At 43.8% G+C, this 945,613-nt stretch overlaps 1 protein-coding gene across 1 annotated transcript; it reads left to right on the plus strand.

Moving 5' to 3' along the window:
• Positions 1-68,991: 68,991 nt before the first annotated feature.
• On the plus strand, positions 68,992-893,593 carry IL1RAPL2 (interleukin 1 receptor accessory protein like 2). The gene is made up of 11 exons (XM_066582114.1): positions 68,992-69,102; positions 70,149-70,251; positions 396,978-397,251; positions 431,378-431,564; positions 451,256-451,409; positions 613,006-613,080; positions 836,702-836,831; positions 852,803-852,948; positions 863,498-863,641; positions 878,707-878,877; positions 892,728-893,593. Exons 1-11 carry the CDS (start codon positions 68,992-68,994, stop codon positions 893,420-893,422), a joined length of 2,190 nt encoding a protein of 729 aa, XP_066438211.1. The 3' UTR covers positions 893,423-893,593.
• Positions 893,594-945,613: the final 52,020 nt, after the last annotated feature.

Genomic DNA, 945,613 nt, shown 5'->3' on the forward strand with positions numbered 1-945,613 from the left:
TTGCCAATTGCATGCTATTTGCAGGCTTGTGCCTCGGTCAGATGAGCATTTTTTTTGCGCACCTGTGTGCAAAATGCACGTGACCGAAGCTCCGTGCTACTGGAGCAGCTGTGCTTGTAGAAGAGCAGCTGCTCCACAAAGGTCTCCTCATCACTGAACACTGTGACAGCACTGTCACAGTGTTCAGTGATGAGGGGACTGCAGCGGGGGCGAAAGAATCCCCTGTTACAGCTGACCGCGATGTTCTCCTTTCAATGGGGTTGGCGCTGCTGCCGCCTCATTGAAAGCAATGGGATGAAGGCAACCTCCTCAGTGATTTTCATGGAAGGGCTTGAACTATATGTGCTTCCCTGAAAATAAGCCCAAGTTGAATGAAAAAATATCTAAAAAATTAATACATCATCTAGTGGCGCTGTCGGTGCTCCGGCGCATCATCTCTCTGGCTCCCCGGCAGTGTTCTTCAGCATTTTCATCTGGCTGGGGATTTAAAAATCCCCACCTCCTGATAGCGCTGCCTCTGATTGGCTGAGCGCTGTGACCAATCAGAGGCAGCGCTCAGCCATTCATTGAATTATATTTCAAGCTCCTCCCTAAAAATCACTGCGGGGATTGCCTGCAGCGCTGGCCCCATTGAAAGCAAAGGGAGAACATCGCGATCCTCTGCCACAGCTGTGACAGGGGATTCTTTTGTCCCCGCTGCAGTCCCCTCATCACTGAACACTGTGACAGTGTCACAGTGTTCAGTGATGACGGGACTCCCTGTAACGTCACACAATGTTATGCGCAGCACTGACCTTACCGGCGCACGCGTGTCCTATCTTTTGCAGGTGCGAGTATTTTGTGCCTGTAAAAAACGGATATGTGAATACTTCATAGGAAACCAATGGTTCTAATAGACGCGCTTTTTTTGCGCACATAGGTAAGCAAAAAAGACGCTCGTCTGCCTGAGTCCTTAGTAGGAGGCAAACTGTTCACTAAATGCAGTCATTTAGCACAAAATATACAGAAATGTTTTCGCTCCTAATATCTAACAAATGGCGACTTTCGTAGAAAATGAAATGAGATGCAGAATTAGGAAGTAGAAGTCTTCAAAGAGAATGCAAAATAGTAACTTCTATGAAGGTTAGCGGCTGAAGACTTGTGCTAATGGCGCAAATACATTTACCACATGTGCTTATCAGAGGCATCATTAAGGGCGATGGTTAGCGGAGCATTTGCTATGGGTACTGGGCAGCAGGAAGTGGCGCCAACAAGCTAGTCTGCCTTGACAAGAGTCTTTAGATACAGGGCTAGTGCGGCAAATACAACCTCTGCTCCAGGAAAGTCTAACTATCTCTCTGGTTTTTACAGTAGAGTCAAATAATCATAGAAAGTCGTGGGCCCAAGAAGTCCTGCCAACTCATCTACAAACATACTAACAATTACAAAGCTTTTACATTGCCCAATATTGTCATACATGACTCCAGAAAAGTGTTTTTTTTTTCATTCTGTAACCCCTTAGAACATTTTGTACATGAAGGTCGCCCTATTGTTTCCTTTATGCTTAATATTTTATTTTAATCAAATAATGCGTGAGATTTACTAAAAGTAAAGAAAAGTAAAGATACAACCATTGCTCATAGCAACCAATCAGATTCCAGCTCTGATTTATCAGTAATCTGTTTTTCGCTGTGAGTTGCAATCTGTTTGGTTGCTATAAACAAGTCTCTCCAATTTTCCCTAAAAGGATACGTGTTGTAATTAGTGGGGTCCAACTGCTGGGACCCCCACCAATCACAAGAAGAGAAGATCTGAGTCCCCCTGTACAAATGGAACAGCAGCAGAGGTGGAGTTAAAGGCTCATGGGCCCAGACAGGGGCGTAACTACAGAGGATGCAGGGGATGCGATTGCACCCGGGCCCAGGAGCCTTAGGGGGCCCATAAGGCCTCTCTTCTCCATATAGGGAACCCAGTACTATGAATAAAGCATTATAGTTGGGGGCCCTGTTACAAGTTACGCCTCTGGGCCCAGAAGATCAGCATTGTCCTCCAAAACTTTCCTCTGCATCATTGGGACTCTTAAAAAGCCCATTGATGCCGCAATTGCAGCAAGGGACATTGCTTGAATCTTAAGATTAGGCAGAAGGTTAAAGCCTGCTTTAGATACAACGATTATTGCTCAAAAGATGCCCTTTTGAGTGACTTTTGAGCGATAATCGTTGTATGTATTTAGCAAGGTGATCGCTCAAGTTTTGAGCGATCACTTTGCGCTCCGAGTGGATTATGCAGAAGACAAGCGGGGCCACTTGTCTTCTGCATCCAGCTGTTCTTTGCTCGGAGCGCTCAGCTGTTATGCAGCTGAGCGCTCCGAGTGGGGTATGCAGAAGACAAGCGGGGCCGCTTGTCTTCTGTATCCAACTGTTCTCTGCTCGGAGCACTCAGCTGTTATCTACAAATATACTCAATAAGTATAACAAGTTCTCAAATGATGCTTGTTTCAACACAGTGGTTTCAGTACAGCTATAATTTGAAGATGCTGGTACAAGCAGAGGAAACACACACTTTTGTTTACTAATGAAATCATATTGCATCCAAATTGATATGTCATGGTGGAGGTTTTTAAAGGGGTTGTCCAGTTGTCAATTGTTAATGGTCTATCTTCAGGACATCAATAGTAGATTGGCAGGTGTCTATTACCTTTGATCCATTCTCTGGTCCAGTGTACTCATGCACTGAGCTGATTTCTGCAGCAAGCAGATAGCTTCGTTCTCTCTGCAGTGGCCAGGCTTGGTATTGCAGATAAAGTTCCCATTCACTTCAATGCCTGCAATACTAAGTCTCGCCACTGCAGTGAGAACTGAGCTGTCAGCTCAGAGAACAGCTTATTGGTGCAGGTCCCGTAAAGCAGACTGTGTGATGACTATCCTGAAGAAAGACCATCAATAGTTTATAACAAGACAGCGCCTTTAAGATGAGACTTCCAGTCTTGGGAGATAAAACAACATGTTTATGTTCCATTTTCCGGAATAAAAGTAGATGCACCCTAGCCACTCACCTAAGATGTCCTCGTCTCATCTCAGTCAAAATGGCTACACAAAGTCCTCTGAGTATCAACTCCTTTCTGGCCCAGAATAGCATAAACCTCACGCTACCCTTAGAATAGTATACACATTAGCAAACCCCTTGGCCCAGAAGTATACAGTCATTTCCTTGTTGACCCAGCATGGTAGTGTTCAAATCCTGGAGATAATGGTGGATCATGTCTACTCTCTGTCTATCCCAGTGAGGTATTCTCTAATTCCTGGGCAAAAAATGAGATAATGTGCATTCTCTCCTGAAACAATTGGGTAGTGTCTACATCTTGGAGATTCAGTGGTCTCCATTCTTCGTTAACCCAATGACTTATGGCCTTTTACACGGGCCGAGAATCTCATGATTGCCCAAGTGAACGAGGTGGTGATGTCATCATCAGCTCGTTCATGCCAGGGCAGCTTGTTTAGCTTCTGGCTGAGAATGATGCAGTTCTTGGTCACTTGTCATTCGGTGATTGACATTCCTATGTGAAACACTGAATGATCAGTGTTCAAACAGCCCAACAAGTCTACAAGCTGATTTTTACGCTGGCTGAAACTGAACAACGAATGAGAACCTCACGATCCTCATACGTAGTTCAGTCATTGGCTGTGTTTAAACCTGATGATGATCACTCAGTTTTGCTCGTTTGCATAATTTTCTGAACGATAAAAGCTTTAGTTTCTAATTTCTAGAAAAAGATGGTATATTATTAGAGATGAGCGAGCCTACTCGCTAAGGCATATTACTCGATCAAGTATTGCCATTTTCGAGTACATGCCTGCTCGTCCCAAAAGATTCGGGGGCCGTCGGGGGGCGGGGGGTGGCGGGGAGGAATGGGCGGGAGATCTCTCTATCTCTCTCTCCCCCTTGCTCACTCCCCGCTCACCCCCGCCGGCACCCGAATCTTTTGGGACAAGCAGGCATATACTCGAAAATGGCAATACTCACTCGAGTAATTTGCCTTGGCTCGCTCATCTCTATATATTGTCCATTATATGCTGACGCAATTGATTGGAGGCCCATTCCTGGAGAACCAGTGGGATAACATTCATATCAGTTTTTAGGTGAGCAATTAATGTCTGTTTTCTGTGGTGTCCCATGAGGTTCACTTGTCTTTCCCAATGGATAACAGCCAGCCTCTAGTCAATCATTTTTTGGCCACTTGCCTAATACCCCTTTTTTTTGGATATTGCATCCATATCGGAGCCCAGGGTAAGTTTCCTCTAGTTAACCAGGAAAAGGTCTGCAGCTTCTCCTTTTACGGGATTTATTGAATTTGCTTCCTTCAACCTTGAGGCATTTTATGTGGTTGTGTTCATTGTAGCACAACTCCGATCAGCTGAGAGCAATAGCTATTTGAGTTACTTTTGCTCTTTCTCAGTACTACATCAGATAATGGCTTTGTTGCCTTCCTTCCTTCTGTTTTTCCCTTTAGATTGTTCCAATGAAAAATGGCCAACCTCTGATCACCCATGGTTAGGTTACTTGCATAATCCCCCATTTGTACTTGTAAATGGTTCCTTAGAGAGAAAAAAAAAACACAGCTTTTCGTTTATTGTTTGTACATCTCTTTCTACTTTAACAAATAGGTTCATGAAAGGGAGAAAAAAAATGCCTTTTGATGGCAGCACATCCGGTAACCAGTATTTTGGGGCAGTTGTATAGAGACTGCAGTTGCTGGTCGTCCAAATTAATATACTTTTTGTGCTAGATAAAATGTATAAGCTGGTTCAGTGACATTTTTGTGTCCCAGAATCCTCGGGGTGGCATGCCTGCATGCTGCGCTGACTTATTGTATTCACTGTGTTTGTAGCTATTTTTGCTGCAAAGTGCTTGATGAGCAAGAAGTAATTAAACAGAGATGCACAAGGAGATCCGCTGCTGCTTAACTCACTTTCACAGTAAATTATACTTTAGCTCTTTTTGCTAATGATTAAGGGGTTTCCTCTCCATAATAGCGGGCACCGTGGGGGGTGAATACAGTAACAGACTGTTGGAAGGGAGTTTCTCCACTCTGAAGAAAATGCAATGCAAGGTAATATTTCAAGAAAAACAAAGTATCACAAGAACAGAACCTCGTAATACAGGTTTTAGTTAATGTGGGGTGGAGCGGGCTTTATTGTACATGAGCCTGCTTTCTTCTTACAGGTCTGTGATTAGTTACTACTAGTGATGAGCGAGTATACTCGCTAAAGGCAATTGCTCGAGCAAGCATTGCCCTTAGCGAGTACCTGCCCGCTCGAGACAAAAGATTCGGGTGCCGGCGGCGGGCGGGGAGCTGCGGGGGAGAGCGGGGAGGAACGGAGGGGAGATCTCTCTCTCCCTCTCCCCCCCCCCCCCCCCCCCCGCTCCCCCCTGCTGACTGCCGCAACTCACCGCTCCCCCGCGCCGGCTCCCGGACCTTTCGTCTCGAGCAGGCAGTTACTCGCTAAGGGCAGTGCTCACTCGAGCAATTGCTCTTAGCGAGTATACTCGCTCATCTCTAGTTACTACGTAGATTTCATAGAATAACTCAAGACTTAACCCTTTGTAATCCAATTTTGGATTCAGGGTTTCCTAGGGGGGTGTATCTTTCTGCCATTTTACAATTGTGCCGTCTGCTGGCTAGAGCCAGTACTGCGTTATGGGACATGCTGAAGAGGCCCCCGATAACATCGCGGCCAGTAATATACAGTAAGAATACCCTGCCAGACGTCTTCCGACTTTAGAGCTGTACAGCCTTCAATCAGAATGTCTTCAGACATCAGACAGTGGATTGGAAAGGGTTAAATATAAAAAATATGAAATCTCTATCACAACACAATGCAGAGTAGTGCCCCATTTAGGTGAAAGGGGTTGTCCAATTGTGGGCTTTTGATGGTCTATCCTCAGGATAGGTCATCAATAGTTGACTGGCAACGGTCTGCTGCACGGGACCCTCACCAATAAGTTGTTCTCTTGGCCTGTGTACTTGTACACAGAGATGATTTTTACAGGAAGCAGACAGTTCCGTTCCTACTGCAGTGGCCAGGTTTGGTATTGCATGTATTGAAGGAAATGGGAACTTAGGTTGCAATACCAAGCCTGGCCACTGCAGTGGGAGTGGAGCTGTCTGCTTCCTGCAGACCACTTGACGCGCCTAGAGGAACAGATGCAGAATTATCATGTTTGTCATGCTGTGGGAGAAACATCTCAGTTCCGTAGTTGTTTGATAGGCTGGCTGGGTTGCCAGTTATTCTAGCCAGCCTATGGGATGTTTCAGTGGAGATTAACCAGGTTTGGGATTATACAGGTGCCAATTATACACAGTGTATACTGGTCAGTGTGTTGTGCAGTGAGTTAGGTGTACTCTGCGTTACTAGTTCTTGGATTCTAGTGTATTTGGGGTGTCTTTAGTTTTGTACTTTATCTTCTATTAGTTTGTTTCCCTAGAAATCTACCTTGTGCTTCTCTGACTAAGGGCTCTTTCCCACAACCGTATATCGGCCACCGTTTTCACGGTCAGCTGATATACACTACCATCTGGGGCGTTAAAGCTTGTGAACGGGCGCACAAATTTACTGTTTGTGCGCCCATTCACACAGCATGGGCCCTGGTGCATATACGCCAAGGTCACCATGCCGTCGCCCCTTTCCCGTCCCTCCCCCTCGCAGGCTCACTTCTGCTCTCCTTCCCGCTCATGTTTTCCAATGGGAGGGAGCTGGATGGGGACGGAGCTAAGCACCACCCCGTCCTGCCTCCTCTCATTGCTGGCTGTGGACAGGGGGCGGGGGCAGAGCCTCGCACCGCCAACGCCCCCTTCCATTGCAAAGAGCGAGCAAGGAGGAGCACAGAGGTGAGCCTGCAAGTGGGGAAAAGAGCAGAGGGAGGGAGTTTAGCAGCCACCTCTGGCCGCTGTCATGGGCTCCCATAGAAGCCCATGCAGCGGCTGACGTATTCTGGTCCAAAAGATAGTTCCAGGACTATCTTTTGGGCCCGATGTAAAAACGCCCGGCGCTATATTGGCCTGGCCGGGAGCTTTTATGTCTCCTGAGCTGATGCATTGGAATCCAATGCATAAGATTACAGCGTATATCGGCCGCCCGATATACGCTCGTGGGAATAAAGCCTTCGGGTTTTATTTTTTTCAAGCAGTGGGGTCGCCCTTTTCAAGGCAAGTGCTCTGCTTAAAAGCATGTTCAGTCAGGGTTGTTCAAGTGGAGCTGTTAGGTATTATACCCGGTGATTTACCCCCATTATGTGTCATTTCCTTTGACTAGTTACTATGTTTCCTGTGTACATGTTTCCCTGTCTGTCCCTGTATTGAGTTTTCTATGTTTCGCTGACAGAACTGGACAGCTGTGACACCACCTTTTCTATTCACTGAAATATGCAAGTGTGCAGGAGGGCTTATTCCAGTGACCATACACATGAGAGTAATAGGATTTTCCAGCTCTAAACTAATGATGACCTATCCTTAGGATAGGTGATCAGTTGATCATCAGGAGTCCGCTCCTTGAGACTCCCACCAATCAGCTATTTGCAGGGGCTACTGAGCCACTGCAGTGAATGGAGCTGCAGTGTGCCATAAGCACACCGCTACACACACTGCAGCAACCCGTAAAGGTATTGCAGACAAAATTGCCATTTACTAGAATGCAGTACCATTAGCATCTAATTTCCAGTGTTTATGCTTCTTATCAGACTGAAATCACATTGTACTACTAATGCAACTATCTTTACTTAATGATGGTAATAATAATGATAATTATAACATTGGCAATATGAGAAAAGTATAACATAATGTGTAAATATTCCTGCAGTTTATTAGTATTAGCTATGAATTACCTGACATGACAGCCTTGCATCAATCTTTTCTTTGTAGCCTTTGCATTTCACTTGTGTTTTCCGTTCCTTTCATGGATTTCTATTGCTGCAGTAGTTCAGAAATAGACGCTTCATGTTGATGAAATTCAAATAATTGATGGTTCTTTTTCTGACTGGAGAACAGTGTCCATCAGACAGGCTGATACAGTATAGAAGTTCCATTGTACAATATTTGCTTGCAAGCAAAGCTGTCTTTTGTAGTTTAACCCTATGCACAATACAGTATTCGATCAAAAAGTGTTATGAATTAAACAATAATGAGGCGGAGAACAGCAAAATACAAAAAATGTTTTAATGTATCTTCAGCTTCCAATGCACAACAGACAGATCCACCTATGCATGTATAGTAACATAGTATGTAAGGCTGAAAAAGACATATGTCCATCGAGTTCAGCCTGTTACCCCCAATGTTGATCCAGATGTATATCAAAGCATAACTGAGTTTTCAAGAACTTTTCTAAAATACCCTAGGTTCTCCTTCCCCTCTCATTTGCTGCTGTTTGCACCCTGTTTCATGTCTGTAAGTTCTGGTGGCCATGAGGTCTTCTCCATTTTTCTGTTGCTCTGCTGTTTGCAGTCCACTTTCAGGGATGGGGTATGTATTAACCCTACCATTCTACCAGTAGTTCACTGTGCTGACTTCTTTGCCCTTACTTCCCATTGTGTATTGCACAGCCTGTAGTCCAATCCGCAGGGGGACAGTATCTGAGTGCCCACCCCCCTGCTTTACCAGGACAATCAGCCATTTAGAGACATTGTAGCCAAATTATTAGTAAACTCACTATAATATGTGTGTGTGTATGTATATATATATATATATATCCACACGCTACAGCAGCAGGAGATGCAGAGACTGTGGAGGTCATTATCACAGTGTCTGCAGATCTATACAGAAAGTAAAAGTCTGCACATCCAAGAAATAGATTAAGGGCTCATGCCCACAGACAGAGCAGGATATGCCCGCAGTTTTACCCCGGGGAATCCGGCGGGCATAAATAAAAAAGTACCCGCTGGCGATTGCGGAAACATGCGCATATTACCGTGTTTTTCCACAGTCTTTATCAATAATATATTAATGGAGACCTCCCGCCATGGAAAAACGTGGTAAAATAGAACATGCGATAATTTTTTTTCCCATGGCGTAAATGTGCAGCAGAATCCCTATGTGAGGACTGAGCTATTTGGTTCAATAGAACTTAATAGCTGCATTATTCCGCTGCGGATTTGCGCCACGGGGAACATAGCATAAATCCATCTGTGGGAATTAGCCCTAAGGGTGGCTTCACACGAGCGTGTTTTTGTGCGTGCTTACGAGCGCACAGAAACATGCTTCTATTAGAACCAATGCATTCCCTATGTTGTGTTCACATGTCCGTGCTTTACAGGTGGGTGCCTGCAAAGATAGGACATGCGTGCACCATAGGGAATGCACGCATTGTCTTCAATGGAGCCGCAGCTGCTGCCGGTGGCTCCATTAAAAACAATGGTCTACCATCACCCCTTATTTGTTTTTCAGGGAAGAGCTTTACATAAAAGCTCTTCCCTGAAAAACAAGAATTTTAGTGTAAAAAAAAAAGTTAACTGTGAGCCGCTGCCGTGTCGCCGCGGGGATGAAGAACAATGTTTCCTTCATCCCCGCAAGGAAAAAGAATTCTCTGCTGTGACAGATGCAGCAAAGGAATTCTTTATCCCTGGGGGAAATAAAGAATTGCCTACCACAGCTGTCACAGCCGTGACAGCTATGACAGAGGGTTACAATGTTCTCCCATTGCTTTCAATGGGACCAGCACTTTTGCAGTCCCATTGAAAGCAATGGGATGCTGCAAGCCCTGCAAGGATTTTCGGGGAAGGGCTTTAAATATAAGCCCTTCCCTGAAAAATCATCTCTAGAATGTGTTAAAAATAAAAAAATATATATATACTCACCTCTCCTCATTCTATGAATGGCCAGGTGCTGCCTGTGTTCAGCTGACTGCTCTGACCAATCACAGGCAGCACTCAGCTGTCATTCAATGAATGGCTGAGAGCTGCCTGTGATTGAGTGAGCACTCAGCCAATCAGATACAGCTTTTCAGCAGGCGGGGTTTTAAATCCTCACCTGCTGAAAGAGCTTCAAAGCAGTGCAGCTAGAAGACAGGCTGGATGTGCCAGAGCCCTGGCAGCTGAGGAGAGGTGAGAGTATATATATATATATATATATATATATATATATATATTTATATATATATATATATTTTTTATTAACACATTCTAGGAATGATTTTCAGGGAAGGGCTTATATTTAAAGCCCTTCCCCGAAAATCCCTGCAGGGCTTGCAGCAGCCCATTGCCTTCAATTGGACTGCAGAAGTGCCCTTCCCATTGAAAGCAATGGGAGAACATTGCGATCTGCTGCCACAGCTGTGACAGCTGTGGCAGGGGATTCTTTACTCCCTGTGGGGTGTCCCTTTGGCACTGATCACTGTGACAGTGCTGTCACAGTATTCAATAACAAGGGGATTCCCATTGGGAATATTTACACGGCAGCGGTGGAGAGGTGAGTATATATATATATATATATATATATATATATATATATATATATATATATATATTTATTTATTTATTTATTTTTTTTCCTATTTTTGTTTTTTTACACTAAAAGGGATGTTTTTCAGGGAAGAACTTTTACTTAAAGCTCTTCCCTAAAAAATCACTTCAAGGGTGACTGCAGTCCATTGCCTTCAATGGAGCCGCCGGCAGTAATGCGGCTCCATTAAAGGCAATGCACGGACCTTCATTCACGCCTGCTTTTGCGCATACAGGGGTGCGCACCTATGTACGCACACGCTCGTGTGAAGCCACCCTAAGTACGAAGGTGCACAATAAGCTACGGCTGCAACAAACACAGTAACAGTAGTGCTGAGGCATGTGTTTGTTAGTGTTTGCAGATCTGTCAGCCTGCAGTACTGTGATTACATGGAAGCTACATGTGAAGATAGCCCCTCCCCATGTTGCTATGTAATTCTCCCAATAGAAGCTCTGTACCTAATAACACAGATTGCAGAGAAGCTGGAAGGGAGACCCCTAGTTGAAACCACTTCAAACATGATTTACAGTGATAAAGCAACAAAATGTTTAATGCAAGTATATTACAGAAAGTATGAGACCAACACAAGCCATTAGATAAGCAGAAGAGTTTCACTAGAAATTCCCTAGGATAGTGATATAATCAGATGAACATGACTGCTCTTATAATACACAATCAACATCTCATTTGTTGCCCTTCAAATCCACCAACGTCTATACAAAGTAATCTACAATAGCTTAGAAAGCAGAATGGAGGAAATTATACAGAAAAAGAAATATACCATAACAATGGTGTCTAATTAATTCTCTGACATTTTCCTAATCACTATTTACTGCATTTGTAATATCAACATTATCATTGTAATATACCGTGTACAGTATACACTGAAACCTCATTAGGAGAGCTCCCAAAATTGCATTGAGAAATGGTCTTTCAGAGGGGTGATCCTTTCCAAGAGGAGTGTAATATACTGTATATAAGACAAGTGTATTGGAAACCTGTCCCAGAATATCTGGTCTTGCTATAAGGGTGGATCTCTACAGAAATAGGTCTAAAACTAGATTTTGCCAATATTCCAAATAGTCTTATTCCATGACTGACCTCCAATTACATGGAATATTCCAGTCCCTGTCTGTGCAGTTAAGCATCTCATGCCATCCAGATAAGACACCACTGATCACTACTATGATTTGACCTCCCAACTGCAATCCTATCTTATATGGACTGAGCTACAGTGTATGCTGGCAAATAATTAGGAATGATAATTATTTGCTATACCAGACCTGTGTGTCACTGGGATGAGTGCAGCAATATGTCACTGCAACTTTAAGCAGAATGTGAGTATATGAAGCATATTGAGCCCTCCCCTCTGTGCTAAGCATTGGACTGCAGGCAGCTTGTCCATCAGGCAGGGGAACTGAGCGCCTGCAATAGAAGAAGGCAGCAGTCTGCAGCTCTCACTATCATCAATACAGCAGCAGTAGCAGCAGCTGTACCTGGGACTGGAGCAACCTTCCCCAGCATGGATTGATCTGCAGCCTCCCAACTCCTGGATCTTCTTTGCAATGTGGAATGTTCTGACTCTTATTACACTTTGCCAGGGGATTTACAACCCAACACGTGTCTGCAGGGTGCACACATGACATCCATGTGCATTGACTAATGCAGGTCTGGAACCCCTCATTATTGAGTTGACTTCTCAGGGACATGGGTCATGGTTTACTGCTACTCTGGATTAATGTGGCTTTAAATGAGCAACGCTTGCTGTGTGACTTGGATGAGATACAGAGTTGTCAAGGGGAGAAGACTTTATAACTGGATGCAAAAGTTGCAGAGCTTGTGTGACAAGGGGAATTAACAAAAAAATATACAGTGCTGCCTCATACTATAAGCCAATGTGTGGGATTCCTGGAGTATTGGCTCCTGTCTTCTTGAGTACAGTGCATGGAAGATTTAGGTAAGATGCTGCTATTTACAAACACTGACACATTGTATCTTACTCATCTGGTAGCTTCCTATTCTGTATGTTTAATGTGCACCTGCAAGTTGTAACTACAACAGTAACATGTTAGTCTAAATAAGTTTATGATTATGGCCCAAGTTTATTCTGAAAAAGGATTTTTTTCCCCTCCTGATGTATTTATTACACCTGTATTTGTATCAGCAGACAATGTTTTCTTATACCTTTTAGGGCATATTCGCACAAATGATTTTTACGTCCGATTTTCTGTACATAAAAATGGGTGAGAAAATGCATATTCATTTAAATGGCTATATTCACACATGTGATTTTTAATTATTTTTTTTTTTAAATTGGAAGAAAAGTCCAGGGAAAAAAATAAATTAATACATTTCCTATTCTGTTGTGAATTTTGGATGAAAATCATCTATTCATGTCTATGGATGCATTTAAAAAAAACGGATTGCACTTGTTTGACGCAATTGGGATCCGTTTTTCTCGCGTGTAACCTTAAAAAAAAAAGTGTGCAGAACCAGGAAGTGTACAGAACCCAATATGAAATTTTTTTTTTACGTGTGCAAAAATCAGATGCCAATGCATGAAAATCGTTCAGAAAAATCGCAAAACGCTGAAAAATCATGTGAAAATTCCACGAAAAATCAGTGTGATTTTTCAGAACTGAATAAAATACAGTGGGAATATTTCCTTATAAGGAGAGTGCATGGCTTATTCAGCAAAGCAGGGTTAAGAACTATTATTTTTTTTTTGCACAAATTGACCCAAAAGTTCTCATAGTGTTACCAAAACCATGGGATACAATCCTCTGGAGAGATCGGATTCAATACAGCAATTTATTGACACATTTTACCATTTTGATGGATAGTTGACAGTAATGGTGACATAAATACAGCAATCAGAGCAGTTAGGAACCGTAACTCTCTGTGAGGCTCACTGGCAATACTAAATTACATGATCAAGTGCAAACTAAATTGTGTGCATTGTTCTAATGAATTGTTTCATTTATGGATCACACACTCACTTTATAATAAACTGGAGGATATTGGATAATTTATCATTTAAATTGGTTCTAGCAGATTTATATACTGTGGAAATAGGTAGAAGCAGCATCTGCATGTGATAGCAGGATCACACAATCTATAGAAGGCTATCGCCTGCAAATGCCAGCATTGTGATACGGTTTTTCATCACCATGGAAAGTTTAGGCTAGGATTTAATTATCTGACCCTTAGCTGCAGTTATACTTGTAGTACTTCAGGGTTTTCCCTTTTGAGGCATAAATCAAGCATACATGTTATTCTTCCAGTGCTATCAACCTCTCTAGCGCTCTTAATGACCCAATATTAGGGTAACACATTGTAATAAATGCAAACGATGGTGTAGTACGGACAGATGTGACCACTTTATAGCTTCCCTATAGAAGATATATTGATAATTTAACAGGTGGTCTTTGTTAGGGCTCATATTTATGGTCTTGTCTGATATATTAGCATTTTTCCTTAAAATTGTGGTTAGAAGTTCTTCCTTCCATCTGCAGTTCTCTCACCTCTGTGCACCAACTTACTTTTCAGTTGCAGAGACCTATACTGAATCACAGCTTATTAATGCAGCTGATTGCCATAGGGGCGAGTTCTCAAGGAAACCTGGTCGTTTGGGTCCACACACGAATGCAAATAGGTGTGCATGAACCCAGCATGGTGGCACACAGCGTGCATGGGATTTCAGTATATTATGAAGCTGTAGACATCAGTCAGGCACAGTTTGGTCCCTTTTGTGAGGCACTCAAACAGTATTACAGGGTGAAATACCTCCATAGTATTGAAGTTGTGACAAATAAAAGCCTTCTGGATCTGTACAACCTACTGTAGAGTCATAAAACTGGTGTCTGCATGGGCCCTTATACAAGTATAATACTGTAGATTTCTTGGCATCTGTAATTTTAAGTAGTGGAAAAGGGTAAAGAAGAAAGAAAACTCTGAGAATGGATTTTCCTTCTGATTAGAGCTTTTTAGGTAGAAAACAAAAAGAACGGGAACACAAATCATGAATATGGCATTTTTAATTCGTTTTTTTTTTCATACAGAGCCCTCCATTTCCTGCATTGAATGTTTAAAAATTCCAGCTATCTGTAGTCACCACTAGAGGGAGCATGGGAGATTAATGCATACTCTATGAAGCTCAGTGCATGGCAGTCTTGACTGGGCTCCTATGTTCCCTCTAGTGGTGGGTACAGGTAGCAGCGTGTTAGTTTTTAAGTCTATGCTTTGTCTATGCATGACATTTATAGCTCTGTATCAGTAAAATGGAGCCCCAACTACAATAATATTTATTTGTTCGGAAATAATTGCAGGATTTCAAACTTTTTTGCTTAAAAAAAAAACAAACAAAAACAAAATAGGAATTAAGGATGGGTATTATTTTTAAGGATGCATAGCACAGAAAATGCTTAATTTATGGTGGATCATGTATTTTAAATCTGAGGAGTTCACAGAATTTGAGTTTTTTTTCCCCTCAGATCATGCCCTCAGGCTATAGCCCCATATAGCGGTTGTTGCACAGCTGGTTTGCAGCAGTGGTTCAGCCTACAATCCCGCTGGTGATGATTGAACTGTGCGGCCCTTAACAACTGACAGCTAGAAGACTTAAAGAAGTTGTCCCACTTCTAGCTGTTTTGCTGCAGGAAGCAGAGTGTAACGTTAAACTGGGACATGAACACTCAGCAGAGTCTTACCGGCACGTAAACTGCAGAACTGCGAACTGGACGCGAAACTCGCCGGAAGGCGAACTCAGAAACAGCGGACAAAAACTCACAGAGAGACAAAACATACTGACTGATAAATGCTCAAAACATTCATCTGCACACATAGCCAGATGGAATAACTATAGAATGCACATGGTATTAGTTCATATTTTGGCCAAGATACTTAAGCCCGCAGGCTCAACTTCCAGGGTCCTCGTTGTCTTGCAGGTTCCTACACTGACAAGACAACTATCTCCAGGAAACCTGCCTGTAATGCAAGGCAATCATCCTAATAGGTATGGCCCTGTGCTGGAACTTGGGGACCTACCTCATGCTGGATGATAAAGGACTCACAGCAAGACATAGTTCACACCACATGTACCAAGAGCTGCAGACACACACACACAGGAGCAGGACACTGTTTACACTGAATATTCTAAATGCTGCACAGACACTTCATGCACAGCCAGCACAGGAGCACGACACTGCCCTACACTGAACAAATAAAAAAAAAAGGCCAGCAGCCTCTAGCAAAGGAGCTGAGCACCAAATTTTGGGGATTGGCTGGCTGGAGCAATCCACACCCAGCCAGTTCAATAATTCCACACATGTGGGGCTATGCTGCTGAAAACGTATATAGTACGACAGATCCCAGCAGCAACCCTAACACAGAGAGCTCTGTACATTGTACAGTGGCCCAGGTTGGTACTGCAGGCTGTGTCCCATTCACTTCAATAGGACTGTATTGTACCAAAGTGGGCCACTGTGCAATGTACAGAGCTCTCTACTTCCTGCAGCAAAACAGTTACAAGTGAGACTGCACCTTTAAATAATTAACAAACTGCAATTTTTTTCATCTTTGTCAACTAATTGTCCTGTGTAAAGGTAGCCAGAGGGTTGTCTTATGCAGGATCGAATATTCTGCTACACTGTTACGGAATCTGCCCTCCTTCAGAATAGTCGGCACAAACATCCGCACTGGTACGGAATTGAAAACAGGCGGATCCTGGTGGCAATTTTGCATCACAATCTGCAGTTAGCCGTGTGGAATTCAGGGATGGCATATTCCGTCACGTTTGATGGATCCCTAATGGTTTACATCCCTAGTTTGGCCTTTGCTCACACCATATTTGAACCCTACATTCGGTCATGCATTGGGAAAGCTCCTAGTGCATATGACAAGTGTATCCATGAGGCCCCATTTATCTGACTACTGTCCTGTGACTTACAGAGACATCCTGCAAAAAAATAGTGTACAGCACTAGGAGCTTTAAGCCGCTTTCACACAGCCGAGAAAATCACGCGAGATTTTGAGGAAAAACCTCATTCATCTACAGTATATGACTCCATTCAAAAGAATGGGGTTCCCAGTTGTGTGTCTCGCAACGCACAAATCTCCCACGATTGTCTCAGCCATGTATAAGCGGCCTGAGTGTTTAAACAGATGACCTGTTTTTGTCCCATTTTGTCATGGGACGATTGATTTAAATTGTTTCATTTCCATTATCCGGATTCGCATCCGTTAATACTACGTGCGAGAAAAGATTGGGCAAGACTTATCTCCCCGGTATTTTTTTCAAGCTCTTGCGCATTAGTGCAGAGTTTGAAAAGTTAAAAAAAAAAAAGAATTTTACTTGGTTCATGCGCTAATACATTCCGTAGCGTTGAGCGTATTAGCACTTGTGCTCATGTGTTTACTCCATATGTGTGATGTGTGTTGATGCATGGCTGAAATGTGTTGTGAGCAGACTGCAACATAGTAACATAGCAGTTACAAAGTAACATAGTATGTTAGGCTGAATGAAGGCAATGTCCACCTAGTTCAGCCTGTTTCCAGCCCCCTGTTGGTCCAGAGGAAGGCAAAAAACCCCAATGAGGCAAAAGCCAATTAGCCCATTCGGGGGAAAAAGTCCTTCCCGACTCCATAATGGCAATCAGAATAATCCCTGGATCAACCTTTGATAGTTCCTACCTGACTCCAACATACCTGCATAAACAACCCGTTGGTCACCTAATGTCTATATCCGGTAATATCATAGCGCTCTAGAAAGACATCTCGTCCCCTTTTAAACTCCTCCATGGATTTTGCCATCACCACATCCTCAGGCAGAGAGTTCCACAGTCTCACTGCTCTTACAGTAAAGAACCCTTTTCTGTGTTGGCGCTGAAAACCTGCTTTCTTCTAGACGTAGCGGATGCCCTCTTGTTACCGTCGCCGTCCTGGGTATGAACAGATCGTGGGAGAGATCCTTGTATTATCCCCTCATGTATTTATACATAGTTATTTGGTTGCCCCTTAGCCGTCTTTTTTCCAGGGTAAATAATCCCAATTTTGATCGCCTCTCTGGGTATTCCAGTCCCGTCATTCCATGTATTAGTTTAATTGCCCTTCTTTGAACCCCTTCAAGCACTGCAACATCCTTCCTGAGCACCGGTGACCAGAATTGTACACAGTATTCCATGTGAGGCCTGACGAGTGCCTTATATAGTGGGAGAATAATGTTCTTGCATCCAGGACCCCTTTTAATGCACCCCAAGACTTGATTGGCTTTTGCAGCAGCTGACTGGCATTGATTGCTCCAGTTAAGTCTACAGTCCACTAGTACCCCCAGGTCTTTTTCCATCTCCCCTTTCCCTAGCAGTCCCCCATTTAGTGTATATTGGTGACATCCGTTTCTCCTGCCCTTGTGCATAACCTTACATTTTTCAATACTGAACGTCATTTGCCATTTTTCTACTGTAATCTGTGCTACAATGAATCGGTCACCTGAGCTGCACTATTCTATGACTGTCAGTCCCCCGCCCTTATGCTTCGGCGCTGGGTGCGCCATTTATGTTATTACTGGGCTCTTACTTGCCCAGATTTATTTTCCTAATAGCATTGATCAATTGAAGCATATCAAGTTTTCCTCTAGTTTAGACATAATCCATTTAGTGTTATTTATTGTATTTTGACATCTGTGTTTCATTTTTATCGCCTCCCTATGAAGGATGCTGTTTTTGCTTGAGATTGCTGACATTTTAACTTCCCTGCGCACACAGCTGCTGTGATTTAAGAATGTTACAAGGTGCACAACACTGAAGTAAATCAAACTTTATCCCGGCACTTAGACAAGGAGTCATTTCATCCAAGTCTCCATGGCTGGCCTGCTTTGCAGATTTGTTATTGGCCAAGAGATGCAATTATTTGTGGCTCAATCACTTCTGCCAGAGTTTTGAACTTGACAAAACATTATGAATAATGGTGTCGAACATAAATTGTGTTGGCTTGTAATGCCAGAATATTGGAGAAATTTTGATCTTGAAGCCCATTTCTGTACTGCGGTCCATGTGAATAACCTGTGGGGCAGGGGCATAACTATAGGGGATGCAAGGGATGCGGTTGCACCCGGGCCCAGGAGCCTTGGGGTGCCCATAAGGCCTCTCTTCTCCATATAGGAAGCCCAGTACTATGAATAAAGCATTATAGTTGGGGGCCCCGTTCCAGGTTTTGCATTGGGGCCCAGGAGCTTCAAGTTACGCCTCAGCTGTGGGGTACTGGATGGTAAATCCATACTTGGGGAATTTGGCGTATCACTATGCCAGACTATGCCAGTCTGAATCTTGAGCGCATAATTCCCCATTTTCCAGACATGTATACCTTGTTATGGTGCAGGTCATTGAATAATACTGGCTTGTATCTGCCATTGATTCAAGAACTAGTTGTAGTTGGTATGACTTGTACAGTTATAACACTGTTGGCTGGACACTAAATGGCAGAACTTGATGTCACCTTTCCTGGGTACTAATAATGTCCCCCAAGTTCTCAGACACCTCCAGGACTTACAGTAGAGCTGCACCATCTAAGGGACTACAGAATTGTCTGTATGCCGCTGCACAGATGCAGATCATGTCAATTAGCAGATGTTTACATGAGGCGGACATGCTGCGGAATGTTCACATGCAAAGCAGAGTCAAAATCAACTGCGTACCCGCAGCTGATTTCAGAAGATACAGCGCTCCCCTCTAAAGTCTTTGGTTGTCAGCACACTCCTTCACCCAGTACCTGGCTGTTGTACTGAGCGTGACGCCACTGGTTAAGTGATATATAAATGACCAGCGGCCATGCTTACTAGAGGCCACCGGGCGAAGGGTGAAATATTACCTAATCCCAATGCATGCTCTCTGTAAGTCTTTCCCTAATTTATCTTTGACCTTAACACCAGACACCACTGTCCCTATTATTGCTGCAACAGTAACCCTACGATATCCCAAATAGAAACCCTATCTGAAACGTTTTCCCTTTTAACAATGAGAGGCATTTGGGCCCTGAGACAAGGGCTGGACTAGACATAACCATAGGAATGAGGCCACTTCCACACGGGCTACAAAATCCTGCGATTTTGTAGCAATGCAACAGTGCCACAAATCACATGTATGTGAGGCCATGGTCTCCAATGGGTTCTTTACCATGAGCGATATTTTGTAGCCTGCAACATTGCTAGAATACACAATTGTGGCATGCTCTATACAGCCACGATTTGCTATGTTTTGTAGCCCATGTCTCCCTATGGAGCCTTTCTTTCTGTTGCATCGCATCTCACGAAAATGCAGTTTTTGTGCAGTGCGATCCAACTTTTACAGTAGAAAATACTACTGTAAAGACCCTAAAATAAGCCATAGCTGCAATAAAAAATAAAGAAAAAAGAACAGATACATCACCTAACAGCCGCTGCCGCACTTCTCCGCAGCTCCCCAACACTTGTCTTCAGTCTTCAGGCAATCCCTCCTGGTCAATGAATGGCTATGATTGGTTCATCAAGCGCTGCCTCTGATTGGCTGAGCCATGGCGCTCAAAAACCAATTAGACGCAGTGCTTCCTGGAGGTGAGTTTTTAAACCCCCGGACCAGGAAGAATTGCCTGAAGACTGAAGACAAGTGCCTGGGAGCTGTGGAGAAGTGCGACAGCAGCTGTTAGGTGATGTATCTGGGTTTTTTTTGTTATTGCAGCCAGGGCTTATTTTCAGGATATAGCTTATAGTTCAAGCCCCCTGAAAATCCTAGCAACTTTGTAGCCTCATGTGCAACTTTGTAGTGATCCAAAATTGCAATATTGCTGCGAGAAAACAGTGATATTGCGCAAAACACAGATGCGATATTGCTGCAATTTTCTCACGGCGATATTGCGTCACCCATGTGGAAACAGTCTGAGACTACACTAACAAGAACAGGATGCTACAAGTAAGCAAGAATTACTGTATTTAAAGTGGTTAGCCTGCTTCTGGCTGTTTTGCTGCAGCTCGAAACTAGCATGTCTTACAATGCGCAAGACTAGCGTGTCTTGCAACGCGCAAAACACACGTGAGATTAGCGTATCTTGCAATGTACAAAACTCGCACGAGATTCACATTCATGTGGGCAAATGAGCATGTCCTATATGTGCAAAAAGTACAGTAAAAAGTGCCGACACAGGCACAAAATACGTTGCAAAAAACGCATACGCCCATGTGAAGCTGGCCTACCACGGCACAATACAGGCTGCTCTCAACAAACTCTGCCGCCTGCAAGGCTTTCTTTAAATGCCTTGTTTTGGGCGTTTTTTTCGCTTTGTAAACGAAAAAAACCGCCAAAAAATTTCTTTCTTTTTTTTCTCACGTTTTAACATGCTTTTTTTTTTAGACTTTTTTCAGACTTTTTTCCCATAGAAAAGCCTATTGCTCTGACAATGGAGCCCAAACCCTTGAATATTAGTCATGTGCGAGGTCTAAGTGTACAGAGCTCATCCAATGCATAAAAGGCTGTTCATTCATACAGTGCAGCCATTCATGCAGGCGGATCAATACCTGAACTAATACTAGAATGATATTTCCAGCAGTGGGCCCATGTGGTTTTCTGACAGGAAAACCTCAATAATGGGGAAGTTATTATCCTACATCTGTGTTATGCTGCTAATGCAAGCAATTCAGATAACAATGAAAAAGTAGATTACAGCAATCCTCCAGCCAAAAATGTAAATTATACAGATGATGCCACAACTTCAAAAACTTAGATAGTATTAGACGCTGGGAAAAAAACTCTTCTCCTGGTCATTAACTCTCCAGAAATCCTCGAGTTTTCTTTTTACTAATTAAAACCAGATAATAAAGCATTTTCCATTTTTCTAATCTGCTTTAATTTTTTATTTTTTTGTCTGTACATGACTATGGGGGCGGCCATCTTTCCTGAGCTGCATTTAACAGAATTTAGATAAACACTTTACAGCAGCTTCATGGGCCGTTCTCACAATAGGCAGGAGGGCACCCACTGACTTGTATAGGAGATTGCTGTAGACATGCTCTGTGAGGTCATTTTACAGGTAGGGGAGTAGATCACAGCTGATCACCTATTGTGAATGGTGGATCCGGTGTTATCTATATATAGGTGTTACCAGAGGCGTAACTTGAAGCTCCCGGGCCCCGATGCAAAACTTGTAAAAGGGCCCCCAACTATAATGCTTTACTCATGGTACTGGGTTCCCTATATGGAAAAGAGAGGCCTTATGGGCCCCCTAAGGCTCCTGGGCCTGGGTGCAATCGCATCCCTTGCATCCTCTATAGTTACGCCCCTGGGTGTTACTTCTCAGTGTAACTCTGTCTATGATGTTAGGTTACATTTACATGTCTACTGTTGCCCGAGTAATTGCTCCAACAAGTGATTACGGGCAACTGTTGACATGTGTAACCACGGGATCCGACAGGACGAAGAGTAAGAATTGTTGACTTGTTGGAGTTGCTCAGTTTTTAATGCACCTAATAACCAAGTGACTGTCAGCCGGTGCTTGGCCCTGTCTATTGGGCCATTCATAGGAGCCATCTTTCTCCTTGATTTATACCTGTAACTTAGAGATGAGGCGGGATATTTTTGCCTTGGCCCTTTTTGAGCTTAGGCATAGTTTGATACTTACTGGTGGAGTGGCGGTTTTCTTACCGATATTACCGCCCATCAGTGAATACACATAGTCCCCTTTCTTGTGGTCGGGAACATTCATTATTACAGTGTTTTAGGAAACAACTTCACTTTGTTTTTGGGACCTTTGGGATATACCTTGGTGATTTAGTGTCTGTCTGGAATTGTATATAATTGTGGTCCCTATTTATTTATTAAAGGGGTTGTCCCGCAAAACAAAGTGGGGGTAAGCATTTCTGTATGGCCATATTAATGCACTTTGTAATATACATCGTGCATTAATTATGAGCCATACAGAAGTTATTCACTTACCTGTTCCGTTGCTGGTGTCCCCGTCTCCATGGTGCCGTCTAATCTTTAGCGTCTAATCGCCCGATTAGACGCGCTTGCGCAGTCCGGTCTTCTCCTTTGCTGAATGGGGCCGCTCGTGCCGGAGAGCGGCTCCCCGTAGCTCCGCCCCGTCACGTGTGCCGATTCCAGCCAATCAGGAGGCTGGAATCGGCAATGGACCGCACAGAAGCCCTGCGGTCCACCGAGGGTGAAGATCCCGGCGGCCATCTTCACAAGGTAAGTATGAAGACGCCGGACCGCGGGGATTCGGGTAAGTACTATCTGGTTTTTTGTTTTTTTTTTTATCCCTGCATCGGGTTTGTCTCGCGCCGAACAGGGGGGCTATTGAAAAAAAAACAAAAAAAAAACCGTTTCGGCACGGGACAACCCCTTTAACCCTTTCCAATCCACTATCTGACGTCTAAAGACATTCTGATTGAAGGCTGTACAGTTCCGATATCGGAAGACATCCGACAGGGTGGTATTACTGTATATTACTGGCCGCTCTGTTGTCAGGGGCCTCTCCAGCATGTCCTATACTGCAGTACTGGCTCGAGCTAGCAGATGGCGCTATTGTATAATGACAGAAAGAGTAAGCCCCCTAGGAAACCCATAATCAAAAATTGGATTGCAAAGGGTTAAGACACTTTGCATATTGTTATCCCTTTCCTTATTGCCTTGCTCCCAGCTGCCCTTGAACCATTGCCTGACGGTAAGGCTGGGTTCACATGGGGAGAAATTGCCACGGAATGTTCATGCAGAAACTCTGCAGAAATTCTGCCCGCAGCATTTTATCCCAGGATAAGCCAGCAAAGTGGACGAGATTTGCAAAAATCTCGGCCATACACTGCGACCAATCCTTTGGCGCCAAGCTGCACTGAAATTGACATGCGGCGTGGAAATCAGAGATGCAGCATGTCAATTGTTTCTCCGTTTCCACAATGCGGAATGCAGGCGGCGAAGCCACTCCAAAATCCACGGCTAAAGGCCTTGGGTTTTGAAGCTGCGCTTATCCCGTGGACATCTCGCGTTTTTTCCGTGTGGTCATTCCATGCGATTTACACCGGACTTTGGTCCGGTTTGACCCCAGCCTCAGTGTTTCAGGTCAGTACTGGAAAAATTCTGATATTTTTGTTTTCTTTATTATATCAGCTCATTCTTTTAACTAATATGGTATTTATTAAAAGTTAAGTTTTAGGGATTTCACAGTGATTGTTGGCCTCCTTAGAAAGACCCCGGTGCGGTTTGGTAATCTAGTCTCGAACACTGGTGTATACACTGTCTGAGTGTTATACAAGGATTTTATGGCTTTTATACATTATAATATACCAGTTTTAGGTTCAAAGTAGAGATGAGTGAATATACTCTTTTCGAGTAATTACTCGATCGAGCACCGCCATTTTCGAGTACTTCAGTACTCGGGTGAAAAGATTCGGGGGGCGCCAGGGGGCGGGGAGAGGCGTGGCGGCGCGGGGGTAGCAGCGGGGAACAGGGGGGAGCCCTCTCTCTCTCCCCCCCACTCCCCGCTGCTACCCCCCGCGCCACCACGGCGCCCCCCGAATTTTTTCACCCGAGTACGGAAGTACTCGAAAATCGCGGTATTCGAGCGAAAAAGGGGCGTGGCCGAGCACATTCGCTCATCTCTAGTTCAAACTAATTTGGACCAAGCCAAACGTTTTGCAGAACTAAACTTTTCAAAAGTTTGCTCCTCTCTACTGCTTACATCTCGTCTCACTTTGATTTGTGACCTTGATTCACTGAGAAATCAACACGTTTGTGTCCTAGAATGAATGCTGGTCCTGGCAACTCGTAGCGTTTCACTGGCTCTGTTTTTAGCACTTTCCTCTGTAAAAATGACTTGCTGTAAATTTGATGACACTGCTGTTTGCCTTAGACACAAAAGGCGTTAAACAATGAATTAGGGTCAAGGTCACTTGGGACCTCTGTGTGTTGTGGTGCCTCTTGGTATGACATATTCGCTATAGTCTTTAGAGACTTTAGGGAGAGTTTGATGGATGACCGCCTCAATGCAGTTTGTTTTATTAAATTTACCATTGGGAAGGAGTTCAGTGCTGTTTGTCAATGATCTATTGGTCAAATCAGAACTTTACTATGGGAGGAAAAGACACCAGGTCTAGATTCTATATGGAAACGAAATATACAGGGGGCCCTTATATTATCATCTATGTTCTCCCTCTTGTCTTTACCTCTTCCCGAAACAGATATGGCTATATATGATGTAACTGCACATACGCCATGCGGTTTGGATATACAGTATATAGATGTTCACAGCATATGCTGTGTATGGAGCAGACTCGGAAGGTGCGCCTACTCCATACATGGCCCGTATCGGTTGTCTTCAACAGTCGACATCTGCCTGCAACAGTTGTGATCAGAGAGAACTTCAAGTGCGGCTGTTGACCTATTAAATGCAGCTATCAATTCTGATAGTGGCATTTAAATTTCCCGGACAGCCCCCGCGATAAGATCATGGAGTTGCCGTCCTCGTGTCATGGCAGCCGGAGGCCTTCTGAAGGCCCTCAGGGATGTTATTATTGTTTGCCTATTAAAATGTGCATGTGGCATGTCTTTATTGGCAGGCTGTAATGTAGTATAATGCAATATCATAGTATTGTATTATATTGTATAGCGATCAATTGGTTGCAAGTTCAAGTCTCCTTTGAGGACTAAAAAAAGTTGAAATAAAAAGCAAAAATAGCTAAAATAAAGATTTTTCAAATTGTTACAAAAATTAAAAATATTAAACATTTAAAAAGCCCCCCTTTTCCCAGTTGTCATATAAAAAGATATATATTTTTTTTAAAGTAACAATTGGTATTGCTACTAGAGATGAGCGAACGTACTCGTAATGAGTACTTACGCACCCGAGTACCGCCATTTTCGAGTACTTCTGTACTCGCGCGTAAAGATTCGGGGGGCGCCGGGGGGCGGGGAGAGGCGCGGCGGTGCGGGGGTTAGCAGCGGGGAACAGGGGGGAGCCCTCTCTCTCTCCCTCTCCGCCCCCACTCCCCGCCGCAACCCCCCGCGCCGCCACGGCGCCCCCCGAATTTTTTCACCCGAGTACGGAAGTACTTGAAAATCGCGGTACTCGGGCGAAAAAGGGGCGGGGCCGAGCACGTTCGCTCATCTCTAATTGCTACATCTATCAATGTTGAATTTATCAAAATATCACATTATTAATCGCTGTCAGAAAAAAAAATGCAATGCTAGACTTGTGCTTGTTTTGGTTCCCTCGTCTCCAAAAAAATGGAACAAAAAGCAATAAAAAAGTCACATGAACTCTTAAAAACTACTGGTCAACCCACAAAAAAAGACCTCACACTGTCCTATTGACGGAAAAATAAAAAAGTTATGATTTTTTTTGAAAGTGGGAATGCCAGAACGGCAGAATGTGACCTGGACATAGGACCATCAATGACCCTTGGCCATGAAAGGGACAATCTGAGGAGCATTTTTTTTAAAGCTCACAGATGGCATTATGGTCCTCATGTCATATATTATAAGGGTATTTACAAGTGACTGGAGAGAGGAATGTACAAAGCTGCAAGCCTATATATAACTGAAACATCCATCTCTCTGGTTTGTGCTTTATAGAGAGGTACAGTAATTAGGTCAAGTACATAGGTTTTTCCGACTATTTCAAGCGTACTTTGTTCTGTATCCACACCTTCTTTATATGAAAACTAACTAATCAAAATTGTTATTTTTATCTACCTCGCCTCCAACCTTCTTGGTTATTTCCCATTCTTAACCTTTTTTCCTACACCCCAAAAATTGAGCACCGTCCTTGCAGTTGGTTTTGGAAACTTCTTTGGATAATGGCTCTCTTCCTTTCTAATCTCCACAGATTACTCCTTTTCCCTCCTGCCCATCAATTTGATCCACCAAAATTATACTAGAAAATATTTGTTTTATGTGTTATGAAAGGGGCAAAACTTTAAAGGGCCACTCCAGTGATTTTTTTTTTTTTCTTAAGAATTCATTCATGATGCAGCTAATCCCCCTGTATATATAAGTGGGCTAGTGTTCCCTTAGTTAGTTAGTTATTTCTATCTGAAACTTCCAGCCTCTTTCTCCCCAGATGGTTGTCAAGGAACCGGGGTCTGGGTACTGGAAGTCCCTTAACTGCCCGCAACCCCTATCCCTACCTCCTTCCCCCTCTGGGCTAAACCCCAGGGCAACAACTGGGCGACAGTCCCTAGGGTCTCTAGGGAAGCGGGGCAGGGAGTCAGACCACAAACAACACGGAGATAAACAACACAGAGGCAGATCAGGCAGTCCAAGTTGGCAACAGGAGAGAAAGCAGTACCAAGGGTCAGGCGAAAGTCAAAGTCGGGTCCAAAAAGCAGAGAGTCAAAACGGGTGTCCATACAAGAAAACTCGGATGCAGCTGGAAGAACGAACATGCACTGGCAATCACAGGGAAAAACTGAGCCATCTAAATGCTTGTCAGAACTCCCAGGCGGAGAGCCGGACAGCAACAGGACAAAAACAAGGACACTGGAAGGAACAGCCCCTAATGCCTGCAGAGGCAGAGCACGCTATTCAGGGTGTCATGGCAACAGGGACGCGGCACCCGCCGCGTCCCCAGCAACCTGGTCAACAAGGTGCCACCCCCTGCGCACAAGAACGCGTGCCCGGAACCGATGTCCAGGACCCCGGCGGCCAGGGGAGGTCACAAGGACCGGAAATCCCCTGCGACGCACCCCAGCAGCCCGGGTGACACGGCCAGCGGTGCGGCATTGAGCCCCAGAGAGCCGCCGGTCCTGAAAATGGTCACGTGATCTTAATTCTGACCAGCCCAGATCTACTTGGAGTTAGGCTGGCTGCACACAACCAGGTTTGAATTGCGGAGTCCGCAGTCGTCTCCTGCGCTAACGGTCTGCGGCATTCTGCACCAGTTTAAACCAATAGAGCATCTGCATGTCTGCTCACATGACTGCTGTTTTCCGCCTGCAGAAAAAAAAATAGCAGTATGCTTTATTTTTGCGTGGATTCCACGTAGACAACTTCCATTGAAGTCAATAGGAACCCTCCGACCCACAGCCCTTCCACAATTGACATTGTGGAAAGGTCGTGGACATCTGCTCATGTCCAACGTCGAGCCGTGCACACACAGTACAGAAGAGAAAACAAAATGACAAGTAGGTGCGGATGCATGCAGAATCCGACCCGGTCGTGTACAGCCATCTTTATGCTGTCGGAAACGAGTCAGTTTCTCAGTCTGTATGATGATGTTACATGAACCTACCACAGAAACTGTCTAGGAGTGGACACAGACTCCTACTCACAGATACTGATGATGATCACATAGCTCCTGTCACACAGTTATAATAAAGAAGATCACAGCTCATCCTTCTGACTGGATACTTAGGGTCCATAGCTTACTTAGGTGGATGTAGAGGGTAAATATAAACTGCCCTCACAGCAGGCAAAAATGTTAAAGCCTCAGCTAATGTTGTGCTCATACATCATGGGATGGATGTTAAACTGAAAGGAAAAAATCTCCCTCTGAAGAAGGTGACTGATAAGCATCAGACAGGAGGCTGCACTGCATGGAAGTGGCTGCAATACACAGAGGAGATCTCCAGAGTGTGACAGGCAATCAGGTGAGGGCAGCAGGCATAGAAAGATGTGTTTTCGACAAAGTGGCCCTTTAAAGTCACCTCCACTTTTTAACATTAATCACCATGGTTCAAGCATTTCTAGCCAGATCACACCACAAATGACCAAACATTTTCTGCACAGAATTCCTCCTGCAATCTAAAGGTTGAGACTAAGTAGCAAAGTGGAAGAGATTTGCAAAAACCTCGTCCACACACTGCGGCCAAGCTGCACTGAAACAGACATGCCGCACAGAATTCAAAGCCATGTCAATTGTAGCGCCATTTCTATTGCGAGCTCTCTTCTCTTTATGTGCAGAGATTTCTGCAGAAGTTGCAGAGATTTGCCCCACGGATGTCACTTTGTTAAACTGGGTTGAAAAGTTAGTGTGGCTAACTACTCAGCCAGAATTTAGAAACCCTTATAACAGAGGCGGAACTTGAAGCTCCTGGGCCCCATGGCAAAAACTGTAACAGGGCCCCTAATTATAATGCCTTATTCATAGTACTGGGCTCCCTATATGGAGAAGAGAGGACTTCTATGGGCCCCCTGAGGCTTCTGGGCCCGGGTGCAACTGCATCCCCTGCATCCTCTATCGTTACGCCAGTGCCTTATTAAAAAATCCCCAAAAAGTTGCAAATGAGAAAACAAGTTGCATTTCTCCTCCACACAGACCCTGGTGTAGATAAAGGCTGTCATCTTAGCCATTGTTTAGGTTAATGGCAGTAATATTTGTTGACACAGATGTATCCGAGAAGACATATGCAGCCATGAAATTGTTGAGACATTGGCCGGAACGTTGCTGCTTTTGATGAATGAGAGCCTATATTTTTTCAGGGTATTTGGAGCTCCGTAGAAGAAAAATGAAGTTCCGATTGCTGGAAAGATATATTTGGAGATTAATCAGCTCAGAATTTTAAAACTATTTTTGAAACTTCAAAAAAAAAGTTTATGTATTTGTACGATATTATTTTGCTATTTGGCTGGGTTTTATAAATGGAGTCATTTCAGACTCGATGCTTTATGGCATAGGATTAGTTTATATATCATCTGCTGAATGTCTCATTTTGGGATAAATATTAAGTTACTTCAATCCATTCTTTATGGTCTGCGTATTGTAGCCCTCCAATTGCCTTGTTATTTACGGTTTTTGCTTTCTCGCACATTGTGGTTTATAATCTGGAAAAGGATACATTTGCATTTAAAGGGATTCTAAAGTTTTATGTAAATATGCTTAGCAGAACTGAACCCATGTAGTGCTCCAGATGACTAACACACAACAGGGGGGAATAGACAGTATCGATAGTGCTGATTGTATAAATCGGTATATGGATAAACTGTTACAGTACATCTATTGTCATCCTCAATATACCGTATATACTCGAGTATAAGCCAAGTTTTTCAGCACATTTTTTTTGTGCTGAAAAAGCTCCCCTCGGCTTATACTTGAGTCAGGGAAGGGTTAAAAAAAACCCTCTATACTCACCTCCTAGCCGGCAGCTGTGTTCCCAGTGGCGGAGCGGAAAGCTGCTTCAATTTCTGTGTTCCCGGGAGCGGTGCGCCAAGCTGCTTGAATTCTCCCCACTGTCATCCGCCGCTATCCTCTCTGCTCACCCCTATCATCCCCCACCGTCACTGTGAATGATTGAGTGCCAGCTGTGATTGGCTGGCGCTCAATCCAATCACAGTGCTTACTTACACAGCGCTGACAGCAGGGGATTTTAAAGCCGAGCGGGGAGAATGTTAAAGCAGCTTGAATGCGACAAGGTGCTTTAGAATTCTCCCCACTGTCATCTCCCTGCTCTGCTTTCAAATCCCCTGCCGTCAGCGCTGTGTGAGTAAGCGCTGTGATTGGCTGGCGCTCGATCCAATCACAGCGCTTACTTACACAGTGCTGACAGAGAAGACAGAGCCGAGCAGAGAGAATGGCGGGGGATGACAGCAGGGAGAATTCAAGCAGCCTGCCGCACCGCCACTGGGAAAACAGAAATTGAAGCAGCTTTCCGCACCGTCGCCAAGGACACACACACCAGCTGGGAGGTGAGTATGGAGGGACTTTTTTTTTTTTACCCAGTATATACTTGAGTATAGTTGGGCTTATACTTACCAGTTTTTTTCGGTAAAACCTACTGACTCGGCTTATACTTGGGTCGGCTAATACTCAAGTACATATGGTACTTCTATATACTTATAGAATACAGCATGCTCTGTGAAAATGTCCCTTAACCACTTAAGGATGCACCCTTTTCTGCATTTTTGTTTTCGGTTTTTCTTCCCCACTATGACAAAAATCCTAACTCTTTTATTTATCCATTAACGAGGGCTTGTTTTATAAAGGACGCATCATCAATGTACCATATAATGTACTGGAAAAACTTGTAATGATCTCTAAGTGTAGTGAAATGGAAAAAAAAACAAGATTCCACCATCTATGGATTATGATGACACCAGATTTATATATATATAATTTTTCTATTTTAGTTTTTTTGCTTTAGTACTTTTAAAAAGTGAAGTATCTTTAGAGAAGAATGAAATTACTCCCACCATTTTCTCACCTCCAAACCTTTTCTATCTTTCCATTGCCATAGTTGTGTGAGAGCTCGATTTTTGCAGGACCTCCTGTGGTTTCTATTGTTACCATGTTGGAGTACATACAACATTTCGATTACTTTTTATCCCATTTTTTTCTCAGCATCTGGGTGACCAAAAAGGGGAATTCTGGAATTGTGTATTTTTTTCTGACGACGTTCACGGTGCAGGAAAAATAATGCGTGACTTTGATAGATCGGAATTTTACTGACGTTGCGATACCAAATAGGTTTTCGTTCAATTTTTTTTTTACTAGACATATTGGAGAAGGGTTTTTTCTAAGCTTCTATTACCTTTTTATTTTTTTTTTTAATTAATATATATATTTTTTTACTAATGTTTCTAGTTTTCTAGGACTTGAACTTGAGATCATTTGATTGCTTGCACTATAGACTGCAATACTTCAGTATTGCAGTATATAGCGACTTTTGTATGTTGCCTCTCAAGCCCTGCCTTGGCATGCTTGTGTGCCAGCCCTGAGAGCCTTCAGTAGGCTTCCAACTAGCATGGGCTGCCATGCTATATCAACAATACCCTCTGATCACTCCGCGGAGGTGCTGATGTGGTCGAGAAGGCCATTGCACCTAAATAGTTAACTACTGGAATCAGAGATAACTGTGATTGTGGCAGTTACTGGCAGCTATCAGAAATAGCCAATAGCCACATAGTATGGAGTGGACTCAGCTCTCAAGACCTCTTCATACACACTTCTAGACCGCAGGATGTTTATAGTCCTTCGGTTATCTAGACGTAGTTAACCCCTTCCCACTCCAGGGCGTAAGTTTACGTCCTGGGAGCGGGGTACTTCCTGCAACAGGGCGTAAACTTATGTCCTGGGGATAGCGCGGGATCAAATATGACCTCACGCTATCCCGCAGCAGGAGCCGGCTGTCAGTCACAGCCGGCGTCCCGCTGCAACAGCGGGGGCATCCCGCTGTTAACCCCTTCCCTGCCGCGATCTAAGTAGGCAGGGAAAGAGTTCACAGAGGGTGCGCGCTCCCTCTGTGTCTTCGGCCGGCTCTCGCGATGTTATTGTATTGCCAGTGCCTGAGATCGCTGTATAAGCGATAAGGCATGGTAGGACAGTAGCCCTGCCATGCCTTATCACAGCGATCATCAGGGCTGTGGTGAAAGTCCCCCAGAGGGACACAAGTTGTGCAAAAAAAAAAAATGAATAAAAAAAAATGTAAACAAAAGTTAAAAAAAACCTTTTTTATGCTTTTTCTCAGATTAGCATTAAAAAGGTAAAAAAAAAATTAAAACCCCACATATTTGATATTGTCACGTCCGTAACGATGCGTACAATAAGTTGCACATGCTTTTGACTGTGCACGGAAAAAAACGTTAAAAAAAACGCTAAAAAACTGAGGCAAAATGCTAATTTTTAGCATTTTGCCTCAATAAAAACGCAATAAAAGTGATCAGGAAAGCCTTATGTACCCCAAAATGGTACCAATAAAAACTACAGCTCGTCTCGCAAAAAATAAGCCCTCATAGAGCTCTCTACATCGAAAAATAAAAAAGTTACAGGACTTTGAATACAGCAATTTAGAAAAAAAAAAGATTTCCCAAAAAAGGGTTTTTATTGCAGAAAAGTGGAAAAACCTTAAAAAAATGTAAGAATTTTGGTATCATTATAACCGTACCAGTCCGCAGAAAAAATGGATTGTGTCATTTATGCTGCATGATTAACGCTGTAAAAAAAAAAAAAAATCTATGGCAGAATTGATGCGTTTTCTCTCCCTGCTATCATAAAAAAAAATAAATTAAAGTTTTACAATATAGTCTATGTACCCAAAAATGACGCCGATCAAAACTACAGTTCGCCTCGCAAAAAACAAGCCCTTATTTGGCCGCTTCGACAGAAAAATAAAAAAGTTATGACTTTTGATAAATGGAGAAGAAAATCCGCCAAAAATCCTTGCGTCCTTAAGCCCAAAATAGGCCGTGTCATTAGAAATAGAAGTTAATGTTTCCCGGAAGGGGAAATTTGCTTCACAATTGAGACAATAACAAAAATCTGATCAATTCCACTAGAGATCAGCTTTAAGAACAATTAACATGAAGCTCGATGGGACATTACTGTAGGTTTGCATGTAAAGTTTCCAAGTTGGCCGTAGAAGTTTGAAGTTGAGAAGCTGTATGTACAGGGCACTTAGAAGTTTGTGCACCAAAGATTCCTGCAGGATGTGCTTTTGTGTTATTAATCAGGGGAGCATTGATTCTTGTAGTTCTGCTTTTTCTCTCTAACGAGGAGCGGGCTTGTAGAAATGTATTTGACAGTCGAATTGTTGGAATGAATCTATTGACTGCTGGAGCCACTCACGGCATAGCTTATATCGGTTTAATTAGCTGTTCATCATGTCAGGTGGGGTTAGCAATCAATGGCTGCATTAGCCTATGATAAATTGACAATGAAAGCAGGAGCTTAAGATGGTAAAAGCCGTTAATGTATATAATTGAATCACAGACTAGCCGGGCTTGTAAACATCACTGTTCAAATGCTATATCAATACCCAGCCATGATTCCACTTTATCTGAGGTGAACTCTATTTAGTTTAGCCTGGAACCCGACAATTAGCAGTGAGCGCTAATACATGTCATCTTCTATGATTTGCATTGGTTGTATATTTTGCTTTGTATGTGCTGTGTCTTGGAGCCATAGTGGTGCTTTCTATTTGCTAGTAGTGGGGGGGGGGGGGGGGCGCTTTCTTTGGAAACTTAATTGAGTTTGACTTTGAATGCTAATTTAGCCCATGTGCACATAATACATTATTCATGGCAAACTAAATGTATGCCTTAAAGGGGTTGGCCAACGAAAAATAGTATAAAGTAGTGTTCAAAAAATAGCAGTCCAACATGATTAACCTGATAAATCACTTTTTTGGGTAGAAGTGATATTTCTACATAGCAAATGATTTCCTTGTAAGTGTAGTAGAGTAGTAGGAAAAAAAAAAAAACAGACCCAACAATTAGGATGTGCCTGCCCTCATTCTGAGTAATCAAGTCATTAATTGGAAGGGGAGTTTTCTAAATAATAGCAGTGATGAGTTAAATTGGTGAAGTCATTAATTCTGTGGAATAACAGGTGTTAATTTTGGCCCCCTCTTAATTAAAGGGGTTGTCTCGCGGCAGCAAGTGGGGGTATACACTTCTGTATGGCCACATTAATGCACTTTGTAATGTACATCGTGCATTAATTATGAGCCATACAGAAGTTATTCCACTTACCTGCTCCGTTGCTAGCGTCCCCGTCTCCATGGTTCCGTCTAAATTCGCCGGCAGCTTGCTTTTTTAGACGCGCTTGCGCAGTCCGTTCTTCTCCTTTCAGCACGAGCCGCTTCAGTGTGCTCCCTGCTACAGCTCTTCTGCGCATGCGCAGACGAGCTGTCACTGCTCGGGAGCGTGCTGGAGCGGCCATTCTGTACCATCCTCTGTTAGAGGAAGGTGCAGAGCTGCCGAGCTGTCCGGAGAAGCCGCCCAGCTGTCCCGCCGTCCTGGTAAGTGATGGGCCGGGGGGGCTGCCGCTGCGCCGGGGGGGGCTGCCGCTGCGATGGGGGGGGCTGTCGCTGCGATGGGGGGGGGCTGCGGCTGTGCCGGGGGGGGGGGAGGGGGCTGCGCCGGTTACCTGCTGCCTGGTGGTGGGTGACTGGTCGGCCGTGTTCACTCCAGGGGTCCGGTCGGCGGCTGCGGGGCGTCTGGTTGTCAGGGAGACACAGCTGGTAGTGTCTCGGGAGCGTGCACGTCGGGCTGCAGCAAGCGAAGGGAAAAGAGCCGGCGGCCATCTTGGGAAAATTTTTATAAGTTGCTGAAACGCTGGAACGGTAAGTACAAACCAGCTAGAAAAGTCATTTACAGGGGGGCTTAGTAATGTGTGCTTAATTAGGGGGACTGGGCAATAAAAAAAAATCCACTCCTGCCTCGAGACATCTCCTTTATGGTAAGATGGTGGCAAATGTTGCACCTCGCTATAGTGCATTTCCTTCCTAAACACTGCTGAAATAGCGTTGTTCCAGACAATGTTCTGATGAAGGGCGTACTTTGATTAAAAAGTTAATTGGAGAGGGAAACACATATAGAGGAGTGCTCAGCTAAAAGGATCGCCCTTGATTGCCTTTAAGTGGCAACTAGAGATGAGCGAGCATGCTTATTCGAGCATTAGCATACTCGAAGTACTTGTTACTTGAGCCGAGCACCACGCGTTGCTCGGGTGCTCGAGAAAATGTTGTCCCTCTCCTCCCCACCTGTTTTCAATGGAGCCGCGGCTACTGCCGGCGGCTCCATTGAATGCAATGCTCTGCTGACACCCCTGAATTGTTTTTCATGGAAGGGTTTTACATATAAGCCCTTCCCTGAAAAAACAATAATTTTAGTGTAAAAAAAACCCAAAACTTACCCTCCGTCACTGCCGTGTCCCCCGCGGGGATGAACATATCTGCCGCATGCGGCAGATGTTTCCTTCATCCCCACTAGTAAAAAGAATTCCCTGCTGTTACATCTGCCACATCTGTGACAGATGCAGCAGAGGAATCCTTCAATTCCCTACCGCAGCTCACACACATGACAGCTGCGGTAGAGGATCCTGCTGCTGGCAATGGTTTTCAGGGAAAGGCTTAAAACATAAAAGTGCAGTAAAAAACAAAAAAAAATACATACACACCTCCCTTCAGCTGCCGGGGCTCAGCCGCATCTTCTCTGCGCTGTCCCTGGTTCTGCAGTCCTGCTCTATCATATTTATTCATCTATATTTTAAATCCCCACATGCTGATAGATCAGCACACCAGTGCAGAGCTGGGGACAGCGCCAGAAGTCGCGGCTTCGCCCCAGCAGCCGAAGGGATTTCAGGGAAGGGCTTTAAAGATGAGCCCTTCCAAGAAAAATCCCCTAAAAATGTTGTAAAAAATTTTTAAAAATGAATACTCACCTGCCTTCCGCTGCTGGGGCTCAGCCGCGACTTCTTCACACTGTCATTGGCTCTGTAGTCCTGATATATCAGCATGCGGGGATTTAAAATCCCCACCTGCTGGAAGAGCTGATTGTGATTGGCTGAGCGCCTCAGCCAATCACAATAAGCTCTTTCAGCAGGCGGGATTTTAAATCCCCATGTGCTGATAGAGCAATAGTGCAGAGCCGAGGACAGCGCGAAGAGTCTCGGCTGAGCCCCGGCAGCTGAAGGGATTTCAGGGAAGGGTTTTCAGGGAAGGGCTTTAAAGATAAGCCCTTCCAAGAAAATCCCCTAAAAATGTTGTAAAAAATGTTTTAAAAAAATGCTCACCTACCTTCAGCTGCCAAGGCTCAGCCATGACTTCTTCACGCTGTCCCCGACTCTGTAGTCCTCATATATCAGCATGTGGGGATTTAAAATCCCCGCCTGCTGAAAGAGCTGATTGTGATTGGCTGAGCGCCTCAGCAAATCACAATGAGCTCCTTCAGCAGGCGGGGTTTTTAAATCCCCATGTGCTAATATATCGGGACTACAGAGCCGAGGACAGTGCGAAGAAGTCGTGGCTGAGCCCCGGCAGCTGGAGGGATTTCAGGGAAGGGCTTTAAAGATAAGCCCTTCCCTAAAAAAACCCTAAAAATGTTGTAAAAAATAAAAAGAAATGAATACTCACCTGACTTCAGCTGTCACAGATGTCAAGCAGTTCTCAGAAACAATAGTTATACCACTAAATATTAGTTCACTGAGTCAAAGTAAAGTGTAATCTGAAACATAGTTTCAGTTTATACATTACATTTTTGAGTTTTTATAGAAAAATGTTGCACTGCTCTTTTTTGAACAGTCAAAAATTCCTTTTCCTCTACTTGCCGTAAAGGATTAACACCAACTGGCTAAATGCTGTTATTGTTTTGCTTTGGAGCTGAAAGTGGAGTATCTGCAGTGCAGTTGCATTTATGGAAATTTAAGTTATTTTAATGACTTTGTGCTTTATTTGCTTTTCCAAACTCCCTGCTATTGCTAACACAACTGGAGAGAGTTACATTCAGTCTTTAGTTTTAAACATTTTTGTATTTACACTTATTTAAAAAAATGTTTTAATCTCCCGATATTCCAGGACTACTGCTGTTTCTACTAAAGAGCTTTCTGTGTCCCGTCCACCTCGTTAAAAGGGACTCTACCATCAGCGTAGTCGATTCCAAGCACTCACTATAGCACTCCTGCCGCATATTTGGAATTTCAGCCGCACTTAAGCGGCGCTGCTAAATAGAGCCACCTGATTTGGCTCTCCGGCACCACGTGACTACACTGTGTGTACGCGGATTGCCTTAAGCAGCCATGCACTACACACTACACTTAAGCAGCCGTGCACGATCAGCCGTGCTAACCCTAACCCTAACCCTAAACCTAACCCTAACCCTAACCCTAACCCCCCACGGGTCTCGTGAAGTAGCACTTATTCACATCTGCAAAGGGGGGTCTGTGCCAATCTGCAAAGGGGGTCTGTGCATGGCTGCTTAACTGTAGTGTGTAGTGCACGCCTGCTTAAGTGTAGTCACGTGGTGCCAAAGAGCCAATCAGGTAGCTCTAATCAGCAGCGCTGCTTAAGTGAGGCTGAAATACCAAATATGCCTCCTGTCCGCATGACTCAGATCTTGAACTTATCTTTGTAACCACAAGAAAATGTATCATTATTGTTGCACCTTATATGCATTTCGACCCACTTTAAATTTCGGACCTGGGCCACCTGAGCCCGGAGTCCACAGCATTCATCCTTCTCTCACATCCCCTCCACTGCTTGGCCGCCTCCCCTTGCCAATGATGTCAGCACAAGCAGCAGTGAAGTCCGGCCCTTGCGCTGTGTGGCCCTCTACCCCTGCCTGAAGTGGACAAGTGTCTTGACTTCATTGAGCATGTCTGCTTCAGGCTGGAATGGAGGGCCACAAAGCGCAAGGGCGGGATATCCCAGGTTATCGCTCGCAGCTTGTATGTATGAATGTTTCCATACTTTTAAGATACCCTATATTTTGGCTCTATACAGCTCAGAGGTTGTGCAGAACTGTAATATGGCTATGTGCAGGAGTTGCAAGCCACTGTTCCCACAGGTGTCATGGGTCCATTCTGGATCTGCCATTTTATATGGGTGTTTTCATACTTTTGAGTCACCATGCACATCACTCATAGTCTTTGGTGTCACAAGTAAACATGGGTCTCCACAGCAAAACCTGGAATGGGGCCCAACTAAATCTTGATGGCCCTTAGCAGAAGGTTAAAAAAACGAAAAACATATAATTACTTTATTTTCGTAATGCACAGATATAATGCCACACAATAATAGTATAAAGTGCACTGTAATGTTATAGCACAAGAATAATGCACATAGTGACCGTACAAAGAATGCACAAATTAATGTCACAGTACAGGAATGACATACTCAGTGATCTCAGAATAGTGTGATAATTTGTGTAGTGATGTCATTGTACAGGTATAGTAAACACACTGATGTCACAGTACATGGATAATGCATGCAGTGATGTCACAGTACATGGATAATGCATGCAGTGATGTCACAGTACATGGATAATGCATGCAGTGATGTCACAGTACAGAGATTATCCACTCTACAATACATTACAATAAGCCCACATAACACTGATAATGCACACCATGATGTCATATTATAGCACTGGCATAATGCATACAATTACCCCTTTCCAATCCACTGCCTGACGTTTTCCAACATTCTGATTGAAGGCTGTACAGCTCTGATGTCGGAAGATGTCCGGCAGGGTATCCTTACTGTATATTACTGGCCGCTTTGTTGTCGGGGGGCCTCTCTGGCTTGTCACATACTGTGGTACTGGTTCTAGCCAGCAGATGGAGCCATTGTAGAATGGCAGAAAGAGAAAGCCCCATAGGAAACACTGAATTCAAGGGTTAAAGGTCACCATGTAAATTGTGACATCACAGCAGAGGAAAGAGAAACATAATGATGTCACTATGCAGCTAAAATGAACACAATGTCACAGCACAGAAATAATGCAGAAAGTTATGACTCCTTTCATTGTCTACAAATATCACTAACTGCACCATATAGTGGAGATGGCCCCGTTTGACATTTGAGCCCTACAGCAGCTGCTATCCCCAGAGGCATAACTTGAAGCTCCTGGGCCCCAATGCAAAACCAGTAACAGGGCCCCGGCTATAATGCTTTATAATTGTACTGGGCTCCCTATATGGAGAAGAGAGGCCTTACGGGCCCCCTAAGGCTCCTTGGTCCGGGTGCAACTGCATCTCTTGCATCCCCTATAGTTACGCCCATATTCACTATCTACTATAGGGCACTATTGTATGTTTGTACGTCTCCAATGTCATGCAGATTTTTTCTGTTGGATTTCAAATGATTCTAACAGAAAATAAAGTGGCATGCCCCATCAGATACCGGAATATATAGTTGTTCTCACTGCTTCTAGGGCAGAATATCTTGTATTCCTAACATAAGGCAGCACAATTAAGTCCATTGTCTCTGCTGTGCCACAAAACTGATTTAGCTTAGGGATAGATTTTGGGGTTGCACTAGGGGTTCCCTGGTCTTTATTCTTTAACACTACCAGTCGGGATCTGGTGTTCACTGTGGGGAACCCCAAACCGTTCTCCCAGAAATAGTCTTGGTTATGTGGCTGCTGATGTCAGCTAATGTCACAGTATTGGAGAGTGTAGACAGAGATATGTTCATAGAACAGAGCTGAGGTCGGGACAGGTGGAATATGTTTATAGCAGTAGACAGCCCGGGGATTGGGGAAGGCAGCAGATCGAGTAAACGTGGTCAAATAACTAGAAGGGGTCAGGAATGGAGAAGATGGAAAGCTGGGTGAAACAGGCACAAGCCAGGAGAACAGATAGAATGCTATAACACCTTTGTAAACAAGGAAACTGATTGCTAGGGCCGCTTTGAGCATGGGAGGGTCCCTTTAAAGGGGTTGTGTTGTTAGAAGTAAAACATGATTGGCTGGGCATGAGTTAAAATAAAAAGAATTAAAAAAGTAAACATACTCTCCTGTCTTCGACCCTCTTTCGGGGTACAGTTGAGTAGCTCCCACTGCCCCATTCCTGTTCCCAGTGTATACAGCCGCTAGAAGTCAGGTGACTGCTGTGGCCAATCAGAGACCACAGCCTCACCATCCTGAACTCATGGTATTATGGCACCCAGGATGTCCGCACTAATGCCAGGATTTCGGACAGTGACACTACAGCCTCTGATTAGCCGCAGCGGTCACCTGTCTTCCGATGGCCGTCCATGCAGAGGAAAGGGGCAGCAGGAAATACTCAGCTGTGCCCCTGGGGGCCGAAGACAGGTGAGTATGCTTTTTTTGTACTTTAACTCATACCCAGCCACTAAAAAAAGTTTTTACTTCTAATGACACAACCTTTTTAAAGAAGGGAAAGCTTATCTGGAATGGCTGGGGACTGGAAAGCTGGGTGCACATACTGGGCCTTTAAGAGGTGGGCAAAGTGCCCACATGCACCCTTTGTGACAGCTGCCCCGGGGCAGAAGACTGATGCGGCTTCTGTTGCAGATTACATGGCAGTCAGGTCCACCAGGGAAGGGAGGTGAGCCCGTAATATGAAATGCTTGCAGCTCTGTAGGATGGACTCTATGTACCACCATTCCTATTCCTGTCCATGGCCTTACTGTGTGCATAAGACCTTACACAAATTACCCTTAAAATGTTGCTTTGTGCAAAGCAGTAACAAAGGTTTATGTGCAGTCCTATGTAACGCCTCATAAAGCATATCACTATATTATGATGAGCCATTTAAAATAACAATTTCATCCTTGTAGCCTCAACCCATTCTGCGGTCTTGTAGCGAGAATGTACTGATAATGCTTCTTGGCAAGCGCATTGTTTTGTCCATTGACCAATGTTTAATTAATATGCATTAGAGTTATGGAACATAATATATAAAGGTCATCAGAAACGCATCTAATCTGTCTTAAGGAGTGCTGTTAATGTCTAATAAATATGTTGGTATCATCGTTTCTCTAAATTACCCAGTGATATACATGTTACTCCACTAGAGGGCACTCACAGTGCTTTCTGGACACTGCTATCTGAGCACAGAAATTACAAAGTACTTCATCACTTATCAGCTTTCTGCACTCTCAAGGGTTTCCTGAAATGTGGACTTTAGTTATAGCCCTAACTCTAGAACAAAAATATTTTATTACTAAGTATTCCGGTGGAAAGTTACAATTTTTATATTTTTAGGAAACATGCATTTTATTCTTTTATGTTTGGCTGCATTGGATCGTAATTATGATGGCTGGCAGAACTTTATTTGCCTCTTTTTGTAAAAAGTCACAATTGTGAACTGATTTCTTTTGAATATGCCCAGATACTATTTATTTATTATTATTATTTATTTTTAATCACAAAGCATCACAGGGGTCTTTGGCCTCATTTCCACGGGTGGGTCGGTTTCCGCGCATTCCCACGGCTGGTGAGCCCTGCATACCTGTGTCTTGCAGGCTGTGGCATCCGTGCGTCGCTCGCTACTTCCAGGTTTGCTGTACTGTGCATGGTCCTTTTGGCTCGCCGTTGGACACTACAGATTTTCTTTTTTAACTCCTGCTTTCCCGTGGGATCTGCAACCTGTCTGCAGTCTCAGCTGTGGGCAGGCTGTGGATCGGACGGCTTCCATTGACTTCAATGGAAGCCGTCCGTGCAGGAACGGCACTGAAATGGAGCATGCTGCGATTTGTTTTCCAGACATGCATTATTTCATGTGCAGACACCCATGCTTCCCTATGGGCGGCTTGAACTGTGGATCGTTCGCGTACGTGCCCCGCGTGGATTCCGCAATTCAAATCCGCCCGTGGACAGTGAGCCTTTTACTGGTTTTAGCTGGTTTTTCCATGTTTAGCTGGTGTGTTAGATAGGACTTGTCCAGAGGGCTGTGGCTGAGTAACCTTGTTGTCAACTGCATTCAGGGCATTGGGCAGATTTCTACTACCTACAGATGCAGAAGTTGTGACACTCAAGTTAAACTTTGCTGCAACAAGTTATCTTATCTAAAGCCATTAAAAAGCTATTGATCTTTTCATATGACAAAAGCCATTGTAAAACAATTCAAAGAGAGAACAAACTGCGGTACAGAAAGTTATCTTAACATGTTAAGGCTGCAGTAGTGTTGAGCGAACTTTTAAAAGTCTTGGTTTGGTCCAAATTAGTTCGAACCAACCTGGAACTTCACAAATACTACTAGAACTGGTGTATAACACTGTCTAAAAGCCATAAAGTTCTTCTTCTTCTCCTTCAAAATAAATATATGCTCTACATAGCTAAAGATGATTTATTATGAAGATGAGTCCCACACAAACACAAGGGGAAGATACAAACTCCATGCAGATATTGTCTTTGGTCAGATTTGAACCCAGGACCCCAGCAGTGGAAGCCAACAGTGCTAACCACTGAGCCACTGCGCTTCTTGACACAAAAGAGGGAAAATAATGGACTGTAGGTGCTACCCTTTATGATATGAGGCCGATTTAGACAAGGGATTAACCAGATTCTTCTTTATTACTTATCATACAGCACATATGAGGCATTTCGGGAACACAGTCACTTCTTCAGACATGGCTGCAAAGCTGGTCTCGTTCAGGTACTTGTAGCAGGTCTGCAGACCATCGCTCATAGAGTCTGGCAGTCTACCCTTAGCTCCGCCTCATCTGTCCAGTAGAGTTGTGCTCAGGGTCTATTATTTTCTTTGCACTTTCCTTCCCCATTACTCATGTTGACGGTAATTGGACTGGCAGCATCCTACTAACTATCTCACAACAACTACTTTACTATTTGGATAACATCCCTAAAAGTAGTGCCTGTGAATAGAACATGTTATTTTTAACAGGTAAGTGAGAAAAATCACAGCATGTCCTATTTTTGGACGTTTTTGTTAAAAAAATCGGCTGTTATTTCTTATGGGAGTCCAGACAATTGTATCTCACTGTCATATAAAGGGGATTTCGATGCAAGTGCAATGCATTTTTTCCTATTGGGACAATATGCAATTTTCTCACATGGGCGTACCGGGATACGATGCAATGTATTTTTCTTGCAAAACACGTGTAAAATCTCTGGCTTACGCATTCGATTTTGCATTCAGCCATATGAATACGCCCTTAAAATGCTCTTCAAAGCACACTTTCTGCTGCCTGCCTTCCGATATTCTGAACTTTCTGCTGCTCTGTCAGTCATCCTTGAGTTCGTCTTTATGATCTCTTCTTCAGATACTGACTCGTTGTCACTTTAACTTAGTTTGAGGGGAGGCAAAGCGATTTGTATTAAAGGGGTGGTCTCGCGAAAGCAAGTGGGTCTATACACTTCTGTATGGCCATATTAATGCACTTTGTAATATACATCGTGCATTAAATATGAGCCATACAGAAGTTATTCACTTACCTGCTCCGTTGCTAGCGTCCCCGTCGCCATGGTTCCGTCTAACTTCGGTGTCTTCTTGCCTTTTTAGACGCGCTTGCGCAGATCCGTCTTCTCCCTTCGGCTCCGCTTGGCAGCATCGGCATTTTGGCTCCGCCCCCTTGTACGCATCATCGCGTAGCTCCGCCCCATGACGTGTGCCGGTTCCAGCCTCCTGATTGGCTGGAATCGGCACATGACGGGGGCGGAGCTACGCGATGACGCGAAAAGGGGGCGGAGCCAAAACGCCGATGCTTCCAAGACCAGCCGAAGGGAGAAGATGCATCTGCGCAAGCGCGTCTAAAAAAGCAAGAAGACACCGAAGTTAGACGGAACCATGGCAACGGGGACGCTAGCAACGGAGCAGGTAAGTGAATAACTTCTGTATGGCTCATATTTAATGCACGATGTACATTACAAAGTGCATTAATATGGCCATACAGAAGTGTATAGACCCACTTGCTTTCGCGAGACCACCCCTTTAAGTATAGCAGCAAAGGAATACAATATACCAGTGCTGGACCCATCACACCAGCTAGACAGCCAATGAAACATCTTGCTACTGGCATCTAATTCTATGGCTGTCTGTGCCGTTTGTATTGTCTGATGTCTAGCAGTAGTGCCCTCCAACTGTCATAAAAATGCAGTTCCCAGCATGCTCTGATTGCCGATAGCTGTCAGCACATGGTAGGAGTTGTGGTTTCACAACGGCTGGAGAGATAAATTGTTGCAGGTAATGTGTATATCTCTTCTATACAATGTATCCATGTAGGTTTGGGGAATCTTAGAAGCAGCTCTTTAAAATTGCGCTTTAAGAGGCATAACCCAGTAAATTTATTAAGTCTACATTGTGTATGAAACCCAATTTGAGCTTGTGGAGAGAAGCTTTTCCTTCTCCGCAATATACTAATTTAGTTTTCATAAAGATAATTGGTGTTCTCCTTCTTTCTCGAGGAAGCAAGAATAGTCATTTGTCACCAGGACTTTTTGGGTCATCAATCTATAGCAAGAGATAGAGTTTTCAACTTATACGTGGCATAACCTAGGCAACACAGCTTTAGTCATCATTAGTGGGTATTATTTTCTAGCGTCCTACTCTGGCGGGATCTGGTTTTCGTCTTACTTATTGTTTCAAGAAACATTCTACGTTTTATAGTTTGACTATAAAACTTATCCTTTAATATAAGTGTGACACGTAAACCCGCAGGACTTATTCTCCTTGTCTTCGGGAACTTACATACGGTGTTCCAACTGAACGTAAAGAGGCACCACTCAGATATACAAAACAGGTAATCAATTTATTCGACAAGTATACAATACAAATACATTGTAATACCAACAATAAGAGGGAAAGATCTAAACTCGGTCTACACCAAGAGGGGAAACCTGCCTAAAAGTGGAGGAATCATTCTGACAAGGAAACCTAGGGGCGAACTGACTCTACTGGAAAGGCAGCAGTGGTACAGATGACATATAATAAAGTCCGGCAAATACGACAACATGGACAACAAACACAGGTAAATCCTCCCAAGACCACGGAACAGATCAGACTAGAAACATATACAGAGAGAGGAGATTTCAGGCGTCCGCACACCTAGAGACGGAAGGGAATGCAAACGTCCTCACACCTACAGATCAAAGGGAATTCAGGTGTCTGCAAACCTACAGATGGAGGGGAATTCAGGCATCCTCTCCTCCACAACTATGAACTGAGGGGAATTCAGGCGTCCTGACGCCTACGGACAGGGGAATTCAGGCGTCCTCACGCCTACGGACAGGGGAATTCAGGCGTCCTCACGCCTACAGACAGGGGAATTCAGGCGTCCTCACGCCTACAGACAGGGGAATTCAGGCGTCCTCACGCCTACAGACAGGGGAATTCAGGCGTCCTCACGCCTACGGACAGGGGAATTCAGGCGTCCTCACGCCTACGGACAGGGGAATTCAGGCGTCCTCACGCCTACGGACGGGGGAATTCAGGCGTCCTCACGCCTACGGACGGGGGAATTCAGGCGTCCTCGCGCCTACGGACTGAGGGGAATTCAGGCGCCCTCGCGCCTACGGACTGAGGGGAATTCAGGCGCCCTCGCGCCTAAAGACTGAGGGGAATACAGGCGCCCTCGCGCCTACGGACTGAGGGGAATTCAGGCGCCCTCGCGCCTACGGACTGAGGGGAATTCAGGCGCCCTCGCGCCTACGGACTGAGGGGAATTCAGGCGCCCTCGCGCCTACGGACTGAGGGGAATTCAGGCGCCCTCGCGCCTACGGACTGAGGGGAATTCAGGCGCCCTCGCGCCTACGGACTGAGGGGAATTCAGGTGCCCTCGCGCCTACGGACTGAGGGGAATTCAGGCGCCCTCGCGCCTACGGACTGAGGGGAATTCAGGCGCCCTCGCGCCTACGGACTGAGGGGAATTCAGACGCCCTCGCGCCTACGGACTGAGGGGAATTCAGGCGCCCTCGCGCCTACGGACTGAGGGGAATTCAGGCGCCCTCGCGCCTACGGACTGAGGGGAATTCAGGCGCCCTCGCGCCTACGGACTGAGGGGGGAATTCAGGCGTCCTCGCGCCTACGGACTGAGGGGAATTCAGGCGTCCTCGCGCCTACGGACTGAGGGGAATTCAGGCGTCCTCGCGCCTACGGACTGAGGGACATTCAGGCGTCCTCGCGCCTACGGACTGAGGGACATTCAGGTGTCCTCGCGCCTACGGACTGAGGGACATTCAGGTGCCCTTACATCTACAGATTTACAGATAAAGGAGAATTAAGGCAGCCACACACCTACATTCAAAGGGGAATTCAGGTGTCCGTGCACCTATGGGTAGAGGAGAATTCAAGCGACCTCACCTACAGAAGGACGGGAATTCAGACGTCCACACACCTACAGACAGAGGCAAATTCAGACGTCCTCACACCTACAGATAGAGGGGAATTCAGGCGCCCTCACACCTATAGATAGAGGGAAATTCAGGCGCCCTCACACCTATAGATAGAGGGAAATTCAGGCATCCACACAACTATGGACTAAGGGGAATTTAGATGCCCTCACACCTACAGACAGAGGGGAATTCAGGCGTCCATATACCCAGATAGAGGTAAATTCAGGCATTCTCACACCTACAGATGGACGGGAATTCAGACGCTCGCACACCTACAGACAGAAGAGAATTCAGGTGTCTGCACACCTACGGACTGAGGGAAATTCAGATAGAGGGGAATTAAGGTGCCCTTACCCTACGGACGGAGGGAACTTTAGATGTCTGTGACCCTATGGATGGAAGGGACTTCTGATGACCTTACACCTATGGACGGAGGGAAAATCAGGTGCCCTCACACCTACAGACAAATGGGAAATCAGACATCTGTACACTTAAAGACGGAGAGGAATTCAGGCATCCGCTTTAGACGTCCACTCGTGTGGGTGGAGGGGAATTCAGGCGTCCGCACATGTGTGGAGGGAGGAGAATTTGGGTATTTTCACACCTACAGATGAAGAGGAATTCAGGCATCTGCACACCTATGAATGAAGGGGAATTCAGGCGTCCTCACACCTACAGGCGGAGGGGAATTCAGGCATCCACATACTTGCAGACAGAGGGAAATTCAGGTGCCCTCACACCTACAGATGGAGGGGAATTCAGGTGATTGCACAACTACAGATGGAGGGGAATTCAGGCATCTGCACACCTACAGACGTAGGGGAATTCAGACACAACCAAACAGGACATAGTTCAGAGTAGGCATATGCATACTTGCAGATGGAGAGGAATTCAGACATTTGCACACCTATGAATGTAGAGGAATTCCGGTGTCCTCACACTTAAGGATGGAAAGGGATTACAAACAGAACCACATGCATGCAGATCACAAACCAGAGAAACAGAACAAAGTGAGCACACAGGGACCTGCACAGCATACATCTTATCACCAGGGTTCATTTAAGAGATGTAAAGGTATAATGACCAGCATCCTCTAGCAAGAACAGCTGGTATTTATGTGCACAGGCCCCAGGTGATTGGCTGGCTGAAGCAATCCATCCACCTTCAGTTGTGTGTGCCTGGAAGTACACCGCACCGCAAGACTCACACATTATCACAATTTGGCTCTCATTTCTCAGAGGGCCATTCTAAGACATTTGTATAAGTAGCATTTTAGTGTTTTAGTATAATTTAGTCAGGACTTGCAATATAGAATTACTGCTGGTAAATACATTGGGGGAAACAAAGTGTTACATCCAGGCAGAACTGCAGAACATTTATGAAACTTGGATCAACGTATCTCCATACAAATAATATTGGATAATTAAAAATTGGATGAAGAATGTGTATTATTATGCAAATTATGGGTCCCTTTCTTATGCAAAATGCTACATTGTTTTAGTTTTATAAGTTGTAAAGTGTGTTATGTAAGGAGGTCTTTTTTTGCCCACAGTTTGTCAGTGACTAGGTATGCCAAATCATAAAGCTTAAACTCTGTTCACCCAAATGTCCGACTTTGAGAGTTGAATAGTTAGCATGTTCGAAATGGTAGCATCATATTGTGAAATCTCCTGAAGGGCTGGTCGTTGTGCATGTCAGTACAGAGAGCGGTTACTCAGTGGACACAAAAGAGCTCCAGTACTCACAGACCTGCACAGGTCCATACAGAAGGATGCCACGTGAAGACCACCATATTGAACGGATGGCAGTTGCTGCTGATATCTGCGTGACTACAGCACAGATCCGATCAGCGATTGGAGTCAGAGCCACTGTGCATACAATTGTAAACAGATTGCTTGAAGCTGGGTTGTATTCTCGGACCCCCATGCCGTGTGATCCGTTAACCTGATTTCAGTGCAAGCAACGACTGGTGTACTGCTACATGGAACTTGACACATGAATGGAGAAAAGTTGTCTTTAGTGACAAGTCCTGAATCTGTGTGAGGCAAAGTGATAATTGTCAATGCATCTGCCAGTGTTTTGGAGAAAGGGCACACCCTGCTGTGATTTCAGGTTGCCACAGATGTCCAACCCTAGGAATCATGGTTTGGGGAGGGGGAGGCAGTCAGTTATGACATCCGGACAGAGTTGGTGGTTGTTGAGGACGCAATGACTGTTGCCAGTATGTGGTAAACCCTCTTGTTATACCCTTAATGTCCACCATCCAAAATGGTTATCTTCCAACAGAATGATGCCCGGTCACATACTGTAGCCATCAAAAGATAGGCCTTGTGCATTGGGTCACATGGCCACCCACCACAAATTGTAGAACAACTGACTGTACAAGTCATGCAGGCATGGAGGGGTCCCAACAATCTGAACACTTCAATGCCTGCAAGGATCCAAGAGTACATAGGTGCTTACAGAGGGCACACTTTTTATGAAAACCTGTACCGAACAGAAATAAACTGCCTGATTCATTCCAATTTGCTATAATGTATTCTAGTTATGACTCTGTACTTATCGAGCAGCTTTCATGACATTCCACCCATTCCTTCTGGCTTGTAACACTTTCAGTTTCCACCAGTGTAGAATTACTGCTATGTTAGGCTGTATTATATCATCTGTATTCAGTACATAGCTTGTCAGTGGTCACAGTACTTCAAATATCACAGAATGATGAAAATCATTGTTCGGTATAATAGGGAACACTTTGATACCTCGTTGCTCACTTTAGTCCACACAGTGCAGATTTTACTTTTAAAGGGGTTTCCCAAGATAGTTAAGGCTAAAAGTTATTTTTAATAGTATAACATACAAAATGTGACCATTAGTTGTTAAAATAAAATCACTTTACTGATTTCATGGATCCCAGGATATACCCAAGTTAGGGCAGTTTCACATCTGCACTAGGGGATTCCACTTTCCTGTTCCATTTGGGGAGCAAAAGACGGGAATCCGGGCAGCCGAATGGACCCATCTTAGGACTGAATTGAACAGCACCCAATTGATTATAATTTGGTCTGTCTCTTTTCGGTCCAGCCGCCCGGCTCTTGGATGGAAGAAAAAGCACTGCATGCTGCACTTTTTCTTCTTGTATTTTGAGCTGGATCTGTGACGAAATCTCAGGCCAGAGAATTCAACGCAGATGTGTAACCAGCCTTACACCAGCATGGCTGATATCACTGTATACAGGAGATGTATATACATCTGGCTGTATATTGTGATATGGACCATGCTGGTATAACCTGGGTACATACTGTATATAATTGCACACTTTACACACAATTAAAAAACGCATCAAAAGCTATATCATGCTGTGAAACTCAGCCCGGTATCACGCTTGCCAACGTGCACTGTCCCTGCGGAAGTAGCAATACTCCGCTGTGGCTTAAAGCCCCAAAAAAGTATCGCTGAGTGTTTCCATTTGTTTTCAACGGGTAAACCATGCATTGCATCACCGTGTGATGCTGTGCCAGCCCTATTGAAAAACAATGGGTGATGCCAGGCGTTCCAAGAGAACACGCAAAGATAAGACATGCAGGGAAAAAAATTGCTCATGTGTATTATCCCATTCAAGAGAATGGGGATCATAATCGTGCAAGATTTGTGCGTTGCAATGCACAAATCTGGTGAGATTTTCTCGGCCGTGTGAAAGTTCTTTAAAGGCCACAAACAGATTTTCACAAGTCCAGAAAATGAGTCAAGTTTAGAAAGCTTACATCAAGGGGTGAGATCATGGGTTGTGAATTCGTTTTACAGCTGTATGCAGCACGGTGTAGGTATGGGTACGGGTAAAGACGGAGGAGGGGGGGGGGCAAGCTGAACTTTTCAACCCAGGCCCCTGAGCCTTTAGTTACACCCCTGACCTCCAAAGACACTGAAACAGCAGGTACAGACGTAGCAAAGTTTAACTTGACGTTGATGACGTCCGCAATACCTTTTTCTCAACACGATAAAAATCATTGTAAAGCAATTGAAAGGGTAAATATCAGAGGCACAAAATGTAATCTTAACACGTTAAGTTAAACTTTGCTAGATCTGTGCGTTGCTCCGTCTCCTGCCCAGCTCCCCACTGCAGCCAGTCATTTAATACCATTCTATACAAGAGCATGCACTGTACTGTCTGTTTCCCATAGTGCAACCAAACAGCCAATGCACATCACTTTTTGGTCCTTAACCACATGATGAGTATATGGGACTTCACTAGAGCTTCCACAAAACATTACATAGCAGGTCAAGTGGCTTGCAGCAGAATCAGGAAACTGGGGAACTTTGATGATGGTAAATGTGTTACAAAATGACTGTTTTTGACTTCCTTAGATCGGTGCCAGCAAAAATTTAGAACTCCGAAAATATCATTTTGGCCGGTGACACAGCCGTGGATTTTTGGTCGCATTTATTTATCCCTAATATGGATGTGTGTCCCATGCAGTCAGTCCCAGCCTAACTGGTGGTCACCTGACCCAAACTTCAAGCATCATAAAATCCTGTGATGCTTGGAGTTTGGATCAGGAGAACCGCAGTCAGGTCAGGACACAAGTTCGTATTACGGATGCATACATGTAGTAGGAATAAGCTGGTGTGTCACTGGCTTCAAGGGTAATTTGAATTTAGATGCATATACTGTACCAAAACTTTATAAGGTTAATTTGGAAATTTGGATTATGCATGACTACAGCGGTCAGGGGTGCACTGTGGAGACTACCAAGTAGGCATAGGAAGACTTATGGGTCATGCAATACTCCCCTGGAAAATATGGTATGTGAAAAAGCTCTCCTTCCAGAAAGAAGGAAAATTGTCATAATGTTACCTATTGAAAGGTAGCTATCTATAACTTAAAAGGGTTGTCCAGTTGGAAACTATTATTGGCCTATCTGCAAAATAGGTCATCAATAGTAAATCAATAGATCTGCCTTCATCCCTCTAGCAAATAAAGGTGACTCCCCAAATTGCTCCAACTACTGAACAATAGCCCTCATTCCTCATGCAAGCAAGATCCTTCTCAAAATTATACAGTAAAGCCTGAGATCAGTAGTTTAAGCGGCACTCCCTGATGCGCAGGCAGCATTGCGGAAAGGACATGGCACCAGCCACCATATTGCAACCCGCTATGGACCTTCTATAAAGCTCAAGAATACCAAAAGAATATCTACATGTGCTTCATTGACTATGTCATGCCTTTGACTGCATGAACCATGACAAACTGTGGCCGGCCCTACAAGAGCTGGGCATATCAGAACATCTAGTCGAGCTGATAAAATCACTTTATACCAGTCAGAAAGCCACTGTGAGAACACAGTATGGGGACACAGATTGGTTTGGGATTGGCAAAAAAAGGGGAATCCCTGCAGTCAACCGTTTCTATCTTTGTGTGGAACCGAGCAGCACAGGGCGAACCCTATTGACTATAGAGGGGTCCATCGGCTTTCCACCCACCTGCCCCGGGGAGGAGTAATATAAGTAGGAGGAGAGTGAAGAAGAAGGAATAGACGTAAGAGGAAAGTGAAGAAGGAGTAGATGTAGGAGGAGAGTGAAGAAGAAGGAATAGACGTAAGAGGAGAGTGAAGAAGGAATAGACGTAGGAGGAGAGTGAAGAAGAAGGAATAGACGTAGGAGGAGAGTGAAGAAGGAATAGATGTAAGAGGAGAGTGAAGAAGGAATAGACGTAGGAGGAGAGTGAAGAAGAAGGAATAGACGTAGGAGGAGAGTGAAGAAGAAGGAATAGACGTAGGAGGAGAGTGAAGAAGAAGGAATAGACGTAGGAGGAGAGTGAAGAAGAAGGAATAGACGTAGGAGGAGAGTGAAGAAGAAGGAATAGATGTAGGAGGAGAGTGAAGAAGAAGGAATAGACGTAGGAGGAGAGTGAAGAAGAAGAATGACTAGACCCAATTGGAAGTTTATCAATCTTGTGACAAGCTGAGGGTCGACATGTAGTTCCAAGGGTAGATTAACTGGGATAACCCATAAGGTTCTGTACTCCAGTGAGTCCTAAAATTGGATTACCTTCCAATAGGTGGCACTAGAGACGGTCTTCCTTCTTCCAGGAAGGAGAGCTTATTTGCATACTGCATTACTACAGCAAAGCTGTATTTCAGCACCTTGGACAGTTCTGTGTGTGTCATGCTGGCTTTCTGAAAGATTTGCTGATCCTAAAGCTGTATAATTTGACTGAAATGCCTTTAAAAAGACCTAGCAAAGCTGAGTTTGTCATTTAGTACAAATCATCATGATTTAATACTGATCATTTTTGGTATTATAAATGCTGCACCTGTAAGTGAAGGTATTTGATTTGTCGTCTTATGTCAAGTTAATGTAAATTCTGTTCATTATAGTTATGTCTAAATTATGTCTTTTGTGAAAAGCTGAGATGAGCCATTATGGCCATATGTTTGCACACAGTAGATTTGTTGCAGAAAGTTATTTGCCTGTGCCTCTCACCTGAATGTGGCTTACAGGAATCCATGCACACAGCGCCGAAACAACCCTATTTAGACGGCTTCACATCTGCTTCAGAACATCTGGCCGGAGGTTTCATCGCAGATTTGGCTGCAAATACCAAAAACCGGGGCAGGTGGGTGGAAAGCCGATAGACTCCTTTATAGTCAATGGGATTTGCCCAGCGCTGTTGGGTTCCATTCAAAGATGGAACCATTTGGCTGCAGGGATTTCCCTTTCCTGCTCTACAAATGGAGCAGGAAAGTGAAATCACCAGCGCAAGTGTGAAAGCAGCCTTAAAGCTTATTTACACAAGTGTATATCGGCTGGCGTTTTCCCGGCCAGCCGATATATTCTTCCATCTGAGCAGTCGCCCACTTCCCTCCCCCTCACCGGCTCTCTGCCTCTCTCCTCTCCTCCGTGTGGGTTGCAATTGGAATGGGCGGGACAGGGGTGGTGCTAAGCTCCCACCCACTCCATGCCCCTTGTCCATAGCCAGCAATGGGAGTGGGTGGGACATAGCAGAGCTTAGTTCTGCCCCCATCCTCCCCCTCCCATTGCGAGCGCTGGAGTGGAGGAGAGAGGCAGAGGGCCAGTGAGGTGGAGGGAACTGTTTGTATGGAAGCGAATATTGGCCAGCCCTGAAAATAAGCCCTTAGGTGTATGGAATGGATTTTATAGTCACAGAAATTTCTACAGCAAATCTGTCTCCTACAGTTGCTGTAACAGAGGTTGGTCCTGAAGTGGTTTAAAAATTCAGATGACAGATTTTTAATTTTTTTTTTTTTTTTTTTCTTGCTCGGATTTTATGAGCTATCACTTTTTAATTTTTTCATTGACATAGCCGTATGAGGGCTTGTTTTATGAGATAAGTCATATTTGTTTAGTAGTACCATTTAATGTACCATGTAATGTACAGAAAAACTTTTAAAAATTACGTGGGGAAAAATTAAAAAAATACAATTGTGCTATTTTTGGTGGGTTACGTTGTTACAGTGTTCACAGTGCAGTAAAACGGTGAAGCCAAATACATATATATATATATATATATATATATATATATATATATATATATATATATATATATGGCTTGTTTTTTCCATTTTGGGAAATATGGTTTTTCAATCACTTTTTATTCATATTTTTGGGGAGTTGGGGTACCAAAAAAATAAATAAATCACAATTCTGTCATTTTCATTTTTACACTCTTTAGTGTGCAAGCTAAATATTTTAACAGATTAGACTTGTATACATGATGATCAGAAATATGTTGTTTTTTTAAATTGTTTAGGCTTTTAAATGGGAAAAAGGCTATTTGTTTGTTTTTTTTACTTCTTATTTTTAATATTTTAACTGATAAAAAAAATGAATAAATGTTTTACACTTACACCCTGTGGGAACTTGAACTTGTGATTATTTGATTGCCTGTACTATATACTGCAATACTCCAGTATTGCAGTATATAGCGATTTTTTTTTTTATTCCTTTCAAAGTTTTGAAAGACTATCTATGCATGGCTGCCCTGGGAGGCATTAGTAGGCTCCAGGCTGCCATGCTAGCCCATCAGCACCTCCTTACCGTGTTGCTAGGGGTGCAGGAAGGGTTCCCCTTCCCCTTTTCAGTGACTGTTTACACGCACGATCAGCTTTGATAGTAGCACTTAAATAATTAACTGCGGCAATAAGAACTAGCTAATCATCATCTTTCAGAAACAGCTGATACCCGCTGGGTATTGAGCAGCCCGCTTCATACACATCTCACAGCCACAGAATGTTTATATGCATTTGGTGGTATGTCCCATTCAGATGAATGAGACAGTCATTAAATTTTCTGCAGCAAATCTGCAACATATAACTTTCCCTTTGTGCAATACTATAAGGGGACTTGCGCCATTCACAAATCTGTAAAAACTGCAGGTCAGCCCAAGTGACCACTGTAAGGGTAGCCATATGTGTTATCCCCTAGATTATAGCCACACAGGTGACTAATGATAGTCACATAGAATGTTTAACCCCTTAAAAGGGTTTTTTGGGGACATACTCAGGATACGTCATCAATAGTTGGTCAATTGGGGTCTGCAGCTCAGGACCCCAGACGGTCAGCTGATCAGGCGCCCACTGTCATCACCACAACACATAGGTGCACGGGAGTGGAAGCTGCTATGTAATATAAATTTTAATGAGAGCTGCGCCTGAAATTAAGAGCTGTGACCGCTACACAGGGGTGGGAGCATTTGATTCTTCTGCATACCTCTCTGTGTTGCAGCGCATACAGTGGGTGCCCAATCAACTGATTGGCTGGGATGCACAACTCAGGTCCCCAGATGATCAACTATTGATGTCCTATCCTGAGAATAAGGCATCAATAGAATTTTTCTGGAAAACCCCTTTAACTACTACCGGTACTACTAATGCATATTTTTTACAGCGCTGTTAAGCAGTTCTTCAAAATAGCAGCTGAAATTGGGACACCCATGAAAGAAGGCAGAAACAATAATGTGATGATAATAAATAATAGTAATGGCAGAATGACAGTAGATAACTCAAGACTTATTTTAATGTTGGGTAGAAATGCTCTTTAATGTACTGCATGCCAATTGTTTTGGTTTGTGCTGTTTTGGGCGCTTGTTGTGTTTTCTTTTTTTTTTACCCCAAAATGCATCATGCTCTGCTTTCGGTCCTTTTTATGGGGTTTTCCCCCAAAGGTTTTTCGATAGGAGTTGAAAAATATTACTAAAAGCACACATTACAAATGCAACAATATAAAAAAGTCACCAAAATGGTTGTAAAGAAAAAACACCATAAATTTCAACCTTTTTTTTATTAGCTTCTTTTTTCAAGCATTTATTAAAACTCTACAAAAGTGTGTGTAAAGTTACTCTTGTCAGCCAAATATGTGCAAAGTTTAGGCTAGGCTCACATATGTCGGAATCCCGGCAAAAATATTGCGGTTTGGCCGCAACGAAAAACCGTGAGATTTCCCCCAGGAAAAGCGGTGCTTCAAATCCCACAGCACTTAGCCACGGGTTTTGAAGCAGACTGGCCGCACGCTCTTCCGCTGCAGCCGGCGCTCCCATAGAGGAGAGCGCGGCCTCAGCGAAAGAAGAAAAAAAATGAACATGCTGCGCCCGGGGAATCCGCGCCACAGCGACGGCTTCTGCTGGCTTTGCCGTGGCAGATTTCTGAGAAATCTCGTTCACAAGGCTGGCTAAACCTGGGATTAGCTGCCGCAGGCGGATTTGCCGCGGCAAGATTCCGGACGGAATTTCTGCGGCAAATCCGCCCAGTGTGAACCCAGCCTTAATGGTCAGCCACCCCTGCCAATATTAGAGCAACCCTCCAGTCCCCAATAAGCCAAGATGGTCGCATTACTTCTCTATCTGATGCACAATGTGTTCTAGTAGGCGTTGGAAATCTAAGACACTAGACACTGCTCTGATTGGCCAGTGTTGCTCATGTGAGCAGAGCTAGCCAATCAGAGCAACATGTAGTTTTTTAGACTACCGATGCACTACCAATGTAATATTAGTATACAGGTATATATGGCCACTGGCAGTGATATTCGTGTTGATTTTTCCCTTGCAGTTAGTGTAGGGACTATTAAGAAAATCAGGACTCTTGTCGTGGGCTTATGAGCTTATGTATTTTGGCCAAAATATTAATTAATACCTTGTATTTATCATTGTTTTTTAGCTTTAGATGTTGGGGAAGCCTGGAGTGTCAGTTTAGTGTGGCTCACCTGGATGTGCAGGGCAACCCATCGGGCTGAATCATATGTCATCATCAATAGGTTGTAAGCCTGCATGGTGCACCGCACGTATCAGTACGGCCTGGCACCCTTCGTAAAAATGGTCGCTATTTGCACTACCGATGCACAGCGTGCATCAGGTGGTCAAAGACGCGCTGTGGCCATCTTGCTTTATCTGGGATTGTTGGGTTGTTTTTAGAATAAGCCGCTCATGGACTTGGACCATTGAAATAAAAGGGAAAAGTGAGAAACCTATAATGAGAAAATGCTAATTCCTTTAAGTGGAAGGAGCCATGCGTGTGTGGCCATTTATTTGCTTAATACCTCTTTAGCTGATCTCTCTTGTGCGTGGCTTGTTATAAATGTCATAGATTTCAGGCATTTCAATACTAGAAGTTATATGAAGTCTGATTATAAGAAATACTCCAAACTTTTTCAACTAGGAAGAGAGAAGTGAGATCCTCAAGAACATCACAGAGGAAATGTTCAAATACCATCTTGCATACTCCCAAGCATAAAATAATATATTAGGCTGCGATTTATTTTTGTTGAGGCATTAGGCACACTTGATTTGAATAAGATTGAGAAATACTATATTAAGGTTTTTCATTGTTGGCAATAAGCTTGGCAGAGATCCAGGATCAGTAGCCATAGTAACATCTGTCCATCAGGAAGTGGATGCTTTCTGGATTATTAAACTATATTATTGCACATTTCAAGTTATTCTAGTCTAAATAATAATTATTCTGTGTAGCCACACGAAGGTGATGGGAAATTAACTTGGACAATTGCACCAATTTCGGAGAAAATAAAAGAATTGAGATTGGTCAATTAGGCACAGAATGTATAATCTCTTCTCCAGCAAATTAAAACTATTCAGGAATGTTTTTGCTGTTTTGCTTTTGGTGCTTATTTGTATTTTTCTTCTTCTTTGTAGTTTTATGGTTGTTTGGATCACATGATGTAATTAAATTCATTTTAGTAGGGTGTTTCTACATGAGAAGCACAGGTATGGGTTATTTTACCCAAGTCACCACTTACCTGATAATCTGCTATTTATTTACTTCAGTCTTGACTGTTTGGATGGATTTTTAAATATCAAGAGTTATCTGCTTGGATCTCTGTAGTCTGTTGGAGTCTCATTTCTGCTTAGAGGCTGAAGGTTGTTACTTCGGCCGGCTGCACATGGGCGGATTTGCATTGCGGAATCAAAAAATTCAAAAACATGGAGGCCTAGTTTTTTTTCTAGCATTCCCTACTAAAGATGAGCAAACCTACTCGGCTCGGGTGTTTTTGAACTCGAGCACTGCTTTTTCCGAGTAGCTCACTACTCGGACAAAAAGATTCGGGGGGGGGGGGGGCGGGTGGTAGCAGTGGGGAACAGGAGGGAACTCTTCCCCCCCCCCCCACTCCCCTCTGCAACCCCCCGCTCATCCCCGGCGCCCCCGATTCTTTTCGTCCGAGTAGTGAGTTGCTCGGAAAAAGCGGTGCTCAAGTTCAAAAACACCCGAACCGAGTAGATTCGCTTATCTCTATTCCCTACCGATGATCCATGAAAAGGGGAGCATTGCTGATAGACATGATAAATTCCTAAAAGTCTGGACCACGTGGTTAGACTATACCCTCCCGATCCCAAAATAACAGGCTTCTACTTTCCTTGCAATGGGGCCCTTGAATCTAGGTGTCATGACTTGGCATTACTGGTCTAGGTTTTTGGCTCTGTAAGAGAAGGTTCCGCTCCCCTCCTTCCACCCTCAGACCCCCATTTTTTTTCTTTATAGTACAGCTCTGACCAGGCCTCTGTTTTATATGTAACCCTTCCTAATGCAAAGGGCTATGCCATGGATATGCAAGTGCATTTATTATTTGCAAGTACAATTTAGTCATCTCTCCTTTGTCTTATGCCCTTACTTATGGGTCACCTCTTGTTTGTTTCATAACCTATCACATTGATGTTTGACATAATGGGGTTTTTTTTGCTTTTTACCTGTAAAATGCAAAATTTGAGCACCCACGGATGTCAAATTCTGCAACATTTCCACCTAAAAAATGTGTCAAAATCCATACCATCAGTGAGGATTTTGAACAGGAATACTTAGCTAATTTGAGCAGCTACAGGACTCCCCCAATACCTTGCGATACACCGCACCTCCTCACAGATCACCTGGCAGCCTCTAGTGAGCACTGAACTTTCAGGTGATTTGGAAGTAAAATCACCGGACCAGCAATTTGGCGCTCACTAGAGGATGCCAGGTAATGTGTGATGGGGCATGATGTACTGCAAAGTACGGATGAGTGTTGTAGCTGCTCAAATCAGCTGTGAATATGCAGCTGATTCCTGGTCAGAATCCGTACAGATATTGCAAATTTTGATGTGTTTTTTTAATGCAGAAATACTGTGGAATTTTCCACGAACGTTTCCACAGCATTTCCACTACGTGTGAACGTACCCTTAAACAGATTTAAGAAATGCGACTTTTTAGAAAGGTATAAAATCTCCCTCCAGTAACCAGGTAGCATAAAAACTGACTTCACCTTTATAGATCTAATAGAAGATGCGACTAATTTATCAAACGACGTGCAAATTTTGATACATTTTGTTATAAGTAATAGTAGCGTGTCCTCCAGCAAAACCGGCCGTAAAGAAGAATGCACATGATAAAGTCTCCCCTATATGTGGACCACATAACTACATGTGGATATGATCCCATATTAGATTGGGATAAGGCATCTAAAAAGGTGGGGCTATACTTGGTGTACACACTGTTTAATTATGACTAAAACAGAGGAATCGACGTTCTCCTCATTTAGTCCTTTGGAACAGGTTTATCTACGGTCCATATACAAGCGATATACATGGACCGCAAGACCAACCTGAGAGAACCAAGGGCTAAGAAGATATGATAGAAACCCTAGGTTCTCATTGTACTATAATGAGGTGCTAAATTGGGTAAGTACTATTTGGGTGTTTAAAGGACCAATAGAGCGTCCTCAGTTTAATTCAGTTCTTCAGTTGTGTGGTTTGACGCGTTTCTATTGATTTGACTCAATTCTTCAGGAACTGATCATATGAAGGAAACCCAGCGATCTCATCCAGAGGTGTGTAACTCTTCTTCACATATCTTTGAGAGCACGCATCCATTGGTATAGTTAGCATTCACTTCGATAAGTGAAACCAAGGACGCACTATTGGTCCTTTAAACATCCAAATAGTAGTTACCCAATTTAGCACTCCATTCTACCACAATGAGAACCTAGGGTTTCTATACTATCTTCTTAGCCCTTGATTCTCTCAGGTTGGTCTTGCGGTCCGTATAGATCGCTTGTATATGGACCGTAGATAAACCTGTTCCAAAGGACTAAGCAAGGAGAATGTTGATTTCTCTGTTTTAGTCATAATTAAACAGTGTGTACACCAAGTATAGCCCCACCTTTTTGGATGCCTTATCCCAATCTAATATGGGATCATATCCACCTGAAGTTCCCTTGGGATTGCTATATTAAGTTATAAAAAGGTATCCTTTTTTTTGAGTGTGGATGGGAGATGAAACTACGGTTCCTCCCACTAAGATAGGAGTACACTCGGGGTCTTGTCTGGATGGAACTATATCACACATTGACACTCTAATCAGACAGGATCGTATGTGTGGGCTTTACAAAAGTATTCGGTCACACCCAACTCTTTCACTGATTTCTTGTCCGGACACTTTTTTATTCTAACATTAATAAAGATTAAGTTTTATGTACAAATCTAAAATTCAGAACGGTGAAAATTATATGTATAAACTGTTGGATTGTCTTCAAAATTGAACATATGGTTTACTTCAAAATCCACAATGTTGTCTTGTCTGAAAGCTATTAGGCATTGTTTTGTTTCTCACTTTTTAATTTAGAGCCTATAATTCTGAAAACACAGACAGGTGTAACCAAAACTGTGCAGTTCTTATTCACTGAAAATCACATATCCTAGAAAAGGATAAATTGAAAAGATTGGAATCTAATATGAGGAGTACCACTGAAAAGATCATACTGAAAAGGGCTTCAAATCTAAACTCTTGGCAATGATTGAGCTTTTTGTAGAAGGTCTTAAAGCCATCCTTCCATCTTGGGACACATTTCTGCCAAGGACTGGGGAGAGTTATATTACTTGCAGTTGGTCTTCTGTGCTGTTGTCCCTCTGATCCACCAGTTCTGGACCATGTTTTGGTTACACAAGATAGCTGCCACATCTTCCAACCACTTCATCCACACAGTGCATTGATACTGTTAGGCTACTAATGTACTACAGCTGCTCTCTGATTGGCCAGAGCTATTCCACAGTGTGCATTGTACAACAGTTAGTTAGAAAATTCCAGCTGCCATCTTGAATAACTGAAAACCGGGTCTAAAACTTGTAGATTGGAGGAGATGCAGGCACAGAAAACCAAGAGCTGTCCCAGGATTGGAGTAGAGGGGTCCCTCTGCTCCTGGGACTGAACTTTGTCAAGGACCAGAGGGACACTTGGACATTGGCCTTACCTTGGGAAATGATTACTACCCTCAGCCTATAAAAATGATATACACATCCACTTTTAATTTCATTGACTTTGATATCATTGCACACAAAGGGCAAGCGATAAGAAATAGAATATAGTGGTAAACAGTTGTCTCCAAAGACAATGTCAAGTCAGGTTGTCTTCTGCTTGAAACTTGAGGTCTTGTTAAATTAGGGATTATTGTATCAGAGCCTTGTGACAACTCTGATATTTTAGTGATCTCTTATATTGAACCTTCAAGGGCCAAGTGCTTTAAATATACAGCTCTCAGTTCTGGGCTTTAACCCTGCGCCATATTAAAAAATACAGCACAGGATTAACCCTTCCCAATCCACTGTCTGACGTCTGAAGTCATTCTGATTGAAGGCTGTACAGTTTCGATGTCGGAAGATGTCCGGCAGGATATTCTTGCTGTATATTACTGGCTGCTCTGTTTTCGGGGGACCTCTCCAGCATGTCCCATACCGCAGTACTGGCTCTAGCCAGCAGGTGGCGCCATTGTATAATGGCAGAAAGAGAAAGCCCCCTAGAAAAAGCTGAATCCAAAATTGGATTGCAAAGGGTTAAAGCTCTAGCTCCTTCAAACTAGCAAAAGCAAGACAGCCAAGGACCCAAAGAAGAGGTCTGAAGTGGTTAAAAACCACTTCCGCCTACTCTTTTACAGGCTACATAGTGCTCAATGAACACTGTGTAAAGAATACAGGAAGTGGCCGTACTGTTTTCTGTATGGGACCTGACAATCACGTGATAGCCGATGATCCTGAGCATGTAGGAACTGAGGGGCTTAGCAGACGGCAGCCGAGCTCTCACAGTGACTAATGTCACTATGGGGAAATGTTTTCCCTGTAGCTGAGTCTCCTATGATTACCACAGTTACAGTGAAAAACTGTGAGGACATAGTTATAAAAAAAAATTACAGAATAATTATCAAATATATTTAAAAAAAAACTATAAAGCAACCTACTGCTGATACCAACCTAAACAGTCACCATATCTGTCCTATAATCTGAGATTATACATATTATATATCAAAAAGTTTGAAACAAAATGACAAAACTATTTCTGTACTTTATTTTAGCGTAAATATAATTTTAAAAATAAAGAACTATAAATTTAAAATCTTTTTTTTTTCATTTGTGTAAAAATCACCCTTAGGCCTTAGTCAGACGGGCGTTTTTTCGCGCGATTTGTGCATCGCATGTCGCATGCGCATGCGCAAATCGCGTGACCGGAGGCGAAAAATCGCGGGAAAAATCTGCACCTAGCCGCGTTAATCGTCGCAGCAAAACGCCCGTCTGACCAGAGAAAAATCGCCGTGCGCATCAAAATGCGCATGAAACTTAGACTGACCGGCAAAAAAAATGATTTTGGTGCGCACATAAAACGCAGAACGCAGATAGGCGCGATCTGCGACTCGTCGTGTCCTATAATTTTTCGCATATCCGCATAAAAAGCGGACATGTGACCGATACCATAGCGAACCATTGGTTCTATATATGCGCAAATCGCATGCGCAAATCGCGCGAAAAAACGCCCGTCTGACTAAGGCCTTAAGGGCGCCCACCCACTAGTGTTTTTTTTCCCTGCGAAATTCGCAGCATTTTTTTCTCTGCAGGGGTCTATGGGACTTGTAATGTTAAAATCGCGATCGCGCAAAATCGCGATTTCGCGGTAAATTGCGATTTTGCGCGATCGCGATTTAAACATTACGTTTGCGATTTTCGTGCGTGAAAAACGCAGCGTTTTCCGCGGCTTTTTCGCGGCTTTTTTGCGCCTTTTCCGTTAATTTCCATTGACATTCATGGGTGCATTAAGAGAAAAATAAGGACACATATGCAACTGACAATTCCTATGTTAAAAATTGCAACGGACCGAAAAAAAAAACGCAAGTGGACAAGAACACATTCTATCCTAATTGCTCTTCAGAAAAAACGCAAAAGAAAAAAAATCGCAAGTGGGTAGGCGCCCTTAATAAAACACAAGAAGGTATTAAAAAGGTATAAAAAAAAAAAACCCTATACGTCATGAAAAAAAATCTGCAGCAAAAATAATTTTAGCAGCTCAAGAAAAAAAAAATTGGTCCATAAAAACACCACATGGGTAAAAGCGCTAAAAAGTGTCTGGTACTCTAGGACTGAAACACTCTGGTTCTTAAGGGGTTAAGGGCTTGGTGCTTTGGGGGTTTCTTTCCTGTGTTTGACTCTATTTGCAGAAACTTTTTTATCTGGTTTTTTTTTTTGCAATAAAAAGGAGTTTGATTAACTCTGTGCTTTAATATTGTTTGAGGATAGTTAACTTGATGGGTTAAGTGACTACTTTCTATAAGCTTTTTAAGACTATGAATCATTTCACAAGTCATTGCGACCACTTCACCATGTTAAGGAATAACAAAAAAAAAAAGTCTGAGACATCCCGCATGCAGAACACATGGGGCCTAACGTCTGATCTCTTCTACATATAAATGTGCATTAAAGAGGGTCACACATTCTGAATGGAGGGTGACGTTTTGTGTCTGCAGCAGATGTTCCTTGGCTGGCATAAATATCAAATACTCTGGTGAATCAATGTTATAAATTTGGGTACTGTAAATGGCTTTGTGATCGGTGCCAGGTGCTCTCATTTCATTATTGGATGACTGCCTGAAGTCAAAATATGAATATTCTGAATACATAAAGATTATTTCTCATTGTGCAAGAGAACACCTCTCTTCTTTTCTTACATTTGCATACCCATCTGAAAACATCTGTTAACAGAAATTAAACACTGCAGCTCAATGATCTGTTATTTTAGGTTTTTTCCTTCAAAGCCATGAAGCTGTAGACACATTGCTGCTGAAATAGTGCAGTTGCACAGAATATACACCAACATGCCAAGTCATGGGTAGCAGTATGTAGATTGGCTATGAAGTGGCGTTATCTCAGGTCATGGTTGGGAATACCCATACCTATATACGTTGTGAGGTGTTGAGTGAGGTTGAACACTGGCCACCATGTTAATGGCTTGGCAATGTGAATTAGAGTTTGAATGAGGCATGATGGTGGGTGCCAGATGGATGAAACATTCCTCTTCTGAAGTTGTGCAGACATTTAACATTCCTTGATCCACAAAGATGGTTATAAACTTATATTCCTAAATTCTTCTGTGACGTTGGGACAGAAGACTTTGGAAATATAAATGTATAACCATCTACAATTAGAAATGGTATGAATCTTAAGGGGGGTTTCTACATCAGTGGAGATCATGAGATATGAGAAACCCGGAGCAGAAGTAACACGTTGGCCTGGTGATGACCTCCTAACATCAATTTAGAGACCATAATCTTTCACATTCCTTGTCTCTGGACTAATTATTTACTGTTCTGCTCCTCTCTCCCTGGTATTTATCTAAGTGCTATTAATCCCAACATGTCTGTGCCCTCTCATGCTGGTATTTATCTAGTGCAAATTAAGTGCACTATGTTTGTGCCCTCAAATGTGATCATATGTATATATTAAATACATCTTTAGATTTGTTCCATTATGCCTGAGGAAGGACCCTGAGAGGTTTCAAAGCTCGCTATAACATGATGTATTTTTGTTAGGCATTAAAAGTATCATTTCTACAAGATTAATTGGTTTCTCTTACTGAGAACAATCACACCTTGCTCTACTGGCTAACATGGTACTAAACATTTTCCGTATGCACTGGTAAAACATCACAGAAGTTATTACCCCCCACAGTGGATAGTGCAGTGGCCACCCACTGGTGCTTAGTAATTGTTACCAGTGGTATCAGGCTAGAATTGCCAATACAAACAGAGAAGCGATTCCAGTAGAAATTGCATCCATGTTCAATGCAGGAAGCCTCACATGTATATCCTGTAGGTCAGTGCAGTATTTTTTAGCTTCTATGGGATTTGGGAGCAGATAACTCAGCAGAGTGCCTATGGTAATGCCACAACACTAGACACAGTGCCTTGCCTGGGCTCATGAGGTTGCTAATTGGGCCATGGAAGATTGGCAATAAGTCTTGGTGGCAATTGTTTCAAGCTGATTGTAGGGTTTGTGTGTGGCACAGACACCATGAAGCCATGGACCCTAGCTGTCGTCAAGCCACTGTGCAGACTGGTGGTGATTCTATATTGGTGTGGGATGTGTTCTCATGGCATGGGTTGGGTCCACTGGTCCACCTAAACACGTTATTGACCAATGCCTGTTGTGTTTTGCTACTTGGCAATTGTTTCCAGCCCTACATGGACTTCATGTACCCCTATAATCATGGGATATTTCAGCAATATAATGCACCATGCCAACAACTCAAGTTGTCCAGAATTGGTTTGAGGAGCATTTCAGAGAGTTCCAATGAATGATACGGCCTGCACATTCATCCAACAAGAGCCTAATCAAGCATTTATGGGATGGGGAGGAAAGGTCTAGTAGCACCCAAGATCCTTCACTTACAAATACCACCAAGCTATTGGTGGCTATCCAGATAGGATGGCTGAACTTTCCTTCAAAGGTCTTCTGTCCACTTGTGGAATCGATACCACAACAAGTTGCTGCACTTCACAAGGCTAGAGGGGATCTTACACAATATTAGTTTCTGTGTCATGACTTTTGACATGTCAGTGTACATAGGTTGAGAGCATACTAAGTATTAAACATGTCTATATTGTTCTCAGACTCCTATGGAAGCAAATAGGGTAGCAACTAGGAGCCAACCAGGAGAACAGCATGTTTTTGTAGCATACGTTTTATGCAGTGACACATCACAAATTGCAGTGGGTCCAGGCTATGTAGATAGAAAATGGAACTTCAGAATCATTTCTTTTAAGGTTCCTTAGAACCTCCAGTCTAATAGGGATTTAGCTTGTAGTACAAGTCCCAGCATGCCCTGACCAGATTAATGTTGTAGACATGCACAGGGTAACTCTGCATTGTGCCGTTCCTGTTAGTCCTTTGAAGAAAACCAAGAATAAATTGACAGCTGGATGTTACCAAATGGAAGTGTAGCCCTACTTAGTCTGACATTGTCCAGTCAGTGCTGACATTGCCAAAAAATTTAGGGAGATGTGCTCTGACAAGGCGGAATGGCAACATCCAGCTGTCAACATATTTCTAAATTTCAAGGAGGGTAAACCGATGAACAGAACAATTCAGAGTTCTATGAAAAGGTGCTTTAGAATGGTTAATTCATTAGAGATGTACTTACTAAACCAGACCCCACCAATCAGGATTTGGTCTTCACTGCGGGGAACCTGAGACTACTATCCTAGAAATAGTCTTAGTTAAGAGGCAGCGGATGCTACTTGGTCAGGAATACAGTAACGCAGTATTGGAGACTGTAGATAGAGACATAGTCGTAGAAGTGAGCCAAGGTTAAAACTTATGGAACTAGGTATTGGAGGGTACAGACAAGTGTTTCCCAAACTTTAGTCCTCACAACCTCCCAACAGGTAATGATTTGAGGATGTCCAATAGCAAAAACACCGGCATTGTCCGAGGCACTGACAATAACTACATCACCTGTGTAATTCTGATGAAATCCTGAAAAACAATGACTTGTTGGGGGGGCGTGAGGAATGAAGTTTTGGAAACACTGAAGACAAAGACATAGTTGATGGATGCAGCTGATATTAGGACACGTGAATTTCTTGTATACTTGAGAAGCAAGTGCAGGGTTGGGGAAGGCAGAAGAATTGTGGCCAATGAGCAAGCCAATGTCAGGAGAGGAGGAACCAGAAAAGTAGAGTAAGACAAACATGGTTCAAAAGCCAGGCGTTTAGATAAAAATGCTTTAGCACCTTCGCATCGTAGGACACTAATTACTGAGGCACCCCCAGTGGGTGAGGGAACCTGTCCGCATTGGCCAAGGAGTAGATATCTGGATGCGAACTACCTCTTTAAACGGCAGCAGTGACAGCCAGACTATAAGGAGAGCAGTACTTATTACAGGTGACATATGGGGTGCGGCGGTGGCCATGACCAACGGCCATAACAGCCTTCAGTTAAAAGCAGTGCATGGCTAAGTAAAGCAGTATTAAGTAGGAACTGTCTGACAGGTGGCAGGGAACGTGCTTAGTGCGGTATTTAACGGGAGGGAAGACAGCAATGAGTCTTTTGCTGGAAATAGGTTATAAAACTCGTCAAGGCTCTTAATACTTGTACGGTGAAAGTGTTATGTGAAGCAATTTCATCGGATTGTCCCACTGGGGTTTTATTACACACAACACATTGTATTTTAATACTGTTTTAATGTATATGTCAGATCCTTTTATAATTGGGCATTTGCTTTTAATTGTATGCAGTCCTATCTTGTTCATAAAATGATATCTGAGCGTCTCAGCAAAATGAGTTGTCGTACTGCATTTAATAAGTGGAAGGAACAGACGGGGAAAGTAATTTAAAGTTATACCACTTGAAAAGCATTTATTTTGGTTTCACCATTGCAATTATATCTGTCAAAAACTTGGATCAATCAGAGGATTTCTTTTAAAACTGTCTCGTCGAGATATTCTTGCAATATTTTAGGCAGCCGTTAATAAAAATGAATAATTATTTTTTAATTATTGATTTTCATTCCATGCTTCAATTTATAGGATTTTCACTGACGCTGGGGTCATGGCCACTTTTACTTTGGAAACCAAGATGATACAGGATAAATTAGGTTGGCTACATATTGAAAGGGGCAGTCCAGCTACGGGCTTGACTTTGCCTTTGAGCCGTCCTTTACTTTACATTACAGTTTGTCTCTTCTATTCAAGTGGATCATTTTAGTGTCACAATAACTTTTTTAAAGTGTCTCATTACAAAACAATAAAGCCAAACCATGTGCATACCGTGTTTCCCCCGAAAATAAGACAGTGTCTTATATTAATTTTTGGTCAAAAAGGTTTAACTTTTTTACATCTATAGCTGCCTGGACACTATTTAAATTGACTTTTTTAAATTAACTGTTAGCAGGGCTTAATATTGGAGTAGGGCTTATATTTCAAGCATCCTCAAAAAGCCTGAAAAATCATGCTAGGTCTTATTTTCAGGGTATGTCTTATTTTCAGGGAAACGGGGTATAGGAGGCTGACTGCTCAATCTGTGGAGGTATAGAGAAGTGTGTAGAGTAAACCACACTGCTAGCTACTGAGCTAAAATCCTGTAAAAAGCCTAATATAATAAGCATAAAAGAGCTGCAAAATGGTAGGAATTTTTTGATTAAGACTATTCGGAAAATTGCTTCATTTTTTCATTTTAAATACATGAAGCTAAAAGAAAAATTGGCTGTGAGGGAGGACATAGCCTTTAAAGTTTGACCTACAGTGCCATGCTAACCGCAGTTTTACTGTCGTGAAAACTGTTGAAATTATTATATAAATGATTTAGTGTTGAGCAAATGGAACCTGAAAAACATGAAGAAGGAAAAGCAGAAGGACAAAGAATCCTCCTCCTCTTCCTCTATTACAATATACTGTAAACTGCTTAATTTTTTCAGTCTCAATCCCCGACTCCCTGTTGACTCAGTCTTCAGCCCCTCTCTATTCTCTCCTGAACTGTCATCTAATATCTTATTTTATTAGATTTGAACTTACATTGGGTCCAGAAAGTCTTCGGACCTATCACTTTTTTACATTTTGTTATGTTGTGGCCTTGTCCAAATTAAAAAAAATAATCAGGTTTTCCCCCATCATTCTGCACTCAATACCCCATAATGACAAGTGAAAACAGAATGTTATAAATCTTTATGAAAAAAAAAACAAAAAAAACCCTAATATTTTGCATTGACATAAGTATTCAGACCGTTTGGTATGACATTTGAAATTTAGCTCTAGGGGCCTCTCATTTCTTTTGATCATCTTTGAGATGTTTCTACACCTTGATTGGAGTCACTTGTGTTAAATTCAGTTGATTGGACAATATTTTAAAAGGCACACTCCTGTCTAAGAAAGGTCTCACAGCTCACAATGCGCATCAGAGCCAAAACCAAGCCATGAGGAGGAAAGAACTGTTTATAGAACTAAGAAACAGAATTGTGTGGAGGCACAGATCTGGAGAAGGCCACAAAAACTTTGAAAAACTGAAAGTTCTCAAGAGCACAATGGTCTCCACTAAATGGAAAAAGTTTGGAACAACTAGGATTTTCCCTAGAGCTGGCCGACCCACCAAATTAAGTAATTGGGAGAGAAGGGCCTTAGTAGGAGAGGTGACTAAGAACTTACTGGTCACTCTGGCTGAGCTCCAAAGATTCTGTATGCAGATAGGAGGAACTTCTAGGAGATCAACCATCACTGCGGCACTCCACCAGTCTGGGCTTTATGACAGTGGCCAGAAAGAAGCCTATCCTCCATAAAAGACACTTGGAGGCCCGCCTGGAATGTTTCAGAAAACACCTAAAGGACTCTGACTGTAAGAAACAAGAGTCTCTGGTTTGATGAAACTAAGATTAAACTTTTGGGCCTCAATTCCAAGTATTGTGTCTGAACAAAACCAGGCACTGCTCCTCACCTGCTGAATGTCATCCCTACAGTAAATCATGGTGGTGGCAGCATCATACTGTGGGGGTGTTTTTCAGGAGTTGGGACAGGTAGACCAGTCTGGGTTGATGGAAAACTGAATGAAGCCCAGTACAGAGATGTTCTTAATGAAAACCTGATCCAGACGGCAAGACTGGGCAGAAGGTTCACCTTCCAACAAGACAATGACCCTAAACACACAGCTAAGACAACACAGTAAGGGCTTGGGGTCAACTCTAGGAATGTCCTTGAGTGATCCAGCCAGAGCCATGGCTTGAACTTCATCAAACTTCTCTGGAGAGACCTGAGAACAGCTGTCCACAGATGGTCCTCATCTAACCTGACAGAGCTTGAGAGGATCTGCAGAGAAAAATTGTAGAAAATTCACAAATCCAGGTGTGCAAACCTTGTGATATCATACCCAAGAAGACCGGAGGCTGTACTCACTGCCAAAGGTGCTTCTACTAAATATTGAGTACAGGATGTGAATACTTATGTTACTTCTTAATTAAAAAAAAGAATTTAAAATTATTTTTATCATTATGTTTGCACTTTGTCAAGTGGGGTATTGAATGAGAATGATGGAAACAAAACTTGACTTTTTTAAAAATTTGGACAAGGCCACAGCATAACAAAATGTTAAAAAAAAATAAAGTGTAGATGTGTGCCCAGGAGAGGAAAGAGAGGGGCTGAAGACTGACCCAACAGGGAGTTGGGGATAGAGACTGAACAGAATCAAGCAGCTTGCAGTTTATTATAATACGTTCACGTTGCAAAACAATATAATGTTGCTTTAAAATTGTCATATGTTTGAGGAAATCTTCTGTAAATCAGAAAGATGGAAACTTCAAATCATAAGAGTATTGGTAAATGTATCATTCTAGTCAATAGGGAAACAAGACGTCTCCGTGATACTGAAGTTCAGCTTATTTTAAAACTTCCTTCTTTATGTTTTTCAGAGCCTGGATAAGACGGTGAAAATGAAGCCTTCTGTACTTTTAACCTTCTTGATTTGGTTGGCCGTAAATGCAGATATAAAGCTGGTGTCCAAAAGAAACTCAGGTAAGATGGCGTTCTTGCCTTTGTAGAAGACAAGGATATGATAAGCCCATTGTTAAATATAATGTTCCCTAAAAGCACTTTTAGAAGCAATTTTATTGTACTTTATGCTGCCCGCAAGTGAGACCTCAAGGTCTCTTTTTGAAGATGGTAAAAGGAGATTTCATCTTAAATTTGGTCAGGGCTTCTTTGCTGTTGGAGCAGTAGCCCTATGGTACGTGCTTCATGAACAACTTGTAATGATGAAAAAGGTTTGCAAATCTAAGAGAATAATTGATATTAATCATGAGAAAAATAATTTATTTACCTGTATATGTATAAAATGGCTTAAATTGCTGATCAAGAATATTGTCAGGTTGCCAATATTAGACTTATCCGTAGGACACCATTAATGTTTGATTGGGAGAGGTTTAAGTCCTGGGACTCCGGTAATGATCAGAATGAAGGGATTGCTGCCTCTTCAGTGCTTACCTAGACACAGTCCCTCCTACAGGACCAGTAGGTATGAACAAGCTACTAATTCTGCTTGAAGGGGGCTAAGCTACAGTACTGGTCATAGGGCCATTGCAAAAAAATCCCAATAAGTCAAATATGATAAGGGTTCTCTAGATCAATCTTCCTGATCCTTTTGGATTGATTAAACATAAAGAGTTAAGTTTTTTTTATGCAATACATTTTTAAAGAATGGAAATCGCTGTTCTACTGCTTAGATGGCTTAAGGACCTACCTAACCTTTCATGGAAGGAAAATTAACTTCCATAAAATTAAATGTAAAGAGTTAGATATACATTATCCTACCAAAAGTAATTGAACACCTGAGCAAGAATCAAAAGTTGTATTTATTTACTTATGTTAATACTTACTGGGGCTCCTTTGGCCCTAATGGCCTTGGATACTCACCATGGCATACCTACTACTAATGTCAGATACACTTCAGCTGCTATTTCCCTCAATTCATTCTGCAAATGTCTGGTGGGTTCTCTCAAGATGGACACTGTTCATATTTTTCTGACCCAACATTCCAGTTCATCCCAAAGATGTTTAGTAGGGTTCAGGTCTGGACTCTCTGCAGCCCGTCCAGTCATGGAACATTCATATCCTCAAACCAATGTAAAACAATACTGGCTTTGTGACAAGGCACGTTGTGTTGTTGAAAGTATTGCTGATCATTTCCACAGTATTGACACATTGTCAGCAACACATTATTGTCGAGGTACACCTCCGTCTTCATGGTTCCTGCCACTACAACCAACTACACTCATTGCTCAACTGTCCAATGACGATGCTCCTTGCCCCACTGTAGACGGGCCAATGCATTGCCCTTTGTGATGGATGGCTTGTGTGCAGCAGCATAAACTGTATATCCAATAGCGTGTAGCTCCCGTCACAAACTATGGCTAACACGTCCAAGGGTCAACATCTTAGGTAGTATGGTTTAGGACATGTGACATGCTAATAAGGCACAATCCATTTTACTGATAGGGGGGTCCAAATACTTTTGGTAAGACAGTGTAGTCTTGCTTGTTGAAGAGTAAACGTGAGTGAATAGGTTTGGAATATGTGTGCGGAGTTGTTTTTGTCAGATTTTAATGCTGTTTCAGTGACGTTACGTTCTGTGGTTCCACTGCTGTGTTTCAGTCCAATTTCACTTGACTTGCCCATTTATTAATGAAATGAAAGATCTACAATACAACACTTGTTCACTTGTCATTTTTTTCTGGATGATTTGTTGCTGGTTCTGTTGCAGTTCTAGTTTTTAAAGAATTCTGAATGATAAAAAGTGTCTTGTCTTTATATGTGGAATTAGTAACTAAGAGGCAATTAGCCATCGGAAGTGTAAAGGCTCATTTACACGCAAAGACAATCTTTCAAATGATTTAGGCCTCATGCCCACGGCCGGGTCGGATTCCGCCTGTGATATATCGCAGCGGAATCAGACCCGGCGCCCCCAGAGACACCATACTCGCCTCTCTGAATCCACTGCGAGTATCTCCTCTGGTGAGCTGGCGCACATACGCAGTGCACGCATGTTACAGTTGGCTGTGATGCGTATTCCCGCAATACTTCCACAGTGCCCACTCTGCGGAAACATTGTGGGACGGACGGCTTCTATTGACTGTGATGAAAGTCGTCCATGCGATTTTCTGCTCAGAATAGAACATGCTGCAATTTTCCCCCGTAAGTGGAAAATCGCAGTTAATTTCCGCTCGTGGGCAGGGGAGAATCGTTTTACATAGCATGTGTATGGACGGACATTACTGCGGAATTTGCGGCGGGTGTCTGACCGCAAATTCCGCAGCGATAATCCGTCCGTGGGCATTTAGCCTTAGAGATTGACAGTTTTAAAACCCCATTTACACAGGAAGAATGTCAGGCAAATGATACCCAACACTCATCTCTGTGTGTACTTGCTTCCGTGCTGTCACACAGGAGTGAGTATCACTGGATCTCTGCAGCTTATAATCCTAGATGATGATCGTTCAGTGTAAACAGCAGCCGTTCAGTACTGAACAGCCGCTGTGTTAAGTGAATGGAGAGGGGCGGGGGAGAGTGAGGAGTGAAATCTCCTCCAGCTGCCCTGCTGTGAGCCAATGATATTTGCTACTGTGCAACAGCATGGGAGCGAGTACATGCGGGGACAAGTGTCGGGCTTCGTTTGCCCAACAGTCGCCCCATGTAAATGGGGCTTAAACGATCATTTTGCATGAAGTACTAATAGGCACTAATGCCCATTAGTACTTTATCAGCTTCACTTGCATGCAAATGAGCCTCCAGGAGCTGCTTGTAGAACTCAGCAGGTGGTCTGAGCTCTGCAATCTGCTCCTTTGTTCTTACAAGGGCTGTCACAGCTGACTGCATGAATAAAATGTAATCAGCCACTCCCAAGGAGAGAACAGCATGAGGTCTGTTCTCTCTCAGGGGCTGCAGAGAGAATACAATGTTATTTTCTGCTCTCATGGAGAACACAGCATGCAGTCTGATTGATGGTTTTTAAGCTCACCTAAAAATCATCGTTCATAAAAAAAGTGCACAATGGTAGCTTTTACATGCAACAATTATCGCTTATATGTCCTCGTTTTAACAAATTTTTAACTATAATCGTTCCATGTAAATGGGCATTTAGTCAATCTATAGTAGTCTTAGGATTCAGTGGAACATTTGATACTTTATTTCACATCAGGCTTCAACTCTCATTAAGTAAACACTCTAGGCAAAACTTTACTTTGTCTAGTGCATGACCTGAGGTCTCTACCATGAATGTTGTTTTTCCTTATGTTTGGTTCATAAAAGGGGATGCCCACTGTCTGTATCCTATATGTTGGATATACTGCTTTTATTGCTCACATTACTTGTTATTTCTATATCTATTGTATGTGCCCTCCATCTGCAGTATTAACCCTTTCCAACCCAATGTCTGACGTCTAAAGACATTATGATTTAAGGCTGTACAGCTCTGATGTTGGAAGACGTCCATCGGGGTTCTCTTACTGTATATTGCCAGCCTCTCTGCTGTCGGAGCCTATCCAACATGCCACCTCATGCAGTACTGGCTTTAGCCAGCAGATAGCACCATTGTGTATTGGCAGAAAAAGAGTAGGCCCCCTAGGAAAACCAGGATACAAATTGGATTGAAAAGGGTTAATGAGGCTCTGCTGCCACTTTGTGGCCAAATGGTTTAATGTGTCTTGTAACATTATATCAGGAGTTTTGCCAGCTGTTGGGTGAGGGTTGAGCACCGTGTCCAGGTCACATGATGTCTACCATCTTGATGTATAGATTGTGGTGTGTGGCAGCAGAAGCTGCTCGAGAGAGCAGTACTGATACAGTGTAGCTGAAGGACAGAGATTGCCGCGACTAGATAAAGGGAGAGCTGCACATCCAGCAGAAAGACTGCTCTAAGGGGACTGCTGCAGGGTGAGCTGCCTGGTAGAGGAGAGCTACAGGTGCCAGCCTGTGGGAGAAGACATATTGTTTGTTCACTGTAAAGGCGCCTGAAAAACTGCACATAGGACCCGGGGACATGTATCCGTCATTTAGAGCCAAGGGAGAGGGAATTCAGCTGGGGGCATCGCTGGACTCTGGAAGAAGAGTGAAGGAGGCACATGGTAGAGTTGCAGTTCTGAACTCAAACAAGCCATGGTCAAAGGCAGTTCCAGCTCTTATACAAGTGAGCGTAAGTGAGGCTGGCCTCAGTAAACACTTGTGCACATCCAAATGGACCATTGCTAATTAGACAGCAGACCTGCTGCTGGGACTTTAGACTTTTTATTGAGGGACTTGTGGATGATTCATTGGAGTTTGGCTTAGTTAATATATCTGGGTTCAATCGACAGACCGAGCTATTGTTTTAGGGGAGAGACTGTGCAGATGCACTCCCCTGTTTAGGCAAATGTTTGGCCATTTGTTCAGAAAGAATTAATATGGTAAAGGTGATAGAACGCCCAATGGTTAGTCTTGATACTTCATTATTTCTAATTTAAATGTTCAATAGTTTTTTTTTTGTTTTAAATGAATATTGCTACTTTTGGTTTACTCCGTCTGCTGCATTGTATCCTAAATCTGCATAGCAACATTATTTACCTGCAACAAGTTTGTGTAGTATAGAAAAAGTACGTTTTTGCATGGAAACCACCAATAAGCAGGCTAGCAATTATTGACAGATAGTAATAGGCCTTTATTTTAATTATATTTATGATTTGTGTGACTACACAGAACAGTTGATCTCATTAGCACATATGCATTTGCTGTACACACTAACAACTAAAGCGTATTCATGCGTTAATGAGTAGAACTGCAAGGATTATAGAGGTGCTAATGAGCCAATCGCACCCACAGCCGATTCTCCACTGGATACCATTAGCAGTCGAGGTACTGAATTAAGACTTTTTATTATAACAATATGACAACTGCAGCTTGGAGGTGGTTTCTTGATAAAAACAAGAACTTTCTTTCCTTGCCAAACAAAATTTATCGGAGTGAAATATAAATAAATACAAAAAAGGCAAAAATAGGTAATTAACATCAATTCGACAAAAACAGTTGGATAGAAGGCATTGCTATAGATGCATTCTTATGATGGATTTCACATTTATTGAGTTTCTTTAACTTCTTCTTCCCCAAGACTTAAGTTTACGCCTCGGCTGGGAAGGGGTTCCCACAAATGACTTTAAACTTATGCCATATGGTTGGTGTGCCGTCCGCCATGGTTACCGGCTATAACTGACAGCCAGCCTCCAGCTCCAACATCGGGGATCAGTGAGAACACCGATCCCTGCTGTGAACCCCTTACATGTTGATCGCAGCATGTAAAGGGTTCAATCCTCCACTACTTAATTGCGAATGGCAAAAGGGTTGCCATGGAAACTGGATGCCAAACAATGATCGTTAATATTAGTGATAATACATTGCAACCCAGAAATATAGCCATCATAGGTTCACAGGTTCAATTCCCCTGCAGAGACATAAAAAAGATAAAAACATAAAATAAAAACTGTAAAAAAAAATATACGTAAAAATATCTGAACCAAAAAACTTTCTTTGCTCACTTTCCCGCTATATTTAATAATTTATCACAGCATGCCAACCGTGATTTGTGATGTTTTGTAGCCCATGTTTCCCTACAGAGCCTTCCTTTGTGTTGCCTCGCATCGCATGAATACACAGTTTTCACACGGTGCAATGCAGCTTTTACAGTAGGAAGTCCTACTGCTTGAGCCCTAAAATAAGCTCTAGCTACATTAAAAAAAAACAAAAAACAATACATCACCTAACGGGCGCTGTCCGCTCTGCCACACACTGCTCCTCCGCAGCTCCAGCACTTGTTTGTAGTCTTCAGTCAGCCCTTCTTGGTCTGGGGTTTCAAAAACCCTGCTTACAGGAAGCATTGGCTCTGACTGGTTCTTGAGCGCTACAGCTCAACCAATCACTGCAGCGTTTGATGAACCAATGGCTGTGATTTGTTCATTGAGCGCTGCAGTCATTGGCTGAGCCACGGTGCCTCAGAACCAATCAGAGCCAGTGCTTCCTGAAGGCAGGATTTTTGAAACCCCTGACCAGGAAGCGCTGTGTGAAGACTACAAACAAGTGCCGGAGCTGCAGAGAAGATGAGCGGTGGAGCAGACAGCGCCTGTTAGGTGATGTATTGTTTTTATTTAATGCATATAGGGCTTATTTTCAGGGTAGGGCTTATATTTCAAGTTCTATTTCAACTTTGTAGTGCCACAAAATTGCGATATCGCCATGAAAAAATGCAGCGATATCGCACAGAACAGAGCTGTGATGTTGCTGCGATTTTCTTACGACCTTAAGACATTTTCAATGCCGCATCAAAATCCGCAGGTGTGGCATTTACTGCAGTTAGCGGGGTATTGGACAGCCTATTCTGTCCCGTGTAAAAGGTCTCTGATTGCTTGAGGACCTGCTGGTGGATATGATATGCAAGCATACTCGCTCCACGCGGTGGTTAAAACCTCCATCTATAAAGGGGAGAGCTTATCTGTTTATTAGTAGCTGTAAAGTGAAAGTATTGATCGGGTCTATTCCTTCCTTTATGAAAGGTAAAAGGATAACAACCAGCTTGCATTAACTAAGTCACCAAAGCCTCACTTTGCTTTCATGCTTGTAATTACGCGGCATTCTGCTACAAGGAGACACCTGAGAGCCTTTGCTTGGTCTTGATATTGATTGAGAATTATATTGATGGGTGGCTATTTTTACACTCCTCAGATTGGAACATTACATTGGAGAGACTCGCATCATAAAAGCGAAATCATGGAGCGTACATAGATGGGTTCACAGTGCTTCAGACCTTGTAGTCGAATGCTTCCTGACAGCTGACCTATATTACACTGTTCCTCAACCTTTACAATTTCTCCTCTTGTTCTAAGAAATTCTTACCTACTCTACACATCAAAAACCATCATCACTTTCTTTGGTCTTCAATGACACCATCCTTTCAGCAGTTTTTGGAATTGCCTTTTTTTAATGAAATATATTGCAAAAAAAATGTACTAATTGTTTTTTTGTTAATATTTGGATTTTAATTTTAAAAAATTTATTTCCGGTGCTTAAAAAGTTACGAATAGGCAAAAAAGCTAACCTGTAGTTATGTCTAACATTGTTCAATACTCCTGGTCTTCCTCAGACTCGGTGTGGTGTACAAACAGTGCTGCAGTTTCACTCCCCAAAGTGTAATATGCGAAATGTAAAAAAGTTGGGAATCTTTACTAAATAAGTTGCACTTTTTGTGTTACTCCGAAGCCTTACCCACTTTTCAAAGTACATTGATATGAGTGCCATATTTTTTTTTTATGTACAAGACCTGAATATTTAATATGTTGTATACCACATTACCCATGGGGAATAAGGGTAAATGTTGTTTACTTCAGTTCATTGGAAACCTATATGGCATTGCCAGGGGTGTAACTATAGAGGGTGCAGGGGATGCGGTTGCACCTGGGCCCAGGAGCCTTAGGGGGCCCATAAGGCCTCTCTTCTCCATATAGTGAGCCCAGTACTATGAATAAAGCATTATAGTTGGGGGCCCTGTTACAGGTTTTGCATTGGGGCCCAGAAGCTTCAAGTTATGCCTCTGCATGGTTTAGGTATGGGTACGGGTACAGATACAGATAGATGGGGGGCCCCAGTTCACCTTTTGCATCAGGGCCCCTGAGCCTTTAGTTACGCCCCTGGGCACTGCCATAACTTTAGGGGATGCGGTTGCACCCAGGCCCAGGAGCCTTAGGGGGCCCATAAGGCCCCTCTTCTCCATATAGGGAGCCTAGATCTATGAACAAAGCATTATAGTTGGAGGCCCTGTTACAGGTTTTGCATTGGAGCCCTGAAGCTTTAAGTTACGCCTCTGTGTTAAGCGGTTAAGAGAAGTTGCGGGGCCCCCAAGATAAACTTTTGCACCCAGGCCCATAAGCCTTTAGCTTAAAGTAGAGGCATCTATAGAAAAATGGGGCCCCATAGCAAAACTTGGAATTGCCCCCATTATATATATATATATATATATATATATATATAATATTAGAGACAGCAAATCGATAGCATGGCAGTGGTCTCTCTGTGATTATTACCATTATTTTTTTAACAGCAACTTGGCCAACTTGTTGAACTTCTGTTTTTCTCCCTTCCCCCTTTGTCATCAGAGTTTTTGTTGTTTTTAGATATGTTTTAAAGAACTTCTTCTATGGAGCACTTAGCCTAAGGCCATTGTTGACTGTGATGCTACAACCTTTACTAGCCGAGCTTCCAACTGGAATGCTTGCAGAAAACCCGGTTTGTTTTTGGTAATCTGACTGTACTATTAAATTATAGTCAGACTGCACTGGACCTGATCTCTATTCCTTTTTATAGACTATGTAAATCTACAGAGATTACTGACAGAACTCTCCTGCGGTGCCTTTACCTTTGGAACTCAACAGTATATTTGCATTGCCCACGAAATATGGCTGTCACAAGGATGATTGATCGTTGTGACAGTCAGACAGTCCACTGCATATCATATCTGCTGCATGTAAATAGGATTTGACCTATTATAGTAGTTTGTCGGCTGTGAAGGGGAAGTTGTTACAGGAATAAATCATCCATTTGCGAAGGGTTTTTGCTAGGAGCAAATCTGTTTTCAAGATGTCTGGCTCACCGCTTTTTTTGTTAACGCATAGCATATCCAGCAGTCCCAAACATGCAAGACCATGTATATAATGACACAAGTACTAAAATACAACACATATAACATGCAACATTTAAAGGAGTATTCTGGAGATCAGGCAACATTTTCCAACTTGTTAACATTTCACCTCTGCCTCTTCGGTGGTCTCTGCTTACATACTTAGTATTGCTGTTGCTAATCAGTGGCCACAGTGGTCACACACCATATTACTGGCATCCTAGCTCCCGCCACTGAGTGGTGATGGCAGTAGTGTAGCGCATTACCGCTGTGGGCAATGGTTGACGGCAGCAGGACACATTCTTCCTGCTTATAAACAAAGATCAGGGGAACTTCAGTCGAATAAGAGCTGGATCACCAGGGAAAAGAGAGGTGAAAGCTGGTTCTTATTTTTGTTTTACACTAATGACCGTTGACTGTCCTTGCAACTTGTAAACTCAACCTGACCTAAGGGGATGAAGTGCAGTTCGGCCGAGAGAGAGCGCAAAGTCCCCCTCCTCTTCTAAAGTGGCAGCAGAACCTGAGCTGCGCTGCTGGAGAAGAGGGGCTTTATGCATCGCCACCAATCAAGTAAATGTTTGTGGAGAGAAGGGAGGGAGGAAGTGGGTGCAGCCAAAACGGGTACACCCACAAGATGTCAGTGGTTTGTTTCTGAGCTGACTGTGCCTTTCTACATCAATGGGAAAATTTTAAGGTACATTTGTAAAGGCCGTATGTTCGGGGCTGTGATCATTTGCAAGGACTGAGAGTGATGTTACTTAAATGGTTATGACTACTTAAAGAGGACTGGAGGGACAGTGGAGATTGCTGTGCCTGGGCACTCCTTCCAACTCTTCCTGAGACCTCTGGTCGGTATCCAGCCAGAGTGAGATGAGCAGCAAGCGAGTGAGGACATAAACCCAGTTTTGTTGGTGCGGCCAGGCCCCTACGGGACAATAGAGCCATCTACCCTACGGACAAATCCTGCTTTAGAACTGCCTTTTCTCTCAGAGTGGTTCCAGGACACAACGTCTCAGCTTCTCTCTCGAACAGCCAGTTCCCGCCATCTGGATAGGGAATGACTCCAACCACTACCTTGCACGATTCTATACATTTGGACTTATTAAAAAAAATACATTAGCAAGTCAATGTAGCTCACAAATAATAGTACATGAGGAAGGGTTCTTCTGGGCAAATACTATTGATGAGAAACTTATATTTTAGCATTAGGAGCATACATACATCTTGCTGGGAGAAAGTAGTCCCCAGCGTTCATGAGCTGTAGGAGAAGTCGAGCTTATCTCCATCCTGCAGTCACTGGTCAATCACTAAATTGACATTTATCACCTACGCGCAAGATAGGTTATAAAAGTCAGATTGGTGTGGGTCTCACCGTTGAGACCTCCATGGGTCCTGAGAATGGAGTCCTGCATCCCTCACAGTGGCCTGGAACTTTAATGGAGTGGTGCTCCACTCAACATCTGCCAGAGGTAGCTGAGTGCTTGTACTTGGCTATTTCCATCAGCCCCATTGAAATAAATAGAGCAGCACTGTGCATGCTTGGCCGCCGCTCCATGCAATCTTCAGATCACTGCTTGGGGTGCAGTGAGCACACAGTGGGAAGAAGAGGGGGGCATGAGAGCTCTCTTCTCAGGATTGGTGGGGTCTCAACAATAAGACTCCTACCAATCAGACTTTTATCACTTATCCTATGACTAGGTTATAAAAGCCAATTTTTGGAGTACCGTTTTAAATCTGTCAGGATGGGGAAGCCACACCCCCTCCCAGCATGCCACCCCCAATTTTTAATGCTGGAGTAAAATCAAAAGGTTACAATTTTTTGTGCAAGCTGGACTTTCTCCAGAATGTTATGCTTTTGTACTCCAATTTTCCCTTCATAATCCTTCCCAGAGTCCACTGGAACATAGATAAGTTTTTTTTCCTTCCAGATTTACTGGTATATGGAATCCAATGGAATGGAAAAAGCCTATCGGAGGCATATAGAAGTGCTGTAATAAAGGCTTCATAGGCCTAGATGGTAGCTCTATTATAGCTTTATGCAAATAAACTATATAAACACTAAAAGTGCTAATTTTAATGGCAAATACATCAGATGCATTTGATCCCTTTATTTCTATCTTTGGTGCTTGATGGGAATTTAGAAATTCCAATCATTACCTTTTATTCTACTTCGGAGCACTGTGCATTATACTTGCTGGATCGGTACGTGACTCCACAGAACATGTTTACACCAGTCTTCGGCAAGCTGCATTGATCTGAGAAGCGGGATCATTCTTGCGGATGGCCTTTTATCATTTTATTATCTCTAACCCCTTCAGCCTTCATTGATTCTTCAGTATAATCAAGATGACAGGTACCTCTAATAGGCTGGTAAGAAGACATAATAAACCTGGACCAAAGCCAGAACAAAATGTACTGAACAGGAAACTACACTATATAGTCGTTTTCCAAACTAGGTGTCCACGGAAAGCAGTTTTTGAGAAGTTGACAATAAAGTGGTTTCTCTTCGTGAAGGACACTATAATGAAGTTACGAAAATACTGATCTTGATCTTAACTGGGACTTACAAATAAAAATAGAAATAAGTTAGTAAACATGGTTTAACTAAGATGTTGTCCTTGGTCAGATTTGAACCTAGGATCCCAGTGCTGCAAGGAAACAGTACTAACCACTGAGCCACCATGCTTCTTCTTCAATTCCTTTATTTTCTTCCTTCTGAGTAGGAGAATAAAGCACTGTGGCTCAGTTGTAAGTACTGTTGCCTTCCAGTGCTTGGGTCTTGGGTTCAAATCTGACCAAAGACAACATCTGCATGGAGTTTGTATGTTCTTGCTGTGTTTTTGTGGGTTTCTTCTTCGTTATGATTATCACCTTTATTTATATAGTGCCTACATTTATGGATCAGGAGAATAGGAAGAACTTTTGGGGGTCTTAGACAGTGATATACCCCAGTTTTAGGAGTATTGGTGAAGTTCTGGTTTGGATCAAAGTAATTCGAAACAAACTGACTTTTTTTCTATGTTTGCTTAACACTACCAATGCCGCTTACATAATGGGCATCTTCAGTCACCATCTGACGGAGTTCATCTTCCCTAACATATCTGAATAAATCTTTGAATCTTAGATACACTCTGTATCCTAAGTGTCCCAATTATTGATTACTTTATAGACCCATGTGGTAAGTGTGGCTAGCCTTACTACTTTGGTAACGTTTGTGTCCATTTTAATGGCTATATAGCCACAAGTATTTATAGTACTTACAGATGCCAGAAAAAGTAAGTGAACTAGAGATGAGCAAGTACCCAAATGCTCGGGTCCTCGTTATTCGAGTCGAGCTTTTCGTAAAATTCAAGAGCTCTATTCGAGTACCGAACCCCATTGACTTCAATGGAAGACTCAAGCATTTTTGTATGGGACCCGCCGGGTGCCGAGCATTTTTTTGTTTGTTAGTGTGTTCTCTCTCTCCCTCTCTCTCCCTCTCCCTCTCCTTCTCCCTCTTCCCAGCCAGCCGAAAAATTGCCGTTGACGGTCGCAGTGGGGAGGGGCCAAAACTGGGGCTGGGTCGAACACGGCTTTGTGCTCGCTCGAGTATCGGGCACCATCGAGTATGCTAATACTCGAACGAGCATCAAGCTCGGCAGAGTACGTTCGCTCAACTCTAAAATTAACCCATTACAAATACCCGAATTTCTGCATTGATTGCTAATAACATTTGTTCTTATTGGAAGATCTAAGGAACAATTATAAACGAACACATTCTAACTAAACTAATAACAAAAAAACCTTTGTACCCTTCATTTCTTTTATAAAGTATATGGAGTAAACATCCACAGTGTAGAGTAAAAAACTTAGTGATCCCTTGAATTTTATAACCTGTACATTTCTCCTTCCTGTATGATTTGGGTCATTGTCTGGTTACATTCCCCAAGTTCTCTTCAGCTTGAGGCCATGGGCCGCTGCCCCATGGGTGCTTTCACACATGCCGTAAATGATGAAGAATTTCAGCAGCTGATTGTTCTGTGGAAATTCCACAGCATTTAGAGTACAAGCCATGTCAACAAAATTGTAAACATTTCCACATAGAATTTGCAGCATATTTCAAATTCTAATTTCTAAATTCCCAATGTTAGCTAAATAAACGCTTAAGGCATATTTTGATGTTTCTAATTATATAAAAAAAGAATCAGATCAAGTAGTTCACAGAACTAAGACACATCGCACACAAATTGAAATAGTCAAGATAGTTCCCCTTTCTTCTACATCGCAACAAACTTTTATAATTGCATACCAACAAGAGAGTGTCCGACATGCACAATAAGTGATGGTTTGGTTTGGTTTCTTCCTCTTGAAGAGCTTGTCATCCATCTCTAGGCAGTGTCTAATTTTAAGTTGCTTATTTCTTAACGATCAATGGTCATCTTCATTAGTCTGGTGTTACAACAGCTACCCAGGGCATCTGCCCTCTTGCTGTTCTGGGCAGGCGTTGGCCTTGCTCTGCTTCTCCTGTATGAATAGTCTTCCTGAGCCATTTACTTTCCATCACCACTGTAGGAGTTAATCCTCCCCAGTGCTGTGTATTTTCCATCAGCACTGCAGGAGTTAATCCTCTCCAGTGGTCTCAGCCCAGCTGCAGGGTAATTGGCTATTACCCTCCTATTTAGCTGCACTGGGGATCCTGCTCCTTGTATTGGTGTGTGTTTGTCTGTCACCCAGCAAAGGCCTCCTGCTCCTGACTTCAGCATATTCCCTGATTCCTGGTTTCTTACCTGGTTTCTGTTTGCATTCTGCCTGTCCCAAAACCATATCTGGCCCTGTTCATAGCGTAGACTGTTCACGGTGCTTTGCAGCGGTATCTCTGACCCCAGTGTGTCAGCTGTCATCCACACCGGAACTATTTCAGGAGGTAGCGGCCTGTTTTATTCCCTGCGGTGAAGTCCAGATCCCCGTATAGTGGTTAAAGAGTGAATACTGGGGTACCATCAAGAGAACACCCTTTGATTTAGCCCAAAGTCAAAATGGTTGGTTGGCACAGTGGGTCCACACTCGCTGTCCGTAACATCTGGAAATAGGTTTTATGTCTCATAGCACTTGTGATATGTGTCTTGTTAAGTGTGTTATTATTAGTCTGTGCACACTGTTTTCCTATAAAATGAGGAAGCTGCCTGTTGGAGGAAATATCTGTATAAGCAAAAGAATAGACATGGAACATTACAAGTCTTCTAATGATTTGAGACTGAGGTATACAAACATGAATGTTACTATACAAAATCAGTCATGATACATTTTCTTCTAACATGTCTATGTATGCTGCAGATTTCAAAGGATGAAACTGGTTGTAAAACTGCAATAAAATCCACATCAAAATCCCCAACATTTAGGTACAGATTTCACCATTCTGGATTTGTGATGTATTGGCTGCAGATTTTTTGTGAATATGGCATGTGTGAAGGCACCCTTATAGTCTCCTGTAAACTGATTTGATACATCTTCAAGTTCAACGTTAAATCAATGATCACCTATAGTATATATAGTGTATCCCTCGAGCGCCTCCCTCTCCTCCCATGCTCTTGGGGAAGCCCCCCAACCCCGCCCCCTCGTCTCTCCCCCCCGATATAGGAAAATCCCTTGGGAAGAGAGGTGGAGGGAGTCCCATACTGCAGTCTGCTGATGAAGAATTCCTAGCTGCTTACAGTGGGACATTTAAAACATGCTGTCCAGAAGCACATTCCTGGTAGTCCCTGCGAGGATTAACCCCTTAACGACCAGCCCATAGTGTTTTTACGTCCTCCCGAAGTGGGCTCTATTCTCTGAGGACGTAAAAACATGCTTCCTGCAGAGAATAGTGCCCCTCGGGCTGTGGACGTGACAGCTCCATGCTGTCGGTGTCCGCAGGTAGCTGACAGCATGGAGCTGTCATCCCGGGCTGTTCGGAGCCCCCCCCCGGCATTGCGATCGGCGCTATGCAATGTATAGCGCCGATCGCAAAAAAGTAAACAAAACTGCAAAAAAAGTGACATATTCAGCTGCTCCGATGGATCGGATCCATCGGAGCAGCTGAAACTACTTACCGAGGTCCACCGCACGGCTCCCCGCTGTCCCGATGCTCCGGGCCCCGCAGCCGTCCTTCTGCGCATGCGCGCCAGGCGGCATTACGTCAGCCGCATGCGCAGAAGGCCCGGCGGCGCGGGAAATTTAAAATCTCCTGGCTCCCGGCTCCTGTAGGTAGCCGGGAGGCAGGAGATGTCAGCGGGGACTGCGGTGAGCGGTCCCCGGTACCGCGATCGCCATTATCCAATGGATAATGGCGATCGCGAAAAAGTGAAAAAAAGTTTAAAAAAAGTAAATGTTTCAGCTGCCATCATGGATCGGATCCATGAGGGCAGCTGAAAATACTCACCTCCATCCTCCACGATGTCTCCGGTGATCTGGAGCCGCCACGGGCTTCTGTGCATGCGCGCCGAGGGGGAAATGGCGGCGCATGCGCAGAAGCGCCGAAGCGGCGCGAAATTTTAAAATCACCGGGGACCGCGGAGTGCGGTTCCCGAGCACGCGATCGCCGGTATCCAACGGATACCGGCGATCAAAAAAAAGTTGAAAAAAGTTGTAGTTTCATCTCCCCTCATGGATCCGATCCATGGGGGGAGATGAAAATGCTCCCCCAAGGTCCCCAAAAGCCCCCCCAAAGCACAGGGCATTACCCTCTACTGCGCATGCGCAGTAGAGCCTAAGGCAAAAGTTGCCTTAGGCATAGTTACTTGCAGGGACCAAAGTAATTGGTCCCTGCTGACATGGGTGGCTGTGATAAACCTATCACAGCCACCCATGTCTTTTGTTTAATAAATATGGCACACAGTTAGTCCTGGTATCTCTCCCCTGTCACTGAGAGTGATTTGTGACAGGAGAGAGATAGCTGAGAAAAATCGTGTGCCATATAGAGAGTTAAAAAAAGAAAAAAAAAACCGTTATTACCCGCCTTCACCTTCCCTTATACCCCAATTACCCTATTTTATCCCTGTCCACTTTTTTGGGGGCTATTTTTTTTTTTTTACCCCCATTAAAATTTTTTTTAATAAAATGGAGCGTAGGCGCTACACCACCGAGCAAGCGTACGCGCTGCTCATCGCTTCAAGCTCCGGTAGCGATGCTACCAGCGAGTCGGAGGAGGAGGAGGTTTTTTTTGAGAGTGACAACTCTGCCTCCAGCGCTATGGAGGTAGAGGAAGTCGTTGGGGCAGCGGGGCCAAGTTATGCGGCGCCCACCACTATGTGGAGTGCCGCAAGTTTGTTTGCACCCCGCATCCCAGAATTTTTAGCGGCTCCAGGCGTTAATCTGGACGTCGCAAATTTCACCCCGTATCATTTTTTTAATTTATTCATTACTGACGATGTGCTGCAGTTAATTGTCCAGCAGACAAATATATACGCTGGACAATACATGACCGCGCACCCCACGTCGGTTTATTCCGTGATGTGGACCGCCGTAGATGTCCCTGAGCTAAAAAAATTTTTGGGACTTATTTTACTAATGGGACTCGTAAAAAAGTCATCAATACGGTCCTATTGGTCCACGAGCGCCATTCACGCGACGCCCGTATTTGCGTCGATAATGCCCCGACGCAGATACGAAAACATTCTGCGTTTTCTTCATTTTGCGAATAATACGCAAATCCCCCCAAGAAGTGACCCAGCATACGATAGACTGGGCAAATTAAGGCCCCTTATATCGCTATTAAGGGACGCCTTTAAAAACATTTATACCCCCCAAAAAAATCTGGCGGTGGATGAATCTCTGATGAGTTTCAAAGGGCGTTTATCTTTCCGCCAGTTTATTCCCTCAAAGCGCGCAAGATACGGCGTCAAGCTGTACAAAATCTGTGAGAGCGCCACAGGTTATACTTGCGACTTTTTTATTTACGAGGGCAGGGATCGCCAATTAAACCCCCCCAACTGCCCTGAAGACATTGGCATCAACGGGAAAATTGTGTGGGAGCTCGTGGGCCCTTTTTTAAATAAGGGGTACCACGTATATACTGACAGCTATTATACGAGCGTCCCCCTTTTTAAAGCGTTACATGCCGCAGGTACAGGGGCCTGCGGAACTATCCGTAAAAATAGGGTAGGATTCCCACAGCCCCTTGTTTCCAGGCGTGTCGACAAAGGCGCGTCTTACGCACTGGCCTATGACCCCTTGCTGGCAGTTAAATGGCGTGACAGAAAGGACGTCTTTATGCTGTCCACTGTGCACGCAGACACCTCCGTTACAGTTAGGGAGAGGGGGGCTGCAGCGGAGAAAATTAAACCGGTCTGCGTCACAGATTATAATAAATTCATGGGGGGCGTCGATCTGTCAGACCAGGCGCTACAGCCCTACCTTGTAAAACGTAAAACGCGAGCGTGGTACAAGAAGGTAGCCATCTACCTTATACAGATGGCTACATATAACGCTCACGTGATTTATAAATCGTCTGGGGGCACGCTGAGCTTCCTCCAATTTCAGGAGGAGCTCGTAGAAAATCTTTTATTTGGGACCACCGCACCACAAGACGCATTGCAATCGGAGGAGGTGCGGAGGCTAACGGAGCGTCATTTTATGAATCCCATCCCCGAGACTGCGAGCAAAAAATACCCCCAAAAAAAGTGTCGCGTCTGCACTAAGCAAGGGAGGAGGAGAGATACGCGTTTTTATTGTCCCACGTGCCCATCCCACCCTGGCCTTTGTAATTACCCCTGCTTTGAAATTTACCATACAGTTTTACATTATTAATTTTATTTCACATATAAAAAACGCCAAAAGGGTGTGTGGGTGGGGTGGGGGTCTTTTTAGGGAATCAGTTTTACTTTTATTATTAGTCCGTCTCCCCAGTTTTTCCTGCTTGAAACAAAAAAAACGGTCCTAAAAGTGTCAAATTTGGTGAAAAAAATGAAATCACATTTATATTTCACTCACATTATAATTATTTTAAAAAATAAAAATGTAGCGTCAGAATGCCCAGTACACCCCTAGATAAATTAACTAAGGGGTCTTGATGTCAAAATTGGGTCACTAGTGAGGGGCATTTTATTATTTTGGCAGTTTACTATCTCTACTAGTGTGCAATGGGCCCTGTAAATTATTCAGTTGCGCCCTAAAATCAAACGGGTGCTCCATACACTATAGGCCTAGCCATGCGCCCTCTAAGAAAATTGGGGCTACAATGGGTATGTTTCTGAGCAAAGGACAAACAGGGGTACCCATTTTGGGGTGCAGGTCTTTATTCATATATGTGCTGTACAAAAAAAAATTCGCTTTTAAAATGACAGAATTACCAAAAAAATGAAAATCGTAATTTTTTTCTTCTGCTTGGCTTAGATTCATACAAAAACCATGAAGTCAAAAAAGACATTGTACCCCTAGATAAATTCGTTAAGGGGTCTAGTTTTCAAAATGGGGTCACTTGTGGGCGTTCTCCATCGTTTTGGTCACTCAAGGGCTCTACAAGTGTACAATAGGGCCTAAATCTCATTCAAGCAAATTTTCTGTTCGAAAAGTCACTGGTTGCTCTTTTCATTTTGGGCCCCATTGTGCATTCAGACATAAGATTAGGGCCACAATGGGTATATTTCTGAAAACAGGACAAACAGGGGTATGCATTTTGGGGTGCAAGTCTTTATTCATATATGTGCTGTACAAAGAAAACGCTTTTAAAATGACAGAATTACCCAAAAAATGAAAATCGTAATTGTTTTCCTTATGCTTGGCTTAGATTCATTCAAAAACCGTGAAGTCAAAAAAGACATTGTACCCCTAGATAAATTCTTTAAGGGGTCTACTTTTCAAAATGGGGTCACTTGTGGGGGTTCTCTATCGGTTTGGTCACTCAAGGGCTCTACAAGTGTACAATAGGGCCTAAGTCTCCTTCAAGCAAAATTTCTGTTCCAAAAGTCACCGGTTGCTCTTTTCATTTTTGGCCCCATTGTGCATTCAGACATAAGATCAGGGCCACAATGGGTATATTTCTGAAAACAGGACAAACAGGGGTATCCATTTTGGGGTGCAAGTCTTTATTCATATATGTGCTGTACAAAAAAAATCGCTTTTAAAATGACAGAATTACCAAAAAAATGAAAATCGAAATTTTTTCCTTCTGCTTGGCTTAGATTTATTCAAAAACCGTGAAGTCAAGAAAGACATCGTACCCCTAGATAAATTCGTTAAGGGGTCTAGTTTTCAAAATGGGGTCACTTGTGGGGGTTTTCCATCGTTTTGGTCACTCAATGGCTCTACAAGCATACAATAGGGCCTAAATCTCCTCCAAGCAAAATTTCTGTTCCAAAAGTCACCGGTTGCTCTTTTCATTTTGGGCCCCATTGTGCATACAGACGTAAGATTAGGGCCACAATGGGTATATTTCTGAAAACAGGACAAACAGGGGTATCCATTTTGGGGTGCAAGTCTTCATTCATATATGTGCTGTACAAAAAAAACTGCTTTTAAAATGACAAAATTACCAAAAAAATGAAAATCTGAATTTTTTCATTCTGCTTGGCTTAGATTCATTCAAAAACCGTGAAGTCAAAAAAGACATTGTACCCCTACCCTAGATAAATTCTTTAAGGGGTCTACTTTTCAAAATGGGGTCACTTGTGGGGGTTCTCTATCGGTTTGGTCACTCAAGGGCTCTACAAGTGTACAATAGGGCCTAAGTCTCCTTCAAGCAAAATTTCTGTTCCAAAAGTCACCGGTTGCTCTTTTCATTTTTGGCCCCATTGTGCATTCAGACATAAGATCAGGGCCACAATGGGTATATTTCTGAAAACAGGACAAACAGGGGTATCCATTTTGGGGTGCAAGTCTTTATTCATATATGTGCTGTACAAAAAAAATCGCTTTTAAAATGACAGAATTACCAAAAAAATGAAAATCGAAATTTTTTCCTTCTGCTTGGCTTAGATTTATTCAAAAACCGTGAAGTCAAGAAAGACATCGTACCCCTAGATAAATTCGTTAAGGGGTCTAGTTTTCAAAATGGGGTCACTTGTGGGGGTTTTCCATCGTTTTGGTCACTCAATGGCTCTACAAGCATACAATAGGGCCTAAATCTCCTCCAAGCAAAATTTCTGTTCCAAAAGTCACCGGTTGCTCTTTTCATTTTGGGCCCCATTGTGCATACAGACGTAAGATTAGGGCCACAATGGGTATATTTATGAAAACAGGACAAACAGGGGTATCCATTTTGGGGTGCAAGTCTTCATTCATATATGTGCTGTACAAAAAAAAACTGCTTTTAAAATGACAAAATTACCAAAAAAATGAAAATCTGAATTTTTTCCTTCTGCTTGGCTTAGATTCATTCAAAAACCGTGAAGTCAAAAAAGACATTGTACCCCTAGATAAATTCGTTAAGGGGTCTAGTTTTCAAAATGGGGTCACTTGTGGGGGTTTTCCATCGTTTTGGTCACTCAATGGCTCTACAAGCATACAATAGGGCCTAAATCTCCTCCAAGCAAAATTTCTGTTCCAAAAGTCACCGGTTGCTCTTTTCATTTTGGGCCCCATTGTGCATACAGACGTAAGATTAGGGCCACAATGGGTATATTTCTGAAAACAGGACAAACAGGGGTATCCATTTTGGGGTGCAAGTCTTCATTCATATATGTGCTGTACAAAAAAAACTGCTTTTAAAATGACAAAATTACCAAAAAAATGAAAATCTGAATTTTTTCCTTCTGCTTGGCTTAGATTCATTCAAAAACCGTGAAGTCAAAAAAGACATTGTACCCCTACCCTAGATAAATTCTTTAAGGGGTCTACTTTTCAAAATGGGGTCACTTGTGGGGGTTCTCTATCGGTTTGGTCACTCAAGGGCTCTACAAGTGTACAATAGGGCCTAAGTCTCCTTCAAGCAAAATTTCTGTTCCAAAAGTCACCGGTTGCTCTTTTCATTTTTGGCCCCATTGTGCATTCAGACATAAGATCAGGGCCACAATGGGTATATTTCTGAAAACAGGACAAACAGGGGTATCCATTTTGGGGTGCAAGTCTTTATTCATATATGTGCTGTACAAAAAAAATCGCTTTTAAAATGACAGAATTACCAAAAAAATGAAAATCGAAATTTTTTCCTTCTGCTTGGCTTAGATTTATTCAAAAACCGTGAAGTCAAGAAAGACATCGTACCCCTAGATAAATTCGTTAAGGGGTCTAGTTTTCAAAATGGGGTCACTTGTGGGGGTTCTCTATCGGTTTGGTCACTCAAGGGCTCTACAAGTGTACAATAGGGCCTAAGTCTCCTTCAAGCAAAATTTCTGTTCCAAAAGTCACCGGTTGCTCTTTTCATTTTTGGCCCCATTGTGCATTCAGACATAAGATCAGGGCCACAATGGGTATATTTCTGAAAACAGGACAAACAGGGGTATCCATTTTGGGGTGCAAGTCTTTATTCATATATGTGCTGTACAAAAAAAATCGCTTTTAAAATGACAGAATTACCAAAAAAATGAAAATCGAAATTTTTTCCTTCTGCTTGGCTTAGATTTATTCAAAAACCGTGAAGTCAAGAAAGACATCGTACCCCTAGATAAATTCGTTAAGGGGTCTAGTTTTCAAAATGGGGTCACTTGTGGGGGTTTTCCATCGTTTTGGTCACTCAATGGCTCTACAAGCATACAATAGGGCCTAAATCTCCTCCAAGCAAAATTTCTGTTCCAAAAGTCACCGGTTGCTCTTTTCATTTTGGGCCCCATTGTGCATACAGACGTAAGATTAGGGCCACAATGGGTATATTTCTGAAAACAGGACAAACAGGGGTATCCATTTTGGGGTGCAAGTCTTCATTCATATATGTGCTGTACAAAAAAAACTGCTTTTAAAATGACAAAATTACCAAAAAAATGAAAATCTGAATTTTTTCCTTCTGCTTGGCTTAGATTCATTCAAAAACCGTGAAGTCAAAAAAGACATTGTACCCCTACCCTAGATAAATTCTTTAAGGGGTCTACTTTTCAAAATGGGGTCACTTGTGGGGGTTCTCTATCGGTTTGGTCACTCAAGGGCTCTACAAGTGTACAATAGGGCCTAAGTCTCCTTCAAGCAAAATTTCTGTTCCAAAAGTCACCGGTTGCTCTTTTCATTTTTGGCCCCATTGTGCATTCAGACATAAGATCAGGGCCACAATGGGTATATTTCTGAAAACAGGACAAACAGGGGTATCCATTTTGGGGTGCAAGTCTTTATTCATATATGTGCTGTACAAAAAAAATCGCTTTTAAAATGACAGAATTACCAAAAAAATGAAAATCGAAATTTTTTCCTTCTGCTTGGCTTAGATTTATTCAAAAACCGTGAAGTCAAGAAAGACATCGTACCCCTAGATAAATTCGTTAAGGGGTCTAGTTTTCAAAATGGGGTCACTTGTGGGGGTTTTCCATCGTTTTGGTCACTCAATGGCTCTACAAGCATACAATAGGGCCTAAATCTCCTCCAAGCAAAATTTCTGTTCCAAAAGTCACCGGTTGCTCTTTTCATTTTGGGCCCCATTGTGCATACAGACGTAAGATTAGGGCCACAATGGGTATATTTATGAAAACAGGACAAACAGGGGTATCCATTTTGGGGTGCAAGTCTTCATTCATATATGTGCTGTACAAAAAAAAACTGCTTTTAAAATGACAAAATTACCAAAAAAATGAAAATCTGAATTTTTTCCTTCTGCTTGGCTTAGATTCATTCAAAAACCGTGAAGTCAAAAAAGACATTGTACCCCTAGATAAATTCGTTAAGGGGTCTAGTTTTCAAAATGGGGTCACTTGTGGGGGTTTTCCATCGTTTTGGTCACTCAATGGCTCTACAAGCATACAATAGGGCCTAAATCTCCTCCAAGCAAAATTTCTGTTCCAAAAGTCACCGGTTGCTCTTTTCATTTTGGGCCCCATTGTGCATACAGACGTAAGATTAGGGCCACAATGGGTATATTTCTGAAAACAGGACAAACAGGGGTATCCATTTTGGGGTGCAAGTCTTCATTCATATATGTGCTGTACAAAAAAAACTGCTTTTAAAATGACAAAATTACCAAAAAAATGAAAATCTGAATTTTTTCCTTCTGCTTGGCTTAGATTCATTCAAAAACCGTGAAGTCAAAAAAGACATTGTACCCCTACCCTAGATAAATTCTTTAAGGGGTCTACTTTTCAAAATGGGGTCACTTGTGGGGGTTCTCTATCGGTTTGGTCACTCAAGGGCTCTACAAGTGTACAATAGGGCCTAAGTCTCCTTCAAGCAAAATTTCTGTTCCAAAAGTCACCGGTTGCTCTTTTCATTTTTGGCCCCATTGTGCATTCAGACATAAGATCAGGGCCACAATGGGTATATTTCTGAAAACAGGACAAACAGGGGTATCCATTTTGGGGTGCAAGTCTTTATTCATATATGTGCTGTACAAAAAAAATCGCTTTTAAAATGACAGAATTACCAAAAAAATGAAAATCGAAATTTTTTCCTTCTGCTTGGCTTAGATTTATTCAAAAACCGTGAAGTCAAGAAAGACATCGTACCCCTAGATAAATTCGTTAAGGGGTCTAGTTTTCAAAATGGGGTCACTTGTGGGGGTTTTCCATCGTTTTGGTCACTCAATGGCTCTACAAGCATACAATAGGGCCTAAATCTCCTCCAAGCAAAATTTCTGTTCCAAAAGTCACCGGTTGCTCTTTTCATTTTGGGCCCCATTGTGCATACAGACGTAAGATTAGGGCCACAATGGGTATATTTATGAAAACAGGACAAACAGGGGTATCCATTTTGGGGTGCAAGTCTTCATTCATATATGTGCTGTACAAAAAAAAACTGCTTTTAAAATGACAAAATTACCAAAAAAATGAAAATCTGAATTTTTTCCTTCTGCTTGGCTTAGATTCATTCAAAAACCGTGAAGTCAAAAAAGACATTGTACCCCTAGATAAATTCGTTAAGGGGTCTAGTTTTCAAAATAGTGTCATTTGTGGGGGTTCTCCATCGTTTTGGTCACTCAAATGCTCTACGAGTGGGCAATGGGGACTAAATCTACTTCAAGCAAAATTTCTTTTCGAAAAGTCACCAATTGCTCCTTTCATTTTGGGCCCCATTGTGCATACAGACGTAATACTAGGGCCACAATGGGTATGTTTCTGAGCACGGGACAAACAGGGGTATCCATTCTGGGGTGCAAATCCTAATTTTCATGTGTACTATAGAAAAAAGTCCTGTCTTTAAAATGACATATTTGCAAAAATATGAAATTTTAGTTTTTCTCTTCTAAATTGCATTGACTCCTGAAAAAAAACTGTGGGGTTAAAATACTCATGGCACCCCTCAGTGAATACATTAAGGGGTGTAGTTTTTAAAATGGGGTCACTTGTGGGGGTATCTATCATTTTGACTCCTATGAGCCTTTCCAATCTTGGCTTGGTGTAGGAAAACAAAGTGTTCCTCAAAATGCTGAAAAGTAATGTTAAATTTGTACGTCTCCTAAATGGTTAAAAAAAAACAAAAGTTTTTCCAATGTGCACCCAAAATAAAGTAAACTGATGGAAATATATATCTTAGCAAAAATTTCTATATTATGTTTGCACATTTTTGAGATATTGCAGTTGGAAATGTGAAAAAATGACGATTTTTTCAAAATTTTCCCTATTTTGGCGCTTTTAATAAATAAACACAAATTCTATTGGTCAATTTTTTCCGCCTAAATGAAGTACAACATGTGGCGAAAAAACAATGTCAGAATCGCTTGGCTATGCAAAACCTTTCTGGTGTTTTTCCATGTTAAAGTGACACATGTCAGATTTGCAAAATTTGGCCTGGTCATTAAGGCGCAAACAGGCTTGGTCACTAAGGGGTTAAGGGAACCTTCGTGGCTTCCCCTTATGCCCGCGGGGACTAACAGGAGTTTAGAGCGGGACATTTTAAATATGCTTGTGGGCATTACATTTCAAATGTCCCACTGTAAGCAGCTGGGAATTTCTTCTGCCGGTAGAAATCCTCCTAATGAGATTTGTAATCTCATTTTCCTGCACAGGACTTTCCATAGACTCCGGCTCCCATAGGAGTCTATGGAAACTTCTGCACATCACGCATCATAGATATGCCAGGTCTTTTCTCACAGCACGGACTTTAGTTGCGAGCTTTGCAGTCACATATCCTATCTTTAATTGTTGCGAGTACTTAGTGCATTTAAAATTCCTTCATGTGAACACTTCTATAGGAAACCCTTGGTTCTTATAGAAGCACTCTTTTCACACTCCTCTAATGCTCAAAAACAGCGCTCATGTGAACGAGACCTAAAAGAGTTGCACAAGTTATGAAAGGGCAGCCTAAGGGGTCCCCCAGGATGTAACATAACAAAAAAGCTGATACTCGCCAATCCTTGCTTCCCTACTTGTTCCGGTCTTTTTTCTGATGTCACCTTTAGAGGATGCAGTCAGCCTGAGCTGTCTACAAACAAGCTGCTGCAGCACTCTAAGCTTATCGCTGAGCGCTGTCATTGGCTGCAGCGGCAGGTTTACAGGACATCCCAGGATGACTGCAGCCTATAAACAAGAACACAGTGGAGACCAGATCCAGTGGCATGGAATGAGTGGGGTAGCGGGCAGCGATAAGTATCAGCTGTTTCGCTATTTTACATTAAGGGCAACCCCTTAGGCTTTTATTGCAACAGTATAACCTAAAGTACTTTGAATATAATATCTATTTACATATACAGTAGTTGGCTATATTTTCACCTTTAGTCATATGATGGGGATGTTGTAGTTTTTTAAAATAATTTTGGCAAAAAATGGGGGAAGTAAAATGTGGAAGGGAAACAGCGGGGGGGGGGGGGGGGATAACATCAGTAAATACTTAATGGCATATTCACTAATAACTTTTAAGAAGGATGAGTACATTTTCTAATAAGATGCGATGCCACGTAACCCGTGTCCTTTTGTGCACGGCTGCACTCATAATCAAGAATTAGGTGGTTATTCTATACATTTTGTAGCGTCTTTACTGGAAGTTCCGTTTGCCTTGTAATTACTTGTCAATGAGTGGGATGAACATGTACAAATTAAGTTAGTTCACATAGTAATTATGTGTCTGAATCATTTTCTTTGATATGGATAATGAGTCACATAGAGTCTGACTAAAGCTACATGTTAGGCTTCAGAAGAACACATGTTCTGTCAAACTAATCCAGTCATCAAAGCCGACCATTAATACTCCATTGAACGCTGTTTGATGAAACACTTATGTGTCTAACTGGTTGCTGATCAAGAAACATCACATCAAACTTGAATTAATAAAATTAATTGAAGTTCATAATTGTTGCACATGGGACTAGTTGATGAGTAATTCGAAGCAGGATATAAACAGGTTGTTGCCTTGTATACAAAACAAATTAAAGAGTCACTCCAGTGAAAACACATTTTTCAATGACTGTTCTATTCACCTGATTGCCTATCACACTCTGGAGGTCTCTTTGGTATATTCCAGTCACTTTCATGCAGTGTAGCCTCCTGTCTGATACTTATCAGGCACCATCTTGATCTGAGATTTTTTTAAACTTTCAATTTCACATCTATCCCATGATGCATCAGCATAGAATTAGCTAGGGTTATACCATTCTGCTTGCTGGGAGGGGATAGATTATCATCACCATCTATATTCACCTAAATAAGCTACAGCTCATAAGTATGCAGTCAGGACATGAGCTGTGATCTCCTCTATTATAGCTGTGGGACAGGAGCTGTGTGATCATCATAGATAACTGTGACAGGCAGTTTTAGAGGTAGATCCATATAACAGCATCAGGGAGACTGAGAATCTGGCTGGAAAATGAATATATAACCCCCAGGTAGATCTGAGCTGGTCAGAACTGAGATCACATGACGATCCGAGGAAAAGAGGCTGGGAGTTTCAGAGAGAAAGAAATAATTAACCAAGTAACACTAGCTCACTTACATACATACTGATGGGGGATAGCTGCATCCTGAAGGAACTAAGAAAATCACGAAAGTGGCCCTTTAAAAATACAATTGAGGATTTTGCATGTTTTAGATGAAAACAGGAGTTAGGGAGAGAACATAGGGGGTTTAAAGAGGCCATCACCACCCACCCTCCATGGCTAATGTGGCTCATCAGGTCCAGTTATTAAAGGGGTTGTCCCGCGAAAGCAAGTGGGTCTATGCACTTCTGTATGGCCATATTAATGCACTTTGTAATATACATCGTGCATTAAATATGAGCCATACAGAAGTTATTCACTTACCTGCTCCGTTGCTAGCGTCCCCGTTGCCATGGTTCCGTCTAACTTCGGTGTCTTCTTGCTTTTTTAGACGCGCTTGCGCAGATGGATCTTCTCCCTTCGGCTGGTCTTGGAAGCATCGGCGTTTTGGCCCCGCCCCCTTGTACGCGTCATTGCGTAGCTCCGCCCCCATCACGTGCCGATTCCAGCCAATCAGGAGGCTGGAACCGGCACACATCATGGGGCGGAGCTACGCGATGACGCGTACAAGGGGGCGGGGCCAAAACGCCGATGCTTCCAAGACCAGCCGAAGGGAGAAGATCCATCTGCGCAAGCGCGTCTAAAAAAGCAAGAAGACACCGAAGTTAGACGGAACCATGGCAACGGGGACGCTAGCAATGGAGCAGGTAAGTGAATAACTTCTGTATGGCTCATATTTAATGCACGATGTATATTACAAAGTGCATTAATATGGCCATACAGAAGTGCATAGACCCACTTGCTTTCGTGAGACAACCCCTTTAAAGTTACAACTAGATTTTGAGAATAGGTCTTCGATGTGAAATCGGGGCACCCAACCAATTTTTTTGTCCAATAAGCTCCGCCAACCTTAAATGCCATAGTGGTTAAGCCTCTCGTACAAGGGGACATATAATGCTGCTCTAGGTAAGTGTAAACATTTTACTGCTTTATCAAACCTAGAAATACATTAATGTTTTATTGGGTCATTGGTTATATTTGCAGCTCTGTATTTTATGACAATACCCTATTTTCCTCTTGTAAGATCTAATGCAGGCTTACACAGCATAGTTAATTTACATTTGCAGCACACATTTTTAATTGGAGCCCAGAATCATATCCTAGAGGGAAAGGAAATAAAGGATGGTGTCGTACTTTTCTTTCATTTTAGATACAATACCGATTTTTAGCTTTTTACAATAACTTTACTGCATGAGCTTGATCTAATTTTCTTTAATGCAAGCAGAAAGGATTACATTTCCAGACTACAGATGTTATCTTAAAAGTACCATGGCCATTATCTTTTTTGCTCATCTCTTGGAAAGTTGACCTAGGCAACATTTCTTTCAATGTCATATAGGCCTGAAAGTTTATGGTTTTTATTTGATGTTACTTATATCACAAAGGAGCTGTCACAGCACTGATAGAACCATGACTGGTAGGTTCCAGGTCCAGCCCAGGGTAACACCAGCACCTACATCATCCTGGACCATATGATGTACAGGTGGTGCTGTCATTTAGTGCTGGACACCAAGGAAGTAACCTCTCCCCCAGGTGCCAGCATTGATAGGCTGGCTGGGTTGTCTTTTAACCCAATCAGCCTACCAGATGTAGCTATAGTAACTAGAGATGAGTGGGCATACTTGCTGAAGACAATTGCTTGAGCGAGCATTGTCCTTAGCAAGTAACTGCCCGCTCGGAAGAAAAGGTTCGGGTGCCGGCGGGGAGCAGCGGGGGAGAGCAGGGGGGAACGGAGGGGAGATCTCTCTCTCCCTCTCTCCCCCCAACTCTCCCCTGCTCACTCCTGCAACTCACCGCTCAGCCACGCCGGCACCCGACCCTTTTCTTCTGAGCGGGCAGGTACTCGCTAAGGACAATGCTCGCTCGAGCAATTGTCCTTAGCGAGTATGCTCGCTCATCTCTAATAGTAACATATTATGTAAGGCTGAAAAATAACATATGTCCATCCCATTCAGCCTACTACCTCCCAATGTGGATACAGAGGAAGGCAAGAAAAGCCCAATGACGTAGAAGCCATATTTCCCTATTTAAGGGAAAAAATACTTCCTGACTCCAATATGGCAATCAGAATAATCCCTGGATCAACAACCTTTCTGAAGTTATTATAACATATAATATTGTATCGCTCAAAAAAGGTGTCCAGGCCCCTCTTGTATTCTCTTCATTGAATTTGCCATCACCATGTCCTCAGGCAGGGAGTTCAACAGTCTCACTGCTCTTACAGTAAAGAACCCACTTCTATGTTGGTGTAGAAACTTTCTTTCTTCTAGATGTAGAGGGCGCCCCTTGTTACAGTCACGGTCCTGGGTATAAATAGATCATAGGAGAGATCTCTGTATTGACCCCTGATATATTTAGACATAGTTATTAGGTTGCTCTAGCACAGCTATAGTGTATATAAACTGGGCCCTTTGTTGAAAGGACACTAGTTATACTGATTGCATACTGGCCACACTGTACCAGATTCTGTTTTAAATCCTCTGTCATTCTAGTTTTCTGTTACAGTTTCAGTTAGTTTAATACGTGTGGCTAGGTTAGGTTCTTAGATTTAGTATTCTCGTAGTAATCAGCAGATAATATCAGACTAGTTCTGGTCGGTCTCTCTGTTGTAGCAGGTTTTGGTTTTCGTTCACGGAGATGTAGTTTATGCTAGAGTTTATGGGGGGATTTTCTCAGCTTTCTCTAGCACTGGTGAGAGTGTCTATGGGAGTGTTCTGCTACCTGTTGTATCTGCCTAGCAATTAGCTTTTATTCCAGTCTTGGCTGTGGACCTGTGCTGATTATTCTCAGTCTTCATCTGATTGTTGTTGGAATCAGAGCTGGATCTCGGTTTCCTGTTTTTTCCTGCTCATCTCAAGCTAAGAACTGTTCTTATTTGGTGGTAGTTATATTCTTACTTAGTCGTTTACTTATGTCCCAGGTAGGGACAGTGAGTGGCCAAGGAACTTGGGTCGGGTGTATTCTTATCAGAACAGGACATCCACTATAGGCAGGTACGTTTTTTTATTCAGAGCTGTATATGGGAAGTTCCCTTCTCAATCGGTTATTTCAAATGTTACCTGTGGTGGTTTATCTTTTTTGTTCCACTGTGTATCCATAGCCTGAGAATTGTTCGGGGAACTTGTTTGGTACATCCTGATCAGACGTGGAACTCCCATAGTGCGGTTGCCCTTTTCAGGGCAGGTGCTCCACTTGAGAGACCAATCCGGTTTGGGCAGTTCTAGCAAACAGGCTTGTAGACTTCTCCATAACTATTCATGCTAGTCTAGTATTTCTACATCAGTTCGATTTGACCTGAATGCTTGACTAACAGTTGGATTTTGTCTGTTACTCTATAACTCGTCACCTCCGGTTGCTTAAGCTATTGTACACAACATGACAGGAGGCAAAATGTTCCAGAGAACATGCTTGGTGTAATGATGATGACATACAACATTTTGGATATTTGATTTGATGTCTTCATTTTGAATGTCATATGTATATACATTGCAGTAAAGCCAGAAATCCTTTGAGCCTTTGTTTAAATGAAATCTTATTCCATGCCCTCTGCATCAAAATACCGCATTGCCACTTGTGCAGTCAGTTTATAGCGCTTTACTAGGCAAATGAAATGTGTAGATGGGAGCTGTTCTATAGCACATTCCTAATATTCTCCAGTGAGACTGGGAACCAATTGTGATTAAGTTCTTGATTCTCATTTATTATGTAGTATTGAATGGAAAATCCCTCATTCACCTTAAATGATACGCTCTTGAGGATTTACCATTTATAAAATCAGTTGCATGTCAAGTGGGAGCTATGAGAGTGTCAGTTCTGCTTTACAAACACAGAGCTGTGATTCAATGAGTCACTTACTATTTATCTCCTAGAAAGATAGAGGCCCAATAATACTAGAGTATTACCTATTTTAAAGGGAACCTGTCATCACGTTTTACTATAGTAGACTCATTTTACCATGGTTCTTTATGTAGTTATACTTGAGTAATCATAAGTTCCTAAATTCTTGCACCATATGTAAATAACACAGACCGATCTGGTGGGCAGGCCGGACCAGCTCTCTTGTCTGTGGCTTTTGACCTCTGCCCTTCTCCTTCTATGCTGCTTCATTCATGCTGCGCTTCAAAATTTCACGGCGCCGCCGCAGTTGAGTGCAGTGCTTCTGCCCACAAAAGGGGTGCTCATTAGAGATGAGCAAGTATACTCGCTAAGGCACATTACTCAAGCGAGTATCTCTCTGCTCGTCTCTAAAGATTCGGGGGCCGGTGGGGGGCGGGAAGCGGCGGGGGAGAGCGGGGAGGAACGGAGGGGAGATCTCTCTCTCCCTCTTTCCCCCCCGCTCCCCGCCGCAACTCACCTGTCACCCACGCCGGCCCCCGACTCTTTAGAGATGAGCGGGGAGATACTCGACTAAGGCACTACTCGCTCGAGTAATGTGCCTTAGCGAGTATACTCGCTCATCTCTAGTGCTCATCTGCACATACTTTCAAGTTGGCTAGTATTAGCCTGTTTAGTTATTCCTTTCTATCTGAAAACTTCTGGAGTCCATCTCAGGTGGTCATGCAATCTCAATTCTGACTAGCTGAGATTTACTTGGGTTTATGTGTTTTCAAATTAGTCAGTTTTTTAGGCAGTCAGTTCTGTGTGATGGACCCTACCGCACAAGCTCTTTATAGAGGAACACAGAAACTTCTATCACAGTTACTGCTGATGATAGGAGGCTCCTGTCACATAGTTCTAATGAAGGAGATGATAGTTCAGCATCCTGACTGTATACGTACAGTAGGTAGCTTATTTAGGTAAATATACAAAGTAGTGTTAATCACATTGTCCTCTCAGCTGGCAGAAATGGTATAGTCTCTAACTGTTCATGTTATGATGTGCTGATGCATTATGGTATTGAGAGCACAGAATAGTAAAAGAGAAAGCTGGAAGAAATCTCAGCATCAAGATGGTGCCTAGAAGTATCAAACAGGAGGCTGAACTGCATGGAAGTGACTGCAAAATACATAGGAGACGTCCAGAGTGTGACAGGCAATTAGGTGAGGGTCAGGTATGGAAAAATATTTTTTCGCTAGAGTGGCCCTTTAACTGATATCCTCTATAGAGTATGTAAATGCAAACATTTAATATTGATAGTTTGTTTCTATTGTTTCTTCCTACAAGTATTACTGCTTTACAACTCAAAAATCCATCTCTCTCTCCCCGCCGCCCCCCGCATGGTGCTTGGATGAGTAAGCAGTTACGCGAGAAGACCGATGCTCGCTCGAGCATCAGCCTTAAACGAGCGTGCTCGCTCATCTCTAGTAAATACCCTGAAACAGCTGTATGTGCATGGAGTCTGTCTTTGCTTTAAATTTCTGGTCATTGTTACAAGGCCTATAAAAGTCTAACTTTGACTTCAAGGAGTGCTGCCTTCCAATAGGTGGCACAGGGGAGATATTAGTCCATCTCCCTTATTTGAAAACCTAGACACCTGTAATACATTCTTAGGTAGAATGTTTACTTGGCTTCTGTAATCCATCCATGTAGTCGGTACCAGGAATGGCCTCTCACAATATATGTCTTTTGTGTCTTTCTTGAGTACTAATTTCAAAATGGTACACAACATTGTTGGTGCCCCAAAGATGCTTCAAATAAGAGTATTGACTATAGGATTACAACGGTATGTCATAAAACCTAACAGACTGATCAAAACATCTTGAAATAATTGCTTTTGAGGTTGAAGGTAAAACTAAAGAATGAACTATGCACCGAAGTTAAGATTGTAATATTGTTCATAAATAGAGATGAGCGAACGCGTTCGTCCGAGCTTGATATTCGTGCGAATATTAGGGTGTTCGGGATGTTCGTTATTCGTAACGAACACCATGCGGTGTTCTGGTTACTTTCACTTCCTTCCCTGAGACGTTAGCGCGCTTTTCTGGCCAATTGAAAGACAGGGAAGGCATTACAACTTCCCCCTGCAACGTTTAAGCCCTATACCACCCCCCTGCTGTGAGTGGCTGGCGAGATCAGGTGTTCGCCAAATATAAAAGTCGGCCCCTCCCGCGGCTCGCCTCAGATGCGGTGTGAGTTAGATGAGGGACAGTGCTGTTTATACCGGAGCTGCTGTAGGGAAAGAATTGGTAGTTAGTGTAGGCTTCAAGACCCCCCAAAGGTCCTTATTAGGGCCACTGATAGCTGTGTGTTGGCTGCTGTTAGCAGTGGCATTTTTTTTTTTCTCAAAATCGCCTCTGCAGACCGTTGCACCCGGCATTAGGGACAGAAGTGCTGCATAGGCAGGGAGAGTGTTAGGAGTGAGTGTAGCCTTCAAGAACCTCAACGGTCCTTTCTAGGGCCATATTTAACCGTGTGCAGTACTGTCCAGGCTGCTGTTAGCTGTGCTGCATTTTTTTTGGGCTTCTCAAAATCGCCTCTGCAGAGCATTCCACCCTCCATTGATACTGCAGGGAAAGAATTGTATAGGCAGGGCCACAACACAGTTATTATTCATAGAATATACGCAGTGCTGCCTGTTGGTGGGAAAAAACTGAAAACAAATCTATTTGTCCAGCCTCTGTCCGTCCTTACGCCTGTGGAGACGTGTGAGCTGCGTGAAAAACATTGCTAAATCATACGCACCCAGCTACGCTTTACTGCTGGCTTCGCCATTTGCTTTCCTTAATTGGGAAAAAAATACCTGCTCTGCCAGAGTTATAATAACTCTGCTACCCTCACGTTCTGTGACACATAAGCAGGGACACAGCACAGTTATTAAACTTCTCATGTTCATTGAATATACGCAGTGCTGCCTGTTGGTGGGAAAAAACTGAAAACAAATCTATTTGTCCAGCCTCTGTCCGTCCTTACGGGCGGTGGACACGTGTGAGCTGCGTGAAAAACATTGCTAAATCATACGCACCCAGCTACGCTTTACTGCTGGCTTCGCCATTTGCTTTCCTTAATTGGGAAAAAAATACCTGCTCTGCCAGAGTTATAATAACTCTGCTACCCTCACGTTCTGTGACACATAAGCAGGGACACAGCACAGTTATTAAACTTAGATAATTCATTCACTAGAGGCAGTGGGGCCTTTCGTTTTCCAAAAAGGGCAAAAATTATATTTGGCCTGCAGTCTTGCGCCAATTTATTTCCTGCCTGTGAAATCAAATCACTGGTAATACAGCATGCTGAGGGGTAGGGGTAGGCCTAGAGGACGTGGACGCGGCCGAGGACGCGGAGGGCCAAGTCAGGGTGTGGGCACAGGCCAAGCTCCTGATCCAGGTGTGTCGCAGCCGACTGCTGCGCGATTAGGAGAGAGGCACGTTTCTGGCGTCCCCACATTCATCGCCCAATTAATGGGTCCACGCGGGAGACGGTTATTAGAAAATGAGCAGTGTGAGCAGGTCCTGTCCTGGATGGCAGAAAGTGCTTCGAGCAACCTATCGTCTACCCGCAGTTCTGCGCCGTCCACTGCTGCCAATCCGAATCCTCTGTCTGCTGCTCCTCCTTCCTCCCAGCCTCCTCACTCCACTACAATAACACCTGCTCAGGAGCGGGAGCACTCCCAGGAACTGTTCTCGGGCCCCTGCTTAGATTGGGCAGCAGCGGTTCCTCTCCCACCAGAGGAGTTTATCGTCACTGATGCCCAACCATTCGAAAGTTCCCGGGGTCCGGGGGAAGAGGCTGGGGACTTCCGCCAACTGTCTCAACAACTTTCTGTGGGTCAGGAGGACGATGACGATCAGACACAGTTGTCTTGCAGTGAGGTAGTAGTAAGGGCAGTAAGTCCCAGGGAGCAGCGCACAGAGGATTCGGAGGAAGAGCAGCAGGACGATGAGGTGACTGACCCCACCTGGTGTGCAACGCTTACTCAGGAGGACAGGTCTTCAGAGGGGGAGTCAAGGGCATCAGCAGGGTAGGTTGCAAGAGGCAGTGCGGTGTCCAGGGCCAGGGGTAGAGGCAGGGCCAGACCGAATAATCCACCAAGTGTTTCCCAAAGCGCCCCCTCGCGCCATGCCACCCTGCGGAGGCCGAGGTGCTCTAAGGTCTGGCAGTTTTTCACAGAGACGCCTGACGACCGACGAACAGTGGTGTGCAACCTTTGTCGCGCAAAGCTCAGCCGGGGAGCCAACACCAACAGCCTCACCACCACCACCATGCGCAGACATATGATGGCCAAGCACCCCGCAAGGTGGGACAAAGGCCGTTCACCGCCTCCGGTTTGCACCCCTGCCTCTCCCCCTGTGCCCCAACCTGCCACTGAGATGCAACCCCCCTCTCAGGACACAGGCACTACCGCCTCATGGCCTGCACCCACACCCTCATCTCCGCTGTCCTCGGCCCCATCCAGCAGTGTAGTTCAGCGCACCGTTCAGCCGTCGCTTGCGCAAGTGTTCGAGCGCAAGCGCAAGTACGCCGCCACGCACCCGCACGCTCAAACGTTAACCGTCCGCATCGCAAAATTCATCAGCCTTGAGATGCTGCCGTATAGGGTTGTGGAAACGGAGTCCTTCAAAAGTATCATGGAGGCGGCGGCCCCGCGCTACTCAGTTCCCAGTCGCCACTACTTTTCCCGATGTGCCGTCCCAGCCCTGCACGACCACGTCTCCCGCAACATTGTGCGCGCCCTCACCAACGCGGTTACTGCCACGGTCCACTTAACTACGGACACGTGGACAAGCACAGGCGGGCAGGGCCACTACATCTCCCTGACGGCACATTGGGTGAATTTAGTGGAGGCTGGGACAGAGTCAGAGCCTGGGACCGCTCACGTCCTACCCACCCCCAGAATTGCGAGCCCCAGCTCGGTGCTGGTATCTGCGGAGGTGTATGCTTCCTCCACTAAAGCACCCTCCTCCTCCTCCTCCTCCTCTGTCTCACAATCAAGATGTGTTAGCAGCAGCATGTCGCCAGCAGTCGGTGTCGCGCGGTGTGGCAGCACAGCGGTGGGCAAGCGTCAGCAGGCCGTGCTGAAACTACTCAGCTTAGGCGATAAGAGGCACACGGCCCACGAACTGCTGCAGGGTCTGACACAGCAGACCGACCGCTGGCTTGCGCCGCTGAGCCTCCAACCGGGCATGGTCGTGTGTGACAACGGCCGTAACCTGGTGGCGGCTCTGCAGCTCGGCAGCCTCACGCACGTGCCATGCCTGGCCCACGTCTTTAATTTGGTGGTTCAGCGCTTTCTGAAAAGCTACCCACGCTTGTCAGACCTGCTCGTAAAGGCGCGCCGGCTCTGCGCACATTTCCGCAAGTCCCACACGGACGCTGCCACCCTGCGCACCCTGCAACATCACTTTAAGCTGCCAGTGCACCGACTGCTGTGCGACGTGCCCACACGGTGGAACTCTACGCTCCACATGTTGGCCAGGCTCTATGAACAGCGTAGAGCTATAGTCGAATACCAACTCCAACATGGGCGGCGCAGTGGGAGTCAGCCTCCTCAATTCCTTTCAGAAGAGTGGGCCTGGTTGGCAGACATCTGCCATGTCCTTGGTAATTTTGAGGAGTCTACCCAGGTGGTGAGCGGCGATGCTACAATCATTAGCGTCACCATTCCTCTGCTATGCATCTTGAGAAATTCCCTGCAAACCATAAAGGCAGCTGCTTTGCGCTCGGAAACGGGGGCGGGGGAAGACAGTATGCCGCTGGATAGTCAGGGCACCCTCCTGTCTATTTCTCAGCGCGTACAGGAGGAGGAGGAGGAGCATGAGGAGGATGAGGAGGAGGGGGAAGAGACAGCTTGGGCCGCTGCTGACGGTACACCGGCTGATTGCCTGTCATCCTTTCAGCGTGTATGGCCTGAGGAGGAGGAGGAGGAGGAGGAGGAGGATCCTGAAAGTGATCTTCCTAGTGAAGACAGCCATGTGTTGCGTACAGGTACCCTGGCACACATGGCTGACTTCATGTTAGGATGCCTTTCTCGTGACCCTCGCGTTGCACGCATTCTGGCCACTACGGATTACTGGGTGTACACACTGCTCGATCCACGGTATAAGGAGAACCTGCCCACTCTGATTCCCGAAGAGGAAAGGGGTTCGAGAGTGTTGCTATACCACAGGACCCTTGCGGACAAGCTGATGGTAAAATTCCCAGCCGACAGCGCTAGTGGCAGAAGGCGCAGTTCCGAGGGCCATGTTGCAGGGGATGTGCGTAGATCGAGCAGCATGTACATCCCAGGCAGTGCAACAGTCTTTAAGGGCCTGGCCAGCTTTATGGCTCCCCACCAAGACTGTGTCACCGCTCCCCAGTCACGGCTGAGTCGGCGGGAGCACTGCAAAAGGATGGTGAGGGAGTACGTAGCGGATCGCACGACCATCCTTGGTGACGCCTCTGCCCCCTACAACTACTGGGTGTCGAAGCTGGACACGTGGCCTGAACTAGCCCTGTATGCCCTTGAGGTGCTTGCTTGTCCTGCGGCTAGCGTGTTGTCGGAGAGGGTGTTTAGTGCGGCTGGGGGAATCATCACAGATAAGCGTAGCCGCTTGTCAACCGACAGTGCCGACAGGCTAACACTCATCAAGATGAACAAAGGCTGGATTTCCCCAGACTTATGTTCTCCACCAGCGGACAGCAGCGATACGTAAGCAATACGTAGGCTGCACCCGCGGATGGAAGCTACGTTCTCTCTCACCATCCAAAACGGGGACATTTGTGCTTCATCAATCTGTGTCTAATATTCCTCCTCCTCCTCCTCCTGCTCCTCCTCCTGAAACCTCACGTAATCACGCTGAACGGGCAATTTTTCTTAGGGCCACAAGGCTCACTCAAATAATTTTTCAGAACAATTTTTATAAGTTTCAATGCGCTTAAAAGCATTGGAACTTTAACTTGAACCAATTTTTCGTTACACTGGGCTGCCTCCAGGCCTAGTTACCACTTAAGCCACATTAACCAAAGCGATTAATGGGTTTCACCTGCCCTCTTGGCTGGCCATGGCCAATTTTTGGGATGTACATTAGTACTGTTGATACAGCAATTTTTGTGGGCCCTCGCCTACAGTGTAATCAAATTAATTTTTAGCCCACCTGCATTACAGCTGACGTTACCTCAGCTGTGTTGGGCAATGCAATGGGATATTTCTATGTACCGCCGGTGGCTTCCTGGCACCCACCCAGGCAGTGGGTCCACAGGGAGTTAAACCTACATGTGTCCACTTGTAAAGAACCCCAGTCTGACTGGGGCATGCAGTGTGGGCCGAAGCCCACCTGTATTACGCACGACATTACTACCTCAGCTGTGTTGGGCAATGCAATGGGATATTTTTGTGTACCGCCGGTGGGTTCCAGGGAGCCACCCATGCTGTAGGTGCACACTGAGTTTTTAATACATCTGTACACTTCTAAAGAACCCGTCTGACTGGGGCATGCAGTGTGGGCCGAAGCCCACCTGTATTACGCACGACATTACTACCTCAGCTGTGTTGGGCAATGCAATGGGATATTTCTATGTACCGCCGGTGGCTTCCTGGCACCCACCCAGGCAGTGGGTCCACAGGGAGTTAAACCTACATGTGTCCACTTGTAAAGAACCCCAGTCTGACTGGGGCATGCAGTGTGGGCCGAAACCCACCTGCATTAACCCTTTCCAGTCCACTGTGTGACCTGTGAAGACATTAGGGTTTAAGGCTGTACAGCTCCGTTGTTGGTAGACGTCCGTCGGGGTTCTCTTACTGTATATTGCCAGCCTCTCTGCTGTCGGAGCCTATCCTACGTGTCAGCTCATGCAGTACTGGCTTTAGCCAGCATATAGCGCCGTTGTATAACAGCAGAAAAAGAGTAAGCCCCCTAGGAAAACCATATACAAATTGGATTGGAAAGGGTTAAGCACAACATTACTACCTCAGCTGTGTTGGGCAATGCAATGGGATATTTCTATGTACCGCCGGTGGCTTCCTGGCACCCACCCATGCTGTAGGTGCACACGGAGTTTTTACTACATCTGTACACTTATAAAGAACCCCAGTCAGACTGGGGCATGCAGTGTGGGCCGAAGCCCACCTGCATTAAGCACGACATTACTACCTCAGCTGTGTTGGGCAATGCAATGGGATATTTCTGTGTACCGCCGGTGGGTTCCAGGGAGCCACCCATGCTGTGGGTCGACAGGGACTTCACAATAGGGAGTTGTACCTGCCTGTGTCTATGAATTAAAAAGCCCGGTCTGACTGGGGCATGCAGACACCTTGACAGAATGAATAGTGTGTGGCACATAGGTTCCCCATTGCTATGCCCACGTGTGCAGCTCCTGATGGCGGTGGCACAGGATTCTATTTCTCATTGCTTCTGTACAGCATTGTGGGCTATCGCTCCGCCACTTTTAAAGAGGGTCGCTGCCTAGCCGTGCCAACCTCTGCAGTGTGTGCCTGCGGTCCCTCGTCATGGCAGACGCAATTCTAAATAGACATGAGCGTGGTGTGGCATGAGGGCAGCTGAAGGCTGCGCAGGGACACTTTGGTGTGCGCTGTGGGGGGGAGGGGGGGCGGTTGGGCAGCATGTAACCCAGGAGAAGTGTCAGTGGAGTGTCATGCAGGCAGTGATTGTGCTTTGTTGGAGGTAGTGTGGTGCTTAGCAAAGGTATGCCATGCTAATGAGGGCTTTTCAGAAGTAAAAGTTGTTGGGAGGGGGGGGGCCCACTCTTGCCGGTATTGTGGCTTAATAGTGGGACCTGGGAACTTGAGATGCAGCCCAACATGTAGCCCCTCGCCTGCCCTATCCGTCACTGTGTCATTCCCATCACTTTCCTGAATTGCCCAGATTTTCACACATGAAAACCTTAGCGAGCATCGGCGAAATACAAAAATGTTCTGGTCGCCCATTGACTTCAATGGGGTTCGTTGTTCGAAACGAACCCTCGAGCATCACGGGAAGTTCGTTACGAATAACGAACACCCGAACATTTTGGTGTTCGCTCATCTCTATTCATAAATAGAGATGAGCGAGCACACTCGCTAAGGGCAATTACTCGAGCGAGCATTGCCCTTAGCGAGTACCTGCCCGCTCGGAAGAAAAGATTCCGGTGCCGGTGCGGGGGAGCGGTGAGTTGCGGGGGGGAGAGAGGGAGAGAGAGATCTCCCCTCCGACCCCCCCCCCCCCCACTCTCCCCCGCCAGCACCCGAATCTTTTCTTCCGAGTGGGCAGGTACTCGCTAAGGGCAATGCTCGCTCGAGTAATTGCCCTTAGCGAGTATGCTCGCTCATCTCTATTCATTAACTAATTAGGGTTGCTCAAGTGTTTTATTTTTTACTAAGGGTTTTGATTCTAAATCAGTTCTTTGAAACAGGTTACTTTAGAATGATAGGTCCCCTAAACATTGAAAATAAATTTCTCCCATATTGACACTGGTGGTATTTGGAGGCGTCATTTAATGCAAAACCAGACATTTATAGTGATCATAAAAGTTGACTGCAAAGAGAGTCTACAAATACCTTAAGTAATTGCAAAATGAGTCATCTGTTCTTACTTGACTTTTAGTTTGCTAAGCAAAGTCATTGCAGGGGTAGATTTATTTCAGTGTCACAAGATTAAGTATCATCTAATTGCAATTACTGTATACACAAACTAAAGATGGAGGCTGTCGCTGTAAAAAATATTGTGCTCTCGCCTCGGAACAATTCATTTTCAAGGATAGTGCTTTGCTTTGAACACCTTTTAAGCTATTGTGTCTCATCGACTTTGAAAACAGCATAAAGTTTCATTGCCAATTTATAGACCTACCCGAAGATGTCCGGTTAGACTTTGTTGATGTGTAATTAGACAGAAATTGCCAATTCATTGTAAACAAAAATACCACTATTGTGTAACCATATTAAATGGTGCTAAATAATATTACTTAAAATCACAGAGGTGAGAAAAAAATGTACAAGACAACTTTGTACAAATCAGCCCTATTCTCATCTGCACAAGGAAAGACTAGAAGCAATTGGATGAAACAGAAAGGGAGGAGACACAGATTAGATATTAGGCAGTGAGGGTGATCAATGAGTGGAACAGGTTACCACGGGAGGTGGTGAGTTCTTCTTCAATGGAAGTGATCAAACAAAGGCTGGACAGATATCTGTCTGGGATGATTTAGTGAATCCGGCACTGAGCAGGGGGTTGGACCCGATGACCCTGGAGGTCCCTTCCAACTCTACCATTCTATGACAACTCACAGAAAAAGCAGTCAGATGCAAGATATATACTACAGGGAAGGCTCAATCGCCATATATTCTACTAGCATAGGGCAAGCCAAATTGCAAAATACAGGACTAATGAGCAGCCACTCAACTCAACCCAAGGTGGGGAGGGGTGACTGCTGACAAACCAAATCTGCACAGTATGAACTGATACCAAGAATGAGAGGCATAGATAAGTGTGCCACACCATACAGGAGTACAACCTTCACTGGCAAAGCAGTCGATTGCCCTGTATTAACAGTGTGCCATACTAGCATGCCATCCTGGGCTCCTCCAGCATCTATAGCAAACCACATGCAAAAAAAATAAGCACGCTGATAAATGCGGGTGTTGCAGTAGGAGGGAAAGAGGAGCAGCCTGAACCACTGAATCAACGGTGTATCTCCGACTACTTCAGACCGCTCTGCCATAATGGAGATTAGAAAAAAGCAGCCGATGGACTGACTTAGGTTGGCTTTACAAGGAGAAAACTTTCATCCGAATAGTAGCTTAACAGAGTGATTGTAAGCGACAGTTGTTCTGTGTAAACACTGCCACCAATCGGATGATGAGCGAAAACTTATTCACTAGTCACTTAATTTGAGCACACCTAAAATAGTCACTGGTGTAAACAGGTAATCAATGACTAGCCAGCAACTTTGCAGGGAGGTGTGCGCTTGTTCAGCATGGTCACTTGCAGGACTTGAATTGGCTCCAGTCATTTTTTAAAAAAATTTTGCCTTCCCACTTAATGCTCATTGGTTCTCAAAAGCACATAAATAAATGGAAGTGATACTTAACTGAAAGTCCCTACTGGTCTTCAGAAGACCACTTACTGCCAAGGTCTCTGGCTTCTTTTGGTCCAGTGGGGACTGCAGCAGCAAGTGTTCACTTGAAGACTACTTGTATGTTTTTATGTACATTCAATGGACTTGGCAGACAATGAACATGTGTTGGGGAGGGGTCAAAATTTTAAATACATGTCAAGCCAAAGAACTTCCCATCCCCAAACTAGTCAATGAATGATATTTCGGCCCATGTATGTTCTCCCAACAATTCGTTCAGTGATCATGAACTTGAACAACTATTGCTCTGTGTAAAGGCACCCAAACAAAAGTTGGTCATATGCTTTTACTCCTATTTTGTGTAAATCCGACCTTTTCATATAATTTTTGAGCTGCAGCAACGGCAATGACTCATTACGCTAACATTGGTGTCTTGCATAATGGTAGTGCCCATTTCATGCTAATGCTACTTGGAGTTGGGGCATTGTGAGGTGACACACAATTGCTACTATCATTGTGGCAGTGAACTTCTTGCAAATGAATAAGCAGAGAGAGCACCATAGCTTGGGAGCAACTGCGACCTCTGCATCCCCTGTAACTACACACACAGCTATGGTTGTTGCTAATGTTTTGTAAATACTCTTCGTTTTGGAGCTGTTTTTCCTCTTTAGAGTATAAGACCGCCAGCACACGGGGGGTTTTGAAGTCAATGGAAGCCATCCGCCAGTGGCCCTTCCACAATCATCATTGTGGTGATCCGCGCCATCACCTAGCGGCGGCGTGGCATAATCTGTGTGTGCATGTGTGCTAGTGCGCTGGCCGGCTCATACACAACACAGACTACGGACAGGTACATGGGGTCACCTTGCGGAATCCGACCCGGCCGCGTGCATCCGGAGGAAGAATTCAAAAGGAACTCCGCATCATGTAAAAACATACTAGAAGGCCTACTCGCCCGATCTCCTGCCGGTCCGTTGGTGCCCGGTCTCCCTCTACATTCTGCTTCCAACAACGATGACCTCCCGGCACAGAGATCCATGACTGCTGCCTCTACTCACTAGCATGGGATGTTATCGCTACCAGAAGCATAGAGTAGAGGGGACCGGGCATCATCGGAAGGGGAGCAGCGGGGGTTCAGATGAGTATGCCTTCTTTTATGGTTTTAGATGATATTGGTCACTTTTGAAAAGTTTTTTTTCCTCTGGACAATTTTTTTTTCCTCTGGACAAATTCTTTAACTTTCACGTATTTAAGAAATGTTTCTTTTACTTTAGATAAAATTCCAGTTTTTTTAAATTTCTTGATTTTATTTAACACTTTGCAATCCAATTTTGGATTCAGGGTTTCCTAGAGGACTTTCTCTTTCTGCCATAATACAATGGCACCATCTGCTGGCTATAGCCAATAACGTGGTATCGGACATGCTGGAGAGGCCCCGACAACAGAGTGGCCAGTAACATACAGTAAGAATACCCTGCCGGACGTCTTTTGACATCAGAGCTGTACAGCCTTCAAATAGAATGTCTTCGGACGTCAGACAGTGGATTGGAAAGGGTTAAACTCTATTTGGTTGGGTGGAACATTTTAAATGCAGAGGTAAATGTCATTGTTTCTTCTCTTAGGGCTGATAATTCTCCCAAAATGTTTTCATGATATCTGACTTTGTGCGCCTGCTAAACTCCTGCTTAAAGGAAATCTAATGTATTCTGTGTGTTTGAGCTCTATTGTGCACCTCTCAGCTAAATGTATTACCTGCTCTCTCGACTGTTACCTTCGAATCAATTTAGTGACTTTCAGAGAGCTTTGCATCTTTTAGTTGAGGCCTAGTAAATTTTCTGTCACCAGTCATTTCATCATACGTTGTCCAAGAGCCACAGCGTACTGCCAGCTCCCATAAAGCAGTTATAAAGCTGTCGCTGGTCTCCCTTTCCTTCCGAATGGTCTTATTAACCTTGGCCATCAGAATATTGCATTGTATGTTATCACAAAGCTGCTATCACGTCCTTCATTTGCCTTTGTGTAAGATGCTAGACTGCATTATACGTTGAATACATTGAGTTCCATTGCCTTTTTTTTTTCTTGTCATCCTTTAACTTAAGCCCTAGGTTAAATAGGACATTTAATCAAAGTTTTTGATAGCACACTTTGAAAAATGGCAATAAAATAATCCTGTGTTTTCTATCTAAACAGACAGTCTTATGCCCTTGTAGATATGGCACTAGGTTAGATGAAACATTAAAGTAATGTTCTGACTCCATTTTTAGATTTTTTACCAGCAAAACAAGAAAAATGTGTTTTCTTTTAACCCACTAGACCGATGCATCTGTGTACTATGTCACATAAAAATATCCATATTCGATAAGACCAAGCATAGTAATACTAATTTCTATTCCTTGCCACTTATTGAATATGTTCAGTGGATATATATTTTATTTATCTCTTGTTGTTTGCAATGCTGGTCCATCATACACGGCCAGGGCCAGACCAAGGTCGGTGGAGGTTGCTGGGCAAAGAATTTGGAGCAGATCTCATTTCTGTCTTTATAAGGTCATTCAATAGAAGCCACTCCAGTTTTAACTGGCTGAAATTATCCTCCCTAGGTGAGACTATGAAATATGGATGTCCATAATTTGACAGAGTGGTAGATATTGCTTTCTTGAAGCCCCCATGCTCATAGGAGAAAATTCAGCTGAACCTGCCAATTTCAGTGTAAGTGGGTGACTATCATATAGATGGGTTACTCTTTAGCTTGACGTTTAACACAACGTGATATCTCGGTGTGCCATGCTATCAGGGTGGTTTATTTACAGTTTGAATTTCTGTACAATAGGTTTTGTTGTGTTAAGGTAAGAGAACAATGGTTTTTTAATGGGTTAAGGTAAGATAACTTTCTGCACCATGCTATAAAAATCAACTAAGAATTTGTCCCATCTGTATGTGTAAGGGCCTACCAGACTCTTTCCAGCATGTAATGTTGGGTGAAATAAGGATCAGGCATGCAGAATTTTTAACACCTAACCCTTTTCTTCCATTACCAGGGAGCAGTGTTCTACCTATTGAAAATAGGTGGACACTTTGCCAAACCATCCCTTCACATGTATGAATAAGATGGAGAAATAGCTGTCGAAACAATGCCTGCAATTGAAGTGTATGGGCACCTTAAGACTTCTTTAATAGTTGTTAGGTGCTAATATCTGGCCATCTCATGCTGCTGTGAGGAACTAGGAAGTGCTGAAGGACATTAGGTGGTGGAGGTCCCATGGTAATTGGCCCTTCTGCCCTCATATTAGCCAATAAGTTTATAAACACAGTTGACAAGGATGAAAAAAATATCAAAACTGGATCTAAAATGTAAAACCAAGAAGCTTCTCTTCTTACATAATGCAATCATAGAATGGTAGAGTTGTAAGAGACGTCCAGGGTCATCTGATCCAACCCCCTGCTCAGTGCAGAATCACTAAATCATCCCGGACAGATATTTTTCCAGCCTTTGTTTGAAGACTTCTATTGAAGGAGAACTCACCACCTCCCGTGGTAACCTGTTCCACTCATTGACCCCCTCACTGTCAAAGTTTTTTCTAATATCTAATCTGCGTCTCCTCCCTTTCAGTTTCATCCCATTGCTTCTAGTCTTACCTTGTGCAAATGAGAATAGGGCTGATCCCTTTGCATTGTGATAGCCCTTCAGATATTTGCAGACAGCTATTAAGTCTTGTCTCAGTCTTCTTTTTTGCAAATTAATCATTCCCAGCTCCTTTAACCGTTCCTCATAGGACATGATTTGCAGACCGCTCACCATCTTGGTAATGCTTCTCTGAACTTGCTCTAGTTTATCTATGTCATTTTTAAAGTGTGGTGCCCAGAACTGGACACAGTATTCCAGATGAGGTCTGACCAAGGAAGAGTAGAGGGGAATAATAACCTCATGTGATCTAGACTCTATGCTTCTCTTAATACATCCCAGAATTGTGATGGCTTTTTGGCTGCTGCATCACATTGTTGACTCAAGTTCAGGCTATGATTTATTAGTATACCCTTTTTCACATGTGCTGCTTAGCCAAATTACTCCCATTCTGTTTGTGCTTTCTTCATTTTTCTTACCCAGATGTAGGACTTTACATTTCTCCTTGTTAAATATCATTTTGTTAGTCGCCACCCAATGTTCAAGCTTTTCTAGATCTTTTTGAATACTCTCTCTCTCTTCCCTAGTGTTAGCCATCACTCCTAGCTTTGCGTTTTCGGCAAATTTGATCAGTCTTTGCCAAAGTGTTTTGAGAATGACACAAATTTTGGTTTTCAAAAGGTTTTCTGCTTCAGTCTTTTTAGATCTTTTAGTCAGATGCTTTTATGGTTACTGAAGTACAGTTATAGGCACCTGAGAGCTGCGCTGAGCCAATCAGAGGCAGCACTCACTCACCCATTCATGAATTCATGAATGGGTGTGAGTGAGAGCTGCCTCTTATTGGTCAGGCTGTGACCAATCAGAGGCAGCTCATTCAGCAGGTGGGGATTTTAAATCCCCGGCTGCAGAACACTACAGGGAGCAGTTCGGGAGAACTGCCAGCTGGCCGCAGCTAAACTCCGTCTGCCGGGACCAGGTGAGGGTATATATATATTTTTTTTATTTTTACACATTTCTGAATGAATTGCAGGGAAGGGCTTATATATTTAAGCCCTTCTCGAAAATTCATTGTGCGATCGCCGGCAGCCCATTGCTTTCAATGGAGCCGGCTGTATTGCCGGCTCCATTGAATTCAATGGGCTAACATCGTTCTGCCGGGACAAGGTGAGTATATATTTTTTTTTACTTTTTACACATTTTAGGATGATTTTCAGGTAAGGGGTTATATTTTTAAGCCCTTCCCAAAAATTCATCCCGCGCTCGCCGGCAGCCCATTGCTTTCAATGGAGCCGGCTGTATTGCCGGCTCCTTTGAATTCAATGGGCTAACATCGTTCTGCTCTGCTACAGCTGTTACAGCTGTGGCAGAGGAGAACGATCGTTATGCTGACAGTGCGGGGGGGGGGTCTCTCTCTTGCCACTATTGTGGCTTAATAGTGAGACCTCAGAGCCCGAAATGCAGCCCTGCATGTTGCTCCTCGCCTGCCCTATCCATTTCTGTGTTTTTTACATGACTTTGGTGATGTGCTAAGATTTTCACAAATGAAAACCTTAGCGGAGCACCAGTCATATACAAAAATGCTCGAGTCGCCCCTTGATTTCAATGGGGTTCGTTACTCGAAACAAACTCTTGAGCATCACTGAAAGTTTGACTCAAGTAACGAGCACTCGAGCATTTTGGTGCTCGCTCATCTCTACCTAGCACCCATTAGTGCTTGACATTTATTACAATATTCTGTGTTTTTGTTTGTTTACCCGCTTTTTGATGATTAACCACAGGTTCTCAATGGGATTAAGATCTGGGGAGTTTTCTGGCCATGGACCCAAAATTTCAATGTTTTGTTCATCGAGCCACTTAGTTATCCCTTTTGACTTGTGACATGGTGCTCCATGCAAAAGCATTGTTCATAACCAAATTGCTCCTGATTTATTGGGAAAAGGTGCTCTTGGAGAATGTTTATAGATCCCATTCTTTATTCATGGTGGTGTTCTTAGGAAAAATTGTGAGTGAACTCATTCTTCCGGATGTTCGAAACAGTCTGAAGGGGACTTCATCAGAGAAAATGCTGCACAGGGATTGGACTGCAGAGGGCTAGGGTAGAGTGGATCCCCAGCTGTCGTGACTGCTCACCTGAGGAAGGATCATGTTCTGATCTGAAATCCTAGTACTTGCTCTTTCCTGTAAATTTAATGGTGTTACTTATTCTTACCAGAGTCTTGTGCCATGGCAAGCGCCAATCATCAAAGTGGTTCCACTCCACTTGTATCCTTATCTTACAGAATGGCAAATGTGATTTGAATATAACAGACAGCAATTTGAATAGATGACTCTACCAGAAGAAGGAGTGATCAGGGAATCGGCACCAGCTTGCTCTTTGAGGCTGTTCCCATCAAAGTTTAGGCATTTAATTACTTTTTTCTTTTTATTCGCACAGTTTTTACCAGCATGCATACTAGGAGGACTTGTTCATGCTACCCAGAAGCCTTTCTATGGAGAGAAATAGCTGAGTGCAGCGTTAGCTGGTGGCTGGGCTGGGACTTAGTGTCCATGTGTTCCAAAGATCCTGTCCATCCAGAAGATCATCATATAGGGAGTTCCAATGCACAAGCGCCAGCCATCTCTACTCCATAGTGAAGGTGATTTGGTTCCCCAAGCAACGAGCAGTAAAAAGCTAGAAGGAAGCGTAAAGCATTGCAGTAGAGCAGGGAATTTTCAAAATAGGAATATAATAAGTAAGTGCTTTATTTTCACATTTTCAATGCATTGGAATTGGATTCCCAAGATGGGAATACCCTTTTAAATTACAGATTAACATCGCTAAAAATAAATATGCCGTTATGTGTTTTATTAATTTGCCCGTGTCTAGTGATGGTCTCAGGAGTCCAGGCTGACGTCGGATCATACGCATGTTGACTTGACTGATGGAGTGATTGTAACTCCGGGATATACACTAATAACAACGTGGTACGGAAGGAAAGCAGAAAACCCAGAAGACCAGAATTGGAATTATCTTATTCTGCCAAGCTCTTCCTTCATAGTAATAATCTACTACTGACGGGATTGGGAAATAATGGTTAATATTGGCAAATGAGAACTAATCTCATTCCTTCAATACTCTGAACCTCCTTGGTCATCCATGGCTATGAATCTTTGTGGAAATGCACAGCTTAAATCACTGATATTTCCTGTAAAATCTACAAAAGCTCAATAATTGATCCCGCTTTACAACTTTTGCCCCAGTATTGCTGCAGGATGCTTATCAACATTCAACATACACCTTCTTTTGGTCGTCCAATTGGCATGTTCGTGGGCAAATGCACTCATTAGCTTCTTATTTATTGAAGCGCTCTATACATAACGCTTTGCACGGACACAAAACATATGGCGGCACTTTTTGTTCTGCCTTTTGAATGAGGCCTATATTCAAAACTTTACTAAACATATGCCCAATTAAATCACACCTTTTGAAAGGGCCAGTGGATGGGAACTGGAAGTTCACTCTTTTATCCATTAAACCCTTCTGCTACATTTGCATTATGCCACATTTGTTTAAAGGGGATTGCTGCTTCCAATCCTATCACACATTCAGACAGTACTTGATTTTCAGAGGACACTTAAAGTACACTTAACGTACATTTAATTGCCATAAATGCAGCCTTGCAGCAAGCGTAAAGTCACAGCTAATGGAGTATGCTTCTCTTTGTGATAGGCCTGTCTACTACTGTCCTAAATATATCAAATAGAAAGAAAGCAGACAAGCATACCAGTGCGGAGGACTTATAATAAATAAATAAATATATATATATATATATATATATATATATATTATACATCCAAAAAGAAAATATACACAAGTATAAAAGTGCATTAAATCAAAAAATCCCCACATAATGACGAGTCCCTGAGAGCATAATATAAATCCATGTGAATGTACATCATTAGATACGTCCACGGCAATAGCCATCAATGCATCTCCTATATAATCCCCATTCAAGAGGGAAAGGCAAAGTTCATGTCACAGATAATGCAAAGAGTTTTAAATTCCTATAAAGAGTACAAAGCTCCCCAGGGTTCCACCATAATGTGGGGAATAGACCCCTGACACTTGTTTCCAAGCAGCCTTATTCAGAGGTTTCCTAAATATAGTATAGTGGTGGCTCATTATATTAACCTCTTAAATCCAAAAGGCGTACATGTATGCCCCCTTGGGGGTGATTTGTATGGAGTGGGATCAAGAGCTGGCGGGTGCTTATTGACAGCTGACACCAGCCTACGACAGTTGCAATCAGCGCTCACTTGACCCTTTAAATGCTGCTGTCAATTCTGACAGAGACCTTTAAATGCCTTGATCGGTGTTCAGGAGTCCTGAATGGCCCATTTTCATTGACATTGCAAAGTGTCGTTTGGTTGTCATGGCAGCCCAGGACCTTCTGAAGGCCTTCAGAGCTGCCATGAATGTTTGCCTATCACAGTGTGCCTGTGGCACATCTTGAAAAAACTGCCTGTTGGAGTACAGAAGGGAGAGGAGACCTGATGGAAACCTTTATGTTACAGGATGGAAGAAGGGAGAGGAGGACATAATGGAAACCTTTATATATGTTACGGGAGGGCAGAAGGGAGAAAGGGACATGATGGAAACCTTTATATATGTTACAGGAAAAAAATAAGGAGAGGGAGGACTTGATGGACAGCTTTATATATGTTACAGGAGAAGAGATGGGAGAGGGGGACATGATGGAACCCTCTATATATGTTACAGTAGGAAGAAGGGAGAGGAGGGCATGATGGAAACCTTTATATATGTTACAGGAGGAGAGAAGGGAGAGGGGGACATGATGGAACCCTCTATATATGTAACAGGAGGAGAGAAGGGAGATGGGAGACATGATGGAAACCTTTTATATATGTTACAGTAGGAGAGAAGGGAGAGGGGGACATGATGGAAACCTTTATATATGTTACCGGAGGAGAGAAGGGAGAGAGGGACATGATGGAAACCTCTATGTATGTTACAGGAGAAGAGAAGGGAGAGGAGGAACATGATGGAAACCTTTATATATGTTACAGGAGGAGAGAAGGGAGAGGGGGACATGATGGAAACCTTTATATGTTACAGGAAAAAAGAAGGGAAAGAGGGGACATGATGGGAACCTTTATATATGTTACCGGAGGAGAGAAGGGAGAGAGGGACATGATGGGAACCTTTATATATGTTACCGGAGGAGAGAAGGGAGAGGAGGACATAATGGAACCCTCTATATATGTTACAGGAGGAGAAAAGGGAGATGGGAGACATGATGGAAACCTTTATATGTTACAGTAGAAAAGAAGGGAAAGAGGGGACATGATGGGAACCTTTATATATGTTACAGGAGGAGAGAAGGGAGATGGGGACATGATAGAAACCTTTATATATGTTACAAGAGGGGAGAAGGGAGAGAGGGACATGATGGAAACCTTTATATATGTTACAGGGGGAGAGAAGGGAGAGGAGGACATGATGGAAACCTTTATATATGTTACAGGAGGAGAAAAGGGAGAGGGGGACATGATGTAAACCTTTATATATGTTACAGGAGGGGAGAAGGGAGAGGGGGACATGATGGAAACCTTTATATATGTTACAGGAGGAAAAAGGGAGAGGGCAACATGATGGAAACTTTTAAATACTGTATGTTAAAGGTATAAATAAGGCTCAGGAAGGAAGTATATTTATTAGGAAGCTAAACCCTAATATAGGGGGGCACAACCTGAAATTAGTTGGGGAAAGATCAGAAACAATGTCAGGATACATTTTTTTACTGAAAAAGTAGTCAATGCTCGAAACAAACTTCCAACAGACGTGGTATGGAAATCAACAATAAATGAATTCAAGCATGTCTGGGATAAGTATATATCTATCCTAAGAGAGAGATAAAAAGAAATTAATATAAAGGCAGACCAGGTGGACCGTGTGGTATTTTTTCTGCCATCAGTTTTCTATGTTTCTATGTCAATATGGGACCTCTTGTTATTGGCTGCATGGCCATTTCCATAAAACAACCTTCTTTTGCTGAATCCTGTTCTATCCAGGGAAGGGACTATTTGATTTGCGGGTGTTCGATGGCTTATATAGCTTGTCTCTTGGTACAGTTCAATCTTTTCGTATCATTGCATTGTGAGAACTACGTTGAGTAAGACGTTAGCCGGTGAAGAAGTCAGGTCTTCCGTCCTACAGAATTTATGATCAGAATGCAGAGCATACACAGAGATGTTTCATATGAATGCTTTCCTATTAGAGATGAGCGAGTATACTCGCTAAGGACAATTACTCAATCGAGTATTGTCCCTAGCGAGTAACTGCCTGCTTGGAAGAAAAGGTTCGGCTGCCGGTGCGGGTGAGCGGTGAGTTGTGGGGGTGAGCAAGAGGGTGCGGGGGGGAGAGAGGGAGAGAGAGATCTCCCCTCCATTCCTCCCCCTTTCCCCCGCAGCTCCCTGCCCGCTGCCGGCACCTGAATCTTTTCTTCCGAGCGGGCAGGTACTCGCTAAGGGCAATGCTCGCTCATCTCTATTTCCTATCTTCTTGTTCTCTCGAATATTAGTTTAAAAAACTTTCCCCTAACAATATAAATGATAATATCAAGAACCAATTGCTAAGATATAATTTTTCACATTTACTTTTTAAGCACGCCCTCTTCTTTCATCCTTGTTTCAAGCGAGTAACGCAATATCTAGATCTTGGGAGCTGTAATATGAATATAATAAATGTTATTTTACAATCTTGCATAGAACTGTCAGTCAGACAGAAATGCAGTCTGCGGGCCGTCTTTATTGCATTCATGTGGAGATAAATAAATTACTCCAGGACAAGAATACATTATTATTGTACATTACACATGAGGAAGAAATAGGAAACTGATTATCATGAAGTGCCATTGAAACAGAAGGGGTTTCAGCGATAATAACTTGGTGAAGAGCTTGTTTTCAGCTTACCATTGTGTCCTGGGAGGAATCCGGAACTACTTAAGGGTAAACAAGCTGTTGCTGGCTCCCAGGCAGCCGAGAAGTTGCAGCACCTGTGAGAGCATTTATAAAACGAGAGTGATACATTTAAAACCACAGCTGCAGATTCTCCCTAGCCTCTTGTTAGATTTTCTGCTCTGCGCTGCTGAAAAACAATGACTGCTGCATTAAGGATCACCCTCTTCCCTATCGCAATCGCTCTCAATCTCTTTTTATCCGTCGTCTATCTTGTCCCACAAATGGATCGGCTTTCTGCAGACTTGGATAAAATGGGGTATTTCTAGGCAGGAAGTTTACTGAGGGTGGGACTTTTCTGGCCAAAAACTATTGATAACCTATCATGAGTATAGATCATTAATAGTTAACCCGCTGCTCAGGATTCCCGGTCTACTATCAGTGCAGAAGATAGGGGATTTTTGCTGCCATTCCCAATCTGGCTTCCTTCCAATTCACCCTTTCCAATCCAATTTTGGATTCAGGGTTTCCTAGAAGGCTTTCTCTTTTTGCTGTTATACAACACTGCCATCTGCTGGCTAAAGCCAGTGTGTGTGTGCCAAAGAGCCTCTGACAGCGGAGTGGCTGACAATAGACAGTAAGAATACCATGTCGGACGTCTTCTGACATTGGAGCTGTACAAGCTTCAATCAGAATGTAGGAAGACATCAGACAGTGGATTGGAAAGGGTTAAATCATTGAGAGTTAAAGTGGCTATTACACTTCCATGGTTGTTGCCAGTGTCGCAGGCGGAAGTGCTGGAAATGTAATGGCTGACTTCAGTTTCCATTTGTTTCACGGTTGTAGCCCGTGTCACAGGAAGAAGTGCTGGAAGTGTAATAGCTGGCTTCAGCTCCTATTGATTTCAATGAGAGTGAAGCCCAGCTAGGCCACTTCCGCTGCCGTCCCCTATGATGCACACTTGGTCCGCACAGCTCATCACCGGGAATCCCAAGAGGCAGGTCCCCCCCGGTAATTAACTATTGATGGCCTATGGTGAGGATAGATCATCAATCGTTTTTGCCTGGAAAACCCCTTTAAAATGTTCAATAATTTGGGATTCAAAGTTGAGCAAAAGTATGCATATGAATAGGGGTGTTAGGCAAGATAGTTTGGCTCACTGCTTTTTTATGTGTATGGGTAGCCAAATAAAAAAATCAAAACTGGTGCTACGTGGGAGATATAAAAGATGGTTCTAATTGCAGAATCCAAATAAATCCCATCCAGTCCAATTAAGATACTTGAAGAGTCCATTGTGTTCTTTTCTGTCATTGACATGTTATAGTGTCTTTTTTTTTTACCCACCTACATGAGGAGTTTACTTCTATAGAACGGAGATCTGGAATGAGACGAAAAAGTCTCTAAGTAGGTCTCTGTAGAAGACCCTTGGATTAAATAGCATCTTACCTGGTGGGTCTGGTTACAGACTTTGCATTGGGGCCCAGGAGTGATGGTTCCGCTCCCTATAATTGTAGGTCTGTCTTTGCTAATTAGAATTGAATTTCTGGTTGTGGGGTGCTCAGGTTTAGAGGTTTTGAAGTTTCTCTAGATGTGAAGCCAATTGTTAGTCTCTATGTAATGATCAATTTAAGATTTCTCTTTCTCCATTCTCTATTTCTCCCTCCATCCCAATTGTAAGTATGTCCGTAATAAGAAACAATCAAGCATTTAGCATATTTTAAGTGGTACGGTATTTCAGTATAATGCCTCTAATTGGTATCTATAACAGGCATTATTACATGGCAGTGATGATCATTAAGCATAATCCGACCTTATCTAGTAGAATCTCGCCTACGGCACATTAACAGTGTGCAACGCAATTTATTTTCAATGTATTGTTTAACAAGAAGCTACTTTCCTTTTGATAACCAGAGTGGTGTGATCAAAGTGAACAAGCAACGCCATGGAAGAAAAAAACATTTCATTCTATTCTTTTATTCTTGTCATAATTTGTATCTGCAGGAATTTCAATTACTAGAATATTTATTGTTTCAGAGACATAAGCCGTGAATATACAGTATGTGTATATATATATATATAATATATATATATATATATATATATATATATATATATATTTATATATATACACTCCATGAGGGGACAAGTACAAAGTCCAGAATTTGTGATAAAGATGGATGCTTCAATTGGAATTCCATTAAAATCCTCCAGTCATCTTGGATCACAGCAAAACATAAAAACACAGTATACACCGGAATGGAATGGAACAGATAACCACTTAAGACTTTCAGACAGTCTTGTCCTTGTGATGCAAAGATCCTAGAAAAAAGTAAGTAAAAGAAAGCTCCCTCCCAACACAGCCAGGATCTGTAGTCTGTCCTGCAAAGAAAACAGAAGACAAACAACATGGTGGTTAGCTGGTTGATAAGCTATATTGGGTGCCGAATTAAATAGTTAATTAATGCACCGTCCATTTTTCCACGAGGATACAATACATTGCGTCTGTGCACTTAGCCTAACGTATATGCCAGAAAACGTTTCCTACATATATGTTGATTTTTCCATGGGCCTAAATTCATATGATGAAGGCTAAAAGTTGGCCCCATTTGCCTCTGTTTTGGTTGTATATTTCGGTGTACTGGTTTTTCCAACTGAGCTTTGCTTTACGAAGGGCCACTGCAAAAACGTATATACCGTGTAGTATACATCTTTCTTTTTTATACTTGACGCCTATGGTTGATGAGTGTCACTGTATGGCGTCCTTTGCAAGCCTTTGTCAGACCTATATGTCCTGAGCGTATATACCAAACAGTAGGCTTGGGCACAATGCATACAGAGCCTTAAGGTCCCCATACATATTATTGTGTATTCGTCTAAACCTGATGATAATGGTGGAGTTGGATGACTCTCTAATAGAGATGAGCGAGTATACTCGTTAAGTCACATTACTCGAGCGAGTAGTGCCTTAGCCGAGTATCTCCCCGCTCGTCTCTAAAGATTCAGGGGCCGACGCCGGTGACAGGTGAGTTGCGGCGGGGAGCGGGAGGGGAGAGAGATCTCCCCTCCGTTGCTCCCCACTCTCCCCCGCCACTCCCGGCCCCCTGCCGTCCCCCGAATCTTTAGAGACGAGCAGGGAGATACTCGGCTAAGGCACTACTCACTCGAGTAATGTGCCTTAGCGAGTATACTCGCTCATCTCTACTCTCTAATATGTATGGGGGCTGCTTAATTTACCCTCACAGATCATGTCAGATAAAAAGAAGGATTGGGGACGTTGAGTTTCAACTCTTCATCCATTTGTTCCCCGGAAGATAAGCCGCCGCCAGAGCTATCAGAATGCGGCTTAGTTTTCTAAACACATGGATGCTTGGTTGAGTGTATGTATGGGGAAGACACGGGAAATAGCTGTTAAGGGTGTATGGGTTTCTTTACACAGTATTCAGTAACCTTCTCCTAGTGGCAGCTAGCATATTATCGTCTAAATCTATTTCTGTGCAGGCGCTCTGTATCAGAGAAGCAAAGCCCAAACCACTAAAAAGGTATACAAAGAAATTAATTGCACAGAAGAGATAATCTCTTTAAGGCTAGTACACCGTCCTTGGAGAACGAGTTACAATTTTGATTTTCTTTTCAGTATAAATTAACAGAATTTATATGGTCAATGCGGTATAAAGTTTTTGTTTGTCTTTAAAGAGAACCTGTCAACAAGTTCATGCTACCCAAACCACGAGCAGCCTACACCAGACACCAGAAGCTACACCTGCAACCTGGTTCTCTTCCTATAGTTTCCCTATTGACCGTGCTGGCATGGCAACTTAAATACTCATCGTAGCCATCCAGCATGTTATGCCCAAGCAATTACTAAAGAAGAGGCTTTTCCTCGAAAAGCTTTTGTTCTGCTGGTTATACTCTTCATATCTTACCATCATCACCATTTTTGGAGTTGTTGCACTTTGAGCCATTTTTCTTTCACTTTCATTGTGTACTTCTTGACCGGTCTTGTACAGGTAAACGTCTGGTTGGTAGTACCTCCTACGTACATGTGTACCACTATTCATCAGCAAACTTTATATATTCATCCATGGAATAGCTCTACCACTCACTCTCCTTTCACCCAACTAGAGTCATGGCTCTCTCCCTGTACACAAATGGGGAGAGTGCTCTTGCACTTGGTCATGTGTCAAACTAGAGGCCCATGGGTCAAACGTGGCCCGCCACATCATTCTATGTGTCCTGCACAGAAGGACCGGCTCTCCACTTTCCCCAAAAGATACAGCTAAGGCTTGTCAGAGGGGGTGGCATCAGCACCGGGGACAGATGTAATCTCGGATTCTGAGCTCCAGCATGCACCTCCCCACTGCTCGGTTCAGCCACTCACAGGTGATGGTACAGCTCTGACAGCCCTACCCAGCACTATAGCCACCCTCCAAAGTAGGAAGCTCGGTACTAAAGAGGTGGAAGGGGCTAGCTATTATCTAACCTGGTCTCAATGGTCATCTTGACCTTTTACTGTCCAAGTAGTGCTCTATAACATCTCTGGTGGAACAATTTGAACTACTTTATCAGCAACCTAGAAAAAAGCTATGCATACCATTTTGTTTTGGGTTTGTTATTTTCAGAACATGATCAATGGATGAGGAGGGTATGTGATATGGTGTCTCAGGTTATTTAACAATATTTTAACCCTTTGCAATCCAATTTTGGATTCAGGGTTTCCTAGGGGGTTTTCTCTTTCTGCCATTATACAGTGGCGCCACCTGCTGGCTAGAGCCAGTACTGTGGTATTGGACATGCTGGAGAGGCCCCCGACAACAGAGCAGCCAGTGATATACAGTAAGAATACCCTGCTGGACGTCTTCCAACATCGGAAACTCTACAGCCTTCAATCAGAATGTCTTTAGACGTCAGACAGTAGATTGGAAAGGGTTAAAGAGTAGATACATTTATACAGTCTTGCAATTACAAAAAGACCTTTGAAGGCAACCGTAAGACTGATGTGGCCCTTGGTGAAAAGGAGTTTGACACCCCTGCTCTGTGTGATTCGGGCGGGGAGAGCCCAGCGTTCTTCTCCCCCCTTCACCCCCATGACTCCAAGCTCCAATCAGACTAGATCTTCAAAGTATGTTTATTCTTAAACGCCGCAGCATTTCAGAATCAGACATACATGCCAGCACATATCTGTCCCGGGTTCCTGCTGCCCGTGGTTCAGGCAGCATGAACCTGGTAACAGATTCCCTTTAATTTTAAGTCCAAACACAAATTTATTACTCAAAGAAAACTCCTTTAAAGTAAAAAAAATGTTTTCTTATGACCAACTATTGAAGTATTTAGTAGTGTCTGCTACTGTACATTTTAATTGTATTTGATTTTGCTCAACCTGGCTGTAATAATTAGATTTTGGTCTCAAATATTCAATCACGCTTGCCATACGGGGGCCATCATTTATACATAAAAGCCACTTGCTGTTTTACCTTTGGAAATCGTTATAGCCTTCTCAGTAAGAGCTTACTAACCATCTGCTACTACTTCTAATACTGACTTAATGCAGACATCTGCAGTTGTGACTCCAGGGTTATTAAACAGCAATGTCCAGTTGAATGCCCTTGCGCAGAATTGTTCGAGCACAAGATGAATAGGAGCGCTCCTTAGCGTGGATCCTTTTTAATGGGAAGAGACTGGCCGAACGCATTGTTATTGGAGGCATTTAACACCGCACTGTAAATATTTGCTCACTACAGCATACTTTTCATAATCAATATCCCATTCAGACGATGCTTTTACATGACTTGACACCAGATGGATGCAATACAGTTAGGCTTTTCATGTTATGAGAATGCTGACTGCGGAATAGAGATTACATTATTACCTCCAAAACAATGGCCCGTTCAAGTAACCGTTGTCATGCAGCTGAGAACAATGAGTATTGTGTGGGCAAGAACCGTTAAACAGCCATGTAAGCCGTCGGAGCTGGTAAATGAGGTTTAGAAACTACTAAAAGAGACAGTTAAACTATAGCATACTGTAGCTGTACACAAATTGGTGACTACTGCAATTTAATGTCACCAAAAATGTATTTTCTTAAAGGGATATTCCAGGATTTTACTACGGATGACCTATTTTCAGTATAGGTCATCCATATTGATCAGCAAGAGTATGTCGCTCCAGATTCCCAATGATCAGCTGACCATCTGGCACGCTGTAAGTGCAGCAGGCCGGACGTCCTCATCGGTGGTCAGGGATGGATATCAATGGGAGCCATGCCTCTCATTACACTATCGGCCCTGACCACCTAGGCGACATCCTGTCCGCTGCACTGATAGTGAGTTGAACAATTGGCTGATAGGTGGGGATCCCGAGTGGCAGACCCCCCCCACCAATCAACTATTGATAACCTTTCCTGAGGATAGGTTATCAATAGTAAATGCCTGGAATACTTCTTAAAAGTATATCTGTATTTGCACCATGTGTCGCTAGGCTCCTTGATGTAAATGGGTAGCAGGTAGATGATTGCAGAATACAATATAATGCCTATATTATCCCCTTTCTTGCCAGTTGCACCTTAGAAGGATGAACCGAGACAATGCAGCAGATAGAATCAGTGTACTGTATTGCAAGCAAAATTCCCTGTGATTACTTCACTGTGGTCAACCTGGGTAGTCAACTGATTTCCATGGCCAGGGCTGGCTCCAAGTTAATGTTGATCTTCGAGCAATAGATTCACAAATTACTATGGGATGACTGGTGCTGGCGCAGGCTCCGACTATTACTTGGATCTGTGTTATAGCACTTTTGAGTTAAAATAAATTGGACTGTAAAGTGTACTGTCACTACGAATGTCAATGGAAAACGGAAGCAAATGGAAAATTATCTGTTTGCTTCTGTTTTCCATTCCCATTTTCCTTCCATTTAGCTCCTAGCACAACAGAACATCTAGATGGAAATAAAAAAGAGCTACTGTGAAGTTTGCCAGATGTTTCCTTTTTTGTAAACCACAGTAGGCGATGCTGCATGTAACCTCTGGTGAGATTTCCAATTCCAAAGTTACAGAAGGTATACATGTCCGGACTGATTACCTGTGGGCTGTTTGGGTGGGCTGGACAGTTCCTTATAAAGTTGATTTGCTGAGTCTTTCTGCCATCACAGAAGCATCTGGTGGCATGAAAGAAAAACTGATGTGGAATGCAGTTTGGATGGAGGCAGAATAAGTGGGAGCTTCTATCTGTGAGCATCATCTCGTCCTAGGTCAACAATGGCCCATTCAAGCATCCATCAAGTCTACCTAGGATAAGAGACCACCAACTTGGATATAATGCCCATCCCTCAAACTTTTGACAATAGTTGGAATGCAGGGGATAGCAAGGAGAACTGTCAGGAGAGGGGCCGATTCCCAGATTGCGAACACTGGGAGATGGAAGTTTTGGCTTCTCCATTTTGCTACAGTACTTTTTGAATTAGGAGAGCAAATGAAGAAAGGCAGACAAATATGCATAGATCTTAATGAGTTAAAGAACAACTTTTTTAGGCAACTATTTATGTAAGACTTGTAAGGTGTCATATTTGTTTTACTGGATCTCCATGCAGGCTACAGAAAAAGCACTCCAGTCTTACAATGAGTAATATGAAAAACCCAATTATAAAACCTTCTTCTTTAATATTACCACAGTCAGTTTTAGTGCTGAACTAGCCAACGGGTATCAACCACTGTATCTCCAAAATAGGGGCATCTATGGTTGGCTCCTCTTTATGGAGTCATTAACAGTTGGCGCTACAATATAGGAGGCATTGGCGGCTGGACTTATAGTATGAAGGTCTTTAGACCTTTTCTTCGAAATATAAGAATTGTCAGTTTATTAATACATTTCCTGGTGGAATGACAAAGGTAAATCATATGTTGTGTTAAGCCAAGCCCCAAACCACACCTATTACCATGTTTTTTGGGGTGGTGAAAAATTGGCAGCCTTGTCACACACTTATTACTGATTCCTTTATTAGTCTGCAAAAGCCTTACATCATGTTCCCTTTGCAGGCCAAGAAGAAATATAAAGGCAGTGAGCATTGTTTCCAATTCCGGCCATGAAAGCTTGTCACTCAAAACAAAGCAAAGATTAGAAAACCAGAATGTCCTTGAGACATAGGCTTGTGTTTCCAACATATGACAGCCCTAATAATATCTTTAAGCTTTAGATATTTCAGAGTTCATGACAGTTCTACAATAGAAGAATGTGTATATTAATAAGAAGCTGCGTAGCTCTGCCAGAAATCTTGTAAGAATACAGGAACTTCACCCGTGCTTTAGAATATGGGGAAACCTAAGCATACTAAGTATTGTTTTTATCTGATATTGAAGAGCTTAATGATGAACTTTTTTATGTGGGATTTTGGGCCAGTTCTTGTTAGTCTACTTTACTATGGTAGCCTCTGACCTGAAACTTGAATCCAATGGATGGTAACAACTGATCAGTATGCAGTCATAATTAATATATCAAAGTCTACAGTGCTATTCTTTCCAGCAAAAATAACGGAACCCCCACAAAAGTCTGACAGATCCTATTAGTCAATGTTATCCTTCAAGATGTGTTGGGATCTGCTCAAGATGAGCTGGAATGGAGAAGAGAAAAGGTGGTGCCTAGAGCTTGATGTCCGTGAGCTGAGAGTAGAAGTAGAGTTAGAATGGAGGTGCTGCCAACCAGGTGGATGCCTTGTCTCAAGGGTGGATGTTGAAAATCACATAGAAACAACCATAAAAAGCCTTTTATGTGGCACAACCCTCCAATAAAGAAACTTTTGACCAGTGAGTAAAGATTGATAACTTTTATTTCATGGAGCACCAGTGACAAAACACATTTTGAGGCCAATGGCCTCTTCCTCAGTCAAGTTGGGATACAGACCATGCAGATAGCGGTAAATGCATAGTCGAGTAGTAAAGTAGAAGGACGTCTCCTGCTTCGGGTATAAAAGATCATATTTGGAATTCATTCCCAGAGGGAAACGAGTACAAATCTCCATAATCCAATAGGCATCCTTTGCTAAAGGTTTTCTACACCAGTCACCACTTTGAGCTGGCCAGTTAACCAGACTAATTGCATGTAGTAGCAAGGGAGGCTCGCAGTATATGTTCCAATACTCTGACTCTAAGTGTTCAGGTGGTACAGGCGATGTATCATCAATCTGGTGCTTCTCTACATTTTGCAAAACATCATCATGGCAATACCAGCTCGCTTTATGTGATTGGCATTGAGGGAGCTAACCAACGAACACAAGGAGGTGACTGACATTGAAAACTTTTAGCAAGAGAAGCCAGTTGGATTATGCAGATTTGTACTTGTGTCCCTCTGGGAATTAATTCAAAAAACGATATTTTATACTTTTGTTGAGGAATGTTTGTGTCAATTTCTGTATGTGAAGTTCTGTATGGATTCTTAGTCCATTTCATGTTTTTCCTCACTCCACAAATAGGCATAACCTACAGATATGAAATGGTCAACGAGCCAGAAACCATTACATTGCGGATGGTGAGCTGGTGATTACCGTATTTTTCGCTTTATAAGATGCACTTTTTCCGCCTCCAAAGCGGGGGGGAAAGTTCCTGCGTCTTATAGAGCGAATGTGCCGAAAATTTGTTCTGATCGCCATTTTTAGCACGATCGCGAATTTAACGTGTGAACGCGGTTTATTTAGCGCGATTGCGCGTTAAATTCACGATTGCACGAACAAATGTGCGATCAGTTAGAAGATTTCTCTCCTCCCCACTGCTGCCCATACATACCTCTGATTGGTCGTGAGCGCCGGCGGGTACTTCTGCTGCTCCCCGCCTCCACCAAACGGCTTCCTTTCTTCCTCCTGCTGCACACACGCGCCACTGTGACATGGAGCGCCGTTTTTTCAGATCTCTGCTGCTTCTTCTGCTCCATCGCCCGGCACTGACCCTGCGCTGTCCCTGGGTGAGTTGAAATTTTTTTCCCCTATTTTCCCGCTCTAAAACAGGGGTGCGTCCTATAGAACGAAAAATATGGTATTTGCTTCTATTTATTTAGAATTCAGTAGTATAGAAGACAGTAGATTAAGCACCACTGCCAAAGGATATAACTATGTGGTGCTGGCTCACATTACTGGCCAAGAGTTTCTTCCTTGGAGGATTGCCTCGTGTACCAGGCTTTTTAGTTTTGCCAATTTCTACACTATTTCAAAATGAATTTGTCATAACTCTTCGACCTCCTATAAGAGTGGAAGCTATAGAGCTAGCATGAAAGAGACTTATAATGTATCATGCTGGGTATACAGAAACAAAATAATCGACAACAATTTTAAAATACAGGAGTAGCCGGGTTGTTAATATAGTTGTAACTGTCATTTGGCAAAAACAATTCATGACACCCAAAGTGTAGACCAGTGGTTCCCAAACTTTTTCTGCCTTGAAGCCCTTTTCGAAGCAAAACTTTCTCGTGGAGCTCAAAATCGGGACATGGGGTGTGGTTAAGGGAGGAGTTAGGGGCGTGGCTTATCAGAACATATGATTTTTTTTACCTCTGTCATTATAAAAAAGACACAGCCACTTAAAATAACAAACAGAGAGGAACACGGGTGCATTGGACGGGCTATTGATATACATTATATTTAAATTAACATGCTGAGGAATTAAATCCTGCACCACTTGTCAATATCCACACAGGTTTAGTGCAGATTTTTTCCACAGCATGTGGATGAGATTTTCAAAATTTCATCCCCTTTGCTGCTACAGCTACTGTAAATTCCGTAGCAAATCCACCCCGCATAGTAATAGTGAACCCCTATGTTGGTGGCCCCAGTAGTAGCGTTACCTGTATTGGTGGCCCCAGTGGTAATAGAGTCCCCTATATTGGCCCCAGTAGTAATAGTGACCCCTTATATTGGTGGCCCCAGAAGTAATAGTGACCCTCTATATTGGTGGCCCCAGTAGTAATAGCGTTCCCTATATTGGCCCCAGTAGTAATAGGACCCCTATATTGGTGGCCTCAGTAGTAATAGTAATGTCCTATATTGATGGCCCCAGAAGTAATAGCATTCCCCATATTGGCCCCAGTAGTGATAGTGTTCCCCTATATTGGCCCCATTAGTAATAGTGACTCCCAATATTTGCCTTGTGTAGTAATAGTGACCCCTATAGTGGCCCCAGTAGTAATAGTGACACCCTATATTGGTAGCCCCAGAAGTAATTGCATTCTCTATACTGTCCCCAATAGTAATAGTGACCCCTCTATTTTGGTGGCCCACTGCGGGGATGAAGGGTATCCCTGCCGTGGCTGTCATAGCCATGGCAGGGGATCACAGAGTTCTCCCATTGCTTTCAATAGGGCCAGCATTGCTGCTGCTGTCAACCCCATTGAAATCACTGGGCGATATCTCAGGAAGATAGGAAATCCTGCGATGTGCTTCCCGCATAGCATCGCATCGCAGTGCCATGCAGAAAAACATTGCTAATGTTAATGACCCCATTCAAATGAATGTGGTTCAAATTTGTGCATCTCGCAATGCACAAATCTTGCGCAATTTTCTTGGCCGCATAAAAACGGCCTTAAGGGACCTTCACACTGGCGAGAAAATCATGTGAGACTTGTGCGTTGCGAGACGCACAAATCTGAATCCCATTCATTTGAGTGGGGTCATTCACATGTTTTCCTGCATGTTACTGTGATGCAATGCTATGTGGGAAACACATCGCAGCATGTTCTATCTTCCTGCAATATTGATCATTGTTTTTAAAGGGACTGGTGGCAGGAGCGCTGGCTCCATTGAAAGCAATGGGAGAACTCTGGACGCATATATACCAATTCAGCATGGACTGAGTAGCTGATTGGTTGTTGGGTACACACCCCCCTTAGGAGATCTGCACGAGTGCAACTTCACGAGACCAGTGGGGGGTTAGGTTTAGGGGTTAGGGTTAGGTTTAGGGTTAGGGTTAGGGTTTAGGGTTGGGGTTAGTTGCCGACCCTTCTACGGCCCTGCTGCTGCTTGTTTAACGGGCCGGCCACTCGTGCAGATCTCCAAAGGGGGGGTGTACCCAACAACCAATCAGGTGGCTGGAATCGGCAGCGCAACTGAGTCAATGCTGAATAGGTATATATGCACTCTGGACAGACTGTTATGAGCAAATGAATGTCCAGGACCTGCAGTTGAGCTAGCAACAGAGATCGCATGACTGCAGCTGACTCATGTGATCCATGTTGCTATGCCGATCCCAGGTTCTGGATGTTGTTTTCCTCAGTACAGCCTGTGGGGACATCACTACAGCGGTGAGTATAGCAGGGACCTAGACCCTCCTTCGGAGCCCCTGACAATCACTCGAGGAGCCCCAAGGGTTCCACTGAGCACAGTTTGGGACACCCTGGTCTAGACCTTCAGCTGCAAAAGAATCATATATATGATAACATCATATAATGAATAGTGTTGAGTGATCTGAACCAGTAGAACCCTGTTTTGGGTCAACCTTTGCTAAAAGTTAGGTTTCAGCATGAACCAAAACCGGGTCATACTGGTTTGAATCGCCCAACTCTAATCTTGAACAATAGTGCATAATACTAAGAACCATACAAGCCCTGTAGAACTCTGAGTGTTATACAAGGCTTGTGTGACTCTTAGACCATGTTATACACCAGTTTTGGGTCCATTGGTGAAGTTCATGTTCTGCTAGAACCAAACCAAACTTTTTGCCCAAGTTTCATAAGAGAAGTAGGGAAACCATAAATCCAGCACTGCTACATTTGTACACCAGTGAAATATTACAAAAAAGAAACAACGCTGCACCAGTGAGTTAAAGCGGTTTTCCAGAAAAGTATAATGCATCCTCTCCATAATAGGACACCAGTAGTTGATTGGTTGGGATTCATCGCTCAGGCCCCCAGACGATCAGCTGATGGAAAGCCTGTTTCAGCGCTGCAATACACAGGGGTCAGAGCGGAATCTGCTGCTCCGACCCTGGTTTATTGGCCGGCACTTGTAACTGCTCGTGCAGCTCCCATTCAGTTTAATGAGGGCTATGGCTGTAATTACAATAAGTGCAGGCCACTAGACTGGGGTTGGAACAGAAGCTTTCTGTCTGACCCCTGTGTGTTGCGGCACTTACATCGGGCACCCAATCAACTGATTAGCCAGAGTCCTGAGTGGCGGACCCCAAACAATCAACTATTGATGACCTATTCTGAGGATAGATTATTAATAGCATTATCCTGGAAAACCACTTTTAAATTACTTTAACATGCATTGTTTTATAAAAGGGATTCTTCTTTTCCAGTAGACTCACTTTGCAAGTACAGGAGAGCTAGTCAGTCCTTCCTCCGCATGTTTCAGTACATTATATGTATTTTTGTTTTCAAGGTTGGCATGTCTCTTATTGTGCTTTTTTGATATTTGATATAAAATGTTAACATCTGCAAAAACACCAGTACAAGAGCTGCAGTCTTCTTTACAGCTTATGGCTGTTGGTCTTCCTGCCATTTCATCCTCTGGGTGTTCCAATTATACAGTTCATAATACAGAAACTCTCCAGATTACACGGGACCAAGGGCGTATGTCGCATAGACGCAGACCATACCACTGTTAATAGGCCTTTGGAAAGAGGGGGCCCCAGTACCGATTGCAACATCCTTTTACTACTGGGAAATATAGCATGTAAGGCTGAAAAAAGACAAATCTTCATCCAGTTCAGCCTATTTTCCCCCCAAATGATGATCCGGAGAAAGACAAAAAAAAAACCCAATGAGGTAGAAGCCAATTTTTCTTATGTATGGGAAAAATTTCCTTCCCAACTCCAATCCCTGGATCACCGACCCTTCTGAAGTAATTAGTGACTCTACCATGTAATATTGTAACACCCAAGAAATGTTGAGGGAGAACATTTACCGAACCTTCTTCCAAAGAGGAAATACATTGCTAGCCTACTAGGAGGGGATGAATTCGCTCAAGGGTCATTTTGAAGGGCATTGAACAGGAAACAAACCCTTATGTCCTCGACGGCAAAGTCAGATAATGGGGTGGGGGGGGGGGGGCGGCTTTTATTTTCTGCTATGAGACCCCAACTTTTTTGTGTATGCCACTGTAGAGAACTACAATGCACTGGCCCTTTACCTAAAGTTATCAACAAGATATAAGAGTCGTCTTGGTACTGAAATTATATCTCTAATAGTTGCAATCAGTCCTCCTCCTTCCTATTCCTTTGTAGGGGGGGGGGGGTCATGGTCATTTTTAGTCGTTATGTGACACATTATGGTAACATGTATTACAAGTTGAGGTTCAATTCCATTACTGATTATTAAATGTAGAAATGGTGTAACTTAAGGTTTAATTTCACAGAATTGTCATGAAGTTAATTATTTGAATTGGTGTTCATGGGAATCTTTCTGCACAGTTGCCTCAATGATGACCTCTGGGGTTAACATGATTAGCCCAGAGACCTTTACGGTACTTTATTGATGAATGATCATGTGTAGTGATGGGGCTAAAATTGTGAAGGAACTAAAAATACAGTATTTCTGCCTTGTGCTTTCAAGACGGCCTTGGTTATTTTGAGGCATTGTGCTGATACGACAAAAAGTAATCTAACCCTAAGCTATTTGTTCATCCATTACATATGTTTCTTTATTGTCTTGGCGTTTTAATCTGTCTATTAACCATTTGTCTCTGAAGACCTAAAGCACAGTGCTTCTTCCTTACCTTCACCATGAAATTATAAATTGGTTATCGGCCTTTCGGTCTCTGCATACAATGGCGAAAATTAATTTGAGGGAAAGAAACGTAGCTGAGAAGTAAATTATGGGAACAATTAAGTAATGGATTAAAGAATACATTTATAGGATCCGACAATACTTTAAGCCTTTTTATGGGTTTGATGTGACATATATTTTTTTTCTTCATAATTAGGAATGATTCTTCAGGTAAAATAATAATGAGACTTCTGCTTGAAATAGGTCACTGCACAATGAGAATGAGTCATGGCTTATTGGGTTTAAATCTGGATTATGAAAGCATAAAATCCTCCATCAACTATATCAAACGTTCTTATAAAAATGAGAAATGAAAAGGCTTGCATGTTAAGTCGATGTATTTCAACTAAAATTCTTGGGAGATGTATATGAGTATTATTTCAACAACTGGAGCTGATAGTTTTGAGTTTTACATATATTATATACAGTGAATCGCACTTTAGATCTGCAAGTACAGTAGTCCATGCAGACAGGATTGAGAAGGGAGAGGGGTGGAGCAAACCCAATGTTATCAGAGGCTTGGGTTAGCTAGAACCCAAAAGCTTTAGAGAGGGTTGCAAAAATTAGATGGATAGTAGAGGTGCCTCCAACCAGAAGAACTCACCAACGGTGGGCACACCAGATATGTGAGGATCAAAAGGAAAGGAAAATGGTCAATAGGCATGACTCTCCAATAAGGGTAGTAGGACGGTAGGACATAATATCCAACTTCTCTTTTATTAAATAGATTTAAAAAACAGCATAAGATACACATTTCAGGGTGAACTCCTTTATCAGTCAAGCTGGGTAAGACCTCACTCTTGGGACTGATGAAATATGGATCCTAAAAGTTCTAGTGATACCAGTGGTGAAAGAATCGGGGGGTTGGGGACATCAGGAGAAGTGGAACATCTTCAAGTTTTTGTACTCTGTTGCCTGTTAGAGTCTTTCTGCTCTTTTTAGACTGTATTAGCGTTCAAACTGGTCCATTGCTGTCATGTCCCATCTGACCAAGGAATGATAAGTTGTGTGTTCGGGAATATTAGTTGGAATACCAGCATTGTACTGTATTTGGCTGCAATTTTCTTGACTATATACAACTTGTCGGAATGAATTTTTACATCCTCCTCTAACCACTTTTGTCTAGGTATTTTTTTATGTCCCGAAAGCACTTTTGCCTGGATGTTTCAACTTCCACAGACTATTCTTGGTATACTGTCAACACCACTGCATAAGAAAATCCCACAAGGCTGGCAGTTTTTTAAATGAGGGCCCTTAGTGCTAAAGGCGTTGCTTGTAGTGTTGGTGTGCTAGCCATGCTTTGCAACAGTGTTCTAAATAGAAGTTCTGAGTATTCTATAGAAGTTCTCCATTCTAGGATTCAAGATCATAAAAACTAGTGTTTTTTGTCTAGTGTTTAGCATAGTAGTCATTAGTTAGTCTTGGACTGCATTTAAGTTTCTCTCAGGCAGTGACGTTGCCCTTTTCAGGGTGGGTGCTCCAATGGAGGGATCGACCCGGTTTGGATGGTTCTGGCAAACTTGGCCAAACAGTTTGACGTAGCTAGACATACTCTGTTCTAGTATTCTTGGTCAAGAAAAAAAAAGGATTTCTTCAGCTACTGGCTGTATACTGTTCGTGACTCTGTGACTTGTCACCTCTTGTGAGAACTATCGTACAAGACGCGACCAAATCAAAGAATAAGTTTGCTTATTTAATTTTTCAAAGGGCTTCTGCAATATGAAAGGGGAGAACCTGATGGACTGACATGGGCAACTACTTCATTTTTCCATAGAAGTGACATAACACAGCCTATTTATAATATAGACCTATAAATGTGGAAAATATATATACTAAACATTAATGCCATAGTGTGAAATAAGCACAAATACTTTTGCCACTGGCATGACACTTTCCACAGACTATGCTGCTATACGTTTCGCCCAATGTGTCAAGTGGGTCGCATTTTCTGTTCGTCTAATTAACATAGTCATTGCCATAGAAAATAGATCAAATAATGCTGGAGCTAATACATCTGCTTTTATGTGTTTGATTTAAGGTAATCATCCACCTGCATAGGCTCAACCGGGACCCGAGTCTGCAAACACTGAATTCACTTTGGATTTTTTAATAGCTTTTCAGACAACTAACAGATGTAATCATTAATTATGGAACAATAAATGCATATCTTAATGTTCATGTCATAACACATGAAGCACTACAATGTAATATGACATTTCCAAAGGGAGCAGAGTGAAGAATACATGTTCTTCTTGATGACAATAGCGTTCTTACAGCAAGATGATGAAGAATGCAGTGTGCTGCTCAGGGATAATGCCTGCAACATGGAGAAAGACGGGATCAATCAAAGTGGAGTAATAACCTTGTAGCTGGATGATACAGTTATTCAGTTATTTGTTATAAGCCTGTGAAAACTCTAATGTTTTCCAAAATAGATGCATTCTTCTTATGGGATCTATTGTAAGTGTCCATGGGGTAAAATCCTTGGGATTGTATTGAAAAACCAAATTGGTTCAAGGGTGTTTTAGATTTTTTTTTATGAACCTGTCGGTTTAATTTTTTTTTCAAAAAAATACTACAAATTTTATCCCATGGATGTGGGCTGATTGTTTCTTCTTTCTGTTTCACTAGTTTGGCAACCAGTAAACTGATCTGTTGCACTCCGGGGATATCCACATGGACTCGGTCAATGCATTATTTGTGTCGCCGAATTTCAGCAAGCGATGAGCATCTACTTGTCCGTATCAGGGTTGTCGAACATGTTTGGTAGCAGAAAGAAAGGAAAAATGGTAGTACTCATGGGGCAATGGCCTCTGGCATCTGAGCACTACTGCATTTCTTTCCTTTCCCTTTCTTTCTGGAGCTTTGATTGAGACCTTTGGCCTGTGGGTGATGTGTGCTCTCTGGAACAGATGTCCTCTTTTGGATGGGGGTCTTTGTGGCTAGTGGAAACCTATTGTGAAGCTTTCTTGGCTACCAATGTTGGGTAATGAGCCTGTAGTGGGTTCACCCCTGATGCCTGGTAATAGTCACTCACCAGCTTTATTTTGGGGTGCTGTTCTATTTTTTATGATTTAACATTTTTGGTAGGGAAGGTAAATGGGTGAATTGGGAGCTTAAAATGGCCCGCGATAGAAAATCTAAAAAGTGACCTCCTCTTATAAGTGGTTTCTAAATTACTAGCAGAGGTAGCCAACACAAGTATAAACCTGGTGCTGGATTTGTACTTTTCAGATCTTTTCAGTTCATTTCTGGTTTCTCTGGGACTGGAGCTGAGCACAGTACACAATTGCAGCAGCTCAGCTTGTTATGATGCCCAAAAGGAAGCAGATGGGGATGTTTTAAATTAGAAGAGATGCTGCAGACATCTGATGACATAGGTGTTAGAATCACCTATACAATATACAGCTACACTGCCTTATGTACTAAATGTTCCTGTTACCGCGTCATATCATGACATAAGCCCTGGTCCGTGACTATGACATTGTCATTTAGCATCGGTCACTGACATAAATATATCATCTGCTGGTGTGGGGTTCGATTCATCAGTGGGGAACCAACCAGCCAATCAAGCTTTATTAAAGTATGTTCTGGCCCCTTCTCTCAGAGGGCACAGATTGTTCATCTTCATGATAGAGTTCTGGTCCAGTCCATGTCATCCTGGTGTCATCACATTTTGAGATGATAAGTCCCTGGTGAATTTATTTATTATTTAATAACCTCTGCTTCCTAGTACTGCTGTCAACTAGTATTTACTGTAAATCTGTCAATTGTCACCTCCCTTATCACAACCTATGGACAGTCTAGGTTGCCCCCAGGTTCTGGATATGGGGCCGCCCTCGTCAGGGCGATCTCCCCACTTTTTAGACAGGGTTTCCTCATATTAGTATTATAAAGTTAGATTTTCCTTTTCCAATATTTCAGTTTAATTATAAAATTTTATTCTCCATGTTTACATATAGAGTGTATATCGATACTTTTTGGGCAACTATTAGGTTGAATCTGGACAAGGTGCTTGGCCAGTTTGGACATAACAATTCCTCACCACAGACAGTCTCCAGCTGCTTCATCAACCGTAATTGAGCAGCAGTGAGCCCAGTAGAGTGTGTTGTTTAGCCATCTGCCCAGGTGCTGACGCCACACTGGCCCATAACCTCACTGGCTTACTGGAATTCCTCCCTGTTTGATCCTACGGCCAATTTGCCTCTGGGAGGGCTTGTACAGTGCTACATTGGGAAGGAAGGGACTCAATGAATGCACATGCTCTGACACCTATTAGGCCATAGCCGTTGTTATATGATCACCCTGCTTCTCCTAGATCCATCTCGCGAAAGCAGCATTGTATCAGACAGAGAACTACAAAGTTATGTCTGTTGTAATCTAGCTCTAACTCTTGGCCCGCTTTGTTATATTACTGTGTGAAGTTGGAAGACAGTCTGTTCAGCATCGAAAATAGCAAAGGCTTACCGCTACCATCATCCAATGAATTACACCCCAGTCCTTATATTCAAGGGCAGAGAAAATCTATCAGTTTACAATAAATATGAAGATCCAGTACTTTCTGCCCCAAATTATAGTTTTCTTTCTATAGCATTAAAACATAGTGTAATAACAGTCAGATAATACAAGATTCCGTACGCTTATGGATGTCTGCAGTTCTTGGTCAAGTTTGCAGACCAGACTCTTTTTGCTTTTCTCTTTGTTTGCGTCTACAGAGGTGCTGTTTTTATACCATTGTCAAATGATACATTGTCCATATCTGTCCTGGGTTCATTGTCCAGGTTATCGGTAGTGTGACAGCTCTGTATCTTCAGTGTCAGATTCCACGTTCGCTAGACACGCTAGATTTACAGTTTCCATTATGCTGCTATTGAGCAACTCTTAATCTGGAGAATGCGAACATGCTATAAACAGCACTTTTTATTGTTGGCTCCATAGTAATGTATTTCATCTCACAAACCAGAAAAGAACCCTGAATGATAGTAACTTTTCTAAAACATTGCCAACAGATTGAATAATTCACATTTATGGAGGAAAAGGTCACAGCTAGAGTACATTATCTATATGGTTACACTGTTAGCCACGCATCACAAATCAATAAATCAGCAAACCGCAGGCTGGCTCTTAATTTTCATTATATATATATATATTATGGTGCTGCCATACATTACTTTTTGTTGTTTATACCGGCTATGGCAATTAGCTAAGTGGTAACATAGTAACATAGTTTGTAAGGCCGAATGAAGACAATGTCCATCTAGTCCAGCCTGTCTATCCTCCTGTGTTGTTGATCCAGAGGAAGGCAAAAAAAAACCAAGAGCAGAAGCCAATTAGCCCTTTTGGGGAAAAAATTCCTTCACGACTCCCTAATGGCAATCAGACTGTTCCCTGGATCAACCCCTAATAGTTCCTACCTGCCTGTAAACCCTGTGGTCAAAAGCTGCAACTATCACCCCAATAACTACAGTAATATGTTAATTTACAAGAATGTATCGTTTACACGTTTTACTAATTAAAAACAGGTACTAATGTATATTTTTTCTGGTTCTATGATCTTGAATTGAATTTTGATATTGCCTATATGTCTTTGGGAGAGACAATCTTGCCTGGGTTGCTACAGCTTTTAGAGATATGCTTTACAGCAGCTACATGGACCGTAGGAACCTGTAGTCTGATAACGATTTATTATAGTTTCTTTGGGACAGTGTTGTAGGCATGCTCTCTGGTCAGTACAGGGATGGGGAGGAGGTGAGCTGTAACCATCATCTATTTTATATAATAAATCCTGTGTTATCTACATATTAGTATTACCTTTCGTTGTAATCCTGCCTGTGATCATGTGATAACTACGGAAAAGTGATATCTACAGAAGAGGCGGTGTTAGCCTATTGTGATGCTCAAAGGCCAATCTTATATAAAACGCTAAATTGGTTTTGTTTGTGTTGTATACAAATCCACAGTTCTGGTCCGGTTTGAGTGAAATTTTGCATGAGCGTTCTTCAGCACCAGGCGATGAATATTATTGGAATTAAAGATCAAAAACTCATCAACTTCCACTGTAACTTTTGTTGCCAAAAGCAACCAATCACAGCTCAGCTTTTATTTCTTATACTGCTAAGGTAAAATGAAAGCTGTGCTGTGATTAGTTGCTATTTCTTATACTGCTGAGGGAACATAAAAGCTGCGCTGTGATTGGTTGCTATGGGCAACACAGATTCTCTTTTGGATAGCTTTCATTAGAATGCGTTGTTGGGCTCATTTTTGTGGGCACACTTTATATATTCCAGGACTACTATTTCTAAAATTGCTGTGCGACGCACGAGTATATCACCTAGTATGCAATAAACAGATTTCAGAATTATTTTTAATGCTTTTAATTGCATTTTTACACAATTTTTTCAGACAGAAAATGTTTATTTTTACGCAGAATTTTTTAAAATAAAGATAATGACATCGAAAGCTTAAAAGAAAAAGTGCCAAACTACTTAAAAATAGCGAAGGGCAATCTTTTCAAAGGTATGGTTTTTGCCGCTTTGCGACAAATTTTGGCAAAAAGTTTGGTTTGCTCCAAATTAATTTGAACCAAACCATAACTTCACCCATACATGTATGAAACACTGTCTGAGAGCCATAAAAGCCCTGTATAACACTAATGTAGTAGTATATCTTAGTGATTTTGAGTTGGTTTGAGGCAAAGTTAATGAAGAAGACAAAAAAGAAAAAGCAGAAGAAGAAAAAGAATAAAAGGTATATGATGAAGGGAAGGGAAAAAGAAAGAAGGGTTTCCCGCCTTTCTCTGGATCAACATGGGGGGGGGGGGGGTACTAGACTGAATTAGATGGATATGTGTCTTTTTGAGCCTAACATACTATTACTACTATGTTACTATGTAAGAAAAAGAGGAAGAATGAAAGAAAAGAAGAAGCTATTTTAGTGGATTCGGCCGAGATGAACCGCCTGAGGTTTGGGTTTGTGCCTAAGGAAACATTTAGCAATGTTCGACTAGAAACAGGGTTCTGGTGTTTCCGTTTGCTCAATACTACTTAAAAAATATGTTTAGCATAAAAACCGGATGCAAACAATAGTTAGTTTTTCTCATTATACATTCTCTTTCGCTTGGCCAAAACTATAGACAATGTGTAGAAAGGAAATGTGCTGCAATACTAGATATAGCCCATGGACAAGACGGGTGCCGTATCCGGTGAAAGAGCACACCCTTTTTTTTTTTTGCTAATCTCAGAAAACTCCTTTAAAGTTAAAGCTTTTCTGTTCCATAATTGGCCTCCTTTAACAAGAACCCCCATTGGTGCTCCCAAAGTGCATTTGTAGGTGCATTCTGGCCCCTGTATATGAACAGTCAGCCGAAGGCCCACATATTGGTGGCATGTGTGGATTTAGCCAATCCAAGACCCACAAAAAAAAGGCTAGAGCATACTTTTGACCTCGCGGTGGCCACGCTCTTCATAGTCTATGCTATGTGAAGAGATACATGAATAAATGTGATCCAGTGGATTGATGGTTGGTTTTTTGCACTTCTGCAAGACCGGACATGAGAACGTGACTGTCTTCTTTACCAAAATGATTACTGTGAGAATATAGAAAGGGCAACTTTCACAATAAACCGGTGATGTTCTCTCACCTTTTTGAATGACCGCCAGCAGCGAGTTCGGTAATATAAGCTTTCGTTGAGTGCAAAAATTACAGCAACTTTAAAAATGCCAAGAGAAAGCCAACGACGAGGCCTTGAAATCTACCGTATTACAGTAATAAACTCTTGAAATTTTCTTTTTTTTTGTTCTTGTTGGGGAAATATACAAGTTTTTGGCATTTTTACATTGGTTCACACTTTTCCTCTCTTCTTCTGTTATCTCTTCAGAGGTGTCATCATTCTTCGAAGAGGTTTTTCTTCTCAATTTATGATCAGTTCATATAGAATATATAATTCTGCATTTACACTGTATCTAGTTTAATGGCAGTCATAAATAATGCTTAGCGATGAAAGAATACGGGCGCCTGCGACATGAACCTTCGGATTTGGCTGCATATCTACCTTCATTGCCTTTATGTATCTCTAGTTTTCAGACCTCTCTCCCCAGCTGCTCTGACCTTGTTTATTCTTTCTGGCTCTCACATTTACTTATAGCTTCTCCTGGTTGTTTCCTGCTGATATTGGTCTGAATGCCATCGACTAGGAATGGGATATGTTCTTGCCGCACAGCAGTTACTCCCTGTTCTGCTCGATATTGTTTTATTTTAACATTGTCAGTTTTATATATGTTACAAGCTGAAATTCACCGGTGATTGAAAGAACACAGGACACAATGTATCCTTCTTCCCTATCAATTTTAGTTTCAACGCTAGAAGAGGAACGAGGAGTAAAAAAAAATCATCAAGTCTGACGGCAACAGTTTTTCCGGTTTTCTTTCAGCTACTTAACCTTACATAGTGTCATCTAGAGAGGAGCGAGTATACTCGCTGAGGCACATTACTCGAGCGAGTAGTGCCTTAGCCGAGTATCTCCCCGCTCGTCTCTAAAGATTTGGGGGCCGGTGGGGGAGAGCGGGGAGCGGTGGGGGAGATCTCTCTCTCCCTCTCCCTCTCTCCCCCCCGCAACTCACCTGTCACTCGCGCCCGTCCCCAAATCTTTAGAGACGAGCGGGGAGATACTCGGCTAAGGCACTACTCGCTCAAGTAATGTGCCTTAGCGAGTATACTCGCTCATCTCTAGTGTCATCGTATACTGGACGTGTAGAAGCTCTATTGGTACCATATCCTGACCTATATCTATTAAATATTCTCTACTTCAGCCTTGATGACCCGGCCAGTTTTTGTCTTGAGGACACAAACTTTTTCATTTTGCCTCTCTGGCGTTCTTCCAGTTATATATTTGTATTTCGTTATTTTTGGGGTTTGATGAGGCTGTATGGGGCTTTCATTATTATTACATTTTATGTAGGTGCTATTTTGTGGCCCTTATGCATTAGAATTTCACTTTATATTAATTTTGCTGCTGTTTTTATGACATTTAATTTAATTTTTCAGGGTTTTGGGGGTACCAGTATGTCTATGCTGCTTTATTTTATAGGACTTAATAAATAATAGTTTTTTGTATAGTAAAACGTTTTTACTATATTTCCTTTTTTTTAACCTTTATTTTTTTTATCCCATAGTGGGATTTTAAATTGTCTAATATACACTTATTGAAAAAAAAAAAATAATAATAATGCTCCCAGACAGAAATATGAGTTTGCTGCAAAACCCTGCATGCAGTCATATCTCAGGTAGATATATAGCTGATACAGAACCTGTATGCTCCCATGCCAGAACATATCTCATTATGGCCAATGCACACGGACGTATTTGCATTGCGGAATCCAGAGCGTGTGTCGACTTCCGGATTCCGCAGTAAATACTGCCCAGAATATGCTATGGAAAAACACTTTTCTATGTCCACTAGTGAAAATTGATTGCGATTTTTCCACTCGCGGAATGAAAATTGCAGCATATTCTATTGCAGGGCGATTTCTGCACGGCCGGCTTCCATTGAAGTCAATGGAAGTTCAGCAAAAAAGAGGTTCGCCTTCAGAGGTATGGAAAAACTTTGCCTTTATTAATAGTGTCACAGCATCAATAAAACCAGGAACGTGTTTCGGTCAGCGGCTGACCTTCATCAGCCTAAGGGTGACTGAAACATGTTCCTGGTTTTATTGATGCTGTGACACTAATAATAAAGGCAAAGTTTTTTCATACCTCTGAAGGCGAACCTCTTATTTGCTAAACTTCTCATGTGAATGTCGTGGGGGACTACACAACTCGCCGATGAGGTTGGACACACAGCCAGAGTATAGGGATCGAGTGCATAGCAAGAGAGGGTGAGCACAATTGTTTTTTTTTTGCCTTCAGAAGTCGTCAGATCCACGGCCCGTCTGCAGCTGTCACTTTGGGTGGGCCGTGGAATCCACGTCATCCCCTAGTGATGGCGCGGCATTATCTGTATTGTGCATGTGCAGCGGCCAGCACATCCGCAGCACAGATAAGAAGACAGCGGACAGGTACACAGGGGCCACCGGCCGTGCACTGGGTCTGATTCAGCTGTGGTATCCAGCATGCGGAATCTGACCTACCCATGTGCATTCGGCCTATGTATCCTCGCTAGAGACGGTCCAACAGGGTACTAGAGCCTCCTTTGAATGTTACAGTTTTCCCTAATAAAGTTATCCTTTTGCTCTCGTATTGTAATCCCTTACATATATCATCACTAAATTCACACTTCTAAAGTTTCAATCAATCCCAGCAACTCTTGTCTTTTCTCAAGCCATTAAAAAGCTAGTATTCTCGTAACACAGCAAAACCCATTATAAAGCGATTGTTAGAGGGGAAATAAATGGTGGCAAAGTAAGTTATCATAACATGTTAAAAGCCAAGTTAAACTTTGTTGTATGTGCACCTAAGTATACCCCAACAACAGGGACTGTGATCACACAGCCCTGGAGTCCTTCAATGGATCATGTGCGGTCTGTCCATACAAAGTATGGGTCAGGATAAATGAGTGGTCCTTGTTAGGCTTTCCCAAACCATTAAATAGATAGAAGACAATTCACTTAGCTGCGCTAATGCAATCTGTATGACAAGTACAGTATGCCATGATGTATATGTCACGATTAGAGATGAGCGAGCACCAAAATGCTCGAGTGCTCGTTACTCGAGTCGAACTTTCAGTGATCGAGAGTTCGTTTCGAGTAACGAACCCCATTGAAGTCAATGGGCGACTCAAGCATTCATGAATTTATGAATGGGTGAGTGACTGCTGCCTCTCATCTGACTGGTCCCGCTGAGCCAATCAGAGGCAGCAGTCACACACCCATTCATAAATTCATGAATGGGTGTGTGAGTGGAATCTGCCTCTGATTGGTCAGGCTGTGACCAATCAGAGGCAGCTCATTCAGCAGGCGGGGATTTTAAATCCCCGGCTGCTGAATACTACTCAGAGCAGTTCAGGAGGACTGCCACTGGCCGCGCTGAACTCCGTCTGCCGGGACCAGGTGAGTATATATATATATATATTTTTTTTACACATTTCTGGATGAATTACAGGGAAGGGCTTATATATTTAACCCCTTCCCGACAATTCATCCCGCGATCGCCGGCAGCCCATTGCTTTTAATGGAGCCGGCTGTATTGCCGACTCCATTGAATTCAATGGGCTAACATCGCTCTGCCGGGACAAGGTGAGTGTATGTGTGTATATATATATATATATATATATATATATATATAATATATTTTTTTTTTTACACTTTTCTGGATGAATTGCAGGGAAGGGCTTATATATTTAAGCCCTTCCCCGACAATTCATCCCACGCTCGCCGGCAGGCCATTGCTTTCAATGGAGCCGGCTGTATTGCCAGCTACATTGAATTCAATGGTCAGTGCTCGTTTAATCGAGACGAGTACCGCGTGGTGCTCGTCTCGAGTAACGAGCATCTCGAGCACCCTAATACTCGAACGAGCATCAAGCTCGGACGAGTATGCTCGCTCATCTCTAGTCACGATGCCTCTGCTTATGAGGAGCATACTCGTCATCGGTCAGCTAACAGTTAACGTGAAAAGTTCGATATCCTACCACTGCAATAACGCAATCATGCCACTTGTATAAGTTGACCAGACATTTAACAATTATACAAAATGGACTAAACAGTTTTAGGATAATTTAATGATAATTATTTTGTTTCTTGAATTACAACTAACCATTTACTTAGATACCAGGAATATCCTATGGGTGGGTTTAGGAGGGACAACTATCATCCAAATAGTTGCTACAGTAACATATGACATTCGTTCAGCGATTTGAGGGGTGTGTTTAATCGTTTGGCGGGGCATACATTCAGCCGGCTAAAGGCAGAGCGATTGACTGTTGGGAGGACAAAGCTTTGATTTTTTAACACGCCCACCTAGTGCTCAACCATTGGCCGTGCCATTGTGACATACCCAGCAAGCAGCAACCAAGACCATTGAAAAATGAATTCGCCATTTTAAATGGACGTGCCAAAGTCTATGATTCACGGATTATTTTTATTTTGGTTCGCGCAGATTTTGTTACTACCGTGTTTCCCTGAAAATAAGACAGTGTCTTATATTAATTTTTGTTCAAAAAGGTTTAACTTTTTTACATGTATAGCTGCCTGGACACTATTTAAATTAACTTTTTTAATTAACTGTTAGCAGGGCTTAATTTTGGAGTAGGGCTTATATTTCACGCATCCTCAAAAAGCCTGAAAAATCATTTTGCATCCTCAAAAATTCTGGAAAATCATGCTATGTCTTATTTTCAGGGAAACAGGGTAGATTTTAAGTCACTAATAGGTCAATACACAAAATTATTCACTGAGACAGAAGGGTTCTTATATATTTCTAGTACTTCACTGAAAAGGACCCACTAAAGAATTGCCCTTAGCGAGTACCTGCCCGCTCGGAAGAAAAGATTTGGGTGGCGGCGGGGAGCGGGGAGCAGCAGGGGAGAGCAGGGGGGAACGGAGGGGAGATCTCTCTCTCCCTCTCCCCCCCCCCCCCCTCTCACTCCCGCAACTCACCGCTCACCCACGCCGGCACCTGAATCTTTTCTTCTGAGCGGGCAGGTACTCACTAAGGACAATACTTGCTCGCTCGAGTAATTGTCCTTAGCGAGTATGCTTGCTCAACTCTAATAATTAACTATAGACATAAAGATTTTTTTTGTGCTTTAGATATTTGTAAACTTTTTTTTTTTTTACATTTGAAATCCCTCTAGGGGACCAGCCTATTTGATCTTTTGATCGCTCCTATAATGCAGTGCAATACTTCTGTATTGCAGTATATTATAACTGTCAGTGTAATGCCAAAATAAATGCTATTGGTCCCTGCCTCTGACAGGGCCTAATAGGTTAACAAGGATGGCAGATCTAGAGGCCTGTATTAGAGCCCCGACTGCCATGATAACTCATTAGCTCACTCCTGAACCGATGCCTATGCTGCCACATACATGTATGGTGGTTTATGGGAATAACTCACTGGCTATACCATACATATACATCAAGAGCATGAAGGGGTTAAATCTTGGTTTCTGTTTTATATCTATAACAACATTTTGCCCACAAACCTAATGATCTTGAAATATCTTCAGTTCTTGTATCCCTCCAGCCTCCTAGTATCAATCTTTCACGAATTTAATGAATTTAATCCAATCCACTGTAATTATGTAAAATGTTGTTTGTCATTTTTATTTGCCATTTATGAGCTTAATTAGACATTGCTATCAGACCATTGAGGCTTGACAGAGATTGAACGGATAGCTTATGACAACACCTATCTAATACATTAACAATTGGAGAAAAGCAAGCTGTTATCATGGAAATTGGATTTATTTATTGTAGGCTTCATAATAAAATCCACATTGACAAAGAGGTAATGAAGTTTGGCATCTTACAATTAGTTACTGTCAGTAAATCTCACTAGATGATTGCAAACACGGAGAACATGTATCCGTTATGTAGTCATGAGCCGTAAAGGATCGTTGCTTGTGTTGTACAGTGAAAAATCCGTTGTAAGGAACCTGTGGAGTAGAACATGCTAATAGTAAATTTAAAGGGACATGCATCCTCCATGTAGCGCTCTGGTAAGGGATCATATTTCAGAGAAATTCTGCAGGAAATGAAGAGAATGAAACATAACTGTGCTGATTGAAGCATATATTTAAAGGGGATGTCCCACTTCTAGCTGTTTTGCTGCAGGAAGCAGACCGCTCTGCTCATTGTGCAGTGGCCTGGGTTGGTACTGCAGGCTGAGTCCCATTCACCTCAATAGGATTAAGCCTGTAGTACCAGTCCAGGCCATTATGCAATATACAGAGCTGTCTGCTTCCTGGCGTAAAATGTAGTGGCCCGAAGTTCATATATCTGGCCCTTCCATAACTATCATACATGTCATGTCTTTTATGTGGATGCTCTGTGCAAACTGTCTTGTCTCTAGTTATGTGTATTGCACAGCTGCCGCATGTAAGAGGTTAATGTCTTTGAATGGCTGGGATATGTCTGGAAATTGTAACCAATTGTCTTGTCACATGATGTCGTATGATAAGTATGCGATTGCAAGAGGAGAGCGGGGGTGTTGTTTTTGGTGTTTCATCATCTTCAATGGTAGCGTGTGGAGTGAGAGTGCCAACCGCATGGGGGTACCTTCAACCCTCATGTGGTGAAGGATGGAAGAGGAAGAGAGGTACCCTGACGTTCCTATCCCAGGACCCCTATCTTGAGAGTGAGTGAAAGGAGCCCGCCATGCAGTGTTCAAGCTACTAAGCGCAAGTGAGTGTCTGCGGAATGTTTTGCCCTCCTCCGGTGTGTCTGTCCAGGAGTGGAGTCATACAGATAACATTGCCTGTGGCCCCGGTGTCATCCTGTGTCCCGGAGTGTGTGTGTCCAGGAGCGGAGTTCTACAGATAACGTGGACTGTAGGCCCGTTGTCCTCCTGTGTTCTCCTTTCTGACCTCTGTAGCCTGTGCTTCCTGCACTGGTGTGAGAAGTCACCATTTCTGAAAGTAAAGTTACAGTCTCTGACTGTTCCCAGTGACGGAAGTTATCAATTATCTGTGTGTCGACTTTCTTACTTTTCCCATCGGATATGCTGCGAAGTAAGGAACGGTGGCATCACCTGTGACATCTTTATTCAAGTTCACTACACCATTTATTCAGGTAACTGCTGTCCCAACGTTGCCTGGAAGAGGCCTAGTGGTGCCTTGGCCGAGGCTGCATGTGTCCCTCAGGAGAGGAGTTTGGTAGTGCCACCGTGACAACCCTAACAACTACCCCTGCCATCTCTTCAGTGGTGTGCCTTGTGTCTTGGATACCGCATAAAATGGCTAGAAATGGAATAACCCCTCTAAGCTAGAGAAGATTGGATCAGAAGTTTAAACCAAGAGAAGATGCCAAAGTCAAAATACAATATTAAGAACAGTAAGTAAAATTTACAAGATTTAAAGCAGGATTAAACATAGACCTTGTAAAAAGATTAAGATTAGGTATCAGAGACATAGATCAGAAATAGGTCACAGAATAGGGTTGTTGTGGCTTCCCAGCTGTAATCAGGAAGTGGAGTCTGGGTGGTGTCACGACTTAAGCACTGTGATCATGCCTTCGGAGCATGTGTCCTGTCATCTGCTATTGGTTGCCAATGATTGCCTTTTTTTCTGTCACTGCAGAAGTTCCCTTAGGAGTTGTCTGTTAAGAATTCTTCCATGTTTAATGTTCTTCTCTTCCATGCTTCAATATTTCCTGTGGTGTATGGTCTGATTGGCTGATAGGGAAGTGTTTCCCTCAGCCAGCCAATCAGCCATAATGGATGTGTATTTATTCCGGTCCCATCCCCATATGGACATCAGTTATTCTCTTGTGTGCATGCATGCTGTGTGAATCTCTATCTGTTCATCTTGACTAAATCTTGTCTTGTTTGTGCCATTCACCCGATGGTGATCAGACAGCTGAATCTAGACCTGCCTGTTCACTCCTTTGAATGGTAGTTGGATGCCTGAGTCCCATCCTGTCCATTCTCCCTCTATCAGAAGGGTTGTTGGGTGCCTGGACCATGTCCTGCCTGTCCCCTCTATCCGAATGGTTGTCTGATGGCTGAATCATGTCCTGTCTGTGGTATTTTTTTTTAAAGGAACTTTATTTAGCCAGAAGTTGATTAACCAACATACAAACATAGGCAGCTGACACCACAGGTGTCAGATTCAGTGGGCAGTACATTGCATGATAAAACAGGATAAGAGTAGGCGTTACCTGTATATACACGCTCATTTCTTCTTGATACATAGTGCCTGGCTAGAGCTTTTTTTTTCTTTTTTTTTTTAAACTTAAACTTTATCAATTGTTACTAAACAACAATTTAACCTTGAAATGAATTAGCTGTAATCAATCAGGAAAAGAGAAAAATTAGGACTCTTTTTCTAAGGAAAATTGTGTAAACACAGAAAGGTTCTAAGAATAGGGTTTTAACTTGGGGAACAAGTTGAACAGATGTCCTTCATTGTGTCCTTCCCTCACTCCCTCTCTATCACCTAGCTAGGCTCTCCCGACGCTGTCGCAGAGCAACTCACCCAACCACCCCAAATCTTATCAAACTTTTCAGGACATCCCCTGGCCATGTATGTCAGTTTGTACATCGGAATTTCGGCTTTGACCACCCGAACCCATGCATTCCTGGTCGGCCTCCCAGGGTACTTCCAGTTAAGTAAAATGACTTTTTTGGCATAGAAAAGTAGCAACTTGTACAGTGTACGTGTTGCTGCGGCCACCGGCAGGTCTCCAACAAGCCCAAATAGGCACGTTCCAGGATGCATGATCCTCGGTGCCCCCAGATGCGTTTCCATGAAGACAAGCACGTCTCTCCAGTAGTCCTGCAGGACTGCACACTCCCAGAACACGTGCATGACCGTCCCATCCGCAGCCAGGCATCGCGGGCACGTTGCAGTAGAGAGCAGCCCCATAGTACCCAAATTTAGAAGGAGTGTAATATATACGGTGTAGGAACTTGACTTGGATGAGTTTGTCTCTCGCGCTAATCAGGGGGGGACCGGATCCACCTAGTATATCCTCATCCTCCCCTTCAGTCAGGCTGTCTGTGGTGTTTGGTGTAGCAGCAGACTTCTGTCAGCTATGTACCTTTGCCTAACATATATTGCTATATATCCTTCCCTAGCTTACATCTAGAGATGGGCTAGGTTCGAAACATTGGGCCATTCCTGTAAAGACAATCACCCGGCTTTTAGGCAGGGTCCGCCAACCCAAAGTTGGTTAGGGATTGCGTTGCCTCTCTTGTGTTTTTTAAATCTTTTTTCCCCTTCGGTGTTTTCCCCATTTTCGTAATAAAATACATGTATATGTTGGTCCATTATAGACCTTAATTACATGTGTTGGTGATGACTGTGGGGGTCGCCATACTCCCACTCGCACAAAGGTAACAAAGGTTAACTCAAAAGTGTCAACCATTTGGCCTTACCTCCTGTGGTCACACTTGCAAAAATAGCCCCTGCGATAAAACCTATCTGAGTATATCTTTGCTTCGACTACACCACATCCATGCCCTGAAGAAAATATTAATCAGCTTTTTACAGTTCATTGATAACACTTGAGTACCAATTAACTCATGACACTAAAGAGACGTTACAAGTGTGAGTAATTGATCTAAGTTGATCTTGTGGAGGGAACATTAAATGTAGTGTAACTGATGCCCACAACTATTATTTGCTTCTGGCAATAAAATTCCAGAAAATCAACTTCAAGGTATCAATGTGCTGTTATTAGGAAGTCGGCAATGGATTGTGTAGGCAGAAAAAGACTTCTGGGGTCAAATGGAAGAATAACCACTGTTCTGCCTATGTACAGTATAAACTCACACTATACATAATTATAATTTGTGTCTGTTAAGGTAGTGTGACAGATCTTGAGGTGGGTTGATTGAGCTTCTGCCACAACCCTAACTCCTTACCTCAATTGAGGAAAAGAAAGGTTTAACTCTTTCCAATCCACTGTCTGACGTCTAAAGACATTCTGATTAAAGGCTGTACAGCTCTGATGTCAGAAGACATCCGACAGGGTATTCTTACTGTAGATTAAAAGGCCGCTCTGTTGTCTGGGGCCTCTCCGGCATGACACATACCGCAGTACTAGCTCTAGTCAGCAGATGGCGCCATTGTATAATGGTAGAAGGAGAAGGCCCCCTAGGAAACCCTGAATCCAAAATTGGATTGCAAAGGGTTAAGAGTATTTCCACACAATGGAATTCACTGTGGAATTTTCCACATGTATTCTGCCTCTAAAAACTTTGGCAAAATCCATGCATGGATTTATCCCTATCAATAGGCAAAATCTTTGTGAGGAATTTCAACGCAGAAAATCACATTTTCATCTTAAGAAGTCACATGTCACTTGTTGACGCAGAAACAAGCCGAAACATGCCGGAATTTCCACACACAGATTTTGCCAATACTCTAAGGCCTCCTTCACATGAATGTTATTTTAGCACTTTGATAGCCAAGCTAAAAAAAACCATGGCTTTCGGAGCTTAAAATTGCATGAACGAAGAGTAGCCGTGACCAAGTTACGGATATTTTTTGCGATTTTAAATGGCTGGCTGCGGCGTCTCTCAGTGCACTGACCTGCAGCTCTGAAATCCGTCAGCCACCAAAACAATGTAAAATGACATGAAACGCCTTACCAGAGGCACCACATGTCATTAATTAGCAGTGGTTCCCACTGCTAAAACTCCCTCACCCTCCCTTTTCCGGACAGCTTTCATAGTCTCCTATAGGAGTCTATGGAGCCGCCAGCATTTTGTCGACAAAAGATAGGACAAGACCTACCTTTTGACGCGATAGGAATATTGGTGTTAAAATAATGCACCTATGTCCTATCTTTTGATGCACAATTTTTTTGACACGGCAAAAAAATGTTGATCTGAAGTAACACATAGGAAACCATTGGTTCTTTTAAATGCAATTTTTTGACACACCTACATTGTGTGAACAAGGCCTTAGAGTCCAGTTGTTTTAAGCGATGTGTGTATAAATGCATATGCACATATGTATGAAAGCATGTAGTGATTTTGTATATGTATACATGCATAGTGAATGTGAATACGTATACATGCCTGTATGCTGTAAGTGTACATATGTAAAAAGTAAATGCTTTGTAAATCTTTACAACCATTTATTTTATTGCTCCAGTACATCTACAACGAAAAGAGGAAACTCTGCAAATAGTCTTTCATTGAAATTTCTTTCCCTATTGTGCCTACAGCAGCTATGCATACAAATAGTTTGTCTCCATGGTAACAGACAACATACAAACCCTGTGTAGTCTGATCCTGCAGTCATAGTGCTTTACATTTGCTTCTTCTTAACATGCATTTGGTTTATTAAACAGAATGTCCAAGATTGGACAAAATCCATCCAAGGGGGTTAAAATGTTCAGAACAAAACACAAATGACTGAATACTTACCTGATAAATCCACCACAGTTCTACTGTCGCCACTTTAGTCCTCCCGACCCAGCTTTAACTGGCTGCAGTTATAGCAACTTCTTTTAAGCAGGGTTCTCTTGCATTGACAGATTAGGGCCAGATTCCTGCATTTTACATTTCCTTTTGTAATATTTTGTGTTATCTGCATTTGTACTTGGAATGTGTATCTGTCCATTAGGGACACTTACTAGTAAGTATTAGGAAATTATAGTACCAGTGTTTCTGGTGGCGCAATACGCCACACAGCTCTGCTACATGCACGTCACACACACACAGTTTTGCTACGTTGCTTTCGCATATGAGCTGCATGTGAATTCTGAACTTTAGCAGCTCACTGAGGAGACATGTTGGCTTGTTGCTTTTGCATATCAGCTGCATGAGATTTACAAACTTCAGGTGGTGGCTGAGGCGACATTGTGGCTTGTCGCTGTCATGTAAGCTGCATTATCTTCACGGCGTCATTGAACCCTCTGTGGTGACATGTTTGCACGATAGTGATGGTTTGTTTTAACACTGGACAACGTTTGATGATTAGATGAAGGCTGGACTGATGTTGGTGGCATTAGCACTAAAAATGACATGATATCACGTTCAGGAGATTTGAAGACAGTGGTGAAGGACTATGCTTCAATGTTGTTGTTGGTCAGTATGCACCGCCAGCTATGTATGTGGAAATTAGTAAGGTGTCATTTATTGGAGTCTCCACACCTGTGTCCAGCTGTGTCACATAATACAAACTGCCGACTGAGTACTGCTGTATCTATAGCAACTGAGGCGCGGGCGTTTGTGGGGGATGTAGTCCGTCCATGATACCTCATTTAGCTCAGAGACCAAATGATGGTGACATCATGACAGGTCCTGTCAGTACACGAGCTATGTAAGTGTGCATTTGTGAGGTGTCATTTATTGGAGTCTCCACACAGGTGTGCAGCTGTATCACAACCAGCTACAAACTTCCAGATTGAGTACTGTTCTATCCATAGCAACTGAGGCCGCAGGATTTTGAGGGGGATGTAGTCTGCCCATAATTCCTCATTCAATGCAGAAGGATAAAGGACTTGTGATGATGTCACCATCATGTGATCAGGGTGCGGAGCTAAGAGCCGGTAACTGACATCACGGGTGATGTTAGGCTCTGCAAGTAACCCACACATTACACACACACACAAATTTGACGGACAAGTGGTCATTAGTAATTTGATTGTGTCTGGTTTGTCTGGACATAGCGATTTAATTTCTGTATTCAGCTTGAACATAGCACTGTGGTTCCATATAAGTTTCTGTTTGAATGCCGTTTTTGACAATTCCGATGGTATATCAGGATAGAAAGCCACAACGGAAACAAAAATGCTATGCGAATCTACCCTAAGATGTGTAAATGTTTGAAGTATTTTAGTACTTATTTAGGGCGGATTCAGATGACCGTATATAGGCTCGGTTTTCACGCCGAGCCGATATATGGTGTTCTCCTCTGCAGGGGGGGAGGATGGAAGAGCCAGGAGCAGGAAATAAGCTCCTGCCCCCTCTCTGCCTCCTCTCCACCCCCACTGCACTATTTGCAATGAAAGGAGGTGGGATGGGGCGGGGCTAAGTTCCGCAAATTAGCCCCGCCCCACCTCTCCCCATTGCAAATAGTGCACAGGAGCGGAGAGGAGGCAGAGAGGGGGCGGGAGCTCAGAGCACTGCTCCTGGCTCTTCCAGGCTCCCCCCCCCCCCACACAGAGAGAGACAACGTATATCGGCTGGGCGTGAAAACCGATATACATTCGTCTGAATCCAGCCATAATGTCAGCCAGCATTATTTTTCTTTTATTACTCTATAAGAGAAAAAGTGTATTAACATTTCAGCTTCATTTTCAATGAATTTTGAATTTCTATGTCCGTCTGGTGAATAATCGCTGCTAATTGTCAGTCTGGCCCCATCCATTGTGACTGCCGCTGCTCCAGCCAGGTTACTGTATTGTGTTCCTAGCAGAAAGTGTTCCGTATCACTTAGCTCTCATGGAAATCAAGGGCATGTTTGCTATTGAACTGTTACTTCGGAGGGACTCTATAGTGGCTTTGCCTTTTGTCAGCAGAACCTTGGATTTCCAATCATCCATTTGACCTCCTTTTGTGGTTGATAAAAGGCTGCAAGGAGTTAGTTCACTTGTAACCGGAGCAGTTTCTGGAGTCTCTGATGAAATGAACACAGTTAAAGATGTATGAGTATAGACTGTTTATTTATATCTACCTCGTAGAAGAAAAGCACACGAGTATGCAGAATTTGATTTTTTGTTTTATACTTTGGGAATTACATTTTTTCCATTGATTGCAATATTAAACTACCAATTTGGGAAATGATATATTATATCTGAAAAAGCTTGCCGCTTAACTACATTAGTTCCTAAAAGTATAACGCTCAAATGTGCATCCATTATATTAGGAATTTGCTTATAAAGCAATGTGCCAATTCAGGCCTTATGTACAAGGCTGAGCTGTGTAGATAAAGCTTGTATGGTTGCATATGGATTACCTGTGTCTCTGAACGCCATGTGCTGCTATATTGTTTCTCTATACAGTAGATATGGCGGGGTGGGGTGGAATGCTGAAAAGTTCTCGGCTTGACCCCCTTCCTGAAGTGTGTGGAAAATGTTGTCATTGTTGCTATAGAATTGTTGCTTCTTTTATAGGCTTAACGGCTGGTTTTCAGGATAATAGCACAGATTTTTGCTAAAAGAAGGATGGCAGAGAACAATGTGGAATCTCCAGCACTGAACCGCCAGGAATCATGAAGTTCCTGTCCGTGCAGAATAAACACCAAAGGAAATTCATGAGTGCAAAGTGGAAGCATTGGGTGATCAGTGTCTGTCATACTCGACTGGTAAGAAATGGGCGATTTTTCTTTGCAAGATGCTGAAAGATCTGGGAGACCCATCACAGAGTCAACACCTGAAATTCTTGAATGTGTTGGAAGATGAATTTCCACAAACCATGTGGGAACGAAAATGTTTGAACGCTGGCCAGAAGCAAGCAGGACTGAACACTTCCAGGGTGATTTTGAAGCATTTAGAAGATTCTATTACACATTTTTTTTGTTTTTGGAATGACTGGTGACTGTTGATGAAACTTGGTTACACAAATATGATCCTAAGGCCAAACAACCCAGTGGTGGCACTCTTGATCTCCGCAGCTAACAAAAAATTCAAGACATAGAGGTTGGCAGGAAAGGTCATGGCCAACATTTTTTGGAACAGCATAGGTATTTTAATCACTGTCTTCAGAAAGGCCAAACCATCAATGCAAAATACTATTGTCATTAGCTGGGAAAATTAAAGGCCACACTTAGATTAAAAAGACATGGAAAGCTGAACAAATGTTCTCCTTCTTCAGGCCAACGCTTCTTCATTACAACACTGTCAAGACAATAGATCTTTTGAAAGATTTGGGAGTTCAGTGCATAAAGCATTCACTCTACTCACCAGATCTTGCTCCATAACACCATTATCCATTTTCAAAACTAAAAAGTAAGGGATGGACATTTTTGAATGATTTACAGGTAATACGGTAGCAGCAGAGCAATTTTTCGGTGGCCAGATATATCTGAGTTCTCTTTGGAAGGGTTAAAGAAACTTTAGAAACGATGTAACAAGTGTGTTGAATTTTAGGGGAATATGTTGAATGAAATTAAAGTTTAATGCCCCTAGCTCACTCCCTTCTTGGTTGGGCCAGAGGTGTAACTATAGAGGATGCAGGGGATGCGGTTGCACCCGGGCCCAGGAGCCTTAGGGGGCCCATAAGGCCTCTCTTCTCCATATAGGGAACCCAGTACTATGAGTAAAGCATTATAGTTTGGGGCTCTGTTTCAAGTTTTGCATCGAGGCCCAGGAGCTTCAAGTTACGCCTCTGGGTTGGGCTGAGAACTTTTCAGCTTCCCCTCATGCTCTCCTCGAGAGGTATTTGTATTTAGTTAATTAGATTTGTTCAAAGTGTAGATGATCATCTGTATACAGTTCAAGCTTAGATGTAATCTATTTCAAGTGGAGTTACAGTTGAGATCTTAAGAAGAATATGCAAGTTACTTTTTTTGGGTAATACTTGCCTACAGTTTACTGTTCTTATTTCTTCTGGTTAGCTCAGCACCTTCTGTACAAAACTTATATCAGTTACTTCAAGTTGGCTTTCGTGTACTATAGAGAGTTCAAAACCATCTAAAATCCATCTTTTGTCTCAGAATTGGCTTAGGCTCTTATACTTTGTATATCTATATGTTTATATGCACTTCAAAATGCTAACAATAGAAACTACAGGACATCCGCAAAAAGACCCCTCACACAGCTATAGTGATGAAAAGGACCAAAATACGTATGGTGGCCAGAAGATAGCAGCAGAACATTTTATTTCAAATTATAGTTAATTTTTTTAAAGTATAGTAAAAAAAACTATATAAATGTTGTATCGTTGTGACCTTACTGACCCACAGAATAAAGTTATTATGTCATTTTTGCGTCAGATTGTGGACCGTAAGAACAAGACCAAGGTGAAATAATTTAGTTTTTTTTTCCATTTCACATCACTTAGAGATTTTTAAAAGTTTTTCAGTATGTAATAATTAGAGATGAGCGAGCACGCTCGTTTAAGGCTGATGCTCAATCGAGCACCGGTCTTGTCGAGTAACCAATTACTCGATCGAGCACATTTGGGGGTGCCGCGGGGGGCATCGAGGGGGAGCGGGTGGGAGAGAGAGATCTCTCTCTCACTCTCCCACCCGCTCCCTTTCGCTCAACCCCGCATGGTGCTCGGTCGAGTAATCAGTTACTCGACAAGACCGATACTCGATCGAGCATCAGCCTTAAACGAGCGTGCTCGCTCATCTCTAGTAATATTGTATATTAAATAGTACCACTGAAAAATACAGCTTTTCCTGCAAAAAAAAAAAAAACCTTGGACAACTACATCAATGGAAAATTGGAAAATAAAGTTATGATTTTTTTCTTTTTTGAAAGTGGGGAGGAGAAACCAAAAAATGAAGAAAAAAGGCAGTAAGGAGGTTAAAGTCAATTACATTTATGTAGCAGAACACTATTCTGTGAAGTGCACACCTAGTACAGTTTGATATTATCACCACATACTCGATTCCAGCTTCTTCACCTTATTCTTTTCTGGCAATCTGAAGTGTTGGAAACGAGCGCTGGAGTCTCTGAGCTCATTGAATTGTTATGATACAATTAGTAGACTGTAGCAAAGAGAACAAAACCGCTGCAACAGCAAAGCAGTCAGCCGCAACTGACATACAGGAGTCTATGGAATTAAAATGTAATCAATTCCTACATTAAGCAGCTGAATGAGGAAGCCCTGTTATCTACAGTATGGATATTGGTAGATGTTGGCATTATTATGAGTTTATGTCACCACGAGCTGGGAGAGGAGGGCACTAATTGTCACCTTTTTCCTGCCCTCTGATGGTGTGGTGTTTCATTTATTCAATAGTGTTGCAGTATCTGTGGGTTTACAATACATATGGGGAAAAGACGACAAGGTCAAACTGAGCTGAGACCCCCATTTCTACGAGATGACTCTATGGTATGAGTACTTGCCATGGGCGCTGTACAGTTGCCAGTCCTGTCGAAGAAGCTCATCAACAGATACAGAAGCAGAGGATGGGCTGAATGACATGTAATATACGGGGGACAAGGGGTTTTGGTTTGCTAGACATGGCAAAACAAAACAGCTGACGTGGTAGTAAAAAAGGGAAATTCTAGAAACATTCTTTGGATCTGTCCTGACTGGACATGGTTCTAAAGTGGAGGAACCGCTCTGAAAAGGGTGACCCCATAACTGGAACCTAAATTGATTTCCTGTACAGCCCTAGGTCTAATATGATGATGAGGGAATGTATAAGGACAGTGAGAGACAGAATACACAAAAACTAGGTGAGAATAGAATTCGGAAGTGACAATAGGCAGTACCAGTAAGAGAAGCAAACAGACAATAATGTCCATAAAAGGAAAGCACTAAAAGAAATGTTCAGAAGCACAAAGGCAAAAACACCTAACTACTGAGCAGGACCATTATACAGATGTATCATCGATACTGCAGAGAACCAATGGCTGCAGAAAACTGTTTATATGCCACTGTTAAATTTGAGAGGGCAACTAAGAAGCCAGCCATGGGCGGATCCTGTCTCCGGTGCCCCAACAGTCCCCTGGTAACACAAGTATGGGGTCCAATAGGTTCACATGTCTGCTCCCAGGGCTGCCATATATTGCAGAGTATTAAGCTCTGCCTGTGATAGGGCTAAATAGACTCTAGAAATACAATATACTGCAACACTGAAGTACTGTAGTAAATTGTAGAAACAATCAAACTATTACAAGTTCAATTCCCTTAGGGAAGTTTAAAAAAAACAAAAAAACAGAAAAATAAGGTATTGGTATAAAATATGGTATTCAAAGTTCAAAAATACCCCTTTCCACATTTCTCATGTGGAAAAAAAAATATAAACATAATTAACATCACCACATCCTTAAATGTCCAAACTATTAAAATATAAAATAATTTATCCTACATGATGAACGTTGGGGGAAAAAGAATACATAATGCTAGAATTACAAATTCTTGGGCACCCCATCTCCTAAAAAAAATGGAATAAAAAGTGATAAAAAAGTTGTATGTACCCCAAAATGATACCAATAAAAACTACAAGTCACACCACTAAATCCAAGCCCTCACACAGCCGCATTGATGGAAAAATTAAAAAGTTATGAGTCTCAGAATATGGGGATAGAAGCAGTAATTTTTAAATGTTTTTTTTAGAAATAATACTACTTTAATTTGTACCGACCCACAGAAAAAAGTTAACATGTCATTTTTGCTGCACCATAAACACCGTAAAGACAAAATCCAAAAAAACTGTGGTACAATTCTGTTTTTCTTCTAAGTCAGCCAATTTAAAAACGTTTCCATGTTTTTCAATACATTATGGCCTCATGCCCACAGCCCGGTCGGAATCCCACTGCAAAATTCATGCAGCAGGATGCGTACCGTGCCCCGGCATTGAGCTCAAAATTACCCTTCCGGCATCTTCTCCCTCCGTTCTGCGATGTGCCGGCTGGCGTGCAGCCACACATGCGTAGAGCGGAGCCAGCACGTCAGAGGTGACGTTTCTGTGCGAGCCTCTGCATAGTCTATATATGACTATGGGGGCGGTCATCTTGTCTGAGTTGCAATGTACAGCATTTAGAGCATTTAAAGAGATGCTTTACAGCAGCTTCATGGGCCATTCACACAGCAGACAGGATGGGACTCACTGACTTGTATGGAGACTGTTCTAGACATGCTCTATGACCTGTGCTGAGGTCATTGTACAGGGAGGGAGTAGATAGTCACAGCTGATCACCTATTATGAATGTTGGATCCTGTTATCTACATATAGGTGTTACCTCTCAGTGTAATCCTGCCGGTGACATTAGTGAGATGATTGCATCAGCCTATTATTAGGCTCTATGGTCAGTGTGAAAAAGGATTTTTTTTTTTTTTTTACTATATTGTGATTTCAGCTGAGCAAGCACCCAAATACTCGTGTCCGCGTTATTCGAGTGCTCTACTTGAGTAACGAACCCCATTGACTACAATGGGAAACTCAAGCATTTTTGTATGTGGGACGCCGAGTCCCGAGCTTTTTTTTTGTTTTTCCTTAAGTTCGCCTCTCTCTCTCTCTCTCTCTCTCTCTCTCTCTCTCTCTCTCTCTCTCTCTCTCTCCATCTCTCTCTCTCCATTTCTCTCCATCTCTCTCTCTCTCCATTTCTCTCTCTCTCTCTCTCCATCTCTCTCTCTCCATCTCTCTCTCTCTCCATCTCTCTCTCTCCATCTCTCTCTCTCCATCTCTCTCTCTCTCCATCTCTCTCTCTCTCCATCTCTCTCTCTCTCCATCTCTCTCTCTCTCCATCTCTCTCTCTCTCCATCTCTCTCTCTCTCCATCTCTCTCTCTCTCCATCTCTCTCTCTCTCTCTCTCTCCATCTCTCTCTCTCTCTCTCCATCTCTCTCTCTCTCCATCTCTCTCTCTCTCTCCATCTCTCTCTCTCTCTCTCTCCATCTCTCTCTCTCTCTCTCCATCTCTCTCTCTCTCTCTCCATCTCTCTCTCTCTCTCTCCATCTCTCTCTCTCTCTCTCTCCATCTCTCTCTCTCTCTCTCTCCATCTCTCTCTCTCTCTCTCCATCTCTCTCTCTCTCTCTCCATCTCTCCCTCTCTCTCTCCCTTTCTCTCTCTCTCCGCCTCTGCCTGCCAGCCAGCCACAAAATTTGCCAGTGACGTGCGCTGCACCGCAGCGGGCAGGGGCCAAAATCTGGGGCAGGGGTCGAACACGATTTGATGCTCGCTCGAGTAGTGAGCACCATCGAGTATGCTAATACTCAAATGAGCATCAAGCTCGGAAGAGTACGTTCGCTCAACCCTAATTCTGATCGAAAGTTTAAAGAAAATCAATGAAAAATCTTTAAAAATATGTTTAACACAAAATTGTGATTTATACTATAGGTCATTTTCTGTTGATGATTTCTGATCTTCAAGACAATGTCTTGTATGAACCCAGCCTGAAACAGAGCATCGGGTGCATCAGACTAAAGGGCCGATTGCACAGAGCAATTATGGCATAAAGCATCGTTCTATCCAGCATGTTCCCAGTCATTACCCAGTGCAAACGATTATTGAGAATCTATTTGTTTGAAGTTGATTGAATCTTTTTTTTTCGTGACCTAAAACTTAGAGTTTGTTGGCTTCTATCTCCCCGTGTTAACTGGCATCTGCTGTCATTAGTAGTGGAGACAGGAGGGAAGAGAGACCATATCAAAGGTGATCACAGTTCTGAAACCTATACAATTATTGGTACATAGAAGTGCATGCCTTCCTAATGATAAAACCTGTTGTCAATCAGCGCTCATATTAACAAATGTATCATATGTAAAGGGAACTTCAGTGAATGGCGCATTAACCCTATCTTCTCTGCATGTATTAGAGTGAACCCATAAATACATTACCATTACGACAATAGAAGATATAACTAGAGATGAGCGAGCGTGCTCGGTTCGGGTGTTTTTGCACTCGAGCAGCGCTTTTTCCGAGTAACTGACTACTCGGGCGAAAAGATTCGGGGGGCGGCGTGATGGAGCGGGGGGTAGCAGTGGGGAACAGGGGGGAGCTCTCTCTCTCCCCCCCTCCCCACTCCCCTCTGCAACCCCCCGCTCACCCCCGCCGCCCCCCCGAATCTTTTCGTCCAAGTAGTCAGTTACTCGGAAAAAGCGGTGCTCGAGTGCAAAACCACCCGAACCGAGTACGCTCGCTCATCTCTAGATATAACCTTTTTCATCCCGGCACTCCATAATTTGCTTCTTTATTTGCAATTTTTTGAGGAATTAATGTAAAATGTTTGTGTTCCACTCTTGTTAATATGGTAATTCAATATCTCATTATCTATCACTAAGTAAACCTTCTCCAAATGAGCCGTGTACACATGAGTATCTCCGTTTTACCATTGTGCTGATTGCCAGCCTAATAGAGGAACAAGGGATGCTGGTAAATATTGCAGATTGCTGCACGCTGCACTTTATTATTCGTCTCATGAAACAATTAAAAGGCTATATAACCTATTAACTAAGCACCATGACAAATTACCTCCCACTTCTGCTCCGCTATATAGCCCCATAATAATTTCAAATGCCGCTCGATAGCTTTCTTCTAGAACTAACTGGAAACGTTTACGGTAACCTTCATGTTCTACTCATTACGTCTTACATAATAAATCAGATGTTTTTAGAGAATCGTTTACCGGGTCGTATTGTATGTTGCTCCCGAGATGACATCTTACAAATGGCACAGTAGTCAAAGCTGGTGTAATGAAGCCCTAAATGGATGTGTAAGTACTGTTAAGTTGGGAAAAATTGGGCAAAATGGTCTAATGGGTTTACATTTATCTTACAAGCCAATATAGAACAGTTTGTAATTAGTATTTTATGATATACTTTGTTATAGGATATCTACCTATTGGGGCCGAGTTTATTTATTATGTAGGTCCATACCGATAGGTGATATATGAATACACTGAACAATGTATATTCATATGTGAATTATGTATGTTATAAAAACTTTTTAAAGCTATTCACGACTTAAAGGGGTTTTCCAGGCAAAAATTAAAGCCGACACCTGACGGCAACAGCTCCGATGAGCCGCATGGCTTATCGGAGCTGTTAACCCTTTAACCCTTTTCAATCCACTGTCTGACGTCTTCCTACATTCTGATTTGAAGCTTGTACAGCTGCAATATCAGAAGATGTCCGACAAGGTGTTCTTACCATCTATTGCCAGTCAATCTGCTGTTGGAGCCTCTCTGGTGCACACATACTGGCTTTAGCCAGCAGATGGCACCGTTATATAACAGCAAAAAGAGAGCCACTTAGGAAATCCTGAATCCAAAATTGGATTGGAATGGGTTAAATGCCGCTGATAATTCTGACAGAGGCATTTAAATCCCCCAAACAATGTCCGGGGGTCCCGTATGGCACCCTTCCCAAAGAGATCACAAGGAGCCGTGCAGGTGTCATGGCAGCTGGGGGCCTTCTGAAAGGCCCCAGGGCTGTATTGGCAGAATGCCTATCGACCCATGCCTGTGGGGTGGCTTGATAGACTGCCTGCCTGATGTAATGCTACTGCACATAATAGTAAAGATGATGATAGTTCAGCCTCCATGACTATACCTATAGTCGTTAGCTTATTTATGTGAATGTAGAGGTTAATGATACTTACACTGTCCTCCAAGTAGACTGAAATGGTAATTGTGCAGCATTAGATAGTGGCTATGCATCATGAGATTGATGTGAAAGTGAAATTAACATCAGATGGTGCCTGATAAGCATTAGACAGGAGGCTGAACTGCAAGGAAGACAGTACAATATTCAGAGGAGACGTCCAAAGTGTAACAGGCATGAGGGACACGGGGATGGAAAAATGTGTTTTCAGGGAAGTGCTTCTTTCATGGGTCCATCAAGAAGGTTGTATGTGTAGTGGTTGTGTGTCAACCATGACTGCAACACAACAAGTTAAAAGAAACTCATTGTGTTGCAGTTAAGGTTGACACACAACCACTACACATACGACCTTCTTGATGGACCCATTAAAGAAGCACTCCTCTGAAAATAATGCCTTGTTGGCACTTTTTCAATGCATTTTTTGGCTGCACGGCTTGTGTAAGTAAAGCACATGGAATCCCGAACCACATCATCAAATTGCAATAAGAAAGTGGCAAATTGTTGCAATTTGATGATTTGGTTCTGGATCCAATATGCTTCACTTGCACAAGCCGTGCAGCCAACAAATGCATTGAAAAACTGCAGCAATATATGGTAATACCATGTGGATTTTTAGTCATGGGGCAAACAACCTCTACAAGTATGTGTACATGCAATATATCTAGAGTTGAGCGGGCATATTCGCTAAGGGCAATTACTCGATCGAGCATTGTCCTTAGTGAGTATCTCCCCGCTTGGAAGAAAAGGTTCGGCTGCCGGCGCGGGTGACAGGTGAGTTGCGGCAGTGAGCAGGGGGGGAGCGAGGGGGGAGAGAGGGAGAGGGAGATCTCCCTGCCCGCCGCCGGCAGCCGAATCTTTGCTCCCGAGCGGGCAGGTACTCGCTAAGGACAATGCTCGATCGAGTAATTGCCCTTAGCGAATATGCTCCCTCATCTCTAGATATATCTATACTGTACAAAGAAAGTCTAGAGCTGAAGATGTACGGGCTCACTTTAAAAGACTCATTCCTTTCTTTCTATTGAGAATCGCTATTTAGTCTCCTAACCCTCCTCTTGTTTTAATCTATGGAAAACACATTTTTTGTTCACAAAAAGGTCTTTGTTTAATTGCAATCAGATCGCTACAGGGAATTTGTATGTCTTGCGATAATCATCTTAAATGGGGAATTGAAAATACTGTGATAAGCCTTATATTTCATCAGTCTCCGAGGGAAAGATTATTACTTGTTAGCCAATCCCTACTGTGCCCTCCGAAGTTGTGTATTTATGTAAAATAAATGGATACATATTTAAAGTAGCAAGTATTTCACTTCTGAGCTGTTCTTACGTTTAAAAGCCATAACTGCAAGAAAACTAGAGCTTATTTTTAAGGAAAGAATTGTATTGTCGCTAAATGTACATTGCTTATTGTGCAATATTATATACAATGATCCCTTATCATAAAATATTCCTGAGCAGTTGTAATTTGAAAATACTCTGGTAAATAGGTAGTCCGGCATAAAAAAAAAGGTCTGCAATTTTTTTTTTTTGCAGAAACAGCTCCATTCCTGTTCAGTGTAGATCCTAATGAGGCAGCTTTCTGCTCTTTGCTTCAGAGTAAGGCCTTAGTCAGACGGGCGTTTTTTCGCGCGATTTGCGGATCGCATGACGGATGCTCCTAGCCGCGTTTCATTAGAAACGGGCCGGAGCTGTCCAGCGCATTGCATTCAATGGAGACGGCAATACAGCCGTCTCCATTGAAAGCAATGCGCTGCGGGCTAGCGCGGGATGAATTGTCGGTAAGGGCTTAAATATATAAGCCCTTACCTGCAATTCATCCTAAAATGTGTAAAAAAAAAAAAAAATTGTATACTCACCTTCTGCCGGCAGCCGGAGCTCCGCGCGGCCGTCCTGCAGTGGGTGTGAAGGGGGTGTGAGTCAGACCTGCCCCCTAATTGGCTCAGCACTGAGCCAATCAGAGGCATGCCTCACTCACACCCATTCATGAATGGATGTGAGTCAGACCTGCCGCTGATTGGCTCAGCGCTGAGAGGCAGCAGTCACTCACCCATTCATGAATTCATGAATGGGTGTGTGAGTGTTTTCAGCCTCTGATTGGTCAGGGCTGTGACCAATCAGAGGCAGATCATTCAGCAAGCGGGGATTTTAAAGCCCCGCCGGCTGAATAGTGCCAAGAAGCAGTTCAGGAGAACTGACAGCGGCTGGACTCCGGCTGCAGCGGAAAGGTGAGTATACAATTTTTTTTTATTTTAACACATTTTAGGATGAATTGCCGGGAAGGGCTTATATATTTAACCCCTTCCCGACAATTCACCCCGCGCACGCCGGCAGCCCATTGCTTTCAATGGAGCGGCTGTATTGCCGCTCCATTGAATTCAATGGGCAAACATCGTTCTTCTCTGCCACAGCTGTTACAGCTGTGGCAGAGAAGAATGATTTGTCTTCTATATGTTCTCAATGGGGTCGGCGCTGCTGCCGCCGGCCCCATTGAGCGCATATACAGAAGAGAACAGGAATTGCAGATCGCAGATAGGTGCGATCTGCGATTTTTTGTTCTATAATTTATCGGACGAGCGCATAAAAAGCGCTCATGTGTCCGATACCATTGCAAAGCAATGGTTTTAAAAAATCGCCGGACACATGCGCATGCGCAAATCACGGCTAAAAACGCCCATCTGACTAAGGCCTAAAAGTGTAAATGAGGATTCAGCCTTACCACGATGCCCAGACTATACATTTGGATATGTTTGAAGTAGTATGTATTTTTCATAAGGTTAATGTTGCCAAGTAGAGATGAGCGAGCGTACTCGTTTAGGCGAGTAACTCGAGCGAGTATGGGCATTTTGGAGTACATGCTTGCTGGTCCGAAAAGATTCGGAGGCCGGCGGGGGTGAGTGGTGAGTTAAGGGAGTGAGCATGGGGGAGCATGGGGGAGAGAGAGATCTCCCCTCCCCCCGTTCCTACCCGCTCTCCCCAGTTCCTACCCGCTCTCCCCCCGCCAGCCCCCGAATCTTTTCGGGCAAGCAGGCATGTACTCAAAAATGCCCATACTCGCTCGAGTAATTTCCCTTAATGAGTACGCTCGCTCATCTCTATTGCCAAGACATTGCCTATACGTATTTTCTGCCATTCTGTTGTTTGTGGACTTACTGTTTTAATGTACCCGCAAAACCACCTATTAAGGACCCCACTCAACTTTATAAAGGTAATTATTCTCCAATGCTTACTAAAATAAGTGGCCAACTAAATTCTACTTCTCTCCTTATTGTCTCATGGATGGTGAGGAAAAACGTCCTCAGAACTTATATCTTGCTAAAACTGTTATAGGTAATGGAATTAGTCCCTATACATATTCCTGATATGTTTTTTAAACAAATGAAGTATCTCTTGATCTCCTTTTTGTGGAAGAAGAGATGCCGCAGAGTACACTACGATAGATTGGTTCTAGATTTTGTTTTTGGTGGGATTAGTGTCCCTGATATCTGCTCTTATTATAAGGTAATCCATTTTAGTAGATGGCTGCAGCTTTGTCAACTCACTTTCGGAGTCTTAGGTTCAGACTTTGAGTTGGCTTTACTTGCTCGAGAAGGGCTGACCTGGCTATGGGACATTAATAAACCCTTGGTGGTCTCAATACAGTTACAAAAGGGACAGTGAAGGTCTTTAAGACATGAACGCTAAGCACAATGTTATTTCAAGACTATCCCTGCAGATGCCGATCTTCCTTCTTCTGGCCCTGTTGAAGCCAACTCACGGTCTGCCACGATGCTTATGGGAAAGATTCTCTTTTATTGCAGTCTCCTGTATGGTCAAGAATTTGGATCCTGACTCCCAACTATCTCGGTTGTTGCAAGCTGTGATGAACGCACTCAACTTCCTTCAGCTCACCGACTTCAAGAGCACGTGTAAATCATTTACTACTCAGTTCCTTGCTATTGATAATTAATTCCAGCCAGAAAGCCTCATGTAAAAAGACAGCACCCACCCCAAAGGGATAGCATTCTTTTATAATATTATTTTAACTTTAAATGCTTCCACGACTGCAGCTTCTATTAGACAATGGGAAACAGATCTTGGGAGAAAGACAATAGTATTAACCATTGAGCAACGGTGGTGCTGTTGGTACTCTGTAAGCTAGGCCTCATTCACACAAGTATATGCGTATTCATGGTAGCTGCTGTTGCAGCCATTCTGAAGTCTTAACCTTGCTTTCAGGCCGGACCAGGGTTTAGCAGTGTCTCAGCCTTTCCTTGGGCTGAAGGGTGTGGTGTCAGGTGAGTGATGTCAGTTCTCACCTGTCTGAGTGGCCCTGCCCTATTTAATCTGTGCTAGTATTGACCTCAGTGCTGGTCCATTTTCAGTTGCTCCCTGGATTGCTGCTGAGGAGCACAGCCTGCCACTGGAGCTCCTCTTCCTTGTGGCAGATTGCTGCTCCAGCTAAGTACCACTGCTGGTTACTGTTTACTGTTCCCTTTTGTATCAGGGCTTCCTGGTAGGGAATTAGTGGCCTGGGGGTCCGCACCTGTCGGAAGCGATCGGCCCGCCGTGTAGGCAGGGCTCCCTCCTGGGGTAGGGGTTTGTAGGGAAAGGTTTTCCCTTAGTTCCTTTTTGCGTGGTCGGGCTTCACTGTTATGTTACGCACAGTTCTGCTTACTCTTTTGTTTATGAATACCGCGTGTCCGGTAAGGATGCAACAGCCGCATTGCACCCAAAAATCACATCAATGAAGAATTGATGATTGAATCCCGGGTTCAATTAGCGTTTTCTTGTCCATTCATACAGGCGTATCATGGGAAAAAAATATGCAGTAGCGTGGAAATTCTTTGGTCAGCAGAAATCCTCGGAATGACTTCCCATAGCTTCAATAGCTTAAATAGCAGCAGCTGTCTTCTTTTCCTATCATTGGACGCAGGTAAACTTCCTCCCACTTCCCTTTTTTCAGCTCCAATAGGAGTCTATGGGAGCTTACAGCATTTTTCGGCAAAGATAGGTCAAGACCTATCTTTTCACGCAGCAAGAAAAATCGGTGAACGAAAACGGTACGATCTTTTTATGCGACTGAAAATCTTTCATGTGAATTAATGCATTGGAGTTCAATGCTTCACATGGTTGTAATTTTTTAATGCAGCTCCAATAGCTGCGGAAAAACGCTGGTGTGAGTGAGGCCTTAAAGGGGTTGTCCCGCGCCGAAACGCTTTTGTTTTTTTTCAATAGCCCCCCCATTCGGCGCGAGACAAACCCGATGCATGTTATAAAAAAAAAAAACGTCCAGTACTTACCCGAATCCCCGCGCTCCGGCGACTTCTTACTTACCTTAGTAAGATGGCCGCCGGGATCTTCACCCACGATGCACCGCGGGTCTTCTCCCATGGTGCACCGTGGGCTCTGTGCGCTCCATTGCCGATTCCAGCCTCCTGATTGGCTGGAATCGGCACACGTGATGGGGCGGAGCTACAAGGAGCAGCTCTCCGGCATGAGCGGCCCCATTCGGAAGGGAGAAGACCGGACTGCGCAAGCGCGTCTAATCGGGCGATTAGACGCTGAAATTAGACGGCACCATGGAGACGAGGACGCTAGCAACGGAACAGGTAAGTGAATAACTTCTGTATGGCTCATAATTAATGCACGATGTATATTACAAAGTGCATTAATATGGCCATACAGAAGTGTATAACCCCACTTGCTTTCGCGGGACAACCCCTTTAATGTCAGAACCTTCAGAGAGCCTTGAAACATATCTAGGTTTATCATCTAAATTAGAGACCTCTATAAATAGAAACAGTTTTCTTTCTTTCGAGAGTTATTATATTTATGCATGGTGCAAGTGGCCCTCATGGACGTCACCAACACATCAGACCAAGACTAATAAAATTCAACAAACAACCAATATAGACAAATTATATCACAAGAACATGGGGAAAACACAGTGGGGCAAATAATAGCGAGAGCAATACGGGAATGGGAACCCCCTCCCTAACTAACTTTGGTGTGGCAGACCCTGCCTAGAAGCAAGGTGATCACCCTGATAAGGTTGGCCCCATGTCAGGAACTTTTACATGCTTTTCTTAGAGAGCATTACCCTAAAAATGACCTAGCTGAATCTCTGCAAGAAAAATCAGGGCCTTCAGATATTTCTAAAAATGCTGAATACAAATGGATCTTAAGGCTGAGCTTCCACATCCACTTGCAGTGGCTTATGGCCACACAATTTTTCCTGTAATGTCTGCTTCTACTGCCAAAATTGTACAGCCATTGACCACAGTGGATAGCCAAGGTTTTGGCTGCATGTAGTTATTACATGGAAACCCAGGCCCAAGGCAGGCTCCCATGAGTGGGTTGCATTTCGTGTGCAGATATACACTGCGGAAGACCTGCGAATGATCACGGCAATGAATTCTGAATGATCGTGTATGTGTGAGGTATTCCACTCCAGACGTATGCATATGGACAGCCTATCGTCTGTGGTGAAGGAAGATTGCAAGCAGGAAATGACATCAGAAAGTTGCCCAACCCCCTGGAAACACCCTTCTACCACCCAGGTGACATTCTTTTGTGTTGTCACGGTGAGATCTGTTCTGAGAGCCTTCAGAATGGAATGCTACTCTTTAGGTGGTTTATACTACTTTTTTGGAAGTAGTATAAACCATTTAAAAAAAAAATCTAATCATTTATTCTTGTGGAGGAAGAGCCCAGAAGAATAAGCGGTGGTTGCAGACAACAGTCTGGATGGGTGTGTTGCTCCCCAGACTATGTCCTGCATTGTCTGCCCACAAATTCCTGCTTTCTTTATACCATTTGTATCTGGTCTCCTGGCAACTTGCAAGTGAATCCGCATCCATATGCAATGCTAATTGTGTATGCACTGCAGATCGAATGCATCCATAGAGATCAATGGAACTTATATTTATGGAATTTATGGTAAAATAGAGCAAACTGCAATTTTTCTTCCGCTCGCGGAAGCCACAATTCCTACCTGAGAGTGAACCAGCAAAAGTCCGTGTATCATCCACACAGATGGCAATTGTCGAATCCGCAATTCAAATCTGCTCATGGGAGACCCCCCCCTTAGATATAAATCAGATTTTCTTATATACACAACAAGTGGGAATTTACTGTGGAACATGGAGAACACACATTGCATACACTGATGATCTTATTGGTTATTTTCTGCATACCGTATATAATAAAATACAACCTAGAGCAGAAAGTTGACTGCGCAATTTTTCAGAAAAGTTCTTTAAAATCCAAAATTAAAGTTTTTCCGATAATAATCTGATACTTAGCAGAACTTCTGAGCGCAGGAAGCATTTTCCAGGCTGGAATTTTTGATGTACGTTTCTTTCCTGATCTTTCCTATTTTTTTCCTGCCAATGAATATTTTTAAACATTTCATTATGTTGATTTTAATCAGAGTGTAAAATGTTTAATATTTGATCAGACAAATTCTTGACACAGTTTCAGATCAACTGCGCTTCCGTTCTGCTCAGAATCTTTTCCCATTTAATCATAAGTAGGCTAATAGTAGGACAGATGAAGAGATATTCTTATTTAATGTCTTCCAGACTTCGTAAAGAAACGGATTTCATATGAATACGAACTTAAAGGTTTGTTCGGTGGCGTTCTGTTAAAGGGAAGTATCACCATTCTAGAAGTAATAGGTAATGAAACATCAAAACTATATTTTTTAGTCTTAATAGTTTTTATTGAGGATTTTAATAAAGGGCTTTGAAAAAAAATGAATAACGGTTGCAGATATCTGTCACATAGGAGAAAATGGTACAATACATATAAGAAGGCAAAGTATTATATAAGTGTAGGTGACATATATAGAATAAAAGATGTTGAATAATAAATGAAATAGTTTTCCTTATTAAGAGCCCATTCACACCGGAGTATTTCTTGTCTGTGTGCTGTCCGTGTGTTTCACGGGCAGCGCATGGACCCATTATAGACAATTCGGCTATTCAGAAGGATGTTTTTCACATGGACCAATGTTCCATATGAAAAAGTTCACAATGTATGCTCTTTTTGTCCATATGCTCTTCGATGTGAGTTGTGCCTGAGAATCTTGGGTGCAATTCACATACACCAGTGTGAAAGCACTATAGCGAGATGGGGTTACTTGCCTATCAGATCACCACCTTTCATCAGAATGGTTGGCACACGTACATAAAGGCTCTAAAGAGTTGAGTTTCCTTGTGATTCTGGCGCCTTCCAGGAATTATTCCATATACACAACAGTCTAGGAGCATCCTCCCTGTCAGACTCAGGGCCTTTACTCCAGGGTATGAGTCTATGGGCATCCTCCCTGTGAAACTCGGGGCCTTTACTGGTCCATACCGGACCTCTGGCTTGAAACCATTTCAGTTTTGTTAATCTGTCTGTTTTCCTTCCCCCTGAGTGTGACAGGAACTGATCCTTTTATGTTACCTCCTTCCACATCCACAGGTGTTTTCCCTTACTTTAGGTTGCAGAATACCTGTCTATAGCCCTTACAGGCCATTCTGTGTACTGCACTCCTACAGGCCCCTAAAGTAAAAACCTTTTATTCACAGACAGTCTGTTATCCTGTATCATGGCCAATGTCCACATAGATTCAATGGGTTCCTATGACCCCTTCAGAAATCACTGAGAAACGGTGGTCTCGCCTCGAAATAGGAGATCTGCAACATTCATGGCTCTCAACTTTTGACAGAAGACCTCTTCTGCCTAGATCCAGAGCCTGAAAAGAACCCAGTACTCTGAATAGATTACTGAAGTGGGACGTCTATTCCAGGTTTAGGGGATGGAATGATTGAGTCAAGAATAAATATGCCCATATACCTTGAACTACTGTCAGTTAAATTTTAATTCGACTGTCCGCTATTCTTCTGACTACCTAAGATGCTTTTGGCAGCAGCTTATCTCTAGTGAGAACAAAAAAATCGGGCATTGATGTTCAATGAGCCGGAACGTTTCTGCCATAGACTCCCAATCAGACATATTGAGTGAAATACGCACACAATAAATATCACAGCATGTTCTATCTTGGCACACATACGCCTTGATAGTGTATGGCAATCAGCGGCCTTTACAATAGCAGCAAAGTAAATACGATTTTAAACATTTGCGCGTGACATACACAGAAAATACAACACATTGATTTCAATGGGTTCATTAATATTTCTGTATTTGATATCCATGCTATGGATGCCCATAAGAAGTCGTCATCATCATAGGCTATCACTCGTGACCGAGCATGATTGTCTTCTATTGTGGCTTTGCTCTGGGTCTGTAGATGACTATAGAGACCTATCCCTTGATCCGCAGCTTCTTTGGTAGTGGAAGACGATTCCAACAAGGGTGGCCTTGACATGCTTCCCTCTTGATACGTTTCTCCCTTTCGCCTTCCAATCATGCTCCATCGAAATTCACAGCGCTGTTGGTAACAGCCGACCCCCAAATTGAGTGCTCAAGGGCCAGAGCTTCGCAGTTCTTGATGTCTATGCCATAGTTTTGTAAGGTTAACTTTAAGTCCATCCTTAAATCTCTTCTTTGTTGCCCACCAACATTCCATTTTCCGTTCTTGAGTTGAGAGTATAGTAATTGCTTTGGGAGACTGTAATTGGGCATTCGCAATAGTCTTGTGCATGAAATGAGGGCAATAAAGTATAATTATGCAATGACCTAGTAATGTAAAGAAGAAGCAGAACTTGTAAATGTTTTCGCAAGTTTCACCCATGCCCACATTGTGTCTGCCTCTACACTTGCCATTCCTGAGCTCTGCCAATCATCAGGAGGTGTTAGATACACTGCAGTGGAAATTCACACTTGCAAAAGGCATGAAGAAAACATGTCAAGAATTCGGCAATTTCGTTTTTCCTAACCAAATAAGAGAGCGGCTTCACACAGCTTACTGTGATTCTTGCCACCAGCATCCATAAGGTAATATGATAAAACTTCCTTCAGTTTCTTACTCCTCTGATATCTCTCCAGAATCTAAAACTTTCTTCATTATTCCACCGATGTTGCACCCAGTCATTGTTTGCCCATTCTGGTGAAGGTCGTATATATGTATGATCGCAGATATAATTGCTAGTGTTGACAATGCAGTTGCTATGTAGTCGCCTCCCCACTAAACCTTGGTTTGTACGGCACTTAAGTTTCTGGGTCATTGCACACTTCTGGTCTGTAAGATGCACTTGATTCTTCATTATTATCTGTACAGGTCATGCCGTGCTTTTAACACCTCTTGCACAGAATGCAAAGTTTCTTTCTTGACCTTGTAAAATCAATTGGTGACCCCAAAGCTTGTTTCTCCAACATTGAATTGTCAGTAATGGCCTTCTGTGTCTCAACAGCTTTTAACCCTTTCCAATTCAATTTCCCTCCCACCCCCCATACTCCCCAGCTCTTTTTTACTTTGGGTGGTGAAGTGAGTTGTGGATTCTTTGGAATTACTGAACAAAAACGCATAAAAATGAACTGACATGATGATTTTACTAGTAATTTTTTGAAAATGTAACGTGAATTATGATTGTTTAAAATCAGGTAAATCATTTCCAATAATCCTGTAAATATATGTATATTGATATTAAATACATTTTATATTATAAGAGTATTCATTTCTAATTTCTCAGATAGCGATCGTTAGAGAAATTAGAAATGAATAGTCTTATGATGTCAAATAGAAATAAATAGAGTATGCAGCACAGCTGTTCTGCATATATATATATATATATATATATATATATATATATATATATATATTTATTTATTTCACTATGCAGGACAGAGCTCCTATGTCAGAGCTGTACTGCATATCTATAGTACACTATGCGGGACAGAGCATAGTGGAATATACATATGCAGAACAGTTTCCGACATTGGAGAGCTATCCTGCCTAGTGCTAGAAATATGTATTGCACTTCACCTGACATCAGATCTATGCAGAGAAATCTGAATGTTGGATCAGGTTCAACACTAGATTGGAATGGGTTAAGGATTCTTCAGTATCTTTTATACTATTCTACCAAAAGCAATTGGACACCTGAGCAAGAATCAAAAGTAACATTTCTCTATACATTGGATACTCTCGGTGGCGTACTTTTTACTAACATCTGATGCACTTCAGCTGCCATTTCCCTCAATTCATCCAGCAAATATCTAATGAGTCCAAAAGATGTTCACTAGAGTTCAGGTTGGGACTTTACACAGGCCTGTTCAATCGTGGAACATCCATATCCTCAAACCAATGTAAAACGCACTGACTATGTGACAAGACATGCTGTCTTGTTGGAAGTATTGCTGACCATTCCCAGAGTATTACCACATTGTCAGCAGCACATTATAGTCTAGAATGTGAAGATACACCTCTGTGTTCACGGTTCTTGTCACTATAACCAATGGACCAAGACCATGCCACGTAAAACATTGCTAGAACATAAGGCCTCCTTCCCACAAGCGTGACGGGCTCCGCCGCGTAATATTCCGCAGTGAAGCCCGTCACGGCGCCCCCCAGAGACCCCATACTTACCAGCGGAAGATAGCGTGAAGACGCTTCCCCGCCCACCGCCGTCGCGTCACGTGACGTGCCGGCCGCGTCATATGACACGCCGGCCGCGTCATGTGACGCGCGGCGGTAGGCGGGGAAGCGTTTTTTCACGCTATCTTCCGCTGGTTGCAGCGGGAGATAGCGTGAACGGACGGCTTCCATTGACTGCAATGGAAGCCGTCAGCGCGTACACCCGCGGCAAATAGAACATGCTGCGGGTGAGGACGGGAGATTTCACGGTGCGTAATTCCGCGGTGGAATTACGCATCGTGAGCATTGTGCTATTAGGTTCAATAGAACCTAATAGCAGGGGGCAACGCAGCGGATTTTTGCCGCGGATTTACGCGGCGTAAATCCGTTCGTGGGAAGGAGGCCTAAAGGAACCTCTGCCATACTTAACTGTTGGCATAACACACTCAGGTCAAAGGCCGTTCCCCAGGATCCTCCACACCCAGGTGCATCTATCTGATTTGAAGTGTATCTGATATCATTAATCCCAGTAATATTACATATGTAAATAAATACTAATTTTGATTCTTGCTCAGGTGTCCGAATACTTTTGTGGATTGTTGTATATTTAGGGTTTATGTATTTTTTATTGATCAAGTGAAAAATATTTTATTTCTCTCAAGCAAGGATAGACTGGGCGACCTTTGACCCACAGAAAAAATTATTAACGAGGACCGTATACAACTACGGAGAACATGTGCATGTTATTTGGAATAATCCTATTTCAGATCTAGTCATCTGATCTGATGCATTTAAACATGCGCAAAAACCAACAAGTGTGATATAAGGTATAATTCGTGTGTAGACAGAATTCCTCATACTTCAGGGTATCAAATATTAATAAATAATGTATTTGGAGTTTGTAGAAACATAATAGAACAGTTATTTGATAGAGGAACAGACCCTTTTACATCAGGGCATCTACAAGATTCAGTAATAAAGGTACAGTAAGGCCGCCTGCAGACGGGCGGGTCGGATCCGGCGCCTGCAGGGACCAGCGCGTACTAACCCGGCTCCAGCTGTTTTATGTGCCGGCGCATGCGCAGACCGGAGCCGGCGGCGGGTGAGTGACATTTCTGTGCGGTACCCATGTGAAGCATTAATTTCCAATGCAGCCGTTCACACGGGTGAATATACGGCACGTAAATATGCCGGCAGCACGAAAAAAGAACATATACCTGCCGGCACATATACGCTCAGCTAAAACATAGTGAGAGGAGGATGCATCTATATGCACTCCTCAGTCAGTAAGTAACGGACATTTTCTGTGATTGTTTTTAATTTTTTATTTTCCCCTTCTGTGATGCATTTATATTAGTGTAGGGACCCACTACAACGCAAGGAACCGTGAAGTGGTTAGTGGGCTCATGTATCTTGGCCAAAATCCAACCAATGCCTTGCATTTATTATCTATCATTCACATGCAGTGTGGCATTAAGACTCCAGGGGGAGCCCAGGGTGGCAGTACCAATGTGGTTCACTGATGGAAGTGCAGGGCAACCCGCTGAATTATTATGGCGTCACTAATAGGTTGCTGGTCTGCATGGTGAACTACATATATCAGAATGGTCTGGCACCCTGTATCCACTATGTGTGGGAGTATACACCAAGAGGCCATCCCCCTCTATATCAAGAGGCAGTGTGAGTGGCTGTCTCATCGGTGTCCTGCACAGGTGTAATTAGCTCCCTCATTTGGTAGGCAGCTACCTGCATGGTGAGAGGATGCATCTATATGCACTCCTCACTCAGTAAGTAACGGCCGTTTTCTGTGATTGTTTTTAATTTTTTATTTCCCCTTCTGTGATGCAAAACATAGTTCTGGAACTATGTTTTGGCCAATATACGCTGGCGGGTGCTATAGACTCCTAAGGGAGCAGGGGAAGAGAATGGAGGGGGAGGCATTTATGCAGCATCCAATGCTGCGAAAAGCTTACAGGTGCCTCTATATAGGCACTGAAAGGCATCCCGAGGATTTTGGCATAGCGAGGGTTTTCCGGGGTGCGGCGTAAAAGCGACGCTCGCGGTCATGTGAATGGCCGTGATCGTGGAAAAAAGCCTATTCAGGCGCTTATACAGAGTAGTCGTGAAAACCTAAAAAGGCCGTCGCCGTATATGCGCTCATGGGAAAGAAGCCGAAGACTGTTAAAATACAAATCTCTCTAGTTTACCCTTGAAATGTCGAATTACAGTAGTTGGCTAAACACATGCATAGCTTGCTGATCCATATGCCTCAAGACAGCACACCATGCTGTTGAACAACACTTTTAGCTTTCACATTTATCTACCACCCACCAGATTCCTACTTGTTTACGTTTTTTTTTTTTCATAAAGTGGGTGAAAACAGTTTAGGACTTGGAAGAATGTGTGACAGACTCTAATAATGCAAATCCAATGAAAAAGTGGAATAAAAGTTAATTAGCCCAAGGAGTAAGTGTCTTATTATAGACGTCTAGTATCCAGTATACTCCACAACCAGTAAGAGAGTTCAGTACTTCAGAAATTTTAGTTCTATGCAGAAAGTGGACTGTGAATACAACCATTACTGGGATTATTTGTGTATTTTGATTATAGAATATAGTTGAAAAAAAAATCCCATTTTTAAATCTGACCTACATCTATATGATTATCCTTTTCCATTAAAGGCTTACTCCATTTACTACTCAAGGCCCCAAGCTGCCTTCAGAATAAACACATATATAGATAATCTTACAATTTTTCCTGCTGATGCACATTTTCCCATGTTTTTTAACCACAGGCTATATTGTCTTGTAATATACAGGGTGCTTCACTCAAAGTGCAACCCATTCATTTCACAATATTTGTATTCGGGACAATATCTTACAAAATTGATTGTTGACTCTTACCTTGGTTCTTGTCACAGATGTTGAAAGCGGCTATCTCTGAGTACTTCTGAACTTGGCACTTCATGTTGTCATACCATGCCCACATGAATGGCGGCAATTTCACCTCCAATATTATTCTTCAGTGCAGTAATGGTGTAAGATTTATTGGTGAAGATATCACCCTTTAAGCAGCCCAAAGAAAAAATTACGATGGTGTAAGGTTCGGTGATTTTGGTGGCCACAACCCCTTTGAGATGATCCTGTACCCAAAGAAAGAACACATTTCCTCTGTGCTCTGGTCAGACCTGTAACAAGTTGCCCTGTCTTATTGGAAGTAGCCATTCTACTACTTCAGCTCCTCATAATTCAGATGGTTCATAAATTCTGTGAATATTGTCAACCATACACTGACCTTTACGGGACTATATGGAGTCCAGTAGATACAATCTAGTAGCTACAGTATGTGGTTAGTCTCAAAAAGGGGACAGACGAGGATATTCTTTATTGTCCTGCTTCAAGAATTGTTACATTTTGATCGAAAGCACCTTTACATGAAGTTTAGTGGAAGTTCTAGAAAACAGATACCACTGTCATGACTTTTATACCAAGCTGTAGTTTAGCTAGTATAAAGATACCTTATGTACAAAACTACAATTGCTCCAATGGCACTGTACACCAGTATAAACAAAATGCCTATTATTAGATAAAACCAGAAACAAGATGTCAAGATTCATCACCCTGCATCTATCTCTGGCCAGTTTTGTCCTGTTGGATCTCTGGTGCCTTGTCTCTTGCGAGTGTGCTGACTCCTGGTTCCTTAAATGGTCTGCTTGTGTCAAAGGTGTCCTGCTCCAGCCAATGTCCAGCCACTTCAGACTTATAGACCTTTTCCTCAAAGACCAGTAACCAGACAGTAAGGTCCTTTTGTTATTTGTCAGCTACAAATGTGTTCTTCAGATTTTTATTCTTTGCCATTGACCCAGCTTGTATTCTGACCTTGCCTACCTGTTTGCTGCCTGTCCTTATCTCCTGCCTGTCTACCATATTGCCTGAACACTGATTGCCCTGACTTTGTTCTGCCTACCCTGACCTCTGCCTGTCTGATTATGATTTCTGTAAGTTACTTTGGTACCATGTGAAAAGGGGATGCTTGAGACAGATTGGGGGAATCCCCAAACTCCAGAAGGGTGTAGATGGCCTGAGAAAGGACCAGCAGCACTAGCCCCAGATCTTTAAGGGTCAAAAAGGTTTACCAGTCAACATTCATGGGTGGTGGTGCCAGCAGGCCCTTGTGGCCAGGATAGGGCCACACTGGGTCAGTTTGTGGTCTAGCAACAGTTTGGGCCCGAGACAGAGCAAAGACCCGCAGGTGTCGGCTGTACAAAGTTTATTCATGGGCTGAGCTGTCTTTCATTATCCGGTCGACAGGAATAAATGCTCACAACTCTCTGTTCCTGCTTCTGTGTCAAAATATAAAATGGCAGTTTCTGCCGCAAATATCCTTTCGGTGAGTACGATGTGGAAGGGCAGCATGGTAAATTCAGTCTCTGCCCGGGTATACCAACTGTGCTGAACAAACCGCAATAACTTCCAAGTCAACATAGGAGTCCAACAATTATCATAGAGCTGTAGCCTTACAACACAGGCTATACCAGGGTGTATCCCTTGCTCCTGTCCGTGCATCATAGCTCCCTCATTCTGCTCACTTCCTGTACCCACACAGAGACTCAATCACAACGCTCCCATCCCCACCTATAGAAACAAGCTTTCATATACAAGACAGTATACTGAACAAGACTTACAAAAACATTAATTCAACAATGTCCCATTACACCCTAAGCCATTGTCCCTAGTCTACCCTGATATCAGCCATTGCTAATGTAGACCACTCTTGCGTAGTAAATGCAGAATAGGTAAAAAAGGTGGAGCAAAACCCGTATCATGGGTATGGCCCAAAGAATAGGCAAGGGTCGTGTTGGTTGTTGTAATGGAGGTGCTGCCAACCAGATAACGCACCACAGGAATGGTCGTGGAAGTAGTTGGAAATAGTGAACAAAAACTGGCAATTCGTTGCAGCTCTCCACCAATCTGGGCTTTACGGCAGAGCGGCCAGAAAGATTCCTCTCCTCAGTAACTGGCACATGAAAGCCTGCCTGGAGTTTGCTGAAAAGTACCTAAAGGGCGCTCAGACTGCAAGAAACCAGATTCGCTGATCTGATGAAACCAAGATTGAACTTTCTGGCCTCAATTCTAAGCGTTCTATCTGTAGGAAACCAGGCGCTGCTCATCACCTGCCCAATACCATCCCTACGGTGAAGCATGGTAGGAGTGTCTTTCAGCAGCTGAGATAGGGAGACCAGTAAGGGTTGATGGACAGTTGGATGCAGCAAAGTACAGAGATATTGTTCATGAAAACCTGATCCAGAACACAAGGGACGTCAGACTGGGTAGAAGGTTTACCTTCCAACAAGACAATGACCCTAAGCCCACAGCCAAGACAACACAGGAGGGGCTTGGGGATAACTCTGTGAATGTCCTTGAATTGCTTAGCCAGAACCCTGACTTGAACCCAATTGACCATCTCTGGAGAGACCTTTAAAACGGCTGTCCAGAGGCAGCCCCCATCCAACCTGGGAAAATTTGAGAGGATCTGCAGAGAAGAATGCAGAAAATCCCCAAATCCAGGTGTGCAAACCTTGTGGCATCATACCTGAGATGACTGGAGGCTGTAATTGCTGCCAAAAGTGCCTCAACTAAGTACTGAATACAGAATGTGAATACTTATGTCAATGAAAAATCTCAATTTTTAATAAAAAAAAAAAATACAAAAATACCTAACATTCTGTTTTCACTTTGTCATTAGGGGGTGTTGAGTGCAGAATGATGGGGAAAACCTTGACTTGTTTTTAATTTGCAGAAGGCCACAACATAAGAAAATGTAAAAAAAAGTTAGAGTGTCTGAAGACTTTCCGGACCCACTGTATGTAGCATATTTAGTATCTGTAATAGTGATGAGCGAGCATACTCGCTAAGGACAATTGCTTGAGCGAGCATTGCCCTTAGGGAGTACCTGCCCGCTCGAGAGAAAAGGTTCGGGTGCCGGCGGCGGGCAGGGAGCTGCGGTGGAGAGCGGGGAGGAACAGAGGGGAGATCTCTCTCTCCCTCTCTCCCACCCGCTCCCCCCTGCTGACTGCCGCAACTCACCGCTCCCCCGCGCCGGCACCCGAACCTTTTCTCTCAAGCGGGCAAGTACTCGCTAAGGGCAATGCTCGCTCATCTCTAATCTGTAACAAACTGTAACAATAAATAGTTAAAAATTCATTCAAATTAAAATGTGTCATACTGCTGTAAAGATATCCAATAAAGACACAATTTTCACACATCATCATCTGGGAAATTATCTGTAATACTGTATTTGAATGAGACGTCTGCTTTCCCTTTTTCACTGGAAGGGTCACAGAACCGTAAGCCGAATACAAGGTGTCTTGCTGCTAGGACCCCCACTGATCTCTTGTACTTTATGAGATAACTCTGCAGCAAGTGTTTAGCATCCCCTCAGTGTCACCGCAGGGAATAAAGAGCATTACACAGTGCCATTCGAAATAATTGTGCTTCCCGATATTATGTAGGACATGCCAGCCTCCATATTGAGACGCACTCGTGGTTGATTCCCACAGCTATAGGAACATCAAGCAACTACCTCCCCAAACCATACCCCATTAAATATGCAACCCTCCAGTTGTGCTGGGTAGTGGCCAGAGCGATTTATTAACCAACATGAACAATAGACAATTAACCAAAACATAGTTTCTCCCACAAGTAACCCAAAGATGTCCTACCTAAGTTCACCATTCAGATCAACATGTGATTGGGAAGCCCCTCACCCTAACCCAAAAGTAGCAAAAGTGGGGTATAAAACCCGCCTTGACAATTATATCAACTCCACCCAAAATCAACCGTACCCCAAGCAAATCAGCCACGCAACATTGCGTCAATAATTGCTCCATCATCCTTTCCATTCCCTTTTCTCTTTTTTTTATCCACATGTTGACATAAATAATCATCATATCAAGCATCCCCCAAACAAGCCCCTACAATGCAAGCTACTCCCACAGTAAGCTTAAGTTACCAACAATATTTTATAATCCTCCTTTATTGTAAGTACTGCATTACTTTTTCTCTTTTTAAATTTTTTTTTTTAATATATAGACTATTGTCGTAATTGTACTAACCAGTTATTTATGCTGCATGATTAACGCTCTAAAAAAAACAAAAAACAATGACAGAATTGATGTTTTTTTTCTCCCTGCCCCCCCCCCCTCAAAAATTAATAAAAGTTATGTCACCCAAGCCAATATGCTTACAAACCATGAACCCTTTTCCCCAAAAAACACTTACCTCCCCCCCAATATCCTAACATGCAGACAGGTAGGGGTGTGCTGCCTCCTCTTCCCAGTCAAAGTGATGCACAGCGTCTACATGCTCAGCAACACTCCACCCAACATGTCATGAAGACACTCCTCCGCCAGACCTCTAGAGCGATGCAACATGGTCTCTATGCTAAGGAATAAATGAATTTCCTGAATGAAGAGCTCCCTTTAATTATACTGATTCTCTAATATGGTATTTGCAAATAGGTCTAATAATCCAAGCAATTTCTATAATTCCTGTCATTGTTTCGACTGTTTTTAATCTCTATGGTGACTCTGCAGAAGCAATAAGGGTTTCATCACAGAAGTCTGCATTGTGCATATAGCATCTTTTACGATGCATCAGACTTTTATTGAAACAAGTTTTTATTATCTGTCCTTTTACAATTAGAGAACTAGTATAGAAAAGAGAGAATGATGGAGCATTCCTGAGTTGGTGCCTGAAGGTTTGAGATTGCTCAATGACCATGAAAAAAAGAGTGGAGGTAGAGTTGGATCGAAGGTGCTGCTAACCAGGGGAACGCCTTGCCCTAAGGGTGGGCATAGGATGCTGTGCAGAACCACTGTAAAAAACATGGTGCATGGTGCAACACCCCCATAAAGAACTCTTGACCAATGAGTAATGGTTGATAACTTTTATTGTGTAAAACATCAGCAAAGAAACACATTTCGAGGCAAATGATCACTTCTTCAGTCAAGCTGGGATACAGACAATGTGGAGTGTGGTCAATGCATAGTTCCATAGTATTGGAGGTATTGAGATAGACACCAATAACAGACGGTATTGCTCTGTGGTACTGGCTACTGCCCGTTTCACACATAGCCATTAGGCTTTAAACACGTTTTCTTGCTGGTGTTTCACACAATGAAAGTTATCAACCTTTACTCATTGATCAAGAGTAGAGATGAGCGAGCACCCAAATGCTCGGGTCCGTGTTATTCGAGTTGAGCTTTTCGTAAAATTCGAGATCTCTACTCAAGTAACAAACCCCATTGACTACACTGGGAGACTCGAGCATTTTTGTATGTGGGCTGCCAGGTCCCGAGCTTTTTTTTTTGGTTCGTGTCTCACTCTCTCTCTCTCCCCCTGAGGGGGAAGGGCAAAAGCTGACATCACAGCGGGAAGGGGCCAAAAACTGTGGCGGGGTCGAACACGGTGTGATGCTTGCTCGAGTAGCGAGCACCATCGAGTATCAAATACTCGAACAAGCATCAAGCTCTGAAGAGTACAGTCGCTCAACTCTAATCAAGAGTTCTTTGTAGGATCTTTGCTCCTTGTACCAGGTTTTTTTATGGTTGTTCAGCACCTTCACAATAGGAAACAGACTTGGGCTGCCTCCATGCTGGAACCTCCATTGCAGATCCGGCACAAAATACCAAAAGAGCTTTGTCTGTCGGTAAAATGCCGGTCAGCTGAGCGAAAACCAAAGAGACCCAATTATAGTCAGTGGAGTCCATTTGGTGCTCTTCGTTCCATCATAGGACAGACCCGTCTAGCCAGGGGATTCCTCCTTTCTACTTTCCTGTGTGTCTGGGGGCATCTGCATAGAACTAGACATTTTCCAAAAACCTCTAGTGTTTATTATCAGACTCTTCCTCTGATACGGAATGTTTCTGATATTAATCTGCTCATTATCATCATTAGTAGTTGTTAATCAGTGATAAAAATGTAATTCTCTAAAACAAGCTTGACTGTGTGAGATTCACAGTAGTAACATTTCCCACGTTTTGGTGCCAGATTGTGCGGAGTATACAGCGTGCAGGCAATAATTCACAGAAACAATAAAGGTGTTCCAGCTACATAATATATGAAATCACTAACAATCCACTTAGCAGTTAGAACCCAGTGTGTCTGGAAATGTTATCGATACCAATTCTGTTACATTATACCTATTGTTTCTATGGAGATGTGCACTCTGTGGTCCTTCTTCATTTTACATTTGGATTCTCGTCCTTAAATTGCTGTTTATGAAGTAGAAATTTGGAACATGTTCTTTGGCACATAACCTTGCCTCACCTCTTCATACAGCTCTACTTTAGTTTCATACGATGATAACATTTACATACTGTTCTTCTGCAGTCTGACTTATGCACTCGAGGGTTTTTAGAATTGTGTCATCGTTGGAATACGCTTTTTAGAACAAGTCCATCCGATTATTATACCACACTTATAGCATGCCTGACTTTTCAGAATAGTTGTGTGTACATGAGGAAAAAACACTATTTCTGGCCATGACTTTAACCCTTTCCAATCCAATTTTGGATTCAGGGTTTCCTAAAAGGCTTTCTCTTTTTTGCTGTTATATAACGGTGCCATCTGCTGGCTAAAGCCAGTGTGTGCGCGCCAGAGAGGCTCCGACAGCGGAGTGGTTGGCAATAGACGGTAAGAATACCCTGTTGGATGTCTTCTGACATAGGAAGCTTCAGGGCTCAGTCACACGGGCGCCGATCCGCCTGTGTTTCTGCCCAATAAGACGGCCGCACTGCGTGCAGACGACTCTCTGCATGACCAGCTCCATTGCCGGCCATGTGTTCCTTCTGCTGGTGGTGCGGAGAGTCGTCTGCATCTGCAGTGCAGCGGTCAGAATCGGGCAGAAACCTGGGCGGATCATCATTCGTGTTACTGAGCCTTCAATCAGAATGTTGGAAGACATCAGACAATGGATTGGAAAGGGTTAAATATGACGTGTCCAATTTTTTTAAAATCAGTTTTGCCCATTTGCAGGCTGTATATTAAAGAGAACCTGCCAGCGGGCTCATGTTGCTCGATCTGCCGCATTTCTGAATAAACACTGTTTGCTTGAATAGAACCTTCGAGTCAAAGAGGCAGGCCATGCCAGCTTCTCTCTGCCTTTAGCATGTTGACCAACAGATATTTATTTCAATAGAACTCAGCTTGCAGTACCAGTCCCGGCCACTGCACAATGTATAGAGCTGTCTACTTCCTGCAGTGAAAGAGCTAGAAGTGGGATAAATGCTTTAACAATTTTGTGCCCACCATGTGGACTCTGTAAAGCAGAGAGGCAACAGGAGAAAGTCGTGTATGAACCTCATGGCTTGAGCAAGCAACCTGGTATCTGGGGCAAGTTGACATGCGTTAACAGCCTTGTTGTTGATGGTAGTTTTGACCCCCTAATGACACCCTGTGCATCCTACTTACTGTAGGTGCATCATTGGTCATGGTTTCTGGTTGTACTTCTCTGAGGTTACATCAACCTGCTTGACAACTTCCACTAAAATGATATGCAACATTCCACCTGAAATCATTTGTAACTGCAGACGAGAACTCGCAGCAACATATATGATATGGTGGGATTTTGCAGAAGTGACCGTATTAGCATGATTTTACAGGTAGGTCTGCCCTTTTAGAACTAATTTATGCTAGAGCAGATCTTGGATCCATTTCTATTTGTTCATATCTCATTTGTCCTGAAATTAATAAAGTCATTATCATATAATTTAAAGTATATTTGTTTAGTATTAAGCTGCAATTAAAAGCAAGATTTAGTCATATACTTCAAAAGTTCTCATTTATTCAAGCCACGTAGTATATTTAGAAGAAAGGAGACGATTTGCATTACTCTCTTCTATGAATTCATTATCCTGTAATTTTAGTTTTCCTCCTCTTGTAATGGCATAGTACAGTGTCTGCTTACAGAAGATCAGACCGTGCTGGGTCAACTGTGGATGAGATGATAAGACTTACCTTATCATAAATTTGGGAGCTGCTACGGGGGTCTTGCTGAATTGACAATTGAGGGAACTAACATTCAGCTGTTAACATCATTCATTGAATAACAAAATATATTTTTAACCCTGCAGAGACATAGGAGTATATTTATCTAAGGGTACTTCTACACAAGCAATTTTTCTTGATCGTTGACCCGTGTAAAAGTGGGAGCCAACAGGGTACTAAACGAAAAAACGCTCATTAGTAACTAGCTGCTTTGATTCAGCTAACCGAAATTAAATGACTAATGAGCACTTCTCGCTCAGTCTGAACAGGAGTCATTTATTGTCATTCAATAGCTGAGAGCTACCCCTGATTGGTCCCTGCGCTGAGCCAATCAGAGGCAGCACTCACTCACCCATTCATGAATTCATGAATGGGTGAGTGAGAGCTGCCTCTGATTGGTGAGGGCTGTTACCAATCAGAGGCAGCCCATTCAGCAGGCGGGGATTTTAAATCCCCGCCTGCTGAATACTACTCAGAGCAGTTCAGGAGAACTGCTAGCCGGCCGCGGCTGAACTCCGGCTGCACGGACAAGGTGAGTATATATATATTTTTTATTTTTACACATTTTTGGATGATTTTTAGGGAAGGGCTTATATTTTTAAGCCCTTCCCGAAAATTCATCCATCCCGCACTCGCCGGCAGCCCATTGAATTCAATGGGCTGGACAGCGCTCCTATGCTCTGGCCTGTTTCAAAGGAAACGCGGCTAGGAGCAGATTTTTCCGGCGATTTTTTTTTTTTTTTTTTTTTTTTTTTTTTCGGCCCCGGTCACGCGATTTGCGGATGCGCATCTGTGATGCGATCCGCAAATCGCGGCAAAAAACGCTCGTCTGACCAAGGCCTAAGACTGATCTTTTACACACTAGTCTTAGATAAGTGATGACAGAGTAAGATGCTCCAAATGGAATAGGAGGTGCAAGTCATAGATTTGTGATGTAATTTACGCCTCTTTCTGGCGTAAATTATAGTGAATCTAATGGGTCACCCCACTCCCTCCTGCCAAGCTCGACCCATTTATTTTTTTTACAGAAGTGGTAAGGAATGTATAAAATGCAGAAAACTTGCTGATCTTTGCACATATAGAATTTACTCAGAAATTTGCAACCTTTTAAAAGCAGAATTCCGTCAGAAACATGTTTATGAATTGCTCCCATAGTTTAAGTTAGTTCATTTATCGGTTCCCCCTCTTTGTTTTGTGGTCACATTGACAAATAAGCATACAGTCCACTGAGAGGGCCCAACCAAACACCACTCACACCTTAGGCCATATTCACACAGCAATACTTAAATTGTGCCCCAGCAACTTGAGTGTAACTCATATCAAGCAGCTCACATACACTTGTGTGCAGTCCAAACTTCACTGACCCAGAATACTGCATGCCCTATTCTCATCTGTGAAAGCGATCAAAAATAGGACATACAGTGACTTCTTTTCAACTGGACCATTAGTCCGTGTGAAAGCTCAGGTATGTGAATAGCCTAAAGGACTATTAGGAAACAGTGTGTTTTTGGAGCCTCAGTGCTAGTCAAGATATTGTCACAGCCCAAAGGCTGCAACATAAAAACTTGTCCAAGCTAGTGTCACAATGTCAGCCCAGCCCATGTGACTGCAATGTTTGTACATGCACCCTGTCATTTGATTCTTAGTGTATGCTTCTCTCAACTGCTATTGGGCCTGATTGGTCGGCAAGGAGGTCATTTCCCCAGCCGGCTAATCAGCCATTATTGTAGTATATAACTTTTGGATCCTCCTCTCAGAGGGCGCTGGTTATTCTCTTTATGCTGGAGTTCTGGTCTTTCCATGTCCTTTGAGTACAGTTCCTGTCTCGGATAAGTCAAGGTGTTTATTACTCGTTACATAGTCTAGTTAAACTGCCAATTGGTGCTGGCACTAATATTGATATTTACACCTCTCAATATTATCTAGGGACCGTTTTAGTAGCCCCAGGTTCTGGATGTGGGGACGCCCTCGCCAGGGCAATCGCTCCACTTTCAAGCATAGTTTTCCCATATTAGCGTGATAAGGAGAGATTTCCGCTCTCCCCCTTTTTGAGTTATGTTATATTTTTTCTCAAGGTGTTCTCTTTTGTGTATATCTATCCCGTTGAACAACTATTACATCTAATCAGGCCAAAATGTTTTGGCGTCCTGTTCAGACTTAACACTCTCCTACAACAAGGAGGATAAGTTAGGGCGAGTTACCATTCTTCAAAAACAGCCGAGCATCACTGTGTATTACCTCTTTACATTACATATATATTCTTGAATATTCGTTAAGAGATTTAGGGATTGGTTGGTAAAAACTACCCATGAGGTTCAGTTCACAACATTGCATGATGTTTTTTTCGTAAAAGGTTTATATTTTTTGCTATTTACTCCAAATTGCTCCCAAAAACAGCACTATTTTTGTACACGGCGTGTGTATGGTATTAATGTTTTTTTTTCTTAATTAAGTCGGACACGATTTTCCCTAACTCATGCAACCCCTCTGACCTGCAGCAGATTAGACTTTTCTTGCAGGCTAATTGAAATATGGCTGCCATATACAACTGCTCATGAGCCCTATTAGGATAAAAACCTCATTATCATCATCTAGCAAATTATTCTGTAATAATGTATTTAGTTTTTTGTTCTCTTTTTCAAAAAAGGAATAATACACACAGCTTATCATTTAACCAAAATGGAATTTTGAAAAAATCCCCAAGCCCCGTACAACAGTCAATCATAGATCAATGCGGTTCCACCTGAATACATATACCGTATGTCTAGCGCTCGCTCTTATTAAAGAGGATATATAATCTCGTTAAGATACATTTACGAACTGGAAAATGGAGAACTCTTTTATTTTCCCTTTCACATTCAAAGCCAAGAAACAAAGTGACATTCACTTAACTAAGAACTGAAAGATAATTGTCGCAGATTGTTAAATGCGCAGCTTTTACGCAACTTCTAAAAAAATCCTGATCACAAAAGAGCTTTTTGCACACCCTCAAGAGAACGTCAATTATTGGAGTTTTTCTTCTGCTTAGCAATCTAGCCTTCATTTACATATGTTTTCCAAAAGTTCTAAAGCAATCGGTTGTAATAGCAGAGGTAGATGGCGCGGCCGCGGCGCTGTCGTTGAGTTTACGGATCATTATTAGATATAAGTGAAGATGAGTTTAGCTTGAAATTTGCATTTTCGTTATTAACCCGTTTTAATTGTATTCCCTTTTGTAAACACACTTTTTAACGATCGAATAGAAATATTCAGGCTCGAACACTCTAGTACTCAGCTTGCTATCCACAGGGAACTATAGGTAAATTATTTCAAGAACACCTGAAAGCTTGGCCATCTGTGCTGTAGTACCGCACTATAACAGTATAGATGATGAAAGTCTACCATTAGGAATGCACTGCTTTTCACCCTAGTCATTACAAAAATGATGTTTTTGGTTTAAAGTACAGGATGTATGACTCGATTCATCTTTTTTTCAGACGGCTTCTATCTGCAAGGGTAGAGCAGCATATGGGTTACGAGGAAATATTCAAGTTATGTTTTCTTTAATGTTACTACTGTGTTTCCCTAAAAATAAGACAGTGTCTTATATTAATTTTTTTTCAAAAAGGTTTATCTTTTTTACATGTACAGCTGCCTGGACACTATTTAAATTGACTTTTTTAATTAACTGTTAGCAGGGCTTAATTTTGAAGTAGGGCTTATATTTCAAGCATCCTCAAAAAGCCTGAAAAATCATTTTGTATCCTCAAAAATTCTGGAAAATCATGCTATGTCTTATTTTCAGGGAAACGGTATATGTCTGTCACTTTTTTGGGGCGAGTGTTTGTGTGTAGGGGGCTATGTTAAAGGGGATGTTCAGGGTTAGAAAAACATGACTGCTTTCTTCCAAGCACAGTGCCACCTTTGTACATGTGTTGTGTCTGGTATTGCAGCTATGATATATTCACTTCAATGGAGCTAAGCTGCAATACCACACACAACCCTACGGACAAGGCTGGCGCTGTGTTTGGAAGAAGGCATCCATGTTTTTCTAACCCTGGATAATCCCTTTAAAGTGTTTTGTATTCTGCATTTCTAATCCTGTTTTATGCTGGCTGTCTATAATTGAATATGCTACCTCTGATGGAGTCATTATTGGAGCTATTCAGCTCCTCCTGAGTTATATATTTTTAAATCCAGAAACCAATATAGAATCGTGGATAATATGGGAAAAACTGGTCATAAGCATGAGATAGTTATTAGATGATCCAGATATCTTAAAGGGGTTGTCCCGCGAAACAAAGTGGGGGTATACACTTCTGTATGGCCATATTAATGCACTTTGTAATGTACATTGTGCATTAATTATGAGCCATACAGAAGTTATTCACTTACCTGTTCCGTTGCTAGCGTCCTCGTCTCCATGGTGCCGTCTAATTTTCAGCGTCTAATCGCCGGATTAGACGCGCTTGCGCAGTCCGGTCTTCTTCTTTTCTGAATGGGGCCGCTCGCGCCGGAGAGTAGCTCCTTGTAGCTCCGCCTCGTCACGTGCCGATTCCAGACAATCAGGAGGCTGGAATCGGCAATGGACCGCACAGAAGCCCTGCGGTCCACCGAGGGAGAAGATCCCGGCGGCCATCTTCGCAAGGTAAGTAAGAAGTCACCGGAGTGCGGGGATTCAGGTAAGCACTGTCCGGTTTTCTTTTTTAACCCCTGCATCGGGTTTGTCTCGCGCCGAACAGGGGGGCTATTGAAAAAAAAAAACCCCGTTTCGGCGCGGGACAACCCCTTTAAGGCTTATTTCCAGCTGTAATGTGGACTATACACAACATATAGCATTTGGGCAGCAGCTATCACTTCTGACCCATAAAGAGATTTATTTCACTAATGAGATGGAGCTATGGTAACATAATAACATAGTATGTAAGTCTGAAGAAAGACATATGTCCATCCAGTTCAGCCTTTTATCTTGCAATGTTGATCCAGAAGAAGGCAAAAAACCATATGAGGTAGAGTCTATTTTTCATCACTTTATGCGGGAAAAATTCCTTTCTGACTCCAAGTCTGGCAATCGGGACTCCAAAAAGGAGTCCAAGCCCTCTTGTACTCTTTGAGTGAGTTCACCATCACCACGTCCTCAGGCAGAGCATTCCATAGTCTCACTGCTCTTACAGTAAAGAACCCCCTTCTACGTCGGTGTTGAAACCTCCTTTCCTCTAGACATAGAGAATGTCCTCTTGTTAACGTCAAAGTCCTGGTATAAACAGATGATGGGAGAGAACTTTGCATTGCCCCCTGGTATATTTACACATAGTTATTAGGTCGCCCGTATTTTTTCTAAACTAAATAACCCCAATGTTGATGATAACCTCTCTGGGGATTGTAGTACGCCCATTCATTACTTTAGTTGCCCACCTTTGTACCTGCTCAAGCTCTGATATGTCCTCCTTGAGCGCTGGTGCCCAAAACCGCCCACAATATTCCATGTGTGGCCTGACCAGTGACCTATAAAGAGGAATAACAATCTACATCTAGGTCTTTTTTTTTCTTGCACCCCATGATCCTATTTACATTAGCAGCAGCTGCCTGACACTGATTGCTCCAGTTAAGTTTACTATTAGAGATGAGCGAGCATACTCGTCCGAGCTTGATACTCGTTCGAGTATTAGGGTGTTCGAGATGCTCGTTACTCGTAACGAGTACCACGCGATGTTCGAGTTACTTTCATTTTCTTCCCTGAGAAATTTGGGCGCTTTTCTGGCCAATAGAAAGACAGGGAAGGCATTACAACTTCCCCCTGCAACGTTCAAGCCCTATACCACCCCCCTGCAGTGAGTGGCTGGCGAGATTAGGTGTCACCCGAGTATTAAAATCTGCCCCTCCCGCGGCTCGCCACAGATGCGTTCTGACAGAGATCAGGGAAAGTGCTGCTGGTGCCGGAGCTGCTATAGGGAGAGCGTTAGGAGTTATTTTAGGTTTCAAGAACCCCAACGGTCCTTCTTAAGGCCATAGAAATCGCAGATCGCACCTATGTGCGATTCCTGTTCTCTTCTCTATATGCGCTCAATGGGGCCGGCGGCAGCAGCGCCGACCCCATTGAGAACATATAGAAGACAAATCATTCTTCTCTGCCACAGCTGTAACAGCTGTGGCAGAGAAGAACGATGTTTGCCCATTGAATTCAATGGAGCCGGCAATACAGCAGGTTCCACTGAAAGCAATGGGCTGCCGGCGTGCGCGGGGTGAATTGTCGGGAAGGGCTTAAATATATAAGCCCTTCCCTGCAATTCATCCAGAAATGTGTTACAATAAAAATATATACCGGCGTATAAGGCGACGGGGCGTATAAGACGACCCCCCAACTGTCACCTTATATGCCGGCAATACAGTGGAGCAAAGAATAAAAATCATTACTCACTTCTTCTGGTGTTCTGCGCCGCTGCTGCAGGCTGTCACTCCCTCCTGGTTCCCGGCAGAGCATTGCTTTCTCTACGAAGGGCTTTAAATCCCCGCCTCCAGAAACACACGTGCCTTCAGTCAATCAGTCAATGACAAAGATGTCATTGAATGGCTGTGATTGGCTGTGTTTCTGGAGGCGGGGATTTCAAGCCCTGCGTCCAGAAAGCAATGCTCTGCCGTGGACCAGGAGGGAGCGACAGCCTGCAGGAGCACCGCAGAACGTCAGAAGAAGTGAGTAATGATTTTTATTCTTTGCTCCACTGTATTGCCGGCGTATAAGGTGACAGTTGGGGGGTCGTCTTATACGCCCCGTCGCCTTATACGCTGGTATATATTTTTATTGTAACACATTTCTGGATGAATTGCAGGGAAGGGCTTATATATTTAAGCCCTTCCCGACAATTCATCCTGCGATCGCCGGCAGCCCATTGCTTTCAGTGGAACCTGCTGTATTGCTGGCTCCATTGAATTCAATGGGCAAACATCGTTCTTCTCTGCCACAGCTGTTACAGCTACGGCAGAGGAGAACGATCTTTACGCTGACAGTGCGGGGGGGGGGGGGGCACTCTTGCCGCTATTGTGGCTTAATAGTGGGACCTGTGAACTTGAGATGCAGCCCAACATGTAGCCCCTCGCCTGCCCTATCCGTTGCTGTGTCGTTCCCATCACTTTCTTGAATTGCCCAGATTTTCACAAATGGAAACCTTAGCGAGCATCGGCGATATACAAAAATGCTCGGGTCGCCCATTGACTTCAATGGGGTTCGTTACTCGAAACGAACCCTCGAGCATTGCGAAAAGTTCGTACCAAGTAACGAGCACCCGAGCATTTTGGTGCTCGCTCATCTCTATTTACTATTAACTAACTTCTGACAGAAACCTAACTACTTTGGCAAACAAGTGTGTTGTTATCCAACCTGCCCAATCCGCATCACCACCAACACTTGCCATTAGGGAACAGTTGGGGGGATCACATGCACATTAGATTGACTGCAGATTGCTAGGATATAGATTATACATTAAATTCCCCAGGGAAATGTGATGGCTAGAAATGTTGCTTAGAAATAAATGTGAAACTAATTTTGACCATTTTGCTTTTTCATGCAAAATACAAATCAGTAGACAGAAATGCTTATGATTAGAGTTGAGCGAACGTACTCGTTTAGGGCAATTTCGCAATCGAGCACCGCTTTTTACGAGTAACTGACTATTCGGGGGGCGCCGGGGGTGAGCGGGGGGTTGCAGAGGGGAGTGGGGGAGAGAGCTCCCCCCTGTTCCCCACTGCTACCCCCGCTCCACTACGCCGCCCCCTGCCCGCCCCGAACCTTTTCGCCTGAGTAGTCAGTTACTCGAAAAAGCGGTGCTCGATTGCGAAATCGCCCTAAACGAGTACGTTCGCTCATCTCTACTTATGATTATGTAGTGTGTGAATAGTAAATGGCCCCCAATGGGTACTAAGATCTTTATTTTTATCTGTATGATGACAATCTTTAGTACAGGGCATTTCCGGGTGTGATACAATATGTTGTGCGGAGTCCCTACAGACATTGTACTGTATAGCATATACTGTATTAAAACCTTCAAAGACTGAAATGTTTTCAAGGGTAAGATACCCTGTACAGCCAATTACTATTCTAATACTTTAGAAAGTGACAAACCTACCATATCACAAGCCCTACAGTAGTGAACAACTGGACACTAATCTTAAGCCAGTCATCCCCTATTTTCCTGGTTAGTAGGAGAAGTGTCTATTCTGTAGCAGAAGTACAGTAAGCTCTTGTATACCCTACGTTAAAGGAAACGGGTTATCAGTAGAGATGAGCGAGTATACTCGCTATGGCACATTACTCGAGCGAGCAGTGCCATAGCCGAGTATCTCCCCGCTCGTCCCTAAAGATTTGGAGGCCGGCGGGGAGCGGCGGGGGAGAGCGGGGAGGAACGGAGGGGAGATCTCTCTCTCCCTCTCTCCCCCACCCAACTCACCTGTCACCCGCGCCGGCCCCCGAATCTTTAGAGACGAGCGGGGAGATACTCGGCTAAGGCACTACTCGCTCGAGTAATGTGCCTTAGCGAGTATACTCGCTCATCTCTAGTTATCAGTGCTCTTGGAGATTTACTATTGACATCTAGCCTTTCTGTTTTTGCCGGCCCTCAAAAATTTGGCCAACTGCACATTAGACTAAATTTGATGAAAACAGACACTTTCAACCATAATGAACAATGGTTGGGTGAAGTTGTACTACAAATAAGTTCAAACTGCTAACGACACGCCGTCATCTTCTGGAAAGGAGTTGGACATCTTTGACATTTTAGACCGACAGCCAAACAAAAGAAAGAACTTTCCCAGAAAGAGCGGTCGATGTTATTGAACATGTTCACTATGGCCATGTAATATGGACTAAAATGCGTATGGCTGCATCTGCAACATGATCATTCACCGGACAATCATTCGTTCAATGGTTTTTTTCAACCATCAACCTACTTCTATCTAATGCATATGGCCACTTTTAGATCTACACTATTTTATCAATCCCTTAGTTATATTTTCAGATCTACGTCCGTAAGGCTGCTCTCACATTTGCGCTTTTTCATTCGGTTAATTTTCAGATAGCTGTGCGGAAAACAAACAAACCCCATTATAGTCAATGGGGCTCATTTGGCGCGGTTTTGTTCGTCACAAGACAGATCTGTTAGGCCAAGGGATTCCCCATTCCTGCTCCCCGAATGGAGCAGAAAAATGGACCCCCAAAACCAATGAAAAAGCAGCCTACTAATATTGTGTAATAAAGTTTTTACATAATCGCTAACTAGGGACAAATTTAACAGTAGAAATGAAAATTGCATCTAATGTTACTAGCAAGTAACAATAAAGTATGGCTTGTTGGTAATGTTTAATAGTCACAATTAAAACTATGGAAATGTTCTATGGGCAGAGTAATTGTGCATATACTAAACTGCCTGCTGTGCACCCTCAGGACTCGTTAATATTCGTTTTGTACTCATAAATATCTTGGCACATTAATTTTTTTCCTGTTCTTTGGATGCATGACAGCCAGATGAAGTGATGTGAAAATGCAACCCTGATTCATATGGTGTTGTGAGTCTTTCACATGTTTACTGAATGCCAGAGTGCACACGGAATTATACAGTGGCCTAATAATGCAATAGCTCCTTAATATATAACCAACTAATTATGTGCATTATTTATTATGCTGCTTGTGCCATGCTTGAAATGATGACTGGATTTTTGGGGGGAGCAAATGGTTATCTGCACTGGGGCATTTACCACTTGGGGGCCATTTCCAATCCCTGTTTAAAAACCACTGAAGTAACTGAAAGTTTGTTAATAAAACATCCAGCGAGTATCGGGATTGGATGGTTCATGAGCCGCCACTGACAGGTCGGAGTGATAGACAGCTATGTCTAGACCATGGCATAGAGGTGGATGGTGCTGCTGGATTATTACCGGTAGGGGGGTGCTGATAACCGAGTGAGAATAGATGTGCTGTGCTTGCTAGCATTGTGGGTTGTGTCCATGGCATAGGGTTAGCCGGCAGAAAATGATTGGGAACTAGAGGTATGAGTTCCCAGATAGTATGCAGGGTATTATGGAAGTAAGTGTGTGCACATTCAGTCCTTCCTTCCACCCTCTATATAGCAGTGTGTGTATTGCCAATTTTTCTCCCTTATTTGTTTTACTCCAGCTTCTGACAGTAGGCTGAACCAGAGTGGCGGAGATAGGGGAGGATAATTGGCGATACGCACACTGCCACATGGTGCATGGAGGATGGAAGGAATGAAAGAATGAAGATCATCAAAGATTAATACTGTCAGGGCTCAAACCCAGAATTTCCTGTGCTCCAGGCAGCAGCTCTCACTGCTGTGCTATCCAGCCATCTGGACAGTTCCCCTGCTGGACTGAGTCATGTTCCTCTACTTCTGGTCTGGTTTCCTGCTCCTGATTGGCCAAACTATAAAAGCCTGGCCCTTCCACTGCACCAGTGCGTGATTATTGTGCTTGTGCTGGTAGTCTAGCTCCTCTCTGCCCATCATCTACCGTACCTATAAGCTGTTATCAACCTCTGGCTTTCCTCTGACCATATTACCCACCTGCTCGCTTTGTACTGCAAACTGTGATCTACCGTTGTCAACCTTTGACTTATCCTGACTACGCCATCTGTCTGCTCAGGTTGCAACACTGAGACTCCGAACCAATCCAGACCTCTTACAAATACTCAGCATTATTAAAATGTAGAAAAAGATAAAAGGCACTACTAACATGAGGGGGCACTATGAGGGCACTATTAACTTGTGAGGGCAACTGTTTCTTTCTGCATTTGCACAGATCAGTTCCGTTACATTGTATTAAATCAGTGGTTCCCACTGCAGTAATCATGCATAAGTCCCCTTCTATTATCACCTCCTCTTTCCATTCTGCGAGGATGGTGCTGCTACATCTGTAGCTGAGTCTCTGTATTCACACTTTCATTCAGATATTTTTTAATACGGTCTTTCAGAGGACACACAGTGACAAACTTACCCCATCACTGAATCCATCACGAAGGCTTCAAAGCATTTTACTGATTATCACAATGGCGACACATCTAACATGATTGATAAAAGTATAGAAAGGATGTTTTCACCAAAGACGGGAGATGATCATAAAAGAGCACTTATGCATAGTGAAGCGTACTGGATATTTCCACTGGGAGCTCAAGTTCACAGTGTTTTAAACCATAGATTTGACATTCTGTATCAGTACTGATATTGAAAATCATATTTCCACATTCTGTTTGCATGGGTATATATTATATTTTTTCTGTCTTTTCTCCAGTTTTTTTTATTATTATTGTCTATATTACTTCTGACTTTTCTCCTGTTTGCAGTCAGATGGAAGGTGGGATGTTTATAATGCCAAAGGACAGATAGTTGGTTCATATGACATACCATGAATAAGCTATTGCTTGAAACACCGCAGGCCATTATGTATGGTTTTAACTTCTGTTGTCTTGGTTAATAAAGCTTTTCTATGTGATTCTTGACATGTTGGACTTTTTATATATATGTGTATCTATAGTCTGCTTTTGTGCATTGAGATTTACATTGTCTATGCAGGTGAGTTGATGCCCTCTTGGTTCTTCGTAAATTGACTATATATGTGTCAATCTGTCCCTGATCTGACCAGTTGCGGCTACGATTTTTAACCCCTTAAGGACCAGGCTGTTTTGTACCTTTTTAGGGATTTTACCCATGTGGTGGTTTTACTGCCCTATTTTTTTCCTTTAGCTCTGAAAATTATTTTGCTGTGTTTTTTTTCCGGGACATTTAGTGCTATTTTTTAAATATCTTTTTTTACTGACCTTTTTTCACGTTTTTTAGTTTTATTGGGGGTAAAAAGCTAAAAAAATGATTTTTTTAAACATTTCTGGTTATTTTTTTTTAATTAGTATTTTTACACTAAAATAAATTATGGGAACGGATTCCTCATTTTGTTTCAGACGTTTTGATATATAGTATGTATGGTTTTGGATTACTGGGCGCTTATAGCGACGTTTTTGGTTGGCGTCAGTTTGGGGTTATTTTCTACCATGTCCCCCATGATGTCACATAAGACCTCACATGTTTTTTTTTTAATTTTTTTTATTTGATACTTTCCCACTGTAGCTGGGGCATCCATAGGAGCCCCAGTTACAGGGGAAAACAAGCCCTGCTGTTACATTAATCACTGGCAGAGCTGGCCAAGGGTCCAGTGTGACCCTCCAGCTCTGCTGCAGCAGGGAACCCTGGCGGTCACATGACCCCCTGCCTCCCGGAGTGAAAGTTGCACTTTACTTTCACTTTCTAGTACACAGTGCTCATTGATCACTGTGTACTCGGGGAAGCAGAAGGCAGGAAGGGTTAAATACCCTTCCTGCCTTCTCCTCCGGGTTATCAGCTGTCACTAACAGCTGATAACCCGTTCCTGCCTCTGATTGATTGCAGAGACAGGAGGCTTAAAGCACAGCTGTAATTTTACATACTGTTAAGCTTTAACCCCAGGCGCCGTAAATTTACAGTGCCTGGTCCTAAACGGGTTAAATCATTGCATATGTCATTCAAGCACATTGTTGCACTTTTTCTGGTACAGTAACCGATTAAATGCTACTTTTGTAGAGTTTTTTTTTTTTTACTAAAGACTTTGATACATTTAAAACAAGTCCTCAAACTTTTATGACTAATAGAGCCAAATTTCCATAATTTCAAACAGATCATTTTGCTTAAATGAGTTTTCCAGGCAAATCCTATCGATGACTTATCTTCAGCTAAAAGTTAATCACCATGGACCCACCGCTCGGGGTCGAAGTTAAAAGCGTCATTGGGGGGTTTCACTCCCACTGCAATTAATGGGAGTGCCACCTCTTATTACACTTGTGTGTCCAAACCCCGGTGGAAGTATAATAGGAGGCTTCAGCTCCCATTGATTTCAGTGGGAATGAAGACCTCTATGACAATTCTGCTTCTGACCCCCAATGACAACATCTGACCCCACTGCACTGGTAAAACAACTACAGTGTATCACTGAAGTGCACACACTGATTGACTGTCTAGTAGTGCCTCCCTACAGTACAGTACTACATATTTTGTACTGCCCTCTATCTGTGCCGCGATGAGCTACCATTTGGACACCGGGTGAGATCGGCTCTATATTTTATTTTTCTGGTGCCCATTGTATACTGTAAGCTCCTGCTGTCCTCAACATAGAAAGTCATTCCCAGCTTCCGGCAGTTTTCTGTTATTTGCACTTGCTTCATCTGCTTATTGTTCTTTAGTCCTCAGTTTCTCCTATTAAGAGTTGATATTTTAGTGTCTTCACAACGAGTTACTAATTTTCCAGTCTCTTGTTAGAATATTTTCTACTTACAATGGTCGTCCCGGAATGAATTAATATTGTAACTCAGTAGCCGTGTTTATAATACTCCATGGTAATGGTGTGTTTTTACGCCTTGACATCGGTGTAGTATTTTTCCCTACCAGTGCGAATGTAGCTTATATTAAACGGCTTGTTCTACATGAATCATTTTTACCACACTTTCAGTCACTGCGTAATTTTTACTTGTAGCACGCTGTCCATTACAGTTTATAAAACCACATATTTTGATTAAAGATCCGATGATGAAACTTCCTAAATGGCTGTTAATGGCTGCTAGGCTGAAAATGATGGCTTCTGTCATTGTGTATTATGAAGACTATGAATTTTACTTTACAAGTGAAGCTATTGTCTGATAAACACACTTCTGAATAAAATCAAATTTGCCTTGACTCTTATCATCATAATGGCTCTTTAACATACATGGTTGTATAGTAAGCGAGCCCCAATTTTCACCTAATCTCTTGAAAGCGTTCTGTGTGTCCTTACCTCCTGTGCTAAAACATTACAGTCAGTATCCATCAACACATTGCATTATTTTTATTCTTCTCCACATAGTGCAAGAGCCGCTTAGCAGAATATTTAAGAGGATGAACCCATGTCTAAAAAACCATAATAATTTGATAAGGACGATATATGTTGTTCGATTCATAGCAATGTAAAATCCCAATGGCATCTGAAGGTCGTGAAGACCATGGTCTGGGTATAGACGAATATTGCATATGTATAGCAGACCATGTTGCTATTGATATTCACACTGCTTTCTTCTGTGTTGTATAATATCCTATGAAGATTTATTGCTTTTTATTACATTTGCTAGTTTAAACTAAAATGAAAGACCTCTGGGGAACATTAAAGGCTATGGAAAACCATTCGGGAGCAACATTTTATCCTTTAAATGCATGTATCTTGGGCTGACAATCATTTTTCAATTGGGTTTAATAAAATTTTTTTACATATTTTGTCTTTTGCCATGCCTACATATCATTGTGTATAGACAATGTAGTTTAACACCTTTAGTGGCACGCCTGGAAAATCTCCGGGACTGGCTGCACTGACCATGCAGTTAAACCCTGGAAGATTTCCGTGGACAGCTCTAGTGCTGAAATGCTGGCCAGGACACACCGTTATTGTGCCACTGTAGATGTTTGCCACTTCAAACCTCAGGAAAATCTTCAGGGCTTTCTGCGCTGACATGGTAATAATAAACGTGCCACTGAAGGGGTTAAGGGTCCTAATTAGTCATTAGCTTTCAAATGACATTGTTTCACATGTACAGATAATCGTCTACAATTCGTTTGTCATTTTTTTCTCATAGCTCGTTCAGTCCATTGTTGGTCTGTCAGAGGAGTCTGAAAATCCCTGGGAATGGTTTGTGAATGACGGAATGATCACCTTTTACACAGAATGAATGGCAATGGATGAACAATAAATTTTATGCTTAAAAGGAATGATTAGCAAACAAATTATCATTCGATCTTTGCACAAATTTACACTAAACTATGTTCATTTTTGTACAATTCCATGATTGTTTGAATGATAATTCTTCCATGTACAAGGCTCTTAAGTCTTAGGCCTCTTTCACATGAGCGTATATCAGCCACCATTTTCACGGCCGGCCAATATACGCTATGATCACATAGCCCTATTCCCGTGGCGTGAAAGCGCCCGGCAACGCCAATAGAGTGCCAGGCACTTTCATGCCAGCCAGCAAAGATAGTCCTGGAACTATCTTTTGGGCCAGAATACATTGGCCGCTGCATGGTCTCCTGTGGGAGCCAATGACAGTGGCCAATGAAGGAAGGTGGGAGGGAGTTTAGCAGCATGACTGCTAAACTCCCTCCCTCTTCTCTCCTTCTCTCTCACCCTCCAGATGTTTGCAATGGGAAGGGGCGGGACTAAGCTCCGCCCCACCCCCTCCCATTGCTGGCTGAGGACAAGGGGCAGGCTGGGGGAGAGAGCTTAGCTCCACCCCCATCCCACCCCCTCCCATTGCACACAGCCGGACGGGAGGAGAAAGGAGGTGATCCAGCAAGGGGGAGGCCCAACAACATTGCAGGCTTGGCGTGTATGCGCCGAGGGCCCATGCCATCTGAATAGGCACACAAACGTTAGATTTGTGTGCTCGTTCATGCATTTTTACGGCGCCGGCGGGCGCCCGTAAAAACGCTTTCGGCTGTGTAAAAGTCCCCTCAATAGGAGATCTGTCAATCAAGCTGGATTGACCAAAATAATTTCCTTTTGCTCTCTCATCTTGTGACTGTTCTTATCAGCTAATTTAAGTTTTTATTTGTTGTGTTCGTAAATTAGCTAGTGGAGAAAAAGTGTAGGAGAAAAGAGATAAGGGCTAAAAACTAATCCATCAGTCCAGCTTCACTACCAAATCTCCTTCTGAAATGTAGACTGCACTGTCTGTATACAGTGGTATGTAGAAGCTGCAGAAGACAAATAGTTCCAAGTTTATAATTAAATTATTAAAATGATTGTCAAACCAAAAACATGAATTTAAGTGACCCCTAAAGTATTTATAGCTTTTAACCGTTGACATCAAACCGTCACTTTATTAGAGACACCCATCTAGCAGCAGGTTGGATCTTTTTGACATTCAGATCTGTGGTAATTCATCGTAGTATAAATTTCATGCTCAGGAATAACAAATTTTATGTTCTGATAGTATACCCTGTTTCCCTGAAAATAAGACATACCATGAAAATAAGACATAGCATGAGTTTCCTGAATTTTTGAGGATGCAAAATGATTTTTCAGGCTTTTTGAGAATGATTGAAATATAAGCCCTACTCCAAAATTAAGCCCTGTTAACATTTAATTAAAAAAAGTAAATTTAAATAGTGTCCAGGCAGCTATACATGTAAAAAAGTTAAACCTTTTTGAACAAAAATTAATATAAGACACTGTCTCGGGGAAACATGGTAGTTGGAGCATCAACATTGTATTTAGCTACAGTTTGCTTGACTGTGTATTGCCAATTCCTTAGAATGATTCTTTCATCAATGAGTTGTTTACATCCACAGGATCCCCTACCGCTTAACCCTTTCCAATCCACTGTCTGACGTCTGAAGACATTTTATTTGAAGGCTGTACAGCTCTGATGTCAAAAGACGTCTGGCAGGGTATTGTTACTGTATATTACTGGCCGCTCTGTTGTTGGGGGCCTCTCCAGCATGTCCGATACCACATTATTGGCTCTAGCCAGCAGATGGCGCCATTGTATAATGGCAGAAAGAGAAAGTCCCCTAGGAAACCCTGAATCCATAATTGGATTGCAAAGGGTTAATGTTTTTTCTTGATCATACCGCCCTCGGTATACGCTCAACACCATTGTATGAGAAAACCCCAGCAGATTGGCAGTTTTTGAAATACTAGCCCCCGCCAGCTCTGATGACCAGGCGTTGTTCAAAGCAGCTCAGATTAATTGATTTTCCTATTCTATGATCACTTGATTTGATGCTACACTCTGGGGTCAAGGCCAGATGTCTCGTAATGGGAGTTTTTTTTGCTAAACTCATCATGATTGACTGAAATAACAATGCGTAGTTCTAATGTAACAAGGGGAGGAGATCTGAACCCCAGTTAAGGATCTAGACATGATCTGAGCATTTGGAAAGAAAAAACCTGGAGAATATACAGGATAGTAAGAAGAAGTCAGAAGAGTTGTAATTAATTAGAAATAATGTAGCGAAACTGAAAACTACCAGACAAAGACATGATGTGATATATTAAATCTCAAAGACTGGCATGCTAAAGCCTCATCTAAAGGATGGATGAGGAAAGAATGACTGCATATATTAAACAGCAAGATGGCTTGAGTTAGAGCACTGAGGAGGGCTTAAAGGAATTGACCTCAGCGTGAGGTCAAGCAGAGGGAGAAAAAGCACGTAGTCAATATCGTGAAAAAAGCTATTAAGAGTGGGAACACGGAGCAGAGAATGAAATAGATAATACTGTGAGCACTGCTTACAAATATTAAAAACGACACATCACCTATAAGTAGATTTTGCAGCATGTGCAGAACATGTCAAGAGAAGTATCAACTAACGTCGAATGACATTAGTCTCGATAAGCAGGTGGGTGTTATGTATTTAATTTAGCTAAAACACATCCATAAAAGTTGCCACCTTGGCAGATGTGTCACTACAATGGTCCAGCAGGTCAAAAACCAAACTGGCAAAGTCTTGTAGACCTTACAGACGTTGAAATCCATTTTTCAGTTCTAGGCCTTGCCAACTAATTTCACTCCTTGTAGCTGGGAACCAATTGTAAATAAGGTGCAAAGTTACTTCAAGCAGTTGGCGAAGGAACCCACCAGGTGCTTTATGCACAAGGTCTCTATAAGCTAAATATATTTGGAGCAGTTTTTTTCTTCTGGCAGAAAGACTTAGTTAAATAGGTATTCTCATCTTGGCTTTTCATAGCCACCTAGCCGGTAACTACAAAAACAGTGAAGTGCATCAGTGCAGTGCTGTTTGTGTAGTTTCCATTGAAGTGAATGGGGGTTATGGAAACAGTGTAACACAGCTTGCTACGTGGTTACCATAACTCGGGGACCTGCTATTTCCATCAGGGCTGTAGAGTTGGAGTTGTAGGGGTGGGAGTCAGAGTTCCATTTTGGTGGAGTCAAAGCCGATAGAAATGTACCAGATATATAATGATTAATTCAATGCAGAATATGTTACATATTTCCTTTCAAGGGCATTTAAAGGAGAGTTTTGAAATATGCTATACACATATGTCCTATATGAAAAAGTCAGGAGATGGAGGTTTGGCTTATCAACTTCACAGCCCTGGTTTCCATGGCACTCTTGCATTTCAATAAGAGCTACGCAAACAGCACTGTGCTAAAGTGCCTGGCCTTTTCCAACAGGTGATCAGAAACAGAGGGCTTAAATTTCCCAGCTCGGCCATGAACACTCCTTTTAGAGTACTTTCAGACGAGCATATTGCAATACTTCTGTAATACAGCTCCACTAGCGTAATTATAGGGGATGCAGGGGATGCGGTTGCACCCGGGACCAGGATGCTCAGGAAACCTATAAGGACTTTCTTCTCCATATAGGAAGCCCAGTACTATGGATAAAGCATTATAGTTGGGGGCCCTGTTACAGGTTTTGCATTGGGGCCCTGGAGCTTCAAGTTACGCCTCTGTACGGATCTAAATTATGAACGTGTTACGGATGACATTGCAACCGTATGTCATCAGTATTTCATCACTATTTTATCAGTATTTGAGTATGAGAGTAGATACATAGATTTACATTAGCTCCATAGTAGTGACTGCAAAACATGGACCCAATATGGAGCGAAAATACGCTTGTATGAAAGCAGCCTTAAAGAGGATCTGTCGCTTCTCATGACATGTCTTGAGAAGCGACACTTGCATTTCCCATAGGATCACAAAGCTGCAGCATTTAATTTTGCCTTGTGGTGTTCATTAGAGATGAGCGAGTATACTCGCTAAGGCACATTACTCAAGCGAGTAGTGCCTTAGTCGAGTATCTCCCCGCTCGTCTCTAAAGATTCGGGGCCGGCGCGGGTGACAGGTGAGTTGCATTGGGGAGCGCGGGGGAGAGAGAGATCTCCCCTCCGTTCCTCCCCGCTCTCTCCCGCCGCTCACCGCCCCCCGCTGGCCCCCGAATCTTTAGAGACGAGCGGGGAGATACTCGGCTAAGGCACTACTTGCTCGAGTAATGTGCCTTAGCGAGTATACTCGCTCATCTCTAGTGTTCATCTGTTTCTCCTGGAAGTGTATAAATAAATGGACAATTGGGTGTTACTACTCCCTTTGTCAATGGAAGGTGCCCCTACATACTCTGACACTGTCAACCCCATAGGCACTTTGAAAATACAAAGGTTTCTGCAGCTCCAGTAGAAAAGTAGAGCTTTATTATTGCATAGCTGAAAAACGTGGGCTGCACATCCCAATTATAGCAATTACCTACACATTTAGAGCTGCAACAAACTCTTATTCACAGCATGCATATTGTTATAAGAGTTTGTCTTGGCTCGAAACATGTAGGAAGTTGTTTTTATTGCGTTGTGCACCCCAAGATTCTCAACTGAGCAATAATAAAGTTCTAATTTTTTTTACGAAAGCTAAAAAAACCTTAACTTTCAAGCTACCCTGCCCGAGGACCAGCTCATTGTTCCTTATACTTCGTAGTTTGGGTGGATTCCCAGAGCTGATTGCTCTAAACAAGTGAGCTGACTGATGTGCACCCATTTGAATTGTTTTAACCCCATGGATATTCCCAGTGCCTAACTGAGTTCACATAACACTGACGATAGTATCGGCCACCATCTCTGTTTAGCGTTCTGTCTACTTTTGCATAAGCTTTATAAAACAATGTAATTATTGTACAGTGCCTTTCTTTATACATTATTATTTCTAGGATCCCTTTTATGCATTACATAATACAAGGTAGAAGAACAGAGTTAGCTTTCAGTAGTGACAAAATGTGATTACATTCAACAAACATTTCCCAGCCGTAGATGCTTTTGTTTCCCAGAAGAAACAATGAGAACAAAAGTTAAGGAGAGTTTCAAGTGTTTCTGTGAAGTCGCAAAAATTGAGCTATTTAAAGAACTCTATGAAATGTCCACCAAGTAGAAGTGACGTGCAAACCAAGTTGTTACTAGGCACACGGCAACAGTAATGAAATTGCTTTATATTGTGTGTCTAAAATGGCCAGTAATTCAAGTCTGGTACTTACATAGCCTGCAGAAATAAAGTGCTTAAACGGTATGCTTAATGCCAATTGACATCACACCTATTACCCTCTTGCTCCTTGCCTTCTCCCGCAATACAGCTCTTAGCAAGTCTGCTTTTAGAGTATAAAATAAGGCAGTTTTGCATTGATGGAAATCTCAGAACTTAAACGATCTATATCAACAAAAGTATGGAGCTTTTAGGGTACCTTGACACACATCAAAATCGCTGCAGGCATTCTGCAATGTAAAACCTACAGCAATTAAGCTGGCAAACCACAGCGCCCAAATCCACACATAAAAGGCTCTTTCATACGGCCATAGGCATTTTTACGTATGCTCGCCTGCGCCGTAAAAACGCGTGAACAGGTGCACAAATCTAACGTTTGTGTGCCTATTCAGACGGCACAAGTGCAGCGCATATACGCCGAGCCCACTATGCTGTTGGGTCGGGGTGGGGGGAAAGGTTTAGCTCTGCTAAGCTGTCTCCCCCTTCCCTCCCCCTTGCCGGCTCTCTGCCTCTCTCCTCCCCTCTGGCTGTTTGCAATGGGAGGGGGTGGGATGTGGGCGGAGCTAAGCTCCCACACCCTCCCTGACCCTTGTCTGCAGCCAGCAATGGAAGGGGAGGAGAGAGGATGGGAGAAGTGGGGGGAGTTTAGCAGTCATGCTGTTAAACTCCCTCCCATCTACCTTCTCCAGCCGCTGTTATAGGCTCCCATTGGAATCCAATGCGTCTGATGGTAGCGTATATCAGCCGGCCGTGAAAATGGTGTCCGATATACGCTCGTGTGAATAAGCCCAAATAGTGCAGATTTGGTTGCGGTTTTAATTGCAGAAATGTTACGGGATTTAACCCTTGTATGTCAAGGATTGAATTCTGTAGCATAAATCCGCAGCACAAATAACGTGCTATGGATTCAGAATCAGCAGCATTTTTCAAAAGTGCTGTGGATTCATTGTGGAAAATTTCCAAGCATGTAAATAAGAGTTTAGAAATCTCCTCCACATGCCTTGTAGTGTAAAAACTGCAGAATTTCTGCTGAGATTCCGGTAGTGCAAATTCTCTAGTATTTCCGCCAAGTGAAAAGACGGTCTTCAGATATGACAGAATCCACAGCAGATTTTTCTGTATCGGTTCTTTCTCTAAGAACCATAGCAGAAATCTTCAGCTGAGCTACAGATTGCTGCCGTAGCTATGTAGGTGTAGGGCTATTCATCAACATGTGGATTTAGCCCTTTTCAATGGGCAAATCCATGCATGGAATTCCCAATGTGGAATCTGCTTCACGAAGTTACATTTTACTTGTTTTACTTCCTGAGCTTTAGAAGTCCAATGCACATGGACTACGGTGCATTCACTTCCATTCAAAGCAATGGGAGGCGGATTACCTGCAGAATCTGACACGGATCGGCCCTGATTCCACTTCAAATATCTGCCATGTGAACGTACTTTTAGTGCCCTATAGAAGTATCAGTTGCAGTATCTACAGAAATGAAATATTTGTTAGAAATCCTATTCATGTGCATTATCAGTAATTAAAGATAGACTCTGTTCACATGGTGAGAATGGGGATTTGTGAAGATATGAATACTAATAAGTTTCAGCAAATTCATTTTGGACCGAACCTTTTCAAAAGTAAGTTTTATAGACCATCGAAATGATCATATCTGTCACTATACTGTGCTTTTCACAACTAGGGAACTAGAAGAGCCTAACAGGCATGTGGTGTCAAAAATGTTTTGGTACTAGTAATTCAAAAATGAAATGTGGCTCTGAATGTTATTGCTCATTTCATAGAAATAAGACATTTGGAAACTCTCATCCTCAACCAGGGACATAGATAAAGGCTTGTAGGCCCGGGTGCAAAAGCTCATCTTGGGGCTTGTTTTGTTACCTCCACAAAAAGCAAAAAATAGACTGTATATACATTGAAGACAACATAGGATAACTTCCATAACATATTAGGCTCAGATATTGGGGTTTGGCTATAGCGTACTTCTAATAGTGAGCTTAGCATATAGCAGATACTTGTTCTACACAGTGATATCAATTACAGTGCAGTTACCTTCAGTGATCTCAGGTGATATCATATCTGATTAGCAGTAGAGATGTGAGCAAGCACCCAAATGCTCAGGTCCGCGTTATTCGAGTCAAGCTTTTCGTAAAATTCGAGAGCTCTACTCGAGTAACGAACCCCATTGACTACAATGGGAGACCAGAGCATTTTTGTATGTGGGACGCTGGGTCCCGAGTAAGGATGAGCGAGTATACTTGCTAAGGCACTACTCGTCCGAGTAATGTGCCTTAGGCGAGTATCTCCCTGCTTGGCTATAGCGCACTTCTAATAGTGAGCTTAGCATATAGCCGATACTTGTTCTACACAGTGATATGAATTACAGTGCAGTTACCTTCAGTGATCTCAGGTGATATCATATCTCATTAGCAGTAGAGATGAGCGAGCACCCAAATGCTCAGGTCCGCATTATTCGAGTCGAGCTTTTCGTAAAATTCGAGAGCATTACTCGAGTAACGAACCCCATTGACTACAATTGGAGACTCGAGCATTTTTGTATGTGGGATGCTGGGTCCCGAGTAAGGATGAGCGAGTATACTTGCTAAGGCACTACTCGTCCGAGTAATGTGCCTTAGGCAAGTATCTCCCTGCTCATTCTTAAAGATTCTGGAGCCACCGCGGAGCGGGGAGAGGTCTCTCTCTCCCTCTCTCCCCCCCGCTCTCCCCTGCTCCACGCCACGACTCCCCTGTCAGCCGCAACGATCCCCAAATCTTTATGGACGAGCAGGGAGATACTCGTCTAAGGCACATTACTCGGATGAGTAGTGCCTTAGTGAGTATACTCGCTCATCCTTAGTCCCAAGCTTTTTTTTTTCTCTTGGTGTTCAAGTAATGAGCACCATCGAGTACGCTAATACTCAAATAAGCATCAAGCTCGGCAGAGTACTTCGCTCAACTCTAATTAGCATCATTCACTTTTCACCTCTACCTGGCCCAGACTGTCATGACGACTTCTTCCAGCCACCATTCGTCTCTGCATAATTTGTAACATAGACATCTTCAGCTCCAGGCTTTCCCACCACACACTACCTCCCCACACTATTCACAAACCCTCATCCTGCTGTCCCTTTTAATAATGCCAACCAGCTTCTAATACGTAATCTCACACAGACTACTCCCATGTCGCTCTCTCCTACAGACTGCTCACCTCTCATATAAACTACTTCTTATCATTCCCTAGCCATGTAGATTTTGGTGTGGAATTCAAGGACAAAATGTTCTGAAATGCTGTTGCAAATTATTCCATCCTGTATGAAAGGTCCCTTCTGGTTCTGTCCCCCTCCTGTAACACAGAATGCCCTTCGTAGTCACCCTCCTCAAAGACTGCTCCTCATTCTCTCACCCTGCCCCATCATCACACAGGATGCCCGTTCCTGGCTCGCTAGCTGCCTTGTCATACAAAATGCTGCTTTTGTCCTCCCATCACACAAGATGCCCCTTAAATTTCTCACCTCCATCTTCATCACATATAATGCTCTTTTAGTTCGTTTTCTGCCCCATCACACATGCTGCCCTTTATAGGTCTTTCTTTGCCCCTTGTCACATACGATACTATTAGAGATGAGCGAACGTACTCGGATAAGCACTACTCGTCCGAGTAATGTGCTTTATCCGAGTATCTCTCCGCTCGTCCTGAAAGATTCGGGGCGCTCCGCTGCTGACAGGTGAGTCGCAGCGGGGAACAGGGGAGAGCGGGCGGGAGAGAAGGAGAGAAAGATCTCCGCTCCGTTCCTCCCCGCTCTCCTCTGCAGCTCCCGCTCCGCAGTGCGTCCCGAATCTTTCAGGACGAGCGGAGAGGTACTCGGATAAAGCACATTACTCGGTAGAGTAGTGCTTATCCGAGTACGTTCGCTCATCTCTAGATACTATGTATAGGTCTCTTTGCCCTCTGTCACACATGATGCTCTTTATTTCCCCCTCTGCCTTACTGTGATACAAGAAGTTGCATCTTCCCTACCTGCCTGTCTGAACTGTTTAATGCTCTACCTAAGTACTCCATGTGGCGCAGGGACTGAGCAGCTTCTCCTGATTGATAGTCAGAACTTCCTCCCCAACCCTGGCTCAGTCTCCTCCCCTCCGATGCTGTTTCCTCCACTCAGAACTTCAGAGAGGAGGAGACTGGGGTGGGCGGCAGGGAAGAAGTTCTGATCAATCACGGTGCAGGAGAAGCTGCTCATTGCTCACATCTGGCGTGTTGCGTGGAGGACCTAAGAGTAGTGTTAAACAGTAAAGTCAGGCAGCGCCAGTGTCCTCAACATAGTGAACAGAAGATTCAGTGATTTATGACGACCTAAAAAGATGATCGTTACACTACTGAATTTTTTATGTATCTTCTAGTTTTTTTCCTCTTCCAGCTAATTGTAAAGCGTCACACTATTTTTGAGTTATTATATATTTTGGCAATGTTTACGAGAGATAATTGGTCAAAAAATGAGCCAAGTCCTGTTGTTTGTAATAATGATCTTTTTTCATAAGACTTACATCAACAGTAAAAAATGACATAATGTATTAGAGTTTTGTTGGGCGGACATTTCAACCACCCTTATTTTTTCAGCACTTGGCAAGTTTAGAACTAAGTTTGTTGTGGCACATGTAGAGTATCACAGGGTATACTTTTTTTTTCATATTTTGACTTTTTGTATTGTTTTATTGAGGAAATACATTGAATCGCAACACATGTAATCAGGCTCCTCTAACACCAACAAGAAAAAAAAAAGACTCTCTTGAAGGGTTATTCTGATCTTATAATTAGGGATGAGCGAGTATACTCGCTAAAGCACTACTCGCTCGAGTAATGTGCTTTAGATGAGTATCTCCCCGCTCGTCCATGAAGATTCGGGGGCCGCCGCAGCTAACAGGTGAGTTGCGGTGGGGAACAGGGGAGAACGGGGGGGAGAGAGGGAGAGAGAGATCTCCCCTCCGTTCCTCCCCGCTCTCCCCCGCAGCTCCCCGCCTGCCGCCGGCACCTGAATCTTCAGGGACGAGCAGTGAGATACTCGTCTAAAGCACATTACTCGGATGAGTAGTGGTTTAGCGAGTATACTCGCTCATCCCTACTTATAATGTGATGGCATATTTTTAGGATATGACATTTCTTTATATTCCTTTGGATTTTGCCCTCTGGGAGCCACCAGATATCTTGAGAATAAAGGGAAACGCAGCATTTCTTTAGTGCTGAGACTCTCTTACATGGTAGATTTTGGTTGAGAGGGGTATCGTCACTCTTTAAGGAGAGTACCTAGAAAGTGAGTGAGGAGACTTATAAGGCCATGCATGCTCTTCTGGGGAATATATGCAAATAAGGAAGATAGAACAATACCTCCGCAGCGCCACCTATTGGATGACAACAAATTGATGTACCCTTTATATAGGTCTTGGTTTTCAATTCAATTCAATCATTTTTCTAAAGACCTGTATAAAGGGTCAGACATTGATTTGCAGGAATGCTGCCATCCAATAGGTGGCGCTGCAGAAGTATTGTTCAATTTTTCTTATTTGCATATGGTGACCAGATTTTGAACTACTGATATTGTGTTGTGGTAGTCTTTGAACTCTTATTTTCCCATCTCTCAGACCTGTCGACTCCTCCGGACAAGTTAAATATTCTGTACATTTTTGTAACCTCATTTTCTATCATTTTACGCTCTTAAACTTTAAAGCTTTTAACTTATTTTTATTGATTTACACTCACACTTTTATACTGCAATACATTTTCCATCTATTGACTTGGCTTGAGGAATTGATCTGTTCATTAGAATTGCTAGGTGCCCACACAGTGTTAGAGGCCCCTTCACTGGTTTTCCTCTGCACAGCTGCGCTCCTACTATAAATGGGCCTGGATGCAGTTCCCTGCACAGTTGGGTAGGTAGGTTCCAAAGCTAGTGTATATGTTCATGCAAAATGGTACTGTAAGGGGTGTACACCCGAGCCCCATGTTGTTGCGATTTTAAAGTGTTAGTTTTATTATAACTCGTGGTCATACATTTTATTTGTATGTATCTTTAAGAGAGGGAGAACTCCCACGGAATGGGAAGTGGAAACTGGAGTAGTACCATCTTAGCTAAATGGTGCGTGGGCAGTAGGCTATTATCCTCGTAGCATGCTTCCTCCACTCCTATGGGGCAACAGACAAAGATGGCAGATTCTGTCTGCACAGGACTGGACAGGAGTCTTCAATGGTGAGAAAGGATCTCTTAGCAATGACATGTGCACCACTTTCTGCTTGATAGCCTTTCCGAAAGAGACCTTGGCCCCAAGTGACTAAAACCAGTGAAGTTACTGCTTTGATTGTTAGACTTAGGAACTATTCTTTGCAATTTGCAACTATGTGGAGTCATCATGAGTATTTCCATTCACTCGCATGTGAAAGGCTGGCCAGAGGAACTTCCCAAGATGCAGTGACATATGTCACGGTAGGTCCTCGTCTCATATCCTTTATGTAACCCACATGAGAAGGCCCTAGACCAGGAGCCTTGCCAGAGCTCTAACGAGCCTCTACCACCCTGTTGCCCACTCTAATAGTACATACAATAGGGACAGCAAATGTCATTGCTATGCAGTCCATGGAAATAGGGGACCCTAGATCAGATTGGTTCCATCCTTGTCTCTAATGAGTGGTGAGGAACTCGTAAGGCTTCCTTTCTTCATGGTACTACAATATTGGCAAAAAAGGAGTAAGAACTGAACCATTGGTCTACTAGTTGTCTCTCCTATAGGGCATGGAAGTAGGGGGCCCAAACAAAACAATTAGTCCTCCATGTGTATTATGTTGGGGTCCATTAGTGTAAACCAGAAGAAGGAGATTAGAATACGAGTCTATTGTGTTCATGTAATTATGTTGTCCATGAAAGATTCCCCTTACCAACAAAAATGTATTTTAGGTTTCATTGCACCTTCTGTAATTTGTAACTTTCATATTTTTGTTCTCGGTGACTTTCTGCTGATTAAATTGTTCTTTTCTTTAGCATTTCATATAGTGGTAAAAAAGAGGTTGCTGTTACGAGACCAATCTGATCCTATTTGTGCTCTGGAAATGTAACTTGGTTTAAAATGTTAAGTGCTGCAAAAGCCTTTGGATAGCTGCTTTATGGGCCTCAGTGGCTGGCGAGAAACAGCATGGAATCACTTTAGTAGGTGGATGCTAAAATGAGAGACATAAGAGTGATTGCTATGGTGATATAGAGAGTTTTTAACCTCCTGGGTTCTATTTCTATTTCAACACACTATACCTAAAATGCTAATTAACGTTTAATCTCCTAGTGATAGGACTGATGAAGCATTCTTCTCTACAGTCCGTACATCTATTGATAAGCTAACGTGGATGACAATTAACACAGCATCAATTAATATTTTACAGCTTCCTGTTAGATGCGATATAACTATTACGTCATGTAAAAGTTGAACTTGTGAATGCAACCGTACCCACCAGTGAATACCTTGTAGTACCCATCAGGGGGCAATGGTTGCAAAAAAAAAAAAAAAGCAAGAAATGCTAGAAATAGGACATGTGTGTGTTTTTTTTAATACAATTCCACAGGACTGAACGGGAAATCATAACTTCCAATTCATACAAGCACCGAACATTTGTTTGCTGAAATATAAAATAAAATCGAGGTGGAGAACCATTAGATAGGAATGCGGCCACATTTCTTCGAAACAGACATTTCCCAGTGTTTTTGTATTTGTTAGTGTTGCTTCCTCATTCTAGTTGCTGGCCTTACCATGTAGACACTCTTATATTAATTTTTGCCCCAACAGAGGCACAGTGTCTTATTTTCGGGGAGTGTATTATACTCATGTAGTCGCTGGCGTCTTGGTCCCTCACGCTGGTCTCCCTGGCACTGCGGCAGACTGCAGTGTAGTCCTCAGCGCTGACAGAGGATTCTCTTCTTAGTAACAGGGTTTTCAATACCCCGCCCCCAGCAAGCGAGCAGTGCAATTGGATGCAGCACCAGCCAATCAGAGTCAGCGCTCGATGAACCAATCACAGCCATTCAGTGATGTCATTCTCTAAACGGCTGTGATTGATTGAGCGCCGACTCTCTTTATTTTTGGTAACTCCGTTGTATAGCGAGATCTGCTCTGCGCACTACCTCCAGCGACAATAGCATATTTTCAAAGAGCTTGTGATAAGTTCACCTGAAATGACAGGTACATTTTAAGGTTCAGAAAGGTATGAACCAATATAGCTCTCATTTTTGCTCCTACGCATCGATTTACAGACTGTTGTCACATCGCCTGCTCTTATACTAATGCAGCTTTACTTTCCATGTGTCTGTACATGATGTATTACACTATTTTCCATTATTATATGACTTGTATCCTGTATTTGTTTACCAGTTTGCCTCCTTTGTGGGTTGTATCTCTAATTTTAAGTTGTCCCTAGCCAATGGTTGGAAGGAAACCAGCTGTTAAGATGTTTTCTATTCACTGTGCACAGAGAAGAGCAGAGTATCTTCTTCTCTATCTCTCTGTATCACAGTCTCAATAAAAACCATCCTGAATTTTATTATACAGCAGTACTGAGCAGCGTGGATGTGATTTCAGTAGCTGTAAGACAGTAAACGCATACCAGTTAGCCACTGCAGCCATGTATGTTGTGAGTCTCTCTGCGCCTCTTTCCTGCTCTTCTCACTATAGATGTCTATGGGCAGCATGATACATTGGTATTCAAGATATACACCTTGTTATCGCTGTTACTATAAACAGACTTCACTTGACAAAAAGCAGTGGACAGCAAATTAAAAGAAAGCGAGACATCTGGTGAACAGCACTTTTAGGGCTTTTACACACTAGCGGTTTATTTTAACGATGCGATATAGCTGTGTTTTTTTTTCAATGGGATTTTCTAATGTTAAAATCGCATCACACAAAAATCGCAAGTTTGTGCTTTTGCGATTTTTGTGTGATGGGATTTTAACATTAGAAAGTCCCATTGAAATAACCACAGCGATTTCACAGCATTCAAGAAACGCTAGTAGGTAAAAGCCCTTAGAGAGATCTTTTTAGCATAAAAATGTCATTTTAGGTAAATAGTCATTTTCACTTTTGCTAGTTATCATATTTGGCTATCATATTAAAACAAATGGTTTCAAAAGTCATGGGACAACTTAGGGCCTCATGCATTTGGTTATTATATGACTTAGTTTTGTATGGTGCTATAATAGGGCTCCTATATAGGTGCATGTGTAGTGGCCCAGTACATGCTTTCCTGGCCCTCTCCATAATGTCATGCATGTATGTCTTATGTGGATTCTCTGTACAAAACTGTCTTGTTATTCTGTTATGTGTATTGCACAGCTGGAGCAAGTGAGAGGTTAACTGTTTGCAAGAGCAGATTGCCTGTGAATGTATCAATTTATGTCCTGTCACATGGTATGAGTGAGGCTATAAATGGGAGTGTCTGAGAGCGGAAAAGGGTTGTTGTTGTTCTTCTGAGAGTTCCATTTCTTCTGGGTACCTTCAACCCTCATGCAGTGAAAAATGGAAGAGGAGGAGAGGTTCCCTCCCAAGGCCCAGTGCAGAGGTACTCGTCTTTAAGTCACACACCTAAGCGTCCTGAAGTCTAGGACCGCCGGGTGGAGTTACTCTTCTTTAATTATTCATGCCCACGCGTCCTCAAATCTGGGACCGCTGGGTGGAGGTACACGTCTTCAGTTGTTCACACACGGCTGTACTGAAGTCTGGGATCACCACGTGGAGGTACTCTTACTCAAGTCTGTCTAAATACTTGCACTTGGAATATTGTCTACCTTGCCTTGTACTGTTGGAGTTGTATTGAAGTAAAGTTTTGCCAGGCCCTGACCGTTCCCAGGGACCTGAGGTATGTTATTTCTGCATGTGGCTCCTTTATTCTCCGCCGAAGGTCATTCTGGTGTGTAGCGGAACGGTGGCATCATCCGTGACAACTACTATCCCTGTTCTATCATTTATTGGGCATCCCTCTCCTAGGGGTGTCTAGAAGAGGCCCAGCATTGCCCTGGCTGAGGCTATGTGCGTCCCTCTGGGAGGGAGCAGGTAAGTGCTGCTATGCCAAGCCAGCATCTTACCCTCCCACGCTCCTCAACGTATGTCCTATGTCCATGGTCTCCCTACAGGACGCTGCACATGAGGTTTCTGTTACACATCCAAATACCTCCAATTTCACATATAGGCATATGGAATTTTGTCTGTGAAATTGTAGCAGAAAACATCTGCATACTTCTGAGCCCTGACAGAGCCGGTACATGAGCCCTTAAATGGTCACTACACTTTGAGACAACTTGTGTAAATATTAGAGCCAATGTGATAACTAGTAAAAGTGCAAATCACTCCACCTAAAATTATTATTATTTTTTGCTTATAATTTGCTGTCCACTGCTTGTTGTCAAGTGAAGTTTAGGGACCCCAAAGAGGGAGGGCAGGAAATGTTGCTGTATCATTCTGCCGATAGAGGTCTATGGCTGGGTAGGAGGACCCTGCTGAAGAGTGGAAAGACTCACACATAAACCCGCTGCTGCTGCAGCTAGTAGTAAATGATCTACTATGTCTAACCACTACTGACATCACATCTACACTGATCAGTACTGCTGCACACTGTTCTATATGATGCTGTTATGTTTCTGTGTGTTACAGAGAAATAGAAACCAGAATTTGCTGTTTTCTTCATGTGTAGTACTTTGAATCCCGAATTTTCTGCGCTATTATGTCTTCTACCAGCAGAGCGGGGGAAACTGGTGATTTTTTTTCTTTATGATATCCTTAGGTAATTGCTCTTACAGCAAAACAACTGCCATTGTATTGTTGTTCAGTTAATCCTTGGTGTACACGTAATTTATCTATTATGATAGCAGGTTTCCAGTAACATTGTGTACAATGAAGAAAAAATCAATCGTAGGTATGAATCTTTGCTTAGTCAAATTGCCATAGGCAGCATTGATCCTTTTTATTACAACCTAGAAAAACTTTTTTTTCTACCTGCCTACTTAATGTCTGTTTTCACCTTTTTAGTTTTCAGATGAACGTTTAGTCACAGCTAATCATTTATCTTCCGAAAACTTTTGCCACTTTTAATTCAGTAAAAAGCTCAAGTCATTTCTCATATTTATCTGTAAATTGCATTGAATCTTGTTGGCATCACATTACGGCCCAGTGATTTATAGTCTTTCTAATAATTTATCTGCTTATGCAAGACGTGCTCCATTTTTATAGCAGTGATTGAATTTATACTCTTCTGTAGAAGACATAAACGAATACTATAAAAGGTGAGAATACAGTTATCACTATTGCTTTTCCTTGGCTGTGACTTCCTTTGTACATTTCCAAGGAGAAATTATACTGTTATGTTATATCGTTATGTTGGGGGGGGGGGGGGGGGGCTGTTGAGCACTATTTTTATAGCTTTTTAGTAGTTTTATAGCTATGAAGTTAGTGCAACTTTGGTTTTCTATTACTTCAAAACAACAGTTAGTAGCTCATCAGTATTTTAAGTGAAATAATACAATTTTGACTCTTTGAGGTGTGTCAAATACAATGCAACCATGTAGTTGCATTGGGTTGAAAGAAGACTTGCATATTTCAATAAATACATAGTTATGGTGCTGTTGTATCTTGTCTCCACCGGAAGCAATGGGGTTTGGCTGCAGGTAATGCCCCTGGCAGGTCCCTTGTTGATGATTTGGTGGATTGTTTTGTCAATGGGAAAGCGACTGACAGGGGAGCGTAGACCACATAGTGGACCGCCAGAAACCAGGCATGGGAGTCCCCCGGGGATTGTAATGCTGAGGTCGACATTGATATATGCGTGGATGGCACAGGGGGAGCACACTGACCAGACGCATAATGGGAGTAGGAAGGCCTTTGACAGTGAGCACTTCAGCGTGAACAGACCTATCCTCGCAGCCATGGCAGTTCTCCCCGGGGACTGTAATGCTGAGGTGGACATCCATACATCCATGAGCGGCGCACGGGGCTTCAGTGACACCACACACAGAGGGGGGTAGGACAGCAGGGACAGTCAGCGCTTCGCCGTGAGCAGACAGATCCATCCCACTGCATGCCGTGCACTGACCTGTCAGGGTTGCCAGGAACTGTACTGCCGGAGCACGGAGCACTGATTGGCCAGCCTCAGATGCTGACACCCCAGCTCTGAGTACACTCACTGTGAATGCGCAACACCATCGGGTACAGTGAGAAGCTCCAGTAGCCAATCAGCACCTAGGGGTGTCGCCTACCTGTTAAGCCAGTTAACCCTTGTCTCCCCCCATTCTTGTGGTGGAGACAAGATACAACAGTACCCATAACTGTTTGAACAGCTCATCCAGTGCTGGAAATTATTCAGCGTGTCGGCACTTGATTTATTTTAATGGGGCTGACGGAAATACCAGAGTGCTTCCCACTTGACTATCTTCAACAGCTCCACTAAAAATGAATGGAGCAGCAGTAGGCTTGCCCACTTCGGAGGAGTGCAGTGAGGAGGACAGGGCTTCCATACATGTAAGATTCTCTTGATTTTCACAGAGTCTTTACATGTAATGAAGAACACATTATTACCTGCACTCATTTTTACTTATGTAGAGCTGCTAAAAATATTTAGAATTACAAATGATAAGTCAAGCATCATCAGATTTAGTAAAACAAAAGAAGTTTTGAAGAGCGGTTTGTTAGACTTCTTTTTAAAATTGTAATTCTATGATTTAATCAGCTTTCTAATTACATTATCTTAGAATGGTTTATTCAGTTAATTGAAACACTTTACATGAAAGTGTTTTAGCTCCCACTAGGCGTGATCTGTGAATATAGGAATTATATCTTGGTTGTATCTATGTACTGCAATTTCCTGACTTGCAGAAGCAAAAGTTTGTTTTTTAACTGTTCGTTTCTATTATGCCTGGATGTGATGGCTGTCTTATGATAACACCTCTATACAGTTCTAGAGAGAGTCCAATGATTGTATGTTAGATTGTAGCGAGAATAAAATGATTAGTATGGAGTAAACTTTTGAAAAGCATTCTCCTTCTCCCTCGGTGGTTAGCATTGTTGCCTTGTGGGGTCCTAGGTGCTAATCTGACCAAGGACAATATCTGCATAGAGTTTGTATGCTCCCTCTGAGTTTAGGTTTGTGTGGGTTTCTTCAAACTCCTAAAAACTACATGCAGATGTTCCCCATGGTCAGGTTGAACCTAAGTCCCCAGCATTGAAGGGCAACAGTGCTAACTTCTAGACCACCATGCCTCTTCCTTCTCCTCCTCATTCTGCCTTGGGAGAAGGAAAATAAGAAGTCACATTGGTGGAGGAAGGATTTTAGTAGGTTTGGTTGAGACAAAACCCCCAGGTTCTGGTTCGTACCAAACCGAACTTTTATCAAAGTTCAACCCAAAATGGGGTTTGACGGTTGGGTTGCTCAACAATACTACTAATCTTTGGAGATTTGCAGATGTGTCTACCCTTACCTTATCTCCAATTTCAGTATTGGGTTAAAATGCCTTCATGCGCTCATACAGGTAGAGATGTTAATAGAGCATTGGAAATGCCACTTACTTCGGGGGGTCCTTTTAAACTCTACAATAGAGAGGATAGCCCCCCACCCATAAATCCAGAGATGCTTTGAATAAACCTTCAAAGGGTAATTTATTCACATATAAGCAGAGGATGGCACATACAATGGACAGAACCAGATATGCGGCAGGAGGTAGATACAAGCAGGCACAACCAATTAGGTAATGGGAGACAAGTAGAGCAAGGGCAGACGGATAAAAAGGTCCTCAACCAATGTGCAGCAAACACCAGCAGATAAGGGCAATTCATTTCGGCGTATAATAACGCCTTTATCAAGCCCGCAATCCTACTTTAAGCAGAGAGATTTATAGTCATGGATGCAATTAACTCACCAACACAGGGTAGGTTTCTCTAATTCCTTCCTGTACTATGGTCTCTGCCAGGAAAAAAAATATCGCATCTGGATTAGCTAAACTTTTATTATTTTGTAAAATTTTTCCAGTGTTTTGTTCAGGCCATTCGGAGTTAGTGTATCTAATCTAACAATCCAGAACATTTCTCTGTCTCCGGGCCGTGAGAAGGATCTGATGTTTAAACTTTCCAATGGAGTTAGGCGGAGGTCTGAGATGTTTTTGTCATGTTTTTCCAAAAAAAACCTTTACCCCCTCTCTGTCTGCTGGGGGTTAACTTTTTTCCTTATTGCTGCTCTCCTCCATGGATCTATTACGGTGCAAGAGGGATAAGAACTTGAGACTTCTCTGAACATATCCAGCCAAGAGGACAGTTAAGGAAGGACACTTTTGTACCTGTGGAAACATTTAAAGAACAGAAGATGTTTGGCCCGAACCAACCTGCCATTATGTTATGATACAGTATGTTGTCTTCAGACATATTCACATCATGTCACGTTTCCTTTAAGCCACAACCTGAACAACTGCATTGTCATCTTACCCCCACGTGTGGGGAGGAGACTCTAGGAGAAGACAAATGGTTCACAAGTTTGCCCTGCAGTCTTCTACATTGTCCCAATGTAGGAATAGCCAACTGCGATTATATTCTACAGCTACAAATGTTATAATTTTCCAAAACATCTACCGTAGTACTTTAATGTATCAATCAAACAAAACAAAATTGTATAAAAAAGTTACATGCCCATCCTATGGATGTATACACGTCTTTGAAGTACTGTACATGGCAAAGTCAGTGCTCCTAGATTATAGTTAGCCTCCTTTGTAGACTTGACTTCTTTGTGTCCATTTTTATGGTTGAAATTTCCGTCTAAGTCATTAAACATGGTTCACACAATCACACTGTAAGTTCTGGCACGTTTGCAGACATCTAGTTTCTCATAAAGTAACTGTAGAATAGCTTCCTTGCAGGCATATCAGGTTGGATAAAGGATGTCCAACATACACTGATTGGCCACTATTTCGAGACAGCAATCTAGCAGGTAGCGTGTTGGACCTCCTTTGGCCTTCAGAACTGCAGTAATTAGTCATGGCATAGATTTCACTGGTTATTGAAATTGTTTTGCACAGATATTTGTCTATACAGACAGGAAGCTTCTTGCAGTTGCTACAAATTAGATAGAGATAGCGACATGTTCTAAGCAGCTGACAGGAAGGGGTAGTTAATTATTGCTGCTTGTTCCAGATTCCGACCGTCTGTTCAGCATAGAGAAACAGAGATCTGGATTCATCTGACCCCACAATGCTTTTCCACTGCTTAATGCTAAAATCTTTGTGCTCTTTTGCCCACTGGAGTCTTTTCTTTCTATTTCACTTAGATACCAGCGGCACTTGAACGGACTGTCTGCTGTTATAGCTAGAGATGAGCGAGCACCCAACTGCTCGGGTCCGCGTTATTCGAGTTGAGCTTTTCGTAAAATTCGAGCACTCTACTGGAGTAACGAACCCCATTGACTACAATGGGAGACTCGAGCATTTTTGAATGTGGAACGCAGGGTCCCGAGTTTTTTTTTTTGGTTTGTCTCTCTCTGTCTCTCCCCTTCCCCTCCCAAAACAGGCATGTCACAGTGGGGAGGAGCCAAAAGCTGGGGCGGGGTCGAGCGCGATTTGATGCCCGTTCGAGTAACGAGCACCATCGAGTACGCTAATACTCGAACGAGCATCAAGCTCGGCAGAGTATGTTCGCTCAACTCTAGTTATAGCCCATCTGTTTTAAGAAATGACAAGTTGTACGTTCGGACACGTTAGTTGTGGCACCAGCGTTGTATTTGGCTACAATCTACTTTAACTGTGCACTGTCTGTTCATCATAATGATTCTTGATATCCCCTCTGACCCCTTACGTTGAGAATTGTTTATATCCATCGGTTCCTCTTTTGCTGGATTCCTCCATTAGGGTGACTACCCACTAGCGTTTTTTTTCACTGCAAAAATCGCAGGTTTTTTTTTTTTTTGCAGGGGGTCTATGGGACTTGTAATGTTAAAATCGCGATTTACCAAAGAAATCGCGATTTTAGCTTTACAAGGCCCATAGACCCCTGCAGAAAAAAAAAACGTAAATTTCGCAGTAAAAAAAACGCTAGTGGGTAGTCACCCTTACACTATTCTCAACATACTTTCAACACCGTTGCACAAGAAAACTCATAAGGTTGGCAGTTTTTGAAATCCTGGTCTCAGCTAGTCTAGCTTCGACGACAGGCATCTTTTAAAGTTGCTCAGATTGCTTGATTTTCCCATTCTAAATATGATCTAATCCACGGGAAACGAACTTGATTTTATGGTACATTTCGGGGCCATGTATCTAATTTCCATACATCGAAGCTGCAGCCGTAAAATGGCAGATATGTCTAGTAAAGTGGCCATTTAGCGTGTATTCAAAACCACATGGAATTTAACTTTTGTCTTGTGTTCCTTTCTTCTAACTTCTTGTATAATTGATTTTAATTGGATCATTATGACAAAAGAATTTGTATCAATTTGCAAATTTTTTGTTGCAGACTTTATTGCAGTGTTTAAATAGGCACATTTCCTCTCATCCTACCCTCACTGACACAGCAAAGTTGTCAACATGGCTTTCCCAATAAACAAGTATTATCACTTTTATCTACAGCCATTTATATCGTTTTACTACAGGCAAGGAACAACACAACAACACAGGAAAATAGTTACCGCCAGTCGCCTGCTTTTTATGGTAATTTTGAATAGATACCTTTGCAGAATTTAAATTGACTTTTTTCTTGCAGCTCATCTTAAGCTGGCCATATGCGTGAAATAGCTGTTGACTGAGTTTTATGTGTATATTAATCAGGAGAGGGCAATATGCATCTGCTAGGTATGTCTTTTTCCCCACAGCAAACAGAAGAAAAGAACAGGAGACTATTGAATTGTAAGAGGACTTTATTGGCTACTCATTTCAGTGCCCAAAAGGCACTTTCTTCTGGCTATTAACCATCTAGCACTTTAGGATGAGCTCTGCAGGTAAAGACATTACTGTTTTGGATGAACAGAGCTGCTTCTACTTTAAATGGCCCAGTTCTATAAGGGCAACATGCTAAGATTCTTGGTAGAGATGAGCGAGTATACTCGCTAAGGCACATTACTCGAGCGAGTAGTGCCTTAGCCGAGTATCTCCCCGCTCTTCTCTAAAGATTCGGGGGCTGGCGCAGGTGACAGGTGAGTTGCGGTGGAGAGCGGGGGGGATAGAGGAAGAGAGAGATCTCCCCTCCGTTCCTCCCCGCCAGCCCCCGAATCTTTAGAGACGAGCGGGGAGATACTCGGCTAAGGCACTACTCGCTCGAGTAATGTGCCTTAGCGAGTATACTCGCTCATCTCCAATTCTTGGCTTTAAAATGACACCAAAAATATATTGCTAGCCCTTACAGAGTTACAGCCATTTGAAATAGAGTTGGGGGTACTGATTTTAACAGCTGTCAGTTTTCAGTCAGTGTGTGCAGAGGAGAGAGGAATAGAGGGGGACCAGCCCGCAGTGGAGAAGATCCGTGATTCTCCTGTATATCTCCCTGTCCAAGCAGATAGTGACATAATGTTTGTTCATATTATCCCCTCCAATCAATCGGAGAGCATATTTGCTCTCTGATTGCCAGATATAGGTTTTTCCCAGAAAAGGAGTAAAATGATGAGGAATTGCTCATCTAATCACTCCTCTACACCATTTAACCCCACAAAATCAGTCAATTATGACTGTGGCATCAAAAGAGTTTTACAGAAAAGCATTTATAAAACTTTTTTCCTCTTATAGAAGGTTTGAAATATTAAAAAAATAATTTTGTACCATGAAATATTACATTATTCATTGTAGTTTTGTAAAAAAAAAAAGAATAAATAAAATATGTAAGAAAAAGCCAAAATAGTCGTTTTCTTATCATCTTGCTTCCTCAAAACAGGAACAAAAATTAATTAAAAAATTCTATGTACCTCAAACTGGTACCAAAAAAAACTACAAAAAACAGGCCTGATACAGCTCTGTTGACTGAAGAATGAAAATCCTCTGGTCCTGAAATGTGGCATATAAATGTGTTTATAGTGTGCAAAAGTGGTAAGACATAATAAAACCACTATAAATGAGGTTTTGTCATAATCATAAGGACTCGTCGAATAAGGGGAGCGTAATATTTATACCACACTGTGAACGCCATAAAAATAAATCGCAAAAACAGTGCTGAAATTGCTTTTTTTCCCATTGCCCCAGCAAAAGAAAAAATAATAAAAGGTATTCAATCCATTATATGTACCTGAAATTGCTTTCTATGAAAACTCAAACTTGTCCCACAAAATACAAGGTCAACTACACTGACGAAAAAATAAAACAGTTATGACCACAGCAACACAAAAGGGCAAAGGATTTACTGGCTCTTTTAGGCTAAAATTAGTTATGTCCCTACGGGATTAAAAAAGCACTTAAGGCGACTGCGTTCTGTATGAAATTTATTTACATGAGACATAAACTCAAAATCTACAATAAAAAAGTGACATTTTCGGGAGGTTCTTTCCAATCTAATGTAACTGTTGAGGGTTGATGACCAAAACAAGTTGCCTTTTTGGCACTAAAATGCTTAGCCAATAAAGTGTCCTCACCATTGGCTGGTCTCCTGCCAGTGCATCCTTGGTTCCCTTATGCTCCTCTTCTGTATGTTGTCACTCCGTAGGTTGCGCTTCTCCAGTCTGGAAGGCTACTGTCACTTTCGCCCTGAGTGTAAGATATACCAATATATTTTTTATAAGTAGAGATGAGCAAACCAAACATGTAGAAACTGAATTAATGTCGACCTTTGCTAAAAGTTTGGTTTGGCTAGAACCCAAGCTGGTTTGTTTCTGCCAAACAGGTAGTTCATAAAAACCCATACAACTAGTTTTGAACACTAAGAGCTCCAAAACTGGCAGTCCTAGGTTCAAACCTGACCAAGGACAACACCTGCATGGAACTGGGAAACTCCATGCCGATGTTGTATTTGGTCAGATTTGAACCAAGGACTCCACCACAAGACAACAGTGTTAACCAATGAGCAAACATGCTTCTACCTTCTCTGGAACAGAAGAAGAAAAACAAGAAGAAACAAAAAGAGAGCATACAAACTGCAGATATTGTGTTAGATATGGAATTACCCCTGGGGGCACAAGTGTCCGGTTGGTGCGGGCTGCTCATCCTGGCGCTGCGAGGACCCGGACTGGTGGCTCTGTCTGGGTTTCTCCCACTTTGGTGCACAGGTCATGCACAGGTGCGCCCGTCCACTGGTCGGCCGCGCTGTGCTCGGGTCGGTGTGTGCCACCGGGGGGAGGCGGCTTTATGATTCCCCTCGGTTGTCAAGTGACTTCTCCCTGCTCCTTTGGGCGGGGAGGCCTGTATATATACCTGGCTGGTCCAGACTCTGATTGCCAGTATGTGGTTTAAGACTTGTCTGCCTACACCCACAATACTTGACCTGACTGCTTTGTGTTTGACTTCGGCCTTTAGTTTGACTCTGCCTCTGGTTTGTGCTCCTGTACTTCGCACGTGACTTTCAGTTTGACCCTGCTTGTTTACGACTATTCTCTTGTCTGCTCCCTTTTTGGCTTACTGTCAGTTACACAGTGCTCACCTGCCGGTCTCCCTGTCCCTCCTTCCTTGGGGTCCCAGTCACTAATGCAGCACAGGGACCATCGCCCAGTTGTCACCCTGGGGCCTAGCCCAGGGGGGCAAGTAGGTAGGGACATGAGAGAGAGATGGCATAGGGATCCCCTGTCGATCTGCCCTGGCCAGCCCTATCATATTGTCCTTTGTCAGATTTGAACCTCGGACCAAAGAGCTGCAAGGTAATAGTGTTAGCTACTGAGCTTCTTTGTCCTTCTTTCTTCTCATGCTATTTCCTCTGGAGAAGTGAAAAAGGAGAAGTATATCCCCCTCCTTCTTCTTCCTATGTTCAAATCTGACCAAAGACAACATCTGCAGGGAGTTTTCCGAATCCATTCAGATGTTGTACTTGGTCAGATTTGACCTGAGCACCCCAGTGCTGCATTAAAAAGAACCACCACCATGTTCTTAGACAGTCTTTAATACTAATTTTGGGAATTTTTTGAACTTTCTGTTCGAACTAATTCGGACTGAATCAAACCTTTTGACAAAATTCGGCAAATTGGCCGAACCGAACATTTGAAAAGTTCTCTCATCTTTAACCATAAGCAAGGTATGATTTATTTTAGGGTGGGGTCACAAGAGCCTGTTTTCGCGCGTACATAGGTGCGCACCAACATACAAGCAAAAACACACATGTATGCAGCTATGCGCTTGTTTTCAATGGAGCCGCGGCTGCTGCCTGCAGCTCCATTCAAAAAAAAATGCTCTGCCAGCCCCTACATTCTTTTTCAGGGAGGGGCTTTTCATTATAAGCCCTTCCCTGAAAAAGAAACATTTTAGTGTAAAAAAAAAAAAAGAAAAAAATACTTACCTTTCCGCCGCTGCTGTGACCCCCGCAGGCATGAAGAACACATCTGCCGCATGCGGCAGATGTTTCCTTCGCCCCCCACTAGTTAAAAGAATTCCCTGCTGCTACATCTGCCACATCTGTGGCAGATGCAGCAGAGGAATTCTTCAATTCTCAATTTCACACATGACAGCTGCGGTAGAGAATCCTGCTGCCGGCATCCCCGTCAATAGCTTTTCAGGGAAGGGCTTCATAAGCCCCTCCCTGAAAAGCCATTTTTTAAATGGTGTACAAAAAAAAAAAAATAAGTACTCACCTGATGGGGCTCAGCCGCGACTTCTGCCGCAGTCCCCGGCTCTGTAGTTCTCAGCTATCAGCAGCCGGGGATTTTAAATCCCCGCCTGCTGGTAGCTCTGATTGTAATTGGCTGAAGTGCTTCAGCCAATCACAATCAGAGCTACCAGCAGGCGAGGATTTTAAAACCCCGGCTGCTGATAGCTCAGCACAGCAGTGCAGAGCTGGGGACAGCGGCAGAAGTCGCCGCTGAGCCCCAGGCAGCCGTCAATGGCTTTTCAGGGAAGGGCTTCATAAGCCCTTCCCTAAAAAGCCATTTAAAATAGTGTAAAGAAATGTGATACTCACCTGCCAGGGCTCAGCCGCTACTTCTGCCACTGTCCCCGACTTTGTAGTTCTCAGCTATCAGCAGCCGGGGATTTTAAATCCCCGCCTGCTGGTAGCTCTGATTGTGATTGGCTGAAGCGCTCAGCCAATCACAATCAGAGCTACCAGCAGGCGGCGATTTTAAATCCCCGGCTGCTGATAGCTCAGAACTACAGAGACTGGGACAGCGGCAGAAGTCGCGGCTGAGCCCCCGCAGGTGAGTATTGAATTTTTTTTTTTTAATTACACTATCCTAATGAGGTAAAAGCCACTTGACGACGTTTGGTTGAAATGGGAGCACCCTTTTAACATTTGAATAGAATGTAAATGGCTTTCTAAGAAAGAAATACTATGTAACGTTTACTGTGGAGTTGATACAATACAATATTTTTGTAGAAGTCACTTTTGTCATGTATTTCTAATTTTATTCCATTTATTTTAGCGCCTATGCAAGGTAACGCGTACAAGGCCATGAATACAAGTGCCCCTGCCAGAGCATTAATGGATTTTCATGTTTATAATTTAGTCCTAGTATATTGCATTTCATTTGACATAAAGTTTCTTGCAAATGTAACAAAAGCTTTTGTGTCTCTCCCATGAAAAGTGATATGAATATTAAGAAGAAAATACTTGTTTTTTCAAAATATTTGATTGCATGTGCCTGCTGGGAATACCATTACAAATATCAGGCAATCTGAATGTAAATAGCCAAGGTATTGCTATTACTCATGAGAAAATGGTTGCAGAGGATTATATATATAAATTTCTAAGCTATACCTTTTACATCTTCAATCAGCCTGCTATAGCTGAACTGTGAAAATTGGAGATCGCTTTTTATGATAATTGGAAGATGTTTTCCTTGAAGTATATAAGACCCCGGAGAGAACAGAAAATGCTTGTCTATAATTTTGTTATAAGCGCTGAAGCATTCTAACCTTCTCCGGTAGCACAGCGGCGGCTTCCCTGTCTGCAAGTTAACATTCTAAACATTCTGTTTTATTATTACCCAGTATTGACCATGATTATTATTATATTACCTCGGTGTCAGATTATTGCCTCCTAATGCATTGAGGTAGAAATTTCTGGATCATGGTGTGTAGATGACTTTTTGGCTGCCAGGAGACGTGTATTAGGCAACATCTGGAGCTGAACCAGCTTATAATTAGCGCTGGACAAGTCGGAAATCTGGGAGGCGATCTTTAGAGGAGTCGGTGACCATGAAAAAGCTGCCACTGGATTAATAAATAATACCTTGTAACATGGTCATTAGGAAATCATGAGTAGCTTTTTAGCATCCCCTGCCAGATAACAGTTTGTGCTCCCTGCTGATGGACAGCTGCTGGAGAACTATAGAAAGGACATTGAGTAGATAACATTTTTATGGGATATGGTCTACAATGGTTTAATAATACTTACAGAATACTTATTGTGAAGCATTTCTGAGAAACGAGAAGACTTAATAATTTGTAGCTTATTTCTCATTTATTTGATCAGCTTCGGTGCCTTGTTCCTTCACTACCGAAAACTATGCCTCTATACACGGCTCCCATTGATCTGAATAAGTCAATAGGAGCTGAATTTCTTCTAGGTAGAACAACTAGGTAGATACTTTATAGGTCAACTATGCTAAAGGCTGGGGCATCCCAAGCTTTTCTGCTGCCCGAGGTGAAGTGCAAAATAGGTCACCACCACCAAAAACCACTAATTTTACAGGCATTGAAAGCGCCAATACATAGGATACCAAACACGTATTTGAACTATTGAGACTTTTCTGAAGGGACTAAGGAATAGCACGCCCCAGTAGTGATCTTTTCTATAGTAAGTGTTCCCCTTTGTGGCCCCAATAGTGATAGTGACACTACTTCTTGACCCAGTATTAATAATTGACCCCTATAGTGGCCATAGTAGTAACAGTGACGCTCATAGTGGCACAAGTATTAATACTGTTCCACTTAGTGGGACCCATGATCTCTTTGGTTGGCATCTGCACTGCCTACTGGATGGCATATGCATGCAGTAATACAGAGGTAAGAAGAAGGGGTCAGGGGTCACAGTCTGATTACAGCTGCAGCCCCTGCATTGGAGATGTAGGCTGAGTTAAATGGCTCATGGTGTTGAGTAAAAAATAAATACCGGTCTTACCAGTTGGATGGCAACCCACTGCCACCCCTCTGAGGTGCTAAGGGGACAGGCTCAGGTCACCTCATGATAGGGATGCCCTTGGCTAAAGTATACCTGAGTTTTCAAAAAAAAAAATTCCAAAGCAACTCACAACTTCATTGGCTTGCTGCTGTTTGGACCCAGTTTGAGCTCTATGAATTCAGTTTTCCATGTAGATTTTCCGATTTTTCTGCTACCCTGTTGTTGTTTGCAATCCACTTACAGGTGAGGATATCCTAAGCAGCCATTCTGCCAGTACTATACTAGCCATATGTTTCTCTCACACACTGCCTCAATCAGCTGCAAAGCAGCATCTCAATATTTTCCCCTCTTTTGCATGTAGTAACTAGCAGTGTCCCCGTGTCCTTGTTACTAGAGAAACCAAATGCCTATTGACAAGCCGCAGATTGCAAAGCACCTGGAAGGGTGACTCCTAGTGGCAGCCACTTCAAACTTGATTTTCAGTGGTAGAACTAAAAAACAAAAAAGAATGCAAGTATATTGCAAGATTGATGGTGAAAACACAAAGGCTGTTAGATGAGCATTAGATGTTGGAAAGGTCAGTGTCCATTTAACAGCAAGTGTGCGATTTTTGTGTGGTACAGTGTCAATGTATATTTTCAATGGTTATCTTTTATTCCCTACTTTGTATCTACCATTGTAGTTCTTTTCTAAGAGACTAACAACATATACAGTGTTATTGGGTTTAGAGCATTTTCCTAATGTACTTGCTACAAAATTGAAAAATCAATGTAGCAAAGTACCTTGAGATCCTTGATGCAAACCAGGTTTAGAGCACTCTGTACCCAAGAATGCAGTAAAGATTCACCTCCCAACAGGAAGATGACACTTTGGGACAAGTCTGTGAATGTCCTTGAGGGATTCAGCTAGAGACCAGATTAATCCTGGTTGAGCATTTCTGGAAAGTTTTGCTTGTATGACCTTTTTGGGGCATCATAGAGGGGAATTCTCTGTTCAGGATCCAATGTCACCCTGTAGGACCCTGTTTAACCCTTTGCAATCCAATTTGTATCCTGGTTTTTCTAGGGGGCTTTCTTTTTTTACTGCCTTTATACAACGGCGCTGTCTGCTGGCTAAAGCCAGTACTGCATGAGGTGACACGTTGGATAGGCTCCAACAGCAGAGAGGCTGGCAATATACAGTAAGAGAACCCTGACGGATGTCTTTCAACATCAGAGCTGTACAGCCTTAAATCACAATGTCTTCAGAGGTCAGACAGTGGATTGGAAAGGGTTAAGTCACCATAGTGTTTTAATTTTATTTTTAAAAATCTTTTGAACTGAAAGTCTGAAAATGTATTTTAAGAGCGGACTTGTAATAAAATGATTGACTGGAACTATCTGCATACATGTAATTTGTAATTCAGGAAATCTGTTCACATTTAAGGGGTTGCATAGTTTTTCAAGTCACTGTATATATTTGTAAATTAATATTACTAGCAAATTAGATCTACTCGTTTGTCTTGTTACAGATGTCTACTGGTTTGGAATGACATTGTAGATGAGGCAGATTGTGACTTTCTTCCCTGTTGTCCCTTTCAGAAACTTTTTAGAATAAACTGTAAAGTGTGTGTACATGAGGTATAACAATATACTGGGTCATTATATGTGTCATATCCCGCATTTTAGGTGTCCCACCCTGCTTCTTCATTTATGATTCTCAGTGTTCCATGGGGTAATGGATGCTTACTAACTGCTATTATGTTTCCCATTCGCTGCATATATAGAGAAGAGGAGATCCTACACCCTATCACTATGCCTGATATGCAAATAAGCAGGAACAGCATGGAAGGCACTATAGGAAAGTGTAGATGTGGTTCCAGTAGTTGTAGACAGTATATCACTTACTATTAGCTGCAGCAGCAACTCTGTGTGTGTATTCCTGCTTTTCTCTCACTCAGTTCTTACTCATAGACTTCTATTGGCAGCATGTAATCTGATCCCACAGCGAACTCACGTGCTGATTCTGTTTCGTCTACCAAGATAGATTTTAGCTGTTTTTTAAGTAAGTGAACAGTTCGGGAGGGTAGGCAGAGGAAGAAAGTAGCCTGAGAAGTGGAGAAAGCCGTATTTTTCTCTGATAAGATATATTACAAAGTTTCTTTACATTGGCCTGTACTATTGAGTTATGCAAAGTTCGATGACTGCTCATTAACCAGTTAAAGAAAAACTGTTATTTTGTATTCTCCTGTTGGTATCTACATAAATTTAAAAAATATTCACTTTTACAGCTGTTTTGTTATTTTAATGAAGTGAAAATGACTGAATTAGTGATATGCTTAAACCTGTTGTACTAGAATGTCAAGAATGAGGGTCCTATGTCCCATGTTCTTCTCACTGCTAGGATATTGCAGTGAGGGGAGGACAATATGGAGCGCTGGCCATGCAAGCATACCAGTACTCCATTCACTTTCAATGGGCCTGCTGAGTACCCAAGTGGCGTACCACCCAAGTATTTCCATTGAAATGAATGGAGCGCTGATAGTGCATGCTCAGCCTGCACTCTCTGATGTCACTGCAGGGGGGAGAAGCGAACCCCTCAGTGACAGGAAAACGGGACATGGTAGTCAACTAATAAGCAAGTTATCCCCTGTGGATATGGGATTGCTTGATATTCTGTTATGACCTCTTTAAGTACTTTTCTAATTAGTGTGCCAATTTTTGTGGTGCAGGAAATCTTCATTTTAAAATGACCAAAAGTTATGTCAAGAGGCGTGTGCTTAAAAATCGCATTGGTACACAGCTCACTGCATTGGATTATATTCACAATTTGAAATCCTTAAACTGAATAGAAGAAAGCCATACATAACTACAAATCACTGAAAAAAAACTTCCCTTAAATTATAACTTTTATTATTCATTAGTTAAAGACTCATGCCAACCAATTTCCCACTTTAATGATAAAAAATGGAATTGTCTCACCTAATTTACCCCAGTACTAATAACCTTTACTGCAAGGCAACCGCCTTGATAAGGGCGATCCTACTCTCCAACCTTGCCCTCTGTGTCCCTGTAAATCCCTGTGTATAAATAGCTGATCCCTTTTACTATGGTCTACGCAGATGGAGATCATATGTAAATCAGCACCACAAGATAAATCAAATCAACCAGTATGATTTTAAATATTTCATAAAAAGCCATATCACATCAGTTTATGTACAAATATCAGTCCTCATATCATAGATGCCAAATCAATATCAATTTTGTTTAATGATAGATGGATGGTAGATTAATTCCTATATCATAGATCATATCAGATATGACTGTTCATGTATCAATACTAATTTCATAGAGAATATTACAATTCATACAGTGATACTAATTTATATAGCTACTCCTCAATTTATATTAGATAGTATCAAGCCACACTTCTATCATACAGGTTAGTACTCTTCAATGATTAAACAATAATTCAGTTCATAGACTCTCTAGTGCTTCATTTTAGATGATGGGCAAGGCTGGAGAGTGGGTTCACTCTTATCAGGGTAGTTACCCTCCAGATATGGCTATCCGTCTTAGGTTAGATTTCTCACATTGGTAAGTTTTAAATAAAGTGAGGTAATTGAAATTGTACGGCCATATATAGTGAAAATAGCAAATAGCATTTCTAAAGATTTCATGTGAAACCACTTGTTGTATCAGATTTTGCACCTGCAGTGAAGTGGGTTTGATTTATATTATATCTTACTTTTATACCTTTTATAATGTACATTTAGTTGCTGTCATGCATTATACAAAACAAGCATCCTCTTTATGCTGCTGAATGGGCAGAATTTGCAGGTGTTATGTAGTCACTGGAGCAGCAATACAGACTTGTTCAGCTTTGTATATTCTACAGATTGTGCCGTATGGGTTGCAGTCATATCCTTAGGACAGATGCGAGACACAAGCATTGAAAGAACACCAAAGAGGAGATTCAAGTATATAATCACCTGTGCATGTGCCTTAAGATGCAAACAGATTGTTATATTACCTTAGTCATTCTGAGTTGTTTCTGTGCATCTAGGCCTCTTTCTTTAGCTCCCGCAATGGCATCACCTCTGTGTCACATCATGTCATCGTAATAGCTGATTAAAACTAGCAGCTAATACTTAGAAACTTGCTATGCCGTAGCGTGATTCTTAAAGCGACAGATCAGTTGCAGGACCATCAAGTCCTTCTGGGTGTCATATGGGGTATAGAGAGGAATGGAGGACACATAAGGAGATAAGTACAGTACCCGTTAAACGTTTTAGAATACCTCGATTTTTTCCAATTTTAAACCTTGCTACTTCTCTAGCCAAACCAATGTATCCCAATCCAGATTTGTCCTAGTAACAGTGACAATCTGAGTACCATTAATAACACTGCTTTGTATCACTGAGCCAGTTACCCACCCACTTACACACATTTCCCCCATTCCAAACATTCTCATTTTCTGCACCAATCTTTTATGCAGCTCAGATAATGCTGCACAAATGTTTTGGAAAATTCAAGATATTTGACATCCAATAACTCATCCTGGTCCAGTCTAGAATTTACTTCCACTCACAAGTTAATCAGATTACTTTGACAACACCAATCCCAATGCTTATATAGCCTTATATACTTAATTTTATTGAGGTACTCCAGGATGGCACCTCTAAACAATTTACCAGCAATAAAGGATAAACTTAAAGGACTTTACTTTCAGGGTTGACTCTTTGACCCCTTTTTGAATATTGGCACCAAATGTTTCCATTTGCCAATCCCATGGAACAGATCAATATAGAGTCCTTAAAATAGAAACAAGGGTCTATCACTATACTTAATTCCCTTTAAGGGTGGCTTCAGACGAGCGTGTATTTTGTGTGTGCATACACCCGCACAAAAACATGCGTCTATTAGTCCCAATACATTCCCTATGGCGTGTGCACATGTCCGTGCTTTACAGGCGTGTGCCTGCAAAGATAGGACATGCGTGCACCATAGGGAATCCACGCATTGCTTTCAATGGAGCTGCTGTGTGACAGCTGCGGTAGAGCATTGAAGAATTCCTCTGTTGCATCTGTCACAGATGTGGCAGATGTAGCAGCAAGGAATTCTTTATACTAGCGGGGGTCACAGCAGCGGCGGACAGGTAAGTATATTTGTTATTTATTTATTTTTTTACTCTAAAATCTTTCTTTTTCTGGGAAGGGCTTATATGTAAAGCCCTTCCCTGAAGAAGAACGCAGGGGTGCTGGCAGACCAATGTTTTCAATGGAGCCGCCGGCAGCAGCCGCGGCTCCATTGAAAACAATGCACAGACCTGCATTCACGCATGTTTTTGCACGTACATGGGTGTGCACGTATGTATGCACAAAAACACACTTGTGTGAAGCCACCCTAAGACCTAAGCGTGTATGCACCCTGGACCTGATGATTTGATTACTTTAATTTCTCCAAGGCAGCTCAGCCCTTTTTCCTGAGTTAGACTGGTGAGATCTAATGAAAAAAAATGTACTTTAACACTCCGTATTTCACCTGATATTTAGTTTTCCTTTATGAATACAGAGGAGGAAAAATGTTTAATAAATTCACTTTCTCCTCATTAACCTCCACAGTGCCTTCTTCATCACTATTTGAAAAGCCAACACTTTTTTTCACTATTTATAATTAAAGAACATTAATTAAAGGAAAAAAAATTGTTAATTTTATTCTCTTTGCCTTTAGCTTTTGCCGCCTCTGTTTTTTTAACCTAATTTAATTTTTATTGCTTCTTCACTGCTTTTCCGTTTTAGTAGTTTAAATGTTTTTTTTTAATTTATTGCCCCATTGCATCTTTACTGAACCACATCTTTTAACTATTTTATGTCCATAAGGTATACAGCTCTCACAATGAAAATTTAAGTTGCTTTTAAAAACATCCCATTTACGGTTTGCGCTCCTATTTTTGAGGACATTGTCCCCAGCCAGTAAGCTTAAAGGCATCTCTAAGCTGATTGAACTTTGTCTTCCTTAAGCTAAGTGTTTTTGTGGCTACTCAACTCAACACACTTTTGAAAGACAAATGGAATTATATGATGATCATTATTTCCTAGGGAACCCCTGTCCTGCTCCTCTGTTATCCAATCAGATCTGTGGGTTAATTTTAAGTCCAAAAGAGCTGCCTCTTTAGTCGGGTCCTGTATCAATTCAAAAAGGTGTTTAGTAGAGATGAGCGAGCACCAAAATGCTCGGGTGCTCGTTACTCGAGTCGAACTTTCAGTGATGCTCGAGAGTTCGTTTCGAGTAACGAACCCCATTGAAGTCAATGGGCGACTCGAGCATTTTTGTATATCGCCGATGCTCGCTAAGGTTTTTATTTGTGAAAACCTAGAAAATTCAAGAAAGTGTTGGGAATAACACAGAAACGGATAGGGCAGGTGAGGGGCTACATGTTGGGCTGCATCTAAAGTTCCCAGGTCCCACTATTAAGCCACAATAGTGGCAAGAGTGAGACCCCCCCCCCCCACACTGTCAGCATAAAGATCATTCTCCTCTGCCACAGCTGTAACAGCTGTGGAAGAGAAGAACGATGTTAGCCCATTGAATTCAATGAAGTCGGCAATACAGCCGGCTCCATTGAAAGCAATGGGCTGCCGGCGATCGCGGGATGAATTGTCGGGAAGGGCTTAAATATATAAGCCCTTCCCTGCAATTCATCCAGAAATGTGTAAAAATAAAAAAAATATATACTCACCTGGTCCCGGCAGAACGATGTTAGCCCATTGAATTCAATGGAGCCGGCAATACAGCCGGCTCCATTGAAAGCAATGGGCTGCCGGCGATCGCTGGATGAATTGTCGGGAAGGGCTTAAATATATAAGCCCTTCCCTGCAATTCATCCAGAAATGTGTAAAAATAAAAAAAATATATACTCACCTTGTCCCGGCAGAACGATGCTAGCCCATTGAATTCAATGGAGCCGGCAATACAGCCGGCTCCATTGAAAGCAATGGGCTGCCGGCGATCGCGGGATGAATTGTCGGGAAGGGCTTAAATATATAAGCCCTTCCCTGCAATTCATCCAGAAATGTGTAAAAAAAAAAAATATATATATATATACTCACTTAGTCCCGGCAGACGGAGTTCAGCGCGGCCAGCAGCAGTCCTCCTGAACTGCTTTGAACAGCTGTGAGTAGTATTCAGCAGCTGGGGATTTAAAATCCCCGCCTGCTGAATGAGCTGCCTCTGATTGGTCACAGCCTGACCAATCAGAGGCAGATCTCACTCACACACCCATTCATGAATTTATGAATGGGTGAGTGACTGCTGCCTCTCATTGGCTCAGCGGGACCAATCAGATTGGCAGCAGTCACTCACCCACTCATGAATTCATAAATGGGTGTGTGAGTGAGATCTGCCTCTGATTGGTCAGGCTGTGACCAATTAGAGGCAGCTCATTCACCAGGCGGGGATTTTAAATCCCCGGCTGCTGAATACTACTCACAGCTGTTCAGAGCAGTTCAGGAGGACTGCCGCCGGCCGCGCTGAACTCTGTCTGCCGGGACCAGGTGAGTGTATGTATGTATGTATATATATATATATATATATATATATATATATATATATATATATATATATATTTTTTTTTTTTACACATTTCTGGATGAATTGCAGGGAAGGGCTTATATATTTAAGCCCTTCCCGACAATTCATCCCGCGATCGCCAGCAGCCCATTGCTTTCAATGGAGCCGGCTGTATTGCCGGCTCCATTGAATTCAATGGTCAGTGCTCGTTTAATCGAGACGAGTACCGCGTGGTGCTCGTCTCGAGTAACGAGCATCTCGAACACCCTAATACTCGAACGAGCATCAAGCTCGGACGAGTATGCTCGCTCATCTCTAGTGTTTAGCTTTAGTTATTGACTAAAATCTGTCTGTAATATCCTAATCCTTATTCCCCTTCCTATTGGATTAGACATTCTCCCTGCTTGAGTGGAAATGTTTGAAGGGCCACTTACACGGGATGATTATTTGTTCACTTCTCGTTATTGCTAATTCTTAGTCAGCATAGCAAAATATCGCTGGATCGCGGGTTTCTTGCTGCGTGTAAACACTCCCCGCTCTGCGCTTCACATAGAAGGTGAAGCCCTTAGTGAGAAGCCAACAAGAAGCTCGCAATCCAGTTGAGATCTGCCAAATCAGAACTAGCCTTCCTCACAATCTTCCCTCTACCTCGCCTTCTAATTGTAACCTTGCTAGCTGGCTCTTTTTATTGTATATCCATGCTATCAACCTCCCCTACATCGGCCCTACCAAGTGTCCACTCGGTGAGCAAAAAACTCCTTTTTATATTCTTAATGGATCTCAGCCAAGCCTGCTCTATACATAGCGGATATCTGCTGTCTATGACAGCTGACACCCACCCACATCAGCTGCAATTAGAATTCACACTAATCACGGCTGTTCACCCTTTTAGTTACTCCAATCAGAGTTTTGGGAGGTACCATTTAGTTATCATGGCTGTTGTTAGCGCAAAATTCGCTATTTCGATATACTGTGCGTTTCCAAATTAAGATAATATGTGCAGGCCTGGAGAGCCTTTCAAAGACCACAAGCCTACATCATGTGCCCCCGTTGAAAAACTCTGTCTTTATTCAGCGCGCGTAAAATTTAAATAAGTTTAACACAGGAAATGAAGTAATTTACAGTTACAGTATATAGCGAGCCGATTGGTCGTTCTCAGAGGGAGGTGTTTGTGAGGTAGCTTGTGATGTCATCCATCTGGGAGGAACTTCAGTGAGCACGCTCAGTTCATTCTTGAATTTAGCTTCATGAGAGAAACATCCTGTTTTTCCTCTCTGTTTGCCAAGGACAGACATTCCTATGCCATGTGCTTTCAATTGGACCCCCCCCCCCACCATCTGAAGTAGCCAGTTTCTTTGATCAAAGGTTCAGAATCAACAACTCAATTCCCTAGACAATGCTGATGGTATCACAGGATTAACAAGACTCAACAGATTCATGGCCATACAATGTATATGGACAGAGCTCAAACAAACCTATACAAATGGAATTGTAGTAAAAGCAGGTAGCATTGTTCTGTATAAGTAAGACCAATATACATATGTTAGACCTCTATCTTATACAAAGAACTAACAAGTCACATACACATTTCACAGTTACATCAAAGCTTCCTACACCAAACAGGTTTGAAGTCCACATGAATGTTCATAGCTATTCGTATGTAAAATACAGAATGGAGAATAAAGGAAAATACAAAATGGAGGATGAAGGACAACATGGAGGGCCACAAATAGCCAATTATATTTGCACCACAATCCACCCTTTGGCTATTTGTAGCCATCATTCAACTATTTCATAATGTGATCAAGAAACATAAAATAAACATACTATTTAGGGCTGGAATATGCATTTTGACATATCATGGTTTGATCTTCAAGTTCTATTAATGAACAATTAGCAGCTTCCAAATGTTTCCTTCAAATGTTTCATATTTTATATTTGTTTTACTTCAAATATTAAAGCATGCATATATATATACATCAGACAATAATATCATGGAACTTTTCATTCCGCTCACAATTCCCTCCTTTGTTGTGCGTATTTTCATTCTCCTGGATAGTTTTTCCTTCCTATTTGTGTTCTCGGGCCTTTCCCTACGGCCTACAGTGGACCCTAGCTGTCACCTTCGCCATGAGGCTGCCTCCCGCAAGGGTGACACCACACGCCTGCTGCCCTTTCCCTGTCTCCTACATTATCCCTTCCTACTGCTGGGTGATATCCAGGATAAGGAAAATACCTCACAACACGTTACAGTTTCCCAACGGTATTCTAGGTAGATGGCTCCTGAAAGATTGATCTTTATTTCACGTTTTCTGCATAAGCCACCTTGTTCATAGTTTAGATGATACAACATGTTGAATGTGACTGGCTTTCCAAGTGTGATTTCAGGTTATATTGTTTGTTACATATTAACATTGGTACACGTACTGCTACCTTATTGCATCTGTTGACATTTTTCTGATCTTTGACACATTACCAGGGGTGTAACTATACGGGATGCAGAGGATGCGGTTGCACCCGGGCCCAGGAGCCATAGGGGGCCATAAGGCCTCTCTTCTTCATATAGGGAACCCAGTACTATGAGTAAAGCATTATAGTTCAGGGTCCGGTTCCAAGTTTTTCATCGGGGCCCGGGAGCTTCAAGTTACGCCTCTACACATTACATATGAAACAGTATAATCCTCTTCATAGGATGTACGTCTTTTGTTACCCTTATGAGGAAGAAGAGAAATGACAGCCCAAATGACCGCAGGGGTCTTACATATAACAAAGGATTATGGGCCACATTTGTCTCCTTCCTTGATTATCTTTATTCAATGTCTGACATGAACCCAAATTAGCTTTTCTTGAAGTTTCACTGTGATCCTAGTGGTTAACAGTACTTGAAAGGATTCTTTGCATTTTGATCTGGAAACACGGAGAATACACATTTATAAGTGACAGTTGATATAACTCCTGATATAAGGCACTCACATGGGAGGTAAGGCCCTCCTTTTTGGCCTGGAATAAGTGTAGGCCTATTACAGCAGCATTACCAAACAAAACCTTCATAGGGACTCAACTTAGTCTTACAATCAGGCGTGGCTCTAACCAAGTAGATGACTAATAAAATGTTTACCTTTATTATTACTTCTGGTGTACCCAAATATTCAAAATTACTTTCATAAAACATATTCTTAGGTCATATTTTTGGCATGTTAAAAATTATTTTTATTTTTTTATTTTTTTATTTCTCAAGCCACGCCTCCAAATAACATGAAAAGAGGTCTATGCAAACCAACAACTCCAAACACCTACCTGTGGTAGCTGTATGCTATCATCCTGCAGTCACTGATACAGATAGTCTGGCTCGCACCGAGAAGGTACCTTGACCAATTGGCCTGGATTGTAACGGGCGCATATTATGCATCCCTGTACAAACCCTATTGCAGCAGTGTTGAACCCTGGGGTAAGCCAAGCAGAAGACACCATATCACACATTACCTCCTTGGATGAATGGGTTAGCTCAGGGATCAGGTGTGACATCATGGAGTACAGCGTGCAGGGGAGGCACAGGCATTTACCTTTCTGCCAGACCCCAGTAGCATTCCGCTCGCTTTTCCACTCCTCCTTTTTCTTCTTTTGAGGCCTGTTCCTGTAATTCAAGCAACAGAGAAATATCTACACCTGTTTCAGGTGCAAGCAGGTTACCAGCCGTTACCTCATTCTATGGAAGTCAGGCTGCTGCGGTGCCTACTCTCTGGTTCCTTCCAGCCTCAGTGGTTGTCTCCGTGGCATAAGCCTGGACTTGATGATAAGTCACCTGTGCGAAAAGAGCTAAAAACTTGTAGAACAAAGACACTGCTTCTGCGTTCTGGATTGGCTTACTCAAGGACCCCATGAAACTTCCACTGTGCCCCATAAGATGTGAAATCGTGTACGATTCCCAATGTGTACCTTAAGTCGGTGCAGACACAAACAGTCTTACCTGCAGCCAGCTTACATATTTCAGTGAGTGCCATCACCTCTATTTCCTGAGTAACTGAGTGTCACAGGAGGAAAAGAGTGGTTTTTGTACAATTACCTCTTTCTGTCGGTTACCATTGCATAGCCTGTTTTGCTTGTCCATTTTCACAATATTTGGAACCATCTATGGGTAAAACTCAAGATTTACATTAATCATGGCAGTTACAACATTATTGTTAGGACCCTATTTTCCCTTTTCATTCGTGTTTCTACAACCATACAATCATGTGCTTGCTATTTAATGTCATGGTCTGCGCCTGCTGCCCCTTCCTCTCAACCTTCTAAATTCAGTAAAAGACATGAAACAGCATTTGGAACTCTACCCCACTTGATTGCGATATGTGAGGGTGCTAGCAGGGCAGTCTCATACATAGATAGTCTGGAAGCTGAAAGATGTTTAATTTGCACTCTATACAGTATTTTATGACCCCTTGAGGAAGCATGATATTAAGGGGCCCCACACCATCTCTGGTACCTGTACGAAAACATACTGCAAACAGGAGAGGAAATATTGTTATTACAATCTGCAACCATAACAACTGCACCAATGATGGTTAATTACTGGTTTACTAAGGGACTGGTATCCCTAATACCATTCGGGATATACTCAAATTCTGTCATTAAAAATTTACTTATTTTTCAAATGTAACTATTTTCATGTAAAATACTGTTGTTAATTGAAAATGAGATACATTATAAAATAGAACTTTTGTTACTAATTTGATCAGGTGTTTCAAGTACACAGCTATCTCATTTTCGTATCTTAATTCAATAATATTCAAATTAACACGACTCAATATTTTTAAATTCTCCACATACTCAAAGAACCTATATATATAAATATACTGTGGTAATCCTGGACTATTATCTCACACAACTACCCTCAGGAATAAAATTAGATGCCCCTCCTTTGGCCACCTACATTTGTTCAAGTGAGAGACTTAACATGGAGTCTAAGAGTGACCTTCCCTCTATACATTACCACAATATACATATATATACCAACATCCACTTAAATGGAGACACACTTCTCCCCTAGGCTGGTCTGTGTTGAGGGTGGAGCAAGACCTCTTCCTATTGTTCTTCCCTCCCATCTCCTTACATCACCTAGCTCCACCCCCTGTGGTCTGGCTCAGCGTTTGGTCTTTCTTGCCTCATTTCATTTCTAACCACCGGACAGTATACACCATATAACACAATCTAACTCTCATACGGGCCCTTCATTTATACACACAAATTCACACTCACTGGGGTTTTAATTCACTCATACACAGACTGATAAGTATCTCGTGAAGTAGAAACTGGGATTGTATTTACTGTACATAGGACTTCCCATATTGAACAAAATATATATATATAAGAAAAACTCTTATGTACCGCGGTTTTTACATATTTTGTTCAGAATAGGCTATCCAATGACAAACACAATACAACTTATGCCCATTTCCATCCACATACTTATATCCACCACTCCAGATAGCAGCCATTATCACCGTTCATTGTTAAACCTTCTACCTTTCCTTAACTCATTGACTTGCTTTTTCCTTCACCCATTTTTGTGTGTCCAGTTATGTTTACAAACATCATCTCACTGAATTTGCTTGCGAGTCATACTTCGATTTTTCCCACAACTCACGACACAGGTCTGGCTTATCTTATTAATAAGCACTTACAATTTCACCCCTGCCCATCTTGTCGTAATTGGAAAAATCCTTAATTAATTGAGATTCTCTACTCCCGCACCTCATGGCACAGATCTGTATTTTTGGCACCACATTGTGGAACCTCAACAGTCCGTTTGGCCTGCCATAATCGGAGCAGAATCTCTGGCTAGCCCACATCTTTACTCCAAGCCCAAATTCCCTTGAGTTGAGGTATGCAGACATGGCAAATGCAAGCATTCCATGTGCACCCCTACCCCCACATAACAAAGGGAGACCTCTTCAGCCACATGTTGAACAATGGAAACTCACCGTATGGACACTCTCAGCAACTTTTCTCACTACTATAACCTTCAGCTAAAATTGCTTATATCAACTTTCCTTTTTGCTTTCTTTTAACAAGTTATTCTACTTTCTTTGTTCCTTATTAACCTGCACAGTCTGTTCACACCATTCACTACTACAGAGACAATACAAACCCCATAGCTCACACCTTCTTACACTCAGGACATTACTTCACAGACAACATTAAAACCACACAGTATATCTACTTGATTGTTCTTTTGATACAGACTTATAATATTTCAACTCACCCGGCCTGGGGCGGATCATAGCAGAGAGGGAGAGATGGGACAGGTACAAGAATAACTTATTACCTTGTTTGAGCTCATTATCTGTCCATCTCTGCTTCGAAGTCCCCTTGTGTCCGGATAACGATGAAATATCTTCATATCTCTGTATCTTCATTATCTCAGCAGTGCCTCCAAATTTGTTAGTGCAAAATTCGCTATTTCGATATACTGTGCGTTTCCAAATTAAGATAATATGTGCAGGCCTGGAGAGCCTTTCAAAGACCACAAGCCTACATCATGTGCCCCCGTTGAAAAACTCTGTCTTTATTCAGCGCGCGTAAAATTTAAATAAGTTTAACACAGGAAATGAAGTAATTTACAGTTACAGTATATAGCGAGCCGATTGGTCGTTCTCAGAGGGAGGTGTTTGTGAGGTAGCTTGTGATGTCATCCATCTGGGAGGAACTTCAGTGAGCACGCTCAGTTCATTCTTGAATTTAGCTTCATGAGAGAAACATCCTGTTTTTCCTCTCTGTTTGCCAAGGACAGACATTCCTATGCCATGTGCTTTCAATTGGACCCCCCCCCCACCATCTGAAGTAGCCAGTTTCTTTGATCAAAGGTTCAGAATCAACAACTCAATTCCCTAGACAATGCTGATGGTATCACAGGATTAACAAGACTCAACAGATTCATGGCCATACAATGTATATGGACAGAGCTCAAACAAACCTATACAAATGGAATTGTAGTAAAAGCAGGTAGCATTGTTCTGTATAAGTAAGACCAATATACATATGTTAGACCTCTATCTTATACAAAGAACTAACAAGTCACATACACATTTCACAGTTACATCAAAGCTTCCTACACCAAACAGGTTTGAAGTCCACATGAATGTTCATAGCTATTCGTATGTAAAATACAGAATGGAGAATAAAGGAAAATACAAAATGGAGGATGAAGGACAACATGGAGGGCCACAAATAGCCAATTATATTTGCACCACAATCCACCCTTTGGCTATTTGTAGCCATCATTCAACTATTTCATAATGTGATCAAGAAACATAAAATAAACATACTATTTAGGGCTGGAATATGCATTTTGACATATCATGGTTTGATCTTCAAGTTCTATTAATGAACAATTAGCAGCTTCCAAATGTTTCCTTCAAATGTTTCATATTTTATATTTGTTTTACTTCAAATATTAAAGCATGCATATATATATACATCAGACAATAATATCATGGAACTTTTCATTCCGCTCACAATTCCCTCCTTTGTTGTGCGTATTTTCATTCTCCTGGATAGTTTTTCCTTCCTATTTGTGTTCTCGGGCCTTTCCCTACGGCCTACAGTGGACCCTAGCTGTCACCTTCGCCATGAGGCTGCCTCCCGCAAGGGTGACACCACACGCCTGCTGCCCTTTCCCTGTCTCCTACATTATACCTTCCTACTGCTGGGTGATATCCAGGATAAGGAAAATACCTCACAACACGTTACAGTTTCCCAACGGTATTCTAGGTAGATGGCTCCTGAAAGATTGATCTTTATTTCACGTTTTCTGCATAAGCCACCTTGTTCATAGTTTAGATGATACAACATGTTGAATGTGACTGGCTTTCCAAGTGTGATTTCAGGTTATATTGTTTGTTACATATTAACATTGGTACACGTACTGCTACCTTATTGCATCTGTTGACATTTTTCTGATCTTTGACACATTACCAGGGGTGTAACTATACGGGATGCAGAGGATGCGGTTGCACCCGGGCCCAGGAGCCATAGGGGGCCATAAGGCCTCTCTTCTTCATATAGGGAACCCAGTACTATGAGTAAAGCATTATAGTTCAGGGTCCGGTTCCAAGTTTTTCATCGGGGCCCGGGAGCTTCAAGTTACGCCTCTACACATTACATATGAAACAGTATAATCCTCTTCATAGGATGTACGTCTTTTGTTACCCTTATGAGGAAGAAGAGAAATGACAGCCCAAATGACCGCAGGGGTCTTACATATAACAAAGGATTATGGGCCACATTTGTCTCCTTCCTTGATTATCTTTATTCAATGTCTGACATGAACCCAAATTAGCTTTTCTTGAAGTTTCACTGTGATCCTAGTGGTTAACAGTACTTGAAAGGATTCTTTGCATTTTGATCTGGAAACACGGAGAATACACATTTATAAGTGACAGTTGATATAACTCCTGATATAAGGCACTCACATGGGAGGTAAGGCCCTCCTTTTTGGCCTGGAATAAGTGTAGGCCTATTACAGCAGCATTACCAAACAAAACCTTCATAGGGACTCAACTTAGTCTTACAATCAGGCGTGGCTCTAACCAAGTAGATGACTAATAAAATGTTTACCTTTATTATTACTTCTGGTGTACCCAAATATTCAAAATTACTTTCATAAAACATATTCTTAGGTCATATTTTTGGCATGTTAAAAATTATTTTTATTTTTTTATTTTTTTATTTCTCAAGCCACGCCTCCAAATAACATGAAAAGAGGTCTATGCAAACCAACAACTCCAAACACCTACCTGTGGTAGCTGTATGCTATCATCCTGCAGTCACTGATACAGATAGTCTGGCTCGCACCGAGAAGGTACCTTGACCAATTGGCCTGGATTGTAACGGGCGCATATTATGCATCCCTGTACAAACCCTATTGCAGCAGTGTTGAACCCTGGGGTAAGCCAAGCAGAAGACACCATATCACACATTACCTCCTTGGATGAATGGGTTAGCTCAGGGATCAGGTGTGACATCATGGAGTACAGCGTGCAGGGGAGGCACAGGCATTTACCTTTCTGCCAGACCCCAGTAGCATTCCGCTCGCTTTTCCACTCCTCCTTTTTCTTCTTTTGAGGCCTGTTCCTGTAATTCAAGCAACAGAGAAATATCTACACCTGTTTCAGGTGCAAGCAGGTTACCAGCCGTTACCTCATTCTATGGAAGTCAGGCTGCTGCGGTGCCTACTCTCTGGTTCCTTCCAGCCTCAGTGGTTGTCTCCGTGGCATAAGCCTGGACTTGATGATAAGTCACCTGTGCGAAAAGAGCTAAAAACTTGTAGAACAAAGACACTGCTTCTGCGTTCTGGATTGGCTTACTCAAGGACCCCATGAAACTTCCACTGTGCCCCATAAGATGTGAAATCGTGTACGATTCCCAATGTGTACCTTAAGTCGGTGCAGACACAAACAGTCTTACCTGCAGCCAGCTTACATATTTCAGTGAGTGCCATCACCTCTATTTCCTGAGTAACTGAGTGTCTCAGGAGGAAAAGAGTGGTTTTTGTACAATTACCTCTTTCTGTCGGTTACCATTGCATAGCCTGTTTTGCTTGTCCATTTTCACAATATTTGGAACCATCTATGGGTAAAACTCAAGATTTACATTAATCATGGCAGTTACAACATTATTGTTAGGACCCTATTTTCCCTTTTCATTCGTGTTTCTACAACCATACAATCATGTGCTTGCTATTTAATGTCATGGTCTGTGCCTGCTGCCCCTTCCTCTCAACCTTCTAAATTCAGTAAAAGACATGAAACGACATTTGGAACTATACCCCTCTTGATTGCGATATGTGAGGGTGCTAGCAGGGCAGTCTCATACATAGATAGTCTGGAAGCTGAAAGATGTTTAATTTGCACTCTATACAGTATTTTATGACCCCTTGAGGAAGCATGATATTAAGGGGCCCCACACCATCTCTGGTACCTGTACGAAAACATACTGCAAACAGGAGAGGAAATATTGTTATTACAATCTGCAACCATAACAACTGCACCAATGATGGTTAATTACTGGTTTACTAAGGGACTGGTATCCCTAATACCATTCGGGATATACTCAAATTCTGTCATTAAAAATTTACTTATTTTTCAAATGTAACTATTTTCATGTAAAATACTGTTGTTAATTGAAAATGAGATACATTATAAAATAGAACTTTTGTTACTAATTTGATCAGGTGTTTCAAGTACACAGCTATCTCATTTTCGTATCTTAATTCAATAATATTCAAATTAACACGACTCAATATTTTTAAATTCTCCACATACTCAAAGAACCTATATATATAAATATACTGTGGTAATCCTGGACTATTATCTCACACAACTACCCTCAGGAATAAAATTAGATGCCCCTCCTTTGGCCACCTACATTTGTTCAAGTGAGAGACTTAACATGGAGTCTAAGAGTGACCTTCCCTCTATACATTACCACAATATACATATATATACCAACATCCACTTAAATGGAGACACACTTCTCCCCTAGGCTGGTCTGTGTTGAGGGTGGAGCAAGACCTCTTCCTATTGTTCTTCCCTCCCATCTCCTTACATCACCTAGCTCCACCCCCTGTGGTCTGGCTCAGCGTTTGGTCTTTCTTGCCTCATTTCATTTCTAACCACCGGACAGTATACACCATATAACACAATCTAACTCTCATACGGGCCCTTCATTTATACACACAAATTCACACTCACTGGGGTTTTAATTCACTCATACACAGACTGATAAGTATCTCGTGAAGTAGAAACTGGGATTGTATTTACTGTACATAGGACTTCCCATATTGAACAAAATATATATATATATAAGAAAAACTCTTATGTACCGCGGTTTTTACATATTTTGTTCAGAATAGGCTATCCAATGACAAACACAATACAACTTATGCCCATTTCCATCCACATACTTATATCCACCACTCCAGATAGCAGCCATTATCACCGTTCATTGTTAAACCTTCTACCTTTCCTTAACTCATTGACTTGCTTTTTCCTTCACCCATTTTTGTGTGTCCAGTTATGTTTACAAACATCATCTCACTGAATTTGCTTGCGAGTCATACTTCGATTTTTCCCACAACTCACGACACAGGTCTGGCTTATCTTATTAATAAGCACTTACAATTTCACCCCTGCCCATCTTGTCGTAATTGGAAAAATCCTTAATTAATTGAGTTTCTCTACTCCCGCACCTCATGGCACAGATCTGTATTTTTGGCACCACATTGTGGAACCTCAACAGTCCGTTTGGCCTGCCATAATCGGAGCAGAATCTCTGGCTAGCCCACATCTTTACTCCAAGCCCAAATTCCCTTGAGTTGAGGTATGCAGACATGGCAAATGCAAGCATTCCATGTGCACCCCTCCCCCCACATAACAAAGGGAGACCTCTTCAGCCACATGTTGAACAATGGAAACTCACCGTATGGACACTCTCAGCAACTTTTCTCACTACTATAACCTTCAGCTAAAATTGCTTATATCAACTTTCCTTTTTGCTTTCTTTTAACAAGTTATTCTACTTTCTTTGTTCCTTATTAACCTGCACAGTCTGTTCACACCATTCACTACTACAGAGACAATACAAACCCCATAGCTCACACCTTCTTACACTCAGGACATTACTTCACAGACAACATTAAAACCACACAGTATATCTACTTGATTGTTCTTTTGATACAGACTTATAATATTTCAACTCACCCGGCCTGGGGCGGATCATAGCAGAGAGGGAGAGATGGGACAGGTACAAGAATAACTTATTACCTTGTTTGAGCTCATTATCTGTCCATCTCTGCTTCGAAGTCCCCTTGTGTCCGGATAACGATGAAATATCTTCATATCTCTGTATCTTCATTATCTCAGCAGTGCCTCCAAATTTGTTAGTGCAAAATTCGCTATTTCGATATACTGTGCGTTTCCAAATTAAGATAATATGTGCAGGCCTGGAGAGCCTTTCAAAGACCACAAGCCTACATCATGTGCCCCCGTTGAAAAACTCTGTCTTTATTCAGCGCGCGTAAAATTTAAATAAGTTTAACACAGGAAATGAAGTAATTTACAGTTACAGTATATAGCGAGCCGATTGGTCGTTCTCAGAGGGAGGTGTTTGTGAGGTAGCTTGTGATGTCATCCATCTGGGAGGAACTTCAGTGAGCACGCTCAGTTCATTCTTGAATTTAGCTTCATGAGAGAAACATCCTGTTTTTCCTCTCTGTTTGCCAAGGACAGACATTCCTATGCCATGTGCTTTCAATTGGACCCCCCCCCCCACCATCTGAAGTAGCCAGTTTCTTTGATCAAAGGTTCAGAATCAACAACTCAATTCCCTAGACAATGCTGATGGTATCACAGGATTAACAAGACTCAACAGATTCATGGCCATACAATGTATATGGACAGAGCTCAAACAAACCTATACAAATGGAATTGTAGTAAAAGCAGGTAGCATTGTTCTGTATAAGTAAGACCAATATACATATGTTAGACCTCTATCTTATACAAAGAACTAACAAGTCACATACACATTTCACAGTTACATCAAAGCTTCCTACACCAAACAGGTTTGAAGTCCACATGAATGTTCATAGCTATTCGTATGTAAAATACAGAATGGAGAATAAAGGAAAATACAAAATGGAGGATGAAGGACAACATGGAGGGCCACAAATAGCCAATTATATTTGCACCACAATCCACCCTTTGGCTATTTGTAGCCATCATTCAACTATTTCATAATGTGATCAAGAAACATAAAATAAACATACTATTTAGGGCTGGAATATGCATTTTGACATATCATGGTTTGATCTTCAAGTTCTATTAATGAACAATTAGCAGCTTCCAAATGTTTCCTTCAAATGTTTCATATTTTATATTCGTTTTACTTCAAATATTAAAGCATGCATATATATATACATCAGACAATAATATCATGGAACTTTTCATTCCGCTCACACTGTCCAGGGCCTTCTAAAGATCCTCGGAGCTGTCCTGTATTTCTACCTATTAGACAGGCCTGTGGACTGTCTTAATACAATGCCGTACAAATATTGTAAATGGCAATGGAGAAACATCACCATATATGATATAAGCTATCGAATGTTTGAAAGTTCAAGTCCCTTATGGGGACTAAAAAAGTAAACAGTGAATAAAAACAGTTGTGCTATTGAAAATGAAAGGATATTAAAACTTAAAAAAAAAACTTTCCCCATGTTTATAATAAAAAAATTGACTCAGCTTATACTCGGGTCAGCTAATACTTGTGTATATACAGTGTGTCATTTTTGCCGCAGTGTGTATGACATAAAACAATAACACCCTCCCAAAAAAAAGGTGAAATTATGTAGTTTTTTTTTAAATTTCACACCACCTAGAAGTTTTTAAAACTTTTCCAGTACATTATATAGTACATTAAAGTGTACCATTAAAAAATACAACTCATCCCGCAAAAAAAAAGCCGTCAGACATCTACATCAACGGAGAAATAAGAGTTATAATTTTTGAAAGTGGGGAGGAGAAACTAAAAATTGAAAAAAGAAAAAAACTGCATCCTTAGGCCGCCTGCACACGAGCGTTCCGAATTCCGCTAGCGGATTTTCACGCGCGTATGGTACCTAAATGTGCTTGCGGATAGGTGTGGATGCGTGAAAAATCACGCGCGGATGTGTTGCGGAAAAAAACTCGCAGAAAAACCAGCAGGCACCCCTTATTGTAAACCCAACCCCTAGAGAATGCCCATTCCTTGGAAAACAGCTTAAAAACCAACACCCAGACTCCGTTTTGTCCCTCTTGCTTGTGCGAGCACCGTTAAATTATTCTGGCAACATGCTTTCACCCGGTGAGCAGATGTCTTTGTGGGCATGGTTGATCCATGTAACTTTTTTCAGGCGCTTCTCCAGCGTGACTTTATTTCAGTCACTGCAAAAAAATTCACAAGAGGAATTCATTACTACAGATTTTGCATTCTTACATCCTGCATTGGCAAGAAATACTACCTATCTCCCTCTACACATTGCGGGTGTCTGCTGAACAAGGCTATTAACCCAATAAATGCCGCTTCAGTGGCACCAGTGGAAAATACAACTGTTCCCGCAAAAAACAAACAGGGAGGGCTTAGTAACTTGGGTGCATCCTGGCGGCTGATGCACCCGTCTTCCTGCACAAGACGGCCGCAATGCAGGATGGACGTCTTTCCACAGAGCTGGAGGAAAGAACACAAGTCCGGCAATGGAGCCGGTCATGTGCTCTTTTCTGCCAGCGTTGCGGAGAGTCGCCCATCCTGCAGTGTGACCGTTTTGGTATCGATGCATCCGTAAAAGTCTGATCTATCAAAGTAATGTATGATTTACCCTGCACTGTGAATGTGGTCAAAAAAATAAAGAAACTACGCCCGAAATGCACTTTTTCGGTCACCCTATTTCCGAGAAAAAATGTAATAAAAGGCGATCAAAAAGTCAACTGTATGCGAAAATGGTACCAACAGAAACGTCAGGACATACCGCACAAAATGAGCCCTCACACAACTATGTCGCCAAAGAAATAAAAAAGTTATTGCACGCAGAAAATGGACACAAAAATAATTTTAAAAAATTAAATATCTTAAAAAAAAAAATACAAGTACTACAGCAAAAAAAATACTATATAAGTTTGGTATCGTAGTAATCGTACTGACCCATAGAATAAAAATCGTTTTTGTTGCACTTTGCGCGCTGCAGAAACAGGACGCACCGAAAGATGGTGGAATGTCTTTTTTTTTTCTCTCCGATTTACAATTTTTTAAAGGTTTTTCAGTAAATTATATGGTACAATAAATAGTGCCATTGCAAAATACAACTCGTCCCGCAAAAAAACAAGCCCACATACAGCGACGTTGATGGATAAATAAAGGAACTACTATTTTTTTAGGGAGTAGGGGGAAAAAAAGGAAAAAAGCAAAAAAGCTCCATCACTAAGGGGTTAAAAGTGGGGATGGAAAAAAGCACAATAAAAACAAAAGTAAAACTGCTTGGCCACTAAGGGGTTAAAATGAAAAAAAAAGGACATTTGACGCAATAGCGAATAATACTCACGCAAGTTCTTCTTTTCCGCTTCTATTGCGTTCGTCCAGGCATCCCCATAAACCTGAGCGGAGAGTTGAAGCCAGGATTGTTCCTTTCAATTCTTGTTTAAGTACTCTGGGCAGTTACTGTCCCATATGCTAGGGAAGTCCTGCATCATTGCGACAAGTTTGCCCATGTCGATCATTATTCGTTACGCCTGGTGGCTGCAGGCTGGTGGCTGATGGCTGGTGGCTGCAGGCTGGTGGCTTGTGGCAGGCTGGTGGCTTGTGGCTGCTGTCTGGTGGATGAGGTGACTGGAAGGACAGTGCTGCTGCTGAAATTTGCCTGTGAAGCTCTGTGCTGTGTGTTGGGACGCCTCCTACCATGCCTACTTCCTGCAGTCATAGCAACCAGTGACTCCATCCGCAGCTGCACTGCGGATGTACTGCGTGAAAAAACGCACCCATTCACTTGTATTGGAGGCTTCACGCACAGAATCTGACCCAAATTAGAACAGGTCGCAGATTTTTTCAAGCGCGTGAAAAAACGTGATACAAATCCGTCCGTCTGGGGACAACTGCGGATCCTCATAGGAGTATATTGGCTGCGGTCTGGGGCAGATAATGTGCCTAAAATAACGCGCTGGAAATTCCGTTCGTGTGCAGGCACCCTAAAGGGGTTAAATAATAGGGTTACAAAATAACAAAATATTTTTATACAACTAAAATCAAGGATATAGTGAAAAACTATGAGCGCCTTCCTTCTACACTCTCAGAATCTAAAGTCACTTAATATCAAGTGACATACTTAAAATAAAATATACCGTACAACATTCCCACGCTCACGCACTCGCTTTTATAGCTCCTTTTCTCCCCTCCGATACAGAAGATGGTGATTCCTCTGGTTCCCATAGTCTTTATGGGTAGATGCGTTTACACTTTATATGTCAAGCCTGACTGCTGTCTTCTGCGAGAAGAATAATGCTACCTTTTCTCAATAGCTTTATGAAAAGAGAAGAAACACTGGTAAATGTATGGTTTATTGGACAAGTGCACATTATATATGTCATATTCAGCAGCACTTCGCTTGAGAAGAACAGGCAATGTCACTGTTCTTCAAACATGAATTGCATTAAATGTATCATTTGTAAAGGAATTTATCCGTCAACCAGCCACATTATAGCTACCTAGGGAAGTATTTTTGAAAAACTCAAAGGAATCGCTATGACTTATTGTCAGTCAGTTACAGAATGTAACTTCCTTTTTGGATGACTCTAGCTGGTTTAGTTTTTCCAATTCATAAGGAATCCATTATTTCAACAGTACAGATAAGGAAGAATTGAATGAAAGGGAAAGGAAAACGTAGACCTAGGTCCTCCCACACCATCCGGCACATTGGGTGACAAAAGAAAGCCATTATTGGCAATCAAAGGCAGCAATTTCAGCATCAACCCATGAAAGGGCGACAGTATACAAGTCCTTTATAAATGTATGTCACTAGGTGATCTTTTGCCTTCCTTCCCTTGATGCCTTTCTCAAGCATCTTCTCAAGCCGAAACGCGTTGCACTAATAAATCGTTGCTGTGGAAATGGAACATCTCCTGCACCATGCTATCTCTACATGCCTACTGGGATTAGGGGTGCCTGAGACTGGGCACCCCTGTGAAGTAAGTCCCCTATATACTTCTTTCTGCATTTTTAATACCGCTAGAGCGCTGAGCTTTTTTTTACGGATTTACTTTATATACTCTTGTTTTCCTCTGACATTCATATGCCCAGAGTAAATTCATGACGCTCTCCCATTATGGCATGCCAATGAGACCGGCGGAGTCCCTTTGTGATCAACCAGCTGATCCATCCACCTCTTCAACAGCTTGGCTACATATATAGCACCTATTTGAACTGAACGATGTGCTGGGCACACCTAAGGGTAGTCCGGCAACGTCTGGGTGAGTCCTAACCTTTCCATTTTTTTTATCATAATTATCCCCCATGTTTTTTGGGGGCGCCGCCTATCAAATCTTGTCCATTACAATAGTTGTGCTTCTTGGCAGAAGTAACAGTACAAGTTTTCAGTGCACTGATATTTTACAGTCCTTACAAGGAAGTTAGACTAGGACATTTAACCAGCGCTTTTAGTATTAACGACTGCACTAATCCATGTAGTGACATTATTCTCAATGAAAACCTAAGGTCAACCCAAAATTTATTTTCCACTAATAAGTAGTAATCGCATTATTAAACCAGCATCTGCACGAAAATACTCAAAATCTGCAAAGGAATCCCATAACTGTTCCAATGAAGAATGATTTACTCCGATAAATGGAAGACGACAGTCAATTAGTTAAAGTAATTGTTATATACGGCGTAGTACGCTGGCTGCCTAACTTAAGATGATGAGAAATTATGTTCACTTAATATCTAATATGATTGAGGACGTTAAATCTTAGAATCAATTTAGGAGAGGGGAATGCCTGCCTTAATATTACAAATAATGTACTAAAAATGCTGACTGTGGAGCTGCCTATCCAATAGCCAAATGTAGATTTCATATGATACTTTTTTCATAAGTGCGAAAAAAAATGTTAACGTGACTGTTTACTCAGATGGTCACTTTGCACATGATGCTGCATATATTCAGCTCTTTTGGGGACCTTTCGCATGGGCGGAATATTTTCGCAATCCCAAGCTAAACCTGCTGCTGTGGATTACCACTCCCATTGGCTGCATGTATACATGCAGATTTTGGTGCAGAATTTTCTCCGTTGTTAGCTGTGGAATGCGTAAATATTCTTCTCTAGTGAATGTCCATTAGCCTCAAAAAATATCCTAGTGGTAGGCATGGCATCCAATGTTGCCAACACTTATAACTACTGCTTCTAGGTGTGAGATGCTCTCTATACTGTGCCAAAGTCTGTAATTACAGTAAATAAAGTGGGTGGGCACAGATGGTGACATAACTCACTATTGTCAGCCCACCCATTCCATTTAGAAAATTAAATTGCAGCCAGAAGAGAAACTTTGCAGGAAAATAGAATAGAAGAGGTTTTGTATATATTATATACACTGTACACAACCGGTCAAAAGGTTTAGCCCTAGAGATGAGCGAGCATGCTTGGTAAGGTCAGTTACTCGAGTGAGCATCACTCATCTTGAGTAACTGCCTTCTTCGCCGAGCGAGCTCGGGGGGGAGAGAGAAAGATCTCTCTATCACTCTCTCCCCTGTTCCCCTCCGCTCTCCCCCGCCGCCCCCGCCTCCCGAGCACACTTGGACGAGAAAGCAGTTACTTGAGGTGAGCGATGCTCGCTCGAGTAACTGACCTTCCCGAGCGTGCTCGCTCACCTCTATTTAGAACACCTCAGTTTTTCCAGTTATTTTTTATATTAACACAGCTCAAGTTCAGCTAATTATGTGAAATGGTTCACATTTTCAAAAGTTAAAAATATTTTAAAAATTATGAAATTATAACCTGAAATGCAACAATAGTCTTAATTTATGATTTAACCAAAGGGCTTTTTAAAGGGAACACATCAAGAACGGCTGTTTTACCGCATAGAAAGCAGATTATGGGTTGAAATTGGATGCAAACTATTCCTACAGTTGTCTCAATGTTTGTAGATTACTTTCAAACCCTCTGATTCTATATAACTAGTGTTGGAATGGCATTACAACACCCTCTAGGGCAGGATTTGGACAGTTTTCCTTTTCAGGACTGAGCACATTTGTATCATAATGAGAAGAAAAAGGCAATAAAACAAAGAAGACAAACAGACAATTATAACCCTTAGAAGTGTATATCTGTCCTACAGAGAAGTTAAAAAAAATCAAGGTGATAGTACAAATTCTTATACCATCAAAAGGCACTTGGAAACTGGAGGAGACTCTGACAGGAAGATGTCTGGCAGACCAAAGGCCACTACAAAAACAGATGACAAGTTTTTGAGAGTTAACAGTTTTCGTGATCAGTGCCTCACAGCACAAAATCTCCAGGCACAGCTTAATGCAGAAAAAAATAAACACATTTCCAATTCAACTGTGAAGAGAAGACTTCTAACTACAAATGTGACTAGTATCAGTAACTGCTAAGATTGCAAAATAAAAAAAAAGACAGCACCTCCAGTGGACTACTGAAGAGTGGAAGAAGCTCTGATTAATCAAAATTTGACATCTTTGGTACATCACGCAGGGTTTTTGTACATCGTCAAGTAAATTAAGGGATAGTTCCTGAGTATGTGACACCAACTGTCAAACATGACAGGATCCAAAACATACTTTTAGGGTATGCCAGAACTACTTGAAAAGACAAGAAGCAGCTGGTAGGTTACAAAGAATGGAATGGTCTGCACAGTCTCCAGCCGTAAGCCCCATTGAGCAAGATTAGAATGAACTGGACAGAAAGGTGAAAGCAAAGCAACCTACAAGTGCGGCACATTTGTGGGAATTCCTGCAACAATGTTGGGAAGAAATTTCTGAACAATATCTAAATGTAATTGTAGAAAGAATGCCTCGATTGTGTAGAGCTGTTATATGAGCTAGAGGCTGCTACTTTGAAGAGACAAAAATCTAGATTTAATTTGGTGAAACAGGTTAACCCATTTAGGACCAAGCACTGTAGATATACAGCCCAGCCGTATGTAAAATTACGGTGGGCATTAAAGCCTCCTGCTTCTGTAATCAATCAGAAGCAGGACGAGTTGCCTGCTGTTCGTCACAGCTTATAACCCGGAGAAGGAAGGAGAAGTGGGTTTTAACCCTTTCTGCCCCCTCCTTTCTTCAGTACACATTGCTCAATGAGCGATATGTACTAAGAAGTGTAGAAAAAGGCAGCAATCACGGCAAAGGTTTAAAGGTTAAAGGACACTTTATTTCATCATGGTCCGTATACAAAGCAGACAGCGGCAACATTCTGATCCTCGCAGGGATCTCTGTCAAGCCCACCCAAGACACACCCAAGACACTTCAAAGTTTATCTTTCAAGACTGGTGAAGAAACGGAGATTGCTTTTTTTCTAGTGGAGTTGTGGGAGTGGCTTATTAGTAGAGTTGTAGGTGGGGCTTATTAAACATGGTAATCAACAATTTATCTAACACCTGAATGCTCCCTTTAAAAGGTGGTGCACAAGTACAACAGGCCAGAGGTGGCTTATAGCATGTATCTGTTGTAGAACCATCATTACTTTAAGGCTTCTTTTACATGAGTGCATATTGGCCGGCCGTTTTAACAGTCGGACGATATACACTAAGTTGGGAGTGAAAGGTCTGGTGAACGGGCACACAAATCAAAGTTTGCAAATGTGCCAAGCTCAGCAGGCCATCGCTCATTTCCCCTCCCTCCCCATCGCAGGCTCACCTCTCGTTCCTCCTCACTCGTTCTGTGCAATGGGAGGGAGTGGGACAGGGGCGGAGCTAAGCTCTGGTCTGCCTGCCTTCTCCCATTTATGGCTATGGACAAGAGATGGGGAGAGGGTGGGTGCTTAGCTCCACCCATGCCCCACCCCTTGTCCATAGCCATCAATGGGAGGAGGTGGGGTGGGACTTAGCTCCTCCCCCACCTCACCCCTCCCATTGCACAGAACGAGTGGGGAGGAACGAGAGGTGAGCCTGCATGGAGGGGAGGAGAACAGAGGGAGCCCATGCAGTGACCAACATATTCCAGCCCAAAAGATAGTTCCAGGACTATCTTTTGGGCCAGACGTAAAAATGCCTGGCGCTATATTGGCTTGCCCGGGCATTTTTACCTCTCAGAAATACGCCCATGTGATCTGATGCATTGGAATCCAATGCATCAGATCATAGTGCATATCGGCCAGCCAATATGCGCTCATGTGAAAGAAGCCTAAGAGACATTCATCAGGAATCTTGCATTATAATAAATGTCTCAGTCAGACTACACTAGAATTTCTTCCTGCAACTATATTAATAAATGTGCTACTATATAATCTAAGTATGAAATCATTAATATTATTTTGCCTTTCAGTATACATTTTCTATCACACAAATATTTCCTTGCTTATTTTGTAGTCCAGTTGGCTTGTAGAGAGCAATAAAAAAAACTCTCCAGCTTCTCTTTCTCAAACTTTTTCATTACGTTGGTTTCTGCAGCAACTTCAGGCTTCCTGTACGCAGGGATTATTTCTTGTCTACAACAGGAGACCAGCTCAGCACTTTGGGTCTTGTGCATTGCAATTAACAAATGCTAACGAGCTAAATTATAATTATTCTCTTAGGTAAACTGTGCATTGTTTTCTCATTAACAAAGGTGCTACTGTGCTTATGACTACTACAATAGCAGAGGCCAATGTGCCTTTCAAAAATAATTAGTTAAAAATAAAGTTTAGATTTTTTTTTTACCTGCGGTTTTTGTAAAAGTTACTGTAACATGAGATACTGGAGCTTTCTAAAGCCTTGCATAAAAGGTCAGTGCTGTCAAACAAATTGACAGATCTTAATGATTAAGTCTTTAAATGACTGCTCGGAATGTCTAAGATTTATAAGGTAACTTGAATGGTCAGTTCTAAAAACATTGTGCTACATTTGTACGGTTGGATAGTTGAGGCCCCCATCTCTTAACCCTTTCCAATCCAATTTGTATCCTGGTTTTCCTAGGGGGCTTACTCTTTCTCTGCCGTTATACACTGGCGCTATATGCTGGCTAAAGCCAGTACTGCATGAGGTGACATGTTGGATAGGCTCCGACAGCAGAGAGGCTGGCAATATACAGTAAGAGAACCCCGACGGACGTCTTTTAACATCAGGGCTGTACAGCCTTAAATCATAATGTCTTCAGAGGTCAGACAGTGGATTGGAAAGGGTTAATGGTAAAAACTAATGTACAAAAATGACGATGATAAGACCTACTGTATGCACTTTATGCAAGAGATTTCCACTAGCATATATGAAAGGGATTTTATTAGATAACCTAATATCTGCTCCTTGCTTTACCATGTACCAAGCAGCCAAGGCTAGACTGTGATTTTAGTGGTTAGCTCCAAGACGAAGGAGGGTCATGCTAATCAAATTGTGTGATAGTAGAATAAGTCATGTGAGTGCCTGGTTTCCTATCACTTTTATTAGAGTACATATGTGCCATGTGCATCAGAATGTAATTTCTGAAATTCTGGTACATGTTTAAGTTTGTGAAATGAGCTGTAACCACATTTGATGGTGCATTGATTAGCAAGTGGGGCCTTGAAGAATCAAAAAAAGACTAATTTTTTAATAATTGTAATGGAAGCTTTTTTTCTTATCATAAATTTAGGGCTCTTACTGCAAGTCACTCAAATGGAGGTCCCAAGCCACTGGTTGGAAACTTTTGCCATAGAGCTTAATTTCAAGTGTTTAGAAGCTGGATTAATTAGAAAAACATATTTGCGTGCATTCGGTTTGGATTCTTTGGTGCTGGTGTAAGAAGGTATGGGCCAGCCAGAGGGAATGTTGTACCTTGTCTCCACCACAAGTATGCGTGGAGACCTAGTGATGGGCTGTATACGCCCAGTGTACACCCACAAGCTAGTGATTGGCTGCCTGGAGCAAGGTCCTAGCAGTGTGGGGACTGAGGTTTTCCTTGGATGCAGGGTTAGGGTTAGTTAAAGTGTTAGGCTTACATTATTAGCTGTTTACACCTAATAATGTAAGTCTAACATTTAGACTAACCCTAACCCTGCATCCAAGGCAACCCATCCCCGGCAGCCTACCATCATCTCGGGCGACAGCTTTGGTCCCGGATGAAGTGGCCGCAGGGGAAAGCAGAGTGCACATGGCTGTGCGGTGGGGAGAGGAGCGTGCACCATACGGACAGCGGTCCCGGCCGGAGGAAAACCAGTAGCAGAGATGACAGTCCAGCAGGAGATTAGCGTGGAGCTGAGTGACAGCGGTCCTGGCTAGTGCGGCGGCCAGAGGTATGAGTTTGGAAACAAGCTGGCCCCATTGTCAGTGTTCCCTGCTGTCGCCACAGCACCTCCCCTCTCAGTTTCCTTCCTGCCGCAGTACTAGCCAATCGGAATCTAGGGGCCTGACAGGGGGCGTTCACTCCAGCCAAGGCTAGTGAGCCCCTAGCTTCCGGTGTAGATGTAATACAACAGTACCAGCCAGGTTAGGATGGTAATGGGGACAGCAGGCTGTTGACCGCATTACTGGGCCACGCGGTGATACTTGTCCTCAGGAGCCCCCTAGCGAAGGGACATGTATGGTTGTGGTAAGCGGTCACACAGAAGGGGTCTACATCATAGACAATATGATTCTGGATCACCGTTCTTTGCTCAGCAATTGTTTACTGAGAATGGCAACAAAGCAACAATCTGGCAGACAAGTTATTCTTCACTTGTACATCAGGTAAAGTAGTCCTCACAAACAAGAACAAAAGTGACAGGTTGATTCCTCCTGAGCTTCTATTCCTGGGCAGTGAAGATGAGATGACCAAAGTTCCAGCGGCGTTCTGAGCTCAGTGTTTCAAAAAGGATACTTGTCTAGCATTCCTTTTCCTTTCCTTAATCGATGGCTCCACCTCAAGAAGGAAACTGTGTCCCCTCTTTGTTCTATGTGGAATCCATAAGCCAGGTACGACAGGTGGGGCAGAATATCTGTGTAGGCCTCAGAACAGAGCATTAGAAGCAGCATTGTGCTCCCTCTCTGCAACTTCCTCAGTTGACCTTAGCCCACTCCCATCAAAACTAGAGAGACTCCAGGGAAAGACCGAGATCATCTCACAACCGTAACTCCGCCACCTTACCTAAGCATCCCATTCCCTTAAAGGCACAGTGTTCAATTACAAATGAAATGAACAAAATAGAAGTAATGCAAAAAAAACCAACATAATTAAGGAGACATGAGTGCATCGCCTCTACATTGGCATCTCCACTTCCAGCCCAGTATCAACTATTCATCATGTGATATAGAGCTCTCTACCCCTCCCAGGGTTGGTAACGTGCTTGCAGGAAGCTTATTACAATAAATAAGCCAACCCCCTTCTCAGTCTCTGCATCAGTTGCAACACAGAATGGAGCTGACTTATTTATTAAAGTGAGTCAGTCAACTGGATCCCTGCAATGATGTCACCGACCCTAGGAAGAGAGATAAGGAAGATTGATTAAATATGACTCTGTGTCGGAATCCGGCAAGAAGTGGAGATGCCAACACCATTGGATCCCGGTCTGGATGTGATAATTTTTGCAAAAATTGTGTCCTACTTCTCCATAGGTTGGGTGGGGTTTTGAACTTAGTTGCAGTGGACACAACCCGCGGACAGGTGTATTTTTTTTTTTTTTTTAAAGCAGCCATGCTTTTCTAATCCTATACAACCCCTTCAAATTTCTATGAAACCTCTAAAAAGATCACCCCCTTTAGAAAATCACCCACTATCCAGATCAGATTTCCTTCTTACTTTTGCATACTAGTCATCTTCTTTGAGGAGATCAGAAGACCGCTCCCATAGAAGAGGCTTCTCTGTATATCTTTAGATGCGTTAAAATCTTAGGAACATGTGAGAGTTCTTGAAGATTTGGAGGTTTTGCTATGAAAGAAGGTGGATTTTCTTACGACCAGGAGATCCGCTTTCAATACTTACATCTGCTATATTGATGCAGTAAAGCATGAAAACCTAACTATAAAACAATTAAGTGTTAATTGCTGCTAACTAAACATGGAAATATCTGATGGGGCACTTGGACGTATGTTCAATGTTATTTACTAATTGCAGTTGTCACAGTGAGCCAGCAACATATTTACAGTGAAGGTCTCTTGGGCTTTCTAACCCTAGAAGCAATTGATGTAAATTTAATTATCATTCAAATTATCTCATCAAGCATTTCTAAGTCGCCCACGTTTTCAGAGCACTGGCTTTTCCGGGATACATTTTCTGTACGCCGTGTCCTTGTTAACCTTGCAGTACTCATTGGGTTAACTACAGCCATCTCTTCGAAATCAGGCAATCCCCAACTTCATGTAAAAGTGATACAGAGAGTGACATGACTGAGACACAAGGCAAGCTTTACTTTATGTTAATATTTAATCTGGATAGACGTGCTTATTACCGAAACACTCAAATGCTCTTATACCTGCCATCTATAATTACTGCCTCCAAAGAACCAGGGAGGGGAAGCATCATTACAGTTTTATTTTTCACGCTAGACACTTTTTTTTTAGTAAAAGTATAAAGAAGTGGGCTATATCTTTCCAAGTTTTTTTTTTAAGTTTGCAATATGTAAAACATTATGAAATATGGATAACGAAGACAACTGGGAAATTCTGGTACAGAGCTTTAAATTTCCTATAGAATTAAAATATAGTATGCTGGATTACTATACATTGAACTTAATGAGAACATATAAGCTCCCTCTAGTGGCAGTGGCAGGCAGCAAGAAAGTTATGTAAATGTTAAGATACAAGGTAGAGATTCACTTTGGAGTAGAGTCAAAAGATGACTATAGTTGTTATACGTATAACAATATGTATTGTGAGGTACTGAGGGGTGTAGTAGTGGATGGTCGCTACGTCGCCCCTCGGTTCCGGTATTATGCATAAGGGGACTGGAGGAGGGTCATGTCTCGCTCTCAGAGACATAAGAAACCGGGAGTGTAATTTGGTCTCCAGCAAATAGTTGCTGGAGATCTGTTGTTTTAAAATGTCCGGGACGGGTTTTTTTTGAAGGGATGGCAGGTTGGTAGTGGGGCTGTCCATTCCACCTCCTCCACCCCAGGGTGTGGTGCGAGCTCAATCAGCTCAGGGGCTGAGGCTGAGCCAGGCTGCACATAAATAGCAGGTGCACGGACACAGGAGGGCTGAGATGGCTGCTGGGCCCTGGCAGCCTGTGTGACTGGCTGGGGAGAGAAACCCTGTGTGTGCTGCACCTGCCAAGTGTGACCTGATCAGGCCGGGAGGGCCTGATAGCTGAATCTGGACTTTTATGTTGCCATTTTGCCTGAAGTTAAGGTTGGACTGTTTATGTTGCTGATGCAAGAAAATAAAGACGCAGGTCACGCCTGTTTTGGACTGCACCCGCTGGGGTTTCCGTCTCTGTGTTTCAAGAACCCGCACACCTACCGAGCCATATCCCCACAGTATATAGTTATACAGGGTGTCTCAAAAGTGTGGAAACACCCATATAGAATGAAAACAGTTTGGCAGATGGATATCCAATTTTGCATACAAGCTGCAGGAGAAGAGGAAAATGTATTGGCCATGTCACCAAAATGACAGCCATTTTGAATGCTGCCATCTAGGATTCAACTCTCATTTGTTCTATGGAATACATGCAGGGTGTCTTAAGTGTGGAAACACCCATATAGAATGAAAGCAGTTTGGTAGATGTTGATCCAATTTTGCGTACAAGCCTCGGTTGAAGTGAGAAACCTGTTAGGCCATGTCACCAAAATGCTGGTTCTTTTGAATACCACCATCTTGGATTAAACTCTCATTTATCCAATGAGAAAGTAAGTGTGTAATACATAAAAGTGGCAGAGAATTCCACAAATTCTGCAACACTGTTAAGGAATATTCCGTCCTGTGTGAAAAGTCCCCGACTCTTTGCCATATTCCTCAGCCTATTCCTGAACTATGTTTCCCAGTATGTCGAGGGTGCATTGTCCTGCTGAGAGAGTAGCATTGCCGTAAAGGGGTATACTTGATTTGCAACAATGTTTAGATAGTTGGTATTTGTCAAAAAGTAGCATGCACATGAATGCCAGGACCTTGCCTTCTTCCTGTAGTGCATCCTGGTGTCATCCTCAGGTAAGAGGCGTACCCTACCTGGCCAGCCATATGAAATAAAATTGATTTATCAGACCATGCCACTTTCTTACATTGCTCATGTGCCCATTGTAGGCACTTTAGGTGGTAGAAAGGGAGCAGCAAGAGGACTCTGACCAGTCTGTGACTACACATGTCTGTCCCACATGCAGCAATCTGCAATGCACTGTGTGTTGTTACACCTTCTACCATAGTTAACATTAACTTTTGAGTATTTTCACTGCAGTAGCATTTCTGTGGGATCAAACCAAGTGGGTTAGCCATTTCTTACCATGCTCTTATTGCTGGTTCACTTTGGGTTCTTCCTTAGATCACTTTGTGTGAATACTAACCACTGCATACTGGGAACACCCCACGAGACCTGCCATTTTGTCACAGTTTGGCCTTCACAGAGTTGCTCAGATCCTTACGTGTTTTCAGTTTTCCTGCTTCCAACATCTCAGCTTCGAAATCTGACTGTTCGCTTGTTGCCTAATACACTATGTTGACAAAAGTATCCCCCCCCCCCATCCTGTGCTGTCCAGTGAAGGGGATATGCACATCGAATGTGTGAGCATTAAGTATAAAGGGGAGGATCACACAGGGATATCCTAGTACAGAAACCATTAGAATGTCATGAGGTGTGGAGTTGACAAACTTCCAAAATCAGTACGGGGCCTCACAGCACTTTTGGACCTTCCAAAAGTCCACTTTTGGCAATGTTCTTCAGAAATGGAAAGCATGAGTTGTGTGTGGGCAGTGCAGCCACATTCGGGGAGACCTCATAAAACTAAAAAAGATTGACAATGTAGCCTTGTAAGAACTGTGAAGGCATCATGCACATCATCTGCCAAAACACTCGCATATCACAGGTAATTGGAACATCCATTAGCACCATAAACATTTGTAGCGGACTGCATGTAAAGGGTTACCTCGGACGAGCGGCTGCACACAAATCCAACATTTTGGACAACATAGCATTGCCTACTCTCTGGCACTGTATTCATGTACGCCTAATACGTCCATTATCCCCCACATAACAGTCCGAAGGCTCTCTTCAAGGAATAAAGGCAAATACCTCCACACATCTATCGGAATTTGGTGGAAACAATGTCTAGAATGCTTACTGCAGTCATTGAGGCAAAGGCGGCCCAATACCATATTGAAAAATGTCAATAAAATCGAATTTTGTCACCTTGTCAATATAGTGTATATCCCCCTCCCCTTCACAGGCACCAATGTCACCAGATAATCCGTGATACTTCTTTCATTTGTCAGTGGTTTTAATAATACTGTCTGACTGATTGAAGTACAGTGGCTGTAAGCAGAAGATTAAGGCCTCATGTCCACGGGGAAAATCAGGCCCGCTACGGATTCTCCATGGAGAATCCGCAGCGGGTCCCTCCTGCCCCACAGACATGAGGGCTGAAAATAAGAATAAACTCACCTGCTGTGGGCCGTGCGTGTCTTTCCTTCTTCGCGGCCGGATCTTCTTACTTGGGCCCGGCGGATGTGCTTGGCACGCCGACTGCGTGCCGCGCATGCGCCGGGCACATTCGCCGGGCCGAAGAAAGACGTTTCCGGCCGCGAAGGAAGGAAGACACGCATTGCCCGGAGCAGGTCAGTTTAATTCAGGTGCGGGTCTCCTGCAGATCCGGACGGCTTCCATAGGCTTCAATAGAAGCCTGCAGGAGCCGTCCTCGCGGGAGACCCGCACCTAAATGGAGCATGTCCGGATTTCTTCCTGCACGCGGGACCCGCTCCTGCAGGGAAAAATGACATCCGCGGGTATTTAACTACCTGCGGGTGTCTAATGCATCCCTATGGGGTGCGGATCCGCGTGCGGGAAAAACGCTGCGGATTTAAAATCTTAATTTGCCCGTGGAGATGAGGCCAAAGGGAATGCTGATGCATAGGAAGGGCATAGTAACATCTAAAAAGTTGTGGATTAATAGTGAAATATACCCCTAATCCCGTAAATAAGTGTAGTAAATTATCACATGTATCTCTGTCGCAAGTATTCTATACTTTCTTTAGCTCTTCTGCAATTGTGTATTCTTATGCGATTTATTATCCATTCATATGGTCTTGCGAATGATGGCAATAGCCGCTGTTCCAATAGACAGAACAAAGAAAAAAAAAATTTGAGAACAAAAAGGACGAAGTCTACAACTCATTTTATTCCTGTTTTTATTTATAGTATTTATTGCGTCTGAGTTCAACAGCTTCTGCCCTGCGTGTCTTAACCGCTTCCCCTGACCACTGGCCATCTGCTACATTACAGACACATTTCCTTCAGGGATGCATGCCTTAACAAATTTTTATCATCACTGTCATATCAACTCAGCATTTTCCTGTCGTCTTTCCTTTCTGATAAACTGTTTCGGAATTGACGGCTGTCACAAACATGCTTAGGTAGGAATTTAGAAGATTCACTAACTGACCAAGGTTAAATCTCTCTACCGCTGAGTGATTTTAGATGGTTCCTTTGGGCAGCCGCACAGATCTGTGAAGTTAAACTATTCGCCTGTCTCAGACATCATACATTATTAGTAGTTATGTTAAACCTGATTTACCGAACACTACTAGATTAATATTCAGCAGTTCCTCCGGTTCTATTTATTAGATTTGTCCAAGAACGAAAATGTTTATGTATTTTCTTGGCTATTTTTTTTTTTTCCATTTTGTTTCTGAACAAGATATTTTTGTTTTTGCGGTACACATCGTAGGTAGGAAAAATGACACCTAGTCTGTTCAATGGATCTAATTCCTTGAGTTTCATGAATCTACATTGGGCGTTGGGCCAATGACTTTTACATCTGAGTTGGATGCGAAACACCTTATCTGGATCAGGCATAATTTATTGTCATAAAAGGATGGATTTACACACAATATACTAATGAGGAGAACACAAAATATTTATAACAAAACCAAAAGTGGGGGAACAGAAAATCCCACCCTAACCTACTAATACGATGAGACCTAGTCTAAAAGCGAGGCATTTGCCCTGAGGAAGGCAACCCTGCATCAGGAACCTGGGGCAACGCTGACTGTTCCCAATTGGAAAACAGGCATACTATTTGTTAAAATTCATAACAATATATGCAATATAGATGCTGAACAAGCAGGCAATGAACAAGATGAAATACAAATGCTAAAATAGCAATTAATCAATGTTACAACATCCCGAATATCCTTACAACGAAAAAGACTAATCAGACAGTGGAACAGGACAGGAGCTGCTCACTTGACCAGAAACCCCTTCAAACTAGAAGTATAACCAGCGTCCTCCATGAGGAGTCACAATAAATTTATACAGACAGGTGCTGATTGGAAACCTCCCAGCCGACTAGTCCATCCACGCACTAGCAGAGAAGTGCTCATGTTGGCTTCTAACATCGGGTATGACACTGAGAATGTGCTGGCGTGCTGATCACATGGGCTGGAGCTGATGCCATGATGTAAACCCAGTCCTGATTAGCTGGTAAGCTGTTGCAATGACATTGCAACCTTATTATTTATATCTTTAGGATAGGTTATCTGTGTTTTGATCGATGGGTATTCAAATTGCAAGACCTTTAATAGCACAGTGAAGTACAGTAATTAGGGCTTAAGGAGAGGCCATTAGTGTTAATGTCTAATAAAGAACAGGTAATCACAGTATAAAACTGTCCATTTAAATATACTATTAAGATATAACCTTTTAGTAATTTCTATTAAAAGTACAAATACAAAAATAGGCTGATTGTTGACCACATAGGGTACTTGCCCTGAAAAGGGCGATCCCTTCAGGAACTTGAGCCTAGAGAACCCTGTAATGACCTACAGACTAGTTCAAGTTAAGGCTGCATTCAGACGAACGTATATCGGCTCGGTTTTCACGCCGAGCCGATATACATTGTCCTCGTGTGCAGGGGGGGAGGATGGAAGAGCCAGGAGCAGGAACTGAGCTCCCGCCCCCCCTCTCTGCCTCCTCTCCGCCCCTCTGCACTATTTGCAATGGGGAGAGGCGGGACAGGGGCGGGGCTAAGTTCTAAGAATTAGCCCCGGCCCGCCTCTCCCCATTGCAAATAGTGCAGAGGGGCGCAGAGGAGGCAGAGAGGGGGGGCGGGAGCTCAGTTCCTGCTCCTGGCTCTTCCATCCTCCCCCCTGCACACGAGGACAACGTATATCGGCTCGGCGTGAAAACCGAGCCAATATACGTTCATCTGAATGCAGCCTAAGGGAAAAAAGAAGAATATACTATCCTTTAATCAAACTATTTATCAACAATTAGAAGCTCAATGTTGAAATCAATACAAAACTTAGATTATATGGCGTATTCCTATATGCACAAAATAATTACATGGCATATTGCTATTTGCACAAAATCCGAAAATAGATAAATTATCCAAATAATTAAAAAGACCAGATCCAACTGGACTTGGTGCTAAGTTATGCAAATAACTAAGAAAGCCGACTTACATTGCCAATAGATATATCAGCTCTTAAGGGAAAAATTTGGCATAGTGTCATAGTTCTTAAAGAGCAGTATGTTCATATACAATAGTAGTAATAGAACATGCCAAATCCAGTTAATACCTCCGCGTGATCATGCATCAATTCAAACATGGCACAATGTCACAATTTATTGACAGCAACATTTCATAATACAGTGATAGAAAAGAATATAGCACTTCGCTATATTTAATCTGCAGTAATTCATCATTATTTCATTAGATGACAAATAATTGGTCTGAAAGAAATTATTGTTCTGTTTGTGATTCCTCCTACACGTTATCCAAGTTAGATATAGACAATTCATCACACACCAGTTTCTATTGAAAATTATGCCATAGTTAGCAAATTAACAAGATGCTGTGACTCAGGTCCCTTTATAGATATGCCATCGTTAACTCTTTAGTGAGATACTATTACTCACATCCCTTCATATGATGGGCAACAACCACTCAGGTGGTATATTCAGACCAATCCTGATGATGGTTGGCCAAGCAGTGTAGGATATTTCAGTCCATAGAACTGGAGGCAATGGTCAATAGCATGTTTAGATGGACCTGTGAAGCTAACCAATGTCATGAGAACACACCATTATGGAACCACCACCAGCTTGCACGGTGCCTTGTTGACATCTGGGGTCTATTCCTTCATGGGGTCTGCATCACACATGACCCTTACCATCAAAACAATTGGCACCATGACTCATTGGACCATGCCACATGTTGTCAGTCCTCTGTGTTTCAGTTAGCAACCTCATGAGCCCAGGTGAGGCGGTTTCTTCAGTTTTGTGGTAGAGACACTGTGGTGAGTTTTCTACTCCCATATCCCATGGAAGCTAAAGAATGCTGCACTGACTTATGGGATATGTGCGTGGGGCCTTTTGCATTGAATGTGGATGTGATTTCTGTGGGAGTCGCTTGTATGTTCACGTGGACAATTCAAGCCAGACACTACTGGTCACAATTATTAAGCACCTGTGGATGGCCACTGGTCTGTGTAGTAATGCCTTTCATGACATTTTCCTGGTACACATGAGACAATGTGGACCTAAAATATTAAGTGCCCACGCAACTTCAGAAATGGAATGTCCCATCCATCTACCATGCCTTGTTCGAACTTCGATAACTCACATTGCCTTGCATTAACACGCTGGCCAGTGTTCAGCATCACTCACAAGATAACACCTCACAACTTTACAATTGTGGGTGAACTTAAGCCATCACCTGAGGTAACGCCTCTCCTAATTAGAGTTGAGCGAACATACTCTGCCGAGCTTGATGCTCGTTCGATTATTAGCATACTCGATGGTGCTCGTTACTCAAACGAGAATCAAGCCATGTTCGACCCCGCCCCAGTTTTTGGCTCCTCCCCACTGTGATGTGCTTGTTTTGGCCCCAACCCACCACAACGCTGCAGGTGCGTCAACGGAAAATTTTTTTGGCTGGCTGGCTGGCAGGCAGATAGAAAGAGAGACCAAGAAAAAAAAAGAAAGCTCGGCACCCGGCGTTCCACATACAAAAATGCTCGAGTCTCCCATTGTAGCCAATTGGGTTTGTTACTCGAGTAGAGCTCTCGAATTTTACGAAAAGCTCGACTCGAATAATGCGGACCCGAGCATTTGGGTGCTCGCTCATCTCTATTCCTAATCAGTTAAGATAATGCTCTCTCATGGATTTTGGCAGGTCAGTGTATACAGATAACACAGGATCTACTATTCACAATAGATGATCACAACTCAACTCCTCCTCATTGCTTCATAATGGTCTCTAATACAGATCACAGAACATGCCCACCACACTCACCATAAAAGTCAATGATTCAACTCCTGTCCGTGTGTGTGTGTGTATATATATATATATATGTGTATATATATATATATGTGTATATATATATATATGTGTGTATATATATATATATATATATATATACATATACACATGCCTCTTCGGATCTATTTAATCACGGCTGAGGAAGAACCCTGAGAGGTTCGAAAGCTCGCTATAACATCATGTACTTTTGTTAACCATCAAAAGGTATCCTATCTACAAGATTACTTGGTTTCTATTGCTGGGAACAATCACATTTTGAATGGCCCATGAGGCTGCTGTAAAGCATACTCTAAATGCTGTTAACTGCAGCTCATACAAAATGGCCGCTCTCATAGTCATGTACAGATAATATAATTAAAAAAACTACAATCAGAAAATAAAAACTAATGAGAAAATTGAATATGTTTCGCTATGTGGTTTTAATTGATAAGCAAAAAGAGGTAATAAATTCCCTCTAATTTGACTGGTTGAAGGGTGTTTTTATGTCTTATCTTCTAACATTTTGCCACCCATAAATGCCATACAGCTCTGGACTTTTTGTGCTTGATTTCCTACAATAAAGTTTCTGAGGCTCGTTACGGTTTCATTTTGCTTTCCATCCCTTTTCGCTTCCAACAAATGTCAATTTTTACTATTTTGATAGTTTTTCATTATCATGATTGACAGACCATCCCCTTGTAGTCAGGTAGCTGAATTTCTAATGAGAGTGTGTTGTGTTTATTATTCACCAAATGTTGTAAGCCATTGAACTGTATCATTGCATAATTAAGCTTTAAGTGTGCAGTAATAGGACTTTACATAGTTACCTTTTCAGCATTTTGTTGCATATTATTTAGGAGTTGATTTCAGAACTGCCAAAATTCGCTAAGAATACCATTAGCCTAGAAATGCCAGCTTGACACAGCACCGACACGTACGCACCAGAAAACTGCATTTGATGGTTTTACAATATTCATGTCTTTTTTTCAGAAATTTAAAATGCTGGATCTTGATGTGGCCTAATTCCTTCAATATTGATAAATGTCTTCATTTGTTGTCTAACGTGTGAAAAATGGTATGTTGCATCCTAAATTGTAACACCCAGAAATTGACGAATGGGCCCGGCGATCGTTTTGCCAGCTTGTCTATCTACATATGTATTTACAAATCCTATTGGATATTTTTCCAAGTTCTTTTTTTGTTTCCATGTATTTAGTTTATTGAACCTCATGTTCAATAAAATAACTGTTTGTCACCCCGTAAAGGCTTATTTACACAAATAGGAATCCAGCGTGTGTTGTGTGTGATGCATGAATATTAAATTCTTTTGAATGGATTTATTCATACGGGCGATTATAATCGCAACATGTTCTTTATTTGGACATTCCATCGGAACGTATCGTCCGTTGTTTTCTATGAGACCTTGAAAGAAATCTCATGGCACTCGCATGCCATGTGATGTACTTGCAAATGCCATTTTTTTCCCTTTTTGAAGTTAATGGGAAGCATTTGCCATCTTTTCACGCACGGCAATGGGAATTGTAAGCAAAAATGCATCGCCTCTCAGCAAAAATCGCAGGTTGGTAAATACAATATTAGGCTGGGCTTCACAGTTCAGTATCCCCCGTGTGAATGTAGCTTAAGCATCAAAGCTTATTAGTATCCAATCAATGGGTGGCTGACCAATGGGACACTGTTCAATGCCTGGTAGTAGTAATAATAATATAATATTAATTTAAATAGTTGACAACGCTGCTCTTGTTCCCATTCAAGGCAGCGCTGCAACATACAACAGTCTGCTTTGCAAAAGCTGAAAGCTTATTTAGGCTGGGGATTAGTCTGAAGAAAACAGAAGTTCACTATCTCCCCGCACCTCAGTAAGACTAATGTCCCCCTGTATCATCATTGGGGAGTCAGAACTGCAGGTTGCCCATCAGTTCAGTTAAATGGGGTATATCATCTCCTCAGATGCCAAATTTTATGGTAGATTGACAACAGACTGGTAAAGGCAAGCAGTGCATTCATCAGACTATACAAAGGAGTATGGTACAACAGACCTCTGAAGTGAAGTACACAGATCAGTGTGTATAGAGCTGTCGTAGAGAGTCATGGGTCATGTATCGCCATCATCTACAGCTCTTCGAGTGCTCGTAGAGAGTCATGGGTCATGTATCGCCATCATCTACAGCTCTTCGAGTGCTTCCTCCGCACCATTTCCAACATTTCTTGGTATGATTTCATTACCAACATTGAAGTTCTCACACAGGCTGAAATGCCCAGTATTAAGTATTAGGCTGTTGAAAACCCCATTACGCTGGGCAGGACATATTTCCAGAATGAGAATCACCATTTGCCCACGATTGTGCCATGTGGTGAGCTCAGAACTGCTCATCGAAACAGGGATACCAAAAAAGAGGTATGTTCTGTGAAGAAGTCCCTACAAGCTTGCAATATTGATTACAAGTTGTCTGCTCTGGCTTACGATCACAGAGCTTGGAGGCACATAGTGAACCAAGAGGCCTCCTCTTCCTTTTGAGAACCCTCGTTGGGTTGCTCTTGTGGACAAGAAGTGACAGAGAAAAAAACAAGACATTGCAGCACCAAACTTAGGACAAACGTTCCCCTGCAATGACTGTGGCTGGATCTGCCTATCCCAAATTGGACACATCCGCCACCAGCGAGCTTGTAGTAGACATGGACACCCCCCAACTTAAATATGAAGCCAAGCCATATATATAAATTTAAACAGCACTGACATTTTGCAACACTTTAGAAATGAGAGGACACATGAACAGACAAAAACAAACATTACATACGATATAAGACTAATAAACAATTTGAACAATAAGAGTGAGGACCCTCTTTGCAGGAGTTTACAATCTATAAGGAAATAAAGGTGAGACAAGGTAAAAGTGTTTTTTTCTGTATAATGCTCTTACGGCCATGTGAAGTTGGCCCTAAGGCCTTAGTCACACGGGCGTTTTTTCACGCGATTTGCGCATCGCATGACGGATGCGCATGCGCAAATCGCGTGACCGGCGCCGAAAAATCGGCCCAAAAATCGCCCGAAAATCTGCTCCTAGCCGCGTTTCATTAGAAACGGGCCGGAGCTGTCCAGCGCATTGCATTCAATGGAGCCGGCAATACAGCGGCTCCATTGAATGCAAGCGCTGCGGGCGAGTGTGGGATGAATTGTCGGGAAGGGGTTAAATATATAACCCCTTCCCTGCAATGCATCCTTAAATGTGAAAAAATAAAAAAAAAGGATGTACTCACCTGCTCCCGGCAGCTGGAGATCCCGGCGGCCGGCCTGCAGTGGGTGTGAAGGAGGTGTGACTCAGACTTGCCCCTGATTGGCTCAGCGCTGAGCCAATCAGAAGCAAGTCTCAGTCACACCCATTCATGAATTCATGAATGGGTGTGACTGAGATCTGCCTCTGATTGGCTCAGGCTGAGCCAATCAGGGGCCAGTCTGAGTCACACCCCTTCACACCCACTGCAGGCCGGCCGCCGGGATCTCCAGCTGCCGGGAGCAGGTGAGTACATCCTTTTTTTTTTATTTTTTCACATTTAAGGATGCATTGCAGGGAAGGGGTTATATATTTAACCCCTTCCCGACAATTCACCCCGCGCACGCCGGCAGCCCATTGCTTTCAATGGAGCGGCTGTATTGCCGCTCCATTGAATTCAATGGGCAAACATCGTTCTTCTCTGCCACAGCTGTTACAGCTGTGGCAGAGAAGAATGATTTGTCTTCTGTATGTTCTCAATGGGGTCGGCGCTGCTGCCGCCGGCCCCGTTGAGCGCATATAGAGAAGAGAACAGGAATCGCAGATCGCAGATAGGTGCGATCTGCGATTTCTGTTCTCTAATTTATCGGACGAGCGCATAAAAAGCGCTCATGTGTCCGATACCATTGCAAAGCAATGGTTTTAAAAAATCGCCGGACGCATGCGCATGCGCAAATCGCGGCAATAAACGCCCGTGTGACTAAGCCCTAAATGTAAAGTTGTATGAGCTGGTTACCAGCAAGAACCTGTATATTTATGAAGTGGGAGGGGGTCCTTGGAAGAATGGGTCGGGTTCGGAAGGAGATTGTAGAGGAGTGATAAACAGAAAAGAGATTAGGGAGTGTGATAGTCTTCCCTAAATTTATGTTCACTCAGCATATAAATACTGCAGATTTTCTGATTTACAATCCACAGGATGCCGATCGTTAGCTGTGGATTTCACCTGTGAGCTTCATCCTTCATCCAATTCAAAGGGTGAAATGCACGGCAAATGTGCACTAAAATATGTGGCAAAATAAACACTGTTAGGTACAGATTTTCTGCTGCAAAATTTTTTTTCTGCAGAAAATCTTCAACAAATACGACCCGTATGAACAAATTAGAAAGAGATGTGTTTTAGGGCATGCTTAAAACTATGTCTGTTGGTGATTAATATGATTGCCTGGGGTAGCGCATTCCAGATAAATGGTGCAGCACAGAAAAAGTCTTAGACGAGACTGGAAGGTCTAGAGTATGGAGGAACTTAGTCTAGGATCATTAGTAGAACAGAGAGCATGAGTAGGGTGGTAGACATATGAAAGGACATAATGGGGTAAAGGCTGGGCTACTCCTCTGTTTGTTTTAGGTGCCCACCATAGTCATCTAGGAAAACTGTCATCACAGGACATCGTGCTGCCTGTGTAACTTTATCAACCAAATAATGGTGCGAACAAACAATGTTAAATTGGTCTGGTAAATGTCTTTCAAGTATGGGGATTCTCAACGAATATGTTATAGACCCCCTGCACACGGGCGGAAATTCTGTGGCAGGATTTCCTGCAGAATTTCCGCCCCTGCCCACCTGCATAGGATTGCATTACAATCCTATGCAGACGGCCGCAATTTGTCCGAGTGAAAATGCACGCGGAAAACAAATCGCGGCATGCTCTATTTCTGTGCGGGACTCGCAGAGCCCCGCACAGAAATGTCACTCCCGGGCCACCGGCTCTGCTCTGCACATGCGCCAGCTGGCTGGCAGCTGGCACATCACAGGAAATCTATACTTGTAGGGCTGCTACCCTCCACGCAGTACTGCTCTGGGGAGTATCCCCTGCTCCAGGACCAACAGCATTGCTGTCCTTCCTCCTCCGTGTTCACACACACACTCTGCCTCACTTTCTGTCCCCCTTCAGAGACCAGCTTGCTGTGTTTCCTCCCCCTCTTAAAGTAAGACAAATATATCAGTTTGTTATTCAAACTTAACAAAAACAAGAAATAGGGATAAAGTGATCATGACTTTAGACCACTTTCACAGAAGCGCATTATGGCTCAGCAGTGAGTCTACTGACCCAAATTCACAGTATCATAGACTCCTTAATGGTGCTGATATCCTCATATGGTGCAAAAGGACCATTTGGCTCCCTCATAATCCATGATCTCCGTATGATCCTATTAGTGCAAATCATGCTCTTATATATACCGTGGGTGCCATATTAAGTGTGGTTGGCATGAGCTTGGAGGAAATACTCTAAACAATACAATGTGATGTGTTAACAGGAGATTCTCTAGTTTATTGTAGTAGGACACAGCTTTTATAGACACAGTAGAAATCTATGCTTGTAGAGCTGCTGCCCTCCACACAGTATCTACCAGGTAGATTTCAGGTTGGTACAGAAAGGGGTGTTACAAAGCCAAGCACAGCTACATCATTCATTTGATTCAAACTGGTTTTCCTTTGAAGTGTAAAGAATGATCAGTTTCTGTTAACTCATCTATGGTCCAGTCTGCTGACTCCATTGTTCTAATGAAATCTTGTGTTTTGGAGACGTTTTGCTGGTTTCTTGACAAGAATATAACTTCTTTAGATAAGAAACAATACACAGCACTCTCATTGTGTATGGGGGATGTTTGCTGACATAAGCAGATTTAGACTGAAATACAAAATTAAGTCATACGAGATGAAATTCCCCTCACAATCCCAACCTCTATATCCTCTACAGTTATGTCCTTATGTATAAGCTCAGTTGTTTTTCACTTTTTTACCATGGCTGTTTTATCTGATTTAGGGCTCTATGGACTTCATCAATTCTAATGCTAAATGAATAATTTTTAACTTGATAATTGCATCTTTTAATTAGACGAGCAATAGAAAATCCAATGTATATAGAGTGTGCAAAACTTGTTTAAAACCTGTATTATTTCCCCCACAGTAGTATTTCCCCTGTGTGTGAACAATTTGGCTTAACCCCTTGAGTGGCGGGTTTCCTACCACCCTGTCGTGCCCACCAGGGCAGGTTTTTTAAAATGGTCTAATCATTGAATTTCAACTAGTTTTGCAGTTGCGTCTCAAGAGCCATAACTTTTTCATTTTTCCATTGACATGGCCATATAAGGGCTTGTTTTTTGCGGGGCAAGTTGTGATTTTTTAAACAGGGGGAGGAAAAAAAAGAAATGGGGAAAAAAGAAAAAAGGGGCCATGTCATTAAGGGGTTAAATAATGTATTAACTTCCTTCTCTGGGTCATTACGACGCACATGGATACCACATGTGTGATTGTATTTTTGATTTTTTACAAAGTAAAGGGAGACAAGTGTTTTTTTTATTTTTTTAATAATTTTTTTCCTTTTTTTTTTTTAAATTTTTTTAAAATTTTTTATTTTTTTTTGTCCCTTTAGGGGACTTCCACAGGGACCCATCAGGACCCCTGATCACATTCCAGGGGTCCGATGGTGACAGCCCTTTACATGCTGCAGTGACAGCTCTTTACATGCTGCAGTCACATAGACTGCAGCATGTAAAGAGTTAACACAGCAGAGATCGGAGGTTTTCTCTGATCTCTGCTGTAAGAGCTGGTACCTAGCTGTCCTCTGACAGCTAACAACCAGCTCTCCCTGCCACAGAGACCATCGGCTTGCTTCTGACAAGCCGATGGTCTCTATGGCAACCTGTAAACAAAGCAGGACATTGCCGACATGTCGGCAATATCTTCTGCTGGTTTTTCAAAGCCCTTGCACTGCTCTCTGTGGGTCTGTGCAGGCAGAGCACACTGTCACAGCTTGTGGCATTGTGCTCTGCAGCTCCCATAGTGATACATAGCCCGGAAATCTTCCGGGCTATGTTGCTATGAGCAGTGGAGCTCGTCACGGAACTTTTCCGGGCGTGCCACTCAAGGGGTTAAAGCTAAAGATGTGTCTTTGCCCAATAGCATTAAATCTTTTCCTGCCAAATGTGTCTAGCAGTCTATTGCAACTAGCGTTGTACAATTCCCCCTGGCAGGAAAGGGCTTAAGGCATTATTAAATGGTGTATTCCCTGCAATATTGAAATGCATAGTGCTGTAAAATTAACAGTCTGTATCGGCCTCCTTTGTCATGTATCTCAGGCTTGCTTCTCACTCCAGTCTGACACATTTCACTTCCTCTCATTAGCCATTTCTGCCCCGTTAGTTGAATATAGGTTTTTTTCTGGGGGATAAGTACAAGAGGCCGCAATCTTCACTGAATTGTGGCTGACTTTTGTGTTATGTTCCTGTTGTGTAAATACAGTTATTTTACGACGTATTCCTTGCCATTTTAGAAATGACCATTTTTCACAGCAGGCTTTGCTGACAAGACCATTGGTTGGTCTGATCTTTACTAAGTGTGTATTTGGCTGTCAGTTTACTTTGGGGAAAAAAAAGGTAATTTAATGATAGATAAGAAAAGGTCGTACAATATGCGTTGGAAGATGAAATGCAATTATTTTCTGAATGCAGCAACCAGCGTAAACACGTTTAGGATCTCAGGAGGGGTCTGCTTAATCTTGTCTGTATGCTGGAGTATGCCCAGTGACTTCTAGTAGAGAACACTTTTTTTGAACTTTTAAGCAAGGTTATTTTTACTGTATCCTCATATTTCATGGTTGTTGGATTTATGTTCAGCTCTTCTATGGTAGGCATAGGTTTATTTAAAGGGCAAACTAGAATTAGCAGAACGTATTGACTGACAATTTGATTTGGAAAGGGAGACACATACTGTTAGGTTCATGTCAGACGCCAAACACCTCATCTGGAACGGACGCAGAAGTAGTACAAACTGGATGAATATACACACAACAAATAGACTCAGACTGGATGAAACTAAGGAGGGGAACACAAAATAGGGCAAACCAATGACAGAGATACATAAGTTATCCCATGCCTACTATGAACCCTGCCTAAAACTAGGGGATCGTCTTATTAAGGACAGCTCCACGTTAGAAACCTAGGGGTCTAATCTGTACCTTGATGCAGAATAGGGAGATGTTTATTGCAAAAAGAAATAACTAAAGATACTTAGCTGGAGAGCGTTTGTAGCAACCAACACCACAGAAGAGATAAATAATCAGAATGGCAGATTACAATAGGGGGATCACCTCAGCCTGGGGCTCTAGGAGGGCCCAAAGACATCCATATCACTCCTATCAATCTGCCACTAGACTACCACCGCTGCGCTGCCTTTTACTCATACAATGGTGCTTGCTGACCCCCTGCCCACCTTAGATTCACTTACAGTCAGTCAAGCAGGGCCAGCGCAGCCTCCCATGCTATGTTCCACATAGCCATGATGTCACGTGCATGGGCAGTGCTGCTCTGTACTGCCATGAAAAGGGCCCACCAGTTGGGGCAAAATTGAACCAGGGAAAGCAAAAGAAGAAGGCTGTGGTAGATCTGGCTGGGTATCAGGCCACCAGCTGCCAAGAGAACGGAGGAGACCTAGAGGAATCCTAAAAGAGGCAGATACAGACAATTTACAGTAACTCCATCAGCAGCAGCAGGTTTTAGTTTCTTCGTCAGATTGCTGATGATTGCTGTAGAATTAAAGTGCCCCAGCCAGACCAGCCCCCCCAATCCATCTAGTGAAGGAAGATGAGGTTTTTATTTAAATTTTGGGTGTGGAGGTTATTGACTCCCGTCCCTCTAATAAAGTTCAAAGGGCAATCAGATGGGACCACCATTAGGGTATGTTCACGTGTAGCGGAATTGGTGCAGATTTTCCACAGAGGAAAATCGACACTAAAATTTGCATTCATTTCTGAGCCAAAAACATGTCAAAATCTGCACCATCAGTTTGGATCTTGACATGGATTTTTGGCGCGGTTCTGCAGCAGGTGAAATCTGCTGCAAAATCTACAAAATTGTGACATGCTCTATACAGCCGCAATTTGGGTTTTTTTTTTTTTTTTGAGCCCATGTTTCCCTATGGATCCTTCCTTCCTGTTGCATCCCATCACACAAAAACCCGGCGACGATGCAACTTTTACAGTAGCAAATCCTTACTGTAAAAGCCCTGAACTAAGCCCTAACTGCAGCAACCCCCCCCCCCCCCTCAAAATATTACACCTAAGAGGCATTGTCATATCTTCACCTCCAGCACTTGTCTTTAGTCTTCTGTTAGCCTGACTGGAGGCTCAAGGTACCCGCCTCCAAAGTCAAAAGACTAAAGACAGGTGCCAGAGGAGATGGATGCCAGAGATGATAACACCTCCTAGGTGATGTATTATTATTTTTTTTTACTGCAAGATCCATGTTAACCAGGCTGAGTCAACTTTGAGCCGGCTACCCGAACCATGTGGGGATTGAACCTGTATTCTTTAGGTCGTGAGAGAACCTGTATCCTTCAGGACTGAGAGAGAGCTTAGGACTGCATACTGCTGCCTTAACACCGTGCCACACAAAGCCCCTAGTATAGATTTGCTATAAAACATGCAGTAAATCTGCCATGTAAAAAAAATACCCTTTAGGGCAAAAAGACAGGAGCATACGTGCCACTACCCTCCCCCCCCCCCTACGGAGCATAGTTGTGCATGAATGGGTTTTTACTTTTCGGGCTGTTCCAACTCCATGCCATATCGCACGAGTTTGAAAAAGAAATCAGGAAGATAGGTCCTCCTGTCCTATCTTTCTCGCAAGTCCTATCTTTTCTGGCCCCGACTATTAACGGGCGAGAATACAGCTAATGAAAACAAAACCATTGAAATCAATGGATAGGTTCTGTCCAGTTATGCGGTCGTTCAGCTCTTGACTAATCCCTTCAGTCTTCTTGTACCTGCACTACAGGAGAATTGTTTATCCTGAAGACTACAATAACTATGTAGTTTATAATCACAGTTTATATAGCGTCGACCTTGTAATAAAATCTGATGATTTACAAGAGTCAGTGAGATAAGCTTCTACTTTCAATAGCACTAATCCTTGAAGAAATTCAGAATTAAATGTTTGGCTCACAACCCCTTTTTAAAGAGAATCTAGCTCCAAATGAATGGCATCTATGTAATGCAAAAACATAAAATGCATATATTTTGATCAGAAAAAGTGGGTCCATCCACCATGTCCAGGTGACCATGCTTACGGATGGGACCTAAGACAGATACCTCACTTTTGGACTTGAGCCTCAAAATGAATCAGGGTAGTAGGATACCAGGCTATATGGTCTGTATTTGTTGGATGTTTAGGCCTCGTGTTTTTTGGCATATGCAATACAGCAATGCGCTAGGTCTGCCAGAGCCTTTCTCTATTTGGGCGCATAGAATGGGTCCTGAATAGTGATCCACTCTGACATCCATATAACCAAATAGAACATATGGATAGGAGCTTTTAACATGAGACAACCTTTTTAAGATGTTGATGCAGCAAGCAATGTAATAGCCTATTGGTTCATGTAAGAAAACCCATAAACAGCAAGTTCCTTCAGAGTGGGTCATATGTAGGTAATTCAGATGAACTTTATGGGTTTTAGCTGACTTTGGGATATTTCGAACAAGTAGAGCAAAAAGGGCATGCTATTGTTAAAGGGGTGTTCTTGGCCATTTAGAACGTTGTAGTTTGATGACCAACTGGTTATCAATAGATGATCATTGGGGATCCCAAATGGGCTAAATTGGCTTCTGCCTCATCAGGCTTTTTTGCCTTCCCCTGGATCAACAACAGGGGGGGGGGGGTGGACGAAATAGGCTGAACCAGATAGGCATTGTCTTATTTCAGCCTAATATACTATGTTACTATCAGCTGTTTCATGGTGACGCTGTTACTATGATCAGATCAGTGGAGGAAGCAGAAAGCGCTGACCATAGCACAGTGGCCCAAGTTGGTACTACAGCACAGCTTCTACTGAATTCAATGAGAACTGCACCTGCAATACCAACCGGGACCACTGTGCTATGGTCAGAACTTTCTACTTCCTCCCCTAACCACAGCAACAGCATCATCTGGAATCAGCTGATCGACGGCAGGTCTCTGATGATAATTTATTGATGACCTGTTGATCATCCATAGAAAAAGTTCAAAATGTCCTGAAATACCCGTTTAAGAACAGTTACCTCGAAATGCATTGAAATTTTAAGACAAAGTTGAACATTAACTTATAGGGTAGCTAGCTACCAATAGGTGACACTGTGGACGCATTTTCCATCTATCATTTGCATACCTTTTTCCCAGGGAGCATTGTAAGACCCTATAGGACATCCTACACCCTTCTTGCACTCTCCACAAGGAGAAACAATTCCTCCTCCGACCCATGTTCCTACCTTCTCATCCAACCAACCAGAACCTTATTCTGCACTGGTGAGGCAAGTACCCCACATGTTAAAAAGTCAGACATTGACCACTAGGGTCACTACCTTCAAAAAAAAGTGGTGCTAAAGTGGCATTTTTCCATCTTGCATAATATATTTCTTGCTAATTATTTATGTTCTAGTGTATTTAAAAAAAACCTTTTTGTGTTGGTTTTGTGCATTCAGCATTACACGGCAATAACTGCGAGTTTAGAAAAGTAGTTAAAATGAAAGAGAATCAAAAAAGACCTAAGCATCCAGATGTTTCCCTATGATGTATTCTGATGTGATTCTCTGCCAGCTCAGGATAGTTACTATCATAATGCCTAAGGCATACTCCACTAACTCCGACTAAAGCAGGGATAATGCAATAGAATTTTAAATACCTTTTTAAGACAATACTTTGAATCCAGCTCAGCATTACTGCAGTTATTACAGGGACTCTGCTGAAAATATTGTCTTTCAGCTATTTCAGCATTTTTCTTGAAATATTTCCAAGCTACTTGATACAGTAGACAGCCCCGGCTGTGATTGATTATACTTCCATTATATTTTCCTCGGTTTTACTAAGTTTAAAGAATAAATGCTTCATGTAGTTAAAGCAAATAAATATCAATGTAAACTTCTGTATTTGTAGACTTGTTCTAGAATTAAGTACAGTGACATTTGTATCATATTTTATGAGGAATTTCTAGGTAAAGGTTTATTTAAGGATCTGGAGCCGAATCTTAAAGCCTGTACTATGGAAATCCTACAGCTTAAAGAACTCTGGCCTCCAATCGTATTGGGGCATAGTTGATTCTATATATTGGAGACGGTTAACTGATTATCTCTCTGGTGATTAGTTGTTTGAACTGTAGTTTATGGTCTTATATCTTCTCAAAAATAGAAAGGAACACTCTATAAATTATCTGGTTTCATGTAGAAGGAAGTGGTCAGAGCCACCATATTATGCCCATCAAACTCTTTTTTTTGTACTTTATTGTGTACATTTGCTGGGCACCTAAGGAGTAGAGATGAGGGATTATTTGAATGATTAGGTCGAGAGTGATTTTCTAAAAATAATTGGGAATCGGGATGACCTATTCTCATTAAAGTCAGTGGGAGTAAACAGTGGAGTCACGGATTTGGCATCTAGAAGGTCATTAATGCAGCCAAATGCCCCCATGGAAATACGGCCACTAGAGATGAACGAACGTGCTCGTTTAGGACAATTACTCGATCGAGCATCGCTTTTTTCGAGTAACTGCCTACTCGGACGAAAATATTCGGGGGGCGGCAGGGTGGAGCGGGAGGTAACAGGGGGGAGCTCTCTTTCTCTTCCCCCCCCCCACTCCCCCTGCAACCCCCTGCTCACCCCCGGCGCCCCCCAAATCTTTTCGCCCAGTTAGGCAGTTACTCGAAAAAAGCGATGCTCGATCGAGTAATTGTCCTAAACGAGCACATTTACTCCTCTCTAAAGGGCAAACATCATGGTGGTGCTGCCTCTGCAATGAATATGGCTCAGTGGTTAGGACTGTTGACTTGCTATGCTGCAGTCCTAGGTTAAAATCTTAACATCTGCATAGACTTTAAAAAACTCAATAGAGACCTGGCCTAAAACGCCAGAAATGCAAGGCAGCAATGCTAACTACTGAGCAACCACACTACTTTTCCCTTCTCCAGAGGAGGAGAAGAAACAGAATAAACTCAAAGAGCATATACGAACTCCAAGCAGATGTTGTCCATAGTCAGACCTAAACTTAGAAACCCAGTGCTGCAAAGCAACAGTAATAGCCACTGAGCTTCTGTCTTCTTCCTCCTCCTGCTTTTCCTACGAGGAAGGGAAAAATAACTTATTATTCTCCTTCTCCTCATCTTCCTTTTCATCTTTTTCCTTCTCCTTCACTTTCCTTCTCTCTTCCTTCTTCTCTGGAGGAAAAGGAAGAAGGATGATAATAATAATGGTGGCTCAGTCATTAGCATTGTGGCCCTGCAGTGCTGGGATCCTAGATTCAAATCTTGCAAGGGCAACATATATACACGCAGATGTTGTCCTTGATGAGATTTGAACCTAAGACACCGGAACTGCAAGGCAACAGTGCTAAACACTGAGCCACATTCATTGAAGAGGCATCGCCACCACCATCACCATCGCTCAGCGTGCATTATGGAAAAGCCAATTTTTCAGTGATTTTTGCTAAAATTCAGGTCAGATTGACCTGATCTAATTCTGCAAAAGTTGGCCCAAAGATGACTGGGGAGGGCAAACCACCCTGTAAAAACAGTTTGCTAAGAAAACATCACGAACAATGTGATATCACCCTTCTATATCAAGAAGGCAACACTTAGGGCATATGAATGCCATAGATTGGGGACCCCACTTAAGTCCCCTGTGTATGACTGCTCTGTAGGAGCATTCTAGTGGACCATTACATTATGGTCAATAGTTGTCCTGTAATATTACATTTCTCCTGTGCTTGGGGACTGTGTGGTTGGCTGTGGCTTCTCCTGGCAAAATAAGCTGTTTGTTGGGTGTGTGCCAAGAGCTGAGCCAGAGGCAATTAGCTGTTCACTTGGCCCTGCAATCTGAATGGGGTTTGCGTTTGTTGGCACAACCAATTTAATGGGGGTCATTCAAGGGAAAGGATGAGTGGTGGCAATTCTAAGTTTAGTCTCTGCAGAAAGCAACATTGCCGTTTAGATAAAATCAGAAAAAAAGGGTCTACAATTTTTTTTCCAAATCCAAAAACAGCATAATTCATGTCCATGTGCTGTTAATTTGCCCTTAATTTTCCCTTTAGTTCCTGTTGTATGTGCCCCCTTTAGTTTCTGTTTTAAATGCCTCTTTGGTACCAGTCATGTGTATGTATTCCCTGTGCAAGAACAGTATATGGGTTTGATAGTCTTCAGTAACTCATCATAGATCACCCCTTATATCTCTCTTACAATTCACCTAGTAATGGATTGCATTAGATCCGTCCATTTTTTACCATCTAGGCCAGCTTCAGACGAGCGTATTGTAACACACCCATAATATAGATCCATAATAAGGATATGTTACAGATGATATTATAACCATATGCCATCAGTATATGATTTGTTTTTGCCTCCATATTGTTTTTATTTTCTATTGGGCAAATACCGATCTGTATTTGCCCAAGAGAAAATAATAGCAATATGGAGGCAAAAACGGACTAAAATAGGTCATGCTGCATTTTTAAAAAACAGACAAGAAAAATAATGCTGTCACAGCATGCTACCTGCTATTGGGGCTGCAATCAGGCATTGCTCTCATTCACGCTCTGCACATCTGTACTCTGCTTACTCCCAGACTTCTGCCCATTGGGTTCGCGCACACTCCTGCCCCTCCTCTTAAAGGACCAGTGCACACTTTCCTAACCAGTCCCCCTTCCAATCACATTCTTGCATGTGTAGTGTCAGCTACCACAGAACCAAGACTATCTCTAACGGTGTGGGGACTATGCAGCAAAACCAGTATTCCACTTGAAGGGGTCAAGCACGAAAACTGGAATTTCCAAGATGCTGACCCTACAGGTAGCCCACGGTCAAACCACATCTGCCTGACAACAGCCAGATGCATAGATTTACATTAGCTGTTTCAGACATTAGCTCCATATTACGGACCAAAGACAGAGCTAATGTCTGAAACAGCCTTAAGGTTGCTGTGTGCCCCTTTAGCTACAGGGCTCCTATGCAGCTGCACAGGTTGCACATATGGTATATCCGCCTGTGCCCTTCGAGACTTAATATAAGAAACTGCCTACTTGTAGTGTTTGGACTTCCTAATCACAAGAACTAGTGGGGTCTTGGTTCTGTTTTTCAATTCCTCCAAGCTACCATATTGCTAAGATTAAAGAAGATCATTAAAATTAAACCAGATGATTCTCTAAAGTCTAGGACATTATCCCCAGAATCCGTACACTTGGAGGATCTGAGATACGTATATATAAGCTTTCATCTCCTTGTACTGCCAATTCACAGCAGCTTTCTTTTTTGCAATCAATTCCATTCTGATAAAGGGGTCGGAGGGCTAATAAGACTGTGGGGAGTTGACTTCTATACAGAGGACTAATAAGTAACAAGGATTATTGTGGAGGCATGTGTGAAGAATTGCTCATGATGGAAAATGTATGACATGATGGGAGCCTAATGAAACAAAGATCACACAAGCCATAATTAACCGTACCGTCTCGGAAACAAAGGTATACAAAGGTGCATGATCAAATAACGTACATATCTCTATAATAAGTAGCACAGACGTATATACCGGGACATAGAAATGGCAACCATTGGGAAATAAGCTCATTAATTGCATCGGGGCAGATGACACCATTCACTTGTGACAATGGAGGAAGCATATTTAAAGTAATTAATTATGACTGTCTGTACCAATGGGCATATTATTTGTTTGGACTTGACAGGTAGACTCTCCGCACCAGCAGATAGCCAGTGTCTGGTTTACTGTGCCTTGTCTAAGAGATAATTGGGTATAGGTCTTGGGTATCAGAAGACTTTGGTAGCATACAGACATTTGGGATTGTTGTTCAGACAACACCAACACCAAGTGCTGCAGTATGATGAATGGCTCACTTATAGTCCATGAGAAGAGAGTTTAGAAAGGCATAATTGTGACAATAAAGAATCAATCACATTGAAGTAACCCATTTTTGGGACAGTTATACTGTAGGTGCAGCGGCCATATGGAAGATAATGAATATCTCGAAACTCAGAGGAGAATGAATGAGGCCTCCCAGAGTAACAATTACTGAGAAGATTCTAGCTACAGCTTGTCTTTACTGCTACTTCTATTGTGCAGCTTATTATGTGTGTGTGAAAGTATTAAGGGGATTTCTGTGTTACGCTTGTTATTTAAGGGTTAAAGGGGTTGTCCCGCGCCGAAACGGGTTTTTTTTTTTTCAATAGCCCCCCCGTTCGGCGCGAGACAAACCCGATGCAGGGGTAAAAAAAACCAAAACGGATAGTACTTACCCGAATCCCCGCGCTGCGGCGACTTCTTACTTACCTTGCTAAGATGGCCGCCGGGATCTTCACCCACAGTGGACCGCAGGTCTTCTCTAATGGTGCACCGTGGGCTCTGTGCGTTCCATTGCCGATTCCAGCCTCCTGATTGGCTGGAATCGGCACACGTGACGGGGCGGAGCTATGAGGAGCAGCTCTCCAGCACGAGCGGCCCCATTCAGAAGGGAGAAGACCGGACTGCGCAAGCGCGTCTAATCGGGAGATTAGACGCTGAAAATTAGACGGCACCATGGAGACGGGGACGCCAGCAACGGAACAGGTAAGTGAATAACTTCTGTATGGCTCATATTTAATGCACGATGTATATTACAAAGTGCATTAATATGGCCATACAGAAGTGTATAACCCCACTTGCTTTCGCGGGACAACCCCTTTAAGTCTGAAACTTTTAAAGCAGTACAGACATGACTGAGCTATTCTTGGTAGCGGAGGGGGGGGGGAGGTGGACATTTCCTAGAGACCATATTTAAGACCCATTTACACAAAGCGATGATCTCTCAAAAGCGATCTTTTGAGCGATTATCACTGCGTCTAAACGCGCAGCCATAACGCACTTTTCGTGCATTGTTCATTGATCGTTAAATTCAAGCCAGCCTAAAAATCATCATGCGGCCATATCAAGACCGCACACTGAGTTCACCGCAGGTACTGCTGATAGCATTGTTTCAGCTATTTAACCCGCTGGAGAACAAAGGAGCTGAATGCAGATAAGAGCCCTCACGCTATTAACTGCTTTCAGTTAGAGGCTTCATTTGCATGCTAATAAGCTATTAAGTAGCTGAGTAGCTACTTAATAGTTTATGCAAAATGACCGGTCAAACCTGTTACTCAGACTGTCGTTTGAGCAATTTTTGAGTGATCATCGCTCTGTGTAAATGGACCTTTAGTCATTGTATCTGCATTCTTTCACTCTTATCAGTCAAAGTGATGTAAGCAACACTTCATCCTTAGGTGTTAGACTTTGGTAGGATTTGTTGTTTTTTTTTACAGCAATATGGTGTAGCTTAGGGTGTTGGTCAACTGTGACTGGACACTAAACTTTCCTTTGTTTCACTTTGCACAATAAATAAAGCTCAAGGGGTTGGGCTCCTTAGAAAGGGTGTGAGTTCACACAGTTGACATCTCTTTTTCTTTCTCTGATGATGATCGTTAATTAATTTAGACACATTAGAGAACTCCAATCCTGGTAGCCTTGTTGCCGATTCTAAATTTAAAGTAGTACTTTAACAATCTGAAATTAACAAATTAAAGTAACTTGATTAAATATATAGGGGTTTATCAAAATAGTGGAAACACCTAGGATTGATAATACTCATCTGGGTGTTTCCATTACTTTGGTAAATTCCTGTAGATTGGTTTGATAATATTACTGTAATTTTTTGCAACTAAGACTACAGGAGAATAAATAAAGTAGACATAGTGTAATTGTTACGCTGTGTAGGTTGAGTATAATATCCAGATTTGTATCACTTTTTTTAATTTTAGAATAATAGGTCATGCACTTGTTCCTTCAAGGTGTAGATATAGCAAATGTTATTTTAACACTTAAAGGGATTGTCTAGTTGTAAAGTATTGATGGACTGCCCACAGATTGGTGAGGTCACACCACCCAGACACACTGTTTGCCAGGCCAGTGCGCTCATGCTTGGTATTACAGGCAAGGTTCCCATTGAAGTAATAACATACGCCCTCTCAGCTGATCGGTCGGGGTGCCGAGTGATGGACCCCAGCCAATCAACTATTGATGACCTATGCTAAGGATAGGTCATCAGTAGTATTCTCGATGGAAACCACCTTTAAAATTTACAGTACATGAGGCAAACACAACTGGAAACGTGTTTATTTTATTTATTATTTCCATGTATTTAATTATGTTGCAGTTGTGTCAACTTTTCTGGTCAATTTGTTGTAATTTTCCTAATTACTTGGAAGGGTTAACTATGTATTGACTACCACGTACCATGCCTTAATTGTTACAAGCGCAGTATACTCTTGACCCAGTCTTATATCACAGTAGAACACATATCTCTTGTCTAATCTGCTATGTAATGATATGATGAAAGGTCCCGATTAGAGATGAGTGAGCATACTCGATAAGGCAAACTAATCGAGCGAGTAGTGCCTTATTTGAGTACCTGCTGGCTCGTCTCTAAAGATTCGGGTGCCGGCAGGGGGCAAGGAGCGGCGGGGGAGAGCGGGGAGGAATGGAGGGGAGATCTTTTTCCCTCCCCCCCCCCACTCCCCCTGCTCACCGCTGAAACTCACCTGACACCCGCGCCGGCACCCGAATATTTAGAGACGAGCTGGGAGGTACTCGAATAAGGCACTACTTGCTCGAGTAGTTTGTCTTATGGAGTATGGTCGCTCATCTGTAGTCCCGATCTACTTTGACATGACAAAATTTAAGGGGTTTTACCAACATCTAAAGTCCCAATGAACACTCAGCAATCATCAGCACTGTCAATGAATTGAATGAAGCAGCAGCTCTCTTGTGTGACCATCATTTCATTCATGTGCGGACCATCAGGATCATCGTTCTCAAGATAGGCAGGTGTCCCAGCGGGCAGATCACCACTTATCATAAAGTTATCCCAAATCCTGTAGATAACTTTAGATTTTGGTACAACATCTTAAAAGTGTTTGAAAGGCAGATGTATGGAAATTGTCAGGAAATTCATAAAGTAATATTTCATATTTCAATAGTCAATAATTTTTATATACACACAAGCCATTAACCCTTTCCAATCCACTGTCTGACGTCTAAAGACATTTTGATTAAGGGGCTGTACAGCTTCGATGTTGGAAGACGTCCGGCAGCGTATTCTTACTATATATTACTGGCCGCTGTGTTGTCAGGGGCCTCTCCGCCATGTAACATACTGCAGTACTGGCTCTAGCCAGCAGATGTCGCCATTGTATAGTGACAGAAAGAGAAAGCCCCCTAGGGAACCCTGAATCCAAAATTGGATTGCAAAGGGTTAATGTACATAATCCAAAGAATTCATGAAACATAAACGCTAGTCAAACAAAGAACGTATGTAGTCTTTGCAGAATGTTTTTACAACTAGATTTCTACGTTTTGTTTCTGTAAATACCACTTCTCCACTACAGTATATATTCGGTGAAGTTTCTGAGGTTTTTCTGTCTATGAAAATTGACTAGGCCGGAACAGAAGTTGTAAATGCATTGGTTTCTCCTTCCTTTCATACTTTCAGAGGCAGCGTCCCTCTTCATTCCTACATAGCAGCTCAATAAATCAGGTGGAATTCCCGCCAGCATGGCCATGATCCCATTAGTACCAGATTATCCTTCTTGTTCCAAGTAGACTTATTAATTACAGTTTACTGCACTTTCACAGATTTTTTGCAAAATCTCTCAGCTATAGGGTTTAACAGTATAATCTCATTGAGTACAATGCCATAAATGTAACTTTCGTTAAAGACTAAGACATTGTCATTCCCCATTTTTTTTTATTTTAGGTGGAAGTGCACTTTTGAAGAAGACTACAGGTTGTTTTCCTTTTCAATGAATTTAATGTCATTTGCATATTAGAAATGTCCTTGCATCATGCCCCCTTATGACGTAACCAGTATTTGTAACTTATTGGAAATGCAGTATTCTCCATATACAAAAATTGGGCAGCATGATACCTATAAAAGACAAATAAACTCTACATAGGGATACTCATAGAGTGCTCCCATGGAGAGAACATGCCTGCCACTCCTAAAAACAATAATTTGTGATAGATATACATATACTATGTACGTATATATATATATCTATGTGTAAATATAAATATATATATGGGTATATACACATTCTAGTAGAACTCCCATCTTAGGACGCCGACTTGAATGTATGTGCACGTGTGTGTGTGTGTGTGTGTGTGTGTGTGTAGGGGGCTGTAGACAGGCTTTCTGGTACCTGAAGTGAGGGAAAACACCTGTGGGTGTGGCAGGTAGTAGAATAAAAGTGTCAGTTCCTGGGCAGAAGCTGGCTGAAGGCCAGAGAGGTCCTGGGAGAGACAGACACGGAGAGTCAAATTATGTGTTGTGTTGAAAAGCTGGGTGAAATTGCCTCAGGTAAGCTGGGTGAGAACCTCTATAAGATTTCAATTATTAAAAACCTGAAATGAAGGACATTTAAGTTAGTTAATGAGAACTGTTGCTGAAACAAGCTGATGTTACATTGAAAGTATACGTAAATAAATATGAGAAATTGAACTTTTACCTCTGCCGCTGTCTACCTGTTACGTGAGCGAATAATCCCAAGTTACCACATATAATATAATATTGCAGTTCATGTCCTAAGATGGGCTTTCTACTAGTATATGTAGGACACCTGGAGCAAATCTTATACTTTGTGATGAATGATGCATCATGCAGAAATGCACGTAGTTTAGACATAAAAAATATGGTGGCACAGAAGACCCACCCAGTGGGCACACAATTTGTAAGCGGTACTCCAATTTTAAGGAAAAAGGTTGCATATTTAAGTGAAAATCATGCGGCCGTCCACCAGTAAGCATAAAAACAGTGGAGCATGTCCATGCAAGCTTCACAGAAAGTCCTCAGAAATACTCCGCCAGAGAATTGGACATCCCACATCTGACTGTGTGGAATTTCTGAAATTCTTACCGGCCCTGAAACCAGACGACAAAGCGAGACGACGTTCTTTCTGTGAGAATATGCAAATTAATGGAAATGTTGGTTTCATGGAATCTTTAGTGTTTAGTGATGAAGCCGCCTTCCACTTTTTGGGCAACAAACATAATGTCAGAATGTGAGGAAAGGACCCACATGTCTACGTGAAGCATCTGCGCGACTCCCCCAAGGTGAATGTGCTTTGCGCTATAACCTGTAGGAAAATGTACCGCACTTTTTTTCATGAAGAAACAATCACAGGGATTTCATACACAAACTAGAGATGAGCGAGCTCCCAAATGCTTGAGTCCGCGTTATTTGAGTCGAGCTTTTCGTAAAATTTGAGAGCTCTACTCGAGTAACAAACCCCATTGACTACAATGGGAGACTCAAGCATTTCTGTATGTGGGACGCTGGGTGCCAAGCTCTTTTTGTCCTAGGTGTCTCTCTCGCGCTCTCAAAAATTTGCCAATGACGTGCGCTGGGGCGGGGTCGAACACGGCTTGATGCTCGTTCGAGTAACGAGCACCATCGAGTACGCTAATACTCGAACGAGCATCAAGCTCGGCAGAGTATGTTCGCTCAATCCTAACACAACCCCATTGATGAGCCCTCACACAAGCTATTGGCGGAAAGATAAAAAGGTTATGATGGTCAGAAAATGGTGACAGGAAATAATATTTTTTAAGATTTTAATTATGAAAGTAGTACATAAAAAAAAAATAAATAAATAAAGGAATTTAGTACAGTCATAACTGTATTGATCAGTAGAATAAAGTTATCATTTTGTATATCCCGTGAAACCAAAACCCAACTAAAGATGGCAGAATTGTGGAGTTTTACCATTAAAGTCTGCTTAGAAATTTTAAAAAGTTCTTCAGTACATTATGTGGTAAATTAATAGTACCATTGTAAAAAAAAACAACTTGCGCTTTAAAAAAAGCCCTCAGGCAGCTATATGGACGGAAAGATGAAAGAGTTGGGATTTTTTTTTTTTAAGTGGGGAGGAAAATCCAAAAATTGAAACTAAAAAAGGCCTTCATCCTTAGGCCTTAGTCAGACGGGCGTTTTTTCGCGCGATTTGCGGATCGCATGACGGATGCGCATCCGCAAATCGCGTGACCGGTGCACGAAAATCGCCCGAAAATCTGCTCCTAGCCGCGTTTCATTAGAAACAGGCTGGAGCTGTCCAGCGCATTGCATTCAATGGAGCCGGCAATACAGCCCGCTCCATTGAAAGCAATGCGCTGCGGGCGAGTGTGGGATGAATTGTCGGGAAGGGCTTAAATATATAAGCCCTTCCCTGCAATTTATCCAGAAAAGTGTTAAAATAAGAAATATATACATACTCACCTGCTCCCGGCAGTCGGAGTTCAGAGCGGCCGGTCTGCAGTGGGTGTGAAGGGGGTATGAGTCAGACCTGCCCCCTGATTGGCTCAGCGCTGTTACAGTTGTGGCAGAGAAGAAGGATTTGTCTTCTATATGTTCTCAATGGGGTCGGCGCTGCTGCCGCCGGCCCCATTGAGCGCATATAGAGAAGAGAACAGGAATTGCAGATCGCAGATAGGTGCGATCTGCGATTTCTGTTCTATAATTTATCGGACGAGCGCATAAAAAGCGCTCATGTGTCTGATACCATTGCAAAGCAATGGTTTTATAAAATCGCCGGACGCATACGCATGCGCAAATCGCGGCTAAAAACGCCCGTCTGACTAAGGCCTTAAGGCGTTAATGTAATAAATGTTAATTTTATACAGCAGCATATGCTACTATTCTTTTGGACTATGTTGAAATGCAGACAGCTAGAAATTAGGGTCTTTAAAAGAATAGTTTCCAGAACAGTGCTGATGGAAATAGTTCTTGATGGGAACATTGATTTGATGAAAGTAAAATAGTGTTTGTGCAGACTGAGAAGTACGGCCCAACATAACCTCTCCATTATTCATGCGAATGTAAATGATGTTATTGTGTCATGTGTCATTCAAGTCTTCTACTGTAATTGGAATGACCTGTGATAGGTGTACTCTGTGATTGGCTGTGGTATTTCTGAAATTATTTCTATTTTACTATGGAGGCAAAAAAATGTATGACTGCACTTTAGGGATTCAGCGGTCCGCAGTAAAATGCAGTTTTTTTTTGTTAAAAGCTAAACTTGCCTCTGTAACATCAAGGTGTATAATTATATATTCAGTAGAAACAATCCTCCTATAGGTGCAAATGTTATAAAAGGGGACAAAAAACAAGGTTATAGGACAGGCCTTGGGTCTCATGCTTAGGACTGCATTAGAACTCTGTACAGGCTCTGAGTTGTACGGTCCTGTAATATGGCACATAGCGATGAGCGAGCATGCTCGGTTAGGGCAATTACTCAAACGAGCATTGCTTTTCGGGGGCGGCAGGGTGGAGCGTTGGGGGGGAGATATCTTCCCCCCCCCCCCCCCCCCCCCCCCGCAACCACCTGCTGCCCACCAAATCTTCCAAATCTTTTCGGACGAGTAGGCAGTTACTCGAAAAATTCGAGTAATTGCTCTAACCGAGCATGCTCACTCATATCTAATGGCACACATAAAAATGTATGAACCCATATCATGCCTCAATATGTGTCTGATTTTATAGGGGGACTTGAACTTCTAATTATTTGATCATCTATGCAGTATAATGCAATACTATGGTATTGCATTATACATTACTACCAGTTGCCTATTAAAGACATGCCACAGGCATGTTTTAATAGCCGAACAATCATGGCAGCCCTGGGGGTCTTCAGAAGGCATTTGGATGGCAACCTGACAATTTTATCATGGCCGGGCAGTTCAAGACATTTAAATGCTGCTGTCAAAACTGACAGTGGTAATTAAAGGTTCAACAGACGCAATCTGAATAATCTCTGTTTGCAGATGTTGGCTATCAAGGACAACCAATACCTGCATGGAGCGGGCTCACCATCCATACGCACTGCATACACAGCCTATGCTGTGGTTGTCTAGATGCATATTAACTGCACAGGTTATGTGCAGTTAGAGCAAATATAGCCGTATGTGTATCAGGATAATATAGATTGTTGTCTCCAAAAAAAATTATAGCTCATCTATACCCAGGGTTACCCATACTGTGTCATTGTTACAGTAATATGTTATAATATATTAGAAAGGGATCAAAATAAATTGATTGTGACTAGAGATAAGCGAGTATACTTGCTAAGGCACATTACTCGAGCGAGTAGTGCCTTAGCCGAGTATCTCCCTGCTCGTCTCTAAAGATTCGGGGGCCAGCACGGGTGACAGGGGAGTTGCGGCGGTGGGGGGGGGGGGGGGGAGAGAGATCTCTGCCCCCCGCTGGCCCCCGAATCTTTAGAGACGAGCGGGGAGATACTCGGCTAAGGCACTACTCACTCAAGTATTGTGCCTTAGCGAGTATACTCGCTCATCCCTAATTGTAGAGTACACCTTATGGATATATACTACTACATGTAATAGGTACAAAAATAGTTAAAAAAATATATGCATAAAACAGCAAGAAAAGCTTTATGTGCAAATCACGATTGTGTAAGTCAACCCACAGTGGCAGAACCACTCACAGCGAACTGCAGTGTAGAACACAGTTCTGCAAATTGGAAGATGGAACAATGCCCCTTCCTTTTGCATAAATTTCCCAGAGGAGCATGCATGGCCTTATAAGTCTCCCCACACTTAATAGGTGATTTCCCTAAAGAGAAACTTTACCTCTTCTAACACAGCTCTGGACATGCATTTCTAGTGTCCATTAACTACTGCTGACATCAAGAGGATAGGTCATCAGTACAAAAAAATGGCAGACAACCACTTTAATCATTTTTGTGTAGGTTAGGCCAATGTAATAAATTTCCCATACTCATAATCCCTAATGTAATATTAGGACTATATGGGCTGTCGGAAGGCTATCACTTTGCATCATGCCATCCTATTACCCGCTGACTTCTCTTGTCATGCTGTAAAGCAGGCATCAAAAATGATCCCTATTGTACTTAACACTTTGACCTTTGTTATAGTTGACTTAGATGCATCTTCTTTAGTGACTTTCTTTATGGCTTTACAGACATGATTTATTTGTTTGAGCCTTTAATGAAACATCTCCATGGATTTAGAATTTTTTTGTAATTACACTAAACTACATGAGCAAAGTAGATGACAAAGGCCAGGATATTCACATAACCTAAACCGTGTATATTTACATGATTTTTTTCTTTAACCCTTTCCAATCCACTGTCTGACGTCTAAAGACATTATGTTTAGGGCTGTACAGCTCCGATGTTGGAATATGTCCGTCGGGGGTTCTCTTACTGCATATTGCCAGCCTCTCTGCTGTCGGAGCCTATCCAACGTGTCACCTCATGCAGTACTGGCTTTAGCCAGCAGATGGTGCCTTTATGTAACAGCAGAAAAAGAGTAAGCCCCCTAGGGAAACCAGGATACACATTGGATTGGAAAGGGTTAATCATATAAGGGATGGGCAACTGAAAAGTTGCCTCCGTTCAGTAAGGAACACATTTTGTAGTGTTGACAAATGTAGCTGAACATGTAATTGCTATTTTCAGATACAACATACCATGTAACACAATAGCCATAGTTGAGTTGGCCCATCAGACCCCGGGCTCCAACACTATAATGAGTTCTGATTCTACATAGCCCCCAAGGTCTGGCAGAAGACTGGAAACTGGGCGGGGAGGAACAGAGGGGAGATCTCTCTCCCCCCCCGCTCCCCACCGCAACTCACCTGTCACCCGCGCCGGCCCCCGAATCTTTAGAGACGAGCGGGGAGATACTTGGCTAAGGCACTACTCGCTCGAGTAATGTGCCTTAGCGAGTATACTCGCTCATCTCTAATCACAATCTATACATCCAGCATGTGATCCTGGCTGCCTTGTTACCTCCACTAATGTACATATTGTTAGCATTATCATGTACTGTACATAGGCAGGCTGAAACCACATTTTTCACAGCACTTGTGCGGTATTTTACATTATCTACCTGTGCTGTGAGAAACATTATCTGAGCCAGACCATGACTGGTACCATGAACAGTATATGATGATGTTGTGGGTGCTGGTATCACAACACAGATTCAGAATACGATGTAGCAGAAGGAGTTACAAAAATATCCAATGTTTATTTAAGAACAAAAGTTTTCTTATTTCTGTTAATAAACAAAAAAGTCACAGACAACCCCTTTAACCCTATCCTGGACGCACATTGCTTTTTCGATTTTGCCCAAATACACGTTTATTAGATTTATTAATATTCCTGGATATGAGCCTCATAAAAACGTAGTGCCCGCTTTTATGATGGCAACATTCAGATTTATAAAGAACTGCACAATACGATATAAATCAACACTCCTTTACTTTTTTATATATTGGCAGCAGACTAAGGGTGCATTCACATGAACGTATATCGGCTCATCTGCAGGGGGGGAGGATGGAAGAGCCAGGAGCAGGAACTGAGCTCCCGCCCCCTCTCTGCCTTCTCTTCGCCCCTCTGCACTATTTGCAATGAAAGGAGGTGGGGCGGGGCTAAGTTCTGAGAATTAGCCCCACCTCCGCCCTGCCTCTCCCCATTGCAAATAGTGCAGAGGGGCGGAGAGGAGTCAGAGAGGGGGCGGGAGCTCAGTTCCTGCTCCTGGCTCTTCCATCCTCCCCCCCCCCCTGCACATGAGGACGACGTATATCGGCTCGGCGTGAAAAACGAGTCGATATACGTTCGTGTGAATGCAGCCTAAAATTGTAATTTTTAAAAATATGACCTTCTAAATTAATTTTCTAATGACGCATCAACAAAAGAAAGATTCAGGAATGATCTCTATTTATAATTTTCATAAGCCCAATTTCTTGCTCCTCGTTTTGCTGTAGTGTGAGAGGCAGCTGAACATTTGTACAAACTGATAAAGTATTTGTCAGTATCATCCATCACAGTACAATATCATTATCAGATTGACCTTCAATCAATTTTGTGTCATGGTAAAACTGGACCAAGCTGTGAGCATCAAAACAGCCTATTAAAATACCATGACAGATGGCACTGCCGACTCCTTCATCATAAAGTCTAGCATTAACCGCACATTGTTCTGTAAATTACATTCCTTGCTATATGACTAATTAATTTCTAAAAGATGCTTTAATAGAGTGCAAATAACTGTATACACTGTATAATGAGCATTTATTAAATTAGATTGTCCAAATAGTAGAATTTAGTTTCAAACATTTGCATTTACCAACATTGTGGAAACTACTATCTATTTAGGTCAGAATTATTGATTATAGATAGAGATGAGCGAGCATGCTCGAACGAGCATCACTTTTTTCGAGTAACTGCCTACTCGACTGAAAAGATTCAGGGGGGGGAGGAGAGAGAGACGGAGAGGGGGAGAGAAAGAGGGAGAGAGAGATCTCCCCCCTGCTCCCCCCCGCTCCACCCTGCTGCCCACCCCCCCCTGAATCTTTTCGGACGAGTAGCCAGTTACTCGAAAAAGCAATGCTCATTCGAATAATTTCCCTAACCGAGCATGCTCGCTCATCTCTAATTATAGACTTATAGATCACACATTGAAACAAATCCAATGGGAATGTATACAAGTAGAACTACTAACCACCTACAATGAGAATGAGGGCTTAAAATGCATGTTTTATAGGAAATGTAATTACAAACCGTTACTGAAATATAATCTTTTTTTAGTGTTAAATTAACCGGAACAGTTGAACCCTGTTTTGGGCGAACCATTACTAAGAGTTTGGTTTGACATCAATCTCGGGCAGTTCGACTCAGTCCAACCCAATAAAATCTCCTTCTTCTCCCCTTTTAGGGGTATCATTGAAGTTCCAGTTTGGTTTGCACTAATTCAGACCAAACTAAACTTTTTGCCAAAATTCGGCAAACTGGCCACACCAAACTTTTGAAAAGTTTGCTCATCACTATTTGTTTCTTACCTGTTTTATTATCTGATTGTAGATGATCTATTCTCCTTTCTTTACATGATTATGGGGGCTGCCATCCTATCTGAGCTCCACGAATAGCAGTTAAGAAATCTGCCTTAGAGCAACCACATAAATAGTCTCCACTACCGATTTGTCAATGGCTAATATAGTGATTGATTGACACTGAACGGGCGAGATGACCCACGTGAGAAATGACAAGTATCTGAGAAATACAGTATTTTTGTTCCATGTCTGAGTTGGACTTTGAGTATTAGCTATGATCTCTAGCAATTATCCCAGACTACCTGTGTAAACAATAAACCCTTTTGGGACCATTCTAACCAATTTTGTAGAAGAACATTTCATAATGTTTAGCTTTTACATATCCTTTACGTTTTATAATACTTTCCAGAAGATGATGGGTGATACTTCTGAGTGCCATTTAATGTGTGCCATTTGGAGCTCATATACATTTTAAGATGCATTTAATGTCTTTTAATCACATTATGCTTTTGTGTACTATAGAATTTATCACTAAGCTCAAGTTTATGCCTTCACTCAATTAAAAACATGGCATAAAAGGAAATCAAACCCAAAGTGCACAAGGGCGCAGTCTATCACAAGCTTGTCAAATTTGAAGAAGGGACGCTGAATACTCCTTATCTCTTTGCGCTAAAATGCCTGAAAGGGTCAAGAATAGAGATGAGAGAGTATACTCACTAAGGCACATTACTCGAGCAAGTAGTGCCTTAGCCGAGTATCTCCCCGCTCGTCTCTAAAGATTCGGGGGCCGGCGCGGGTGACAGGTGAGTTGGGGCGGGGAGAGAGGGAGAAAGAGATGTCCCTTCCGTTCCTCCCCGCTCTCCCCCGCCGCCCCCCTGAATCTTTAGAGACGAGCGGGGAGATACTCGGCTAAGGCACTACTCACTCGAGTAATGTGCCTTAGCGAGTATACTCGCTCATCTCTAGTCAAGAACCAATTCTAACTTCCTTTGCTCAAGTTTAGAGATGTGCCCTGGTATCAGCCTAGCTATCACTAAACCATCATAGTAATTTTCCCAGAAAGGGAAACAAAGGAGTTGCAAAGGGGAAGGAACTTGATGACCACCTCCCCCAAATCACTGGACAGTCATACCCAACATTTCACATATTCATGGGAGTAACCATGAATTGTGCACCACAAGGATTTAGGGTGTCTTATATAGGCCATGCAATGCTCCCTGGGGAAAAAGCTATGCAAATGAGTGATGGAGAATGTGGAGGATTGTTCTATTACTCATATCTGTATTATTATTATGATAGTTATGTAGACCATATTGAATCTTAGTAAAGCAACTGTCTTGTGGTGAGTTCCACAGTGAAAATAAATGGGTTCATACACACACGGGTCAAATCAAGTTTACTTAAAGTGGGAGTGCAGAGTGTTAAGGCAGCAGAAATGCAGTCCTAAGCTCTTGCTCGTGACCTGAAGGTTGCGGGTTCAATTCTTGCATGGTTAGGTAGCCAGCTGAAGGTTGACTCAGCCTTCATACTTCCGAGGTTGGAAAATGAGTACTCAGCTTGGTGGGGGGTAAAAGATGACTGGTGAAGACAATGGCAAACCAACCCTCAAAAAAGCATGACTCAGTGTTTGCACCAGGGGACTTTACCTTATCTTACTTAAAGGGGTTGTCCCGAGAAAGCAAGTGGGGGTAAGCACTTCTGTATGGCCATATTAATGCACTTTGTAATATACATCGTGCATTAAATATGAGCCATACAGAAGTTATTCACTTACCTGCTCCGTTGCTGGCGTCCCCGTCTCCATGGTGCCGTCTAATTTCAGCGTCTAATCTCCCGATTAGACGCGCTTGCGCAGAAGGGTCTTCTCCCTTCTCTTGGGTCTCGGCACGAGCGGAGTTCTGGCTCCGCCCCCTTCTACGCGTCATCGCGTAGCTCCGCCCCGTCACGTGTGCCGATTCCAGCCAATCAGGAGGCTGGAATCGGCAATGGACCGCACAGAGCCCACGGTGCACCATGGGAGAAGACCCTCGGTGCATCGTGGGTGAAGATCCCGGCGGCCATCTTGCTAAGGTAAGGAAGAAGTCGCCGCAGCGCGGGGATTCGGGTAAGTACTAAACGTTTTGTTTTTTTTTTAACACATGCATTGGGTTTGTCTCGCGCCGAACAGGGGGCCTATTGAATAAAAAAAAAACCCGTTTCGGCGCGGGACAACCCCTTTAAAGTGATAGAAAGATATACATGCAAGATTTCAAGAAAGATATCGAAAGAGACTTGTAAGAAATTACAAAACATGTAAAAAAAAACAAAAAACAAGCATCCATAGTACATAGCAAATTAATCAGGAGAGAGAAGGGTTTATTCTATGTTCATCTGCCCTAGAGGTTGATACCTTTCCCCAAAAATAAGACCGTGTCTTATATTAATTTTTGTTAAAAAAAGGTTTAACTTTTTTTTACATGTATAGCTGCCTGGACACTATTTAAATTGACTTTTTAAATTAACTGTTAGCAGGGCTTAATTTTGAAGTAGGGCTTATATTTCAGGCATAATCAAAAAGCCTGAAAAATCATTTTGCATCCTCAAAAATTCTGGAAAATCATGCTATGTCTTATTTTCAGGGAAACAGGGTAGTAGACTTTACCAACACCATTCCATGATGGACTATCCTGCCTTTTGTCTGTAGTGTACTTATAAATCATGGATGATGCTGCCTGATATCTCTATAAAGTATTCTATTAGGATCTTTTAAATCTATTCTACATCTATTGTTGCAAGGCAAAACATTTCTGTTATATGTGAGAGAGGCGCTGGGCAAGTCAGAATATCATGATTAAAGACTCTTTATAAGTGTCAGCCTATAAGATAGGGGCTTTCCAAGCTAGGAGTATATGTTGAATACCTCTTGGTATCTTCGTGGATTAAAGGGAAAGAGTCAAAAAAAAATAGTCCTCCAAGCAACACTTTTCACCTTATTTGTATACCGTTGATTTTAAGATTTTTCTATGTATCTTTACCGAGTGTAGATGTAGAAGAAGTGAATTTGTCCTATGACTAAGATGTATTTTCTCTGCACTTTCCCATAGGAAGGCAGCTTAAACCCACTGACGTATCTAAACTCAGTTATCACATTGCACAAAAGAAATGCTCAATGGAATCTTCAGCTCCGCTACATTAGTATTTGCCTTTGTACTGTATGTAGTGTGATACCATTTAGTTTCAGGCTCTGTGATTCAGGATCTCCTTTCACCCTTTTATGTTATCGGTTTTCAGCTGCGTCTGTTTATTCCATTTTACATTAACCTACACTATAACCGTTAGAGAGCTTTCACCGCCAGCTCCAAATAAATAGCATTTTACAGACTTGCATACATTCCCAAATCTCATTGAAATTCTGTATACTTCTGAGAGGAGCCTATGCATCACCGCCAACAGACACCGTGCAATTGTTGTGACCATGAAGTCTTAGAACTGGAAACAAATGTGCATGTTTTATGCTGAAACAGGAGGCAAATTATACGGAAAGACTCGCTGTGTTAATTAAAATGATGTCCTAACAGGGAAAATCCTGGTTGTCAAGACAAATGAGTTAGGACATGATTAATTGAACTGTTTATATGTTTATAAAGCAAACATTCTATATTTCATTTGCATTGCTGTAGGTAATGGGATCCAAGAAGTCTGTGAACTTGCAATAAAAATGAAGCATAACATACTGTGGATTATTGAAAATAGCTATGGGAAGCCCAATGGTGTGCTTAAAGTCTATCTGTCGGTATCAGCTGCAGTTCATGCCTTGCAAACCACTCTGCAGTCCCTTTCCAATCCGCTGGCTGATGCCTTCCTACATTCTGATTGAAGCTTGAACAGTTTCAATGTCAGAAGTCGTCCGACAGGGTATTCTTACCGTCTATTGCCAGCCACTTTGCTGTTGGAGCCTCTCTGGTGCACACACACTGGCTTTAGCCAGCAGATGGCGCCGTTGTATAACAGCAAAAAGAGAAAGCCTTTTAGGAATCCAAAATTGGATTGGAAAGGGTTAAGGCCGCATGCACACAGCAGAGCCGGATTCTGCATGGCAGGAGAGGCGTGGGCGCATACCTGATTTTTTTGATCTTCATCTATACTGCAGATGGTCCGCATGGCTCGCCGTTGGACATGCACAGTACAGATTTTTTTTTTAAAACCCCTGCTTTTCCCGTGGAATCTGTGGACTATCCACAATTGACATTACGGACGGGCCGCGGGTCGGACGGCTTACATTGACTTCAATGGAATACCTAATCACACTTACCAGAGGGCTTCTATTGACTTCAATGGAATACCTCATCACACTTACCAGAGTGCTCCATCAGCCATTCTTGCTACTGTACCCTTTTCATCATGACTGCCACAGAGCCTCCTTATTCTAGCAATCTATAGCCCTCCTTCCCATCAGCTTACTAGTAGTAATGGAGGAGTTACCTGGATGGATCTTGCAGTCACATAAGGATAAATACAGCTTCTGTACATAGTCTTTGGGGAGAAGGGGGTAGCTAGAAGGTCCTCACAGAGTCCTGGCACTACATACTGTGCAAAGTTTTAGGCAGATGTGGAAAAAGTCTGCAAACTAAGAGTGCTTTCTAGAGATGAGTGAGAACGCTCAGTAAGGTGAGTTACTTGAGCGAGCCTCGCTCATCTCGAGTAACTGCCTTCTCCTCCGAGCGTGCTCAGGGAGGGGGGTGGCGGGGGGAGCGGCAGACGGCGGGGGGGAGAGAGATCTCTCTCTCCCCCCCCCCCGATACCCTCCGCTATCCCCCCCCCCCCCACACCCGAGCGCGCTCGGAGGAGAAGGCAGTTACTCGAGATGAGCGAGACCTAAGCACAGACCTCCTGAGGATATTGGCCAGGCAGACTCGGTGATGATGGATCAGTCTACATAGAGTTTGTTACCATAGATAAATGTAGATTGGTATAGATGTTGTAGACACAAAATTATAGATTTTTTGCAAATTTGCTTCATTTCTAATTTTAGATGCATTGTAGCAAAAAAATATGAGGGTGAAAATACCAACAGACAGTTTAATGTTTTAAATTGTAAATACCAAAATAACTGTGGAAAGGAAATTATACTATTAATTATTGTGCCGTTTCTAATTTTATCTGCAGCCGTTGAGCTAAATTTTAATAATTGCATTGCTTTTTACTCACAGTCTTATGGCAACAATTACTGTCTCCATCTCAGTTCTACAAATTACTGAATGTTCTTCCTTCATATTTCTTAATTTTCTTTTAAAACATTCGTTTTTATTCTAAAACAGCATATACAATCATGTTAACAAATCCAAGAATAATTGATGAGACTAGTGGCTAATCAGCAACACTTTTTTCTGGAAGCATACTCTAATATTTGTTACAAGGAATGCCCAAACTTTTTAAAGCCATTATAAGGCCTCTTGCACACAAGCATCGGTTGGACACTGAGAAGGTGCGTCAAAAAAATCGCATCCAAAAGAACCCATGGTTACTTAAGGGATCTTTCAGATGACCGATTTTTGGACACGCCAAGATAGGCGCATTACTCTCCGTCAAAAGATAGAATATGTCCTATTTTTTGGCAGCACAGCACCGACCGCTCCCATAGACTCCTATGGAAGTCAGCCGGCAAAGGGAGGGTGCGGGGCGGGAGGAAGTGGCATACTTGCTAATAGCAGCTGCGACGCGCTCGCTGCTATTTGCTCGACCAATTTAATGCTCAGATAGCCAAGCTGTTTTAGCGCAGCTATCTGAGCGTTAAAAGGACGCTCATGTGAAAGCGCCCTAAATGTGTACAAGATGTAGTGCAGCTGGGAATGTTATAACTAGAGATGAGCGAGCACCCAAATGCTCGGGTCTGCGTTATTCGAGTCAAGCTTTTCTTAAAATTCGAGAGCTCTACTCGAGTAACGAACCCCATTGACTACAATGGGAGACACGAGCATTTTTGTATGTGGGACTCCGTTTTTTGGTTCGTGTGTTCTTTCTCTCTCTCCCAAAAAATTTGCCATTGACGCACGCTGCGCCGCGGTGGGGAGGGGCCAAAACAGGCACGTCACAGGGGGAGGAGCCAAAAACTGGGGCTGGGTGGAACACGACTTGATGCTCGTTCGAGTAACGAGCACCATCGAGTACGCTAATACTCAAATGAGCATCAAGCTCGGCAGAGTATGTTCGCTCAACTCTAGTTATAACATAATCCTCCCTCCTCCCCTCTCACAGCATGCACTGAAAGAGAAACACTGCTGCCGCATCCCTTTCCTCACCCCTTATCATTATTTAGTATTTCAATCTAGTTCAGTTTATTAATTTGTTTCTAAACATTTAGGCCAACTGCACACAGACAGGTCGGATTCCGCATGTGGAATCTGGCCCTGGTAGCAGCGGTGGCCGCGTGTACCTTTTGGCATCTTAATCTGTACTGCAGATGGTCCGCATGGCTCACCGTTGGTCATGCGCAGTACAGATTTGTTTATTTTTAACCTCCTGCTTTTCCTGCTCATCGCCGATGACGCGGACTCTGCAACCTTTCCGCAATGTCCGTTGCGGAAAGGCCATGGATTGGACTTCTTTCATTGACTTAAATGAAGCCATCTGCATGGAATCTGTACAAAAATGAAGCATGCTGCGATTTTTTTTCCTCCACGAGCGTAAACTGCAATTGGTTTCTGCTCGTGTGCAGGGAGAATCACTTTTCCATAGCTTGAGAGGGTGGCAAGGCGGACTTACAGTGAGCCAGAATACAAGAATAAGCCATACTGATGAGATTCTTAAGTATAAATTTGCAGTCGGTCCGCAGTGGGAGGTCTGTGAGATGTAGAAGGAACAGGGCCAAAAAAACTTTGAAAAACTCTTAACTTCAATAGGGGGCACTCTCCTGAACGTCATCACCAGCACAGTGTGATACATGACAGTCACTTTAAAACAAGGGAGGTTGACTTCTAAGCATCTTCTGACATGGTGCTTAGACATCAGAATATATAATTGGGTGCGAATTCTTGGCGATTGGGAGTGTCGAAAAAATGTTCAAAACTGTAGCTGCTGCATTTAGCATTAGATTAAATTGCAGCTCCATTTTTGATTCAACTAATATATCTTAGAAATGTGTTATGAAGAATTTGTTAATAGACACCCATTACCCAGATCACTCCATTTCCATGCAGGGTCTGTGTGAGATTCAAATGCTGTTCTGCTGGCGCCATTAGTAATATTTAAGCCCTATTTATGCTTTGTATAATCTGAGTCATGAAAGTACAGAAAGAGGCAGTCATGATGGCTGTCGGCATATTGCCTGAGAAGGGAGTGATTTGGTTAATGGTGGCACATTTAGGGAAATAACTGCTAGTTCACCAGAGGTGAGCCTGCTCTTGCAAATGCTAACTGAAAAAATCAGTAATATAAAATGTGTTTGTGCGCTGCTTTGTATGTAGTACAAGGTATTTGTGTACAGAAGTAGCAATGTGTAACTTTCTTAGTATTGGTGCTCAGAAAGTGCCTCAGGATCGCTGGTTGGTTGTTTGGACAAGACAGTTCTTATCCTCCAGGCATGGGGAGAGCTGCAGAAACAGTTGGGGGTTTCTCTTGACAGAGAACCTCCCCCAAAATTGGGAATTATAGAAAAGAGCTATTAATATAAGAGATCTGCGCTCTTGAACTGAAAGGTTAAACAACCAATATTATCGCAGAGCTGAAAAAAGAATGACACTTACTCGGGAGGAGGGGGGTGTGATGACCAGAAATCCCCCTCCTTGAAGTGTTAGCTCCTTAGAGTCAGTAAACCACGTCTTCACCGCATCAACTAAAGAAATCCGCCTTTATTCCAAGTTGGGGTGGACCGTACATGGGTGGGCAGTTTACTTACATTAGGCACAGCAGCACATGTGAAAAAGATTTGGGAATACTAATAGAACACAGACTGAACATGAGTCAACAGTGTGATGCAACAGCAAATAAGACACACAATTGTGGGATGTATTAAGTGAAGCATAGAGTCTAGATCAAATGAGGTCATTATCCCGCTCTACTCTTCCTTGGTCAGACCTCATCTGAAATACTGTGTCCAGTTCTGGGCACCCTAATTTTAAAAAGATATTGACAAACTGGAGCAAGTTCAGAAAAGAGCTACCAGGATTGTAATCTGTCTGCAAATCATGTCCTATGAGGAATAGTTAAAGGATCTGGGAATGTTTAGCTTGCAAAAAAGAAGGCTAAGAGCAGACTTCATAGCAGTCTACAAATATCTGATGGGCTTCCACAGTGCAGAGGGATCAGCCCTATTCTCATCTGTACAAGGAAAGACTAGAAGCAATGGGATGAAACTGAAAGGGAGGAGACGCAGATTAGATATTAGACAGCGAGGAGGATCAATGAGTGGAACAGGTTGCCACGGGAGGTGGTGAGTTCTCCTTCAATGGAAGTCTTCAAATAAAGGCTGGACAGACATCTGTCTGGGATGATTTAGTAATCCTGCATTGAGTAGAGGCTTGGACTTGAAGACCCTGGAGTTCCCTTCCAACTCTACCATTCTATAATAGTCATGTACAGATAATACAATAAAATAATCTACAATTAGTAAATAAAAACCGAATAGAAAAATGAAAAATGTTTCACTATCTGATTTTAATTATTAAAAATGAATAAAGGTGATACATTCCCTTTAAAATGACACAATAGATTTTGCTTCTGTTCTCATGAATGATACAAAATACATATTAGCAGTGATATACACAGAAGAGAGGGGTGCCCATCTCAAAGATCAAATGGGAACCCAGGTTTTGCCACAGAGAGAAGAAGGGCCTGGTGTTTGCTTTTCCCAATTTCTACGATTCTTTGGCCAACTCTCCACCCAGTTTGCTAATGGCAGATCCTCCGGAGAAGGCAATTCTACGTAGGTTCTTACCACCTCATAGAAAGTCCTTGGTTCCACATGCCTCTTGATTATCGGCTGAGCTAAGAGTTAACAATTTCTGATTTCCATTCTTCCTTCTCAACTCGTATTAGTTTGCATTTATATTACTTTAGCCACAAAGCGTATTTGTCAGCCGTACAAATACCTAACAGAACCGCATCTCAAACATTTAAGTGTGACAGCCGAAAACTTACAGATATTTCCAGTGTCTGTCTTTGTCTGACTCCAAGCATACAACCTTTACAAATGTGCAGTGACATTACAGCAGCCACAGATGTTTCTACATGATAACACCGAGCAGTGTACAAAACAATAAACAGTCATGTGATGTTGAACACGCAATGCTTGCAATAACTTTTAATCAGTTTTCTAATTCAGTGATTTTTAAGAGCCGTAATCTAGTACAAGACAACTGCTTATATTCTGCGACGACGAAAATATAGTTTACATTTCTCAATATTTTCTTTATCTTGAAACCGCAGAATGGGCTCTACTTTATGATGGTACATTTAACTTAAAAAATGTGGAAATAATAAATAAATTGTGCTTGCAGATGTGATGGAAGTATTTCGAAATGCAAGGAGCCGATTTCAAAGAGCTGGAAAAATACGGAATAATCTTGAATACATATACTCCTTCGCAGTGCAAAAAATGTCATTCAAAAACAGTGAAGTAACACTGGAGGCGTTTGATTTTGTGTTCAAAAAGAAAGATTTTAGTGTTAAAAAAAAAAAAATATATATATATATATATATATATATATATATATATACTTACCTGTCCGCCGCTGCCGTGACCCCCGCAGGGATGAAGAACACATCTGGCGCATGAGGCAGATGTTTCCTTCATCCCCGCTAGTTAAAATAATTCTCTGCTGCTACATCTGCCGCATCTCTGACAGATGCAGCAGAGGAATTCTTCAATCCTCTACCGCAGCTGTCACACAGATTCTGCTGCTGGCAATTGATTTCAGGGAAGGGCTTTAAATATAAGCCCTTCCCTGAAAAATCAAGTAAAAGTGGTTTAAAAAACAAAAAAAAATAGATACCCACCTTGCTTCAGCTGCCGGGGCTCAGCAGCGTCTTCTCCTGCTGTCCCCTGCACCGTGGTGCTGATCTATCAACAGGTGGGGATTTAAAATCCCCGCTTGCTGAAAGAACTGAATGTGATTGGCTGAGGTGCTCAGCCAATCACAGGCAGCTCTCCCCGAATGTATGCACGCACAAAAACACGCTCGTGTGAACCCACCCTAAGGATGTAAAGGACAAAAATAAAATAGATGGCAATGTTGCATACATTGACAACTGAATGCTGTAAATGGCGGCATCACCACTTAAAGGGGTTCTGTCATTAGAATTTAAAAAATCTATACTTACCTATTCCTCCCCAGGCAGTCTTCTTACCAGGTCTTTCCCTCGCCGATCTTCTCCTGGCTCCTCCATTCCCCCGGGTCACCTCAACGCAAGCTGGCCGAATTTTCTCCTTCCAGTGATGTAGCGTCCATTCTCTACATTTTACTTTCTGCCGGGCAATGTAAACTACATCACTAGTGATTTAGTGTTCACTACCCATCAGGAAATGCCAAATCTTTGGCAGCCTGTTTTAGCACGAAGGCGCGGAATATCACCGCTGGTGCTGCTGAGAAGTGACCCTGCTGGCAGAAAGGAGGAAGAGCTGAGGATGTAAACAAGAACATGAAGCTGAAAAATGAAGCATAGGTAAGTATTACTAAGAAAGGTTTTTCATGTGTTGTTTAGAACAGCTTATGCTAGGCAGGGCAGAGGAACTGAAAAAGTAAATTACAGATTGCATTGGCCAAATCTCTTTAAGCCAGGGGTTGGCTGCAGCAGTCACTTGAATGATGAACATCATGGGATCTCTTCTTGAAGGGAACTTGTCATAAGTTGTACAGCTATTAACCCCCTTCCCTCAATAAAACAATGACTCGATGTACATTTCTAAAGTTATTTTGTTAGACTTCCTGGGCAAAGCATACCTTTAAAATGAAGACATCTACATTTTCTGTGCTGCATGTGGATTATAGCTGAAGGGGTCAGTGGGCAGGCTTGACCATCCCTGGTGGGCTGCCTGAACTGTACCTTCCCTATTGCTGCCCATCTTGGCTGCTGTTCCATGGGCGTCCTCCACGTCATCAACACAGCGATCAAGCTCTCATGCTGGTTGGGATTACCGGGACCTGAGTGTATAAAGTTAGACTGGGTTCCCACGATTTTGCCAATCTCGTCCACTTTACTGCTTAGGCCACCTGCACACGGCAGACCTAGATTTCACATGCAGGTGCCCGCAGCGGAATCGGACACTGACAACAGCGGCGTACACGCATACCTGTAATTCATCTGTACTGCTGATGAACCCAGCGGCTCACCGTCAGACATGCGCAATACAGATTTTTTTTTCTAATTGTTTTTTGACGCAACCTGCCCGCAATGTTAATTCTGGATAGGCCACTAGTCAGACACCTTCCATTGATTTCAATGGAATTCACCCATACTGAGTCTGCGCAAAAATAGAGCATGTTGCGATTTTTCCTTTGCGAACGGAAACCACAATTGATTCCCACTTGTGTGCAGGTAGAATCAATTTTCCATAGCATGCTATGGACATTAATTTCTGCGAATGCCCACTGCAGATTCCGCAGCAGAAATCCGCCCATGTACAGGTGGCCTTAGTCTCAGGTTTCAGTGTTTCAGTGCAGGAAAATTCTGCGTCAATTCCGCCCAGTGTGAATCCAGCCTTAAGGTTACTAAATGTGCCCACAAAAGGGACAGATGAACTGCGCATGCGCGAGTCTTGGGGGTCCCAGCGCATGCGCAAGAGTTCAATCCCGGCATTGATGACGTGGAGGACGCGCTCTGGTGTGATACGGATGGAGCATCTCATGTAGGAGGCTAAACATTCAGTATATGTGAATCCGCAAGTGATTCCAATAAAACATAATACGAACTGTCATGTTTCAACTTAATCTCATAACACCTTGGCTTGTGGAAATGCGATGTTCAGCTGTGTTTCTAGTCCTTTCAGCATCATAATGTGCAACTTTTCCTTCTAGTTTGGGGGTAATGTTCTGGTTGTGAGATCGCTGGAAGCAGATTATGAAGGAGAATACAAATATGTCTTCTGAAAAGATGTTCATGTGTAAGCTGACTCCAGGCTTTCTTTTGTCTAACCTTGCACAATGCACTCGTCGTACCTTCTTCAAAGTGTGATTCCTCTCAAAGTAGTTGTAAAATATTATTTTCTTACTGACATCTCTTGTTATTTTTGTGTTTTTCCTCTATTTAGTATTCCTTTAGTCTAAACTTTTTGACATTTGACAATGTTCCTGTTACTTTTTATTTTCGTATGTTTTCCATTGTGTTATATTTATAAGTTTACTTTTGTCCTAATTTTTTTTTTTTTTTTTGTAAAACCGTAACATCCAGTATAAATCTACTAAAGTAGAAGCCAGAGTTTATTAGAGTAGGAAAAACAGCTAAAAATATTCTTAGTGCTTACTAGCAAAAGCGAGATATAGTCATGATATGGCCCGAAGCTACGTTCCTGACAATACATCTGCTCAATTGATTGGGAATTACACATAGAGGCAGAGTGCATGTTGGGATATTATGTAATGGTGGATTTTCAGGATTCTTGCTTCAGGTCACAAATTGAGTACCTCCCATGAGGATAGTAGAGATGTCTCATGTCTGCTCTTTACCCACCTCTGCATGTTTTTATATTCTGCAAGGGTAAAAATACAGCAGTGTATCATAGCTATGAAAATGGGGCCGTCTCGTGGTGCTCTATATAAAAAAAAAATCATTAAATAGCTTAATATTCCATGCAGGTCACATTCTGCAGTTCTAGTATTCCAATTTTCAAAAAAAAAAAATCATAGCTTTTTTATTTTGCAGGTGACATTTTCATGTGGGTTTGTTTCTTGCGAGATGAGTTCTTTTTTTCCCTGGTACAATTTAATGTACCATATTGTTAGGGATAGGTACTAAGGATACCCAATGAATATATGCCCCCTTCCTAATTAGAAGTAAGTGCATGCACTAGAACGAAGAATCACTCTGACACACTGTTCAGCAAATGAAACTTCTTTATTCTAATCAAGCTGCATGGGGTTTTATAGATAGTGTGCATATTTAAAACGTCATGAAGTACGAATCTGTAGCTGATTGGTCATTGCCTCTATATGGGTCTCTTCCTCCAGGAGATCACATCCTTATGTGGAATTCCTGGACTAGGGAGTCGCCGTATTGAGTAGAGGATAGGAGGGGCAAGCAAGTAGTTAGTCAGCACTTTCAGAATCTGTGCAAGCAATTGTAGAACACAAGCACATATTTCAATAGGCATTTTACTTAGTTTATTACAATCCATTACAATATAATCTACTGGAAGACTTAAAAAGCGGGAAAAAACACAAGTACACCACTTTTAGGAGGGAAAGTGGGTTATTTTTTCAGCATTCATGGTGCAGTAACAATGACATATTTTTATTCTGTGGGTAAGTATGATTTCATTAACACCAAATTTATATAGTTTTTTTAAATAGTAATACTAAAAAAAAAAAAAAAAATTGGTTTCTGCCGCCATCTTTTGACCTCCATAACTATTTTGTTTTTCCATCAATAGGGCTTTGAGAGAGCTTGGTTTTTGCAGGGCGACCTGTAATTTGCATTGGTACTATTTGGGAGAACATATGACTTTTTGATGGCTTTTTATTACATTTTTTCTTGGAGATGACGTGAACAAAAAAGCGCAATTCTGTGATTGCATATTTTTTTCTGACAAAGATAATCATGCTGGATTAATACTGTGATATTTTAATAAATTGGACCTTCACTGATGTAGCGATACCAAATTTTAGATACAACAACTTATAAAAGGTTTTTTTTTAGAATAATTAAAAGAATATGAATTTTATAATTTTTTTTCCTTTTATTCGTCCCAATAGGGGACTTAAACTTGCGATCGCTGCATTGCTCATACAGTATAATGCAATACTAGGGTATTGCATTAGGTCTCTTTCACACAGGCGTATGCATATTTTGATCCATGAATATGCATAGCTATTGGAGAAAAGCGAACATACTCGTTTAGGGCGATTTCGCAATCGAGCACCGCTTTTTTCGAGTAACTGCCTACTCAGGTGAAAAGATTCGGGGGGCGCAGGGGGTGAGTGGGGGGTTGCAGAGGAGAGTGGGGGGGGGGAGAGAGCTCCCCCCCTGTTCCCCACTGCTAACCCCCGCTCCACCACGCCGCCCCCCCCCCCCCCCGGCCCCTGGTGCCCCCAAATCTTTTCGCCTGAGTAGTCAGTTACTCGAAAAAAGTGGTGCTCGATTGCGAAATCGCCCTAAACGAGTACGTTCGCTCATCTCTGATAGCTAGTCATATATGTGTCAAGACGAGGTTAAACAGTTCTGATAGTTTTTAGAATCTCCAGTGACCACCGACCTTATTCGCAGGCAGTTTCACAGGAATATGTTCATAGCCCTTCCTTTTAACTGGGATTGTTTTCTCTTCCAACGGCCAATGTTGGAATGGCTAGCGTCTCTTTTTGACTTGAGCCAGAGTTTAGATTTTTTCCAAAGTACTCTTGGATGTGATGATCAAAATGATTTTGTGTTTCTTAAAGGTAGTCCATTTTTTTCCTAGACATTCAATGAAATAAGGAGTTTAGATTGAGGCCCACTGGGGGAGCGGCTGATGTGAATGGTGGCAATCATTGTGGAATATGTTAGTGATATATAACCAACCCCACATAAATAATAACAAACACGTTCATTTATGTATGATTGACATTAAAAATATATATTATACTCATATACATTTTGTACAAATGTGCTCTACAGATACATATGGAAGAAGTTAAGACAATACAACACAATGAGCCGAGCCCTAACCTGGGTTTCGTCTTCAGTTTCCATCCGCGACTTTTTTGTATAGACATGTGGATCTATTCAATGCAGTGTTGAGCCACTGAATGCCTATAAATTGCCCTTCATTGTGCATAAAGTCTTAAGACATCACATTTTCCTGCTTCTTCCACATACTTTATGCCTCCATATACTCAACAAGATTGAAAGCATGTGTGGGTGGTGTGGGTGTATATGTAGATACACAGCATATAATATTTATATATATATATATAACTTTCTATATGTGATTGTAACATTGATATGGAGGCATACAGGTTCTGTATGGTACCCTTCTGCATATTGCTCAACATTTGCTGTAACTGAGCCTCTAGATCGTGCAAACTCATAGGCTGTCGAAGTTGGCGTCCCAGATGGTACCATACATACTCTATTGCCAATAAGTCTAGCTAATGGACAGGTTGTGGAAGTGTAGCAATGTTGTGGAGTCATTCCTGTGACACCCTTCCTGTCTGCGGCCGAATGTGGTTACAGAATGTCCTGAACATATCACTGAGATGTCATTGTCCCTCGTACCACTACTAGGGGTGACCGACTGTCATATACGATGGCCCACCAGACCAGCAGTGGGGGCAGTGTGCTACTCTACAACAAAGGCAGGATTGAGGCTCTTACCCCTAGATCTCCAGACATGAACCTGTTTCTCCAGCACTCCAAGGCAACAGCACTATCCACTGAGCTACAAAGAGAAGTAGAAGTTTTATTGGATTTGGGCAAGACGAACCGCGAATCTTGAGTTTGTGGGACGCAAACTTTTAAAATAAGTTCAACCTGATTCAGGGTTTGGCTGTTTCGGTTCACTCAACATTAATGGCATTTATAATTAGGTGCTGTTTGTTATGTTTGTTTATACATTGGTGATATCACATATTGTTGGGGAGGGGAGCACCAATAGAAGGTACTTCCCAGGGCTCCAATCTACACCTCAATTATGGTCTCAAGAGTCAACCACAAACGGCAACAATAATCACTGAAAGAGAATGTTCTTTGTAATTGCCCTTTGTTTCTACAAGATTTTCCCATATTGTTTGCATATTGTTTTTTGCTAATAGTTGCATGTCTGAGGAATTAGACAAATAGCCCCATCAGGACAATTGGACTAAATTACCATACCAAATAGGTACATTTCTTCAAGCTGTCGTCTATGACAAGTCACATTCAAGGGAAGCAGTCGCATTCGAGGTTAATGAATACCTTCAGACAGACTCGCAGTCTCTGGTGCTTTGCTTTCTTCATGACATTCACCTTTTTGTGAACTCAGCTTGAACAGAAAACTGAAGAACAAGAGAAGAATGATTGATCTGTATAGAGAACCTCGTGTCATTAGTTGCTGCATCAAAATAGATCAAGTAATATTTATTATACATCAAACCAGTGGGAGATAGCCAGTGCCTACTGGACTTGTTTACTCTTAAAGGGGTTGTCCCGTGCCGAAACGTTTTTTTTTTTTTCAATAGCCCCCCCCGTTGGGCGCGAGACAAACCTGATGCATGTGTTGAAAAAAAACCCCGGATAGTACTTACCCGAATCCCCGCGCTCCGGTGACTTCTTACTTACCTTGCGAAGATGGCCGCCGGGATCTTCACCCTCGGTGGACCGCAGGTCTTCTGTGCGGTCCATTGCCGATTCCAGCTTCCCGATTGACTGGAATCGGCACACGTGACGGGGCGGAGCTACGAGGAGCAGCTCTCCAGCACGAGCAGCCCCATTCAACACGGAGAAGACCGGACTGCGCAAGCGCGTCTAATCGGGCGATTAGACGCTGAAAATTAGATGGCACCATGGAGACGGGGACGCTAGCAACGGAACAGGTAAGTGAATAACTTCTGTATGGCTCATAATTAATGCACAATGTACATTACAAAGTGCATTAATATGGCCATACAGAAGTGCATACCCCAACTTTGTTTCGCGGGACAACCCCTTTAAGATCAATGGTTATTATTCGACTTGCACCTTCCCTTCTTTTCTAACTCTTGATCTGCATATAACCCCGGCACCATAATCACTTTCACAAGATTGGCAGCTTGTGGCATTGCTACATTGCCAGAGGTCCGGAAGAGTATGGTTTCTTTATAGGTAGAGCTCCTAGAGAGGAGACTTAAAAGGCCATGCATGCTCCTCTGGAGAATGTATGCAAATAGGAAGATGGAAAAATACCTCTACAGTGCCACCTATTGGAAGGCAACATTCCTGCTAGTCAATGTCGGACCTTTTAATGGGCCTTGTGATCATAACTGGGAATACAAGCTAAAGCCAGAGTCTTTTCCAAAAAGAAAAGATAAACCATACACAGACAGACTGTTTGGGGGGCTTTCGTCCTCCTCGTTGTGCAGTAAGAAATGCAGCCTTCTAATAGGTGGTGTTGTTGAGACATTGTTCCATCTTCTCATTTGTATAAATTTCCCAGAGGAGCATGCACGGCCTTATAAGTGTCCACACTAGGTGCTATTGCTTGGAGAAACCATACCCTTCCTGATCTACATCATAGGCTCTTACCTAGCCAAGCCAGCAACCTTCTGCACACCAATGAAGAGCAAAAACCCACAAACCATTCGTCTGCTCATGGTCTAGCTCTTCCCTCTGGAAGAACAAGGCTTGTTAAAAAGTCCGACATAGACTTGCAAGAATGATGCCTTCCAATAGGTGGCACTGTAGAGGCATTTTTCCATCTTCTCATTTGCATGTTACCAGACGGGACAACAATAGTTGTTTCGTACTGTTTTAGACTTTCTGATGGAGATACAGTATTACCCTGTTTCCCCGAAAATAAGACAGTGTCTTATATTAATTTTTGTTCAAAAAGGTTTAACTTTTTTACATGTATAGCTGCCTAGACATTATTTAAATTGACTTTTTTAATTAACTGTTAGCAGGGCTTAATTTTGGAGTAGGGCTTATATTTGAAGCATCCTCAAAAAGCCTGAAAAATCATTTTGCATCCTCAAAAATTCTGGAAAATCATGCTATGTCTTATTTTCAGGGAAACAGAGTAGCTGTATCGCACTAACGATATTCATATGCACACTCTTTACCATACCATTGCATATGGTCATGGACACTGAATGTCCATGACATCAGATTCCCAGGCATGCGCAGTGCCATACTCAGCCGATATGTGATCTCTGCCGGCTCGCTGCCGGCGCAGTGTATGCGCTTGTGTTCGTAAAACACCTGTGGGCATGAGTCCTTAAAATTTGGCACGATTGGACCTGTGTTTATTCCAGAGACTCTCAAGTCTCAGTACCTGAATCTCCTGCAGATGACGGTGGATGGCTTCTTGGATAATCTACCCCTATTGTAGCAGATGGAGGCCACTTCCAGTACACTTTCCTTACTTCAGTCCTAGAAGCGGTCCCACAGGACTTAGAGAGACTCGGAAAGCAGATTTCTGATTTTCACATGCTACTCTTCAAATTTACAATTGGGTTTTACTCTATATATCTTACACCAAACAAAATTGAAATCCCTGTCCCGAGGCCCCAGGGGCGCATGCACCATATCATTGTGTAGCGCATCCCTGTCCTCCTATTCAAGTACGCTATTGTTATTTCAATATAGGACACCAGCAATGAGATATAGCACTGATCAGTCTTTTTGACTGCACCCTACATAATACTTGTAGCATACATTAATACATAAAGCAATTAAGAATCATTACAGTATGGTGTATATACAATATCCACAGTTCGATGAAAGCAAGGAAGGCAAATCCCCAATAGTAAGGCCCCATTAAGACATGCGTGTATATATACGTCCGCACAAAACCGCGCGTCTATTAGAACCATTGGTTTTCTATAGTTTGTTCACATGTTAGTGTTTTACAGGCATGCAAATGCATGTACATGCAAAACATAGGACATGCGTGCACCATAGGTCCGTGCTGGGAGTCAATATTCCCCTCGGGGAGTCCCCTTGTCACTGAACACTGTGATAGCACTGTCACAGTGTTCAGTGACAAGGAAACTTTCCGTGGGGAGTAAAGAATCCCCTGCCATAGCTGTCACAGCTCTGGCAGCGGATCGCAAAGCTCTCCAATTGATTTCAATGGGGCCGCTGCTGCTGGCGGCCCTATTGAAAGCAATGGTGTGCCGGCACCCCCACAGTGATTTTCGGGGAAGGGTTTTAAATATAAGGCCTTCCCTGAAAATCATTCCTAGCTGTAGTAAAAAAATATAAACTAACCTGTCCACCGCTGTCGGGGCTCAGGCGGATCTAGCCACTTGTTCTACCTGTACTGTAATGAAGTTCTTTCAGTAGACAAGGATTTTAAATCCCCGACTGCTGAAAGGGCTGTGTCTAATTGGCTAGGCACTCAGCCAATCACGGGCAGTGCTCAGCCATTCATTTAATTCAATGAATGGCTGAGCGCTGCCTGTGATTGGCTGAGCACTGTAACTAATCACAGGCAGCACTCAGCTGTCATTCAATAAATGGCTGAGCTCTATCTGTGATTGGCTGAGCAGACGCACCCTTTCAGCAGGTGCGGTTTTAAATTACCGTCTACTGAAAATTTCATTACAGCGCACGGATAACTTGCGGCTGGACGCGCATGAGCCCCGTCAGCGGTGGCCAGGTCAGTGTGTATATATATGTATACATATATATATATATATATATATATACATATATATATATATAATTTTTTTTTTTTCCTACAGCTTAGGATGATTTTTCAGGGAAGGGCTTATATTTAAAGCCCTTCCCCAAAAATCACTGCAGGGGTTGCTGGCAGGTCATTGCTTTCAATGGAGCTTTGTTCACACATGTTTTGGCACGTGAGTGGACGTACAGATTTGTGTGCAGCTACGCATGTGCAAATGCACGCTGCTGTCAATGAGGCCTGTAGGGTCTTGTTTTACCTCACTAATGGGCCTCGATAGTAAATACTTAGGGATTGGGTTGTCATCCTCCCCATAGCATTGTCATGAGTACATGTGTATTTATTGTCACACTAATTCTTCTTCCAGACGCATCTTCTCATTCATGGGTTTGTAAATTACTATTGTGAATTATTGAAGTGTAAAGGTCTTTGTAATTCTATCTGAACAAGGATCAGAATGAAATATACACTTTATAATTGAGGATTATTAAAAAATGCTTGAATCCTGTTCGGTATGTTAATCTATTCTGAGCTGCCAAGATTTCCCTATCTATCAGCGCTTTGGTGCATTATGAAACATGGTCATCTCCCTCGCAGTGCGTACCGAGCAATCGATAGGCAATCTCTGTGATAATTAATTAGTTTGCCAGGATAAATTACAGTTTCTACCACTTCTAGTTGGAATTTGAGTCACATTTGATTTCAGGAGTTGTCTGCAGTTCTGTAATAGTTTGTGCCTTGATTTTTGTGAATAACCTTGTCTGTCATTTTTTTAAAAAACCTATTAAGAGACACGTCTGTCCCCTACTGTATGGCCACGCTCCCGTATCCAAATGCAATTTAGTATCTTCACCATTGGTACATGTTAATGCAATTAATGCTAGGGCTACTTGGCACCTACAGTGTATCTGACTCGAGTACTGTCACCACATTGTAGCAAAGACTTACTGAAGAAAGATTTTAAGACTTAAAGCCCTTTTACACGCAACAGTTATTGATTGAACGACCGAACAAATTAATGACTTTTTTGCACAAAATGCTGAACATTTAAACCTACAGATAACCCTTTGAAATCCTCTCCATTTCTCTCATTAGCTAAGTAAACACTGTGCATATTGTTTGCTCAGGTGGGCGGGTGTTTATGTGAGGAATGTCTGGCCAGCAGGTTTTTAATTAGTGTGAAGAAAATCCATTGTTTTCTGCTGCATGAGTAAGGACTCATTTAGAGATGAGCGAGTATACTCGCTAAGGCACATTAGAGAGGAGCGGGGAGATACTCGGCTAAGGCACTACTAGCTCGAGTAAAGATTCGGGGACCGGCTCGGGTGACAGGTGAGTTGCGGCGGGGAGCGGGGGGGGGGGGGGAGAGAGGGAGAGAGAGATCTCCCCTCCGTTCCTCCCTGCTCTCCCCCGCCGCTCCCCGCCCCCCGCCGGCCCCTGAATCTTTAGATAGAGACTAGCGGGGAGATACTCAGCTAAGGCACTACTCGCTCGAGTAATGTGCCTTAGCGAGTATACTCGCTCATCTCTAGACTCATTGTGTTTGGCAAGGCAAACAATTACCCCTCCCCTGAAGTTGTTCAGCTGCTCAAAGACTGAAGAACGGCATTTAAATGAAACGAAAAGCGAACTACCTAATGACTATTTTTATGCAGGCTAAAAGTCAATGATAAGTGACAAATGAACGAATAGCGTATGATGGCCTCGCATTTACACGTAACGATTATCGCTCATTTTAATTAGTTATGAGTAATTGCATGTAAGGGGGCCTTAAGGCTTTATTCACACAAGCGTTTTACTATGTGTATTCATTCACATGGGCGATTTTTGGGCATGTGAAAAATTTGGACTGTCAAAGTGTCAAATTGCCATCCATTTTTGTTTGCCGATTTTTCTCCCTGCGTCAAAAGATAAGTCTTGACCTATCTTTTGATGAAAAACGCAGGAATCTCTCATTGACTCCTATGGGAGCTGAAAAAAAGGGAGAGAGTTTACCTGTGTCCACAACTCAGAAAAAAAGACAGCTGGCTCTATCTAAGCTAATAGCAATCATTCTGCCTACCGACGGAATTCCGCGCTGCAACATATTTTTTACGTGATACACTCGTGTGAATGGATGAGAATACGCTATTTAAAGAATGGTGTGATCATGAAAAAACATCTAAAGTAAGGGGAGTGTGTGGGTATAAGCAACCCGTTAAATGAAGGGGTCAAAGGAGGATGTTAAGAATCGTTCTGATGAACAAGTAGTGCACGGTGAGGCAAATTTCAGCCGCATAAAACACTGGTGTTCCGACTAACGTTTCAGAATTCGCAACTTGCCTAACACATATAGGCTATAAGAGCGAACACCAATTTGAGTGCCATTAGAGTCTAAGAGAAACAGAAAAGCAAGAATCCAGTGGGCAAACAAAAATTGGATTATTAGGCAATAGAAAATCCTTGACTGGTCAGATGACTCCAGATTTCTGCTGCACCATGCTGATGGCACGGTCAGAATTTGGTGCAAGCAGCATAAATCTATTACTCCTTCCTGGCAGCTTGTCAGAGCATGTCAGGACCTCCATCTAATTTGCGGTAATTGAAGAAGCCTCCTGTCCGCATGGGCCAATATTCCTGCAGGATCATTTTAACACCTCGTGGAATCTATGCCACAAAAGATTGCTGAATTGCTGCAGTAGTGAAGGCTGAAGGAAGGTTTCTAATGATGGGGAATTCTAATGAAGTGCACATTCGGTGAGTGCCTCATCACTGTCTGCTGCCATGCTAGCCTTAGGCCTCATGTCTATGGGCGGGTCGAATTCCACCCACGGGAGCCCGCAGAGGGAGCCGACCCTGGTCGCGGCTGAGGACATTTTTTTTACCTGTCCGGGTCTTCTTCCTCCTGTCCGGATGTTCTTTCTTCTGCACTGCGCATGCACAGTACACTTTTTTCTTTTCGAACTCCTACTTTCCCGCAGATCAGCGGCACATCTGCACTGACAGCTGTGGCTGTGCCACAGATCGGACGGCTTCCATTGACTTCAATGGAAGCCATCAGCACGGGATCCACACAGAAATGGAGCATGCTGCGAATTGTTTTCAGGATCCAAAGATCAACAAATCAAAACTGCATGCTTTAATTAATTTGCGGAACCCCATGCATCCCTATGGGCGGCTTGATTTGCAGGATGCAATTATATCCCCCTTTTTTTTGTTGCGCAATGTTATTTAGGTAACTATCTAGGAGTATAAGGCCCCCTGCACATGGGCGGAAATTCCGCAGCGGGATTTCCCGCAGTTTTGCCGCCTGTGGAAGCTGCCATAGGATTGCATTAGAAAACACAATCCTAGGCAGACAGCCGCGATTTGTCCACGCGAAATCACGCGCAGAAAATAAATCACGGCATGCTCTAGATGAAGCATGCAAGCCCCGCACAGAAATGTCCCTCCGCTGCCAGTCTGCACATGAGCCGGCAGCCGGCACATCAAAGAGCCGGAGCTGCGGGAGAAGTGAGTGCAGCGCTGGTCCCTGCAGGCGCTCGGGTCGGGTACCACTGCGAGAATTCTTGCAGCGGGATCCGACCCGGCCGTCTGCAGCCGGCCTTACTTGGGTGTTTTATTTCCTATTTTATTCAGACACTGTATAATTGTATTATTTGAGCACTATATGGTATACAGGCAGGAAGTCCTGCACAAGGCACCACCCATCCTAATGTGGCATAATATAGTAAATATCTGATAATCTAACAAGTTCAAGAAAACTTGGGTGACAGACTATAAAAACCTCAAAACTGGACTTAATATGGCAAGACTAAAATGGAAGAGACTATTAAGGGTTCAAATGCTAACTAGTGCTGATTGAACTTTTGAACATTTGGTTTGGTCCGAATTACTTTGAACTGGAAGTTCACCAAAAGCCTTGAAACTTGTGTATAACACTGTTTAAGAGCCGGACAAGCCCTGTATAATGCACTGAAAGTGTTGCACAGGGTGTTTGTGGGTCTTAGGCTTCTTTCCCACGAGCGTATATCGGCCGGCGTTTTCACGACCGGACGATATACGCTACCATCTGGGGTGTAGAAGCTTGCGAACGGGTGCTCAAATCTACCGTTTGTGTGCGACACTCACACAGCATGGGCCCTGGTGCATATGCACCGAGATCACCATGCCGTCACCCCTTTCCCATCTTTCCCTCTCGCAGGCTCCCTTCTGCTCTCCTTCGCACTCGCTCTTTGCATTGGGAGGGGGTACAATAGGGATGTAGCTAAGCACGGCCCCTTCCCGCCTCCTCCCATTGCTGGCTGCGGACAAGGGGCGGGGAGGGGGCGGCACCTAGCTCCGCCCGCCCCCTCCTATTGCAAAGAGCCAGCAGGAAGTAGAGCAGAGGTGAGCCTGCAAGGGGGAAGGAGAGCAGAGGTAGGGAGTTTAGCAGCCACGCTGCTAAATGCCCTCCCACATCCAGCCACTGTCATGGGCTCCCATAGGATGTATTCCGTCCCAAAAGATAGTTCCAGGACCAAACGCCCGGAACTATATCGGCCGGTGGGCGCTTTTACGTCTCATGAATACGGCCATGTGATCTGATGCATTGGAATCCAATGCGTCAGATCACAGCGTAAGTCGGATGGCTGTAGAATCCTGTTTCAGGTAGAACTTTGCTGTAAGCTTGGTTCAATTTCGTGCTGAAGTTAATAGAATTAATTGGATTTCACTGTATATCTAAAATTATAGCCAGTGCTTCATTTGCCTATAGTACAGAGCCTAGAGCTTCTGGTCCTTTACATGCTCCATCCACATCAGGGGTGTCTCTGGGCCACAATCGAAGAAGAGGAATTGTCTTGGGCTACACAGTAGATACACAAATGCTAACGAAATGTGTCAGAATTCCGCATGTGGATTTTGCCCTTTGACAGGGCTTAAATCCTTGTGTGGATCCATGGCAAAAACCGCTGCAGAAAGCAATGGCTTTTTCTGCACTTTTTAGAGATGTGAAAATTCTGTCATGTGAATGCACCCATAGCGTTCAACTAATTCAATTAACACCCACCTAGAGGACAGAGTCAAGTAGGACTGGCTTAATGACTATTAAATTAATGCAGCTGAGGTGGCAGACCTAGTTAGTTTACGAACTACTGTCTGCAGTGGGCCATTCCCTCATTAAGTCACACAGACTCACTCACTGTACTGCTATTGGGCACTGGCTGCCAGCCTAGCTTCAGCCCAAGACTGCTTGACCATCGTGGGAGCTTGTTGGCTTAAACTCAGCCAGCAATAGCTTGGACTGAACCATAAGTGCCAACCCCCGGGCATCTCCCCCTTGTATGCCAGTGTCTCTGTTCTTTGGTACTTCACGGTCACACACAGTAGTAGTTGGGTAAGCGGCCTGCTGCGGTTCTTCTATTTAGGGCCGGCCACATGTAGACCTGTGTATAATGGCCTACAAAGAAGTTGGCCCACTGGGAATTTTCCTAATGCAGTAAATGTGGAATCTGCCCCTGTGGGCCACCTTTATAGCTATCCTGGGCCATGGGCTGCAGGTTCGAGACCCCGATCTACATGGTTCTTCTGTGTGCAAGAGTTTTATGTTGGTTGAGGATTGGTCTCTGCACTACCACCTAGACCTGACACCAGTATGGTTCATAAAGCAGATTACAATGTACCAAGGAACCTATTGTCATCACACAAGAGCTAATCTTCATCCTTGCAGCCACAAGTTACAAATTCGAAGGACTGGAGCTGATTTCTTATGATATGTTATGTCACTGTAGATTACAAAGCTAGCCCTCTAATCCGAAGACCTACCAAAGCAAATGGCCCATGCTGTATCATCTATTAAAACATAACCTCTTCATTTTCCACATTTTTCTATCCACTGCATTAAGGTGAATGATTATTGAACTTTACGTGACTAGTAAAGGGCCATTTAACTGCAACCACCTAGAGTTGATTTTCTCCTCTATCATTACTCTAAAGAAATAGTGAAGGATTTCTCCTTAACAGCTAATCAGATTTCCGCTAGTTCAAGTTAAAGAGTGTTACGATCGATGATATTTATCAAATGCATTGCCATTGCCCTGAAGGCCTTCTGAAAAACTAGTGGTGGAATCTGATGGGTTGCTATTAGAGATGAGCGAGTATACTCACTAAGGCACATTACTCAAGCGAGTAGTGCCTTAGCTGAGTATCTCCCCGCTCATCTCTAAAGATTCGGGGGCGGGCGGGGAAGAGCGGGGAGGAATGGAGGGGAGATCTCTCTCTCCCCCGCTCCCCGCCGCAACTCACCTGTCACCCGCGCCGGCCCCCGAATCTTTAGAGACGAGCGGGGAGATACTCGGCTAAGGCACTACTCGCTCGAGTAATGTGCCTTAGGGAGTATACTCGCTCATCTCTAGTTGCTATCAGTGCTGCCCTGCACTAGTTTTGATACAATGTTTTGTACACGTTGTAGCATTTTCCATCTCTTCCTGTTGTGTCTGGTTCAACTCCTGCTTGATGTTATCCACGGAATCAATTGCCAAACCAGCTAAAGGCACCGAAGTCCTGGGGCTAGCTGAGTACCTCGACCATGACTAAAGTCATGGGAAAAAGCAGTGTTACAGGTGAATCGTGCCATGCATTTGATTCTTTCCATAAGTATTACTAAATGGAGATCTTTGCACATTTAGCGCTCAGATTTTTTTCTTTTAACTTCAAATATTTTATCCCAAAATGAATTAAAGTAATGCAGAATGTTCAAACTTCATGTGAATTCTTAAATGCGAGAAGTCATTAGTGTTGGATATTGTAATACAATGTTTAAGCCTATAATTTGCTCATGGTCAAACAAACCATTTAATTTGATGTTAACCCCTGTGCTCTTCCCTCGGTGTAATAGTGCGTAAAGGCATACACAGTGCAGTTTTAAAGTTGTTTAAAAGATCTATTCAACTGAATGACTCATTTAATAAATTAGCATTGCAGTCCCATACGAGTTGTTTCAGAACCCAATTAGAAATTACCAGCAAACTTTAATTAAGATGGAATGTAAAGGTAGTGTAAAATTTTACTAGTGGGACCGATAAAACCCAGATTCATACGTTAATTCCTCCAATTTATTTTCCAATTAAAAGCTAGGTGGTCCAACATATTGTAAAGGGAAGACTCTAAATTACTCTACAGACTGATTCTGATGCCAATATTTTATTACAATTACGGCCAAATTTTATACATCAAAGGGGAAAACTAACTAATAATATATATATACACACCTATATTTACTATATGAGTCAAAGTAGCTACAAATAATATATATGTGTGTGTGTGTGTGTGTGTGTGTGTGTGTGTGTGTGTGTGTATGTATATATATATATATATATATATATATGTATGTATATATATATATATATATATATATATATATATATATATATATATATATATATATATATAGTGTGTGTGTGTGTGTATGAAAGCTTGCTTGTATATCTGTTTGTTTGTTCTTAATAGGCTCCTACATGCCTAAAATGCATCTCAACCGAACATGGTAGACATACTCCTAATGGTCCTACTTAAAATAATAGGGTTGGGTGTTCAGCTGTTTGTTGCTCATGGCAACCAATCACAGCACAGCTTTCATTTTACTAGGGCAGCTTGAGAAATGATGACTGTTTGCTATGAGCAACAAACTGTTTCAATGAAAAACAAACAAGTCCAGTTGATAGCACAAAAAAAAATTGAAATTACTGCAAGTGAGACAATGTGACCAATGATTTAAGAATGAGCAGGTAAGAGCCAGGACATCAAGGGCTGCAGAGACCTCAGAGCAGCATGAGGCCCAGATACAAAAAGAGGGGGAAAGAGCCAGGACATCAAGGGCATCAGAAACTATGAAACAGCATGAGGCCCAACTTCAAGCACTGTGGGAAAGAGACACCACATCAAGGGCTGCAGAGACGTCAAAACATCATGAGACCAGAACTCAAAAGGAGAGGGAAGAAAGTCAGGACATGAAGGGCAGCAGACACCCAAGAATAGCATCAGGCCCAAATTCTAAAAGAGAAAGACAGAGCCAGTGCATAAAGGGCGGCAAGGCATTTCATCTTGTTGCTTGAAGGTTTTCAATATGATCCTCAGAAGGACAATGATCAACATTCGAATATTATCATTGGTTAAATGGCTTACATTTGTGGCTTCCTTTCAGGCAAAGAAATTTTATACCGAGCTTCCTGTAATTTGCTGTAGGGGTGGAAACTTGGTGTCATATTTAGAAATTCTATTGAGTGTTCTTAAATAGTTATTCCTATCTTGATCGGCCAGACAATAAAATCCGCCCAATGTTCATAAAATCAAATCAGGTAAGTCTAAACTGATTTTTGGTGAAAATTGGGGGAAAATCAAATTTCACATAATTCCTGCTGCAGAGGTAAGCATGCAGCCAATCAGCAGTCAGGGTTCCTTGGTGACCTCACCAAATTTGTCCTCCATCTTGCCTATGGGCAGAAGTTTTATTGGATACCTACATCACATGACCTACCATATATAACCTAGGCATGGTGTAACCAGCAGCCATTTTACAGTTGAGCATAGGACAGAGAAGCTGCATCATATTTATATGCCCATATAACATGTGCTCTGTTGTTAGGGCCACATATTCTACAGAGGATATATTGCTGCTGATGTGAAAGCTTGTATATCGGTGTTATTTTGGAGGGAACAGAGAAAGAAGCTGCATCACATTTATTTGCCTATATAATATGTGGTCTGTTGTTAATAGGGACAGGTATTCTACAGAGGATATATTACTTCCTGGGTGTGAAAGCTTGTATACCAGCAGAGATGAACCTGGTAGTACAGCACTTCCTAAACCATTACCCAGGTTTTCATCCAGCACTGTAAAGGCCAGAAAACTGTGCTCACACCTTCGGCGTTCACACGCAGTCGCCTCTCATGAGGCGGGGGTGCAGTGATAGTTTGGGTTACCACTCAATGCTGCAACCATTCCATCTGTGATGTGCCTACACAGTGGAATTCCATGTTGCATATGTTGCAGAGCAGAGGCATAACTTGAATCTCCTGAGCCCCCATGCAAAACCTGGAACGGGGCCCCCAACTATAATGCTTTATTCATAGTACTGGGCTCCCTATATGGAGAAGAGAGGCCTTATGGGCCCCCTAAGGCTCCTGGGCCCGGGTGCAACCGCATCCCCTGTATCCTCTATAGTTATGCCCCTGTTGCAGAGGCTAAGCCAGTAGCAGAGAGCGATCACAGAGTACCAAATGGTGTATACCACTAACAGACGCTATATGGCTATCGGTCTCTTGACGCCTGTGGAGGGTCTTCAGATCAAAGACTTGTGTATCATTTTAGCCTGCTATAAGAAAGCAACCTGTTGATGCACTGATCAGTAGGAACACCCCTGTTATCTGCCTGCTGAAATAGATGCTACAGGGCCTCAGGGACAATGATGTATTGTTGTCACAAGAGGAGGAGGAGGAAGGGATACCAATCTCCCAACTGTCTGGCTAGTCCTCCACTACTCAACACCGCAGGAAGGGTGGCTTTGGCCAAGACAGTGGGGCATCTTCAACATGTTTCTCCATCCATTATAGAAGTATAAAGGAGGAAGAAGAGGATAGGGATTATAAAGGACTAGAGGCAGGGGAGTGGGCTATGTTAACAATGCTCCTTCCAACCATCACTGACCACAGCTATCCTACCTGGATAGTGGGACCAGGGACCAGCCAGAGGAAACTCTAAGGCTTGACCCTGAGAAATGTGGGCCATCACCCTTAGGCACTTTAAGGCATAAGATCATTACTGGGTGGCTACCCTTCTTGATCCCTGCTACAAGGCCAAAAGGACAAATCTCATTCCAGCACTGGAGAGGGACTTCAAAATTCAGCATTACCAGGTTAGATTGTTAAGCAGCTTGAGCTAAGCATGACCACAGGGATGTATCCACAATGGATGGTAGGAGAAGTCTAGCAGAGGTGTGGAATAGTTTCTTTCAGCCCACTAACATGCAGCAAATGCACAGCATAGTACTGACAGTCACAGGCAGCACTAGTCCATGATGGTCTAAGAGTACGTCAGCTCCCACATGGATGTACTCAGACATGGGGGTTGGCTCCTTTGACTTCTGGGTGTCTAAGCTGGATGGGCCGCTAGAGCTTGCACAACATGCTTTAGAGGTGCTGCCTGTCCCACTACCCATATGCCATCAGAAAGGGTCTTCAGCACAGCTGGGGGTGTGATAACTGGCAGACGTATCTGCCTGTCTCTAGACAATGTGGATTGCCTGACATTTATAAGAATGAACCAGGCATGGATTTCATGGAGCTTCTGTAACCAGAGAAGTGGGGACCAGAGTGGCATCAAACTGGTGAATGCTGCTTGGTTTACATTCTCCCATTCCTTACCCTTAGCCACATCTATGAGGAGTACAGAAAACTCTTTCACTGTAGACCTAAAAATAAAAATATCCTACACTTCTGTAGGAACAAAAATATAAAGTAGAACGTTAAATAACATTTTAGTCTGCCAATTTTTGAAGATCGGACTTTTATTTTGTAGGTTATTCTATATATAATCTGGGTACATAAGACAGGGAATACTACTCATAAAATGAGAGCCGTAGAACAGAACATTTTCCATCCTGTTTCTGGAAGCGAATTGATACTTTGAGCTTTATGGCATAGCCTATAATCCTGAGGGGCAGGTTGCAGTTGGGTAACACATAACAATGATTAGCTGCAGCACTGATTTTCTTTAGTCCTTAGAAGTAATTTCCTTTGTCAAATACATTTCTTTTTCATTCGCTTGCTTTCTGTAATGCAGATCCAATGTGCAATATGTTCACAATATATATGTTTTCCCAAAACCAAATCTGACATTAACATTTTTAAATCGCCTTCCTGTCCACGGCCAATCTTGCATTGTGTTAGATAATCCGGCCGCGAGTAACACGGTGCACGCTTTCCTTAGCGTTGCTATGGAAAGCGCACCCCCCTGTCCACAAGTGGCTCATTCCTTTAAATACACCAGACAAATGGTTATTTTTTTTTTAGAAATGAACAAAAGAAGCTAGTTTGTGATGAAAACTGTCATGAACCAGGCATTCTCAGCATGTGACCTCAAGAGGTTGATCTACTTCCACTCTCTCAAAGTAGTACTGGTAGGAAGAGGAAGTGTAGATCACAGCCCTACATGCCACAAAAATACATGGTGCCACCACTGACCTTGTAAGCTTCAGTAACATAGAGATCAAAGCTAACGTTCTTATCAGGGACTATAGGCTCTTATAGAGCTACAAGGGTTGATCTTATTAGAGTTTAAAGTTTTAACCCTTTCCAATCCAATTTGCCCCCAATCCTCACACTGCCCAGCTTATATTTACTTTGGGTGGGAAAGCGCATTATGGGTTCCTTGGAATTACCCAACAGAAACACATACAAATGGAGCTATCTTCTTCATAGCGTAATAGATAGATAGATAGATAGATAGATATAGAGAAATGTGTTGGGCCTCGCCCGACATGGTGCAAAACTTACAAAACATTACAAAAGGATGATATAAAAACTGTTAAAAAAAATAAAAGAGGACTAAAGTAGAATACTAGACCATCACTAATTGGATGGTCTAAATCTAGGTTTAAGAAGATGCACTGCGTTTAAGCAGTCCTGCAGGTGTATACAACATCATGGAGTCTAACAAGGTCCCTTGGCTTGGACTCCACCTTGCCAAATTTCAGAACATTGAGATTCTCCAGTACCTCGTAACTTTCCCACAACCCTCACATGACTAAAACTCACTTTTTGGCTCAAGCCTTGAGTGCAGTATTTTTCAGTGAGGTCTTTAAAATATAGTAATATAATCTAAAATTCTGAAGTTTCCAAAATCTGATATTTTGGAAAGTACAGAATACTCTCCTCTTGGTGTTACACAGGAGTAACTTTTAATGTAAATTAAATTGATTGACTCTGTTCCTGAGGCAAAACTTGTACAGGGACCAGAAGTAGGAAGCTATATTACACAACGCTCTTCATTCTTTCTGTTTTGCCATCTTCCGTCTTCCTGTGTCTGTTCTTCCTGTTTTGCCATCTTCTGTCTTTACGTTCCAAAATGTCCATGGTTATTTTTTAGACTGAGCACTAGTAATGCATCAGTAGTCTAAGATTCTACGCGCTGTTCTGATTGGCCGCTCACTTGAGCAGTGCTGGTCAATACAAAAGAAGCATACAGTGCCTGACTACCAATGTACAGTGTGCATCAAGTAGTGACACCATGACAATCGTAAAACATCTCAGAGGGTCCCCAGGAACAAGCATATCTGTGGCAGAAGGGGGATAAAAGAGGTCACCAGCTAGTATAACTCCATCCTATTAGATCCCTGGATAAATTCTGTCCTCAGGATTGGAGGGTCGATTTAACTCCACCTGGATAAAGTTTAGGATGATTTTAGACGAGATGACAGTCAGGCACTTAGGTGCCCAACAACTCCCCAAGAACTATCGCTCCTGTGCTTTCCCACAGGAACAATAGTCATTCAGTAAATGGAGTAGGGACACGTCTGGATCTCTTCCAGTTGCCTATCTCCATTCACTGCGAACAGGCAGTCGTTCAAAGATGAATGGCTGCCTGTTAGAGATGAGCGAGTATACTCGCTAAGGCACATTACTCGAGCGAGTAGTGCCTTAGCCGAGTATCTCCCCGCTCGTCTCTAAAGATTCGGGGATCGGCACGGGTGACAGGTGAGTTGCGGGGGGGAGTGGGGGGAAGAGAGGGAGAGAGATCTCCCCTCGTTCCTCCCCGCTCTCCCCCGCCGGCCCCCGAATCTTTAGAGACGAGCGTGGAGGTACTCGGCTAAGGCACTACTCGCTCGAGTAATGTGCCTTAGCAAGTATACTCGCTCATCTCTACTATACTGATTGAGAAGTTGCTCGCTAGTCATTCTGTTTAGTGAGATGAAACGGAACGACTGGTCACCACTGAGCGACTTCTCATTCAGTACCGTCGGGTGTCATGTTTATGTTGGCCAACAGTCACCCGTAATTGCTTGTTTGAGGAATTATTCGGCAATTATCGGCCATTGTAAAACGCTGTTAGACAACAATGTTCACCGTCCTCGGTCATTTAGATCTGCAGTAACTGTAATGTGAAGATGCTTGATGCTCACATATAGTCAAAAAAGCTATATCATAAGCATTTTTCCATGATTTTTGTTAGTGAAAACCCCTTTTATAATCCATAGACGATATGATTATAGAACTTATGAGACGTCTTCAAACACAATTAGTAATCTCTTTGTTGGTTGTGTGTACAGTTCTTCATTACTGATGATGGTTAACCATTGTGTGCATGTAATTGACATTCATCTTCAATAATTGCCCGCTGTATTGATTTTCTTGTGGTTAGTGCAGAAAGGCTTCATTGGACATATAAACGCATCAACCTTATCAATGCAGGAAATAACTCAAGCTAATGATGATTTAGGAGTCAAGCTCACAACTTGAGTCATAAACTACCCATTGTTGGGTTTTTAATGACCCACTTCCTGTAGTGTAATTAAATACTTTTCTATAACCATCCATTTAATCTGCAGTTCCCAGTGTTTTGTGGCAATTCATATTTATTTCTTTATGTTCTCTTACCGCAGAAATTTGTCTAGAAGAGTGGGTATCTTTTATTGTGTAGTACATTTATATGGAAAAAGAGCAGGTTTTGCAGTTCTTTGATCAGCAGTGAGTATGGAGTCAATTTAATTTTAATCCAGAACATAAAGTAATTGAATGACTATCATTTCTTTTTCGTTATTGAGTAAATTATCTGAGGCCGGGTTCACATTTGCCCCGGAACATCTGTTCAGAGGTTCTGTCGCAGATCTGGCACAAAATACCGGTAAAATGCTGAGCAGCTGAGTGGAACCCGAATGGACCCCATTATAGTTAATGGGTAGAGTTGAGCGAATGCACTCTGTCGAGCTTGATGCTCGTTCGAGCATTAGCGTACTCGATGGTACTCGTTACTCGAACGAGCATCAAATCATGTTCGACCCCGCCCCAGCTTTCGGCTCCTCCCCACGGTGACGTGCCTGTTTTGGCCCCTCCCCACCGTGACGCAGCGCGCCCTATTTGAAAATTTTTGGTCTGGCAGGAAGGGGAAGGAGAAGGGGGGGGGGGGGAGAGAGAGAGAGAGACGAACCAAGAGAAAAAAAAAAGCTCGGGACCCGGCGTTCCACATACAAAAATGCTCGAGTCTCCCATTGTAGTCAATGGGGTTCGTTACTCGAGTGGAGCTCTTGAATTTTATGAAAAGCTCGACTCGAATAACGCCGACCCGAGCATTTGGGTGCTCGCTCATCTCTATTAATGGGGCCTGCACAGCACTGTTTGGTTCTGTCGTAAGACAGATCTGTTTGGCCAGGGGATTCCCATTCAGGGAGAAGGAAAACGGAACCCCCGCTGCAGTTGTGAAAACAGCCTGACATCTACAGATTTTAAAGATAAGTAATAATATTCATCTTTATTTATACAGCGCCAACATATTTCACAGCGCTTACTAGAAGGGGAATAAAAGCAAGACCATGGTTACATAGTGATCAGTTGATGGAAACAATAGGGGTCCGGGTCCTGCTCCAATGAGCTTACATACTACAAGTAATGGGGTGATACAGAAGGTAAAGCGGCTGGAGATGTGCGCGGTATGGCGAGGTGGAGAGTGAGGGATGCTATACAGACAGACAATGGTCAGGCCATACAGTGGCGGGATCAGAATGACTGCAGATGCCGGTTGATTATTGGCTAGCAGGGATTGCAGTCTGTGGGACAGGGAGCATGTTATCAGGCAGAGTACAGAGGGGTTTGGTTTAAGGGATATGGTATGCCTCCCTAAAGAGGTGCATTTTTAGAGCATGCCTGAAGTTTAGCGTGTCAGTGATTGCCCAGATAGTTTTGGGTAGTGCGTTCCAGAGGACTGGAACTGCTCTGGAGAAGTCTTGGAGGCGGAAATGAGAGGTTCAAATTAATCAGGCACTTAGTCTGATTTTGTTAACATAGAGGAGGGTAAAGGCTGGGTGCTGGATTGAGATGAGGGAAGCAGTGTTGGGCAGTGCTGTGCTGTGGAGAGCTTTGTGGATGAGGGTGGTGAGTTCAAATAGAATTCTGTATTTAACAGGCAGCCAGTGCAGTGATTGGCACAGGGCAGAGGCGTCCGAGTAGCGGCTGGACAGGAAGATGAGGCTGGCTGCTGCATTCAGGATGGATTGAAGGGGGTAGAGTCTGGAGCAGGGGAGGCCGATCAGCAATGAGTTGTAATCGAGCCGAGAGTAGATGAGGGCAACAGTAAGCATTTTTAGCGTGTCCACAGTGAGAAAAGGGCGGATTCTTGTGATGTTCTTGAGGTGCAGCTGACCTGTTCGGGCCAGAGATTGAAGCTAGGGGGTGAAGGAGAGATCGACGTTGCATATAACCCCAAGGCGGCGGGCATGCTGTCTGAGAGTTATGGTGGTTCCCCATACTGAGATGTCAGGATGAGGTCGATTTTAGTAGAGGGCGAAAACACCAATAGGTCAATTTTTGAGAGGTTCAGTTTTAGGTAGAGTGAGGATATAGTGTTAGAGACAGCGGACAGACAGTCAATGGCGTTTTGGAGGAATGGTGCTGTGATGTCACAGGAAGAGGTGTATAATTGGGTGTCGTCTCATTTTCTTTCCTGCAAAATTCATTTAGATATAGGGGGATGAATGTGGTGTTCATGAATATATGAGACATTATGAAATATGATAATTACTGATAACTAGAGATGAGCGAGTATACTCGCTAAGGCACATTACTCGAGCAAGTAGCCGAGTATCTCCCCGCTCATCTCTAAAGATCCGGAGGCCGGCAGGGAGCGGCGGGGGAGAGCGGGGAGGAACGGAGGTCTCTCTCTTCCTCTCTTCCCCCCCCCCCGCTCCCCACCGCATAACCAATTATACTATTAACCTCATCTTGATCCAGTTTCCAGGAGTGAAGTGTTCTGACATGCAACATTAGCGGTACAAATGTGGCCAGATAAATTAGGTCAAGTTTCAGGTCTGATTTGCATTGGCAATTTCAATAGCAATATGTACAGAACTCACATGAGAAAATGACCCATTATTTTCTGTGTATTTATACACATGAGCGATTGTTCTCTCGGACCAAAAGTCTGAGATAGAAAAATTGCAGGATGTTCTATTCTTGGGGTGAAATCAACCATTATTTTCTATTGAAACAGGAGAACAAAAATCGTATTGCACTCACATGCCGATGCAATTTTTTTAATGTGCGTGCAATACGATTTCATATTATTAGCCCATCCTATAGAAGGCCTGTTAACGTATTGTCCCTAGCAGTGTGCACACCTTGCGGTTTTACTGAAGTTGGTCTCACTTACAATTTGTTGCTAGCGCACTCTTCAATGACCTTCTTGGTCCCTGACCAGGCTCAGATTGGCCCATAGGGAAATAGGTAAATCTCCCTGGTGGACCCTAAGCCTACGTGGGCCCCCAGCCCTCTACACAAGTGGCCCACCGGGTTTGTACATATTGGGCTAATGTGAGTCTGTCAATTCCTGTCTGCTGCATTCTCCATATATTTCAGTGGAAACAGGGCCAGATGCAAATATGGCCACTGTTCTATTGAAATATATTGAGACTGCAGCAGTGAAGAATTTGTGAAAAGGGATTAGGTAATATTTGCGTTTACTGCGGGCCCCCAGAATGAATTTTACTGGTGGGCCCTGGAAACAGCAGTCCGACACTGGTTGTGGCTTTACAACGCAATCTTCCTGATATTCTAATGACAACGACCTCTTTCTTTATTTCCTATTCATGTTTGTTTTTGTCATGAAGGAATACTATCCAAGTGGCTAAGGTTTTACTTGTAGGTAGAGATGAGTGAGTATCCTCGCTAAGGCACATTACTCGAGCGAGTAGTGCCTTAGCCGTGTATCTCCCCGCTCGTCTCTAAAGTTTCGGGGGCCGCCGCGGGTGACAGGTGAGTTGCGTCGGGGAGCGGGGGGAAGAGAGAGGGAGAGAGAGAGATCTCCCCTCCGTTCCTCCCCGCTCTCCCCCGCCGGCCCCCGAATCTTTACAGACGAGCGGGGAGATACTCGGCTAAGGCACTACTCGCTCGACTAATGTGCCTTAGCGAGTATACTCGCTCATCTCTACCTGTAGGTTTTTTTCCATTGTTTGCATTTTTTTTTAGCCTTACAAATACTTGACTTTTTCCGTAAAATGGATTTTGACAGCTCCTAAGAATTTCAGGGCCGTGAGTACGACTTTAGTCAGACATGGTAGTAACAATACATTCTACTAAACAAAGTAAATGGTAGCATTGTATTGCAAGACTGCAGACACTGCACTATCCATTATCACTTAACCGGAAAGGTATAAAGTGTGTATTCGCATCACATAACCGCCAATTCACTGTTTATTAATGCTTCTGCACATAAGGCGAGCACTTATAATTTGTTGAACAGTTGTAACAAGTACACTTGACAGCTGATCTACAATTGTTTCACTAACAATAGCTAAGGTAGATGCTCCGCTGTCATAGACGCTCGCCACATTCACCGCCAGAGCAACAATATTCAGTTCTGATATTCACATACTACATCATTTTTATATGACTCCCAATGTTAATGGGGAACAAGAGAATTGAAAATTCACGGCACTCTGCAGACCTGGCACATACTGCTTCAGGTGCGTTTTCGGAAAAGAACAGAAGAGTAAATGGCAAAAAATGTCAGATCAGTCTCTTAATGTATTTTTAAGATCTCCAGCTGTTCCTCGTGGCATTTTCTTGGACTTTGATATCCGTGTTAGAAATCTAATACTACAATACTTTCACCTTACATTACACTTCAACTCGCTGGAAATAATACATACACAGTGGTGTGTACAGATAGATAAATATGATATATATATGTGTGTGTATGTATATATATATATATATATATATATATATAATATATTTATATATGTGTGTGTGTGTATGTATGTATGTATGTATATATGTGTGTATATATATAACAAATAGCACAATGTGCAGCCAAACTTTTTTTTCTACCATGCCAGTCTCACAACAGTTGAAAACTTCTACGAGGGAGAGTCAAACGTTTTCTGCACTCTGGTTGTAGAATTAATTTTAATCAACTTTCAGAGAAGACGAATATATTATTTTTCAACATAATCTCCCTGCTTTTCAATACACTTTGTCCATCTGTCCGTAAGCTTTCGTATTCCCTCATTAAAAGATGTTTTTGGCTGAGCCGTGAGCCACAAAGGCATCATTTTCTTCACCTCTTCATCAGACATGAATCTTTGTCCTCTTAGGGCTTCTTTCAGGGGACCAAACAGGTGATGGTCTGATGGGGCAATGTCAGGACGATAGGGGGGGGGGTGCTTTAATACCTTAGAACAAAGTTTTTCCTGATAATGTTCCAATGCTGACACCTGAGAATCCCAGAAAACTGTAAACATCAATTTTCCAGCTGATGGTTGACTTTTTTCTTTGTTGGTGCGGATGTTTCCATTTCATATTCTGCCATTTATTCTCAGGCTCAAAAAACAAATCACTGCACGCTGCCTCCTTTCGTGCGAATTACAAGTGGGGCAGCCATTTTTTCTTACACTGCAATCCTAAATTAACTGAAATACGTTCAAATCGTCGTAACAGTGATTGGGATAACAGCAACCGACAATGGAAAGCATTGATAAATGAGGCCAACTGATGTTTTATTGCAGCTGGAGTGCGGATCATTTTTGACTCAACTTTGTGAAAATCTCAGGTGACAGAACTATCGCAGAACTCTAACTATTGTGTTGCAAGAGCTTGTGTATAGTCCTAACCTAATGTGATTGCTGCATTTCAAATAATATTACTTAAAGGGGTTTTGTAATTTAAAAAACAAAAATCAATAATTAATTACCTACATTTCTCCAGACTGTCTTCTTACCACATCGTCTTCTCACTGATCTTCTCCTGGCTCGTCCAGTCCCCCAAGTTCCCTCACCACCAGCCAGCCGGATCCTCTACTTCTTATTATGATGCATCCATTCTTGGCGTTCTTCTTCCTGCAGGTCAGTGTAGGATACATCACTATTGAGATAACGTTCACTGCCTAGGAAGGAATCTCGATCTATTGCCGAGACTGCGCATGCGTGCTGTCTTGCCGCTGGTGTTCATATACTATTGAAGAGAGACGACGTGCATCCACAGTTTCGACAATAGCTTGGCACTCCCTGCTAGACTTGGAACACTACGTCACTAGTGACGTAGGGTACATTGCCCTGCAGGTAAAGACTGTGGCTAATGGACGCTTCGTTACCGGAAGAAGAAGAATCGGCCGGCTGGAGGTAAGGTGACCTGGGGGACTGCAGGAGACAGCAGAAGATCGTCAGGAAGAAGATGTGGTAAGAAGACTGGCGAGGAAGGAATAGGTAAGTATAGAATTTTTGTTTTCTAATGACAGACCCCCTTAAGCTAAAACCCCTATAAAAATATTAACATGAAACAATAATCTCCTAGTAATATAATAGTAATACTTTTTCATTCTAATGATATAGTCGACTTCCTTTTATGTCTCCTTTTGAGTCCTATTAATAGGATAGTAGATGGGATCTTGCTATTACAACTGCACACAATTAGCTGCCTCCACATAAAGCATTTCTATAAATGTTCATTGATCCGGTGGCTTCTGTATAACTTTGCTGTTCATACACTTTCATACCAAAAGTAATTGGACACATAAGCAAGAATCAAACGTAGTCCCAGCTGAAGTATATCAGACGTTAGTAGAAAGGCTGAAAGAAAGAAAAGATGGATCCAGCGCTATATCTCAATGCTGGTGTCCTATATTGAAATAACAATATCATGCTTGAATAGGAAGGCATGGATGCGCTACATGATGGTTTGGCACATGGGCCCCTGGAATATGAATTTCAATTTTGTGCTGTGGCTCCTGTAACAGAGTGTAAAACCAATTGCAAAGTTGAAGAGTAGCATGCAAGAAGCAGCAATCCACTTTCTGTGTCTGAGTTTCGTTGGACCGCTGCTATGACCTACATCAGGTAAGTGTACTTGAAGTGGCCGCCTCCTGCTACGATAGGGGCAGATCATCTAGGAAGTCATCCACTATTGTCGGCAAGAGACTCAGGTGCCTATCTATGTTGAGATTCCCTGAAATGAACACAGGTCCAACAAGGCGATCGCGCCACATTCCAACCCACACGTTCACACTAAAATTTGCCTTGCCTTCTGATTGGGTCTTGCTCTTACTAATAAATTGTATTGCATCTGCACTAAATTGGCGCTTTGCTGTTCACTAATACAGTTATGCAATGATGGTGTCAGCCCTAGACTGTACTGTCAAACAGCTCCATGCATGTATCATAGCAGGAGGCCACTTCCTGTATACTTCAGTCATACCAGCGGTCCCACGGGACTTACAGAGACATGGAAAGCGGATTTCTGCTTCTCACATGCTACTCTTCAACTATGCAGTTGGGTTTTACTCTCTATCTCTTATATGGGGTACAATAAAAAATGTTTCAGGGCACCCAGGGGCCCATGTGCCTTACCATCCATGCCTTCCTATTCAAGTACGCTACTATTATTTCAATATAGGACCCCAGTATAGCGATATAGCGCTGATCCATCTTTTTGACTACACCCTATATAGTAGACATTCCACTGCTGCTCCTAGTATTCAGCTTGCCTTATTCTCCATAGTGGGATGATAATATCTTAGCACTTGGCTGAGTAAATGGAGTATTTTTAGCAGAAGAGAAAATATGGATAATTATGTGTAGAAGCAATTCTAGAGAGATTCCCTAGTGATTAAGAACATTCGGAAACTATGTATAATTTGAGTGTTTGACGGGAATTTTGTCTGAATCTTGTACAAGTTAGTCATGTACATTTTTAATTATTTCCTTTAATATGTAATGATTTCTTCCTCTTAACTTAGCAGAAAATTCAGTTAATAGCATTTGGCATTCATCCTTGAGGCACAGAAGAGGTTAAAAAGCTAGTCTTCTGGATAATGAACCTTTAGCAATGATTGCCGTTAGCTAACTTTCGAGAAGTTTCTGCATGCTAGCTGAGGGCTGTGGAAGGCATAGTTGTTGATGATCGAATTGTCTAAAGATGTCAGTAGCAGTGGTGCATGTAAAACAGTTCCCAGAGTTCAGTAAGTGTTGCCAATAATTGGTTACCCTGCAGTTAAAGTGAAGATGAGATTTCTGACATTCCTCTCAGTGTGTGTCTTCTGGAGTAAGGCAGTCCGCCTCTTGACTTCCATAGCTGACTTTTAACCACTTTTTTCCTCTCTTAACAATGGACCTATCTGACACTAACTCCTCTTGGCATCTGCAGAAAAAGGTGGAGATCAAATGCTCTTGAGGCCAAGGATAGAGGTTGGTGCTGAGATAAAGAGGGGAAGCAAAGAGAGCAGGTTGTCTGTTGAGTTTTATACATTCGGCAGTAAAGGTGTTCGGAGGCTGCTGCTTTCTGACCTTCACTACATTCGACTAGTTTTTGCAGATACACAAGACTACTCTGCAGTTATAGGCTGGGTTCATTCTGCAAGAAAAAAGGAGTGCAACATGCACAGTTTTTTCCAGTACAATGATGGAACCAGATGGACCCCATTATAAGGCAGTGGAGTCTATCGTGTACTGTTGGTGTCCGTCGGGAGGAGTAACATCACTCCTTGAGGAGAGCACCAAGAAGATGAGTGAGGAGACTTATAAAGCCATCCATGCTCTGCTGGATAATATACAAATAAGAGAGATGGAACAATATCTCTGCAGCGCCACCTATTGGATGGCAGCACTGGCATAATTATAGGGGATGCAGTTGCACCCGGGCCCAGGAGCCTTAGGGGGCCCATAAGGCCTCTCTTACAGGCTCTCCATACAGGGAGCCCAATACTAGGAATAAAGCATTCTAGTTGGGAGCCCTGTTACAGGTTTTGCAATGGGGCCCAGGAGCTTCAGGTTATACCTCTGGATGGTAGCATTCCTTCAAATCAATGTTTGAGTCTTTAGACAGGTCTTTAGAGCAATGAATGGAAATTGAAAACCAATCCAGAATCCATACACAGACAGCTGGTCTCCTCACTCACCTTCTTGGTTCTCTACTTAAGGATTGATGTTACCCATCCTGATCCATGTCATAGGCCTCTCACTAGGGCAAACACCCCAAAACAGCTGTCTGTATATAGAATCTGGCTTGGTTTTCAATTCCCAATCATTGCTCTAAAGACCTGTCCAAAGGGTCAGGCATTGATTTGAAGGAATGCTGCCATCCAATAGGTGGCACTGCAGAGGTATTGTTCCATCTCCCTTATTTGCATATTACCCAGAAGAGCATGGATGGCCTTATAAGTCTCCTCACTCACCTTCTTGGCACTCTCCTTAAGGAGTGATGTTGTTCTTCCCGACCCATGTCATAGGCCTCTCATTAGCCAAGCCACTATCCTACTGCACACTGATGAGGAGCGAACACCCTGAAACAGCTGTCTGTGTATGGATTCTGGCCTGGTTTTCAATTCCCAATCATTGCTCTAAAGACCTGTCTTAAAGGGTCAGGCATTGATTTGAAGGAATGCTGCCGTCCAATAGGTGGCACTGCAGAGGTATTGTTCCATTTGCCTTGTCCATCATGTGACGGTTTCATCATATCTTGAATTCCAGTTTTCTGCTCCTATGATCGAACAGAAAAATAGAATTCCTAATGCAGATGTGAACACAGCTTAAGTTGTTGCTTGATTGTATCTTATTGTTGCATTCAAGCATCCTTATCTTCTTTGAAACTACACTCCTTAACATTGAAACTGCATCACCAAAAAAAGAAAAGTCATGGAATTATGGTAATCAGAGGATCGATAGACATGTTAGTGATATGCAGATGACGAAAAAATTGAAGCAAAATATTCAAATCATTTTGATTGATTCAGTTTCAAGTATGAGCACTACGTGCCGAAATACTTACATTTACATGCCTTGGCATTCTATCAAGTAGGTTATTATTGGTTGTCTGACGTATGTTCTTCCAGACTGAATGCACTTGGGCACACAATTCATCAAGATGCACTGCTGGCGGCTCCCTTTTTAATTGCTGACCAATGACTTCCCAGAAGTTCTCAATGGGAGACAAGTCCAGAGACGCTGCAGGCCATAACATCATGTTTAGGCCATGCAGGCTACTCACAGTCGCACAAGACTGGTGTTGTCATGTTAAAAAAAATGACAGTGCCACTGGTGACACAACCAAATCAATATAACACAGAACTGTTAGTGTATTTGGAATGAAAACTAGAGGGGTCTGGCTACCATACATTTATGCCCCCCACACCATAATGCTAGAAGTAGGACCTGTGTGACGTTCCATCTTGAAGGTCTCTTCATGGCGTTGCCCATGTGGTCTTCAGACCAATCTCTGACTATCATTGTGCCTGAGACAAAAGCGGGACTCATCGCTAAAGAAGATAGACCTCCATTCCCTTCTTGCTCTGCATCATGGTATCCTTTGAGAGTGGTGGCATGAGGTCAACAGACTTTCTGTGGCTGGATGTCTAGCTCATAGCTCTGTCGTGTAAGTGCCTTCTGATGGTTTGTGTAGACACTCTTCGGCACCCTAGGCTTGCAGTACAGAATAGATTACTACCCACCATTCTTCGAGTCTAGTGATCCTTCACTTCTTGCTGTCGTTTCTGTTTTTTCATTGTTCTCCCAACCACTGGGACATGCAAGGCTGAACAGTGCTGACATCTCAGTTGAAGGATTCTGTCTATCTCAGTTGGCAACAAGTGGCGATAACTGGCCTATTGATGAACTGGAGGCATCGCAGAATCTCACCCCAAGACTTTATGCTTTTTGATGTTTCATGTGGCTGAAAAAATTGTGTTTGATCGGGCTTTATGCCATTGAAGCCTACATGCTAAAGATTGCAGCTAGGTGCTTGAAAATTTCAGCATTTGCATATCTTAGCTACACCTTCTACTTCCTCCATTTGCATAACCTTTATGTCTTGTCCTTCTTGGTGTTGCAATTTCAATGTTGAGGAGTGTATGTAATCTAAGAAATGAACTAGGAAGCTTCTATGAATACAGGTTTCTTCTAAATGAAAAGCTTTCTAATTTATCATTCCTGCTTTAGAATTGAATTAATTACCAAAGGAAGGTTGATTCTTAATGTAGGCAACCATTAACGGCATGGGTTTGTATTAATTAACAATGAGTTTAACAATTAGAAATTAAGAAATTTAAATTAAGCGAACAACCTCCAACCTTTTGTTGTAAGTAACCTGTTCACTGCCAAGATGTCTTGTTTATCAGAAATAAACTCTGTATCTTGAAAGAAAAAGGTGGCCAGAGCTCCTAGAGATTTGCTAATGACAACTAACCTTTCTGTTGTTGCTGGTCTCTATAATTACACTGGGAATGAGCAAACAGTATTTTATCAAATCCTCAGTTGAAATCTTCATCATATTTGTTGTTATTGGAGGCAGAATGGCAAAAAACATGGTCAAAAATATTACGGGCTTTAGGGTGCATTCACATGAACGTATATTGGCTCGGTTTTCACGCCGAGCCAATATACGTTGTCCTCGTGTGCAGGGGGGGGGAGGATGGAAGAGCCAGGAGCAGGAACTGAGCTCCCGCCCCCTCTCTGCCCACTCTCTGCCTCCTCTCCACCCCTCTGCACTATTTGCAATGAAAGGAGGCGGGACGGGGCTAAGTTCCGAGAATTAGCCCCGCCACCGCCCCGCCTCTCCCCATTGCAAATAGTGCAGAGGGGTGGAGAGGAGGCAGAGAGGGGGCGGGAACTCAGTTCCTGCTCCTGGCTCTTCCAGCCTCCCCTCCTTGCAGATGAGGACGACTTATATCGGCTCGGCGTGAAAACCCAGCCGATATACGTTCGTGGGAATGTAGCCTTAGAAAATCTGAACTTTCCTTGATGTAATTACACTTTACATCTGATTTGGCTCCTACAGAGTCCCTGTTACGGAACTTACCAGTTAGCAGAGCCTTTAATTTGGCAATAGGTTTGGTGTCTAAGTCAGTGTTTCTCAACTCCAGTCCTCATGGACCCCCAACAGGTCATGTTTTCTGGATATCCTATAGTTAGAACACCTGTGGCAATGTCTGACAATAATTACATCACCTGTGCAATACGGAGGATATCCTGAAAACATGACTTGTTGGGGTCCTTGAGGACTAGAGTTGAGAAACATTGGTCTAGGTCATACAGTCGGAGCAAGGCTCCTATTCTTCACTTTTAGCCTACCTTAATGCAAGTATGGTATTTGCTTGATTCTTAGCCCCCTTAAGGAAAATATGGTCTTTCCTGATTACATCCCTAGGTTTCAGTCCCTGTAGTAGTCACTCCTTTGTAGCAGATGCAATGCTGAAGATATCAGGCATGTAAGTAGTGATAATGTAGATAAGCAGGTCAGGAACGAAAAGGGTCAGTTGCAGGAAGATGGTCAGAGTTAGGCTGAATACTAGCAAGATCTGAGAAGAAGCTAGAAGATGGAGCAAAGGTCAGCTGGGAGGTCATGAGGCTTAAAGAGATTTTGCAAGACAAACAATAAAATACAGACTAGGAATGGAGTAATATAAATAAGGCTTACCTACCTACTCTGGTGGATCCCTGCCCAAGACAAGAGCACTGGTTCCCGTTGCTATGATTCTGTTAGAGGCTCCATTGGTCAAGGTGCTGCTCAATGTGCACCTGACCACTCAGCCAATCACTGGCATCAGTGGTGATTCTGGATGAATGGCATGTGCCCACTGAAACCTGTTATTGGTTGAACAATAACATACAGTGAACAGCATGTGACCACCATAGCTTCTTCCGGGATCAGAGGAGTTGCGAACAGGGCTCCTATAGGGCATGGGAGGACACTGAAGGAGGAGTGTGTGCCTTATTTCTTTATTTTCCACCATTTTTGTCATGGTAAACCCCTTTCTAAAAAGCTTTCTTCTACATTTATGATGGACGTTATCCATGACTGAAAAATTATTTGACTGATAACTACTAGAATATATTTTGTTACCATTGGTTTGTTTATTTATACACTTTGCATACATTTGATGTATAATAGCAATATATAGACCTTGTCACAGTGTGCCAGTTGCCACTGTGTGATGTTACTACATCAGCCCCGGCCCATGGGATCTCACGCCGACGCATGCTTACTGTCATTTTGGTGAAGAAAACCAACAGTGCACTTCTCCTCCCGTGTATGGGCAGATTGGTTGGTTGGGAGGTGGGACAGCTCAGCCAGCTAATCAACATTACAGATAGTCCCCTACTTACGAACAGGAAGCTGTTCGTAAGTACATTTGTTCGTATGTCCAACACATGCTTGTATAGAAGTGTATCGCCGGTGGATCCCGCTCCATACAGCTTTGGGTGCCGGCTGTTTCTTAGAGCTGGCATGGCCGCAGCAGCTCCGACAAGCCACGTCACTCAGCGCTGCTGTTAACGCTTTAAATGCCACTGTCAGAATTAATGGCAGCATTTAAAGTGTTACCAGTTCTGACGAGTGGCACGGCTTGTCGGAGCTGCTGTAGATGGCTGTCGGCTGTAAGAAACAGCCTGCACCCGATGTTCGAGGGTCCCATATGGCCCCCCGCGATAAGATGGCGGGAAGCCGTGCAGTTGCCACAGCAGTTGGGGGCCTTCTGAAACGCCCCAGGGCTGCCTATGCAGACTGTCTATCAAGCCGTGCCTATGGCTTTGCTTGATAGAAGCCTGTCCGGCCGCTGCACAGTATGATGTAAGGCTATAGTTTTACATCATACTGCAGGACAGGCTTGTTCGTATCTTGCGAAGTTCGTAACTTGAATGTTCGCAAGTAGGGGACTACCTGGGGCGTAACTATAGGGGTTGCAGTTGCTCCTGGGCCCAGGATCCTTAGGGGGCCCGTAAGTCCTATCTTCTCCATATAGTAGCCCAGTACTATGAATAAAGCATTATAGTTGGGGGTCCTGTTACAGATTTTGCATTGGGGCCCAGAAGCTTCAAGTTACACCTCTGACTCTATGTACATTCATTCCGATCCCTTATTGGGAGGTATGATCTGGATGCTCTGATAGCAATTGTTCAATATATTTATCATATTAGTGAGGTATAGTCTCAAATTTCTATGTTCAGTGATTTACAATCGATTTCTTCTTTTCGTAAGAAGATTGGCGGCCGCGCTAAAACCCCTTTCCACAGGGTATGAAGATGGAAAGGCTATCAAAAACTTTCTTGCAATAGTCCATAATGCAGGATAAGCAACAGGTATGCTTGTGAAACATTGCTGCTGGTATGAAAACTTGTAAAAGCTTGCACATATACATAGCACACCACCAAGCAAATAGTTATAGTTCAGACAAAACTTCTTGGGCTCTGACGGATCATGGAAATACGATGCGCAGTAGAAGCTTAAGGCTGGGTTCCCATGGGGTGGATTTGCTGCAGAATTTCCGTGCGGAAATTTGCAGCGGCAAATCCGCCTGCGACCCCTAATCCCGATGTTGGCCAACCATGTGGACGAGATTTGTCCGCACTGGGCAGCAAATCCGTTCCCGGGATGCAGCATGTCCGTTCTTTTTTTTTTTCCTGCTGTGACCGCACTCTCCTCTATGGGAGAGCCATCTGCAACAGAAAAGCATGCGGCGAAGCCACAACAAAAAGGCATTTGGCAAAGCTGCTCTTAAACCCATGGCTAAGTGCTGCGGGTTTTGAAGCTGCGCGCTCCCAGCGGAAATCTTGCGTTTTTTTCGCTGCGGCAAAACCGCGAGATTTCCGCCAAGAATGCGACCGATTAGCTACTGCGTAGGTCTGTTTTGTCTGTCGCAAGATCCCAAGAAGTTCTGCGCAAACTCTACATAAATAATTTTATGAAATACCAAAGAGGTCAGTAATTTCTATATCTATTATAAGTATTATGTACACAATCTGTGTTACAGAATGTCTAAATGTTGATGATGACCTGCCTAAATGGAGTCTGCTCACGTGGACCCCCATTTACGTCTCTATCTCATATCGATCTATCTCATATCTATCTATCCTTATATCTATCCTCATATCTATCTTCTATCTATCTATCTGCTATCTATTATCTATCTTCTATCTATCTATCTATCTATCTATCTCACTATCTATCTATCGTCTATCTATTATCTCATATCTATCTACCCTATCTACTATCTATCTTCTATCTCATATCTATCTATCTGCTATCTATTACATATCTTCTATCTATCATCTATCTATCTTCTATCTCCTATCTATCTCCTAGCTATCTATTATCTATCTTCTATCTAATTTTTTTCTTGCTGGCACAGACCCCCAGCAAGTCAAAACCGAACCCTAGGGTCCATATAGACCACTTTGGGAACCTCTAGTATAGACAAATTGCGGTGTGACTTTTTATTTAGATTTCATAGGAAGGATATATTAGAGTTGTGACCAGGGGCGTAAATAAAGGCTCAGGGGCCCTGATGCAAAAGGTGAGCTGGGCCCTCCTCTATCTCTACCTGTACCCATACCCATACCTAAACCATGCTGCACAGAGACATAACTTGAAGCTTCTGGGCCCCAATGCAAAACCTGTAACAGGGCCCCCAACTATAATGCTTTATTCATAGTACTGGGCTCCCCGTATGGAGAAGAGAGGCCTTATGGGCCTCCTAAGGCTCCTGGGCCCGGGTGCAACCGCATCCCCTGCACCCTCTATAGTTACACCCCTGGTTGTAACATTATCATGGACCTCTGATATCTTGTATCCTCTCATTTAATGGATTATACGAACACATACCGGCTCATTAGGTATCATGGCTGCCACTTTTACACATCTCTATTTCTAAATAAACAAGCCAAGATATTTCCCTCTGCTGATTGTGAATCTTTATAAAATCATCAATCTGACATTTCGGAGCCTAAACTTTTCATTGTATTCTAGTTATTAATATGCTACTATCAGCAGGCTTCCCACATAGAGTCTGATGTGTTGTTGCAGAGCTGCCAACTTAGCAATTCTTATTTAATGGAAGCAGCATTTTGTAATAACGTGAGATAGCAAAAGTAAATGGCTTTCAAAACTTTGTCTCCAATTTAGAGTAAATAAGCTATCAGAATGTACTCGTCTCCACTGTGTTCATTTCATTATTTAATTAGCGCCACAATGTCTGCACATCCAATTAAAAAATACAGGAAAAATATAAATGGCTTCCATAAATTGTTCTGGGTTGACTTGCTGTCTTGGATTCTGCAAAACAAAAATTAATTGACAAATGTGTGTGTCAATGAGCTTCTGTCAGGTGACGGAAATGGGTCTTTCAGCTGGTTCATTTGCATTTGCAAATTAAATTATATATTCAGATACCGTATATCGGCCTGGATCTGAGGTTGTGAGACGGTATAGATATTTCCAATAACGAGATATGACAAATTACTGCTAAGGCTCTCTTCACATCTGCATTTGGGTTTCCATTCTTCTGTTCCATCATAGGAACAGAAGATCGGAAACCCTTCAGTAAATGGATCCGTCCTATGACCGAACTGTGGAGTCACACAACACCTTCAGGCTTTACCAGACACCGTTGCCCATGCGGTGTACCTGGTATTAAAGCTCACTCACAGCCCAAAAGGAGCAGTCCTACAGAAACAGCTCTGGATAAAGCTGAAACCAGGGGTGTAAGTATAGGGGGTGCAGAGGGTGCGGTCGCACCTGGGCCCAGGAGCCATAGGAGGTCCATAAAGTCTCTCTTCCCCATGTAGCAAATTAATACTATCAATTAAGCTTTATAGTTGGGGGGCCAGTTCCAGATTTTGCACTAGGGCCTAGCAGCTTCCGGTTACGCCTCTGGATGAAACCAAAAGGGATGCGGCACTCCATCTCGAGGCAACAGCCCATTTGATCTTGAATGGATGGACAGACCACCACCAGTCACATATCAATGGTGTATCTTACAGTATGTCATAAAATGTGATGGTTCTTAGTAAGAGAAACAAAGAAATCTTGTCGATATAACACCTTTTAATGGTCAACAAAAAAAGATGATGATGTTACAGCAAGCTTTCAAAAGTATTGTGGTTTCTTTATCAACTTAATTAACAGAACAGCATATATCTAAGGGCTCATTCACATGGATGATTTTGTTTAGCTAAGTTACACGCTCTAAGAAATCGCAACTAATAGAACCAATGGTTCCCTATGGAAACATTCAGATGAACGATTTTAAGCCACGCCAAAAAGAAAGGCACCTACAAAAGAACATTAGTGACTGAAATTCCCTAATGCGTGAAAACATAGGTCTTGACCTATCTTTTGACTGAAAAACGCAACTAGCTTACAAAGAGTGATATACAGTAGAAGGGGGAGTGAGGGGAAGGGGGAGTGAGGTTAGCAGCGGGTAGTGCTGCTAAACAATGGCAATGGGAGGGAGAGGGAGTTTGTGAAACAATGGCAACATAATAGCAGACCAGGATTCTTAATTAGTCCACTAATAAGGATGTGAGTTTTAAGGTCTCTAAATCGAAGATAGAGGGGGCACCAGGCCTCAGAACTATCTCTGCACCAGGATTCTCAGATAGGCCACCCCATCATACCCGAGAGTTAGTCAAGCTTGGGACATTTTCTTTCCAACTAGATGCAAGAAGGAACATTTAATCCCCAAAGGACTTTGCCTAAGGAATCCCATTCTGCACACCTGTAATACCTATTGTACACAATGCTTATGCTACAGGACTTCTGAGATATGAATAATTCTTGGGGTTTTATGGCAGGATGGGCAATATGAGAAATCTGGTACAGAGATAGCTTAGAGGCCTAGTTCTCCCTCTAGGATCAATTTAGAGACCATAAAACTCTCAGATCCTTATCAGTGGACTACTTAAGTATTTACTTGCCTGTTCATTCCTTTCCATGGTTGTCTTAAATGCAAATTAATCACACCATGTCATGCCTGCACCCTTTTATGTACATGTATGTATATGTATTCTTCTGTAGATGTATCCTATTAGCCTGATAAAGAAGCAAAAGTACTTTTTAAAGCTTAATGAACATCATCTTGGGCCTCGTGTGGCGCAGAGTGTTAAAGGAGATGTCTCGAGGAAGCAGTGAATTTTTTTTTTGCCCAGTCCCCCCCATTAAGCATACATTACTAAGCCCCCCTGTAAATGACATTTCTAGCTGGTTCGTACTTACCGTTCCAGCGTTTCAGCAACATATAAAAGTTTCCCCAAGATGGCCGCCGGCTCTTTTCCCGTCGCTCGCTGCAGCCCGACGTGCGCGCTCCCGAGATGCTGCCAGCTGTGTCTCCATGACAACACGACGCCCCGCAGCCGCCGACAGGACCCACCGCAGCCGCCGACCAGTCACCCACCGCCAGGCAGCAGGTAACCGGCGCTAGCCCCTGGCTCCCCAGCGCTACGCTCCCGGCTCCCCAGCGCTCCGCTCCCGGCTCCCCAGCGCTAGACCCTCAGCCCAGGTGAAGGCCCCGGAGCCCAGCGCTAGGTTCCGGAGCCCAGGTGAAGGCCCCGGAGCCCAGCGCTAGGTTCCGGAGCCCAGGTGAAGGCCCCGGAGCCCAGCGCTGGGCTCCGGGGCCTTCACCTGTCAGTGAACATCACCCCCGACCCATCACTTACCTGGGCGGCTTCTCGGGACAGCTGGACACCTGGGCGGCTTCTCAGGACGGCAGCTCCAGTTTCTGCACCTTCCTCTAACAGAGGATGGTACAGAATGGCCGCTCCAGCGCGCTCCCGAGCAGTGACAGCTCGTCTGCGTATGCGCAGAAGAGCTGTAGCGGGGAGCACACTGAAGCGGCTCGTGCTAAAAGGAGAAGACCGGACTGCGCAAGCGCGTCTAAAAAAGCAAGCTGCCAGCGAATTTAGACGGAACCATGGAGACGGGGACGCTAGCAATGGAGCAGGTAAGTGAATAACTTCTGTATGGCTCATATTTAATGCACGATGTACATTACAAAGTGCAATAATATGGCCATACGGAAGTGTATACCCCCACTTGGTTTTGCGAGACAACCCCTTTAAGGCAGCAGAATTAGGCAGTCCTAAACTCTCACTCAATGGTGGTTCAGGTAGCTGGCTCAGGACTCAGTCAGACGCATGTGTAAAAAAATTTGCATGACTGTAGCCGGCAGCACGCTGAAAAAATGCACCTGGCAGCGTTTATGCGCACATAAAGTGCGCTGCCTGCTATCCTCTGCTGCGGCTGTGACAACTGCAGCACAGGATTCCTTGGATGTGAAACCCAAGGATGTTGTCACATCCAGGGGTTTCACCTTTGGCCAATGGGGCCGGTGGTAGCGGCCCCATTGAGATACAGACAAGATCACATACAGCATTGTCACAGTGTCCAGTGATAAGGGTACTCCCCACGAGCTGAAGAAATCTTCTGCCACAGCTTTGGCAGAGGACCACAATGCTATCCCATCGAATTCAATGGAGCTGGTGCTACAGCTGGCTCCATTGAAAGCAATTGGCTGCTGGCAAGCCCTGCAGTGATTTTCGGGGAAGGGCTCTAAATATAAGCCCTTCCCTGAAAATCATCCATAAAATGTGTAAAAAATAAAAATATATATATTGGCTGAGCACTGTGACCAATCAGAGGCAGCTCTCAGCTGTCATTCAATAGCTGAGTGCTGCCTCTGATTGGTCACAGTGCTCAGCCAATCAGAGGAAGCCCTTTCATTAGGCAGGATTTTAAATCCCCACCTGATGAAAGCACTTCAGAGCAGAGCAGGGAGAAGACACGCCTGAGCCCCGGCAGCTGCGGAGAGGTGAGTATATATATTTTTTATTTTTTACACATTTTAGGGATGATTTTCAGGGAAGGGCTTATATTTAAGGCTCTTACCCAAAAATCACTGCAGGGCTTGCAGGCAGCCCATTGCTTTCAATGGAGTCGGCTCCAGCGCCGGCTCCATTGAATTCAGTGGGAGAACATCACACTCCTCTGCCACAGCTGTGACAGCTGTGCCAGAGGATTGTGATCTTCACTGTATGGGGTCGGCATTGCTGCGGCTGCCCCATTGAGCACAGGGGGAAACCCCTGTATGTGACAGCATCCAGGGTTTTCACATCCAAAAAAGACGATGTCGCTGTTACTTGCGTTTTAAAATCCGCTGCCTAATATTTACCTGTGCGCATTTTTGTGCCCAGGTAAATATTGGACATATGACCGCTGCCATTGAAAAGCATTGGTTCTTAATAGATGCAGATTGCAAACGCAAGCAACCCTATGCACATAAAAACGCCCGTCTGACTGAGCCCTCAAGGTTGACCCATCCTTCCGAGGTCGGTAAAATGAGCTTGCCTGGGGGTAATAAGCAAATTACCGGAAAGCACTGTGAAATAAGTTGTCGCTATACAAATAACAGATCTACCCTTTCTCCCCTTTCTTCCCCTTATTGTTAGTCACTAAAAGGTATCATATCTACAAGATTACTTGGTTTCTCTTACTGAGAGCAAGCACATTTTCTTTACCGGTTAACACAGTATGAAACTTTTTTACAATATGCCATCAATCATAGTAAATATGAAACTCATTTTAGTGGAATCAATTTTAAATTGAGCTATGAAATATACCATTTTTTTCCGCGTATAGTTAGTAGTAGAAATTAGTTACATAGTGGCTACATTTTTTCATGGAAAGGTTTTAGCGGTGGCTACAAAAATGTACATATCTTTTAATGAGGTTGCTGAACAGTTATAGACATATGTTATAAGGCCTCATGCTAACCCGTATACTGTACATGTAATAGAACTCTCTTCCTCTGCCTCTTCCTATGTGGGTCTGTCAGTGAGCTAGGAGCTATTACAATGAGCTGATTATTCTGTGCATTCCCCTTTATGACTTTAGCGATGGCACTTCTCTCGAGTGATCCCTTGTAAAAGTGCTTTGCAATGGAATCCAGTGAAAGTAAAGGGTACTTGGATCTGAAGATCTCCTTACACAAGCTGAATGTTTTACTGGGACTTGGCATTTGTGTGATAAGACAATTATACCATTTGTTGTAAAATAAGATCACTATGAGGCTGCATTCACACGAACGTATATCGGGTCGGTTTTCACGCCGAGCCGATATACGTTGTCCTCATGTGCAGGGGGGGAGGCTGGAAGAGCCCAGGAGCAGAAACTGAGCTCCTGCCCCCTCTCCGCCCCTCTGCACTATTTGCAATGGGGAGAGGCGGAACGGGGGCGCGGCTAATTCGTGTAACTTAGCCCCACTCCCGTCCCGCCTCCTCTCGTTGCAAATAGTGCAGAGGGGCAGAGAGGGGGCGGGAGCTCAGTTCCTGCTCCTGGGCTCTTCCAGCTTCCCTCATGTGCAGGGGGGGAGGCTGGAAGAGCCCAGGAGCAGGAACTGAGCTCCCGCCCCCTCTCTGCCTCCTCTCCACCTCTCTGCACTATTTGCAATGGGGAGAGGCGGGGCGGGGGCGGGGCTAATTCACGGACCTTAGCCACGCCCCCGTCCCACCTCCTCTCATTGAAAATAGTGCAGAGGGGCAGAGAGGGGGCAGGAGCCTCAGTTCCTGCTTCTGGCTCTTCCAGGCTCCCCCCGCTGCAGATGAGGAGGACGTATATCGGCTCGGCGTGAAAACCGAGCCAATATACGTTCGTGTGAACGCACCCTGAAAATGACAACATGGAATTCCATAATCTGGGCTGAGGAAGACCTTTGTGGCTTGTACTGTTCTGAAGGTCAGGGCTAAATGTCTAAAATATAAAGTTGGATATGCTCATTCTTATTTGTACCTTATAAATTGGCTTTGCTTGTCATCAGGCACTATGGAAACTCTTTGTAAAATGTACTTTTATAAGTATAGTTCCAATACTCCTTATTTTCCGAATTATTGTGAGTTAACCCTTTCCAATCCAATTTTGGATTCAGGGTTTCCTAAAAGGCTTTCTCTTTTTGCTGTTATACAACGGTGCCATCTGCTGGCAAAAGCCAGTGTGTGCGGCAGAGAGGCTCCGACAGTGGAGTGGCTGGCAATAGACGGTAAGAATACCCTGTGGGACGACTTCTGACATTGGAGCTGTACAAGCTTACATCAGAATGTAGGAAGACGTCAGACAGTGGATTGGAAAGGGTTAATAGACAGAACTTTTTGCTTTCTATATGTTTTTGATTCTTTGTTCCTACTTGCATAGTTAAAATCTTCTGCAGTTCAGTTTAAAATGGTCCCATAACATTAAACCTCCTTTCAGAGCCTTTCTTCACATCACAGGGTTTTTTCAGACACATTGTATTGATGACCTACCCTCAGGATAGGTCATCAACTGAGAATCTGGGGGGCACCTACCATTCGGGATCAGCTGATTGCCATTGTCAGGGCAGTAGGGCTGGATGTCATCATCGGGTTGAAAGCGGAAGCATCATAGAAGTCTTCACACCCATTGAAACTGATGTTTGTGCTGCCTCCTACTTTCTTATCCAACCCCGTTTCAGAGCCAGAATGCCGGGTGTGTAATAGTAGGCGTGATGTCAATGGGAATGAAGCCCTCTATGACACTTTTGTCCCCGATGACGATGTTGAATGCCGAGGATCCCAAGTTGTGGATCCCTGGCGATTATCTATTGATAGCCTACAGTATCCTGAGCATAGGTCATCAATAGAATTTGCCCAGCAAACCCCTTTAAATCCCTGTGAACCCTAAAAATTACAGAGCTCTGGATTTTATGGGCCTCAAGTCCTCAGTCCAAAGCTCTCACTCACGACCTGAAGGTTTCGGGTTCAATCTCCGCATGGTTCAGGTAGCCGGCTCAAGGTTGACTCAGCCTTCCATCCTTCCGAGGTCAGTAAAATGAGTACCCAGCTTGCTGGGGGGTAATAAACAAATTACCTAAAAGTTCTGCGGAATAAGTTGGCGCTATACAAACAACATGTCCCTTCCCCCCTTTTAAGACCATTTTTAATAGTGGAGACATTGAAGCTTATTGAATTCTCTAAGGGCTTGTACATTATGGAATTGTTTTCTAAACTTCATTTATCTAGTGTTCCTGGAAATCTTTCCAGTGATCTAAATCCTTCAATTACAAAACAAAGTGCAAAAACAAAAGACGTAAAACTGCGATCCGCTACCGTCAGTTCATATTATTTGGCAGCACTTACAAAGTCCATATGTTGCCTTAGTATTGCTATAATTAAGCCAAAGAGTCATGTCAGATTGGCCTTTTCCATCTGCTGTATGATCTGTTTAGGGACTAATTCTAGAGGAATGACAGCTGACCTTAAAATGATTCATTCTGTTAACAGGCGTGATCTAAGGGAGCGATGGCTTATGCAGATTTCAGAGTCAAATAGCGATCTATTCGAAAATGTGACATAGATTTTCACGTAAAGCTCCAGGAAAAGTGTAACTTGGTTGTTCCGCATCCATTCATCCAACGGATGCTGGCAATGCCCCTCGGTCTGTTTTATCTCATAGATCTTATTTCAGCTCATGGAGCTTTTATTTGTATTCCCTGCTCTCGGTAACGGTTTCTTTTCTTTACTCTTTGATTATGTCGGGGCTGTAAATGTTTTATATGTGAGATGTGGGACACTTAGCCTGTATTTATGATACTAATTGATTTCATTTATTTTGCATCCCTGGTGGATTTCTGACTGTCACTCCAGCCATTATCCTAATGTTGTTGTTTCCAATAACAGTTAGAAAAGTCATTTCAGAGGCAGGGGGTCTTCTTGCACAGATGAATCAGGTGTAAAGCTGAGTTTCCTTGGAGACGTCCAAATTGGCTAAAGGAAACCCCACGGAATCTCTGCAAGGCTTATCCATCTGTTAGAATATGTGTTACCTTGAGAAGGCCACTTGGGTCCATATATGAATTTAGTGTGCTCACTTATTGCTTCTTGTAACCTGTATTGCCTTTGCTGAAATACCAGAAAAGTCAAAGTTTTTTGGCGAGGAATTGCAGATCTACCCAAAATGCAGAATCGCTCTATCAATTGCTTCATCTACCCTTGGTTTTCCCAGGCTGCAATTAAATTTTTTTCTCCATATTATACATGTCCTAATAGCATATGCAATAATGGAATGTGCACCATATCATATTATTATTAACTAGTCAATCCATCCCCCTAAAGGTGTTCAGATTTGTTTATTGGGTTTTATTCAATTTGCATCTGATACACAATGGCAACGAGACATCTGAAGCCCCCATAGACTGAAAGATTTGCCTTAAATTTTTTTCATTAGATGATTGTTAGTAAATCATGAATCATGAAAATGAATTTCTGCACTGGGATCTAAGGTTGAAATCTGACCAAGGGTGGCAACAGTGTGGAATATCTATGCTCTCCCAATTCTTTGGTAACTTTCATATAACTGGGGGTGCATCCATTGTAGCATCTTCTGATTGAGGAGAATAGAAAAGTGCATATATATGAAAGGTATATTTCCAAAAAGTTCTCATTTTGCCATGCGGCTGATCTATGGGAAGACAAGGTTGCAGGGTGACCAACCACGACCAAGCTCACTATCTACTGGATCTATCTGTGTCCTGAGGATGACATCCAAGTTGCCTTGCCACTTACACTTACTTTGACCTGGGATCACAGCTGTCACTTCTAGATAGCTGATGACATCACCTCATCAAGTTGCCTGCTTTGGGCTGCAGTCTTAGGCAAAAGACAGAGCAGATGGTCATGGAAATGGGGTTGGAGGATATATATACATATATAATTTTAATTTTTTTGTGTACAGGGCAACAATATTGTATAGGTTAATAAAGGGAGCACAAACAGGGCACTAATGGGTACGGGGCACTAGGACTGTATGAGGACACCATGGGGCACTTATGCTATGTAGGGGCATGATCTGGTCATTTATGTTAAGGGGGAAAAATGGAGTCCTATTACTCGTCGGAATACTTAGAGGAGCACTATTACTATGTGGGACCTAAAAAGCCACTATTAGGGTTTTTGGGTCACCAAGGGATTTTTACCATCTGAGGCACTATAGATGGAGTGTTTGTATAGAGGTGGATAAAGGTGGGGTTGTGCTGAAAAAGTGAGTAGTCCAAAAAGTCTGTCTATCAAATTCTGTAGTCATAAGCTGTGGCTGAAATAAATCATCATGGTGGTCTGGGCTATATGAAGAAAAAAAAGTGAATGATTCCAATCGAAGATAACGTCATGTAACTTAAACCCCACAGCAAATCATTCGTTGAAGAAGCTGGTTGCAGCATGCAAACCCAAGAATATTAGTTAACTAGGAGCTATTGCCCATGAGGAAAGGGCTACGTTTTCTCAGGAACTATGTCAGAAGCTGGTGTTTGGCTATACTTCATATTTTCAACATGTCATAATAGCAGGATTTTACTAAATCATGAAAGTGTTGTACAATTCTGTGACTTCAGTAGCCATTAAAACGCCATTTTGTGTTGAATTTGGAGTAACCACGTGTTCTATTAGTTGTGTTGAGCTATGGAAATTGTTCTTCGATTGTTTTCTTCAAAGACCTAAAAGTTTGTAAACTTGGCAGATAATGCTAACTTGCAAAGAAGGTTGAATAATTTTGATTGCAGCTATATTCTTTCCATTAGTCTCACACAATGGACAGGAAGAAACACATAGACTTCTATGATATACTTTTCTAGGCATGTTCTGTAACCCGTGCAAATCATTGTGCACAGAGAGGAAATAGATAAGCTGTGAATATCCCCTATTGTGAATGGTGGATCCTGTATTATCTATATATGTGTCACATTTCATTGTAATCCAAACGGTAATAATAATGAGATGACTGCTGAAAAGTTTTCTGCACAGAACAGGAAGTATCAGACTATTTTTCGGCTTAGCAGTCTGTGTGAAAAATGCAGGACTTTTAGGATTGTTTTTAAATGTACATAGTGAGATCAAAACTTAAAAATAAAAAAAAAAATTAACTTTTTAAAAAAATGTTTCATGTAAAAACCTAATTTACCCAAGTTAAAAACTTATAAATAAAGTTTTTATACAAAAAAAAATCAACCTGATTTACACAATAGGTCATTTCTAATGATACCTTCCCTTTAATAATTTATTTCACCCAATTCAAAATTTTAGCTTTGTTTAGTTATCCTCATAAAATCTGATTATCCCTTTTCTGCTTCAGAGCCTCTTCGGCAAATGATGAGTTAAAACCCCATTCCTCTGCAGGAAGCAATAAAAATGACCTATCTAAATGCATTGAATTATGAACTGTTGCAGAATAGGCCAGATGGAAATATAGCTTGTAAGTATAACTCAATTGTTAAAGTACAGGAGAAATTGAACTATAAATAAAATACCAAAAATGATCACAGTTTTGGCAGCTTATACATCTTTATAGGCAATAAGGCTTAAGTATGTCAGGGAATGTCACCGTGGCTGTGAATAGCAAATCGAAATGTCAACTAGCATAACAAAATAAATTACTGATTAAAGCGGCAGCCTAAACAAGAGCTAAAAAGTACAGGCCCCTGGGAAATAGCTGGGGAGGAAACTGTGGCCTTGGAATATACCTTCTGGGGAAGGCCAAGTGGTGTGCAAATGAAGATGCTTGGGAAGGGTATCATCACTCCTTATGGAGAGCACCTAGAAGGTAAGTGAGGAGACTTATAGGGCCATCCACGATCCTCTGGGTAATATGCAAATAAGGAAAAGGGAATAATACCTCTGCAGTGCCACCTATTGGAAAGCGGGCAAAATGTAGTAGCATCGACAGCCTATGTCGTGACCTGATGAACCCATAATGCTTCACAGAGGGTGATAGTTGAAGCAGTCAGAGTGGTGTAGAAAGAGGAAACCCCGTCCCTATGCAGGGACATCAAATGAGAGCATGCATGGAATAAAGGCTGGGGAGCCAGGTGGCCCCCTGGGACAAATAACAGTTGTTAGAAGTGGAAAGAAAGAAAGAAAAATTCCTGCACTCAGAGTAACCTCAGGAGAGAACACCTTGTCAAAAGGCCATACGTGGGTATGGTCAAGTGCACTAACTCATGACATGAGGTGAAAAGACTTGTCGGTGATGACTTAAAAAAGTGGAGTTTTATTGAACAGGACAAAGTAATGCAACACGTTTCGGAGCTCTCAAGCACAATACAACTCCAAGGTAAACAGCTCATTGCTCAGAAAGGTGTTTTCTTTCTGCATGTCCAGAACCCTGACTTCTTCTCGGCCAATGGCTTCCAGGAGTTTAGTGATCTCTCCAGGATAGTCTGGCAGAACAGAGAATTTGCACACACACGATGATCCAGAACGAGAGCTCTGTCCAGACAATGGTGAAGTAAAGGCAATGTCAGGTTCCCACTACACTCTACCACGGCCACCCTTACAGGCGCTGTCTGCTCTGTTGCACTGCCAGACTTAGTGCTTAAGGCTAGAATATAACGGGAAGGATGTGGTAGTCCTGTAGGTTGTCCTACCTGGTACACCACAGAGTTGCAGATCCTGTAGTTCCTCATTAAATTATCTGAGAACCACATCTCATGCGATGAACTTGCCCTTACTGATCCTTGAAGGCCAACGTTGTAAACAGAACAGATAAACAAAGCAGTCTTTTCGTTCAGAGAGATTTCGGTCTGGTGAGATGTTTGCTGGACGTAGTATCGGTATCACGTACACTAATGAACTCGTTTCTTTGCAATAATCTGACTATCCGCTGGACTAATTTCGTAGTGCTGTGTCCAACACTCCCGTAAGGAAAGTTAAATCAACAAACAGGGACTTTCTCTTTAGTTCAGTCCCAAACTCTCATGTTCAGGCAAACACTGCTTCACTACCGCTTACTGAAGCCTTAGGCTCTGCCTCACGACAGTTGACACTCGTTGGCACGTGCTCACGAAAGCTGACCCTCTAAAGGTGCAGCAGTTAAACAGAACCTTGCTAACACAATACCCCAATTCTAGATTAAGAACCATAACAACTACCCCCACCACCCCTACAGATGCATCATGAGATTGATGTTAAAGTAAAACCAAAAATTCTCAAGATGTTGGCAGATAAGTATCAGGAGGCTGCACTGCATGGAAGTGACTGATATACAGAGTGTAACAGGCAATCAGTTGAAGGAGCAGGAATAGAAAAATGTGTTTTCGTTGGAGTGGTCCTTTAAGCTTTATGTCACCACATAACCAAAACTATTGATTTTAGTATTCCTTTTTGATCTATAATTTTTTGCTCTTGTAGAATACATGCCTCTTGATTAAATTGTGATATATTTTATATAATACATAGGTTAGCAGTAGAGATGAGCGAATCTACTCGGTTCGGGTGTTTTTGAACTCGAGCACCGCTTTTTCCGAGTAACTCACTACTCGGACGAAAAGATTCGGGGGGCGCCGGGGGTGAGCGGGGGGTTGCAGAGGGGAGTGGGGGGGGGGGGGAAGAGAGAGAGATCCCCCTGTTCCCCACTGCTACCCCCCACTCCACCACGCCGCCCCCCGGCGCCCCCTGAATCTTTGCATCCGAGTAGTGAGTTACTCGGAAAAAGCGGTGCTCGAGTTCAAAAACACCCGAACCGAGTAGGTTCGCTCATGTCTAGTTAGCAGTTGTACTGTAAAAATAGATTGAGGCATTCACTGCTGTCAGTATAGTGACTAGATAAGATGTTTTCATTATTGTATAGTTTAATAAGAATGGTGGAATGGTGACACTTGATTTTGGAAAGAGCCATGCTACTTTGGGGTATAACTCATAGGCTTTGTCCAGTTTTCGGCACTCTCTTTTGTAAGGAGCCGTGCACCAGTTGGCATATCACATGACCAGGACTGGTTTTCATCCCCTCAAAGTGAGCAATAAAAAATTCCATTGAATGACAGCAACTAGACAACATAAAAACTGTAAGTGTATTCGAAAAGTGCAGAACTTTGTATGACAAAATAGAGATATCCCAACCTTCGACATTTATGATATCAGCAGAATGTCAACAGAAAGGGGATTCCATGACCCCTTTTTTAATTCGATATTCCAAGATGTGGATGGGAGGAGAGAGCTGGCCAATCAAGCACATCTAAGTCTGGAATTGCGAAATAGACCCCCTATATAGGGAAACTCCAATGGTGTGATGGCCATCGCCATCAAGGAGACCTTTATGGTGCATCTTGCAGATATGCCCTAAATGTCTTCAGGCAGATTGGAAAACCCTTTTAATCGTAAACTGATTGCGCGTCTAAATATTAATTGGATTATTTATTTGTTTGTCATTAGGGACTTCTGTTTATTTTTGGCAACTGTATCAACTTGGCAGATAAAGTACAGAATTTCATCAGATAGTACTGAGCAAATCACATGATAATGGTTGTACTACTGGCTTCACTTCAGTCACTGACTGAAGTAAAGAGAACCAAAGAACAACTACATCCCTTCGACCTTCAGGCGTACGAACATGCTGGTGTTTCTTAGCGAGAGATCTAACACGTTTATGTATCTCACAGAACTTTGGATATTTTCATCTAATCACAATGAAGCCTTTACTGTCATAAAGTGCAAAACACTCCAAAATATGTTGAGCCAAGGTTGACATGATTCAAACAAGCTAGGGTATGACTGAGGGAATTCCCTAATGCAGGAACATAGTCTAAGGCTAGATTCACTTGGATGTATTTGCGTGCGCAAAATTTACGCATGTAAAGCACAGAGAAAAGAACCCATTGATTTTCAATGGGTTCGCTCACATGCACGGATTTTCCTGCGCATTTCGGTTGACCAAAAAAAACCCAACACAGCATGCTCTATTTTTCTGTGCTTTTACGCACCAAAGGTCACCATAGAAGACAATAGGGGATGCTCAAATTGTGCATGCAATACGCAAGGAGATGCATGATACGCTGCGTAATTCCACTAAAAAAGAACACATCTGGAACTCATTAGACTAATTAGCCATTTCATTTGGAGTGCCTTTGTTTGCCATGCACAATTGAATATGTCTTGCTGGCGCAAACTGTGCAGTAAAATGCGCCGATGCATGTGCAAAAATCATTGTTCAATCTGCAAAAACGCTATGCTCATGCATGCTCAAATATGTTTTTGCCCATGTGAAGGAGACCTGACCCAAGCACCCCTCTGTTGCGTGAAAAGATACCAGCTTCAAGTCACATTATGCCTTCGCCCTTATACAGGCTTGTGCATAATATAATTAGTAATGAGTGTGTATTCAGAGTCAGAAATATTTTCTCCAAGGCCTCAGTCACACGGGCGCATCGGCACCCGTGTTACTGCAGGAAGGAGACAGACGTACCTGAAGACGGCCGTCTCTCTGCAGCGCCGGAGAAAAGAACATGTGAGCGGCTTCATTGCCGGTCATGTGTTCTTTTCTCCGGCGCTGCAGAGAGACGGCCGTCTTCAGGTACGTCCGTCTCCTTCCTGCAGTCACACGGGCGCATCGGCGCCGGTGTACGGATGCCGATGTGCCCGCGTGATTGAGCCCTAAGATGGGAAACTTTCAGCAAAGTTTGACCCAAAATAGGGTTCTACTGATTTAGTTTGCTCAACACTAGTCCTGGCATATACATTAAACACATCCACAGGGTTCCATTCGCTCAATGGAAGCCAAGTGTGCCTGAGTCCTCCACTGGGTCAGCATACCTTGTTTTTAAATGCATATTAAAACACAACAGATTCTACCTTCTTGTATAAGTGGGCTTGCAAAAAATGTATACCGTGTAATATTATAGTTTTCTTTTCTTTACAACGGGAACCTTTATGGGAGCAGTATAAATCAATAGCGCTTTTTTATAACGAGAAGGCTTGAACGAGTCATTTTCCACATCATTTCCTAAATACTCACCGTAGCCATCCAGCATGTTATGCCCCAGCAATTACTGAAGATAAGGTTTTTCCTCGAAACTCGTCTGTTCTGCAGGTTTTACTCCTCATATAATAAAATCTTCATATCTTACTATCATCACCATTTTTTGGAGTCGTTGCACCTTGAGCCATGTTTTTTTCACTCCCACTGTGTATTTCTTGACCTGTCTTGTACAGGTACATGTCTGGCCGGTAGCACCTCCTACGTACACTTCTACTATTCATCAACAGTCTTTATACATCCACCCATGGAGTAGCTCCACCACTTTCCTTTCACCCTTAGTGTAATAGAACATGAAGAAATTGAGCATGAGAAAGATGAGGTGGCAGGTAGGAAAGTGCCAGTAGAAAAGAGTGACCCACAAGTCTGGAGTTTTGACCCCAGAGGGGCAAAAGCTGTGATGCAAGCTGCGGCCTTCATCAGGGGTGAAGGATATGTAGGATTGCAGTATACAAAATGGCCTTCAGAGGGGGATAGATATCTAGTTCCTGTAACCTGTGGGTGTGACAGGAACTAGATAAAAAGATCAGTTCTTTCCACCCTCAGGGGGTAAAAGCTGGCTGCTAGCCAGAGAGAGACAGGCTGTAGGAGCAGCAATCAGGCACTTGGAGCCTGAGGTGCAGTGTGAACCAGTTTGGACCAGCCTGAAAGAGGAGAATGCCTCTAGACGCCCCAGGTACGGGTTAGCGACACTGTATATACCACAGGTTTTGATGTGGAATAAAACTGTCAGGTGCTACATTTTAAAGACGTTCGTGTCTCTGGAGCATTTGTACACATGAGGTGCCCATTCCCGACGGAGAGGTTGGCGATCCAGGAAGCGAGTAACCTCGGCTTGCCGCAGTAGTTAGAAAATAGAGCATCAATTATGGATGGCTGAAAATGGGTCCCAGAACTGGAGGATCGGGGAAAAAATGCAGGTAAAATACCCCCTTCCCAGGACAGAAATGTGTCCTGAAATCAGAGGATCGCTTTAACTGCTTATCTCCTTTACCAAGTGAACAGAAGTATATAGTTGACGGACCTGGATATTTACAGATGACATTTTTTCTTATTTCAGGGGAAATGATGTGTAAGATATCAATCAAATATTGAGCGAGCTTGTACCTGGTGTAAGCGGTACGTGTCCTCTACCATATTGTCAGCAGCCACGAGTCAGAACGCTCTGCGGTAATTGTAGTCAGTGACACGGGGCACTTGTTAATGTCTACTGTGAATATACATCGTTCATTCTAGGTAAGGCATATCTGCATCAATGCTAAGCTGAAATGTCACATTTACATAGCTGCCTGGAATGTGTCATCTTAAACGATACTCCACTGATCGGAGGGATTTCACATTGGATTACTTTTTTTTTTTTTCTTTTAACGATTCCATAATGGTGGAAAATTGGGTTTCTGCATTAACCCATAGAGGAAAGGATTTAGTTAAATAATAAGGTGACGATCATTTAAATGTATGTGCTACAGGCATCTAGTAGACGAAGCACAGTGGAAGTTCCTCTGAAGGTAGCAGATGGCACTGGCAGAACTTGACATTATTCTCTTCTCTGTGACTCTTCACCCAACTTTATGAATGAAAGTTAAAAAGCTGTAAAAAAGGACAATCCAGCTCTGTTGTTTTTTTCTCAACGTGAGCCCAGAGAGGATCCAACACATGGGATTTAAGCAGAAAGAGCCAGATTTTTATCACTAAGCATTGTGAAGGCGACTGGCAGTCCTTTTTTGTCAGCAGCGACGTCTTTGTGTGCACCTAATGTTGCAGTGAAAATTTATAGTTTTCCTCCTCGTTAGATATTCTAGAATTGTACCTGTTTTATTTTGGGTAATAAATTGTACTCTTCTGCCGCTCTCATTTGTTTTACAGTATATCAAATATGGTTTTTTTTTATTATCTTGGTTAAAAAGAAACCAAGTAAAAGTAAAAATGATATCTTAAGTGTTGTGCCGGCCGGGTCAGATTGAACAAGTTGTGCAGTGTGTAAATAAAGTTTAACGGGGCTGTTCGATACTAGAAGGGTGGGGTAATGTTTCATCTTGTGGAGAGCACCATAAGGGCGTAGGGAATCCTATAGGACATGCAGTGCTTGCTGGGAAAAGCTATGCAAATGAGTGATTGATTAACGCTAGAGATGAGCGAGTATACTCGCTAAGGCACATTACTCGAGCGAGTAGTGCCTTAGCCGAGTATCTCCCCGCTCGTCTCTAAAGATTCGGGGGCCGGTGCGGGGGGGAGAGAGGGAGAAAGAGATCTCCCCTCTGTTCCTCCCCGCTCTCCCCCGCCACTCCCCGCCCCCCGCCGGCCCCCGAATCTTTAGAGACGAGCGGGGAGATACTCGGCTAAGGCACTACTTGCTCGAGTAATGTGCCTTAGCGAGTATACTCGCTCATCTCTAATTAACGCCTCTATAGCGCTGCCTACTATGAGTAAATATCTGACGGTCGGATATTGACTTATAGAATAACTACCTTCGAGTGGGTAGTGCTTCGGAGGAATTACTTCATCCCTCATTTGCACACACAGTATAAGCACTCATTTAAGTGAGTACGATTGCGATCTGCAAAAAAAACAGGCCGATTTTTTTTGTGTGAGTTTTTTTTTGTGTATTTCAAGCATTTTTGCTTCATTTATGCACGGATGTTGCCTGTTTTTATGGCACATTAAAAAAAAGGGGAAGGCGGCCCAATTGATGTCATTTAAAACTTCCGTTGAAGTCAATGGGTGCATGGAAAAAAACGGAATGTATGTCACGCGAATGCAATCCTTTCCTTTTTAACGCACTTGTTGACTTGAATAGGCGGTTCTTGAGCGTAAATTGAAACACGTAAATGCGAATGAACCCATTTGCCTGTACAAATAACATCTGTGGGAAGTTGGCCCGACTGTGAGTTTGATCACTTGAACTTTTATACGTCCTTATGTTGCAGTTAGTTCAGATATTCCCCAGACCTATTAAGTTGCGTAAAATTGTCCTAAAAGGGGTGTCTGGGATTTGAAAAACATGGCTGATGCCTTCCAAAAATGGCGCCCCACCTGTCCATGTGTTATATCTGATATTGCAAGTCTGTTTCATCGAATTACTTTAAATGAAGCTGGGCTGCAATGTCATATACAACCTGTGGATGGAAGTGGCGCTGTTCTTGTAAGAAAGCAGCCACATCTTTCTCTCCTCCACGAAGGCTTTTTAAACAGTCGGCGCAGCTTTATGTCATGACTGTCCCATGAGAATAATGCTCTATTTTGGGTGCAGAGCAAAGAAATGTCACTTTATATGCATTGCTTAGATCTTGAGCATATTACTACTTTACAAGTGAGAAAATTGCGCCTTTTATCTCCAGCCATTTATTTGGGTTTTATTTAGCTTTCACAGTAGTAAAGTTAAGTGACACAATAACACATTAAGTGAACTTCAGGCTTGCAAAATAGTTTTCTATGCCGCGTGTTACTTTTATTGGCGCAGTTACTTATATTTAGAAGCATATATTTCAGTGATCGTTAAATAATTAGAGCAAGGAGAAAATATGGAAGACTTTTATGTGGAAATTTGCAAAATTGGATAGTAATATCATATGAGACCTGTACTTTGATTGCCATATCAGCATAACCCGTGCTTTAGTGATAAAAGTGTGAATATCCTGTGTGAGGGGACTGCAGCCGAGCCATCGGGACTGGATTGTACTGCAGATACGGTACAGGTCTGGACAGGGCTCAATAGTTAGTACTGCCGGAGCACTAATGGGGGGGGGGGGGGGGGGGGCTTCTACATACAATCTACTTTCTGCTCTCGTCAAACCCCAGAAATAGACATCCGGAAATTGGCTTCCTATCGAACCGACTCTAGTTTGACTTTTGCTTGGGACAGAAAAAATAAAAATTAATGCTCATCAAGAAATGAATTCTTATTATGGTGGAGATACGAAGTCTGGAAATTAGAGCCATGAGATTTATTTAAAGGTCCATAGGGAATAATGGGTGCATCATGTTCCATTTTTGGGCTATGTCACCCACTATTCCCTATGGACCTTTAGATAAATCTGATTGCACTCGCAATTTCGCTATTTTTACTATTGGAAGAACATGCAATCTTCCACCAATTTTTTGCTTGTGTTAAAATCACAAGCGATGCAAATTTAATCTGTTTTTCTTACAAAATGCATAAAAATTGTGGCTTAGCAATGTGATGTGGTATCGCCGCCGCCCGCAAATTGACCATATAAGTGCACCCGGCAATGGAAAATCAAGCAATCCAAGTAAAGTTGAACAAGACCTGGTCATCGGTGGTAGACTAACGGAGGTCAGTAATTAGAGACGAGCGAAGCAAACCTTTAAAACCTGAATTCGGGTCGAATTTTACAAAAATTCCTTTTCAGCAAGAACCTGAATCTCAGACTGTTCATTTCTGTCAAACCAGAAGTTCATAAAAACCTCTATAGCAAGTAATGAACACTGTTTAGGAGCCTTGAAAGGATGGTGGTGTGGCGGATCTAAGCAAAGACCAAATCTGCATAGAGTTTGTATGTTCTCTTTGTGTTTCTTCTTTTTGATCTTCTCCGCCTCCAAGAAGCAAAAAGTATGGTGGCTCAGTGATTCGCAATGTTGCTTTCCAATGATGGAGTCTTGGATTCAATTCTGACCAAGGACAACATCTGCATGGAATTGAAAAACTCCACGCAGATGTTGTCTTTGGTCAGATTTGAACCTATCCATTGGACTACATCCATTGAAGAGGTACCAGCGCCACCACTCTCGCTCATCACTAATTCAAAAACTGCCAACCTTGTGGGCTTTTCTTTGGCAACAGTGTCAAAAAATATACCAAAAATTGTGTGATCTAGGAAAAGTCCAGTGAATTGCTACAGCTCTGAAGACCACAACAGGTCCAACGTCCCACTAGATGGATGTCTCTAAGTAGGCTACTTAGCGTATATACCTAATTGGAAAAATATATTGCACCCGCTTTGCCATGGGCAGGGACACGGAGGTAAAAAGAGTATGTAAGGAAGATTTAGTGGGTTTTTGAGATTACCACTATTAATATTGCAAATGTAGAGTACAGTCGAAAACAATAGTAAAGATGAGTTTATAGAATATATATCAGGGGTTTAAATAGGGAGCCATCAGAATGCACAAAGAAACAGATTGTATCACAATTACATGTTCTCCCCTCTTCACAGGATAGGGGATACCTTGCTGATCAGTTGGGGTCTCACCGCTATGACTCCTGCCGATCTGAAGAATGGGACTCCCATGCCCCCCTCTCCTCACACTGTGAGGTCACTCACCCCTCTGCAGTGAGGTCAGAATGAGTAGAGCACTGGCTGATGAGCATGCGCAGTCGGTGCGCCATTCATTTCAATGGGACTGATGGAAATAGCTGAACTACACCTACTTGGGTATCTCCGCAGTTCCAAGAGGAGGATGAGACATGGGAGTCCCATTCTCAAGACCAGCAGGGGTCTAAGCAGTAAGACCCCCACCAATCAGAACGTTATCCCCTATCCTGTGGATAGTAGATAATTGCATTTATGGTACAACCCCTTTAATGACAAATTTAGATCTGCTACATCAGCGGCTATACAGTATCTGTAGTGTATTACTTTGCAGCAGAAAAACAGGAAGGCTATATGGTCTGTAAACCCGCTAAAAAAAATCTGTTCCTCTACATATATTTCATTACAGGCTGAAAGGATATTGGTGAGCCTATCAAATTACTGTGGCAAATCAAGCAAAACATATATTAAATCAGGTGATATTCCGGTTCAATTTGCAACAGTAATAAACCAGAGCTCCAAACTGGAAAGATAACAACATTTCAGTAAAATGGAATAAATATTCTCTAAGCAGCGCTGACATGCATAATTAAAACCTGTAGTTGTTTATGTAATGCATTAAGGTTTACGTAACCTGCCCTCCACAGGAATGGATTCTGTAACTAAAAAGAAGACTGGGCAACTTATGAGAAAATTGAATAAGAATGCACCGTAATTGCTTTTTTTGCTAAAACTTTGTTCCAGATCTTTAGAATACAAATATCAGATGATGCAATGCCTCGGCAACACCATCTATAATAAGGTAGTCTTCCTACAAGTCAATGTCCAACCTTTTATCAAATGGCCTTCATATTACTGAAAAAGGACAAATGCATTTAAGAACTATCTACCATTGGCCATACTTACTGATATACCGATACACAAGGACAGGTATAAACACCACTTCCCAACAGGATGCAGACAGGTATATTGCTATATAGGGGAGGTAGCACAGGTGCACAATCCTGATGGACGACCACTTACATGCCTACCACATATTGGTGGTGGTAGCTGTTTAGTATTATACACTGAATGACCACTGCATTAGGAATACCTACTCAATAACGGGTTGGTCCAAGTTTTTGGGTGATCATGGCTTTCAGACATTGGGCAACAATTTCCACAAATTGGTCAACATCCTCTATACCAGTGTTTCTCAACTCCAGTCCTCAGGGACCCCCAACAGGTCATGTTTTCTGGATTTCCTTAGTATTGCACAGGTGATGTAATGATTGTCGGTGCCTCAGACATTGCCACATGTGTTCTTACTATAGGATATCCTGAAAACATGACCTGTTGGGGGTCCTGAGGACTGGAGTTGAGAAACACTGCTCTATACTCAATTCGACCCGTGCCCACTGCAGCACCTCTATTAGTTGGTGCACATTTTGAAGATAAGTGGGAGCATATCTTACAGCCCTTGCCAGCATATCCCAAACATGTTCAATGGGGTTACAGTCCAGTGAGTTTGGGGATCAAGGCTGTGTGGAGAATTAATTGTCTGTTCCTCCAAACACTCCCTCATGATTCGAAGTTGATGACACAAAGCATTATCTTGTTGATAGACGGCACTGTAGCCAGGAAGAATTCTTGAGGATATTGGTGCAGATGGTCAGCTAACTGTTCCCTGTAGCATTCACCATTCATGCCTTGTGGCATAATGAGCAAAAGTCCTAGACCATGCCAGAAAAATGCTCCTCAGATGATGACATCACTACCACCCCAACAGTTCACCCATGAAATATGGCTTCATGTTGGTTACACCACTTGCAGACTGGGCCATCCACGTGGTTTAGCAGTAAATGGGACTTGTCACTTCAGATGACCTTTTGCCATGTGTCCAAGGTACATTGACATCTTTTCTGGGCATTGTTGTGATGACACAGGGTCATCAGGGGTACCATGGTTGGTCTTTGACTATTGAACCCCAGTCGACACAAGGTATGCCGCATGGTTATTGTGGAAATTTATCTAACTTTCCTTCTATTGTACTGCTGGATCAGTTGGACCTTTCCATGTTCTAACCTCTAGGATCAATTACACATGGCCTGTCACTGTGTGATCTGTCTGATGTCTGTCCATGGTACAACCAGTCTTGGTACACTGTTCATAACATGATTTGGGAACAGCCAACAGGTGCGACTGTTTCACAAATAATGGTACCATCCCTCGGGGCAGCAGCAATGTGCCAACAATTAAAGTCACTCAAGACACCACGCTTACCCATCTGCCAAATGTAGTCTTCTGCTGCAGAGGAGAGGTTAGCACATTATCTGAGAGCAGATTGGGATACACCTATCATGTGTATCTAGAAAAATAGATAAATGAAGCCTATTGTATAATCTATGGTAAAATAAGATGCTTTGCGATTCCGCATGGCAAATCATTTAGACGTGTGGTCGATTGGGAACGCTTCAGAAAAAAAAAAACAACCAATCAGACAAATACAGCCGAATGCAAAGAAAGTAAAACTACTGAGAGTAAATGGGAAAAGTGAACAACATGATCAACAACTTAAAAATGAGCGGGAAAGAGCCAGGACATCAAGGGCTGCAGAGACCTCGGAACAGCATGAGCTCCGACTTCAAAAAGAGAAAGACATAGCCAATGCATCGAGCGGCAAGGCATTCCAATTTGCTGCTGGAAGGTTTTCACAAGTATTACGATCAACATCTGAATGTTAATATTGGACAAATGAACCAAATATGTAGCTACTGTCCCGCCAAGAAATTTTAAATGGAACCTCCTGAAATGTGCTGAAGGAGTGGAAACTTATGCAACATCTGACACATAAGCCAGTGTTCTGAATAAATTGTGGACCATTCATACTTTTTAAGTATTCCTATTTAGAGGCACGTTCTGGTCCACGTTCTCTCCACCTGAATCTCTAAGTTATCACTCTTCTGGTTTATCGTTCTTCTTTTGAATTGGGTATATCCCGTAGCTCCTGTCCATTAGTGTTTCCTTTCTTTCTCTTTCACTGTAGTCAATAGCACATATTTATAATGTACTTCAAATCATTACTAAATCAATGACCGTATTGTCTTTTCTAAAACCTAGAGAGTAGAAACATAAATTGGGCTCTGAATGAAACACCTTTCAAAGAGGTTGAAAAGAATTAGCTAATACTGTACATTGTCAGCTAGATCAAGGATTAACAGATCCCACAGACTTCCTACCGATAAAGACTGTCACTTTTTTCTTAGATACATGTATTACTTTAGAGTAAATGAATTTCCAGAAGCAGTTTCCAATAATCCTGGTTGCAGAGGGAGGGCGCTGTTTGTGTATATATGTCTGATTCATTCATTGAAATATGGATATGTCCGCAGGGATGCACGTTCTGCCCTTGTTTGGAGGTTAGAGCATTTCTAGTTCTGGGTATCTGAGCTTTATTTGTGGTTGAAGGGGCCCCTGGTTGGAGGTCAGGATCTTTGCCAGGTTTGGAGCTGGGGCCTGGCGACTACAGAAGACTCTGCATTTGAACCTGCTTCTACTACTAGTGGGAGGGTCAGACATTAACACTCTCCGATCAGCTGAGTGCTCCGAGTGGGGTAAACAGAACACAGCTGGAGTGCTGTCTTCTGCGTTCTGCTGCTGTGTGCTCAGAGCTCTCAGCTGGTATCCAGCTGAACGCTCCAAGCAGGGTATGCAGAACACAGCTGGAGTGCTGTCTTTTGCATACTTCTGCTGTATTTGCAGAGCGCTCAGCTGGTATACAGCTGTGTTCTCTGAGCGGGATACCAGCTGAAACAATAGTATCAGCAGTATCCCACTAAGAACTCAGTTCGCGGTCCTGATAAGATTCATTGTTGTCTTTCAGCTTGCTGAAAGACAACAATAGGTGAATCATTAATGAAAACTGCACAATGGCTGCGTGTTTAGACCCAACGATTCTTGCTCAAAAGATGGCTTTGAGCAAATTTTTAGCGAGAATCGTTGGGTGTAAATGGGCCTTAAAAAGGATAACTTGGTAGTGATCGATAGGTCGATCAGCAGTAGGACAAGCAAACATGAAGCTTACAACAACTAGAGTCCATGACATAGTCCTTCTGTAAGCAAGAAGTTACTTTTTTCTCCCATTTATGACAGTGGTGGGACATTCGTTTACAATAGGCATTGGGCTGCTCCACAATACCTTCCTCAACTTCATGGTTATTCCCAATAGACAGACACTCCTTCACTGCAGTTCACAGGAGGGCTGGTACAGAATCTGTTCAGAGGGCTGGTACAGAACCCAACTGGCAGCCATTCCTTCCTCTTCCTTCAGCATGCAAGGCCATGACAGGGGCCTGGAACAGAATCCACACTCACAGCCTCTTCTCCCCTCCGCTGACTCACCCAGCTATCCCGACAGTTTATCACAAAATAGTAAGAGGAATAAAAACTTTATAAAAGGAACCAAAAGTGGTAACAGTGATTAACCACTAGAGGTCAGCCTTCATCTACAAATATAAACATGCCATACCTGAAGAAAATAAAATAATAAATGTGGCAAGTTCCTTCATGACCACCCCCTTACATGGTCTTGGAGAAACACTTGTGATTGTCTGTCTACAATCTCTAAAATTATGTCCCTTCTCTATCTGAAACAGAATCTTCTAAAAACTGAACTTTTTGCATAACCTGATATTTCCAAATTGGTGTATGGTGTTACTGTAGGCAGCACTCTGCTGTCTTGGGCTCATATTTGATTCCAATCTCACTGATTTTCTTCTGTAACTGGAGCTGATATATTAGCTCACTAGAAGGGTAACTGCAGTGTTATGATCTGGTTCAGGTTCGGAGCCTCTTGTTGCAACCAGTGTGGGCCGATGGTGTAGTCAGGTAAAGCCAGAAGTCGGTGCACAGGAGTAGCAGTATCAGTTTAAAGGAGCAGGCAGGCTGAGGCACTAGACTACAGGATGAAGGCACAATAATCTTGCAAGGAACTGGAGGAAGGGCCAGGCTTTTAAAGAATGTCCGATTAAGCAGGAAAAGCCGCCACCTGGAGCATAGGAGCTCCTGAGTTTTAGTCCTGACATACAGCCTTCTGATATACAATGCAGTCCTGGTGTGAGTCTACTAAGACTCAGCAGCTCCTGCAGCTTACTGGTACCTGGTGATCATATGATCGTTGGGACAGCTTTGGAATTGCTTCCTGATCTGTATGCAAAGCACTCACTGAGCACCATATATACAGCAATCAAGAAGGCAGACACAGTAATAAACCATCTATGCCTTCTCAATAGTAGGGTTGCCACCTTTGTCACCAAAAAATACCAGACAAGGTAAAAAAAAAAAAAAGTGTGTGGTTAGAGATGGGGCTTATCATTGCATGTTTTTGCCTCCAGTATTTCAGTGACCCAAGAATTAATAATGCTCCCTCTCAGTGTCCCAATAGTAATAGTTCCCTATTTTAGTACCCCAAGAGCAATAATGCACTTATTGGCCCCAAGAGTATTAGGGCACCCTCTCAGTGGCCCCAATAGTAATAGTACCTCCTTTAGTGATCCCAATAGTAATAGTGCCCCCTTTAGTGTCCCCAGTAATAATAGTGCCCCCTCTTGCTGCACTCCCCCTACTGCCAGGTAGCAACCCTGTCATCAAGCTTTGTAGCTCCCTGGTTGGGACAAGACACTGCCGCAGCACTCACAAAAGAGCCTGACTCTACCTTGTGGCATCTGTGCTGCATACAGTGCATGCAGGAACACAGATGTCAGGGGAGGAGTGAGGATCTTTGGTGAGCTGCAGAGCTCAGCTGGATGTTCAGTGGCCAACAAGTGGTTAAAGGAACACTCTGAGCAAAACCTACATAGCGTTATGCTATCTGTAGGGCCTGAGGAGAGGTGCATGGCACAATTCTACATTTTGCGTTTGATGCCCCTGCACTAGTGCATAACACAGTGTATCCCTTTTTAAATAGATTTTTGCTTTATTAGATTGCCAATTTTGCAACTTTCTCTTGAGTGCAGATATATATAATAGTTTTAGAATTAATATATTTATATAATGCTTTGTGCGTTATAACTTTAAAGGGCCACTCCAGCAAAAATACATTTTTCTATGCCTGCTCCCATCACCTAATTGCTTGTCAAACTCTGGAGGTCTCCTCTGTGTATTGCAGCCACTTCCATGCAGTACAGCCTCCTGTCTGATGCTTATCAGGCATCACCTTGAGATTGAGATTATTTTTACTTTCAGTTTCACAACTATCCCATGATGCCTCAGCACAGCATTAGCTGAGGCTGTATCATTTTTGCCTGCTTTGGGCACAGTTTAATTATTACCTTCGATATTCACCTGAATAATCTACAGACCTTAAGTATACAGTCAAGAAGATGATCTCCTCCTTGAGCTGTATGATCATTATCAGTAACTGTGATAGTAATGCCTGTGCCCGCCTCTAGGCAGTTTCTGTGGTAGGGGTCATGTAACAGCATCACACAGATTGGGAAACTGACTAAAAACTGAATACATAACCCCAAGTAGAGCTGAACTGGTCAGAACTGAGATCACATGACCATTTAAGACAAAACAGGGCTTGACAGAAATAAATAGCTAGCCACGGTAACACTAGCTCTCTTATTGTTTGTATACTGGGGAGGGGAATAGATACTTAATGAGTGAATTAAAAAAAACACTGGAGTGGCCCTTTAAATCTATCATTTACTATGTGAGAGTGTTCTCTGCAATGCATATACATTATATACATTGCGCATAATATTGTCACACCCTGATGTTCTGTATAAAGTTGTTCACCACGTCCAACGAATGAGTGTGCAATGAACTGATTTACCGGGATTGTAGGTTTACCTGACAAACATTCTGTGCACATCTCCGGATTTATTTTCACTGCCTTTTATGACTCCGAGCGGAATTATTTTCCTTTCCTTTTCCAAGCCATATGAGTAAATTCTTGAAGAAAATGATTAGTGCACAAAGGTATAAATAGTATAGAATATTTTAAGGCCTCGCAGGTTTATTTCTATGACATTTTAGCTCATGCAATTTAGAGAGAATTGGTTTGGGAGCATAAGCAACCATTTTCCCTCTGGTTGAAATCCAGATGTCTCTCGCAGTGCATGGTTAACTTCAGATGACAATATGCACAATCTCTGGAGAGATATAGTCAGCTTACAGCATGGAAATTCTGCCCTGATTTTATATTGCTGTAGTTAAACTAGTGGCCCATCTCTGAATCCGGATGTGATAGAGCACCTGTGATGGTTGACCCAGTGTCACTACAGTCTCCAGGTAGAATATCCGTAAAGAAAGCTTCTCTTTTCCGTCATATGAATCCTAATAGGGTAAAAGTATCTATTAGATTTATTGGGGTTCGATACTACATTTTGGTAATGAGTTTGGCAAGTAACCAGCAGCCTAGTACTAGAGATGAGTGAGTATACTTGCTAAGGCACATTACTCGAGCGAGTAGTGCCTTAGCCGAGTATCTCCCTGCTAAAGATTCGGGGGCTGGCGGGGGGCAGGGAGCAGCGTGGGAGAGCGGGGAGGAACGGAGGGGAGATCTCTCTCTCCCTCTCTCCCCCCTGCTCCCCGCCGCAACTCACCTGTCACCCAAGCCGGTCCCCGAATCTTTACTCAAGCAAGTAGTGCCTTAGCCGAGTATCTCCCCGCTCGTCTCTAAAGATTCGGGGGCTGGTGGGGGCGGGGAGCGGCGGGGGAGAGTGGGGAGGAACTGAGGGGAGATCTCTCTCTCCCTCTCTCCCCCCCGCTTCCCGCCGCAACTCACCTGTCACCCGCGCCGGACCCCGAATCTTTAGAGACGAGCGGGGAGATACTCGGCTAAGGCACTACTCGCTCGAGTAATGTGCCTTAGCGAGTATACTCGCTCATCTCTACCTAGTAATCATTGCAAACGTTGAGCGAACTAAGGGCTCAGTCACACGGGCGCAAAACAACATGTGACCAGCTTCATTGCCGGTCATGTGTTCTTTCATCAGCGCTGCAGAGAGACGTCCGTCTTCAGGTACAGCCGTCTTCTTTCTGCAGTAACGGCTCAGTCACATGGGCGCATCGGCGTCAGTGTACGGGTGCCGATGCGCCCGTGTGACTGAGCCCTGAACCAGTAGACACCAGTTTCTGGTCAAACTTTGTAAAAGTTCCATTTGGGTTTGTTCCGAATTTTTAACAAAGTTCTACCCGAAACAGGGTTCTACTGGTTTGGTTTCCTCAGCATTAGTCCCGAACATTAGTGTATAACACTGTCTACGAGCTACAACAGCCTCTCAGTGTTATAGCTCTTAGACAGGGTTCTATACCAGCGTTAGGGTTTTAGGTGAACTTATGGTTCGGTTCAAACTAATTCGGACCGAACAGAATTTTTTCCAAAACTTTAACAAACTTGTCAATCCGAACTTTCAAAAGCTCAATCATCACCAAGCGAAAAAAGCCTAGATAGGTCAGTTTTGACTTTCCAGCGGCATTGTTATTCAGCATCCAAGGAGCAGGCCCCAGCCTAGGAGACAGTGGGGGGGGGGGGGTGGGGGGGAGAGAGTAAGTTACTTGTCACAGTGGCTCTATGGTCTCCTACCTGGGGGGTAACAGGGACACGTCCAAGGGGCACACAGGCAGACTATATTAAATAGGGAAACCCACATGTGGATTACCTTTGTTCTTCTTTGTCACTCGTGATGCCACCGTTCTTTCCTCCGTGGTGATCTCACCAGAGAAATAAATAAGAGTCCACACATGCGGCAGAATTCAATAGGCCAAACTGGGAACAGTGGGTAAAGCCGTTTACTGAGTAACTTGAAATAACAATCCACAACAGTCCTCTTCACATCCACCAGCACGTTAGTGAGGTTTTAGAACACGTGAAGTGACAGGGAGGAAACACGGGAGAAACAGGGTGACTTTTACAGGCCTAGTTAACTGTGATTCCCTGGTCCCGGACACTGCTTCTTAGGAAACTCCAACAACACTCTACTGGTCCACTTTCACGGAACTTGAGACACTCTTCACCTCACACCGCATGATGGGAAAAGCTCCACATAACAAGGGAAAGTAGAAGAAGGGGTTCACAGCATTAGAGGCGTATTCTCTCAGCCTCTTCCATCTCTTCTTGTACTCTTGTACTCTACTTCTTCTTGACTAAGGGGAATCGGAGTACATGCCAGGCTCTCTTTCTCTCTCCCAGAAAGACAACTTCGCAACTGGCATAAAAGACTAGAAGACCAGAAGACCTCACTCAAGCATCTTGCGCATATATATATATATATATATATATATATATATATATATATATATATATATATATATATATATAAAACGAAGTCACATGACATACAATTAGATACTTTCTCAGACATAACCCAGTCGGTTACCCATTCGGTGCTGCAAAGGTGCAATACACATCATATTCATACACCTAGAAGACAGTGGAAAAACACAGAAACACAAGACCATCCAGAAACTTCCAGAACACATGTGCACATTAACTTCTGTACACTACAGTTGCATAAGGCAATGAGAGGGTACAGGAGGAGAAGTACAAGTCTTTCCTTTATACAGTGCCTTTCACTTCCTTTTGGCACAAGGGAGAGGGGTAATGTTTCTTCTGCGTATATCCAATACCCCTTTTGATTAAAATGATATACGGGAGAGAAGATTTTATAAATATGCATAAACCTGACAAGGCAACAAAACCAATATATTAGGCCTGCTTAAGGGTGTGGCCTGAAGTACAATAATGTATATATACTGAATAACCACTTTATTTGTGACATCTGACCTTTCACAATTGAAGTTTCCCTGTATGCAAATTAAACCTGTGACCCTGGAGTGCACCATAACGCTTTTTATTTATCGCTTTCATTGTGAATCCATATTAGAATGGGAAAATTGAATAGCTGAGAAAATTTGAATGAGGCCTGGTCATCAGTGCTAGATAAGCCGAGTCGAGTATTTGAAAAACTGCCAACTTTATACAGTTTTCTCGTACAAAAAAGTCAAAAGTATATCTACAATCTTGTGGATGTAAACAACTCATTAACAATAGGGGTCAGAGGAGGATGTTAAGAATCCTTCTGATGAACAGGCACTGCTTAACAGTCAAGTAAACTGCTGCTGAATACAACAGTAGTGCACCAACTAATGGGTCTGAATGCACAGCTAGGCGTTCCTTAGCACAGATGGGCTTATAACAGTAGATGACCACTTCCAATGCCATTGTGGTTTAAGAGAAATAGAAAAGCAAAGCTCCGGTGGGCAAAAGAGGGCAAATTTGGATCACTGATCAGTGGAAAAACATTGCCTGATCAGATGACTCCAGATATCTGTTACACCATGCTCACGAGGATGTTATAATTTGGTGCAAGCAGCAAAAATGGATGAACCCTTCCTATCAGGGGTCAACCATTAAGTCTGGTGGAGGTGGAGTAATGTTTTGGGAATGTTGTCTTGACAGCCTGGGTCCAATATTTCTGCAGAAGAATTTCAACACCAAGTGGAATGAGTATTCCTGAGGTTCTGAAGGCCAAAGAGGTTGTCAGTTGGTTGTCAGCTCCATTCCCACTGCAGTGGGCAGGTTTGGTATTACAGGCATTGAAGTGAATGGGAACTTTACCTTTAATACCAAGCCTAGCCACTGCTGTGAGAACGGAGTTGTCTATTTCATGCAGGAATCAGCTCAGTACAAAAGCATGATGGGTGGGTGGACAGCTGATCAGCAGCTGAACCCTTGCCGATTTACTATTGATGGCCTATTCTACACCATCGATAGTTTACAACTTGGCTACCCCTTTAAGGGATCAATGAATGCAAGGAGACTTTTCTTTGGTTTTACATAGGAGTAAGAAATGAAACTATACTTGACCAGCTGTACCCATTTAACATATTCACACCCTGCTAAGTTTTTCTAGTACATGTCGGAACCTCAAAGTCTGAAGGCAGTGGAGCATGGAGGTGAAGTAGGCCAACTATATATATTGTTGAAGACCAATATAATATTGAGTTATTATATAGGAATGTTGGTCTATGCCATGAAAAAATATGGTAGCACTGTCAAGAAAGGTGAAATGACGAGTGTCCGATTTTACCCTGAGTCAAGGGTAAGCAATGGTCTTATTAAGCTTCTGAGCGGAATAGATCACCACAACGTACCTCCTGATTGCTATAGTTCCAGTTTAACAAACTGTATCCTGGTTGTAATAGAGAAGAGGGATTTACTGTACTCTGTTTCACTTACTAGATAGATGAGCAGCCAGGCATGTATTTTTATTACAGACTGAAAGACTGCAATTATCGAGTGAGAATTTGTAGCCCTTCACAGTATAAAGAGCCGTCATGAGTTCATGTATCAATGAAATGAGCTCTATCAGTGGTAGAAGTAGGGAGCGTTCACCCTGGACACATTTCTTATTTGTTACATCCCATTTTTCTTCCATTTTAATTCAAATATCCCTACACTAGATCATGTCACCAAAACCTGGGGACAAGGTTGTACACTATACAGATCTGTATACCTGTGGTAGGTACTGCTGTCCATATAACCTCATTGCCAAAAAATCAAGCATCTAGAAGGAGTTGTATCAACGTGGCAATCCAACATAGGAAGTGTCATTTGATTCCAAGTAAATGATTACAATATCAGAACAAAAGGATAATTCATTGTGGAAAACTAAACATTTGAAGGGAGATTCTAGTACCCGGTTGTACCGCCTCTAGCTTGGATAAAGATGTGATGCGGGGGGGGGGGGAGGGGGAGGGGGATGAAGGCTCTAGTACCCTGTTGTACCGCCTCTAGCTTGGATAAAGATGTGATGCGGGGGGGTATGGAAGCTCTAGTACCCTGTTGTACCGCCTCTAGCTTGGATAAAGATGTGATGCGGGGGGGGGGGGGGAGGGGGATGAAGGCTCTAGTACCCTGTTGTACTGCCTCTAGCTTGGATAAAGATGTGATGCGGGGGGGGGGGGGGTATGGAAGCTCTAGTACCCTGTTGTACCGCCTCTAGCTTGGATACAAGATGTTATACGGGGGGGGGGGGGGAATGGAGGCTCTAGTACCCTGTTGTACCGCCTGTAGCCTGGATACAAGATGTTATATGGGGGGGGGGGATGGAGACTCTAGTGCCCAGTTGTACTGCCTCTAGCTTTGATACAAGATATGATGCGGGGGGGTATGAAGGCTCTAGTACCCTGTTGTACTGTCTCTAGCTTGGATATAAGATGTGATACGAGGGGGCATGGAAGCTCTAGTACCCTGCTGTACCGTCTCTGGCTTGGATACAAGATGTGATACGGGGGGGGGGGGGAATGGAGACTCTAGTGCCCGGTTGTACTGCCTCTAGCTTGGATACAGGATGTGATATGGGTGGGCATGGAGGCTCTAGTACTCTGTTGTACCGCCTCTAGCTTGGATACAAGATGTGATACAGGGGGCATGGAGGGTCTAGTACCCTGTTGTACCGCCTCTAGCTTGGATACAAGATGTGATACAGGGGGCATGGAGGCTCAAGTACCCTGTTGTACCGCCTCTAGCTTGGATATAAGATGTGATACGGGTGGGCATGGAGGCTCTAGTACCCTGTTGTACCGCCTCTAGCTTGGATACAAGATGTGATACAGGGGGCATGGAGGCTCAAGTACCCTGTTGTACCGCCTCTAGCTTGGATATAAGATGTGATACGAGGGGGCATGGAGGTTTTAGTACCCTGTTGTACTGCCTCTAGCTTGGATACAAGATGTGATACGGGCAGGCATGGAGGCAGACAGCTTCCGTATGGTATCCTGTGATATATTGGTCCTTATTTGCTGTTACCTAACCTCCATGCTGTACCAAACTTCCAGATTGAAGGCAGTTGAAGTTGGTGTCCCAGATGGTCCAATACATGTACTGTCAGCGATAAGTCTGGCAACCGGCCAGGCCTCCGAAGTATGACAATGTTGCAGGGACATTCCTGTGACCCCCTTGTGTGTGCGGCCGAGCATTATCCTGCTGCCTCTTGGAAGCCGCTATGAGAGGAACACATGTGGCTGCAGGAGGTCCTGAACATATCGCTGTGCTGTCATTGTCCCTTGTACCACTACTAGGGGTAACCGACTGTCATATGCGATGGTGTGCCAGATCATCACATCTGCAGTGGGGGCAGTATTTCAAACTGAACCAAATGTTTTGACAAAATTCCGCCAATTGGCCGAACCAAACTTTTGAAAAGTTTGCCTATCTCTACTCTTATCCCAAAGCTTGGGTTGCCTTGGATGGCAGACATTGAGGGTAGGAGTGAAGCTTTCATGCAAAATTGTTGAGTGGATTGATTGAAGATAAACTCCTCAGCCATGGCATCCCCAACTACCCATAAACTCTGCCTCTATAAGCATGATATGAGAATCGCAATGCCCAATCAACTTTAGAAATATAGGCCAGAACAAAAGGGTAGGTGAAAACTCCTCAACAAGGCTAATCCCCTTCTATGCATCCTTTTAGAGATTCAACCCCTTCAAATTGTTTAACCCCTGCTTGTTGTATCCCATGCTATAAGGTTATGTTGTCTTTACTATCTTTGTAAGTCATTACCCCCTTCTGGCTTCAACCTATGTGATATCCAACATAAGCATCAGGGGATTAGGTTGTCAACAAGTAGCATTTAGCCAACTGAAACAGTCAACCCCTGTTTAGGGGCCAAACTTTGGTAAAAGTTTCTCTCCCCCAGCTGCAAGGATACTGGTGAAGTTCCAGTTTGGTTAGAACTAATTTGGATTGAACCAAACTTTTTTTCTGAACCGAACTTTTGAAAATTATGCTCAGCACTATCAATAGGGATGACATTCCCTTTCTTCTTTGGTGTTGTCTTCTTATTACTATATCATAGAGCATAGCTTGGTCAACTTCAAACAACATCTCATGCTTGTTAACCCTAGAAACGCTAACAATGCCAGAATTCGGGTTCTACAGATTCAGTTCTCATGCCTAGTATGGCTCTAAAGACACTCCATGCAGAGGCTTAGGCCGCCAGCAGACAGCCGAGTCGGATCCCGCTGCAAGAATTCTTGCAGTGGGACCTGACTCGAGCCCCTGCAGGGACCAGTGCGGCGCTCACCTCTCCCGCGGCTCCGGCTCTTTGTTGTGCCGGCTGCCAGCCAGCCGATGCATGCGCAGAGTGGAGCCAGCAGCCCAGGAGTGACATTTCTGTGCAGGCCTTTGCAAGACCCGCACAGAAATAGAGCATGCCGCGATTTGTTTTCCGCGTGTGATTACACGCGGACGAATCGCGGCCGTCTGCTAGGATTGCGTTTTTTAATGCAATCCTATGGCAGCTTCCACGGTCGGAAATTCTGCGGGAAATCCTGCGGCAGAATTTCCGCCCTTGTGCAGGGGGCCTTATGGTGAAGTGTTGTATCCTCTCCTAGAAGCACTGTTTTAGAGAGAGAGAATACTTCCTTAATACGACATTTGTATCAATTTATGAGAAAACAAAGCACACAGAGGTACAGAGTTCGCCCATGGGAGACTTTGGACACCATATAATGTTCTGCACACCTTCTCCTACACTACGATCTCTATTTCTATTAAGTCAGCTTCAAAACCTCCATACAAAATCAATGTTGGATTCTCTGAGAACACTGTACCAACCACTGAGATGTAGAGCCTCCAGCAGAGCATCTCAGCTCTTCAGGGTCATGTACAGCACAAAGTTTATTAATGTCTTCCGCTTTGTTTTGTTTGCCTGAGAACTAAGTGTACCACAGTTCTGTAAGCCCATTATGACGGTCGGTAACTCAAAGAACAGGTTTGAAAACCCAGATGTTGACAACAGAATGAAATAAATACATTGTGTCTTATTGTATTATTGGAAACTGTTATAAAGGATATATACTTTGATGTGTTCTACACCTGAAGCAGCAGCTGTTACTCACCATAGTATGTGACTTTGGTGACAAAAGCAGCAGAAAAAAAAGAAAATCATCAAAATCTGTCATTTATACTAGATTTGTCCAATTACAGAAACAAATGAGGTCAATTACATAGAACAAAAAACCATACAAGAGCATTATTCTGATTTCCCCTAAGTAATTCTCACTGTTGGCGGCACGCATTGATACCTTTATAAAATGCACTGATTGCAGACAGTGAAAATAATGGCACCGCGTTGTTGAAGGCGGCCCAAGTTCTTTTTTTAAGGCAAATATGCATGCAAAAAGATTTATTTGATGACTTTTTCATTACCGGGTGATCTAGCTCAGTACTTAGTAGTACACTGCAGGATCCTCTGTTTTATGGTAGGGTAGCACAGTAAATTTGGCTAAGACACAGATCACGCGGCCAATGATTGCAATGTAGCCCTGCAACATCTGAATCAGGGGCGTAACTAAAGGCTCAGGGGCCCTGATGCAAAAGGTGAGCTGCCCCCCCCCCCTCTATCTGTATCTGTACCCGTACCCATACCTAAACCATGGTGCACAGAGGCATAACTTGAAGCTTCTGGGCCCCAATGCAAAACCTGTAACAGGGCCCCCAACTATAATGCTTTATTCATTGTACTGGGCTCCCTATATGGAGAAGAGAGGCCTTATGGGCCCCCTAAGGCTCCTGGGCCCGGGTGCAACCGCATCCCCTGCACCCTCTATAGTTACGCCCCTGATCTAAATATAATTAAAGAGGTCGTCTTGTGACTCACAAGTTGCCGAGTCTGGCATGTCTCAAGAAAATCAGTGTGTTTGGATGTCCTGCGATCTGCAGGTCACAGTCATAGTAACTATGCGGGGAGTTTTCTGATGAGTAGAAGAGCATGGATGTCTTCATAAGGGACCCAACCGATCTCCTCAGAACCTTATGACTTCTAATCAATAAGATACGTAAAATAATTTTCCACATACTTTCTTGCAATCCAGAATTTGCTCAATCTCAAAATCTGCAGAGTGTTCAAGAAGAGAGGCAGAAGATGCCATCATGTTCACATAAAATCTATCGATCGAGGGTGCAGAATGGATATATGGAAATGATTGAATATTTCGAGAGAAGCTGATAACTGAAGGTGGAAAGGGGCCGGGTTAATTAGCTTTAGCATGTGAAATAGCCAGTAATGCATGCAGTATGCTTGAAAATTAAAGTCTTTAAATGGATAGTCATTGTTGACAGCCAGAAACTCTCCCCAGGAGCACTTTTGGAAGTGAACGACAATGCTTTTAAGCATTCCTTCTATTCTCAATGACAGTAGCCTCCAAGTTCTTTCAGACGTCTGTCTATATTGTATGTCCAGAATATTTTGGCAGACATCTATAGTGTAACAGCAGGCCCTAGAGGGTGAGGAGAGATACTTACAATAGGAAATTTGTGTATTGGTGTATGTGCACCAGCCATGAAGTGGTGCAAAGAAGAAGTAGGTCTCCAACATGCCCAAATTGTCCAAATTTCTTTATGCCACATTCACTATTTTGATACATTTGGCTCTATTTGCACAACTTTCCTAGATTTGTAAATGCAGCCATCCTGCAACACTATTGATACATCTCACCCTATGGGTGTAACAACCGTTTACCAATTGTATGTTCCATGGATTCTCCAACTAAAGAAACTGGTCAGGAAGTTGATTGACATTCCCATGAGAGTGAGTGTTGGGACCACCCTTGATACATTGAGCATGCTGGAAGCCCAAGCTATGAAGAACCTGTCCAGCTGAAGAAAGGTGAGTATAAAACCAAAAAAAACAAGGATAGAGTCAGCGGGGCTGTGGCTACAGAGCCATACAGCCAGCCCGCTGGTCCTAGCTCATGACATGTCCTCTTTGAAAGGTAATGTAGATTCAAACAATATCTTTCAGGTAGAAGATTACTTCAAAAATATGCTGAACACATGTCCTGCTGTTAGGTCCTTAGCAATCGGCTATGCTCTCTTGGGAAGACCAGAAGCAAACTTTATTTTTTCTGCATTGTCCTTACAGAGGAAATTAAAAGGGTTGTCTAGGACTGAACTATTGATGACCTATGCTCAGGATACTTATCGATAGATCATCAACAGACGTCTAACACCCAGAATCCTGGCTGATGAGCTGTTTGCTGGGTCTTTGTGCTCATGCACTGAGCTGATTTCTTCAGGAAGCAGACAGCTATGTCCACACTGTAGTGGCCAGGCTTGATATTGCAAGCCAAGTTCCTATTCAATTTAGTCGGAACTTTGATTTTAATATTAATCACATCAGCACAGAGAACAGCTGATCAGTGAGAATCTAGGGTGGCAGACACCTGCTGATCTACTATTGATGGCTTATCCTAAGGATAGACCTTCCATAGTTTACAACCAGACAACCCCTTTAAGCATTGCACAGACCTCATTAAATGGCCTGGCCATAATATGTGCAACTGTACAACAAGTTAAGTTAAGTTAAAAGGGTTGTACCAGAATTACAGGTTATCTACATCGTAGCGGATAACTTGCTGATCGGTGCGGGTCTCACAACTGAGAGCCCCACCAATGCCAAGAACAAGAGTACTATGTCCCCCCCGCCCCTCATCACTATGGGCTTACTGCACACCCCACAATGAGGAGACTGAATCAAGCGCTGGTTGTGCAATTATGCTGGCACTCCATTCATTTTCAATCAACTGCAGGTGATAGTCGAATGGCAAGAGGTTGGGTTTTACCGTCAGCCCTGTTGAAATGAATGGAGCGCTAACTGTGCATGCTGGGTCAGTGTTCTGTTCATTATGACAGGCAGAGGGGGACATGGGTCACCCGTTCTGGAGATCAGTGGGGGTCTTATTGGTGAGACCCCTGCCAATTAGTAAGGTATCCCCAAGAACTATCTGTCATGAAATCACCATATATCCAGCATTCACTCCTTACAATCCTATCTCATTATTTGTTTCAGACTTCAGTTGAACTCCGACCATACAAACATACAGTATTCTCACTGGAATAAATGTATATATAATTCATAACTGTCCTTTACGTTTGTTCCTTCCAGCATATAGTGGATGACATTGATGCAATTCCTCTATAGTCTATCTAGAGGAGTTACGTGGGAGATTGGCATAATAACTCCTAATAGCCATAGGGCTGCCCAAGGACATAACCCTGTGCCATGGCATGCAAACATTGGATTCTGTCATACTAACTTTATCATCTCTTTTACCATTAATACATTGGCAGAGTGCCTCCAATGATGTAAAAGGAGACCTAAGTAAAATATCCTTGTTTCTATTACTTAGTAGAATGCTTTGTATGCAAAGTTTCTGTTTAGTGGAATTTCTATGTTGACACATCTTTTTTACAACACTCTTTCTTAGACCCCCAAGGTCATTATAAAGGTTGATGAATGAGATGAGGATACAGCATCTCTTTATCAAGGATCTCTGCCTTCCTGTAGCCTAAAGGACATATGAATTATAAATCAACCTTCTCCAATCAAGGTCAAAGAAAACAAAGTAACATTTCATGTTGAGCCTGTTTGTCTCAGGAAGTGTTGGTGGTGCAGGCCGTGCACTTCAGCTGTCATACAGTAGCGTAACCTGGAGAGAAAATAGAACAATTTGGAACCAGTTGTAATGTGAACCATCTTCATAGTTTACGTAGACTTCTTATAGAGACTAGAGATGAGCGAGCATACTCGATAAGGCAAACTACTCGAGCGAGTAGTGCCTTATTCGAGTATCTGCCCGCTCGTCTCTAAAGATTCAGGGGCCGGTGCGGGTGAGAGGTGAGTTGCGGCGGTGAACAGAGGGGAGCAGGGGGGAGAGAGGGAGAGAGAGACCTCCCCTCCGTTCCTCCCCGCTCTTCACTGCCACTCCCCGCCCCCTGCCGGCACCTGAGTCTTTAGAGATGAGCGGGCAGGTACTCGAATAAGGCACTACTAGCTCGAGTAGTTTGCCTTAGCGAGTATGCTCGCTCATCTCTAATAGAGACACTAAAAATATAGCATCTTTGGGTATTTCTCTTTCTAATATGTAAGGACTAGAGATGAGCGAGCACGCTCGGTTAAGGCAGCTACTCAAGTGAGCATCGCTCTTCTCAAGTAACTGCATACTTGTCCGAGAAAATTGGGGGTGGGTGGCGGGGGGGGGGGGGGAGAGTGAGAGAGACTTCTCCCCCTCCCACCCCGCAACACCTCGCTCACCCCCGCCCCCAAATTGTCTCAGACGAGTATGCAGTTACTTGAGAAGATCAATGCTAACTTGAGTAACTGCCTTAACCGAGTGTGCTCGCTCATCTCTAGTAGGGACGGTTTTAGACACAGTGTGGCTCTGGGCAAAATTAAAAGTAGGGCCCCAATTACTACAAAAAAACCCATCAAATATCCAATGAATAAACCTTACATTTTCTCTTTAGGGCCTTTTCCTATTAGCGTTTTGCTTTCTATTTGGTTGTTCCATTGTGGAAATAGTAAAACAGAAAGAAAACATTTCAGCTTTCCAGCCTATAAAAATGTATTGAAATCGAAATTCTTAAGTCCCAATTAGGGATGAGCCAACGTGTCCGTTACGGACACATCCGCACCCGGACACCGGCTTTGCCGAACACTGCAGTGTTCGCGCGTAAGTGTCCGGGTGCCGCCGGGGGGCAGGGAGATGCGCGGCGGCGCGGGCGGCAGTAGCGGGGAACAGGGGGGAGCCCTCTCTCTCTCCCTCTCCCCCCCACTCCCCGCCGCACCCCCCCGCGCTGCCACGGCGGCCCCCGAACTTTTTCGCCCGAACACTGAAGTGTTCGCAAAGTTCGGTGTTCGGGCGAAAAAGGGGCGGAGCCGAACGTGTTCGCTCATCTTTAGTCCCAATCTATTTCTGTATTTTATATCTCCCTTCTGTTCTTCAAAGGGCAAATTAAGTTTGCTGCGCTTCTGTTTTCAGTTACAAAAGTGGATATAGACGGATCTGTTTTTTCTTGCGTTGTAGTCAATGGGAGGCGGATGAAACTGGGAAACCAGTCATTTTTCATTTCAGTTTTTTTCATGGAGGATGAGGAGAAGGTGGCTCAGTGGATAGCACTGTTGCCGTGTAGTGCCGGCATTCTAGGTTCACATCTGATGGGTAGCATGAATATGTTAACCCTTGCTCTGTATGCCGATACACACCTTTTGATTCAACTTTATTATGACTTTAGATTTTAACTCCTTGACCTGAAACTTTTTCCATCCGTGGCATTACATCTCCTCTTCTGCCGCTTCCTGCCTGCTGTTATCCTTCAGGCGCTCCCTGACTGATCTCTTTCAATGATGGGCCGCCCTGCAGCTGAATAGCAGTGGCAGTGTTGAAAACAAGCGGCCTGTTCAAGGATGGGGGCCCTAGGTGATTGCTAAGTGTGCCCCCCTCTACCAGCGGTCCTGCTAATATGTTTCCTAGAGAAGCACTCATTTTTCCGTTGGACATACAATGCTAATTTGCCAGAAACATTCTAGCAGTTTGATATGTTTTATCCCAGCATTCTATTTTTAATAAGATATTACAAAATGTCTTACGTTCGCTTGTATTTGTGATTTATGCAAATTTGGTTGAATGTATAATTCTTGTTAAATGCTGCAAAATACGTTAAATGTTACTTTTGCAAACAGATGTTCACGGGGCTTCCAATTTGGAAGGTTGGATTGACCCAAAATATTATAAAGAAATTTTTGACGTGAGCGATGTGTTGTGTAAATATATTCGGGTGGCAGTAAATATTAGTAGAAGCAGCATTTCATTCTGTATGTATTTCCCATTATTAGTGTTGGTGGAGAAATAAGTCATCCAGCCTATGCTGATATTTTTGCAGATTGTCTTGCCATATAGGATTTTCTTTTCTAATATATTGATCACCAATATAAAATTCAGCCCATTTGTGTTGGTCATGTGGTACTGCTCAGAGGTATAGCTTAAGAGGACCACCATGTACCATATGCCATTAGAAACCTGGTAACCTTATACTGTGTGTGCTGTATTAGAAGGACCTTTGGGTCCCCTCAAGTGCCAGGACCCAAGTGCATTGGCTGTCTCTGTACCCCATATTACAACGCCCCTGGCACAGTTTTCATTTTCTGAAATATAGGCAAAGAATTTGGAGAAACGTTGGCACACTGATCAGCAGAGAAGTGGGAGCTTGACTCAAGAATCTTGATTCAAGCCAGGTTTATGGGCTACGCGTTTTGGGATCAGAATGATACCTTGATCTGGCCACTTTTCAGCAATCAATGTCCATCGGGGAAATAAAACAAGTACCGTATATTCCGGCGTATAAGACGACCTTTTAACCCCGAAAAATCTGCTCTGCAGTCGGGGGTAGTCCTATACGCCGGGTATACAGTTGTCCAAACAAAAAAAAAAAACAGTACTCACCTCCCGCGGCGTTCTGCGGCGTTCTGCGGCACTGCTGTAGGTTGTCGCTCCCTCCTCCTCGTCGACGGAGCGTTGCTTTCTGGATGTGAGGCTTGAAATCCTCGCCTCCAGAAAGCTAATGCTGTGATTGGCTAACTCAGGCGGCGTCAGCCAATCACAGCCATTCAATGACATCATTGAATGTCTGTGATTGGCTAATGCAGTGCCAGCTTTCATTGGCTGACGCCGCCTGAGTTCGCCAATCACAGCATTAGCTTTCTGGAGGCAGAGATTTCAACCCCTGCATCCAGAAAGCAATGCTCTGTCCGCGAGGAGGAGGGAGTGACAGCCTGCAGCAGCGCCGCAGAACGCTGCAGCAGGTGAGTACTGTTTTTTTTTTTTTTTTCCTACACCGTATTCCCGGCGTATAAGGCGACAGTTGGGGGGGGGGGTCGTCTTATACGCCCAGTTGCCTTATACGCTGGAATATACCGTATATAAATATATACAAAATGTTTAAAATGTATACTATATCAATGGATTTTAAATGTAAAAAACAAAAAGAAAGAAACCACAAAATAAAAAGAGTATATAAATTTATAGGAATTATTTGATAGATATGAATCCAATTGCTGAATAAAAAAGTTACATTTAGGGCTCTTTCACATAAGTGTATGTGTTTTTGTGGTCGGCCACACGCACCATAAAATCATGTGAAAAAGAAGAAAAGATGCAATCAAGTCCAGATCTTAATTAACGTTTTCTCGTCCGTTCACACGGCGGGTGCAACGTATTAGCGAAATAATACTCCGCAGCCTGGATATCTCTCACTCGGCATAAATCCGCAGAATGATTTCTAATGCCTAAATAGAGGCACCTGTAGGCTTTTCCCTGCGTTGGACGCTGCTAAACTCCCTCCCTTCTCTCTTTCCTGTAGCTTCCATAGGAGTCCATGGGAGCTGCCAGTGTATATCAGTTGAAAGATAGAGCAAGACCCATCTTTTTGCCGATTTCGGTTACGTATGTGCTATTTTTTCCGACGTGATGTATTTATGCGGCTTAAAATAGGTCATCTGAACAAATACATTGGAAGCCAATGCTTCCGATGGTCACGATCTATGGCCAACGTACACATATGAGAAGACGTATGATTACTGTGTTGAAAAGATGAAAACAAAACTATATATAAAATTAATTAAAAAAATAAATAAATAATATATATATATATATATATATATATATATATATATATATATATTATTGGCAATGATGACTAAATAATTGGACTACACTAGTAAAAAATGGCGCACACAAGCCATACGAGGAGGTACATGAATGAATTTGTTTAGAAAGAATAAAATACACACAGATTATAAAGCTAGATATTAGTTTCAGTGTTTTCTTTCAAGCCATTGGGGGACAATAGAGACGGCTTATATTTCCAGAATGACTCCCTTTGCTGCAGTTTTCCTAATCTATCAGGACAATATTGTGGAGCCTCAGATTTACTAAAATCTGAATTGTGTGAAATAATGAAATGTTTTGCTTTGCTCTGTAACATGAAAGCGTTATTGGTATTTGATGTACGTTTGTTCAGGCGATAACTAAGAGGTTGAACTGTGTGCCCTATATAATGGAGATTGCACAGACAACACAGCAAGTAATTAACATAATCAGATCCACAATTAATCCTTTCCCATCCAATTTGTATCCTGGTTTTCCTAGGGGGCTTACTCTTTTTCTGCCGTTATACAATGACGCTATCTGCTGGCTAAAGACAGTACTGCATGAGGTGACACATTGGATAGGCTCCGACAGCAGAGAGACTGGCAATATACAGTAAGAGAACCCCCGACAGACGTCCTCAAACATCGGAGCTGTATAGCCTTAAATCATAATGTCTTCAGACGTCAGACAGTGGATTGGAAAGGGTTAAGAAATGATTTAATAGAAAACTCCTCCTGAGTAGTCAGGTGGCCTGATGATGGTATCATTCCGATACCAAAAAACAGATCCATAAGCCTGTATTCAATAAAAATTTTGAGTCAAGCTCCCGCTTCTCTGCCTAAATCAGCACTCCAACATACTCCGTGTTCCATTGTATATATTAGGGCTTGTTCACACTTGCTTTTATCTCAGTTCAGGTTTTCCATCTCTCTGCTCCCTTTTTGAAGCAAAGAAACTGAAGTAAAATAATCAATTTATTTTTTCTCATTAATTTCAAAACTCTTTTTTTAAAAAACGGAATGCATTCTATTTCCTTCAGTTCCATGTTGCTTCAGTTTTTATTTACTGGAACAAAGGCTGCATTCACACCTGCTTTAGGGCTGACTTCAGGGTTTCCATCTCTTTGCTCCATTTTTGGTGGAGAGAAACTGAAATAAAATGGAAAAAAAACGGATTCTGTTTGCTTTCCACTTTTTTTTTTTTTTAACCCATTGAAATCAATTGGGAAAAAATTGGATTCGTTCTCCTCTCTGTTATTTCAGTTTCTCCTCTTCAAAAATGGAAAAGATAGATGGAAACTCTAAACTGAGCCCTAACATCCGAGAAGAAGCAAACAGTCTACTGCGCTATTTGATCCAATAAAAAAGCTAAAGCAAACTGAAAGGACTTAATTTTTTGAAATCCCCTTTAAATCAATTTGGGAAAAAAATGATCAATTTTGCTTCTATTTCTCTGCTTCGAAAACGGAACAGAGAAACAGAAATCTAAAATTGAAATTAAGGTAAGTCTTTTGAAGCCATTCGGAGATTCCATGCTTGTCCATCTGGAGATGGCTGCTGCTATTAGCACAATTGCGTCCCCTCAGGTGAGAATCTCTTCTATTGGTCCTATAACTTTATCCCACTGGTCTGACACAAGGAGCGCTGTTTTTTCTCATTTTATATATTTTTAAAAAAGATATTTTGGATCACATTTAGTTTAGGAAATAACATCACCGTAGTGTTGCCTCCGAGTCTACATGTGCAATTGTGGATTTTTTTATTTTTTTTTAATGTTTTTGGCCGTAGTTGGCATGTCCTTGTGTGAACCCGGCTTTATGTTCATGGCTTTTTGTAAAGCTTTTAAACATGTAAATTATAGAACATTTCTACAAATAACATGAACTTTAGATGTTCTCCTTTCCTTTGGAAGCCTGTGTTTTTGACAACTAGTGGTCTACTTTGTGGTAAACATGTCCCTTTGCCTCTCTTACTGGAGGAAATTTTCACAAAGCATCTAAGATATGTGGTGTGATGAGCCAGTAATTTCCTAATGGATTAAGCACACTCTGCCCAGTGCTCTTCATTAATTCATTTCTTTAAATTTGCTGAATATAAACCATGCAGATCCTCGGGTTGTAAAGTGAATTCGAACCATGAATTGTCTTTTATGCTTACTGACAGTCAACTTGTTTAGCAATTTTTTCACGTTGTTGGGGTTTAATTGCCAGCTGAGTTGCTACATGATCTTAACAGTCAAGGACACCTCTCGTTTTGAAGTCCTGATTGTTCCATTATTTTATTTTTTTCCAATATTATTCACATAACTTCCCTAGAAGTAAAGAAGAAAGTCTACATGGATCAAGCTATCCTTAAAGATGATGCCGAGATGTAGCTTTTTTGAGGATTTTTGTACATTTGTATCCAACATAGCGTAAGATTATTTTTATAGTCCCAAGTCTGCATTTACTGGGCCTTTTATGTTCTTCATATAGAGCTATACCCTCTATTCAAAAATAGACAGCGGGACATCTTTTTGATGTTCATCTATATAATTGGATGCTTGCTATAATCTAAATTTAGGTTTTTGTGACCTAAAGATTTGGATTCATTTTGCGTGAGGTGAGCTACAAAATGGAGTAGTTCCTTTCAGAGAGTGATAAGTATGATGGAAAGCAAAAACTATTTTGGGATCGGATTAATTTAAAAAAAACCTTTTTTTATTACGAAAGGCTTGTGCAACACATACTATATATTCATGTTTTTCAGCTAGCCTATTGTTTATAATTAAGGAAAATCCTAGACTTTAAAGGCCATTGAAAATGAACACACATGTATCTTACTAAGGCCCTGCCAAAAAAAAAAATGATGCACTTATCTGTTTTTTTTTTGCATTGAGTTTTCCTTCTCATGCATTTAGAAAGTCTTATACTTGGTCTGTGGGCTCTCCTACATTCAACTATCTGGCTGGGCAATATTCCCAGCACTGATCAGCTGGTCTCTCTATAGAGAGTGCACATAAGCTCAGTTCCCACTCTCCTCTCTTTTTTTCAGAGGCTGTATAGCTTAATGACACCTATTCAATACTACACAGCTATACACAGCTCTTAGTAGTTACTGATCCTTCTTCCTCATTGCTGAAAAGAGCAGAAAATTCACCTGGATTGATTTGCATCCCTCTGTAATAGTAGATTTCTCTTTTCTTTGACAGTTGAACAATTATTATTACCTTCTGTATCTACCTGAATAAGCTACGGAGCAGGAAGATGAACAGTGATCTCCTCTATTATATTTGTGTGATCATCATCAGTAACTGATAGGAGGTCCTGTGTCCTCTTCAGCAGTGTTTCTCTTATAGTGATTGTGTAATAGCAGGGGTCTTCAAGCTGGGCCACATTGGAAAAAGAAGAGTTATCTTGCACCATACATTAAATACACAAACACTAATTAAACTTAAAAAGCAGTTTTTCATGATATCCACCACAAAAGTTAAGAAAAAAAGTCATCACATAATACTAATCCTTAGTTCTCCGAACAATCCCCATCATACTCCAGTCCTCCACACAACTCCGATTGTCCTCCACAGACCCCTCATGATTCTCCACAATCCTCCATTGTCCTCCACACAACCCCTATCATCCTTAAAAATTACCTTTGTCGCCGCTAGGCCGTTTGGACCCCAGACTAAAGTCAGTGCCTGCTTCTGCATGCAAGCCTGGACACAGAAACCGGTCCAGATTCATATACAATTTGCGGCCATGGGCCTGTTTCTAACACCTGGGATGGTACGCACAGCGGAGAAAGAGGACCAGGCAGAAAGAAATAACTAACTAAAGTTACTCTAACTCATGAGGGGGAGATGGCTGCATCACGAATGAATCAAAAAATTAACTGGAGTAGCCCTTTAAAATCTGTCTACAAAAATATTAGTTCAGGTGGGCAAGAAGCTTCTTGCAGTTGCCCCAAATTAGACGGAGGTGCTGATATGTTCTGACAGCTGACAGGAAAGGTTCATCGATTCATACTGCTTGAACCAAATTCTGCCCCCCCCCCCATGTGCTTGGTGCAACAGATATCTGGATTCGTCTAACCAAGTGATGTTTTTCAATGCTCTGTGGTCCAATTTTTTTGGGTCTAATTTCCATACACGGATGCTCTAATTGTGAAAGGGCAGGTGCCTCCAATAAAGTGCCCACCAGAGTGTATATCCATTTGAGCAGCTATATGTCAATTAAGAAGTAACGATAATTATGTTGTATTTTTCATGTGGCTTTTTTTTCTGCTTTTCTTACAGCGGATGGCTGCATTGACTGGTCTGTGGATCTAAACACCTATATGTCACTGGCAGGAGAACCCGTGCGAGTAAAATGTGCTCTGTTCTACAGTTATATCAGGACTAACTACACCATGGCACAAAGTGCAGGACTCCGGCTCATGTGGTACAAAACCAAAGGAGATTTGGAAGAACCAATTTTATTTTCTGTGGCTAGGATGAGCAAAGATGATGACTCTCTATGGATTCATTCGGCTGAAGCTCAAGACAGTGGATTCTACACCTGTGTTTTAAGGTAAGTAAGATTAAACCGAGGCACAAAGAATTGTGTAAACTTACTTCTAAGGTGAAAAGAGAAACAATCATCAGATTAAAGTATCTATATAGAGGTGGAGCCAGATGAAGATTTATTCATTCTGTCTTAGTCCCACTTTGAGCTTGGTGTTCTGCATGTTTAGTCTGAAGTGTTTCTCTCACCTTCCCTGAGGACGGTCTGGACACCTGTATTCCTGTCTGCATCTTATGCAGATCCCCTCTCCCCTTCCCTTTGACAGGTGCGGCTTCCAGACATATGATGTCTTGTGTGTTGTCAGGTGGGTGATGCCAGACACTGGTCACTTTATGTCAGGTCGGTGTGTAACTCTCTCCCCTTGGTGTGAGGACACGTATGCTAGCTATTGTTTAATATCAGTATGCATGAGCATTCTGAGTGGGGTTCCTGTTCTGTGTTATTTGTGTGAACTGCAACGTGTTCTGTGTGTCTGAGCAGGTGGCTGGACATGAGTGTGAACAGTCCTGTTCAGTGTACAGGTGTGAACATTGGCATGTTCTGTGTTTTGTTTATCTCTTGGTACCTAATCAGGAATAGTCAGGTCCTAGGTGAAAACCGTGGGGCCGTCCTTATTGGGACGCCTACCCTGCTTTTAGGCAGGAGTTCCCCACTTCCCCTGAATAGTAAGGGACAGGTTTTTTCTTCTTTCTTTGCCTGGAGTGGTGTAATCTGTCCTAGCAAATACTGTAAGTGTGGTTGCAGTTTTGTTAGGATGCATCTTTGTGCCTGTGCTGAAGCTTGGTGCGCAGCGGACGTAACAAGTTGTTTATTGGTAGGGCACGCGCTTGCTCATTTTTCACGATTTGATAAAACTAAAGGTACATTGATATACAGGGGTGGATTGGAAACTTAAAGTAGTCCTGAAAAAAAAATTGTTTGGCACATGTTGTATCAATGTAACGTTGACAACCATGATGGCTGGCGTGCTATATTTAAAGAGTAGATGTACTACGCTATTTAGGGCTCATGTCCACGGGGAAAATAGGATTTAGGATCCGCAGCGGATTTCCTGCATGCGGATCCGCACCCCATAGGGATGCATTGACCACCCGCGGGGTAGATAAATACCCGCGGATCGTCAATAAAAGTGATTTAAAAAAAAATGGAGCATGAAAAAATCTGGACCATGATCCATTTTCATGCGGGTCTCCCGCGGGGACGGCTCCCACGGGCTTCTATTGAAGCCTATGGAAGCCGTCCGGATCCGCGGGAGACCTAAAATAGGAATTTAAAGCATTTACTCACCCGCAGCGGACCGCGAAGCTCTTCTCTTCCTCACGGCCGCATCTCCCTTGCTTCGGCTCGGCGGATGTGCCCGGCGCATGCGCGCGGCACGTCGACGACGTGCCGGCGACGTGCCGCCGGCGTCAGGAATTCATCCGCCGGCCGAAAATGAAGATCCGGCCGTGAGGAAGAGCAGAGCTTCGTCGCCCGCGCCGGATAGGTAAATGCCTTTAAATTGCTATTTTCGGCGCTCATGTCCGCGGGGCAGGAGGGACCCGCTGCAGATTCTCCATGGAGAATCTGCAGCGGATCTGATTTTCCCCGTGGACATGAGGCCTTAGGTAGTGCTGCCACTGCCGTTTCATTTTAATAACCAGATGCGCTGTGCAAAAAGGGTAGTCGTACCATGCTGTCTCCATGGCACACTAACACAATTTGCATTAGTGCTGCTACCTCTGTAGGTGGGTATAAATTGGCAGACGTCTGGTCCAACACAAATAGTTGGCATCAGAAAACTATTATGTTCTAGTTTTACAAAAAATGAAAATAATGGTTTTTTCATTATTGAATTTCAAGAACCATAATAAAGGGGCTGTATCAGAATTTCATGTTATCCCCCATCCACAGGATCAACAGTACATAAAGTACCTTTTGACTCTACACCTTCCTGTGTAGAATCCACATGTGTGTATGTTGTCTCATAAGACAGTCACTTTAACCTGTACATCTCTATACCATTGTTCTTAATATTGACACCATGAGGCAGGTTGTTGCATTCATAATTCTAACATGGTTGGTTTTTGGTCCCGGCTAGAATACCTCTATCCTCTCTCAATGTAAGTTATGGGTGCCTTCCCTTCACTTTGCAGCCATTTGTCAAGCCGGATTTTTTATTAGGTGGATGATGCATTAATATTTTTCAATGCCAATAGAGCCAACGCTTGTTGGTGACATATCACTAGGAAAAGGCTATGATTACTGATGTAAGGGAAGTTGAAACACTAGTTTCTATCAGGATGCAGACCAGCCCCAATGTTATATGGGGGAGGTTCCATAGGTGCAAAATACTGAAGATCGACCACTTACACACCTACATACTAACCAGAAGGCCTTTTTCACTTATCTTATTTTTCTTTGAGTGTAGAGACTCACAAGCCCACCTGATCTGATAGTATCCAATGGGCTAGTAGTTAGGATGGTGCACTACACGTGTCTGGTGCCTTATAGAAGCCTTATTTGACTGCAGTTGCAATCTTAAGAAACCACCCGCTCATGTATGGTAGTTGGGTGAGTGTAAATTTATTAGTATTTTGCATCTCCATTATACAACATTAAGGTTTGTCTGTATCTTAAAGGGATTGTCTCATTTTAAACTATTGATGGTCTGTCTCCAGAATAGGTCATTAGTGGTAGATCAGCAGGAGTCTACTGATTGGGATATCCATTGATGTGCATGAAGCTGCTTTCTGCAGGAAATACACAGCTCCATTCTCTCTACACTGGCCAGACTTGGTATTACAGGCAAAGTTCCAATTGAGATGAATGGCCTGCAATACCAAGCCTGGCCACTGCAACGAAGGTATCTGCTTCCCCAGAAATCAGCAAAGTTTGTGAGCCCCTCTGCCGGTCCAAAGAACAGCTGATTGAGGGGGTCCTAGCAACAGCCCACCTTTCTTGATGACCTATCCTGAGGATAAACTTACAATAGTTTACAACTGGACAACCTCTTTATTTAAGAGAAAATAGAACAATCTAAACTTTTTTTTCTTCTTGTTTTTGCTTTCATTTTTGGAGATGTTTAGAATATATAAGCTAACCATCAGTCACGGTGTAAATTATTCACAAAGGGACATCCTTTTGCATTATGCCTGTTCGATACATTATAACTAACCATTAAAAATATCACTTGCTTATGACTGCCATTTTTTACAAGCCTGGACCGGTCCTCCAAAAGGTTGGGAAAGGAAGTGACTGGTAAAAAAAAAGTCTCCCACACAATTATGAACCTTATTGGGAATCGCTGACAATTCAATACCATGAAAATTAGGATTATTTTAGATCTGAATAGCTGGTGGTTTGAGGGCTTAGATATATAAGAGGGGAAAGGACCTCTGCTAAGTTCCATATCTAAAAAGAGAGAGAGGCAATTATACACGCAGTATTGGGCAAATGCTGGAAGAGAGCTTTGTAGCAGTAACGTTAGTTTGGCCAAGAGAGGTGAATGCTTTGTATAACTTCACGTTAAATACAACAAATGTACTACACAGGCAATATTTTTATTGTCTACAAAGAAAAATGATATATGCAAGCTTTTGAGTCTACTAGACATCTTCATCAGGTTGGTGTGACAACATATATCTGTGCTTTATCACCATATTTAACATAATAGATCTTTCTGGCTAACATGATACTGTTAAGAAAATTGTAGATCAATGTATCAGTTAATTGTTTTTGCCATTAGATTGTAGACTAGGAAGATACAGCATGCTGCTTGTATAAGTAGTGAAGGGGTTAAGTGAAATCAATTCTATATACCAGAGAGTAGTACGAGATAAGACAGAAGATAAGATGGTCCCTCGGACCCTCTCCCTTGCATTCCTTCCTAGTGAAATCATAGGGTATTATTGTTTATTATAGTTACACCTTAAAAGGTGTAACTTATTTGAAACATTTTAGTTGTATCCTATCATGTATTTGAATTATTCTTGGAGGTGGATACTTTTCTTGCGATGTCATTTATGGTATATAAACCACATGAACCTTTGAATAAATTAGAAATCATTTGATACCGCAACAGGCTGGTGTGACTTGTATTTCTCCTAGGGGCCGATGCTTCCTACACAAGATCTGATCTCCTTCCAGATACCACACTGTTTTTCTCTACATAGTACAACTTGAGAGAAGTTTGGCTTCAGTTTTCAGTTATCGGAATTGCTGTATGTGGTGGAACAGTCAATGAAGAGTCTTTCCCTATCAAAGAGCCCAAATTGCATTTGAGTCAAGTGATGAAAACTTTGAAAGATGACTTATGTATATTTATATGTCATATTGGCTTTTTATTGGCCCAACATATAGGATCTTTGTCACATTAAAGGGGTTGTCTCGCGAAAGCAAGTGGGGTTAAGCACTTCTGTATGGCCATATTAATGCACTTTGTAATATACATCGTGCATTAAATATGAGCCATACAGAAGTTATTCACTTACCTGCTCCGTTGCTAGCGTCCCCGTCGCCATGGCTCCGTCTAATTTCGGTGTCTTCTTGCTTTTTTAGACGCGCTTGCGCAGATGGGTCTTCTCCCTTCGGCTTTGCTCGGAAGCAGCGGTGTTTTGGCTCCGCCCCCTTGTATGCGTCATCGCGTAGCTCCACCCCCGTCACATGTGCCGATTCCAGCCAATCAGGAGTATATAGTGGAGGCTCTCCATTACCCCACTCTTATTAATATCAGCTTTTGGCTCTCTCAGCTGGTCCTTTCTTTGACACTTAACCATCTCCTCTCCTTGAGTGGTGAATAACCACCATTTACTACATCTGAATAAAGGGTTATATAGGGAGTATTTAAACACTGTGCTCATAATCTAATCCTCCTCTTTATATATCTCCGGAGGAGGGTCTCAACTGAAGTATATTTAAGCACAGTGTTGTGTCTGAGCAATATACATAACACCTTGTTCTCTATCTGGAACTTCTGTCTGATTTTGGGGACCTATCATGAGGGTAACGACATAATTTATTTATTTATCAGCAGGAGGTGGTTTAAACCTCACTCACTTCAATGACTAGTACCACATCAATAAAGGAAGATTGTCATCTCATGTACTTCATAAATTTGCACATGAGAACTGAGACACCTAATAATTACTAGTGGAGTCATTGTTGAGGGACCTACTTAGATTCTGAGGAGTGAAGGGTTTTTCCTAAACACCTCAATCTCAGATATAGGTTGTGTTCTGTCCATTTTGATTTTAATTATTATTAATAAAGTTAGTTTTTTAATTAATTCTTCTTCAGTGATTACCCTTGAGTTAGCTCGATGGTGCGTTTGGACTGACAAGATGTCTCCCTGTTGGTGTGGTATGGCTGCATGGAGGGCATATCTTGGCCATGGTGCGATTGGAATGTTTGAATCCAGCCTATTCGTAGTCTTTAATTCATGTTAGTCTTTAAAGGGTTAAGTCTGAATCGGTGCACTTTCTATGAGGTTATCCTTTATAATGATATGCTGCAGCTGTGGGAAATTGAACCGATATGAGCGAGTAACTCCCCGTAAGTAGTGCTTAGCACATAATCAGGAGGTGATTGTGCATTTCGGTCAGATGTTGTTATATGTGAAAATCCATGTGTTTTATAATACACTTATCCGACAACTGGTGCCGGCGTTGGCCCTCATGTCAAGTACATGAAAATGGAAATTAAAGATCTCTAGTGTTTTAGAGTAGAAAATCTGTCCATTTTAATCATATGAAAATAACATTTTCTAAATAATAATCCTCATTTTCTTATGTAAGCCTTTAACCTCATAGCTTCAGCATAAGCTCAGATTTAAAATACTGGCTTTAACCAGACATGGGAAAGTCACAAATAAATCTTTGAAAAAGCCCAAAGAAACACTGGGAAAATAATTATGATTTTAGATCTAAAAAAAAAAATAGTTAACAGCTTCACACTCTGAAGAGCAGAAATATTTACAGTAAATAGCTTTCGACACCGCAGACTTCGGGGGTCTTATTGGCTGTCCATGAACTTGTGTACTAGGTCGTTCGTTCTTCAGATTATTGCCCCAATTTACAGGCACTATCAAGGCATATCACCAACACTTCCATGCCTCGACCGGCCACTAGGCGCTGCCATTCTGCACTCTGTGCTCTGTCTTCCTCTGCACCTCCAGTGTCTGCCTGTAGGGCTTGCAGATTCTCCTGAGCCCTCTTTTAAAGGGCCAGCATGCTCCCTACATGTCTCTCCCTCCAGTCTCATTCCTGCACCTGTGACATTAGGCATCCACCCCTCATGGAGCATGCCTAAACAATTTGGTCTCATTAGCTATTTGTGACAAAGCCCCCATTTTTTTATTGTGCATATTCTGTTTCTGACCCTTGCATGACTCTGACTATTCTGACTTTTGTGCTTCCTGACCTCTGCCTTGTATTCTGGACTTTGCTATTGCTTCCGCCTACCCGGACCTTGAGCTTTGACCTTGTAATTGCACCTGTGCCACCAGCCCTGACCACAGCCTGTATGCCTGCAAGACTCATGTTCAAACTATCAGGTACCGCGCCTTGGTCCAATGTAGTACCAGCAGCCACACTACTAGAACTATCTGGATAAGTAATGGCTTGGGGACCTCACAGCAAAGAGGGTAAACCACTTGGAGAAGCTAAGGGTAAAAACCGGGGTTCCCCGGGTGCTGCCTCCCTAGATAGCCCAAAGTCAAACTGGTGTGTGGCAAAGTGGATCCACATTCATCTTCCTGACAGTAGCAAGTCTACTAATTGAAAAACCTAACAAAACAGACAGCTGTCCACCATCTGTTGAAGAACACTTCATAGTCCCAGAAATGAGGGAGTCAAGTTGCTTTATAGAGGGTCTCGCATAATGGTGAACAACAGTAGATTTTCAGGAGTGGGAGTTCTGCTGATAGTGATACAGTCCAAAAGAATTGCTATTAAGGGCTCGTTCAGATGAGGGAATTTAGTGATCTAAGTTAGCCGCGCACAAAAATTGCGAGTATTAGAATCAATGGTTTCCTATGAAGACATTCAGACGAAGGAATTTTAGCAGTGCAAAAAAAGAAAAACAAAAAAAACCAAAAAACACACCTAACAAAAAATAGGACATCAGCGACTGAAATTACCTACGGAGCAAAAATATAGGTCTTGACTAGTGATGAGCGAGTAAACTCGCTAAGGCACTTTATACGAGCGAGTAGTGCCTTAGCCGAGTATCTCCCCGCTCGCCTCTAAAGATCCAGGGGCCGGCGGGGGCAGGGGAGAGCGGGGAGGAACGGAGGGGAGATCTCTCCCTCTCCCCCCCCCCCCCCTGCCGCAACTCACCCGTCACCCACGGCGGCCCCCGAATCTTTAGAGATGAGCGGGGAGATACTCGGCTAAGGCACTACTCGCTCGAGTCAAGTGCCTTAGCGAGTATACTCGCTCATCTCTAGTCTTGACCTATCTTTGGTACGCAAAACGCAGGAATGTCCATAGACTCCTATTTGAGCTGGAGGCAGTAAGTTCTGCCACGCCGTTAAACCCAAAAACACTGTGTCCCCACGGGGATGAGGGGAAGGCCCTACAGAGGTGCTTCTTTTCATCTCTAGGGGTTCCCTTCATCTCATCAAAGATCAACTGCAGGTAATATAACCCCTATTCCTCTTCCCCTGGGACAAATTTTTGTCCTAGATACGGAGGATTGCTTTAGCCACTCATGAGGATATAAAGCTCTTTCTCTGCAGATTTCACTACTACTTCCCACGTTGTTTCTACGGTCTTCCTGCTTGCTGTACTTTTGCCCTATACAGGGTTGTCAATTTGGCTACATTTTCGGGACAATTTATTTAAAAAAAAAAAAATCACAGATGGCTACTATTTTTTATTGACAAATTTTAAAAACCATTATGAACAATAAAAATTTTAGTGCAGCCAAGCATGCTGATATATTATTAGCAATCACCGTGAACTGTGAAATGCTAATTGCAATCACAATCTGTACTAGCTTCTCTAACTCAAAAAAAAAAAATCATGTAAACATACAGTTTTTTCATGGACGATAGAAAAAAAGTTTCTCATCTTGCAGACTGTCAAAGAATATACAGATGAAAGAAATCGCTGCTTTCACAGAGAAGAAGAGCACTTCCAATGTCCAGGGTGTGTGAATGTCAGACGGCACACGGACAGGTACCCATGTGCCGTCCAGTGCAAGTTGCATCTGAGTTACTCTGGCAGAACTTCAATATGGCCTTATATGTAGCTTGTTGCCACCCTAGTTTTTAGTATGCCAAGCACTATTGGTTGCTCTCAGCTGGGGCAATATTGCTGCCATTGATTTCTGGACTGCAGCCTTTTGGGTCTTATTTTATTTGCTCTCCAGCTATTCGCTGGAGCTAAGGTACATGGTGGCCATTATTGCCCATGTGCCGCCATCAATTAGTAGCATGACAATGGCTTTTAATCTCATATTCCTTTTAGTAAAGTTCTACCTGAAACAGGGTTCTATTGGTTTGATTCGCTCAACACTAGTCCTGAACACTGATGTATAACATGGTCTAAGTCCTGTATAACCGTGTTATAGATGGTTCTTATACAGTGTTATACACCGGTTTTATGGGTTTTGGTGAACGTCCGGTTGGGCTCGAACTTATTTCAACTGGACCAAACTTTTTGCAGAACTTCAGCAAAGTATCCTAACCAAACTTTTCAAAAGTTCGTTAATCACTACTTGCGAGTTCACTGACAAACAGCTGGTTATGGCAATCTGGAGCCTGATAACATCCAACTACAAACTCCAGGCTGTGCTAAAAAGGACAAAAAAAAATCTTGGCCCTTCTGACAAATTTGCAATGCTGAAAGGGGTTGAATATGTCGCAGTCTTGTATATGTATTATTAGAACACTCCCTCTAGTGTCATATGATTTTGATATCGCTACAGATGTACTATCCTACCAAATGTATTTGGACACCCCTGTCAGTAGAATGAATTGTGTGTTATTAGCATATCACATGTCCTAAACCATACTATATAAGATAGAGACCCTTGGAGGTGTCACCAATAGTTTGGGATGGAAACTGAAAGCTATTGGATATAGGAGTTATGGCGCTGCACACAAGCCATCCATCACGAAGTTCAATGCATCAGGCGTCTACAATGGTACGAAGAGCATCATCATTGGACAGTTGAGCAATTGAAGGACGTTCTAAGGAGTGATGAATCTCACTACTGAGTCTTCAAATTAGATGGAGGTACCTGGATGTGGTGGATGCCTGGGGACACCTTTTGTCTGCATGTGTTGTGCCAACAGTTAACGTCAAAGGTCCTTTTATGGTCTGGGGATGTTTTACATGGCATGATCTCAGTTCGTTGGTTGTAGTAGCAAGAACTCTGAACACGGAGGTGTACCTTGACGTCCTGCTGATGTCCTGCTTGGCAATAACGTCCTACTGACAATGGGACAATACTCTGGGAATTGTCAGCAATACTTCGAACAAGACAGGTTCCACAAGTCCTGAACTCTACTGAACATCTTTGGCACGAACTGGAACATCAGGTCGGGAAATATAAACATCATCCATTTTCTTTGAGAGAATTTGTCAGATGTTTGCAGGATGAATCGAGGGAAATGCCAGCTAGACGTTAGTAGAAATTAATCACACCATGCCTGTGCCTTTTCATATGTATGCATATATAAATGCATGTGTCTTCACATTTATAAGCCCAAGGAAGAACCCGAAGTAGGTTTGAAAGCTCGCTATAACATAATGTATTTTTGTTAGCCATTAAAAGGTATCATATCTACAAGATTACTTGGTTTCTCTTGCTGAGAACAATCACAGTAGAAAGTATGTCATTAGTGCAAAGGTAGGCCCTACTAAGTATTAACATAAAGAAATAAATACCACTTTTGATTCTTGCTCAAGTGTCCAATTACTTTTACTAGGAAAGTGTATATAGCTGCGGTCAAATATTGGAGAGCTAAGACTTACATTGGTATAGCCAGTGTTTCTCAACTCCAGTCCTCAGGATCCCCCACAACAGGTCGTGTTTTCAGGGTATCCTATAGTAAGAACACATGTGGCCATATCTGACAATAATTACATTACCTGAGGAAATCCTGAAAACATGACAAGTTGGGGGGCCCTGAGGACTGGAGTTGAGAAACGATAGTCTATGCTGATAGAGTAGCATTGTTAGCCTTACATCTGTGGTAAAAATACTACTGCAACTATAGAAGTCGGCATTCTTTGTATAGCGTCCATGGCACATTTAGCACTTTTGCATCTATTTATTACAAGCTTGCTTATTGGGTACTTCCCCAATTTATTCTTGTGGGTTCATTCGAAATGAACCTGCATCCCAAGGTCTCCCCATTTCCGCTGCTTGCCATCTCAGTACCCCATAAAAATGATCTGTACATTTGAAGAATGGTACATAGAGTCTTCAGCACCATATTATATTTAGTGTGAGAATAGTTTTCTGAATAATATTGTTAATGATTTATTAGTGAATCATTAACTGGGCCATTTGATCTTCAAACATCATCATAAAGTAATTACTGCTGTAAATTCTGCTTCAATACCCAAAATAACAGAAGCTGGCACGCTTGTTGGATTATTTATTGTAGTCAGTTATTCTTTTACTCTGCCAGATTATACAACTTCAGTAGACACAACCCTGACAATACCATGTTTTCCTGAAAATAAGACACTGTCTTGTATTGATTTTTGCCCTCCAAAAAGCACAGTGTCCTATTTTTGGGGGTGTTTTAATACTTACCTAGCAGGCACCATTCGGGTCCCTGTTGCTGGTCTCCGTCACTCAGGCAGTCTTCAGTGTAGTCCTCAGCGCCGAGAGAGAAATCTCTTCCTGGTAACGGGGCTGGAATACCCAGCCTCCAGCAAGAGATTGCTGTGATTGGCTGAGGAGGTGTTCCTGAACCAATCAGAGTCGGCGCTCAATGAACCAATCACAGTCATTCATTGAATTACATCATTGAATGGCTGTGATTGGTTTATTGAGCGCTGACTGTGATTGGCTGAGGCGGTGCTCTTTGAGCCTTGTGTGGATTTGTGATGAGTAATGAATTTATTGCATACAGTGAGTCTTCTATAGGTCAGAGCTACAACTTTTTTGTGCAACTCCAAGTTTAAAAGAATAATGTAGTGATGACTGTTAAGTGGTATTATGCAAGGAAATGAATTGTACTGTATACTCCTCATCATGAATTAGCTGTATGTAGTACAGTAACAGCAGCGTCATAAAATATATGAACAGCCACAAGATAGCAATAATTGTGGCTAATGTGTAGAAATGGTAACTTAGGGCCACTTGCACCATGCTGTTGATCCAGCTTTAGTTAAACTGCAATCAAACGTTGAACTTAGTTTAAGGAAAATGTGTTGGACCAACACTTTCTGATCTAAGATTTGCAAAACCAAGTTCACTTGATCTACGACCACAGTTTGAACCTAGAAGAAATGTACCGCGATGGTAATTTGTGATTGTAGCCGGGTGATCTTCCTAGCATTGATAGTGATAGTAAAACATAGTCACTACCAGCAATACATGTGGGTGTAATTTCACCACCCAGGAAAAGGCTATCAGCCTTGTCCGCCATCTCGAAATCCGACTGTTGAATGAAGTTTAACTAGCTTGGTTCGCCAAAATTGTGAGATCAAACTGAACCTAGATTTGAACCAAGATCACAGGCTAAACCATGTTGGTGCACCGTTTTTCTACTTGATCTTAGATCAACTCTTGTTCATCTCAGATCAAAACTTTGGTGCCATCGAACCCTAGCAGGACACATTTGCTACTACGGTCTAAGAGCTAGATAGTGCTATCTTAGACTAGGAAATCTTAAAATGCATCAGATTTATCAGAGTGGCTCTTCTGAACATTGAGGATTTAACAGATTTAGACTATCTAGCTGAACTTTATACCGCAGGTTAGTTGGCTCAGCATTAGAGATGAGCGAGCGTACTCGTCCGAGCTTGATACTCGTTCAAGTATTAGGGTGTTCGAGATGCTCGTTACTCGAGACGAGTACCACGCTGTGTTCGAGTCACTTTCATTTTCTTCCCTGAGAAATTTTCAGCCTGAGCCAATCAGGGGGCAGGTCTGACTCACACCCCCTTCACACCCACTGTAGGCCGCGCTGAACTCCGTCTGCCGGGACAAGGTAAGTATATATATTTTTTTTATTTTAACACATTTCTGGATGAATTGCAGGGAAGGGCTTCTATATTTAAGCCCTTCCCGACAATTCATCCCGCGCACGCCGGCAGCCCATTGCTTTCAGTGGAACCGGCTATAAGCATGTAACCCAGGAGAAGTGGCAGCGGAGTGTCATGCAGGCAGTGATTGTGCTTTGTTGGAGGTAGTGTGGTGCTTAGCTAAGGTATGCATTGCTAATGAGGGTTCTTCAGAAGTAAAAATTGTTGGCAGGGGGGGACCACTCTTGCCGCTATTGTGGCTTAATAGTGGGACCTGGGAACTTGAGATGCAGCCCAACATGTAGCCCCTCGCCTGCCCTATCCGTTGCTGTGTCGTTCCCATCACTTTCCTGAATTGCCCAGATTTTCACAAATGAAAACCTTAGCGAGCATCGGCGATATACAAAAATGCTTGGGTCGCCCATTGACTTCAATGGGGTTCGTTACTCAAAACGAACCCTCGAGCATCGCGATAATTTCGTCCCGAGTAACGAGCACCCGGGCATTTTGGTGCTCGCTCATCTCTACTCAGCATACAAAAAAAATATGGCACTAAAATTTAGTACAATTTTTGAGGCACAATGTCACCTTTAGGCCATGCTATTCTGTAGTATAAGTCAGAAAAGTGTCTGAAAGTGTCTAAAAACACATGACAAGTGTGATGCAGACCATACAAGACAGTGTTATGGTGCAATTGGAGCAAGGAAACTGGCATATTTCCAATTGTGAAATTCCAATTTGCTTCTTGTAACTTATATTTCTGGATAATTATTATTACATTTGGTATGAACCGTTTAGGTAGGAAATATTACCTGGCATCCAGTGGGGAAAGGCTATGTAATATTCTTTGGTTTTTGAGGGAGATTTCTCTGGCATGTAGTGGGGTGAAAGTAAGTGGGTTGTGTAATGGGATGGCACATCGTGTTGGGTTTGACGCATTTCTCCATTCACAGTATTTGGCCTGGTTGCAGAGACCTCACTAAAATGGCAAGTACTTTTATGCTTCCTCTATACATGATATAAGCCTGACATATTATTGTGGCTCATTAATCATTAAGGTATCATCTTAAACGATTTCGCCATATGTGAAATATTCCGTCCCAGAAACTTGAAGCTCCACAACTTTGTAGAGTAATAGTGCACTCAGGCACAAAACAATGCTCCCATTATGGTTTTGATTAGAGATGAGCGAGTATACTCGCTAAGGCACATTACTCGAGCGAGTAGTGCCTTAGCCGAGTATCTCCCCGCTCGTCTCTAAAGATTCGGGGGCCGGCGTGGGTGACAGGTGAGTTGCGGCGGGGAGAAAGGGAGAGAGAGATCTCCCCTCCGTTCCTCCCCGCTCTCCCCCGCCACTCCCCGCTCCCCGCTGGCCCCCGAATCTTTAGAGACGAGCGGGGAGATACTCGGCTAAGGCACTACTCGCTTGAGTTATGTGCCTTAGCGAGTATACTCGCTCATCTCTAGTTTTGATGTCTTCTGTAGGTGTCAGATTGTGTTAGGTCTTGTAATTACGTATAAGAGGGAACTTTTCTTTCTTAGTTGAATCATTTTCCTTTTTTCAACCCAAATATGATAATTACATGCAATTTCTTGTAGAAAAGAAAAAAAGATAATGAGCCCCCCCCCCCCCCCCCCCCCCGCCCCCATCCTCTAGTAGTAGATGAGTCGGACAGAATACACATTTACACGGTGGTCATAAAGTGTCAAAGCCATTAAAATGCAATTTCTCCTTTTGGTTTCTTCTGTCTTGTACAATTATTAAAAAGAAACACCTGCTCGGCAATATGTTGTAAGTCATGTTGGCAGTCATTAAATCACAAAGCACTTACAAGTACTGAGCACTTATCGGATTTCTCAAGTAAACAGTGTGAGCTATGTTATGCCCAACTCATTTGGATATAGATGAGCTCATTGGAATTCAGGCCCGGTTCTTCCTATCTGTTTCCTCATCAAATCTAGCCAGGACGTTCTTACTGAAAGCTAGGTTCTGACATTAAAGTAGCCATGTATGAGCCAAGTTCCTAGTGTGCCCGCATCTTTCATTGCCATACAGTTTGAAATATTGGAAGCGTTTAACTTGAAGTTTTGTTGGAAAAGAACATTTTGCCTTGTGGGCTACTCATACACCATCGTATTTGTCTATTAATATAGGGTTACGTTATTACCTCCTGCATATTACTGATGGGTTACAAAAATACAAGGTGTTTTTTAAAGTAGGCGGCCATTCTGAAATGAGAAAAAAAAATAAGAGAAATATGATTTATTATGACCAAAGTATATCTACATATTTACCCTATTTTTTCACATGGTCACCATTAACTTGCACACATTTCTGGCAGTTTCCTTATCCCAGTGTTAAAGTCATCTATCGCCAGTGTCCTGAACCTTTGATTAACACCCTTCTTGAGTTCATCCTCAACTGCTGTGATGCAAGCCAGTTCTTTAAATGCATAAAGAGATAGTAGTCACTGGGAAACAGATCGGGGCTGTCACATCCGTGTAGGCCTTGGGAAAATAACCTACACGGACACAACCTTGATAAGGGCTGGAAGGAAACTGAAAGGGGTATGCCCATGAATGGACACCGAACCACACATAATGCATAGTGCATACATGCTGAAAACCATAACAAACTGAATAGTAAATCGGGCTTGCAATCAGACATCCAACAACGACTGAGAAACACCAAAACACTTACACATAATACCAACACGCATAAGCAGATGGGACAGCTAATAAGTACGAGGTATTAGTTAGTGCTTTTGCCAAAGTACTTAAGCTCACAAGCCCACGACAAGGGTCCTCATTGTCTCATGAGTCCCTACTCTAACAAGACAACTGCCTGCAAGCAGGACAATCGTCCCAATAGGGATGGCCCCTTGATGGAACGTAGGGGCCTGGCTCATCCTAGATAGTAAGTGGCAGTAACAGAGCAAATACAAACGAGGCAGCAAACCAAACAAGTAGGACCTAGTTCACACAAGGCATCTGCACACCTACAGATGGACTGACAGAACAGACAGACAAAACAAGGCCCTAGCGTTCGCCTACCAACGGATGAAAGGGACAAGACAAGGCTCTGGCGTCTGCTTACCAACACTACTGCGCATTCACTATTGCACTTACTAATTTCCATTGGTGGCAATTTCAAAATGGATCTTACTTTAAAAATGCGTCCTGCAGTTTATTCAGACTGAAGGTTGCATAGGAATGAACGCCTGTGACATTGGGTGTAGACACTGTGGTGTTGCAATATATTAATTTTTGGCCCAAAAGAGGTGCTAGGTCTTATTTTCACGGGATTTCTTGTTTTCCTTACCTAGCAGGCTTGGTCCCGGTCCCTCCCACTGCTCTCCAAAGCTCCGAAACACTTCTTGCAGTCCTTGGCTGCCTGCAGAAGATCACTTCCTGGTTACGAGATTCATAAATCCTGCCTCCAGGAAGCGATGGCTCTGATTAGTTCTCAAGCACTGCTCAGCTAATCAATGTAGCGCTAGATGCGATCCCTCTAATTGGTTCATAGAGCGCTGCATTGATTGGTTCTTTGACCGCTGCTCAGCCAATCACAGTCATCGCATTGTGGAGGCGGGATTTATAAATTTTGCTGAGCCACGACACTGGCCAATTCATAAATCCCACTTCCTCAACACACGATGGCTGTGATTGGTTCATCGAGCGCTGCATTGATTGGTTCTTTGACCACTGCTCAGCCAATCACAGCCATCACATTGATTCCTCGAGCGTTGCATTGCTTGGCTGAGCAGCGGTCAAGAACCAAGCAGAACCATCGCTTCCTGGAGGGGAGATTTATGAATCCCGTCACCAGGAAGTGATCTTCTGTGGGAGGCTGAGGACTGCAAAACGTGTGTTGGAGCTCTCGAGAGCAGCAGGAGGGAACTGGATTAAGCCTGCTTGGTAATGTATTCTTTTTTATGCAATGCAGCTAGGGCTTATTTTCAGGGTAGGGCTCATATTTTAAGAAAACCTGAAAATCCTGAAAAGGCAGGGTTTATTTTCAGACTGGGTCCTATAGGCAGGGTTTATTTTCAGACTGGGTCCTATTTTGGGGGGAACCGAGTACAAGTAGAGTTTAGCTGATGCCTGGTTATTCGGAGTGTATATATAAACAGTGTCTCCTCTCCCAGTTGTCCTATTATAAGACAAGCTGTGTTTAAAGACCATTGAAACCTTTCTGCATGAAAAATCAATACACACATATCTTACTAAGAAAACATGATGCACTTATCTGTTGTTTTTTTTTTGCATTGAACTTTCATTCTCATGCATTAAGAATGCCCCATACTTGGTTTGCAAGCTCTCCTGCATTCAAGTTTCTGGCTGAGAGGTATTCCCAGCATTGATCAACTTTTCTTTCTTGTGAATACACACAAACTCTTAGATCCCTTTTGCTCTTTCAGAGGCCATGTAGTAACTTAACCATGCCTACTCAATACTACACATATCTATTTCATCCTCTTTCTGTGTAGTTGCTGGTGGTTTCCCCTCACTGCTAATAAGGGAAGAAAAATACAGCCCTCTGAATAGTAGCTTTCTCTGCTCTCTGTCCTGATGTCCGCAACCATTTAATGAAAACCAAATACAAAAAGTCTTCATTTCCCAAAAATACATTGATCAAAAGAAAAAAAGAAGAATGCAAAGGTGTTCATAGCCTTTAAGCAAAGGCCTGAAGAGGTGGGATGATAGAAGCTAGTGAATAGGACGAAGCTAGACTCCAGACTGTAAAGGTATGTAAACAAGTGGGACCAGAGGTGAACAGCAAAAGCAGACAGCAAAGATGGCTGTAGCGGGTGAAATTAAGTTGCTGGTGAGAGACCACCAAGAGCTGACATTGTATATGATACAACCTCCAAAATGTACCCTTTGTGTGAAAGAGAGAATCAAGCTCAATAAAATCAGTACACTTGGGTTTTGTTTGGCACCAAGTCATCTGTCGTTGAGGCCTCCACAATATTTCCACACCATCCCAAAAAACCTATAATCTGAGTCCACTTCGAGCTTGTGATGGGGTTGTGCTCATCTCACTTTTGGGCCCCTGACATTCCCTATTAGGGAACATGAATATCACAGAGGGTGGTCCTTAGCTTGAGCCAGAACAGAAACCCAGATATAATGGGGTTGCCTTCATGGGACCATGACTTTAACCCCTTCCCTCCACAGGACTTAAAGGGGTGGTCTCGCGAAACCAAGTGGGGTTATACACTTCCGTATGGCCATATTAATGCACTTTGTAATGTACATTGTGCATTAATTATGAGCCATACAGAAGTTATTCACTTACCTGTTCCGTTGCTAGCGTCCTCGTCTCCATGGTTCCGTCTAAATTCGCTGGCAGCTTGCTTTTTTAGACACGCTTGCGCAGTTCGGTCTTCTCCATTCAGCACGAGCCGCTTCAGTGTGCTCCCCGCTACAGCTCTTCTGCGCATGCGCAGACGAGCTGTCACTGCTCGGGAGCGCGCTGAAGCGGCCATTCTGTACCTTCCTCTGTTAGAGGAAGGTGCAGAAACTGGAGCTGCCCAGCGGAGAAGCCCAGCCCAGCCCAGCAGCCCCGAGAAGCCTCCCAGGTAAGTGATGGGTCGGGGGGGGGGGGCTGCCGCTGCGCCGGGCTGCGCCGGGGGGGCTGTCGCTGCGCCGGGGGGGGGCTGCCGCTGTGATGGGGGAACTAGCGCTAGGCCGGGGGGGCTGTCGCTGCGATGGGGGGGCTGTCGCTAGGCCGGGGGGGGCTGCCGCTGCGATGGGGGGGCTGTCGCTAGGCCGGGGGGGGCTGCCGCTGCGATGGGGGGGCTGTCGCTGCGATGGGGGGGCTGTCGCTAGGCCGGGGGGGGCTGCCGCTGCGATGGGGGGGCTGTCGCTACGCCGGGGGGGGCTGCCGCTGCGATGGGGGGGGCTGTCGCTAGGCCGGGGGGGGGGGGCTGTCGCTAGGCCGGGGGGGGGCTGCCGCTAGGCCGGGGGAACTAGCGCTGGGCTCCGGAACCTAGCGCTGGGCTCCGGGGCCTTCACCTGGGCTGAGGGTCTAGCGCTGGGGAGCCGGGGGCTAGCGCCGGTTACCTGCTGCCTGGCGGTGGGCGTCTGGTCGGCGGCTGCGGGGCGTCTGGTCGGCGGCTGCGGGGCGTCTGGTCGGCGGCTGCGGGGCGTCCGGTTGCCATGGAGACACAGCTGGCGGCGTCTCGGGAGCGCGCACGTCGGGCTGCAGCGAGCGACTGGGAAAGAGCCGGCGGCCATCTTGAGGAAACTTTTATAAGTTGCTGAAACGCTGGAACGGTAAGTACGAACCAGCTAGGAATGTCATTTACAGGGGTAATTAGTAATGTATGTTTAATGGGGGGGACTGGGCAAAAAAAAAAATTAACTGCTTCCTCGAGACATCTCCTTTAAGGGTATGTCCTGGCAGCAGGGTACTTTCTGAAACTGGACATACCCTTACGTCATGGGGATAGTGCACGGAATTTCCGCGGCAAATCCGTCCCGTGTGAACCCAGCCTTAGACTACCACACCTTGTAACAATGGAGTTCTCGGTTAATGACTGACTATGGACAACATCTGCATGGAGGTTGCATGATAACTGTCATTAGCACTGCTGCCTTGTAGTGCTGGAATTGTAGATTCAAGTATGACCAAGAGTGAGGTCTTTATTGATGTTTTTTGTTTGCTTTGTGTTTATTCTTCATGCTGTTCTATTTCTCTGGCAATAAAAGAACAACCATGGTGGCTCAGTTGTTAGCACTGCTACCTTGCAGTGCTGAAGTTGTAGGTTCAAAGCTGAGTAAGGCTGATGGCTGTATGGATATCTTCAAAGTTGATGTTGTCCTTGATGGGATTTTAACCTAAGACGCCATCACTGCAAGGCAATAGTACTAATCACTGAGCCACATTCATTGAAGAAACACCACATTTTAAATGGGGAAATATGGATATAAGCGGAAAGCTTTACAGAATGCTTTCTATTTCACTTCCGTTTTTAATAAAACTTGATCCGTCAAAAAAGCGCTAGTGTGAACGTATCCTTAATAAGGACACAACCTGTTTTGGTTTTATGGACGCTGCAATTTTTTCCCCTTTTTTATTGCTGTATTTCAAGACATTTCTTCTTGCAGATGAGTTGTATTTTTTAATAACGCACTCTGGATGGTGATGGGAAAAAAACGTCAATTTCGCTAATTTTAATTTGTGTATTTTGTGCTGTTTAACCCCTTAGTGACCAAGCCTGTTTGCGTCCTAATGACCAGGGCAAATTTTGCAAATCTGACATGTGTCACTTTAACATGGAAAAACACCAGAAAAATGACATTGTTTTTTCGCCACATGTTGTACTTCATTTAGGCGGAAAAAATAGACCGATAGAATTTGTGTTTATTTATTAAAAGCGCCAAAATTGGGAAAATTTTGAAAAAAATCGTCATTTTTTCACATTTCCAACTGCAATATCTCAAATATGTGCAAACGTAATATAGAAAATTTTGCTAAGATATATATTTTGGGTGCACATTGGAAAAAGTTTTGTTTTTTTTAACCATTTAGGAGACGTACAAATTTAACATTACTTTTCAGCATTTTGAGGAACACTTTGTTTTCCTACACCAAGCCAAGATTGGAAAGGCTTATAGGAGTCAGAATGATAGATACCCCCACAAATGACATCATTTTAAAAACTACACCCCTTACGGTATTCACTGAGGGGTGTCAGGAGTATTTTAACCCCACAGTTTTTTTTCAGGAGTCAATGCAATTTAGCAAAGAAAAACTAAAATTTCATATTTTTGCAAATATGTCATTTTAAAGACAGGACTTTTTTCTATAGTACACATGAAAATGAGGATTTGCACCCCAAAATGGATACCCCTGTGTGTCCCGTGCTCAGAAACATACCCATTGTGGCCCTAATATTACGTCTGTATGCACAATGGGGCCCAAAATGAAAGGAGTAATCGGTGGCTTTCGGAACAAAAAATTTAGCTTGAAGGAGATTTAGGCCCTATTGCCCACTTGTAGAGCCATTGAGTGACCAAACCGATCGAGAACCCCCACAAGTGACCCCATTTTGAAAACTAGACCCATTAACGAATTCATCTAGGGGTGTACTGCGTATTTTGATTCCATAGTTTTTGAATGAATCTATGCAAAGCAGAAGGAAAATAACTACAATTTTCATTTTTTTTGGCAATTGTCTCAATTTAAAAACAGGTTTTTTTGTACAGCACATATATGAATGAAGACTTTCATCCCAAAATGCATACCCCCGTTTGTCCCGTTCTCAGAAGCATACCCATTGTGGCCCTAATCTACTTACAGGACACATGGCTAGGCCCATAATGGAGGGAATGCCCGTTGGATTTCAGGGTACAACTGAATAAATTCCAGGCCGCATTGCCCACTTATACGGAAAAAAAATTGACTTCCTAAAAATAATCCCTCCCCCCCGCCCCCCGCCATCCCCATTTTTGGCATTCCCTAAATATTAGATAAAAGTAATAATATAAACTGCGTTTTATGTCCGAAGACGGGGGTAATTACGGAGGCTGGTTGGGTTGGGCACATGGGGCAAGAAAACCGTGTATCCCCCCCTCCTCTCTCGCTTTTTTGGGGGTATTTTGTGACTTCAGCAGCGGGGATGGGGTGTAAAAAGTGGCGCTCTGTGAGGCTTTGTAATCTTGCTGCGGTGCGGCGGTTTCACACAGAAGGCGCTCAACAAGCTGCTCCTGGAACGGCATGAAGGCGAACATTCCCGGGGCTTCTTGTAAATTATGGATTATTGGTAGCGGTCTGAATAACGCCAGGCTCACATGGCCGTATGGGGAACTCGCTTGTGGAGGCCCGCAGCGGATTCCAGCTGTGAGCCCGGCTGTGACCCTGCGTACGGCCGCGTAATGTACTGCGCATAACGGCCTATTCACACAGGCGGTCTTGCGCAGTACACCTTTTTTTGTTTATATTTCTCGCGCCGTAACTTAGAGATGACCCGGGTACCCGCAGCCCGTACACAATGTATTTGCACATGGGCTGCGAGTATATCCGCGGTCATAGAGCACAATGGGCTCTAGGTCGCGGATATCTGCGGTAAAATATAGCATGCGGTGTTCTGTTTCTGCGAGTGGATTACGTAATTCCGACCCGGTAATTGGGGGGAATTGTGTAATCCAATGCATGTGATTGATCCATGGATTACCGCTGATCAAGCGCATGCAGAACCTGTAATTCCTCTCCGGTCATGTGTGACCGGCCTAATGTTATATCGCTACTTTATCACGGGACCGCTCAGCGAGGCCAACGGTCACTGCTCCAAGCACTCAGCAACAATTGATCACTGGGAACAAAGAGATTTAAAATTTCCTGGGCTCCCCGGCTCCTGCAAATGTGTCCGGCGTTTTGCCGGCGGGCGCATACCCGGTAGCCGGCAGGATCCATGAAGGAGAATCTGGATTCAAATGCAGAAGCCTTTGAGAAGATGTTTCATCTCCCCCCACCGATCGCATCGGTGAGGGGAGATGAAACTTCCACTTTTTTAAGAACTTTTACGTGATCGCCATTATGCATTGTATAACGGCAATCACGTGACCAGTAACAGCATCCCGCGGCTCCCCGTGACATCTCCAGTCTCTTGGCTACCTTTGGTAGCCAGGAGAAGGGAGATTTTAAATTTCTTGGGCAATCTTTCACTTTTGCGCATGCGTCCGCCATCATGCTGACGGGCGCATGCGCCGAAGCTGGGGTAAGGTCCACGGATCAACATCCCACCAGGGAACAAATCCGGGGACCTTGGGTACATAATTTCATTCCCCCTTACGGATACGATCCGTAAGTGGAGATGAAACTTTAACTTTTTAAACTTCTTTTTTTTACTTTTTAACTTTATATGATCACCGTTATCCGATGGAAAACGGTGATCATGTGACTGGGAACCGCATACAGCAGTCCCCAGTCATATCTCCCTGCACTCGGCTGTCTGTGACAGCCGGGTGCAGGGAGATTTTGAATTTGCCGGGCTCGCCGGCCTTCTGCACATGCGCGCCAAATCGGCACATGCACAGAAGCCATCAGTGGATCCTGAGCACTGCGGGAAAACTTGGAGGAAGGGGGGGGATGAGTATTTTCACCTTCCCTCATGGATCTGATCCATAAGGGGAGGTGAAACTTCTCTTTTTTTAAACTTTTCTTCACTTTTCCACGATCGCCGTTATCCATTGGATAACGGCGATCGCGGTCCCGGGGACCACTCACCGCGGTCCCCGCTGACATCTCCTGCCTGTTGGCTACCTGCAGGAGCCGGGAAATTTTAAATTTCCCGCGGCTCCGGGCCTTCTGCGCATGCGGCTGACGTAATGCCGCCTGGCACGCATGTGCAGAAGGCCGGCTTCGGGTCCCGGAGGACCAGGACAGCGGGGAGCAGTGCGGCGGACAGGGGTGAGTAATCTCAGCTGCCCCCATGGATCCGATCCATGAGAGCAGCTGAATCTTTAACTTTTTAAAAACTTTTTTCAACTTTTATGTGATCGCAGCCTGCCCGCAGCCCAGGATGACAGCTCCATGCTGTCAGCTACCTGCAAGCACCAATAGCATGGAACTATCACGTCCAGAGCCCACATGGCTGTATTCCCTGCAGGACACATGTTTTTACGTCCTCGGAGAATAAAGCCCACTTGGGCAGGACGTAAAAAGGCAATGGGCTGGTCACTAAGGGGTTAATATGTGGCATAAATAGAATGTTGCCTTTATTATGGAGGTCAGTAGGATTGTAGCAATTCCAAATGTATATAGTTTGTTTTTCTACTCTTGCAAAATACAAGCATATTTTCATAAGAAAAAACACATTTTTTGCATTGCCGTATTCATAGAGCCATAACTTTTTCTTTTCTGTCAACAAAGCTGCATGAAAGCTTGTTGTTTTTGCTAAGAGAGACTCTGATGTTTCTGGTACCATTTTGGGATACGTCTGACTTTTTGATCCCATTGTATTTTATTGTTTTGGATGTGACTAAAAACATCCATTCAGGGGCAGCTTTTTATTTAGTTTTTTTTCCCATTGCATTCACCGTAAGCATAAATAACAAGTTATCGTCTGTGAATCAGTACAATGACGAGGATACCAGTTATACTTTTTTAAATGTTTTTCTACTTTTGCACAACAAAATTGTTCTTGATTTAAAAATAAATTGCATTGCCGTTTTCCTGAAGCCATAACTTCCTATTCTTTCACCATCGGAGCTGTGTGGAGGCTTATTATTCTTCATTGTTGGGTGCACACAACAACTTTATTTATTTCACTTTTTTGGAGGCAAGCCATTCTACTATTCATTTTTAACTACATTCACCGTCTAGGATAATGTGGTGATGTTTTTTTTTATTACCTTATGTTTTTTTCTTATATATAATAATAGAGATGAGCGAGCATGCTCGTTTAGGGCTGATGCTCGATGGAGCATTGGTCTTGTCGAGTAACTGATTACTCCACCGACCACCATGCAAGGTGGAAGCGGGGGAAGGGGGGGGGGTGAAAGAGATCTCTCTCCCCCCCGCATGGTGCTCGGTCAAGTAATCAGTTACTCGACAAGACCGATGCGAGTAACTGATCAGCCTTAAACAAGCAGGCTCGCTCATCTCTAATAATAAAGTCATATGGAAGGGCAAAATGTTGATTTTTTTTGTGTGTGTGAAGTGTTTATTAACCCCTTAACGACCAGCCCATAGTGTTTTTACGTCCTCCCGAAGTGGGCTTTATTTTCTGAGGACGTAAAAACGTGTCCTGCAGAGAATAAAGCCCCTCGGGCTGTGGACGTGACAGCTCCATGCTGTCGGTGTCCGCAGGTAGCCGACAGCATGGAGCTGTCATCCCGGGCTGTACGGACCCCCCACCCCCGGCATTGCGATTGGCGCAAAAAAGTAAATAAAAGTACAAAAAAAGTTAAAGATTCAGCTGCCCTGATGGATTGGAGGTCTGCCACACTGCTCCCTGCTCCTTGCTCTCCTGCCAGTCCGGGCCCCGAGTGGCAGGAGGGCCCCCGAGGCGCATGCGCGCCAGGCGGCATTACGTCAGCCGCATGCGCAGAAGGCCCGGCAGCGCGGGAGATTTAAAATCTCCTGGCTCCCAGCTCCTGTATGTAGCCGGGAGGCAGGAGATGTCAGCAGGGACCGCGATCGCCGTTATACAATGAATAACGGCGATCGCGGAAAAGTGCAAAAAAGTTTTAAAAAAGTAAAGTTTCACCTCCCCTCATGAATCGGATCCATGAGGGGAAGTGAAAATACTCACCTCAGGTCCGCCGATGTCCCCGATGTTCCGGGACCTGAAGTCCCCCTCTGCGCATGCGCACCCGATGATTGACATCGGGCGCGTGCACAGAGGGGCTCGAGCCCCGGGAAATTCAAAATCCCTCTGCTCCTGGCTGCCATGTGTACTCAGGAGCAGAGAGATTATACCGGGGACATGATCACTGTTATCCAATGGATAGCAGTGATCATGTAAAGTAAAAAAAAATGTGTAAAAAAAAAAAAAAAAGTTTGAAAAAGTTTTTAAAAAGTTAAAAAAGCGTAAGTTTCATCTCCCCTCACAGATCATATCCGTGAGGGAGGATGAAAGTACGTACATAAGGCCCCCAAATTTATCCGCGGACCTTACCCCAGCTTCTGCGCACGCGCCCGTCGCCAAAATGGCGATCACGTAAAAGTAAAAAAAAAAAGAAATGAAGTTTCACCTCCCCTCACTGATGCGATCGCTGAGAGGAGATATAACTTTACCGGAGGCCTGCGTATTTGAACCCCGATGCGATCCTCCTCCGTGAACCTTCCCGAATTCTGCACATGTGATTGCCGGCAAAATGCTGGACACATGCGCAGGAGTCGGAGAGCCCAGGAAATTTAAAATCTCCTTGCTCCCAGCGACCAACGGTTGCCGAGAGCCTGGAGCAGTGATGGGTGGCCTCGTTGAGCGGTCGCCGGTCACGTAATAAAAAAGTAGTGCTCTAACATAAGTCGGTCTCACATGACCGGATAGGAATGACGGATTCCGCATGCGTCTGATCCGCGGTAATACGCAGATCAATCGCATTGGATTACACAATTCCACTCACATTAGCGGGTTGGAATTGTGTAATCCACTCGCAAAAAAGAGAATGCAGCAGGCTCTATTTTACCCCGGATATCCGCAACATAGAGCCTATTGTGCTCCATGGTCGCGGATATACCCGCTGCCCATACGCAACTACGTTGTATACGGGCTGCGGGTACCAGCGTAATCGCTAAACGAGGGTTCGGGAAATGCAAACAACAAAAAAGTACTGCGAATGATTGCCTGTGTGAGTATGCAGTTATGCGCAGTACATTACGCGGCTGTACGCAGGGTCACAGCCGGGCTCACAGATGAGATCCACTGCGGGCCTCTGCAAGCGGATTCCGCCTACGGCTGCGTGAGCACGGCGTTATTCAGACCGCTACCTGTAATACGTAATTTACAAGAAGCCCCGGGAACGCTTGCCTTCATGCAGTTCCAGGAGCAGCTTGTTGAGCGCCTTCTGTGTGAGACCGCCGCACCTCCGCAAGCTTACGGAGACTCACGGAATGCCACTTTTTACACCCCATACCCACCACTGAGGTCAAGAAATGACCCCCAAAAAGCATGAGAGGAGGGGGGATACACTGTTTTATTGCCCCATTTCAACCAGCCTCCGTAATTACCCCTGTCTTCGGAAATACTACACAGTTCACATTATTACTTTTATCTAGGATTTGCGAATGCCGAAAAGGGCGCGGAGTGTGTGTGTGTGTGTGTGTGGGGGGGGGGGGGATTTTTAGGGAGTCAATTTTTATTCCGTACAAATAAGCAATGGGGCCTGGAATTTATTCAGTTGTGCCCTGAAATCCAACGGGTGTTCCCTCCATTATAGGTCTTGCCATGCGTCCTGTAAGTAGATGAGGGCCACAATGGGTATGTTTCTGAACACGGGAAAAACGGGGGGATCCATTTGGGGGTGAACGTCTTCATTCCTATGTACACTGTACAAAAAAATTGTTTTTAAATTTAAAAAATTGCCGAAAAAAATTGAAAATCGTAACTTTTACCTTCTGCTTTGCTTAGATTTAGTCAAATACTGTGGGGTCAAAATACGCAGTACACCCCTAGATGAATTTGATAAGGGGTCTAGTTTTTTCCAAAATGGGGTCATTTGTGGGGGTTCTTTATAGTTTTGGCCGCTCAATGGCTCTATAAGTGGGCAATGGGGCCTGAAATATATTCAGTTGTACCCTGAAATCCAATGGGTATTCCTTTCATTGTAGGCCTAGCCATGGGTCCTGTAAGTCCATTAGGGCCACAATGGGTATGTTTCTGAACACGGGACAAACAGGGGTATCCATTTTGGGGTGAAAGTCTTCATTTGTATGTGTGTTATACAAAAAAACCTGTTTTTAAATTGATGCAATAGCCCAAAAAATGAAAATTATAATTTTTTCCTACTGCTTTGCTTAGATCTATTCAAAAATTGTAGGGTTAAAATACACAGTACACCCCTAGATAAATTCGTTAAGGGGTCTAGTTTTCAAAATGATCACAGAAAATGGCCGTTACTTACTGACTGAGGGGTGCATATAGATGCATCCTCCTCTCACCATGCATCTATATGCACCCCTCAGTCAGTAAGTAACGGCCATTTTCTGTGATTGTTTTTAATTCTTGATTTCCCCTTCTGTGATGTAGTTTTCAAAATGGGGTCATTTGTGGGGGTTCTATATGGTTTTGGCCGCTCAAGAACTCTACAAGTGGGCAATGGCGCCTAAAAGGACTTCAAGCAAAATCTATGTTCTGAAAGCCACCGATTACTCCTTTCATTTTGGGCCCCGTTGTGCATGCGGACATAATATTAGGGCCACAATGGGTATGTTTCTGAAAACAGTACAAACAGGGGTATCCATTTTGGGGTGTAAGTCTTCATTCATGTGTACGCTGTACAAAAAAGCTGTTTTTAAAATGACAGAATTGCCAAAAAAACAAAAATCCTAATTTTTTCCTTTTGCTTTGCTTGAATTTATTCAAAAACCGTGGGGTCAAAATACGCAGTACACCCCTAGATATACTTGTTAAGGAGTCTAGTTTTCAAAATGGGGTCATTTGTGGGGGTTCTCTATGGTTTTGGGCGCTCAAAAACTGTACAAGTGGGCGATGGGGCCTAAAAGGACTTCAAGCAAAATCTATGTTCTGAAAGCCACCGATTACTCCTTTCATTTTGGGCTCCGTTGTGCATCAAGACATAAGATTAGGGCCACAATGGGTATGTCTCTGAACACGGGACAAACAGGGGTATCCATTTTTGGGTGCAAGTCTTCATTCATATGTGTGCTGTACAAAAAAAGCTGTTTTTAAAATGACAGAATTGCCGAAAAAACGAAAAATCACAATTTTTTCCCTTTGCTTGGCTTGAATTCATTCAAAAACCGTGGGGTCAAAATATGCAGTACACCCCTAGATAAATTCCTTAAGGGGTCTAGTTTTCAAAATGGGGTCATTTGTCGGGGTTTTCTATGGTTTTGGGCGCTCAAGAACTCTACATGTGTGCTATGGGACCTAAAAGGACTTCAAGCAAAATTTCTGCTTTAAAAGACACTGACTATTCCTTTCATTTTGGGCCCCTTTGTGGACTCCGATATAACATTAGGGCCACAATGAGTATATTTCTGAACACGGGAGAAATAGGGGTATCCATTTTGGGGTGTAAATCCTCATTTTCATGTAAACTATAGGAAAAAATCTGTCTTTAAAATGACAGATTTGCAAAAATATGAAATTTTACTTTTTCTCCTCTAAATTGAATTAATTCCTGAAAAAAAACTGTTTGGTCAAAATACTCATGACCCCCCTCAGTGAATATACTAAGGGGTGTAGTTTTTAAAATTGGGTCATTTGTGGGGGTATCTATTATTCTGACACTCATGAGCCTTTCCAATCTTGGCTTGGTATAGGAAAACAAAGTGTTCCTCAAAATGCTAAAAAGTAATGTTAAATTTGTACGTCTCCTAATGGTTAAAAAAAGACTAAAGTTTTTCCAATGTGTACCCAAAATAAAGTAAACAGGTGGAAATATAAATCTTAGCAAAAATTTCTATATTATGTTTGCACATATTTAAGATATTGCAGTTGGAAATGTGAAAAAAAAGACGATTTTTTCAAAATTTTACCAATTTTGGCGCTTTTAATAAATAAACACAAATTCTATTGGTCTATTTTTTCCGCCTAAATGAAGTACAACATGCGGCGAAAAAACAATGTCAGAATCGCTTGGATATGCAAAACCTTTCTGGTGTTTTTCCATGTTAAAGTGACACATGTCAGATTTGCAAAATTTGGCCTGGTCATTAGGGCGCAAACAGGCGTGGTCACTAAGGGGTTAACATTTTTTTTTTTTTTAACTTTCAAAGTTTTTTAGTTTCACTAGGGAACTATTTGATTACTTCTATAACACACTGCAGTGTTTCTGTATTACATTGCATTATACAGTACCTGTCAGTTTTGCAGCCTATTTGATCATGCGGACAGAGCCTAATAGACTTCTGTGAAAGGCAGCCCCAGAAGCATTGTTGGGCCCTTGTCTGCTATAGCAACCCATTGGCAACCTGCAACCGAGTCCCTGACTGGCCAATGGGCTAATAGAGGAATTGGCCACAGCATCTAAGGGGTTGAATGACTGGGATTAGCATTAACGCCGATACATTTGTGGCATTGTGTATCAGTAGTTCTCCTTCTGATGATCTCCTGGGTACAGTGTCAGTACCTGGGAGATCATCATGACGTATAGATATCTGTCACTCAGCAGTTACCGTTAATCATGATGGATATGTACTATATGTCATAGAGCACTAAGGGTTAAAAGGCATCTGTTTGGACTTCTGATTTGTCTATCTTAGTAAATACTTGAATTCCCTATGAAGTCACGATGATAGAAGATCTTTTTTAGTACTTTACTTAGTGTTATGCCTCTGTTCTTCCTCTTGTAAACGTATGTAAATATTGACAACTAGCTGTCATCGTTCACCTTGTCAACGGGACATGTTCCAACACACTCAGGCACTCTCCAGTCATCACTGACAGTGTCGGACTGTATTGATTGTAAGTGAAGGCTTTGCAGATATGCAACCAGGGGTGCCCCAAACCTTTGTGCTGCCTGAAGCAAAGTGTGAAATAGTCACCCTTGTCCCACAAAGAAAAAAACATTAATTTTACACACATTAAAAGAGCCAATACACAAGTTGCCTAACACATATTTGAATCCTTGAGACTTGTCTGAAGTGACAGAGTAACAGTGCCCCTATTAATATGCCCTTAGTGGCCCCAGTAGTAATAGTGACCCTTATAGTGGTCCCTGTAGGGAGAGTGTTTCTCATTAGTGGCCCCAATAGTAATAGTGTCCCCAGTTAGTGGCTCCAGTATTAATAGTATCCCCATTAGTGTGCCCAGTATTGTGTTCCCCATGGTCACCCCAGTAGTAATAATGCCCCCCACAGTGGCTCTAGTAGTAACAGTGTCCCCCATAGTGATCGCAGTAGAAATAGTGTCCCCCATAGTGGCCTCAGTAGTAATAGTGTCCCTTATAGTGGCCCCAGTAGTAATAGTGTCCCCTATAGTGGCCAGAGTAGTAATAGTGTCCTCTATAATGGCTCCAGTAGTAATAGTGTCCCATATAATGGCTCCAGTGGTAATAGTGTCCCCTATAGTGGCCAGAGTAGTAATAGTGTCCCCTATAGTGGCCCCAGTAGTAATAGTGTCCTCTATAATGGCTCCAGTAGTCATAGTGTCCCCCATAGTGGCCCCAGTAGTAATAGTGTCCCCTATAATGGCTCCAGTAGTCATAGTGTCCCCCATAGTGGCCCCAGTAGTAATAGTGTCCCCTATAATGGCTCCAGTAGTAATAGTGTCCCCCATAGTGACCGCAGTGGAAATAGTGGACCTCGAACACCAACCAGACAAATACTGAACTCATTCCATCCTCAACTCCCTAAAGGCGACCGCTGCTGTTGTAATCAGTCTGCAACCCGTGACCTCTTCCCCCAGCGTCACGTGACAAAATAATAAAGTCTACGGGACTGTATTTTTTCCAAGGCTTACATGTATTATAAAATATACTCTTGTTTGGACAGATTTAAAATATGAATATAGGTTGAATCACTTTTCCAGCTGGGAATTCTTGTGATAATTATGCAGAGTTTATATGATGATAGCTCGAGGTTAGTATGTCTCCAAGGAGCGCCACTGTGTATCTTTAGCTTAATGAGAATGTTAAACAAGGCAAGTGGATGCCATTTCATTGAGTACATGAGACTCTTAAAATGTATTTTCCATATATAGATGGAGAGGGTAATACAACATTTTAACTAGTAGTGATACAATTAATAATATTTACAAGATAACCGCAGTCATGAGTATTCACGGACGGCGAGGGCAGGTTATTAACGATTTATTCAAATTGGCTGATATGTGATGTTTCTTCTGAACGGTAAGAACTCCTCCACAAATTGTATCAAAGATGAATGTTATGCAGGATGAATGGATTTAAAGCAATGGAGGGTGATGAAGCCATGGCTTTAGCTCATTGAAAGCACCAAGATTTTGATGACATTTATTATACTAAGTCATAATATACAAGATCCAGCATTTTGTTATCTTGTTTGATTTTTACATTTTCTTAAAGGGATACTCCCGGTGATTCCCCCCCCCCCCCCCCCATTCATTATGTAGCGATCTCCCCAGTATTTATAAGTGAGCTAGTGTTACCTTGTTAGTTATCTCTTTCTATCTGAAAGTCCTGGTCTCATTTTCCTCAGATGGTCATGTGATCTTAATTCTGGCCAGTTGAGATTTACTTGGGGTTATGTGTTCAGTTTCTAGTCAGTTTCTCAGTCTGTGTGATGCCGTTACATGGATCCTAGCACAGAAACTGCCTAAAGGGTGACACAGACACTCCTGGCACAGCTCCTGTCACACCTTTTTTTACCCCTTAGCACCACAGGATGGACAGGTACACCCAAAATGTGCAGGGTTTATATGGAAGATGCTATCCGTCTGTGATAGTAGACGCCCACCAGCAACAGCCACAATCAGTGTCGTGGATTTCCTTTGGGGGTCCACGGCATAATCAATAGGAATGTTTGCACCCTTCCAAATTAATGTTATGAGGCTGTGCGCACAGCCTGAAGCAATCCCACTGACACAAGTTCAGTATATGAAAACTTCCTCATTTCCCCTTTATTTGTGGGCGCGTAGCCTCTTTTAGAGAGTTTAACATATCTGCCCTTTTTGGGCATGCCAAAAATTACATAGATACAACATATTATTTGATTATTGGATAAGCATCTTGAGATTCTTCCTTCATCTGGTCATCTGTTATTGCCCGTCACGTGGTATCAGTCCGGAGAGGGCAGGACGAGATGAGTGGGCTGTCTTGGGCACCACGTGTGGATGGTCCGGTATGATTGGAGGCTATAATTTGAACTATTATTTGCATAAATTTCCGATATTATTTGCATAAGTTTCCCATAAACCTGCTTGTGTTGCTATGATTTGCATACATTTCCTATAAACTGTTTATTTTTACTAGTGCGTTATCTAAAAGCGGTAATGTTATAGACTGTGGTTACTGGCTAGGAATCGGGAAGCAGAGTGTTATTACTAAATGTTAGTTATCGTAAAAGCCAGTTAGAGTTTAGAGAAGGGAGAGTTTCATTGCATATATGAGGAAGTGGATATATTGGGTATTTAAAGAATATATACTTGTTTTTAAGCAAACACAATATGGAAAAATACTGTCATGGGTATACAGAAGATACAGAATACATAATATACGTAAAACTGTCTATCACAGGTCCACTGTCCACTACATATGAAATGCATGTCCACTGTCCCAGAAATATAGATTTTGCATATATCCACTACATCAGCAATGACAACGATAGCAGCTGTGAATCCTCTAAATACCACTGTCAATTCTGATAGTGGCATTTAACTGCTCACTAATTTTTCGGGGTCCTGAATGCGCCCCCTGCACCCCTCACCACCTTCCAATCAAATTTTCAGCTCTTATGAAAGCGCATTGTGGATTCCTTGAAATTACCCATTTTTTGAAAATGCACCAGTCCTGACTTCTCAGCCCTTACACATCCCATCTTCACTCTCTGTTTACTTTTGGTTGTTTGTAAATATGTCCTCCAGTAGTTTCCCACTCTGGTCAAGCATGCTCAGTTCAGCCTGCCTTAACTCTTACATAATCATTCTATTCCTGCCTTCCCACACAGGGTGAGGATGCAACGAGCAGGCTGTGTCTCCGCCTTCTCTCTCCCCTGCATTCAGTAAGCACAGATCCGCTCCCCTTCCACTCCCTGGACAAAACCTTAAAGGGATTGTCCGTTTACAGGCAACCCCACTTTAATAGGATTGAAGGGGTTAAAATAATAAACTGACATATACTTAATAGAGATGAGCGAGCATACTCGCTAAGGGCAATTGCTCGATCGAGCTTTGCCCTTAGCGAGTACCTGGCCGCTCAGGAGCAAAGATTCGGCTGCCGGCGGCGGGGGGCGGCGGGGGAGAGCACGGAGGAACGGAGGGGAGATCTCTCTCTTCCTCTCTCCCCCCCCGCTCCCCCCTGTTCTTGGCTGCAACTCACCTGTCACCTGCGCCGGCAGCCGAACCTTTTCTTCCGAGCGGGGAGATACTCACTAAAGACAATGCTCGGTCGAGCAATTGTCCTTAGCGAGTATGCTCGCTCATCTCTAATACTTAACCCTCCACTGCAGCTGGGATCTAGCATTGCAACTCCACTGTGGTCCTGGTGGTTGTTTTGTTAGGTAAAGTTACAGGAACTCGGGTACCGCTGCAGCCAATGAGAGGCTACAGCATCACGTTCCTGAACTCCTGGCATCATGGTGCTCAGGATGTGAGAGCCGATGCCAGGAGAACAAGAGGCGATCCTGCAGCCTCTCATTGATTGCAGTGGTCAGCTGAGTTCCGTCAGCAATCACTATAACCACTGGGACCGCAGCAGGGCTGCAGCACTGGATCCCGACAGCCACAAGGGTGGGGGGGGGGGGGGGTGTAAGTATGTTTCAGTTTATTATATGAACCTCTTCAGCCCTATTGAAGCAGAGTTGTCCAGTAACAGGACAACCCCTTTAAACCTTTCATATGCTCAGATACAGTTGCATGGGTCTTATCAAGGCTACAGGAGAAGTTTTGCTCCAGTTAACCCTTTCAGAGTACAGGCAGTGTAATGTTACTGATAAATGCAAAAAGGTAGGGGATTCTGGCAGCCAGTAGGAGATACAGGTGTTTCCAGGAACTGTAGTTTCGCAGTAAGGCCCAATGTCCACGGGTGGATTTGAATTGTGTAATCCACGCGGAAGATCCTCAATTCAAGCCACCCGTAGGGAATCATGGGTGTCCACACTGTAATTAAAGCTTGATCTGAAAAAAAAAAAAAACGCAGCACGATCCATTTCTGTATGGTGCCCGCACAGATGACTTTGATTGAAGTCAATGGAAGCTGTCCGATCCATGGCCCGCTCACAGCTGACACAGGAAAGTATGAGATTTTTTAAAAAAAATCTGTACTGCGCATGTCCAACAATGTGCTGTGCGCACCATCCACTGTACCAACGTCACGGCAGATGCGAGGTCCGTGTGGATGCCGCCGCCGCCACTACCTGCACAGCTACACAAGGTCCTCGGCTGCGGGCAGGGGGAGACTCCACTGTGGGCTCTCGCATGCGGAATCTGTCCCGCCCATGGACTCCTTTTTAGAGCCTCGTGTGCTAGCTCTCCATAGACTTGTACAGGATGTTTCTTGATATCAAACCGGAGTACAATTCTGATATAATGACTTGTAGTAATGAGGTGTATGGGGAGGTACAGTATAATCCTTCATAGAAATGTCTTTTATGCTACTTACAGAAACTCCACGTACTGCATGAAGGTATCAATGTCCTTGACGGTGGCAGAACACGAGGCGGGACTTTGTTACAACAGCAGGATACGTTACATAGAAAAAGCTGAAGTTACCAAAACTAAAGTGATCTCCTGTCCTGACATTGACGACTACAGGACACCGAATGAAAGCACTGAAGTCGCATGGTATAAGGTAAAGACATGAATTTACTTTTACTATATAGAAGTGGGTCACTAAAGGCAATACATTGGTATAACCTACCTGAAAAGTCCAGGTGGCTGATGGAATAACTAATACTAACTGCAACCAGCGGAAGATAGCGTGAAAAAACGTTTCCCCACCTACCGCCGCGCGTCATATGACGCAGCCGGCGCATCACGTGACACGGCCAGCCGCGTCATGTGACGCGGTGGGCGTGTCACATGACGCGACGGCGGTGGGCGGGGAAGCGTCTTCACGCTATCTTCCGCTGGTAAGTATGGGGTCTCTGGGGGGCGCCGTGACGGGCTTCACTGCGGAATATTACGCGGCGGAGCCCGTCACGCTCGTGTGAAGCTGGCCTTAGGCCGCCGGCACACGAAGCGGTCGGATTCCGCATTTGGGACCCCGCAGTGGAATCCGACCCTGACAGCAGCCGGTGTCCGTGCGTACCTATTTCTTTTCCTCTTCATCTATACTGTACCGTCGGATATGGGCAGTACAGATTTTGTTTTCCAAATGTTTATTTTCCCCACGCCATCGTTAGGTGGTGATGCAGAGTCCACGACCTGACCTTCAATGGAATCCACACAAAAATAGAGCATACTGCGATTTTTCCTCTGCTTGCGCAAACCGCAATTGGATTATGCGAGTGCGCAGGTAAAAGCGTTTTTCGATAGCATGCTGTGAACGGTATGTGCTGCGGATCCACGGTGTGGACCTTGACAGCAAAAATCTTGTCGTGTACATACATAGATAAAAAGAACCAAATCAAACTTGGTCCATACAAAATAGCTTCAACTCTTATGTTGGTGGGTTTCCACCCATGAAGCGCTCACTTGAGGTCCTTCCACAATATTTCTTTAGGATTAAGATCAGGACTTTAACTTGGCCATTCCAAAACTAACTTTATTCTTCTTTAACCATTCCTTTGTAAAACAACTTGTGTGCTTTGGGTCGTTGTTTGCTGCATGACCCACATTCTCTTCAGATTGAGCTCACAGACAGATAACCTGCCATCCTGGGCCAGATACAGCAAAAGAGGCCCAAACCATGATACTACTACCACTGTTTTTCACAGATGGTATGAGGTTTTTATGCTGTAATGCAGTGATTTTCTTTCTCCAAACTTAATTGTTACGTCCCACCTGAGCGTAATGCACACCATGCCCCGGACGAACGCAAATGGAAGGGGAATGCACACAAAGAGACACCGAAACAGACTGAGCAGTAAATGGGGCTTGCAAGCCGACATCCAACAACGACTGACAAACACCAAAACACTTACCAGGAATACTAACACGCATAAGCAGATGGAATCGCTAAAGTATGTACCAAGTATTGGTTTATATTTTGGCCAGGATACTTAAGCTCATGAGCCCACGACAAGGGTCCTCATTGTCTCGTGAGTCCCTACTCTAACAACACAACTCAAACCCCAGGGAGTCCTGCCTGCAAGTGGGATGATTGTCCCAATAGGGACAGTCCAATGCTGGAACCTAGGAGCCTGGCTTGCCATAGGTGGCAAATGGTATACAAACAGAATAGAACACTGTTCACACCAACAGACAAGAGATTCCGACCCAGACTCTTACAGCAACACGAAGCAAAGCATGCATGACTCCAAACACCAAGGTTCTAGGAGGAATGAGGAGAAGATAAATGACCAGCTCCCTCTAGCAAGAGGCTGGCATTTATGTGCAGCAGACCGGTGGTGATTGGCTGAATGAAGTAAAACACAACCAGCAAGTTCAATCATCCCACAGCTGTGAAAGTTTGCTGCTGGAAACCCATAGAACTATAGGTCCCAGGAGCACAACGTGACAACAAGGCTTCTCATTTAAGCTAAAAATCTCTATTTTGGTCTCATCCGCCTACAAAGCATTGTTCCAATAGCCTTCTGGCTTGTCTAAGTGATCTTTAACAAACTGCAGACAAGCAGCAATGTTCTTTTTGGAGAGAATCAGCTTCTCCATGCAATCTTGCCGTGCACACCATTGTTGTTCAGTGTCCTCCTGATAGTGGACTCAGAAATATTAACATCAGCTAATGTGAGAAAGGCTCTTAGCTGCTTAGAGTTCACCTTCAGTTCCTTTGAGATCTTGCAGATTATTATAAGCCTTGCTCCTAGCGTGCTAGTCGACCACTCCTGGGGAGGGTGATAATTTCTTCCATTTGTACACAATCTGTCTGACTGTGGATTGGTGGAGTCCAAACTCTTAAGAGATGGTTTTGTAACCTTTTCAAGGTTGAGGAGCATCAAAACCCCTAAAACTGGTATACAACACTGTCTAAGGACTTCGACAGATGAGCGTGTGACGTAATACACTCTCCTCTGCACAATTTCTTTGTATTTTGCGAGTGTATTTTGCGCTCGTGCCTGCGCAAATACAGTGCGTATTTGCGCAGGCACCGCTCGTTCACACAGGCTTGAGAATCACCTTGCCCTGATATGAAAGGCTAATTTGCCTAACGAGGTGTCGGTGATCGCACACTCTGAGTGGACCTCTACGGGGCCTTTTGATGCCTAAATATGCACAAAATACACCAAGTTTTATTATTTTGTGGGTGCAAAAAAGAGAAGTGAGAATGAACCCATTGACATCAATATGTGCTATTGTCAACGTTTTGCATTCGGGATTCTCCCACGTGCTAAAGCCAGCAAAAACCCGCTCATCTGTAGCAGCCCTAGTAAGTCAGTCCATCTTCACTGACAGATCTCCTATTGAGGCTTCTACTGCAGTGTCTATATAGTGATAATTGGAAGCTGCAGAAGACAAACGGTGCAAAATGTTAAGCCTTATTTGTAACAATGATTGTCAGCCCAAAATGCATGCATTAAGTGAAAAAATTGCCCTTCCCAAAGTTGTCCGAAGCCTTTACATCTGCAGCATATCTACTGATGCTGCAGGTTCTCACTGCATATGTCCCTCTTTGCAATGCATCAGGGGCGTAACTATAGAGGGTGCAGGGGATGCGGTTGCACCCAGGCCCAGGAGCCTTAGGGGGCCCATAAGGCCTCTCTTCTCCATATAGGGAGCCCAGTACTATGAATAAAGCATTATAGTTGGGGGCCCCGTTACAGGTTTTGCATTGGGGCCCAGGAGCTACCTTGTGTGGCCATTCCCCAAAGTGAACCCCACATTGGTTGTCATCCATCTTTTCCAAAAAAGGATATAACAGAGTACTGACTGACTAGTATTTAAAAGATTTCAAACAAGAGGAAACCCCAATGACTTAAAGGGGTTGTCCCGCGCTGAAACGTTTTTTTTTTTTCAATAGCCCCCCCGTTCGGCGCGAGACAAACCCGATGCAGGGATAAAAAAAACAAAACGGGTAGTACTTACCCGAATCCCCGCGCTACGGTGACTTCTTACTTACCATGTGAAGATGGCCGCCGGGATCTTCACCCTCGGTGGACCGCAGGTCTTCTGTGCGGTCCATTGCCGATTCCAGCCTCCTGATTGGCTGGAATCGGCACACGTGACGGGGCGGAGCTACGAGGAGCCACTCTCTGGCACGAGCGGCCCCATTCAGAAGGGAGAAGACCGGACTGCGCAAGTGCGTCTAATCGGGCGATTAGACGCTGAAGATTAGACAGCACCATGGAGACGGGGACGCTAGCAACGGAACAGGTAAGTGAATAACTTCTGTATGGCTCATAATTAATGCACGATGTACATTACAAAGTGCATTAATATGGCCATACAGAAGTGTATAGACCCACTTTGTTTCGCGGGACAACCCCTTTAAGGCCCATTTAGACACAACGATAATTGCTCAAAAGATGTCGCTCAAGCGATTTTTGAGCGATCATCGTTGTGTCATTTACAGCGCAAGCTGTCTTCTGCATTCAGCTGTTTCCCCGCTGGACTGCTCTGTTCTTCATACCCAGCCTGTTATCAGGGAGCAGGATACAGCTGAAACAATATTATCAGCTGTATCCCGCTGTGAATCCCTGATAAGGCTCATCGTCGTCTTTCAGCATGCTGAAAGACAATGATGAGTGACGGCTAAACGAAAACTGTACGAGGTCAGTGCAGTTACACACAACGATTAGCGCTCAAAAGATGGCTTTTGAGCGAATTTTGAGTGATAATCGTGGTGTCTAAATGGGCCCTATACAGTTGCAGGATTATTTTTATCTTTTCTGATTTTCTTAATGGATTTTGGAATAGGGAACGATGCCGCTCAGGGGCGTAACTATAGAGGATGCAGGGGATTCGGTTGCACCCGGGCCCAGGAGCCTTAGGGGGCCCAGAAGGCCTCTTCTCCATATAGGTAATCCAGTACTATGAGTAAAGCATTATAGTTGGGGGCCCTGTTACAGGTTTTGCATCGGGGCCCGGGAGCTTCAAGTTATGCCTCTGATGCCGCTATAGCACCACCTATTAGAAGGGATCATTCCTCCAAGTCATTGTTTTAACAAGCCTTGCAACAATGACTGGGAATATAAGCCAAAACCAGAGTCTTCTCCAGAAGGGAAATATAACCATGTAGAGACCGCCTGTTTGGGGTTTTTTGATCAGTGTCCAGTAAGCTGCTGGCAGGCTGAGTGAGAGGCCTATTGCATGGGTCAGGAGGGGTAAATTTTCCCCTTAGGGTGGTTTCACACGGGCGAGAAAATGACGCTATTTTCGCGTGATGCGAGAGTCAGTGAAAAAGCAGATTATGAAATCAATGATTTACAATGGTTTCCTTCCCATCAGCAATGTTTTCACTGATGCGATGTTGCCAGAGCAAAAAAATCGCGGCGTGCTCTATCTTTCTGTGAAGTGCAATTTTATTTATTTATTTATTTTTTATCTCCCATGTTTCCCTATGGAGCCAGCTTTTTATCGCATCACAACGCACAAACCTGCATTGCGATGCAATTTTAACACCAGAAAGTCCTATTGATTTTCTCTTTTTTTTTTAAAAAAAAAAATCACATGGTAGCGATGATTTTGCGAGAAAAAACAGTGCTGAGGCTCAAAAAACATGGAAAAAAAAAGACATGATTTTCTTGCGGCAAAATCGCGCTGTGAAACTAGCCTTAAGCAGCACACCTAATATGTGTGTGGAGACTCATAAGGCCATGAATGCTTTTCTGGGAAATTTAGGTCAGACACTGACTTGCAGAAATGCTACCTTCTAAGAGGTGGCGCTGTAGAGGCATTGTTCCATCTTCTCATTTGCAAAAATTTCTAAGAGGAGCATAGCACAGCTTTATAAGTCTCATGCCTCGGGACCAATACCAAAGGCCTCTCACCCACCCACCCAGTAACCTACTGTGCACAGATGAGGAGCTAAGATCCCAAAACAGCCTCTCTTTCCAAGGTCTTCTTCTCTGTTGGAGTGGACTCCATTCTTTTTTTTTTATTCCCAGTCATTTTTAAAGGGCCTGTTAAATACTGCCTTCCACTAAATGCTGCTGTAGAGTCATTGTTCCATCATCCAATTTGCATAAATTTCCCAGAACAGCATGCATGCCTTTAGAAGTCTCCTCCCACCTACTAAGTGCTCTCCCTAAGAAGAAACGCCACTCTTCCCAACCTGCCTTTCTTATCGGGAACTATTCATCCAGTATGGCCATGCTTCCTAATTGACATCACATCAGATGAGGCATTAGGTTTGTGGAGCTTATACTGTAACCCAATATCCTAGATTTGCTTTATGTTGATCACTTTGCCTTCTGGGTTATTTGTTAATAGAAGCTAGCGAGTACTTACCATATATTAAAAGTTAGATATAAGAAGATTAATGCAGTGGAAGAACTCCATTATAAATCCATACACAGCTGGGTTATTGATTGTCCACGCAAATATAAATCTGTTAGACACAGCTGCAGAGAGAATTCAGCGCCTCTGTCTGAATTATCAGAGACGTTCTTGCATTTAAGCATTATGTTCTACCACCAGAGAGGCCAAAGAAACAAATGAGGAAATCTGGCAGACATGTACAGTATGATGTCTCTCTAGTGGAAGATTTTCTAAATAGGAGCTACAGTAAGCGGAGACATTACCAGACGTGTCCAGCGGATAGACTTCCTATCGTGTAATAGTAGGGGATGTGCGATAACATTTATAAATGAGCGCTATAACATTAAAAGCCTTAGAGCGTTGTTTAGCATGTGCGTGACTCAGCCGCCAAAGTGTAAGTAAAACAATATTAGGAGTCACCTGGGAGTCCGGCTTCCGGTCCCCACTATTCCGAGCACATACACAATGGGTAATGAATGGTTCTTCAGTCCTGGCAGAGTGTCAGCTAGAGGATAATGCACCATCTAAGGATTGTAGGTCTCAATCCAATTATACCTCCTGCTACTTGCCCAACTTTTATTTATGCTGATGTTTTGCACGCACTGCTTTCCTAGGATATTGAAACACTTAGCAAACATTTTCCTAGTGCTGCCATCAATTCATGGAAGGTGACATGTTACATTAAAGCCAAAGCCGTATAATGTGCATACAGTTTGAAGCCAAATGTAAGGCCTTGTGGACTGCAGAAAACCAATGCTAAGTTATACAAAGGTGGAAAATTTTACCTATAGAAAGCCACGAGCCTTTACTGGATCCCTATAGGCCACTGATTTTATACGGAGGCATATATAGGTTTTTTGGGGGGACAGAAAGAAAAATTGTGCCATGTTCTTTAGAAGAAGTAGTAAGGAAATATTGTCCTCCAGAAGAATCGCTGCAGCTGTAATCTCCGTAGGGTTCTGTTACTTATTTAAAGCGAAGTCAGACAAGCATTTTTTTGCGTGTGCTTATGTGCACAAAAAAAAGCACGTCTGATAGAACCATTGGTTCCTTGTATGGAATTCACCTGTCTATCTCTGACAGGCGAAAAATACTCACATCTGCAAAAGATAGGACATCCACGCAGCGGGAAGGTCCATGCTGCACAGAAAGTTTCCCTGTGCAGAGTCCCCTCATCACTAAACACTGTGACAGCTTTGTCAGTGTTCAGTGACAAGGGGATTCCCGGCAGGGATGAAGGAATCCCCTGCCACAGCTGTGAAAGCTGTGGCAATGGATTGGGATGCCATCCCATTGCTTTCAGTGGGGCCAGGGCTACTGCCGCTGGCCCCATTGAAAGCAATGCAGTGAATTTTAGGGAATGGCTTGAAATATAAGCCATTCCCTGAAAATCATCACTAGCTGGTGTAAAGAAAATAAACATCACTTCTTCACCGCTGACATGGCTCCTGAGCGTCTTGTCGCTGGCTTCCCCAGCGTTCTTCTGCAGTTTGTTCTCCTGCCGGGGATTTAAAAGGCCTCATGGAAGGGCTGTGTCTGATTGGCTGAGCATTCAGCCAATCACAGGCAGCGTTTAGCCATTCATTGTATGACAGCTGAGTGCTACCTGTGATTGGTCACAGCGCTCAGCCAATCAGAGGCAGCGCTCAGCCATTCATTGAATTCAAGGAATGGCTAAATTCAATGAATGGCTGAGCGTTGCCTGTGATTGGCTGAGCACTGTGACCAATAACAGGCAGTGCTCAACTGTCAATCACTGAATGGCTGAGAGCTGCCTGTGATTCACTGAGCACTCAGGCAATTAAACACAGCCCTTTCAGGAGGCAGGGATTTTTAAATTCCCCGGCAGGAGAGCAAGCTGAGGAAGAGTTCCAGGGAAAGAACGCAAGAGCCCCGACAGCGGCGGAGAGGTGATACATTTATTCATTTCTTTACAACAGCTAGGGGTGATTTTCAGGGAACAGCTTATATTTCAAGTCTTACCCTGAAAATCACTGCGGGGGTTGCTGGCATTGCTTTATATGTAGATAACACAGGATCCACCATTCACAATAGGTACAAGCTGTGACCATCTACCCCCTCCCTGCAAAATAGCCTTTGCACATATCACAGAGCAGGTCTTGAATAGTCTCCCATACAAGTCAGTGGGCCAGCTCCTGACCACTGTGTGAATGGTCTATAAAGCTGCTGTAATGCATATCTCTAAATGATAGTAAATGCAGCTCAATTAGGATTGCAAGCTCCATTATCATATACAGACAGCGGAATAGAAAACTTCTACAATCAGAAAATAAAAAAAAAACAGATTAGGAAAAAAGGAATACGTTTTTCTATCTGGGTTTATTCAATTAAAACAATTTAGGTGATATAGTTCCTTTAACCCCTTAACGCCACAGGATGTAAACTTACATTATGTTGATGATGCGGGATCAGAAGCTGAGCCCTCACCATCCCACAGCGGAAGTTGTCTGTTACCAATAGATGGCCTCCCGCTGCAACAGCGGGGTTACATAGTAATATCCGCTGTTAACCCCCTACATGCCACGATCTATGTAGAGTGCCTTGCTATTGCCTATGATCACTGCTGTGAGCGCTAAGGCATTGCAGTTCAGAAGTTCTAATAGTGTAAAAAAAAAAAACATGTAACAAAAATTTAAAAAAATCTTTAGTATTTTTACTATTTGTATAACAAAAAAAAACTAAAGCCCCGCATATTTGGTATCATTATGTTCGTAACGACCTGTACAATCAAATGAATGCATTATCTTCTAATACAGGGCAAAAACAGTAAAAATACTCCCTAAAAAATGGAGGCAAATGCTTATTTTCTTTGTTTAGCCTCCCCAAAAAACTTAATAAGGATCAAAAGAGCCACATGTACCCCAAAATGGTACAAATAACAAGTACAGTTCATCACACAAAAATCCAGCCCTCACAGAACTAATAATATGTTGCGTCCATAAACAAAAGAATAAGCACAACTGTGTGTAACATAACAAACAAGCACAACCGTGCAACATAAATACAAAAAGGAACAAAGGAAAAACCTTTCCCTACAAACCCCTATCACGGGATGGAGCACTGCCTACTCAGTGGGCCGATTGCTTCCGACAGGTGCGGACCCACACTTGTACTTAGGCCACTAATAATTCCCTACCAGGGAGCCCTGATACAAAAAGGGAACAGTAAACGGTAACCAGCAGTGGTACTTAGGTGTAACAGCAATCTGCAGCAAGGAAGAGGAGCTCCAGTGGCAGGCTGTGCTCTTCAACAGCAATCCAGGGAGCAACTGAAAATTAACCAGCACTGAGGTCAATACTAGCACAGCTTAAATCGGGCAGGGCCACTCAGACAGGTGAGAACTGACATCGCTCACCTGACATGACGCCCCTCAACCCTAGCAAAGGCAGAGATACTCTAAACCCTGGTCCGGCCTGAAAGCAAGGTGAAGACTTCAGAACGGCTGCAACAGTACCTCCCCTTCTAGAAGAGGCCCCAGGACCCTTAGGACCATGACGACTTGGATTCAATCTGTAAATGTTTTTACCAGACGATCCACATGAACATCAATGGCTGGAACCCATGACCTTTCTTCTCGTCCATTACCGCGCCAATGTACTGCAAAGTATTCCTGACTCAACAAGAGTCCAAAATGCGACTTATCACAAACTGCACCTCCCCATCCACTAAAACAGGAGCCGGGGGTGGTGAACCATTCCCAGAATCGATGAATCTTTTGAGCAGGGATTTGTGGAAAACATTGTTAATCTTCATCGCACTGGGAATTTCTAACTGAAAAGCGACCACATTAATCTTCTCAATGATTTTAAACGGACCAATAAATCACAGGCAAAGTTTAGCAGACTGCTGCTTGAGTTTTATATATCAGATAGACAACAAAACCAAGTCTCCAACACAGAATACCGCCCCCTCTGCAACTCCCTTGCTCCGCCGAACTGATCGCTGAAAATTTCTCTGAACCTTACCCTACCCAGCCTCAATATCAGAACAGAACTTATTTGCTCCTTGTAGCTCCGAAACCTGCTTGGAAAGGGGACCAAAACATGGGTGAAATCTGTAATTACAAAAGAACGGTGATGTCCCCGTAGCCTCCAGTGATCTATTGTTTAGAGCAAACTCAGCTAAAGGTAAGAGCCTTGACCAGTCCTCCTGGTTTTCCGAGACATAATATAGGACAAATGGTCAACTACTGACCAAATATCCCCGCACACATAAGCAGATGGAATTGCTGTAATAAATACGAGGAATTAGTTTGTGTATTGGCCAATGAACTTAAGCTGCGAGCCCAACTTCAAGGGTACGCGTTTCTCGCGGTCCCTACTCTAAATGAGATAACATGAACCTGAACCCTGCCTGCAAGCAGAGTGATCACCTTGATAAAGGCGGCCCTGCACTAGAAACTAAGGGCCACACTAGCCTAGAGATGATATATGTTCCAGCAGCACAGGACACAGTTCATATTCCAACCTACTAGGGCTAGCATGCAAGACAGAACAAACACTGAACAGGACTGTTCACAGCTAATGTCTGGCCACCTGCACAGACACTGGACAAAACATTGTTCACACACCTAACACATATACAGGCATGCAAGACTACAAACCCTAGAGTTAATGGATACCAGCTTCCTCTTGCAGAGAGGCTCATGAATATATATGCAGCAGACCCATAGGGATTGGCTGGCAGGAGGAACTCCACACCCAGTCAGCTTAATTCTCCCTCACCTGTGAAAGGTGTGCTCCTGGAACCCTGTAGTACAACAGATCCCAGCAACACAACCTGTCATAATAATTTCCCCAAAAAAGGGTTTTTATTGTTCAACCTATTAGGGACCAAGCACCATAAATTTACAGTGCTTGGTCCTGGACTTTAAATCCAGCCCATAGTAAAAATACAATGGGGGGGTTTAAAACCTCTGCTTCTGTAATAAATCAGAAGCATGTCGGGTTGTCAGCTATTCGTCACAGCTAATAACCCAGAGGAGAAGGCAGGAGGGGTTGTTAACCCTTTCTGCCTCCTTCTTTCTTTAGTACACAGCACTCAATGAGCGCTATTTACTAAAAAGTGAAAGTGGAAGTATAACTTCCACAGCACGAGCCGACAGTCATGTGACCGCCGGGATTCCCTGGGATAGCAAAGCTGCAGGGTCATAGAAGACCCCGGTCAGCTATCAGCTCTGCCAGTGAATATTGTCACTACAGGGAATGTTTTTCCTTGTAACTGGGACTCCTATGAATGCCTCAGCTACAGTGGGAAAGTGTCAAATTAGAAAAAAAAACAAACATGTGAATGTCCCCCAGAGGTCTTATCATCAGGGACATAGATCGTAAAAAAAATTGTATACATAAGTAAAACAAAATTACAGAATAAAATAACAATATATACATAAAAAAGAAAAATAACACAAAGCCGACGCCAACCAAAACCATCGCCTATGAGCCCTGTAATCCAAAACCATACATATTATATATCAAAACATCCGAAACAAAATGAGGAACCCATTCCCATAATTTATTTCAGTGTAAATATACTAATTTAAAAAAAAACTATAAATGTTAAAAAAAAACTTTTTTTTTTTAGCTTTTTATCCCCAATAAAACAAAAAAACTGAAAAAAAAAACAGTGAAAAAGATATTAAAAATAATTTTGGTAGCTGAAGGAAAAAACAAGTGTCTGGTCCTTAAGGTACAAAACAGCCTGGTCCTTAACTGCTTAATGACGCGGCCCCCTTTTTTTTATCCATTTCCATTTTTTCCTCCCCTCTTTAAAAAAATTGTTACCCCTTTATTTATCCATCAACGTCGCTGTATGAGGGCTTGTTTTTTGTGGGAGGAGTTGTATTTTTCAATGGTTCTATTCAATGTACCATAGAATGTACTGAAAACCGTAAAAGAAAATTCTAAGTGGAGTACAATGAAAAAAAAAACAACATTCCACCATATTTCAGTGCATCTTGTTTCTACGGCGCACAAACTGCAACAAAAGCGACATGATAACTTTATTCTTTGGGTCAGTACGATTAGTACGATACCAAACTTGTATATGTTTTTCAAAGACATTTAATTTTTTTAATTATCTGCCGCCATCTTCTGCACGCAATAACTTTTATTTTTCCATCAACGTAGTTGTGCGAGGGCTCATTTTGTATGTTGGTACCATTTTTGAACACAAACGACTCTTTGATCGCTTTTTATTGAATTTTTTCTTGGAGACAGAGTGACTGAAAAATTGCATTTCTGGCGTTCTTTTTTTTTTTCGCACGACGTTCACCGTGTAGGGTAAATAATACTTTGATAGATCGGACTTTTATGGACGCAGCAATACCAAAATGTATTTTTCTTTTATGATTTAGATTTTTTTTATTAGAATTATGGTAAAAGGGGGGTGAGTTAAACTTTTATTACTTTTTTTTTTACAATTAATACAAATTTTATTTTCACTTTTTTTTAAGTCCCCCTGGGGGACCATAACTCGTGATGCTTTGGTCTTATCATGCACACAGTAATGTATGGCATCTAACTTGGGCAGCCCTGCTAACTACTAGGTCCTTACAATTTGTTTCAATTGTTTGAAAGATTGTCTTTGCATGTAAATGGGCCTTAACAAAGACCACATCTTTGCAAACAAAAGCCAGCATAGCGAGCATCTGATTCAATTGACTGTTAGAGCTGGGGGACCCCATCTGGCTATAAACACAAGTGTTATATTTAAAAATATAGTCAACTATTTAATTAATGGATGGGTTAGAAATAATTCCCACCCTTGAAATCATGAAACGAGGGACAATACCTGTGGCACGCATAACAAACTATTTTAGCATTGAGTCACACCTCTAACCCTGTCCCATCACATTTGTGCTTGCACACACTAAGGCCTTAGTCAGACGGGCGTTTTTAGCCGCGATTTGCGCATGCGTCTGGCGATTTTATAAAACCATTGCTTTGCAATGGTATCGGGCACATGAGCGCTTTTAATGCGCTCGTCCGATAAATTATAGAACAGAAATCGCAGATCGCACCTATCTGCGATCTGCGATTCCTGTTCTCTTCTCTATATGCGCTCAATGGGGCCGGCGGCAGCAGCGTCGACCCCATTGAGAACATATAGAAGACAAATCATTCTTCTCTGCCACAGCTGTAACAGCTGTGACAGAGAAGAACGATGTTTGCCCATTGAATTCAATGAAGCCGGCAATACAGCCGCTCCATTGAAAGCAATGGGCTGCCGGCGTGCGCGGGGTGAATTGTCGGGAAGGGCTTAAATATATAAGCCCTTCCCTGCAATTCATCCTAAAATGTGTTAAAATAAAAAACAAATTGTATACTCACCTTTCCGCTGCAGCTGGAGTCCAGCCGCGGCCGCTGTCAGTTCTCCTGAACTGCTTCTCGGCACTATTTAGCCAGCGGGGCTTTAAAATCCCCGCCTGCTGAATGGTCTGCCTCTGATTGGTCACAGCCCTGACCAATCAGAGGCAGGTTTCACTCACACACCAATTCATGAATTCATGAATGGGTGAGTGACTGCTGCCTCTCAGCGCTGAGCCAATCAGGGGCAGGTCTGACTCACATCCATTCATGAATTCATGAATGGGTGTGAGTGAGACATGCCTCTGATTGGCTCAGCGCTGAGCCAATCAGGGGGCAGGTCTGACTCACACCCCCTTCACACCCACTGCAGGACGGCCGCGCGGAGCTCCGGCTGCCGGGAGAAGGTGAGTATATATATATTTATTATTTTTACACATTTTAGGATAAATTGCAGGGAAGGGCTTATATAATTAAGCCCTTCCCGACAATTCATCCCGGGCTCGCCCTCAGCGCATTGCTTTAAATGGAGCTGGCTCTATTGCCGTCTCCATTGAATGCAATGCGCTGGACAGCTCCGGCCCGTTTCTAATGAAACGTGGCTAGGAGCAGATTTTCGGGCGATTTGCGGGCGACTTGCACGCACCGGTCACGCGATTTTCGGATGCGTATCCGTCATGCGATCCGCAAATCGCGTGAAAAAACGCCCGTGTGACTAAGGCCTAAAAGTGCCTTCGTTGTGCAACACACAATAATGATGACCCCTTAGTGCACAATACAGTAATAGTGCCCCTTTCTGCCTTACACATACTACTCTCTTTGTGTTGCATAAAGTAGCAGTGCTCCCTCATGGTAATGATAATAATCTTTATTTGTATAGTACTGACTTATTCCGCAGCCCCTTTATCACCCTCCACACAGTTAGAGTATCATGTAGAGCTCCCCTCACAAAGGAAGCCACTTTAGAGTTCCTCTGGCAGAATACCGATGCCCCCATTAGAGACCCGCGCATGATATGATGCCCCCCCAGTGCCCTAATGATCCCCTTTATACAGTAATGATTTCCCCTTAGTGTCCCCTCACAGAAAACTGATTTTCCCTGTGCTATTGGGGAAATAAAATAATGCAGGCTATCTGTAAGCAGAGAGATGGTGAGGGAACACTTAGCTAACTTAAATGAATTCTAGTCTCAAGGTCCAGGTAAATTGCATCCTAGGATACTAAAGGAAGCAGCGGAGGTAATTGCTGAACTACTCACAATAATCTTTGAGAAGTCCTGGAGAACAGGAGAAGTCCCAGAAGATTGGAAAAGGGCAAATGTTGTCCCTATCTTCAAAAAAGGGAAGAAGGTGGATCCAGGAAACTACAGGCCTGTGAGCCTGACTTCTATACCAGGAAAGATCTTTGAACAAATTATTAAACAGCATGTATGCAAGTACTTGGATAAGAATGGAGTTATTAACCAGAGCCAGCATAGGTTTGTAACAAACAAGTCATGCCAGACACATCTAATTTCCTTCTATGACAGTATCACCGACTGGGATGATCAGGGAAATGCAGTGGATATAGTTTATCTTGACCTTAGTAAGGCATTTGACAAAGTATCTCATGCCATTCTTATTGAAAAAATGACCAAATATGGGATTGACAAGGCAACTGTTAGGTGGATTCACAACTGGCTGAGTGATCGTATTCAAAGAGTGGTCATAAATGGCTGCACATCCAAGTGGAAGAATGTATCAACTGAGGTACCAAAAGGCTCTGTCCTAGGCCCAGTGTTGTTCAACATTTTTATAAATGACTAGCTTACCCGTCGCGCGTTGCTGCGAAGACAGATAGACATACATTCGTTTTTATATATCTAGATAACAACCAATCACAGCACAGTTTTTTTAGGTTACCTCAGTGGTATAATATATAACCAATCACAGCGCAGCTTTGATGTTACCTCAGCTTTATAATATATAACACCCAATCACAGCGCAGCTTATATGTTACCTCAGCAGTATAAAATATAACAACCAATCACAGTGCAGCTTTCATGTTACCTTAGCAGTATAATATATAACAACCAATCACAGCGCAGCTTTCATGTTACGTCAGCAGTAAGAGAAATAACAACCAATCACAGCGCAACTTTTATTCTGCCTCAGCAATATAAAAAATAGCAACGAATCACAGTGCAGCATTGATTTTACCTTAGCGGTATAATATATAGCAACCAATCACAGCACAGCTTTTATTTTACCTCAGCATTCTCAATATCCAGCAATTGTCTTGCGAAACGTTCAGCGGATGCATTATTTTCTGGTTGAACACTCATCCCGTTACTCGTAATGCCTTTTGCTTTTGTGCTTGAGATGGAAATCAAACGATCTTTGTCTGGGGGGGCATAACTGTCGACGATGCTCGCACGCACGCCACCTATCATAGGATAGATGTACTATGCCAGTAATCTTCCCAGGAGTGTACTCAACAACTTCCCATTAATTTTTCCTATTTATGACATAATCAATGCTCGTGCCAAATTTCACATTTTTATGACACCGGAAAGTGAGAATTACATTCCGTACGTAAAATTTGGACGCTAATTCTTTTGCTCATAGAATTGAATAATCGAGTTGGGACCCATTAGCTTTTCCTATTTATGACATAATCAATGCTTGTGCCAAATTTCACGTTTCTATTAGCGTAAAATTTGGACGCTAATTCTTTGGCGCTTAGAATTGAATAATCGAGTTGGGACCCATTAGCTTTTCCTATTTATGACATATTCAATGCCCGTGCCAAATTGCAAGTTTCTATGTGAGAAAATTACATTCCGTACGTAAAATTTGGACGCTAATTCTTTGGCGCATATAATTGAATAATCGAGTTGGGACCCATTAACTTTTCCTATTTATGACATAATCAATGCTCGTGCCAAATTTCCCATTTCTATGACACCGGAAAGTGAGAAAATTACATTCCGTACGTAAAATTTGGACGCTAATTCTTTTGCGCATAGAATTGAATAATCGAGTTGGGACCCATTAGCTTTTCCTATTTATGACAATCAATGCCCGTGCCAAATTTCACGTTTCTATGACATTGGGAAGCGAGAAAATTCGATTCCGTACGTAACATTTGGACGCTAATTCTTTGGCGCTTAGAATTGAATAATCGAGTTGGGATCCATTAGCTTTTCCTATTTATGACATAATCAATGCTTGTGCCAAATTTCATGTTTCTACAACATCGGGAAGTGAGAGAATTAGTGGCAATGATGGAAATCGAACGATCTACGTGGGGGGGTCGTAACTGTCGACGACGCACACACGCGCGCCATTTATCGTAGCATAAATGTACTATGCCTATAATCTTCCCAGGAGTGTAGTCAACAACTTCCCAAAGTTTTATGGCGATCGGATGAATGGTGTAGTAGCGCATAAAGGACAAACACACAGACAGACAGACACGCATACATTCAATTTTATATATATAGATATGGAGGAGGGAATTGATGGGAAAGTGATCAAATTTGCCGATGACACAAAGCTAGGAGGGATAGCTAACACTAGGGAAGAGAGAGAGAGAGAGAGAGAGCATTCAAAAAGATCTAGAAAAGCTTGCACAATAGGCGGGAACAAACAAAATGGTATTTAACAAGGAGAAATGCAAAGTCCTACATCTGGGTAAGAAAAAAGCAGAAAGCACATACAGAATGGGAGAAATAGAGCTAAGCAGCAGCACATGTGAAAAAGACTTGGGTATACTAATAGATCATAGACTGGACATGAGTCAACAATGTGATGCAGCAGCCAAAGAGACAAACATAATTCTGGGATGTATTAAGAGAAACATAGAATCTAGATCACATGAGGTAATTATCCCCCTCTACCCTTCCTTAGTCAGACCTCATCTGGAATACCACTTTAAAAAAGACATAGACAAACTAGAGCAAGTTCAGAGAAGACTTACCAAGATGGTGAGAGTTCTGCAAATTATGTCCTATGAAGAACGGTTAAAGGATCTGGGAATGTTTAGCTTGCAAAAAAGAAGGCTGAGAGGAGATCTCTGAAGGGTTTTCACAGTGCAGAGGGATCAGCCCTATTCCCGTTTGCGCAAGAAAGACTAGAAGCAATGGGATGAAACTGAAAGGGAGGAGATACAGATTAGATATTAGAAAAAACTTTCTGACAGTGAAGGGTGATCAATGAGTGGAACAGGTTACCACGGAAGGTGGTGAGTTCTCCTTCAATGGAAGTGTTCAAACAAAGGCAGGACAAATATCTGTCTGGGATGATTTAACAAATCCTGCACTGAGCAGGGGGTTGGACCCGATGACCCTGGAGGTCCCTTCCAACTCTACCATTCTATGATTCTACAAAAAGATCTCCTAGTGATACCACTATGAGGGGACTTTTGTTTGCCCCCTCTTATTGTTCTTTCATAGTAGTGAGGTCCCCGACATAGAAAAGATGCCTTCTTAGTACCGCCACACAGAAAAACGTAAGTAATGCCCCTTTATTCCCCCCACATACTATGATTTCGGCAGTGAATGGTGGAGCAGGGAGCTGATGGATCGTGCAATGTATTAAGATCTACAGAGGGACTACAAGTTGGCTCCATATCTGGAAATCCTACCAGAGCCCATAGAGCACCAGCTCCTGAGCCACTACAGACTGAGCGCCCACAGCCTGACCATTGAATCAGAATGGCACAGGCAGAACTACAAGCCCAGGGAGAGCAGACTGTGCCGACAGTGTGACAAGGAGGCTGCGGAAGATAAAGTCTTCTTTTTGATGTGATACCCCAGATACTCAGTGATGAGAGCCGCTCACTTTAAGAGACTCTGACTCGGACTTTAGCTCCACGGAGGAGGGAGAAAAACTCCACATCCTGCTAGGGGAAGAGGAAGATACAGTGGCCACAGTAGCACAATATGCCACTGCCTACATAGACTGATAGGAGTGTGATATGCCATGGACTCCTATACCCCTTACATGCCATTAACTCTATACTCCCAATCCAGAAGTGCCCTTACCCGCTAAATCTCCAGTCATGATCTGCCACCTCTATCCCTCATCCCTCTATCCTTATTTTCTAATCATGCCACTGCAAGATCTTGCAATCTTCTTCTGATTCTTCATGCAAGAACAAAGTGACATTAGTTGATAGGTCCACTCTACGATTATAGCACTGCAGATGTCTGTGTTTGGCCATAGCCATAGCCAAAACTAGCGATGATTAAACTTTCGAAAAGTTCAGTTCGGACGGTTCTCCGAACTTTTGTAAAATGTTTGTTTCGGTCCGAATTAGATCAAAGTCAACTGGAAGTTCAGCAAAACCCTTGAAGCTTCTGTATAAGCCTTATAAACCATATACAACCCACTGAGAGTGTTATGCAGGCTTTTTATGGCTTTTAGACAGTGTTATACGTGTGTTCAGGACTAGTCTCGAGCGAACTGAACCAATAGAACCCTGTTTTGGATAGAACTTTGCTAAAAGCTTGGTTTAGGTTTGTGCCGAACTGAATTTGTAGCAAAGATTGACCTGAAATAGGGTTCTACTAGTTCAGTTCGCTCAACATTAGCCATAACCAACAGAGGACATGGCTGCTGAAGATTGTTTGAATGTGTTTTCTCTGTGTATTCTGTTACTCTTCTACACTCCAAGCAAATCTAGAAAACCATTCTTCACGTAACTTTTATAGAAGTCACCTATCTTTGAAAAAAGTTAAATTGGCTCCAAAAGTAAACTGAGTAGGCTCCTAAAATGGAACCAAGGGCGTAACTATAGAGGATGCGGTTGCACCCAGGCCCAGGAGCCTTAGGGGGCCCATAAGGCCTCTCTTCTCCATATAGGGAGCCCAGTACTATGAATAAAGCATTATAGTTGGGGCCCTGTTACAGGTTTTGCATTGGGGCCCAGGAGCTTCAAGTTACGCCTCTGAACGGAACCTTTATTTATATACCACTGTCTTAATGGATTCTAGATAGATGGAAACTACTGCCGAATATTTGTATCTCTCCACTTTGCTCAGTTCTGCTCTCTAACCTCTCTCTATGACATGACTGACATATTGTATAATTTAATTTGTCCATGGAGAGTGTATTTATAATACGTAGCCATGAGCATTAGCACAGTAGGCATCCACTCTCTTACTGCATATTATCAAAGAGCAAACACATACGTCACATTCAGAATCTTCTGGAATGTGTTCCGACTTCCATACTGAGAAGGTAATTCAAATGAATCAGCTCGCGGTGAGTTCTGTAGTTCCTAAGCTCTATTATTATGGATGGTAATTTACTTCTTATAAAGTTTAGCCAGTATTTTACTGGATTTATTATTTTTTACTCTCATCTTCCTTGCCGGAAAAGACAATTGCGCCTGACATTTAAAGCCCTTTTCAAACTAATTTTCCTATGTAATTAAACCTATCGCATTGTTTTCTTTTGAAAAACTCGCCTGTCTATCAGTATGTAAAACTAATTCTAAAATAACACATTGTATGGATGTCTCACTTTATTCTGTTACTAAGACAATGGCTTAAATATAAAACGTAGCTAATACATAAAACAGCTCATGCATTTAAGTAGACTCAATGTCCTCTCTAATTGTGCTTTCTTTGCAGGAATGCAAGCCAAAGAAATGGAGAAGCCAGATTATACAGAAGGGAAATAGCCTTTTGATACAAGATGTTCAAAAAGACGATATGGGAAATTATACCTGTGAAATTAAGTTTGAAGGCCGGCCAATCAGGCGGACAATTCAGCTAAAGGTAACAGGTAAGAACTGAATCAGAATGGTGAACTTCGTGTGGGCGATGAATCTTTTTATATCCTCATGCTATTAATGACTCAGGGTTGGCGTTCTATTAGATTGTGTTTTGTGCGGTTGCTAGTATTGTTGTCTCTCTTGCACATATTGGATAGTGTATTTCCATACAGAGTAATAATAAACTTATAATAATAAACTTTGTTTGTATAGCGCCAACATATTCCGCAGCGCTTACATAGACAGGGGGATACAGAAAGACAAAATACAAACATTACACAACCACGGTTACATAGTAATCAGTTGATGGAAACAATAGGGGTGAGGGTCCTGCTCCAACGAGCTTACATACTACAAGTAGTGGGGTGATACAGAAGGTAAAGGGGCTGGAGATGTGCGCGGTATGGTGAGGTGGAGAATGAGGTATTCTATACACATAGACAATGGTCAGACATTTAGCCATGTGACAGCAGAAATGGTATGACTGCAGGAGCGGTTTATGATGGCTAGCAGGGATTGCAGTCAGTAGGTCAGGGAGCATGTTATCAGGCGGCGTACAGAGGGGTTTGTTTAGGGAATGCGGTATGCCTCCCTGAAGAGGTGCGTTTTTAGAGCACGCCTGAAGTTCTGCGAGTCCTGGATTGCCCGGGTAGTCTTTGGTAGTGCGTTCCAGAGGACCGGTGCTGCTCTGGAAAAGTCTTGGAGGTGCTAATGAGAAGTTTGAATTAAAGGGATGCTCAGTCTTGTTTTGTTAGCGGAGAGCCCGGGCTGGGTGATGGATTGAGATGAGGGAGGCAATATAGGGGGGTGTTGCACTGTGGAGGGCTTTGTGGATGAAGGTAGCAAGTTTAAAGTGAATTCTGTATTTAACGGGCTGCCAGTGCAGTGACTGGCACAGGGCAGAGGCGTCCGAGTAGCAGCTGGACAGGAAGATGAGCCTGGCTGCTGCATTCAGGATGGATTGGAGGGGGTAGGGTCTGGTGCAGGGGAGGCCGATCAGCAACGAGTTGCAATAATCGAGCCGGGAGTGGATGAGGGCAAAAGTAAGCGTTTTTAACATGTCCACAGTGAGAAAAGAGCGGATCCTTGCGATGTTCTTGATGTTCTTCATGTTAAATAACCAATGCCTAATTATTAAGCCATATGGTGTTTATTATTGTTGAGCGAAAGAGTTTGGTTCGTCCGATTTGCTGAATTTCGGCAAAGTTTGGTTTGGTCCAAATGAGTTTAAACCGAACCGAAACTTCACCAATAGCCCTAAATATTGAAGAATAACGTTGATGAAGGTGGTCTTGTGGCAGTTAGCACTGTTGCCTTGCAACACTGGGGTGCTAGGTTTAAATCTGACCAGGGACAACATCTGCATAGAGTTTGTATGTTCTGTATTTCATAATAGTCACCTTTGTCTTTATAGCTCATGGACTTTACATTACTTGATGTTTTCTGACCCCATTGGGGCTCACAATCTGTAGTCACTAGAGATGAGCGAGCGTACTCGTCCGAGCTTGATACTCGTTCGAGTATTAGGGTGTTCGAGATGCTCGTTACTCGAGACGAGTACCACGCGGTGTTCGAGTCACTTTCATTTTCTTCCCTGAGAAATTTGTGCGCTTTTCTGGACAATAGAAAGACAGGGAAGGCATTACAACTTCCCCCTGCGACGTTCAAGCCCTATACCACCCCCCTGCAGTGAGTAACTGGCGAGATCAGGTGTCACCCAAGTATTAAAATCTGCCCGCCCGCAGCTCGCCTCAGATGCGTTGTGACATAGCTGAGGGACAGTGCTGCTGATGCCGGAGCTGCTATAGGGAGAGCGTTAGGAGTTATTTTAGGCTTCAAGAACCCCAACGGTCCTTCTTAGGCCATAGTCAGAAATCGCAGATCGTACCTATCTGCGGCAGCAGCGCCGACCCCATTGGAGAATATATAGAAGACAAATCATTCTTCTCTGCCACAGCTGTAACAGCTGTGGCAGAGAAGAACGATGTTTGCCCATTGAATTCAATGGAGCCGGCAATACAGCAATGTAGAAGCCCTTCCCTGCAATTCATCCAGAAATGTGTAAAAATAAAAAAAATATATATACTTACCTTGTCCCGGCAGACGGAGTTCAGCGCGGCCGGCAGTGGGTGTGAAGGGGGTGTGAGTCAGACCTGCCCCCTGATTGGCTCAGCCTGGGCTTCTATAGTTAAGCCCTTCCCGACAATTCATCCTGCGCACGCCGGCAGCCCATTGCTTTCAGTGGAACCGGCTATAAGCATGTAACCCAGGAGAAGTGGCAGCGGAGTGTCATGCAGGCAGTGATTGTGCTTTGTTGGAGGTAGTGTGGTGCTTAGCTAAGGTATGCATTGCTAATGAGGGCTTTTCAGAAGTAAAAGTTGTTGGGAGGGGGGGGAGGCCACTCTTGCCGGTATTGTGGTTTAATAGTGGGACCTGTGAACTTGAGATGCAGCCCAACATGTAGCCCCTTGCCTGCCCTATCCGTTGCTGTGTCGATCCCATCACTTTCTTGAATTGCCCAGATTTTCACAAATGAAAACCTTAGCGAGCATCGGCGAAATACAAAAATGCTCGGGTCGCCCATTGACTTCAATGGGGTTCGTTACTCGAAACGAACCCTCGAGCATCGCGATAATTTCGTCCCGAGTAACGAGCACCCGAGCATTTTGGTGCTCGCTCATCTCTAGTAGTCACCTATTCAAATGTCTTTGGAGTGTGGGAGAAAACCCACAGAAACACAGAAAGGGCATACAATCTTAACCACCATGCTGCTTCTTCTTCCTTCTCTTCATTAAATGTATGCACTATATAAATAATGGTGATTATTATGAAACACAGGAAGAACTTCCAAGCTTCATGTTGCCCTTGGTCAGTTTTGAACCTAGGACCCTAATTTTGCAAGACAACAGTACTAAATGCCGAGTGCCACCACCTTCCAGTAGTGGATTCAGACTGGACGATCTGCCCGAGGTTCGTACTGAAGTTTTGGCAAAGTTCGACCTGAAACAGGGTTTGACAGGTTCAGTTCAATTATGTTGCTCAAAAACAAGGATCTCACGTAGCACCTCCATAACTGGACACTGCAAAAATAATGTATGTATATATTGTTAAATTAAGTTTACAGGTGAACCTTTTTTTTTTTAAAGAGTTATCCAGCTCGCAAATCTTTTATGAAACTTGCTAAGGGCTATGTAAAAACATAAAATAAGCCCTACCCACCTCATCCAATCCTCTGTTGCTCCATTTCTACTTGTGCTTGGTTTCCTGTTGCTCTCCACTTTCTGCTACAGCAACAATACTGTCCTGACAATGGGACATGTGAGTTACAGCTAGTCACCTGCCGAAGTGAGCCAGTGATTGACTGCAGTGGTTAGATGTCCCTGATGTCAGGGACATCATTGCTGCAGGAGGAAGCAAAAAACTGTGGAGGACTAGGAGTGTCAGGGAATTATGTGATGTTGGTTTGGCTTCTTTTATGTTTTTTTCATTATCTGGAGCAAGTTTCAAAAAAGTGTTGACAGCTGGATAACCCCTTTTAAAAAATTAAGGTTTGAATAACCTAACCTCAAGGAAAGAGTTTTGCCCGATGCCAAGGTATTAAGGATTATCATCGGAGTCTTTAGCTGTAGTAGATCTGCTGGTGTCTACTGTGCTAATGTGGAGGGAACAGAGTGATGACTTGTAAGCCTCAGTTCTTAAATAATGGAATATTAACTTCTCAGAGTTAATTCTTGAACTTCCGATTCCACAAAGCTGCTGTTTTGCAAATTAAGTTCAATTGTCATCAGGTTGTTACGAACCTATATGTCACGGCTTGCCAGCCATGTGGGATCATGAGCAGGGTGATTGCCATGGCATCAGCCCGGCCCAAATGATCCACACACTGGCTCAGGTTCAGTGTCATTTTGGCACTGGTCGCTAACATGAAGACTATTCTGTGGGTATATGGATTGATTGGACGACTGGAAGGCATGTGTCCCAGCTGGCCAATCAGCACGTTTCAGTATACATTTATTATGGCTCCACCTCGTGTAGGATGCCAGTTATACTTCAAGTCTGATGGTGTTTCTGGTCACTTTGGAACCCCCCCCCCCCCCCTGCTCCATTATCAGATAAGTTTTTGTTTAGTGTAAAGGATGTTCTGGGGGGCTGTGACACGTAATTCCTGACTATATTACCATTATATTTAATTTGGTTCATTCTGTGCTAGCTTTCTTTTTATTCTCTGCAACTAATATATCAGTTTTGCAACTAGAGAAAGTCCGGGTTTCCCCAGGTTCCTGATGTGGGGTCGCCCTCGTCAGGGCAAGTCCTCCGCTTTTAGGTGGAGTCTCATCATATTAATAGTTAGGGATATATTTCTGTTTCTCCCATTTTTGGTTTCATTATTAATATCTATTGAGCTCTACAATTAATTACATCCAATCTAGATGAAGTGTTTGGCGTCCAGCTCGGACATAACACTGTGTATCAATTTTGCAGTAATCCATACCCCTGAGTTTCCCAGAACGTGACGATCATGGCTTGTGACAGAGGGAGAGTTTGCAGTTAACCACAGGAGGTTGAACAAGACATTAATTTCTGGTGTAATACCAGTAGTATCTAATGTCATATTTCATATCTTGTGCAGCAGTGCAATTGTGACCAAATAATGGAGTCTATGAAGTCTCATACTGTCAGCTTGAATGTTAAATAGATGTATCTAATAGACCTGTGTCACACGGGTATACTTGAGCATGCGCGCAAAATTTGCACATGCAATATGCTGCATTCCCACGAACGTATATCGGCTCGGTTTTCACACCGAGCCGATATACGTTGTCCTCATCTGCAGGGGGGAGGATGGAAGAGCCAGGAGCAGGAACTGAGCTCCCGCCCCCTTTCTGCCTCCTCTCCGCCCCTCTGCACTATTTTCAATGGGGAGAGGCAGGACAGGGGCGGGGCTAAGTTCCGAGAATTAGCCCTGCCCCGTTCCGCCTCTCCCCATTGCAAATAGCACAGAGGGGCGGAGAGGAGGCAGAAAGGGGGCTGCACCTCAGAGCACTGCTCCTGGCTCTTCCATCCCCCCCCCTGCAGATGGGGACGACGTATATCGGCTCGGCGTGAAAACCGAGCCGATATACGTTCATGGGAATGCAGCCTTAAGCATGCAAAAAGTAGAATGCCCATTGTACAAATCTGTTTGTAAATGCGTTTACGCCTGTGTGACAGCGGCCTAAGACTGTTAAAATGTAAAAAAAAAAAACATTGTATCCATTACTTTATCAAACTGGGTGAGTACAATTTCTGTATTAAAGTGAAGAATTCCTTAGCTCTTATTATTTTACACTACATTTAACACAATTACAGCTTTCACTAGCTCCATATCCACAGCTCAAAGCAAGATTTACTGGAGTAAATGCTAGCCAATATTCAGATTCCAAATTCTGCATCTCTAATACAGCTAATGTCAAACATGTTCCATTTCATCAAACCGAAAAACTCTATTCTCAATGGAATATTTTAACAGATGTTTTTCTCATCTAGATATTTTATTATTATTTTTAGATTTCAGAAAATTTAAATATATATATTTTTTTTATTCTGTGCTTCGGGAATTCATATAGACCATAGTATTACTAGTGACATCACAGAGGTAACATATTTACGTGGCCACTTTTTGGCTTACACCTTTCTAGTACTGCAGAGAAACAGCATTGTCCACATGGCAGCCTTTATTCTTCCACTGCATTCCAAAGGTTCACGATGGGACCAAGATCTTATTGGTATGCAGTAGTCAGCATTGTTACCATACAGTAATTACTCATTGCTGGAGTTGAGCGAACATACTCTTCTGAGCTTGATGAGTGAAAGTACTCTTCCGAGCTTGATCAGCGAATGTACGAGAGAGAGAGAGAGAGAGAGAGCGAGAGAGAGACTGACAAAAAAAAAGCTCAGGACCCGGCGGCCCACATACAAAAATGCTTGAGTCTCCCATTGAGGTCAATGGGGTTCGTTACTCGAGTAGAGATCTCGAATTTTACGAAAAGCTTGACTTGAATAACAAGGTCTGGAGCATTTGGGTGCTTGCTCATCTCTACCCATTGCCATGTTAATGTTATAGGCAGGGAAACCCCAATAGATATTAATACGTCCCTCTATGGTTTTCACTGCCTTGTCCTCTAAGGAGCTAATCCCTCACTGGTGACTCACTACAGGGAAGGTAGTAGCATCCAAAGAGCAGTTGTTCTCCTTGGATATCTAATGCATCTACCTAACCTTCTCTCAGGAGTCAATAGTGACAACCCACAATTGGTTATTCACCCTCTGTTTCTAAGATAAGAGACAGCATTTAAAAGCAGATATCAGAAAATAAATGAACAGAGATGCAGCATGTCAGCCCTGATGGTGGGCTAACAGCAATAGTGAGGAAAAATACATGAACAGAGATGCATTGCTGTTAGCCCACCATCAGGGCTGACATGCTGCATCTCTGTTCATTTATTTTCTGATATCTGCTTTTAAACGCTGTCTCTTATCTTAGAAACAGAGGGTGAATAACCAATTGTGGGTTGTCACTATTGACTCCTGAAAGAAGGTTAGGTAGATGCATTAGATATCCAAGGAGAACAACTGCTCTTTGGATGCTACTACCTTCCCTGTAGTGAGTCACCAGTGAGGGATTAGCTCCTTAGAGGACAAGGCAGTGGAAACCATAGAGGGATGTATTAATATCTATTGGGGTTTCCCTGCCTATAATATCAATACCCCTGAGGGTAACTCCCAAAAAGATAATTTTTTTGTCCACGATTGTTTTTGTGGGAAGATTATACCAGCTAATCACTAACAAATAATTTTGAAACATACTAGCCGATCACTAACGAATACGTACGTGAGGGAGGTGATTTGACCTTCGTACGACATTCTTGTTCTCCATAACCACTTGCCAGAAACTGATTCCTGGTATAACTATTGGCCCCTGAGGAGCTCCTGTGTGGTTAGGGGTGAAACGCGTAGGTCACTTATTAAACACTTGTTGCGGTCAAAATATATCATACAAATCGACCGCCACTGGTGTGTTTTTGGCCGGGAGAGCCTGTCAATTATTCAGAATTGCCACTCTACCTGAGGGCACGCATAAAATTTACGCACTATATTAGCTTGCTAGTAATTGGACACACTAGTTGTCCGAAATCTTCAATTGAGGAATTGAGATCTCTAAGTGAGACAATATCCACTACATATATGTGTATGTTTGTTTGTCTATTTCATACTTTTTAAGTGAATAAATAAAAGTTAAATTTTAAGCTTATTAGTCTGCCGGTCCAAAAGAGTCAGTGGGGAATTTAGTAATTGGACCTTGACTGCCTCTGTGAAACTCTTGCCATGTTAATGGAACCAACTTAATCTGTGCTAACATGAAGGTAGGTATATGGTGGAGAACTTATTGTATTTAAATTATTCTTATTTGGTACTAAAAGAGGCCAAATTCCCCAAAAGTTGGGATGCTGTGTAAAATGTTAAGGAAAGGAAAAAAAAATTATACAATGATTTTGAAATCTCATATAACCATATTTTATTCACAATAGAACAAATAGCAGAAGTTGAAAGTGAGACATTTTTCCATTTCATTTAAAAAAAAAACATATTTAGAAATTGATGGCAGCAAAATGGAAAACTGTTCTGTGGTCAGAAAAATCAAAATTTTTAGAAAACATGGATGCTGTGTAGAGATGAGCGAACGTACTCGTCCGAGCTTGATGCTCGGGCGAATATTAGGGTGTTCGGGATGTTCGTTATTCGTAACGAACACCACACGATGTTCGGATGTTCGGGTTACTTTAACTTTCTTCCCTGAGAAATCTTTTCTATATGCGCTCAATGGGGCCGGCGGCAGCAGCGCCAACCCCATTGAGAACATATAGAAGACAAATCCTTCTTCTCTGCCACAGCTGTAACAGCTGTGACAGAGAAGAACGATGTTTGCCCATTGAATTCAATGGAACCGGCAATACAGCCGACTCCACTGAATGCAATGGGCTGCCGGCGATCGCGGGATGAATTGTCGGAAAGGGGTTAAATATATAAGCCCTTCCCTGCAATTCATCCAGAAATGTGTAAAAATAAAAAATATATATATACTCACCTGGTGCCGGCAGACGGAGTTCAGCGCGGCAGGCTGCAGTTCTCCTGAACTGCTCTGAACAGCTGTGAGTAGTATTCAGCAGCCGGGGATTTAAAATCCCCGCCTGCTGAATAAGATGCCTCTGAATGGTCACAGCCTGACCAATCAGAGGCCAGCCCTCACTCACACCCATTCATGAATTCATGAATGGGTGAGTGAGGGCTGCCTCTGATTGGCTCAGGGGCAGGAGAGCTGCCCCTGAGCCAATCAAAGGCAGCCCTCACTCACCCATTCATGAATTCATGAATGGGTGTGAGTGAGGGCTGGCCTCTGATTGGTCAGGCTGTGACCAATCAGAGGCATCTTATTCAGCAGGCGGGGATTTAAAATCCCCGGCTGCTGAATACTACTCACAGCTGTTCAGAGCAGTTCAGGAGAACTGCAGCCTGCCGCGCTGAACTCCGTCTGCGGGCACCAGGTGAGTATATATATATTTTTTATTTTTACACATTTCTGGATGAATTGCAGGGAAGGGCTTATATATTTAACCCCTTTCCGACAATTCATCCCGCGATCGCCGGCAGCCCATTGCATTCAGTGGAGTCGGCTGTATTGACGGCTCCACTGAATTCAATGGGCTAACATCGTTCTTCTCTGCCACAGCTGTTACAGCTGTGGCAGAGGAGAACGATCGTTATGCTGACAGTGCGGGGGGGGGGGGTCTCACTCTTGCCGCTATTGTGGCTTAATAGTGGGACCTGTGAACTTGAGATGCAGCCCAACATGTAGCCCCTCGCCTGCCCTATCCGTTGCTGTGTCGTTCCCATCATTTTCTTGAATTGCCAAGATTTTCACACATGAAAACCTTAGCGAGCATCGGCGAAATACAAAAATGTTCCGGTCGCCCATTGACTTCAATGGGGTTCGTTATTCGAAACGAACACCCGAACATCGCGGGAAGTTCGTTTCGAATAACGCGAACCCGAACATTTTGGTGTTCGCTCATCTTTAATGCTGTGTCCTGTGGACTCAAGAGGAGAGGAACCACCCAGCTTGTTACCAGCCCACAGTTTAAAAGCCTGCATCTCTGATGGTACGGGGTTGCATTAGTGCCTATGGCATGGGCAAATTGCACATCTTGAAAGGCACTATCAATGCTGAGCAGTATATAGAGGTTGTAGAACAACATACGCCTCCATCCAGACAATGTTTTTCAGGGAAGGCCTAGCATTTTGTAGCAAGACAAGGTTAAACTACATACTGCATCCATCACAACAACATGGCTTCACAGAAGAGTCCGGGTGCTGATTTGGTTGCCTGCAGTCCAGACCTTCACTAATAGAAAACATTTGGCAGATTATGAAACAAAAAATCCGACAGAGGACTGTTGAACAGATAAAACACATCTCCCAAAACTCCTGGAATGGGTCTCCTTACTTCTCATATGTTTGCAGACTGCTGTAAAAAGAAGGGAGGATGATACACAATGGTAGAAATGGCCCTGACCAACTTTTTTGAGATGTGTTGCTGCCATCAATTCCTAAATCAGTAAATTTCTTAAGACGAAATGGAAAATTATTTCCCTTTCAACTTCTGATACGTGTTTTGTGGAGAAAAAAATATGGCTAGAAGAGATTTCGAAATCATTGCATTCTTTTTTCGTTAACATTTCTATACATTTTACGTGGCGCCCCCACTGTTTTGCAATTGGAATTGCATGTACCAACAAAAGACTCCCCATTCCATCATGTTGTCACCATTAACGCAAGATGAGATGCGTCCATGGATTTATGGAGTTTACACCAAAATACTGATTCTACTCTCTAAGCTGTATTGGGGAAATTGATATTCTTCAGAACTGAAAACATGTACTGTTAGCAAATTTTTCACTTTTTAGCTGCCAGTACACCCATTCATCTACATTCACCCAACCATGCCTGTGTATGATGTGTTATGTGTACAAAGGTGCTTCTTTGCATACCAATGTTGTCAGTGTTAAATTAAAGTACTTTGAGTTCAGTAGAGGAGCATAGTCTTTGGATCCACCTTTGAGCTGTTACTATTGGACACCTAGCACTTTACATTCATTGGTTATTAAAAGTTTGACTCAAACAGACTACAAATGGCCTTTTTACGTATTAAAGTTAATTAGATATGCAACTAATCATCTTCTGAAAAATGAGTTCCTATGTGTCAATTAGAAATCACATCTCTTCTCTACCTAATAAGATGGGGGTTATAATATAAACAAAAGGGCATTCCCCCCTCCCCAAGAGTCACTAGAAGACTGTACAAAAGTCATGACATATTAGATACACTCCACGCATATTCTAATCTTTAATTACCATAAAATATTGCTAGTTTAAGTGTATATAATGTTTATGAAATTATTGACAGATCTGAAATTTTCAGATTTCAAGCCGAAAAGATTGTAAAGAGAACTGTAGATCTACTTTATACCCCCAAACGACTTTCAGATGTGTCCATCCTCAACTTAGCTTGAATTTCAATAAGTTATATGACTTGTCTTCATACCAATTCAATAGAGTATACATTAAAGGGGTTGTCCAGGTGTAAGCTATTGATGGGCTTTTCTTAGGATAGGCCATCACTAAAAGATCGGTGGGTTCCAGCAGATCAGGGTGTTCACTGATCTGCGATAGTCGGGCTTGTGGATTCGTACATTGAGCTGATATCTGCAGGAAGCAGACAGCTCCATTCCCACTGCAATAGCTAGGTTTGGTATTGCAGATCAATTTCCCATGAAATGAAAAGGAACTTGGTCTGTAATACCAAACCTGCCCACTGCAGTTGGAACAGTGCTGTCTCCTTCTTGCAGAAATCAGCCCAGTGCATTAGTGCACGGCCCAAAGAACAGCTAATCGGTTGGTTTTGCAGGTTGTAGAACCCCACCAGTTTCCTACTGAGGGCCATTAATGGTTTATAACTGAACTACACCATTAATGTATACATTTATTTTATCATAGGAGCTAATAGTCGACATATGTCCAATAGATGGCTTTCATCATAGTCATCCAGGAAAAAACGTATACAGATTTTAGATATATACTTTTTTTTTAACACAGGGCTTATATTTGACGGCTGGTGGATGGCATCCATCAAGGCATCTACATTTTTTTGTACATGTTTAATATCTCACATCTCAGGATAATAGATACATTTGGGAAGGACACATCTGTACTCTTTAAACTCTACCAGCTTTGTGGCGCAAGGCGTTGTTATTTTTGACCAGTCAGTCATTAGCAAGCTTCACTCTATGTTGCCCTTTTAATGCTTCGAGGTCCTATGGAGCTTTCTACTCTGCATTTTAACCTTTCTGCAAATCATCAATAAAGACACATCTATTATTCACATGAAATACAATATTTCAAAATGTGTGGCCAAGAATTTACTTAATGTGGGACCTGGAGGTGTCATAATTAAAAGAGGAAGGGCAGAGATCAAAAAAGATTGCTAATTCATTATTCTATGTAATAATAAATTATGTGTTTTCAATAAGAAGTTGACAGCTTCTCATTAAATCTAGATGTACTGCCAAACAATGGTGCGGTTAAGTGAAGACATGTATAAAACAGCGGGCTAATTTTATTTCTGCTGTATTCATTATCTTTAACTGCATCAATAACTATTGATATAAATGGGATTATGAGTGTGCACTTGTATGGAGCCTGGGGCCATTCTGCTTGGCAAGTGGTCCTTGTACAAATATGTAAATCACAAGCTTTTAATGGTAGCAGCATCCAGAGTAAGGTTCACAAGCTTCTAAATGTCTATAGTAGTCCTTTTCAATTCCAATTCTACCTGTTTAGTCATGTCAAACTCTTGGATATTCTGTAGGTGTCTTTTTAGCCACTTGTCAGGGCTCAAAACCATGACCACCTGCTACCAGATCAGCAGCGCTCCCTGTTAAAGGGGTTGTCCCGCGAAAGCAAGTTGGGGTATACACTTCTGTATGGCCATATTAATGCACTTTGTAATGTACATCGTGCATTAATTATGAGCCATACAGAAGTTATTCACTTACCTGCTCCGTTGCTGGCGTGCCCGTCTCCATGGTGCCGTCTAATTTCAGCGTCTAATCTCCCGATTAGACGCACTTGCGCAGTCCGGTCTTCTCCCTTCTGAATGGGGCCGCTCGTGCCAGAGAGCTGCTCCTCGTAGCTCCGCCCCGTCACGTGTGCCGATTCCAGCCAATCAGGAGCCTGGAATCGGCAATGGAACGCACAGAGCCCACGGTGCACCATGGGAGAAGACCTGCGGTCCACCGTGGGTGAAGATCCCGGCGGCCATCTTAGCAAGGTAAGTAAGAAGTCGCCGCAGCGCGGGGATTCGGGTAAGTACTATCCGGTTTGTTTTTTTTACCCCTGCATCGGGTTTGTCTCGCGCCGAACGGGGGGCCTATTGAAAAAAAAACAAACCCGTTTCGGCGCGGGACAACCCCTTTAAGCCATCCAGGCTTTTGGACAATTCCATGCATACTTTAACCTTTAAAGCAAGCTTCACTCTAAGTTGCCCTTTCAAGCAGCATGGAAGGAGTTTTTGTGGGATGGAGGGTTAGGAGTAGTTTAAGTGTTAGGCTTACATTTACCTGTAAATGATTCCATGTAACAGGCTGCCACCATTAACATGGAAGCATTTTCAGTGATTAATATAAGGCTAACTGTTAAACTACCCCAAACCCTCCATGCCAGGCTAAAAAAAAAAATACACTCTGCTACGGTGGCCGTGTCCCCTCTTTGCCCCAGCAGCGTGTCCCCCCCATCATTCCCCAGTGCCGCTCCAGTGCCGCACTGGAGGAGGACAGAAGCACCTGCAGTGCTGCAGGCGGACGACGGCAGCAGCGATTACTGTGTGGCTGTTACGGACGGGAGGCCGAAAATTTCCATCCTGCTGTGCCATTCATGACCGATGGCTGGGAAGCCAAACAACACTACCAGCATAAGGGGAGAAAGGAGGAGCTGGCCAAAATATGCCACAACACCGGTGGTGTCAGTCACCGCAGCCACCATGCAGTTGTCCCCGCAGCACAAGCCACAGCGCCAGAGGGGTTCGTGCACCCAATCTCCCGCCAAGGAGTCCGTTCAATCAATCAGGCAGTGGAGGTGTCCTCTGGCTGTCAAGTAGCCTAACACTGGTGTACACCCACCACTTCTGGTGGCGTCAAGTTAACCAGTACCGTTAATTTTTCATATCAGGAAGTTTGATCACCAGATATGTCCATTTTACAACTTTTTTCTTTAGAAAATAAGAAGCGTACGGCTTTAACTTTTATTTAGACACAAATTTCCAGGTTACGATAGATCAAACCAGAGCCTGCAACCTAAATATAATAAGAATTGGTGGTAGTAAACTTGGTCTCGGTCATTATTGTCACAAATGTTTCATAATTTCATTAATACAATTAAGAGTTTAGAACTGTGGTCCATGAGATAAGGGGCTATTAAGAAGCTCACAGTAGCACTCAAGACTTGATTAAAGAGAGCCAGGTACTGATTCAATAGTAATAAGAAACACAACTACTTACGTATGATGATTGCATTTATTCTTTTATGCTGATAATTGTAGCTGTAGCATGCAAATGGAGGTAAGTCACCCAAGTCGGCTGCATTCTAATAAGGTTGAAGAAAGATCGCCATTCACTGTGTTTTCAGAAGGTCATTAAAAGGTCTTTTTATGTTTTACCTGGACACATCGTTATTATTTTGTGTTTGATGCCAATTAAAGGGGCACTAAACCTAAAGTACAAATCTGATAAAAGCACTGCTGAAAAAAAAAACTGCCAACATCATTCCCACATATATAGGTTTTTATAGAGGTTGCCATGTATTTTACATAAAATACCCCACAATATAAAAATATTGTAATTCCCTTAACATTTTAATCAGCATTTGTAATACTGACAGACGGGTGCTCTTAGATGAGACTGCATCCCTACTATTCTTCGCAGCTAATTAAGTGTAGTGAATTCATTCTAGATCAAAAGGCAGACTTCTTTTAGTAAAATTGACTTGCTCAATTGAAGTTTTGTCAATGTAGACCTAATTTTTTTAATAGGGTACTCTACGCCCCAAAAAGGCTACAGCGTGGCTCATAAGTTCCCTTAATAGAGCTTCTGACTGCCAAACCCAATGTCAAATAAATGAGAGACAGTGCTGGATTCTTGTTAAACAATATTGGTAAAATGGGTCTGATGTCTGCACTGCTATCTACCTAATCTTCAACACTGGGGTGACTTGTATTTTAATAATGTGTTTCAGGTTTAAGGCGTTTAAGCTTGGATCGAGCCTTTCATGTAGTATCTGACAAAAACTCAGTCTGAGTTCGAAACACATTATACTTGAAATAAATTAACTGGGCTGTCCAGTTATAATCTATTGATGGCCTATGCATAAAATCATAGAATGGTAAAGTTGGAAGGGACCTCCAGGTCATCTGGTCCAAACCCCTGCTCAGTGCAGGATTCACTAAATCATCCCAGACAGATATTTATTCAATCCCATCGAGGAGTTGCCCTTGGTCAGATTTGAATCTACAACTTCAGCACTGCAAAGCAACATTGCTAAGAACTGAGTCATCACACTTGTCTGTTCTGCTCCGAGGAGGAGAACAACAATAAGAATAAACACCAAGGGAAAACCCCATCCAGATGTTGCCCTTCATCTAATTTGAACCTACAACTCCAGCACTGCAAAGCAGGATCACTAATAACTGAGTTACCATGCTTGGTTTTCCTTTTCTGGGGATGGGAAGAGGAGACAGAGAAACACAAAGAGTGAAGACCCGGAGATGTTGTTCCTTGGGCAGATTTGAACCTAGGACCCCAGGACCACAAGGCAACAGTGTTAATGACTGAGCCACCATGCTTGTTCTTCCTTTTTATCCTTCCTCATAAGGAGAGGGAGAAGAATGAGAAAGTGAAGGGGAAGGCGGATAAGAAGGAGAACAGGAGAATGAGACAAGTGTCAATGATAACTTCTTCTTCCTTTCCTTCTTTTTGTTATTTTCATGATTCTCCTCATCTGGAGAAGAAGAAGCAGGAGGAGGAAGAAACTTGGTGACTCAGTAACTAGCACCCTTGCCTTCTAGCCCTGGGGTTCTAGCTTCACAGCTGATGCTGGACAACATCTGCATGTATTGTATCTTCTCTTTGTATGTTTATTCTTGTTCTTCTCCACCTTCTCCTTCTTTGGAGAAGAGAAAAGAAATAAGAAGTTCGGTTAGCACTGTTGCTTTGCAGTGCTAGAGTTCTAAGTTCAAATCTGTCCACGGACAACATCTGGATAGTGTTTTTATGTTCTCTTTATGTGTATTCTTCCTGTTCGCCTCCTCTTCTGGAGCCAGGAAGGACAGGTGTGATGGTTCAGTTGTTACTACTTCTAGCACTAGAGTTCTAGGTTCAAATCTTTCCAATGGCAACATTTGGATGGTGTACTTGTGTTTTTCTTGGGTTGATTCTTCCCCTTTTCTGGAGCAAGAAGGGCAGGTGTAGTGGTTCAATTGTTAGCACTGCTGCCTTCCAGTGCTGGAGTTGCAGGTTCAAGAACAACATCTGGAGGGAGTTTTTCCAACTCCATGCAGATGTTATCTTTGATTGGTTTTGAACCTAGGACCCCAGTACTGCAAGGCAACAGTGCTAACAATTGAGAAGGAAGGAACATACCTACTTAGTGAAGCTGACTTTTATTCCAATTGATTTTACTCCTGACCTGAATATTTCAATACTCATTCAACACTAGTAGTAACACAGACTAAATCCAAACTTGCACTGAAGAGTAGCATCTTTAGTATAACTGTTTGTGGACTCTGTAGTTTCTAGTAATACTTTAAGGTTTAACCATCATTTAATTTTTCATCTTTAATTCTAAGCATTTTTTGCAATATGTCTTATTAGCCTATTCTATACATTTTTCCTTCAAAAATCCTCTTCTGCTATGCAGATAGGAGAAGATGTTGCTAGGAAGCTGCTAGGGAAATCCATATTCACCTAAATGCATAGGAGAAAAGGGTAGGGGGCGCTCCAGCTGTGCCTGCACTGTTCTGTCTAGTACAGCTGCAGACACAGCTTTTCACATTGAACACTTTATTAATAAAGGCTGCTTTATACATTTTATTGAGTATTACAAACATAATACTTTCTTCTGTGCTCCACATCTGTCCCAATTTCTGTGTTTGGTAAATATTTTCTGCCACCACTGCTGGCGGTGTTCTGTGTATGGAGAAGCTGTTCTACGCTGACAGCTTCTCCCCTTCACAGAGCCCACATCCTGCTAAACCTGGTGCACTGTCATATTATCACTGCATTAGGTGGAGACATGCAGTACTGTATACCCGATGCACTGAGAGCCCTATAGTGCATCAGACCAGGCGAAGAATGGGCGCTGTAAAGAGTATAAATTGTCAGCATAGGATGGCTTCTCCATACACAGCGTGCTGGAAGAACAGTGGTGGCAGAGGAATTATATTAAACACAGATGTGGGGTACAAAAGAAAATATTATGTTTGTAAACTCAATAAAATGTATAAAGCAGCCTTTATTAATAAAGTGTTAAATGGGACCAGCTGTGTCTGCAGCTGCACTACAGAGCTAGCTATTACGTTCGCTTCTAAAATGCAATTAGGTGATCATCCTTACACAGTATATACTGTAAAATGATTTCTATTGTAGATCAGGAGAATAGTGGGTTATTTGAGCATGTCTGAGATTCCTTGTTAGTTTTAGACATAATTTTTATCCCAATTTTAGCTGATTACTAGACAAGCAGATAACTTTATATTATACCAAACAGTTGCAAAATTCTTTGTTATCTAGCTAAGTTAATTTAGCAGTCTGATTGCAAATGGACATACTCCTATTTGGGTTGCTATGGAAAATTGCCTAAAAGCCATATGAGACATACTGTATAGTCAGTGATGTTCCTTGGTCTCCAGGGCAGTCAGCCAGCTGTACTATTTTTTTTGAATCCACAATCAATTAATAGAGCAGCAGTAATGCCTACTTAAGATATCTTGCATACAGTAACGTTACCTTGAAACCAGAGCTTATACAGCACTAGTTCAATAGACGGATATTAATTCATGTATGTGGCTTTTGTTAATATATTGAAAATTCACAATTTAAATGTCTAAAATCAATTATGTCCCTTGTCTTTTTCTACCTTATGTTGGAAATGTGTATATTGCTTTCCATCTATCCCTTATGTGTTACTTATTTATCAACTGTATGTTAGAAATAGTCAGTGGGGTGGATAGAAGGGGGCATGACTGAAGATCCAAACGAGTAGCCGTCCATTTAATGCATGGATGTGCTAGATGTGGCAGGTTTTGGTTTTTGTTCACAGAGGTTTGGTTTATGCTAGTGCTTTTTAGATTTTGCTTTCAGCTTTCTCTAGCACTGTTGGGAGTGTTCTGCTACCTGTTGCATCTGCTTAGTAATTATGGAAGGCTTTTTTTTTTTCTTTCCATGGCTGTGGATCTGTGCTGATTATTCTCAGTCTTCATCTGATGGTTGTTGGAAATAGAGTTGGATCTTGGTCTCCTGTTTTTCCCTGCTCATCTCAAGCTAAGAACTGTTGTTATTGGTGGTAGTTGTATTCTCACTTAGTTGTTTATTTCTGTCCCAGATAGGGACAGTGAGTGGCCAATGATCGTGGGTCAGATGCGTTCTTATCAGGACAGGACATCCGCTATAAGTGGTAACGGTCTCTTATTCTCAGTCATATAGGGAAAGTTCCCCTCTCCATTGGCTATTCCATATATCACCTATGGTGATTTATCTTTTTTGTTCCACTGTGTAAACATAGCCCAGGAACTGTTCGAGGGAATCGGTTTCCGTACATCCCGGTCAGATATGTCAGTCTATATGTCCCATGGACATACAAACTCCATAGTTCCATAGCTCTCTGATATATGAAGCCAGGATCTAAGTTCAGGACAACATCATTATGGATGCTGTATGTGTGTCACAGGCACAAATGCCCAAATGCAATCTCTGTGCTACCTATATTTGGTCATTCAAGGACAAAATCACCAAAGGATTAACACCTAACCATTTCTGATTTTTATAAAACTTTGCACATTTGTTAATTACTAGAATGTATATAAAAATCTCAATGACTCAATGGGTCATGGGATTAAGAAATAGAGGGGGTCAATTTTACAAAGTTCACTGAGAACCATCATTTTTGATAATTCATATCTTGGAAACTTTTGGTTGTAGGAAGATGAGCAAGGTGTCTTTTTCATCATTCTTTGTAATTTATCAAAAACTACAAAGAACACCTTCCTGAAATTTGGGGGTTAGAACTTCAATGTATGGGGCATATACCATATATACATTTTTTTTCAGTTCTTGTCCTAGAATGGCTCAGTTCCAAAAAAAAATGATGTTTTTGTTCAAACTTTACTTTAACCGTATTGGAATTATAGTTTTAGAAAACATATGTTAAAAATCTACATATTAATACAAAGAGATCAGGACCATTAAGAGGTCTAAAAGCTCGCTGTTGTTACATCCGCTGGGTGCACACTGCAGGATAGACACGGGGGTAGTAATGCGTTCAAACAGGACGCGTTGGCTGGAACACCAAAGGGACAGTGAACTGCATACTAGGAACCGGACAGACATAACATAAGGACTGACAAATGACCAAAACACTCACCTTGCATACCTGCATTGAGGTATTAGTTTGTGGATTAGTCAAGTCGCTTCACACGCAAGCCACTTCAAAGCTCCTCATTGTCTCACGGGTCCCTACTCTAATGAGACAACATCAACCAGAACCATGCCTGCAAGCAGGGTGATCGCCCCGATAAGGGCAGCCCCGCACTGAAACCTAAGGGTCTCACAAGCCCAGAGATGATACATGATCCAGCAGGACAGGACATAGTTCACACCAACACACTAAGGCTAGCATGCAACACAGAACTCCATTAACACTGAACATGCCTGTTCACACCTGATGTCCGGCTTCCTCTTTCAGAGGGATTGATATATATACATATATGCAGCAGACTCATGTGGATTGGCTGGCAGGAGGAACTCTAGACCCAACAGCTCAATTAACCCTCACCTGTGAAGCTGTGATCATGGAAAACTGTAGAACCACAGATCCCAGAAGCACACACCTAACAGCTATAACATCATATATTTTTGTTAGCCATTAAAAGGTTTCATATCTACAAAATTACTTGGTTTTTCTTACTGAGAACAGTCACATATTAATACAAAGAGAATGACACCTTACACGTCTTTCTACACCCAATAGTTTCCGGGATATGAATTGTCAAAAATGATCATTCTCAGTGACCTTCAGAAAACTGACCCCCTGTATACCTTAACCCCATGACACAATGGGTCTGAAAATCAAGATTTTTCGATACATTATATATGGAACAAATGTGCAACGTTTTGTAAAAATTGGAGATGATCAGGTGTTGCCCCTTGGGTGATTTGTCCTGGAATGACCCAGTTACACCATTGATTCTGCCGCTGTACAATGCTGAATCCTGTCTTATGTTTTATAATTTTGCAGTTATCTCTACATCTTAAACTGCTTTATTAAACAGATGTTCTGTTCACTGCATGAATTTAGGTCAAATATGCTGTAAATATAACCAGCCACAATATTATTTTGTGTGACCTGAGTTTAGGAGGGATCAGACCGTATGTTATCCAGTCAGTAATCGCTGAAACCTGCTGTTTTTTAATAAGTTTTCACACGAATATATATCTTAAAATATGCTTCCGCATTAGAACCCGAGATCCTAGAACAGTGCTATTCCATAATGAATTGCTGAAAAGTGTTAGCCTAATGCGACTCTAAACCTTTTGTTTTAGGCTGGTGTCCAGACTCTGTGGCATAAGTGATGCAGTGTAAATGCTGAAGATTTCTTCCGCACAGAAAATCTGCAACATTTAACCCTTTCCAATCCAATGTCAGGCCTGTCCCGACATTATCATTTTCCTCCACAGCTCCGATGTCGGGACAGGCCCGACACTGCAGTGCAGGAGTGCATCTGCACCCGAAAGTCAGACACATCGGGTCCAAATGCACTCCTGCACTGGTCCTCATAGACAGCAGAAATGAAAGCAGAAAGGGTTTTTAATAGAGATGAGCGAACGTACTCGTCCGAGCTTGATACTCGTTCGAGTATTAGCGTGTTCGAGATGCTCGTTACTCGAGACGAGTACCACGCGATGTTCGAGTTACTTTCACTTTCATCTCTGAGACGTTAGCGCACTTTTCTGGCCAATAGAAAGACAGGGAAGGCATTACAACTTCCCCCTGCGACGTTCAAGCCCTATACCACCCCCCTGCAGTGAGTGGCTGGCGAGATCAGGTGTCACCCGAGTATATAAATCGGCCCCTCCCGCGGCTCGCCACAGCTGCATTCTGACATAGTTCAGGGACAGTGCTGCTGGTGCCGGAGCTGCTATAGGGAGAGCGTTAGGAGTTATTTTAGGCTTCAAGAACCCCAACGGTCCTTCTTAGGGCCACATCTGACCGTGTGCAGTAGTGTGGAGGCTGCTTTTTGCAGTGTTGCACTTTTTTTTTTTTTTTGTATATCGGCCGTGCAGAGCATTGCGCCCTGCAGTAATTATACATAGTGCAGGGCCAGTAGTGGTGAGGCAGGGACAGAAGACATATTTAGTGTATATAGGCAGTGGGCCTTTCCAAAAATATTTGGGGAAAAAAATCTATTTGGGCTGCCTGTGACCGTCCTCAGTGTACTGGGTCTCTGCTGGGTGTAGTAGTCCTAATTAATACGCAGCCAGCTAAGTGTTACAGCAGGCTTGCGCAAAATTCTTTCCTGCCTCTGCTGTGCGTTCCGTAAGCGAAGTCAGCCTCCAACCACAGGCCAATAAGCGGCACATTTAATTACAGCGTTCTGTTTCCGCACTACTAGTAATACAGCATGCTGAGGGGTAGGGGTAGGCCTAGAGGACGTGGACGCGGGCGAGGACGCAGAGGCCCAAGTCAGGGTGTGGGCACAGGCCGAGCCAGTGCGGTGGCCAGGGGTAGATGCAGGGCCAGACCGAATAATCCACCAACTGTTTCCCAAAGCGCCCCCTCGCGCCATGCCACCCTGCAGAGGCCAAGGTGCTCTAAGGTGTGGCAGTTTTTCACAGAGACGCCTGACGACCGACGAACAGTGGTGTGCAACCTTTGTCGCGCCAAGATCAGCTGGGGAGCCACCACCACCAGCATGCGCAGGCATATGATGGCCAAGCACCCCACAAGGTGGGACGAAGGCCGTTCACCGCCTCCGGTTTGCACCACTGCCTCTCCCCCTGTGCCCCAACCTGCCACTGAAATCCAACCCCCCTCTGAGGAAACAGGCACGAGTGCCTACCGGCCTGCACCCACACCCTCACCTCCGCTGTCCTCGGCCCCATCCAGCAATGTCTCTCAGCGCAGCGTCCAGACATCGCTAGCGCAACTGTTTGAGCGCAAGCGCAGTACGCCGCCACGCACCCGCACGCTCAAGCGTTAAACGTGCACATAGCCAAATTGATCAGCCTGGAGATGCTGCCGTATAGTCTTGTGGAAACGGAGGCTTTCAAAAGCATGATGGCGGCGGCGGCCCCGCGCTACTCGGTTCCCAGTTGCCACTACTTTTCCCGATGTGCAGTCCCAGCCCTGCACGACCACGTCTCCCGCAACATTGTACGCGCCCTCACCAACGCGGTTACTGCCAAGGTCCACTTGCACAGGCGGGCAGGGCCACTATATCTCCCTGACGGCACATTGGGTGAATTTAGTGGAGGCTGGGACAGAGTCAGAGCCTGGGACCGCTCACGTCCTACCCACCCCCAGAATTGCGGGCCCCAGCTCGGTGCTGGTATCTGCGGCGGTGTATGCTTCCTCCACTAAACCACCCTCCTCCTCCTCCTCCTCCAACGCAACCTCTGTCTCGCAATCAAGATGTGTCAGCAGCAGCACGTCGCCAGCAGTCGATGTGGCAGCACAGCGGTGGGCAAGCGTCAGCAGGCCGTGCTGAAACTACTCAGCTTAGGAGAGAAGAGGCCCACGAACTGCTGCAGGGTCTGACAGAGCAGACCGACCGCTGGCTTTCACCGCTGAGCCTCCAACCGGGCATGGTCGTGTGTGACAACGGCCGTAACCTGGTGGCAGCTCGGCAGCCACACGCACGTGCCATGCCTGGCCCATGTCTTTAATTTGGTGGTTCAGCGCTTTCTGAAAAGCTACCCACACTTGTCAGACCTGCTCGGAAAGGTGCGCCGGGTCAGCGCACATTTCCGCAAGTCCAAGACGGACGCTGCCACCCTGCGGACCCTGCAACATCGGTTTAATCTGCCAGTGCACCGACTGCTGTGCGACGTGCCCACATGGTGGAAATCTATGCTCCACATGTTGGCCAGACTCTATGAGCAGCGTAGAGCTATAGTGGAATACCAACTCTAACATGGGCGGCGTAGTGGGAGTCAGCCTCCTCAATTCTTTACAGAAGAGTGGGCCTGGTTGGCAGCCATCTGCCAGGTCCTTGGAAACTTTGAGGAGTCTACCCAGATGGTGAGCGGGGATGCTGCAATCATTAGCGTCACCATTCCTCTGCTATGCCTCTTGAGAAGTTCCCTGCAAAGCATAAAGGCAGACGCTTTGCGCTTGGAAACGGAGCGGGGGAAGACAGTATGTCGCTGGATAGTCAGAGTACCCTCATGTCTATATCTCAGCGCGTTGAGGAGGAGGGGGAGGAGCATGAGGAGGAGGGGGAAGAGACAGCTTGGCCCACTGCTGAGGGTACCCATGCTGCTTGCCTGTCATCCTTTCACCGTGTATGGCCGGAGGAGGAGGAGGAGGATCCTGAAAGTGATCTTCCTAGTGAGGACAGCCATGTGTTGCGTACAGGTACCCTGGCACACATGGCTGACTTCATGTTAGGATGCCTTTCTCGAGACCCTCGCGTTACACGCATTCTGGCCACTATGGATTACTGGGTGTACACACTGCTCGACCCACGGTATAAGGAGAACCTTTCCACTCTCATACCCGAAGAGGAAAGGGGTTCGAGAGTGATGCTATACCACAGGACCCTGGCGGACAAACTGATGGTAACGTTCCCATCCGACAGCGCTAGTGACAGAAGGTGCAGTTCCGAGGGCCAGGTAGCAGGGGAGGCGCAGAGATCAGGCAGCATGTACAGCGCAGGCAGGGGAACATTCTCCAAGGCCTTTGCCAGCTTTATGGCTCCCCAGCAAGACTGTGTCATCGCTCACCAGTCAAGGCTGAGTTGGCGGGAGCACTGTAAAAGGATGGTGAGGGAGTACGTAGCCGATCGCACGACCGTCCTCCGTGACGCCTCTGCCCCCTACAACTACTGGGTGTCGAAGCTGGACACGTGGCCTGAACTCGCGCTGTATGCCCTGGAGGTGCTTGCTTGTCCTGCAGCTAGCGTCTTGTCAGAGAGGGTGTTTAGTGCGGCTGGGGGAATCATCACGGATAAGCGTACCAACCTGTCAACCGACAGTGCCGACAGGCTTACACTCATCAAGATGAACAAAGCCTGGATTTCCCCAGACTTCTCTTCTCCACCAGCGGACAGCAGCGATACCTAAACAATACGTAGGCTGCACCCGCGGATGGAAGCATCGTTCTCTATCACCATCAAAAACGGGGACCTTTTTGCTTCATCAATCTGTGTATTCTATTCATCCTCCTCCTCCTGAAACCTCACGTAATCACGCCGAACGGGCAATTTTTCTTAGGCCCACAAGACTCAGTCATATAATTTTTGTAAACAATTTTTATACCTTTCAATGCTCATTAAAGCGTTGAAACTTGCACCTGAACCAATTTTTATTTTAACTGGACTGCCTCCAGGCAAGTTACCAATTAAGCCACATTAACCAAAGCGATTAATGGGTTTCACCTGCCCTCTTGGTTGGGCATGGGCAATTTTTCTGAGGTACATTAGTACTGTTGGTACACCAATTTTTTGGGGCCCTCGCCTACAGTGTAATCCAATTAATTTTTTGCCCACCTGCATTAAAGCTGACGTTACATCAGCTGTGATGGGCAATGCAATGGGATATATTTATGTACTGCCGGTGGCTTCCTGGCACCCACCCATGCTATGGGTCCACAGGGAGTTGTAACTGTATGTGTCCACTTCTAAAGAACCCCAGTCTGACTGGGGCATGCAGTGTGGGCCGAAGCCCACCTGCATTTAATCAGACGTTACCTCAGCTGTGATGGGCACTGCAATGGGATATATTAATGTACAGCCGGTGGGTTCCAGGGAGCCACCCATGCTGTGGGTGCACACGGAATTCCCATTGCGGAGTTGTACCTGCCTGTGACTATTTATAAAAAAACGCGGTCTGACTGGGGCATGCAGACACCTTGACAGAATGAATAGTGTGTGGCACATAGGTTACCCATTGCTATGCCCACGTGTGCAGCTCCTGATGGCGGTGGCACAGGATTATATTTCTCATGGCTTCTGTACAGCATTGTGGGCTATCGCCCCACCCCTTTTGAAGAGGGTCGCTGCCTAGCCATGCCAACCCTCTGCAGTGTGTGCCTGTGGTTTCTCTTCATGGCAGACGCACTTATAAATAAACATGAGGGTGGTGTTGCATGAGTGCAGCTGAAGGCTGCGCAGGGACACTTTGGTGTGCGCTGTGGACACTGGGTTGTGCGGGGGGGTTGGGCAGCATGTAACCCAGGAGAAGTGGCAGCGGAGTGTCATGCAGGCAGTGATTGTGCTTTGTTGGAGGTAGTGTGGTGCTTAGCTAAGGTATGCATTGCTAATGAGGGCTTTTCAGAAGTAAAAGTTGTTGGGAGGGGGGGGGCACTCTTGCCGCTATTGTGGCTTAATAGTGGGACCTGGGAACTTGAGATGCAGCCCAACATGTAGCCCCTCGCCTGCCCTATCCGTTGCTGTGTCGTTCCCATCACTTTTTTGAATTGCCCAGATTTTCACAAATGAAAACCTTAGCGAGCATCGGCGATATACAAAAATGCTCGGGTCGCCCATTGACTTCAATGGGGTTCGTTACTCGAAACGAACCCTCGAGCATCGCCATAATTTCGTCCCGAGTAACGAGCACCCGAGCATTTTGGTGCTCGCTCATCTCTAGTTTTTAACCCTTTCTGGCTTCTTCTTTACACAATACATAGTGCTCAATTAGCGCTATGTAATGCACAGAGATTCTGCCGGCGATCATGTGACCGCCGGTGTCACCTGACCCCAGATGTCACATGATCGCGTAGCCGGAAGGCAGAAGGGAGAATGCGGAAGTATTACTTCCGCATCCCCCACAGTGTAGTGACCACCTGCACCCTCCTGAACTCTGTCAGATCAGGAGGGTGGAGGGAAAATTTATTTTTTCACATCCATTCTCCCCAGCTCTAATTTATTTGGAGCTGGGGAGAATGGATGAAAAAAAATAAAGGGATTGGAAAGGGTTAAAGTATAACCCATGGGGGGATTTTGTCTTCGACTTTGTTGCAAATTTTGCACTCTTGAAAAAAAAATGTGAATGTAGCCTAAATTCAATAACATTACTTTACAATACAACTATGTAAAGGGGCAAGTAGGTGTTGCAATTTACCCTTCTTTTAACCCTTATCTACTGTAGCCAGTTTTGTCCTTCCTGGCCAAGCCCATTTTTAAAAAATCTGATATGTTACTTTATTTGGTAAGAACTCTTAGAATGCTTTTACTTTTCCGAGGGATTCTGAGATTGTATTTTAAATCTCATTGTACTTCATTTCACTGGTACATTTTGGTCAATATTTAGTGTTTATTTATAATAATTCCTATATTTACAGAAATTTTTGAAAAATGTGCACTTTTAAAACTTAATTTTTATGCTTGTAGGGCTCAGTCAGACAAGCCTTTTTTTTTCCACACCTTGTGCACAAAATGTGCGGGACTCAAGCTCCGTGCCCATTGCTTTCAATAGGGCTGTGCTGCAGCCACCCCATTGAAAGCAATGGTATGCAGCCAACCTCTGTAGTGATTTTTGGGGAGGGGCTTGAAATATAAGCCCTTCCCTAAAAATCATCCCTAGCTGCTGTAAAAAAATCAAAAAATATATATACACATCACCTTTCTGCCGCTATTGGGCTCTGGTGTGTCTTCTTGTTGGCTCCCCGGCACTGTTCTGAAGCACTTTCTCCTGGGCGGGCATTTAAAAATCCCTGCCTCTTAATAGCGCTGTGTCTGATTGGCTGAGTGCTCATTCATTGAATGACAGCTGAGTGCTGCCTGTGATTCGTCACAGCACTCAACCAATCAGATGCAGAGCTCAGCCATTCATTGAAAGTGTTTCAGAATAGTGTCAGGGAGCCAGTGAGAAGACGCGCCAGAACCCCCACAGCAGCGGAGAGGTGATGTCCATATATTTTTTATTTTTTACACCAACTAGGAATAATTTTCAGGGAAGGGCTTATATTTCAAGCCCTTCCCCAAAATTGACTGCGTGGGTTGCCTGCATCCCATTGCTTTCAATGATGCGGCTGCAGCAGCGGCCCCATTGAAAGCAATGGGAGAACACCATGATCCTCTGCTACAGCTGTGACAGGGGATTCTTTCGTCCCCACGGTGGGGTCTCATCATCACTGAGCACTGTGACAGTGCTGTCACAGTGTTCAGTGATGGGGGGACTCCCTGCGGGGAATCTTAATGTGCAGCACGGTGCACACATGTCCTATCTCTTGCAGGTGCAAAGATTTTGCACCTGTAAAAAACAGACATGGGAACACTGCATAGGAAACCAATGGTCCTAATAGATGTGCATTTTTTAGCACACATAGGCACACGCAAAAAAAAACGCTCGTCTGACTTCACCCTAAGACAGATACATACCATATAAAATGTTAATAAATCACATTTTCCATTTTTTGCAGATTTTCAATTTTTATAATTTCTATAACACAGTAGGAGTTAGTAGATGAACAAAAGTCACCATTTATTACTCCGAATCTTGGAATATGACTCAAACATAGGCCTCAGAAATGAAGGAGCACCTTGTGGATTTTGCGGACTCCCTTTTTTTGTGACTAATTTCAGGTATCCAGAGGTTTTGAGGTACCAATATATAAGGAACACCCCTTAAAAGACCCTATTTTGGAAACTACACTGCTCAAAGGATTCATAATGGGGTATAGTGAGTGTTTTAACCTTTTCCAATCCAATTTCGGATTCAGGGATTCCTAAAAGGCTTTCTCTTTTTGCTGTTATACAACGGTGCTATCTGCTGGCTAAAGCCAGTGTGTGTGCGCCAGAGAGGCTCTGACAGCAGAGTGGCTGGCAATAGACGGTAAGAATACCCTGTCAGACGTCTTCTGACATTGGAGCTGTACAAGCTTCAATCAGAGTGTAGGAAGACGTCAGACAGTGGATTGGAAAGGGTTAATAATTACAAATTTTTTTTTCCCTAAAACACTGTTTTGGTCCCGCATTTTTCATTTTAACAATGGGCAAGAGGAGAAAAAAGCACCCCAAAATCTGTTGCCCAATTTCTCTCAAGTACAGAAATGCCCCATATGTGGATGTAAACTGCTGTTTGGGCACATGGGAGGGTTCAGGAGGGATGGAACATCATATAGCTTTTAGAGCATAGATTTTTCTGTAATCATTTTTGGATACCATGTTGCATTCGCAGAGCCCTTGAACTACCCAGAACAGTGGGCAATCCCAAAAGTGTCTCATATTTGTGAAACCAAATTCCTCAAGGAATTAATCAATGGGTGTAGTAAGAGTTTCGACCCCACAGGTGTTTGGTGGTAGTTTTCAACAGTGGGCCATAAAAATGAAAAATGTCAACTTTTTTTTTCAAAAACACGTAGGCTTAGACACAATTTTTTTTTATTCTCTCAAGGCGTCATATGAGAAAAAGCACCACAAAATCTGCTACCCAGGTTCTACTGAATATGGGAATCTCTCATATGTGGACATAAACTGCTGCTTGGATGCATGGCAGTTCCCAAAAGGGAAAGAGTACAGATTTTGCTGGAATAATATTGGATACTATGTTACATCTGCAGAGCCTCGTGAGATATCAGTATCGTAGAAACCCCCCTAAAAGTAACTCAATTTTTTAAGCTATGCTCCTCAAGGAATTCGAATTTTTGATCGCTTTTATTGTGTTTTTAAAAGCCAGCTGTACAAAAAAACAACTTTTTCTGTTCTCCTCATACAAAGTTCACCATGTGGTATATGTTACCTTATTATGTTTTTGTATACTTTGGTATTTTTTACTACTTTTGTGCAATAAAAGCATTTAGTATCTCCATATTCAGAGAGGCATAACTTACTTATTTTTTGTCTATGAGCTAGTTTGTTTGTTTGGGTGCGTTCATTAGTCCCATTTTGCGATGCATATGACTTTTTGATGCCTTTTTATGCTCTTTTTGAGAGGTTTAATGATCAAAAACAGCAGTTCTGGCATTGTTTTTACTGTGCGGTATAAATAATTAATTTTTAATAATTTTTTTTCTGTGGGTTGATACAATTACAGTAATACGCATTTCAAATACAGTTTTTGCATGTTTTACTACCTTTGCACAAGAACACATTTCTTTCCCTATATTTTGTGTCAGCAGATTCTAGAAGCCGTAACTTTTTTCTATTTCTTTCGGTGGAGCTTGTTTTTTTTTGCAGGATGAGCTTATGCTTTCATTGTTACCATTGCTGGGTGCAGACAACTTTTTGATAGTTTTATTTATTGCATGTGGGATATTATAATTGGGAGCTAAGATGTTCAAAAAACCCCACAACTCTTATATTGGGGTTGGGGAAGGGGGGTGTGTGGGAGAAGGGGGGGGGGGGTGGCTAAATCAATTGAACTGTCAAAGAATATAAAAAGTGATACCATAGTGCAGGTGTCACCAGAGTTATCCAAAGAAAAACTAGAAGTACTCACCTGAAGCACTATTAGCTAGCGCTAGATGTGTGTAGATGGCAGGACAGCTGCAGCCCTTGCACCGCGGAGACACTAGAAGCCAAAGTCCAAGAGGAATGGAGCAGGAAGGCAGTAAATAGGTGAAGATCGGCACTGCTGTCCAAATATTCAGGAGATGAGGAGAATATTTTACAACCTTTGAGTTACGGAGCTTTACTAGTTCTTTCTTCGGGCCTTTCAATGCCTTCCTGCTCCAAGAGAAAAAATAGACAGAATGCAAAGAAGACAAAAAATATACATTTTTTTTTTTATAATTATGGAAATCTGTTTAATACATGTGTACAGGGGTTATAAAATCTGCAGATAAACAGCTCATCGCATAAATATGGCACCAAAGCAAGAAAATTCAGACACCAAATCTAACCTAAACCTTAAAGGGGTTGACCCACTATATAGACATATTTATTTATTTACCATATATACTCGAGTATAAGCCTAGTTTTTCAGCACATTTTTTTATGCTGGAAAAGCCCCCCTCAGCTTATACTCGGGTGAGGTAAAAAAAACAACAAAAAACCCACAATACTCCCCTCCCAGCCTGCGTCTGTGTCCCCAGCGCGATGGTCTACCTGGCGGTGCGGCAAGCTGCTTTAGAATTCTCACCGCTGTAATCTTCCTGCTCAGCTTTGAATTCCCCTGCCATTAGTGCTGTGTAGGTAAGCGCTGTAATTGGATCGAGCGCCAGCCAATCACAGTCGGCCTTTGATCCTTCACAGCTATTCAGTGGATAACATCACTGAATGGCTGTGATTGGTTTATCGAGCGCCGGCTGTGATTGGCTGGCGCTCGATCCAATTACAGAGCTTACAGTGCTGACGGCAGGGGAATTCAAAGCTGAGCAGGGAGATGACAGCAGGGACAATTCTTAAGCAGTTTGCCGCACCGCCTGGGAGACCATCGCGCCAGCTGGGAGGTGAATATTGCATTTTTTCTTTACCTAGTATATACTCTGGTACAGCTCGGCTTATACTTGAGTCAATAAGTTTTACCAGATTTTTGTGGTAAAACTTATTGACTCGGCTTATTCTCGGGCCGGCTAATCCTCGAGCATGTACGGTATTTTTAAACAACTAGCGGTAATCTAAAATAACAAAAGCAGCAATACTCACCTCTCTTCTCCCGTATCTTGCTCCCATATCTTGGCCCCCTCTTCGCGCACGGAACGTACCCACCTGTCTGGAATCATTGCGTTGCTCTGTGTGGCTTCGGACCCACTACTGCCTTGGAGTCACAAAAGTATACATCCAATTAGAAGGAAGCGCACAGCAGTCTAGGATTTTAGATTAACGTAAAATAGGTAAGGTTTGCTAATTCATCAGGGTTTCCAAGATGCGTAAATAGTAGCAACATTTCAGACTTCTGTCCTTCTTCAGGCTAAAGGAGAGAAAGGGAATGCAGATAATTAAGGTAAAGCCTGAAGAAGGACAAAAGTTCGAATCGTTGCTGCTAGTTATGCATCTTGGAAACCCTGATGAATTACTAAATCTTACCAATTTTAAAGTGCATCTAAAATCCTAGACTATGATGTGCTTCCTTCATATTAGATGTATATCTGGGCCCCCTCTGTCCAACGGCCCAACTGAAGCCACATGGGCATCCTCTAATGGGTTCATATGCCCTAGCCAATTATAGCAACACTTAAAAATGTCTGTATGTTTTCGGGTTCTCATTATTTTCTCTTGACTACTTATTAGTTGACTTAATCTAATACTACTGCAACATTCAAAGTGTTTCTCGAAAGCTTCTTTTGAAGTGTAATTTCTTAGAGTAGGGATAAGGTTGTCACTGTAGACTATAGCTTCCTGTAGCTTCTATTTTATACTGCAGCATTGCCCATCAGACCAAAATATAGATTTTTCATTGCTTCTCTGTTATTAGTTACACGTATGCCTTTTGAGAAGACTTTCCTTTTGCGTTAAGAATTTTATTTAGCATGAACATCACAAAATGTGAATTCAGAGGTCATTTATTAGCATTAAGGTCAGTTTTCCAGCAAGTTGATTAGGTGTACTAGACCAAACTAAAGGTATCTAAAGCTAAAAGACAGGTAGACACTATAATACTCAGCAATAAATGTAAAGGGGCAAGGAAATGATAAAAGTTACCAACTACTGTAATACTAACCAAACTCCCACTTAATGATCAGACCCATGAGAAAGGAAACAGGTGAAATGGAGTATAAGTACAGAATCGGACTACTCAGGGTTTAGAGTCTGTAAACCAGGACATGCATAGAATCATAGAATGGGACCTCCAGGGTCACCGGGTCCCACCCCCTGCTCAGTGTAGGATACATAATATTGAACAGGAGCTGTACAGCAGAATTTTAAAGGGGTTGTACCAGAATTGATTTTTATCACTTATTTCAATGGAGCTGATGGAAACAGCTGAGCGCCTGTACTTGGCGCCAGGGGCGTAACTATAGAGGGTGCAGAGGATGCGGTTGCATCCGGGCCCAGGAGCCTTAGGGGGCCCATAAGGCCTCTCTTCTCCATATAGGGAGCCCAGTACTATGAATAAAGCATTATAGTTGGGAGCCCTGTTACAGGTTTTGCATTGGGGCCCAGGAGCTTCAAGTTGAGCTTCTGTGCAGCATGGTTTAGGTATGGGTACGGGTACAGATACAGATAGGGGGTGGGGGCCCAGCTCACCTTCTGCATCAGGGCCCCTGAACCTTTAGTTACGCCCCTGCTTGGCGCAATGAACGTCTGTTGTTCTTATGCTTAAATGACTTTTCTGAATGACTATGTGAACGATATTTGTTCTGTGTAAAGGTACCTTTAGTGGCACCAGTAGTCATATAGTATTACAGAAACTTAGGACGGATTCAAACATAGGGGCAAAACTAAACCACAGATATCAATGGGATTTCAGTCCTTTGTTCTCTCTAGCTCTTTTCTTGGTCGTTAATTGTATGGCTGAGAAAAGATAGGACCTGCCCTATTTTTCCCACTAGTAGTGAATACTACGTACTGGAAAAATCGGACGGCACCTATCCTCCCGCGGTTATTTTTAAACTCCTGCACTCTGATTTGAAAAGCCGGCGTAGATGAAGAGATTCCCGTCGTTCAGGCGCAACTACACTCTGTGTCGGAGCCATAGTCTGAATAAGCGCTTAGCACTAGGGTTATAACTAGAGATGAGCGAGTATACTCGCTACAGGCAATTGCTCGAGCGAGCATTGCCTTTAGCGAGTACCTGCCTGCTCGAGACGGAAGGTTCGGGTGTCGGCGCGGGGGAGCGGTGAGTAGCGGCTGTCAGCAGGAGGGAGTGGGGGGGGAGAGAGGGAGAGAGAGATCTCCCCTCCGTTCCGCCCCGCTCTCTCCCGCAGCTCCCTGCCCACTGCCGGCACCCGAACCTTCTGTCTCGAGCGGGCAGGTACTCGCTAAAGGCAATGCTCGCTCAAGCAATTGCCTTTAGCGAGTATACTCGCTCATCTCTAGTTAAAACCATATAACTGACAGTTAACACTATAGTCAGCACCATATAACTCCATCGTACATTAATAAACTTTTTCCCTCTTAATATCTAGTTGCCTCAACAACGCCTGTCATGTACCCAAGTAAGCAAGAAAAGGTTAGGGACATTTGGTAATAGCAGTTCTACTTTCCTGTAGGATAGTCGTCATCGCTTCATTACTATGCAGCGCTGATAATTTGCATCCTCACGGAAATTGGTCCTACCTGTAAAATCAAGAACCCAAGTTTAAATGCAAGCTCGTTAAATGTCTTTTAAGGTCACGGAAATAAATCAAAATATGAGAAACGGAACTTGGAGAAAAACCTGCTTTAGTGCTCCTTACTAGTTAGTTTAAAATAGAAACATTCTTAAAATCCCAAATCATTCTGATTCACAGCATTTTAAATGCCAGTTTTAGGAGCAGAATGCTCTGGTTCTAAGTGGCCAACCACATTTTAGCGATTTTGCATTTATGATTTAATGGCACTAACTTAGTTGGTCTACAGTTGTTTTTTTTCATAGCTAAGGGTGAACCACTGACATTTATTTAAAAAGTTTATTAGTGACCATATGTGGATGTGGAAATGTATGTGTGTGTCTATTTATTTACACTGAACAATCACTGCATTAGGAAAAGCTGGTGTGTGACATATTATGATCAGGAAGGGTATCGTTTCACCCAGAGGCGTAACTTGAAGCTCCCGGGCCAGGATGCAAAACTTGTAACAGAGCCCTCAACTATAATGCTTTACTTATTGTACTGGGCTCCCTATATGGAGAAGAGAGGCCTTATGGGCCCCATAAGGGTCCTGGGCCCGGGTGCAACCGCATCCCCTGCACCCTCTATAGTTACGCCCCTGGTTTCGCCCTAGGGAGAGCACCTAGAAGGTGTGAAGAGGTCATCCATGCTTCTTTGGGAAATATGCAAATTGAAGAATGAAACAATGCCTCTACAGCACCATTTTTGGAAGGCAGTATTCCTGCAAGTCAACATTCGACCTTTTAACAAGCCTTGTAACAATGATTGGGAAAAAATCAGCCAAAGCTGAAGTCTTCTCCAGAAGGAAAAGATAACCATGCTTTTATAACACAACTGACTCCTTAACTGTCAGCTTATTTTAATATTCTACTGAGTTCAGTAGACAATTTTGTAAGATAAATTGAGATTTTTGGAAGGGGTTTTCCAAAACTTACTAAAAAGGGTAAGGCACAAAATAACGAACTGCACAATACTCACTGGTTAAATACCCCCTTGGTCCATCCGTCTCGGAAGCTGCTGCAGATGTCACATGCTGTTCATTATTCATGTGTACATGAATGGAATGTTACCGATAAGGCCATTGATTGGCTGCAGTGGCCACATGAATGATAAACAGTATATGACCACTACAGGATATTCAGGGACTGTAGAGATATGAACTGAGGCTGTGATGGACCACGGAAATATCTAACTGGAGAGTAGTGTTGAGTGAACTTTTGAAAAGTTTGGTTCACTGGTCCGCCAAATTTTAGCAAAAATGCTGTAAGGTCTCAGGAACCAAACCTATCAGAAAAGACTTAAAGAACTAAATTTGTATGGCCTGGAGGAGAGAAGGGAGAGGGGGGACATGATGGAAACTTTTAAATATGTTAAAAGCTAAACACTAGAACAAGGAACACAATCTGAGATTAGTTGGGGGGAGATCAGATGCAACATCAGGAAATATTTTTTTACTGAAAGAGTAGTAAATGCTTGGTACAAACTTCCAGCAGACGTGGTTGAAAAGTCAACAATGAATGAATTCAAGCCGCCTGAGATAAGCATATATTATTTCATTTTCCTCTTAGGATAGATCTAAGGGCAGACTAGATCTAGTAGGAGCTCTTTTTCTGCCATCAATTTTTGATGTGTCTATCTATGCTAAAATGTTTGGTTTGGTCCAAATTAGTTTAAACCAAATCGGAACTTCACCAATACCACTAAGTCTGGTGTTTAAGACTAAGAGCCATAAAACTTTTTCTTCTCCTTCACAATAAATGTACGTGCTATATAAATAAAGGAGATTATTGCTTTATTCTTCCTCCTCCAATTTTCCTCCTCTTACACAAGAAAAAGAATGGTGGCCCAGTGGTTAGCACTGTTGTCTTGCAGCACTAGGTTCCTAGACCCAGCTCTGACCAAGGACAACATCTGTATGGAGTTTGTATGCTCTCCCTGTGTTTATGTTTGTTTCTTCTTCATAATAATAATTACCTTTATTTATATGATGTATACACTTATTAAGTAGGAGGATGAGAAGATACATTTAAGTGGCTTTGGCTGAGACAAACTGCCTGAGGTTGGTTTGGGTTTGCACCGAATCAAACTTTTAGCAAAGTTTGACCCAAAGCAGGGTTCGATTGTTTCAGTTTGCTCAACACTGGTGGCAAGTCCTCCTACTGGTGAGTTCGTCATGTTGTGCTATTCCCTGATATTAGCTCCTTGTCATTAAGTCTCAGAAAATGCCTTTAAGTGTTGGTACACCCCACAACCAGTGGTGAGGCCCCAAGAGAAAATGATGGAGATGTTGATCCAGACTGGTAATCTGCCCAACCAGGTATAATCCTAATGGACTGGTTGGTCAATGGGCTAGCCTAGATGCTTCTTGGCCAGTTCTTCGGCGGCCCATCTAATATTGGCTGGTGCTGGTATTATTCTCATACAGCTAAACCCTGTATATGTTGTCAGTCTATATCTGTATTTATGTATGTAGGTCTTGTATCTATGTATGTATGTGGGTATATAATTTTTTTACTGTAGGGCACCATGATCATTGTTAAAACTATGTTCCACTTTAAGTGCAAATCTTAATTTTTTACTTTTTTTCAGCTCAATCAAGCACATATTAGATGCGCACTAGAATTCCTTCACAGACACTTAAATATTCCTGTGAAATGCAATTATACATATTTGTTCCAAGCACCACTAGAACCCGAGATGCAGCCCATTGCTCCAGCAATCTTTTAGCCATTGCAGCTGCTACTGTCACATTTAATAAAGTCTTTGAACAGTTCATATATTACACTGCAACAGCAAGCTTTTTTTTTTTCTTGGCCTGGAAAGGGGCTTTGTCATTGCAATGTGTTCTGTGCTATCTTTGCTGACAGCAGGTTTTCGCCTCAAGGTGACAAGCCACATATTTCACAAGACCTAGATCTGATGTCATTGAAAGGTGAAATATGATTGGTTGAGCTTATTGACATCACAATGTAAATGTGGCCAGTGATCTTAATGATTGCTTACTTGGGCTCATACCTTCTGCCTGTATAATAAATATTAAGTGACCTCATTCATAGCCTGACTGCATAGACATGCATACGTCTTATTAGTTACCGGATAAATGGGAACTAGCCATATTTTAAGCAGAAGAGGGAAAGGTCATCCATTTATCCACCTGTCCTTCTATGATATCTTATTACCTTTATATTTTAGGGTTTCTTGGCAAATATTATGTTGATTCTTTTATTTAAGCGTTTTCTTGAGAGAATACATTGATTTTCTATAATTAAAGCGAAAGTATCACCTATATGTTAAAATATTTTTTTTAACTAAATCCAGATACTGAAACATATTTTTACTAACCAGTTTTTATTTTCTGATGATAGATTTTTTTGGTTGGTTTTTACCCTTTCCCCCTGAAAATAAGACATACCCTGAAAATAAGACCTAGCATGATTTTCCAGAATTTTTGAGGATGCAAAATGATTTTACAGGCTTTTTGAGGATGCTTGAAATATAAGCCCTACTCCAAAATTAAGCCCTGCTAATAGTTAATTTAAAAAATCAATTTAAATAGTGTCCAGGCAGCTATACATGTAAAAAAGTTAAACCTTTTTGAACAAAAATTAATATAAGACACTGTCTTATTTTCGGGGAAACACGGTAGTACGTGATTATTGTGGATGACATTTTGCTTGAGCCTTAGAGATTTATTTTACAGCAGACACGTGGGCTATAAGTACCTGTAGACTTGATGTGACTCATTGACTTATATGAGAGAGTGCTGTGGGCAAGTTCAGGGGCCTGTGCAGGGGTCATTGTACTGGAAGGGGGAGGAGGTGAGCTGTAACCATCACCTATTGTTATTTATGTCTGGGTGTTAGCTTTTATTGTTGTCCTATCTATGATATTGAGGTAACGGCTGAAAAGTATTCTCTATAAAAAAGGAAGTATTAGACTGTTATGAGGCTCAATAGCCAGTGGGATAACTGCAAGACCTCAGGGTTTCTTTTTTAATTTCTAGATAATGATATGAAAAATACAAAAAAAACCCAAAACACCAGAAATTCTTATAACATGTTTAACCCCTTATGGACACTGTCTATTTTGGGCTTCAGGACGCAACGATTTGTGGCAGATTTTAATCTCCATTTTTCAAAAGTCATAACTTTTTTACTTTTCTGTCAACGCGGCCGTAAAAGGGCTTGTTTTTTTGTGTGGCAAACTGTAGTTTTTGATGGTGCTATTTTTGGGTACATAGACTATATTGTAAAACTTTTATTATTTTGTTTTTATGATAGCAGGGAGAGAAAACGCATCAATTCTGCCATAGATTTTTTTTTTTACAGCGTTAATCATGCAGCATAAATGACCATCCATTTTTTCTGCGGGTCGGTTACAACGATACCAAAATTCTTACTTTTTTTTTTAGGTTTTTCCACTTTTCTGCAATAAAAACCCTTTTTTGGAAATATTTTTTTTTCTAAATCGCTGCATTCAAAGTCCTGTAACTTTTTTTATTTTTCTATGTACGGAGCTATGTAAGGGCTTTAGGGATGAGCAAGTACACTCGCTAAGGCACTACTCGCTCAAGTAATGTGCCTTAGCCGAGTATCTCCCCGCTCGTCCCGAAAGATTCGGGTGCCGCCGCGGGGCGGGGAGCTGCGGGGGAGAGCAGGGAGGAACGGAGGGGAGATCTCTCTCTCCCTCTCTCCCGCCCGCTCTCCCCTGCTCCCCACCGCAACTCACCTGTCAGCTGCGGCGGCCCCCGAATCTTTCGGGACGAGCAGGGAGATACTCGGCTAAGGCACATTACTCGAGCGAGTAGTGCCTTAGCGAGTATACTCGCTCATCCCTAAAGGGCTAACTTTTTGCGAGACGAGCTGCAGTTTTTATTGGTACCATTTTAGGGTACATACAGCTTTTTTGATCACTTTTATTGCGTTTTTAGGGAGGCAAAATGGCTAAAATTAGTGTTTTTTAGTGTTTTTTTCTGTGCCGAGTCAAAAGCATGTGCAACTTATTGTACGCGTCGTTATGGACACGACAATACTAGAGATGAGCGAGTATACTCGCTAAGGCACATTACTCGAGCGAGTAGTGCCTTAGCCAAGTATCTCCCCGTTCGTCTCTAAAGATTCGGGGGCCGGCGCGGGTGACAGGTGAGTTGCGGGGGGGAGAGAGAGGGAGAGAGAGATCTCCCCTCCGTTCCTCCCCGCCCCCCGCCGACCCCCGAATCTTTAGAGACGAGCGGGGAGATACTCGGCTAAGGCACTACTCGCTCGAGTAATGTGCCTTAGCGAGTATACTCGCTCATCTCTAGACAATACCAAATATGTGGGATTTAAATTTTTTTTAAACTTTTTTTATGCTAATATGATAAAAAGCACGAAAAAAGGGTTCTGTCTTTCACATTAGCAAATGCGAAAGATTGATCGAATGCTGTTTAAATTGAACGAGAAGTGAAGGGGCCAACGATGATTTTTATGGCTGCATAAAATAAATGACGAGCGAGAAGCAAATTCTTGGCCAGCGCTCCCCTCATGCTGATGTCAAGGCTGGGGAAGAAGCAACCCTACATTGACCGGAGATTCGGTCACAGGAGTCCCATTCTTGAGATCGGCGGGGGTCTCATAGGTGAGACCTTGTTCGATCAGCAAGTTATCCCCTATCTTGTGGATAAAGAATAGCTTGCAATTGTGGTACAACCACTTCAAGGTTACAAACAAAGACAGGAGAAGCACTTTATGCACACCAAACTCTTACCAGAGATGGCTGAGTGCCATATACCTAAGTATGAGGGTTAATCAACATAATCAAAACGTACAGTAGATATTTCATGAGACTTATTAATAGCAAATTAATACAGTCTGAATTCGGCTTGGAATGGACTTATAGAATCACTGAATGGAATCTAATAGAATATTAAACCACTCATCATGCAATGATTGCTCAAACACCAGTGGAGATGTTAGTAGAAGATAAAGTGTCCCTTCTCCTGTTTCCAAAACAGTCCAAAATGGCTTCATGAAGTTCAGGTGTAACTAGTGTGGTTATGGGTTGGAGTCTCTTTAATTATAACCTGCGATGACAGAGAGCATAGTCAGGAGAAGCCAGGAGTCGTAACAGGTTGTATCAGTTGTGCTATAAGGGAGCAAGCAGGTAGTGTTGTCAGAGAAAGGCCAGGAATTGGTAATAAGTGATATCGGTAGCGGTACAAGGGAGCAAGCAGGTAGCATTGTCTGAGGAAAGCCAAGAGTCAGTAACAGTTTGCAGCAGTTTGCAGGTATGGAGGATCTAGACTATTGGCAGGGAGCTCAATAATCGCGTTACCAATACCAACCGATTACAAACTCCTGGCTTTCCTTTGACAAAGCTACCTGCTTGCTCCCTTGTGCCACAACCGATACCACCTGTTACCGACTCCTGGCTTCTCCTGACTATGCTCTCTGTCTGCTTGGGTTACCATACAAGAGTCTCCATCCTAGAACCAGACCAGTTACAAAATAATCGTGCACTGGTGCAGTGGAAGGGGCCAGGTTTTTATAGTTTGCCCAATACGCCTAAAAGAAATTACTAAAAGTTATACAATATATTATATGTACCCCAAAATGATGTAATTAAAAAATACAACTTGTTCCACAAAGAGCAAGCCCTGATATGGCTATCTTAACGGAAAAACAAAAAAAGTTGTAGCTCCAGGAATGCGGCAATGAAAACAAACTGAGATATTAGTTAGCTAATAAATTGCCAACAGGCTTCGTCACTAAGGGGTTAATATTGCAGAATAAACATAGCTAAATGTAATTAATTATTATTGCGTTCTGTGGGTTTCTTAATTTAGATCATTTACACCATAACACTTGCCAGACGACAATGTTCAGCTTCTACACGCTGAGTACAAGTTTTTTGTTGAAAAACTAATCAGGTTTTCATAGTTGGGATAATTGTGATTTGTGACCCGGCCGCTGCGATTTCTTTATCTAAAGTGTTGTATGAACCGAAATGAATTTATGTGGAGCTGTGCTTTAAATCTAATGGTGGGAATTTTGTGCGAAAACTACCCATCTGTGCAGGTAGCTTTCTGTGAATCAATGGACGGCAGGAATCTTCACCTGCCAAGACACAGAAAATCAATTTCAATAAGATTAAGTTAAAGATAGTACAAAGGGTCATCAACAGACAGCGATATGACATAGATTAATAAAGCCAGCATCTTGTAAGACAAACACCGCTATTTTGACACCCACACAGGCGGCAAGGGAATATGAAGTAGAAGGATAGAAAGTAGAAAGATAGTTTCAATAAGCAGATTATTTGATAGATGTAACAAACTTTGTGATCTTTTTAAAAGTTAGCGCACCCTTTCGAATTACTTTCAGCAAATGATTGCTTGATCACAAGGATCTACCATGTGACCCTCAGTAGGCGGGGCAGTCATGATGTTTTCAGATGTAACTGCATTTTAAAATAGCCTCATTTGAATTACCAAATTTATAATGACCCACTTCCGTATCATTTCCATTGGGGAAAAAGGATGCTTCCTTCTAGACACACAAGGTCCATCTGTTTCGGATGTAATGCGCCATTGCGCTTCAGCATGCTTCATATTCCGGTTTCATGTTGTTTGAAAATATCAGTATTTTAGCTCGAGTTAATTATTTAGAAAATAGGGAGCCATATAATTTTTTGTGACATACTGTATGTGACATAGGACTAGGGTTGCCATCATTGGCACCACAAATGATCGACTAAGGTAAAAGGAGGTGTGGCTAGGGGCTGGCTTATCACAACATATGCTTTTAATTGGAGTACCTCTCCCGAAACAATGCCAGTAAAATGCTCTTCTAAAAATTACCAACCACTAGAGATGAGCGAGTAGTGCCTTATGCGAGTACCTGCCCGCTCTAAAGATTCGGGTGCCGGAGGGGGGCGGGCAGCAGCGGGGGGGGGGGATCTCTCTCTCACTCTCTGCCCCCCCCCCCCGCTCCCCCTGCTCACTCCCGCAACTCACTGCTCTTCCCCGCTGGCACCCGAATCTTTAGAGACGAGCAGGCAGGTACTCACATAAGGCACTACTCACTCGAGTAGTTTGCCTTAGCGAGTACTCTCGCTCATCTCTACCAGCCACTCATAAACAATACTGTCAGTGCCTCCCATAATCAGTGACAGAGTGTTCCCTTATAAACAATGTCAGAAGAGTGTCCCCCAGGATAGCACCCCCCGCACAGGGATGAAAAAACAAGCTACATTATATTTCATTGGAGGGGAGCGACACAGCATACTGAGTTAAGGCTTAGCGTTCACTTACACTGGCCTTCGCCTCAGTTATGCATTTACGGTTTTCTGTTCCGTCTTTAAACAGAATCAAGTGATTCAGTCTTGTTCCCCGTTGATTTCAATTGGTTTTCATTAAAAATGGAAAAACATATTTCCCATTTATTTCCACTCAATTCCGTTCTGTTCCATTTCCATTTTTCAAATGGAACAAGTAGTACAGTCGGCTGTAGATCAAATGACCCATGATAAGTGTTTGTGTGCTTTCGGATGCAAATCGCCCCCAATAGAGGCGTAACTTGAAGCTCTTGGGCCCCAATGCAAAACCTGTAACAGGACCCCCAACTATAATGCTTTATTCATAGTACTGGGCTTCCTATATGGAGAAGAGAAGCCTTATGGGCACCTTAAGACTCCTGGGCCCGGGTGCAACCGCATCCCCTGCAGCTCTATAGTTACGCCAGTGGCCCCCTAGGTTTTCAAACACAACTTGCACTAGCCAGTGTGAATAAGTACTTAAGCTTCAGTTGTAGGGTGGCGCCAAACTGGATCTTTTGGCGCCAGGTGCAGTAAAGCTGAACTACACCTCTGGTTCCAAGCCCCCAGTGCAAAATCTCTAAAGACCCCTCCAAACTATAATGAATTAAACGTAGTACGGGTCTTCTTATATGGGACAGTGGAACCCTAAGTGCTCCTCCCATTCTCAAAGGCCTGAATGTGACTACAAGCCTCCTCCACCTTTAGGAGAACTGTACTAGTTATGCAGTTCCTTAAAAGGCTTGTCCAGGGTTAGAAAAACATGTCTGCTTTCTTCAAAGCACAGCACCACCCTTGTCTATAGGGTTGTGTGTGGTATTGCAGCTCAGCTCCATTGACATGAATGGGAGCTGAGCTGCAATGCCAGATTCAACCATGGACGAAAATCCTGGTGCTGTGTTTGGAAGAAAGCAGCCATGTTTTTCGAACCCTGGACAAGCTCTCCGAGGGTTGCCTCACACATAGCATTTTTTAATATTACGGCCACTTTGACTTCCAGAACTGTATTTGATCTGTTAATAAGTGAAGGCTTGTTGCTTGAAGGAGTCAGCTGTCAATTGAAGGAAACTGCAGGGATGCTGCTGTACAACTCAACAAGCAGTGGGGAATTAAATTAGTTTAAAAATTGGAAAACACACAGGAAATCTTCCCCTAATAATTTTTTTCTGAGAATGACAAAAGACAACTGATACATTAGGCAGAACTCGAGTAAACACCCTAAGAACAAGCAAGGGATTCTTATATGAATGTGATTGAAATCGCACTCGTACTAGAAGGAGTCCTGCACAGTGTGCTCTGGTCTATTGAGTACAAAGTGACAGGCTCCAGGCTAAAAATGATTTATCCCTATAGTTATAATGAGCAGAATAATTAATAGCTGTGACATCCATCACTTCCCAACTAGAGTATTATGCAACTTACTTGAGGAGTTCATTTCTATAGTGAGTTAGAAAGATGCTAAAGACAAATGACAACAAGAAGCTCCATAAAACTTTGTGCCTACAGATTATGATTTTGCTACAAAATATGCAGGTTTGGATATCCTTTTGTTTTCTATGTAGTCATCATACATGGCAAGTGGTGTACCAGTAATATAAATATCGTAAAGGCTGCACCCCACCACCTTGCCAGAAAGAAAAGCGGGATTATAAATGGTGAAGTCGTTCTACCCAATAATGTAATCCGGCTAATCATAGTTATCGCACTATGCAAATAAATATACTGTATTAGGGAATAGCATTATAGCATGTCATTAGTAGATTCTTAGGTCAGTAGCAGTAGACTGAGAATTAGTGTTGAGTGAACCAAAACAATCAAACTTTGTTTTAGTTCAAGCTTTAGTAAAAGTTTGGTGCAAACCCAAACCTCGGACAGTTCATCTTGGCCCGAAAATTATTATTTTTCCTCCTCCTCTACCTCCTCCTGCTTCTCTTTCTCTTCTTCCTTTTCTGCTTCTTCTTCTTCCTCCAATTCTTCCTCCTCTTCTTCCTCCTCTGCTTTCCCCATTCCGCCATTATATGCTAATTTTAGTAGCATTGGTGAAGGCTCAGTTCAAATTCATTCTGTCCAAAGTTCGGAAAACTGGCCATATCGAGCATTTCAAACACTACTGAGAACCTAGATGTAGTTTTTGTATTTGGTCACAGGATATCCAAGCTAAGCCTCCGTGAACCTCAATCATAATTCTGATTTGGAAGACAAATCATACTTAAAGGGTTCCCATCACAATCACTAGTGTCATATTGTTGATACTCGTTACCACTTAATTTGTCCCTCACAGACCAAATAAATAAAGTCGGCCCCATGCTGGAACCTCAGCCCTGGCTCTCCCAGAATAGGTGGTACACAGAACCAGGACAAGTACAGACAAACCCAAATGCACAAACTGGTAACTGACAGATGACAAACCCACTTACCACTCAACCTCGCACACTAAAGCAGATAGTAAAGCTGAATATAAAAACGAGGGATTACTTTGTACATTGCCCAATGAACTTAAAGGGGTTGTCCCGCGGCCAAAACGAAAATTTTTTCCCACCCCAGTCCCCCATGTTAAGCAAGCATTACAAACTACCCATGTAAATCGTTTTTTAAGAGCATTTCTACTCACCATGAGCGGTTTTATGAAATTATAAAAATCTTCTAAGATGGCCGCCGTCATTTCCCATGGTGCACTGCGGGTCTTCTCCCATGGTGCACCGCGGATGTTCTTTCCCCAGTGTGAGCTCCACTGCCGATTACAGCCACCTCATTGGCTGACCGGCGCCTCGTGACGGGGGCGGAGCTACGTGATGATGCTGAGAAGGGGGAGGAGCCAGGATGCAGCTCGTGAGCCCGGAGCTTACAGAAGAGGATTCTTATCTGCGCAAGCGCGACTGTTGCGGCGACCAGAGAAGAAGGCTTCAGTCATCGCCATGGAGACGGGGACGCCAGCACCGGAGGGGGTAAGTGTATAACTTCTGTATGGCCAATATTTAATGCACAATGTATATTACAAAGTGCATTAATATGGCCATACAGAAGTGCATAACTGCACTTGCTTCTGCGGGACAACCCCTTTAAGCCGCAAGGCCGCAATCAAGGCTCCTCATGTCTTGCGGTCCCTACTCTAGCAAGACACAATACACCCAGCAAACTGCAAGATGACCAGACACTACATGCACAGCAAGCTTCAAGCTGACCAGACACTACACACACAGCAAGCTGCAAGTTGACATGACACAAACACAGGCAGACAAGACTGAGAAAATACAGCTTACTCTTGCAGAGGGACTGGGGTATGTATCTACCCCCAAACCCAGGGGATTGGCTGGAACAACCACACCCAGTCAGCTCAATTAACCCCTACTTGTGGAGGTGTACTCCTGGAACCCTGAAATACAACATAGAGTCCAGCAGCACAACCTGACAGCAGCAAAGCAGACAAGCAAAATATGCTTCAGCATGAAGAATATTGCATTCCTCTGTTTGTGGCCTCAGACGTTGTTCAAAGTAACCAGTCCGGCAATTACAAATTATTTGCAGACCTTACGCAGCTAGCAGTAGGGTTAGGCAATTCAATTATGCTGCGCCAAACAGGGACAGCTCACAAAAGGTATAAGCGATATACTGTGGCTGACTGTTCTCACATATCGTACCTCCCAGGGATTGCAGCTTATTTAGTTGGTGGTGCTTTTTTTGTTAATATAAAACAAAAAGCAAACCAAACAGGGAAACAGCAAATACACACAGTGTGTGTCAGCAGTTTCTGATGTCATTCAAAGTTGCCAGACAAGCCACTAAGGCTGGGCTCACACGGCCATAAGCATTTTACTGGCCTATATATAGTGTTATCTTGGTTAGCTATTTCTTTCTACCTGGATCTCCCAGCGTCTTATTCCTTAAAGGGTCATGTGATCTCAAATCTGACCAGCTCAGATTTACTTGGGGTTATGGATTTATTTTCAGATTCTTAGTTTGTGTGATGCTATTACATGAATCTACCACTGAAACTGCCTACAGGGGAATACAGGCACTGCTGTCATAGTTAATGATGATGATAGTATACAAAGAAGACCTCCAGAATGTGCCAGGCAATCAGGTGAGGGCAATAGGGATGGAAAAATAGGTTTTCACTGGATTGGCCCTTTATTCCGGCATCCAATAGTTCAAAAATACTGCATTGTTTGTGGCATAGCAAGTAACATGGATTCTCACAATGACAGATATGTAAAAATACTTCTAAAACTCCATGATTTTTGTATAGTAGAATTTTATTGTGGCCTCCTGGGGAATTTCTGTACAGGAATAGAGATGAGCGAGCATACTCGATAGGGCAAACTACTTGAGCGAGTAGTGCCTTATTCGAGTACCTGCCCGCTCGTCTCTAAAGATTCGGGTGCCGGCGGGGAGCGGCGGAGGAGAGCGGGGAGGAACGGAGGGGAGATCTCTCTCTCCCTCCCGCTCCCCCCTGCTCACGCCGCAACTCACCTGTCACCCACGCTGGCAGCGGAATCTTTAGAGACGAGTGGGCAGGTACTCGAATAAGGCACTACTCGCTCGATTAGTTTGCCTTATCGAGTATGCTCGCTCATCTCTATACAGGAACTTTTATATCCATTTCTGGGACCACCCAACAATCTAGACTATTTGATACCTGGCACCTGTTAATACCAGAGATATAACACAGCCAATGCCTTGCTAATCATTCTTCAAGTCTCCGGATTTAGAAGTCGTAGGCATATGTGATGGAATGTGATCACGAGATTATAAGTTATCCCTTTTGAATGGGACACCTCGGCATTGCAATCTGAAAATACTTAATTGAGTTATATAAATGTTGGCTTTATAGAAGCGGTATATTGTTTGAATTATCTTCTTTTATGTGAATCTCGCCCGCTCTCTTTTGTCTCCCTAACAGCTGTGGTAAATTACATGAAAGACTCAAAGTAACTGAACTCAAAAGTTTAATTTGCTGCACAGTGGAATGTTCAGCTTTTTCCCAGCACATCTTTAATTCCCTGCACATCGCGGCTGAAAAAAAAAAAAAAGGATCACTTGAGAATAAAGTCTGAAATCGTTTCTGACAAACCGCAGGCCCACACGGATATTGTACTCTGCAGGCTGCAGCAGCTCAATGTAATGTACTGATATTAGCATAAGGCTGTATTCTATGGCATTTGAAGACTTCTAACTTTTTCCTGCACGAGCTCGTCCTATTTTATGGAAATCTTCTTGTCTTGTCAGCTACTGTACTGGTCTTCTCTACTGGGTCCCAAGAGGAATTGTAGTGATTTAGGCTCTGTTCAAACCTGCGCTGCAGCTCCTATTTATAATGGAAGACGTAATGCTGCTTCGAATCCATTGCAGTATGAACACCAATGTAGGCGATGGACCTCAGACTTATAATAGTTTGTATAATGTGAAATGATACCTCCCAATATGATCTGAATAATGTTAAATATATGCAGGGAGTTGCTAGTTCACAAAAAGAATGCTGCCACCCATCATCAATTTGTGGATAAGACAGTGACTACAGCACTAATTAGACACAGTTTGTGGTAGAATTAGTAGTGACATTAAGTAACTCAAAGGTGATATCATGTCTGAATAGACTCATTTTTTTTCTTATTCATCTGGCCCAGACCATCATGAAGACTTCTCCTGGACAGGCTGCAATATGCTTAACATTGATTCTTGATGTCCTCTTTTGATCTATTTTATCAACGAGTTGGCATTTCGGCTGGTCTTCTGCTGTTATAGCCCATCCATGCTAAGGAACAAAAAATTCTGAGTTCAAATACATCAGTTGGGGCATCAGCAATACATTAGACTGCAATATGCTTAACATTGATTCTTGACATCCTCTTTTGACCTATTTTATCAATGAGTTGTATACATCCAGGGGATTCTCTTTTCCTGGATATTCTTCCCCGATTCAACAACCCTTAAAGTTATTAATATTTAAAATATGTAATTTTGTATTGTCGAAGAAAGGCGTCCAGACCCCTCTTGTACAGGGAGTCAAAAGCTTGCACGCTGCATCACCATTGGTTCAGAGTCCTATTCTCCTTCTCCCCATCTGCAGCACAGCTTCCTCAGATTGGCTGTGCTATGTATAACACCATACATTGACCCCATAGACTTATAATAGAGCTGTGAGAGAAACCATATACAATCTTGTTTTCCTTCCATTTTGACAGACTTACCTGACATATAGTCAGAGATTTTTGTAAAAAAGATTGAAAGGCCTGAAGAACGAGGATCTGTGATTGACCTTTTGCACACACAAATGTGTAGCCAGACAGCTTGCTAAATATGGACTTAGTAAATACAACTTTTTATTATGTTTTACTTTACTTAATCTTCTATGCATTTAGACCTTGACTAAGCTTAGGAATACTTTTAGAATACTAATTAATGATCTCAGACAGCGCGTGACCAAAAGACCAATATCACCGCACAAGCTAAAAGGCGTAACAAGTTATGCATATGTTAAATCAGGTGACTTTTGGTCACCTCACTTCAATGTATTTGTCTTAAAGGACTACATATTCTCTGGCTGTTTGACAAATAAATGGAATCATTTACGATTTACACAAGTGCTGTGTGGCGTGTCAATTCTCTGAGCTGCTCATATTAACTCTTAATATGGAACAGCAAGAATATACATATAGCGCTACATTTCGCTAATGGGGCTGTTGGGTTCTGCCAAGATATTTGAATGAATTTGATCTGTTCTTTACAATTTTATATATATATATATATATATATATATATATATATATATATATATATATATATATATATATATATATGCAAAAAGTGATCCATTATTTCCTAGATGTGGAATGGCGGTGTTGAGGTGTTCGCTATCTGAGTGCTCATCTCACAGCAATGTGTAATTCTGAGTGGTTGTGTTGAATGAATGCCAACATGAAGAAAAACTTGGAAAAATAGAATTTCTTCTTTAATATGTGACCGTAAACTTGTTAAGGCAGAATCCGGCCGGAAATCTTGCGGTTTTGCTGCAGCGAAAAACCGCGAGATTTCCGCCGGGAAAGTGCAGCTTCAAAACCTGCGGCACTTAGCCGTAGGTTTTAGAGTGGCTTGGCCGCAATCTTTTCCATTGCGGCTGGCACTCCCATAGAAAGGATCGCTACCGCAACGGAAAAAAACATAGACATGCTACAGCCGGGGAATCCGCTCTTCAGTGCCGGCTTCTGCTGGCCTTGCTGCAACGGATTGGCGGTCCTGAGTGGATGAGATTTTTGACAAATCTCGCCCACATGGCTGGCAAATCCTGGGATTAGCAGCCACAGGCAGATGTGCCGCAGCGAAATTCCGCACAGAATTTCTACAGAAAATCCACCCTGTGTGAACCCAGCCTAAGGCTTCCTGCTTACAAGCATATAGTTATATATGCTTGCAATGCATGGCGTGATTGTGCTGTGAATGGTGCGCTATCATGTGTTTTCTCGAGCATATATGCACTGCTTACTGTACTTTTTTGCACTGCCAGGATTGTTCACACCTGCGCTGCGATTTGAACAGCTGTGCATCCTAATTAGTCCCCAGTGTTATTGATTAAAGGCTTATATCCACGACTGTGTTTTCACTGCGTACCATGCGTGCATTGCATGCATGCATTACATGCGGTGCATTGCATGCACGCATTATACGCGGTGCATGGAGGCAATGAAAATTAATGGACTCGCAGTGTTTCACACATATGCCTATGGCCATGAGCCCTAGCACCGCAAAATCACGCCATTCCCATTGACTTCCATACGCACAAAAATAGAGCATGTCGTGTATACTTTTGCAGAATGTGAAGTCAATGGGTTCTATCGCCTGTGGTTTGCGCACGTGAAAACTCAATGCAAATAACAGATAAGCGCATCATTTTTTCCCCCCGCTGGGACTCAGTAAGATATGCACGTATTGATTTTTCGTACACAGAGGTCTCTGTAGCCTTCAAAGCTCATGTAATTAGCCGGGCTGAACTCAACTATTATGATTTATGTAGCACATATTCCTATTGAAAAATTGATGACATGGCTTTATTAAAAACGACCCGTTACATGATTGTTTGCTGAGCGGTATATAAGACCTCGAGTAGGGAAATCTGTCTACTTAATATGTGACAGCATTTAATTAGTCGAGTCGATGAAATGCATTCGAAGCCCCTTGAAAAAAAAACCATTGGGCTGTGTCTACAATCCAGGTAAATTACTGCAGAAAAAATGTCAGATATGATTTAGTTAGTGGCCAGAGAAACCCCTCGGAGCGATCTAACAATCCCAGAGGCATTTGTGAGGAGCCTACTAATGGTGCTTGGCTGACAGAACTGATTTGTACACTTCGATATGTTGACGGGTTCTGAAGGCTGTGTGCAAGGTCCACGTAGAAAAAGAGGGACTGAAATATTAATATACTTTGTATGAAATTCGAAGGCAGATGAGCACCAGGACTACACTTGTCATATGAAAGATGTCCCGCAGACCGCTTGCCATTTTGCATGCACTTAAAAGGGTTTTGCTCTATTAAGTATTCACACCGCTAAGACATCCGCAAGAGCCGCATATGTATGTGTGTTCTAAGTGATCCGCGGGGCTCACTAATAACGAGGAGATAGATGTATCCTGTCCCTTCTGGCTTTATCAGCTGGATGTGAAATATGGAATTCCGAGATCAAGCGTGCGCCGTCCCCCACCGTCCCCCCACTTAGAGACAAACAGAAATAGCCGGGAATCATAGGAGGAGGTTGCTGCTTCTTCCGTAAATCAATGCAACCATCTATTTGAACCAAAGTGCTTCTTAAATGAATGTATTTTAATAAGTCTCTTATGATAACGGTAAATCAATCACTTGGAAGGGAATGCTAATAGGATTATACGAATCTGCATGGCATTCCAAACAGACTTGGATGTAAGCAAGTGCGATGGAGCAAACGTTTAACAAATGGTAATGGTGACCATAGACATGGCCATAATTCAGCAGATCTCAGGGGTGGGATTCAAGTTTTTAGCCAATTCCCTACTTGACGGACTAAAACATACTCATGGTGGAGAGGAGAATTATCCCTAAACATATAGGGCTCAGTCATGTAATGCGTGTAATGCATAGTGCTAGAAGCCTATTGATTTATATTGGACTGTTGAGACCTGCGAGTATTATGCATATGAAAAAAAAGTGGCCCAATATAGTCTATCAGTGCAGAAAATAGGCAGTTACTGTCTATTTGCTACATGCACATATCAGGCATGTAAGAGAAATGTGCAGAATATGCACACATAGGCTCGTGTGAGTAAGCTCTTAGGTCTCATGTAGAGATGAGCGAGTATACTCGCTAAGGGACATTGCTCGATTGAGTATTGCCCTTAGCGAGTACCTGCCCGCTCGGAAGCAAAGATTTGGCTGCCAGCGGCGGGCGGGAGCTGCGGGGGAGAACGGGTAGGAACGGAGGGGAGATCTCTCTCTCCCTCTCTCCCCCCCGCTCCCGCCTGCTCACTGCCGCAACTCACCTGTCACCGGCGCCGGCAGCCGAACCTTCTCTGCCGAGCAGGGAGATACTCGCTGAGGACAATGCTCGATGGAGCAATTGTCCTTAGCGAGTATACTCGCTCATCTCTAGTCTCATGTCCACGGGCGGATTTGATGAATCCGCACGGGGCACCTGGCTGGGAGATCTGCAAATCAAGCGTCCATAGGGAAACATGGGTGGCCTGCAACTGAAGTAAAGCATGCAGATTGGTTTTGCGGACCTTTTTGGTCCGGAAAACAGACCGCAGCATGATCTATTTTGCTGCGGATCCCACACAGATGGCTTCCATTGAAGTCAAAAGAGGCTGTCCGATCCACGGCTTATTCGCAACTGACCCTGCAGACATGCTGCGGATCTGCGAGAAAGCAAGAGTTCAATGAGAAAAAAAATCCGACCTGCCCGTGGACATGGGGCCTAAGGCTAATTTCACATGGGCGAGCACGATATTGGGCCATGAAACTCGGCCTAATATCGCGCTTGGGAATGTGTAATTTTCCCCCGGATGTGAGGCGTTTTTGTGTCAAACACCCCTCGCATCCCTGCAGAATTGGCAGGTGTCTCCCATTGTTTCCAATGGGATACCTCGCATCACACTCGCATGCACCTTGCACGCTGTGCGATGGTTTTTGCCTGCTCCATTGAAAACAAGGGAACACTGAAACATAGGACATGCCACGATTTTCTCCTGTACCGCAATGTTCTGCGGGAAAGAATCACTGATGGAATATCATCTGCAGTTGTTTTTCTCTGCTGCCCCCATCCACCGATTCCGGTACTGTTTTCGGCTGTCCAATGTGGCTGCAGTAATTTTCGAACTACCTAATGCAGACTGTGCACTGCTTACTGATTGGCTAGTACTGATCAAGTGAGCAACTCTGCCCAATCACAGAGCAGCTATTTGTAGTCTAACACTAGTAATGCACTATAGGGATTAGGTAGTCTGAAGATTGTATCGTCCATCTTGGACTGTTTAAAATGGGAACTAGAACTGGTGAATTGGAGAGATGGCCGAGAAAAACAATTGCAGGCTATATACTCCCTCCCCCTCTGGTCTCAAGACTAAATTTTGTGCCAAGACTGGAGGATCGCTTTAATGAAATCATTAATACTAGAACAAAGTCATTACATAAATACAGCACCAGAACTAACTTCAGCACATAAATACAGCAGCAGGACCAAGCTCCGTACATAAATACAGCATCAGAACCAAGCTCAATACATAAATATAGTACAACCAAGCTAATGACATAAATACAGCATCAGAACCTAGCTCAGATTGTAAAAAGACCACTTCAACAAAGTTATCATTAATACCAGAATTAACCTCTAAACAAAAATATAGCACCAGAACCAGCCTTAGTACTTAAATACAGCACCAGAACCAAGCTTATATTATAAATACAGCATTAGAACCAACCCAGTACATAAATGCAGCACCAGAGCCAAGCACATAACAAATATAGCCCTAACACGAAGATCAAGAAAGCAATAGATTGCAAATTCATGTTAGCCCCTACTAAATAAATGTGTACAATGTGAAACAACACCTCCCAATATGATCTGAACGATGTTAAATATATGCAGGAAGTTGTGCTACCACCCATCATCAATCTGCAGACAATACAGTGACTACAGTACTACAAAACCAGTATTGTAACCAGCAGCACAACAAATAATGGCCCAAACGTCTCTTGGGGGAGCAGTGTGAGTGCTTGTTCAACAATGGATCTCTGACTGCCCCAATCCTCCAAAATAGTGTACAAAACAGCATTTGCTTAGTGTGACTATAATACTAATCAGACACAGTCAGTGGTGGGATTAACAGTGACATTAAGTAACTCAAAGGTGATATCATGTCTGAATAGACTCATTCTCCTTTTCTTATTTACCTGGCCCAGACCATCATGAAGACTTCTCCTGGACAGAATTTGTCTCTTCAGAGGCTGCCACACAGATATCTTTTGGCTCTTCACTTTTTCATATCCTTAATCCCTGTAATAAGACAAACTCTTAACATAGTGCACCTTAAATGTACCTTAAATTGCCCAGTGACAAAATATAAACCCCCACTGTGTCCCCTGACTAATTAATATGTTGCAGTGCATTTGAATAATTAATATGCCCCTATTGTCCCCCTGAGTAGTTTATATGCCCCTACTGTGCCCACTGCATAATTCTTTCCATAGTCAATTGTATGCATGTTGTAGACGCAGAATTGACTTTAGAGAAGAGGGACAAGATCACCAATTCCGTCAATCCCTGATTCTGCAAACTGGCTGTTATTTTAACAACTTATTTGGGAAAACCAGAGTGAACTGGCTGAATCCCACCCCTGGCAGATCTGACTGACCACAAGAGAAGTATTGGTGAGAAAAAAAAATGGCTAAAATTATTGGTACCAACCTACTTAAATAGGTTACACATCCCTAAGCACAGTATGGCAGCACAGTCATAGGACACCAGTGTGTTGTTTATACATTGAATGGCTACTTTGTTATAAACATCCATCTCATAGCACTTTGAACTTCCTTTGGTCTTCAGAACTGCAACAATTTGTCATGGTGTCCAGGGGCGTAACTATAGAGGATGCAGGGGATGTGGTTGCACCCGGGCCCAGGAGCCTTAGGGGGCCCATAAGGCCTCTCTTCTCCATATAGGAAGCCCAGTACTATGAATAAAGCATTATAGTTGGGGGCCCTGTTCCAGGTTCTGCATTTGGGCCCAGGAGCTTCAAGTTACGCCTCTGATGGTGTCCATCCACAAGTATCAAGAAAACACTCCACCCCCACCGTTACCTCACATCCCTTAGTCTGTACTGTTGCCACCTGGTAGAAGGGGGTTCATCCATTCATGCTGCTTGTGCCAAAATTCTGACTCTCTCACGATTATGGTGCAATAGAAATCTGACCAGGCAATGTTTTTTTCATTGCTCAGTGATCCAATTTTGCACTCTTTTGCCCACTGGAATCTTGTCTTTTTGTTTCTCTTAGACAGTAATAGCATTTCGGCTGGTCTTCTTCTCTTATAGCTCATCCATGCTAAGGAACAAAACATTCTGTGTTCAAACCATCAGTAGGAGCATCAGCGATACATTAGACTGCAATATGCTTAACATTGATTCTTGACGTCCTCCATTGATGTATTTTTATTTAAGAGTTGTATACATCCATAGGATTCTCTTTCCCTGGATATTTTTCCTCGTTTACACCATTCTCAGTATACTGTTGACGCCGTTCCATAAGAAAACCTCTAGAGATGATGTTTGACTATTATTTACAGTATTTTTACGAGTGCTTGCTACTTGTGTTTTAGCTCATCTCCATTAGGGCAGAGCTCTGGTCAGTGATTACAGCTTTGTTGCATCATCTACATAGAAATATACTAACATAGTACTTAAGGCTGAACAAAGATGAGTCCATCCAGTTCAGCCTATTCCCCCCCCAATGTTGATCCAGAGGAAGGCAAAAAAAACAACTATGAAGAAGAAGCCAATTGTCCCCATTTAAGGGGAAAAATTCCTTCCCGACTCCAGTCTGGCAATCAAAATAATCCCGGGATCACCGACCCTTGAAGTTATTAATGCTTATAACAAGTAATATTGTATTGCCCAAGAAAGGCGTTCAGACCCCCTTTGAACAGAAAGTTGAAAAGCCTACTCCGCATCACCATTGGATCAGGGTTCTGTCCTCCTTCTCTCCATCTGGAACCAAACTTCCTCAGATTGGCAATGCTATGTATAATACAAGTCTATCAGAGGCTCAGCACAACATCAGTGCATATAGACCCGATTTCCATTACGGCAAAGGAAAAATGTGAATATTGGGTGACTGCCAAACAAGAACTCAGTTGAATGAGCCTCAGTAAGGGAGAACCCGGACAGTCATTTTATCAACCATTATAGCTAAAAAAAATAGAAATATATCAAAATGACCTTCCAGTATGTAAAACTAATATCAGCTGATAGACTTCTAGCTAGATTTGATCACTGCATACAATGGTTTTTGTGCACTCAGACCCTGCAATCATAATTCCATTAGCTTGTGCTGACAACAGTGCATGCCGTTACTTAACAGAAAGTAATTCAGGGCTACATTTAGCGTTCATACTGCCCTAGGCACTTTTACGCCCCCTGTTGGTGAGTCATTTTAAAGTTGCAGCTCACACTTGTGATAGTTGTTGGTTAAAAACTCTCTAGACTAATAGCTATCCCCCCCAGCTCCTCCATACACACTTTGCCAAGAGCACATATGGGTTTTCATTGGGAAGAAGGAAATAAGTTACTGCTATACACCTCTGGTAGAGGCTTATCTCCTGTGGGAACAAGGTATCCTTTTTACTTATTACATTTTGCATTGTTCATCGTGTGGCAGCAATAACCTAGTTACATATATTCTAATATGGTTGTAGAGAATGGCTTGCAAAGCTAGGACTCTGCTGCAACCTGTTGGTAAGTGCCGACTCAGATGAGGAGTGGAGTTAGTGATGCAGTTGAAAAGGAATAAGTTTTATGTTAAATTAGCAGGTAACGCATTTCGAGGTTCACAGACCTCTTCATCAGACAGCTGGGTAAACATATAATTCTGTGTTAAAAAAAAATCTTGGTTCAATAATGCAGGAGCAATAGAGACCATGGGATAGCCTGCGTTCAGCGAGACCCCAGTGCTGGTCATCTCATGGTCTCTATTGCTCCTGCATTATTGAACCAGGATTTTAGTTAGGAGAATCATATGTTTACACAGCTGTCTGATGGAGACGTCTGCAAACCTTGAAATGCGTTACTTGTTAATATAAAATAAAGTATATACTTTTTAAATTGCATCACTTACTCTGCTCTTCATCAGTCTGGTCAGAACTTCCCACTAGGCTTGTGTCAGTCCTAGCTTTTCAAGCCATTCTCTACAATGTCATCAAGTGCTGACCTTGACCATTGGTTGGCCTGCTCACTAGGCTGGTAGTGTAAGGTGGTACTCACAAAGAGTTAACACAGACTCTATGATGCCACAAGCCCAAAGTCAGTCCCTAAACATAGGGAAAAGTAGAGAAGGACTTTTGAGACCACCTCTTCCACTGGAGCTCAGCAAGAACGCTAAGAAGAGCAGGCGTGACAGCATCAATGGTGCAGCAATAACTTATCTTCATTTCTCCCAGATGGCCGAAAATACGACGTTTCGACTTTAAGAAGTCTTTGTCAAGTATGAACATTGTAACAAACCACACACCTTTTATACCATTACCACAAATACAAATCACAAACAGCAGACACGCCACAAAAGGTTTACCCCCACTTCCAAGTGATCCCACCTGTCATCAATCTCGTCACGGCAGTAGTGATAAATGATCAAATGTCCACATATACCTCCAGTGCAATGTACTGTACTATGTTCACTGGGGTTAGCACCCGGATGTCCCATATGCGAATGCATGGAGTTCCCCAATATCTGTAGAAACTCACACTTCCTGTCAGTACTCTCGGTCATAGAGTCCTCAGCACGCTTGCGTAGGGCTACCTGATCTCACAAGAGGACATACCAACCCTATAGAGTGCAGTCTGGTTACCAAGGAGATTGCTAACAACCTTATCCCACGACATTAAAATAGGTTCAAGCACAATTGTATGTTTCCCTGAAATTAAGACCTACCCTGCAAATAAGCCCTAGCATGATCTTTAAATAGTGTCCAGGCAGCTATACATGTAAAAAAGAAATCTTTTGGAGCAAAAATTAATATAAGACCCTGTCTCATTTTCGGAGAAACACGGTATGTACCCAAGTATGGTGATGCATCCCATCATTATCAATTTAAATATTGCCTTAAGGGAATCAGGATCTACAAGGGAATCCCACCCAGAACCTCATACAGCAACACCAAGCAAAACATGCATGACTCCAAATACCAGGATTCTGGGAGGAATGAGGAGAAGATAAATGACCGGCACCCTCTAGCAAGAGGCTGGCATTTATGTGCAGCAGAGCAATGGTGATTGGCCAACTGGAGCAATACACTCAGCCAGCTCAATCATCCCACACCTGTGGAAGTGCGTTCCTAGAACTACAGGTCCTAGGAGCACAATGTGGCAATTATCTTGTCTTTAAATATGTTAATAGTCACATGAGCCATCATGTTGCTGTCCGCAGAGTCAGATAAAATGGTGGAGGCACACTTGGCAACCTCTGTGGTCAATGTAACTTATGTTTGTGCAGTAGTTCGCTGAGATCAGAAGTAACTCAGCTTTTACCTGAAATACTGGATAACGCTAAGGGTGGCTTAACACGAGCATACACGCACACAAAAATACGCTTCTATTAGAACCAATGCATTCCCTATGGTGTGTGCACATGACTGTGTTTTACAGCAGTGCGCCTGAGAGAATGCATGCATTGTCTACAATGGAGCCACGGCTGCTGCCGACGGTTTCACTGAAGACAATGGTCTGCTGGCACCTCTGAATTGTTTCTCAGGGAAGAGCTTTGCATATAAGCCCTTCCCTGAAAAACAAGAATTTTAGTGTAAAAAAAAAAGAATACTTGCCTGCCCGCCGCTGCCATGTCCACACAGGGATGAAGAACACATCTGCCGCATGCATCCCTGCAAGGAAAAAGAATTCCCTGCTGCACCTGCCACATCTGTGACAGATGCAACTAAAAAGAATTCTTCATCCCTGTGGGTAATAAAGAATTCCCTACCACAGCTGTCACAGATGACAGCTGTGGTAGGGGATCCAGCTGCTGACATCCTGTAATTGTTTTTCACATGTCTGTGTTTTACAGGTGCATGCCTGTAAAGATAGGACATGAGAACACCATAGGGAATGCACTCATTGTCTTCAATGTAGCCATGGCTGCTGCCGGCATCTCCATTGAAGGCAATGGTCTGCCGGAACCCCTGAATCGTTTTTCAGGAAAGGGCTTTAAATAAAAGCCCTTCCCTGAAAAACAAGAAAAAATCACTGCGGGGACACGGCAGCGGCGGACAGGTAATATTTTTTTCTCTTAACACTAAAAGTCTTGTTTTTCAGGGAAGGGTTTATATGTAAAGCCCTTCCCATAAAAACAATTCAGGGGTGTCAGCAGACCATTACCTTCAATGGAGCCGCCGGCAGCAGCTCCATTGCAGGCAATGCATGGACCTTCATACACACGTGTTTTTTCGCATACATAGGTGCACACCTATGTACGCACCAAAACACGCTCATGTGAAGCCACCCTAAGGCATTTATATATGTTGGCCAATAGAGGGGGACTTGACACCTAATTGTTTATACAATAGAGGACACTGTGTCCCGCACTCACCAGCCAGGGGGTTGAAGTTGAGAGAGAATGATGCCATGCCACCCACTCACCAGTGTAGCCATTAGACATGCATACACTTTGTACATGTACTTACTGACAAGAGTTGAGAAAACAAATCATCATTTGGGAATTACTGCATATTCTATCATTTCTGAGATACATAGGTTAAAAAAATAAATAAAAAAAACAGAGATCACCTCTTATACATCAACATACAACACGTTTAGTTTTTTTTTACTATACTAATACAAAGGCTACAAGTAACCTTGAGTCAAAGAAACTAAAAAGCTTTGTGCCAAACGTTAGGAAACAGGAAGAACTGAAAGACAGAAGCAAAGAATAATTGCAATGTTTAAAAAAGGGCAAAGGAAATTTGACATCGCAAAAAAGTATTTGGTGCGAATCCTTGCATTATCACAAAACTTCTAAAACAATTTCAAGAAACGGGAACATTTAAAATGGTACCACAAGCCAGCAAAGCGCAAAAAAACAAGTCAGAAGCTAGATCGTTGAATTGTAAGGCTCTCTAAATGCAATCCATTTTATACTGTTTCCGAAATTAAAAATCAATTGGCTTTCAAAAACCTTAGCAGCAGGACAGTTAGCCGCCTTCTGAACGAAAATAATGTTTTTTCATGCGGAGCGTGTAAAAAAATACTTGTCTCTGAAAAGTATCAGAAAGCCCTGTAGGAGCACATTAAGGAACTCATTAACTGGACCGTTACTGAGTGGTCAAAAATTCTAAGGAGTGATTAAAGCAAGTTCAACTTGTTCAGAAAGGACTCCAGGAACAACGTGTAATGCCCTGTTGATCAGCGATTTAATGTTGGATACTTCATGCCGGCAGTGACATTGGTGGTGGAAATGTGATGGCGTGGGGTTGCTTCTTACATAACGGTCCTGATCTGTTAGCACAAATACAAGAAGCTATGGACAAGGTTGTGTATTATGACATCTTACAAAATCATATGTTGCCAATTGGGATGGTTGTCGGAAGCTCAAGCACTCAACAGTTGCCCAACGTAAAACACCCTGACCGAAATAATACAAAGCAATCATGAAAGTTGGATCCAGTCTAGGTCATCTTCTAGGAGATAAATAAATCAGCAGCACAAATATCACTCCTGTCCTGATCAATCAATATAATGTAGTAGCCTGTAATCCAAACAGAGAACATAGACCATATACAATAGCAAGAAACTCTCCGTTTTAGGTCTGTATGGATTTTCAGCCTCTGGATATGAGGAAGAATGCTCCCATTAACTCATAGCAAGAAATCTTGAAAATGGTTGAGAACCAGGGGAAATGTTGTATTGCATGGTGCTCATTCAGTTGACGTATGGCCAACAGTAAGCGTTGGCAGGCTCATAATTTCCCTCATGTATTGTGTGTCTATAGTGTCTTTCACTGCCAGGCTATTTTTGTACTCCTCTTCCAGTCATAGTCAGTCCTAGATCTACAGTATGTAAATGCTTCTTCAACAGTACTAGAATAATAATTTGCCTCCATATCCTGTTTTTTAAAAAACGTTTCGATGGGATATCTTTATTTGTCTACATTTCTATCAGTTCTGTTACATTAATTGAGAACTAATCATAACTTAGCTTAGAAAAACATAATCAAAAATCTAGAATTGGAAGCCATCACCAATACAAGTACGGGACGATGTTTTAAAAGTAGATTTGAACCTAGAACTCCAGTGCTGCAAGGCAACAGCGCTAAATATTGAGCCACCACATTTCCTTTTCCGTCTCTGGAGGAGAAGAAAAAGGAGCAAACAAACACAAAGAGGACATACAAACACCATGCAGATGTTGTCCTTGGTCAGATTTGAACCTAGGACCCCAGCACGCGTATAATTAAATTCCACCCCATTCGCAACCTAATTGGTTGTTTGGATTAACTCATTCACAGTGATTGGTTATTTGTAGAGATGAGCGAGCATACTCACTAAGGGGAATTACTCGAGCGAGCATTGCCCTTAGCGAGTACCTGCCCGCTCGGAAGAAAAAATTCGGCTGCCGGCACGGGGAGCGTGAGTTGCGGGAGTGAGCAGGAGGGAGCTGGGGGAAGAGAGGGAAAGAGATATCCCCTCCGTTCCCCCGCCGGCAGCCGAATCTTTTCTTCCGAGCGGGCAGGTACTCACTAAGGGCAATGCTCGCTCAAGTAATTGCCCTTAGCGAGTATGCTCGCTCATCTTTAGTTATTTGGTTTGGCTGGTTCACAGTGATTGGTTGTTTAGGTTGGCTCGATTAGAGGTGGTGTGGAATAGGGATATATGCCCCCAGCACTGCAAGACAACAGCGCTAACAACTCAGTCCTCCCTAATGCTGCTTCTTATTTCTTCCTCTTCCTCCTTCTTTCTCCTTCCTCCTCCTCTGGCAGGAGTATTCTAGAGTTCTCATATTTATGTAATATCATCTAGTCACAGCTATGTGTAATTAATGTCTGTATAGAAAATTATATGCTACCAATAAATGGGAATTTACTTTCTGTGGGACCCTAATTGGGATCTTCTAAAATACATAACCAATTTCGAGAAGGCGCATGTCAAAGGGCAGAGCATCTATCATTACCGAGACATTTTGTGTCAAGATTTCATAATAACATGGTAAGACATATGAGCTAAATTTAACAAAATACTGACTGCCATTGAAGGATGTTGGTGTAGTGATACAGTGACATGATGCTTAGGTATGATTCGATCTGATAGAATATGTCCAGAAAAATACCATGCTATACGGTTTGGGGCATTCGAAAATTGAGGCATCAAATCAAATGACCATACCGTCTTCCAAATCTGTCTCGATTTGTTCATATCCATTCTAAGAAAGGGTCATACATTATTCATACATTTTGGAGATTATTTTCATGCTTAAGAAATTTGTAACATTTTTTCCATTTAATTTTGAAAAGAAAAAATAGCAAAAAAACTTTTTAGAAGATCTTAATTCTCCAACAGCAAATTACATCTAATATATGTTGAACGTATTTCCAAAAAATAGAGTAAGTATCTAAACAATCTTGAGGGTTAAATATCCAGCTTCACAGATCAGATCCTTCTAACAGATTTAAGGGGTTTTTAAGGGACTGTAATATTCTGTTATACCCATATAGGCCATCAATATTTGATCAATGTACACCTGCCAGCACCCCAATCGATCAACTCAATGAAGAGGCCATAGTGCTTCAACCAGTGCTCCATCCCCCTCATTGTTTAATCAGGTACTAAACTGAGCCAACATTGCAGGATTTTCATATTACAACTAAAAAAATCCCAAGGCAGAAATCTAGAAGAGATATCTTAAAAAAATAAATAAATGAGAGAATATATATTTGTAAGGGTCAGAGGCGTAACTTGAAGCTCCCGGACCCCGATGCAAAACTTGTAACAGGGCCCCCAACTATAATGCTTTACTCATAGTACTGGGTTTCCTATATGGAGAAGAGAGGCCTTATGGGCCCCCCAAGGCTCCTGGGTCCGGGTGCAACAGCATCCCCTGCATCCTCTATAGTTACGCCCCTGGTAAGGGTTATTTCCAAAGAGTCAATGTCCATCTCAATTTATATTTCCAATAGACTGCATTAAAAACATATATACTTATACTATGAACTGTGACACAAAATCAAGATAACTAAAACAAGAAATTACCTATGCGTTTCACCACTTGGAGGTCATCTTGATTTTATGTCTTAGGCCTCATGTCCACGGGGAAAATCAGGCCCGCTACGGATTCTCCATGGAGAATCTGCAGCGGGTCCCTCCTGCCCCGCGGACATGGGCGCTTAAAATAGGAATTTAAAAGAATTAACTCACCCGCAGCGGACCGGGAAGGTCTTCTCTTCCTCACGGCCGGATCTTCTTTTTCGGCGGGCGGATGAACTCGGCACGTCGCAGGCACGCCGTCGGCGTGCCGCGCGCATGCGCCGGGCACGTCCGCCGAGCCGAAGCAAGAAAGATCCGGCCGTGAGGAAGAGAAGACCCTCCCAGCCCACTGCGGGTGAGTTAATTCTTATTTTAGGTCTCCCGCGGATCTGGACGGCTTCCATAGGCTTCAATAGAAGCCTGCGGGAGCCGTCCCCACGGGAGACCTGCACGAAAATCGAGCATGGTCCAGATTTTTTCATGCTCCATTTTTTTTTAAATCACTTTTATTGACCATCCGCGGGTATTTATCTACCCGCGAGTGGTCAATGCATCCCTATGGGGTGCGAATCCGCGCGCGGGAGAAGAGTTAAAATCCGCTGCGGATTTTAATTCTTCTTTTGCCCGTGGACATGAGGCCTTAGTTAGGGATTTTTTTACGGATTTAGTGGATCCACTGGACCAACCCACCAAGACTGAAGACACTCCTGGATTGATTGGTAGCTGCCTCCTCTGATAGACAGACTGTAGACAGGAATACAGAGCCAACTCAGATATGGGAATACAGACAAAATTGAGAAGGCATAGACAGAACTCAGAACACAGAAAGGGACTACATACTCTCCGGCAGACAGAGGCATGATAGACATCAGACACCCAAAACACTCACCAGCATTCCTGCACGATTAACCAGATGTAATAGCTATAAAACTACAAGGAATTAGTTCATGAATTGGCCAAGTCACTTAAGCCGCGGGCCCACTTCAAGGGTCCTCGTTGTCTCGAGGTCCCTACATTAACGAGACCATTAACCCCAGGCTGCAGGGAGAATGGCAGAAACTTACCTGTAAGCAAGGCGATCGCCCCGATAAGAGTGGCCCTGCGCTGAAACCTGGGGTCTGACTATCCCTGAAGCGGTAATACACGGAACCAGACGAAACTGGCACACAGACAAATGCAGGTCAGAGTGAAGACAAACTGACATGAAAATGACAGAAAATAAACATAAGAACAGATGCAGATTTGCAAGGAGCCTCATACAGAACAGAAGGTCAGGAAACAGACCCAAGACAGAGAGGCAGACAGGACACAGATAAGACAGAAGTCAGACTGCAAGACAGAACCCAGAGAGTGGGCAGAACTGGCGCAGAATAGAAGGACAAACACCAATTCAAAGGCAACCAGGAAGTTCATTAGCTTACCATAAATAGGGGAGTCATGCCTAATTAACCCCACAGGTGAACTGAGAGGCAGAGAGCTGGTTACCCTGTCAGTGCTGATTAACCATCTCAGTGCTGAATAAAAGCAAAAAGGAGGGGAAGAGACCTTACAATAGTCTAATTGATTTATTAAATTGTTATCTGGGATGTAGATTTCTTGCCACAAGATGGTTGTATATCTTCTTGCAGATATAGGACACCTTTGGATATTTTTTCTCTGATCACTTTTAACTCTGTGCCATGGTTTATATGTTGATTTCATGGCCTTACAGCTATATTTGCTTCTAACCTCCTATTAGTTTATAGGGCTTGATAGGATATATCAGGGTCAGATTCCAGCACTGGTTCGCCCCTTTTGAGGTGGGTGCTCCATATGGCAGTGATCAACGTAGGGCCTGATAGGGTGACGATAGTGGGTTTTGTTTTTGATTTAAAAAAAAAAAAAAGGTTATATTTTCATATTGTAAATTCTGTGAATTAAAAGGGTTGTCCAGTTGTAAAATATTGATGGCCTATCCTTAGAATAGGTTGTCAATAGTAGAGTGGCGAGGGTTCATCGTTCAGGACCCCTGCTGATCAGCTGTTTGCCTGGCCAGTGCATTTTTTGTACTGAGCTGATTTGTACAGAAAGCAGACAACTTTTACTGTAGCGGCCAGGCATGGCATTGCAGGCCAAGCTCCCATTAAATAAAGGAGAGAAACTTGGCCTGCAGTACCAAGCCTGGCCTCTGCAGTAAGAACAGAACTGTTAGCTTCCTGCAGAAATCTGCTCAGTGCATGAGTGCACTGCTGACAAAAAGCTGATCAGCAGGGTCCTGAGCGACGGCCCCCACCAATCTACTAGTGATGACCTATCCTGAGGGTAGGCTATCAATGGTATACAACTGGACAAACCCTTTAAATAAGGGAATAGTTGTAAACAACAAGCAACTCAACAATATGCAATAAAAACAAACTCTATTAAATGGTTACTGCAGTTTGAGACAACTTGTGCTAATATGATAGCCAGTGTGATAAATATTAAAATCACTTTATTTACCAAAAATGACATTTTTGTGCTAAAAACTCACTCTAAAATGCTGGCCACTAGGGGTCCCCCTTCGTTCTAATTTTTCATCCACTGCTTGTTGTCATGTGAAATCTGTCTCTAGTAACAAGATAATAGGAATTAAAGGAGGCCGATGACTCAGGCTACCCACAGAAGTGAAAGAAGTGGAAAGAGCAGGCAGAGAGACATGCAGCTAACTGAGAAATAGTGAAGCAACTGCAGAGAGAGAAACTGGTGAAAAATGCAGGATACGAAACATATGATGGCTGGAAATAGTGTTCTTCCTCATGTTCACACACATGGCAGCTTATTTTGAAAAGTCATCTGAAAGTCCAGGTACACCTTAAAGGGGTTATCCAGTTGTAAACTATTGATGGACTCATGCACTGTGCTGATTTCTGTAGGAAGCAGACAGCTCCACTATTACTGCAGTGGCCAGGCTTGGTATTACAGGGCAAGTTTCCATTGAAGTGAATGAGAACTTTGCCTATAATACCAAGCCTTGTCACTGTAGTGAGAACAGAGCTGTCTACTTCATGCAAAAATCAGCTCAGATGAACAGTTGAGATTCTGACAAGCGAACTCTCGCTGATCTACTATTAATGGCCCATCCTTAACATAGGCCATCAATAGTTTACAACAGGACAACCCCTGTAAGCAATTTCCACACATGTACTGAACTAAATGAGCCCTAGTAACAGAAAGCCTGTAGCTGTACTTTAAGAAGCCATTGATCGAGTCAAACCGGTTTCCCCCGAAAGTAAGCCCTACCCTGGTTTTCTTTCAGAGGAGGCTTGGAATATAAGCCCTCCCCCAAAATAAGCCCTAGCTAAAGTACATGAAAAAAAAACCACATCAATACTCACCTGGGCCGTGGTGTTTGAGTCCCTTGCGATGGTCCCCTGGCACTGATTGGCTAGCGCTTGACCCAATCACAGCGCTTGCTTTGCTGGAGGTAGGGTATTCAAAGCCTCGTCACCAGAAAGAAAAGGATATTTCAGCGCGGAGGACACGGCAGACTGCCGCATCGCCGCCGGAGACCAGCAGCGTGAGGCACTGGGACGCCGCAGACCAGGTGAGTATAAGCCCCCCCCCCCCGAAAATAAGACACGGTGCCTCTTTTAGGGCAAAAAATTAATATAAGACAGTGTCTTATTTTTGTGGAAACCCGGTATTAACCCCTCAAGAAAAGTTACCGAATCAACTGAGGCTGCACCATTCCACCCCACAAGGACACTCACCCCATCATCGGACCCTGGAACCCCGTGCAATTCCGCATAACTCTATACAAAAGTGGATACATTTTTTGCAAGTCCCTCTAATTGGATACAATTTATAGCAGTAATCCACTCCGGCACTTCTATCCGATGGGGCAGTATTGACGTTTTACATAATCTAAAGAATAAAATGTAACCTTGTAGTCCCTGACAAATGTAAATCCTCCTAATGGTCCATCTAAATGTTGATTATCGCCTAAGCCTCATGTTAAATTACAACAGGGATAATTGAAATCCATTCATTCATTAAAAATGGGGTTAAAACTTGCACTTTCTATGATAGCTTCTCATTCAGTATTGAATTACATATCATGAACATAAGGAAAAGACACAAGGCTGTTAAAGGAGAAAACCGAGCCGTGCCAGGGAATGTTAATAAAAAGACCTCATCATCGCTTGTCCCTAACTTCACATTAAACTAAACTTGTTGATACATTATTATCTTTCCTCCAGTTGCCAAAAGTTGCACAGCCATGAATAAAACATAAACTGTAGTATGAGATGTCAGTCCCTGCTGAGTCAAGCTTCCATTTAATCCAAGGATAAATGCTAATTAATTTGACAGTGTTTATGATATGCTCCGCAGCTCACCTTTTTCCCCTAAAGTTGAACGGTTTCCAAATCTGAATAATGGCCTGGGAGGTCTACCGGATGCCAACTCGTCCATTATTATTTTTAATAAGCTCGTCCATGACATGAATTTGTTCATGTGCCCTTTGGGCAAAGCGCAATAGATGAGGGGATGTGGTGATCTGGTTCTATTGTCATTCGATTTCATACGTCTATATTTCATTGAGGCGAGCCTGATTGTGCAAACTGCTATGTAAACTATGGGAATCCCGCAGCAAGCATTAACAAGAATTAACATTTACAAGATTTGTGGAATTCGCTGCGTTTTTTTGCTGCAGATTTTCATGTTTAGGTGCGGATTTTCTGCTGCGGAATGGTAGAGTTGGAAGAGACCTCCAGGGTCATCTGGCCAACCCCCTGCTCAGTGCAGGATTCACTAAACCATCCCAGACAGATATTTGTCCAGCCTCTGTTTGAACACTTCCATTGAAGAAGAACTCACCACCTCCTGTGGCAACCTGTTCCATTCATTGATCACCCTCACTGTCTAATATCTAATTTGTGTCTCCTCCCTTTCAGTTTCATCCCATTGCTTCTAGTCTTTCCTTGTGCAGATGAGAATAGGGCTGATCCCTTTTCACTGTGACAGCCCTTTAGGCAGGCAGGACGTATATGAGCATGTAGTAGTACGTGTGTACAGTGCAGCTTTTTACTGCTGTGAGAATCCAGCCTATTGCCACTCATGGCGGTCCAACCCCCTGCTCAATGCAGGATCACGAAATTAACCCAGACAGATGTCTGTCCAGCCTCTGAAAACTTCCATTGAAGGAGAACTCACCACCTCCTGTGGTAACCTGTTCCACTCATTGATCACCCTCACTGTCTGAAAGTTTTTTTCTAGTATCTAATTTGTGTTTTTGTGATCTGGTTATGGTATTCCTGCACTGAGTTCACATTGGCAACACTTTATTTTCAGATATCAATTAACGCAGATTTCCAAGCTGATTCAGTGCATTTCCGCAGTGGATACCCTTCAAAGTCTTCACCAAAAGTACATTTGCAGATCTTGGTGCAGTTTTTACGTCCTCCATTGATCTATATGGTGAAAATCTGCTGCATTTCTGCAACCTGAATAGATAGGTTGCGGATTCATGATCTGCAGTGTTTTTCAAATTTCTGGTGTTTGTGCAAAGGAAAAAAATCAGAATTACTTGGCTTGAACTGTAAATGCTGCAGAGATCCTGCAGTGGATCCTGCATGTGTGAAGGAAGCCTAAGGCCTCATGTCCACGGGCGTAATTGAATTGCGGAATCCACGTATGTCACTCGCACTTACGATCCGCAGTTCAATCGATGCATAGACAATGATAATTTTTCCTGATTTTGTGGACCGCACGAGCGGGAAAAAAAATGCAGCATGCTCCATTTCAGTGAGGATCCCGCATTGATGGCTTCCATTGAAGTCAGTGGAAGCCGTCCGATCCACAGCACACCTGTAGCTGACAGTGTGGACGTGCTGTGGATCCTGCAGAAAACCAGGAGATTTTTTTTTAACCCTTTCCAATCCACTGTCTGATGTCTGAACACATTTTGATTGAAGGCTATACAGCTCCAATGTCAGAAGACGTCCGACAGGGTATTCTTACTGTATATTACTGGCCGCTGTGTTGTCAGGGGCCTCTCCAGCATGTCACATACCGCAGTACTGGCTCTAGCCAGTAGATGGTGCCATTGTATAATGGCAGAAAGAGAAAGCCCCCTAGGAAATCCTGAATCCAAAATTGCATTGCAAAGGGTTAAACTCCATGACGCATGTGCGGTGGCCGGCCCGCCTGCCCACATTCGCATTGGAGAAGATGGAGGGACCCGCACAGCCACGCAGAGGATCCAGACAGGTAAGCAGTGTCCTCTTGCCGCAGGCAAAGTGGGATTCCGCTGCAAGCTCCCGCCCACGGAATCCAACCTGTGTGTGGACATGAGGCCTAAGACTATGTTCACATGCACTGGAAAACTGCGGATGTTCCTCAGCAGAAAATACCCTGCTAATATTTGCAGCATTTTTACATCAAAAACCCCATCAAAATCTGCACCATCAGTGCAACTGATTTCAACCTTCGCGACGCTCCTCTCACATCCCAATATTGCTCTGGGTATAGCAGCACACACCGACAGTTGCTGCTGAGCCCTGCTGCCAGCGCTCATGTGATGTGTCAGTCATGTGATGCCATTTCTGCATCACATGAAAACCGGCGGACTCCAATGAGCTCGATTTGCACTCACAAAAAGTGCAGCAAAAAACCCTCCTGTGTTTGCAAATACACAACACCCATTCTAGAAGAACTCTGCGCAAACGCACGTATAAATTCGCATATGAATATATGCATATTTTTGCACGCCCGTGTGCTGCGTTTTGCGAAATGAACTATGCTTTTTTTGCACACGCATCATTGTATTTTACTGTACGTTTTGCGCCCACAAAGCATGTTGCACAAAGCAAACAAAGACGCACGGATGGAAATGGCTAATTAGTCTTAATGAGTTCCATATGTGCTCTCTTTCCAGCAGACTTACACAGTGTTTCACACATCCCCTTGCGTATTGTGCATGCATTTTCGCACCTCCCATTGACTACTATGGATACCTTTGGTATTCAAATATGCAGAAAAATAGACCACGTTCAATTTTTTTTTTTGCGCAACTGTAATCCGCATGAAAAATATACAAATGTGAATGAGCTCATTGAAATCAATGGGTTCTATTCTCTGCATAATGTGCGCGCAAATTTTGCATGTGCAGATACCCGTGTGCAGCCGGCCTGAGGCCACCTCAACACGAACAGGTCGGATTCCGCATGCCGGCCGGCATCTGAGCATACCTGTATTATAACCTGTACTACAGATAGTCCGCACGGCTCGCCGTCAGACATGCGCAGTACAGATTTTTTTCTTTTAAACTGCTGAATTGTGGAAGGGCCGCAGGTCAGATGGTCAATGAACGACTTGTGCGCGGAATCGTGAAAAAATTAAGCATACTGTTTTTTGTTTTTTTTTTCAACAAGCGGATGCTCTATTGATTTAAGTTTGTGCGGAATGCCGCAGATCATCCGCTCGGGAGACGATTATGGTTTCTGCAATTCAAACTTGTTCATGTGCAGACCGCTTTAGGGTCAAGGCTTGAAAGTTTGCAGGAACTGTGTACTCAGTGCATTGAGTGAAGTTAGGCCACTTTCACATCTGCATTGAAACCTTAGGACAGAGGTTACATCATAGATACGGGCCAAAATACTGCAGCGCATTTTCTTCCGTCCCAAAGCCAGGCAGCTGAGATGAAAGCAGACGGACCCCATTATAGTCAATGGCTGGCGCTGTTGGGAGCGGAGCCACTTGCCAGGATTCCCCTTTCCTGCTCCCGAAACGGAGCAGGAAAGCAGAACCCCAAGCGCTAATATGAAACCTCCCTCAACATTTGCTACATTTATACATTTGCTTAGTAATGGAATTCTTTTGAGGCAGTAATAAAGTGTACAAGCAGGTATTTCAGCCACAAAGAGTGCTTTGCCAGCTTAAGAGGGTTGTCCAAAATCGGAAAAACAGGATTGTTTCGAGTTTAATTGTTCCCATGTGGTCCAAAGGCTGAACTTACAAATGAACTGTTACAGTCTGCTTATCTTGTTAAAGTAGATTTCTTTCAATACAGTGAATATCATAGGCAGAGAATAGAGCGGGGATGGGGGGGGGGGGTGTTCCCCTGGGGGTTAGGGGGGGGGGGGGGGGTTTCCAGTCGTTTAATTAGCTGTACTCGGCAATTAATTATTAAAAGTGGACATTGTTTAGGCAAAGGAGAGCTATAAAGTTGTAATGGCATTACAGTGTATGATCGCTGGATGTGTCGAACAGATGTGTTGCATTAACGGTAATCCTTTAAGATGCCTTACATCTCTCTTACTCCCTTAACAAGCTGTTAACATTAAGAAGTTATAAACGTAATGCAAATATGTTTTCCTTTTAGTTGCCCGCTTGTTCCGCAGAGATGTTATTTAGATTGTGGATTGAGGAGGAACTCTCCTTAATTACAAAAGAATTTTCTGCTACAGAACTAGAGAACGAGAGGCGGATAAAGGCTGAATATTCCTCCGCTTCCAGCAGGAGTACCTGTGGTCACAGGCTTAAGATCGGATGTCAGTGACATAAGAAAATGTACCAATCCATACCAGCCCCTTACTGTTTTTAATTAACACATCAGCATTTTGCCACCTTCATATGGATTAAGATAAAATCCCCCAAGTATTTGCTATTATAGTTAGACGGTGCGCACTGAATAGCAGTTTGCTCATTAGGATTCTGATTGAGTAGATGTTCTCATTCAGTTACATTGAGAGACGGATATTTACAGTTCTGCCTATTGATATAACCAGATATCTATAATATACATTTTGGGAACATTTCAGAACAACAAACCGTAAGTGGATCAAAACCCCTAAAACTGGTGTATAAGGGTGGCTTCACACAAGCGTGTTTTTGTGCGTACATAAGTCCGCACCCATGTACGTGCAAAAACACGCGAGAATGCAGGTCCGTGCATTGTCTTCAATGGAGCCGCGACTGCTGCCGGCGGCTCTATTGAAGGCAATGGTCTGCCGGCACCCTGGCATTCTTTTTCAGGGAAGGGCTTTACATATAAGAAAAAACAGAATTTTAGTGTAAAAAAAAAATAATGCATGCATTGTACTCAATGGAGCCGTGTCTACTGCCAGTGGCTCCATGGAAGACAATGGTCTGCCGGCACCCCCAAATTGTTCTTCGCAAATGTTTCCTTCATCCCATGTGGAAAAAGTATTGCATGCTGCACCTGCCACATCTGTGACAGATGCAGCAAAGGAATTCTTCATCCCTGCAGGGAATAAAGAATTCCCTACCACAGCTGTCACAGATGACAGCTGCGGTAACAGATCAAGATGACAGCTGCGGTAGCAGATCAAGCTGCTGGCATCCAGTAATTGTTTTTCAGGGGAGGGTTTCCCTGCAGGGATGAAGAATTCCTTTGCTGTATCTGCCACAGATGTGGGAGGTGCAGCAGGGAATTATTTTTCCACGCGGGGATGAAGGAAACATCTGCCACGGGATGTGTTCTTCATCCCGCATGGACATGGCAGCGGCGGACAGGTGGTTTTTTTTGGTTTGTTTTTTTTTACATTAAAATTCTTGTTTTTCAGGGAAGGGCTTATATTTAAAGCCCTTCCCTGAAAAACAGTTCGGGGGTGCCGGCAGACCATTGTCTTCAATGGAGTCACCGGCAGCAGCCATGGCTCTATTGAAGACAATGCGTGCATTCCCTATTGTGCACGCATGTCCTATCTGTACAGGCACGCACCTGTAAAACACGGACATGTAAACACACCATAGGGAATGCATTGCTTGTAATGGAAGCGTGTTTTTGTGCGTGTGCAAGCACGCACAAAAACAGGCTAGTCTGAAGCCACCCTAACACTGGTAAGAGCCATAAAAGCCATATATAATACTCAGAGCGTGTTATACCGGGATTTTATGGGTCTTAGACAGTGTTATACGCAAATGTTCAAGACTAGTGTTGAGTCAACCGAACTAGTAGAACCCTGTTTTGGGTAGAACTTTGCTAAAAGCTTGATTCAGGTTCGTGGCAAATGGAACTTGTAGCAAAGTTCAATCTGAAAATGAGTTCTACTGGTTTGGTTCACTTAACACTACTGATAATAAATGCATGTTTATGGCAGTGCACTACCTGCTGAATTTACCCGTGTGGCCAACATACCCTTCCTTTTCTCATCACCACTGGGCTGCCCACAGTAGTGTTCTCGGGCTACATATTACACCTTATGAGGACAACATGTTAGCTGGTTATTAAAACATACTCTAAACATCCACAGTTCGCCTGAGCAACAATGTGCCTGCATTTTTTTTGTTGTGAAAGTGCTTATTATTTCCTGTTTTGGATATTATCAGCACTGTTATCTTGACTTTATTGCTGCCTCCTGACCTGTATTTGCTCTGTATTGCATGAGCTACTGGAGATTACTCAAGACACAACCTGGAGGATCATGCGCAAAGTTGATATTCCCATCAGTGGTACATTTGCCCCCATTCTACCAAAGTTTTGGAAGAGCTCTGTTCCTTCTGTAGAAAAGGGGCATTACAGTTTAGGATGAACAGAGTTCATTCTACTTTAGATGGTTGTAACTTCAATTCTTTCATGGCTACCAATGAGCGTTTAAGACTACATCAAAAGCATATTCATGGCCCTTACAGAACCAGCGTTACAATTTACAATTTGCACCTGTCATTTTTTAGTAATGGAGACAGCGTCTACAGAGGAGAACTGTGATTTTCCTGTATATCTGGCTGTGCCAGGGAAGGGATTACATTCATTTTTATTCATGTTATCACCCTCCCCCCCCCCCCCCCCCACACACACACACACACATCAATCAGAGAGCATATTTGCTCTCTGATTGTCATATATGGGTTTTCCCCAGAAAAAGAGTGAAATGATGAAGATTTATCTAATCTATCTAGTTTATCTAATCAATCCTCCACATCATTTAACCGCACAGATGCCGCAGACATTGCTGACCGTAACATTGAACATTTTTTTAAAAAATTATAAAAACTTTTTTCCCTTTACAAAAGACTTTAAATATTGAAAGAAAATGAAAAGACCAAATAGAAAGAACCTTACACATAATTGGTATTGCCACATCTATAATAACAGATACTATAAAATATCACATTATTTAAAAAGCACAGAAAATGTCATTAAAAAAATGTTTAAAAAAAAAGTCAAAAATACTTGTTTTCTGATCATCACATTCCCCTAAAACAGGAATAAAAAATAAATTGCATATACTTCAACCTGTAATGGAAGTGGAAAAAAGTAGAGAGCGCCACAGGTGGATCCAATCCACACTAGCTCAGCTGTGTGGATGCAGTCACAGAGTGTCTTTTCCTCAGTGCTCCAATCCTTCAATGTAAAGGAGAGCTGCAGATACAGGCTGGGGGGTCTAAATGAAGAACTCCCCCAGATACAATAAAGAAAGAAAAAGAGAAAAAAAACCGTCAGAAAAAAGAGATCCGCGCTCACAGGTGAAGTGCACTGAGGATAAATTCACGTGTAGACAATGGTGAAATGAAACACTTACTTGGAAGGAGGGGGGTATGATGTACAGATGCCCCCTCCTCAGAGTGTCCACCACAAGGTATAGAGCTGTGCTCCAAGTAGCAAGATGATTCTCCAGTTGTTGAAATCAAACAGAACTTTTAATACGGCATTATTTGCGGTGGACACTCTGAGGAGGGGGCATCTGTACATCATACCCCCCTCCTTCCAAGTAAGTGTTTCATTTCACCATTGTCTACACGTGAATTTATCCTCAGTGCACTTCACCTGTGAGCGCGGATCTCTTTTTTCTGACGTTTTTTTTTCTCTTTTTCTTTCTATATACTTCAACCTGGTACACATAAAAACTACAAGCTGTCCCACAAAAAACAAGTCTAACATAGCTCTGTAGACCAAAAAATAAAAATGGGCCTGGAATGGAGGAAAACACAAAAAGTCTTTTTGTTAAAAAAAAAGGTGTTAATATTATGCAAAAGTGGTAACAGATAATAAAACTTCTATAAATTTGGTGTTGTCATAATCAGAATGACTTGTGGAATGAAGGAAATAATTTTTTTTTATACCACCCTATGAATGCTATGAAAATAAATCACAACAACACAATGGTGAAATTGCTTTCTTTCTATTGCCGCCTTTAGAGATGAGCAAGCATACTCGCCAAGGGCAATTACTCGAGTGAGTATTGTCCTTAGCGAGTACCTGCCCGCTCGGAAGAAAAGATTCGGGTTCCGGCGCGGGTGAGCGGTGAGATGTGGGAGTGAGCAGGTGGGAGTGGGGGGGAGAGAGATGTTCTTCCCTGCTCTCTCCTGCCGCTCCCTGCCCCCCGCCAGCACCCAAATCTTTTCTTCTGAGCGGGCAGTTACTCGCTAAGGACAATACTCGCTCGAGTAATTGTCCTTAGCGACTATGCTTGCTCATCTCTAGCTGCCTGCAAAAGAATTAATGAAAGTTTTTCAATATATTATATGTACCCAAAATTTGTGCCTATAAAAACTAGAACTCTTCCAGAAAAATAAAATGTCATACAGCTACATTGATAAAAAATAAAAAACTTATGACCATTGGAGCACAAAAATGTGTCAAATATATTTAAGTGAGACAATAATTCAAAATCTGCAATAAAAAAGTCAGGCGTCTCTGTGAAAAACTGCCAGACCTTAGAGCACCTTGGCCTCTGCAGGGTGGCATGGCGCGAGGGTGCGCTTTGGGAAACAGTTGGTGGATTATTCGGTCTGGCCCTGCCTCTACCCCTGGACACCACACTGCCTCTTGCAACCTGCCCTGCTGCTGCCCTTGCCTCCCCCTCTGAAGACCTGTCCTGAGTAGGTGTTGCAAACCAGGTGGGGTCAGTCACCTCATTGTCCTGCTGCTCTTCCTCCGAATCCTCTGTGCGCTCCTCCCTCGGACTTACTGCCCTTACTACTACCTCACTGCAAGACAACTGTGTCTCATCGTCATCGTCCTCCTCACCCACTGAAAGGTCTTGAGACAGTTGCCGGAAGTCCCCAGCCTCATCCCCCGGACCCCGGGAACTTTCCAATGGTTGGGCATCAGTGACGATAAACTCCTCTGGTGGGAGAGGAACCACTGCTGCCCAATCTGAGCAGGGGCCCGAGAACAGTTCCTGGGAGTCTTCCCGCTCCTGAACATGTGTCATTGTAGTGGAGTGAGGAGGCTGGGAGGAAGGAGGAGCAGCAGCCAGAGGATTCGGATTTGCAGCACTGGACGGCGCAGAACTGTGGGTGGATGACAGGTTGCTCGAAGCACTTTCTGCCATCCACGACAGGACCTGCTCACACTGCTCATTTTCTAATAAAGGTCTCCCGCGTGGACTCATTAATTGTGCGATGAATGTGGGGACGCCAGAAACGTGCCTCTCTCCTAATCGCGCAGCAGTCGGCTGCGATACACCTGGATCAGGAGCTCGGCCTGTGCCCACACCCTCACTTGGGCCTACGCGTCCTCGGCCGTGTCCACGTCCTCTAGGCCTACCCCTACCCCTCAGCATGCTGTATTACCAGTGATTTGATTTCCCAGCCAGGAAAGAAATTAGCGCAAGCCTGCAGGCCAAATAGAATTTTTGCCCTTTTTTTTTAAAAGGAAAGGCCCACTGACTATATTCAATCAATAATGTGTTGTGGCCCTGCTGTGTGTCACAGAACTGCAGTGCTATTAACTGCAGCAGAGCGGTGATTTCCCAGCCAGGAAATAAATTGGCGCAAGCCTGCTGTTAAACTTAGCTGGCTGCGTATGATTTTTTTTACCTTCTCCACCCAGCACACACGTACCCAGAACGCTGAGGACTGTCAGAGGCAGGCCAAATAGAATTTTTTTTGCCCTTTTTTTTTTTAAAAGGAAAGGCCCACTGACTATATTCAATCAATAATGTGTTGTGGCCCTGCTGTGTGTCACAGAACTGCAGTGTTATTAACTGCAGCAGAGCGGTGATTTCCCAGCCAGGAAATAAATTGGCGCAAGCCTGCAGGCCAAATAGAATTTTTGCCCTTTTTTTTTTTTAAAGGAAAGGCCCACTGCGTATATTCAATCAATAAAATATGTATTCTGGCCCTGCCTACACAATTCTGTCCCTGGAGTATTACTGCAAGGCGCAATGCCCTGTACGGCCAATTTGTAAAAAAAAAAAAATGTGCAACACTGCTAACAGCAGCCTCCACAGTACTGCACACTGTTAGATGTGGCCCTAAGAAGGACCGTTGGGGTTCTTGAAGCCTACACTAACTCCTAACACTCTCCCTGCCTAACCACCACTTCTGTCCCTGTAGTATTACTGCAGGGCGCAATGCTCTGCACGGCCGATTTGGAAAAAAAAAAAATGTGCAACACTGCTAACAGCAGCCTCCACACTACTGCACACTGTTAGATGTGGCCCTAAGAAGGACCGTTGGGGTTCTTAAAGCCTACACTAACTCCTAACGCTCTCCCTACAGCAGCTCCAACACTATAGCACTGTCCCTCAGCTATCTCACAAGGCATCTGAGGCGAGCCGCGGGAGGGGCCGACTTTTATACTCGGGTGACATCTGATCTCCCCAGCCACTCACAGCAGGGGGGTGGTATAGCGCTGGAACATCACAGGGGGAAGTTGTAATGCCTTCCCTGTCTTTCAATTGGCCAGAAAAGCGCGCTAACGTCTCAGAGAGGAAAGTGAAAGTAACCCGAACATCGCGTGGTGTTCGTTACGAGTAACGAGCATCCCGAACACCCTAATATTCGCCCGAGCATCAAGCTCGGACGAGTACGTTCGCTCATCTCTACTCAAGACACAACCTGGAGGATCATGCGCAAAGTTGATATTCCCATCAGTGGTACATTTGCCCCCATTCTACCAAAGTTTTGGAAGAGCTCTGTTCCTTCTGTAGAAAAGGGGCATTACAGTTTAGGATGAACAGAGTTCATTCTACTTTAGACGGTTGTAACTTCAATTCTTTCATGGCTACCAATGAGCGTTTAAGACTACATCAAAAGCATATTCATGGCCCTTACAGAACCAGCGTTACAATTTACAATTTGCACCTGTCATTTTTTAGTAATGGAGACAGCCTCTACAGAGGAGAACTGTGATTTTCCTGTATATCTGGCTGTGCCAGGGAAGGGATTACATTCATTTTTATTCATGTTATCACCCCCCCCACACACACACACATGCACACACACATCAATCAGAGAGCATATTTGCTCTCTGATTATCATATATGGGTTTTCCCCAGAAAAAAGAGTGAAATGATGAGGATTTATCTAATCTATCTAGTTTATCTAATCAATCCTCCACATCATTTAACCCCACACATGCCGCAGTCATTGCTGACCACGACATTGAACATTTTTTAAAAAATTATAAAAACTTTTTTCCCTTTACAAAAGACTTTAAATATTGAAAAAAATGAAAAGACCAAATAGAACCTTACACATAATTGGTATTGCCACATCTATAATAACGGATACTATAAAATATCACATTATTTAAAAAGCACAGAAAATGTCATTAAAAAAATGTTTAAAAAAAAAGGTCAAAAATACCTGTTTTCTGATCATCTCATTCCCCTAAAACAGGAATAAAAAATAAATTGCATATACTTCAACCTGGTACACATAAAAACTACAAGCTGTCCCACAAAAAACAAGTCTAACATAGCTCTGTAGACCAAAAAATAAAAATGGTTAAAAAAAAAGGTGTTAATATTATGCAAAAGTGGTAACAGATAATAAAACTTCTATAAATTTGGTGTTGTCATAATCAGAATGACTTGTGAAATGAAGGAAATAAAAATTTTTTATACCACCCTATGAATGCTATGAAAATAAATCACAACAACACAATGGTGAAATTGCTTTCTTTCTATTGCCGCCTTTAGAGATGAGCAAGCATACTCGCTAAGGGCAATTACTCGAGTGAGTATTGTCCTTAGCGAGTACCTGCCCGCTCGGAAGAAAAGATTTGGGTTCCGGCGCGGGTGAGCGGTGAGTTGTGGGAGTGAGCAGGTGGGAGTGGGGGGGAGAGAGATGTTTTTCCCTGCTCTCTCCTGCCGCTCCCTGCCCCCCGCCAGCACCCAAATCTTTTCTCCCGAGCGGGCAGGTACTCGCTAAGGACAATACTCGCTCGAGTAATTGTCCTTAGCGACTATGCTTGCTCATCTCTAGCCGCCTGCAAAAGGATTAATGAAAGTTTTTCAATATATTATATGTACCCAAAATTTGTGCCTATAAAAACTAGAACTCTTCCAGAAAAATAAAAAATGTCATACAGCTACATTGATAAAAAAAAAAAAAACTTATGACCATTGGAGCACAAAAATGTGTCAAATATATTTAAGTGAGACAATAATTCAAAATCTGCAATAAAAAAGTGACATTTTCAGGAGGGTTTTTCCAATTTTAATGTGACTATTGGGGTTAAAGGGCTTTCCCAACCCAAGGAAACCTTTTACAAAGAACTAAAAATGGTATCAAATACTTAAAGGGGTTGTCCCGCGGCAGCAAGTGGGTCTATACACTTCTGTATGGCCATATTAATGCACTTTGTAATATACATTGTGCATTAATTATGAGCCATACAGAAGTTCTAAAAAGTTTTATACTTACCTGCTCCGTTGCTAGCGTCCTCGTCTCCATGGTGCCGACTAATTTTCGCCCTCCGATGGCCAAATTAGCCGCGCTTGCGCAGTCCAGGTCTTCTCCTGTTCTCTATGGGGCTCCGTGTAGCTCCGTGTAGCTCCGCCCCGTCACGTGCCGATTCCAGCCAATCAGGAGGCTGGAATCGGCAGTGGACCGCACAGAAGAGCTGCGGTCCACGGAGGCAGAGGATCCCGGCGGCCATCTTCACAGGTAAGTATAGAAGTCACCGGAGCGCGGGGATTAAGGTAAGCGCTCCGGTGAGCTTTCTGTACGTCCCTGCATCGGGGTTGTCTCGCGCCGAACGGGGGGGGGGTTGAAAAAAAAAACAACCCGTTTCGGCGCGGGACAACCCCTTTAAAGCATTACCACTTACTTTAACATTTCAATGATTCTACAGTCCCCCACCAGACTCTGTTTATCCTGCTCCAGCAATGTCGTGTCATATTGAAATGTGAAGGCTGCAGCCAATCACTGGCCACAGTGGTGACCCTAGTGGTGTCAACATGGCACGCCATCACTGAAGCCCGGTACTCAAAGGCTTGAAAGAGTTATTCCTCTTTACCGTTGTGAACTCTTTGTAAAAGATTTCATGAGGCTGGAAAACTCTATCAAGCTTAAAAGCCACAAAGCACCTTAGATTCTGCCCTACAGCTTAGCCCTAAACCAAACCTAATATTGACATAGTAAGTCCACAGTCTACTGTATCTTCCTCTCTTATTTCTTATTAACCCTTTGCAATCCAAATTTAGATTCAGGGTTTCCTAGGTGGCTTTCTCTTTCTGCCATTATACAATGGCGCCATCTGCTGGCTAGAGCCAGTATTACGGTATAGGACATGCTGAGGAGGCCCCCGACAACAGAGTGGCCAGTAATATACAGTAAGAATACCCTGCCGGACATCTTCCGACATCGGAGCTGTACAGATTTCAATCAGAATGTCTTTAGACGTCAGACAGTGGATTGGAAAGGGTTCAGACCTAAAATATTGCACTGTTCCTCCATAATTTTTTTAATTGGCATAATAATTGCCAGTGATGACTGTGACACAGACAGAACTATAGAGCATGAGCTATGGGTGATGTTAGAGATGTAGCTTTATATAAAATTTGCCATACATATAAGATAAAAGTTAGCTGAAATGGGTATTTTTGACCGTTTCGGCCAACCATCATATGAAAATGACATGTGAATGATCGTTTGCAATGGCCACCGGCGGGCTATTGTCCCGCAAAAAGAATTATTTGTCATGCTAATTTTGTTGGCCATTATCAACTGAAAGTTGGGCAATCATTCGCAACTAAGCACAAACCTACTTTGTTGGTTAACACTTTTTTTCAAACTATCTTCCTCGCTTGCAAGTTTAGTTTTCGAATGAACATATGGTTAATTGGTTACATTCTAGCTGGTACTAATCTTATGTTCCTGGCCAGCTTAACAATACATATATGTGTGTGACTGCTGTGCAGCCAAGGCTCGGGAGAGGAGATCTGTGCCTGACAGTGTTATGGGAGTACTGTGGCTGGCTCTTAGGAACACATTGGGGCATTCATTGCGGTGAGGCACTGTGATACATTGCTTGTGTAAAACATGCATTTTACATAGAATTTTTAATAATTTTTTTCAGCTCCCATAGAAATCTATGGGAGCTCCCTGTGATTGCTGTCAAAACATGGCCTATATTTTGACGCTTGCCCATGTAAGTGAATGCATTGGAATCCAATGCTTTGCATGGTAGCAATTTTCGGGCAACGTTTTCTCGCAGCTAATAGATGTTTGTCTGAATAAGGCCTCATGGCATTAAACATATGCACCCGGTCATTTTCAGAGTCATGGGAGACTCCGTGCCATCTGTAGCAAATAAACATTTGTGTAAAATTCGCGTAGCATTCCCATTGCATCCCCCACACACCCCATGGCATCTCTTATCTGTTTATACCCAACCCAGCTGGGGATCAACTCACACAGCAATGTACCACTTACTAATATTATATAGTCAAAGGGATTGGAGTTGGTCAAAATATTTCCGTGCACATAGTAAGCTATTGCCATTATTTGCAATTTTGCTGACCATGTGATTTACGAACTTCAGCTGCTCGATTAGAAGACATGTTGGCTCGATGCTCTTGTATATAAGCTACACGTGATTTATGAACTTGAGCATCTCGCTGAGGAGACATGTTGGCTTGTTGCTTTCGCATATAAGCTGCATGTGATTTACGAACTTCAGCTGATTGCTGAGGAGACATCTTCACTCATTACTTTCGCATATTAGCCGCATGTGATTTACAAACTTCAGCAGCTCGCTGAGGAGACATGTTCACTCGTTGCTTTTGCATATCAGCTGCATGAGATTTACAAACTTTAGCTGGTGGCTGAGGTGAATTCGTGGCTTGTCGCTGTGTCATGTAAGCTGCATTAGCTTCACGGTGGCGTTGGACCCTCTGTGGTGACATGTTTGCACGACAGCAACGGTTTGTTTCAACACTGGACAACGGTTCATGATTAAATGAAGACTCAACTGGTGTTGGTGGTATTAGCACTAGAGATGACATGATATCACATTCAGGAGATGTGAGGATAGGTGAAGGACTATGCTTCAATGCTGTTGGTCAGTATGCACCGCCAGCTATGTATGTGTACATTTGGGAGGTGTTATTTTTTGGACTCTCCACACTGGAGTGCAGCTGTCTCACAGCCAGCTACAAACTGCCAGACTGAGTACTGCTGCATCCATAGCAATTGAGGCCACGGGAGTTTGTGGAGAATGTAGTTCACACGTAATCCCTCATTCAGTGCACAGGGATGAAGGATCTGTGATAATGTCACTGTCATGGGATCAGGAGCGGAGCTCAGAGCCCTGATGACTGATCACATGATGGTGTCATCCTTACATGTAATTTACACAATCACTCATCACTCACAGACAGGTGGTTGTGTGTATATATAGTACCCTATGTGTATGCTTCCTTAAAGTCTGTAAGCTCTTGCAAGCAGAAATCTCACCTCTCAGCACTGGAATATGTTGGCATTAAATAAATAAAAATATTCTTTATTATTAGAAGTATTTTGACATTTACCCCAAACTGTGAAGCAGAAGTTAGAGTTGCAGCTGGGCTCTTGTGTTTTCAGAGAGCCCATAGGTCTCTGACACATTAGTACAGTACTACAATACAATGGCACACCTCCCATAGAGGCAGGCCACACACCTGCTACTGGGCCCGTGGGGCAAAGGGGACCCGGAACCCCATGATTGTAAACAAAGGAAATTGTAAATGTTGCATACTTGCACCAGGATTGGTCCCTGCAAACTCCACTGCACATTACCATCCTGCGACTTGCTTCAATTCTCAGTGCTTCCCAAATTGTCTCAAGATTCAGTTGGCCAATAAGTAGAGAGATGCTCTGCTTTTTGACCAGCTGACTCTTCTGACATTTCTGGCCAAACTCTCTATGGCCATCTTGACCTCCCTGCCATAACTTTCATCATGGAGAGCCAAGGCATTTCTCATCTCCATGGCTGCCTCTACTTCCCACCTGCTGCAACTTAGTCCAGTTCCCACCACCACCACCACCACAACTTAGTGTTCATTTCTGGCCACCATGGAATCATTGCTCCCCCAGTGTTTTGGTTGTCTGCCAGAGGTAAGGGAAGAAATGGGTGTAATGAAGGCATCCATCACAGGCACTGAAGCCAATAACAGAGCTAAAAAATCAAGCACTATGCTCTCTCATCGGCTGCAGTACCTGTGATATTCCATAAACAGGCTGGCATAGCCTGTAGATATGTCATCAGATGGGAGACATCATGTGCTGGGAGAGGTGAGTATATCACTAATTGTTATGTTACTGCAGGTAGAGGGGCTTTTTCCAATAAGCAACTGCAGCATCCTATAGGGTAGCTTCGGACATGGGGCATACGCTGAGGAGCTGGGAGGGTAAAGCTGTCACTTGTCATGGTGGCACTTACCAGACTCCTCCCCAGAGGGACACACACTCAGCCTCAGCCAGAGCATCGCTGGGCTTCTTCCAGACACCCCTAGGAGAGGGATGGCCAATAAACATATAACAGGAATACATGTTGTCACGTTATGCCACCGTTCCTTTACCCACCAGACTGAAACCTCTGCAGTAATAAAGAGAGTCCACACACTGTATAGTATTTAAGTAACTCAGTCCCTGGGAACGGTCAGGGCCTGGTAAACTTTACTTGAAAAGTTTGTCACTTTACAGAGTAAACACACCAGTGCAGGCAAGACAGTAGATTTGAGGTCAGGGAGGAAACACAGGATGACACCGTCCCAACAGTCCTCGTTATCCTTATGGTACCACTCCTGGAAGGGGAACACTCACTGAGAGGATAGGGGAAGGGATCACTCCACAGACACTCACTTATTGAAGACTTGGATTTCTGCACAATAGACTCATCACTCTTCTCCACTCTGCTCTCTCTTTTAATGGTCCCTGGCATTAGGGTCCTCAGGAAATCTTTCTCTCTCTTCCATTCTTCACCACATGAGGGTTGAAGGTACCCCCATGTGGCCGGCACTCTCTCTCTCAGGAACCCAGAAGAACAGAAGACTTCACCTTGCTCTCAGACACTCATACTTATAGACTCTAACATACCACATGACAGGACATAAATTGATACATTTGCAGACATCTCCCAGTCTTATGCAGACATTAACCTCTCACTTGCTGCAGCTGTGCAATACACATAACATGTGAATAGACAATTTGCACAGCACATCAACACAAAATACATGACATGTATGACATTTATGGAGGGGCCAGGAATAGACGTTCTGAGCCACTACACAACAACGTAGACAACCCCTTTAAGGGAAGGGAAGGTTGTCCTGGGCCTTATAGGATTTTGTTATGCTGCAGAGTGCACTTTTTTTTAATTGTACTCTTGGAGGGTCTGGGTTAAAGTTAGTTAAAAGCGTCTGGGAACTTGGAACCTGGATCCCTAGAAATGTAATGAAATCCAAGGATTGTTATAAAATAAGATATAGTCACCTATTTATTCCTCTGCAGTTTCAGCAATAATGCTTCAGAGGATACCCACAGACTTCCCATGTTACTGCAGTGGTCACATGGGTCATTACATACATTCATCATTACAGTGCTGGTAAACAAAAAGCCATCAGAGAACAGCGGAATTGGGGCATATTGAATAGAAGAGCATAGCTAATTATTTCTGTTCTCTAACAAACCTTGGATTTCATTACATTTCTGGAGGTCTTCGAAAACTCATTCATTCCTTATTTGTTTTCATTTATTCATACCCACCTTTTTCTGTCTTAGCTATACAAGGGCTTATTTCTGGCAGGGCGAGTTGTTGTATTTTTAATGGCACCATTCTCCACCTCTCCTAATGCTACTTTTACCTAACCTCGTATGTGCAGTTAGCTTTATGTTGTAGGCATTTATGTGTCTCCAGTTTGCTGTGGGCAAAACAGCATAATTCTTAATGGACTGATCTTTAGTAGCTGCTTTACTAGATCTTTGAATGGTCACAGCAGAGGCATATAGCATGAGGAGAAGCAAAGATTATGTACACACTGACTGCAGATCTGAGAGCTGTGTGATTGCAGGGAACTGAGCCTGTCAAGACAGCTCACCCCTCACAGCTAAGAAGACGTTCTAATGTCCTGGTTATTATAGAAGCTAGGGGCCTAATGACAAGCAGTGGATTGCAGAGAGGCTTCACTTCAGTGTTAAAATGGGAAAAAAGTATATTGCAAGATTGATAAGACACACAAAGGCTATTCAATGAGCATAAGTTTTTGAAAAGATAGGTATACTTTAAATAACATCCTGACGTTCAGTACTTGAACAAGCTTTTTTGTAATAGCATAAGAAAACCTGTTCCCTTATACAAGTATTAAAACTTTTTCACACAGTAGAATATTTAATTATTGGCCATGGCTTTTATCCCGATGTTAAGACCGTTCCTTCATCGGCATGAGAATGTACAAATACCCCCTCCGACGTGAAAAAAGAATATGGTGAGAACACTGGCATCCACAAGTTCACTTTCCAAATGTGAAATTATAACCTTCAAGTAACCTTCAAAATTGATCCTAAAACACCAACGCAGAGGTTGCCAATTCTTCAACTTCTATCAGCCATCCTCCATGAATTTCTGACACTATTCCTCCAAATAAAATCTCCCAAATCCCGTAGATTGTTTGCTTTGATTACTCCCTCCCATCTTTTTGAGATTTCTGGAAACAAGATTTGAGGTAAAGCCATTTCAACCAAATGTTTGCAGTTCAGTTTACCTAAGTAAAAATATGCACAAACCAATAAAAAGTAACTATAAAGTACTTTATATTAATTCATGCTTTTTAAACCTTTTCTGAAAGTTGAATAATAAAGAAAAAAATATGACCTTGGGAAATCTTGAAGTAAACAAATGGAAAGCATTTGAGATAATTCTATAGCTTTACCCTCTAATGAGAAAACCCTTTCTATTGATGAAGCCACATAGGTTAAGCGTTGTCTTTCAGAAGAATAACCCGGAGGTATGATATGTAAACTATCCTATCTGTGTTTTTCTCCGAAACACTTCCCAAGTTAAAGTTAACATTCCGATTAGCATTTTAATAGAAAAATTTCCTGCTCTTATTTAGCAGAAAGTTACAATCTGCATTTAAATGAAAAATTGTGGACATGTAACATGAAAGTGGCTCCTTTCTTGTGTTTGAAAGATCTACTTTGTAGCGTTAGGGTTTCTTTTTACAAAGGGGAATAGATCAGGGGCCTACAGTTCGTTACGGTATTTTAGAAGATGAATGAGACAACCTTCTATGAAGAAAACAATGGCTTAATGAGGCATAGACTGTAATAATGCTGCAAGATTTAATGGAAAATTTTCTCTACCTTCCTGTTTTAAATGAAGCTTTTGCCACTGATAGGAAATTGATGGCGTTCTCCTCCTGTGTTATTCCTTAGCTAAATGAAAATGTAATGTACCACATTTGATGATAATGTATTAGGGACGTTTCTTGGTCATTCGACTCATTTATCTGTTATTGTTAAAAAAAAAAAAATTCCAATCAATAAACAGCAATTAATTAAGGTTTTCCATTGAAAACATACAAATAGTAATGTATCAATTGAAAATGTAATCATATAAAATTCTCTGCACATACCTAAAATACATCTCAGAGTTCATCTTTTGTATATTTGACACAGCCTAAAGCCCCATTTACATTGGACGAATGTTGGGCAAACGATGCCGACACTCGTCCCTGTGTGTACTCGCTCCCGTGCTGTTGCACAGGAGCGAGTATCGCTGTCTCTTTGACAAAGCATCCAGCAGGGGTCAGGGGTAGCTGGAGGAGATTTGACTCCTCGTTCTCCGCCGTCCCTCTCCATTGACTTAACATATCGGCCAATCAGTACTGAACAGTTGCTGTTTACACTGAACAATCATCATTTAGGATCATCGATCATCGTTTAGGCTGCATAAAATCCTGAACGATGATCGTTCAGTGTAAATAGCAGCTGTTCAGCACTGAACAGCCGCTGTTAAAATAAATGGAGAGGGGTGGGGGAGAGTAAGGAGTGAAATCTCCTCAAGCTGTCCCGTTGCGAGCCGGCAATACTCGTTCCTGTGCAACAGCATGGGAGTCAGGACATGCGGGGATGAGTGTCGGGCATCATTTGTCCAACATTCGTCCCATGTAAATGGGGCTTAAGATTTTTGTTAAAAATGTGTAGTGTCAGTTCCAGTGTGGGTTTTTCGTTATCTTAGGCTTTGGGAAGAAGTATTATATAAGGGCCCATAGCAAATGGTGATGATCCCAGGTTATGCCTAGCTCAGCAGAATTTTAAAAAGGAACTAGCCAGTCCTATAATTCTGCACACTGCCGCATCTGAATACTGACACTGGAATTAAGAGTTCAGAAGTAAATGCTGGAGTTGGGTGTTTTGTGTAAGAACAACCAAAGGAGGAGAGTGGTATGGTAAGCTATGCCCTCATCAGTCTTGTATAGTAATTTTTATCCCCTCTTCAACTGCCCTTTATTGTAGATGTTAATTCACTTTTTACTGAGAAAGTTAGGAGTAGTGTTAAATGGGTTAGAACACTGATGAATACCCGTCTCGGATCTAATCTGAGTTTATGGAATGTGCAGAGGCCGGCTTTATTTAAGTAGGGGGGAACTGTAGTAACCCAGAGTTGGGGTCCCACAGCAGTTATGTTACTACCTCATGTAAAATGTGTATATATCACTATATGTGTTAAGTTATGGCTATACTACTATATATAGTAGTATATATTACTATTATGTGTGAATGACTTTAAATGGTTAATGTTTAGTATTTCTACTACCAAGCACTGTATGACTATGCAGAATTCACCCTAACCTGCTCTACTACCTGTGAGTTACCCCTAGCTAGATTAGGGATTAGATAGTCAGTATTCCCCTAGCTTAGGATTGGTAGACAAGAAAAGTATAAAAGACAGAGAGTGGGGTTAGCCAGTCTATTCCAGGCCTAGAGACAGTCTAGTCCAGGAGAACCTGAGATAGAGACCGGGGAGATCCAAGGTGAACATCTACCTTAGGCAGTGCTGTGGGAAGCAAAAACAAAGTGTGAGTACAAAATCAAGTTTATGCTGGAGAGAAAGAGCGAGAGTCGACAGAGGAGAGAGTTAATAGAAAAGGGACAGAAAGATTGAGAGTGAACTAAGAAAAGTGGAAGAGAGAGAACAGAGGAGGAATAGAAACACGGGTTGGTTGGAGCAAGAGACAGGAGTAAGTCACCAGTTAACCCTATTCAGTTCCCGTTCACTAACCAAATCTGTAGTGAATGATGCACATGGAGTCTGTGATTTAAATGATGTCACTGTAAGGAGAATGATGTAACTGTGCAAACGGGACAAAGATCCTTCTCTCAATAAACTGTGGAATTGTTTTACCATCTAAAGTCTTCTTCCTGAAGTACTTCCCATCACCTACCACAGCTACACTGAGTACCACGCAACACTACAGGAGTGCAAGGACTACTCCCCGCATTATTGTTTAGTTCTCTCATTTTCATAGTTATTATTTTTGCCCGGAACGATTGCCTACCCATATACAGGCTGGCGTCATGATAAAACTAACGTCTTACCCTATCCGACTCCGCAGGCAGCAGGTTATAACAACTACCTATTTTTATTTTGTTTTCCTTACTTTATTATTTTTTACCACTGGCTGTAGTTTGACCCTAGACTGGCATTTTTCCACTCTGCCAGGAGGAGCGGCAGCAGCCCCCCCCCCCCCCCCCCGTGACTGCCATCTTATTTTTGCCCTGTTGCTAAATACCTTCCAAGTCTGGGTTGCTGCAAATGTACAAAAATAGTAGAGGCTTATAAGCATGTACCAGAGGTATAGCTAGACCTTCATTCATATGGGCCAATGATTTCAATTATAGCCCTATGCTTGAAAATCCTGCCCAAGGCAAAGTGGCTTGTTAGTGCCACACCTAGAACTTGGCACAATCCATGCCAAGACCTCTTATTCTTCAACTACACTCTAGTCTATACCATGTAATATATTTAATGCAAGACAACAATTGAAATCTATTGTAAAGAATATATGAGAGACTTATGTACTGCAAATACCAATTTCTGTCTTTTTAATTACAAATGCCACTGGAATGATCAAGTCACAACTTTTGAAAATAGGGAGAGAGCTGTCACTCTACATGCTGCCAACGGGGAGAAGCTGGCAATGTCTGCCTGTATCATTCAGAGATCAGCTCCAAGTCAAACTTCAGCAACCTGGTGACAGAATCCCTTTAAAGGTGGCAGCAACGCATTCAGTTCTCCGGCAGAGGTGGCTAATAGCCATCTTTAAATTCAGAACATAAATTTGATGAGCTATCCATAATTGGGAAACCACCAATGACTGATTGGATAGGTTGAATTAATTCCTTTGTTTAGATATGATTTGTGCTGTGAACTTCACCATCTAAACTAAAAGTTGAACTCCTGATCACTGTATTTCCATATGTCTGATCTTCTAAAGTTATAGTGCCTTACAAAAGTATTCATTCCCCTTGGTGGTTTCCTTGGTTGCCTGCATTAAAAACTGGAATTAAATTGGATTTTAAATCAGATATTATGTAGTGGACCTGACAAAATAGTCCAAATTGTACATGTTTTAATCACAGGGTCCTGATGGGTTGTTATGGCACCTGGAGGCTTGAAACCGGACCCCTAATCTGCTATTTACAGTGGCTTACCAGACTCAGGCTTATAGACCAATATAATACATTGATACATTGTTATAGTGCAGTATAGCAACACATTAAACCAACGATCAAACATATTGACATTCAAATCCCGTAGTGGAACAAATACAAAAAGGTAGGAAAAGGGTAAAAAAAATAGTAAAAAAAATATAATAGAAAGTCAAAACTCAAACTTTCCCGACTTATTATGTAAAAAGTGGAAACCCCCACAAATTTAGTATTTCTGTGTTAATAATGATCCAAAGAAAAATGTTAGTACATTATTTAATCCACACCCCATTAAAAAAAGATATATATTTATTTATTTTTTCCCTCAAAATTAGAATAGAAAGCAATCAAAAATTCATATGGATCACCAAATGGTGCCAATAGAAATTCATCCCACCCCCAAAAAAAACAACCTCAAGCATGACCAGTGGCAAAACAAAAAAATATTAGGTGTCTTTGTAATCTTTAATCAAGAAATCTTTAATTAAGATCTATTTTAAAGTTGCTTTGTTTTAGATGCAGTTGAACTTTTAAAAAAATGTGATTGCCGAGGTCTACCTAGCCTTTAAGCTGTGACCTTCTGTAACATCAGTTATACGGCATGTATTAATATTTAGAAATACTTGTATAAATCTGACACAGCCTTTACATAATTATTTTAATGGCCTAACCATTAGGTAAGAAAAAACAAGGAGTTCAGAATGAGTGAGCAGTAAATTTAGGATAGCAGATCATACCTGCTGAATGAACAAACAAGCCCCACACCATATGGAGGAAATCCCCATCCACTCTCTGACATTTATTCAAAGGAAAATGTATTAAAAGAGCCACAGCTGGGAGAGAGTATAATGAAATATTTATTTTTCCAGAATTTAGACTCCAAAAATAGATTGCTTAAGATGCTTAGGAATAACATTTTTAATGGATTTGCGTCACAAGTCATAATTTACCTGGAATGCATTTGAAAGGCAAAGGTTACAATAACCAGCAACATGCACTGGGATCTACCAACATACACTATAAGTCAAAAGTACATTATGCAGACACCTGACCATCACACCTACAGTATGGCATGTGAGCTTTTTGGACTCCCCCAATTAAAAGCCTTGGGCATTCATGTTGAGTCAGGTTACCTTTCGTAGGTATAAAAGCCTCCACACTTCTAGGAAGATCATCCACAATATTTTGGAGTGTATCTGTGGGAATTTGTGCCCATTGAGCCAAAATAACATTAGCTAAGTCATGCTCTGAGGTTGTGTGAGTAGGTCTGTCTTGCAAACAGTTTGGGAATTCATCACATAGGTGTTTGATGGACTTGGGGCTCTGTGAAGATCTTTCAAGTTCCTCCACTCAAAACTCATCAAACCATGTCTTTGTTGACTTTCCTTAGTACATAGGGGCACAGTCAACGTTAAAGGCCTTCCCCAAACTGTTGTCTCAAAATTGGAAGCAAACAGTTGACTGAAATAACTTTGTATGCAGTGGCATTAACATAACTCAAACCCTGGAAGGCAGCCACATACACTTTCCACCAATTTTAACAGTGGATAGTATGCTTTTCATCAGGTTGTATTCTCTGGATTTCTGCCAAAATCAGATTTCTTCAGCCTCACATCATCTCTTCTTCCTAGCGCCGAGAGACAGGTCTTACAGTGCCGTAACTTCCTGTCAATCACACAGGACGGCGTTGCTGATCCGCGTCCTAGTAGCCTGCCTAGCAACTGGTACACTTAGTAGCACAGCCATCAGGGGATATTCACTATCGCTTCATCAGATAAGGTCTGCGGTGATCAGATAGACTTGTGGGGGACAATATACAGAGCGCAAGGGACAGGATCATGTAGATGTCCATTATACAGCATTGGAACTGTTCTACTGGCATATTGGGGAATGGAATACTGGGTACCACCCACTTTATGGGAAGCACCTGGTGTAAGACCAGGTGATTGGCCCAGGGAGGACTTACCCCCAAGGGATTGGGACGAGTTAGGGCTATATAAGAACTGACCCGGCACTTAGTAGACTATTCATCTCCAGCCTACCATCAAGGCTGGTGACACTGCTACATCACTGTTTGTTATTTTCTGGTTGAGGGGGATATGGGTTGGGTTCTATCTGTTAGGGATCATTACAGATACAATCCAACCATAGAGCAGGAGTTACTTTAACTTGACCTCCTTATTTTAATTCACATTTTTGCATATCTCAGTACTTTTGGAGGTGAATCTCCTTTTGCTAATTAAAAATGATTAGAATTTGGCTTTGAGTAGGAAATATAGGTTCCTAATGAAACTGCACTATTGTAGCGGAAATGCATTGAGCCTCGTTAGTAATCCTATAGAAAACTCTGTCAGCCAATCATTAGGTCGACTATAGGCAGTAGAAGGTAGTGGAACATTGGTTTCACCTCTGCTAGATTAATTCGGATATAGCAGAACCTCGCTGCTAACCCCCCAAGAGCGAGCATTGCCTTTAGCGAGTATCTCCCCCGCTCGAGACTGCAGGTTCGGGTGCCGGCGCGGGGGAGCGGTGAGTAGCGGCAGTCAACAGGAAGGAGCGGGGGGGAGAGAGAGATCTCCCCTCCGTTCCTCCCTGCTCTCCCCCGTAGCTCCGTGCTCGCTGCCGGCACCCGAACCTGCAGTCTCGAGCAGGGGAGATACTCGCTAAAGGCAATGCTCGCTCGAGCAATTGCCTTTAGCGAGTATACTCGGTCATCTATACTTGTCAACCAACTATTAGGTCGACTAGAGTTAATATTAGCTAGTGGAACAAATGTTTCACCTCTGCTAGATCAATAGAATACAGCAATAATTCACCTCCTCTAGGATCCATTTAGCAGTGCAGTACAAGAGAGAAACATTTTCATCCACGGGAATACTTGTGGGGTCCAATCACTGGGAACCGATTGCACAGTCAACCAATTATTGTAGGTGACCAGTGCATTTGGTTAAATCATACAATTGGTTCTCCTGGATGAGCCCATACTGCACTGTTTAAAATTATTCCTACACCGGATAGGTGTGAGTGATCAATTTTTGTGCGTGTTAGGTTGCTTCATCTGTTTTTAGTATAGAATTAATTGAAGCTTATTTTTTTAAGGAAGAGACAAGAATCTTCACAGTGAAAAAATGTTTTCAGAGAACAGGTTGATTCTTCTGCTACAGTGAAAATATTGTTTACAAAGTAAAAGTACAAATTAAAATAGCGAATACTTTTTTTGGAAAGTGTTTAACAGATTCGCATTAATTGTGAAAACATGTCTCTAAAAATTACCAAAGAAGTATTTTAGTCAGCTAACTTTTAGCTGCTAAGATGTAGGTGCTAAATATTTTAAAATAGGTTAATTGTGGATACAATATTAAATAGGTTTTATTGAAGAAGATAGTTTTTTTGGGAGGAAGCAAGCAATAATACCATCTTTAATTATCATTTGATAGAAACATACAACGTATAAATAAAATGCAAGATACATCTTAATCCTTAATGATCAGAAGACTAATTAACATGCAAGAACAATGAAATTTGACTAATAGTAATAATGTTTGCCACAATCAATCTGTATCATTAATGGCTGCCTTGGGCCTGATGAGCGGACGCCAATTTTGTGATATCTGGTTCTATCTTCGTCAATCCCAGTCTCAAGTCACCCCTTACACATATCTGAAGTTTGTTTTTCACTTTTGTCAGGAGCTGCTGAACTGCGCTGAAGCCCCTCTCTATGTAGATGGAAAAGCTAACACAAGCAACTTAACTTCCTGCCACAGGATAGGATAGGAATTCTTTACTTTCACCCAAAAACATTCATAGCCATATTGTTGGAAAAGTGTTCGGGCTTCGCCATTGTGTTTCAAGTCGATCAACTGTTCTTGTAATCTGGGATAAAATTCTCCTGCGTCTGCTGAAATTGGATTGAGTACCCATATTGGTATTTCAAGGGTACATTGATCATGAATCCTAGTTTGCATGTCTTCTCTTGCTTGTTTTAGGTGTGAGTCTACATCTTGAAGTTTGTCTCCGTCTTTGCATGCAATTTCTTGAAGACTCAGAAACTGATAGAGCTCGCGTTGACTCAGGTTATTGGTATGAAGGTCCAGTTTGGCAATTAAGGAAGAGATTATACTTTTAGCCTTAATGAAATTCATTTTGTCTTCTTGGTACCTTGTGTTGACCTCATTGAGTTTGTCAAATATGTGAGATAGGCAACGTCAAGACGTCTTAGTTTGATTGCATCACAAAAGCTTGGGTCAATTGAGCAAAGAAACTAGAGTACTGTGTCAAAAAGTTTGTAGACGCACCAGAAGGACTTTCCTCTTGACAGCCACCTCATTCAGTGTGTAGCAGTAGATGTTCGAATTCTTCGTCATAGTCTTGACAGAGCTTGTAGAAAAGATGGTCGTTCAAAGAGTGCACTTTTATCTTGTTAACAGCATTAATTACATAGCACAGAGAATCATGCAATCTCTCACATAAATGTTTAGCAATAAGGTGCTGCCGATGGATCATACAGTGATGCCAGGTATAACACATTTTAAATGGGCTATAAATCAGCGATATCGACCAAACACGGATGGAGCTCCGTCGGTTGTACAAGCAAGTACATTTGTTAAAGGGATGTTTTTTTCTTGTAAAAATTCTTCCACACTTTTGTAAATAAAGGACTCTTTCATGTCAGTGGTTAAATTTCTGGTAAACAACAGTTCCTCCACTACCTCTTCATTATGATTAATGAAACAAACGTAAGCTAGCAGCAATGCTTTATTGTCTCTAACCATTGACTCCTCAATTTGCATTACAAATTCTGTGTTCTTTAAAACGTCCAAAAGCATTTCTTCCACATCAGCAGCCATCTCATCAATTCTTCTTGAAACTGTGTCATTACTCAAAGGCATAGATTTCACTATGGCACACGTGTCAGGCCCTAGCATAATACTGACAATCTCTTTAACTGTAGGTAACAGAAGTGTTTCCGCAATAGTATGCGATTTGTCACATTACGCTATTAATAAAGAGACTTTATAGGAAGCAAGAAGGCTTTTGTAAGCCTTGAGAGCAGATTTTCCAAATAGCTTGCCTACACTGCTGTAGATCTCAAACTTTGACTTTAAACCTTCGAAAAATGATAGACTTACCCACTTTGTCTGAATGCATTTCATAGCTTCATTTAAAAATGCCTTTTCACAAATGAGGCACAAGGGAAGCTGTCCGTTTGTAGGAGAAGGGATGAATCCGTATTTCAAGTATTCATTTGAATATTGATGTCATTTCTTCTTTTCAGCCATTTTTATAAAGTATGCTTCAAGAAGGCGATGCTTATTTTGCTCTATAACATAATGATGTATGACTTTTATAACACTATGATTCTACTACAGATCAATCGCACTGGATAACATAAAGAACAACATAACCTGCTGTATTCCATAATGCCACTGATTGGCTGGAACTTTCAATTGTGTGAGTCTCTTTGAGTTGTAATTTATATCAGTGTTCTGAAAAGGCACTTGGCGTCTACTAAGACTGCAACTCCCAGAGACCCACACAAGTGAAAGTTTGAAGCGGTTCTAGCCAATCAGCAGGATTATGGAATACAGTGGGTTAGGTTGTGCTGTAGGTTATCCAGTGTTATGAAGTGTGATTGATCTGTAGCAGAGTCAGGGAGTTATAAAAGTCATACATTATATGATAGAGATGTGCAGGCTGCACACAACTCCCATTACATGTAAGTGATTCATATGGAAATAATTGCCTCGATTTTCATCAGTTTCGGATTTCACTGATTGCTTTTGGACGGATTATCAACATAAATCAAGGTATCGCTACTAATTTTTAGAAAAATGTAGTTACTAGATGAAAAAAAAACCAACAAAGCAAACACAGAACACCCCCTCTACCATCCCCTTCATGTTTTAACACTAGAGATGAGTGAACGTACTCGTCCGAGCTTGATGCTCGGGCGAATATTAGCGTGTTCGGGATGCTCGTTACTCGTAACGAGTACCACGCGATGTTCGGGTTACTTTCAGTTTCCTCTCTGAGACGTTAGCGCGCTTTTCTGGCCAATTGAAAGACAGGGAAGGCATTACAACTTCCCCCTGTGATGTTCCAGCCCTATACCACCCCCCTGCTGCGAGTGGCTGGGGAGATCAGATGTTACCCGAGTATAAAAGTCGGCCCCTCCCGCGGCTCGCCTCAGATGCCTTGTGAGATAGCTGAGGGACAGTGCTGCTGGTGCCGGAGCTGCTGTAGGGAGAGCGTTAGGAGTTAGTGTAGGCTTCAAGAACCCCAACGGTCCTTCTTAGGGCCACATCTAACAGTGTGCAGTAGTGTGGAGGCTGCTGTTAGCAGTGTTGCACATTTTTTTTTTTTCCAAATCGGCCGTGCAGAGCATTGCGCCCTGCAGTAATACTACAGGGACAGAAGTGGTGGTTAGGCAGGGAGAGTGTTAGGAGTTAGTGTAGGCTTCAAGAACCCCAACGGTCCTTCTTAGGGCCACATCTAACAGTGTGCAGTAGTGTGGAGGCTGCAGTTAGCAGTGTTGCACTTTTTTTTTTTTTTTCCAAATCGGCCGTGCAGAGCATTGCGCCCTGCAGTAATGCTACTGGGACAGAATTGTGTAGGCAGGGCCAGAAGACATATTTTATTGATTAAATATACGCAGTGGGCCTTTCCTTTAAAAAAAAAGGGCAAAAATTCTATTTGGCCTGCAGGCTTGCGCCAATTTATTTCCTGCCTGGGAAATCACCGCTCTGCTGTAGTTAATAACTCTGCAACACTGCAGTTCTGTGACACATTGCAGGGCCACAACACATTTATTATTGATTGAATATACGCAGTGGGCCTTTCCTTTAAAAAAAAGGAAAACATTCTATTTGGCCTGCAGGCTTGCGCCAATTTATTTCCTGCCTGGGAAATCACCGCTCGGCTGTAGTTAATAACTCTGCAACACTGCAGTTCTGTGACACATTGCAGGGCCACAACACATTTATTATTGATTGAATATACGCAGTGGGCCTTTCCTTTAAAAAAAAAGGGAAACAATTCTATTTGGCCTGCAGGCTTGCGCCAATTTATTTCCTGCCTGGGAAATCACCGCTCGGCTGTAGTTAATAACTCTGCAACACTGCAGTTCTGTGACACATTGCAGGGCCACAACACATTTATTATTGATTGAATATACGCAGTGGGCCTTTCCTTTAAAAAAAAGGGAAAAAATTCTATTTGGCCTGCCTCTGACAGTCCTCAGCGTTCTGGGTACGTGTGTGCAGGGTGGAGAACGTAAAAAAAATCATACGCAGCCAGCTAAGTTTAACAGCAGGCTTGCGCCAATTTATTTCCTGGCTGGGAAATCAAATCACTGGTAATACACCATGCTGAGGGGTAGGGGTAGGCCTATAGGACGTGGACGAGGACGCGGAGGCCCAAGTCAGGGTGTGGGCACAGGCCGAGCCAGTGCAGTGGCCAGGGGTAGAGGCAGGGCCAGACCGAATAATCCACCAACTGGTTCCCAAAGCGCCCCCTCGCGCCATACCACCCTGCAGAGGTCAATGTGCTCTACGGTGTGGCAGTTTTTCACAGAGACGCCTGACGACCGACGAACAGTGGTGTGCAACCTTTGTCGCGCCAAGATCAGCTGGGGAGGCACCACCACCAGCATGCGCATATGATGGCCAAGCACCCCACAAGGTGGGACGATGCCCGTTCACCGCCTCCGGTTTGCACCACTGCCTCTCCCCCTGTGCCCCAACCTGCCACTGAGATCCAACCCCCCTCTGAGGACACAGGCAGTACAGTCTCCTGGCCTGCACCCACACCTTCACCTCCGCTGTCCTCGGCCCCATCCAGCAATGTCTCTCAGCGTAGCGTCCAGACGTCGCTAGCGCCACAGTTTGAGCGCAAGCACAAGTACGACACCACGCACCCGCACGCTCAAGCGTTAAACGTGCACATTGCAAAATTGATCAGCCTAGAGATGCTGCCGTATAGGCTTGTGGAAACGAAGGCTTTCAAAAGCATGATGGCGGCGGCGGCCCCGCGCTACTCGGTTCCCAGTCGCCACTACTTTTCCCGATGTGCCGTCCCAGGCCTGCACGACCACGTCTCCCGCAACATTGTACGCGCCCTCACCAACGCGGTTACTGCCAAGGTCCACTTAACAACAGACACGTGGACAAGCACAGGCGGGCAGGGCCACTATATCTCCCTGACGGCACATTGGGTGAATTTAGTGGAGGCTGGGACAGAGTCAGAGCCTGGGACCGCTCACGTCCTACCCACCCCCAGAATTGCGGGCCCCAGCTCGGTGCTGGTATCTGCGGCGGTGTATGCTTCCTCCACTAAACCACGCTCCTCCTCCTCCTACGCAACCTCTGTCTCGCAATCAAGATGTGTCAGCAGCAGCAGCACATCGCCAGCAGTCGGTGTCACGCGGCGTGGCAGCACAGCGGTGGGCAAGCGTCAGCAGGCCGTGCTGAAACTACTCAGCTTAGGAGATAAGAGGCACACGGCCCACGAACTGCTGCAGGGTCTGACAGAGCAGACCGACCGCTGGCTTGCGCCGCTGAGCCTCCAACCGGGCATGGTCGTGTGTGACAACGGCCGTAACCTGGTGGCGGCTCTGCAGCTCGGCAGCCTCACGCACGTGCCATGCCTGGCCCATGTCTTTAATTTGGTGGTTCAGCGCTTTCTGAAAAGCTACCCCTACTTGTCATACCTGCTCGGAAAGGTGCTCCAGCTCTGCGCACATTTCCGCAAATCCCACACGCACGCTGCCACCCTGCGGACCCTGCAACATCGGTTTAATCTGCCAGTGCACCGACTGCTGTGCGACGTGCCCACACGGTGGAACTCTACGCTCCACATGTTGGCCAGACTCTATGAGCAGCGTAGAGCTATAGTGGAATACCAACTCCAACTTGCGTGGCGCAGTGGGAGTCAGCCTCCTCAATTATTTACAGAAGAGTGGGCCTGGTTGGCAGCCATCTGCCAGGTCCTTGGAAAATTTGAGGAGTCTACCCAGATGGTGAGCGGGGATGCTGCAATCATTAGCGTCACCATTCCTCTGCTATGCCTCTTGAGAAGTTCCCTGCAAAGCATAAAGGCAGACGCTTTGGAATCAGAAACGGAGGCGGGGGAAGACAGTATGTCGCTGGATAGTCAGAGCAACCTCATGTCTATATCTCAGCACGTTAAGGAGGAGGGGGAGGAGCATGAGGAGGAGGGGGAAGAGACAGCTTGGCCCACTGCTGAGGGGACACATGCTGCTTGCCTGTCATCCTTTCAGCGTGTATGGCCAGAGGAGGAGGAGGAGGAGGATCCTGAAAGTGATCTTCCGAGTGAGGACAGCCATGTGTTGCGTACAGGTACCCTGGCACACATGGCTGACTTCATGTTAGGATGCCTTTCTCGTGACCCTCGCGTTACACGCATTCTGGCCATTACGGATTACTGGGTGTACACACTGCTCGATCCACGGTATAAGGAGAGCCTTTGCACTCTCATTCCCGAAGAGGAAAGGGGTTCGAGAATGATGCTATACCACAGGGCGCTGGTGGACAAACTGATGGTAAACTTCCCATCCGACAGCGCTAGTGGCAGAAGGCGCAGTTCCGAGGGCCAGGTAGCAGGGGAGGCGCAGAGATCAGGCAGCATGTACAGCGCAGGCAGGGGAACATTCTCCAAGGCCTTTGCCAGCTTTATGGCTCCCCAGCAAGACTGTGTCACCGGTCCCCAGTCAAGGCTGAGTTGGCGGGAGCACTGTAAAAGGATGGTGAGGGAGTACGTAGCCGATTGCAGCACCGTCCTCGGTGACGCCTCTGCCCCCTACAACTACTGGGTGTTGAAGCTGGACACGTGGCCTGAACTCGCGCTGTATGCCCTGGAGGTGCTTGCTTGTCCTGCGGCTAGCGTCTTGTCAGAGAGTGTGTTTAGTGTGGCTGGGGGAATCATCACGGATAAGCGTACCCACCTGTCAACCGACAGTGCCGACAGGCTTACACTCATCAAGATGAACAAAGCCTGGATTTCCCCAGACTTCTCTTCTCCACCAGCGGACAGCAGCGATACCTAAGCAATACGTAGGCTGCACCCGCGGATGGAAGCATCGTTCTCTCTCACCATCCAAAACGGGGACATTTCTGCTTCATCAATCTGTGTATAATATTCCTCCTCCTCCTCCTGCTCCTCCTCCTGAAACCTCACGTAATCACGCCGAACGGGCAATTTTTCTTAGGGCCACAAGGCTCACTCAAATAATTTTTCTAAACAATTTTTATACGTTTCAATGCTCTTAAAAGCGTTGAAACTTTAACTTGAACCAATTTTTCGTTCAACTGGGCTGCCTCCAGGCCTAGTTACCACTTAAGCCACATTAACCAAAGTGATTAATGGGTTTCACCTGCCATCTTGGTTGGGCATGGCCAATTTTTTCTGAGGTACATTAGTACTGTTGGTACACCAATTTTTTGGGGCCCTCACCTACAATATAATCATAGTAATTTCTATGTTCTTCGCCTGCACTCATGGTACAGAAGTGTGTGTGGGGTTGGCCTACACTTTAGCTACATAAATGTAACTGGGGCCTTGTCTATACTGCAGCTACTGAAATGTGAAAGAGACTGTTATCTCCCTAAACTGCTGCAATGGGAATGTTACTGGGGCCTGTCTTGAGTGCTACTATTACTGAAATGGAACTAAGACAGCGCTCCCCCTATACTGCTGCTAGTGATATGTTAGTGGGGCCTGTCCCTAATGATACCGCTGAAATGTTAATAATTCTGGGCTCTGCCTATACCGCTGCTAATGGTATGTCACTGGGGTGTGGAAACAGAGGCTTCACAAAGACATGATGGCGGCGAGGCCATTTCCCACCAACGCTGTTACTGTTAAGGTGCATATAACCACGGACACGTGTAGAGGATACATAGTGCCTCCAAAACATCCCCCTCCTCCTCCAACAATGAAAACATTCTTGGCAAATACCTTTGCATTGGTCCGTCTGGTGGCAGTCCAAGAATTTCACCTTTAACGACACAACAAGAGAGCACCACCACCATCCCCCCGCCACGGCCCACTTAATCCTGGCCACATTCCGAAAACCAACTACATAAAACCGCGCTACCAGGTCTGCAGTCACCACCACATTACCACCAACGAGGTTACTGTTAAGGTACATATTACCAGTCTGACTGGGGCATGCAGTGTGGGCCGAAGCCCACCTGCATTAAGCACGACATTACTACCTCAGCTGTGTTGGGCAATGCAATGGGATATTTTTATGTACTACCGGTGGGTTCCAGGGAGCCACCCATGCTGTAGGTGCACACGGAGTTTAACCTACATCTGTCCACTTGTAAAGAACCCCAGTCAGACTGGGGCATGCAGTGTGGGCCGAAGCCCACCTGCATTAAGCACGACATTACTACCTCAGCTGTGTTGGGCAATGCAATGGGATATTTTTATGTACCGCCGGTGGCTTCCTGGCACCCACCCATGCTGTGGGTCCACAGGGAGTTGTTACTACATCTGTCCACTTGTAAATAACCCCAGTCAGACTGGGGCATGCAGTGTGGGCCGAAGCCCACCTGCATTAACCACGACATTACATCAGCTGTGATGGGCACTGCAATGGGATACATTTATGTGCAGCGGGTGGGTTCCAGGGAGCCACCCATGCTGTGGGTGCACACGGAATTCCCATTGCGGAGTTGTACCTGCCTGTGACTATTTATAAAAAAACGCGGTCTGACTGGGGCATGCAGACACCTTGACAGAATGAATAGTGTGTGGCACATAGGTTCCCCATTGCTATGCCCACGTGTGCAGCTCCAGATGCAGGTGGCACAGGATTGGATTTCTCATTGCTTCTGTACAGCATTGTGGACTATCGGCCCGCCCCTTTTATGGGGGGTCGCTGCCTAGCCATGCCAACCCTCTGCAGTGTGTGCCTGCTTTTCCTGTGGCAGACGCACTTATAAATAGACATGAGTGTGGCGTGGCATGAGGGCAGCTGAAGGCCGGGCAGGGATAGTTTGGTGTGCGCTGTGGACACTGGGTCGTGGGGGGGGGGGTTGGGCAGCATGTAACCCAGGAGAAGTGGCAGCGGAGTGTCATGCAGGCAGTGATTGTGCTTTTTTGGAGGTAGTGTGGTGCTTAGCTAAGGTATGCATTGCTAATGAGGGCTTTTCAGATGTAAAAGTTGTTGGGGGGGGGCACTCTTGCCGCTATTGTGGCTTAATAGTGGGACCTGTGAACTTGAGATGCAGCCCAACATTTAGCCTCTCGCCTGCCCTGTCCGTTGCTGTATCGTTCCCATCACTTTCTTGAATTGCCCATATTTTCACACATGAAAACCTTAGCAAGCATCGGCGATATACAAAAATGCTCGGGTCGCCCATTGACTTCAATGGGGTTCGTTACTCGAAACGAACCCTCGAGCATCGCGATAATTTCGTCCCGAGTAACGAGCACCCGAGCATTTTGGTGCTCGCTCATCTCTATTTAACACCCCTCTGCTGCCCCTTTTCGTTCCAACGCCCCCTTGAGAAGTTATAACACCCCCCAGGGGGCAATAAAGTCCACGTTGAGAACCACTGCTTTAGACCACTCCAGCCACTGCTTAGGATTGTGCTTGGTGATTGTAGGCTTGTGTGCAGCTTCTCGACCATGAAATTTTATATTATGAAGTTTCCAGTGCACACTTCTTGCACTAATATCACTTGTGGAGGTAGTTCGGGATTCTCTCGTAAATGGTACATAAAAGGATAGGTGATTTTTGTGCGGTACATGCTTCAGCAGTCAATGGCTCCAGTCTGTGAGTTTGGTTGGTTTAATGCTTTGCGGCTGAGCTGTTGTTACTTCTAGACACTTCTACTTCATAATAATAGCACAACTAACGAGTGATAATTTGGCAGATTGGAAATTTTGCAAACTTATATGTGGCAAAAGTGATGACTTATGACAGTGTCACATTTAAAGTCTCTGAGGTTTTCAGTATGACCCATGCTGCTACCAGTGTATGTCTGTGGAAATTGCATAGTTATGTGTTTGCTTTTCTGAAACTATTTGCATCAAAGCTTTGATTCGAGATCAACAAGAGTTGATCTAAGATCAAGTAGAAAATGTTACACCAACGCAGTTTAGCCCATGATCTTGGTTCAAATCAAGGTTCAATTTTATACCCCGATTTTTGGCGGATCTAACTAGTTGAATTTACTTTAGCAGCCGAATTCCAAGATAGCGGACTCAGCTGATAGGCTGTTCCTCAGTGGTGAAATTACACCCACGTTTTCTGCTGGTAGCGGCCTTGTTTTTACTATCACTATTAATGCTAGGAAGATCTCTATGAATTAAGATGGATTGGGCTGAGGAGTGCAGGAATCTGAACTATTCTGCACAATGATCATCCCATGTAAATGTGCCATTAGACTAGATAGTTTAAAATGTGCCAGAATTATCACTGTAGCTCTGCTGAATGATGAATGTGTCACATTTTAACACTATCTATTCTATGCTTAAACAATCTTTTTGTTGCCTTAATTTACGCTAAATAATGCACCTAAGTTTTGGTATAGTTTGTCCACAATTTGGCACAATTTAGGCCATGCTCCCTTTTTACTAAAGAACGCCCCTCTGTTGGATACGGCAAGGAGAGTGTCCGAATGTCTGAAAGTGTCTAAAACATATAGTAAATGTGGTGTAAAGCATGCATGACCGTTTTGTGGCAGAATTTGCGCTTGAAGACTATTGAATTTTCAATAGCCTAAACCCCAATATATCAACGCGACCACTACTGGTCTGCAAAGCAACCATAAAGGCTCCTACTAGAGATGAGCAAGCGTAATCGCTAAGAACAAATACTCGAGCGAGTATTGCCTTTTGCGAGTACCTGCCAGCTCGTCTCAAAAGGTTTGGGTGCCGGTGGGGGGCGGGGAGCGGCGGGGGAGAGCGGGGAGGAATGGGGGGGAGATCTCTCTCTCTCTATTCCCCCCGCTCCCCCCTGCTCACTCCTGCAACTCACCACTCACCCCCGCTGGCACCCGAATCTTTTGAGACAAGTGGGCAGGTACTCGCATAAGGCACTACTCGCTCAAGTATTTGCCCTTAGCGAGTACGCTCGCTCATCTCTAGCTCCTACCCACTAGCGTTTTTTTTAACGTTGCGACATCGTTGAGTTTTTTTATGCAAATGTCAATGGGACTTTCTAATGTTAAAATCGCATCGCACAAAAGTCAGAAGTTTGTGCTTTGCGATTTTGGTGCAATGCGATTTTAACATTACAAAGACCCATTGACATTTGCATTAAAAAAAACGCTAGTGGGTAAAAGCCCAAAGGCATACTGAATCCCTGCAGCCCAATGCTGTATTGCTGATATGTCCCAATATAAACATACATGCACACAAACATACATATGCAATCCTATACATAAAATAGTTATATAAAGAATACACACAGTATTTACTCTTTGCATATAGGGTTGTGTGTGCATGTTTATGTATGTATGCACAGTATGTGTATGTGAATGTATATATAATATAGCACATTACTTCATTAAAGATGATAAAACATCGGAAATATATTATGCATATGTAAATCTGGTGTAGACAGTCTTTAGGTAACTGATGGACTTGGATTTCCTCTGCAAATAAAATCAAATAAGAATGCTAAAAAAAGGCACTCAGCCAGTCATTTACAAGGCCCCTGCTCAAAAGAGCTTACCGAGGTCATAAATCATGCGGTATACAAATAAGATTAGAGGAATAAAACCATTTAGAAAAATGAGTAACACTAAGAACAAGTCTATAAATGCATTATAGTGTGCATGCATAATGACATCTTCTGTGGGATCGCTGTTTACACACATCAAATCATTACTTTCCTGCCTCTTAGGCAGAGGAATGTTTGATATCGGTATAACAGGTTATTTAGTATGGACTATAATCTCTTTCATGATATCTAGCACAGAATTGCATGTGCCTGTTATACCTGAAATAAATGCGCTAAGATTCTGCCTGTTTTTCCAGTGTAGTTACATTATTGATGTGCATTTCAGAATTATTAGTCCTTGGGTTCATATTGAGAGTATGTAACAGGATGCAAGCAGACTTTAGACAACAGGAAAAAGTATTTCATGCTAATTAAAATTTGTTTGGTAGTTTAAAGAAGTGGAGGAATAAACGTCACTAGCTTAGATCTCATGGTCCATATTCAGGGTATTAGTGTATCTTGACACCACCAGGAAGTCCTGGTGGAGTCAAGATTGACAGGGGGGGTGATGCCCCCTCAATGTGATTGGCTGCAGCGTTTGTTATTCCTCAGGTCCTGCAAGGGCACTAAAATTATTTACAGAAGGTATAGAGGTGTTGCGACGGCACCTTCCGCTCAGCCCCTGGTGCAAGTGCGTTCCCTGGCTGGCCCACTGAAGGGATAGCACTTACATTCTGACCAGGCAGCGGGGGAGCAGCCGTAACGGAACATTGACGCGACGGCCGCCCTTGCCTATCACAGAGGCGGCTGCTGTCTTCTGATGTTTCTTCGGTGAAGCGGGTGTCCAGGGTCACAGAGGCGGCCGCCCTCACCCACCAGAGAGGCGCCCGCCATATTGTCAGTGGGGAGTGGCCATCAGAGAACCGGCCACTGCAAGACATAGCAGTCAGTCGGCCCTGCACAGAGGCGGCCGCCCTAACCCACCAGAGAGGCAGCCGAAGTATTGAGTGCTGCCCCCGGGGGAGCGCCTGTCAGGCATCAGAAAGCCGTCCGGCGCAAGACACAGCAGTCAGTTGGCCCCGCACAAAGGCGGCCGTCCTGACCCACCAGAGAGGCGGCTGCAGTATTGTGAGCTGCCACCAGGGGAGAGCCCGTCAGGCATCAGAGAGCCGGCCGGCATAAGACACAGCAGTCAGTCCGCCCCCGGCAGAGACCACGTAGCCGGCGGCCCGTACGGTGGAGTCAGGGGACATACGGCAAGGAGCCTTTAGGCACCGCCTGGGGGGCTAAGGATGGCTCAAATAATGTCCGGACCGCAGCACACACAGGCAGGCACACAGTGTGGATTGATTTGTGCATGCCCTGCATGCTGAAATCAATCCATACTGTGCTGCTAGAACCTTAATACGTTGACCCTATCGGGAGCTAGGGTTGTGACAGGGGCGTTACTACTGTCAAACCCCTAGCTTCCAGTGGCGTCAAGATACACTAATACCCATATTCAGAGTCCCATGCAATGGCAGGCCATTGATTTTGTTGGCTTTCTTAAAGACCGGATAGTTCAAATGGAGAAGTTAGTAAATTATTCTATATTTTAATAGAGACAAAGAAGAAAGAACCTTGGAGGAATGTTATGGGGAAGTCTGCTAATGAGAAGTCTGAAAAGTTATGAAAACTCTGATAGCTCATGATTAACCTATGTGGAATAGTCTTGTGTCCAGGCAGACAAGTGTGGAGGGAGCCTGGGGGTCTGTGCTGCCCATATATTGCTCCACAATATGCTATGGAGGAATGAGTCATTCAACATAGGTTACGTGAGAGCAGGAGGCTTACCCACATGGTAACATCTGAAATGTTAACTTCTTGGGTTTTCCGCTCATTCCTGCTCAAGGAAAATTTAGTCTGCCTGGTGCCGCAGCCGTGCAGCGCTGCCCCACTGATGAGAAGTCCAGGGAGAAGGATCAGATGGTACACTAAGGTCTAACCTATCTGATGGGGTAGGTAACTCCAGCGAATGCTTCTTTACTGGCTGCTAGGGACAGAAAGTTTGGGTAGTGTTTTAATAAATGGAGTGCCAATACAGCAATTTTGGATAGTCAGGCGCAAGTTATAAATGCAGTTCTTGTTTCCTGTGCCAGACAAAAAGCACTATGAATGCTCCCCCAAACGATAAGGAAGTCTCCCTTTTTTCCAAAAAAGTGAATCTTATAGTCTCAAAAATACAGTATATAGAATGATCACAAGTAAATGTAACAAAAAAATATATAGAAGGGTCACCCAACCACCTCCTGCTTCTGGTCTCTCTAGCCAGCTGCACGCCCTCTTCATAGTTAAAGTAATACATCTAATAAAATATGAAAAAACAAATACATTCCCCCTTTTTCCACTTTTCCAGCAAGGTTCTTTACTTGTAAACTTTAACACGTTACAAACACAAAAAATGTCTCTATATATTTTGGCCAGTCTTATTACTCTGGTCGAAGGTGGGGAAGGAATTTCACAATAGTAGTGGGGCATCAATAGAAGATCATCATCCAACCTAAGAACATTCCTGCTGTGAAGCCATACCCTAAAGTAGTGATGGCGAACCTTTTTAGAGACCGAGTGCCCAAACTGCAACCCAAAACCCACTTATTTATCACAAAGTGCCAACATGTCAGGGGGCGGGGCTTATCACGACGTATGATTTTACCCCCGTCGTTCTAAAAAGGACAGGGCGGCTTCAAGATAGGCAGTGTGCAGATTTTGACAGCTTTTTTTGGATGCGGAAATGCTGCAGAATGTCATCAGGGGAACTTTCGGTGAAAAATTCTGCAGCATTTCCGCATCCAAAAAATAGTCAAAATCTGCACGCTGTGTATTTTGAAACAGCCCTGCCCATTTCCGCCACATGTAAACATACCCCAGTGATAATAGTGACCACCCCCAGTGATAACAGGGACCCCCACAGCGGCCTTAGCGGTAATAGAGACCCCCCCAGCGGAGCCAGCGGTAATAGTGACACCCTCCCACTATAATAGGGACCCGCCACAGCGGCCCCCAGTGCAGTAGTGACCCCCCACAGCGGCCCCCAGTGCAGTAGTGACCCCCCACAGCGGCCCCCATTGCAGTAGTGACCCCCCACAGCAGCCCCCCAGTGCAGTAGTGACACCCCACAGCTCCCGCCTGACCCCCCCCGAGACCCACATACTTACCCCCTTCTCCTGGAAACTCAGCTTCTCTTCTGCTCGACAATGATCCCAGTGCAGAACCTAAGAGGAAACGTTAGGGGAGAGGGAGGAGGATCCCGGCTGCACACTGACATCACAGTGTGCGCCGGGATCAGCGCTGCTAGCAGCGATGTGAGTGAATACCGGTAGGGGAGCCACAACCTCTGCCGGTATTCACTAGTGGTGGGCGGCCGATGGTGGCGCGTGCCAGTAGGGAGGGCTCTGCGTGCCGCCTCTGGCACGCGTGCCACCACTGCCCTAAAGGCTATGATATTTGATCATTGAAGTCCTCAGGGAAATGTTATATTCTTGAGAATCTGGTGGTTGTTTTCTAAACAAGAAGCGGGAAGTGGGAATGGGATCAACTGTGAGAACCGCATTGAAATGAAGGGCGCCAGATATGTTAACTTTTCATTGTGTGAACCGGAGGGCTGCTTTAAGCATAGACTTCACTCGGATTATCATCCTGGCTGCTTGCACTGTAATAGTGAAAGTGTTCAATATTTGCAGTCATTTTCTACTGTGTGGAAATAATTTAAGTAGGATCACCCACAGAGCCCTGATTCAGATGGGATAATTTAACCAGCTGACAAATCTCGAATTGCATTTTGTCACACTCTCTGAACTCCTCTAGTGCTTTTAATTTGAAGCTTTTCTATGTGCGTGACAGTTCTATAAATCTCCATTCTGAAGCCGCGATTACTTTCTGTTGTGTCAGTGCTGTTCATAAAGTGCTGAAATGGTCAATTCTAAATTAGATTTGTTTACATTAAACATTGAGGTGCGCAACTTCTTAGTGGACTCACCTGCCCTTACTTATGCTATGTCTTTGCACTTAAAGGGAACCTGTCATGTCGAACGGCCTGTTATAGAGCAGGAGGAGCTGCGCAAAAGTTTTCTTGGAAAAGAAGAGGTATAACTTGGAATTTATTGATCAAGATCTCTGTTTATTCTGAACTCAGTGGTCCAGTGGATGATCCAATCAGTGATTGACAGTAATCGCTATAGGCACACTCATACTGAGAAGGCCGTCAAACCTGTCCACTTGTCTACCAAGTCCAAAATGAACAGAGATTTATAGTATATCAATAAATGCCAAGTTATACGGATTCCTTTCCAACAACATTATATATCAATCTGCTCAAATTCTCCTGCTCCATAACCTGCTGCCTGCAGATTGGGCTGCGGGCTCAACATGACAGGTTCCCTTTAAATTTTTCTAATACTTCAGACTGTAAAGTGTAACTGCACTTTCTAAATACTTTTGACATGACTGTAATAGGGCCGTATGTTGCCCTTGGAATTGGACGGACAGCACATGGCCCCAAAATATGTTAGTGTGCTGGAGGCATATGAGCTTTTTGGTGTCAGAAACCTGAGAGCAAAAAAGGGAAAAACCGGAGCATACCCCTGGTACACTTGCTCTAATTAAACATACTTGTTGAATAAAAATGCATTCAAAGTGTGAATGCATTTTCAAAAGTTTTGTGAAAGCGTTTTCAAAAGTTTTGATTGGTGGGGTTTTGGCTTCTGAGACCACCACCGAACAAGCTGAAGCACTCGTTTGAGTGCTGTCGCTGCTCACTAGGTCACTTTGTTCAGTATGCTTTATTAGAGCAGTTGCACTACTGTGTTTTCCTGAAATTAAGACCTACCCCAAAAGTAAGCACTACCCCTGTTTTCGGAGGAGGCTTGAAATATAACCCCTCCCCCTGAAAATAAGCCCTAGCCAAAAAAAATTAGGACTCTCCTGACCCGCGGCATCTGAGTCCCTCGCAATGGGCGCCGGCGCTGCAGCAGGCTGCTGTGTCCTCCGCGCTGAGAAATCCTCTTCTTTCTGTTGACAGGGCTTTGAATACCCTGCCTTCAGCAAAGTGAGCGCTGTGATTGGATAGAGCTCCCGCCATTCAGTGAATGACATCCTTGAATGGCTGTGATTGGCTCATCGAGTTCCGGCTGTGATTGGCTGGTGCTCAATCCAATCACAGCGTTCGCTTTGCTGGAGACTGGGTATTCAAAGCCCCGTCACCAGAAAGAAGAAGATACCTAGCGTGGAGGACACAGTAGACTGCCGCATCGCCGCTGGAGACCAGCAGCGCGAGGCACTGGGATGCCGCAGACCAGGTGAGTGTAAGCCCACCCCCTGAAAATAAGACACTGTGCCTCTTTTGGGGCAAAAATTGATTTAAGACAGTGTCTTATTTTTCAGGGATGCGCAGTATGTATAGTCCGCTTTTTCACTTTTTTTTGTAAAAGAAAAACACCAATTTTTGCCTGTTCCCAGGTCTCTGATGCCCAAAAGCTCATATGCCTAAGTCTTTCTGCTCACTAGCATATTTTGCGACTATGTGCTGTCTGTGTAATTCCATGGACAGCATACAGCCACATGATAGCCTATGCGGCTTACACATGGACGTTTTTTTCACACAGACCAATGGTCCACACGAAAAAACTAATGATATGCTTTGTTCTTGTCCATTTCATGGATATGAAATAGAATGTGGCAATGCATGTCAATGTGATGTGTCCATGTATATGATACAGGATTTTGACTGGTGTCCGTGTGCTGTCTGATACGGGTTGTGCCCAAGACTCAGCTGATCAGCTTGCACACTTGGGGAAAAAGCCAATTTCTCGTCCGTATCATTGGGGGCCACAGCCTAGACCATGGGATATAGCCACTGCCCTAGGAGGCGACACTAAGCAAAAAAGTGTTAGCTCCTCCCCACCTGGCTATATCCCCCCTGCAGGCACTCAGCTAATTAGTCTTTAGCTTAGTGTCTGCTAGGAGGCAGACGTGGAAAGAGCTATTCGCGGGAATCCGGGGAGTCGGGGCTTTTCCCTGGCTCTACTGGCCTCCCGGGGGAGACGCAGGCAGGGGGTGTCTCCACCACTACTGCGGCGTCTCACCCAGAGAAGAAAAAGGGGCCCAACCATGCAATGCGCATCTGAGTCGGTTACCCGCCAGCCATAGGGCTCCCCCTCCCTGGAGTAGCGCACTGTCTGACGGTGACGCGTAGGGGGCAGCACTGCTGGAGTGGTCGACGCAAGGGCAGGCTGTGGCTCCCAGGACAAAGACACCCCCGCTTGGGACTATGGACAGCGCGGCAAGCATTCCGGCGTGGACAGCGCATACCTTAAGGAGCATCAGGACGCCGGCGGTGGCAACGGCGGTGGCAACGGCGGTGGCAGCGGCGGTGGCAGCGGCGAAGGCGGCGGCAGCTCTCCCGTGCAGGGATAGAAGCTTGCGTGTTGCAGGACGCCGGGGCACCTGCCGGCAGGCCACTTCCGGGCACGGCGCTCCGGGGGGCGGAGCGCCATCGTCACGGCCGGAAAGCGTCACTTCCGGGTCGCGGGGACGCTTCCGGGCCAGGCCACGCCCCCTCCGACCGGGGTGAGTTAAAAAGTCCGCCGGACAGAGGAATGGCCGCGCTCCTGGGACACTTCATTTGTCTACACCTCTGAGCCCAGCACCTGCAGCTCTCTGAAGCACACAGCAGCCTTCCAGCCATTCAGCCCTGCAGTCCTGCGGTTTCCCTCTGCAGTTTCCTTCTGCAACGGAGAAAGCACCCGGACAGCAGCAGCACCTCCTGTCTCGGGCACCAGCAGCGGTAACAACTCCGCAGCAGTCCCTGCCACAGCACCTGCCGGGTCACCAACGCCGCGAGATCGTGTGGTACACCAGCGTCGACTTCCGACAGCATCCAAGCGTCAGGACCAGAGGCTCCAGCTGGACCGGGGGAACCGCAGAAACAGCTGCTAGACCGGGTAAGCCCTGCCCAAGGCAGCACTTTGCGGTGTTCTCCCCTCGCCCTCCCCGTCCCCCCTGCAGGCATTCCTGTAACGGTACTTAGCTTACCCGCTACCTGGGAATTGTTTTCTGTTGCCATGTCTGACCCTAGATCAGAGGGTTCCAGCCAGGTCAAGGGGAGGGTGAAGCATTACGCTTGCACTACCTGCAGCGGTAAGTTCGCGTGCGGTTAAGTCGACCCCCGCTGCGCTAGATGTGCCGCGGTGCGTGCAGCTCCAGGGACCCCAGTGCCCCCCGCCGCCCCTGTGGAGCCAGGGCCCGAACCCCAACGGGCGAGTTCCCTGGCTGCTGCCGTTTCTGGCTGGGCCACATCCTCTGCGGCGATTTTACGCCGGTTAGAGTCCAGCTCAGACGCGTCCTCCTCGGAATATGCACGAGGGAGGGCACACAAGAGGAGGAGGTCCCATAGCAGCGAGGACACTCCCCATAGATCGCGACACACCGGGAGGTCGTCTAGACCCTCAAAGTCCAGACGATCCAGGGACTCTCATGGCTCTCATGGGTCCAGGGAGTCCGTGCATACTTATCATAGATCAAGGCATTCTTCACGGTCCCGGTATTCTGCGAGACCAGCCCGGGCTCGCCATGAGTCCCCTCGAGCACCTTGCTCATGGGCGCCCCAGGACACGGCCCAAGCGGCAGGCAAGGGCAGTGGGTCTGAAGACTACGACCACTCTGCAGGCTCGTCAGTTTCGGAACTAGACGAGGAACAGGTGTCGCGCCTAGCCAGCCTAATGTACGGCCTGGTAATATCCATAAGAGAAACCCTCCAAGTAATGGAGGAAACAGTGGAGACGCCTCCTTCCGCGGTGTCATTTAGACGGCAGAAGAGATCACGACAGGTCTTCCCAGACCATCCGGATTTTTCGGAGGTCCTTAACAAGGAATGGCAGAACCCGGATAAGAAATTTAGGCAACCCGGGAAGACTTGGGAAAGTACATATCCATTCCCAGGGGGCCTGAGAAAGGGTTGGGCGGTACCTCCGGTAGTTGACCCGCCAGTGTCGCGACTGTCTAGAAGTTCAGCACTGCCAACAGCCGAGGTAGCAATGCTGGCTAATCCTCAAGACAGGAAGCTGGATGCGTTGGCAAAAACCGTGTTTTAAGCCACAGGCACCGCCTTACAGCCGATTTTTGCGGCCGCATGGGTCAGCAAGGCATCCATAGCCTGGGCCAAGCAGCTACGGAGAAACACTGTAGCAGGCGCTCCACCAAGTGAGTTGCTCGAACTGACAGACAACGTCATACAGGCAAACAAATTTGTATGCGCAGCAGAACTAGATGCAGCCAAGTTCGTTGCCCTGGCATCCGCTGCATCGGTTGCGGCAAGGAGAACTCTCTGGCTGAAAAAGCTGGTCAGCAGATACAGCATCCAAGATGGCCCTAACAAAGTTGCCATTCGAAGGAAACAGGCTGTTTGGACCTAAACTGGATGACATGATAAAGGACGCTACAGGCGGCAAGAGCACGTCGTTACCACAAATGCCGGCAAGAAAGGAGAAGGTTCCACTAAAAAGGAAACCGTTTTTTAGATCCTTCCGGCGTTTTTTCATCCCGCCCAGGGTCAGGGCAGTGGTCCCAGTCTACAAGAACCCTGACGGACGCAAAGAGGGGCCCCTCTTTCAAAAACAAGGCAAACATGGCGATCCCGACCCGGAACATCTAAAACAGCAGGATCAAAGAGCGCGGCATGAGATGCTGCCCCCACCCAGTGCCACCACGAGGGGGGGGGGGGCAGGCTCTCCTAATTTCGGGAGACATAGGGGAGGCGCGTGAGCAGCAAGTGGGTGCAGGAAATTGTGACATCCGGTTACGCAGTCGAATTCACGACTCTCCCACGGAATTCATTCTGCAGGTCCAGAGTGCCTACCACCCCGGAAGGAGTAGCCAACCTACAGCAGGCAGTGCGGAACCTTCTGGCACAGGGGGTTGTGAAACCGGTACCGGGGGCACAAGAGAGGCAAGGGTTCTATTCGAATCTTTTTCTTGTACCCAAAAAAGGACGGCAGAGTGAGGCCGGTGCTGGATTTAAGGAGGTTGAACCAATTCATCAGAACAAAACATTTCCGGATGGAGTCAATCAAGTCCGTGATAACCTCCATGCAACCGGGCGAATTTCTGTCCTCGATAGATATCAAGGACGCTTATCTCCATATCCCGATTCGGGAAACACATCAAAAATTCCTTAGTTTCGAAACACAGGGAAGGCATTTTCAGTTTACGGCGCTGCCATTCGGCCTGTCTACCTCTCCAAGGGTCTTTACGAAGGTACTAGCAGCAGTGATGGTGCCACTCCATGCGGAAGGTATATCAGCCATTCCATACCTGGACGATATACTAATAAAGGCACCGTCGGGGGACGGCAACATCAAAAGCTTACACGTCACGATGAAGATTCTAGAAGAATTCGGCTGGATAATGAACCGCGAGAAATCATGCCTAATACCGACACAACACTTGGAGTTTTGGGCATGATATTCGATACCAGCCAGCACCGGGTCCGGCTACCTCAAGCAAAGGTAGACAAGCTCCGGCAGGGGGTCCGGTCCCTAATACAGGGGAAATCGTTAACCCTCAGACACTGCATGGCTACCCTGGGCCAGATGGGGCAGCATTCGAGGCGGTTCCGTTCGCCCAGTTCCAGTCAAGGAAACTACAACACTTGATATTGTCACGCTGGAATGGGTTCCGGATGACCCTGGAACAGCGAATCCAGATAACCCCTCAAGTCCAAAGGTCACTGAAGTGGTATCTGGAACCTGGGAGGCTTCAGGCGGGATGGCCTTTGGGCCCAAGTCGCTGGACAGTAGTGACGACGGACGCCAGCCTTTCAGGTTGGGGCGGAACACTAGGGGACCAGTCTGTTCAAGGAGTGTGGTCTCAAAAAGAGACAAGGCTACATATAAACATCCTAGAGTTGCGGGCCATCTACCTGACTCTCCGACACTTCGGGCCCAATCTCAAGAGAAAAAATGTACGCGTTCAGACGGACAACACCACAGCGGTGGCCTATGTCAACCGACGAGGAGGAACACGGAGCGTTTCGGTAATGAGCGAGGTAGCAGGCATACTAACGTGGGCGGAGAAGCATCTGAGCTCGATTTCCGCAGTCTACATTCCCGGAATAGAGAAAACTGGGTGGCGGACTACCTAAGACGAGAAACAGTGGATCCCGGCGAATGGGGGCTGCACCCAGAAGTATTTCGGACGATATGCCGGAAGTGGGGCACGCCAGACGTGGACCTCAGGGCGTCCCGACTAAATTACAAGCGACGCCCGTTTATGTCCCGAGCGCGGGATCCACAAGCAGCGGCAAAGGATGCGCTGACCATTTCGTGGGAGGAGTACAAGCTCCTATAGGTTTTTTCTCCCATCCCTCTCATACCGAGGATCCTAGGGAAAATCAAGCAGGAAGGATGATCAGCAATATAAATAGCAGCAGACTGGCCAAGAAGAAGCTGGTACGCGACCATCATAGAAATGCGGTTCGACACACCGTGGCATCCTCCAGAGCAAAGAGACCTGCTATCCCAGGGGCCTTTTTTCTACACCCAAATTCCAAGTCTCTACATTTGACGGCTTGGCCGTTGAGACCGAGGTGTGGAGGAGGAAAGGCTATTCGGAGAAGGTTATCCAGACTGTGATACGGGCCAGAATTCTTGCATTCCTACAATCAGGCCTCGAGGTAGGATTGAGGGTAGGCTCGTTAAGGGGACAGGTGTCGGCATTAACGGTACTGTTCCAAAAGCCAATCGCAAAGAGGATGGCAGTACGTACATTCCTGCAAGGAGTCGCCCATACGACACCCCCGTTTAAACCCCCGGCCCAAACTTGGGACCTTAATCTCGTGTTGGACACTATGACGGGCCAGCCGTTTGAGCCGCTGAAGGAGATTTCTATGCGACTACTGACCTGGAAGGTGGTATTCCTCGTCGCCATTACGTCAATCCGTAGGGTCTCGGAGCTGGCGGCTTTGTCTATACAGGCGCCATATATGACCGTCCACCAGGACAAAGTGGTGCTGAGGCCATCACCCGAGTTTCTACCAAAGGTGGTATCACAGTTTCATACTAATGAAGAAAATTGTCTTGCCTTCTTTTTGTCCAGATCCAGTACACAAAAAGGAAAAAAATGCTGCACCACCTGGGCGTTGTAAGGGCGCTGAGGATCTATGTGAAAAGAACAAAGGCGTTTCGTAGGACCGACACCCTCTTCGTTATTCCGGAGGGGACCCGAAGGGGCTTGGCAGCCTCAAAAGTCACCCTATTCAAATGGATAAGGTCCCTGATAACAGAGACGTATCACACCTCAGGGCGCTCGCCGCCATTTCGGGTTACGGCCCACTCCACACGGGCGGTAGGGGCTTGCCGGGCAGTCCGTCACGGAGCCTCAGCCCTTCAGGAGGGTAAGGCAGCCACCTGGACTTCCTTACATATGTTCTCAAAATTTTATAAGGTCCACACAGCTGCATCATCTGACGCCGCTCTTGGCCGGAAGATCTTGCAGACGGCGGTCGTTGACCGCACAGCCGAACTTTGAATGCCCACCCAATATATTGTTTTCGGGACTGCTTGTGGACGTCCCATGGTCTAGGCTGTGGCCCCCAATGATACGGACGAGAAACAGATATTTTTGGTATAACTTACCGTAAAATCTCTTTCTCGTCGCGTTCATTGGGGGCCACAGCTCCCACCCCTTATTTATTTAGGCGGTTGCTGGAACTTTCTGTTCTTCGGTCATGGTTCAGCAGAAAATTGTGCCAAGAGTTTGTTTTTGGTATGTATAAAAACATAATATGTATAATCTTACTCCCACTGGCTTCCTACTGCTTGCAGACAGACTAATTAGCTGAGTTCCTGCAGGGGGGATATAGCCAGGTGGGGAGGAGCTAACAGTTTTTTGCTTAGTGTCGCCTCCTAGGGCAGTGGCTATATCCCATGGTCTAGGCTGTGGCCCCCAATGAACGCGACGAGAAAGAGATTTTACGGTAAGTTATACCAAAAATATCTGTTTTTCTTGGGGAACCTACAGCTAGGCAGACATGTTTCTTGTAGTAGCCAATGCAGGAAAAATGTAGTATTACATGGTAGCCATTTAGATGAATTGCTATTCTTGGAATATAAGGATGACTTGAGTCTGCCAAAATAGGAGCCGCTTGTACAGAGTAGCTTTTAATTCCATATCATTGACGGAAGTCTTCAGTAGGAGACCCCCATCTATGATTCCATAATAGGGCATATGGACATGGTTTGCCTTCATGAGATAACCCCCTTAAGGGGTTATTTCAACAGTAAAGGAATTCACGAATAATTTTAGGGAGTAAGGTTGGTTTCAATTGTGCACATAAGACTTTTAGGACAAGGACGGTAAAGTACAGTATTTGTCATGAATTCACTTTGATGGTGTCAAAATGGCAAAATAGTGCTGTGTGGGGTATTTTGTATATACATAATAAATATATGAATGCAGGGCTTTAATAAATTGCATAAGTAAATATATTAATTTTTCAGATGATGTTACACACTGGCCAGATAAATGTTATATATATATATATATATATATATATATATATATATATATACTGTGTATATATATATATATATATATATATATATATATATATATATATGCGAAAGCCCTGACTGACTAACTCGCCACTGATTCTCTAACTTCCCGATGTCGTACAAGCATGCAATTTGGCAGGAACATTCTTTAGGTCCTAAATAGGAAAAGTAAATGGGTCACAACTCCATTATTCAATGCTAAGTGCAAAAGTAAGTGCACCCCTATGTAATGTACCCAATCTAATTTTCTAACTTCCCGGTGTTGTACAAACTTGAAATTGACACAACACAGGGGTACTACAATCGCTTTCAGTGATATACAGTGTGTCACTTTAGCAGCAATAAGCAGTAAGGAGTCATTCCACTGTAATGTGGATACAAAATGCCACATCAGTGACACTGCATATATATATTTTAAGGGGTTATGCTGGGACATATTATTCTGTAAAACCTTGCTCAGTCTGCAGTATAAAAATAAGAGGTTACCTACTCACCCTTTCATGCTCTCCGCCACTGCCGTCTCTCCGATTCCTGCTGAGCATCCATTTTTTATGCTAATTTGCAGACAGAAAATCCATGGAGGATTGCAGTGCTGAGTGTGTGGATGTATGTGGACAAATCCCATTCACAAGCTATGGAGTTTTTCAGTTCAGAGATTGACTTGTGGAGCAAATTTTAAAATTCGCAGCATGTCAATTTCTGCTGCAGATTACACCACCATCAATGTGAGGGCTTAAACAGATGGGTGTGATTTAGTCCTGATATGCGGCCATTGATTTCAATGGTTTCATTTTAACTAGCAGAGTTAATAGTACATGCGAATAAAGATTGGGCAGAACCTATATTCCTGCTATTTCTTTCAAACTTTGAATTTGAATAGTAAAATTAAAGACAGTTCATGTGCTAATACACTCCGTAGCAACGAGCGTATTAGCACATGCGCCTAAGTGTTTTTTGCCCACACGGATGAAATCCTTGACAAATCTGCATTAAAATCCCTATATTAGACCAGGCTTACATTCCTGCAGCATTTTACCGCTGTGAACCTCGCCGCGTATGGTGGCAAAATTGTACTGCGCCTGATCGTGTACTACTGCAGACTGCCATGCGCAGTATACCTGTTTTGGTTTTTTTTGTTTATATTTCCCGTGCCGTCGCATAGGGATAACTGGTGGGTTGCAGGTATATATACTGCAATAGAGAACAACGGGCCCTATCTTGTGTATATACACTGCAAAATAGAACATGCTGTGTTCTATTTTGCGCTCGCGGATTACGCAATTCTAACACTAATGTGAATAGTACTGTGTAAGGCAATGTAATTGATTGCCTGCGAGCAATACTGTATCACTCGGGCGTACAGAGCCCACATAATATGGCGTGTGAGCTATTCAATTTTAGTATCTTCTGGATAGGCCAAACAACCGTAACCGGTTGTTGCAGTTGATTGGTCTATCAGGGGGTACACTGATATTGAAAAGAGAACCTGGAAGGGGGCAGATAGGAGTAGTCACTTCCCCCTCGTAAAAGTTTAATTTTAACTTTCTTTACTTTTGCAACTTATTGTGGCACCATTGACCACAGGTGCATATAGATTCTTCCTTTCTGGCATGATCATTTCCCATTGAGGACCTTGGGTTCTGCAGGCTGATTTCGGTGCCCTACTGGGTGATGTCCAGTTAGGATAGGGGTTTTTCACTGTGTATTGACATTACACTTGATATGCTTTCCTGGCTTCTATGTGTGAGGGTGATCCCATGACTTGGGGGCCACCATTACACCAGGTAAGTGCTACTCACATTTCATTACTTTTCATTGGAGCGCTGTCCAGCTTTTGATGTGTTCGTTTTTGTGGTGGATGTACCCTATGATTTTGATCTTGAGGCTAAACCTTATTTGCTACATTTCACTTCTCTGTTGTGTTTGTTGATTTTATGTACTCACCTCAAAATTGATCTTGACTGCTATTTCTCATAAAACAGCAGACATTGCAGGGTTATCCCCATGGAAAAGAAAAAAAACTATCATGAATCATCTATGGCTGTGCCACAAGCCTTGAGAGTCCTGAAATATGGCACATCCTGAAAAACTGAGATGCTTGAAGTCTTGACAGATGATGCGGAGATTTTTTTTTTCTTTTTTATTGCTGCTTAAATTGTATATTTAGTGAGTTTACGTTGATTGATGACAGTAGATTAGACACTTGCTAGTTCTTCCAAAGAAAAGATGACATGTTTTAACGCTATTAATGCTTTCAAACATAAATATAGTTATTATGCATTTGTGAAATCCTTCGGTAGGTGTGCTACCATTTACACAAATGAGTTTGATATTTTGTTGGGCTACAGTAAGGCTGACAGAATGCCATTTCAATGAATGCAGCTCATCATTCATAGATGCAAAGGGTAAAATGTCTTCTGTCTCAGCAGGTTTTACCAGAGTTATATCAGAATCACCTTTAGAATAGGCAATAAAAGTCTGACTGTGTGGGTGAGACCCTCAGCAATCTTGAGAAACAGGGGTACTGTTTCTCCCTGTTCTTGTCACTGTGGGGTTGCTTCACCCTCCCCACCTCCACGGAGTGACATTAAAATGAATGGAACAGTGGTAGGGCATGCAAGGTGCCGCTCCACTCATTTCATTGGGGCTGACGGAAATAGGCTATCTTTGGTAGTTCCATTGAAAATGAACAGAGTGGAATTGCACATGCACGGCTACCATTCCAGCCAATCTCCTCACTGTGAGGGGTGCATTAGGCCTGCATTGAGGAGGGGGGAGCAAAGGATCTCCTTTCTTGAAATCAGTGGTGATCTCGGCAGTGAGATCCCCAACCATAAGACCTCCACCCATCAGGCTTTTATCATCTATCCTAGAGTTTCTGGAAGTAATATATTTACTGTAAGAATGGTCCCTTAATCTGTGTGCAGTGTCTGTTTATCTTTAAGATTATGGTTTGCGTGTCAGGTGAGAAGCCTCATCCTTCTTCACATATCCGTCTGACACTGTAAAACACTCCGGCTCTCTCATAGATATTTTTGTAACGTTATGATGGCAAATTCAATATTTCTAACTCCAAATTAATCCAAACAAGACAACACACCTTGTCACAAATCCAAAGCCATTTAATTTTTCTTTTGTTGTGCTCCCAATTTTATTAAAGTGCCTCTGATGACTGCCTTATGAGCATTCCACAGAGAGAACCCACTTATTTCTGGACCGTTGTTTGTTTCTAAATACTCTCTCAGAGCCTCCACTATCAGGATTTGGTATTTTGGGGACTTAAGTAGATTTATATTGTTCCGCCATATTATTGTATGACATTGAGGAGGCCCCAGATTAATTATTAGGTATATTGGGTAGTGATCGGACCAAGTAAGCATGCCTATTTCTGATATCAGAGGGAGAGTCCATCTGTCTACGAGAAACAGATGTATTTGCAAAAAAGTTTTATGGTGTGGGGAATAATAGGTATACTCTCTTGATGAAGAGTTGAGACATCTAAAGGTGTCATATAAGGCTACATTATGTAACCAGGAGCATAGGGTGGGGGCAGTTCTATTTCTAGCCATAGAATCTGTGGATTTATCAGGGAGGATATTGAAGTCCCCACAGACAATTAAATGTCCCTTTTGGATTTTTAAAATAATTTTATTTAAGAAAGAGATCTGGGCAGTGTTCACAGCATAAATATTAGCCAAGGAAACAGGTTTTTCATTTGTGAATCCCGTAAGGATGAGATATCTTCCCTTTGGATCTATTACTTGTTCAGACTAAGTGAATTTTAAGTTATCTTTGAAAGCTATAAGGACCCCTGCATGTATTTTGGGGGGCACAAGACATAAAGATCTTAGAAAACTTTTTGTTGGAGAATTTATGACATGCCTTTGCCGAAAAATGTCTCTTGTAGACACAAAAAATCTGCATTGGCCCTACCAACCTCTTTCCACGCCTGAGCCCTTTTGAAAGGGAAATTAAGCCCCTTGGCATTTTGGGACAATATTTAAACCGACATATTGGAAATATTTTTAGATAATATTCCATAGACATCTGGTAGATGGTCACAGTATAAAACATACAAAACTTAGTAATCATTGAAGAATGTAAAAAGAAAAATGAACTCAGAAAAGAGGGTATACCTCCCATCTACAAGGTCTGGCACTGAGCATACAAACCGGTTGTCTGGGAGGACCTAGAAGGCAAAAATATTATACCAAATACATGGAGAAATAGGTTTCTGCACCCGCATAGGATGTTAGCGAGCAATAAAGTTCGACTGGCAGTAGTCGGCCATACTCTTAGTTGTTGTGGAGTTTCACAAACCAGCTGTTGGTGTAGTACCACTTCTGAAATTAAATGTAGGTTAGATAATGACTAAAGATGAGCGAACACCAAAATGTTCGGGTTCGCGTTATTCGAAACGAACTTCCCGCGATGTTCGGGTGTTCGTTTCGAATAACGAACCCCATTGAAGTCAATGGGCGACCGGAACATTTTTGTATTTCGCCGATGCTCGCTAAGGTTTTCATGTGTGAAAATCTTGGCAATTCAAGAAAATGATGGGAACGACACAGCAAGTTCTCCTCTGCCACAGCTGTAACAGCTGTGGCAGAGAAGAACGATGTTAGCCCATTGAATTCAATGGAGCCGTCAATACAGCCGACTCCACTGAATGCAATGGGCTGCCGGCGATCGCGGGATGAATTGTCGGAAAGGGGTTAAATATATAAGCCCTTTCCTGCAATTCATCCAGAAATGTGTAAAAATAAAAAATATATATATACTCACCTGGTGCCGACAGACGGAGTTCAGCGCGGCAGGCTGCAGTTCTCCTGAACTGCTCTGAACAGCTGTTAGTAGTATTCAGCAGCCGGGGATTTAAAATCCCCGCCTGCTGAATAAGATGCCTCTGAATGGTCACAGCCTGACCAATCAGAGGCCAGCCCTCACTCACACCCATTCATGAATTCATGAATGGGTGAGTCAGGGCTGCCTCTGATTGGCTCAGGGGCAGGAGAGCTGCCCCTGAGCCAATCAGAGGCAGCCCTCACTCACCCATTCATGAATTCATGAATGGGTGTGAGTGAGGGCTGGCCTCTGATTGGTCAGGCTGTGACCATTCAGAGGCATCTTATTCAGCAGGCGGGGATTTTAAATCCCCGGCTGCTGAATACTACTCACAGCTGTTCAGAGCAGTTCAGGAGAACTGCAGCCTACCGCGCTGAACTCCGTCTGTCGGCACCAGGTGAGTATATATATATTTTTTATTTTTACACATTTCTGGATGAATTGCAGGAAAGGGCTTATATATTTAACCCCTTTCCGACAATTCATCCCGCGATCGCCGGCAGCCCATTGCATTCAGTGGAGTCGGCTGTATTGCCGGTTCCATTGAATTCAATGGGCAAACATCGTTCTTCTCTGTCACAGCTGTTACAGCTGTGGCAGAGAAGAAGGATTTGTCTTCTATATGTTCTCAATGGGGTTGGCGCTGCTGCCGCCGGCCCCATTGAGCGCATATAGAAATGATTTCTCAGGGAAGAAAGTTAAAGTAACCCGAACATCCGAACATCGTGTGGTGTTCGTTACGAATAACGAACATCCCGAACACCCTAATATTCGCCCGAGCATCAAGCTCGGACGAGTACGTTCGCTCATCTCTAATAATGACCTTTAAGAGGAGGACAGTGGACCTGTCCTGAGTAACTTTCTTTGATCTAGCCTCATAGTTGCCTTTTTGCTTTCCTGGTTGTATATTCCAAGATTTCAGGATTTTTTTTCTCCCTCTTTTAGTGATGTAATGGTGTGTAGGGAGCCCTTTTTATGTATTAACAATTTTGTTGGGAAACCCCTCTTATATAAGTTGTCAGCGGAGCGCTGAGCCAGAGTGATGGGTGCGAGGGCCTTTCTTGTTTGGATTGTAGTAGAGGATAGATCTGCATAAAGCTGGATGCTGGAGAATGGACTTGGTAGTGAGGGAAGCTTACATGCTGGAAACATTAGGGCTTCCTTTATATGGAAGAAATGTATCCTCACAATCACATCACGAGGAGTATTTTCTGGCAGGGATCTTGGCATGAGCAACCTGTGGGCTCAGTCAATTGTGCAATCATGCTTGGTGCTGTTCAAAAGTAGCACAGACATTAATTTTGTTAGAAAGTCAATCAGATATTTTCAATAATGCCCCCGAATTTAACATTGTTCCTCCTACTCCTATCTTCCGGCCATCTTGCCCCTCATAAATGTGACCTGCTCTTCCAGAGCATGATGTGCATCTATCAGGTTGTTATGAGAAGTAGTGAGCTCTACTATTTTATTTTCCACCCGATCCGTGCGATTACCCAGATCCTGCAGGGAGGCATTAAACACTGATGAGATGTGGCTTATGTCATTTTGTATGGATCCTCTCAATGCAACTACCATACTTTTAATAAAGTCTTCTGTTGCTAGCTGACTAGAAGAAGGGATGCAGCCTAGGGGATCGTCTTCAACAGAGGCACTTCTTTGTGGGGAAGATTGATGTGTGAGTTTGGGTCTCTGCTTCTCTGGGCTTGCAGAGGGGGGGAGTGAGAAGCATGGTCCGGTGCCATCCTGATGTGCGCTATGTGGCTGGAGAGTATCTCTCTTTCACCTCCACTCACCCCCACTTGGATAAGGACTCCTGCAGCAGGGCTCTGATGTTGTCCACTGATCACTGCTGCTGTCTGTGTGCATTGAGCAGAGCTAGAGAGTGTCAACATTGTGTCTTCTTTGGTAGAGGAGCCAGGGAGCTCACAGGACCTGACCGCTTGATCCTTGCAGACAAAGAAATCAGATACCCCCTGCAGCTGTGCTCTGGAGGATTTCCTCTTGGTCATCTTGAGGACTTGAGTTAGGGAATATGCTTCTTTTTTATGCTTTTCAGCTGGTTATTCAGTGATATGCAGGCTTAAAAGGCCGACTTAGAGCAGAGCTCTCTCAGATGCTTCCAGCTCATCCTGCAGCTAGGCCACACCCCTCCCAAGCCATTTTAGGTTGGTTTGAAGATATGGATGTTCCACAATTGGACTGGCCTGCACAGAGTCCTGACCTAAACCCTACTGAACATCTCTGGGATGAACTGAATAGTTGTGTCAGGAAATATGAACAGCGGCCATCATCTTTGAGGGAACTCACCAAATGTTTACAGGATGAATGGAGGGAAATACCAGTGTATCAAATAGTAGAAAGTATGCCACAAAGCGTATCCAATGTCATTAGGGCCGAAGGAGGCCCCAATAAGTATTAGCATATGTTAATAAATACTCCTTTCGATTCTTTCGTCCAATTACTTTTGGTAGGACTATGTACAGTACTTCTCCTATCCTTTAATGCTGCACCTTCCATTTTCAGTTCCCCCACTGGCTTCCCATCACACACAGAATCCAATTTAAAATCTTTACTTTAATCTACAGAATCCAATCCAATTCTGCCCTGTCCTATATTTCTTTTGTAATTCACAGATACCGTCCTACATGTAACCTCTACTACGCCAATGTCATTCTTTTCTTTATCACCTCCTCACATATTGCATGCTGTTTTTCCAATGTGGTTTTTGAGGTGGTTTTACCTGCATCCAGACTGTTCCGTATAAATATACCCTTAAAGAGTAACTCAACTGATATTTCAATACTACCTTCACTTATACTCACTTTCATGTCTATACAGTAGCTGTTTACTTAATTCACTGACCTCTTGTATCTCTTCCATGTTCTTTAATTACAAGCTTCTATGGGCAGGAAATGTTTTTTTTTTTGTAATTATTTCAATACATGACCCCAATATGGCTCTGTGTAAAGTTCTGCTGAAATTAATAGCCCTATAAAAGAAAATTGAATTAATAGTATTCAAGGGTAAAAAAAAAACATTAAGTTAGTTTTATGATATTTGTTATGTACTGCTATCACAACTTATGCTAAATTTTTCCTAGTTTGCAGCCAATGATGAATCATTTTAAATCTTATCTTGGGGTCTTCAAAATCTCTTAGTTTCCTCTTGCTAGCTCACTCCTCATTATTGTAAGCCTGATAACTGCAAATTGTTCTGTGACTATTACCCATCCTGTTTACCTCCTATGTGAAGAAATACCTTGCTAGACCTCTACTATATCATAGATGGAGTTACTGCCCTAGGTTATTATTTTCTATTTTAAAGGGTTTCTGAAAAATGAGGAGCTAGAATATGATTTGTTGCCGTTGGCAAATGCCCCACTTCTCACTTGCATTAGTTTTGCTAAAGCTTCTTGTTCACATTTTTGCAGCACATTTGTTATCTCCTTTGTGACTATATACTTCTAGACATTCTAGAATGGTTCCCCTAAGTGACATGATATATCAAACTCATCACCAAATTACAATAGTCACCCAGATTTTCTTTGAGGTGTGTTACCAAATCACTGTAAGAGGTTGCCCACTTTGTACAAGCCTTTTTGCTAAAGCTCTTTTGCTCCTCTCTATGTATTTGTCAAGTCTCCTTCATATATGAACTAGTGAACTTTGAACGGGACTCGCAAGCAGACATGACACAATGACTGAAACACCCAGAACACTCACCTAACATACCTGCACGCATAAACAGATGGATTTGCTACAATACAAATGAGGTATTAGTTTGCATTTTGGCCAATATACTTAAGCCCGCGACAAGGGTCCTTGTTGTCTCATGGGTCCCTACTCTAACAAGACAACTCCTCCGTGACTCTTGCCTGCAAGTGGAGCGATCGTCCCAATAGGGACGGCCCCACGCTGGAACCTAAGGACCTGGCTATCCCTAGATGGAAAATGATCGAAGCAGAACAGGACACAGTTCGCACCAACACACAAGGGAATGCATACCACATGGAACAGAACTATTCATCTCATGTCCAGCCACCTTCACAGACATACAGAACACGTCGCTGTTCACACCTACAGAACATGCATTAATACAAACACAAGGGTACTGGGAGGGAAATGAGGAAAGTAGCACCCTCTAGCCAGAGGGGCTGGTATTTATGTGCAGCAGGCCGGTGGTGGTTGGCTGGCTGACGAACTCCACACCCAGCCAGCTCAAACATTGCCCACCTGTGGCAGTGTTCACATGGAAACCAATAGATCTACAGGTCCCAGGAGCACAACCTGACATTATTAAGTCAAAATTCCATTATAGGGCTGCGTTACTTCTTCTACAGTGCTCCTGGTGACCAGATGTTATCACTGATGAAACCTGCATCTAGACATAGAATTATCTTGAAGAGTAGCAACCCATTCTGGCAGATAAATATGGTTCTTGTGAGAAAACTCCTTTAAGTAAAGGGTATATTCTACTTCAAAACCCAAGTGAAAGTTGAGTGACACATTTTCAAGTTAGTGTTTCTTCCTAGAAAAGTATACATTTTTAGACAGTGGCATACATAGAAGACAGAGGGCTCTACAAAAAAGATCAAAATGGAACGTCTATTATGATGTCAGGTTTTGCCATCCAGAACAGAAAGGCTTGGTATTCATTTATTTCACTATGTCTATTCCAAGACCATTGGGCTAATCCTCGCTTCTTTACCTGCTAAAACTATAACTCCCCTGACAAGGATAAGTATTATATAGGTTCTCCTCACATGCAGCAAAAGGGATTGGATCCAGGAGGGCCATGTACATTAGCATGGCAGACCTCTATGGTATGTATTCTCTTGCATAAAGGAGTTCCCATGTAATACCAAGTTTTATTTTGTAATCACTTTCAATGATAAAATAACATGATGTATTTCAAAACTTTCAACTTTCTATGGATTTTGTACTGATTTATCTATTTAGATAAGAATGTGCTTACTTTGACCAATACAATAAATGGCACTATACAAATAATTCCAAGAAAGGTTACTCAGGGATACAAAAGTATGCAGTGAATTTTCTCCCCCTAGAGCACTGTCAGGTTCATCATAAAGAAATGGGAAGATTGTGCCTAGAGTAGACTATCTTCCAAAAATAAGCATCTGTGTAAGAAAGATCACAGGTAGGCTTTGGCAACTTGTCAACATGACATGGAGGAAATGAAGGAAAATGTTCATGAAGAATGCAGTGTGAGCATCTAATAAAGAAAATACACTCTTTGTCAAAAAATATCAAGCACCTAGAAGTTGATGTCATTTTGTGCAAGACTCGGCATGCAGTTACATCTCGGACAGATATGCAGATGATTAGAACTGTGGCGTCATTAGTTGAACGGTCTTGCCACCAGAGACCCTAAAAGTGTTTCCACGCTTGGCCTATAAAAAGGCTCTTAGAGGCTACTTCTGTGTAGTGGACCTCTATTTCTACTTGTGTGGAGCTTCTTGACCACTAGGCACCTCTTTGACACAATCAAAGGGATTTTGCCCAGGTAACAGAGTTTGAGAGGGGGTGCAGTATTGGAATGCGAGAAGCTGGATGGTTGTATCAACGAATTGCCTGCCATCTGTATCGTTCTGACCAGACTTTTAGGAGGTGTTGGGATCAGTTTATGTGTGAGGGCATGCGCACAAAACGACCAGGCTCAGAATGCCTTCGATGGACAACCAGCAGAGAGGATCGTCTGATCGTCCGACAAGCACAAGCATCTCCAACTATTTTGTTGTCTGCCAACCAGAGACAGGTGGCACAATTGTTACATACCCCCGCTTCTTTCAGAACCATTCCCAGGCACTTGGCTGAAGGACAATTGGCCTCTTGGCATGCATTATGTATACTGCCTTTGACACCAACCCACCATCACCTCAGTTTGCAGTGGTGTCGTGAATGATGAAACTAGGCTGCTACGGAGTGAAGCCTGGTTGTCTTCAGCAATGAATTCAGGAGTAGTGTGGGTACTGACGATGGCAGTATTCGCGTTTTCAGACCTAAAGGTGAGCACCTCAATTCTGCATTTGTTGTTGAGTGGCATACTACCCTCATGCTGGTATGATATTCTGGGAGGCCATCACATAAGATAGTCAGTCACCCCTACTAGTGGTATGAGGGACAATGACAGTTCAGGATTTTCTGCAGCCACATGTTTTGCCTCTCATGGCAGGCCTTCCAAGAGGCATTTTCCAGCAGCTCCACAACATTGCCACACATCCATAGCCTGCCCAGGTGCCAGACTTATGGCCAATAAAACATGTATAGGACCATCTGTGATGCCAGCCTACAGGTTTGCATGACCTAGAGGTTCCGTTACGGCAAATGTGGAGCAATATGCTGCGGGATACCATACAGAACCTGTATGCCTCCATGCCTACTGGTATCACATCTTGCATCCAAGCTAGAGGTGGCCCAACAGGGTACTAGAGCCTCCATGCCCACCTGTATCACATCTTGCACCCAAGCTAGAGGTGGCGCAACATTGTACTAGAGCCTCCATGCCCACTCGTATCATATCTCGTATCCAAGCTAGAGGCAGCCCAACAGGGTACTAGATCCTCCATGCCCACCTGTATCACATCTTGCATCCAAGCTAGAGGCAGTACAACAGGGTGCTAGAGGCTCCATGCCCACCCGTATCACATCTTGTATCCAAGCTAGAGATGGCCCAACAGGGTACTAGAGCCTCCATACCCGCACGTGTTGCATCTTGCCTCCAAGCCAGAGGCAGCCCAACAGGGTACTAGATCCTTCCTTCAAGGAATCAGTTTTCCGTAATAAATTCCCCTTTTGCTCTGATATTGTAGTCACTTACTTATATCTGCCTTACAATCACCCAGAGAAAGTTTCATCCGATTCTGACAACTTCCAGGCGAAGGGATTTTTTTTGACAATGAGTGTATATATAACAAAAACAATAACACCAATATGTACATTCTGTAAAGATGTAAGAGCCAAATTCTGCTACAGCAGTCACTTGGATAACAGCTAATTGCTACCATCTCCACAGAGAACTCGCTAGCATCATGTTATGAGGTAGTATGACATTATCTTCAACAACTCCACTTACAAGTCTGAAGTGGAAAGAAATGTATTTCCAATGAAAAATATAATATGTTTATGCTTGCAATAATAGCCATTATCTACATTCTACATAATGCATTGCCACTTTCATACATTAGATCCGTTCGGAGTGTTCACTTTTTAAGAAAACAAACTTAAGAGATGCATAGCCTCATAGAAAAGATCTACTGGTGTGAACCTTTCACCTGAAACAACCCTTCATAACAATAGGAAGTATTCTGCAGAATGATGCATCACTTCTAAAAGCTCACTGAGGGTTATTCAATCAAATGTTGAAGTGCCAAATTGGCACCTTCTCACAGAAACTCCCACTGACTGAAATGGCAGTGTCTGTATGATTGTGTTGAATCAGCACCATGGAAAGTCTGCAGCCTGGGAAGGAGTTATATAACACAGGAAATCAGTCACTTCAAGTGAGCAGAAGATAACTTATCCGTGGGCAATATATTGCTGGTACTGAAGGTAATTATTAATTAACGTATTGTGCAGATAATCAGTTGTCGACAGTTGGATAACAGGAATGGTACAGATATAGCAAATGTTAACTTGACAGTCAATACATTAAATACACAGTTGTTGAAAACTTTTTAACTCAACTTTCCAATGGCTTTGGTTGTGTCAATTTCAAATTTGCTGCAACTGTGCATTTGGTAAAGTGTTAAAGGGAACCTATAAACAGCTATAAGCACCATAAAATAAAGTTTGGTGCTTAGAGTTTAGCTGGAATGGAGTCCGATGAGCCACTTTTCATGCTCATCCAGTCTACCAAGCAACGTTAGTGCACACAGCAAGCATGACTCTTTCCGAAGGGAGTGCGTACTCCTTCCTATTCATGTCTATGGGAAAGCCCATGTACAGCCTTCTGAAAATAGTCAAGTGTGTGCGTTAAGTTCACTAAGGGACACTGCAGGAACGGGAGACTGGATGAGTATGAAAAGAAGCTTCACAGACTCCACGCCGCCTAAACGGTAAGTACCTTAACTTAGTTTATGGTGCTTAAAGTTGGAGACCAGTTCCCTTTAACCCCTTCCCGCTCCAGGGCGTAAGTTTACATCCTGGCAGCGGGGTACTTCCCGCAACAGGGCGTAAACTTACGTCCTGGGGATAGCGCGAGATCACTTATGATCTCGCGCTATCCCGCAGTGGGAGCTGGCTGTTAGTCATAGCCGGCCTCCTGCTGCAGCAGCAGGGGTTCATCGGAGCCTATGTAAATCGTGGCATGGAAAGGGTTCACAGAGGAAGCGTGCTCCGTCTGTGATGTCATCAGGCTCTCGCGATATAATCGCAGAGAGCCCGACCTGTTGGATGCCAGACACTGGCGTCCTGTAGTGCCATAGCCTATGATCGCTGTATAAGCGATAAGGCATGGCAGGGCAGTAGCCCTGCCATGCCTTATCACAGCGATCATCAGTGCTGTGCTGCAAGTCCCTCTGAGGGACTCAAATTGTGTAAAAAAAAAAGATTAAAAAATGAATAAAAAAGAAAAATGTTTAAAAAAAGTAAAAAAAAACAACTTTTTTATGCTTTTTCTCATATCAGCATAAAAAAAATTAAAACCCCACATATTTGGTATTACATGGTAGGGATTAGGTAGTCTGAAAACTGCATCAGCCATCTTGGATGGCTGAAAATGGGACCCAGAACCAGCAGATCAGAGGGGTTTTGGCACAGAAGACCAACAGCAAGTAATATAACTGCCCTCTCCAGTATCTGGACAAAAGTTGGTCCCATAAGTGGAGGGTCGCTCTAAGGTAAGAAACATTTGGGACCACTGTACCAGATCCACACAAAGTTTATATGAAGTCAACCTACAATGACAGAAACATCTGTACTGTTAAGGACCATTTAGACACAGCGATTATCAAAAATCGCTCAAACTGTCTTTTGAGTGATAACCGTTGCGTCTAAATGCCTGCCCTTCTGCTCATGCACTGTTCATTCATCGCTCATTTCTGGTTTTCCAGAAATGAGCGATGACTCTTATCAGTGGCTCAGACTGATATCTCAGCCGACCGAGATAAGATTCTCTCAGCTGGTATCCCTCTGGCAGTTTTTAGCGGAACACCAGCTGAAAGCAAGGAGAACAATACAGCTATTAACACATGCAAAACAGCTGCATTGTTCTCTGAACTATCGCAGAGGTATCCTGCTGCACCTGCATTAACTCTTTAATATCTAATTAGCTACTTAGAGGTATGCAAAGATGATCGCTCAAAACTGTCTATCAAACTGTCATTTGAGTGATTTTTGAGTGATCATCTTTCAGTGTAAATGAGCCCTTACACTGTTAAATAGCTTTTTTTGTTCCGCTATATCATCCATATGTTTACTGTAGAGATGAGCGAGTATACTCGTTAAGGCACATTACTCGAGCGAGTAGTGCCTTAGCCGAGTATCTCCCCGCTCGTCTCTAAAGTTTCGGGGGGGCGGCGGGGATGAGCAGGGAGGAACGGAGGGGAGATCTCTCTCTCCCTCTCTCCCCCCTGCTCCCCCCCACTCCCCGCCGCAACTCACCTGTCGGCTAAGGCACTACTCGCTCGAGTAATGTGCCTTAGCGAGTATACTAGCTCATCTCTAGTTTACTGCATCGATTCCACCTACAGATTCCAACTTGGCAAGCCTTTACATAAGACCCTCCCAGTTAGTGACCCAAAAACAGAGTTGGTCCCTATGGATTTTAAGTTTAGTTAAGTGAATGAATAATCCAATTTTACTTTTAAAAGCCCAAAGTCCAAAAGTCTTCTCAGTCTCCTTAAGATATTCCATTGCCATCGTCACAGGCAATATCAAGACGCTTTTTCCAAAGACAAGAAACTCAAAATTTAATTTAATTAAGAAGAAAATTCAAGGACAGTTTATAATGAGATGAATAACGTGACCTTGAGGTTATAATCATTTCTTTTCTCTTGGCATCTCATGTGCTGATAATATTTAATGCTCCTTTTTTTGCAAATATTAATTTCATAATCTTCCCAAGTCATAATTCATTGGGAAGCTCGTTTGGAAACATAATAATCTCATGCTGCAGTTCCAGTTTTGTCAACTTCATTTAATAATAATGAGTAATGGGTTACATTTTCACGAGTAAATAACAACGCAGTGATGAGTTTACTGCGCATGAACTTTTAGTCGAGAACTTTTTTTTTTCTTCTCGGGTAAATTATGTGTGCATCTCTCCGTTAGAAAAACATTCTAATTTGTAGTGTTTTATCATCAGCTGAAAGCCATTAGGAAGCAAGAGAAGGTCAGGTTAGACTCGGCGACAACACCATGAATTTCCTTTACAGTTAGGCAGTTATTTAAAACAAAGCCTCAGGCAGCCAGGGTTATTTAATCGCTGATAGCGAAAGCAATTGCAGCCACTTTCCACTAAAGGTCAGACGGTGAAGGCATTGTTGGGAAGATTCTTGTTGTTGAAATAATAGACCGGATTATACTCTGATTTTTGGATTTATAGTGTAGATGGAAAAAAAAAAATCTTTTATTTATGAAAAGGCAAGAAAAACTTTTTGTAAGAATTTTAAAGTGACCCTAAGAGATATTTTTAAAGGGATTTTTTGGGCAAATACTACGGATGACCTATTTTCAGGATAGGTCATCAATAGTTGATTACTGGGGATCCAACGATCAGCTGAATGTCCTGTCCATAGTCAGTATTAGAGATAAGCAAGCATACTCGCTAAGGGCAATCACTTGATCGAGCATTGCCCTTAGCGAGTACCTGCCCGCTCGGAAGAAAAGGCTCGACTGCCGGCGGCGGGCGGGGAGTGGTGGGGGAGAGCAAGGATGAACGGAGGGGAGATCTCTCTCTCCCTCTTTCCCCCCCTGCTCCCCTCTGCTCACTGCTGCAACTCACCTCTCACCCGCACCGGCAGCCGAACCTTTTCTTCCGAGAGGGTAGGTACTCGCTTAGGACAATGCTCGATCAAGTAATTGTCCTTAGCGAGTATGCTCGCTCATCTCTAGTCAGTACAGTAGAGCTGGGCATTATCATTGGGGTCGGAGACAAAAGCATCATAGAGGGCTTTACTCTCATTGAAAACAATGGGAGCTGAAGCCTTCTATTATACTTCCAGCTCTGTAACCAGGGTCGGAGGCAGAAGTGTAATAAGCAGCTTTGCAACCGTTTAGAGATAAGCAAGCACGCTCGGTTAAGGCAGATACTCGAGCCAGCATCGCTCTTCTCGAGTATCTGCATACTCTTCTGAGCAAATGCAGGGGGCGGCGGGGGAGAGCGGGGGGGGGGGGAGTGAGAGAGATCTCTCTCACTCTCCCCCCCCGCTCCCCCCCGCCACCCCCTGCATTTGCTCGGACGAGTATGCAGATACTCGAGAAGAGCGATGCTCGCTCGAGTATCTGCCTTAACCGAGCATGCTCGCTCATCTCTACAACCACTGATTTCAAGCTGCCTGTCAGACTTTCTGTTCCAAACCCACAGTGTACTGACAGTGGGCTGGGAGATCAGCTGATCACCTGGGTTCCCAAGCGGCAGGTATGGGTCATCAATAATACTTGAATGGAAAAACCCCTTTAATTACTTCTCAAGCTTGCATTTGGTTCATTTTAGATCACGATTGCTAATGTAGCCAAGGGATACAATAGTTGCCGATATGTTCAGATGACATTGGTAAACAGTAATCGAAGTTACTATATATTTTTAGATGCAAGCCAAGATGGAACTATATCATTAGCTCTGAGGATCCTACACCATAACCATGACCCGCTGAAACTTTAAAAAGGGATTCAAAGAGCAAGGACTCAGGTGCGGCCACACTTTGAAACACTTTTCAGTGTGATATCCAGTGCTAACATGGCCATCAGTCACCAGCGTATTAGGCCAGAACCACCTTTTCCACATCTGTCTTATCACATCATTCCGTATATGCAAATTAGGTTAGGTATCAAAGCCAAATAAAGTGTACCAGGTGCTCAATGGTTAACATGCATACAGAACACATTACTCTAGAAAAAGCCTATGCATGAAATACACATGGCACTCCAAAATAATCACAATAAAAATGATCAAATAGTATTCCCAAAGTTTATTAAAACACACTTGCTAACAGACAACCTAAAACACTTACAAAATTGTAATTATTGGTAAGCCATTAAAGAACAAAGGCTATTAGGCTCCATGTAGTCCAGATTATAGAATATCCTTACTAATAGAAATACAGACAGCACCATACACATTAAACATCAGATACTGAAATCTTCATTCCTTGCCCTCATTACAAATGGTGTAAGCAGGTCCAATCCCCATGTGTTACACAAGTACCATTATACATACAAAACCTAGAAAAGCTAATCAGCATAACAAGGACTGGTTCCAACTCTCTAAGGCAAAGATAAAGTTTAACAGACATAATAATAAGTAAAAAGAGGGTACATCAAGTTACCCAAGGCTCAATGTGTATTGCCACCATTGGTGGCTTTCTCAATGGCAAGAGGCCTCACCCAGCCACTTAGTTATGACTCTTGCCTTATGACATGGAGCTCCATTATGATGGAAAAAGCATTGTTCATCACCAATAGTTCCTGGACGGTTTGGGAGAAATTGTTCTTGTAGGATATTTAGATACTAATTGTTAGTGTTCATGGCGGTGTTCTTGGGCACAATTGTGAGTGATCGGGCAAAATTGTGAGTGATCCCGCTCCCTTGGATGAAAAACCACCCCTTACATGAATGGTCTCTGGATGCGTTACTGTTGGCATGGCACAAGATACAAGGTAGCGCTCACCTTAACTTCGTCAGGATGTCTAGAAGTCCCAAACAGTCTGAGGGGGCTTCATCAGAAAACATAACCTTACCCAAGTCCTCCGCAGTCCAATCCCTGTACAGTATTTTCTACCTGGAGGTAGATGATATCTGAGAAAAGGAGGGTGAGAAGAAGCAGCATGATTTTACTCATTTTGTGCCAATTTCAATCTTATACAGAGTTTAGTGGACAAGTGAAAGGCAAATGAAGCAATATTTTCAATTTTGCTACATATGGTAAAGCCAGGCATGATCTTGTTCCGGCTGGTAAAACTCTAGTGGAAACCCTGATCTGGATGAATATCATGGACATTTCTGAACATGTTTAGTGGCACTGTTATTCGGACACTTGATTGCATCATTATTTGGGCATTGTATGGCATTCCTATTTGGGTACTTTTACTTTGTTTATCCACTTTTTGGACTGTATGGCATCAATACTATATGTAAATGATTTGTTTTTATGAGTCATATAAAAGAAGCCATGGCTCAAAGGTAATTTTCCACCACACTCATCACCTTATTTTCCCCTATATTTGTTGTAGTACAAAATGGACTGTAAAAAAGAAAAAAAGCTGACCATTTATTGCTATAGATGCGTAAAGGGGTTTTTGGGCAAACACTATTTATGATCTGTCCTTAATTAATCATCACCTGAATCCCCGGCTGGGTGTCAGTGTAGCAAGCCAGACATGTGCCATAGGAGGTGGGACCAAAAGTGGCCTAGTTGGCTTTGCACTGATAAAAATCAATGGCAGCTGAAGCAGCTATTACACTTTTGTCACCGGCATGGGCATGGTAGTATAATAGCTGCTTCAACTCCCATTGATTTCAATGGGAGTGAAGCCAGCTAGGCCACTTCTGGTCCGGTCTTCTATAAAACATGTCAAGTTTACCGAACAGACAGTCAGATCGGGTGATCAACTGATCGCGGGGGATCCCGTGTATCCGGTCCCTAGTAGAGATGAGCGAACGTACTCGTTTAGGGCGTTTTTGCACTCGAGCACCGCTTTTTCTGAGTAACCGACTACTCGGGCGAAAAGATTCGGGGAGCGCCGGGGGTGGCAGAGGGGAGTGGGGGGGGGGGGGGAGAGAGAGCTTCCCCACTGCTATCCCCCGCTCCACCACGCCGCCCCCCGAATCTTTTTGTCCGAGTAGTCAGTTACTCGGAAAAAGCGGTGCTCGAGTGCAAAAACGCCCTAAACGAGTACGTTCGCTCATCTCTAGTCCCTAGCAATTGATACCTATCCTGTGGATAAGTCATCAATAGGTTTTGCCCAGAAAATCCCTTTAAGGGCTCACTTCTACAGGCATATTACGTGCATATTTTTCACGCGTGTACACAGCAAATACACATGTAACATACGAATTTGCAGCATATATTAAATCCCCATAGGGCATGCTACGTTTATTTTCCTAAGTGTGAAAAAAACCCAGGTGTGAGTGGCCCAATTGGAATCATTGGCCTTGTAGCCCCGCGTATTAGATGCTTAAAAACAAGTGCGTAATACGCAGTGGCTACATGCTCCTGTCATAGCCCTTTGTCTATCATTCCATAGTATAATTTCAACTGATTGCTTTTCAAAGATGGCACATTTAAAGCAGATGGATGGAACTTATATTTACATTTTTATTGCGTTTTTTCTTTAAATGTGATTTTAAAGCAAGAAAAACCGGCGGATGTTGTTTAGACAAGTTAATGCGGAGCGAAGAGTGTGGAATGTATCATACTCAGAGCAGACAATATCTACATCTTATTAGATGATATTATTGCAAGATTGTTCGGAAATATATGAGCAGAAAACTCAAGCTGAAGAAACTTCACAATGTAGTTCTTCCTATCGTAGTGATATGATATCCGCTGTGACAGTGGCAGGGCCGAGCGCCGCAGAGAATAACTGGTGATCAGACTTTTTTTTTTGTTGTTGTTATGTAAGAAAAGTGAAATATTCATGCTGTTTAAATTGTTAATCTGGACATCTGTGAATAGGAATTGTCCCCAAAATAACAAATTGTAGAGCTCCTGAAATGTCAGCCTCGTTTTGCATGAGGTTAGCACTTTGACTTGCGTGCTTGCTTGGGATTTTTGAAATGACAAACAAGGTGTAAAGTAAAATGAGTGCAGGTTGGGTTCCAATTTAAGAAGTAGCACAATATATTTTACAGGTGCGTTATAAATGACCAATTGTGGTAAAGCAGTAGGGCCTGCATTTCCTTCTGCTGCTGCCGCAGTAGTACCAGGCTTAAGGTGCAATTAGACGCAAAGATAATCACTCAAAAGATGGCTTTTGCATAATCTACTAATTGGTACTAATTCCTATTAGTACCAATTAGTAGCGTGAGAGGTCAGGAGCTGAATTTATTCAGAGGACCGCCCGCTGTTCTCTGAATTAATTCTTTGTTCTGCCGTGCTGATTACAGCTGAGACAATGTAATCAGCTGTAATCAGCTCTCCCTGGGCAGAACACAGAGGGCTGTTCTGCTTATCAGCTGTTCTGCTGAACAACGGATTTCAAGCCAAACTGAAATCCATTGTTTGGCAGAAAACTTAAAGATGGGCACATTTAAAAGCAATGATTATCGCTCAAAATATGGCTTTTGAGCGATAATCGTTGGGTCTAAATAGGCCTTTAGCGTTGCTTATTTTGATCGGTCAGGTGATAACATCATCCTGATTTTAGCAAAATCAAATCGGGTTAGTCCGAATCGATTTTTGGTGAAAATTGCGGGAAAATCAAATTTAACATAAAGTCTACTGCAGAGATCAGCGAGCAGCCAAAGTGCTTTGCTGATGTCAATAAATGTGTCCTTAATTTTTTTATATGGGCAGGAGTTTTATTGGATGCCTGCATGACATGACCTAGCCATATATAACATGAACACAGTGTAACCAGCGTCCATTTTACAGTTGAGCATAGGATAGAGAAAATGCATCATGTTAATATGCCTATATAACGCATGGTTCATTGTTAACCCTTTCCAATTCAATTGTCTGATGTCGGATGACATTATGATTTAAGGCTGCACAGCTTCGATGTTGGAAGACGTTCATCGGGTTCTTTTACTGTATACTGCCAGCCGCTCTGCTGTTGGAGCCTATAGAATGTGTCACCTCATGCAGTACTGGCTTTAGCCAGCAGATAGAGCCGTTGTATAATGGCAGAAAAAGAGTAAGCCCCCTAGGAAAACCAGGATACAAATTGGATTGGAAACGGTTAATAGGGATAGATATTCTACAGAGGATATAATCCTTCTTGGTGTGAAAGCTTGTATTGCAGCAAAGAGGAACATCTCACAATGATACAAGTTTTACTTTGTGGTCTTCCGTTCTCACACACAGCGCCTCCCAGAGATTGCGGCTTATTTAGTTGACAGTATTTTTATTTTTGCTCTATATTAACAAAAAAGCAAACCGTGTATGTTGTAAAATGTAAGTGCAGCATGAAGCTAAAAGTGGTGGTCCACATTTCATGGTACCCCCAAGAGTGGGGGACATTCAGCCTTGTCTGTCCCGTCCTCACCCCCCACTTTTCCTGCTTCTTTTTCTTCACCTCTTTATACCACCCTTCAACACTCTCCACATCAGCACAAATGTCGATATGTGACAAAATCCAACCTCCAGACAGTGGGGCATGTGGTAGAGGCTAATCAAGCCACAGAGAGCAATCATGGAGTACCAAGTGGTGTATGTCATTATCACATGTTGTATGAAGGTCGTTCACTTGACGCCTGTGGAGTGGCTGAAGATCAAAGATGTGTGTACCATTTCAGCCTGCTTTGAGCAAGTGACGAAAATTGTCAGTTGCGATGATTCAAGTATAGCTTTTCTTGTTTTCTGCCTGCTGGAATAGATGCTACAGGGCCTCAGGGACAATGATGTGTTGTTGTCACAGGAGGAGGAGGAAGGGATACCAATTTCCCAACTGTCTGGGCAGTCCGCCATTACACAACACTGCAGGGGGTGTCTTTTGTAGGATAAGAGCACATATCCTCCAACACATTTCTCCACCCATGGGAAAAGTATAGAGGAGGAAGATGAGGGGGATCATATAGGACCAGAGGCAGAGAAGGAGGCTACATAATGTTTTTTTCCATCCATCACTTTCCCTAGCTATTCTATGTGAATGGCGAGGCCAGTCGGAGGATTATCTTAGAAAAAATGTGAAAATGTGGGACATCACCCTTAGGCACTTTGAGGCATGTGAGTGATTTTATGCTGCAGTGCTTGCAGAAGGATCGTCACATAGCCCACATCAAAACATAAGATCATTACTGGGTGGTTGCCCTCCTTTATCACCGCTAGAAGGCAAAATTAACAAATCTCATACCGTCTGTGGAGAGGGAGCTAAAAATGCAGCACTATCAGGACAGACTGTTAACCAGCATGAGCTGAGTATTTTTACTTGATTACGGGGATTCATCCACCATGGATCACAGTTTGGCGGATTATGGTGGACGAGCAGGAAGCTGCCACAGCAGCTGCACCACCTCTAGTGGACGAGAAGTGGCACAAGTGTGGTATATTTTTTCCAGTCTGTTGCAGCCTGCAGCAAAAGCACAGGGTAGGATTAACAGTCACAGGCAGCACTTGTCCATTATGGTCCAAGTTACAAGGCATAACCTGAAGCTTCTGAGCCCCAATGCAAAATCTCTAACTGGGCCCCCAACTATAAGGCTTTATCCATAGCACTGGACTCCCTATATGGACAAAAGAGGCCTTATGGGCCCCCTAAGGCTCATAGGCCAAGGTACAACTGCTCCCCTATAGTAACACCCATGGTCCAAGAGTATGTTAGCTCACACTTGGATGTACTCATGGATCGCCTCTTCTGGGTGTCTAAGTTGGACATGTGGCCAGAGCTTGCACAACATGCTTTAGAGGTGCTTGCCTGTCGCGCTGCCAGTGTACTACCAGAAAGGGTGTTCAGCACAGCTGTAATAATAATAATAATCTTTATATAGTGCCAACATATTACACAGCACTTACAAAACAGGGGGAGAAAGATACAACAATCACGATTTCATGAAGTAATCAATTGATGGAGACAGTATGGGTGAGGGTCCTGCTCCAACGAGCTTGCATACTACAAATAATGGGGTGATACAGAAGATAAAGGGGGAGGAGGGGTAGATGCATCCACCTGTCCACAATGTGGATCACCTGACACATATAAATGAACCAGGCATGGATTTTACTTGACTTCTGCACCCCACAGCAGATTCCACTGATTATTTATTACTCTGGCAATTTACGTATGACTGAACATAGATTTGTATCAAATACCAAACTGTGCCTTCAAGGTGGTGGTGGTCCCTCTGCTCCTTCTGCCATTTTTCATCCTCCAACTCCCCCCCCCCCAAATGAAAAATATGTCAATATGGAAATACAGAGTTATGGCTCTCATGTTTCCACAAGGAGCACACTCTGCCCGCAAGCTGCTGCTGCTTGTCGTCTTGCTGCCCTCCTTCTCCTGCTTCCACCAGGTCTTCTCCTACTCCTCCTCCCAAAATGAAATTCTTTTGATAAAGCACAAGAAACGTCTGTAGCTTTACAGTTTCCTTGTAATAACTCTGTGCTTGGCTGGTCTGTTCACCTGGTGGAATATGTCCTTTGCAAACTCTATGACATTGCTTTTAAAATAAGTGCACACTGCCCGACTTATGTTTTTGGTAGCTCTACAGCTGTTCCTTGGAGCAGGCCCGTGCTTGAGTTTTGTTTTCTCCTGGCAGGATTTATCCTTGTAAAATTTATGACATTGCCTTTAAAAGAAGCAACCCACCTGTTGTCTTTCTAGCTGCAAATTTTTAATCTAGAAGATCCTATGTGCGCCTTTTTTTTGTTTTCAGTGACACTCCTGTGCTACAATTGACCCCTACGCCACTATTTTGACCAATTTTCTTGGAGGAGCTGTATGCCCATGCAATTTTGGGGGCTTTGGTTGCATTGGGGACCTTCTGGAGGGCAAATCAGTGAACCAAATTTTTACTCACATTGACTTTAATGGTAGTTGGAATTGACCGTCCCAATTCAGAGTAATTTTTATATTATTTGATATAAGCAAAAACCAATTATTCCACTAATCGCTCATCACTAGTCAGGATCACTGAAGGGCCGGGCTCAAACGAGTGCTTAATACCCAGTAAAATAGAATATTCTGCGTTCTTTTTCACGCACTTATTATACTCAATGAATATATGCAAGTGTGAATTAGATGAATGAAAATCAATGTACCTTCATTGACTTCATACACCTGTGTATTAGGCGTGCGTTTATTGCACGCGTAATACGCAATTAAACTAGGCTTGTGTTAGTTAGGCCTATGAGTAACTTTATGCATGGCAGATCTGTCACAACTGTCCTATTCACATGGCTGGGGCTTGCAGAAATATGAACACAGGCCCATGTATGGAATGACTCAATTGCAGAAATTTCTGCTGCAAATTTACCATATGTGAATATACCCTAATTATAATATAGTGATAAGACTAAACAATGTTATATAAGTCGGCTCACCTGATGCACATACCCAGGATAACTTGAGCGTGCTATGAAAGGGTTCAGAGTGTATGAACCTGATCCATAGAAAAGTGCTGTCACTTCAATCAGCTGATTGGCAGGGCTCCCAAGCGGGGGACCTCGCTGATCAACTACTGAGGATCGGTCATCAATAGTATTTGTGTGGAAAACCCCTTAAACAAAGTAACGTATTGTGAATAGAGATCTGCTTTAAAGGATATTATAGTGACAGGTCTGTTGGGTATTAGACCACATTGCACAAAAAATATCCTGCTGTATGGGTAATAGCCACTTGGTAAATCTTAAACTGTTGTGAGTCACTATATTTCTTCTAAGCCAAATGAGAGTTAGATGTGCTACGTTAATAGCAGCCAAACATTTTCACTGATTTTGCACAGCATGGCTCCACCAATACTAGGTCAATGATCGTTACACTATGCTAATAGCCATAGTGTGTTCTGCCAGCAAGATAGCACTTGCTACATCTGAATTAGTCTGCTTTATTCATAAGGGGTGCACTCCAGCTGCCTGTCCTTGCCTCCCTCACCAATGATTAATGTCCCCGGCATATCTGCCCATATACGCAGCGGCTGACAGCCATTGGTTAAGGGAGGCAGGGGGTGCACTTTCCTCATTAACACAGCAGATTCCAGAGTTATTGTTTCTAAGCTATAGTACTATTAACCAAGGAGCACAATTCATCTTATTATTTGGTCTAATAGCCCAAAACACCTATCATAATGTTCTCCCCTTAAAGGAAATCTATCACAGCCCTGAACTACTACAATAGATCCTTGTATGGCACAGAGTATTAGGGCAGCAGAAATGCAATCCTAAGCTCTTGCTCACGACCTGAAGGTTGTGGGTTATCTGCTTGGTTCAGGAAGCCGGTTCAAGGTTGACTCAGTCTTCCATCCTTCTGAGATCGGTAAAATGAGTACCCAGCTTGGTAGGGGGTAAAAAATGACTGGGGAAGTCAATGGCAAACCACCCTGCAAAAATAGCGTGCCAAGAAAAGGTCAGGATGTGACATCACCCTAGGAGTCAGGGCAGCAGTCAGTAGGTGCGAAATCTTAATTCATGATTCTTTATTCCTCTGCGACACAAAGAATGTGCAACGTTTCGAAACATTGTGTATTCTTTGTGTCACAGAGGAATAAAGAATTATGGATTAAGATTTTGCACCCACTGACTGCTGCATTTACTTCTATATTTGGACCAAACTGGGACCATCGTTTCATGGTACTTTGGGCTCTGCATTTATTGCCCCACTCATTTGAGTTAAGAAGTAGAGATGAGCGAGTATACTCGGTAAGGCACATTACTCGAGCGAGTAGTGCCTTAGCCGAGTATCTCCACGCTCGTATCTAAAGATTTGGGGGCCGGCGGGGGGCGGGGAGCGGCGGGGGAGAGCAGGGAGGAACGGAGGGGAGATCTCTCTCTCCCTCTCTTCCCTCTCGCTCCCCGCCACAACTCACCTGTCACTGGCGCCGGCCCCCGAATCTTTAGAGACGAGCGGGGAGATACTCGGCTAAGGCACTACTCGCTCGAGTAATGTGCCTTAGCGAGTATACTCGCTCATCTCTATTAAGAAGGTCTCTGCTGCTGATAACTTGTTATTGGTCACTCTAGGAGTCAGTCATTACTTGGTGCTTGCACCAGCAGACTTTACCTACTATAATGAGTGAATATCCTATGTGGAACACCTTTCAAGGATGTAATTCTCATCTCTGAACTAACTTTCACTCCTCCCCAATAGGCCAGCAAATGGCTTGTGTTCTGCATGCTAATGAGGTATTCAATGTGTCATTTTTTTGACTTTATGAGTCCTAGGGATGCATAACAATGCAGAGTACAGGCAGATGGCAGGTTTAATACAAAAGAGTGAAAGTGGGTTTAGAGTTGAGAATTACACGTTTGGAATCCATGTCACTTTAGTCACAGCATCCACGCATTAGTGTAGTTCAGTGCTATTTTTTGTGGTGAGAGTATCTCCTTAAATGGCATGGCATATTATAATACCAGATCCACTTTAATGGTAGCCTCTGCTTAGTGGAGTCAGTGAGCACCAACATCTGTTTGTCAGTGTATTTGGATAACTTTCCCACTTTTCATTTAATTTTTTTATGGCAATTGCTGAGCAACAGAATTGAGTTTAATTTGCTAGTTACCATGCCTATTGTTTCTGTTTAATTAGGATAATTAGTATAGTAGGAAATTTCACTTATGCAATTCACTTATGTACTATATACTTAAATAGTGTTGAGCGAAACTTTCAAAAGTTCTGGTCAGCCGGTTTGCAAAATTTTGGCAAAACGTTTGGTTCAGTCCGAGTTAGTTCAACCCAAACCAGCACGTCAGCAATACCTCTAAAATTTGTGTATAATACTGTTTATGAGACAGCTGCTTCTACTACCTCTTCTGTCAGTGTTTAGCACTGAAGAAGAAAGAAGGAGGAGGAGGAGGAAGACAACAGAAGAAGCATAGTGGCTCAGTTGTTAGGACTGTTGTCTTGCAGCATTGATGTCCCAGGTTCACATCTAAGGACAACATCTACATTGAGTTTGTAGGGTCTTCCTGCATATCCTCTCCTCCTTCCCTAGCACTACAAGGCAACGGTGCTAACTATTAAGCCATCAAGCTTCTTCTTTAGTGGGTTCAACTGAGACAGACTACTCAAAGTTTGAGCTCATGTGAAACCGAACATTTAGCAAAGTTTGACCTTTGCATTTGCTCAAAACTATCATAGAATCATAGAGTTGGAAGGGACCTCTAGGTGATCGAGTCCAATCCCCTGCTCAATGCAGGATTCAGTAAATCATCATAGACAAATGTCTGTTCAGCCTTTGTTTGAAGACTTCCATTGAAGGAAAATTCATTACCTCTCGTGGCAACCTGTTCCATTCATTGATCACCCTCACTGTCAGAAAGTTTTTTCTAATATTCAATCTGTGTCTCCTCCATTTCAGTTTCATCCAATTGCTTCCAGTCTTTCTTTGTGCAAATGAGAATAGAGCTGATCCTTCTGCATTGTGACAGCCCTTCGGATATTTGTAGACAGCTATTAAATCCTTGTTTTTTGGAAAGTCAAACATTCACAGATCTATTAAACATTCCTTCTAGGACATGGTTTGCAGACAGACCGCTCCCCATCCTGGTAATTCTTCCCTGAATTTTCTCCAGTTTGTCTATGTTTTTTTTAAATTGGGGTGTCCAGAACTGTACACCACATTCCAGATGAGGTCTGACCAAGGAAGAGTAGAGGGGGATAATTATCTCATGTGATCTAGACTCTATGCTTCTCTTAATACATCCCAGAATTGTGTTTGCCTTTTTGGCTGCTGCATCACATTGTTGACTCATGTTCAGTCTATGATCTATTAGCATACCCAAGTCTTTTTCACATATGCAGCTGCTTAGCCCAATTCCTCCCATTCTGTGTGCTTTTTTTTCATTTGCCTTGCCCAAATGTAGGACTTGGCATTTCTGTTAAATACCATTCTGTTAGTAGTCACCCACTGTTTAAGCTTGTCCAGATCTTTTTGAATACTCTCTCTCTTTTCTAGTGTTAACTATCCCTTCTAGCTCTGTGTCGTCGGCAAATTTGATCAATTTCCTGTCAATTTCTTCACCTAGATCATTTATAAAATGTTAAACACTAGGCCAAGGACAGAGCCTTGTAGTACCCTAGTTGACACACTCTTCCAGTTGGATGTGAAGTCATTTATGACCATTCTTTGAGTAAGATCACTCAACAGTTGCCTTGTCGATCCCATATTTGGTCATTTTTTCAATAAGGATGGTATGAGATACTTTTTCAAATACTTTACTTATGTGATATAGATATATTATGAATACTGCAGTTCCCTGATGAACCCAGTCGGTGATTCTGTCTGGCCATCTCATGTTGAACGAGTTGATCCATATCTTCTGCTTGTCTAGGTGGCCTATAGTAAATGCCTACAATGGTGTCCTCTCTGTTTTCTTCTTGTATTCTTATCCAGTTATTATGGAACTACCATTCTCAGAAGCTTGCATCTTGGTGGAGATGAATGTTTTCCTAACATACAACACAATACCTCCTCCACTTTTTAGGTCTGTTACTTATAAATAAGTTGTATCCTTAAAGCCTTGTATTCCAATCATGTGTATCATCCCACCAAGTTTCCGTGATGCCTATGACATCATATTTCTCTTCCTGTGTTAGGAGATCTAATTTTCCTTGTTTGTTTCCCATGCTCTGTGCATTTGTGTAACAAATTTTAGTTTGTGATCGGTGTCTCTTCTACTTTCCTTCTAAACCTTTTGTCTATGTTCTTTCTTTCTATCTGTAATACGAGGTTCTCAGATGTATTCATTAGCTGTATGTTTTTTTGCCTGGCCTTTCACTTCCCTTCCCATATTGTTCTAGTTTAAAACTCTACTGTTGAGTATAGCAAGGCGCTACACTTAAATGCAGAGTCATACCAGGTTTTCTTCAGGTCATGAGAAGAAATAATTCTTAAAGGCTCAACCACTTTCTATACAGAACTAGAAGCAAGTGATTGGCTCCAAAGTCACACCAACTATAGTAGTCCTTTGCTTTTCCTTTGGGGCCTGTTATTTTCTGGGCCAGCTGGAGGATCCTCTGGTGCGCCATTCCCACCCTGTGTACAATACATGACTAATAAAAAGCAACATACAAACATTTCCTCATACTATATAGTAAAGGCACATATACTGTAGTCATTTCAATACAATATACTGAATTTCAAGTGGAAATATTAAGAGGTCACATACAAACCTCTCTTTTTTATGCTCGGTTACATGCAACTACTTGCATGGCAAAGAAAGTTATTTTAAGAGATCCAGCTTGTTCTATATTTTTTCCTGAACTCTGCGGGTGGCTGTTGGGATTATTGAATAAAACGTAAAAGTGTGAAAAGTTACAGATCTTTAGATGAAATGGCTAACAGCCTTCCTTACCAGTATATGTGCTAGCTTTATATTCAGTATGTGTTTTAAATTTGTCCATAAATTCAAGTTGACGTGTTACTGATCGTTTTCTGTAAACCAAACCTTCAGGTTGTGTGGGCTTCTGCAGATCTTCTTGCTAAATGAAGGATTTTACGGTATATTTTATGTAAAAGACAACATAAAATCAGCATACGTTAAACAGTATTGCCCCATTCTGCAGCATAGGACCTGTGGATGTGCAGTTGTTGAAGTGATAACCAGGTGAAGGTCATAAAGCCTGACATAAAGATGGCATTAGATGGCATTAGATTTCCCAGAACTGTCAGATCAACGAGTGTGCAGACTTTGAATCAGTGGGTAAGGCAATGCATGAAGAGTTTAGCTCTGAAGACTGAGGAGTTGTGAATGTAGCATTTGAAAATAATTCATGTGTAATTTAAGATCATTCTAAGAAAAATAACAACACGTATTCGCAAAGTTACACTTGTTTTAAGTCTTTTTAATATATAGAGGGTGTCTTAAAAGTGAGAAAACATCCATATAGAATGAAAATGGTTCGGCAGATAGTTTTGCATACAAGCCGCGGGGAAAGGGGGAAGTCTGTTAATCCATGTAGATGTAAAGACATGTACATTTTGAATGCCGCCATCTTGGATTCAACTAAAAATTTTCCGTTGGGAAGGTAGGTGTGTGATATATCAAACTGGCAGAGAATTTCCTTAAAGAGCAATGGTATGTTTCATTTTAACATAAGTTTATTCATTCTTATGTTAACACAAGGATTTTTCTTCAATAGAGGCAATGCGAATGAAGCGCATGTGTCATCACCGCAGATTTCAATCAGTGCCACCCAAGCAGACCTGACATTACCCATGGTGCAGTTGCCAAACTTCTTTTCAAATTCTGAGAAACAAGTTGTGTTGCCGATAAATCAAAATATGGGTGACCAAAAACTGTTACTGATAGGGCATCAACAACCACTGTTCTATCCTCAATCAATGAGAGCCCACAATATAGCGTTTATTGTCTATCTCAAGAATGTGGGGTTAGCCGTGCCTCCATACAGCAAATTTTAGCCGTTCCTCCATACAAACGGAGGACAACCTGGACCATTGGATAGAATTTGCAAGAACAGCTAATTCAGCATTACATGTAATGAAGAAAAACCATTGTGTTGACAAAGACCCTCTGCGTCAAAACGTCGCTGCTAGGCTCATGCCATGAGCTGAAATAAAGGTCCATTGACCATATTATTCCGCTGTTTGGAGTGCTGCCTTCACATGCTATTATGAGACCTAATAAAGTTAGGTTAAAATGAAGCACACCATTGCTTTTCTGGAGAAATTCTCTCCTACTTCGATGTGCCATACACCTACTTTCCCACTGTGAAAAAGTTGAGTTAAATACAACATGGTGGCCGTCCTTTTGGTGACATGGTCTAACATATTTCCTCCTTCCTCCGCAACTTGTATGCAAAATTGGATCACTATCTGCCAAACTGTTTTCATTCCATATGAGCGTTTCCACACTTTTGATACACCCTGTATAATAGTAATGGTATATCATTTTTAATAATTATAACTTCCAATGTTTCCAGCATCAAAAAGTAAGATGGATTTTAAATTAACAATTATCTGCTCTGGCATACTTCTTAGACAGGTCCCTTGGCAATAATCTGATCACTAAGTGCCCCCTTGCTAGAATGCTGGAAACCTCAGTGATCAGCTGTAATCTGTGTGAAAATCTTGCACTAAGTGCTTTATTTCCCTGCTGCACCACAGGGAATATTAAACATTACAAAGTGCACATTGTAATTAATTGGTTGTCTGTGTAATGCAGGATAGGAGAGGTCACTTAATTCATTCAAATAACAGACTGAACATGAGTCAACAGTGTGATGTCACAGTAAAAAAAAAGGCAAACAACGCAACGCTAGGAGGGATAGCTCACACTAGAGAAGAGAGAGGATTCAAAAAGATCTAGACGAGCTTGAACAGTGGGCTGCGACTAACATAATGGTATTTAACAGAAATGCAAAGTCCTACATTTGGGCAAGGAAAATGAAAAAAAGCACATACAGAATGGGAGGAAGTGGGCTAAGCAGCAGCACACGTGAAAAAGACTTGGGTATACTAATAGATCATAGACTGAACATGGGTCAACAATGTGATGCAGCAGCCAAAAAGACAAACACAATTCTGGGATGTATTAAGAGAAGCATAAAGTCTAGATCACGTGAGGTCATTATCCCCCTCTACTCTTCCTTGGTCAGACCTCATCTGGAATACTGTGTCCAGTTCTGGGCCTCCAATTTAAAAAATACATCGACAAACTGGATGTAGAGCAACCAGGATGGTGAACGGTCTGCAAATCATGTCCTATGAGGAACAGTCAAAGGATCTGGGAATGTTCAGCTTGCAAAAAAGAAGACTGAGAGGAGACTTAATAGCTGTCTACAAATATGTGAAGGTCTGTCACAGTGCAGAGGGATCAGCCCTATTCTCATTTGTACAAGGAAAGACTAGAAGCAATGAGATAAAACTGAAAGGGAGGAGACACAGATATTAGATATTAGACAGTGAGGGTGCTCAATGAGTGGAACAGGTTACCACGGGAGGTGGTGAGTTCTCCTTCAATGGAAGTGTTCAAACAAAGCCTGGACAGACATCTGTCTGGGATGATTTAGTAAATCCTGCACTGAGCAGGGGGTTGGACCCGACGACCCTGGAGGCCCCTTCCAACTCTACCATTCTATGATTCTAGGTCCTCCAGAGATAGAGACACTGTTTGTAAATGATGTCCACTCCAGCACAAATTGTGGTTCTTATACAGGGGATCCCCTTCTATTAACCCTCAGACTTCCTTACAGAATTCAAAAAGGGTTTTATAAAGTAGACGATTCTTCATTTAATCCCGACTCATCCATGGCCATTGGATGTAATTCTTCTGTAGTTGTCCCATTGGATACTCTGCTACTCTTGCTGTAAACTTGTCACGGTATCTGTTGATTTCTGTTTAGCTGTAAAGACATGTACATTTACAAGATATATTTTTACTTTCATGGGGCATATTAAAACATAGACCCAGCGGGCTAATAACTCAGTGAGATTGCACTGTACTGTGGAGAGCCCCGTGCATGAGTGGACTGATTGGTCATGGAATATTAATTGGCTCTGGACTGCAGTCTTTGGTGCTATGGCTTTAGGTTGACAAGAATGATAGGTTTCATTTGCATGCTAAAGCTCCAGCTGTCCATTCAAGATGGATGATGGGTCCCTGCCTCATCCGTCACGACTTCTTTACTTTTCCAGGAGATGAAAAGAAAAAAAATTAGGAAGGCAGGAAGATAAAAATGTCATAAATGCACACTGCAGATATCCTTGAACTGAAGGGTGATGCGAGGCATCATTCCTTTAAAAAGTATGCCATCTTTATGTGAGGCTGTAATACCTATTGTTACAGTATAGTATGTGTTCCTAGTGTCCTGGTGTTACACGGGCATCTTTTATATACTTCCTTCATTTATTATCTATGTGATTAAAATAGCAGCACTTATAATATCATTATTAATGATGGTTAATATAAAGGTAGAACTATGAAGAAATGGCAGCCTATACATCCTAGTGGGTTGTTTATTTTGCAACCTATGTATTCTGTTGCTACTTAATTGATCAGTAGTAGAGATGAGCGAGTATACTCACTAAGGCACATTACTCCAGCGATTAGTGCCTTAGCCGAGTATCTCCCCGCTCGTCTCTAAAGATTCCGGGGCCGGCGCGGGTGACAGGTGAGTTGCAGCGGGGAGCGGGGGGGAGAGAGGGAAAGAGAGATCTCCCCTCCATTCCTGCCCGCTCTCCCCCGCTGCTCCCCACCCGCCGCTGGCCCCCGAATCTTTAGAGATGAGCAGGGAGATACTCTGCTAAGGCACTACTCGCTCGAGTAATGTCCCTTAGCGAGTATACTCGCTCATCTCTAATCACTAGAGATGAGTGAGCACGCTCGGATACAGCAGTTACTCAAACGAGCATCCCTCATCTCGAGTAACTGCTTACTGGTCCGAGCGTGCTCGGGGGGGGGGGGGGCGGTGGGAGTTGGGTGGTAGCAGAGGGCAGAGTGACAGAGATCTCTGACAAAAGGATGTTGTCCTTTTGCACCACAGAAGTATTTTATGCTCCCCATAAGACATCTTGGTGGTGATGGCACTTCAGTGAATGTAGCTCAGTCGTTAGCACTGTTGCCTTGCAAGGACAACCAAGGACAACATCTGCATGGATTTTGAAAAACTCCATAGAGATGTTGCCCTTGGTTAGATTTGAACTTAGAACACCAGCACCGCAAAGCAACAGTGCTAATGACTGAACCACCATACTTGTTCTTCCTTCTCCGCAGAAGAATAAACGTGAAGAGAACATACAAACTCCATGCAGATCTTGTCCTTGATCACATTTGAACCGTGGACCCCAGCGCTGCTAAGCAACAGTGCTAACAACTGAGCCACCATGCTACTCCTATCTTCTCCTCCTTCCTCTTGCTACCACTTTATTCTCCTTCTTCATTCATTGGAGAAAGGAGAAGGAAGGAGCGAAAAGGAGAGAGAAGAAGGGAAAACGAGAAGGAAGAGGAAGGAGAAGGATAGAAAATAAAGAAGAAGAATGAGGAGAATATTATCATCTTCTCCTTCTCCCCCATGCTCCAGAGAAGAAAGAATCAGGGGGAGGAAGAAGGAAAATAAGTTGTGGCCCAGTGGTTAGTATTGTTGTCTCGCAGTGCTGGGGTTCTAGGTTCAAATCTGATCAAGGGCAACATCTGCATGGAGTTTGTATGTTCTGTTTGTGCTCCTCATCCTCCTGAGACGTTTTCTTTATGTTTTGCTGTTCCCACAATGGAACAGCAAGATAGAAATGAAAATGCTAGTGTAGTAATGCCCCTACTCATGTTTTACATATGACTTCTGCATTGGTGTGATTGTTTCAGCTGACTTGATCTGATGTCACCCATGAATCAAGAAAATTACAGATGTTGCTATTATAAGCTATATGTAACTAATTGCCATAATGCCATGTCCTATGATGGCAGCTGAGACGTTCCCTTCTAAATTATGAATGATTGTATCTTTGGTGAAGGCGGTTCTTGCAAAGCACATATACATTATATACCTGTGATAACAAACACAGTGGTATAGACTATGAACAGTACCTAGCCCTGGGTGAATCACTTGGAGAACATAGAATATTTTCCATGTATGATATAACTATAAATAATACAGCCATATATTTAAGGGCCACTCCAGTGAAAACACATTTTTCCAACACTGCACTCCTCACCTAATTAACTGTCAAACTTTTGGCATCTCCTATGTATACTGTACTTGCTTCCATGCAATGCAGCATCTTTGTATACAAGACCCTACAGATGATAATAATGCCCCCTTTGTGCTGCCCTAAATGTCATAGATAATAATGTCCCTCTGTTTTGCCCCAGGCCCCTTACATATAAGTAGTGCCCACTTTGTGTGCAACCCCAGGCATCTTTTAGAAAAATAGATAGGTATATGCATAAAGCCTTTTACAACAGTTTCTCACATAAAAAAGACACACATTTTGCATGAATATTCACACTTTTTGTTTTTTTACGCCTGGCTCGCCACTTTTGGAAAAACAAAAATCGGGGGGCGGGGGGGACTGGCCGGGAGAGGAATAGCCTCCCTGAACCAAAAGAGGACTAGCCTTCCTGAACCGACAGAGGACTAGCCTCCCTGAACCGACAGATTTATATATAATGTATGCCAGAAACTGGTGTAAATTATGCCAGATATGCACACCACGTTGGACATGGCATACATTTCTGCATTTCTCTATATGCTCAAGGAGATGCCGAGATGTGCCTAATACATGAAGAGCTTTGCGCCTCCTCATGTATTAGGTGCATCATGCATCGGAGTAAATTATACTAAGCCCGGCATTGGAAATCCTAGGATTAGTACATTTCCCCCAGTGCCATCTTTGTGCAGCTCCAGGCCCTTGTGATAATAATTGTGCCCCCTTTATGCCAATAAAATAAAAGCTAACACTCACCTGCCCCCGTCTCATAACAATTTGCCGTAATGCAGAAATATCATCGCGCCACCTGCCATCTTCCAAGTCCTTAGGCCACAGGCCTAATGCAGGCTGCAACTTGCTAGAGTAAGTGGCAGTGTGGGGAGCCAATGGTCTTCTGCTAGGCCATAGTTTTCAACTAAATTCGCATCCTGAGGACACATATCCAGTTCAAAATGGCACCTGACTTGGGATCCACCCATGCCTTCTTCCAGTCCGGGCCTGGTCATGCAACTCATTACACCACTGCCATCAATAAAAAGATTGGCCATCAATATTAAAGCCTTTGTAAACTTCTTTATAAATTAATTCCAAATATGTTATCTTGTTTCAAAAAGGCCCTTTTAGGTGTTTTATACATATTTTATAAATGTAATCTCACTTGCTTTATTAAATGGCATTAGAGGGAAAGTGCCGATGTAAGAAAGAAGTAAAAATAAGCTATATGAAAATACACATTTAACTCTTCCACTAGAAAAACACAACAGATGTTCAGTGTCAATCACAATCACTAGAATCTGCCGTATGCTTCTATCCTTCTAGATATATGTAGCATTTTACCTCTGGTGCATAAATTCCTTATATGACGATCTCGGTTTTCCTCTCTTCCTTGAGGACAAAACATTAAGGCAAAAATAATCTCTTCTCTTTCCACTGCCAGATCTTTCTGTAAGAAAAACAGAAGACCTGTGATTATTTTGACAAGATGCCCTCTAAAATTAAGCCTGAACTATGACTTTTCCTGGACTATACTTCCACAGACTGCCCTAAAACTGTCACCACACTGGAGCTACACGCACACATCTGTGCCAAGAACTGTGTTGGTTGACTCCTAGTCAATACGCCAAATTACCATTTCAATGGATTCTAAAAAAAAATTGTGTCTCCTATCTTGGGGACTGTGATATATCTATAGAACATTCGTAGTGTTTCTTAAGGAATACTACCAGGGCTGCTATTATATAAGAGAACAAAACCTGTTCAAGCAAGTTATAATCTTATTATTTCGACAATTGGACTTTATAATGCAGTTTTTAGGTGTTTTGTAAAATGAATTATGAATTGTAAGTCAAGGAAAATTGCAGAAAAATGCAAAAATACTCCTTGAGAACACCATGTTCTTTTAAAACTGCTCTCTTCCATTTATAATCAAGTAAACAAACTAGTGTGTGTAGCATTATGTTTGAGATTGCATAGAAAAGATAATAACTGCTATAATGAACCCTTTTATACCAGCACAACATTAGCTGAGTCTGTTAAGGATGACTTCATCCGTTGTTTCTCCAGGTGAGTGTTTTTGCATACTGAACTGTACATTGCAGAGTGGCCCGGGTCAGTACTGCAGGATGAGCCTTATGGAAGTGAATGTGTAATGGTCTGGTTCTAGATTGGAGTCACTAGGTTGTAACCAGTGTGCATCAGTAGCGGGGTCGTGGAAAGCCAGGGTTGGTGCACAAGTTGTATCTGTTGCGGTAGAGGAGGAGCAGGCAAGTAGCAGAGTTGTGGAAAGCCAAGGTCGGGGCACTAGTAGTATTTTTGTGGTACAAGAAGAGCAGGCAAGTAGCCGAGTTGTAGAACGCCAAGGTCAGGGCACTAGTAGTATCTGTTGCGGTACAGGAGGAGCAGGCAAGTAGTGGAGTCATGAAAAGCCAAGTTCAGTGCAATAGTAGTATCTGTTGCAGTACAGGAGGAGCAGGCAAGTAGTGAAGTCATGGAAAGCCAAGGTCGGTGCAATAGTAGCATCTGTTGCAGTGCAGGAGGAGCAGGCAAGTAGCGGAGTTGTGGAAAGCCAAGGTTGGTGCACTAGTAGTATCTGTTGTGGTACAGGAGGAGCAGGCAAGTAGCGGATCATAGAAAGTCAAGGTCGGTGCACAAGTAGTATTTGTCAATGGAGAAGATGGAAGGAGGGGAGCTAGGGTACAGGCTGGGAGAAAATAACCCATCACTGAAGGAGAGACAGGGCCAGGTTTATATAGTGTCTCTAATCAGAAGTCAGGGTGGAGCCAAAACAAGAACTGGATTGCAGGAGTTGGAAACAAAGCTAGGTTGAGCAGGGGAGCTATTCAAAGGGCTGATGCCTCAGTGGTTAGTGCTGCTGCCTGTGAACTTTACATCCAGTATATGAGACTTGTGATTACCATCATTAGGAGGGGGCTTTTGTTTACCATGCCCCCCTCCTTCAAACTAAGTGTCTACAAATATCTCTTCTGCCAATTGGCCACTTGGATTCATCAGTATTCCTATGAGCATGGATTTCTTTTACATACTATTTTATTTTCAAAAAAACTCATTGTGAGTTTATTGGATTTTTCTGTGGCTCTCTTGATGTGGATGCCTTTGACAGCGTAGCAAGACTAGTCATTTGTCGAGCCAGGAATGCAGGTGTGGAGGTCTGGCACCACTTTTAGGGGCTTCAGACATCCACACCAGCCAGGTAGGTCCTCCTTCTTTTCCATATTTCGAGTTTTTTACTCTGTGGCGCTCTGATTATTACTATTAGACAACTTTAGGCTATGTTCACATCAGTGTTGTGGGTTCCATTTTCTTCCCTTATTATTGGCATAGGAAAATGGTTTTCTATGGCCAAAGAGATCCGTCTTATGACTTAAACGAATGGTGCCGAACAGACCCCATTGACCATAATGCGGTTTGTTCAGTTTTAGCCATGTTATCCTATATTTCCGAAGACAGAACAGTGCAGCATGCTACACTATTTTGTTCAGTACTTTTATGAAATTCAGTAAGGAAGGCTCTTTTCGGGGCTCCAACAATGATGTGACCAAAGCCTTAGTAATTCTGCCCCCATATATGACTCAAATTATAAAATGCAGGTACATTTCTCCCATAGGTATAATGCAGACACCAATAGTCCTGGAGCACAGTGATATAGCTCCTACCCAGTCCTAGGTAAATAATAGCTGCATTATGTAGAAGCACAATAGCATGCAGAGTTAAAATATTGCCACTCCATTCCTGAAAGTGAAGGATGTAAAAAGCAATAGGCGGCGATGAGGTTGGCGCACAGTCTCGATGAGTCGCAAATCAGAATCTAATTCAAATGCTAGCTAGAAACCACAGCAGAACGTTAGTTTGTAACACCGCCATCGGATTACTTCATTTTGCACTCTGAATTTGTTCTGCAATACACTTTCCAGCTGTTTACATTATTAACTACCGGCAAGGGATGGGACCGACTGCCTGCTTTTTGCTTCCTCCTGTCACCAGCTATTGACTAAATAATAGAAACCTAGTTCTTCAGTTCCTTTCAAGCTAAACATAAATGAGTCATGTACATATTGCTCTTTAAGGAGGTCTCAGTGGAGGAGATGTTCATAGATAGTGTTAAAAATATTACATTGCCGCCTAAAATATACATATATATGTATTTTTGTAAGAAACACATATTTAGATAAACTATATGAAGTTGCAAACTGTTTATGAAGATCATGCAGGCGGTTAACCCAGCCTGATGAAATGACAAACCTCAGGCAAGTCCAATGTTTTGACAAGAGGCCCACAAGCTCCATGACATTGTAGAGTTTCCACATAGCGGTGTCTGACATCTGGTCCTTGTGACTCGGGGCAATGCCGCTGGTCTTGCTATCGGTTCTGACTGTGCTGTTGTTGCTGACACTTACCATGGCCAGTAAAACAATTCTATCTGACAGCAATGCAGTGTCTAAAAATAACGGTACACATACACACATATTGAAGAAACTTATGAGACGTTGAGGTCTTACCGTAGATTATGCCGGACTTGCCTATTTCTTATAGAATTCACAAGGCACACATTCGTGAGTCCTAAGCTGACCAACCAAATGATTAGCATAAGTAATAATATAGAAAATTACATAATTCTATCTACTTTGCAGCTATTTATCTGTTTGTACTCTCATTTACGGCACTACTCAAGCCTTCACAATAACACTTTTTCACAATTTTGGCTCCATAGGACTTGGATGTGCAACAACCTTTTTTATATGGCCGCAGTTTGTTTCCTATTGTATTTTTCTACGTTTTCCCAAATGTGATTCACTTGACCTACTTACTCTACTTTGAAACCATACTGGGTTGACAGCTGTTGAGGTAAAGCTAAAAACTTTTCCCCTTCACAAATACTATATTATGAAAAGGCGTTTGACCGGGTGGACTGGCAGTATATGAAAAGTACTCTTCTAAATTACAATATCCCGGTCAACTTCGTCTCAGCTATCTTTTCCCTTTATGATGCCCCTCACGCCAGGATTAAGGTGAACGACATCTTGTCTCCCCCCTTCGAAATTAGGAATGGTACTCGTCAGGGGTGCCCCCTCTCTCCTTCCCTATTCGTCTTGGCCCTGGAGCCCCTACTGACGCAGATCAGACAAGACCCAGGTATAGTTGGTTTAACTGTGGGAGATACCTCCATATCTACTGCGGCCTTCGCGGATGACATTGTCTTCATTATTACCAATCCGGAGGAGAGACTATGTAGACTGGTCGAAATTCTGAAAGCATACGGTGAGATATCAAATTTCAAGATTACCTTCGACAAGTCCATGGTCTTGAATGTATCCATCCCACATGCACTTAGCAAAAGACTCTCTAGCTCTTCACTGTTCGCGTGGTCAGAGACAGCTTTGGACTATCTGGGAGTTAAAATCCCCAGGAATTTAGATGACATATTCGCAATCAATTTTGCCCCTCTACTAGATCAGGTGAAAAAGCTTGTTAAGGATTACGATCTGCCAAGCATCTCCTGGTTCGGGAGACGCAATATACTTAAATCCTACATATTATCGATCGTCCTTTACAAGATCAGAATGTTGCCGATATATCTTCCCCTGAGTTTTTTCAAGACGCTCCGCACGTTATTTGCAGCCTATGTGTGGAGGCAAAGAAGACCTAGATTAGCGTACAGTCTAATGATCAGGAGGAAATCGGAGGGAGGCATAGGTCTACCTAATATTTTGGATTATTATCGGGCGGCCCAGTTAAATTACTGGATGGACTTGACACACCCGATAGGAGACAAGATCCTCCCAAAATTGGCACTGGCCCACTCTAACAGTGGTTCACTGGGCGACTTGTGGTTCCCGGAGAGGAAAAGATATTGTGCAAAAGATTTTTCCCTACTGCTGAAAGGCCCCTGTGAGGTTTTAGACAAAGCAAGGGAGATTCTGACTCCGAGACCATCTCTGGTGGCCCCACTAAATTTATTACCTAGATATCTGATTCTGCAAGGGGATCCGGTTTCTTCCTCCATTTGGAAAAAATGTAACCTTTTTACAGTGGGAGATCTCCAGGTGTTGGCCCATAGGCCGGCTGCAGAGATTATCCAAACACTTCTACCGGATTGGTGCCCTTCATTCCTGGTGAGAGCTTCGGTGATAAGAGTCTTTGAGGACTTCCTTGGGACCAATAGATCCACCAGGCCCAAAACTCCATTTGAACGCTCCTTAATAGATCCTAACCCCAGGGCGCATAGAATTTCGCGGCTCAGAGGTCAATTTATAGTCCCTCAGGCGATAAATAAACCCGCATTTATGACTTCCTGGGAAAGGGAATTGGGTATCCAGCTGACATCAGCGGACACTAAGTCAATCTTGGCCTCCGCTTATGGCCTCTCTCCTTGCATCCTCACCCAGGAATCTCACTATAAATTATTGGTACGCTGGTATAAAACTCCACAATGGTTGCATGCATACAAGTTGGCACCACATGACAGATGCTGGAGATGTGGCGTGGAGGTTGGTTCTTATCTGCATATATGGTGGTCATGCGTGAAACTTGAGACCTTCTGGAGGGGAGTGGGCGCAGTGCTGGGTAGGATCAAATAAAACTTTGTTCTAATGCCAGAGATGATCTTATTATGGAGACCCCCTCCCAAATGTTCCATCCGCTGAGAGACAGGTTGATAGCCCATTTGATCGACGCAGCTAAAGCCCTGATTCTGCTGCATTGGAGGGCCGAGACTCCCCCCCCCCCCCTTCTTTCGCATTGGAAGGAGAAGGTGGATTGGATTTATAATCTAGAAGAGCTTGCTAGTTGGCAAAACAACACACAAGAGAAATTCATTACAACGTGGCACCCCTGGCGTGATCTGAGGCTCCTAGACATACTATCCCAGTAGTCAATGCTGCTATCCTATATCCCCCCCCCCCCCATACCCTCACCCTGCCCCTCTTTTCCGCCCCCCGCTTTTCCCACAAGTTGTTATACAGGTATTGATTATATATTATATACACGCGCTCCCGGGGCCAATTAGGTCCACTCGGGACGTGGATACGCTTCGGCACCGGTACCCTGACTTTGTGTAACATGCTATTGTTGCGAATTATCTCTTCAGGGCAGTAGATACCTGTGTAAAGGTTGATGTTTATTTGTCAAGTAATTTTCCCTGTACGTATCTAAAAATCTTGAATAAAATCTGATTTGAAAAAAAAACAAATACTATATTATATGGGTGGTAAATAGTGATAAGTCAACTTTTGAAAAGTTTGGTTCATCAAACTTGCCATAAGTTAAGTTTGGTCCAAATCAGTTTGAACCGAACCAGAGGTTCACCCAAAGACCTAAAGCTGGTGTATAACACTGTCTAAGAGCCATAAAAGCTCGGTGTTCTACAGAGTTTTTATGGCTTTCAGACAATGTTCTACACCAGTGTTCAGGAGTAATGTTGAGTGAACCGAACCAGTAGCACCCTGTTTCGGGTAGAACTTTACTTCAGGTTCATAAGGAACCAAACTGGCAGAAAAGTGGACTCAAAAATGGTTTCTCCTGGTTCAATTTGCTCAATACTAGTGGCGAACCAATGACATACATAAACCCATAACCACAGCGGCAGTAGAACAGCTCTCAGTGGCTGTCACTGTTATTGGGACCTTGTGACAGGTATTAAATTGTGGGTCCTTTTGCTGTCACTCTTGTGAAGATCCTATAGCAGGTGCCTTTTGTAATATTATATTGGAATTTTTGCAATTAGAGATTTATGTAAATAGGCCTAGATTTTATGTCAACATACGGTTTTATCCTTACTGCCACCTTGTCATTCGCCGGCAGCCGAACCTTTTCTCTTGAGCGGGCAGGTACTCGCTAAGGGCAATGCTCGATCGAGTTATTGCCCATAGCGAGTATATTCGCTCATCTCTATTCACTCTCCCTGCCTTGGCTTATGGGGTTATAATCTAGCTCAAAATTCTGCCTAATTCAATGGAAAATGTAAAGTAGCTGAACTGTTGAATCTACAGTATATACCCAGTACAAGGTAATTAGTGAGCCATCATGCAAATCAAGTTGTGGCAGTTTTGTAGCCCAAACTGGTTGATGCCACCTTCTACACACCATTGGGTAAAGAGCATTGTCCTATATTTTTATACTTTTCTTTATTTACCTGCTTATTTACTGTCATTGCCTTGCATTGCTCATCATAGCAAGAAAAGGGGAAACAAATCTTCAAGTAAATGTCTTGAATAAGGCTACTTTTACATGGGTCGGCAGTTTCCTGTGTAATCACTCAAAAGAGTGATTATAGGTAACTTTTACCCCATTTAAACACAGGACCCGACATGGAAAGTGAGTGAAAATTGCTTACTTTTCGGAGTCACTTAGTTTTCAGCTCACCTAAAAACCAAACAACTGTCACCCCATATAAATAGGTAGTCTTTCCTCAATGAACGACTGCCTGTTTAATCTGAATGGAGGAGGGCTGCCATGTCAAAATGCCCTTAGTCAGAATGCCTCTGTTACCTGTCTGCAACACACACCAATACACGTGAGGCTTTTTTTCCTTATGTTACTGTTTGCCACTGAAATTGACATTGGTGACTGCTTCAAACAATACTTGGTTGGAATTGTGAAAGTAACAATAATTATCTTTGTCAGTGCTTAACAAGGGGTGAACAAAAATTAGATCAGACATGATGAAAATCTTTATAAGATCCTTGGAGACTTTAACCTATTCTTAAGATTTTGAGGCAAGGAATAATGAGCATTGGTGAAAATTAGCACACTTTGTGGCAAAGTGAATTTATTGTTAGACTGGATTAGTAAATCCTAGTAAGTTTTCTAATAGTTAGATGCTGTAAACTCAGCCAGGCAGAACAAAAATGCACCATATTTATCACAGTGACTCATGCTGGATGATAAATATGGTGTGTGTCTTTAGACACTTTTGTCTAACTTTACATCACCTTATTGGTTGGCTTTGTTTGCTCCACTATTTTGACAGTTCATTTTGGCACAACTTAGGCGTATGTTTTCACATTTATATAATGCCCCATTTAACACAGGTTATGCCCTTTCCTACAAAACCATAGCCTTGTCGAACAAAGCGTGGGAAGTGTCTAAAACGCATAATAAATGTGGTGTAAGACATGCATGACAGTTTTTTGGCTCAAACTGAGCTAGATTTCTGGTGCACTTAGTTTAGTAAATCCCTCCCAATTAGTGTTGAGTGAACCGAAAAAAAGGAACCATGTTTCTGAACGAACTTTGTTAAAAGTTTGATTTGCTGCTAACCTGAACCTCACGCAGTTCATCTTGGCAGAACCCACTGAAACTCTTCTAATTCCTTCCATTTTTTCTTTATACAAGAAGGAAAAGGAAGAAAAAAAGAAGGAAAATTTGTTTTTTTCCTTTTTTCTTTCTATTCCTTCATTCTTCTTTTTTTCCTTCTCCTTCTTCATTCTTATTTTTCCTTCTTCATTATTTTTTCCTTCTCCAGCTTCTTTCTTTTCCTTTTTTTTCTCCCTCTTCCTTTTTTCTTCTCTCTCTTCCTTTTTTTCTTCTCCCTCTTCCTTTTTTTCTTCTCCCTCTTCCTTTTTTTTCTTCTCCCTCTTCCTTTTTTTTCTTCTCCCTCTTCCTTTTTTTTCTTCTCCCTCTTCCTTTTTTTTCTTCTCCCTCTTCCTTTTTTTTCTTCTCCCTCTTCCTTTTTTTTCTTCTCCCTCTTCCTTTTTTTTCTTCTCCCTCTTCCTTTTTTTTCTTCTCCCTCTTCCTTTTTTTTCTTCTCCCTCTTCCTTTTTTTTCTTCTCCCTCTTCCTTTTTTTTCTTCTCCCTCTTCCTTTTTTTTCTTCTCCCTCTTCCTTTTTTTTCTTCTCCCTCTTCCTTTTTTTTCTTCTCCCTCTTCCTTTTTTTTTCTTCTCCCTCTTCCTTTTTTTTTCTTCTCCCTCTTCCTTTTTTTTCTTCTCCCTCTTCCTTTTTTTTCTTCTCCCTCTTCCTTTTTTTTCTTCTCCCTCTTCCTTTTTTTCTTCTTCAACTGTGCCTTACAAATAGCTCCCAAATACTTAGATGCAATCATAGGTCACAAAAGAGTGTTGTATAGGGCTTTTATGTCCCCAAGACAGTGTTATGCCCTAATTTTAGGGATACAGACCATTTCAAACTATTGCAGACCGAATCAAACTTCTTGCCCAAATATGACAAACTAGCTGAACCAAAGTTTTGAAAAGTTTACTCATCACTTCCCCCAATGTATTAAAACGTCGACCCTACGAAAGCGGAGACTCTATATACCTGCAGTATAAAGTCCAGATGACTTAGTGACTAATTAATCTATAGGTAATAAAAAGACTGTATTCATTTCTGTACTGCCTGGATACAAGAACAAGAGTGAGGAGCTAAATGGGCAACATCGGAAGGAAAAAAGAATAAATCGTGATAGAAGTAGATTTCTTGGTATATCTACTGTATATTTTTACCGTTGAGCCACTTTAGGAATAGTGTTAAAGAATTACCATCCTGAGAAAAGCAAATGACATATGACACTTAGGGTGCATTCACACGAACGTATATCGGCTCGGTTTTCACGCCGAGCCGATATACATTGTCCTCATGTGCAGGGGGGGGGGAGGATGGAAGAGCCCAGGAGCAGGAACTGAGATCCCGCCCCCTCTCTGCCTCCTCTCCGCCCCTCTGCACTATTTGCAATGAGAGGAGGCGGAACGGGGGTGGGGCTAAGATCTGGGAATTGGCCCCGCCCCAGTTCCGCCTCTCCCAATTGTAAATAGTGCAGAGGGGTGGAGAGGAGGCAGAGAGGGGGCGGGAGCTGAGTTCCTGCTCCTGGGCTCTTCCATCCCTCCCCCCCCCCGCACATGAGGACAACGTATATCGGCTCGGCGTGAAAACCGAGCCGATATACGTTCGTGTGAACGCACCCTAAGTGTGAGAGTGATGCATAAGCATCAAATAAGACAAGTCAAACAATAATGCAGTCAAGGCGCCTTGAACTCTATTCTTTGTCTGTGAATAGAAGACTGGTTTGAAAACTGTTTTAATACTTTAAGCCGATTCCACTGTAAATCATGAAGATCCAACGTGCTGATACTAATAGCCCCCCAAAATTTACAGATGCCATTCCTCTTAAACATTTTTAGTATCAGGATGCTACTTGACTATAATTTTAAGGCTTTGCTGAATTACACTGTGGGGGGATGACTTTTGACCTACGGTACTATTTGCCGCAATTTATAGCGTATAGAAAATGTCCCTGTCATAGAAAAGCCATCTATAATAATTCATAGAAATTGAAATTGAACTGTTAAATATATTCTGTACAGATAGCACACTTTATGATGATGTTTACACTGTATCAAGTGTAGCAAAATTAAATGCCTTGCATGATAGAATGTTTCCTATGCTGCAATTTGTCTCCGACTTCCATTACATTCTCCCGTTCTCTTTTCTAGCTTTACTCACAGCGAAGCCTCCTAAACCATTGTTCCCTGTGGAGAACCAGCCAAGTGTTATAGATGTCCAGCTGGGTAAGTCCCCTTCTGGGAATAATAGCTTCTAAACTTCCACTCCATTAACAGATGGGAAAAATTGCACGTAGCAAGGAAGGTTTATTGCCACTGTTATTACATGCAAATCAATTTGCTACTTCCCATTTATAATGCTTGAGTATATTGTAGCAGTCGTTTAAGGATATGGCTTTGCTTAGTGGCAGAGGCTGTTAATGCTAATTGGTTAAGCTGCATATTAAATACAGTATATGCAATGTTTGCATTTCTGTTTTATGCCGGAAGATTAAAAGGAATATATTAAATAACAGCTGCATTGACTTGTACTTTGCAATGACTTCTAATATGCTCCCTCCTACATACTGACGGGGTTGACTGCAATTAGCAAGAACAGAGCTTTATTAATTTATTCATTGATGTTATGTTTTCTGTGTTTTTATTCAAAATTACCTTAGTTTAAATAAAAACAAAATATACATATATATATATATAAATAATATGTATAAAAAAAAATATATATATAAAAATATGTGTATATATATATATATATATATATATATATATATATATATATATATATATATAGGCCAATAACATTAGCAAATAATTAAAGGGGTTGTCCTGCGCCGAAACGGGTTTTTTTTTTTTCAATAGCCCCCCCCCCGTTCGGCGCGAGACAAACCCGATGCAGGGGTTAAAAATAAAAACCGGAGAGTGCTTACCTGAATCCCCGCGCTCCGGTGACTTCTTACTTACCTGGTGAAGATGGCCGCCGGGATCTTCTCCCTTTGGTGGACCGCAGCTCTTCTGTGCGGTCCATTGCCGATTCCAGCCTCCTGATTGGCTGGAATCGGCACACGTGACGGGGCGGAGCTACGAGGAGCCGCTCTCCGGCACGAGCGGCCCCATTGAGAAAAGCAGAAGACCGGACTGCGCAAGCGCGTCTAATCGGGCGATTAGACGCTGAAAATTAGACGGCACCATGGAGACGAGGACGCTAGCAACGGAACAGGTAAGTGAATAACTTCTGTATGGCCAATATTTAATGCACAATGTACATTACAAAGTGCATTAATATGGCCATACAGAAGTGTATAACCCCACTTGCTTTCGCGGGACAACCCCTTTAAGGCTTTGTTCATATTTTCTTATTTCAGCTTTTCTTAAATATTTTCCAAACTGTGTCAGAAACCATATTATTAAATATTATTAATAGTAATGATAGGAAAAGACTATCTGGAAGGAAAGTTGTGTAAAGAGAAAAGTAACTTGTACTTAGAGATAAACAAAGTAAGAAACATAATATAAAGTAAAACCAAACAATACCCATGGCTAGCAAGTATCAAAGAGTAGAAAACTGAAACAGAAAACCAAGAGGACGATGCGCTTCCACTCATCTGTCCTCGAGACAAAACTCGGAATAAGAAGTGTAGGAGCATCTTGTGGCTTGTTTAGACTCCTACAGTTATAGTAAAACACATAGTAGTAGTAACCTAAGGAGACATAGTGCTGAAGGGCCCAGGGGCAGAGAAGTTTATCCAACTATCCGAATTTTAGTTTAATCTTATTGATACTGTTGAGCTGCACTGCCAACATTATCTCTATGGTGTTGTCAGATTGGAGTAAGTTACGCAGCTCCTGGAGAGTAAGGCCATTCTGACACAGGTTATTAATTATGGTGTTTTACAGCTTTTTAGAACTGAGTTTTTAGATGCGGTCAAGTTTTTAACGCACCCCATCATTGCAATGAAGCGCAGCAACGCACTAAAATAGAACAGACAGCCATAGATTTAGCGCCAGCTAAAAATGCTGTGCTAAAAAACCCATCTGAGAAGCCCTATTGAAATCAATGGAGGTTCATACAGCGATTTAGCGGCCGTTTGAAACACCCGCTAAACGTTGTTAAAAAAAACCACGCCTGTGTGAGAGTGGCTTGTGCCCGTGGGCGTATGCGTAACACGCTGCATGTGATTAGACATTCATCCTTGTGTATTAAATCTGTTTTTCCCTGTGTATAATCGTAGATGGTTTTCTTTATGTTTATGGCTGTGCATGCACCGCGTTTCAAGTAACTAATTCAAGTTGTATAACTTCTGCCAAGTAAAGAACACTCTCCCTGCCAATGAAGTGTTGAAGTGTTTTACCAGCTAAATCCTGCTTCCTGGAGTAACTTCCCACCATTTACACCATCTGTAACATCCGCACTGAGGTATCACACTATACACTCCATGCAAGGACTACTACCCCCATTTTTGCTTACTTCTCCACTTTTTGTATTTATGCTTTTTTGTTCAGAACGGGTCCCTACTAGAGATGAGTGAACGTACTCGTTACGAGTACTTACGCACCCGAGCACCGCCATTTTCGAGTACAGCAGTACTCGCGCGTAAAGATTCGGGGGGCGCCGTGGCGGCACGGGGGGTAGCAGTGGGGAGTGGGGGGGAGAGGGAGAGAGAGAGGGCTCCCCCCTGTTCCCCGCTGCTCCCCCCCCGCACCGCCGCGCCTCTCCCCGCCCCCCGAATCTTTACGCCCGAGTACTGAAGTACTCAAAAATGGCGGTACTCGGGTGCGTAAGTACTCATTACAAGTACGTTCGCTCATCTCTAGTCCCTACCCATAAACTGACTGGCATCACAGCAACATAACATCTTCCCCTACCCGACTCCGCGGGTAGTGCCCCACTGAGGTATCACCAACTTACCCTGCTCGACCCCAGGGGCAGCACACAGTGAGAACTGCCAAAATTTACTGCCACTGTGTAGCACCATGTCAAGACCATATTCACTACCCCTCCAAGAGGAGCAGCAGAGCCACCATGACTTCCATCTTAGTTTCCCTCGCTGCTTAATCCCTCCTTGGTGTGGGCTGCTGCATTAGCATTGCAATTTGCCCCAATGCTAACATCGTGCTTCACTCCAGTGCTATCCTACGTTTTATCTCTGGCATAGATTCTCCATCCTGGTCAATTTTTGAACCAAGTAAGATGAAGTCTTACAGACATTCTATGGCCTCCTTATCGATTTTTATTTGAATTTGACCATTTCTTGCAGTCATCATAATTTTTGTCTTCTTTACATTCAGATAGAAGCCCATTTTTTCACTTTCCGTTTTGATCTTACATATCAGCTCTTTCAGACCTGCTTCTGTTTCTGCATGCAGAGTTATGTCATCCGCATAATGGAGATCGTTGACGTTTCTGCCACATATTTTCACTCCAGTTTTCAATTATTTTAGGTCCATTTTCCGCATGATCACTTCCACATATAGGTTAAACAAGAAGAGTGAGAGGATGCAGCCCCCTCAGATGACTTTGTCGATCTCAAACCAATCTGTGGCCCCCATACTGTGTTCTCACAGGGGCTTCCTGATCAGTATAAAGTGATTTTATCAGCTTGATTAGATGTGCCGATACACCCAGGTCTTGTAGGATGTGCCATAGCTTGTCATGGTTGACGCAGTCAAAGGCCTTGATGTAGCCGATGAAGCACACAGAGATATTCTTTTGTTATTCTCGAGCCTTTTCCATGGTCGAAGTCCATCACAGGTTTGCAATATGGTGGCAGGTTCCACGTCTTCGCCGGAATTCTGCCTGCGCATCTGGGAGTGCTGCTTCAGCTACTGATCTCAGGCTTTCCTGTATAATCTGGAGAGGGATCTTGTTTGCATGTGGAATGAGGGCTATTGTTCGGTAGTTGGAGCGATTCTGGGAGTCGCCTTTTTTTTTGCAGAGGGATGAAGACAGATATTTTCCAGTCCTGTGACCATTGTGTAGATGCCCATACTGCCTGGCACAGCGTGGTGATGATGTTCACTGGTACTGGCAGCAATAGCTCTGCTGCTATGTTATCCACCTTATTTTTGGTTAGTTGTTTCATTGCCATAATGGCTTCCAGCTCCATGATGGAGGGTTCCCAGTCCACAGGTTCCACCCCACGCAATGGTCCAGGTACATGGTTGCAGGCATAGTTCCTCTGTCTGCTCACATTTTAACATCATGTTATTTAAATTTCAGCATTCACGATGTTTATTTTCTTAATATAACTTTATAATGATGATTGGAACTTTGTTTTTCTGAAACAGAGAACCAAATGCCAGCATAGACAGTGTTAAATGATAAAATTCTAGCTGACTGTAGCTGCCACTAGAGAGAGCCTGGGACAGTGATGGCGGACCTCTTAGAGACTGAGTGTCAAAACGGCAACCCAAAACCCACTTATTCATAGCAAAGGGCCAATATTAAAGGGGGCGGGGCTTATCACGATTTATCATGATTTTTACCTCCGTCATTATAAAAAGGACAGGCAGCATGTAGGGGTGCAGTAAAATAGTAGTTTTATTCTCCCATCACACAAAAATAGCAGCAACATTTCGGCCTTCCTCAAGCTTGAGCTACTGGATTCCTATGGAGTTGAAGGTTTTAGGCTCCTTCACTGGCTTTGCATATGGTGGCCTGACCTGATTTAGGAGGATATTGGTGCATCTGACACAATCTGTATTTCTTAGAAAAAGGACAGGGTCACTTCAAAATAGATTGGGAGGATTGCTGTGTTTTGGTTTTTTTTTGCCTAGCTGAAGCACTGGAAATCAGTTGTGTATCCGCAGCTGATTACATACTATGTGGCGCTACCCATTAGGGTACTACTGACAGCGCACCCCAAGTTCTACCTCCCAGTGGCCTGTAGTGGCCACACTCAAACAGTGCCGCCATACTTGACAAGGCCGCTGGGCCCAGGAACCCTACGGAAGAGGTGAGGGAGAGCGCCGCATAGAATTAAATCAGCTGCAGATATGTGGTTGATTTCTAGTCAAAATCCGCACCACTTTTTTTTAAAAGTGGAAATGCTGCGGAATTTCCCATGGAAATTTCCGCTGGGACGTTCCACAGCATTTCCACCACATTTAAACTTAGCCTAAGTTAGCTTGAGGTATGCTGCCACGTGCAGAGTGGCCCCAGTAGTAATAGTGCCCCCAATATTAGCACCAGTAGTAATGGTGACCCCCACAGAGGCCTCAGTGGGAAGTGACCCTCACAATAGCCCCAGGAGTAATAGTGTCCCCCACAGTAGCCCCAGTAACAATAGTGACCCCCACAGTGGGCTCAGTGGTAATATTAACCCCACGGTGGCCTCAGTAGTAATAGTGTCCTCCACAGTGGCCTCAGTAACAATAGTGGCCCCCACATTGGCCCCAGTGATGATGATAACCCCCTCAGTAGCAATATTAACTCAACAGTAGCCGCAGAAGTAATATTAACGCCACAGTAGCCCAATAGTAATATTAACCCCCTCAGAAGCCCCAGTAGTTATATTACCTCCCTCAGTAGCCCGAGCAGTAATATTAACCCTTCTTAGAAGCCCCTAGTAGTAATATTAACCCCCTCAGCCCTAGTAGAAAATATTAACTCCCTCAGTAGCCCCAGTAGCAATATTAACCTCTCAGAAACCCAAGTAATATTATTCCCGCAGTAGCCTCAGTAGTAATATTAACCCCCTCAGTAATCCTAGTAGTAATATTAACCCCCTCAGTAGCCCCAGTAGTAATAGTAACTCATTAAATAGCTCCAGTAGTATTAACCCCCTCAGTATCCCCAGTAGTAATATTAACCTCACAGTAGCCCTAGTACTAATATTAGCCCCACTAGTAATATTACCCTCTCAGTAGCCTCAGTACTACTATTAACCCCCTCATTAGCCCCAGTAGTAATATTAACCCCATAGTAGCCCCAGTAGTAATAGCACCCCCAACCCATACACTCACCACCTCCTTGTAGTCAGCACCGCTCCTCTTCTTCTTCTTGGTGCTGATCCAGGGTGCAGACACTGATGTCAGTGTGTGTGCCCGGACTCTTCCTCCTGCCTTCTCTTCTCCTCGAGTGGAACCAACGAGGAGAGGGAGAGGTCAGGGGAGGAGGATCCCGGTGCACACACTGACGACAGTGTGTGCAACTGGGATCAGCGCCGCCGAGTCCCCAGCCGGTAATCACTATCGTAGCCTGACATCTCTAGCTTCTGCTTATGACACACATCTGGAATTAGGCATATGCACAGTGATGTTAAAGAAGCCAATGCCCATAGCAGGGCAAATCTCTGCACATACACCTAATTCCAGATAAGTGGAGATGTTGAAGATGTCAGCAAGGGGTTGGGTTTTAAAGAACCAAGGTGAAAGCGCCAGGAGCAGTTTTGGCCAATTGACCACCAATCAGGTCTTTTGGAACTGACTTGTAGTGATGAGCAATTAATCAGTTTATGTCGGTATCGGGACAATTTTACAAAAATCATTGTGAATCAGAAATGCCGATTGAGACACCCATTAAAGTCAACGGGAGTAAAAAATCTGATTCACTAATTTGCCCTCCAGAAGGTCCTTAATGCAGCCAAAACCACCCAAATTGCATGGTAATACAGCTACACATCTGAGGAACATTGTGCTCTTCCCAAAAATTTGCAAAAATACTGTAGGGGGTCAATCATAGCTCAATATGCACAGAATTTGTACACGCACACGTGAAAAGTATCTTCATTCGCTGCGCAGGGGAAAGCCTATTTTGCAACATGCCCATGTGAAGCCACCGTAAATGTTATCAAAAGTGTTTGAGTATGTGATTGTAATTAAGAAGTCTTTGTTTGCACATTATTGGTACTGAATGCAATGCAATGAATTACACATGAGCCTCTGGGACCTGAGCGATGGGGACTGGTGCGGCTTTGTGTATCAGTTGGGCATGTAACCAGTGAGTACTGTATAGTTTTTCATGTTTCATTCCCTGCTCTTAGCAACTTTACTTTTTGAAAGTCTCACAAAACCCCTTTAACCTCTTGCTTTCCACATGGTTCCCGCAGTCAGAGGTATATATAGTAGAGGTGCAGCATCAGATTTTAGCCTTGCTTTACTTATCATTTGGGAAGTATGTTTTAGATATATGACCATAATCCCATGGTCTCACCCTCACTTCTTTTATCCCAGACATGATCCTAAGTATGTGTCGTATATTTACATGTATTTTCTTCTGGATGCATGGGTATTTCCAAAGTTTGAAAAGCAGATTCTAGCAATTTACAAAAACATATTGTGAAAAATTATACAGCACTAATATGTGGGTATGTAAAAGAGGATTAAAGAGCCACTCTGGTGAATTTACTTTTTCATTCATTGTGTATTCCCCCCCTCCCCCCCTCATATATACAAGTGAGCTTGTATTACCTTGTTTAGTTTTCCTATCTGAAATTTCCAGGAGTCTTTCTCCTCATTTGGGTAATGTGATCTCATGCGGACCACCTAAGAATTACTTGCCATTATATTCTCCCAAAACAGAAGAATTCCTGTGTAATGACATTACATGGACTCTACCACGCAAGCTCTTCATAGGGGTGAGAGAAACTCATATTACAGTTACTGCTGATCACACAGTGGTAATGAAGAAGATCACAGCTCACCCTAATGAGTATAGAATTATAGTCTGCAGCTTATATAGGTGAATACAGAACCCAGAAGGTAATGACAGTGTCCTCCAAGCCGGCAGAGATGGTACTGGCTCTAGCTGGCGATGTGATGTTGTGCTGATGCATCATGGGAGTGTTAGCAGAGAATGGAGAAAGTGGGCAGGTAGAAATCTCAGCATCAAGATGGTGCTTGATCAGTATCAGGCTCCTTTCACACGAGCACATATCGGCCGGCTGTGAAAACAGCCGTCCCATATACGCTAAATTGGGGTCGAAAAAACTGATGAACGGGCGCACAAATCAAACATTTGTGCGCCCATTCATATGGCCTGGTGAGGCCGGCGCAAATGCACCGACCTCACCAGGACATCGCCCATAATCCCTCCCTCCCCATCGCAGGCTTACCTATCTTCCTCCCTGCTCGGTCTGTGCAATGGGAGGGGTTGGGATGGGGGTGGAGCTAAGCGCTGGTCTGCCCCACCTCCTTCCATTGATGACTATGAACAAGTGGCGGGGACAAGGTGGGCACTTACCTCCGCCCACGCCACGTCCCTTGTCCATAGCCATTAAAGGGAGGAGGCTGGGCGGATCAGTGCTTAGCTCCGCCCCCTCCTATTGCAGAGACCAAGCGGGGAGGAGAGGTAAGCCTGCACAGGGAAGGGGAGGAGAACAGAGGGAGGTAGTTTAGCAGCCATAGGAACCCATGCAGCGGCCCGACATTTTCCGGCCCAAACATAGTTCCAGAACTATGTTTTGGGCTAGACGTAAAAACGCCCGGTGCTATATTGGCCGTCCGGGCGTTTTTACGTCTCGCAAATACGCCCATGTGAGCTGATGCATTGGAATCCAATGCATCAGACCACAATGTATATCGGCCAGCTGTGAAATAGCTGGCCGATATGCGCTCATGTGAAGGAACAGTCAGATAGAGGAGGCTGCACTGCATAAAAGTGACTGCAATATACATAGGAGATGTCAAGAGTGTGGCAGGCAATTAGATGAAGAGGGCGGAGATGGAAAAATTTGTTTTCACTGGAGTGGCCCTTTAACCTATTTAGGAGCACACACTGTAAATTTACGTTGCCTGGTCCTGGGCTTAAAGCACTGCCATATGTAAAATTACAGCGGCGCTTTGTCTCCTGTCTCTGCAATCAATCAGAGACAGGTTATCAGCTGTTAGTGACAGCTGATAACCTGGAGGAGAAGGCCAGAAGGGTATTTAACCCTTTCTGCCTTCTGCTTCCCTGAGTACACAGTGCTCAATGAGCACCGTGTACTAGAGAGTGAAAGTACAGTGTAACTTTCACTTCAGTAGCTGGGTGGGTCATGTGACCTCCGGGGTTCTCTGCTACAGCAGAGCTAGAGGGTCATACTAGACCCTAGGCAGCTCTGCAATTAAAGGGGTTGTCCCGCGCCGAAACGGGTTTTTTTTTTTTCAATAGCCCCCCCGTTCGGCGCGAGACAAACCCGATGCAGGGGTTAAACAAGAAAACCGCACAGTGCTTACCTGAATCCCCGCGCTCCGGTGACTTCTTACTTACCTGCTGAAGATGGCCGCCGGGATCTTCTCCCTCGGTGGACCGCAGGGCTTCTGTGCGGTCCATTGCCGATTCCAGCCTCCTGATTGGCTGGAATCGGCACGTGACGGGGCGGAGCTACAAGGAGCCGCTCTCCGGCACGAGCGGCCCCATTGAGAAAAGAAGAAGACCGGACTGCGCAAGCGCGTCTAATCTGGAGATTAGACGCCGAAAATTAGACGGCACCATGGAGACGAGGATGCTAGCAACGGAACAGGTAAGTGAATAACTTCTGTATGGCTCATAATTAATGCACGATGTACATTACAAAGTGCATTAATATGGCCATACAGAAGTGTATACCCCCACTTGCTTTCGCGGGACAACCCCTTTAACTAATGTCACTATAGGGGTTGCTTTCCCCTGTAACTGGGGCTCCTATGGATGCCCAGCTACAGTGGGTGTCAAAGAAAAAAAAAAACATATGAATGTCCCCCAGAGGTCTTACATGACGTCATGGGGGACATAGATAGTAAAAAACATAATTACATACATACGTAAAACAAAATTACAGAATAAAACAACAACAATACATACAAAAGAAAGAAAATAACCCAACACCGACGCCAACCAAAAACGTCGCTATAAGCGCCCTGCAATCCAAAACCACACATATTATATATCAAAACGTCCGAAACAAAATGAGGAATCCGTTCCCATACTTTATTTTAGTGTAAATATACTAATTAAAAAAAACAAAAAACTATAAATGTAAAATCATTTTTTTTAGTTTTTTCGCCCAATAAAACTAAAAAACGGGGGGGAAAAGTCAGTGAAAAAGATATTTTAAAAAATAGCTCTATATGTCACAGAAAAAAAACAAAAAAACACAGCAAAAATAATTTTGATAGCTAAAGGAAAAAAAAATAGGGTAGTAAAACCACCACATGGGTAAAATCCCTAAAAAGTGTCTCGTCCTAAAGGTACGAAACAGCCCAGTCCTTAAGGGGTTAAGGGAATAATTCTGTTACTTTTCCCCTAATGCATTTTTGAACCTTTCAGGTTATAAACATATCAAACTCTTCATTAATAACAGGCCGTATTCCTCCTATTCCAGGAGAGGTCTGTTAAGCGCAGACCGGGGATTATATTTGAATCCTTTTAGCAGTAAATGGGTTAGAAGTCAGAGACAAGTGACAATTTCCAGCTGACATTTTTTCTGAATTTCCATTTAGGACTGTAAGGACTTGTCATTTCTTGTGTCTAGAGAATCTGGTTCACAGCTGAAAAAGTCAGCATTGTATTTGCAAGCCGTAGGCTGTTTTGTACAGGGTCTGCCCTGGCAAATTAGCACTTCTACAGGGAGTCCGTAACACAGTTTTGCCTGTGGCACCAGACAAGACATGTGTTGGTCAAGTGTTAGTATCTTTGCACTTGCATCTGTCAGAACAAACCAGCAGGAAGAGCAGAATTGTTTAATGATGACGGCTGAAAAATATGGGTCATTACATTGTACTCCCAGAGAAATTACAGCAAACTCTTTTTTTCCGGAAAGTTTTTGAAGTTTTGATCTTTGACATTAATTCGTTAGTCTAATCGCTACCTGATATCTATTCGATCTGTGGAGGTAACAGGGCATTTGGATATTCAATAGCATCACAATAAAGAGTTCAAAGGTTTCAATAATGTCTTTGTGCCTAGTGGTTAATACAATCAGAGGGACATAGGGATGGAGGGATCATTAAAGGGAATCTGTCAGCTCGAACATGCTGTTCAAACTGCCGGCATCATATAATAGAGCAGGAGACGCTGAGCTGAGTTTTATGCAGAACGTTTCAGTATATTGTATTCATTTATATCTCTGTGCATTCTGAGCTGAACAGTCCAATGGGCGGTCCCATCAGTGATTGATGGCTGTCTGTGTATGAGTGTACATACAGAGTTGTCAATCACTGATAGGACCGCCCATTGGACTGTTCAGTTCCGAATAAGCAGAGAGATAAAAGGATAACACACGCGTAATATGGCACCTTTCCCCATATAGCTATATATTAATCCGCTCAGCTGCTCGTGCTCTATAAGTTACCGCCTGCAGTTTGGACAGTAAGTTCTATTGGTCTGCATTGTTGGTGCACTGGGGATGCACAAACTTTTATACATAGGTTCTGTGTGCTGCTAGTCTTGGCTCCTGAGGCATACAGAGGTCTTTTCTCTGATTCATATATAAAATGGAAGAAAAATGCTGTCTTGGATGCCATATTAGGGAGATATTTCCCCTACATACATTGCTAATATATCTACAGAGACAATCTACTGTGTTTTCCCGAAAATAAGACAGTGTCATATTAATTTTTGTTCAAAAAGGTTTAACTTTTTTTACATGTACAACTGCCTGGACACTATTTAAATTGACTTTTTTAATTAACTGTTAGCAGGGCTTAATTTTGGAGTAGGGCTTATATTTCAAGCATCCTCAAAAAGCCTGAAAAATAATTTTGCATCCTCAAAAATTCTGGAAAATCGTGCAGTGTCTAATTTTCAGGGTGTGTCTTATTTTCAGGGAAACAGGGTATCTGTTTCTATCTTTCTATCTCTCATATCTATCTATCAATCTATCTCATATGAATATATCTATCTCTCTCATATGTATCTCATAGCTATCTATCCCATATGTATCTAATATATATTTAACATCTATCTCTCTATCTCATATGTCTCTATCTCATATCTCTATTTATCTATCTCATATCAGTCTATCTATCTATCTCATATCAATCTATCTATCTATCTCCTATCTATCTCATATCCGTCTTTCTCATATCCACCTGTCTGTCTGTCTGTCTGTCTGTCTATCTATCTATCTATCTATCTATCCATCCATCCATCCATCCTGACCCCCCCCCCCCCCCCCCCCGGCAGAGGAGTTCTACTGTAGAGACTTTTGTAGACTTACTGAGGGGAGGACCATAAGGCTCAGCAGCTTCTCTCTCCTCTTCAAGACCACAATGGAAAAGCATTTTGCAAAATTCTTGTCCTAGGGCTTACCTAGTATCCACTATTCACTTCCCCCAGCACCTGGGGGCACAAATATTTAAAGTAACAGTTACACAATTAAATCAATTAGACATTTTCTTATCAGATAACAAAGCCCATATGGCCGGTAGATACACTGTCAATACGGATGGCAATACTGGGGTAACGGTTCTGTAGATAAAAGCGGAGATCCAAAACCCATTAAATCACAAAGGCCCATGGGAAATATACTTCCGAACAAAATCAGATGTCTATCAGAAAGCAGCCCATTAAAACCCTGTTACATGCTTACTGTAATATATGACAGTTGGTAATTTTGAAGTAATTTTGAAGGTTCACCTGAATCACCTGGAGTCCTTTGTAAAAATCAGATAACACAATCATCTCAAATGGTTGTATTAAACTAAACTCCGCCATGTCTGTGTTAAGGCTGAAAATGACTCTTAATGTGTTAAGAATAGAGATGAGTGAGCATGCTCGGTTAAAGCAGATACTCGAGCGAGCATCGCACTTCTCGAGTATCTGCATACTCGTTCGAGCAAATGCGGGGAAAACCGGCGGGGGGCAGCGGGGGAGAGCAGGGGGGAGTCGGGGGGTGAGTGAGATCTCTCTCTTTCTCTCACCCCCGCCGCCCCCCGCATTGGCTCGGACGAGTATGCAGATATTCGAGAAGAGCGGTGCTCGCTCGAGTATCTGCCTGAACCGAGCATGTTTGCTCATCAATAGTTAAGAACTTTTTTGTGCCATAGTTTTTTTTGCCCTTTCAGTTGCTTTAAAATGGCTATTGCTGTATTAGGCCGGTCTCACACGATCGGATAGGAATTGTGGATTCCGCAAGTGTTTGATCCCCAGTAATACACAGATCAAATCAAATGCATTGGATTGTGCAGTTCCACTCACATTAGCACTTCGGAATTGCGTAATCCGGTCAAGGAAAAGAGAATGCAGCATGCTCGATTTTACCGCAAAATGCGCGACATAGAGCCCACTGTTCTCTATGGCCATGGATATACCTACAGCCCATATGCAATTACCTTGTGTATGGACTGCTGGTATCCGCGTCATCACTAAGTGACGGTGCCAGAAATATAAACCAAAAAAAAAGATGTACTGCGCATGACCGCCTGCGTGGGTATGCAGTCAGATGCAGTACATTATGTGGGGATACGCAGGGTCATGAGAAAACAGAACAATAGCTTTTGAATAGCTTAAGATAGGATAACATCACATTAAAGGAGCGCAGTCAAATTAAACTTTGCTACATCTGTAGTTTAGGGGAGGAGGTTCTGGAGAGAGGTCTGCGGGAGAAAGGGGGCAGATATATGGGTATAAGGAGGATTCTGTGTTCAACAAGTATTTTTGACCATTTTTATGACATTTTTAAGGGGCATTGCTGAAGCCTGGAGGGGGGTACAACCCATTGGACACCAGAGATGTAACTAAGCTTTTCTCTGCCCTAGACCACCAGCAATACTAACAGTAAATCTTTCTCTGCTCTAAACCAGCATGGATGTTACTATAGACTAGATCTGAGCGAACGTACTCTGCCGAGCTGGATGCTCCTTCGAGTATTAGCATACTCGATGGTGCTCGCTACTCGAGCGAGCATTACACAGCGTTCGACCCCGCCCCAGTTTTTTCCCCCTCCCCGCTGCGACGCTGCGCACGTCAACCGCATTTTTTTTTTGGTTGGGGGGGAGAAGAGAGAGGGAGAGAGAGAGAGAACCAAAAAAAAGCTTGGCACCCGGCGGGTCTCATACAAAAATGCTCGAGTCTCCCATTGTAGTCAATGAGGTTCATTACTCGAGTAGAGCTCTCGAATTTTACGAAAAGCTTAACTTGAATAACGAGGACCCGAACATTTGTGTTGACATAGAAGAGAGAAAATTGCCTTCATCTGAGGTCAAAGTAGTATAGCCCTCGCACCAAGGTAGGTAGCTTGAGGCTATTGTGTACCTCTGTGCATTCAGTAATGGACTTTCAAGGACATTTGTATGGTCAGAGTGGATATATACCACATCCAGGCAGCCATAACAGGTTATTTTGAGTTGAAATTCCTGTTTTTTGAGTTGGATGAAAGTTAAAATATAGTTATGGCCTATGGAGAATGGTCCTGAAAGCAACATTTCTGAAGGAGTTTGCGTTTCATCGGCAGGTCTTATTTCCTATTCAATCAGTGTCCTTTTTGCGGTTCTGTTGATAAGACAATTTGCATTGTCACCTGTGTAGTGACTTACATGAGTTAATCTTCTAGATCAGGCAGGACTATAGGACGCTGCAGGATTGCATTTTAATCTCTGCTTCTTTTTTTCTATCCCTGTCTGTGTAGAGCTGTAAAACTCTTATGTCCAACTGCTAAATAACTATGTGACTACTTGGAATATAATGTTTTTGGGGGAAGTAATCCCAGATCGTGATGCTTCTATATAAGTAAATGAGGGCACCACCTTTTATCTGCATTTGCCACATATAGTGCCTTTATAATAACCCAATGGTACATCACTCTCAATGTGTAATCTGTGCTTCTATTTCTGGAAATGTACATAGAGAACAATCCATAAAAAAATACAGAAAATAGTAAGATTATATTATATAACAATCTTTCTTAAAATCGTTTCACCCTTACCATCGAATCTTACCAAACCATCTTTACACAAAAAAAATCTGTCGGCAAAATTTTGTGCCAGGACGGGAGAGAAGGGAGGTATGTTGTCTGCAGTTGTTCTCTGCCGTCCTTCCGATTTGCCAGTTTGAGTCCCATTTTCGGCCAACCAAGATGGCCAATATAATCTTTTGACTACCTAATCCCCAGAATAAAAAGGTTTCTCTGTGCTTCAAGGATATGTGGCAATAGCCAAATACATATGCACAAGGGAGCAGGTTGTAGACAAGAACGGCACTTACTCGTGAGGAGGGGGGTAGGACTAGCAAGAAGCCTCCTCCTAGAAGTGTTGACTCCTATGTTGTAGAAAAAGTCTCCAAGTCCAATGTGGATATAGGTTCAGTCCTTTATTCTAATGACATGGACAATAGGCAACGCGTTTCGGTGCTCAGAACGGGCACCTTCATCAAGCCAACAGTGCCCATTCTGAGCACCGAAACGCGTTGACTTTTTCTACAACTTAGGAGTCAACACTTCTAGGAGGGGGCTTCTTGCTAGTCATACCCCCCTCCCCCTTCTCCCGAGTGCCGTTCTTGTCTACCACCTGCTCCCTTCGGCATAAGTATTTAGCTATTGCCAAATATCCTTGAAGTGCAGAGAAACATTTTTATTAACAGTTCTTTGTATATATTTCTCTGAGGGTGACTCTCTATTATTAGAAAATCCCCTTAATTGTCTCTGCAGCTCTTCCTGGTCACAGAGGATCTGATATGTGCAGCATATAACCAGTAGAAAAACCCTCTGGTGCTCTCCGAACCCGTCCCATTTTTAACCCTTTCCAATCCAATTTGTATCCTGGTTTTCTTAGGGGGCTTACTCTTTTTCTCCCATTTATACAACAGCGCTATATGCTGGCTAGAGCCAGTACTGCAGGAGGTGACACGTTGGATAGGCACCAACAGCAGAGAGGCTGGCAATATACAGTAAGAGAACTCCAAAGGATGTCTTCCAACATCGGAGCTGTACAGCCTTAGATCATAATGTCTTCAGAGGTCAGACTTTTGATTGGAAAGGGTTAATCCCCATAATGTATGGTAGTGTTAGACTATCAATGCACTATATCGTTCTGCTCACGTGATCAGCACTGGCTAGTCTTAGAAGGCCAAGAAGTCCGGAACTAGCAGATTGGAGGGGCCCAAGAGAGGAACAATTTCTGGTAATATACCCTTCTTCCCCTCCAGTTCCAGTATAGAATCTTATCCTGAACCTGAAAGGTTGCTTTAAGTTACTATCAACTGCAACTTTTTCTTCCTGCATCCCTGTTTCTTATTCCACATTTTGTAAACATACTTTTCAAAATGTATTAAATATAGTGTGATGCACTCCAAGGAAAGTTCAGAAACCTGACTTCACTAGAATGATCAAAGAAATACTGACATCAGCAGATATTTGAACCTTGCTTTTCTCCACAAAACTTGCATATGCGGTAAAGGAGAAAGGAAATCACATAGTGCAAGACTATTCCAGCATCATTCAAAGAGGGAAATCAGATTTTTGTTATATTCACAAAGTACACAAGTCCATTGAAGGTCATAAGACATCAACTACCTATTGTAACTCAAGGGGTGGCAGAGTTTAGGCAAAACTTCAGTTAGGGGGTGTGGATGTAAGGGACCACAGGCAGTGGGTTCGTGGGCTTTCCTGGTTTTCCAGGTCAATGTCAGACTGACGGACATAGGTGCATGAGTAGCCATTGCCAAACCAACAATGCTTTATGAATTGTAAAGCAGAAGAACAGTAATTTGTGACCCAGTAGTCCGAGGTATTTCATTCTTTCAAGAGTCTGTATGAATGGTTGTTAATCAGAGCCCTAGCCCGGTTGACCAGGATCAACCACAACCAATGAAGGTCTCAATAAACAGTCCTTAGGTCCATTAGCTCGTGATACCTGTAACAACTCTATACCCAGATCACTGAGGAGGACTGTCTTCCAGGCATGCTGCATGGGTTCAGCATAATTGAAAAAAAGGGAAAGGTGGAACTGCACCTTTAGCCTTTCAGACATCTTGACTAGTGTTGCTCATCTTGATTGGCTGGGTGATAAAATTTGCCCGATTTTCGCAAAAATCAAATTGGTTAACTCCAACAGATGAAAATCAATCGTAGGAAAATCTGCCAGCAGGGTCGGATTCAGCTACGGGCACCTGCAAGCGGAATCCAACCCGCCCGTGGACATGAGGCGTAAAGGTATGTTTTTAGGACTTGCTTATAGTTATGGGCATTCGGAATTAACCTGATAGTCTGAGGTAGTACATTCCAAAGAACTAGTGTGGCTTAGGGAAAAATCTTGAAGTGGAAGGTTTGGATTAGAAGGGGGAATTTAGGTCATTAGTTGGCAGCAGCGCATGGGTAGGTTAATAGACAGAGATGAGGGGAGGGATATAGGAAGGTGCAGCATTGTGGAGAGCTTTATGGATGAGAGTATTAAGTTTCAATTGTATTCTTTGACAGCCAATCAATGCAACGACTTGCACAGGCTGGAGGCATCCGTGTACCGTCTGGATAAAAAGTTGATCCTGATTGCTGCATTTAGGATGAATTGGAGAAGGGAGAATTTAGTGAGTGGAAAACATATTGTTGTGAGTTAAAGTAATCAAGCTGTGAGCGGACAAGGGCAAGACTAAGAGTTTTTGATATCTCCACAGTGAGAAACGGGTGACTTCAGGAGATGATGTTTTTGAGCTGCAGGTGACATGAACGAGCAAGTGATTGACTACAGGTAGTGAATTAAAAGTTCAGAGTCAAATGTGACCCCAAGACAGCAGGCGTGACACCGAGGAGTTAAGGTGGTACAACAGACTGGGATGGAAAGATCAGGTTTAGGCCATCTAATCAATAGAGGTTCCTGTAACAGAGTCATAATGAAGGAGATGATAGTACAGGCTTCTGACTGTATACTTATGGTTTGTAGCTTATTTAAGTGAATATACAATCTATTGATATTCACACTCTCCTCCCAGCAGGCAGAGATGGTACTAACTCTAACTACTCATTGGATTAATAGCACAGAATAGTACACTAGAAAGAAATCTCAACATCGTGCCCGATAAGCATCAGGCTGCACTGCATGGAAGCGACTGCAATATACATAGCTGTCCAGTGTGTGACAGATGGAAAAACATGTTTTTGCATGAGTGGCCCTTTAAACACTACAGCACAGCCCTTCTATGCATTTACAACCCCGAGCTCTTATAATGTCAGTAAACAAATCACCATGTGCATATTCCAATCTGCTTGCAGAGATTAACGCAGTGTTCTAGCCATTATACATTCTATATTGAATTATGCCTTTTTGGGGAAGAGTATTTCACTTCGTTCTCTAGAAGGGAAGTCTGTGGTTGGCCTAGCGTAAGAACACATTGATGAAAATGTTCTAAACCAGCAGCATAAAATGTGTTAGCTTCTGATTGAATTACTGTACGCCTGTTCTTAGATCTTGTTTCCTGACCCAGAATGTGCTGCATATTACGGCAATAATCCCTGAATACGAGCAAATTGCTCAGGCTGCTGACAAAATGATGGAATTGCGGTAGTTATACTGATGGCTTTTGTTTTCAAAGTCATTATTTCGTTAGCATTAATAATCCATAAATGTTAGCAAATTGTACGGAGTTCAGGTATCGGAGGGTTATGTGTAGCATTAGGCTCATTGTACTGGTTTACCTTTTATGTGTCTTTTAGCTCTGGGGGTTTTGTTGGGTATATATATGTAATTGAAGCGACTATTACATTTCCAACTGATACGACTCACCTAAAAAATGAAGCATTATGATAATGGGAAGTTTTCTTTACTTCAGTTTGTTTTCATTTCATAGATTGATTTTTGTTGCTGGAAGCATTTAATCAAGTCAAATAATGGCATGTCGAATCCCTTACTCATTGTGGAGGTAATCGCTTCTGACACTCTGTAATAAAGTACAGAAACAGACTTACATATGTGCAGGATTTCATTAAATGTAGACAAGACGGGCTGAAAAGGTAAAAATATTAACCAATGAATTAACCCAAAATCAGCAGAAATGCAGATTTTGTAGATTGGTTATTGACATCTAGGGAACAGGTGACCCTAAACTTTAGACATTAGAGTAAAACTTTCGACCTTCATTGATGAGACCATACAGCAGTCTGATGTATGATGGAAGCCTGAAAGTTCTCCTGAGGTCTCTTTCACACGAGCCGCGACAAAACGCCGGCCAGGGGCGTAAGTATAGGAGATGCGGTTGCACCTGGGTCCAGGAGCCTTAGGGGGCCCATAAGGCCCATCTTCTCCATACAGGGAGCCTAGTAGGATGAATAAAGCATTATTGTTGGGGGGCCCTGTTACAGATTTTGCATTGGGGCCCCAAATCTTCAAGTTACGCCTCTGACGCCGGCTGAAAACCGTGACCATCTGAAGCATTGGATTCCAATGCCTTTGTTCAGATGGGAGATTTTCGGGTGTGTTAAATCAGCTGGCCGGAAAAAAACAGCGGACATGGTAGGCTTTTACTGACGCCAGAAAAGAAAGGACTTGTCCTATCTTTTGCAAGAATATGCCATTTGTTCCCATAGACTCCTATGAGAGCCGGCAGGAAAATGAAAGGGGAGTGAGTTTAGCAGGTCCTTCCCCTTGCTGAGACCTCCCATAGGCTGGGGAGGGAGTGGGAGGGAATTTAGCACACGAGCTCTGCTAAACTCCCGTACCCTCCCTTTGCCGGCAGCCTGCAAGGGGTAGAGAGGGGGAAGGAGTTTAGCAGAACTGAACTCTCTCCTCCCCTCCCAGCCGTCTAAATGGGTGAGAAAATGAGATGTGACGAGAAACCATGGAAGATGCAGCCACGAAGATCGTGAAAGAGGCCTAAGTAGTATTGGACTGTTGCAGCATGTCAACCACAATCAGGGAGTGGAATCGGGGTGGCATCTCTACATCAGCCTAATCCACATGATCGCACCGTAAGATTGGGTTCACGCGAGACAGTTTCCAGCGGAATGCCCGCAGCGGACACTCCACTGAGGACCAGCCGCGGAATGCCTGCCTCTGAACCCGCACCGTTTGAAAGGAGGTGAAGTCCGCAGTAGAGAGGACCATAAAATTAACCTGTCTCAGATTTGATTTCCACGCCGCAAGTCATTTTCCACGCGCGTTTTGTGCAGATTATTTCCACAGTTTGTGGACGAGATTCTCAAAATCTCAGCCACTTTGCTGTTACTGTAAATGCAGCGAAATTTCCATTTGGGGGGGGGGGTTCGGCCTGAAAATTCCACGGCAATTCTGCTCCGTGTGAACCTCCCCCTAAGTGCTGTTCAATGCCTCTTTCCTGACCCTACAGCAGGTTTTTTAGGCCTCCCTCACACAGGGCGTTTTGTACAGCGTTTAACGCTGCCTTTTCAGCCCAGCGCTAAACGCTGTACAACACTCCCATTCATTTCAATGGGGCTGCTCACACAGGGCTGAAAACGCAGCGCCTCCCAATGCTGCGCTTTGACAGCGATGCATGTTCTATTTTGGGGCGTTTTCAGCCCTGCGTCGCCCATTGAAATGAATGGGCAGCGGTTTTAGCACTGCTGAAAACGTGGCAACACTTGGTGCTGCGTTTTTGGCAGCGTTAACCGCTCGCCGATTTTCGGGGTTAGGGCTTGCAATAGAAGCCCTGCCCCGAAAATCTGTCCCAGCTAGTTGGAAGAAAAAAAGAAAGTTAATACTCACCTAGCCGCTGCGGTCCGGGTCGCGACCGCTGGTCTCTGCTGCTCATTCGGGCTTCTCCAACACTCCCAAGTCTATTGCTGTAGGCCAGGTTTGAGAACCCCGCCTCCAGCAATAGAGTGCTGTGATTGGCTGTCAGCGCGCTCGATGCCCAATCACAGCCCTTCATTGACTGTCTCAGCCAATCAGCGTCGGCAAGCTCTGATTGGCTGAGACAGTCAATGATGGGCTGTGATTGGGCATCGAGCCAGCGCCGACAACCAATCACAGCACTCTATTGCTGGAGGCGGGGTTCTCAAACCTGACCTACGGCAATGGACTTGGGAGTGCAGAGGAAGCCCGGATCAGCGGCAGAGACCAGCGGCCGCGACCCGGACTGCAGCGGCTAGGTGAGTATTACTTTTTTTCTTTCTTGTCAGCAAGAAAATGCAGCCAAAACGCTGGCATAGAGTATGCCAGCGCTGCTGAAACGGGGCGGAATGTGCAGTAAACGCAGTGTTGAAAATTGCTGCGTTTCTGCAAACGCCCTGTGTGAGGGAGGCCTTAGGTGTCATCTGTAAGAAATACCTTTTGGTCTCCTTCATTGCAGAAGTTCCCTGAGTTGTCATCCATCGGGAATCCCCCGATATATTCTGTCATTACAAAACTTCCCTATGGGAGTTTTCTGTTGGGGATCCCTCTGTGTTTTACGCTCCCCTCTCCTCTTCCTCATTTCCAAACCAGAATTGTTTCAATCCAATTAGTTGTGTTTACAGTCTACCTATAGATTTCTTGTGGTCAAAGGCCTATCAAGGTTTTAAGACATCGATATTTGTGGTTACTATTGAGCCTCCACAATTTATAGACACTTAGATAGTATCACAGCTGGAGAATCCCAATATTATTTTTATTGCACATCATTATATATGCGGCTGTGTTTTCATCCATTGCTTCTGCAGTAAACACAACAGACCATTACCTACAACTCCCAGCATGCATAGAGCTTGTCTACCGGCCAGCGCTGTAGCTCCGCCCACAGCTCACGGGTCCTACAACTTACCAGCACCAGCCTCCCTCTCACTCAGAGAGAGCTGCTGAAGCCGACAGACAGGACCTTCCAGCACTCTGAGCTTCCCATAAGCAATACAGCACAGGGCTTCCTCCCCTATCCTCCCATCATGCACTGCTCACAGGAATTTGGAAGCTATGGATAGGAAAGGAAGTAGCAAATACAGACAAGATATCAGATTGCTAGGTTTACTGTGGATGCTTCTATGTAATCCACAAATATGCTGGTAGATCAATTGGCTTTTGTCTGAGTGTAAAGATATTAAAGGGTCATTCTGGATCAAAACACATTTTGCCATTCTGCCCCTCTTACCTGATTGCAATACACAGAGGAGACCTCCAGGGTGTAACAGGCAGACACTTTTATGCAGTACAGCCCTCTGTCTGATGCTTACCAGGCACCATCTTGATGTTGAGATCATAGCCAAGGGCGTAACAATAGAGGATGCAGGAGATGCGGTTGCACCCGGGCCCAGGAGCCTTAGGGGACCCATAAGGCCTCTCTTCTGTATATAAGGAGCCCAGTACTATGAATAAAGCATTATAGTTGGGGGCCCTGTTACAGGTTTTCCATTGAGGCCCGGGAGCTTCAAGTTATGTCTCTGATCATAGCCATCACATTGGTTCATCGAGCGCTGCATTGATTGGTTATTGAACGCTGTTCAGCCAATCAGAGCCATAGTTTCCTGGAAATGGGATTTATGAATCCTGTAACCAGAAAGTGATCTTTCGTCGATGAACAAGGACTGCAGGACACACGGCAGAGCTCCAGACAGCAGCAGGAGGATCCACAATGAGCCTGCTAGGTAAGTATTATTCCTTTCTTTATGTAATGCAACTAGGACTTATTTTCGGGGAGGGCTTATATTTCAGCATCCCCGAAAATCCCAAAAAATCAGGGTAGGTCTTATTTTCAGGGAAACGTTATTTGATCAATACTTGTTGCACCCTTCCAGCAGTCTCTATCACTTCTATCAGCCCTTATGAGGTTGAAAGTATCCTGCTTTCTTTCTGCAGGCCTCTTCATGGAGATGAATAATGGGTTAAATAAGATTATGATCCACTAGAATAAAATACACACCATCTCCAATAAAGTTTTGCATTTACTGGTACATGTTTTGCCATCTGGAGAAGGTTCCAGACGTACTCGGCGCTATTTTGTACTTATGACTAATTCATGAAAAGGCATCAGGTGCATCAAAATGTATCACGGAACATTGTTGAGCTCAGTCCAGGGAGATTTTCAAGAATCTGGCAATTTTTCAAAAATCTCAAAAGCTGTAGGTTTACTTGTGGGTTTTCAAACAAATCTAGACAATGTCTCTTTCTTTCCCGAAGAAAGGAGTTCAGTTCAGTCTGACGGAGAATGACTGTATAAATACAGATTTGAGAATTCCGTAAACCCGGTTGTCATTGTGCCTCTTCGTTTAATGTCAAAGTTTTCTACATCAATCATTTCTATTGTGCTCTGTCATTTGACATTTCACCCAAAAGCTGATGTGAGTCATCTCATTGGTAAAGACATGCCGGGGCCTCGAAGAAAAACTCTCCTGGGAAAAAATGTCCCAAACACATTACTGCTGAGAATTGTTCTGTTTCTGATAATGTCTACAATTTGTCAAAGGTCGAAACAACAATTGACTTCAATTATATTTCCTGAGGGCTGTTTTAGGTATTGTCTTTATTTTTGAAGGCACAAACTTTGTCTCTGGACGACATGCAGGAACATCAATATTGCATGCTGTCTTGCCGTATACTTTTTCTACTGGGTTTTTACATTAAGGCTCAAGGTCCACAGGTGGATTGGATTTGCAGAAGATCCACAATTCAAGAAGCCCCATAGGGAAGCATGGGTGCCTGCAGCTCAATGAACACATGCAGAATTGTTTTTTGGATTCCGTGTGCGGGAAACAAATCTCAGCGGGATCAATTTTAGCGTGGAATCCGTTCGCACAGCAATGGAAGCCGTCCAATCTGTGGCCCATCTGCCATTGACATTGTGGATGAGCCGCGGATTCTGCTCGAAAAGCAGGAGATTTGAAAAAAAAAATCTGTACTGCACATATCCGACGGGGAGTCGTGCCGACCATCCGCTGTACAGAAAATGTCCAAAAGTAAAGTCATGGAATTTGCATTTTATGTCTAGATATATTACATGGTATTTTGGGTATTTTTTCCTATTTTTTTGATAAGCGCCATTACTTAAAATAGAAATTTTAGTAGAGGCCAAAAACTTCCCGTCTCACAGAACACTTATGGCTTCTTCAGACGGACATAATTGGACAGTTTTCTGTGCACATAATATATACAGAGAATAGAACCCATTGATCTCATTGGGTTCTTTCACATATCAATGATGGTTTTTACACGCATTTCATACTTGCGCAAAATAGCACCTGCTCTATCTTTCTGCACATTTGCATAGCAAAGGTCCCATAAAGTCTGCGGGATATGCGCAAATCCGCTATTCAATGAAAAAAAAAGCACATCTGGACCTTGTTAGGCTAAATGGCCTTTAAAATTAGGGCAGGGGGTGTTGGGCGCATATGAACATGGCCCGCATGCGCAAAAAAAAGTATAGTTTTATGCACAGACACACATGGAAATCAACCTTGTTCACTGCGGAAGTATGTTGCACTGGGTGTTCGTATTTGCACATATGCTGATTTGAAGCCGCCTTTCAGTTGTATCTTAGGCCTCCTGCCACACTGGCATGGAGCCTGCAGGACCCCTTTTAGTGGCTCAGTTGGACTCTATATATATATGGATACACAGATGTAGAGAAGTTGAACCCAATGCTTAATGTGTATAATAGAAAGTTTTGTGCCACAGTTTACTTGTCTTTTCAATAGAGTTTTGATGGTTTTTGTTGCAGAAAGTTATCAAAATTGAGTCAAACTTTGCTACATGTGTATCCTCCTCCACTAATACCCAATTTTCCTGAGGCCGCCTGCACACGGCAGAGTCGGATTACGCATGCGGGAGCCGACAGCAGAATCCGGGGACCCTGTGTACCTGCTTTCTTTCATTTTCATCTGTACTGCGGATGGTCTGCACGGCTCACCGTCAGACATGCATAGTACAGATTTTAAAAAAATTAAAAATCCCACGCCGTCGCTGGGCGATAACGCGGGTACCCGCGACCTTTTTCGGAAAGGCTATGGGTCATACATCTTCCATTGACTTCAAGCCATCCCTGTGGAATACATGTAAAAATGGAGCATGCTGCATTTTTTCCTCCGCAAGCGGAAATCACTATTTCATTCCGCTCGTGTGCAGGTAGAATCACTAGCATGGAACAAATGGAATTTGCTGCGGATCTGTGGTGCTTGCAACGACTGTGGATTCTGCAATGCGAATCCACTCATGTGCAGGCGGAGTCTGATGGAGTATGCCGCAGTGTTGAACAGAATCAGTATAGCGCCTTATGAATTTGTTAGAGGGCTCTTGCATCTCTATAGAAGCATTATTGCATCACTGTACAAAATGAGGCTGTAATATGGCCTTGAGCATGAAACCTAGACAGAAAGATAGAACAGAAATGGGATTCAGAACAATACTCTTTTTTTTTTAATAAACGGTTTTTATTCAACTTTTCGGATAATAAACATAAAACAAATACTACCGTGTGAATAGTCCGATATTGTACCATTGGATAGGATGTCCATACTACATACTAAGGAGCCACAATTCTGTGGCTTCTCATCAGTCCTAAATTAATTGATTTAGGTCACACATAACAAGTAGCGGTGAGTGAGCCGAACCAATACAACCCTGTTTTGGGTAGAATTTTGCTAATATGGTATTCGGTTGACATGAACCTGAACCAAGCTTTTAGCAAAGTTCTACCTGAAACGGGGTTCTACTGGTTCGGTTTGTTTAACACCAGTCCTGAACACTAGTGTATAACACACCCTTACACGGTACGACGGTGGGGCTGGTAAGCACCCAACAGTCGTCCCACAGACCACCGTCCAACTATTGCTCCTATGCCTACACACAGTAGCGATAATCATTCTGTGAATGAAGGTGGAGCAAGCAGGAAATGGTTCTGGCCCACCCGGCTCTATTCACAATAAACAGGCAGTCATTCGTAGTTGGACAACTGCCTGTTTAAAAGGGTATGTGTAGTGCCAATCGCACCCCTATAAGGTCTCTGCCAGCAGTGCGTATGGGCTGTAATGCGTACAATGCTGTGGTAGACTGTTTAAAAGGCTAAACGCTAAAACCAAGTGACTCCGTCAAATAAGTAATTTCTTGCTCATTGCCCTGTTGGCGGCATGTGTACACCGGATGATTATGGCCCAAATTCACTCTTTCCAAGGATAATTTTGGCAATAATCTCCCCAAGTAAAAGATACCTTAAGAGCAATAAAAACCTTCTATAAGATTCAGAGTGTTATGCAGAGCTTTTATGGCTCTTAGACAGTGTCAGACATCGGCTTTAGGGGTTTTAGTGAACTTCCGGCTCGGTTCGAAATAATCTGAACAAAACCGAGCTTATCAAAAGTTCACTCAACACGTTATCAAAAATTAACATGGTTTACAAGAATGGGAGGAAACTGGAAAGGTCAAGTGGTATGGGAGAAACAAGAAGAGGGAGAGAAACAAGAAGAGGGAGAGAAACAAGAAGAGGGAGAGAAACAAGAAGAGGGAGAGAAACAAGAAGGGGGGAGAGAAACAAGAATGAGAGGGAGGGGGTAAACGTGCAAATAGAACCAATTAATTTCAATGGTTTCATTCATATGCAATTCGGCTGCACAAAAGAAAATGTAGCATGCCCTAATTTCCTGTGCACCAAAAGACCTTGCAGAAATCAGTGCAGACTCACAAATGCGTACGTGAGACGCAAGAAAAAAGAACCCATCTTGAACTCATTAGAATACATATGGCTGGGAGCCTCTGTGGAGGGTGTTTGGCTTTGAAACGTACATCTTTGACCACGCAAAAAGTACAGAAAAATACATTGATTTGTGCGCAAAAAGGCAACGTTTGTTCCCCAAATCTCTGCTGCGTACCTGTGTGTACAAATATGCATACGCTTGGGCGAATCTGGTCGTTACCTAATTTTGTGCTATGTACATAGGCTATGGCAAGCAAGGGGAATTTATCCATGTCTGTGTACCAGAGGAAAAAAGTTGCAGATTTTGGCGCTCACCTATTTTCAGCAAAGATTTGTGACTTTCGTTTTAACACTACTTTGGCCAACTTTTTGATAAGTGGGCAGGGCATAGTGGGAGGGGTGTGGCCTCTATGGCTCGGTACATCTACTATAATTGATGCTCATAGCTAGCATTGATTTGATTGTCTGGCACACAGAGGCCAGAAATACATCTCATTTAGTAAGAGGTGTGTGCCTTTTAGTTAATTAGGTGCATCTTACTCCCGGGCAATCACCATTAAGACTGGCAAATTACACGCCAGCCTTAAGAACGTCTTTTCAATCCTGGCACTGTTCCACGTATTCATTATGACTATAGACTCTTTTTTACTGAAATATGCCTTTCTAAGCAAACTTTCGTATTTCAGTGGTTATTCTCCACTTGGGTTTAAGTTATCACTGCACATTAAATATTGAATAGTTTCATCATTTCTAGCATCCGGCTTGAGGGCGATTTCATACAAGTGTATGCGCTACCACGGGGCTAGCCGGTACGAAGAGTAGTTGTGCATGAACGAGGGTATTTTTTCCAGTAGCCGTACCAACTCCGAACCATAGCGCAGGAGTTTGAAAAAAGAAGCAGGAAGATAGGTCCACCCTTATCGTTCCCGAAAGCAGTATTACCTACATGCAGGAAAGATAGGGCAAGTCCTATTTTTTTCTCGCACGCACTACTAACTAGTGAAAATGAAACCGTTGAAATCAATGGTTTTGTTTTGTCCCTCTATGCGGCCGCAATTATTACAGACTTGTAACGGGAGAGAGACATGCCCATGTGAAGAAGAAGCCCTAAAGCTAGAAATGTATAGAGCCGGATGAAGTTGTCCTCAGTTCAAGGCCGCTTTCACACAGGCGACAAAATCGCACAATTCTCTCGCGATGCAACAGCTCTACAAATCGCATGTATGTGAAGCCCATGCTGTCCAATGGGTTCCTTCACATTAACAAAGTTTTGTAGACTGCTACATTGCGCAAATACAGAATTGCGGCATGCTGAACATTGCTGCGATTTGTGATGTTTTTTAGCCCATGTTTCCCTATGGAGCCTTCCTTTGTGTTGCATCGCATGAACACGCAGTTTTCGTGCAACTTTTTCAATAGGGTAATCCTATTGTTTGAGCCCTAAGATAAGCCCTAGCTGCACAAAAAAGGAAAAAAATACACAACCGCACTACGGCTGCCTGTCCACGGGCGTTGCGGTATCCCTCGGCGGATCACGGCCACAGGAGCTACCACCCAGGAGCAGAAGTAGTCAGGCAGGTCTCCACTGTCAGCCTATCTGACAGATAGGCTGACCGCGGCAAATTGCGGCATGCTGCGATTTGCTGGCCGCGAGCGGAGAATCGCAATGATCCTCTGCTCGTGGACAGGGGGACTATGCTCTCCATAGCGTTGCTATGGAGAGCCTTCACTGCATTCCCCACGGCCAGATTATCGCCACGGGAACGCAATTCAAACCCGCCCGTGGACAGGCAGCCTACTTCTCCTCTGCAGCTCCGGCACTTGTCTGTAGTCTTCAGCCATTGCTTCCTGGTTTGGAGGTTCAAACACCCCGCCTCCAGGAAGCACTGGCTCTGATTGGCTGAGCCACGGCACTCAAGAACCAATTGCTGCAGCACTCGACAGCGCCTGATAGGTGATGAATTGTTTTTTGGGTGTATTTTAAAGGCAGATAGGGCTTATTTTATAGGTAGGGCTTTCCAGCCACCCTGAAAATCCCGACATAATCACAATATCATTGCAAGAAAACGCAGCAACGTCATACAGAACACAGCTGCGATATCGCTGTCACCCGTGTGAAGGAAGCCTAAAGGTTTTGTTACCCAAGAGCATCTACATCCCGAAATCTATTCCACCCCTACTGTTTTCCGTTAATGTCCTGTATTTCGGAAACTTGTATCTGAAAAAGCGATTTTGTGTTATAATGAATGTTCGGCTTTGTGCACTTCCTGTCTCACTTAACAAACTTGCTGGTAAATACTGGATACAAAGATTTCTTAATTATATTGAGTGCACCCTGTTAGCGTTCTTTGATTATCCTGCACCAAGTCAGAGCTAAATCAATTATCTCTTGATTGAATGTATACAGCTAGATTCAGTGTTAATTTAAGTCTGTGTGAATACATAATTGCTGTTCCTTTTTTCCTTTCTGCACACGTTCGCACCTCTGATCTTTTATATTGCTGCCAAACCAAATCTCTTGTTCCTCGCACATGCAGTATTGTGTAATCTACAGATTTTACAGCAAGCTGTCATTTGTGCGCTGGAGATATTCTGGGGGTCTATTTATATGAGATTATTAAAGGGAAGCTATTGCTAGGAAAAAAAAGATGTTAAACTTTGTTAAGATAAACTAGATACTGCGGTGCCCTCAGTAAGTGACTACTCACGTGCCCATCAGGGTTGTAGAGTAAACCGCGTTATTAATGGTAATGTCACATGGTGTCATCTCTTCCACATGGGCTAGATGCCTGTACCTAGATTGCAAGTTATTCCCTATCCATGGGGTCTTGTGTCAATCTCACTGTGGGGCATCAAGTGGGGTACCACAAGGCTCTGTCCTAGGCCCAGTGTTGTTCAACATTTTTATAAATGATCTGGAGGAGGGAATTGATGGGAAACTGATCAAATTTGCCGATGACACAAAGCTAGGAGGGATAGCAACACTAGGGAAAAGAGGGAGAGTATTCAAAAAGATCTAGAAAAGCTTGCACAGCGGGCGGAGACTAACAGAATGGTATTTAACAATGAGAAATGCAAAATCCTAATTCTGGGCAAGAAAAATGAAAAAGCACATACAGAATGGGAGGAATTGGGCTAAGCAGCAGCACATGTGAAAAAGACTTGGGTTTACTAGTATATCACAGACTGAACATGAGTCAACAATGTGATGCAGCAGCCAAAAAGGCAAACACAATTCTGGGATGTATTAAGAGAAGCATAGAGTCTAGATCACGTGAGGTCATTATCCCCCTCTACTCTTCCTTAGTCAGACCTCATCTGTGTCCAGTTCTGGGCACCCCACTTTAAAAAAAGACATAGACAAACTGGAGCAAGTTCAGAGAAGAGTTACCAAGATGGTGAGCGGTCTGCAAATCATGTCCTATGAGGAACGGTTAAAAGATCTGGGAATGTTTAGCTTGCAAAAAAGAAGGCTGAGAGGAGACTTAATAGCTGTCTACAAATATCTGAAGGGCTGTCACAGTGCAGAGGGATCAGCCCTATTCTCATTTGCACAAGGAAAGACTAGAAGCAATGGGATGAAACTAAAAGGGAGGAGACACAGATTAGATATTAGACACTGAGGGTGATCAATGAGTGGAACATGTTACCACGAGAGGTGGTGAGTTCTCCTTCAATGGAAGTGTTCAAATAAAGGCTGGACAAATATCTGTCTGGGATGATTTAGTGAATCCTGCACTGAGCAGGGGGTTGGACCCAATGACCATAGAGGTCTCTTCCAACTCATTTTATGATTCTATGGGTTACTGCACACCTTGCAGTGAGGAGACGACTAAATGAGCTCTGACAATGTAAGGACACCAGCGCTCCATTTACTTTCATTTTGGGGTGTGGAGATACCTCAGTGGCACCTGCTCAGGTATTTTCATCAGCCCCATTGAAGTGAATGGAGCGTTGACCGCGCATGCATGGCTAGCATTCCCTTCATGTTGACGCCACTGCAGAGGGAGGAAAAAAAAAAATCACTGAAGCCGAACGCAACCTTCCCTAACAACACCAGCTGGCATACCGCCTCAGAAGGGGTCTGCAGACATTCACCTAACAGAAGCCTGTATTAGTAATGCCCCACACACCAGAAGAAGATTACTGTTTATTTTGGGTACCCCCTCGTGTTTACAGGAGTATGTACTGTAACTCTGAGGATACTTTCACTTTTCTAGACTTTTAATAGGACGTGCAATGTATGATATAAAAGAACATGCAGAAAATTCAGAGTCCATCGTGTAGAAAAAAAATCCACATCTTTATCAAATTATTCCATAGAATCCATGTAGACAGGAGACACATTCCTAATATGTTTCAGACCTAGTATAAGTTCTTCATCATAGCAACATTTATTGCACAGTGTAAGGGCCCATTTACACGGCCATAGGCATTTTACGCCACGTAAAAACGCCTGAACAGCAAAAGGCCTGGCGCATATAAGCCGAGGCCACAATGCCGTGGCGCCTGGGAGGAGACATTTCCCCTTCCCTCTCCCTCGTTGACTTAGCTCCTCTCTCCTGCCCTGTGGTCATTTGCAATGGGAGGGGGCGGAGTTAAGCTCCAGCCCCCTCCCCGCCCCTTCTCCACAGCCAGCAATGGGAGGGGGCGGAGCTTTGCTCCACCCCTGTACCGCTCCTCCCATTGCAAACAGCGGCAAGGGGCAGAGGGGAGAAGAGAAGGGGGAGGGAGTCACACTGCAAAATCCTCTCCCACCTCCTTTCTCCGGCAGCTAGCATAGGCTCCCATAGGAATCTATGCAGCTGCTGCCGCCAGCGTATGGGCACCCTATTGGGTGCTTTTATGCTGCGCAGATATGCCTTTGTGCCTTGATGCATTGTAAGCCAGTGCATCAGAGGGACAGCAAATATAGGTCGGCATGAAAACCCTAATAATCCCTAAGACAGCCGTAGTCATATACACAAGGCTGGTGTGGAAAAATATTGGGGCATGCTCTAACTTTTCACATTCCTCGGACTGCATCAGCCATTGATTTCAATATGAGCTTTAATGCCGTGCGATGTGAGTGCGATGCGAGGTTCCCCATTGAAATTATTGGGAAACACTTCCGATCTTCTATCATGCGTGAAACTTGCACAAGACAATTTCACTGATGTGAGGCGTTTTTGCCAGAAAAACGCCTAACATCCATGCGTAAATCGCACATTCGCGAGCGTGATATTGGGCCAGGTGTAGGTAGGAGTATTCTCATGTAACTTGAGTGAAAGTACTTGGCTTAAGAGTTTTGAGTAATATTGCCCTGGAGTAAGGTTTCCCAAGCCAGTCATCACATTTTGCTATATAACAGTAGAAGATAATTTAAAGTAATTCCTTGTGTCATGTGTTTAATGAAGATGAAGGTCGGGTTGCACAGTAGAGTTCAGACTCTGTAGTGAGATTTGAGAAAAAGTGGGTTAATTTGACAATTAGAGAAGATAATGAATGTATAAGTAATAGAGATGAGCGAACCTACTTGGCCACGCCCCTTTTTCGCCCGAGCGCCGCGATTTTCGAGTACTTCCGCACTCGGGCGAAAAGATTCGGGGGGCGCCGTGGGTGAGTGGCGGGGGGGGGATAGGGAGAGAGAGAGGGGTCCCCCCTGTTCCCCGCTGCTACCCCCCGCTCCGCCACGCCGCCACCCGAATCTTTTCACCCGAGTGCGGAAGTACTCGAAAATCGCGGTGCTCGATCGAGTAATTACTCGAAACGAGTATATTCGCTCATCTCTAATAAGTAAACAAACACATATACAGTTGCAATCAAAATTATTCAACCCCCCCATTGCAAATTAGGTCTATTTGTCAAATGTATAAACTATAAGCCTTTTGCAAACAAAACAAACAAGAACACTTTGAATACAGCAACACAGCTAATATAACAAGTGATAGCTCCAAAATCAACACAAAATGCCACTTTTAACCCTTTCCAATCCAATTTGTAGCCTGGTTTTCCTAGGCAGCTTACTCTTTTTCTGCCGTTACAACAGCGCTATATGCTGGCTAAAGCCAGTACTGCATGAGGTGACACGTTGGATAGGCTCCGGCAGCAGAGAGGCTGGCAATATACAATAAGAGAACCCTGATGGACGTCTTCCAACATCGGAGCTGTACAGCCTTAAATCTTGATGTCTTCAGAGGTCAGACAGTGGATTGGAAAGGGTTAAAGACTACTACAGTCTCAGAATTTTTCAATCCCTTCCTGACAAACTTCTGTAATACTTGTTAGAGCACTTTTTACTGTTAACACTTGCTGCAAGGCAATCATCTCTTCTTTTAACGTTTTGGACCACATGCAGTCAACAAATCCCTAACCAGTCCAGGTATTTGATATGTTTTATCTCAAGCACACCTGTTGCAACTAATGAAGCTCTTGATTAATTGTATCAGGTGTGCTTGAAAGAACACCTGATTTGCAAAGGTGTGCTCTTATGAGGGATTCTATTCAGGGGACTAAATCATTCTGAGTAGTCATTAAAAGTGGCATTTTGTATGAAATCTGGAAAAAACACTTTTTATATCAGTTGTGTTGAACTATTTAAATAGTTTGTGGGGGAGGTTGGTGCAAACAGCTGAAAGTTTGTAAATGTAGAACTGGCCAGGGCAGATGGACAGGGAATCCCTACGCCAACCCTCTCCCGTGTCCCTACCTACTTGCCACCCTGGGCTAAGCCGCAGGGCGACAACTGGGCGACGGTCCCTGCGCTGCACTAGTGTCAGGGACCCCAAGAAGGAGGAACTGGGAGACCAAGAGGTGGAAACCGTGAGCTGACTAGGACAACGATGCGCTAACCAGAGAATAGTCGAGACAACAGGCCGGGTCAAACCAAAAAGTCACGAGCGGAGTACAGGAGGGCAAAAACAGAAACAGAGTCAAATACAGGCCGAGATCAAACCAAAAGACACGTTCGAGGTACAGGAGGGTAAAGCAGAAGCAGAGTCAAATGCAAGCAAAGGTCATACACACTATGGTCAGGTCAAAGATTGCGGGTGTAGTCAGAACAAGTCAAAACAAACTCTGGCACTGGAGTCTGGGCCAGCAGGGTTTATATGCAGACCTTCCCGCCCAGAGGGGTGGGGATAAGTCACATGATGACTGGAGGGAGCCAAAGCCACCTCCCCCCGGCAGCGAGCACCATGCGGCTGACCAGTAGACTGGCGTGCCCACATGGGACGCGCCGCCAGCCACTGCGACCAACCACCAGAGTGGGGGAACCCTGGACCGAGCCACCAGCCCGGGCCCCAGCCACGCCAGGACGAGCAACCCGCACCAACCGGACCCCGGCGCCCCTAGTGGTAACCCCATCTCTAACACATTTTGATTGCAACCGTATGACTACAGCAACATTATATTTACACCTGTTGGTATTTACATGTATTCAAGTATGCACTAATTGGAAGGCGTCGTACACACAATGCTACATATAGCCTATAGCCACACACATACGTCTGTTTCTTCGGTGGAGCCAACAACCTTATTGAGTTCAATTTCAATACTTAAATAGCTGAAAACATTATGTCAAACACATAGTATATTGTATAATCCTACCCTATGTCAACTCCGTAGTGAATACTGCATGCTGGCACTTCTGCATAGTATAAAAGTATGTAACACAATGTAACTAGTAAATTACTGTGGACCTGCCATTCTATTATTCCAAGAGCGGACATACATTTATTCATGTGATTGTACATTAACTATGTAGACCGCATCCATTTTATGTGCTACACACAGTATGTACCGCAATGCTGCCTGCTGAAAGTACATCATATTACACTCCATTATACCAGCAGGGCAAAAGATGAAAGTGCACCAAATATTATACATTATTTATACAGTTTATGTAATTTTCAAATAATACCAATTATTGAAGAATGGGGACATTTACTCTCACCGTTTTCTAAAATAATCAATTGCATTTGGCTCATTACACACCATTAAAACCATGGCCAATTTTCCAAGCTTGTTTATATGTGATTTGTGGCCATGAAGTGGTTGGTATTACTGGCCTTCATGGGACAAGTTGTATATAGGGCCCCAAATATGGTGCATTCCTATGCATTAAAGGGCCACTCTGGTACTTTTTCATTCATTATCACCCCACTATATATACCTAGTGTTACCTTGGTTAGCTATTCCTTTCTGTCTGAAACTCCTCGCCGTAGAGGGTCATGCAATCTCAATGTTGACCAGCTCAGATATATTCGAGGGTAATGGATTCATCTTCTAGTCAATTTCTTAGTTTGTGTGATGCCATTACATGGATCTACCTGGAGGGGGACATAAAGTCTCCTATCACAATTACTGATGATAATCACACAGTTCTTGTCACACTGTTATAATAGAGGAGATCACAGCTCATCCTCCTGACTTTATACATATGGTCTTTAATAGAGATGAGCGAACACCAAAATGTTCGGGTGTTCGTTATTCGTAACGAACTTCCCGTGATGCTCGAGGGTTCGTTTCGAACAACGAACCCCATTGAAGTCAATGGGCGACCAGAACATTTTTGTATTTCGCCGATGCTCGCTAAGGTTTTCATGTGTGAAAATCTGGGCAATTCAGGAAAGTGATGGGAATGACACAGTGACGGATAGGGCAGGCGAGGGGCTACATGTTGGGCTGCATCCTAAGTTCACAGGTCCCACTATTAAGCCACAATAGCGGCAAGAGTGGGCCCCCCCCCCTCCCAACAACTTTTACTTCTGAAAAGCCCTCATTAGCATGGCATACCTTAGCTAAGCACCACACTACCTCCAACAAAGCACAATCACTGCCTGCATGACACTCTGCTGCCACTTCTCCTGGGTTACATGCTGCCCAACCGCCCCCCCTCCCCCCCACAGCGCACACCAAAGTGTCCCTGGGCAGCCTTCAGCTGCCCTCATGCCACACCACGCTCATGTCTATTTAGAATTGCGTCTGCCATGACGAGGGACCGCAGGCACACACTGCAGAGGTTGGCACGGCTAGGCAGCGACCCTCTTTAAAAGTTGGGGAGCGATAGCCCACAATGCTGTACAGAAGCAATGAGAAATAGAATCCTGTGCCACCGCCATCAGGAGCTGCACACGTGGGCATAGCAATGGGGAACCTATGTGCCACACACTATTCATTCTGTCAAGGTGTCTGCATGCCCCAGTCAGACTGGTAATATGCACCTTAACAGTAACCGCGTTGGTGGTAATGTGGTGGTGACTGCGGACCTAGTAGCACGGTTGTATTTTGTTGGTTTTCGGAATGTGGCCAGGATTAAGTAGGCCGTGGCGGGGGGATGGTGGGGGGGCTCTCTTGTAGTGTCGGTAAAGGTGAAATTCTTGGACTGCCACCAGACGAACCAATGCAAAGGCATTTGCCAACAATGTTTTCCCTGTTGGAGGAGGAGGGGGATGTTTTTGAGGCACTACGTGTCCTCTCCACGTGTCCGTGGTTATATGCACCTTAACAGTAACCGCGTTGGTGGTAATGTGGTGGTGACTGCGGACCTAGTAGCACGGTTGTATTTTGTTGGTTTTCGGAATGTGGCCAGGATTAAGTAGGCCGTGGCGGGGGGATGGTGGGGGGGCTCTCTTGTAGTGTCGGTAAAGGTGAAATTCTTGGACTGCCACCAGACGAACCAATGCAAAGGCATTTGCCAACAATGTTTTCCCTGTTGGAGGAGGAGGGGGATGTTTTTGAGGCACTACGTGTCCTCTCCACGTGTCCGTGGTTATATGCACCTTAACAGTAACCGCGTTGGTGGTAATGTGGTGGTGACTGCGGACCTAGTAGCACGGTTGTATTTTGTTGGTTTTCGGAATGTGGCCAGGATTAAGTAGGCCGTGGCGGGGGGATGGTGGGGGGGCTCTCTTGTAGTGTCGGTAAAGGTGAAATTCTTGGACTGCCACCAGACGAACCAATGCAAAGGCATTTGCCAACAATGTTTTCCCTGTTGGAGGAGGAGGGGGATGTTTTTGAGGCACTACGTGTCCTCTCCACGTGTCCGTTCCATGTCAGCAATAGTAGCACTCAAGACAGGCCCCAGTAACAATTCTGAAGCAGCAGTATAGCGGGAGCGCAGTCTTCGTTCCATGTAAGCAATAGTAGCACTCAAGACAGGCCCCAGTAACAATTCTGAAGCAGCAGTATAGCGGGAGCGCAGTCTTCGTTCCATGTAAGCAATAGTAGCACTCAAGACAGGCCCCAGTAACAATTCTGAAGCAGCAGTATAGCGGGAGCGCAGTCTTCGTTCCATGTAAGCAATAGTAGCACTCAAGACAGGCCCCAGTAACAATTCTGAAGCAGCAGTATAGCGGGAGCGCAGTCTTCGTTCCATGTAAGCAATGGTTAATGTGGCTTAAGTGGTAACTAGGCCTGTAGGCAGCCCAGTGTAACGAAAAATTGGTTCAAGTTAAAGTTCCAACGCTTTTAAGCGCATTGAAACTTATAAAAATTGTTAAGAAAAATTATTTGAGTGAGCCTTGTGGCCCTAAGAAAAATTGCCCGTTCAGCGTGATTACGTGAGGTTTCAGGAGGAGGAGCAGGAGGAGGAGGAGGAATATTAGACACAGATTGATGAAGCAGAAATGTCCCCGTTTTGGATGGTGAGAGAGAACGTAGCTTCCATCCGCGGGTGCAGCCTACGTATTGCTTACGTATCGCTGCTGTCCGCTGGTGGAGAACAGAAGTCTGGGGAAATCCAGCCTTTGTTCATCTTGATGAGTGTTAGCCTGTCGGCACTGTCGGTTGACAAGCGGCTACGCTTATCTGTGATGATTCCCCCAGCCGCACTAAACACCCTTTCCGACAAGACGCTAGCCGCAGGACAAGCAAGCACCTCCAGGGCATACAGCGCTAGTTCAGGCCACGTGTCCAGCTTCGACACCCAGTAGTTGTAGGGGGCAGAGGCGTCACCAAGGATGGTCGTGCGATCCGCTACGTACTCCCTCACCATCCTTTTACAGTGCTCCCGCCGACTCAGCCGTGACTGGGGAGCGGTGACACAGTCTTGGTGGGGAGCCATAAAGCTGGCCAGGCCCTTAAAGACTGTTGCACTGCCTGGGATGTACATGCTGCTCGATCTACGCACATCCCCTGCTACCTTGCCCTCGGTACTGCGCCTTCTGCCACTAGCGCTGTCGGCTGGGAATTTTACCATCAGCTTGTCCGCAAGGGTCCTGTGGTATAGCAACACTCTCGAACCCCTTTCCTCTTCGGGAATCAGAGTGGGCAGGTTCTCCTTATACCGTGGATCGAGCAGTGTGTACACCCAGTAATCCGTCGTGGCCAGAATGCGTGCAACGCGAGGGTCACGAGAAAGGCATCCTAACATGAAGTCAGCCATGTGTGCCAGGGTACCTGTACGCAACACATGGCTGTCCTCACTAGGAAGATCACTTTCAGGATCCTCCTCCTCCTCCTCCTCCTCAGGCCATACACGCTGAAAGGATGACAGGCAATCAGCCGGTGTACCGTCAGCAGCGGCCCAAGCTGTCTCTTCCCCCTCCTCCTCATCCTCCTCATGCTCCTCCTCCTCCTCCTGTACGCGCTGAGAAATAGACAGGAGGGTGCCCTGACTATCCAGCGGCATACTGTCTTCCCCCGCCCCCGTTTCCGAGCGCAAAGCAGCTGCCTTTATGGTTTGCAGGGAATTTCTCAAGATGCATAGCAGAGGAATGGTGACGCTAATGATTGTAGCATCGCCGCTCACCACCTGGGTAGACTCCTCAAAATTACCAAGGACATGGCAGATGTCTGCCAACCAGGCCCACTCTTCTGAAAGGAATTGAGGAGGCTGACTCCCACTGCGCCGCCCATGTTGGAGTTGGTATTCGACTATAGCTCTCCGTTGTTCATAGAGCCTGGCCAACATGTGGAGCGTAGAGTTCCACCGTGTGGGCACGTTGCACAGCAGTCGGTGCACTGGCAGCTTAAAGTGATGTTGCAGGGTGCGCAGGGTGGCAGCGTCCGTGTGGGACTTGCGGAAATGTGCGCAGAGCCGGCGCGCCTTTACGAGCAGGTCTGACAAGCGTGGGTAGCTTTTCAGAAAGCGCTGAACCACCAAATTAAAGACGTGGGCCAGGCATGGCACGTGCGTGAGGCTGCCGAGCTGCAGAGCCGCCACCAGGTTACGGCCGTTGTCACACACGACCATGCCCGGTTGGAGGCTCAGCGGCGCAAGCCAGCGGTCGGTCTGCTGTGTCAGACCCTGCAGCAGTTCGTGGGCCGTGTGCCTCTTATCGCCTAAGCTGAGTAGTTTCAGCACGGCCTGCTGACGCTTGCCCACCGCTGTGCTGCCACACCACGCGACACCGACTGCTGGCGACATGCTGCTGCTAACACATCTTGATTGCGAGACAGAGGAGGAGGAGGAGGAGGAGGAGGGTGCTTTAGTGGAGGAAGCATACACCTCCGCAGATACCAGCACCGAGCTGGGGCCCGCAATTCTGGGGTGGGTAGGACGTGAGCGGTCCCAGGCTCTGACTCGGTCCCAGCCTCCACTAAATTCACCCAATGTGCCGTCAGGGAGATGTAGTGGCCCTGCCCGCCTGTGCTTGTCCACGTGTCCGTAGTTAAGTGGACCGTGGCAGTAACCGCGTTGGTGAGGGCGCGTACAATGTTGCGGGAGACGTGGTCGTGCAGGGCTGGGACGGCACATCGGGAAAAGTAGTGGCGACTGGGAACTGAGTAGCGCGGGGCCGCCGCCTCCATGATACTTTTGAAGGACTCCGTTTCCACAACCCTATAAGGCAGCATCTCAAGGCTGATGAATTTTGCTATGCGGACGGTTAACGTTTGAGCGTGCGGGTGCGTGGCGGCGTACTTGCGCTTGCGCTCCAACAGTTGCGCTAGCGACGGCTGGACTGTGCGGTGCGAGACATTGGAGGATGGGGCCGAGGACAGCGGAGGTGAGGGTGTGGGTGCAGGCCATGAGACGGTCGTGCCTGTGTCCTGAGAGGGGGGTTGCATCTCAGTGGCAGGTTGGGGCACAGGGGGAGAGGCAGCGGTGCAAACCGGAGGCGCTGAACGGCCTTCGTCCCACCTTGCGGGGTGCTTGGCCATCATATGCCTGCGCATGGTGGTGGTGGTGAGGCTGTTGGTGTTGGCTCCCCGGCTGAGCTTTGCGCGACAAAGGTTGCACACCACAGTTCGTCGGTCGTCAGGCGTCTCGGTGAAAAACTGCCAGACCTTAGAGCACCTCGGCCTCTGCAGGGTGGCATGGCGCGAGGGGGCGCTTTGGGAAACACTTGGTGGATTATTCGGTCTGGCCCTGCCTCTACCCCTGGCCACCGCACTGCCTCTTGCAACCTGCCCTGCTGATGCCCTTGACTCCCCCTCTGAAGACCTGTCCTCCTGAGTAAGCGTTGCACACCAGGTGGGGTCAGTCACCTCATCGTCCTGCTGCTCTTCCTCCGAATCCTCTGTGCGCTGCTCCCTCGGACTTACTGCCCTTACTACTACCTCACTGCAAGACAACTGTGTCTGATCGTCATCGTCCTCCTCACCCACAGAAAGTTGTTGAGACAGTTGGCGGAAGTCCCCAGCCTCATCCCCCGGACCCCGGGAACTTTCGAATGGTTGGGCATCAGTGACTATAAACTCCTCTGGTGGGAGAGGAACCGCTGCTGCCCAATCTGAGCAGGGGCCCGAGAACAGTTCCTGGGAGTGTTCCCGCTCCTGAGCAGGTGTCATTGTAGTGGAGTGAGGAGGCTGGGAGGAAGGAGGAGCAGCAGACAGAGGATTCGGATTTGCAGCAGTGGACGGCGCAGAACTGCGTGTTGACGATAGGTTGCTCGAAGCACTTTCTGCCATCCAGGACAGGACCTGCTCACACTGCTCATTTTCTAATAACCGTCTCCCGCGTGGACCCATTAATTGGGCGATGAATGTGGGGACGCCAGAAACGTGCCTCTCTCCTAATCGCGCAGCAGTCGGCTGCGACACACCGGGATCAGGAGCTCGGCCTGTGCCCACACCCTGACTTGGCCCTCCGCGTCCTCGGCCGCGTCCACGTCCTCTAGGCCTACCCCTACCCCTCAGCATGCTGTATTACCAGTGATTTGATTTCACAGGCAGGAAATAAATTGGCGCAAGACTGCAGGCCAAATATAATTTTTGCACTTTTTGGAAAACGAACGGCCCCACTGCCTTTAGTGAATGAATAATCTAAGTTTAATAACTGTGCTGTGTCCCTGCTTATGTGTCACAGAACGTGAGGGTAGCAGAGTTATGATAACTCTGGCAGAGCAGGTATTTTTTTTCCCAATTAAGGAAAGCAAATGGCGAAGCCAGCAGTAAAGCGTAGCTGGGTGCGTATGATTTAGCAATGTTTTTCACGCAGCTCACACGTGTCCACAGGCGTTAGGACGGACAGAGGCTGGACAAATAGATTTGTTTTCAGTTTTTTCCCACCAAAAGGCAGCACTGCGTATATTCAATGAACATGAGAAGTTTAATAACTGTGCTGTGTCCCTGCTTATGTGTCACAGAACGTGAGGGTAGCAGAGTTATTATAACTCTGGCAGAGCAGGTATTTTTTTTCCCAATTAAGGAAAGCAAATGGCGAAGCCAGCAGTAAAGCGTAGCTGGGTGCGTATGATTTAGCAATGTTTTTCACGCAGCTCACACGTGTCCACAGGCGTTAGGACGGACAGAGGCAGGACAAATAGAATTATTTTCACTTGTTTTACAAGCAAAAGGCAGCACTGCGTATATTCAATGAATAATAACTGTGTTGTGGCCCTGCCTATACAATTCTTTCCCTGCAGTATCAATGGAGGGTGGAATGCTCTGCAGAGGCGATTTTGAGAAGCCCAAAAAAAATGCAGCACAGCTAACAGCAGCCTGAACAGAACTGCACACGGATAAATATGGCCCTAGAAAGGACCGTTGAGGTTCTTGAAGGCTACACTCACTCCTAACACTCTCCCTGCCTATGCAGCACTTCTGTCCCTAATGCCAGGTGCAACGCTCTGCAGAGCCGATTTTGAGAAAAAAACAAAATGCCACTGCTAACAGCAGCCAACACACAGCTATCAGTGGCCCTAATAAGGACCTTTGGGGGGTCTTGAAGCCTACACTAACTACCAATTCTTTCCCTACAGCAGCTCCGGTACAAACAGCACTGTCCCTCATCTAACTCACCAGGCATCTGAAGCGAGCCGCGGGAGGGGCCGACTTTTATATTAGGCGAACACCTGATCTCGCCAGCCACTCACAGCAGGGGGGTGGTATAGGGCTTGAACGTCACAGGGGGAAGTTGTAATGCCTTCCCTGTCTTTCAATTGGCCAGAAAAGCGCGCAAACGTCTCAGGGAAGTAAGTGAAAGTAACCAGAACACCGCATGGTGTTCGTTACGAATAACGAACATCCCGAACACCCTAATATTCGCACGAATATCAAGCTCGGACGAACGCGTTCGCTCATCTCTAGTCTTTAACACTTAAAAAAGCAACATTCATGTTCCAAGAATAGTGTGTGGTCATCAATTTTTTTTCACTTGTGTGGAATGACACCCATTGACATCTATCATCAGTTGAGCAAGACATGCAGTGAAAGTGTCATGGATGTTGACACTCTCCCACGCACTTGATGTCCTTGTGACCAGGGAGGTTCTACATCTCTAAAAAACTCAACTGAATATGGTCATCGCCTATGGGGATTCCAGGCGTGGCGGACTACCCTCCCAGGAAGGTCCACACACGGACCACCCCGTTTTTTCGTTTTGGAAATTATATCCCCTGACTCTAATTTCAGAAGCGCTGTGTTATTTAAAGGGGTTGTCCCGCGCCGAAACGGGTTTTTTTTTTTTTTCAATAGGCCCCCCGTTCGGCGCGAGACAAACACAAGGGATGGGTTAAAAAAAAAAATAATAAACAGTTTAGTACTTACCCGAATCCCCGCTCTGCGGCGACTTCTTTCTTACCTTAGCAAGATGGCCGCCGGGATCTTCACCCACGATGCACCGCGGGTCTTTTCCCATGGTGCACCGTGGGCTCTGTGCGGTTGGAATCGGCACACGTGACGGGGCGGAGCTACGAGGACCAGCTGTCCGGCACGAGCGGCCCCATTCATCAGGGAGAAGACCGGACTGCGCAAGCGCGTCTAATCGGGCGATTAGACGCTGAAATTAGACGGCACCATGGAGACGGGGACGCTAGCAACGGAACAGGTAAGTGAATAACTTCCGTATGGCTCATAATTAATGCACGATGTACATTACAAAGTGCATTAATATGGCCATACAGAAGTGCTGAACCCCACTTTCTTTCGCGGGACAACCCCTTTAATTGTTTGTCATGGACATGATAAATATGGGTTTGTGGGTGCGGCAATTTTAAGACTGACGCCGAAGGAGCCTCAGCCTCGTCACACCATCCAATCCATCAACATAATTGTGCGAGTGGAGCATGTAGTTTGTTTATGGAGGACCATCGAATGACTGTGGAAGAGATTGCCCATAATTTCCATAGGATGTGTGCACACCATCCTCCGTGAAATCCTGAAGATGCAGAAAGTTTCCTCCAGGTGGGGGCCACAAATCATCAATACAGCAGCCCTGCTCATCGGGTGGCCCTTATTGAGGATTTCTTTATGACAACTAATTATAATTGGTTCCTCATGCTCCCTACTCACTGGACCTTGCACCTACCAATGTTTTTTGCTTTTTCCAACGTTGAAGGACACTCTCGATGTTTGCACGTTTTCCAGTTGAGCCACTCTTGCATCAGCAATTTTCCAGTGGGCTAAACTGACCCCTAAAGCAGGGTGAAATCATGACGTCAAAGTTGTGAAAAATGAGGAAGATTATGTTAAAAAAAAGTAAAACTCTTTTTCTTCCATTTTTTTTTCTCACAAGGTGTATTCCAGTTCTAAGGTCTCCTAAAGTCAGTGGGCCCCACAGAATAGTTATATCTTCGTTTTTCTTTTTTCCATACCCACCTCCATTTGCTTATATGGGCTCTTAGATAAGGCTCCCGTAACTGTGAATCTGTCAAGTGGGCGGTCTCCTCTGCTCGGTGTCAATGGGTGACATCAAAATTGATTGACAGTGCGACACCCATTGATAGTGAATGGTGGAGGTCATCCACTTCACATAGCTGGGACTCAGATCTAAGAAAATCCTGTATGGGTGCACAGATGTCCGTATCACAAAAAGTGGCAATAACGTCAGCAGGGCCGCAGCTACACATCTATGCAGCCAGCCTTGTTGACTTTACAATATGACATGCTCGTTAGGCTTCTTTCACGCGAGCGCATATTGGCCGGCCTTTTTCACGGCCGGCCGCTATGTGCTGTGATCTGATCACATGGGTGTATTTGCGAGACGTAGAAACGCCCGGGCGAAGCCAATATAGCGCCAGGCATTTTTACGTCGGGCCCAAAACATAGTTCTGGAACTATGTTTTGTGCCGCAATACGTCGGCCGCTGCATGGGCTTCTATCGGAGCCCATGGCAGCGGCCGTAGGTGGGAGGGAGTAGCAGCGTGGCTGTTAAACTCCCTGCCTCTATTCTCCTCCCCTTCCCCTAAAGGAAAGGGGAGATGGCCTGGTGAGCTCAGCGCATTTGCCCTGGCCTTACCCAGCCATATAAACGGGCGCACAAACGTTTGATTTGTGCACTCGTTCACCAGTTTTTTCGCCCCCCAACGTAGCGTGAAAACAGCCGGACTATATACACTCATGTGACAGAAGCCTTAAAGAGAACATTGCCATGTCTGTTTTTGTTGTTTTTTTTTTTTAAGCAAATGCCTGTAGTTTCCATTAGAGAACAATTTTGGAGCATCTTTTCTTAGAACCCTGGCAACTGAGTGTTACCTTTTGGATTGTGGTCCTACACATATTACACCGTCCAAGCAGTGCAGACAGCATCAGTCCATATGGGGACACACCCCTTCATTTCTAAATTTCTAGAAGGAATAACAGAGGAACAGCATAAGGCCTCAGTCACACGGGTGCATCGGCATCCGTACACCGGTACGATGCGCCCGTGTGACTGACAGTTAGAAGACCTATCTTTTCACGCCACATATAAAATTGGCGACCAAAAACGGTCGCGTACGTCCTATTTTTCCTGGTCCAATCTTTTTACATGGCCAAATGTCGTTCATCTGAATGAATCCATTGGAATGCAATGCTCCAGATGGTCTCAATTTTTGGCCGATTTGTTTTACGTGGCTAAATACCTCCATATATACAGTCGTGTGAATAAGGCCTAAAGGTATCTTCTAGAGATGAGCGAACGTACTCGTCCGAGCTTGATACTCGTTCGAGTATTAGCGTGTTCGGGATGCTCGTTACTCGTAACGAGTACCACGCGATGTTCGGGTTACTTTCACTTTCCTCTCTGAGACGTTAGCGCGCTTTTCTGGCCAATTGAAAGACAGGGAAGGCATTACAACTTCCCCCTGCGACGTTCAAGCCCTATACCACCCCCCTGCTGTGAGTGGCTGGAGAGATCAGATGTCACCCGAGTATAAAAATCGGCCCCTCCCGCGGCTCGCCTCAGATGCGTTCTGACATAGCTGAGGGAAAGTGCTATTGTGTTGGAGCTGCTATAGGGAGAGTGTTAGGAGTTATTGTAGGCTTCAAGAACCCCAACGGTCCTTCTTAGGGCCACATCTAACTGTGTGCAGTAGTGTGGAGGCTGCTTCTAGCAGTGTTGCACAATTTTTGTTTTTTGCTATATCGGCCGTGCAGAGCATTGCGTCCGCAGTAATACTACAGGGACAGAAGTGGTGGTTAGGCAGGGAGAGTGTTAGGAGTTAGTGTAGGCTTCAAGAACCCCAACGGTCCTTCTTAGGGCCACATCTGACCGTGTGCAGTAGTGTGGAGGCTGCTTTTAGCAGTGTTGCACTTTTTTTTTTTTTGCTATATCGGCCGTGCAGAGCATTGCGCCCTGCAGTAATACTACAGGGACAGAATTGTGTAGGCAGGGCCAGAAGACATATACAGATTGAATATACGCAGTGGTCCTTTTGAAAAAAAAATCTTTGAAAAACAAATATTTGGCCTGCCTGTCACTCTGCTCAGTGTTGTGGGTCCGTGTGTGCTGGGGGTAAAATTTCTCCAAATAAATACGCAGCCAGCTAAGTGTTACAGCAGGCTTGCGCAAAATTATTTCCTGGGGTTCCGTAAACTAAGTCAGCCTCCAACCACAGGCCAATAAGCGGCACATTTAATTACAGCGTTCTGTTTCTGCACTACTGCTAATACACCATGCTGAGGGGTAGGGGTAGGCCTATAGGACGTGGACGCGGGCGAGGACGCGGAGGCCCAAGTCAGGGTGTGGGCACAGGCCGAGCCACTGCGGTGGCCAGGGGTAGAGGCAGGGCCAGACTGAATAATCCACTAACTGGTTCCCAAAGCGCCCCCTCGCGCCATGCCACCCTGCAGAGGTCAAGGTGCTCTACGGTGTGGCAGTTTTTCACAGAGACGCCTGACGACCGACGAACAGTGGTGTGCAACCTTTGTCGTGCCAAGATCAGCTGGGGAGGCACCACCACCAGCATGCGCAGGCATATGATGGCCAAGCACCCCACAAGGTGGGACGAAGGCCGTTCACCACCTCCGGTTTGCACCACTGCCTCTCCCCCTGTGCCCCAACCTGCCACTGAGATCCAACCCCCCTCTGAGGACACAGGCAGTACCGTCTCCTGGCCTGCACCCACACCCTCACCTCCGCTGTCCTCGGCCCCATCCAGCAATGTCTCTCAGCGTAGCGTCCAGACGTCGCTAGCGCGGCAGTTTGAGCGCAAGCGCAAGTACGACGCCACGCACCCGCACGCTCAAGCGTTAACCATGCACATTGCAAAATTGATCAGCCTAGAGATGCTGCCGTATAGGCTTGTGGAAACGGAGGCTTTCAAAAGCATGATGGCGGCGGCGGCCCCGCGCTACTCGGTTCCCAGTCGCCACTACTTTTCCCGATGTGCCGTCCCAGCCCTGCACGACCACGTCTCCCGCAACATTGTACGCGCCCTCACCAACGCGGTTACTGCCAAGGTCCACTTAACAACGGACACGTGGACAAGCACAGGCGGGCAGGGCCACTATATCTCCCTGACGGCACATTGGGTGAATTTAGTGGAGGCTGGGACAGAGTCAGAGCCTGGGACCGCTCACGTCCTACCCACCCCCCGAATTGCGTGCCCCAGCTCGTTGGTGGTATCTGCGGCGGTGTATGCTTCCTCCACTAAACCATCCTCCTCCTCCTCCTACACAACCTCTGTCTCGCAATCAAGATGTGTCAGCAGCAGCAGCACGTCGCCAGCAGTCGGTGTCACGCGGTGTGGCAGCACAGCGGTGGCCAAGCGTCAGCAGGCCGTGCTGAAACTACTCAGCTTAGGAGATAGGAGGCACACGGCCCACAAACTGCTGCAGGGTCTGACAGAGCAGTCCGACCGCTGACTTGCGCCCCTGAGCCTCCAACCGGGCATGGTCGTGTGTGACAACGGCCGTAACCTGGTGGCGGCTCTGCAGCTCGGCAGCCTCACGCACGTGCCATGCCTGGCCCATGTCTTTAATTTGGTGGTTCAGCGCTTTCTGAAAAGCTACCCCCACTTGTCATACCTGCCCGAAAAGGTGCGCCAGCTCTGCGCACATTTCTGCAAATCCCACACGCACGCTGCCACACTGCGGACCCTGCAACATCGGTTTAATCTGCCAGTGCACCGACTGCTGTGCGACGTGCCCACACAGTGGAACTCTACGCTCCACATGTTGGCCAGACTCTATGAGCAGCGTAGAGCTATAGTGGAATACCAACTCCAACTTGCGCGGCGCAGTGGGAGTCAGCCTCAATTATTTACAGAAGAGTGGGCCTGGTTGGCAGCCATCTGCCAGGTCCTTGGAAAATTTGAGGAGTCTACTCAGATGGTGAGCGGGGATGCTGCAATCATTAGCGTCACCATTCCTCTGCTATGCCTCTTGAGAAGTTCCCTGCAAAGCATAAAGGCAGACGCTTTGGAATCAGAAACGGAGGCGGGGGAAGACAGTATGTCGCTGGATAGTCAGAGCAACCTCATGTCTATATCTCAGCGCGTTGAGGAGGAGGGGGAGGAGCATGAGGAGGAGGGGAAGAGACAGCTTGGCCCACTGCTGAGAGGACAGATGCTGCTTGCCTGTCATCCTTTCAGCGTGTATGGCCAGAGGAGGAGGAGGAGGAGGAGGAGGAGGGGGAGGAGCATGAGGAGGAGGGGGAAGAGACAGCTTGGCCCACTGCTGAGGGTACAGATGCAGCTTGCCTGTCATCCTTTCAGCGTGTATGGCTAAAGGAGGAGGAGGAGGAGGAGGAGGATCCTGAAAGTGATCTTCCAAGTGAGGACAGCCATGTGTTGCGTACAGGTACCCTGGCACACATGGCTGACTTCATGTTAGGATGCCTTTCTCGTGACCCTCGCGTTACACGCATTCTGGCCACTACGGATTACTGGGTGTACACACTGCTCGATCCACGGTATAAGGAGAGCCTTTGCACTCTCATTCCCGAAGAGGAAAGGGGTTCGAGAATTATGCTATACCACAGGGCGCTGGTGGACAAACTGATGGTAAACTTCCCATCCGACAGCGCTAGTGGCCGAAGGCGCATTTCCGCGGCCCAGGTAGCAGGGGAGGCGCAGAGATCAGGCAGCATGTACAGCGCAGGCAGGGGAACACTCTCTAAGGCCTTTGACAGCTTTATGGCTCCCCAGCAAGACTGTGTCACCGCTCCCCAGTCAAGGCTGAGTTGGCGGGAGCACTGTAAAAGGTTGGTGAGGGAGTACGTAGCCGATTGCAGCACCGTCCTCGGTGACGCCTCTGCCCCCTACAACTACTTGGTGTTGAAGCTGGACACGTGGCCTGAACTCGCGCTGTATGCCCTGGAGGTGCTTGCTTATCCTGCGGCTAGCGTCTTGTCAGAGAGTGTGTTTAGTGTGGCTGGGGGAATCATCACGGATAAGCGTACCCACCTGTCAACCGATAGTGCCGACAGGCTTACACTCATAAAGATGAACAAAGCCTGGATTTCCCCAGACTTCTCTTCTCCACCAGCGGACAGCAGCGATACCTAAGCAATACGTAGGCTGCACCCGCGGATGGAAGCATTGTTATCTATCACCATCCAAAACGGAGACCTTTTCGCTTCATCAATCTGTGTATAATATTCCTCCTCCTCCGCCTGCTCCTCCTCCTGAAACCTCACATAATCACGCCGAACAGACAATTTTTCTTAGGCCCACAAGGCTCAGTCATATAATTTTTCTAAACAATTTTTATACGTTTCAATGCTCATTAAAGCGTTGAAACTTTCACCTGAACCAATTTTTATTTTAACTGGGCTGCCTCCAGGCCTAGTTACCAATTAAGCCACATTAACCAAAGCCATTAATGGGTTTCACCTGCCCTCTCGGTTGGGCATGGGCAATTTTTCTCAGGTACATTAGTACTGTTGGTACACCAATTTTTGGGGGCCCTCGCCTACAGTGTAATCAAATTAATTTTTAGCCCACCTGCATTAAAGCTGACATTACCTTAGCTGTGCTGGGCACTGCAATGGGATATATTTATATACTGCCAGTGGCTTCCAGGGAGCCACCCATGCTGTCGGTCCACACGGAGTTGTAACTGCATGTGTCCACTTCTAAAGAACCCCAGTCTGACTGGGGCATGCAGTGTGGGCCGAAGCCCACCTGCATTAAGCACGACATTACTACCTCAGCTGTGTTGGGCAATGCAATGGGATATTTTTATGTACCGCCGGTGGGTTCCAGGGAGCCACCCATGCTGTCGGTCCACAGGGACTTCACAATAGGGAGTTGTACCTGCCTGTGTCTATGAATTAAAAAGCCCGGTCTGACTGGGGCATGCAGACACCTTGACAGAATGAATAGTGTGTGACATAGGTTCCCCATTGCTATGCCCACGTGTGCAGCTCCTGATGGCGGTGGCACAGGATTATATTTCTCATTGCTTCTGTACAGCATTGTGGGATATCGCCCCGCCCCTTTTAAAGAGGGTCACTGCCTATCCGTGCCAACCCTCTGCAGTGTGTGCCTGCGGTTCCTCCTCATGGCAGACGCACTTATAAATAGACATGAGTGTGGCGTGGCATGAGGGCAGCTGAAGGCTGGGCAGGGACAGTTTGGTGTGCGCTGTGGACACTGGGTCGTGCAGGGGGGGTTGGGCAGCATGTAACCCAGGAGAAGTGGCAGCGGAGTGTCATGCAGGCAGTGATTGTGCTTTGTTGGAGGTAGTGTGGTGCTTAGCTAAGGTATGCATTGCTAATGAGGGCTTTTCAGAAGTAAAAATTGTTGGGAGGGGGGGGGGGGGGCCCACTCTTGCCGGTATTGTGGCTTAATAGTGGGACCTGTGAACTTGAGATGCAGCCCAACATGTAGCCCCTCGCCTGCCCTATCCGTTGCTGTGTCGTTCCCATCACTTTCTTGAATTGCCCAGATTTTCACACATGGAAACCTTAGCGAGCATCGGCGAAATACAAAAATGCTCGGGTCGCCCATTGACTTCAATGGGGTTCGTTATTCGAAACGAACCCTCGAGCATCGCGAAAAGTTCGTCTCGAGTAACGAGCACCCGAGCATTTTGGTGCTCACTCATCTCTAGTATCTTCACATTTTACAGATTTTAGTGCCAAAATCCGCAGTATGTTTTGTGCTGTCGATTTTGACCCAATTTTTTTATGCTGATCTGCAGCAGATTTCACTTTAATTCTGCTGTGGATCTGCACCAATTTTCGGTGCCAATTTTATGCACCAATTCTGCTACTTGTAAATGTGCCCTAAAACAAACATCTCAGGGGAGGTGACAGGGGTACTATTGTATCTTGACGCCACTGGAAGATAGGGGTTTGACAGGATTTCCATGGAGGAACGCCCCTGTTATGCCCCTAGCTCCAGATTGGCTGTGGACTGTAAGTCGGGTTCCCCACTTCCCCACGCAGCATGTGAGGGCACACCGGTGGATGCACAGACAGCTGGCGTTGCAACACAGCGGTAAGTGTTTCTACCACTGTGCCATGCTCTTGCTTCCGGCATGTAGAACTGGGCCCGCCCTGTTCCTTCATCTGACCTCGGCCGTTTGCGCTGTGTCCCACTGCCGTCAGAGCGGGCACCGGAGCTCCGGTGAGTGACTCCTCCTCTGACCCAACGCTCCCCAGTGCTGTGTTCCGCTGCTGTCACAGTGGCCGCTGGAGCTCCTGCTGCTGTCAGAGTGGGTGCCAGAGCTCCGGTCAGTGACTCCTCCACTGGGTTGACGCTCCCCAGCGCTGTACCCAACTGCGGCACTTCCATGCCCTCAGCTATCAGTGAGGAGTTGGGAAGGGAAGATCGGCAAGCGCCAGAGGGGGATTTCACAGGAGCCAAGGGGACATAATGGCCACCCATTAAGGCCAACCAAACGCCTGAGGGGGGATTGAGAAGAGCCGGCATGGGAGAGGATGCCCACCCATTATCCTTCCTAGCCAATTCAAGTGGGGGCGCTGGTCGTGGGCATGCATCTTGTCTCCACCCCCTAGTTCCAGTGGTGTCAAGATACAATAGTACCAGTGACAGGTCCTCTTTATAAGACAAGTTCTCTTAGAACAAAGGATCTAGGCTGAAAAATTGCAAAAACATATCACTTTTTAGCATGCTACCTTTTGTAATATCATGTAATATTTTTGCAGATCAGGACAAATCTAATATATATCACATTTAGATCTACAACAAAAGGATAGGCATTTAGATATTTTCAGTGCATGCATAACAGGCTGTGAACAGACCATAGCTGCTTTATGTATCCTTTGACGTCTATTTAAAAGACAGTTCATAGCAGAATGTGATTTGATCGGCTTTTGTTATTGAAACACAAGTACCATCAAAGGCTTCTAAACACTTACAAGGGAAAACTACTCCGAAATAACGTCCCCTATTCTGCTGACTTTCATGAAAGGTAAGAGCCTAGACAGCATTTACAATGGGAACAGATACAGAGAAGCTCACTGTATAAACCGCAGGAATGATTACGGTGCATGATGTCCAAAAACGCTGGTTGGAAATATTAGAGAAATGAGGAGAGGAAAGAAAGAACGGGATCAAATCCTTTTATTATAAGAGACTACATACAAGAGCGAGGAGGGTAGGTAAGGTGAAATTAGTTGGGGGGAAGATCAGACGCAATGTCAAAAAATGTTGAAAAATAACTGCTCTTTAATTAATTTTTTTTAAACATACAGACTAGGCAATTCTATGCAATTTTGCTGTAGGTTTTATCAGCCTATTCTGTACATTTTTCGTACCTCTTCAGCAAGCTACCCTGTTTCACCCTGAAAATAAGACATACCCTGAAAGTAAGACATAGCATGATTTTCCAGAATTTTTGAGGATGCAAAATGATTTTTCAGGCTTTTTGAGGATGCTTGAAATATAAGCCCTACTCCAAAATTAAGCCCTGCTAACAGTTAAAGGGGTTGTCCCGCGAAAGCAGAATACACTTCTGTATGGCCATATTAATGCACTTTGTAATATACATCGTGCATTAATTATGAGCCAAACAGAAGTTATTCACTTACCTGTTCCGTTGCTGGCGTCCCCGTCTCCATGGTGCCGTCTAATTTCAGCGTCTAATCTCCCGATTAGACGCGCTTGCGCAGTCCGGTCTTCTCCCTTCTGAATGGGGCCGCTCGTGCCGGAGAGCTGCTCCTCATAGCTCCGCCCCGTCACGTGTGCCGATTCCAGCCAATCAGGAGGCTGGAATCGGCAATGGAACGCAGAGCCCACGGTGCACCATGGGAGAAGACCTGCGGTCCACCGTGGGTGAAGATCCCGGCGGCCATCTTAGCAAGGTAAGTAAGAAGTCGCCGCAGCGCGGGGATTCGGGTAAGTACTATCCGGTTTTTTTTTTACCCCTGCATCAGGTTTGTCTCGCGCCGAACGGGGGGGGGCTATTGAAAAAAAAAAAAACCCGTTTCGGCGCGGGACAACCCCTTTAATTAAAAAAGTCAATTTAAATAGTGTCCAGGCAGCTATACATATAAAAAAAGTTAAACCTTTTTGAACAAAAATTAATATAAGACACTGTCTTATTTTCGAGGAAACACGGTAACTGAACAGTGCAGACACAGTTGGAGCTCCCTATTCTTTCAGCTAGCTGAACGACACTGATGAGCGAATCGTGCACGAACACTGACGATGGCCGCAGGCTAAGACACAATAATCGCTCAAAAGACGGCTTTTGAGCGAATTTTGACTGATAATCGTTGTGTCTAAATGGGATCTTACTTGACAGACTGACAATACGACAAAGTTAGACCAATTAGTTGGCCTACTTTATACCCAAAATTTGGTGCAGTTTTTGGCATCATTTTTGCCAATCAAAGTCACATTTAGACTACACCCCTTTTCATGAAGCCATTCCGCGTTGTTGGGAGGGCGATAAGTGTCCAAAAGTGTATTTAAAAAAATATTCATGATAAATGGGGTACAAACTATGTAAGACAACCATCTGGTGCCATTTCCCCCAGAAAACTGATAGATTTTCAATAGCAAATCTGCTCCAATAGCTGTAAGAATCGGAGCATAAGTTGGATCATTGCGAAATTGTATGCACATCAGGTCTATGTAACGATGGTAGAATTGGACTTCCCCTATAGCAGTCACCTTTCCTGGGTAGCAACAGTACCTCCTCGTACTCAGGTACTCACAGAATTTACAGCACAGCCAAATTATGTAAAAACTGGACAGTCAATGAACAAGTTTGAAAAATATCAACACTGGTATGTAATGCTAAAGTACTGTAGGAACTCACTAATGGGTGACAGGAACAAGTTGGTGACAGTAATGAGATGGTAGCATAAACAGTTGATAATGTTAGCATATAATGGAACAGATGGATGATGGAAATAGAAATAACAACTTGAGAATACCCAATCATCTTCTGGCACTCCATATATCTTTCCTTAATCTGTCCTTGATGCTGACCCTAACACCAGACACCACTGTCTGAGTGACCCTAAAATTTCTCTAATGCAAATTCTATCCCTGACAATGACAGGTCACAAGAAAAATAAATGGAGTAGAACTAAACTAGAAGTAAGACAAGGCAGACGGGAATAACGAAAAGTTTCAATGGCAGAGGCAAAGACTGAACTGACCACAGGAACAAATTATACTAATGAGAAATTAGTTTCACTCATCCATTGCTCTACTCCATCTGAATTTGACTGCTCCGCCTTCCTTCCACTGACTCTGCTGTGTTACCTTTAAATTTGTCATAATCTGTGCGCAATGGTATGTTTCACTCATCCATTGCTCTACTCCATCTGAATTTGACTGCTCCGCCTTCCTTCCACTGACTCTGCTGTGTTACCTTTAAATTTGTCATAATCTGTGCGCAATGGTATGTCCCATTGCTTCATATAAATTGAATTGACTCTCTTTGTACTATATGTATTTTCCTCATCACCTCCCCCAAATAGTTTTCTCCCTGTCTCATCTTAGTGTTGCTGGACACAGTTTGTTTTTGTAAGAGGGCAATAAAGCCCCCCCATCTTGTTCCTTAGCCATCTAAAGGTGGGTCAGGTCAGCTGGTTGACTAGTGAAATGTAACAAGCCCCTCCCAGCTGAAGTCCTATAGCCAGAACTTTAAAGTCAGTTCTACCCTCCATGCCTCCCCTGAGGCAGCCTCCCCTGATGTGTCCAGCAACAAGTGTTTTTGATGCTGTTGAATGATGCAGTTATACAGCGCAGTTGGACAGAGCAGGAGACAGGTAACATGCACAGCTGCCCAAAGCCTGGAGGGAATTACTCTCCTCTTAGCACTAATCTCCTTCACCATCCTCTTTTCAAGCCTTCACACTTTCTTCCAACGCCCAGCCCCAACACACTCCATCCACATCAGCCCTTCCCTCCTCTCCTCACCTATGTATGGCTCCCATGCACTGTTCAACTTCCTAAGACGCCTCCAACCCCCCAATACTGCAGAGAAACGCCTCAGACACCCACACAAATCCCCTAGCCATGTGCTCACCCTTGCTACTCTGCTACTCCTAGCTGCAGGGGACATCTCCCCCAACCCAGGCCCACCCCGTACTGTTCTCTGCCAAAATGCCCCCCCTCCCCCATTCAAATGCGCCCTATGGAACTCACAATCTGCGTGTAACAAACTCCCAACTATCCATGACCTTTTCACCACTAAACGCTTGAACTTGCTCGCCCTCACGGAAACTTGGATACAGCAGTCCGATTCCACCTCCCCCGCTGCATTGTCCTATGATGGCCTGCAGTTCTCCCACACCCCCAGATCGGATGACAGACGCGGTGGAGGAGTAGGCATCATCCTCTCCCCAAACTGTACCTTCCAGGTCATTCCCTCAGCTCCCTCGCTTACCTTTCACTCCTTCGAAGTCCACACCCTGCGACTCTTCCGCCCACTGCCGCTGCGTGTCGCAGTTATTTACCGCCCCCCAGGTCCTACCCGCCTGTTCCTAGACCACTTTGCTGCCTGGCTCCCCCACTTCCTATCCTGTGAAATCCCAACCCTCATCCTTGGTGATTTCAACATTCCTACTAACGACTCTAGCTCCTCATCTGCCTTCCGGCTCTTAACACTTACCTCCTCCCTTGGCCTATCGCTAATCTCCGACTCCCCCACTCATAGAGATGGTAACACTCTCGATTTAGTTTTCCTCCGTCTCTGCTCTGCTTCTCACTTTACTAACTCCCCACTTCCACTCTCGGATCACAACCTTCTCTCTTTCTCCATCAGGCACCCTAGCATCTCTCCTGACCCTCCTATCTATCGCACCTCTAGGAACCTCCAGTCTGTCCGCACTAAACAGTTTGCTGAAGCTATTCAGTCCTCCCTATCGCCCATCTCTCGCCTCCCCTGCCCTAACCTGGCAGCCGAATACTACCACACCACCCTCAGCCGTGCCCTGGATGAAGTGGCACCGCCCGTGACGCGAGCTGTCAAACGCAGACCACGGCAACCCTGGCTCACGTCCCAAACACGCTTCATCCGGCGGTGCTCTAGGTGCGCCGAGCGGCTGTGGAGAAAGTCAAAGCTGCCAGCAGACTTCCTCCACTTCAAATTCATGCTTAAAATGTATAACCTAGCCCTTCACCATGCCAAACAAGTTTACTTCACCTCCCTTGTCTCCTCACTATCCCACAACCCCAAACAACTCTTTGAGACCTTTCACTCCCTCCTCAGCCCCAAGGAACAGGCCCCTGTGACAGACCTGACTGCTGGAGAACTAGCTGCGTATTTCAAAGAAAAAATCGACCACATTCGAAAAGAAATCTCTGAAAGCTGCATGGTTAGCCCTGATCCCAGCTTCATCAGCACTGCATCCAGCACCTACTCACTATCTACGCTAGAACCAACGACAGAGGAAGAAGTCTCCAGGCTCCTTTCCACTGCCCGCCCTACCACCTGCGCCAGCGACCCTCTCCCCTCTCACCTCCTCCGTTCCCTTTCCCCAGCTCTCATTACTCACCTTACCACAATCTGCAACCTCTCCCTAACCTCTGGCACTTTTCCCTCCTCATTCAAACACTCCATTATATCCCCTCTGCTTAAAAAACCAACCTTGGACCCGACTAATGCTGCTAACTACCGACCCGTCTCAAACCTCCCCTTTATCTCCAAATTACTGGAACGCCTGGTCTACTCCCGGCTTACTCGCTTTCTCTCTGACAACTCGCTCCTCGACCCCCTCCAGTCTGGTTTCCGCTCTCTACACTCGACCGAAACTGCCCTTACAAAAGTAACAAATGACCTGATGACTGCAAAGTCGAGAGGTGATTACTCTCTACTAATCCTCCTTGACCTGTCTGCTGCATTTGACACTGTCGACCATAATCTCCTTCTCACTATGCTCCGCTCTATTGGTCTAAAGGATACTGCTCTCTCCTGGTTCTCCTCCTACCTCTCTGACCGCTCTTTCAGTGTTTCCTTTGCTGGTTCTATCTCTGCTCCACTTCCTCTCGCTGTCGGGGTACCCCAGGGCTCAGTCCTTGGTCCCCTTCTCTTCTCTATCTATACTGCCCCAATTGGACAAACCATCCACAGATTCGGCCTCCAATACCATCTCTATGCTGACGACACCCAACTATACACCTCCTCCCGTGAGATCTCTGGACCATTCCTCCAAAATATCACCGACTGTCTGTCCGCTGTCTCTAACACTATGTCCTCCCTTTTTCTCAAACTAAACCTCTCTAAAACTGACCTCCTTGTCTTTCCACCTTCTAACCGACCTCCCCTCAACATCTCCATTCCAGTGTCTGGCACCATCATAACCCCCCGACGGCATGCCCGATGCCTTGGGGTCACACTGGACTCTGACCTCTCCTTTGCCCCCCATATCCAATCTCTGGCCCAAACATGCCACATGCACCTCAAAAATATTGCTAAAATACGTCCGTTCCTAACCACGGACACGCTAAAGACGCTCGTGGTTGCGCTCATCCACTCCCGGCTTGACTACTGCAACTCGCTACTCATCGGCCTCCCCCGCACTAGACTCGCTCCGCTCCAATCCATACTAAATGCAGCAGCTAGACTCATTTTTCTATCCAGTCGTTATTCAGACGCCTCTGCATTATGCCAGTCGCTGCATTGGCTGCCCATCCACTGCAGAACTAAATTTAAACTCCTCTACCTCACTCACAAAGCTCTGCATGGCGCTGCGCCACCATACATCACCTCCCTCCTGTCAGTATACCACCCAGCCCGCTCACTCCGATCGGCAAACACACTCAGACTAAACACCCCTGTAATACGAACCTCTCATGCTCGCCTACAGGACTTCACTAGAGCAGCACCCATCCTCTGGAATGCTCTACCCCAAGGCATCCGGACAATTCCCGATGCACGAAATTTCAGACGTGCCTTAAAAACGCACCTCTTCAGGGAAGCATACCAAATCTCCTGACCTAGTCCCTCGCCCCTCCCTATGGTGCTCCACCCTGGTTGCCTTCTGATAAATGATCTGTACATAATATTTCCTATTGCCTGTGTTCCCCACCCCCTGCACCTCCTGTACCACCCTCAACCCATTTGTGTCTAACCCAATGTACCTTATATTGTAATTGTTGTATTGTTTTGCATTTATCCATGCCTGAAAGCGCTGCGGAATAAGTTGGCGCTATACAAATAAAGATTATTATTATTATTATATTATTAAATAAGGCTATGCGAGAAAAAAAACACTAGAAGTATATAAGGATTACAAAGCTAGGCACAAGATAGTAGAAGCAAGCAAAGAATACTGGATTTAAACCACATAGCTACCCTATAACCAGCAACTCACTGCAGAAGTCAGGAATACTTAAAGAGAAACTAGCAAATAGAAACGCCTTTCCAAACAAGTTTTAGCTGTAGTAGTGTGGTCAGCTATGATAAGGTTGCATAGAAACTATCCCAACAACTAATTAGTAGACAGAAGATGATGACACATCAAGAGCATTCCTGCTGATTTGCAATAGTACAAAACACTGTCAAGACGTAAAATCAGTACTCAAAAGAGATCCATATCAGACATGCCCAAAGGGTATTGTGTAGAGATGAGCGAGCGTACTCACTAAGGCAAACTACTCGGGTGAGTAGTGCCTTATGCGAGTACCTGCCTGCTCGTCTCTAAAGATTCGGGTGCCGGCGGGGGGGAGAGCGGTGAGTTGCGGGAGTGAGCAGGGAGGAGCGCGGGGGGGGGGGGGGGGGGGAGTGAGAGAGAGATTTCCCCGCCGTCCCTCCCCGCTCTCCCCTGCCGCTCCCTCCCCCCCACCGCCACCCGAATCTTTAGAGACGAGCGGGCAGGTACTCGCATAAGGCACTACTTGCTCGAGTAGTTTGCCTTAGCGAGTACGCTCGCTCATCTGTAGTATTGTCCCTAGTTCAAAAGTTAATCTATGTTGTAGAAGGGGGAAAATTTGATTTCTCCTCGAGCCATGAAACCTGCAAAGCTTATTTTAACCCTTTCCAATCCAATTTGTATTCTGGTTTTCCTAGGGGGCTTACCCTTTTTCTGCCATTACACAACGGTGCTATATGCTGGCTAGAGCCAGTACTGCATGAGGTGGTGACACTTTAGATAGGCTCCGACAGCAGAGAGGCTGGCAATATACAGTAAGAGAACCCCAATGGACGTCTTCCAACATCGGAGCTGTACAGCCTTCAATCATAATGTCTTAAGACGTCAGACATTTGATTGGAAAGGGTTAATCAGTAAAAGTGAGGAATGAAAGGTCCAAAATATGGTAAAAGATATGAGGAATAGAGATGAGCGAGCATACTCGTTAAGGCGATTTACTCATGAGAGCATCGCCTTTTTTGAGTACCTGCTGGCTCGTCCCTGAAGATTCGGGGGGGGTGACGGGGGGGTACCTGCTGGCTCATCCCTGAAGATTCGGGGGGGGGGGGGGTGGCGGGGGGTACCTGCTGGCTCGTCCCTGAAGATTCGGGGGGGTGGCGGGGGGTTGCGGAGGGGATCGGGAGGGAGAGAGAGATCTCTCTCACTCCCCACCCCGCTCCCCTCCGCCGCCCCCCCCCCCCCCGAATCTTTATGGACGAACCAGCAGGTACTTGAAAAAGGTGATGCTCTCGAGTAAATCGCCTTAATGAGTATGCTCGCTGATCTCTAGTGAGGAACATTCTTTTGAATTAGTAAAGGCCCTGTCCACATGGTGCAGTCTCGATGTATCCTTTTTTTCAGTCAAAACAAGAAGTGGTTAAAAAGAGAACTAATAGTCCTTTCTTTACAATGTTGCCCAATTTTGGCTTCGGCCCAAAAAACGTGCCCGTAAACCGCCTTGTTCATGGTCATACACACACATTTACTTTGGATTGCTTTACAGCAGATTTATTTAGTCAAGCAAAAGCTGGTGAAAATGTTTATTTTTTACTTTATTGACTGCTTAGGGCTCTACCCAGTGACTTTTATATTTAGATCTGTAAAGGTCATCTCCAGTCAGGCTAATCTTAACGAAATATTCTCCATTACACAGAATTTTTTGTCGAAAAAAAATCTGGCAACACATGAAATTCATTCTGCAAGATGCTTCGTTTTCTTGTCTGACCCAGATTGACAGAGAAATACTTTTCTCAACCCGATGCTAATTTAGGTCAACTGGTAGAGCTCAAACTGGTTTGTAACTCCTGCACCCAGTTTACCGAATGTTACAGCGTTGGGCTTCTGTTTCCTTTAGGACACAGGCTGCTTCCATTTAGATGGATTGCATAATGGGCTTTTAATTCCGTCAGAAAATATGTTATGAACTAGTGAAGACAGATGGCCATTCACAGACAAGAGCCTTTATACCGGGCTACGCATTTGGCTTATATCACAGATTTTGTAAGAAAACTTTGTAAAAGGATTGTGTGGAGGTAATAATGTTACATGATGTATTTTATGATTACTACTAGTTTGCAGTGATTACAGAAATTATGGCAAATGGCTGTTTTCATAAAAGTAAACTATTGAAATTTCTGCTTTTATTGTTTTTTGAATGCAGTGAACATTGGCTGTAAAACATACGTTGCTTCTTACCTGCCTCTTAGACTTCGCATTCAAAATTTATGCATTATTGCTGGAGCCACTTTCAAGCGATTGATGCCTTTTTTGGTTAAAATAAGTGAGTTTAGGATTTTTTATCTTTGGGGAGGGCTAGAAGTTGTTTGGACTTGTGTCATTCTTTGAACTTTTATTTCTTGGGTGATACATTGATTTTGAGTTTTTTTTTTAAAGGGGCGGCCCAGGATTAGACCAATAGGATTGCTTTTCCACCCAAAATTAGTAACTTAACAGTCCACTGGTTGTTTTTGGTTTGCAGCATGCCCCCATGGCTAATTTCACAGGGGCGAATGCAATAACATGCCAACATGCGATGTTCCCGCGGGAAGTAGCCGTGGCAGAGGATCTCAAAGAGTTTCCCATTGTTTTCAATGGGAAATCTCGCATTGCATTGCTGTTGTTGCGTCCTTACCGGACATGCAATATTCATAAACAGAAGAAAAGGCACAACCGTGCAACGTAAATACAAAACTAAGGGAAATCCTTTCCCTGCAAACCCCTAACCTGGGAGGGAGCCCTCCTACTCAGCGGGCCGATCGCTTCTGACAGGTGTGGACCCCCAACTCATGCCTAGGCCACTAATAATTCCCTACCAGGGAGCTCTAATATAAAAAGGGAACAGAACACCATAAAGCAATGGTACTTAGCTGAAGCTGCACAGTAGAGGAGCTCCAGTGGTAGGCTGTGCTCCTCAGCAGCAATCCAGGAGGCAACTGAAATTGACCAGCACTGAGGTCAATTCTAGCATAGTTTATATAGGAGCCAAGCCCAGCCACTCAGAAACAGGTGAGGACTGACATCACTTATTCAGCCACCACACCACTCAGCTCCAGGAAAGGTAGAGACTAGAGATGAGCGAACGTGTTCTTCCGAGCTTGATATTCGTGCGAATATTAGGGTGTTCGGGATGTTCGTTATTCGTAACGAACACCATGCGGTGTTCTGGTTACTTTCACTTCCTTCCCTGAGAGGTTTGCGCGCTTTTCTGGCCAATTGAAAGACAGGGAAGGCATTACAACTTCCCCCTGTGACGTTCAAGCCCTATACCACCCCCCTGCTGTGAGTGGCTGGGAAGATCAGGTGTCACCCGAACATAAAAGTCGGCCCCTCCCGCGGTTCGGCTCAGATGCCTGGTGAGTTAGATGAGGGACAGTGCTGTTTGTACCGGAGCTGCTGTAGGGAAAGAATTGGTAGTTAGTGTAGGCTTCAAGACCCCCCAAAGGTCCTTATTAGGGCCACTGATAGCTGTGTGTTGGCTGCTGTTAGCAGTGCCATTTTTTTTTTTCTCAAAATCGGCTCTGCAGAGCGTTGCACCTGGCATTAGGGACAGAAGTGCTGCATAGGCAGGGAGAGTGTTAGGAGTGAGTGTAGCCTTCAAGAACCTCAACGGTCCTTTCTAGGGCCATATTTATCCGTGTGCAGTTCTGTCCAGGCTGCTGTTAGCTGTGCTGCATTTTTTTTTGGCTTCTCAAAATCGCCTCTGCAGAGCATTGCACCCTCCATTGATACTGCAGGGAAAGAATTGTATAGGCAGGGCCACAACACAGTTATTATTCATAGAATATACGCAGTGCTGCCTTTTGGTGGAAAAAAACTGAAAACAAATCTATTTGTCCAGCCTCTGTCCGTCCTAAGGGCTGTGGACACGTGTGAGCTGCGTGAACAACATTGCTAAATCAGACGCACCCAGCTACGCTTTACTGCTGGCTTCGCCATTTGCTTTCCTTAATTGGGAAAAAAATACCTGCTCTGCCAGAGTTATAATAACTCTGCTACCCTCACGTTCTGTGACACATAAGCAGGGACACAGCACAGTTATTAAACTTCTCATGTTCATTGAATATACGCAGTGCTGCCTTTTGGTGGAAAAAAACTGAAAACAAATCTATTTGTCCAGCCTCTGTCCGTCCTAAGGGCTGTGGACACGTGTGAGCTGCGTGAACAACATTGCTAAATCAGACGCACCCAGCTACGCTTTACTGCTGGCTTCGCCATTTGCTTTCCTTAATTGGGAAAAAAAATACCTGCTCTGCCACAGTTAATAACTCTGCTACCCTCACGTTCTGTGACACATTAGCAGGAAAACAGCACAGTTATTAAACTTCTCATGTTCATAGAATATACGCACTTGCTGCCTTTTGGTGGAAAAAAACTGAAAACAAATCTATTTGTCCAGCCTCTGTCCGTCCTAAGGGCTGTGGACACGTGTGAGCTGCGTGAACAACATTGCTAAATCAGACGCACCCAGCTACGCTTTACTGCTGGCTTCGCCATTTGCTTTCCTTAATTGGGAAAAAAATACCTGCTCTGCCAGAGTTATAATAACTCTGCTACCCTCACGTTCTGTGACACATTAGCAGGGACACAGCACAGTTATTAAACTTAGATTATTCATTCACTAGAGGCAGTGGGGCCTTTCGTTTTCCAAAAAGTGCAAAAATTATATTTGGCCTGCAGTCTTGCGCCAATTTATTTCCTGCCTGTGAAATCAAATCACTGGTAATACAGCATGCTGAGGGGTAGGGGTAGGCCTAGAGGACGTGGACGCGGCCGAGGACGCGGAGGGCCAAGTCAGGGTGTGGGCACAGGCCGAGCTCCTGATCCCGGTGTGTCGCAGCCGACTGCTGCGCGATTAGGAGAGAGGCACGTTTCTGGCGTCCCCACATTCATCGCCCAATTAATGGGTCCACGCGGGAGACGGTTATTAGAAAATGAGCAGTGTGAGCAGGTCCTGTCCTGGATGGCAGAAAGTGCTTCGAGCAACCTATCGTCAACACGCAGTTCTGCGCCGTCCACTGCTGCAAATCCGAATCCTCTGTCTGCTGCTCCTCCTTCCTCCCAGCCTCCTCACTCCACTACAATGACACCTGCTCAGGAGCGGGAACACTCCCAGGAACTGTTCTCGGGCCCCTGCTCAGATTGGGCAGCAGCGGTTCCTCTCCCACCAGAGGAGTTTATAGTCACTGATGCCCAACCATTCGAAAGTTCCCGGGGTCCGGGGGATGAGGCTGGGGACTTCCGCCAACTGTCTCAACAACTTTCTGTGGGTGAGGAGGACGATGACGATCAGACACAGTTGTCTTGCAGTGAGGTAGTAGTAAGGGCAGTAAGTCCGAGGGAGCAGCGCACAGAGGATTCGGAGGAAGAGCAGCAGGACGATGAGGTGACTGACCCCACCTGGTGTGCAACGCTTACTCAGGAGGACAGGTCTTCAGAGGGGGAGTCAAGGGCATCAGCAGGGCAGGTTGCAAGAGGCAGTGCGGTGGCCAGGGGTAGAGGCAGGGCCAGACCGAATAATCCACCAAGTGTTTCCCAAAGCGCCCCCTCGCGCCATGCCACCCTGCAGAGGCCGAGGTGCTCTAAGGTCTGGCAGTTTTTCACCGAGACGCCTGACGACCGACGAACTGTGGTGTGCAACCTTTGTCGCGCAAAGCTCAGCCGGGGAGCCAACACCAACAGCCTCACCACCACCACCATGCGCAGACATATGATGGCCAAGCACCCCGCAAGGTGGGACGAAGGCCGTTCAGCGCCTCCGGTTTGCACCCCTGCCTCTCCCCCTGTGCCCCAACCTGCCACTGAGATGCAACCCCCCTCTCAGGACACAGGCACGACCGTCTCATGGCCTGCACCCACACCCTCACCTCCGCTGTCCTCGGCCCCATCCACCAATGTCTCGCACCGCACAGTCCAGCCGTCGCTAGCGCAACTGTTGGAGCGCAAGCGCAAGTACGCCGCCACGCACCCGCACGCTCAAACGTTAACCGTCCGCATCGCAAAATTCATCAGCCTTGAGATGCTGCCGTATAGGGTTGTGGAAACGGAGTCCTTCAAAAGTATCATGGAGGCGGCGGCCCCGCGCTACTCAGTTCCCAGTCGCCACTACTTTTCCCGATGTGCCGTCCCAGCCCTGCACGACCACGTCTCCCGCAACATTGTACGCGCCCTCACCAACGCGGTTACTGCCAAGGTCCACTTAACAACGGACACGTGGACAAGCACAGGCGGGCAGGGCCACTACATCTCCCTGACGGCACATTGGGTGAATTTAGTGGAGGCTGGGACAGAGTCAGAGCCTGGGACCGCTCACGTCCTACCCACCCCCAGAATTGCGGGCCCCAGCTCGGTGCTGGTATATGCGGAGGTGTATGCTTCCTCCACTAAAGCACCCTCCTCCTCCTCCTCCTCCTCCTCTGTCTCGCAATCAAGATGTGTTAGCAGCAGCATGTCGCCAGCAGTCGGTGTCACGCGGTGTGGCAGCACAGTGGTGGGCAAGCGTCAGCAGGCCGTGCTGAAACTACTCAGCTTAGGCGATAAGAGGCACACGGCCCACGAACTGCTGCAGGGTCTGACAGAGCAGACCGACCGTTGGCTTGCGCCGCTGAGCCTCCAACCGGGCATGGTCGTGTGTGACAACGGCCGTAACCTGGTGGCGGCTCTGCAGCTCGGCAGCCTCACGCACGTGCCATGCCTGGCCCACGTCTTTAATTTGGTGGTTCAGCGGTTTCTGAAAAGCTACCCACGCTTGTCAGACCTGCTCGTAAAGGCGCGCCGGCTCTGCGCACATTTCCGCAAGTCCCACACGGACGCTGCCACCCTGCGCACCCTGCAACATCACTTTAAGCTGCCAGTGCACCGACTGCTGTGCGACGTGCCCACACGGTGGAACTCTACGCTCCACATGTTGGCCAGGCTCTATGAACAACGGAGAGCTATAGTCGAATACCAACTCCAACATGGGCGGCGCAGTGGGAGTCAGCCTCCTCAATTCCTTTCAGAAGAGTGGGCCTGGTTGGCAGACATCTGCCATGTCCTTGGTAATTTTGAGGAGTCTACCCAGGTGGTGAGCGGCGATGCTACAATCATTAGCGTCACCATTCCTCTGCTATGCATCTTGAGAAATTCCCTGCAAACCATAAAGACAGCTGCTTTGCGCTCGGAAACGGGGGCGGGGGAAGACAGTATGCCGCTGGATAGTCAGGGCACCCTCCTGTCTATTTCTCAGCGCGTACAGGAGGAGGAGGAGGAGCATGAGGAGGATGAGGAGGAGGGGGAAGAGACAGCTTGGGCCGCTGCTGACGGTACACCGGCTGATTGCCTGTCATCCTTTCAGCGTGTATGGCCTGAGGAGGAGGAGGAGGAGGAGGAGGAGGATCCTGAAAGTGATCTTCCTAGTGAAGACAGCCATGTGTTGCGTACAGGTACCCTGGCACACATGGCTGACTTCATGTTAGGATGCCTTTCTCGTGACCCTCGCGTTGCACGCATTCTGGCCACGACGGATTACTGGGTGTACACACTGCTCGATCCACGGTATAAGGAGAACCTGCCCACTCTGATTCCCGAAGAGGAAAGGGGTTCGAGAGTGTTGCTATACCACAGGACCCTTGCGGACAAGCTGATGGTAAAATTCCCAGCCGACAGCGCTAGTGGCAGAAGGCGCAGTACCGAGGGCAAGGTAGCAGGGGATGTGCGTAGATCGAGCAGCATGTACATCCCAGGCAGTGCAACAGTCTTTAAGGGCCTGACCAGCTTTATGGCTCCCCACCAAGACTGTGTCACCGCTCCCCAGTCACGGCTGAGTCGGCGGGAGCACTGTAAAAGGATGGTGAGGGAGTACGTAGCGGATCGCACGACCATCCTTGGTGACGCCTCTGCCCCCTACAACTACTGGGTGTCGAAGCTGGACACGTGGCCTGAACTCGCGCTGTATGCCCTGGAGGTGCTTGCTTGTCCTGCGGCTAGCGTCTTGTCGGAGAGGGTGTTTAGTGCGGCTGGGGGAATCATCACAGATAAGCGTAGCCGCTTGTCAACCGACAGTGCCGACAGGCTAACACTCATCAAGATGAACAAAGGCTGGATTTCCCCAGACTTCTGTTCTCCACCAGCGGACAGCAGCGATACGTAAGCAATACGTAGGCTGCACCCGCGGATGGAAGCTACGTTCTCTCTCACCATCCAAAACGGGGACATTTCTGCTTCATCAATCTGTGTCTAATATTCCTCCTCCTCCTCCTCCTGCTCCTCCTCCTGAAACCTCACGTAATCACGCTGAACGGGCAATTTTTCTTAGGGCCACAAGGCTCAGTCAAATAATTTTTCTGAACAATTTTTATAAGTTTCAATGCGCTTAAAAGCATTGGAACTTTAACTTGAACCAATTTTTCGTTACACTGGGCTGCCTCCAGGCCTAGTTACCACTTAAGCCACATTAACCAAAGCGATTAATGGGTTTCACCTGCCCTCTTGGCTGGCCATGGCCAATTTTTGGGATGTACATTAGTACTGTTGATACAGCAATTTTTGTGGGCCCTCGCCTACAGTGTAATCAAATTAATTTTTAGCCCACCTGCATTACAGCTGACGTTACCTCAGCTGTGTTGGGCAATGCAATGGGATATTTTTATGTACCGCCGGTGGGTTCCAGGGAGCCACCCATGCTGTAGGTGCACACTGAGTTTTTAATACATCTGTACACTTCTAAAGAACCCGTCTGACTGGGGCATGCAGTGTGGGCCGAAGCCCACCTGTATTACGCACGACATTACTACCTCAGCTGTGTTGGGCAATGCAATGGGATATTTCTATGTACCGCCGGTGGCTTCCTGGCACCCACCCAGGCAGTGGGTCCACAGGGAGTTTAACCTACATGTGTCCACTTGTAAAGAACCCCAGTCTGACTGGGGCATGCAGTGTGGGCCGAAGCCCACCTGCATTAAGCACGACATTACTACCTCAGCTGTGTTGGGCAATGCAATGGGATATTTTTATGTACCGCCGGTGGGTTCCAGGGAGCCACCCATGCTGTAGGTGCACACGGAGTTTTTAATACATCTGTACACTTCTAAAGAACCCCAGTCTGACTGGGGCATGCAGTGTGGGCCGAAGCCCACCTGTATTACGCACGACATAACTACCTCAGCTGTGTTGGTCAATGCAATGGGATATTTCTATGTACCGCCGGTGGCTTCCTGGCACCCACCCATGCTGTGGGTCCACAGGGAATTATAAATGCATCTGTTTCCACTTATAAAGAAACCCAGTCTGACTGGGGCATGCAGTGTGGGCCGAAACCCACCTGCATTAACCCTTTCCAGTCCACTGTGTGACCTGTGAAGACATTAGGGTTTAAGGCTGTACAGCTCCGTTGTTGGTAGACGTCCGTCGGGGTTCTCTTCCTGTATATTGCCAGCCTCTCTGCTGTCGGAGCCTATCCTACGTGTCAGCTCATGCAGTACTGGCTTTAGCCAGCATATAGCGCCGTTGTATAACGGCAGAAAAAGAGTAAGCCCCCTAGGAAAACCATATACAAATTGGATTGGAAAGGGTTAAGCACAACATTACTACCTCAGCTGTGTTGGGCAATGCAATGGGATATTTCTATGTACCGCCGGTGGCTTCCTGGCACCCACCCATGCTGTAGGTGCACACGGAGTTTTTACTACATCTGTACACTTATAAAGAACCCCAGTCAGACTGGGGCATGCAGTGTGGGCCGAAGCCCACCTGCATTAAGCACGACATTACTACCTCAGCTGTGTTGGGCAATGCAATGGGATATTTCTGTGTACCGCCGGTGGGTTCCAGGGAGCCACCCATGCTGTGGGTCGACAGGGACTTCACAATAGGGAGTTGTACCTGCCTGTGTCTATGAATTAAAAACCGCGGTCTGACTGGGGCATGCAGACACCTTGACAGAATGAATAGTGTGTGGCACATAGGTTCCCCATTGCTATGCCCACGTGTGCAGCTCCTGATGGCGGTGGCACAGGATTATATTTCTCATTGCTTCTGTACAGCATTGTGGGCTATCGCCCCGCCCCTTTTAAAGAGGGTCGCTGCCTAGCCGTGCCAACCTCTGCAGTGTGTGCCTGCGGTCCCTCGTCATGGCAGACGCACTTCTAAATAGACATGAGGGTGGTGTGGCATGAGGGCAGCTGAAGGCTGCGCAGGGACAGTTTGGTGTGCGCTGTGGGGGGGAGGGGGTGCGGTTGGACAGCATGTAACCCAGGAGAAGTGTCAGTGGAGTGTCATGCAGGCAGTGATTGTGCTTTGTTGGAGGTAGTGTGGTGCTTAGCAAAGGTATGCCATGCTAATGAGGGCTTTTCAGAAGTAAAAGTTGTTGGGAGGGGGGGGGGGCCCACTCTTGCCGGTATTGTGGCTTAATAGTGGGACCTGTGAACTTGAGATGCAGCCCAACATGTAGCCCCTCGCCTGCCCTATCCGTTGCTGTGTCGTTCCCATCACTTTGTTGAATTGCCCAGATTTTCACACATGAAAACCTTAGCGAGCATCGGCGAAATACAAAAATGCTCGGGTCGCCCATTGACTTCAATGGGGTTCGTTGTTCGAAACGAACCCTCGAGCATCGCGGGAAGTTCGTTCCGAATAACGAGCACCCGAACATTTTGGTGTTCGCTCATCTCTAGTAGAGACACTGCTAAACCCTGGTCCACCTTGAAAGCAAGGTGAAGACTTCAGAACGGCTGCAACAGCTGTCCTGTGCACCTAGCGTGATGCACTGCTGACGCCGGCTCCGTTGAATTCAGTGGGCGATGTGATGTAACGCCCAAAGATAGTGACATGTTTTCTAATCTCGTGTAACCCCTTTTCATTTGAATATAGATGAACATCTTGATGTAAGGTATTTAAAGGATCTGTCCATCTTGGCAACCGAGTTTGTTTTATTACTCTTGCATCTAAGATTAAAAGTTAAGAAGCTTCGCAAATAGTATTGATTTGAAAATTTTCTATTGTTTTGCATCTACAGCTCCATGGTTACAGGCTACAAAAAAACTGTGAAATCTGCCACCCTTTAATCTGTCACCTACTGCTTGCTATGGCAATTTACTGAATGGGCATGGGCTAAAAAAGGTTGGCAGAATCACAAGACTTTAGGGTTTGTAGTCTACATAGAAACTAAAGACAGAAGTATGAGTGGTATCAGAGCAAGAAAAATAGTTACTTGTAAAGATGGACATACCCTTTAAAGAATAATAACACAATCACTGGGGAACACAATTTTTGGTGACTGAGATGTTAGAGCATTTTGGGGGTCATAGATTCTGAAAATAACATTAGTTTTTCTCCATCACATCTCCTCATTAAGAGATGCTACATGTTCATATATTGTATTATACATGTAATGACTGCCAATCAAAAGTTGAAGGTGCAAAGATAAATCCCAAGAAGTTTCTTCATTGAGATGTTACTGAAGCTACATTTTTGTGATTTTCTGCGCTTAGATATTTCTGGACTTTCTCTCTCGAAGTTTCCCCAGTAGTCCGCCATCATATGCGTATTCCATGGTCCGCGGTCCTGTTCTTCCACGGTGCTTATTTCCTGGTGAAATTGTTCCCCTTGTCATCACTTACATCACCAAGACAATCTGGAAATTGATACAAAATGACTGCAGGTCCTGCAATTTCATACTCATGCCACAGGTTCACCATTTATAGCGGCCTTAGGGTGGATTCAGACGACCGTATATCGGCTCGGTTTTCACACCGTGCCTATATACGGTGTCCTCATCTGCAGGGGGAGGGGGAGGATGGAAGAGCCAGGAGCAGGAACTGAGCTCCCGCCCCTCTCTGCCTCCTCTCCACCCCCTCTCCGCCCCTCTGCACTATTTGCAATGAAAGGAGGTGGGGCGGGGCTAAGTTCCAAGAATTATCCCCACCCCCACCCCGCCTCTCCACATTGCAAATAGTGCAGAGGGGCCGAAACACATTCCACTTCTCTTCAATGTCTTTAAACATTGTTTTATTAAACCAAGTTTGATGTGCAGCGGTGGTGATATGTACCATATGTACTAATAGTAAGCAAATACTGGCGGGAAAATAAAGAAATCATAACAAGAATAGATGGTGACATCAAGAATCTCTCAAAAACTAGAACTTCTAGAACAAAATAGATGGTATTTTTGGAATCGGTGGTACAAAAATACCCAGAATAAGGTCTGAAATTCCAGGCGCCATGAAAACTTTTCTTTTTTCGTTCCCAAGTGTAATAAATATAAAGCTTATTTGATCATTTTCAGAGAACACCAACATTGGCAGGACCACCAGTGATGCCCCATTCGCTTCATAGATAAGAGCAGGTTCCCACTGAGCACATGGGGCAGATGTAAAAGCCTGGAGATGGAGATCATCAAGATCGGATGTGTGATTCAATTGTTCCTTCACTTTTCTTCAGCAGTGTAGTATAATTTCTATGCTATACTATGTGAAAGGATAAAGTAGCTTTTCTTGTTTTCCTTGAGGCAAGTGAAGAACAGAGCAGCAACACTTAAAAAGGTCCTTTTTATTTTTTGCATTCATGATGCATTATATACTCTGCTACAATAGCGTTCAGTGACTGCAATGTGTCGCACCAGCTTGACTTATTGATCCTGCAGATTAAATCCTCTGTACTCCATAACAGTTTTTTTAATGTGTGATGATGACTTTGGGTTTGTTACCATGTGTTACAGACTGAAGATCTACATCACACAGAGATATAGAACAGAGATCTTTAATGATATACATCATGCTGTTCTTTATACCATGGGTCCTTCATAGAGATGAGTGAGCATGCTCATCCGAGCTTGATCCTCGATCGAGCATTAGCATACTCAAAAGTACTCGTTACTTGAGCGAGCACCACGCGGTGCTCGAGCCAAATTTCACCCTCTCCTGCCCACATGTTTAATGGCTTCACACGAGCATGTTTTTGTGCGTGCATACGTGCGAACAAAAACATGCATCTATAAGCCACAATGCATTCCCTATGGTGTGTTCACATGTCCGTTCTTTACAGGTGTGTGCCTGCAAAGATAGGACATGCGTGCACCATAATGAATGCACGCATTGAAAACAATGGTCTGCCGGCACCCCCAAATTGTATTTCATGGAAGGGCTTTACATATAAGCCCTTCCCTGAAAAGCAATAATTTAAAGGGGTTGTCCCGCGGCAGCAAGTGGGTCTATACACTTCTGTATGGCCATAATAATGCACTTTGTAATATACATTGTGCATTAATTATGAGCCATACAGAAGTTATAAAAAGTTTTTTACTTACCTGCTCCGTTGTTAGCGTCCTCGTCTCCATGGTGCCGACTAATTTTTGGCCTCCGATGGCCAAATTAGCCGCGCTTGCGCAGTCCGGGTCTTCTTGCTGTCTTCTATGGAGCCGCTCGTGCCAGAGAGCGGCTCCGTGTAGCTCCGCCCCGTCACGTGCCGATTCCAGCCAATCAGGAGGCTGGAATCGGCAGTGGACCGCACAGAAGAGCTGCGGTCCACGGAGCAAGAGGTTCCCGGCGGCCATCTTCACAGGTAAGTATAGAAGTCACCGGAGCGCGGGGATCAAGGTAAGCGCTCCGGTAAGCTGTCTGTACGTCCCTGCATCGGGGTTGTCTCGCGCCGAACGGGGGGGGGGGGGGGGGGGGGTTGAAAAAAAAAAAACCCGTTTCGGCGCGGGACAACCCCTTTAACTGTAAAAAAAAAAAAAAAAAAACTTACCTCTCCGCCGCTGCCGTGTCCCCTGCGTGGATACAGAACACATCTGCTGCATGCGGCAGATATTTCCTTCATCCCTGCTAGTAAAAAGAATTCCCTGATACACCTGCCACATCTGTGACAGATGCAGCAGAGGAATTCTTTAGTTCCCTACCGCAGCTGTTATACATGAGGCTATAGGATCCTGCTGCCGGCATCCCGTCACCAGTAAAAGTAGTGTAGACAACAAAAAAATTACATACTCACCCCCTTTCAGCTGCTGGGGCTCAGCCGCGTCTTCTCTGCGCTGTCCCCGGCTCTGTAGTGCTGATCTATCAGCAGACGGGGATTTAAAATCCCCACCTGCTGAAAGAGCTGATTGTGATTGGCTGAGGCGCTCAGCCAATCACAGGCAGCTCTCGCCTGTTATTCATTTTAAATCACTCAGCCCCAATTATGCTAGTTTGCACCTAGCCAAAATCAGATTACATAGAGGTTACTTCCTGCTCGCCCTTAAGGGTTGTGCTGCAGATCTTAGTCCAATGGCTTCAAAACTTTTTAGTATGGCATCAGTATCTGCCGCTGGAAGAAGTCATCTGAAGATGCACCCAAGTGGAGAATAGGTTTTTGCTGCTTCCACAAAAAAACTTGGTATCCTGTAGTTTATCGAAGATGGTCATTGACAACTTCAGATTTGGAGTTACTTTTAGATATGGAGTTACTGTTATCAGGGACATAGGGATCATACCTTGTTTTTTGTCTCTTAAGCAAGATGAATGGCATACCACTTGAGCATGTCAGCAGAACATCCCTGTTATGTAGACGACTCCCACCACAGCCCAACCTCTTCCTTAAAAAGGTATTCTGAGTTTCCAATCCACTGTCTGACCTCTGAAGACATTATGATTTAAAGCTGTACAGCTCCGATGTTTGAAGACGCCCATCGGGGTTCTCTTACTGTATATTGCCAGCCTCTCTGCTGCCGGAGCCTATCCAACGTGTCACCTCATGCAGTACTGGCTTTAGCCAGCAGATAGCACCATTGTATAACAGCAGAAAAAGAGTAAGCCCCCTAGGAAAACCAGGATACAAATTGGATTGGAAAGGGTTCATTTAAAAATCACATGATTTAGATAACTGTGTATAAGAAAGAAAAAAAAACATAAATTTGAAATCACCTTTTAAATCGCCCAGTGGTTCATGGCCGCTGGTTTTGCCCATGCTGATCCAGTCCCAGAAACGACTCCAGTGGGCTGTTCATCCCTCATGGAACTACTCAATCTATCACTGACCTTAGCCATCATCTGTGCCTGAATAGTACATGACTGCTGCAGTTGCTTGAGACGACGGCAGCGGTGCTGGACTGGTGGGGCTATTTAAAATGTGAGTATCATTTTTTTTTAAATTTTACACTATTTGCATTTTTTTAAAACCCCTGTAAGACTTGACATTGTTTGTCCAATGTTAACCCTTTGCAATCTAGTTTTGGATTCAGGGTTTCCTAGCAAGCTCTCTCTTTCTGCCATTATACAATGGCGCCATCTGCTGGCTAGAGCCAGTATTGCGGTATGGAACATGCTGTAGAGGCCCCTGACAACAGAGCGGCCATTAATATACAGTAAGAATACCCTGACGGATGTCTTCCAACATCGGAGATGTACAGTCTTCAATCAGAATGTCTTCAGACGTCAGACAGTGGATTGGAAAGGGTTAAACAAAGGGAAGTACAATATAGTTATGCTATGTACTAAAAATGACCATGTGTCTTTGACCTATGCAACATTAGAAGTAGTTAATATGTATTTATGTGGACTGGTTTGTACAATGACTTAAGGCAAGTCTTAAAAAGCCATTGACTAGAAAGGCAAAGAGTTGTCTTTTTGAGTATCTTGAATCTAGGACTCAGCCTATGGAGATGCAGCTGTATTTATATAGAGGCTTTCAGAACATTATTGTGATAAATATATACCCCTAAAATTTTCAATAAAAAAGCTTTTGGATGAATGGATCGATGAATGAGAACTCTGGATTGCTGTAATTAGTTTGTTCTCATTATGTACACATTTGCATATTTTGCTCGTCAATTTGCAAATTCCACCAGTTCTATCTACACATTAAAACAGGAAAATGAAGAGGAGCCTGAAGAGCGATGTTCGGCTTTCATAGCACAACACAAAATTCATTACCTGCTCTGGAGAAAGTGTGGGCGCTCGGCTGCTCATGTCTTAAATTTCACTCATCAAACATAGATTTGAATTTATTACCAAAAATGACAAAACAACGACAAGCGTTTTTTGGGGGTTTTTTTTACAACCAGTGTTAGAATTTAACAAAAACTACAAAAACTAAAAAAAAAAAGTCCCACGTGTCCACCATCATTAAAACCTGGGTTACGGGAATTTAAGTAAAGTGCGTTTATGACCAATGTGTCTGCTAAGTATCTCATTTACGGCCATCCACTTCTTGTCACCCAATGACGGTAGAAATATGTTGCAGAATGATTAAAATGACTTTGCTTCATTACGAATACATAAGTATTCATTTAACTTCAACCAACTATAAAAGAGGCAGTTAGAGGCGGTCGTAAAATATGTTGTCCATCTGGATGCTAGTAATGGATCGTTCTAGCTCAGCAGCTGATACTCGGGTGTAGACCGAGATTTTGGTGGGACAGGTTTCTCCTGCAGTGCCCTCTACAGCAGAAATATGGGATTACATTGAACATAGTCATGTTAATTGCCCAACCATGTAATGCATGGCTGTGCCGAGACCTCCAGGGCTAATCTTTGTGGCAAGTTTCCACCTTGGTTAACAGAGAAGATTCCAGAGCATCTCACACAGTATATAGATTAAAGTTCAAAGGATGACTATTAGAAATGAGCCAGCACCCAAATGCTCGGGTCCATGTTATTCGAGTCGAGCTTTTCGTAAAATTTGAGAGCTCTACTCGAGTAACGAACCCCATTGACTACAGCTATTTTTTTTTCTTTTTCTTGGTTCTCTCTCTCTCTGTCTCTCTCTGCCTGCCAAAAAATTTGCCATTGACGCGCGCTGGGGAGGGGCCAAAACAGGCACGCCACAGTGGGGAGGAGCCAAAAACTGGGGCGGGGTTGAATACGGATTGATGCTCGTTCGAGTAACGAGCACCATCGAGTACGCTAATACTCAAACGAGCATCAAGCTCGGCAGAGTATGTTCGCTCAACTCTAATGACTATGGTTGGAGTGTCATAGATGCAGTTTCCATTGTAACTCCGGGTTTTCATTCACCTTATAGATGGCAAACTACATTAGGAAAATCTAAAAATGATTGACAAGTGAAAACAGCATAAAGAAAATCTTGGTTCCTCTATTTATAGAAGGATGGACGTCTATCACTTGCCCTCATGCAACCTTCACTTTGTGTATGACCTTCTCCACTCCATCTTATCCTCACACTTACAGATTTAGGACATCTCACATCCATTTTCCTCTCTTCCATTCTTCGATCATCCAAGTCTATAAATGAAATGTAAAAACTCACCCCTTCCAACAAGTTAGAACCTGCCCTAACGTTTTAACCCCTTAATGCTGCAGGGTGTACAGTTACATACTGCAGGTTCGGGGTGTGTATGGAGGAAGAACGTGGATGCCGGCTGTTTGTCGTGCTGCTCATCGGAGCGGTTAAGCCTTTGAATGTTGCTGTCAATTCTGACAGCAGCATATAAATTCCCCGACCTATAGTCTGGAGTCCCACACTGTTCCTCCCCCGCCCCCAGATAAGATCATGGGTTTCCATGCTGGCATCATGGTAGCCAGGGGCCTTTTGAAAGGCCACAAGGCTGCCATTGCAGATTTCCTATCAAGCTATGCCTGTACGCCAGGTTTGTTCATCGTCATGGTCACATGCCCATCATTGTGGCATATGCACCAACTGAAGAACACAAAGATGACAAAATTGAGTTGTTTTTTTTTTTCCATTTTACGCCACTTAGAATATTTTTTACATTTTTCAATATATCATATGGTACATTAAATACTACCATTGAAAAATACAACTTGTCCTGCAAAAAACAAGACATCTACATTGGTGGAAGAGTTAGGATTTTTTAAAAGGGAGGAGAAAAAACCGAAAATGGAGGAGAAAAAAAAAAGGACTGCGCCCTTAGGCCTCATGTCCACGGGGAAAATCAGGCCCGCTCCGGATTCTCCATGGAGAATCCGTAGCGGGTCCCTCCTGCCCCGCGGACATGAGCGCTGAAAATAAGAATAAATAAGAATAAACTTACCTCCCGCCCGCTCCGGATACTTCCTTCGCTGCGGCGTCATCTTCTCTGCGTCGCGGCCGGATCTTCTTTCTTCGGCTCGGCGGATGTGCATGATGACGTCGGTGACGTGCCCCGCGCATGCGCTGGCCCGAAGAAAAAAGATCCGGCCGTGACGGAGAGAAGATGGCGCCGCGGCGAAGAGAAGAAACAGAGCGGGTGAGTAAATTCCGATTTTTGTCTCCCGCGGATCCGGACAGCTTCCATAGGCTTCAATAGAAGCCCGTGGGAGCCGTCCCCGCGGGAGACCCGCACGAAAATGGAGCATGGTCCAGATTTTTTCATGCTCCATTTTTTTTTAAATCACTTTTATTGACGATCCGCGGGTATTTATCTACCCGCGGGTGGTAAATGCATCCCTATGGGGTGCGGATCCGCGGGCGGGAGAAGAGTTAAAATCTGCTGCGGATTTTAATTCTTCTTTTGCCCGTGGACATGAGCCCTTAAGGGGTTAATCAACTGCTTTCTAAATACTGATCTCCTCCAGCAAAACTAATTCACACCAACTTCTTTTATGAACAGTCCTACTCTGTGCCCTATAAATATATATGTCAAGTGTGAACAGAGATGACTGCCATCCATGGTGATGGGGCTAATAACAAGGGGAGCCCCAGACAATAGTTGTTACCAGCATGTTTTATAAGGTGTTTTTCACAGCTGATGATGATATGGTTATGGAAGAGATATTTCAATTACTAAGTGCTCTCAGTTAATTAAACAATTTCATAATGGCTTAATAAGTGCTTGAAGACTGTAAGTACCGTATTAGTTCATTCATTAAACACTATTATATTTCTATCTCTCTATATTAAATGTTTGCTTGTGTTTTCCAGTTCTGTCTTATAACTTGCATATTGATTATTTCAACTACTACAAAATGATCTACAACTTCATTTGACCGTTTCTTAGCTTTGTGGCTTTTTGTCTCTGACGTAACCCTTTATTGTTGGAGCTTATTTGCTTATTTCTATTTTTGTTTTTTCCTTCGCCCTTTTAGAAAATCGTAGCTCCTTTATTTATCCAACGACGTCGCTGTATGAGGGCTTGTTTTTTGCGGGACGAGTTGTAATTTTCAATGGAACTATTTAGTGTGCCATATAATGTACTGAAAAACTTTAAAAAAATTTAAGTAGAGAGAAATGGAAAAAAAATGAAATTCCGCCATCTTTCAGTGCGTCTTGTTTCTACGGTGCGTAAACTGCAACAAAAATGACTTGATAACTTTGTTCTATGGGTCGGTATGATTACTACGATACCAAACTTATAAAGTTTTTTTTTGCTGTACTACTTGTATTTTTTTTCAAAGATATATATATATTTTTAAAATTATTTTCGGCTGCCATCTCCAGCGCACAATAGCGTTTTTATTTTTCCGTTGACAAAGCTGTGCAAGGGATGATTTTTTGCAGGACATCCTGTAGTTTGCGTTGGTGCCATAGATACATATGAGTTTTTGATTTATTGCATTTTTTCTTGGAGATAGAAATGCACTTTTTGGTCATCCTGGCATTCTTTTTTCTGACAATGTTCATCATGTGGAGTAAATAATGCATTATTTTGATAGATCGGACTTTTACGGACATGGCGACACCAAATATTTATTTTTGTTTTATGATTTAGAATCTTTCATTATAAATATGGCAAAAGGGGTGTGATTTAAACTTTTATTAATTTTTATTATTTTTTTGCAATAAGTAAAACTTTTTTGATCTTGCTTTTACTGCTTTTTTTTTTTTTTTAACTCCCCCTAGGGCAATGTTTCTCAACTTCAGGGACCCCCAGCAGGTCATGTGCTCTGGATGTCTTTAGTATTGCACAGGTGATATAATTATTGTCGGTGCCTCAGACATTGCCACAGGTGTCCTTACTATAGGATATCCTGAAAAGACGACCTGTTGGGGGTCCCTGAGGACTGGAGTTCAGAAACATTGCCCTAGGGGATCACAGCTAGCGATCGCTCCTGCAGTATGATGTAATGCCGTAGAGCTGCCTGTCAGAATGCAGTATGATGTTGTCTATCAAGCTACCCCAGGGGGATGGCTTGTTAGGCACTCTGCTATGACAGCCCTGGGGCCTTTCAGAAGGCCCCTGGCTGCCATGACTCCCACACAGCTCCTTTCCATCTTATCGCGGGGGAGCGCGGGGAGGGATGTACAGGATCCCCGAACATCATTCGGGGGATTTAAATGCCGTTGTCAGAATTGACAGCAGCATTTAAAGGGTTAACAGCTCAGATGAGCCACGCAGTCCATCGTAGCTCTTGCAACAGCTGTTGTAACAGCTGATACACGGGATGTATGAAGGGAGGTCGCCCTGCGATCGCTCTTCATACACATTCTGCATTTGCAGGACATAGAATCACTATAGGGCCGTCACTAAGGGAGTATAAATTTAGTATTGCTGTACTCATACTGCCCCACAAAATAGATACAATGTGTTATTTTTACTACACTATGAACGATGTGAAATACCCCTCAAAAAAAGATGAAAACATGGTGTAATTATTAGAGATGAGCGAACACCAAAATGTTCGGGTGCTCGTTATTCGGAACGAACTTCCCGCGATGCTCGAGGGTTCGTTTCGAACAACGAACCCCATTGAAGTCAATGGGCGACCAGAGCATTTTTGTATTTCGCCGATGCTCGCTAAGGTTTTCATGTGTGAAAATCTGGGCAATTCAACAAAGTGATGGGAACGACACAGCAACGGATAGGGCAGGCGAGGGGCTACATGTTGGGCTGCATCTCAAGTTCACAGGTCCCACTATTAAGCCACAATACCGGCAAGAGTGCCCCCCCCCCCTCCCAACAACTTTTACTTCTGAAAAGCCCTCATTAGCATGGCATACCTTTGCTAAGCACCACACTACCTCCAACAAAGCACAATCACTGCCTGCATGACACTCCACTGACACTTCTCCTGGGTTACATGCTGCCCAACCGCCCCCCCTCCCCCCCACAGCGCACACCAAAGTGTCCCTGGGCAGCCTTCAGCTGCCCTCATGCCACACCACGCTCATGTCTATTTAGAATTGCGTCTGCCATGACGAGGGACCGCAGGCACACACTGCAGAGGTTGGCACGGCTAGGCAGCGACCCTCTTTAAAAGTGGCGGAGCGATAGCCCACAATGCTGTACAGAAGCAATGAGAAATAGAATCCTGTGCCACCGCCATCAGGAGCTGCACACGTGGGCATAGCAATGGGGAACCTATGTGCCACACACTATTCATTCTGTCAAGGTGTCTGCATGCCCCAGTCAGACCGGGCTTTTTAATTCATAGACACAGGCAGGTACAACTCCCTATTGTGAAGTCCCTGTCGACCCACAGCATGGGTGGCTCCCTGGAACCCACCGGCGGTACACAGAAATATCCCATTGCATTGCCCAACACAGCTGAGGTAGTAATGTCGTGCTTAATGCAGGTGGGCTTCGGCCCACACTGCATGCCCCAGTCTGACTGGGGTTCTTTATAAGTGTACAGATGTAGTAAAAACTCCGTGTGCACCTACAGCATGGGTGGGTGCCAGGAAGCCACCGGCGGTACATAGAAATATCCCATTGCATTGCCCAACACAGCTGAGGTAGTAATGTTGTGCTTAACCCTTTCCAATCCAATTTGTATATGGTTTTCCTAGGGGGCTTACTCTTTTTCTGCCGTTATACAACGGCGCTATATGCTGGCTAAAGCCAGTACTGCATGAGCTGACACGTAGGATAGGCTACGACAGCAGAGAGGCTGGCAATATACAGTAAGAGAACCCCGACGGACGTCTACCAACAACGGAGCTGTACAGCCTTAAACCCTAATGTCTTCACAGGTCACACAGTGGACTGGAAAGGGTTAATGCAGGTGGGTTTCGGCCCACACTGCATGCCCCAGTCAGACTGGGTTTCTTTATAAGTGGAAACAGATGCATTTATAATTCCCTGTGGACCCACAGCATGGGTGGGTGCCAGGAAGCCACCGGCGGTACATAGAAATATCCCATTGCATTGCCCAACACAGCTGAGGTAGTAATGTCGTGCGTAATACAGGTGGGCTTCGGCCCACACTGCATGCCCCAGTCAGACGGGTTCTTTAGAAGTGTACAGATGTATTAAAAACTCAGTGTGCACCTACAGCATGGGTGGCTCCCTGGAACCCACCGGCGGTACATAAAAATATCCCATTGCATTGCCCAACACAGCTGAGGTAACGTCAGCTGTAATGCAGGTGGGCTAAAAATTAATTTGATTACACTGTAGGCGAGGGCCCACAAAAATTGCTGTATCAACAGTACTAATGTACATCCCAAAAATTGGCCATGGCCAGCCAAGAGGGCAGGTGAAACCCATTAATCGCTTTGGTTAATGTGGCTTAAGTGGTAACTAGGCCTGGAGGCAGCCCAGTGTAACGAAAAATTGGTTCAAGTTAAAGTTCCAACGCTTTTAAGCGCATTGAAACTTATAAAAATTGTTCAGAAAAATTATTTGACTGAGCCTTGTGGCCCTAAGAAAAATTGCCCGTTCAGCGTGATTACGTGAGGTTTCAGGAGGAGGAGCAGGAGGAGGAGGAGGAGGAATATTAGACACAGATTGATGAAGCAGAAATGTCCCCGTTTTGGATGGTGAGAGAGAACGTAGCTTCCATCCGCGGGTGCAGCCTACGTATTGCTTAGGTATCGCTGCTGTCCGCTGGTGGAGAAGAGAAGTCTGGGGAAATCCAGCCTTTGTTCATCTTGATGAGTGTTAGCCTGTCGGCACTGTCGGTTGACAAGCGGCTACGCTTATCTGTGATGATTCCCCCAGCCGCACTAAACACCCTCTCCAACAAGACGCTAGCCGCAGGACAAGCAAGCACCTCCAGGGCATACAGCGCGAGTTCAGGCCACGTGTCCAGCTTCGACACCCAGTAGTTGTAGGGGGCAGAGGCGTCACCAAGGATGGTCGTGCGATCCGCTACGTACTCCCTCACCATCCTTTTACAGTGCTCCCGCCGACTCAGCCGTGACTGGGGAGCGGTGACACAGTCTTGGTGGGGAGCCATAAAGCTGGCCAGGCCCTTAAAGACTGTTGCACTGCCTGGGATGTACATGCTGCTCGATCTACGCACATCCCCTGCTACCTTGCCCTCGGTACTGCGCCTTCTGCCACTAGCGCTGTCGGCTGGGAATTTTACCATCAGCTTGTCCGCAAGGGTCCTGTGGTATAGCAACACTCTCGAACCCCTTTCCTCTTCGGGAATCAGAGTGGGCAGGTTCTCCTTATACCGTGGATCGAGCAGTGTGTACACCCAGTAATCCGTCGTGGCCAGAATGCGTGCAACGCGAGGGTCACGAGAAAGGCATCCTAACATGAAGTCAGCCATGTGTGCCAGGGTACCTGTACGCAACACATGGCTGTCTTCACTAGGAAGATCACTTTCAGGATCCTCCTCCTCCTCCTCCTCCTCCTCCTCAGGCCATACACGCTGAAAGGATGACAGGCAATCAGCCGGTGTACCGTCAGCAGCGGCCCAAGCTGTCTCTTCCCCCTCCTCCTCATCCTCCTCATGCTCCTCCTCCTCCTCCTGTACGCGCTGAGAAATAGACAGGAGGGTGCCCTGACTATCCAGCGGCATACTGTCTTCCCCCGCCCCCGTTTCCGAGCGCAAAGCAGCTGCCTTTATGGTTTGCAGGGAATTTCTCAAGATGCATAGCAGAGGAATGGTGACGCTAATGATTGTAGCATCGCCGCTCACCACCTGGGTAGACTCCTCAAAATTACCAAGGACATGGCAGATGTCTGCCAACCAGGCCCACTCTTCTGAAAGGAATTGAGGAGGCTGACTCCCACTGCGCCGCCCATGTTGGAGTTGGTATTCGACAATAGCTCTACGTTGTTCATAGAGCCTGGCCAACATGTGGAGCGTAGAGTTCCACCGTGTGGGCACGTCGCACAGCAGTCGGTGCACTGGCAGCTTAAAGTGATGTTGCAGGGTGCGCAGGGTGGCAGCGTCCGTGTGGGACTTGCGGAAATGTGCGCAGAGCCGGCGCGCCTTTACGAGCAGGTCTGACAAGCGTGGGTAGCTTTTCAGAAACCGCTGAACCACCAAATTAAAGACGTGGGCCAGGCATGGCACGTGCGTGAGGCTGCCGAGCTGCAGAGCCGCCACCAGGTTACGGCCGTTGTCACACACGACCATGCCCGGTTGGAGGCTCAGCGGCGCAAGCCAACGGTCGGTCTGCTCTGTCAGACCCTGCAGCAGTTCGTGGGCCGTGTGCCTCTTATCGCCTAAGCTGAGTAGTTTCAGCACGGCCTGCTGACGCTTGCCCACCGCTGTGCTGCCACACCGCGCGACACCGACTGCTGGCGACATGCTGCTGCTAACACATCTTGATTGCGAGACAGAGGAGGAGGAGGAGGAGGGTGCTTTAGTGGAGGAAGCATACACCTCCGCAGATACCAGCACCGAGCTGGGGCCCGCAATTCTGGGGGTGGGTAGGACGTGAGCGGTCCCAGGCTCTGACTCTGTCCCAGCCTCCACTAAATTCACCCAATGTGCCGTCAGGGAGATGTAGTGGCCCTGCCCGCCTGTGCTTGTCCACGTGTCCGTAGTTAAGTGGACCGTGGCAGTAACCGCGTTGGTGAGGGCGCGTACAATGTTGCGGGAGACGTGGTCGTGCAGGGCTGGGACGGCACATCGGGAAAAGTAGTGGCGACTGGGAACTGAGTAGCGCGGGGCCGCCGCCTCCATGATACTTTTGAAGGACTCCGTTTCCACAACCCTATACGGCAGCATCTCAAGGCTGATGAATTTTGCGATGCGGACGGTTAACGTTTGAGCGTGCGGGTGCGTGGCGGCGTACTTGCGCTTGCGCTCCAACAGTTGCGCTAGCGACGGCTGGACTGTGCGGTGCGAGACATTGGTGGATGGGGCCGAGGACAGCGGAGGTGAGGGTGTGGGTGCAGGCCATGAGACGGTCGTGCCTGTGTCCTGAGAGGGGGGTTGCATCTCAGTGGCAGGTTGGGGCACAGGGGGAGAGGCAGGGGTGCAAACCGGAGGCGCTGAACGGCCTTCGTCCCACCTTGCGGGGTGCTTGGCCATCATATGTCTGCGCATGGTGGTGGTGGTGAGGCTGTTGGTGTTGGCTCCCCGGCTGAGCTTTGCGCGACAAAGGTTGCACACCACAGTTCGTCGGTCGTCAGGCGTCTCTGTGAAAAACTGCCAGACCTTAGAGCACCTCGGCCTCTGCAGGGTGGCATGGCGCGAGGGGGCGCTTTGGGAAACACTTGGTGGATTATTCGGTCTGGCCCTGCCTCTACCCCTGGCCACCGCACTGCCTCTTGCAACCTGCCCTGCTGATGCCCTTGACTCCCCCTCTGAAGACCTGTCCTCCTGAGTAAGCGTTGCACACCAGGTGGGGTCAGTCACCTCATCGTCCTGCTGCTCTTCCTCCGAATCCTCTGTGCGCTGCTCCCTCGGACTTACTGCCCTTACTACTACCTCACTGCAAGACAACTGTGTCTGATCGTCATCGTCCTCCTCACCCACAGAAAGTTGTTGAGACAGTTGGCGGAAGTCCCCAGCCTCATCCCCCGGACCCCGGGAACTTTCGAATGGTTGGGCATCAGTGACTATAAACTCCTCTGGTGGGAGAGGAACCGCTGCTGCCCAATCTGAGCAGGGGCCCGAGAACAGTTCCTGGGAGTGTTCCCGCTCCTGAGCAGGTGTCATTGTAGTGGAGTGAGGAGGCTGGGAGGAAGGAGGAGCAGCAGACAGAGGATTCGGATTTGCAGCAGTGGACGGCGCAGAACTGCGTGTTGACGATAGGTTGCTCGAAGCACTTTCTGCCATCCAGGACAGGACCTGCTCACACTGCTCATTTTCTAATAACCGTCTCCCGCGTGGACCCATTAATTGGGCGATGAATGTGGGGACGCCAGAAACGTGCCTCTCTCCTAATCGCGCAGCAGTCGGCTGCGACACACCGGGATCAGGAGCTCGGCCTGTGCCCACACCCTGACTTGGCCCTCCGCGTCCTCGGCCGCGTCCACGTCCTCTAGGCCTACCCCTACCCCTCAGCATGCTGTATTACCAGTGATTTGATTTCACAGGCAGGAAATAAATTGGCGCAAGACTGCAGGCCAAATATAATTTTTGCCCTTTTTGGAAAACGAAAGGCCCCACTGCCTCTAGTGAATGAATAATCTAAGTTTAATAACTGTGCTGTGTCCCTGCTAATGTGTCACAGAACGTGAGGGTAGCAGAGTTATTATAACTCTGGCAGAGCAGGTATTTTTTCCCCAATTAAGGAAAGCAAATGGCGAAGCCAGCAGTAAAGCGTAGCTGGGTGCGTCTGATTTAGCAATGTTTTTCACGCAGCTCACACGTGTCCACAGCCCTTAGGACGGACAGAGGCTGGACAAATAGATTTGTTTTCAGTTTTTTTCCACCAAAAGGCAGCACTGCGTATATTCTATGAACATGAGAAGTTTAATAACTGTGCTGTTTTCCTGCTAATGTGTCACAGAACGTGAGGGTAGCAGAGTTATTAAGTGTGGCAGAGCAGGTATTTTTTTTCCCAATTAGGGAAAGCAAATGGCGAAGCCAGGAGTAAAACGTAGCTGGGTGCGTATGATTTTTACAGGTTGCAGACGCAGCCGACACGTGTCCAGCGGCGTTAGGACGGACAGAGGCAGGACAAATAGAATTATTTTCGGGTTTTTTGCACCAAAAGGCAGCACTGCGTATATTCTATGAACATGAGAAGCTTAATAACTGTGCTGTTTTCCTGCTAATGTGTCACAGAACGTGAGGGTAGCAGAGTTATTAACTGTGGCAGAGCAGGTATTTTTTTTCCCAATTAAGGAAAGCAAATGGCGAAGCCAGGAGTAAAACGTAGCTGGGTGCGTATGATTTTTACAGGTTGCACACGCAGCCGACACGTGTCCACCGGCGTTAGGACGGACAGAGGCAGGACAAATAGAATTATTTTCACTTGTTTTACAAGCAAAAGGCAGCACTGCGTATATTCAATGAATAATAACTGTGTTGTGGCCCTGCCTATACAATTCTTTCCCTGCAGTATCAATGGAGGGTGGAATGCTCTGCAGAGGCGATTTTGAGAAGCCAAAAAAAAATGCAGCACAGCTAACAGCAGCCTGGACAGTACTGCACACGGATAAATATGGCCCTAGAAAGGACCGTTGAGGTTCTTGAAGGCTACACTCACTCCTAACACTCTCCCTGCCTATGCAGCACTTCTGTCCCTAATGCCAGGTGCAACGCTCTGCAGAGCCGATTTTGAGAAAAAAAAAAATGCCACTGCTAACAGCAGCCAACACACAGCTATCAGTGGCCCTAATAAGGACCTTTGGGGGGTCTTGAAGCCTACACTAACTACCAATTCTTTCCCTACAGCAGCTCCGGTACAAACAGCACTGTCCCTCATCTAACTCACCAGGCATCTGAGCCGAGCCGCGGGAGGGGCCGACTTTTATGTTCGGGCGACACCTGATCTTCCCAGCCACTCACAGCAGGGGGGTGGTATAGGGCTTGAACGTCACAGGGGGAAGTTGTAATGCCTTCCCTGTCTTTCAATTGGCCAAAAAAAGCGTGCAAACGTCTCAGGGAAGGAAGTGAAAGTAACCAGAACACCGCATAGTGTTCGTTACGAATAACGAACATCCCGAACACCCTAATATTCGCACGAATATCAAGCTCGGAAGAACACGTTCGCTCATCTCTAGTAATTATGTTTTTTTGCCACTTCACCCAATTTGGAAAATTTTACAAGTCTTCCAGTACTTTTATATTGTATGCTAAATTGTGTCATTGAAAAATAGATCTCGTAAAAAAACAAGCCCTCATGCAGATACGTCACAGGAAAAATAACAAAGTTATGATTTTTTGAAAGTGAGAATATTAGATACTATGCTTGTCTTCTAGTAATATTCTCCTATACATGGAGATGAAAGGGTAAAGTATACAGTAAATAGTACAATCTTTTATATATGAGATTGTAACTATAACCTAGATTTCAGTGACATTTCTCGACAATGCAGCTGTTGGTCTGAACCATAAAATGCACTTTATTTGAACTTTTTAGACATACAGTGCATCTTGCTTTGTCAGTTTCAATTTATCTGAGACTGTTGCACACATGACACTGTTGCGTCCCTCTGCTGGTTAGAGTACAAATTAGAAGGATTGTGCTTCTCCGCTGGGTAAAAATGTATTTCCAAATTAATAACTTCCGTAATTAGTGATGCTTAATTATTTACAATTACCACATTTAACAAGCCTGTCTAGTGAAGAACTGGAAGAATATCTTCTTTACAGCTGAAATCATGTAGAGCTGAAAAAGGGGTCTCAAGTACATTTTAGGGAGCTAGTAATATGAAATTATAATACCCAGGAGTTTAGTGTCTTATACGTCCTCATTAATTTTCTGGTGAGTATAGTTACTAAGATGGAAAATTAAATTTGGTTTACATGAATATATGACATATTCCTTCAAAATTTTGCTTGAACAAGCCGAGAAGCTCCACCTTTAAAGCCAATCGAAAGCACATACAGAATGGGAGGAATTGGGCTAAGCAGCAGCACATGTGAAAAAGACTTGGGTATACTAATAGATCATAGACTGAACATGAGTCAACAATATGATGCAACAGCCAAAAAGGCAAACACAATTCTGGGATTTATTAAGAGAAGCATAGAGTCTAGATCACATGAGGTCATTATCCCCCTCTACTCTTCCTTAGTCAGACCTCATCTGGAATACTGTATCCAGTTCTGGGCACCCCAATTTGAAAAAGACATCGACAAACTGGAGCAAGTTCAGAGAAGAGTTACCAAGATGGTGAGTGGTCTGCAAATCATGTTCTATGAGGAACGGTTAAAGGATCTGGGAATGTTTAGCTTGCAAAAAAGAAGACTGGGAGGAGACTTAATAGCTGTCTGCAAATATCTGAAGGGCTGTCACAGTGCAGAGGGATCAACCCTATTCTCATCTGCACAAGGAAAGGCTAGAAGCAATGGGATGAAACTGAAAGGGAGGAGAGACAGATTAGATATTAGAAAAAACTTTCTGACAGTGAGGGTGATGAATGAGTGGAACAGGTTACCATGGGAGGTGGTGAACTCTCTTTCACTGGAAGTGTTCAAACAAAGGCTGGACAAATATCTGTCTGGGATGATTTAGTAAATCCTGCACTGAGCAGGGGGTTGGACCCAATGACCCCGGAGGTCTATGATTCTATGAAAGGATAATTTAAGCAAACGTGACAGTTCCTTAGGGGTAATGTTTTAGCTGTGGAAGCACCTTAATAATAGCATGCAAGGCCACAGCAGGTCTCAAATCACCTGTACCGTCCAATGGACCCATATGAAATGTATAGTATGAAGTTTACTGAATGTACAGATAGTTCTATGGAAACCCAACTGGATTCGAAATTTCCAATTGCCTGCAGGTATCTTTTACAAGAAAAACTCCCATATTAGCTAAAATGAATTTCATATACCAAGTACAGCCCTAAATTGTCTGAAATGTGGAGCAGACTTTTTTGGAATTTGTATTAGAAGTGAGTCATTATCTATGTCATTGTGCAGAGCTAAGAGAACGGTTGGGTTGTTGTCTATTGAATTGGGTTAACTGGATATTTCCTTTTAATAGAAAATTTTATTGCCTATTTCCCGTAGATAAAACTCTCTTCTGGCCATATGATGATCACTTTACATTGGTAATAGTACTCATTCCTTACAAGACACAGATCAGGTAATTGACTGTAGCTCTAATGAACCATACACCTTTGTCAGCGCTGCTTTTCTCTTTGCAGAGGATGCACTCTGTAGCAATTAGCTTATCGTAAATAATGGCCGACACTACGGCCTTTGTAAGAAGCCAAATGGAGTAAAAAGGATACAAAGTTGGGCAACGTTTTCCTAGCAACTTCACCTAACCCGCTTTCATACGGCCATGGAAATCGTGCGAGATGCATAAACCTCACAGAAATATGAACTTCATTCTTTTGAATGGGGTCATATGGATTAGCGAGTTTTTTTTCCTGCATCGCTGCATGGGAAACACACGGCATACTCTATCTTTAGGCGTTCCCTTGGAAAGCCTTGCCCATTGTTATCAATGGCACCGGAACACACATCACATGGGGATGCAAGGTTTCCCATTGATAACAATGGGAAACATTCGGCAATCCTCTGGCGTGACTGTACTGGAGGAATCGGATTGACACAAAAACGTCTCACATTTGCAAGCACATCACACAAGCGCGACATCAGGCTGAGTTTCACGACCTGATATCGCGCTCAGCCATGTGAAATCAGCCTCAAATGATCAGCAAGGGTTTCAGTGTTTTAGATGACAAATAATCAGACATTAGTGCCATATCCTCCCTCTATCTTATCAATATCTGAACTAGAAACTGCCTTTAAAGCCTTATTTGTGGTAGTGGTTTCAAACAAAAGGACTAAACCAGATAAGTAGGTGAAGAGTCTTCCTTAATGAAGACAACCTCTGTTTTTATACCTTATTGGTGCGTATGGATGTTTCTATGGTGGATAGCGCCGATCGCATTAAAGTGTAAAAAAGTTTTTTAAAAGTTAAAGATTCAGCTGCCCACATGGATCAGATCCATAGGGCCAGCTGAGAGTACTCAACCCGTCCTCTGTGATGCCTTGCGGTGATCTGGCACTTCAGAAGGCCAGGAGCCACGGCACATTTAAAGTCTCCTGGCTCCCGTCTCCTGAAGGTAGCCGGGAGGCAGGAGATGTCACCAGGGACTGCAGTGACTGGTCCACGGGCCAGTGATCGCCGTTATCTAATGGATATTGGCAATCATGGAAAAGTTTTTTAAAAAGTTAAAGTTTCACCTTCCCTCATGGATCGGATATACTCACATCTGTCCTCCCAGATGTCCCACGGCGATCTGCTCCTGCCACGGTCTTCTGCGTATGTGCAGAAGGATGGAAAGCCCAGCAGATTTACAATTCCCCTGCATCCGAGTGCAGGGAAATGTGACCGGGGACCACTGTATGCGGTCCCCAGTCCCATGATCACCGTTATCCATTTGAACCCGATGCGATCACCCTCCATGGACCTTACCCGGCTCCTGCACATGTGCCCGCTGGCAAAATGCCGGACACCTGCACAGGAGCCAGGGAGCCCGGGAAATTTTAAATCTCCTTGCTCCTGGCTACCAAGGGTCACCGAGAGCATGGAGCAGTGAGCGGTGGCCTTGTTGAGCGGTCCACAGTCACATGATAAAAAGGTAGCGATCTACCTTAGGCTGGTCTCACACGATTGGATAGAAATTGTGGATTGTGAATTGTGTTTTCAAAATTGGGTCATTTGTGGGGATTCTGTAACGTTTTGGCCACTCAAGGGCTCTACAAGTGTGCTATGGGGCCTAAAACACCTTCAAGCAAAATTTCTGTTCTAAAAAACCACTGGCTTCTTGTCTCATTTTGGGCCCGGTTGTGCATAGAGACACAAGACTAGGGCCACAATGGGTATGTTCCTGCATACAGGACAAACAGGGGTATCCATTTTGGGGTGTAAGTTCTCATTTTCATGTGCACTATAGAAAAAAACTGCCTTTAAAATTACATATTCGCAAAAATATGAAATTTTATTTTTTCTCCTCTCATTACACCCCTCAGTGAATATATTAAGCGGGTGTAGTTTTTAAAATGGGGTAATTTGTGGGGCTATCTATAATTCTAACTCCTATGAGCCTTTGTAATCTTGGCTTGGTGTAGAAAAGCAAAGTGTTACTCAAAATGTTGATAATTAATGTTAAATTTGTACATCTCCTAAATGGTTAAAAAAAACACGAAAGTTCTTCAAACGTGCATCCAGAATAAAGTAAACAGATGGAAATATATATCTTATCAAAAATTTGTACAGTATGTTGGCACATACTTGAGATATTGCAATTGAAAATGTGAAAACAATTGTCAATTTTTAAAAAATGATCACAATTGTGGCACTTTTAATAAATATACACAAATTCTATTGGTCTATTTTTACCACCTTAATGAAGTACAACATGTGGTGAAAAAACAATGTCAGAATCACTTGGATATGCAAAACCTTTACGGAGTTATTCCATGTTAAAGTGACACGTCAGATTTCCAAAATTTGGCCTGGTCATTAAGGCGCAAACAGGCTTGGTCACTAAGGGGTTAAAAAGGATCCTGATTGCTTGATTTCTATGCTTGCATTATTTCTTTAGGCACTGTAGACTGGAGAGTTAAAACCTTAGTAAATTCTATCAGCCATAGTATACTTATAGGTTGTTACTAGAGATGAGCGAACACCAAAATGTTCGGGTGTTCGTTATTCGTAACGAACTTCCCGTGATGCTCGAGGGTTCGTTTCGAACAACGAACCCCATTGAAGTCAATGGGCGACCAGAACATTTTTGTATTTCGCCGATGCTCGCTAAGGTTTTCATGTGTGAAAATCTGGGCAATTCAGGAAAGTGATGGGAATGACACAGTGACGGATAGGGCAGGCGAGGGGCTACATGTTGGGCTGCATCCTAAGTTCACAGGTCCCACTATTAAGCCACAATAGCGGCAAGAGTGGGCCCCCCCCCCTCCCAACAACTTTTACTTCTGAAAAGCGCTCATTAGCAATGCATACCTTAGCTAAGCACCACACTACCTCCAACAAAGCACAATCACTGCCTGCATGACACTCTGCTGCCACTTCTCCTGGGTTACATGCTGACCAACCGCCCCCCCTCCCCCCCACAGCGCACACCAAAGTGTCCCTGGGCAGCCTTCAGCTGCCCTCATGCCACACCACGCTCATGTCTATTTAGAATTGCGTCTGCCATGACGAGGGACCGCAGGCACACACTGCAGAGGTTGGCACGGCTAGGCAGCGACCCTCTTTAAAAGTTGGGGAGCGATAGCCCACAATGCTGTACAGAAGCAATGAGAAATAGAATCCTGTGCCACCGCCATCAGGAGCTGCACACGTGGGCATAGCAATGGGGAACCTATGTGCCACACACTATTCATTCTGTCAAGGTGTCTGCATGCCCCAGTCAGACTGGTAATATGCACCTTAACAGTAACCGCGTTGGTGGTAATGTGGTGGTGACTGCGGACCTAGTAGCACGGTTGTATTTTGTTGGTTTTCGGAATGTGGCCAGGATTAAGTAGGCCGTGGCGGGGGGATGGTGGGGGGGCTCTCTTGTAGTGTCGGTAAAGGTGAAATTCTTGGACTGCCACCAGACGAACCAATGCAAAGGCATTTGCCAACAATGTTTTCCCTGTTGGAGGAGGAGGGGGATGTTTTTGAGGCACTACGTGTCCTCTCCACGTGTCCGTTCCATGTCAGCAATAGTAGCACTCAAGACAGGCCCCAGTAACAATTCTGAAGCAGCAGTATAGCGGGAGCGCAGTCTTCGTTCCATGTAAGCAATAGTAGCACTCAAGACAGGCCCCAGTAACAATTCTGAAGCAGCAGTATAGCGGGAGCGCAGTCTTCGTTCCATGTAAGCAATAGTAGCACTCAAGACAGGCCCCAGTAACAATTCTGAAGCAGCAGTATAGCGGGAGCGCAGTCTTCGTTCCATGTAAGCAATAGTAGCACTCAAGACAGGCCCCAGTAACAATTCTGAAGCAGCAGTATAGCGGGAGCGCAGTCTTCGTTCCATGTAAGCAATGGTTAATGTGGCTTAAGTGGTAACTAGGCCTGTAGGCAGCCCAGTGTAACGAAAAATTGGTTCAAGTTAAAGTTCCAACGCTTTTAAGCGCATTGAAACTTATAAAAATTGTTAAGAAAAATTATTTGAGTGAGCCTTGTGGCCCTAAGAAAAATTGCCCGTTCAGCGTGATTACGTGAGGTTTCAGGAGGAGGAGCAGGAGGAGGAGGAGGAATATTAGACACAGATTGATGAAGCAGAAATGTCCCCGTTTTGGATGGTGAGAGAGAACGTAGCTTCCATCCGCGGGTGCAGCCTACGTATTGCTTACGTATCGCTGCTGTCCGCTGGTGGAGAACTGAAGTCTGGGGAAATCCAGCCTTTGTTCATCTTGATGAGTGTTAGCCTGTCGGCACTGTCGGTTGACAAGCGGCTACGCTTATCTGTGATGATTCCCCCAGCCGCACTAAACACCCTTTCCGACAAGACGCTAGCCGCAGGACAAGCAAGCACCTCCAGGGCATACAGCGCTAGTTCAGGCCACGTGTCCAGCTTCGACACCCAGTAGTTGTAGGGGGCAGAGGCGTCACCAAGGATGGTCGTGCGATCCGCTACGTACTCCCTCACCATCCTTTTACAGTGCTCCCGCCGACTCAGCCGTGACTGGGGAGCGGTGACACAGTCTTGGTGGGGAGCCATAAAGCTGGCCAGGCCCTTAAAGACTGTTGCACTGCCTGGGATGTACATGCTGCTCGATCTACGCACATCCCCTGCTACCTTGCCCTCGGTACTGCGCCTTCTGCCACTAGCGCTGTCGGCTGGGAATTTTACCATCAGCTTGTCCGCAAGGGTCCTGTGGTATAGCAACACTCTCGAACCCCTTTCCTCTTCGGGAATCAGAGTGGGCAGGTTCTCCTTATACCGTGGATCGAGCAGTGTGTACACCCAGTAATCCGTCGTGGCCAGAATGCGTGCAACGCGAGGGTCACGAGAAAGGCATCCTAACATGAAGTCAGCCATGTGTGCCAGGGTACCTGTACGCAACACATGGCTGTCCTCACTAGGAAGATCACTTTCAGGATCCTCCTCCTCCTCCTCCTCCTCCTCCTCAGGCCATACACGCTGAAAGGATGACAGGCAATCAGCCGGTGTACCGTCAGCAGCGGCCCAAGCTGTCTCTTCCCCCTCCTCCTCATCCTCCTCATGCTCCTCCTCCTCCTCCTGTACGCGCTGAGAAATAGACAGGAGGGTGCCCTGACTATCCAGCGGCATACTGTCTTCCCCCGCCCCCGTTTCCGAGCGCAAAGCAGCTGCCTTTATGGTTTGCAGGGAATTTCTCAAGATGCATAGCAGAGGAATGGTGACGCTAATGATTGTAGCATCGCCGCTCACCACCTGGGTAGACTCCTCAAAATTACCAAGGACATGGCAGATGTCTGCCAACCAGGCCCACTCTTCTGAAAGGAATTGAGGAGGCTGACTCCCACTGCGCCGCCCATGTTGGAGTTGGTATTCGACTATAGCTCTCCGTTGTTCATAGAGCCTGGCCAACATGTGGAGCGTAGAGTTCCACCGTGTGGGCACGTCGCACAGCAGTCGGTGCACTGGCAGCTTAAAGTGATGTTGCAGGGTGCGCAGGGTGGCAGCGTCCGTGTGGGACTTGCGGAAATGTGCGCAGAGCCGGCGCGCCTTTACGAGCAGGTCTGACAAGCGTGGGTAGCTTTTCAGAAAGCGCTGAACCACCAAATTAAAGACGTGGGCCAGGCATGGCACGTGCGTGAGGCTGCCGAGCTGCAGAGCCGCCACCAGGTTACGGCCGTTGTCACACACGACCATGCCCGGTTGGAGGCTCAGCGGCGCAAGCCAGCGGTCGGTCTGCTCTGTCAGACCCTGCAGCAGTTCGTGGGCCGTGTGTCTCTTATCTCCTAAGCTGAGTAGTTTCAGCATGGCCTGCTGACGCTTGCCCACCGCTGTGCTGCCACACCGCGCGACACCGACTGCTGGCGACATGCTGCTGCTAACACATCTTGATTGCGAGACAGAGGAGGAGGAGGAGGAGGGTGCTTTAGTGGAGGAAGCATACACCTCCGCAGATACCAGCACCGAGCTGGGGCCCGCAATTCTGGGGGTGGGTAGGACGTGAGCGGTCCCAGGCTCTGACTCGGTCCCAGCCTCCACTAAATTCACCCAATGTGCCGTCAGGGAGATGTAGTGGCCCTGCCCGCCTGTGCTTGTCCACGTGTCCGTAGTTAAGTGGACCGTGGCAGTAACCGCGTTGGTGAGGGCGCGTACAATGTTGCGGGAGACGTGGTCGAGCAGGGCTGGGACGGCACATCGGGAAAAGTAGTGGCGACTGGGAACTGAGTAGCGCGGGGCCGCCGCCTCCATGATACTTTTGAAGGACTCCGTTTCCACAACCCTATACGGCAGCATCTCAAGGCTGATGAATTTTGCTATGCGGACGGTTAACGTTTGAGCGTGCGGGTGCGTGGCGGCGTACTTGCGCTTGCGCTCCAACAGTTGCGCTAGCGACGGCTGGACTGTGCGGTGCGAGACATTGGAGGATGGGGCCGAGGACAGCGGAGGTGAGGGTGTGGGTGCAGGCCATGAGACGGTCGTGCCTGTGTCCTGAGAGGGGGGTTGCATCTCAGTGGCAGGTTGGGGCACAGGGGGAGAGGCAGCGGTGCAAACCGGAGGCGCTGAACGGCCTTCGTCCCACCTTGCGGGGTGCTTGGCCATCATATGCCTGCGCATGGTGGTGGTGGTGAGGCTGTTGGTGTTGGCTCCCCGGCTGAGCTTTGCGCGACAAAGGTTGCACACCACAGTTCGTCGGTCGTCAGGCGTCTCTGTGAAAAACTGCCAGACCTTAGAGCACCTCGGCCTCTGCAGGGTGGCATGGCGCGAGGGGGCGCTTTGGGAAACACTTGGTGGATTATTCGGTCTGGCCCTGCCTCTACCCCTGGCCACCGCACTGCCTCTTGCAACCTGCCCTGCTGATGCCCTTGACTCCCCCTCTGAAGACCTGTCCTCCTGAGTAAGCGTTGCACACCAGGTGGGGTCAGTCACCTCATCGTCCTGCTGCTCTTCCTCCGAATCCTCTGTGCGCTGCTCCCTCGGACTTACTGCCCTTACTACTACCTCACTGCAAGACAACTGTGTCTGATCGTCATCGTCCTCCTCACCCACAGAAAGTTGTTGAGACAGTTGGCGGAAGTCCCCAGCCTCATCCCCCGGACCCCGGGAACTTTCGAATGGTTGGGCATCAGTGACTATAAACTCCTCTGGTGGGAGAGGAACCGCTGCTGCCCAATCTGAGCAGGGGCCCGAGAACAGTTCCTGGGAGTGTTCCCGCTCCTGAGCAGGTGTCATTGTAGTGGAGTGAGGAGGCTGGGAGGAAGGAGGAGCAGCAGACAGAGGATTCGGATTTGCAGCAGTGGACGGCGCAGAACTGCGTGTTGACGATAGGTTGCTCGAAGCACTTTCTGCCATCCAGGACAGGACCTGCTCACACTGCTCATTTTCTAATAACCGTCTTCCGCGTGGACCCATTAATTGGGCGATGAATGTGGGGACGCCAGAAACGTGCCTCTCTCCTAATCGCGCAGCAGTCGGCTGCGACACACCGGGATCCGGAGCTCGGCCTGTGCCCACACCCTGACTTGGCCCTCCGCGTCCTCGGCCGCGTCCACGTCCTCTAGGCCTACCCCTACCCCTCAGCATGCTGTATTACCAGTGATTTGATTTCACAGGCAGGAAATAAATTGGCGCAAGACTGCAGGCCAAATATTATTTTTGCACTTTTTGGAAAACGAACGGCCCCACTGCCTTTAGTGAATGAATAATCTAAGTTTAATAACTGTGCTGTGTCCCTGCTAATGTGTCACAGAACGTGAGGGTAGCAGAGTTATTATAACTCTGGCAGAGCAGGTATTTTTTTTCCCAATTAAGGAAAGCAAATGGCGAAGCCAGCAGTAAAGCGTAGCTGGGTGCGTATGATTTAGCAATGTTTTTCACGCAGCTCACACGTGTCCACAGGCGTTAGGACGGACAGAGGCTGGACAAATAGATTTGTTTTCAGTTTTTTCCCACCAAAAGGCAGCACTGCGTATATTCAATGAACATGAGAAGTTTAATAACTGTGCTGTGTCCCTGCTTATGTGTCACAGAACGTGAGGGTAGCAGAGTTATTATAACTCTGGCAGAGCAGGTATTTTTTTTCCCAATTAAGGAAAGCAAATGGCGAAGCCAGCAGTAAAGCGTAGCTGGGTGCGTATGATTTAGCAATGTTTTTCACGCAGCTCACACGTGTCCACAGGCGTTAGGACGGACAGAGGCTGGACAAATAGATTTGTTTTCAGTTTTTTCCCACCAAAAGGCAGCACTGCGTATATTCAATGAACATGAGAAGTTTAATAACTGTGCTGTGTCCCTGCTTATGTGTCACAGAACGTGAGGGTAGCAGAGTTATTATAACTCTGGCAGAGCAGGTATTTTTTTCCCAATTAAGGAAAGCAAATGGCGAAGCCAGCAGTAAAGCGTAGCTGGGTGCGTATGATTTAGCAATGTTTTTCACGCAGCTCACACGTGTCCACAGGCGTTAGGACGGACAGAGGCTGGACAAATAGATTTGTTTTCAGTTTTTTTCCCACCAAAAGGCAGCACTGCGTATATTCAATGAACATGAGAAGTTTAATAACTGTGCTGTGTCCCTGCTTATGTGTCACAGAACGTGAGGGTAGCAGAGTTATTATAACTCTGGCAGAGCAGGTATTTTTTTTCCCAATTAAGGAAAGCAAATGGCGAAGCCAGCAGTAAAGCGTAGCTGGGTGCGTATGATTTAGCAATGTTTTTCACGCAGCTCACACGTGTCCACCGCCCTTAGGACGGACAGAGGCTGGACAAATAGATTTGTTTTCAGTTTTTTCCCACCAAAAGGCAGCACTGCGTATATTCAATGAACATGAGAAGTTTAATAACTGTGCTGTGTCCCTGCTTATGTGTCACAGAACGTGAGGGTAGCAGAGTTATTATAACTCTGGCAGAGCAGGTATTTTTTTTCCCAATTAAGGAAAGCAAATGGCGAAGCCAGCAGTAAAGCGTAGCTGGGTGCGTATGATTTAGCAATGTATTTCACGCAGCTCACACGTGTCCACAGGCGTTAGGACGGACAGAGGCTGGACAAATAGAATTATTTTCACTTGTTTTACAAGCAAAAGGCCGCACTGCGTATATTCTATGAATAATAACTGTGTTGTGGCCCTGCCTATACAATTCTTTCCCTGCAGTATCAATGGAGGGTGGAATGCTCTGCAGAGGTGATTTTGAGAAGCCCAAAAAAAATGCAGCACAGCTAACAGCAGCCTGGACAGTACTGCACACGGATAAATATGGCCCTAGAAAGGACCGTTGAGGTTCTTGAAGGCTACACTCACTCCTAACACTCTCCCTGCCTATGCAGCACTTCTGTCCCTAATGCCAGGTGCAACGCTCTGCAGAGCCGATTTTGAGAAAAAAAAAAAAATGCCACTGCTAACAGCAGCCAACACACAGCTATCAGTGGCCCTAATAAGGACCTTTGGGGGGTCTTGAAGCCTACACTAACTACCAATTCTTTCCCTACAGCAGCTCCGGTACAAACAGCACTGTCCCTCATCTAACTCACCAGGCATCTGAAGCGAGCCGCGGGAGGGGCCGACTTTTATATTAGGCGAACACCTGATCTTCCCAGCCACTCACAGCAGGGGGGTGGTATAGGGCTTGAACGTCACAGGGGGAAGTTGTAATGCCTTCCCTGTCTTTCAATTGGCCAGAAAAGCGCGCTAACGTCTCAGGGAAGGAAGTGAAAGTAACCAGAACACCGCATGGTGTTCGTTACGAATAACGAACATCCCGAACACCCTAATATTCGCACGAATATCAAGCTCGGACGAACGCGTTCGCTCATCTCTAGTTGTTACTCAACTCTTCCCTCTTGTTAGATCATGAGGACAGAGAGCAGAGCAGAGCTACTATTACAGAGGGCTATATGACAGTGTCAGGGGGATGGTGGTGGAAATCAGAAGCTCCTATCAGTAGTAAGAAGGATCAGCAAATGAGAGATACCTGTGTGGAGTGGCATGATTATGTTACACAACCTTTGAAAGAGGAGAGGGGAGGGGGAGCTAAGCATGTTTGCATTTATGAGAGACCAGCTGATCAATGCTGAAGTTGCTCCCAAGCCAAAAACTAAGTATGAGGCTTTATAAATGTATGAGAAGGAAAACAATGCAAAGAAAAAAAAACATAAGTTCATCCATTTTTTCTGCAGGGACTTATTAGGATATGTCTGTATTGATTTTTCATGCGCAGAGGTTTTCAGAGACTTTAAATATACCCAAGGGTGCATTCTATTAGTATCAGTAATGCTGCAACATTTATTCTCTTTAGTGAAGATTTTTGGTTATGACGACAGTGTCTGATATGAGGGAAGTTGTGTTTTGGTTTGACTTACAAAAATAGAACGTCCCTTAAAGTTACCGTTCATAGGGTAGTGAATAGAGAGAGATGAGCGAGTATACTCGCTAAGGCACATTACTCGAGCGAGTAGTGCCTTAGCCGAGTATCTCCCCGCTCGTCTCTAGAGATTCGGGGGGGCGGCGGGGGGCGGGGAGCGGTGGGGCAGAGCGGGGAGGAACAGAGGGGAGATCTCTCTCTCCCTCTCTCCCCCCCACACCCCGCTGCTCCCCGCCGCAACTAACCTTTCACCTGCGCCGGCCCCCGAATCTTTAGAGACGAGCGGGCAGATACTCGGCTAAGGCACTACTCGCTCGAGTAATGTGCCTTAGCGAGTATACTCGGTCATCTCTAGTAGTGAATTCAGGTTTCATTCTGAAAAGCCTCCATCAGCCAGTGTTACATTGAGGTCTTGCATTTCCCGATGATGCTGACAACTTGTCACAGCAGCCAGATTGTTCCTTACTACAGAAGTTCACATAGTTACTTTTTAATTGCTTTATTGCCTCCAGTTTTTCAATAAAACTGTAAGATTAAAAAAAAAAAGATAATTCTAATTGCCTCAAGATGGATTTGCGTTACATAAATCTGCTGTTTAACGGACACCGTAATGGACCACCTGTTTCTCCTGCCTGTTCCCTCACGGTCTACAAATGCAGTTTTCGAGGTGTACAAGAATGACAATATTAAATTTTAAAATGTGATTTTTTTTTTTCTATACTTTAATCGGTAGTTAATCTTAAATATTAAATTTTTATAATGCAATTACTTTTGGCAAGTCCCTTAACAATAATATATATTCAGTATTACAGATAGAAGGATATTACTTTTCCAATATCGGTTAATCTTCTCAGCACATTCTTTTTCTTCCAGAGGGAAAGCATCATATTTGCAAAATATATTGCCATATCTGAAATAATACTTAATCGAAACATTACAATATGGCCGCCTTATTAGTAACATTAATTCTGGGTGTTGTTTGCGCTGTATTAAAGGAAATCTGTATCTTTCTTTAATCTATCAGTTGTGCTCCAAATAATGAATCAATTTATTATCTCTTTGGGTAATTTTGTTTTCATAATATTTTACAGACTTCATGCTAGTAATATGGATATATAGCATATCCAACATGCAGATATGAGGTTTAATGAGGACCTATTACGGTATCAAATCATTTAATCTCTTTAGGATGTAGCCAGTTATTGGGGGGTTTTTTTGTTTCTCTGCCACACTTGAAAAAATCATAACAATTTTATTTGGTTTTAGTGTATTTTGACACCACCGGAAGTGTGGGTGGCGACAAGATACGGTCTTCTTCACAGGCCGGTCACTCCCTCCTGTCAGGTCCTGCACTCACTAACAGTGCCTTAGCCGGCGTTGGAGTGGGCTGCGTAGCCGGACAGTGAGGGAGCGGCGGCACAGCGGCTTTCCCGACCTCCTGCCTGCATTGTGCAGTGGTGGGGGAGACAGAGTGAGCAGCGGCAGTGGCAGAGCCGCTTCCATGTCGGCCTTGCTGCACTAAGCAGCGGCGCCAGATTTTGGTGGACCAGCGGCGGCATCAGCAGTAGCGGCGGCCGCAGTACTGTGATGCCTCATAGGGAGTAACAGAGGGAAGGGGACGCGGAGGCTAGCGGCGGACAGTGAGGGAGCGGTGGGGATGGCAGAGCCACTTCCCCGTCAGCCTACCTTCACTCTGCAGTGGCCGCCGACACAGAGGGAGTGGGGGACCTGCGGCTCTGACTGTCACTAAGCGGGGGAAGCAGGTCTGGAAAGGCCAGACCCCCCCCCCCCCAACCCTCCACCCCCTCTCCCTGTGAAGAACCTGTGGTCAAAACTGAACTTCTAAGGAAGATTTTACTGACTATGATCGGAAGCGTTTCACATAAATATAAGTATGTAGGCAAAACAAACATTATGGCCCAACAAGAACAGGGGCAAAGTGTTAACTTATTTCTGTAAGGAAGGTAAATTAGCAGAGAACAGAGAGCTGTATGATGGGGTAATATGCAATCCTAAATATGTAATGGACGCAATGGTCTCCAGGAATATGGGACAGAAGTTTTCAAGGCAGAAAGCTTAGCATCATAAATGATTATAAGGGGGGCATATGTTTCCAAAATGTTTTAATATCCTGAAAAAAGTTTGTATCTATTGAGGCAATGATGTAAATTCAGAAGCGATATAAGAGGGTCAAGTTAACGTAAGCAAGATGTCATCAGCGAAAAGGCTTTTTTAAAATTCTCTATTGTGGACGGGAATGCCATGAATATCTGGGCAGGCTCTAATATGCACAGCTAGTGGTTTGATGCTTAAAACAAACAAAAGGGGGGGGGATGAACCGCCCTGACAAGTCCTATTGAAAACAAGGAACAATTGGGAAGAGGCATGTGAAAGTCTCACCAAGAAGCCCAGACAGGAGTCTAAGGCCTTTATCACTTGTAGAAAGAGGCCTCAAAAACCAGAATGTTCCAAAGTCCTGAACATAAAAAAAATGTATAAACAATCAAAAGTCTTCTCAACATCAAGGATAAGAAGGAAGGCCTTCATACCTTCAGTATTAGCAACCTCAATAAGATTAACCACTCTCCTAATATCGTCCCCAGCTTGCTGAAATGGGGTAAGCCCCACATAAGCCTTGTGGTTGGGTCAGGAAAGTGAAAGTTTTAAGCAGTTAGTATTTTTGTAACTATTTTTAAGTCTGCATTCAATAGGGCTACATAGTGGTAACTAGAACACTCTAAGGGGTCCATCTTGGATTTAGAGAGAACTATGATATATGAAGCCTACATGGTAGAGGGTATGGGTGGGCCATGAAAAAAAGAATTAAAAAGTTAAAGCTTAAGAGAAACGAGAATATTGCCCTATGGCCCTGGAGACTTACCTCTGGGAAGATCTTTGAGGTTGCCCCCAATTCCTCCATGGTTAAGGTAAGCTAAGGTCTCAGGAAGTAGTTTGGGGAGCGGGCAAGAAGAGAGATATTCATCAATACGATGATTTCTAATTGATGTCTCAGCTAGTAAAGTACATGGAAGTGAATAAGAATAAGTGTAGTATTCCAGGAAGATTTGGGCTATTCTAGAAGGGTCATATTGAATGGGTCCTATTTTATCTTTAATAGCCTATGGAGTAAGGTGCCGATTGGCCTTGTAACTGGCGCGGCCGGAGCGCGTGCGGTTTATTGCCTCGTATACTGTATCATTTTCTCCGCTTTGGCGACGGAGAAATCTTTAAGCTCTGAGCGGAGGTCAACGATTTGTTTAAGTAAAATCTTCATAGGGCGCGCCTGCATCTGAGCTTCCAACGATCGAAGCCGTCGCTCACGCTAAATCATACCCCGAAGGTTGGTTTTCTTTATGTGCGAGGAAGCAGAAATACAATTACCTCTGAATACCTATTTGCGGGCCTCCCAGAGTAAGACAGATTCTTTTTAAACCTGGGAATGCCTTTAAATATATTCATAGTTTAATATAAAACATACGAAAAAGCAAAATAGGAAGTCCAACCAAATTGTATGTGCCCTTCCATCTAGTGTCAGGCTGTAATTAACCAAATGATCATCGGAATAGACGTCTGAGCCATGAGATATGTTGCCGCAGCTTTTTTGCTCCAAACTCCAGACATATGGTACTAGACATGATTGTGTTCTGTTTTTATTGCTTTTCATTTGACACTTGGAGACATAAAGCATAAGGCACTTTCATTCTCTCCTCTAATCCCTTGTGTACAATATTAAAATCACTCAAAGCTGCAGATATTTAGCTGCCTTTTATATGTAAATTTTTGCCTATTGCTACTTTTAGATTACTTACTTGCTTAGAGAGAAGAGACGTGACTCTGTGTCCTCGTTTTTTGAAACTAGAAAAGAATTAAACCAATGCATTTGCATTATCAAACATCAAATGTATCTTTTACATAAATGCAGGTGGTTTAGATAGGCAGACACATGGAAAATAATTTGCATGACATGAATAGAGAGACAGATCATTCCTCCTATTCATGGGTGAGTAATAGTGTTGGTGTGTTATTTGGAGCCTTTCAGAATTTCTAAGATTGTGATAATATATTCTTCCTTTGTGGGAGGGGATATAGCCATCAAAATACCATTCAAGCATTCCTGTTCTCTCAAATCCAAGCTAATGTCTTACTTAAGCTCCTGTCTGCCTCGTACTTGAACTTTGGACAAAACATATAGTTTTTTAAGAAGTATCGTTCTTAAAGGAAATCTGCCACTCATGAAAGAGAAGTTTCTCTCTGAACGAAGAGCAAAAGTCCCCATATGATCTGTCAGCGTTAGAGATGAGCGAGCATACTTGCTAAGGGCAATTACTCAAGCGAGCATTGCCCTTACGAGTACCTGCCCGCTTGGAAAAAAAGATTCGGCTGCCGGCACGGGTGAGCGGTGAGTTGCGGGAGTGAGAAGGGAGGAGCTGGGGGGGAGAGAGGGATCTCCCCTCCGTTCTTACCCACTCTCCCCCGCCGCCCCCCGCCAGGACCCGAATCTTTTCTTCCAAGCGGGCAGGTACTCGCTAAGGGCAATGCTCGCTCGAGTAATTGCCCTTAGTGAGTATGCTCGCTCATCTCTAGTCGGTATACATCTATATTACACCCCAGTTCGGCACTAATAACCAATCAGGTTGAATCAGGGAACCCAAACAACCAATCAGGTTGAGTCACACAAGCCAAACAAACAATGCGATTGCTGGAATTGTAAATCGGAACCTATGAGGTTGCTGGAATTGCTGCATAGTGCCGAACTGGGGTGTAATATAGATATATCCGATCTGTCGCCCATCTTTCTCGGACACCTGGATGAAAAATCAACAGTTATCCAGATGTAGCAAACATTTACCCCTTTACACCCCAGATAGGGTATGTAGAACCTGGGTATATGGGGTGTGCATGGAGTGGTTTTGGGAGATAAGCGCACTCCATACACACACAGTGTCAGCTGTCTTTGACAGCTGACAGCCGAACGCAACAGCCACAATCAGTGATCATGCTGTCAGAATTGAATTAAAATGCTGTGATCAGCATTTTAAGTTATGAATGTCACCTCCACCCCCTAAAGAAATCGCGAGATGCCGTTTGACTGTCATGGAAGCATAGTGCCTTTTGAAAGCCCACAGGGCTGCTATGTATTTCTACCTATTAAGATGAGCCTGTTGCATGTCTTAATAGAATGCCTACAGAAATACCATATACTGCAATACTAAAAGTTTTTCAATACACTATATGGTACATAAAATAGTAACACTGAAAAATGGTATTTAAAGGGACATTATGCGTGTTTTGAGAACCACTTTTTCTTAGAGAATGTATTAAAATGTTAAACCCCAAGGGTGAGCTGTGTGCTATGCCATATATTCCATAACGAACATTGTGTTGAACAGTGCTGATAACAGTCTAGTGTCAGTGATGTTGTAGTTCCGGAGTTATGTCCTGTTGTGCATAAAGTATTATCTTTAGGATCTAGTTAGGCCTCATGCACACAGGCGGATCGGATTATGCATGCAGAATCCGGCAGTGGAATGCGGCAGTGACGTCCGCACGTACCTGCTTTTCTTTTCTTTATTCTGTACTGCAGATGGTCTGCATGGCGAGCCGTTGGACGTGCCCAGTACAGATTTTTCTTCTTCTAACTCCTGCCTTTCCTGTGGCATCGCCTAGCAATGACGCAGAATCTGCAACCTTTCTGCAATGTCAATTGCGAAAGGGCGCAGATCAGACCGCTTCCATTGACTTCAATGGTAGCTGTCTACATGGAATCTGCGCATAAATGGAGCATGTTGCGATTTGTCCTCCTCAAACGGAAACCGCAATTGGTTTCCGCTCGTGTCCATGAAAATTCACTTTTCCAAAGCATGCTATGGGCGGCATTTGCTGCGTAATCCGGAGGCGGACACCCGCTTTGGATTCCGCAATGGAAATTCGCCCATACGTGAGGCATTAGCCATAGTTAGCAACTAGTCTTTCTAAGTAAAAATGTTTAATTGTGTAATCATTATTGCTATTCTGTATGGGGTCATGCCCACGGCCGTGGTAGACTCCACTAGTGGAATATCGCAGCGGAGTCTGCAACAGCGCACCCCCCAAATCCCTCATACTCACCTCGCGGATCTGCCGCGTTATTCCCGTCCCTCTAGCCGGTGTGAATGCGTAGTACAGCGCATGACGTGCCGGCAGTGGGGAATGACGCGTCCGGCAGTGGGCAGGGACGCGTATTTACGTGATACTTCCGCTGTGCCTCAGCGGAAACATAGCATGACAACCAGCTTCCATTGACTACAATGGAGCCCGGCCACGTGTATTCCCGCGGCAATTAAGGCATACCATGTTTTTTTTTCACACTGTGGAATTCCGCAGTGTAAACATTTAAGCTATTAGGTTCAATAAAACCTAATAGCCGTGGCATAACACCGTGGATTACCGCCACGTAAAACGCGGCAGAAATCCAGTCATGGGCATTAGCCCTTAGGCCTAATGTCCACCGGAAAAATGTGGCCTGCACGGACATGTAACGCGGATTTCCGCAGCGGATGCACTGCGGATGAACTTAAATTCCTTTTTTTTTTATGCGGGAGATCAATTGAGCAATAAGCTCCCGCACGCGTGATCCGCACTTTAAAGGCCTTAGTCAGACGGGCGTTTTTTCGCGCGATTTGCGGATCGCATGACGGATGCGCATCCGCAAATCGCGTGACCGGTGCGCGCAAGTCGCCCGCAAATCGCCCGAAAATCTGCTCCTAGCCGCGTTTCATTAGAAACGGGCCGGAGCTGTCCAGCGCATTGCATTCAATGGAGACGGCAATAGAGCCGCCTCCATTTAAAGCAATGCGCTGCGGGCGAGTGTGGGATGAATTGTCGGTAAGGGCTTAAATATATAAGCCCTTCCCTGCAATTCATCCTAAAATGTGTTAAAATTAAAAAAAATTGTATACTCACCTTCTCCCGGCAGCCGGAGCTCCGCGCGGCCGTCCTGCAGTGGGTGTGAAGGGGGTGTAAGTCAGACCTGCCCCCTGATTGGCTCAGCGCTGAGCCAATCAGAGGCATGCCTCGCTCACACCCATTCATGAATGGATGTGAGTCAGACCTGCCCCTGATTGGCTCAGCGCTGAGAGGCAGCAGTCACTCACCCATTCATGAATTCATGAATGGGTGTGTGAGTGAAACCGGCCTCTGACTGTGGACATGATGCCTTAGTGTTCATTTCTATTTCTGTGTTTATCAATAAATATTGTAAACTTTGGTTACTCCATCTGCTGCATCGTATCCAAAATCCTGCGTCACACCACCACCCACGACAATGGCTTGCACATACTCTACTGTTTTCTGCATTGTGACGAAAGCAGTCCACTTTGCTCCATCTGAAATAATCCCCTACAAGATAAAAAAAACCCAGCTAAACATGAATGATGCGGTCCTGCAGACGTCTTTTGAAATATTTTCTACATAATCAGGATAGATCAGGGTGTAATCAGGACTTCCACTATAGGATTCTTATTATTTGCTTCCACATTAGCATTGACGTATACAGTATGCTGGTAGTTCTCTGGTGATATCCCCCTTTGTATAAGGACTTTCTGCACATGTTTGCTGCAGAGGTTTGTTTTGATTGCCGCTTTGCTTTAGGATAACAAAACTCTGATTCTTTCCCTTTGTAGAGCGGCTATAACGCTGATGAGATAATATGGCATTGAGCCGAAATGTATTAAAGAGAATGAAACGTTATATTATCTCAGCCTGATTCCTTCTTAAAAGTTATTTTCCAAATTCCTAAGTGCTTTAATCACATGATTGCCTCATAATGTTTCTATGATTTGATTTAGTTTCTAGTTGGTTAGTAGCATGTTTATGTAAAAAGGAGTTTTAGGGTTGAAATTGCATATTGCACGAGTGGTGTGAATATCCGATATGTACGGCCTCTACCTATAGCACAGAGCACATGGCTGAAAACATGGAAACACCATACAAAATGCATGGGGTTTTAACTATTAGTACTGAGCTGCCCTTTGGAACCCAGCTTGGCTGAGAGCTTTCCCGTCAAGTTTGTGTTTACTTCACCTCTTGCCATGCTCAGGGTGGTTTTGGGAGGCAGCTGGTAACAGCAGCTGATTGGCTCAAGCCCCTGACCAATGGAACCTTGTTGCTCAGGCAAAGGTGAACATCTGCCTGGCAGCATCTGTTTCTTATTGCCTCCACTTAAGTTACATGGATTATAAATCATATTCCAATAAGACATGTAGAAACCCATTTTTAGGCAATCATTTCGTACAGTGTTTCCATATTTTTGTCCACCCTCTGTATGGGATAAACCAAAACTAAATTATGGTCCTAGAAATAGTGTTGTTGTTTTTTTTTACACAGATCTGTATGATTATTCTTGTGTTGATTCCATTATGAATTACAGTCCAGTTCTTCTCAGTGATGTTTGTTTGCACTTAGGGGGGTTGTCCTGTTACAAAACCATACTTTAAAATTTGTGCTAAATGACTGAAAACAATTTTAAAAATTTGTACTTACCCGTCCTCAGTCGCACCATTTCTCTATTCTCTGTTGACAGCAGAAGCCAGGTACCCACCACCGGCCAATCAGAGTCCACAGAGTCACCGCCCATTGTCCTGGCATCAGCGCTAACTCCCTGGGCAAGATAATGTCAGGAGTTCTAAACATGACACTGCCACCTGTGATTGGCAGGTGGTAGTCACTTGACTTTCACTGTTAACAGATACCGGAGGAATCGCAGGGCTGCAGCATTGGATTACCCGAGCCGAAGTTGGGTTAGTACTAGAGATGAGCGAACGTACTCGTCCGAGCTTGATACTCGTTCGAGTATTAGCGTGTTCGAGATGCTCGTTACTAGAGGCGAGCACCACGCGATGTTCGAGTTACTTTCACTTTCATCTCTGAGACGTTAGCGCGCTTTTCTGGCGAATAGAAAGACAGGGAAGGCATTACAACTTCCCCCTGCGACGTTCAAGCCCTATACCACCCCCCTGCAGTGAGTGGCTGGGGAGATCAGGTGTCACCCGAGTATATAAATCGGCCCCTCCCGCGGCTCGCCACAGATGCATTCTGACATAGTTCAGGGAAAGTGCTGTCTTGCTGGAGTTGCTATAGGGAGAGTGTTAGGAGTTATTTTAGGCTTCAAGAACCCCAACGGTCCTTCTTAGGGCCACATCTGACCGTGTACAGTACTGTTGAGGCTGCTTTTTGCAGTGTGGCACTTTTTTTTTTTGGAATATCGGCCGTGCAGAGCATTGCGTCCTAAGTCAGCAGTAATTTTACATAGTATAGGGCCAGTAGTGCTGAGGCAGGGACAGTGAAAAAGGTGAAAGACATATACTGTCTATATAAGCAGTGGGCTTTTCCAAAAAAATTTGGGAAAAAACATTCTATTTGGGCTTCCTGTGACCGTCCTGAGTGTACTGCGTCTCTGCTGGGGGTAGTAGTCCTAATTAATACGCAGCCAGCTAAGTGTTACAGCAGGCTTGCGCAAAATTCTTTCCTGGCTCTGCTGTGCGTTCCGTAAGCGAAGTCAGCCTCCAACCACAGGCCAATAAGCGGCACATTTAATTACAGCGTTCTGTTTCTGCACTACTAGTAATACACCATGCTGAGGGGTAGGGGTAGGCCTAGAGGACGTGGACGCGGGCGAGGACAATTTTTATACGTTTCAATGCTCATTAAAGCGTTGAAACTTGCACCTGAACCAATTTTTATTTTAACTAGGCTGCCTCCAGGCCTAGTTACCAATTAAGCTACATTAACCAAAGCGATTAATGGGTTTCACCTGCCCTATTGGTTGGGCATGGGCAATTTTTCTGACGTACATTAGTACTGTTGGTACACCAATTTTTTGGGGCCCTCGCCTACAGTGTAATCCAATTAATTTTTTACCCACGTGAATTAAAGCTGACATTACATCAGCTGTGCTGGGCACTGCAATGGGATATATTTATGTACCGCCGGTGGCTTCCTGGGACCCACCCATGCTGTCGGTCCACATGAACTTCCCATTAGGGAGATGTACGTGCCTGTGTATACTTATAAAAAACTCAAGCCTGACTGGGGCATGCAGTTTGGGCCGAAGCCCACCTGTATTTAATCAGATGTTAGCTCTGCTGTCCAGGGCACTGCAATGGGATATATTTTTGTACCGCCAGTGGGTTCCAGGGAGCCACCCATGCTGTCGGTCCACGCGGACCTCACATTAGGGAGTTGTACCTGCCTGTGTCTATGTATTAAAAACCCCGGTCTGACTGGGGCATGCAGTGTGGGCCGAAGCCCACCTGCATTTAACATGACATTACCTCAGCTGTGATGGGCAATGCAATGGGATATATTTATGTACCGCCGGTGGCTTCCTGGCACCCACCCATGCTGTCGGTCCACACGGAGTTGTAACTGCATGTGTCCACTTCTAAAGAACCCCAGCCTGACTGGGGCATGCAGTGTGGGCCGAAGCCCACCTGCATTTAACATGACATTACCTCAGCTGTGATGGGCAATGCAATGGGATATATTTATGTACCGCCGGTGGGTTCCAGGGAGCCACCCATACTCTGGGTGCACACGGAATTCCCATTGCGGAGTTGTACCTGCCTGTGACTATTTATAAAAAAACGCGGTCTGACTGGGGCATGCAGACACCTTGACAGAATGAATAGTGTGTGGCACATAGGTTCCCCATTGCTATGCCCACGTGTGCAGCTCCTGATGGCGGTGGCACAGGATTATATTTCTCACTGCTTCTGTACAGCATTGTGGGCTATCGCCCCGCCCCTTTTAAAGAGGGTCGCTGCCTAGCCGTGCCAACCCTCTACAGTGTGTGCCTGTGGTTCCTCCTCATGGCAGACGCACTTATAAATAGACATGAGTGTGGCGTGGCATGAGGGCAGCTGAAGGCTGGGCAGGGACAGTTTGGTGTGCGCTGTGGACACTGGGTCGTGCGGGGGGGTTGGGCAGCATGTAACCCAGGAGAAGTGGCAGCGGAGTATCATGTAGGCAGTGATTGTGCTTTGTTGGAGGTAGTGTGGTGCTTAGCTAAGGTATCCATTGCTAATGAGGGCTTTTCAGAAGTAAAAATTGTTGGGAGGGGGGGGCCCACTCTTGCCGCTATTGTGGCTTAATAGTGGGACCTGGGAACTTGAGATGCAGCCCAACATGTAGCCCCTCGCCTGCCCTATCCGTTGCTGTGTCGTTCCCATCACTTTCTTGAATTGCCCAGATTTTCACAAATGGAAACCTTAGCGAGCATCGGCGATATACAAAAATGCTCGGGTCGCCCATTGACTTCAATGGGGTTCGTTATTCGAAACGAACCCTCGAGCATCGCAAAATTTTCGTCCCGAGTAACGAGCACCCGAGCATTTTGGTGCTCGCTCATCTCTAGTTAGTACCCTTTGCTTTATTGTTTTCAGTCATTTGACACTAATTTTAAAATAGGACTTTGTAATCGGACAAGTACTTTAACTTACGGGACTGACTGGACATTCACAGTATAAGGCTAAGTTCACATGGGCAGATTTGGCTACAGATTTGGCATTTATAGTAGCAATATGGATGATATTTTCAAAGTTTTGTTCACACGGTGCAAAAAAACTGTACTAAATCAGTGCAGATATTGAGTTGCAGTACAGAATTTAAATCTGCTCCACATCAATTTTAGCAGAAGATTTGGGGTATGGATTCAAAGTCTTCAAATAAGGGAATGAAATCCGAATGGATTTACCCTGCGGAAAGTCAGAAGCCAATTCTACCCTGTGGGGAAATAGCGTAAGTGACCAGTTTTCACCTTGGCGCCCTGCTAAGATTACTAGTATTTGATGTTTGACAAAGCTGGCAGAGAAAGTCAATGGCTGCATGACCACTGGGTGATTAATAGGGTCTACAAAAATAACACAAATATTATTATTAGGCCACTATAAGTTGACATGCCCATGCGAACAAACCCTAATAAGGCATATGGATTCCCTGCTCAGGATCCCTTCTTTGGGCCAAAGTGGCGAACTGGTATGTGGTCTGTATTTATTATGCGGTTTGCTGAGGAGGGTCATATGCACTATTTTTGATTCAAATACTATATGCTGGGTTATATCATACATAAAGCCAAGACAGTTACATGGCACGCTACATGCGCCACTTTGTATTCCTCTCTTTAGGATCTCCCCGATGTTGTCATATGTACTATAAACTGTCACTTTGTTTCTATTCACTTGGCAATTTACAGTGTGGTGCCAGTGAGTGACAGCTGCAGTCACAACACGGTAGTCAGACTCAAGAACAGCTTTTATGTTCCTTGGAGTAATTTTACAACAATAGATGTCATAATGAAAAGTGTTTAAAGTTGACACAGGTAACATATCCAAGAAAATAACATTTTAGTCAACTTGTAGATGACATGTGGTGGATTCATCACAGACTTTCGGTACAGAATCCTTACCAAAAATTAGTAAAGTCCTGTACAGCAGAGTTTTAGAAAATCCTGTTCATACAGATTTGAAGGCATGATGCAAATGTTCAAATTCTATACAATACGTTGACAAGAACCCAGCAATCCTGTGCTATCAGACGAAGAGGATATGCCAATTGGATGGAAAGGACTAGGGCCAAGGGTAATAGTGAAGTTCACTGCCAATGGGTATAGAGACATTCTTGACAATGTGACATTACTAGAGTTGAGCGAACGTACTCTTCCGAGCATACTCGATGGTGCTCGATACTCGAGCGAGCACAAAGCCGTGTTCGACCCCGCCCCAGTTTTGACTCCTCCCCGCTGCGACGTGTCAGCGTGTGCACGTCAACGGTAGTATGTGGCTGGCTGGCTGGCGAGGGGAGAAGGGGGAGAGAAAGAGAGAGAAAAAGAAAAAAAAAAAGCCTCAGCACCCGGTGGGTCCCAGGGTCCCATACAAAAATGCTTGAGTCTCCCATTGAAGTCAATGGAGTTCGTTACTCGAATAGGGCTCTCGAATTTTACGAAAAGCTAGACTCGAATAACGAGGACCTGAGCATTTGGGTACTCGCTCATCTCTAGACATTACCTATCCTGTGGCAATACTTTGGTACCGCTTTGTGTCCCTACCAACATGACCGAGCTCCATATCATATGGCGCGCAGTGTTGAGGCTTGCTTTGAGGAGCAAAATGTTTGCAAACTTAATTGGCCAGCTCAAAGTCCAGATCTCAACCCCATCGTGCATCTTTGGGTCAAACTAGAACTCTGTTGCCACACACACACCCATCATCCCCCATGTCACTATTTGAAGCTCTCCTCGAGGACTGGATGCAAATCGCCCCCACACATCTATTAAAATTTAGTGGAAAGACATGCCTAGGATTACTGCAGTCATTAAGGCCCAAGGCGGCCCAACACCATATTGAAAAGTGAAGAGAATTGAATTTTATCACCTTCTATGGGTGTCCCAATACTTTTGTCAACCTAGTGTATGCCATGGGTTTGACTATTTTTCACGTCTGCAAAGGGGAGAATCTGTTCCAAATTCATATCAACAAATTTGGATTTTTTTATGTGGATTTGCTGTGAAATGGATGTGGAGCATGTATGGAAAAAAATGGAGGATTTGGGAACACAGTGGTTCATTTCAGTGTTGGGTTAGAGTTAGAGATGAGCGAGCACGCTCGGATAAAGCAGTTACTTGAGCAAGCATTGCTCTTCTCGAGTAACTGCTTACTGGTCCGAGCAGGCTCGAGGGGGCGGCGGGGTGTAGCGGGGGTGAGAGATCTCTCTCACTCTCCCCACCGCCTATATTACAGTTACGTAATGTTTTCATCTGAACCCAGCCCTAAACAGCATATATGGATTATCAGACTAAGTCAATGCTTTACGCAATAGAGTGTGAGAGGTTCTCTTTAGGAATGGCATCTTATAAATACATAAACTGCATTCTGGTTTCGTCTTATTTGCAGCTCATTTACAACAGAAGAGTTAAGAATATTATGATTTGCTGTTGATGTACTTTTGTATAATTTATTTCATTGGATTAACTGCACCGTCAGGGGCAAAATGTATCCCCCTGTAGGCGTAGGATGAGATCCAAGAACTCCCACCTGAAATATAATGCAGGTTTTAATCTGATTTGCCCAACTCACACTGTCTAACTCAGTAATCCTCTCAGGCTGAAAACCTTGTTTGTTGAAGTGAATCTGTATGAATTCATTCAGTCTTATAGGCTCTGTTGTAGCCAAGCTGGGTTTGTCATTTTATACAGCCGATTGTGATCGTGGCACCTCCCGGCCCTATGGGCTAACGAAAAAGAGCAACGGTGGATTCAGCATTGTAGAGACAGAGCGGTCACTACCATTGGACTCTCAGACTCTCTACAGCCACTACACGGCTCTCTAAAGGACTCTGCGAGTACACAAGAGTACATTATGTTTTGCTCAGACATTTCCTCAAATAAGGGTTATATAGCTCCGATTATAATGGATTTTTAATTATGGACTAGAGATGAGCAAGCATGCTCGTCCAAGCTTGATGCTAGTTCGAGTATTAGTGTGACTCAAGCGAGACAAATTTCACCCTCTCCTCCCCACATAATGAATGCACGCATTGTCTTCAATGGAGCTGCGGCTGCTGCCGGCGGCTCCATTGAAGACAATGGTCTGCCGGCACCCCTGAATTGTTTTTCATGGAAGAGCTTTACATATAAGCCCTTCCCTGAAAAACAATAATTTTAGTGTAAAATAAATAAATAAAAAAACTTACCTCTCTCATCCGTGCTAGTAAAAAGAAATCCCTGCTACACCTGCCACATGACAGCTGCGGTAGAGTATCCTGCTGCCAGCACCCCGTCATTGGTTTTCAGGGAAGGGCTTTAATCATAAGCCCTTCCCTGAAAAAACAGTAAAAGTTAAAAAAAAATACATACTCACCTTCCTTCAGCTGCTGGGGCAAAGCCACGTCTTCTCTGCGCTGTCCCCGGCTCTGTAATGCTGATCTATCAGCAGGCGGGGATTTAAAATCCCTGCCTGCTGAAAGAGCTGATTGTGATTGGCTGAGGCGCTCAGCCAATCACAGGCAGCTCTTGCCTGTCATTCATTCGGCGAGAGCTGCCTATGGTTGGCTGAGCGCCTGAGCCAATCACAATCAGCTCTTTCAGTGGGCAGGGATTTTAAATCCCCACCTGCTCAAAGAACAGCACTATGAGCCGGGGACAGCACAGAGAAGACGCGGCTGAGCCCCAGCCGCTGAAGGGAGGTGAGTATGTATTTTTTTGTTTTCCCCACTACGTTTTCTGCTTTTTTAGGGAAGAGCTTTAAACATAAGCCCTTCCCTAAAAAAAACAATGACGGGGTGTTGGCAGCAGGATCCTCTACCGCAGCAGTCATGTATGACAGCTGCGTTAGGGAATTGAAGAATTCCTCTGCTGCATCTGTCACAGACGTGGCAGGTGCAGCAGCAGGGAATTTGTTTTACTAGCAGGGATAAAGGAAACATCTGCCGCATGCGTCAGATGTGTTCTGCATCCCCGCAGGAGACACGGCAGCGGCGGCGATGTAATTTTTTTTTTTTTTACACTGTCACCTTGAAAAATGCTTGAGTCTCCCATTGACTTCAATAGGGATCGTTACTCGAAACGAGCTCTCGAGCATTACGAAAAGCTCGGCTCGAGTTACAAGCACCCAAGCATTTTGGTGCTCACTCATCTCTATTATGGACTTATTCAAGTTTCATCTTTGCAGCCGATTGCGGCTCTATTTTTGCAAAGACTGCTGTTATAATACAAGAATTCCCACCTGTTCACAACCTAGTTACCGGTTTCAGCAACGACTTTATGGCCGTCCAGCCCATTGCAGTTTCTAGAGTTTGCTGAATGCTTGACAACTTTTATTAAACAAATGTCTGAGTACCCGAGCATTCCCCCGAAAGTTTTGCTGGGTGCCACCATCAGGAATGTCCACGGAGAGTTATTTCAGCAGTCACTACCAGTATTTCTATTGCCCGAGCATGAGGGATTATTATCATTAATTCCCTCCAGTGAAGAGAAGAGCACAATGACCCCCTATCTGGTGCACTTCCAGAACCAGACCGAGGTGAGCCTTCCCGTTGCATCACCAACATCGGCCAAACCAGCCCTTCACAAAGCAGAGGGACACTGAAACTCGCAAGCTACACCTAGGTCCACCTCTTCACTCTTCCACTTCCGTCTCTTCTGCTGTGAGGGCATGATGGGAGTTGAACTTTTTCAAAAAGTGGAGACCGTTATTTAGCAACTATGTAGCCCACGGCATATGCCGAGTAGATGTATAGATGTTAACAATTCTGAGTATCTTTTGATCTGTGAAATTCTGCACTTGACCCCGCTAGAAAAACATAACCCACTTCTTGGTTGGTGATCAAGCTATAACATTCTAAATTAATTTCATAAAAGCGCTCTTATATTTATAAACCGCTAATTAAAAATTTCCACTGGTCTCATCCATGAATTGCAATGAACCAATCCAAGATTAACTCCGATTTGTAAAGGCAGGAGGTCAGTGGTTTATGACGCTCGAATTTTATTTTCCATCTGTGTATAATAAAGTGATTATCCTTATGGTTCTGCGGAGATGGGGTTAATTATAATTTTATAATAATAACTTGGCAGGAAAGGGGTAAAATAACGATATCCCAAAATCACATTTTCATCCAACTTCCAGTGCATAAGAGCAAACATAACCTGAAATAAAAGTTGTTGTGTTTTTAGTGGCACTGCTGTGTAAAAAATCATATTTGGGTTTATGTCAGATCTGAAGAATATATTTAATAGTGACAGGGGAATCGCTGCCAACAGTAGCACGTACGTCGTCATGTTCATATTGGCAAGAGCGGTTAGCTCTGATTAAACAGTCTTTGGATGGCTAAACACAGATCCAGTTCACTCTATTCCTCCAAAATGAGAAATCTGCTGTTCAGATTTGGGAAGTTCATTTGCAGGGTACTCGTATGTGCAGATATGAGCAGTTTACCATCGACTGTACTTATTGCTTCATCTTAGCAATCATCTGAAGTTTAGCAACCATGTCAAACAACTTTAAAATATGATATTATGGGCAATTCCTTAGTAAAAGGTTATTATCATCATTTCTCCCGCACAGGGGAGAGGATAATAAATTTGGAGGGTCACATATTCCCACTCTCTGCTTCTGGAGTATAAGAAGTTGGTAAGCCTCATCATACCTCTTTCACAGTTCAGTCACTGTTCTGACTTGAAGACTTAAATAGTCTCAAACAGACTATTAGTGAAGCCTGTGGCTCTTGTTATTTGTATAGCGCCAACTTATTCCGCAGCGCTTTCAGGTAATTTATTTATTACCCCCCTCAGCAAGTTGAGTACTTGTTTTACCGATCTCGGAAGGATGGAAGACTGAGTCAACCTTGAATCGGCTACCTGAACCAAGTGAGGATTGAACTCGCAACCTTCAGGTCATGAGCGAGAGCTTAGGACTGCATTTCTGCTGCCTCAGCACTCTGCACCATATGGGGCTCACAGATCAAGTATTTGTAGCAACTAGTGTTGAGCAAACCAAGGCAGTCAACCCTGTTCCTGGTCAAAGTTTGCTAAAACCTCGGTTCAGAGCAAACCCAAGCTTCTGTTGGTTTGTCCTTGCTGAGCCCACTGAAAGAAGAAGCTGGTGGTGGTCCTATGGCTAGTAATGTTGCCTTGTAGTGCTGGGTTTAAATCGGACCAAGGACAACATCCGCATGGAGTTTGTATGTTCTCCTTGAGTGGATTTCCTCCCAAGCCACAAAAACATACCAGCATGTGAAATTGGATCGTGAGTTTCCATGGAGACAGGAAATATGATTTGATGTAAAGTGCTGTGTAATATAAATGCGCTATATAAATACATGACATTATTATAAGACACAGGGGAAACATACAAACTCCATGCAGATGTTGTCCTTGGTGAGATTTGAACTTAGCACGCCAGCACTGCAAGGCAACAGTGCCAACTGCAACGGGATCATCACCAACAATAACTTTAGAAGTATTGGTAAAACTTTGGTTTGGTTTGAACTAATTTGGACCGGGCCGAATTTCGGCGAATCAGCCGAACCAAACTTTTCAAAAGTTCACTCAACACTAATAGCAACTCCAGCAGACATGACATTGTAATGTGCTGACAGCAGGGAAAGGAAAAGCAGACATTGTTCATCTCAGCTCTCAGAAATAAGCGTGCATCCATCATATCCATATCCATCTATCATATATTGAATGCTGGTGCTCAACCAAATCGCAGTTAATTCCCAGCTTGCAGTCCTACAGGTTTACAAATTGTGCTGCTTTATGTGTATACAGTAAATGTGTGTATGTATATATAGTTTGGGCATTCACCAATGATCAATTCAATTCACTTCATTCCAAATTACTAGCCTCATGTAAAAGTTTACGGTAAGAGTCTGGCCATTTAAAGTAACCTTCCAATTTCAGGACACAATTCTCTTCTAGGACCAGAGGGGAAAGGGGTATATTACCTACAGTTCTTCTCTACTGCAGTTTTAATCTTGCTTTTGGCCATCCAAAATGGCTGACACAATCTTTAGACTACCTAATTCCCACTCTGTATTGGTAGAGGTAGATTAGCAATGCACTACACCTGCTCTTTAAATAGCCAGGGCTGCTCACGTGATCAGTGCTGGCGAATCAGAAAGCAGTGCATAATGTGCATTAGGTAGCTAGAAAATTCTGCAGCCATCTTGAATAGCTGAAAAGGGTACCCAATGGATTGGAGGGGTGAGAGTGAAGAACCACTGCCGGTAATATACTCCCCACCCCCTACTGTCTTGGGACAGAATTTTGTTCACGAAACCAGACTATCACTTTAACCCTTTCCAATGCAATGTCTGATGTCTTAAGACATTATGATTTAAGGCTGTACAGCTCCGATGTTGGAAGACGTCCGTCGGGGTTCTCTTACTGTATATTACCAGCCTCTCTGCTGTCAGAGTCTATCCAACGTATCACCTCATGCAGTTCTAGCTTTAGCCAGCAGATAGCGCTGCTATATAACGGCAGAAAAAGAGTAAGCCCCCTAGGAAAACCAGGATATAAATTGGATTGTAAAGGGTTAATGGGATATAGTAAATGTCAATGAAAAGCCTTATTTGCATCTGGTTTGGAGTCATAATAGGGTTGTGTGCATGAAGTCTTCATGGCATAGTCATGCCGTTCTTGCACTGCGTATACATATATTCATTTAGAATGTATTGTTCATGAAATAGATTGTTAACTGTATACGCCCATGAGGAGTTTAAAGGGGTTTTCTGGGCATTTACTATGGACGACCTATCCTCGATCGTGAATACAGGATCGGCAGGGGGTCTGCAGCTTGGGATCCCCACTTATCAGCTGCTGTCAATGCAGCCGTGCCAGATGTTCGCAGTGGTGGTCAGAAATCAATGGCCTTCCATTACACTTCCAGCTTCTCATTTTGGTCACAGACAGACGTGTAATAGAAGATATTGTTCTAAAAGTAAATAGCCCAAAAAAAATCATTTTTACTAATTTATGGTTTTGTAAAAACTTGTTCTGCTTGAAGAGTTCAAAAGCAATAAAGAATATAAAATTATGATCTACATCGAGAAATGGTTACATTATTACCACGATTAATGGCTACAGACCTAAAGAATGGAATTGCTGCCATAATGTATAGAGCATCTGAATTTCTATGGGATACAGCACTCCATCCAATGAATTAGAAATATTATGGTGGGTCTAGAGGAGGGGTAGGTCCTGATGGTCATTCTATGCCACTTAGCTGTTTTTTAGTAGACCTCTTATATATACTCTTCCTTAGTCAGACCTCATCTGGAATACTGTGTCCAGTTCTGGACAACCCACTTTAAAAAAAACATAGACAAACTGGAGCAAGTTCAGAGAAGAGTTACCAAAATGGTGAGCGGTCTGCAAATCCTGTCCTGTGAGGAACGGTTAAAGGATCTGGGAATGTTTAGCTTGCAAAAAAGAAGGCTCAGAGGAGACTTAATAGCTGTCTACAAATATCTGAAGGGCTGTCACAGTGCAGAGGGATCAGCCCTATTCTCATCTGCACAAGGAAAGACTAGAAGCAATGAGATAAACTGAAAGGGAGGAGACACAAATTAGACAGTGAGGGGGATCAATGAGTGGAACAGGTTGCCACAGGAGGTGGTGAATTCTCCTTCAATGGAAGTGTTCAAACAAAGGCTGCACAGGCATCTGTCTGGGATGATTTAGTGAATCCTGCACTGAGCAGGGGGTTGGACCCGATGACCCTGGAGGTCCCTTCCAACTCTACCAATCTATGTTTTGTGAAACAGATGTTCAGCAGGTCTTGATGACAGGTGTATTTTGAGACAACATTGTGCAAAGCAAAATCACATTGAAATAAGCATATTCTATAGTACGCTGCATCTGTCAGCTGAATAGTATGGACAGATGAAGAAAAAAGTTGGCGCTGTAGCTGTGAACAGCGCCAAATGGTAATTACACAAACACCACGTTCCGGTATTGAGTTTTTCCTGTCATTCTGTGATTAGAGGTATTATATATATATATATATCTATAGAGTTGAGCGAACATACTCTGCCGAGCTTGATGCTCGTTCGAGTATTACCATACTTGCTTGTTACTCGAACGAGCATCACGCCGTGTTCGACCCCACCCCAGTTTTTGGTTCCTCCCCGCCACGACGCAGCGAGCGTCAATGGCAAATTTTTGGGGAGAGAGAGAGAGAGGGGAGGGAGAGAAAGAGAGAGAACACAAACTAAGAGAAAAATAAAAGCTCGGGACCCGGCGCCCCACATACAAAAATGCTCGAGTCTCCTATTGTAGTCAATGGGGTTCGTTACTCGAGTAGAGCTCTCGAATTTTACGAAAAGCTTGACTCGACTAACGTGGATCTGAGCATTTGGGTGCTCGCTCATCTTCAATTATATACATTGTGCCCAGGGGCGGAACTATAGAGGATGCAGGGGATGCGGTTGCACCCGGGCCCAGGAGCCTTAGGGGGTCCATAAGGCCTCTCTTCTCCATATAGGGAGCCCAGTACTATGAATAAAGCATTATAGTTGGGGGCCCCGTTCCTGGTTTTGCATTGGGGCCCAGGAGCTTCAGGTTACGCCTCTGATTGTGCCGTTAGATGCTCTGTCCTGTAGTCTTCAGCAGTCCTGTTGGTTTACCGCTCTTGGATTTTAGCTTTGCATCAGCATGCTGTATATATAATTCCAAAAATATTTTCTTGTCATTTTACTGCAAAATTGGAATTCTAAAATCCAGAAAGCATTAATGTCAGGGCTCCTAATATTTCTGACTTTTACCTGCAGTTGCCACTTCTATGCTAAATCTCAGAGAATAATTTTCGAGCATTTTATATCTCCCAGTATAACACTTGTAACCACAATTTATCACGTACCTGTGAACTCAATTCCTAACTGTGCCATCAGACTGTGCAGCGTCATCACAAACTCCTGCAAGCTCTTGATGTATGAAGCGCCCTCCCTTGTATAAATTATGACATTATGAGCATAATAATACTTAGGAAGAAAGTCCACAAGCTTCGCATTAAATGGATCGGATCTACTGTTTACCACCTGGATTGCATATGGGACACATAGTTAATGGGAGAACTCTGTGGGACCCCGAATACATTGTAATGGTTCATATTAGTATTTTCATTCATTTCTATATACGAGGGCAAGTCAAAAATGATCCGCACTCCGGTTATATTAAAACCTCTATCGGCCGCACTGTCTTATCAACGCTTTTCATTGTAGGTCTCTGCCTCCCAGTCATCGATGTGCAGGTTTGAGCGCATTAGCCCTGATCTTGCCCCATCAGACTTTCACCTGTTTGGTCCCCTGAAAGAAGCCCTAAGAGGTGCATTTATGGCTCACTGCTCAGCCTAAGGCTGGATTCAGACGAACGTATATCGGCTGGGTTTTCACGCCCAGCCGATATACACTACCGTTCAAAAGTTTGGGGTCACCCAAACAATTTTGTGTTTTCCATGAAAAGTCACACTTATTCACCACCATGCGTTGTGAAATGAATAGAAAATAGAGTCAAGACATTGACAAGGTTAGAAATAATGATTTGTATTTGAAATAACATTGTTTTTACATCAAACTTTGCTTTCGTCAAAGAATCCTCCTTTTGCAGCAATTACAGCATTGCACACCTTTGACATTCTAGCTGTTAATTTGTTGAGGTAAGCTTGAGAAATTGCACCCCACGCTTCTAGAAGCATCTCCCACAAGTTGGATTGGTTGGATGGGCACTTCTGGCGTACCATACGGTCAAGCTGCTCCCACAACAGCTCAATGGGGTTCAGATCTGGTGACTGCGCTAGCCACTCCATTACCGATAGAATACCAGCTGCCTGCTTCTGCTGTAAATAGTTCTTGCACAATTTGGAGGTGTGTTTAGGGTCATTGTCCTGTTGTAGGATGAAATTGGTTCCAATCAAGCGCTGTCCACTGGGTATGGCATGGCGTTGCAAAATGGAGTGATAGCCTTCCTTATTCAGAATCCCTTTTACCCTGTACAAATCTCCCACCTTACCAGCACCAAAGCAACCCCAGACCATCACATTACCTCCACCATGCTTAACAGATGGCGTCAGGCATTCTTCCAGCATCTTTTCATTTGTTCTGCATCTCACAAACGTTCTTCTTTGTGATCCAAACACCTCAAACTTGGATTCATCCGTCCACAACACTTTTTTCCGGTCTTCCTCTGTCCAATGTCTGTGTTCTTTTGCCCATCTTAATCTTTTTCTTTTATTGGCCAGTCTCAGATATGGCTTTTTCTTTGCCACTCTGCCCTGAAGCCCAAAATCCCGCAGCCGCCTCTTCACTGTAGATGTTGACACTGGTGTTTTGCGGGTACTATTTAATGAAGATGCCAGTTGGGTACCTGTGAGGCCTCTGTTTCTCAAACTAGAGACTCTAATGTGCTTATCTTCTTGCTTAGTTGTGCAACGCGGCCTCCCACTTCTTTTTCTACTCTGGTTAGAGCCTGTTTGTGCTGTCCTCTGAAGGGAGTAGTACACACCGTTGTAGGAAATCTTCAATTTCTTAGCAATTTCTCGCATGGAATAGCCTTCATTTCTAAGAACAAGAATAGACTGTCGAGTTTCAGATGAAAGTTCTCTTTTTCTGGCCATTTTGAGCGTTTAATTGACCCCACAAATGTGATGCTCCAGAAACTCAATCTGCTCACAGGAAGGTCAGTTTTGTAGCTTCTGTAACGAGCTAGACTGTTTTCAGATGTGTGAACATGATTGCACAAGGGTTTTCTAATCATCAATTAGCCTTCTGAGCCAATGAGCAAACACATTGTACCATTAGAACACTGGAGTGATAGTTGCTGGAAATGGGCCTCTATACACCTTTGTAGATATTGCACAAAAAACCAGACATTTGCAGCTAGAATAGTCATTTACCACATTAGCAATGTATAGAGTGCATTTGTTTAAAGTTAGGACTAGTTTAAAGTTATCTTCATTGAAAAGTACAGTGGTTTTCCTTCAAAAATAAGGACATTTCAATGTGACCCCAAACTTTTGAACGGTAGTGTATGTCATCTCTCTCTGCAGGGGGGGGGGGGGAGCCTGGGAGAGCCAGTAACAGTGTTCTGAGCTCCCGCCCCCTCTCTGTCTCCTCTCCGCCGCTCTGCACTATTTGCCATGAGGAGAGGCGGGGCAGGGGCGGGGGCTAATTCTCAAAACTTAGCCCCGCCCCCGTTCTGCCTCCTTTCATTGCAAATAGTGCAGAGGGGCGGAGAGGAGGCAGAGAGGGGGCGGGAGCTCAGTTCCTGCTCCTGGATCTTCTATCCCCCCCCCCCCCCCCGCAGATGAGGACACCGTATATTGGCTCGGCGTGAAAACCCAGCCGATATACGGTCGTCTGAATCCAGCCTAAGGCTCCCTTCACACAGGCCTATATATGCACGTGTTTGCACATGAAAATTTTGCGTACGCCAATTGAAGCACATAAAATAATAGTTCATTCTACAAACACGCAGGCATGCAAGAATGCGCATACTCTCGTGTGAAGGGGGCCTAAAACATTTTTTAAGGGAATACAAAAAGCTTGTTAACAGATGGACCAAAGTGTATTGAAAAATAATGTATTTGTCTTTACAGGAAAGTTGCTGAAAATAAATTCTATAGCCAGAGTGCGGATAATTTTTGACTCGTATTTCGTGTTTTGTTTGTTTATGCATATCTGGACTGTAGCCACAGTCATGGGGAGGACCCAGAGTGCCCCTTTGGTGGTATTTTTTGTATTTAAGCAGTTATCGTCCTCACTTGATAAAGGGGACCTTTGTTCCATGAGAGCATTACATTACTTATGTCATTTGAAGACTTTTTTATACTAATGCCTTTTTTTTTTTTTTTATTAAAGGGCCACTACAGTACTTTTTTTATTTATTAAGTAACTAGTCCCAGTTCCTTTCTGTCTGAAACTCCTGGCCTCTTTCTCCTTAGATGGTCATTTGATGCCAATTTTGAAATTCCCTGGAGTCCTTCTCTTCAGTTGGGTCATGTGACCTTATTCTCACCGCCTGAGAATTATTTGTTTTCATGTTCTTTCAAGAAGTCAGTTTGTCAGTCTGCATAATATGATGATATTACATGGACTCTACCACACAAGCTCTTCATAAGGGTAGGCGGGCAGGCACATCTATTATTGTTACTGCTCATAAGTACAGGCTCCTGTCACACAATTATAATGAAGGAAATCACAGCTCATCCTTCCGACTGCATAATTATGGTCTGTAGTACAAGTGAATATAGAATACAGAAGGTATGGCAGTGTCCTCCCAGCCAACAGAGATGGTACTGGCTCTAGCTTGCCATGTGATGCTGTGCTGAAGTATCACGGGAATGTTTGTAAAGCATGGAGGAAGTGAGCAGGAAGAAATCTCAGCATCAAGATTGTGCCTGATAAGCATCAGACAGGAGGCTGCACTGCATGGAAGTAACTGCAATATATTTATGAGACATCCAGAGTGTGATAGACAATCAGGTGAGGTGGTAGGGGTGAAAATGTATGTTCGCTGGAGTTGCCCTTTAACAAATAGGTTCATTATCATCAATGGTATTATGAGTCTGAGCCTGAAGATTGATCATTAGTTTGTGGATTTTACTTAGTTTTGTCACATCTCCGAGCTTCTACAAGTTTGATGGTGACAAGAGAAACATTGGGTTTATCTCATTTATTAGATTTCCAAAGATATGCTGTAAGAAAATCATGGATGTCATTCCTTTATTAGGCTTTACATACACGCTCATCACTAGTCTGGACCTATCTTTTGGCCAGAATACGTCGGCTGGTCTCATAGACTCCTATGGAAGCCTATGGGAGTTGCCGGAAAAAGGAGGGAGTTTAGCAGCAGCTCTGCTAAACTCTCTCCCACTTTCCTCTCTGCCCCTTGCCGGCTGTCACACTAGCTCCCACCCCCTCCCTTTGCCAGCACCCCGCAAGGGGCAGAGAGGGGGCGGGAGTTTAACATACTAGCTCCCGCCCTGTCCCACCCCTCTTTTTGCCAGCAGTCGGCAAGGGGCGAAGAGGGGGAGGGAGTTTAGCAGCGCAAAACTCTCTCCCCTACCTGACGGTATTTGAGGTTGCGGCATCTGAATGGGCATTTAAACGGAAGTTGCGCATTGCAGCCGAAAATCGTTTCATCTGTGTGAAGGAGCCCTTTGGCTGTAATTTTAACTTGCCGTTTTGGTGAGTTTCTGAATTGCAGCAAAAAATTCATAAAAACTGCATTTCTTTTTTTTTTTTTTAGGAATTTCGGTGCATTTCTGAACTGTAGCAAAAAAGATACATAAGAAATATGCTTTTTTTTGTTTTTTGCTGCAGTTGAGAAACGCTTCAAAAAAGCACAAGAAGCACCAAGTGTGAACGCAGACCTATGAACAGTCCTATTTGTGGTTTTTACTCGCTAATTAAAACTACGCACATTTTCTAGTCCAGTGGGGTTCTACCGTGTTTCCCCGAAAATAAGACAGTGTCTTATATTAATTTTTGTTCAAAAAGGTTTAAAGGGGTTGTTCCGCGAAACAAAGTTGGGGTATACACTTCTGTATGGCCATATTAATGCACTTTGTAATGTACATTGTGCATTAATTATGAGCCATACAGAAGTTATTCACTTACCTGTTCCGTTGCTGGCGTCCCCGTCTCCATGGTGCCGTCTAATTTTCAGCGTCTAATCGCCCGATTAGACGCGCTTGCGCAGTCCGGTCTTCTCCGTGTTGAACGGGGCTGCTCGTGCTGGAGAGCGGCTCCTCGTAGCTCCGCCCCGTCACGTGTGCCGATTCCAGCCAATCAGGAGGCTGGAATCGGCAATGGACCGCACAGAAGACCTGCGGTCCACCGAGGGTAAAGATCCCAGCGGCCATCTTCCCAAGGTAAGTAAGAAGTCACCGGAGCGCGGGGATTCGGGTAAGTGCTATCCGTTTTTTTTTTTCAACACATGCATCGGGTTTGTCTCGCGCCGAACGGGGGGGCTATTAAAAAAAAAAAAAAAACATTTCGGCGCGGGACAACCCCTTTAACTTTTTTACATGTATAGCTGCCTGGACACTATTTAAATTGACTTTTTAAATTACCTGTTAGCAGGGCTTAATTTTGGTGTAGGGCTTATATTTCAAGCATCTTCAAAAAGCCTGAAAAATCATTTTGCATCCTCAAAAATTCTGGAAAATCATGCTAGGTCTTATTTTCAGGGTATGTCCTATTTTCAGGGAAACAGGGTAGCAGCTGTAATTATCACCGGATTAGGATTTCAGCTAGTAGATTTTGAAAGAGTTGCACCGAAGACAGATCTGAGTATCCCATCACTCTGATGATTTGTAGAAGTTTGTGCAAATTTGCACAATCTCTTTAATCTACTGTAAATTGTGCAGAAAGTTTTACAGGAAAGCCCCCAAAGACCTCATGAAAATTTAATTGCTCCGCAGGATCTTATTTGATGTGGAAAAGCGTAAAATTAATGTAGCTATTTGGGAGATCATGTTCATTAACGTCTGATTTACTGTGCGCCCACCCAAAAATAGAACTCTAGTTCAAACACCTAATCCTGTGTTTTGTTTTTCTGCATTGCTCTGTTTCACACCCTATTTGGCAATTCACTTGCAGCTTTGGCACACATTTAATATGAATACTCTGATGCGCCACTCACCATCTGTCTGTAAAAGAGCAGAGAAAGTCTTTGTTGTCATAATTATCAATATGAATTATACATGCAGCAGGCAGCATTCTGCACCACTCAGGGAATGAAACATCTCAGCCGAGTCTGCAGTTCAAACTAATGCTTACTGATTATCTTCTTCACATAATGGGCAGGGTTTTTCACACACGCTACATAGTGAGATCAGTGAAAATCACACAACACTACAAACTGATAGAAAGTTACAGAAGTCATTTGGCTTTCATCACATGTTGTATGATGGTACGTCCTACCTGGGAACTGGGAGAAGGCAAAAAGTTTTGGAAAGTTTTGTATTGCCGTGGTATGTTCATGCACTTGCTCGCTGTAGTAGTAAGGGCGGACACTCGCTAGCGATATTTTCTCTCTTGCACTGCGAGAGCACGAGAAAATTCTCGTCTCGCAGCGCAAGAAAGACGCCGGTATAGAACCGGCATCCTCTGCCACAGCTGTGGCAAAAGTCCGCGGCATTCTATTCCATTGCTTTCAATGGGATCCCATTGAAAGCACTGCTTTCTGCCAAGCCCTGCAGAATGATTATCGGGGAAGGGCTTGAAATGTAAGCCCTTCCCCGATCATCATCAAAAAGTGTGTAAAAAAAAAAATTTTACTCACCTCTCCGGCGCTCAGACGTGTCCTGCGGCTATCTCCCCGGCACTGCTATTAAGCTCTTTCAGCAGTCCGGGATTTAAAAATCCCCGCCTCCTGAAAGGGCTGTGCAGATTAGCTGAGGGCTCAGCCAATAGCAGCTACTGCTTAGCTATTGGCTGAGCGCTCAGCCAATCACACATAGCCCTTAGCAATCACAGCTGTGGCAGAGGTCCCCGCCATTCTGCATTTCTTTTCAATGGGGCTAGCGCCGCTGGCCCCATTGAAAAGACTGGTGATATGCCGGCGTCATGCCGATATCCCGGCGTGATGCCGACTTTTTTCTCGCACTGCGATGCAAGACTTTAACTTTACTCTCGCATCGCAGTGGAGAAAAAAACGCCAGGGACATACCCTTTAAGGGGTGTACAGATTTATAAGCCATTATCCGATTGTAGTTTCCATTAGGACGGTTTCAGACAAGCGTAGACGCAACGACTTGCACCTCAACAAGAGGAATTTCCGGCTCTTTGCCGGCTTTTCAAACTCCGCAAAAAGTTTGAAAATAACTGCGGGAAGATAGGTGCCGCCCGAGCTTTTCTGTACACAGTATTCACTTGTATTTCAAATGAATGCTTGAAAAAGTTCAGTTTGGCTTGTTCACGAACTTTACAAAAAGTTTGGCTCGGTCAAATTAGTTAGAGCAGAACCAAAAATCACTCACTAAAACTGGTGTAGAATACTGTCAAAGAGCCATAAAAGCTGTGTATAACACTCTGAAAGGGTTATACAGGGCTTTTCCTGGCTCTTAGACAATATTATACACCAGTGTTTAGGACTAGTGTTGAGCAAACAGAACATTCAGAATCCTGTTTAGGGTAGAAGGTTGCTAAAAGTTCAGTTCAGTGCAAACCCGAATCAAGCTTTGAGCAAAGTTTAACCCGAAACACGGTTCTACTGGTTCGGTTCACTCAACATTATATACAGAGAATCCAGGACTCTAATATAAGTGAGGAATTCACCAAAAGGTGTCCAATCACATTAGAGCAACAGTGACCAGGCCAGAAGATTTCAGTGGGATTGGCTGAATATCTTATGTTTTTTGACTCTCTACTGATTGTAGGTGATAGAGGTAAGAAGCATCACTTATGCTGGACTTCAACAAGCCTGATTCCTTGTTCCCAGAGTTGATCTGCCAAAGGAGCCCATTTGTGGCTTAATGTTTCTCACTATTGGGAACATATACATGTTTGGCTGAGTGTGCATGAGTATGAGATAAGAGCTGTTGGATGAAAGAACATTTGGCCAACAGTTACTAAAGGTTTATGGCAACCTTAAAACGGATTAATGACTGCTGAAACCCCAGTGATCCCACCATCTGCATACCTGAAGTGGTGAAGAAGACGCGTGACCACCACTCCATTGACTTTTATAGGACAGAGGAAGATTACTGAGCGTATTGATCTCCCCATGGTCATGCTTTATTCACTTGGGGAACTCGGGATGCATGGATGTTGGGATTGCTGGGGAATCCCCAGTAATCAGTCATGTTTTCCTTATTTTGTCAATAGGGGATAAATGTCATCAGTGGGGAAAAAAACCTCTAAGTCATGGAGGGAAAAACAAACTCCAAAGTCTTCCACCTTTGTTAGGAGAACCTGGTCTACTAGTGGTTGGAGGGAGAACCATTTTGATTATTATACCCCTTCCTTCTTTTATTTATCCCCCTGTGGGTACGAGTTGCTACATCTTCTAAAACATCTTATGAAGGAGCTCTAGAGGTAAGGTATAGGCCTAGAATTTTTTAATTTTTTCTTTTTATCTATATGACATCTCTAACTATTTACTAAAACCTAAAGAACCACTTCTAATATTAGATAAACTGTATACAACATAGGTAGTCATTATTGAATCTGCTTTCCTCTATTGAATTACTTATGCGTAGCTAGCACCACAACAAAAGCCGCTCGACGGAGGCTGGAAAGTAGACAGCGTGCCGTTTTATTATTACACTTGTGTGGGGGTTTAATTGATGTGATAATTGTAAAATGTCATTGAGTCAATGAGGCCTCTACACCTCTATTTGTTATAATTTATGATTCTGAATAATATTTACGGAAAACCGGGGCTCCATGATATTATCAGCCGTTGTTCTCCAGAAACTGGTCTAAACTTATTTTTAATTTCATTGCTAATTTAGAATATTACTTTGATGACCTTGTCATAATTAACAGTGGCTATTTCAAGCTAATGAGCTATTACCTGCAAATGTGTGTAATTCTTCTGTCAGTCTGGCACCCTCACTAATTAACATCTCCAATCAGTTGGATAGACCTCTACCCGTAACCTCTGGTAGCGGTACACTTCACCGGTACATGTGCACAGGTCCGTTTCCCTTTTCGCTACGAGAGTCCTAGTGTTTTTATGCCATAGCTAAATACATTGACGGGGAATATAAATATGTCACTAAATGTACTGTTGCCAGATAAAAATAACTCTTAATGAGGACATCTGGGGAAGAGTAATTACCAGTCATTCCGGCCATTATCATGGACATCTCCAATCTCAGAGATGGAAGGTTGAGGGTCCCAGACCTATTGGCCATAAGTCGATGACAGTTGTGAAGTCACAATTATCCATGAAGGAACATTCATACATGAAGTAAAGGACATGAGATAATCTTTACTTTAAGTATATGGCACATTTATATCGCTAATTCCCCAAACATTGCAACAAATTAAATTAAATCTTGGTCCAATTCTGCTCATTTAAGAAAAAAGTAGATACAGATAATGTTCATTTATATAGAATTCATTAATTGTTGAATGAAAGTTTACTTAAAGGGGTTGTCCTGCGCCGAAACGTTTTTTTTTTTTTTTCAATAGGCCCCCTGTTCGGCGTGAGACAAACCCAATGCATGTGTTAAAAAAAAAAAAAACGTTTAGTACTTACCCGAATCCCCGCGCTGCGGCGACTTCTTCCTTACCTTACTAAGATGGCCGCCAGGATCTTCACCCACGATGCACAGCGGGTCTTCTCCCATGGTGCACCGTGGGCTCTGTGCGGTCCATTGCCGATTCCAGCCTCCTGATTGGCTGGAATCGGCACACGTGACGGGGCGGAGCTACGAGGACCAGCTCTCCGGCACGAGCGGCCCCATTCAGAAGGGAGAAGACCGGACTGCGCAAGCGCGTCTAATCGGGCGATTAGATGCTGAAATTAGACGGCACCATGGCGACGGGGACGCTAGCAACGGAACAGGTAAGTGAATAACTTCTGTATGGCTCATATTTAATGCACGATGTACATTACAAAGTGCATTAATATGGCCATACAGAAGTGTATACCCCCACTTGCTTTCGCGGGACAACCCCTTTAACCCTTTAAAGACACGGACTATTTTTGCCTAAAGGACACCGATTTTTGGGGGATCTTCATCTCCACTTTTCAGAAGCGATAACTTTTTTTTATTTTTCTGTCGCCGCGGCCGTATAATGGCTTGTTTTTTTGCGTGGCACACTGTAGTTTTCATTAGTACATATAATGTATTAAAAAACTTTTTTTTTTTTGAAAGCAGGAAGAGAAAACACAAATTTTTTTACAGCGTTAGTCATGCAGCATCAATGACATGACCCTTTTTCTGTAGGTCAGTACGATTACGATGATACCAAAATTATTGTAATTTTTAAGGTTTTCCCACTTCTGTACAATAAAAACACTTTTCTGGCATTTTTTTTTTTTTTTTTTACATTCAAAGTCCTATAACTTTATTATTTTTTCAAGGACAGAGCTCTGTGAGAGCTTATATTTTGTGTCATGAGCTGTACTTTCTATTGGTATGATTTGGGGGTACATGTGGCTTTTTATCACTATTATTTCAATTTTTTGGGTAGGCAAATGAACAACATAAGCATTTGCCTCAACTTTTTATGTTTTTTTAACAGTTTTTTTTTTTCCATAGGGAGAGATATTCCATTGAGAAGTTTCATTGCTTGATCAGAGTGTTGAGCAGCTGCAAAGATTATTTCTAGAGATGAGCGAGCGTACTCGCTAAGGCAAACTACTCGAGCGAGTAATGCCTTATGCGAGTACCTGCCTGCTTGTCTCTAAAGATTCGGGTGCTGGCGGGGGAGAGCGGTGAGTTGCGGGAGGAGCAGGGGGGGGGGGAGAGTGAGAGAGATCTCCCCCTCGTTCCTCCCCGCTCTCCCCCGCCGCTCACCGCCCCCCGCCAGCACCCGAATCTTTAGAAACGAGCGGGCAGGTACTCGCATAAGGCACTACTCGCTCGAGTAGTTTGCCTTAGCGTGTATGCTCGCTCATCTCCAATTATTTCTCACACTAGCGAACTCAGCCCATTTACTCATTACATGAACAGCCCATTGATTTAAATAAAGAACTGTGTAATGCTTTACTTCTCCTGTGGAGGCGTTGCATGAGAATGTAATACTTCCTGTCAGGTTTCCGCGCAGATGCTTGCTAATGTCTCATACTGCACCCTGTAATCGGCTTGTCATCAGAGAACCCTTCTGTGAAAAAACAGGTTGTCCATTCTTTAACAACTTCTTTAACAACTTCTTTAACAATCGACCAACAGAAATTTTTGGTGGTCTTAGGACACATTCCCACCTGATTAAAACTTAAATATTTCTGTTTTTTCCCCCCAATGATTTCAATGGGTTGAAAAAAAAACCGGAAATCTTTCTCTTTGCTTACATCCCATCAGGTTTTTGTTTTCTTTTAATGGAGCAAATAGTGCAGTCCACTGAAATCTACTCTGATCAGCTGTTTGATGGGGTCGTGGCATTGTTAGTTATATTCATGGCATTATGCTAGTTCTATTCATCGCATATAAAAATATAGGGGTCGGTTTATGCGCAGGATTCTACAATAATATATATATTGCCGAAATTAGTGACAATTAACCCTTTGCAGTCCAATTTTGGATTCAGGGTTCCCTAGGGGGCTTTCTTTTTCTGCCATTATACAATGGCGCCATCTGCTGGCTAGAGGCAGTCCTGCGGTATGGGACATGCTGGAGAGGCCCCTGACAACAGAGCGGCCAGTAATCTACAGTAAGAATACCCTGCCGGACGTCTTCCAACATCAGAGCTGTACAGCCTTCAATCAGAATGTCTTTAGATGTCAGACAGTGGATTGAAAAGGGTTAAACTATACTTTACTGGTTGAGAAACACACAACACTTAACCGGTATGGTGTCAGTACAACCGGTACGCTGCTAAGACGAGTTTATCGCTGCTAGGATGCTCCTCCAGGTATATACATGGTATAAATTCAGTTAAACTACTGAGGCTTCTGGCGCTTCTTGCAGCGCTGGTCTTTAGGTAAGTATAAATGGATTCCTTTTATTGGAGACAACGGAACGCAGACTTACAACACGTTTCAAGTCAGAACTCGATCCTTCTTCAGTTGGGTGTTACAGCTGCAAGACCGCCCTGACGAAGGATTGAGTTCCAATCTGAAACGTGTTGTAAGTCTGCGCTCCATTTTCTCCAATAAAAGGAATATGTTTTTACCTGCTTACAAACAAATGAGGTGGGAAGAGCCGGAACCCTTGGTGGTTCAACCGAATCTATATAATGTTCATCGATCACATGGCCTTTCTGCAGCTTAATCATTAAATGCAATTCTAGACATTGCTGCTATGCAGTAACAGCTCGTTCAGTCTGTCCTTCATAAGGGGACTCTGTCGGGACTGTTCAGATAAATACATGCACTTTTAAAGGGGTTTGGTTGTTGCTCACAGTTTTTATGTTCATTTGACATTGCCAGTGATTTGTAAATTACTGTGACTTTAAAGAGGGGAGGGAATGAGGAGCAGGAAAAAGGGACAAGGTGCAGTGTAAGGAGCTATTTGTGTCTATGCAGCTGTGCTGCAGTGTGGGGAGCTGGGGATACTCCTCTGAGTCTATACAGCTGATGTATATGATCTATGCATACAACGGATGTGAGTATGATTTTCTCTGCACACACAGACTACAAGCACCGCAAGCAGCTAAGAAGGTGAGACAACTTCTTATTATTTCAAGTAAAGACTCTATACAGCTGTGCTGCAGTTTCGGAGGCTGGGGATACTCTTCTGAGTCCGTGTAGACATGCTTTAGAGCAGTGTTTATCAACTTTAGTCCTCAGGGACCCCCAACAGGTCATTTTTTTTTTAGGTTTCCTCAGGATTGCACAGGTGATGGAATTATTGTCGGTGCCTTAGACATTGCCACAAGTGGTGTTCTTACTATAGGATATCCTGAAAAGATGACCTGTTGGGGGTCCCCGAGGACTGGAGCTGAGGAACACTGCTTTAGGGCTTGGTCAGACGAGTGCGGTTTACACACTGCTACAGCAACGTGTAAAGCCATGCTTCTATAGCAATGAATAGATTGCTATGGAAGCGCTCACACTTTTTAGAAGTGCAGAATCTGCGCTTCTAAATAAGAATGAACAGTGATTGCAGACTCGCCTGTCAGCTCCGTGGTGCATCCTGTCCAGGGTGCTTACCATAGGCTCCTATGGCAGCCGTGGAAGCACGCAGCCCGCACCATGGATTTGTGACTGGACTGCTTCATGGAGCTAGAGACAACCCAGTCATGCAATCTTTTCCTGCATCTCAGGAGCGTGGTTTTACACTTTGCTTAGCAGCGTCTGACCAAGCCCTTAGAGTGAGGAGGAAGGGATAATTCCAGATGTGATAGAATCTGTAGTCCACAGAATTGGCCTTATGGGCGTGAGCTCCTCAATGGGACAGATATTTCATGTAGATGAAGGCTGAGCTAAATACAAGCATTGGAGAGACTCCTGCCTCCCTGTTCCTGGTCTCCCTTCTGCCTGACAACATTAGTGTGATACAAAGCTGCTAGAGACTTACATTACTGGTAATTGGGCAAGGACTGAGATTGAAACCCCCTGTTACCTGGTAAGGATTTTGAGAAACCCGATATGAAAGTACTAGACTTTAGGCTGCTTTCACATGGGTGATGCAATATCGCTGCAAAAAAAAAATTGCAACAATATCTCATTAGTGTTCTGTGTGATATCGCTGCATTTTCTCTTGGCGATATTGTGATTTTGTGTCGCTACAAAGTCACGCAACTTTGTACCGATCTTTTGCTGGGATTTGTAGGAAGGCTTGAAACATAAGCCCTACCCAGAAAATAAGCACTAGCTGCATAACCCCCCCCCCCCCCCAAAAAGCAAATACATCCCCTACGTGGTGCTGTCCAGCTCCGGCGCAAGTCTTCTCTGCATCTCCAGCACTTGTCTTCAGCGTTTAGGCAAGGCTTCCTGGTCGGGATTTTGAAAAACTCCACCTCCAGGAAGCACTGCCTCTGATTGGCTGAGCCGCGGCGCTCGCGAACTAATCAGAGGCAGCGCTTCAATGCATGGCTGTGATTGGTTCATTGAGTGCTGGCTCTGATTGGCAGCGCTTCCTGGAGTGAAAGAAACCTAAAGCATACATGTCAGCTTCCGGACCCTACAAAAGCTTTTCCTGGAACTTCTGTGCTACTAACACCCTCCCAGGTCATCAGAGAAACCCATAGCCAGATGCCAAGGCCCCTTTACACACAAACACTGCAGGGCTCCAAACAAATGCAAAAAATTGCAACAAAACCATGTGCAAAAACCACAATCTGAGTGAGGCATGTGAACTTGTGCCTAGGAAAATAATTGACTTGTCATCCTGTGTCTGCACATATTTCTTGTCCTAGATAGTCACTGGCTGCTATATCATTTGGATACTTTTGTCACAGCTTTATGCCATAAAGAGCTGCATGACTGCAATACGGCAAAACTAAATGTGAGATTTTTGCATGAAAAGGTTAAGTAACCATTTCGAAAATTTAGTGTATAATTTACATATATATGATGATCGTCGTACTCTAATTATCAGCATACATCAATACTTACGTCTCGGTCTGAAATGGATGAAATATCGGATTTTGCTGACTGCGTTGTGTACATAGATCTGCTGCAGTGTCATTTTTTAGGAAAATCACCTCCGCGCAGAATGATTATGGGATGTAGGCGAACACCAACTCAGTCTGCTGTCTCTGTAGATTGATGCCGTTAAATGATAGGATTTATGCACTCCAGAGACTGTGAAAAAGTTAAATAATTATGTGCTCAGTTACGGGTTGGCGCTTTCCTCCATATTGCTCAATATCTTGCTGGGAACTGTAATTCGTATCCCACTGATAGCTTAATGTGACCTTAAACAAGTCGCAGTGAAGGACAGTTATGAAAATGGGTGCAGTGATAACTTTGCAACAAAGGTGCCGAAAGCTATCACAACCGATCATGTGATTGCTTTAATTTTCTAGAGAGAAGCCGAAAAACAAGATATGCCAATTACTGTGGATGCAACCACGCTGTGAAAAGTATTTGCCCCCTTTCAGATGTTCCCTATTACTACATATTTGTCACAATAAGTTCTAATCGTCAAACAAATACAAGAGAACCTAAATGAACAAGAACAGTTTTTTTGTAATTATCGCTGCAGTTATTTAAAGTTAATTGCATTTTTTTTAGGTCCAAACTTCTATGCCGATCAGCTTCTTAAAGGGGTTGCCCAGTTGTAAATCTATAGACTATCCTCGAGTTAGAGCATCAATAGTAGCTCAGTGGGGGTACTTCAATAGGGACTCCCACTGATTAGCTGTTTGCAGGGCCAGTGTGTTTATGCACTAAGCTGCTTTCTGCATGAAGAAGAAAGCTTTGTTTCCACTAGGCTTGGTATTACAGGCATGGGAATAAGTGGCAATTTTGTTGCAATACCAAGTTTGACCACTGCAGTGAGAACGGAGCTGTTAGTTTCCTGCAGAAATCAGCTCAGTGCACCAACCCAGAAATGGACCCTCGACAATTTATTATTAATGGCCTATCCTCAGGATAGGTCATCAATAGTGTACAACTGGTCAACCAATTTAATATATTTTGATTGCTGGCGTCTGGCTGCTAAGGCCCCCACTGATCCCTAGAACGAGCATATCTGAGTACTGTTAGGACTCGCTAGCTGAAGAATGGCTCAGACTATTAATAGAGTCTGTCTCAGGCCTCCTTCAGACGACCGTTTTATCGTGGCTATTTTGCCACGATAAAACACCAGCCGAAAATCGCTACCATCTTAAGCATTGGATACCAATGTATTCGTACAGATGGGCGATTTTACCGGCGAGTAAATTCTGCTGTCCAGAAAAGATGGCGCATACGGTGCGCATTCCGGCCAGCCACTTGTCCTATCTTTTTACCGAAATACATAGCTGGTTCCCATAGACTCCTATGGGAGTCTATATGAACTGTCAGAAAAGGGAGGGAGGTGGGAGGGTGTTTAGCAATGGCTCGTGTTGCCGCCAGCATCCATAGGCTGGGGAGAGAAATTATCATGGCAAGTGCTGCCAAAGTCCCTTCCCCTCCCTTTGCTCCCCTACGCTTCTATGGGCGCTTCTATTGCCGCGATCAGCTGGCAAAGGGAGGGGGAGTGAGGGGGAGAGCGGAGCCAAAGTCTTCAGCAGCGCCAAAGTCTCTCTTCTTAATCAACAGAATTCCGGGCTGCGGCATATACACATCACAGCCTGTCTGTCTGAATGGGCAAGAAAACGGGAGATTTAGCCGTGATTTGGTTGCAGCTTTCCCTCATTTATTCGATTTTTGGACGAAATTTCCTTGTGAAAGAGCCCTTAAGCTACGAAGCAGTAACAGCCCTTGGATGAGTGCTTCAGCAGGTTTGTTCTACTGCTTGGTTGGGGGTCTTTTAGAATTCATAGTCACACTTTAACCCTTTCCAATCCAATTTGTAGCCTGGTTTTCCTAGGGGGCTTACTCTTTTTCTGCCATTATACAATGGCGCTATATGCTGGCTAAAGCCAGTACTGCATGAGGTGACACATTGGATAGGCTCCGACAGCAGAGAGGCTGGCAATATACAGTAAGAGAACCCCAGACGGACGTCTTCCAACATCGGAGCTGTACAGCCTTAAATCATAATGTCTTAAGACATCAGACAGTGGATTCGAAAGGGTTAATATATTAGGTTCACATCAGCGTTCACCATTCCCTTTTCCTGATCCGTGATGGGAGCAAGAGAATGAAATACCATTCAATGAGGGAAACAAGCAGCGCCGGACGGAACCAGTTAAAGAGGTTGTCCCGCGAGAGCAAGTGGGTCTATACACTTCTGTATGGCCATATTAATGCACTTTGTAATGTACATTGTGCATTAATTATGAGCCATACAGAAGTTATCAAAAGTTATTCACTTACCTGCTCCGTTGCTGGCGTCCTCGTCTCCATGGTGCCGTCTAATTTTCGCCGTCTAATGGCCAAATTAGACGCGCTTGCGCAGTCCGGGTCTTCTTATCTTCTCCGTGTAGCTCCGCCCCGTCACGTGCCGATTCCAGCCAATCAGGAGGCTGGAATCGGCAATGGACCGCACAGAAGCCCTGCGGTCCACGGAGGGAGAAGATCCCGGCGGCCATCTTCAGCAGGTAAGTAAGAAGTCACCGGAGCGCGGGGATTCAGGTAAGCACTCTCCGGTGTTCTTTTTTAACCCCTGCATCGGGGTTGTCTCGCACCAAACGGGGGGGGGGTTGAAAAAAAAAAAAAAACCCGTTTCGGCGCGGGACAACCCCTTTAACTATAACAAGATCCGTTTTGCTTCCATTCTACCAACTGACATTTTACCAAATAAGATAACACAGCTTGCTGCACTATTTTGTGCAAAATGTTATGCCAGATCTGCACCGGAGGCACCAAATCGAGCCTCTGATGCAAATGTGAACCTACCTTAAGAAAATTGCAGTAATTTGCACATCATTTTTTAAATGGTTCATACCTTTTTAATAAATTTTGCATATTTGAAACAGTCTTTTTGAGAAACAGAACATGAAATCTATACCTACTATGAACAAGTGTAGGTTTATGCCAAAATATGCAAAGATTTTTGGCTTTCTGCTTAATAAAATCACACTAAAACTCAGACTACGACCACTTTTACAATTATCTTTCAAAATCCGCAAGAAAAAGTACACATTTTTGTCTAAGTTTGTGTTTTCAAAATTTTTTGGCATATTTTAAACTAGAGCCTGGGTGGAAGGGGAAGGCAGGGCATGTGACCTGAGCACAGAGATAGGCCCACTGTCCACGGGCGTTGCGGTATCCCGTGGCAGAGCTCCGCCACCGCCCGGGAGCAGGAGCCACTGACAAATCTCCGTCGGTCAGCCTTATCTGATAGATAGGCTGACTGTGGACAATCCGGGCAATTCGCAGCATGCTGCGAATTGCCTGCCGTGAGCAGAGAATCGCAATGATTCTCCGCTCGTGGAAAGTGTATGCCAGCGCTTTCCATAGCAATGCTATGGAAATCTTCAGAGGGTGTGATTCACCGGCAGTTTACCGCCGGCGAAATCACACTCGTAGACAGGCACCCTAGGGCTTCAAAATAGGGAGCACCAGGCTGGTACTTTACTAGCTGTGTGTCTCTAGCTGTCACCCTCCGCAGTGTTCGGTCTCCTTAAAGGCCTCCCTGATCTATTGTCTCTCTTGCACCCACCCCTCAGAGATTGCCTGCTGAGTACCATTGAGTTTGCAACAAAGAAAAAGGAAAATAGTGTCTCTTCCTGACCTGGAGTTTTTGCTAAGCTGGAAACTGTAAGCAGGCTAAGAATTGTATTAGGTTATCCAATGGGAGCTGCGCCTGCATTACCAGTGATGGTCTTTATAATGTGTACAGAGCGCTTTGCTTCCTGCTCCGCACACTGTGAGCATCCAGGGCAACAATTGAACAGCCGGTGGACCCTAACTAAACAACTATTGATTACCTATCTTGGGGATAGGTCATCAATACTTTATGGTTGGACAACCCCTTTAACCCTTTGTACTAGGGAAAGTTATTATGGTTGAATATAGCAAAATGTATATTGGCAGCTGAGATAATGTTATCAGCGCTCCCCACGGAGAACACAGTGTGAAGTCCCTGCTATCAGCTCTTCTGATGAACGATGGATTTTATGCCGGACATAAAATCATCTCTGGCAGAAAAGTGAAAGATGGGCACTTTTATACGCAACGATGATCGCTCAAAAGATGGCTTTTGAGCTAATTTTGGAGTGATAATCATTGTGGCTTAAAGGGCCTTAAGCGACATGTTGTTTAACTTTATAATTACCTTACACAATCAGCAGAAAAAGAACTTTGTATAAGTCAGGGAGGGGTGCAGCTAGGCAGGAAGTGTGCAGGGTGAGGGTCAAGTAGGCCTTAGTGAGAAAAGGTTCGGTCAGGTCTGAAAGATGGCTAACGAAGGAGGCAATAAAAAGTGCAGAGGGGACTCAAGTGGAAGATGAAGTCAAGACCTCCTATAGACATTCTACTAGTACTTTGAGCCAGTGAGCATGACCAGTCTGTCTTTGCCCAGTGCCCAGCAGTCCATTCCTCGAGCAGCAGCTCTGTCAGCACTCTTTATAGGTAGGCGAGCCTGAGTTAGGAGTTCAGCAACCATTCAAAACTGCTGATTGCTGCTACTGATCTGCAGCCCCAAGTTTGGCATAGTCACACATTAGAGCAATGCTCCACTGACTCTGGCATCTAACATTAGACAGCTGATTTCTTCTACTGGCCTGAGGCTCCCAAGCCTGGCAAAAAGAACAGTGCTGCATCACACTCAGCCTGACCCTAAACCGTTGATTGCTACTCCTGACCTGTAGCCATTCCAAACCCAATACAAGTTGCCTCATGAGTAGCAATCAGCTGTTTTACTTCACTGACAGAGGTGCTCTGTGTTGGACTTATGGGGCTGTAGGGAAGTAATAGCAATCAGCTGTTTAGCGTTGGAGGCTGGTGGTGGCGCAGCGTCGCACTTGTGTGCAACTATGCTGGTCTTGTGGGCTTCAGATCAGTAGAAGAAACCAGCTGCTCAGTGTCAAAGGGCGTAGCACAGCACCGCTGTCCTGTAAACCTATGCCATGGCAGATTTGGCTACTGCAAGTCAGGAAGAGCAATCAGCTGTTTAGTGTCGGAGTGTGTGGACCGCACCCCCACGTTGCCTCCTAATTGCGCCCGAGGCACATGTCCCACCTGCCTCTCCAACGACACCTATGAGTTGGTGTTTGAAAATGGAGTCTACAGGAACGTGGATCTGGCCATGGGCCTATATCTTTATTTTGGATGTCTGTTAAGTGGTTTGCATCTATTTGCTATTTTTTTTTTTTTTTAGGGTAAAGTACCGGACATGTCATAACCGGTGTGCTGCCAGTTAAGACATGTCTTATATACAGTAAATGGACAGTGCATAAGGAAAAATGTTTGCAAAGCCTGCTATGTTTTCCCTGCTTTTGAGTGGAAGACATGACAGTGCCGGGTCTGTCACATGCCAGGCACCAATGGCTCACCCAATGGACCACATTAACTTACCAGAAAATTCAGCAGGCTTCCGGATGTCTGTCTTTTTGGCAGGAAGAATGGTGCTGAGTCATTCCATGTCAAGTGGTCTAATGCTCCCCACCTTTATCTCTCTGATTTTCTTCAAAATTTGTGTTTTACATGCCCATGGTATCAAAAATAGTTTCCCAAACTTTTAGGTTCCTATTAGAGATGAGCGAACGTACTCGTCCGAGCTTGATACTCGTTCGAGTATTAGCGTGTTCGAGATACTCGTTACTAGAGGCGAGCACCACGCGATGTTCGGGTTACTTTCACTTTCATCTCTGAGACATTAGCGCGCTTTTCTGGCTAATAGAAAGACAGGGAAGGCATTACAACTTCCCCCTGGGACGTTCAAGCCCTATACCACCCCCCTGCAGTGAGTGGCTGGCGAGATCAGGTGTCACCCGAGTATATAAATCGGCCCCTCCCGCGGCTCGCCACAGATGCATTCTGACAGAGATCAGGGAAAGTGCTGCTGGTGCCGGAGCTGCTATAGGGAGAGCGTTAGGATTGATTTTAGGCTTCAAGAATCCCAACGGTCCTTCTTAGGGCCACATCTGACTGTGTGCAGTACTGTTGAGGCTGCTTTTTGCAGTGTTGCACATTTTTTTTTTTTTTGTATATCGGCCGTGCAGAGCATTGCGTCCAGAGCATTGCGTCCTGCAGTAGTTTTACATAGTCCAGGGCCAGTAGTGGTGGTGAGGCGGGGACAGTGAAATACATATACAGTCTATATAGGCAGTGGGCTTTTCCCAAAAAATTTGGGAAAAAAAATCTATTTGGGCTGCCTCTGACCGTCCTGACTGTACTGCGTCTCTGCTGGGGGTAGTTGTCCTAATTCATACGCAGCCAGCTAAGTGTTACAGCAGGCTTGCGCAAAATTCTTTCGTGGCTCTGCGTTGCCTCTTACATCACCGCTGTCATCCTGTCCAGAGTGAAACAGTCTGCAGTAATTTTACATAGTCCAGGGCCAGTAGTGGTGGTGAGGCAGGGACAGTGAAAGACATATACAGTCTATATAGGCAGTGGGCTTTTCCAAAAAAATTTGGGAAAAAAAATCTATTTGGGCTGCCTGTGACCGTCCTGACTGTACTGCGTCTCTGCTGGGGGTAGTTGTCCTAATTCATACGCAGCCAGCTAAGTGTTACAGCAGGCTTGCGCAAAATTCTTTCCTGGCTCTGCTGTGCGTTCCATAAGCGAAGTCAGCCTCCAACCACAGGCCAATAAGCGGCACATTTAATTACAGCGTTCTGTTTCTGCACTACTGGTAATACAGCATGCTGAGGGGTAGGGGTAGGCCTAGAGGACGTGGACGCGGGCGAGGACGCGGAGGCCCAAGTCAGGGTGTGGGCACAGGCCGAGCTCCTGATCCAGGTGTATCGCAGCCGACTGCTGCGGGATTAGGAGAGAGGCACGTTTCTGGCGTCCCCACATTCATCTCACAATTAATGGGTCCTTGTGGTAGACCTTTATTAGAAAATGAGCAGTGTGAGCAGGTCCTGTCGTGGATGGCAGAAAGTGCATCCAACAATCTATCGACCACCCAGAGTTCTGCGCCGTCCACTGCTGCAACTCTGAATCCTCTGGCTGCTGCTCCTCCTTCCTCCCAGCCTCCTCACTCTATTACAATGACACATTCTGAGGAGCAGGCAGACTCCCAGGAACTGTTCTCGGGCCCCTGCCCAGAATGGGGAGCAATGGTTCCAAATCCTCTCCCACTGGAGGAGTTTGTCGTGACCGATGCCCAGCCTTTGGAAAGTTCCCGGGGTCCGGGGGATGAGGCTGGGGACTTCCGGCAACTGTCTCAAGAGCTTTCAGTGGGTGAGGAGGACAATGACGATGAGACACAGTTGTCTATCACTCAGGTAGTAGTAATTGGAGTAAGTCCGAGGGAGGAGCGCACAGAGGATTCGGAGGAAGAGCAGCAGGACGATGAGGTGACTGACCCCACCTGGTTTGCTACGCCTACTGAGGACAGGTCTTCAGAGGGGGAGGCAAGTGCAGCAGCAGGGCAGGTTGGAAGAGGCAGTGCGGTGGCCAGGGGTAGAGGCAGGGCCAGATCGAATAATCCACCAACTGTTTCCCAAAGTGCCCCCTCTCGCCATGCCACCCTGCAGAGGCCGAGGTGCTCAAAGGTCTGGCAGTTTTTCACTGAGAGTGCAGACGACCGACGAACAGTGGTGTGCAACCTTTGTCGTGCCAAGATCAGCCGGGGAGCCACCACCACCAGCCTCACCACCACCAGCATGCGCAGACATATGATGGCCAAGCACCCCACAAGGTGGGACGAAGGCCGTTCCCCGCCTCCGGTTTGCACCACTGCCTCTCCCTCTGTGCCCCAACCTGCCACTGAGATCCAACCCCCCTCTCAGGACACAGGCACTACCGTCTCCTGGCCTGCACCCACACCCTCACCTCCGCTGTCCTCGGCCCCATCCACCAATGTCTGTCAGCGCACCGTCCAGCCGTCGTTTGCGCAAGTGTTGGAGCGCAAGCGCAAGTACGCCGCCACGCACCCGCACGCTCAAGCATAAAACGTGCACATAGCCAAATTTATCAGCCTGGAGATGCTGCAGTATAGGGTTGTGGAAACGAAGGCTTTCAAAGGTATGATGGTGGCGGCGGCCCCGCGCTACTCAGTTCCCAGTCGCCACTACTTTTCCCGATGTGCCATCCCAGCCCTGCACGACCACGTCTCCCGCAACATTGTACGCGCCCTCATCAACGCGGTTACTGCCAAGGTCAACTTAACAACGGACACGTGGACAAGCACAGGTGGGCAGGGCCACTATATCTCCCTGACGGCACATTGGGTGAATTTAGTGGAGGCTGGGACAGAGTCAGAGCCTGGGACCGCTCACGTCCTACCCACCCCCAGAATTGCGGGCTCCAGCTCGGTGGTGGTATTTGCAGCGGTGTATGCTTCCTCCACTAAACCACCCTCCTCCTTCTCCTCCTCCTACGCAACCTCTGTCTCGCAATCAAGATGTGTCAGCAGCAGAACGTCGCCAGCAGTCGGTGTCGCTCGGCACGGCAGCACAGCGGTGGAAAAGCGTCAGCAGGCCGTGCTGAAACTACTCAGCTTAGGAGAGAAGAGGCACACTGCCCACGAACTGCTGCAGGGTCTGACAGAGCAGACCGACCGCTGGCTTGCGCCGCTAAACCTCCAACCGGGCATGGTCGTGTGTGACAACGGCCGTAACCTGGTGGCGGCTCTGCAGCTCGGCAGCCTCACGCACGTGCCATGCCTGGCCCACGTCTTTAATTTGGTGGTTCAGCACTTTCTGAAAAGCTACCCATGCTTGTCAGACCTGCTCGGAAAGGTGCGCCGGCTCGGCGCACATTTCCGCAAGTCCCACATGGACGCTGCCACCCTGCGCACCCTGCAACATCGGTTTCATCTGCCAGTGCACCAACTGCTGTACGACTTGCCCACACGGTGGAACTCTACGCTCCACATGTTGGCCAGGCTCTATGAGCAGCGTAGAGCTATAGTGGAATACCAACTCCAACATGGGCGGCGCAGTGGGAGTCAGCCTCCTCAATTCTTTACAGAAGAGTGGGCCTGGTTGGCAGACATCTGCCAGGTCCTTGGAAACTTTGATCAGTCTACCCAGATGGTGAGCGGCGATGCTGCAATCATTAGCATCACCATTCCTCTGCTATGCCTCTTGATAAGTTCCCTGCAAAGCATAAAGGCAGATGCTTTGCGCTCGGAAACAGAGGCGGGGGAAGACAGTATGTTGCTGGATAGTCAGAGCACCCTCCTGTCTATATCTCAGCGCGTTGAGGAGGAGGAGGAGCATGAGGAGGATGAGGAGGAGGGGGAAGAGACAGCTTGGGCCACTGCTGAGGGTACCCATACTGCTTGCCTGTCATCCTTTCAGCGTGTATGGCCTGAGGAGGAGGAGGAGGAGGATCCTGAAAGTGATCTTCCTAGTGAGGACAGCCATGTGTTGCGTACAGGTACCCTGGCACACATGGCTGACTACATGTTAGGATGCCTTTCTCGTGACCCTCGTGTTACACGCATTCTGGCCACTACGGATTACTGGGTGTACAAACTGCTCGACCCACGGTATAAGGAGAACCTTTCCACTCTCATACCCCAAGAGGAAAGGCGTTCGAGAGTGATGCTATACCACAGGACCCTGGCGGACAAGCTGATGGTAAAATTCCCATCCGACAGCGCTAGTGGCAGAAGGCGCAGTTCCGAGGGCCAGGTAGCAGGGGAGGCGCAGAGATCAGGCAGCATGTACAGCACAGGCAGGGGAACACTCTCTAAGGCCTTTGACAGCTTTTGGCTCCCCAGCAAGACTGTGTCACCGCTCCCCAGTCAAGGCTGAGTCGGCGGGAGCACTGTAAAAGGATGGTGAGGGAGTACGTAGCCGATCGCACGACCGTCCTCCGTGACGCCTCTGCCCCCTACAACTACTGGGTGTCGAAGCTGGACACGTGGCCTGAACTCGCGCTGTATGCCCTGGAGGTGCTTGCTTGTCCTGCGGCTAGCGTCTTGTCAGAGAGGGTGTTTAGTGCGGCTGGGGGAATCATCACAGATAAGCGTACCCGCCTGTCAACCGACAGTGCCAACAGGCTTACACTCATCAAGATGAACAAAGCCTGGATTTCCCCAGACTTCTCTTCTCCACCAGCGGACTGCAGCGATACCTAAACAATACGTAGGCTGCACCCGCGGATGGAAGCATCGTTCTCTATCACCATCAAAACGTGGACCTTTTAGCTTCATCAATCTGTGTATAATATTCATCCTCCTCCTCCTGCTCCTCCTCCTCCTGAAACCTAACGTAATCACGCTGAACGGGCAATTTTTCTTAGGCCCACAAGGCTCAGTCATATAATTTTTGTAAACAATTTTTATACGTTTCAATGCTCATTAAAGCGTTGAAACTTGCACCTGAACCAATTTTTATTTTAACTGGGCTGCCTCCAGGCCTAGTTACAAATTAAGCCACATTAACCAAAGCGATTAATGGGTTTCACCTGCCCTCTTGGTTGGGCATGGGCAATTTTTCTGACGTACATTAGTACTGTTGGTACACCAATTTTTTGGGGCCCTCGCCTACAGTGTAATCCAATTAATTTTTTGCCCACCTGCATTAAAGCTGACGTTACATCATCTGTGCTGGGCACTGCAATGGGATATATTTATGTACCGCCTGTGGGTTCCAGGGAGCCACCCATGCTGTGGGTCCACAGGGAGTTGTAACTGCATGTGTCCACTTCTAAAGAACCCCAGTCTGACTGGGGCATGCAGTGTGGGCCGAAGCCCACCTGCATTAAACATGACATTACCTCAGCTGTGATGGGCAATGCAATGGGATATATTTATGTACCGCCGGTGGCTTCCTGGCACCCACCCATGCTGTCAGTCCATAGGGACTTCACAATAGGGAGTTGTACCTGCCTGTGTCTATGAATTAAAAACCCCGGTCAGGTTGGGTCATGCAGTGTGGGCCGAAGCCCACCTGCATTTAATCTGACGTTAGCTCTGCTGTCCAGGGCACTGCAATGGGATACATTTATGTACAGCCGGTGGGTTCCAGGGTGCCACCCATGCTGTGGGTGCACACGGAATTCCCATTGCGGAGTTGTACTTGCCTGTGGCTATTTATAAAAAACCGCAGTCTGACTGGGGCATGCAGACACCTTGAAAGAATGAATAGTGTGTGGCACATAGGTTCCCCATTGCTATGCCCACGTGTGCAGCTCCTGATGGCGGTGGCACAGGATTATATTTTATTTCTCATTGCTTCTGTACAGCATTGTGGGCTATCGCCCCGCCCCTTTTAAAGAGGGTCGCTGCCTAGCCGTGCCAACCCTCTGCAGTGTGTGCCTGCGGTTCCTCCTCATGGCAGACGCACTTATAAATAGACATGAGGGTGGTGTGGCATGAGGGCAGCTGAAGGCTGCGCAGGGACACTTTGGTGTGCGCTGTGGACACTGGGTCGTGCAGGGGGGGGGGGGGGGGTTGGTCAGCATGTAACCCAGGAGAAGTGGCTGCGGAGTGTCATGCAGGCAGTGATTGTGCTTTGTTGGAGGTAGTGTGATGCTTAGCTAAGGTATGCATTGCTAATGAGGGCTTTTCAGAAGTAAAAATTGTTGGGAGGGGGGGGGCCCACTCTTGCCGATATTGTGGCTTAATAGTGGGACCTGGGAACTTGAGATGCAGCCCAACATGTAGCCCCTCGCCTGCCCTATCCGTTGCTGTGTCGTTCCCATCACTTTGTTGAATTGCCCAGATTTTCACAAATGGAAACCTTAGCGAGCATCGGCAATACACAAAAATGCTCGGGTCGCCCATTGACTTCAATGGGGTTCGTTACTCGAAACGAACCCTTGAGCATCGCGAAAATTTCGTCCCGAGTAATGAGCACCAGAGCATTTTGGTGCTCGCTCATCTCTAGTTCCTATAGCTAATTGTTCCCGAGTTAGAACCCCCCCCCTTCAATCCCTGTTTAGGGGGAGTGTCTGCAAGTGCGCGAAGAACAATGAATAATATATGGCATTTTTTAGCTATTAATAAAGTTTGAACTGCGTGATCATAAAAGCTGAAAATTGGAGGTCCTGCACAACTTTTCATGCTAAGTCTAGGGTACTCTCGTGAACTTTTCTGTGTCAAAGCTAGCTTGAAAAGTTTGCTTGAAGGGTGCCTCAAAATCTGTCATTCTGCACAGGAGGAAATTTGGGCCAGAGTTTGGGCCACTGTAGCATCTACCCAAAATTTTCAAAATAAGGGGGGTCTAACTCAGGAATCATTATCTGTAGGAACTAGAGATAAGCGAGGACGCTCGGAAAGTTCAGTTACTTGAGCGAACCTCGCTCTTCTAGAGTAACTGCCTTCTTGTCCGAGCGTGCTCAGGGGGGCAGCGGGGAGGGGTGGGGGTGAGAGAGATCTCTCTCTCCCCCCTGCTACCCCCCGCCGCCCCCCCAAGTACGCTTGGACGAGAAAGCAGTTACTCGAGAAGAGCGATGCTCGCTCGAGTAACTGACCTTACCGAGCGTGCTCGCTCATCTCTAATAGGAACCTAAGACTTCAGGAAATTTCTTTTGATACCATAGGCATGTAATACACAAATTTTTAACAAAATCTGAGATATGAAGGTGGGGACTTTTTCTTGCTTTAGACTACTTGACATGGAATAACTGCTGCATGCTACAACATTCTTCCCACGGAAAACTACGTAGCTCCTCATGAGGCCAACTTGCCACAGGCGAGCGCAATGTGGGGCCTTAATTCACAGCTCCATATTGCGCTCACCATCCATGTGAAATCCCCATGGATGCAAGGCATTTTCATGGGAAATCAGCCTCACATCACTTTGGGGATGCCTTGATCCTCCGTCACAGCTGTCACATCCGCCTTCTCCCATTGCTTTCAATGGCGCCTGCGCTGCTGCCACCAGCCCTATTGAAAACAATAGGTCCTGCGATGTGAGATCATGCATAAGATAGAACATGCCGCAATTTGTTTCCCCGCATACCATTGCGGTGCCATGCGGGAAAATATCGCTCATCTGTATGACCCCATTCAAAAGAATGGGGTTCAAATCTGTGCATCTCGCGCAATTTTATCACCTATGTGAAGCCGGCCTTACTGTATGCTTCCTTATATTTGGCTTGCAGAATATTATCGCCTCTGCTTTTGGACACTTAGAGAGCCCCATTGCCCATGGGTGAAAAAAAAAAACAACAAAAAAAAAAACTTTTTGGCATTTCGATGGGCAAAATTATGTTCAATAAAGTTCAAAAGTCACCTTGTCAGAAAAGGGTTAAGATATTCTAATGAGTCATTTTCAAATGCGCAATAGTAGTAGCTTAATAGAAAAAAACGATGAACTAAATACGTTGTGAGAAGGAACATGAAAAGTCGAAGCCGAAAAAACACCTGGGACGGCATGAGCTCTCTGCAGACATCCCTTGAGCTCAGTGGTCTGTCCTATGCTGAGAATCTATACCTGAACACGTAGCAGCTGTCAGACTGAAGATTTAACAGCGGGGAGTTCGTCTCTCCATAGGCAGCAGTCTGTCTTCAGTCATTTAGATCTGCAATATTTTAAATGACATACGAATTTATTTTAAAACATATAATGGCCTTTAATGTCTGATGGCAGAGATAAATAAAACGAGTCTGAGGACACGGTCATTATAGAATGAATTGTTGCTTATGGATGAGCGCCGCTCTCTAATTGGCAGGTGAGCTCATGGCACATAATGTGGATTAAATGAAGGCTTTTTTGACTTCAGGGGAACAGCATGATAAATGTTAAGTTCTGTACAGATGTTCGGTAGTTCTTCATGCACCTCTTGAATAAATACGCCATTAATCTTTCACAAAGTATGGCTTTTCGAAAGCATTGTTACCAAGTATTACTGCTTAACATGAGATTTTTTTGCCCCCCTGCAATCTAGCATAAAGGCTTTAAAGCACACGTCAAACACAAGCCCTGCAGGCCCAATCTGGCCACCACCTCGCTTTATACGTCCCGTCGGCCGTGAGGCGACCTAACAGGCATTCTACTCTTCCAGCTCCAGTCCGGCGGCAGTGCAGAGTCTATGACCGCTGACCTTTTTCCTGATATTTGCATGAACCATCCTGTACGTAAAGCAGATGCCAAGGAGAGAGGTTAGTGGTCACAGACTCGGCAGCGGCTGCCACTGTTGGACCAGAGCTGCAGGCCGGGTGAGTGGAATTCATGTAGGGATGCTGTAGAGGAAAATAGCGGGGTTGCTATTACTATTGGGGCCACTATGGGGGGGCATTATTACTACTGGGACAACCAATATAGGGGACACTTACTTCTAGGGCCACTATTACTATACAGTCTTACAATTACAATCAGCCCTTTGAAGGCAACTAGAGATGAGCGAGCATGCTCGGTTAGGGCAATTACTCGAGCAAGCATCGGTCTTTTCGAGTAACTGCCTACTCATCCGAAAAGACTCGGCGGGTGGCAGAGGGAAGAGTGAGAGAGATCTCTCACCTCCCACTCCCACCCCCCGAATCTTTTCGTTACTTGTTCTCTGTAAGGTCAGCACAGGTTGCATTCTGTAAGTAATCTGCACCCACTGGCAGAAATCAGGTCGGTAAAGTCCGCTGGTTCAAGCACCAAGTCATGACTGACTCCTAGGGTGAGGTCACGATTCGTGGCATTTTCTTGGCAGACTGTTTTTGCGGGGTGGTTTGCCATTGCCTTCCCCAGTAGAGTTGCCTTTCAATTCAGAAAACTTGTTCCAGCAACACCAATAGGTGAAAGCAGTCTAGAGTAGGTCCAAAGCGTAGGCAGGGTTCCAACACTGTCCCATTAAATCTCAGTGTCACTAGTCCTCTTGCAAGTCCTGCTCCAAGCATGGATCCTCCTCAGTGTGAACTAACTCATGGCAGGTGCTCCGTAGCTTGACATCACCTTATACTCTCATGGTGGATACAAGGAAACAGTAGTATTACATGTCCAAATGCAGCTCTCTGCTCTGGCATATAGAGAGAGGTCATAAGTAGAGATGAACGAGCACGCTCGTTTAAGGCTGATGCTCGAGCGAGCATCGGTCTTTTTAAGTAACTGATTACTCGTCTGAGTACCATGCGGGGGGGGGGCAGCGGGGAAAGAGGGAGATCTCTCTCACTCCCCCCCCCCACCACCACCGCTCCCCGCATGGTGCTCGGACGAGTAATCAGTTACTCAAAAAGACCGATGCTCGCTCGAAGCATCAGCCTTAAACGAGCATGCTCGCTCATCTCTAGTCATCAGCAGATAATTCCCTGTAGGATGTACAGTACATAAGCCCCGAATTTCCTCATAGCACATATAAACATACCTACCAATATTTGGCCTTCATTGATTGGATATTTGAAGCCCCACCTCAATTTGCCACAAAATATCCCAGAAACATCAACTTTTGTCATATTTGTATGAACTATGCCTTCTTTGGAATCGCCCACCTTCCGATTCCTGTGAGACAAAGTATGAATATAAACGTTCAGCACATAGAGGCTGTTCAGCGCAGGAACGGGGGAATCTGCTTTAAAAGGGTTTTACGGATTGCAATAGTACAGATGTATCAATGCCAGCCATGTTAGCTGCATCACTACATAAATAGGGAAGGTACATCCCATTCTCTACACGCCTTGGGTAGTGCTGTCGTTGCCATTCACATTAAATAGCTGGCGCACTATGCTGTTACTGTAGCGTGCCAGTGCAATTCAGCTCGTCACATTGGCCCAAATTGGCCCTATATTGGCCCAAAATGTACAAGTTAAAAAAAAATTACCTTATTAATTTTGCTGTCCCTGCCCTTCCCCAGTCATCTTTGTCTACCAGTGAATGCATAGTAACACCATCGTAGTTCCATATCTTTACTGGGCCGCGTTGTCCAATGGCAGTTTCCTTATTGATGCAGTATAAAGAGCTGTTATTGGATGATGTGGCATTACATCTTTGGGAATGCTAAATTATTGAGGATTTGCAAAGAGAGCAGGAGTTTAATTTCAACTGTAAGTTTCCTATTTCTTTCAGATTCTTCCCGGTTTTGACCCCTCTGGAGTACACAAAACTCTTAATTAAAGACGGTGTGATGTTAATATATCCAGGCTGCCACTTTACTACATGGATACAAGCTTCATATGATCTCTTGTTATACAAAAACATACAAGATATCAAAAGATATAATCAAAAAAGGCATATAAGATCAAAGGATACAAACAGGATATACAAACAGGATATACAAATAGAATACACAAACAGAGTAACAAGATGAAGAACAGCAATACAATGTCATACTTACCTGTAGCATTCATGGTATGCAGTTGACATTCTTTAGGAGAGTCCTGTTCATTAACCCTTTCCAATCCAATTTGTATCCTGGTTTTCCTAGGGGGCTTACTCTTTTTCTGCCATTATACAATGGCGCTATCTGCTGGCTAAAGCCAGTATTGCACGAGGTGACACGTTGGATAGGCTCCGAGAACAGAGAGGCTGGTAATATAGAGTAAGAGAACCCCAACGGAAGTCTTCCAACATCGGCGCTGTACAGCCTTAAATCATAATGTCTTCAGATGTCAGACAGTGGATTAGAAAGGGTTAATATCCCCAGTGTTTGAGCATAGACTTCACCTTTAAGGTTCCATGATGGGCTTTTCCCATTCTTTGTCTAGAACAACCTTACATACCATTGATGCCGCTACAGGATGTTCTCACAAGATATTCACTGAGGCATTATACAGCCATTCTCTCATCACTTGGGAGGCCTCTTATTAGTTGTAAGAGGCTCTGTATATTTCATTTTTTTTTCATAAAAGGGCTGTCCATTTGTAAACTATTGATGGGCCTATTTACAGGATAGGCCATCAATAGCAGGGATCTGCTGCATAGAATCCTTACCTAATGGGTTAGTGTGCTTGTGCACCAAGTTGATTTCTGCTAGAAGCAGACAGCGCCATTCCCACTGCAGTGGCCAGGTTTGGTATTGCAGGCCAAGTTGCCATTGAAGTGATTAGGAACTTTGCCTGTAATTCCAAACTTGGCCACTGCAGTGGGAATGGAGCTGTCGTCTTCCTGCAGAAATCTGTTTAGTGCATGGGCACACTGGGCCAGATGATAACTGATCTGCAGATGTCCTGGGCAGTGGAGCCCCACCAATCTACAATTAATGGCCCATCCCTTGGTTAGGTTCATCAATTTACATCTGGACAACCCCTTTAACCCCTCCAGGACCAGAGATTTTTCATTGTTTTATTTTTCTTTCTTCATCTCCGCCTTCAAAGAGCACTAATGTTTCTATTTTTCAATTGATAAAGCTTGTTTTTTCCAGGATGAGTTTTATTTAGAGATGAGCGAGTACCCAAACGCGAGTACGTTCGCTCAACTCTAGTTGTATTTTTAATGGCACCATTTAATGTACCATATAATATATGGAGGGACTTCTTTTAAAAAAAAGTTACGAGATGAAAAATGAAAAAAAAATGCAATGGTGTCATTTTTTGGGAGGGAAAGTAGTTTTTACAGCAATCACAGTGCAGTATAAATGACATATGACCTTTGTTCTTTGGGTCAGCATGATTATGGTGACACCAAATCTACATGGTTTGTTCAATGGTTTTCTACTTTTCAAAGAAGCATTTTTAGTTAAAAATTGTGTCTTTTTTATTACCTTTTCATTCTATTATTTTGAAAACATGAATAACAAAAATACCAACATTCTGGCATCCATCCTTTTTTTTGACGGCCTTCACCGTGCAGAATGAATATTGTGATACTTAAATAGTTTGGACTTTTATGTACATAGTGATCCCAAATGTGTGCGCTTTTTTAAATTATTTAAAGGTTTTGGGGGCAAAATGAAAGAGGTTTTTTTTTTTTTTTTACTTTAATGTTTTTTTTACTCTTAAAATGAATTTTCTTAAATCTTTTCTTACCCTTTTATTTAGTCCTTACGGGGGACTTGAACCTTGCGATCAATTAATGCTTTTTAATGTTGCCTATGAGGCCCTGTCACAGGCAAGACTTGATAGGTATCTATGCATGGCAGCCCTGGGAGCCTTCAGTAGCCCATTTGTACCCCCAATTTTGATGGGTGCTAATGAGGCACGGGAGGGCGCCTATCTCCCTAGCTTGACCATTGAGACACGCTGTCATCTTTGACCATGGCTTCTAAACAGTTAACTGCTAGAGATGAGTGAGCACGCTCGTTTAAGGCTGATGCTCAAACGAGCATCTGTCTTCTCGAATAACTGATTACTCCTCCGAGCAAATGCAGGGGGGCGGCAGGGGGAAGAGTGAGAGAGAGATCTCTCTCCCCCTCCCCACTCCCCCATGTCACGCCCCACATTACCGGACCAGTAATCAGTTACTCGAGAAGACCGATACTCGTTCGAGCAGCAGCCTTAAGCGAGCGTGCTCGCTCAACTCTATTAACTGCCATGATCGGAGCTAACTCTGATCTTGGCAGTTGTCAACTGTCAATAACAACTAATAGCCTTCGGGCATGGAGAAGACTCTGCTCCTAAGCCCGCTCCATAAACCCCTTATAACCGGATGATCTATATTTACTTAACAGTTCAGTTAAGAAGGGGTTGAAGAAATTGTTCCACTTCTAGCTGCAGCAGGAAGCAGACAGCACCATACATTATGCAGTGGCCCAGATTGGTACTGAGTCCCATTGACTTAAGCCTGCAGTATCAAACCAGGCCACTACATAATGTATAGTGCTGTCTGCTTCATGCAGAAAAACATCTAGAAGTGAGACAATCCCTTTAAAGAATGTAAGTAAATGCTAAAGCCAATTAACCTCACTTTCCATCTCTTCATCTCCGTTAAATAGAATGAATGTAGTGAAATGAATCCCGTATTGTGAGGTTATTACTTTAGATGCTATAGTTAGATTTGGCTCTTGACGTTGAACATTTGTTTGCAATTTTCAGCTAGATTTGTTTGTGGGAATAAGGGAAATGAAATATAGTTTAAGTAAACAAATTGACACTTTGTTGCCCAAGGAAAGTAAACGAGAAAATCCCAGCGGGGATGGAGCGGCTTTTCTGGCTTTGGAATATATTCTAGAAAAAATGCTCTTTTTTTCATGCCTTAAATTTTCCTAAACTAATGCAATTCAACAGCACCTCTGAATTATTTGCAGCCTTTGGAGCACAAAACATTGTTTTCATGCATTTTTCATATGATTAGAATGTGTTATGACTTCTGCTCTTATTAGCTCTCTGGAAGGATGTGATCTATACCGTATTCTTCAGACTAGAAGCAATGTTTTTGCTTTGTAGCGCCTAACTAATGACCGTAGTTAAAGGTTCTACAAACCTGCGTGGCTTCTCTCTTATAATCCCAACATTTGAATTCTATCGATGTGTTTGAGCCGTTTTATGCTGGACACATGCTGGGATGTCTCTGACAGGATTGCTGAACTCATCCCCATGCTACAATGTGTAAAACCGTAAAACATTTTGTATTCCCTGCGTTGGCCTAATCGCAATAAATCAGATTGTAATTGTGACATGTAGGTGAATGCATTGGGACTCTGCATGTTCTTCTCTCCCTAAGACACTTCATATGTGCCAATGGTGTTTTGTTCTTTAACGCCTTTGTACTTTAACCCCTTAAGGGGCAACGCAGTAAACTTATGCTGCGTGGCCCTGAGCTTTAATGCTAGCTGGTAGTAAAAATATGGAGCAGGATTAAAGCTACTGGTCCTGCAATCAAGAAGGAGGTCAGGTCAGGTCTTTGGCTGTTAGTCACAGCCGAGGACCTGGAGGAGAAGGCAGAAGTGGTTAAAAATCAATGAGCACCATGTAGTGAAGAGAGAAAGAGTCAATTCTGATATTCGAGTCAGCAATCGTTAGACCGCTGGGTGCCATAGCAGAGCTGCAGCAGAGTCTGTTTGTGACTACTGTCACTACAGGGGGATATTTTCCCCTCCAACTGGGGCTGCTATGGATGCCACGGCTACAGTGGAAAAGTGAAACAAAAAAAAGAGTAATGACCCCCAGAGGTCTAATTTGGTGTCATGAGGAACATACAGGTTAAAGAAAATAGTTACAAACTAAGTAAAAAAAAAACTTACAGTATATATGTGTGTGTATGTGTGTGTATGTATGTATAATAAATATTATATATATATATATATATATATATATATATATATATATACACACACAGTGTTTCCCTGAGAATAAGACATGGTCTCATATTAATTTTTGCCTCAAAAGAAGCACAGTGTCTTATTTTTAGGGGGGTGTCTAATAATACTTACCTAGAAGCCGGCGTATAGGTCCCTCGCGATGGCCTGTGCTGTGGTGCTGCTGCAGGCTGTCATGTCCTCCTTCACACCAGCTGAGCAATTCTTTCCGGAAGCAGGGCTTGAATACCCCACCTCCAGCAAGCTAATGCTCTGATTGGTTAATCGAGCGCTACATAAGCCAATGAGAGCTGGCGCTCGATTAACCAATCCCAGCCATTCATTGAATGACATCATTGAATGGCTGTGATTGGTTAATCCAGCACTGACTTTCATTGGCTGACGCAGCACTCTATTAACCAATCAGAGCATTAGCTTGCTGAAAGCGGGATAGTCAAGCCCTTCTTCCAGGAAGAATTGCTCTGTCAGCATAAAGGAGGACATGTCAGCCTGGAGCAGCGCGGCAGCCCAGCGCGAGGATCCGAACGCTGGCTGTTAGGGGAGTATTTTTTTTCTTACATGTAGCCTACCTAGGGCTCACTTTCTGGAAAGAGCTTATATTTTAAGCCACCCCACCCCGAAAATCAGGGTAAGTCTTATTATTAGGGAAACTTGGTGTGCATATTATATATATATATATATATATATATATATATATATATATATATATATATATATATATATATATATATATATAAAATTCCCCAACGCAACCAAAACAGCCGCCATATGCACCCTGTAATCTGAGACTATACAAATTTTATGTCAAAAACTCTGCAACAAAATGTGGAATCCATTCCTGTATTTTTTTTGGTGCAAATCTACAAATTTTAAAAATAAACTTCAAATTAAAAAAAATCTTGTTTTAGCTTTTCACCCCTAGTAAAACTAAAAAATGGAAAAAAATGTCAGCGATAAAAGATATGAAAAAATAGCCCTATACGTCAAGAAACAAAATAATGCAGCAAAAATGATTTTGGCAGCTGAAGAAAAAAAAATGGGGCAGTAAAACCAACACGGGTAAAATCCCTGAAAAGTGTTTGTTGCTCTAGGACCGAAACACCCTGGTCATAAGGGGTTAAATATGAATCTTTCTTAAAAAAAAAAAAAAAATCTTCATATTGGATGTCATTTATGGGCCATCTAAACCGTTAGAAACATTTCTTCTACTATTCGAATACGAATGAAATGGAAAAACACCAACATTGCAAAATACAAATTTGATATTGTGCCTGTAGCTCCATGCAGACTCATGTGTCTCCAAACAAACTCTGTGTAGTCTGATTTTGCAGACATGCCTTTTGCTTCCATTTGTTCCCTGATTCTTACTAACACACATTTACTAGGTTGGCATGAAGTCCGGGACAGATGGAAGGGACTGTTAGGCTCACACTACACAGTGTTTGTTTGAAGTCTGTTACTATGGAGGCACAGAGGTTTGCATTTGAGCTGTAGGCAAAACATGATAGGAGATATTTAAATCAACACGATTTGCAAATTGTCATCATTTTTCAATTTAGATGCATTAGAACAGTAAAACAAATAGTTGTGATTACTGTCGGGATCCTACCTGTGCTTCTTAACCAGTTGTAGAAATCATATCCAGTTTGCTTAACAGTGCCCCAATCTTGTCCCACAAATACTGTTGTGTACCGCCTACTTATATCAGCTGGCAGCCTCTTCTGGTGGTACTGAATAAGTGGGAGGCAACATCCAGTATAGAAATACTAGGCTGTCTCCTTCTGTGAAGGCAGATGTCCTTTGCACTGATGGCCTGCCCATTGAATGATAGGAGACAGCTTACTAAGGGTCAACCCTTTTATAAGAGTATTGTAATTGGACCCTTTTAACAGAAGGAGTTTGACAAAAGTTGACAGCTGTACTCAGTCAAATACATTAGAGGAAGACAATACAATTTGCACTACAAGGTGACCTCCACTAGATGTCATGGGGAATGAAGATAACCTTTACGAAGAATATGGACCGTATGCATTAAAGCGTACCTAAGTTTTCTAAAATACACCACGTTCTCCTTACCCTTTCATTTGCTCCTGTTTGCACACTGTTTCTGGTCTGTAAGTTCTGATCTTCAAGTGGTCTTCCCTATTTTCTACTGTTCTGCTGTTTGGAATTTACTTTCAGGTAGGGGGCATGTAGCAAGACTGGCATTCTGTCAGTAGTTCACTGTCCTGCACTTCCTTGCCCTTACTTCCGATGCCGATTTGCACTGTCTCTGGTCCAGTCGGCAGGAAGGCAATATCTCAATGTTTGCCACTCTGCTTTCCCAGGATGATTCTGGCATTCAATACATTACAGCCAAATGGTTAGTAAGTAGAGATGAGTGAGCACACTCGGATAAGGCAGTTACTCGAGGGAGCATCGCCCTTCTTGAGTAACTGCATTCTCGTCCGAGCAGGCTCGGGGGGGGGGGGGGCGGCGGGGGGGAGCAGGTGGGAGCGGGTGGGGGGGGAGTGAGAGATCTCTCTTTCTCTCTCCCACCCGCCGCCCCCCCCGAGCCTGCTCGGACCAGAATGAAGTCACTCGAGAAGAGCGATGCTTGCTCGAGTAACTGCCTTATCCGTGCGTGCTCACTCATCTCTATTAGTAAACTATGTATGCAGAGACGCACACAGATGCTGTAACAACAGGAGAGGTAAAGAGCGTGGATATTATCAGTGTCTGCAGATCTGTGAGCCTGCAGCCTCTGAGTGCACAGGAGCCAACTGTGAAGATAGCTCCTACTCCTGTCACTAAAGTAACAATTCTGTATCTTCTGCTACAGAAGCTAAGTAGCTAACGACAGAGAGTGGATTACAGAGAAGCTGGAAGGAAAACCCCAATTCGCATGTGATCTACAGGAGTAGCGCAACAAAAATTTCAAGTATATTACAGAAACAATGTGACTAACACAAGCTAGTAGATGAGCAGACGTTGTCTGAAACGTTATTGCCCCTTTAATCCTTACTACAGTATGTTTCAGCTTCATTAATATGGATTCAGACACAGAATATTTCCAAGAGATACATGTGAAATATTCTATACAAGTATATTGTTTACTCCAGATAGAACGGCATGAGGAGCTCATCTGCCTTTGGCAAACCTATAAATTACAATGATAATCGAAAGAATCAAAATCTCCCCAGTAGTAACGAAGTTAAGAATGAATACCAGATTGCAAAGTGCAGTTTGAAGCAGAATTTGGCCACTCGTATAATTATTTACTTATTTACTTGACAAGACTAACATTTCACAAGGCTCGAATTATAGTTTATAGCCTTAGGCCTCTGTCACATGAGATACTTGGTTGCAGAACAAAATAGGTTGATTTCTACAGAAGACCAGAAAGTAGCTCATCTGACATGCTCCATAGAAAACGTTATTGGTTATTATGTCAGCTACACAATAGTCCATGTGACAGGAGGAGAAGATTACATTTACATCTGCAGCAGATAAATGTGCTTTCTAGCATGTCAAGACCCCTTAACTCTTCAACATAAACTCAGCGTAACTCCCAAGATGAGGTTACTGAAGATCCATCTAAGTGTTCTGCTTTGCTAAGAATCAATAAATATTACTCGGGTTCAAGGTCAAAAGTATTTTTTTTTACTTAAAAATGCTGAATTTAATGACTCTGTACAAGTATGGCTATGTCAGACTACACTTCAGGCTTGGACTGGCGCACAGTTGGGAGCCGATGAATCGGCTGGTGGGCCTTCACAAAGAGTTTACAGGTTCACTGCTCACAAATTCCATGCGTGATAGATTGCACAGTGTGCGGTATGTCTTGCACCAAGGGCGCCTGCCTCCTTTACTAACTCATAGGCCCGCCTCCTCCGCTGAGTAAGGAACAGTGCGCTGTAAGTAGGTCCTACCTTCCTCTTCACCAAGCATCTTCAGGTCATGCAATGCAGATGGGCTGAGAGGTGCTTTTGGTAGAGAGAAGTAGTGCGGAGAGCGCAGGGGTGGAATGGTCATCTCAATGAGACAGAGCTGAGAGTGTTGCTCTGTCTACAACTGAAGGGTGTAATAGGCTGTGAAAAAGTCAGTCCAGACAATCCTCTCAAAAAAGGTACATTTTCAAAAAGTACATTTTTGTTCATAAAGATGCTGCAGGAACAGTTACACAGAACAGATCAGTGTGAAGAATGGCTTTTTGACTGTTTCTGCAACAATCTACAGCTGAATGAGGATAGAATTAAGTTCTGGAAATTGAACATGGGATTCAGGGGGAGGGGGTCAGAGGCCAATCTCCACGCTGCACAGCAGGTCATGTAGGTTCTCGGTATTCAGTGCAGGGAGTGTTACAAACATGCTACGATGTACTGGGAGGAGGGTTGGACCGGGTAGTGGGTTCCTTTGTCTTTAGCTGAAAGCCAATGGTGTATCAACTGGGAGAGGGGAGCATGGGCGACATATGCCACTGTATACCTATACCCTGGGATACGTCACAACATTTCACCGGAGGTATACATCGAGTGTCCTCCTGACATATACCTCTGACGGAAGATTCAAAATGTGGTGTGAACACCGCCTAAGTATATTTATTTTTAGGCTTTGTTTCCATCTGCATTTAGGGATTCCATTTTCCGTTTTGTCATGCAAACAGAAAACGGAATGTCAGCCAGGAACGTACCTCTTTTGTGGCAGAACCAAATGGCACCTGACGAATCTCATTAAATATAATGGGACCCATCAGGCTGTCTAGCATTTCCGAGATAAAATAAGTCAGCAAGCTGCATTAAGTTGTCTAGGATTTTTTGCAGGGTTTTAAGCCTCTCTGATGCAAATGTGAACAAAACCCAAGGGCTCTTTCATTCGTACACAATGGTATCGCGCATTGGCCCCGGGGGCCCCGAAACTTGAATTTTAATTTTGCGTTGTGCGCTTGTAAGAGAGGGAGTAAAACCCAATTGTAAAGTTGAAGAGGAGTATGTGAGAAATCCGCGGAACCGTATCTCTAAATACGGTGGGACCGCTGCTATGGCTAAAGGAAGGAAATGTAAGTTTTGGTAGTACGGCATATGCGAAAGCATACTTGAAGTGGTCTCCTACTGCTAGATCATCCAAGAAATCATCCACTGTCATCTGCAAGAGATTCAGGTGTCAGTCCACATTGGGCCTCTATTAGTACACTTTCACATAGGTCATACTACCAGAACTTACATTTCGTTACTTCAGTCATAGCAGCAGTCCCATAGGACTTAGAGAGCTACTCTTCAACTTTGCAACTGGGTTTTACTTTCTCTCTCTTACATAAAATTGAAATCAAAGTTTCAGGGCCCCCAGGGGCCCATGTGCCATACTGTTGTTTAGCACATCTATTCCTATTCAAGTATGCTATTGTTATTTCAATATAGGACCCCAGTACTGAGATATATTGCTGGATCACTCTTTGACTACACCCTGTATACTTGCATTAAGTTTTTTTTTCTTTCACCACTAGAAATCAAATTTAATTTGCCTGCCACTAGGCGTCTCCCTTCCAGCAACCTTTTCAGTCCACTAGCTGTAGTTAAGCACTAAGCTTCACTAGCAACAAGGACATGAGCACACTGCTAATTACTACATGCACCACAGGGGCGAGTATTCAGATGTTGCCTTACAGCTGATTGGAGCAGGACTATGCAAGGCATCATGGGAAATGTGGGAGAGGAAGTCCCATCCAGTACAGAATTTACAGAATGGGATCTTAGGACAACCAAAACACACGACTGAAATTGGATTGCAGAGACAGGGCAGCAGAAAAATAGAAAATCCACATGAAAAATTGAACTGCTAGAGCTCAAACTTAGTGCAAACAGCAACAAAGCCACGGCCAATGAAAACCTGGGCTGTTCTGAAAGTTTTGGGGAACTCAGAAACACTTTAAATCTACCTGATTTATCCTAGGGCCATGTTGCTTTTAAAAAAATCACATTGTGTTTTCACTTTATGCCTTGACCAACAGGGCTTGAAACATGTAAGAATACGGCACCTGTATCCTTGGACTTTGCAATATGTTGTAATTCTATACAAATAAAACCGTAATTGTGACACATGCTGGATCTCTATATCTCTTTGGAATAGAGAGAACGGTGCAGCTGTTCAATCACAGCCATTTGGTCATAGTTTGGTCGTACTATTAGGTTGGAAGAGGTTTTCCCTGCAGGAACCAAAAACAAAATGCATCATCTGATATTCTCGTTCTGCAATGTGGATACAAACTGCTGTGATATCCTGATGGAAATATTCTGCCAATGGTTCCTGCAGGGAGTTGGAATTGGGAAAGTATTAATACCCCCTTTGTCTCTGCACTACTATTCAACACAATGGATGAGTTTGGGGAAACCCATCAATCACTCTGCCGCTTTATTTCCGCATCCATAAAGTGCAATATATTTTGTATTGTGTGGGATATATTAATATGACTGCGCCAAGTAATTGGAAAGCGTTATGCAATGCAGTATTTTCCGTAGCATAGAATAAAAGCTTGGCATTGTGATTGAGCAATTATCATGGAATCACCTCATTAAGTGCTCAATCTTAAGGAAAGATAACTTCTCTCTCTAACATAAAGAAGCCACGTTCCCATCAGCAGAATTCCTTGCTTGCTTTTTTCCCAGGTGCTAATTATTCCGTCTGCTCGTTTTGCAAATGTAATTACCCCAATGGGCTGCTTAAATTTCGGAACACATTGCTTTCCTTATACATTTCATAAATGGAGAAGCAGACATACAAAATGGGAGCGGGCTGACTGTGCTACTTTGTATTCCATTGTTCAGATATGGAACGCTGGTGCCCCAGAACTGGATCCAAACCTGACAGTTTTAGCTCATAATGTTCAGGGCAATTAAAAAGCAGATGTTGCCAGACTTTGGAAATGACAGCATATTATGCCAAGAAACAGAAGACGTCTTCTTTTACGGGTGCACTTATCTTGAACTGAAAGCATCGTGCCAGCGGAAAATGTGACAACTTTGTAGCGTGTGAGCTGACCTACTTGCTGCCTTATAGTCCTTCACATTATGTGTCTATGTAATTTGGCTCTCTGTAAAATTGTCGTCCGAGCCTTTTACCTAAAATACCCGTAATCAAAAGAGATTCGGTAATCAACCTTAAAATTTGTCCTCTGCTTTCATGTGCTGTTTAGGTCAGGTGGATATTATAGCAGCAATGTGGTAGCCAAGAATGAAGAAACCACTAAATATCTAAATCTGCTCGATCAGTATCAGTCTGCAGTTTCTTGGGCCCGTCAGAGGAAATTAGAGTAAACTCTCCATCTTCAACTATACAGAACATATGCATGTCCACTTTGCATTATAAAAACTTTGCATATAATCAATAAGTTTCAATAGATCTTGGTGGTAAGTGATTGACTCCAAATAAACTTCTACTGGATCTTTCGGGACCGCCAGCAATGTTCCCTTGTGCCAAGATAGAAAGCTATCCCCTATGCACAGGGTAGGGATAATTTTCTTATTGGTGGGGGTCCAATCTCTGAGTTCTTACTGAATGGAGCCCCATGTGCACTGCTACTCTATTTATTTCAATGGGAGCACCAGAAATAGAGTTCAAGAGCTCAACGATCTCCGGTTCTCCTTTTGACATTAACGGAAAGGAAGTGCATGCATGACCACCACATCATTCATGCAGAGCTCTTCCGGACCTCTATTCTTGAGATTGTGAGGATGGTAGTAGTCAGACCCCCGCCCATTCTGTGGATAGGTTATAACTTTCTATCTTGGCACAGCCCCTTTAACCACTTAACGCCACAGGGCGCAACTACGTTCTGGCAGGGAGGTACTTAGCGCAACAGGATGTACAGTTGCGCCCAGAGGATAGCGTGAGATCATAATAGATCTTGCAGTATCTGGCAGCGAGAGCTGGCTGTCACTGATAGCCAGTCTCCCCCTGCAATAGCAGTGGTGCATCGGGACAGGGACCCTCGCTGTTAACGTCTTCCCTCCTGCGAACTATGTAGATTGCAGCATGTAAAGGGTTAACAGAGGGTGTGCGCTCCCTCTGTGACATCATCGGACTCTTGCGATGCAGTCGCGGAGAGCCTGATGGGTTGCCATGGCAATAGGACCCAGCTGCAGGCGTCCTGCATTGGCAGTGCCTATGATCGCTAATACAGGCGAAAAGGCATTGCAGGACAGAAGTCCCGCAATGCTTTATCATAGCGATCAAAGCTGCTATTGTATAAGTACCCTACAGGGCCATAAAATGTATTTAAAAAAAGATCCTGGAAGTGATCGGATTGGTCTACAAAAGTTACTCAACTTTTTTGGAGATTATATATGAACTGTAAAATTGTGTTCTATACTTAATGATTTCCTGTCACTAGGGGAAAAAAGGAGAAGATATTTACCAGAACACCTACAGTGATTTAACACAAATAACATTTTTGTTAGTGTTTAATGTAAATAGGTGCTCCACAGTTTCGTGCGCTGCCCCCTACCTGGCCCGGAGGGGTAGTGGAGTGAAACAAGAAAACGGCTGGTCAGAGAACAACACTGCTGCACTGTATGTGTGCTCCCCCTCCCTCGGGAAGAGGGCAATGCAGGCGCACACTGGTGCCACATTGGAGCCACTGGGCGCCACCATTTCTGGTGAGCCTCATCGAGGCTCTGTGCCGGAGGTTTCTTCTCCCATAGTGTTTGCGAGGGTTGATATTAGTAGCATGTCACCACTCAGAAGACTCAGCCGCACAATAGGGAAATGGTGAGGGCTTAGGCCCTGCCCCTCTTCCTAGCGTTAAGCACTGGAGTCTTGGGCGCATTCTAAATAGAAGCTACGTCACGCCTCCAGAATCTGCAGCACAGAGAGGAGCAGGGGCAATAGCAGAGACTGTAGCAGCAGATCGTGATGGCAGCCATTCAATAATTTGAAGGTCGGGGCCTGTGACCATAGAGATAATGTATTTAGCGCTTACGGCACGGTAATAAGAAGTGACAAAAGATGCCGATAGCTATGTGAAGATGCCTTTTGCCTTGCTGCTTCCAGGGGAGTAGTGATGTAGATCTATATGGATGGCGAGAGTTGTCGAATGACGACAGATATTTTGAGTCGCAGTGGATATTATAAGTGCCATCGATATAAAGTACTGTCGCTTTAAGAGTTTAAGGTCAGTTATTACGCAACGTTAAAAATAACCAAACCCTCCCATGGAGCGCAATACTGTTTATTACATGTACGTTCAGTAAAGTTATATTTTTGTAAAAATGTGCCGCCTCCACCGCGCCACCCTGAATCTGTGTTGCACCACCCGCAATCGGTTACGTTAGCATAAGAAGTTTGTCACAGAGGTTATTAAACATAATTAACTCAATTGTTCTAAGTAGAACATAAAGAATGCAGGAAGGTGTAATGTGGTCAACTTATTTATTTATCTTTTTAATAGTTCTATTTGTGGCCTTTTCAAAGTAAATGAAGCAAATATAGAACTTTAATTGCTAAGAAAGAAGAAAAGATGTGCTAATTACACTGACGTACAGCTGTTCTTCAGGCTGGGCAATATTAAATGTACATAAAGCACCATTCATGTACAGTTTCTTCTAGTTGTGGTATATTAATATAACAGATATCTACAGTATTAACACTTTCCAATCCACTGTCTGACGCTGAAGGCATTCTGTACAGCTCCATGTCAGAAGACATCCAGCAGGGTATTACTGTATATTACTGGCCACTCTGTTGTCGGGGAACTCTCCAGCATGTCCCATACCGCAGTACTGACTCTAGCCAGCAGACGGCACCATTGTATAATGGCAGAAAGAGAAAGCCCCCTAGGAAACCCTGAATTCAAAATCGGATTGCATAGGTTTAAGGCCTATTATAAAGAAACAAACTAATTGAGCACTTTTTAACCTCTCAAGGTCCAAGCTGTTTTTACGTCCTGTAGCACAATTTGGTTTTTTTTTTCCTCTTATTACAAGAAAGGATGTGGCCCACTGGGGGCATTGGATTCGGCATGCTGCAGATTTGAAATCTGCCCCACATCCCCATTGACTTTATTAAGGTGTTTTTCACAAGCAATTACATGTTTGAAAAAGATTGCATTTTGGTCCGTTTTCAATTAATTGAACAGAAGGCAAATGCTAGTATGTATAGTAAAATACTATAGTTTGTAAAGCTGGAAAAAGAGACCTCTCTCCAGTTCAACCTATTAAACTGCAATGTCGATCTGGAAAAAGGCAAAAAAAAAAACCACACAAAGCTAGGAGTCCATTTTCCTCATTTTAGGGAAAACATTTCTTCCCGACTCCAAATCTGGCAATCAGAATAATCCCTGAATCGCTGGCCATTCAGAAATATTCAGTAATATAACATGTAATATTGTTACACTCAAGAAAGACATCCAGCCTCCTCTTGTACTCTTTTAGTGAGTTCACCATCACCACGTCCTCAGGCAGAGAGTTCCACAGTCTCACTGCTCTTACAGTAAAGAACCCCCTTCTATGTTGGTGTAGAAGCCTTCTTTCCTCTAGATGTAGAGGGCGCCCCCTTGTTACAGTCACAGTCCTGGGTATAAACAGATGATGGAAGAGATCTCTGTATTGTCTCCTGATATGTTTATATGTAGTTATTAGGTCGCCCCTCAGCAGTCTTTATTTCCAAACTAAGTAAACCCAATTTTGATCATCTCTCCGGGTATTATAGTTCACCCATTCCATTTATTACTTTAACTGCCATCTTCGAACCTGCTCAAAATAGTAGCCTTCTTGACTAGTAGAACCTTCTCAACTACTACTGTCCAAAACTGCCCATGTGTGGTCTGACCAGTGACTTGTAAAGAGGAAGAACAATGTTCTCATCATGTGCCCCTAGACCTCTTCTGATGCCCCATGATCCTATTTGCCTTGACAGCAGCTGTCTGACACTGGTTGCTCCAGTTGAGTTTACAGTTAATTAAAAGCCCCAAGCCCTTTTCCATGTTGGTTTTGCTCAGTGGTTTCCCATTTAGTGTGTAATGGTGACATGTATTTTCTCTGCCCATGTGCAGGACCTTACATTTATCAGTGTTAAACCTCATTTGCCACTTTTCTGCCCCCAACTTATCTCGATCCATTTGTAACCTTATCATCTATTTTGTTACTTTACATAGTTTGGTATGATCTGTGAATATTGATATTTTACTGTACAATCCCTCCCTGATGACATTAATAAATATATTATGTCCTGTGACCCCTGTGGTACCCACTAGTAATGGTGACCCAATTAGAGTATGTACCATTTATATAACCACTCTCTGCTTTCTATCACTGACCAGTTACTTCCCCACTTACACACATTCTCGCCCAGACCAAGCATTCTCATTTTATATACCAACCTTTTATGTGGCACAGTATCACACGCTTTGGAAAAATCGAGATATCCAAGAACCAGTGACTCTCCCCGGTGCAGTCTAGAACTTATCTCCTCGTAGAAGCTAATCAGGAAATGGAAATGGGTCCTGAATCCACAACTACTCAGTTTTGAAGAACAACCTAAACTATAGTAGATGCCACCACCTCCCTATAGCATTACCAGAGACAATGCAGTTGCTAATAAGACGTATAAACCATTTAACAATAATTGTCACAGGTTTAAATATTAATGGATTATTTCTATTCATATTTCAACAGAAAGTACCGTATATACTCAAGTATAAGCACATTTTTTATGCTCAAAAAGCCCCCCTCGGCTTATACTTGAGTGAGGTAAAAAAAAAACGCAATACTCACCTCCCAGCCGGCGTCTGTGTCCCCCGCCGTCAGCGCTGTGTAAGTAAGCACTGTGATTGAATCGAGCGCCAGCCAATCACAGCCAGCGCTCGATCATTCACAGCCAATTGGTGAATGACATCACTGAATGGCTGTGATTGGTTTATTGAGCACCGGCTGTGATTGGCTGGCATTCAATCCAATCACAGCGCTTACTTACACAGCGCTGATGGCGGGGGAATTCAAAGCAGAGCAGGAAGATGACAGAGTGGAAAATTCTGAAGCAGCTTGCTGCACTGCCAGGGATACTGATGCTGGCTGGGAGGTGAATATTGCAGGGTTTTTTTTACCTAGTATATACTCGAGTATAGCTAGGCGTACACTCGAGTCAATACGTTTTACCAGTTTCTTTAGATAAAACTTATTGACCCGGCTTATACTCGGGTTGGCTAATACTCGAGTATGTACAGTACTTGAAGTTCTTAAGTTCAATCAAAATTAGGTAAAATGGTAAATATCCCAGTCCTGCTGCCCCAGCAATATGAGGATTGTTTTATGTTCTCCTCCAGCAACACACAAAAATATGCAGCCCAGCCTCCAACATGATTTATATCCAACGGAGCGCTAAACAGATTCATGGAAACCTGGAACTAATCCATACCTATCACGTTTTATGTCTTTATGGGCCAAGAACAGGTGAATTACTTTTATTAAGTTTCATGAAATATATGAAATATAGTAAATAACTTTCGTTTGTTCACTGCTGTATTCAGGAGCGATGTAACATCTGTGTCAATCATTTTTATTGTGCTGCTTGGGCTGTTAACCTTGCTTATATTCTCAGTGTACAAGGTAGCATAGTGATGGCATATGTAAAATGCATTTCCATTCAAAATAGTAAAATATGACACAATTCCCCTCACGCTTTTCATTCGTATAATACCAATCCAATCGCAATATTTCAATTAGTTCCCCATAGCTTAACCCCTTTGCAACCGCCCACTGTAAATTTACGTAGCTGCTGCCTGGGCCCTGTGCAGCAGCGATGTAAATTTAAGTTCTGCTGTCAGTGGACGATTTTGGCCCTCCGCAGCGGTAAAAACATTTGAAGAAGCAGCTACTAACAGCCTGTGTTTCGGAATGCTGTCATCAGGCCCTCATTGGTTCAGGTCAGGTCCCGATGATGTCAACAGTGACAGCCTATCATAGCTCTGGCATCTCTTTCTCTCTCCCCCACTCTTCTGTCAGCATGCGATCAGAGAAGAGAGGAAAGCATACTGTTCAAAACTGTACACTTTTACCCCAAATTAACCCCTTTCACACATCAACCACAAATTAACCCCATGTATTACAATTACCAATACTATTTGGAGAGGGAGAGGGAGAGAGGGGGAGAGAGGGAGAGAGGGAGGGAGGGAGAGGGTGGGAGGGGGAGGGAGAGGGAGGGAGGGAGAGGGAGGGATAGGGAGAGGGAGGGAGGGGGAGAGAGGGAGGGAGAGGGAGGGAGGGGGAGAGAGGGAGGGAGAGGGAGCGAGAGGGAGGGAGGGAGCGAGAGGGAGGGGGAGGGAGGGAGAGAGGGAGGGAGGGAGAGAGGGAGGGAGGGAGAGAGGGAGGGAGGGAGGGAGGGAGAGGGTGAGAGAGAGATCCCGCCTATATCACTGCTTTGTCACGGATCGACTAATCAGAGCACTCTCTCCGCTATGACCGCTTGTCATGGCAGAGCCACGATCGATCACTCTAGTGGGATTGGAAGCACGGAGTCATTCGAATACCTACGGATTTGTACTCCGCTTTCCCAGACTTCTGCACGCATGTACAATGAAAGCTCAAATACCGTGTTTCCCCGAAAATAAGATCTTGTCTTATATTAATTTCTAGGTCTGATTTTCGGGTCTGATTATACTTACCTCCTGCTGCTCTATGGAGCTCCAATGCACAGAAGATCCCTTCCTGGTTGCGGGATTAATAAATCCCGCCTCCAGGAAGTGTTGGTTCTGATTGGTTTTCAAGCGCTGTTCAGCCAATCAGTGCAGCGCTTGATGAACCAATGCAATGGCTGTGATTGGTTCTTCAACTGTTGCTCAGCCAATCACAGCACATCACATTGTGGAGGTGAGATTTATGAATTGGCTGAGCCACTGCATTAATTAGGCAATTTATAAATCCTGCCTCCACAACGCAACGGCTGTAATTGGTTCATCGAGCGCTGCATTGCTTGGCTGAGCAGCAGTTGAAGAACCAATTACAGCCATCGCTTCCTGGAGGTGGGATTTATGAATCCTGTAACCAGGAAGTAATCTTCTGTGGGAAGACAAGGATTGCAAGAAGCACATTGGAGCTCTGGAGAGCAGCGGGAGGGAGCTGGACTGAGCATACTAGGTAATGTATTCCTATTTTTTTTTTTATGTAATGCATCTAGGGTTAATTTACAGATACCAGATCTGGGATGTTCGGCTCAAGGTTCTGATTGTACAGAGTCACTGGGAACAAGCGTGAAAGTCCATAAACCGCAGCGCACCTCCAAGGGTCTAATAGCGGGTCTCTTTGACCTCCCAGTTTTAAAGTATCCCCAGAAAACACCTTTCGCCAACCCCTCTGAGGCCATTCAGATAGGAGTGGGGTAAATGCATACATACCTTTAAAAAACCATAATTCCCAATTTTGGCCATATCTCCGCAGAATATCTTTTGATCGGTAGTATATGCCTGGCATATTTCCAGCCATGATTTTATCTATTCAGTGATATCAAACGTGACGCAGAAATTTTAACTAGGTACGCCGATACATCATTTGGGAGTGTGCTGGGACTCGCACCTCAAGGAGTTTAGATGTGTTTTAGTCAGCTGGCATGCCCGATTCCAAAAATATAATTACTATCAAGCTAGGACATTCTCACAACCAATATTCATTATCAATGGCCCATTTAGACACAACGATGATCGCTCAAAAGATGTCGCTTGAGCGATAATCGTTGTGTTATTTACAGCGCAGGATGATCGCTCTGGGTGAGCGATCACCTTACGCTGCCCACGGAGGATGCAGAAGACAAGCGGGGTGTCCAAACAGTGGAAAGAAACAAACAAACTGCATTGTGCATTATCGCCATTGAGCCTCCACGGTCATTCGCAACACAGATTAATCAGGTATGCAGGGTAAACAGCCGGGCTCACAGCCGGAATCCGTTGTGGGACCCTTGCATGCGGAATCCGACCCGTTCGTGTGAGTCCGGCCGTATGCAGTGTAGTGTGTGTAAATGAAGTGAGTTCCAATTCTAGAAATGGCTGTAGGGTAGAAATAACATTGAACCCCCTAAAACATTCATTTGGCAATTATTAGTAATGTTTATTGACATTCAATCAGATGATCAAAATTGTATCCTGGTGAAGGTAGATATTCAAGAAAAACAAATAAATCTAAAAAATAATTAGCATGAAAAAGATTTTAAAAAAAGAAACGAGGTTGAAATCTTCAACTTGTAACATTATATTTCTAATCTGGTACTAAAACAGCCCATTATTAAAAAGAAAAATGATATTTGTTTTGGCGCCGGCCAGTTATTTTCACAGTTTGCCTCTAGTGAAGTAATGTAGGTGACTCCAGCATGAAATGTTCGAGAATTAATGGATTAATACATTTGAAGTCATTAGGCTTCATAGAGCGATGAAAAGATGATAAATGGCCTACTATATAACCCATACAGTGGAGAGAAAGAGTCTACACACCCCGGTTAGAATGCCATGTTTTGTCATATTAAAAAAATCAGACAAAGATGAATCATTTCAGATTTATTTCCCCTTTCGATGTGACCCGTTATCTGTGCAAATCTATTGGAAGACAATCCAATAGAAATAAACATAATGTGGCTACTTGTTGATGTACCCTTTGGCCTTCTGACTGCACGATGTCTTTTTGGGTGACTATCAGCAGGTCACATCGTGACTCAGCAGTCTTTGCCCATTCTGACCAAGCTGTCAAATTGCAATGGTGTCTCCTGTGTAGCACCCTCTTCAGGTCAGCCCACAGATTTTCAATGGGATTCAGGTCTGGTCTCTGGCTAACCCCTTCCAAAACTTTGATCTTCTTGGCTTCTGCGAAGCCATGCTTTTGTTGATTTGGAGCTCTGCTTTGGGTCGTTATGCTGAAAGGTGAAATTTCTCTTCATCTTCAGCTTTTTAGCAGAAGCCTGAAGGTTTTGTGCTAAAATGGACTGATATTTGGAACGGTTCATAATTCCCTCTACCTTGACTAAAGCCCAAATTTAGCAGCAGAAAAGCTGCCCCAAGGATAATGCTGCCTGCACCATCTTCACTGTGGGTTGGTGTTCTTTGGGTGATCTGCATCAAACATAAAACTTTTGGAATTATAGCCTAAAATTCCATCCTTGGTCTCATCAGACATAACACGTTCTCCCACATTTTTTTGGCAGACTTAACCCCTTGAGTGGCGGGTTTCCTACCACCCTGTCGTGCCCACCAGGGCAGGTTTTTTCAAATGGTCTAATCATTGAATTTCAACTAATTTTGCAGTTGCGTCTCAAGAGCCATAACTTTTTCATTTTACGATTGACATGGCCATATGAGGGCTTGTTTTTTGCGGGACAAGTTGTGATTTTTTAAACAGGGGGGAGGAAAAAAAGAAATGGGGAAAAAAGAAAAAAAGGGGCCATGTCATAAATAATGCATTAACTTCCTTCTCTGGGTCATTACGACGCACACGGATACCACATGTGTGATTGTATTTTTGATTTTTTTACAAAGTAAAGGGAGACAAGTGTTATTTTTTTATAATTTAAAAAAAAAAAATTTTAAAATTTTTTTTTTGTCCCTTTACGGGACTTCCACAGGGACCCATCAGGACCCCTGATCACATTCCGGGGGTCCGATGGTGACAGCCCTTTACATGCTGCAGTGACAGCCCTTTACATGCTGCAGTCACATAGACTGCAGCATGTAAAGGGTTAACACAGCAGAGATCGGAGGTTTTCTCTGATCTCTGCTGTAAGAGCTGGTACCTAGCTGTCCTCTGACAGCTAACAACCAGCTCTCCCTGCCACAGAGACCATCGGCTTGCTTCTGACAAGCCGATGGTCTCTATGGGAACCTGTAAACAAAGCAGGAGATATTGCCGGCATATCGGCAATATCTTCTGCTGGTTTTTCAAAGCCCTTGCACTGCTCTGTGTGGGTCTGTGCAGGCAGAACACAGTGCCACAGCTTGTGGCATTGTGCTCTGCAGCTCCCATAGTGATACATAGCCCGGAAATCTTCCGGGCTATGTCACTATGAGCAGTGGAGCTCGTCCCGGAAATTTTCCGGGCGTGCCACTCAAGGGGTTAATGTAGGTTTTGGTAAAACATAGCCGGGCTTGGATGTTTTTCGTTGTTAGAAAAGGCTTCTGTCTTGCCAACCTACCCCAGATATATGAAGAATACAGGAGATGGTTGTCACATGCTCTACACAACCAGTATTGCCCGAAACTCCTGCAGCTCCTTTAATGTTGCTGTAGGCCTCTTGGCAGCCTTCCAGACCAATTTTTTTTGTTCTTTTCATCAATTTTTCAGGAACGTCCAGTTCTTGGTAATGTCACTGTTGTGCCAGATTTAATCGACTTCTTGATGACCGCCTTCACTGTGTTCCATGGTATATGTAATGCCTCGGGAATGTTTTAGCCCCTTTCTCCTGAATAATACCTTCCAACAATCCAATCCCTTTGAAGTATTGTAAGCTTTTTACAGACCATGGCTTTTGCTGAAAAAAAAAGAAATTTGAGGAAAATCTTCCCAGAAGAGCTGAACTTTATATGTGGTAAATCAGTATGAGTGTACTGACTTACCACAGAGTACTGACTATTATTTAACAGGAGTTTAAATGTGATTGGCTAATTCTGAACACAACCACATCCCCAAATATAAGAGGGCGTTACCACTTATGTAACCACATTGTTTTATTTCTATTTTTCCAATAAAATGATTTCAGTTTGTTCTTCCAGGTAATTGAGAAATAACAGGTCACAATGAAGGTGGAAATAAATCTGAAATAATTCATCTGTCTCAGATTTTTTAACAGGGGTAGACTTTTTATAACCATTGTATGTCCTTAGCAACAAAAAAAAAAACAGAACGAAAAACAGATGGATTTTAGTGTTAAACTTTTGAAAAGTTCGATCCAGCCGGTTTGATGAACTTTAGTAAAAAATTTGGTTTGGTTGGAATTAGTTCAAACCAAACTGTAACTTCACCAATTCTCCAAAATATAGTTTAGAACATTGTCCAAGAACAGTTTTTCTTCTTCACTTCCTCAAAAAATGTACCGTATTTTTCGCTCTATAAGACGCACTTTTTTCCCCTCCAAAGTTGGGTGAAAAAGTCAGTGCGTCTTATAGAGCGAACGTGCCGAGATCAGACCCGGCCGGAGCTGAAAAGGATCGCAAGTCCTTCTCACTGAGCTGCCGGCCGTTTGCATACAAAGCCGGCACAGCAGTAGAGCAGAGCGGCCGCACAACAGCTGATTGCTGGGGGCGGGGGAGGAGCAGGGAGCAGAGCGGCCGCTCAACAGCTGATTGCTGGGGGCGGGGGAGGAGCAGGGAGCAGAGCGGCCCCTACAACAGCTGATTGCTGCGGGCGGGGGAGGAGCAGGGAGCAGAGCGGCCCGTACAACAGCTGATTACTGGGGGCGGGGGAGGAGCAGGGAGCACAGCGGCCCAGCCCGTACAACAGCTAATTGCGGGGGGAGGAGCAGGGAGCAGAGCCTCCCTTACAACAGCTGATTGCTGGGGGCGGGGGAGGAGCAGGGAGCAGAGCGGCCCGTACAGCAGCTGATTGCTGGGGGCGGGGGAGGAGCAGGGAGCACAGCTGCCCGACCCGTACAGCAGCTGATTGCTGGGGGCGGGGGAGGAGCACAGAGCAGAGCAGCCGGCCGACACAGCAGCTGATTGCTGGGGGCGGGGGAGGAGCAGGGAGCAGAGCAGCCCATACAGCAGCTGATTGCTGAGGGGCGGGGGAGGAGCAGGAAGCTATTGTGCAGACAGGCGGCTCCTGCTATATTGCTGACAGTGTGATAAAGATAGGAGGTCCGCTGCACACCAGGAACCATACAACAGCTGATTAGTGAGAGGGAGCTGCTGCTCCCACCTGCCTCAGCAGTCAGCTGTATGTACAGACACTCTCAAATCTGCCAGCTACATAGGAGAGGGAGGGGCAGAGGGCGAAAGAGCTGCCTGCATTGTGTATATATTTGTGCCTAGTTATGCATAACCATAATTATACATGCCATGCAGGGTTCCAGGAAAGTTGGGTGACAACTAATTGAATCATTACATTGTCACTCAGCTCTTCCAGGATCCTGACTGCCAACTGCAGAGTTATGCAAGCATGCATACCACATGCATTGCCATAACTATTCAACATGGGATTCAGGGCTCCTGGAAAGCTGGATGACAAGTAATAAGATCACCATTAGATTTATACTCAGCTTTCCTGGATCCTGAATGACAGGTTGACCTAGTGGTGTATACTTCATTCCGAGGCGGTACTACTGCTCTTTATTCCTCCTGTAATACCTCCCTCACTACCTGGTCTGGGGAGTTCAAAATATTTTTCTCCTATTTTCCTCCTCTAAAACACAGGTGCGTCTTATCATCAGGTGCGTCTTATAAAGCGAAAAATACAGTATATTCTACATAAATAAAGGTGATTATTATTATGAAGAAAGAAACCCACACAAACACAGGGAGAACATACAAATTGCATGGAGATGTTGTCTGGTAAGTTTTGAACCCAGGACCCCCCAACGTTGCAAGTCAGCAGTGCTAACCACTGAGCTGCTGCTTCTTCCTTCCTCAGGCTCGGTGGCTGGCACGGTTACCTAGGTTCGAATCTGACCAAAGACAACATTTGCATGGAGTTTGTATGGTCTGTCTCCCTTGGTTTGTGTGGATTTCTTTATAATACATACAATATTACATCACATGAACTTTTCTGTACCCATTGGGATTCACAATCAATATTCACCTACTAGTATGTTTTTGGAGTGTGGGAGAAAATCCACACAAACATAGGGAGAACATACAAACTCCATGCAGCTGTTGTCCTTGGTCATATTTGAACCTAAGACCCATTGCTGCAAGGCAACAGTGCTAACCACTGAGCCACCATACTGTTGCTTTCGCCTCCCAATTCAATGTTTCAGCACTGTGGTGCTAGGTTCAACTTTGACCAAGGACAACATATAAAGTTTTCTTCACAATAATCAGAAGGAAGCAGAAATAATAATTTTAGTCAGTTCAGTTGAGATGAACCCCCCGAGATTCAGGGTCATGCTAATGGATTTTATAAGCTGCTTACAGGTGTTTATTAACCCTTTCCAATCCAATTTGTATCCTGGTTTTCCTAGGGGGCTTACTCTTTTTCTGCTGTTATACAACTGCGCTATATGCTGGCTAAAGCCAGTACTGCATGAGGTGACACATTGGATAGGCTCCAATAGCAGAGAGGCTGGCAATAATACAGTAAGAGAACCCTGACGGACGTCTTCCAACATCGGAGCTGTACAGCTCTAAATCATAATGTCTTCAGACGTCAGACAGTGGATTGGAAAGGGTTAAGAATGGAAAATATCACAAAATTAGGAGTGCTTAAAATACAAGAATCGTACATAACTTGCATTGTAATTATTGATAATTTACTAAAAGTCAAAAGGCTTGTCCAGTTTAGAAAATCCCCTTCCAACTACCCTGTTATACAGGAAATCTGACTTAATAGACTGGAGTTCCTCTTTTAAGAACCTCATTCTATTAGCTAAAGACCTGGTGCAAAGAAAGTCTCTCGTTCTGGAGGACCCAGCACCTCTGTATTACATAAACAGTGGGGTCTTTTCAATGACAAATGTGTAATGCTTCATTTCTCCACTGGTGGCACTGCAGGGGAGTTGAACACTTACTACTGGTTTGCCTTACAAATTAGAACGGATTATTGTGATCTGCTGATTTTCAGGGGACCCGTTTAACAGTTGTATAAAGCAGACCCCCGTTTGACATATACAGTAATTATTACAGTACCATTAGCACGTACATTGATTTTTATGCTGTACATAACGCAGATGGTAGGCCAGGCCTGAAGGAAAAAAAGATTCTTTGATCTGGAGTAATGGGTGGTTATTACAGTAAGTTTGGCACAAGAACGTGACAAAAAACAGTCCATTGAATGTACTGCTCTAATTTCCAAAAACCATTGAAATATGTAGAACACAGCAAAGGCCACTGGCAGAAAGCAAAGTTACATAATATAATTACAGATCTGGCAATGTTCTCATAAATCGTCAATGGTACTGATTCCCCTCGAATGTTGGCTGGCAAGCAAGAGCACTCTCAGCAGCTGTGCTGTTCTTGTGCCAGTGGTGGTAACACAGAGAAGTGACATCTGGATTTCTGGTGAGTTCGCAATTTGCAACTCTGGCAAAAGAGTCCAACTTATTGTAAGTGAGAGAAGCTTTCTAGATAGTTGTTGACTTAGCATTGTTTGACTTGAACTTCGCAACAAAGGAATTGATAGAGAAGAAAGAAAATTAAATGATGCATTGACTTTAGGTCAACAGCATATTGCTGATCCTAGCTATGTTCTCAGCTGCTTGTATGGAATTATTAACTTTGAGCACAGAGGTCTGTACTGGTGGACAAAAGAAATAAGGCAAGAAGAACTATTATAGAACATATACTTCCTAGATAGAGTTTCCAGTTTTGAAGATACTAAAATCAGTTCTTCTTGTATATAACCCGTTCCTGTCTATTTACTACCTTTAGACTGGTTTAATATGGCTGTATTCGGCCAAGTGGTGGTTTCCGTTAGAACCAATGCACACTGGTGGCACCCGACGGACCTCGGTTGCTTGTAAGGGGCTTTGTCATTTCAACAGGCCTTCTGATGCAAATTTGAACTATCCTGAGGATAGAGGATAAAAGTTTTTCGTTATGGCATAACACTAACTTTATGTGCCAAACAGGTAGGCCATTCTATGCTGCTATGGAGTCCTTGGAGAGAGAGGTGTAGTGCTAGTCAATCCTGTCCCTATTACTGTTGGGTTGCAGCAAGCCATGTAGAACTTCCCTCTGTAGACGCAGTGCATTGTTAGGAAACAAGTCATGGGAAACTCGAATAACTCGAGTAAAGGTAATGAAAAGTTGGTGAAAGGGGGAACAACAACAGGCCTTTTCTGAACCAGATTACAAAACCCAACACCATAATGGGGGCACAATTTGATCTTTGCTATTGAACCTTTCATCTATGTACACCACTGCTGAACTCCGCCTTAAACAGGAAACTTTAGGGATAAGACAGTCCTCTTGAGTTGAAAAGGATCTAAGTGGCTGATATATGTCAAAAATGTAAGAAAAAGTACTAGTAAATCTTAAGAATCTTAGAAGTTATCTTGTATGACTCCTAAGATTTAAGCAGAACCAATTTCAAATCATTTACATACATTACTTCGAAAATGGAGTTGAACGGGAATGCAATTTATTGCAAAACAATTGTCTAAATGTGGAACGCTTTTGTAAAGAGCAGTATTTTACATTTTCAACTCTACCGAGGTCTCTAAGTCTTCAATATAATCCCATCATTGAGGATAAAGCACATCGAATCCTGACGACTGTGTATAATGGACATGAACTGCGCGCACTCCCTAATGTATCCAGAACAACGTTGCTTTCGAGAGGCATCTGTATCCCCCTTAATCAGTGAAAGGTTAAGAACAGACAATCAAAAGGCATGACGTTTTGAACGAAGCTCATCAGCAGATGCAGAAGATCCACCAGTTGCATCTCATGAATGTCTAGCAGCTGCAAGTGTCATACAATTTGTTTCATTTTGTATTCTTGAACCGGTACCAAGAAACTTAACTCCTGACTACAGAGATAATGGAGAATTGGTGTCTGTTCCTTACTCCATGCAATATTGTTAGAGCTGGTATTTTCATGCATGGTTTGGTTTCCGTTCAAGATGTTCGACAGAACAGTGCCAATGTATATGGCAATCTCACACACTCATTGGGATCATTGACACATATACGGTACCTGGGTGTCTTTTTACTGTGTTGCTAACCCATTATGGCGAAATACCAAAATGACGATCCAAGATAAACACATGGACAGTTAGCTTATCATGTCTGAGAATATTTCAGGTCTACATCTCTATATTGCACAGTTCTCTCCTCATCACATGGTTTGCTGAGCAGGAACAACTGTACACCGCTTGCCTAAAATCTCTTTACAATCTGCAATAGTGGCTGTATGCCAAACACCTGTGTCCAACTGAAATAAAGAACTGCAGCAGCCACACTTTATATGAAGGAAGCAGGTATCATGTCATCGTTATATCTGCTTTTGGTGCTAGATTAGAAATCTTACTTCATTATCGTGTGACTGTAGCCATCGTTATTGATGATTAGCTCTTTGGACGTCAAGTCAGTTGTAGAGATTTATTAAGGAACCTATAGTTTCTTATTAGATTAGAGGGAATTTTGGTTAATACTTAAAGTGTAGCTGCACTTTTTACAAACTTTTGACAAGTTAGACCGACATGTCAAAAGTTTTGATCAGCTGGGGTCCCACTTTTGAGATCACCTTTGACTGCTGAAACGAGGAGGCTGCAGCGCTTATCCAAGCACTGTGTCCCTTCGACTATCTTTTGCCTCTTGGCAGCTGAAGACGGACGCATATACGTCTTGTATATAGACATCTATATGTCTATTTGTAAACTTTATATTCGATTTTTTTTTTTAATAATTAGAAAATTATCTGATTTTTCTTTTTAGCCCCCTACCTGAACTTGTTTGCTTGCTTGATCGTTTATAGAATACACTGCTATACTTCAGTACTGCAGTATATTGTATTTTCTCAATTTTCTATTAAGCCCTGCTACAGGACTTTCGCAGGGCCCCACTCTTCCATGACAAGTGAACTGCACCTTGCAATCCCATACCTATCAGGCCATTTAAATGCCTTTGTCAATATTGATAACTCTGATCCAGTCCATTAATCATTGAGATGCTATTATCTAGGGCACCCTCCGTGTATGGAGTGGACTCGGTACTCAAGAATGCTCCATGTAACCTTCCCACGCATCCAACCTACATGTACATCGGATTGCATTAAGGGGTTAATTTAGTGCTGTTAAGTGTAAGACTTTTCAGTTATACTGTATAATTATACTTTTCCATCATAGGAGGTCAAGGCATATCACTACTGTTCATGCGGTCCCATCTGACTGGACCTCTACTGATGCTTAGAAGAGGGCACAGCTCTGTTTACCTACACAGTTTTGCTCAGTTGAATAGGACTATGTTGTAATTCTTGGCATAACAGGTGGCAGGGAGTTCTGCTGTGAAGGATAAAAGATTTTAGGACATCGGCCCCTTCAGTCTTTGGATCAGCAGAGGTGACCAACATTAGTCCTCCACGATCAGAATGTTATGACATATTCTAGTAAATTCTATACTATTCGATGACCAGAATACCAATTTAAAACAGGACTTCATGACTTTTTTTTTGTTTTAGGTTAGAGAAATCCTCCGGTCCTGGAAAACAAAGATGGCCACACTGCTTCTCTGACTACCTGACGCACACTGTGCAGTAGTGTTAATCATTAGCCTAAGACACTTCATGCTACTTTGATTGGCCATTGCTGCCCACATGACCAACGCTGGCCAACCAGAGCAGTATGCAACGTCTTAGACTACCTATGCATACTATTTATGTGCATCAGGTAGTCAGAGAAGCAGGGTGGCCATCTTTGTCCAGGACCAGGGAGTCACTTTAAGACTTATAAATGAAAGCCCGTATTTGTAGCATTTTAGATGTATTTTTGTAATAGCCCTTTTACCGCTATGTATTTTTGTAATTCAGTAATCTGTCGGAATTTAACCAAAATCTACAACACAACCTACATGACCACCATGTGCCTCTTACATGGAACAACAAGAGTAGACTTTGCAAACTATTTTGTTTGCAGTTGATATTTGTTAAGGCGTGTAGACAGTAAGCCCTCAGACATCTCGTGGGTGCGTTTCCTTGGTAACTATATACCAATATACAAATATGTTAAAATTAGATTTTCAGATGCGAGTTTAGCTGCTTACTCCTTGTTTCTGCGATCCAGATGGTAGATGATCAGGGATGAAGAAGCCCACAAGGTACCATGAAACTAGCCTGTGTACACATGTTCTTCTAGTTTGTCCTTAATGATAGAATTAGAATTTAGTGTGAACTTCTGTTCTGTGTGCGAATACTTCAAAAAGATTTTTGTTTTACTGTTATAGCCTAGATCCAAGATTGTTAAAGAAGAGTTTGTTCTACGGCAGAAATTGTCGGTACATTTTAATAACATTACCCCTTCGATAACCTATACAAGAACCTACGAGATGATTGTTTTTGTAATTGCTCTACATGTTCATTTTTTATATCTAATTTAATTATAATAATATAGTGCCAAATTCATTAACATTACCCCTTTCCAATCCACTGTCTGACGTCTTCCTACATTCTGATTGAAGCCTGTGCAGCTCCGATGTTGGAAGATGTCGAGCAGGGTATTCTTACTATATATTGCCCCCCCGCTTCGTTGCCTGGGCCTCTCCGGCATGTCACATACTGCAGTACTGGCTCTAGCCAGCAGATGGCTCCATTGCATAATGGCAGAAAGAGAAAGCCCCCTAGGAAATCTTGAATCCAAAATTGGATTGCAAAGGGTTAATCTTAAACAACTGCAAGATGTGTGTCAAAATTGCTGAGCATGTGAGTTGAATTCAATGATGGGTCTTCCAGGATGGTTAAACTTTAGGTGGCAATGAGACCTATACTGAATCACATAGCCTGGAGACATGGCAGAATGTCTGGACCTCAGCTCTGAATTAATCTAATTTTGAATTCATTTTTCATTCTCTCTGAAATTGGATCACTTTGGTCATTTCCTCCAGCCTTTATAACATTAGAAGTCTGTGCAAACTTGGTCAAGCGGTCTTGACCCTTGGATAGCGATTATAACTAATTCAATCTTAGCACATTTAAATGTAGGCCCTTCTGTAACCCCCCCCCCCCCCCCCCCCGCTTTCCGTGCTGGCTTTCTTATCATATGTGCATACATTAAGGTTGACCATAGGCATAAGGATTATTGTTGATCCAAAACTATAATAGCTATAAAAAACAACCTACAGAAAAAGAGCACCAAATCTCTAAAATCCATAATCCTTTTCAAATTCAATAGACTTAAATAGAATATACACACACTAGATATACAAGGTTAAGCAAGATGTGGTAAAAATAAAAATCACAATAAATATACAGTACAGATACGAAACTACCAGTAAATGTACTAAATAGCTAAACTGGCAAGGCAGGATATGTGGCTGTTATAGAAATATTTACTCTCTCACAAAAGACCCGTCTATATGCCATGTACAATAGCTATCATACAAAAGAATATACATTACAAGGAAATCTATCAAGTGAGACAAGAAAATGGAGATGCTCTAACAAAGATGGTCTGAGGAAATCCCAATCAAAAGGTTAAATCTAGAGATGAGCGAGTATACTCAGTAAGGCACATTACTCAAGCGAGTAGTGCCTTAGAATAGTATCTCCCCGCTCGTCTCTAAAGATTCGGGGGCCGGCGGCGGGGGAGAGCGGGGAGATCTCTCTATCCCTCTCTTCCCCCCGCTCCCCGCCGCAACTCACCTGTCACCCACGCCGGCCCCCGAATCTTTAGAGACAAGCGGGGAGATACTCGGCTAAGGCACTACTCGCTCGAGTAATGTGCCTTAGCGAGTATACTCGCTCATCTCTAGTTAAATCCCCTTAATCACTAATCCAAAGCCCCCCGATTGGCATCTGACATTGGCCAATAATAAAGTATAAAGTGAAACGCATGTGTGTGTGGAAAAGAATAGCAATGGGGGAAATTTACTAAGCCTGGCATTTCCAATACAGGTTTTAGTATGATTTCCCCTGCATATGATGCACCTAATACATGAAGAGACGCATGCCTCTTCATGTATTAGGCACATCTCAGCACCTCCATATGCCTACACAGAAATCTATGCTAGGTCTGACCTGGAATACAATTCTGGCATAATTTATGCCATTTTCTGGGGTAAATTAGACATAAAGCTGTTGGTCTAGAGCTTCAAAAATGCCTTGCCCATTTGATATGAAGGTTGTGAGGCTGGCAGAAAAGTCTGAAAAGTTACACATTTTTGCACAAGTAGATTATGGGAAATCGCAAGTGGAACATGGGAAATCACTCTTGTTCTGATCCAAAACAGATTTCATTTTTGAGTCCAAGAACTGGAATTACCATTAATTAGTGTATGACTGGGGCCATGTTCTATAAAATGCCCAAGGACTCACACTCTGTTAGTATAGAGGTATAGAGTTGATAGACTGCCAACGGGATATGGTGGTAAGAAGTCACCTGAGCAACCAATCAGTATGGGACATCGCAGCGCTTTAGGCCAGTTGGCCATGTTACTTACAATTGGAGAACATCTTGTGTGTGTGCAGTGCAGCCACACTCATGTGGACCTCGTAAATTGGCAGAATGTAGACAACGAAGCTTTGTACGGGCTGTGAAGGCATCACAAACATCTGCAGAAACACTCACTCAGAAGGTCTCACAGGCCATTGGAACATCCATTAGCACCAGAAACATCTGTAGGGAACAGCATGAGAAGGGTCATCATGGACGAGTGGCTGCAAACAACATCACAGCAGTGAATGCAGAGGTGCCTGCAATGGTGCTTGGAGCGTCATTATTGGACTGTAAGGGCAAAAACACATGAGCATGTTTTTCTTCCCTAATACTGCTGTATAACAGGACACAATGAAACCACTGATTTCAATAGTTCAATTGTTTTGTTTTCACTATCTGGATTTCTCGACCATGAATACTACGGCCGAGAAATGATAGAACATGCCCTATCTTGCCCGCATGTAGTGAGTACAGTATGTGGGGAAGATCAGGCAGTACCTATCTTCCCGCTACTTTTTTCAAACTCCTGCGCTCTGGTGCAGAGTTTGAAAAGCTGACAGAGGGTAAGAAATTTCCCTTGTTCAGGCACACCTTTGCTCCATACCGCTGGGCATAGTTGCGCCTACAGCAGTCTGTTTTTGCCCTAGATGAGTGGATGCAAGTGTTGAGGACAGCTGAATCACAGTACGCCATCTTCGGATGGCCGCAGTTGCCTGGAGAGAGTATAATGCAGTTGCCTAGAAACCAAACAGTGAGGTTTAGAAGAGGTTCAATTATGGTGTGGGGGTGTTTCGGCTGGGAAGGACTAGGGCTATTGGGTATAGTGAAGTCAACCCTCAGTGCCAATGGGTGTAATTTCATTAGCTACTATTTGGTACAGTTCCGTGTCCATGCCAACATGACTGAGCACCATGTCATACAGCATGCAGTGTTGAAGCCTGCTTTGAGGAGCAGAAGTCTGCAAACTTCCAGATCCCAATCCCATAGAGTATCTTTGGAAAGTACTAGGACACTATATCCTTCTGTGGCCATCATGCCCTAAATCACTATTAGAGATGAGCGAACGCGCTCGTTTAGAGCAATAAATCGAACAAGCATCGCTTTTTTCGAGTAACTGCCTAATTGGGCGAAAAGATTCGGGGGCGCTGGGGATGAGCGGGGGGGGGGGGGGGGAGAGAGCTCCCCCCTGTTTACTCCTGCTACCCCCGCTCTACCCCACGGCCCCCCGGCGCCCCCCGAGTCTTTTCGCCGTAGTAGGCAGTTACTTGAAAACTGTAGGGTATTCCCTGGTTTTAACGTCTTACATCTTTAGATCCAAGACTCGATGTCAATCAAACCTACCGACAAGATATTTTCCTTATTTCCCACATGTCAGTATACCTGACAGATATGTGCATATTGTCTTATGTGCATGAGGCAGTCTAAAGTTTAAAGAAAAATTAAAGACCCTTCACAGCAGTTTTCAGAACTGACAAATTCAAGACATTTTCTGTCTTCACCCCGAGATGAATGTTTGAGGGCAGCTGAATATTGTCTTATTGTTATGCTTTAGCTACTAACAAAAATGATCAAAATCTGATTATCTGCACTAGGGGATGGCATATCACACAGGGAAATCTTTCTATTACAATTCACAAATCATTTTTTATGGGTTCCTTTCTTTCCGTAATCTACAGAAAGATGTGTTCACTCCTCGTCGTAACATCAATCTGATTTCACATTTTGTCGACCCAGCACTTTTCTTCAAAGCCGCTCTTCATATTCTGTAACCTATCTGAAAATTAACAGGAGACTGGAAAGGCCATTGAAAGAACTAATTATGTAACTTTACACATCTAACATTGCGTTCGTCTCGTAGAAAATCAAAATTGTTGACTTCTGCTAAAAATTTTCCATCTATCTTTTCCTCTGCCTGCTTTACCCTTTATGAATGGCTTGTCTGCCATTCAGCAAAAAGCAATGCACCATAATGGCCCTTTAGGCATGCAACATTTTGTAAGACAAGTTTAAGATATTTAGATGAGATGTAAGCAATGTTTATTCCATAGACCGGTCTCATGGTGTTTCGGTTTGGCTTAGAAATTCTTGCCATGACAGCAGCTAAGTTAAGAAATTGATATAAAAAGTTACTTTATTTTGCCGGGAATTACCTAAAATTAGTAGGTGCTATTGAAAAGGAGTATGGCTTTATGTATAGTAGCGTGATTTATGACACCTCTCCTGTACTCTCATCTATTCCTGTGTTATCTCTTCTATTTGGAGATTAGATGAGAGGGGAGAAGGATGAAACACGGACCACTTTTTATGCTTTTTTTGGGCCATTACATGCTGTCCTATTTTTCAAAAAAAGCAGCCCATTGTCTGTGACTGTTCTCCGTCAAAGTTTGAACATGCAGCACCCTCGTACCATTGTGGCATCGCACTAAAATAGAAACATATCAGGTAATACTGAAAATGGACTGCAAATGAAGATTCACTTTTTATAATGGCCTTATAGTCACTATGAACGGATCGGCCATAGAATGAAAACCATCTACAGTACCTATTATTGTATAGGTCCCATTTGTGCCACCACAACAGCTCTTATCTCTCAAGACATGAACTCCATTAGACCTCTGAAAGTGTCCAGTGGTTTCTGGCACCAGGACATTAAAAGCTGATCTTTTAAGTCCTGTAAGGTAGGGCCTCCATGGATGGGTGGCAGTGAGCCTTGAGTGTCCATAACCCTATTCCTAGTTCACCGATTGTCCCCTCTTGGAGCACTTTTGGTAAGCATTAACTACAGCATACTGGAAAAACCTCATACGGGTGGCTATTGAGGAGATGTTTGGACCCAGTTATCTAGTCATCACAATTTGGTCCTCATCTAAGTCACTAGGATGCTTACTAGAGTTGAGCGAATGTACTCTGCCGAGCTTGATGCTCGTTCGAGTATTAGCGTACTCGATGGTGCTCGTTACTCAAATGAGTATCACGCCATGTTCGACCGCGCCACAGTTTTTGGCCCCTCCCCGCCGTGTACATCGACACAGAGAGAGAGAGAGAACACACGAACCAAGAGAAAAATAAAAAAACTCGGGACCCGGCGTCCCGCATACAAAAATGCTTGAGTCTCCCATTGTAGTCAACGGGGTTCGTTACTCGAGTAGAGCTCTCAAATTTTACGAAAAGCTCGACTCGAATAACGCGGACCCGAGCACTTGGGTGCTCACTCATCTCTAATGCTTACACTTGTCCATTTTCTTGCTTACAAAACATTAATTTCAACTTGCTACTTAATATTTTCCACCCATTAACCCTTTTCAATCCACTGTCTGACATCTGAAGACATTATGATTTAAGGCTGTACAGCTTCGATGTTTGAAGACGTCCGTCGGGGTTCTCGTACTATATATTGCCAGCCTCTCTGCTGTCGGAGCCTATCCAACGTGTCACCTCATGCCATACTGGGTTTAGCCAGCAGATAGCAACGTTGTATGATGGCAGAAAAAGAGTAAGCCCCCTAGGAAAACCAGGATACAAATTGGATGGGAAAGGGTTAACAGGTGTGGCGTAGAGTCTTAAGGAAGCAGAAATGCAGTCCTAAGCTCTCACTCATGACCTGAAGGTTGGAAGCGCAATCCCTGCATGGTTCAGGTAGTTGGCTCAAGGTTGATGCAGCCTTCCATCCTTCCGAGATGGTAAAATGAGTACCCAGCTTGGTGGGGGGTAATAAATAAAAAATCACCTGAAAGCGCTGCGGAATAAGTTGGCGCTATACAAATAAAAAATAAACAAATCTTATGTTATGAGTATTTATGTCACCTCTCTGGTTTTAGTGTCATGGCTTATCACTGTATGCAAAATCTAGCAAGTTTTATATCAATCTGAGTAAATTTATTTTCGCACAATGGAAGAGTTGCAAGACCAGATATAATTCAAAAACAAGAGTATCACTATTTATGAATAAAAACAGCACATTTTCTAATGCTAGGCTATTCTATTCACATAAAGTAGATTGTTTCCACATTTATTTACGGCTTGAGAACCTTAAATTAGCTCTTCTCATGGTTAAAGGTCATCCAATTTGTACATCCGCATTCTACTTTGCAGGTCATGGGAATGAACACTACCTAAAGCCTAGTTATCAGATGATATTGGCAAATAAACACTCATATCAGTGGTTATGTTCCACTAATTAAGCTGCAGGGGAAATGATTATTCGCTAAGGCACATTACTCGAGCGAGTAGTGCCTCTCCCTTACACCCCCCTGACCACCACATGCACACACACAGCTGTTACCACTGGGATCCAGGGCTGCAGCTCGCTGTGATCCCAGTGATTGTTGTAACATATGATGTCACAGGAAACCACCTGACCACTACAGCCAATGCAGTACCATGTTCTTGAACTCCTGGCATCATGGCACTAAGGATCTGAGCACCGTTGCCAGAAGAACCAGCGGCTTCTCACTGGCTTGAGTGGTCAGATGGTTTCCTGTGACATCATCAGTCACGGAAATCATTGGGACTGCAGCAAGCTGCAGCGCTGGATCCCGGTGGCTATGTGTAGGGTAAGCATGTGTCAGTTTGTTATTTTAATGCAGGCAGTGCTATTGCAAAGGGGTTGTTCTGTAACCAGACAATCCCTTTAAAGTATGACCCTGGAAATGGCAACTCACTAGGGATGAGCGAGCACCAAAATGCTCGGGTGCTCGTTACTCGGGACGAAATTTTCGCAATGCTCGAGGGTTCGTTTCGAGTAACGAACCCCATTGAAGTCAATGGGCGACCCGAGCATTTTTGTATATCGCCGATGCTCGCTAAGGTTTTCGTTTGTGAAAATCTGGGCAATTCAAGAAAGTGATGGGAACGACACAGCAACGGATAGGGCAGGCGAGGGGCTACATGTTGGGCTGCATCTCAAGTTCACAGGTCCCACTATTAAGCCACAATAGCGGCAAGAGTGCCCCCCCTCCCCGCACTGTCAGCATAAAGATCATTCTCCTCTGCCATAGCTGTAACAGCGGTGGCAAAGAAGAACGATGTTTGCCCATTGAATTCAATGGAGCCAGCAATACAGCAAGTTCCACTGAAAGCAATGGGCTGCCGGCGATCGCAGGATGAATTGTCGGGAAGGGCTTAAATATATAAGCCCTTCCCTGCAATTCATCCAGAAATGTGTTACAATAAAAATATATACCGGCGTATAAGGCGACGGGGCGTATAAGATGACCCCCCCAACTGTCACCTTATACACCGGCAATACAGTGGAGCAAAGAATAAAAATCATTACTCACTTCTTCTGACGTTCTGCGCCGCTCCTGCAGGCTGTCGATCCCTCCTGGTCCACGGCAGAGCATTGCTTTCTGGACGCAGGGCTTGAAATCCCCGCCTCCAGAAACACAGCCAATCACAGCCATTCAATGACATCATTGTCATTGGCTGTGATTGGCTGAAGGCACGTGTGTTTCTAGAGGCGGGGATTTAAAGCCCTTCGTAGAGAAATCAATGCTCTGCCGGGAACCAGGAGGGAGCGACAGCCTGCAGGAGCACCGCAGAACGCCAGGAGAAGTGAGTAATAATTTTTATTCTTTGCTCCACTGCATTGCCGGCGTATAAGGTGACAGTTGGGGGGTCGTCTTATACGCCCCGTCGCCTTATACGCCGGTATATATTTTTATTGTAACACATTTCTGGATGAATTGCAGGGAAGGGGTTATATATTTAACCCCTTCCCGACAATTCATCCTGCAATCGCCGGCAGCCCATTGCTTTCAGTGGAACCTGCTGTATTGCCAGCTCCATTGAATTCAATGGGCAAACATCGTTCTTCTCTGCCACAGCTGTTACAGCTGTGGCAGAGAAGAATGATTTGTCTTCTATATGTTCTCAATGGGGTCGGCGCTGCTGCCGCCGGCCCCATTGAGCGCATATAGAGAAGAGAACAGAAATCGCAGATCGCACATAGGTGCGATCTGCGATTTCTATGGCCTTAAGAAGGACCGTTGGGGTTCTTGAAGCCTAAAATACTCCTAACACTCTCCCTATAGCAGCTCCACCAAGATACCACTTTCCCTGAACTATGTCAGAATGCATCTGTGGCGAGCCGCGGGAGGGGCCGATTTTTATACTCGGGTGACACCTGATCTCCCCAGCCACTCACTGCAGGGGGGTGGTATAGGGCTTGAACGTTGCAGGGGGAAGTTGTAATGCCTTCCCTGTCTTTCTATTGGCCAGAAAAGCGCGCAAATTTCTCAGGGAAGAAAATGAAAGCAACCCGAACACCGCGTGGTACTCGTTACGAGTAACGAGCATCTCGAACACCCTAATACTCGAACGAGTATCAAGCTCGGACGAGTATGCTCGCTCATCTCTACAACTCACATTGTCATATATACCAAAGCAAAAAATGATAAAAATCAGTGACTAGTTTCCCCAGTGAGTCTGTTAATAGGATTTGATAAGAATACTATATGTTCTTCAGTTCTTTCACCTTTCTTGCAAGGGGTACAGTTGCTATAATGGCCTTCTTTACAGAGTAAATGTCATAGAAACCAAGACAATGGTAGATGGGAACAAGGAATAAGACTACTTTCTCATGGAAGTATTTGTGTTAGGGCTTGTTCACATGTCCGCATGCGTAAAACGCTGTGTATAACGCAGTGTTTTAGCGCTGCATGAGCTGGCCATCACTGTGTATAGCAGCGATTGTGCACTACACATGACAGTGTATCCCACACTCGCTGTCATGTGCACTGTGCTTTTTTTTTTTTTTTTGATTCCACGCTCCGTCGCATAGCGGCATTGCGTATTAAATGCCACTATCTTTATTGATGACCTATCTTCAGGATAGGTCATCAATTGCGTATGCACATCGTTTAATATGCAGCTCATAGAGAACAATAGGGATATATATATATATATACACACATATACATATACATATATATACATATATATATATGTTAATATGAATGGGTCAATGAAAATCAATGTACTTTCATTGACTTCATTCACCGTGTACATCGCGCTCGTATTCCATAGTGAAATGTCCGCTCGTTGGAATGCACCCTTAGTATTTTACATCAGTATTTGTAAGCAAAGACAAGGAATGAATCCAAAAAAACTGAAGAAAGCTTTCCATTATACTTTCTTCCTATGTAGATTCAACTCCTGGGTTTGGCTTATGAAAACTTCACTAAAATACTAATCACAGAACGTCCATCTGATAGTGACCAAAGTGTAGATCCCTTTGTAAAAACTTTAGACATCTGGTCAATTTGTGTTTCCGGAAATACTATGTCCCCAGTCAGGAATACATGGAGCAAATTTATGAACACCGGCCCTCATTTATCAAAACTGTCACACAGTAAATCAACAAACAGTTAAAAAAAACTGTTTGTTGCCCATAGCAACCAACCATAGAGCAGCTTTCATTTTACCTCAGCACTAAAAAGGATTAAATACTGTTGCCGATAGCAACCAATCACAGAGCAGCTTTCATTTTACCTCAGCAGTATAATATATGGCTTATACATTCACATAGCATTAATCGGCATAGGTGTGCGTCCATATGTTTATGCGTACGTTCTAATATCACATTTTCTTACTTAAAATGTCACGTTTCGTATTGCCGGCATTCTGCATCGGGTACCCGGGCTAGTACAAGTATAATGCTAGAAATCAAGCATACACATTCCCACGGAGCAAATGGAGTAGGAAATAAGAGTCCCGTTAATTTCCAGATAAGTCTACATACAATATACTGCACTGCTCCACGTAGGAGTCTTATGGTTGGGTGTCCTTCCGGAATCGCCTCCTCTTCTCCACACATACAAAGTGCCTCAGAACCCCATCCATGAAATTAAATCACGATAGAAACCGGAACGATGTTTGTCATCAGGATCCCATCGATATGCAGTCTAGAGATCCCCAACGCTGCACTGAAATACTATCTGAAGGAAGGCTACAATAGTGTTGTACCGTTATAATCAGTCAAGGGTTCTTTAACGACCATACACAAAGGTGTAAATAGCATTAGCATTAAAACATGTCGCGTCCCAGAAGAAGCCATCTGGTAAAACCCAAGGTCTGGCTCTTGTAATGGATGCTGACGATTACAGTAGACATGTGTTGATGATGATAAACATCTTTCTGGTTTCTACAAGGATTTGACTTCAAGGATGAAGTTATGAGGCATTTTCTATATATGGAGAAGGAGGCGTTATATGTCAAGTTAATATCTCTATGAAATTCTGGTGAGATCTCCACAATCTGACCTGCAGGCAGCACTAGAAATCTCGAATTGTCATGCCAAGTTTCAAACTGGTGGAGGCATGGCCCTCATTCAAACAGTGATAATGCCGTCGCATTGTGGTGTCAATATCAGAGGTCTTAGACCCGGCCCCTAAGTGGTTCAAGTGAATAAAACTTACAGTAGATCACCATAGAACTGTATGTTGATTTAAGTAAGGTTTGCTTAAACAAAAGGCTTTCAGGTTTCATATGGACACTAAAATAAGAAAGTTAACCCTTTCCAATCCACTGTCTGAAGTCTGAAGACATTCTGATCGAAGGCTGTACAGCTCTGGTGTCGGAAGATGTCCGGCAGGGTATTCTTACTGTATATTACTGGCCGCTCTGTTGTTGGGGGCCTCTCTAGCATGTCCCATAACGCAGTACTGGCTCTAGCCAGCAGATGGTGCTATTGTATAATGGCAGTAAGAGAAAGCCCCCTAGGAAACCCTGAATCCAAAATTGGATTGCAAAGGGTTAAAAGGAGTTTTTCAGGCTAATCTATCCTGAAGATAGGTCATCAATAAAGGTCATCAACAGTTAATTGTCTGAGGTCAGCCGCTTTTGACCCCAGCTAATCAACTGTCACTGGCAAAGCAGAAGCAGATCACTCCGACCCCTGTGTAGTGGCTGGCCCTAGTACCGTAATTGCAGGTGAAACTCATTGAACGCCTGCAATTACCAGCACCGACCGAGCTTCCGCTCCACACCCTGTATTTTGCCGATGACAGCAGGCACCAGAACAGCCAATTGGCTCGGGTCGCGAGCAGTAGACCTTGGCCGATAGACTATTGATAATTATAGCCCAGAGAACCTCTATAATGCAAAGTGCCATATGTTCTAAATTCTTAGTCTGCAGTGAAATAATTACAATGGAAAGCTGAAAGGTTATTACTGTCCGTACATCAACCTTGCTTTACTTTTCATTAATGGTCCTCGTTGTCTCTTGCTCAGGTCATCTCATTGTATAAAATGGTGAAGGGAAATATTTGTCGATTCATAATATCGAAGCATATCATCTAGAAGTATATCCTATAAGTGAATAATCCAGTTTTGACTACTATGGAATAGACAGCATATGGTCGAAGTCCTCCAGGACAGATGAGCCCCATAGCGGTCTCATCCACTGCACATATGGTTGTTCTGTCCTTGGTCCCAGCTGTGGTAATGCTTCCTAAATAACCTGTGTTCTACAGAATGAGATAACGTATGAATGTTTGTACTTGCAGTCACTAAAATATTGTTTGATCTTTATAATATATGTATTTAAATCCAGCTACTTTGCATTATGTCAGGCTGAATCAAAGAGGCCTTTGAGAATTAATCTGTTGTTGAGTAATTCATCCTTCAAACATCGAAAATAAGATTTAGCCATCAAAAGTCATTGCCATAGTCAGCAGTTGTGATCTTATCAACTGGGATTTCACAAGAAACAGGTTTGATTGACAGAGCAAAGAAACAACGGCAAGAACGGGGGACTTGTGTCTGGATCTTACAGCTTTAAGCAGGCAAGGTGACCTCATGTAAAGTCACTTCATCTGCTGCTTTAACACCATGGCTTCCAGACTCATCTATGGTTTTAATATTTTTCTAAATATTTGAGAAGTAAATGGTGATTGAAGTTACACCATAATTCAATCGACTCGACATATCTAGTGACCAATCACTTATTTTCCTTGTAACATGTCATGCATGAGAAGAACTGGAGACCAATGAATTAAGGTTCTTGCAGTTTGTAGAGTCTTCTGTAGATCTTTTGTGGTTATATTTGGGTTCTCACGTATTTTAGGACTGCCCACTGTTCTCTTGGACTGATCTTAACAAGACACCCACTTCTGGCGAGAGCAGCAATCATCCTGAATTTTCCCCATTTGTAATTTGTCTAACCATTGATTGCTAAAGACGTAGCTGTACATCAGTCTTTTATGTAGTCTTTTCCAGCTTCATGTGTCTCTATCACATGTGTTCTGAAAGTTGTTTGCATCGAAGCACGGTGCACGCTAATCAGTCCTTCCTAAAAAAAAAAAAAGCTAATTTGTTCGTAAACCTGTTTTATGCATCGTTATTTAATGGGCAAAGCACCTGTAAATTCCACACTTCCAATCTCATCTTCTTACAGGGATTGTACCACAATGGCACGTTATGTCCTACCCACAGAATAGGGGATGAGTTGCTGATCGGTGAGACCCCTGTCAATGTCAAGAATGGGGCTTCTGTGTTCCACTCATCCTTCACTGTGAGGGGGGTCACCTCTCCCAGTGTATTGATGACACTGTTATTAAGCATGCACTGTAAGTGCCAAAATTCATTTCAGTGGGGCAGACCGAAATAGCAGAGTGGCTCATTTTATAGGCGTTGAAAGCGCCAATATACAAGATACTCAACACATTTGAAGCTTGTCTGAAGTGACAGAGTAATAGTGCCCCCGGAAGTATCCTCAATAGTAAGTGTCCCTCTTAGTTGTCCCATTAGTAATAGTGACTCCGTTAATGGTCCCAGTAGTAATTGTTACTCTGTTAGTGGCCCTAATACTAATAGTGACCCCCATAGCGACAGCAGTATTAATCGTGACCCTATTGCCTCATGATATGGATTGACCATGACTGTATATAGGAAAAAAGTTTTCAGCTCCTGAGACCTAGTGCAACATAGTCAACTGGAAGCTCCCCATCTAATCTCCAATCTTGTTAAATTTCATTGTACACAACGGAGAATATTTCTTCTATTTGATGCAAGGAAAAGCCGGAGCCGTTGACCTCTAACAAATGAGAGCTGACATCTGATTAGTTGCCAAGATCATCTCCTCCACTTTACCCTTGTACTAGTTTTGATACCTTCCCTAATGACTTCATTATATGTTATATATATACTCAAAAAGTGAGGAGATTATTTAACGAGATGCTCTGTCTAGAATAATCTTACTTTACAATTAATCATACATACTACTGCACCGCCACAAGCTCTACTTTTCTCTTATCAGAGAAGGGTGTTTGGGGACCCCCATCCGTAGGAGTTTAGTTGATTTGCATAACCGGCCCACCTTAACATTGTACATGGAGGGGCAAAACGAATACAATCTAAATACCTATTCCATGGAAACCTTGTAAATAGTTACAGTCTATGGTGAATTATTAGGCAATCACAAGATTTCCATTCCAGCATTGTTATAGCTCCTTCTACTAAGTCATGTTTTTTAATTAATGGATCTTATCAAAAAATTACGAATCACCCTGCAGCTAATCTAGGGTTGACGTCAACTTTATAAGAGGTTACTGGCAGAAAATAAGATCGTAAGATAATATCTGATAAGTGTATATGTGTACTTAATCATCAGTCTAAATTAGTCGTATTAACAATGTTTATGATCGCTCCTGTGTCGGCTCTCCGGGGTCTTTTTGAAAGCCTCAAAAGTGTGACAGCAATCATAATTGTTTAGACGTATGCAGAAGAGTTCTAATTAGCAACACAAGCAAAATGGAAGCTTGATAAATGTTCCGATCGCCAGTAGCGTTTATCATATTTTTTTTTTCCTCTTCCATTTAATTCCTGAGTACTGACACGTGCGAAACAAGTCATATCAGCAAGCACCCTGTAGTGTACTTTGCAGCTAATGAAAATGATGAATAGATGCTGAAGACATTGTGACCGGGGGATGTGTTTGCTGCTGTTCGCCTCTACACAAATGCACATCAATCTGACCTCAATCACCTCTGTAATTTTAGGCAATTTACAGCAAAATTGTGGCGCTATAAATAAACGCGTGAACCGGAGATTTATGCAGCTCAAGTATTTAACACGGGTCTTTTCCAATCAGCTACAAATGATGCCAGGCTATGGCTTGGATTCTTGGATTTCTTTACTGTATCAATTTGCAGTTAATTGGATACATGGTGATTGTGGCTGTTTGTCACTGATTGCTGGATATTTACAGCAGGATGTGTGTTTGCAACATGTATCAATGCAGGGCTGGAAGAATAGAAAGCTACATTGTATGTACTGCAGGAGAAACAAGTGAGCGTCCAGAGCTGGGACCAAGAATTTTATACTGGAGGCTAAAAAAAAAACTACATTTATCTTCATTTTCACAGAGTAGCTCCAAAAATGTAATTTATCCCACAAAAGTACAATTATTTTTTTTTTGTGCAAGTCATGACAAGTACAGTTGCTAATGGAGCCATGAACCACCTGAAACACGGAAGGAGAACTGTTGAGCTCAATATCCTAGGCCATTTACTTTAACCCCTTAGGGACATGCCCTAATTTGGTCCAAAGGATGAAGGGATTTTTGGGTGAGTTTCATCTCCACTTTTCAAACGTCATAACTTTATTTTTCTGTGGACATGGCCATATGAGGGTTTGTTTTTGTGTGGCGGGCTGTAGTTTTTATTGGTCCCAATTTTTTGGGTACATTTAATGTATTGTAAGATTTTTATTATTTTTCTTTTGTACTGCAGGAGGAAAATACACATCAATTCTGCCAGGTTTGTAAAAAAAAAAACCCAAAAGCCGTGTTAATCATGCAGAAATAATCTTTTTCTGTGGTTTATTACATTTACAACAATACCACTATAAAAATATATATTTTTGGAACGTATGTGTTAGGGCTTATTTAGACGACCGTATATCGGCTCGGTTTTCACATTGAGCCGATATACGGTGTCCTTTTCTGCAGGTGGGGGAGGATGGAAGAGCCAGGAGCAGGAACTGAGCTCCCGCCCCTCACCACTATTTGCAATGAAAGGGGCGGGGGCCGAGCTAAGCGGCAGGATTTAGCTCCGCCCCGTCTTGCATCACTGCATTCAAAATACTATATTTCTTACATTTTTCCATCAACAGAACTCCTAGGGGGCTTGTTTTTTGTGTGATGATCTGTGGTTTTTATTGTCACTATTTTGGGGTAAGTGACTTTTTGATCACTCTTTGCATTTTTTAGGAGGTGAAATGAACAAAAAAAAAAGGTATTTTTGGCTCCATTTTTTTTGCTTTTTTATAGAATTTATGGTGCAGAATAAAAAGTATTTAATTTTTTTGTACGGATGTAACAGATGGGTTTTTAAAAATCTTTTTTTAATAAAGCTGGAAAAGCGCATAAAAAAGGTTTTCTTCTTACTACTTTTTATGTAATAATTTTTTTGTTTAACATTTTTTATGTCCTTGTAGGGGACTTGAACCCGTGATACTAATATCACACAAATAGTACATCATTAGTGCAATCATAGCAACCACAGGTCATAGCAGACCCAGACGCCATTGTCTAGCATCTAGTTGCCATCGCAAGCTATCAACCCTCCACGATTACCTGGCAGAGGACAGATTATATCACAGAGGGAGCACCATCCCCTCTGTGAACACTTTACATGCCATGATCAACACTGCAAGGGGTTAACAGTGGGGATCTGTGTTCCCACCGATCCCCGCTTTGCAGCAGGACAGTCACTGCCAACTTCCGCTGCAGATGGTACGAGCTCAGCTTCTGAACCTATGCCATCCATATAATGCAAGTTTATGTCCATTCACAGGTACCCCTTCCTAGCCAAGATGTATATTTGGGGTGGGAGGGGGGTTCTTACTGTTCTCTTCCATGAATCTCTATACAGCAGAAGTAGGTCAGCCCTTATGAGCTAAAATCTATCAAAGAAGCACAAAAATTGGTGTGAAATACTAGGGGTGAAAATTTTTTTTTTAGCTGCTTGAGAAGAGCAGAATAAAAAAAAGCTACTAGCTCCCTACAATAAACATAAAAATCTCTGAATTTGATAGTGTCATATGCTACTTGGTTTTAATATGATACGACAATAATGAGAGGCTTTATAATATCAAGTCCTAATACGCCATAAGGGATCGCCCATGTGCATCAATTTTGGAGTGAGTCACTAGATCTTTGGGCAACATACATTAGACTTCCAGAACAGCAATCTAGTAGTTGTTAGTTTAGGACTGTTATTAATGAACCTACGTTTTATATTTATATGGAAATAACCCTATATATGCAGAATTACTGTTGCTGAAGGGGACATTTGTCCTTTAGTTACTCTATTTCACTTTATTGTGGTTATATGCTTCTGAAGCCTTCATACTAGACCTATAGAGGTTTGTAATGGATCTTAGCCACATAATATTAGAGTCTACTTGCTTGCACAATGAACTTTAATAGAACATAGAAGAAACAATGTCTGGGCTAACCAGCGACAGTCCCCACAATGTTCAGATAGCGTGAGGCATAGTGTTCAGTAGCAGCGAGTCCCATCAATCACTAGCAACATCCCAGTGCAGAGTACCTGATGTATGGAGGTTCTGGTGCCCCCTCAGTGTGCGTAATTCCCTTTGTCTGATTTTCAGGCCGGCAACTGGTGGAGAAAATCATGGCCACTGGCCCACTTCCTTTTTATATTCTCCAGCTAGTCTTTCGGAAAGATGCTCCCTTCTTAAAGTCATACTCGCAACTTTTTGGACGGTCAAAGAGGGGAAAATGTATTTTTTTTAACTGGATTTTTTTCTTTAAATTAAATTCTCTTAGTAAAATGTTTCCTGACAAATCACATTGAAATTCGAATTTCGACCAGTGCTACTAACTGTCAGGGAGTGTATGAGGCCCATATCAATTAAGGATATTAAAAAAACCCCAGAAAGAACCCATAACACAAGGCACCCACACAAAGTATACAAAAATGTAACTAACTTTGTTAGGAAAAGGAACATTACAATAAAGAGACAGACCAAAAACAAGAATCATATAACAGCATTTAAAATGACAAAACCCACAGTCAGTCCCAAAATAAGGTACTGACAACATCTCAGGTCATTAGAGATGAGCGAGCACCCAAATGCTCGAGTCCGCGTTATTTGAGAGCTCTACTCGAGTAACGAACCCCATTGATTACAATGGGAGACTCAAGCATTTTTGTATGTGGGACGCCGAGTGCCGAGCTTTTTTTTCCTCTCTCCCTCTCCCTCTCTCCCGCTCCCCTTGTCCCCGTCTCCCCCCGCCTACCAGACAAAAAATTTGCCAATGGCCTGCTACGTCATGGCGGGGAGGGGCCGAAACAGGCACGTCACAGCGGGGAGGGGCCAAAAACTGGGGCGGGGTCGAACACAGCTTGATGCTCGTTCGAGTAACGAGCACCATCGAGTACGCTAATACTCGAACGAGCATCAAGCTCGACAGAGTATGTTCACTCAACTCTACAGGTCATCCAAAATTATAAAGTCAAGAAATAATCAAACAAATTCGCTAAAATATTTGTCTTGCCTACTCAATCAATGGGGCATCAACTGGCCCCCGTTGGAAGAAACAGTTCAATGAAAAAAAGCAAATAAATGGTAAACTCCACATTTAAAGGCAATTCCTACTAAAAAGGCAATCCTGTATGAATGTCAAAGATAAAAAACACAACTAAAAAGGTACACACAGGGCGATTATCGCTTGAGTTATTGCTAGAGACAGAGAATTTGAGTGATAGTCATCCTGTGTACAAGCAGCCATCAACAACAGGGCACTGAGCACAAATCACTCATTTGGATGATCAGCTGATAAATTGGAAAGGGGGGGCGGTTCTGAGTGGCGGACCCTTGTCCATCTACCACTGACAACCTACCCAGAGGATAGGTCATTAGTTGAAGATGATTGATTACCCCTTTAACACCCTTTCTTAATTACTTATATCCTAGCAAGGAAAAACCAAACCAAGCGTATGGCGTCTTCCTACGGTACGCCGCCGCAAAGTATTCTGGTCATTGTGGTTCAGTAACTTGCCGATGGCCCCTGAATGCGCTTTCATTCCAATTCATCTTTGGATAAATACATAAAAAAATATTGTTCTCAACAAAACTATTTGCTGGTAAAAGGAGTCCATATTTCATTGTCTACACAAACCCGATGATGGATTCTTTATTATTGTTAGAGAAATTGTTGTCAGGGCTCTTTGTATGAGGATTATAAATAAGATGCTGTGTGGCTGAAATGTGAAATAGTAACCACAGATTGATAGAGCCAAGCTAAGCAAAGCCTGCGTGAAAAATTGCTTCAGGGACCGCGCACGGGCTCCTTTAGGAAATGTTTCTTGTAATGTACACGAACAGAAAAATCACTATTACATTCCCCACCTTTTAATTGAGGTCAAGATTACTGCAGACAATAGATTAGACTTCTCCATTAAATGCCATTCATTAGATGACTTTTAATGTATCATTGTGGATCACTCACAGGAATGATGTGGTTTTTATATACTGTAATGGCTTTATTCTGTATGCTTTCCATTTCTTCTTGGAAAGAAATAGCCTTTTATTTGAGAATAAACAGGGACCTGTTTAATTAATTAAATGTGAAATCCGACTCAGCCAACATGGCTGGGCTAAGTGAAGACTTAGTGTGTATGATTGCATTACATTCTTATAGAGATGAGCGAGTATACTCGCTAAGGCTCATTATTCGAGCGAGTAGTGCCTTAGCCGAGTATCTCCCCGCTCGTCTCTAAAGATTCGGGGGACAACGTGGGGCGGCGGGGGAGAGTGGGGAGGAACGGAGGGGAGATCTCTCTCTCCCTCTCTCCACCCCATTCTCTCTCGCAACTCACCTGTCACCCGCGCCGGTCCCCGAATTTTTAGAGACGAGCGGGGAGATACTCGGCTAAGGCACTACTCGCTCGAGTAATGTGCCTTAGCGAGTACACTCGCTCATCTCTACATTCTTACTACGTACACTGGCTCTCAGAAGGTGCCGACTGTCCTTATGGAAATTAAACGGGTAATAAGCCTTTAGAGAAATGCTTTCTGGGAAAAAAAAGTATGCAAAAGAGCTCTGCTTCAGAAATCTCTCTGCCACCTTTATATGAATGCTTTATAAGCCAATGTCTGACCCTCCAAAGAACTTTGAAACTTACCTTCATTTATCAGCCTGAAAGGCTCTAAGAGTAAGGAGGGCCACCAGCAGTTTGCTAGGGCAGTCACTATGTGTATATCTAAGGATAACGTTTGGAGATGGATTAGTGTGGTAGGCACCGTGGCGCCAAAAAGCAATTCTGCCTCTGCCAGGGTATTTATATTGAGAGTTGGGACAGTGAGCTGAATCAGCAATGAAGGCAAGCCTACTTACATCTTTATATAACCACAGGGGATCAATCCAGAAGAGGTTCACTTTGAAGACCCCCTTTCTGTGCAATCCCCTTTCACTTGAATAGAACGGACTTTCAAAAGGCAATGGCACCAAGAGACATGTTGTCACTGGGCAATGAAGATGCAGCAGCTCCCATCTGAGCACCGTGGTCCCTTCAGTCCGGTGAACTAGCTCCCCACCGATCTGATATTAATGACCCATTCTGAGTCTTGGATAACTCCTTTAAAGCGTACCAGCGTTTTCAACAAGTTTTCTAAAATACCCTAGGTTCTCCTTACTTATTTGCTGCTGTTTTCACTCTGTTTCATGTTTATAATTTCTAATTTCAGGTGGTCAACTACCCTGTTGGAAATCCACTTTCAAGCAGGGAGCAAGTTGCAAGCCTACCATTCTGACAGTAGTTCACTATCCTGTGCTTCCCTTCCCTCACTTGTCATGCTGGATTGCACAGTCTGTTGTCCAATCAGCAGGTAGACAGTATCTGAATGCCCGCCCCCATGCTATTGCAGGAGGATTGTATTAGTCAGGCATTCAAATAGTTTGTAAACCCAAAACAATGTCCAGACACACCAGGAGAGGAAAAGATCGTGTAAATTGCAGACCCTGTGTGCAGATCTGTCAGGCTGTGAGTGCAGGAAAGTTAGCCTGTGAAGATAGCTCCTCCCCCAAAAGAAAATGGGCCAGGAACTACAGCAACTCAATGCCTAACAACAGGTAGTGGACTGTAAAGGTGCTGAAAGAGAGACCCCTAGTGGTATCCACTCCAAACTTGATTTTCAGTGGTAAATTAAAATAAATTAATGAAAATATATTGCAGGATTGATGAGACACACAGGCTATTACATGAACATAAATTGTCTGAAAAGTTAGTGTCCCTTTAAGTTTTATGCTACATAGTATATAATAGATGTTATTTTTATGATGATATGGTTAATTGTGTAATCTTGGTCTCTGCAGATCCTTTAAGCATGTATGTACCAAAGCAATACTTCCTTATTCCTGAGCAGTAATTTCCATACTGTGTTTTATGATAATTTTTTTTTACAGTTTTCATAACATTGGTAATTGGGTTATGTTCATTTTCATATCAAGGAAGTTTGTATACATTGATCTGAAAGGTTTCCCATCTCATAACCGCACAATACACAAAGCTTATCCAGACTGACTGCAATGTTTGTTCAGCTGTGATAATTAAGTATTTTGTTTGAACAACAATTTGCAATATGGGACAAAATGTCAAATTTTTACGCTTTTTGATCTACAGAAACTGGAAAACATACCATGTTTACATAGTCAGTTATTAACTCCAAAACGTGTATTGAAGTAGTACTGATGGAAAGTTTTACTCGTGACCTTTAAGGAGAACTTTTGGCCTTTCTGTCTTTATACTCGCATTGCAAGAATTCTATTTTCTAAATAAACTTTTTTTTTGTAATGGTAACCGCTCTTTTAACTAACTTTTCACATGTCAGAGAGATTTCAAAAGTTTTGATCAGTGGAAGGGATCCCGCAGCCTAGAGTCTACTGATCAGTAGAATGAGGGGCTACAGCACTCACCTGAGAACTACCCCCCTTCAGCCATCTTTGCTACTTGCCAGCTCCTCCCAGCAGCTGAAGATAGGTACATAGGGGTTTATAAACAACTTCTACAAATCTCTATGATGTCATCTTTCGCTGCAGGGAGGAGCTGGCAAGTAACAAAGATGGGTTGCATAGATGTCTGAAGACATCTTCTGTAGACTTTGGGTCCCGGGAAGAGCCGACAAGTAATAATGATGATGGAGTAGAATAGTGCTCAGGTTGGGGCTGCAGCCCTTCATTCTAGTGATTAGTAGCGAGACCCCCATTTGATCGAAAGTTTTGTCATGTCTCTATGACATGTCCAAAAATAGTTAACCCTTTCCAATTCACTGTCTGACGTCTGAAGACATTCTGATTGAAGGCTGTACAGCTCTAATGTCGGAAGACGTCCGGCAGGGTATTCTTACTGTATATTACTGGCTGCTCTGTTGTCAGGGGCCCTCTCCAGCATGTTCCATACCGCAGTACTGGCTCTAGCCAGCAGATGGCACCATTGTATAATGGCAGAAAGAGAGAACCCCCTAGGAAACCCTGAATCCAAAATTGGATTGCAAAGGGTTAAAAGTAAAGGCTGAAATTGGTTCATCAAGCACTGGCTCTGATTGGCTCAGCCAGCACTTGAGGAACCAATCAGAGCAATCGTTTGCTGGAGGTTGAGTCTTCAAACCCCATCACTAGCAAAAAATGCCCTGTCGGCGATGACAAGTGGCCAGCAGCCTGTGGGAGCTCCAGAGAGTACTGGCTGGGACCTGGATAGTGGCAGCTAGGTGAGTATTGATTTTTTTTTTGTTTTAGGTGCCAAAAATGTGGTACTAACTTGTAAAAACCACAGCCCATTTATTTCAATTGGCTACACAGGCCTCAAAATGGTCAAAGATGGAACATGCATCGCTGTCAAAGCACAGCGTTGAAGATGCTGCATATTGACGCTTGTGTGAACAGTCCCACTGAAATGAATGGGAGCGTTCTACAGCATTTAGCGCAGCGCTGAAAAGGCAGTGCTAAACGCTGTACAAAACTGCCTGTGTGAGGGATGCCTTAAGAAGAGCACCTAGGTAGTGAGTGGAGAAACCTCGAAGCTGAGTGAGGAGGCTCATCACTCACCCCCTAGGTGCCTACACACATCTAGCTGCTCTCTTTAAGGAGAGAGGATACCCTTCTCTAACCCCAGACAGGTACATTACTTGGACACAGGGGCATAGCTATGGGGGATGCAGGGGATGCAGTTGCACCCAGGCCCAAGAGCCTTAGGGGACCCATAATGCCTCTCTTCTCCATATAGGGAGCCCAGTACTATGAATAAAGCATTATAGTTGGGGGCCCTGTTACAGACTTTCCATTCCGGCCAAAAAGCTTCAAGTTACGCCTCTGCTTGGACAGCTGATTGATTTCAATAGGAAGTGTGTAATCCTAAATATTCCTTCCAGTTGAGCTGCAGGGCAATTAAAAACATGCTATCTGGCTTACCCCCCAGTGATCATTGGAAGCACCATGTGATTAGCTTAGTATCAGAGCAACCTTCTAACAAGAAAGGATTGCCAAAGCAAAGCAAAAATGATTTATCTTCTATGTTAAGGCAAAGAAAAAAAAGGAAATCTAAATATAAGTCCAAAGACTGTAATGTCAATCAATATTTACATGACCCAGTGTAGAAGTAAAAGGAAAAGAGCATGAAGCAAATTGTCAGTGCTCCTCGCCTACTTTTGAAGAGAGCTGTTTGTGCGGTTCTTGCTGTGACCCTATACACTCAGCCTCCTATTGCCTTAGGGAACAGTGAGGCTTATAGATGTTATTCATGTTCATCCTGCTTCACTTTTCAACAGGGGAACGTTAATGCTCACAAAGGTTATTCTTCTTGCATTCAGCGCCCAGCGTGATGTGCTAAGTAACGGCATGATGCTGTCACCGCTGATAGTCCGCATTTAACAATGTTCCTTTTACACATGGATATAAATTGTCCACTTCCATTAACGTCAAATATGACGCACACACCCTCAAACACCTTGATTACACAGGGTTGTGATGTAGGCATTCATTATTTTAGGGCTACTATCGATCTAATACACCATTGAGAGAAAGGTTTGTTCCATTCATACACAATAAGTAACAATCATTGAAGGATCTGTAAAGTCATGGAGTTGACGTTAAGAGGTTGACCAAGTTAGCAAGTTATTCCCTATCCAAAGGATAAGGGATAACTTGCTGAGACCCTCGTCAATCTTGAGTTCCCCGTCAATCTTGAGTCTGCTGTCCTCCTCATTGGGGCATTACCCCATTCACCACAGTGAGGAGGAGACAATGGAGTGCTGGTCGCAAAGGCACAACACCACTCCATTCACTTTCAATGGTGTTGTAGAGATACCCGAGTGGCACCCACTTGGATATCTCTGCCAGCCCCATTGAAATGTATGGAGCTCTAACCATGCATGCTCAGCCGACATCACTGCGGGGGAAGAAGTGACCCCTGCACTGACAAGCAGAATGAGACATGGGCGTTCCATTCTAGACATCAGCGGGGGTCTCAGCAGTGAAACCCCCACCAACCAGTAAGTTAACTGCTATCCTAGGGATAGGGGACAACTTACAATCTTCATACAAACTCTTTAAGGTGTACTTACATTACCAACCTAGTGAAAAAGTCTAATCATGCACCCAAAAACTATACATGTGTTCTTTAACCATGGAACATTCAAACCAGGGGTACCTTCTAATGCATCAGGGCATTACTGTTTCTGAGGTGCAGGTGGCATGTTCTGGCCAGAGATTGGATGTGGGAGGTAAAGGAGAGGTCAGAATCCAGTGTGACCCCAAGACAGCAGGCGTGCTGTCTGGGGGTTATTATGGTGCCAGATACGGATATGGAGACATTGGGGAGAGGTCGGCTGTAAAGCAGAAAGACTAGGTAGTCAGTTTTTGAGAGGTTAAGTTTGAGAAAAAGGGAGGACATAGTGTTAGAAACAGCAGACAGTCGGTGATATTTTGAAGGAATGGTGCTGAGATGACGCAGGAAGAGGTGTATAGCTGGGTGTCATCAGTGTAGAGATGGTATTGGAGGCCAAATTTGTGGATGGTTTGTTTGATTGGGGCTGTGTAGATAGAGAAGAGGAGGGGACTGAGGACTGAGCCCTGGGAGAGGAAGTGGAGAGGAGATAGAGCCAGCGAAGGAGACGCTGAAAGAGCAGTAAGTCAGAGAGGTAGGAGGAGAACCAAGAAAGAGCAGTGTCCTTTAGGGTGATAGAGTGAAGCATAGTGAAAAGGAGGTCATGGTCAACAGTGTGAAATGCGACAAAGTCAAAAAGGATTGGTAGGGAGTAGTCGCCCCTCGACTACGCCATTATCAGGTCATTTGATACTTTTGTTACAGTTTCGGTCGAGTGTAGGGGGCGGAAGCCGGACTGGAGAGGGTCAAGGAGAGAGTTACCAGAGAAAAAGCATGTGAGGCAGTAATAAACCAGGCATTCTCGTAGTTTTGATATGGGTCAGAAATTTGCAGCTTCGGTCAGCTCAAGGGTCAGTTTTTTTTAGCACAGTGGAAATGATGGCGTGTTTGAATGAGGAGTGGAAAATGCCAGAAGTCAGGAAGAGGTTAAAGATGGCAGTGAGGTGGGTAATGAAAGCCAGGAAAAGGGACATGGGGAGGTGGGAGGGAAGAGGGTCACTAGCACAGGGGGTGAGGCCAGCAGAGGAAAGCAATCTGGAGACTTCTTCCTCCCGTCGTTGCTTCTACCGTGTTTCCCCGAAAATAAGGCACCCCTGAAAATAAGGCACCCCCTGAAATTTGCAGAAGTCCCAAATATAAGGCACCCCCCGATAGTAAGGCATAGTAAAGTGTGCAGGCAAGTCAAGAGGCCTGTCCCCTGCTGCCATCCCCGTTGTCTCCTACCTCCAGATGTATAGGTAGATCTGCAGACAGTCTGCTGTTATCCTGTCCCTGCTGTGTTGTATGAGTGTGCTGTTGTAAGCTCCCCTTGCTGGCTGGAAAAGTCCATACTGTACGTTCTGTTCCTGCTGTACATGTCTGCTGTGATGAGCTCCCCCTGGTGGCCGGAAGCTGCAATACCATCCCTGCTTACAAGTGGTACAGGAACTTCTGTCTGCAGACAGGTACGTTACTTTACAGCCCTTATTTTTTTATGGCTCTGTGTGTGAGTCAGGCAACCGGTGTGTGATTCTTAAGGCTGGGTTCTCACAGTGCGTATTTCCAGCGGAAATCTCGCAGTTTGGCCACAGCGATAAACAGCGAGATTTCCGCCGGGAAAGCGCTGCTTGAAAACCCACGGCACTCAGCCGCTTGTTTTGAAGCGACCTGGCTGCACACTTTTCCGTTTCTGTGGCCGGTGAATACGCACCACAACACCGACTTCTCCGAGCTTTGCCGTGGCAGATTTGCTGTCCCATGTGGACAAGATTTCTGAGAAATTTCGTCCACAAAGCTGGCCAATTGAGGGATTAACGGCCACAGACGGATTTTCTGTGGCGAAATAAGACACCCCCTGAAAATAAGACGTAGCGCATATTTGGGAGCAAAAATTAATATAAGACGCGTCTTATTTTCGGGGAAACAGGGTAGTATAGAACATGAGTGAGTGATTGAGGCAGTGCTGGAGAGCCTGGGATTGGGGCTACCCATGCAATTTTCAGAGTTGTAGCCTACAGATGTAGTAGAATTTAACTTGAGATTTAACACTATGATAACTTTCTGTGCAAAAGTTGGTTTACCCTTCTTATTGCTTTACAATGGGTTTTGTTGTGCTAAGATTAAAAAAAAAAAGCAGCCATTTTTAATGGCTTCTGGCAAGATAACTTGTTGCAGAAAGTTATCACACGCAAGTTAAACTTTGCTACATCAATATTCTTTCACGTATGCACTACAACAATGCAAGACTCGAAGATAGTCAATTTGCCACAGCACTCACACCACCTTAACTTGAAAGGAAGGATGATCTCAAATGTGATGGTGCACACTCAACACGATCCTGGACCCTGGATCAGATGTACATCAGCCAAACGAAATAGAGAAGAGCAGCACTCCAGGGAATTAAATTAAAGCGGTCTTTATTGTGCCCACAAACAACGTTTCAACCCTAAGCACAGGACTTGACAAAGACCCTTGTGCTTAGGGTTGAAACGTTGTTTGTGGGCACAATAAAGACATCGCTTTAATTTAATTCCCTGCAGTGCTGCTCTTCTCTATTTCGTTTGGACAATGCAAGACTCGGGTGCAACCATACGGGTTTGATTTTTCTCAGCCAGTCAATCTTGTGCACATCTTCCACTTAGGCAGCCAATTTAGTATAAATCACAACCCAAGACAGTATACACACCCCAAACTCTCGCTGCCACCATACCTGAAGGCGACCAAGGGACCTGCATACATACACCTACATTGCTCTCAAGCAATCAAAGGGTTAACACCACTGAAGGCTTAGGGTCAGAGCCACAAGATCTGCAATTTTTAGACTTCAATTAAAAAAATGCAGTGCTTACGCGACAAAAATTAAATGTAATAGATGCAAAACACCTATGAAGAAAAAAAAGGGAGAAGCATACAGAAACCTCAAACTTACAAGAGTTGTAAAGTCTTTGAGGGTGGATGAGTAAATGGTGCACATTTCAGCTGATGATGATCACACAGCTCCTGTCACACAGCTTTATTAGAGAAGATCACAGCTCATCCTTCTGACTGTAGACTTTTGGTCCGTGGCTTATTTAGGTGAATATAGAAGGTAATTATAATTAAACTGTCCCCCTAACAGGCACAAATGGAAGAGCCTCTGAGTAATGCTGTGCTGATTCCTCATGGGATTGAGGTGGAACAAAGTTAAAAAAAAGCTCACTTGAAGGTGGTGCCTGATAAGCATCAGACAGGAGGCTACAATGCATGGAAGTGACTGCAATACACAGAGACCATCAGAGTGGGACAGGCAGTCAGGTGAAAGAGACAGGGATAGAAAAGGAGGACATCTCTAATGTAAGGCTAGTGCATCTGGTGCAGGGAGATGGTTATGCCAAATAGCATGCACTCTGGGTGGATTAAAATGAGGAGTGGGATATCCTATATGAAACGGGGTCATAGTCTAAAATGCAAGAGACTGCACTGTTCTTAAGGCTCGCCATTACTGGTGGATTGGAGCTATGAGAAAAGTTCTCCTTCACTCTCATTAAATTGACACTTGTAAAGCAAAAATACCCTTTGCTGTCTGTGTGTAAAACTACTGATACTTTATGATATTACAGCTGTGGCAAATGATGACCCCAGCTCTACCACATAAGCATACGCGCCAACTTAAAAAAATCGGCTTAAGGGCTTATTCAGACGAATGTGTATCGGCCGGGTATTCACGCTGACCAATATACGGCATCCCTCTCTGCAGGGGGAGAAGGCTGGAAGAGCCGGGAGCAGTGCTCTGAGCTTCCACCCCCTCTCCGCCCCTCGGCACTATTTGCAATGAGAGGAGGCGGGGAGGGGGCGGAGCTAAGTTCCGGGAGTACCTCTACCCCGCCCCGCCCCCTCCCATTGCAAATAGTGCCGAGGGGAGGGGGCGGGAGCTCAGTGGACTGCGATCGATATACGGTCGTCTAAATAAGCCCTAAGGGAGATTTGATAATAAAGTGCATAGTTTTTTTTTTTTTCAAAAACACTTCCCCTTTAAATATCGCACCCTTTTATTTACTAAAGCAATACAATTAGTTTGGACATGGAGCTGTGATGCAGGATTTTCAGTAAAAAGCTATTCTAAACACACATTGCATTAGTTTGTCACTTGTGGTCCCCTCCGAGTGGACAGCACAGCCAGTAAACAGACCCCAGCCCAACTCTTAATACACACCGAGACCAATTGTCACCTTATGCTGACCCCAGACCTAGGCTACAGTACATGCATGGCACACATACAGGGGGTTTTGAAAGTCTTCAGACCATTTCCTTTTTTTACATTGTTATGTTGTGGCCTCATGCAAACTAAAATAATATTTCAAGTTTTTCCCCATCATTCTACACTAAATACCTCATAATGATGAAGTGAAAACAGAATATTAGTTTTTCATTTTAAAAAAGAATTACAAAGTTTTCTAATATTTTGCATTGACACAAATATTCAGACCCTTTGGTATTAACACCTTAAATTAAGCTCTGGGGGCTTCCCATTTCTCCTGCCAAATTCAGTTGATTGGGCATAATTTTATGTACACACCCCTGTATATATAAGGTCTTACAGCTCACAATCCATATCAGAGCCAAAACTAAGCCTTGATGAGGAAGGAGATGCCTGTAGAGCTCAGAGACAGGATTGTGTGGAGGCACAAATCGAAAAAAGGCTCAAAAAAATTCTGCTGTACTTAAAGTTCCCAAAAGCACAGTGACCACCATAATTCTTACATGGAAGACCCAGGACTCCCCCAAAATTCCCAAAATCCAGGTGTGCTAACCTTGTGGCATCATATCAAAGAAGAGTAAAGTCTAATCGCTGCCAAAGGTGCTTCAACTAAGTACCGAGTACAGGGTGTGAATACTTATGTCAATGCAAGTTAGAAATCATTGTAATTTTTTTAAAATGAAAAACTAACATTTTGTTTTCACTTTGTCATTATAGGGTGTTGAGTAGAGATGAGCGAACGTACTCGTCCGAGCTTGATACTCGTTCGAGTATTAGCGTGTTCGAGATGCTCGTTACTCGAGACGAGTATCACGCGATGTTCGAGTTACTTTCACTTTCATCTGAGACGTTAGCGTGCTTTTCTGGCCAATAGAAAGACAGGGAAGGCATTACAACTTCCCCCTGCGACGTTCAAGCCCTATACCACCCCCTGCAGTGAGTGGCTGGCGAGATCAGGTCTCACCCGAGTATATAAATCGGCCCCTCCCGCGGCTCGCCACAGATGCATTCTGACATAGTTCAGGGACAGTGCTGCTGGTGCCGGAGCTGCTATAGGGAGAGCGTTAGGAGTGATTTTAGGCTTCAAGAACACCAACGGTCCTTCTTAGGGCCACATCTGACCATGTGCAGTACTGTGGAGGCTGCTTTTTGCAGTGTTGCACATTTTTTTTTTTTGTATATCGGCCGTGCAGAGCATTGCGTCCTGCAGTAATTTTACATTGTCCAGGGCCAGTAGTGGAGAGGCAGGGACAGAAGACATATTTAGTGTATATAGGCAGTGGGCCTTTCCAAAAACATTTGGGAAAAAAAATCTATTTGGGCTGCCTATGACCGTCCTCAGTGTACTGGGTCTCTGCTGGGGGTAGTTGTCCTAATTCATACGCAGCCAGCTAAGTGTTACAGCAGGCTTGCGCAAAATTCTTTCCTGCCTCTGTGTTGCCTCTTACACCACCGATGTATTCCTGCCCACAGTGAAACAGTCTGCAGTAATTTTACATTGTCCAGGGCCAGTAGTGGTGAGGCAGGGACAGAAGACATATTTAGTGTACATAGGCAGTGGGCTTTTCCAAAAACATTTGGGAAAAAAAATCTATTTGGGCTGCCTGTGACCGTCCTCAGTGTACTGGGTCTCTGCTGGGGGTAGTTGTCCTAATTCATACGCAGCCAGCTAAGTGTTACAGCAGGCTTGCGCAAAATTCTTTCCTGCCTCTGCTGTGCGTTCCGTAAGCGAAGTCAGCCTCCAACCACAGGCCAATAAGCGGCACATTTAATTACAGCGTTCTGTTTCTGCACTACTGGTAATACACCATGCTGGGAGGTCGGGGTGGGCCTAGAGGACGTGGACGTGGGCGAGAACGCGGAGGCCCAAGTCAGGGTGTGGGCACAGGCCGAGCTCCTGATCCAGGTGTATCGCAGCCGACTGCTGCGGGATTAGGAGGGAGGCACGTTTCTGGCATCCCCACATTCATCTCACAATTAATGGGTCCACGCGGTAGACCTTTATTAGAAAATGAGCAGTGTGAGCAGGTCCTGTCGTGGATGGCAGAAAGTGCATCCAGCAATCTATCAACCACCCAGAGTTCTGCGCCGTCCACTGCTGCAACTCTGAATCCTCTGGCTGCTGCTCCTCCTTCCTCCCAGCCTCCTCACTCCATTACAATGACACATTCTGAGGAGCAGGCAGACTCCCAGGAACTGTTCCCGGGCCCCTGCCCAGAATGGCCAGCAATGGTTCCTCTCCCACCGGAGGAGTTTGTCGTGACCGATGCCCAACCTTTGGAAAGTTCCCGGGGTCCGGGGGATGAGGCTGGGGACTTCCGGCAACTGTCTCAAGACCTTTCAGTGGGTGAGGAGGACGATGACGATGAGACACAGTTGTCTATCACTCAGGTAGTAGTAATTGGAGTAAGTCCGAGGGAGGAGCGCACAGAGGATTCGGAGGAAGAGCAGCAGGACGATGAGGTGACTGACCCCACCTGGTTTGCTACGCCTACTGAGGACAGGTCTTCAGGGGGGGAGGCAAGTGCAGCAGAAGGGCAGGTTGGAAGAGGCAGTGCGGTGGCCAGGAGTAGAGGCAGGGCCAGACCGAATAATCCACCAACTGTTTCCCAAAGCGCCCCCTCGCGCCATGCCACCCTGCAGAGGCCGAGGAGCTCAAAGGTCTGGCAGTTTTTCACTGAGAGTGCAGACGACCGATGAACAGTTGTGTGCAACCTTTGTCGCGCCAAGATCAGCCGGGGAGCCACCACCACCAGCCTCACCACCACCAGCATGTGCAGATATATGATGGCCAAGCACCCCACAAGGTGGGACGAAGGCCGTTCACCGCCTCCGGTTTGCACCGCTGCCTCTCCCCCTGTGCCCCAACCTGCCACTGAGATCCAACCCCCCTCTCAGGACACAGGCACTACCGTCTCCTGGCCTGCACCCACACCCTCATCTCCGCTGTGCTCGGCCCCATCCACCAATGACTCTCAGCGCACCGTCCAGCCGTCGCTAGCGCAAGTGTTGGAGCGCAAGCGCAAGTACAGCGCCATGCACCCGCACGCTCAAGCGTTAAACGTGCACATAGCCAAATTTATCAGCCTTGAGATGCTGCCGTATAGGGTTGTGGAAACTGAGGCTTTCAAAGGTATGATGGCGGCGGCGGCCCCGCACTACTCAGTTCCCAGTCGCCACTACTTTTCCCGATGTGCCGACCCAGCCCTGCACGACCACGTCTCCCGCAACATTGTACGCGCCCTCACCAACGCGGTTACTGCCAAGGTCCACTTAACAATGGACACGTGGACAAGCACAGGCGGGCAGGGCCACTATATCTCCCTGACGGCACATTGGGTGAATTTAGTGGAGGCTGGGACAGAGTCAGAGCCTGGGACCGCTCACGTCCTACCCACCCCCAGAATTGCGGGCCCCAGCTCGGTGGTGGTATCTGCGGCGGTGTATTCTTCCTCCACTAAACCACCCTCCTCCTCCTCCTCTGCAACCTCTGTTACGCAATCAAGATGTGTCAGCAGCAGCACGTCACCAGCAGTCGGTGTCACGCGGCGTGGCAGCACAGCGGTGGGCAAGCGTCAGCAGGCTGTGCTGAAACTACTGAGCTTAGGAGAGAAGAGGTACATGGCCCACGAACTGCTGCAGGGTCTGACAGAGCAGACCGACCGCTGGCTTGCGCCGCTGAGCCTCCAACCGGGCATGGTCGTGTGTGACAACGGCCGTAACCTGGTGGCGGCTCTGCAGCTCGGCAGCCTCACGCACGTGCCATGCCTGGCCCACGTCTTTAATTTGGTGGTTCAGCGCTTTCTGAAAAGCTACCCACGCTTGTCAGACCTGCTCGTAAAGGTGCGCCGTCTCTGCGCACATTTCCGCGAGTCCCACACGGACGCTGCCACCCGGCGCACCCTGCAACATCGGTTTCATCTGCCAGTGCACCGACTGCTGTGCGACGTGCCCACACGGTGGAACTCTACGCTCCACATGTTGGCCAGGCTCTATGAGCAGCATAGAGCTATAGTGGAATACCAACTCCAACATGGGCGGCGCAGTGGGAGTCAGCCTCCTCAATTCTTTACAGAAGAGTGGGCCTGGTTGGCAGACATCTGCCAGGTCCTTGGAAACTTTGAGGAGTCTACCCAGATGGTGAGCGGCGATGCTGCAATCATTAGCGTCACCATTCCTCTGCTATGCCTCTTGAGAAGCTCCCTGCAATGCATAAAGGCAGACGCTTTGCGCTCGGAAACAGAGGCGGGGGAAGACAGTATGTCGCTGGATAGTCAGAGCACCCTCCTGTCTATATCTCAGCGCGTTGAGGAGCAGGAAGAGGAGGAGCATGAGGAGGATGAGGAGGAGGGGGAAGAGACAGCTTGGCCCACTGCTGAGGGTACCCATGCTGCTTGCCTGTCATCCTTTCAGCGTGTATGGCCTGAGGAGGAGGAGGAGGATCCTGAAAGTGATCTTCCTAGTGAGGACAGCCATGTGTTGCGTACAGGTACCCTGGCACACATGGCTGACTTCATGTTAGGATGCCTTTCTCGTGACCCTCGCGTTACACGCATTCTGGCCACTACGGATTACTGGGTGTACACACTGCTCGACCCACGGTATAAGGAGAACCTTTCCACTCTCATACCCGAAGAGGAAAGGGGTTCGAGAGTGATGCTATACCACAGGACCCTGGCGGACAAGCTGATGGTAAAATTCCCATCCGACAGCGCTAGTGGCCGAAGGCGCAGTTCCGAGGGCCAGGTAGCAGGGGAGGCGCAGAGATCAGGCAGCATGTACAGCGCAGGCAGGGGATCATTCTCCAAGGCCTTTGACAGCTTTCTGGCTCCCCAGCAAGACTGTGTCACCGCTCCCCAGTCAAGGCTGAGTCGGCGGGAGCACTGTAAAAGGATGGTGAGGGAGTACGTAGCCGATCGCACGACCGTCCTCCGTGACGCCTCTGCCCCCTACAACTACTGGGTGTCGAAGCTGGACACGTGGCCTGAACTAGCGCTGTATGTCCTGGAGGTGCTTGCTTGTCCTGCGGCTAGCGTCTTGTCAGAGAGGGTGTTTAGTGCGGCTGGGGGAATCATCACGGATAAGCGTACCCGCCTGTCAACCGACAATGCCGACAGGCTTACACTCATCAAGATGAACAAAGCCTGGATTTCCCCAGACTTCTCTTCTCCACCAGCGGACAGCAGCGATACCTAAACAATACGTAGGCTGCACCCGCGGATGGAAGCATTGTTCTCTATCATCATCAAAAACGTGGACCTTTTAGCTTCATCAATCAGTGTATAATATTCATCCTCCTCCTCCTGCTCCTCCTCCTGAAACCTCACGTTATCACGCTGAACGGGCAATTTTTCCTAGGCCCACAAGGCTCAGTCATATAATTTTTGTAAACAATTTTTATACGTTTCAATGCTCATTAAAGTGTTGAAACTTTCACCTGAACCAATTTTTATTTTAACTGGGCTGCCTCCAGGCCTAGTTACAAATTAAGCCACATTAACCAAAGCGATTAATGGGTTTCACCTGCCCTCTTGGTTGGGCATAGGCAATTTTTCTGACATACTACTGTTGGTACACCAATTTTTTTGGGCCCTCGCCTACAGTGTAATCCAATTAATTTTTTGCCCACCTGCATTAAAGCTGACGTTACATCAGCTGTGCTGGGCACTGCAATGGGATATATTTATGTACCGCCGGTGGGTTCCAGGGAGACACCCATGCTGTGGGTGCACACGGAATTCCCATTGCGGAGTTGTACCTGCCTGTGACTATTTATAAAAAACCGCAGTCTGACTGGGGCATGCAGACACCTTGACAGAATGAATAGTGTGTGGCACATAGGTTCCCCATTGCTATGCCCACGTGTGCAGCTCCTGATGGCGGTGGCACAGGATTATATTTCTCATTGCTTCTGTACAGCATTGTGGGCTATCGCCCCGCCCCTTTTAAAGAGGGTCGCTGCCTAGCCGTGCCAACCCTCTGCAGTGTGTGCCTGCGGTTCCTCCTCATGGCAGACGCACTTATAAATAGACATGAGGGTGGTGTGGCTATGAGGCCAGCGTGTGGCATGAGTGCAGCTGAAGGCTGCGCAGGCACACTTTGGTGTGCGCTGTGGACACTGCGTTGTGCGGGGGGCGGGGAGGGGTTGGGCAGCATGTAACCCAGGAGAAGTGGCAGCGGAGTGTCATGCAGGCAGTGATTGTGCTTTGTTGGAGGTAGTGTGGTGCTTAGCTAAGGTATGCATTGCTAATGAGGGCTTTTCAGAAGTAAAATTTTTTGGGAGGGGGGGGGCCCACTCTTGCCGCTATTGTGGCTTAATAGTGGGACCTGGGAACTTGAGATGCAGCCCAACATATAGCCCCTCGCCTGCCCTATCCATTGCTGTGTCGTTCCCATCACTTTCTTGAATTGCCCAGATTTTCTCAAATGAAAACCTTAGCGAGCATCGGCGATATACAAAAATGCTCGGGTCGCCCATTGACTTCAATGGGGTTCGTTACTCGAAACAAACCCTCGAGCATCGCGATAATTTCGTCCCGAGTAACGAGCACCCGAGCATTTTGGTGCTCGCTCATCTCTAGTGTTGAGTGCAGAATGATAAGGGGGGGGGGAACTGAATATTTTTTTTTTAATTTGCAGAAGGCCAATTAATGTCTTATTTTTGGGGGTTGTCTTATACTCGCCTGGCCCGTGGAGTCTGGGTCTCTTCTGTAGTCTTCGGCACTGCAGCAGGCTGCCATGTCTTCAGCGTCAACACAGCACTCGCTTTCTGGTAACGGGGCTTTGAATACCCCGCCTCTAGCAAGTGAGTGCTGTGATTGGATCACAAGCACCGTTGCTCAGCCAAGCAGAGCCGGCACTCGACGAACCAATCATAGCCATTCAGCAATGTCATTCACTGAATGGCTGTGAATAATTCAGCACCGGCTCTGATTGGCTGAGCCAGCGGCATTCGCGATCCAATCATAGCACTCGCTCGCTGTAGGCAGGGTATTCAAAGCCTAACACCCCCCCAAATCCCTGACTGTAATAACTATTACCCGAGAATCTCGTGAAAGCAATGCGTGCCATCATGCATGTGTAAAAGTTGAATAAGGCTTTTATCCGGCAAGTGTCGCGTGTCAGAAAAGGTGAGGAGGGATGAGCAGCTTTGAGTGATCATGTTTTTCAGGATTCTAGTCTGGGAATGCAGCAGATAGTAAATTACAGTATTGTTTTTGTGTGTTTCTAGGAGTTCTCATCAGACTTGTAACATATGGCAAACTTATTCATCATTTATATTCTAACCTGCTAGAGCCACTATGAAACTGTTCCACTGTTTAATTCATACTTGTCCAGGTCAAGTCTTTAAGAGGCCTTTCATGTCATTCCCAGCGAGCGTTCCCTCTTGACCCATTTTTTTTCGGAGACTGATGCTTTTGACATTATATGGTGTTACCTTCAGTGGTCCACAGAAGACACAGATGTGACCTCAACTATGTGCCTCAAGCATTGAGATGCTCATTAATATGTAATAACAATGTCCCATTTGTGATGCTTGTGTAACGCTATTTGTCTAGAGTTCTAAAACTTCTAGTAGAGCCAGGCCAAAAAAGGAAACACAAAACTTGAGCAAAAGAGCACCGCTAAGCCTTGAAATTTGTTGACCCATGTGTAAAACGTAACTTTAATTGATTGTTGTAAAGAGGTAGTATACTCTATATTAAAGTACATCTGATGCACCTTATTTATAACATCAAGAGTCTCAGATTCACCCCAAGTGAAATAAGATAAACCTAATCAAGCCCATTCCTCTGAAGACACCATGCTGGCAAGCATGTTAGGGGGCTTTTGTGTTCTTTTTAATGGAAGACAGCCGAGGACCCAAAGGAAAAGACAGAAGCCGTTTTTAACCACTTCTGCTTTATCTTTTATAGGCTACATAGTTCTCAATGAGCACCATGTAGAGAATGCAGGAAGCAGCAGTGCAGTTTTTTGTATGGGACCTGGTGATCACCCAATCGCCAGTGACCCCCAGCATGACGGAGCTGCAGGGTCTCAGCAGATCCCAGGGCAGTTCTCACTGTGACTGCTGTCACACTAGGAGGACGTGTTTCCCTGTAACTGGTGGTCCTATGGATGTTAGTCCTATACATGCCCCAGTTGCAGGGGAAAACTGAAATAAAAAAAAAATAGTATAAAATGTTCCCTAAATGTCTTATATGATATGAGCAACATGTTTTTTTTTAAAAAAAGTTACATAAAGTAGTAAAAAAAAAATATTACAGAATAAAATCAAAATATGTTTAAAAAAGAAAAGAAAACAACGCAAACCTAAACCAAAGCCATATCCGACCTGTAATCCGAGATGATATCAATTATATATCAAAATGTTTGAAAAAATGGTGAACAAATTACTGTATAATATAATTATAATAAAAATAACTAGAAATTAAAAAAAAGAAAATCTTATCTACTTTTTGTACACATTACCTCTAGTGAACCGAAACATGGAAGGCCAATTCAGTGGGGAAAAAATCCCTATATGTCATGAATGGAAAAAAAAACTCAGCAAAATAATTATATTACACCTTGGTCTGTTGTCTACATTCCTAATGAAAAGAATGCCTCCACAACATCGCCACATTTCCATGCCTGCTTGGTTATTAGATTTATCACTGATATAACATGTATGGGACCATCTGGGACGCCAACTTCAACAGTCTACAAGTTTGCACAATCTGGAGGCTCAGTTACACCAAATGTGCACTAGTATACCACAGGATACCATGCGGAAACGGTATAGCTCTATTCCCGCCCATGTTACATCTTGCATCCAAGCTAGAGGCGGTATAACAGGGTACTAGAGCCTCCATGTCCCCCCCCTCCCGTATCATATCTTGTATCCAAGCAAGCGGGGGTCCAGCAGGGTACTAGAGCCTCCATGCCCACCTGTATCACCTCTTGTATCCAAGCTAGAGGTGGTACAACAGGGTACTAGAGCCTCCATGCCCACCCCTCCCATATAACCTCTTGCATCCAAGCTAGAGGTGGTACAACAGGGTACTAGAGCCTGCATGCCCTTCCTCCCGTATCATATCTTGTATCCAAGCAAGAGGGGGTCCAACAGGGTACTAGAGCCTCCATGCCCACCTGTATCACCTCTTGTATAGAAGCTAGAGGTGGTACAGCAGGGTACTAGAGCCTCCATGCCCTCCCGTATCACATCTTTTATCCAAGCTAGAGGCGTTACAACAGGGTACTAGAGCCTCCATGCCCACCCCTCCCGTATCACCTATTGCATCCAAGCTAGAGGTGGTAAAACAGGGTACTAGAGCCTCCATGCCCCCCCTACCGTATCATATCTTGTATTCAAGCAAGAGGGGGTCTAGCAGGGTACTAGAGCCTCCATGCCCACCTGTATCACCTCTTACATCCAAGCTAGAGATGGTACAACAGGGTACTAGAGCCTCCATGCCCTTCCATATCACATCTTGTATCCAAGCTAGAGGCATTACAACAGGGTACTAGAGCCTCCATGCCCTCCCGTATCACATCTTGTATCCAAGTTAGAGGCCTTACAACAGGGTACTAGAGCCTCCATGCCAACCCCTCCCGTATCACCTCTTGCATCCAAGCTAGAGGTGGTACGACAGGGTACTAGAGCCCCCATGCACACCCACATCACATCTTGTATCCAAGCTAGAGGCAGTACAACAGGGTACTAGAGTCCCTGTGCCCACAGGTATCACATCTTTTATCCAAGCGAGAGGTGGTACAACAGGGTACTAGAGACTCCATGCCCGACCATATCACATCGTGCATCCAAGCTATAGGCAGTACAACAGGGTACTAGAGCCTCCATGCCCACCCATATCACCTCTTGTATCCAAGCTAGAGGCGGTACAACAGGGTACTATAGCCACCATGCCCGCCCCTCCTGTATCACATCTTGCATCCAAACTAGAGGTGGTACAATAGAGTACTAGAGCCTCCATGCCCTCTCATATCACATCTTGTGTCCAAGCTAGAGGCATTACAACAGGGTACTAGAGCCTCCATGCCCACCCCTTCCGTATCACATATTGCATCCAGGCTAGGGGTGGTATAAGAGGGCACTGGAGCCTCCATGCCCGCAGGTATTGCATCTTGTATCCAAGCTAGAGGTGGTACAACAGGGTACTGGAGCCTCCATGCCTGCCTGTATCACATCTTGCATCCGAGCGAGAGCCAGTACAACAGGGTACTAGAGCCTCCATGCACACCTGAATCACATCTTGCATCCGAGCGAGAGGCAGTACAACAGGGTACTAGAGTCCCTGTGCCCACAGGCATCACATCTTTTATCCAAGCTAGAAGCGGTACAACAGGGTACTAGAGCCTCCATGCCCACCCATATAATTTCTTGTATCCAAAGCTAGAGGTGGCCCAACAGCGTACTAGAGCTTGGTACTAGAGCTTCCATACCCGCCTGTATCACATCTTGTATCCGTGCTAGGCACGGCCAAACAGGGTACTAGAGCTTCCCTTTAAGTGTTCAGTTTTACGCAATAAATTATCATTTTGCTCTGATATTGTAATCACTCCTATCAATGGTACAATCGCACATATAAAGCGCCATTCTAGTCAGACAACTCCTTCAAGGTGTTTGTTTTTTTGATAAAGTGTATCTTGCCCCTGTTGCAGGAAGATGGCAGTAATACAAGGAAAAGTTGCACTGCCACTGTTACCACTGGGTATAGCACCATGGTACTTCTCCAGCTGGAGAATTAGTATTCTATAAAGTTGTGTAACCTCATTAACCAGCAAGGCCAAAAGTCCATTTCAAGATTTATAGACTGCCATGCCCTCCTGTGGAGAGATTCAGGGTAGCGGGGACAGTTCAGTTAAGAACAATCTATGTAGCATGAACGTATTTTGCGGAAACCCCTTATTATTGCACTTTCCACTCTGGCGGCGTTCTCACGGTATCCGTAGCTTTCAAATCTGGTCATACGTCATACCCATCCAAACCTGAATTTGGAATTCCTCTTGTTTCTTTGGACCGACGCACCTCTCTAACTGCACAGCTCAGCTAATATAATGTATTGCACTCTGTATTTTTTGCAAGCTCTACAGTAATCTGATGCAGAAAGTCTTACAGAAAGATTAAAAAATTAAAAATTTTAAATACTAAAATGTGCGTAGAATGCCAATTGGCATAGCATGGCCCTTACAAATGCAGAATTGTAAGAGAGGTGCTAAGTTCAGAACTGGGAGCAAGCCAGCAGAATTGTAAATGCAGCTTTGAATGACAATGGGCTAGAACACAGGAGTGACTTAAAATCAGTAGGAGATAAGCATAGCAAACTATGTGCAAAGTTTTTCAATATTCTGTATAAATTATAAATTATGCATTAAGGTGAATACACAAATATAAAGCAACCCCTTCAGCCCTGGGAAAAACATTCTGAGTATATAACCTGCCATTGTCCCTCTGAGCCACCAGCTCTGAGCCTCTTTTTGGCCATCCATAATGGCCACTGCAATTTTTAAGTTTCTTAACCCTTAAGGACCAAGCTGTTTTGTACCTCAAGGACCAGACACATTTTAGGGATTTTACCCATGTGGCGGTTTTACTGCTCTATTTTTTTTCCTTTAGCTACCAAAATTATTTTTGCTGCGTTTTTTTTCTCCGTGACATATAGGACTATTTTTTTATATCTTTTTCACTGACTTTTTTTTCCCGTTTTTTAGTTTTATTGGGGGGTAAGAAGCTAAAAAAAAAAATCGTTTTTTTGACATTTATAATATTTTAAACTTATTTTTATATTTACACTAAAATAAAGTATGGGAATGGGTTCCTCTATTTGTTTCGGACGTTTTGATATATAGTATGCATGGTTTTGGTTTACAGGGCGCATACGGCGACGGTTTTTGTTGGCGTCTGCTTTGTGTTATTCTCTTTCTTTTGTATGTATTGTTGTTTTATTGTGTTATTTTGTTTTACTTATGTATGTAATTATGTTTTTTACTATCTATGTCCCCCATGACATCATGTAAGACCTCTGGGGGACATTCGCATATTTTTTATTCTTTATTTGACACTTTCCCACTGTAGCTGGGGCGTCCATAGGAGCCCTAGTTACAGGGGAAAGCAACCCCTGTGGTGACATTAGTCACCTGCAGAGCTGTCAGGGTCTAGTCTGACCCTCCAGCTCTGCAGTAGCAGGGAATCCCAGGAGGTCATATGACCCCCCGAGGCTCCCGTAGTGAAAGTACATGTTACTTTCACTTTCCCTGTATATCGGGGAAGCAGAAGGCAGGAAGGGTTAAAAACCCCTCCTGCCTTCTGCTCCGGGTTATCAGCTGTCACTAACAGCTGATAACCTGTTCCTGCCCTCTGACTGATTGCAGAGCAGGAGACTTAAATCACCGCCATAATTTTACTATCGGCAGTGCTCTAAGTCCAGATTCAGCCGCCGTAAATTTACGGTGGCTGGTCCTAAACGGGTTAATGCATACTGTGCCCTGTTCTCTGATAGACTCATGTGATCAGTGCTGGCCAATCAGAGAACAGGTGTAGTGCTTCATTAGTCTAAGGACTAATTGACATAAGATATTTCCATGTCCGTGTACTTCTGTTATTTGCAACTGGCTGCACATGGACAGCACACTGACCCATGACCATAAGTGGGCTATTCAGAAGTGCATAGTTTTACGCATACTGTAAAGAAAATTGAAAAATGTACTATTGTAGTCCAAGTCCTCAGACAACGGTTACCTATTCAAGTCAGTGAGTGTGTGAAAAAATAGAGCACTCACAGAGGACATCCACGAACATTGCTAAGCCATTCTAGAGAAAGTAAATTGGGCCTCCGTTATTTTTTTGAGGGCACAAGCAATGCGTACAGATGTCCAATGGACTAACACACATTAAAATTGGTTCCTTCTTCATGCACCCAAGTCAGAGATGCTCATGCGAATAATGCCTAACATTATCATTGCACTTGTGGGGATTAGGTGCAGTAGTCTGAAAATTGTGTCAACCATCTTGGGTAGCCAGAAACGGGGCATTGGCAAGAACAACAATGTCAGGCAGTATGTCCAGCAAAACTTTACTTGTCCCTGAACAACAATAGTTCAATATTCAGATGATGAAGGAATAAAACCTTATAATCCAATTTCCCATTCCAGTCCTGAGGATGGTGGCTTAAGCAAGTGCTACCCTTTCTGCTCCATACTAATCATGTGAGTTTTCTTACCAAAACCCTGAAGTGTGTTGCCAGGCGGCAGCTCTATATTGCATGTGTTTGTTTTTACCAGTTCACTTCTTCTGCAGGAAATAGATGCAAGAATGGCCGTGTCATGAGGTATTGCCACTGAGAACCAGCATAACCTCTCGACACTATACTCTACACTGGACTTCTGAATTTTCTGGAAAGTTCAAATAACTTTTATAACTTCTTTCCTACTAACTGCTCAGTGCCGATTGGTTTTTCTGTAAGACATTGAGTAACTAAGCGGTTCTTGCCTTTTCTGTACTGCATTGCCCTCAAGCCACCATCTTCAAGGCAAGATACCAATATTAAATACATTGGAGCGATGTGAATCCACACGGAATCATAGAAAAAGACAAACAAAGTGGTGTTATTTCTGCCAGATCCATTTAAAAAGGCACGTAAACAGAGTCCTAGAAATGTAATTATTATTATGTACTGACAGTTCTGGGTCACTGCATCTACCAGACTGCAGGGTTGCTTTAATGAGAAAAATCGAAAATTGCAAGACAACAGAGCAATTCAAATTAGGATAGCAAAAATAGCTGGTCATCTTGTAAACATGTGCAGAATGGCAGAACGGGAATTCTGGCATTTAAGGTAGTGCTGGAACCCTCCAAGGCATTAAGGGCAATTTAGTAGTGGAATAGATGAAGATAAGCAGGCAGAAAATTCTCACTGTGCGCAACTGTCCAAGAAACTTCTCGGGTTGTAAAAGACCAAGAAGCTTTTTTTTTTTTTTACTCCTTTAATTGCATTTCTAGATTTGATTTTGACAATCTAAGAAAAATACAGGAAGTCTTGTTTAAAAGAAACTAAAAGTTTACTTATCGTAACTTGTCTTCAAAGGAGCGACCTAATGATCCCGTTGTGATACGTGCAAAATGTGATCTTTTACTTTATTTTTTGCCTATTAGTGCTGAGTAGAGATGAGCGAACCTACTCGGCCACGCCCCTTTTTCGCCCGAGCGCCGCGATTTTCGAGTACTTCCGTACTCGGGCAAAAAGATTCGGGGGGCGCCGTGGTGAGTGGGGGGTTGCAGCGGGGAGTGGGGGGGAGAGGGAGAGTGAGAGGGCTCCCCCCTGTTCCCCGCTGCTACCCCCCGCTCCACCATGCCTCCCCCCGCCCCCCGGCGCCCCCCGAATCTTTTCACCCGAATACGGAAGTACTCGAAAATCGCGGTGCTCGATCGAGTAATTACTCGAAATGAGTATGTTCGCTCATCTCTAGTGCTGAGTGATTATTGCCCTCTGGCTAGTATTTTTTGGGAAGATGGTAAACCTAGGTGCTAACCAGCACCAAGTCATCCCATCTCAGGTGGTAGGGGGGGTGGGAGTGTTAACTAGAGCTAGAGGGGGTGACTGTGTAATCTTTGCTATGGGGGATCCCTTAATTTTAAGTACTCCCAAGAAAAACCTTCAGCCAAAACTTTCCATTGGATTCTATTGATCTAATGACTTCATCTAAAGATGGATTAAACCAGTGGAGTCTGGTGGCGGCAACTCGCCTCCCGTTTGCTGTTGCAATACTATATATGTTCAGACACGTTAAAGGTGTACTTTATGTGGTCAATTAAACAATGCCTTGTTACTTGGATCTCTTGTGAATTTTGCCTTCACTTAACTCCTAAACAAGTAAAGATAGAGAAAACGGACACTTCCAGTCTCTACTTGTTTAGGAGTTAAGTGAGGGCAAAATTCCACAAAGTGCTTTACATGACGTGTTCGATGTGTCCACCATTCTGCCGGATGCACGTTGTTAAATATTTAATCCAATCTTCGAGAACAGCAGGTGATATTTCTTCACAGCATTTACGATTTGCAGTTTCAGGTGAACCATATTGCAATTTTTTTCTACATAGATAAGCCACTTTAAATGGCAAAAAATTGTGAAGCCTTTAAGTTCAACAACTTTGGCACCGTTCTACTGGACTTCTACAGCCAACACACTGCCCAGGGAATTGCATGTCCAGCCATCTGTGTTCAACCACAGCAAAGTGCAGCATTTTATTAAAAGTAACATTAGAACTAGGAGATGAACGAGCATACTCGCTAAGGGCAATTGCTCGAGCGAGCATTGCACTTAGCGAGTACCTGGCCGCTCGGAAGAAAAGGTCCGGGTGCCGGCGGCGGGCAGGGAGCTGGGCGGAGAGCAGGGAGGAACGGAGGGGAGATCTCTCTCTCCCTCTTTCTCCCCCCCCCCCCGCTCCCCCGCGCCGGCACCCGAGCCTTTTCTCTCGAGTGGGCGGGTACTCACTAAGGGCAATGCTCGCTCGAGTAATTGCCCTTAGCGAGTATGCTCACTCATCTCTAATGAGAACTCATTGTTCTCATTGACCACAGATGGAAATATGGCATCTTGTAACATCTAGGAGGTACCACTCACCGTTAAGTGATCCATCAATGAAAAAAAAGCCCTGGATATTAGACAAAATTTACCAACTTGGCCTTTACTTATAGGGCAAAACTGACACTTCCATTAGGTTTCTGAGTAAATTCTAGCCAAGACTGATCTATCACAAAACCCCCTTCCCATTTGGAAAACCTTAGCAGAATTAAATATGGTGGAGTTCAAAATGGCTACCGAAAAGATATCAAAAAATGCAACCTCCCTCCCAATACTTTGACACATTGGAAATCAATTTTCTCACTATTAAGGCTTATTCACATAGGCTGGAACCTCGTGCGAATTTTATGCGTTGCGAGACTCACAAAACTCGCCCGACTATGAACTCCATTCTTTTGAAAGGCCTTATTCACATGAGCAGTTTTTTTTTCTAGATGAAAATCGCAACATGTTCTATTTTTTAGTATTCCCTTGAATACCTCTCTCATTGTTTTCAGTGGGGCCCTAAAAGGTATCACATGGCGCTCGCATGCCACGTGATGTGATGTTTCCCATTGAAATCAATGTGAAACCCTTGCGTTCAACCGATGCGTTAAACACACACCCGAGGACTGTAATTTTAGAGAAGTGATACAGGAGTTTTTGAATGAAAACTGCACAATGGCAAGCACGATATTGCGCCTGCCCATGTGAATCCGACCTTCCACGAGTTAAACAGGTGTGTCCAGACTTTTGCCTCGCCCTATATTTATGCAGTAAGGTTGGACAGCCAGTGTACATCCCCGGCATTGGGGACTAGTTGCGGTTACACTTTCAGCACGCTACAATTCTTACAGCGTTGCCACAGACAGACATTAAAGTTGGTTCAGTGGATTCCGGAACATTACCATCTTTCTTTACCTTTGCTTTATCTTCAACACATTTTTATTAGGTGTTTCTGATGAACAGATCTGCTCCTCAAAGTAAAAGATATTTGCTTTCCATAAAATTTCGCCCATATATTTTTACATTTCATTGTGGAATACTTTTTTTTATGTCTTTTATTTGCTCTTACTGTGAAAAACAAGCAGCCAGTTGTTGCGGCGCACACATGCGCCGGTGGAGACTTATACTTTGCCAGAACAGGTGAGACGAGTTCTATAAAGTACACTTTCTTAAAACAGAATGGCATTTCAGGCCACATAAAAATGATACAGCTGTAAACCATCGAGGGCCCAAAAACACACAAAGTAGAGTAGCAACTCGTATTGTAAGGCCAATGTATGCATACTGTATGAGTCAAACTCCGCTCAAAGTACTGGCTGGACTTTAGCGCAGAACATAATTCTGTGGTCTAATAACCAGTGGGCAGAGGAACTTAATGTCTTCTCTTCATTTTTTTCCCCAGGCAGCCCACTCAGTGTATTCTGCAGAGCTTTCTTTGGCTTTAGCGGTGAATCAGGTCCCATGATCTACTGGATGAGGGGAGAGAAATTCATCGAAGAGCTAGAGAATCATATCAAGGAAGGAGTCATCAGGTAAAGTCACATTGTTATAATGCCAAATCTGCTGATTGTTGTAGACAGGTAATTGTGTATGTTCCATAGGTATTCAGAAGAGGGTTAAAGGGGTTGTAGCAGAATTACTAGTTACCCCCTATCCACAGGATAAGGGATGACTTTTTGATCAGTGGGGGTCTCACGGATTAAAAGGTCCCGCGGATCCTGAGAATGGCGGTCCTGTGTCCCCCTCTTCTCATCACTGCAGGGGGGCTTCTCCCATCCGCAGTGACATTGCAATGAACAGAGTGCTGGCCGAGGATGGTAAGTGAGTGCTCCATTGATTTCAATGCGGCTGACAAATACCCGAGCACTTGTGCTTGGCCAACTCCACAGTCCTATTGAAAATGAAGGGAGTGGCAGAGGTCTTGCGTGACCATTGCTTCATTCATTCTCTTTCTCACTGTGGGGTGTGCAGTGGGCAGAAAGGGGACCCACATTCTCGAGATCGGTGGGTGTCTCAGCAGGAGATAGGGAATGGTATGTAATTCTGGTACAACCCCTTTAATCATACTGTTCAAGTGGCTGCATACAACACTCCCCCACCGCACCCCGACCCCCATCATATTCACAGTCTTCAGTCAGCAGCACCAAAACTCTAGAAAGGGAATTTATTGAGCCTGCTGCTTCATATACCCTTCTTCATCTGAAGTGTGCTACAGTAAGATATGCCAAATTTGGCAAAACCTTGGCTGTCCATAGACTAGAAAACTAAATCTGTGGCAACTACAGTATGTTAGAGCATTCAGGTGCATGGCCTTTCATAAATTCACCGCAATAGTTGTATATGGCCTTTCATAAATTCTCCTAATTTCTATGCAGGGGATTAGAGATGAGCGAGCACCAAAATGCTCGGGTGCTCGTTACTCGGGACGAACTTTTCGCGATGCTCGAGGGTTCGTTTCGAGTAACGAACCCCATTGAAGTCAATGGGCGACCCGAGCATTTTTGTATTTCGCCGATGCTCGCTAAGGTTTCCTTGTGTGAAAATCTGGGCAATTCAAGAAAGTGATGGGAACGACACAGCAACGGATAGGGCAGGCGAGGGGCTACATGTTGGGCTGCATCTCAAGTTCACAGGTCCCACTATTAAGCCACAATAGCGGCAAGAGTGGGCCCCCCCCCCCCCCGCACTGTCAGCATAAAGATCGTTCTTCTCTGCTGCAGCAGTAACAGCTGTGGCAGAGAAGAACGATGTTAGCCCATTGAATTCAATGGAGCCAGCAATACAGCCGACTCCATTGAAAGCAATGGGCTGCCGACGATCGCGGGATGAATTGCAGGGAAGGGGTTATATATTTAAGTTGGTGACTGCGGACCTAGTAGCGCGGTTTTATTTTGTTGGTTTTCGGAATGTGGCCAGGATTAAGTGGGCTGTGACGGGGGATGTTTTTGAGGCACTACGTGTCCTCTCCACGTGTCCGTGGTTATATGCACCTTAACAGTAACAGCGTTGGTGGGAAATGGCCTCGCCGCCATCATGTCTTTGGGAAGCCTCTGTTTCCACACCCCAGAGACATACCATTAGCAGCAGTATAGGCAGAGCCCATAATTAGTAACATTTCAGCCGTAGCATTAGTACAGGCCCCACTAACATATCACTAGCAGCATTATAGGGGGAGCACAGTATGCGTTCCATTTCAGTAATAGTAGCACTCAAGACAGGCCCCAGTAACAATTCCGAAGCAGCAGTATAGTGGGAGCGCAGTCTTCGTTCCATTTCAGTAGCTGCAGTATAGACAAGGCACAAGTTACATTTATGTAGCTAAAGTGTAGGCCAACCCCACACACCTTTCTGTACCATGAGTGCAGGCGAAGAACATAGAAATTGCTATGATTACACTGTAGGCGAGGGGCCACAAAAATTGCTCTATCAACAGTACTAATGTACATCCAAAAAATTGGCCATGGCCAACCAAGAGGGCAGGTGAAACCTATTAATCGCTTTGGTTAATGTGGCTTAAGTGGTAACTAGGCCTGGAGGCAGCCCAGTGTAACGAAAAATTGGTTCAAGTTAAAGTTTCAACGCTTTTAAGAGCATTGAAACGTATAAAAATTGTTCAGAAAAATTATATGAGTGAGCCTTGTGGCCCTAAGAAAAATTGCCCGTTCGGCGTGATTACGTCAGGTTTCAGGAGGAGGAGCAGGAGGAGGAGGAGGAGGAATATTATACACAGATTGATGAAGCAGAAATGTCCCCGTTTTGGATGGTGAGAAAGAACGATGCTTCCATCCGCGGGTGCATAATACGTATTGCTTAGGTATCGCTGCTGTCCGCTGGTGCAGAAGAGAAGTCTGGGGAAATCCAGGCTTTGTTCATCTTGATGAGTGTAAGCCTGTCGGCACTGTCGTTTGACAGGTGGGTACGCTTATCCGTGATGATTCCCCCAGCCACACTAAACACACTCTCTGACAAGACGCTAGCCGCAGGACAAGCAAGCACCTCCAGGGCATACAGCGCGAGTTCAGTCCACGTGTTCAGCTTCGACATCCAGTAGTTGTAGGTGGCAGAGGCGTCACGTAGGACGGTTGTGCGATCGGCTACGTACTCCCTCACCATCCTTTTACAGTGCTCCCGCAGACTCAGCCTTGACTGGGGAGCGGTGACACAGTCTTGCTGGGGAGCCATAAAGCTGGCAAAGGCCTTGGAGAATGTTCCCCTGCCTGCGCTGTACATGCTGCATGATCTCTGCGCCTCCCCTGCTACCTGGCCCTCGGAACTGCGCCTTCTGCCACTAGCGCTGTCGGATGGGAAGTTTACCATCAGTTTGTCCACCAGCGACCTGTGGTATAGCATCATTCTCGAACCCCTTTCCTCTTCGGGAATGAGAGTGCAAAGGCTCTCCTTATACCGTGGGTCGAGCAGTGTGTACACCCAGTAATCCGTAGTGGCCAGAATGCGTGTAACGCGAGGGTCACGAGAAAGGCATCCTAACATGAAGTCAGCCATGTGTGCCAGGGTACCTGTACGCAACACATGGCTGTCTTCACTAGGAAGATCACTTTCAGGATCCTCCTCCTCCTCCTCTTCCTCCTCCTCAGGCCATACACGCTGAAAGGATGACAGGCAAGCAGCATGGGTACCGTCATCAGTGGGCCAAGCTGTCTCTTCCCCCTCCTCCTCATGCTCCTCCTCCTCCTGAACGCGCTGAGATATAGACAGGAGGGTGCTCTGACTATCCAGCGACATACTGTCTTCCCCCGGCTCTGTTTCCGAGCGCAAAGCGTCTGCTTTTATGCTTTGCAGGGAACTTCTCAAGATGCATAGCAGAGGAATGGTGACGCTAATGATTGCAGCATCGCCGCTCACCACCTGGGTAGACTCCTCAAATTTTCCAAGGACCTGGCAGATGTCTGCCAACCAGGGCCACTCTTCTGTAAATAATTGAGGAGGCTGACTCACACTGCGCCGCGCAAGTTGGAGTTGGTATTCCACTATAGCTCTACGCTGCTCATAGAGTCTGGCTAACATGTGGAGCGTAGAGTTCCACTGTGTGGGCACGTCGCACAGCAGTCAGTGCACTGGCAGATTAAACCGATGTTGCAGTGTCCGCAGGGTGGCAGCGTGCGTGTGGGATTTGCGGAAATGTGCGCAGAGCTGGCGCACCTTTCCGAGCAGGTATGACAAGTGGGGGTAGCTTTTCAGAAAGCGCTGAACCACCAAATTAAAGACATGGGCCAGGCATGGCACGTGCGTGAGGCTGCCGAGCTGCAGAGCCGCCACCAGCTTACGGCCGTTGTCACACACGACCATGCCCGGTTGGAGGCTCAGCGGCGCAAGCCAGCGGTCGGTCTGCTCTGTCAGACCCTGCAGCAGTTCGTGGGCCGTGTGCCTCTTCTCTCCTAAGCTGAGTAGTTTCAGCACGGCCTGCTGACGCTTGCCCACCGCTGTGCTGCCACGCCGCGTGACACCGACTGCTGGCGACGTGCTGCTGCTGACACATCTTGATTGCGAGACAGAGGTTGCGTAGGAGGAGGAGGGTGGTTTAGTGGAGGAAGCATACACCCCCGCAGATACCACCACCGAGCTGGGGCCCGCAATTCTGGGGGTGGGTAGGATTTGCGGAAATGTGCGCAGAGCTGGCGCACCTTTCCGAGCAGGTATGACAAGTGGGGGTAGCTTTTCAGAAAGCGCTGAACCACCAAATTAAAGACATGGGCCAGGCATGGCACGTGCGTGAGGCTGCCGAGCTGCAGAGCCGCCACCAGCTTACGGCCGTTGTCACACACGACCATGCCCGGTTGGAGGCTCAGCGGCGCAAGCCAGCGGTCGGTCTGCTCTGTCAGACCCTGCAGCAGTTCGTGGGCCGTGTGCCTCTTCTCTCCTAAGCTGAGTAGTTTCAGCACGGCCTGCTGACGCTTGCCCACCGCTGTGCTGCCACGCCGCGTGACACCGACTGCTGGCGACGTGCTGCTGCTGACACATCTTGATTGCGAGACAGAGGTTGCGTAGGAGGAGGAGGGTGGTTTAGTGGAGGAAGCATACACCCCCGCAGATACCACCACCGAGCTGGGGCCCGCAATTCTGGGGGTGGGTAGGACGTGAGCGGTCCCAGGCTCTGACTCTGTCCCAGCCTCCACTAAATTCACCCAATGTGCCGTCAGGGAGATATAGTGGCCCTGCCCGCCTGTGCTTGTCCACGTGTCTGTTGTTAAGTGGACCTTGGCAGTAACCGCGTTGGTGAGGGCGCGTACAATGTTGCGGGAGACGTGGTCGTGCAGGCCTGGGACGGCACATCGGGAAAAGTAGTGGCGACTGGGAACCGAGTAGCGCGGGGCAGCCACCGCCATCATGCTTTTGAAAGCCTCCGTTTCCACAAGCCTATACGGCAGCATCTCTAGGCTGATCAATTTTGCAATGTGCACGTTTAACGCTTGAGCGTGCGGGTGCGTGGCGTCGTACTTGCGCTTGCGCTCAAACTGTGGCGCTAGCGACGTCTGGACGGTACGCTGAGAGACATTGCTGGATGGGGCCGAGGACAGCGGAGGTGAGGGTGTGGGTGCAGGCCAGGAGACGGTAGTGCCTGTGTCCTCAGAGGGGGGTTGGATCTCAGTGGCAAGTTGGGGCACAGGGGGAGAGGCAGTGGTGCAAACCGGAGGCGGTGAACGGGCATCGTCCCACCTTGTGGGGTGCTTGGCCATCATATGCCTGCGCATGCTGTTGGTGGTGCCTCCCCAGCTGATCTTGGCGCGACAAAGGTTGCACACCACTGGTCGTCGGTCGTCAGGCGTCTCTGTGAAAAACTGCCACACCGTAGAGCACCTTGACCTGTGCAGGGTGGCATGGCGCGAGGGGGCGCTTTGGGAAACAGTTGGTGGATTATTCGGTCTGGCCCTGCCTCTACCCCTTGCCACCGCACTGGCTCGGCCTGTGCCCACACCCTGACTTGGGCCTCCGCGTCCTCGCCCGCGTCCACGTCCTATAGGCCTACCCCTACCCCTCAGCATGGTGTATTACCAGTGATTTGATTTCCCAGGCAGGAAAGAAAGTGGCGCAAGCCTGCAGCCAAAATAGAATTTTTTCCCTTGTTTTTCAAAGGACAAGCCACACTGCGTGTATTCAATGAATACTACTAAGTTTAATAACTGTGTTGTGGCCCTGCAAATGTGTCACAGAACTGTAGTGATGCAAAGTTATTCGCTCCAGCAGATCAGGGATTTCCCATGCAGGAAAAAAATTGGCGCAAGCCTGCAGCCAAAATAGAATTTTTTCCCTTGTTTTTCAAACGACAAGCCACACTGCGTGTATTCAATGAATACTACTAAGTTTAATAACTGTGTTGTGGCCCTGCAAATGTGTCAGAGAACTGCAGTGATGCAAAGTTATTCGCTCCAGCAGATCAGGGATTTCCCATGCAGGAAAAAAATTGGCGCAAGCCTGCAGTAAAACGTAGCTGGCTGCGTCTGATTTTTTTTTAACGTTCTGCACGCAGCACACACGTACCCAGAGCCCTGAGGACTGTCAGAGGCAGGCGAAATAGAATTTTTTCCCTTGTTTTTCAAAGGAAAAGCCACACTGCGTCTATTCAATGAATAATGTATGTCTTCTGGCCCTGCCTACACAATTCTATCCCTGTAGTATTAATGCCGGGTGCAATGGTCTGCACAGCCGGTTTTGAGAAAAAAAAAAAAATGCAACACTGCTAACAGCAGCCTGGACAGTACTGCACACGGATAGATGTGGCCCTAGAAAGGACCGTTGGGGTTCTTGAAGCCTACACTCACTGCTAACACTCTCCCAGCCTAACCACCACTTCTGTCCCTATTGCAGGGCGCAATGCTCTGCAGATCCAATTTTGGAAAGAAAAAAAAATACAGTGCTAACACAGTACTGCACACTATTAGATGTGGCCCTGAGAAGGACCGTTGGGGTTCTTGAAGCCTACACTAACTCCTAACGCTCTCCCTACAGCAGCTCCAGCACGATACCACTGTCCCTCAGCTAACTCACAAGGCATCTGAGCCGAGCCGCGGGAGGGGCCGACTTTTATACTCGGGTGACATCTGATCGCCCCAGCCACTCACAGCAGGGGGGTGGTATAGGGCTTGAACGTCACAGGGGGAAGTTGTAATGCCTTCCCTGTCTTTCAATTGGCCAGAAAAGCGCACTAACGTCTCAGAGAGGAAACTGAAAGTAACCGGAACACCGCGTGGTACTCGTTACGAGTAACGAGCATCCCGAACACCCTAATATTCGCACGAATATCAAGCTCGGACGAGTACATTCGCTCATCTCTACAGGGGATCTATGGTTCAGTACTACAAAAATGGACCTGCAGCAGCTCTAAAGATATGTTAAAGAGCCACTCTGGCAAAAACATTTCTCAGGTAACTGCATTCTCGTCCAAGCAGGCTCAGGCGGGGTGGAGCAGGGGGGAGAGTGAGAGAGATCTCTCTCTCCCCCTGCCGCCCCCCAGCCGAGCCTGCTCGGATGAGAATGCAGTTACTCGAGAAGAGTGATGCTCGCTCGAGTAACTGCCTTATCCGAGCATGCTCGCTCATCTCTAGTAGTATCATAATGAATGGAAAAAAGTGATTTTAGGAAGTTACTCAGCACACAACTTTTGACCATCATTTAGTTTAATCTAAGTAGTAGAAGGCCAGGAGACGGTAGTGCCTGTGTCCTCAGAGGGGGGTTGGATCTCAGTGGCAGGTTGGGGCACAGGGGGAGAGGCAGTGGTGCAAACCGGAGGCGGTGAACGGGCATCGTCCCACCTTGTGGGGTGCTTGGCCATCATATGCCTGCGCATGCTGTTGGTGGTGCCTCCCCAGCTGATCTTGGCGCGACAAAGGTCGCACACCACTGTTCGTCGGTCGTCAGGAGTCTCTGTGAAAAACTGCCACACCGTAGAGCACCTTGACCTGTGCAGGGTGGCATGGCGCGAGGGGGCGCTTTGGGAAACAGTTGGTGGATTATTCGGTCTGGCCCTGCCTCTACCCCTGGCCACCGCACTGGCTCGGCCTGTGCCCACACCCTGACTTGGGCCTCCGCGTCCTCGCCCGCGAGTGATGCTCGCTCGAGTAACTGCCTTATCCGAGCATGCTCGCTCATCTCTAGTAGTATCATAATGAATGGAAAAAAGTGATTTTATGAAGTTACTCAGCACACAACATTTGACCATCATTTAGTTTAATCTAAGTAGTAGAAGGCCAGGCATGCACTTTCATCAATTACTATGTTACGGATTAACTTCTGTTGAGCAGAATATAGCGCAGCAGCGTAATATAGTTTTATTAGGAGAATGACTGTTTCATACATCCTATTTTATTATGTTATTCTCAAGTTGCGCAGAGAACAACAATCTATCAAGATGAGAAATAAAACAGACTTGTTAGTGTGCTCTCCAAGGCTATATAAAAAGTAGTCATTAAACAGAAGTAGGAGGGAATTCTCCATACAAGAGTTAAACCTAATATAAGAATTAATGTAAAGAGCAGAAGAAAGCATCCATAGGAAAAAAAAAATCACATTTCTCCATAACTGACAATAGAAAATCCAGGTAGAGAAAAATTGATCCCTGATGAACACCAGTCTTCTCATATAGTTGGATGTTCTTTAGAATCATTACTTACCAGATAGTTTCCAGTAGTTTGTGGTAAATTCATGATTAGTTACAAAATTAGCATTCAAAAGTTTGCAAAATTTTTATCATGGATTTTGTATGAAAATCTCCAATGGAAATAGGCAAAAAAATCTAAAATATAATTGAAATGCTGCAGATTTTTATATCCAAACTAAAAATCTGCCACATATCTAGGAGGCAAGAATTCACCCTAAACGCTAAGCCAGTGTAAGATCAGACTGCAATTTAATGACAAGGTAAAAGCTAGAGATGAGCGAGCACCAAAATGCTCGGGTGCTCGTTGCTCGAGTCGAACGTTTTGCGATGCTCGAGAGCTCGTTTCAAGTAACGAACCCCATTGAAGTCAATGGACGACCCGAGCATTTTTGTATATAACCGATGCTAAGCATTCGTCTTCACTTGTGAAACTCTGGAAAACATCTGAAAGTCATGGAAACACCACTGAAACAGATAGGGAAGGGCAGGGGCAGCATGCAGGGCTGCATCTCAGGTTCCCAGGTCTCACTATTCAGCCACAATAGCGGCAAGAGTGGCCCCCCCCCCTAACAATTTTTACTTCGGACAAACCCTCATTAGCAAGGCACACCTTAGCAAAGCACCACACTACCTGCAACCAAGCACAAGCACTACCTGCGGGACACACCGCTGCTTCTTCTCCTGGGTTACATGCTGCCCAACACCCCCGCACGACCCAGTGTCCACAGCGCACACCAAAGTGTCCCTGCACAGCCTTCAGCTGCCCTCATGCCACACGCTCGCTTCATAGCTACACCACCCTCATGTCTATTTCCAAGTGCGTCCTCGATGAGGAGGAACCGGAGGCACACACTGCCGATGGTTGGCAGGGCCAGGCAGCAACCCTCTTCGAAAGGGGTGAACGATAGCCCACAATGCTGTTGAGAATCGATGATAAATTGACGTACGATCATCATTCCAATCCCGTGCCACCTCTGTCGCAAAATTGTCACGAGCCGCAAACGTGGGCATAAAGGGGACTCAGGTGCCAGCCGAGCTCTTGTACACATCTCCACAATGCAGCAATACTCTGTGTGGAAAGCACGTGAACGGGCCCTGGGTCAGGCTCGGTCCCAGCCTCCATCTTGTGTGACCCAAGGTGCCGCGAGTTACATAGCAATGGGAAATCCATGTGTCCACACACAATTCATTCTGTGTAGGTGTTAGATAGCTCAACACCGCAATGGAAAGTCTTTGAGTTCCTTGGGCTTGCCTATGCTGTCGGTGCACAAAGATGGTATTACACAAGAAGAAATAAGAGCGCCCAAACATGGCAGACTTTCAGCCCGCCAAGGACCTTGGCCCACATTTCTACCCTAGTTAGTCAGTGTATTTGTGCCAGACAGGTAAAGCAATGCAATGGAAACTCATTGTGCACTCACAGCATAGGCTAACCCAAGAAACTCAAGCATGGTATTACACATGAGGAAATCAGAGTGCCCAAACATGGCAGAGTTTCACCCTGCGAAGGGCCTCGGCCTACTTTTCTGCCCTAGTCAGTCAGTGAGTTTGTGTCAGACAGGTAAAACACCGCAATGGGAAGTCTTTGTGCACCCACAGCATAGGTGAGCCCCAGGAACTTAAAGATGGTATTACGCATAAAGAAATCACAGTGCCCGAACATGGCAAAGTTTCACCCCGCCAAGGACCTCGGCCCACACCCTCAGCAATCGTGGGCATAAAGCGGACTTCGATGCTAGTACAGCTGTGAACGTCTCATTAAATTAGTTGCGGTTGCTTTCACCGCTCCAAAGACTGGATTAACCAGGAAGAAGTTCCACAGGCCCAACCTGGTGCAGTTGCATTTCCCCCAGGACATAGGCCTCAGCCCACACCCTCAGCAAACGCGGGCATAAAGCGGACTTTGATGCTAGTACAGCTGTAAACGTCTCATTAAATTAGTTGCGGTTGCTTTCACCGCTCCAAAGACTGGATTAACCAGGAACAAGTTCCACAGGCCCAACCTGGCACAGTTGCATTTCCCCTAGGACATAGGCCTTTGCCCACACCCTCAGCAATCCCGGGCATGAAGCGGACTCCGATGCTAGTACAGCTGTGAACGTCTCATTAATGCAGTGACGCTCGTCTTCTTTGGCCCAAACCAGTGCCGCGGATAACTGTGGTAACTGTAAGGAGGAGTCAATTAAATTTGTACAAACTAAAGCTGATTGGCTGTTTGTGGTACACACCTCCCAGCCAAAAAATCTATCCGCATACCGGCAAAGAAGGGTTCCCGGCGGCATCCACCACCAAAATGACAATGAGGATCCAGCAGTGTGAGACTCATGTGATGACACTATCACCACCCCAGTCCCGATCCTCTGACATGGTCGTAGTATTGTCATGGTGGTGCCGGGCATCGCGATCCGCCAACCAGATAGTCTTCAAAGTAAAAAAAGCATAAAAACAAGATTAAACAGTATTTAAAGATACAATTCTAGAGTCCATGTGCTGGAGAGTATATACTTCACCCTCCTTACATGATAATGGCTACTTGTAGCTTTCAAGTTTCCTTCAAGCATAACTGAACATTAACAGGTTTGCTATGAAGTACACAGTGTTTCAAGATTAGTATGTTTAAAAGGTCAGAGGATGGAAATAAACCAACGCATTGATCCCTGATTATGGAAATGTCACTTGTAGAACACGCCAGCTCTTCTTTTAATGATCAAGGAAATAACAATATGTCTCCCACTGTAAATGCTATAAGGTTTATAAATGCCAGACAGTGAACCTGCATTGAAGAAGTAGTTCTTTAATAGCATCACTTCCTCCACTGTAATCCTCTATTTCATTACTGATCATCTAAATTTTTTCTGGACCGTGCTTCAATGATCCTGCAAATAGTCATAATAAACTCTACGTCTTTCCAATTAACTGAGAACTGTATGTACTGCAAACACTGTAATTATGCTGAAAAGCTACACGTAACGCGGGGACTTAATGAGAAGTTCAGATGATGCATTTCACAAGACTGTACTTTTGTTCTTCGTGAAAATATAGTCTTGTTTTATCTTGAGTTACTCCCGTATGGAAGGTGTTGTTAATAGAACATTGTGTTTTTAATTATTCTTAATCTATACATGGTAATGATTTCTTTTGTCTTGTCTGATTGGGAGATTTTGCAGACATGCATCCCTAAACCACAATTATGTCCCTTTCTGATTGGAAATTTTATGTATACATGAACTCAGATGTAGAAGATTGGATCTAGGGCTACTAGGGCTACTAACCTAATTTCTTGATTACATCTATTTCGGAGATGAAACCACCTACATCTTGGTGGAAGGATAAGCGTTATATACAGGATACACTATATTATCTTATTATTCCATGATCTACTAATTAAAGCACTAAGGATAAACTATTGCTGTAGTGGCAGAGATGTAACTTGGAGCTCCTGAGTCCACAGTACAAAATCGGTATCAGGGCCCCCACTTATTGTGCTACTTATAGAACTGGTGGCTTCTGGTGTGACATTGGGGCCTTTTGAACACCATCGAGCAATAGAGCCAAGGTGCGACTGCTACTGAAAGGAGGAGCCCCTGAGTGGTCATGAGGATCAAGGATAGGGAACCTTTCCCCAATTTGCACATTTTCCTGAGTGGTGATGGGTACCACCACTGGTGGAGACTGGCTACTCTCCTACCAGGGGTCAAGATTTAGAATCACCCCCCGGGTCTTGGATACTGGCCAATAAGAAGTGAAATAGGCCAGTCACATTTTTGCAGGAGGAGGGTTAGAGGCTTGTGGTATACAACAGAGGTAGAGGTACAACAGAGACCATAATATTTAATGGTTTATTTAATTAACCAAAAAGCAGGAATTAATACGACTTCCTAGTTATCTGAGATGCAGGTCTTTATATTGCGTGAACAGTTTAGTAAACAGTCTGTTAGTAACAGTTATGTGCGTTAGCCTCGATATCAAGGAATGATAGTCTCTCTCTCTGGCCCTAAGGCCATGGTTGCTTAGTTGACTGATACCAACAACAATGTCAGTCTATGGACAATGCACAAGTGTTTCTACCAAGTCAAGTTACAATATTTAGTGTTGCGTTGAGGCGAGGAGTCACCAATGACACCAAAACCTGTCAATCTGGATGGTACAGGGATTCCCCAAAACTTAGAAGTGCTCTGCCACATGCTTCTTGGCTTCTCTCTTTAGACCATATACTGACCAACTGAAAACCTACTGGAGAGAGTACCCAACTGGTAGCCCCAATTCATTTTCAGCTCATCCTGACCTGCACCCCTCCTTGGGTCGAAGCTAAATCCTAGTCATTTTACAGAATTGCCTTTGTGACCCACTGTAGCCAATGGCAGAGCAGATCTTTTACACTATATAAAAACCTATAAAGAAAAGAATAACGATGCAAGACCAATAGGGGCCAGCATTATACAGACTCTTGCCACAACCATCATTACTGATAACATAAATAAAACTGCAAATATCAACAGGGGGAGTACTTTGGGCCCATTGCCCTCAGCTTTCCAACCATCCCCCTTACGCTTCATCTGCACCCCTTATAGCTAGAGTATGCCCCTGCACTGTACATGATCAGGTCTATAAATTTAAAATACATTTGTAAAACTTACAGCTGGACTTAAAAAAAAACAAACAAACAAAAAAAAACACACGTATGCATTGTACCGTATCTGGTCCATGCTTGTACATTTTTCCACTGTTGACCGCACAAACATTTGCTGTAATTTCTTATATGCCGCAATCCTGCTTTCCATAAAAGCAATGCTATGAGCAGGGGTCCAAGTACACAGCAAGGCACTGTGCTTAGCTATAAACATTGCCATATAGTTTGTCATCACAGCTCCTGTCATGGTTTCTGGCAGAGTTTAGGTATTTTTGACTCAACAGGGCCTCAGAAAAGATGACATGTCACAAAAGGAATAGGAAGAGATGTCAATCTCCCAACTGTCTGGCCAGTCCGCCATCACTCAACACTGCAGGGACAGTGGCTTTGGGCAGGAAAGAAAGAAGTACAGGGGAGGAAGAGGGGAGGGATATCATAGAACCAGAGGCAGGGGAGGGGGCTATGCAAAATTCCTTTCATCCATCATGAACTCCAGCTACTCTACATGGATGGCGAACCCAACTAGAGGACACTTAGGCCTGACCTTGAGAAATGTGGGCCATCACCCTTAGGCACTAGGATGCATACAAGTGATTTTATGCTGAAGTGCTTGCAGAAGGACCATTGCATAGCCCACATCAAAATAGATCATTACTTAGTGGCCAACCTCCTTGATCCCCACTACAAGGCCAAAATTATAAATCATTATTGCAGTGCAGAAAGATCTCAAAACGCGGCATTATCAGGACAGACTGATAAGCAGCTTGAGCACAGAATTTCCCCATGGCAGCCTGCAGCAAAAGCACAAAGTAGGACTCAATCACAGGCAGCACTTATCCATGATGGTCAAGAGTATGTCAGCTCCCACATGGATGTACTCAGACAATGCGTTGACTTTTGGGTGTCTAAGCTGGATGAGAGGATAGATCTTTCACAACCTGCTTTAGAGGTGCTTGCCTGCCCCACTGCCATTGTGCCATCAGAAAGGGTGTTCAGCACAGGGGTGTGATAACCGACAGCCACATCTGCGTGTCCACAATGTGGATGACCTGATGTTTATAAAAATGAACCAGGAATGGATTTCATTCGACTTCTGCCCTTCATGTCAGATTTCACCGATTAGTTAGCATGCTGGCAATTTTTACTCAAATATGAGTATAGATTTATATCAAAGACTACACTGTGCCTTCAATTTCCTGCTGCTGCTAGTGGTGGTGGTACTACTGCTCCTGCCACGATGCCTCCTCCTATGTCCCCCCAAATGAAAATCATGTCAATATGAAATTAAGGAGCTACAGCTCTCGTTTCCACAAGGAGCACACTCCGCCCTCAAGGTGCTGGTGCTGATGCTCTCCTTCTCCTCCCAAAATGAACATTTTTGTAAATTACAAGTAATAACTGTATATCTACAGCTTTTCCTTGGAGAAGGCCCTTTCTTGGCTATTCTGTTTCCCTGGTAGAATAAGTCCTTTGCAAATTTTATAACATTGCTTTTAAAACCAAAACCAAACCTGCTGTGTAGAAAAGGTTTTGGTAGCTCAACAGCGGTTTCTTTGAGTACAACCGTACTTGAGTGTTGTGTTCACCTGGCAGAATTTCTTCTTGTAAAATTCATGACATTGCTTTTAAAACAAGCTGCACACTTGCTGGCTCCTTGGTGCAATTTTTGATCTAGGAGACCCTATGTGGGCCTTCTTTTTTTCAGTGACATGCCTTTGCTACGTTTGATCCCCTACACCACTGTACACTATTGTCATCAAATTTTGGGAGGACCACTGTGTTCCCCAGATACATATCACTGCTTTCCCGTGCAATTTGGGGGACTTCGGCTGCATCGAGGACCTTCTGGAGGGCAAATTAGTGAACCCGATTTTGACTCACATTGACTCTAATTGTGAGTCGGAATTGACTGCCCTGATTCACTTAGATTTTCTTGAAATCGGCTTGATAATGTTACAAACCGATAATTCCACTAATTATTAATCATGACTACTTATATTGTAGAATTACGAAACACCGTTCGAGCTCCTCAGCTTGTTTATTTTTATTATGTCTTACTCAATACTAATTGGCTTTTTCCCATGCCACCCATACATCACATGAACCCCGTTTACTCTGCTCCTGGCCATCCATACATCACATGAACCCCCTCACTGACAACTACAGTGACACAGCGTCTGCTTTGTTGACTACAAGTAAGCCTCTTATGCAAGTCTATAAAGAGGGCTTACTTCCATTCAAGATAGCAGCAGTTGTGTGATCAGAGTGGTCAATAAGGGGATCACATGATGTATGGGCGGCTGGGAGCAGAGCTAATCCCCCTTCAATAAAGTAGTGTAGAACCAAAAAAAGGGTAGAGCAACACTGAGATATGAATTGGGCCTAAACTTTAGAATCAAGACCATAAGGTGGTCATATGTAAAATGTACTGTACTGTGTAAAAGTCCTAGGTAGATGTGGAAAAAATGCTACCTGATGAATGCAGCACTAATATAGCTGCAAACATCACGTGTGGAAGATGAAAAAATGCTAGCAAGGCATTGCAACACTCGAATGAGTCAAAAGAGTAGAAGCACACAGGAACAAAATCCAATTTCTCCTTTGTTATTTTGAAGGACGCTGGTCTCTTTACAGTAACCAAAAAATGAGAAGTTGGATTTCATTCCTTTGTGGTTTTACTCTTTTGACTCATCGAGTGTCGTGCCACCTTGCCAGCAATTTTTCATCTTTTACTTGTGCCTCCAATAAAATGACAGGTAAGACAAATTGCTCGAGTCTCCCATTGTAGTCAATGGGGTTTGTTACTCGAGTAGAGCTCTCGAATTTTCCGAAAGGCTCGACTCGAATAACGCGGACCCGAGCATTTGGGTGCTCGCTCATCTCTAAAAGTAACAGCTCTCTCTACACAAAAGCAAGGCGCCATCACTCTGCATAGTGTGGAAGGGAGAGGCCGGGACAGCCAACCCACTTGACTCAAAGCTCAGAGTCGAACTTCAAAAGGGGATAATGGTCTTGTCCATTTCGGCTCACGTCACAAGAATCTGATGACAGAATCCCTTTAAATTCATATCCTTACACAACCATGATATATTAGGACATTAATTGATTTTACCAACTCAGAATCTCAGCTACATAAATGTAAGTAATGTATGTTGGAATACATATATTGACTATGCCGAGTGTTCAAATGGCATCTCAATGCATGGTGTTAATGTTCCAGCACTGTAATCACTTGACAGAAATGTATCTCTTTGGTTTAGGTTACTCAGAGAACACCTTGGAGAGAAGGAGGTAGAACTGGCTTTAACATTTGATGCTGTACAAGAAGGAGACCTGGGGAACTACACCTGTCATGTAGAAAACCGAAATGGTCGTAAGCATGCAAGTGTCATCCTGAAGAAGAAAGGTAGATATTGATTTCTGTTCTGAACTAATGACTAGTTTTCTGCAAAGAAAAATAAAAAGGTTCTAGTTTTAAAATAATTACATTGGTTAAGAAGATAGTCAAGACCTACTGTATGATTGTTACTACAGCTGCCATTGGAGCAGACAACATCCGACTGGGGTTTTTTGGGTCAACCAGAGAAAATGATTCTGACTGCCCATGCTTTATCTATAAAGAACATGTGCACGTCTGCATTTAGTTGTATCGTAACCTTTGTGATTCAATCCATAAGAAATAGACTCAAATGGCAAGTGATTGGCGACAAAGTCAAAAGAAGGGGATGATTTATTGGTCACAACCTGGGCTAACTGGAGAATTTACCTCAACTGATACTGGTACCATAGGGATTAAACCCGACTACAGTTATATGGATTCGTCTGCTAATGGGTTTGACCAAGTCTGAGATTTGTCTTCTAGCATAGGAACTTTTAAATCATCAAAAAGGCGATTGATTTACCTCTATTGGAGAGCTGTTGTCCCCTCCATCTGGAAGACAGAACAAGTTAAAATATTGGAAACCTTCCCCTTGCTTGTTCTACAGGGTGTCCCACTGGAGGCGTGGAAAAAGCGGCAATAACTTCAAGACTAATTAAAACAGTAGAACGAAAATTGGTCAAAACATACCTTACTATTAATAGATGCAGCAAAAACCTTGATCCCTATACTCTGGCTCCAGAAGATTCCTCCTACATTGGCCCAATGGAAAGAAAAAGTAGACATGATCTGTAACTTGGAGGAACTTTCGAGTTGGTCTAGGGGAGATAATGATGGATTTGTGAAAATGTTGACCCCCGGGATATACCTTGGCCGATAAAACAAAAAGAGAGGAGGACCTAGTACAACTACTCTACTACACCAGTCCATACCTTGATAAAATCCATCTAAGAGAGACCATGAGGGCACTAATTGAGAGTCTGATAGAGAGGCCCCGAACAGATCAGAACGAGTGAGATAAGGGAGGACAGAAGATTGGTGTGAAACTGAGACAATACCCCCTCCCCACACCTGTCCCCTCATAACTTTCCCCCTTCCCCCTCCCCCCGTCTCGTCTACCCCCCCCCCCCCCCAGTTGTTTAAGAAGGGTTTTATAGGCACACCAGGTTCGCCACATGCAGACTATCCTGATGCTCAATGAAACACGGCCAACCTTGTGTGTGCGTTTGAAATACTATTCAATGTCATGTTTCTTTATGCTTGGCTTAAATTAAGAAAAGACTCACATCTGACGCTATACTAACCCCATAGAATATGGCAATTTGTAACTGTATATCACATGGTATGTTTGAAAAATGAATAAAAAGCTTTGATTTAAAAAAAAAACAAAAAACATACCTTACTAAATGGGAATCTGGAACCCATCATAACATGGCTAGTCTGGTGTTCTCTCAGGATACCATGCCACCCCAACAGCCATGTTATGCTTCAGCCATGAAAGGGAGAAGTTTACTGGAATAAGCCACAAACTCTCCAAGAAGTGAAAAGAAACATTGTGCAAGAAATAATTGCAGGTACACCAGATATACTTACCAGAATGTTCAGCAAAATAGAGTTTGGGTTCCTGATTCTCATTGAGCGAGGTGAGTGTTGACCTAATTCCATTAAAATGTTTGCATTAATCTTGGCGTTCTAGCCAATTTTTCTGAGCCTCCAACAAATAGAACACTCTATATAATTGATTCCAGTTCTTTATCATAAAATACAGGAGGGTAAAAGCCCTATAACTCTAGTGTGAGTTGGGCCTATTGTAGGCCACCTATCTCATACCTGTAGCCCACCGATCTTCTACATGACTATGAAAAACCTTCCTAGATTACTTAAAATAGACTCCTTTCGAGTCTGATACAGCACAAATATCTTTTACTCCTCTTCCTATTATGGAATTCAACATTTTAAATTGGGCTATTTTCATGAATTCGATCTATAGGATGGGAAATTCTTCTTAGGTTGTCAGTCAAACTAAACAGTTTTAGAGCTCAACAATTTTTGTAGAATATATTACAGTCAAATAGGTCATTATGAAAAGCTTGAGGAAGATATGACAAATAAATCTGTTTAATAAGAGAAGAGACATGGCAATGCACATGGCTTAAGAGATTTACATATAATAAAGCATCATAATAACATTAGCCAAAACTCTGTAATTCACTGAACAGGTAATTGGAAATCAGTTAATTAAGCCGGACCATATTTGGCAGTGGCTTTATGCTAGATCTACTTAACTCTTAGCTTCTATTGAATTACAAGATTAGCAGATTACATGATCCAGCATACATATCATCTACTGAAACGCCAAGCTTTAGGATTTTCAGAGTAAAATGGGAAATATTTGAAAACTATAAGAAAAGATTTCTGGAGGAAGAGGATTCAGGAGGATATTGGGGCAAATTATCAAATTATCTGGATGCAAAAAATATTATGGACTGTTTGTTAGGCTTCATGGATGAAGGACGATAAAGATCTATTGTCTTATACTATACTTCCGGGTGCTTTCGATTGCATATGAAGGTGCACAGAACTTAGTAAGAAGAAACAAAGTATGGCATGTTCAACTGCATACTGTAGTATAGAGCTATGCTGCTTTAAAAGTGTAAAACAAAAATCAAACCACCTAGAAGGACTTGTCGGGATCAAATTAAACTGTATGTGTGATTGCTAGGTTGATATAAGTGATTACAGTATCAGAGCAAAAGGAGAATTTATTGCTGAAAACTGAACCCATGAAGAGAGGTTCTAGTACCCTGCTGTACGCCTCAAGCTTGGATAGAAGATGTCACATGAGTAGGCATGGAGGCTCTAGTACCCTGTTGTATCACCTCTAGCTTAGATACAAGATGTGATATGGATGGGCATGGAGGCTCTAGTACCCTGTTGTACTGCCTCTAGCTTGGATGCAAGATGTGAGACAGGTGGGCATGGAGGAACTAGTACCCTGTTGGGCCATCTCTAGCTTGGATACAAGATGTGATACGGGGGCATGGAGGCTCTAGTACCCTGTTGTACCGCCTCTAGCTTGGATACAAGATGTGATACGGGCATTGAGGCTCTAGTACCCTGTTGTACCACCTGTAGCTTGGATACAAGATGTGATACATGGGGGCATGGAGGCTCTAGTACCCTGTTGTACCGCCTCTAGCTGGGATATAAGATGTGATATAGGGGGGCATGGAGGCTCTAGTACACCGTTGTACCACCTCTAACTTGTTTACAAGACGTGATACTGGTAGGCATGGAGGCTCTAGTACCCTGTCGTACCACCTCTAGCTTGTATGCAAGATGTGATACTGGTGGGCATGGAGGCTCTAGTACCCTGTTGTACTGCCTCTAGCTTGGATACAAGATGTGATACGGGCATTGAGGCTCTAGTACCCTGTTGTACCACCTGTAGCTTGGATACAAGATGTGATACATGGGGGCATGGAGGCTCTAGTACCCTGTTGTACCGCCTCTAGCTTGGATATAAGATGTGATATAGGGGGGCATGGAGGCTCTAGTACACCGTTGTACCACCTCTAACTTGTTTACAAGACGTGATACTGGTAGGCATGGAGGCTCTAGTACCCTGTCGTACCACCTCTAGCTTGTATGCAAGATGTGATACTGGTGGGCATGGAAGCTCTAGTACTCTGTTGTACCACCTTTAGCTTGGATACAAGATGTGATGCAGAAGGGTATGAAGGCTCTAGTACCTTGTAGTACCACCTCTAACATGGATAGAAGATGTGATATGAGCTTGTAGGCTTTAGTACCCTGTTGTATCGCCTCTAGCTTGGACACAGAATCTCATACAGGCGGGCATGAAGGCATGCAGGTTCCATATGGTATTATGTGGCATAACTGGGCTAGATCATGCAAACTTATAGAGTGTCAAAGCTGGCATCCCAGATTGTGCAATACATTTTCTATTGGTCATAAATCTGGTGACCAGGCTGGACACAGAAGGGTGACAATGTTGTGGAGGCATTCCTCTGACACGCTTGCTATGTGCAGCTGAGTAACACATGTAGCTGCAGCTTGTCCTAAAATATCACTGAGCTGTCATTGTCCCTCGTACCACTACTAAGGGTGACTGACGGTTGTATGCCATGGCTCCAAGACCATCATACCAGTACTGGGGGCAGTGTGCCACTCTACAGCAAAAGCGGGATTGAGATGCTCCCCACTAGGTCTCCACATACCAACACAAATGTCATCCGTGCCCAAACTAAACCTGGATTTGTCATTGAAAACTACCTGGTTTAACTCCAGCTTTGTCATTCATGAGACAACTGCGAAACGGAGATGGGGAGGGGGGGGGGGGGGGTATTAAAGGCAGTACATATAATTGGTGCAGTGAGACTAAATATCCTTCAGCCAAGCACCTGGAAAGGGTCCTGACAGACACAGGGGCCTGTAACAATGGTGCCAACTGTCACTGGATGATGGACAATGAATTAATTGTGCTGTTTGTGCTTGTCAATCAGACGATCCTCTCTACTGGTGGGTTGTCAAAGGTGACCAGAGCCTGGTTGCCTTTTGTGTATGTCCTAATGCACCCACGGGTCATTACACCTAACAGTATGGTCAGAATGACCCAGGTGGCAAGCAATGAGACAATATAGCCATCTAGCTTCTCGCATTCCAATACTGCACCCCCTCTCAAACTCTTAACTGGGCAAAATCTCTTTGATTGCTTCGTAGAAGCATGTCTAGTGGGCGACAAGCTCTACATAAGTGGAAAAAGAGGCCACTACACACAGGTCTTAGTGAAGTATGTATTACAAGGTTTAAGCACCTCTAGTGGTCATTAAGTTTATCCCTGTTTATCATAAAGTTGTATAGATTGTTCATCAATACGCAACTCACCAATATATCCAAATACAGCTACTAGCACCTGTTGCGCATGACCTGGACGTCTGCATCGGGGTCAAGGCCAAAAGTATAAAAGGTGGCATTGATTTCAATGGGAGTGCTGCCTTCCATTATACTACCAGATCTTCATTGCCATCTAGTCAGTAATTCTTTTTTTACTGGCCATAATAACCATTAATGGCCAGAAAAAAAGATAATTGTCAACAGAGAACCAGCTGGGCAGCATCCCAGCATTTCACTCAACCAGTCTGCAACCCCCTTCCAGCCTCCATTGAGACTCTGACCCCTGACCTCTCCCCCAGCGTCTGTACTAAGGAATGTATGCAGATGCTGGGGGCAGAGGTCAGGTGTCACAGACTCAGCAGCGGTGGTAGCTGGAAGGAAGCGGTTGACTGGCTTAGTGAAATTCCTATCCTGTTGCTGCATGGCTAACTATTACTTGTGGAGCCATTAATAGGGCAACTATTACTATTGGAACCACTATGGAGACCATTACTACTACTACTGGAGCCACTATATGGGTTACTATTACTATTGGGGCCACTATGGAGACCATTACTACTACTGGAGCCACTATATGGGTTACTATTACTATTGGAACCACTATGGAGACCATTACTACTACTGGAGACACTATATGGGTTACTTTTACTATTGGAACCACTATGGAGACCATTACTACTACTGGAGCCACTATATGGGTTACTATTACTATTGGGGCCACTATGGAGACCATTATCACTACCGGAGCCACTATATGGGTTATTATTACTATTGGAACCAATATGGAGACCATTACTACTACTGGAGCCACTATATGGGTTACTATTACTATTGGAACCATTATGGAGACCATTACTACTACTGGAGCCACTATATGGGTTACTATTACTATTGGGGCCACTATGGTGATCACTACTACTACTGGGTCCACTAAGGGAGGCATTATAACTACTGCGGTCACTATAAGGGTCACAATTATTGCTGGCACCAATACCAGGATCACTATTACTCTGTCAATGGTTCAAATATGTGTTGGGTATTTTGTATATTCACACTATCCATGCCTGTAAAATTGGTGGTGGTGGTGGGGGGGGGGGTGTCTTGCAGGTGGGGCGAGCCATTTTATACTTAGCCTCAGGCAGCATAAAGGCTTAGGGCACCCTTGGTAGTTAAAGCTAACCTGTCACCAAGTTCTTTGATCTTTCCGTCGAAGACATAAATATAGGTTTATACTTATAACGAGCAAATAGAAGATGTAGAGAAGAAAAGAAAGGCTCATTTTAGGCAGATCTATTTCAGATAAGATACGAGGTTACAAATATTCTTTGAACAAGATGACAAGAATTGTAACTGGTAGGGAAATGCAAAGTGAAAGAGAGAGGTGAATCAAACAACACCCACTCGCTACATTTATCACTTAATTGACAGCAGTGATGCATGGAAGTTTAACCGTGGTGGACTCTGGATTAATGATAGGTAGCTGGGTATCAGCTGGGAGTTCTGGTAAAGATGATGCTTCTACTGAGCGCAGGTGTTAAAAATATACCAAGGATACTTAATGATTATCTTGGTATGCAGAAGAAATATAACAGCCAAGAGGAGCTTCTTATCATTTTTAACAAAGAGAATAATGAGACAAACATGAAACGTCTGCACTTACCATCATATCCTTGTCTGTAATACATATAATCACATCTGATCACCACAGGCCTCTGTCGGAATTGAACATACACTTAAGGGGCCTTCACACTGGCGTGAAAATCGGGCAAGACTTGTGAGTTGCGAGACGCACAAATCTCGCAGATACAAAGCCCATTCTTTTGAATGGCTTCGTTCACATTTGTGATGGCGCCACGGCATGTCCTAACTTCCTACGATATCGGCCATTGTCCTCAACAGGGCCGGCGGCAGCAGCAGTGCTGGCCCCATCGAAAGCAATCAGAGAACTCTGCGATGCTCTGCTGGGGCTGTGACTGCAGCGGCGGTGATTACCTTCAGCGTTGCAGTGATGCAAGGCTGTTTCCAGGTGAAATCGCCTCACATCCAGGGGTTTCACATAGATGGCGAGGGTGATATTGAGCTGTGAATCACGGCCTGATATCACCCTCGCCTGGGTGAAGGAGCCCTTAATGGACACTTTATTAGAGACGCTACCTAGTGGCATTTAGGATGTCCTTTGGCCTTCACAACCTGAGCAATTTATTGTGGCATCACTCCAAAGGTATTATAGAGAACTAATACTCCACTAATACTAGTGGAGTATTAGTTAGTATTAGAGTTGAGCGAACGTACTCTTCAAAGCTCGATGCTCGTTCGAGTATTAGCAGACTCAATGGTGCTCGCTACTCGAGTGAGCATCACGCCGTGTTCGACCTCACCCCGAGAGAGAGAGAGTGAGAGAGAACCAAAAAAAACTCGGCACCCGGCGGGTCCCATACAAAAATGGTCGAGTCTCCCATTGAAGTCAATGGGGTTCATTACTCGAATAGAGCTCTCGAATTTTACGAAAAGCTCGACTTGAATAACGCGGACCTGAGCATTTGGGTACTCGCTCATCTCTAGTTAGTATCCCTAACTAATACTCCACTTCCCTGAGTCTAAACACCTAACAGGAAGGGTTCATCAATTCATGCTGCTTGTGGCAAATTTTGACACCCCACTGCCCCCCCCATCAGCATAGTTTGATAAATCAGATGAATCCAGATTTCTGTTAATGAGCATTGGAAAACATTGCCTAAACTGTTGGGCTCTTGTGCCCACTAGAATCTTATCCAGTGAACACCCCCCGGCATACATCGGGGTTGGAGCGGAAGCACTGCTCCGACCCCTGTATAGCGTCCGGTGCTCGTAATTGCGAACGAAGTCCTCACTGAAATCAAAGCGAGCTGCTCTTGTAATTATGAGTGCCGGTCACTACACAGGTGTCGGAGCAGCACTTCTCCTCCGACCCGATATAGCGGGTGCTTCCTACATAACCCCTTTAATCTTAAACAGCAATGGCATTCACTGGTCGTCTGCTGTTATTGGCCATCTGTGCTAAGGAATGTTGAGTCGTGCATTCAGACATTCGTTAGAGCACCAGCATTGTATTTAGCCAAAATTTGCTTGATTGTGCAGTGCCTGTTTTTCCCGAATGATTCTTGGCATCCTCCTCTGACGCCTTTTGGCGACAAGTTGTTTACATCCACAGGATCCTTTTTGCTGGATGTTTTTCTTCTATCACACCATTTTCGGTATACTCCCCACTAAATTCCACGAGAAGACTCTATAAAGTTGACAGTATATGAAATACTGGTGCCAGCTAGTCTAGAACTAATGACCGAGCCTTGTTTGTAGTGACTTAGATTGCTTGATTTTCCAATTCTAATGGGGATTCACACGGAAACTGATCCATAGAATCTTGCTCACTTGATTTTATGCTGTATTCCGGAGTCACGTGTCTAATTTCCATTGAGGGAGGCTCCAATGGTGAAAGGGCCAGGTCTCTAATAAAGTGCCTTTGACATTAAAGGGGTTGTCTGGGTTATCGGACAACCCTGCTTTAATAAGACCCCCTGTACTAAAATAATAAAGTGAACTATACTTGCTGTCGTCCTGGTGTTTGATGTGACAGATGATGTCACAGGAAATCAGTTGCCCACCGCAGCCTCACTGCCCATTCTCCTGGCATCGGCATTCACATCCTGAGAACCATGATGACTCGAGTTCAAGAAATGGACGCTACAGCCTCTCATTGGCTGCAGTGGTCACATGATTTCTTGTGATATCTGCCACAACAAACACTGGGACCACAGCGGGGCTGCAGTGCTGAGTCCTGGTGGCAGCGGAGGACTAAGTACAGTTCAGTTTATTATTTTAATGCCGGGCAGGGGGCCCTATTGAAGTAGGGTTGTCCAGTAACCCGACAACCCCTTGCAACCCAGAGCTCTGTATGAACTGAATCCCTGGATTGAAATGGGTCAGTTCTGCATTTGAGTGGGAAGTTTGCACAAAGGGAGGCCCTGGCATTTAATCTTTTCTTGAAAAGCCAGGAAATTCTGCCTAAAAACAATACAGTAGCAGATAAAGGCGTCGGGATGCAGGGCACGTCATTTCCAAGTGGCTTGTCAGATTAGATGTAATAACACCCTTGTTCTTGATTCAAAACATAATTAGCAGCAGAGGCCGAAAAAAGAAAGTACATTTACATGTACACCTGGCAAGGAGCGACGAACATGCTGCTCAACAACTATGTCTCCAAGATGCTGACATTCTCCCACAGTCAACATGATCAGAGATAGATGCTAATAACTTGTTACAGCTCCGTGTATTCATGTTTATAGGAGCTCTGATTGGTACTTATTTTAGATTTAGCGTATTAAATGTGGCATATTGTTAGTAGCATAGATTATGCAATGATTATTAAAATAAGGAATAGATTAACTCCTCTGTTCCCAGAGGCACAAAATATACATTAAATACTGAATATTTTTGCTGCTTAATTAGTAGATATTGCTCCCCATATTTAAATGGGTCTTGTCATTTAAAAAAAATATATATATATTCTATACCCACCTATTCTTCCCCAGGCAAACTCCTTAAGGAATCTTCTCCTCACCTTACTTGTCCAGTCCCCCGGATCACTTCACTGCAAGCCATCTGGATCCTCTGCTTCTTGTTATGAAGCCTGCATTCCTCGCATTCCATGTCCCTGTGATGTAGCGTTCACTGGCTAGGAAGGAATGCTGATCTATTGCAGAGACAGCAGGCATGCACAGTCTCGGCAATAGCTCGACACTCCCTGCTAGGCTGGGAGTGACGTAGCGTATATTGCCGGGAAGAAAGGAGACTGCCTGTGAATGCATGCTTCATTACAGAAAGCAGAAGAATCATCCGGCTGGAGGTGAGGTGACCCGGGAGACTGCAGGAGGCAAGAGAAGTTCGGTGGGGATAAGATGCAGTAAGTAGACTGAGGGTGGAGGAATAGGTGAGTAAAGAATTTATTTTTAAGAATTTTTTTTTAATAACAAAACGCCTTTTACATAAATTTTTGACAAAAATGGATATTTGATTCTTACTTGGATGGGGCTCATCTCTCTCTTACTCGGGTTTCTGTAATATGGAGATTGGGCTCGCCCTGGCTAGTTACTTTGAATTGTATCATTGCACACATCAATCCGCCTACACAGTTTTTAACACTGATGACTTGATTTTCAAAAATTATTTTCTTATCCACTTTATTCCAGACATACCTGCAACCTGAAGACTTTTTTCCCCACGCCGTAAGCAAATAATGGGTGATCAGTCCGATGGGTGGGCTGGACCATTTTTGGAACCCTGCCTCACATCCCCAACATCGCCTGTTGTCTTTGAAAATGACATAGGATTCCAGAGAGGGTTCAGCCCTCCCACGAGACCGATTTCTCGTTATTTGCATGCGGCGCGATAAAAAGAAGTCTTCGGATTGTAGGTATGCTTGGCATAAGGTGGCTAAGAAAACAATTTTTGAACAACACGTTGGTGTTTAAACTGTGTAGGCGGACTAATTTGTGAATAACTGCTGACAGATTCCCTTTAAAGAGTATGTTGCAAGTAATTTACTTTTGTGGTAATCAAGCTTAAAGCAGTTGTAGATAAATTGTTCGATTTTCTTATGTAAATGTATCTTTATTTTCCTTAGAATTGAAGTATAACATGGAGCTTGCTGGAGGTCTAGGTGCTATCCTCGTTGTATTCATTCTCCTTGTCACAATCTATAAATGCTACAACATAGAAATAATGCTCTTCTACAGACAGAATTTTGGCAGTGATGAAGCCGCAGAAGGTAAGTGGTTTTTGGTGTTGTCTTTCGATGGCTTATATAGAGTGAAGAGTAGTCAACCAAGTTGAATTTTGGTTGCCTACAATTAGAGATGAGCGAGTATACTCGCTAAGGCACATTGCTCGAGCGAGTAGTGCCTTAGCCGAGTATCTCCCCGCTCGTCTCTAAAGATTCGGCTGCCGGCGCGGGTGACAGGTGAGTTGCGGCGGGGAGCGGGCAGGAGAGAGGGAGATCTCCCCTCAGTTTCTCCCCGCTCTCCCCCGCCGCTCCCCGCCGGCCCCCGAATCTTTAGAGACGAGCGGGGAGATACTCTGCTAAGGCACTACTCGCTCGAGCAATGTGCCTCAGCGAGTATACTCGCTCATCTCTAACTACAATGTCTGTAAAGCTGGTGCTTGTATATTGGCTGAAAATATTTATCAACCATTCCTAGAGTACCCAGAGTAAAATCCAGCCAACACGGAAAGTTCCCTGTGCTTCAGACACTACCAGGAGCTGCTTCAGTTAACATAAAGTATCATAGTTCAGTTTAAACACCTAATCTGGCTGGAAAACTAATATTATGTAAGCATATCCACCAATAAGGCTTAAAGATCGACACAAAGAAATCCAATAGTGTATTAGAATCCTTGTCTGTTTAGTCAAATTTATCAAATTTATTAATTTTGTAATGTTTAGTTCCTATTTATCTGTAAGATTAGTAAAAATTAAGCAACCATTTTAAATAACTGATAGTAATAATCATAATGACCTTTGATTCATTTAAAGAGAAGACTTTGCAGGTACAAGAGAAAACTGCAGTGTTTCCCCAAAAATAAGACCCTGTCCTATTCATTTTTGCCCCAAGAGAGGCACTAGGTCTTATTATACTAACCTAGCAGGCTTGATCCAGGTCCCGCCCGTTGCGCTCCACAGCTCCAACGCGCTTCCTGCAGTCCTCGGCCGCTCGTACATCATCACTTACTGCATAAACCAATCACAGTCATTGCATCGGTTCATCCAGCGCTGCAGCGATTGGCTAAGCAGCAGTTGAAGAGCCAATGACAGCCATCGCTTCCTGGAAGCAGGATTTATAAATACGGTAACCAGGAAGTGGTATTGTACGAATGGCTGAAGACTGTGTGCACCACGCCGAACCTCTAGAGAGCAGCAGAAGCGACCTGGACCGAACCTGCTAGGTAATGTGGCAATGTAGTTTTTTTATGTAGTGTAACTAGGGCTTATTTTTAGGGCAGGGCTTATACTTCAATCCTCCTACCAAAAATTAGGCTAGGGCTTAATTTGGAGTAGGTCTTATTTTTGGGGAAACCAGGTTTTAAGATAATTTGAGGATTTGCTAAAATGTAGAAGTGTAGCCAATGCTCTAGGTTATAAAAAAAGTACTTGCTTGACCGGATTCTTTAGTATCAAACACTCAGCTATCAAAAGTATACATTCTATACAGAATTTTAGCATCTGGATAGAAACAAGAATTGCATTTGCATCTACTGGAAACAAGTAAAGATCTCCCCAATGGTGATAAGAGATGAGCAAACTGCAAAAGTGAATTTTGGCCAATTCTCCAAATTTGGGCGAAAATTTTGGTCTGATTCAAATTAGTTTGAACTGAACCAGAACTTCATTAATACCCCTAAAACTGGTATATAACTGTTCGAAAGCCATAAAAGTAACACTCTTAGGCCACTCAGAAGTGTATCTGAGTACTTTGAACTGTGTTTAAGGCAAAGTTAATGAAGAAAAAGAGAAAAGAAAGAGGTAAAAAAGACAAAAGGAACTAAGGGGAAGAAGAAAAAGAAGAGAAATGTGTTTTAGTGGGTTCGGCCAGGATGAACCACTTGAGTTTCGGGTTAGTGTCTAAACTTTTAACAAAGTTTGACCCAAAACAGGGTTCTACTGTTTCACTTTGCTCAACACTAATGGTGAGAAATTAAAAAGTTGAATGTTATAAAACTTTTCATTAAGATTCAACGACGCTTGTAAAGGCTTTTTCAGGATTTTATTATTTCTGAATCTTGAAGGAATTCTTAGTTCTAAAATTACTTCACTGACTAAAGAAAACACTCCAAAAAGATGAATCCGTACTAATGATAGCAATCGTCTCTGCTTCCCCTGCATCTCTGGGGAGTTCATAAAGCGCATTATTTAGTAAGTGGCAACAATGAGATTATAAGAAAATATCCAAGATAAATAATAATTACACCTCTCTCATGTTCTTATGTATTTGGTGATACTGTAGATGTTCCAACAGCAAGGCTCCCCAACTCCGACCCCCTCTCCACGCCGGGTTATACAGTACTATGCTTATGTCAACATTATAATAAACAGAGTTGAAGAACCATTTATTATGGTCTATTTTCCTTGAGCTACACATGCTGTGCCAGTTACAGATACTGCAGATGTTGATAAAGCAATGTGGCAATTATTCATCTCCGAAAATTATTCTATTTGTCAAAACATTAGTATAGTCACTTCTGGGATAGCGGCTCATTACTGTAAATATGACAAGATAAAATAACCCATGCTAATGGAAACATCCCCTTCATTCTTCACCTGTTTTCATATATTAGAAACCAAGGGTAAGCAGAAAGGTGGCTCTCCACGTGGGGGGACTAAAAGTCGCAGCATGCCTGCCTGCTAGGAAAATACTGAGGTCTGTGGTTGGCTGCAAACAGAGAGCTACACATTGATGACCTTGGCATAAAAACTAAAGTACATCTAAAGTTTCAACTAGAACTCCAGAATGTCACGTTACCCATACATACATATACTTACACACCCAGAAGTAGTTATATAGTAGTTATATAATTTTGTAATGCAATGGAGATACAAATGATGGCCTTGAACTTGTTTTGTAACAAATGGAAATAAGAATTAAACATTCAGTTTTTCTGTTTTCGACATAATGATCAACCATCGCAGCCTCAAGATCCATGCAAGCTTGGAGATAAGCCACGTGTCCACATGCATCCCTACACATTTGAACTAGAATGTTAGAGTTCCTCGGTAATAGAAAACTTGAATTTGTCGATTGTTGAAATTGGATGTTTGTACGCTTTATGCTTAAAGGGGTTGTCCCGCGCCGAAACGGGGGTTTTTTTTTTCAATAGCCCCCCCGTTCGGCGCGAGACAAACCCGATGCATGTGTTGAAAAAAAAAAACGGATAGTACTTACCCGAATCCCCGCGCTCCGGTGACTTCTTACTTACCTTGCGAAGATGGCCGCTGGGATCTTCACCCTTGGTGGACCGCAGGTCTTCTGTGCGGTCTATTGCCGATTCCAGCCTCCTGATTGGCTGGAATCGGCACACGTGACAGGGCGGAGCTACGAGGAGCAGCTCTCCAGCACGAGCAGCCCCATTCAACACGGGGAAGACCGGACTGCACAAGCGCGTCTAATCGGGCGATTAGACGCTGAAAATTAGACGGCACCATGGAGACGAGGACGCTAGCAACAGAACAGGTAAGTGAATAATTTCTGTATGGCTCATAATTAATGCACAATGTACATTACAAAGTGCATTAATATGGCCATACAGAAGTGTATACCCCAACTTTGTTTCGCGGGACAACCCCTTTAAGCCTTCGCAATCCAATTTTGGATTCTAGGTTTCCTAGGGGGCTCTCTCTTTCTGCCATTATACAATGGCGCCGTCTGCTGGCTAGAGCCAGTACTGCGGTATGGGACATGCTGGAGAGGCCCCCAACAACAGAGCAGCCAGTAATATACAGTAAGACTACCCTGCCGGACGTCTTCTGACATCGGCGCTGTACAGCCTTCAATCAGAATGTCTTTAGACGTCAGACAGTGGATTGGAAAGGGTTAAGATGGCCCCAAAGAAAAGTCAGGTGGGGTAAGCGAGCCGGCCAGTCCACTGGCCCAAGTCTGCCTATCCAACACTCTGGAAACTTCTCGTCTTCCCAGCATGATAAATTGGAGCCCCGTCCTGCTGCCGCCACACGTCATTGAAAACATCCCCAGATCTTAGCCCACCTGACTATTTCCTTTGAGGCTATCTTAAGGATAAAGTTTACAAACATCTTAACAGTCAACGAATTGAAACTTGCCATCACTGAGGAACTCTATAGCATTCTAGTCCAAATGTGTAGGGATGCCTGCGGACACGTGGCTTATCGTTTCCAAGCTGCCATCGATCACGAGGCTGCGATGGTTGATCATTATGTCGAAGACAGATGCTAGATTTACTTTCTGAATGTTTAAGTTTGGCTTGCATTTGTTATGATTTATATAATCAAACTGGTTTTGTAGTTTCACTGCATTAAAAAAAAAAATCTTTAATTACACACGTAGAAAGGTGCAAAAAACGATAACACATGTTCCCTTCAGTGCTTGATATCAAAAAACAGTGAGGAAGCAGCATAAAACCTTCATGAAGTGCTGTAAAGGTTTCTTAAATTCCTTTAGTTTGTCGCGTCATTTTACTGCTGTAGCCTAATTATATGAACAGACTAGCTGATATACCCGGCTTCGCCCAAGTTAATTTGGTACTGGTGTTTATCTGGTGTTCACACGGAAATCTTATGAAGTCGTGGTTACTTTAGAGATACCGGAAAAACATATGTTCACCATTTTGCATACTTCTGTGTTACCCAGGAAACACCACGGGAGGTAACCATGCGACGTTTCCTTTATATAAAATGACATCAGGAAGTGAGAGAATTAGATTCCATACGTAAAATTTCGACGCTAATTCTTTTGCGCTTAGAATTGAACAATCGAGTTGGGACCCATTAGCTTTTCCTATTTATGACATAATCAATGCTCGTGCCAAATTTTACGTTTCTATGACACCGGAAAGTGAGAAAAATACATTCCGTACGTAAAATTTGGACGCTAATTCTTTTGCGCATAGAATTGAATAATGGAGTTGGGACCCATTAGCTTTTCCTATTTATGACATAATCAATGCTCGTGCCAAATTTTACGTTTCTATGACACCGGAAAGTGAGAAAAATACATTCCGTACGTAAAATTTGGACGCTAATTCTTTTGCGTATAGAATTGAATAATCGAGTTGGGACCAATTAGCTTTTCCTATTTATGACATAATCGATGCTCGTGCCAAATTTTACGTTTCTATGACACCGGAAAGTGAGAAAAATACATTCCGTACGTAAAATTTTGATGCTAATTCTTTTGCGCATAGAATTGAATAATGGAGTTGGGACCCATTAGCTTTTCCTATTAATGACATAATCAATGCCTGTGCCAAATTTTAAGTTTCTATGTGAGAAAATTACATTCCGTACGTAAAATTTGGACGCTAATTCTTTTGCACATAGAATTTAATAATCAAGTTGGGACCCATTAGCTTTTCCTATTTATGACATAATCAATGCTACTGCCAAATTTCACATTTCTATGACACTGGAAAGTGAGAAAAATACATTCCGTACGTAAAATTTTGACGCTAATTCTTTTGCGCATAGAATTGAATAATCGTGTTGGGACCCATTAGCTTTTCCTATTTATGACATAATCAATGCCTGTGCCAAATTTTAAGTTTCTATGTGAGAAAATTACATTCCGTATGTAAAATTTGGACGCTAATTCTTTTGCGCATAGAATTGAATAATGGAGTTGGGACCCATTAGCTTTTCCTATTTATGACATAATCAATGCCCGTGCCAAATTTCACGTTTCTATGACACCGGAAAGTGAGAAAAATACATTCCGTACGTAACATTTTGACGCTAATTTTTTTTTTGCGCATAGAATTGAATAATGGAGTTGGGACCCATAAGCTTTTTCTGTTTATGACATAATCAATGCTACTGCCAAATTTCGAGTTTCTATGACACCGGGAAGTGAAAGAATTAGATTCCGTACGTAAAATTTGGACGCTAATTCTTTTGCGCATAGAATTGAATAATGGAGTTGGGACCCATTAGCTTTTCCTATTTATGACATAATCAATGCCTGTGCCAAATTTTAAGTTTCTATGTGAGAAAATTACATTCTGTACGTAAAATTTGGACGCTAATTCTTTTGCGCATAGAATTGAATAATGGAGTTGGGACCCATTAGCTTTTCCTATTTATGACATAATCAATGCCCGTGCCAAGTTTTAAGTTTCTATGACATTGGGAAGTGAGAGATTTAGATTATGTACGTTAAATTTCGACACCAATTCTTTTGCGCTAGAATTGAATAATCGAGTTGGGACCCAATTACTTTTCCTATTTTGGAGATTCTCTATGCTCGTGCCAAAATTCATGTTTCTACGACATTGAGAAGTTGGAGAACTTTTGGCGAGTCAGTCAGTGAGTGAGTCAGTGAGTGAGTCAGTGAGGACTTTCAGCTTTATATATATAGATGTGTGACAGCTAGATGAAGCCATACTTTTTTTTCCAATAGATGCTCTTATCTAGAGATGAGCGAGCATACTCGCTAAGGGCAATTACTCGATCGAGCATTGTCCTTAGGGAGTACCTGCCCGCTCAGAAGAAAAGATTCGGGTGCCGGCGGCGGGCAGGGAGTGGCGGGGGAGAGCGGGGAGGAACGGAGGGGAGATCTCTCTCTCCCTCTCTACCCCCCGCTCCCCCTGCTCACTGCCGCAACTCACCTCTCACCCGCGCCGGCAGGCGAACCTTTTCTTCCGAGCGGGCAGGTACTCGCTAAGGACAATGCTCGATCGAGCAATTGTCCTTAGCGAGTATGCTCGCTCATCTCTACTCCTATCCCAAATTATCTACTTCGCTAGGTTTCCTATGCAGTATGTAAATGCCAGATAAACTGTCCGATTGGCGATTCACCACCTGCGCATGTCCGGCGCTCTTTGCATTCTTTAACGAAATCAATCCCTCATAGCTTGACATCCCAAAATAAGTCACTACGCATGCATCAGACCCTCAGATGTGGCACAAGGGGGATGTTTTCCCCTGTAGCTGGGGCTTTAGGGTTGTACTAGTTATAGTAGAAAAGTATGAAATAAAAAGAAAATACATTGTGAATGTCCCCCAGAGGTCTTATATGATGTCATGGGGGACATAGATGTTGAAAAAAAAGTCAAAAATAAGAAAAAAATTAAATTTTTAATTAAATTCTGCCACTTTGCCTTGAGACTGAATGTTCTTTTTACTATTTAAGGGCTGGTCGCATTGTCTCCACCAAGCCTTGTCAGAAGCAGTGAGGAAAATACTCTGTCAGGCTTACTGGGCTCACTAATTCTAAAATAAAGCCCCCCACAGAGATCTAAACGGTTATTTTTTATCTAAATGAAATTGCCCTTTAATTCCTTTTTAACGTGTTCTCCTTATATAGTAAGAACAGAATTGAATTTGTCACTTTAATTGCTGCACCGTGATATCTAAGGCACCTTGCTCATCAGGTTTGGGAGATTCAGAGTATGTTCAGACTCAGATGATTTGTTGCAAGTCTGCTCAGATTTCACCCTTTCAATTGAATTTAACTGGAAAGTGTGAAATTTGCAGCAAGTCGGCGACGTGTGAACCCACCCTTAAGGCCTTTTTACACGCAACGATTATCGCTCAAAAGCCGTCTGACTTTAGGTCAGTGAGAAATCCATTGTCCCTGATAAGACGGACCTCAGGCTGAGTTCTCTGTGGGCAGCTCTGATAACATTCTTTAACAGCTGTTAACAGCCGCTGTCTAGTTGGAGAACAATAGAGATGTATTTAGAGAACAGACCGCCTGCTGTTCTCTAAATACATGCAATGAAGTACTAAAGGGCTGATTAGCCCATTAGTACCTATGCAAAATGATCGCTTAAAACTGTCAGTTACTGACCAATTTTGAGCGATCATCTGTGGGTGTAAATGTACCTTTTAGTCACTACTGGATTTTTGTTGGCCAGTAGTAGATCGAGTCTCAGTACAAGTGAGACAGGAGACCTTCCATGATGATTCTTTGGGGTATGCTCACACAGAGCAATTTGCAGTGGAATTTTCTGCATGAATTTCACTTTTAAAAACCTCAGCAAAATCCGTGTCTTTTTGCCAAGGATCCACTCATGGATTCAGCCCCGTCAATGGGCAAAATCCACGTGCGAAATTCCGATGCGTTTTCACTTGTTTTCGCAACAAGAAGTTACAAGTTCAATGGCGAAATTCCGCACTTATATTTCGCCAAGTGACAAGATTTTGGCAAGGTTTTTAGAATTCTCAAATTTGTACAGTTTCCAGCAGCACACACTTGATCCCAACAATAAGAGTGTGTGGGTTGGTGGGGGAGTTGGGGGGGGGGATTTTTAAATCATGATCATATGCATAGCCAACTACGGGGTTATGAACCATCGACCCCAAGGATTACTCAAGGCAAGGTTTTTAGAGATTGAATTCATGCAGTAAATTCCAGTCTGAACACACCGATAGGTTATGTTCCCACAAAACTGAAATGGTGGGGATTTTCTGTAGCAAAGAAATGTGCTACAAAATCTCCATCAAAACTGTAAAAAAAATAAAATAAAAAAACACGTGATAATTAGAGATGAGCGAGTATACTCGCTAAGGCACATTACTCGAGCGAGTAGTGCCTTAGCCGAGTATCTCCCCGCTCGTCTCTAAAGATTCGGGGGAGAGCGGCGGGAGAGAGTGGGGAGGAACGGAGGGGAGATCTCTCCCCCCGCGCTCCCCGCCGCAACTCACCTGTCACCCGCGCCGGCCCCCGAATCTTTAGAGACGAGCGGGGAGATACTCGGCTAAGGCACTACTCGCTCGAGTAATGTGCCTTAGCGAGTATACTCACTCATCTCTAGTGATAATCCACGCCACTGATGCAAATTTTAATGCGGTCTTTGACGTGCTTTTGATGCAGATTTTCTACACCATTTCCGTACATGTGAACATTACCCTAAGGCTGGGTTCACACAGGGCGGATTCCCGTCGGAAATCTCGCGGTTTGGCCGCAGCAAAAACCACGAGATTTCCGCCGGGAGAACCGCCGCTTGCTTTTCCGTTGCGGACGGCGTTCCATAGAGGAGAGCGCAGCCGCGACGAAAATAAACAAAAAAAAAGTAAATAGACATGCTGCATCTTTTGAAACCGCGGCTGCGGCAGCCGCAGCTTCAACCGGATTTACCGCAGCAGATTAGCCGTCCCGTGTGGACGAGATTTCTGAGAAATCTCATCCACATGGCTGGCTAACCCCGAGATTAGCGGCCGCGGGCGGATCTGCTGCGGCAAAACCGCAGCAAATCCGCCCTGTGTGAACCCAGCCTAAGGCCGCCTTAAACACAGTGGAATCGCTGCAAGCAATCCATAACTGAAAAGCCGCCACAATTGCACTGTAAAGCCACAGAGGCCAAATTTGCCCCTAAATGGTATAGATTTAGCCGTGTTAACTGCAGAAATGCTGTTGGATTTAACCCTTGTGTAGCAGGGGGGGAGTTGCGGAGCATAACTCCACAGGATATATAGGCACACTGTGGCTTTAGAATCCGCAGCGTTTAAAAAATAAAGAAAAAACACTGCAGATTCTTTGTGGAAGTTTTCCACACCACTTGATGGAGATTTTTTAAATCCCCTCCACACGGCTTGTATTATAAATGCTGCAGAGTTTTTGCAGCAAATCCGTAAAGGTGGCCTAAAGGAAGGTTTCGCTTTCTCTTATGTTGAGATCTGATCGTCATCTAGATTAGAGACATACGATGCCGCAGAGCAAATCGCCCAAACATGATGTGAAACAGACTTCACATATGCAGTATCAACAAGTTTACCTCCAACCAAAGGGCACCCCTACCACTGCTGTAATCTAAGTGTGACCCCTGACCTCTACCCTGGCATCTGCATTTGTGCATGCAAATGCCGGCCTGTATGCAGCGCTAATACTCTGTTTACAGCGACAGTGGCTGCCACCACCACCAGACTGGAACTAAAGACCCAGGTAGGGGTCACTATTGTTACTTGGACTAATAGCAGGGGTCACTGTTGGGAGTGCTGTTACTACTGTGAGCACTAGTGGGGGGGATCACCATTACTACTGTGAGCACTAGTGGGGGGGATCACCATTACTACTGTGAGTACTAGTGGGGGGTCACCATTACTACTATGAGCACTAGTGGGGAGGATCACCATTACTACTGTGAGCACTAGTGGGGGGGGGTCACCATTACTACTGTGAGCACTAGTGGGGGGGGGGGCGTGACCATTACTACTGTGAGCACTAGTGGGGGGGGGTCACCATTACTACTGTAAGCCCTAGTGGGGGGAGTGGGTCACCATTATTACTGTAAGCCCTTGTAGGGAGGATCACCATTACTATTGTGAGCAATAGTGGGGGGGGGGGGGTCACCATTACTACTGTGAGCACTAGTGGGGGGTCACCATTACTACTGTGAGCACTAGTGGGGAGGATCACCATTACTACTGTGAGCACTAGTGGGGAGGATCACCATTACTACTGTGAGCACTAGTGGGGGGGGGGGGGTCACCATTACTACTGTAAGCCCTAGTGGGGAGGATCACCCTTACTACTGTGAGCACTAGTGGGGGGGGGGGGTGACCATTACTACTGTGAGCACTAGTGAGGAGGATCACCATTACTACTGTGAGCACTAGTGTGTGTGGGGGGGGGGGGGGGTCACCATTACTACTGTGAGCACTAGTGAGGGGGGCGTGACCATTACTACTGTGAGCACTAGTGGGGGGGTTGTCACCATTACTACTGTGAGCACTAGTGGGGAGGATCACCATTACTACTGTGAGCACTAGTGGGGGGAGGGGGTCAATATTATCACTTTAAGCCCTTGTCGGGAGGATCACCATTACTAACTGTGAGCACTAGTGGGGGGGGGGGTCACCATTACTACTGTGAGCACTAGTGGGGAGGATCACCATTACTACTGTGAGCAATAGTGGGGAGGATCACCATTACTACTGTGAGCACTATTGGGGGGGGGTCACCATTACTACTGTGAGCACTAGTGTGGGGGGGGGGTCACCATTACTACTGTGAGTACTAGTGGGGGGGGGGGGGTCACCATTACTACTGTGAGCCCTAATGGGGAGAATCACCATTACTACTGTGAGCACTAGTGGGGAGGGGTCACCATTACTACTGTGAGCACTAGTGGGGAGGATCACAATTGCTACTGTGAGCACTAGTGGGGGGGGGGGGGGGGTTGTCACCATTAGTACTGTAAGCCCTACTGGGGAGGATCACCATTACTTCTGTGAGCACTAGTGGGGTGGTCACCATTACTACTGTGAGCACTAGTGGGGGGGTCACCATTACTACTGTGAGCACTAGTGGGGGGGCACCATTACTACTGTGAGCACTAGTGGGGGGGCACCATTACTACTGTGAGCACTAGTGGGGAGGATCACCATTACTACTGTGAGCAATAGTGGGAAGGATCACCATTACTACTGTGAGCACTATTGGGGGGGGTCACCATTACTACTGTGAGCACTAGTGTGGGGGGGGGGGGGGTCACCATTACTACTGTGAGCACTAGTGGGGGGGGGGTCACCATTACTACTGTGAGCCCTAATGGGGAGAATCACCATTACTACTGTGAGCACTAGTGGGGAGGGGTCACCATTACTACTGTGAGCACTAGTGGGGAGGATCACAATTACTACTGTGAGCACTAGTGGGGGGAGGGGGTCAACATTATTACTTTAAGCCCTTGTCGGGAGGATCACCATTACTAACTGTGAGCACTAGTGGGGGGGGGGGGGTCACCATTACTACTGTGAGCACTAGTGGGGAGGAACACCATTACTACTGTGAGCAATAGTGGGGAGGATCACCATTACTACTGTGAGCACTATTGGGGGGGGGGGGGGTCACTATTACTACTGTGAGCACTAGTGTGGGGGGGGGGTCACCATTACTACTGTGAGCACTAGTGGGGGGGGGGTCACCATTACTACTGTGAGCCCTAATGGGGAGAATCACCATTACTACTGTGAGCACTAGTGGGGAGGGGTCACCATTACTACTGTGAGCACTAGTGGGGAGGATCACAATTACTACTGTGAGCACTAGTGGGGGGGGGGGTTGTCACCATTAGTACTGTAAGCCCTACTGGGGAGGATCACCATTACTTCTGTGAGCACTAGTGGGGTGGTCACCATTACTACTGTGAGCACTAGTGGGGGGGTCACCATTACTACTGTGAGCACTAGTGGGGAGGATCACCATTACTACTGTGAGCACTATTGGGGGGGGTCACCATTACTTCTGTGAGCACTAGTGTGGGGGGGGGGGGTCACCATTACTACTGTGAGCACTAGTGGGGGGGGGGGTCACCATTACTACTGTGAGCCCTAATGGGGAGAATCACCATTACTACTGTGAGCACTAGTGGGGAGGGGTCACCATTACTACTGTGAGCACTAGTGGGGAGGATCACAATTACTACTGTGAGCACTAGTGGGGGGGGGGGGGGTTGTCACCATTAGTACTGTAAGCCCTACTGGGGAGGATCACCATTACTTCTGTGAGCACTAGTGGGGGGGGCACCATTACTACTGTGAGCACTAGTGGGGAGGATCACCATTACTACTGTGAGCACTAGTGGGGGGAGGGGGTCATCATTACTACTGTGAGCACTAGTGGGGGGGGGTCACCATTACTACTGTGAGCACTAGTGTAGGGGTCATCATTACTACTGTGAGCACTAGTGGGGGAGTCACCATTACTACTGTGAGCAATAGTCATTATTGGGGGTCATTATTACTACTGTGGCCACAAGAGGGAGAGCACCATTACTACTGTGGCCACCATGAGGGGGGTCACCATTACTGCTGTGGCTGCCGGAGGGGGAGTTAACTATTGCTACTGTGGCCATCATGAGGGTCACCATTAATACTATAGCCACTGTGTGGGGCACTATTGCTACTAGGGCCATTAAGAGGGTTACTATTGTTACTACGGTATTACTGGTATTACAGGTTGGAAAATGGAGCCTGCATAATTTTTGTATTCTGTTGCCTCCTGTTTTAATGGTATATTTGACAAAAACCGTTCCTTTTGACAGGATGCAAGAATGTGTTGTGCATAGGCCCTAATGCACTGTACATGAAAATAATCTAGAAAATCTTAAGACTAAAACCACATTAAGATTTTGAAGAATTGCAGTGGGTTTGGAGTATAAATTCCACACTGCAAATCTATAGCAATTTTTAGTACACGACATATGGATTGATGGAGCTTTTGAAACCCCCCCCCCCCCCCCCCCCCACATGTACAGAAGTGAGAAATTGCTGAGGATTTGTAAATATAAAATACACAGCTTATGCAAAAAGGTTGGCGATTTTGATCATGGATCCAGCACAGATTTCACTTTTAACATTGCATAGAGGGAAATTTTCAGCAAATACACTGCAAAATCTGCACCAAAAGCCACGCCATAAAATATCTGCCTTGTCTGCCATTAGCCTTACATTAAAGAGCTGGCAAGATGAAATACTCTACAGCAGCAGATGAAAAGTGGATGGATAGTGAGCCATCCAAGTCTGCTACATAATAACGGTTTCAGACTTGCCGGTATATGTAAGATATATTTCTGACTCAATTTTATGTCATCATCAGTGCTAGGAAAAGCTGAACAGTAGTATTGAGCGACCCTAAACAGTACAAACCTGTTTCAGATCGAACTTTGCTAAAACTTCAGTTTGAAGAAAATGTAGGCTCGACTTGGCCAAACCCACTAAAATATTTCTTTTCTAACCCTTTCCAATCCACTGACTGATGTCTGAAGACATTCTGATTGAAGGCTGTACAGCTCCGATGTCAGAAGACGTCCGGCAGGGTATTCTTACTGTAGATTACTGGCCGCTCTGTTGTCGGGGGCCTCTCCAGCATGTCACATACCGCAGTACTGGCTCTAGCCAGCAGATGGCGCCATTGTATAAAGGCAGAAAGAGTAAGCCCCCTAGAAAACTCTGAATCCAAAATTGGATTGCAAAGGGTTAAAAAAGAAGAAAAAAGAAGGAAAAGGAAGAGAAAAGAAGAAGCGTTAAAAGAAGAAAAAATAATTGTTTTTTCTCCCTTTTTCAGTTTTCCTTCTACTTTTTTCTCCTCTTACTTTTCCTTTTTCCGTCTTTTTTTCTCCCCTTTCCTTTTACCTTTTTTTTTCTTCCTTCTTCTTAACTTTGCTTTAAAAACAGCTCAAAAGTACTTCCCTACAATCCTAGGTAACCCAAGAGTGTTATAGAGGGCTTTTATTGATCTTAGACAGTGTTACACAGTTTTAGGGGTATTGGTGAAGTTCCAGTTTGGTTCAAACTAATTCGGACCGAACCAAACTTTTCAAAAGTTCGCTCATCACTACTGAAAAGATTTCAACTCCCACTGGGCTTGGGGGCCGATGGATTTGGGTAAATATGTCCTACGCTGGTCAAGCCAACGGTGTGGTTTAAAGATAGACTGTCACTTGGTCATCATAGCAGTTGGTTTCATCCATGGAGGTCAAGGAACTAGTCAAATTTGGCCAACTCTTCATAAAAACCAGAACTCTGTTGAATCAAATGGAATTGGTAGAGTCTGAGTGACATGGTGCATGATGTGATTATGAAAATCTAATTTTAACATGATATTGTAAGAGAAAATACAAGTATCCGAAATCCATTTGAGCATCCTTTGAATGATTTGGTCATAAGAGCAAACATCACTTGGCCAACTGAATTTGGCTACATAAGATACAAAAGCATAAACGATTATTCTTCAAAGCAACATGTAGTGGTGTGCCTAAAAAGAAGAGCCCCTTCTTCCTATTACAGATGCCCACTCACATCAACCACCATCCGAAAAACAGGAACGCCCCTCACTTGTGACCCTACTTTCTTTGCAATGTGCAAGCAAAAAGGTGCCACCTTACAATTCCCATGACCCAAAATGATTAAACTGTCCAGCGGTATCTTTCCTCTCCAAGGGTCCCATAAGGCACCTCCTAGTTCCATATACCTTTGACTTCAAGCTTATTTTTTCAATCCCATGAAATGGATATTACAATTAGTAGGCTGAAACTACTGCATTCATGTGGATCGTTACTTTTATACATAGAGATATCTAACAAATAAGTAAGCAAATGTCCTATCACATTGAACTCTAATTTGTTATGTCTTGGTTCCTTCCATAGACAACAAAGAATATGATGCATATCTCTCATATACCAAAGTGGATCCGGATTCATTAGATCACGAAAGCAAGGAGGAGGAGCAGTTTGCACTAGAAATTCTTCCAGACATTCTAGAGAAACACTACGGATACAAGCTATTTGTTCCAGACCGGGACATGATCCCCAGCGGGAGTAAGTCTTTTTTAGTTTATTTTTCTTAACTTTAACTCACTGGGGTTTTGGGTTTAACTACAGCAATGTAATGTACTGAGAAATATTTGTAAATTATATTAAAATGATGATATGTAGTGATGAGCGAGCATTGCCCTTAGCGAGTACCTGCCAGCTCGAGAGAAAAGGTTCGGCTGCCGGCGGCGGGCAGGGACTGGCGGGGGTGAGCGGGGAGGAACGGAGGGGAGATCTCTCTCCCATCCCCCCCCACCCCACCGCCCCTGCTCACTGCCGCAACTTAGCGGTCACCCGCGCCGGCAGCCGAACCTTTCTCTCGAGCGGGCAGGTACTCGCTAAGGGCAATGCTCGCTCGAGCAATTGCCCTTAGCGAGTATGCTCGCTCATCTCTAATGACATGTATTGCATAGTAATATAAAGGATACACTGCATGATAAAGATAAGAGGAAAGAAAGAACAGTGGACCAAAAGTGTTGTGGCGGTCCTAAAGAAGAAAAAGTGGACTTGTTTGCCATGGCAAACAGTGTCCATGTTTCTTCTTCCAAACTCCACGGGGATGAAATGTATCCTCATGCTTGCTCCATTAAGTTGTAATAGTAGTTTCTATTGGTACTATTTTGGAGTACATATAACTTTTTGTTTGCTTTTTACAATATTTTTTTTGGGAGACTGAGTAAACAACAAAAAAAGTGAAATTCTGAAGTTAAGTACTTTTTCTGATGACGTTCACCATGTGGGATAGTTAATGCATTACTTTAATAGATTCGACTGTTACAGATGCAGCGATACCAAAAATTGAACACTTTTTTTTTTTAGTACCCATAGGGCACTGGAACTTGTGATCGTTTGATTGCTCATACAGTATAATGCAATACCATAGTATTGCATAACACTGTATTCTGACAGCCAGTCTATTAAGACATATTACAATAGAAGAATAAGGCAGCACAACCCCAGATAATGTGCAATGCTGGGTTCTCACACGTCGGAATCCCAGCAGAAATCTCGCGGTATGGCCGCAGCGAAAAACCGTGAGATTTCCGCCGGGAAAAGCGCTGCTTCAAAACCCGCGGCACTTAGCCGCAGCTTTTGAAGCGGTCCGACCGCTGGCTTTTCTGCTGCGGCTTTCATAGAGGAGAGCGCGGCCGCAGCGGAAGAAGAAAAAAAATGAACATGCTGCGGCCGGCGAATCCGTGCCCCAGCGCCGGCTTCTGCCGACTTTGCCGCAGTGTATTTTCCATCCCATGTGGATGAGATTTCGGAAAAATCTCGTCCACATGGCTGGCTAATCCCTGGATTAGCAGCCACAGGCGGATTTGCAGCGACAAATCCGCCCAGTGTGAACCCAGCCTAAATGTGGTGCTCAGCTGAAAGCCACACTGTCACAATGCTTTACATTGCAGAGAAAATATAAAAAGTCAGCACCTGCAAATAGTGGATTTTTTTTATTTTTATTGTGCAACTCTAGAAAAATGCAACTTTTCAGATCAGCAACACATTTTCAAGCTAAATCATGAGGCATCAAGGCGTAGGCTGTGACAAAGTATCCTAATTGGGAGAGGGCAAGAGTAGATGGCATACGGACTGCTGTTCAAGACTTTTCAAAAGAGCCCATGCTACCATGGTAATTAAATGGCACTTTGCAATCTCATCACAAGGGTCCATTCAGGACCCCTGAAGACCATTCAGTGCATTTAAATGCCACATGAACGTTGATCATGGCTGTTGCAGGTAGTCGTCAGCGGTTAGAGATTGCTGGCACCTGCTGTGTACGGAGCGGAATTGTCTTCCGATTTTGCTCCATACAAACCTTGCATGCCCAGGATATAACTGTATGCCCAGGGGTATGTAGGGGTTAACACTTTTCCCAACTTCAAGGGTATAGTTTTTAATAAGGAACCATTTACATTATGCTTTTAATGTACATTAAGGGTGAATACCCACAAACGGATTTCAACCGTGTTTCCCGTGGCGGAAATCCGCACGAGAATTCTGCAGCTATTGTGTTCTATGAAACATATTCGTTTTTTGCCTGCCAATGCTCACTTCTAGAATTCCGATGTGGATTTCCGCAGCGAAAAACAAATCTCGGCATGTTCTATGTGCTGCGGATTTATGCTGCGGGAGGTCTCCATTAATATAGCGTATTAATGAAAACCGCGGAATTACATGATCACTCGCAGACACCATTGCGTTTATCGCAGTACTCCTGCAGTGTAAATCCACGGGCGTATCCCGCAACACTCGTGGGCCTTAGTGTATACTTTAATAGTACACCTGATCAGAGGCATAACTTGAAGCTCCTGGGCCCCGATGCAAAACTTGTAACAGGGCCCCCGACTATAATGCTTTACTCATAGTACTGGGTTCCCTATATGGAGAAGAGAGGCCTTATGGGCCCCCTAAGGCTCCAGCGCCCAGGTGCAACCGCATTCCCTGCATCCTCTATAGTTACGCCCCGGCACCTGATTTTCCACCATCTATGAATCCTTTCCATAGATAGGGGGATTAAGACAATCTTATCCATATTCTGAACAGATCCATAGTCCCAAAAAGTTTTTTTTCCCACTTGTGTCATATGCTAATTAGGACTAAACCATCTGATGGGCAGTTAAATCCTTGATCCATTTTCCTCACCCCCTCTTTTTGTGATAACCCTGCACATTGTTAATTGAGTAACATTTCCCATTCAAGGGAACTGAAGATACTGCGCAGTCACGATCCTGCGCATGCGCGGCACTTCTGGGAGAGGCACATCTACAGTAACTCTAGTAAACCTGAGATGACAGCAGGGCAAGTCACTACACATGTGCGGTACCTGTAAATGTTGTACCATAAGTGTGGGGTCATAAATGCAAGCCATCGACAACTCCCTTGATATGAAGCAACCAATTAACAATGGGTTGACTTAGAATGAAAAGGGGAGGAAACTGAACCAGTTCCTATTGCATAGTTTAGTCCTAATTGGTCTATGGAGTGAAAAACTTTCTATTCTCTAATGTAGAGAATAGAGATGAGTGAGCACGCTCGTTTAAGGCTGATGCTCGAGTACATTGGTCTTCTGGAGTAACTGCTTACTCGTCCAAGCACCATGCGGGGGAGCGGTGGGGGTGAGTAGCAGGGAGCAGGGTGATAGAGAGAAATCTCTCTCACTCTCCCACCCGCCCTCCTCCGGCCCCTCCCCCACATGGTGCTTGGACGAGTAAGCAGTTACTCCAGAAGACCAATGCTCGCTCGAGCATCAGCCTTAAACGAGCGTGCTCACTCATCTCTAGTAAAGAACAAAAGTATACATCAAGCACGTTTTTTTTTTTGAAGGACAGAAAATCATGGTGCGCCAAGTTATTCTATGCAAATAAGGAATATGGAACAATACCTCTGCAGCGCCACCTATTGGAAGGCATCATACCTGCAAGTCAATGTTAGACTCTTTATACACACCTTGTAACAATGACTGGGGATTGAAAGCCAAACCACAATCCATATACAGACAGCTGTTTTGGGGTTTTTACACTTATCAGTGTGCAGTAGGTTTCTGGCTTAAGTAGTGAGAGGCCTGTGATGTGACTCAGGAACGCTATCTTTTCCCTTAGAGGGAGCACCTAGAAGGAGAGTGAGGAGGCCATTCATTCAGCAGGTCTACACTGCCAGCAATTGGCAACTGACCTCCAGACTTGTGCTTGAAAAAGGAGCTTGTTCCACTCCGAAATGCATTGCACTGCACAGGTTTTCCTTCTATTGTTGCCTGTGTCTACACTTACCTGTCGCCCTATCAATAAAAAATTTGAACTTTCCAGGATTATTTTGGTTTATTGAGGACGATCCTAGATCTAGAGGGGCCCTGTTTGTCTATAGGGCTCCTCTACGAAGTAAGTTACACTCTACATTTCACCTATATTCTTTACACCATCATATGAGCACAGGGTCCTTTTTTCTGTTTTGTCCACTGTATAGTCTAACATTGACTTGCAGAAATGATGCCTTCCAATAGGTGGCACTGCAGAGGTATTGTTCCATCTCCCTTATTTGCATATTACCCAGAGGAGCATGAATGGTCTTATAAGTTTCCTCACTCCTTCTCTAGGTGCTCTCCCTGAGGAGGAAAAAAGCGTTCCTGACCCAAGTTATTCTTATCACCATAGGCGTAGCGTCAGGGGTCGCCATGGCAACCCAGCCCCTGCGCTATACCCATATGCACATTCAATGCAATAATGGCTGGCCGTTCTGTCTGCAGCAAGAATCATGCAGCAGCCAGAACGGCCAGCCTGGGAGGAAGCCCGGCAGAGCAGGGAGGAGGAGGGAGGAAGTCACATGGGCCGGCAGGGGAGGAGGGAGGAAGTCACATAGGCCGGCAGGGCACAGTGATCATGTGATCATGTGCTGCACCCTGCTTCCTGCTGCATGGAAGCTGCTGAGTCTGCCTCTCCTGCTGCTGTCACATGGAGGAGAAGTGGTCTGGGCCCCTTATATGTGTGTGTATCTGTCTGTCCTATCTATCTGTCTGTCTGTATTCCTTCCTCTAGCTCTCATCTATCTATCTATCTATCTATCTCATATCTATCTATCTATCTCATATCTATCTATCTATCTCATATCTATCTTTCTATCTCATATCTATATCTATCTCATATCTATATCTATCTATCTCATATCTATATCTATCTATCTCATATCTATATCTATCTATCTCATATCTATATCTATCTATCTCATATCTATCTATCTATCTCATATCTATATCTATCTATCTCATATCTATATCTATCTATCTCATATCTATCTATCTATCTCATATCTATCTATCTATCTCATATCTATCTATCTATCTCATATCTATCTATCTATCTCATATCTATCTATCTATCTCATATCTATCTATCTATCTCATATCTATCTATCTATCTCATATCTATCTATCTATCTCATATCTATCTATCTCATATCTATCTATCTCATATCTATCTATCTATCTCATATCTATCTATCTATCTATCTCATATCTATCTATCTATCTCATATCTATCTCATATCTATCTATCTCATATCTATCTCATATCTATCTATCTATCTCATATCTATCTATCTATCTATCTATCTCATATCTATCTATCTATCTATCTCATATCTATCTATCTATCTCATATCTATCTATCTCATATCTATCTATCTATCTCATATCTATCTATCTCATATCTATCTATCTATCTATCTATCTCATATCTATCTATCTATCTCATATCTATCTCATATCTATCTCACATCTATCTCATATCTATCTATCTATCTCATATCTATCTATCTATCTCATATCTATCTATCTATCTCATATCTATCTATCTCATATCTATATCTATCTCATATCTATCTATCTATCTCATATCTATCTATCTCATATCTATCTATCTCATATCTATCTATCTATCTATCTCATATCTATCTATCTATCTCATATCTATCTATCTATCTCATATCTATCTATCTATCTATCTATCTCATATCTATCTATCTATCTCATATCTATCTATCTATCTCATATCTATCTCATATCTATCTCACATCTATCTCATATCTATCTATCTATCTCATATCTATCTATCTATCTCATATCTATCTATCTATCTCATATCTATCTATCTCATATCTATATCTATCTCATATCTATCTATCTCATATCTATCTATCTCATATCTATCTATCTATCTATCTCATATCTATCTATCTATCTCATATCTATCTATCTATCTCATATCTATCTATCTATCTCATATCTATCTATCTATCTCATATCTATCTATCTATCTCATATCTATCTCATATCTATCTATCTCATATCTATCTATCTCATATCTATCTATCTCATATCTATCTATCTCATATCTATCTATCTATCTCATATCTATCTATCTCTCTCATATCTATCTATCTATCTCATATCTATCTATCTATCTATCTCATATCTATCTATCTATCTCATATCTATCTATCTATCTATCTCATATCTATCTATCTATCTATCTCATATCTATCTATCTATCTATCTATCTCATATCTATCTATCTATCTATCTCATATCTATCTATCTATCTATCTCATATCTATCTATCTATCTATCTCATATCTATCTATCTATCTATCTCATATCTATCTATCTATCTATCTCATATCTATCTCATATCTATCTCATATCTATCTCATATCTATCTCATATCTATCTCATATCTATCTCATATCTATCTCATATCTATCTCATATCTATCTCATATCTATCTATCTATCTCATATCTATCTATCTATCTCATATCTATCTATCTATCTCATATCTATCTATCTATCTCATATCTATCTATCTATCTCATATCTATCTATCTATCTCATATCTATCTATCTATCTCATATCTATCTATCTATCTCATATCTATCTATCTATCTCATATCTATCTATCTATCTCATATCTATCTATCTATCTCATATCTATCTATCTATCTCATATCTATCTATCTATCTCATATCTATCTATCTATCTCATATCTATCTATCTATCTCATATCTATCTATCTATCTCATATCTATCTATCTATCTCATATCTATCTATCTATCTATCTCATATCTATCTATCTATCTATCTCATATCTATCTATCTATCTATCTCATATCTATCTATCTATCTCATATCTATCTATCTCATATCTATCTATCTCATATCTATCTATCTCATATCTATCTATCTCATATCTATCTATCTCATATCTATCTATCTCATATCTATCTATCTATCTATCTATCTCATATCTATCTATCTATCTATCTATCTATCTATCTATCTATCTATCTATCTATCTATCTATCTATCTATCTATCTATCTATCTCATATCTATCTATCTATCTATCTCATATCTATCTATCTCATATCTATCATCTATCTATCTCATATCTATCTCATGTCTATCTATCTCATATCTATCTCATATCTATCTATCTGTCTATCTCATATCTATCTATCTGTCTATCTCATATCTATCTATCTGTCTATCTCATATCTATCTATCTGTCTATCTCATATCTATCTATCTGTCTATCTCATATCTATCTATCTCATATCTGTCTATCTCATATCTGTCTATCTCATATCTGTCTATCTCATATCTGTCTATCTCATATCTGTCTATCTCATATCTGTCTATCTCATATCTGTCTATCTCATATCTGTCTATCTCATATCTGTCTATCTCATATCTGTCTATCCTATCTCCTATCACACAAGTAAAGCACAAACATAAGGAGGTCAATTGTAGTCAAAATGATGTCATTTTGAGCTACCTTTGACCAATTATAGTCTAGTACATCAAGTCAGACATTTGAGTAGTTTTTTATCCAAATACATATGCTCCACAGAGAGCTAAAAAATTATGCGAACCAAACAGCCCCTAATATTGCCTGGCATGGTTATTCCAGAGTAATAGTATCATATACCTGCAGATCACAGCATTTGGGACATAAATATGGGTAGCATTCTTTACATTAATGCATCAATCATATACATTACATCCGATACACACTCGATATCCAGGATCCAAAATACATGCCGGTTTTAGAGCGCGACACTATAACAAATTGTCCCAAATGTTAAGAACTATTTTGTGACAAAAATACTCTGAAAGAACATAAAATCCTTTTCATGCATCTTTAGATACGAAGAATATCTAATCAAAATCCTTCCATCTCGTGCGATGATGTCTTGGCATACGGCTCCTGATTTCAAGCACTAGAAGAGACGGATCAGTGTCAAATTGTCCTGGTTATTTATAAACCTTAAAGCCCTGTCAAGTATTACCTTTGATGACATTTAGTAAGATGACCTTCTACTGCATGTAACCTAGTATGGTGCCTGGAAACCTTTTAGGGGCGCTCCTTAAATAAACTTTGACTTGTAGCAAAAAAAGGCAAAATTGTCTAAAATCAACAAAAATAGTGATTGGAATATAAAGAAGTATTTTTATTAGAGATGAGCGAGCACCAAAATGCTCGAGTGCTCGTTACTCGAGTCGAACTTTCAGTGATGCTCGAGAGTTCGTTTCGAGTAACGAACCCCATTGAAGTCAATGGGCGACTCGAGCATTTTTGTATATGATTGGTGCTCCGCTAAGGTTTTCATTTGTGAAAATCTTAGCAAATCACCAAAGTCATGTAAAAAACACAGAAATGGATAGGGCAGGCGAGGAGCAACATGCAGGGCTGCATTTCGGACTCCGAGGTCTCACTATTAAGCCACAATAGTGGCAAGAGTGAGACCCCCCCTCCCCCCCCCCCCCCCCCCCCCCCCCGCACTGTCAGCATAAAGATCGTTCTCCTCTGCCACAGCTGTAAGAGCTGTGGCAGAGAAGAACAATGTTAGCCCATTGAATTCAATGGAGCCGGCAATACAGCCGGCTCCATTGAAAGCAATGGGCTGCCGGCGATCGCGGGATGAATTTTCGGGAAGGGCTTAAAAATATAAGCCCTTCCCTGAAAATCATCCAGAAATGTGTAAAAATAAAAAAGAAATGTATACTCACCTTTCCGCTGCAGCCGGAGTTCAGCCGCGTCTGGCCGGCAGTTCTCCTGAACTGCTTTCTGTAGTATTCAGCAGGTGGGGATTTAAAATCCCCGCCTTCTGAATGAGCTGCCTCTGATTGGTCACAGCCTCACCAATCAGAGGCAGTTCTCACTCACCTATTCATGAATGGGTGAGTGAGTGCTGCCTCTGATTGGCTCAGCGCAGGGACCAATCAGAGGCAGCACTCACTCACCCATTCATGAATTCCTGAATGGGTGAGTGAGAGCTGCCTCTGATTGGTGAGGCTGTGACCAATCAGAGGCAGCTTATTCAGCAGGAAGGGATTTTAAATCCCCGGCTGCTGAATACTACTCACAGCAGTTCAGGAGAACTGCCGGCCGGACGCGGCTGAACTCCGTCTGCCGGGACAAGGTGAGTATATATTTTTTTTTTACTTTTTACACATTTCTGGATGAATTTCAGGGAAGGGCTTATATTTTTAAGCCCTTCCGGAAAATTCATCCCGCGCTCGCCGGCAGCCCATTGCTTTCAATGGAGCCGGCTGTATTGCCGGCTCCATTGAATTCAATGGTCAGTGCTCGTTTAATCGAGACGAGTACCGCGTGGTGCTCGTCTCGAGTAATGAGCATCTCGAGCACCCTAATACTCGAACGAGCATCAAGCTCGGACGAGTACGCTCGCTCATCTCTAATTTTTATCTTCAAGGGGTTGACTAAGTATACAAAAATTAATTAAATGGCCGGGCATCTCATACAATGAATAAAAAAAGCTAAACAAAAAAAAAAACAGTGCTTGCCTCTCTTACTCCTTCCAGGAAACGGTGAAGATCCCACTATCAGCACAGACGGGAAGTCAGGTGACCACTACAGTCAATCAGAGGCCGCAGGGTCATCATTTCAAACTTTTGGCATCATGTCAACCAAAATGTGAGTGCTGATGCCAGAAGAATGAGTGGTAATGTTGCAGCCTCTGATTGGTTGCAGAGGTCACCTGACTTCCAGGCTGTGCCAACAGTGAGATCTTCACTAGAGCTGCTCTGCTGTTTCCTGGGAGGAGGAGAGAAGTACTGCAGAGTGAGAGATCTCACTTTCTTTCTCCACCACCACCACCCCCCCCCCCCGCCTCCCCGCTTGGTACTCGGTCGAGTAATCAGTTACTCGACAAGACCGATGCTCGATCGAGCATAAGCCTTAAACGAGCATGCTCACTCATTCCTACTGGTGGGGTCTCTTTCGGCTCTAATGACATCAGCTACTTTCTGTGGCATACATTCTACTAACATCTGCTACACTTCAGTTGGTATTTCGCTCTATTGATCCTGCAAAGGCCTGGCTAGTTCTCTCTCTCAATGATGGACGCTGTTCATATTTCCTGACCCAACATTCTCCTTCATCCCAAAGATGTTCAATAGGGGTTGGGACTCTGGTTTGAGGATATGGATGCTCGACGATTGGACGGGCTGCACAATGTAAAACACCATTGGATTTGTCCAACAAGGTGTGTTGTCTTGTTGGACGTTTTACTGACCATTCCCAGAGTATTGCCACATTGTTGTCAGCACATTATAAGTCTAAAATGTCAACGTACACCTCCGTGTTCATGGTTCTTGCCCCTACAACCAACGAACCAAGACCATGCCACGTAAAACATCCCCAGACCATAATGGAGCCTCCGCCATATTTAACTGTTGGCTCAACACCTTCAGCTAAAAGGCCGTTCCCTAAGCTCCTCCACACCGAGGTACATCCATCTGACATGAAGATTGAGTAGTGCGATTCCTTGCTCCATAAAAGTTCTTCCATTGTTCAACTGTCCAATGTCAATGCTCCTTGCACCAGCTAAAGTATACCAGACGTTAGTAGAAAGTATGCTACGAAGAGTATCCAATGTCAGTAGGACCAATGTAGTATTAACATATGGAAAAAAATACTATTGATTATTGCTCAGGTGCCCAATTACTTTTGGTAGGATAGTGGACCTTCAAACTCTTGCCATGTGTTGCCAACTACAAATAATGTATGCCACCATCAGTAAAAGCTCCCTACCCTGCACGACGAAGCCTGTGGTGCTATAGAAATATTATCGGCAAGCTGTTCGACTGCTTTTATCCTTTAGTTTAAATTCCCATAGCTTCCGCTTCAAAAACTCCGGTCTCCTTTTTTAGAACCAAATTCTGTTAATAAATGTCTTCCTACTTGATTTATGTCTATGTCTGCCGTGTTACAAACACCTGCAATTTATATCAAGATCTGAAAATTGATGTTTGTGTTGGAGGGTTCACATAGTGCGTTTCTCCCGAACATACTAATTTAAGGTATCTCCGGTGGCTGATTACATCAGCACATGGTAATTTAAAGTCTCTTTAAGACTTGATTGGATGGTCCTTTTGAAAGTTAAGTTCATGACTGTGTAATTATATGTTACAGCCACACGAGGGTGTGTGTTATTGTTCTGCTCTTATAATTGGAGCCTCGATTCGCCGCGGCATTACTTATACCTTTGATACTTGGCACCAAACATGACAGCTTCTTTTAGCTGGCAGCACAGGGAAATATTAAAGTCACAGTATATCATTAATACCTTCTCCGAAGCCAAACTCATTAAAATAAACACTGCTCTAGAAGAATATATTGCATGTAATTAGCAAAATTATCAAAATGCTACGATTGCAGGATGTGAAGGAGATGCCAGACAAGCTTGCAATTTGCTTAAATGTCTGCGTTCATTTTTTTTAAAGCACAAATTACAGTTTTCCAAAGCAGCCCACCGTGAGATGCGAGGTAAAGCAATTTTTCATACATTACTAATCCCATAGAAGTCGAAGATTTTTTTTTTTTTTTTTTTTACTTTGTAACTCGGAGCTTCTGTACGAAAGATGAGACAATGACAGGTCAGCGGGGCTACTTGCTCTTTCAATCCTTTTACCTCTATGGGGTAAAATATACATTGATCGTTTTTTGTGGAATGCAGGGCAAGTAAAACTTTTAAAGGCATTTACAGAACAATCTATGAATTTAAAGGGGTTTTCCGGGGAAATATTATATTGATGGCGTACAGTTAAATCGGATGTGGTTTGCCACTTGGGACCTTGGCAAATCCACTGTCGTCAACGCCACAACATGGTGGTAGGAAGCAGAAGCTGCTGCTCCGCAACCTGTTCTTTTGATTTTAAGGAGAGCTGTGCCTGCAATTACCAGCATCGGCCACTACACGGGTGTTGGAGCAGCAGCTTCCACTCTATACCCCTATGTGTGTGTGTTAATTGTTTTAACCAGTTGGACACTACAATCAACAGTTTTTGTAAGTGCTGGGGTATTTGTTTAAAAAAAAATAATAATTTATTACCCCATACCAAGCTGGGCTCTCATTTTACCGACCTCAGAAGGATGGAAGGCTGGGTCGACCTTGAGCCGGTTACCTGAAGCATGAGAGGATTGAATCAACAACCTTCAGGTCATGAGCGAGAGCTCAGGACTGCATTTCCGCTGCCTTAGCACTCTGCACCACACGAGGTTCTAAGGTAGTGCTTTGGACCTCAGAAGAATTTGTCCTTCCCCTGGTCTTGCAACGCTTTCTTCCCACGATCGATTAGGGCAGGTTGTAAAGGACACGTCGTCACATATTAAAACAGGAGAAAGGAATGACTTTGTGTAGAAGCAGTGAAGAGGGAAGGCAATTCAAACAAAGTGTTTAGAGATTTGGGATATAAATTATTTCAGCAGTGTTGTATTAGAGCTTAGGACTGGAGAGCAGCACAGAAGTCATTTCAGTGTTTTCATTATATGGTGGATAAATTAACTATTGCTTTTTTGGCCACAGTTTACAGAAAGATAGCAGAAGCCTTAAAGGGATTCTGTCATCAGATTCAAGCCCCCCGAACCATGGGAACCATGAATCCGAGACAGAGATGCCTATTACCCCCTTGTTTTATTCTGAAACACTGACGTTTCAGAGCAAACATTTTGAAGTTTGCTTGAGAGCTGCTCTGTGAGTCACGGGTTGGGCCATGCCGGCCTCTCCCTGCCCGCTGCATCAAGACTGATAGCTTATCTCCCTATTCACAAACCGAGAGATGAGCTGGTATTTTCAAACAGCAGGCGGGAAGAGGCTGATGTGGTTTGCCCTCAGGGGAACAATAGGCGTCTCATGCACAGATTCGTTCACTTGAATGATTTTTCTCTTGGGCCAATAGTCCAAATTTGAAGAATCACTATGTTTTATTTAAATCTTATTCTCAGACAAGATTAAATGTAATGTGTGGTGTCCCGCATATCAGACAGCACATGGACATCCCGTCCATGTGCTGTCCAATGCGAGTTGAGAATCTTAGGAAAAACTCGCTATTGGCCATGTGTATACAGCCTAAGAATACACATTTGTAAATCAGGTGTTGTCTCAAGGACACCTGATGCAATGAATCAAGAGCTTTATCAGTTGTATCAGGTGTGCTTGAGATAAAACCTGGACTGTCTAGGGCTTTATTGATTATATGACCCTATTGCATGTTAGTAATATGGCTTAGGTCGATTCCACACTACAGTATTTCGGCCTCCATTTTACGAATATGGGTCTCCTGACCTGAACTCTGAGTATCATAGGAGGGTATAATGCTCAGAGTTCCAGCAAGGAGACCCACTGTTGGGTCGAGACACACTTCTGTACTACGGTCACAAGACAAGAGCCAAAATAGTTTAGTATGGCACCAGCCTAAATCAAGAGAGTGGTCCAAAAAGTTAAGAGATCCTTGCCTTGCAGGAACAAGCATAAGGATACAAAAAGATAGCAAAAGCTCTGAATGTTCCTCAAGAAACTTTGGCAAATAAACCTAATTTTAAATGGGTGTTGAAATAAGTTGATTGCAACTATATGGGATAAACTACCATGACTTAGAACACAATTTGGTGTGAAGTCAGTCATTGATATGGTTTTAGGTTGAAATGAGCTGCATAGTTCTTTTATGTCTGACCAGCAACTAGGACAATTCTCTTGGAGCTCATCTGCATGACTTATTACTATTCGCAGTAAGCTTCATACAGCAAGCAAATTTATAAGAGATCAGAAGATATAAACATGGGAGAGTATTGTACACAAGCTTTTAAGATGTATTGTTAATGCAAGGCATATTAACGTTAATGACCTCTATTGTCTTCACCCCCCATGGGGGGATGGAAGTGGTAAAATCTGGCACTTAATGATTGAAGTATGGAATATAAATGGTGAAAATGGTCTTCGTAATAATTCTGAATGCATTTGCAGGTTTTAGGCAATATTTAAATCTTCTTCTCATGTCTTGCAGCTTACATGGAAGATCTTGCAAGGTGCGTTGAGCAAAGCAGAAGACTAATCATAGTGCTGACCCCAGATTATGTCATCAGAAGGGGATGGAGCATTTTTGTGCTGGACAGCAGACTCCACAATATGCTGACCAGTGGGGAAATCAAAGTCATATTAATAGAATGCACCAATTTGAGAGCAAAAGTCAATTATCAAGAAGTAGAATCCTTAAAACATGCCATCAAACACCAGTCATTAATCAAGTGGGATGGTCCAAAAAGCAGCAAACAAAATTCTAAATTTTGGAAACGCCTAGTCTACGAAATGCCTGCAAAAAAGAAAGAAGTGCTATCCAGGCAGCATGTCATGGACAGTGGAGAGCAGAGTCTTTTTGGAGACCTACAAACTGTACCCTCCATTGCAGTAACAGGAACATCTGGTACGTTGCCACCTTCAGAAGATATATCTGGCTACCATCATGCAGAAGCAATGCAAATGAGACATTTCTGCAGAGCCTATGAATATGAGAAACCAGCCCCAGTTATGCCAGTAGCATCTCTAGGCAATCACCATACATACTGCAATATACCATTAACCCTTCTCAACGGACAACTGAGCCACAACAGTGCAGCCAAGGACCCACAAGAGTTCCATGGAAATAGTACATTGATACCAATATCGTCAAGGGAGCTTAGCATTACCAGTGATATTTGGTAGTAAGTAGGACACAGACGTCTTGTCTTCGCTGCTGTACCGGCTCTTTAAAAAAGTTTTAATGAACCTTAAAAAACTCATGCCACAGGGGTGCCAAAGGAAGCTTTCATGCAATGGCACAATTACTCAGTTTTCTACTGGAGCATTTTGTTTACAAATACCAGGATATTGATATAAAAGAATCCTGCTTTTTTTTTAGTTCCGACATAGTAAAAAAAAAAAAAAAAGATACAAAAATAAAATACGGTGTAAATGTTTTACTGCGATGTCAGGAGAATTAAAAAAAAACAAAAACAAAGAAAAGAAACAAAAAAAAAAATATTTTAGTTTAGATGTTGCAATCTAATGGACAAACGTTCAGTACGGTATGAAACAAAGGATTATTTCTATATATTTCGAAAGTCATTTCAATACAATAAAAATGTTAACTATAGTATCTTTATTTTAGACTTCTAATTATGCAAATGTCATAGCACATGCTGAAAATGTTTCTTTTTTTTGTAACGGAAGGATTGTGTGATATCATGGAGGGTTTGTCCTCTTGTGAGATTGTCACACATCCATTAATAAAAACTGCACAATAGAGTTAACATGTTGATGAAACCTTTCAATGCTAGAGAGGTGAAGGCGGGGATGTCTCTAGCAGTGAGCGGGTCAGTGTTGCACACACCAAGCCTTTTTGTGTACTGCAAGCACAACATTGTTCTGATTAGTTACATTTGTAGCGAGCATGCTTCTGTTAATTTATTGCAATAACGTTGACATCCTATTACTTTATTTAAGAGTTTCATAGTCACATGCTCACTTTTTTGGGGGGGGGTTCCTATGACTTCTAATGGGGAGAATGCTTCCATAATACAACCTGCTTTGAAATATTCCACAGAGGTTCAAAATAAATTCCTATGGACACTGTATTATGATCTATAGTATTGCTGTGTGCATGAGCCCTTAAAAGGGGTTGTTCCACCAAAAGACGGTTTCCCCTGTTTACGGAATGGTGGATAACTCTGATGGGTGCAGATGCAACTCCAAAGAATGGGAGTCCTGAAGGTCCTTAAAGGAATGGAGAGGTGGTCATGCATGAGCTCTACTGCTCCATTCGTTCCAATGGTACTATTGGAGATTGCCCCCTCAAATTGAAAAAAAACAGCAGTATTTGTACAGTGGTGCTTGAACGTTTTTGAACCTTTCAGAATTCTCCAGATTTCTGCTTATATTTAATAGAAACTACATCAGATTTTCACATAAGTCCTAAAAGTAGATAAAGAGAACCAAATCAAACAAATGAGTCAAAAGTATTAGAATTCGTCATTTGTTTATTGAAAAAAATGACCCAATACTACATTTCTGTAAGGGGTAAAAGTATGTGAACCTTTGCTTTCAGTATTTGATGTGACTCCCCTGTGTAGCGATAGCTGCATATGAACATTTCCGGTAATTGCTGATTAGTCCTACACGTGGGCCTAGAGGAATTTTAGCCCATTCCTCCGTACAAAACAGCTTCAACTTTGTTATGTTGATGGGTTTCCTACCATGAATTTCCTTTACACAATCTTTCTGACTGTGGATTGGAGGAGTCCAAACTCATTAGAAATGTATTTTGTTTTTACTTTTTCTATCCTGATAAGAATCAACAACTGTACTACTTAGGTTTTCAAACAAATCTTTTGTTCGTGCCATGATAAAAAAAAAAAATAAGTCTTATTATTTTTATAGTGTTAACTTATTCTGCGGCACTTTCAAGCAATTTATTTATTACCCCACCAAGCTGTGTACTCATTTTACCAACCTTTGAAGAATGGAAGGCTGAGTCAGCCTGTAGCCAGCTACTTGAACCACGTGGGGATAGAACTCACAACCTTCAGGTCATGAGCAAGAGCTTAGGATTGCATTTCTGCTGCCTTAGCACTCTGTGCCACACACTTCAGAAAACGTGTGTTGTGAAGCTCAGACTCATAGATCCCTGTTCTTTAAATAAAACAGGTAGCCCACTCACACCTGATTACACTAAAAAAAAAAAAAAAAAAATTAGGACAGCGCTCCAAGAATGTGGGTATATTACAATTGTGGAGATACAAAAGATTAGGACTCACTTGGTGCAGACCACCCATTGTAAAACAGGCCACCACACCGCTGGTCCTAGTTTGCCTTTAATGTTATGTGACACTCGTCCACTCTGCCATCTAATAACTGTGGTAGTCCATATAGACAGGGAGAGCCTCAAGGAAAATCCCAAGGCATGCCGGTACCTTGGTTGCAAGCACAGAAAGAAACAAATTATAAACAAACCCAGCGCTCAGGGTGTATAAGTGGGTGGTTTACAGAGAAATAGAGGATGCACTTGGATAAGTTCACACGCAACAGCAAGCTTTCCCAATCATCCAGGTGCGCTTATAAAGTATAACACTTTATTCAGGTTTCTTGGAAGCGTAGAAACATGGACGCACACACTTCCGGTTGTTCAGCTAGAAGTATCACTACTAGAGATGAGCGAGCACGCTCGGTAAGGGCAGTTACTCGAGCGAGCATCCCTCTTCTCGAGTAACTGCCTACTCGTCCATGCAGGCTCGGGGGGGGGGGGCGGCGGGGAGAGAGCAAGAGAGATCTCACTCTCCCCCCCCCACCCCCCGCTCCACTCTGCTCTCCCCTGCCCCCCCCACCCCACCCCCGAGACTGCTCAGACAAGAAGGCAGTCACTCGAGAAGAGTGGTGCTCGCTCGAGTAACTGCTCTTACCGAGCATGCTCGCTCATCTCTAATCACTACGCATTGATAACATGTCTCTATATCACTGCGTTCCATGCTTGAAAAAGAAGGTAAATCTATTTAAAAAGCCTTCCGAAATGCATTGCATTTCTCTGCGATTCCTGTGCTGTTCGTCTTGTATCCATGGAAAAAAAGAGGTGTTCCTACACTTCCAAGAAACCTGAATAAAGGGTAATACTTTATAAGGGAACCTAGATAATTGAGAAATCTCGCTGGTGCCTCAACTCCTCATCCAAGTGCATCCTCTAGTTCTCTGTAAAGCAGCCACCCGGATCGCTGGGTTCTTTTGTAATTTGTTTCTGTACTCACACCTGATTATCATCCCAATGACTGAAAACATCTGACTCTAATTTTACATTCAAATGATCTGCCAATCCTAAAGGTTCACATACTTTTCCCACTCACAGATGTGATATTGAATGATTTTTCTCATAGTCTAATATTTTTTCTCTTTTGTTTGATTTCGTTCTCCATTTACTATTAGGACTTGTGTGAAAGTCTGATGTAGTTTTAAGCAGAAATATTATAAATTCTGAAGGGTTCACAAACTTTCAAGCATCACTGTACAGTAATTCATTGTCCTGTACAGATATTAAAAAGTCTATTAAGGTTTGCGGACTATCAATATGGCGTTCATTGCAACTGCTATAAGGGTTATAACCAAGTCTATCCAGATGCTAAATTGTACTAACACATCTCCCACACATGTACAGAATGACTCAAATCAGGGACCTACGGTATACACAGTTACTGGTTGCTTTTAATTAGTCGGGTAAATGACCTTTATCAATATGTTCTGCTGCTTGAAGCATTTGTCAATATTTGCTAAATTACTTTATAAGGAAGCTTGATAAGTTAGACACCAGGTTTTGTACTTTGTTTATTGGGGTCCTTTTTTGTAAAGAAGAATAAAAAGGATGTATTTTATTGTGCATACCAGGAGATTCTGGACACTCACTTCAACCAATATGTAATGTGCTCCAAATGTAGCAATAAAAAGTTCAACAAAAAGGAATGTACACAGGAGGTTCAGTTTGAATTGGGCAGAAAGACATCCTTAACTGTAGTAAATTACAGACAGAATGGTACTGTCCGCCTTATAAGGGCTTATTACCCCTCCTTTCAGATGACAAGTTGTGAGGCATTGTAATACAAAACACAGATATCAGTCTATGGAACCTTATTGTATCCCCATATATAAGGCGGTATAGTGACATGCTCTATCGAACACTACAGGGTAAGGCGAAAGTCTGGACACACCCATTTAACTGGTGTAACTGTGTGAAAATTGAATTCCAATTTGTGAAAGTATTAATTGGGAGGAAGGCTTTTTTGGTGAAGGAGACATTTTTAGTGGCCATTTTGAACTCTGCCATATTGAATTCAGCTCAGGTTTTTCAAATGGCAGGAAGGTCATGTGATATATCAGTCTTGGCTGGATTTTACTCAAACACACTGCAAGTGTCAATTTTGTCCTATCTTTATTTGTTTAGGTGTTAAGTGAGGGCAAAGTTTCACAAAGTGTACTACATGACATGTTCGATGTGTCCATCATTCTGCCAGATGCACTGAAAAAGTCTTGGCCAAAAATGCAGCCTCCTGCCCAATACAAACCTTCACACTTAGGAAGGCAATTTTCTCATTCCACCACCACTTAAACAGCTGTGTACAGATATTTGCCGCACCATGTATATTACAGAAATATTCTACATTAGAAAAAAAATCTTTCAAAAAAGGGTTTTGTAGGACCTTGGATATTGATAGCCTTAGCTATCTGACTCCTGGCACCATCACCGATCAGTTCATTAAAGGTGTACCCTTTATTGCTTATCATACATTGCTCCATACACTTTATAGTGCTTGTGTCTGGTATTGCAGCCCTCTTGAACTGGACTGAGCTGCAGAAGGTGGGCTACGGCAACAGGCACAACCACTGCAAAGATTACAGAGATGTTTATCGTAAACAATGAAGACATCACACTAACCTAAGCACAGTGGCCCCTTTAATTAGTCGATTGTGTGGGGAGTTGGAACTCCACTGATCTGATATTGATGTTCTATTCTAAGGATGGGCCATCAAAGTCCCAGAAAACTCATTTAATGTGGAGCAGCCAACTTCAGACTACAGAAATGGATTTCATGTGCCGCCATCCAGAATGTGTGGCATCGGACACAGAGTACAAAATATGGTCTCTGCAGGACCAAACAGTTAGGCTTCATGCACACAGCAGAGTCATGTTAATGGAGCCTGTAAAGTAGCACACAGAAGCCAGATGGCCTTTGTGCCATGCTTACTTGTGTACCATATGTCTTCCTAGGAAGAAAAACTTTGTACATATGTATGCAGAAACAGGGAAACTCTGTATGCCTTATAAAAGACACACGGAGAGACAGTAAGGGCCCATGCGCTTCTTTCTGTGCATGAGGCCTTATAGGGGTTGTCCAATAAGAAATATTGTTAACAATTAAATCTAGCCCATAATTCTTAACTTTTCTTTTACACTTATTTAAAAAAAAATGTTGGCCTGGTGCAGAATGACCATGGCTCACTTGTCAGTGGAGCCATGGTCAGATAACGCCGTTCCCTTTGCTCTGTACACCAGGCTCTGTCCACTGTACGCTGTGCTTCTTCTGCTTGCCCCTACTCTGCTGCCCGTAGGGCATTTGCTTGCTCTTGCCTCCTGTCTTAAAGAGCCAGCATGCACTCCCTAATTCCATCCTTCACCAATCTCAACTCAGGTCCGGCTATATTAGGAATCCTCCCCCACATGGAGGATGCCTACGCAATCAGTCTCCTATAACCATAGTGTCAAAGCCTCTGTTCATTACTTCTGTCTGACCCTCAACTATTTTGACTTCTGTGCTTAGTGACTTTGGCTTGGATTACCGGACTTTGCTATTGCCTGCGACCCGCCCCAACTATCTGCCTGTACCACCAGCCCTGACCATCACCTGTCTGTGTTGCATTTCACACCTCAGCCATGCACAACTTCAGCAGTCACACCACAGGGACCATCTGTGCCAGTAGCAAATAAAAAAAAAATAATGCCACCTACTGATTCTATTCTGTGTCCACCTCATTAATTGTTCCAAGGTGGTCACACATGCTCAGTGTTGCTTCTTTCTCTGCTCCATGGGTTTATGGAGGAATCCCTGGTGTTGTAAGCGGCTGCTTCTGAAGTCTCTGCGTCTTCTCTGATGTCAGAAGAGATGCTCAACAATTGATAAGAAAATGAGACAGCAGTACCACAGAGAAGCAAGACTGAGCATGCATCTTCCCCAGGACACAGAAAGGCTCTCCACTAGAAACAGCAGGTGGCGCTATTCTAACAGTCCTGGAATATCTGGGGATAGAAAGTTTGTTTAATAAGTGTAAATGCAGAAAATATAATTATGGGCTGAATTTAAACATAAGCAATCTTTTTTTCATGGGACAAACTGTAAGGAAAGAGACTTGTATAGTGAGAAATGCAAGGCGTTGTTGGTCAGTGGTGTATTGCAATTGTTGGGCATCCCAACAGTAATTAGCATGGTTGTCTTCCAGCACAATGGCAAATAGTTTAATTTAGACCACAATCTCTATTCATAGCTCTATAACCTTCTCTACCACATGGGTCATTCAATACTTTTTTGTGAGCGTCATGAAAACTTTTCAAACTTTCTTCTCGTTATTAAAAGTTTCCATTAGTGTTGAGCGAAGTGAAGTAGTAGAACCCTGTTTCAGGTCACGTTCTGCTAAAACATCGGTTCAACGCAAACTTGATCCTCGGGTGATTTGTCTTGGCCAAACCCACTAAAGTTATTCTCCTGCATTAGTCTTAGTTTTCCTTGTTTTTAAATCAAAGGTTAAAAAGGAGGAGGAAAAAAGCGAAGAAAAAATTTTAAAAAAAGGAGAAGATAAAAAAAGAATGAAACATTTTTTTGGTTTTTGTCTTATTTTACTTTTAACTTTTTTCCTTCCATCTCTTTCCTTTTTTCCTTCTCCTTTTTTCCTTCTTTTTCTCTCTCCCTTTTGTTTTTACTTATTTTTTTCCCTTATTCTTAGTTTTTTGTTTGCTTATTTTTCCTTCTCTTTTCTTTCCCCACTTTTTTCCCCTTCATATTTTCCCCCTTTTTTTGTCCTTTTCCATTCGTTTTTTCATATTTCTTTTTTTTTCTAATTTATTAATGTTGCCTTAAAACAACTCAAAAGTACTTGGACACACTCCTTGGTGACTTAAGAGTGGTATACAGGGCTTTTAGAGGTCATAGGCTAAATTGAATGTTTTTGCCCAAATTCAGCCAAACTGAACTTTTCCAAAGTTCACTCATCACTACGTTACACTTACAGATGTAGCAAATTTGCTTGTCCCGTAGCAAGGCTTTACTGTGTAGAAAAGGAACATGTAAGTAGGTTTACTTGGAGTTTTACAGAACAATATTTTGCCAAATGACAACTCCGCTTTACTACATCTGTACTTTATACGTGGCCTCATGTTTCACCTTCACTGATTTTCTCAACATTTCACCTTTGCTCTGTCAAAATCACTTATGACAAAATGTGCAAAATTATGCAGAAATGACCAAGCCACGAACTACAGCACGTACAAAGGTTTTCTCGACGCTGGTAAAACAAACAGAAAAAGAGGATTTAGTGTTTTCCCTTATTGTCTGGTATCTGTATGTTCTGCGCGGTGCATTTGCCACTTGAACGACTAAAGTTGGCAGAAGGGATTGCTGACTTCCTGCAGAACACATCTCTGAACGGAGCATTACTGGTGTCTGCCAAGAGCATAGACAGGTGCACATAAGCGTTTGTTTCTTTAATTCTCTATAAATCCAGATGGAACTACACATTAACCCCATAAGGGCCAGCATGTTTTGGTCCTAAAGGAAAAAAAACACTTTTTTGCCATTTTACATATGTGATGGTTTCATTTTTGCTGCATATTTTATGACATATGGGGCTATTTTTAATATTTTTTTTTTTACTGATATTGTTTCCGTTTTATTAGAAGTAGAAAAAGAAGTAAAAATAAGGTTTAAACTTATAGTTCATTTTTTTTAAATTAATATATTTATTCTAAAATAAAGTTTAGGAATGGGTTCCCAGTTTTGTTTAGGTTGACTTGGTATACAATCTGCATAGTCTAGGCTGTTATGGCTTTGGTTTACTTTTTTATATGCATTCATATTTTATTTTGTAATTTTTTTCCTTTTTTTACTATTTTTGTAACAACTTTTTTACATCTATATCTCCCATTTTGTTCTAAATTCTTTGAAGGACATTCACACTGTCACTTTCTTAGATTAATGTTGCAGTTTTCTACTCTAACTGGAACATCCTGGGAGTCCCAGTTACATTAGAAAACATACCCTATATGCAAGGGCTGATCTGGGTCTGCTAAGACCCAGCAGCTCTGCCATGCCAGGGAGCACACAGCAATCACATAATCAGCGGGACTAACAGAGAAAAAGGCACTTTCACTTCCTCTATTCTCTAAATAGCGCTCACTAAGTACTATATAGGCAGGAAAGGAGTAGGCAGCAGTTTAAAACATATGCCTTCTCCTCCAGGTCCTCGGCTGTCTCTAATACACCGCAGCTTTAATACTGCACTGTATTTTTACTATTGGTCAGGGTTAAAGCCCAGAACCAAGCACCCTGCTTGGTCCTAAATGGGTTAAACTATTACTAAGTTATGGACTGACTCATCAGCTGTTATCTATGCATGAGGCAGTGCTGGGATTCCATTATTTTGTGTAACCTGCAGGTCAAGGGCAGCAGTGTCCAAGGAGAAAAAACTGAAAAACCATGATGAATAAAGAGTTTGTCCATTTTCAATAGACTGCAAACCTCTATCATTCTGTCCAAGTTTTTTCCTTAATTTTTTTCGGATCATGTTGACAAATTGCAGTTTTTTGAGATTTCAAAAAATAGACATTTACCTGACAATGCTCAAGGCAGACTACATGGATGCACATGTGCAATACAGGGGTAACTAATAGATCAAATTATCATGGTTGTTAATGAGAAGTGGAGAACCTATTTAAGGGCTCATTCAGAAGGCCTAACATGTGGGCCATGTGTTGTCTGTGTATTCCCATTCACATTACTGTTCTTTCACGTAGATTATGTGAAAGGAATGATTGCACGTCCTATTCTGGTCTGTTTTCACGGACAAGAATACACATGTAATACATGGGGTCTGTGGATATTGGATAACACATGGATGAGCATCAACGTGTTGTCTTGGACAAGTTGCACCCAAGTTTCTCAGGCATGACTTGCATAGAGCCATCTGAATGTGGTCTTAAAGGGGTTTTGTCATTTAAAAAAATGATCTAAACTTACCTATTCCTTCCCTGTCTGTCTCCTTATCACACCTTCTCCTTGTTGAACTTCTCCAGTGCCCCAGATCAGCTCACTGCAGGCTGGGCCCAGCTTGTTATGAAGGCTGCTCATCACAAGCTCCTTCCTGCTGGGTCAGTGAAGGTCACATCCCTGTGCTGTAGCTTCACTGCCTGGGAAGGAATTGTAATCTATTTCAGAGACAGCTCGCATGAGCAATCTCTGAAGAAGATAGGCAGTCCCCCTGCTGGCCTGTGAGCTGTGACGTAATGTACATTGGCCGACTGCCAACCTAATGTACATAACCTCACAGGAAGGCTCAGAATCAGACAGCTGGAGGTGAAGTGAGCCCCTGGACTGCAGGAGACAGGAGAAGATAGGAAGATCTGGTAAGTAGACTGATGGGGGAGGAATAGATAAGTAGAGCAGTTTTCTTTTTTAGTGACAGAACCCCTAAAATGTAATGACCTTCTCATGTACCCTAAACTCAACCACAGTCCATGAGTTATTGTGGTATCAGCAAATAGTTGCACTTCGTTTTTTCACGTTCTATTTCTGTATTAAATACTTATTCCTATTAGTGTTGTAACCTCACACAAGAATATACAAAACACTGCAAAATGCCAGCAGTAGGATGGAACCTAGAGCAATACTCCGAAACATGAAGAGCTAAAGACTTCAGGTGTGTTCATTTGATAGTATTACAATTGCATTGATAATCACCTACAACCAACTGCAGAGAACTTTTCTGTCCCTCTGAAGTTCAGGTAAAAAGTTTCTAGTACTTTGTTGAAGTGGGAATGTGCGTGTATAGGTGATATACATATTATTCCGTGTAAACTCGTACTTTTCATGATTTGCTGTCACATTGATGCCTGAACTAAAATTTAAGTGACCCAAAAATTGTTTGCAAATAAAGATGTTCTCTTAAAAGAATAATTTTCAAGTTTTCACTTGACAAAGATTTGTATCTCTAGCTAGAACTATTTAATTCTATGTGGGTGGAGTGCAATACTTTTGTTTTCATGTTTATTAACAGTGATGCAGTCATGACCTTCCCACATCCCCTCACCCCTTTTAGCCTTAAAGGGGTTTTCTAGTTGATTATTGATGGCCTATTCTTAGGGTAGGCCATCAACAGGAGATCCGTCACGATCTGCTGCCTAGGACCCCTGCTCATCAGCAGTTGGACAGGCTATTGCACTTATGTCCCTAGTAATTTGTGCAGGAAGCAGACAGCTCCATTCTCTCTGCAGTGGCTAGGCTGGGAATTACACCCACTCACTTCAATGGAAACTTGGCCTGCAATACCAAGCCTGGCCACTGCAGTGAGAATGAAGCTGTCCGCTTCCTGCAGAAATCAGCTCCGATAACAGCTTATTGGTGGGCTTCCCTGGGTAGCAGACCTCATTTGATCTACTATTGATGGTCTATCGAAACTGCAACTGTATTAGCAGTCAGTTACAAAGCATCAGATCACAAAACTTTCAAAAGTTATAGACTAACATGCCTTAAGACATTGGATAGGAACGAATATCATGTAGGACCCCGTCTAGCCCAGCAAAGTGCAGAAACTCAACATGGCATCAATTTCACAAGTGGACAAAAGATGTCTGGAGGATGTTAAGCCATATTGTTTGGATAGCCACTCACGGCTGCATGGTATTTGGAGGGCTCTGTGCCACACATGTGCTCTACCATTAGTCTGAATCATTTGGTACTGTGGCTTACCAGACTACACCACATTTTACCAGTCCTCTAAAGGATCAAGAAATGTTAAATGGCTGCACCACTTTGGAAATGGAATGTCCCATCCATTTGGCACTCACTTTCATGCCTTGTTTGAACTCCAATAAATAATGTCGCCTTGCTATGAGCATTCTGGCCAGTGATCAACCTCATTCACAAGATTAAACCTCAAATTTTTAATAGGTGTGGGTGTTCCCAAGCTGTCACCTGAGGTAATGCCGCTTCATAGTCAACTTATATACTGCTATCCCATGACTTTTGGCTCGCTGCGTAATATGCAATTCCAATACAGTTTTCTGAGCCCAGCGTAACCCCTAGTCACTTAAACTTCAGTGATATCAATCAGTCTAGAAAGGTTGCTATTACACTCTAGAACTCCAATTTTCCCAGCAATTGCTGGGCTGCCCCTGCAAGTACAATACTGCAGTACCCTGAACAGCCTCTAAAAAAGTCACAAGTTCTGAGTATAAGAGAAAGGTCATAATTAGATACAAACATTAAAGAGGCCACAGTACTTCCATGAGCAGTGTCCACCTTCAATAAACTGCCAGGAGTCAACCTCTCACCATTCAGATATTGACGGCCTATCCTGAGGCTAGACCAGCAATTTTTAAAACTTAGAAAACCCCTTAATTTAACTACTTGCTATTATGTCTGTATTGAGCTGGCTTGGAAGCTAAGCCAGCTACATACATGGCAGGGGTCAGCCATCTATGACAGTTGACATTCACATGCAACAGCCGCAATCAGAGATTACACTTGTTAATCCCCCACAATGAGATTGCAAGGTGCCATCCGAGTGTTATGGCATCCCAGAACCTTCTGAAGGCCCCTTGGGCTACCATCAGTAAATGCCTATTAAAACGAGCCTGTAGCTTGTCTTAATAGAATGTCAGTTAGAACACAGTATACCACAATACTACGGTATTGCATTATACTGTATAAGAGACGATCGCAAGTTCAAGTCGCCTACAGGGACTAAAAATGTTTAAAGAAGTTATATTGATTAGAAAAAAAATTGAAAAGCAGTAAAAGTTTTCGTTTTTTTTTTGGTTTTTTTTAAAAAAAACCTTTCCTAATCACATCAAAAAAATCCATAAAATCGCGCAATCCATAAAAGCTCAATTTACTAAAATATCATTCTATATATTTTAGAAGTTTTCCAATACACTACATGGTATATTGAATGGTACCATTGAAAAATACAACACGTTCTGCAAAAAAAGCCCTCATGTAGCTATTAGAGATGAGCAAATCTACTCGGTTCGGGTGTTTTCGAACTCGAGCACCGCTTTTTCCGAGTAACTCACTACTCGGACAAAAAGATTCGGTGGGCGCCAGGGGTGAGCCCCGTTGCATAGGGGAGTGGGGGGGGGATAAGAGAGAGAGAGCTCCCCCCTGTTCCCCACTGCTACTCCCCGCTCCACCACGCCGCCCCCCCGGCGCCCCCCGAATGTTTTCGTCTGAGTAGTTAGTTACTTGGAAAAAGCGGTGCTCAAGTTCAAAAACACCCGAACCAAGTATGTTCGCTCATTTCTAGTAGCTATGTCTTCTGAAAAATGGAGCTATGATATTTGGAATGTATAAGAGCTACAGCGGGAAGGGGTTAAAGGCGCTGCAAAACGTTTTAATAAAATAAAGATATTTAGTCAGGAAATATTGTACGTCTTACTGTGTACGAGGCTTATTTCAATTTTGCTCCATTTCACAGTTCTGTGGATGCAATCGGCAGTATAAACAATGCATGGTTTCCCCCTGGTTGCCATGACAACAGCTTTTGTAATGGTGTCCCTTTTATTTGGATTTTATACAATATATGCATCCTTACTGAACATCGCACACACTGCTAGATGCAGTAGACTACTGCACACTGATGGAGAACTGGAAAAGGCAGAATAGAAACAGTTATATGCGCGTATTTTTCAGAACAAACCCAGCTCTTTTGAGCGAGTATCGGCAAACTTTTTCTGTGCACAAGGCATAGGCTTTTGAATTCACCAAAAAATGTTCAATGTTCTCAGCCATTAAAATTGCTACTTTACCCCTTAGTGACTAATCCTGTTTGCGCCTTAGTGACGGAGCCAAATTTTGGAAATCTGACATTAAGATAGAATAACTCCGTAAAGGTTTTGCATATCCAAGTGATTCTGACACTGTTTTTTCACCACATATTACTTCATAGTACTTCATTTAGGTGATAAAAATAGACTGATAGAATTTGTGAATATTTATTAAAAGTGCCAAAATTAAGACCATTTTTGAAAAAAAATTATTTTTCTCACATTTTCAACTGTAATATCTCAAATATGTGCAAACATACTGTACAAATTTTTGCTAAAATATATATTTATCTGTTTACTGTAATCTGGGCACACATTTGAAAATGAGTTTTTTTTCAACCGATTAGGAGAGGTACAAATTTAACATCACTTAAAAACATTTTGAGGAACACTTGTTTTCCTACACAAAGCCAAGATTGCAAAGGCTCATAGGTGTCAGAATTATAGATACTTCCATAAATGACGCCATTTTAAAAACTACACCCCTTGATTTTTGTTTATATTATTAGGCCAACATAGCAAATTGTGTGCTGAATCTTCTCAAGCACCAGGAGTCCAAGTTATGGGTCAAAATTGAGTATGATATAGAGCCCAGGCTGACATGGGGTGTGTTTTGGATCCCGGGAAGTCTGCTTAGAGGTTCCCCTGGCCTATCAGGGGCATCGCCGGAGGCCTTAGGTAAGTAATTTCACCTCCCCTCATGGATCGGACAGCATGGAGCTGTCACATCCACAGCCCACATGGCTTTAATCCTCAGGGGATGCATGTTTTTACATCCCTGAGGATCAAAGGCCACAAAGCCAGGACGTAAAAAGGCGATGGGGCCATCACTAAGGGGTTAAGGGGTTCAAGATGTGTTCTTTTTCCTGCACAATTCCGAAGTGATTCACATATCTCCTATTGTGTTCACATTTACGCACCTCCTATTGACTTCTGTGGGGACCTTTGGTGCGGAAATAAGCAGAAAAATAGAGCAATTCGTGAGTACTGCACTCGCAAACTTTGCATGTGTAGATATGCCCATGTGAAGCCAACCTCAATACAACGGGGTAATGATAAGTATTGATCCTTACCCAGAAAAAAATTGGAACTAGGAAGCTGAAACTGCCCTACTATTCTGCATATCCCCCAGAATGTCAATGCACCCTGCAAATAGAAGTCCCTGCAAATAGAATTCTTCAAACTGCTGGTCAAACCACTCATTTGCAGCATTAGTTGCCTCCAAAACACTCCCAAATCCTTGTCCCTTTAGGTGTTTTTTGAGATTGGGGAACAGATAGTATTCAGACGGAGCCAGGTCAGGTGAATAGGGTGGATGGGGCATCAGTTGAAAGTCTAAAGCCTGGTTTAGACGCAATGATAATTGCTCAAAAGATGTCTTTTGAGCAACTTTTGAGCGATAATCGTTGTGTACATTTAGAGGGCAAGGTGATCGCTCAAATGGCAGTTTGATTGACAGTTTTGAGTGATCACTTTGCGCTCCGAGTAGGGTATGTAGAAGACAAGCTGTGCCACTTGTCTTCTGCATCCAGCTGTTCTCTTCTCAGAGTGCTCAGCAGTTTTACAGCTGAGGTGGGTATGCATAAGACAAGCGGGGCCGCTTGTCTTCTGCTTCCAGCTGTTCTCAGGGCGCTCAGCTGTTATACAGCTGAGCGCTCCGAGCAGGGTATGCAGAACACAGCTGGAGCACTGTGTTCTTCATACCCCGGCTGTGTTCATGGAGCACTCAGCTGGTATACAAGCTGTGCGCTCCGTGCAGGGTATGCAGAACACATTTTTTGAGAGATGCATGAGTAAAAACACAGAATTATGAAACCAATGATTTTCAATGGTTTAATTCCTATTTGTGATATTTTAACTTGTGATGTGGAGTGAAAATCGCAGCTAAATCACACAAAAATAAGCACGAGAAAATTTCAAGTTGCAGTAAAGTTTTTCTACGAGAAAAAGCTACGCCACTGCTCAAAAATCACTGGAAAAAAATAGCAATTTTGACACTATTTTCTCTTGGCAATAACACGATCGCCAGTGTGAAGAAGCCCTAAAAGTGAACAGGTGAAATGCAGACGATCAAACAGAGAAGCAGACTTATTACATATATGATTGTAAAGGGATTTTTTCGCTAATTTTAGTATTGCGTAGTGATAAGTAATTATCCAGTTGGTGGCGTTAGGCATCATGGAGTTGGGCAGCACTGCGCCTCATCGGATAACACTGTGCACGGGAGTTCTGAGTTTCAATCCAACTAAGGGTGGACGCTCACTGGCGATTTTTTCTTTCTTGCACTGCGAGCGCATGAGAAAACTCTCGCCTCACACCACAAGAAAGATGCTGGTATAGTACTGGCATATCGCTAGTGGTTTCAATGGGGCCAGCGGCAGTAGCGCTAGCCCCATTGAAAACATAGGGAGAATGCCGCGGAATTCTGCCACAGCTGTGACAGCTGTGGCAGGAGTTTCCTTCGCCCCTGCAGGGACCGCGGGGATGAAGGAATCCTCTGCCACAGCTGTGACAGCTGTCACAGCTGTGGCACAAGTCCGGGGCATTCTATCCCATTGCTTTCACTGCTGCCGATCCCATTGAAAGTACTGCTTTGTCAAGCCCCGCGGTATGATTATTGGGGAAGGTCTTGAAATATAAGCCCTTCCCCGATAATCAGCCATAAGTGTAAAAAAAAAAATTTAAAAAAATTAACTCACCTCTCCGGCCCTCAGATGCGTCCTCCTGGTGGCTCCCCTGCACTGCTATTAAGCTCTTTCAGCAGGCGGGGATTTAAAAATATCGCCTCCCGAAAGAGCTGTGCAGATTGGCTGAGGGCTCAGCCAATAGCAGCTAGTGCTTAGCTATTGGCTGAGCGCTCAGCCAATAACACATAGCCCTTAGCTATTCATTCATGAATAGCAATATCTTAGCTATGGGATAGAATGCCGTGGACTTCTGCCACAGCTGTGGCAGAGGATTCCTTCATCCCCGCGGTCCCCATGGGGATGAAGGAAACTCCTGCCACAGCTGTGGCAGAAGTCCCCGGCATTCTCCATCTCTTTTCCATGGGGCTAGCGCTGCTGCCGCTAGCCCCATTGAAAAGACTGACGATATCCCGGCGTGATACCACTTTTTTTTCTCGCACTGCGCTGCGAGACTTTAACTTTACTCTCGCAGCACAGTGGAGAAAAAAATGCCAGTGGGTGTCCACCCTAAGGGAGACATCTGCAAAGAGTTTATAGATTCTTGCTTTCATTATATTGGTTTACTTCCACATTCCAAAATCATGGCGATAGTTAAATTTGTCTTCGCATGAGTGTATATACGGATCAGCCATAACATTAAATTGCCTGATACTGTATAGGTTTTCCTCATGTCGCCAAAACAGCTCTGCTCCAATGAGGCATGGACTGCACAATGGAGCCCTGTAGTATCTGGCACTAAGACGTTAGAAGCAAGTCCTTTAAGTCCCATAGGTTCTGAGATGGAGAATCCATGCATTGAACTGGATTTTCCAACATATCCAGGAGATCCGTATTTGGATTCTGATTTGGGAAGTTTGGAGGCCAAGTCAACAACTCAAACTTTTTGTGACATTCCTCAAACCACTTGAACAATGTTTTGCAGTGTGGCAGGGTGCATTATCCTGCTAAAAAAGAGGACTACTGGCATTACGAATTACCATTGAAATGAAGGGGGCACTTGGTTTGCAACAATGTTTAGCTAATGGGTACAAATCAAAGTAATATCTAAATAAACATCAGAACCCATGTTCGCCAGCAGAATATTGCACAGAAGGTCGCGCTACATTCACCAGCTTGTCTTCTCATGCTGCATCATCGATGGGAAATGCGGTGGATATAGTATATCTTGACTTTAGTAAAGCATTTGACAAAGTATCTCATACTATACCTATTGAAAAAATGACCAATATTGGATTGACAAGGCAACTGTTAGGTGGATTCACAACTGGCTGAGTGATCGTACTCAGAGTGGTCATAAATGGTTGCACATTCAAGTGGGAGAATGTGTAAGTGGGGTACCACAAGGCTCTGTCCTAGGCCCAGTGATGTTCAACATTTTTATAAATAATCTGGAGGAGGGAATTGAGGGAAAACTGATCAAATTTGTCGACGCCACAAAAAGCTAGGAGGGATAGCTAACACTGGAGAAGAGAGGATTCAAAAAGATCTGGACAACCTTGAACAGTGGGCAGGGACTAACAGAATGGTATGTAGCAAGGAGGAATGCAAATCCTACATCTGGGCAAAAAAAATGAAAAATCACATACAGAGTAGGAGGAATTGGGCTAAGTAGCAGCATATGTCAGAAAGACTTGGGTATATTAACCCCTTAGTGACGAAGCCTGTTTGCGCCTTAGTGACGGAGCCAAATTTTGGAAATCTGCCATGCGTCGTTCAACGTGGCATAACTCCGTAAAGGCTTTACATATCCCAGTGATTCTGACATTGTTTTTTCGCCACATGTTGTACTTCATTTAGATTGTAAAAAGAGACCGATATAATTTGTGTATATTTATTAAAAGTACCAATATTGGAAAAATTTTGAAAAAATTGTCATTTTTTCACATTTTCAACCGTAATATCTCAAATATGTCCAAACATACTGTACAAATTTTTGATAAGATATGTATTTCCATCTGTTTACTTTATTCTGAATGCACACTTGAAAAACTTTTGTGTTTTTTTTAACCATTTAGAGGACGTACAAATTTAACATTACTTTTCAGCATTTTGAGGAGCACTTTGTTTTCCTGCACCAAGCCAAGTTTGCAGAGGCTCATAAGTGTCAGAATAATAGATACACCCACAAATGACCCAATTTTAAAAACTACACCCCTTAGTGTATTCACTGAGGGGTGTCATGAGTATTTTGATCCCACCAGTTCTTTTCAGGAATTAGTTCAATTTAGGGGACAAAAAATAAAATTTCATATTTTTGCAAATATGTCATTTTAAAGACATATTTTTTTCCTATAGAGCCCATGAAAATGAGGATTTACACACCAAAATGGATACCCCCGTTTCTCCCGTGTTCAGAAACATACCCATTGTGGCCCTAATCTTATGTCTGGATGCATAACGGGAGCCAAAATGAAAGGAGTAGTCGGTGTCTTTCAGAACATAAATTTTGCTTGAAGGCGTTTTAGGCCCCATAGCACTTTTGTAGAGCTCTTGAGTGGCCAAAACCAAAGAGAACCCCCACAAGTGACCCCATTTTGAAAACTAGACCCCTTAACGAATTTATCTAGGGGTGTACTGACCATTTTGACCCCACAGTTTTTGAATGAATTCAAGCCAAGCAAAAGGAAAAAATTGTGATTTTCATTTTTTTGTCAATTCTGTCATTTTAAAAACAGCTTTTTTTTGTACAGCACACGCATGAATGAAGCCTTTCATCCCAAAATGGATACCCCTGTTTCTCCCGTGTTCAGAGACATACCCATTGTGGCCCTAATCTTATGTCTGGATGCACAATGGTGCCCAAAATGAAAGGAGTAGTCGATGGCTTTAAGAACATAGATTTTCCTTGAAGGAGTTTTAGGCCCATAGCACTTTTGTAGAGCTCTTGAGCGGCCAAAATCAAAGAGCACCCCCACAAGTGACCCCATTTTGAAAACTAGACCCCTTAATGAATTTATCTAGGGGTGTACTGCCCATTTTGAGCCCACAGTTTTTGAATGAATTGAAGCAAAGCAAAAGGAAAAAATTGTGATTTTCGTTTTTTTGGCAATTCTGTCGTTTTAAAAACTGCTTTTTTGGTACAGCACACACATGAATGAAGACTTGCACCCCAAAGTGGATACCCCTGTTTGTCCCGTGTTCAGAGACATACCCATTGTGGCCCTAATCTTATGTCTGGATGCACAACGGGGCGCAAAATGAAAGGAGTAGTCGGTGGCTTTCAGAACAGAAATTTAGCATGAAGGTGATTTAGACCCCATTGCACACTTGTAGAGCCCTTGAGCGGCCAAAACGACAGAGAACCCCCACAAATGATCCCATTTTGAAAACTAGACCCTTAGCGAATTAATATAGGGGTGTACTGTGTATTTTTACCCTACAATTTTTGAATAAATCTAAGCAAAGCAGTAGGAAAAAAAATACAATTTTCATTTTTTTGGCAGTTGTATCAATTTAAAAACTGTTTTTTTTGTACAGCACACATAGGAATGAAGACTTTCACCCCAAAATGGATACCCCTGTTTGTCCCGTGTTCAGAACCATACCCCTTGTGGCCCTAATCTACTTAAAGGACGCATGGCTAGGCCTATAATGGAAGGAGCACCCGTTGGATTTTAGGGTACAACGGAATAAATTCCAGGCCCCATTGCCCACTTATAGAGTCATTGAGCGTCCAAAACTATAAAGACCCCCACAAATATCCCCATTTTAAAAACTAGACCCCTTAACGAATTCATCTAGGGGTGTACTGGGTATTTTGACCACACAGTATTTGAATAAATTTCAGCAAAGCAGAAGAAAAAAATTACAATTTTCATTTTTTTGGCAATTTTGTCAATTTAAAAACTTTTTTTTTTGTACAGTTTACATAGGAATGAAGACGTTCACCCCCAAATGGATACCCCCATTTGTCCCGTGTTCAAAAACATACCCATTGTGGCCCTAATCTACTTACAGGAAACATGGCAAGGCCTGTAATGGAGGGAACACCAGTTGGATTGCAGGGCACAACTGAATAAATTCCAGGCCCCATTGCTCATTTGTACAGAATAAAAATTGACTCCCTAAAATCCCCCCCCCCCACGCCCTTTTCGGCGTTCCCCAAATCTTAGATAAAAGTAATAATGTGAACTGTGTAGTATTTCCAAAGACGGGTAATTATGGAGGCTGGTTGGGATGGGCACATAGGGCAATAAAACCGGGTATCTCCCCTCCTCTCATGCTTTTTGGGAGTCATTTTTTTACCTCAGCGGCGGGGATGGGGTGTAAAAAGTGGCGCTCTGTGAGTCTCCGTAAGCTTGATGAGGTGCGGCGGTCTCACACAGAAGGCGCTCAACAAGGTGCTCCTGGAACTGCATGAAGGCGGGCGTTCCCAGGGCTTCTTGTAAATTGCGTATTACAGGTAGCGGTCTGAATAACGCCGGGCTCAGGCAGCCGTATGGGGAATCCGCTTGTGGAGGCCCGCAGCGGATCCCGGCTGTGAGCCCGGCTGTGACCCTGCGTACGGCCGCGTAATGTACTGCGCATAACTGCGTACTTACACGGGCGGTCATGCGCAGTACACTTTTTTTTTTGTTGTTTGTATTTCCCGCACCATCGCTTAGCGATGACGCGGGTACCCGCAGCCCGTATACAACGTAGTTGCGTATGGGCTGCGGGTATATCCATGACCATGGAGCACAATGGGCTCTATGTTGCGGATATCCACGGTAAAATAGAACCTGCTGCGTTCTCTTTTCTGCGAGTGGATTACGCAATTCCAACCCGCTAATGTGAGCGGAATTGTGTAATCCAATGCGATTGATCTGCGTATTACCGCGGATCAGAAGCATGCGGAATCCGTAATTCCTATCCGGTCATGTGAGACCGGCCAAAGGTAGATCGCTACCATTTTTTCACGTGACTGGGGACCGCTCAACGAGGCCACCCGTCACTGCTCCAGGCTCTCGGTGACCGTTGGTCGCCGAGAGCAAGGAGATATTAAGTTTCCTGGGCTCCCCGACTCCTGCGCATGTGTCCGGTGTTTTGCCAGCGGTCGCATGCGCAGAATACGGGAAAGTTCACGGAAGAAGATTGCGTCGGGGTGTAAATATGGAGGCCTCCGGTAAAAATTTTTATCTCCTCTCACCGATCGCATCAGTGAGGGGAGGTGAAGCTTCACCTTTTTTTAACTTTTACGTGATCGCCATTATTCTTTGGATAACAGCGAACACGTGATCAGGAACCGCTCACCGCGGCCCTCCGTGAAATCTCCAGGCTCTCGGCTAAGTTTTGTAGCCAAGAGCAGGGAGATTTTAAAAAACCACGGCTTTTGCGCATGCGCCTGCCACATTGGAGACGGGCGCGTGCGCAGAAGCTGGGGTGAGGTCCACGGATAAATCCGCAGGCCTTAGGTACGTCATTTCATCCTCCCTCACGGATATGATCCATGGGGGGAGATGAAACGCAAGCTTTTTTTAAGTTTTTAAAACTTTTTTTTTACTTTTTGCACTTTTTTTTTTTTAACCTTTTACCCCTTTTTTTATTTATTTTTTTTTACTTTTTGCACTTTTTTTTTACTTTACATGATCACTGTCATCCATTGGATGACAGTGATCATGTCCCTGGTGACATCCCTCTGCTCTTGGCTACACATGGCAGCCAGGAGCAGAGCAATTTTGAATTTCCCGGGGCTCGAGCCCCTCTGTGCACGCGCCCGATGTCAATCATCGGGCGCGCATGCGCAGACGGGGATTTCGGGTCCCGGGACATCGGGACATCGCAGAGGACCGGGGGTGAGTATCTTCACCTCCCCTCATGGATCCGATCCATGAGGGGAGGTGAAACTTTACTTTTGTTTTACTTTTTAAACTTTTTCGCGATCACCGCTATCGCAATGGATAGCGGTGATCGCGGGCCCGGGGACCGCTCACAGTGGTCCCCGGTAACACCTCCTGGTTCCCGGCTACCTTCAGGAGCCGGGAGCCAGGAGATTTTAAATTTGCCGGGGACACCCGGGCTTTTGCGCGTGCGCGTGACGTCATCGTCAGGCGCGCATGCGCAGAAGGCCACCGGCGGGTCCGGGAGGACCAGATCTCCGGGGGACACCGCCGACAAGCCGTGTGAGTATTTTCAGCTGCCGTGATGGATCCGATCCATCATAGCAGCTGAATTACTACTTTTTAACACTGTTTTCTTTACTTTTTTGCGATCGGCGCTATTCATTTTATAGCGCCGATCGCAATGCCGGGGGGGACTGCCCGCATCCTGGGATGACAGCTCCATGCTGTCGGCTACCTGCGGGCACCGACAGCATGGAGCTGTCACGTCCTCAGGCCAGTGGGCATCAATCCAAAGAGGATGCATAAAACTACGTCCTCTAGGATTAAGGCCCACTTTTTGAGGACGTAGTTTCCCGATGGGGCCGTCGTTAAGGGGTTAATAGAGCATAGATTGAACATGAGTCAACACTGTTATGTGGCAGGAAAAAGGCAAACAATTCTGGTATGCATTAAGAGAAGAGTCTAGATCACCAGGTAATAACCTTCTAATCTTAAGCCCCATTTACACGCAATGATTATCCTTCAAATATTTGCTCAAACTATGTATTTGGAGCGATAATTGTTGCATGTGAATGCTACCATTGTTTGCTTTTTGGCTGAACGATGAATTTTAGTTGAGTTTAAAATTTATCATTTGCCGGAGACCTGATAGGGATGTGTTTCTCGACGGGAAGCACTAAAAGCATTGCATTCAGCTGCAGTCCCCTGGGAGAACAAAAAGGCTGTATGCAGATAACAGACTACCTGCTGTTTTCTGCAAACAGGGAAGGGAGGCTCATTTACATGCAAATGGAGCTAATAAGCTACTAATGGGCATTAGCACCCATTAGCAGCTTATGCAAAATGATCGCTCAAATTGTTAATTGTCCTATCTTTTGAACAAATTTTCAGCAATCATCTTTGCATGTAAATGGGCTTTACTTAGTCAGACCTCATCTGGAATACTTAGTCCAGTTTGAGGCATCCCAATTAAATAAAAAGATAGACAAACTGCAGCAAGTTCAGAGAAGAGTTACTAGGATAGTAAATGGTCTGCAAATCAGGTCTTATGGAGAACAGTCAATGGATCTAAGAATGTTTATCTTGCAAAAAAGGCTGAGAAGAGACTTAATAGCGGTCTACAAATATCTGAAGGGCTGTCACAGTGCAGAGGGATCAGCCCTATTCTCATTTGTACAAGGAAAGACTAGAAGCAATGGGATGAAACTGAAAGGGAGGAGACACAAATTAGATATTAGACAGTGAGGGTGATCAATGAGTGGAACAGGTTACCACAGGAGGTGGGGAGTTCTCCTTCAATGGAAGTGTTCAAACAAAGGCTGAACAAATATATGTCTAGGATGATTTAGTGAATCCTGCACTGAGCAGGGGGTTGGACCCGATGACCCTGGAGGTCCCTTCCAACTCTACCATTCTATGATTCTACAATGTTCTGGTTCATGTCATTGAGATACACCAGATAGCGTCCCCTTTTTCTTTCTTTCCTTTGCCTTTTCCCTCCCACCTCCCTTCGAGATTGTTCTGTATATAAAAACTTGGAATGGATCATAATGGTTCACAGCGGATTATAATTTTTACTGCCGCATCCGTCGTGATTTTTGCAAAAATGGAATCGCCAGACGTGTCGAAAAAGTCATCCCCAAACATATCGGGAGACGGCTTGGCGGGATGTTACTATAGGATATACAAATATGACATATCAGAATGCTTTTGACCAAGGAAGATGATACATTCTGCCTGCATTCCGAAACAAATACTTTTTCCACTTATTTGCCCGTTCCACATAACTCCTGTGGCAGGTTCTTCCCGACGAGACCAGCAGCGCTTTATACCTAAAAATACCAAGTCTTCATTTCATGACTGACTAACCTGTGCTGGGTTTCTTGAAGTGTCCTCGGCTTTGTCTTTATAGCTTACACAGTACACTGACTTTCATATGTTGATATTAAGAGGTTCCGTTTTATCTCGCAGAATAAATATTGCACTAAAGGAGCAAGTCGGGAGCTAATGTAGTGTAAAATGAGGTGATAACAGGAAGGAGTCCGGATGAAGGCTTTAGTGGAGACTAGTTACACTATACTGAACCACAAATGCTAAATACTGTATCTCTTCTATATTTGTAAACACATGTGGGAGAAACAGCTGAAATGAAAAATATGTTTTATAAACCCAATGACCAATGAAATATGAATATACTCCATTCCCTGCTGCGAGTCTTCCCGTATCGGCGGGGGAATACGCTAAAGAGGAGCATTATACTCACTAAGGAAAATGTTAGCTTCTGACTACTTTACATCCAAACCAGCTGTAATGAGACATGGTCGCCTATAGAGGGCACTGTGTAGTTTAATTTGTTGCACACTGGATGAGCAGCAGAAACGAATTCACACTTAAGGCCAAAACATCTTCGCTGATCACTTGCTTTCTGTAAACTACAAATATCAAATCTGAGAGTAGAAACCGTATTGTCACATTTATAGGCAAAATACTGGGGAAATACAGAAATGTCAAAGACTGACACCTTCCAAATCATAAGTATGAAATGGCTAATTAGTTTGAGTTCCAGACGTGTTCTTTCCTGCGCAAATACAGTGTTTCACGTAGCTCCTAGCGTGTTTTGCGAGCACTTGCAAATGCTCCATTGATTTCTATAGTGTGCAAATGTGTGGAAAATGCATTTTTTTTCACATCACTGAAATACACAGGAAAATACATGCATGTGAATGAAGTCATTGAAATCAATAGGTTCTACTTTTTTCAGATTGTGCGTGCAAATTTTGCGAGCATTGTGCGAAGGGGGCCTTCGACCCACTGGTGTAACTATAGGGGATGCAGAGGATGCGGTTGCACCCGGGCCCTGGAGCCTTAGGGGCCCATAAGGCCTCTCTTCTTCATATAGGGAGCCCAGTACTATGAATAAAGCATTATAGCTGGGGGCCCTGTTACAGGTTTTGCGTTGGGAGCTTCAAGTTACGCCTCTGCATAGACAGTTTCATAAACCAGTTTCAATAATATCGGTGAAATTCCCGTTCAGTTCTAATCAATTCGTACAAAGCTGAACTTTTTGCCAAAATTCCGTAAAACCAGCTTAACTAAACTTTTTCAACCCTACTTTTAGTCAATCCTTGGGCCGCCTGCACACGGACGGATTTGGATTGCGTAATCCGCAATAGTCATGCATGTGGACGATCCACGGCATTCCGCATTCATTAGCGAGAATACAACATTTGCATGTCTGCTCGCATGACCGGACAGCGATTGAGATTTCTGCTCTCAGGGGAAAAAACAAATTCACAACATGTTCTATTTTTTTCGCGGATCCCACGCGAACGGTTTCCGCTTAAGTCAATGGAAGCCATCCAATCCATTCCTCTTCCGCAATTAGCATTGCGGACAAGTTGTGGATTCCACATCATCGCCTAGCACCGACACGGGATGGGAAGGCAATTCGAAAAATAAAATCTGTACTGTGCACGTCCGACGGCGAGCCATCCGCAGTACAGATTAAATAGAGGCACGAATAGAGATGTGAACATCTACTTGAGGGTCCGCCTAGTTAGACCAGTCACAGCTATGCTTTCTTTTTAACAGTTGAGATTTTTACAAATGTCAATTACATGAAATCTGGTCTAAAAGGGATATTTAAGGGCCTCAGCACATTAACTGGTAGGTGGGGCTCTAATGCCCTGTGATTATGCATCACATAATAGGTTAAGGTTAGAGATGAGCGAGAACACTCGCTAAGGCACATTACTCGAGCGAGTAGTGCCTTAGCTGAGTATCTCCCCGCTCATCTCTAAAGATTTGGGGGCGGGGAGCGGCGGGGGAGAGCGGGGAGGAACGGAGGGGAGATCTCTCTCTCCCTCTCTCCCCCCCACTCTCCCTGCCGCAACTCACCTGTCACCCGCGCCGGACCCCGAATCTTTAGAGACGAGCGGGGAGATACTCGGCTAAGGCACTACTCACTCGAGTAATGTGCCTTAGGCCTCCTTCCCACGAAAGGATTTCCGCCGCGTAATTCGCGGCAGAAATCCGTTGCGTTGCCCGCAGCTATTAGGTTCTATTGAACCTAATAGCACAATGCTTACGGTGCGGAATTCCACCGCGGAATTCCGCACCGTGAAATCTCCCATCCTCAACCGCGGCATGCTCTATTTACTGCGGGTGTACGCGCGGACGGCTTCCCTTGCTGTCAATGGAAGCCGTCCGTTCACGCTATCTTCCGCCGTAGCACAGCGGAAGATAGCGTGAAAACACTTCCCCGCCTACTGACGCCGCGTCATATTACGCGGCCGCCGCATCACATGACACGGCCAGCCGCGTCACGTGACGCGGCGGCGTTGGGCGGGGAAGCGTCATGCGGGAGCGAGGACGCCGGATCCGCAGGTAAGCATGGGGTCTCCTGGGGGGTGCCGGAATTTCGCGACGGAGCCAATCCCGGACGTGTGCAGCCGGCCTTAGCGAGTATACTCGCTCATCTCTAGTTAAGGTAGGTTTATCACCAGTCCTATAAAAAAAGTAGCAATAACCAAAACTGATCTTTGCTGCTGTACATTCTTATTAACTATTTCAGGGCTGTATTACTATAATAGTTTAATGTCCCCTAAAAGCGACCATATATAAGACAGCTACAAGTGATTAACCATTGTTCTCGACATATTCCTTAAAGGGGTTGTCCCGCGCCGAAACGGCTTTTTTTTTTTTTCAATAGGCCCCCCGTTCGGCGCGAGACAAACACAAGGGATGGGTTAAAAAAAAAAAAGTTTAGTACTTACCCGAATCCCCGCTCTGCGGCGACTTCTTACTTACCTTACCAAGATGGCCGCCGGGATCTTCACCCACGATGCACCGCGGGTCTTCTCCCATGGTGCACCGTGGGCTCTGTGCGGTCCATTGCCGATTCCAGCCTCCTGATTGGCTGGAATCGGCACACGTGACGGGGCGGAGCTACGCGATGATGCGTAGAAGGGGCGGAGCCAGAACGCAGCTCGTGCCGAGACCCAAGAGAAGGGAGAAGACCCTTCTGCGCAAGCGCGTCTAATCAGGAGATTAGACGCTGAAATTAGACGGCACCATGGAGACGAGGACGCCAGCAACGGAACAGGTAAGTGAATAACTTCTGTATGGCTCATAATTAATGCACAATGTACATTACAAAGTGCATTAATATGGCCATACAGAAGTGCTTACCCCCACTTGCTTTCTCGGGACAACCCCTTTAAAGGGCTTATTTGTTTGGACAATGCCCTGGAATGTCACCAAAGGGAAGTTGAAGGTATTGTACCGAGATCTGCTTTAGATTTTGGTACAACCCTTTAACCTCTTAGTATAAAGACCTCCACATTTCTAAAGCCATAACTTTATGTTTCCGTGGACATGGCCATTTGAAGCCTTTTTATTTCGTCTGGAAAGCTGAAGTTTATTATCATTTTTGTGTATTCTTCAACTATTCATTCTTTGTAGGGCAGGGGAAAAGAAAAAAACATCAATTCTGGCTTTTTTTTTTTAACAGCGTTAATCATGCAGCATAAATGACTTAATTTTTCTACTAGCTGGTATGATTACGACAAAACCATTGACTGCAGCATGCAAGGGGTTAACAGCGGGACTAGGTGATCTCACTGATGTCTGCTGTTGCGTGTTGTGACGGACACAGCCAGCTCCCATTGCAAATGGCGCAGACTCAGTTTCTGGGGCCAGGCCACTCATAAGACCTAAGTGTATGCCCATTCGCAGCAACTACTTCCAAGCCAGGATGTATATTTATATCCTGGGGCGAGAAGGGGTTAAGCATCCTAATCAATGGGTTGTCTGTGTAATGCGGGACAAGAATGTTCCTACAAAGCAAAAGATGTTTTTTGTAATTTCTCTCCACGTTCGCCAAGAGAAGAGGATCCTGAAGAGGGAAGGTTCTGTATCAACTCGGAATTCCATTTGGGGTATATGAAAATAGAATTTGCAAACTGGGCAACCCCTTTAAGGTAAAAGAAAAACTAAACAGTTTGGTTATTTTAACGCATTCCTGCTGCAGCGCTTTGCTATTTTACCTTAATTTTTTGTGTTCCCTACTATTAAAAAACCATCAGTGTTTTTTTTTGTAACAGTCATAGGAGGGCATGTGTTTTGCGGGACGATTTGAATTGTACAATGATACTAACATAGCATATTTTTATTTGAAAACTTTTAAAAGTTTCTAAGTGGGGCAAAATGGGAAAAAAAACAGAAATTATACCATTTTGTAGCATTTTTAAAGCATTTACAGTGCAGTAAGAATGACATCATCTTATTGTGTTTTTATGTAGTATTAAAAAAAGGTACCTTTCAAAAAATTTGCTCTATCACCATTTTTTGACCCCCCATACATTTTCAATTTTTTTATTAATAGAGTTGTGAGAGGGCTCTTTTTTGTGAGATGACGTGTAGGTTTTATTGATGCATACAACTTTTGGATCGCTTTTTACTCCATTTTTTTTTGCAAATGAGGTGACCCAGAATGCTCAATTCTGGCATACCATATTCACATTTCTGATGCTGTTTATCAAATTAAAAAAAAAAACTTTTCTAGTTATTCCTCATACTGTACCATTGTATGAAATCCGATATAATGCAATACTAAAGTTAGAAAGGACCTCCAGGGTCATCGGGTCCAACCCCCTGCTCAATGCAGGATTCCCTAAATCATCCCAGATAGATGTCTGTCCAGCCTTTGTTTGAAGACTTCCATTGAAGGAAACTCACCATCTCCCGTGGTAACCTGTTGAACTCATTGAGAACTCACCACCTCCCGTGGTAACCTGTTGCACTCATTGAGAACTCACCACCTCCCGTGGTAACCTGTTGCACTCATTGAGAACTCACCACCTCCCATGGTAACCTGTTGCACTCATTGAGAACTCACCACCTCCCGTGGTAACCTGTTGCATTCATTGAGAACTCACCACCTTCCGTGGTAACCTGTTGCACTCATTGAGAACTCACCACCTCCCGTGGTAACCTGTTGCACTCATTGAGAACTCACCACCTCCCGTGGTAACCTGTTGCACTCATTGAGAACTCACCACCTCCCGTGGTAACCTGTTGCACTCATTGAGAACTCACCACCTCCCGTGGTAACCTGTTGCACTCATTGAGAACTCACCACCTCCCGTGGTAACCTATTGCACTCATTGAGAACTCACCACCTTCTGTGGTAAACTGTCCCACTCATTGATCACCCACCCTGTCAGAAAGTTTTTTTCTAACATATAATCTGTATCTCCTCCCTTTCAGTTTCACCCCATTGCTTCTAGTCTTTCCTTGTGCAAACGTGAATAGAGCTGATCCCTCTGCACTGTGACAGACCTTCAGATATTTGTAGACTGCTATTAAGTCTCCTCTCCGCCTTCTTTTTTGCAAGCTTTTTTGCCATTTTGACTGTCATCCTATTAAGACATGCCAAAGGCATGTCATACTAGGCAATCATTTGTGGCAGCAGCCGCAATCTGCCTTAACACCCAGATGGCACCCTGCAATCTCATCACGGGGGTCCATTTGGAACATCTCAGTTCCCCTCAGGATATATAAATGCCTCTGCAGCACATGATAGTACTATATAGTCAGATTATGAAAACATTTAACCACTGCAAGGTGTTACTAAATGCCTGCTCTATTAGACTATCATATTCCAATTATGAGGGAGCTTCCATTTATGCACGGCGACAGTCTACGACTGCAAAGCTGCTAAAATGACTATTACTTCCCTTACAACCTCTTCTACTAATGCAGTTGCAAGGAATGGAGAATGCAAAATCACGCTTCACTAGAAATGGGATGAATTATGTATCAGTCAATATGTTGACCCCAGCTGTCAAGGAACGGTTAGCACTTCAGCACATAAATGTTGCACCCTTGGGTGCTATTTGATTACATACATCTCATCCATAGGAACACTATGGAAAGTAAACATCTTGTTTTGGAGATCCGTGCCTTTAGAAACATTGTATCCTTTGCTAGATTACAATTTGAACATTTTTTTTATGCAAGGCTTTATGGAAGCACTCAGCTATTACTAGACAAATGTCATGTGCATTTAGCTACAGAGACTCGAATTCTCTTTTTGAGTCGGTTCTGCGGCTTGTCCTCGTTGCTTTGTTAACGTACTGTTCAGTGCGACTGTACTTCCTCCATCTGTATGTCATCTTGTAAGCATGAATACGCTTTAATCCATCTTACTCAGGGCTTGCTTTCATTATTTTATAAAAATCTTCAAATATGCTTGAACGGCCTTCAGCAGCCCAAAATTGTACACGGCAAGCAAACTTTTCCAGTTCACACAAATACCAAGAGACACATTAAATTACTCATGCAAACAAAGCAAAGAAAAATTATCTGGCTGAACAGACATACATATTTCAACTAAAGAACAATCAGTCTCTGTTGGATAAATCTCAGTGAAAAGGATGATAAAATAGTGCACAGTCGAATGTATCTGTGACTCATTATGTAACCGAAACAAAAAAAAAGATTCATTTTGCATATAGATGACTTCGGAGAGCCCCAACCTCGTCTCCTGGACAGAATTTATATGGTTGTATATTATGCATTTACAATGATGTGAGGGATGTCCACTTCGGACAGGTTTAGAAGCAGAGCACTCTGTTAAATGACTATTTGCTTAGGCAATTACAAAAAAATGTCTGTTATGGGAGACCCAGGCAACAGCAGGATTCCATTGGTGTGCAAAAAAAAAATGACTGCGCAGTTTAGCAGATTACCAATAAGAGTCAGGGGGGGTTAAGGAAATTCAATTACAAGGTGCTCTATTTAGCAGTCCCTGTTGTAACCTCTTTTGACAGCATTCTCTAGGCACAAGACTACAGGATATATGCAGCATATGATTAAGGGGGTAAAGCTTTTAACAATAAATCCACTCATTTGTAAGATCTTCACCATAAATGAGCACAAATGCCCAGCTGCTCGGTTAACAAGTCTCTGGGCCTTGGGCGAGGACAATGATGTCACCGCAGCTGATCACATCGTAAAAATCTGTCAGTTGATTAGAAATTGATATACTTTGTTCATGACTTTGCAGGGGTATTTATCAGTGAGTATTATCATCTGTCTGAGCTTGAAAAAGGGGGCTTGTGCCCCTACAGCTGCTTGGCCTGTTGATACTGCTTGATTACTGGAGCATTCACCTCACCCCGGCACAGCTGTTAAGTCATCTGTAGGGCTGATATTTAGGGCTTAGTCACACGGGCGTTTATTGCCGCGATTTGCGCATGCGCATGCGTCCGGCGATTTTTTAAAACCATTGCTTTGCAATGGTATCGGACACATGAGCGCTTTTTATGCGCTCGTCCGATAAATTAGAGAACAGAAATCGCAGATCGCACCTATCTGCGATTCCTGTTCTCTTCTCTATATGCGCTCAACGGGGTCGGCGGCAGCAGCGCCGACCCCATTGAGAACATATAGAATACAAATCATTCTTCTTGGCAGAGAAGAACGATGTTTGCCCAATGAATTCAATGGAGCCGGCAATACAGCCGACTCCATTGAAAGCAATGGGCTGCCGGCGTGCGCGGGATGAATTGTCGGGAAGGGGTTAAATATATAACCCCTTCCCTGCAATGCATCCTTAAATGTGAAAAAATAAAAAAAAACGATGTACTCACCTGCTCCCGGCAGCTGGAGATCCCGGCGGCCAGCCTGCAGTGGGTGTGAAGGGGTGTGACTCAGACTGGCCCCTGATTGGCTCAGCCTGAGCCAATCAGAGGCAGATCTCAGTCACACCCATTCATGAATTCATGATTTACCATATTATTCATGTGTAACTTAAAAGCTAAGGAAACCATTATGTCCGAAAAATCAATGCACGCATATCTTACGAAGTCTCTGCAGAAAAACAATCATGCACTTTTTTTTGCATTGAGTTTACTTTTACATGCATTTATAAAGCCTCATACTTGGACTGTAGGTTCTCCTACATTTAAATTTCTGTCTGGGGGTGTTCCCAGTGCTGATCAGTTGGTTTCTCTCATGAATGTACACAGCGCTGCCCCTCCCCTCTTTCAGAGGCTGTGTAGCATAACCACACCCACTCAATACTACACAGCTATTTGTTTATCTCATCCTCTTTGAGTAGCTGCTGGTCGCATTCCCAATAAAAAGAATTTTATTATTCAATTCCAAAATATCACTTAAATAGTTATCCCCTACAGCTACCACATAATTCTGCAAGTAATGCTCTGTTCATACTTCTGTCTGCTTGTTCCATCATAAATTGCCAGATTATTTTTATTTTTTTCCGACAAAATGACAAAACACATAGACAGAATCCATTCTAGTCAATGGGTTCCATCAGGCTGCTCCGGGTTCTGACATTTTGACAGATCTGCGTCCATTTTATTTTCATTCTTCTGTTCAATAATGAAACAGAAAAATTGAAAAGTTGAACAGAGCCTTACTCTTTAAATAAGTGGTCAAAGGCAGTGTTTATCACCTCTGGTTCTCACATACCCCCAACAGATCATGATTTGAGGATATCTGATAGGGAGAACACCTGTGGACATTTCTGAGGCACTCACAACTAAATCATCTGGGCAATATTAAGGAAATCCTGAAATCATGACCTGTTAGGGGTAGTGAATGGCTGAAGTGAAGAAACACCGGTGTAGGGCAGTGCTTCATTGTTTCTCACCTATGGCCCTCAAGCACTAGTAACAGATGTTGAGTTCAGGAAAGACCAAACTAATAGCTTGTATCACGGAATGACTAATCTGAGTGCACTCACCACTACCAACTTGTCTAGAAAGATTGCGAGTGCGCAGTCGCCAGACTACAGGTGAATTTTTACCAGCTTTCACAGGGTCTTTTCACATGCCGACCGAAAGCACAAATCACGCCCTGAATCTGGTCTGATTCACTCCAGCACTCCACAATGCCGCTTGTACCACTGCCACCAACTTTTAAAGATAAGCTGGAACCCAGACTTATGAATTATGAACACAAAACTTTGGCGTTATGGTTCGTTTTAAAACAGACAAGACTTGACTAATAAATTGCAGATTTATTTTTAGAAAAAGACTAGCGGTGCAGAATATATATACAGAGACACACATACACAAAAAATATACAAAAAGGAGGTTTCATTGGAGTATGAGGGTATATAGGCATACAAAACACTACTGTATTTTAAAATAAAACAAGGAGAAACATAAATGACAGATACCAGATTTGGGATATCTGGCCCAAGGTTCTGATCCGTGGAGAGTTACTGAACCAATGCAAACAGCCTTACGCCAAGCATATCTCTGAAGTCTGACAAAGATTCTTCCTGATGCCCCAGTTTTAAAAGTTTTCCTCAGGGCACACATCCCCCACCCCCTCTGATGTCATTCAGGATGGTTGGGGTAGGGCATGCATCCCTTGTGGAAAAATCAAAAGATTTTTCCCTAATCTGAATTTCAGCTCCGGCGTGTCTGCGAGAAGCTATCTTCTAGGTGAATGATTTTTCTTAGACTTCATTAATAAAACTGATAGACATACAATGTGGTTCACTCATGCTAATTCTACCCCAAACATGCAAGTGGATTTAAAAAAGGACAGGGGTCATTTATACACATCACAGCTCTTGTCCAGGGGTATGTCAGACAATGGCCTTCTGAATGCAAATATCAACAGCTGGGATTGAGTAATGGGCCGAGGGGCCAGAACTGGAAACTCATACTGCATTCTCACTACTGAAGGACTGAATGGGATAACAATGGCCCAACATGGGTGAAAATATGGCTGGGCCTGATACACACAAAATGGCCGACGACCTGCCAGTCTCTATCACAGCTTGGAATTGAGAAACACTGATTTAGAGTATTAAAGGGTTAATGAAAACACTTCTGATGGTCTAACTATAGACAACATGCTTCAAGGTTTGTGTAGTAAAGCCAATAAAAATGAGATATTACTGGTGGTCTAGATAGCCAAAGGTTAAACGCAATCACCCCGGTGGGTAACCTTTTTAGTGACAAAAGTGAGCGATAGCTTCGATGTATGAAACTCAAACAGGAAGATTTATCAATCCGTTAAAAGACCGCAGTATGCCTTTTTACTGAACTCACTAATGGGCTTAACCCTTTCCAATCCAATTTGTATCTTGGTTTTCCTAGGGGGCTTACTTTTTTTTTCTGACGTTTTACATCGGCGCTATATGCTGGATAAAGCCACTGCTGCATGAGGTGACACGTTGCATAGGCTCCGACAGCAGAGAGGCTGGCAATATACAGTAAGAGAACCCCGACGGATGCCTTCCAACATCAGAGCTGTACAGCCTTAAATCATAATGTCTTCAGAGGTCAGACAGTGGATTGAAAAGGGTTAAACTGGCCATCAACAGTGGTTTGGTGGCACTCAAGATCCCTGCTAATCAGGTCTTTCCCAGGCCAGTGTGCCAGTATACTAACCTGATTTCCGCAGGAAGCAGATAGCTACGTTTCTCTCTGCAGTGGGCAGGCTTATTATTACAGTCAGTGTTTTAACTGAAATGAATGGAGCTTTGCCTCAAGTACCAAGTTGGGCCACTGCAGAGATTATGGAGCTATCTGCTTCCTTCTTATATCAGTTGAATGTATGACCATACCAGTGTAGCAAGCAGCTGATCAGCAGGGGTCCTGGATGGCAGACTCCTGGCAATTTACTATTGATGGCCTTTCCTAAGGGTAGATCATCAATAGTTTACTGCTGGACAGCACCTTTAAGACTGGATTTTCATAAACTACTTTTAATTTGAAGTGTGTTGAAGTAAAATGTGCATGCCTCTTAATAAACCTGACACATCTTGAGCCAGAAAATGAAATCTATGCCTGCTATGTGCAGGAGTCATAAAAGTCATAAAAGTGGCACAAATCAACCAAATTCCCAACAGTATGTCTGATGTGACTCACCATGTATTGTGATGAGTGTGAGGCATAGCAGTGGAGTGGTATTTAATACATACACATGGGGGACAGGCTTGGACTGGCCCACAGAAGAAGAGCTGAATCCCCCAGGAGGTCCTAAGCTAGGGTAGGCCCCCAACCCATCACCCCCACACATGATCTGCACATATTGGATTAATAGAAGTCAACCAATTCCTGCCTGCTGCATTCTCCATGTACTTCAGTGAAGACAGGGCCCTATATAAACACAACCACCCTTCTATGGAAATAGATAGAGAATGCAGCAGAAACATATTACCAGGGACTGCGTAATATTTGCAAGTAGCTGTACAGCCCCCCACCCTTCCCGAATAAATCTTAAGGGTGGACCCTCAACATTCCAGTTGGAGATTGATGAGGGATGAGTTTTAATAATATACTGCACCAATATCAGGCTAAGATGTGTATATATTAGATATATCCTCCTGGCCAGCAGCTAGATAATTGCTCCTAGGTTTAAGAACTTAGCAGTTAATGACCTTCAAGGTGTGTTTACACGTGGCGGAAAGTCCGTAGCGGATATTCTGCAGCATTTCTGCATCCAAAACAGTAACAATCTGCAGCCGATTACAGAAGGCACAGCGCTCATCTTCAAAGTCTTCAACCGTCCATGTTTCATTCATCCAGTATCGGCAGCCTCTAGTAAGGGAGGTGCCACCAGTCAGGTGATGCTGAAGGGACCAGCGGCGCTGCGCTCAGTACAAGCCGCCCGATACTGAGTGAAGGAAACACTGACAGCCAAGGACTTCCGAGGTTAGCAATGTGCCTTCAGAAACAACTGATTTTCAATCAAAACCTGACCAATGGTGTGGGGGTCCAAAGAAGGGCAACTAAACTAATAAACGGAATGAGGGGGACTAGTATACCCAGAGAGGCTAAGGGGCGATCAAATAACTATGTATAAATACATTAGGGGACAATACAAGGATCTCTTACATGATCTGTTTATACCCAGGACTGCGACGGTGACAAGAGGGCATCTGCTACGTCTAGAGGAACGAAGGTTTCATCACCAACACAAAAGAGGGTTCCTTACTGTAAGAGCAGTGAGACTGTGGAACTCTCTGCCTGAGGATGTGGTGATGGCAAAATCCATAGAGGAGTTTAAGAGGGGACTAGATGTCTTTCTAGAGCGCTATGATATTACAGGATATAGACATTAGGTGACCAGCGGGGTTCTTGATCTCAAATGTTGATCCAAGAATTACTCTGGCTGCCGTTATGGAGTCAGGAAGGAATTTTTTCCTCCAAATGAGCTAAATTGGCTCGTTGGGGGTTTTGCCTTCTTATGGACCACCAAGGATGGGGGGGTTGAAACAGGCTGAACTAGATGGACATGGTCTTCATTCAGTCTAACATACTATGTTACTAATTTGCTTGATCTGCAGAGTATTGGGGAATTGAATACTCAGATATCATTCATATACAACTAAGGTCTAATGACATAGTGAGGGGTAATACAGTATATGCTTCCACCTCCCATTCATTATTGGTTCCCTAATTCCCGATGAACCACCGTAAGGGTGGGGAAACACGTTGAATTATGAACTGTGAACCATAACAGAATATACATATCTTCACTTGATTGGAAGATTGAATTGGGAACTGTGAACTATAACATAATGCACATCCTCTCTTGATTGGTGTATTGTGAATAGAGATGAGCGAGCGTACTCAGTTCGGGTGTTTTTGCACTCGAGCACCGCTTTTTCCGAGTAACTGACTAATCGGACGAAAAGATTCTGGGGGCGCCGGGAGGCGGAGGGCGGTGTGGTGGAGCGGGGGGGGGGGGGTGTAGCAGTGGGCAACAGGGGGGAGCTCTCTCTCCCCTCCCCACTCCCCTCTGCAACCCCCCGCCCACCGGCGCCCCCCGAATCTTTTCGTCCGAGTAGTCAGTTACTCGGAAAAAGCGGTGCTCGAGTGCAAAAACACCCAAACCGAGTACGCTCGCTCATCTCTAGTTGTGAACCAAAATAAAAAAACGTATCTTCTTCTACACTATATCAAACAAATTAGTAGAGTGTTATTCCTATATATTAGCACTAGTGGAGTATAAGTCTGAGTTAACTATGTGTGTGCGCGTCTGGCATTGCTGATATCCTGTCATTAACCCCCCTTTTTTGATATGATGGATGCATTTGTCTTTTGTGCCCGAATGTTTTTTAACCCTTTGCAATCCAATTCTGGATTCAGGGCTTTCTACGGGGCTTTCTCTTTCCACCATTATACAATGGCGCCATCTGCTAGCTAGAGCCAGTACTGCAGTATGTGACATTCTGGAGAGGCCCCCCCAACAACAGAGCGGCCAGTAATATACAGTAAGAATACCCTGCCGGACGTCTTCCGACATCGGAAGCTGTACAGCCTTCAATCAGAATGTCTTCAGACGTCAGACAGTGGATTGGAAAGGGTTAAAAAAAGTTATAATAAAATGTATAAGTTTTAATATTTCGTGTCTATTCTGTGAAGGGCTTAATTGAATTGTATGGACTCTCTTTGCCTCTGTGAGACGATTTACCTCTCCAAAGCAACCCAACTGCAGGGAAAATGAGCATCCAAAATCAAATTCTCCAGGTAAAATCAGCTGTTTGCCAGGGTCTTGGAAGCCGATTCCGCATTAAGAGGGTTGACTTTGATGAGGCAAGCACTTGCATTTTCTTCAAGAGGCTCTCCTGAAAATAGCTTCGCTAAATCAGAAGTCTATGGCTGGAACTGCTGCTATGCACAAGCTGTGGAGAGACTAATGAGGATGTGAACATTTTTCCTTTTTTTCCCCCTTATTTTAGCCTGCTTCTTACTACGTCTTGGCATTGGTGAGCTCATGTGTGATGGACTGCACCCGGGTATTGGAGGATGGGTTGTAATGGTAGTAGATAAGATCAATTCATAAGAAAATATTAAAAATGGTACATTTTGTGACCCGCGGAACTCCTGAACATCTGCAATCCCATTGGGACCACTTAGTTGCACATCACCCATTCTCCCAAGATATAGAAGGCTATCGATGGAGGAAATGAGAGTCGTTCTCCTGTAACTAACAAGGAACTAGAAGGGCTTCTTGGATTGTGACATTACCTGTACAGTAAGCAAACATAAATTAGCAAGAAACAGACATTATATTAGCAAGAAACTGCCATAAATATTCAGGCAGGGACATGCGAAGAGTAAACTAATTACTGCAGAGCACTGTGAGCCACCTGACCAAGGAAGCTACTGAACCGTGGAAGCATTAAGCAAATAAAAAAAGCATGTAAAAGCAGCAGAGTGATCGTAATGAGACATTTTAATAACACATACATGGGGAGGGATACATTAAGTGAGGAGAAGGTTTCTGGGTGAAGAACTGCTTTTCAGCTGCACAAGAGAAAGAACTCAGAACATTGGTTCCTCTACATGTTCCCTTGTTCATCTGAAGACAAAAAAACGGTAAGAAAATGGTGTTTTAGTAACTTATTAACTCTTTCAATACAAGTAAGGAAGTTTAGAACAACTTGGCAGGATGTGGGTTAATGAATATTGTGAGAACGTTGAGAAATTTGGTCTTGGAAAAGGCTTAAAGTGCAGCTCTGGTGATTTTTTTTCCCATTCATTATGTAGCTATTCCCCCAGTATATATAAATCAGCTATTATTACACTGGTTAGTTATTTCTTTCCATCTAAAACTCCCAGCCTCTTTTTCCTCAGATGGTCATGTGATCTCAATTCTCATCAGCTCAGATCTACTTGGGGTTATGCTGTCTGACACTAGTCAATTTCTCAGTCTGTGTTATGCGATTGCCTGAATCCTACCAGAGTAATTGCCTAGAGGAGAAGACAGGCTCTTCTATCACAGTTACTGATGATGCTCCTGTCACACGGGTATAATAGAGGAGATCACAGCTCATCCTCCTGACTGTATGCTTATGGTCTGTACTTTAATTTAGGCGAATATAGAAGGTAAGGATCATTAAACTGTTCCACCCAGCGGGCAGAATGGTATAGCGTCTTGCTAATGCAGTGTTGATGCATCATGGGATAAATTTGAATGTAAAAGATCTTAAGATGGTGACTGATACGCATCAAACAGGGGGCTGCACTGCATGGAAATGACAGCAATATACAGAGGAGATCTCCAGATTGTGAGGCAAAGATGGTGTGTTTTTTTACCGGAGGGGCCCTTTAATGAATTGTTTTGCTTGCTGCTGCTGGAATATATTAGGAATTGTATTGTGATAGAAACCTACAGGTACATACACTGGTTCATTTGGACATGCCCATATCTTATTCCCAATGTTAGCATTAATGCCTACTACTTAGTCTTACTGGCTCCACTATTTTCCCTACAATGATTACAGATGAGGGGACAGTTCATAAAACATAAGCAGGTCTATTGATAAGGCCTTATTCGGACAATAGTGTCCAATTGCAGTCTGCCAAAAATAGACCCTTTGTAATCCGTGCGCAGTATATGTCTAGTGTCATCCGTATGCACTGTGTGGCCATTTTTATACTCCCGTGGTCATCCAAAAAAAAAAACAAGAGGACCAATTTGTTTCTTGCATTGCTTAGCAAATATTCATGAAAAATGGAGCACATGCAGGTTTCAATCTTTGTACCCTTTTATCACACCCATTGACCTGAGGGCAACTGCCATGCAATAACTCGGACCAGAATAGGTCGTGCTGCAGGACTCTTTTGTTTCACACAGATCAAAAAAAACCCACCCATCAGAATAGCCCTGCTGACTGTAATGGAGCTATGTAGGTCTCTGTGCTATTCGTTTCACATACAAGCAGTACACAGATGAGAAGAACACCCAGAAGAATATGTCTTAGGAGCCAATTACAGCTCCCTAGTTAGCGGACGAAGGGTGTAAAGCATAACATACATAAGGTCCACTCACACAGGGGTATTTTCTGTCTGTACTACTGATTTTTTGCACGCAGTAAATACGGATGTAATACGGACATAAAAACTGCACACATAGCAAAAAGCAAGACAGAAACATGCAGTGAAAATAGTGCATTTTGCATGAACCAAAATTGCATACACCTGTGTGCCACACCCCACCCTTTGCACTTCAGTCTGCAACAACTTGGAGGGCAGAACATGCCTTACCATTTGCTCACACAAGGACACGCTCTGCCAAGCACGCGTTATGATCGTGTGGGCAAACTAGGCACGGGGCCCACATGATCGTTACCAAGAGGACTGGGTATGCACACGGGTTTCAAGCAACTGATCCTGTGCTGCAAGGGGGATGACAGTGCCCTACCTAAGCGGGGACATTGCCCCAATAAGGGCAGCCCAGCGGTCTTCGGATCTGGGCCCTAGCTGATCCTAGGAACCACGCCACAGAACAGGAGACATACACATGCCACATAACAGGGACTGAACAACAGGACACACAGAGCCAGAATACACAGCATACAGCAGCCACAATGCAAACACTAATAGCAGATAAGCTGAATATAAATGCGAGGTGTTAGTGCGTACATTCGCCAAAGAACTTAAGCTGCAAGCCCCGGCAAGGCTCCTCGTATCTTGCAGTCCCTACACTAGCAAGACACATCTACTAGAGGGCCCTAGAGGCCAACCTAGCGCAGACATAGCAAACAAACTCAGCAGACCAAACTGAGACAAAATAAACGTACAAACGGACATGAACCATAAGGCACAGATCACACAGCAAGCTGCAACAGAACAAGTAACAGGACACATGTCACAGATACATCCAAACAGTACAAGACCAGCTTCAGACTGACCAGGAGCTGGGCTTATGTGTGAGCACAGACGCAGGGAATTGGCTAGCAGGAAGTATCACACCCAGCCAGCTCAATCAATTAACCCTGAGAGTGCTGTGCTGCTAGGAAGCTTAGAACTATAGATCCCAGCAGCACACGTAACAGCACGCTGACCAGGTGCAGAGCATCCCCAATCATCCCCGAGTTAGCATTTAAGGCCCCATATGCACATCCGCACGGGCCATACAGAGACTGTTACAAACACCCAACTACAAGTTACATTTGAACCACTGGTTACACAATCCAGTTACACTATACAGTACCCTCTACAGCTATCTTTCTCTGGACCATTTGTTTGATCAACATCACTATCAAAGGCATTTGTATAACAACTCCGTGCAGGCAGGCGGGCTCATCTATCACTGCAGTACCTATCCTATTATGCACTAATGTACTAATGTCTACATAATGAACTCTAAGGAACTTCTCCCAACACTCATTAGCAACCAACACTCTTTGGATACATACCCTCAACACTGAAAAGTCATGGAATTATGGAAATCACAGATTCAAAAGACATGTTAATGATATGCAAATGATGAAAAATGGAAAGAAAATATTCAAAATAGCTCAATTTATTCAGTATCGAGTATAAGCACCATGCACAGAAATATCCTCACTCACACGCCTTGTCAGGTCATCAATGAGGTTATTAATGGTTTGCTGAGGAATGTTCTGCCACGCTAAATGTACGTGGGCATGCAAATCATCAAGATGCGCTGCTGGCACCTTTACTCTTACTAACAAATGATGTCCTAGATGTGTTCAATGGAAAACCTGTCCGGAAACGCTGCAGCCACGGTAGCATATTTAAGCCACGCAGGCTGCTTGCAGTTGCTCAAGCAACATGTGGCCTGACATTGACGTCTTCAAAAACGGGACACTTTGGATAAAGTGGCCGTACCACTGATGCATGACCAAAAACAATCCTTCATCTTCCTTGATTGCATAACGTTATGACTTTTCCTTCTTGGTGTTGCAATTTCAATGCTGAGGAGCAGGGGCGTAACTATAGAGGGTGCAGGGGATGCGGTTGCACCCGGGTCCAGGAGCCTTAGGGGCCCATAAGGCCTATCTTCTCCATATAGGGAGCCCAGTACTATGAATAAAGCATTATAGTTGGGGGCCCTGTTACAGGTTTTGCATTGGGGCCCAGAAGCTTCAAGTTATACCTCTGTGCAGCATGGTTTAGGTATGGGTACGGGTACAGATAGAGGGGGGGGGCCCAGCTCACCTTTTGCATCAGGGCCCCTGAGCCTTTAGTTACGCCCCTGTTGAGGAGTGTATCCATCTAGAATCTACCTTATTTGCTGTGCCAATACACATAATACTTGCCCGAAAAAATATTTTACCAAATACAGCATTCCCCTTAGTAATTAGCAGCACCATAGCTTTCAGCTGAACAATGGAATAATCAAATGTTCCTATCAGTTTTTAACACTCTATACAATCTGAGGCTTCTTTCACATGAGCGCATATCGACCGCCCATTTCACAGCCGGCCGATATGCGCTGTGATCTGATGTATTAGATTCCAATGCATCAGATCACATGGGTGTATTTGCGGGACGTAGAAGTGCCCGGCCGGCCAATATAGCGTTGGGCGTTTTTAGGTCAAGCCCAAAACATAGTTCTGGAACTATGTTTTGGGCCAGAATACATGGGCCGCTGCATGGGCTCCTATGGGAGCCCATGGCAGCGGCTGTAGGTGAGAGGGAGTTTAGCAGCGTGGCTGCTTAACTACCTCCCTCTGTTCTCCTCCCCTTCCCCATGCAGGCTCACCTGTCCTCTCCTTCCCGCTCAGTTTGTGCAATGAGAGGGGGCGGGGTGGGGGGGACAGCTAAGCGCCTCCTCTCATTGATGGCTATGGGCAATGGGTGGGACATGGGTGGAGCTTAGCACCAACCCTGTCCCACCCCTTGCCCATAGCCATCAATAGGAGGAGGCGGAGCAGACCAGCACTTAGCTCCGCCCCAGTCATGCCCCCTCTCATTGCACAGACCGAGCGGGGAGGAAGAGAGGTAAGCCTGTGATAGGGAGGGAGGGGAAATGGGAGATGGCCTGGTGAGGTTTGCGCATTTGCGCCAGCCTCACTAGGCCACATATTAGCCTCTTACTCTCAAGCTCAGTACTAGGGAGCAATTTCAGCAACCTCATTGCTTCTGATTCACAATTCCAGCAACCTGATTGGTTGTTTGGGTTGTGTAATTCAACCTGATTGGTTGTTTGGGTTCCCTTATTGAACCTGATAGGTTGTTAGGGTAGAGATGTAGGTGAAATTGATAATATGCCACCAGGCCATATGAACGGGTGCACAAACATTTGATTTGCCGTTCACCAGTTTTTTCGCCCCCAACGTAGCGTATATCGTCCGGCTGTGAAAACGGCCGGCCTATATGCGATCGTGTGAAAGAAACCTGAGGCTGGGCTCACAAGAGTGTATGGTCACAGCATGTTACACAGTACCAATCTCTCATAGGCTCCCATGTTACTGCTTACATGATTTGTGCAAAATATGCTCACAAGAAAAATTGCAGCATGTTCTATCTTGGCGCGTATTACGCGCGCCTACACACCAAGATAGTGCATGGCGATTAGCAGCCCACAGAAAGTACACAATGTCATTGTATACTTGCTGTGCGGCACGCAGCCCTTTATGGCCGACTGTGCCCTGCCTAACTAGATGCTTAAAACATGACAGTTTTCCTATGGTCAAAGGTTTAACCCTTTCCAATCCACTGTCTGACGTGTGAAGACATTCTGATTGAAGGCTGTACAGCTCCGATGTCGGAAGACATCTGGCAGAGTATTCTTACCGTATATTACTGGCCGCTATGTTGTCGGGGGCCTCTCCAGCATGTCCCATACCGCAGCACTGGCTCTAGCCAGCAGATGGCGCCATTGTATAATGGCAAAAAGAAAACCCTCGGGGGGGCGTGGCCTAGCCGATGGAGAGTTAGGACGTGGTGCGCTCTTGCTCCGTCCTCCCCACGGCTGAAAACAGTCCAAAAAGGCATCCAAACACCCGAAAACTACACCCCGGAGCAGGCATGGTGAGGAGAAGAAGGGGCACAAGTCTGAGCAGGACAAGGGAGGAGGACTCTGGCCCCCTTGACCGTTATATAACCACCGGCAGGGACGGCCGCGAGCGGGAAGGCGGGAACCGGCCCCCCACAGGACAGACGGAGGAGAGAAGGGGGAGACAGCGCCGAGCAGAAGAATCCGAGGACTCAGACCCAGGCGACAGACCCCCAGAAACAACCGGCAGCCCCATGCCTCTCGCATCTGCGACACAGGAACCCAAGGAAGAGGAGGACCCACGCGGCGACAAGATGGCACCGGACGGAACCGCGCCACCCCTGCCGGCGGTCGCAAGCTCAGAGGGCCTCCCAGCTCCAGCACAGACATACCCCGGTCCCCCAGCAGTGAAAGCGGTCCACTCACCACACCTGGAGCTGAGCGGGGTGCCACCGCCGGAGCCGCGAAGCCGGAGAGTCCTACCGGAAGCAAGGACCCGGCCGCCATCTTGCCCAAGCGCCACACCGTAAGTAGGCGGGGAGCGAGACGTCAGACAGCGAGGAGCCGCAAAGGAGAATCCCCGAGACCAGCAGACACCTGACAAGCCACCAAGTACAAGGGAGGGGGGCAGCACAGACATGCCCCACCCAGAGGTGAATAGCCCAGTCATCAGAGCCCAGACCACACAATTAGAGGGGCGGAAAGAGGGTCAGAAACAGGGGCAGACCCTAAATGAACCCACAATGGACGGGGATGAGGAATGGGCAGCCTCCCCTGGACCCCCACCAGTGACCCGGGGAAACAATAACCATGGCACACATGTAAGCCATGGCCCCATGACCGGAGGGGAACAGCAATACACTGGCCCCCCGACTCCCCTACCCCCCAGACCAGCTTTACCAAGCAGAAAAGGGAAGCGGGACGAACCATTACAAAAAGGAGACCCTAGAGAACCGTACCCCACATACGCATACGTGGCTACCCCTAGGCAAAGGCCACAGAAGCCAGATACACGACCTAAAACAACACCCAGAGATAGGACAGGGAACAAATCTCCGCCACACGACAAATCGCCCTCCCCCGACAATTGGGATTGGAAAGAACACCTTAGATCCATCCCAACCAGGGGAGACCTCGACAATCTATTTACTCAATTTGCCTCATCACAAAAGTCAGCGCTCGAATCCATACAAAAAGAAATTCAACTGATGGGACAGTAAGAGAAACGGAAGAAGCCCAGGAACAAGTACTCCAACACGTGAGCGAACATCACGATATTCTGTGTGAACATGCCAACCAGATATTAGAACTAGCCAACCATTTGGATGACATCGAGAATAGTCATAGGCGCAATAATCTGAGGATTAGAGGCCTATCTGAAGAGATAGAAAGCAGACATCTTGAGGACTGGGCGCAAAAGTGCTTTGGAGAGCTCCTGAACAGACCCCCAAGCGTCCCGATAGAAATCGATAGAATTCACAGAGCACTGGGACCCAGATCAACAGACCCTGAAAGACCAAGGGACGTGGTCTGCAGAATCCACTTTTATAAGGAGAAGGAAGAGATCCTGCACCAGACAAGAACTAAAGGTCCGATAAAAATTAAAGACAGAGAAGTACTGTTCCTGCCCGACCTGTCAAGGAGAACTCTACAGCAACGCCGGGCACTTCGACCCTTACTAGCAACCCTGAAAGATCAAGGAATCCCCTACCGCTGGGGGTACCCATTCCAACTGATAGCAGGCTCGGGCAACGCGATAGCGGTCTTCAGATCCCTAGGAGACCTACCGAAGTTTCTCACAGTCTTGAAGCTTCCGATGATCGAGCTCCCAGAGTGGCAGAGACCAAGTATCCCGACCATGAACCCGCCCAAAAGCCAATGGCAACCAGTACAACACAGTCGGAGAAAACAAAATAATAAAAATGGAGCTCCACCACCGCGTGACTCGGCCCCCTGAATCGTGGCGAAAACACTGGAAAATAGAGACCCTCCTCCTGACTGGGGGACAACGCCACTTTCAAGGAAGATACAAACTGTTACTACTGTTGCTTCCCTAACCCCACCCCTCAGGACACACAAAATAGCTTGGGAAGATTTGGTCTCTGGGACTTGATACCTTATCGCCACCGAGAGAGCAAAGTCCACCCCAAGACAGGCACATAGCAAGTGCACCTCGAAGTTCCACCCAGGTGAACACCTTTACCGGGACCGGAGACACAGGAACCGCCCACAGACCCAGTACAACCTGGACTGCCAACTTATGGCTCCCCCCCTACCCTCCGACATAGCTTGCGGAGGCACTCACTCTCTTCATACCCTTCATCTTATCCATCTATCCTGCCGGCTCCCGCTCGCACTCTCACTCTCCAAAACCCCTCCCCTCCCCTTCTTCTCCCCCCTTCAACATCTCTTCCCCCTTTATCTTCTTTGCTCTGCCTATTAAGGTTTGGATGCCCACCACATTGTTGTTATTGTTACAGACAGTTGCCGTGGGGAGGGGGAGCCGCGTCAAGGAGACTCGACCCGACTCAGCCGCCCTCCCACTAGGGACTGCAGCAAGTTTTTGCTGCATAGACGTTAGTCGTTTGTAAGCTACTGATTCCTACCGGAAGCACATAGACTACCACGTTTAAGATGGCATACGGTGGATTGTTGTTGTTACCCTGCCCACCCCGCCCCCATCTTCCCTCCTGTGTGTTCCTTCCCCGCCCTTATTTCCAGGTATCGCATACAAGAGGGACTAGACCTCTGGACAATAGCCAGACGGCATTCCGTCCACCTAACAAACTCAGATGGCCCGACTAACAGTCTGTTCTTTCAACACAAAAGGACTTAACTGTCCCAATAAACGAAACCAAATCCTGTACAGACTCCACAAGAAACGGGTCATGGTAGCAATGCTACAGGAAACACATTTCCCACGTTCGGGGACACCGGACTGTGGTAGAAACAAATTTTACTCTCGGTGGTTTCATTCCACCCACCCCGATAATAAAACTTGTGGAGTCTCTTTAGCGTTCCATAAATCAATAACTCCAACAGTGATATCCCAAGAAGGAGGCGAGGATGGGAGGTATTTATTCCTGAAAGTGTCCATTTGTAACAAAATCTACACAATTGCTAACTTATACTTCCCAAACCAAGGACAAGTGGGTTTCGCCGCCAGAGCTTTCCGGGGCCTCTCGAACTTCGCGGAGGGGAGTCGGGTCATACTGGGAGGGGACTTCAACATGTGTATGGACCCCCGATTGGACTCCTCCACAGGACGCTCCGCGCTTTCAAGGTCAGCCATTCGTAGGGTCCAGAAAATCCTCGTGAGTATGAACCTGATAGACATCTGGCGCATCCTCCACCCGGGTAAGCGCGACTATAGCTTTCACTCCATGGTCCATAACTCATACAGTAGGATCAATTACATATTCATCTCACATAGTCTATTAGATGGGGACCCTCAATGTTCTCTAGATGTCCTATTGTGGTCTGACCACTCCCCGGTGTTTGCATCCATGGGCCCGGGGGACACGGAACCGAGGACGCCTATGTGGCGATCAAATGACAACTTACTCAAAGACGTCGTCTGCATGAACGACGTCAAAAAAACGATAGAAAACTTCAAGACGGACCACGACAAAGACCCCACATCTGCCCCACTAAAATGGGAAACACTAAAATGTGTTCTAAGAGGGGTGTTTATCTCACACGGGGCAAGGATCAGGAAAGAGACCGCTAAACTCACCAAACTAATAACAGACCTCCAACAAAAAGAAACGTCAAATAAGGCTCAATCGTCCAATACCCTCCAAACGGAGATCTCAGATATCCGTCATAAAATCTTAGACATCTTCGACCAAAAAGCCCTCGGAAGAAGAGACACACTCAAAGTGGGTTACTATGAGTACGGAGATAAGGGAGGAAGATGGCTGGCCAGGGCTCTACACCCCAGAGGGTCGCACCCACCTATACATTCCATTAATACAGCTGAAGGTAGTCGAGTTCACACACCAAGGGGAATTCTGGAGGAATTCCGTAGATATTACTCCAAACTATACAATATCCCAGAGACACGTAGCTCCCCAGACACCCAACACGTACAATCACTGGAGGAATACCTCGACCAACATACCCCGAAGCTATTTACACCGGAGGAGGCAGGATCAGGTGGGATTCGTGCCGGGGAGGGAGGCAAGAGACAACTCCACTAAAACACTGTCCTTAATTGATCGGGCCAGGAGAAAGAGTGCCGCTCTGCCTGCTCTCTGCCGACGCCGAAAAGGCGCTCGACAGAATCAGCTGGAAGTTCCTGAAGGCGACGCTGGGGAAATTAGGATTGGGACCCAGAGCCTTATCATGGGTAATGGCTTTATACACAGGCCCCTCGGCCCAGATCAGGGTTAACAGTAGCCTGTCCGCTCCCTTTGAGATTAAAAACGGAACGAGACAAGGATGCCCCCTATCACCAATTTTAAACATCCTGGTGATGGAGACACTAGCGAACGCCATCAGGTCCAATCCCTCCATAAGAGGGATGCAGGTAGGGAAGATTGAACATAAAATATCACTCTTCGCGGATGACTTGCTAGTGTACATCACTGATCCCCGAGTGGGTCTCCTTAACATCCTACAGGAATTTGCCATCTTCGGGAAAATAAGTAACTATAAAGTTAACACACAGAAGTCTGTAATCCTCAATATCTCCCTACCCCGGGAGGTCGTCGACGACCTCTCCTCAACCTTCCCCTTCCATTGGAAGCAGAACTCAATCAAATACCTGGGGATCCAGATCCCGACAGCCCCAAATGCGTTATACGAACTAAACTACAAACCCCTGCTAACAGCCCTCAAGCAGGACCTGGAGAAGTGGGAAGGAGCCCCAATATTCTGGTTTGGGAGGATGAGCGCGATCAAAATGGATATACTCCCTAGGGCCCTTTACATATTCCAGGCGGCGCCCTGCAAGCCCCCAAAGCCTTTTTTGATAAATTACGTAGCCAAATCCTCCATTTCATATGGAAGGGAGGCTCCAGGAGACTAAGCCATAAGAGCCTAACCAAACCAAAAGAAAAAGGGGGGCTGGGTCTTCCTGACTTTTACCTATACCACAAAGCGACAATAGGGACCTTCATACTAGACCTGTTCCATCACAAGAAAGATAAACTTTGGGTACAGATAGAGACAGACAGTAATAACTTCGAGACCCGGGGGGTGTTCTGGATCCCGGGTTGGACAAAAAAAAGAGAGGACGGAAACCTCAACCTTAATGAACTCGCTCTTGGAGGCATGGCGGGGGGGGGGGGGGGGGGGGGATGCAGGATATAAGTCCCGGGGCCCCTCACTCCACTTGCTGGAAATCCACGACTCCCAGCAACACAACACACACGCAGCCTGGGGTTCCTACCCCATGGAACCGAGGCCAGGGTGGGGGAGGTGCTGGAGTCTGGAGGGCTAGGGGACATGGTGAACCTACAGGGGACGTCGAGACCTCCCCCGGGTTCATGGATGCAATTCCTACAGGTACGCAGTTACCTAGAGAAAACAAAACCAGCCCATGGATGGATCACAAACCTAACTCCCTTTGAGATGCTATGTTGCTCTCCGGAGGCTCCTAGACACCCAGTCTCGCTGCTTTATAACCAACTTCTAGGCAAAAGGCTAGATGACCACTGTCCCAGATGGCTGGGGGCATGGGAGGAGGCGCTGGGCGAACTGGTCCTCGGAGAGCTCTGGACAAAGGCGTTTCAGCACACCCACAAAATGTCCATTGCAAGTAAGCTCCAGGAGTTAAATTTTAAAATCCTGACCAGATGGTACATGACCCCGGAGAGGCTCCACAACTTCTTCCTCTCGACATCAAACAGATGTTGGCGATGCCAGACCGGGATTGGTACAATGATGCATATCTGGTGGGAATGCCCTATGGTCATGCCCATATGGCAAGACATTAAGAACCTATTCGAGCACATCTGCAGGACCCACCTAACCATGACACCAGAACTGGCGCTCCTGTCCATCGCCCCCAACAACCTATCTCTTAAAAAAGGCCTCCTAAAATTCTTCATCATGGCTACCCGCCTAACAATTCCTAGGTTCTGGAAACAGAATAAAGAGGTCCCTAGACACGCATGGGTGGGAGCGATGGACAAAATTGCCAGGATGGAAAGGTTGAGACTGAACGATGACCCACAGGGTTACGATAGCCACTATAAGACCTGGGCAACGTGGATTGACATACGCGATACACCCACGTTTGCTAGATGGCTACAAACTGGATCATGCGCTTGAGAGCTGCTGCCCTCAATTAATACAAATATAACTAAACCACATACTTGCGCATACTGCGCAATGATTGGCCAATGTACACGTTCAGGTCATTGTGCGTTATCCAACCAGCTCCAAAATGATGGGGCTTCTTAAAAGGGGCTTTATTAAACTTCTGCTAAGTTAACCCTTTCCAATCCACTGTCTGACGACATTCTGTTTGAAGGCTGTACAGCTCCGATGTCGGAAGACGTCCGGCAGGGTATTCTTACTGTATATTACTGGCCGCTCTGTTGTAAGGGGCCTCTCCAGCATGTCCCATACCACAGTACTGGCTCTAGCCAGCAGACGGCACCATTGTATAATGACAGAAAGAGAACACCCCCCCTCCCCCTAGGAAATCCTGAATCCAAAATTTTATTGCAAAGGGTTAAATAAAGTCTGTTAATAAGCAGCAAGCTATAGAGCAGGAGGAGAGGAGCAGATTTCTATGTAGTTTTGTGAGATATGGTACAGTTTAAGTTGTATTTTATTCGTTTAGTATAATTTCCTCACTAAAAATCTTTTAGACTGAGTTAATTTGCATTACACATCAATATAAGTAGGGTTCTTTGGAGACCACTGTGGTTCCCTCCTCCCGCACGCCACATAATCAATTGTGATGCATATTAATGACAATCTCCCAGAAGATGTTTTGGTAGGATGGGTGTTCAGTACTCTGCACTGCAGCAAGTATTGCAGCTTATTATTGTATGTGTTAGTATGTAATGTGGGTTATAGATTACAATGTTCTTTTATTTTAGAGGAACACTATAATATAAAAGTTTAGGTCAGTACAGATCTGGAGTTTATATTTTCTAACCCCGTATTTCCTGATTCTAGGATATTGACTATATGCGAGTCACTTTTACGCTTTATGCTTTCTATGCAGTGCAATATCCCTGATACACAACATCTAAGCTCACACCGTTTATTTTGGGCTAAAACAAATTGCATTCCTGAAAACACCACAAGCCACCGAGTAGAAAGCATTTCCAAAACGACTTACATTGAAGTCTATTAGTGATGAGCGAGCATTGCCCTTAGCGAGTACCTGCCTGCTCGACAGACAAGGTTCGGGTGCCGGCGGCCAGCAGGGAGCTGCGGGGGAGAGCGGGGAGGAACGGAGGGGAGAGCGGGGAGGAACGGAGGGGAGATCTGTCTCTCCCCCCGCCCGCCCCCCCCCCCTGCTGACTGCTGCAACTCACGGCTCCCCCGAGCCGGCACCCGAACCTTGTCTCTCAAGCGGGTAGGTACTCGCTAAAGGCAATGCTCGCTCAAGCAATTGCCCTTAGCGAGTATTCTCGCTAATCTCTAAAGTCTACATGTTTTCATGCTATGTACAAACACACATATGTACGATATGTGTATGATCTACATGCTGGGTAGAATAGAGCATATGGTTGCACTGTATCTGTAGTTTCTCTTTTTATAGTGTGAGGAAGCATCTAGTCACATGCCTCAAATGGGATCTTTCACACAGGGTGCAGAATATGCCAGAACAGAACAGTAGCAGAATTTGCCATTCCTGAATTCTGTATTTTGATGCGGAATTGCCGGCAGAATTCTGCCATTTTCAATGTGGATTTTGGGGCTGAGTGTTCCACTAGAGGGCATGTCCAGCAATGCTGTTGCATAATATTCCATCCCATGTGAATAGTCCATAATTAGTCACACCTCTGGCCATCAACAGCATGAGTCAGATACAAAGCCATTCCCAGCTGTCAGCCAACATTAATTAGCACCAGCTCCTTTTGTACACTTTTTTTGGCCATAAGTTGCCCTGCTACTTCAGGTAAACTCTGCCCACATTTTAGAAAAGTGGCGAGGGAAGCGGAAAAAGGCCAAAAAGACCACATTTTTAGTTAAAGTATGACTTCTGTAAAACATTGTGATTTTTTTTTTGTAATGCCAAAATTCTGGTTCAAGTGTCTTTATAAATCCATCCAATTGTTCGTGCCTTTAGGATGTAGCGTGAACTGCATTTAGAAAGCCCATTACCCTATTTTCCATTGACATGCCATCAGAGCCCTTGTTTTTGTGGGAGACGTATTTTTAGATGGCGCTATTTTTGGGTATATCAGGTCTGGGGTTGTGTCATATTTACAGCAAGGTGCCAAAAAGGGTAGAATTTAGAGATGAGCGAGCATACTCCCTAAGGCAAACTACTCAAGCGAGTAGTGCCTTATGCCAGTACCTGCCCGCTCGTCTCTAAAGATTCGGCTGCCAGCGGGTGACAGGTGAGTTGCGGTGGTGAGCAGGGGGGAGTGGGGGGGGGGGGGGAGAGAGGGATCTCCCCTCCGTTCCTCGCCCCCTGCCAGCACCCAATTCTTTGGAGATGAGCAGGTACTCGAATAAGGCACTAGTAGTTTGCCTTAGCGAGTATGCTCGCTCATCTCTAGTAGAATTAAAGCAACCATTTGGTTTCAGTTCAAAATTCTGTCCCCAATTTTGGCCATCCAGATGCCTGTAGCAATTTTCTGACTACTTAAAAAACACTGCTCTGTGATTAGCC

The sequence above is a fragment of the Eleutherodactylus coqui genome, chromosome 10 (genome assembly GCF_035609145.1).
Source record: "Eleutherodactylus coqui strain aEleCoq1 chromosome 10, aEleCoq1.hap1, whole genome shotgun sequence".
NCBI lineage: Eukaryota > Metazoa > Chordata > Amphibia > Anura > Eleutherodactylidae > Eleutherodactylus > Eleutherodactylus coqui.

Coding starts and splice junctions, on each gene's coding strand:
- IL1RAPL2 (XM_066582114.1), top strand. CDS start 68,992: ATGACAGTGGCCAGAAAGAAGCCTATCCTCCATAAAAGACACTTGGAG. Junction 397,252..431,377: donor TTCTACACCTGTGTTTTAAG/GTAAGTAAGATT, acceptor TGCTACTTACAG/AAACTCCACGTACTGCATGA. Junction 852,949..863,497: donor TGTCATCCTGAAGAAGAAAG/GTAGATATTGAT, acceptor TATTTTCCTTAG/AATTGAAGTATAACATGGAG.